This window comes from Pseudophryne corroboree, chromosome 5, assembly GCF_028390025.1.
Source record: "Pseudophryne corroboree isolate aPseCor3 chromosome 5, aPseCor3.hap2, whole genome shotgun sequence".
Taxonomy (NCBI): Eukaryota; Metazoa; Chordata; class Amphibia; order Anura; family Myobatrachidae; genus Pseudophryne; species Pseudophryne corroboree.
Window position 1 is genome coordinate 263,538,386 of NC_086448.1, and position 1,153,433 is coordinate 264,691,818.

At 45.0% G+C, this 1,153,433-nt stretch overlaps 4 protein-coding genes and 1 long non-coding RNA gene across 11 annotated transcripts in view; 4 read left to right on the plus strand and 1 right to left on the minus strand.

Moving 5' to 3' along the window:
- Positions 1 to 37,202: 37,202 nt before the first annotated feature.
- LOC134928975 (uncharacterized) lies at positions 37,203 to 38,358 on the plus strand. Its single transcript, XR_010178177.1, has 3 exons — positions 37,203 to 37,282; positions 37,356 to 37,568; positions 38,164 to 38,358. It is a non-coding gene; the product is annotated as an uncharacterized LOC134928975 (long non-coding RNA).
- Positions 38,359 to 98,412: 60,054 nt separating this feature from the next.
- OSBPL10 (oxysterol binding protein like 10) lies at positions 98,413 to 824,632 on the minus strand. 5 transcript variants are annotated; one of them, XM_063922284.1, is made up of 12 exons: positions 823,753 to 824,628; positions 565,957 to 566,132; positions 534,129 to 534,202; positions 494,668 to 494,859; positions 389,028 to 389,235; positions 384,753 to 384,907; positions 266,490 to 266,627; positions 223,744 to 224,224; positions 154,328 to 154,514; positions 151,025 to 151,207; positions 111,901 to 112,054; positions 98,413 to 98,609 (listed from the first exon to the last, which is right to left on the minus strand). In XM_063922284.1, the coding sequence occupies exons 1-12, from the start codon at positions 824,040 to 824,042 to the stop codon at positions 98,565 to 98,567; spliced, it is 2,283 nt and encodes a 760-aa protein (XP_063778354.1). In that variant the 5' UTR covers positions 824,043 to 824,628; the 3' UTR covers positions 98,413 to 98,564. The 5 variants fall into 5 exon arrangements, with proteins under 5 accessions (XP_063778354.1, XP_063778357.1, XP_063778355.1 ...); XM_063922287.1 differs by lacking the exon at positions 823,753 to 824,628 and adding an exon at positions 704,512 to 704,589; XM_063922285.1 differs by lacking the exon at positions 151,025 to 151,207 and having other exon boundaries at positions 823,753 to 824,632.
- LOC134927587 (putative nuclease HARBI1) lies at positions 412,185 to 415,318 on the plus strand. 2 transcript variants are annotated; one of them, XM_063922290.1, is made up of 4 exons: positions 412,185 to 413,054; positions 413,139 to 413,511; positions 413,823 to 413,844; positions 414,842 to 415,318. In XM_063922290.1, exons 1-3 carry the CDS (start codon positions 412,310 to 412,312, stop codon positions 413,824 to 413,826), a joined length of 1,122 nt encoding a protein of 373 aa, XP_063778360.1. In that variant the 5' UTR covers positions 412,185 to 412,309; the 3' UTR covers positions 413,827 to 413,844; positions 414,842 to 415,318. The 2 variants fall into 2 exon arrangements, with proteins under 2 accessions (XP_063778360.1, XP_063778359.1); XM_063922289.1 differs by lacking the exons at positions 413,823 to 413,844; positions 414,842 to 415,318 and having other exon boundaries at positions 413,139 to 413,601.
- LOC134928707 (uncharacterized) lies at positions 704,604 to 723,714 on the plus strand. The gene is made up of 5 exons (XM_063924720.1): positions 704,604 to 704,610; positions 704,866 to 704,956; positions 709,122 to 709,170; positions 721,923 to 722,628; positions 723,604 to 723,714. Exons 1-5 carry the CDS (start codon positions 704,604 to 704,606, stop codon positions 723,708 to 723,710), a joined length of 960 nt encoding a protein of 319 aa, XP_063780790.1. The 3' UTR covers positions 723,711 to 723,714.
- Positions 824,633 to 1,091,360: 266,728 nt separating the features above from the next.
- Positions 1,091,361 to 1,153,433, plus strand: part of GPD1L (glycerol-3-phosphate dehydrogenase 1 like) — a 112,407-nt gene continuing 50,334 nt past the window's right edge. The window contains exons 1-4 of one of the 2 annotated variants that reach the window (XM_063922292.1): positions 1,091,361 to 1,091,657; positions 1,119,526 to 1,119,703; positions 1,120,679 to 1,120,819; positions 1,137,187 to 1,137,325. In XM_063922292.1, coding sequence (XP_063778362.1) covers positions 1,091,608 to 1,091,657; positions 1,119,526 to 1,119,703; positions 1,120,679 to 1,120,819; positions 1,137,187 to 1,137,325 — 508 coding nt within the window. In that variant the 5' untranslated portion in view covers positions 1,091,361 to 1,091,607. The remainder of the gene's footprint in view (positions 1,091,658 to 1,119,525; positions 1,119,704 to 1,120,678; positions 1,120,820 to 1,137,186; positions 1,137,326 to 1,153,433) is intronic. The other variant, XM_063922293.1, reaches the window with a different exon arrangement.

The following is a 1,153,433-nucleotide window of genomic DNA, read 5'->3' on the forward strand; positions in this document are numbered from 1 at the left end:
TATCCCATTATTCCAATCTATTACCACCCTCCAAAGGTGCACAAAACATTATCTTTTCCCCCAGGACGACCCATCATATCTGGAGTAGGATCTCTTACAGCAAACCTTTCTTCCTTTATTGATGCTCATTTGCAAAAATATGTTACTTCTCTCCCCTCACACATAAAAGATACAACTCATTTTCTACAGAAACTAGAATGTACTATCTACATGTGACATAGAGTCTTTATATACGAACATATCACATGAGTGGGGTTTAGTGGCTATTAATTATTATTTGACACGTGATTCGGAAGTTTCTGATGAACTACGTCATTTTTTATTGTTGTCAATTAGGTTTATTTTAGAACATAATTATTTTTCATTTGATTCTCGGTTTTATTTACAAAACAAGGGGACTGCCATGGGGACTAGATTCGCGCCAAGCTTTGCCAATCTTTTTTTAGGTTGGTTTGAGGATAGTTATATTCTCAATACCACCATTGGTGCGAGTCTAGTCCTCTATGGCAGGTTCATTGATGATATTTTTATCATTTGGGAGGGTGATACCGAATCTTTGGAAGGTTTTATTAACTATCTGAATTCAAATCTGTTGGGTCTTAAATTTACGAATAATTACAGCCCGAATAGTCTTAATTTTTTGGACATTACGGTCTCTATTAAGGATCGTTTAATAGAATCCTCTACTTATATCAAGGAGGTGGATTGTGGCAATTATTTACATTATAAGAGCAGTCATTACAATCCCTGGAAGAACAACATTCCTAAAGGTCAGTTCCTCCGGTTACGTAGGAACTGTTCCTCGGAAGAAATGTTTAATATACAGGCCAGGGATATGTATAGGTCATTTATTAAACAAGGATACCCGACCCACCTCCTTGATAAGGCGTTAGAATATACTTCAAGTCAATCGAGACCACTGATGTTAAATCCTGGGAAGGGAACATCTCGAAAAAATAGGAGATCTGATCAACCACCTACATTTATTACACAATATAACTCAGCTGCAGGTCAAATTAAGAGGATTATTTCTAAGAATCTTACGATTTTACAATCAGATCGTTTTTTAGAAGGTGCAATTTCGGATAAGAACCCTGTGGTTTTCAAAAAAGCACAAAATCTCAAACAAAGATTAGCACCAAGTTTGTTTAGTAGAGGACCTGTAACATCTGGCATAGACACTGAAGAACCCATCTTTAGATTGCCCCCTAAACCAAGGGGGTTCTTTAAATGTGGGAAGGACAGATGCCTGACATGTGCATATGTTGATCATAGATGTACTACTATTAATTCACATATAACCAAGGAGAAATTCGAGATAACTACCTTTCTCAACTGCAGATCTAGCTATGTAATATATGTAATCCAATGTCTCTGCGGCATTCAATATGTGGGTAGGACTATACGTCCCCTACATACGCGATTCCTTGAACATAGGCGCAATATTATGAAGGGTGTGAAAACACATACCCTCTCCAATCATGTTAATCGATGTCAAAAGGGGAACCTTAAAGGCCTCACAGTAAGAGCGATTGAGCAAGTTAGGCCCACATGTAGGGGGGGTGATAGGTACAATAGACTTTGTAAACGTGAAGCTTTTTGGATTTTCCAGTTACAAACATTATCCCCACAAGGTCTCAATGATACAGTCGAATTGAACAATGTATAATAGATTGAATGTTCCTTCATAGAATTGGTGGGTGGCAGCATCCACTCAATAATAAGATCTTAGAATATCCTATCCGTCCAGTATGGAACTAGGTTGTAGAACAGGGCTTTGATTATAGTAATCCATGGGTATTTGAGCGTACTGTGTAGTTGTAGATATTTATCAAGATATGTGCTTCTGCATTTGTATATATATGGATTGGCACATGTGTATATGTGTGTAGAAGCACAGGTGTATAAAAAATTTTTTAGATTTCACATTCATATATATGTATGATTTGTTATTATATGATATTTTGATTAAAATAGCTAAATTGTGGTAAATAAATTTTTTTAGTTGTGGGTGTGGTTTTGACGGATGGTCGACGGACACACTCTGGATGAGTTTAAATATATCTCTCCTGATTGTGTCTGCTCTCCCCTCGGTCGACTCCACAGATCGATTTATTTATTTATTATTTTAGCATTTACCTGAATGTGTCACTGCAATACACACAATAAGTACAATATTACTACTAATATGAATATAATTATTTGTTCTTTAAGTGAAAAGTTTTTTAAATTAATGAAATTGTATTTACAGATTAGATATTTATATCATTACTTGGTATTTATATAACACTTCACTGGTGTATTTATTTATTTATTTATTTTAAATTTATAGAGAGTGATGGATACGGTATCTGTATCTATATGTTATTTATTCCATTCCTGAGTATTATAGCATTTGGTTCTATTGTGTGGACTCACGTTCAAATTTCATGGTCTTTTTACTACCTTAAATTTGTTCCACATGTTTGATTAAGGTCATCAGCTGTTTGCATTTAGATAATCATTCTGGGGCTTTAAATATGGTCTGATAGGAACTTCCTTTTTATCTACCTCTGATGAAACGACCGGGGCTAATGGTCGAGAAACGCGTTAGGTGACGGCTTTGGAGTGACCTCTCTATTTGGATCATCTACTACTGCCCTAATACCGGGTAATTATAACATCCAAAACCCGCTGCAAGGGACTCCGTACATCTCTGTACATTGGACTCCGGCTACAAAGGAATACCCAGCCGTGCTATCTGGCTTGCATCCAGGCAGCACGGTGAATGCCGGCTAACACTGCCCTATTTGCTGGGTAATTATAACATCCAAAACCCGCTGCAAGGGACTCCGTATTTCTTTATACATTGGACTCCGGCTGCAAAGGATTCTCCAGCCGCGCTATCTGGCTAGCACCCAGGCAGCGCGGTAAATGCCGGTACGTGGAATACGGACAACGGAGGTCTCGGGTGATCCCAGCAAGTGAACTGGTGCGGGTGTAAGAGGCAGCACGAGACGGTTACTCAGCAAAATTATCCCCACCAAACAGCTCCTTACATCAGTGATACGGGGAGGAGATTTACCACTCGGCTGGAGGAGACACTCGTTACATACCGACGGTACTCAATTGGTTGGTATGCAGATGGTCTAATTGTATGGTGACCTCTTCTTCTTTATAATCACAGCATTGTGTTATAGACACTATTTATACAAAATTAACTGATCTCTTAGGATGAACCTTTTGGGTGAATTACACCTTATTTAAATACGGCTGGCCAGCCTATGGGGACATTTTATAATCAATGACTCAGTGCACTGTTATTGTGATTTTTATTTAGGGGTTCTATTCTGATTACTATACCAATAGTTCAGATTAGAGCTAATGTGATACCTTTGCGGGTTTCTTCTTATGGTCCAGATGGTTTAAAATTTGTTAAATTGTTTTATTTCATTGTGTGGTCACTCCTGAAGCATATAGTATATATATTATATATTATATTTTATATATACCATATTTTATTTTTCCTATCCATAATTTGGATTATTAATAAAACCAATTATATTCAAAAGTGATCCTGTTGCGCACAGATTGTTTTTTTCTTTTTATTTTACATTTAAAAGACATGCTAGAAGAGTGCAGATAATTAATTTCTGCAGGTTAATTGATAGGGGACTTTAACAATGACGTTTCAAATTATCTTCCAACATAATTCTTTAAATTTGATTTTGAGTGGGGATTTGAATGTTGTAATTAACCCCTCCTTGATAGGTTCCTGAATGCGCAATAGCCCAGGCCATCTAACTGTGGCCGGGAGTAGAGCTGGGAGACTTTTGCCTACTATGGTGAAGACTAATAAGAAAAATATTCATTTAGTTGCTCATCATTGATCTGATTCTTCTCTAAGTATTCACTCACCTGGTTTTAGCCACATAGAAACATAGAATTTGACGGCAGACAAGAAGTACTTGGCCCATCTAGTCTTCCCCATTTTTAACCATATTGTTACCTCAAACCCTATTTGAACCTTATTTCTTTGTAAGGATATTCTGAAGTCTATCCCTTGCATGTTTAAATTGCCCTACTGTCTTAGCCTCTATAACCTCTGCTGGGAGACTATTCCACTTGTCCACTACCCTTTCTGTGAAGAAATTTTTCCTCAAGTTTCCTCTGAACTTACTTCCCTCCAATTTAAGTGTATGTCCTCGTGTTCTATTACTTCTTTTCCTTTGAAAAATGTCTCCCTCCTGTACCATGTTAAAAACCTTGATATATTTGAGTTTCTAACAGAAAAAGGGAGAGCCAAAGAGTGGCTGCTTAGTTGGGCGCACAGATATAATTTAGAACGGATTGACTGTATGAAACTTAGCTTTTAATGCTTATACTTTCTAAAACGCCCCATTTATCTGGGGATTACACAGCAAAATATAGAGGTTAAAAACTTAAACATATACAGACAAATAAGTGAAAAGAAATAGATATAGGTGCAAATAGATTTAAAAAGCAGTACTTCCACTAATTACTCCAACAAGGTGTAATATTAAAGATACTTGTGGAGCAACTGAGAATCTGAGATATATTGGGTGACCAAATCCCCTAGTTCTATTAAGCTCTTATTATACGGAAAGCCAGTGATGTCAGTTCTAATATTGCCACACCTGCATTATGATTGGAAACCGTTTGGAGACTGGAATATATATATATAGCAACCTGGTGTTATATAAATGTAATATGAAAAATCGTTTATCAAAATAAATTGCTCATGCAGATTTAGTGTGTACTTTTATTCATACAGTATACAATATTTTATTGTTTTAATGAGTTCCACACTTCACGCCACATTATGTGTCACTGATTTTTGTTGGAAAAACCATGGGTTAATACCCACGCAATGGGGATAGATAGTGATGGAGAAATATATCACGCGGTTATCTTGCAGTCTTTATATTACATATATCACGCGGTTATCTTGCAGACTTTATATTGCATATATGATAGATCCATGGTTCATGTGCAGTTGCTAATATTCAATTTATAGTACACCTGTACTATTGTGCTTTTCATACGAGACCACTTAAAAATTGTAGCAGCCTGTTCTTACAGTGATGTGGTATGGAAACAATATTTGTTACATTAGTATTCTCATTCTAGCTACACCTGTGCTTGGATTAATACAATGTATCAATGTTGTATTGCACAGTTCACTCCACTTATGTATCACTGGCTTATACTTAGAAACTAGGGAGTGTATGCTAAGTCACTGATTTGTATCTATTTGTTAATAAACGGAGCACAGCATTCATTTGCGACTGCCGTTAGTTGGCTATTAACAATAGTAAGTTGATGTATTGTATATAGTGTTCTGTTACCAAGCGATGTTATAGGTACAACACATTTACTTATAGAATTCAAAGTGGCCGCATAGTGCTGTTGTTAGTGACAACTCCATACACATTGATTATTCACATCAATCATTCAAAGACCCATGTCTGGGTGGGTCACATGTATTTTCTTATCACTGTCAGTGTTGCTCCATAAAGACCATTACTGACACTTAAACTTTGCTTTGATAACCTCAATATAAGAGGGTGTCAGCAAGGGTCTGTTCAAACTTTCTATCTAATTAGTCTACACCATTGTATCTACAATAAAAGAGTGTGGCAAGCCGCTGAAACGCCGACGTGCACATTTCGCTGTATAGCAGCTTTGACGAGGCTGAACCTGATTGTCTTCTGTGAACCTTAATTAGTCCATTGATCCTTTAAGTGTGCAGATACATCTCTCTCTCCTATCCATATTTGAGTTTCTATCATGTCCACTCCTTCCCTTCTCTGCTCCAAATTATACATGTCAAGATCTTTTAGTTTTTCCAGGTAAGTTTTGTGATGTAGGCCATGCACCATTTTAGTTGTCTTTCTTTGTACAGTCTCTAATGTATTTATATACTTATGAAGATAAGGCCTCCAGTACTGAGCACAGTATTCTAGATGTGGCTGTACCAATGACTTATACAGTGACTTTATTACTTCTTACTACTGCTGATTCTTCTCTCTATGCAAGCAAGCATCTGACCTCATTACTTTGTTACACTGTTTATCTGCTTTTAAGCCACCTGAAATAGTGACTCCTGGATCCCTTTCCTCCTCAGTAGTTTCCAATATAGTGCCATTAATATTATATTTGTATTTTTGAGACCCAAGTGCATGATTTTGCATTTTTTGGCATTAAACTGTAATTGCCACTCTTTTGAACATTCTTCTAGTCTACCTAGGTCATGTACTGTATCATTGGTTTTACCCCTCCTGGTGTGTCTATCCTGTTGCATACCTTTGTGTCATCTGCAAAAAGGCATCTTTTCCCTTCAATAACATTGGCAATGTCACCAATAAAAATATTAAAAAGCACTGGTCCAAGTACAGATACCTGGGGTACTCCACTGGTAACATTTTCCTCCTGTGAATGCACTCCATTTACTACAACTCTTTGTTTTCTATCCTCCAACAAAGATCCATTTTCCATTAAATCATCTTAGTATCCAATTCCATGCTTTCAAGTTAATTAACAGTCTGCAATGATGGACAGTGTTGAAAGCTTTACTAAAGTCTAGATAAGCTGTATCTACCCCCGCCCCCCTCCTTATCTATTTCTTTAGTCACTCAGTCAAAAAAGAAAATAAGATTTGTTTGACATGATCCCCCCCCCCCCCCTGTAAATCCATGCTGTTCTGGATACTGTAAGTTGCAGCATTTGAGATAGTCTAAACCTTTTTCTTTTAAGAATAATTCCATTAATTCCCCTACTACTGATGTAAGGCTGACTGGTCGGTAGTTGCTTGCCTCTTCCTTGCTTCCACTTCCACTTAGTGCAGTGGGGCTATGTTTGCTCTTTTGCAGTCCTCTGGAATTATTCCTGTAGCTAGCGGCTGGTTGAATAATTCTGTAAATGGTGCTACCAGCACCCCTTGAAGGTCTTTTAGTATCCTTGGATGTATACCATCTAGCCCTATTGATTTATTTACTTTAAGTTTGGAGAGTTCTGTTAGGACCTCCTCCTCTGTAAATGTACATGTTTCTAATTTTTCCCACCTCTCCTTCATTTCTTCCAAGTTCCTGTATTCTGCCAAAGAATCGCTTACACATTTTCCCATCTTTACAAAATCGGCCTTACTAAAGTCTAACACATTTGTTTTTGTATGGGATGAGTCAGTCTCTCTCTTTATTCTGAACTGTACTGCTTGATGATCACTGAACCCCAGGTTTTTACCCACTTCTACAGCAGAAATTCTATCTCCATTTGTAAGTATTAAGTCTGATATTGCGTCTTTCTGAGTGGGCTCCCTCACCAATTGCTGGAGAGATGCTCCCTGCAAGGAATTCAGAATGCTGGAATTCAGAATGCAGGAATTCAGATGCTCCCTCCAAGGAATTTCTAGTGGAAATTGCAACAGACACCTTCCAGTTTACATCAGGTAGATTAAAGTCTCCAATAATTATTACCTCTCCTTTTAATGCCATTTTAGTGATGTCCTGTAATAGGTTCTTGTCCAGTACCTCTTCCTGGCCTGGTGGTCTGTAGATCACCCCAATATGAAGAATCACCTTCTCCCCTGTTTCTATGGTCAAAGAGCCTCAGTTTATTCTTTAATACTTTGTATTAAAGTAGTATTTATGCTGTTTTTCACATACATTGCTATCCCTCTACTGATTCGTCCCATTCTGTCCTTCCTAAATAAAGTATATCCTGGTATTGCTATGTCCCAGTCATGATTTTCATTGCACCATGACTCTGTAATAGCCACAATATCCAGATCATCCCTTGTCATTATCGAAATCCATTCTGGGATTTTATTTCCTAAGCTCCCGGCATTTGCACACATAGGGGGTCATTCCGACCCGTTTGCACGCAGCGGTTCTTTGCTGCGGTGCGAACGGGTCGGAAATGCGCATGCACGGCGGACGCATAGCACACGCGCGTCATTGCCTGGTGACGATGGTCGCCGGGCAACGACGCCGCCAGCGACAAATGTGATTGCAGCGGTGATTGCAAGAAGATGGACAGGCGGGAGGTATTCTGGGGTGGATACTCACCATTTCCAGACGTTTTCGGGGAGTGGTAAGGAAAAAACACAGGCATGTCCAGGCGAACGGAGGGCGGATGTCAGACGTAGGACCAGGACCTTCTTCGCTGGATCCGTCGCTCTGGGTAAGTAGCTGCAGGGCTAGTCTTGTTGTGAGTGAAACTTTTTTAGCATAGCAGGGCTGTGCTAAAATACACTCCCTCATAGGCAGAGATTAGTTGATCGCACCAGCAGCAAATAGTTGCTTGGTGCGATCAACTCGGAATGAGGGCCATAGCTCTTAGAGTTTTGTTTGTGCTTTTCCTGTTCCATGAGAGTTAATTATTACTCAGATCTTTAGTATTTCTCCTGACCTTTGGGCTTTGGGAGACTTTACAGCATGAGTTAATTTACACTCCTTTACCTCTTCCCCAGCTTACCTTACTAAGCGGATATCACATCAGAAAGATTCTCTGCTATATCTAGGCTGTCATTTTATAAGTCAAGCCAAAAAAAAAGTGTGGGAAACTGGCGCTAGAATTATGACGATGTTTCACATCCCCCTCCACCTTATGGTAATGAAAGTGGGGACAAACACAGTTTTAATCATTTCAATCACATACATGAATAAAAACATATACAATCAGGTGAGATGACACTAAAAGATGTAAAAGGCACAACTGTCTTTACAAGAAGCAGTCCAATTTCACCAGTTGACGTTGCTGCATTGGGCTAGCTTAAATTTAAGCAGATGGGTCCTGGGCCGGAATAGTTCGGCACCACCGCAGATCATTTTGAATGAAGCTTAAAAGAGGGTCCAAGCATGGAATCCGTGCAACAAGTTTCTGTAGTTATCTACATTCTTTAGGAACGGATACCATGCTCATTTCTATTCAGGAATTTATACCCCAAAAACGGATGTACAATTAGCACTGTTTCTGCATTCAGCAACCGGAAGTGACGTGTGCACTTCAATAGTCACCTCCAGTTTGCATTCCAAGACAGCGCTGTTTCCAAAGTGGTGTTGTTCCTTATTCGGCAACCAGAAGTGAGGCATGCGTTCCATTGCCCACCTACGGTTGTGTTCCAAATGGCGCCCATTCTCAAAAGAACAGTATTTCTTCATTCTGTGACCAGAAGTGACGCGTGCTTTCCACTGCCTGCTTCTGGTTGCGTTCCAAAGTGCAGCCATTTTAGATTTTTTACATTACACTCTATTGATGTCAGCATATAGTCCTATAACCATTCTGAATCTTGACTGTAAAATTACATGTTGACTACAATATATACCTTCTTGTTTATTGACGAATGATTAGTTGGGTTTCATCAAGGGTCATCCCTTGATTTGGGACACTGCTCAGCAATAGAGGCAGTTACAGCCTCCTATTCCAATCCTTGCTCAAGTAACATGTTGCTTGGCCTAGACATGGGCAAAGCCTTTAATACAGTTTCCTGGCCATATATGTATGCCATCCTTCATCAGAGAGGGTTTGATCCACTTTACATTGGTCTTGTCCATTTTCTCTACACAAATCCTTCTTTCTCATTATTGCATAAAGGCTTTGTTACTGCCTCAGTTACTTTTTCCTAGGGAACTTGACAGGGGTGAGCTCTATCTCTATTACTATTTCATTTGATTCTCAACACTAGGCTTCTTTTCCTTCAACAATGGCTCTATTTTAAGGGATACTAGTATTGGCTCTGAAGAGGGGGCAATAATTTGCCACAACGTACAAATAATGGATCTCATAAGGCACCAGTTAGTGGAGTATGTTGGTCTTTTTACCTTAAAGACAATGTTATTTGACCCCACTGTGATTCTAGCACATGAGTCTAGAATACCAAATGCAGTATTTGCAAGATGACATGGCGGCCTAACCCATCATAGACTGGGCCTGAGTCATGTAGGACATATTTAAATCCTTCCAGTAAAGCCTCAATGTCATTCCACACTCAACAGTTATGATGTCTTGGGGCTAAATGTAATAGTGTCTGAGTTCTGAAAATGTGTGAATTTAAGGCTAAATTTGCACATTTTTAGAACTCGGACAATGTGATAGGATGTGGGAACATGCAAACTCGCATGTTTCCCGCAGTCACACAACTCACAGTAGTCAAACTCACATCCAGATGGTTTCCTATGGAAAACATACAACTTCGCCAATGTAATAAGTTGCAAGTTTTAAACTCGCACCCCAAACCTTACAAAAACTTGCCTAGAAATACTATAGACCAGCTTTTTCTAAGCAAATTTGACATAAGCATGCACAGATCTGCAAGATCTGTGCATGCATCTGTCTGTTAAAGTTAACAAATAGTTGAAAAAATACAAATATGTGGGTTCCACCTACCACAAAAGCATAACTAGCCCCGGTATCTTTCAGCCAGTCCTAGTTAAAAAAAAACTACAGGGGAAAAACTTGATGGGGTCCCATGGTCAAAGCATTATGCCACCTAACTAGACAGCCCAGGCCAGAGATTTCCTGGGGTAGTGGGGACCCTGCAATAAAGGGGTCCCCTCATCCAGGCACCCAGAGCCTGTGCTGAAGTCTGGGGCTATCCAGGGCACCCCTGGACTGCGGGTGCCAAGTTGATAGCATTAAAGTTTAGGCTATGTAAAATAATAGTGTTTTTTACAGGAGGACTACAAGACCCAGCAAGCCTACCCTGAATGCCGGTATTTGGAGAACCACAAATACCAGCATGCGGGGCATTGAAAGATCCTCTGGTACATACAGTCATCCTGTAACAGAAATATTAAACAACATTGTTCGGTAGCATCCATGATACCTGATAAAAAAAAAAAAATTCCCATACGGACCTATTTTGTACCTTTGTGTAGATCAGGTCCTCTTCATAAAAAAAAAAAAAAAAACGCAAGACCCAAACACAATTTCTCAGTCTTTGTGTTAACACAAATACTTCCAGGGCCGGCTCCAGGCCTACTAGCACCCTGAGCCAGAAAATTTGAAAGTGCTCCCCCCCCCCCTTCCCCCCATGTGCATGCTCCTGGAAAACTGGGCGTGGCCTCGCAACTTTATATATTCCGACTTTAAATATATTTTCACACCCCTCTACACACAATTAGCAGCCTTACACATAATGCCGAATTAATGTCTCCAGTATAGAGTGCAGTGCCAGATACACACCTGCCCCCAGTAGTGCCAAGTACACATACACCCCCAATAGTGCCAGATACACATTATATGCTCCCACCAGTGGCAGATACACATATGTCCCCAGCAGTATAGTGCCAGATACACGTTATATGCCCCCAGCAGTGCCAGATACACATTATATGCCCCCAGCAGTGCCAGATACACATTATATGCCCCCAGCATTGCCAGACACACATTATATGCCCCCACAGTGCCAGATACACATTATATGCCCCCCACAGTGCCAGATACACATTATATGCCTCAACAGTGTCAGATACACATTATCTTCCCTCATGTGCTTACCCTTTTTTTACTTTAATAATCTTCAGCTGCACCAAATCCAGCAGTCTTCTGCCACCTGATACTTATTCCAGTGTCATCTGCTGATGTAGCTATGTTTATTTACCCTGTACTCAGGGCCGGCGCTACCCGCTCAGCAAGTTCCTGCAAAGCAGGGAGGCGCTGGGTCAGAGAGGCGCTCTCCCCGCTCTGCGACCTTGCTGTGATGTGCGCTGTTGATGCCGGCTGCCAGCGCCTGTCACTCTGACAGACGACAGCAGCGGCACCTCACTGATGGGGCCGCCCCTCTCCCTGCCTCTTCACTTATGAAGCCGCCCAGCGCTGTGTAGGAGCCCGCAGCCGGCAGCAGTGTAGTGAGTCACACTGACTCATTACACGCTGCCGCCACTGAGCTGCATGTTCTAACAGAAAAAACCTCACTGGCGCTGGTCCCCGACGCCAGTGAGAGGGTGATCAGTCACATCACCCTTCTTCTCTGCTCCGCACTGCTGCTGCAGCTCTCTGCTTCCTGGACTCTGTGTTGGCCCTCACTGCATGCTGGGACATATGGGGGAGGGAGGATGGGGAGTCTCGGCAGCAGTCCGTGGTGTGTGTACAGAAGAGTGAGTCACAGCCCCTGCAGTGAGGAGCCTTGATGGAGCCAGAACCAGGAGGTGCACAGTGTGGAACTTGTGGAAAAAGAAAACACATGTAAAGTAAAGAGTGTGTGTTTAGCTATGGCTGTGTGTGTTTCTGCATATACTGTATATGTATTTTCCTATGTCTGTTTAGCTATGTGTATTTTTTGTGTATACTGTATATGTATTTTGCTAGGTGTTTAGCTGTATGTATGTACAGTATGTATGTGTTTGTGTGTGTGTCTTTTCTGTGGGTGTGTCTGTGTATATGTGTTTTGCTGTGTGTGTTTTACTATATGTGTGTATATCAATATCTACAGATGTAGCCACACTTATCCATCCCATGATGCGTACGCATCGCGGCATGGATGAAGCCACTGGTGTGCCCATGTCTATGAGTCGCGCATGTGTACTTCTATGGAGTGAACGGAGGCTGCGAATAGCCACAGCACGGCGTTCACTGTCTGCTTGCCATGATGCGTATGCCGGTTCCTACACATTGCAGCAACAATGAGGCTGGCCACATCTCTATCTATCTATCTATCTATCTATCTATCTATCTATCTATCTATCTATCTATCTATCTATCTATCTATCACATTCCCGGTAGTAAATGTTGACGTGTGCATCTCTATACTGTGTGGTGTACCGTGTATAAGCGTCTGTACTGTGTGGCGTACCGTGTATAAGCGTCTGTACTGTACGGCGTACCGTGTATAAGCTTCTGTACTGTGCGGGGTACCGTGTATAAGCGTCTGTACTGTGCGGGGTACCGTGTATAAGCTTCTGTACTGTGCGGGGTACCGTGTATAAGCTTCTGTACTGTGCGGGGTACCGTGTATAAGCTTCTGTACTGTGCGGGGTACCGTGTATAAGCGTCTGTACTGTGCGGCGTACCGTGTATAAGCGTCTGTACTGTGCGGGGTACCGTGTATAAGCGTCTGTACTGTGCGGGGTACTGTGTATAAGCGTCTGTACTGTGTGGCGTACCGTGTATAAGCGTCTGTACTGTGCGGGGTACTGTGTATAAGCGTCTGTACTGTGTGGCGTACCGTGTATAAGCGTCTGTACTGTGCGGCGTACCGTGTATAAGCTTCTGTACTGTGCGGGGTACTGTGTATAAGCGTCTGTACTGTGTGGCGTACCGTGTATAAGCGTCTGTACTGTGCGGGGTACTGTGTATAAGCGTCTGTACTGTGTGGCGTACCGTGTATAAGCGTCTGTACTGTGTGGCGTACCGTGTATAAGCTTCTGTACTGTGCGGGGTACTGTGTATAAGCGTCTGTACTGTGCGGGGTACCGTGTATAAGCGTCTGTACTGTGCGGGGTACTGTGTATAAGCGTCTGTACTGTGCGGCGTACCGTGTATAAGCTTCTGTACTGTGCGGCGTACCGTGTATAAGCTTCTGTACTGTGCGGGGTACCGTGTATAAGCTTCTGTACTGTGCGGGGTACCGTGTATAAGCTTCTGTACTGTGCGGGGTACCGTGTATAAGCTTCTGTACTGTGCGGGGTACCGTGTATAAGCGTCTGTACTGTGCGGGGTACCGTGTATAAGCGTCTGTACTGTGCGGGGTACCGTGTATAAGCGTCTGTACTGTGCGGGGTACTGTGTATAAGCGTCTGTACTGTGTGGCGTACCGTGTATAAGCGTCTGTACTGTGCGGGGTACTGTGTATAAGCGTCTGTACTGTGTGGCGTACCGTGTATAAGCGTCTGTACTGTGCGGCGTACCGTGTATAAGCTTCTGTACTGTGCGGGGTACTGTGTATAAGCGTCTGTACTGTGTGGCGTACCGTGTATAAGCTTCTGTACTGTGCGGGGTACTGTGTATAAGCTTCTGTACTGTGTGGCGTACCGTGTATAAGCGTCTGTACTGTGTGGCGTACCGTGTATAAGCTTCTGTACTATGCGGGGTACTGTGTATAAGCGTCTGTACTGTGCGGGGTACCGTGTATAAGCGTCTGTACTGTGCGGCGTACCGTGTATAAGCTTCTGTACTGTGTGGTGTACCATGTATAAGCGTCTGTACTGTGCGGGGTACCGTGTATAAGCTTCTGTACTGTGCGGGGTACCGTGTATAAGCTTCTGTACTGTGCGGGGTACCGTGTATAAGCTTCTGTACTGTGCGGGGTACCGTGTATAAGCGTCTGTACTGTGCGGCGTACTGTGTATAAGCGTCTGTACTGTTCGGGGTACCGTGTATAAGCGTCTGTACTGTGCGGCGTACCGTGTATAAGCGTCTGTACTGTGCGGGGTACCGTGTATAAGCTTCTGTACTGTGCGGGGTACTGTGTATAAGCGTCTGTACTGTGCGGCGTACCGTGTATAAGCTTTTGTACTGTGTGGCGTACCGTGTATAAGCTTCTGTACTGTGTGGCATACCGTGTATAAACCTCTCAACTGTGTGGCGTAACGTGTATAAGCTTCTCTACTATAGGGGGTATTCAATTATGTGCCAAATTTGACCATGGGTATTCAATTGCGGGCGTTTTGAGCCAGATTTTAAATCTCTTTTCACCCATGAATTTTCCCCCTTTTTATGTCGAATCGGCATGGGCGAAAACGCCCCCAAATTCAACAACTCGTAGATCGGCTGCAAATTTGCAGATTCACGTGATTTTTGCCAGTGCCGGACTTTTTAACAAGTCAGAAAAATGGCACAGGCATTGAATAGGGTGAATCTAATTCGCCCTAAAAACAGACGATAATTTGCCGATTTTTCGACTGGTCGAAAAATCTGGCAATAATTGAATACCCCCTATGTGTTAACATGTATAATCTTCTCTATTGTGTGGCGTACTCTGTATAGGGCTCTAAACTGTGGCGCAACATGTATAAGGCTCTCTACTGTGTGGTGTACCATGTATAAGCTTCTCTGCTGTCTGGCATACCCTGTATAAGGCTCTCTACTGTATGGCGCTACGTGTATAAGGCTCTCTACTGTGTGGCGTACCGTGTTCAAGCTTCTCTACTGTTGTGGCATACGGTGTATAAGGCTCTCTACTGTGTAGTGTAACGTGAATTGGGAGTACTATTGTGTGGCGACACCCCTTATTAGTGAGACAAACAATATTTTGGGGGATGCTATTTCCCTATTTTTAATATGGGATGGGGCCCAATGCATATTGTTGCACCTGGACCCACTATTTCTAGTTCCGCCACTGCGCCTGTCTGCCCAGGAAGACCACCGCATGCATCCCTGCCCTCACCCTCTCTAACTCTCCCTCAACGTCCCTGCCCTCACCCTCCCTGTAACTCCCCCTCAACGTCCCTGCTCTCACCCTCCCTGTAACTCCCCCTCAGCATCCCTGCCCTCACACTCCCTGTAACTCTCCCTCAGCGTCCCTGCCCTCACCCTCCCTGTAACTCTCCCTCAGCGTCCCTGCCCTCACCCTCCCTGTAACTCCCTGTCACTGCCCCTGCCTTCACTCTCCCGGTAAATCCCCCTCATTTGTGACGCACACTGACCCTTTATGAGTTAAGAGAGGGAGGGCGCAATTTTATAGTTTGCAGGAGGGCGCCGAACACCCTAGCACCGGCCCTGCCTGTACTTGTCCTATATTGTCGTCAACTGTAAGTTGCTGTTTTCCTGTTTGATTATTTGTTTATGTACTCTGTAATTGGGCGCTGCGGAACCCTTGTGGCGCCATATAAATAAAGGATAATAATAATAATATGCCCCCAGCAGTGCCAGATACACATTATATGCACCCAGCAGTGCCAGATACACATTATAAGTCCCCAGCAGTACCAGATACACATTATATGCCCCCACAGTGCCAGATACACTTTATATGTCCCCACAGTGCCAGATACACTTTATATGTCCCCACAGTGCCAGATACACTTTATATGCCCCCTCAGTGCCAGATACACTTTATATGTCCCCACAGTGCCAGATACACTTTATATGTCCCCACAGTGCCAGATACACTTTATATGTCCCCACAGTGCCAGATACACTTTATATGCCCCCACAGTGCCAGATATACTTTATATGCCCCCTCAGTGCCAGATACACATTATATGCCCCCATGGTGCCAGATACACATTATATGCCCCCAACAGTGCCAGATACACATTATATGCACCCAGAAGTGCCAGATACACATTATATGCCCCCAGAGTGTCAGATACACGTGCCCCTAGAGTGCCATATGCACGTGCCCCCAGAGTGCCAGATGCACGTGCCCCCAGAGTGTCAGATGCACGTGCCCCCCAGAGTGCCAGATGCACGTGCCCCCCAGAGTGCCAGATGCACGTGCCCCCCAGAGTGCCAGATGCACGTGCCCCCCAGAGTGCCAGATACATGTGCCCCCACATGTGTTCAGCCATGGGACTGCTGCACTGAGTCTGCAGCAGCATCCGTCCCGCTGCCCGCTCCTAAGGCAAAGCTACTCTGTGCACACTGTGCAGCATTGGTGTCTGACATCAGACACTGGTGCCGCACAGCGCGCACAGAGGAGTTTGTCCCACCCACAGCACTCCCCCTCGTCGGCACACACAGAAACAGCAAGTGCAGTGCCACAGGACCTGCCCTGCTCCTGGCTCCAGGCAGGCTCCAATATGGCGGAACATGCCTGGAGCCGGCCATGTACACTTCCTCTATGTGAATGTCAGGCTCCACATGACTGCTGTTACCGGGAGATTTGGCAGCTTGCATAGTAGCAGCCCACTGATTTGCTGTGTGCAGCCAGACTGTCAATCAAAAAGGTTCCCCCACTGACTTCAGTGATGGGAACCGCTAGATTGAAGTTAGTGGTGGGAACTGATACATTGTAGTCAAATATGGCAAATGCAATGTTGACTTTTAGGAATGAAGAGGACATGATCTACAAAACAAAAGGTGGCATGGGATTTTTTTTCTCCAGGTATCGTGGAGTTATCCTTACAGCAAATGTCTTTGGGTCCAGGTCTGGAGGTTTTATTTACATGCTATCTCCCCAACCTCAATTCTTTGTTTTAGAAACACTCTTTGGTTTGAGTCTTGAATATATGAAAATGACCCTCCGATCTCTTTGAGGTTAGCTTACTCTGTTCTCTTATTTATTGGTAGTTGTGATGGCTTCATATGCCTGAACTGTTCAAGATCCAGATACTGGAACCCTGACAGCTGGAATCCCGAAGGTACAGTAAGTAGAGAGTTAGGTTTAGGCTGTGGGGATGGGGGTTAGGCACCACTGGGGGGGGGGGGGGGGGTTAGGTTTTGGCACTATGGGGAGAGGTTTAGGGTTAGGCTGCAGCAAGGGGGGGTTAGGTTTGGGAAATAAAGAGTGATGTTAGGCTGCAGTAAGGGAGGGTTAGTGGTGAGTTTGAATACTTACCTTGCCCCTGTCAGGATCGTGACCATAGGGATGCCGGTGTTGGTGTTCTGACCACCAGGCTCGCATTCCGATTCCCAAATTTTGTTATTACCCCCTAAGGTTTTCGTTTGCCACCCAATATTTTGTATTTATTATGATCTGTAATATTTTCTTATTATGGGCTATAGTTATCAAATATATTACAAAAAAGACGAGTGCTGAATAAATTACCCACACCAATAGGGTTGACTATATAACCAGGACTCAGCAAAGAAATTCATATATACTTTATAAAAATTATTTATATTATTATATAACATGAATGTTTGAATAAAGAAATATACAACTTTGAAATCACATATACTGTAAATAAAGAATAAATAATAAAAAAAATGTAAATAAATGACCCATTTAATGATACAATTCTCCCTCAGTTTTCCCTCATTTAGACCCACGCTCCCCATTTCCTTTCAGTGAAATGTCTATTTGATTTGTGTCACATCCTTTCGAGCACCCTATGACTGCTTATTGTGCAAAGTCACTTGTATTAACCCATCCTGGGAACAGAAAACTGACTGTCAGACCTCATTGTCTACTACAATCATACTTAGGGGTGTAGTATGAGTGGCCGGTGGCTGGGATCCCGGGGGCCAGCATACCGGCACCGCGATCCCGACCACCGGCATACCGACAGCTGGATGAGCGCTAATGAGCCTCTTGCGGTCTCACTGCACTCGCCACACTGCGGGCACGGTGGCACGCTACACGCGCCACACTGTTTATTCTCCCTCCAGGGGGTCATGGACCCACAAGAGGGAGAATATGTGTCGGCATGCCGGCGGTCGGGATCCCAGCACCGGTATGCTGGTCGTCGGGATCCCGGCCAGCGGTATACTGATGACCACCCGTACTTAGGGTGCAGCAGAAAATAATGGATGGAAGAAGAGGGTAAAGCAGTAACAGCTAGTGCAGGTTTGTAGTATTACAATTATTATTATTTTTATTTATTTTTTCTGCAGGGAACCCAAAGCTTGCAGGCCAGAAAACTTTATATGTCGCTTAGTAGAGCCACACTGTCCAGAATACGATTTAAAGCTAGAAATTAGATGATTACTAGAACGAGAGAATAAAATTTTCATTTTTATATATGCTGTCTCATGAACTTACTAGTTTTCCACAAGCTGCATTTTAAAAAACAAACAAAAAAAGCAAATAACTGTCCTTCATGGTTTATGTATTAGCACTGCAGCTATCTTCCTAGGTGACGCTGTCACCCCGGCTGCCGTAAATAACACGCCTGGGTGCTAGGTTTTCTTAGCCACTGCGGAAGTGGAGTCGTCTTTATCCTTTGCCTCCAATAGTCAATGTTAGTCCATATAGCAGAAGGAAACAAACCTCAGATAGTCCTTTCATTCGCCAGGCAGGAAGGTAGTACAGGGGTGGGCACTGTTAACAGCAATGATGTGCTGAGGTGAGGCAAAGATTTTCCTGTCATACTAACATATACACCACAGTTTTGACTACATAAAGTATATGAAAAATACAAAGAATATATAGAAAAAAAATCTTTGTATTATTCTAATAATTTTTATATTCAAAACTCTGGAGGAAAAAGTCTGTCAGGTGAGGCAGTGCCTCCCCTGCCTATCTTTCCGTACATCTTGATCAAATCTCATCAAATATCCAGCAGTATACAGTTCATCTGGAAAGTATTCACAGTGATTCACTTTTACCACATTTTGTTATGTTACAGCCTTATTCTAAACTGGAATAAATCCATTTTTCCCTCAAAATTCTATACACAATACCCTATAATGACAACGTGAAAAATGTTTTTTATTGAGATTTTTGCAAATTTATTAAAAATAAAATACTAAGAAATCACATGTACATAAGTATTCACAGCCTTTGCTTAATACTTTGTTGATGCACCGTTGGCAGCAATCACAGCCTCAAGTCTTTTTGAATATGATGCCACATGCTTGGCACACCTCTCTTTGGGCAGTTTTGACCATTCCTCTTTGCAGCACCTCGCACAGCCATTTCCAGATCTCTCCAGAGTTGTTCAATCGGATTCAAGTCTGGGCTCTGGCTGGGCCACTCAAGGACATTCACAGAGTTGTCCTGAAGCCACTTCTTTGATATCATGGCTGTGTGCTTAGAGTTGTTGTCCTGCTGAAAGATGAACCGTCGCCCCAGTCTGAGGTCAAGAACGCTCTGGAGCAGGTTTTCATCCAGGGTGTCTCTGTACATTGCTGCATTCATCTTTTCCTCTATCCTGACTAGTCTCTAAGTTCCTGCCACTGAAAAACATCCCCACAGCATGATGCTGCCACCACCATGCTTCACTGAAGGGATGGTATTGGCCTGGTGATGAGCGGTGCCTGAATTCCTCCAAACATGACACCTGGCATTCATCAGACCAGAGAATTTTGTTTCTCATGGTCTGAGAGTCCTTCAGGTGCATTTTAGTAAACTCCAAGTGCTTATTAGTAAGGAGTGGCTTCCGTCTGGCCACTCTACCATATAGGCCGGATTGGTGGATTGCTGCAGAGATGGTTGTCCCTCTGGAAGGTTCTCCTCACTCCACAGAGGAATGCTGTAGCTCTGACAGAGTGACCATCATGTTCATGGTCACCTCCATGACTAGGTCCCTCATCCCCCGATCGCTTACTTTAGATGGCCGGCCAGTCCTGGTGGTTCTGAACTTCTTTTATGTACGGATGATGGAGGCCACTGTGCTCATTGGGACCTTCAAAGCAGCAGATATTTTTCTGTACCCTTCTCTAGATTTGTGCCTCAAGACAATCCTGTCTCAGATGTCTACAGACAATTCCTTTGACTTCATGCCTGGTTTGTTCTTAGACATGCACTGTCAAGTGTGGGGTCTTATATAGACAGGTGTGTGCCTTTCCAAATCATGTCCAATCAACTGAATTTACCACAGGTGGACTCCAATTAAGCTGTAGGAACATCTCAAGGATGATCGGTGGATAAGGGATGCACTTGAGCTCAATTTTGAGCTTCATGGCAAAGGCTGTGAATACTTATGTACATGTGATTTCTTAGTTTTTTATTTTTAATAAATTTGCAAAAATCTTAAACTTTTTTCACATTGTCATTATGGGGTATTGTGTGTAGAATTGTGAGGGGAAAAATACATTTATTCCAGGTTGGAATAAGTCTGTAACATAACAAAATTTGGAAACAGTGAAGTGCTGTGAATACTTTCCGGATGCACTGTATACTGCTGCACCTGTGTACAAGGTCAAATGAACCCTTTGGCTCATATATTGTGTGTAAATATGGCTCTGGTACTAGCCAGTGCCTCCAGAGCCATTTACTTCACCACACATCCCTGGCTACCAGGTAAGTCCTCTGACGAATTTCGTCCACACAGCAGTGGACCTCTTTGATCAGAGACCTACACTTCAGCTGCGTCTTAGACAACCTAGGACCCAGAGCATGTTTTTTACGTCAGCAGAGGCGTCAGCGTCACCTAACGTGGATGCGAAGATAGCCACAGTGCTAAGAGGCAGGTATTGTATACCCTATATAGCCCGGCCAGACTGCGTGCCTGCCATACGGGCATACATCTCACATGAGCTATCTCACTTACATCTATTGTGCTTGGGACTTGTAGTTCCATGAACTGGTATATCCAATATCCCCAGGACATTTGTAGATTGGAGGTTTATGGCACTACACCATTATTTTATATAAATTGTATCCTTAAACACTTGCCTGGCATGGTCGCATCAGATGCGACCGTGCCTGCAAGTGCTTTATCTGACATGGTCAGACAGGATGCGACAACTCAGATAAACTGTGTTAGCAGCGGCAGGGAAGAGAAACTTCCCTCTGCTGCTGCTGGCAGAAGGACCAGAAGGTCCCTCTGTTTCCCTGCACCCTCCCCCTGTGTCTGCCATGCTTCCAATCATTGCTGATCAGTCAGCATGGCAGGATCCCCGACCCCCAGCGGCTGCAGACAACAGCAGCCGCTGGTAAGTGTAAAATCATCCCCCCAAGCCACCACCAGACACCCGCCCAACCCCACCCCCGTGTACCTGGCAGCTGTCCGGGATCTAAAAACGAAAGTCGCAATGTTCCCGATCAATGTTTTGATGTTTGGGGAAAAAATATTATATATATATATATATAATTTTATTTATTATTATTTTTTATTTTTTATTTTTTTTCATCTAAAATCATTTTGGATAGGGTTAAATTCATGTTCTTCACCTAATTCACTCATAAAAAAAATTCCGACAATTTCGGAGCATGGCTACATCGCAAATGTGCACTACTGGTGTGGCTAGGCGATCCGGCGCCAACAGTGCACATTTGTGGGCAAGCGCGAATGTAGCCATGATGTACGTGTCTACATCTGTATGTTGTATTGTATTTTATTTGTGGAATGATATACACTGATCCACTTCTTGATTTCAGCAGCTGTAAGTTATATTATAGTCTGTTTGAGCAGGTATTAATTTTATGTTCATTCAGCACCAGGTAATGTGGTTTAGTGTTTGCTGTATGTATCAAAACTTGGAGAGAGATAAAGTGCCTGAGTCAGATTCTGTTGTTGCTGCCCATGTTGGAAAGTACCTACAGTATGCTCTGTACTTTGCGCATGTGCAGTACCTATATTGTGCATGTGCCAGAGGAGGATTTACCACAAGGCAACCAAAGCAGCTGCTTAGGGCCCTGTTGGTCTCAGGGGGCCCGCCAACAAGGCTGAATAAAGGCATTTCTGGCAGGCCACAAGCTTCGCCAAAATTGTCTGAGAGCTGAGCTGGCTGAATACTCCCAGCAGGCTGTCAGTAATTAGACAACTGTTGGGTGTCGGCTCCAGTGCACGCCTGTGTCCCCAGTCCTGCAGTACTGTGCATGTGACCAGTCATGACACTTGTGTGTATGATGTTAGAGCCAGGATGTGCACGGAAAAAAACATCAGTTCATCCAGCGTACATTATATAGTATTTTTTGCATTTTATATTACATCCACCACCTACAGTACTTCAAATTCCCATAAGGCGTGAGTGGGGGATGATGAGGGGAAGGTAAACAGTGTTATATTAAGAACAGTATCTAACATCTGCCTGCGACAGTCATGGCTGAGAAGGAGGCACATAATGACTGGTGATATATCAATATGCTATTATACTGTATTTTAAGTACTACCGTGTATGGGAGATGCCTGCTACAGTCAGTGGGGTACTGATATATAATCAATACAGTCACACTGGCTGGGGGTGTAATAATGGGTATTATAAGGGATGGGGGACCTACTAGGCTGCTACAATAAGGAAAGGGGGGGCACTATAATGCAGTCAACAGTATGTAATTGGGTGTAATAATAAGTATTATAAGGTATGGGTGCCTGCATTATATATCAGTGCCTACACACACACACACACACACACACACCCCCCCCCCATACTGAGTGTGGCACATTACCCTTCCCCTATTAGCAGGTCCCCCATCCCTTATAATATCCATTATTGTACTCCTCAGTGACAGTGACTGACTGTATTAACTATATATCAGTGACTTTATGACTTTAGTGTGCCTCCATTACACGAGGTCTGACAATTATGTTAATGAACTGGCTACCGTGCAGTAGCGGATTTACCAGTAGGTATTTAAAGTAGTGATGTGCACCCTTTTCGGGTTTTGTGTTTTGGTTTTGGATTCGGTTCCGCGGCCGTGTTTTGGATTCGGACGCGTTTTGGCAAAACCTCACCGAAATTTTTTTATCGGATTCGGGTGTGTTTTGGATTCGGGTGTTTTTTTCAAAAAACCCTAAAAAAACAGCTTAAATCATAGAATTTGGGGGTCATTTTGATCCCATAGTATTATTAACCTCAATAACCATAATTTCCACTCATTTCCAGTCTATTCTGAACACCTCACACCTCACAATATTATTTTTAGTCCTAAAATTTGCACCGATGTCGCTGGATGGCTAAGCTAAGCGACACAAGTGGCCGACACAAACACCTGGCCCATCTAGGAGTGGCACTGCAGTGTCAGGCAGGATGGCACTTCAAAAAAATAGTCCCCAAACAGCACATGATGCAAAGAAAAAAAGAGGCGCACCAAGGTCGCTGTGTGACTAAGCTAAGCGACACAAGTGGCCGACACAAACACCTGGCCCATCTAGGAGTGGCACTGCAGTGTCAGGCAGGATGGCACTTCAAAAAAATTGTCCTCAAACAGCACATGATGCAAAGAAAAAAAGAGGCGCACCAAGGTCGCTGTGTGACTAAGCTAAGCGTCACAAGTGGCCGACACAAAAACCTGGCCCATCTAGGAGTGGCACTGCAGTGTCAGGCAGGATGGCACTTAAAAAAAATTGTCCCCAAACAGCACATGATGCAAAGAAAAATGAAAGAAAAAAGAGGTGCAAGATGGAATTGTCCTTGGGCCCTCCCACCCACCCTTATGTTGTATAAACAGGACATGCACACTTTAACGAACCCATCATTTCAGCGACAGGGTCTGCCACACGACTGTGACTGAAATGACTGGTTGGTTTGGGCCCCCACCAAAAAAAGAAGCAATCAATCTCTCCTTGCACAAACTGGCTCTACAGAGGCAAGATGTCCACCTCATCATCATCCTCCGATTCCTCACCCCTTCACTGTGTACATCCCCCTCCTCACAGATTATTAATTCGTCCCCACTGGAATCCACCATCTCAGGTCCCTGTGTACTTTGTGGAGGCAATTGCTGCTGGTGAATGTCTCCACGGAGGAATTGATTATAATTCATTTTGATGAACATCATCTTCTCCACATTTTCTGGAAGTAACCTCGTACGCCGATTGCTGACAAGGTGAGCGGCTGCACTAAACACTCTTTCGGAGTACACACTGGAGGGAGGGCAACTTAGGTAGAATAAAGCCAGTTTGTGCAAGGGCCTCCAAATTGCCTCTTTTTCCTGCCAGTATACGTACGGACTGTCTGACGTGCCTACTTGGATGCGGTCACTCATATAATCCTCCACCATTCTTTCAATGGTGAGAGAATCATATGAAGTGACAGTAGACGACATGTCAGTAATCATTGGCAGGTCCTTCAGTCCGGACCAGATGTCAGCACTCGCTCCAGACTGCCCTGCATCACCGCCAGCGGGTGGGCTAGGAATTCTTAGCCTTTTCCTCGCACCCCCAGTTGCGGGAGAATGTGAAGGAGGAGATGTTGACGGGTCACGTTCCGCTTGACTTGACAATTTTCTCACCAGCAGGTCTTTGAACCTCTGCAGACTTGTGTCTGCCGGAAAGAGAGATACAACGTAGGTTTTAAATCTAGGATCGAGCACGGTGGCCAAAATGTAGTGCCCTGATTTCAATAGATTGACCACCCGTGAATCTTGGTTAAGCGAATTAAGGGCTCCATCCACAAGTCCCACATGCCTAGCGGAATCGCACTGTTTTAGCTCCTCCTTCAATGTCTCCAGCTTCTTCTGCAAAAGCCTGATGAGGGGAATGACCTGACTCAGGCTGGCAGTGTCTGAACTGACTTCACGTGTGGCAAGTTCAAAGGGTTGCAGAACCTTGCACAACGTTGAAATCATTCTCCACTGCGCTTGAGTCAGGTGCATTCCCCCTCCTTTGCCTATATCGTGGCCAGATGTATAGGCTTGAATGGCCTTTTGCTGCTCCTCCATCCTCTGAAGCATATAGAGGGTTGAATTCCACCTCGTTACCACCTCTTGCTTCAGATGATGGCAGGGCAGGTTCAGGATTGTTTGGTGGTGCTCCAGTCTTCTGTACGCGGTGGCTGAATGCCGAAAGTGGCCCGCAATTCTTCGGGCCACCGACAGCATCTCTTGCACGCCCCTGTCGTTTTTTAAATAATTCTGCACCACCAAATTCAATGTATGTGCAAAACATGGGACGTGCTGGAATTTGCCCAGATGTAATGCACGCACAATATTGCTGGCATTGTCCGATATCACAAATCCCCAGGAGAGTCCAATTGGGGTAAGCCATTCTGCGATGATCTTCCTCAGTTTCCGTAAGAGGTTGTCAGCTGTGTGCCTCTTCTGGAAAGCGGTGATACAAAGCGTAGCCTGCCTAGGAACAAGTTGGCGTTTGCGAGATGCTGCTACTGGTGCCGCCGCTGCTGTTCTTGCTGCGGGAGGCAATACATCTACCCAGTGGGCTGTCACAGTCATATAGTCCTGAGTCTGCGTTAGTCTGCCCTGCTCCACTTGTCCACATGTCCGTTGTTAAGTGGACATTGGGTACAACTGCATTTTTTAGGACACTGGTGAGTCTTTTTCTGAGGTCTGTGTACATTTTCGGTATCGCCTGCCTAGAGAAATGGAACCTAGATGGTATTTGGTACCGGGGACACAGTACCTCAATCAAGTCTCTAGTTGCCTCTGAATTAACGGTGGATACCGGAACCATGTTTCTCACCGCCCAGGCTGCCAAGGCCTGAGTTATCTGCTTTGCAGCAGGATGACTGCTGTGATATTTCATCTTCCTCGCAAAGGACTGTTGGACAGTCAATTGCTTACTGGAAGTAGTACAAGTGGTCTTCCGACTTCCCCTCTGGGATGACGATCGACTCCCAGCAGCTACAACAGCAGCGCCAGCAGCAGTAGGCTTTACACTCAAGGATGCATCGGAGGAATCCCAGGCAGGAGAGGACTCGTCAGACTTGCCAGTGACATGGCCTGCAGGACTATTGGCTTTCCTGGATAAGGAGGAAATTGACACTGAGGGAGTTGGTGGTGTGGTTTGCAGGAGCTTGGTTACAAGAGGAAGGGATTTAGTGGTCAGTGGACTGCTTCCGCTGTCACCCAAAGTTTTTGAACTTGTCACTGATTTATGATGAATGCTCTGCAGGTGACGTATAAGGGAGGATGTTCCGAGGTGGTTAACGTCCTTACCCCTACTTATTACAGCTTGACAAAGGCAACACACGGCTTGACACCTGTTGTCCGCATTTGTGTTGAAATAATTCCACACCGAAGAGCTAATTTTTTTTTGTATTTTGACCAGGCATGTCAATGGCCATATTCGTCCCACGGACAACAGGTGTCTCCCCGGGTGCCTGACTTAAACAAACCACCTCACCATCAGTATCCTCCTTGTCAATTTCCTCCCCAGCGCCAGCAACACCCATATCCTCATCCTGGTGTACTTCAACAGTGACATCTTCAATTTGACTATCAGGAACTGGACTGCGGGTGCTCCTTCCAGCACTTGCAGGGGGCGTGCAAATGGTGGAAGGCGCAAGCTCTTCCCGTCCAGTGTTGGGAAGGTCAGGCATCGCAACCGACACAATTGGACTCTCCTTGGGTATTTGTGATTTAGAAGAACGCACAGTTCTTTGCTGTGCTTTTGCCAGCTTAAGTCTTTTCATTTTTCTAGCGAGAGGATGAGTGCTTCCATCCTCATGTGAAGCTGAACCACTAGCCATGAACATAGGCCAGGGCCTCAGCCGTTCCTTGCCACTCCGTGTCGTAAATGGCATATTGGCAAGTTTACGCTTCTCCTCAGACGCTTTTAATTTTGATTTTTGGGTCATTTTACTGAACTTTTGTTTTTTGGATTTTACATGCTCTCTACTATGACATTGGGCATCGGCCTTGGCAGACGACGTTGATGGCATTTCATCGTCTCGGCCATGACTAGTGGCAGCAGCTTCAGCACGAGGTGGAAATGGATCTTGATCTTTCCCTATTTTAACCTCAACATTTTTGTTCTCCATATTTTAATGTTTGGAATTATATGCCAGTATCAATAGCAATGGCCTACTACTATATATACTGCGCACAACTAAAATGCACCACAGGTATAGAATGTAGATGGATAGTATACTTAATGACGACACAGAGGTAGGTACAGCAGTGGCCTTCCGTACCATACTGCTATATATAGTATACTGGTGGTCACTGTGTCAGCAAACTGCAAAACTAAAATGCACCACAGGTATAGAATGTAGATGGATAGTATACTTAATGACGACACAGAGGTAGGTACAGCAGTGGCCTTCCGTACCGTACTGCTATATATAGTATACTGGTGGTCACTGTGTCAGCAAACTGCAAAACTAAAATGCACCACAGGTATAGAATGTAGATGGATAGTATACTTAATGACGACACAGAGGTAGGTACAGCAGTGGCCTTCCGTACCGTACTGCTATATATAGTATACTGGTGGTCACTGTGTCAGCAAACTGCAAAACTAAAATGCACCACAGGTATAGAATGTAGATGGATAGTATACTTAATGACGACACAGAGGTAGGTACAGCAGTGGCCTTCCGTACCGTACTGCTATATATAGTATACTGGTGGTCACTGTGTCAGCAAACTGCAAAACTAAAATGCACCACAGGTATAGAATGTAGATGGATAGTATACTTAATGACGACACAGAGGTAGGTACAGCAGTGGCCTTCCGTACCGTACTGCTATATATAGTATACTGGTGGTCACTGTGTCAGCAAAACTCTGCACTGTACTCCTCCTATATAATATTATACTGGTGGTCCCGACTCCCCAGTCCCCACAATAAAGCAGCACACTGAGCACAGATATGGAGTGTTTTTCAGGCAGACAACGTATAATGGTGGTCACTGTCAGCAAAACTCTGCACTGTACTCCTCCTATATAATATTAATTATACTGGTGGTCCCCAGTCTTCACATTAAAATAAAGCAGCACACTGAGCACAGATATGGAGTGTTTTTCAGGCAGACAACGTATACTGGTGGTCACTGTCAGCAAAACTCTGCACTGTACTCCTGCTATATAATACAGCTGCTCCCCAGTCCCCACAATTAAGCAGTGTGAGCACAGATATATATGCAGCACACTGAGCACAGATATGGAGCGTTTTTTTCAGGCAGAGAACGGATAACTGGTGGTCACTGATCAGCAAAACTCTGCACTGTACTCCTCCTATATTATACAGCTGCTCCCCAGTCCTCCCCACAATGAATTAAGCAATAATGCACAATCAAATTCAACAATAACGGAGAGGACGGCAGCCACGTCCTCTCCCTAACATTTGCAATGCACGAGTGAAAATGGCGGCGACGCGCGGCTGCTTATATAGAATCCGAATCTCGCGAGAATCCGACAGCGGGATGATGACGTTCGGGCGCGCTCGGGTTACCCGAGCCATACGGGAGAATCCGAGTATGGCTCGGACCCGTGTAAAAAGGGTGAAGTTCGGGGGGGTTTGGTTTCCGAGAAACCGAACCCGCTCATCACTAATTTAAAGCAGCCGCAAGGGTCCGGTGGGTACCAGGGGGCTCGCTGACAGATGATGGAGTCGGGAATGCATTTCTGATTTCTGCCGAAAATGTCTGACTGCTAGTCTGGCTGAATACTCCCGACAAGCTGTCAGTAACTAGATAGCTGCCAGGTGTATTTTTAAGGGCAGTATGGATGGTGTAATGGTTGTCATTACTGCCTCACAGCACTGAGGTCATGGATTCCATACCCACCATGGCCCTAACGGTGTGGTGTTTGTATATTCTCCCCGTACTTGCATGAGTTTCCTTCGGGTATTCCGGTTTACTCCCACAATCCAAAAACATACTGGTTGGTTAATTGGCTCCCAACAAAATTAACCCTAGGGAGTTGATGTGAATGGCCAAATGTTCTCTGTAAAGCGCTGCGGAACATGTGTGCGCTATATAAATAACTGGTAATAAATAATAATATAGGCAGATTGGGGAGCATACACTGACTGGGGGGCAGCAGAACCTGTCTGCTACAATTGGTGGGGGGGGCACACTGAGGATTGCTTGAGGAAGGGGGGCCCAAATCAGTGTTTTACTTAGGGCCCCATGAGGTCTAAATCCGCCTCTGGCATGTGCAGTACGGTTCCTGCATCGTCGGAAGCAGAACGGCTGCAGATGTTACTTGATTGACAGTCTGGAGCCATTTGGAGGGAGGGGCAATGATGGCCTCTCTTATGGGGGGTTGCCAAGCCAGAATCTCTGTCTTCTTTTTTAGGAGCTACAGTGGTCGGGTTATGTGACCCCATGGATCAGGCAGCCTGCCAGTGGAGTGATCCAATGCTGCGTCCTAGGATACAGCACTGGATCGCACATGCATGCAGGAGGCGCTTATCTTTACCAGGCGCCTCCTACCTCATTACCATATATGTGCATCGCTGCTGCTTTCAATAAAACAACGATGTACGCTCCAGCCACATCTGAATCAGAGCCCAAGTACCAACCAATCTGTAAGACTATTCTTATGAATTGTGGTTTATAGAATTTTTTGTGGCACTTTTCAATAAAAACAAAGTTTCAAAAAAACAAAACAATGGGGTATATTTACTAAGCTCCCAATTTTGACCGATTTGGTGTTTTTTCTTCAAAGTGTCATCTCGGGAATTTACTAAGCACAAATCTCGGCAGTGATGAGGGCATTCGTATTTTTATTACGGCTGTGTAGTAAAAATACGAATGAATACACCATCGGTCAAACGCGGTTGTTTAGATATAGAACTCGGTCATTTACTAAACATTCGTATTTGAAATATCTTCCGTGAAAATGCATGTGCGGCCGCAAAAAATTACTAATCGTACAAAAAGCCTAAAAAAAAGTAGACCTGCTTTTGAGAAGCGTGTTTACATGTGTTGTCAATTCGACATTAGTCACACCTGACTTTTTGGACCTTTAAAAGGGGCCCCAACACATTTTTCACCACTCTCAATCTGAAATGGCTGCTACTGTGTGTAGTACTGCTGTCTTGTTTGCTGGGGGATATCTGACAGTGCTCCATGAGGCTACAATAAACCCAGGCCAGGAAAATCAACAGGGTCAGCAGGTTGTACATGTTCCGCGTAGGCTGGCCATGGCTTGTTTTTTTAGTGGGCGTTTAAACGATAACAAAATTGCTGATGACCATGTTATACAGATGCTCCGACTAAATGTAAATAATATTTTCCCTCTGTATGACCTTGTCAAACTGAACCTAGACCCTGAGACAGTACGCTCTCGCTCTGTCTCAGGCCTGCACAAACTCCTGCCTGTGTTGCACTTTATGGCTACTGGCAGCTTCCAGCCTGTGACTGGCGATGTAATTAGTATCTCACAGGCCACCTTTTAAAAATATTTAAATCAGGTGAGTTTAAACATACATACACGTCTATGTCTAAGTGGTGCTTCTGTAATGTAATAGAACACAGTATTGTATTGATTACAGGTCATGACACTCACCTTTAATTTTTAAATGGCCACTCAGGTTCTGGATGTCTTGGATGGCTACATAGATGCCTCTCTCTGCTTCCCTACTCAGGAGTCGCAGTGGCATGCAGTCAGGGTAGCTTTATCTGATCTTGCGGCCATGGCCAATGTGCTGGGTGCCATAGATTAGACACACGTTGAGCTGAGGACACCTAGGGGCAGGCAATATATTTCTAACAATCCACATCTGGCCCAAGACACTAATGTGCATGTGGTTTGTGGAGCTAAACAATACACATATTCCGTGTTCACAATTTATTCATTTTAACACACGAATTTTTGTGAAAAATCAAAAAGAAAAAAAACATTTTAATGGTCAACATATTCTGACCAACCATTATTATTTGTGTTTTTTTTGTGTGCTGGGTACCGAGGATTGTGCTGGCTCGTTGGTGCAGGTTCGACTTGAGCGTCGGACTGGGGAATGAACTGGGGTGTGGCTTGGTGTCGTTGTCCCCGAGGCTAGATGTGGCATGGAGTGATGCCAACACACTGAGGCTTTGACTGAGATTGTTCAAGCTTGCTGTGAGCTGCGTATTAGCAGCAGTGTTGTTAGCTATTATGCGTGATAGGTTGTCATTGATCATTTGGTTGTGTTGTATGATCTGGATTGGTGATTGTTGCTGCCGCTGCTGTTCATCCAAGATGCGTTGTAGGTTTGTTTGCATTTGGCAGTTGTCTGCCCTCATCTGCTCCATGGAGTTAGCGATTCTGCCAACCTGCACTATAAGTCTGCCTGAGTTGCGACTCAGTCTAGGCAAATGATGGGGCCGACTTGACAGGTATTGGCTGTGGGTGTTGAGGCACGCGTAGTGTTGCGCCTGTTGTGATGACCAACGGCTCCAAAACTCAGTGCCCATTTGTGTGTCGACTTGTGTTGTGCTCAATTGGGGGCTGTGGGATGTTTGGGGTGGTTGGGGTATGTCCTGCGGCGTGGTTGGCTGAGTAGGATCGATGGGCTGCAGGTGGAGTGTGAAGATCTCCTGGTCACATTCCTGCTGGTCATCCTCGGTGATGATGGCTGGGTCTGTATGGGGTTGAAGACAGCCACTATTTAGTCAATATGTAGCATTGGTCTTACTATCGGTTTACGTCAACATGCATTACTTCTTAATATTAATGTTGTAATTGCTAAATAGATTGTGGCATAAACTTAACTATGTTGCTCACCTTTTTTTTAAAATATGTGGCTTCTAACGTTCACTACTCAGTTGGTAAAAGTTTGTGGGAATAGTAGGATTCTGAGCCATAATTACTGTTTAAACACGAAGAACTCTAACAAATACAAAGTACTACATTTACATATTGGGTATGAAGCTTCCTTTGGAACAACACACACAATACAATAAATGTGTTGACCAATACACTCATAAATTGTTCAAGGCAGTCAGTGGTCTGGCCAAAACGTTAACAAATATAGTGGTCTAAAATGTACACATTAACAATGGGTGAAAAAGTATTAAGGTGCCCTATGTTTAGAAGTGGTGTTGTTGGCCATGCAAAACAATTGGATGAGACTTAACATTTATGTTGGTTTTATACTCCAAAAATTATGTTACAAAAATGTGTTGATATGGCCAACATCCCATCTGACAATTAACCATCTAAAAATACCTTAACACCATCTGCTTGTTGTTGTTGATTATTGCAAGGATGACTGGTCATTAGTGTAATTTTTTATTCTCTGTACTAACAGTGGGGCAGATGTATAAACCTGGAGAAGGCATAAGGAAGTGAAAAACCAGTGATATGTGCAAGGTGATAAAGGCACAAGGCAAACAGCTCCAATATGTACATTAACAGTTGTGTTTATTTTGTACTGCTGCCTTTATCACCTTGCACATATCAGTGTTTTTTCACTTCCTTATGCCTTCTCCAGGTTAATAAATCTACCCCACTGTTTGTTTACTGATTTACACGTAATTGTTATGTTTACTCACCAGACAACTGAGGGGATTGTGGCTCCTCACTTTGGGGGCTGGCCAAAAGAGCTAGTGGTGGCACGGCCGACACTGCGGAGATGCGCCGTTGGGGTGGTGATGCTTGTGCTGGAGCTTGAGCCTCCAGACGGCGTCTCTTGGGTGGCCTCGTAGCCACAGTAACCTGTGATGGGCGCCTTAGTGTAGGGGGATTTGCCGAAGAAGAACCCATGTGATAAGATAATCATTAACATTTTGTGTTTCTATGTGTTTGCAGAATATGTGGTTACAGTTAAATCTTACCTGCATTGCCACCATCTTCATCTCTTGGCAGTGTTGGATGTGGCCTGGCTGTGCTGCTTCTCTGGCGTACTGTAGAAATATGAAGAATGTCCATATGAACATACTATTTTGGTGATATGTTTATGCAAATTCATTATTGTGATGTAAACATATGTGGTACCTGATGAGAAGTAAACTAAACGATGCTTATGCTTTTCTGGCCTGACTTCATTGGGTGTGTATACTTTAAATTTATTAAAAAAATGGAAAAATAATCCATACACAAAGGCGCATAATGCAAACAATTATACTACTTAAAACCAAAACGTCGTAGCTTGACACAACCACAATATTGCACGCTAAGGTCCCAATTTTTGAGGCTAAGAATCAAACACTAGCCACAAATATCTGCTAAAACTTGGAAACATCACAACCAAATATGCATGAAAAAACACATCAAGCACACAAATGACAACCCAGAACAACACACAATAAACATAAATGCTATAAAATGTATCTAAAAAAAAACATTGAAAAAAACAGATTCATCACACTTCTTTAAAATACACCTACAAACATTTACTTTTGACATAAAACACCAGAAAAAGGCCAAGGCAACCAGAAAAAATAAACCAGACAAAGGATAAAAAGATACATAATTGAGAATAACACTACATCGGGCCTGGCCATCCTGTGGCTCTCCAGATGTAGTGAAACTACACATCCCAGCATGCCCTGCCACAGTTTTAACATTCCCTAATAGCAAAACTGTGGCAAGGCATGATGGGACTTGTAGTTTAACAACAGCTGGAGAGCCACAGGTTGGGCAGGCCTGCACTACATCACCAACACATTAGAAGAATGAACAAACTGACAATCACAATTAGATAGAAGACATTTCAGACAAATAAGGACAAAGCACAGATGTTAAAATTTAAAAAAAAAAACCTCACCATCCTGCCTTGGCCGATCCGAATCCCAGACATGAGTGGCACCAACCACTTCTGGCGGAATGAGTACACGCACAGGCTCCTCCCACTCACAGTAAGATGCACGGAAGGGGTGTCCCTCCCCGGTTTGGCGGGCTGATTTAGCCTCCTTGGCCATCTTCGCCTTCACACGGCGATTTATGTCGTAGAAACGCTTACGACACGTGTCCTCGGTCCGCCTCACCACACCCTCACTATTCACAGCCGCCACGACCTTCCCCCACAGAACAGTCTTCCTGCGTGATGACACCTTTGCAGCATCGTGGCCAAACAACTGCCGATGATGCCTCATCAGCTCCCGCACTAAAGCCATATTTTCTGCGTAACTGAATTTTACATTGCGGCCAGTCTTTGTAGTGGTGCGTGGCTGCGGAGCCACAACACCATCACTATCACTGGAGGCCGCAGCAACAACCTCCCCCTCCTCCTCACTAACCTCCTCCACCTCACTCACCTCCTCCCTTTCACTCACCTCCTCCACCTCACTACCTCCTCCACCTCACTCACCTCCTCCCTCTCACTCACCTCTGACTGGGACATAAACAACAAATAACACTGAGAAAAAAATACAGTAAACACACTCCACCACTACCACTACACACCACACACCAAACACACACACTCACTCACTCACAAACAATGACAATAGACGTGAAAAAAAAACAATGACAAAAAACTAGACAGACTTTTAAATAACTACACAACAAGTATGACAAGACTACTTACACACACAGTACAGCACTCAACAATCACAAAGAACCTCCTCCAAACCGCCAAAAACTCCAAACAACTCACCAACTCCTAACACACCTTCCTCTCACCTCTCCACTAGCTAAACCCACGAGGTTCGGACGGTTTGGGGCGTTTTTATAGTAATGTGCACAGACACTCCTCCATCACGAATCAAACCAATCACGGACGAGTGCCAAAAACGAAACTTAGGGAAAAAACGCGTCCATGAACGGACAAACACTGCCGTAACCAAAATGTGACGCAGTCGTAAAAAAAACCTCATAACACGGCCGCAAAACCAATAAATCGGCCGCATTCTACCTCACAAAACCATGAATGACATCGACATCGGAAAACACGAAAAATACAAATACGACAGCTTAGTAAATGAGGCGTAACAAATTCAAAAAGTTGCAAATTTACACATTCGATGTCATTTGTGATGAATCTCACTCCAGGGCCAATATTTACTAATATTCGTGTTTGAGTCGGTTTGTGTAGTGTTTAAACTCGTTTTGTATCGGGTGCATTTTCATGCAACTTTTTGAATCCATATACGCAAAGTTACGAAGCAGTCGACTTTATGGTTTTCGTGTTTTCCGATGTCGATGCCAGTCGGTTTTTTTAGCACATTTACGGCCGTCATTGTCGTTTGCGTTCGTGATTTTGTTTTTTGTCCTGTTTTTTTTTCTAGGTTAAACGCGGCAGGGGTTTTTTTTTTTCACGCGGCCGCATTTTCACTTTCAGTTTCGTTTTTCATCCCAGTTCGTGATTGGTTGTGTTTCAGATGGTAGGAGTGTCTGTGCGCAACCATATAAATACGCCCCAAACCGTCCGCACCTCATGGGTTTAGATAGTGGTGAGAAGGAGGGAGGTTGTGTTGTGGAGGTAGGTGAATTTGTGGTTTGGTGAGGAGTGTTGTTAGCGATTTCTGAGTGTGGTATTGTGTTTGAAAGTCGTCCTGTCATTCTTGTAGTCTTGTATTTTGTGGTTTTGTCTCATTTTTAGTCTAAGTTATTTTTCTTTATAGTCCCTTGTCAGTGTGTGTGTGTGTGTGTGTGTGTGTGTGTGTGTGTGTGTGTGTGTGTGTGTGTGTGTGTTGTGTAGTGGTAGTGGAGGAGTGTGTTGTTTGTCTATTTTTTTTCTGTGTTAACTGTTTAGACACACAATTATGTGTGACTCAGAGGTGGGTGAGGTGGAGGGTGTGAGTGAGGGGGAGGAGGTTGGTCAGGTGGAGGAGGTGAGTGTTAGTGAGGTTAGTGAGGTGGAGGAGGTGGGTGAGGTTGCTGCAGCAGCCTCAAGTGATAGTGACAGTCAGAGTGCACCGCAGCCACGCACCACTACTAAGACTGGGCGGAATGTCAAGTTTAGTTTTGCTGAAAATGTGGCATTGGTGCATGAGCTGATGAAGTATCAGAGGCAGCTATTTGGCCCTGAGTCCGCCAAGGTGCCAACACGGAGGAAGACGGTGTTGTGGGCGAAAGTTGTTGCTGCTGTCAATAGTGAGGGGGTGGTCAAGCGGACGGAGCACACGTGCCGCAAACGGTACTATGACATAAAGCGACGTGTCAAGTCCAAAATAGCCAAGGAGGCGAAGTCAGCTCGAAAAAACGGTGGTGGGCAGCCCTATATTGCAAGATATCTGGAGTATGAGGAGCCCATGCGGAGTGTCATACCTTCTGAAGTAGTCTCTGCAACCCATGTCCGGGATTCCGATAGGCCCAGGAAGAATGGTGAGCATGTGTATTTGCATTTACATTCTATGACCTTATATATATATATTTTTTTTTTTTAAATGTGTGTCATGTGACATTGCATATTACTCCCATCTTCAAGTGTGTGTCAGCAAATACATTGTTTTGGGTAATGTTGTATACAAAAGCCAATGTAACATCTTACTTTATTGTATGTCATGTGTTTTTATGAAAGATATTTTGCATGTGTAGTTTGGACTTGGTGTGTCTCTGAATTGTCCTGCAATAATGTTTTCCTTTTGGGACTTTTTTTAAAATAATTGTGACTATGTTTTATATTTATGTGATCCATGTGCAATGTTTCAAAAACAGTGGTTGTCATGTTAGAGGCTGGAGTAGTGGAAAGTGGTTTGGAAACCACTTACATGTGTAATGTCATTATTAGATAATGTAATATTTTTTTACAAAATACCACTATTTCTTTGATAATTTTTAGTTTGTATTTGTACCGTGACACCACACTGCAGTGTAATTTTTAAATTATTTTTACATTTTGGTTTGGCTCATATAGTGGTAATGTGTGTTTGGAGTGCCACATCACAGAGCAATTTTTATATTGCATCTGTAATATTTTACCTTTCAATACAAAATGAAGATGTGTGTGTTTTTGGTTGGTAATCTTTTTTTTTTTCTTTTTTTTTTTTTACTTCTGGCCTATGTCGGTGTCCTGTACATGTTTTCCTGTATTGATTTTTCCATAGTGCATATGTCTATTGGACAATGTTTATAGTTTTATGTATTGTATTTTTTGTTTCCGGTCCTTATGTTTTTATTATAAATAAAGCAAGCATTTCTTAAAGAATAAATGTTTATAAGCATAATGGGTGGATGTATCAACAATAGCATGAATATTTTTTTATTTTTTTTATATAGTGTTTGAAAAAAGCAGTACTACTCGTCGGCCAGTAACTCTTATCACATCTGATGATGATGATGATGCTGCAGAAGCAGGTAAAGTGTCCATTGTAGTATAGGGTATGTTTGTAAAGGAATGGCCAAAACAAAATTGCACTTTCATTAATAGGTCCATCAAAAGAAGTATGGAGCAGCAGAAGTGGGACTTCTGTAAGACATCACCACAAAAAACCTGTGGCCGAAAAGAAAGCAAGGTCGTATGTCCAGGGCCAACCACAGCAGGCTACCCTGCCACGAAGATTATCGTCCGTATGTTCTGTCCCCCCACTCCAAATTTTGGACACACCTCCAAGACGTCATCCACACTCCCCTCATCTTGATTGTGAGTATCAAACTGAAATAAATGTAAACAATTTCTGAACGTAATCCAACTTTTTCTTAGCCGCATTAAGTGAAAACACATCAAAAACTTAGATACTTACCGCAGTAAGTAAAACCTGAAATGGAATCCAAGCTAAATGGCCTTGTCCACATCCAGTAAAGATATGTATGTCCACTTGAGCCATACAGTATCACATTGTGTGTAAGATGCTGCAACAAAAAATCATGTTTAAAAAAAAAAAAGTAAGGTTGATTTCCAAATTTCACGTGTGTTTGAGGTAACATTGCAAAATACATATAAAAATATTACTATGTTTGTTTGTTCAAAGCTATAAGGTAACACATTATGGATTCCAATGTGTTTTTATGATGGAGTATGTGTGAGCTACAATAAAACTAAAGTGTTTGCTTACACAATTAAGTAACCAGACACATTTGCCACAAACAGGCATATGTATGTATTTAAGTTATGAGTGATGATGTTGCTAGGCAGAATATTTGAAAGCAACAGTGAATGACATGTGTTCCATGTGTAGTGATTTGTTTACATTTCTCAAACATATGGATAGCTAACGGAGATTTGTTTAACATTTCAGCTTCTAGTCCTGGGAACAGCATCCCTCCGCAACAACAGCAACACAGTGACATGGAGGAGACAAACATCTTAGAAATGCAGCCATTAAGCCAAGGAATTAGCCCCCCAGCACCTGTGAGTACACCACCACAGCAAAGCACACCACCACCACAACACAGCCCAACAACACCAGTAACACAAGGCCCTGATCAGGTGTTTTGGACCATTTGGGCTAGACAGCAGGCCACTAATGAAGATTGCCTGCATAGGCAGACGCAAATGTTTGCAAGCCTACCATGTCACCTCAGAAGAATATCAAGAAATCGTCGACAAAATGAACAAACAACCAGAATTGGCAATACCATGGAACTCATGCGTACAGACATTACACAGGTCATGGGCAACTTACAGCGCATAATGCAAGAACAGCACAGACTAATGGAAGAACAGCACAGACAACAGCAAAGTTATATGAACATTTTTCAAAACAATCAAAAGATTAATGAAAGTTTATTCCGAATTGTAGACAATCAAAATGCTGCTACACGTGAACTCAATGCCACCCTCACTAACCTGAATGAAACACTCAGATCCATGCACCAACAGCAAACAAGCAGCAGTTCTGGTACGACTACTCCAAATATCACGCCAGTTTAATCACCACCAAGATGCTCCACCAGAGCACGACAACATGACAGTGCTAAAGGCAAAGGGCAGGACAAGCAGCCACCCAAAAAAACGTGAAAAAAAACAAATTAGACATTTCTGATAACTAACTCTAAATAGTTATTAAGTGTATGTTTGGCAAAATATATATAACACTTAGCTCCTTGACAATTTATACATCATTAATTATAAGTGGTACAAACAACAACATAAAATTTGTACGCACATTTATTCTTTCCAAAAAAAAATTGTATTGGAGGAGGGAAATGTTGATGGAGCCGCACATACATGTTAGCAGGAAGTAACCAGACCACTTGATTTTTTTCTAATCATTACTCTTTATAGATTCCAATCATTCTCCTCTCCTGCACACACAATCATTGCCAGGCAGCCACATACATGTTAGCAGGAAGTAACCAGACCACTTGATTTTTTTCTAATCATTACTCTTTCTAGATTCCAATCATTCTCCTCTCCTGCACACACAATCATTGCCAGGCAGCCACATACATATTAGCAGGAAGTAACCAGACCACTTGATTTTTTTCTAATCATTACTCTTTCTAGATTCCAATCATTCTCATTTCCTGCAGACAATCCAAATTACAATGTTATTGATAACTATTTTACCTTTCTTCTCTATACAACATTACAAGAAGAACACAATTGAGTTGCGTAAAAAGCTTTTAATATGTTGGCATTGTATTTTTTTAAAAACATTGACAAAATGAATGTCATTATTGTAGGGACATGTTTGTGTGTGTTAAAAATTAGTAAGAATGTTATTACACATGATGCAGAAACCAACAAATAAGAACTTTTTAACCAAAAAACAAAGAATGTGTATAATAATGTATATATGTGGCAAACTGTGTATTTACTTACACATCAGCAAGTTTACTGCAGCAAACATTAGGAAATAAATAATTTTTTATTACAGTAAGTTTGTGTCCCTTAAATATGATGGAGCATCACACATAGGGACACATGTATTCCTCAAGGCTAACATATTATATGTTGAGTAGTGTTTTTTGGGAACACAGGTTGTCAAACTTGGGCCTCAGGACCCCACACAGTGCATGTTTTGCAGGTCTACTCACAGAATCACAAGTGACATCATTAGCTCCACCTGTGAACCTTTTAACATATGTCTGTGAGTAATTCATACACCTGTGCTTCTACTGGGTTACGTGAAAAACATGCACTGTGTGTGGTCCTGAGGGCCGAGTTTGTGAACCTGTGCATTAGGATGTTACACACAATGATGAAGTAAAATACTAAATGGATTATGTGTGCTTGTAATAAATTAGCACTGCAAGTTTACGAACACTTATCCAGACTTAATGCATGCCACTCATAATCTGTTGTTTTGAGTTTTAAAATACACACAATACACATGCGACATTTGTTTTGCATAAAGCGAGGGTATGTTTGTATGTGTCAAGGAGACAGACACATTCTGAGTAATGGTTTTGCCAATAAAAATGGCAAAACATCTATTTATGATTACACAACAAATGAAATAAGCAAACCAAACTTACCTTAGAAATAGTGAGTGATGAGCTCTTGCCTAACCTGCCTCCCTACATCTGTACTCCAAGTATCACCAGATGTCTCTAATTCCTCTGCTTGCTGGCTGCTTTCTTCATCCTCCTCCCCCTCAACATGTGGCAGATGTTGTTGCAAATACATGTTATGAAGAAAGCAGCAGCAGAACACAATTTGAGTCACCTTGGAGGGACTATACAACAAAAGGCCACCAGACTTATCCAGACACCGAAACCTAGATTTCAGCACACCAAAACATCTTTCTATCACATTCCGCGTGGACTTATGTGCATGATTGTAATTGTGTACAGCAGGGGTATCAGGTCGGGACAATGGAGTTAGAAGCCAAGAGAAACAGCCATATCCTCCATCACCTAAAAGACAGATATAGTAACGTGATTCATGTTAAGATACAGCAACACATAAGTAACACACTGTGGGGCAGATGTATTAACCTGTAGAAGGCATAAGGAAGTGATAAACCAGTGATATGTGCAAGGTAATAAAGGCAGCAGACAATCTGTTCCTAAATGTTCATTTACATATTGGATCTGATTGGCTGGTGCCTTTATCACCTTGCACATATCACTGGTGTCTCACTTCCTTATGCCTTCTACAGGTTAATACATCTGCACCTGTATTTGGACAAAGTATACGCAGGCCTACACATATCAAATTACATACCCAGCAGCCATCCAACTGGCATTTGTCCGTCCTCAAACTTATCAAAGAGGGATGACTAACTGAGGATGAAGGAGTCATGGCAGCCCCCAGGGTAACCAGCAACAACACTCATTATTTTGAGATTTGCATCACAAACCACCTGCACATTTGTGGAGTGTTCGAAATGGCGATTAGTATATATGTGCTACCTGCCCCTAGGTGGTCTCAGCTGAATGTGTGTGCAATCTATGGCTCCAAGCACATTGGGCATGCCAGCCAGCTCATAGAAATCTACCCTGACGGCATGCCACTGAGACTCCTGGGTAGGGAAGCAGATTGAGGCCTCGATGTGGGGCTGCAAAACAGCCAACACCTGTGTGTATATTTTAAAGAACAATAAACATGAGATGTTAGGACAGAACTGGCCACCGAGAAATTACAACAAACAAAAAACAGAAGAGGTAGTTAGGTATAAATCACCTGTGTTAAGATTCTGGAAAATGAGGGCTGTGAGATTCCTATGACATCCCCAGACACAGCCTGAAAGCTGGCAGTAGCCATAAAGTGCAACACAGCCAGGAGTTTGTGCAGGCCTGAGACAGAGCGAGAGCGTGCTGTCTCAGGGTCTAGGCCCAGTTTGACAAGGTCATACAGACGGAAAATGTTGTTACGATTTAGACGGAACATCTGTATGACCTTATCATCGGACAATGCGTTCAAGTTTAAACGCCCCCTAAAAAAACGAGGCCTGCGCAGCCTCCGCGGAACCTGTACAACCTGCTGACCATGTTCAGTTTCTTGGCCCTGGGTACTTACAGGCTGATGTCTGAGTCTGAGGAATCCCACAGCACACAAAAGATCACTGGCCCACAGTCCTGCTGCCATTTCTGAGTGCAGGTGTATTGAAATGGGCCTAACATCCTTTTATAGGCATCCTAATTCAGGTGTGATTGATTTTTGAGTTGCAACACATGTAAACACGATTGAAAAAGCAGGTCTATTTTTTTGCAGCTTTTTTTACCGATTCGCAAAAAAATACGACCGCAATTGAGCACTCAGAAACTAACACCCAAATACGAATGAATAGTGAATTCCCGTATTGTATGAAATAACAGCCGCGTTTGACCGATGGTCTATTCATTCGTATTTCGGAACTTTGCAAATCAAACCATTACGAATAGTCCAAACACTGCCGAGATTGATGCTTAGTGAATTCCCGGATTGGGACTTAGAAAAAAAACAAATTAGAGCATTTGAAACTGACTAGCGTAATATAGACGTATTGCTCCTGATCAGTCTTGAATCTTGTTTTATCTAGATTGAAAGAAGATAAATATGAAAGAGAAATTCCATATTCTGAGACAGCATATTCTTCAGATTAAATCTATTTACAATTTTCAATACCTAATGCTGATTAACTATTACATTGAGAAAAGTTAACATGCAAATGTACATATCATTTTAAGATATATATTTTAATTGTACATAAGCAACTCTTTTCAGTGTTTGTTTTACCATTTTTATTATTAAAAAATAAACTGCTTTTGGAGCATAGGAAAGAATAGAAGCACCTTGTTTTCTCTCCTGTTTAAATTGTGCCCTTGGATCTTGTTTCTCTGTTTACTGGTTCTTAGTGATATAATGGTGCATTCCCTGGGGATGGGGAGGAGATCAGTCACTTTCAAGGAGCTGTTATGGAACATAGAATAATATGAAAAATAGTTGCTGCCATTGAATTGTTATACAATAGACTGTACAGAGATACTTTTTATTTATTTGCACTAGATACTGTATCTCCTCTATTTGCTTATGATATGTTATATCATTGAGCTAGCATTTTGTCCCAATAAATGCATCGGAACAAAGTTGATTTATGTGACGATCCTCTAATCTTTTGATAGATTTGTGAATTACAGTAGATTAGAATGTAAGAATTATAAAGACAACTTTTAATCACACAATGTTCACAAATCTTGACTGATAAACAGGTAAATGTTCTCTAAAAAAAATATTTTGTAATAAGAAGCTTCTAAACCTCTACATAGAATTTATAATACTTTAGTCTAGAATTTAACAATTCCTTTTCCGCAGTCTTTAGCGCACGTCCATTTATGCAAAATGGGGAGATGTGCATTAAGGAGTGCCTGTAAGTGAGGGTGATTTTTGGGGCATTTTCAGAAATTCTTTTTGCTTATGTTTCAAGAGCAATGATATCTAAAGTGAAATCAGCATGAAATTCCTAGGGGTAGAGATTATCCATGAAGGGATGACAGCATGGTCATCTAGCAGGATTGTGATATCTAGGGGGATTAGGTGAAAGCCGGAATAGGCTGGACCCCAGAACTCTGGACAGGACCAGCTACCTGCAGCAACCTCGGCCAATGTGGAGCTCTCTGTGCACGACCTGCTACACTGTTTCCTATATCAAGGCATTGTTTCATATGCACAGAAATACAGACAAGCAAGTACAGATCAAATGATGGCAGATTTCAACCTATGGTGCAAGCAGTCCATGTGCAATTACCTTGAAAAGTACCTACCCTTCAGCCAGTACTATCCGCGTGAGTGGCACATTATCTACTGTACTGTAGTGAATGGTTTACTAGACGGCGCTGTAAAGGGGATGCAGTTAAAATGCCGGCTTTCAGGATCCTGGCGTTCAGGATACCAATGCCGAAATCCCGCCAGCCAACAATGCCGCCAGCTGGAATCCCGGCGCACTAGGGATATTCCCACTCGTGGGTTTCCACGACACACATAGAGTGGGAATAGATCCTGTGGAGAGCACAGCAAGCCCACAAGGGGACTTTTAGCGTTCACCCCACTGCCGGCATTCTGGTGGGCGGGATGCTGTTGTTACTTATGCCTGTAATGCGCAGTGGCAGCAGCGCAAGGAGTGTGCATATCCATTACCTAAGCTTAACTTTTATGTTTGTGCTTCTGTCCTTTTCTTACTCCGTCTTTAGTGATATCCGTCTCTTCTCCTTTCATCCTATCTATACCCTGGTACCCACTAACAGAAGCATAGAGTTACCCAGATCCCCATCCCTGTGCTCAAACCACACCCTCATGTGCAGACTCCGGGTGGGACCCCTCCTCTCCTTGGTGCAGTAGACTCTGGCATTGTGTCAGTCTACTGTGCATGTGTAGGTCTCCAGAAATATGGCACCTGCCATGTTCCAGGAATCCAGAGACTAAAATCCCTACTGTCCATGTGCAGCGGCAGCAGCTCCACTGTGGGCCTCGGGAGATGTAAGTGTTGGCACCCCTGGACCCAGGGGTTTGTGTGCACCGTACACATTGCACACATTATAGAAATGCCAATGACATGGGGGGATATTTATCAAAGCTGGGAGAGAGAGATAAAGTACTAACAAATCAGCTCCTGTCATTTTACAGGCTGTGGTTAAAAACTGAGTTAGGAGCTGATCTCCCTCTAGGACTTAATTTTCATTATTATTATTTTTTTTGGGGGGGTGGCATGCCAACTTTGGTTGTTCAATGATGAATTTTATTCTAAACAGTTGTTTGTCAACGTAAATGTGGTGGTTTTGAGGGGATTATTGCTGAGAGACTTCATTTTCACTCTATGAATTATTCTCTTGCCTCAAAACCTCTTTCTACCTTATATTCATACCCCTTTTCCACCTACGTACCGTGTCCGATCCGGGATGTTTAACACGGCTACAACCCGTGTCGGCTCCCCCATTTCCACTACACTTCGACACGGGTTATTCCCGTGTCTGATCTGTTTCCACCTAACCCGGGTAAGCTCTGTAAAATCCTATTGCTGTCATTACAAATGGACTTTTTACTGTCTCATCAAGATGATGTCATCAAAAGGACCAAAACGGAGGGGTGGGGCCTGCTCACAGCATTGCAGCAATGGACACCGGTGCAGTAGCTGTGTCTAGCATGGAGTCGCAGACTGTTTGCAGTTTACTGCTGCTTTCTGCTACAGACAGCTTGATGCAGCTTTTCACCTTGTGCTACCTACTGCAGAGCTGGAGAAGGAGAGCTCAATTCTTTGCAGAGAGGGCTACCTATCGACGCAAATATTTGAAAAGGAGGAGAGCGCGTATATCATCCACTGTTGTTATTTCTTTCATAACAATGAACTGTACACCAAGCCGAAGAATGTGGATGAGAGATCGCAGACATGGGGAAGCATTCATGCAGACTATTCTAGCATATCAGGAGGAGCAGTGGATGGCAAACTTCAGGATGTCTCGCGCTACATTCGAGTATGTTTTGGAACTACTGTCCCCCGCAATAACCATGCAGACCACAAGGTTCCGTAAGCCCATTGAGCCAGCCAGGAGATTAGCAATTGCTCTCTGGTGGTATGCTACCCCTGGAGAGTATCGCAGTATCCAGTTTATTTGGAGTAGGGATTGGCACGGTCTGCAAGATTGTATACCAGGTCACGCGGGCATTGCTGGATACCATGTACCATCGCTTTATTTCCTTGCCACAAGGACAGCGGCTAGATGAGACTATAAAAGGGTTTAAGAAGCGTGGCTACCCACAGTGTGCTGGTGCCATAGATGGGACCCACATCCCCATCATCGCCCCCCATGACAACCCAGCAGACTATTACAATCGTAAGGGTTGGCATTCCATTGTTCTGCAAGCTGTAGTGGACCACAAATACTGGTAAGCACTGTTTCACTAATGTGTTTGAAATAGGCTTGGCCTGTTTTATGATAATGCATAAACCTTTATTTTTAGTTTCACAGATGTCTTCATAGGGTGGCCCGGACGGTCACATGATGCAAGGGTTCTCGCCAACTCCGATCTTTACAGTATTGCTGAGGACAAGCTTGGTGGATGGCTTTTCCCTCGAGAGGTAAGATTATTTACTACTTAAACTAATGTTCGCCCATAAACCAATAGTCAAGTTTTACCCCTGTAATAATATTAATGTTTTATTAACAGAAATCGGTGATCGAACATGGTGTGGACATCCCGGTCCATCTCATTGGTGATGCAGCATACCCATTACAGCGCTGGCCATTCCATACGCCCAGCACCACTTTTCTTGCAGTTATGGTCGTGTACTTTGGTAAATTGTCTGCGTAGTGCCTTCAATTTGTTAACGACTTGTTGCTGGGTTTTTTGGATGCCCCTTTCTGCCAGCATAAGGGATATGTTCTTGTAGACGATAGCATCCTTAACTGTTCCAGTCACCTGCCTACTTATTTCTTCCTCTCCCCGAATATTAAGCAGCTCCTTGATCTCTGTGTCTGACCAGATATGGCTAGCCATGTTGCTGTGCTGGAGCTTCTGCTGCTGTATATTGTCTGTTTGTTTGGAAGCTGCTGCAATAAAAATATCTGTATGTACCCAGCGCGACTTCAGAGTGTTTTGTTTGCTGCCTCAATGCCTGCATGTGCCCAGCGTTTCTCCCAGGGATGACATCATCTTCCAGTGCCCCAGAAGCACCAATCAGCGTCTCAGAGCGTTACTCGGGTCTGAAAACACGTGTAATGACCGTTTCCACTGCACCGCTATCCGTGTCATTACCGTGTTCTACCCAGGTAAATAGCCGGGTTGGATTCCCGGGTCACTCAACCCGTGTTGACCCGTTTCCACCTACTAAAAATCCGTGTCGATGCGCGCCCCCGTGCAAAAACACGGGTAAAAACAGCTAGTGGAAAAGGGGTGAACATTACTTAAATCTGCCACTTGACCATGTGGGTGATTCAGATCTGATCGTAGATGTGCTAAACATCTACGATCATTTACTCAGACATGCGGGGGGACGCCCAGCACAGGGCTAGTCCGCCCCACATGTCTGGCTCTGCCCCCCCACAAGGGTGCAAAAGCATCACACAGCGGCAATGCTTTTGCACTCAGCGAGTAGCTCCCTGCCTGCGCACTGCAGGGGGCTACTCGCCGCATCCCAGGTCACAGTGGCTGCGTGTGACTTCACGCAGCCACCACGACCCACCCCCGCAACTGTCTGGACACGCCTGCGTTGCCCGGACCGCGCCCCGCCAACAGCGTTCTAATGCCATTGGCACAGTCCCTCCCGTCCCGCGACCGCCTCTGCCTGTCAATCAGGCAGAGGCGATCGCAGTCCAGAGATGCTGTTAGCATCTCACTGGGCTCCCGGGGTGCCCACGTGCAGTGCGCCCGCTGCGCAAGCCCACTCCACAAAAGGATCCAGACTGGGATCACTGCCGCTGCAGCCATCCAGTCTAATTTAGGCCCCATGAGTCTGCAGAATGCTACTAAAGATTGGTTTTTAAAGTTGCCATTTCACTATGGCTTTGAGGGCTGGTTTTAAAAGGCAATATTAATGGAAGCAAAATCCAGCTGGTTTTGCATTTATTACTATTTCCCTTGTAAATACAGATCTCAAAGCTGCTTAGAATCTGTGGCTTTGAAAAAACTATCTTTAGTAAATACATCTGAGTTGACAGAACTACCCTAAAATGTTTTTACTCACTAAGGGGGTCATTCAGACCTGATCGCACGCTGCAGTTTTTTGCAGCCGTGCGCTCGGGTCTGAACTGCGCATGCGTGCGGGCCACAAGAAGATTGACAACGAAGAAAGCGTTTGCAGTAGCGAAGGCAAGAAGATTGACAAGAAGAGGCCGTCCAGGGGTGTCAACTCGCCGTTTTCTGGGAGTGTCAAGGAAAACGCAGGCGTGCCCGGCCATTTCCAGGGAGGGATCCTGACGTCAGCTCCAGCAAGGATCATCGCAGAGGGTGAGTAAGTCCTGAGCTGTGCAGAGACTGCACAAACTTTTTGTTTCTACAGCTCTCTGCATAAGCGTTTGCAACTCTGCATAGCGATTACCCCCTCCCCTGTGGGCGGCAATTACCTGATCGCAACAGTGCAAAAAATAGCCTGCGTGCAACCAGGTCTGAATTATCCCCTAAAGCTCTAAAATGTTCTAACCTGGCAATGAAGCATTTTTTTAATTTTTTTTAGTGAACAGTTAAAGAGCATCTATCAAATACACACACTGGATACAATTGTGTGAGCTGATAAAAGAGTGGGAACTCACTGATGCCTTTTCAGTCCATTAAATGGATACTGCACTATGTGTACGCTTTAGTGTGCAGTATACACGGGCTCCTGGATCCAGGAAGCACACACCCTCTACCCATTTTTTGTATACTTTCCGCTCCAGAGTCCTGCGTCGGCGGCAGCACAAATCACTGAGAAAATGGTGTGGTGGCCATTTTCCCAGCGTTTTGCACATGCGCAGTAGAAAATCACCAGGAAAATGGCCACAGCACTATTTCCCCACAGACCTGCTTATGCGCACTGGATTCTGGTACAGCGCTAGGATCCTCAACTGACCCTAGTGCTCCCACTGCTCTGCCGGCTATAGAGGAGGGGGCCCAGGGGGAGACAGCACACTGGCCCCCTACTCTTTTAATATGACCCTGACCTGGTGCTAAATTTGGACGCAGTGCAGAATTTTAAAAGCTGTTCAAAATGTTTTGATTTAGTAATTATTATTATTAATAATAATAATAATAATAATAATAATGTCACTGTTTTGCCTATAACACCTCACTACCTCAATTCCAGACAGATCCACAGCTGTGTGCTGTTATTTTCCACCTTACTGTACAAGAATATTAGCTGAAACATCCAAATGAAGTAACCAGAGATAATTTACAGTAACATTTGATTGGAAATATTGATTTTGGCTTTGGGGTGGATTCCATTTTCTCTGCTAGGGATTTATTTGTCTAAAAGCCACTAATTCTATTGTTGGTTTATAAATCAATGCATAACATGATTGCAGCCATTTATATTCTACAAACTACAGATACCTCCAGTACTTTAATTAGTTCAGTAAGTGAGCCCCCACGGATGAAGTCACCGGTGCTTATAATACAGAACATAATAGCAATACTTGCACTGACTGCTGCTACAAAAACATAAAGAACTCAAAACTTCAAAGTTTCGACTTTCAGTTCCATTATGCATCACATTAACCAGCACATACTTATCTCAAGACTGGCCTGGCAAAGTGGTAGAGTCTAAGTTCTTCAGGACAGTATTGCCAAGACAGTATCGCTCATGTTCATTATCGCTATTGTGGTTCTCCAAGTATGGGCATGCTGTGCAGGCTTACTGGGATCTGTAGTACCACTGTAAAAGACAACATTTTTTTAATAGTATCCTAAGCTATCAACCCTGCACCCACCGACCAGGGATGTGGGGGATAACCTCGGGCTTCAGCCCAGGCCTTGGGTGAGGTGGAGATGGAGGACCCCTTTATTGAGGGGGGGGGGGGTCCCCACTTCCACAGAAATTTCTGGCCTGGGCTGACTAGTTAGGGGGGCAAATGCTTTGGCTGGGGTGACCCCATCAAGTGTGTTCCCTCAGAGCCGGCCCTAACCAATATGATGCCCTAGGAAAAATTTTGGCTGGTGCCCCCTAGCACCACCGCTGGTTCCGCCTCTGACCTTGCACCTCTTTCCCAGCACCAGCACCCCTCACCTATAGCAGTCCTTTTTTTGGTGTTTGTACCCCCTATATTTTAAATAGGAACAGTTCACACATTTGGCGCACAGTCCAAAAAGGGGTGTGTTTTTGCTGGCAAGGGGCATGGCCACACAATAATAACCCCAATTCCAGTTACGCCACACAGTACTGCAACTTTATTCACAGTTGATCATCCGATAGTGTCCATAATTCACATTACATCCCACAGCAGTATCACTTTACCTTATAAACGTTACTCCTCACAGTAGAGTCCCTTATTCACATTACATCACACTGAATTGCTCCTTATTCACATTACACCACACTCTATTGCTCTTTATTCACATTAGATGACATAGTAGTGCCCTTTCTATATGCAACACCACATAGCAGAGCACCTTATACACATAATGCCACACATTAGTAATGCATTTATACACCTAATTCCACACAGTAATGCCCCTTACACATATAAGACACCTTATTAATGTCCTTATAAAAATAATGTGCCTTACACATTATGACAACCTTTATAAATGCCCTTTTACACATAATGTCCCTTACACATATGCTGCACATTATTAATGCCCTTATATACATAATGACACACATAGTGCCCCCTACACATTTGCTGCACATTATTAGTGCCCCTATATACATAATGACACACATACAGTAGTACCCTGTTACACATATGCCACACATTATTAATGCCCTTATACACATAATGACACACATAGTGCCCCTTACACATACAGGTATGTTGCACATTATTAATGCATTTTTACATGACACACATAATGCTCCTTACACATATTCCAAACACTACTGCACAACCAACCCACTCACATGCACACAGCACTCACATTGCCACTAACACTGTGGCCTCTGCCTCTGCTTGGATACAGATGTGTCCTCATAAATCTTGCCTCAATGCTAACGTCGAGCACACCTTTTTTTTTATAAAAATGCATCTTATTTGCATTGCTATGTGGCTAGGATGCATAAGCAGCTTCTGCTGATTAAAATGATATGCTGCATGCCTATATACTGTGTGAGACTGTGGCTGTATCTGCATATGAAATGCTACACACAGAATATAGGCATGCTGCATATCATTTTAATCAGCAGAAGCTGCTGATGCCCCTAGGTATATCAAATGCCCTAGGCAATTGCCTAGTTTGCCTATGCCTATGGCCGGCTCTGTGTTCCCTGGCTGTGGTATTACCCCCTTCCCCCCTGCTAGTAGAGCCTGGTGCTGATTTTAAAAATATGGGGGACCCCTACTAGTTTTGTTCTCCGTATTTTTAGAACCAGGGCCATCTCCAAGACCTTGTGCTGGTTCATTAAACATAGGGGAACTACATTCATTTTTCCCTTGTATTTTGTGAACCAGAACTGTCCCAAAGAGTCCGAGACTGGTAATTTGGGAAGGGGGGGAGGGGTTCAAACATTTATTTGTGGGTGGCAGGTAGTAACACCACCCATTATTTTTCTACTTATTATCTTTCTGCAGATCACTGAAACAATTCTATAATATATGGGCAAGTCAGATGGATTGTAAAAAATCTCATTATCTGTGAAACAATAAAGTGCGATTGCAGATGTATGGGCACCTTAACCCTCGGAGGATGCCGGCTAGGGCTAACCCCCTAGTGCCTAATCCTAACCCCCCATAGTGCCTAACCCTAACACTCCCCCCCCCCAGGCACTAACCCTAGCAGGGACCCAAATCATTACCTTTGGGATGTCGGCTGTCGGTGTTCCGGCGCCGGTCTCCAGAGTGGTGTTGGGTTTCCGGCATGGGTCACATGACCGGCGACATCCCATCCATTGGGATGCTACACGCATCCCCTTGTTATAAATAGCAGACTTTACATTTGTTTCAGATTCTTTTATTGGTTATTTACACATTTGACCTGTCAGTACTCTGAGATGTTATTATTTACGAAGTGACACTGCAAAATATCTGTAAATCATGGAAAGATCGTAGAAATACAGTAATATTTTCACAAACAACTAAGTCATTGTGCTAATCATATTCAATTATGTAGCTAGGTGCATAAAGACACTTAATTACCGAAGCTGGGAAAATAACTGCTTGCCTGCCAACTACCAAGGATACAAAGTAAACACATTTATTTATTAAATTAATGTTTTGGAGTTATTTGGAACAATAAATCATTTACCATTTCAAATGTATTGCTTCTCTTGCTGGTCAGATGACAGTCTACTCTACACTAATGACTCAAACTCTGTACCTTAGCTTATTAACAAATTAATTTTGTCCTGGTGAATCAGCCATTAAGATATTAAGTGTTTTAGAAGGAAAACAAGTTGAATGCATGAAGGGGGTTGTTCTAAAGGGGCTGTTGATTGAACTTCTTCTTTTTTTTAAAAGTACTATTTATTAAATAGATCACAAAAACACACATCATGCAGATAGCAAAAACATTTGAACATCAAAATGTAGGCTAAAATGGATGCATCTGCTATAAACATACAATTACATGAGAGTGACCCAATTTTGTGGGGAGGAAAGTGAGCATTATGTGTGCCTTCTCAAAGGCAATGGCAAAAGAAGAAGAACGAGAATTGAAAGTGGAAAAGAGATAGGAAAAAGAGTTGTAGAAAAGTGTAGCTTGGTTGGACAGGACCATGGGTAGATGTTACAGCAGTAAAACCAGTTCAGGAAATCAACTATGAAACAGGGATGGGGCATTCTGAGTGGTCAACCAGGGGCCCCAGACTTTATCAAATAACTTAGGTTAATGGTTAATTAAACTAGTCATATATTCCATTTTATAAACATACCAGATCCGTGACAAGATTGACTGTATAGGTGATGGAGTAGGCTTTTTCCAATATATAGCTATTTGACATGTCATGGCTGCAGAGAGATGTCATAGCAGTTTATTTTGGTGTCTGGAGATGGTGGGAAGGTTAAGAGGAAGAAGGAAAAAATTAGGGCCAGAAGAAGGGATGACAACCTTGAATAGGTGCAAGAGGAGGGTGATTACTTCTTGATATATTGCCGAGATCTGTGGACAGGCCTACCATATGTGTAAGAAGGTGCCTTCTTCTAAGCATCCTCTCCAACACCTATCCAACGTGTCCGTAAACATGGCTTTCAACCAGGAAGGTACAAAGTACCACCGGCATAAAAACATAAAGATTTTCTTTAATTTTGACGCAGATGGAGCTAGAAGCAGCATTGTCCCAGATTTCTGATCAAAACTCAGAATCTAAATTGATTCCCAAATCTGCATCCCACTCCAACTCATGGGAATCCCATACAGGGGACTCATCCTCAATAGGCAGCGTATATCAGAATCAGCTTTATTGGCCAGGTATACTTGTGTATACTAGGAATTTGTCTTCGTTTTGCTATACAACAGCCAAGTAGGTAACATATAAGCAGGTGTGTGGGGAGGAAGGGGGCAAGTAAAGTCACACTGATAGGCATACCGTAGGGACACAAGTTAGTTACATGTATGTCTAGTCAGTCAATGTTCAGGAGTTCAGCAGGCGGACCGCTTGGGGAAACTTTTGAGGCTTCTGGTGGACCCGGCGGGGACGGCCCTGTAATGTCTGCCTGAAGGAAGCAAGTTAAACATGCTGGCCGGGGTGTAGCTGGTCTTTTACTATCTTCGTTGCCCATTTTTTAGCTCTGGACATGTACAGGTCCTGGACTGAGGGAAGGTTGTCCCCGATGATCTTCTCTGCGGTTCTGACCACCTTTTGGTGCCTGCACCTGTCCCTCGCGCTGGCGGAGCTGTACCATACCAGTATCGAGGAGCACAGTACCGACTCCACAATCACGAGTAGAAGAGGAGCAGAAGCTTCTGTGGGATGTTGAACTTCCTTAGTTGCCTGAAGAAGATCAACCTCTGCTGTGCTTTCCCAACAATGGCATCAGCGTTGGACCCCCATTTAAGGTCCTGGGAGATTGTGGTCCCTAGAAACTTGAAGGAGTCCACTAGCGATACCACACTGTCAGCAATCGTTAGTGGAGGTGCACTAGCTGACTTCTTCCTGAAGTCCACTATCATCTCGACAGTTTTGAGGGGGTTGAGCTCAAGGTTGTTGTGGATGCACCACTGGGCCAACCGGTCTACTTCCCGTCTATAGGCCGATTCGTCCCCGTCCTTGATGAGGCCGATGGCGGTGGTGTCATCTGCAAATTTGATGATCTTTACTGATTGCTCCTCTGAGGTGCAGTCATTTGTGTAGAGGGAGAAGAGCAGGGGTGAGAGGACATTATATATCTTGGAGATTAATCCTCTGGTTGAGGATTGTCCCCAACAGATAGATTCAAAGGAAGACAAAAGCCTTCCTGCCAATATGAATTTAGGGGGTCATTCCGAGTTGATCGCTTGCTAGCAGTTTTTAGTAGCCATGCAAACGCATTGTCGCTGCCCACTGGGGAGTGTATTTTCGCTTTGCAGAAGTGCGAACGCTTGTGCAGCAGAGCGCCTGCAAAATCATTTTGTGCAAAACAAGACCAGCCCTGTAGTTACTCTTTGCGTGCATTGATTCTAACGACTTTTCTAAGCACTCCCTGAAAACGCTCAGTTGACACCCAGAAACACCCACTTCATGTCAATCTTCCTGGGTTCGGCCGTGCGACTGGAATCTTTGTTAGACTCTGTGCAAACCCACGATGCTCATTGTACCCGTACAACGCTCCTGCGCATTGCAGTGCATACACATGCGCAGAAATGCAGATTTTTAGCCTGATCACTGTGCTGCGGACAACGGCAGCTAGCGATCAACACGGAATGACCCCCTTAGTCTTGGAGTGAAAGTGGCATATTTGTAAAAAACAGAAAAATTCTCGTGTTGGGATTGCTGCTTGTTCCTAAATATCTGAAAAATGAGGGAAGTTATCATCATCAGTGATATCATTTAGATATAGAATGCCTTCCAGAAATTGAAAGATGACTTACACATGCCAGGGGGGAAGTCAGGATTACGAAATAGTGGGATAAGGGGAGGTGAGCAGATGGCTAATAAGCGTGAAACTATAGGATGGGAGGAGACATTCTAACCAAGGATGGCGAGTCTTGGAGAGCCATAAGAGGGAGGAGAGCGTTGATAAACCCAGCTCCTCAGCTTCAATGTCAACCCAGAACTTCTTTGCATCAGTAGCGCACCATTACACACAGTGCGCGAGCTGCGCCGCATAACTGTATTTCCGGAAGCTGGGAATTCCCAGTCCGCCACCTCAGGAGGGACGCTGAAGCAATTTCAATTTAATCCGGGGATGCTTTTGAGCCCAGATAAATTGTGAAGAGTGGAATTGCAAAAATGTCAAAACATAAGGAGGAATATATATCGGTATGGTATGGAATAAATATAAAAGCCGGGGAAGTACGTTCATCTTTAAGGAATTTATTCTGCCAATCCAAGATATAAAATGCCCAGACCATACATTAAGGTCTGATTTAATTTGGTTGAGAATGTGGAGATAGTTGGCTTGAAATAATTGATGATGCCTGTGGGTTAAATAACTGCCCAGGTATTTAATTTTCTGTTTATGCCATGTAGAGGGGAATGAAGCTTCAAGAGCTTGTTTAGCTGAAGCAGGGATATAAAAATCTATACCTTCGGTTTTGTTGGTGTTGATTTTAATAATGATTTGTATAAACCGAGTGTTGGGAGTAGAAATCTATCTTGGAGAAGAGAGGTTGCAGTCAGAAGGAGAGATTAGCACATCATCCACATACAATGCTATTTTGTGTTCTGAGGGACCCAATGACACAACCCATACGTTAGTATTGCAATGAATCTGTGCCACCAGGGGCTCCATAACTAAAGCAAATATCAAGGGTGCTAGAGGGCAGCCTTGTGTGGTGCCATTGAAAATCCTGAAGCTAGTGGAGTGTCACACTCCGGACTTTTAAAAGTACTTTCTTACCTACAGATGTAGCCACTTTTATCTTGACTGGCTGAGGCGTTTGTCCTGATCGAGCATACGCAGCGTACCGGGTCGTAGGGAGGCGTGCTTAGTCACAGAGAGGCGTATCTAATTGCACGGAGGCAGACAGAGAGTTTGGCGTTACCTTTACGTGTAATACCTGCGATCATCCACCAGATGTCGCTTTTTACAATCACCACTGTGCATGCGTGTGGTCTCCCGTAAAATACAATACTGAACTATATAGTAAGGACTACTTTACTAGTGCGTCTCGTTATGCTGCATACAGTATATACAGCGTCTCATTACGCTGCATTATTTAATACAGTACAGACGCAAATAGTACAGCATATATGGTCCATTTACAGTACTTTAGGAATATGTAAGCGTCCAAGTCCCGCAGACAAAGCAACATAAAACCAGTAGTGTACACTGACGCAAATGGACGTGTTAGAAGTTCATTATTGCCTATTGATATTAGAAATATTGTACAGTATGTTAGCATCCTAATCTCGTAGCCATTATGGCATAATCAAAACCAATGGATTTATTCATCTGTCTGCGGCGAAGTGGTGAAGTGTTCCGCTTCCTATACTCAGAGTCCCGGGTTTGATTCCTAAAGTACGAATGCATGTTAGTTTTTTCCAGACTCTTTATTATTTTATTATATTATGTACTGTTAAGGTTCTATACACCATACGGTACACATACAATTCTGTAGCAGGGCAGACTCAATTGAAATGGCTACCGCCTGTGACTCCTTGCCCCATAGAGGCCCTCAGCGAGTGACGGCATAGGTTTTGCGGGCAACGGGGCAATGCTGAAGGAGCGTCACAATCCCCTAGCTAAATTACACAGGGGCAATAGGGATAAGTGTGGTCTATGCACATTACGGTACACCGGACTCAATCGCATAGCACACTGGCAAAATGGCCACCGCCCCTGAACCCCCACCATGTGGCAGGTAGCGCTCGGATATGGAGTGAGAGATGGCATAAGTTTTGCAGGCTACGGGGCAATGCTGAAGGACCGTCACAATCCCCTAGCTAAATTACATAGGGGCGATAGGGATAAGCGAGGTCTATGCACATTACGGTACACCGGACTCGATCGCATAGCACACTGGCAAAATGGCCACTGCTCCTGAACCCCCACCATGTGGCAGCTAGCGCTAGGATATGGGGGGTAATTCCAAGTTGATCGCAGCAGGAAATTTTTTAGGAATGCTACTATCTTTATACATTTTATTACTGTTTGTATATTAAATATCCCTGCTGGGAATTTTCCCATTTTATATCTTCATGGTGTCTGTATCACTGCTGATGCGCTGAGTCGGGTCTTGACAGTGGGAACGTGATTGAAGGAATCAGGGACGTTTAAAAAGAAACCTTTTGATGAACGCTTCAAGGGGTTAAAAAGTAAGTGTCAGTCTATAAGAAAGGAGAGAGACACTTATGGGAAACCCCTGAAACAACTTCTAAAAACGGTGTTTGTGACCTTTTAATATTTATAAATTTCCACTTCTAATGTTGGGATCAGTGCTGAGAGCCTAACCTCAATTGTTTGTATAATTATTACAATGTTCAGGTGTGAGTACTTCTTGCCAAAATTTCTTTATCCCATCCAACAGCTGCTGTTTTGTTGTTGGCTTCGCAACACTCCTAATGTACATCTTCAATTGAGCCCACACTAATTCAATTGGATTCATGTCTGGTGATCTAAACAAAAACAAACAAAAAAGTACAGTAAAAAACGTTAGTCAATTAATGACGTTAAATAGAGAAATTTAAACATACAGTATTGTACTGTTTATTAAACCAAAAAATACATTTACAGTACTAGAGTGCTATCCAAAATTTTACTTGTACACTGTTGAAAGAATACTCACTCTGGTGGTGTGCGTTCCCAATTCATACCTTTCTCTTCCATAAATTTGGCTGAGGCGGAGTGTTTAGGACCATTGTCTTGGAATATCCTATGGTGAGTTGGGTAATATTTATTCACAAATGGCACCATACATCCCTCTACTATTGTTTCTTGGAAAAATTTCTTATCCAGGATCCCTACAGAAATAAAAAAATGTTGTTCATTAATAAGGAACTCATTTTATTGTGCAGTTACATGTACTCTACTGTACAGCATGTATTTTTACAGAACACAGGCACAGAATAAAGTATAGTACCTTCGAAAAATAATAGGGGACCAGCTCCTAATCGTGATTTGCCTCCCCATACATGGACTTTCAATGGATGCTTTGGGCATGGTTTTAATGAGATATGGTTACGTGTCCGGAATGACATTCTGGAGAACCGCTCAAGGGCAACAGACGATTCATCTGTGAAAATGACATCATGAAATGTTTCACCACTCTCAATCCATCGCCGTGCCTGTTCAACTCTCTTTTCTTTATTCACATCTCTTATCATGGGAGATATCCTGTGAAGAGCCAAAAATAATGAATCGGATATAGTAATGAAAGATTACTGTATATACAGTAGACTGTATGTGCAGTTTACTATATTATATACCTACTGTATACATTAAACTGTATATACATTACAGTATATACACAGTACTATATATATATATATATATATATATATATTTATATACACACACACACACACACACACACACAAACACAGTATACAGTATGTAATTATCACAATAAGCTGGCAAAGCTTCATTGCTGTCTCTGAGTGCCTACAGGTATCTCTTTCGGGATATATATATATATATATATACACACACACACACGTACTGTATATAGTATAAAGTACACACTCTGTATAATGATTTACGTCATTGTTATATCACTCATCAAGGGATTATTAACAGTGAATAAGTGTGGATTTACTGTATGGTTTATACTGCTTTCAGTATTTTATCTTGTTGCGCCAAAGGTCCATCCCATTTTCTGTTGCATCCTTCTGACGCTGGTGGCCGATATGTCCAGGTCATACTTGGAATGGAGAATTTGTCTTATTTGCAAAGCAGTACGCTCATCATCCTCACGAGTTAGTTCCTCCACAATTTGTTGCACTCTCCTACAGTACAATACAGTTTGAAAAATATGAATTAATAAACAGCACAATCACAGTTAGATGAAGTGTTATTTTTTTTATTTCCAAAAAATTGTCTATTGTGTACAGCAAGTCATTTAAACATTACAGTACTGTACAGTACGTACCAGGTGCATTTGTAGGAAATACAAATCTGGGCGTTGTTCTCCCGAAAGCATGATAGCGCACTGTTTCTAAAGTGACTATAATGCCACTTTCCTTGAGCCATGCATGGATCTCTTTGATGGTTTTATTTTCTTTTTTCATGTTGGCGATTATCTTGCTCATAGTTTTGTTGATAGTTACTGGCATGTTGTCCAACTGTAATTCCTGTATGGAGAAAAAACATTTGTGAATACTGTAGTCTAAAATTTACACATCTGAAAATTTGCAATTACACAGCACGATACACTGTGATACACTGCATATACTGTACACTGCATGATACACTGCACAATCGTAGACCACGTGGATTGTAAAGAACTATATATACAAGTTAAAAAAAATTAATAATTGTTTTTCTAAAACTCATGTTGACCTTTTGCCATGTCAACTTAACGGCGGCCATGTCAACCTACAGTATATCTGGTGTCAACCAATTTCAAAAGCGACACCATCTAGGTCGACACCAATTGGTTGACACCAGATATAGGTTGACATGGTGTGTCGACCTAGATGGTGTCGCTTTTGACATGGATAGTAAATGTAAAAAAAATTGGAAAAGTGTAAAAAAAACAAATTGACCTTTTGACCCTGGTTATTGTTTGGGCCTTGTTTAACCATTTGTTTACCACAGATACAGTGCTGTATAGACCGGATACCTGCTGCTACAGCAGCCCGTGCTATAATGTACTGTACCTGTAACTACAGTAACTTAAAGTACAGTACAGCAATCTACAGTATTGTACTGTACTTACAATCCCTTATGGACTGCAGGCGCTTTGGAGTCCTCCAGACGATGTCACTCCACCTCCTTTGGAGTGACCTCACGGACCTCCTCCGGTTGTATTTCCGGATGATCTCCCTGCTGGCCCTCCTTTAGGCTCTCACCTTCTCCTCGTTGCTGGCAAGAGTTCTGTCCCGCCAGCGAACAAGGAGACGGAGCTCTCCTAGAACATAAGGACGGTCCCTAACAGCAGCCATGACACCGTCCTTATGCGCAATGAGCATCTCAGACGTCGTGCGTCTCAGACGTTGTGCGTTCCAGGCATTCTACGTTGTTACTGTGTGACAGTTTCCCTTGGTTTTGATTATGCGTTTTCTTTGACCACGGTATTTTCCACTGTCTCGCCATACGCCCTTCCCCCTGGGAGCCTGCACAGGTCATGCAGTAGACAGGGAGGGAGTGCAGGTCATGTGCTATACACAAACGCTGAAGATCTACAGTACTGTTTGCTCAGTCAGAATACACTCACTTATACTCATTACCGCTGTGTATTTGCATTTAGCGTAAAGAATCGCTCCTGCAGATCTACTCTGATTTATGTGAAACCTGCGTGCACCCTTCCATTGAATGTATTAGAGAGAAAAAAAATAATATTAAAGTGAATGTCACGGGAACACATTAAAAAAAAAGGTTGGCACTTCCTTCCCATTGGTGTTGGTTTATGCCTTAGGGGACTCAGATGCTCATAATTGCATTTCAAAGGCACAGTATTTTCCATCGTCTCCCCCTACCCCCATCGCCCTTCCATCCTGGGAGCCTGCACAGGTCAAGCAGTAGACAGGGAGGGAGTTCAGGTCATGTGCAATACACAAACGCCGAAGATCTACAGTACTGTTTTGCTCAGTTAGTTGCATCAGAATACACTCATTTATACTCATTACCGCTGTGTATTTGCATTTAGCGTAAAGAATCGCTCCTGCAGATTACTGATTTATGTGAAACTTGTGTGCACCCTTCCATTGACTGTCTTTCAAAGAAAAGAAAAGAATATGTACTGTAAGTGAATGTCACGGGAATACATTACAATAAAAAAAATGGCACTTCAGGACTTGAACCCTGGACCCCCAGCGTGGGAGCCTTCATCGCTAGCCCACGACGCCTCATGAGAGATTCACAATTTCATATGTAAAAGTACAGCCAACAGCGACCCCATTGGTGTTGGTTTATGCCTCAGGGGAATCGGACGCTCGCATTTCAAAAGCACTGTATTTTCCACCATCCCCATTATGCCTTAGGGAACTCAGACGCTCATGTACATGTATTTTAAAAGCACTGTGTTTATGCATTGTACATTCTTCCTTTTCCACAATTAGTTGCGTCTCCATACACATACTCCATACACATACTCCATACACAAACTTGCGTCTGCATACACAAATGTTTTAACATGTTCGTTTGTGTCTGCTGTATAAACTACAGTATTTACAGTACTGTACTGTATATTGAGAACAATCACCGTCTGACCATAGGTCACCATCTACAGTATTAACATTACAGTCATCACTGACCAATTGCCAGAGCTGTAGATAAATCCGCCGCTTTACAATCGAAAGTACTGGATTAGTGGAGTATTTGCCACCCAGTGGTGGAGATGTGTAATGCATGCTGAGTATCTAGTATCGCCTCAATGCGCCTGCCTGTGATTTAACTCAGCAAGCTAAGCTATCGCCTTAGCGTGACTAAACGCCCGTCTAGGCGGAGAAACAGTCAAGATAAAGGTGGCTACATCTGTATGCCATATCTGTCCTGGCTGGCGCAAAGGTCCGTGCGCGCTGTATCCACATATCGCTCCCAGATGTTCACCAGCGCTGATTCAGCATTAAGTCTCCTACAGCGACTGCTGCTTCTCTACATAGCACTTCACAGCCCTGTCTTCCATTGTTTCAGTGTTTATTTCTCATTGTGCTTACTTCCTGGTGTTTAAGCCTAGTCAGGGTTTCCCTCCAAATTCAGACATGGGCGCTGCAATCTTGGATTCCATCAGCTGATCTTCCATTGTCAAATCCTGGAGCTCCTTTTGTCAGCTGACTGCAACATCCAATGAATCCACACTACAAGGTATAAAGGTAACTTCCTGGGATTACCAATTTGTCAGTACAACAGTCTCTATCCAAGAAGTAACAGCTATGTGCTGAGTGCTGAGCTCCATCATTCCAGTGACTTTGTATGATCCAGTCCGTCCCGATTCCATTGCGGCTACCATTGCTATTTGGACTTTGCCTTTCTTCAGTGTCTTTCTGCAATACTGCCAGTGTTAAGATTCTGGATCAAGACCGGTGAGCACTCCAGTCCGTTCTGGTTCCATTCCGGATCCTATTGTCATTTGAACTGTGTCTTTCTGCAATACTGCCAGTATTAAGCTTCCGGATCAAGCCGGGTGAGCACTCCAGTCCGTTCCGGTTCCATTCCAAATACTATTGTCATTTGAACTGTGTTTTACTTTAATACTGTCAAGTGTCAAGTTTACGGCTCAAGCCCGGTCAGCATAACAATCCAATCCAGTTTAATTTTGTATATTATTGTTATTTGAACTTTGTCTTCTACAATCCAATCCAGTTTCATTTCGGATATTATTGTTATTGAACTTTGTCTTCTACAGTCCAATCCAGGATATTATTGTTATTTGAACTTTGTCTTCTTCAGTCCAATCCAGTTTCATTCCAGTCATCATTCCTGTGGCTAACCTGGTATCTTCTGTCAGCATACAGTAACTGCAATGAATCATGGATGTTCTTTAATAAAAGTTTTATTCTTTATTATAATTTTCTCTGGGCTTGTCACTGCTAAAACATCAACGATTCAAGTCTATGTACCATACCTGGTTAAAGCCTCCTCAATTCATTTATAATTCCTCTGTGTCAGCTCCATCCACAAATGCCTGTCCAAACCAAACCCAACCCTCAGGCATGACGTGGCGGTAGCAATGTTAACAAACACTATTGCTGTCAGGGAGCGATTGAGTGCCAAAACTCCATAATAGAATTTACCTGAAAACCCCATTTTGCGGAAGACTTCAAAAAGAAAAGGCCACGATATGCAATTGCCTTCAGGCGCTGTATACATATGTTCTCCAAATCACTGTGTGAATCTTATATACAATTTTCTGTATGTTGTTTAAAGACATAAATACAAGAAAAAATGTCATGGTGTAAATGTATTTCTTTACATCCAAAGGTGCGATCCTTCTTGGACTCTTACCAGATGCAATTTTCTAAATGCATGTAGACAGTTAAAACATATCTTGAGAATCGGTAATACTGGTCTCGGTTGCCCCTTATCCGTTGTCCTCAGATACACCCATCCAGATATAGCATATAAGTTAAGAAAGACACTCCAATGCAAATTGCAGACACTATGCTTTGGTGAGAGGCCAATTTTAACCCACTACTGTCATGTATTTTTACTGTTTTTATTTATTAAATTTGTGATTTGGAAGGATTCTCGTGAAATACCTTAATGCAATACCAGTTATGTACTGCAACTGGAATGGTCCAGCATTGATTCTGGTAAGAGTTTACATCTCCCAGAATCGAAGCATTTTCAGGTGGATTAATCAGTATTACACTATTGGAGTGTATTTCTTTCCTTACATGTTATATCTGGATAATATCTGAGGACAACGGATAAGGGGAAAAAGAGACCAGTATTATTGATTCTCGAGATATGTTTTAACTGGCTACATCCATTTAAGAACATTGCATCTGGTAAGAGTCCAAGAAGGATCTGGATGTAAAGAAATACATTTACACTATGAAGTTTTTTCTTGTATTTATGTCTTTAAACAACATACAGAAAATTGTATAGAAGATTCACGTGGTGATTTGGAGAACATATGTATACAGCGCCTGAAGGCAGTGTTTTGTCTTAAGAAATATTGTTTAGAGCTTAAAGGTGATACCTCAATCACTGAGGACGGGCTGCTCTCAAATATATGCGCATTGGGTTAGTACCAGCCTTTTTTATAAAGCACAATATGAAATTGAACACTTTCTCAGCATCTAGGGCTAGGATAAGAGAAGGGAGATTCTTTCTATGAATGGAGTGGATAAGATATACAGCTCTCCTGGTGTTGTCAGAGGCTTTGCGTCCTGGAATGAAACCGTCTTGGTGAGGGTGAATTAAGTGAGGAAGAAGCAAGGCCAAACGGGAGGCTAAAATGTTGGTGGAAATTTTCAGGTCTACATTCAATAACAAGATAAGTCTATAGTTAAGACATTGAGTAGGGTCTCTATTGGGTTTGGAAATCACTACTATGTCAGCCAAGGTCGTGGCAGGGGCAAAACATGCACCGTCAAGAATGTCATTAAAAAGAGAGGTAAGATGTGGTGCTAACTCCTTTTCAAATACTTTATAATATTGGGCTAAAAATCCATCGGGACCCGGGGCAGCAGAGGATCTCATTGATTGTATCGTGGCCGTAGTCTCCTCTACCAAGATAGCCTCATTGAGGGCTAATATCTGAGATTCCGATATACATGGCAAGGGAGTGGAGGATAGGTATAAACGCACTTCCTTAAGCCTAGTAGAAGATACCAGGGAAGGGTCAGGGAGATTATAAAGGGAGCTATAAAATGTGCTGAATTCCTCAACCATCTCCTGTGGGTCGTGAGGGAGTTAGGTTTATGAGAATATAATTTGCTTGCCATGCCCTTAGCATGATTGCATCTGAGCTTGTTCGCCAACAACAAATCGATTTTAACGGTTTTGTCGTAAAAGCGTTGGTGAAGTTTCTGTAAAACAAGTGCAGCACGGTGGGACAAAGGTATATTTAACAATCTGAGACAGCAGGGAGGCGCAGGAAGATGTCTTGTATTGGGCAGTCAGTGTAGAAATTTGCGAATAAAGAGACAGAATATATTGTGTAGCTTTTTTCCAAATTGCAGAGGTTTTGACCATGAAATGGATACGCAGAATGTTTTCCAGGGGCTGTCTCATAAACTGTAATCTGTGTCTGCTGCTTTTATGTGCAGACCAAATAATGAAGTTCTATTTGCAGAAAATTAAGAGTGCATTTGTAAATGGCCTTTTCTGTCTCTGCCTAAAACCAAGCAGAAGTCATATCATAAAAAATACTTTATATTACTTTCCAGGTGACAGTGAATGCCTTTTATTGTTGACAATTCTGATGCCACCCAACTTTGTCATTTATAAGTAATATGATTAATCACCTTAGTAACACTTGTAATAACACCCACCTAGTAACACTTGTAATAACACCTACTTATTTATTTATTTATTAACACTTTCTTATATAGCGCAGCATATTCCGTTGCGTTTTACAATTAGAACAACAGTAATAGAACAAACTAGGCAAAAACAGACAGATATAGAGGTAGGAAGGCCCTGCTCACAAGCTTACAATCTACAGGGAAATAGGCATTGCTGCACAAGGATAGATGCTACCTACTGTATAATGGTCCACCAGATTGCTAAGTTCTTTATGGGTTGTTTGATATGATCACCCAGCAATGTTGGCCAAGGGTTAGGAGGGTGTGCGAGTAAAGAAAGGGTTATTTGTTCTGTACATAGAATTTGTAATTAGATAGGAAAGCATTGAAGGTTATGTAAGTAGGTCTGGAATTTGATAGGCTTGTCTGAAGAGGTGAGTTTTCAGGGAACGTTTAAAGGTTTGGAAACTAGAGGTGAGTCTTATTGTGCATGGGAGGGCATTCCACAGAGTGGGAGAAGGTCAGTTCAGAGTCAAGAATGACACCAAGGCAGCGAGCTTGTGGGGTAGGGATGATTGCCGAGTATCAACAGTGATAGAGATATCAGGTTGGTAACTACTATTGGCCGGTGGAAATATACTTAATACTGTTTTGGAAATATTAAGTTTGAGGTGGCGAGATGTTATCCAAGATGAAATGGCAGAAAGGCATTCAGTGACATGGCCCAATACAGATGCTGACAAATCTGGGGAGGATAGGTAGATTTGAGTATCATATGCATACAGATGATACTGAAATCCGAAAGGGCTGATTAGTTTGCCAAGAGATGTGGTATAGATAGAGAAAAACAGAGGACCTAAGACTGAGACTTGCGGTACTCCAACTGAGAGAGGTAGCGAAGAGGAGATGGAATCAGAGAAACGAACACTGAGGAGCGATTAGATAAGTAGGATGAGAACAAAGAAAGGGCTGTGTCCTCAAGACTTAGGGATTGTAGTGTTTTTATGAGAAGAGAGTGGTCAACAGTGTCAAAAGCAGCAGAGAGATCAAGGAGAATAAGTAGTGAGTAATGGCTTTTAGATTCAGCAGTGACCAAATCATTCATTACCTTAGTCAGTGCTGTCTCTGTGGAGTGTTGGGCACGAAATCCTGACTGCAGTGGGTCCATTAAGCTGTGTGAGTTAAGAAAGCATGTGAGGTGAGTGTAGGCAAGTCTCTCAAGTAGCTTGGAGGAGCATGGGAGCTGAGAAATGGGACAGTAATTTGAGAGAGGGTTAGGGTCTGAATTTTGTCTTTTCAGAATGGGCGTAATCACTGCAGGCTTGTACAGAGAAGGAAAGATACCAGCAGACAACAGAGATTACAAATTTTAATTAAGGCTGGGATGAGCACATCAGACAGAGCTTTACTAATTCGTGAGGGTATAGCCTCAAGAGGAGAGGTAGTAGAATAGGCAGATGAGAAGAGTGCAGATACTTCATCTTCATTTGTGGGATCAAATGAAGAGAAGGTATTAGAGGGTTCAGGAAGGGAATTGAGCAGGCCACTGGCTGTGGAAGAGCATACAATTTCATTTGGGATTTTATCAATCTTGTCCTTGAAATAAGAAGCAAGATCTTGTGCACTTAGTAACACTAGTAATAACACCTAAATGAAATATCTGTATGGTTGAAACTATAAAGATAGCTAGTATGTTGTGAGCAATTCGGATTCTTTTTAAATTATACAAAATTTAGATAGTGAAAAAAATACACAAGGATAAACGTAAGTGAGGGATTTCACTGTGCTCGGGCTAACCTTTAATTTTAGATTCATTGGCTATATTAACTGCCATAATCTGTATGTGCGACAATAAAAATGTTGGTTGTGTATAATTTATGAAAACATGTAAGGGCCTTTTACGATAAATGTTAGTTACTTGCACCATTTCACAGAACCATTACCATCTTTGTTAATCAGTTTTGCAAAATGTGATCCATTGTGATTTATTAGACTGCTGCTCTTAATTAGAGGGAATTAAGCATTTTCTGAGTAGCTCAGAGATTTTGGGAACTGCTGTGAGCAGACAGAAGGGTTGACCCAGAAGATTGGGTATGCCATGTTGATATTCATCATGTACTGTAAACAGTGATAAAATGTCAATATGTTAGAATGTCTTACCATCTCCTGACGGCTTCAGCGGCATCCTCCAGGTCCCAGAGGTCATGTGACTGTCACTTCCAGGTCTGGCCTTTGATACTCCGGTGAGTATTTCCCTGCTATCACTAACCGTAGTGCCAAACCCTAACCTCCCCCTGCAGCTAACCCTAAACTCATACCATAACCTACCCTAACCCTTCTGCCCACACCCTAACCTAATGTCAAGCTAATCTAAAGCTAGAGCCTTCACATGAGGCCCAGTAAATACCCAGATGTTTTGCTAATTTGAAACATTTTGGTGATGTAAATGAATATTATTTGCTAATAAGTAAGATACCACGTGACTCTGAAGTACCAGGGAGTAGAGAAAACAGAGCACATATTAAATTGGTACAGTATATACAGTAAAAATGTCTCTGCAATTTCTACAAGCGGTTTCATAAAACCAGGTATAACCATATCAGAGAAACATAGGGCAGTAGCCAATTAACTGCAGTAATTTACCGTGGCTAATTACCTCCCCTGGGGCTATCCAATTAGACTCAATGCCGGTACTTACAGTATTAGGGATATTTTTTCACCACCAAATCGATAAGATAGGATTTCTTACCTGTTTGCGGCTGCAAAAAAACATAGGGCCATGACTTTTCACAGAATTTTATGGGTGGAAAAAAAACAGGGGCCAATCGAATAACCTGGAAAAAAATCTGAGCAAAAAAATAATAATAGTGAATTGGATACTCACCATAAGGTGTTTTCAATCTTAGTTAAAAGCTAAAATATGAATATATAGTAGTAATCCAAGAAAGTGATCAAGTTGCAGTAATTATAAGAACTGGGTCGAATAACAATTCACGTTGCCCAGGGACAGACTATTACATTTACCTTGATTGTTTTCTATTTATTTCAAATTGGTTGATAAAGTGATGCCCTGTATAGATTACAGATTTATCTCAAGCTGGAGATTGCTACATTTATGCGTAAAAGCAATATTCTGTCACACAGTATTTTAAAAAGTAAGATGCTGATGAGATGCTTTGATCCATGCTGCATGTTATTTAACCTTTAGTCACTTAACTGGCTGATAGTTTTTCCAAAAACTGCTCAGAAATTGTCGGGCATTTTAAAAAATTTTTTTTATGGAATTAGGTCAAGAACATCTATTTGAAACTTACTCAACATAATTTTTTAAAAATCTTTTTTGAAACAACATTAATATTGATTTTTTAAAAATATTGATTGGTAGATGTTCCTCTCTGCAGCTGCTGGTTATACACTGGGAGGTTGAGGTCTGCTTGATTTATATTTACATGTACTTGTATATAGAAGCAGCCACTGGGTAGAGGGATTTGCCAGGCAGCCCAATCAGTAACGCTCAGCTGTACGGCAGGCTCTGGGGGAGGGAACAAGGAAGCAGAAGAGCTGGGAGGTCCCTCTAAATATTGTCAGCTGCTGGAAGATTATCTTCCAGCAGTGGAAGTTTCTGACTGGTTGCATAGTTTTGTATTCAAGAAATAGGGGTAAAGGGGAAGGGAATTTCTGTTGCACTGGAAAAATAATACCTTACCTAAACAGGTAGTATAGGGGGGCCCCTTTTTTTTTGGATAGAAATATAATTGTTTAATTCACAAGTGGGGGTGCAAGCCTGTATGCGAAACGTACGTAGGACTCCAGCCTGGTGTCCTACTGATCTTTATTTAAATTGAATGTGTTACTTTTGAATCTAGTACTATCGGTGCTCAGCCAGAAATATTGTATACCATAGGCAGAAAGCACGGTATTAAAACAGTAGATCATATGGTTCAATTCAGTGTAGTGAAACCAGAATGTATACAAATGCTCAGTGAAAGTCATAATAGGAAGTGATACTACCTGCTCATATAGAATCCGTATACAGTGGTGCTGTATATAGTATTATATCATCATATACTATATATTTATAATATCTGGGCACTAATAGAGTGGAGGTATTTTGGATATATTAATTAGTTGTGCACTCTTGACGGAATTATTAAAATTATGGAGAATGCAAACTCTGAGAGTCACTTACTATGATAATAAAACGCTTTCACTAATCAGTGTACTCTAGAAAGAGACTAACATTGGATTACATTATTACCACCTGTCCAGCAATTTGATTTGCTTCAATAATAGATGTAAATAAATTCTCTACATTATAGTAAGAGAATCTAATATGAGTACACTCTAAGTTAGACCGATACGGGGGCAATTAATTAATTATAATCACAGTGTATTGAAACATTACTGGTAGCCCTACAAATCCGTCTATTTCAACACGGATTTACATCATAGTACCCCTGATTATTATCACTGTATTAATGGCATATAGAAGGATCCTCAAACTATTCATGCATTTATAGTTATACGCAGCACAAATTAATCATATATTGTCTATTTGATCACATATATATAACGTGCACATATACTATATTAGCAGACAAGGGATTAAAAGCGCTAATATCCCCAGGTCTGCTACAAGGCAATAGTAGTATAAACTGACACCTAGTGGGCCACAGGAGAGAATTAGTGAAAATGAAGGTTGTTTAACCGCAGAGACTACGGCCGATACAAGCAAGCTGTCAGTATTGAATTATATTCTATAACTGCTGCATGATAACAGCACTTATATTCAAATCAGAGGAGTTGCACACTGAAAGATCACAGTGCAGAACATAATCAATGCATGCTTTCCTTCTAGCCAAGACATTATCAGCAAAGATATTACTTTGCTGTAGCAAACATTGTTTCATAATGTGATCTGGCTGACTGCCAAGAACCAGAGCTGGGCTTCAATAAGAAACATTAGTTTCCAATTCTTTTGAACATACTCAGCATCATTATTTAATAAATTACCAATAAAAGGATACAATAAATATATAACATATAGACACAGTAAAGACACCAAGGCTGTTTTAATTCTTTTTCATATTTATTCTTCTTTGTATCGTCTCACATTGTCGTAATCTTTTCACATATATGTTTGTAATATTTCGCATAGTGTTTTTCGATCTAGTATGATAGATCAATCATGTTTTAGGACAGTAAATAAAAGTTAAATTTTAAAACCCAGTGCACCACCTAACAGATTGCCTTTTTTCTTTCTGCTTGTGGTTGCATAGTTTGCAACCGTGGGGGTCATTCCGAGTTGATCGCTCGCTAGCAGTTTTTAGCAGCCGTGCAAATGCTATGCCGCTGCCCACTGGGAGTGTATTTTAGCTTCGCAGAAGTGCGAACGGTTGTATCGCAGAGCGCCTGCAAAAAATTTTTGTGTAGTTCCAGAGTAGCTCAAAACCTACTCAGCGCTTGCGATCACTTCAGACTATTCAGTTCCGGATTTGACGTCACACACCCGCCCAGCGTTCGCCCAGCCACGCCTGCGTTTTCCCTGGCACGCCTGTGTTTTTCCGAACACTCCCTGAAACCAGTCAGTTGCCACCCAGAAACGCCCACTTCATGTCAATCACTCTGCGGCTACCAGTGTGACTGAAAAGCATCGTTAGACCCTGTGCAAAACTGCATCGTTCGTTGTGCCCATACGTCGCGTGTGCGCATTGCGCCACATACGCATGCGCAGAACTGCCATTTTTTAGCCTGATCGCTGCACTGCGAACAAATGCAGCTAGCGATCAACTCGGAATGACCCCCATGTCCGGGAACACACAGTCTTGCATAATCTCAAATGATGCAACCACACCAGGCAAGTGGTTCAGCCAGCCAGTCAAGGTTTTCCTAGGTTTACTCGCAATATATATTCATGGACTAAATCTTGTCAAGTAGAAGGGACTCTTAAATTCCAGATTTATAATCCATTTCTTTTGACTAATTGTCCCATACATGTGCTAATTACATGGTCCTTCGGGGTTATCACCTATCCGAGATTATTCCGGACACTTCGGTAATCATAAGAACTGCCCACAGTATGGAGAAAATTAATCTCGGACACCCAATTTTTGGGGCTGTACATTATTTTTCAAAACCCACACAAATATTGTGATACAAGGTTGAACTGGCCCATAAGGGTACAAGGGGAATCCCCAGTGGACCACACCCCTTGCTCTGGGGGTCAGGCTTCAAACTATGCATTCAAATGATACATTTGTACTCTGTTAGAAGATTATGTACATGAACATGGGTGCTTGGTTTACTTCTATAGAAACTACACCATGATTTACCCTCCTGCATGTCCCAATACTCTCCTCTCCCTCCTCTTGTTTACTGTGGGCTTTAACATACTGACACAGTTGCTGCCCATGATTAGAATGGAAGTGTAGCTCTGCTTTCATTTACTAACCTACAGTTACAGTAAGTCACCCCAGTGCTAAGAGCTGAGATAGTTGGGTTTTTTTTTGCCATGTACTTTGCCTTTAGTAAACCTAATATGGTTTTCATTGAGCTTTAGACCAAAAACAAAACTAGGTAATAACAGACAGTAATAGAGTAGGAAGGCCCTGCTCGCAAGCTTACAATCTATAGGAAAATAGGCATTGATACACAAGGGGAGGTGTTATTCATTGCATAACAGTTCCCCAGATTGAAAAGGTGCGTGGTGGACTGTAGGATATGGTAACACAGCAATGTGTGAATGTAGAGTACCATTCATGGGACACTTAACATTTATTTAGCACATCCTTGTGCTTTCTATCATCATCTTTGTGAAAGGAGACCAAGCACCTGCACAGCAAATGACCTAGCCACAGACCGCTACCATGGGCCGGGATAGGAGCTATGGGGTAGATGGGGTATGCTGCGTCGATATGGGGGAGAAGCGGTATTAGCGCACGTTATGTACACTGATACTACTACTGTGAGGAGACCAAGGAAAGGGATGTCTAGGACTTGCTTTCATGTTAAAAAGGAAAGAGTTAATCCTATGGCCCAAGTTCTGAGTTCTTAAATTGAAGCCCTCCGCCTGCAGAATTCACACACAGGAAGTATCCCAGAAGCAGACAGCAAGGGAGTGTTCCTTTTAGAAAAACCCTCCTCCTTCCCCTCTGGAAAGACTGACAACATGATCCACCAATCAGAAAGGAGGAGAGAGAAAGAACCAGCAAGGGAGAATTGTGGGAGTCAGGAAGTTGCTGGGTAAAAGAGACTGTGTGTGGAAGTAAGGGCGCACAGCTAGACTCACTGGAAGTTGGGGTGTCGTCCCCTCTCAGTGTCATCAGTGACCAGCCACTGTCATTGCTGCCCAGGTCTGGAGGAGATATAGAGCAGCTGGTAAGGACTTTGCTGAACTCTGAGTGGACATTATTAGTATAACCCTGCTTGCTGTTCACTGGATTTCTGGGTCTCCCTGAATAAAGATCACCTTGTTTTCATTATAACCCACTCCACAGTGTGATTCCTGAACCCCAGGATAACCAGGTCACCTGGTATCCTCACATTTGGCGGCAGCGGTGGGATATCACACAGTTCCTGTAGTGTTTCCAGGGAGCTAATACACAAAGTATCAGCATGGAGAGTCAGCCAGCAGTTGTGGCCAGCAGTCAATGGGAAAATGCAATGAGAGAGCAGGAGAAGTTTTACCGTACAGCTCGGAAACCTCACCTGCAAGGATTTTGCAGGATGAAGGGAATTACTTAGGATGGGACTGATGGGATCAGAGGATCCTGACCACCTGAGTGATGATGAAGAAGGACCAACAGGCAGTGGTAGTAATTCACCCAATAAGTTACCAGAGTCGACCACTGCCAATCCTGCCGTACTGCAGAGCTGGCTGGGGGCACTAGGCAAAGGTGTGACCCCACAGGAGAGAGCTGGAGTGATCCAAGCTATACTAGGAGTACAAATTCCTGCTGGCAGTGGAATTCTGGAGTCACCCCGAAGTTTTGAACAAGAGAAGCGACACTTGGGATTTAAGGATGTTCCCACATTTCGAAAAAATGAAACAGACCTTGACACTCACCTCCAGATCTTTGAAAATCTCATGGGGGTGCATGGAATAGAGCCAGCTGACTGGCCAAAGTACTTGGGGCCAAGTCTCACTGGCAGGGCTCTGGAAGCCTATCAGGCCCTAATCCCCCCGGAATGTGGAGTCTACACCTGTATAAAGAAGTCATTGCTAGCTAAGTTCCAGATAACTGCAGAATCTATCGTCTCAAATTCAGAACACTAAATAAAGGTGGGACTGATTCCTACCAAGAGTTTGCTAGTCAGCTACAGCAAGCCTGTGGTAAATGGCTTGAAGGAAGAAAGGCCTCCTCTGTGGAGCAGATTGTCAACCTAATTGTGGTAGAACAGCTAATGATTAAGATGGCACCAGAGGTACGGGAGTGGGTCGCAGACAGGAAGACCAGTACAGCTGAACAAGCTGCGGAATGGGGTGTTGAATATATAGCCAATCGTCCGCAATGGAGAGTCTTCAGTGCAGCAGGCGGTACAAGAACTCCATGAGTGGAGATGTTCTCTGACAAAGAACCGCAAGTCAAAGATAGTAATAAAGGAGGCCCTATCAAAAACATCACTTATCAGCCACCCAGATTCAGGGTGGCTAACCCAGAACCTCGGAAGTGTTATCGCTGCAATCAACCAGGGCACTTGCTTAGGGACTGTCCACGCACAAGAGGGCCATTCCCTGGGGCTAGACCAGCTCCAATCTCTGTGGTATGTTACCCCACAGAGGATTATGGTGAGGAGGTCGTCCAGTCAGATATGGATGGGATGATGGGTGGGGTGTATATTGTGGAGTTGGTTCTGGGGGAGGAGAAGGCGACTCCCTGGAATATGCGAGGGCACCTACAGACTGTGATAGTGGAGAACCTGCTGGTACAAGGACTACGAGATTCTGGGGCCTCACTCTCGTTGATTGAGCCAGACCTGATTCCAGCCTCCCAGGTGATTCCTGGACAGTATGTGCGAATTGCCACTGCCGGGGGACAACAGGCCGATATCCCTGTTGCCAAGATACATCTGGACTTGGGAGCTGATCAAGAAATCATGGAAGTCAGAGTACTCAAGGGGCTACCAGCCAAGGTACCTCGGGAATGATCTGGGACAAGGTCTAGTGACACACTTCGTCCAGGTGGTAACCAGAAGCCAAACATGAAGAGAGGTGACCCAGGCAACAGATATGGACCAGAACCAGCCTACCCAGAAAATGGTGAGTGACTCCAGTCCATTGTCTAGTACTTTAGAGGTAGACTTGGGGGAGGTGGACCAGAGTGAGTTCTGACAGGCCCAACTGACTGACCCCTCCCTGAGCAAATTGAGGAGCGCAGCCGAACTGGGGTTGGAAACAGCTGATGGAAGCAAGATAGTGTAGGAAGAGGAATTACTGTACCGAGTGGTCATTCCTCGACCCGGACAGGAAGCAGTCATGCCTACTAAACAGTTGGTGGTACTTACACAATACAGAGCACAATTACTAGCTCTTGCCCATGACATCCCTGCAGTTGGCCATTTTGGAACCCGTAAAACATTGGCCCGACTGTTGCGGAATTTCTTCTGGCCATGGATTTCTAGAGACGTTAAGCAGTATCGGGACACCTGTGATACCTGACAGAGACTGGGGAAGCCCCAACGGAAAGCTTTTCTGCACCCATTACCTATTATAGGGGAGCCCTTTGCCCTTGTTGCCATAGACCTAGTTGGACCATTAGCTATTCCCAGTCATATGGGCAAGAAGTACATCTTAACGCTGGTGGACTTTGCTACACATTACCCTGAAGCCGTGGCCCTGTCCTCTATTGACACGGAACATGTTGCGCAAGCACTGACGGACATATTCAGTCGGGTCGGATATCCACAGAAAGTCGTCAGAGATCAAGGGCCTCAATTCCAAGGTGAACTAATGCAAACCCTGTGGGAAAAGTGGGGGGTTAGGCCTCTTCGGACCACCCCTTATCATCCTCAGACCAATGGACTATGTGAACAATTCAATGGAATGCTGAAAAGACTCCTACAAGCTTATGTACAGTACGAGGGGAGGGACTGGGAGAGAGCCCTGCGACAGCTTCTATTTGCTTATCGGGAAGTACCAAAAGCATCTACCGGATATTCCCCGTTTGAACTTTTGTACAGCCGGAAAGTGCGGGGGCCCCTAGACCTGGTCAAAGAGAGTTGGGAGGGAACTTTTCAAGAACACCAGCAGCCCATTTTACAATATGTAGAGAACATGTGGAATCGGATGAGAAGATTGCTACAGTTAACCCAAGAGCATCTCCGGGAATCACAAGAGAAACAAAGGGAATGGTACGACGCCCACGCTCAAGACCGCGAGTTGAATCCAGGGCAAAAGGTCATGGTGCTTAGTCCAGTGCGGAGAAACAAACTGCAAGCCACCTGGGATGGACTGTATACAGTGGTAAGGCGCACCGGACCGATCAATTATGTGATCGCCCTGGATAAGGGAGGGAAGTATCTACGCACCTTACATATAAATCGAATCAAAGCTTATAAAGATCGCCAAGTAGCGTCCATGATGGTATGTTGCCCTCAGATGGAGACACCAATAATTGATCCGTTGCCTGACCTTTTGGGAGCTGCTAAAGAGAATAAGGGAGTGGAATCAGTCCTGGTGGGACCACAATTGAATACCGCACAGCAGCAAGAGATGCAGAGGACCTTAGAGGCTGAGCAAGCCCAGTTTTCTTGTCAAGCTGGTCGAACTCACCTGACCACTCACCATGTGGACACTGGGAACAGTAAGCCCATCCGACAAGTCGCTTACCGAATGACCCCAGATGTTATGAGGCAGGTAAAGACTGAGATCAAGGAGATGCTAGCTTTGGGGGTCATTATGCCATCTAAAAGCCCATGGGCCGCTGGGATCGTGTTGGTTCCCAAGAAAGATGGGACTACACGGTTTTGTGTGGACTATCGCAAACTGAATGAAGTAACCATAACTGATGCTTACTCTATGCCCCGTATCGTCGAGCTAGTGGACTGGTTTGGAGGGGCCAAGTTCGTCTCAACGCTGGACTTAAGCAAGGGTTACTGGCAAATCCCACTTACCAAAGAAGCCCAGGAGCGTTCTGCCTTCATCACACCCATAGGACTCTTTGAGTGTACTACCATGCCTTTTGGGATGAAGACCGCCCCTGCCACATTCCAGCGAATGGTGAATGACCTACTGGAGGGGTGTCAAGACTTTGCACAAGCCTACTTCGATGATATCGCCATCTTCAGCCATACCTGGGCAGACCATTTAACTCATGTGGCAGAAGTGCTCAAAAGGATCAGACAGGCCGGGCTCACTATACGCCCAGATAAATGTCAGATGGGGATGGCTGAGGTTCAGTACCTAGGACATCGGGTTGGAGGAGGATCTATTAGACCACAACCGGCAAAGGTGGAGGCTATTGTCAACTGGCCCCGACCTGTCAACCATAAGCCTTCCTTGTGGTTGCTGGCTATTACAAAAAATTCATACCACATTACAGCACCGTGGCCAAGGCTCTAACGGACTTGACCAAAAAGAGATATGCTCGGAAGATCGAATGGACTGCTGAGTGTGAGCAAGCCTTCACCATCTTAAAAGATACGCTGACTCGAGACCCAGTGTTGGCTGGCCCTGACCACGATAAAAAGTTTATTGTGCAGACAAACGCTTCGGGGGGGTGGACTTGGGGCAGTGCTATGCCAGGTGGGAGAAGATGATAGGGAACACCCAATTGTGTATCTATCTCGTAAGCTAGCTGACCGAAAGATAGCCTATGCCACTATTGAGAAGGAGTGTCTAGCCATAGTCTGGGCCTTAAAGAAACTACAACCTTATCTCTATGGGACGAGACCATCACAACTCTGACGGGTTATCCAGACATGAGGAAACAAATGCCAAACTTTGCAGACCTTCGAGCCGAGACGACAGTCAGGACTCCAACATTGGGATCATGCCTGTCTCCTCGATTTAAGAAGGGGGAGGTATGTGAGACCAGGGAAATGGATGTCTAGGACTTGCTTTCATGTTAAAAAGGAAAGAGTTAATCCTATGGCCCAAGTTCTGAGTTCTTAAATTGAAGCCCTCAGTCTGCAGAATTCACACACAGAAAGTATCCCAGAAGCAGACAGCATGGGAGTGTTTTAGAAAATCCCTCCTCCTTCCCCTCTGGAAAGACTGACAACATGATCCACCAATCAGAAATGAGGAGAGAGAAAGAACCAGCAAGGGGTAATTGTGGGAGTCTGGAAGTTGCTGGGAAAAAGAGACTGTGTGTGTGGAGGTGAGGGTGCACAGCTAGACTCACTGGAGGTTGGGGTGTCATCCCCTCTCAGTGTCATCAGTGACCAGCCACTGTGTGTGCCCTGCTACAGCTGTCATTGCTGCCCAGGACTGGAGGAGATATAGAGCAGCTGGTAAGGACTTTGCTGAACTCTGAGTGGACATTATTAGTATAACCCTGCTTGCTGTTCACTGGATTTCTGGGTCTCCCTGAATAAAGATCACCTTGTTTTCATTATAACCTGATCCACAGTGTGATCCCAGAACCCCAGGATAACCAGGTCACCTGGTATCCTCACAACTACTTCTCCCCATGTATTAAAGCAGCAGGGCGTGCAAGGTGACAGGACAACTATGTGCCCGTGTCTATATCGGCGATGCTATCTAAAAGGTAGCGGGGGCAATGTGTGAACGGTTAGCAGCACTGACCGTTCCGGCACCTGCAGCTATTGATTTACACAGCAGCAGGTGGCAATGCCCTATCTCCACAGCAGGGAGAAAGATGTCCCTGGCTGTGGTGGGTTCCAGACTGCATGTGAGATCTCGCGCGAATAGCGAGTTACCGCACATATGCAGTGGAGCCAGCCATGAAAGGAGGCACAGCGCATCAGCAGGAAGTGTTATAGCGGCATGGATGATAATGCATTCCCCCCTCGAAGTGGTAACACAGCCTGATTGCACTGCTAGAGCTCTCCTGTCATATGAGATGGTCCTAGTACTGCATTAATATTGTGCTCTTACTGCTAAGGGTTGGATCCTAGATTTATATGGACCTTGTCACCTTATCTACATATCATCAGCAAACACCAGAAGAGTTATTTGCTTAACCAGTGGGGAGTGTAAGCTGCAGATTCACCTGTGAGCAGACAGGAGCAGCATTTCCTCTGCATTGACACTAAGGTGTCTCAAGTGCATTTACACCCACTGGTCTGCTTTTATTACACCATCAATTTATATATAGCAGGACTGACTGGAACAATATATTTCTATGTAATTGCAAAGTCTGGATTTGGATGCTATTTGCACTATACATTACAGTGAAACTTTGATATATGGGTGAGATCCCATTCCTCTTTCCACATTATTGGTAGCCGCTCTATATCACCTACTAAGGTTATTATTCAGCATGTGTCACATACTGTTATGTCTATAGGAGGTTAATATTCATCTTGAATTTGCAATGATGATTATATTATACAGTATAAGCACTGATTTTAATACATTCCCAGGAGTGTTAATTGATATTTTATGATTGTATTGTGTTGTTTAATATGCATTATTAAGTGCTTTTTTTAAATAAATGTAAGTATGCTATCTTGATATTTTATTGGTACTGTATTTTGGCTGATGTGTGCAGTGCCACCCACTACCTTTTTGTCTGTGTACACACAGCAATGTTGGCCTGGAATCAGAAGGATGGGAAAGTGAAGAAAGAGAAAACATGTGAGGAAATGTGTGGACTGTACAGTAATTGGATAGGAAAGTTTATGATGGTTGTGTGGGTAGTTCTGAAATTTGATAAGCTTGCCTGAAGATGTGAGTTTTCAGGGAACGCTTGAAGGTTTGAGACTAGATGTAATAGCGCCTGAGATTACCGAAGGTGGGAGATGCAGGCCTTGTAAATGACTACCAAGATCGTCTGGTATCCCACACCTCCGGCAATCTCAAATGCTATTCTGTTTTTCTTTGCTTTCCGACTGCCACATCATCTGCTCTCAACTGGCCTGGACTCATGATTTACATTGAGTGGGCTGACTGGTGATAAAGCATTGAGAGCCAAACCAACACAATCTTGTGTCATTATGAAATAAACTATTTCTTATACAGTAGATGCCAGAGACATTTGTATTCTGTTTCTACTGTATTTCTATGTTATGAAAGACATCTGCATATGTTAAACTTGGTTTTAAAACATCAAATTGTGATGAAATTTAAATAAAGATTTAACACAATGATTTAAGATGGTGCAGACAACTGAATAGCGAAGGCAAGTCAACCTTATCATGTAATGGATTGATTAAACATATTTGAGATTCATTGTTGCAGGTATTTGCTAATTAACATTTTATTTATGTTATAATTTGCTCTAAAAGGATTAATGTTGAAATGTATATTACCTACAGTACTGGTCAACCAGGGGTATTTCTACAGAGGAGGAGGCCCATGTGCAGGCTCTAGCTGGGCCCCTGCTCTCTAGCCGGCAGCGCTGTGTAGACTCTGGGCACTAGGTTCCCTAGGAGGGGTGTGGTATGGAAGGTAGATAGTAACTAGGTCGACAGTGTCTAGGTCGACCACTATTGGTCAACAGTAACTAGGTCGACAGGGTCTCTAGGTCGACAGGGTCTTTAGGTCAACATGGTCTAGGTCGACAGGTCAAAAGGTCAACATGCGGTTTTAATGTTTTTTTTGGTGTCGTTTTCTTTGTAGAGTGACCGGGAACCCCAATTAGTGCACCGTGTCCCCTCGCATGGCTCGCTTCACTCGCCATGCTTCTGGTAAGGTGCCTCGCTCCACTACCACTTCGCTCGGCACAGATTACCGTTCCAATCGTAGTTCATGTAGACAGCGGTGGCCAACCTGTGGCTCTTGAGCATCATGCGGCTCTTTCTTTATTCAAATGTGGCTCCCGACACTCAAAGTCACGTGACCACAACAGATTCGTAAACTGCTGCAATCCAGTCAGACAGGCAGCAGCAGCAGCACTACGGAGACTGAGAACTGAGAGAGCCAGATAGTAGAGGTGAGATAACCACTGGCAAACAGAGGACACATAAGGGGCTGTTGCAATGGCGCAAGGTGTGTGTGTGTGTGTGGGGGGGGGGGGGGGGCTGTAGTGACACATGAGGGCGCTGGCTGGAATGACACAGCAGGGTACTGGCTGGAGTGACCCATGAGGGAGCTGAAGTGTATTATGTGAATCTGGCTTTTTCAATATATTTTATGTGGATCTTTCTTTCTCAATTATTTTACGTGGAAGTGGCTTTTTAATTGTATTTTATGTTAGATCTGGCTTTAAAAATGTCTTTTACGTGGATCTGGGTTTTTAAATGTTTTTTTTTACCAGGGGCATGACCTAGCAGGCACAGGGGCGCACCCCATTTTTGCATGTGCGCTTTCGGCTCAGTGTCGGCTCTTTGACGTGCCTAACAAGATTTTTTGGCTCTTTGACTCTGACTGGTTGGCCACCCCTGATGTAGACCGTTAAGTATGAAAAGGTTCAAAAAAAGAAAAAAATGTGAAAAACTCATGTTGACCTTTTGACCTGTCGACCTACAACATGTCGACCTAGAGACCCTGTCGACCTAGTTACTGTCGACCAATGGTGGACGACCTAGATAGTGTCGACCTAGTTACTGTCAACCTAGAGGCCGGATCCCCCCTAGGAGACCCTAGCGGTCCCAGAGCCTACAGTGCATGCGCAGTTCTCCAGGAAAATGGCGTGGCGGCTATTTTCCCAGTGATTTACCTACTGCACATGCACGAAACACCAGGAACAAGGGGCCGCACCATTTTCCCAGTGTTTTCAACAGCACTGCTGCTGCACCACAGGACTCCGGAGGGTAAGTATTTCAATTAATGGGTGCAGGGTGTGAGGTGTGGGCCACCCTGGACCCCGGAGCACTGCACCCATTATAAATATTCCACTGTGGTCAACATTTTATAAAAACCCAATTTTTCCAGATTTTATTAAAATTTAAGTAAGTCAAGTCTCAGTGAATAGCCTGAAATTTTACAAATGGTACATTTCTAGAGGTTAAAAAAAGTTATGCTCGCAAAAACCGAAAAATAATGTATATTTTAGAGTTATAAATAAAAGCCTTTTTCAGAGATGTAATGGAAAGAATGTACAGCTGTTCTGCAGCAATGACAAAGAAGTTTGCCTGGGCCATGAAGCACCAGCACTGTACTACTGAAGACTGGAAGATCTTATGAACTGATAAATCAAACTATATACAGTAACTAGGTAGTCCTGAACAAAAATATAGCTACTCTTTTGTTGGTGCACTTTCAAAATTTACTGGACTCGGATCTTTAAAAACCTAAATTAAGATACCTATCCTATATTTATTTACTATGTGTCTATTTCTATTAAATCCTTTAAATGTGTGGACATTTTTCTTTGATGCACACTGCCAGGTTATTTAGTACTTCATGTAAACTAAACTACTGCTGATAATGACTTTGAGCTTCCACAATATAGCTAACTCTTGTACTTTAATGGTGGCTGCAATATCTCACTTTCCTTTAAGTGCCTTTACTGTAATGTGTTTACTACTGATACTGTCTCTGTGCTTCCACATCACAGTTACTTGAATAGTGGCTGCATTATATTATTTTCTTAATGCATGTTTGCTGCGATGTGATATCATTTACACTCATCACCCTTTTCATGCAGTGCAACTTAAGGTATGGACCATCTCCACAGTTCCCAAATTTAATGGAAAAATTGTACATCACACAGCAAGTAGGTGAGCGACTGACATGTTTGATTCCAAGTCTCTCTGGAAAAAACTATTCCTTATGGGGAGAAGTGCTCACCTCTTTGTGTGCAATTTTGGATTCTCCTGTTTGCATTATTTTCTTTATACCAAAGGCCTCTTTCCAGTCTTCTAGTAAAGTTACCACATCCTTGGGAATAAATTGACAACTCTAAGTGTAAAACATGCTGAATGTTGTGTTCTGCAGACAGAGAAAAAGCTTTAGCTATAGAAAACAACAGGAATCACAGACTGAAACGTGCTGGTGTGGATGAAACATATATTAATTTTTTTAGATTAATATGCTGCAGATACATAATGACATAACAAATGAATGTGTATAGTTCCTATTACTGGGGGTCATTCCGAGTTGTTCGCTTGGTAAATTTCTTCGCATCGCAGCGATTTTCCGCTTAGTGCGCATGCGCAATGTCCGCACTGCGACTGCGCCAAGTAAATTTGCTATGCAGTTAGGAATTTTACTCACGGTTTTTTCCTCGTTCTGATGATCGTAATGTGATTGACAGGAAGTGGGTGTTTCTAGGCGGAAACTGGCCGTTTTATGGGAGTGTGTGAAAAAACGCTACCGTTTCTGGGAAAAACGCGGGAGTGGCTGGAGAAACGGAGGAGTGTCTGGGCGAACGCTGGGTGTGTTTGTGACGTCAAACCAGGAACGACAAGCACTGAACTGATCGCAGATGCCGAGTAAGTCTCGAGTTACTCAGAAACTGCACAGAGATGTCTTATCGCAATATTGCGAATCTTTCGTTCGCAATTTTGATAAGCTAAGATTCACTCCCAGTAGGCGGCGGCTTAGCGTGTGCAAAGCTGCTAAAAGCAGCTTGCGAGTGAACAACTCGGAATGACCCCAATTGTACGTATATATTTAGTACTACTGGAATCAGAAAAACATCTGGCCACTCTGATTCACTATATGTGATTTGCATTAATCAAAGCTCACGGCTTGGAATTTGCTACAGTGCTGTGACTGTGATCGGCTGTATCGTTACTTGTGATTGTAAACACAAAAACCCAACTAAAGTTCATAGGTCTCTGAAAAGAACTATTTCCTACAGCAGTGATTCTCAAACTGTGTGCCGTGGCACCCTGGGGTGCCTCGGGACAATTGCAGGGGTGCCCTGGGTTGGTGGTCCAGGACCAATTCAAATTAAATACCATCAATGTAATAGATAGAACCAGTGCTGGTGACTGCCAATCATAAAATATGTGGACAAACAGAAGTGAATCCTGTCCCTCACCACAAAACTGAAAGGGTGTAGTATGTTATGCTGGCGGCCGGTATCCCGGCGCCCAGCATACCGACGCTGAGATCCCGACCGCTGGCATCTGGGCAAGCACAAATGTGCCCCTTGTGGGCCCACTGCGCTCACCACGCTCTGGGCACGGTGGCGCGTTACGTGCGCTACACTATTTATTCTCCCTCTGGGGGTGGGGGGTCGTGGACCCCCAAGAGGGAGAATAGTGGTTGGTATGCCAGGTGTTGGGATTCCGGCGCCGGTATACTGGGCGTCGAGATCCCAACAGCCGGCATACTGAATACCACCCAACTGAACCTAAGGATGACATATAAAACACAATTTAATATTTTATTCAGAATTTATCAATAGGAAAATTTTGGCCTATGGGTGCCGTGAATAAAATTCTGATACTGTAGGGCGCCGTGACTCAAAAAAGTTTGGGAACCACTGTACTACAGTAAACACAATTAGGTCAGTAAGAATATTTTGATACATTTAGTGCATCTCAGAAAATGACTTCAAATCATGTATTCGTGAGTGTGAGCATTAAGGGTTGTCATAGATATGCGGCGTTCATGCTGCCTTAGGCACGCGCAGTAGTTTGTTTGACTATCTTGTAGTAAATGAAAAACTTTGCAATGCTACCTAGGTGATTTAGAGTCAGTCACAATTCCAAAAGTGGACAGATCTAGCAATCTTTAGCAAACTGCGCATGTGCACCATGGGGCTAATTCAGATACAGTTGGAGGTGCTACCGCTGCTGTTTACATAGAAGCAGCAGCGATAGCACAAATATGGTCATGCTACATTAGGCGCCTCCTGCTGCATGACTGATCTGAACTGCGTCAAAGAATGTAGTATCAGATCTTCCCCGGCACCATCGGCCAGTTGTGTGACTCATGGGGTCGCGCAAGCCTGCCACCGCAAGTTAGTCTTACCTAGAGACCGGGAAAACACATAAGGGCGGTGACTCACCTATGTTTGGAGAAACAGAAGCTGTTCCTGCCAACTCTCCACCCTCAGACTATCTGTTGATCAGCGTCTGTCATTGCAGGACCTGTTCGCGCATGCATAGAGTGGGTCCTGCACATGCACAAAGTATCGATAATCGCATGTAAAGCAACTCCAACCACATCTGAATTACCCCCCTTGCACCTTTATGGAGGGTCATTCAAGTGCGGTTGGTTTAGCTATCACTGCTGCTTCCTTGGAAGCAACAGGGATAGCGCTGTATGTAGATGCAGTAGGAGGCGTCTATTACATGCCGACACCTCTTGCTGCATTAATGTTCCGAGCTGCGTCCGAGGAAGCAGCATCGGATCAAACCACCCACCATTGGGCTGCTTACAGCACAAATGGTGCAGCGCAAGCCGCTTACAGCACAAATGGTGCAGCGCAAGCCGCCTATCGCATAGGTCAGGAAATCTCAGTCCTACGACAAAGATCCCTGGCCTCTTCCCACCCCCAAAACGGTGGCGACACGCCTTCACCGCCCACTCCCTGCCGCTGAAACGGTATCAAACTGTCAATGAAAGATAGTCTGATGGCGGGGTGCATACTATGCAGCAGGACCCATTTGCGCATGCTCAGAACGGGTCCTGTGCATACACAATGTGCCAAAATTCTGTACTTAGTGCCGATGGTTGCAGGAGCAACGGCACCTGAATAACCCTCCATGTGCGCAGCTGGTTCTCTCTCCCATGAATGGCTGTTTCTGGGTGGCAACTGGGTGAGCACTTTGTGAACATCCAAGTCATCTGTTTCATGGGAGTATAAGGTGCGTGTAGCCAAACGTCCATGCTATTCTGAGGCGTGCGTTTGTGTCAGACATATTTCTTGCTTCCAGGAAGGGGTAGGTGTAAGCTGCTAATGATGAAGATTGTGGCTGCAGATGGAGGAAACAGTGGGCGGCTTCTTGTCACATCATGTGCTTAAAAGGTGGGTGCTCCTTAGAACTGCCCCTTAAAAATGAATCTGCGGCTAGGTTTACTGATACACCTGATAATGCACATAATAGATTAGATATATCACTTCAAAGGCCAACCTTCTAGCACTTTAATACCGCCTTTTTATTTATTTATTGTATGCTCCTAATATACTACTGAATTCTTCTTAATTAGTCTCAGTGGGGGACACTGGGCCTGTATTCATTATGTGTCGCTCAAATGCATCCCATTAAAAGGATAAGATCGGGCACCACTAAAGTGCAAGAATATCAAGTCCGTATAAAAAGGCTGTGCACCCTATCACAAAGCAGAGATTAACACTGTAGGTGGAGTTACTAACCCATCTTCAACATGGATGCCTCCAGACTGCCCAAGTGCTCTTATCGTTTGGTGCAGCGATGTTGCCTCTCCGTTAAAAGCACATGTACTTGTGTAAGCACTGCACTTTTGCTACTTTAGTTCATCAATGGCCTTTGTTGTTTGGAGGTATGATTCTATCTATGTCGAGGACTTACACACACAATACTGATGTTTTTAACAGAACATAATGGCTTGGAGAGTCCTGGGATAACATATTTTTATTTTATTTTTTTAAAGAGAAAAACATTGGTATAAAAATGTTCCCTTTCAAGGCTGAGTAACTAGAAATGGAAGCATTCAGTGCTCACAATGCCCTTCATCAGACAAGAGTTTAAATAGTTTCTCAGATGTCAAAATGCATTTTACAAACACTTTTTCAATATGGTAAAAAATGGAGATATACATTTGTACTTGTTCTTTCTCATATTTTCTTGGATTTGAAAAATAAAATCATGTTGGTGTATGAAGCAATGAATGATTTTCATTGTCAAGACTGGGGTTTATTTATCAAGAGTCAGGTTGAAAAAAAAAACACGTAATTTTGGCTTGTATTTCTGTCCGATATTTAAAAAGGGCAATGCTTCTACTAGAAAGAGATGGCTAGCAGAAGCATTGCCCTTTTAAATACTGGGCAGAAACACGACACGAAAAGATGGATTTTACAACCTGACTCTTGATAAATAAAACCTGTTAGTATAAAAATAGGATGTTGTATAAAAGCTACCCTCATATCACGCTAACAAAACAATGTATAAATCATCATGTAACAGTAACAAGGTTGTTCCTTTTGTCTGTGCAGTCAAAAGCGGAACAAGACAAATATTTTTTGCACAACAGTTTTGGAAATGTACTTCTTTATTCAGTGGTTAAGGTCAGGTTATTTTTCTATTCAGTCCATTCTTCAGTAGATGTATCCCAGCAGCCATTGTTGGGGCCCAGTCATTGCTCCTTGAAACTGGCGTAGAATTGTCCTCGTAGGCTGTGTTCAGCATGCTGATTTGCTTCCTCGGTTATTAGTTGGACCAAGCGGTGTCCAAAAAAATTATAGAAAGTAGCAAAGCATTTCACTTTACTTTGATGCCATATGTGGATCGGACATGCTTTATGTAAAATTACTTCTTCCTCAGACACATGTACAGGCATTTATTCTTCATCACTTACAGAATTGCTATCACAGATGGACGACATTCCAGTGCTAGCTCAGGATGGTGCACTGCCTTTAATAGTGCCAGGACAGACGTTCAAGATGAGCAGATCTCTGGCCGGCCAAGCACATCCACCACAGGCCGTGCACCAAACCCAAACCTGTTTCCATGACATGATCTTAACACTGTACACCTCAACAAGTTGGTGATGAAGTTCAGCGCTTTAGATGCAGAAATCTGCTAGCACTACACACCTGAATGTTTGACTATGTCTTTGCCAGCTCCGCCATCTTACACCTGATGTTGGGACAGTATGACTAATAGGAGGCGCAAGCAGGAAATTAGAATAAAATAGAGAACATTACAAGTGAGCTCTTGTTACTTTGTTTATTGTAATACCCTCGTATATAACAAAGCTTTCCAATGAAGTGTGGCTTCTGGTGGGATTTTTATTTCTGTGCTTGCTGGGACTGTGATGAGATCCTGGGGCTGTGATAGCACTGTGCTGCGATTACTATCTGGGCTGTGTGATCATTGATGGCACACTTTATAATGTATAGTATGTGAATAGCTAGATATATTTTCAGTAACAAAATGCATCTGATTCTAATACCCCCTTCACACATAGCCTTTCAAACTGGGTTACTGACATGGCTTGCGGCTCAACCCGCTGTGTGAACAGATCCGTCCCAGATCGGGTGTCCCTGGTTCGTGACCCTAATTGGTATCAGGGTTATTACCAGGACCGACCCAGGTCACCTGCAGTCTGAAAGGCATTACCTAGGTCACGATGACCCGGGTCATGCCTAAAGGAGCAGGATAATAGCGCTTGGAGATGACATCATCTCAAAGCATCCACAGTAAGCTGGATGACGCATCGGATGTGAACCTGGGTCCGTTACCCATGTGTGAAAGGTGGTGAGTACTGAAACCCTGGCTTCAACCCGTGTCCAGTGTCCCGGGTCTGAGCCAGGTTAAAGCCGAGATTTGTATGTGAAAGGCATATTACTCTACTTTCTCTTCTATGCAGTGAGCCCTGTGAAGTGAGTATGAGAGACAGGGGCTAGCGATGTGGGTGCAGGGAGTTATACACCTTACTGTGAGCTCATTGCCTGCAGAGACTCTCTGAAGGTCTCACAGAGCGTATTTTACAGGTCACATCTGACGTGAACATGCTATGTAAATGGTTAAAATACAGCTTTTTACCTTGATTATCAAACAGTGCATTATATCCACGTAGTAACAGCATATCAAGCCACATTTTTTTACATTTTGTCCCAAACAGGTTAAATGTAATCTGCACAGCTGGTTTACTTACCTGGGATCCGTACAAATAGTACAATGGATCAAAATGGCAAATAAAATGACAAAAAAAAAAAAATCACAATTTTTAGACAGGGTTCTCATTGATGAGACAGTCCAAATCACTTGCATATTATGCAACTTTCTTCATTTACAGTTAATAAAAAAAAATGCAGCAATAAAGCAAATTTGCATTCAATTAAACCTCTTTCCGGGAAATTCCATTTGTGTGGTGGGTGTGGTGCTGTAAATTACGTTACTGCATTCCCAGCCACACTGTGCAATGTCATAATTTGTCGCATCTGGAAGTGAGGTAAGAGGCCAAGGGGCGGAACTGCTGGAGACAATGGAGCCAGTTGCCGCCGGGCTCCAGCCCTGAAGGGGTCACCTCATCCGTTGTCCCTCATTACGTGACCCTCTGTTCCTCCTCTAACTGCTCAGTTGTGCTCTGGTCGCGGACGTCAGTAACATCTGACCGCAGCCCTGAGCCTCACGAGGAGCGGGCACGGACAGGAAACGGAAGAGAGGAGGATGACGCAGATGTCACTGTGTCTGTGGCCGGGAGGCACAGCACTGTGCGGACAGAGTAGGTGTGCACCAATAAAGAGTAACATTCTATTATCCTCATAAGGGGGGGGGGGGGGGGGGCTGTTGCTGTGGGAGCAAACCTTATTTCTGCCCACTTTTGGAGACTGAGTGATACTGTATATTTAAAAAGCACAGTACAGTATATCACCCTGTCATCATATGAGGTATATTTGTATACACACACACATATACATATATATATATATATATATATATATATGTATATATATAAATTATTTTTTTTGCCAATGGACCGGCACTACAACCAGCAAATATTCCTAGTACTGGTGCCCGCATAACAATGTAGGTAGTCGTTCAAATAATACGATACTCAGTGACCGTAATTAACAGGCGAAAATTGTGTTGTTTCTTTTCAATGTTTCAGTGCTTTAATGCACCGGACGATACTGTATTAAAGCACTGAAACATTCAAAAGAAATGACACAGTTGTGGCTTGTTTATTACTGTAACTGAATGCCACATTATTTGAATAAATATATGCATACTTGCATAAATCGCACACATTCACTTCGTAATATAACAGTGGGTGCCAGTCATAAGATAGATAGCATACTGTCCAGGTAACAGAAAACCATAACAGGCTGTCTGTATATACAGGGAACCAGCACACAAATTAAGTGCAAACATTATTTAATAGTAACATTATAAAAAGGTAAAAACAGCCATTACAATAAGTTCATAAGGTTACTTATTAGTAGTCAGTTATATGCCCATCTTGTGGTAGCCTAAGTCTATCTGACGATACTGTTTCGGTATGTGTATACCTTCTTCAAGGGCAATCCAGAGGAAGGTGTACAGTTCAACGTTTCTTAATTTGGTTCATGCATCAAACTTTGGAAGTATAAAGTGCTAGTTGTACACACTACTTGTTTTTCTGAAGATGTTTGGGGCACGGACCCAAATAGTGAGTTTCAGTATACAGCCCATGCATATGTGGAAGGGAAGCTTGTGTCTAATGGATCTCTTACTCTTAGAATGGAGCTGCTGCAATACTAATGATGATGGTTACAGCTGTGGATGGAAAAACAGTGGCCGGGGCATCTTCTGGCTTGTAGCCAGACAGCTCCTCCAAGTATATGGGGAGGGTGAATGTGTTGTACAGGTGGTGCCCAGTAGTGCTGCTGGGACTGGGGTAATGGTAGTGAATGCGAACGCAGGGGGCGAGGAACCAACAAGTGTCTGACCTCCGGCCTCCAGGTATGAACTTACACCCCTGGCGAGACCATGGCGATGCAATCTGCTGGGTGATACCGGAGGCTGGTCTACTCTCCCTGGAGTATGCAGAAATTCTGGAATCATTACCAAGTATGCTACACAGTAGCCGCAAAAATAGCTTTATACATAAATCTTAGGATGTGAACAGCTTTAAATATAACATATAGAGCAGTGTGCCCCAACCTTGGTCCTCAAGGCACACTCCAGGTTTTAGTGATATCCATGCTTGAGCATAGATGGTTAAATCAAAATAACTGTGGTAATAATTTAGCCACCTGTGCTCATATATGGCTATCCTTAAAACCTGGACTGCTAGTGTGCCTTGCACACTCTACAATGACATACATATTTATTGAAATGTGACAGGGAACTGCATCACCTTTTCATCTTTTTCTTGAGCTGCTTCCTAAAAGAGGACACTTGATTATGGGGGTAATTCCAAGTTGATCGCAGCAGGAATTTTTTTTAGCAGTTTAACATTTGCAGAGAGAGTTAGATTTGGGTGGGTTATTTTGTTTCTATGCAGGGTAAATACTGGCTGCTTTATTTTTACACTGCAATTTAGATTGCAGATTGAACACACCACACCCAAATCTATCTATCTCTCTCTGCACATGTTATATCTGCCTCCCCTTGCAGTGCACATGGTTTTGCCCAATTGCTAACAAACTTGAAGCTGCGATCAACTCAGAATTACCCCCTATATACTGTAATAGCTTTACGGTATATATTTTCCTGTGTTTGTTATACCGTATCCTGCTCTCAGCGCTGGGCAGTCATTTTCTACACAGGCTTCTCTCCCACGCTCCTGAAATCTTTGCATCTCAGAGCAGAATGGAAATAATCATTAAGACAGGGATTTTATGAGAGCTTTCTAGAAATGGTTCATTTACTGAATATGTAAGCAGGGAGTACAGGTTACAGTCACTAACTGATTTGGCAGGTCCTCCTTAAAATAAAATCTGATGTGTTCAAAAGTTACATGTCATTATCACTTTATTTTTTTCTGAGCATATGATGTTCAGCACTGTACATCTCTGCTTGTGTATTGGTGTGGAAGGTGCAATATTGCTGGAAATCTTATATAATTGCATTAGAATACATCAACAGTGTATGGGGCAATCCTTTTAGCCGTAATGTAAGTAAGGGCTTACGGTACCGCCGTATTCGCAGCTTTTTATTCCCAGACTCACAGGGCTACGTACTAAAAAACATGAAACTGTGGTGATAGGGCCGCAATGGGTCAAGTTCCAATGCCATTGCAACTCGCCACCAACGTGTGCGGGGGAGAGCTAATTGGATTGTCTCCTCTGACTGCTAAGATGCTACTTTGGAACTTCAGAAAAAAACAAAGTTGCAGAGAATCTCTCAGATGGGAGTTCCTTTTTTGTGTCACACATAAACATATTCTGATTCCACAGAATACTTCACCATACTGCAGTGTTATCTTTATTGCTTTTTGGAGCATCACAGTGGACTTAACATTCAACAGATGAACAAGATAAAGAAGCCGAAACTGAATCTGGGTTCAGGTACCACTCTGGGCTCAGGTTGGTTACTTTCTATTGGTTCACATTTTTGTTTTCTTTATGTGATTTATAGTGGATACTAGTATAGTACACAATTTGAAAATAGTCTCTGACATTACATGGTTTATGTGATACATATTATTATTTATCACACACAAAATAAATATGATAATAATCCTGATAGCCTGGTAACTGAGGAAACATGGGAGCAATGAACATACCTATGATTTCTAAATATAAGTGCAAAGCAGCAGGTATCTTGCTGGGGTAAAATATGTTTTAAATGTAGTGTAGTCTTGTGATGCTTTAAGGCACTGCGCCATCACTTTGTACGCAACACAGAATTCTGAAGGGAATTTATGTTGTTTATAGACCGATTACCCTTAATGGAGCCATTCACAGTCTTAAAACATACATAAATACTCAATGCATACATTATCTTACATAAATAATAGCTGTGATCTCAGGCGTGTGACCCATTTTGTATCCATTCTTATGTGAAAGCTGATACAATACATTTTTCGTAACTAGGAGCGTATTTTATTTTAATTGAACAGTGCAAAAACATTTGGCAAACAGAAAAGTAAAAAGGGATTACAAAAATGTTAATTACTAAGTATTTATAGTTGTTTCATTTACTCAATATAGGTACAGAGTGCACATGTATATGACTACATATATATGTACACATTTAGAGAAATAAAATGGCTTTTGAGAATATCAAAGATCATTTATGAACCACAAAATCTGACGGCATTCTTTATGTGCGCAAGTGTGCCTATTTGTCGTGAGAAGCATTAGAAGGTGCATGCCCAATTCAAGGGAATTCTAAGCAGACCTGCAAACTCTTAAAATCTTAATTTGTGTATTAAACTATGTATGATTGAGTGCACATTGTGTCTCGATTACATGTCACATTTGTGTATCAATGTATGTATGATAGAACGAACATTGGCCCTCATTCCGAGTTGATCGGTAGCTGCTTTCGTTCGCAGCACGGCGATTAGGTTAAAAAGCGGCATTTCTGCGCATGCGTATGGGGCGCAGTGCACACGCGCGACGTACTTTCACAACAGCCAATGCAGTTTTACACAAGGTCTAGCAACGCTTTTCAGTCGCACTGCTGGCCGCAGAGTGATTGACAGGAAGTGGGTATTTCTGGGTGTCAACTGACCGTTTTCAGGGAATGTGTGTAAAAACGCAGGCGTGTCAGATAAAAACGCAGGAGTGGCTGGGCAAACGTAGGCGTGGCTGGCCGAACGCAGGGCGTGTTTGTGACGTCAAAACAGGAACTAAACAGTCTGAAGTGATCGCTAGCTAGGAGTAAGTTTCGAGCTACTCAGAAACTGCACAATCTTTTTTTGTAGCAGCGCTGCGATCCTTTCGTTCGCACTTCTGCTAAGCTAAGATACACTTCCAGATGGCGGCGGCCTAGCGTTTGCACTGCTGCTAAAAGCAGCTAGCGAGCAAACAACTCGGAATGAGGGCCATTGTGTCTCAATCACATTTGCGTTTATTAAACATATTCCAATGATCAAAGTGCATCTACAACTTTGCCTTCCCACAAGTTTACAACCGTAAACCAATAAACCCTTTGGTTGGATCTCCAACACTTCAGGGCTGATTAGGACGATTGGGTATCACTGTCGTTCCTTTATCTCACTTCAAGAATCTGGCCCCGCCAAATTAAAATAAGAATTTACTTACCGATAATTCTATTTCTCATAGTCCGTAGTGGATGCTGGGGACTCCGAAAGGACCATGGGGAATAGCGGCTCCGCAGGAGACTGGGCACAAAAGTAAAAAGCTTTAGGACTACCTGGTGTGCACTGGCTCCTCCCCCTATGACCCTCCTCCAAGCCTCAGTTAGGATACTGTGCCCGGACGAGCGTACACAATAAGGAAGGATTTTGAATCCCGGGTAAGACTCATACCAGCCACACCAATCACACCGTACAACTTGTGATCTGAACCCAGTTAACAGCATGATAACAGAAGGAGCCTCCGAAAAGATGGCTCACAATAACAATAACCCGATTTTTGTAACAATAACTATGTACAAGTAATGCAGACAATCCGCACTTGGGATGGGCGCCCAGCATCCACTACGGACTATGAGAAATAGAATTATCGGTAAGTAAATTCTTATTTTCTCTAACGTCCTAGTGGATGCTGGGGACTCCGAAAGGACCATGGGGATTATACCAAAGCTCCCAAACGGGCGGGAGAGTGCGGATGACTCTGCAGCACCGAATGAGAGAACTCCAGGTCCTCCTCAGCCAGGGTATCAAATTTGTAGAATTTAGCAAACGTGTTTGCCCCTGACCAAGTAGCTGCTCGGCAAAGTTGTAAAGCCGAGACCCCTCGGGCAGCCGCCCAAGATGAGCCCACTTTCCGTGTGGAATGGGCTTTTACAGATTTTGGCTGTGGCAGGCCTGCCACAGAATGTGCAAGCTGAATTGTACTACAAATCCAACGAGCAATCGTCTGCTTAGAAGCAGGAGCACCCAGCTTGTTGGGTGCATACAGGATAAACAGCGAATCAGATTTTCTGACTCCAGCCGTCCTGGAAACATATATTTTCAGGGCCCTGACTACGTCCAGCAACTTGGAATCCTCCAAGTCCCTAGTAGCCGCAGGCACCACAATAGGCTGGTTTAAGTGAAAAGCTGAAACCACCTTAGGGAGAAATTGAGGACGAGTCCTCAATTCTGCCCTGTCCGTATGAAAAATTAGGTAAGGGCTTTTATAGGATAAAGCCGCCAATTCTGAGACACGCCTGGCTGAAGCCAGGGCTAACAGCATTACCACTTTCCATGTGAGATATTTTAAGTCCACAGTGGTGAGTGGTTCAAACCAATGTGATTTTAGGAATCCCAAAACTACATTGAGATCCCAAGGTGCCACTGGAGGCACAAAAGGAGGCTGTATATGCAGTACTCCCTTGACAAACGTCTGAACTTCAGGAACAGAAGCCAGTTCTTTTTGGAAGAATATTGACAGGGCCGAAATTTGAACCTTAATGGACCCTAATTTGAGGCCCATAGACAGTCCTGTTTGCAGGAAATGCAGGAAACGACCCAGTTGAAATTCCTCTGTAGGGGCCTTCCTGGCCTCGCACCACGCAACATATTTACGCCAAATACGGTGATAATGTTGTACGGTTACATCCTTCCTGGCTTTGATCAGGGTAGGGATGACTTCATCCGGAATGCCTTTTTCCTTCAGGATCCGGCGTTCAACCGCCATGCCGTCAAACGCAGCCGCGGTAAGTCTTGGAACAGACATGGTCCCTGCTGGAGCAGGTCCTTTCTTAGAGGTAGAGGCCACGGGTCTTCCGTGAGCATCTCTTGAATTTCCGGGTACCAAGTCCTTCTTGGCCAATCCGGAGCCACGAGTATAGTCTTTACTCCTCTCCTTCTTATGATTCTCAGTACTTTTGGTATGAGAGGAAGAGGAGGGAACACATACACTGACTGGTACACCCACGGTGTTACCAGAGCGTCCACAGCTATTGCCTGAGGGTCCCTTGACCTGGCGCAATATCTGTCCAGTTTTTTGTTGAGGCGGGATGCCATCATGTCCACCTTTGGTTTTTCCCAACGGTTCACAATCATGTGGAAGACTTCTGGGTGAAGTCCCCACTCCCCCGGGTGAGGATCGTGTCTGCTGAGGAAGTCTGCTTCCCAGTTGTCCACTCCCGGAATGAACACTGCTGACAGTGCTATCACATGATTCTCCGCCCAGCGAAGAATCCTTGCCACTTCCATCATTGCCCTCCTGCTTCTTGTGCCGCCCTGTCTGTTTACGTGGGCGACTGCCGTGATGTTGTCCGACTGGATCAACACCGGCTGACCCTGAAGCAGAGGTCTTGCCTGACTTAGGGCATTGTAAATGGCCCTTAGTTCCAGGATATTTATGTGAAGTGACGTTTCCATGCTTGACCACAAGCCCTGGAAATTTCTTCCCTGTGTGACTGCTCCCCAGCCTCTCAGGCTGGCATCCGTGGTCACCAGGACCCAATCCTGAATGCCGAATCTGCGGCCCTCTAGGAGATGAGCACTCTGTAAGCACCACAGGAGAGACACCCTTGTCCTTGGAGACAGGGTTATCCGCTGATGCATTTGAAGATGCGATCCGGACCATTTGTCCAGCAGATCCCACTGAAAAGTTCTTGCATGGAATCTGCCGAATGGAATCGCTTCGTAAGAATCCACCATCTTTCCCAGGACCCTTGTGCATTGATGTACTGACACTTGGCCTGGTCTTAGGAGGTTCCTGACTAGGTCGGATAACTCCTTGGCCTTCTCCTCCGGGAGAAACACCTTTTTCTGTACTGTGTCCAGAATCATCCCTAGGAACAGCAGACGTGTCGTCGGAATCAGCTGCGATTTTGGAATATTTAGAATCCATCCGTGCTGTCGTAGTACTACTTGAGATAGTGCTACTCCGACCTCTAACTGTTCTCTGGACCTTGCCCTTATCAGGAGATCGTCCAAGTAAGGGATAATTAAGACGCCTTTTCTTCGAAGAAGAATCATCATTTCGGCCATTACCTTGGTAAAGACCCGGGGTGCCGTGGACAATCCAAACGGCAGCGTCTGAAACTGATAGTGACAGTTCTGTACCACAAACCTGAGGTACCCTTGATGAGAAGGGCAAATTGGGACATGGAGGTAAGCATCCTTGATGTCCAGAGACACCATATAGTCCCCTTCTTCCAGGTTCGCTATCACTGCTCTGAGTGACTCCATCTTGAACTTGAACCTTTTTATGTAAGTGTTCAAGGATTTCAGATTTAAAATGGGTCTCACCGAGCCGTCCGGCTTCGGTACCACAAACAGCGTGGATTAATACCGCTTTCCCTGTTGTAGGAGGGGTACCTTGATTATCACCTGCTGGGAATACAGCTTGTGAATGGCTTCCAATACCGCCTCCCTGTCGGGGGGAGACGTTGGTAAAGCAGACTTCAGGAACCGGCGAGGGGGAGACGTCTCGAATTCCAATTTGTACCCCTGAGATACTACCTGCAGGATCCAGGGGTCCACTTGCGAGTGAGCCCACTGCGCGCTGAAATTCTTGAGACGGGCCCCCACCGTGCCTGAGTCCGCTTGTAAGGCCCCAGCGTCATGCTGAGGACTTGGCAGAAGCGGGGGAGGGCTTCTGTTCGTGGGAAGAGGCTGTCTGCTGCAGTCTTTTTCCCCTTCCTCTGCCCCGGGGCAGATATGAGTGGCCTTTTGCCCGCTTGCCCTTATGGGGACGAAAGGACTGAGCCTGAAAAGACGGTATCTTTTTCTGCTGCGAGGTGACTTGGGGTAAAAAGGTGGATTTTCCAGCCGTTGCCGTGGCCACCAGGTCCGATAGACCGACCCCAAATAACTCCTCCCCTTTATACGGCAATACTTCCATATGCCGTTTGGAATCCGCATCCCCTGACCACTGTCGCGTCCATAATCCTCTTCTGGCAGAAATGGACATCGCACTTACTCTTGATGCCAGAGTGCAAATATCCCTCTGTGCATCTCGCATATATAGAAATGCATCCTTTAAATGCTCTATAGTCAATAATATATTGTCCCTGTCCAGGGTATCAATATTTTCAGTCAGGGAATCCGACCAAGCCACCCCAGCACTGCACATCCAGGCTGAGGCGATTGCTGGTCGCAGTATAATTCCAGTATGTGTGTATATACTTTTAAGGATATTTTCCAGCTTCCTATCAGCTGGTTCCTTGAGGGCGGCCGTATCAGGGGACGGTAACGCCACTTGTTTTGATAAGCGTGTGAGCGCCTTATCTACGCTAGGGGGTGTTTCCCAACGCGCCCTAACCTCTGGCGGGAAAGGGTATAATGCCAATAACTTTTTAGAAATTAGCAGTTTTTTATCGGGGAAACCCACGCTTCATCACACACCTCATTTAATTCATCTGATTCGGGAAAAACTACGGGTAGTTTTTTCACACCCCATATAATACCCTTTTTTGTGGTACTTGTAGTATCAGAAATGTTCAAAACCTCCTTCATTGCCGTGATCATGTAACGTGTGGCCCTACTGGAAAATACGTTTGTTTCCTCACCGTCGACACTGGAGTCAGTGTCCGTGTCTGGGTCTGTGTCGACCCCCTGAGGTAACGGGCGCTTTAGAGCCCCTGACGGTGTTTGAGACGCCTGTACAGGTATTAACTGATTTGCCGGCTGTCTCATGTCGTCAACAGTCTTTTGTAAAGTGCTGACACTATCACGTAATTCTTTCCATAAGACCATCCAGTCAGGTGTCGACTCCCTAGGGGGTGACATCACTAACAGAGGCAATTGCTCCGCCTCCACACCATTTTCCTCCTCATACATGTCGACACAACGTACCGACACACAGCACACACACAGGGAATGCTCTGATAGAGGACAGGACCCCACTAGCCCTTTGGGGAGACAGAGGGAGAGTTTGCCAGCACACACCAGAGCGCTATATATATACAGGGATAACCTTATATAAGTGTTTTTCCCTAATATAGCTGCTGTATATATTTATATGCCAATTTAGTGCCCCCCCCCTCTCTTGTTTTACCCTGTTTCTGTAGTGCAGGACTGCAGGGGAGAGTCAGGGAGCCTTCCTCCAACGGAGCTGTGAGGAAAAAATGGCGCCAGTGTGCTGAGGAGATAGGCTCCGCCCCTTTTTCGGCGGCCTTTTTCCCGCTTTTTTATGTAAAAATAGGCAGGGGTTAAATACATCCATATAGCCCAGGAGCTATATGTGATGTATTTTTTGCCATAAAAGGTGTTTTTATTGCGTCTCAGGGCGCCCCCCCCCAGCGCCCTGCACCCTCAGTGACCGGAGTGTGAAGTGTGCTGAGAGCAATGGCGCACAGCTGCGGTGCTGTGCGCTACCTTAGTGAAGACAGGACGTCTTCTGCCGCCGATTTCCCGGACCTCTTCAGTCTTCTGGCTCTGTAAGGGGGACGGCGGCGCGGCTCCGGGACCCATCCATGGCTGGGCCTGTGATCGTCCCTCTGGAGCTAATGTCCAGTAGCCTAAGAAGCCCAATGCACTCTGCACGCAGGTGAGTTCGCTTCTTCTCCCCTTAGTCCCTCGATGCAGTGAGCCTGTTGCCAGCAGGTCTCACTGAAAATAAAAAAACCTATTTAAACTTTTACTCTAAGCAGCTCAGGAGAGCCACCTAGATTGCACCCTTCTCGTTCGGGCACAAAATCTTAACTGAGGCTTGGAGGAGGGTCATAGGGGGAGGAGCCAGTGCACACCAGGTAGTCCTAAAGCTTTTTACTTTTGTGCCCAGTCTCCTGCGGAGCCGCTATTCCCCATGGTCCTTTCGGAGTCCCCAGCATCCACTAGGACGTTAGAGAAATCTTATTTTTTCAATCCCCCACAAAACTGGTGAATATATTAAGTGCAAGAACTTCTGCTGGGAAAAAAAGCCTGAGAACAATGCTGCAAATCAGGGAGCGTTCTCTCCTGTCTTATCTCCTGTAAATACTTCTGCAAAATCTAAAAATCAAAAGCAGATTCAGAAATCCATACGTAGCAAGGAACAGCCCCACGTTCCACCCCACTGGATTCTTTTAGCTTGTCCAGCAAAGCCATGCACTTTGCCAAACAACTAGGTACACTTGTGCAAAGAAGACCCACAATGTCACAATAAAGAATTGACACTACAGATTTACGTGTTTGTGGTTCGTAAATGACCTTTACTTATTAAACTTGTGGCAGCAGAGATATGTTAACTGTTCGCAGTTTTCTCTTGTACCCGTCTGTTCTTTGTGATGACACACGTCTTCCAAACAATGAACAACTTGCTGGGAAAGTTGACCTCCTGCCGTCAATGTGTTTTCCATAAAGGGTTCACATATACCCAGCCTTCTCCCTACAAAAGAATGAAATACATTTTAGTGATCAATATATATATTTTATCTGTTTTCAAGGGTCCTAATTATCATCCAAATTGGGCTTATTCAATCTATGGGTCCCAATGGTGACTCTCATATATTAGATCTTACAAGTTTATCATACATTGAGTTATTAATGAATTTTCTCATCGCTAGAGCAGGGAAAGAGTTTGAGGGCGTTGAGAAGACAAGTGCTCTGGGCACCGAGATTCTAGGGTGTCCCATGAGCTGTACTTCATTGTAAGTCTCCTCAGCTTCCTCACTGGTTTGAGAAAGTGAGCATAGTCAGACACATTAACATGCATTCTGATGTGCTCATTAATAATATTTCCATTTAGATTCCTATATAAATCTTATAGATGCCTATAAATCTTATTCCCATCCATTTTTTTCTGCACATTTTATGAAAATTTAAAAATAAAAAAATATCAAAAAATGAAAGAAATGGCAACAGGAAATAGGAGCATACTGTATGTGTAACAAACAGCAATCATGGCTAACACATAGGTTAGTTTATATAAAGTTAGATGGGTGTAGCAGTCGACATGCAGAATGTCAACATTCATTATGTCTATACCATCACATCAACATATTTTTAATGTCAACATTCAGCATTTCTACATATTACAATGTCGACACTACTATTTTTGCCTAGAACTAACACTAACCCTTAATACAGCCTGACCCTAATTGTAGCTTAGCCTTAACTCTAATTGCGTGTGTTAACATTGTGACTGCTGACATTCACAATTTTAGAGCTGTCTACATTATGTCAGTGTCGAAATTGTGGATGTTGACATGCCATCTGTCGGAATTCTAAACATGTACATACTAAATGTCAACATTCAGAACATGCTGACATTTTGGTGTCAACATTCTGAATATTGACAACCTGACTGTGAAACCCAATAAGAGTGTACCTATTATGATCACATGCTGGGAGCAGCCATTTTGTGTGCTCAATGAACATACAGTACATGAGAATGCAGCCTACTGTATATCTTTTCACTATTATTTTCTCACGGTACAACTGCATTGCATATTTTGATTAAATAAAGTGTATAGTGAGGGTTGGCAATTGATTATTAAACCCAAAATCTGTAAGCCTGGGACCTCACTGACCAATTCAAATAATTTAAGGACAATGTAATAGGCAAAACCAGTGCTTGAAGCTTCCCACAGTAAAATATGTGGAGAAACAGAAGCCAGTCATGTCCCTTTCCTTCACCACATAATTGAACCTAAGTATGACATATAAACACAATTGACAGTACTTAATTTTTATTTTTTTTAAACTTCTTAACCACTTAACTGACGATTTATTTCGCAAAAAAACGCTCCGAAATTGTCGTTTTTTTTTATGAGTGAATTAGGTAAAGAACATGAATTTAACCCTATCCCAAATGATTTTAGTTAAAAAAAAGAAAAAGAAAATATATTTTTTAAAAAATATTCCCCAAACATCGAAACATCGATCGGGAACATCGCGACCATCGGAACATTGCGGCTTTAATTTTGAAAGCCGAGACAGGGGGGTCTGGGGGCAGCAAGGGAGGGTTTATTTACACTCCCCAGCGGCTGCCATTGTCTGCAGCCGCTGGAGGGGGAAAATCCTGCCGTGCTGACCGATCAGCAGTGATCGGCAGCACGGCAAACACGGGGAGAGTGCAGGGAGGCAGAGGGACCTTCCGGTCCCTCTGTCAGCAGCAGCGGAGGGAAGTTTCTCTTCCCTGCTGCTGCTAACACTCTCTATCTGACTGGTCGCATCCCATGCGACCTGGTCAGATAGAGCACATGCAGGCATGGTCGCATCTGATGCGACCATGGCAGGCAAGTGGTTAATAACAAACCTTTGTTCTTGGGTGCTGTGAGAAACATTCTGACACTCTAGGATGCTGTGATTTAAAAACATTTGGGAACTACTGGTATAGAGCATCCATAAATGGGATCTTGATAAAAAATAAGTAGTAAAAAAGGTGGGACTAAGAGGCACACAGATATAAATACAGATAGAGCCACACTCATCTAATGTGGCTCCATCACAGACGTGCACTCCCAGCGGGACTAGGCGATCCGGCGCCTAGCCCCGCTACGGGAGTGCACAGAGACACTCCCATTAAAATGAATAGGGCGCGTGCGCATCTCAGACGATGCGATAGGTGAGCCACGATTAGCGTGGCTCTATCTGTACATGCACAGATATATTAAACAGATTTTATATATACTATCCAATGATGACCGGCACTCGTAAATGGCAGACATAATGCCCTGGTGCTCCAATTATCAAACCCATGGTGGACAGAAGTATGTCTGGCACTTGGGGACTAATAAGATAATGAAGCTGGTAGCAAATTCAATGTTTCACGGCACAAACCCCCCTACCAGCTTCATTGTCTTATTAGTACCCGAGTGGCAAACATACGTCTGTCCAAAATATATATATATATGTTACATTCACATATATTATTACCATAGATTATATCCCTTGAAATATATATGATTAATGACTGCATTATTACATTACACAGTATAATATTATATAAGTAATATCACATTATTAATCATATATATTTCCAGGGCTATAATCTATAGTAATAAAACCAGCAAATTTAACATATATTATACAGATTATATATAAATATATATATATATATATATATATACAAACACATTTTATATATATATATATATATATATATATATATATAAAACAATTAACCGCTGATAATTATACAAGATTATATATATATATACACACACATATTCATATATACGCACGCACACACACACACACACACACACACACACACACACACACACACACATATAATATATATATATACAGTATATATATATATATATATACATGCAGCCTGCCCTGAATTTGTAATAAATAAAAATAGCTTACTGGGGGGTGGGGGCTAGAAGGGAGGTGGTTCTGCCTCGGTTAGTGGTGGTCCAGTGTCTGCCTGACTCCGCAAAGGACCATGGGAGGAGGTGCTGCTGCGGCCAGGCATGCACAGCAGCCCTCCTCCCAGATCAGCGGCCAGATTTGATAAGGGCAGCCCGCGCTGGAATATACAGACTGCCTCTCAGTCACATAATCATTTACTTTAATCCATCCCTGACCAGATGACGGGGACCGCGGTGGGCGCAACAGGGGAAGGTCAGGCAGACTGTGACACAGGAATGAGCATAAATCAGTGTGGTGCATGCATGGCATGTGGGGGCTGCCGGAACTTAGGGGGTGCCTGTGCGCACCACGCACCCCCCGTGCGCACGTCTATGCATACACGTGTCCATACACCTATCCCTTTTGTGTAGACCACTCATATCGGGCCTCTATCTTTTGCCTTCTAACTCAGATTACCAATCCTTATAACTGATCCTAATCGAATAGGAGAATAGGGGCCTACAAGATGAAGCACACAGCTCTGAAACTCTCCTAGCTACTCTAATTGCCAAAAAAAAATTATTTAGGAACTTTACCTACAGTACAACCAGTATCTTAAAAGTAGGGTTTTGTAAGGCATTTGACACCAGATTACGATTCCATAGAGCTAAGGGGATAGTTTTCTCTGAAAGAAAACTGAAAGAGCCGAAGCTTGAACCTTCTGGGAACTAAGCCTAAACCACCTGTAACAATATTAGTAACCTGGAAAACCTAAAAGACAAAGTAGGAAACTGGTATCCAGGCATTAAGCAGTCTGGATCATATTTTTAGTCATGCACTTTGCTCTAAAGATCATGGCTTCAACAACCATTGTAAACTCAGATGAAGAGCCTTGGCTTACCAAGTCTGACATGTAATAAACATATATGTATCACACTGTGTAACAATTCAAAAACAAGAATTAGTGGAACTCCTTCCTATTTTACTTTATTCAGAATCCTTTGCAGCATTGCTACTGGAGGAAACAAGTATAGATGAAAGTCCAGCATCACTGACATGGTGCCTATCTAAAATATCCTAGATCCATGGTAGTGGTGTATACATTTGCATCTTGAGGTTCAACAGAGATGCCATTGTGTCGACATCTGGCTGACCCTACCACTGGCATTTCTCCAGCTAAAGAAAGACTTCTGGATAAAGGGACCACACCCTATGAAGAAGACCCTGGTGACTGAGAAAATTCACTCACAAGTTGTGTTATAAACACAGCCATTATGGCTGGAATAAGTTGTTCCTTCCATCCCAAAATCTGGCAGGTCTCTCTCACTCAGCCCGAGAACTTTTGGTGCCTCTGTTAATGACTAAGGCATGCTACCGTCATAGTGTTGGATTGCATCTCTACTACATTTCCATATAAAAGATTATGCCCGCTTACAAAGGCATAGAACATCGCCCTTAGCTCTAGGACAATCATTGGCATTCTGGATTACTACAGAGGTCACTCCTCAATCCCAAAGGCTGGTTCTATTGTCACCAATATCCAATCCCAACTGTTGAAGGGCTGCAAGAGACTGATATACTGTAATTTGTTGAACAGCCTGATAACTGGGCTGGATAGACAATGGTAGAATTTGTTCCACTTCAAAATGAGTGTTCCGCTCAGTGAAACGGTGCATACTGTACTGACTAGAAAGTCAAAACCATCTTCCTTAGTACTCACAATCAAAATGAACAGAAAGCTATTTATGAGTAAGGAATTCTTCACAACTCCATGCATGAAAATGTTATTGTCCTCCAGCTGAAAAACACACTGCGCGTTAGATGCATCATCGCTTGAAAAGTGATAAAATGGAGATAGAAAAAGCACCAGCCAATCAGCTCCTAACTGACATTTCACAGGCCCTTTTTGAAAAATGACAGTTATGAGCTGATTGGTTGGTCATTTATCACTCTCCATTTTATCACTTTCCAAGCGATGATGCATCTAGCCCTTTATCTGGGATATGAAATGTACCCCCTGAAAACTATAAGCCAAGAAGAAAATTTTGACTCCTTGTAATAGTAACTTACTATCCAATAATGAAATGCACTGTGGCCAGCACATACTGTAGGTCTGGAAGAGAGATAGGGAATTGATCTTGATCAAAAGAGGATTGTCACGCCCTGGACATTAGAAGAGGCACGATCTTTGTGGACACCTACAGAGCAACTCTGATTTTGGTCGATTAGACTGTAAGCCCTTACTTTTTGGTGTGGATCCAAACCTAAAATGGTGAGTGTTCCTAGAGATGGGAGCTATCTATTGCAGTGCCCACTGCACGACTCATCAGACACCCTGTCACTGGAACCAACCACTTTAGAAAAATAAAGATACTGTATCTCCTAGAAATGGCAAAAGATTTTATACTTAGCCGATATCAGTATATGAAGCAGTTGTCACACTGGGACTTGGTGTCACTGCATAACCTAACAGTTGTTCTTTACAACTGTTTTACTTTGTTTTTCTTTACTTTGTTTGTTACAACAAAGTTTTCTTTACAAAGACATTGGACTACATATTTTGTTATTTATCAATACGCAAATTGAAGAAAACCTCAACACTCTGATGCTTTGACATGGTTTAATACATTTTCCTTTTTTGACTTTGCACTTTATCTTTAGAAACTTTCATCAGGTATTCAATCAATGCTGGCAAGGGAATAAATACTGACCATGCTGAATTCATGAATAAATCATGAATTGGTATTCTGAGTAATATTAAATGTATTTTTCTCCAGCTTTATACTGTAAAAAAGGAATTTTCTTTCAAAAACCTAACAGGGAAAGGATATAACCATTTACAATTTCTTATTGTTCCATTGATTTTTTTATTTTGCATTTCTTGCTTATAGGAAAGTAGTAATGCACACATAAGAATGAAATAAGCACGTACATGCATACTGTAAATAGCCTTCCCAAAACAGACTCATGATAATCATTAACAATTACAGTACGGTATGCCACTGTCACATACAGGGGCTTGTTCAGAGTTGGCCATATGGTACTTAAAAAAAAAACAGCAGGTCATGTAGCCTAAGTCTACATATACTGTACCACAATGCCCCCACGCTGGTGTGGGGCCCTCTCAAGTGTGGGGGTCTTTGCACGACCACCCCTTGTTGTCCTCTTGTTAATCCGGCACTGCTCGTTGTCCTGCAATTGCAGCTACCAGCCCAGGCTATGAAAACTAATGCTGAAACACCAGTTTTAGAACAATGCTCCTACATACTTGCAGAGGCATGCCTAGTCTCTGCTCTTTGAAGACAAACTGCAAATAGAAATGGACTGTACAGTATCTAGAGTTTCAGAAAACGCCCCTTCCGTTAAATCTGACTTCTTAATTTTAATTAAGTGTTGCTTAGTTCAGCCACAATACTAGCTTTAATCATAAGTGAGGTGACATCAAGATTCACTGTATATGGCACATTTGTGTATTTATATTCTTTTGGTGCTTGTCTGCCAGGGGCAAACGCAGGATTTCTACAGGGGAGTTTCCAAATGCAATCCACAATCTCCTGCTGTGCAGAACATTAAAGCTAGGGTGAGAGTCTGAGGGACCAGCAGGGCTGCCATCAGAAATTGTGGGGCCCGGGACGATCAAAATGGGCAGGGCTCCCCACCCCTTCTCCGGGAAAAGGCGGGATGGGTAGGGAGAGGTAGTGGGTGACTGGAAGAAATAGAGAGGGAGAGGCTAAGCGTGACAGAAAAAGGGTGATAAATAAATGTAGTACTAATTACAATTTACTTACCTGGGTGCACGGCAGAGCTGCAGCATCACCTCAGATCCACATCAATGGTCGCAACGGCAATTGGAGAACTTCCTCAGAGAGCAGGCAGTCGCTGGCAGAGGTAAGAAGCGCAGGGAACTCGGGGAGTGATTGCAGGAGGGAGGAAATGTGGTGGGCACGTGGGGTAGGGGGTTTTGAAGGGTGTGGGGGTGGCCTTCCTCCTCTTGTCCAGGCAGACCTCCTCCTCTCCTCTGTGGCCTGGTTACCATATATACATTTGGCACTGGGGATAGTCACTAGAACATGACCTCAGATCCCCAGCACCCAAGCTCAGCAGTCACACAGCAGGGAAAGCGAAGGACCAGAGAGGAGAGATGCAGCTCAGCAGCACCTCCTCCCCCTCTGGCCTCCATTCACATCAGCAGCAGCAGCTTCAGGACCCGAGTGTCAGCAGTGTGGTATATGTAGCGCCGGACCCACCAGTGCTCCAGGTAGCGCGGCAGGGACAGGCAGTAGCCGGCATGTAGGAAGAGACAGGGAGAGAGGCATTTTAAATGTGGAATTGGCCATGGCCCGCAAGCCAATCGGAGCTCACGGACCGGCAGCGAAACAGGAGCCGGCGGCTCCTGATTGGCTGCCGGTCCTCGAGCTTCGATGGCTCGCGGCTGATGCAATATTTGCAATGCAGCTCTTCCTGTCTCTTTGTACATGCCGGCTACTGCATGTTGCTGCCGCACTACCTGGAACACTGATGGGTTCGGCGCTACATATACCACACTGCTGACACCCGGGCCCCCTTTCTGGCTGGGCACGGGACTCAAGTACCCGCAGACCCCCCTTGATGACGGGCCTGGGGACCAGTAGAAGAAACTATTACCGACCCTAGAACATATATGTGCACATTAGTATTTTTAAACACTAGATGGTGTATGGAATACAGTAATAATAATTTACACTATATATGGTATATAGTATAGACTGTATCAGACATATTTTACTACTATAAATAACATAAGTGGTCAGTAAATGGTTAAACATACCAAAATAAATAAATAAATAAATATATACACAAACATAATAGAACCAGTAGGAGACAGAACTGCACTTTCTAAGCACACAATAAACCACCTCATGGTAAATGCCTGCCTCTTCTTCTTGGTAGCTACTTTTTAGTCCAGTGCACTGACTGAGCACCAGACACACACACAGCAAACATGGTAGAAGAAGCAACTACCACTTGGCATGTGCAGTAGCTCTGCTTTGTATCTTAAACTGTATGTTGTGGCGGCAGCTCTAGTAATTGCATTACTATATGTTATAATTTGAGATGCTGGCCAATAGGAGCGGGGTTTCTGGGAAACCAGAAGCCCCCCCCTTCGTTTGCCTATGTTGTTTGCTAACTGTAAATGAAAAATGCATATTATGTCCAATTAACAGTATAGTACAAGGATTGACCTCTACCAAGCAGATACAACCACAAGGCTTTAACCAGATATCCTGTTAAAGAATTGTGGAATGTTCTTCTACAATTACAATACATAAAGTGTTACTTAAAAAAAAAATTATTTCTAAATGGCCACTGTTTATTGCCATAAAGATTTCACATAGGAGGCTATAATGGGACCCTTGCTCCATTGAACTGGCCCCTATATGTCTAGATATGTTTACTCAGGACATGTTTTAATATGATATTATGCATAGCATGCTTAACTATTGATGTTGAATTGCATCATTAAGAGGTACAGTATTTAAAGTATTAAGAGGTTGATGTATCAAGCAGTGAAAAGAGTGTAGAAGTGGACCAGTAGAAAAGTTTGTGACCCCACCTAATTCTACTTACCATGGGACTCCACTGGCCCAAAAAGTACTGTTTGGTTTTTTTATAAAAGAAATGCAGGCTCTCACTATTTAAAATGACTATTGATTTCATTATGCTGGTAGTCATATATATATATAAGGAAAACAAAGAGTAACATAGGTAAACAAGGGACAATTTGACACTCCTGCAATTCTGCTACGCCATGTCTGGGCTTATGTGGTTTTGTCAACAATCCTTTATTCTGTGCAATCCTTAGTTCTGTGCACACGTTACCATCACACAGATGAGACGTACAGTAGATCTTGAGGCTCCATTTAATCCATTTTGTACTATTAGTTGTCTAAGTTTCTCTAATATTCTGCTGACTTACTGTATACTGACCCAGTTGTTTTCACCACATTTGCTTACTTATGACTCTAACTATTCACCTACCTGTTAGCAGATGCCTAGTGAGGCTAGGCTAGGGCTTATAGTGGGCTCCGTTTAGAGGTCCACCCCTCTTGCAAAGTTATCACTAGGGGTATATGGTCTTCTTGTGACACAAAGGAAGCAGAAAAATTGCAAAGCAAAACTAAAGAAAGGTCATCTGCTGCCAGCGACGGACTGGGGCCTAAATTCGGCCCTGGCATTTGTGAACGTGCGCGCGCCAAAGGCATCACGGGGGGCGCGCATATATCACAGGGGGCGCGCCGCACAACGTAAGGGTGCGTGCCGCGAGTCATGAGGGCGTGGACTTGTGGCACGCCCCCATTACCATGGTGACGGTCGCTGGGTGGCGGGGGCGCGCCGCGAGTCTGGGTGCGCGGACTCTTTGCACACCCCCATTTCCATGGAGACCATGGAACCAGGGAGCCGGAGGCTGCACTGCGCGTGGCCTTCCCGGCTCTCTGAGTGACCGCATGTGCCAGAAGTGCCAGATGGCCAGTCCGGCCATGTCTGCTGCTTTGTTTATATGATATACATACCTTTTGGACCATCTGAAATAATGAACTATAGCGACTGTCTTGGTACTATCATTCTGTGAGGAAAGGGTGAACATTTGGACCCCATGTCAAGAAAAAAATAATCAACAACTCAATGTGATCTAATGGCTTTGATGAAAGCAGAAGAATAACTGTTTATACAATTTAAGATCTTCTGAGCTAGAAAACACCTTTAAATGTAAATGCCCTATGAAAGGTAGTTTCCTTCAGTATTTATTTTAAAGTGGACTGTAGTTTAGGTAACTATGTTTCTATGTAAAACAAAAAGTTCACAAACTACACAAGACAAAGATTAGGCTTATCCTTTCGTGGAAAAACAAAGAAGAGGAGAGCAAAGTCAACATTCTAACTTGTTTCTCTTGTCCATGAGAAGTCATAGAAATAAGAATTACTACCTGTGATTAAGCTACAACTGTCTATTAATGATCCGATTTCTCTGCAGCACAAAAATAAAAACTCAAACAGAACATAACAATCTCTCTTCTACAGGAAAACATAATACATGAAAACATGGGCTGTTTAGTACACTGAGAAATCGAGAAAGTGAACATTTCACAATAAGTACTTATTTGGATTACTTAACCACTTCATGACTGGGATTTCCTCCCCCCTCATGTCCACATTGGTAACATGCCAGATTCAGAAGCTGTACATTCATTTTTTTTCTGCTTTCTGTTTACACAAGTTAAATTCTAATGATTTTTTCTACTGACTGAGCACCGATTTGGCAGAATTCTATTTTAGAATGATTCAAAGTTAGAGCTATCCCATATATCTATCTGAAAATGTAATCAGCTGGTTTCCCCACACATAGTAATGACAACTATGTGTACTTCATACAAGCCTGCATTTTAGGTTTTCACCTCCCTGGACCTGATTTAAAGTGAATGTGCCAAAAACATCAAAGAAAGAAAATAGGAACTGTGCTGAATAAAAAGAAAAATAACAATTATAAAATGAAATAACTAATCCAATAATAAATGTCCCACTGGTAAGTTAATCAGAACACATATGTATAAAAAAATATATACCAATTTATTTCCTTCTATTTTGCATTAAAAACACTGGGCCCTATTCAGAACTGAACGCATCTGAGATGCGTTTGAATTTCCATGGGTCTCATGCCAGCGCGCTCGTGCAGGATCTGCACTGCACGTGTGCGGCTGGGTAGATGCGAACGCTTCTGCCTGATTGACAGCGTGGTGGGGGGAAATGGGGGCGGGGTGGCAATGATTTTGGGGAGGCATGACATCACACGCACCCGTTGTGGCTGGAAACATGGAGGCATGCCGACTGCCTTCGCAGCCAGGTTGTGGAGGCTGGAGGTCTACTCTAAATCAGCGGTGTAATCAATCGCAATTGTATTGTGTTCGCATCGCTGACCGCCATTAGCATGTGCTGGGCGACCCCTAGCATGCGAGAGATAGCAGCTGCAGTTTTGCTACTTTAGCAATACTGCAACTGAAGTTGAATAAGGTCCCTATATATGAAATAATATGGAATGCAACTTCATCAAGTGGCATTTCATATAAATATGTCAAAATGTCTGTCCCAATTAACAAAAGCAAGCCACAGTCTATTGTAGAAATCCAGGTTAAGAGCAGCAAAACTACAAGTCCCAGAATGCACTGCAGGTTCAAATAAGGAACACTGTAATATTACCAGAGACACCAGCTTTAATGCTGTGTCCCCCTGCTTGAAAAAGCCCCTGGACAGGGAAGGAAACATGTCAGAGGTTATACATGCTGACCTTATAGACTGACCCTCGCTATTATTTTTGTTATATATTCAGCGCAGTTCCTATTGTTTGTTTTCTTTCTGTTTTGTTTTTGGCTTGTTTAGTTTGAATTACATCACTAATTCAGATTCAGGAACCAGCAGCTTTTTATTCATTTTTTTTAATGTATTGTGGCACTTAGGTTTCAGAATTTTTATATTTATACATGACATATATTCCATTATTAGAACCATAGAGACTTTTCTTTGGTTTAGACTCGTGAATGTGGCCCAAAAGTGGGTGTAAACTACAGGCACAAAATTGTGGATTTACATATGTATTTTGCATTCCATGTACTGTAGACGCATGAAAGATGTAGTTGGAGTAAAGACGTGGCAGTCATTATCATTAACTTGATAATGATGACTGCTGCTGCTTTACTGTTTTAAATGAATGTACAAATAAATATTTTTTAAAACAAAACAGGCCGGATTCAAATAATATTGCACCCGCTAACTCCCATCTAAAGTGATGGAGGATAGAGGGGCGATATTCAAATGTGCCCCATTATCGCGCTGATTGCTCTCAGTACAGTCTGGTTTAGGTGCATCAAGTGCCTAAACCCGACTAAAGTAATGGGCATGAGCGTGAAGAGACCGGTTTTGGCACCCAAGCACCCAAACACATTTCAGCTCACTACCTCCGGGAGTAGCGAGCTGAAATGAAATTGTTGCGTCCGTCAGCAGTAACATTAGTATACCGCTGGTGGGCGCGATAGGGACAGGGTAACATTTGAATCCGGCCCTGTGTGTCTCAGCCTCTCTCGCCCAATGAATAATCAGTAGCAGTGATATAGTTTGGGATTATTACCACAAAGGCAGGGCACAACAAGCACAAATGCCCAAAAGTATCAAGCCTTAAAAAGTGATAAAGTGGAGACTGATAGTGAAACCTTTAAACCTAAAACCTAAGTATCAATAATCAGCTCCTGTCATTTTTCAAACACATCCTGAAACATGGCAGTTAGGGGCTGATTGGCTGGTACTTTATCACTCTTTATCAGTCTCCACTTTATATCTTTTTAAGGCTCAATACATTTGGGCCAAAGTCTCCTCCATACAGAAGCAATAATACCCAACACTAGGTCAGTTATACTGGGCAGGTCACACCCTAATTGGGAAACCTGCCAGAAAGTGACCTGCAATCTGATCAGCTTTGGGGCTGAAATCTGTAGGGCCATTGGGCCCATAATTTTTTTTTTTTTGTTGTTGTTGCTATAGCTTTAATTAGTGGAGGACATTATGGGTTTCACACAGGGATTTCTCTTATCTCTAAAATCAGAAAGGATTTATTTCACCCTGTGCGCCTAAGTTGGAAATATTGGCACTTAGTCTTCCTTTCAGCCTTCCTGTGTATCAAAACAATCAGAATTATGAAAGGTTGTACTTGATGGAACTCATTGTTGGTTGCAGTAGCTATGTAAATTGGCATACATCTAAAATTATATGCAAGCTGAAGGTAACAAACAGATCCAATCATATTTGTGATGTCAACGTACATAATTGACGGAGGAGTTTAGTCAAAAGCAGAGTTGGCTTCCGTTGTATAAGAATTACAATGATTACATAATAACCAGGCTGTGCTGCATGAAGCTGTGATCCGTTGCATCATCTCATACATACTGTGGCAGTTTATTATCCAGGCAGTACAGTCAGTGGCTGCTAGCTTAGATAAACAGAGCAGGGTTACAATGTTCCAGAAATGCTCCACACTGCAGTGCTTTTATTTCTGACAAGTTTATCAGAGCGACGCAGCCCTTTATACTTCTGAGATAATAGCAGGAAAAGATCGCCAACTTCTGCCTCATTATGCTCTTAATAACGTCCCTATGCTGCAGGTTATTGCTTGATTAGTACACTACATTTCATCCAATAAACTTTTAAATGGACATAAAGTTAAGTGCCTGAGTGAATCCAATATAACAGAGTTGCATCATACTATAAAACCAGCTTAGTAAAGGGCTCATGTCAACTAAGTGAAATAAACATTACGGTTTCAGGCATGCATGACATGCGAGATATGAAACTTGCCTCTCTGATAAAATATTTTGGCTTCCATGGTGTATTAATGGATGCCCTCTGCCTGGCTTCTGTCCTTTGTCTCTCCTCCAGTTGGTGTTTGTGCTCTGTTGCTGCTTCAATGTCATCTGACTTTAGGGCATTGGTGACATTTTCCCAAATACGCCTGAGGATTAAAGAAACAATAAAAACAGGGGCATTATGATACAGTCATCAAGATGTGGTAAAATTTGTCTCCTACCCCTAATAAGGGGCACTTTATCATGTGTGCAATCTCCATAGTGGCCCCCACCATCTGGAAGAAATCACACTGCAGAGTCTACTGTACATGTACAATATACTGTATCTATACATCTGAAAAGAGGACAGAAAAAGGACCACAAGATAAGTAAATTGCTATGGTCAAGGGCACCCATTATAGATATGACAATGTACTAAGTTATAAGATTTTAGAAGTTATTGAGAATTTCAATAAATACACAAGGCAGCTGACTGAGTGCTTTTACATAGGTCTTGAACTTTAAGGTAACGTCTAATATTTGGGGCAGTTTTGTTGGGCTGGCCTGGTGGCGTCCAATATCCTGGACTTAAACCTTTAGAATGTTAGGGACCTATCTGATGATGAGGTCACCTAGACATGGTGGGTAGTCCCATATTTTTGGCCAAAATTATGCTAAGAACCTCACTTTTACTCAATGTTAAAGGGCAGAATTTATTGCAATTATTCTGATTAATAATGTTTGGAGAATGTACCTGCATTCTTTTTTGTGTGAGGCACTACAAGTCACGGCACCCTTCATTATGTTTAGTTAGGGTGTGCATTGCTTTAAGACTCTTACATTTTAGTAAATTATTATTATTATTATTATTATTATTACTTTTACTACAGTAAACTAAAGAATAGATTAAAAAGCTATATGAAACAGTGAACAGCGTTCACAACTTAAAATATTGCACAATTAACTAATTTTGAACAGTGATAATAACAAAATTTCATGGACATCGCAATTCTCGAAGTGATCAATGTAGATTTGTGTTATACACTAGCCAGTAGTCAAAGGTGAATAATTGATGTGTTATTAGTATTTTAATTCCTCTTGTACACCAAATCAAGATCAATTGGACAAATGTGAATGTGCATATACTGCTATGCTCTTGACAGTAAACACAATTTGAATGATGACCAACGAGAGACACCCTCCTACAGTGCAAGTGCTCTAAGAGTATGGTCTCAATTTGCTATGACTCTGAGGACAAGCTAAACCAATAAGCACTCGTTGGTGTACTGGAATCCAAAGCTGGTTCATTTAAATACATGATTCAAGTCCTGTATCCAAATATCTGGTATAATAGCTCCAGCTGCACTAACAATCTTTCTTGCACACTGGTGGCAGGACAGCTTGGCCAACACTAACCACAAAAAACAGTATCACTAGTATACGCATCGGCTACATTATAACTCTCAAGACTGGAGAACAATTTGGAGATGTACAAATACATTTGTGCATTAATCCTCCTTGCCACTACAGCCAGCACTTCCACCACATGGTTAAGCATGATGAAGTACAGTAAGCCTTGTTGGGATGATACTGAGGCTAATGCAGTTCTGAGGTTTCTTACAGTTCTCAACTTGTCACCTACAAAATGTGGTGTCACTTGGGAACACTTCATTCCAGTTCTCTTGAAAAAACAAAACAAAAAAACAATCCTCCTTTAGTGTTTGATGCAAGGATCTAATACAGTGGCAAATAGGTATATCCTTACTCACCTGAAACTGGTATAATCTTCCAAGTACTTCAACAGAGTCACTATTTTACCACTATCAAGAGCAGCAGCACAACCATTATCAAGCTTTTATGAACTTGAGTATCTGGAACTCGGGAGAGTGGGTGGCAACTGGGGAGTTCCAGTACTCGCATGTGGAGCTGCGGCTGGATATGGATGATAACAACTACACCTACTCTAACACTGACTCCGTTATTCCTCCCAGTAGCCGGTTGGTGCCTGCAGAGCTAGTCTTCTCCTATAGCAGCCGCGTTTGAATGGGCGAAATAGATCCGCCCAGACTCCGATGCCCCCAGGTCTTACAAGGTACAAGGCACTAACTGAGACTGAGAGTAAATAAGGGGAAAGCTGACTAAGACTAACGAGACTACCCACGGAAGAGAATACAGGAAAACCAAAAACAGATTATGTGCGGCGTGGCCGCCAAAACCCCGATGCAGGAAGAAGGCAAACGGCGAAACCGAAGAGGATGATTCCACAACATGTGACTCCATCGGAAAATAAACAACAAAGGCCACAACGAACCACCACAGAGAACGACACAATAAAAGTATAATGAACGATGCGACTTCTGCCGCTAGATGCGGCAGAGTCGCTAACTCACGATGCCAAGAGAGGCGAGAGAAGAAACTACCGAAACTTCGAGATGTACTGGAACCAGATAAACTCCACTGGAAGCAGACCAGGAGACAAGCTGGACACGACCCCTTTAACTGGATGCAGGTTACAGGAACACCAGGAGTTACGTGCAGGAACCTGAGGCAACCAGGAGGCTAGCAGACAGACTTGCAAGAAGCTATCACCGGCAGAGCTGTACTGACCTGGCCCCCATAAAAAGGTCCAGACAACCAATCATGGGAGAGCCCTTGGACCCTGACTGCGCCAGCTACTATTTGGCGCATGGTGTGCGGCGTCCCGGCTGCTTAGTAACAGCCGGTACTGCTTTAGAGAGCGGCCGCCTGGCGTCTCTAGTCGCCAGGCAACCGGCCGGTCCAGGACGCCCGGCGGCGGAAGTGACATGCCGGCCCTGTTGCCCAGTAACGTCCGAAAGCCAACGCCTATCGCCACAACGGCTAACACAAGCCATTGTTGTACACCATATTGTTTAAAGATATCTCATGAATGTAACAAATATGATTATATTCATAGGAGAATTATTCCCAACAACTGCACAGGTAGCATCCTCAAAAGGTGTGAGCATCCGGCCCAAGTTCCTCATAAATTACTGTCCAGCATCCTGGGTTGCTCAATCACATAGTCAGTAATGGCTTTAGTACATTAAGAAGACACAACAGTATATTTAAAGTGCTGGTCCATCTGGTTCAGACCTCTGTCCACAACTATACAATGGCAGTATGTTTTTAAGCCAACGTGTAGACAGTGTCCTGGGGCTGGAGTTGGTGTGTGGTTACACCTGCTTGAAAAACCATTCCATGTGAAACTAGTGGACACTGGGCTGGGTACTTAGTGTACACTCCCCATCTCTGTTCCCCTGCATGTAAGCAACATGTTCTGGGCTGTGCATGATACTGTAGGTGAAAAAAGGAGTAGTCAGCAACAAAAAGTACTGCAATAAGAATCAAATTACAATAATATTGACAACATATGCACATCTAGGAACAGTGAGTTGGTCCTGACATAGTGCAGTCTCAATAGTTTTATGATGGTCTCTTCTATATAACCATAGTGCCAATAAAATATGCAATTGAAGGCAGACCACGTGGGATATGGTTTTTCCAAAACTGTGCATGCATAATGCTGGCAGAGGATATGTGCTGATGAGGAAGGTAATGATGACTGCCCGTTACTGCTATTTCTGTTGCTACCCTTAGAGGTAGGTTGTGTCGAAGTCAAAAATATTACATAGAGAGAACATACAGACTCCACACATTATGAGTCGTTATGCTTGCAAATACGCACAGCGAGCACAGCAATATATAGTAACACGCGCATTTACACGGACATGCCACAGAGATGGATTCGACACATATTTCATACAGCACATAATTATAATAATATCAAGCGCCAGACATCATAATGATTTAAAATTATATAATGGAGTAACGTCATGTATGTGTATTATTAAAGCAGAGCAAGATAGACATATCGTATTTGGTATTAAAGCAACCAGATTAATGTGTAGATTCATTTGATACTTGTTATTCAGTTGTAGGACATTGCAACAAGTAGTTATGATTAAATGTATGAAAGCTAAAGTCACTTTTATTAGAACAATAGACATTTCCAAGCAGTTGGTGGACAGGAAACTCAGGCCAGCCCTTTTGATGTCTTCAAGGCTGAACTTTGTTAGCATACGAATAGACCAGTGACTCATCATGAATGAGAAAGTTCCCTCCCTTATACTAGATGTGTGCACTCCCCCAAACTATATAGCACATTGCTGATCAGACACACAGTTGTTGCTGTCCCAGACGATGGTGGAGATGTTGCCAGACCAGTTCCTGTATTTATTTACAGAGAGAGAAAGAGTGATATGGAGGGAAGAATTTATATGAGAAAGATATGGTTATTGTATCGCTGGCCTGTAACTGTATGTATTAACTGCTTACTGTATAAATTGTAACCATGTAACTATATGTATACTGTACATTGTGATATATTGAATACAGATCCTTTTAATAACAAATATATACATCAATGAGCTTTTGAACTCAGATAATGTGTGGGTGTATTCTTTTCTCTTAAGGGATGTAGTGTTTTGAGATGCACAGCGCACTTTTATCGTATATGGTAATAAGATGCGCCTGGCGTCTGCAGTATATATTAGAGCGGGCATTTTAAATATTTGTTAGAAAGCAATTTGGTATTTACAGATGATAAATCCACAGTTTGACATAGCCACTGAACTTTGGTAGCTTTGACAAATAGTTCTAGTACAGCAATAGAAATAAAGGCTATACCAGGCATGTATAGCATTTTTTGCCGTTTTAAACTATCATTCAAAGCCTCCTTGATTGGCAACTCATGCCTTAGTAAATTTACCCCTTGGTCCCTTAGCAGTAGCTCTTTACAACTTTTAGTTACCTAGTATGCACTTACTGTTATGCAGACACCACCACTATACTCATTAATCCACATGTAAGGTGTAAAGAAGAGATTGTATGGCAGATGGTTTCAGACAGTCCTTAGGCAACAAGAATGGCCATTTCTCTGTGAAGCTGTGCAATGGCTGGAATGGAAAAACATTTCCTACTTGGGAATTTTACACTAAGGTTGCACATTGGCTTTCAGACTGCTAGTGATTTCACACATTTATAGGGCACCAGTTCAGGGTCTAAACTTTTGGATAAATCTAATTATAAAATGAAAGAAAGTTGATGAGTAAAAGAGGGTATGTGTGTTACAGCACAATTTAGTGATGAGTGTACTGGCATTGATCATAAAGAACCCACAGCTGCATCATCATTATCACTTAACTGGCACACAGTGGTTTGATTTCCCATTAGCTTTTATAATGACACTAACTATATGGCCATCACTTTAATTTGGAAACTTAATATTTATCAATATCTTAAAAAAATCAATAAAAACAATTGTAGTTTGTATTGAGAACCACGCATCATAGGACTGGTCCTTAATTATCTTACTTGGAGCAAGAGTCATGCAGTGATGAAATCGTTGTGATTCCTGCATTTTGGGGCATATCTGAAAACAGAATTCTGTAGGAAATCTTCAGAAAACATAAATTTTCGTATGATTCCAACAAAAAAGAACTATTTCCAAGTGCGTGAAGCAAAAACAGCCACCATAGGTTTCTATGTTTCTCTTACGTCCTAGAGGATGCTGGGGTCCACATTAGTACCATGGGGTATAGACAGGTCCCTTGGGAGCCATGGGGACATTAAGAATGTAATAGTGTGGGCTGGCTCCTCCCTCTATGCCCCTCCTACCAGACTCAGTTTAGAAAATGTGCCCGGTGGAGCCGGTCACAGATAGGGCAGCTCCTAGGAGTTTTTCTAGTTTTATTGTTTTTTTTTAAGAGTGTTAGGTACAGGCAGGCTGCTGGCAACAGCCTCCCTGCTTTGTGGGACTTAGGGGGGGGGGGGGGGGGGAGTAGGAACCAACTCTTGAAGTTAATGGTTCTCTATCTCCGCTAACAGGACACTGAGCTCCTGAGGGTGCTGATCGCAAGCCCACGAGGTGACCGCTCACTCCCGCAGCACGTCCGCCACCCCCTAACAGAGCAAGAAGATAGAAGAGTGGTGCGTATGAAGCCGGCGACCCGGTAAGCGGGTCACTGTCGAGAATGGCGGCACAAGGGTGGGAGCCGGAGTGCTCAGCGGTATTTGATGTGCGGCGCTGTGAGGGGTGCCCTGGGCCAGCGCAAATACCCTACACTGGTCACATATGCTAACAGGGGCTAATCCCACTGTTAGCAGCTAAATCACCTCAGGCTAGTATAATCAGTGAAAGCGGCCATTACACGGGGCGAGGGGTTCTCCTCAGAGCGGATCCAGCACTCACCAGCGCTATTTTCTCCCTGCAGATCACACAGAAGAGACGCTGACAGGGAGCACTGCACTCCACATAACTCCAGCAGACCTCTGCGGTACCAGGGTGTTATAGATGAGGGTTGGGGGGGGGGAAGAGTGTTATAATCACTGTTTAATCTATTAAGGTTATTCAGTCAGCGCCGGCAGTTTAGTGTATTAACTGCCTACTGGGGCGCTGTGTGGCTGGCTCCATATACTCTGTGTATCTCTGAAGGTACTCTGGGGGAAACTGTGTCTGCATTTTCCTGTGTGTGGGTGTGTGTGTTTGTATAGCTCACATAAACATGTCTAGGAACTCTGTATCTTGTGCTGCAGAGTGTGCATATTCTCCTGAAGAGTATGGGGGTCATTCCGAGTTGATCGCTCACAGCTGTTTTTCGCAGCGATCAGGCCAAAAACCAGCTGTTCTGCGCATGCGTATGGGCCGCAGGGCGCACGCGCCAAGTAATTTCACACAAAACTAAGCAATTTTACACAGGGGCGATCAACGCTTTTCAGTCGCTCTGCTGATCGGTGTGTGATTGACAGGAAGTGGGTGTTTCTGGGTGGAAACTGACCGTTTTCTGGGAGTGTGCTAAAAAACGCAGGCGTGTCAGGCTAAAATGCAGGAGTGGCTGGGGAAACGGGGGAGTGGCTGGCCGAATGCAGTGTGTGTTTGTGACGTCAAAGCAGGAACTAAACGGACTGAGGTGATCGCAATCTAGGAGTAGGTCTGGAGCTACTCAGAAACTGCAGGAAAAGATTTTCGAACAGTTCTGCTAATCTTTCGTTCGCTATTCTGCTAAGCTAAGATACACTCCCGAGGGCGGCGGCCTAGCGTTTGCAATGCTGCTAAAAGCAGCTAGCGAGTGAACAACTCGGAATGAGGGCCTATATTCCATGTACTCAGGACTGTAATATACTGTCTCAGCCTTCTGAATCCGAACCCCCATGGGTGGATTCTATTAGGGGACTGATATCCCAGATTTCCTCTCAGATAATAATAATAATAATAATAATCATTTTATTTATATAGCGCTCTTTCTCCAATAGGACTCAAGGCGCTTAACAGATACATAGCATAATATAGTACAGAAAATAATGAAGTACATTTTCATAAAATACAGAAGCATGATGATTCTAAAAGGGACATTATGGAAATGCTTGAGTAAACAGGAAAGTCTTGAGTCTACTTTTGAAGGATTCTATAGTTGGGGCCTCTCGCACTGTGCGGGGAAGTGAGTTCCATAGAGTCGGAGCCGCATGACTAAAAGCTCGACCCCCAGATGAATTACGGGAGATTCTAGGTACTGCTAAAAGTCCTTCATCTACAGATCGCAGTAATCGAGTGGGGCAGTATGGGGTCAGAAGCTGTTTCAGGTACCTTGGGCCCTGGTCATGTAGTGCTTTGAAACTCAGTAAGCCAATCTTGAAGATGATTCGCCATCTTACAGGCAGCCAGTGAAGGGAGTAGAGGATGGGTGTTATGTGGCTAGAACGGGGCTGGTTGGTTAACAGCCTGGCAGTTGTGTTTTGCATCAGCTGTAAGCGGTGCAATCCTTTTGCTGGGAGACCAAGGTAGAGGGCATTACACTAGTCTAATCGAGATGATACAAAAGCATGTATGACTTTTGGCAGATCATCTGAGGGAATTAAGTGCTTGATTCTGGCTATGTTCCTCAGGTGAAAGAATGAGGATTTGATTGTGGCTGATATCTGATGTTTAAGTGTCAAGCCACCATCCAGGACAACGCCAAGATTCCGCACATGATTAGTGGTTTGTAATTCTGAATCAGCGAGTGTAAGTCCAGTTGGTTGGCTATGCTGCAGTCTTGTCCTTTGATGTTGCAATCGTATCATAAGGACCTCTGTTTTATCCGGGTTCAGTCGCAGCCAACTGGTGCTCATCCACTCCTGGAGCTCAGCTAGACAGCCATTTAGGGTTGCTATTGGGTTATCAGAGCCCGGAGCAAAGGACAAGTACAGTTGTGTATCATCTGCATAGCAGTGGTAGACCAGGCCATGGCGCCTGATTATTTCAGCCAACGGGAGCATGTATACTGCAAAACGCATGGGGGATAGTATAGGATAGCTCAAAATGAGACTGAAACACAGGTTTTGAAAAAGTCTGTTGAGGTTTTGTCGTATTCAGCTCCCACTACCTCATCTAAGACCCCACTGGTATACCCTAAAAAGCGTACTCTTGTCCAGAAAATGCAAGTTGACACGGATACCGACTCTGATACAGGGGATGGTGATGGGGATATGCAGGGGGGAGATGCATCCCTTACTAAGGGGGTGCAACTCATAATTGAGGCTATTAGGGACATTTTACACATTACTGATAAGGTACCTGAACAAGTAGAGGAGGCTTACTTTACTGACAATAAGAAATCCTCTCTTACATTCCCTACGTCTTAGAACTAAACGCATTATTTGAAAAATCCTTGGAAAACCCGGAGAAAAAATTTCCAGATCCCAAAAAGGGTTCTCATTGCTTTTCCTTTCCCTGAGGGGGACAGGAAAAAGTGGGAAATCCCACCGGTAGCAGACGCTTCTGTATCTAGGTTGTCAAAAAAGGTGGTTTTACCTATCCCTGGGTCCACCGCTTTAAAAGAGCCGGCTGACCGCAAGATTGAGACTACGCTCAATCACTATACACAGCTACTGGCATAGCTTTAAGACCCACTATTGCCTGTGCATGGATTTCTAAAGCCATAGTAAAGTGGTCAGGCACATTACTAGAGGAATTGGATTCTATGGATAGAAGTGACATTGAATTGTTTTTACGTCACATACAGGATTCTGCAGGTTTCATGGTGGAGGACATGAAGGACCTTGGCCATCTTAATGCGAGGGCTTCTTCCATGGCTGTCTTGGCACGCAGGGGACTCTGGCTGCGCCAATGGTCTGTAGATGCAGAATCCAAGAAAAGTGTGGAGACCCTGCCCTTCACAGGTTAGGCTCTGTTTGGATGCATGGATCTCCACGGCAACCGCGGGTAAGTCAACCTTCCTTCCCTCAGCAACACCGCCGACTAGGAAATCTTATCCTACCGTCTACTATGCAGTCCTTTCGGAACGTGAAATTTAAAAAGTCCAACCCCCCTTTCACTTTCTTTACGGGAGGTCGGGGGAAATCCAGAAAACCTGCTCCAACAGGTTCCCAGGAACAGAAACCTGGTTCTGCTTCCTCAAGATCCTCGGCATGATGGTGGACCTCCCAGCCTGGAGGTCGGGCAGGTGGGAGCAAGACTTAGAAATTTCAGTCATGTCTGGGCGTCATCATGCCTAGACCCCTGGGTACAAGATATTGTTACCCAGGGGTACAGACTGGAGATTCAAGAACTCCCACCTCACAGATTCTTCAAATCAGGCTTACCAGCTTTGCTGACAGAAAGTGCTATCCTACAGGAAGCCATTCAAAAATTGCTAAAGGCAAATGTCATTGTTCCAGTTCCACCTCACCGCACAAACAAGGGTTTTTACTCAAACTTGTTTGTGGACCGAAACCGGATGGTTCGGTCAGGCCAATATTGAACCTAAAGTCACTGAACCCATATTTGAGGGAATTCAAATTCAAGATGGAGTCTCTGATTGCGGTGATCTTAGGTCTGGAGGAGGGGGAATTTCTGGTATCCCTAGATATCAAGGATGCGTACCTTCGCATTCCAATCTGGCTGCCTCACCAGGCTTATCTAAGATTTGCGCAGCTGGACTGTCACTATCAGTTCCAGGCACTGCCATTTGGCCTCTCCACGGCACCGAGGGTGTTCATCAAGGTCATGGCGGAAATGATGCTACTCCTCTGCAAGCAGGGTGTGACCATAATCCCTTATCTGGACGGTCTGCTGATAAAAGCGTCTTCCAGGGAGAAGCTGTTACAGAGCATTGCTCTCTCAACTCAACTACTCCAGGGTCATGGATGCATCCTAAATCTTCCAAAGTCGCATTTGGAGCAGACAAGGAGACTGTCCTTCCTGGGGATGATCCTCAACATGGAAGTACAGAGGGTGTTTCTGTCGGCGGAGAAAGCGTTGGTGATACAAACAATGGTCCGGTATGTCCTGAAGCCAGCCCAGGTATCGATTCATCAGTGCATTCGCCTTCTGGGGAAGATGGTTGCCTCCTACGAGGCTCTACAGTATGGAAGATTTCATGCACAGTCTTTCTAACTGGATCTCCTGGACAAATGGTCGGGATCTTATCTTTACATGCACCGGAGGATATGTCTGTCACTGAAAGCCAGAATCTCGCTCCTCTAGTGGCTGCAAACTTCTCACCTACTAGAGGGCCGCAGGTTCGGGATTCAGAATTGGATCCTCCTAACCATGGATGCAAGTCTCAGAGGTTGGGGTGCAGTCTCTCAAGGGGAAAACTTCCAAGGAAGGTGGTCAAGTCTGGAATCCATCCTTCCGGTAAACATTCTGGAACTAAGGGCCATGTACAATGGTCTTCTACAAGCGGCACATCGTCTGAAAGATCAGGCCAATCAGGTTCAGTCGGACAATGTAACGACAGTGGCCTACATAAACCGACAAGGCGGAGCGAAGAGCAGAGCTGCAATGTCAGAGGTAACAAGAATCATCCTCTGGGCGGAAAGGCACGCGGTGGTGCTGTCAGCAATCTTCATTCCGGGAGTAGACAATTGGGAAGCGGACTTCCTCAGCAGACACGATCTTCATCCAGGAGAGTGGGGCCTCCACCTGGAGGTGTTCGCGGAGGTGACAAGTCTTTGGGGCGTACCTCAAATAGACATGATGGCCTCCCGCCTAAACAAGAAGCTTCGAAGGTACTGTTCCAGGTCGAGAGACCCACAGGCAGTGGCGGTAAATGCCCTGGTAACTCCGTGGGTGTTCAAGTCAGTGTATGTGTTCCCTCCACTTCCACTCATCCCAAGGATTCTCAAACTAATAAAAAGAACAAGAGTTCAGGCGATCCTCATTGCTCCGGACTGGCCAAGAAGGGCTTGGTACACAGATCTTCTGGAGTTACTGCTGGAAGATCCGAGGCCTCTTCCTCTTCACGAGGACCTTCTGCAACAGGGGCCGTTCACTTATCAAGACTTACCGCGTCTATGTTTGACAGCATGGAGGTTGAACGCCAGATCTTAGCTCGGAAGAGCATTACGAACAATGTTATTCCTACCCTGATACAGGCTAGGAAAGGAGTAACGTCTAAACATTACCATCAAATTTGGAAAAAGTACGTGTCTTAGTGTTATCTCCTCTTTTTGCAAGCAGGTGTGGATATGGGCCTGCGTTTGGGCTCCATAAAAGTCCAGATTTCGGCCTTGTCCATTTTCTTCCAGAAACAATTGGCTGTCCTCCCTGAGGTTCAGACTTTCTTGAAAGGGGTTCTGCACATCCAGCCTCCCTTTGTGCCTCCTACGGCACCTTGGGATCTTAATGTGGTGCTGCAGTTCCTGCAGTCGGATTGGTTCGAACCTTTACAGGAGATTGATGTCAAATTTCTTACTTGGAAGGCGGTCACATTATTGGCATTGGCATCTGCTAGACGTGTGTTGGAATTGGGGGCATTGTCCTGCAAGAGCCCCTACTTGATTTTCCATGAAGATAGAGCTGAGCTCAGGACGCGTAAGCAATTTCTTCCAAAGTTTGTGTCAGCTTTTTATATCAACCAACCTTTTGTGGTGCCAGTGGCTACTGACTCGTGGGTTCTTCCTGGGCGGCTGCCCGGTTTGTCTCGGCTTTACAGCTTTGCCAAGCGGCTACTTGGTCAGGATCAAACACGTTTGCTAAGTTCTACAAGTTCGATACTTTGGCCACCGAGGACCTAAAGTTTGGTCAATCGGTTCTGCAGGAGCCTCCACGCTCTCCCTCCTGTACTGGGAGCGTTGGTAAATCCCCATGGTACTAATGTGGACCCCAGCATCCTCTAGGACGTAAGAGAAAATAGGATTTAATTACCTACTGGTAAATCCTTTTCTCGTAGTCTGTAGAGGATGCTGGGCGCCCGTCCAGCACTTCGTTTTCCTGCATTTGTTACTTAGTTAAGTACTGCATTGTTACTTGGTTAAGTACTGCATTGTTACTTGGTTAAGTACTGTTGTTCAGCCGTTGCTGACTTGTTTCAAGCTGGTTAGCTTGGTTTTCTGTTGTTAAGTGTGAGCTGGTGTGAATCTCACCACTATCTGTGTATTTCCTTCTCTCAAAGTAGGTCCGTCTCCTCGGGCACAGTTTCTAGACTGAGTCTGGTAGGATGGGTATAAAGGGAGGAGCCAGCCCACACTATTAAATACTTAAAGTGCTCATGGCTCCCAAGGGACCTGTCTATATCCCATGGTACTAATGTGGTCTCCAGCATCTACGGACTACGAGAAAAGGATTTACCAGTAGTTAATTAAAATCCTATTTTTGCTGCAAAAAATGTACTGTACAGGAAGGTATCCTGATCCTGGCACTTGAGAGGCCGGCAGTCAGAAGACCGTCAGTGGCATCCCAAAGCACAGAATCTTGACATTTGCTAGGTAAGTATTCTATGCCTCCCCCACTACACCCCTACCCTAACTCTCCCTCCTACCGCACACCCCCAACAGCCTAACCCTAACCCTCCCCGCTTAGTGCCCAACCCTCCCTCACCGTAACCTAACCCTACCCTCTTAGTGCGAACCCTCACTTTTTAGAGCCTAACCCTCCCTCCCCGCAGCCTAACCCTAATAACTCCCCCCCAGCCTAATTCAACCCCTTTCGCTGGTGCCTAAACCTAACTCAACCCTACCCTGCAGCCTAACCCTAAGCACCACTTGTATACTTGTGATCGGGATGCAGACAACAGGGATTCCGGCGCAGGCTTTGTGATCGATGTCGGGATCCCAATATTGGTCTTCTGACCAGTGCCGGTATGCTATCCGGATCTCGACTAGCTCTGAAAAGCTGGGTCATTTCATGTGACTCACGTTACCATTCAAGTTTTTTTAAAATTAAATGCACTACACAGAAAAATGAAGCTAAAATTTAACATTTTAAAGATATGGACACTAATATATATGTCGTATGTAGTCATAATTAATGCTCAGAAGCAGAAAACAATGCACTCTTAGTAGCTACAGTTTATTATTTATATTTGTGACTCGTGTTACAACAGAATGGACATAGGAACGGAGGGGACTTATATGTTTATGTAAACCTGCTCTTCTACTTATTTTTAGAATATGATTGTTATACTTATAAGACCCTACACTTATCATTGACACACACAAAAAAAAATGACTTAACCAAATTATACTTAAAATCAATTTTGACATTTGACTCATCTTACATACGAATGCGACTCACGTTACATTTCTGTTCCTAGTCAAAGGGCTCTGATACAAATTACTCAAACCTGTAGAATCCACGTGAATAAATCAATGTACGCTTATTTATTTCCTGATTAACTGTGAAGAAGTATAAAATATTTCATCTGGTGATGATGGCCATATAAAATATGTTTATAAAATATGTGGAAATTAGCCGCTTTTGCATCCACTTCAACAACTTCCATATATGTTCAAGGTTTACACACTGGGAAAATGTGTCCTATATTTCATGGAATGACCAAGTTACGCTTTCCAGAACTTGCCCAATAGCTTATGCCATCTTTCAATGGGGTTAACCACTGTAGTCTAAGGGCTTCATTTGTTGGGAGGTGGCATCTTTGATACATTACCCAGATAATTAATCTCCTATTGCAGCAATATGTGGTGATAAGTGATTATAATTACTGGGGCTAAATAAAAAATAAAGATAAATAGTCAAATATTCTGTACAACATGTAAATAAGCTGGACATAATGGCAAAGAAGGCATGTTCATAAGGCTATTACACTCATTCTTATCTAAACTCTTATATATAGAGAAACTGCTGTGTTTGCAGATTATCTACTCGAAATGATTTAGGAACGGTATGTTTCAATGTTACTGTACATGTATAATGTAATCAGATCAGTGCTCAATCATGTCTGGAACTGTAGTCTGCCATACCTGACAATGGCCCAAATGTATTAAGCCTTAAAATGTGAGTGATAAAGTACCAACAAATCAGCTCCTAACTGTCATTTTTTTAAACACATCCTGTAACATGGCAGTTAGGAAGCTGATTGTTTGGTAGTTTATCACTCTCCACGTTATCACTTTTTAAGGCTGAATGCATATGAACCAATATTTGCATATGCCAACACAGGATATGGATAGTTGGGAGGTATGGTTTATGGAAACGCCCTGTGCTCCTGGGAGGATACTCAGATCTGTGATAACGTAAAGCATTAGGGCATACTTTTCTCAGACCTATTTAGGGGACGCAGAAGCAGTGTGTGCAGTTAGACTTTCAGCTAACAGGGGTAGAAGAAATGTAAACTACAATGTCAGTGTTCTCATAATTATCAACATACTTTCTACGTCTGTATTTTAATTCTATCAGCCTCACATTATCTGCTTACCCTGCTAACATCATTATTATTACTATCAGAACCTTACAATACCTTCTGACATTTGGGTACTTGTGCACTGTTATATGCCAATGATAATAACTTTTTTTTTTTAAATCATTGATGCAACACTAGAAAATAAATGTATTGCTTTTAGATCAAATACTGATGTTGTTACAGTATTTTTACCGTGTGGGCATTATACCTTTAAACATGCCAGTTGTTTAGCTATAACACCTTCACTCTAAACTGCTTTAAGTAGCATCTTCAGGTTGCACCTACTCTGTGGAATGTCCTCTTACGCACAATAAAAATCTCCTCTAGTCTTCAAACCTTCAAGTGTTCCCTGAAAACTCACCTCTTCAGACAAGCTTATCAAATTCAAGAACCGCCCACTTAGCTTAATATCTAATTACATTCCCTCTGTACAGTACACACATCCTAACATACACTATTTTCTTTTTCTTCAATTTGACATCCTCATGACATGTTCAATATTGCTGTGTGACTATATTATACTACAGGTGAAACTCAGAAAATTCGAATATCGGGCAAAAGTTCATTTATTTCAGTATTTCAACTTAAAAGGTGAAACTAATATATTATATAGACTCATTACATGCAAATTGAAATATTTCAAGCCTTTATTTGTTATAATTTTGATGATTGCGGTATACAGCTTAAGAAAAACCCAAATCCAAAATCTCAGAAAATTAGAATATGACATAAAATCAATAAAAAAAAGGATTTTAAATAGAGAAATGTTGGCCCTCTGAAAAGTATAATCATGCATATGTACTCAGTACTTAGGGGTAATTCCAAGTTGATCTTAGCAGGAAATTTTTTAGCAGTTGGGCAAAACCATGTGCACTGCAGGGCAGGCAGATTTAACATGTGCAGAGAGAGTTTGATTTGAGTGTGGTGTGTTCAATCTGCAATCTAATTTGCAGTGTAAAAATAAAGCAGCCAGTATTTACCCTGCACAGAAACAAAATAACCCACCCAAATCTAACTCTCTCTGCACATGTTATATCTGCCCCCCCTGCAGTGCACATGGTTTTGCCCAACTGCTAAAAAATTTCCTGCTGCGATCAACTTGGAATTACCCCCCTAGTTTGGGTCCCGTTTGCATGAATTACTGCCCCTATGCGGAATGGCATTGATTCTATCAGCCTGTGGCACTGCTGAGGTGTTATGGAAGACCAGGATGCTTCAATAGTGGCCTTCAGCTCTTCTGCATTGTTCGGTCTCATGTCTCTCATCTTTCTCTTGGCAATGCCCCATAGATTACCTTTTTTCTTTAGCCCAGGTAATGCGCTTCTGACGTTGTTTGTTGTTCAGGAACGGCTTGACAAGAGGAATACGACATTTGAAGCCCATGTCCAGGATCCGTCTGTGTGTGGTGGCTCTTGATGCACTAACTCCAGCCTCAGTCCACTCCTTGTGAAGCTCCCACACACTTTTGAAAGGCCTTTTCCTGACAAGAAAAAAATAACTGGTCTGTTGCTCAGTGGTCCAAAGTCCTCTTTTCTGATGAGAGCAAATTTAGCATCTCAATTGGAAACCAAGGTTCCAGAGTATGGAGGAAGAATGGAGAGGCACACAATCAGGCTTGGACTGGCCCACAGGGGTACAGGGGAAACTACCGGTGGGCCCCACTGCCTGGGGGGGGGGCACCTCCTGCTCTAAGGATAAGGTTCCAGACTGTGCACTTGAATTATACATTATACATCTGTTACCTTATACTGGACTATGGTGTATTTTCTACAGTGCATTGCTGTAATTAATCTGTTATTAATCTGGTACATTATCATGCATGCAGCAGCTGAATTTACTGTATATATTTATGAAGGGGCCCAGACGTTGCACTCTCTAATGGTTAGTCAGACCAATGAGGTGGCAGGCCACACCTCCTCTGCAGACTGACCACACCCCTAAACATGGGCCCCTACCACTGCATCCCCCCGGTGGGCCCTACATGCCCCAGTCCGATACTGCACACAATCCAAGATGCTTGAAGTCCAGTGTGAAGTTTCCACAGTCTGCGTTGATTTGGGGAGCCATGTCATCTGCTGGTGTTGGTCCACTGTGCTTTATTAAGTCCAGAGTCATTGCAGCCGTCTACCAGGACATTTTAGAGCACTGAATACTTCCTTCAGCAGACAAGCTTTATAGAGATGCTGACTTAATTTTCCAGCAGGACTTGGCACCTGCCCACACTGCCAAAGGTACCAAAACCTGGTTCAATGACCGTGAGATTACGGTGCTGGATTGGCCAGCAAACTCGCCTTACCTGAACCCCATAGAGAATCTATGGGGTATTGCCAAGAGACAGATGAGAGACATGAGACCGAACAATGCAGAAGAGCTGAAGGCCGCTATTGAAGCATCCTGGTCTTCCATAACACCTCAGCAAGTGCCAAAGGCTGATAGAATCCATGCCACGCCCCATTGAGGCAGTAATTCATGCAAAAGGGGCCCAAACCAAGTACTGAGTACATATGCATGATTATACTTTTCAGAGGGCCAACATTTCTGTATTTAAAATCCTTTTTTTATTGATTTTATGTAATATTCTAATTATCTGAGATTTTGGATTTGGGGTTATTTTAAACTGTAAGCCACAATCATCAAAATTATAACAAATTAAGGCTTGAGATATCTCACTTTGAATGTAATGAGTCTATATAATATATTAGTTTCACCTTTTAAGTTGAATTACTGAAATAAATGAACTTTTGCACGATATTCTAATTTTCTGAGTTTCACCTGTATATTATACAGCCCACCAAGAAACTCTGCAATAGGTAGCACCTATCCTTGTGTATCCAAGCCTATTTCCCTATAGATCGTAAACTTGCAAGCAGGGCCTTCCTTCCTCTATGTCTGTCTGTTATTACCCAGTTTTGTGTTATCACTGTTGGGGATCGGTATGGGATCCCTGTGTATGGGATGCCGAATGTCACTATACCAACATCGGAAATCTGGGCGGCAGAATGCCGGCATGTGGCGAGTGCATCGAGGCCCATTGTGGGCTTGCTTTGCTCGTCATGCTGCGGGCATGGTGGATCGCTTTGCTCGCCAGAGGTTCAATGGGTGTCATGGATATCACCTACCTTCGCTGTATTCCGGCGGCGGGATAGTACCTCTGTCGGGATTACGGCGTCGGTATTGCGACCGCCGGGATCCCGGCGGGTGGTATTTTAACCACATACCCACTGTTGTCCCAATTGTGAAGTGCGACTGAATATGCTGCGCTATATAAGTAACTGTTAATAAACTGTTAATAAATAATTACCCTGTTGGAATACTGCCGCCAGCATAGTGATGTTAATCTCAGAACTGTCTATAAAGTGACCATCAACCATAGAAATATCTCCTATTGCAAGTTACTTGTCTTCTCCAAAGGCTAGGCTAATGAACAATCTTTGCATTGGACCTACTATACTAATGTCTCTCCCCTGTGTCACTGCAGCCTCCCTGTTTTTCTCTAGCACTTTGCTGTGTCACTCCAGCTCTCCCCTGTTTCTCTCTAGCTCTCCCCTATGTCACTCTGGCTCTCTCCTAGAGTCACTCCAGCTCAACCGTGTCACTACAGCTCTCCTCAGTGTTACTCCAGCTCTTCCCTGTGTCCCTCCAGCTCTCCCCTTGCATCCCGCCAGCATGCCCCTCTGTCACTCCAGCCCCCGTTTCTCTCCAGCTCTCCCCTGTATGCCTTCATCTCTCCCCTTGTGCTCCTCCAGCTTTCCCGTGTGTCACTGCAGCCTCCCTGTTTCTCTTCAGCTCTCCCATGTCTCTCTAGCATTCCTATTTCTCTACAGCTCCGCCCTGTCAGTACAGCTCCCCCGTGCCACTCCAGGTCTACCCTTTTATCACTCCAGTTCCCTGTGTCACTCCAGCTCTCCCCTGTGCCATTTCAGCCTCCCTGTTTCTCTTCAGCACTCTCCTATGCCTCTCTAGCTCTCCCATTTCTTTACAGCTCTCCCCTGTGTCACTCCCGCTTTGCCCTGTGTCATTCCAGCTCTGCTCTCTGTCTCTACAGCTCTCCCCATTGTCACTCCAACTTTCCTCTGTGTCACTCCAGCTCTCCCCTTGCATCACTCGAGCTCCCCTGTGTCAATCCAGTCCTCCTCTGTGTTACACCAGCCTCCCTGTTTCTCTGTAGCTCTTCCCTGTGTCACTCCAGCTCTCGTCTGTGTCACTTTGGCTCTCTCCTTGAGTTACTCCAGCTCTCCTCTATCACTGCAACTTTCCTCTTTGTCAATCCAATTCACCCCTTGCATCACTTCAACTCTCCCATATCACTCCAGCTATCCCCCTGTGATACTCCAGCCTCCCTGTTTCTCTCCAGCTTTCTTTTTAACCAAAGCAGAGAAGCAGAGAAATAAAAGTTCTTTGTTTTGGTGCGCTTATAAATAAAATGTAACTTTTATTGTGTTTCAATTAAAATCATCAACAAAGTCAGCAAAATATTTAAAAACTATATTTAAAAACTGATACTTGATACACAAATCTGTATCAATTAATGTGTAAGAAAATAAAGTAACAAAGTGATTAAAAACCAAAGATGAGTCCCACTGTGTTTTTTATAAATTATCCTTATTTCTAATAATATTTCATGCTTATTGTGTGTTGTATGTATGAACCTTATATACAGTGCATCCGGAAAGTATTCACAGCACTTCACTTTTTCCACATTTTGTTATGTTACAGCCTAATTCCAAACTGGAATAAATCATTATTCCCCACAAAATTCTACACACAATACCCCATAATGACAAAAAAAAGCTTTTTCTGTGATTTTTGCAAACTTCTTAAAAATGGAAAACTGAGAAGTCACATGTACATAAGTATTCACAGCCTTTGCCATGAAGCTCAAAATTGATCTCAGGTGCATCCTTTTTCCACTGATCATCCTTGAGATGTTCCTACATCTTAATTGGAGTCCACCTGTGGTAAATTCAGTTGAATGGACATGATTTGGAAAGGCACACACCAAGTGGCGTAACTAGAAATTTTGCTCCCCCAAGCCAAAAAAAGTTCAGGTGCGCTCCCCCCCATTGCCATTTGAAAAGTAAAGAATTTGCGCACGCTGCAAGCATGGCCTCATAGGAAGGGGCATGGCCTCACAGGAAGGGGTGTGGCATTGCAGGAAAAGACTACCTTATGCCCCAGTTTTGCAACCTGCACACCCAGACATTGGCAACCGAGGAAAAATAAAATCCTGATTTATGCCCCTTACATTATTTGTAATTTTTCCTCCTTATAGTAATGCCCTTGACACATTATGCCACACACCGCAATGCCCACTTCACTTTATACCACACACTGTAATGCCCCTTACACATTATGCCACACACCTTAATACCCATTACACAATATGCCACATACCATAATGCCCCTGACACATTATGCCATACACCGTAATGTCTGCGACACATTATGCCACACACAATAATGCACATTACACAATATGCCACACAATGTAATGCCACTGACACAAAAATGTATATTAGCCGAAATTCATATTTACGCCACACAGTACGAGCTGAAACTTATATTAGGCCACACAGTATGAGCCCAAACTCACATTACGCCACACAGTAGAGCCCAAACTCACATTACGCCACACAGTATGAGCCGAAATTCACATTACGCCACACAGTATGAGCCAAAATTCACATTATGCCACACAGTATGAGCCGAAATTTACATTACGCCACTGAGTATGAGACAAAATTTACATTTTGCCACACAGTATGAGCCATATTCAACCAATAGAAAGATAAAACATGGATGATGATGCATAAAATATGAGTAATGGCTGAGAAGGAAATGAAACCCACCGGTGAGGGTAGTAGGTGCTGCAGGTGTAGCGATGCAGGGTACCCCCAGGAAAATACCCTGCTGGTGGCTCCCAATGATTGAACTTCCAAACGCCGTGTATTCAGTCCAAAACGTGCACTGGAGGGTAACGCATTATGCCACACAGTATGCTCCCAGCAGTGCCAGATACACATAGTACTCCCAGCAGTGCCAGATACACATAATACCCCCAGCAGTGCCAGATACACAATGCCGTCACAGTGGTGCCAGTCACACAATGTCCCCAGTGTAGTGCCTATTACACAGTGCCCCCAATAGTGCTCACCCCAAGGCTGCTGGGCTGCTGCTTCCGCCGCCACCATCCATGTCTGAGGGGAGAAGAGCACAGAGTGCATCTCTCTTGCCCCTGTGTCCCGACTCCTGTCTCCGGCGACCATTTGAAATATGGCGCTGGTTCGTGAGCCAATCAAAGCTCGCAGTCCGGCAACCAATAAGGAGCCAACGCTGCTGGTCCATGAGCTCTGCTTGGCTGACAGATGGCACCATATTAGAAATGGCTGAATGGCTGCCCACAAAAGGGGATGAGTGGGCAGGGCACAAGAATCATTGCAGCAGCAGGCGTGTGTGAGAGGGGGTGTTGGAACTTAGGGGGTGCTTGTGTGTACTAGGCACCCCTCATGCTCACGCCTTTGCCCTCCACGCAGCCTAACCCTAACCTGCCCCCACAGCCTTAACCTAATCATACATACGATCATGATACTGACAGTCGGGATTCTGGCGCTGGCATTGTGATCGATGGGATCCCGGCATCGGTATTCTGACTGACAGCATCCAAAACAATTGGTTTTGTGCCCCATACACCATTTCCTATATATATATTTTTGGCTCCCCTACTGAGATAATGACACATATATAAGTATATTATATATCTATATAATATAGCTATATACACAGTACACATAATATATAATATAAAAGGGAAAATATATAAATAATATATAATATATATGTCATTAACTCGGTAAGGGAACACAAAAATGTGGGATTTTGAATGTTGGATAAGGGATACTCAACCTGTGTGTGTGTGTGTATATATATATATATATATTTTGTCGAAGTAAAAAAAAAACATTACATAGAGATAACATACAGACTCCACACTTTATGAGTCGCTAAGCTTGCAAATATGTGCAGCGAGCACAGCAATATATGGTAACATACGCATTTACACAGACATGCCACAGAGATAGATTCGACACATATTTCATACAGCACATAATTATAACATATCAAGCGCCAGACATCATAATGTTTTAATTATATAATGGAGTAACGTCATGTATGTGTATTATTGGAACGAAGCAAGATAGACATGTTGTGCTTGGTATTACAGTAACCAGATTAATGTGTAGATTCATTTGATGCTTGTTATTAAGTTGTAGCTCACTGCAACAAGTAGATATGATTTAATGTATGAAAGCTAAAGTCACTCTTATTAGAACAATGGATTTTCTGGAAGACAGTATGATTGTAGCCTGGCCAGTGGCTATCTCCTGTAATTACACCATCAGGGCTGGACCTTGTTAGCATACGAACAGACCAGTGACTCATCATGAATGAGAAAGTTCCCTCCCTTAGACTAGTCTGTGCACTCCCCCAAACTACATAGTATAATGCTGAAGAGACACACAGAAGTCTCTGCTTCTTGTTTTTCCCCTGGGTTCTGAGCGAGATGGAGTGTTGGTAATATTTTGCTTCTGTTAGCTGGAGTTGAGAGCTAAAGATGGAGGAACTGGAGCATAGAAAGCATTGAGCAAAATATGGTAATTGTATCGCTGGCCTGTAACTGTATGTATTTGATTTAGTTTGTAGTAACTGCTTACTGTATAAATTGTAACCATGTAACTATATATATATACTGTACATTGTGATATATTGAATACATATCCTTTTAATAACAAATATATACATCAATGAGCTTTGGAACTCAGATAATGTGTGGGTGTATTGTTTTCTCTTAAGGGATGTAGTGTTTTGCGACGTACAGCGCACTTTTATCGTATATGGTACTAAGATGCGCCTGGCGTCCGCAGTATAGATTAGAGCGGGCATTTTAAATATTTGTTAGAAAGCAATTTGGTATTTACAGATGAGGGCTGCGTCCGCGATATCATGGTCTTGATGATGCACTGTACATTACAAACGCGGCTGTGATCGACCGGCTAACGATGGACGCATCGCGATGCTGACGAATAACATCTACGTGTATTGTTGTGTTACCAGTAAGCCACTGATATGAAATTCAAGGGACAGTGTTTTTCTCATAATATTTAAGTTGCTAAAACGTATTTTTATTGTTGCAAAACAAAGTTCAAATAAGTCATATTGTGTTTGATTCAGATTGCATTGTTTATCTGTTAAGTAGAATTTAAAAGTACATTTAAAAGTTGCTGCATATCCATGATATGGATGTGTTAGCATGCTGAGAAATTTTGTATATTTTTTTTAAACTCAGGACTAAAGTAACTTTGGTGCCAGTGTGGAGTGTGATTTCTATGTGACAAGGAAGCCGCATGGTCTGTCCCCCGTTTTGGACTAACCACATGGCCTGTCCACCATCTTGTGTAAACCTCATGGATGTGGAAGGGGGAGGAGCAGTGGCCATTTTAGGAAGGTCACTTTCTAAATAGCTGATTTTCAGTGTGCTCAGAACAATCAGTTTCCTTTGTCACATCCAGTGGTGTGGGGGGCGAGGGGCTGCGGGGGCGCCACTGACTTTGCACAGATTGACATGTGGACGAGCGTCCGCATGTCAATCTGCGGTCTCCTCTCCCTCCTTCCCTCAGCTGCTGCCTCCTGTGTTGGAGGGACACGGAGCGCACATCACGCGCCCCCCTGTGTCCCTCCTGGCTCTCCCCCGGCCGGTCTAATAAAGGAAGTGCCGTTCGTGAGCTCTGATTGGCTCATGAACCGGCACTTCCTTTATTAGACCGGCTGGGGGAGAGCCAGGAGGGACACTGGAGAGGCGCGCTATGCGCTCCGTGTCCCTCCAACACAAGGGAGGGGGGGAAGCAGGCACTGGGGTGGCATATACCTGGCACTGGGGGGGCATATACCTGGCACTGGGGGCATATACCTGGCACTGGGGGGGCATATACCTGGCACTGGGGGCATATACCTGGCACTGGGGGGGGAATATCTGGCACTGGGGGCATATACCTGGCATTGGGGGGGAATATCTGGCACTGGGGGCATATACCTGGCACTGGGGGGAATATCTGGCACTGGGAGGGAAGCAGGCACTGTGGGGGAATATCTGGCACTGGGGGCATATACCTGGCACTGGGGGGGAATATCTGGCACTGGGGGGGAAGCAGGCACTGTGGGGGAATATCTGGCACCGGGGGGGGCATATACCTGGCACTGGGGGCATATACCTGGCACTGTGGGGGAAGATCTGGTACTGGGGGCATATACCTGGCACTGGGGGGGAATATCTGGCACTGGGGGCATATACCTGGCACTGTGGGGGAAGATCTGGCACTGGGGGCATATACCTGGCACTGTGGGGGAAGATCTGGCACTGGGGGCATATACCTGGCACTGTGGGGGGAAATCTGGCACTGGGGGCATATACCTGGCACTGTGGGGGAAGATCTGGCACTGGGGGCATATACCTGGCACTGTGGGGGAATATCTGGCACTGGGGGCATATACCTGGCACTGTGGGGGAATATCTGGCACTGGGGGCATATACCTGGCACTGTGGGGGAATATTTGGCACTGGGGGGAGCAGGCACTGAGGGGGCATATGTGGCACTGTGGGGGAATATCTGGCACTGGGGGCATATACCTGGCACTGTGGGGGAATATCTGGCACTGGGTGCATATACCTGGCACTGTGGGGGAATATCTGGCACTGGGGGCATATGTGGCACTGGGAGCACGGCCCTAGCAACAAGCACTACCCCCTAGCAACGAGCATGACACCCAGTGCATGAAAACCCTGGCAACGAGCATGACACCCTGAGCATGAAAACCCCTGGCACCGTGCATGGAACCAAGAGCATGAAACCCCTGGCAACGAGCAGGTAATTTAAAAGTAATTGGAAGCCTTACTGTAGAACTTAATGTGTAATGGGCATTACGGTGTGTGGTATACTATATCACGGGCATAGGCCCTCATTCCGAGTTGATCGCTCGTTATTTTTCATCGCATCGCAGTGAAATTTCGCTTAGTGCGCATGCGCAATAGTCGCACTGCGACTGCGCCAAGTAACTTTGCTATGAAGATAGGATTTTTACTCACGGCTTTTTCTTCGCTCCGGCGATCGTAGTGTGATTGACAGGAAATGGGTGTTACTGGGCGGAAACACGGCGTTTTAGGGGCGTGTGGATGAAAACGCTACCGTTTCCGGAAAAAACGCAGGAGTGGCCGGAGAAACGGGGGAGTGTCTGAGCGAACGCTGGGTGTGTTTCTGACGTCAATCCAGGAACGACAAGCACTGAACTGATCGCACAGGCAGAGTAAGTGTGGAGCTACTCTAAAACTGCTAAGTAGTTTGTGATCGCAATAATGCGAATACATCGGTCGCAATTTTAGGATACTAAGATACACTCCCAGTAGGCGTAGGCTTAGCGTGTGTAACTCTGCTAAATTCGCCTTGCGACCGATCAACTCGGAATGAGGGCCATTGTGTGGTATGTGGTATAATGTCTCAGGGTCACTGCAGTGTTTGGCATAATGTATCACGGACATTGCGGTGTGTGTCATAATGTGTCAGGCATTACGGTGTGTTGTATACTATATCACGGGCATTGTGGTATGTGGTATAATGTGTCAGGATCATTGTGGTGTGTGTCATACTGTGTCACAGACATTGTATGTGCTATAATGTATCAGGGGCATTGCAGTGTGTAGCATAATGTATAACGGGCATTGCGATTCCTGTCATAATGTGTCACAGGCATTACGGTGTGTGGCATAATGTGTCGGGGGCATTACAGTGTGTGCATATTGTGTCATGTGCATTATTGTGTGTGGAATAATGTCTAAGGGCCATTGCAGTATGTGGCATAATGTATACTGGGCATTACTATAAGGAGGAAAATTACAAATAATGTAAGGGGCATGAATCAGGATTATTTTTCTTTCCTGTGGTGGCTAATGTCTGGGCGTGCAGGTTGCAAAACTGGGGTATAAGGTAGTCTTTTCCTGCAATACCGCGCCCCTTTACGTGAAGCCACGCCCATTTCAATGAAGCCACACATCCTTTTTGGCAGCGCGTGCATATTTGTCCCTTTACTAGTGCCAATTATGGGGGGTATGGGGGGGGGGGGGGCGTCGAAAGATTTTTTGGCTTGGGGGAGAAAAATTTCTAGTTACGCCACTGGGTCAGGCATACAAATTGTTTAAACCTGTGGCAGCAAGAGGCAGGGGCGGAACTACTGGCGGGGCAGGCAGTGCATTGCACTGGGGCCCCGCCGCACTGAAGGGCCCACAGCCGCCGGCCGGCATTTAGACCAGATTGACATGCGGACGAACGTCCGCATGTCAATCTGTGGTCTCCTCTCCCTCCCTGCTGTGGTGCCTGCTCCCCCGGCCCCCCCCTCCCCCCCCCCTATGTGTTGGAGGGACACGAGCGCATCGCGCGTCTCTCCTGTGTCCCTCCTGGCTCTCCCCCGGCCGATCTAAGGAAGCATGTGCCGTTCGTGAGCTCTGATTGGCTCACGAACGGCACTTCCTTCATTAGACCGGCCGGGGGGAGAGCCAGGAGGGACACAGGAGAGACGCGCGATGCGCTCGTGTCCCTCCAACACATAGAGGGGGGAGGGAGGGAGGGGGGGCCGGCGGAGCAGGCACTGCGGCATATACCTGACACTGGGGGGACAGATCTGGCACTGGGGACATATACCTAGCACTGGGGACATATACATTGCACTGGGGGGGCATATACCCGGCACTGAGGGCATGTACCTGGCACTGGGGGGGCATATACCCGGCACTGGGGGGGGGCATATACCTGGCACTGGGGGCATGTACCTGGCACTGGGGGCATATACCTGGCACTGGGGGGGACATATACCTGGCACTGGGGGGGAGGCATATACCCAGCACTGGAGGCATATACCTGGCACTGGGGGGGAAGCAGGCACTGGGGGGAAATATCTGGCACTGGGGGCATATACCCGGCATTGGGGGGGCATATACCCGGCACTGGGGGCATATACCCGGCACTGGGGGCATATACCTGGCACTGGGGGGGGAAGCAGGCACTGGGGGGGAATATCTGGCACTGGGGGCATATACCTGGCACTGGGAGCATATAACTGGCACTGGGGGGGCATGTACCTGGCACTGGGGGCATATACCTGGCACTGGGGGCATATACCTGGCACTGGGGGGGAATATCTGGCACTGTGGGAGAATATCTGGCACTGGGGGGGCATATACCCGGCACTGGGGGCATATACCCGGCACTGGGGGCATATACCTGGCACTGGGGGGGAAGCAGGCACTGGGGGGGAATATCTGGCACTGGGGGCATATACCTGGCACTGGGGGCATATAACTGGCACTGGGGGGGCATGTACCTGGCACTGGGGGGGCATGTACCTGGCACTGGGGGCATATACCTGGCACTGGGGGGGAATATCTGGCACTGTGGGAGAATATCTGGCACTGGGTGCATATACCTGGCACTGTGGGGGAATATCTGGCACTGGGAGCATATGTGGCACTGGGAGCACGGCCCTAGCAACAAGCACTACCCACTAGCAACGAGCATGACACCCAGTGCATGAAACCCCTGGCAACGAGCATGACATCCTGGCACCGTGCATGGAACCAAGTGCATGAAACCCCTGGCAACAAGCAGGTAATTTAAAAGTAATTGGAAGCCTTACTGTAGAACTTAATGTGTAATGGGCATTACGGTGTGTGGCATAATGTATCACGGACATTGCGGTGTGTGTCATAATGTTTCAGGCATTACGGTGTGTTGTATACTATATCACGGGCATTGTGGTATGTGGTATAATGTCTCAGGATCATTGTGGTGTGTGTCATACCGTGTCACAGACATTGTATGTGCTATAATGTATCAGGGGCATTGCAGTGTGTAGCATAATGTATAACGGGCAATGCGGCGCACGCATTTTTCTACCTTTGCTAGTGCCAATTACGGGGTGTATGGGGGGGGGGGGGGTGCCGAAGGATTTTTTGGCTTGGGGGAGAAAAATTTCTAGTTACGCCACTGGTCACAATGACTCATTGTATGTCATGCCGCAGCCGCACACCAGCGCTCCCGTGACCCGCCCGTCATAAGGAACGATTCTGGCCACCCGCACACGAAGGAGGGAGGTGGGTCCGTCCCTCCCTCCCTCATATACAAACAGGTCACAGTCTCTCAGTGAAGGAGAGAGCCGCAGCAGCGCTTTGTTACTGGTGGAGGCGCTGCTGCTGCTGCTCCTCTGCTTCACTATAGGCTGTCTCTGAGAACAGCCTATAGGGAAGCAGAGGGGCAGCAGCAGCAGCGCCTCCACCAGTAACACAGCGCTGCTGCGGCTCCCTCCTTCACCTCCCTCCTCCTTCTTCTCTACTGCCCGGGAAGCTGCACCGAGGAGCCTGAGCCAACAGAGAGGGTAAGTATAATTCTTTCTTTCTTTCTTTCTTTCTTTCTTTCTTTCTTTCTTTCTTTCTTTCTTTCTCTTTCTTTTTTTATTTGTTGGGACTGCCTGCTGCAATGTGTAAAAAGGGGGGACTGCCTGCCGCTATGTATAAAAATGGGGAATCTGCATGCCGCAATGTAAAAATGGGGAATCTGCCTGCCGCAATGTAAAAATGGGGAATCTGCCTGCCGCAATGTAAAAATGGGGAATCTGCCTGCCGCAATGTGTAAAAATGGGGAATCTGCCTGCCGCAATGTAAAAATGGGGAATCTGCCTGCCGCAATGTGTAAAAATGGGGAATCTGCCTGCCGCTATGTATAAAAATGGGGAATCTGCCTGCCGCTATGTGTAAAAAGGTAGAATCTGCCTGCCGTAATGTGTAAAAAGGGCACGCTATCTGCCGTTATGTGTAAAAGTGTATGGTGTCTGCCGTAATGTGTAAAATGGGGACGCTGTCTGCCGTAATGTGTAAAATGGGGACGCTGTCTGCCGTAATGTGTAAAAAGTGCACGCTGTCTGCCGCTATGTGTAACGAGGGCACGCTGTCTGCCGCTATGTGTAACGAGGGCACGCTGTCTGCCATTGTGTAAAAAGTGTATGCTGTCTGCCGCTATGTGTAACGAGGGCACGCTGTCTGCCGTTATGTGTAAAAAGTGCACGCTGTCTGCCGTTATGTGTAAAAAGGGGAATCTGTTCGCTGTAAGGAGTAAAAGGGTCTCTACCTGGTGTAGTGGTGCTACTGTGCGGCGTAATTTGAAGAATGGAGACTACTGTGCACCGTTTTATGAATTGGTATTATTTTGTGGACACACCCCTTCCCCACGAAGCCACGCCACTATGTATTTTTGCGCGCGCCTGCGGCGCGCACTGCCCATGGGGTGCACTTAGATGGGATGGGGGGGGCCCAAAGCATTTTGTTGCACCTGGGCCCACCGCTTGCTTGTTCTGCCACTGGCAAGAGGGGTTGGTGAGTTTGATCCTAAGGTATTGCAAGTGGTATGTCTAACCAAAGTCATATAAGACAAGAACAGAAATATAAGAACTGTTTGAACTTGTAGCAACAATAAACAAGTAGGAAGAAAAAGAGAAAGCAAGTACACCGCCATATGTAGATGTGGAAGCAGTTACGGCCAGCATACAAACTATAGAAAATAAAAAAAATATGAAAAATATGACTGTAACCTATATATGTACTAATGAATGTTGAAGTTTTATTCAGGAGAAGGCGACCTGATTGGTTTCAGCCATTTCTCATGCACTCAGAGGAGTATCCAACCGGTAAAAGAAGAGCGGTAGCCTGCGGGGACAGTGGCTGAGACCAGTGAAACTGGTAAGTGTGGTATCATTCATGTACATATATAGTAAAACCCCAAAATAAAATAAAAAAATCAAGAAAGTAACGTCAGAAATGGAGAAAAACCTGTCCGCACATTAGTATTTGCCAGTAGTAAAGCGGATAGAGACAGGGTAACCCCCGGGTATTTCTTTTAGTTACCATATAAGAAGTATTCATTCCTAGTAATGCCCCTAGTCAAGATGAGCTCGGAAATGTTTGTTGGACCATGTACAGACCCTTAATACGGGATGAGAAGGATTGAATGAATACTTCGCATGACCTAGAAGCTTGTTAAAAAAATTTTTTTTGTCTTTTGCAGTAACAGAAAACTCTCCGTCTGTATAAGATCACTGGTAAACACTAATTCGGCAAATGGGAGGTGGCTGTCTCTGTGCTAATGGACGGGCTCAATAAGGCATTGAGGGTCAGGGTGAAGACTTCTTTGCCAAATTGGAAAGTGGTCACAGTAGGTAATCTTAGAGAGTGCGCTATTGAGCATCACAAGAACATTGTTAGGCGCAGAGAACAACAGAAGGAGAAGTTGAGGACGGTAAGTATACAGGCTCTTACAGGAAAGACTCATCAGCCCAAACCCCAGACCCCTAATGGTAAGCCAGGGTTAATAACATGTTACACTTGTAGGAAGGAAGGGCATTTTGCCAGAGATTGTAGGAGTAGTAGGACACATACTCAATATAGACAGAAAACACAAGCCACATTATTAAACACATAGACGGGACCAAGGGACATATACTAAGGAATCACAAGCCATATAGAAAACACAGATTCGGCTAATGGGAAGAACAAAATAAATGCAACATTACCCTTTGACAAAACTTGCTGGGGTTAAGATGGGGCCTCTAAACTTTTGCTTCTTTTTCCTAGCAGAAATGGCTCCTGATTAACTTAACAGGAGCTTTGTTAGATATGATATACATATAATGTGCTTCCGCTCAGGAAGTACAAAGTATGTTAGACACCCACGAAGACTAATGTTACATTTCACTGTTCTAGATTCATGTCCATCACAGGTAGAGGAAATTATCTCACAGATACCGGGTTCCCTATGAACTTAGGATGGACAGGACACTGGATTGATGGCTGGGATAGTCCCAATAGCGATACAACAAACACAGAATTTTTTTTAAGGGGAGTAGACCAAGTAGAGTATCACTTCCCCGTAGTGCCCAATCCAGCTGTCAAAATTTTAGTAAAATCTTCTCCACCTCTACAAACTCATCTGTCACCAACCTCTATTCTGTTTCTCCACAGTTTCCTCTTCATCTTTTGCGTTCACACAGGGTGGTACAATACATGGACCCGATTACAGTTCAAACACTACATGCCTAATTGGTCCGATCAGTTTGTTAAAGCCAGAGAAAAATCAAAGGTCTAGTAGTTACGGAGTTCGGAGGTAACGTGATAGGCTATTGTCTGAGGAATACTGTATTTTGTAGTTATTGTGACCCCATATTTGAAGAGCATCCAGAGATGTCAGTCTAGCAATAAGGTGACAGACATCCCTTGAGTGATTACCACTCACTAGTGGGTAAAGGTCTTAAACCAAACGGAATGTTGGATGTGCTCACAGTTACCTCTAAGACGAAAAGATGCAGGATTAGTGCCATATTTTTTATTTTTTTTTAGAGTTAGCTGAGGTACTTGAAATTACACGGAAGGGGGAGGGGACCGGTGGACAAAAAATATACTATAACTAGACACCCTAGTCTTAGCGGTTCGCTCAGCACACATCTCTCCCACATTGGCCAGTCTATATGGGCCTTTAAGATCCACCAGTACCATAGATAAATCCTTGGTATGTTTAAATCTCACCAATTTCAGGAAATTGGGAGGTAATCAGGAACAATCAGACAATGGCTATTCACACATTGCAGATAAAGAGCTCATTAATATATGTGGAAGAAAGGTTTATGAGTAGCTCTCCCCGAACTCCGAAGGTTTATGTTATCTAGGAAGGACACTACTTATAACCCTTGTTCAATGATTAAACAGACCTAGAATACGTTCCAGAAATGGAAACAATGTTCAGAAAATGATAGCAATATGTAAATCATGAATATTTTATATGTCACTTTCACGATTTGTTTGTGTCTTCTTCATCTACCCAGCAGAACCTCAATCGAATCCGAACATCAGTGTACAAAGATGTAGGTACATGTATGTGTGAAATGTTCATCCAAATCAGACGTTATAGGCCAAAGCACTGTCCCAGCATACTCTATAGGTTGAATGTTGTCCCACACCCAACCAGTGGTCCCGTGACCGCCGAGTGCATATAGAGGATGTCTCGTCCTCCTCCCTGTCTTCCCCAAATATGGTCAAACATCTGATTTGCGAAATTAATAGATACTTGTGTCTAGGTCACCGATTATTGTCTGAAATATTTTTCTTATGTTAATAATTTATGGCAGTTATTGTTTACTGCCAAAGGGTGGACTGTCAAAGTAAAAAAAAATATTACATAGAGAGATCATACAGACTCCACACTTTATGAGTCGCTAAGCTTGCAAATACGCATAGCGAGCACAGCAATATACGGTAACATACGCATTTACACAGACATGCCACAGAGATAGATTCAACACATATTTCATACAGCACATAATTATAACATATCAAGCGCCAGACATCATAATGTTTTAATTATATAATGGAGTAACGTCATGTATGTGTATTATTGGAACGAAGCAAGATAGACATGTTGTGTTTGGTATTACAGTAACCAGATTAATGTGTAGATTCATTTGATGCTTGTTATTAAGTTGTAGCTCATTGCAACAAGTAGATATGATTAAATGTATGAAAGCTAAAGTCACTCTTATTAGAACAATGGATTTCCTGGAAGACAGTATGATTGTAGCCTGACCAGTGGCTATCTCCTGTAATTACACCATCAGGGCTGGACCTTGTTAGCATACGAACAGACCAGTGACTCATCATGAATGAGAAAGTTCCCTCCCTTAGACTAGTCTGTGCACTACCCCAAACTACATAGTATATTGCTGAAGAGACACACAGAAGTCTCTGCTTCTTTTTCCCCTGGGTTCTGAGCGAGATGGAGTGTTGGTAATATTTTGCTTCTGTTAGCTGGAGTTGAGAGCTAAAGTTGGAGGAACTGGAGCGTAGAAAGCATTGAGCAAAATATGGTAATTGTATCGCTGGCCTGTAACTGTATGTGTTTGATTTAGTTGGTATTAACTGCTTACTGTATAAATTGTAACCATGTAACTATATATATATATATATATATATATATATACTGTACATTGTGATATATTGAATACATATCCTTTTAATAACAAATATATACATCAATGAGCTTTGGAACTCAGATAATGTGTGGATGTATTGTTTTCTCTTAAGGGATGTAGTGTTTTGCGACGTACAGCGCACTTTTATAGTATATAGTACTAAGATGCGCCTGGTGTCCGCAGTATAAATTAGAGCGGGCATTTTAAATATTTGTTGGAAAGCAATTTGGTATTTACAATATATATAAAAATTTACGCAAACACATACATTATTAGAAGTTTGTGTACCCCATAATATATTTTATGTCAATCACCCCCACCATATGCTTGGTGCCTCTCACTTCTCCCCCCTCCCCTTTACTGTATAAACGGTATGCCTTACAATACCCCACCACCCCTACCCTGTCCACTTTATATATTTTACATTATGATGCCCAGCACTAGTCTTACTTTGTGTGCAGATCGTGGATGGTAGCTTCTCCTCCACGTGAAAATCCATGGAAAGCAGTGCACTGCTCTCCTCATGCTGCATTCTCTACCTGAAGGGGCAGGAGCAGGAGAGGGCCAAGTCAGACAGCTGATAGGTAGCCGGGGAAAGCCGAGACCTGGAAGCGTGTCATGCAGCTTCTGTCAACCAGCGTCAGCTGGGAGAAGCGTAGGCTGGGAGCAGCACCCTCCTCTCCCTGAGCGGTGCCGCGGCAGAGCCCGATCGATCACCAGGACTGCAGGAACCATTGATGGAGGAGGAGCTTGAGGGTGAACTATCTGTCCAGGCCTGGGGAGGAGAGGGGAGGGAACAGTACTGCACTTAGGCTATCCTGGCCACAACTTGCTCCCGCCTCAGCCCACCACTGGACATTAACAGATTAACATACGGACAGCTAATCCGCATGGGAATCTGCTGTGCCCCGCCAATCCTGGTGCCTCCAAGCCCCTGCAGTGGCTGCGGGGGCTGTAGTTACGCCAGTGCACACTCCTGTCTATATAAGGTCCCACACTTGACAGTGCATGTGTGAGCACAAACCAAGCATGAATTCAAAGGAATTGTCTGTAGACCTCCGAGATAGGATTGTCTCAAGGCATAAATCTGGGGAAGGGTACAGAAAAATATCTGCTGCTTTGAAGGTCACAATGAGCACAGTGGCCTTCATCATCCGTAAATGGAAGAAGTTCGGAACCACCAGGACTCTTCCTAGAGCTGGCCGGCCATCTAAACTGAGTGATCGGGGGAGAAGGGCCCTAGTCAGGAAGGTGACCAAGAACCCGATGGTCACTCTGTCAGAGCTACAGCATTCCTCTGTGGAGAGAATTCCAGAAGGACAACCATCTCTGCAGCAATCCACCAATCAGGCCTGTACTGTAGAGTGGCCAGACGGAAGCCGCTTCTTAGTAATAAGCACAAGGCAGCCCACCTGGAGTTTGCCAAAATGCACCTGAAGGACTCTCAGACCATGAGAAGCAAAATTCTCTGGTCTGATGAGACAAAGAATTAACTCTTTAACGTGAATGCCAGGTGTCATGTTTTGCAGAAACCAGGCACCGCTCATCACCAGGCCAATACCATCCCTACAGTGAAGCATGGCGGTGGCAGCATCATGCTGTGGGGATGTTTTTCAGTGGCAGGAACTGGAAGACTAGTCAGGATAGAGGAAAAGATGAATGCACCAATGTATAGAGACATCCTGGATGAAAACCTTCTCCAGAGCGCTCTTGACCTCAGACTGGGGCGACGGTTCATCTTTTAGCAGGACAACGACCCTAAGCACAAGATATCAAAGGAGTGGCTTCAGGATAACTCTGTGAATGTCCTTGAGTGGCCCAGCCAGAGCCCAGACTTGAATCCGATTGAACTTCTCTGGAGAGATCTGAAAATGGCTGTGCACCGATGCTTCCCATCCAGCCTGATGGAGCTTGAAAGGTGCTGTAAAGAGGAATTGGCGAAACTGCCCAAAGATAGGTGTGCCAAGCTTGTGGCATCATATTCAAAAAGACTTGAGGCTGTAATTGCTGCCAAAGGTGCATTAACAAAGTATTGAGTATAGGATGTGATGTACATGTGATTTCTTAGCGTTTTATTTTTAATACATTTGCAAAAATCTCAAAAAAAACTTTTTTTTCACATTGTCATTATGAGGTAATGTGTGTAGAATTTTGTGGGAAAAAATTAATTTATTCCAGTTTGGAATAAGGCTGTAACATAACAAAATGTGGAAAAAGTGAAGCGCTGTAAATACTTTCCAGATGCACTGTAAGGGTGATGACTGGGATAATTTCCTTTATTATTGGGATAATTTCCTCTGTTTAAAATATCATCATGCTTTATATTTCAGGTATACCACAGTTGTGTATTTGAAGGGGGTAAAATATATTGTACACTATGTACAATAACCTGTAAATTCAAAAACATCTGTAAACCAGGCAATCAGGATTGCCTACATATGGATGTTTTTGCTCTACCAGTGTATATAAGCAGTAAAAAAAAGTAGACTGTGAGTTACAGATGTAGCAAAATATCACTTAAGACGCTGGGCTGCAACTTTAACCACAAAGGACAGAGTTTTAAATGTGGTTTTGTCGCATCCAATTGTTTAATTTACTTGACTAAGACTCAAAAAAGATGCTCAACGCAAGATGAGTCACACAGGACCTGGTGCACTAAGAAGGGATGTTTGGCACGACGGCTGCAATAGTGTATAAGAAACAACTGTATTTTAGAAAAATAAAATAGAATATCTACGGGTTCGGTATGTAATACCGCTGCCCGGATGCCGAATGACAGTATCCCGACATCGGCATCCTGAGCGGTGGAATGCCGGCAGGGTTGCGAGTGCAATGAAGCCTCTTGCGGCCTCACTGCGCTCGCCACACTGGGGGCTTCGTGGTAAGCTTTTCTCGCCAGAGGCTCTATTCTCCCTCTATGGATGTCGTGGATACCCATAGAGGGGGAATCACCTGCCTCGCCGGTATACCGGTGGCGGTATGGTGCCTCCAACTAGATCTCGTTGTCTGTATTGTGACTGCCGGGATCCCGTCAATCAGTATGTTAACCGCATACCATATCTACTGCTTGTTTCCTATTATGTGATTGCTATTGACACCAGCTTGTTTGTTACCTGTCATTACTCAATAAAAAAGAAATGACAAAAATAAAATATAAATTAGAAAAAGAATAAAAATCCTTACTGAACCATTTCTTAACAACCTTTCATATGTTTTCTGTAATATGCAGTTGCTCTTGCCACAGGTAAAAGTTAAGCCAATAATATCCTTTTCAAACAGAAATCCCGGCAATTACCCAGCATTTCAGTACCAGGTCGTTTTACCAGTCATTTTGCCTGACCCTTCCCGCCCCTTTCACACAGAGAAGCAAATTCCGAGGTCAAGAATTTTTACCCGGTAATTTGCACATCAAAATGGGTATTTCATCTGTGTGAAAGGGTCAACCCGGGTTGAAATTCCCGGGTCTCCGACTCTGGTAAATTTCTGGGTCGTAGTACCGGGAATTTCAACCCGGGTTGACCACTTCACACAGAAAAGACCTGTGTTTTTTTGGCAAATTACTGGGTAGAACTGCTTCACCCGGTAATTTCATTTTCTGTGTGAAAGGGGTATTAGCTAGACAGCCAAAAGCTCTCAGTTCCTTCCAATATGAAACATCTTACTCAATACACAACAATATGTTCCAGACGTGTCAGCAAATAGTCATATTTTTAAGCAAAACTGACTGAACTAATGAAAACAATTTCAGAAAGGTTTCTGTTTCTCCCTTGTGACAATATGCCAATGGGGGTCATTCCGAGTTGTTCGCTCGTTATTTTTTTCTCGCAACGGAGCGATTAGTCGCTAATGCGCATGCGCAATGTCCGCAGTGCGACTGCGCCAAGTAAATTTGCTATGCTGTTAGGAATTTGACTCACAGCATTACGAGGTTTTTCTTCGTTCTGGTGATCGTAATGTGATTGACAGGAAGTGGGTGTTTCTGGGCAGAAACTGGCCGTTTTATGGGAGTGTGTGAAAAAACGCTACAGTTTCTGGGAAAAACGCGGGAGTGGCTGGAGAAACGGAGGAGTGTCTGGGCAAACGCTGGGTGTGTTTGTGACATCAAACCAGGAACGACAAGCACTGAACTGATCGCTCTGGCAGAGTAAGTCTCGAGCTACTCAGAAACTGCACAGAGAAGTCTTTTCGCAATATTGCGAATCTTTCGTTCGCAATTTTGATAAGCTAAGATTCACTCCCAGTAGGCGGCGGCTTAGCGTGTGCAAAGCTGCTAAAAGCAGCTTGCGAGCGAACAACTCGGAATGACCCCCAATAAGCAGACTTGGGAGGAGTTGTTTTTTGAGAAATTTCATTTTTCAGGCAGCCGTTTAGATCAATACATAAATCACAGAGTATTTAGGCCTATGGCATACTTGGAACAGTCACGGATGAAAAACAGAGAAGGAACGTAAAATTTACTGCTGCTGCGTTTAAAGTATGTATGGACTCAGGACGGTTTAAGAGTGTGCAGGCTCCGTGCGGTACTCAGAGTCTACTGTACTGCCAGAGAGCTATGAGTCAGAGTCTACTGCACCCGCAATATGTTCCCAGTGACTTCACTGCTGCGCATTAGCACATTCTGGAAAAATGACCACCGCAACATTTTCCGGATGATTTCTGATGGTTTGTTGCGCTGGGCGACACGGAACTCCATAGAGTATAATTAAATGGATATGGGCCCCCAGGACCCGTGTGTATCGCACACCCTTCACCCAATGCTTAGCCATTTTAAGTTTCATTCACGCTGTGAAGGTCGTCAGCATGAAGCGTGGAGATTAAGAAGTTAGTTGGTGTAACATATATAAAAGGAAATGCACATGTACCTTCAGATTTACAGTACAAAGGTAATTATACAGAGGTAAACCCACTGTTGTAGAAGCTTATCTTTCAGCTTCATAATGCTACTCCCCCTCCTATGTGCTTCTCAAATGCTGTTTCTGTTTAATAGCATTAAGCGTTAATTAACCTAAGAGCTCCTACTGCTGCTTCTAATCTGCTCCTAGAAAACAATATATTTAGTAGAAGTTTGTTGTCATTATACATTTACAATGCAAACTTCCATTTCATTTAAATCTTTTTTTCTGTTAGGTTGATCAAGGTTTCTTCTACACATAGGGGGTAATTCTGAGTTGATCGCAGCAGCAAGTTTGTTAGCAATTGGGCAAAACCATGTGTACTGCAGGGGGGGCAGATATAACATGTGCAGAGAGAATTAGATTTGGGTGGGTTATTTTGTTTCTGTGCATGGTAAATACTGGCTGCTTTATTTTTACACTGCAATTTAGATTTCAGTTTGAATACACCCCACCTAAATCTAACTCTCTCTGCACATGTTATATCTGCCCCTCCTGCAGTGCACATGGTTTTGCCCAACTGCTAACAAAGTTGCTGCTGCGATCAACTCAGAATTAGGCCCATACTGTAGAACCATTGTCAGTGTAATCTACCTATCTAGCTACTCTAGTATTGTGTCACTATTACAAGGGACCTATCTGTGCTGACGTCCACAGAAATGTTGGTTCTGTCCTCCTTGGCAACACTTGACTGGAGGCATATCACTGTGACATTACCCAAGGAGCACAAGTTCCTCTTCTCCATAGGAAAGCACAATGCTCATAATGGATGCTGTATTTCACTGATTGGTAAACTGGGAAACAAATCAAACAGTCCCCACGAGCAGTGCTGTGAACAGAGCTTGGGAGAGATATGTCAAGCCTTCTAAGTAGTGGAAAAGTGGACAGGTGGAACCAATTGCCACTATCAGCTAAGTATCATCTTCAGCAGAGGGTGGGATTTCTGGATACCTATGGGCCCCATACACTAAAGATGTATTGGGGCAAAGTCCCGATCCCCCGATGGCCAGGTCAGGGAATTGGGAATAAAAAACAGTCGGGTTAGGCAAATAGGGCATTTTTAACATGTTTAATTTCCCCGATTCCCCAATGAATGGTCAATCAACGCTGTCCACCGATGGGTGGATTGGTGGTGCCGACAGATCAGGGAATAAGGTCGTCTGATTTGTGGGGACCATTTAATACAGGTTATCAGACTGTCCTGTATTCAAACAGGATGTGATGCACAGAGGTTGGATAAGAAGCAGTCAATGGCACACGAGAATCTTTACAAAAAAATCTGAATATTACAGTTACAGAAAAAAAACGAGCTAGAAGACTATAAAATGCTATCAAATATATATTGTTTTCTATACGGTATATTGTTTTATTTCACCTGTGACAGTCTTTAGCTGAAACTTTCTACAGGTATCTGAATTGTGCGACATTGACCCACCTTGATTCAGAAGGTCCTTGTTTTTCCACGGGTCGTATTTTTTTCCTAATGACTGAAAGCTTTGTGGTGTCAATTACTTTGGTCTCTCCACTGCTGTATGTGAATTCCAGAGTTCCATTCCATTCCCCTTGGGCCTTACAGACTATTGTGTTGGTGGGGTTATGTTTAACCTCAGCTGTGACTCTAGGTAAAAAGCAAGTAATAAAGCCTAAATATTACTATTATTATTATTTATTATTATTATTATTATTATCCTTTATTTATATGGCGCCACAAGGGTTTGGTGCAGTTGAAGATTACTAAAGTAAGAAAAAGGATCAGCACATGAGGGAAGAGGGCCCTACTCGTGAGAGCTTACATTCTAAAGGGGAGGGGTAGACAGACAGGGGTGACATAGACGGGGTACATAGAGAGCGTGGAACATAGGGTTAGGATGAGATTTGGATAGGTTTGTTGCAGAAGTGGGTCTTGAGTGCTCGTTTGAAGTTTTGTAGAGAGGTGGAGAGTCTGAGGGGCAAGGTAGGGAATTCCAGAGAAATGGAGCAGCACATGAAAAATTTTGGAGGTAGGAGTGGGAGGAAGTAATCAGTAGGCAGGAGATTCGGCGTGCATTAACAGAGCGAAGAGGACGGCTGGGAGTGTAAAGGGAGATAAGGTCAGAGATGTAGATGGGAGAGGAGTGGGTGAGGGCTTTGTAAGCGAGTGTGAGAAGCTAGAAATGGATTCTGAAAGGGAAGGGGAGCCAGTGAAGGTCTTGTAAGAGAGGAGTGGTGGACGTAGTGTGTTTGGTGAGGAAAATGAGCCAGGCAGCAGCATTGAGGATAGATTGAAGTGGAGAGAGGTATTTGTCAGGAATGCCAGTCAGGAGGAGACTTGGGGGCTACAGGAGAAAGTAGTGCCATCAATAGATAATGAGATTGTAGGAGGTGAGGTTATGCGGGAGGGAGTGAAGATGATCAGCTCGGTCTTAGACAAGTTAAGTTTAAGAAAGCGCTGGGACATCCAGGAAGAGGTAGCAGAGAGACAGTTGGAGATACGAGTGAGGTGAGCAGGGGAGTGGTCTGGAGTGGAAAGATAGATTTGAGTGTCATCAGCATAGAGATGATATTGGAAACCAAAAGAACTAATGAGCTTACCTAGTGAGAGCGTATAATCAGAGAAAAGAAGAGGACCAAGGACAGAACCTTGGGGTACACCTACAGTTAGTGGAAGTGAGGGGGAGGTGGCGTCATGAGAGGAGACAGAGAATGAACGGTCAGAGAGGTAGGAAGACAGCCAAGAGAGAGCAGTATCATGCAGACCAATGGAGTGAAGGATTTGCAGTAGGAGAGGGTGGTCCACAGTGTCAAAAGCAGCAGGGAGATCAAGAAGAATAAGTAGACAGTAGTGTCCCTTAGTTTTAGCAGCATGGAGGTCATTGCATACTTTTGTAAGAGCAGTTTCAGTAGAGTGGAGAGGACGGAAGCCAGACTGGAAAGGGTCAAGCAGTGAGTGTGAGGAAAGAAAGGCAGTAAGGCGGGTTGTAGACAATACGCTCAAGGAGTTTGGAGGCAAAAGGGAGGAGAGAGATGGGTCGGTAGTTGGAGAGAGTGTTTGGATCTAGGGTAGGTTCTTTAAGAATAGGATGTGCTGATTTCAAAGATTTTTCAGTAATTCTGTCAACAGCGACATAATTAAGCAGACCTTTCAGACAGTGTACTAGCCAACATTAGCAGTTGACATGGTTAAAATGTTTACATCATAAATGTCAAAACCAGGAAAATTTTGACAAGGACACAATGTCGACACTGAAAATTTCAACACAGTCAAAAAATATAGGGGTATATTCAATTAAAGTCGGATCCATTCCGACATGTATTTGTCGGAATGGATCCGACAACCCCTATTCAATCCGATCTTAATTCGACTTTTTCAAGTCGAATTTAGATGGGACGCAGAGGAGGAGAAGGGGGGCAATCCGCGGGGGGACAGCCGGCGGGCATACAGGGAGATCAGCGCTACGGAGTAGCGCTGCAGCAGGATGTCACTCAGCCGCCCAACCTCACGGCAGCTTCCACCCGGCTCCAGCAGCGTGCTGGAGCCGAGGTCGGGCGGGTGAGTGACATCCAGCTGCAGCGCTACTGTAGCACTGATCTCCCTGTATGCCCGCCAGCTGTCCCCCCCGTCTCCCTGCGGCTCCCCCCCCTCGCCTCCTCTGGGTCCGCATCTCAGTCTGACATCATTTTGATGTCGGACTGAGATGGTCGAAAAGGGGGCCAAAACCTGTCGGATTTGGCCCCGTTTTTGACATCAACACGTGGATCGGCAGCTATTCCGCCGATCCACGTGCTTTTCGACAAGTCAAATTTATCGACTTGTCGAAAAATTTAGCAAAATATTGAATAGGTCGAATCAGGATTCGACCTTAAAAAGTCGAAAACTGCCGTCTTTTCGACAGATGGCAGTTTTCGACTTCAATTGAATATACCCCATAGTGTTGACATTCTGACCATGTCAACATTTCATCAGTGTTGACATGCTGCATATTGACATGGTGAATGTTGAGATTATGAACATATTGATATGTTCAGTGTTGACTTAACGACCATGTCAACATTATAAATGTGTACATGATAAATGTAGACTTAATATACAGAACACTACCAAACTATTACTGTAGACAATAGTATATGTAGTCTTATCATCTAGTTCTCTGCCCAATAACATTGTATCCCATGATCAAATAATGCCCCACAAAGGTCTATTGGCTCTTTGGGGAATAGGATATACCCAACTTACATGGTGAGGAGGAGGTGGTGCCACTATTGGGACCTATGGACACTGGTGGGTGAGGTAGTTATGCCATTGGGGATCTACTACTCTACTAATAAGGGGGTAGGGGGAAACACCATTGAGAACCTATTGGGAGGTGATGTTGCAATGAGGACATGGGGAGGTGGAGGGGAGGTATGCGAGACACCCTCTAGCATATAAGTTTTTCAAAAATATATATTTTTAACTCAATTACATTTATATAAAACAGAAAAAAAAAAAGATAAAGCTATACAAGAAAAAACGTAAAAACTCAAATTGTAACACACAGTTTAATTAACAATATAAATATTTCTCAAAAAGAGCAAGAGGCAATTAAAGACAAATAGAAAGTATTGTGCAATATTAATTCACATAATGAAACATACTGTATGATGGTCCAGGCCTACTCTTTATAAAAAACACCCTTTTGGCAACATACATTTTACCTGGAGCGCTGTTTAGTTTTGCTATTAATATTCCTAGAAATTCTTAAGCATCATTATCCATTACCTGTGTACTTTCCCTCCATAGAAAGGCTTGGTCTGGAATGTAATGGTGGCAGTGTAGCCTGTCTTGGCGCAGGTAATATTGACTTTACCTCCCAGCTCCACCCAGGGAACTGTGAGTATGGAACGAGCATAGGCACTGGGAAGAGTAAATATGTATTCCTCATCATACTCCATCAGCTTGAGAACCCCTAAGTGGAAGAAATGAGCAAACAAGGGGACAGCCTGTTAGATGTACATTATACATTAGCAACATGTGTGCTATAATAAAGGCAAAAAACAATTATAAAATATGTTCTAAAAAGGATTTGTATAGGCTTTGTGTCAAATGGTTTTTCTCAACATAAGTATCAATAACAATCTGTCAAAAACAGTATATTATATTTTTTATAGTACTTAACAAAGAAAAATTAGGACAGTAGAAAGTCCTACTGCCTGAGGAAGTGGCTCACTGCACTGAGAGATGCGTTGCAGAGACACAAGCCCTTTCTTTCACGTAAGAAATCCATTTTCATCAATATTTTTTATTTTATGTTGTTTTAAAATGTTTTTTTTTTGTGCTGTTGTGTATATTTTATAGGTTCAGAAGCATGTTAAAAACATCTGCAGCTAAAAATGTAATATAGCCTCTGAGTTCCGGAGGTGCCCAAATTTTGCCTTGGAAAATGATTGAAGCTTTAAAAAAATGTTGCACAAAATTCCCGCACCTCCGGAACTCAGAGGCTATTACATTTATCCGCTGGTTTTTAATAGACTTGCTTTCTATTCCCCATTATTTATTCATTTATACACTGCGAGTGGGAGTAATACCCTAAATACTATCTTTTATCATTTAATTTAATACAATTAAATAAATTTCACTAACTGATTGATATTTCCTATATATCAATATCTTATTATCATATGAATAAGAGATTAGGGGGTTTACTTATAAAAAGTAAAATCTGTGATTTCCAATCGTGTTTCTGCTCGATATTTAAAAGGGCAATGCTTCTACTAGCGATCTCTTGCTAGCAGAAACATTGCCTTTTTAAACATCGGCCAGATATACGATCCAAAATTACTTGTTTTACAACCCAATTTTTGATATATAAACCCCCTGATCTCCACTATATGGGAAAAATTCTGACTAGAACTAGAGCCCACAAAATATCTATCTATCTATCTATCTATCTATCTATCTATCTATCTATCTATCTATCTATCTATCTATCTATCTATCTATTATTAGGGCTTCCACATTGTTGGTTTAACTATCTTTATAGAAAATATATGTCATATCCAGCGCTGGAGAATCACACGCAAACCTATCCTACAGTATATACAGTACTATATAACATGCTGAGTTAGTAAATTAAAATTTACGCCCGTGTAATCCAAGCAGTCAAACATACACCCAGATACATTTCCACTCAGCCAACTTATAAGAGAAAAGATTTTTAGAGCAAGTATAATTTTACATCTTGCGTATGAATGAAAGTAGCAGAAAATAAATGATAAAATACACACACAAAATCATATACAGCGCCTATCAATTTCAGAGATTATTTCACAACCAGCCAATAAAAATAAGAATTTACTCACCGGTAATTCTATTTCTCGTAGTCCGTAGTGGATGCTGGGAACTCCGTAAGGACCATGGGGAATAGACGGGCTCCGCAGGAGACTGGGCACTCTAAAGAAAAGATTAGGTACTATCTGGTGTGCACTGGCTCCTCCCTCTATGCCCCTCCTCCAGACCTCAGTTAAGGAAACTGTGCCCGGAAGAGCTGACACAACAAGGAAAGGATTTGGAATCCAGGGTAAGACTCATACCAGCCACACCAATCACACCGTACAACTTGTGATAACCATACCCAGTTAACAGTATGAACAACAACTGAGCCTAATTTAACGGATGGCTCATAACAATAACCCTTTAGTTAAGCAATAACTATATACATGTATTGCAGAGAATCCGCACTTGGGACGGGCGCCCAGCATCCACTATGGACTACGAGAAATAGAATTACCGGTGAGTAAATTCTTATTTTCTCTGACGTCCTAGTGGATGCTGGGAACTCCGTAAGGACCATGGGGATTATACCAAAGCTCCCAAACGGGCGGGAGAGTGCGGATGACTCTGCAGCACCGAATGAGCAAAGGCAAGGTCCTCCTCAGCCAGGGTATCAAACTTGTAGAACTTAGCAAATGTGTTTGAACCCGACCAAGTAGCAGCTCGGCAAAGCTGTAAAGCCGAGACCCCTCGGGCAGCCGCCCAAGAAGAGCCCACCTTCCTTGTGGAATGGGCTTTTACTGATTTAGGATGCGGCAATCCTGCCGCAGAATGAGCTTGCTGAATCGTGTTACAGATCCAGCGCGCAATAGTTTGCTTTGAAGCAGGAGCACCCAGCTTGTTGGGTGCATGCAGGATAAACAGCGAGTCAGTTTTCCTGACTCCAGCCGTCCTGGCTACATAGATTTTCAAAGCCCTGAATACATCTAGTAACTTGGAGTCCTCCAAGTCCCGAGTAGCCGCAGGCACCACAATAGGTTGGTTCAAATGAATCGCTGATACCACCTTAGGGAGAAATTGGGGACGAGGCCTCAATTCTGCCCTGTTCATATGGAAGATCAGATAAGGGCTTTTACACGACAAAGCCACCAATTCTGACACACGCCTAGTCGAAGCTAAGGCCAATAGCATGACCACTTTCCACGTGAGATATTTTAGCTCCACGGTCTTAAGTGGCTCAAACCAGTGGGATTTCAGGAAATCCAACACAACGTTAAGATCCCAAGGTGCCACTGGAGGCACAAAAGGGGGCTGAATATGCAGCACTCCCTTAACAAACGTCTGAACTTCAGGCAGTGAAGCCAGTTCTTTTTGAAAGAAAATAGATAGGGCCAAAATCTGGACCTTTATGGATCCTAATTTTAAGCCCATAGTCACTCCTGACTGTAGGAAGTGCAGGAATCGACCCAGCTGGAATTCCTCTGTAGGGGCCTTTCTGGCCTCACACCAAGCAACATATTTTCGCCACATACGGTGATAATGTTGTGCTGTCACATCTTTCCTAGCCTTTATCAGCGTAGGAATCACTTCATCTGTAATGCCCTTTTCCGCTAGGATCCGGCGTTCAACCGCCATGCCGTCAAACGCAGCAGCGGTAAGTCTTGGAACAGACAGGGCCCCTGTTGCAACAGGTCCTGTCTGAGAGGCAGAGGCCATGGGTCCTCTGAGATCATTTCTTGTAGTTCTGGGTACCAAGTTCTTCTTGGCCAATCCGGAATGATGAGTACAGTTCTTACTCCTCTCTTTCTTACTATCCTCAGTACCTTGGGTATGAGAGGAAGAGGAGGGAACACATAAACCGACTGGTACACCCACGGTGTCACTAGTGCGTCCACAGCTATCGCCTGAGGGTCCCTTGACCTGGCGCAATATTTTTTTAGCTTTTTGTTGAGGCGGGACGCCATCATGTCCACCTGTGGCCGTTCCCAACGGTTTACAATCTGCTTGAAGACTTCTGGATGAAGTCTCCACTCTCCCGGGTTGAGGTCGTGCCTGCTGAGGAAGTCTGCTTCCCAGTTGTCCACTCCCAGAATGAACACTGCTGACAGTGCTAGCACGTGATTTTCCGCCCATCTGCGAATCCTTGTGGCTTCTGCCATCGCCATCCTGCTTCTTGTGCCGCCCTGTCGGTTTACATGGGCGACCGCCGTGATGTTGTCTGGTTGAATCAGCACTGGTTGGTTTTGAAGCAGGGGCTCTGCTTGACTCCGGGCGTTGTAAATGGCCCTTAGTTCCAGTATATTTATGTGTAGTGAAGTCTCCTGACTTGACCACTGTCCCTGGAAGTTCCTTCCCTGAGTGACTGCACCCCATCCTCGGAGGCTTGCGTCCGTGGTCACCAGGACCCAGTCCTGTATGCCGAATCTGCGGCCCTCGAGAAGATGAGCACTCTACAGCCACCACAGCAGAGACACCCTGGCCCTTGGGGACGGGTGATCAACCAATGCATCTGAAGATGCGATCCGGACCATTTGTCTAACAGATCCCACTGAAAGATCCTTGCATGGAACCTGCCGAAAGGAATTGCTTCGTAAGACTCCACCATCTTTCCCAGGACTCGCGTGCAGTGATGCACCGACACCTGTTTTGGTTTCAGGAGGTCCCTGACCAGAGATGACAATTCCTGGGCCTTCTCCACCGGGAGAAATACCTTCTTCTGTTCTGTGTCCAGAATCATGCCCAGGAAGAGCAGACGCGTCGCAGGAATCAGCTGCGACTTTGGGATATTCAGAATCCAGCCGTGCTGTTGCAACACTTCCCGAGAAAGTGCTACGCTGACTAACAACTGCTCTCTGGATCTCGCCTTTATAAGCAGATCGTCCAAGTACGGGATAATTATAACTCCCTTCTTCCGAAGGAGTATCATCATTTCGGCCATTACCTTGGTAAATACTCTCGGTGCCGTGGACAGACCAAACGGCAACGTCTGGAATTGGTAATGACAATCCTGTACCACAAACCTGAGGTACTCCTGGTGAGGTGGGTAAACGGGGACATGCAAGTAAGCATCCTTGATGTCCAGCGACACCATAAAATCCCCCTCTTCCAGGCTTGCAATAACCGCCTGAGCTATTCCATTTTGAACTTGAACTTCCTTATATAAGTGTTCAAGGATTTTAAATTCAGAATGGGCCTCACCGAACCGTCTGGTTTCGGTACCACAAACATTGTGGAATAGTAACCCCGTCCCTGTTGAAGGAGGGGAACCTTGATTATCACTTGCTGGAGGTACAGCTTGTGAATTGCCGCCAATACTACCTCCCTTTCCCTGGGAGCAGCTGGTAAGGCTAATTTGAGGTAACGGCGAGGGGGAGTCGCCTCGAACTCCAGATTGTATCCCTGAGATACAATTTGTACAGCCCAGAGATCCACTTGTGAGCGAACCCACTGGTTGCTGAAGTTTCGGAGACGCGCCCACACCGCACCTGGCTCCGCCTGTGGAGCCCCAGCGTCATGCGGTGGACTTAGAGGAAGCGGGGGAGGATTTTTGTTCCTGGGAACTGGCTGCCTGGTGCAGCTTCTTTCCTCTACCCCTGCCTCTGGGAAGAAAGGATGCGCCTCTGATCCGCTTGCCTTTCTGAGGCCGAAAAGACTGTACATGATAATACGGAGCTTTCTTAGGCTGTGAGGGAACCTGAGGTAAAAAAGTTGACTTCCCGGCTGTTGCCGTGGATACGAGGTCCGAGAGACCGTCCCCAAACAATTCCTCACCCTTATAAGGCAACACCTCCATGTGTCTTTTAGAATCAGCATCACCTGTCCACTGCCGAGTCCATAATACTCTCCTGGCAGAAATGGACATCGCATTAATTCTAGATGCCAGCAGGCAAATGTCCCTCTGTGCATCCTGCATATATAAGACAACGTCTTTTATATGTTCTATGGTTAGCAAAATAGTATCCCTGTCGAGGGAATCAATGTTGTCTGACAGGGAATCAGACCATGCGGCTGCAGCACTACACATCCATGCTGAAGCAATAGCAGGTCTCAGTATAGTACCTGAGTGTGTATACACAGACTTCAGGATAGCTTCCTGCTTTCTATCCGCAGGCTCCTTTAAGGCGGCCGTATCCTGAGACGGCAGTGCCACCTTTTTTGATAAGCGTGTGAGTGCCTTGTCCACCCTAGGGGATGTTTCCCAACGTAACCTATCCGTTGGCGAGAAAGGGTACGCCATCAGTAACCTCTTAGAAATCACTAGTTTCTTATCGGGGGAACTCCACGCTTTCTCACACAATTCATTTAATTCATCAGATGGGGGAAAAGTCACTGGCTGCTTTTTCTCCCCAAACATAATACCCTTCTTGGTAGTAACCGGGTTAATATCAGAAATGTGCAATACATTTTTCTGTTATGCACACCAGTGCCTGCAGGAATGTACTGGTGTCAGAACTGTTATGCACTCCAGTGCCTGCAGGAATGTACTGGTGTTTGAACTGTTATGCACACCAGTGCCTGCAGGAATGTACTGGTGTCTGAACGGATAGGTATGCAAAGCAAATGAACTCACAGACAGACACAGAAGGTGATAGGGTAACAAAATACACACAAAGTGAACAGAGAAGCCCAGAGGCTAATGAACTGGGTGTCTCCCTAGTATTAGTAATGCTCAGATGGGAAAAGCAAGATGTTGTGTTTAAATACGTAGAGAACCCGAAATGCTGTTGCTAAGGGCAACAGCAAAACCCTAAAGGGTTACCAACGGGTGTGGCAGTAAACTCCTTGGTCAGAGATGGAATGATAGACACAAGGAGAGTCTCCACAATCCTAATTCTCACTTGCAGTGCACAGGTTCAGCTTACTGCCACTAAACTGACACCTGACACCTTGCACAGTGAGACAGGATTTAGGCAGGCAAGTCTTAGAATACAGCCGCAAACTTGCTAAGTTCACAGAGTAGTAAAAGAACCCCAGCAAGCTAAACGACTGACTCCAGTCTTACTGCTAGGTCTGGATTGGCAGAGTGTAGTACCAAATCCCCAGGCCTATTTGCAGTAAGCAACAACAAATACAAAGCTACACAGTACTGGCTAACTTTCAGGAACTGACTAACCAACAAAGATTCAGCAGCATCTGCTTAACCTGAGAAGAGGCATTATAAAGCAGGTGCTGTCCACGCCCCACTCAGACCTCACAGACTGTGGGCACAAAAACCAGCACCGGATCCCCTGCCGTGCACAGAGCCTGTAACCACTGCACAGCAAAAGACCCGAACCGGAGTATCAGCTGCGCTCAGGTTACTCCGCTAGCACTTGTCTCCCGGTTGCCATAACGACGTGGCAGCACAGGGCAGGAGACCCTAACAGTACCCCCCCTCTGACGAGGGGTCAAAGAACCCCTACCACCGGGTTTATCGGGGAACTGCGAGAAGAAAGAGCGTATCAGTCTGGGGGCATGAAGATCACAACTGCGCACCCACGACCGCTCCTCCGGGCCATACCCCTTCCAGTGCACCAAAAATGACAGCCGACCCCGAACCATCTTGGAGTCAAGAATCCTTTCAACAACAAACTCCCTCTGGCCACGTATCAGAAGAGGGGAAGGTCTTCCACTGGAAGAAGGATTACTAATCGCCCGTTTTAAAAGGGAACAATGAAATGTTTTATTGATACCCAAAGAACGGGGCAGATCTAACTGAAATGCCACCGGATTGATAACCCTGGTGATCTTATAAGGGCCGATGAACCGGGGGCCTAACTTATGAGATGGCTGTCTCAACTTCAAATTCTTGGTAGACAACCAGACAAAGTCTCCTAATTTGAAGCTGCAGGGTCTTTTCCGCTTATCAAAAACCCTTTTGGTCACTAATGACACAGACACAAGGGCTTTCTTCACTTTCCGCCAAATACCTCTAAGGACCGAAACCAAAGAGGAACCACCAGGCGTGGAGTCCAGGGGGTCAAAAGAATTGGCCTTAGGATGATGCCCATACACACAAAGGAAGGGAGAGATCCCTGTAGCAGAGTGAGCCGCGTTGTTATAGGCAAACTCCGCCATGGACAGATGAGCAACCCAGTCAGTCTGACACTTGGAGACATAACACCTGAGGAACTGCTCCAAGGACTGGTTCACCCTTTCAGTCTGCCCATTAGACTGCGGATGGTAGCCTGACGACAAGCTGACAGAAATCTGGAGATCGGAACAAAATGCCCTCCAGAATTTGGCCACAAACTGGGATCCGCGGTCAGAGACCACATCAAGTGGCAACCCGTGGAGACGCACAACATGCAGCATAAATAATTCAGACAGGCGTCTGGCCGATGGCAGCCCAACCAGTGGAACGAAGTGCGCCATCTTCGAAAACCTATCAACGACAACCCAGATGGCTGTCATCCCCGAGGATTTGGGCAAGTCCACCACAAAATCCATTGAAATGTGGGTCCATGGCTTAGATGGGATAGAGAGTGGATGTAATGGGCCAACAGGAACCCCTCTAGGAGTCTTATTTCGGGCACAGATGTCACATGCCCGAACCCACTGATCCACATCCTTAGCCACCGAGGGCCACCACACCGCCCTAGATAGCAACTCCCGAGTTCTGGCAATACCCGGGTGACCTGCCGACTTCTTGGCATGGAATTCCAGGAACACTCGCTGTCTTAACCTAGGAGGCACAAACAAAAGACCTACCGGAAGGTCTGGAGGAGCCTGCTCCTGTGCTCTAAGGACTAATGATAAGAGGTCCTGGGTAATGCCCACTTTAATACATGATGGGGACACAATGGGCAACGGCTCCTCGGTGGTCTCCTGGATTGGAGCAAAACTCCGCGAGAGCGCATCAGCCTTGATGTTTTTTGACCCAGGGCGATATGTTATCAAAAAATTAAAGCGAGCAAAAAACAAAGCCCATCGTGCCTGCCTGGCATTGAGACGCTTCGCTGACTCTAAATATGCCAGATTCTTATGGTCGGTGAGAATTGAGACCACAAACTTAGCCCCCTCAAGCCAGTGTCTCCACTCCTCGAGTGCATCCTTAATAGCCAACAATTCCCGGTTACCCACGTCATAATTCATCTCGGCAGGCGAAAATTTACGGGAAAAGTAAGCACAGGGATGAAGGCGATTATCAGACACTCCCATCTGAGAAAGCACTGCCCCAATACCCATCTCAGAGGCATCCACCTCCACCACAAAAGGACGCTCTGGATCTGGGTGTCGCAGCACCTTGGCCGATACAAATGCCCTTTTGAGACGGGCAAAAGCCGCTTTAGCCTCACAAGACCAGTGAGCAACATCCGCCCCTTTCTTAGTGAGTGCCACTAAAGGCGCCACTATAGACGAAAATCCAGCGATAAATCGTCTATAAAAATTCGCAAAGCCCAGGAAACGCTGAAGCGCCTTCAAACTAGTGGGCTGCACCCAATCCAGGACTGCCTGTACCTTGGAACCCTCCATTTGGAAACCTTCTGGGGAGATAATATATCCTTGAAATGCTATTTGCTGAACTTCAAATTCGCACTTCTCCAGCTTCGCCCCAAGCCGGTGGTCTCTGAGTTTCTGGAGGACTAAGCGTACATGCTTCCGATGTTCCTCCAGGGAATGGGAGAAGATTAGGATGTCATCTAAGTATACAACTAAGAATCTATCCAAATATTCCCTGAGCACATCATTCATGAAATCCTGGAAGACTGCCGGGGCATTACAGAGCCCAAAAGGCATCACCAAATATTCATAATGCCCTGAGTGGGTATTAAAGGCAGTCTTCCATTCATCCCCCTCTCTTATTCGGATTAGATTGTACGCACCGCGTAGGTCAATCTTAGAAAAAATGGTGGCAGTACGAAGCTGGTCAAACAAGACCGAAATGAGAGGCAGTGGGTATGAGTTTTTAATCGTGATACGGTTCAATTCCCTGAAGTCGATGCAGGGTCGCAACGAACCGTCCTTTTTACCCACGAAGAAGAACCCCGACCCAACTGGAGACTGTGAAGGTCTGATAAATCCCTTAGCCAAGTTCTCCTGAATGTACTCTGCCATAGCCTGAGTCTCAGGACGTGACAGGGAGTACAACCTGCTCTTGGGAAGCTTAGCATTTGGCAACAAATCAATGGCACAGTCATAGGGGCGATGGGGAGGTAGTACCTCTGCAACTTTTTTGGAGAACACGTCCGCAAAATCTGCATAACACCCTGGCAATCCTGGCAAACTTAGCTGCGAGAGCCTGACTGGAAGGCTCAAGCAACTTCTGAAACAATCAGTACCCCAACTAAGAATCTCCCCAGAGACCCAGTCAAATTGAGGATTGTGGGCCCTTAACCAGGGTAACCCCAACACCAATGGGGCAAAAGTACAGACAGTCACATAAAAGGACAATTTTTCAGAGTGTGTGGCTCCAATAAACAAAGAAATCTGGCTAGTGCAAGAGGTAATTTTACCTTGGGATAATGGTTCCCCGTTTAACCCACAAATCTCAATTTCCGATGCCAAGGGTACTAAGGGAACAGAGTGTTTCAGGGCGAATTGGCGGTCCATAAAAACCCCGTCGGCCCCACTGTCCACAAAGGCCTCAGTCTTGACAGTTTGACCGAGGATCTTCAAGGTCACCGGAATGATAAAAGTCTTCTTGGGAAATTCTGACTTCTGGCCTGACAGGATATTTCCCATCACCCTCAGGCCCTGAAGTTTTCCGGCTTTTCTGGGCATGATACTACCACATGACCTTTATTCCCACAGTACAAACACAACCCCTGCTGTCTCCTCCGCGTCTTCTCACGCGAGGAGAGGCGGGTAGCCCCAATCTGCATAGGCTCCTCGGAAAATTCCTCAGAGTCTGAGGTTCCCTTGGGAAAGAAGGAAACCTCAGTCTCCCTTTCAAGCCTACGCTCTCTCAGCCGTCTATCCACCCGGATGGATAACTGCATGAGCTGATCCAAGCTATCAGGCAAGGGATATTGTACCAGTTGGTCCTTTATCTGGTTAGAAAGACCTCTTCGGTACTGGTGTCTCAGGGCTGGGTCATTCCACTGGGTATCATGGGCCAACCTCCGAAACTCCGTACAGTAAACCTCAACTGGCCTTCGCCCTTGCTTAAGGATCGAAATCTGAGCCTCGGCTGAGGCCGTCTTGTCAGGGTCATCATACAACATGCCCAGTGCCGTAAAAAAAGCATCAACACTTTTAAGCGACAGACAGTCAGGCTGCAACCCATATGCCCAGACCTGTGGGTCTCCTTGTAGCAAGGAAATCACTATGCCCACCCGCTGAATCTCCGACCCAGAAGACTGAGGCCTAAGCCGGAAGTATAGCTTGCAGCTCTCCTTGAAACAAAAGAACTGCGAGCGATCTCCAGAAAAACGATCCGGGAGATTTACTTTCGGCTCCTTAACCCCTGAAGGTGCTGCTGCTGCGGGAGCTCCGCCAGCGGCCTGGGAGGTGTGCATTTTAATGGACAAATCATTAAATTGTCGAGTCAGGACCTGCACCTGATCGACCACCTGTTGCAACGTATTTTGAGGGGTATGCTCCATATTCCCACAAAATTTCAACAGGAGTATTAGGCTGCTGAATATGTTATGCACACCAGTGCCTGCAGGAATGTACTGGTGTCAGAACTGTTATGCACTCCAGTGCCTGCAGGAATGTACTGGTGTTTGAACTGTTATGCACACCAGTGCCTGCAGGAATGTACTGGTGTCTGAACGGATAGGTATGCAAAGCAAATGAACTCACAGACAGACACAGAAGGTGATAGAGTAACAAAATACACACAAAGTGAACAGAGAAGCCCAGAGGCTAAGGAACTGGGTGTCTCCCTAGTATTAGCAATGCTCAGATGGGAAAAGCAAGATGTTGTGTTTAAATACGTAGAGAACCCGAAATGCTGTTGCTAAGGGCAACAGCAAAACCCTAAAGGGTTACCAACGGGTGTGGCAGTAAACTCCTTGGTCAGAGATGGAATGATAGACACAAGGAGAGTCTCCACAATCCTAATTCTCACTTGCAGTGCACAGGTTCAGCTTACTGCCACTAAACTGACACCTGACACCTTGCACAGTGAGACAGGATTTAGGCAGGCAAGTCTTAGAATACAGCCGCAAACTTGCTAAGTTCACAGAGTAGTAAAAGAACCCCAGCAAGCTAAACGACTGACTCCAGTCTTACTGCTAGGTCTGGATTGGCAGAGTGTAGTACCAAATCCCCAGGCCTATTTGCAGTAAGCAACAACAAATACAAAGCTACACAGTACTGGCTAACTTTCAGGAACTGACTAACCAACAAAGATTCAGCAGCATCTGCTTAACCTGAGAAGAGGCCTTATAAAGCAGGTGCTGTCCACGACCCCACTCAGACCTCACAGACTGTGGGCACAAAAACCAGCACCGGATCCCCTGCCGTGCACAGAGCCTGTAACCACTGCACAGCAAAAGACCCGAACCGGAGTATTAGCTGCGCTCAGGTTACTCCGCTAGCACTTGTCTCCCGGTTGCCATGACGACGTGGCAGCACAGGGCAGGAGACCCTAACATTTTCATTGCAGTAATCATGCATCGGATGGCTTTTGTAGACTGTGCATTTGTCTCATCCTCATCTACACTGGAGTCAGACTCCGTCTCGACATCTGTGTCTACCATCTGAGCTAGCGGGCGTTTATGAGCCCCTGATGGCCTCTGAGACGCCTGGGCAGGCGCGGGCTGAGATCCCGGCTGTCCCAAGGCTGCTGCGTCATCGAACCTTTTATGTAAGGAGTTGACACTGTCGGTTAAAACCTTCCACATATCCATCCAATCCGGTGTCGGCCCCGTCGGGGGCGACACCACACTTATCTGCCCTTGCTCCGCCTCCACGTAACCCTCCTCATCAAACATGTCGACACAGCCGTACCGACACACCGCACACACACAGGGAATGCTCTGACTGAGGACAGGACCCCACAAAGTCCTTTGGGGAGACAGAGAGAGAGTATGCCAGCACACACCACAGCGCTATGTAACACAGGGATTTACACTAAAAAGAGTGATTTTTCCCAATAGCTGCTTATTATCACAATTGCGCCTAAATTTATGTGCCCCCCCTCTCTTTTTTACCCTTGTTGTAATGGATACTGCAGGGGAGAGCCTGGGGAGCGTCCTTCCAGCGGAGCTGTGAAGAGAAAATGGCGCTGGTGTGCTGAGGAAGAAGGCCCCGCCCCCTCAGCGGCGGGCTTCTCCCGCATTTTGTATAATATTAATGGCGGTTTTTTTTGCACATATACAGTTTTATAAACTGTATTATGTGCATTTTGTGCCAAAAGGTAATCTAATTGCTGCCCAGGGCGCCCCCCCCCCCCCCCCCCCAGCGCCCTGCACCCAACAGTGACCGGAGTGTGTGGTGTGCTGTGGGAGCAATGGCGCACAGCTGCAGTGCTGTGCGCTACCTTAATGAAGACAGGAGTCTTCAGCCGCCGATTTCGTCGCTTCTTCTGTCTTCTGGCTCTGCAAGGGGGGCGGCGGCGCGGCTCCGGGAACGGACGATCGAGGTCGGGCCCTGTGTTCGATCCCTCTGGAGCTAATGGTGTCCAGTAGCCTTAGAAGCACAAGCTAGCTGCAAGCAGGTAGGTTTGCTTCTCTCCCCTCAGTACCTCGTAGCAGTGAGTCTGTTGCCAGCAGATCTCACTGAAAATAAAAAACCTAACAAATACTTTTTCTAGCAAGCTCAGGAGAGCCCACTAGGAGCACCCAGCTCTGGCCGGGCACAGATTCTAACTGAGGTCTGGAGGAGGGGCATAGAGGGAGGAGCCAGTGCACACCAGATAGTACCTAATCTTTTCTTTAGAGTGCCCAGTCTCCTGCGGAGCCCGTCTATTCCCCATGGTCCTTACAGAGTTCCCAGCATCCACTAGGACGTCAGAGAAAAGCAGCTTAGTGCTGGTGACTGTTATCATCCTCGTTGTGTATTTACACCAAGCCTCAGGCGCAAATACATAAAGAGGCTACAGACAGACAAGGATAACATCTATATAATAGTATACTTTAGATGTACATTTTTGTTTGTTGGCATGCATAGTATAAATTAGAATATTGAACATTCTACAAACGGTAGTACACTCATTTCAACATGAGCCTTTTGTATGTGGTTTATGCCACATTTATTATTTTATGTTCAGCACAATGTATCATAGAAAAAATTGACCACATATATGCAATGGACAAGAAAAGAATTGCCTTACTCCCTCATATAAATGTCGGTGCATAATTTGGACTTGTTTATAATTTAGAATTGATTCCTATACAGTAAGGAACAAGAACATTGTTTTCTTATAAATACAGAACACGACAATTTCAGAATCTCATAGAGCAAACCCTTGATTTTTGGACTATTTTTAGTTTTCTACTTACCACTGTCTAGATTTTCAGAAGATAACATGTTCAATTTTGTAAGTTACATGTGGCTATACAATGGGGTGTGCAAAAAGTTTCCGGCAAAGCTCCGTTTCCAAGGCTGAGATGGAGCGCTGCGGGGGCAACAGATTCAGAACGGGGGCATGGTGGCGTTATCGGGACAGCTGCATGACGTCACACGCAGCTGCTCTGATCAAAAAGATGGTGGTGGTCCTCCTGCCATCGCAGCCAGGCTGCGCTAGAAGGAGGCTTCCCTAATTTCGGCGACCGTGCACTAATTGCGGTGCAATCGCAATAGTGCAGGTTGCAGATGGGGGAGGTGGTTAGCATGCTGGACGGCATTGCCCTGTGATGAGCAACCCCCAGCATGCAACGCAAAGGATTGCAAATTCTGCTAAAAAGCAGAATTTGCAATCCTTACTGAATAGGATCCTATTCAAGCAACGTGAACATTTCCAGAGGAGTCTATGCAAAGCTGTATGAGCTCAAACCACTTGATGAAGCAGCTGGACCAGTCAGAAGCAGGTATGTCTTCTGCATGAAGGTCTCCACTGCAGCTTCCAATGACTCAAAACGAATACCATGCATCTTGCGCTTGATTTGTGGAACTTCTGTGGCAACTCCCCTCCAACTGGGGTCCACAGGGCCAACTGTTGTTTGGTCTTGGGGTTGAAACTATAAATCCAGGATTTATTGCCACTGGCGATCTCCCAGACAGAGTTTGAGTGATCACCATCCAACCCACAAAACAGAAGGTTAGTTGCTCATATCAATTTGAGAATATACTTCAGGTGCTTGAAAGGGAGGGATAATTCTAAGCAAGAGACAGAATGGGGATTTACCCCCGGTGTCCCCCAGCACTCCAAACTATATTAGTAACATGACTTGAAAAACTATGGGGGTTAATCCCCATTCTGTCTCTTGCTTAGAATTACCCCTCTCTTTCAAGCATGTTTGCCACCCTGGGGTGGCTGGCCTGTGCAAGCTTGTGGGGTTCTGCACCTGAGACATAGATACAAAATTAGGGACCACCAGTAATTAGAGGAGCCTTGTTGGGGCCTGGTGGCTTACCATATATTTGCAAATATATGTAACTAAGACCTCTGGATTTCTATTATATATAGTTTTTCAAGTCATGTTAACAATATAGTTTGGTGTGCTGGGGGACACCGGGGGGTTAATCCCCATTTCGTCTCTCACCATCAAACCCAGCCAGCATGTTGCAGTACCAAGTCATCCAAGCCTCTTTCTGCTCTCGAGTCAGCTGATGGGTCACCCAGCATGCAGAAACCTTGCTCAGGCCAAGATTTTCATAGAGTATCAAGCAGATGTATCCTGATGAGATCACCTTCTCTAACAGGACCATGGTCATCCAAGCTGGAATTCTCTAATATCCATATTTACACAATGCTTCTGGGAGAATGTCTATGCCAAGACTATAAAGGCATTTTGGAGTGAAATATACTGCCCAGTGTCAGAAAGTTCTGTCTCAGTAGCAGGTTAGTGGTGCTCCAACAGAATAATGGCCCAAACTACCCAAGAATGGATAAGAACAGAACATTGGACTGTTCTGAAATTACCTTCTATAAGCTCTGATTTGATTCCTATGGAACATCTATGAAAAGAGTTGAAACATGCAGTCTGAAGAAGGAACCCATGAAGTCTGAGACAGGAGAAGTTTGCGCAGGAAGCGTGGGCTAAACTATCTGTTGACAGGTATAGAATTCTCATTGAGAGCTACAGAAATTGCTTGATTGCAGTGACTGCCTCCAAAGATTGTGCAACAAAATATTGGGTTACGGTCCCATAATTTTTGTCCACTTCATTATCATTTGTTTAATTATATGAATATTCAGCTAAATTAAAAAAAATCTACTGCAAATTCTGATTTCTATTAAATATGGAACAAACAATGCTGGATGTAATTCCTTTTGTTACTATCATGTTATTTCAGTGAAAAAACATGGGTTCTTCTTGTTTCATGGAAGGGTACCAACACATTTGTCCACATCTTATGGTCTTTTTCTCTTCCCCTCTTCCTCAATACTGGTTTTGTGCCATAGGATTATCCCACCCATTCTTTCCACTTTTTCTCTTCCTCTTGCCTTATGGGTTCCTTGAATCCTGGAAGTTTTCACACTGTAGGTCCCATGTCACTAGCCTGGAGCTGCATGCCCCCTCTATAGCCTGGCATTTATGCAGAAGGAAGGCTAATATACCATTACTACACATGTAATATTGTCATTACATGCAATGATAGGCACTATCATTGTATGTCATGATGATATTACATGTGTAGTAATGGTGCAGCTGAGTGTAACTGGCTGCGGAAGAGCTTTCTGTTTCGCTGGGGAAATGTACAAGGGGTTTTACCCACTGCTTTCCCTAATTCACAGCTGATACACTGAGAGCAGCTGCAGGATGGACTTAGGCACTTGCAACATTGTTTGCATTACATTTGGTCATATTCCCCGAATCCCAAGATTCATCTAACCTCTAGCCAAAGTTGGAGAGCACCCTCTATTCGCGTAGGGATGGGACATTGAACAGGGAGGAGAAGATTTTGTTAACACTCTATTGGGCTCCTGCTTGAGCTGTGATTCGTGTGTAAGTGGTGAACATGCCTGTGCAATCTGGCTCCACTAAACATGCACTAGACAGGCTGGCATTGGGATCCCAGAGGTCACCATACTGACCCCGGTATCCCAGTCATCAGAATGTCAGGCTGTCCAGCGCTCAGGATTCTGGCGTCGGTATAGTGAGGTCCGATAACTACATCCCCACTAGACAGATGCAATACATTGTTATATATGCGTTTGTACAGAATGTGTGTACACATACACACACACACACACACACACACACACACACACACACACACACACACACACACACACACACTTTCTCTCCCCCTCTGCTAAGCAGAATTGATATAATATATTATTAAAAAAATAAGATTTTAAACCTACCGGTAAATCTTTTTCTCGTAGTCCGTAGAGGATGCTGGGACACCGTAAGGACCATGGGAATAGACGGGCTCCGCAGGAGACATGGTTACTTTAAGAAAGACTTTAGGCTCTGGGTGTGCACTGGCTCCTCCCTCTATGCCCCTCCTCCAGACCTCAGTTAGAGAAACTGCCCAGAGGAGACGGACAGTACAAGGAAAGGATTTTAGGTAATCCAAGGGCAAGATTCATACCAGCCACACCAATCACACAGTATAACTTGTGATATACTATCTAGTTAACAGTATAAAAAACCAACATAGCCTCGGTCCACCACCGATGAAACTATAACATAACCCTTTTGTACGCAATAACTATATACAAGCCTTGCAGAAGTAGTCCGCACTTGGGACGAGCGCCCAGCATGCTGGGACACCGTAAGGACCATGGGGATTATACCAAAGCTCCCAAACGGGCGGGAGCGTGCGGATGACTCTGCAGCACCGATTGAGCAAACAGGAGGTCCTCCTCAGCCAGGGTATCAAACTTATAGAACTTTGCAAAGCTGTTTGACCCCGACCAAGTAGCAGCTCGGCACAGCTGTAGTGCCGAGACCCCTCGGGCAGCCGCCCAAGAAGAGCCCACGTTCCTAGTGGAATGGGCCTTAACCGATTTTGGTAACGGCAATCCTGCCGTAGAATGTGCCTGCTGAATCGTGTTACAGATCCAGCGAGCAATAGTCTGCTATGAAGCAGGGCCGCCAACCTTGTTGGCTGCATACAGGACAAACAGTGCCTCTGTTTTTCTGATCCTAGCCGTTCTGGCCACGTAAATCTTCAAAGCCCTGACCACATCAAGGGACTCGGAATCCTCCAAGTCACGTGTAGCCACAGGCAGGACAATAGGCTGGTTCATATGAAAGGATGAGACCACTTTAGGTAGGAATTGAGGATGAGTCCGCAATTCCGCCCTATCCATATGAAAAACCAGATAGGGGCTTTTATGTGATAAAGCCGCTAATTCCGAAACTCGCCTAGCCGAAGCTAAGGCTTACAACATGACCACCTTCCAAGTGAGATATCTTAACTCCACCGTTTTGAGTGGCTCAAACCAATGTGACTTAAGGAAACTTAACACCACGTTAAGGTCCCAAGGTGCCACCGGAGGTACAAAAAGAGGCTGAATATGCAGCACACCTTTCACAAACGTCTGTACTTCAGGAAGAGAGGCCAGTTCCTTCTGAAAGAAAATGGATAGGGCCGAAATCTGAACCTTAATGGAGCCTAATTTTAGGCCCAAATTCACTCCAGTTTGTAGGAAGTGAAGGAGACGGCCCAGCTGGAATTCTTCCGTAGGAGCATTCCTGGCCTCACACCAAGAAACATATTTTCGCCATATTCGGTGATAATGTTTTGATGTCACGTCCTTCCTAGCCTTTATTAGTGTAGGAATGACCTCATCCGGAATACCTTTTTTCGCTAGGATCCGGCGTTCAACCGCCATGCCGTCAAACGCAGCCGCGGTAAGTCCTGGAACAGACAGGGCCCCTGTTGCAGCAGGTCCTGTCTTAGAGGAAGAGGCCACGGATCTTCTGTGAGCAACTCCTGCAGCTCCGGATACCAGGTCCTTCGTGGCCAATCTGGAACAATGAGGATTGTTCTCACTCCTCTTTGTCTTATTATTCTCAACACCTTGGGTATGAGAGGAAGAGGAGGAAATACATAGACCAACCGGTACACCCACGGTGTCACCAGGGCGTCCACAGCTACCGCCTGAGGATCTCTTGACCTGGCGCAATACCTTTTTAGCTTTTTGTTGAGACGGGACGCCATCATGTCTATTTGGGGCAGTCCCCACCGACTTGCGATCTGCTCGAAGACTTCCTGATGAAGCCCCCACTCTCCCGGATGCAGATCGTGTCTGCTGAGGAAGTCTGCTTCCCAATTGTCCACTCCTGGAATGAACACTGCTGACAGTGCGCTGACATGATTCTCCGCCCAGCGAAGAATCCTGGTGGCTTCCGCCATTGCCACCCTGCTCCTTGTGCCGCCTTGTCGGTTTACATGAGCCACTGCGGTGACATTGTCTGACTGAATCAGAACTGGTTTGTCACAAAGTAATGCCTCCGCTTGACGTAGGGCGTTGTATATGGCCCTCAACTCCAGGACGTTGATGTGGAGACAAGTCTCTAGACTTGACCAAAGACCTTGGAAATTTCTTCCCTGTGTGACTGCTCCCCAACCTCGGAGGCTTGCGTCCGTGGTCACCAGGATCCAGTCCTGAATGCTGAACCTACGGCCCTCTAGGAGGTGAGCACTCTGCAGCCACCACAGGAGAGATACCTTGGCTCTGGGGGACAGGGTGATCCGCCGATGCATATGTAGATGTGACCCGGACCACTTGTCCAGCAGGTCCCATTGGAAGGTTCTCGCATGGAACCTGCCGAAGGGAATGGCTTCGTATGATGCCACCATTTTCCCCAGGACTCGAGTGCAGTGATGCACTGACACCTATTTTGGCTTCAATAGATTCCTGACCAGAGTCATGAGTTCCTGAGCTTTTTCCGTCGGAAGAAAAACCCTTTTCTGGTCTGTGTCCAGAATCAAGCCCAAGAAGGTCAGACGCGTCGTAGGAACCAGCTGCGACTTCGAGATATTGAGAATCCAGCCGTGTTGCTGTAACACCTTCAATGAAAGTGACACGCTGTCCAGTAACTTCTCCCGAGATCTCGCTTTTATGAGGAGATCGTCCAAGTATGGGATAATTGTGACACCTCGCTTGCGCAGGAGCACCATCATTTCCGCCAGTACCTTGGTGAAAATCCTCGGGGCCGTGGAAAGCCCAAACGGCAACATCTGAAAATGGTAATGACAATCCTGTACATCAAATCTCAGGAACGCCTGATGAGGTGGAAATATTGGAACATGAAGGTACGCATCCTTTATGTCTAGGGAGACCATAAAATCCCCCCCTTCCAGGCTGGCGATGACCGCTCTGAGCGACTCCATCTTGAACCTGAACTTTTTCAAGTATAGGTTCAGGGATTTTAAATTCAAAATGGGTCTGACCGAACCGTCCGGTTTCGGGACCACAAACAGAGTTGAGTAATATCCCCTCCCCTGTTGCAGTAGGGGAACCTTGACCACCACCTGTTGAAGATACAATTTTTTAATTGCATTTAACACTAACTCCCTCTCTGAAAGAGAAGCTGGCAGAGCCGATTTGAAAAACCGGCGAGGGGGGACCTCTTCGAATTCCAGCTTGTATCCCTGAGAAACAATTTCTATTGCCCAGGGATCCACCGGTAAAAGAACCCAGATGTGGATGAAAAGTCGAAGACGTGCCCCCAGTGGAGCGGACTCCCTCAGGGGAGCCCCAGCGTCATGCGGTGGATTTTGCAGAGGCCGGGGAGGACTTCTGTTCCTGGGAACTAGCTGTGTGCAGCTTTTTTCCTCTGCCCTTACCTCTGGCAAGAAAGGACGATCCACGTACTTTTTTGCTTTTATTCGAACGAAAGGACTGCATTTGATAATGAGGCGCTTTCTTAGGCTGTGAGGGAACATAAGGCAAGAAATTCGATTTACCTGCCGTAGCTGTGGAGACGAGGTCCGAGAGGCCTTCTCCAAATAACTCCTCACCTTTGTAAGGCAAAAACTCCATATGCCTCTTCGAGTCGGCATCCCCCGTCCACTGTCGGGTCCATAATACTCGCCTAGCGGAAACAGACATAGCGTTTATTCTGGAACTTAGTAAACAAACATCTCTTTGAGCATCCCTTATATATAATACAGCATCTTTTATATGCCCTAGGGTCATTAAAATGGTATCCTTATCTAGGGTCTCAATCTCCGCTGATAAGGAATCAGTCCATGCAGCCACAGCACTACAAACCCAGGCCGACGCCATTGCCGGTCTAAGTATTGTACCAGAATGTGTGTAAATGGACTTCATGGTAACCTCCTGCTTGCGATCAGCAGCATCCTTGAGGGTAGCCGTATCTTGGGATGGCAGCGCTATCTTTTTTGATAAGCGTGTCAATGCCTTGTCCACCTTAGGAGAGGATTCCCATCGTATCCTATCCTTTTGCGGGAAAGGATACGCCATAAGAATCCTTTTGGGAACCTGCAGTCTCTTGTCTGGGGTTTCCCAAGCCTTTTCGCATAATTCGTTCAGCTCATACGAGGATGGAAAGGAGACCTCAGGCTTTTTTTCTTTATACACGTGTACCCTCTGTGATATGCAAAACCTCTTTTATTGCAATAATCATATATCGAATACCCTTAGCCACTTTTGGCTGTAATTTTGCATCATCGTAGTCGACACTGGAGTCTGAATCTGTGTTGGTATCTGTGTCAACTATTTGGGATAGTGTGCGCTTCTGAGACCCCGAAGGACTCGGCGACATTAGGACAGGCATGGTTTGACTTTCTGACTGTTCCCTAGCCTCAGCTTTGTCTAATCTTTTGTGCAATAAATTCACATTAGCACTTAAGACATTCCACATATCCATCCAGTCAGGTGTCGGCGCTGCCGACGGAGACCTTGCATTCATACACTCCCCCTCCTCCTTAGGTGAGCCTTCAACCTCATACATGTCAACACACGCGTACCGACACACCCCACACACACAGGGAAGCTCTTTTCTGAAGACAGGTTCCCCACCAGGCCCTTTGGAAAGACAGAGAGAGAGTATGCCAGCACACACCCCAGCGCTATATGACCCAGGAAAAAACACAGAATGTTTTACCCAGTAGCGCTGTTATAACTTTATACACGCCAATTATGTGCCCCCCCCTCTTGAAAAACCCACTGTCACTGTCAGTAAGCAGGGAAGAGTCCGGGGAGCTTCCTCTCAGCGCTGTGCTGTGGAGAAAATGGCGCTGGTGAGTGCTGAGGAAGAAGCCCCGCCCCCTCGGCAGCGGGCTTCTGTCCCGCTCAAAATCTATCAAAACATGGCGGGGGCTCTCTATATACATGTACAGTGCCCAGCTGTACATGTATATATATGCTTTTGCCATAGGAGAGGTTTATACTGCTGCCCAGGGTGCCCCCCCTGCATTCTGCACCCTTACAGTGACCGGAGTGTGTGAGGGGAACGGGAGCAATGGCGCACAGCTTCACCGCTGTGCGTTACCTCTACGAAGATCAGACGTCTTCTGCCGCCTCTGAAGTCTTCTTTCTTCTCATACTCACCCGGCTTCTATCTTCTGGCTCTGCGAGGAGGACGGCGGCCCGGCTCTGGGACGGACGGCGAGGATAAAACCTGCGTACCAATCCCTCTGGAGCTAATGGTGTCCAGTAGCCTAAGAAACAGGACCTTAAAACTCAGAGAAATAGGTCTGTTTCTCTCTCCTCAGTCCCTCGATGCAGGGAGTCTGTTGCCAGCAGGCTCCCTGAAAATAAAAAACCTAACCAAAATACTTTCTTACAGGAAACTCAGGAGAGCTCCCTGCAGTGCACCCATCTCCTCTGGGCACAGTATCAAACTGAGGTCTGGAGGAGGGGCATAGAGGGAGGAGCCAGTGCACACCCAGAGCCTAAAGTCTTTCTTAAAGTGCCCATGTCTCCTGCGTAGCCCGTCTATCCCCATGGTCCTTACGGAGTCCCAGCATCCTCTAGGACGTTAGAGAAAAAGTGAATTTACTTAGAAGTCAGTTTTCTCAGAAATGTGACATTTAGACATGTAGGCTGCGCAATGTCCTGCTTTGTGAGGTCATCTTACAGTGTGGGGAAAGTAATCAGTAGTAATTAGACTAATAGAGTTCATCCCGTCTCTGCAAAGTTTTCACAGCACACTGAGCAAGTTTCTCAGCTGTGACAGTAAATGTATTATGTTTCTGACAGGACATGCATAATAGCTAGAGCCCAAGGGAACAAATACGTTTGATACTTTGTTCCTTAAATAAAGTTGACATTAAAGGAAATTGTTTTCTATCCATGGGTCAATGTTTCAAAATATTTTATGATCTAAACAAGCACTCATCCCAGTGTCACAGATTACTGAGTTAAATAGAATAGTCTCCATATCGTGTTGAACAATGATAGCTGGTCAGCATATACTTCCTTGATATACAATTGGCATACACCAGAGTCAGTAAGTCACATATGCAAAGAGATGCTTTTCCAGGCTGTGCAGCATAATTGGCTCTCGATTCAAGAAACATCAATGACACACTGATAGGATGGGACCACAGTTTAATAGTAAATAATAGTTCCCAGTAGACGCCATTGAATTTATAGCTCTACAAGTCTAATGTTTTAATTCAGGATGTTTATTTATATCTGGTGAACCTGCCCCAAAATAGTCCCTTTTTGGAATTTAATTAACCTCTTGTGTGCAGTTTAAAATTCCTCCATAACTGCTAGCCCGTGGTTCTTCCACTTCAGTCTGCCTATTGACTGCTTAGACAAGATGAGGATAAATTTGCTGCCCAAATCCTTAACGTGGCCCGATGTCTCATTGCCTATCACTGGAAAAACCCTACTCCTCCCTCCCTCTCGCAGTTATCAATAAAACTTGGCCTTTTTAGTACAATTATGACCTTATTTAGGTTTGTTAGCAAACCAACCAGGCACAGAACTGGGCAAAACTATGTTGCACTGCAGGTGGGGCAGATGTAACATGTGCAGAGAGATTTAGATTTGCGTGGGGTGTGTTAAAATTGATATCTAAACTGCGGTGTAAAAATAAAGCAGCCAGTATTTATTATGCTCAGAAACACCTAAATCTCTCTGCACATGTTACACCTGCCCCATCTGCAGCGCAACATGGTTATGCCCATTAGTGTTCTTTTTTGGTTTGCTACCAAACCAGAATAATCCCCTTAGTGCAATTTCACTAGACCCTTATGTTCCCATAGCTTTTTGTGTAGAGAAGAGATAAGCAGACTCGGTTCTCCGAACTTCTAAGATCTGAAGGAATCCGAGTGGCTACTCGGATTTTCCGGCCTCGCTTGGATTCCAAAACAAGGCAAAACTCATCGTCTCGGCATTGGATCTCGCAGGTTTTTGATTCAATATATGTGTCTGCAGCAGTGACTCGGCGCCACTTCACAGCAGACGTCGGGCAGGAAGAACAACCAAAAGACTGCCAGGGCATTATATTAAATCTGTTACTGGTGCACTACACAGCCCAGAGTTCCTCCTAAATAATAAAGGGCAGCATATTTATTTTTAATGCCATTTTTTTTTTGTCACTGCCTGTAGTGCTGCCCAGAGCTCCGAACACAGGGGCAGTATTAACCCTTGGTGCACACTAGTGTTCGTTTGTTTGTTTTTAACTGCAGTGCAGCATTAACCCTTTATTGGTGCACACTGTTGCATGCCACTATTACTGTAAGTGCAGGAGTGTGTAATAAATAAAAATATATATTTCTTAAGTTGTTTTTACTTTTATTTTTTGAATAAGTTGTGTAAGGTGCACCTCATTCCTTTTGTTCACATAAGTACTGCAACTCCACAGGCCATACAACACTGCTTTTGTTCACAACTTCCTATAAATATAAGCGCTGAGCCTGAAGTGACATGTCAGTCATTAAAAAATAAATAAATAACAAATGTTAATTTGTTTGTACAACTGGTACTGTACCCCACTATGTTTCTTCACAACCTCACATAAATATACAGTAAGCAATGAGTCTGTGTGACTTGTCAGTCATAAAAAAAAGTAAAAAATATTTGTTGTTTTGTTTGTACAACTTGTGTATATTGAGTTCATCAATATGGATAACGATGATGATCAGTATCTACTGCAGAATCCAATCTGTATTATACTGTTAAGCTAATCAGTAGATCATGTCATTAAACAGAGCAGCAATAATATATCCACTAAAAAAACATAGAACTATACTGGATTGCTGCAGCCTTAATAAACTGGCGAGTGGTTTGGTCAGGAGCAAGGCCAAAAAACGATGGCCAATTGTCAAAACCGACAAGTCTCTGCCAGCACTACATGAATATCCATTATGCAGTAGATATTTCTACCCCTTTTATAATGTATGACAGCAATGCCTTTCTTGTGTAAAATTTGTGAATGATTAATATTACTCAAGAGTAGCTTTTTACCTTTATTCATTCATGCAGCAATATTATTTGTTCTCATGCTTCATTGTGTCTGCAATGTGTATGCAGTATATGCCCGTTTTACCATGAGCCACCAGTTTACCCGCTCATCGTAACAAACAGTCCCTGGTTTGTTAAGGTGAAGGTTCCCCATAGTAACAGGCTTCGCCACCCCATCCCCACCCCCCGTCGCGCAGCTGGCCGTGCTGCGTGTGACGTCATTCAGCCTATTCCCGGAAGTGCAGGGGTTGCTGGGACCGCTTTTCACTCACTGGTGCTATTAAGGTAAAAGGTTTATTGTATTTGTATCCTGATGAAAGGTGTTAATAAAAACACCTGAAACATTGACTGACACTAAGCGATTGTGGCTGTTCTTTCTTGAAAACCCTTGGAGTGACGCCCGTATTGTGTTGATATACATATATATATATATATATATATATATGAACCGATGATGAAGTCTAATTAAGGACGAAACGCGTTGGGACTGATGCACCTGAACTTCCCCTATGGGCAGATAAGCTGTTTTAATATTTATTTTTTGTACGTTTGAATTTCTACTATCTATCTTGGATGTTTATGGAAAACCTGATGTATCCCATTCCTGATATAGACAGATAAGCTTGTCATTCATTTTTATCTTGTACGCTCGCATTACTTCTACTTTTTACGTTTTATGTGTTTTATTAAATATTGTGAAAAACTTTTAAAAAAAATCCCTGGCTGTGGATTTTAAATTGTGGGATTTGCTTTTACCCAGAAAGTTTTTTATAACACATAATTGGTTCACTTGATCTGTAGATTGAAAATTGCGTAAAAACAGTACGCGCTATGTTATCTTGTTCTTCTTGTTTCATGTACCCATACTGGTCCTATGACTGAAGCAAAAGTCTGTTTATGCCAGATAAGTAGCGTCCTGTTCTCAATCACACCAGTTCTTTTTTACATAATCTTATTAGACACTAGTAGGCGCCCTTTTCTTCACTTCCCAAAAAAAATATATATATACATATATATATATATATAGAGAGAGAGAGAGAGAGCAAAACAGAAAAGCCGCACACATTTTCATCATTAAATCCGGGTGCTGTAATTCCATATAGAAAATATAGCAGAACATTCCTCAAGCTTGAGAATCCCTCCTCAGCCAAAAGAAAGAAACCAGCACACCACCAATAATCAATCCATAAAGTGCTCTATTTAAGCATGGCAGCATGGCAATAGTCAGAATTATAATCACATTATCTTCCAGTTAGGATAAACATGATACATCACATGTCCCTCTGGTAAAAAGGAGAGTCCTGATCCCCTCTGCCGGGCGTGCCGTGAGTCAGGAAAGCATGGACTTTTGGCACACCCCCATATTTCTTTGAAACGGACACTTTGGGCGGGGGGTAGAGCAAAACGGAGAGCCGTAAGCTGCGCTGCACGTGGCACTCCGGGCTCTCTGTGTGACCGGACCACCAAGCCATCAGCCCTACTGGCACATGTTTGTGTAGCTGACTGCGTCGCAAATGAGGATGTTGTCTGTGTAAGTCAGTCACCAATGGAAGCAGTTCTTGCCTGTGATAAGAAGGCCTTTGTCATGCCTGGAAATAAGATCAAAAAATCCACCTTTTATGTTTGGAATTATATTTACTCAATTCCTGACAAACACTTGTCTAGCCATCTGGAGTGCTTGCAAAGCCACAGTAAGTAGAGGTAGAGACCTTAACCATCTAGGAACCTGCTCCATGTTATGTCATTTGCAGTGAGTTCATGGAACGTTTTTGGGAAAAGCAGAAAATTATGCTAAAAAAAAAAATAGGATTTTGAGAACCCTACCGGTAAATCCCTTTCTCGTAGTCCGTAGGGGATACTGGGAATCCAATTAGTACCATGTGGTATAGACAGGTCTACTTGGAGCCATGGGCACTATAGAAGTTTTATTACGTGTGTTGGCTCTTTCCTCTATGCCCCTCCTACCAGACTAGGAAACTGTGCGCGAGGAGACAGACTTACTTTGAGAGAAGGCTATAGAAAAAGGAAAGTGGTGAGAACCAGCACAACCAGAACAAGAGTTAAGCCATGCTAACCAAACTTGCAAACTGGAACAGCAACAACTGAACCAAACAACAATACTTAACCAAGTAACAGAACAGGAAGAACGAAGCACCGGAAGGGCACCCAGTATCCACTATGGAATAAGAGAAAAGGATTTACCGGTAGATAATTAAAATCCTATTTTCTCTTGCGTCCTAGGGGATACTGAGAATCCAATTAATACCATGGGAAGTACCAAAGCTCCAAAACTGGGTGTGAGAGTGCTGAGGTTCCTGCAGAACTGATTGACCAAACTGAAGGTCCTCAGAGGCCAAGGTATCGAACTTGTAAAACTTAGCAAACGTGTTCGACCCCGACCAAGTAGCTGCTTGACAGAACAGTAAAGCCGAAACCCCCCCGGGCAGCCGCCCAAGAGGAACCCACCGACCTAGTAGAGTGGGCTTGAACAGATGTTGGAATCGCCAAACCTGCCGTGGAATAAGCATGCTGGATAGTGAGCCTGATCCAGCGTGCAATTGACTGCTTTGAAGCAGGACAACCAATCTTATTGGGATCATAAAGAACGAACAGCGAGTCCGATTTCCTGTGACGAGCTGTTCTCTTTACATAGAACTTCAAAGCCCTCACAACATCCAAAGACTTTGAAGTAGCAGAGGCGTCCGTAATAACCGGAACCACAATAGGTTGGTTAATGTGAAATGCGGACACCACTTTAGGAAGAAATTGCTGACGAGTCCTGAGTTGAGCTCTGTCCTCATAGAAAATTAAATAGGGGCTCTTGTAAGACAATGCCCCCAGCTCCGACACACATCTTGCTGAAGCCAAGGCCAACAATGTGACGGTGTTCCATGTAAGGTACTTTACGTCTACCTCCTGTAACAGTTCAAACCAGTCCGATTGAAGGAACTGCAGTACCAAATTGAGATCTCAAGGTGACGTAGGAGGCACAAAGGGAAGTTGTAAGTGCAGAAGACCTTTCAAGAACGTCTGGACCTCAGGGAGAGAAGCCAATTGTTTCTGAAAGAAAACAGACAGTGCTGAAATCTGAACTTTAAGCCAAGTCTAGATCAACTCCCGACTGCAGAAAAAGCAGGAAACGTCCAAGAGGAAATTCCACCATAGAATACTGTCTGCTCTCACACCAAGAGAGATATTTCCTCCAGATACGTTGGTAAAGTTTTGACGTTACCCCCTTCCTGGCTTGGATCATAGTCGGGATGACCTTGTCAGGAATGCCTCTCCTGGCTAGAATCAGCCGTTCAACTTCCATGCTGTTAAACGAAGCCGTGGTAAGTCTTGATAGACATACAGGCCTTGTTGCAGAAGATCCTCTCTAGAGGCAGAGGCCACGGATCTTAGATCAGCATCTCGAGAAGATCAGCATACAAGGCCCTTCGTGGCCAGTCCAGAGCAATGAGGATTGCTTGAACCTTTACCCTTTTTATTCTTTTTAGAATTCTTGGGATCAGAGGAATAGGAGGAAACAAGTACACCAGCTGGTAGACCCACGGAGTTGTCAGGGCGTCTACCGCTACTGCCTGTGGGTCCCTCGACCTGGAACAATACCGCTTGAGCTTCTTGTTGAGTTTAGAGGCCATCATGTCGATTTGTGGATACCCCCACCAACGTGTTAACCAACGGAACAACTCCGGATGGAGGCCACATTCCCCCGGGTGCAGGTTGTGTCTGCTGAGGAAGTCTGCTTCCCAGTTGTCTACTCCTGGAATGAAGATCGCTGACAACGCCATGGTGTGCCTTTCCGCCCAGAGGAGAATTCTTGACACCTCTGACATTGCGGCTCTGCTTTTCGTTCCGCCCTGTTTATGTACGTTACCGCCGTCACATTGTCCGACTGGACCTGAATAGCCTGATCCTGAAGAGATGTGGCCTGCAGAAGGGCATTGTAGATAGCCCTGAGTTCCAGGATGTTTATTGGAAGGACAACTTCCTGACTTGACCAATCTACCCTGAAACTGTACCTCCTGGGTGATTGCTCCCCAACATCTGAGGCTTGCGTCTGTGGTTAAGAGAATACAATTCTGAATCCCGAACCTCCGACCCTAAACTAGGTGAGAAGTTTGCAGCCACCACAGGAGAGAGAGCCTGGCTTTTTGTGACAGCCAAATCCTCTGGTGCATGTGAAAAAGCAATCCGGACCATTTGTCCAACAGATCCAGCTGGAAGGGCCTCGTATGAAACCTTCCGTACTGAATTGCTTCATAAGAAGCTACCATTCTCCCCAGAAGGCGTATGCAGAGATGTACTGAGATCTGGGTCGGCTTCAAGATGGCCCGAACCATCGACTAGATTACAATTGCCTTCTCCAAGGGAAGGAATACCTTCTGAGACGCTGTGTACAATATCATTCCCAGGAAATGAAGTCTCTGCGTTGGTTCTAGGTGAGATTTTGGTAGGTTCAGTATCCACCCATGATCCAAGAGTAGTTTGGTTGAGAGACCAATATTCTCCAACAACTGCTCCCTGGACAGTGCTTTTATCAGAAGATTGTCCAGGTACGGATTTATGTCAACTCCTTGTTTGCAGAGTAGTATCATCATCTCTTCCATCGCTTTGGTGAACACCCCTGGTGCCGTGGAGAGACCAAATGGCAGGGCCTGGAACTGGTATTGACAGTCCTGCAGTGCAAACCGTAGATAAGCCTGATGAAGCGGCCAGATCGGAATGTGACGGTGCGCATCCTTGACATCCAGAGACGCTAGGAATTCCCCCTCTTACAGACCACCGCTCTCAGAAACTCCATCTTGAATTTGAACACTCGTAATTACGGGTTCAACGACTTGAGGTTCAGAATCGGTCTTACTGAACCATCCGGTTTCGGTACTACAAACAAGCTGGAATAGTAACCCTTGTTTTGTAGATGAGGTGGAACTGGAACAATGACCGGGGTCTGTAACAGTTTTTGAATGGCATCCTGTAAAGTTAGTCCTGCCTCTTGAGAAACTGGTAAGCCTGATTTAAAGAATCTGTGAGGTGGGAGCTCCTGGAACTCCAGTCTGTAGCCCTGGGATATAAGGTCTATGTCCCAGGGATCCTGCCACGATCTTGTTCAGATGTGACTGAAGAATTTTAGCTTGGCTCCCACCTGCCTGTCTTCCAGGCATCACAGTCTACCGTCATGCGGAAGGTTTTGAGGAAGCAGAGCATGAGCCCTGTTCCTGTGAACCAGCAGTCACTGGTTTGCGTGGTTTACCTCTATCACCTCTGGCGACGGTAGAAGAACCTCTGGCCTTGCCCCTAAACTTGGGAGCCTGAAAGGATTGTAAATTGTGTCCTGAGTAGGCCTTCCTAGCTGGCAGAGCAGCAGAAGGTAGGTATGTGTACTTATCCGTAGTAGCCCGGGAGATCCATTTGTAAAGTTCATCTCCAAATAAGGCCTCACCTGTGAAAGGCAGGCCTTCAACGCCTTTCCTGGAGTCCACGTCAGCAGTCTACTGACGTAGCCATAATCCCCTGCATGCTGACACTGCCACAGCTGTAGTGCACGCATTAAGCAAATCCATCTCTTTTATGGCTTCCACCATAAAATTTGCAGAGTCCTGTATATGTTGCAGGAGTAAAACAATTCCCTCTTGAGGTAAGGTGTCTAACCCCTCAATTAAATTACCTGACCATTTAGCAATGGCTCGCGTAATCCACCTACATGCTGTAGTTGGTCTCTGGGCCTCCCCAGCAGCTGTATACAAAGATTTCAGTGTAGTCTCAATCTTGCAATTAGCCGCGTCTTTTAGGGAGGCTGCACCAGGGACAAGTAATACAATTTTACGTGAGAGCCTGGAGACTGAGGCATCCACTATCGGTGGATTTTCCCATTCTTTCCTATCCTCAGGAGGAAAAGGAAAATATGAAAACAACCGCCTGGGAATTTGAAATTTCTTATCTGGATTAACCAACAGTTTTTCTAACAGGGTATTTAGTTCCTTTGACACAGGAAAAGTAGTTAAGGATTTTTTCTTTATATTAAAGTAAGATTCCTCACTCTCCTCTGTTACCTTATCAGGGATATTTAGGACTTCTCTGATAGCATCTATGAGAGCCTCTACGCCCTGTGACAGGATACCCTCCCTTACCTCTATGTCCAGCTCACCTTCCTCCATTTCTGATCCTTCATTATCAGAGTCAGAATGCAGGATATGGGCTAAAGTACGTTTTTGCGGACAATTGGTAGAGGACTGAGATGCTCGTCTGGGTACTGAGTCTTTTTTCATAAACTCAGCCATAGACTGTATTAAGTATTGCGTCTCCTTCTCATTATGAGATAATTTAGTAGAAATGATGGAAATCATTCCGCTAATGGAGTCCAGCCATGCTGGTTCTGCCTCACCAGTCTGGGAAGGGATACTACACTGAGTACACACTAGTGAACACCCTGGAGAAGAGGAATACTGTGCCTTACATGAAACACACTCTTTGCCTGATACTGCAGTAGTGACAGCACACACACAGGAAAACGTTAAAAGCACAATTAACCCACAAAGAGCCCTTCCCGAGAGACACAGAGAGAGTATGGAACCAGCACATGGCGCCCTTATCGCTAATGCCAAGCTTAGTCGTGTTGCAGACTAAGAACCTAGATTCGGGACTTAGTACACTAGTAAATCGCTCCCCCCTGCTATGACCCCCTGGTACCGCTGATGTAAGCTGGAGGCTCTCCGGAGGAGCTGCGCGTCCTTGTCAGTCAGCGTCTTTGTCAGCTGCAGTAGGGAAAATGGCGCTTGTGAGCTGCTGGATCCGCTCATAGTGAAGTCCCGCCCCTTCAATGGCGTGCAGTCTTCCCGCTCTTCTTTATACTGGCATAGTGTATAAGTGCATAAAATGGAGACATTCCACTTTTTTTGGCTGTATTGCCAGTGTGGGTACTGTTTACACTACAATGTACTTAGGGGGTCATTCCGACCCATTCGCATGCTGCGGATCATCGCAGCGGTGCAAACGGGTCAGAACTGCACATGTGCGGCGGCCGCATTGCGCAGGAGTGTCTTTGCGTGAGTAGCAACGGCCGTCGCTGGGTAGCGATGCCGCATACGAAGAAAGTAGTCGCAGCAGCGACCACAAGAAGATTGACAGGAGGAAGGTGTTCCGGGGCGTTAACTCACCAATTTCCGGGCGCGGAGAGCCGAACGTAGGCGTGTCCAGGCGTTTGGAGGGCGGATGTCTGACGTCAATTCCGGGACCTTCATCACTGGATCCACCGCACAGGGTAAGTAACTGCAGGGTTAGTCTTGTTTTACACAAAACTTGTTTCTAAACTGAGTCTGGTAGGAGGGGCATAGAGGGAGGAGCCAGCACACATAATAAAACTTCTATAGTGCCCATGGCTCCAAGTGGACCCGTCTATACCCGATGGTACTAATTGGATTCCCAGTATCCCCTAGAGCGTAAGAGAAATAGCAACAAGCAGTCCAGCATCAACTGGCTCCCCTCTCTTAGCTAGATCCCGGCACATGCAATATCCACTGCCAACACCTTTATCATCACTATTCTCACTAATGATCGTAGGTAGTCCTGTATACAACTTGAAAAGGCTTGGCGACCTATCCAGAATTCATCAGCAGAATCCTTGAGCGCTAAGCCTGCTGCTGCTGCTGCTGGGGTTGAATAGTCATTCCAGAAGTGGGCTAAGAAGACTAGTAGTTTCAAACAATAATTGTCTGTTAAACAATCCTTTGCAAGAGGTAGCAAGTATATCAGCTGTCATCCAGTCGCACTGCGGATCATTGATGCCATGACGGTTATGCTAGTATTAGATCTGCGTCTAATATCCACCATTAATGCAATCGGTTTTAGACAGTTAACTGTGGCCCTGTGTTCCCGCTACCAAATTCCATCTTGATTTCATTTTACTATAAAAGCAATTCCTCGCCTCTACCAGAACGTTTAAAAAAACAACTAATTATTAGCCTACAAAATACCATTGTACCCACTGTCCACTTAACCGCATATATGTGGACAAGTAGAACTGGGGAAACTAAAGATTACATGACTATGAGAGCCCACTGGGTGGGTAAATCGCCTTCAACAGCAGGAACAGCAGCAGCATCTAACAAACAATGCCATGGACACCCATAGAGGGAAATCACCTACCTCGCTGGTATTCCGGTGGCGGCATTAAGATTGCCGGGATCCGGACGAGCGTTATGCTAACCGCTTACCGTGCCTAGGCACCCTGAGGTGCTGCAGGACTCTGGTGGTTGAGTACTAAATCTAATTTATTTATGGTCAAAGTGATAGGCAAAACCACTGCTAGTGGCGACCATTCATAAAACATGTGGACAATCAAAAGCACAACTGTGCACCACCACATAACTGAACCTAACGATGACAGGTAGGCACAATTTACTTAATTTAATAATTTTTCCAAAATTTATCAAAAAAACTTCTATCCTTTGGGTGCCATGAAAAAAATGCTGATACTCTAGGGTGCTGTGATTCAAGAACGTTTGGGAACCACTGACCTAAGAGCTTCATAAGCAAATCATATAATTTTATATATCTCTTGTTTCTGCTTATTCATTGTATTTTATGTTTTTGGGGCTTATCTAGTGATCAGTATTGCATGAACCTCCCATTAGAGACCAGAAATTCTATTCCTTATACACTTTGGTCCTGGATTAGAACCAAGTGCTGTACAGGCAGCTTTCTCCAGTATCAGAGGTGCCCATATAGTGTGAACTCATATCTTGCACATAACTTCTATATTGTTGTCCATAAAGTAGATTTCTTGAGTACTGTAGGAATTACTTCATTGGAATCACATCATTGTACTCAGGGGGTCATTCCAAGTTGATCGCTCGCTAGCAACTTTTTGCAGCGCTGCGATCAGGTTAAATCTCGGCAATGCGCAGGCGCATCGTACTGGAACAAAGAGGATTGGTGCTGGGCAATGGATTTAACGAAGAATCCGTTCGCACAGCCGATTGCAAAGTGATTGACAGAAAGAGGGCGTTTGTGGGTGTCAACTGACCGTTTTCTGGGAGTGTTTGGAAAAACGCAGGCGTGTCCAAGCGTTTGCACGGCGGGTGTCTGACATCAATTCCGGGACCAAAAAGACTGAAGTGATCGCAGCGGCTGAGTAAGTCCAGAGCTACTCAGAAACTGCAAAAAACTTTTTTGTGCCGTCGGCTGCAAAAGCGTTCGCACACTTGCAAAGCGAAAATACACTCCCCCATAGGTGGTGACTGTCTGATCGCAGCGCTGCAAAAAGTTGCTAGCGAGCGATCAACTCGGTATGAGGGCCCCAGTGTCATCATAGGCAATACATAGCAACTGAAAATAGTCACAGTAGAGAAATCAGCCACAGCCCATTATTGACTTCTTACACTATGAACCAGAGATCCTAGATTGTCAGTTTTACATGGCAATAATGTACTTCATCAAACAGATTATACACAAGACTCTTGTGGTTAATCTGCCTAATGAAGTATATTTTTACCAAGTTAGGTCGATAAAAAGAGCCTGATAGGGTTAGTTATGACCGATGGTCACTATTGCGCTAACAAATTATAGCCCGTTTTTATCATCTGAAAAGAGGATCCGCGATTGTGAGATAATACATGGGATCAGGGATAAGTTACCGATCACGTGTTATCGCGGCTCTGACGGCTGCTTATTGCAGTGTATCAGTGCAGGATAGCCCTGGCCGAATCCATTAGCTGTGTTAAAAAATGCAGCTAATTGGATACCAGACTAAAACTGAAAATCACCTACACTAAAAATTAATATCATTAGGTGGTTCTAAAACTCGGTCCTCAGGACTCCACACGGTTCACGTTTTCCATGTCACCAAGCAGGTTCACTGTGTATCACCAACTGTCACATTTTAAAAATGTACAGGTGACCTGCAAAACATTAACCATGTGGGGTCCTGAGGATCGAGTTTCAGATTTGTGATGGTCATTGACCATCGATGATTCAAAATCATCGATGGTTTATGGTCGATGTAGAATACATTTGCCATCGATGGGGGAGAACCAGATGGTTTCCCTCCATTGGTGGAAGGTATAACCAAATATTTTATTATTCTTTTTTAATGTGGTGCCAGAACACGGAGCATAGCTCCGCCCCCTGACACATGTGAAGCCCTGCCCCTGTATTCTGATTGGCCCATGGGCAGCAATCTCATGTAAATACAAGGAAAGGATATATGAGACATGATGCCTCATATATCATTTTCTTGTATTTAAATGAGATTGCTGCCCATAAAAAAATAAAGAATGTCTTGCACTATGGTCCTCACAAAAATGGCTGCCGCACTGCATTCAATATTGATGATACCAAGAAAATTGCCGCCGCAAAGTAGTTAGAAGCAGTGCGGCTATCCGGGCTCTAGAAACTTTCATCCTGGGAATCCACAGCGGGCACATGTGCAGTGAGGCCCCCGGAAGTGGGACGGAACTAACGGACAGGCGCACATTGCACACCATGACACCGGAAGAAGGGCGGAAGTACCGCTCCACCAATTCTTTTATGTGTTTTGATATTCTAAAAGTGTAAAATATGCTCATTTTTGTAAATCTTTATTCTGAATCTCCTCTAGCATATTTACGGACTACCTATACTATTATGAATCTATTTAATAATTAGTCCCATTCCAAACAGGATGTGATGTCACAATTAAGTCCTGATCAGTACTGGTATAAATAGACATTCAGACCCATTCCACCTTAACCCCTTGATGAAGTCTATATGACGAAACCCGTTGGGAGATCTGTACTGACCTCATATCCAGATAAGATTTAACCTCTCTTAACATATTTATTAGATCTTAATCCTTTAAAAAAAAAAATATTTGTGTATGTATTTTTTGTCCCACTTTTCCAAATTGTGCAATAGTGTGATAACATTGTTAATAAATTGTGTTTATTTTATTTCATCAATCTGGTACCGTACCTTATTGTAGACACCATTGGTTGCTTTATATCCCCCATCCCTCTTTTGCCATATATATATATATATATATATATATATATATATAAAAAAGAAGAAATATCTCTATGGAGCGCTCTTATTCTATAATCTGATATAATTAGATGACTGTTGGTGGATGTTATATAAAGAGAGGATGACCTTACACATTTATACACCCATATTAGAATCACATATATCTCTTTATTAAAAGATTTTGATTTAAAACTTATCATAAAACTTTTCCTTTTCTTTTACATTGGAGATACAATTGTATATTTCAACATTATTTGTATAAGGAAAAAAACAACAATATAATGAGCTTTCACCCAACGCATTTCGTCTATATCGACTTCTTCAGGGGTGTTTTCTAAATAACAGATCTCTGTTTATATTGGAATAACTGTAGTATTCAAAATGTATGAAGTTCTAATTGAACCAAAGTTGTACTGAAAAATATTTATTACCAAGTTGAAAAAAACTTTAAGAAAATTATTCCCAGAATATGATAGCGTTTATTGGGATTCCTTATTATAGGCCACCTAATGAATTATATTCTTCTCCAGCATGTAGATATATATTTCATTCATTTTTCTTGGCTCATTGGGTTGGCATTTCCTCAGTTTTTCAAAGTATCAGTGAAGTCCAACAGAAGGGATCCACTTGTAAACTTAGGATAAAAATATCCCTTTAATTTTCCAGCAGTTGTCCTATAGGTCTGCCTGCATAGGTATCCAATATTGGAATCATAAAGAAAAAAAATATATACATATATATATATATATATAATATATATACATATATAAATAAATATATAAATACCCATTATAATACATTTTTTATTACGTTGGTGGCACAGTGGAAATATAATTTTTGGGGCAGTGGGAGAGCTGAAGGAGACACTGTGCTGCTCTCGTCAGCGGCTCAGCTAGAATGGAGTCGCTGCCGGGGAGGGAGCCGCTGACGGGAAGGGAGGCGCGGCCGCTGATGGGGAGGGTACCCGTAGCCGCTGCCTGCCGGGGAGGGAGCCGCTGCCAGGGAGGAGGAGCAATGTCACATTGTGGACATCGCTCATCGCGGCTCCATACACACATGCCGTGATGGTCGATGTCACAAGTGACATTGCTCACATTAAGCTGTCTGCACCGCCGATAGCCAACCTACAATCAACAAGCGCGTGTGCGCGCATCGTTGATTGGTGGGCCATACACACTAGACGATGTGAACGATATATCGTTCACAATCGTCATTATTCATATCTGCTGCAAATATTGTCTAGTGTATATGGCCCTTAAGTTCCTGTGGCCAGTCAAGGTGGGCTGGCGGAGACGGAACTACGCATGGCTATTTACCATTGTTTCATACAGACTATGGTGGCCAATCCCGGGATCGGTGGGATCCCGGGATTTAGGGCCAAAAATGGCCGGGATTCAATCCCGGGATTGGAGCTTCCAACAGGATGCTCAGACGCTGCCCAGCTTCCTTCTTCCGCTGCACCGTCAGCCGCTTCTGGGAGCCGCCAGGAGAGATCAGAGGTTGTTCCCCACCCGCCCACCCCTGGTATATGGTGAGTTATGTGTGCGGGGCGGGTGGGGCAAGGGGGCGGCCACATAGCTAAAAGCCAATCCCGGGTAACCCAGGTATCCCGGGATTGGCCATTTTCCAATCCCGATACCCGGGATTGAAAAAATGGCCCGGGATTGGCTTCCCTAATACAGACAGCTATACTGATAAGCAGTGGTCACAATGAATGATAAAACCTATTATTGTGCAGCTGATCACAGAAGCGGAAGATTACACTGTGGAGTTCTGTACATTACCTTGGCTCACACATGTGCACAAAAAACATCTGTAGGAGCTGAGGGATCTAAAGAGATCTCATCTTTCTGATGTCATTACCTATCGGATGCAAGCTCCAAAAAGCCAAGTTTTCCAGAGCTTGACCCCATATGGACTATGGGGACAGCACAGTGGCATATCTCTCTCTGAAGTCTTGCATCGATGCTGCAGAAATCAAAAGGAAAATGCTACACCCGCCATTTTACCAGAGATTTGCACATGAGCAGTACAAAAATAACCACGAACATGGCGCAGATGCCATGTTTCTGTAGTCCCGCACATGTGCAATCGACTGACACGGTCCTAGAGTCTACTCGCAACTTGAGCCTCCAAGACAGGAGGAGGCCACACGGAGGCTGCACATGGGCCCCTCCCTGGGAGAGCAGTATTCAGTGGAATATGGGTTTACCATAGGAGATATCCACTGTGTAAATAGCTCTGATACCTAAATTTGGAATATTCTTGCGGAAACAGCTATTTCTGAATGAATATTGGGGAACAAATGCTTAATAGATAGTTCCCTAAGACTGTTTACCTACTGATTTTGTGTGAAACACCAGTGACACCTCATGACAAAAAGTGATAGCATTTGGCACGTGGTGGTAGCAAATGTTTACACTTGTACGTTAGGGGATGGTTAAATGTTCCCCATTTGGTTTCTTGCAGATAATGTACAGAGATGGAGTGTTAAAATGTACAAATGATGCCAGCATTGCTCGTATGGGTTTAATTGACCTAACTGTTTATATGCTTTTACAAGCATAAAAATAAAAGCATGTATTCTGACACCAGTGGGTAAGGGATCTTATAGTCTAACTTTAAGTTCTTCTGCATAATAGCCTGTTATATGATCTTAAGAACCATTCCTCTGGTTTTCAGTTTATTAAGAATTAAATGACAAATAATCCTAAACCCCAGCATGTAATAAAATAAAAGAACTGTTGCAGTGTCTTACATTCAGCATTTTCTTATCAGGGGCAATTAATTATAAATAGACAAAAGGTCATTTACAACTGATCATTTCAATTCTAAAATATTAATTTGCTGGCCAACATGTAAGTCTTGGAGAAATTGCTTTTTTAAAATCACTAACTTCAAACAAGACTTAATGGAGAGTAAGCAATGCAGCATAAAATGATGGCACTGTCATTTTCTGTAGCTGTGGTACATTATATGTCTCGGGTATCTTGCTGTGCTACCCCTGTTTCTTTATCTTTGCTGCACCACTTCCTCATTCTATCTTCAGTGCTTCAACTTTCTACTGTACCATAGGTGTAGGAACACGGGGGGAAGGGGGCGAATTGCCTCCCCCAAATATTTGAGAGGTGCCAATGTACTGGGTCAAGGGGAGTGGTGCCGCCGCCATCTAAGCATACCACGGGTAGTTTTAGGATGGAGATAATTCCATATCCGGGTGCTCCACCTGCTCCTTACCCACAGCCCTTCTCCGCCCTCCTCCAGCCTGCACCCAGCTCCAGTCCCTACAGTGTGTGGCTATTTACTATGGGCCCCCCCATCCCCGGAACCAGCCCTGTGTCCTTCTCACCTCCCATCTCATAGGTTCCTCATTTCTTTCCCCTCAGCTCCCACTTCGTCCTTTTTCTATCTCACTTGCAATATATCTATATCTGTCAGGTAGGTGGTGTGGAGAGTTGTCCAGCTGCCCCAACATTCAGTAATACAGGGGCATCAAAATTAAATGATACCTTGCCCCCCCAACCTAAAAACATTGTTGCGCCTCTGTACTGTACTGTACGATGTAAATCATGTACCGGTGTCAGTTAGTTACCTTACAATAAGAAAAAAACCTTAAAGACAGTGAAATAGTTTTCCTCCACTTTACCCATTCACTAATAAATACTGTACATACCTCCCAACTGTCCCGCTTTCAGTGGGATAGTCCCGCTGTTTTGGACTGTCCTAATGTCCTTTTGGACTGTTGTGCAGTGACCCGTGGGGTGGGGAAAGTTGGGGGGGGGCGCACTGTCAGCGCTGCTCAGTAATGATGCTAACACAGTTGTTGTGGAGGCATGCCCCTTTCCTTATGAGACTCCATCCCCTCTCCATGAGACCCCACCTCTTTTTTAGGAGAGGTGTCCCGATCCTGCTAAAGGAAATGTTGGAGGTATGCATACATAAACACTCATTCCATTTTAACTTCAGTGGTAGGACTTAAAGAAATAGATGCGAACACTCACAAAGTGCCTATTTGTGTGTTCACTTGCAAAACTTAAATATATACTCAGATAATACCCACTAGTAGAATAATATAATATTTAAAGATGAATATGTAATGCTTAGCTAGCTAATTGCCTTGTGAGCTAATGTAAGTCCTCTGCTTTATTTGATTTTCCATTCAAAGTACACTATAAACAAATTTCCAAAATCTAAGAATAAAATGTAACCCAGTTAGAGGAAGCTGGGGCAGGCTTCCTGGGACCTGTAGTCCTTCTGTAAAGATATGTGTAGTGCTTCTCCCAAACTTGACTCCCATAGACACGTCTATTGTTTGGGTGGGTCTGGCTTCTTTTTTACTGACCTTTAGTAAATCTAGATATCCTATTCTTCTCTAAGTAAAAACATTAATAGTTGGACCGATGTTCTCAAGTCTAGTTTTAGGTCGGTTTACCTTATGTAAAAATCTCCCCAAATCCAAAAATCTTCAGTTAGTAAATATACCCCCCTAGTGATTCTGCCTGAACAGTCAAAAGGACTTTAAACAATTTACTATTACTGAGCCAAAATCAACCCATGAAAGACTGAAAACCTTTGTAGGAGGACACAGGAGAGATCCCTGAGCCACTCAGATTAAAGAGCAACGAGTTAAGCTCCATTACTGTCTGCATTAAAGTGCAAAGCAACCGTACATTCATACAATGCATACCTGTGGTTTAATCATGTTATTTTATATGCAGTTCTGCATTAAGTAATTTCCCCATTAGAGTATTAATAAATGTGTCCGAATCATACCTGTAAACAAATTCATTATGGTAGTCACATGCAGGCACCTCCTGCTGCTCAACTGACCATTGTTCAATTTGGGCACACACTTCTGTCATCTATGGGCATAATTCAAGGTTGATTGCAAAACAATATTTTCCTCTAATGGGCAAAACCATGGGCCTAATTCAGACCTGATCACTAGGCTGCGTTTTCGTACAGCGGGCGATCAGGTCTAAACTGCTCATGCGTGTGCACCGCAATGCGCAGGCGCATCGCACAGGTACAAAGCGGATCGCTGCTCAGCGATGGGTTTGTGTGAAGGATCCATTCGCACCGGCGATCACAAGGAGATTGACAGGAAGAGGCCGTTTGTGGGTTTCAACTGACCGTTTTCTGGGAGTGGTTGAAAAAACGCAGGCATGTCCAAGCGTTTCTAGGGCGTGTGTCTGACGTCAATTCTGGTCCTGAACAGGCTAAAGCAATCGCAGCAGCTGAGTAAGTCCTGGGCTACTCAGAGACTGCACAAAATCTGTTTGTACAGCACTGCTATGTATGCATTCGCACACTTGAAAAGCGAAAATACCTAGGTGGGCAGGCAGACACGTCTAAAGCTGTGAGACTGAGGGCTAGTGGTGTACCTGACCTGTGGATCCCGTTTCTGGTACAATGAAGAACCTTGAAAAGGAGGCTGGCGGGTGCTCAACGTGGTGACTTCAATCAGCCTCACGTGACGTCTTGAGAAAATAGGTGTTAAAGAACCAGCGGCTTTTCCAGTCACTTCCGGTTTTTGGAATGCAAAACCACCCGTGGAAAGCAAACGGCACTTCCGGAAACGGTCACTTCCGGTTCCGGTGACGTCAGACCGGAAGTCAGCGGCAAAACATGCAGCGACGTGTCATTTTGAATCCCAGCACTATAAAGGCACTACAGCACAGCACAGGGGGCAATCTGCTTTGAAAAAGGGACAGGACAGTCCCGAAACGCGTCAGCATTGCCCTGCTGTGCCTATTTTAATCACCAACGGACATCCTGAACCATCTATCTACGGCTGGTGGGATTAACTTCTTTGGAGCCCAAGCAGGGTATTTCCCGGGATACCTTGCTTCGTCTACACCTGCGGCATCATTTGCCCTCACCGGTATGACTTTTTCCTGCCAGTATCGTTCATCCTTATGTTCTTAGCTGCATCATTATATGCTTTTATTGTTTATTGTGTATGTTATTTTCAGTAAATATCAATTGTTTTATCTGCTGATATTCGTTATTGACACCTAGCAGTAGGTCGTCACAGGTTTCAGGCGCCAAACAAATAAGGGAGAGCGCACCTTTCTACTACTGCTAACCTTGAATTAGGCCCTATGTCTTCAATACCCCAATCCGTGTCAGACATCGCACATCTGCAAATGCTGAAATTCTGTACAGCGCTTGATGGCTCCATGGATATATGCCATCAGGTCTATTATTCATAGTAACATTGGGGGTCATTCTGAGTTGATCACTCGCTAGCAGTTTTTAGCAGCCGTGCAAACGCTATGCCGCCTACCACTGGGAGTGTATTTTAGCTTAGCAGAAGTGCGAACGTTTTTATCGCAGAGCGCCTGCAAAAATGTTTTGTGTAGTTTCAGGGTAGCTCAAAACCTACTCAGCGCTTGCGATCACTTCAGACTATTCAGTTCCGGATTTGACGTCACACACCCGCCCAGCCACGCCTGTGTTTTTCCTGGCACGCCTGCGTTTTTCCGAACACTCCCTGAAAACGGTCAGTTGCCACCCAGAAACGCCCACTTCCTGTCAATCACTCTGCGGCAAGCAGTGCGACTGAAATGCATCGCTAGACCCTGTGCAAAACTGCATCGTTCGTTGTGCCCGTATGTTGCGCGTGCACATTGCGCCACATACGCATGTGCAGAACTGCCATTTCTTAAGCCTGGTCACTGCGCTGTGAACAAATGCAGCTAACGATCAACTCAGAACGACCACCTTTGTCTTTTCTACTTTATCTTGTGTGGCATCGATATTCTTTGAATGCCAATTTTTCATGACTTCAGACAGTTTTTTCTTTGGTATAAACTGAGATTTAAGAAACCAAACAAAAACTGTGCACCCTTTCTCTATTACCAGCATACTGTTATTATTTTCTTAAAGGGACATCATTTTTTTAAAGGTATGTCCACCCAAAATAAAGTTATGTCCATGAAAGCTATGATAAATATGAACATCCAACAGAATGTTGACTTTACGTGATGTTTACAAGTCTAAAGTCACCCCTGACTGAGCTCATGCTCATGCCTTTTTTGGTAGAATAATTCTTTCACATACCTGTAATTTTGGTTTGAGGCACCATGGGTCACTTCTTTTATCCATTTACTCTACAAACAATACATACAAAGCCTTGGAGCGAGTTAAAGTGGAAAGAGATAAAGTACCAGCCAATCAGCTCCTTACTGCCATGCTACAGGCTGTGTGGAACTGATTGGCTGGCAGGTTTTCTCTCTCCACTTTATCTCTCTCCAAGCTTTGATAAATATCCCCCTAAAAGTGGCCCTGGAAAAATATCTGGAAAAGGCCTTACATGGACAGCCCCGAATCTGCTAATCAACTCAGTCTAATCCTAACACAACCCTAACTGCAGCCTAACCAGAACCACAATCTAATCTAGGGGTGGGCAACATGCAGCCCGCGGGCCGGATGCGGCCCGCGGACCGATCCTGCCTGGCCCGCTGAGCCCCATCAGAGTGCAATGACAAGCGGTCCGACAGGCTGAGCCGCTTGTCATTGCGCTACACTGCTCCCAGACACGGCGCCGCTGAGGAAATCCTGGTCACGTCACAGGGTCAGCTGACCGGGATTTCCTCTGTTATGCGCTGGGCGGCACGGGGAAGGGGGGGAGGGCAGTGAGCAGGAGCGGCGGCCAGTGACTGAAGAGAAGAGCACAGCCGCACGGGAGAGAAGGAGGAGGAGGGAGGTGGAGGAGGGAGCCGCAGCAGCGCTGTGTAATTGGTAGAAGCGCTGCTGCTGTCCCTCTGCTTCACCATAGGCTGCCCTCCGCCGCTGTGAATGCTGGGAAGCGCATCCCAGCATTCACAGCAGAGGTCAGCCTATGGTGAAGGACAGGGACAGCAGCAGCGCCTCCACCAATTACACAGCACTGCTGCGGCTCCCTCCTCCACCTCCCTCCTCCTCCTTCTCCACTGCCGGGGATCTCTGCAGAAGCTGCACCGAGGAGCCTGAGCCAGCGGAGAGAGTAAGTATAATTCTTTCTTTCTTTTCTGTCTGTCATAAAGTGTAAAAAAGGGTATGCTGTCTGCCGTAATGTGTAAAAAGGGGACGCTGTCTGCCGTAATGTATAAAAAGGGGATGCTGTCTGCCGTAATGTGTAAAAAGGGGACGCTGTCTGCCGTAATGTATAAAATGGGGACGCTGTCTGCTGTAATGTGTGAAAAGGGGACGCTGTCTGCCGTAATGTGTAAAAAGGGCACGCTGTCTGCGTTAATGTGTAAAAAAGGGGACGCTGTCTGCCGTAATGTGTAAAAAGGGCACGCTGTCTGCGTTAATGTGTAAAAAAGGGGACGCTGTCTGCGTTAATGTGTAAAAAAGGGGACGCTGTCTGCCGTAATGTGTAAAAAGGGGACGCTGTCTGCCGTAATGTATAAAAAGGGGATGCTGTCTGCCGTAATGTGTAAAAAGGGGACGCTGTCTGCCGTCATGTATAAAATGGGGACGCTGTCTGCTGTAATGTGTGAAAAGGGGACGCTGTCTGCCGTAATGTGTAAAAAGGGCACGCTGTCTGCGTTAATGTGTAAAAAAGGGGACGCTGTCTGCCGTAATGTGTAAAAAGGGCACGCTGTCTGCGTTAATGTGTAAAAAAGGGGACGCTGTCTGCGTTAATGTGTAAAAAAGGGGACGCTGTCTGCCGTAATGTGTAAAAAAGGCACGCTGTCTGCCATAATGTGTAAAAAAGGGGCACGCTGTCTGCCGTAATGTGTAAAAAAGGGCACGCTGTCTGCCGTAATGTGTAAAAAGGGGGATGCTGTCTGCCGTAATGTGTAAAAAGGGGGATGCTGTCTGCCGTAATGTGTAAAAAAGGGCACGCTGTCTGCCGTAATGTGTAAAAAAAGGCACGCTGTCTGCCGTAATGTGTAAAAAGGGGGATGCTGTCTGCCGTAATGTGTAAAAAAGGGCACGCTGTCTGCCGTAATGTGTAAAAAGGGGGATGCTGTCTGCCGTAATGTGTAAAAAAGGGCACGCTGTCTGCCGTAATGTGTAAAAAGGGGAACGCTGTCTGCCGTAATGTGTAAAAAGGGCACGCTGTCTGCTTTAATGTGTAAAAAAGGGGACACTGTCTGCCGTAATGTGTAAAAAAGGGCACGCTGTCTGCCGTAATGTGTAAAAAAAGGGCACGCTGTCTGCCGTAATGTGTAAAAAGGGGGATGCTGTCTGCCGTAATGTGTAAAAAAGGGCATGCTGTCTGCCGTAATGTGTAAAAAGGGGGACGCTGTCTGCCGTAATGTGTAAAAAGGGCACGCTGTCTGCCTTAATGTGTAAAAAGGGGAACGCTGTCTGCCGTAATGTGTAAAAAGGGCACGCTGTCTGCCGTAATGTGTAAAAAAGGGGACGCTGTCTGCCGTAATGTGTAAAAAAGGGCACGCTGTCTGCCGTAATGTGTAAAAAAAGGCACGCTGTCTGCCGTAATGTGTAAAAAAGTGCACACTGTCTGCCGTAATGTGTAGAAAGGGGACTCTTTTTGATTATTTTGTGTGTGGCCCTTGAATATTCGCTGGAAGTGTTAAGCGGCCCCCCAGCTAAAATAATTGCCCACCCCTGATCTAATCCAAATCCCACCCTAACCGCAGCCTAATCGTAACCCCAACATAACTGCAGCCTTACCCTAACCGTAGTTTAATACTAACTCTACCCTAACTGTAGCCTAATCCTAACCGCAGTCTATTCCTAACCCTACCCTAACAGCAGTCAAAACCTAACCAAAGCCTAATCTTAACCCTATCCTACAGATGGGTCCATGTTTATCTTGACCTTTATTAGGATTAACTGAGACTGGGCAGTCGGACTTAATCCCCTGCTGTAATGCTTTGGGCCCTCATACCGAGTTGATCGCTCGCTAGCTGCTTTTAGCAGCAGTGCACACGCTAAGCCGCCGCCCCCTGGGAGTGTATCTTAGCTTAGCAGAAGTGCGAACGAAAGAGTAGCAGAATTGCTACTAAAAAAATTCATGCCGTTTCTGAGTAGCTCCAGACCTACTCCTTTCTTGCGATCACTGCAGTCAGTTTAGTTACTGGTTTGACGTCACAAACACACCCTGCGTTCGGCCAGCCACTCCTGCGTTTTTGCCTGGCACGCCTGCGTTTTTTAGAACACTCCCTGAAAATGCTGAGTTGCCGCCCAGAAACACCCACTTCCTGTCTATTAAACAACGAACACTCGAGCGACTGAAAAACGTCGCTCGAGCCTCTGTTAAACTACTAAGTTTTGTTTGAAAGTACTTAGCGCATGCGCGCTACGTACCATGCGCATGCGCATAACTGCCGTTTTTTCACCTGATCGCTGCGTTGCGAAAAACGTCAGCGAGCGATTAACTCGGAATGACCACTTTAATCCCCTGCTGTATTGTTCTCTGTATTGTATTGCAGCTGAGAACAATAGATGAAGGGTTTATGGTAATATGTTGTGCCTAGGCGCAGCAAACTAGCCAAGATAACTGTGGACCCATCTGTAACTGCAGCCTAACCCTAACCAAAACCTAATATTAACCCTACCCTAATACTAACCTCACCCCATCTTCAGCCTAACCCTTACCAAAGCTTAATGCTATCCCCACCCTAACTGCAAACTAACCCTAACTGCAGCCCAGTGGCGGCATTGGGGCCGGTTGGTGTCATTTCCTGGGTGCGGTCCGCACCCCTTTGTGACACCTCTGCCACAGCCTAATACTAACCCTACCCTAACTGCATCGTAACGCTAACTGCAACCTAACCTTAACCTCACCTTAGCTGCAGCCTAACCGGTGTGTGAAGAGAGCAGGAGAGGGGAATTTGTGTGGAGGAGGGGGGGAAGGGCAAAGGTGTCATGGATGGGGAATCTATTAGATTGTTAGCTCTTCAGAGCAGGGCCCTCTTTCCTCTTGTTGTCAAAGCCCTCTTCTCGACACATTTCACTCGCAGCTCTCTCCTACTCAGCATCCATCTTTACCTGCTTTTTCTCCTACTGGTATAGACTCATCTTTATCTATGGCCCCCAGCCCCAAGCAGTACGATGATTATTCCCTAGCTACTTACATCTTAGCTGTATTATGTTTTGAGGATTGTGGTGCTCTTTGTTACCTGTACTCTATTTTTGAAATGTATTTACTGTAATGCTAAGTTTTGTCTCCCTGTACTGTCCTTTGTACGGCGCTACGAAACACTTGTGGCGCCTTATAAATAAAATGTACCGTAATAATAATAATAAAGGGGTATGGGGCATTGAAAGGAAAGAGCAGGATAGAAAAACGCTGCGGAATATGTGTGCACTCTATAAAATAGGATTTTAATTACCTACCAGTAAATCCTTTTCTCGTAGTCCGTAGAGGATACTGGGGTCCATATTAGTACCATGGGGTATAGACGGGACCACTAGGAGCCATGGGCACTTTAAGAATTTGATAGTGTGGGCTGGCTCCTCCCTCTATGCCCCTCCTACCAGACTCAGTCTAGGAAACTGTGCCCGAGGAGACGGACATACTTTGAGAGAAGGAAATAAAAGGATAGTGGTGAGATTCCGAACCAGCACACACAAACTAGAGGAAAGCCATGCTAACCAAAGTTTAAACCAGGAACAGCAACCACTGAACCAACAATACTTAACCAAGTAATAGTGCAGGAAGGAACAAAGCACTGGGCGGGCGTCCAGTATCCTCTACGGACTATGAGAAAAGGATTTACTGGTAGGTAATTAAAATCCTATTTTCTCTTACGTCCTAGAATAAACTGGGGTCCATATTAGTACCATGGGGATGTACCAAAGCTCCCAAACTGGGTGGGAGAGTGCTGAGGTTCCTGCAGAACTGATTGACCAAACTGAAGGTCCTCAGAGGCCAAAATATCGAACTTTTAGAACTTAGCAAACGAGTTCGAACCTGACCAAGTAGCTGCTCGGCAGAGCTGTAAAGCCGAGAAACCCCGGGAAGCCACCTAGGAAGAACCCACCGACCTAGTAGAGTGGGCCTGTACAGATTTTCGACACGGCAAACCTGCCGTGGACTAAGCATGCTGGATAGTAAGCCTGATCCAGCGTGCAATTGTCTCTTTTGAAGCAGGACACCCAGTTTTATTGGGATCATAGAGAACAAACAGCAAGTCAGATTTTCTGTGACAAGCTGTCCGCTTCACATAGATCTTCAAAGCCCTCACAACATGCAAGGACTTTGAAGTAGCAGAGGTGTCGGTAAACACCGGAACCACAATAGGTTGGATGATATGAAACGCAGCCACCATCTTTGGAAGATATTGCTGACGAGTTCTGAGTTCAGCCCTATCTTCATGAAAAATCAAATAGGGGCTCTTGTGAGACAATGCCCCTAGCTCTGACACACGCCTCGCAGAAGCCAATGCCAACAGTGTGACGGCCTTCCATGTAAGAAACTTGACATTTACGTCCTGTAAAGGCTGAAATCAATCCGATTGCAGGAACTGCAACACCACGTTGAGATCACAAGGTGCCGTAGGAGGCACAAAGGGCGGTTGGATGTGCAGAACCCCCTTCAAAAATGTCTGACCCTCAGGGAGAGAAGCCAATTGTTTCTGGAACAAAATGGATAAGGCCGAAATCTGGACTTTTATGGAGCCCAAATGTAGGCCCACATACACACCTGACTGCAGAAAAAGGAGAAAATGTCCCAGTTGAAAATCCACCGCAGGAAATTTCCTGTTCTCACACCAAGAAACATATTTTTTCCAAATACGGTGGTAATGTTTAGACGTTTCCCCCTTTCTGGCTTGGATCTGGGTTGGAATAACCCTATCCGGGTTCCCTTTCCGGGCTAGAATATGACGCTCAAATGTAGCCGTGGTAAGTCTTGATAGACGGCCCCTGTTGGGGAAGGTCCTCGCGAAGAGGTAGAGGCCACGGGTCCTCTAGGAGTGTCTCCAGTAGATCCGCATACCAGGCCCTTCTTGGCCAGTCCGGAGCAATGAGAATTGCTTGAACCTTTTCCCTTTTTATTCTTTTGAGAATCTTTGGGATCAATGGGAGAGGTGGAAACACGTACACCATCTGGTAGACCCATGGAGTCACCAGAGCATCAACCGCCACCGCTTGTGGGTCCCTCGACCGGGAACAAAAACGCTTGAGCTTCTTGTTGAGACGAGAAGCCAACATATCAATTTGTGGAATTCCCCACCGACGTGTCACGCACCCGAACACCTCCGGGTGAAGGCCGAAGGCCCCACTCTCCAGGGTTGAGGTCGTGTCTGCTGAGGAAGTCCGCTTCCCAGTTGTCTACTCCCGGAATGAAGATCGCGGACAACGCCACGGCATGTCTTTCTGCCCAGAGGACAATCCTTGTTACCTCTGACATTGCTGCTCTGCTCTTCGTTCTGGCTACTTGGTTTATGTACGTTACTGCTGTCACATTGTCCGACTGAACTTGAATGGCTTGATCTTGAAGAAGATGCGATGCCTGTATAAGGGCGTTGTATATGGCCCTTCGTTCCAGAATGTTGATTGGAAGAATGGCTTCCTGACTTGACCATTTTCCTTGGAACTGTTTCCCTTGGGTCACTGCTTCCCAACCTCTGAAGCTTGCATCTGTGGTTAGCAGAATCCAATTTTGAATCCTGAACCTTCGGCCCTCGGTCAGGTGAGAAGTCTGAAGCCACTACAGAAGAGAAATCCTGGCCTTTGGGGCAGACGGACCCTCTGGTGCAAGTGTTGATGTGATCCGGACCACTTGTCCAACAGATCCAGTTGGAAGGGCCTTGCATGGAACCTTCCGTACTGTAGCATCTCCTAGGCAGCTACCATTTTCCCCAGAAGGAGAATGCATAGATGCACCGATATCTGGGTTGGTTTCAGAACATCCCGTACCATCGACTGGATCACCAATGCCTTTTCCAATGGAAGGAATACCTTCTGTGCCTCCGTATCCAGTATCATCCCCAGGAACGGAAGCCTCCGTGTTGGTTCCAGATGAGATTTTGGCAGGTTCAGAATCTACCCGTGATCCTGGAGTAGTCGGGTTGAGAGGGCAATGTTGTCTAACAACCTCTCCCTTAATGGTGCTTTTATCAGCAGATCATCCAGGTATAGATAATGTTCACTCCCTGTTTGCGGAGGAGAAACATAATTTCTGACATTACCTTGGTGAACACCCTCAGTGCCGTAGAGAGGCCGAAAGGCAGGGCCTGGAACTGGTATTGACAGTCCTGTAAGGCAAACCTGAGATAAGCCTGATGAGGCGGCCAAATCGGAATATGAAGGTACGCATTCTTGATATCCAGAGACACCAAGAATTCCCACTCCTCCAGACCTGAGATCAACTCTCTCAGAGACTCCATCTTGAACTTGAACACCCGTAAGTACGGGTTCAAAGACTTGAGATTTAAAATGGGTCTTACCGGACCGTCCGGTTTCGGTACTACAAACAGGTTGGAATAATAACCCTTGCCTTGCAGCTGAAGTGGAACTGGAACAATGACCTGAGTCTGTACCAGTTTTTGAATTGCTTCCTGTAAAGTCATACTTGCTTCTTGAGAAGCAGGTAAGCCTGATTTGAAGAATCTATGAGGTGGGAGTTCCTGAAACTCCAGCCTGTAGGCTTGGGCTATAAGATCTTTGACCCAGGGATCCTGGCATGACGTTTCCCATATATGACTAAAGAATCTTAAACGGGCTCCCACCTGCCTGTCTTCCAGGCAGTGCGGTCCACCATCATGCTGAAGGCTTAGAGTAATCAGAACCGGGATTCTGTTCCTGTGAACCTGCAGTTGTTGGTTTTCTGGGTTTACCTCTATTGCCTTTGAAGGCCATAGAAGAACCTATGGGTTTGTTTTTAAACTTCGCTGTCCGAAAGGACTGCAGAGTTGGAGCACTGTAGGATTTTCTAGCCGGGGGAGCTGCGGAAGGAAGGTATGTAGACCTACCCGCCGTAGCCTTGGATATCCCTGTATCCTGGATATCCACGTATCCAGTTCATCCCCAAACAGGGCTTCACCTATGAAAGGTAGGCTTTCCACGCCTTTCCTGGGATCCGGGTCTACAGTCCACTGGCATAGCCACAAGCCCCTGCGTGCTGATACTGCCATGGCAGTGGTGCGTGCAATGAGTAAACCAATTTCCTTTATGGCCTCCACCATAAAGTTAGCAGAATCCTGTATATGCTGTAGGAGTAAAATTATCTCCACCCTGGATAAGGAATCTAACCCGTCAATTAGATTACCTGACCATTTTGCAATGGTCCTAGTGATCCATGCACAAGCTATAGTGGGTCTCTGGGCCACCCCCGCAGCTGTGTACAGTGATTTGAGAGAGGTCTCAAGCTTTCGGTCTGCAGCATCCTTCAAGGAAGCTGCCCCAGGAACAGGTAAATCTTATGTGACAGCCTAGAAACCGATGCATCAACTCTCGGTGGGTTTTCCGATTTTTTCCTATCATCCGGAGGAAATGGGAAGGATTTACCCAAGTTGCTTCAAATAGGGAATTTAATTCCTTAGATGCAGGGAAAGTAGCTGAGGATTTATTTTTCACATTAAAATAAGATTCCTCGTCGTCCTCTGACACCTTATCAGGAATGTCTCTATATACCCTGTATACCCTGTGACAAAGCTACATCCCCCCTTCCGAGTCCACCTCAACGTCCTCTGGGTCTGATACATCATCATCATCATTGGTATCAGCCTGCATAATTTGGGCTATAGTATGCTTCTGTGGACAAATGGCAGGGGTCTGAGACGCTGGAATGACCACTGAATTTCTATTCATGAGGTTATCAACAGATTGCCTTAAGTATTGCGTCTCCTTATCATTTTGGGATAATTTATTTGAACGATTTGAAATCATCTCTTTTAATGAATCTAACCATACTGGTCCAGATCCACTAGCCTGAGAATGTGTACTATCCTGAGTACACTGCAGTGATCCCTCAGATTGAGAAAAACACTCTGCTGTGCATGATACACACTCCTTTGACATAGTAAATGTGAAAGAACACACACACACACACACACACACACACACACACACACACACACACACACAGGAATATAGGTTAACAGCACAGTTAACCCACACAGGATACTTAAGGATACTTAGTTTGCGACCCAGCTAAACTTTTTTAACCCACTGTAGAACAGAATATTTACCTCAACCAGTATAAAACACCCGGGAAGACCACGCGCCATTAATGGGGCGGGGCTTCACTATGAGGGCTCTTCCAGGTAGATACAGAGTATAATGGAGCCAGCCACACAGCGCCACTGTAGCTAAAGAACAAGTTTAGCTGGGTCGGAAACTAAGTATCCTTAATAGGGCTTAGTATACCAAATATTGCTCCCCCCCCCATGACCCCCTGGTACTGCTGAGGTGCTCTGGAGCCCTTGTGGGAGGAGCTAGAGGAGCTGTGCTTCCCTGCCAATCTGGCTGTGTATAGCTGCAGAGGGAAAATGGCGCTGGTGAGCTGCTCATAGTGAAGCCCCGCCCCATTAATGGCGCGCGGTCTTCTCGGGTGTTTTATACTGGTTGAGGTAAATATTCTGTTCTACAGTGGGTTAAAACCCCTTTAGTGTACTGCCAGTGTGGGTGCCATTAGTGGCTTCAGCTCGTCCCTCACAGCGGTCACACAGAAGCCTGGAGCGCAGCCTGCACTATCAAATTCGTAAAGTGCCCATGGCTCCTAGTGAACCCGTCTATACCCCATGGTACTAATATGGACCCCAGTATCCCCTGGGACGTAAAAAAAATTACTGGTAATAAATAAAGCGACGCAGAATATGTGTGCTGGTAATAAATAACTGGTAATAAATAATAAATAAAATCTGTGTGGGGGAGGGGGTGCTGCAGATGGAGGGGGGGGAGTGTTTGAAGTTGTGAGGGAAGATAGATCAGAAGAGTGGTTAACCTGTGTGGGGAGGGGATGGGTTAGGGGTGCCTCGGATGGGTGGGTATGAAGCTGTGAGGGAAAAGAAAGCAGGAGAGCCGAACATGTGTGAGGGAGGGGGTGCAGTGATTGGGAGGGGGTTTGGAGCTGTGAGGTAAGAGAGAGGAGAGGGGAGTAGTCATGGGCAAAGTGATTCACTGAACTGAGTTGAGACACATGACTCAGTTCAGTGAAGTGTCTCGAGTCAGTGTCTCGGCACATGAGTCATGACTCATTTGTACTGGAATGTATTGCAGAGACTGCACATGAATCAGTGAGTTGCCAGTGCTGGAGGATCAGTGCTGGACTCATGGAGTTATTCAGCTGCAGTGATTGTGCAGTGTATCTAGGGGATGCAGCTGCTTATGCACTGATTGTTAATAATATATTAACATAGATTCAGTGTTATGTTGATATATTATTATTAACCACTTATTGCATACTAGTTACAGAATATGCACATTACTTCTGGCTGAGGAGAGAAAGCTTAACAGCCATGAAACACATCATTCAGTCTGTAACTAAACCAAATAAAAAATTTTTTTTTAACTTTGCATACTTTGCTAATTGGATGATTTTAGGTGAGCTTTTTTTAGGTGGGCTTGGATTTATTATATTATCCACTATCTAGCGTCCAGGGAGTTTGCCACCCACAATCACACTGTACCACAGGGGCTCCACCTCCTGCAGGCTTATGCTGCATGAATCAGATCCATCCACTGAGTCACTGAGTCTACACAGTGTACAACTGTCTCAACTCACTGGCAGACTCAGGATGAATCAAGATTCATGACATGACTCAGGTACAGCACTCACTGACTGGTGAGTCGTGACTGCTCCCTCCCCCCTCCCACTGGGTATCACCTGGTATAGCCACTGGCCAATCACAGCTAAAGACACTCAGCAGAACACACTGACTGAACGACACACTGAGTTTCCTCCCTTTGGCTGAGAGAGGCTGCTGCTGCTGCTGTCTCGACTCATTAAACAGTAAGTGACTCGAATCATTCACACTTCCTGATGATTCGAGTCACTGGGTTGAGACAGTGAGTCAGTAGCCATCTCTAGAGGGGAGCCTGTGCTGGGAAGGTTGGGGGAGGGGAGGTGTGGTCCTGTGAATGGATGAGGGGGCCAGCCTATGTCATTGCCTAAATGAATTGTTTATAGTTAAAATTCATAATACATTAATAAACAGAGGTGTTCCCATCATGACTCTGGCAAGATCCCATCTTGTACAGCATTATGAATACTGACAACTGTGTATGTTTAAAATGAAACAAAGACACCATTCTGCAGAAAACACAATGGGGGACATTGGCTTTTTGGAGTTAAGAAAAACCTATCAACATGTGTTGGGCAGCAGGGTGACAGCAATGTAAGTACTTTGAGAAGCCCACTGGCAGAAAGCTCAGCAGCCTCAGCATGGTAAGTAATGTAAAGAGAAGAGAAATGGAGAATCACAGAGAGAGGCAAAGTGATCATAAAACAAACTCATTTTCTCATTTAAGCATGGCTGGTTTCCTAAACTCTGGTGTATAGTTTCACAGCAGCTGCTTAAAGATTATGTTCTGTGTGAATTATTTAGCAGCCAATAGAGGTGGGGAATCTTGACTGTACCTCAGATGCATAGATGTCAGCCATATCAGGGAATGTATGCGTCCAGGTGTTGGATGCATACAAATCAATAATTAATCCAACTAGCGCCATACTGCTAGTGACATGTGTGCCCTTGAAAAACAGATTTTCTGATTTGCCAAAACTTCTGACTGAACTATTGGCAGGTTTAAATGAACAAATCAAAGCAGTTTTTTATTATTATTTTTCTTTAAAAAAAAGTTTTAATATAAATGTATGTTTAAACCTCGTTTATATTACACATAGAAAAAGAGAAATACAATATTTCTGTGATGCAATAATTCTAAAGAAATATCTGGGAGAAATGCCACTATAGGTTGAGTATCCCTTATCCGAAATGCTTGGGACCAGAAGTATTTTGGATATCGGATTTTTCCGTATTTTGGAATAATCGCATACCATAATGAGATATCATGGTGATGGGACCCAAGTCTAAGCACAGAATGCATTTATGTTTCATATACACCTTGTACACACAGTCTGAAGGTAATTGTAGCCAATATTTTTAATAACTTTGTGCATTAAACAAAATGTTTGTACATTCACACAATTCATGTATGTTTCTTATACACCTTATACACACAGCCTGAAGGTCATGTAATACAATATCTTCAATAACTTTGTGTATTAAACAAAGTTTGTGTACATTGAGCCATCAGAAAACAAAGGTTTCACTATCTCACTCTCACTCAAAAAATTCCGTAATTCGGAATATTCCATATTTCAGAATATTTGGATATGGGATACTCAACCTGTAGTATAGTTTCCTATCAGATATCTGGGTAAGATAGGTCCAAGTGGGAAGTGCAGGATGTGAAGCGCAGCAAATCATATTATTATGGCCCCACCCATTCCACTGGGGTATTGGTCAAGACCCAGGAGGGTGGTGCAGGCATGTACTGTACAATAGCTGCTGCATCAAAAATAAGATTTTACTTACCGATAAATCTATTTCTCGTAGTCCGTAGTGGATGCTGGGGACTCCGTCAGGACCATGGGGATTAGCGGCTCCGCAGGAGACAGGGCACAAAAATAAAGCTTTAGGATCAGGTGGTGTGCACTGGCTCTTCCCCCTATGACCCTCCTCCAAGCCTCAGTTAGGATACTGTGCCCGGACGAGCGTACACAATAAGGAAGGATTTTGAATCCCGGGTAAGACTCATACCAGCCACACCAATCACACCGTACAACTTGTGATCTGAACCCAGTTAACAGTATGACAAACGTAGGAGCCTCTGAACAGACGGCTCACAACAATAACAACCCGATTTTTTTGTAACAATAACTATGTACAAGTATTGCAGACAATCCGCACTTGGGATGGGCGCCCAGCATCCACTACGGACTACGAGAAATAGATTTATCGGTAAGTAAAATCTTATTTTCTCTGACGTCCTAGTGGATGCTGGGGACTCCGTCAGGACCATGGGGATTATACCAAAGCTCCCAAACGGGCGGGAGAGTGCGGATGACTCTGCAGCACCGAATGAGAGAACTCCAGGTCCTCTTTAGCCAGGGTATCAAATTTGTAGAATTTTACAAACGTGTTCTCCCCCGACCACGTAGCTGCTCGGCAGAGTTGTAATGCCGAGACCCCTCGGGCAGCCGCCCAGGATGAGCCCACCTTCCTTGTGGAATGGGCCTTGACAGATTTAGGCTGTGGCAGGCCTGCCACAGAATGTGCAAGTTGAATTGTGCTACAAATCCAACGAGCAATCGTCTGCTTAGAAGCAGGAGCACCCAGCTTGTTGGGTGCATACAGTATAAACAGCGAGTCAGATTTTCTGACTCCAGCCGTCCTTGAAATATATATTTTCAATGCCCTGACAACGTCCAGCAACTTGGAATCCTCCAAATCGCTAGTAGCCGCAGGCACCACAATAGGCTGGTTCAGGTGAAACGCTGACACCACCTTAGGCAGAAACTGAGGACGCTTCCGCAGTTCTGCCCTGTCCGAATGGAAAATCAGATATGGGCTTTTATACGATAAAGCCGCCAATTCTGACACACTCCTGGCTGAAGCCAGGGCCAGTAGCATGGTTACTTTCCATGTAAGATATTTCAAATCCACCGATTTGAGTGGCTCAAACCAATGGGATTTGAGAAAATCCAAAACTACATTAAGGTCCCACGGAGCCACTGGGGGCACAACCGGGGCTGTATATGTAGTACTCCTTTTACAAAAGTCTGGACTTCAGGAACTGAAGCCAATTCTTTCTGGAAGAAAATCGACAGGGCCGAAATTTGAACCTTAATGGACCCCAATTTGAGGCCCATAGACAATCCTGTTTGCAGGAATGTAGGAATCGACCCAATTGAAATTTCTCCGTGGGGGCCTTCCTGGCCTCACACCACGCAACATATTTTCTCCAAATGCGGTGATAATGTTGTGCAGTCACCTCCTTCCTGGCTTTTACCAGTGTAGGAATGACCTCTTCCGGAATGCCTTTTTCCCTTAGAATTCGGCGTTCAACCGCCATGCCGTCAAACGCAGCCTCGGTAAGTCTTGGAATAGACACGGTCCCTGCTGAAGCAGGTCCCGTCTTAGAGGTAGAGGACACGGATCTTCCGTGAGCATCTCCTGAAGTTCCGGGTACCAAGTTCTTTTTGGCCAATCCGGAGCCACGAGTATCGTTCTTACTCCCCTTTGCCGTATAATTCTCAGTACTTTTGGTATGAGAGGCAGAGGAGGAAACACATACACTGACTGGAACACCCACGGTGTTACCAGAGCGTCCACAGCTATTGCCTGAGGGTCTCTTGACCTGGCGCAATACCTGTCCAGTTTTTTGTTGAGGCGAGACGCCATCATATCCACCTTTGGTTTTTCCCAACGGTTCACAATCATGTGGAAGACTTCTGAATGAAGTCCCCACTCTCCCGGGTGTAGATCGTGTCTGCTGAGGAAGTCTGCTTCCCAGTTGTCCACTCCCGGAATGAACACTGCTGACAGTGCTATCACATGATCTTCCGCCCAGCGAAGAATCCTTGCAGCTTCTGCCATTGCTCTCCTGCTTCTTGTGCCGCCCTGTCTGTTTACGTGGGCGACTGCCGTGATGTTGTCCGACTGGATCAACACCGGCTGACCCTGAAGCAGGGGTTTTGCCAGGCTTAGAGCATTGTAAATCGCTCTTAGCTCCAGTATATTTATGTGAAGAGACATCTCCAGGCTTGACCATACTCCCTGGAAGTTTCTTCCCTGTGTGACCGCTCCCCAGCCTCTCAGACTGGCATCCGTGGTCACCAGGACCCAGTCCTGTATGCCGAATCTGCGGCCCTCTAACAGATGAGCACTCTGCAACCACCACAGAAGAGACACCCTTGTCCGTGGCGATAAGGTTATCCGCTGATGCATCTGCAGATGCGATCCGGACCATTTGTCCAGCAGATCCCACTGAAAAGTTCTTGCGTGAAATCTGCCGAATGGAATCGCTTCGTAAGAAGCCACCATTTTTCCCAGGACCCTTGTGCAATGATGCACTGACACTTTTCCTGGTTTTAGGAGGTTCCTGACTAGCTCGGATAACTCCCTGGCTTTCTTCTCCGGGAGAAACACCTTTTTCTGGACTGTGTCCAGAATCATCCCTAGGAACAGCAGACGTGTCGTCGGAAACAGCTGCGGTTTTGGAATATTTAGAATCCACCCGTGCTGTCGTAGAACTAATTGAGATAGTGCTACTCCGACCTCCAACTGTTCTCTGGACCTTGCCCTTATCAGGAGATCGTCCATTTTCTTTGAAGAAGAATCATCATTTCGGCCATTACCTTGGTAAGGACCCGGGGTGCCGTGGACAATCCAACCGGCAGCGTCTGAAACTGATAGTGACAGTTCTGTACCACGAACCTGAGGTACCCTTGGTGAGAAGGGCAAATTGGGACATGGAGGTAAGCATCTGTCCCGGGACACCATATAGTCCCCTTTTTCCTGGTTCACTATCACTGCTCTGAGTGACTCCATCTTGATTTGAACCTTTGTATGTAAGTGTTCAAATATTTCAGATTTAGAATAGGTCTCACCGAGCCGTCTGGCTTCAGTACCACAATATAGTGTGGAATAATACCCCTTTCCTTGTTGTAGGAGGGGTACTTTGATTATCACCTGCTGGGAATACAGCTTGTGAATTGTTTCCAATACTGCCTCCCTGTCGGAGGGAGACGTTGGTAAAGCAGACTTCAGGAACCTGCGAGGGGGAGACGTCTCGAACTTCCAATCTGTACCCCCGGGATACTACTTGTAGGATCCAGGGGTCCACTTGCGAGTGAGCACACTGCGCGCTGAAACTCTTGAGACGACCCCCCACCGCAGCTGAGTCCGCTTGTACGGCCCCAGCGTCATGCTGAGGACTTGGCAAAAGCGGTGGAGGGCTTCTGTTCCTGGGAATGGGCTGCCTGCTGCAGTCTTCTTCCCTTTCCTCTATCCCTGGGCAGATATGACTGGCCTTTTGCCTGCTTGCCCCTATGGGGACGAAAGGACTGAGGCTGAAAAGACGGTGTCTTTTTCTGCTGAGATGTGACTTGGGGTAAAAAAGGTGGATTTTCCAGCTGTTGCCGTGGCCACCAGGTCCGATGGACCGACCCCAAATAACCCCTCCCCTTTATACGGCAATACTTCCATGTGCCGTTTGGAATCTGCATCACCTGACCACTGTCGTGTCCATAAACATCTTCTGGCAGATATGGACATCGCACTTACTCTTGATGCCAGAGTGCAAATATCCCTCTGTGCATCTCGCATATATAGAAATGCATCCTTTAAATGCTCTATAGTCAATAAAATACTGTCCCTGTCAAGGGTATCAATATTTTCAGTCAGGGAATCCGACCAAGCCACCCCAGCGCTGCACATCCAGGCTGAGGCGATCGCTGGTCGCAGTATAACACCAGTATGTGTGTATATACTTTTTAGGATATTTTCCAGCCTCCTATCAGCTGGCTCCTTGAGGGCGGCCGTATCTGGAGACGGTAACGCCACTTGTTTTGATAAGCGTGTGAGCGCCTTATCCACCCTAAGGGGTGTTTCCCAACGCGCCCTAACTTCTGGCGGGAAAGGGTATAACGCCAATAAATTTCTATCGGGGAAAACCCACGCATCATCACACACTTCATTTAATTTATCTGATTCAGGAAAAACTACAGGTAGTTTTTTCACACCCCACATAATACCCTCTTTTGTGGTACTTGTAGTATCAGAAATATGTAACACCTCCTTCATTGCCCTTAACATGTAACGTGTGGCCCTAAAAGAAAATTACGTTTGTTTCTTCACCGTCGACACTGGAGTCAGTGTCCGTGTCTGTGTCGACCGACTGAGGTAAAAAGACGTTTTAACGCCCCTGACGGTGTTTGAGACGCCTGGACAGGTACTAATTGGTTTGCCGGCCGTCTCATGTCGTCAACCGACCTTGCAGCGTGTTGACATTATCACGTAATTCCTTAAATAAGCCATCCATTCCGGTGTCGACTCCCTAGAGAGTGACATCACCATTACAGGCAATTGCTCCGCCTCCTCACCAACATCGTCCTCATACATGTCGACACACACGTACCGACACACAGCACACACACAGGGAATGCTCTGATAGAGGACAGGACCCCACTAGCCCTTTGGAGAGACAGAGGGAGAGTTTGCCAGCACACACCAAAACGCTATAATTATACAGGGACAACCTTTATATAAGTGTTTTTCCCTTATAGCATCTTAATATATATAATCATATCGCCAAATAAGTGCCCCCCCTCTCTGTTTTAACCCTGTTTCTGTAGTGCAGTGCAGGGGAGAGCCTGGGAGCCTTCCCACCAGCATTTCTGTGAGGGAAAATGGCGCTGTGTGCTGAGGAGAATAGGCTCCGCCCCCTTTTCGGCGGGCTTCTTCTCCCGTTTTTCTGAGACCTGGCAGGGGTTAAATAAATCCATATAGCCCCAGGGGCTATATGTGATGTATCTTTTAGCCAGTATAGGTATTTCATTGCTGCCCAGGGCGCCCCCCACAGCGCCCTGCACCCTCAGTGACCGCTAGTGTGAAGTGTGTGACAACAATGGCGCACAGCTGCAGTGCTGTGCGCTACCTCATGAAGACTGAAAAGTCTTCTGCCGCCGGTTTCTGGACCTCTTCACTTTTCGGCATCTGCAAGGGGGTCGGCGGCGCGGCTCCGGGACCGGACTCCATGGCTGGGCCTGTGTTCGATCCCTCTGGAGCTAATGGTGTCCAGTAGCCTAAGAAGCCAATCCATCCTGCACGCAGGTGAGTTCACTTCTTCTCCCCTAAGTCCCTCGTTGCAGTGAGCCTGTTGCCAGCAGGACTCACTGTAAAATAAAAAACCTAAAAACTTTTTCCAAGCAGCTCTTTAGGAGAGCCACCTAGATTGCACCCTGCTCGGACGGGCACAAAAACCTAACTGAGGCTTGGAGGAGGGTCATAGGGGGAGGAGCCAGTGCACACCACCTGATCTTAAAGCTTTATTTTTGTGCCCTGTCTCCTGCGGAGCCGCTAATCCCCATGGTCCTGACGGAGTCCCCAGCATCCACTAGGACGTCAGAGAAAGTGGTGTTTGTGTTGAAAGAGGAGTGCATTACTGTGAAGTCTCCAGGGAGGCTTCATGTCCTATCCCAAACTGACCACAAAGATCCCTACTGAGCATATGCAGGGGCCACCTTCTTCCTTACTGTGTTAGAGCATCACAGTGTAAAACACATATTCCACTTAGCTTCAGAGAGATCTGAGACTACCTGCAGTCTGCAACAATTCCAGCTGGTAAGGTGTATAACACACCCCACTATGCTGATGCTCCGCCATACTTGTCTATCTGACCCTCTCCATGAGGGAGAAAATGCTCTGTTCCTGGACTTTCCTGGTAATGTATGATTGCCATCACCTGTGGTGAAACACCTTTCTTATCAATTAACTAGCTCACCACAGGTGATGGCAATCATACATTACCAGGAAAGTACAGGAACAGAGCATTTTCTCCCTCATGGAGAGGGTCAGGTAGGCAAGTATGTGCTCCGCTCCATGAAAACCAGGGTGAAAGAGTGAGTACGGCTATACCCATACCTCCCACCATGACCCTCTCCAGGAGGGACAGAATACGCTGCTCCTGGGCTTCCCTCTTAATTTATGATTGCCCTCTGCTGTGGTGATACACCTGTCTTATCCATTAACCTGTTCAAAACAGGTGATGGCAATCATACATTAAGAGAAAAGTCCAGGAGCAGAGCATTTTGTCCCTCCTGGAAAGGGACATGTTGGGAGGTACTGTATGCTATACATACTATCTAGCAATAAACCAACACCACTGGCTAAGTCATACCTCCCAACATGACCCTCTCGAGGAGGAACAGAATACTCTGCTCCTGGACTTCTTTCTTCATTTACGTTTGCCATCACCTGTGCTGAAACACCTTTCTTATCCATTAACCTGTTCAAAACAGGTGCCGGCAATCATAAGTTAAGAGAAAAGTCCAGAAACAGAGCATGGTATCTCTCCTGGAGAGGATCATGTTGGGAGGAATGGCTAAGTACTGTAATTGGGCTGTTCATAGTTTGAGCAATCTGTTGGTGTATCCCTATATAACTCTGCAACATCAACACCCGCACATACATCTTATCCAACAGTTTGTAGAGGTTGTTCCAGAAATATTGAACAGCTTTACGAAGGAGGTGGTTACTTCATACCACTGCTTACACCTCTGGCATGCCTGGTGGGCTCTGTGGATAAAATGGACCTTACAAAAGCCTGTGCATGATTGACCATGGCACAAGACCAAAATCTGGATCAGAATGCATAGGCCTGGTTTTATTGCCAGAACTAGGGCAGCAGAATTGTAGCAGTGCATGCTGTACATGGCTTCATTATGAAATTCCTACCAGCAAAAAATACATTTATTTGTTTAATAATAAAGGTCTTTTAAGTATACTTGACCTAGGCTATATGACTTTGCATCTTCAAAGAGTAGGATAAGATGGACTGAGGAAGGAAGAGGCTTCCTAACGGAGAGCAAGTACAGTAAGGGTGTGATTGGGCAACAGAAAATTATAATTTGCTCTCTGGTGCAACAAAAAGACCTTCTTTGCGGAGAGTTTGTATGTTCTCCCCAAGTGTGCTTGGGTTGAAATCAGGTGCACTGATATGAATGATTAAATATTCTCTATAGAGCTCCTTGTAATGATAATGCTATACACTATAAATAAACAGAAACAGTGTGACCTTCAGTAGATTGACTGATATGTATATATGTGTGGACATGATGTTTTTTTTCTGTAGCACATTCATGTATTGAATTGAAATATTTTTAAATTTTATATTTAGAATTGTAATATATTTATATTGTATAATATGAAATACTTGATCTATGTTAGGTAATTTTATACTGTTGTTGAGGGGTATTTTAACTTTTATTTATACAGATCAGCCAGCTACTAACTTATTTTAATTCACTAGAGATGCTAAACACTATGGTGGTAAATTTACTAAGGTTGGGGTTTTTTATTTAGAACTAGTGATGTTGCCCTTAGCACCCAATCAGATTCTATTATCTTCTAGAAGCAGCTAGATAAATGTTAAGTAGAATCTGATTGGTTGCTATAAGCAATATCACCAGTTCTAAAAAAAACTCCCACCTTAGTAAATTTACCCCTGTCACTCTTGGATAGATAAAAGTGTTCTTTCATCTCTTGTGTAAAGTATTGATAGGTGCACCATACTTACCAAATTTATAAAACTCCTCTCTGGGAGAAGCCTGGAGAGGAGCTGCAGGTGGCGTATATTCATGGGGCATGGACTCCACGAGTGATCTGAAGTGCTGTGTAGATAGTATGCAACACATACTGTAATTATCTACATTTTAGGAGTCCTCTGTGGGAGTAGCGCCGAGAGGAGATACTGCAGGCAACTTAGGGGGACCAGGCTAACACGTCATTAGGTCCTGCCCCAGTGGCAACCACATGCTGCGCTTTACGGGTCAGTGAGGAAGGGGTGGGGATGAATAATGCAATTTTGCGCCATTTAGCCCCATACCTCCTCAAAACAGAGCCACGAATCCCAGAGTTTTCTCGACATATTGTCCACTTCAGTATATCAGCGGGATGCAAGAGATCCAGCGATTTTTCTGGGGGTGCGGGGGACTACCTGAAAAACTGTGAGTCTTCCACAGCTTCCGGGAGAGTAGGTAAGTATGATGCACCATACCTCTTGAATAATGGTTCCACTATTTACAGGTTGTGGAATCTGCCATTGATTATAACACTGATAAACAGGAGTCTGTTTCTGTGAACCACATGGAAAGAAACTGAAGTCAATCTTCATAACTTAATCTGGAGATACCAGGGCAACAAAACAATATTTCTACAGTGCTTCCAATACTACCAGATATTAACTTGTTCTGTACCAGAGAGGTCGCAGTTCTCAATTCTCAGCTTCATGCCTACACTGTACAGACATCTAAAGTAGCTGCTACCATTTGTCACTTCTGGAAATGGCAAAGGTTGTCATACCAGCCAGTGTAGACAGGCTCCAGCACACTAACAGATTAACATCACTAGCTGTCACTTGTCTAGTATACTCCTTCAGCCTATCAGAGGCCTATGAGCAAGTAATAAACAGTCAGTGTTTGAGGTGATGTGCACTGGATGATGTTACCACAACCTCTAGCACTTTTCTTACCAATTACCACCCAAACCCTGACCTAAGCGAAACAGTTATCCTAATTTACCCCCATTGAATCCCAGAAATGGTTTTTAAGCAATATAGAATGGGGATCAGTTTTTATACCTGTTTTCTTTTAGCAATTCAATCTAGCATCAGGGAAAATGTATGACATTGCACGAAGAGCTGCATCTGTGACACACGCAACTTAAGCGTTACGTCGCATTATGGGATAGTATGGGAGATCCCCTGCCATAAGACCATGCTGTACCTGTTATCTATACAGTACACTCATGTGTTTTTCGCTTCTTATTTCAATATTGTCTTCACAGAACACAGAATTCTTCAATTATTTTGGCCAAAGAAGAAAACTGAATTTCCGGTCTTAATGTCCAAAGTGCTGCAAAGAAAGCAGCTGTTGCATACATTAAACATTTCGTTTTAAATTGTCATCTTAGGAAAACTTCATTTTTACAGGTACATTTAAATAACTGTACATTCCCAGAAGGAATTAGGCAGATGGTATTATCAATACATATTCATCAGATGCTCTGAAGTTCTGGGTATTTTATTTTGTAACTTGCATTTGGGTTTTATTGGCTTGCTTTATTTGTGTTAAAGGCATTTCCTCAATCTCGTAGCAACTGGCACTATTACATATTTTGGAAATCTGTCTTTTCTGTTATAGTTCTTTTTACAGCACCTCTATAGGGCTAATACCTAAACAAAAAAATGTCTGCAGCTTCTTATCTTCTATGTGATTACAATATTTAATCACTACTTACAAATTGCCCTTTGGGAGTTTTCAGAAAAGCTAATTTTTTACAAGGTGCAACGCAGCATCCAGCACTAAGTCTGTATCAGGACAACAAAACAGAAAACTCTTTAATGATAAATCAATTCTATCCCAGAAGGGAAGTCAATGAAACGGTCTACATAGCAAATCTACCCTGCAGAAAAGCAATTAAATATTTCAAAGGCTCTAACTGAGGTCTGAAAGATTAATAACTGTTCCTTATTCATGAACAATTACATTCTCTGTCTCTATCTGTTCTTACTATATTCCTTGTGTGTGCACACTACATAGATTAGCTATGCACTATTTATGTGCAATTATGTATACAGTATAATAATGGACAGTGGTCTGTCCCGTGTCTGTCATGTGCAGTGGAACATGTGCACCCACCACAATGATGGAGAAGGAAAAGACCACCAGGAAAGGAGGAGGAGGAGGAGGGAGCGAGTTCATATTAGTGGTTATTAATATTTAAGGATGTCTGAATGGGAAGTTTAAATATCCCTCATGGCCCACACTCTGTCCCAGTGACATGCAGTGAGGTCATTGGCTGGGGAGGCACTGGCTTCTTCTATATATACCCTTTCACTTCCCACCCAGCAAAGGAATTAGCAGCGCTTATACTAGTATATTTACTTTGATTCAGTGATTGGTTTGACTATGCGTACAAAGGATTCTAACAATTTATTACATATATAAAAACATTTTCAAATTTGCTTCAAGAAATGTCTTATTTAGAACAATTAGTCAGTAAGGTTGTGTCCATTCCTATGTATACCCCTATAGCATTAAGTCCAAACTTCTATGGTTTTATCGCCGCTAGAGGATAGATTTTCCAACAAGTAAGTCCCGTATTCATGTGTGTGTGGGTCCTCAGAGAATGCGGCACATGTTGCGTACAGACTCACGGCTGCGTTCGGATCCCATTGTGTTTATTGAGTTTTCTATTCCCTGGGTGCCGCTGCTGTGTAAATTAATCAAAGGGACTTTTTCCTTTCACAGGGCAATGGGGTACTTCCATTGCGTGAGATTTAATGGCCGATATGCGCCATCACTTTCGGGTCGTTCTTTGCGTAGGCCATTAAGTGGCTATAGAGTTTCTAAAAGCATTTCTGAAAAATGCCTCCTGGAATGTTCCCTGACACCCCTACACCCCCCTCCCTCCTCATCATTCCATCTTGCCACTGAGATAAAGAGAGACTTTAGTGTCGGGAAAGAGATAGCTGAGGGGAGGGTGGGGGGGGGGGAGCGAAGTGGAGAGAAAGAGTAGGCCGTGGGGTGGGGGCAGGAGACTGTGGGTGTCTTGTACTTATCTGATTAAACCAACCAACCAACCAACCAACCAACCAACCAAAGTCCTTTTTGTTTTTTTCTATGAACAGATGATGTTAATGGCTCAAAACTTTTAATGCACATCTGATGATGACAAGTCTCTGGGTCGCTTTTTCCAGATACCCATGTGGGCCACCCCTTCCTCTAGGCATCAGGATCCAGACTGTGCACTTGAATTACACATTACACATATGCTACATTACAGTATACTGCACAGAACTGTGGCATATCTCCTACAGTGCATTCCTGTTATAAATATGTTACATTATCATGCATGCACTAGCAGTAATTACAAAGAGGCCCACCAATGCACTCTCTAATGGTTAGACAAGCCAATGTGTTCGCTGGCCACACACCCCGGAGACTGACCACACCCCTAAGCATGGGCCCCTACCACTGCATTCCCCTGGAGGGCCCTTCATGCCCCAGTCCAACACTGATTCTGTATTCCAGAAACATTATGGAAACATGAAAATATATTATTAAGAAGTGCATACAATTCATCAGCAAAGTGAGATGTTCGTAGAATATATTCTACGTAGGAACATTCAATTTAATGGCAATCAAAGAAAAGGCTGCAAACCCTTGTGTAATATTAATGGGAGAGAATTACTTATTTTAAAACAGATTAGAACAAAAACACAGTGGGAGTACTGATACAGTGGCTGTGCTTTGCTCAGAGGTGAAGAACTTAGTAATCAGTTGAGTGAAAACCATTTGTGAAAGAAGGCAAAAAGTTAATTAGTTGAAAAATAACAATGTTAGTCGCATAAAATTATCCTCTTTAAAAACTTTTTTTGTAAAAAAAATATATATATTTTTTTACAATAGAACAGTTAACAAATGCGTTTTTGGCCTTCACATTGCACGGCTTATATAAAGCCTCACATTGTTTTCACTACAGTATATTTGCTTTTAGCTACGGTACTGTATCACCCTAGGGTAGAAAAATGATATTGTTTATCCACTTTCCTACAACAGCAAGGGAGCAGCTACACAGGAGAAAGTGGTTTGGGGAACTCTTGTCTGCACTCAACCAGAAATAAGATTACTGTCATGCAGATAACAATAATGATTATTGTACTACTTACATCTACATGCTGTATTATCATAAGAGACAGATGCAGAAAATACAAGGTAATTGGAAGCTATAATCATTATTTCTAAAATTAATTCTAAAATGAATGTCATTTATTCTGACGCTAGTGTAAGCACTAAGCACTGCTACAAGAGGGATCTATGACTTCATGTTTCAGGGGATTTGTCCCGTTATCCAACCGAACAAAAAAGAAAACCCAAACAACTCCTTACTGTACAGTTGTGTATTACCAGTTATTTATATAGCGCACACATATTCCGCAGCGCTTTACAGAGAATATTTGACCACTCACATCAGTCCCTGCCCCAGCGGAGCTTACAATCTATATTCCCTATCACATGTACACACAGACACATTCACACTAAGGTTAATTTTTGTTGGGAGCCAATTAACCTACCAGTATATTTTTGGATTGTGGGAGAATTGTGGGATACAGGGAGAATATATAATCTCCGCACAGTTAGGGACATGGTGGGAATCGAGCCCATGACCTCAGTGCTGTGAGGCAGTAATGCTAACCATTACACCTTCCGTACTGCCCTGTGTATGCAAACAGAGTATTAACAAGTTACAAATCACAGCTCAAGCATGTTACGTTTTTACATAATCTTTCCAGTTTTCAAATCTTTGACCTGAAGGATGTGAGGAAACTTTCTACCTGGCATAACTTAAATGAGATATAAGACGTGGGAGAAATGAAAGACCTCACGGTTGCCTGATCACTCTACTCTAATTACAGTATTATATGGGAGTCAGATCCTGCCCTCTTGTGGCAGTAATATAAAGTGTGCCTCTTAACATATAGCCCACAGAAAATCTCTAATGTCAGAGAGCATTTTGGAATCTGTAATACATATTTTATTGTTTTTTTACAAAAATATAAAACTTAGCTTAACCACTTGTGAAATACACTCAATAGATCCCTGGAAATGAAAGGGTTAAATACATTCTCCCCCAAAAACATTTACTATGTAACCTTTTAAAGAACATACAGTAGCACTTCAATAGTAAAGACCATCCATTCCCACATTATAGTCGGTACCTAGAGCTGATCACCATTGTTGAAAGCTCTGCAATGTCCTGACTGTAAGCTATTATACGTAAAGCAGTTCCTGGCTTTCCTGGTTCCCCTGCCACTTAATACTCATAGGGTTCAATTCAATTAGGAGCAAGGGGGGCTAGTTGCAGTTGTAACGCATGGAAATGCCACCATCGGCCCTGCAACTCACCTACCTTGTTGCTCAATCTCGCCCTGGACTCATGGAATTTTGTATTCAGCCTTATGTGCTGCAAACAAAAACCTGCAAGTCCAGCAGAACCATAAGTATGACATATAGCCGCAATTATTTGTGGGTGCAACTTAGTCATGCCTACCTGAATTAACCCATAATGTGCTATACTCTCACAGCATATTCAAATACAGGTTGAGTATCCCTTATCCAAAATGCTTGGGACCAGAGGTATTTTGGATATCGGATTTTTCCGTATTTGGGAATAATTGCATACCATAATGAGATATCATGGCAATGGGACCTAAATCTAAGCACAGAATGCATTTATGCTCCATATACACCTTATACACACACAGCATGAAGTTAATTTTAGCCAATATTTTCAATAACTTTGTGCATTAAACAAAGTGTGTGTACATTCACACAATTCATTTATGTTTCATATACACCTTATACACATAGCCTGAAGGTCATTTAATACAATATTTTTTATAACTTTGTGTATTAAACAAAGTTTGTGTACATTGTGCCATCAGAAAACAAAGATTTCACTATCTCACTCTCACTTAAAAAAGTCCGTATTTCGGAATATTCCGTATTTTGGAATATTTGGATATGGGATACTCAACCTGTATGAGCTGAGGTCTAATGTGATATTATAATAGTACATTAAAATCATCTAGTAGGAACGTCAAGGAACCAGTGCAACTCTCTCTTAAGGAGGTAGCACCATAGTGAAGGTAAATAAACATTAGACATATGCAGTTTTTTGTTGTTCCATGTGAGCACTGAAGATTCAGTGTACTCCAGGTCACTGCTTCTTTCTTGGAATATCACAGGTAATGTAACTTACCATCCAATGCCTGTCCAATAAACTGCATTCAACAGACTTAAGTTAATGTTATTTGAAATGGCAACGCAACATGAACATACCTTCTCCGACCATTGAAACACCAACAGACATGCCAAGGAATTTGCTTTTGGTCCATATGTGAGTGTTCACACACATATTCTTCTCTTTGCATTCACAATAAAAACACGATACAGGTGGGTGATGAGACACCTGCTCAGCCACAAAGCGCACTTTGTATGATTCACTGTCAGATACCTGGGCCGTGTTAGTTTCTTTGGCTTGTACACAGGCACTGTGAGTTCTGCGAGGTGTCACTTTGTCCTTGGGAACATCCCAGCTGCAATGAAATGTTTCACCTACAACTGGGTTATAGGGCTTCTTAGCCACTGCTCCCTTTCGGCCTTCATGGAAAGATGTTAAGTAATATTCCACAAAGCTGATCATTCGTTCCTCGGGGGTTGTCCCAGCTGCAATGGATAAAAACAAATCGGGATGGGCCATAAAGTTTGCATACATCTCCAGAAGGGATCTTTTCTCCAAAATAAAGGTTGGTAGCGCTACCTGTTATGGAAGAAGAGAAAGTAACGTTTCTTCAAGTGACAAAACCTTGACAATAACACAAGTAATAAATAATACGTCAAGCATATGAAATCTGTCAAATTATTAAATGCTTTATGGAAAATATCCTGTTTTGCTTTGGGTGGCACAGTCACAATATAATCTAGTGTGATAATAATCCTCAGGACAGAAGTAAATGAAAACAGTGCATAACTACTTTGTTTAAATAATATTTCATAAAACGTTTTAGAAATCCAGTATCCCACAGTTATGTTTTGTTCTGGACTACTCCCACTCTATAGCAAACCCTCATAAATGTGTTTTTAATTTATATAGTAAAGTAAATGCATTTAAAACATGCAGTTAACGTCTTCACTGCTGAGTCTATTATAGCATTTACTGAGCCAGTCACATTCCAATATAAATATCGGGTGGTCTTCTGTATGCCGAATGTCGGGATACCGGCGCACAGTATACCGGCGCTGGAATCCCGACACCCGGCATACCGACAACTATTCTCCCTCGTGGGGGTCCACGACCCCCCTGGAGGGAGAACAAAATAGTGTGGCGTGCCTGCAGGGTGGCGAGCGCAGCGAGCCCGCAAGGGGCTCCTTTGCGCTCGCCACGCTGTCGGTATGCCGGCGGTCGGGCTCCCGGCGCCAGTATGCTGGTCACCGGGAGCCCGAGCACCGGCATACCGTACTACACCCATAAATATCAGTAATTATTTGTGCAGTGTCCACACAAATTATACCTTTTTTCCCCCAGAAGATTTACAGATTTCAGAACACAGTACAAGCTAGCTTATTTTTCTCACACGTCAAGGACAATCTGCCCAGAATGGGCCCCAAAAATCATACTTCCCAACATCGTAAAAGTTGAAATCAATACACGGCTGAAAAGAATGCATGGCCACAGTGGCGGATCCAGGGGGGGGGGCACTCGGGCCCGTGCCCCCCTATCATTTGTGGCCTTCTGTTCCCCGTCTTCCCCCAGCGCCGCACAGGGAGATGACGGGCGCCCGCTGAGATTGTGTTACCAGCGGGCGCCCATCTCCCTGCACAGCGGCAGCCGGAGGCAGGAGCTCAGTACTGAGCTCCGGCTTCCGGCGCTGTCACTGTGCGGCGTGCACTATGGGGGAGACGTCAGTCATGACGTCTCTCTCATTGTGCTGAGGAGCGGACGCCCAGGGAGGAGGAGGACTGCAGCGGTAGCGGGAACGGGTCTCGGTAAGTATGATGTTTTTTTCTTCCTTAATGCAGCGGGGGCATCTACTGGGGGCAAACTACGGGGGAACATTACTACTGGGGGGCATCAACAAGGGGCATTACTACTGGGGGCATTATAACTGGGGGGCATCTACTGGGGGCATTACTACTGGGGGGTCATCTATTGGGGGCAGCTACTGGGGGACATTATTACTGGGGGGCATCTACTGGGGGCAAACTACTGGGAGACATTATTACTGGGGGCCAACTACAAAGGTGCTAACTACTAGGGGCATACTACAGGAGGGCATTACTACTGGCGCGTAACTACAGGGGCATTACTACTGGCGGCTTAACTACAGGGGCATTACTACTTGGGGGCTAAACTACAGGGGGGCCAACCTACTGGTTGCATAACTACAGGGGCCAAACTACTGGGGGCATTACTACTGGGGGCTAAACTACAAGGGGGGCATAACTACAGGGGCTAAACTACAATGGGGCAAACTACAGGGGGCATTACTACTGGTGGCTAAACTACTGGGGGCATTACCACTGGGAGGCGAAACTAAAGGGGGGGGGTAAACTACTGGGGTCATAACTGCAGGGGCATTACGACTGGGGGCATAATGACTGGGGGCATTACTACAGGCAACATTACTACTGGGGGCAATACGGGCATTGCATAAGTGGCACCACTACTATGGGGTCTATATAAGGGGCACTACCAGTACAGTGGACAGTGCATAGTGAGCGCTACAACTGTGGGCATTGTATAAGAAGCGCCACCTCACATGCACCGAAGCCGCACGCAAATGTACTTGCCCCTTCCATGATACCCCCCCTATCATTTTCTTCTGGATCCGCCCCTGCATGGCCACATATTAAGTAGTGTGGCCATGTTCCCCCAAGGTGAGCCTAGTGCTTCAAACGTGCTAGCAGAGCTGCCATCAGGGGGTACAGTTGGGACTTCAATCCTGGGCCCCCGAGCAAGAGGGAGTCCCAGTGGCAGCTGTGTGGATCGTTGTGGGCCAGCTGCGCACCAGCAGGCAGACGGTTACGCCGATGCAGTGTTATGAATTTAGTGCCGGCCGTGAGACAATCAGAGCTCGAGGACCGGACACTCCTGATTGGCTGTTCGCAAGCTACGATTGTCTCATGGCCGGCACTAAATTCATAATATTGTAAGCTGTGGGGGCTACAGGGGAAGCGGGTGGGTTGTGTTCAAACTGAAATCTAAATTGCAATGTAAAAATAAAGCAGCCAGTATTTACCCTGCACAGAAACAATATAACCCACCCAAATCTAACTCTCTCTGCACTTGTTATATCTGCTCTGCCCCCCTCCCCCCCCCCCCAGCAGTACAGCATGGTTTTGTCCATTAGAGAACAATTTTGCTGCTGAGATCAGGCCTGAATTAGGCCCCTAGTCCCGCTGCCTGCGACCGCATTGAAGTGGTTTCGTTTTAACAGCGACTTCATGTGTACACATGCACCTGCAAACGCCACAGAATTCCGCTATCTTTTTCCCGCAATGTAATCGCATCAAGGACAAAGATGTAAGGAGAGACATCTGTATTAACTATTCAGTTGGGAGAACCTGCGCCAGAAAGGACATTGCTTGCATTCGCCTACAACCTGTGCCTACTTGTCCTACGAGGACTCCCCTGCGTGATTAGTTAAATCAATTTGCTATCCTCGTAAAAGTGCGGTTCTCTTTAGTTTTCCCTCCTTAACCTCACTGGTTCATTGATGACTTCTTTCTTGTTAAAAAAGATATTACAGACAGACAGACCTAGGCGATCTTGAAATTCTGAGAGCATCTGGACCCAGCCTCTACTTTATATGCCATTAATCGGGATGCATTAAAGGCTACTATAACAGGGTAGCTTATTCAAATATCTTCAATGGCAATGAGGAGAGAGGCAATACATTCAGGAGCTAAAATCCCATATAGCAGAACTTACCAAAAAGCATCAATGCTTTCCTAACAGTAAAACATACAGTAAGATTTTGCTAGTCAAGCGTCAACTTACTAAGCTGCTTTCCTATAAAGCTACCAAAACCCTATAATGGTCATAAAAAACATAGTATGAAATAGGTAATATGACAGACCCCATCCTGGCCCGTGCTTGTAGAAATAGGCACATTAAGAATAGAATTGCGTGTATTAAAAATTCATCAAATTTATGACACAAAAAAAATTGCTGGTTTGGTGAATTTTGCACGTCTCTATACAACTTAGGAGAAGCTCCTCTACTACAGACTTATTAGCTTAATCCACACCTACAGTACATTCACTCAAACAAACCGTTGTGCCTTAATCTTCTGTGCTTCAACAGAGCTATTACATCAGAAGAGCTCTCAAATGCAATGAAATCTTCTTAAAGCATCCAGGTGTTTTTCTGCTTCTTTCTGTAACAAGCTCACATGTTACTGGAACTTTGTAATGTAATTTTATCTGGAAGGAAGTCTGAATAGGCAACCACCAGAGCATAACTTTAAGTCATCCCTAGAGAGGGTTGCAATCCTTCTCTATATTTTAGCTAGAAACCTGTTTCTTTATTGAATGTAAACCACAACATTTTTGCTAAAAACAACACTGTCCAACTAACTTCAGTTATATGCTTGATGATCCACCCGACAAGGTGGGTATTGTTTCAGGTGCCAGACTGCGGACAATACTTGCAAAGTCATTGACAATCATTATGCAAATAAGAGGTCTGTTACGTTTCTGGTTATCGCCTTAGATGCAGAGAAGACCTTTGATAATGTATGACTTCATGATGTGACTTTTACAGTGCTTTCTTGTTCGTGTTACGCCGCTCTCTTTTAGCCTCAACCTCAAACCCCATTAAAAATGGCATAAGGCAGAGGTGTTCCATATTGCTTCTTCTATATATTCTAATCATGGAAACTTTTGCAGCCAGACTTTGTCACATTCCAAACATTTTCAGGCAAACAAGTTTGGCTTCTAACCCTGACCAGATATTAAGTTTTTACGGGAATTTGGATCTTGGGAACGTACCCTGAATTTTCAGGAAGTACATGACTTCTGTGGCATCCCACTTTGGAAGTTTCTCCAATATGTTCACATTAGAATGTTGTTGTTTTTTTTATCCTTGGTGGGTGGCAATATTGGAACCCAACACTCCTTCTGAAATCTTTCAGTTTTCAAAGATCACCCTCCCAAGGGTTGATTTCACTATTATAATGTTCTTTATATTTCATACTCAACCTCAAATGAACCCACACACGCTGGCTTGGGAGACAGACATGGAGTGTGGATCTAGATTAGGGAGTGCGCTGCAAAATCATTAATCTGTGTTTGAATTAAATAAAACACATATTAAATGGCTGTATAGGTGCTACCTGGGTCACTTCCCACCTAACTCAGAGCAATTTTTCCCTCAATATCAGACCACTGTTGTTGGAGCTGCATTTATGGGGGACCCCTTGCCCTTATATGGTGGTCCTACCTGTAACTTAAGTCCTACTGTGACTATGTGCACAGCTTGATCTATAATATCATAGGTTAACATCTTGTTATACTCTCTCTTATGCAGGCCGATTTCAAATGTACCTAATCACTCCCACAGTTTGATCTGCCACTCAGTGCCACCAACTGCTCAGTTGCCCACAACTGGAAAAAATATGCTGCCTTCTTCACCCCATGCATTCATTTTATTTTGAACCCACAGCTTTGAAGACATGAGTATTGCACATGACCGCCTTAACAAATTCACTATTGCTTGTCCCCCTGGATATTGCACAAAAGGCAATGGCACGGAATTGACTATGTTTAAAATCCCCGTTCTCATATATCCACCTTTACACTAGAAACCTAGCATCCCATTTTTTGGTTCTCTATTTTATTTTGTTAATTTCTCCCACTAACTTTCCTCCTGTGTTACATTATCTCCTTACTATCTTTAACCCTAGTTACCTGTCTTTTCACTTCCTCTTTTTCCCCATCTTATTATCTCTCCCTCCCCTTTCCTATTCAACAATTATGATCTTTTCTTGGTTAAACCTCAGATTACTAGATTACGTTGCTTTAGGTGACTTTATATTTCACTTTTAATACAATTGGTTATGTTTTGGTATTATTGTTGCTATTATCCAGTTTATCCTCATCCCCCATGTTCCTCTTTTCCTGCCTGTACCCCTCCCATGCTTCTGTTTGACAAAGATCAATAAAATGGGTGAAGAATAACAGTAGCAGAATTATAATAATTATTTTTTTTACCTCCAAATAAAATTACAAAAACAATGATTATAAAGCTAGGCTTGACAACCAATCTAGAAAACCAGTGAAGTAATGAAGTGAACTTAATTGAGGTTGAGGATCTAGTTAGATGAGGGAGAGGAAAGGTTCTTGTTACTGTATGTAATTCCTTAAAACATAAACATATTACAATGGCTGGGCAGCCATTTAAAAGCACATATTTTATTATTTGGCCTTTTGCTTTATGTTCATAACCCTTTCTAATTTCAATTTAATACAAAATCTCTGTGAGGACCAAATGTCCTACCTACTGGGTTTCAATTAACAGATGGACACATTTGTTTACAGTTGCAATATCCAGCAGAGAAAAACTGAAGTTAGAATTGGCATTTACTCAATGAAGTGTATAAAAGTTTCAGGGAAAATGCCATTTAAGATAGCTAAAACAATTTATTTCTTGTTTCCGAAAGAATGAGTGCATTTCTGTGCAATCACATCAATATAAAATGAAGGCTATATGTTACAATCATAAGCGTTTTTAATATAATGTTATTTAATCAAATTGTAAGTAAAAACAAACAAGAGATTTCTATGCCTGCTTTCCATTTTTGCTGAAAGTTTTTTTCAGTGATTGCACAATGTAGGGTAATTGTAGGACTGTTATAGGGAAATTCAGCTGCTTGCGATATGCCACCGGACATCGCAAGTTTTCTAGCACCACTAATTGCGCTGAATTGAATTTACTACTTATACTTTAATGGTAAAACTACAATAAACAACTACTTTTATTAGCTTTATTATGACCCTTTAGATTCAACATTTACACTTAATCTGATCGTATTATCAAGCAATTTGGCCACCAGCATTTGTTCATAGTGGCTCTATTATCCCCTGTAGACAACCCAACTTTGAAAATAAAATAAAAATAAAATTAATAGTCAAACTGAATATCTGACAGTTTAGTGTATGACACTATTTAGGTCCAGATTTATCAAGCCTTGGAGAGTGATAAATAGCACGGTGATAAGGGCCCCATACACTAGAGCGATTTTGCTCAATTACAGCTCAATTTGGACACTCAAGACTATATATTGGGTGAAATTGTGCATTTTTGCTGTATACCCAATCTGATCCAATCCGATGCGCGGCCCCGTGAGTGTTGGGTCGACTCCTCCAGGTTGTTGGTGCTGCACTCGTTATTTGTCGTGATCAAGTGGAATTGTATGGAATCGAACTGTGGTTTTTGTGCTCGCGATATATCGCTTGTGATCTATAGTAGGAAGTTTGAAGCACCCTAATCCAGCCCATCAGATGTATCTGATGGTACCTGTGAATGCATGCTATACTTCCCATGCGATATGTAGGCGCTTGACATATCCTATGTGATGTATAGCATGCTATAAAAAGTCACATTGTACCAAATCATTTGGAATCGTATGTAAACACTCCCAGGAAGCTCCCAGGAGAGTTCGAGGGAAATCGGTCCGACTTCAGCCTCTAGACATATCGTTCTAGTGTATGGGGCCCTATAAAGTCCTAACCAATCAGCCCCTAACTGTCATTTTTCAAAAACAGTCTGTAACATGACAGTTATGAGCTGATTGGCTGGCACTTTAACACTGTGCTATTCATCCCTCTCCAAGGCTTGATTAATGGGGGCCTTATTGTTTATTACTGAAATATAACTGAAAATACAAGAAAGTCATCTTAGAGAAGCTGACCATTAGAAAGCTATGTAATGCTGTTTTATGTGTCCATTATAGTAGTTGTGTAGGCGCAGAAAATTACTAACAGCCTATCTGTAGTTTTCCACACGTTAAAAAAAACTTTAACATAAACCTATGGATGCTGCAAACAGGTCTTTAATACCAAAATGAATTACTGCTTTTCCTTTATAGATTGGGGCTCTTATTAAAAAAATACTTCAAAGGAAATACTACCCTGGCAGAAAATAAAGCTAAATATTCATGCTAATCACCTTATTAGGTGGTAAAAGAACAAAACTGTATTTTTTTTAATTATCAAAGTACTGTCTCAGTATCTTCTTAGAACTATAATGAATCTGTTAATTTATTATTTCTTTGTCTCAGAAGTTCCATCATTACTTTTCCCTGTAGAGGTACACTGCAGTATGTATCCATTTATAGGCTGCTAGTGAAGGAATTGTCAGCTTCTGAAATAACAGTTACCATGGTAACCATCTAACCACTTAGTTACTGCATGTGAACACAAAAAGGAAACACACTGCGCAGGTCACAATACAACAATATGATACCAAAAATTCATATGTACTAATAGCAACAGAAAAAGTTGTACATAATATCCTTAGGGGGACATTCTGTAACTTCACAATATATTTCTTATTTGTAAAATGACAAGATTAAATAGGGCAGCACTTACTATATTTAAAAACACTTTTTAAATAAATCACTGTATAAGTTCATTAGTTAAAATTATCATTAAAAAGACTATTGTGACTAAAGCTGGCCATACACCTAAAGATTTATTGTCCAATCTGGCTGGTTGGAACAAAAATCTGGTAATGTATGAGAGCAAACGACAAATGATCATTTGCTCCCAAACACTAAAATACAGACAAAAATGGTCAGACAGATTGGTTAAATCCATTTGATTTAATCAATTTGTCTGAACGACCATTTATGTCAGTTTTCCTGCATTTTGGCGAAAATGGTCATTTGTCATTTGCTCCCATACATTACCAGATTTCTGTTCCAACCAGATTGGACAATAAATCTGTAGGTGTATGGCCAGTTTAAGATTTTATAATATTAGAAAATTATTAATCAAATAAATATCTAACCAAAACAATACCTTTAAATAACAAAGTCATGATAAAATTCAACATAAAATACAAACTGTTAATTGAGCTTTCAATACACTGATGATATAGTAACAACATAGGGGGTAATTCAGACCTGATTGCTGGGCAGCGTTTTTGCGGCCCTGCGATCAGATCTCCGCCTACAGGGGGAGTGTATTTTCGCTGTGCAAGTGTGCAATCGCATGTGTAGCAGAGCTGCACAAACTGATTTTGTGCCATCTCTGCGCAGCCCAGGACTTACTCAGCCGCAGCGATCACTTCAGCCTGTCCGGGACCGGATTTGAAGTCAGACACCCTGCGTTTACTCAAAAACACTCCCTAAAAACGGTTAGTTGACACCCACAGATGCCCTCTTCCTGTCAATCTCCTTGCGAACGCCCGTGCAAATGGATCCTTCGCACAAACCCATCACTAACTGGCGACCCCCTTTGCAGCTATCCGTCGCACATGTGCAGTTCAGATCTGATCGCCCGCTGTGAGAAAAAACGCACAGCAGCGATCAGGTCTGAATTACCCCCACTGTTAGAACAGTACCTCTGCGCCCTATTCAAGAATAGGATTTATGTTATTAGTGGGACCAATATCCTGATAACATTCTCCCCATTATAGATAGAGGCAGTCTTGCAAGCAATAATAGAATGATACTGCAAGAACTGATATAACTACAGAGAAACCACAGTGAAAGAGAATCCTTAGCAGGAATGCTTGCAGTTTACACAGGTCTCTGTCAGCTTTGTATAAAGGAACCTTGGTAGAACCACTATGGTAAAGAAACATGACGGCAGATAAGAACCACTTGGCCCATCAAGCCTGCCCATGTACACACACACTCACACACTAGTGTTAATTTTTGTCAGGATCCAACTAACCTACCAGTATATTTCTGGATTGTGGAAGGAAAGACTAATTTTAAAGGTGTATTTGTCTAGAGTTAAATTTAAAGATGTGTCCATTTCTTAAAATATCATCTTAGGACCTTAATCAGAGTTGATCGCTATGACTGTAATTGCGCAAACGGGCACTTTTCGGCTGTCTGCACTCGTGCAGTGCGCGATCAATCATTATGCAATCACATACCGGATGGATGCATTCGCATCATGATTGACAGGAGGCAGGCGTCCAGGGGCAGCGACACAGCGTTGGGGGGAGTACATCAGGAAACACAGACATGTCATGACCTATTTTAGGACTGGCCAATGACATCGTCTGCATTTCCTGAGATTGGAAACATGGCGGTTCAGGGGTCAACATCTATTTGAGGTTTTTGTGATGCGATCGCAATTGAATTTCGATCAAAACGCGGGGCAGGGCCACACATGCTGGGCAGCCTTACCCTGTGCTGGGCGCCCCCAGCATGCAATTTTAGTGGTCGCTGATTTTGCTAAAATAGCAAAATATGCGACCAACTCAGAATAACTCCCTTAAATTGCTACTTTATACTTTTTCTTTGCAGTAAAAATACTAATCCTAAATAAACTATTAGCGATTTAACGACCTGATTCAGAGGGTGGCATTCAATTCTTTTCACCCCTTTCCACATCCGTTCTGTTTCTGCTGACAAGCATGGTATAATCATTGCAGTTTGCTACCCTCAAGGTAGTGAGGACGCCCAACTCTTTATGCAGCTAAACCTGATTACTATGGGTGCGATATGCGCGATAATAGGGATCACTTTAGAAAGGAGATTGGGCGTGATATATCATTTAAATATCGCACAGAGATGGATGCTAATGCAATTCCACCGGAGCGACCGCAACTCATTCGCAGGCTATATACAAGAACATGGAACATTGGGCTTAAGCGACACAGGCGCCATGCTTTTGTACATAAGAACTCGCAGCTGATAGCAGATACATGCCCTGAAAATGACCATGACACGCCTGCATTTTTGCAGCCCCTCCATGTTTTACACTTGAAAAGGTCACTTCTTGTCAATCACTGTGCGGTAAAACCTCACTGCAAGCTTGATCGCAAAGGTACCTTGACACATGCGCAGTCTGTCGATAATCGCTGCAGTGTGTGGAATATCAGCTTTGCGTCCATATCTAAATCAGGCCATAAGACAAACAATTCAGGAAAAAGTTTGCAAGTTAGGGAAATTTTGGGCCTAATGGGTAAAACCAAGTGCACTGCAGGTGGGGCAGATATAACATGTGCAGAAAGAGTTATATTTAGATGGGTTATATTGTTTCACTGCATGGTAAATACTGGCTGCTTTATTTTTACACTGCAATTTAGATTTCAGTTTGAACACACCCCGCCCAAATCTAACTCTCTCTGCACGTTACAGCTGCCTAACCTACAGTGCACATGGTTTTGACCATTAGAAAAAAAAATTCAGACCTGATCGCTGCTGTGCGTTTTCGCACAGTGGGTGGTCAGGTCCAAACTACGCATGCACCGCAATGCGCAGGCGCATCGCACGGGTATAAAGCGGATCGCCGCTCAGTGATGGGTTTGTGCAACAGATCCATTCGCATGGGCGATCGCAAGGAGATTGACATGAAGAAGGTGTTTGTGGGTGTCAACTGACCATTTTCATGGAGCGTCTGGAAAAACACAGGCGTGTCCATGCGTTTGCAGGCACGGTTCCTGACGTCACTTCCGGTCCCGGACAGGCTGATGTGATCGCAGCGGCTGAGTATGGGGCCCTACACATTTGACGATGCGCCGCCGAGGTGCCCGACGGCCGAAACGGCCGACGAGCGACCCGGCGGCGGGGGGGCAGTGATGGGGGGAGTGAAGTTTCTTCACTCCCCCCGTCACGCGGCTGCACTGAAGTGCAGGCAAATATGGACGAGATCGTCCATATTGGCCTGCATGCACAGCCGACGGGAGACCAGCGATGAACGAGCGCGGGGCCGCGCATCGTTCATCGCTGGAGTCTCCACACTGAAAGATATGAACGAGTTCTCGTTCATTTATGAACGAGATCGTTCATATCTTTCAGAAAATCGGCCAGTGTGTAGGGCCTAGCAGTCCTGGGCTGCGCAGACACTGCACAAAATCTAGGAAATAAAGTGTACCAGCGCTGACTGTAATAATTACATACAGTAGACGGTTTGCTTCAATTAAAAAAATAACAATTTATTGACACAATACATATTAAAATTAGCAAAAATAAGTTGGGTATAAATGCTAATAGCAGCAATGGCGTGTACAGATACCTTACTAAATAGGATCACTATTGCACATCCACTCTTGTATATGTTTTTATGCCGTCAACTTCTTATTGGCTAGGACAATTTCCAAAGTGCAGTCACTGTCAAGCAATCATATATTTACCGGATCCACAAGATGGTATCCCTTAGGTGGCATCAGCTTTAGGTAGAGTCCATTTATAGCTGCAGGGGTGGACCGGGATGATGCTGAATTGTAAATTTCCGTGATATGAAATGTCCAATTGATGGCCAAATGGTTGAACAAGTTCAATGAATACAAGAAGTGGAGTGGAGTCCAGGTGGATATCTGGAAATGAGCTCAACGAGCATTAGAACAAATATTTAAGCCATAAAATTAATTTTTTAATAGTCGATCACGTGACCGCATTGGGTCACATGACTTGAACTGTGCTCAATCCCAATTATTAAAAATTAATTTTATGGCTTAAATATTTGTTCTAATGCTCGTTTTTATATTAATTCTTATCCTATTAATTAAGTTGAATTTTGTGATACCAATGATGTGACTTTTAGATTTTATTTATAGACGGTTTGCTTCATTATTTTATAGCATATTCAGACAGGTGTTGATTGTCATGTCATTAGAAGTGGTATAAATAGACACCTCAGCACACATTGAGTTTATGCTCCTGAGGAAGCTGGATCCTATTGTTACCAGCGAAACGCGTTGAGCTCATTTCCAGATAGCCACCTGGACTCCACTCCACTTCTTGTATTCATTGAACTTGATCAACCATTTGGCCATCAATTGGACATTTCATATCACAGAAATTTACAATTCAGCATCATCCCGGTCCACCCCGGCAGCTATAAATGGACTCTACCTAAAGCTGATGCCACCTAAGGGATACCATCGTGCGGATCTGCTAAATATGATTGCTTGACAGTGACTGCACTTTGGAAATTGTGCTAGCCAATAAGAAGTTGACGGCATAAAAACATATACAAGAGTGGACGTGCAATAGTAATCCTATTTAGTAAGGTATCTGTACATGCCATTGCTGCTATTAGCATTTATACCCAACTTATTTTTGCTAATTTTAATATGTATTGTGTCAATAAATTGTTATTTTTTTAATTGAAGCAAACCGTCTTCTGTATGTATTTATTACAGCCAGCGGTGCTACACTTTATTCCCTTTTCTTTACATTGAAGGGCTTGACCACCCGCTTACCAGCTGCTGCTGACTGCACACTTACTTATTACTTTAACTGCACAAAATCTGTTTGTACAGCTCTGCTACACATGCGATTGCACACTTGCACAGCTAAAATACACTCTCCTGTAGGCGGCGACTATCTGACCGCAGCAGTGCAAAAATCGTTTGCTAGCGATCAGGTCTGAATTAGGCCCACAGTCTCTCCAATGAGGTATATACTGTGACAGCGATGTGGCACTGGCACAAATGGTAACAAAACACGTATTATACAACTAGAGCAGGGGTGGGGAACCTCAGGCCCGCGGGCCGAATAAGGCCCGCAAAGCCACTTGATCAGGCCCGGCCAGGCTCACCTAACCGAGGGAGATGCTGGGCGCCTGCTGAGATTTTGTTACCAGCGGGTGCCCGGCTCCTTCTCCTCAGCAGCAGCTGGAGACAGGAGCTCACTCCTGAACTCCGTCTTCCAGCTCAGGCAATGTACATGTGCGGCGCTCCCATAGTTCCGAAACAGGAGCGGGGCTGGTGAGTAATGTTTTTTTTCTTTTCTTTTAATGTGTGTGTAAGCGGCGCTACTAGGGGGCAGCGGTGCTGGGGGGAAGGATGGTTAGAAGGTTGGAGGAGATTTTAAACTAGGAGCCTGGGGGGAGGGTTTAGCTAGAAACTACGGGTCATGCAGTGAGAACAGTGGGGATGGCGGTAGTAAACGAAAATAAGAATTTACTCACCGGTAATTCTATTTCTCGTAGTCCGTAGTGGATGCTGGGTACTCCGTAAGGACCATGGGGTATAGATGGGCTCCGCAGGAGACTGGGCACTCTTAAAAGAAAGATTAGGTACTATATCTGGTGTGCACTGGCTCCTCCCTCTATGCCCCTCCTCCAGACCTCAGTTAGGGAAACTGTGCCCGGAAGAGCTGACATTACTAGGAAAGGATTTGGAATCCAGGGTAAGACTCATACCAGCCACACCAATCACACCGTACAACTCGTGATAACTATACCCAGTTAACAGTATGAACAATAACTGAGCCTCTCTCAACAGATGGCTCATACAATAACCCTTTAGTTAAGCAATAACTATATACATGTATTGCAGAGAGTCCGCACTTGGGACGGGCTCCCAGCATCCACTACGGACTACGAGAAATAGAATTACCGGTGAGTAAATTCTTATTTTCTCTGACGTCCTAGTGGATGCTGGGTACTCCGTAAGGACCATGGGGATTATACCAAAGCTCCCAAACGGGCGGGAGAGTGCGGATGACTCTGCAGCACCGAATGAGCAAACTCAAGGTCCTCCTCAGCCAGGGTATCAAACTTGTAGAATTTTGCAAAAGTGTTTGAACCCGACCAAGTAGCAGCTCGGCAAAGTTGTAAAGCCGAGAATCCTCGGGCATCCGCCCAAGAAGAGCCCACCTTCCTCGTGGAATGGGCTTTTACTAATTTAGGATGCGGCAGTCCAGCCGCAGAATGTGCAAGCTGAATCGTGCTACAGATCCAGCGAGCAATAGTCTGCTTTGAAGCAGGAGCACCCAGCTTGTTGGGTGCATGCAGGATAAATAGCGAGTCAGTTTTTCTGACTCTAGCCGTCCTGGAAACATAAAGTTTCAGGGCCCGGACTACGTCCAGCAACTTGGAATCCTCCAAGTCCCTAGTAGCCGCAGGCACCACAATAGGTTGGTTCAAATGAAACGATGATACCACCTTAGGGAGAAATTGGGGACGAGTCCTCCATTCTGCCCTTTCCATATGGAAGATCAGATATGGGCTTTTACATGACAAAGCCGCCAATTCTGACAAACGCCTAGTCCAAGCTAAGGCCAAAAGCATGACCACTTTCCACGTGAGATATTTTAGCTCCACGGTCTTAAGTGGCTCAAACCAGTGGGATTTTAGGAATCCAACACACGTTAAGATCCCAAGGTGCCACTGGAGGCACAAAAGGGGCTGAATATGCAGCACCCCTGTAACAACGTCCGAACTTCAGGCAGTGAAGCCAGTTCTTTTTGAGAGAAAAAGGGATAGGGCCGAAATCTTGGCCTTTATGGATCCTAATTTTAGGCCCATAGTCACTCCTGACTGTAGGAAGTGCAGGAATCGACCCCCCTGGAATTCCTCTGTAGGGCCTTCCCGGCCACACACCAAGCAACCTATTTTCGCCATATACAGTGAAAAAGTCTTGCTGTCACGTCTTTCCTAGCCTTTATCAGCGTAGGAATAACTGCATCCGGAATGCCCTTTTCCGCTAGGATACAGCGTTCAACCGCCATGCCATCCAACGCAGCCGCGGTAAGTCTTGGATCAGACAGGGTCCCTGTTGCAACATGTCCTGACTGAGAGGCAGAGGCCATGGGTCCTCTGAGAGCATTTCTTGCAGGTCAGGGTACCGAGTCCTTCTTGGCCAATCCGGAGCAAAGAATATTGTTCACACTCCTCCGTTTATTACAATTCTCAGCCCTTGGGTCTGAGAGGAAGAGGAGGGAATATATAGACCGACTGGAACACCCACGGTGTTACTAGTGCGACCACAGCTATCGCCTGAGAGTCCCTTGACCCAGCGTAAAACCTTTTTTATCCTTTTATTGAGGTGGGACGCCATGTAGTCCACCTGAGGCAGTTTCCATCAATTTGCAAAACTGCGTGAAGACTTCCTGATGAAGTAACCACTTTCCCGGGTGGAGGTCGTGTCCACTCCCGGAATGAACACTGCTGACAGTGCGCTTACTTGATTCTCCGCCCAGCGAAGAATTCTGGTGGCTTCTACCCTCGCCACCCTGCTCCTTGTGCCGCCCTGGCGGTTTACATGAGCCCCTGCGGTCTGACTGGATCAGAACTGGTTGGTCGCGAAGCAGGAACTCCGCTTGACTTAGGGCGTTGTATATGGCCCTTAGTTCCAGGATATTGATGTGAAGGCAAGTCTGTTGGCTTGACCACAAACCTTGGAATTTTCTTCCCTGTGTAACTGCCCCCCACCCTCGGAGGCTTGCATCCGTGGTCACCAGGACCCAGTCCTGAATGCCGAATCTGCGGCCCTCGAGAAGGTGAGCACTCCGCAGCCACCACAGGAGAGACACCCTGGCCCTGGGGGATAGGGTGATTAACCGATGCATCTGAAGATGTGATCCGGACCACTTGTCCAGTAAGTTCCATTGTCCTTGCATGGAACCAGCCGAAGGGGATGGCCTCGTATGATGCCACCATCCTTCCCAGGACTCGAGTGCAGTGATGCACTGACACCTGTTTTGGTTTTCAATGGATTCCTGACCAGTGTCATGAGCTCCTGAGCTCTCTCTATCGGGAGATAAACCCTCTTCTGGTCTGTGTCTAGGATCATGCCTAGGCGAGGCAAATGAGCTGTAGGAACCAACTGCGACTTCGGAATATATAGAATCCAGTCGTGTTGCCGTTTCACTTCCAGAGAAGGTGATACGCTGTCCAGCAACTGCTCTCTTGATCTCGCTTTTATGAGGAGATCATCCAAGTATGTGATAATAGTGACACCTTGCTTCCGCAGGAGCACCATCATATCCGCCATTACCTTGGTGAAATTGGTAATGACAATCCCGTACCGCAATTCTGAGGTACGCCTGATGAGGTGGATAAATGGGGACACGAAGGTATGCATCCCTTATGTCCCGATTCATTTCAGGCTTGCAATGACCGCTTTTAGCGATTCCATCTTGAACCTGAACCTTTTCAGGTATATGTTCAGGGATTTTAATACAATATGGGTCTAACTGAACCGTCTGGTTTCGGGATTATAACATGGTCGAATAATAACACCCTCTTGTTGAAGGAGGGGACCCTTGACCACCACCTGTAGAAGATACAATTTACGTATTGCAGTTAACACTGGCTCCCTCTCTTGGGGGGAAGCCCGCCGGGTCCCCGGTGAGGGGGCATCTTCTCACAGTCCAGCCTGTATCCCTGTGATACAATTTCTATTGCCCAGGGATCTAACAGGGAGTGAACCCACTTGTGGCTGAACTTACGAAGGCGTGTCCCCACCGGGCCTAGCTCCGCCTGTGGAGCCCCAGCAACATGCGGTGGATTTTTGTAGAGGCCGGGGAGGACTTCTGTTCCTGGGGACTAGCTGTGTTGTACAGCTTCTTTCCTCTGCCCCCGGCTCTGACAAGAAAGGACGCACCTCAGACTTTCTTGTTTCTTTATTCGAAAAGCTGCATTTAATAATGTCGTGCTTTCCTAGGCTGTGCAGGAATATAAGGCAAAATATCAGAATTACCAGCTATAGCTGTGGAGACCAGGCCCGAGAACCTTTCTCCACACAATCCTCAGCCTTCCATATGCCTCTTAAGTCGGCATCATCTGTCCAATGTATATTCTACAGGACACATCAAGCAGAAATCGACATAGCTTTTGTCTCTAGGACCCAGTATACTCATGTCCCTTTGGGCATGCTTTATAATTATATATCTATCACTAACAGCATCTTAAAATATTTATATGCATACTAGGGTCTCAATCTCTGCTGATAAGGTACCTGTCCACGCTGCCACAGTGCTATAAACCCATGCCGACACAATCGCCGGTCTGGGTAGTATACTAGAATGTGCACACTATCTGCAGGATCCCTGAGAATAGCTAGTGCCAACAGGACACCCAAGGGGAAGATTCTCAACACATCCTGGCCCTAGTGGGGAAAGGATACAGCCTGAGAATTCTCTTGTGGGAAGCTGCCGTCTCTTGTCTGGAGATTCCCGCTCTTTTTCCTCATGAGAGGAGGGAAATTTACCTCAGCATTCTTCCCCTTAACATGTGTACTCTCGTGTCAGGGACAGATGAGTCATCAGTGATATGCAAATCATCTTTTATTCCAATAATCATATATTGAATATCTTTTAGCCCTCTTGGCTGTAACTTTGCATTATCGTAGTCGACAGTGGAGTTAAACTCCGTGTCGATACTTTGTTATTTTGGATAGTGAACATAGAGAGACTCTGAAGGACTCTGTGACATAGGGACAGACCAGGGTAGATTTCCTTTCTGTTCCCTAACCTTTTGTGCAATAATTTTACCTCAGCACTTACACATATCCAAACAGGTGTCGGCGTTGTCGACGGAGACACCCTCCCACACACATATCCGCTCTATCACCTCCTTAGAGGAGCCTTTTACCTCAGACATGTCGACACACGCGTACCGACACACCACACACACAGGGGATGCTCTATTTGAAGACAGTTCCCCCACCAGGCCCTTTGGAGAGACAGAGAGAGAGAGTATGCCAGCACACACCACAGCGCTATATAATACAGGGATGTACACTATACTGAGTGATTTTTCCCCTATAGCAGCTTATATACACAGTTTTGCGCCTAAATTTATGTGCCCCCCCTCTCTTTTTTACCCTTTGTGTACCAGGATACTGCAGGGGAGAGCCTGGGGAGCTTCCTTCCAGCTGAGCTGTGAAGAGAAAATGGCGCCGGGGTGCTGAGGAAGAAGGCCCGGCCCCCTCAGCGGCGGGCTTCTGTCCTTTTATGTACTTTAATGGCGGGGGTTAATGCACATATACAGTTTATCAGACTGTATTATGTGCTTTTCGCCAAGTAAGGTAATCTAATTGCTGCCCAGGGCGCCCCCCCCCCCCCCAGTGCCCTGCACCCATCAGTGACCGGAGTGTGTGGTGTGCTAAGGGAGCAATGGCGCACAGCTGCAGTGCTGTGCGCTACCTTAATGAAGACCGGAGTCTTCAGCCGCCGATTTTCAACTTCTCTTCGTTCTTCTGGCTTTGCAAGGGGGACGGCGGCGCGGCTCCGGGACCGGACGACCGAGGACTGGGCCTGTGTTTGATCCCTCTGGAGCTAATGGTGTCCAGTAGCCTTAGAAGCCCAAGCTAGCTGCAAGCAGGTAGGTTCGCTTCTCTCCCCTCAGTCCCACGTAGCAGTGAGTCTGTTGCCAGCAGATCTCACTGAAAATAAAAAACCTAACAAATACTTTCTTTTCTAGGAAGCTCAGGAGAGCCCCTAGGGTGCATCCAGCTCTGGCCGGGCACAGATACTAACTGAGGTCTGGAGGAGGGGCATAGAGGGAGGAGCCAGTGCACACCAGATATAGTACCTAATCTTTATTTTAAGAGTGCCCAGTCTCCTGCGGAGCCCGTCTATACCCCATGGTCCTTACGGAGTACCCAGCATCTACTAGGACGTCAGAGAAATGGGGGAGAAGTTGGGGGGAGGATAAGAGCAGGCTGGAAGGTTACTAACATGGGTACTAAAAGAGATTTTACCAAAGTACTATCCAATGATGATTACAGGTCATCATTGCTACATAAGGTGAAAGATGTCCCTAACGCAAAGGGAAAATACTTATCTTAGTTGTATGTATGTAAACGCTAGAAGCATTACTGGTAAAAAGGGCGAACTAGAAATACTTGCAGCAAGCAAACAGTATGATATTATAGGCATTACTGAAACTTGGTGGGACGAATCTCATGATTGGACAGTCAATCTAGAGGGCTATACACTGTTTAGGAGAGACAGACTAAATAAAAAGGATAGAGGGGTGTGTCTTTACGTAAAGCCGCTTTTAAAACCTGATATACGGGAAGATATTCAGGAGGGGACTATAGACACTGTCGAGACATTATGGGTAGAAATTGCATCCGGGGAAAAAGGAATAAAAAAGTTAGTACTGGGTGTATGCTATAGGCCGTCTGGTATCAACGTATCTGATGAGGAATTGTTACTAAAGCAAATTGAAAGAGCAGCAGGAGTAGGAGACATAGTAGTGATGGGAGATTTTAACTATCCAGAGATAAACTGGAAAAATGATTCATGTGATACTGCTAGGGGCAATATATTTTTAAACACACTTAATGATAACTACTTAGTTCAACTAATTGAGGAACCAACTAGGTACAATGCAATCTTAGACCTGGTATTAACAAACAATGGGGATTTGGTATCAGGTATTATAGTAGGGGAAACCATAGGAAACAGCGACCACAATATGGTCACATTCAATATCAGTTTTCATAAATAGCCCTATACTGGCTCAACTAGGACTCTAAACTTTAGCAAAGCAAATTTTGAAAAGATTAGGGTATTTTTCAGGGATATTGAATGGGAAGGTTTGTTTTTAGGATAAAATACTACGGAGAAATGGGAGGTACTAAAATTCCTGCTAGCTAAAAATACACTCAAATTTATTCCTACGAGCAGCAAAAAAAGGAATAAAAATCAAAAACCGATGTGGCTTAACAAAAAGATAAAGGAACTTATGGGCAAGGAAAGGAGAGCATTTAAAAAATACAAATCTGACGGGGAAGCAGAGTCATTTCAGCACTATAAGGAATGTAACAAAATAAGCAAAAAGGAAATAAGAGCGGCTAAAGTAGAAACTGAAAAACTAGTAGCAAGGGAAAGCAAAGCGAATCCCAAAAAAATTATTTAAATACATTAATAGCAAGAGATTAAAGAAGGAGAGTATAGGCCCTTTAAAAGACAAGTTGGGAGTCTTAAGCAAAAATGATAATGACATAGCGGACACACTAAATGAGTTTTTTTCAACAGTATTTACTAGAGAGGACCCAATTCAGGGACTAACACATAATCTCAATAATGAGAATATCCCATACTGATAGGTACTTATTTATGCAAGGAAGTAGTCTGTGACCGATTAAAACATTTAAAGATTAATAAGTCACCAGGTCCCGATGGTATTCACCCAAGGGTTCTAATGGAGCTTCACTCTGAACTTGCAAAACCGCTATTTTTGATCTTTAAGGATTCAGTAATATCAGGTATGGTTCCCAAAGACTGGCGTATAGCGAAAGTAGTGCCTATATTCAAAAAGGGAAGTAAAGCTGAACCAGGTAATTATAGACCAGTTAGTCTTACATCTATAGTGGGGAAAGTATTGGAAGGTATTCTAAGAGATAGTATTCAGAAGTTCCTTGAAGTCAATAAGGTCATTAAAAGGAATCAACATGGTTTTATGAAGGACAGATCCTGTCAAACCAATTTACTAGGCTTTTATGAAACAGTAAGCGCAAACCTAGATCAGGGTAAAGAGGTGGATGTAATCTTTTTAGATTTTGCCAAAGCATTCGACACTGTACCACACATGAGACTTATCTACAAGCTACAAGAATCAGGGCTAGGAAGCACAATATGCACTTGGGTCAAAAACTCGTTAGATAATAGGGAGCAGCGCGTTGTGGTTAATGGATCTTTTTCAACTTGGACTGAAGTGCTAAGTGGTGTGCCGCAAGGCTCAGTATTAGGACCGCTATTGTTCAATATTTTCATTAACGACCTAACAGAAGGTCTAGAGAGCATGGTGTCAATTTTTGCAGATGATACCAAATTGTGTAAAGTTATAAATGTGGAGGGGGATGCTGAGTCGCTTCAGAACAACTTAATTAAATTAGAAGCTTGGGCAGCGAAATGGAGAATGCGCTTCAATACAGACAAGTGTAAGGCAATGCACTGTGGTAACAAGAACAAAAATTACACCTACCTACTAAATGGGGTAAAATTAGGGAATTCTGTACTGGAAAAGGACTTAGGTGTCCTTATAGATAGCAAACTAAGCAGTAGTACCCAAAGTAGGACTGCAGCAAAGAAGGCTAATAAGATATTAGCATGCATAAAACGGGGAATTGATGCTAGGGACAAGAGTATTATACTCTCGTTTATAAATCACTTGTGAGGCCACACCTTGAATACTGTGTACAATTCTGGGCACCTTACTACAAAAAGGATATCCTGGAGCTAGAAAAGGTTCAAAGGCGGGCAACCAAACCAATTAAGGGTATGGAGACGCTGGATTACGAGGAAAGGCTTGCAAGACTAGGCATGTTTACACTGGAAAAGAGGAGATAGGGGACATGATCAACATTTACAAATATATAAGGGGATATTATACAGATCTTGCGCAGGACCTGTTTTTGGTTAGATCAACACAGAGAACTCGTGGACACTCGCTCAGGTTAGAGGAGAGGAGATTTCGCACAATACGGCGTAAAGGCTTTTTTACGGTAAGGACGATACGTGTTTGGAATTCCCTGCCTGAGGGAGTTGTAATGGCAGACTCAGTCAACACATTTAAGAATGGGTTAGATAAATTCCTAATTGATAAGGATATCCAGGGTTACGAGGCATAGTCACGCACTATGGTTATTAAAAAAAATGTAACGGCAGTCAGCAACTTCAGTCAAAATTTTCTACAAAATAATCATGCATAGGAGACCACACATAGGTTGAACTCGATGGACAATTGTCTTTTTTCAACCTTAGATACTATGTTACTATGTTACTATAACAACTGACTGTGGGCATATCTAATGGGGCATATCAACTGACTGGGGGCATATCAACTGGCTGGGAGCATATCTAATGGGACATAACAACTGACTAGGGGCATATCTAATGGGACATAACAACTGACTAGGGGCATATCTAATGGGGCATAACAACTGACTAGGGGCATTTCTAATGGGGTATAACAAGTGACTGGGGGTATATCTAATGGGGCATAACAACTGACTGGGGGCCAGCTAATTTTTAAGTTGATAATTTTTGTTTGGTCCCCAAAGAATTTTATAAATATCCAAATGTCCCTTGGTAGAAAAAAGGTTCCCCACCCCTGAACTAGAGGATACTTAGCAAAAGTACCGCAGTTTCCATCAACACTGTGTTAGACTCTCTATTCAATACATCAGGTCTTCCGATATACGTAGTAGCTTTCATCACACCAAATAACAATAAGGTCATAAAGTTGTTATGTGTCAAGGGTCCAACTAGTGCCATGTTACTAAAGAATTTTGCAGCAATATGGCAGCTTCAGCAGAGGATTAGCGAAGACATTTATTCTAGTAGTTATAAAATGTCATAATAATCAAACAAGCACAGCTGTGTGCAGTATTGCCATTAACGATTCACATAAACAGTTATAATAAAACCGTATGTTCGGAAGCCAGAATAAGTGAGTAATACATCAAAACCAATAAAACATAATAGTCTACAGAAATCAGATTTTAATGAAAAAAGCAATTAATTTAAATGAATATGTTTTCTACATCAGAGCATTGTGTGATCGCATGTAACTGATCAGCTGTGTAACACAAAGAGTAAACAAACTCTTAAAAGGAACTTTATATTATGTTTTATATCTTCTATTAGTATTTTAGGAAATTCAAAGTGTTCTGTATTAAATCCATCATATACAGGCATAAACCACAAGCTAGTCCAATGAGTCACTTATAAAAGCCATTTATAGAAAACAACTTATTTTCGAAGTAAAATATTAATTTGTAAATTATATGCAGATGGCTCATTGCGTTAGAGTGGCTTATGTTTGCTTATGATTTGAAAAGTATGTCTGGATATTTGTATCAGACTGATTTGCCCATCAGTGCTGTAATCTCACCTTTGGGGGGAAATTCAATTGCCGGAGAAGGGTGTGAATTGCCTTTGCCAAGGTTATTAAATGACGGCAACGCCACCAAGCTCTGCACCCTTTGCCTGGCCAAGTCGCACTATGATTTGGCTTAGTGAACACTTTTGTGCAAGAAACCGCTGCTGTAAAGTGCAGGGGGGGCCTTGCTGATTTGGTTGGGCGAGATAATCGCCGGCAACTGAATTCCCCCCTTAATGCCTTGGTTGGGAGGCTGAGTAGCTGCAGAATAAATCACATGGGTGATTATGTGCCAAACAAAAACAATATTTCGTTTTCACAACATTGTGGCAGTAGTTTTCCATTGTTCTAAGCTACAACTGGAACCTCGATACAAAAAAAGGGTGTTACTGTAATGTATACAACAGACGGCGCAAGGGAAATGCTGCCTATGGAGAACACTGACCCAAATTGGATTTCACCTTTTATCCAACAACAAATACAACATAGAAAAGGGAGCGGGTCAGTTAACTCCTTTGGCGCATGGGAAAAGGGGCAAAAAAAACCTATACATATGGTTCAAATTACTTCCCTAAGTCTATTTCGACAAAACTTGAAGGAAATGATCTGCGTACCCCCACTCACAATGTGCGGGAGTAGGACGTATCCATAAAGGTATCTTTTTCTTTCAATCGTAAAACAATATTGCATCTGTCCAGCCCTTATGTCAAAAGGCAATCCGAAGTATGGCAATAAAGAAACAGAGTATCATACCCCAACTCACACGAGAAGAAACTTGATGACTCCTATCAAGGTATCTTTGAATATTCAATGTAGCTCTTAGTGTGACTCCTCAACACGCGATGGTCTCATAGGCTTGAAAATATAAAACAGACATACAATATGTAGTATTGCAAATGACCCCACTCTTATATAAAATGACATAAGGTGTGGGTAACCTACACCATGATAGTGTCATATGCCTGTGTCACAATTGCTGGGTGCACTGTACATCTACCCTTCACCGTGGCAAAATAAAGCCAAAGCGTACCCCTGACTCACACAGTGAATACTGGGGTAACTCCTATCAAGGTATCTTTATGTCACCAACCACATCTATTTGGCGTACCCCAACTCACGGATGAAGGTGTAGACTAACTCTCATCTGGGTTTCTTTACTGTCTTGGTGTTTTTCTCAACCGTTCAACAATTGGACTCAAAACGCTCTTCTTATTCCATTCAATCCACAATATGGTTTATTGTTCCAAAAAATTACACCAATCAGATAAAACACGTGCAAATTTGCAAAAATAAAAAAGATCCACAGTCTTTCAATAGTTAATAACAATAAAAATTCAAAAAACGAAGTTTTAACAAAATTAAAAAAATCCAAAATAAACTCCAGCACAGTCTATTAAAAAGAGATTAATGGCTACTCACACAGTGGTATGTCGACGCGTTTCGGTCCTGGGACCTTTATCAAGACATGACCTGCTGTGTGGGGAGCCAGATATTTATGATACAAGTAGACAATGGTGTGCTGACAGGAAATTGATGTGGAGGAAATGACATCATCCTGTAGTTCAGCATTTAAATAGACACATCCTTATGTTTATGGGAAATGTAGTTCAATACACCGGGGTTTTACAATGGATATTAGATGGCTTATTCTTATTATTTAAGATTAAGTAAAGTACAAAAGGAAACTTATATATCGAAAAGTGTTTATGTATTTGCTTGTAAGAGATAAGAGCGACGGGGGGTCCGTTCCGGTGTATTGAACTACATTTCCCATAAACCTTCACGGGACCGGAAGTGAGTTGTTACACTCGGATCGGAAAGCCCCTATAATAGGATACAGCAAATTGACAATGACAATTTTGGGGGTTAATGTATCTTTGTGAAATACCGCCAGCAGGATATGTAGATTAAATGAAAATTGTATAAGGTGAAAGGATGTGTCTATTTAAATGCTGAACTACAGGATGATGTCATTTCCTCCACATCAATTTCCTGTCAGCACACCTTTGGCTACTTGTATCATAAATATCTGGCTCCCCACACAGCAGGTCATGTCTTGATAAAGGTCCCAGGACCGAAACGCGTCGACATACCGCTGTGTGAGTAGCCATTAATCTCTTTTTAATAGACTGTGCTGGAGTTTATTTTGGACTTTTTAAACTTTGTTAAAACTTCGTTTTTTGAATTTTTATTGGTATTAACTATTGAAAGACTTGTGGATCTTTTTTATTTTTGCAAATTTGCACGTGTTTTATCTGATTGGTGTAATTTTTTGGAACAATAAACCATATTGTGGATTGAATGGAATAAGAAGAGCGTTTTGAGTCCAATTGTTGAACGGTTGAGAAAAACACCAAAACAGTAAAGAAACCCAGATGAGAGTTAGTCTACACCTTCATCCGTGAGTTTGGTACGCCAAAGAGATGTGGTTGGTGACATAAAGATACCTTGATAGGAGTTACCCCATTATTCACTGTGTGAGTCAGGGGTACGCTTTGGCTTTATTTTACCACGGTGAAGGGTAGATGTACAGTGCACCCAGCAATTGTGACACAGGCATATGACACTATCATGATGTAGGTTACCCACACCTTATGTCATTTTATATAAGAGTGGGGTCATTTGCAATACTACACATTGTATGTCTGTATTATATTTTCAATCCTATGAGACCATCGCGTGTTGAGGAGTCACACTAAGAGCTACATTGAATATTCAAAGATACCTTGATAGGAGTCATCAAGTTTCTTCTCGTGTGAGTTGGGGTATGATACTCTGTTTCTTTATTGCCATACTTCGGATTGCCTTTTGACATAAGGTCTGGACAGATGCAATATTGTTTTACGATTGAAAGAAAAAGATACCTTTATGGATACGTCATACTCCCGCACATTGTGAGTGGGGGTACGCAGATCATTTCCTTCAAGTTTTGTCGAAATAGACTTAGGGAAGTAATTTGAACCATATGTATAGGTTTTTTTTGCCCCTTTTCCCATGCGCCAAAGGAGTTAACTGACCCGCTCCCTTTTCTATGTTACAACTGGAACCTGTAGCAAGGTCTTTAAAAGTGTCATATTATCTTAGTCCTCACAAACCATGTGACATTGAAGTATGATGCTTTATCTTGTGCTTATATGTTACCCTTTTATGTACTGTATTGTCTGAAGCTTTGAGCTGCCTTGTTTAGGTCTGGGACTCTTTGATGCTCCTCCATATGGGCAAACAAGCATGCGGTTCTCTATTTTAGTATTACACTGTTATTCTCCTGTTTTATCTTTTCTGATATGCTGAATCCAAATCTTTTGTTTTGTAATGTAATGCTTTAATAAAAACGTATTTCACAAAATAAAAAAATACAGGCATGTTTTCCACAGAAACACAAGCAGAAAGATGAACTGTCTTATGGGTGGTGTTGCTGCAGCAATTCGTCCTTCAGCTGTGGCTAGTTATTATGCCTTTCTGCTGCGGGGTACACTGGGCTCCACAAGGAATTACATCGGGGTGTAGAGTAGGATCTTGATCCGAGGCACCAACAGGCTCAAAGCTTTTGACTGTTCCCAAGATGCACAGCGCCGCCTCCTCTATAAACCCGCCTCCATGCCAGTGAGCTCAGTTTGTAAGTTGGTGCCTTGCAGTATGCAGGCACTTAACAGGAGGCTGCCCTTAGCAGCCTTTTCAGAGCTTCGTTTTACAGACTGAAAACAGGAAAATGTAAAGTAGACTTCCAGGGCTGCTGCAGGCACAGTCTAATAGACTTTCCTGCGTGCAGCTCTATCACCCCCAGCGGCGCTGTATACTCCCGCGCCGCGGTTGCTGGGTCACTACAGCGGAGGCGCCGGCTTCTTCCATCCTAACGTGAGTCACACACACGCCGCCGTCTCCCGGATCGTGGGGCCGCAGACAAGGGGGAGGTAAGGGACTTCTGTGCCGCACTTAACCGTGATCCAGCGCGGCCATAGGAGGCGGGCCTCGCGTGCGCTGGCGTGGACACGGATTACTGGGCTGATGTTCCACTATCCACCAGGGTTTATATTATGGGCACAGGTCAAGGGGGATGTTGTACCAAGTTCCCCCCGCTTTATCTTTACTGCCCGCACACCCGGTGGGGATGCCAGCAGGGGGAGCAGGTCGGACCTGAGGCCCCTCCCCCCAGCCCCAGGGCACCATTTCAGCAATGTTCCCGCCCTGGAGCTGCTTCCCTCTCCCTCATTCCCGATCAGCAGCCATTATAAACAGAGCTTTGCTGTTTCCTGGGATTGCTGGGGCAAATCCTCCTCTGTGGAACCGCCTGACTGCCAGTGCTGTGCTTCCTACAGGACACTTGAGTATTCTACCTGTCACTGGGACTGTGTTAGTTAAGAAAGAGTGCATATTTTCAGGGTTGTGTGGTACAAACACCCTGTAATATACATCCAGTGCTTACTGTGTTTGTTATATCTATAGTTATCACATATAGCCATACTGGGTATTACTTTGTATTGCTAGTCCAGTGCAGTTTATTGTACATCATTTCTGCATGGTACGCTTGTGACTATATATGCGTGTGTACATGTAGCTTCTGCGTGGTTGCCTTATTGCAGGGTATTTCACTCAGCGTGCTATTCCTATATTGCTATACCTGAGGGGGCCAAGTGTTTCAGGTTTTTCTCTGCAAATAATATAGGATTGTTTCACAAGATATACTAATGGAGTATTTTTACTTGTGATTTATAGTCACCATATATTTTATATCTATTGAACTCCCGGGTCTGTGCCTTCTTCAGTTAATTCTCTGAGAGTTTTCGTTAGGTATAGTGCTGCTAGATTTTGTACCGGGTTGCCCATTACTGTGCACATAGGCCCTCATTCCGAGTTGTTCGCTCGCTAGCTGCTTTTAGCAGCCGTGCAAACGCTAAGCCGCCGCCCTCTGGGAGTGTATCTAAGCTTAGCAGAAGTGCGAACGAAAGGATCGCAGCGCTGCTACAAAAAAAGATTGTGCAGTTTCTGAGCAGCTAGAGACCTACTCATAGCTTGCGATCACTTCAGACTGTTTAGTTCCTGTTTTGACGTCACGAACATGCCCTGCGTTCAGCCAGCCACACCTGCGTTTCCCCAGGCACACCTGCGTTTGTATCTGACATGCCTGCATTTTTACACACACTCCCCGAAAACGGTCAGTTACCACCTAGAAAACCCCCACTTCCTGTCAATCACTCTGCAGCCAGCAGTGCGATTGAAAAGCGTCGCTAGACCTTGTGTGAAACTGCATTGGCTGTTGTGAAAGTACATCACGCGTGTGCACATTGCGCCGCATACGCATGCGCAGAAGTGACGCTTTTTTACCTAATCGCTGCACTGTGAACGAAAACAGCTAGCGAACAACTCGGAATGACCCACATAGCTATGTCTGCTACACGTGGCAACGACATTGGGGTCTCACCCACACTGCGTGGTTGTGAGGCCGCGGACGTACTGGAGGATAATTTAGCAGCTGAGAGTTCAGGTTCAGGGGGTTCCTTACCCCTCAGTGGGTCAGTAGCGCTTGGGGCATCACAAGACCCACCTTGGGCTACATTCTCCACATTGTTAAACACGCTTGTGACTAAATTGGCGCCCCTTGTGGGACCACCTGTGCCACTATCACAGTTTATGGTCCTCGCTGTGAACCCGCCATGGGCGGATCAGCTTTCCACCCAGTTACAGCATTTGAACCGATCCATGTCTAAATCTAAGGGTCACTCTCGCCCACATAAGACTAAGTTGTCTTCTAGAAGGGCGATTACCTCCTCCCTATACACGGTTTTGACCGACACATCTTCTGAGGAGGACGGTGCATATACTGACCCCGCTGACACTGACGCTGATGTTTCAGATAGGGAAGGGAAGTCATCCGTGGATGTCTCGGATTTGATTGAGACGATACGGCTCATTCTTCAAGTGTCTGACGATTCTGAGCCTAAAACCGTCTCTAAGAAACCAGATAGGTTTAAGCGTAAGAAGGTGGTTAAACAAGTTTTACCCTATTCTAAACACCTGATTGACATACGTCAGGAATCCTGGGAAAATCCGGGAACTAAGTTTAGACCGAATAAGAGACTGTTAGTTCGCTATCTTCTCTCTGCGAGGTGTGTAAAAGTTGGGAAACTCCTCCGCCTGTAGATTCTCATGTGGCGCGTATGGTTGTTTCCTCTGCTCTGCCAGTAACTACCGTCACCTCTCTGAAGGAACCGACGGATCGTTGTGTGGAGGGCTGTTTAAAAGCAATTAATACCCTTTTCGGGGGCTATGCAAAGGCCAACTATTGCAGCGACTTGGGCTGCTGAAGCTGTTGAGGCATGGGCTCAGGAGCTCGAGGCGGAACTGCTCTCCGAAGTATCTGAGCATGCTCGACAATGTCTCTCATATATTGCCACGGCTTCTCTGTACCTTAAGGAGGCGGCCTCCGATGCCGGGGTGCTCGCGGCCAAGCCTGCTACTGCATCCGTTTTGGCCAGACGTATCCTTTGGTTGAGATCCTGGTTGGTGGATTTGGATTCCAAGAAAACCCTGGAGGTGCTTCCTTTCAAGGGAGATTTTCTCTTTGGAGAAGACCTCAATAAGATTGTGGCTGATCTGGCTACGACTAAAAAAGCTTGCCTACCTAGTACGGCTCCTTCAACACAGAAGGCTAAAAGTACTTTCCCTCGGCCCTTTCATACTCCAGGTAAAGCAAAAGGTCAGGCGTACCCAAAGCAAACTCGTGCTTCCAGACCTGCCAAGCCCAGACCGAAGCGTGCCTGGGCCGCCCGTCAGCCAGCTTCCAAAACTGACAAGCCTGCCGCATGACGGGGCGGGCCTCCCTCTGGGGGATCCCAGGGTGGGGGGCCGACTTCTAGGTTTTACCCAGAAATGGTTAAAGACCACTTCAGATACCTGGGTGAGGGAAGTCGTTGCTCGAGGTTACGCCATACCCTTCAAGAATCGCCCCCCTCATCGATTTTGCCCGACAGATGTGCCTCTGGATCCGGCAAAAGCAAACACGTTGCACTCGGTGGTACATTCCCTCCTGTCCACAGGAGTGGTGGTACAGGTGCCTCTGACTCAGAGGGGCACGGGGTTCTATTCACTGCTGTTTCTAGTCCCGAAACCGAACGGGTCCTTGCGGCCCATACTCAATCTGAAGTCCTTGAACAAGCATGTGCGGATCTCCAAGTTCCGTATGGAAACGCTGCGCTCTATTGTTCTGGCCATGAAGCCTGGGGACTATATGGTCTCCCTGGACATACAGGATGCCTACCTACATATTCCTATTGCGGTATCTCATCAACAGTACCTGCGGTTTGCGGTGGGCAACCTTCATTACCAATTTCCGGCGTTACCCTTTGGCTTGACAACGGCTCAGCGAGTTTTCACCAAAGTAATGGCGGTCATGACAGCTGCACTCCGCCGTCAAGGGGTCAGGATACTACCATACCTAGACGATTTGTTGATCCTGGCGAATTCCCCAGAAATTCTCCTATGTCATCTCGATCTGACGGTCCAGTGCATGGCGGCCCACGGGTGGCTGATCAACTGGAAGAATTCCTCCCTGGTTCCAGCTTGGAGCATGGTACACCTGGGAGCGTTGTTGGACACTCACAACCAGCGGTTGTTCTTGTCTCAGGTGAAAGTCCTGAAACTTCAGAACAAGATCCGATGCTTCCTATCCCGTCCGCTAGTGTCGATCCATTCGGCGATGCAAGTGTTAGATCTCATGGTGTCGGCTTTCGACATGGTGGAGTATGCTAAATTCCATTCTCGCCCTCTACAGAAGTTGATTCTGTCCAAGTGGGACGGCCTGCCTCACCAGATCAGATCTCACATGATCTCCCTATCTCCGGAGGTCCGCCTGTCACTGAGCTGGTGGCTGCAGGATCAACAATTGAGCAGGGGTTGTCCCTTCTGGATATCCAACTGGGTCCTGCTGACGACGGATGCCAGTCTGAGAGGTTGGGGCGCGGTGTTGGAGCAACACTCTCTTCAGGGTCGGTGGACCAAGGAGGAGTCACTACTCCCGATAAACATTCTGTAACTGCGGGCAGTGTTGACAATAGCCCAGCATCTCATACAGAACAGACCTGTTCAAGTACAATCGGACAACGCCACCACGATGGCGTATATCAATCATCAGGGCAGCACTCGAAGCCGCATGGCAATGAAGGAAGAATCAAGGATTCTTCGGTGGACAGAATGCCATCTGCCGGCCATATCAGCAGTGTTCATTCCGGGCGTTCTGAACTGGGAGGCGGACTATCTCAGTCGTCAGGACATGCACGTCGGAGAATGGAGCCTACATCCAGAGGTGTTTCAACTTCTCGTGGACATGTGGGGCCACCGAGATGTGGACCTGATGGCATCTAGACACAATCACAAGGTTCCGGTCTTCGGAGCAAGGACAAGGGATCCTCAAGCAGCGTTCGTGGATGCTCTGTCAATCCCGTGGAACTTTCAGCTGCCGTATATGTTCCCTCCGGTGTCACTCCTGCCCAGAGTAATACGGAAGTTCGAGCAAAAAGGAGGAAACCTTCTTCTAGTCGCTCCAGCGTGGCCCAGACGACACTGGTTCTCTGATCTACAGGGCCTCTCGTTGGATCGTGCCCTTCTACTTTCACAACGACCAGACCTCCTCGTTCAAGGCCGGTGTGTTTATCAGGATTTGGCCCGGCTGGCTTTGACGGCATGGCTCTTGAGGCTTCCGTCCTGAGGGCCAAGGGTTTTTGTGAGGCGGTCGTTCAAACTATGTTGAAGGCCCGTAAGCTGGCTTCTGCTCGGATATACCATAGGGTATGGAATGCTTACTTTACTTGGTGTGCGTCTCACAATCATGACGTTTTCAAGTTTAGTACGGCCAAACTTTTGGCCTTTCTACAACAAGGCCTGGACTTAGGCCTGCGTCTGGCCTCCCTCAAGGTTCACATCTCTGCCTTGTTGGTTTGGTTTCAGAGAAAGATTGCTACCCTACCTGATGTCCATACATTCACTCAGGGTGTGCTGCGGATTCAGCCTCCTTATGTGCCACCTGTGGCCCCTTGGGATCAGTCGGTGGTTTTGGAGGCCTTACAAGAGTCTCCGTTTGAGCCTCTTACCTCTGCTGACCTTAAGTGGCTTTCCCTTAAGATGCTGTTGTTATGCACACCAGTGCCTGCAGGAATGTACTGGTGTCTGAACTGTTATGCACACCAGTGCCTGCAGGAATGTACTGGTGTCTGAACGGATAGGGATGCAAAACAAATGAACTCACAGACAGACTGGGGGATATGACATTACGTACACAGAAGGTGATAGGGTAACAAAATAAACACAAAGTGAACAGAGAAGCCCAGAGGCTAAAAAACTGGGTGTCTCCCTAGTATTAGTAATGCTCAGATGGAAAAAGCAAGATGTTGTGTTTTAATACGTAGAGAACCCGAAATGCTGTTGCTAAGGGCAACAGCAAAACCTTAAAGGGTTACCAACGGGTGTGGCAGTACACTCCTTGGTCAGAGATGGAATGATAGACACAAGGAGAGTCTCCACAATCCTAATCCTCACTTGCAGTGCACAGGTTCAGCTTACTGCCACTAAACTGACACCTGAACACCTTGCACAGTGAGACAGGATTTAGGCAGGCAAGTCTGAGAATACAGCCGCAAACTTGCTAAGTTCACAGAGTAGCAAAAGAACCCCAGCAAGTTAAACGACTGACTCCAGTCTTACTGCTAGGTCTGGATTGGCAGAGTGTAGTACCACAGCCCCAGGCCTATTTGCAGTAAGCAACAACAAATACAAAGCTACACAGTACTGGCTAACTTTCAGGAACTGACTAACCAACAAAGATTCAGCAGCATCTGCTTAACCTGAGAAGAGGCCTTATATAGCAGGTGCTGTCCACGCCCCACTCAGACCTCACAGACTGTGAGCACAAAAACCAGCACCGGATCCCCTGCCGTGCACAGAGCCTGTAACCACTGCACAGCAAAAGACCCGAACCGGAGTATCAGCTGCGCTCAGGTTACTCCGCTAGCACTTGTCTCCCGGTTGCCATGACGACGTGGCAGCACAAGGCAGGAGACCCTAACAGTACCCCCCCTCTGACGAGGGGTCAAAGAACCCCTACCACCGGGTTTATCGGGGAACTGCGAGAAGAAAGAGCGTATCAGTCTGGGGGCATGAAGATCACAACTGCGCACCCAGGACCGCTCCTCCGGGCCATACCCCTTCCAGTGCACCAAAAATGACAGCCGACCCCGAACCATCTTTGAGTCAAGAATCCTTTCAACAACAAACTCCCTCTGGCCACGTATCAGAAGAGGGGAAGGTCTTCCACTGGAAGAAGGATTACTAATCGCCCGTTTTAAAAGGGAACAATGAAATGTTTTATTGATACCCAAAGAACGGGGCAGATCTAACTGAAATGCCACCGGATTGATAACCCTGGTGATCTTATAAGGGCCGATGAACCGAGGGCCTAACTTATGAGATGGCTGTCTCAACTTCAAATTTTTGGTAGACAACCAGACGATGTCTCCTAATTTGAAGCTGCAGGGTCTTTTCCGCTTATCAAAAACCCTTTTGGTCACTAATGACACAGACACAAGGGCTTTCTTCACTTTCCTCCAAATACCTCTAAGGACCGAAACCACAGAGGAATCACCAGGCGTGGAGTCCAGGGGGTCAAAAGAATTGGCCTTAGGATGATGCCCATACACACAAAGGAAGGGAGATATCCCTGTAGCAGAGTGAGCCGCGTTGTTATAGGCAAACTCCGCCATGGACAGATGAGCAACCCAGTCAGTCTGACACTTGGAGACATAACACCTGAGGAACTGCTCCAAGGACTGGTTCACCCTTTCAGTCTGCCCATTAGACTGCGGATGGTAGCCTGACGACAAGCTGACAGAAATCTGGAGATCGGAACAAAATGCCCTCCAGAATTTGGCCACAAACTGGGATCCGCGGTCAGAGACCACATCAAGTGGCAACCCGTGGAGATGCACAACATGCAGTATATATAATTCAGACCGGCGTCTGGCCGATGGCAGCCCAACCAGTGGAACGAAGTGCGCCATCTTCGAAAACCTGTCAACGACAACCCAGATGGCTGTCATCCCCGAGGATTTGGGCAAGTCCACCACAAAATCCATTGAAATGTGGGTCCATGGCTTAGATGGGATAGAGAGTGGATGTAATGGGCCAACAGGAACCCCTCTAGGAGTCTTATTTCGGGCACAGATGTCACATGCCCGAACCCACTGATCCACATCCTTAGCCACCGAGGGCCACCACACCGCCCTAGATAGCAACTCCCGAGTTCTGGCAATACCCGAGTGACCTGCCGACTTCTTGGCATGGAATTCCAGGAACACTCGCTGTCTTAACCTAGGAGGCACAAACAAAAGACCTACCGGAAGGTCTGGAGGAGCCTGCTCCTGTGCTCTAAGGACTAATGATAAGAGGTCCTGGGTAATGCCCACTTTAATACATGATGGGGACACAATGGGCAACGGCTCCTCGGTAGTCTCCTGGATTGGAGCAAAACTCTGCGAGAGCGCATCAGCCTTGATGTTTTTTGGCCCAGGGCGATATGTTATCAAAAAATTAAAGCGAGCAAAAAACAAAGCCCATCGTGCCTGCCTGGCATTGAGACGCTTCGCTGACTCTAAATATGCCAGATTCTTATGGTCGGTGAGAATTGAGACCACAAACTTAGCCCCCTCAAGCCAGTGTCTCCACTCCTCGAGTGCATCCTTAATAGCCAACAATTCCCGGTTACCCACGTCATAATTCATCTCGGCAGGCGAAAATTTACGGGAAAAGTAAGCACAGGGATGAAGGCGATTATCAGACACTCCCATCTGAGAGAGCACTGCCCCAATACCCATCTCAGAGGCATCCACCTCCACCACAAAAGGACGCTCTGGATCTGGGTGTCGCAGCACCTTGGCCGATACAAATGCCCTTTTGAGACGGGCAAAAGCCGCTTTAGCCTCACAAGACCAGTGAGCAACATCCGCCCCTTTCTTAGTGAGTGCCACCAAGGGCGCCACTATAGACGAAAATCCAGCGATAAATCGTCTATAAAAATTCGCAAAGCCCAGGAAACGCTGAAGCGCCTTCAAACTAGTGGGCTGCACCCAATCCAGGACTGCCTGTACCTTGGAACCCTCCATTTGGAAACCTTCTGGGGAGATAGTATATCCTAGAAATGCGATTTGCTGAACTTCAAATTCGCACTTCTCCAGCTTCGCCCCAAGCCGGTGGTCTCTGAGTTTCTGGAGGACTAAGCGTACATGCTTCCGATGTTCCTCCAGGGAATGGGAGAAGATTAGGATGTCATCTAAGTATACAACAAAGAATCTATCCAAATATTCCCTGAGTACATCATTCATGAAATCTTGGAAGACTGCCGGGGCATTACAGAACCCAAAAGGCATCACCAAATATTCATAATGCCCTGAGTGGGTATTAAAGGCAGTCTTCCATTCATCCCCCTCTCTTATTCGGATTAGATTGTACGCACCGCGTAGGTCAATCTTAGAAAAAATGGTGGCAGTACGAAGCTGGTCAAACAAGACCGAAATGAGAGGCAGTGGGTATGAGTTTTTAATCGTGATACGGTTCAATTCCCTGAAGTCGATGCAGGGTCGCAACGAACCGTCCTTTTTACCCACGAAGAAGAACCCCGACCCAACTGGAGACTGTGAAGGTCTGATAAATCCCTTAGCCAAGTTCTCCTGAATGTACTCTGCCATAGCCTGAGTCTCAGGACGTGACAGGGAGTACAACCTGCTCTTGGGAAGCTTAGCATTTGGCAAAAAATCAATGGCACAGTCATAGGGGCGATGGGGAGGTAGTACCTCTGCAACTTTTTTGGAGAACACGTCCGCAAAATCTGCATAACACCCTGGCAATCCTGGCAAACTTAGCTGCGAGAGCCTGACTGGAAGGCTCAAGCAACTCCTGAAACAATCAGTACCCCAACTAAGAATCTCCCCAGAGACCCAGTCAAATTGAGGATTGTGGGCCCTTAACCAGGGTAACCCCAACACCAATGGGGCAAAAGTACAGACAGTCACATAAAAGGACAATTTTTCAGAGTGTGTGGCTCCAATAAACAAAGAAATCTGGCTAGTGCAAGAGGTAATTTTACCTTGGGATAATGGTTCCCCGTTTAACCCACAAATCTCAATTTCCGATGCCAAGGGTACTAAGGGAACAGAGTGTTTCAGGGCGAATTGGCGGTCCATAAAAACCCCGTCGGCCCCACTGTTTACAAAGGCCTCAGTCTTGACAGTTTGACCGAGGATCTTCAAGGTCACCGGAATGATAAAAGTCTTCTTGGGAAATTCTGACTTCTGGCCTGACAGGATATTTCCCATCACCCTCAGGCCCTGAAGTTTTCCGGCTTTTCTGGGCATGATACTACCACATGACCTTTATTCCCACAGTACAAACACAACCCCTGCTGTCTCCTCCGCGTCTTCTCACGCGAGGAGAGGCAGGTAGCCCCAATCTGCATAGGCTCCTCGGAAAATTCCTCAGAGTCCGAGATTCCCTTGGGAAAGAAGGAAACCTCCGTCTCCCTTTCAAGCCTACGCTCTCTCAGCCGTCTATCCACCCGGATGGATAACTGCATGAGCTGATCCAAGCTATCAGGCAAGGGATATTGTACCAGTTGGTCTTTTATCTGGTTAGAAAGACCTCTTCGGTACTGGTGTCTCAGGGCTGGGTCATTCCACTGGGTATCATGGGCCAACCTCCGAAACTCCGTACAGTAAACCACAACTGGCCTTCGCCCTTGCTTAAGGATCGAAATCTGAGCCTCGGCTGAGGCCGTCTTGTCAGGGTCATCATACAACATGCCCAGTGCCGTAAAAAAAGCATCAACACTTTTAAGCGACGGACAGTCAGGCTGCAACCCATATGCCCAGACCTGTGGGTCTCCTTGTAGCAAGGAAATCACTATGCCCACCCGCTGAATCTCCGACCAAGAAGACTGAGGCCTAAGCCGGAAGTATAGCTTGCAGCTCTCCTTGAAACAAAAGAACTGCGAGCGATCTCCAGAAAAACGATCCGGGAGATTTACTTTCGGCTCCTTAACCCCTGAAGGTGCTGCTGCTGCGGGAGCTCCGCCAGCGGCCTGGGAGGTGTGCATTTTAATGGACAAATCATTAAATTGTCGAGTCAGGACCTGCACCTGATCGACCACCTGTTGCAACGTATTTTGAGGGGTATGCTCCATATTCCCACAAAATTTCAACAGGAGTATTAGGCTGCTGAATATGTTATGCACACCAGTGCCTGCAGGAATGTACTGGTGTCTGAACTGTTATGCACACCAGTGCCTGCAGGAATGTACTGGTGTCTGAACGGATAGGGATGCAAAACAAATGAACTCACAGACAGACTGGGGAATATGACATTACGTACACAGAAGGTGATAGGGTAACAAAATAAACACAAAGTGAACAGAGAAGCCCAGAGGCTAAAAAACTGGGTGTCTCCCTAGTATTAGTAATGCTCAGATGGAAAAAGCAAGATGTTGTGTTTTAATACGTAGAGAACCCGAAATGCTGTTGCTAAGGGCAACAGCAAAACCCTAAAGGGTTACCAACGGGTGTGGCAGTAAACTCCTTGGTCAGAGATGGAATGATAGACACAAGGAGAGTCTCCACAATCCTAATCCTCACTTGCAGTGCACAGGTTCAGCTTACTGCCACTAAACTGACACCTGAACACCTTGCACAGTGAGACAGGATTTAGGCAGGCAAGTCTGAGAATACAGCCGCAAACTTGCTAAGTTCACAGAGTAGCAAAAGAACCCCAGCAAGTTAAACGACTGACTCCAGTCTTACTGCTAGGTCTGGATTGGCAGAGTGTAGTACCAAATCCCCAGGCCTATTTGCAGTAAGCAACAACAAATACAAAGCTACACAGTACTGGCTAACTTTCAGGAACTGACTAACCAACAAAGATTCAGCAGCATCTGCTTAACCTGAGAAGAGGCCTTATATAGCAGGTGCTGTCCACGCCCCACTCAGACCTCACAGACTGTGAGCACAAAAACCAGCACCGGATCCCCTGCCGTGCACAGAGCCTGTAACCACTGCACAGCAAAAGACCCGAACCGGAGTATCAGCTGCGCTCAGGTTACTCCGCTAGCACTTGTCTCCCGGTTGCCATGACGACGTGGCAGCACAGGGCAGGAGACCCTAACAGCTGTTCTTGCTGGCTATTGCTTCGGCTAGAAGGGTCTCGGACTTGGGTGCCTTATCCTATAAGTCTCCCTATTTGATTTTTTACCGTGACCGGGCGGTGCTTCGAACACGCCCAGGTTATTTACCCAAGGTGGTGTCTTCCTTCCACCTTAACCAAGAGATTGTGGTTCCGGCCTTTAATTCTCCTGAGTTGTCTTCCAAAGAGCAATCTTTGGATGTGGTACGGGCTCTCCGTATCTATGTGAAGAGAACTTCCTCCATTAGGAAATCCAATTCTCTTTTTGTGTTGTTTGGTTTTCACAAACGTGGCTGGCCTGCTTCCAAGCAGACTCTGGCCAGATGGATTAGAATGGTGATTGCACATGCTTATGTACAGGCTGGTCGTCCGGTTCCTGCTACCATCAAAGCCCATTCTACTCGGTCGGACCTTCTTGGGCGGCCCACCGTGGTGCGACCCTTGAACAATTGTGCAAGGCGGCTACTTGGTCCTCAGGGAACACGTTTATAAGGTTCTATGCCTTCGATACCACCGCTTCCCAGGATGCTTCCTTTGGACGCCGGGTTCTTGTGCCCGCTACAGTGCGTCCCCTCCTGTGAGGAACTGCTTTAGGACATCCACAATGTAATTCCTTGTGGAGTCCAGTGTACCCCGCAGCAGAAAACGAGATTTATGGTAAGAACTTACCGTTGTTATATCTCTTTCTGCGAGGTACACTGGGCTCCACAAGGCGCCCACCTTGACGCACTTAGCTATTTTGGGTTGGTATTGGCATAGCCGTTGATGCCCTCTCCTGCAGTGAGTGTGCGGTGTAATTGGCTACGATCGGTTGTCGTCTCTGGTACCTGCTACTGCATTGGGCTGGTTAACGAAACTGAGCTCACTGGCATGGAGGTGGTGTTATAGAGGAGGCGGCGCTGTGCATCTTGGGAACAGTCAAAAGCTTTGAGCCTGTTGGTGCCTCGGATCAAGATCCTACTCTACACCCCGATGTAATTCCTTGTGGAGTCCAGTGAACCTCGCAGAAAGAGATTTAACAACGGTAAGTTCTTAACATAAATCTCGTTTTTTCATGTAACTGCATGCCAATTGTAGTCTCTACTAGTGAAAAATAAACACAGTTGAAGAAGCGAGTGGATGAAGGTCTATTTCTAGTGTATTTTGTGGATAGATCTCCAAATCTTAAGTTTCTAAAAATGTATCTTTAACTGTAAATACCTCAGTTTCTTCTAAACGTACTGTCACATAACACCTTCATCTACTCGCCTCTTCGGATTCAGTATGATTGCCCGCCAGTTGGGATCCCAACTGCCGAAATACCGATGCCGGAATCTCGACAGTCAAAATCTCGACACTGAGCGCAGCATCTACCCTCGCGGGCTCGGAGGCGTGCTTCACTCGCCACACTATTATGGGGGTCATTCTGAGTTGTTCGCTCGGTAAATTTCTTCGCATCGCAGCGATTTTCCGCTTAGTGTGCATGCGCAATGTCCGCACTGCGACTGCGCCAAGTAAATTTGCTATGCAGTTAGGAATTTTACTCACGGTTTTTTCTTCGTTCTGGTGATCGTAATGTGATTGACAGGAAGTGGGTGTTTCTGGGCGGAAACTGGCCGTTTTATGGGTGTGTGTGAAAAAACGCTACAGTTTCTGGGAAAAACGCGGGAGTGGCTGGAGAAACGGAGGAGTGTCTGGGCGAACGCTGGGTGTGTTTGTGACGTCAAACCAGAAACGACAAGCACTGAACTGATCGCACTGGCAGAGTAAGTCTCGAGTTACTCAGAAACTGCACAGAGATGTCTTATCGCAATATTGCAAATCTTTCATTCGCAATTTTAAGAAGCTAAGATTCACTCCCAGTAGGCGGCGGCTTAGCGTGTGCAAAGCTGCTAAAAGCAGCTTGCGAGTGAACAACTCGGAATGACCCCCTATATTCCCACTTGGGTTGTGGCGTGGAAAAACACCCGGGTGGTAATAGAAGGTGGCGGTCGGGATTTCGGCCGCTAGCATTTTGACTGCCGTCGGGATTCTGGCATCGGTATTTCACCGCCGGGATCCCAACTGTCGGGAACTTAACTGCATCCCGTCTCTTCAATGTATTAATGTGACATTAAGTTGAAAACCCGAATTACAACCAGCTACAGTACTGTTTATCTTTGTATCCTCCTTCCATCCAATTTTTACACACAATCAACCATAATTGCCAGCATTTAATTGAAGAAAAGAAAATGTACATCTTGACAGGTGCAATTACAATATGTACACAGGGTGCAAATTCAATATGCTTGCAAAAAAGCATAACAAGCATAGAGTTTGAGGGAGCTGGAAAGTGGGATCATTGATCCCAAGAAATAAAATACAGTGTATACAACGGTCTTTATATAAAATGACAGCGCAATACATATCTGTGCATGCTTCCACCGGCATTCTCTATGAAGTTCTTGTGTTAGGACAGTAACTACTTACTTTTGAAAAATAATTTCTGGGTGATTATAGAAGCAACACCAATGTGTGCGGCAGTGAAGAAGGCTTGTTCTGCTCCATCAGTGAGACTTGTTATATCATAAGCTTACGTCCACCCCGTAAATGAGCCCCAAATAGTATAGCCATGAGTGTGCAGTACAGCGGTGGCCATTTTCTTGGAGCTCACTTCTTCTTTATTCTTATTTTTAGTATTTCTACTATAGTGGTGGGAGATTGATTATGACATCATCACCGTGTTGTTTATAGTGGGCCCGGTCTCAGAGAGATTGAAATGGTGGGTACACACGTGATGATTGAAAATCATCAGCGACGCGACCTGCAGGCTTGCCGATGCCAGCAGCGACGAACGCCGGCGCGGGGCTTAGCGGGTGGCATGCTACATTTGGCAGCATGGCATCGCTAACGACAGCCCCAGATCTTCTTGCATGTTCAAAAGATTAGGGACTGTCGTTATCAACCCACGGGTGCACGCATCGCCATCGGTATCGGTCATACACACGGAACTAAGCTGATACTTATTGTAGAGGAATATTCAAAGTGCAAAACAAGAACCTTAAAGTTCAGGTCCTCAGAGATAGATTTCTGTGTAACGAGCTTAGGGCCTGGTCAGACCTCATCGTACACAGCAACATTTTTCTCTAATGGGCAAAACCATTTGCACTGCAGGGGGGCAGATGTAACATGTGCAGAGAGAGTTAGATTTGGGTGGGGTGTGTTCAAACTGAAATCTAAATTGCAGTGTATAAACAAAGCAGACAGTATTTAACCTGCACAGAAACAAAATAACCTACCCAAATCTAACTCCTCTCTGCATGTTACATATGCCCCACCTGCAAAAAACGCACATCTACGATCAGAATCAGAGGCATGCCAGGGGACCTCCAGCACAGGACTAGTCTGCCCCTCATGCCAAGCCCTACCGCCCCGGAGGCAGGCGGCTACCTGCCATGTTTTGTGTCGCAGCAGCTGTGTGTGACACCTACGTTGTCTGGACCGCGCACCCCCCAACTGCGTTTAAATGCCACGCCCCCTTCCACCCCGCGACTGCCTGATTGACAGAGATTGCTTTTGCATTTGACTGTGTGCGCACGCGCAGTGTGGCCGCTGCATGTGCGCACACCACATAGGGCTTCAAGGTGGCAGCGATTGGCTCTGAATTAGGCCCTAGGCCAATAGATATAGCACCATGGTCACAAACCAGCAGAATAGCAACATTTATGGACACTTTTAAAGGCATAGAGCTTTAAGTCTGTTAAATGATAAATAAAAATGCCCAAGTACGTACAATTCCTTATCCCCTGATATTTTTCTTATATGTACCCTGGTAATATAAACACACCAAGTAGGGATAATAACTAAATCTAACAATTCCGGAGCTAGAGTGATATGGGGAAGCAGCTGGCATTGTCAATAAGGTTCAAACACAAATCAGGTTAAGTTAAATCTACTTCCCAGTTTCAGTTGCCACGATTGACAAGATTTCAAATAAGAATTTGTTAATCTTGTTACCAAGGAAATAACATTATCTAATTACTCCGTTTCAGCTGGAGCTGGCTATAGAATGGAAGCAATACAGCAGAATCTTCTTTGCGTACCTTGGTAAGATCCATTCCAAGCTTGAGCTGTGAGATAAGGTGGAGGATTACACTACGCTGATCATCCATGACGCCTAAATCTTTTTCCTCATTATCTTCTGTGTCCGTCAGCTCATCTTCAGCCTCCGGAGGACCAGACTAGAAATGAAAGGGGAGAAAAAACACACAGCTCCATTATCTCTTTGAAATGTCAGGAGTTTTATTGTTTCACCCAATTATTTTGTAAGCTTAGTTATTCTTTCTTTCTCACAGTACCCATCACTTCTTTTTTCCATCTACTGTGTATTTTCTAAACCATTTCTGTGAAGTCACTTGCAAAGCCAAACTCAGTTGTATAGAAAATAGTAAAGAAAGTACTTTTAGTGCTTGATGATAAGACTCACACAGACAGTGCCGTAACTAGGCATTTTAGCGCTGTGTGCAAGAAACGATAGTGGCGCCCCCCCCCCCCAATGTAAGACAGGGGCAGTGCGCGCCGCAGGCGCGCAAACATTTTTATAGGGGCGTGGCTTAATGGGGAAGGGGCGTGGCCACAAAATAATAGCAATTCATACTACGGTGCACAGTAGTCTACATTATTCAAATTACGCTGCACAGTAGCGCCCCTTTTATACATTACAATAGACAGCGTCCCCCATTTTACACATTACAGCAGCCAGTCCCCCTTTTTACACATTGCGGCAGCTAGTCCCCCTTTTTACACATTGCGGCAGCCAGGCCCCCTTTTTACACATTGCGGCATCCAGGCCCTTTTTTTACACATTGCGGCAGCCAGTCCACCTTTTTACACATTGCGGCATCCAGGCCCCCTTTTTACACATTACGGCAGCCAGTCCCCCTTTTTACACATTGCGGCAGCCAGTCCCCCTTTTTACACATTGCGGCATCCAGGCCCCCTTTTTACACATTACGGCAGCCAGTCCCCCTCTTTACACATTGCGGCAGCCAGTCCCCCTCTTTACACATTGCGGCATCCAGTCCCCCTTTTTACACATTGCGGCAGCCAGTCCCCATTTTTACACATTGCGGCATCCAGGACCCCTTTTTACACATTGCGGCAGACGGGACCCCATTTTACACATTGCGGCAGCCGGGACCCCATTTTACACATTGCGGCAGCCGGGACCCCATTTTACACATTGCGGCAGCCGGGACCCCTTTTTACACATTGCGGCAGCCGGGACCCCATTTTACACATTGCGGCAGACGAGACCCCATTTTACACATTGCGGCAGCCGGGACCCCATTTTACACATTGCGGCAGACGAGACCCCATTTTACACATAGCGGCAGACGAGACCCCATTTTACACATTGCGGCAGACGGTGTCCCAGAGAGAGAGAGAGAGAGAGAGAGAGAGAGAGAGAGGGGGGGGGGGGGATATACTTACCTTCTCCCCGCTGACAGGCTCCTCGTGCAGCTTCCTCTCGGTGCAGGCTGTGTGAGGTGAGAAGGAGGAGGAGGGAGGGGGAGCAGGGAGCCACAGCAGCGCTATTTGATTGGTAGTAAGCGCCGCTGCAGCATCCCCCTCTCCTCCTGTATTGGTTGCCTGGCGCTGCTGTGGATGCTGGGGAACCGCATCCCAGCATCCTTAGCAGCGCCGGGCAGCCAATACAGGAGGAGAGGGGGATGCTGCAGCGGCGCTTACTACCAATCAAATAGCGCTGCTGCGGCTCACTGCTCCCCCTCCTTCCTCCTCCTTCTCTCCGCTGCCCGGCGCTGGTCCTCTTCTCCCTACACAGCGGGGCGCACGGCGCAGACTTCGGCGGCATGTAATGAGTCAATTTGACTCATTACATGCCGCTGGCCGTTGCGCCCTCAGGGCAACTGCGCTGTGTGCCAAGCCCCCTTGGCACACACGTAGTTACGGCCCTGCACACAGATTAGGGTGGGCTAAATGGCAATTCTAGCATCAGCAGAGTAACGACTGTCTGCATTACAGCACTGTGGGGGTCATTCAGATCTGATCACTGCTGTGCGGTTCCGCACAGTGGGCGATCAAATCCAAACTGCGCATGCACCACAATGCGCAGGCGCGATGGATGGCAGCAATGGGGATCGTCGGTCAGCGGCGGGTTTGTGCGAAGTGTCCATTCGCACGGGTGTTCGCAAGGAGATTGACAGGCAGAGGCCGTTTGTGGGTGGAAACTGAACGTTTTAGGGAGCATCCGGAAAAACGCAGGTGGGACTAAGCATTTGAAGGGAGGGTGTCTGATATGGGTGTGGTTCATCAAATCGACAGTGTCTAGGTCGACAATGTTTAGGTCGACCACTATAGGTCGACAGTCACTAGGTCGACATGGATGGAAGGTCGACAGGGTTTCTAGGTCGACATGTGCTAGGTCGACAGGTCTAAAGGTCGACATGAGGATTTATTTATTTTTGTGTTGTTTTTCTTCGTAGAGTGACCGGGATCCCAAATTAGTGCACCGCGTCCCCTCGCATGGCTCGCTTCGCTCGCCATGCTTCGGGCATGGTGCCTTCGCTTCGCTCGGCACACTTTACCGTTCCAATCGTAGTCCACGTGGATCGTTAAGTATGAAAAAAGAAAAAAAAGAAAAAAATGTGAAAAACTCATGTTGACCTTTAGACCTGTCGACCTAGCACATGTCGACCTAGAAACCCTGTCGACCTTCCATCCATGTCGACCTAGTGACTGTCGACCTATAGTGGTCGACCTAAACATTGTCGACCTAGACACTGTCGATCTTCAGACCAGATCCCGTCTGACATCAAATCCGGTCCCGAACAGCCTGATGTGATCGCAGCAGCTGAGTAAGTCCTGGGCTGCACAGAGACTGCAAAAAATCAGCTTGTGCAGCTCTGCTACACATGCGTTCGCACACTTGCACAGCGAAAATACACTCCCCCTGTAGGCGGCGACTATCTGATCGCAGGACTGCAAAAATCGCTGCCTAGTGATCATATCTGAATGACCCCGTGTCCATATTACATGACTGTATTTGCATTACAACACTATGTCTGCGTTACGGCACTGGGGCTGATTCTGAGGAGCAAATCAAAATAAAGGAGTAACTTTGTACCTGGACAAACCATGCAGCAATGCAAGGGGTGCCAATACATTTATTTACTCTTAAATGCAGGTAAATATTGGACAGCTTCATTATTACTCTGATATTTAGCTTGAAGCTAGGACACACACCTCCCAAGTCTATATATCTGTACACATTTTAAACCTGCCACATGTACAGTACAACATGGTTTTCCCAAGGTGTAGTTACTCCTTTTTATGCTTTGCTCCCAAGTCTGTATCAGCCTGTGTCTGCATTACAGCATTGTGTCTGCAGTACAGCACTGCGTTACAGAACTGTAGCTGTACCCATTTGGATACTTACATATAACATACACAAATATAGGCATAGCACATCTTGTGTACATGGATAATTAACAACAAAAAAAGTCTGTTTCCAATTACTAATACGCCTTTTATTTGAAAGGTTTCTTGTCATTACTGAAAATCAATTGAAATGTTATTTTGTTAATGATATAAATAAGTGACACCTAGCAGACTGTTCTGGCCACCAGTGTAGTGGTCTTGTCCTCCGTGCCACAGCTAGTTAGCTGCTACATCCACCAACCAACAGGCTGTTCTGTACTCAGGGCCTAGTTCAGCATGGGCAGTGTTCGCATGCTGATGCCCAGTGCAGTGTGCACATGCCCAGAAGCTGCACTGCGCGTGCACACACTGAGAATCCGACGGCATCTCAAAAGTGCAAACGCTTCTGCCTGATTGACAGGCAGAGGCGTTCGCGGGGCGGGAGGGGGTGTAGTGGTGGAACTGGGGGGAGCGCAGTCCGGATAACGGAGGCGTATCCAGACCGTTTGCTGGGCGGGCCACGGCGGCTGCGTGACGTCACACACAGTTGCTGGGACCCAAAAGATGGCGGGATGTCATCTGCCTTAGCAGCTAGGCTGCGTAGGCAGAGGACAACATTAAACATGCAAAAGCATCACCATCGTGCGATGCTTTTGCATGTTTGCAGGGGAAGGGGGCACGACCCTGGCATGCGAGGCGGACTGTGCTGGGCATCCCCCTGCATATCAGTGTAATATGTCGTAGATGTGCGATTTTTCGCACATCTACCATCCATACTGAATTAGGCCCTCAGTCACCCCTCTCATGTCCTTTCTAGTACAGACAAACAAAAAAGCTTTTACAGCTTTACAAGGACACTTGCAGATAGTGGTACAGTGAGTAGGGACAATTTATAAAGAGGGATCGTTGACATGGACAGAGTAAGGATTGCCTACGCTGTCTGTGCCCTTATTGGCCCCTGCACCATGATTCTTGCACAGACTCTTTACATCAGTGTGTCCCTACTCCTGTCCTCAGAGACCTCTAACAGTGCATGTTTTACAGATCTCCCCGGTATCACAAGTGAAATAATTAGTCCCATCTGTGGCTCTTTTAACATGTGTCAAGCAGTAATGAATATATCTGTGGGGATCCGTTCTCTAGGTCGACAGTAACTAGGTCGACACTATCTAGGTCGAGCACTATTGGTCGACAGTAACTAGGTCGACAGGGTCTCTAGCTCGACATGTTCTAGGTCGACATGAGTTGTTCACGATTTTTTTTCTTTTTTTTTAACCTTTTCATACTTAATGATCCACGTGGACTACAATTAGGAATGGTAACCCGTGCCGAGTGAGGCAACTTGCCCGAATGAGAGCCATGCGAGGGGACACAGTGCACTAATTGGGGTTCCCAGTCACTGTACGAAGAAAACGACACAATTTAAAAAAAAAAAACTCATGTCGACCTTTTGACCTAGATAATCTGTCGACCTAGAAACCCTGTTGTCCTAGTTACTGTCGACCAATAGTGGTCGACCTAGACACTGTCGACCTAGTTACTATCTACCTTACATACCACACCCATATCTGTGCCCCTACTAGAACATCTGTAAAACATGCCATGTTAGGGGTTCATGAAGACCGAAGATGGAAAACACTGATTTACAAACTCACAGAGATCAAAGCTATGTTTAGTACTGTACCCATATCAAGTACAAGGGTACAGGACAGGTGCTTAACATTTGGGCTGTGTTTAAAAATATGTTGAGGTCCTTGAACAATGTATACATTTCTTTCTGGCTAAATAGATTTGTGTTCATCACAGCATACATCAAATTATGATCTAATTGAATAGGTAATGCATTATAGCGTGGACTAGAGCTCACTGATTTGAAGATTGTGTATATAGAAGTGTGGGTTCTCTGGTCATATGTGATTTTCCGCATAAGGGGCTTTTCCATAATATTGTGCTGCCATGAATAAAATCTACTACTAGACATTTATAAGCAGTGGTGATTTTTACCTATGGGCTGCAGGACTGCAGCCCCCCATTCCCCCCAGGTAAAATCCACCACCCAGATCACTGTCATACCCCTTACACATTGCAAATGCCGGATCTCACCCAGGAATTGGAAACGGGTCCTTCCCGGGTGGGACCCGGCATTGGACCCTAACAAATGGCTCCCTGACCTGGCAATATGCCGCATCGGCTCGCCATAGCGACAGGGGGTGGAGCCGGCATCGGGGGCAGCGCTGGGAGATGAGCTCATCTCCGCGTCGCCTCCCCCTATGTAGTGAACTGATCCCGGGTCACTTCAACCCGGCAACCTGTTCACACTGCCGGGAATAACACTGCTTTATTCCCGGGTTGAATTACCGGGTCAGGCGACCCGGAATTCGGCATGGGCCTTTTCACACTGCACAGTGACCCGTGTCGACCCAGCAATATACCGGGTCGATACCGGGTTATTTGTGCAGTGTGAAAGGGGTATCAGTGAAGCCAGATGCTGTCCGTGAGACTGCAATTGCTTTACTGTGACTGTCAGTGTCTTCCTATTGAAGTCCTACCTGCCAGTCACAGACACTACAGGAAGTTCCATTGGGAGGTGTTTGCGATTAATTTCTTGACATAACTTCACAGTTTCATTAGCTGGCTGGATGGGGCTGCTTGGCGCTACTATACAGTACGTACATCCCAGGATTTCCAGTCCCTGAATCAGGACAAGGGGCTTGCTTACATATTGATTAGGGCATGTTTTTTACCTAGCATTTTTCAAGGCTGCTATACACCCCTCAAAACACCCATCATTTTTGTGTGCAGAGCGGCAGTAAAGGGTGATAAATCCCAACAGGCATATCCAGGGAAAGGGTGGCAGGAGAGAGCCCTCAAATCAGGACAACTGGGGGCATACACGACTATTGGTAAAGATTACAAGCAACAAAATCAGTGATACATGTAAAATTTCACTTCAGTCGGTTAAACATGACCCGTTGCCTTGAATATGCAATTTTATTATTTAAAAAAGGATAACTAGCAGGTTTGTGTGGAGACTGGACCATTTTCGGAACTAAGGGGGTAACTCCAAGTTGATCGCAGCAGGAATTTTGTTAGCAGTTAGGCAAAACCATGTGCACTGCAGGGGAGGCAGATATAACATGTGCATGAAAGAGTTAGATTTGGGTGGGTTATTTTGTTTCTGTGCAGGGTAAATACTGGCTGCTTTATTTTTACACTGCAAATTAGATTGCAGATTGAACACACCACACCCAAATCTAACTCTCTCTGCACATGTTATATCTGCCTCCCCTGCAGTGCACATGGTTTTGCCCAACTGCTAACAAAAATCCTGCTGCGATCAACTTGGAATTACCCCCTAACTGAACAAAAATGCACAGCTGCTGGATTTCCAGACCTCCCCTCTGGCAGATGTGAAGAGTAACTCCATGAACTTGGAGTGGACATAATGACACGATTTGTGTAGCAATGGCCATCAGAACCCACACATATTGATGGCCCCACCTCTGGAGCCGTCACAGCTGGTAAGTAAATGAATATGACAAGAGGTAGTGCATAAAGATGACAAAGTCCATTCAATGCCTCGCTGGCTAAGCTTCAGGGAGATTGCCTCTGGAGTCTGAGAGACCTGCTACTTCAGAGGTTTGCCATATCACTTTTTGCTAAATTTTGTGGGTTCCCTATTACCAATCAATGGTAACACAATATTACCAGACACTGGCAACCAATTAAAGATAAATAAATCTTAACAACAATAAAAAAAAAAAAAAAAAAAAACCTTTAGCACTGACATCTACTAATTTGTTTTGGGCGCAATGGCGAAAAAAAGATTTTATCATGTACAGTACTAATCCCTTCAGATACAGAATAAGTAAATGCCATTGATTTATAGATTATATTATGGTATTACAGCTGTCTGGCAAGAATTTCAGAACTTGTGAGATCCCTAAGGTTAATTATGAATCTGAAATTTACATTTAATATTGAAGAATTTCTATGAACATTTTAGATTTATACTTTGATGCAATAAGCAATGTTATATAGTGATTTGTGGGCCTAATTCAGTATAGAATGCATCTACGATGTGTTCGCCTACTGAAGCCCATGTGTACAGGAGCCGCACTGCGCGTGTGCACACAGTGAGATGCGACGGGATCTCACTTATGCGAACGCCTCTGCCTGATTGACAGGCAGAGACGTTCACGGGTCTGGCAGGGTGTCAACGCTGCGTTTCATAGGCGGCGGTGCGGCATTGGGGGAGTGCGGTCCGGACAACGCAGGCGTGTCTGGACTGTTTGCGGGGCGGGGTGGCTGCGCGACGTCACACACAGCCGATGCGACCCACTGTCTGCCTACCCTTATCTTATGCTTGGCAAAGCGTTCGCATGTTAGCGGGGAGGGGGGAACCTGGTATGCGGAGTGGACTTGCTCTGTACTGGGTGTCCCACCCCTGCATGTTACAGTAGTGTAGAGTTGTAGTAGTGCAATTTTTCTACAACCCATGCTGAATTGTGTCCGTATCTTAAAGTAATCCTTAGTATCTAACACCTATCATACATGCTATAATTTATCCTCCTTAACCACTGACTGGCAACGAGCAACAAGCATCTGCCAGTGGAGCCTTTATCTGTGCTCTCCAATTCTTTGCCCTCAATCTAACTTTTCATAAAGAAGAAAATAAGTCTGAATGTGATGAAGAGCAGCAGGCTTCCGTATCACCTGATCTCATCTGCACAGCGCAGGAAGACCACGGATCTATTTGAACAATACAGGAGGTAGAGTTGAGATTCTTTTCAATTACCTAGATTGAGGCTAATAAATGGGCCTGTTGAAAGTTGGAGGCCCTTGAAGTGTATTACATTGCCAATCACTGTCCTAAACTATTGAGGGAAAATAGCACATATAGAACCTCATTCAGGTTGGATCGCAAATCGCGATAAAAATAACAATGACGATGCGGGCGCATGTGCGGGGCCCGTCCTGCGCATGCACCCGCATTTACTGCGGGGGCGCACCGCAGTATTTGCGAACGCCTCTGCCTGATTAACAGCTGCTCCGATCAAAAAGATAGCAGTGGGCCTCCTGCTGTCACAGCCAGGCTGCGTCGGCAGGAGGTTTCCCTAATTTCTGCGACCATGCACTAATTGCGGCTCAATCACAATTAGTGCGGGTCGCAGATGGGGGCAGCAGTTAGCATGCTGGGTGGCCTTGCCCTGCGATGGGTGGCCCCCAGCATGCGAGGCAAAGGATTTGAATAGGGTCCATAATGTAGTACATTTGTGTAGTTAAGACACCATGTTTATTGCAAAGATGATAAACTATACACTTGATTATACACTACATTAAAATGGTGTCATGTGACTTGTCTCTACATACCCGTTGATTTAATTTAAACAAAAGCTTCCATTTGAAGTCCCTCCACATGTTATCAAAAACATAGAAAAGCTGATATCAAAATGTGATTTGTCAGGTTGGAGATCAATTGATTAGAAAATGGGCTGACATTGGAGCAGATCTCACCTGAATACTTTCATTATACACGTCCCTGTGGATTAAACTCAAAGAAGACCCCCTCTGGTTGAATTGGATACCATGCTAACCTTTTCTGTATCTACTGATGTGTCCTCATACATCTAGCCTCAACAAGCCACGCAGCACGAGACAGCTAACGGCAGTCAGTCGCCAGGTCCCATGCAACCCTGCTAGCATCGGTGACTTTCTATGCTGCTTCATTTGATATGCAACACATGTATATCTGTATAGGAAGCACAAATGATCTTAGTACGCCTCCGTTGTCCGAACCATGCCGCAACGACGCCTAGAAAATGCAGCGCCACCACCGCCCCCCGCTGGGACTTAGATTGTGATTGTGTGCAATCAAAGTCCTCGCGCATGCACGCAGTGGTGTGCGCGCATGCACAGTAGTAAGAAAATCACCAAACGGCGGCTTCCGCACTTTTGCTAATGAAGCTGAATCGGGCCCTATGTTGTATACAAATTGCATACTTTACTGTAACAAATAACTGCTTGCAATTAGTTTTGCAATAAAGACATTCCATAAATACATCTATATAGCCAGTATATGAGTACAATCAGTTCCTATACCTCCGTTATCAAGGCCCATAAATCAGGAATATATAAGACTACGGGAAGCAGTTTGTTTCCCGGCTGTCGGGATCCCGGTGGTAAGGATACCGACGCCAGAATCCATACAGCCAAGGAAATTCCGGCAGTGGGCCACGGCACCCCCCGAGGGGGAATAACTTAGTGTGCACCGCGCCCGAAGTGTGGTGAGCGCAGCAAGCACGCGAGGGGACACGCTGCGCTCGCTATCGGGATTCTGGCATTGGTCTCATGACCGCCGGTATCCCAACCGTCGGGATTCCATACTGAACCCAGGACTACAAAGGCTTGAGCTGCAGACGCAGAAGAAGAAATGATCTGTTTCGTATATATTCCAGGAAAATACACTGTAGATGGTTATTGCTGATACACTTCATCGGCTTCAGCAGTGGATTCCAAAAGCATGGACAAAGAACTTTTTGACGGGAAAGTGTTCTATATATGCAATCCACAGAAACATTGGAGGCTGAAACATTGTCGTTGGCAATAGGGCTTTAACACTGCCTCACCTGCAATAACTCCCAGTAATATTGCATGGGGAAACCTATTTAACTAGTAAAAGTCATCTAAAAAAATGAAAATGCTCTATTCTCATTAGAATTGTCATTAATTCAATAATAATTAGTTTTAAATAGTTTGCTTTCATTTCTACTGTCAAGTCATCTCAGGTAGACGCCGCAAAGACTGGCCCGATGAAGCAGTAAATTAACCCTTAATGCTCTGGGCATATGGGGGTAATTCTGAGTTGATCGCAGCAGGAACTTTGTTAGCAGTTGGGCAAAACCATGTGCACTGCAGGGGGGGCAGATTTAAAATGTGTAAAGGGCTCTACCTGGCGCAAGATCATGACGTGCATAAAAGGGGCTCTACCTAGCGTAATGTGTACAACGGGCTGTACCTGGCGTAATGTGTATAAGAGGCTCTACCTGGCATATGGTGTATAACGGGCTGTACCTGGCATACCTGGCATAATGTGTATAACGTGCTCTACCTGGCATAATGTGTATGAGGGGCTGTACCTGCCGTAATGTGTATAATGGGCTGTACCTGGTGTAATGTGTATAAGGGGCTCAACCTGGCATAATGTGTATAAAGTTCTCTACCTGGCGTAATGTGTATGAAGGGCTGTATCTGGCATAATGTGCATAAGGGGATCTGCCTGGCATAATGTGTATAAGGGGTTGTATCTGGCGTAATGTGTATTAGGGGCTATTCTGTGATGTCATTTGTATAAAGGGCACTACTGTGTAGTGTAACATGAATAACTGACACTACTGTGGGGTGTAATGTGAATTGACACTATTCTGTGGCCACGCCCCTTCCCCATAAAGCTATGCCACTATATTTATTTTCCGTGTACCTCTGGCGCACTGTCCCTATTTTAAAAATGGGGGGAAGGGGGTGTCACCAATTCACTTTCAGGCGCAGGGCACCAAAATGTCTCGTTAAGGCACTGCTCCCCTCCTGCAATCTAACCCAGTGTCGGGATTCTGAGCAATGTCGGGATTCCAATCTCTATCTTCTGACCTCCGGCATTCTGATTATTGGGATGCCAACTACATTCCCTTCTGCATACCACTGTTTAATGCATGGTTATATGAGTTACTGTCAGCTTGAAGCAGTCTCCTCTCACCCCTCATTAGCAAAGTGTTTTCACTCACAGACCTGCATCTCACAGGATGTTTTTGTTTTGTGCACTATTCTCTGTTTAGAAACTGTTGCAGGTTTCAATTTAATTAATGGTGGAAAACTGTGGTTTGTCAAGAACACACAGCAACTAGATCATCCAGACTGGCAACACTGACATTCATGGTCTTGGAATGAGTACAGACACTCTATCTCTGCCATGGATTAGGAGATTAGCATGTAAATTACCACTGAACTATTAGATTAAAAACAATATGCCCAATAGGTTTGATGAAACAAAAAAAAAAGATTTGTGTATTTACTCAATTGTACAGTATGGTAAATAAGAGCTGTATAGTGTCAGTATATTGTAGAAGGGGATGTGGCTATTCTATTTAATGATATCACATAACTCTGACATGAGACAAAGGGGCAGATTTATCAACAAGTGATATTCTTGTTATCAGTCATTACAAAAGATAAATGGTGCTCCAGCCAATCAGCTCAAACTGTCATTTTTAAATCACATGACAGTTAGCAGCTGATTGGCTGGGACATCCTTTATAATTCGTAATGAGTGACAACAAGAATATCACTTGTTGAAAAATCTGCCCCAAAGTATGTTTTTTCCATATTGCTGAAATTGCTTGTTTTATTGCTGCTGCTGCTGCTGCTGCTGATGATGATGATGATAAGTAAATACAGATTTATTTATTTATTTATTTTTATTTATTTTTTTAAGCCTGCATATCTATTATAATTTGATGGTATAGTTAATATTTTAGTATTCATGTTTTTGTCTTAAAAGAAAAGAAAAGTGTTACTTTTACTGCTTTTATATGATACACCTACTTACTGTATTTACATTTGTGTTACTCTTGATTAAAAATAATTGAACAGTAATAAAAAAATATTTCTAAATAACTATATTCGTTCACAAAGTATTCACATCAACAAAGGCATATTTTTGTTAGTCATATGCAAGTGATTCAAACTAATTTTAGCTTGCTAAACTAATCACAGCATGACCAACATATGGCTGTGATAGGGATAAAAGATAAAAAAGAAAGGTAAAAATGCTAGATTTGGTGAATGAGGGGTTTCATTTCCCTTACTCTGGTGTACAATGCATCAATTTGAGGACATACTCAGTGGCGGTTTTAGGAGCGGGCTAGCAGGTTGGCCACCCGGAGGGCTGCTGTCTGAGGGTGCGGCCACAGTCACCTCACCAGAGGACGCCCGCTTCCCGCACTGCGCTGACCGCCTCCTGCTGGTCGGCATAAACTGCCCGCAGAGATGGTCGGGAGCCATGGGACCTACTGCCGCAGCGGACTTGGTGAGTGATGGGACGCACACACAGACACACATACAAATACTCACATTCTCTCTCTCTCTATAGAGGGGCTCTACCTGGCGCAACGTGTAAGAGGCTCTGGCACAATATGTATAAGAGGCTCTATCTATTGCTGCGTGTACAAGAGGCTCTGCCTGGCGCAACGTGTATAAGAGACTCTACTTGGTGCAACACGTAAGGGGCTCTCCCTGGCATAATGTGTGTAAGAGGCTCTACCTGGCGCAACGTGTGAGGGCCTCTACCTGGTGTAACGTGTATAAGGGCTCTACCTGGTGTAATGTATATAAGAGGCTTTGCCTGGTGTAAAATGCATAAAAGGGGCTCTACCTGGCATTACGTGCATAAAAGGTGGTCTAAGCGGCGTAATGTGTATAAGGTGATCTACCTGGCATAATGTGAGAAAGGGGGTCTGCATGGCGCAACGTATGTAAGATGCTGTAGCTGGTGCAAAATGTGTAACGGGCTCTATCTAGCACAACGTGTGTAAGGGTCTCTACCTGGTGTAACGTGTGAAAGGAGCTCTACCTTGCATAACGTGTGTAAGGGTCTCCACCTGGCGCAAAATGTGTAATGGGTTCTACCTGGAACAACATGTATAAGGGGCTCTACCTGGCGCAAGGTGTGTAAAGGGGGCTCTACCTGACGTTACGTACATAAAACGGGCTCTACCTGGTGTAAAGTGTATAAGTGGCTCTACATGGCGTAAATAAGAATTTACTTACCGATAATTCTATTTCTCGGAGTCCGTAGTGGATGCTGGGGTTCCTGAAAGGACCAGGGGGGGTAGCGGCTCCGCAGGAGACAGGGCACAAAAAGTAAAGCTTTAGGATCAGGTGGTGTGCACTGGCTCCTCCCCCTATGACCCTCCTCCAAGCCTCAGTTAGGTACTGTGCCCGGACGAGCGTACACAATAAGGAAGGATTTATGAATCCCGGGTAAGACTCATACCAGCCACACCAATCACACTGTACAACCTGTGATCTGAACCCAGTTAACAGTATGATAACAGCGGAGCCTCTGAAAGGATGGCTCACAACAATAATAACCCGATTTTTGTAACTATGTACAAGTAATGCAGATAATCCGCACTTGGGATGGGCGCCCAGCATCCACTACGGACTCCGAGAAATAGAATTATCGGTAAGTAAATTCTTATTTTCTCTATCGTCCTAGTGGATGCTGGGGTTCCTGAAAGGACCATGGGGATTATACCAAAGCTCCCAAACGGGCGGGAGAGTGCGGATGACTCTGCAGCACCGAATGAGAGAACTCCAGGTCCTCCTTAGCCAGGGTATCAAATTTGTAGGATTTTACAAACGTGTTTGCCCCTGACTAAATAGCCGCTCGGCAAAGTTGTAAAGCCGAGACCCCTCGGGCAGCCGCCCAAGATGAGCCCACCTTCCTTGTGGAATGGGCATTTACATATTTTGGCTGTGGCAGGCCTGCCACAGAATGTGCAAGCTGAATTGTATTACACATCCAACTAGCAAAAGTCTGCTTAAAAGCAAGAGCACCCAGTTTGTTGGGTGCATACAGGATAACAGCAAGTCAGTTTTCCTGACTCCAGCCGTCCTGGAACCTATATTTTCAGGGCCCTGACCACATCTAGCAACTTGGAGTCCTCCAAGTCCCTAGTAGGCGCAAGACACCCCAATAAGCTGGTTCAGGTGAAACACTGACACCACCTTAGGGAGAGAACTGGGGACGAGTCCGCAGCTCTGCCCTGTCCGAATGGACAAACAGATCTGGGCTTTTTTGAGAAAAAAAACCACCAATTTGACACTCGCCTGGTCCAGGCCAGGTCCAAGAGCATGTTCACTTTTCATGTGAGATGCTTCAAATCCACAGATTTGACTGGTTTTAAACCAATGTGTTTTGAGGAATCCCAGAACTACGTTGAGATCCCACAGTGCCACTGGAGGCACAAAAGGGGGTTGTATATGCAATACTCCCTTGACAAACTTCTGGACTTCAGGAACTGAAGCCAATTCTTTCTGGAAGAAAAATCGACAGGGCCGAAATTTGAACCTTAATGGACCCCAATTTGAGGCCCATAGACACTCCTGTTTGCAAGAAATGCAGGAATCGACCGAGTTGAAATTTCTTCGTGGGGCCTGTAGGAGGGGTAATTTAATTATCACCTGCTGGGAATACAGCTCGTGAATTTTTTCCCATACTGCCTCCTTGTCGGAGGGAGACCTTGGTAAAGCAGACTTCAGGAGCCTGCGCAGGGGAAACGTCTCGACATTCCAATCTGTACCCCTGGGATACTACTTGTAGGATCCAGGGGTCCTGTACGGTCTCAGCGTCATGCTGAGAGCTTGTCAGAAGCGGTGGAACGCTTCTGTTCCTGGGAATGGGCTGCCTGCTGCAGTCTTCTTCCCTTTCCTCTATCCCTGGGCAGATATGACTCTTATAGGGACGAAAGGACTGAAGCTGAAAAGACGGTGTCTTTTTCTGCAGAGATGTGACTTAGGGTAAAAACGGTGGATTTTCCAGCAGTTGCCGTGGCCACCAGGTCCGATGGACCGACCCCAAATAACTCCTCTTCCTTTATACGGCAATACACCTTTGTGCCGTTTGGAATCTGCATCACCTGACCACTGTCGTGTCCATAAACATCTTCTGGCAGATATGGACATCGCACTTACTCTTGATGCCAGAGTGCAAATATCCCTCTGTGCATCTCGCATATATAGAAATACATCCTTTAAATGCTCTATAGTCAATAAAATACTGTCCCTGTCAAGGGTATCAATATTTTTAGTCAGGGAATCCGACCAAGCCACCCCAGCACTGCACATCCAGGCTGAGGCGATCGCTGGTCGCAGTATAACACCAGTATGTGTGTATATACTTTTTATGATATTTTTCCAGCCTCCTGTCAGCTGGTCCTTGAGGACGGCCCTATCTATAGACGGTACCGCCACTTGTTCTGATAAGCGTGTGAGCGCCTTATCCACCCTAAGGGGTGTTTCCCAACGCGCCCTAACTTCTGGCGGGAAAGGGTATACCGCCCATATTTTCTATCGGGGGGAACCCACGCATCATCACACACTTCATTTAATTTATCTGATTCAGGAAAAACTACGGTAGTTTTTTCACATCCCACATAATACCCTCTTTTGTGGTACTTGTAGTATCAGAAATATGTAACACCTCCTTCATTGCCCTTAACGTGTGGCCCTAATAAGGAATACGTTTGTTTATTCACCGTCGACACTGGATTCAGTGTCCCTGTCTGTGTCTGTGTCGACCGACTAAAGTAAACGGGCGTTTTAAAACCCCTGACGGTGTTTTTGAGACGTCTGGACCGGTACTAATTGTTTGTCGGCCGTCTCATGTCGTCAACCGACCTTGGCGCGTGTTGACATTATCACGTAATTCCCTAAATAAGCCATCCATTCCGGTGTCGACTCCCTAGAGAGTGACATCACCATTACAGGCAATTGCTCCGCCTCCTCACCAACATCGTCCTCATACATGTCGACACACACGTACCGACACACAGCACACACACAGGGAATGCTCTGATAGAGGACAGGACCTACTAGCCCTTTGGAGAGACAGAGGGAGAGTTTGCCAGCACACACCAAAAACGCTATAATTATATAGGGACAACCTTATATAAGTGTTTTCCCTTATAGCATCTTTTTTATATATTTCTAACGCCAAATTAGTGCCCCCCCTCTCTGTTTTAACCCTGTTTCTGTAGTGCAGTGCAGGGGAGAGCCTGGGAGCCTTCCCTCCAGCCTTTCTGTGAGGGAAAATGGCGCTGTGTGCTGAGGAGATAGGCCCCGCCCCTTTTTCGGCGGCCTCGTCTCCCGCTCTTAACGGATTCTGGCAGGGGTTAAATATCTCCATATAGCCTCCGGAGGCTATATGTGAGGTATTTTTAGCCAAAATAGGTATTCATTTGCCTCCCAGGGCGCCCCCCTCCCAGCGCCCTGCACCCTCAGTGACTGCCGTGTGAAGTGTGCTGAGAGGAAAATGGCGCACAGCTGCAGTGCTGTGCGCTACCTTAAGAAGACTGAGGAGTCTTCTGCCGCCGATTCTGGACCTTCTTCTCGTTTCAGCATCTGCAAGGGGGCCGGCGGCGAGGCTCCGGTGACCATCCAGGCTGTACCTGTGATCGTCCCTCTGGAGCTAATGTCCAGTAGCCAAAGAAGCCAATCCATCCTGCACGCAGGTGAGTTCACTTCTTCTCCCCTCTGTCCCTCGCTGCCGTGATCCTGTTGCCAGCAGGACTCACTGTAAAATAAAAAACCTAAGCTAAACTTTCCTAAGCAGCTCTTTAGGAGAGCCACCTAGATTGCACCCTTCTCGGCCGGGCACAAAATCTAACTGAGGCTTGGAGGAGGGTCATAGGGGGAGGAGCCAGTGCACACCACCTGATCCTAAAGCTTTACTTTTTGTGCCCTGTCTCCTGCGGAGCCGCTACCCCCCCTGGTCCTTTCAGGAACCCCAGCATCCACTAGGACGATAGAGAAATGTATATAAGGGGCTCTACCTGGTGTAACATGCATAAAAAGGGCTCTACCTGGCATTACATGCATAAAAGGGTCTCTACCTGGCGTAATGTGTCTAAGGGGCTCTGCTCTACTGTGGTGTAATGCGTGCATGGGGCTCTAACATGGCAAAATGTGTATAAGGGGTACTACTGTGTGGTGTAATGTGACTGACAGACGCTACTGTGCGGTGTAATGTGAATTGGTACTATTCAGTGACCACATACCTTCCAAATGAACCTGCGCCCCAATTTTTTTGCAGCGCACACTGTCCCAGTTTTGAATGGGGAAACGTTTGCCCTGGACATACTGTATATAATGGAGTGTAAGGCTGGGAACACATTATGCCAACAGATCCACAGTCATATCGGCCAATTTCGTAAGCATATACACTTACCAAGCGGCCGGTCGATATATCCTTCCTGACGTCACTACTGGGCCACATTTGAATTTACCTGTTCAACTGTTATGTTAGTCCCAGCAACCTGTGTATGGGCGGTCAATGGGTCACTCGTACACACCAACCCTTAGCTTCGATGTTCTCCGTAATTGCGTATAGGTTGTTAATGTGTACGCAATTGTGATTGAGTTTGCAATGTCTCCGGTGGGAGTCTCTTCTCATTCCTGGGCAGCAACAGCACTCGCTAACATAAGAATAACCTAAAGAATCGTAATTGCATTTGTGTACAAACATGAATTAGGCCCACAGTCTGTAACAGGAAGTTAAGAGCTGATTGGCTGGTAGTTTGTGTCTCTCCACTTTATCACTCCCCAAGGATTAGTACATCTCCCCCTATGTCATTTAACATAATCCCTAAAGAACTATAGAACTTTAATAAAATATTTCAACTGTACAACTATAACCCAACAATTAGAGAACTAAACATCACAAATACTGGACTCTAGTCAATCCCTGTGGTATCCCACTTGGGAACAGTCCCCTTTAATCATTGTTATCTCACTCTTACAGCTGGCAAGATAGCACTCCCGCTAGATGCCCACTTCTCACCCAGTGTTTGCACCTGGCTGCTGTTATGGCTACTTCTATATGTATAGCATAAACCTGCATCAAGTATCAGGAATAGGTATGAAGACTGGGGCTCAGCGACTGGGATAAGAAATCTTAGTGACGCGTAAAGGATGCTGTTAGTATTTATTATTTCTTGCCAGTTATTTATATAGCGCACACATATTCCGCAGCGCTTTACAGAGAGAATATTTGTCCATTCACATCAGTCCCTGCACCAATGGAGCTTACAATCTATATTCCCTAGCACATATACACGCACACACATTCATACTAGGATTAATTTTGTTAGGATCCAATTAATCTACCACTATATTTTGAGATTCTGGGAGGAAACCGGAGTACATGGAGGAAACCCACGCAAGTACGGGGAGCATTTACAATCTCCACAGTTAGAGCCATAGTGGGAATCAAACCCATGACCTCAGTGCTGTGAGGCAGTAACCATTACACCATCCATATTGCCCTGGACTGTGAATAAATGTAGTATGGTGAATCCCTTTGGAATGTCACATTTATACTATAATTATGTGTAGTGTGTAGTGTGTATTTCTATATTATAAAAGGACAGATGGAAGGATGAAACAGCTAAACATTGCCCGTGTCCTACTGTGCAGCTGGCAATCTAAAGCTACAGTATACTATGATGTTACCACTAGTGGATACAACTACAATACGTTTTTATTTAGGACAATTGGCTTTTCATTCTTTGGCTTGGATGTACTAAAGCCTAAAATGCAATAAAAACACAGTAAAATCCAGTTTTTGTGGTTTTTACTGTATGCATTCCGGAGCTTGGGCCTGGTGGGTAACGCCATCTTTGAATGGCGTTACCCAATAGAAGACGGCTTCTGTTTACATTTCTTCCTGAGAGTGATCCAATCGAATCCCTCCCAGCACCCCCTGCAACTGCTGCATCACTTTGCGTGGTCCTAAACCCAGAAGTCCTTTTATCGCAAAGTACTAATCTCATTGTCCTTTACGTATTTCCTGGTCAATACCAGCGTTATATATGCTGGTACTGTATGTGCCCGATAAGTGGTGGGATGTGCTGCATATAACACCTTATATTACAAAGTATATCACGCTCTATATAACAAAGCATATCATTACACTGTATTAAAGTGAAAAGATTGAGCAAACATCTATGCTTGTTGCATTTTCCCGTATGAGATAATGTATTTTAGAGCCTTAAGGGGGATAAACACTAAATTCTAAGCATGCTTAGAAAAGAAGCACACATCTCGCCGTGTGTATGCCCCATAGCGATGCGCGGCCCCAGGCACAATCTAGTTAGATCACCGCTGTGTGAAATGAGCGCCCCACCTCGCTCAGCACACATCGCGCTGTGCTGAGAGGGGGGATAGATGTGTGCTGAGCATTCTGTGCTAGATCGCTCAGCACACATCTCCCCCGTGTGTACACCCCTCTTTAGGGGGCGAAGTATCAAACCTTCAAACCTTAGAGAGTATGATAATGTACATTCCCCATAGCAATCAAACAGCTACTGTCATTTCATAGACTGTGCTAGATAAATTACAGATAGAAGATGATTGGATGCTATGAACAAATTCTAGACTTTATTTCGCTCTTGAAGGTTTGATGCTTCTTCCTCTTAATCACAGTTTGTGAAAGTTGTCTGGGTATTTTATGACTACAGTATGTTTATTTTTTTAGTATAATAATTGATCTTCATCTTATTTAATCTTTTAGATTATTATTGCTGATTTTTTTTAATAATGTTCAAAATTTCTATGAATGTAATACTTGTTTGTATGTTTGTAATTGCTCACTATACTGACAGTGTGGCCACTGTACAGGATCAATTCTGTATTTTAATTTTTGGATATCATTTCTATTGAAAGCAGAGGGATTTCTACTTTGCACTCCTATTCTTTAAGTGATTGCTGGCATTTGGATGGTCTTTCCAGGGACAATTGCTAGTCAACATGCAGCAAACTGCATGGTCATAAGGCCTTATTCAGAGTTGTACTCAAACCCAAGGAACATCTCCACCCCATCCAGCACACTGACATATTTGCTGAAATTGTTGTCTCTATTTTTACACATGGGGCCAGATTCAAATGTTTTGCCTCCCCTCCCGGCCGTGATCGCGCCCTGTGGCAGTATTCTAATGTTACTGCCAACGGGCGCGACAAGTTCATTTCCGCTTGCTACCCCTGGGGGGGGAAGCCTGTTTCAGGTATGCCAAAGTCCTCCGCATGACGGTGGACCGTGAGGCCTGGAGGTAGGGCCGGTGGGGGCGGGACATTTCAGTCACGTCTCTGTGTTGTCCGGCCTGGATCCCTGGTTACAAGATATTGTGTCCCAGGGGTACCGGCTGGAATTTAAAGATCTCCCTCCTCACCAGTTCTGCAAATCAGGCTTGCCAGCTTTGCCAGCAGACAGGGCTATCCTACAGGGAGCCATCCAGAAGTTGGTGGAGGCAAAGGTTATTGTACCAGTTCCTCCCCAGATGCAAAACAAGGGTTACTATTCGAACCTTTTCGTGGTACCAAAACCAGATGGTTCGGTCAGGCCCATTCTGAACTTAAAATCACTAAACCCCTTTCTGAGGGAGTTCAAGTTCAAAATGGAGTCTCTAAGGGCGGGGACATCAGGTCTGGAGGAGGGGGAATTCCTGGTATCCCTGGATATCAAGGATGCGTACCTCCACATTCCAATTTGGCCGCCGCATCAAGCTTATCTCCGATTCGTACTGTTGGACTGTCATTTTCAATTCCAGGCCCTGCCATTCGGCCTCTCCACAGCACCGAGGGTATTCACCAAGGTGATGGCGGAAATTATGTTTCTCCTCCGCAGACAGAGGGTGAACATAATTCCATATCTGGACGATCTGCTGATAAAGGCATCGTCCAGGGAGAAGCTGTTACAGTCCATAGCTCTCACGACCCAGCTTCTCAGGGAACGTGGTTGGATCCTGAATATTCCAAAATCACATTTGGAACCAACCAGGAGGTTGTCATTTCTGGGAATGATCCTCGACACGGAAGTGCAGAGGGTGTTTCTTACATAGGAAAAAGCATCGGTGATACAAACAATGGTCCGGGATGTCCTGAAGCCAGCCCGGGTGTCGGTTCATCAGTGCATTCGCCTTCTGGGGAAGATGGTGGCCTCTTACGAGGCTCTACAGTACGGGAGCTTTCATGCTCGGTCCGTCCAACTGGATCTCCTGGACAAATGGTCGGGATCTCACCTACACATGCACCAGAGAATACGTCTGTCGCCAAAGGCCAGGATCTCATTCCTCTGGTGGCTGCAATTACCTCACCTTCTGGAGGGCCGCAGGTTCGGGATTCAGGACTGGATCCTTCTAACCACAGATGCAAGTCTCCGGGGCTGGGGTGCAGTCACTCAAGGGGAAACCTTCCAAGGAAGGTGGTCAAGTCTGGAAGCTGGCCTGCCGATAAACATTCTGGAACTAAGAGCCGTCTACAACGGTCTTCTCCAAGCGGCCCATCTGGGAAATCGGACCATTCAAGTGCAGTCGGACAATGTAACGACAGTGGCTTACATAAACCGACAGAGCGGAACGAAGAGCAGAGCTGCAATGTCAGAGGTAACAAGAATCATCCTCTGGGTGGGAAAACACGCGTTGGCGCTGTCGGCAATCTTCATTCTGGGAGTAGACAACTGGGAAGCAGACTTCCTCAGCAGACACGATCTCCATCCAGGAGAGTGGGGTCTCCATCCGGAGGTGTTCAAGGAGGTAACAGATTTTTGGGGCGTACTCAAAATAGACATGATGGCCTCTCGTCTCAACAAGAAGCTTCGGCGATATTGTTCCAGGTCGAGGGACCCGCAAGCCATGGCAGTGGACGCCCTAGTGAATCCGCCGTGGGTGTTCCAGTCGGTGTACGTGTTTCCTCCACTTCCACTCATTCCAAGAGTGCTAAAACTCATAAGGAGAACAAGAGTTCAGGCAATCCTCATTGCTCCGGACTGGCCAAGAAGGGCTTGGTATGCGGATCTTCTGGATCTATTGCTAGAAGAGCCGAGGCCTCTTGCTCTTCGGGAGTACCTGCTGCAGCAGGGGCCGTTCACTTATAAGACTTACCGCAGCTACGTTTTACGGCATGGAGGTTGAACACCAGATATTAGCTCGGAAGGGCATTCCAAACAATGTTATTCCTACCCTGATACAGGCTAGGAAAGGGGTGTCGTACGGTATGCCAGCGCTCGGGCTCCCGGCGACCAGCGCCGGGAGCCCGACCGCCGGCATACTGACAGCGTGGCAAGCGCAAAGGAGCCCCTTGCGGGCACGGTGGCGCGCCACACTATTTTATTCTCCCTCCAGGGGGGTCGTGGACCCCCACGAGGGAGAATAGTTGTCGGTATGCTGGGTGTCGGGATTCCGGCGCCAGTATACTGTGCGCCGGGATCCCGACATTCGGCATACAGAAGACCACCCCTAGGAAAGGAGTAACGTCAAAGCATTACCATCGCATTTGGAAAAAGTATGCGTATTGGTGTGAACCCAAGAAGTTTCCTACGGAGGAGCTTAAACTTGGACGATTTCTCCTCTTCCTCCAAGCAGGCGTGGATATGAGCCTGAGATTAGAGTCCGTAAAAGGTCCAAATTTCATCCCTATTAATTTTCTTCCAGAAACAGTTGGCTGCCCTCCCTGAGGTTCAGACCTTTTTGAAGGGAGTTCTGCATATCCAACCTCCTTTTGTGCTGCCTACGACGCCCTGGGATCTTAACATGGTGTTGCAGTTCCTCCAGTCGGACTGGTTTGAGCCTCTACAGGGGGTTGAGGTCAAATTTCTCACGTGGAAGGCTGTCACTTTGTTGGCCTTGGATTCTGCTAGACGTGTGTCGGAGTTGGGGGCTTTGTCATGTAAAAGCCCCTACTTGATCTTCCATGAAGATAGAGCTGAGCTCCGGACACGTCCACAGTTCCTTCCGAAGGTTGTGTCGGCATTTCTTATCAACCAACCTATTGTGGTGCCAGTTGCTACTGACTCCTCAGTTTCATCAAAGTCCTTGGATGTTGTAAGGGCTCTGAAAATCTTTGTGAAGAGGACTGCTCGTCACAGAAAATCGGACTTTCTGTCCTGTATGATCCCAAGAAACTTGGGTGTCCTGCTTCTAAGCAGACAATCTCTCGCTGGATCAGGTTCACTATCCAGCATGCGTATTCTACGGCAGGATTGCCGTGTCCTACGTCTGTTAAGGCCCACTCTACTCGTAAGTTGGGTTCTTCCTGGGCGGCTGCCCGGTGTGTCTCGGCTTTACAGCTTTGCCGAGCGGCTACTTGGTCGGTGTCGAACACTTTTGCAAAGTTCTACAAGTTCGATATTTTGGCCTCTGAGGATCTGATGTTTGGTCAATCAGATCTGCAGGAGCCTCCGCGCTCTCCCTCCCGTTCTGGGAGCTTTGGTACATCCCCATGGTACTAATGTGGACCCCAGCATCCTCTAGAACATAAGAGGAAATAGGATTTTAATTACCTACCGGTAAATCCTTTTCTTGTAGTCCGTAGAGGATGCTGGGCGCCCGCCCAGCGCTTCGTGATCCTGCAGTGGTTACTTAGTTTAGTACTGCTTAGTTCTTGGTAAGTACTGTTTTGTTACTTGGTAAGCAATATTGTTCAGCCATTGCTGATGTTTCAAGCTAGTTAGCCTGGTTTGCCTTGTGTGTGAGCTGGTGTGAATCTCGCCACTATCTGTGTAAAATCCTTCTCTCAAAGATGTCCGTCTCCTGGGGGACAGTTTCTAGACTGAGTCTGGTAGGAGGGGCATAGAGGGAGGAGCCAGCCCACACTCTCAAACTCTTAAAGTGCCAATGGCTCCTAGTAGACCCGTCTATACCCCATGGTACTAATGTCGACCCCAGCATCCTATACGGACTACGAGAAAAGGATTTATTGGTAAGTAATTAAAATCCTATTCTCACCCCTCTATCTCACGTCACTTTATCACCTGCGGGAGTAAAAATTTTATATATCTATTAGAATGCAACTGTGGTCTCCAATATGTGGGGCGGACTAGCAGATCCCTAAAGGAGAGGTTGAATGAGCACACCCGTAATATAAAGAAAGGGTATGATAAACACTATGTCTCCTTACATTTTAAGGAGAAGTATAATTGTAACATTAAAGATCTAAAAAACGTCTGTGGGATCAAAATAGCCAAACCACATTGGAGAACACGAGATTTAGAATCAGCATTAGCAAACTTAAGGCCCATACACACTTGACGATGCACACATCGTTAACGACCGTCGTTAACGACTTCCCTTGAACTTCCCTTGAACAGCTGAGCAAACGACATGAGCATACAAACTACCAACGACCAAAGACGAAAGACCAAAGACGAAAGACCAAAGACGAAAGACCAAAGACCATTCATCGTTGAAGCATCCAAGCTGAACAGTTTATTAAAATAATGAGCTGGGAACAGGGCTGGTGAACAGTGGCTTGGTCGTTGGTCGTTGGTCTTTCACACCATACACATTCAACGACGTCTCTGGTCAGTAACGACCATAGTGGAAATTGAGCATACATGCTCCACAGATAAGCGAGGGTCGTTAACGTCCCGCGGGGCCGCGCATCGGTGGTCGTCGGATGCATACACACTTGACGATATATTGAGCGACGTCGTTGATGAGGGCTGAAATGAACGACGTCGTTCATTTTATCGTCAAGTGTGTATGGGCCTTTAGAGATGAAAATAATATATAATATCAGGACGTTATGCCCACAGGGGCTGAATGCCGAATTTGAACCCTTTATACCGAGGGAGATACTGCCTTTCATAAATTTTAATGGTTTCTTTTTGCGTTTTATGTCTGCGTGCAAATGAGTCACACGTGTGCATGTTAAGATTATGTATCAAAATTATCCGAAAGCATTTGGTAACATTGTATAAAATGAGATAGAACAGAGTATTTTTTATATATTTTTTACATTTTTAAGTGTTGTGTCATCTGTGTTTTACATTGTAAATTTGGCTGGCTTGTTGTTGATAAATCACGTATGATTGGTCACGGGTGACAGATGATCAGTGGCAACAGGGTTAAATACCCCGCACCAGCAGAGACGGGCAGTCTTGACAAAGAAGAGCGAACATCTCTGAAACACGTTGATCCCGTTATCTAAAGACGCAGGGCCGGAGGGAGGAGAAGCCGCACTGCTAGATCCATCAAGCAGCCGCTGGTGTCCGCTGACTGCAGCAGGTGGACATAAGGACGTACACCGCTTACTCTCTGCCTCTAAGGTCCGGTCTGATACAGAGACATTGTTTTAAAGAACTTTTATTTGATTGTTGTGAAGCCTTTTTTATTGGATGGATTAAAGAAAATTTGCCTTCAAAACTTACAACGTCTGAAAGAAAAAGATACCTTTTGATGCATTTGGGAATTAAATAAAAAGTGAGTGTTGTCATATTGGATACATACATGGGAATGACAGTGTGCTGATTTAAAGAAACCTTTTAGTGTATGCGGGACTGGAATGCAATGTAAGTAAAGGCTTTCCATTTTCTTCTGTCCCTTGTGAGTATAAGAAGTCACATTGAGAGACTCTTGGACAGCTAGTATAATCGTTGGAAAGGAAGGCCGTGTTGAAGCGCATTTGATCAGGATAATTATATAGATGTAGTACTCATGCTGTAGTGTATTTTACTTACAACGTATGGGTTGCCTATATAGATTTTAAGCATTTTATAGTGATTTTTTCTCACCTTACAGCGCAGTTTTTGAATTTGTTTTAAATTGTGTATGTTTCAAGGAATAGGTGTGGTCCTTTTTTAATGAACCAGCTGCTTGACAGGTGATTCAGGGAGCGCACGTTTAGAACACTAATCTCTTGACTAAGAATATACTCATATTTCCTACTTTAAATTTATCCTCTCCGAGATAAGCCCGGAGAGGAGACGCTGCAGGAGACTTTGGAGGGGCGGGCTGTAACATCAAGCCCCGCCGCTAGAGTGGGAAAACGCAGCAATTCGCGTCATTTTAACCCCTTCTCCACCCCACGGACCGGCGAATACAGGAGACTATTTCTCCATCCTACCCACATCACTAGGGTGCGAGCAGAATGCGGGAGACCTACCTACTCTTCCAGAGGTGCGGGGGGCTACCCCAAATAACGGAAGCCTCTCACAGCTTCCGGGAGAGTAGGCAAGTATGAATATACTGTATGTTTATTAAATGTAATATGCTTGTGTAGCCCCTGATTAATTACACCTCTGATTATAGTTCAAACACTCCAGAGCATATTTAATGAAGCACGTGTTAGATATAGGTCCATGACAGAAAGTATCTTTGGACTTTTGAAGAGTAGGATCAGGTGCCTTGATCAATCTGTTAGAGTGTTTCTTTATGCCATAGAGAGGAAGCAGGTGGCCTGTTACTGGCAAGGCATTTGGATAATACACAGGAGAGAAGCAGGTCAGAGGAAATGTGCTGTAAAAAAAATGCACAAAAATACAATATTTTGTTTTATCACATAGTAAAATAATTTTTATTTTTTGTTTACTTAGGCACAGGGCTAAAAGTCATACTTACCAACTTTGTAATGTTGCCCCCTGAATGATCTGGGGGCGGGGTAGGTTTAGGCGAGATGTGTGGGGTAGGGTCCAATAAATTGTGTAATCGTGATCCGCCATACCCCCTTCACTGGAGAGGTGGGTAAGTATCTGGGAATGTTGTCTATTCTCCTAGAAGCCCAGGAGAACACTCCCAATACTCCTAAATACGCATAGACTGGAGATGCTGTCCAGTACCCGGAACGGGTCACGCGATCGGAGCAGATAGAAGTAAAACACTATAGTTATAGATTATTAGAGGAGTTTGGTGTGAACTGAAGCCTCATCCCTGCTCAAGTAATATTGGGTCAGATGACTCCTTATTATTCAATAGGTGATATCCTATCCTAAACGGCTCCGATCACGTGACCGGAACGGGACACGTGATCGGAGCAGACTGAAGTAAAACACTAGAATTATGGATTATTAGAGTAGTTAGGTATGAACTGAAGCCTTCTCCTTGTTCATGTAATATTGGGTCAGATGACTCCTTATTATTAAATAGGTAATACCTTATCCTGAACAGCTCCAATCACGTGACCGGAATGGGTCATGTGACCGGAACAGATAGACGTAAACACTACAAATTTATATGTGATGTATCCTATTTCCTGAATGATTTTCTGGATTTTATCAGGTACGTTTCTATATGGGACCCAGTAGGTTTGTTGTCAATATGATATAATGTTGATTAAGCACTTGTAAATCACAGGTGCATTAGCTTACATCATTATGGTGGGGTATAAAGATAGACCCAGAGCAACACTCCAACATATGCTCCTGAAGAAGCTAGGTTGTTTGCACCAGCGAAACGCGTTGAGCCTAGCGGACATAGATAATATCATTTGGACTCCCATCATCTACCCTGGTATATAATTGGACTGCATCTTTCTTTGTACCAACCAGCATTTACAGAGGAACCGGAGCCACCCCCTATACCAACCTACTGCCTATTGCCTGGATGAAATTGGGGATCTAATAGGACTCATTCGGTTGCACACCAAATCACCTCTGACAATCCCAGGTGGACATGAGTCCAGGGAATGTCCTAGCCAGGGTATGATATTGCCACTAATAGGAGTCAAATGAATGTGTCATCTATTTATTGATTTTGCCATGCTAATTAGCACTGTGACAATATTTTTATTGTTCTCTTTTATTGATTGTACTGTATGTATTAAATTTATGATCTACTTTTTAACACCTACCGTCCTGTGAATAATTCACTTTTTAGCGTAAATGTAATTCTGCTAACACAGCCAGCGCTGGTATACACTATCTTTTTTCTATAATATCAGTGAGACATGGCTGAGGTAAGGACACCGCAGACCATTCAATGGTGGACCATCATCAAGAAGAGGAACAGCTGGACCATCAACTGGAAGAGGAAGAGCTGGCCCATCATCAGGAAGAATGCCACCATCATCTGGAAGAGAATGTGCAGGACCATCATCACGAAGAGGAAGAACTTGACCATCATCAGAAGGAGGAAGAAATGAATCCAGTGTCAGCGATAATCGGGCAGCTGCACTGAAGGCAGCACTCCTGAGGCTGGAGGACACCATGACATCCATTCTGCCCATTATTACCACCTACAGCAGATGCACTGTTGCAGAAGGAGAGGACGAAGAGTACTGTACCATCTACATGTCTGACACTGAAGTTGGAATGGAAATGGCTATATTATCCTGCCACCAATGGCTACAGATGAACAGCATTTGTCCTGTGTGCAGCCTTGTGCTACAACCGGGACATTTTTAAAATCATACCTGAAGGACACCAAACAGAAGCAGAAGCAGAGGACCTACTCTAAACATCAAAAGTATACGGTGGTAAGCTTGTTCCTTTATTTTTCTTTGATTTAAGATCAGTATTTTTTATATTAATAATTTTTTTTATATTTTATATCTATACAAGATCCAATTTCAAACATAGTTTGTTTTCTGAACAATAAATAAGAACATAATTGATACATTTTCGCATACACGCATCAGAACTGGCAAGATTACAGCCAGCACTTTTTATGCCGACTCTTTGTGGGACTACACAAAGGGCTTGATTCCTGTTTGCAAGTAAAGCAAGCAACTAGGCTAAACCATGTTGCATTGCAGGTGGGGCAGATGTAATATCAGACAGATTTAGATTTGGGTGGGGTGTGTTCAAACTGAAATCTAAATTGCAGTGTAAAAATAAAGCTGTCTAACATTTGTGGGTTACATGCAAAAGCAGCTAGTATTTACTCTGCACAGAAAAAATATAACCCAATATAACTAAACAGAAAGGAAAGTTGGGGATTAGGGCTACTGGCGACACCCCAAAAAAACGACATTAGGCAGCCACCTCATGGGTTGTTGGAAGAGCTGCTAATTACTTTTTGAAATGATGACAATTACATCCAACTCATTGATAACTTAAGTACTTGAAAATTTCAAATATTTAAAAATCTCTAACTTTCTATGTAAGGGCAGATAGCTCAATGAATAGCGTGTCTGACTTCAATGCCACATGCAGTTTGTACGAATCCTGGGCTTGTCAACATATTTACAGTAAATGTAATAAAGGACAGTGTGACTGAATAACAAAGAGCTCTCAAGTTAAGTTCATGAATATTGTATTGGTATTAGGGATGAAGGAAGGAGGCAGGGCAGTCAGAAGATGCTGGGCTTTAAAAAGGGGTTAAGCTTCAAGAGAAAGTAATTAAAACAGATAATTGACAAGTGCTGCCAACAGCGCTCCCTATCCTGCAGTGCTATGTGCAGTGACACAATCAGCATACACCTAGTTATGTCCCTGTGTTAGCAACTGCCATATAATACAGATAGCATTGGCAACAGCCATATACTATGGATGTGGTATGCAAGATCTACAATGTCTAGGTCGGCAGTCATTAGGTCAACCCCACACGGTTGGCATGCATTAGGTCGACATTGACAAAAGGTCAACATGGACAAATGGTCAACACTTTTTTTGCATCTTTGGGGTTAGTGTGAAGTTTTTTCATCTGGGACCACCATTTGTAGAAACGCATCCCCTTTCGGGCTCACTTCGATTGTCACGCTTCTGGCGCTGTGTCTCGCTCCACTACGCTTTGCTAGAGACAAGGGGGGTCATGCAGACTAGAGATGAGCGGGTTCGGTTTCTCTGAATCCGAACCCGCCAGAACTTCATGTTTTTTTACACGGATCCGAGCGACTCGGATCTTCCCGCCTTGCTCGGTTAACCCGAGCGCGCCCGAACGTCATCATGACGCTGTCGGATTCTCGCGAGGCTCGGATTCTATCGCGAGACTCGGATTCTATATAAGGAGCCGCGCGTCGCCGCCATTTTCACACGTGCATTGAGATTGATAGGGAGAGGACGTGGCTGGCGTCCTCTCCATTTAGATTATAAGAGACTGAGAGAGATTTACTGGAGCTGACTAGGAGGAGTACTGTTACTGTAGAAGTGTAGAGACTGAGTGGAGAGAGTTTACTAGTGAGGACAGTGCAGTTTACTTTATAATCCGTTCTCTGCCTGAAAAAAGCGATACACAGCACACAGTGACTCAGTCACATACCATATCTGTGTGCACTGCTCAGGCTCAGGCCAGTGTGCTGCATCATCTATTATCTATATATAATATTATATATATCTGTCTGACTGCTCAGCTCACACAGCTTATAATTGTGGGGGAGACTGGGGAGCACTACTGCAGTGCCAGTTATAGGTTATAGCAGGAGCCAGGAGTACATAATATATTATATAGTGAGTGACCACCAGACACACAGTGCAGTTTATTTAATATATCCGTTCTCTGCCTGAAAAAAGCGATACACACAGTGACTCAGTCAGTCACATACCATATCTGTGTGCACTGCTCAGGCCAGTGTGCTGCATCATCTATTATCTATATATAATATTATATATATCTGTCTGACTGCTCAGCTCACACAGCTTATAATTGTGGGGGAGACTGGGGAGCACTACTGCAGTGCCAGTTATAGGTTATAGCAGGAGCCAGGAGTACATAATATATTATATAGTGAGTGACCACCAGACACACAGTGCAGTTTATTTAATATATCCGTTCTCTGCCTGAAAAAAGCGATACACACAGTGACTCAGTCAGTCACATACCATATCTGTGTGCACTGCTCAGGCTCAGGCCAGTGTGCTGCATCATCTATTATCTATATATAATATTATATATATCTGTCTGACTGCTCAGCTCACACAGCTTATAATTGTGGGGGAGACTGGGGAGCACTACTGCAGTGCCAGTTATAGGTTATAGCAGGAGCCAGGAGTACATAATATATTATATAGTGAGTGACCACCAGACACACAGTGCAGTTTATTTAATATATCCGTTCTCTGCCTGAAAAAAGCGATACACACAGTGACTCAGTCAGTCACATACCATATCTGTGTGCACTGCTCAGGCTCAGGCCAGTGTGCTGCATCATCTATTATCTATATATAATATTATATATATCTGTCTGACTGCTCAGCTCACACAGCTTATAATTGTGGGGGAGACTGGGGAGCACTACTGCAGTGCCAGTTATAGGTTATAGCAGGAGCCAGGAGTACATAATATATTATATAGTGAGTGACCACCAGACACACAGTGCAGTTTATTTAATATATCCGTTCTCTGCCTGAAAAAAGCGATACACACAGTGACTCAGTCAGTCACATACCATATCTGTGTGCACTGCTCAGGCTCAGGCCAGTGTGCTGCATCATCTATTATCTATATATAATATTATATATATCTGTCTGACTGCTCAGCTCACACAGCTTATAATTGTGGGGGAGACTGGGGAGCACTACTGCAGTGCCAGTTATAGGTTATAGCAGGAGCCAGGAGTACATAATATATTATATAGTGAGTGACCACCAGACACACAGTGCAGTTTATTTAATATATCCGTTCTCTGCCTGAAAAAAGCGATACACACAGTGACTCAGTCAGTCACATACCATATCTGTGTGCACTGCTCAGGCTCAGGCCAGTGTGCTGCATCATCTATTATCTATATATAATATTATATATATCTGTCTGACTGCTCAGCTCACACAGCTTATAATTGTGGGGGAGACTGGGGAGCACTACTGCAGTGCCAGTTATAGGTTATAGCAGGAGCCAGGAGTACATATTATATTAAAATTAAACAGTGCACACTTTTGCTGCAGGAGTGCCACTGCCAGTGTGACTGACCAGTGACCTGACCACACTGACCACCAGTATAGTTAGTAGTATACTTATATTGTGATTGCCTGAAAAAGTTAAACACTCGTCGTGTGACTTCACTTGTGTGTTGTTGTTTTTTTTATTCTATAAAAATAAAACTCATTCTGCTGACAGACAGTGTCCAGCAGGTCCGTCATTATATAATATATAATATATACCTGTCCGGCTGCAGTAGTGATATATATATATATTTTATATCATTTATCATCCAGTCGCAGCAGACACAGTACGGTAGTTCACGGCTGTGGCTACCTCTGTGTCTCTGCACTCGGCAGGCAGTCTGTCCATAATTGTAATACCACCTAACCGTGGATTTTTTTCATTCTTCTTTATACATACATAGTTACATAGACATCTTCTCTTTATCAACCAGTCTATATTAGCTGCAGACACAGTACAGTACGGTAGTTCACGGCTGTGGCTACCTCTGTGTCTGCACTCGGCAGGCAGTCCGTCCATAATTGTATACCACCTAACCGTGTTTTTTTTTCATTCTTCTTTATACATACATAGTTACATAGACATCTTCTCTTTATCAACCAGTCTATATTAGCTGCAGACACAGTACAGTACGGTAGTTCACGGCTGTGGCTACCTCTGTGTCTGCACTCGGCAGGCAGTCCGTCCATAATTGTATACCACCTAACCGTGGATTTTTTTCAGTCTTCTTTATACATACATAGTTACATAGACATCTTCTCTTTATCAACCAGTCTATATTAGCTGCAGACACAGTACAGTACGGTAGTTCACGGCTGTGGCTACCTCTGTGTCTGCAGTCGGCAGGCAGTCCATAGTTGTATACTAGTATCCATCTCCATTGTTTACCTGAGGTGCCTTTTAGTTGTGCCTATTAAAATATGGAGAACAAAAATGTTGAGGTTCCAAAATTAGGGAAAGATCAAGATCCACTTCCACCTCGTGCTGAAGCTGCTGCCACTAGTCATGGCCGAGACGATGAAATGCCAGCAACGTCGTCTGCCAAGGCCGATGCCCAATGTCATAGTACAGAGCATGTCAAATCCAAAACACCAAATATCAGAAAAAAAAGGACTCCAAAACCTAAAATAAAATTGTCGGAGGAGAAGCGTAAACTTGCCAATATGCCATTTACCACACGGAGTGGCAAGGAACGGCTGAGGCCCTGGCCTATGTTCATGGCTAGTGGTTCAGCTTCACATGAGGATGGAAGCACTCAGCCTCTCGCTAGAAAAATGAAAAGACTCAAGCTGGCAAAAGCAGCACAGCAAAGAACTGTGCATTCTTCGAAATCCCAAATCCACAAGGAGAGTCCAATTGTGTCGGTTGCGATGCCTGACCTTCCCAACACTGGACGTGAAGAGCATGCGCCTTCCACCATTTGCACGCCCCCTGCAAGTGCTGGAAGGAGCACCCGCAGTCCAGTTCCTGATAGTCAGATTGAAGATGTCAGTGTTGAAGTACACCAGGATGAGGAGGATATGGGTGTTGCTGGCGCTGGGGAGGAAATTGACCAGGAGGATTCTGATGGTGAGGTGGTTTGTTTAAGTCAGGCACCCGGGGAGACACCTGTTGTCCGTGGGAGGAATATGGCCGTTGACATGCCAGGTGAAAATACCAAAAAAATCAGCTCTTCGGTGTGGAGGTATTTCACCAGAAATGCGGACAACAGGTGTCAAGCCGTGTGTTCCCTTTGTCAAGCTGTAATAAGTAGGGGTAAGGACGTTAACCACCTCGGAACATCCTCCCTTATACGTCACCTGCAGCGCATTCATAATAAGTCAGTGACAAGTTCAAAAACTTTGGGTGACAGCGGAAGCAGTCCACTGACCAGTAAATCCCTTCCTCTTGTAACCAAGCTCACGCAAACCACCCCACCAACTCCCTCAGTGTCAATTTCCTCCTTCCCCAGGAATGCCAATAGTCCTGCAGGCCATGTCACTGGCAATTCTGACGAGTCCTCTCCTGCCTGGGATTCCTCCGATGCATCCTTGCGTGTAACGCCTACTGCTGCTGGCGCTGCTGTTGTTGCCGCTGGGAGTCGATGGTCATCCCAGAGGGGAAGTCGTAAGCCCACTTGTACTACTTCCAGTAAGCAATTGACTGTTCAACAGTCCTTTGCGAGGAAGATGAAATATCACAGCAGTCATCCTACTGCAAAGCGGATAACTGAGGCCTTGACAACTATGTTGGTGTTAGACGTGCGTCCGGTATCCGCCGTTAGTTCACAGGGAACTAGACAATTTATTGAGGCAGTGTGCCCCCGTTACCAAATACCATCTAGGTTCCACTTCTCTAGGCAGGCGATACCGAGAATGTACACGGACGTCAGAAAAAGACTCACCAGTGTCCTAAAAAATGCAGTTGTACCCAATGTCCACTTAACCACGGACATGTGGACAAGTGGAGCAGGGCAGGGTAAGGACTATATGACTGTGACAGCCCACTGGGTAGATGTATGGACTCCCGCCGCAAGAACAGCTGCGGCGGCACCAGTAGCAGCATCTCGCAAACGCCAACTCTTTCCTAGGCAGGCTACGCTTTGTATCACCGCTTTCCAGAATACGCACACAGCTGAAAACCTCTTACGGCAACTGAGGAAGATCATCGCGGAATGGCTTACCCCAATTGGACTCTCCTGTGGATTTGTGGCATCGGACAACGCCAGCAATATTGTGTGTGCATTAAATATGGGCAAATTCCAGCACGTCCCATGTTTTGCACATACCTTGAATTTGGTGGTGCAGAATTTTTTAAAAAACGACAGGGGCGTGCAAGAGATGCTGTCGGTGGCCAGAAAAATTGCGGGACACTTTCGGCGTACAGGCACCACGTACAGAAGACTGGAGCACCACCAAAAACTACTGAACCTGCCCTGCCATCATCTGAAGCAAGAAGTGGTAACGAGGTGGAATTCAACCCTCTATATGCTTCAGAGGTTGGAGGAGCAGCAAAAGGCCATTCAAGCCTATACAATTGAGCACGATATAGGAGGTGGAATGCACCTGTCTCAAGTGCAGTGGAGAATGATTTCAACGTTGTGCAAGGTTCTGATGCCCTTTGAACTTGCCACACGTGAAGTCAGTTCAGACACTGCCAGCCTGAGTCAGGTCATTCCCCTCATCAGGCTTTTGCAGAAGAAGCTGGAGGCATTGAAGAAGGAGCTAAAAGGGAGCGATTCCGCTAGGCATGTGGGACTTGTGGATGCAGCCCTTAATTCGCTTAACAAGGATTCACGGGTGGTCAATCTGTTGAAATCAGAGCACTACATTTTGGCCACCGTGCTCGATCCTAGATTTAAAGCCTACCTTGGATCTCTCTTTCCGGCAGACACAAGTCTGCTGGGGTGCAAAGACCTGCTGGTGACAAAATTGTCAAGTCAAGCGGAACGCGACCTGTCAACATCTCCTCCTTCACATTCTCCCGCAACTGGGGGTGCGAGGAAAAGGCTCAGAATTCCGAGCCCACCCGCTGGCGGTGATGCAGGGCAGTCTGGAGCGACTGCTGATGCTGACATCTGGTCCGGACTGAAGGACCTGACAACGATTACGGACATGTCGTCTACTGTCACTGCATATGATTCTCTCAACATTGATAGAATGGTGGAGGATTATATGAGTGACCGCATCCAAGTAGGCACGTCACACAGTCCGTACTTATACTGGCAGGAAAAAGAGGCAATTTGGAGGCCCTTGCACAAACTGGCTTTATTCTACCTAAGTTGCCCTCCCACAAGTGTGTACTCCGAAAGAGTGTTTAGTGCCGCCGCTCACCTTGTCAGCAATCGGCGTACGAGGTTACATCCAGAAAATGTGGAGAAGATGATGTTCATTAAAATGAATTATAATCAATTCCTCCGCGGAGACATTGACCAGCAGCAATTGCCTCCACAAAGTACACAGGGAGCTGAGATGGTGGATTCCAGTGGGGACGAATTGATAATCTGTGAGGAGGGGGATGTACACGGTGATATATCGGAGGGTGAAGATGAGGTGGACATCTTGCCTCTGTAGAGCCAGTTTGTGCAAGGAGAGATTAATTGCTTCTTTTTTGGGGGGGGTCCAAACCAACCCGTCATATCAGTCACAGTCGTGTGGCAGACCCTGTCACTGAAATGATGGGTTGGTTAAAGTGTGCATGTCCTGTTTTGTTTATACAACATAAGGGTGGGTGGGAGGGCCCAAGGACAATTCCATCTTGCACCTCTTTTTTCTTTTCTTTTTCTTTGCATCATGTGCTGATTGGGGAGGGTTTTTTGGAAGGGACATCCTGCGTGACACTGCAGTGCCACTCCTAGATGGGCCCGGTGTTTGTGTCGGCCACTAGGGTCGCTAATCTTACTCACACAGTCAGCTACCTCATTGCGCCTCTTTTTTTCTTTGCGTCATGTGCTGTTTGGGGAGGGTTTTTTGGAAGGGACATCCTGCGTGACACTGCAGTGCCACTCCTAAATGGGCCCGGTGTTTGTGTCGGCCACTAGGGTCGCTTATCTTACTCACACAGTCAGCTACCTCATTGCGCCTCTTTTTTTCTTTGCGTCATGTGCTGTTTGGGGAGGGTTTTTTGGAAGGGACATCCTGCGTGACACTGCAGTGCCACTCCTAAATGGGCCCGGTGTTTGTGTCGGCCACTAGGGTCGCTTATCTTACTCACACAGCTACCTCATTGCGCCTCTTTTTTTCTTTGCGTCATGTGCTGTTTGGGGAGGGTTTTTTGGAAGGGACATCCTGCATGACACTGCAGTGCCACTCCTAGATGGGCCCGGTGTTTGTGTCGGCCACTAGGGTCGCTTATCTTACTCACACAGCGACCTCGGTGCAAATTTTAGGACTAAAAATAATATTGTGAGGTGTGAGGTATTCAGAATAGACTGAAAATGAGTGTAAATTATGGTTTTTGAGGTTAATAATACTTTGGGATCAAAATGACCCCCAAATTCTATGATTTAAGCTGTTTTTTAGTGTTTTTTGAAAAAAACACCCGAATCCAAAACACACCCGAATCCGACAAAAAAAATTCGGTGAGGTTTTGCCAAAACGCGTTCGAACCCAAAACACGGCCGCGGAACCGAACCCAAAACCAAAACACAAAACCCGAAAAATTTCAGGCGCTCATCTCTAATGCAGACCTGATCGCTCGCTAGCGTTTTGTGCAGTGCTGCGATCAGGTCATAACTGCGCATGTGTATGCACCGAAAATGCACAGGTGCGTCGCATGGGCATAAAGCGGATCGTTGCTGTGCGATGGGTTTTTACGAAGAATCCATTTGCACAGCCGATCGCAAGGAGATTGACAGGAAGAAGGCGTTTATGGGTGTCAACTGACCGTTTTCAGGGAGTGGTTGGAAAAACACAGGCGTGTCCAAGCATTTGCAGGGCAGGTGTCTGACGTCAATTCCGGCCCCGGACAGGCTGAAGTGATCGCAGCGGCTGAGTAAGTTCTGGGCAACTCAGAAATTGCACAAAGTTTTTTTGTACCGCTCGACTGCACAGGTGGTCGCACACTTGCACAGCTAAAATACACTCCTCGGTGGGCGACGACTATGCGAACGCAGGACTGCAAAAAACAGCTAGCGAGTGATCAGGTCTGAATGGCCCCCTTGGTTACTAAAGGTTATGATTTGTGACATGGATAGCCAAGGATGGAAAAAGTCCAATAACATGAAAAAAAAACACATAAAATGTGTTGACCACATGTGTCGACCATTGTCACGTTGACAATTTGAACCTGTCGACCTTTTGTCTATTTCAACCTTTTCCAGTGTCGTCCTTTAATAGGTCGACCTTTTGTCCATCTCGACTTTTTGTCAATGTCAACCTAACGAATGTCGACCGTATGGGGTTGACCTACTGACTGTCAGCCTACACATTGTTGACCTATAGTCCAGATACCATATACTACAGACAGTATTAGTGACCGCCAAATACTAGACAGCATTAAAGAAAGCCATACTGTATATTTCAGATAGCATTAGTGACCACTATATTCTACAGACAGCATTAAAGGAAGCCATATACTACAGCCAGCATTAGTGACCACCATATACTACAGACAGCATTAGTGACCACCATATACTACAGACAGCATTAGTGATGACTGCCATATATTACACACAGCAGTGGTGACGATCATATACAAAAAACTGAATCCTTATTAACCCCATTATATCATTAACTCCTTACCCCCCCTTATTCTTAGTATTACATACCATAAATTATACCTAATCCACTATGCCCCCATATAATAACATATAATAACTTACCTGATGGAGATCTCAAGAAATATTTTGAAACCGCACAGGATCCAAATATTGTAAACAATTAAGTATACCAACGTGTGGGCTGTCTGAGTATAATAGTTCAACAAACTACAGATGTAGCCACAATCATCATTGCTGCTGCTGTTGCACCATACAGGCGTCCTAGTAGCGCCATACAAATAGCGCAGGTAGCAGGGGTGTTTTAAGAGAGGAGGCGGCCCGGGTGCAGCCTCCTCCATTCGGGCCCCCTCCTCTCTGCCGGCAGCGCTGAGAGTCTGAGCACTAGAGCGCTCAGACTATAGTGCGCATGTGCAGATCTCCGGGAAAATGGCATGACGGCCATTTTCCCTGAGATTTCACTACTGCGCATGCACAGAACTCCGTAAAAAAGGCCGCTGGGCCATTTTCACAGAGTTTTAACATTGCCGTGGACGTCGCCGCGGGACTCCGGAGTGGTGAGTATTCAGAAAATAGGTGCAGTGTGTGCGGTGGGGGCCCCCTCTGGACTCAGGGGCCCGTGTGTACCGCACACACTGCACCCATTATAGAAACGCCAGTGGCAGGTAGGCAAAGTTAGGCGTGATAAGTCACAAGATGATCCACAGCATGCAATACACAGTTTAACCACTGGCTGGCGATTGTTCCACTAATGAAAACTACAGTACAGTGCTGAATAGCTGCGGATGGATATGGCACTACAGAATACTGAACAATGTAGCAAGCCCTGACAAGCGGGCCATTGCACTATAAATACAGTACTTCTGTTTTAATACATTAATACTGCAGGGCAGAGTACGAAATCACCGGAACGGCAGGCACCCAGTAACAACATGCCTTACAACTGAAAGTTCTCCCGATGTGCTGTATAAAATGATCTCTACATTAAGTAGAAATTTGAACACAGAAAATATTTGCTCAGCGTCTCCAACACGCACAAAGAAAAGCACAGTTCACAGTTCTATACAGCTTTCTAAAAGAAAAAAAAATCATTACAATCAGTGATAGAGTTGGGATACACAGCATTATAAAAATATAATAATAAATAAAATGAGCGACATCACTATGTCACTGCAGGTATCAGGCACCTGTCTCTACGGCTCTCTTGGCATAATGGTATTGCCAATGGTTATGATACCTGTGAGCTAGGGTTCAATTCCTGCAAAGGACACACTTGTATTATATATTTGTTTAAAAATTAGCATCCACAGTCTTTTTTCTAATGTTGACTGTATAACTGTGTGCATGTCTGAGTCTGCATACAAAGTATGACAGAACTTGTTTTGGGAAAATTAGAAAAAAACTGTGGATGCTAATTTTTACACAGATATAATGCTACTTTTTACACAGATACACAAGTTTGGCTTTTCAAGAGTGTTATCTTTATGAGACTGAGTTTACTGTACTTCTTCCTGGGCCTCCCTGTTGCTTTAATAGGCAGCCTTCCCCACCACTAATCCCTCCCTCTGTGAAACTTTTCACGGACTGGGTGTACTGCTTAGTAAATGACAAACACAACAAGGCCGGTAGACTATTGTATGTAAATAAATGGCCCCTGCTGGCTTTGGTTGGGGAAAGGGAACCCAGAAGGCACATTCATTTGTAAGGCATGTTAGCATTGTGTATGCACCTAGAGATCGAGAGATGCCTGGCGTGAGTGAGCCGTCATTTGCCAGGAGCTCTGCTAACGTTGGGCTTCTTTTCTTGCAGTAAATGCATTAAAATACTAGGCTTGTAGCGAGACACATAAAAATCAATCATATATTATTTTTATGTGTGTCACACCAAGCCTAGTATAGACATATATGCCCAGATTTATCAAGCCTTGGAGAGTGATAAATAGCACGGTGATAAAGCATCAACCAATCAACTCCTAACTGTCATTTTTCAAACACAGCATGTGACATGACCGTTAGGATATGATTGGCTGGTACTTTATCACTGTGCTATTTATCACTCTCCAAGGCTTGATAAATAGTTTGCTGACCTGTACGCCTCTGTAAAGATCCCACATTTACTGATGGAGATCTCTCCTGCTGAGTATGCTCATCTCCTGTAGCAGCGGCAGCCACACAGCAGTGTCCAAAACCATGCCTTGTTAGTAAATGCCCCTTTTAAAAAAAAAACGTCCGAGATCGGCCGGCATCTCGCACCTCCGATCTCGGGCGTAATTACATCCATCCCAATGTGTCTGTTAGTTTTCCAACTGCATACAAAACTACTGCTTATACATTCTCCCATATATAATGGGCTATACTGCCGTTTACAGAAGAGTCACAAACATGCAATGCGAACAGCTGTAAAAAGGAGTTAGAGGACTTTTTACACAGCAGTTGTCTATTTTAGCTCTTTTATCACTATAACTTTAATAGACACACATGTTCTCAAAAGGACCAAAATAAAATGGAAACTCTACAAGACTGACATGGAAAATGGAGTAGTATGCAGTCATGTAATAACTAGTAAAATCTTAACAAGCAATCACTATAGCTGCATCTGATTACATGGTTTTCACCACTTACAGTAAACGGTTTAATGAAAAACAACAAAACTAGATATTCAATGTACCGTATAGAGGGGCTCCAGTTCTCAGTAATCACATCCAGAAGAAACACACAGTAAGCATCCACTGAGTCCAATTAAATCCCCCTTTTATTCACTATACCAACTTCAATAAGCATTATTGTGGTCCAATCAGGACCTTTATTACAAAAATACCAAATCCTGCCCCGGTGACTTAAACGTTTAATTGCCCTCAATGGATGTTATTATTTCTTCTGGACTCTACTACCTCTAAAAACATTTTGTAATTCACTTTGACATGTTCCCCAAATATATAATGGAATTAATAAAACAAATGCTCTGTTCTCATGCAGAAAAATCACACTTATCTGCAAAACCAATTGTTCTTTAAAGCATGTATTCATTACTATTCCATCAATGAACAGCAGTGCTGTGGGATTTACACATTCGCACTACCCGGCACCTTTGGTATTACACAAGAACTTACTGTATAGGTGTATGTAGTCTCTTTGGCTCTCTTCCAGGTTGGTCTCATTGGGCTTTTTGGCTACCTGAATACCAGGAACACACAATTTGTTTGCAATGACAGAATTTATATATACAAGCATCAGACTACTCTCCCTCCCTCCTCACTTGTTCCAGCCTCGAGCCCCCTCCCTTGTAGTTTTCAGCAGAGCTTAAATGAATATGCTGATCCATCAGGACTTGAATGCATTAGTTACACTTATGGTCCAGTGACATGTGATCAGTGAACTTTGCTTAGCGACAGATGAAGTCTATCTACAGATGCTGTGGTTAATGCTTGCATGAAGGATTTCCTGATACGTTGCTATGTTTTATTTAATTCAGGGTTTTTAAGAGTTGCTCAGGGATTCATAGGTCGACAGGGATGTAAAAAAATGAATTCTCTTTAATTAATGCAGACTGCAGTGTTAACATAGAACACTCTGATCTAACTATTGGGGTCTATTTACTAAGCCATTGATGGAGATAAAGTGGACGGAGATAAAGTACCAGCCAATCACCTCCTGTCATTTTTCAAACCCAGCCTGTGACATGGCAGTTAGGAGCTGATTGGTTGGTCATTTACCTCCGTTCACTTTATCTCCATCCAAGGCTTAGTAAATAGACCCCATGTAATTTTTTGATTGAAAGGCGGGTCACCCCAGTAATGCCGTTCATCGACCCATGGCCCTGTTTTGGCTTCACTGCACACACTCTATAATAAGAGTGGATGCAGGCAGCGGTAACATTTCTATTGCAGGGTACGTGTTGCTATTTTCTCCTCTGCCTCTTGAGTCCCTACACATCTGTACCACCTGCAATGGCCCTACACATCTGTACCACCTGCAATGGGCCTACACATCTGTACCACCTGCAATGGCCCTACACATCTGTACCACCTGCAATGGCCCTACACATCTGTACCACCTGCAATGGCCCTACACATCTGTACCACCTGCAATGGCCCTACACATCTGTACTACCTGCAATGGCCCTACACATCTGTACCACCTGCAATGGCCCTACACATCTGTACCACCTGCAATGGGCCTACACATCTGTACCACCTGCAATGGGCCTACACATCTGTACCACCTGCAATGGCCCTACACATCTGTACCACCTGCAATGGCCCTACACATCTGTACCACCTGCAATGGCCCTACACATCTGTACTACCTGCAATGGCCCTACACATCTGTACCACCTGCAATGGCCCTACACATCTGTACCACCTGCAATGGCCCTACACATCTGTACCACCTGCAATGGCCCTACACATCTGTACCACCTGCAATGGCCCTACACATCTGTACTACCTGCAATGGCCCTACACATCTGTACCACCTGCAATGGCCCTACACATCTGTACCACCTGCAATGGCCCTACACATCTGTACCACCTGCAATGGCCCTACACATCTGTACCACCTGCAATGACAATGAAGATGTATGAAAACTATTCAACAAGTTACTGTGTAAAAAGGTGGGCAAAGTACCTGGGCCCAGGGGTCCAGGGACCCAGGCTCCAAGACCGCACAGCTCCATCTCCAAGATGATGTACCCACAACCCCCTTCAGAAGGAGGTGCAGCATGTAAAAAGGGACCTGGTATTCTCAATGGTTTGTTACCTAGTAGATCACCCAGCAGCTGCGACAGTATCAACCCACAATGTGCTGTCAAACAGTTAGTACTGTACATCCCAAGCACTGGAACTGCTCAGTAGAAAAGTCACTGACAGCACATTAAAATAAGCATTGGTACTGCACATTAAATCAAGTATACAGTAAGTACAGTACATCAGATAAAGCATGGACAACAGTGGCGGCTCCAGAGATCGGTGCTGCAGCGCAGAACAAAATTCAAATAGAGGAGCCACCCCAACTGCCACCCCAAACATCGCCTACCAGGACTCACTGGCAGTTTGTGTAGCTCCCCTATCAGGCTTTTGGACCTATGGAGCCGTCACTGATAGGCACCGTGCATTAAACAAGCTCCTGGCTCTGCACATTAGAGCTACAAACCAACAGCATTTCTTGCTGCATTATTATGTATGGTTCTCATATCACTTAAGTGCATTTCAGGTATGTCAGCCTCAGCTGAGTACTGTACATTCCTCTTTAAACACATATGATAAAACCACACCTGCCATAAGATGCAATGGTGCGACTTATGGTGGAGTACAAGGACACAACAAACAGTTTTTACCATGTGATCGGATGCTAAATGTTGGCGTCTCAGACCTTGCACATTTGGAAGAACACATGTATACATGGGAAGGAATTTGTAGCAGCATTTGCATAATGTCGCAACCGGGCAACCAACAATAGACGCTGCAGCTTGCATGTTTGTGTGCCACTCAGAATCAGTCCCTGCGTGTTAATCCTACATGCAAGGAATGGGGCTCATACAAAAGAAAAAAGAAGCTACAAACACATTACGTAACCTGATACAAAATAACTTGAGAACCAAATTAGTCAAGTCACCAGGAGGCAATGGTATTTAATTGAATGAATGCAGTTACAGTCTATAAGGCATTAGTTTGGAAGCTGTTATTTTCCCGTATTTTGGGATCACCCACAAGAGCACCTATTTGCAGCTCTTTTAAGGGTTGTCCATCACTGATGATTGATGGTTAAATACCACTGAATAGAAATGGTTGAGCCAACCATTGTTAAACTTCACTTATGAGCAGACTCCAATGTACACAATCTGTGGACTACTACACAACCTGTGGACTACTATCAATGGCAAATCCAGTTATCCTCACCATTAGACGATTGATGGATGCTAATCATTGATGGTTGATGTCCTACCCTAGCTCATTTGGGAGCTCAGTGTGAAGCTGAGGAGTTTAGTGCTGAAGGCAGGAGAGCTGAGACATTGACCATATGATGATGGATAAGTGGACTGTCCTAAAAGATGGATTACATAAAAGAGGAGCTCAATGGAATCCTGTGTTTGAGAGAATAAGCCATAGGCTGCTACAGTGGCCGCCTCAAGGTTGTGCCTGAGCAACTGGAATTATATCACATGACAACAGTTACTGGCTGAGAACTTTAAATTTATCTGTTATGCCAATACAGTGAAAGTTTAAAGTGGCCCAGTTGTCTGATTAATAGACACAGGCAAATACACTGAGTGGACAAATTATTACGACCACCAGGTTAGTACTTTGTTGGGCCACTTTTTGCCCCTAATGCAGCATATTCTAGTCATGGATTCTACTAACTGCAATATTAGCTGAAATACAATGAACTGCATCATGCAGTTCCTGAAAGTTTGATGGTAGCAGATTCATATTTAAGTTGTGACGATGTAAGATGGACCCATGCTGTCGTGATGTTGTCTTCATATCCTCTCCATACCATCTGCATGGTGTAATTGAATATGTGATTCGTCAGCAGTGTCAGACTGGGGCATTAAGGGCCCACCGGAGAAATGCCGTGGTAGGGGCCATGCGTAGGGGTGTCGCCAGCTCATATAGATGCTTGGTTATTAGATATTGCATGGTCTGGACCCCTTGAAACATGCATATAGTAAATACTGCTGGCCCGAATGGGCAGTTTTGGGCATCACTGACCCCGCACTCCGCATGCCATCGGAATGTAAAAAAATTGCTGATGGCCTTAAGTGCGGCGGGAAAAAGACAATACTAGAAGGATGGATAAATAGTACGCCACCACAGATACCACTATTTTTAAATAAGCTAAGTCACATTTTTAGGATGGACTGGGTGGAGGCTATTGTAGATAAAGGTAAACAAGTGGATCGATTCTTTACTCTTTGGGAATCCTATATCTCCACTTTGCCCCTTAATACACGTCTACATATTCACAACAGCCTCAAGAACACCACATGGTACCTGACTAGATTAGCTGCACAGGACCAACCTATATCTTTGGTCTAGGAGCGGGAAATTGTGTGCGGCCTCCCTCTTGGTTGCCTATACTGTGTACAATAACATCAACGTACTGACTGTTGAATTCTTGGAAAACTAATATCTTTAATATAAGAAAAAAAGAGAAAATTTGATGTACGTCTTTTTGATTTCAATACCTGTGTGTCATTACTCCATGATTTATGTACATCTTCTTTTATGTTGTGATTTTCATGATGTCTCAATAAAAAAAAGATTTTGAAAAAAAAAAATACTGCTGGCCCATGCATAATGTACTAGATTATTAAAAGCAATGCACTGTAGAAAATACACTGTAGTCCTGTGCAGTGTAATGTAGCATATGTATAATTCAAGTGCACACTCTATAACCTAATCCCTAGGGAGGGGGTGGGGCCTCAGGCAGTGGGGCCAACCGAGCATATATCCTGTACCCCTGTGGGCCAGTCAGACCCTGTTCATCAGACCACATGACCCGTTTCCAATCATTAACTGTCCAATTCCTGAGATCCTGACCAAAGTGGAGGCATTCTACTCCAGTAGCCCATGCAATGTTATGTACAGCGTACTGTTCATTGTGTGGCACACATTCAGATTACTGTATCTATAATAATCTATAATTTGATGCATTGTTGCCCATCTGTGGGACTAAACAATTGTGCCTACTCTCCGTTCTGCTCAAGCATCCAGTAGCCTTTTATGAACACATGCCTCGTGCTCAGACACAGTTTTTTGTCTCCTGGCACACTCTGTGTGCCCTAGAACGATTCACGGGAGCAGCCATTATTCTCTGCATCGACTTGTCTTTCCGTTCTCATACAGATTCAAACATCCTATATCAGCATTTTCTTCGAAATAGCTAAAAAAACTGGTCATAATAATTTGGCCACTCAGTGTATACTATCGGTGATATAGTGGATCTGACACAGGCACATGTCACCTTGGTCTGCCCCCCACTTCATCCATACTGTCCGTCCCCTGCCCATGCTGTCGCAGCTGAATACCTACCCATTCCCGGTGGGTCCTCCATCCTCTTTGGTTAGTCTACGGTCTGCCCCATCGCTCGCTGCAGTGGGAGTCATAGGGGGAATTAGTCGTGCATCGCACAGGCTACCACTGCGCACGGATGTTAAAGACAGGACAGACATTAGCAGTTTATTATATGACTTATATAATGTAAATAAAATCAGAAGATCCATGAGTCTACTTGACTCAATTTTGCTTTTCAGTGTAATTGTATTTAAAGTATATCTACGGTGTCTGTCTGTCTGTCTGTCTGTCTGTCTGTCTGTCTGTCTGTCTGTCTGTCTGTCTATCTATCTATCTATCTATCTATCTATCTATCTATCTATCCTCTTTGTCTGTATAGATTTATTACTGTTTATTACCCATTGTAAAGTGCAGCGGAATATGCTGGCACGATATAAGTAACTGTTAATAAATAAATAAATAAATGCATGGAAATTTTGTCTGATTGCTGCAGATGGTTTGTTTTTATTGAGGGAAAAATGATGAAAGTTATGTGCCTTTGCCTTTTCATTACTGCAGTTGTACATAGTCGGCAAGCTGGAGGCTTTTAGGACACTATAAAATAAAATAAAAAAATGTAATCAGACATAACAAGAGAAGCAAAGTGCATTAAAAGAGCCTCCTGTACCACAAAGAAAGAGCCTTCCAGCAAATGCTGTGGAAGTATGGATTATTATTCCAGCTCCATTTTTGTAAAAAAATAAAATAAAATACAATTACCGTGTATTTTAGTGTATTTCTTAAAAATATAATACAGCAGCTGCAAATACTGTATGTCCTGCGGTGTAAATGATGATATGTTCCTAATACTTTGTGTAAACACATAGCTTAGATTACCAAGATGGTGGAAAGTGCAAGGGTATAGAATATGGACAGATTTCTTTTGAGCAGGGCCGTCTTTTCGTATGGGCTCAATGGGCACTTGCCCAAGGGCCCCAGGAGTATAAGGGCCCTAGGCTGATAGCTGAGGGTCCCCTTTTTCCAGGGGTACCAGATTTTTGAAAATCGGCCATGGGGATCCTGAGATAACCGACTTCAAAGCAGTGGTCCCCATCCAAGCCTGTTAATTGCTCTTCCCAGCTAGATATCTTGGGTTCTGTCTGACTTAGAGTTTTTCTAAGGGAATACTCCTAAAGCTGTGACTCTCCCCTTTTGGTGGACACTGGCAGCTTATCTCTACTATGCCCACAACCAGAGATATCAGCCTTCAAGCACCTGGTCCCTGCTCCAGCTCCACACGCCCAATATGCAGTTTTATATTTTCGTTGGTGGATTGCTCTGGCGCCTGAACTCTGAAGTCCCCAATACCTCCTGACAGGTGGGACTCTCTAGTTTTTTTTATCCTTTTCAAAGTAAAGAAATCTATTTTCAGGAACTTGAGATATCTTCAGTCAAACAAGCTGCCCTTCCACCAGAAAATGATGAATATTAAGCCCACTCCACTATCCACCCCTCCTCTATGTATTAAACACCCCCTGCCACCCAGGAAGTCATGTACCAGAGCCCCTTCATCCAGCCCAATGCCCCCTTCTACAGTTTAGTGTTCTCACTCCCACCCCATCTGTGCAGTAAAGGAGTAATTAGCAGAAATTACTGCTCCAGGTCCTACATGCTGAGCAGAAGATAGAGCACCCCCTACTGCCCGCAGGACATCAAAGCTGCCGCTGATAGCACCCCCCACCCCTACCGCTTAAGGATGGGTATGGGGCCCCGTGCATTGCTGTGCCCAGGGGCCTACACTGCTGTAAAGATGGCCCTGCTTTTGAGTACAGACTAATTTTACTCCGGTACTCTGTAGTGTGACTACATTCAGTGCATACCTCCCAACTGTCCAGATTTTCGCGGGACAGTCCTGTTTTTTGGGACTGTCCCGCCGTCCCACTTGCAGGCCGCAGTTTCCCGCGGTGTGGGGGGGGAGCAGTTGAGAGGCTCCTGTCACTGCTGCTCTGCAGAGCAGCGGTGAATAAATGCACAGCTTCTATTCATGAGTGACAGAGGAGAGGGAGCATGCCAGCAGCTCACAGAGCGCTGGGCATGCCCCCTTCAGTAACAGGCAAGGGGGCGTGGCTGACGATTGTGGCATAACTGCTAAGCCACACCCCTTTTGATGCCACGCCCCCTTTTCGGGAGCCCCTTTTTTAGGCCACGCCCCCTTTCAACAAAAAAGAAAGTTGGGAGGTATGCAGTGCTCAAAGTGTGCTGGTATGAACCGGTATGTCATACCAGCACTTCACTTCAGTGAACTATCACTGCCCAAGCGCCAGTCAAGTGGCTGCGGCTTCTGTAGTGAGCTAATAGCAGCTCACAGACTGGCGGCCAATCAGGAGTGGCCAGTGGCATTTTGAATTTGGCAGCACCAAACTCAAAATGCCACAGAGGACTCTGGGGGTTATGTAGGGTTGGTCATAGTTTTTGCTAAAATAGCAAAAAAAAATGCGCCCACTACAATCACATGTTGGGTTCCGCCCAGCACAGGGCAAGGCCATCCAGTATGTGTGGCACCGCCCAGCGATGCAATCGCAATTCAATTGTGATGGCATCGGGAAAAAAACTGGAATAGAGGTTGACACCTGCCTATGCAGCCTTCGTAAGTAGGCGCACCGCTGCCATGTTTCTGATTACAGGAAACGCAGGTGACATCATCTGCCGGCACTGAAAACGGCCATGACACGCCTCCATGACACGCCTGCATTTCCTTGTCTATTCCCTCCCAACACGTCACTGCTGCCCCTGGACACCCACCGCCTGTCAATCATGATGGGGATACGATCACATCAAGATAGCTTGGACACGAGCACTGCAGCTGCTGCAGTGAGAGGTGAACGGTGCTGTGCTTTGTGCTGTGAGGGTTATTATGATGGGACAGGAGCAGAGAGGGAGGAAAGAAGACCTCACAAAGAAAAGAAGGAAGCCAAGGAAGAAGCCCCGGTGGAAGAAGATAGAGGAGGTACTGCTGGCCAGGTCAGGCCAGCAACCAAAGCAAGAAGCTGGGGACTGGAGAGTGCTGAAGTGGTGGAAAAGAAACAAGCTACACAAAGCTCCTCACCGCAGCCTCTCCCAGCGCAATGGTAGGCGGCCTCAGCCACTTTTACTTATTTAATCCTCCCTAGACCACCAGGGTTGTTGGGCACTAGGAAGCATTCAGGCCTTAGACCTTTGGTGCCTGTTAGGCGGGCAGAGAGCCTGTGCACTTGATGAGTGAACCTGGACATAAGGTCCAGGTCACTGTGTAATTATTTTGAAACGGGGGTATGGGAATATCAAGGGTCTCAGGCCTTGGCCCTACCTAAGTAAGGCCCCCCAGATATTTCCATACTTCTACTTCAAAATATCCACTCTGACTACTGCCTACATTCATAAACAAGATTTAATTGAGCAAACAATGAGCTTTAAGTTGTTTAAGGAGTGCATATATGGGAGTATTCCTACAGAACCTTTTTGTCCAAGCACATTTTTTTTTTCATAGAAACAGTCAATGGCTTATTCTATCAATGGTACTGGTGTCAGTGCTCTGTCTAACTAGAATTTGCATAACTATGATATCAAGCATACTTTAAATCAGGTAGCTGGAACTGTACGCTAGTGGAGGGCCACACTGGGTTTTAGTGGACCACATGGGCAAAGTTTTTTAAAAGATACATCCCTACAAAGTTACATGGATAATGTGGGCCCAAGGAAAAGATCATTTGAATCAAATTCAAATGAAAAATTAAAATATGTTGAGGAGAAATTTAAATTAATGCAAGACAGCAAATGTGAACATTATACAATTATATTAATTAACTTTTTCCAATACGCCAAATATTTCATTACTCATCCGAGATTGAAGATTTTAGGACACCATTTGTTCGTATTTAGTTGCTGTTTTGCAAGGGTGTGGTATGATTGGTCGACAGTGACGATATTCATCATGTCTACACGGATGGTATGTCAACATGATAAATTGTCAACAAACCGTCCCTGGACGTCTAGTGGTGTCATACCTTCTCCCAGCAGCTGCAGTGTTTTCAGCATCGTCTCCCAGGTCCCGGTGGTCACGTGTGAAGCAGTTCCGGCGGCGATGTCTGAGCAGCATTTCAGTGAGTATTCTACCCTTCCTCTATTACCTAAGCTCCCCCTCCCCCACTAATGCAGCCTAACCCTAAGCTCCACCAACTGCCTACTAAATCTAACCTTCCCGGTTATTGCAACATTTTGCATGTCAACATTGTGAGCATGTTGACATCTTGACATGTCAATATGTTGAATCATGTCAACATTCTCTAAATGTTGACATGGAAGCAGTTAACCATGTGACTGGGCTCCTATTTTTGAAGGTTAATAGTTGTTCATATGCAGCCACACATTTCTCAGTCATAAAAACACAACAAAACTGTGCCATAATGACAGTGTCTTATTGGACTAGTTTCTCTCTACCAAATAAAATAATCAATCACATTTATATGTTTCTCAGTACATCACATGAAGGAGTATACCAAGGCAGTGCTTGAAATGAAGCCTAAACTGCTTGGGCTGTTGGACAATCTATCACACTTTGAAAAAATAATTTGAAGTTGAAGTGTTGGTCTGGGGTATAAATCTTTTATCCACAGCAGCATTTTCCTGTTTGCCACCACCAACATCTGCAGTTACCGTAAATTTGAAGGCAATAGGTATGAGTTGTAAATAGGGTATACATATGTTTGTTTGGGTTACGATGATTTCTTCTTGATTTGTAGACCAGTAAAACACTAATATTGGAGCATTAATGTTAGCCTGACATATTGCTTTATATATCCTGCAATAGGTATCTGGAAAAACGAGTGATACTCAACAGCTCTTCTTGAGAAAACTAAAACGTGTGGCAGGTTTCTTATAGCTTGCTGAATGATGTCATAGCTGCCTATAGGTTGGATATTCACTGCACTAACAAAACTAGTAAGTCACACTCTGTGTCAACAATTGTATTTATTAAGAAAAATAAATTCTGGAACCTAGAATAAGGTTTTGTTCACTAAGAAACGTCTGAAGGAATGAAACACCATTTTCATTACTTTTTATTTATTGCATATTTAGGGGGTTAAGTAATAAGTTACCAGATGTAATGTAATGCGATTATTTGGCGAGTCCATGTCTAAATTTTAAGCAGCAAGCACTAATAAAGCAAACCCAGCCTTATAACTTATTGCCACTGTAATTTTTACAGCAAATTTACAGAAAACATGCCAGATACGTATCTTGAAACCTATAGAATAACCCCCTTATCTATATAAGAAATTAATGTAATATTAATTAGTAAACATGACTGAGTGTATTTTAGGAGGGGTACAAAGCATGAAGAAATAGAACTTCAAATAGCAACTTAAGTAATAAATATTTTCAAACAAATTTACCATTTTTTCTCTTCTCCGCTAAGAGCCCGTTCTGGTGAAGACTTGGAAGCATTATGAAATTATCACACTACTTCCTGGTTCAGGTCCTGAGTGCACACTGCACATGTGCAGCCATCAGCTGGCACGTGTCACTAGGCTCTGATGGAGAGGAATTTTCCCCTGATTCCAGTACAGTACATCACTTGTGTTGGTTCTAGACTTTTTGACACTTTAATTATACTTTATCCCTCTTTATGTGACATTTTGTAAATTAAGGTTCTACTCCCTGCAATTTTACCTGTCATTTCTATCTTTCGTTTTATGAGTAGTCTCCCCATCCTGAGGGTGACCTTCCCACCCCCGCACATTTGGCTCTTCTGTCTCATGGTATCTTGGGTATGGACAGGATTTTGGATGTCTGTGCCAGCTAAGCACTCACATTTTTCCATGCATTCCAAAATGGGTAGGACCAGGCCGATTACTAATAAACCTGCTCCTACTTCCCCTCCACAAGACAGTGGTGACTCTATTGACTTGCAAGGCCCTTTTGTCTCCTTTGCTAAGTTTATTCCCCAAGCTTCTATAGCTGAGGCAGCTGATGAGATTTCTAAATATACCGTATGCTTCTCCAGATTAAGAAACAGTTTGAAGAGTTAAACACTCTTTTAGACACGGCCCTTGCCAAACATGAGTCTGATACTACATGAAGCATAACTCTGGAGCAGCATATTTGTGATTCAAGGGATCAGCTCCATACCTTACAAGGTGTTGTAAATTCTCAGGCTAGATAGATGTGGATTATGGCTGGTAAAATGGACGATCTTGGAACTCATCACCCCAGGAATAATCTGCATTTTGCTGACATTCCAGGATCTATGGGCAATCCTTAGCTGACGTCCTGGATAAAGCCTTACCTGCTGCCCTGAATCTCTCTGATAGGCAGTTTCTTTGTCATATTGAATGTGTCCATTGCCAAGGCCCAGAGAGGGTGTTTAACACTGCCCACTCATAGCCAAATTCCTATATTTTAGGGCTAAGGTATCTATTCTTTCCTCTTGATGGGTAGTTGATGGTCATAGAGGGGGTCATTCCGACCTGGTCACACGCAGGCTATTTTTTGCACTGCTGCGACCAGGTAATCGCCGCCTACAGGGGAGGGGGCTAGAGCTGTGCAGGTGTGCGATCGGCTGTGCAGAGAGTTGCACAAGCAAAATGTTTGTACAGTTTCTGCACAGCTCAAGACTTACTTACCCGCTGCGATGATCCTTACTGGAGCTGACGTCAGGATCTCTCCCTGCAAATGTCCGGGCACGCCTGTGTTTACTTCGACACTCCCAAAAAAAAGGTGAGTTGACACCCCCGGCCGGCCTCATCTTGTCAATCTTCTTGCGTTTGCACAGCCCTCATGCATGCGCTGTTCAGACCTGATCACACCGCTGCGAAAAACAGCAGCGAGCGATCAGGTCGGAATGACCCCCAGAGTCCTGATCTTTCAGGATTTCTCTACGGAAGTCTCAAAAAAAGGAGGGAATTCTCAGAAGGGTGCTAATTCTGACACACGATTAACATCTGTTTCACCCTCCTCTTCTCGGTCTGAGGAGGCTAAATGACACTTTTTGGCCCATAGGTAACAACTAGTTCACCTAATTCCCCTTAACTCTTTCTTTTTGACTATTGGTTTTACTTTTATATTGTAAATTTATGGGGTTATCATGTGGTATTACTATTTGAGCGTTTTTCAGTGTTCACTGGGAGGTTACCTACTGTTCTTATTTACCTTTTGGTTATGGGTTTCCAGGTTATGTCATTAATCACTGTTGGCACTTTATTAGATCCCTGTTACTGTAGCTTTTTTACTTTATGCCATTTGTATGTTATCCATAGTGCATATTCTCTTTCCAGGTGTTACCTGCCTATTTGTTCTCTTACAAAATGTTTAAAAAGCTATGTGAAGCACCATTATGTTTGTCATGCCTTTTGTATTTGACTGCTAACATTGGCCCTCATTCCGAGTTGTTCGCTCGGTATTTTTCATCGCATCGCAGTGAAAATCCGCTTAGTACGCATGCGCAATGTTCGCACTGCGACTGCGCCAAGTAACTTTACTATGAAGAAAGTATTTTTACTCACGGCTTTTTCTTCGCTCCGGCGATCGTAATGTGATTGACAGGAAATGGGTGTTACTGGGCGGAAACACGGCGTTTCAGGGGCGTGTGGCTGAAAACGCTACCGTTTCCGGAAAAAACGCAGGAGTGGCCGGGGAAACGGTGGGAGTGCCTGGGCGAACGCTGGGTGTGTTTGTGACGTCAACCAGGAACGACAAGCACTGAACTGATCGCACAGGCAGAGTAAGTCTGGAGCTACTCTGAAACTGCTAAGTAGTTAGTAATCGCAATATTGCGAATACATCGGTCGCAATTTTAAGAAGCTAAGATTCACTCCCAGTAGGCGGCGGCTTAGCGTGTGTAACTCTGCTAAATTCGCCTTGCGACCGATCAACTCGGAATGAGGGCCATTGTTTTTATCTTTTTACTTTTTTATGCCATGCCAATACTTAGCTATCTACTGCACATATACTCTCGTGTCTCATGGTCTGTCCTACAACATTCCAGACTTGATTAAGGTTGCCTCATCTTGTTTTCTCATACGTCCTAGAGGATGCTGGGGATGCTTCAAGAACCATGGGGTATAGACGGGATCCGCAGGAGACATGGGCACACTATAAGACTTTGAATGGGGGTGAACTGGCTTCCCCCTCTATGCCCCTCCTCCAGACTCCAGTTAGATTCTATGCCCAGTGAGACTGGATGCACACTGAGGAGCTCTCCAGAGTTTCTCAGAAAAAGATTTCTGTTAGGTTTATTATTTTCAGGGAGACCTGCTGGCAACAGGCTCCCTGCATCATGGGACTGAGGGGAGAGAAGCAGACCGACTTCTCTGAGTGCAAAGGCTCTGCTTCTTAGGCTACTGGACACCATTAGGTCCAGAGGGTTCGGTCACTTGGTGCGCCTAGCTTCTTGTTCCCGGAGCCGCACCGTCACCCCCCTCACAGAGCCAGAAGACAGAAGCCGGGTGAGTATGAGAAGATCAGAAGACTTCAGTGACGGCAGAAGACGGCGTTTTAGGTACCGCACGGCGGGAGCGCTGCGCGCCATGCTCCCACACATAACACGGCACTGCAGAATGCAGGGTGCAGGGGGGGGGGGCGCCCTGGGCAGCATGGGAACCTCAAACAGCACTGGCATAAGTGAAAACAGTGCCTAGGCACTAGTTAAGGGACCCCCGCCAGTATAAATAGAAATTTAAGCGGGACTGAAGCGCGCCATATAGTGGGCGGGGCTTAGCCCACACAGCTCTGACCAGCACCATTTTCTCTTCACAGAAGCTGCAGAGACGCTGGCCCTGGGCAGTCTTTTTACTTGCTTCAGTACCGGGATAGGCGCTGGGTTGTGAGCTGGCAGAACTCCCTCTGTGTCTCTCTTACAGGCTTTGTTGTGGGTCTGTCTCCTATAGCCCCAGTGTGGTTGTGGGTGTCAGTACGTGTGTGTTGACATGTCTGAGGCTGAGTGCCAGAGCCGTAACTAGCTATGTGCGCTGTGTGCCTTGCACACAGCGCAGGATGAGCTGGGGCGCAACCTGCAGCTATCTATACTAGATAGCGCCGGTGCCTGAGTGTCAGCTCCGCCTCCCACCAGTGACCGCGTTCCTCCTCACTTCCCCCATCCCTCCCGTCCAGATGACCAACCTCAAACCCGTACAAGGAGGCCACGTAACTGCTGGAGCAAGTGGAGGGGGGCGGGACCTTTATCCAGGGCGGAGATATTTCACCAATCATTGGTGGCCACGGAAATGCTTGAGCTGCTTCCCGCAACCCCTTCCATGCGTGTCCCCGCCTCGGATCTCAGCGCGGCAGAGAGAAGAGGTGAGTAGGTGCGCAGGGACACGATGATAGCACCGCAGCATCGCTCCCTGGCAGAGTCCGGCGTCTGCTTTCCCTGCCCCTGTGCAGCCAGGAGTTAGCGTATTGACACACGGCTGCTGGGGGCGGGGTGGGGGTGATAGCAGTGGTAGTGACACATGGCTGGTGGGGGTGACTAGTTGTATTAGGGACTGGGTGGTGGTAGTTGTAGGGACATATGGCAGCTGGGGAGGGGGTGATACCATTATTAGTAGTGGCTGGGTGGGGTAGTTATAGGGACACATGGCAGGGGAGGGAGGGGTAGTAGTAGGGACATAGAATTGATCTAGATTTAACACTGGCTGAAGGGATACACACACATAGGATGATAAGTGCACCCCCTAAATCCAACTGCCCATTACAAATTACAATACACCCAATTTTTACTGTGCTGGCTGCTGGGCAGCTCCTCTGCATTCTGCCTGTCTGCAAGATCTCACTCATGCTGTGAGCAAGGGACAGTATGCAAAATACTTGCCACTATTCAAGTGTATTCCACAGTGTTTGAATACACTTGAAAAGTGGCAAGTACTTTGCATACTGTCCCTTGATACCAAAGTGAGATCTAGCAGACTGAATAACCTGCCATCCTGACTCACTGCAGTGCAGAGAGGAGCCAAGGCTATCATCCACCAACCCTGTGGCAGGTCCTTAAGTAGTGCTTATACCTTTTATGATATCTTACTGGCTCTGCATCCTCTCAGCAGGGGGGTCTTACACATGGTTGGGTTCTGTGTAACAATATATCTAAATGCTATATAGTCTCCATTATGAACAGCGGGGCTTGGGGAACCAGTGTAGCATTACAGGATGGGTCCAAATGACTATTTTGGGGGGAGAGGTTAGGCTGGGGGGGGGGGGAGGGTTAGGATTAGGCTGCGGGGGAGGAAGGGTTAGGCTGCGGGAACGGGGGGTTAGGGTTAGGCACCACTGGGGAGGGTTTGGATTATGGGGGGGGGGGGGGGGAGGTTAGGGATCAGGGTTATTTTACATAACTAGCAAGTGTTGGGATTTTAATCTCCAGGATGCCGCTGTCAGTATTTTGAAAATCTTGTGGCAGCACTCCCAATATAAACAATAACTGTCCACACTGCCATCCTAGGTACCTCTTACAGAAGGTCCAACATAGCATCCATGGAGGCGGCACTCAGTATGACAAAATCCATAAGGAAGCAGGTATATGCAACGTTTCAAACTATTTTAATTCCCGTAATGTGTAAAAAGGGGACTCTGTCTGCCGTGATGTGTAAAAAGGGGGGCGCTGTCTGTCGCAATGTGTAAAAAGGGAGACACTGTCTGCCATAATGTGTAAAAAGGGGGACGCTGTCTGCCTCAATGTGTAAAAAGGGGGACTCTGCCGTAATGTGTAAAAAGGGGACGCTGTCTGCTGTAATGTGTAAAAAGGGGGACGCTGTTTGCCGTAATGTGTAAAAAAGGGGTTATGTCTGCCGTAATGTGTAAAAAGGGGGACGCTGTTTGCCGTAATGTGTAAAAAGGGGGCTATGTCTGCCGTAATGTGTAAAAAGGGGACGCTGTCTGCCGTAATGTGTAAAAAGGGGGACGCTGTCTGCCGTAATGTGTAAAAAGGAGGCTCTGTCTGCCGTAATGTGTAAAAAGGGGACGCTGTCTGCCGTGATGTGTAAAAAGGGGACGCTGTCTGCCGTGATGTGTAAAAAGGTGCTCTACCTGGTGTAGTGGCGCTACTGTGCGGCGTAATTTGAATAATAGAGACTACTGTGCACCATGATATGAACTGGTATTATTTTGTGGCCACACCCCTTCCCCACGAAGCCACTGCCCAATTTAGCTAGGGGTGGGGGGCGCCGATGCCGTTTCTTGCACACAGCGCTAAAATGTCTAGTTACGGCACTGCTGAGTGCTCTTCCCAGGAGGAGGCTGGAGTGGGGACAGAAAATACTGTGAGAGTGGCCGTGTCGGCACCGCCGACGGATGATTGGGTAAACATGTTGAGTGTTTTAAATGCAAATGTGACTCGGTTGACTAAAAGATTTGATAAATCTGAGTCTAAGAACCAGACATGGAGGAAATCCATGGAGGATGCTTTGACACAAGCCCAGACCCCCTCGGGGTCACAGAAACGTGCATTTACCCAGATAGATGATACAGGTACCGACACGGACTCTGATTCCAGTGTCGACTATAGTGATGCCAGATTAAATCCAAAACTGGCTAAGAGTATTCAGTACATGATTGTGGTGATAAAAGAAGTGTTGCCTATAACAGAGGACCCTGCTGTTCCTGATACAAGGGTCTGTATGTTTAAAGGAAAGAAACCTGAGGTAAAGTTTCCTCCCTCTCATGAACTGAACGCGCTTTTTGAAAAGCCTTGGGAAAATCCTGACAAGAAGATACAGGTTCCCAAAAGAATTCCAGTGGCATATTCGTTCCCCTCTGGGGACAGGGAAAGGTGGGAGTCAATCCCCACGGTAGACAAAGCTTTATCGCGTCTATCCAAAAAGGTGGCGCCTCCGTCTCCTGACACGGCAGCCCTAAAAGATCCTGCAGATCGTAAGCAGGAAAATACACTAAAATCCATTTATGTCACTACAGGGTCGCTACTCAGGCCTGCCGTTGCTTCGGCATGTGTGAGTAGCGCTATTGAAAAGTGGGCAGATAAGTTATCATCTGAGGTAGATACCCTAGACAGGAATAGCGTGCTTTTGACTCTGGGTCATATCAGGGACGCTGCAACATATTTAAAAGAAGCTGTAAGGGATATTGGCCTTTTGGGATGCCATGGCAGTCTCAGCAAGGAGAGCATTGTGGATTCAACAATGGAATGCTGACGCTAAGAAGGCGATGGAGTCTCTACCGTTTAACGGTAGGGTCTTGTTTGGTGATGGCCTCACTGACCTGGTGTCTACAGCTACCGCGGGTAAGTCTTCATTTTTACCTTATGTTCCTGCACAGCAGAAGAAATCGCCTCACTATCAGATGCAGTCCTTTCGGCCCAATAAATTAAAAAAAGGACGAGGGTCCTCCTTCCTTGCTGCGAGGGGAAGAGGAAGGGGAAAAAGGTCACAGGCTGTGGCAAGTTCCCAAGAGCAGAAGTCCTCTCCGGCTTCTACCAAATCCACCGCATGACGCTGGGGCTCCTCTGCGGGAGTCCGCACCGGTGGGGGCACGTCTCCAACTATTCAGTCAGGTCTGGGTGCACTCGGAACTGGAACCTTGGATAGTGGAAATAGTAACCCAAGGAAACAGGTTAGAGTTTCAAGACGTGCCCCCTCACCGATTTTTCAAATCGGCCTTGCCAGCTCCTCTTCTAGAAAGGGAGGTAGTAAGCGCTGCGATACTAAAGTTGTGTCAAAATCAAGTAATTGTCACAGTGCCCCCGTCACAACAGGGGGAAGGATTTAATTCGAGCCTGTTTGTGGTCCCGAAGCCGGATGGTCAGTCAGACCGATTCTGAACCTAAAATCCCTCAATTTCTTTCTAAAAAAATTCAAATTCAAGATGGAATCTCTCCGAGCAGTGATCTCCAGTCTGGAGGAGGGGGATTTTATGGTGTCGGTCGACATAAAGGATGCCTACTTGCATGTCCCCATATATCCTCCACATCAGGCTTACCTGAGATTTGCTGTTCAGGATTGTCATTACCAATTTCAGACGTTGCCGTTTGGTCTGTCCACGGCTCCAAGGATTTTCACCAAAGTAATGGCAAAAATGATGGTTCTCCTGCGCAAGCAGGGAATCACAATTATCCCGTACTTGGACGATCTCCTCATAAATGCGAAATCCAAGGAGCAATTGCTGAAAAATGTTGCACTTTCACTGACGATTCTGCAACAACATGGTTGGCTCCTAAATTTGCCAAAATCACAGTTGGATCCGACGACATAGCTGTCGTTCCTGGGTATGATTCTGGATACGGAATTGCAGAGAGTTTTTCTTCCAGTGGAAAGAGCTCTGGAAATACAGAACATGGTAAAACAGATTCTGAAACCAGCAAAGGTGTCAGTTCTTCAATGCACTCGGTTGCTGGGGAAGATGGTGGCGGCCTACGAGGCCATTCCATATGGCAGGTTCCATGCCAGGGTGTTTCAGTGAGACCTGTTGGACAAGTGGTCCGGGTCTCACCTGGACATGCACCGGAAAATAATTCTAACTCCCAGGACCAAAATCTCCCTTCTGTGGTGGCTGCACAGTTCTCACCTTCTGGAGGGACGCAGGTTCGGGATTCAGGATTGGATCCTGGTGACCACAGATGCAAGCCTTCGAGGCTGGGGAGCAGTCACACAGGGGAGAAACTTTCAGGGAAAGTGGTCAAGCCAGGAAGCTTGTCTACACATAAACATTCTGGAATTAAGGGCCATTTACAACGGCATCTGCTTCGAGGTCTGCCTGTCTTGATTCAGTCAGACAACGTGACAGCAGTGGCGTACATAAACCGCCAGGGTGGAAAAAGAAGCAGAGCGGTGATGGCCGAGGCCATGAAGATTCTTCGCTGGGCGGAAAGACATGCCAGCGCTCTGTCAGCAGTCTTCATTCCAGGAGTGGACAACTAGGAAGCAGACTTCCTCAGCAGACACGATCTCCATCCAGGAGAGTGGGGTCTTCATCGAGAGGTCTTTGCAGAAGTGACAAGTCGTTGGGGAGTTCCTCAAGTAGACATGATGGCGTCCCGCCTCAACAAGAAACTTCAGAGATATTGTTCCAGGTCAAGGGACCCTCAAGCGATAGCGGTGGACGCCCTAGTGACACCGTGGGTGTTTCCGTCGGTATATGTGTTCCCTCCACTTCCACTCATTCCAAAGGTGGTAAAAATTATAAGAAGAACAAGGGTTCAGGCGATACTCATTGTTCCGGATTGGCCAAGAAGGGCCTGATATCCAGATCTTCAGGAGTTGCTCATAGAAGATACCTGGCCTCTTCCTCTTCGGGAGGACCTGTTGCAACAGGGGCCGTGCGTGTATCAAGACTTACCGCGGCTGCGTTTGACGGCGTGGCGGTTGAACGCCAAATCCTAGCCCGAAAGGGTATTCCCAGTGAAGTCATTCCCACACTTCTTCAGGCTAGAAAAGAAGTAACGGCTAAGCATTACCACCGTTTTTGGAGAAAATATGTGTCTTGGTGTGAATCCAAGAAGGCTCCTACGGAAAAATTTCACCTGGGGCGTTTGCTACATTTTCTACAAGCAGGTGTGGATGCGGGCCTAAAGTTAGGCTCTATTAAAGAAACAGATTTCGGCCTTGTCGATCTTTTTTCAGAAAGAACTGGCCTCCCTTCCAGATGTTCAGACCTTCGTGAAAGGTGTGCTACACATCCAACCTCCATTTGTGCCTCCTGTGGCACCGTGGGATCTTAATGTGGTGTTGCAGTTCCTGCAATCGCATTGGTTTGAACCTTTGCGCAAGGTTGAGTTAAAATTCCTTACTTGGAAAGTAGTCATGTTGTTGGCCTTGGCGTCCGCAAGGCGAGTGTCTGAGTTGGCGGCTTTGTCTCACAAAAGCCCCTATTTAATGTTCCTTGCTGATAGAGCGGAGTTGAGAACTCGTCAGCAATTTCTACCAAAAGTGGTTTCATCATTTCACGTGAACCAGCCTATTGTGGTGCCAGTGGCTACTGATGCCTTGGCGGATTCAAAGTCTCTCGATGTGGTCAGAGCTTTGAAGATCTATGTCGCCAGAACGGCTCAGATTAGGAAAACAGAGGCTCTGTTTGTCCTGTGGGCTCCCAACAAGATTGGGGCTCCTGCTTCTAAGCAGACTATTGCGCGCTGGATTTGTAATATGATTCAGCAGGCTCATTCTACGGCAGGATTGCCGTTACCGAAATCGGTGAAAGCCCATTCTACCAGAAAGGTGGGCTCATCCTGGGCGGTTGCCCGTGGAGTCTCGGCGTTACAACTTTGCCGAGCTGCTACTTGGTCGGGATCAAACACCTTTGCGAAGTTTTACAAGTTTGATACCCTGGCTGAGGAGGACCTCTTGTTTGGTCAAACGGTGCTGCAGAGTCATCCGCACTCTCCCGCCCATTCTAGAGCTTTGGTATAAACCCCATGGTTCTTGAAGCATCCCCAGCATCCTCTAGGACGTATGAGAAAATAGGATTTTAATACCTACCGGTAAATCCTTTTCTCTTAGTCCGTAGAGGATGCTGGGCGCCCGTCCCAGTGCGGGCTGTATCTGCAGTTTGGTTATAGTTACACTCATGTTGCGTTGAGTTCAGTCAATCTGTGACTGTAGTTGGTCATGCCGTTGCATGCATTGTTTGTTGAATACCATGTTGTACGGCGTTTTGGAGGTGTGAGCTGGTATGTACAGTATCTCACCTTAGTTTAAAATAATTAAATAAATCTTTTTCCTCGACATGTCCGTCTCCCTGGGCACAGTTCCTATAACTGGAGTCTGGAGGAGGGGCATAGAGGGAGGAGCCAGTTCACACCCATTCAAAGTCTTATAGTGTGCCCATGTCTCCTGCGGATCCCGTCTATACCCCATGGTTCTTGAAGCATCCCCAGCATCCTCTACGGACTAAGAGAAAAGGATTTACCGGTAGGTATTAAAATCCTATTTTATTCTCCTCTATATTTTCTCACCCCCCTTGGGGAAGAGGGGGAGGGTTTGTCATTCCATCCATAGATTCTTCTCTGCTCTCTCGAGTACCTATTCGGTTGACATTTTTATCATGGAACATGGGAGTTTTAAAGTCCCCCGCTAAGACAAAAAAAGTTGTGACACATTAATAAATTCAACACTGGGGCAATGCTTATACCGCCTCTCTTCATGTCCCTAGGCTATGTTCCAATGTGTCTGAGTAGCCATTCTTTTTCAACTCAAATTACGATATGTCATTGTGGACCAGCTTGTGTATCCCGCGGGTTATTATATGTTGATAGCACAGAGAGACATTACTTCTTTTGTGGTTGGATTTCAACAACATAATTGACCCTTCTTTAGATAAATCCCCCCTTCTAGACACTGGTCCTTATCCCATTATCTCTACATTGCAGCCTTGCAATCCACTCAACAATTGGCTAACCCCTGTTCTTACTCCTTTCATTTGTCAGTGCACTATTCCTTCTCTTGAATAGACTATAATTGATATCAGACAATGTGGTCTCTTGACGAACCTGACATTTTTATTTCAGATCACGCTTTCCAATTTTTGACTTGGGAAGCATTCTGTTGACCGCCTTTCAGAACCCAGCCAACCTGATCCCCATATCCCCTGTCCCTTCCCTTCCTTTTTCCTGTGCACTCTGTGATACTAGATCAATCTGCAACAAGCTGCCAACAATCCACGACCTCTTCATCTCCCACTCTTTTAACCTTCTCGCCATCACTGAAACCTGGCTCTCCTCCTCTGACACCACCTCCCCTGCTGCCCTCTCCTATGGAGGACTATCCTTCACCCACACAGTCAACCTGATGACTGCCAGGGTGAAGGAGTCGGCATCCTTCTCTCCCCAAAGTGCACCTTCGTGTCATCCCACCTGAGCCCTCCCTCACCTTTTCCACCTTTGAGGTCCACACTGTCGGCCTCTTCTACCCCATTCACCTTCTTGTGGCAGTGATCTACCACTTCCCTGGCTGCTGTTCACCTGTCCTTGACAACTTTGCTGCCTGGCTTCCCCACTTTCTCTCCTTCGACCTCCCCTGTATCATCCTCTGTGACTTTAACATCCCTATTGACGTCACTAATGCAGCTTCCACTAATCTTCTTGCCCTTTCCTCCTCCTTTGGACTTTCTCAATGGACCACCACCCTACTCACAATCTCGGCCGCTCCCTTGACCTTGTCTTCGCCCACCGATCTGATCTCTCTGATTTCTCTAACTCTTCCTTCCCTCTCTCTGACCACCATCTGCTTTCTTTCACCCTCTCATCTTCCCCTCTCCTCTCCATGCCCAGTCCCACCATCACCAGACGCACTCTTGTGTCTCTTGACCCTGCTCTCCTGTTCTCCCTCGAGACTTTCCTCTTTCCTCTTTCCAACATGACCTGTCCCAACCAGGCAGCCTCCTTCTATAACTCTTCCCTAACCTCTGCTCTCGACTCTGTGGCCCCCCTCTCTTCTGTCCCCCTCCGCTGCCCTAAACCCCAACCCTGGCACACCAAAGTAACATGATTCTTACAAAAATGTTCAAGCTCCGCTGAACGCTTCTGGAGGAAATATCAGTCTCTGGTGGACTTCCTCCATTTCAAGTTTATTCTCTCCTCCTACAGCTCTGCTCTTTCCCTCACCAAGCAATCCTTTTTCCAAGTACTCATCTCTTCTCAGTCCTCTAGTCCATGACGTCTCTTTGAAACTGATCACACTCTCCTTTGCCCCCCTCCTCACCTCCCATCATCCATCACTGCCACTGGCTTTGCCTCCTTCTTCATCTCCAAAATTGAGGAAACCTGACACGATATCTCCTCCTGTCACCCCTCTGCACCCATCATCCTTCCCCTCCATCTATCCCACCCTGTCCTCCCCTGCCCCCATCATCCTTCCCTCCATCTATCCTACCCTGTCCTCCTTCCATCTCACTACAGACAAGGAAGTCCACTCCCTCATCTTATCTCCCCCCCCCCTCAACCTGCCCCCTGGACCCCCTCCCCTTCCATCTTCTCTGCTCCCTCTCCCCCCACTGCCTGCTCCCACCTTGCTCACCTCTTCAACCTATCACTCTCTACTGGCATCTTTCCCTCACCATTCAAACATACTCTGGTCTTACCTATTCTCAAAAAACCCAACCTCAATCCTTCATCACCCACTAGCTACCACCCCATCTCTCTTCTCCCATTTGACTCCAAACTATTTGAACGACTGGTCTACAGCTGTCTCACATGTTACCTCTCTGACAACTCCATCTTGATCCACTACAATCTGGCTTTCGCCCACTCCAGTCCACTGAGACTGCCCTGGTAAAAGTCACCAATGACCTGCTTTTGGCCAAATCCAGGGGCCACTTCTCTCTGCTTATCCTTCTGGACCTCTCTGCTGCCTTTGACACCATGGATCATCCTCTCCTCCTCCGCACACTCCAAAACATTGGCCTCTCTAGCACTGTCCTTGACTGGTTTACCTCTTACCTCACTAACCGCTCCTTCTCTGTGTCTGCCTCTGGCACCACCTCACACCCTTCCATCCTTCCTGTTGGTGTCCCTCAGGGTTCTGTCCTCGGCCACCATCTGTTCTCCCTGTACACCTCTTCCTTGGGTGCGCTCATTAACTCCTTTGGCCTTCAAAACCACCTCAATGCTGATGACGCACAACTCTACCTCTGCTCTCCTGATCTTTCCCCCTCTGTCCTCTCTCAGGTTTCCAGCTGTCTCTCCGCCATCTGTTCCTGGATGGCTGTGCTCAACATGGACAAAACTCATTATCTTTCCCCAGCCAGAGCAACACCCCCTACCAATATCTCTATCACTGTTACAGCACCATCATCTCCCTCATTCTCCAAATCCGCTGCATGGGCGTCACTCTTGACTCCTCTCTCTCCTTTGCACGCCACATCCAAGCTCTGGCACAAACCTGTTAGTTCCAGCTACTCAAAATTGCTCGCATCAGGCCATTTCTCTCCCCGAGTGCAACTAAACTTATCATCCACTCACTGGTCATCTCATGGCTCGACTACTGCAACGTTCTCTTCACTAGCCTCACTTGCTCCCATCTTGCTGCCCTCCAATCTGTCCTTAACTCCACAGCAAGGCTGATCTTCTATCCCGCCTCTCCACATCTGCCACTCCCCTTCGACAAAATCTGCACTAGCTTCCATTCCCCTACAGAATCCTCTTCAAACTCGACACCCTCACATACAAGGCCATCTCTAGCCTCCTCTCCCTTCATACTCCCTCCCGCCCCCTACAGTCAGCCAATGACCTTCACCTCTCCTCTACCCTGGTCACTGCTTCCCATGCTAGAGTTCAAGATTTTGATCGTGCTGCACCTCTTTAGTGGAACGTGCTCCCCCGCTCCATTAGACTCTCCCCGACCTTGCAAAGCTTCAACGGGCCCTGAAAACAAACCTATTCATCAAAGCATACCCATCCAATGTGCAACCTAGTCCTGAGGCTGCTCCTACATCCCCCTGCCTCATGCCTTGACCTCTGCTTTGCCTTACATCCTGCCATCAGGCTACCTCCCACTTGCTTGCACATTATGTCATCTGTCTGTCGCCCCTTCCTACTAGATTGTTAGCTCCTCAGAACAGGGCCCTTTCCTCTTGTTGTCAAAACCCTCTTCTCAACACATTTCACTCACAGCCCTCTCCTACTCAGCCACCATCTTTACCTGCTTTTTCTCCTGCTGATAAAGGCTCATCTCTATCTATGGCCACCAGCTCCTAGTAGTACGCTGATCACTCACTCGCTACTTACATCTAAGCTGTATTATGTTTTGAAAATTATGGTGATCTTTGTTATCTGTACTCTATTGTTGTTACTTATTTACTGTAATGTTAAGTTTTGTCTTCCTGTACTGTCCTGTGTATGGCGCTGCGAAACACTTGTGGCACCTTATAAATAAAATGTAATAATAATTATTATTATTCACTTGGCTATTGATCAACTCCTTCATTTGCTCCAGATCAGCTCTTTTTTAAATTCTCAATTGGTTGTTGTGAAACTAAGGTAACTGCATTTGTCAACCTCCTTCTTTATATTTTTTTGGCCTTTGGGACTCTGTACCTCTGGTCTTGCATTTGTTCAATCTCTTCGGCCAGATCTCTGAATCTTATATTAACCCTAGTAAGTCTATAGGGATGTTGCATGATGTACGGCACCCCAACCCCTATAGAGGGAGTCCCTCCCCCTCCAATGGGAACCTGTTAGTCTTACTTATCTAGGTATTCAATTGACAAACAGTCAATATTAGCGATTGACTGTTACTACACTGTTATGTTTCTCTCTTATAAACTTAGACTCTGGAATCATCTCATGTTATCATATCTGGGCTGATCGAATTTAATTAAAATATTTTTTTTTCCTAAGCTATACTATATATGTTGCAATCACACCCAATTCTCTTAACTTAAAGAGATGAACCGCTTATTACTTCCATTATCCACAATTTTTTGTGGAAGTGAGAACACCCTAGATTTAGTATGAAGCTTTACCAGCCTAGGACCAATGGAGGTATTAACTTCCCTAATATACTAACATACAATAATGCAGTCATTTTATGATATCTTAGAGACTGGTTGGGTAATACAGCAATTTATGCTGCTACTTCCCTGGAATCAGCATACCTTTCTGATATGGATTACTCCATTTACATGACAAGGTCATCTCTACAGAATTACAGGATAACCCAATCCGTTGGTCAAACAGGAAACTTTGGCACATCCTCTGACATTATTTGGACCTCACCCACCCACAAATCCCTCCATCTATCACTTTTATGAAACCCTAAGTTTCTGTCTGGCAAGTCTGCTCACAAGTTCACATTTTGGAGGCTAAGTGGGGTGTCCTCGCTAGCTATTCTGGTGAATACATAACTCATAAACTACTTTTCTATTCAGAGACATCTCAGAAATTTGCAGCCATACAGGCATATCCCCCCCTTTACAGGCCTAACATTACATCAGCTCTGTCATTCGGATGCTCTTTGAGGCAGACTGGCATAACCTCCTTGACCGCCTTTTTGCACAACTCCTCCCTATCAAACAGGTCTTTCCTGCCATTATTCCTTTCTCAAAGAGACACTGGATCACTTGATGGTTATCACTGGGATATTTCGCTGTCTCATTTTCCCTCTTTTACTGTACCAGATATTTCAGCATTTCAGAACAACTGTAGAGTGTCGAGAGCAAGTTCTTTTACTGAAATGCTCCTTAATATCCTTCACCAGACCCACTTATAACTTCATTGTAGATGTATTATGGGCTTATCTCTTATGGCCAAAATGTCATATCAATAATACCAACTTACTTAATTGTTTATGATCTTGCTCTTTTGTCTGAAATATTTGGCTTTAAGTCAAGAGATACACTGAAGCTCATTTGGTAACCCACATGGCAGATGTGCCAATTCCACATGTTCCAATTCATGCAATGCTAATGTTGGAAGGTATGGTCATTTTGGTGCAAGCAGCTCCAAGATCTCATGTGAGTGTGTGTACATTGCATGTTATATACTGTAACAGGGTCGCCGTTAGTCAGGACACAGCAGGCAGTATACAGAGTTTGTGCGAGTACTTAATGCCATACAGGTAGCAAACAAACTTCACACCAAACATAAGAAAAGGAGATTTATGGTAAGAACTTACCCTTGTTAAATCTCTTTCTGCGAGGTACACTGGATTCCACAGGCAATAATATCGGGGGTGTAGAGTAGGATCTTGATCCAGGGCACCAACAGGCTAAAAGCTTTGACTGTTCCCAAGATGCTCAGCACCGCCTCCTCTATAACCCCGCCTTCATGCACAGGAGCTCAGTTTTGTCAACCATTCCAATGCAGTAGCAGGTAAAAGAGACGACAACAGTTAGTAGCCACAGACACCACATTCTCACGACAGAAGAAGGTATCAGCGGCTAATGCCATACCAACCCAAAGAAGCTAAGTGCGTCAGGGTGGGCGCCCTGTGGAATCCAGTGTACCTCACAGAAAGAGATTTAACAAGGGTAAGTTCTTACCATAAATTTCCTTTCTGCAGTGGGGTACACAGGGAATCCACAAGGAATAACATCGGGGATGTCCTAAAGCAGTTCCTTATGGGAGGGGACGCACTGTAGCGGGGCACAAGAACCCGGCATCCAAAAGAAGCATCCTGGGAGGCGGAAGTATCGAAGGCATAGAACCTTATGAACGTGTTCACTGAGGACCACATAGCCGCCTTGCACAATTGTTCAAGGGTCGCACCACGGCGGGCCGCCCAAGAAGGTCCAACAGACCGAGTAGAATGGGCTTTGATGGTAGCAGGAGCTGGGAGGCCAGCCTGTACATAAGAATGTGCAATCACCATTCTAGCCGCAATTGTGAAAACCAAACAGTACAAAGAGAGAATTAGACTTCCTAACGGAGGCTGTCCTCTTCACATAGATAAATCCGGAGAGACAAAGGCCGGAACCACAATCTCATGGTTAAGGTGGAAAGAAGATACCACCTTAGGCAGATAACCAGGGCGCGTCCGAAGAACCGCCCGGTCACGGTGAAAAATCAGATAAGGGGACCTACAAGACAAGGCACCCAAATCTGATACCTGTCTAGCAGAGGCAATAGCCAGCAGAAACAAGACCTTGAGAGAAAGCCACTTAAGGTCCGCAGATTCAAGAGGTTCAAACGGAGACTCTTGCAAAGCCTCCAGAACCACTGACAAATCCCAAGGAGCCACAAGTGGGACATAGGGAGGTTGAATCCGTAAAACACCCTTAGTGAATGTATGAACATCAGGCAGAGTCGCAATTTTTCTCTGAAACCATACCGACAAGGCAGAAATATGAACCTTGAGGGAGGCCAGCCGAAGGAGCAAGTCCAGGCCCTGTTGTAGGAAGGCCAAAAGGTTGGCCGTACTAAACCTGTAAACGTCATGATTGTTAGATGCGCACCAAGCAAAGTAAGAATTCCAGACCCTATGGTACATCCGAACAGAAGCCGGCTTACGGGCCTTCAACATAGTTTGAATGACCGCCTCAAAAAACCTTTGGCCCTCAGTACAGAAGATTCAAGAGTCACGCCGTCAAAGCCAGTCGGGCCAAATCCTGGTAAACACAAGGGCCCTGAACGAGGAAGTCTGGCTGTTGCGGAAGCAGCAGAGGACACTCTAGCGAGAGACCATGTAGGACTGAGAACCAATGCCATCTGGGCCACGCTGGAGCTATTAGAAGAAGGATTCCTCCTTCTTGCTTGAACTTCCTCACTACTCTGGGAAGGAGTGACACCGGAGGGAACACGTACAGCAGCCGAAAGTTCCATGGAATTGCCAGTGCGTCCACGAACGCCGCTTGAGGGTCCCTTGTTCTTGCTCCGAAGACCGGAACCTTTTAATTGTGTCGAGACGCCATCAGGTCTACATCTGGTAGGCCCCACTTGTCCACTAGGAGTTGAAATACTTCTAGATGAAGGCTCCACTCTCCGGCGTGTATGTCCTGACGACTGAGGAAGTCCGCTTTCCAGTTGAGGACCCCCGGAATGAACACTGCCGATATGGCTGGCAGATGGCGTTCCGCCCATTGAAGAATATTTGACACTTCCATCATTGCCATGCGGCTTTGAGTGCTGCCTTGATGATTTATGTACACCACAGTGGTGGCGTTGTCTGACTGTACTTGAACAGGCCTGTTCAGTACCAGATGCTGGGCCAGTTTCAGAGCACTGAACACTGCCCGCAGTTCCAGAATGTTTATCGGGAGGAGAGACTCCTACCTGGTCCACCGACCCTGAAGAGAGTGTTGCTCCAACACCACGCCCCAACCCCTCAGACTGGCATCCGTCGTTAGAAGGACCCAGATGGAGATCCAGAAGGGACGACCCCTGCTCAATCGTGGGTCCTGCAGCCACCAGGTCAGTGACAGACGGACCTCCGGAGACAAGGAGATCATTTGAGACCTGATCCGGTGAGGCAGGCCATCCCGCTTGGAAAGAATCAGTTTCTGCAAAGGGCGGGAATGAAATTGAGCATACTCCACCATGTCGAAAGCCGACATCATGAGGCCTACTTGCATATCTGCAGATATACGCAACTAAGATCTCTGTATTATCTGATTATTATGTAGTGTTATATCTCACTCAGTGTGCATTAGAGATAGCTATGTGTTTTTCTCTTACCCAGAATTACCCCTCCCTTTTAGCACCTGAGTGACATCACAATCTGATTGAGCAGCTTACCAATAAATGTGCATTGTATTTCAGAGAGGCATGGATGGGCCAGCATTAGGAGGGATTGCTGACTCCAGAGTGCCATTGGAGAAGTTAGGGGTGTCTCCAGGTAAGCCGGCTCTCAGATGCTGTAGGAGCCATTATCATATGGCCTTACACTGGGCTATTAGACCCAGACATATTTGTCATTATTTATGGGGTGGGTTTGGGGTGCGATTTTCCCTGTGTTGGTATGGCTAGGCTGCTTCAGGTTGGCACACCCTAACACTTTATTAACTCTTATGTTTTTTCCTGTCACATTGTATATATTTTTGTATTATTTTGATCACACCTTACTTACATAGCACTTATGTGCTTCTTATTAACCCTTACTAATTTTCACCTGTGTGCTGCCATGGGGTAGCCGACCTGTGCCATCATGATGGCGTCCCTTTACCCCGGACCCACACCTTGTATTAGGGATCCCCAGTGACAGAGACACCTTGCCGTTCGGCCTGTGGCTATATCTGCAGATATACGCAACTAAGATCTCTGTATTATTTGATTATTATGTAGTGTTATTTCTCACTCAGTGTGCATTAGGGATAGCTAAAGCTTTTAGCCTGTTGGTGCCTCGGATCAAGATCCTACTCTACACCCCCGATGTTATTCACTGTGGAATACCAGCGTACCCCGCAGCAGAAATATATTTTCTAGTCTGCAGACTGTATACATGGTCTCCCGGTGCCTCCAAGCACTGATGGTCCAAGTCCCTAGCACTGTGGGAAACTTTCCCTGCTCGCTGGCCGCTTATCAGCACCAGTGTGTTGAGCAGTAAACTTAGTAGGGTTTAAATCCCTGCCAGTACAATTAGACCAATTCCCAGCTGTGGCTGAGAAGGTCTGAAAACCTGGGCGAGAGCCGTGTGGTTGAGAGCCCAGCCTTCTCTCCCTCAACCACATCTCAGAGCCCCTATCTGGTCTTTGCACTGCACCAGGTTCTTTTACCTGGCTGCAAAGCACTTTCTCTGAGGCTGGACGGCGTTTCTTTAACCCTCTACAGGGAAGTTGTGACCAGGGAAATACTGCATTCCCTGGTGAAACTAACCCTGTCTCACCACAATACATATGCATGTATATTGTCAAATTAGACATTTAAATTGGTAATATATATTGTTTCTTTAACAGTGTATGTTATTACTAGTGATTAAATAGATTTGACTGTCAATTTAGAATATACCAGACATATTTTCTCTCTCGATGTAATGATTATTTAATTCGATATAATGGATCCAATATTCTTTAGACCTTGATGTGCTAAAACTATGAGTTTGGGATCTAAAGCACACTACTTCACACACACAGCAGCAGCTGTGAGAGCCTGACACCACCAGTGTTACAACAAGACAACAACAGTCCCCTGTCCACCTGCCCCCTGGACCCCCTTCCCTCCCTCTCCCCCACTGCCTGCTCCCACCTTGCTCACCTATTTAACCTGTCCCTCTCCACCGGCATCTTCCCCTCACCATTCAAACATGCTCTGGTCACGCCTATTCTCAAAAAACCCAACTTCGACCCCTCATCACCCACTAACTACCGCCCCATCTCTCTTCTCCCTTTCGCCTCCAAATTACTTGAACGACTAGTCTACAGCCGTCTCACAAGCTACCTCTCTGACAACTCCATCCTCGATCCACTACAGTCTGGCTTTCGCCCACTCCACTCAACTGAGACTGCCCTGGTGAAAGTCACCAATGACCTGCTTTCGGCCAAATCCAGGGGCCACTTCTCTCTGCTCATCCTTCTGGACCTCTCTGCTGCTTTTGACACCGTAGATCATCCTCTCCGCCTTGGCACACTCCAAAACGCTGGCCTCTCTAGCACTGTCCTTAACTGGTTTTCTTCTTACCTCACTAACCGCTCCTTCTCTGTGTCTGCCTCCAGCACCACCTCACACCCTTCCATCCTTCCTGTTGGTGTCCCTCAGGGTTCTGTCCTTGGACCCCTTCTGTTCTCCCTGTATACCTCTTCCCTGGGTGCGCTCATTAACTCATTTGGCCTTCAATACCACCTCTATGCGGATGACACACAACTCTACCTCTCATCTCCTGATCTGTCCCCCTCTGTCCTCTCTCAGGTTTCCAGCTGCCTCTCTGCAATCTCCTCCTGGATGTCTGAACGCTCTCTAAAGCTCAACATGGACAAAACGGAACTCATCATCTTCCCCCCATCCAGAGCAACACCCCCGACCAATATCTCCATCATTGTTGACAACACCACCATCTCCCCCGTTCCCCAACTCCGCTGCCTGGGCGTCACTCTTGACTCCTCCCTCTCCTTTGCACCCCACATCCAAGCACTGGCATAATCCTGTCGTTTCCAGCTACGCAACATTGCTCGTATCAGGCCATATCTCTCCCAGAGTGCAACTAAACTCATCATCCACTCACTGGTCATCTCACGACTTGACTACTGCAATGTCCTCCTCACTGGCCTCGCTTGCTCCCCTCTTGCTCCCCTCCAATCTGTCCTGAACTCCGCAGCTAGGCTTATCTTCCTCTCCCACCGCACCACATCTGCCACTCCCCTTCAACAAAATCTACACTGGCTCCCATTCCCCTACAGAATCCTATTCAAACTCCTCACCCTCACATACAAGGCCATCTCTAATTCCACTGCTCCCTACATCTCCAACCTCCTTTCCCTTCATACTCCCTCCCGCCCCCTACGGTCGACTAATGACCGTCGCCTCTCCACCGCCCTGGTCACTGCTTCCCATGCACGAGTTCAGGATTTTGCCCGTGCTGCACCCCTTCAGTGGAACGCACTCCCCCGCTCCATTAGACTCTCCCCAACCTTGCAAAGCTTCAAACGGGCACTAAAAACCCACCTATTCATCAAAGCATACCCTCCCGATGCATAACCCAGTGCTGAAGCCGCGCCTCCACCCCCCTGCCTCATGCCGTGAACATCTCAGCTTTGCTTGCATACTGCCATCAGGCTACCTCCCACTTGCCTGCACCTCTTGTCATCTGTCTGTCGCCCCTCCCCATTAGATTGTTAGCTCTTCAGAGCAGGGCCCTCTTTCCTCTTGTTATCTAAGCCCTCGTCTCAACACATTTCACTCACAGCTCTCCCCTACTCAACGACCATCTTTATCCTGCTAGTAAAGGCTCATCTCCATCTATGGCCACCAGCCTCTAGTAGTACGATGATCACTCCCTCAATACTTACATCTTAGCTATATTATGTCTTGAGAATGTGTGGTGCTCTGTTACCTGTACTCTATTTCTGTTATTTATTTACTGTAATGCAATGTTTTGTCCCCTGTACTGTCCTTTGTACGGCGCTGTGAAACACATGTGGCGCCTAATAAATAAAATTTAATAATAATAATAATAATAACAGTCATTAATAGCCAGGATGACAGTTTGACTGTGATGTGACATGACTGTGACAGGTAGAAAGGGACTTGGAAGATGGAGACCAATCCTGTCAGAAGCAGGTCAAAACACGAGTAGCTGCTTTGCCAGCCTAAGAACATAGAGAGAGTGGCAGAGGTTCCTAACGGAGTCAAGTCAGCATACACAGCTAAAAGAGGTGGACAACACTGCAGATGACCTGTTACAACGCTGTATGTATAAGGATTAAGCAATGCATCCTGGTGCCCAGAGAACTAGGAGCTGGCACCGCAGCAAGGAATACTACTGGGCTGACAGCCTTGTAGCTTTGCGCTGCAGTGCCAGTGTAAAATTAAATGGCTTGAAGGCCCATGGCTACCATCGATGGTGGGAAACTATTCTATTATACGTTTTACCATTGATGGTAAAACCATCTGCCATTGACTAGTGTCCATCAATGGTTCCTAACCATCAATGAGAGGGAGTCTTCTGGAAAAGCTGCAGCACATCTCAGGGGCTAAAAAGCACCTATGACACTTTAAAGGACTAGCAGGATAGAAAAAGCTATAGTCAGAGGCATGCAACAAACTGTGACTGCAGATATATTAGATCTGGGCTCAAGCTGCAGCACCACTTCTCTACAGGAACTCCCTTTAGTATAGCAGCCAAAGGAGAGACATCAGCATAGAGGAGGTGAGGCAAGATGGCTGCCACACAGAGGAGCTGAAGCACCAGTCGAGAATGCAGTGAGTACCTGTGGATTACTCTGGTTGCAGGGGTCTCCCTGGGTCCTCCTCAGCCACGCTTCCGTCCGTGGGGTGTGTGGCATCTGCCTGCTGAAGGGAGCGCCAGCGGCATCGTCTATTGCTGTATGCGCTCCACGCAGCTCGCCGCACGGCCTCACCACAAACTCCAGGTTCCGGCTTCCGGGAATCAGCTAGGCTGCAATCCGCGGGGATAGGCGGCCGCTTCTTCCGGCTCTGCGGCAACTCGGAGCACCAGGCCAGAGCAGCGGGGCAGTCACAGGAGCGGACTAGGGTGGGGGGAGACTGCGCTAATCACAGATAAATAGTTAGAAAGGGCTAAAAAAGCAGAGGAGCACTCTCAGAGCACGTCTTCTTCTCAGCTCGCCAGGCCATGACCCCACTGGCTTCATTTTATCCTACCAACATACCTATGTTTACATTAAAAAACCTCTAAAAAAGAGTATTCCATCAAATAATAACAATATTACAAATATATGTAATCTCTCTATCTTTCTGAAAATACATATATACATACAGTATAGCCATAATAGATAAAATGCAAATTATCACACACCTATTAAAAAATATTTTTACACATCTTTCACTGAAACTTATAAATATATACATCTTTGTTACAGGGCTGTTCCCTAACATATATAAATATATTATACTGAAACTTTTATTTAATTATCGACATCTCATACTACACTATGGCAACCCTGTTGTTATTATATAAATATATATATATATATATATATATAGCACACATTCATACTGTATATACATACACAAACACACATAAACACAAACATACATACATACTGTACATACACCAGCGCACAAACACACATACATACATACATACATACATACATACATACAAGAGATGTGCACCAGAAATTTTTAGGGTTTTGTGTTTTGGTTTTGGATTCGGTTCCGCGGCCGTGTTTTGGATTCGGACGCGTTTTCCCAAAACCTCCCTGAAAATTTTTTGTCGGATTCGGGTGTGTTTTGGATTCGGGTGTTTTTACAAAAAACCCTCAAAAACAGCTTAAATCATAGAATTTGGGGGTCATTTTGATCCCATAGTACTATTAACCTCAATAACCATAATTTACACTCATTTTCAGTCTATTCTGAACACCTCACACCTCACAATATTATTCTTAGTCCTAAAATTTGCACCGAGGTCGCTGGATGGCTAAGCTAAGCGACACAAGTGGCCGACACAAACACCTGGCCCATCTAGGAGTGGCACTGCAGTGTCAGGCAGGATGGCACTTCAAAAAAATAGTCCCCAAACAGCACATGATGCAAAGAAAAAAAGAGGCGCACCAAGGTCGCTGTGTGACTAAGCTAAGCGACACAAGTCGCCGACACAAACACCTGGCCCATCTAGGAGTGGCACTGCAGTGTCAGACAGGATGGCAATTCAAAAAAATAGTCCCCAAACAGCACATGATGCAGAGAAAAAAAGAGGCGCAATGAGGTAGCTGTGTGACTAAGCTAAGCGACCCAAGTGGCCGACACAAACACCTGGCCCATCTAGGAGTGGCACTGTAGTGTCAGACAGGATGGCACTTCAAAAAAATAGTCCCCAAACAGCACATGATGCAAAGAAAAAAAGAGGCGCAATGAGGTAGCTGTGTGACTAAGCTAAGCGACCCAAGTGGCCGACACAAACACCTGGCCCATATAGGAGTGGCACTGCAGTTTTCTAGCGAGAGGATGAGTGCTTCCATCCTCATGTGAAGCTGAACCACTAGCCATGAACATAGGCCAGGGCCTCAGCCGTTCCTTGCCACTCCGTGTCGTAAATGGCATATTGGCAAGTTTACGCTTCTCATCAGACGCTTTCAATTTTGATTTTTGGGTCATTTTACTGAACTTTTGTATTTTGGATTTTACATACTCTCTACTATGACATTGGGCATCGGCCTTGGCAGACGACGTTGATGGCATTTCATCGTCTCGGCCATGACTAGTGGCAGCAGCTTCAGCACGAGGTGGAAGTGGATCTTGATCTTTCCCTATTTTAACCTCCACATTTTTGTTCTCCATTTTTTAATGTGTGGCATTATATGCCAGTATCAATAGCAATGGCCTACTACTATATATACTGCGCACAACTGATATGCACCACAGGTATGGATGGATAGTATACTTGACGACACAGAGGTAGGTAGAGCAGTGGCCTTCCGTACTGTACTGCTATATATACTGGTGGTCACTGTCAGCAAACTGCAAAACTAAAATGCACCACAGGTATAGAATCTAGATGGATAGTATACTTGACGACACAGAGGTAGGTAGAGCAGTGGCCTTCCGTACCGTACTGCTATATATACTGGTGGTCACTGTCAGCAAACTGCAAAACTAAAATGCACCACAGGTATAGAATCTAGATGGATAGTATACTTGACGACACAGAGGTGGGTAGAGCAGTGGCCTTCCGTACCATACTGCTATATATACTGGTGGTCACTGGTCAGCAAAACTCTGCACTGTACTCCTCCTATATAATATACTGGTGGTCCCCAGTACCCACAGTGTGAGCACAGATATATGCAGCACACTGAGCACAGATATGGAGCGTTTTTCAGGCAGACAACGTATACTGGTGGTCACTGGTCAGCAAAACTCTGCACTGTACTCCTCCTATATAATATACTGTTGGTCCCCAGTACCCACAGTGTGAGCACAGATATATGCAGCACACTGAGCACAGATATGGAGCGTTTTTCAGGCAGACAACGTATACTGGTGGTCACTGGTCATCAAAACTCTGCACTGTACTCCTCCTATATAATACTGCTGGTCCCCAGTCCCCACAATAAAGCAGTGTGAGCACAGATATATGCAGCACACTGAGCACAGATATGGAGCGTTTTTCAGGCAGAGAACGGATAAAACTGGTGGTCACTGATCAGCAAAACTCTGCACTGTACTCCTCCTATATAATACAGCTGCTCCCCAGTCCCCACAATTAAGCAATAAGCACAAACGGAAAGGACGCCAGCCACGTCCTCTCCCTAACATTTCCAATGCACGAGTGAAAATGGCGGCGACGCGCGGCTCCTTATATAGAATCCGAATCTCGCGAGAATCCGACAGCGGGATGATGACGTTCGGGCGCGCTCGGATTAACCGAGCCATACGGGAGAATTCGAGTATGCCTCGGACCCATGTAAAATGGGTGAGGTTCGGGGGGGTTCGGTTTCCGAGGAACCGAACCCGCTCATCACTAATACATACATACATACATACATACGTACGTACAGTACATACAAATACACACATATACACAGACTTCAAACTTACATGATCCACCAGTCACTGGGAGCAGAGGAGCGGCAGTGTGAGGATGGAGGGAGCTGCTGTGGCCGAGCATGCGCAGCCAGAAGCTCCCCCAGGACATTCTGTAAGCAGGGAGCTCCATAGCTCTCTGTTGCTGCTGCAGCACTGCGGTCGCGATCGCTGTTGCAGCATTTGTTGAAATGGAGACAGCAAAAACTCGGCTCCTCAGGGGGCTTTCCAGGTACTTGGAAACCCCCCTGCGTGCGCCACTGCCTATGTCACTATGAACACAAAAAAAGATAATTTAGTACCAATATGAGCAGTCCTCAATTTTATAAATTTACATATTAAGTCCTGTTATAAGTTGGACCTAAAAGCACATCAATGGACACGATAAATCATGATAGGTTTAGGCAAACTGTACTAGAGTATCACTTTAGTGTGTGTGGGAATAAAAGGTTATCTAAACTACCCGATTGTACGTACTACAGTAAAAAAGTGGTAGGCATTTTAAGTCAAAATGCCATTCACAAGTTAATAGTATGACCAGCACTGAATCAATAAATGTATCATGTACAATGGAAAAATACACAACTGACTCTACAGACCTTACGCAGCAGAGACTAGAGATCCATCAGTCACTTACAGCTTTATCCTGCTAAACTCTAAATAAATGTTGTTTACAATTCTCCAAATTTACACCTTAAGAAGTCAGAATCTATTACATTTACAGAAAAGATGTAAAAAGATCAGAACATTTTTTCTATATACAGGTTGAGTATTCCATATCCAAATATTCCAAAATACGGAATATTCCGAAATACGGACTTTTTTGAGCGAGAGTGAGATAGTGAAACTTTTGTTTTTTGATGGCTCAATGGCTCAATGTACACAAACTTATACACAAACTTATTAAAAATATTGTATTAAATGACCTTCAGGTTGTGTGTATAAGGTGTATATGAAACATAAATGAATTGTGTGAATGTAGACACACTTTGTTTAATGCACAAAGTTATAAAAAATATTGGCTAAAATGACCTTCAGGCTGTGTGTATAAGGTGTATATGAAACATAAATGCATTCTGTGCTTAGATTTATGTCCCATCATCATGATATCTCATTATGGTTTGCAATTATTCCAAAATACGGAAAAATCCGATATCCAAAATACCTCTGGTCCCAAGCATTTTGGATAAGGGATACTCAACCTGTATTAGAATTATTGCTACAGTGAGATAGTTGAATATGCTTTGCCTAGCAGTAATCTCAGCAATAAGGGCCTACAGAAGAGTTGAAATTAATATATTTATATTACATAAGGACCGATGTCTTATACCATAATCTACAATAAGTATTCATACATTTCAGTTATAGGGGTTAACAAATATTGCATCTTGCAACTTGAACAGACACTACGGTTATCCTAGATAAATGTGAGAGACATAGTTTTACAGGCATTGTCTATTCTGCCCAGTGTAATCCTATGTAGTGCACCTAAAATGGCTGCCTCACCGGGATCCTTCATGGGTAGAATGTCTAATCCTTACAATTGATGACCCAAAATGGAGGCAACATGTCTGTATTATCTCCATGGTCTCTGTATTCATGCAAATCGCTGTATTATGTTAATGGTTTTTGTATTTTTTTTTTCATTACAACCCCTGTATTGTGTTCATACTATCTGTTAAGCAATTTGAGTCCTATTGGAGAAAAATGCTATATAAATAAAAATGATTAATTATTAATACAATATATTTGGACAAAGCATCACTCAGAAATGGTTCCAGACTTCTTTTATTTAGCAAGAGTTACAAAGTATATATCTTTCCAAATAACAAAGTGTTTTGAATAATGAAATGTAAAAATGATCATTAAAATAGCAGTGTTAAAGACAAAGTTGCTCTGTCACATTTATCTGATTGCTAACGATTTCCATTTGCATGGTTGTGAAATAAAAAGTTGTATTTAGTGTGACATTGCAGGGTAGGTAATTGTAAGAGAATAATTGCTTTGTTTGATCACGCTGTTAGGCACAAGATGCTTCCCTCAATGCCTTTAAATATACAATAGAAAATGCAATTATTCCTCTGTAATTATACATCTTTAAATTGTCTAGCAGCACTAGGAGCAGGCACACATGCACTGTAGTTGCTGGCAAAAGCTTCAGGATTAACATGGTTCTAAAAAGTAGTCTCTCTGGAGTTTTAAGTAGAGTTCAACAGAGTCTTTCTACATTTACAATGAAAAGTTTGAAACTCTATTCCAATAAATTTGGAATTATAGCTAAAAGTGTTAACGAAACAAAAAAACTAAATAACTGCTTGAAAGCGCCCAAGTAATAGACTATAAAATACCAAAATTTCCCTGATATGGCGCGCAGCCGACAACACTAGGTGTGTGTTATATAGAGATTGCAAAAAACAGGGAAACAGCTGCGCAGTGTATCAGGGAAAAAATGAAAAGAGACGAAGTTTTGTTTAAAAATTAACACAATTTATTAACCATGAATACTGAATAAAAATATGCTTTTCATAAAACTAGTAATTTAAAAGTTAGTAGTATGTATAACTGTATAATGAAACACACCTTGATGAATATAGGTATCGTAGGAAATTTAGGAGCAGCTTATATAAGGAGACTTGTTGAAGATCCGTAATTACTCACAAGGTTTTCACTTGTGGATTCATTTGTATAGATGATAAATGAAAAACGGTCCCAAATAGTGCACAGTGTGCCCGTCACAAAGCTGTGTTGCTGTAATGTATACCTCTCCTGTGGGCTGGTCCGAGACCGGGCGTCCCCGGTTCTTGATCCTGCGTTGCCCACTCGTGCTATGCAGCTGCTGGTGTAGATATTTTTTCATCATCCACCTTGATCCAGGTATCTACACCAGCAGCTCTCTGCCAAGATCCAACGGACTTTCATACCGGTACTTCGGTTCCCGCAAGCCGCACATACCAGCACGCGGCTCCTATCAGCTACATCCGTCTCACGTACTACATCAGCCCGGCGGCTTTTACCATCTCCTTGCTGCAAAGCACGAGTGGGCAACACTGTGCACTATTTGGGACCGTTTTTCATTTATCATCTATACAAATGAATCCACAAGTGAAAACCTTGTGAGTAATTACGGATCTTCAACAAGTCTCCTTATATAAGCTGCTCCTAAATTTCCTACGATACCTATATTCATCAAGGTGTGTTTCATTATACAGTTATACATACTACTAACTTTTAAATTACTAGTTTTATGAAAAGCATATTTTTATTCAGTATTCATGGTTAATAAATTGTGTTAATTTTTAAACAAAACGTCGGCTCTTTTCATTTTTTCCCTGATACACTGCGCAGCCGTTTCCCTGTTTTTTGCATAGCTAAAAGTGTCCCTGTGAAATATACATATTGACACAAAATGGTTTCCTTTTGTGGGGGTGATATAAGCACTCTTGTAACTGCATAGGTTTGTGCAAATTCATCCTTGTTTTCACTTACAGTAGAGAAATTGCTTGGTTTTGCAGTCAAGTGTAATTCTGCAGGGTATCAATGTTTGAACCGTACAGGGGTGTGCCTGTTGCCAAAACGTATGATGATATGTATTTTGCACCATCCAACTACACTTATGAGGGAGGACACATTTGCAGGTACATTCTGAACAGTATAAATAGAAGCCTTCAATCCCACAAAAGTGACAAATATGATAAAACTTATAAAAAAATAAGTCTTCATGTCACTTAAATCTAATTAGAAATTTGAGTCTAATGCATATTGGATTTCAGGTAACAAACTGAAAGTTAATGAAAAGCAAAAGTTTAAAGAGGTGGTATTTTGGACTTCTACAGTATGTGATGTTTTTACTAATTTCACTCGCAAAGGATTTGTGGATATGGATTGTTTTTTACAAGAGTTTTCAAAGAAAATGGTCGAGAAGTGGCTAGAGGACCTTGAAATGCAGTACATGGATTACAAAAAGAATTGCAGTCGTGCAGTTATATAAATGAGCCTTAATATAGTAGATATCAGGTGGAATGGAGAAATGAGAAATAAACCATTTTGAGTTGGCCATGGCTCTGGCTATCCTGAGGAATTTCATGAGCTGTGTACTACATTTTTAGATGTTCAATATATGGAGCCGATCTCCAATCTCGGCAGACGATTGGTGCCAGCACACTGTCTCCTGTTGAATGCTTTTCTACTCTACCAGGGTTTCTCAGTGGTTCTATGCTATGGATATGTGCATTCCTAGGCTGCCGCTGCCATTGATACCATAATGATCTGTTGAAGTCATCCCACTGGGAGCCACCCCGCTAAAGGCGTCCTTCCGTGAACTATGTAATTTCAGGCTACCTCGATATCCTGACCTCAGTGAATTTCTGCTCTTTGATGCTGACTGAATGATGCCCAGAAATAAGAAATCTTCTCAAAAGACCGGTACGCCTCTTCCAAAGGAGACCATGTTGCAGTCCGATATGAGACCATTCCTTCAACCTACCCCGTCTAAGCTTTCAGAAAATTCTTCTGCTTCAAACTCCTCCCCCTCTCCGCCTACTTCTCTATCATCCTCTCCGTGTGCTGATGCGCCACACATCCCCCCCTCCAGGCAATAGGGACTTACGGGACATCTTGGCCTATATGAAAAATCTTCCCACTAAACAAGACCTACAAGATACTGTGAGACGTGAATTGGCTACTATGAGACAGGACATTTCCCACCTCTCTGACCGGTTGTCGAATCTGGAGGATCACCATGTCTCTTCTGATACGTTCCTGAAGTCATTGACAAATGTTATTGAAGCTCAGTTGACCGAGATCCGCTCTCTCCCAACACGATTAACGGATTTGGATAACAAAGGGAGGAGAAATAACATCCGAGTGTGGGGCTTACCAGAAGACGTCCCTCAAACAGGCTTGATTGATGCTCTTACAAAGATCTTTAATGAGGTATTGGGTAATGAACTTAACGACACCATTACCATCGATAGGGCCCATTGTGCTCTGAAACTAAGAGGTCTCTCACTGACAGACCATGTGATGTCATCTGCAGATTACATTATTTTTCTCAAAAAGATGACATTATGCGTAAAGTACGCCAACTCGATGGGGTCGATTTTAATGGTTCAATTATACATATTTAACAAGACTTGTCCTGGCATACCCTTCAACAGCGGAAAGCCCTCATACCCCTAACAGACGAGCTCCGTAAATGCCAATTGAAATACCGTTGGGGCTTCCCCTTCAACCTCCAAGTTTCTTCCTCTGGGAAAACTCACACTATTAACTCTCACTCTGAACTTCCGATGTTCTGCACTGGACTTGGATTACTGAATCTTGACTTAAGCAACTGGGACTTCCCTATTATTGCATTGCCACCTCTCCGACTTCCTAGTAATGGATCCACTTGGCAGGAGGTGCAGAGCACCGGGAGGAAGAGAGACGATGATTCCCCCTCTGGGCGTGACTGATTGATAACCTATCATCACTTGTTTGTATACGTTTTCTCCAATTCTCGTTCTAGGTTTAAGCGTTTTACCTTTTCTAACCACTGGTGAGACTTATTCTATTATCCTGTTGTCAATGGGACTAGGTCCCTCCTACTATATATTAGGCCAATAATTATCAGCTCCTGTTTATTGTATTGCAATGTTTCTCTCTTCATACCACCTGAAGATTTCTTTATGTCAATGAGGTTTACAGTTAGTATTAACTACTTGTGTGTAATGATTGTTATGATACTGTGTCCCACTTTTCAATATGCCTTTGGCGGTGGCTCCCCCATCTACCCCCTACCCGCACTCGGCTGTTTGCCTCTTGGGTTTCTGATTCTCAGATGGATCAGCTACCACACTGCGGGTTTTTTGACTGTTACTGTTGTTTTTTCTATTTGATATGCTTCTTACTCTTTTTTCTCTTTTCTCCTTGTTCCTTTTCCCTTTTTGACCATTATGGGCCCACCGCATTCTATCATGACATGTACCTCCCATGACATCACCTGGTAGACTCAAAATATCATCGATTAACACAAAGGGCCTTAATGTACCAGAGAACAGGGCTTCCCTTCTAAGGTCTCTCTGGGCCGACAGAGTGGATGTTGCTTTGATTCAGGAAACACATTTTAGAATCTCAGCCCACAGCCCCTCTCTGATTAATTATTGTTTTCCCCAGGCCTTTTATAGTAACAACCCAGATTCCAAATCAAAAGGTGTGGCGATATTGTTCTCTAGGACTCTTCAGCTGTCCGACATATCAGTACATAAGCTGGCTCCTGTTCGGCTTTTAGTCGTGCATTGTAAAATATGTACGCATCCTTACATGTTTGTTGTACTTTATGCCTCTAATAAGGATCAGGTTTCATTTTTGCAGTCTATACTTTTCCAAATAGAATCTCTTTTTTCGGGCGTTGTTGTTTTGGGGGGTGATTTAAATTGGACAATGGTACCATCTTTAGATTCTTCTTCCAGTGTTCCCAGGGCTTCCCAATGTAAGTACCACCAAGTTAAAAGATTATTCCACGATCTCCAACTGGCTGACTCCTGGAGGGTTCTTCACCCCTCTGACCGAGACTACTCCTCTTATTCTACTCCTCATCAAATTTATTCACGTCTTGATAATATGTTCCTCAGTCATAGACATCTTCCCTTACTGATAGATTCTTCTATTGGCTTGATAACCTGGTCTGACCGTGCCCCAGTGTTCATAACTCTATCAATCCCTCAAATTACTCCAGGCCAGTGGACTTGGAGTCTTAACAAATCCCTGTTACAGGATCAATATTGCAAGGGAGAAATTGAGAAGGCCTTAACTGAATTTTTCTCCATAAATTTTTCTCCATAAATGATACTGACGAAGTCTTTAAGATTATCTTTGGGAAGCACACAAATGTACTATATGGGGTAAACTTATACAATTAGGTACATTTATGAAAAAACAGAGGTCAGCGCTTATCACCAAGTTACTGCAAAAACTCCACTATCTGGAGTCCTCTCATAAAACGTCTCTGTCAGAGACCGATTACTTAGTTTTAGAGTATCCAGCTTTCAATTTGTAAAAGCAACTCTAAATACTACTAGTGGTGTAATAAACCTGGCCGCCTCTTGGCTCAGGCACTTAGGGCCCAAAGCACTTCATTGTTTATTAATAATGTGAAAGACCACAAGGGTACCTTACGTTTCAAAACTCCTGAAATAGCAGCCTGCTTCAAACATTATTATTCTCTTTTATATAACTTAGAGAATCACCCCAATGGTGCTACCCCTCTTTTTGATATTCTAAGGGCGAAGGCGTATTTAGAAAAGGTATCTTATCCCATTCTTCCTCCCTCAGACAGGGAAGCTCTGGAATTGCCTTTTACCCAGCAAGAGCTGGAGCTTGCTCTGACCTCGACACCTTCCGGTAAGAGTCCAGGACTGGACGGTTTCTTATCAACTTACTATAAACAATTTACTGGTTTTCTATCCCCTTATCTCCTCCAGGCTTTTAATTCCATCTCCACAGATACTAATTTTTCAGGTCAATCCTCAGAAGCTCACATTATTGTTCTCCCTAAGTCCGGTAAGGACCCCTCGGTGTGCTCCAGTTATAGGCCCATATCTCTTCTTAACGTTGATGTCAAACTTTTTGCAAAATTGATGGCGAATAGACTGAATACCTTCCTGCCTTCTCTTATTCACAATGACCAGTGGGCTTTGTACCAGGCAGAGAGGCAAAAGATAATACTACCAAGGTTCTGAATCTAATCCATTTAGCTTCTCGTGGTAGCTCCCCCACTGTATTGCTGTCCACTGATGCCGAAAAGGCTTTTGATAGAGTCAACTGAGGTTTTATGAGGTCTGTACTGGGGCACATCGGATTGGGTCCCCGAGCACTTGGTAGGATTATGGGTCTTTATAGATCGCCCACAGCCCGGGTCAGAGTTAACGGCTCCTTATCTGATCCCTTCTCCATAAGTAGTGGGACACGACAGGGCTGCCCACTGTCTCCCTTACTCTTTGTCCTCTGTATCGAAGCTCTTGCTAGGGCCATTAGGGCCAATGATCGTATTACTGGTCTGAGAGTTGGAGATACAGAGCACAAACTGGCTCTTTTCGCAGACGATTAATTGGCTACAATAATGCACCCAGTTTCCTCCCTCCCCCATCTTATGAAGGAACTGTACACTTTCGGTTCACTTTCTAATTTTAAGGTCGACATGTCCAAATCATGCGACTTCAACATTTCTTCCCCTCCCGATATAGTGGCCAGGCTCAAACATTCTTTCCCCTTTACTAGGAATACCTCCCATATTACTTACTTGGGAATACAACTACCGAGTGATCTCTCCCGTCTAGTTTCATAAATTTTATGCCCCTTCTTCGGACCCTCAGGGCCGATTACAGTAGATGGTATCTTAAACCACTTTCCTGGCTGGGAAGGGTGAATGTTGTGAAGATGAACACTCTCCCTAAACTACTCTACAAACTTCAGGCTCTTCCCATACAGATCCAAGACTCCTGGTTCTGGTCCATCCAACTCTTAATACAACAATTTGATTGGTCCCAGAAAAGGCCTAGAATTAGCCAGTCCACTATGATCTGCTCCACTCGGCACGCTGGTTTTCAACTACCAGATATTAGGAGCTATTACTGGGCAATTTTGCTTTATAGAGTCTTGGACTGGATGAGGAGTCGGGAGACTAAGCAATGGGTGGTCCTAGAGGGGCTTTATATGCAACAATATCCTGAAATCTTCCCTTGGCTTCCTTCCCAAACCTCGTTCTCTCCACCCAACTATCACTATTACCCTTTCCTTTTGGAAAAAAGCATGCCACTGGTCCTTCATCTCTTCAGACCGGACCGTTGACCTCTTTCCTAGCTAGCCTTTATTTTTATGCCCGGTTTAACACTTTCTCATTTTCGTAATTGAGCTTTGGAAGGGGTCTTCACGGTAGGCCAGCTGGCGATCTCCTCAGGAGTTAGACAATTTTCAGAAATACGATCTAAATGGGAAATCCCACAACACGATTTTTGGAAATATTTACATCTCAGACACTATCTTTGGATAGAATATACTCGAAAGAGTACAAAGACTACATATACGCTACTAAATGATCTGAGAATAGCAATCGATTGATTAAAGAGAATGCAATCCTCTTCCTTGCTCTTTCCTATCGGTCTTCTATTTTATTACTTATGTTACTATGATTACATTCACTGTTTTGACAAATAATTGGATGGCACTTTTATAATCCCATTAAGCACCCTATTGCACAATGTTATTATTCTAAAGTCAGCTGCGCAGGGCGGCAAGCTCTTCTGCCTCTTACGCCTAATATACTATTGACGTTAATTGTGTGACTTGTAGTTCTCGTTTACATTTGAATATAATCTTTATTTTTCCTAAATAAAAACAGATTATACAATAAATCTATAACGCCACCAAAGAAAGAAAAAAAAAAAATTAAGTTACTGAAAGATAGGGAGATTGGCTTGATATACAAAAATTAGAAACAATACAAAAGCTTTGGTTAAATTGATTTAGGAATAGACCATCCAAAGATGGTGCCCATTATAGTCTTTATGATGTAGTCTGGATAGGTATAGTGTACTATGGGAATATGGCGCCGAATGAAACTACCAACAAACCTATATGTGTGCTTTTAAGTGTGTTAATAATGCCAATTGATTTTTTGCAAAGTATCTTTTACATATGCAAAATTGCGAGGTGACAATTATATTGTGACATCTCATATTTTGCACCCTCCACTCTGTTTCTCTCTCTCTCTCTCTCTCTCTCTCTCTCTCTCTCTCTATATATATATATATATATAAAATACACATACATGCTCATATACATACACACCCACGGAAACCCCCCTCGCTAAATCCTGCGTTTGCCTCTGGGGCAGATGTATTAAGTCTGGAGAAGTGATAAAGCAGTGATATGTGGAAGGTGATAATGCACCAGCCAATTAGCTCCTAACTGTCACTTTGCAAACCCATAATGATTGGCTGGTGCGTTATCACCTTGCACTTATCACTGCTTTATCACTTCTCCAGGCTTAATACATCTGCCCCTATGTATTAAGCCTTGGACAGAAATAAAGTGGACAGAGATAAAGGACCAACCAATCAGCTCCTTTCATTTTTCAAACCCAACCTGTAACATGGCAGTTAGCAGCTGGTTGGATGGTACTTTGCAGTCTATTTACTAAGCCTTGGATGGAGATAAAGTAGACGGAGATAAAGTCCCAACCAACCAGCTCCTAACTGTTATTTTACAAACACAGCCTGTAACATGGCAGTAAGGAGCTGATTGGCTGGTACTTTATCTCCATCCACTTTATCTCTCTCCAAGGCTTACTACATAGACACCATAAACTTTTTGTTTTTCAGTTTATAGTTTTTTTTTCTTTTTTAATTTTTTACATTCTGGGAGTGGTTTCTTAAAAACAAAACCATTAAAGGTATCCTGATAATTTACATTTTAGATTAAAAACAGAAACTACATAAGGGTTTCAATCAAATCTATACAAATTAGGTATATACTTAGCTGTGATAATCTCACGGGTGCGAGTCATCGCGTCAGCGGTCGCACTTTACGGTGGCCTGAATTCGTACAAAAGTGCTCGCCACCCCATAGAGGTCAGAGCAACTTTGTGCAAAGGGTGCGAGATTGGGTGCCATTTCCGGCACTGAAACGCACCCTTTGCGGCTAATCGGATGATTATTATGAATACTGTAAGTAGCAGAATTTGCAATCCATGTGAACGTATGCTGGAGGCCGCCCATCGCAGGGCAAGGCCGCCCAGCATGCTGATCGCCGCCTCTCCCCCACCTCGATCAAGCAGAAATTGCCCGCAGGAGGCCTACCACCATCTTTCTGATCGGGGTGGCTGCATGTGATGTCACGCAGCCACCGCGATCACGCACACGCAACGCCCCCCCCATTTCCAAGACACCGCCCCCATTTGCCCGCCTCCGTCCCTGCAACCCTCCCCCCTGCCTCTTCCTAATTGACAGACAGAGGCGTTCGCTTTTTCTGTGCCCCCCCCCCCGCAGAAAATGCGCGTGCATACGCAGGATGGGCGCTGCACATGCGCACTAATTTTCTTTGTGATTTTTGCAGTTGGATCGCGTTCTGCGATCCAACCTGGATCAGCCCCCATATCTAACCACAAAAAAAAAACACAACAAATCTTAGACATTAAGGACCTCATTCAGATATGGATGCAAATGCAAAACAGCATTTTGCTACCAATTCTGAGTTGGCCATGAAATGTGACCACCTGTACGTTGGCAACTGTGCTTCCCTTCCCATACAGCTAACAGCAGCAGATACGTCAGGAATATGACAGTAGGTTGGGCTTCACTGTAAGTACAACAGATGCTCAAAAGCACAATACACAGCTCATATACAGTAAATGTCAGGAACGTGTAGACAAGAAGTACCCAAGTCCTTTGGAGCCAGTGAAATGTACCATCGAACAAGAAGCAAATATAAAATGAGCATGCTTGCTTACCCTTCCCAAACAGAATATGAAACATGCTTTATTTATTTTTTTAAAACCAGTGCTCAGTACACTGTGATTCTGAGTGGTTTTACTACAATGCTTTTACTACATTTATACAACCGGATGTGTCTTAGATACTTTGGGGGAAGCAAACGTGCCCTATGGCCGTCACATTATCAATTCACAACTTACACCAGGGTTTCAGTACCTGCAAAGTCATGTCCCTCCAAATAAGCACATTTGCATCTTAATGTATGTTGGCTGCATCTACATACCTGCTTCAACCCCCTGCCTGGCTCCCTTGTCCTATGGAGTCATAAGTGCAACTTGCCAGGCAAAAAACATGTGCTTTGTCCCACAAGCCTAACTCCGGACAGACACTGCCACCACCTCCTGCACAGTCCCAATTGCTGCTGAGGAGACATGTCTGCAGAGCTCCCAGACATGTTCCAATGGTAATGCTTACAACCGGCGGCGCCGCTGGCTGTTAGCATTGCCATGAGATCATATCTATGGTCCGGATCTTTCTCCGAACACGGGGCACCACTTCCTGCACAGTCCCTGCCACTGCCTCTCACATAGTCCCTGGCGCTGCTGCCTCCTGCACAGTCCTAGCACTGCCAGTGAGAAGACATGTGTGCAGAAGACCCTGAATGCAGACATGTTCCTATTGGAGCATCTCTTTAGACAAGTCTCCTTTCCAGCAACTACTGGAACTGTCCGGGAGGCGGAGGTAGGGACTGTCCGGAATTTAGCTGCATTTGGCTCAGCAGCAGAATGTGGGAGAAAGGCACATACTGTACACAGAAGCAAGCTGGTGGTGTGGACTGCAGTCACTTTCTGCTCACCAGCTGCTGTATTCTGCTGTGTTAAAAGCTGCCCTTGTTCTGAACTTGAACCGGCTCCTGGTTATTTTGCAATATTATCTAAAAATCTAACACAATGACATCAGCTCCCAGAAAGCAAAAAAACAAACTTTCGACTCACTAAACAGCAAGATTATTTTAAGTATAGATACAAAAAATATAAAAACCTAGTAGGAAGAGAAAAATAGGGACCTCTTCTCACTCCAAAGAGTGAGGAACACCTAACTTTTGCAGGAGTTTGAAATCTACAGTAATGGTCCCTACACATTAGGCGACCTGCCGCCGAGCTGTCCGACGGCCGATACAACAGACGGGAGACCCGGTGGCGAGGGGGGGGGAGGTGTGTGATGGGGGGAGCAAAGTTTCTTCACACCCCCCATCACCCGGCTCCATATGTGTGCATACTAATATGGACGAGATTGTCCATATTGGCCTGCATGCATAAGCGACCCGGCACCAACGATGAACGAGAGCGGGGCCGCGCATCGTTCATCGTTAATGTCTACAGACGGAGCGATATGAACTAGTTCTCGTTCATTAATGAACGAGAACGTTCATATCGATCACTGTTATCGGCCAGTGTGTAGGGCCCATTAGTAAACTCTGCTCAAGTTGTTGCTTATATTAAGGTTTAAAAGTTACTTCTGACCTTTATTTCAGCAAATGCAAATCTTATACTGGCATTAATAAATAAATATTAACAAAAGGTTTCTGATGAAAAGAGTAATGTAAGGGTAAGCCTAAAAAATGAAAACTTTACTTGCTATTTAAAGAGGAAATAACTTGCATGTGATGCACAGTATAGTTTTTGGACACTATTGTTTATGAAGAGAATATGTATTAAGATACATATAATGGGACACAATAATTTTCCCTGAAGTTAGAAAATGTTACAATATTCCTGGAAAAAAAATCAAAGGTATGCTGGATGCAGAAGGATTTTATTTTTCATTGCATTAGTTTTATCCTGGATAAGAATGTTTGGTTTGTTGGAAATGATTGGGTCTATGTACAAAGCCTTGGAGAAGCCAACCAGCTCCTAACTGTCATTTTTCAAACACAGCCTGTAACATTGCAGTTAGGAGCTGATTGGCTGGTACTCTATCTCTGTCCACTTTATCTCTCTCCAAGGCTTAATACATAGCAGTGACGTGCAGTGGGGTGAGGCAGGTGAGGCATACTAACGTTTGTGCCAGAGTTTTGACTGTATAAAGTATATGAAAAATACAAAGAATATGTTTGAAATATCTTCTTTGCGTTATTCTAATAATTTTTATAGCCAAAACTCTGGAGTAAATAGTCTATGGCAGGTGAGGCAGTGCCTCACCTGGGTAACTTTTCCGCACATCTCTGATCAAAACTCACCAAATTCCCAGGAGTTTATACTGCTACACCTGTGTACAATGCCCAGATGTACGCTTTGGCTCATATATTACATGTAAATCTGGCTCTGGTGCTAGCCAGTGCCTCCTGAGCTATTTAGCTCACCGCACGTCCCTGGTACATAGACCCCTATATTCTGTAGGTTACCAGCGTTAATCTTGTACTAGTTTTAATGTAATGAACATGATGTACACTATGAAAATGTTCCTTTTCTTTGACCTAATTTAACATCTCAGGGATTCAGATGAGTTGCTACCACTTTGTCCTAAATGTTTCAATGAGGGAGAATTGTGACATTTTTTCAGCATTAATATGATCAATGCTGTCATTGCTTTTACAATAGTGGGACTTGAAAGGGACAAGATGAAAGTATTTTCTACAGTTGTTCAGTAATGATTTTCCCTTGCTCTGCAAAGGCATGAGACACTTGTTGATTACAGACCAGTCAAACACCCCAGGAATGTAATTTACCACATTTAATAATAATTTTGTCCAACTTATGTCAAATTATCAATATAGATTTAAGTACATAGAGAACACAATGAGATACAATGGTTATTCGCCAAGCACCTGTGAGCGAATCATCGACTTTATATCCCTTGTCACAAACATCTCAGTTCAATTATTTTTGAATGCATTTTACTCTAATGGCTGCAGCTTCATGATATATTCAGAGCACCATTTATTTATCACTGTCATGCATTTCATTTATAATTTTATAACTGAGTCTCTTTGGATTGCATAGAAAAATACAAACTTGCCTGCCATGGCTACATGTCATTGCTCGCTTAAGTTATTTATGTCAGGAAAGCATATAAAGAGTTAACTAGTTTTGTATAGTCCTACAGACTGCAGACAATTCCTGCTAGTGAAGTCAAAAAGGAACTGGCATTACGATCGTTTCTATGGCACAACATCACAGTTATTTTCCCCCCACAAATAGGTGTGCAGGAAAATGTGCAATGTTGAGTTACCATATTAGCAACGATGGCCCTCATTCCGAGTTGTTCGCTCGCTAGCTGCTTTTAGCAGCATTGCAAACGCTAGGCCGCCGCCCTCTGGGAGTGTATCTTAGCTTAGCAGAATAGCGAACGAAAGATTAGCAGAACTGCTACTAAATAATTCCCTGCAGTTTCTGAGTAGCTCCAGACCTACTCCTAGACTGCGATCACCTCAGTCCGTTCAGTTCCTGGTTTGACGTCACAAACACTCCCTGCGTTCGGGCAGCCACTCCCCCGTTTCTCCAGCCACTCCTGCATTTTTACCTGGCACGCCTGCGTTTTTTAGCACACTCCCTGAAAACGGCCACTTTCCGCCCAGAAACACCCACTTCCTGTCAATCATACTACGATCACTCGAGCGATGAAAAAACGTTGCTCGAGCTTGTGTAAATCTATAAAGTTTTGAGTGAAAGTACTTAGCGCATGCACGCTGCGTACCATGCGCATGCGCATTTTTGCCGTTTTGTCCCTTGATCGATGCACTGCAAAAATCGGCAGCGAGCGAACAACTCGGAATGACCACCGATATGTGCAGATATGGATGACCACTAATTAAATATCATCTAAAGGTTGTATCCAGCTCTTCAAGCCAATTTTAGTCGCCTGACATGTGACTGGTTTGTTGTTTAGTAGTTGGGAAACCTCCATACTGAATAGCTATGTAGCATTGCAATCTGATATGGAGTTTTGAGTGAATTTGGCACTTCTAGCAATGTGCCCTGCTTGACTGCAGAGGGCCAGGGTAACTACTTCAAGTCTACTAGTTGGAAGGGGGGTGTGGGAGACACTAGCTCTTTATTACCAAGTATAAAGAGATAAGAACCACATTCCAAGTGCTGCTGCTTGTGCCTGAGTGACTCCGTCTATGAATTGTAAAAAAAAGCTTCAATTAGGTAATTATGATTAAAACTCCCTTTGCATACTTAAATATTTTTATTCAAAAGAGAATATGTCTGTTGACTGTGGCTTATACATCCAACTTCTGGATCAAGCGTGATAAAAGGCAGGATGATGCCTGAAATGCTGCTGTTATGTTATAACACATTGGTTTATCTCTTTAACCTAAATGCTGTGCTTTTTCTACGTTTGATGAATAAAAATTCTATCTTTTCATTAAATCCTACCAACTTCTTAACCACTCCCTTTTGAGTTCAATGACTCTCCATGCAGTATTACCCACTCTGTTGTACACCTGACTTCACCCTTTTGGATTGTAAGGTCTCATGAGCAGAGTCATCATTCCTAGGGTCCTCTTCCTCTAACTATCCTCCACCTATCCACATCACCAGCACGACTGTGTCCTACACCTTCTTAGCCCATGATCTCCATACCTCTCTCATCTCCTTTCCTTCCTCAGCGGCTGTGGTTCTACTTGCTCTGCCCTAGCTCCGGGCATAGGCTCAGTGTACATTAGTTTGCTCCCTGTTTTGTCCACTCACTTTGCCTACTTGTCTCTTTAAGTTATACCGAGATGCCCCACCTGATCTGTACCTTGCTATTTGTTCTGCTACTAAGAACTGTATGTTATTGGGCCTAATTCAGGTCCAGGCAGTCTTGCGTCCCATGCCGCAAATGGGTTCTGTGAAGCAGGACGCATGGCGGAAGAAGACAGTCAGCGATTGACAGTCTGCTGCTGTCTGGGAGGTGAGGAGGAGGCTTTAACGGCCTCCATTTGTAAAAACGGAGGTGTGCCGCCACTATTCAGGGGGAAGGAAGAGGTCAGGATCTCCGTTGTAGGATGGAGATTTCCTGGCATCTGTGATGGGCACCTTGCAGGGCGCAATAGGTGCCGCAAGTCGCGCGATGGAAAATCAGTAATCTGATGCTACATACTAGGACACAGGTTGGATTACTACTGCAGCAGAAGGTGTCTGCTTAAATAGTCGCCTCCTGCTACATTACCATACAGGGAAGCAGCAGTGATAGCACCTCCAACCACATCTGAATCAGGCCCATTGTGTAATGTTCTGTATTGCAATTAAATGTTTTGTTTTGCTGTATGCTCTTTGTGTAGTTCTGCAGACCCATTGAGGAGCCTTATAAATAAATGATAATAGAATAATAAGAATAACTATACCTTATACAAACAAATATTTATGAAATCAACAATGAAACAAACAAACACATTGTCAAATTAAAGAAAGATCTGCAGAAGTAGTAATTTACAGGACTGCGGTTTATTTAGGGGTTTGAGCACTGCTTCAGGTGTGAATACAGATGTTAAAGAGCTGAGTTACCGTATACACTCGAGTATAAGCCGACTTTTTCAGCACTTTTTTTGGTGCTGAAAAAGCCCCCTCGGCTTATACTCGAGTCAGTGCAGTGGCAGTGCAGTGCAGTCGGAAGGAGGGACACGGAGGGCACAGCACGCGCCTCTCCTGTGTCCCTCCTGCGTCTCCGGCGGGTCTATTAACGGAAGTACCCATTTGTGAGCTCTGATTGGCTCACAAACCGGCACTTCATTTAACAGACCCGCTGCGGCCGCCGGAGACGCAGGAGGGACACAGGAGAGGCGCGCGCTGTGCCCTCTGTGTCCCTCCTTCACAAGACAACGCGGGAGCGGCAGAGGGTAAGTTATACCAGGCACTGGGGGAGCATATTTGGCACTTGGGGGTGTGTGTGTGGGGGGGGGGGCATATGTGGCACTGAGGGGGCATGCATATCTGGCAGTATGAGGGCATATCTGGCACTGTGGGGGAATATCTGGTACTATGAGGGTATATCTGGCACTGTGGGGGCATATCTGGCACTATGAGGGCATATCTGGCACTGTGGGGGCATATCTGGCACTATTGGGGGCATATCTGACAGTGTGAGGGCATATCTGGCACTGTGGGGGCATATCTGGCACTGTGGGATCATATCTGGCACTATGAGGGCATATCTGGCACTGTGGGGGCATATCTGGCAGTGTGAGGGCATATCTGGCACTGTGGGGGCATATCTGGCACTGTGGGGGCATATCTGGCACTATGAGGGCTGTGTACGGCTAGAGCTGCTTTTCCCACCCTAGGCTTATACTCGAGTCAATAAGTTTTACCAGGTTTTTGTGGTAAATTAGGTGCCTCGGCTTATATTCGGGTCGACTTATACTCGAGTATATACGGTAATTAATTTACATATTATGATTTCTTAAAAAGAATGATGAACAGAATTGTGGTATGTTGTCAGCTAGATTCCACATGTAGTAGGCCTCAGGAATATAAATGCTTATATTGTAATTGTTTTATTCATTCACTCTGAGATCTACCTTGCTAATTTTTAACCTGCAGAGAATTTCATGAATTTCCTATTACATGAGCTTTTTTCAAGAGCTAATTTGTAGTTACGCAGCTTTATATTAGTGAAATTGGTTTTATGACTCCACAGAAGAGCAAATGGCACTATATAACAACGTGATAAATTTGCAACACAGTTCCTTGATTTATCAGTGAACAAAATGCAATAATTAAACGGGAGATAGAGGAGCTGAACGAATGTCCATCTGTGTAAAGTATCTTGTGTGAATTCACACTGCATGTGGTTGGAAAAAGGGCACACGCAAGTCTGGGCAATACAGACTCGCACACATTTTGATCGCATCCACACCTATGACCAAAGAGGTGGAAGTGGGTTGTAAAGAGGGGTTCTCACTTATGTTAATATAATTAGGAGTGTGTTGACGCAAACGGGGGCTATGCAGAACTTTATAAATATTAACTTATATAGAACCAGCATATTCTGTTGTGTTTTACAGTTGTGAAGAAAGGGAGTGAAAATGTGCCTGATGCAGTAGTATCTTTTGCACCTACTATACAGTGGGTACAAGTGGGCTGATGATGACAGCTAGTAGAAATCCAGGGACACACCACACAGAGGCCTCTCAAGATGGGTATAACCCTATATATGTGGGAACATTATTTTTTTTTGTGCTGTCTACTTTTGAACAATATACACCTGTTTTACTTTCAAACCTGATTAAGAGGTGGATGCAGCCATGTCTTTTGGCGATCGCCCGTCTGCGACTTCATGCAAAAGCTGTTACAAAGGTGTACAGTTATGCCTATGAATGTACAAGGATTGAGACACACAGATTTTCCATCTGAGAATGGCCTCCAGTGTGAACTATAAAGAGTCTGTGTATGCAAACACGCTACCAACACGCCCATTTTCATTTTCATCTTAATCGCCACCTCTCACTCATCTCCCAGGAACGTTTAGCACTTCTCCAAGATATTTCTGATACCTTGAACCCACTCACAATCACACCTTTGTGCGTACACACTGTGTAGCGCATGCGTCATACAAGTTTTAAGGGACTTACACACTCACATTAGCAAAACATTACTTGACTCCAGGAATATCTCCATTGCATGCTACTGTGATTCAGAAACATTGTATTGTTTAATATCTCATTTGTGGAAAACTAAAATTCACTGTCTGAAAGAAGATAGAGGATCATGAATATAGAGATTTAGTAATCTAATCCTCAGCAAGAATGACTTGCAGCAAGGTCAGAATACAAGATGATATAGCTGGCGGCATATCAGGACTTTGCATAATGTAGTAACCACTAGCTACACCCATCACTGTGCCTCATATTTCTGGAAGTATTATCTTCTATGTGCAGAATGTACTTTGCTGATGGTAAATATAAATGGATTTATACTAGCTACTCAAAATGTTCTAAAATATTTATGCATTTTGCAGACCATAAGATAACATTTGACCAAATTATGTAAATTTGTCTAACAAATGTCCACCTCGACTCTTCTATTTGACCAAGATATTGTGCTGCTTAAACCAGTTACTCTTTTATCAAAAAAGTTTCTTCTACATTGCAAAACTTTTATGTGTATCTCTTTATTGCCAATATTTCCTATAATATCCTAGAGCAAATGCGTTGCTAAATACAAACTTTACAGTACACTAGCATATCTTTATTATTAAACCCTCTTTACCCATGTATCATAGCATAAGGGGTCAGAAGCTTTGGACCACTGCCATTCAATAAAGCTCAATTTCTGCTGCTAATAACAATGAGTGGTTGTTATCACTGAAATTCCAGGGTACTGCACACTGGATCAATGATATTTGGATTAAAGCGACTTTAATATTTAAAATCATTTGTACGCACCAAAAAATAAAAAAAAAGTAGTTAAATTAAATCTGGCCAAAACACTGAAACTCCCAAGTTACTTATCAAAAATATAATTATGATTTAACTGTGAAATGAGTAATAAAACAAAGCAATACTTTTGTGAAATGAAACACAAAAATAATTTTTGGACTTTTTAAATAACATCACTGCAACTTATTGAGAGTCACAAGCATTGATTCCAGAGTAAAGATAGAGGATAAAGAGTTGTTTTAATACAATTATAATTCATGATTATTTAAATACAGCTGCAGTTTAATCCTATGTAAATTAAGAAATATTTAGAGCTGTGCTATTTCTTACATTTTTAAAAAAAATACATATCAGACGTTGAATAGAATGTACAAACTGTATATTATTGGCTATAGTTCAATACAGATATCAAAGACCCAAGGAAAATATATACGTCTGTATTTTATTTGTTTCATTATGTCATATTGAGATTTAGGTTGTTCAATTTCTTTTAACTCACCATAAATTTCTGCAATGCTCACAGGTCCTGGCACATGGGTTACTTTGCAGAAGTTTTACCCCTTTTCCATCTAATTACGTGGGTCGCAGTCGGGAGCCTGACACGGGTGCTACCCGGCTGCGACCCGCGTCAGCCCCCATTACATCTGTCGTTTCCAACCCGGCATGTAGCCGGGTTGGTGACGTTTGCCGGTGACACAGCGGGGGGCGGCGCTGGGAGATCACATGATCTCCCAGCGCCGCCCTCCCATACAGTGTGAACGGGAGCCGTGTCGCTTCTGTTTACACTGCACAGCTTACTGGCTTGAACCCGTGTTCAACCCTGCAAGCTACCCAAGTTGGAATACTGGGTCAATCGACCCGGATTCTTCCAACTCAGCCCTTTTACACCAGCCAGAAACACGGGTTATGCGCGTCCATATGCAATAACCCGTGTTGTATGCTGGCTGGTGGAAAAGGGGTATTGCATAGTACTTAGCTTCAGATTAGTAAAATTAGTTTACTGATTATGGGCCTAATTCAGTAAGGATTGCAAATTCTGCTGATTGCTAGCTTGCTGGGGGCCGCCCATAGTAGGGCAAGGCAGCCCAGAATGCTGACCGCCGCCTCCCCCCTTCAACAAGAAGAAATTGCGGCAGCTGCGTGTGACATCAGGCAGCCACATCAATCACGTGCACGTCACGCCCCCCATTTGTGTCGCACCGCCCCCCGTTTGGTTGCCTCTGCCCCCGCAATGCTCCGTCTCCACCCTGGAAATGGAGCGTCGCCGCCCTCACCCCCACTACCGCCTCTGCCTGATTGACAGGCAGAGGCGATCGCATTTTCTGCCTGCACCCCCCCCCCCCCGCAGAAAATGCAGGCCTGAGTGCTGTGCATGCGCCCGCATCTTTTTCTCCGTTTTTGCAGTTGGATCACACACTGCCATCCAACCTAAATGCTCATGTGACATATTAACACTAATCGTTTGTGCGATCATTAGTAGTTTGAGTGCAGGGCCGTTTCTTGGTGCAGGCAAGCCGTGCAATCGGGGTGCCCGCCGTGGCTATGATTGTGGTTCCCTGCTTTCCCCTCTTCCTGAGTACCCCGCTCGGTGGCGGAGTTTCACGGAATGACGCGGTTGCGTTGTGACGTGATGACGCAACCGCGTCATTTTGCGAAACTCTGCCCCCCCCCCGAGCGGAGTACTGCAGAGGAGGGGGAGCCAAGTTACATAGAGGAAGAGGGAGAGGTGGCCGGTGCGAGGAGCAACTGGAGAGGCGGGCCAAAGAGCAGGAATCGCCTCTGTAAGTATAATAACTCTCTTTCTCTGTCTCTCTCAATCTCTCTCGATGGGGACTCTGACTGCCATTATGTGTAAAATGGGGACACCTGCCATAATGTGTAAAAAAGGGACACTTGCCTGCCATAATGTGTAAAATGGGGACACTTGCCTGCCGTAATGTGTAAAATGGGGACTCTTGCCTGCCGTAATGTGTAAAATGAGGACTCTTGCCTGCCGTAATGTGTAAAATGGGGACTCTTGCCTGCCATAGTGTGTAAAATGGGGACTCTTGCCTGACGTAATGTGGAAAATGGGGATACTTGCCTGCCGTAATGTGGAAAATGGGGACACTTGCCTGCCGTAATGTGGAAAAAGGGGACTCTGCCCGCCGTAATGTGGAGATTTAATGTATCAAGGGCATTGCGGTGTGTGGCATAATATGGTGCTGGGGGCATTACTGTGTGGGGTTTAATATTGTAGAATTTTTTTTGGTGGGCGTGATCTGTTGGTGCAATGTCAAAAACTGGGGTGTAAGGCAGTCTTTTCAGATGAGGCCATGCCCATTTTAACAAGGACATGCCCATTTAAACGAGGCCACGCTCTTCTGCCGCAAGGTTTTATTTTTTATCATGGGTTGCACATTATTTTTTATGTCATGGGGGAGCATTTTTAAATCTCGCACTGGGAGCCAAATTGTCTAGAAACAGCCCTGCTTGTGTGTGCTCATGACATACTCGTGAGTTGTACATAGAAGGCAACAGGGAGTGTTGTTTTTAGTTCTAGCACAAAAAAAAAATTTTGACTGTGGTTTGGCAGCTGTTACATTAATTGTTGCTGCCGCTTTCACTTTCAGGCTCAGTCATCACTGGTACCCAAAACTGGAATTTTGCTTAGAAGGAGATAGTTCAACTTATGTGGCACCTGAAATTCCTCCCTGTAAGCCACCAAGCTGCACTAACTGCTTCAATGGTGCTTTGCTCCTACTGAACAATCCTCTCATTATCAGAAATAACTGTGACTGCCCATCGGTGATAGCAAGCTATTTAACAGGATAACAGACATACAACGTGAAGATCAATCAATCTCATGCTGTTTTGCTATGATTTCCAAACAATGGGGGAGCAAGTGGGGAAATCAGAAAATTACATCTCCGTCCTAGAGTTTATTACTGCTTCAATGAAGGGGAATATTATGTTGTCCCCCACATGTTAAAATAATGGAAAGTTTGTGTGGCTGCCACAAAAAGGCCATTGGTGCAATCCAGCGGATTATTGAGAAGTGGCTGAATCAGGCATTTGGCAGAGATGTGTCCTTGGCTAAGCTCATAGTGATGGGAGCGCTCTGAATACAAAAGTAGTTTCCATCAGGGATCCCTGCACTAAACTCTTTCATTATAAGGATATGCTACAAAGCCAGTTACTGTAACAAATCTTAGCCCCACAAGATGCTCTGTCTCAGTGTAGTTAGAATAGCCTACTAAATGTAAATAATGTGGGCATTTGCATAGTTAAACTTTTAATCAAAATTTTTGAATATGCACAGATTTAAACATTTTTTAACATTTTTAAGCAATTTCCTCTGGTCTATGTGGAGAAAAGATCCATAACATAATTACACTATGTAGATATAACTTCTGCTCTGAGAATGCATGGGGGAATCACCTGGGCTTGGCTTGCAGAGGCAAAGTCTGACTATACTTCACATCAGCTTCTCCTGGTGAAAAACTCTGAAAAAACTATCACCCAGGCTATTCAAATCTGTGACTCGATGAGCAAGCAGGTGGCAGGTGAGGTTGTTGGCCCAGATGCACCTATTATGACTAAAGGAAAGCTAATAGAGCTGTTTACATTAAGGCAAGGGGGAACGATCTAGATGAGACACTGAGGGAAATATTCATGTGTCTGGCCACTTTAAACCTCTTGCCAAATCGAAGCTGCATTTGAAATTCTTGAGTTTCTTGGTTTTTGGATCTCCGATAACCTTGATCACAGATACCCCTTTGAGGAAAGCTTATCGATCAGATTGGGCAAGGAAATTAATCACAGGCATATATGCATATTTGGTGAGGAAACTTGATTCTAATAACCTTTCCAACCTAATGCAAAGTGGCATAAGGACTTTTTCTGATGATAATAAACCTATATACTGAGGCATGCCAAAGAGACCACACTCTGAGACATATACATCTGACATGTGTGACATACCAACAAGTACAGCTGTATATTCTCCATATAGTCTATCTCCCCCCAGAAGATTGATGCAGCTTGGGAGAGGTCCAAAGCTTTGTTAACATGATGGTGCATCCTGTTACATCCTCCTGCACCTGCATTGGCCTAAATTCAGAAGTCTTCATCTAATAGTAATATACAGTATACAATGCTCAGTCTACAGATTTTCATGTCATGTCTCTGAACTTTAATTTATTGTTATTTACTTTAGATATATGACCTAAGAAATATACATAACACCTCAAAAAAAATTTTTTTATGTCTGGGCTTATATTTTTCCTTTTTTCATGGCTGCACAGTGGTTCCCAAATTTCTTGAATCATTGCACCCTAAACTATATGCATTTTTATCATGGCACCCCTAGGATAAACGTTTTTTATTGATAAATGCGAAAAAATCCCAAAACATTTAAACTAAGTAAACTGTGCCTACTTGTCATCCTTAGGGTCAGGTATGTGGTGGTGTACAGTTGTACTTCTGATTGTCCACATGTTTTATAATTGGCAGCCACTGGAACGGATTTTGCCTATTACTTTGACTATATATAATTTGTTTTGGTTCTGGGCCACCAACCTGAGGCACCACTGTAAGTGCCTTGGGGCACCCCAGGGTGCCTAGTCACACAGTTTTGGACCACCTGCACATTGATAGAAAGCTTCAATGAAATAAGATATTACAGGTTGAGTATCCCATATCCAAATATTCCGAAATACGGAATATTCCGAAATACGGACTTTTTTGACTGAGAGTGTGATAGTGAAGCCTTTGTTTTTTGATGGCTCAATGTACACAAACTTTGTTTAATACACAAAGTTATTAAAAATATTGTATTAAATGACCTTCAGGCTGTGTATATAAGGTGTATATGAAACATAAATGAATTGTGTGAATGCAGACACACTTTGTTTAATGTAGAAAGTTATAAAAAATATTGGCTAAAATTGCCTTCAGGCTGTGTGTATAAGGTGTATATGTAACATAAATGCATTCTGTGCTTAGACTTAGGTCCCAACACCATGATATCTCATTATGGTATGCAATTATTCCAAAATACGGAAAAATCCCATATCCAAAATACCTCTGGTCCCAAGCATTTTGGATAAGGGATACTCAACCTGTATTTATATCATGCAAAGGGGTTTGTTTGTTTGTTTGTTTGTTTGTTTGTTTGTTTATTACAGAAATTTCCTTCTTTTCTTTCAAAATTGTATTTCAGACACCTGCTGCTATTTATTATGAGTCCAGTGATACAAAGTAAAAAGCCAAACACTCACAATGCTGTTATTTAAATTGACTGTGCTATTACATTTCTGCATGAAAGAAGTCTCTGGATGTACCAGCACCGATCTGTATAAACAACACCCTTTATCCCAAATGTCAGGAACAAGCAAGGTGAAACACTACTTGTTTAGATAAAATAATATTAGTATATACAGTATATTTGGAGCTTGTATCAAATAAACAGGTCTTAATTACTGAGTGCCTATGATCCTAGTTGTCATAAGGAACTGTAAATGGAATAGGATAAATAAATATGCTCCCTTAAGCAATGCAGACTGTGTGTCTTTTAATTTATCTATCCGTACAAAACAGCAAAACTTAATGCAGAATGTACAAAACCCTAAAGAACATGCTTCCTCACAATTTCATTAAATTACTTTGTATCTATTCCTCTGGTTACAATGGCGTACATAGGGCCTAATTAAGACCTGATCACAGCAGCAAATTTGTTAGCTACTGGGCAAAACCATCTGCACTGCGGAGGGGGGGGGGGGGCACATATAACATATACAGAGAGTTAGGTTTGGGCAGGTAATATTGTTTCTCTGCAGGGTAAATACTGGCTGCTTTGTTTTTACACCATACTTGCCTACTTTTCAAAACTAGTATCAGGGAGATTTTACAGTAGATTTAAGCAGCATGCGGTGTGTCATGCTCCACCCAAAGGGTGTGTCTAGCTCCACCTGTGGGCGTATCTATTGCCACTAAGGAGTGTGTCCTTCAGTGGCAGGCACTCACTCCAATGACTATAGGGGAAATAATACATTTTAATTGTTTTGTCTCACCCAAAATGTCCGCCTCCATATGAGACACAATAGCCATAAAACATGGATTTTCAGGGGCAAACAATTACAGTAAAACTACTGTAGCATTTACAACAGACCTGCTAACACATGACAAGCCTAAACAATGTCAAACGACCCTCAAAATGAGCAGCATGGACAATGTAATGGTTAGCATTGCTGCCTCACAGCACTGAGGACAGGGGTTTGATTCCTACCATGACCCTAACTGTGTGGAATTTGTATATGCTTGTGTGTGTTTTGTCATGGTACCATACCTCCCAACATTTGGACTATAGAAGGGAAGACTCCTGGCGCGTCAGAGCCGTGCGGCGCCAAAAAGGGGGCGTGGCCTATTGAAAGGGGCGTGGCCTCATGTGGATGACGCAATCTTGAGTCACGTCTCCAATTTTCGGCACAGTGGCCAGCACTGTATCAATAACTGGTAATAAATAATAATAATAAAAAAAAAAAAAAAACACACCAGCATTTAAAATGTAAACATCATATCGGTCTACACAACCATTGGAAAGCAATTTGACATAAAATGGATGCAGGGGGTGACATAACAAGCCATATTTAGGGATATTCATGAAAACAGAGCATGACAGCACATGTGCTCTAAAAACAAAACCCCTATAAGGTCACCTGTGCTCAAGCAGGACTATCCTTAAAACATGGATTTTTAGGTGTCAGCATTTAAACCTAGCTTTTACAACAAACCTGGTAACACATGACAAACCTGACCTTAATCCATATAACGCTGACCCTTTCCTTATAACTCTGACCTATACTATGACGCTGACCCTATCCCTATAACACTGACCCTATACTAAAATATTGACCCTATACTTATATCACTGACCTCGTACTATAACTCTGACCCTATCTCTGTAACTCTGACCCTATCCTTATAACGCTGACCTATACTATGATGCTGACCCTATCCCTATAACACTGACCCTATTCTTATATCACTGACCTCGTACTATAACACGGGCCGTATCCTTATAACACTGACCCTTTACTAAAATACTGACCCTATCCCTATAACACTGACCTCATACTATAACTCTGACCCTATCCCTATAACGCTGACCCTATCCCTACAACTCTATACTATAACTCTGACACTATCCCTATAATACTGATCCTATACTATGACACTGACCCTATCCCTATAATACTGACTCTATACTATGACACTGATCCTATCCCTATAATACTGACTCTATACTATGACACTGACCCTATCCATATAACACTTACCCTATACTAAAATACTGACCCTATCCTTATATCACTGACCTCATACTATAACTCTGACCCTATCCCTGTAACTCTGACCCTATCCTTATAACGCTGACCTACACTATGACGCTGACCCTATCCCTATAACACTGACCCTATACTAAAATACTGACCCTATCCTTATATCACTAACCTCGTACTATAACTCTGACCCTATCCCTATAACGCTGACCCTATCCCTACAACTCTATACTATAACTCTGACACTATCCTTATAATACTGATCCTATACTATGACACTGACCCTATCCCTATAATACTGACTCTATACTATGACACTGATCCTATCCCTATAATACTGACCCTATCCCTATAATACTGACTCTATACTATGACACTGACCCTATCCATATAACACTTACCCTATACTAAAATACTGACCCTATCCTTATATCACTGACCTCATACTATAACTCTGACCCTATCCCTGTAACTCTGACCCTATCCTTATAACGCTGACCTACACTATGACGCTGACCCTATCCCTATAAAACTGACCCTATACTAAAATACTGACCCTATCCTTATATCACTGACCTCGTACTATAACTCTGACCCTATCCCTATAACGCTGACCCTATCCCTACAACTCTATACTACAACTCTGACACTATCCCTATAATACTGATCCTATACTATGACACTGACCCTATCCCTATAATACTGATCCTATACTATGACACTGACCCTATACTATGACACTGACCCTATCCCTATAATACTGACTCTATACTATGACACTGACCCTATCCCTATAATATTAACACTAGCAGTGCTCCCCCTAAGATAAATGTTAGACAGCTTGGACTTGCAGGTCATTGGGCAATAACAAAGGGACTAATGCTCCCACTATGCTCTTTGTCTCCAGCCAAGCCCTGCCCTCCGCAGCCCAGCCACACGCACACCAAAGGTTTATTTACCTTATATTTCAAACAGGCCACCACTGCTGTGCTGCTGCTGATGTGGCCGCCGTCACTGCCACTGCTGCCGTTGCTTCTGTGGTGCAAAGACAGCCTCCCCTGCCGCTGTGAACTGCTATGCGGCCACCGCTACACATAACCCCGCGGTGTAGCCGGCATTTGAGTAACAGGACATCGCCCGTCACGACGTCTCCCGAGCAGGCTCCTCCCCCGGGACACTTCTGGACTGGCGCATGCACAGTCCGTACTTTCATTAGCTATTGAAAAACCGAGAGAACCCGGAAGATTTCCGGGGCAGTGGGAGGCTCATGTAAAAAACGTGAGCCTCCTGCTGAATGCGGGAGGGTGGGAAAGTCTGCATTGGGGACACCAGTCATCTTCTTTCCTATGCAGCCACCACTACCCAGAACCTTATTGAGCCACCACCAGCCCAGTAACCACACAGCTCCATGATTAAATGAATGACCTTACACCCTCACCCTGTTCCTCCATCTCACCCTCATCCTCACCAAGCTTCCAGATCCCACCCTCACCCATCTCTCACACCCTATCCCTGCTCCCAGATCTCACATCTCTCCTGGATCTCATCATATATTACTCACCCCTACAGTGACCGGTCTTTAAATAACCGCCGCACACATCATGACGTCATTCATGCAGGCCCGCCCCCGGCTAGACTTGCCCGAAAATGCAATCTGCACATGAGCAATCAGGAATGCCGGGGGGCGTGGCCTGCACGGACGACTCATATGGGCGGCATGTTATTTAAATGAGCCACAGTGTGCGAGGTTGTAGGGAGCGGATCCCGGCATTTAAATAAAAAGGACATTTAGATGACGTCGCCGTGCAGGCTCCGTCCCCTGCCGTCCGTGACTCACGCATGCATTTTCTGCGGATAGCGCAGGAAAAGTGGGAGGACCCAGTGGTTTAGCAGGGCAGCGGGAGGGTAGTTTAAAAAACGGGAGCCTCCCGCGTAATGCGGGAGGGTAAGCAACCCGCCATTATACACATCCCCCTCCCCCATATTACACCCAGCACATTACATTATACACAGCCCCCCTCCCCCATATTACACCCAGCACATTACATTATACACAGCCTCCCTCCCCCATATTACACCCAGCACATTACATTACACACAGCCCCCCTCCCCCATATTACACCCAGCACATTACATTACACACACACCCTCCCCCATATTACACCCAGCACATTACATTATACACAGCCCCCCTCCCCCACATTACACTTAGCACATTACATTATACATACCCCCTCCCAATATTACACCCAGCACATTACATTATACACAGCCCCCCTCCCCCATATTACACCCAGCACATTACATTATACACAGCCCCCCTCCCCCATATTACACCCAGCACATTACATTATACACAGCCCCCCTCCCCCATATTACACCCAGCACATTACATTATACACAGCCTCCCTCCCCCATATTACACCCAGCACATTACATTACACACAGCCCCCCTCCCCCATATTACACCCAGCAGATTACATTATACACAGCCTCCCTCCCCCATATTACACCCAGCACATTACATTACACACACACCCCCTCCCCCATATTACACCCAGCACATTACATTACACACACACCCTCCCCATATTACACCCAGCACATTACATTATACACAGCCCCCCTCCCCCACATTACACCCAGCACATTACATTATACATACCCCCTCCCAATATTACACACAGCACACATTACATTATACATATTACACCCTGTACTAGATTACACACTGCAAACACAGCCCCCCCCCCCTCCCCCATATTACACCCAGTGCCACATTACAGGACACACAGCTCCCATACCAATCCACACAGCACCCACCTGGCTATGTTGCTCCTTCCTGTAAGGACTGGGAGCCGGCCCCAGGACAGTGTGGGTCTGTGGGAAGGCAGCCACAGCGCAGGCACACCCTATCGAGGAGCAGGAGGAAAGTTGCTGAGATACACGCTGCCATCTCAGTGTGGTGGGAGGGGCCAGCAACCAGGAAGCAAAGCTCTGCCTCTCTGTGTACACGGCAGTGAAACCACTGCACACAACCCTGCGGTGACCGGCTCTGAAGTCTCCCGCGCTGGCCCCACCCCCCGATCTCCGGATTTGCGGATGCAAACTCCAGATTTTCAACGACGGACCCTCAAAATCCGGGAGGGCTGTCTAGGTATGCGGGGCAGCGGGAGGCTCATGTAAAAATCGGGAGCCTCCCGCTGAATGCGGGAGGGTAAGCAAGCCTGTTTTACACTGCAATTTAGATTTCAGTTTGAACACACCCCACCCTAAATCTAACTCTCTCTGCACATGTTATATCTGCCCCACCTGTACTGCACATGGTCTTGCCTATTAGCTAACAAATTTGCTGCTGTGATAAGGTCTCAATTAGGCCCATAATGTTATCAAATACTCAATACATTTTCCATCTGTAAGAGAGACAGAGTGCATTTTATGTGCCTGGCAGGGAATTAAACCCTGAGGGTGGAACATTTCACACTGGCAAGGCAGGGATTAAGGTTATTAGTAGTGAGGTTTACAGGGGTGTTCCCTGGGTTAGATGATGTTTAAAGGGGAGGAGCTTCTTTGTGGATGGATTTTTGATGTATAGGGAATCTCTGGAAATTGTTGGTTGCCTTCATCATTTGGCATTCCTGCCCTTATTCCTGGGTTGTGTGTCGGCTTTCAGGTCAGTGGAAAGAATAAAACAATGGATGTCTTGCTTTAGTCCATGAGGTGCTCTCCCCACCAATACAAGGATCAAGCTGATTTCTACCCTCCTGGGGTCAGCTGCCTCACCATCCAAAGAGGGCCTTCTATTTGTGTCATTGGCAGGGGAGTTGGATACCTTGAGTGTTGTGTGATGGGTTGGAAGTTTGCCCCCACCATCTAGACCAGGGGTGGGCAATTATTTCAGCCGAGGGGGCACTTGACACTTTCCTGTCAGTATTCGAGGGCCACATACAAAATAGCAGCTCCCCCCCCCCCCACTCCATGCACCAAAAATATAGGGATGTGGCTTCGTGTGGAAGGGGCGTGGCCAAAAAAAATACAGATTCATATTGGGCTGCACAACAGTCTCCATTATTCAAATGACGCCACACAGTAGCGCCACTTACACACATTACACCAGGTAGAGCCCCTTTTACACATTATGCCAGGTAGAGACCCATTTTATACATTACTCCAGGTAGGTTTAGGCATCAGGGACGGGTTAGGTTTAGGTAACCATGGGGGGTGGTTAGGGTTAGGCACCAATGAAGGTGGTTAGGGTTAGGCTGCCGGGTGGGAGGGTTAGGGGGTTGGAGAGAGGGGAGAACACCCCTTACCCACCTCTGTCGGTTTTGAGATATCGGGATCCCGCCGTCGGTATTTTGACCGCCGGGATCCCAAGCGGCACTGAATCATACTGATCCAACACATACAAAGAGCTACAGATACATAGTTACACAGATACAGAGTTACAGACATACAGTATACATAGAGTTGCGCAGACACATATACAGAGCTACAGACATATATACAGAGCTACAGACACATATAGAGTTACACAGAGACATATACAGACACATACACAGAGTTACAGGCACAATATCATATACAGTTACACAGACATAATATAATTTATGGTCCCTCATACCTTAAAGAATGTCACTACATGAAAACTTTGGCTGCTTTGGCAGGTCCATCATTCTACCTGCCATGCATGATAAAGTGCAGAAGCATCAGGGCTGTTCTCCGCGCTGGGTAGCCCCGCCCCCTGCTGGGACACTGCTTCCTCTTTCCTTCTGATAATCAGGGGGGTCCCAAGACATATGCCCCGAGAGACCCCTGCTGCTGAGAGCCCACCATTCTCCCACTGCAAAGCAAGCAGTCCTTCCTCCTCATCTCGCAGGCGGAGCTTTGCCTGGGCTGGCTGGGAGGGTGATAATAGCAGGGGGAGGAGGGGCTGCGCTGACAGGGAGCAGGGGGGAGAGATCACACAGTGCTGGCTGCGGCTAATAGAGCCGCGCTGTCGCAGGCATCATCTTGCTGCCGGTGACCTGGGCTGGTAGCTGGCCGGGACAATGACAAGCGGCCCAGTCGGGCCGCGTGTCATTGCGCACAGGTGGGAGGCAGCGGGCCGGGCAGGATCGGTTCGCGGGCCGTATTTTGCCCACCCCTAATCTAGACCCTTTGGGTAGATCTGGCAGATGATGATACTGTGAGTTGGGCCGTTCTTTCTTCTACAGCATACTTTTTATATCTTTAAGTTTACAGTACTTTAGATAAAATACATTAAAAAATAAAGCTGATCTGATCCCTTTTCCCCCTCCACAAACAGTGTAATTATGTTAGTTAAGTAAGGATTGCTGCATACCTGTTATGCTTATTTGTGAGATGATATCAGCCATCACGGCTTTTAAGAAATATGGCCTAGTGTCGAAATGTAGCTATCTCGTACCTTCCAGGACACAACTTGTTTCCTCTGAGTAGGACCAAGATTAACTTTGGTGGACAAGAAAACTATGCTGATTACATCATATCTTCTACTGGATGGCTTCCCTATACTGAGTTCTATTATAAAAAATTTAAAAAAAAATAATAATAGTATTATTATTATTATTATTATTATTATTAACAGCAATTTTTCAGTATAGAAATGCTACCATCATTTTCAAAAAGGTTATTTTCTGAAGTCCATGTCACAAGGACTCCCTGAACAAGATAATGCCTGCCTTGGCTTGTTATTTAGGAACAGATCCCTACAAGTTTGAATAATCTTATGTAAATTTGGCTTTCCACTCAATCGGAGTCACCAGATACAGTATGCTCTATATACAGGAGTATGACCGGTCTTTCATCTCTGTAGATCTAAGTGGAGATAGCTTATTAACATAACATAAGTCTTCATAAATATTACAATAAGACAAAATTGTTGCAACATACACTGGGTAACTCCACAATCTTTTCCCTTTGCTTTAAGCTTTGTAGGAGAGAAGAAATGTGGGACCCTATTCAACACGGATCACAAAAAACTTGCTAAAAAGCAGTTGCTGTGACCAAATAGTTGCCACCCAAAAATAATGAAAAACGCCCATTGCAGAAATTGCGAATGCAATGCAATGCGCGATGTGATCACAGAACCATACACAAATACTGGACCATCACAGAGTTCTTCCATCTGCGCCAGGCAAGGTCTTCCACAAATCTGCATACGCAAGAGGCTGGAAGTGGTCATCGCTGGCATCAGAGACCACCTGAAAAATACCTTGCTATGCCTGCATTTTTACAAACACACCCACAACACGCCATGTTTCCTTCCCTAAACGCTGGCCTCCTGTCAATCAAAATGTGACTGCACTGAAGCACAATGCATTCACAGAAGTAATCACAAGTCACGAGTGCACACACACAATGCGAACGCTGTGCATGCGCAGTTGCTCGATAATCAGCTGGATTGCGTTTTCTCAGTGTTGCGATCTATGCTGAATAGGGTCCCTAGGCTCTCATTCAGGTTGGATCGCTATTTGCACAAAATCGCAAACAGGTGATTTTCTGCAAACTGTGCATGTGCTGCAGCCACACAGCGCATGCATTCACATTCACAGTGTGCCTTGAAGGATGCGATCATACTATGACTGACAGCAGCGGCTGGTGGGGGGTAGGGGGGGCGATGTTATGGCATTGCATGGCAGGTACGTGACATCACACGTAGCAGCTCTAATGAAGAAAGTGGCAGTGGACCACCTGCATATGCAGTATGCCGGGGTCATCATTAATTCTGGACTCAGCAATGCTATCGCAATTGTTTTGTGATTGCATCGCAAGCCACCAATTAGCGTGCTGGGCGGCCTTGACCTCCGCTGGGGGCCTTGCATGCTATAGAAGCTGTTGCAAATTCTGCTTTTAAACAGAATCTGCAACTGAACCTGAATAGGGTCCCCATTACATTATTGGTAGAGATGCCCATAAGAGAGACTTTTTTTAAAAGTTAAGTTTAAATACATTTATGAGCACAATCATACCCTGTTATGTGACCTTACTAGGTCAGTCTTTAACTTTAAGTTAAAGGGGGGTATTTATGAAGACTACATGGAAACAGCAGATATTGAGACAGAAAATAGTGAAGTAAGTAATATGGTAAAAACCATATCACCTTATTTAACAAACACACTACACATTTGTATACAAGTTTTGTGAATTTCAAAAGTGATTACGTATGTCTTTCATTTTAAGTGTCATTCCAGCAAAGTAAATGCCACTAATTTATAAATGTCAGTATTTTTTTATTTTAATTATTAATTCCATTCTCTTTACTGGTCCATAAAGGATGCCCCCTTATAGACACACCCAGCCACTTTCAGAGTATATTATAAAATTAACAAGAATCTTTTAGATTAGCTAGTTATTTAACCTAAACTGCATATGACTAAATGAAACTCAGTGAGAAAAATGGGATAAAGAGGATGGTGGATAATAATACCTTTATAGATAAACCTTTTAGTTTCCGTAATTGTAATGTTTTCATATTTTCCTGCAACAAAAGCTTTATAATATATCAAAATAAGGGATTTTCTTTTTGGAATGTTATTAGTCTGAAAGTAGTAATGCACCACTGTCTACGCTTCTCAGTTATATGTCTCTGGCCACTATTACAGCATAGGTTATAAGTGTAATATTTAAGTACACCCTGGATATTCTGAATGTACCAACTGCTCACTGACCTGTGTACTGTATGTTCAAAGTGAATTTCCCTTTTAAACTGGCTAAGCATTATGCCCCAAGCACATGATACTGCAAGAAACAGTGAGATATAATAATGCTGTTTTATAGTGAAACATCTTTCTTTGCTTTTGTTAAATGTCACGGCCATGCTATGTGAATTACTGAAACAATTAATAAAATTAACCTGATCCTTTTATTTTTTTGTGGATATGAATCAGAAATGTACTCAGTTTACATTGTTCGTTCTCAGAGGTGTCACTCACCTACAATACACTCGGTGGGACAGGGAGGTGGCTTCATGGGAGGGGCATGGCTAAGCATTTTTTGTCACTCCTGGACTGCTCCCAGGGACTGGCATGTTTGCAGTGTTGGCTTCTACAGGGTGACAGGAGCCAGGTTGCTACAGTGTAGCACCCGGCTCCTGTCACTGAGCAGGAGCCGGTACTGTGGTGTCACCCCTCAGCGAGTGATAAATAGACTGTGGATCTGATTCTGAGCTGCGCATCTATGACTTTATGCAAATGTCACTACAAAGCCCTTCTCTTGTGTACATACTGTAAATGCGTATGGATGTGATCTGAAAGGACTGAGATGCCTACTTTGGCATCTGTAGATGTTGTAATACCGCCTGGTGCATTTTTGGCCACCGTCGGTTGCACCAACGAAACATGCACAGGCACCATGGCAGGTGCAGATTTTTCGTCTGGGTATGGCCACCAATGTGGACAGTGAAGCATCTGTGTATCCAAACCCGCCTACGACTATCAAATAATATGCCCATAAGACAGACCAACTCTGTGCTTCCATACAGCCACTTCCCTGTCACCGCCCCGGAACGCCCAGTACATTTCTGAGATGATGCATCTTCATCAGAAGTCTAAATTGCAGTATAAAAATAAAGCAGGCAGTATTCACCCTGCACAGAAACAAAATAACCCACCCAAATCTATCTCTCTCTGCACATGTTATATCTGCACACCAGTGACGTGCGGTGAGTTAAAAGGCAGGGAAGGCACTGGTCTTATTAACTCCCCCCCCATGAAGGAGGGATGAGGAAAAAAAGCGTGGGACTCCCCCTATGTCACGAAAACCAGCACCAGGCACAACCAGCAAGGGGGGATAATGCCATAGCAGGAGGGACACTCAGTGTGGTCCCCATGCCATCACATTATCCACCCCTAAACTGGACAGCCCAGGGCTTGGAATTCCTCAGAAAGTGGGGACACCCAAAAAATATAATGGGGTCCCCCCTCCTGAACAACAACCAGCACTGGGCTGATAGCCCAGTGCTATGCCCCGCACCCCTGGTGGCGTGGGTGCGGGGTTCATGGCAGGATAATATTGTTCTTTACAGGTGCCCTACAGGTCTCAACAAGCCTGCCGGCACTTGGAGAACCACAAGTGCCAGCATGCCCGAACATTAAGGGCCCGCTGGCACCCGTAGTCCGCCTGTAAAGAAAATATTAAAATAAAAACACCACACCATACTGTATGTTTTAATATTTTATTGTGCTGCACCTTCTCCTGGGGGCGGCGGCCTTTCAGCTCTTTTGCATGGCTGACGCCCATCCAGGAAATCCCCCCGGCATCTTCTGCCTTAAGGAGCTCTTCACTGCTCCTCCTCCGCTGTCGGACCGACGCCGCTGCCTCACGCTGACTTATATAAGTCAGCCAGAGGGGGCGGGGCGCTGATACTGCGAGCCGTGATTGGCTCGCTGTGGCCATCTTGAATTTTAAAAATTACGCTGAGGTGTAATTTTTTAAATGGGTACCCGCTGCCGAACTCTGCAAAATGGCTAGCAATCACAGGATCCACCCGGTGCCAGGCCTGCCGCCAGCCGCGCTATGTCGGCCGGCTCCCGCCGTCACGAACCCGTCGTGTCCCACCCCATATACGCTCGCTACCCAGAGATTCCAGCACTGAATCCAGGCGGATCCTGCACTGGATCCGCTAGGCCAATCACATCTCCTGGACTGACAGGGACGTGCTTTCATGTGAGTGAATGCACGCTCCTATCATTGAGGCACCTGTACTGGTGCTGCTTTTACATACATTTTCAATGGGCTCTTACAGCCCGTAGCTTGGCCTCGCCCCTGCCCGCCCCTTCACTGGCTGAACTTTACTATTGCCAGCGGGAGGCACCTCTCCCGCTACCTCCCACCCTGCTATGCTGCATCACCACCACAGGGGTGATGATTAGCATAAAACGAAGATATCTATAACACAGACTCTGTTATAAATATCTACTTTATATCTAACCAATTTGTAGTGCACATGTTATATCTGCCCCCCCTCCCTATAGTGCACATGGTATTGCCCATCTGCTAACAAATTTGCTGCTACGATCAGGTCTGAATTAGGCCCTCTGTACGTACACACAGTGGAATGCATGCGCTGGAGGAGGTTTTAGGAATTTTCGTTCATGTAAAGTAGTAAAATATTGTTCAGCTCTTTGAATATCAGCAATTTGTCCATACTTTAGACTTAGAAGCCTGACTGACTTTACTGCAGAGGCATTTGGCAAAACTACTCTGAACTTCAATGAATTATGTTTTTGTTCTTTCAGTCAGAAGGTATCAGAAATGAGTAGCCTGAGGAAATGAGTCATTTTTCTGCATACATATGAATTATCAGTGAGAACGGGGAACTACTGTACAATTGGTAACACTGTATTTCTAAAAGACTCTCCTGGGAAGCCTAAACAGACAGGTCAATATTTTAATAAGACACAAGCAGGGCTGTATTCACCATACAGGAAAACTAACATAAACTAATATTATATTATGAATTATATATACATTGTTTTCCTTTTACATTTATTTTTTTTTTTTTTTGCTGCTTAGCCCCAGCAAATCATTTTCCAGTAATATATCTGGACGAAAATGTGTCTGCTAGGACCTAGGGCAGCACCAACTTCAGAGGCCAAAGTTGGCACAATTTCAGGAGATTCAAAACTTTTGCCAACTGCAGCCACAAAATGACAGATATAAGAGCATCCACTGCTTACAAATGGTCTGACTGTAATGACCACATCAGCATTTAGCAACAAGGCATGTCTGCTCCAATACAGGCCCTCATTCCGAGTTGTTCGCTCGTTCTTTTTCATCGCATCGCAGTGAAAATCCGCTTAGTACGCATGCGCAAAGTTCGCACTGCGACTGCGCCAAGTAACTTTACTATGAAGAAAGTATTTTTACTCACGGCTTTTTCTTCGCTCCGGCGATCGTAATGTGATTGACAGGAAATGGGTGTTACTGGGCGGAAACACGGCGTTTCAGGGGCGTGTGGCTGAAAACGCTACCGTTTCCGGAAAAAACGCAGGAGTGGCCGGAGAAACGGTGGGAGTGCCTGGGCGAACGCTGGGTGTGTTTGTGACGTCAACCAGGAACGACAAGCACTGAACTGATCGCACAGGCAGAGTAAGTCTGGAGCTACTCAGAAACTGCTAAGTAGTTAGTAATCGCAATATTGCGAATACATCGGTCGCAATTTTAAGAAGCTAAGATTCACTCCCAGTAGGCGGCGGCTTAGCGTGTGTAACTCTGCTAAATTCGCCTTGCGACCGATCAACTCGGAATGAGGGCCACAATGTAGCCATTACTGCACATGCCGGACAGTTTGCAACTGTGCTTAACATAAGACATCACCTTCAATATTTGAAAGGATCATATATCTACACTACAGACAGTACTGACAGTATAAATGGGAGGCCGATCCTCAATCAGAAGTGGCAAACAGGGACACATATGGCAGCAGGCAAGACACATGGTGCAGGCATGGATAACACCTACTAGAGACGTGTAACACAGCATCCAGTGAACCATGATTAAAATTGTTACATTAATGTACGAAGCTGTGTGTGATAATATGCCCAAAATAGTTTTTCCGTGCAGCTTGGGGCACTAAAAAAGTATAATTAAATGGAAAAAATAGGGTATTATGAAAAAGAAAATTGCAAAAGAAAAAGCATCTACTCAATGTGCAATACATAAGCAGGTCCAGAGCACAAAGCAGGACACCATACCTCCCAACTGTCCCGAGTTTGGCAGGACAGTCCCATTTTTCTGAGATTGTACCGCTGTCTCACCCGCGGGTCACAGTGTCCCGCGTTTGGGGGGCAGTTGGGAGACCCCCTCTTACTCGCTGCTCTGCTTGGCAGCGGTGAATAGACGCTGTGTGCATGTGCGCAGCGTCTGTTCACTGAGAGAGAGTGACAGGGGACATGCCAACAGCTCACAGAGCGCGGGCCATGCCTCCACAGCGTCCAAAACAGTGCGTGGCCCACGATCGTGGCAACCTCCCCAAAGCCACGCTCCTGACCAGTGAGGCTACATCCCCTACCCGTGAGGCCCTGGCCCCCAATGTCGGCGTCCGCCGAAGGCATGGGACACCTACTTTGCAATGCGCTAGGTTGATGTACATTACTTACCTTACATTACTTACCTTATTTTCCTTAAAATAAAAGGATAATGCCTATCATACCGTTTAAATCAGAGTTTTGACCATATAAAGTATTTGAAAAATACAAAGAATATATGATAAATATCTTCTTTGTATTATTTTTATGGATTTTATAGTCAAATCGCTGGAGTAAAAAATCTATGGCAGTGCCTAACCTGCCTATCTTTTCTGCACATCTCTGATAATATCTCAACAAATTTCCAGCAGTATATACTGCTGCTCCTGTGTATAATGCCCACATGAACCCTTTGGCTCATAAATTGTGTGTAAATCTGGCTCGGTCCGGGTCCCCTCCTCTCCAGCAGGCAGCAGCAGTGTCTCGGTGCACTAGGTGGTGCAAAAGTCTCTGGGAAAATGGCCACCGCACCATTTTCCAGGAGACTTCTGCACCAGCTAGTACTCAGAGTCACTGTTGAAACTGCCGCGTAACTCCGTAGAGGTAAGTATTGAAAAAATAGGTGCAGGGTGTGTGGTGTGGGCCCCTCTGGACTCAGGGGCCTGTGTGCACCGCACACACTGAACCCATTAAAGATATGCCACTGTGGACTTAGTAACCAATCAGCTTCTAGCTGTTATTTATCTAGCACAGTCTATGAAATGACAGAATCTGATAGGGTGCTATGGGCGACTTCTATGTATTAATTATTATTATTATTATTATTATTATTATTATTATCATCATTATCATTACTATGTATCTCTATACAATGATTATAAAAAAACACCTAAAGTGAACATGTTTCTACATGTTGGATTTGCAGGCTACATCTACAGAAGCACAGAGCTAGTGAAAGGACGGAAAGCCGTCCTATCACTAGCTCTGTGCTTCTGTATCGCGCCATACACAGCCGGATCTGCGTCCATCTCCTCACATGCTAGGGGCCGCCCAGCACCAGTGCGGTGGGGTGAAGCAGGGCCTTTCCTGTCATACTAACGTGTCATTTTGATTGTATAAAGTATATGAAAAATACAATAATATGTTAGAAACATCTTATTTGTATTATTCTAATAATTTTTATAGCCAAAACTCTGGAGTAAAAAGTCTATGTCAGTGCTTATCTTTTCCTCACATCTCTGATCAAAACTCACCAAATTTCCAGAAATGTACACCTCTGCACCTGTGTATAATGCCCACATGAAGCCTTTGGCTCATATATTGTGTATAAATCTGGCTCTGGTGCTAGCCAGTGCCTCCTGATTCATTTAGCTCACCGCACATCCCAGCCAAGCACAGGGCAATGCCAGCCAGCATGTGTGATGGGCCGCAAGGAGAAGGGTTGCACGTGCGCACTGCGTCCAGTGTACACTACGTGCAGTGTGCAGACCGGATGGGCGCGCCCACTGCGTACGGATACGTGGCTGCGTCCATCTCTGAATCATCCCAATGTGGGAGTGCATTCCTTCTAAAAGTCTAGGGAAAACTACTAATATTTATCATTTTAGGGATTTGTTTTGTTGTTTCATGGCACATATATTTGTTGTTCACAAGCTTACCTCAATATCTTGGTCTAGTATTTGGTAGTCCTTAGGCGTGCTTGGCAGTATGGGCCACGTGAGGTTGGCAGTAGCAGATGGCAAAGAGCTGAAACTTTCATTTTTGAGATTTTCTGTAGAATGAGATTTTGGTCCGTGCCAGCCCAGGATGCTTTCTGAGAATGTAAGAATACATCAATGGCAAATGCAATTCTCATGTGATAGTACCATATTATAACATTCCTAATGAATATATGTAAAATAACTTGGAAAATATAGCCTAATGTTTGGTGAGTAATTATGTCCTCACTTATAATTGAAGTACAGTGGGTCTGGGACTCAAGGTCGACACCACTTAGGTCGACACCAATTGGTGGACACACCTTAGGTCGACACCTGAAATAGGTGGACATGGACAAAATGTCGACATGGAAAAAGGTCAACATAGGGGGTTTGTGTCGTTTTCTCCGTAATGTGACCGGGAACCCCAATTAGTGCACCGTGTCCCCTCGCATGGCTCGCTTCGGGCAAGGTGCCTCGCTGCGCTCGGCACAGGTTACCGTTCCCAATTGTAGTCCACATGGATTGTAATGTATGAAAAAGATCAAAAATGGGAAAATATGGGAAAAACTCATGCCGACCTTTTTCCAAGTTGACCTTGTCCATGTCGATCTATTTCAGGTGTCGACCAAGTGGTGTCGATCTAAGTGGTATCAACCTCATTGGTGTCGACCTAGAGTCCGGATGCCAAGCACAGTAATCTCAATCCTGTTATCCTAGTATTTTATGAGCTGTGACGTCACTTGTGCCTGAATGAGCCCTGATTATTTGAGCCCTGATACAGTATATCTGTGCAACGTAAGGATGTACATGAGCACTATATTGCTTAACTGGACATGGGAATAGCTTACATACATATGTGGAGTGGCACATATGCTGCACTTGCAGATACAGTATCTCCCAACATTTGAAAATACCAAATCGGATTATAGTAGGCTCTGCAGCCATTTTGCCCAAACACCTCCCTGATGCACCCATTTAATATTTACCTACTTTACATTTCTCCTCTCCAGGAGAAGTCCGGAGAGGGGACACTGAAGGGAACTTCAGGATGGGAAGGGGGGGGGGGGGGGGGGACTCTGCATCATAAAGCCTCCTAAAATGATGTGATTCGCGTAATTTTAGCCCCTCGCCTCCACACAGAGACAGGAAAGCCGGTGATTATCTCTGCATCCTGCCCGCTTTACTAGGGAGCAGGCAGGATATGGGAGATCTACCTGCTCTTCCAGGGGTGCGGGGGCTTCCCCAAAAATCGGAGTCCCCCACAACTTCCGGGAGAGTAGGCAACTATGACATTTTTCTTCTTCAAAAATCAGGATCATTGCAGATATGCTTGATAGCCCATGTGCTTGAAGAGTTGTGTTTTAAATGTACATTTTTTCACTACATAGCTATTGGTATAATCCTCCTATCTACTAGGCTAGTCAGTCACTGACAGTAGTAACTTCTGTCGAATTGTACTTATTTATAAGCAGTGAATCAGCAAAGTGTATGCACCATAGAAAACAACTTCTATGAATGGTACTATCTCCTTCGATCCAGAATTCATCTTCCCACCGTACAGTATGGTCTGTTAAAGTAACAGCTTCTAATAGAGCAGTGACTAGACATTTTGGTGCCCTGTGCCAGAAAAAGCATTGGTGCTCCCTTCCCCCTTATTTTACATAAGGCCACACAATAGTAGCAGCTCAAATTACACCACACAGTAGTGCAGTCTTATTTCTGTTACACTGCACAGTAGTCCCCCTTATTCATGTTACAGTACATCACACAGTAGTGCAGTCTTATTTCTGTTACACTGCACAGTAGTCCCCCTTATTCATGTTACAGTACATCACACAGTAGTGCAGTCTTATTTCTGTTACACTGCACAGTAGTGCCCCTTATTCATGTTACAGTACATCACACAGTAGTGCAATCTTATTTCTGTTACACTGCACAGTAGTGCCCCTTATTCATGTTACAGTACATCACACAGTAGTGCAATCTTATTTCTGTTACACTGCACAGTAGTGCCCCTTATTCATGTTACAGTACATCACACAGTAGTGCAATCTTATTTCTGTTACACTGCACAGTAGTCCCCCTTATTCATGTTACAGTACATCACACAGTAGTGCAGTCTTATTTCTGTTACACTGCACAGTAGTCCCCCTTATTCATGTTACAGTACACCACACAGTAGTGCAATCTTATTTCTATTACACTGCACAGTAGTGCCCCTTATTCATGTTACAGTACATCACACAGTAGTGCAATCTTATTTCTATTACACTGCACAGTAGTGCCCCTTATTCATGTTACAGTACATCACACAGTAGTGCAGTCTTATTTCTGTTACACTGCACAGTAGTGCCCCTTATTCGTGTTACAGTACATCACACAGTAGTGCAATCTTATTTCTATTACACTGCACAGTAGTGCCCCTTATTCATGTTACAGTACATCACACAGTAGTGCAATCTTATTTCTATTACACTGCACAGTAGTGCCCCTTATTCATGTTACAGTACATCACACAGTAGTGCAGTCTTATTTCTGTTACACTGCACAGTAGTGCCCCTTATTCATGTTACAGTACATCACACAGTAGTGCCGCTTATTTCTATTACACTGCACAGTAGTCCCCCTTATTCATGTTACAGTACATCACACAGTAGTGCAATCTTATTTCTGTTACACTGCACAGTAGTCCCCCTTATTTATGTTACAGTACATCACACAGTAGTGCAGTCTTATTTCTGTTACACTGCACAGTAGTGCCCCTTATTCATGTTACAGTACATCACACAGTAGTGCCGCTTATTTCTATTACACTGCACAGTAGTCCCCCTTATTCATGTTACAGTACATCACACAGTAGTGCAGTCTTATTTCTGTTACACTGCACAGTAGTGCCCCTTATTCATGTTACAGTACATCACACAGTAGTGCCGCTTATTTCTATTACACTGCACAGTAGTCCCCCTTATTCATGTTACAGTACATCACACAGTAGTGCAATCTTATTTCTATTACACTGCACAGTAGTCCCCCTTATTCATGTTACAGTACATCACACAGTAGTGCAGTCTTATTTCTGTTACACTGCACAGTAGTGCCCCTTATTCATGTTACAGTACATCACACAGTAGTGCCGCTTATTTCTATTACACTGCACAGTAGTCCCCCTTATTCATGTTACAGTACATCACACAGTAGTGCAGTCTTATTTCTGTTACACTGCACAGTAGTGCCCCTTATTCATGTTACAGTACATCACACAGTAGTGCAGTCTTATTTCTGTTACACTGCACAGTAGTCCCCCTTATTCATGTTACAGTACATCACACAGTAGTGCCGCTTATTTACGTTGCATCACACAGTAGACATTGCGCCACACAGTAGTACCTCTTATACACATTTTGACACACAGTAGAGCTCCTAATTCACATTGTGAAACAAAGTAGTACCCTTTAAACATGATGGGCCACACAGTAGAGACCCTTTTTCACATTATGCCACACTTTGATGCCACTTATTCATGTTATGATACACAGTAGTGCCTCTTAAAGCACATTATGTCACACAGTAAGGGCCCCTCACGCCTGTTACTAAGGAATAGACTGGGCCTCAGGTTATTGCTTACATAAAGGCACAGAAAGTGACCCGTGCCTAGTGTACCACAGGCCTGACTGCACCCATGGGCCTAATGTCTGACACTTGGTGGTCTGGGGGAGGGGGTGTAAATTACAGATGACTACCTACCGGTAAACTGGGTGATGCAGCAGTGGGTGTGCTTCATTTAGCTCCATGCTTCCCAGTTCTCTCTGGCCCTCATCTTATTTTTTCTTAATTTGTGCCACCTATCTTTCTTTACCGCACCATCTTTTGAAATAGCTGCTGCTGTTTATTGGCCGCCGGCCTGCCAGCCACAATTGGCTCGTGTCTGGCTCTAAATTTAAACTGAAACGGCTCAAATAGAGATCATAGTGGCGGCACTCCTGCACTCTATGTGACGGCACAGGCCACACTGTCCTAATTACGGCACTGGCTTCTAATACAGAATAACATTGCATTCTTATAGGACAAAAATACAGTAGGCAATCTGTACTGTGAGTCAGTCTGCCTATAATTCCAGAAAACTTCCCAGAGCTTGTATCCTACGCCAGAACATTTGCAAATGTTGAAAGAAAATATCAACATCTTAACACATTTACATTACATGACAGTTACACAAGCACCAGCATTTCTCACCTGTCATCACAGTCTTGTTGTTCTGTCCAGCCTGGTATACACTCTGCTGTAGTAAGTGGAGGCATTCTCCAAGGCAGCTGAGGGTGGCAGCTGAGGTAGCTTTCAGCAATAACAAATCCTGGTCCAAGGCAGAAAGAGGGCCAGAGCCTGATAGAGATTCAATAGCATGCACCAGATTTTTCTGCTGTCCTTCCACCTCAGCCATGACCTGATTACACAGAAAAATAGGAACATTTACAGACACAACACTCATTATTTACTATTCACTCCAGACCACCAAGTTTACATTTTTATTTGAGAACATAGCAAGATTCTCATACTGCAGTAAACAGCAAGGTATCTCTCCTAGTCCATTGGCAAAATTAGCAAGTCCCTCTCCTCAAGCTCATGTGGGGGCTATTTATCAGAGCTCCCGACCACAATAATCATGCAGAAACAATTATTAATGCCATTATTCATCGGGATAGCTGCTATGTTGAAGAAAAAGGAAAATAGTATGTTTGGTACCACATACCGCAAACAGTGCCCACTGGGCCCCTCCAAAAGGCCCAGGACATACAGACTATTGGTCGTCATACAGTAGGTCGAACCTATATGATCGACCAACAAAAGGTCGACCTGGACAAAAGGTCAACACTAGAAAAGGTCGACAGGTTCAAAAGGTTAACAGGTTCATATGGTTGACATGACAATGGTCAACACACATATGGTCGACAGTTTTTATGTGTTTTTTTTAATGTTTTGACTTTTTCCTTCCTTGACTATTCAAGTCACAAATCATAACCTGTTATAAACTTGTGGAAAGCTAAGCGTGACATCGTGCCTAAAGCATGGCGAGCGAAGCGAGCCCGCAAGGGGACGTGTTTAAACAATTGGTGGTCCCAGATGCCAAAACTATCCACACTAAAACAAAATATGCAAAAAAGAAAAAGAAAAAAGTGTGTCGGCCATTGTCATATTGACCTTTTGACCATGTTGACCTTTTGTACCTGTGGACCTTTTCCAATGGCGACCTTTCCTAAGGTGACCTTTTGTCCATGTCCACTTAGGGGGTGAGTCAGAGGCTATCACTGCAACGGCAGCGATTGAACTCTAAAGGCTTTTGTGCGGGTGTACTGCGCGTGCGCACCCAGTAAGTCCTAGTGAGATACTAAAAGCATCTCACTGGTGCGATTGCCTCTGCCTGACTGAGAGACAGAGGCGGTCGTAGGGTGTGTGGGGGCGTATCAATGGCGTTAGAACGCCGTTGGTTGGGGCACGGTCCGGACAACACAGTTGTGTCCAGACCATCACACGCAGCCGCTGCGACCCAGAATGCGGCGGGTAGCTGCCTGTCAGTACAGCTAGGCTGTGCAGGCAGGGAGCTACTTGGCGGGTGCAAAAGCATTGCCGCCGTGCAATGCTTTCGCACCCGTGCGGGAAGGGGGGGGCAGGGCCTGACATGCGGGGCGGACTAGCCCTGTGCATGGTGTCCCCCCGTATGTCAGAGAAACTGATTGTAGATGTGATAAAGTTAGCACATAAACGATCAGCTCTGAATTACCCCCATAGTGCCTGGTGACCGAATGGGGTCAGCCTAATGACTGTACACCTAATGCATGTAGATCTTCTATACCACACTCCAGGCCCGGACCCTGATAATTAGTACCCACTCACCACATTCCCCCATATCAGTGCCCCAGCACTGAAATTAGCAGCAGCATCTGCAAAAAGACACTAAAATGTATTAGTAATGTATTCTTTTTCAGTGCCTGGCAACATTGATGATACAATGATACTACCTGTAAGCATTAAATTAAAACTGCTGAAAATAACTATTCCTAATAAAAGAAAATAAAGACTTTAACAGAACCAGAAATGAACAAATTAAGTGTGTAAAAACAATGGGACATGATGGAATATTGTCAGACACCACACGCATAGGATATAGCTGATTCTCCAGCATGTCTTCGTAAAGTAGCACTGATACTTCTCAACAAGATGAAAGCACTCATTAGTGAATCAAAGAGCAATCTTTCCTCTATCTTGCACCCAACCACTTTGATCGTGGGCCCATGCAAGCAACATGATTCAGCAGAATCAAGAGCTGGAAATGACTGTGATGAAAGGACGGTTGTGATCTGCGACCTCATTATTACAAGAGCACATTAGGAAAGCAGCCCCATGCTATGAGCTCCTGCAGAATGGACCTTAATAATGAGAAAAATGGGTGTTCCTAGACAAGGCTGCACTCATTGATAACATCAGGCCCCTACAGCTAATGAACATTGGCCCTCATTCCGAGTTGATCGCTCGCAAGGCGAATTTAGCAGAGTTGCTCACGCTAAGCCTACGCCTACTGGGAGTGTATCTTAGCTTCTTAAAATTGCGACCGATGTATTCGCAATATTGCGATTACAAACTACTTAGCAGTTTCAGAGTAGCTTCAGACTTACTCGGCATCTGCGATCAGTTCAGTGCTTGTCGTTCCTGTTTTGACGTCACAAACACACACAGCGTTCGCCCAGACACTACCCCGTTTCCCCGGCCACTCCTGCGTTTTTTCCGGAAACGGTAGCGTTTTTTCCCGCACGCCCATAAAACGGCCTGTTTCCGCCCAGTAACACCCATTTCCTGTCAATCACATTATGATCGCCGGAGCGATGAAAAAGCTGTGAGTAAAAATACTATCTCCATTGTAAAATTACTTGGCGCAGTCGCAGTGCGAATATTGCGCATGCGTACTAAGTGGAATTTCACTGCGATGCGATGAAAAATACAGAGCGAACGACTCGGAATGAGGGCCATTTCCCATTACTTTGCACCTTCATAGAACAACATCTCATTTGAAAGATTGTAAAACAATGTTGTGCAGCCTCAAAAGTTTTGGTTACCAATTATATGCTGCGCACTGACACTGTGTGTAACACTGCTTCACTTAAACATGTGAACTATGGGGGTCATTCAGACCTGATCGCACGCTAGGTTTTTTCGCTGCGCTGCGATCAGGTCAGAACTGCGCATGCGTATGCACCGCAATGCGCAGATGCGTTGCATAGGTACAAAGCAGTTCATTGATGTGCAATGGGTTTTACGAAGAATCCATTTGCACAACCGATCGCAAGGAGATTGACATGAAGAGGGCGTTTGTGGGTGGCAACTGACCGTTTTCTGGGAGGGGTTGGAAAAACGCACGCGTGTCCAAGCGTTTGCAGGGCGGGTGTCTGACGTCAATTCCGGTCCCGGACACGCTGAAGTGATCGTAGCGGCTGAGTAAGTCCTGGGCTACTCAGAAACTGCAAAAGATCTCTTTGTACCACTCGGCTGCACATGCGATCGCTCACTTGCACAGCTAAAATATACTCCCCTGTAGGCGGCAACTATCTGATCGCAGCACTGCAAAAAACTGCTAGAAAGCGATCAGGTCTGAATGACCACCTATGTCACTGAGGTTTGAAGCAGATATCCTATAGAATGTAAAGGGGCCTACACACGGTGCAATATTAACTACCGATATGTACTATACAGTCCAGATCGGTAGAATACATAGTGCATATGGCACCGTATGTAAACACCTTGCGATACCGATGCGCGGTCCCGCAGGATCGGCATCACAAGGAAAAATAGACTGTGCAGGCAGGCTAATATTGACTATGGGGGTCATTCCGAGTTGTTCGCTCATTATTTTTTTCTCGCAACAGAGCGATTAGTCGCTAATGCGCATGCGCAATGTCCGCAGTGCGACTGCGCCAAGTAAATTTGCTATGCAGTTAGGTATTTTACTCATGGCATTACGAGGTTTTTTCTTTGTTCTGGTGATCGTAATGTGATTGACAGGAAGTGGGTGTTTCTGGGCGGAAACTGTCCGTTTTATGGGTGTGTGCGAAAAAACGCTACCGTTTCAGGGAAAAACGCGGGAGTGGCTGGAGAAACGGAGGAGTGTCTGGCCGAACGCTGGGTGTGTTTGTGACGTCTAACCAGGAACGACAAGCACTGAACTGATCGCAGAGTAAGTCTCGAGCTACTCAGAAACTGCACAGAGAAGTCTTTTCGCAATATTGCGAATCTTTCGTTCGCAATTTTGATAAGCTAAGATTCACTCCCAGTAGGCGGCGGCTTAGCGTGTGCAAAGCTGCTAAAAGCGAACAACTCGGAATGACCCCCTATGTCGGAGGTTCATGCCTCTGAGCAGTTCAAGGAAAATCATATAGTCAATATCGTCCATAGCCTAAATCACACCGTATGTATCCAGCATACGCTTGTGAGAAGGGCCCTCTTACCTCTGTCTGGTTTTTTTTATTACATTATTCCCAATTGTAAAGTGCAATGGCTCTATAATAACATCCTAATAATAACTATACCCCTAAAAACAGAACGAAAAGAAAGATAAGATAAACATATAGTGAGGTGCCCAGGACTGTACACAATATTCCAGGTGTGGCCGTACCAATAATTTATACAGTGGCAGGATTACACTCTTATCCCTTGTCTCCATTCCCCGTTTTATGCATGCTAACACCTTATTTGCTTTTGTTGCTGCATTTTGACATTGCGTTCTGCTACTAAGTCTATTATCGATGAGCACACCCAAATCTTTTTCAACTTCCGTTATCCCTACATTTTCCCCATTTAATTTATAGGCTGACTGATTGCTCTTAGTCCCAAAATGCATAACTTGAAATTTTTCTATATTGAACCTCATTCTCCATTTGTCTGCCCAGACCTCCAGTCTAGATAAGTATTTATGTAGATACTCAACATCCTTGTCTGAATTAATTACTCTACACAGTTTAGTATCATCACAAAAACTGACACTGTGCTTTCCAGGCCCATTCCTAGGTCATTAATGAATATGTTAAACAGCAGTGTATTCCACTAAGCACTGAGGCCTATTCAGAGAACATCCCATTAACCACCACTCGCTGTTCCCTGTTGTACAGCCAATTACTCACCCAAGTACAAATAGTGTTTCCTACCCCAAGCTCTCTTAATTTGAAAATAAGTCTCTTATGTGGGACTTTGTCAAAGGCCTTAGCAAAGTCCAAAAAGTATGCTAGCCCTTATTATACCTTCCAGTATTTTCCCAACTATAGTTGTCAAACTTACTGGTATATAGTTACCGGGATGAGTTTTAATTCCCTTTTTTAAATATTGGGACTACCTCTGCTATATTGCAGTCCTTCGGTATCAATCCTGATGTAATTGACTTACTGAAAATCAAATATAGGGACCTTGATAGCTCTGAGTTAAGTTCCATAAGAACCCTGGGGTGAAGTCCATCCGACCCAGGAGATTTATTTATCTTGATTTTACTTTGTCTCTCCCAGACTACTTCCTCGCTTAACCAAGTACTTAGCAACGGGTCGTTATCATAGCTTATGTTGTGCACTACTCCCGACAACTGGTCCTCTCTCATGAATACTGATGAAAAGAATTAATTCAATAAATCAGCTTTTTCCGTATATCATTAATCAAGACATCCAACTCGCCCTTTAATGGTCCAATATTCTCCTTTTTTTAACCTTTTACTGTTTATATACTTAAAGAACTTTTTGGGGTTTTACTCTTCTTGGTGATTTGTTTTTAGTTTTCTATTTTAGCTGCTCTGATTTCTTTTTTGCATTTTTTGTTACATTCTTCGTAGTTCTGGACTGATTCCGCCTTCCCGTCAGACTTAAATGCTTTGAAAGCACGCCTCTTTTAATCATTTGTTTCTTGACCTTCTTTTTAAGTCACATTGGTTTGACTTTACTACTCCTGTTTTTTGTTGACCTTGGGAATGAACAAATGAGTGTACTTATTGAGTAAAGTTGTAAAAACATTCCACATTTCAGCCGTATTTTTACTATGAAATACAATTTCCCAATTGATGTCTTTCATTGCTTGATTCTGCAAGTTGAAATTAGCTTTCCGAAAGTTAAAAGTCTTAGTTAGACCCTTATAGTGTTGTTTTTTAAAGCTGATATCGAATGTGATCATATTATGATCGCTATTTCCCAAGGTCTCCCCTACTTTAGTATTTGATATTATCTCCACATTATTATACCCCTTTTACACCAACCAGCATATAATACGGGTTATTGCACATGAACGCACAAAACCCATGTTGCTGGTTGGTGTAAAAGGGTCGAGTTGGAATAATCCAGGTCGAGTGACCCGGTATTCTAACTCAGGTAACTTGCAGAGTTGAACACGGGTTCAACCCGGCAAGCTGTGCTGTGTAAACAGAAGCTGGGTCGATGCACCCTGGCTACGCGTTTCTAGGTGTAAAAGGGGTATAAGTTAGTACTAGGTCCAGTATAGTCCTAAGTCTAGTTGGTTCCTCGATTACCTGGGACAAGTAATAATCTTTTAGCATGTTTAAGAACCTGTTACCCCTAGCTGTATTTACTGTTTCGGTGTTCCAATTTATGTCCGGGTAATTAAAGTCCCCTATGATAATGACCTCCCCGATTCCTGCAGCTTTTTCGATTTAGTGGGGAGAGGTTTGGTTAGCCTATAGAATGGAGACAGGGATGGGGTTTCAGGGTCATTTCTCAACTTATATAGGCAGCCATTTTATGGAGATTTTCCTAGTCCCTCTCTTGTTTTGTTTGGGTTACTTGGTGTTGACTTTTGTTGTGGTGGGAAAGAACGGTTGCAGTCGCCAGCTGTCTTTGGAATTTGCGGTGGTCTCCACTCCAATACATGGCTTAGGCTAATTCTACCCTACTAGATGGGCCTCATGTTGTGTCATTGGGGTGGGAGGTGGATACCTTGGGCGTGGTAATGGGCTGACAGTCTGCCTCCAATTTAGAAGATCGGTATGTGAGCAGTTGGTGATCTTTCATCATGGGGCCATTCTTTCTGTGAAACCATACTTTGTCTGTCTTTCTTTCTTCTACTATTAGTTAGTTCAGGTATATTTTTAAATAGTTTAAATTAGCTTAACACCTTGCCTGGCACTAACGTATGGTATACGACAACAGCCAGTAGTGTGTTACCTGACCAGGTTGTATACATCCGGCACTACCCCCTGCTTCCTCCGTCTGTTATGGAGGAAAATGACCTCCTCCTGCTGTGGCCCCCTGAGAATCGGTATCACTCCCGAAATCACGCCCCAGAATGCTGTGCAAGCGGCACACTGATCAGTCCCACCTGACCCACGCTCTGCTGTGCACTGCTATAAGGTGAGGGGGTGGGACTACGTGTGTGCGTGTGTGGGGAAAAGGGTAGTATCATGGGTCATCTTTTGGCACTGGCGGTTGGTAGGGGGCAGGGATTGCTGCCCAACAAAAATGTTTTTTTTGACTGGAGGGAGTAGTGGATATAGTTAAAATAATAAATGAAATGTATAGTGACACATGGGGAAGGGGGGGGGGGGGGCAATAAACAGTGATCGCCCGTTGACATGGGGAGAGGGTGGTGGCTGGGAGACTGGGATCTATTACTACTAGGAGGTGGGGCTTGATAAAGCTGGAGAGCTTTTTCCACAGGGAAGGGGGGGTTATATTTTATGGGGATGGGACGTAATTTTATAATCGGGGCCTATGGACACAAGGGGTGGGGTGCAAAAGTCTACTAGACAGGCTCAGATCTTACTTTGGATGTAAGAACAGTAGTAACTAGTACGTGAGACTAATGTGACTGTACAGTTGGTACTGACAGAGTATCACAAGGCATTTCAGTGGAATGCAAGCAAGTATGCTAACCATAACAAATAGATCTGACAATTAAATGTGACCAGGTTTTCTACCAGCTCTTTAAAGTTAAGTGTTGGGCTAACGATTACAGAAAACTTCTTCTTTTCCATGCTGTACATCTCTGGTGCACAATCTGTTTCCAATTATTGATTTTAATTAGCAAAACAGGGACAACCTACAAATTGCCTATCTTACTTCATGCAGCTATTTTCCTGTGGAGGAAGGACCAAGAGATGCAGTCTTCATGTCTCTCTAATGCTCTGATCTCAGACGTCATAACTGTCCTATGTTGTAGTTGTGTACAGCCAGTCACAAGTCACAGAAGTCAGCTCTGACTCAGTTGCACCTTTACAAAAATTAAAATGAAGTATTATTCTGTATTTTACGGTCATGCAGAGCTTAATACAATTAAGATAAAGCTGAGAAAAGGTCGAGGCACAGGGCATGAAGGAACTGGGGACGCCTGTTTCCTATCCTAGATTTATGGATTTGTCCTGCCATCTATGGAATGCAATCACCCTCTTAAGGTGAGTACACACTAGACAATGTGCTCTATGAGCGATGTCGCCTAGTGTGTTCCCTTCTCTGCCGGGGCAGTAGTCGGTAGTGCAAACACAATGTGTGATATGCAAATGATATCGCTCAGTGACATCACGCCGCGGGCCGCGCATCGACTCATCGTTCGGTAGCGTACACTCTAGATGATATGGTAAACAACGACGCTCAGGAAGGGGAAAATGAGCGATGTCGTTTACACATTCAGCAAGCATGTATGCTCCTTTATACAACAAAATCGTATCAACGTTTACATTTATTTCCACTTCAATATTCAAATAGGAGGTAACTAGTGGAATTATGCTTACACTACACATCTTAACAGCTGGTATGCTGGATGGTTCAGCAACAGCTGTAGAGCATAAGGCTAAACTATTTTTATTACCAGTACTGTGTCATTACAGCTGTAATTTAATACCATTTAAATACACAACAAGATGCATACATATATGTGATTAGCAGGTCATATGCAACCCACAGAATAGAAGCACCTGCTAATTTACAACAAAATAGAAAGCATTTAATTACATATTTGCAAATTCAATTTTTCCCACCTAATAAGAAAATACTAATTAAGCACACAGCATTATATGTGAGTGTCATTCTATTACTGAAAGAGTATGATTTTCTATTATTGTACTAGCAAGAAAATTCCTACTCTGCATTGTCTAATCCACTGTAAATAACCAATCACTAAGAAAGGATAAGCAATTGAATTAACGTTACATAGTCATTATTCTGGAGTCATTAGAAAAAAACGTAAATACTGTAACACTGTTATGATCAAACAGATTTTTTTTTATATAATATATGGTATACGATTTCATTGTATTATTGTTGGATTGTAAAAGAGGAATGTTCAGAGTCTGTATAATATAGGAATATGGGGGTCATTCCGAGTTGATCGCTAGCTGCTGTTGTTCGCAGCGCAGCGATCAGGCTAAAAATGGGCATTTCTGCGCATGCGTATGGGCCGCAATGGGCACGCGCGTCGTACGGGTACAAAGCCCGTTGTGGTTGTGCACAGGTTGTAGCAAAGTTTTCAGTCGCACTGACGGTCGCAAGAAGATTGACAGGAAGGGGCGTTTCTGGGTGTCAACTGACCGTTTTCAGGGAGTGTTTGCAAAAACGCAGGCATGTCTGAAAAAACACAGCTGTGTCTGAAAAAACGCAGGCGTGTCTGAAAAAATGCAGGCGTGGCTGAGCGTTCTCTGGGCGGGTGTATGACGTCAAATCCGGACATGAATAGGCTGATCGCAAGCACTGAGTAGGTTCAGAGCTACTCTGAAACTGCACAAACTGGTTTTGCAGAGCTCGGCTGCACAAGCGTTCGCACTTCTGCTAAGCTAAAATACACTCCCCAGTGGGCAGCGGCATAGCGTTTGCACAGCTGCTAAAACTAGCTAGCGAGCGATCAACTCAGAATGACCCCCATTGGTCCCTATTTAGCAAGAGGACTGTCTGTAGCATATAGGGGTATATTCAATTACCGTCGAAACTGCCGTCTTGTCGGAAAGACGGCAGTTTCGACTTTTTCAGGTCGGAAGGGGAATTCATCTTGTCGTAAAGCACGTGGATCGGTGGAATAGCTGCCGATCCACGTGCTTCTGTTGGAAACGAGGCCAAATCTGACAAGTTTTGGCCCTGTTTCTGACCAGCTCAATCCGACTTTAAAAAAAGTCGGATTGAGATGAGGGAGCTGAGAGGAGGAGAGACAGGGGAGAGCCGCGGGGAGACGGGGAGAGCTGCAGCTACAGCACAGTATATGCAGGAGGATGTATCACAGCTGCCGTGAGGTCTGACGGCAGTGCCACATCCTCCTACAACGCCGCTGTAGCGCTGCTCTCCCCCGTCTCCCCGCGGCTCTCCCTCGTCTCCACCACCCCCCGTCTCCTCCTCTCGGCTCCCTCATCTCAATTCGACTTTTTTTAAAGTCGAATTGAAAAGGCCATTGAATAGCCCTTGTCGGATCCATTCCGACAAATGCATGTCGGAATGGATCCGACTTTAATTGAATATACCCCTAAGGCTGAAAACTTCTTTCTTGTGGCAATTTAACAAAATAATCACTGAAGCAGTGGAGCGATATGAGAATTTAGTATTTGTCAAATAGGCTTTCCCACACACAGGGCCTGATTAAGGGTTCCAGACACCCTAGGCCAATACAGAAGATAATACCGCTTAGAGTAAAACAAAAAAATAATAATAATCTATTGTGACGGCGCTGCGTCCCCCAGGATCCATCGCTCCAGGCTGCAGCCTGATCAGCCTATTGGTTAATCAGGCCCTGCCCACACAAGTGCACAGGAAAGCCTTGCAGACCATAGTAGTATTTTCGCCAGTAATAACACTTTCAAGCATTGGGTGAAATAAAGATATGTCCTACCCATGACAAAACTTCTGTTTTCATCGGAAATAGGAATTTCCGCCCACCATTACATCAGTTCCTTTTGTGCAGGCACTCTTGAGGGTATTCGTTGCCGGGTATGGGTCGTTGGGTCGAGTCAACTGACGAAGTCGAAAATATTACATACACACCACATGCAAACACCAAAGTGGTCTTTGTGTGTGCGCGTTTTCGCCGTGTGTACGCATACACGCATGCTACGTACACTGGTTCACGAGCCTTGCGTATTGGCGCGTGGTATGAGTATATACGGTAGCATACGCATTCGCACAGAAAAGCCACAAAGTCATATTCAGTATTCTATTTATATAGTGCATAATTTACACATAGTCTCCAAACACTTTTCCAGCAAGTTATATATACTCAAAAGATAGAACAAGAGAGTTATTCAGGGTTACAGGATGTGAGGGGATGGAGCAAGGTTAAGACTTAGTGTTTGGTATCCAGATGTGCAGTATTTTGAGATCTACATTCCGGGTGCTATTTGCAGTTTATAGCATGTTTCTGCGCATAGATATGCGCAGAATTGTAATATTCACAAACTACTGTAAATACTGTACTCTTGATATTAGGCGGGAACCCAGTGGCGAACACCTGCAAGTACACCTGGACCAAGCATCGGCCATTAATTTAAACCAACCTATGACCCCTCATGTACTGTAAATGACCTGCCCCTTGACCTATGAAAGAAGAGCTTACATTTCCCATTGTACTGTATTTGGACATATTGTATAAAGAGAGTCCTCCTGACCAGGCTCAGTCTATTCTCTGAAGGTCATCTTGCTAAGACTGACTGAGTCCTGGGTCCAGGAGCGCTTGCGAACAAACGTATGTATTATTGGTTGTAGCTCTTCTCTGTAATATTGTTGTATCTTTTATCTGTATCTTTTGACTAAATTCTGTTGATGCGTTAGACCACAACATTACATTTATCTACTGGTGTCGCATTCCATTCTTGTTTGATAAGATGTATTCAGCCACACGTGTCGCTGCATTGTGCGCATAGCGTGTCGGCGTATATACGTAACATGCATACATATCTTAGTTGTTATTTGCTGGCGTTTAGCGACTGCAGCGGCCCGAACCACAGTGTGATATGGTATTGCTTTTCCTTGTAAAATAATCGAACTTCTCACAACCAAGGTCGACATGCACTAGATCGACATGGGAATTAGATCGACATGTACTAGGTCGACAGGTGAAATGGTCGACATGAGTTATTGGACTTTTTTGGGTGTCGTTTACTGCGTAAAGTGACGGGGAACCCCATTTAGTGCACCGTGTCCCCTCGCATGGCTCGCTTCGCTCGCCATTCTTCAGGCAAGGTGCCGAGCAGGCTCCAATTGTAGTCCACGTGGATCGTCAAGTATGGAAAAATCCAAAAAATGAAGAAAAAAAATGTGAAAAACTAATTTCGACCTTTTGACCATATCGACCTAATGCATGTCAACCTTCAGTATCCCTCGCTGCCTTGGAATGGTTGTTTGTAGCCCATTTTTTTTCTTAAGCATTAAGCTCACTACTGGAAATGGATCCTACTATAATTCCACTCCCCCCACTTTCTCTTGGAACCCTACATACTTTACTTACCTTAAGGCCTCCCTCCTCTTTTCACTGTCATCACATTAATGGCTTCTTCCTCTCGCCTCCTCCATCTTGCAACTCATACCGGGCTTCTCTGTTTTTCCCACCAGCCTTTAAAGTGCTGATCCGTGATGGCACCACTGGCTCATTAAAGCACTATCTGGGTCCCGTTCCTTCACAGTAGAGGGCAAAGCTCTGAAGCAATGGGGATTTACCAAGCACCCCAGTGGGTCAGTGCGACTTACATATATGCATGGATGTTAGTGAATCTGTGTAGGTATATAGGCTATTTCTCTAACGTCCTAGTGGATGCTGGGGACTCCGTCAGGACCATGGGGATTAGCGGCTCCGCAGGAGACAGGGCACAAAAATAAAGCTTTAGGATCAGGTGGTGTGCACTGGCTCCTCCCCCTATGACCCTCCTCCAAGCCTCAGTTAGGTTTTTGTGCCCGTCCGAGCAGGGTGCAATCTAGGTGGCTCTCCTAAAGAGCTGCTTAGAAAAAGTTTTTAGGTTTTTTATTTTCAGTGAGTCCTGCTGGCAACAGGCTCACTGCATCGAGGGACTTAGGGGAGAGAAGTCAACTCACCTGCGTGCAGGATGGATTGGCTTCTTAGGCTACTGGACACCATTAGCTCCAGAGGGATCGAACACAGGCCCAGCTATGGAGTCCGGTCCCGGAGCCGCGCCGCCGACCCCCCTTGCAGATGCCGAAGATGGAAGAGGTCCAGAAGCAGGCGGCAGAAGACTTTTCAGTCTTCCTGAGGTAGCGCACAGCACTGCAGCTGTGCGCCATTGTTGTCAGCACACTTCACACAGCGGTCACGGAGGGTGCAGGGCGCTGGGGGGGCGCCCTGGGCAGCAATGTATAATACCTTTTTATGGCTAAAAAATACATCACATATAGCCCTTAAATACATCCATATTTAACCCCTGCCAGATCTCACAAACTCCGGAGAAGAGCCCGCCGAAATAGGGGGCGGGGCTTATTCTCCTCAGCACACAGCGCCATTTTCCTGCTCAGCTCCGCTGTGAGGAAGGCTCCCAGGACTCTCCCCTGCACTGCACTACAGAAACAGGGTAAAACAGAGAGGGGGGGCACTTTTTTTGGCGATATTACTATATTTAAGCTGCTATAAGGATACAACACTTATATAGGGTTGGTCCCATATATATTATAGCGCTTGGGTGTGTGCTGGCAAACTCTCCCTCTGTCTCCCCAAAGGGCTAGTGGGGTCCTGTCTTCAATAGAGCATTCCCTGTGTGTCTGCTGTGTGTCGGTACGTGTGTGTCGACATGTATGAGGACGATGTTGGTGTGGAGGCAGAGCAATTGCCGGTAATGGTGATGTCACCCCCCAGGGAGTCGACACCGGAATGGATGGCTTTGTTTATGGAATTACGTGATAATGTCAGCACATTACAAAAATCAGTTGACGACATGAGACGGCCGGAAAACCAGTTAGTACCTGCCCAGGCGTCTCAGACACCGTCAGGGGCTGTAAAACGCCCTTTACCTCAGTCGGTCGACACAGACCCAGACACGGACACTGAATCTAGTGTCGACGGTGAAGAAACAAACGTATTTTCCAGTAGGGCCACACGTTATATGATCACGGCAATGAAGGAGGCTTTGCATATCTCTGATACTACAAGTACCACAAAAAGGGGTATTATGTGGGGGGTGAAAAAACTACCTGTAGTTTTTCCTGAATCAGAGGAATTGAATGATGTATGTGATGAAGCGTAGGTTAGCCCAGATAGAAAAGTGCTAATTTCAAAAAAGTTATTGGCATTATACCCTTTCCCGCCAGAGGTTAGGGCGCGCTGGGAAACACCCCCTAAGGTGGATAAGGCGCTCACACGCTTATCAAAACAAGTGGCGTTACCGTCTCCTGATACGGCCGCCCTCAAGGATCCAGCTGATAGGAGGCTGGAAACTACCCTAAAAAGTATATACACACATACTGGTGTTATACTGCGACCAGCCATCGCCTCAGCCTGGATGTGCAATGCTGGGGTGGTCTGGTCGGATTCCCTGACTGAAAATATTGATACCCTGGATAGGGACAGTATTTTACAGACTTTAGAGCAATTAAAGGATGCTTTTCTTTATATGCGAGATGCTCAGAGGGATATTTGCACTCTGGCATCGAGAGTAAGTGCGATGTCCATATCTGCCAGAAGAAGTTTATGGACACGACAGTGGTCAGGTGATGCGGATTCCAAACGGCATATGGAAGTATTGCCGTATAAAGGGGAGGAATTATTTGGCGTCGGTCTATCGGATTTGGTGGCCACGGCAACTGCCGGGAAATCCACCTTTTTACCTCAGACCCCCTCCCAACAGAAAAAGACACCGTCTTTTCAGCCGCAGTCCTTTCGGTCGTATAAGAAGCGGGCAAAAGGACAGTCATATCTGCCCCGAGGCAGAGGAAAGGGTAAGAGAGGGCAACAAGCAGCTCCTTCCCAGGAACAGAAGCCCTCCGCGGGTTCTGCAAAGCCCTCAGCATGACGCTGGGGCTTTACAAGCGGACTCAGGAATGGTGGGGGGTTGACTCAAGAATTTCAGCGCGCAGTGGGCTTGCTCACAGGTGGACCCCTGGATCCTGCAGGTAGTATCTCAGGGTTACAGGTTGGAATTCGAGAAGTCTCCCCCTCGCCGGTTCCTAAAGTCTGCTTTGCCAACGTCTCCCTCAGACAGGGCGACGGTATTGGAAGCCATTCACAAGCTGTTTTCTCAGCAGGTGATAGTCAAGGTACCCCTCCTACAACAGGAAAAGGGGTATTACTCCACGCTATTTGTGGTACCGAAGCCGGACGGCTCGGTAAGACCTATTCTAAATCTGAAATCTTTGAACCTGTACATACAAAAATTCAAGTTCAAGATGGAATCACTCAGAGCAGTGATAGCGAATCTGGAAGAAGGGGACTTTATGGTGTCCCTGGACATAAAAGATGCTTACCTGCATGTCCCAAATTGCCCTTCACATCAAGGGTACCTCAGGTTCGTGGTGCAAAACTGTCATTATCAGTTTCAGACGCTGCCGTTTGGATTGTACACGGCACCTCGGGTCTTTACCAAGGTAATGGCCGAAATGATGATTCTTCTGCGAAGAAGAGGCGTATTAATTATCCCTTACTTGGACGATCTCCTGATAAGGGCAAGGTCCAGAGAACAGCTGGAGGACGGAGTAGCACTAACCCAAGTAGTGCTGCAACAACACGGGTGGATTCTGAATTTTCCAAAATCTCAGTTGACCCCGACAACACGTCTGCTGTTCCTGGGAATGATTCTGGACACGGTTCAGAAAAAGGTGTTTCTTCCGGAGGAGAAAGCCAAGGAGTTATCCGAACTTGTCAGGAACCTCCTAAAACCAGGAAAAATGTCTGTGCATCAATGCACAAGAGTCCTGGGAAAGATGGTGGCTTCTTACGAAGCAATCCCATTCGGCAGATTCCACGCACGAACTTTTCAGTGGGATCTGCTGGACAAATGGTCCGGATCGCATCTGCAGATGCATCAGCGGATAACCTTATCGCCACGGACAAGGGTGTCTCTTCTGTGGTGGTTGCAGAGTGCTCATCTGTTAGAAGGCCGCAGATTCGGCATACAGGACTGGGTCCTGGTGACCACGGATGCCAGTCTGAGAGGCTGGGGAGCGGTCACACAGGGAAGAAACTTCCAGGGAGTATGGTCAAGCCTGGAGATGTCTCTTCACATAAATATACTGGAGCTAAGAGCGATTTACAATGCTCTAAGCCTGGCAAAACCTCTGCTTCAGGGTCAGCCGGTGTTGATCCAGTCGGACAACATCACGGCAGTCGCCCACGTAAACAGACAGGGCGGCACAAGAAGCAGGAGAGCAATGGCAGAAGCTGCAAGGATTCTTCGCTGGGCGGAAGATCATGTGATAGCACTGTCAGCAGTGTTCATTCCGGGAGTGGACAACTGGGAAGCAGACTTCCTCAGCAGACACGATCTACACCCGGGAGAGTGGGGACTTCATCCAGAAGTCTTCCACATGATTGTGAACCGTTGGAAAAAACCAAAGGTGGATATGATGGCGTCTCGCCTCAACAAAAAACTGGACAGGTATTGCGCCAGGTCAAGAGACCCTCAGGCAATAGCTGTGGACGCTCTGGTAACACCGTGGGTGTTCCAGTCAGTGTATGTGTTTCCTCCTCTGCCTCTCATACCCAAAGTACTGAGAATTATACGGCAAAGGGGAGTAAGAACGATACTCGTGGCTCCGGATTGGCCAAGAAGAACTTGGTACCCGGAACTTCAGGAGATGCTCACGGAAAATCCGTGGCCTCTACCTCTAAGACGGGACCTGATTCAGCAGGGACCGTGTCTATTCCAAGACTTACCGCGGCTGCGTTTGACGGCGTGGCGGTTGAACGCCGAATTCTAAGGGAAAAAGGCATTCCAGAAGAGGTCATTACTACACTGGTTAAAGCCAGGAAGGAGGTGACTGCACAACATTATCACCGCATTTGGAGAAAATATGTTGCGTGGTGTGAGGCCAGGAAGGCCCCCACGGAGGAATTTCAATTGGGTCGATTCCTACATTTCCTGCAAACAGGATTGTCTATGGGCCTCAAGTTGGGGTCCATTAAGGTTCAAATTTCGGCCCTGTCGATTTTCTTCCAGAAAGAATTGGCTTCAGTTCCTGAAGTCCAGACTTTTGTAAAAGGAGTACTACATATACAGCCCCCGGTTGTGGCCCCAGTGGCTCCGTGGGACCTTAATGTAGTTTTGGATTTTCTCAAATCCCATTGGTTTGAGCCACTCAAATCGGCGGATTTGAAATATCTTACATGGAAAGTAACCATGCTACTGGCCCTGGCTTCAGCCAGGAGAGTGTCAGAATTGGCGGCTTTATCGTATAAAGGCCCATATCTGATTTTCCATTCGGACAGGGCAGAACTGCGGACGCGTCCTCATTTTCTGCCTAAGGTGGTGTCAGCGTTTCACCTGAACCAGCCTATTGTGGTGCCTGCGGCTACTAGCGATTTGGAGGATTCCAAGTTGCTGGACGTTGTCAGGGCATTGAAAATATATATTTCAAGGACGGCTGGAGTCAGAAAATCTGACTCGCTGTTTATACTGTATGCACCCAACAAGCTGGGTGCTCCTGCTTCTAAGCAGACGATTGCTCGTTGGATTTGTAGCACAATTCAACTTGCACATTCTGTGGCAGGCCTGCCACAGCCTAAATCTGTCAAGGCCCATTCCAAAGGAAGGTGGGCTCATCCTGGGCGGCTGCCCGAGGGGTCTCGGCATTACAACTCTGCCGAGCAGCTACGTGGTCGGGGGAGAACACGTTTGTAAAATTCTACAAATTTGATACCCTGGCTAAAGAGGACCTGGAGTTCTCTCATTCGGTGCTGCAGAGTCATCCGCACTCTCCCGCCCGTTTGGGAGCTTTGGTATAATCCCCATGGTCCTGACGGAGTCCCCAGCATCCACTAGGACGTTAGAGAAAATAAGATTTTACTTACCGATAAATCTATTTCTCGTAGTCCGTAGTGGATGCTGGGCGCCCATCCCAAGTGCGGATTGTCTGCAATACTTGTACATAGTTATTGTTACAAAAAAATCGGGTTGTTCTTGTTGTGAGCCGTCTGTTCAGAGGCTCCTACGTTGTCATACTGTTAACTGGGTTCAGATCACAAGTTGTACGGTGTGATTGGTGTGGCTGGTATGAGTCTTACCCGGGATTCAAAATCCTTCCTTATTGTGTACGCGCGTCCGGGCACAGTATCCTAACTGAGGCTTGGAGGAGGGTCATAGGGGGAGGAGCCAGTGCACACCACCTGATCCTAAAGCTTTATTTTTGTGCGCTGTCTCCTGCGGAGCCGCTAATCCCCATGGTCCTGACGGAGTCCCCAGCATCCACTACGGACTACGAGAAATAGATTTATCGGTAAGTAAAATCTTATTTTTTGTATGCCCTTATTAGTATGGTAAAGTAAACCCAACTCACCTTCTGACCCAACATGCACACCCCCACTGATTTGGAAAGGCCACTGAAATGAATGGGAAAGCCCATTCATATTGAGAGCAAAAAGCAAAAATTTGACAAATATTATTTTGACTTAGAAATAAAATCACTATTTATTTACATTTCTCAACAGATTAATGAGCTTGATCAGTTAATCATTACTATTTGAAACTGTTGAATACAATTCAATTTCTACTAGAACCCACTACATGCTCTATAGATAAACAGTCTATGAGAAAATAACAGAAAAACTGTAGACAGCTTGTGCTTACTTAGTGTTCCTTTTAGGAATGCTTCAATAACATTAAGTGGTCTAATTAAAAAACAAAAAAACAATTACAACATTAGAACCATTCTGATTTATGAATACAATCCGATCAACTGTTTAATTAATGGAAGGGCCTGTAGCCTTACTAAATCACTAAATAAATATCAAACTAGAATTTTACGGAAGGACTTAAAAGGCACGCTTCTAGAACTAGGTTCTCTGTGCATAATGACATCAACAGTCAGTGTCCGTACTAACCATGCCTTAGGCACTAAGGGGGTAATTCTGAGTTGATCGCAGCAGAAACTTTGTTAGCAGTTGGGCAAAACCATGTGCATTGCAGGGGAGGCAGGTATAACATGTGCAGAATGAGTTAGATTTGGGTGGGTTATTTTGTTTCTGTGTAGGGTAAATACTGGCTGCTTTATTTTTACACTGCAATTTAGATTGCAGATTGAACACACCACACCCAAATCTAATGCTCTCTGCACATGTTAAATCTGCCTCCCCTGCAGTGCACATGGGCCCTCATTCCGAGTTGATCGCTAAGAGTCATCGCATCGCAAATGTACGAAATGTAAGTATCTGCGCATGCGCAAATGCGTGATTACGCATGCGCGAGTACATACGTACGACAACTGTGCAAAATTACTCAGAAAAAATAAAGCCGTAACTGCCAAACGAAAACGAGGAGTGGCGTGGGCGTGGCGGAGGCGAGACTTCGCAATGCTCCGACAAGGGCGTGAAAGTGGGCGTACAGTGTGGGAGTATTCAACTCGCAATGGGCGTGTTTTTCGCAAATAAACATTGTCGCTGTTAAAACTAACATAGGAAACCGTAGCAACATTCACGCAGCAGCAGAGTAGGTCTGCAGTTACTCTACATTTGCGAAGTACTGGTACAAGTGTGTATGCAGTAATTAGCAGTTAATTGGATATCACATTCATCTGATGTCCAATTACTTGTTAATTAATGAGCAGATGAAAGTTACCAACCAGCAATTGTCTGAACACACATTACATGTTTAGTCTACTCACATATAAATCTCACACACTGCCAAATAAGGGTGTTTTTTTTTTTAGAATTTGTTGTGTAAGCCTTTTTAAAACTTGTTTTAATGTGTGTAAGACTCCCAAATACAAGCAAATGAAAATATTTGTGAAAGTGTTTGAAATCTGCAAAATTGTTTAAAAATAAACCAACACCAACATAATGCAGCATACACTTTAATTTAGTCTTAAAAGTCACAATAATATTTGATTATAATATCTGACAATGTTTGAAATGATGTCCTGTTGACCCTAGATATTTATAAAAAGCGTCGTGTCTGTTTACTTAATATGGACATTAAAGTGTGGTGCAAAGCATACCTTTTTATTTTATTTTTTTTCAATTTTTAAGGAGAATTAGCAGATTGGTCTACAAGTGTCTATATGCTGACCTAATCTTTCTGGAACTGCATTACCTGGAAGAAACTGCTCAAATTTTTGAAATATATTTTTTATTACTATATAATTTTTTGACAACATTTAAACATGGCTCCACGTGAGTCGCACAGGCAGAGATGGACCAAGCAGCAAGCAGATGGCACTGACAATCATTAGATAGCAGAACTCAGTACTCTGCAAAATTCTGCTTCTGACAAAAGTATATTTTTAAAGCATAAATAAAACATGACACACCCTGCCACACACAAATTTTAAACCAAATGAGAAAGAATTAGGATCCACCACACAAACACAACAATACATAGCACACTAGTAAGAGGAAGATGGCTCTGGTGTTTATACACATAAACTCACAGGCTACAATACATCCAAACAGAAATAATACATTTCACTAAGAGGGAGTTATCCATTCTGGTCACACAAGCCAACTCCAAAAATACATAGAGGCAACATCAAAAACATGGGTGCTGCCCATCTGGAGAGACATCATTTTCTTCTTTTTCTCCCCGCCTGAGGCTGTTCTTCTTTGGAAGGTCTGCGGAGCGACCTTCGTTGGGCCTGCCCAGTGGGCTGTTCTTCCTGGGCAGGGGCAGGGGAGGGAGCCGATGTGGGTGGCTCTCTGCCACTGTGGGCAAGGGAGACAGCGATGGCCTGGAGCCCTTGCAAGATGTTATTTGCAAGGGTTTGGAATGAGGAGGCAAGTTGTTCTTGGCCCTGCCTGATCTCTGCCAGACCTTGGCAGAGTTGAGCAACACCTTGCTCAACACAGGTTCGGTGCTCAGTGAGCCGGACAGCTATCTGGCTTACCTCCCGGATGACCCCGTCTTGAAACCGATTTAGGCTCTCACCATACCTAGCGATTTCAAGCAGGATCTCCGGGATAGCAGAGGGTTGGGTGGGGGGGCCAGTAGGAACCTGCAGAGGTGGGATTTGTTGGCCCACACTGCCAGACTCACTAGGTCCCTCCACCTCAGCCTCAACCACATAACCGTCCTGTGACTCAAACGGATCACCCCCCTGTGCTGTGTTTTGTGGCAAGCAAATAGAAGAATGTGTGGGAAAAAAGTAGGATACAAAATTAGTTTATTATTATAAATACTGTCAAAATTACAGACAACTAAATGTGTAAACTTACCTTCCAAGTCATGTCCCGTCAGGATCTCAGGCAGGTCCGTGTCCATATGAGACACCCCTTGGCCCTCCTCATAACTGACACAGGGCATCGCCATCTCCTCCAAGTCAGTATACTCCACAGCGACAGGTGCTCCTCCACCTGTAGCCCTTGAGGCATTCCACTCCGCAGCCCTCTTTGCCTTCAGGCGGGATTTGAAGTCGGCCCACCTACATATGTATTGTGAAAGAGGGACAAAGTAGAGTCTTATTATTTGTCTAAGCTAATATATAGGACACGTGTTCTGCTTGTGTTTGCTAGACATAACATCACATGTAACTACATTTTTTAGTCAACTTAGCACAGAAAAAGGACTGTCAATATGCACTTACCGTCGTCTCACTTCCTGTGATGTTCTGACGACAGAGCCAACTTCATTCACAGATTTTGTGATGTCTCTCCAGATTCGTTCTTTTGAAGCAGCCCCCATGTTTTTTGGCCCTCTATGGATTTTGGACATGGCCTGCGTGACCAAGACACGCAACTCCCTCTTAGTGAATGCAGGCTGTCTTTTCTTCCGTCTGGAGGTAGCCTGTGAGGTTTCTTGTTGTTCATCACCATCTTCCTCCTCACTAGCAGCTTCTGTCTGTTGTGTTTGTGTGGCTAAAGCCAATTCTCCCTCAGTTTGGTCACTTTGTGTGTGTGGCAGAGTATCCCCAGTCAATTGTTGTGGTTCAGAAGCAGACATTTGCAGAGTACTAGGTCCTGCCTCTTCAACATCCGCAGAGGCGTATTCCAGCATGCGCCGTTGGCAATCTATGCGTCTTTTCCGCAATGCCATCTCCTGCTCTGCAATGCGGTCCATCTCTGCTGCGATTTGCTCACGAGAAGCCATGTTTGTGATGACGTGTACGGCGAGGTGTGTGCGCTTATATACCTACGTGCGAAGCGTTAATTCACACAGGTGTACACAATCTGGTTGATTGCACTGCTTATTTAAGGGCCTACTTTGCACGCTGTGAGTGTAGGTAGTTTTGAGTTTCACTTGAGTTTGTTGGCTTGTGCGTGAAGGTGCTATAGGAATTTGCAGAGTGAGTAATTGTCAAGCATACATTTGTCCTTTCGTTTGCGTTTTGAGTATAGACATTTTTTTGTTGCGTTTTTTCGTTTGTGAGTATTCTGGAAATCTTCTTGGTAATTTTTTGAATTCAAAGTTTTTATTTTTTTTATTTTTTTTATTTTTATTAAAAAACACAGATATATTTTGCAAGTCCATTTTTGTAAATAAACCTGTGCTTCTTTGATTTGACTGTCATTTTTGTTCTCTTGTAGGAGTTGTTTTTTGGGTGAGGAAACCCTTGTATATTTTGAGTTTTTGGTGTGCAAGAAAACACAAACTTTATTGATTTTGGATCAGGTAAGTGCCCTTTGCCTGTGTTGTTGTTTGTTTGTTTGAATGGTCTGTATGTTGTTTTTGACTGTCATTTTTGTTCTCTTGTAGGAGTTTTTTTTTGGGTGAGGAAACCCTTGTATATTTTGAGTTTTTGGTGTGCAAGAAAACACAAAAACTTTATTGATTTTGGATCAGGTAAGTGCCCTTTGCCTGTGTTGTTGTTTGTTTGTTTGAATGGTCTGTATGTTGTTTTTGACTGTCATTTTTGTTCTCTTGTAGGAGTTGTTTTTTGGGTGAGGAAACCCTTGTATATTTTGAGTTTTTGGTGTGCAAGAAAACACAAAAACTTTATTGATTTTGGATCAGGTAAGTGCCCTTTGCCTGTGTTGGTGCCTGTTTGTGTTTGTTCAAAGTGTTGTTATTATGTTTCTTTGCCATTTTGTAAAGACAAGTATTTTTTCTTACCTGGATTGATCTGCAAAGTAGTGTTTTTCTTGCCTGGCCTAGCTACTAAATGTTTTTTTTTGTTACTTGACTGAATTTTTTCCTTTATTTTATTTTTATTTATATTTGTTTTATGGTGTTTGTGATGTGTTTGATGCTCAGAAATCTAGAAACTTACATGTTTGGTTTTTCTCAAATTAACATATGTAGTTTTTTTTTTTTTTATATTTTTTTTTTTTATTTTTTTTCATTTTGTTCCTGAATTGAACCCAGAAATAATGTCGTACGCTCCTGCAGTAAGTTGACTCCACCTTTTTTTTATACATTTATTGTTTGTATATTTTTTAATAAATAATTTTGGAGTATTAAACATTTTTTTGTTTTTATCTCAAAAAAGTGTGTTATGTCGATATTTATCGCAGCAGAAGCCCTACCTCCCCAACCCACGCCAGCACTCCCACCCCAACCGCCAGCCCCACAACCACAACCGGCTCCTCATCAACCAAGGCAACGGAGGCGTGCTAGGCCACCAATTTTCAGAACCCGTGTCCTACTTTTTGGGATGCCAGATGATGTGGTGGTGCGTAGATACAGGCTGCCACCACATCTAATCCTAGACACTCTCTCCATAATAGAGAGTGATCTGGAGTCTGAAATTCGGTATCCTACAGCAATACCACCATTGACACAATTCCTTGCTGTGTTACATTTTTTGGCTACAGCCTCATATCAACATGTTGTGGGAGACCTGGTTGGCATGTCGCAGGGCCAGTTCAGTAAGGTCCTGCGGCGTGTCTGCCAGGCTTTCCTAAAGCGGGTGAAGCAATTCATTGATATGCCTTTGGATGTTGGTGCCCTAGATGTGGTGAAGCGGCAATTTGAGGAAGGTGGTAGTCGCTTCCCACATGTTATTGGGGTTGTGGATGGCACACATGTTGCTATTCAGCCACCAAGACATAATGAAGAAATTTATAGAAACAGGAAACTGTTTCATTCTCTGAATGTAATGGTTGTTTGTGGGCCATCCCTCCAGATCCTTTCCCTGAATGCCAAGTTTACTGGAAGTTCACATGATGCATATGTCATTAGACAATCAGGGATATGGCAGAGATTAAGAGCAAGTCAACGAGCAGACATGTGGTTATTGGGTGAGTTTGAAGATATTTTTTATCTTAAAAATAAATGAAATTTTATAATATACTCTTTTTAATTTAAGGTTTTTCCTCAAACAGGAGACCGTGGATATCCTTGCACCCCCTGGCTCATGACTCCTTACCGTAATCCCAGGCCAGGACCACAGATGGCATTTAACTCCGCGCTTACTGCCACTAGGCAGCTGGTGGAGCGCACAATTGGTGTCCTTAAAGGGCGGTTTCGTGTGCTCCACCGCACTGGTGGCGACATCATGTATTCGCCGGAGATGGCAAGTAAAATAGTGGTCCTGTGCGCAATACTACATAATATCGCGGTAAGGAGTAGTGTAGAGCTTCCTCAGGCAGAGGAATTGCCTGATGAGGAGCCAGGGGTTGTTCGACACTTCGGTGGTGGGAGTGTTACACGGAGGGGGAGCCAAGTGAGGGCAAGGATTGTTGCCGAATATTTCAGGTATAGTGTTTTTATATTATTTTTATGTTAAAAAAACAAAGCACAGTATGCTTATGTTTTGTTTGTAATGTTGACATTTTGTTTGAGATTGTAAGGTCATTGTGTAATGGTTTTGGATTTTTTGTTTATTTGTCATTTTAAAAAAAGTAAAAATCCGTTAACACGTTAAGCTTACAATTTGAGATTAGTACAAAATATAATGTGATGTGGCTAAATAGTGTCCTTATTTGTTTTATATCCTAAAATCTTGATTATTTAAACAAACACAAAAACAAATGAAATTGAATGTTGCCCACTTTGTGACTGTCCAGCTGAATGATCACACAAACTGTGGTGAGTACACAGATATGTTTACAATTTTATTCAAAACTGTGTGTCTCTGTGTCTGTTTGTGTTATGGTTTTTTTTTTTTTATGCAAAAATTTACTTCTGCGGATGCGTTTTTCCGCTCGTGCGAAATAACACTGCTCTTCACAGCATTGCAAAGATCAATAAAGTTATTAGAAATGACAACAGATTTATGACCAATCACATGCTAACAGACGCTATAAATATATGCCCAAATAAGGAAAACGCCATTGCCAAGATGCGTGCTGCACCGTTCACCAGGCGTGAGCTCCGCGTCCTGGTTGCGGTGATGGACCGCCGCGTAGGCCGCGTTGGGCGCTTCATCCCAAATCGGGTGAAGCGCGAGGCCTACGCGGAGGTCCGCCGCCTGCTGCGGACTCGCGTCCGCAGCAGGCGGTCAATCATTCAACTTGAGAGGAGATGGAGTGATCTCCGCAGGAGGACTCCCGAGCTGTTGGCGGAGATCCGCCAGCAAATACGTTCTATGCATACACGACGTAAGTTACATTACATAAGAATATTAGCAAACATTGTGCAAATTTACACTAAGTGGTAGGCTAATTGCAACGCTGAGTGTGTTTTTTTACAAAATAGGACAGTGTGTGTGGTTAGGGCAAACAGTACTGACTGTAGCAAACTGTCACCAAACAAGTGCATGTTTTCAAGAATTAATAACCAGCCAGGAAACTGTTCCCAAATACTTGATCATTGCTGCCTATATAATAAGGTGCCTTGAATAGTGATCTGGTGATGTTGCCTAGACCAATCAATATGACTCAATGGACTAGATTACGGAATGAGCTTCAAAGTAAAAGTTATGACTCATTTTGTTTGCTGTGGCCAACATGAATAGGATTTATACATGTTTGATTTTCATTTCTAAAAAACACTGTATTTTACATGGAACAGAACATTGAAAATTGAAATTGTTTACTATGTAATTTCACATGTAAACTAAATGTTGTCAAAAATATCATTATAGGACAACAACAACGGCAGACCTCTCCGCCCCCTTCCCCTTCCCAGTCCCCCTCCCCTTCTCACTCCCCCTCCCCTTCTCACTCCCCCTCCCCTTCCCAGTCCCCCTCATCTTCCCAGTCCCCCTCATCTTCCCAGTCCCCCTCATCTTCCCAGTCCCCCTCAGCTTCCCTGGCCCACACCACTTTACACTCCCCTTCTCACCACACCTCTCCATCTCTTTCTGGGACCCCTTCTCCTCCTTCCCATACCCCTTCTCCTTCAACTTCTAAATCACCATCTCTGCCCCCCTCACCCTCTATTGGCTTAACTTTCTCTCCGCCCCCCTCGCCCTCTCAATCAGACCCCCCCTCTGAAATTCCAGCACCAATCCAGCCTCCTTCCCCCATCCAGCCTCCTTCCCCAATCCCTCCTCCTTCCCCAATCCCTCCTCCTTCCCCAATCCCTCCTCCTTCCCCCATCCAGCCGCCTTCACCCATCCAGCCAACATCCCTACCCAGTGAATGGGCAGAGGAAGCCCCTGAAGCCAGTTCAGGGAGTGTTCATGTTGCCGTGGAAAGTAAGTTTTTTTTTTTTTTTAAATGATTACCTACTTACACTTACAATGACAAAACATGCAGTGTTGTACTGTTTGAAATCTTGTACCAAGGACAAAAATTTGTGTTTTTCTTCATGGTGTACATGTTGCATTTACATATTTGTGAGTGTCATTATATGTACAGTGTTTATGTGTGCAATGTTTTGTGTGTCCACTCTAGGTTGACACTCATTAGGTAGCCAGGGTTGCCAGGACAACAGGGTTTATATGTGGGTTTTTTTCTGGGAAACAGTTAGACCTGAGTGGAGTTTAGTATGTTGTTGGTCTTTTACACTTGTGCCTGTGTAGTCTTAATATTTGCACTTACAAAACACATGCTTCACTTTGTTATGCAGCCTAATGACACAGTGATTTGTGTTGTGAAAGTTACACTCACAAAATGACTATTTGTTAAAGTCAAACCTGTTTGCAATTATTTAGTAAGGGCAGCTTTCAGGGAGTGTGGGAATGCTAGGATATGTTGGCCTTCTGAAGATGTTGATATGCAGTGTGATGATGCAGCACCAAACCCCTTAAAAATATTAAAAAAACACTCCAGATGTGAATGAATGCCAACATGGTGTAACAGTGACGAAGATGGTAGTTATCTTTAACATGGGATGTCGCCCATAGCAACCAATACAAATAAACTTTACAATTGGGGAACCACTTCTACAAGATAATCATCTTATTTTGGCTTGTTTGCTATGGGCAACGCTCCATCTTAAAATGAACTCACATAGTAGTAAATGTAGCCCATGGTCTAGAATACTGTAAAAAGTATCCAAAAAAGCCTGAGCAGGCTTGTGTGTTTTTCTGCTAATGATTGTACCATAAAACAGCCATGATGTATAAACTTTGCCATTAAGCATGCCTGTCCAAACTGCGCAACTGCAACTGTAGAGAAACTACACATCCCAGCATGCCCTGACACAGGTTTGGCATTCCCTGGCCCCAAAACTGAGTTAACGCATGCTGGTATATGTAGTTTCACACCAGCTTGAGGGATGCAGTTTGGACATGCCTGCATTAAAGTGTGCTTTGTGCCTTGCTTGTATAATAAGCAATGTGAGTAAGTTAGTAATGTTTATGTTATCTTTTAATTTCAGATGTTGCCGTTGGAGATCCCACATCGTTGCGGGAGATTGTGGGAAACATGAGGCGACATCTCCAGGCCTTGCTGGGTCTGCTAGATGATATTGAAAATTTTTGTTAATTTTTTTATGTTTTTTAAAACCAAAAATTATCTTAACATTTCTAAAAATCTTTAAAAAAAAAATAAAAGAAAATTATTATACTTAAGCGAGTGTTTATTATTTAATAATGCAATAAAGGAACAGCAGATTGCAGAACAAACATTTCTTACATTAAACATTTCATACAGCTAACGTAAGTTATTTTAAAAATCTAAAACAAACATGTTATTGGCTAAATAAACATGCAAAAACCTTCATTCACATACAAAAACTCTACTTTAATAAATACACAAAACACATTAGACCAAGCACATTGCAAACATCTATATTTATATTAAACATGTAAATAGAAATAGGTTCTTTTATGGCTACAAAGTGTTCTTCAGGTATTTATAAAATACTTAATTGATCATGAACATTACAATTCAGTCACTAATTGGATTTGTAATTGAGGAGGGCTTGTGGACTTTTAATTGGAAGGTGTTATTCCACTTAATAGTAAAAAAAAACAATGTGGTGCGTTTCTCCGCAAAAGTGAGCACTTTAACTGATAAATGTGTAAATCTACGACTACCTAGTATTTTTACGAATAAGTATGTGTTAATGCGATGGGTTCGCATTGCTGCGATGTTTTTGCATTGCTGCGATGTCATTTGGCGTACGCCCACTTTGTGTAATAATGCGTGCGAATGAGCAAAAATACGTTGGGGGCGGATGTTCGCAAAATTACTACATTAACGCAACTTTACTAATAGGTTGTGCGAACGAAAAACTTAGCGATCAACTCGGAATGAGGGCCATGGTTTTGCCCAACTGCTAACAAAATTCCTGCTGCGATCAACTCTGAATTACCCCCTACGACAGCACAGAACTACAATAGGGATGTATAGGTAACATTAACAATAATGTACACACAGAGCAAAGCTTCAAGCTCTAGACTCTCAGCCAGGTTTATGGTTAACAAGTTTTATAGTATGCACCATTCTCCCACATGGATTTTCTTATATCTCTTTCACATATATACCGCAGCTTTAACACAGCTCAGCCACTGCACACTGAAAACTATTGAAGCCAGGGTTTCAATACCTACCGCAGTGGTTCTCAAACTGTGTGCCGTGGCACCCTGGGGTGCCTCAGGACACTTGTAGGGGTGCCTTGGATTGGTGGTCCAGGACCAATTCAAATTATTTATGGTTAATGGCAAAACCAGTGCTGGTGGCTGTTAATCTTTAACGTGTTCAAACAAAAGCAAAACTTGTCCCTCCCCACACAATCGAACCTACGGGTGACCTATAAACACAATTTACTTAATGTAATATTTCCTTACAAATTTCCCAATAAGAAACTTTTGTCCTAGGGGTGCCGTGAAAAGAGTTCTGATGCTCTAGGGCGCCGTGACTCAAAAAAGTTTTGGAACCACTGACTCACCCTCTTTCACACCTGGATGATGGACCCAGGTTATTCTCGGATCATCACCGATCACACTGGACCCCGGTCTTCCAGTGACCCGGGTCTTCCTTCTCACAGCGGACTACCTGGAAGGACAAACTCTTCCCTTCCTCTTCATGAATTACACATGGGATTACAAGACAAAGGGGTCTATTTACTAAGCCTTGCATGGAGATAAAGTGCACGGAGATAGAGTATCAGCCAATCGGCTCCAAACTGCCATGTCACAGGCTGTGTTTGAAAAATTACAGTTAGGAGCTGATTGGCTGGTACTTTATCTCCATCCATTTTATCTCCATCAAAATCTTAGTAAACAGACCCCTAAGTACACTTTGGGAATATTATATGACTAGTAATATGGACCCTGTATATCCGGGTCACGTCAGCTCCACTGTACTTACCTTCTGTTGTCAGCGCAATGGTCCCACTTTCCTCTACTGCTGATCTGTCCCATCACTGGGGTGGGTTTTATTTTTGGTATTAGTGAATAAATGATCTGTTCAGGAATGATTATCTGTGTAATGGAGTGGTGACCTGTAGTCTAGTTTTGTATCTTTGTTTCTAATTAGATGATTTTGAACTGTGTATCTAAGCTTAGATATAGAGATTGATGTGATACATTTTGGTACAAATAGGATTTTAACTACCTTCCGGTAAATCTTTTTCTCGTAGTCCGTAGAGGATACTAGGAATCCATTTAGTACCATGGGGTATAGACGGGTCCAATAGGAGCCATGGGCACTTTAAGAATCTGATTGTGTGCGCTGACTCCTCCCTCTATGCCCCTCCTATCAGACTCAGTCTAGGAAAATGTGCCCGAGGAGACGGACATACTTTGAGAGAAGGATAGATAAGAAAAGTGATGCGATTACGAACCAGCACACAGAACAGCAACAGCTGAACAAACCAGAATACTTAACCAAGTAACAGTGCAGGAATAAACGAAGTACCGGGCGGGGGCCCTGTATCCTCTATGGACTACGAGAAAAGGATTTACCTGTAGGTAATTAAAATCCTATTTTCTCTTACGTCCTAGAGGATACTGGGAATCCATTTAGCACCATGGGGAAGTACCAAACCGGGTGGGAGAGAGCTGCGGTTCCTGCAGAATTGATTGACCAGACTGAAAGGTCCTCAGAGGCCAAAGTATCAAACTTGTAAAACTTTGTAAACATGTTCGAACCTGACCAAGTAGCTGCTCGGCTGAGCTGTAAAGCCGAGACACCCCGGGCAGCCACCCAAGAAGAACCCACCAACCTAGTAGAGTGGGCTTGTACAGATTTTGGAACCAGCAATCCTGCCGTGGAATAAGTATGCAGAATAGTGAGCCTGATCCAGCGTGCGATAGACTGCTTTGAAGCAGGAAACCCAATTTTATTGGGATCATAGAGAACGAACAGCGAGTCGGATTTTCTGTGACGAGCTGTTCTCTTTACATACACTTTCAAAGCCCTCACAACATCCAAAGACTTTGAAGTAGCAAAGGTGTCTGTCACATCCGGAACCACAATAGGTTGGTTGATGTGAAAAGTGGACAACACCTTAGGAAGAAATTGCTGACGAGTTCTGAGTTCAGCACTGTCCTCATGGAAAATTAAGTAGGGACTCTTTTGAGACAACGCCCTTAGCTCCGACACACGTCTTTCTGAGGCCAAGGCCAACAGTGTGACGGTCTACCACGTAAGGTACTTAACGTCAGCCTCCTGTAACGGTTCAAACCAGTCCGATTGGAGGAACTGCAGCACCAAATTGAGATCCCAAGGTGCCGTGGGAGGCACAAAGGGAGGCTGGATGTGCAGAACACCTTTAAAGAACATCTGGACCTCAGGGAGAGAAGCCGATTGATTCTGAAATAAAACAGACAAAGCTGAAAACTGGACTTTAATAGAGCCTAGACGTAGGCCCACATCCACTCCCGACTGCAGAAAAAGCAGGAAACGTCCCAGATGAAATTCCACCGTGGAATATTGTCTGCTCTCACACCAAGAGACATACTTCTTCCATTTACGGTGGTAATGTTTAGACATTACCCCCTTTTTGGCTTGGATCATAGTCAGGATGGCCTTGTCAGGAATCCCTCTCCTGGCTGGAATCAGCCGTTCAACTTCCATACTGTTAAACGTAGCCACAGTAAGTCTTGATAGACGAACGGGCCCTGTTGCAGAAGATCCTCGCAAAGAGGTAGAGGCCACGGATCTTCTATCAGCATCTCAAGAAAATCCACGTACCAGGCCCTTTGAGGCCAGTCCGGAGCAATGAGGATTGCTTGTACGTTTTCCCATTATATTCTTTTTAGAATTCTTAGTATTAGAGGAAGTGGCGGAAACACGTAAACCAGCTAGTAAACCCACGGAGTTGTCAGAGCATCTACCGCCACTGCTTATTGGTCTCTCGACCTGGAACAATACCTCTTCAGCTTCTTGTTAAGTCGAGAGGCCATCATGTCGATCTGTGGATCTCCCCACCATCGTATCAACCACCGGAACACCTCCAAGTGGAGGCCCCACTCCCCCGGGTGCAGGTCGTGTCTGCCGAGGAAGTCTGATTCCCAGTTGTCTACTCCCGGAATGAAGACCGCCGCCAGGGCAAGTTTTTCCACCCAAAGGAGAATTTTTTACACCTCTGACATTGCTGCTCTGCTTTGCGTTCCGCCCTGCCGGTTTATGTACGTTACGGCTGTCACATTATCCGACTGGACCTGAATTACCTAATTCCGAAGTAGAGATGAGGCCTGCAGAAGGGCGTTGTAGATTGCCTGAGTTTCAAGACGTTTATTGGAAGAACTACTTCCCTTCTTGACCATCTTCCTTGAAACTGCACCCCCTGGGTGACTGCTCCCCAACCTCTGAGGCTTGCGTCTGTGGTTAGCAGAATCCAATTCTGAATCCCGAACCTCGGACCCTCGACGAGGTGAGAAATCTGTAGCCACCACAGAAGGGAGATTCTGGCATTTGGTGACAGAGATCCTCTGGTGCATGTGAAGATGCGATCCAGACCATTTGTCCAACAGATCCATCTGGAAGGGCCTCGCATGAAACCTTCCGTACTGAAGTGCCTCGTAAGAGGCCACCATTTTCCCCAGAAGCCGAAAGCATAGATGCACCGAGATCCGGGTTGGTTTCAGGACAGCCAGAATTATAGACTGGATTTACATAGCCTTCTCCAAGGGAACACTCTCTGAGACTCTGTGTCCAGCATCATTCCTAGGAAGGAGAGCCTCTGCGTCGGTTCCAGGTGAGATTTTGGTAAATTCAGAATCTATTCGTGACTCAGGAATAATTTGGTTGAGAGGACAATGCTGTCCAACAACCGCTCCCTGGATGGTGCCTTTATCAGAAGATCGTCCAGGTACGGAATTATGTTCACTCCCTGTTTGCGGAGCAGAAACATCATCTCTGCCATCACCTTGGTGAACACTCTCTGTGCCGTGGAGAGACCAAATGGCAGGGCCTGGAACTGGTAGTGGCAGTCCTGCAGTGCAAACCATAGATAAGCCTGATGAGGCGGCCAGATCGGAATGAGAAGGTACGTATTCTTGATATCCAGAGACACTAGGAATTCCCCCTCCTCCAGTCCTGAGATCACCGCTCTCAGAAACTCCATCTTGAATTTGAACACTCGTAAGTACGGGTTCAACGACTTGAAGTTCAAAATCGGTCTTACTGAACCGTCCGGTTTCGGTACAACAAACAAGTTGTAATAATGGGGGGTCATTCTGACCCGTTAGCATGCAGCGGTTTGTCGCTGCGGTGCGAATGGGTGCGGAATAAGCATGCGTAATGGCCGCAGTGCATGTGCGCGACATTGCCCGACGAGTTACATTGCGACTAAAGAAGAAAGCGGTCGCAGGACGGACCACAAAGAAGATTGACAGGAAGAGGGAGGTGCAGGGCGGATCCGCACCGTTTGGAGCCATTTTCGGGGAGTGGTGAGTAAAACGCAGGTGTGCCCAGGTGAACGGAGGGCGGAGGAGTGACGTCAAAGCCGAGTCCATTATCGCTGGATCCATCGCACAGGGTAAGTAGGTATAGGCCTAGTCTTGGTTTGTGTGAAATTTTTTTAGCTTAGCAGGGTGCACAAGCAATTGCAGCCCTGCTAAGCTGAAATACACTCCCCCATAGGCGTGGGCTAGTTGATCGCAGCACCAGCAAAAAGTTGCTGGCTGCGATCAACTCGGAATGACCACCAATATCCCTTGTTTTGCAGATGAGGTGGAACTGGAACAATGACCTGAGTCTGTACCCGTTTTTGAATGGCGTCCTGTAAGGTTATACTTGCTTCCTGTGAAACTGGTAAGCCTGATTTGAAGAATCTGTGAGGTGGGAGCTCCTGAAACTCCAGTCTGTAGCCCTGGGAAATAAGATTTATGACCCAGGAATCCTGGCATGATGTTGTCCAGATGTGACTGAAAAAATTTAGTCTGGCTCTCATCTGCCAGTCCTCCAGGCATCGTGACCCACTGTCATGTTGAGGGCTTTGAGGAAGGCTTGAGCTCTGCTTCTGTGAACCAGCAGTTGCAGGTTTTTGTGGTTTACCTCTAGCGCCTCTGGTGGTTGTAGAAGAACCTTTGGTTTTGCCCCTAAACTTGGCAATCCGAAAGGACTGTAGATTAGGTCCTGAGTAGGCCTTTCTGGCTGGGGGAGCTGCAGAAGGAAGATACGTGGACTTACCCGCAGTAGCTTTGGAGATCCATTTTCATCTCCAAATAAGGCCTCTGCTGTGAAGGGTAGGCCTTCCACAACTTTCCTATAGTCCGCGTCAGCAGTCCACTGGAGTAGCCATAAGCCTCTGCGTGCTGACACTGCCTTAGCAGTGGTGCATGCATTAAGCAATCCTATTTCTTTTATGACTTCCACCATAAAGTTTGCAGAGTCCTGTATATGCTGCAGGAGTAAAATAATCTCCCCCTGAGGCAAGGTACCTAACCCCTCAGTTAGGTTACCTGACCATTTGGCGATGGCCTTAGTAATCCAACCACATTTTATTGTGGGTCTCTGGGCCACCCCAGCAGCTGTATATGTTAGGATTACTAGGTTTCTCTGTGTGTGCATACCTGAAATGAGGTCAGCTGAAGCCAGGTGAAAATTAAAACAAGGTTTATTGTAGAGAAGAACCAGTAAAATATCAGCATACAGAAACTGGATCCTTGATTAACATGGAACAGAACACAATATTCCCAGATAATTGTAATGGCTTGTTATAGAAACAGGGAGGATGATTATGCTCGAATATAGGTATAGCCCAGGTTAATTACAGAGGTGAAATAAACATGAAGAAATCCGGGTTGAAACCAAGCAGGGGGAAAATAACATACCAAAACGTAGTAATCAGGCAGGGGTGGAAACAGACTGCAAATAATAATACAGGAATGCAGATGTTGATCCAGCAGGGTTAGAAGTCTTGTAGCAAGGCATGTGTAACGGCAAACTGCAGGAAATGTCTCCAAGATGTAGGTATGGCAGAAGCAAGACAGGATAACTGGAGAGAGCCTAGTCACACTCCAGACGGAACCACAATGATCTGCACATGAATGCTGGTGAGCTGGAGCTAAATAGCAGTACAAGGTGTTGGCCACAGCTGCTCACAATCAGGTAATCAACCTGCAGGGACAGAGTGTGCAACTGCCATTCAGACCTAAGGCAGCAAGTAAGACCCCTAGAGGCAGGAATGAGACAATGCAAGGCAACACAAACACAGACATTCCTAACATTATCCCCCCCTTAAACAGGCGGATTCCAGACGCCTAAAAGTTCACCTTCTCTTCTTTTTTCCTCTCCTCTTTTTGGGTTGCCTAGACCTATTTGAAGGTGTCACAAAGACACTACTCGGCAGTACAGGTCCAATTATAAGTCTAGGATCCTCCAGAAGCTCGCTCTCAGAATCAGAGCCACAACCCAACGGCAGTAGTGACCCCTTATTTTCTTGGATCGTATCAAGAGCGGATGGTAAATTTGTAGAAGCCAAACTTGCCGAGCAATCTGCGTGAACACCTAAAGACACGTGCCCACATCTCAAAAACTGAGGGTGCTGCCCACACTGCAAAGGCAGGTTCTCAGACGGGCACACTTTAACAGATTCATCCAGGAGAGCGAGGACTGTTGGTGGACTGAATCTTTCGGACACTGCCTTGAGGAAAGCGGGCAAATCTTGTAAAACTGGATCTTCCGCATCTATAAGACCATTTACCCACTTCAAGGCCCTCCCTCTGAACCTCATACATATGTTAGCAATGATATCAATAGGGGAAAAGTCATCAAAACTCAGATAATACTTGAAGAGAGCTAAACAGTGAGAGATATTTCCATAAAAGTAAGGCAGTTCCTCAACGACTCGGCTTTCCAAATTAGATGTTACCTCAGGGAGGATAGACAACCGTGGCCTCTCAGACAAGATGGACTCTTCTTGCACCTTAGACAGGGAAGTCTCAGATGGCCCCGGCTGGGCAGACACCTCAGGCGAATCTTGGATCTCGGGCATGGCAGGCACCTCTATCTGGTGCTGGACAGGCAGAGCCCCCTCCTGGGGCTGGACAGGCAGAGCCCCCTCCTGGGGCTGGACAGGCAGAGCCCCCTCCTGGGGCTGGACAGGCAGAGCCCCCTACTGGGGCTGGACAGGCCTTGGCACAACCTCTGGCAAGGCGGACACCTCTCGGACCTCTGGCAAGGCGGACACCTCTCGGACCTCTGGCAAGGCGGACACCTCTCGGACCTCTGGCAAGGCGGACACCTCTCGGACCTCTGGCAAGGCGGACACCTCTCGGACCGCTGGCAAGGCGGACACCTCTCGGACCGCTGGCAAGGCGGACACCTCTCGGACCGCTGGCAAGGCGGACACCTCTCGGACCTCTGGCAAGGCAGACACCTCTCGGACCTCTGGCAAGGCAGACACCTCTCGGACCTATGGCAAGGCAGACTTGGATGACTGAGTGACCCTGAAAGACAAAATAAAATTTGGACTGACCATTGACACGGCCGTCCTAATTTGCCCAATAGACGGAAAAACAGCATCCTCATGCCGTGAGGCCAGGGCAACAGAGACCTCATGCCGTGAGGCCAGGGCAACAGAGACCTCATGCCGTGAGGCCAGGGCAACAGAGACCTCATGCCGTGAGGCCAGGGCAACAGAGACCTCATGCCGTGAGGCCAGGGCAACAGAGACCTCATGCCGTGAGGCCAGGGCAACAGAGACCTCATGCCGTGAGGCCAGGGCAACAGAGACCTCATGCCGTGAGGCCAGGGCAACAGAGACCTCATGCCGTGAGGCCAGGGCAACAGAGACCTCATGCCGTGAGGCAAGGGCAACAGAGACCTCATGCCGTGAGGCAAGGGCAACAGAGACCTCATGCCGTGAGGCAAGGGCAACAGAGACCTCATGCCGTGAGGCAAGGGCAACAGAGACCTCATGCCGTGAGGCAAGGGCAACAGAGACCTCATGCCGTGAGGCAAGGGCAGCAGAGACCTCATGCCGTGAGGCAAGGGCAACAGAGACCTCATGCCGTGAGGCAAGGGCAGCAGGGACCTCATGCCGTGAGGCAAGGGCAGCAGGGACCTCATGCCGTGAGGCAAGGGCAGCAGGGACCTCATGCCCAGAGGCAAGGGCAGCAGGGACCTCATGCCCAAAGGCAAGGGCAGCAGGGACCTCATGCCCAAAGGCAAGGGCAGCAGGGACCTCATGCCCAAAGGCAAGGGCAGCAGGGACCTCATGACCAAAGGCAAGGGTAGCAGAGTCCTCATGCCCAAAGGCAAGGGCAGCAGAGTCCTCATGCCCAAAGGCAAGGGCAGCAGAGTCCTCATGCCCAAAGGCAAGGGCAGCAGAGTCCTCATGCCCAAAGGCAAGGGCAGCAGAGTCCTCATGCCCAACGGCAAGGGCAATAGAGTCCTTATCCCCTCCTGGGGTCGCTGGGCCGGACACCCCTCCTGGGGTCGCTGGGCCGGACACCCCTCCTGGGGTCGCTGGGCCGGACACCCCTCCTGGGGTCGCTGGGCCGGACACCCCTCCTTTTGAAATTTGAGCACCACAGTGGCATAACGGAGCAGAATTAGACACTATGGCAGAATGAGGAAAGCTCTTTTTAGGTTTGCGAGCAGGACATAATTGAATAAAATGTCCAGACCTGCCGCAATAAAAACAAAGTTTTTCATCCCTTCTGTGTCTTTTTTCTTCCTCAGAGAGGCTGGGTCGTGGAGAGCTCCAGAACTTGCCTTTGCTTGGGATTGGAAAACAGCGGCCAGAATTGAGAGCACCAGACTCATATTTTTCCCTTTTCCCCTGCGTCTCCTTAAAGGGAACTGGTAATCTTATTGAATATTCAGGCAGAGCAGACAATATCTCTGAAGACAGGGTTTGAATATTCTCCAGTTTCTCTCTGAAATCCAGTAGCAATGTAGAACCCACGAACGGCATAAACTCGAGAGGCAGGGAATTTTTTTTAAATGAAGCCATTTTATGAAATTCAGCTATACCTCAAACTCCTGCACACGTTTATTTGGGCAGATCATTCTGTTAGGATTACTAGGTTTCTCTGTGTGTGCCTACCTGAAATGAGGTCAGCTGAAGCCAGGTGAAAATTAAAACAAGGTTTATTGTAGAGAAGAACCAGTAAAATATCAGCATACAGAAACTGGATCCTTGATTAACATGGAACAGAACACAATATTCCCAGATAATTGTAATGGCTTGTTATAGAAACAGGGAGGATGATTATGCTCGAATATAGGTATAGTCCAAGTTAATTACAGAGGTGAAATAAACATGAAGAAATCCGGGTTGAAACCAAGCAAGGGGAAAATAACATACCAAAACGTAGTAATCAGGCAGGGGTGGAAACAGACTGCAAATAATAATACAGGAATGCAGATGTTGATCCAGCAGGGTTAGAAGTCTTGTAGCAAGGCATGTGTAACGGCAAACTGCAGGAAATGTCTCCAAGATGTAGGTATGGCAGAAGCAAGACAGGATAACTGGAGAGAGCCTAGTCACACTCCAGACGGAACCACAATGATCTGCACATGAATGCTGGTGAGCTGGAGCTAAATAGCAGTACAAGGTGTTGGCCACAGCTGCTCACAATCAGGTAATCAACCTGCAGGGACAGAGTGTGCAACTGCCATTCAGACCTAAGGCAGCAAGTAAGACCCCTAGAGGCAGGAATGAGACAATGCAAGGCAACACAAACACAGACATTCCTAACAGTATACAAAGATTTGAGTGTATTCTCAATTCTACGATCAGCCATGTCTTTTAGGGAGGCTGCACCCGGGACAGGCAATATAATTTTCCGTGACAGCCTAGATACTGATGCATCCACTATCGGTGGATTTTCCCATTCTTTCCTATCCCCAGTAGGAAAGGGAAAAGATTATAGCAACCTTTTGGGGATTTGAAATTTCCTATCAGGATTAACCCACAGTTCTTCAAACAGGGTATTTAGTGGGTCATTCCGAGTTAATCGCTCGCTGAGGATTTTCGCAGCACAGCGATCAGGTGAAAAAATGGCATTTATGCGCATGCGTATGCCCCGCAATGCGCACGCACGATGTACGGGTACAAAGCTCTTTGTGGTTGTGCACAGGTTCTAGCGAAATTTTCCTTCGCACTGTTGGCCGCAAGGTGATTGACAGATAGAGGGCGTTTCTGGGTGTCAACTGACCATTTTCAGGGAGTGTTTGCAAAAATGCAGGTGTGTCTGAAAAAATGCAGGCGTGTCTGAAAAAACGCAGGCGTGGCTGGGCATTCGCTGGGCGGGTTAATGACGTCAAATCCGGACACGAATAGTGATCGCAAGTGTTGAGTAGGTTCAGAGCTACTCTGTAACTGCAAAAACTGTTTTTTCAGAGCTCAGCTGCACATGCGTTCGTACGTCTGCTAAGCTAAAATACACTCCCCAGTGGGCGGCGGCATAGCGTTTGCACGGCTGCTAAAAACTGCTAGCGAGCGATCAACTTGGAATGACCCCCTTAGTTCCTTTGACACAGGAAAAGTGGTTAAAGATTTCTTTTTTATATTAAAATAAGATCCCTCAGTCTCCTCTGTTACCTTATCAGGGATTTGTAGAACTTCTCTGATAGCTTCTATGAGAGTCTCTATTCCCTCTGACAGAGTAGCCTCCCCCAGCTCTGAGTCCACCTCCCCCTCCTCCATGTCTGACCCCTCATCATCAGAGTCAGACTGCAGGATACGGGCCAAAGAACGTTTTTGCGGACAAATGGTAGAGGACTGAGACGCTGGTTTGGGTACTGAGTCTCTGTTCATAAACTCAGTCATCGATTTTCTTATGTATTGCGTCTCTTTCTCATTGCGGGACAATTTAGTAGAAATATTGGAAATCATTCCCCTGATGGAATCCAGACAAGCTGGCTCTGCACCGCTAGCCTGGGAAGGTGCACTGTACTGAGTACACTGTAGTGAACCCCCTGGAGAAGAGGAACACTGTGCCTTACATGAAACACACTCTTTGTCTGACATACTGTGACAGTTACAGCACACACACACAGGAAAAGGTTAAATGCACAATTAACCCACAAAGAGCCCTTCAAGAGAGACACAGACATAGCCTGGAGCCAGCACACAGCGCCCTTACTGCTAATGCCAAGCTTAGCCGGGTCGCAGACTAAGTACCCAGATTGGGGACTTAGTACACTAGTAAGCGCTCCCCCCCTGCTATGACCCCCTGGTAGCGTTGAGGTAATCTGGAGTCTCTCCGGAAGATCTGCGCGTCCCTGTCAGTCAGCATCTGTGTCCACTGCAGAGGGAAAATGGCGCTGGTGAGCTGATGGATCCGCTCATAATGAAGCCCCGCCCCTTCAATGGCGTGCGGTCTTCCTGCTTTTTTATACTGGCTGAGGTAATTTTAGTGCTTAAAATGGAGTCAGTCGCCTTTTAAGTCTGTAATGCCAGTCTGGGTACTGTGTACACCCGTAGTGTACTTAGACTCAGTTTGCTCCCTCAGAAGCGGCGAGTCCACACTATGTACTGAGTCTAGAGACCCCGTCGCCCCCATAGAAGCCGTGCTTCTCCGTACCCTCATGTCGCCATAATGGCCGGCGACCCACTAACCGGGACGCAAGCTTAGTACTCACCACTCTACTATCTTCTGGCTCTGTTAGGGGTGGTGGCGTGCTGCGGGAATGTACGCTTGCCGTGATGGGGCATGCGAATAGTTCCCTCAGGAGCTAGTGTCCCGTCAGCGGGGAACGGGACCATTAACCCTTTAAGAGGTTGGACCATCCAGTCCTGCCTGAAATCAACAAACAGATAAAATAAATGCAGAAAACTCTCCAGGAGATCCCCAGCAATGTGACAGGCTCCTACGGCACATTTACTAAACTGAGTCTGGTAGGAGGGGCATAGAGGGAGGAGCCAGCACACACTATCAAATTCTTAAAGTGCCCAAGGCCCCTAGTGGACCCGTCAATACCCCATGGTACTAAATAGATTCCCAGTATCCTCTAGGACAGCAGTTTTGAACCGCTGTGCAGCGGAACATTAGTGTGCCATGAGCGGTTATTAAGTGTGCCACCTGAGCTGCTGAATTGGGGGGTAATTCTGAGTTGATCGCAGCAGAAACTTTGTGAGCAGTCGGGCAACACCATGTGCACTGCAGGGGAGGCAGATATAACATGTGCAGAGAGAGATAGATTTGGGTGTGGTGAGTTCAATCTGCAATCTAAATTGCAGTGTATAAATAAAGCAGCCAGTATTTACCCTGCACAGAAACAAAATAACCCACCCAAATCTAATTCTCTCTGCACATGTTATATCTGCCCCACCCCTGCAGAGCACATGGTTTTACCCAACTGCTAAAAAATTTCCTGCTGCGATCAACTTGGAATTACCCCCTAGGTGCGCATCTGCCACCTTTAATGAACTTATAATTTTGGGCCCGGGTAGCTCATATACGGCACGGGCCATGACCTATAGACATCATAGGTCATTCACACACGCCGCGTCATTGCACCCTCCTCCCAGCACGCCCACCTGCCTGCTCGCGCCTGCTTAGTGCTGCTGCTCCCTTCTCACTGTTAGTGCAGGATCCTGCAACACGTGTTTGAGGCTGCTGAAGTTCCCCTTCACTGAATGACAGTGACAACTGAACTTCTTTCTCACCAACAGACAGGTACTGTAAGAGCCAGTGTGTTTTGTTTTTCTGTGGAGGGTCACTCTCTTTAGTTATAGTGTGATTGTTTAATACTGGAGAGGCCATTGTATTTATACTAATGTGGGGGGCAGTATGTTTGATTTACTACTTTGGGGTCCAATGTGCTTTTATTACTTTGGGGTCCAATGTATTTGTACTACTGTGGGGGCCAATGTGCTTTTATTACAGTGGGGTCCAATGTATTTGTACTACTGTGGGGGCCAATGTGCTTGTACTACTGTGTGGGCCAATGTGCTTGTACTACTGTGGGAGCCAATGTGTTTGCACTGCTGTGGGAGCCAATGTGCTTGCACTACTGTGGGAGCCAATGTGCTTGTACTACTGTGGGAGCCAATGTGCTTGTACTACTGTGGGAGCCAATGTGCTTGTACTACTGTGGGAGCAAATGTGCTTGTACCACTGTGGGGGCCAATATGCTTGTACTACTGTGTGGGCCAATGTGCTTGTACTACTGTGGGAGCCAATGTGTTTGCACTGCTGTGGGAGCCAATGTGCTTGCACTACTGTGGGAGCCAATGTGCTTGTACTACTGTGGGAGCCAATGTGCTTGTACTACTGTGGGAGCCAATGTGCTTGTACTACTGTGGGAGCAAATGTGCTTGTACCACTGTGGGGGCCAATATGCTTGTACTACTGTGGGAGCCAATGTGCTTGTACTACTGTGGGAGCCAATGTGCTTGCACTACTGTGGGAGCAAATGTGCTTGCACTACTGTGGGAGCCAATGTGCTTGTACTACTGTGGGAGCAAATGTGCTTGTACCACTGTGGGGGCCAATTTGCTTGTACTACTGTGGGGGCCAATGTGCTTGTACTACTGTGGGAGCCAATGTGTTTGCACTGCTGTGGGGGCCAATGTGCTTGTACTACTGTGGGAGCAAATGTGCTTGTACCACTGTGGGGGCCAATTTGCTTGTACTACTGTGGGGGCCAATGTGCTTGTACTACTGTGGGAGCCAATGTGTTTGCACTGCTGTGGGGGCCAATGTGCTTGTACTACTGTGGGGGCCAATGTGCTTGTTTAATTACTGTGGGGCAACTGTGTTTGTTTAATTATTGTGGGGGCCACTGCAAGGTTTTGTTTTGCCACGTGGGGCACTGATGGCCTTGGCAATTTGAAAGTCTTGTCAGTGTGCCGCAAGTTGAAAAAGGTTGAAAATCACTGCTCTAGGACGTAAAAGAAATATATTTTGAGCAATGGAGTTTGTGACTGAACTATGGACCTTATTCGGGTTTGTTAGCAAATCAAAAAAGTAATTGGGCAAAACCATGTTGCACTGCAGGTGGGGCAGATGTAAGATGTTCAGAGAGAGTTAGAGTTTTTGGGTTCCAATTATTTTGCTTATCAGGACATACATCTGAACAATTCTGTTGAATATTGGATGTTCTATCTGTATAATAGACACCATCAGAGAAAAACTCTTCAGATGATTTTAAAATAACATTTGTACCTGCAGTTGATGTATGTGATTCTGAAAAAGATCTTTTATGCATTTTGCGTTTTAGACGTATACAACAATGTTAAGAAATTCATTGTTTATTTTATGATAATAAAATAATTTTTATATTCATTTGTGATAATTGATTTAAGAGCTCCTTTGAGAACTCTCTACACTTTTTATTTCTATTCCATACCTCGTCTAACAGGAGGTATTTCTCGGAGGTGTAGCTCTTTATCTAGCGCTGGTTAAGGTTTAATTTGTTTCTGTAGTGTGCTTATATTTAACAATATGGCTGTGTGGCTATTGTAAGAATCTTGTATTTTATAAAAAAATGTCCAATTGTATTACACATAATGGAGTAGATTGTTACACATGACTGGAGACTGTCTACTTGCCATGAATCGTGGAATAAGGTTATCAATGGTTAATGTTTAAGGTATTGATCTGGCTGCAGTATGAATATTTGTGGAAAAACAGTTGTATAAGAATATTTGGCATATATGGTTGCTATTCAGCTATGTTTATAAATAAAAGAGCAATATCGCCACTGTGTTAGCAAGTATTCATAGGTTGTATGATAACAATTGGAGTAACATGTTAATACCAGGAACTTGGTACTTTTATATACTGTACATATTGTTATATATGTGAAATTATGCAGTATACAGATTTATTGGCTGCTTTCTGAGAGCAAGTTTTCAGGATAATATTGGTATAATGTTGCAAGATTACAGCGTAGGATGGAGCCTGAACACTCGATTCTTATTTGTTGTAAATTTATATCAACATACTGTACAATACAGGCAATAAACCTTGTATGGGAAATACCTCTCACACCCAGAATAACAAAATACAATCATATGTATAATATAAAAGTTGTGTATAGGTTGAATTTGGTGACTTATCAAGAAGGCCGTAGGAGGGCAACAACCCAGCAGCAGGACCGCTACCTCCGCCTTTGTGCAAGGAGGAACAGGAGGAGCACTGCCAGAGCCCTGCAAAATGACCTTCAGCAAGCCACAAATGTGCATGTGTCTACTCAAACGATCAGAAACAGAATCCATGAGGGTGGTATGAGGGCCCGACGTCCACAGGTGGGGGTTGTGCTTACAGCCCAACACAGTGCAGGACATTTGGCATTTGCCAGAGAACACCAAGATTGGCAAATTCGCCACTGGCACCCTGTGCTCTTCACAGATGAAAGCAGGTCCTCACTGAGCACATGTGACAGACGTGACAGAGTCTGGAGACGCCAAGGAGAACATTCTGCTGCCTGCAACATCCTCCAGCATGACCGGTTTGGCAGTGGCTCAGTAATGGTGTGGGGTGGCATTTCTTTGGGGGGCCGCACAGCCCTCCATGTGCTTGCCAGAGGTAGCCTGACTGCCATTAGGTACTGAGATGAGATCCTCAGACCCCTTGTGAGACCATATGCTGGTGCGGTTGGCCCTGGGTTCCTCCTAATGCAAGACAATGCTAGACCTCATGTGGCTGGAGTGTGTCAGCAGTTCCTGCATGACGAAGGCATTGATGCTATGGACTGGCCCGCCCGTTCCCCAGAGCTGAATCCAATTGAGCACATCTGGGACATCATGTCTCGCTCCATCCACCAACGCTACGTTGCACCACAGACTGTCCAGGATTTGGCGGATGCTTTAGTCCAGGTCTGGGAGGAGATCCCTCAGGAGACCATTCGCCACCTCATCAGGAGCATGCCCAGGCGTTTTAGGGGCACGTGGAGGCCACACACACTACTGAGCCTCATTTTGACTTGTTTTAAGGACATTACATCAAAGTTGGATCAGCCTGTAGTGTGTTTTTCCACTTTAATTTTGAGTGTGACTCCAAATCCAGACCTCCATGGGTTAATAAATTTGATTTCCATTGATAATTTTTGTGTGAGTACGTTGTCAGCACATTCAACTATGTAAAGAACAAAGTATTTAATAAGAATATTTCATTCATTCAGATCTAGGATGTGTTATTTTAGTGTTCCCTTTATTTTTTGAGCAGTGTATATATATATATATATATATATAAAACAATGCGCGGCCTGAGACTGGATGTATATATCAGAATACTCGTACAATATACTCTGGTAGAGGTACACTTGTTCTTAACTAACGCTGTCTTAAAATGACATGTAAAATACTTAAGTGTCTGTAGAATCACAAATGATAAATCAGGTGGATTTACAGAGGAGACCTTGCCCTGCAGTCCCGGAGACCGGTCGCAGCTACTGTGATAAGATGGCGCCCAAAGTCTCAGTCAGGGAGTGAGGGAGAGAGTGAGGCAGCTCCAGGGTGGGAACACCAGCAGTAGATGGCGCCCGGAGATGGGGTAGGGGCTACAGGTCAAGCGCCTTATCCCCTATGCTGGTCCTCACCACAGGGTACTATGGAGCCTTATTAAAAATGGATAATGTATTATCCTACCTGTGCTTCCCTGCCCTGGTGGATATAGTGGGGTCCCTGCACGGCCACAGTGGCCACGCCAGCGTCACGGTTTGTCTCCTGAGACCGTGACCGGAACATGATTTAATGGTGCGTCCCGCCTGGGGAACCCTCTTACCTCGTCCATTAGAAGCAGCCACGTGATCCAGGAGAGCGTCTGCGATAGTGTGCCTAGGAACCGGAGCGCCTCCGCCGCTAGTACCCGGGAATAGAGCCAGTACGTCACACTGACATGTGAAGTGCTGCAGACCTTGAAGTCTTCTAAATAGCTTTTTCAGGGCTGCTTAGCGCAGCCCCTCCCCCCTGTTAAGTGACCTGCTTCATGCAGGCACCAACTCTAAAACTGAGCTCACAGTGCCTGGAGGCGGCGTTATATAGAGGAGGCCCTGCAATGCATCCTGGGACAGTCTAAAGCTTTAGCCTGTTGGTGCCTCTGGATCAAGATCCATCTCTATAGCCTGATGTATTCCCTGTGGAACACAGTGTACCCCGCTGCAGAATGAGTACTTATCATTACTTAGACTTAATTATTAAGGGGGGGACTCCAACTATTTGTTTTCCCTTAAAGACATCTCCATAATAAGTTCACAATAAAAACAGGAATAGAACTGTAATCACATACCACCCTGCATTGAACCACTTATATTTTCATAACAATCCTTAGATGGGCTAAGCTGATCTTAAACCACAAGGCAACTGGTGTTTCCAAGGTTCTATTCCTTGTAAGAAAGGGGTTTAGAGGGGAAAAAAACTTTTAGCTACCATCACCCTTTAAGGCACTTACATTTTTAGTATACCTGAGTCAAATGCATGCACTTAATTTCCTTAAAAAGATGAATCCAGAATGGCCCACTAATATCCTGGTTTAATTCTGCCTCTGAAGCCTCTAGGACTAAATGTCATACTGATCAGGATCACTTATCAACCTCAATGACAGTTATCAATATAAATAAGTAGTCTGGGCACTTATTAGCTGTGTCCTTCAGACTGGTATTCATTGCATTAAGTGATGCTATGGGGAAAAAATGGGGATGAGCAAAATGAATTACAATAAAATAAAATGTAGCTGTACAGAAAGAAAAACAAAAATCAATGGTGGAATAGGGAAGAAAGTAGTTTAATTCAATTGTAGCTGTAGGGGAGCAAATCAATGGGATACAGGCTCCCTAGGGAGAGAAAGCTGATCAAAGAAAAACACTCGCCAAGATCAAACATAATCACATTGATTGTAATTAACCGAAATAGCATGCTGGCAAGATAGCACACATTTTAAAGTAAATATCATTCTCTCATTTTGTTTGCATATGGCTAGATATAAATATAATTGAAAAGAGTTTCTAGCCTACATTTAAAAAAGAATATATTAAAGAAACTTAATTTAAAAAAATATAATGTTCATTTCTGAAACAAGACAAGAAGGTAAAACACAAGGCTTGTCCTTTCCCTGACTTTCCACAGTATCTTACTTAACAATAAAAGTTTCATGTGTGTGTCACCTGCAAATAGTGGAGACAACAGATTTGTGGATCTACCCCCATGGTGCCAGTCAATTCACTAGGCACTACATATGCAAATGCTGGACCCCCACTCCAGAAATCCTGTATTTACCACTGCACATATGGCATCACTGAGATATGAGACACTTTTGGACAGAGCACATACTGTATGCAGAAGTCTGTGAGCCAGTCATTCAAACTGTGCTTACACCATACTTGCCTACTTGACCCTCTCCATTAGGGAGAAAATGCTCTGTTCCTGGACTTTCCTGGTAATGTATGATTGCCATCACCTGTGGTGAGCTAGTTAATTGATAAGAAAGGTGTTTCACCACAGGTGTTGGCAATCAAACATTACCAGGAAAGTCCAGGAACAGAGCATTTTCTCCCTCATGGAGAGGATCAGGTAGGCAAGTATGGCTTACACTAGAGTTCAAGGGTTTGTAGAGCACAGGTTCTCAAACTCGGTCCTCAGGACCCCACACAGTTCATGTTTTTCAGGTAACCCAGCAGGTGCACAGGTGTATTAATTACTCACTGACACATTTTAAAAGGTCCACAGGTGGATCAAATTATTTCACTTGGGATTCTGTGAGGAGACCTGCAAAACATGTACTGTGTGGGGTCCTGAGGACCGAGTTTGAGAACCTGTGTTGTAGAGGAAAGTATGGTGGCATGTGATTAATGGATGAAACTTTATTGGCACTCTTAAATAAACAGAGAATACAGTGTCTAAAAGATGCTTGTGCATCACAGCTGCTCCTAACATATCCATGAGGGGGCATGTGGCCATTGGAACCAAAAACTTTAATTCCTATACTATATGCTTTTAATGAAAAATATATTAGCCTGCATTGGTAGGGATACAGATATTTGTATTTTCTTAGATGTTATACTGTATGTATTCTCTTAGATGCCCATATTTCCTCTGGTAAAAATTCTTCATTATAAACTTTATAACATCACACCAAGTGATGTTATAAATAACTAGTCCTATAATAAGACTGCATAGGAGATCACTAATAGGTTGAACTCGATGGACAATTGTCTTTTTTCAACCTTAGTTACTATGTTACTATGTAAGTGATCAAAGGAGGCTCCTACTTACTAAATGTACAAGGGCTGCCACTACCACCGTGCCCGGAGAGGATAGTTGACAGCCAGCCCCTGGTCCCGTCACCTGCGCAATGGATATGGCAGGTGCCAGGACCGGTGCATGCACAGACGCCGTGGTGCAACGCAAACCCCCGACTTCTATGGACTGCATCAACTGCAACCCATACAAGTCAGATTGGGCTGTGCAAAAGGCAGAGAGTGGCTTCCTCTAGGAAGCCAGCTCTCTGCTTATCGCAGGCCGGTCTGGCAATCTCAGAGCGAGGAAACACCTCCCAATGAGACTGCCTTTAGTGTCTGTGACTGACAGGTAGGACTTCCAATAGGTAGTCACTGCCAGTGACAGGGAAGCCAGTGCAGTCTCACGGGCTGCATCTGGCTTCACTGACACTATTAGGGGTGGCAGATTTGACCTAGGTAAAATCTGCCACTGTCATTGATGTTTTCTTAAAAGGTCCAATAATTGACCTTTGAGACGTCTTTACCAGACGTGGAACTACTTATTGAAGTAATCACAATTACTGTATATGCAGAGTGTCATTACATTTAAGGTCAGTTCTACTGCATATGCAAGTTTAATTTAATTTTACTGTAATACTAGAATACTTTTTATTGAAATTGATAAACAATAAATAGAATGAAGGCATTTCTGAGAGATTTTTTGTAATTTATAACTAAGAAAGTGCAAAGAGAGCAGGCTTATTTTTTATAATGTTATTTTTCTAAGGAATCACTTTTTTTTGTCTATAGCCAGAACATCAATTATTATTATTATTATTATTATTATTATTATTATTATTATTATCCTCCATTTATGTGGCACCACAAGGGATCCTCAACACCCAATTACAGAGTACATAAACAAATAAGAAAAACAGTGACTTACAGTTCAAGACAATATAGTGCAAGGACAGGGTATATAAACATGCTGTAGCTGCATCAGCAGACATGACACTGAAATAAGTATCAGGGTGACCGAAACTGAGGGCTAGGTGCTGTTGTTGGAAGTATGGTGTAAGTATGATAGTCTAAGCAGGCCCAAATCCTTAGCTGCAATGTTCCTTGTAATTGTGTATAGGGCCCTGCTAGTGAGTGCTTACATTCTAAATTAGAGGGGCAGCCAGACAGGAGTTACACAGATGCGGTAGACAGTGAGTGTGGAGCAGAGGGATAGGATGAGAGCTCAACTCACTTTGATAAACTAACGTTTGGTTTGATATATATAATTATATAGGATGAGTCTCCCATAACCAAAATTCCAATATCTGAAATATTCTGAAATAGTTATTATAAATGATGTCTGCTTCCCATTAAGTACAACCTCAAAATATTACCTGGTTACCCCCTAAACCACTGGGAAGTTATTGCTGTAATAAAGCAGCATGTCTAACATGCAAACATATGCGTAACAAAACTACAAGTATTACCTCATCTTCAAGTGGAGAGAGTTTCAACATTAAACAATTGTGATTCCACCTATTGCGTCTACATTTTGTAATGTGTGTACTCCCCTAATATGTAGGGAGGAGGACTAGATCCCTAAAATGTAGATTTAGGGAACACTGCGAGAATATTATAAACAAATCACTTAAACACAATGTCTCACAACATTTATTCCATCATCATAATAGTGAGCCTACAGCCAGGTGGTTGTGGTGGTTGAACAATTCAGTATAACAAAAAGAGGGGGGAATAGATTCAGACAACTATGTCTAGGGAAACCCGCATAGATATTTAAACTAGATATAATGAGCCCAAAAGGACTGAATGAAACTTTGGATTTTGTATGACATGAAGATTAATTAATTAAGATGTTCTGGGTAGAATAGTACTACAGTTCTCTGTAATCATACGCTGTAATATTCATACTTCCTATCCTTCCCTTTGAACTCCCCTCCCTATTCGTGCTTCCCTGTGGCCTTATATGTTCTTCCATAATATAACAAAGTCGAAGAAGTAGTTAATCATGTCTATATCTCCAATATGTGGCTGAGAGGTATGCATGGGGGACGACTGCCGCCATGCATGCTACTCCAAGCCATATTTTGGTAAGATGTGAAACTATATTATTGTGTTATCAACAGCATCTTGGGTGCAGTGAATTACTTAATTGGTTCCTGCTGCAGCATTTCTCTGGTCAGCAGCACAGACTGTATCACGGGACTCTCCAATCGTCCTATAGCCGGAAAATTGACAGAGCCCACCATTGAGCAGTGCGGGGCTATTGCACCGTGAACAACTTGTCTACCCACCAACTTGTCTACCTCTCCTCTTGATCCTATACCCTCACAAGTCAGCAAAAGTTTGTCTCCTGTGCTTATCCCAACCTTAACTAAAATCTGTAATCTCTCTCTCTCTACTGGCATCTTTCCATCTCTGTTTAAACATGCAGTGATTACTCCCATTCTGAAAAAACACAACTCTGACCCAAACACACTCTCTAACTACCGTCCCATTTCTCAGCTACCCAGTCCCTCCAAGCTACTTGAGAGACTTGCCTACACTCGCCTTACACACTTTCTTAACTCCCACAACTTACTGGACCCACTTCAGTCAGGCTTTCGTGCCCAACACTCCACGGAGATGGCACTGACCAAAGTAGTGAATGATCTGGTCACTGCTAGATCAAAAGGCCATTACACACTACTTATTCTTCTAGATCTCTCTGCTGCTTTTGACACTGTTGACCACTCTCTTCTCATACAAACACTAGAGTCCCTAGGTCTTCAGGACACAGCCCTTACTTGGTTCTCATCCTACCTATCTAATCGATCTTTCAGTGTTCGCTTCTCTGATTCTACCTCCTCTTCTCTACCTCTATCAGTTGGAGTACCGCAATGCTCAGTCTTAGGTCCTCTGCTTTTCTCAATCTATACCACCTCTCTTGGTAAACTAATCAACTCCTTCGGATTTCAGTATCATTTGTACGCTGATGATACTCAAATCTACCTATCCTCCCCAGATTTATCACCATCTGTATTGGCTCGTGTCACTGGATGCCTGTCTGCCATTTCATCTTGGATGTCATCTCGCCATCTCAAACTCAACATTTCCAAAACAGAATTAATTATTTCCCCACCAGCTAAGGGTAGTTACCAACCTGATATTGCCATAACTGTTGACAATGCAACTATCCACCCTACCCCACAAGCTCGCTGCCTAGGTGTCATCCTTGACTCTGAACTGTCGTTTGTTCCACACATTCAATCTGTCTCTAAATCATGTTACATGCACCTTAAAAACATATCCAAAATACGCCCTTATCTTACACAAGACACTGCAAAAACTCTGATCCATGCACTCATCATCTCCCGCATTGATTATTGTAATAGTCTCCTTACTGGTTTTCCCAAACATAGGCTCTCACCACTTCAATCCATTTTAAATGCAGCTGCGAGGCTAATCTTCTTCGCCAGACGTTCTTCGTCTGCTGATCCGCTCTGTCAGTCCCTCCACTGGTTACCGGTATTCTACCGTGTCAAATATAAAATACTTTTACTTACATACAAGGCTATTACCCAAACTGCACTATCATACATCTCCTCACTCATCTCAAAATATCTCCCTACCAGACCCCTCCGCTCTGCACAAGATCTGCGTCTCTCATCCAGATGTATTACCTGTTCCCACTCAAAATTACAGGACTTTACCCCGGGCTTCACCCACTCTGTGGAATGCCCTCCCACGCACAATAAGACGCTCCACTAGTCTCCAAACCTTTAAACGTTCCCTGAAAACTCATCTCTTCAGACAAGCCTACCAAATTCCTGACCCACACACATAACCTTCAATGCTTCCCTATCCAGTTACATTCCCTCTGCACAGTCCCCATAACCTCACATTTTGTCTTCCAACATTGCTGGGTGATCATATCATACAACCCACTAAGAAGCTAGCAATCTGGGGAAACATTATGTAACAGGTTCCATCTATCCTTGTGTATCAATACCTATTTCCCTCTAGATTGTAAGCTTGCGAGCAGGGCCTTCCTACCGCTATGTCTGTCTTTGCCCTGTTTTGTTCTATAACTGTTGTTCTAATTGTAAAGCGCAACGGAATATGCTGCGCTATATAAGAAACTGCTAATAAATAAATAAATAATACCCACCCGGTGGAGTTATCATCATACCAAAAGGGTAACTATATTCAAAACACCTCACAATTATTACTACTCTCCTATATCAGTGACGGTATTGGCATCCACAAATAGCTTTGCTGGGATGCCAGTGTTAAACACATACTGCATAGGAGATTGGCATGGCAAATTCAGCTAGATTTCTATTAATTCAAAAGGACACACCTGTATGAGCAGTATCCTATACGGAATTGCTTTTCAATATGATAAAGAGTGTCAACCTCAACTTCTTGTTACATTGTAACCTTTATACGTGATTGTTATATCTTAGCTGAGACAACTGAATCAGTCTATTCACGCGAATAGTAACACATTATTATAACATAATTTTAATGTTTGCATATTGTATAATCTATATAACAAATATACCTTTTGTGTACTTATTGGGACCAGACATCATTTAAAATAACTATTACAATTACTTCTAAAAAAACAGCGCTGTGATTTTGGTTTACACGTTCTCACTTTTAATATACAGCCCTCACTAGGCTTTTTTTCATTAGCTGCAGGTCATAGTGTATGGATGACTATTCACCCATTGATGGGGGGGTCGACGCTGCATTTTGTGGGCATGGTCCAGACAATGCAGACGTGTCCGGACTGTTTTTAGGACGGATGCATGACATCACACGCAGCTGCTGCTCAACAAAAGATGGCACCGAACTGACTGCCAGCACAGCCAGGCTACGCAGGCAGGGGTCATTCTCTAATCAATACATTCGCAATTAAATTGCAAATGCATCACGGGGTGGCACAACAAATGCTGGGATGCTGGGCATCCTTGCCCTGGGCTGGGCAGCCCCCAGCATGTGAGTATTTGGACACAGATCTTGCTGCGGAAGCAAGATCTGCGTCCATCTCTGAATAACCCCCAGTGTGTATATGGTGTACATAAAACATAAATGCATTTTGTGTTTATACTTGGGTTCCACCCCCAAGATATCACATTATGGTATGCAAATATTCCAAAACACGAGAAAACCCAAAATCCAAAATACTTCTGGTCCCAAGCATTTTGGATATGGGGAACTCAACCTGTATTTTAGTTATTTGTTAATTGGGCATTGAAAACTAGGTTGTAGTTTGTTTGCAGCAAAGAATTAAATTATTTCTTGTTGATGTAACCTGTAAATGTGCCAGTTTTGCAGCATGCATTTTACGAGTACATGAGGGTATAAATAACCAGTTGTAAAAAAAATGGAGCATTTCGTGAAAATGCAACAGCCTATCAGCGGTATCCAATTAGCCCTTGAAATGTTGCGCCAGTGAAAAATGGGGGGGGGGGGGGGGTTGCAATTTTTAAAACATTTTCGATGATTTTTCTTTTTTGTCGGTATCCAATTGATACGCACAGAAAAAAAATGTTTTTTGGGTATGAAAATACTAAGGGGTATCTGCAATTGCGGTCGAATTGCCGAAAATGTCGAAAAACGGGTCATTTTCGACACAAAAAAACTGTCGAATTTGATTCGACAATTCAATACAGTACTTTTCGACAAAAAACCTGCCGTTTCATTTTCGACATTTTGCAATTCGCCATTTTTTTAATTCGACATGTCTGCAATGTTAAAATGCGGCTTTTCGACAAAAGTATATTCAATTGAAGAATGTCGATTCGACAACAGTGCTTTTCGACAGTCATTTCGTCAATTTCATTCCGCCTCATTTTTCTGTCGTGATCTAATAAAATTTTAAAAAAAACATGTCTTTTTTGGTGCTTTTTTTATTGCTAATAGCATATCTATTTATATTTGAAGGGATTATCTACTTGGTTTGTCTATTTAGGAGCCACAAGTATTATTTAATCGATTTTTTTAAAGAATATATATTTTTTTACTAACTACAATAATATGGAGAGATCAGTGCATGTTTTTCAGTTGGAAGGAGTGTGAAATGGTTAAAAATCCTGAAAAAAAATGCGTGGGGTCCCCCCACCTAAGCATAACCAGCCTCGGGCTCTTTGAGCTGGTCCTTGTTGTAAAAATACGGGGGGAAAAATGACAGGGGGACAAAAGACGTAGGGGTCCCCCGTATTTTTAACACCAGCACCGGGCTCCACTAGCCACAGAGATAATGCCACAGCCGGGGGACACTTTTATATTGGTCCCTGCGGCCGTGGCATTAAATCCCCAACTAGTCATCCCTGGCCGGGGTACCCTGGAGGAGTGGGGACCCCTTAAATCAAGGGGCCAGGGGTGAAGCCCGAGGCTGTCCCAATCATCCAAGGGCGGCGGATGGGGGGCTGATACACACACACCGTGAACTTTGCGGTCAGCGGTAGACCACAAGAGTGACCCCACATAACCTTGTGGTCTACCGCTGACCGCAAAGTTCCCACCATTGGATACAATGGAGCGCCTATGCGCTACATTGTATCTCGACTGCGCCGCCTGACTGACAGCTCAGATGCGCACAGCCAATCAGGAGAGTGCCATGACGTGGCGCTCCCTGATTAGCTAAAGGGACCCTCTTTGACAGCAGTCACGGGGGGTCCCGCCAGTCGGGGAAAGAGGTCCCATGTGTAAACATGGGACCCCTTTCAGTGCGTGGATCGTGTTTTAAATTTTTTTATTTTGCCAAGTATGTGGATTACAAACAAAGAAGAGGACCGATCTACACTGGATTGTTGTGAGTATAATTTATTTACAGGTACCCCGTGGATTCTACGCGGAGAAGGGGACCGACTCTTTGTGTCAACCTAGGTAAGTATGTATGTATGTATGTTGGTGTGCATGTATGTAATAAAGTTGTACTATCACAGTGTGTGTGTATTGTGTTTATTTGGGTATTTTTTTTGTAGTAGAACTACAGGTACCAGCGGGCCCGTTCCCCCCCCGCATGCTGGTACTTGTGGTTCGCCAAGTACCAGCTTGCGGGGGAGGCTTGCTGGGACTTGTAGTTCTGCTACAAAAAACAATATTCTTTTTTTGTCACAAAAGGATATCAGCCCCCCATCTGCCGCCCTTGGATGGGGGGGGGGACAGCCTCGGGCTTCACCCCTGGCCCTTGGGTGGCTGGAGGGGGGGACCCCTTGATTTAAGGGATCCCCACTCCTCCAGGGTACCCCGGCCAGGGGTCACTAGTTGGGGATTTAATGCCACGGCCGCAGGGACCAATATAAAAGTGTCCCCCGGCTGTGGCATTATCTCTCTGGCTAGTGGAGCCCGATGCTGGTGTTAAAAATACGGGCGACCCCTACTTCTTTTGTCCCCCGTATTTTTGGCACCAGGACCAGGCTCAGAGCCCGGTGCTGGTTGTTAAAATACGGGGGAACCCCTGTCATTTCCTTCCCCCCCCGTATTTTTACAACCAGGACCAGCTCAAAGAGCCCGAGGCTGGTTATGCTTAGGAGGGGGGACCCCACGCATTTTTGTTCTGGATTTATTGAACACTTTTGTGCCGTCCATGAAGTCGAATCCAGGCCGCCCACTATTCGTCAATTGGTCCGTTTTTCGATAGCGGGACTGTCGAATCCGTTATTTATTGAATATGTCGAATTCGGGAGGGTTTCGCCGGAATTCGACCGCAATTGCATATACCCCTAAGGATCTGCGAAAAAGCTGCAGACCTATGTATTTTTAGATCAGTGAAAAAAAATCAGGAGATAAGCGCCGGCTATCGGGGCTAATTGGATAGCCCCAGGTGAATCCATTATCCACTGTAAATTACCGCAGATAACTGGATACCCCCATATGTGTGAAAGAGATTGAAGTAAACAGCTGGCAAATTACTTACACCATTTGGAGAACAGACTTCATTTCAGTGAATCAATTTTCAAATGTTATTTCTGGTTCAGTCAGAACCATTTATTTAAGAAAACAATGTTTTTAAGGTAAAAAAAAGTTAAAACGTATGCCTAATGTTCCATTTGTTTTGACATTTTGAACAGAACATAGAAGGGGAATACTGATAATTTACTCTGTAGTTCCAGTTTTCAAGGGTTTTATTAGATAGTTTCTCTTAATTTAAACGTAGCCTAGATTATGTTGATCTCTACCAAAAAAATAGCACTTTTCTATAAGCACAATATATAATGCACTTTAGCTGACACCTGAACTCGAAGTCATAAGTCTCTCGCTTTCTCTCTCTCTCTCTTGCTGTGAGACACTATCTGGAGAGAGTAGCGCACTTGATTATGTACTCTCTCAGGAATAACAGTGTCATTCCTGAACCCAGCTTTTTTGTTGGGTTTGCTCATTTTCTAATGCACTTTGTAATAGGCCCCCCCAAACAATCCATAGTAGAGTTAGTACACATTGAATGACTCCTATAACTTCATTTAAATATGGTTAGCATTGAATCACTCATTTTATGTGTGATATGTTTTGTTATTATCTTTAAATTTGCACATCACCAATCAGCAGAATGCCTGTTAATGCAGCAGAAAATAAATAAAATATTGTACTTGTAGAGCTATTAAACTTATTATCTACCAATAATCATTCATTAATACAAGATAGACTGAATACTTCTGTATATACATACAATAAATTGTCACCTGCTGTACGCACATAAGGTTATCAGTAGGTGACACTTCATACAATAAAGTGTCACCTGCTGTACGCACATAAGGTTATCAGTAGGTGACACTTCATACAATAAAGTGTCACCTACTGTACGCACATAAGGTTATCAGAGTATGTACACCTGTTGTAAGTGAATAATCAAATGTATGCAGTTCAGAAACCTCCCATGGCGTAGCTTTAGCCTAGAGCCACTCTCTTTACCAGCTTCCAGTTTCCTTTGCAAGTCACGCAAAACCAATATTAAAATTAATGCCTCAATTCCCTGTAACATTATTCATCGTTCTGCAGGTAACAGACTTCTGTCCAGCACAGACTCTCTTTCTGTTTTATGTCTTCCCAATGAATTGTGAAAATGGCTTCACGTCTTCCTTAAAGCATAAAGAATAATAGCACAAGGAGTGGGAAGTTTGATTTAAAAACTCCTATTTTTGATCTCTAATGTTCACTCCTAAATTACAGTCATAGATATGAAGCTAACAAATGGGATGCTTCACCAACTCATCAATACACAATGACACACATAATGCCTCAGGCTGATCATTCAGAGGAATAGAGGTCAAAATATTATCTCTGTCCTCATTTTCAATCTAAAATGTAACTTTCAAGACACCATTGATTTATTACAGCAATTTCATCAATCTGCTTTATAATGTGCATGCCACAAACTACCTGAAACTATCAATGAAGTTGGTTCCCATATTGTTTTTTTTAACATATAAGAATACTTAACAGCTTCATATTAAAGGCTGTTTTGCAGATCAGTGACCACAGTAATTTGTATGTCCCTACACTGATACTGTAGTTAATCTCAGCTGCTACAACTTCTACAGCTCCCACACTGCAATTTTCTCATTTTAGATATATATTTAGATACACATCTCAGTGAATTTGTTCCCCCTTAGAGCTACAACAGTGAAAGGCAACCTGATACACTTCAGGATCTTTGCTGGGTGGCAATTTAACCATCAAAGGGGCCACACATTACCCTTATATACACAATATATTAAATCAATATATTCAATCAAAGAAATATGCTCTTATCTATAACAGCAAATCAGCAGACATTTTATACAAACGTTATAAGCTATATAACAGGCCTGTGGCTCTCCAGCACTTGTGAAATTAAAAGTACTAGTATACCTTCCACCGATCAGTTGGTAAAGCATGCTGGGACTTCACAACAGCTGGAGGGTCACAGGTTGGTCAGGCCTGAGCTATAATAAACAAATGTGGCAACAAAGCAAAAAGGAACTGGGCCGGAGGTGCAAATCACTTAACTAGATTATTTTGACACATGATTATTATTTGGACACACACAAACAGTTTGGTCCAACTATATTTTGACACTAACACAATTTTTGTCATTTTAACTAATTACCAAAACCTTTTTAAGTTATAGTTGCATAATGAATATGGTTTGAACATGCAGACTGTCAGCTTTAATTTGAGGGTATTCACATCCAAGTTGGAGAAAGGGTTTAGGAATTACAGTTATTTAATATGTAGACTCTTTTTCAAGGGACCAAAAGTAAATGGACACTTAACGCAAAATTTGTTTCATGGCCAGGCCTATGCTGTTCTTTCATTATTTCTTTATCAATTAAGCATGCAAAAGGTCTGAAGTTGATTCCAAGTATGGCATTTGCATTTGGAAGTTATTGCTGCAACCCACAACATGCGGTCAAAGGAGCTCTCAATGCAAGTAAAACTGGCCATCCTTAAGTCTCAATTAAAATAAATAAAAATCAGAGAGAAATCAAGATATTTAGGAGAGGTCAAATCAATACAATCTGAGGGGGGAAAAAAGAATGCATTGGTAAGCTTGGCAACACAAAAAGGCCTGAACTTCCATGGAAGACAACAGTGGTGGATGAAAACAGGATCCTTTCCATGGTAAAGAAAAAACACTTCACCACAACATCCAGCCAAATGAAGAACACTCTCCAGGAGGTAGGGAAATTATTATCTAAGTGTACTAGAAAGAGAAGAATTCACGAAAGCAAATTGTCACACTCTCTTACCTATGCAATGTCTGTCCTGGTTGGCACAAAGGTCCGTGCGCGCTGTAGCCACACATCGCTCCCAGAGGTCCGCCAGCGCTTAGCCAGTATGAAGTCTCTTGCATTGGTTGCTGATTCTGTGCATAGTATTTAACAGGGCTTCCATTGTTTCAGTGTTTATTTCTCATTATGCTCACTTCCTGGTGTTTGGGCCTAGTAAGAGTTTCCCTCCAAGCCCGGACATGGGCACTGCCATCTTGTATTATATTAGCTGATACTCCATTGTCCGTCCTGGAGCTCCTTTCGTCAGCTGACTGAAACATCCAATGAATCCACACTGCCAGTGGCGTAACTAGAAATTTTTCTCCCCCAAGCCAAAAAATTCTTCGGCGCCCCCCCCCCATCCCCTATAATTGGCACTATTAAAGGGATAAATGTGCGCACGCCGAAGGTTTGCGTGCCACAAAATAGGGTGTGTGGCTTCGTTGGGATGGGCGTGGCTTCACATAAAGGGGCGTGGCAGTGCAGGAAAAGACTACGTTATACCCCAGTTTTCCAACCTGTACGCCCAGACATTAGCCACCACGGGAAAGAAAAATAATCCTGATTCATGCCCCTTACATTATTTGTAATTTTTTCTCCTTATAGTAATGCCCAGTATACATTATGCCACATACTGCAATGGCCCTTAGACATTATGCCACACACAATAATGCACATGACACAATATGCACACACCATAATGCCCCCGACACATTATGCCACACACCGTAATGCCCCCGAACATTATGACAGGAATCGCAATGCCCGTTATACATTATGCTACACACTGCAATGCCCCTGATACATTATACCACATACCACAATGCCCGCGATATAGAATACAACACACCGTAATGCCCCCGACACATTATGACAGGAATTGCAATGCCCGTTATACATTATGCTACACACTGCAATGCCCCTGATACATTATACCACATACCACAATGCCCGTGATATAGTATACAACACACCGTAATGCCTGACACATACCGCAATGCCCGTTATACCCTATGCCACACACCGCAATGCCCGTTATACATTATGCCACACTGCAATGACCCTGAGACATTATACCACATACCACAATGCCCGTGATATAGTATGCCACACACCGTAATGCCTGTGACACATTATGACACACACCGCAATGTCCGTGATACATTATGCCACACACCGTAATGCCCATTACACATTAAGTCGTACAGTAAGGTTTCTAATTACTTTTAAATTACCTGCTCGTTGCCAGGGGTTTCATGCACTGGGTGTCATGCTCGTTGCCAGGGGTTTCATGCACTGGGTGTCATGCTCGTTGCCAGGGGTTTCATGCTCTTGGTTCCATGCACGGTGTAAGGGGTTTTCATGCTCAGGGTGTCATGCTCGTTGCCAGGGGTATCATGCACTGGGTGTCATGCTCGTTGCTAGGGGGTAGTGCTTGTTGCTAGGGCTGTGCTCCCAGTGCCACATATGTCCCCAGTGCCAGATATTACCCCACAGTGCCAGGTACTCACATGACCCCAGTGCACAATATAGCCCCCCCCTATGTGCCAGGTACACATATACCCCCCCCAGTGCCACATATGCCTCCAGTGCCAGATATTCCCCCTCAGTGCCACATATGCCCCCAGTGGCAGATATCCCCCCCCCCAGTGCCAGATATTCCCCCCCAGTGCCAGATATGCTCCCAGTGCCAGATCCCCCCCCCCCAGTGCCACATATGCCCCCAGTGCCACATATGCCCCCAGTGCCAAATATCCCCCCCCCCAGTGCCAGATATGCTCCCAGTGCCACATATGCCCCCAGTGCCAGATATTCCCCCCCAGTGCCAGATACGCTCCCAGTGCCAGATACCCCCATTCCCCCTCAGTGCCACATATGCCCCCAGTGCCAGATACCCCCCCCAGTGCCAGATATTCCCCCCCAGTGCCAGATATGCTCCCAGTGCCAGATTTCCCCTCCCCCCTGTGCCACATATGCCCCCAGTGCCACATATGCCCCCAGTGCCAGATATTCCCCCCCCAGTGCCAGATATGCTCCCAGTGCCAGATTCCCCCCCCCCAGTGCCACATATGCCCCCAGTGCCAGATATTCCCCCCCCCCAGTGCCAGATATGCTCCCAGTGCCAGATTCCCCCACCCCCCCAGTGCCACATATGCCCCCAGTGCCAGATATTCCCCCCCAGTGCCATATATGCCCCCTCCCCCCTCCGCCGCCGCCGCCGCTCCCCCGCTGGTTTGTGTTGGAGGGACACGGAGGGCACAGCGCGCGCCTCTCCTGTGTCCCTCCTGCATCATCTCCGGCGGCCGCGGGTCTAATAAACGAAGTGCCGGTTCGTGAGCCAATCAGAGCTCACGAACGGCACTTCGTTTATTAGACCCGCGGCCGCCGGAGATGATGCAGGAGGGACACAGGAGAGGCGCGCGCTGTGCCCTCAGTGTCCCTCCAACACAGCAGGGAGGGTTAGCAGGAGCAGATTGACATGCGGACGCTCGTCCGCATGTCAATCTGCGCTAAATCAGGGGCGCCCCCGCAGCCCCTCGCCCCCAAGCCACCGCGAGGGCTGCGGGGGCAGTAGTTACGCCACTGGCAACATTTAAACACAGGATCATTGATCACGTGCCAATATTGCCCAGAGGTGGTAACCGAGGACAACAGTTATTACGACTAGAGTCCAGGTGGATCCACAGGTTAAATACCTTGAAACCGGGAGGTCTGAACAACAGTCTGGGCCTGATTAACTTTCTGTGAGACTAGTAATAAATACAATGTAATAGAAGTGATTGCCAGTAAATATGTCCTCAGCAAAAATGTCCTGGGGATATATATAAAAGGGTTTCACATTTGGAGAGAGGGAATGATAAAAGGAGAATAGGCTCAAGCTAAACAGAACATCTAACAAGCAACCAAACATCTAAATCATTAGATTTTAATATATGTAATAAGGGTGTGGTTTATTGTACACAAATAAATATAACACTGGAGTTAAGCACTCATCCTGACATCAATTTAATAATAATTATTTTGTTGGTGTACGGGTCTTACTACACGATAAGTTGATGCACAGACGGTATTAAAAGGGTTAAGGTGAAGACACAGACGGGTTTTATGATGAATGATATTTTTTTATTAATTGTATTTTGTATTAATTGTATTCATTTAATGGATGATAGCGGTGCAGCTAAGCATTAGGTGCCACCAGTTTTATATATGTACATGAAGCACGATTTTATTGATAATATATAATATTATGGTTTAAGTGTTCACTCTTTCTCCTTCCTCTCCAGCGTTGCCATGGTCACGCGGGCCACAACGACACGTCACTTCCGGTATAGACGAAACATGCAGAACACTGGACAGGAAGTGCGGTTGGCGTGTCTGCGGCGGACGCTGGCGGGGACATCAGAAAGAGGAGGGGGGTAAGTGTGTATTTATTGCTCACCATTGTCACTGTGTGTTTGTCCTGAAGACGGGGAGGTGGTAGTCCTCACTGGCGCCAAGCAGCTCAGATGCCACAGAATTCAAATAAATGTCACCACATTTAGCTATACATACAAAAAAACAGAATTTAGAAAACTGCAATACATCACAAGCGCTGAAAACATTAATACGACATCACCCGAACGTTCCTTTTTGGGTTGGATGGAATGTTCTTTTTATCTGGTGTTCTTCTTAGATTCAGACCATTTAGGTATAGGGACTCCAACAAAGGTAGTATGAAAAAAAAGATATAATAAAAAAACCAATGAGTAGTAAGCTTTTGTAAAAACCAAGGTGAATATAGGTGCCTTTAATAGAGAAACGTTGACCTCACTAATACAGCTTTTTCACTGCTTTCAAAGACTCCGAGTGCCGCCTCTGATTTTGATTGTTGGTACATGTTAGGGAGAGGATCCCTGGGGAGGGCACCGGAGCGAGGTACACCCTGAGGGGGAGGACTGGAGTGCCGGAGTCTATTTGCGATACATACATACATATATATATATATATATATATATATATATATATGTACTGCTCAAAAAAAGAAAGGGAACACTTAAACAACACAATGTAACTCCAAGTCAATCACACTTCTGTGAAATCAAACTGTCCACTTAGGAAGCAACACTGATTGACAATCAATTTCACATGCTGTTTGTTGTACAAATGGAATAGACAACAGGTGGAAATTATAGGCAATTAGCAAGACACCCCCAATAAAGGAGTTGTTCTGCAGGTGGTGACCACAGACCACTTCTCAGCTCCTATGCTTTCTGGCTGATGTTTTGGTCACTTTTGAAAGCTGGCGGTGCTTTCACTCTAATGGTAGCATGAGACGGAGTCTACAACCCACACAAGTGGCTCAGGTAGTGCAGCTCATCCAGGATGGCACATCAATGCGTGCTGTGGCAAGAAGGTTTGCTGTGTCTGTCAGCGTAGTGTCCAGAGCATGGAGGTGCTACCAGGAGACAGGCCAGTACATCAGGAGACGTGGAGGAGGCCGTAGGAGGGCAACAACCCAGCAGCAGGACCGCTACCTCCGCCTTTGTGCAAGGAGGAACAGGAGGAGCACTGCCAGAGCCCTGCAAAATGACCTCCAGCAAGCCACAAATGTGCATGTGTCTACTCAAACGATCAGAAACAGACTCCATGAGGGTGGTGTGAGGGCCCGACATCCACAGGTGGGAGTTGTGCTTACAGCCCAACACCGTGCAGGACGTTTGGCATGTGCCAGAGAACACCAAGATTGGCAAATTCGCCACTGGCGCCCTGTGCTCTTCACAGATGAAAGCAGGTTCTCACTGAGCACATGTGACAGACATGACAGAGTCTGGAGATGCCAAGGAGAACGTTCTGCTGCCTGCAACATCCTACAGCATGACTGGTTTGGCAGTGGGTCAGTAATGGTGTGGGGTGGCATTTCTTTGGGGTGCCACACAGCCCTCCATGTGCTCGCCAGAGGTAGCCTGACTGCCATTAGGTACCAAGATGAGATCCTCAGACCCCTTGTGAGACCATATGCTGGTGCGGTTGGCCCTGGGTTCCTCCTAATGCAAGACAATGCTAGACCTCATGTGGCTGGAGTGTGTCAGCAGTTCCTGCAAGATGAAGGCATTGATGCTATGGACTGGCCCGCCCGTTCTCCAGACCTGAATCCAATTGAGCACATCTGGGACATCATGTCTCGCTCCATCCACCAACGCCACGTTGCACCACAGACTGCCCAGGAGTTGGCGGATGCTTTAGTCCAGGTCTGGGAGGAGATCCCTCAGGAGACCATCCGCCACCTCATCAGGAGCATGCCCAGGCATTGTAGGGAGGTCATACAGGCACGTGGAGGCCACACACACTACTGAGCCTAATTTTGACTTGTTTTAAGGACATTACATCAAAGTTGGATCAGCCTGTAGTGTGTTTTTCCACTTTCATTTTGAGTGTGACTCCAAATCCAGACCTCCATGGGTTAATAAATTTGATTTCCATCGGTAATGTTTGTGTGATTTTGTTGTCAGCACATTCAACTATGTAAAGAACAAAGTATTTAATAAGAATATTTCATTCATTCAGATCTAGGATGTGTTATTTTAGTGTTCCCTTTATTTTTTTGAGCAGTATATATATATATATATATATATATATATACACACACACGTTGCATAGATTTCATACACTCACATACACACGAATACATAACATACACATAAAACACATAGTCACACATAGAAATTATAGACATACATATACACTAATAGAACATATATACATACATACAGTATACACAGAGCACAAACTGTGCACACACTCACACTGAAGCCTGCCCTGGGGAAAGGGGTGAGGATGCCGCAGCCAGGAGATATTGCTGGGAGCCAGGGACACAGTTTACAATTAGGCCCCACCCCCACGGCAAAAATGCCGCGATTCGGGAGGGGGCAGAGCTAATATGACGTAATTCTATATCAATTATCTCTTATTAGCTCCACCCCCTCTGCTCTGACCCCCGAATCACGGTATACAGCCACAAGGGGGTGGGGCTCCGAATGCCGGCCGTAGGACCGGATAGCGGGCATTAAAAACAAAAAAACAGGCGGTTGCGGTAAACGCTCTGACGACGCATTGGCCTTACCAGTTCGTTTACCTGTTTCCTCCAATCCCGCTAATCCCAAGAGTTCTCAAAAGACTCAAAAAGGAAAGGGTTCAGGCAATTCTCATTGCCCCGGATTGGCCTTGACAGGCCTGGTATGTGGACCTCCTGACCCTGTCATTGGAGGAACCCTGGCCTCTGCAGCTTCACAAGGACCTTCTTCAATAAGGACCGTTCGTCTATCCCGACTTCCAGAAACAACTAGTGGTACTTCCTGAAGTTCAGACCTTTCTTAAGGGGGTGCTGCACATTCAGCCACCCTTTGCTCCTTCCACTGCACCGTGGGACCTCAATGTGCTGTTGACCTTTCTCCAGTCGGATTGGTTTGAACCCTTGCATATGGTTGACTTAAAATACCTGACGTGGGAGATTGTTATGTTACTGGCTTTGGCTTCGGCTAGGTGAGTTTCAGAATTGGAAGCCTTGCCTTGCAAGTGCCCATACTTGGTATTTCATGAGGATAGGGTGGAGCTCAGCACTCACCCACAGTTTTTACCAAAAGTAGTGTCCGCCTTTCATACAAACCAACCAATTGTGGTTCCGGTCTTATCAGACACTTTAGTTGCTCCAAAGTCCCTGGATGTGGTGAGGGCTTTGAGGATTTACATCAACAGGACGGCTTGTCACAGGAAGTCTGACTCGCTTTTCATCCACTATGGTGCTACAAAGATTGGTCGTCCTGCCTCCAAGCAGTCCATTGCTTGTTGGCTCAAATTAACTACCCAACAAGCTTATACTTCAGCTGCTCTGCCGCTGCCGAGTTCAGTTCAGGCCCACCCCACAAGGTCGGTGAGTTCTTCCTAGGCCGCTGCCCCGGGTGTCTCAGCCTTACAGTTGTGCCGTGCAGCAACTTGGTCTGGTGTGAACAGAACACGTTTGTTATGTTCTACAGGTTCGACACCTTGGCCAAGGATGACCTTCAGTTTGGTCAGGCGGTTTGGCAGGGGTCTCAGCACTCTCCCACCCATTTTGGGAGCTTTGGGACGTCCCCATGGTAATATACTATTCCCCAGTACCCACTAGGATGTTAGAGAAAATAGGAATTTAACACCTACTGGTAATTCCTTTCTCGTAATCCATAGTGGATACTGGGCGCCCGCCTCAGTGCTTCGTTTCCTGCTTACCTGGTTGTAAGTGTAACTGGATGGGTTTGCTGTTGCTTCCCTGTTCCATGTTTGGTTAGCGCTGCTATCCTTCTATTGTTAGCGTTGCTTTCCTCTGTTCTGGTTAGCTCTGCTACCTTATTGTTTGTGTGTTGGTTTGTTACCTCACCGCTTTATGGTGGTCATTCCGAGTTGTTCGCTAGCTGTTTTCGGTCGCTGCGCAGCGATCAGGCAAAAAAATGGCACTTCTGTGCATGCGTATGCGGCACAATGCGCACGCGCGACGTACTTTCACAACAGCCGATGCAGTTTCACACAAGGTCTAGCAACGCTTTTCAATCGCACTGCTGTCCGCAGAGTGATTGACAGGAAGTGGGTGTTTCTAGAAGGTAACTGACCGTTTTTGTGGAGTGTGTGGAAAAACGCAGGCGTGTCAGATACAAACGCAGGCGTGCCTGGGAAAACACAGGCGTGGCTGGCCAAACGCAGGGCGTGCTTGTGACGTCAAAACAGGAACTAAACAGTCTGAAGTAATTGCAAGCTAGGAGTAGGTCTCGAGCTGCTCAGAAACTGCACAATCTATTTTTGTAGCAGCGCTGCGATCCTTTCGTTCGCACTTCTGCTAAGCTAATATACACTCCTAGAGGGCAGCGGCTTAGCGTTTGCACGGCTGCTAAAAGCAGCTAGCGAGCGAACAACTCGGAATGAGGGCCTATATGTTATATCCTTCTTTGAAAGTATGTCTGTCTCCTCAGGCACAGTTTCCTAGACTGAGTCTGCTAGGAGGGGCATAGAGGGGAGGAGCCAGCACACACTATTCATTTCTTAAAGTGCCAGGCTCCAGTGGACCCGAACTATACCCCATGGTAATATACTATTCCCCATTATCCACTACGGACTACGAGAAAAGGAATTACCGGTAGGTATTAAATTCCTATTTTGGGCATCTGCCCAGTGCACTGGGATCTAGGCAGCGCTGCTCAGTCTGCCTATAACAAAATTAAGAATATCTCTGATACCACTTTCAGACATGTGACCCGGGAATTTTCCGGGTTTAGCAAGCCGACAAATTCTCAGGTCTCTGTGATCCTGGTCGGGAGCAGGGTTCTGGAGTCCCAGGTAGTTTGCATTCACACATACAGTAGTCCTGGGTTCGCTTGCAAAAACCCTGGACTTCCATGTATGTGTGAGATAGCGTTGTTGTACTTAGGGACTAATTCAGACCTGATTACTGCTGTGCGTGTTTGCACAGCAGCAATCAGGTCTGAAGTGCGCATGCACCGACGCCGCAGTGCGCCAGCACAAGGCAGACAGCCGACGGCTGTCGTAGCCCTGATTGACAGGCAGAGGCGGTCGCTGGGCAGGAGGGCGGGCCGGAGGCATTTAGCCAGTGTTTAGGGGGCGCAGTCTGGGCAACGCAGGCGTGCCCGGACCGTTTTGCGGGGAGGAGGATGCGGCGGCTGCGTGTCGTCACACGCAGACTCTATGACCCGGGCAGCGACGAGTAGCTCCCTGCCAGCGCGCAGGAGCTGCGCTGGCTGGGAGCTACTACTTCAGTACAAAAGCATCGCTGCTGTGCGATGCTTTTATACTTCTACGATGGGGCAGGGACTGACATGCGGGGTGGACTAGCCCTGTGGTGGGTGTCCTCCCGCTTGTCAGGGAAACTGATCGTAGAAGTGCTAAATTTAGCACAGCTACGATCAAATTTAGCACATCTACGATCAGGTCTGAATCACCCCTTTAATGCAGGCAGTGGCTGTGGAACTTGTAAGACAGCGCCTCTGCACTTTTACCTGAGGGGCTAGGAAGTGAATATTGGGGGATAGTAGGATGGAATTTTCCTTAGGGTGCTGAGAAACCTTGCACTGGCCCTGTCAGGTGGTGGTTGTCAGTCTGTCTGCATTTTTACATTGTATTGCTACTTTACGTTACACAAACATGTCAAATATGATTGAATGTTGAGAGAAATGTAAAACCTTTATTTAGAACTTTTGCCTGACATTGAGTTAAACTTTAATAGAATGGTTAAGCGGCCCCTTTGGCTGCTGTTTGTGTTAACTTTCCTTTATTTTTTTAAATCTCATAATGGAATGTAGTTGGAGAAAGTGAGATTATTCTGAAAACATTACTCTAATTAATTGGGTATTCACATACTTGCCAATTATCAGGAAACTGCGCAGGCACAGGACCCCTACTGCACATGTGCAGAGCGGGTCCTACGTGTGGCTCGCATTTTTCCAACAGCCCCTGCCTGATTGACAGGCAGAGACATTCGGTGTTCGACGTTTCCAGAACAATTATTTGCTACTGCACATGCACAAAATGTCTAGGAAACCCTTACTGTGCATGCATGAACCAATGTCTGGGATGGTGCATGGATTTGCAGACAAATGGTGTCCACAATCCATGGGTGTTTAAGGGTGGATGTGACCTAAAGTGGTTGCAAAAAAGGGACTGTCATGGGCCAGTTATGGGAGTGTCATGGCAGTGGCGTAACTAGAAATTTTTCTCCCCCAAGCCAAAAAAATCTTCGGCGCCCCCCCCCCCCCCTTCCTTCATGCTACATAATTGGGAGCAAGAAAGGGATAAATATGCGCGCGCCGAAGGCGCGCGCGGCAAAATAAGGGGTGTGGTTTCATTGGAATGGGCGTGGTTTCGCATAAAGGGGCGTGGCATTGCAGGAAAAGACTACCTTATACCCCAGTTCTGCAACCTGCACGCCCATACGTTGGCCACCACAGGAAAGAAAAATAATCCTGATTCATGCCCCTTACATTATTTGTCATTTTTCCTCCATATAGTAATGCCCAGTATACATTATTCCACATACTGCAATGGCCCTTAGACATTATTCCACACACAATAATGCACGACACAATATGCACACACTGTAATGCCCCCGACACATTATGCCACACACCGTAATGCCCGTGACACATTATGCCACACACCGTAATGCCTGTGACACATTATGACAGGAATCGCAATGCCCGTTATACATTATGCTACACACTGCAATGCCCCTGATACATTATAGCACATACAATGTCTGTGACACATTATGACACACACCGCAATGTCCGTGATACATTATACCACAATGCCCGTGATATAGTATACCATACACCGTAATGCCTGTGACACATACCGCAATGCCCTGCCCGTTACACCCTATGCCACACACCGCAATGCCCGTTATGTATTATGCCACACTGCAATGACCCCGAGACATTATACCACATACCACAATGCCCGTGATATAGTATACCACACACCGTAATGCCTGACACATTATGACACACACCGCAATGTCCGTGATACATTATGCCACACACTGCAATGACCCTGAGACATTATACCACATATCACAATGCCCGCGATATAGTATACCATACACCGTAATGCCTGTGACACATTATGACACACACCGCAATGTCCGTGATACATTATGCCACACACCGTAATGCCCATTACACATTAAGTCCTACAGTAAGGCTTCTAATTACTTTTCAATTACCTGCTCGTTGTCAGGGGTTTCATGCACTGGGTGTCATGCTCGTTGCCAAGGGTTTCGTGCTCTTGGTTCCATGCACGGTGCCAGGGGTTTTCTTGCTCAGGGTGTCATGCTCGTTGCCAGGGGTTTCATGCACTGGGTGTCATGCTCGTTGCCAGGTGTTTCATGCACTGTGTGTCATGCTCGTTGCCAGGTGTTTCATGCACTGTGTGTCATGCTCGTTGCTAGGGCTGTGCTCCCAGTGCCACATATGTCCCCAGTGCCAGATATTCCCCCACGGTGCCAGGTACTCACATGCCCCAGTGCCAAATATAGCCCCCCCCCCATGTGCCAGGTACACATATACCCCCCCAGTGCCACATATGCCCCCAGTGCCAGATATTCCCCCCCAGTGCCACATATGCCCCCAGTGCCAGCTATGCCCCCAGTGCCATATATTCCCCCCCAGTGCCAAATATGCCCCCAGTGCCATATATTCCCCCCAGTGCCAAATATGCCCCCAGTGCCAGATATGCCCCCCAGTGCCATATATGCCCCCAGTGCCAGATATCCCCCCCCAGTGCCATATATGCCCCTAGTGCCATATATGCCCCCAGTGCCAGATAATGCCCCAGTGCCAGATATCCCCCCCCTGCCAGTTATTCCCCCCCAGTGTCATATATGCCCCCAGTGCCAGATAATGCCCCAGTGCCAGGTATCCCCCCCCCCTGCCAGTTATTCCCCCCCCAGTGTCATATATGCCCCCAGTGCCAGATAATGCCCCAGTGCCAGATATCCCCCCCTGCCAGATATTCCCCCTCAGTTCCATATATGCCCCCAGTGCCAGATAATGCCCCAGTGCCAGATATCCCCCCCCCTGCCAGTTATTCCCCCCAGTGCCAGACATCCACCCCCCCCCGCCAGATATTCCCCCCCAGTGCCAGATAATGCCCCAGTGCCAGATACTCCCCCCCCCCCAGTGCCATATATGCCCCCAGTGCCAGACAATGCCCCAGTGCCAGATATCCCCCCCTGCCAGTTATTCCCCCCAGTGCCAGATATCATCCCCCCCCCCGCCGCCGCTTTTTGGAGGGACACGGAGGGTACAGCCACTCCTGTGTCCCTCCTGCTGCATCATCTCCGGCGGCCGCGGGTCTAATAGGGGGAAGTGCCGTCCGTGAGCCAATTAGAGCTCACGGACGGCACTTCTCCCTATCAGACCCGCGGCCGCTGGAGATGATGCAGCAGGAGGGACACAGGGAGGCGCGGCTGTGCCCTCCGTGTCCCTGCAACAACCGGCGGAGGGAGGGAGAAAGCAGACTGACATGCGGACGCTCGTCCGCATATCAGTCTGCTGTAAATCAGTGGCGCCCCCGCAGCCCCTCGCCCCCAAGCCACCGCGAGGACTGCGGGGGCAGTAGTTACGCCACTGCACACTGCAAGGTATAAAGGTAACTTCCTGGGATTACCAAATTGTCAGTACAACAGTCTCTATCCAGGAATTAACAGCTCTGTGCTGAGCACCTTCATTCCAGTGACTCTGTATGTTCCAGTCTGTCCCGATTCCACTCCGGCTACCATTGTTATATGGACTTTGTCTTTCTTCAGTGTTTCCAGTGTCAAGATTCCGGATCAAGCCTGGTGAGCCCTCCAGTCTGTTCTAGTTCCATTACGGATGCTATTGTTATTTGAACTGTGTCGTTCTTCAATGCTATCAGTGTTAAGATTCCGGATCAAGTCCGGTCAGCACTCCAGTCCGTACCAGTTCCATTCCGGATGCTATTGTTATCTGAACTGTATCTTTCTTTAATACTGCCAGTGTCAAGATTCCAGATCAAGCCCGGTCAGCACTCCAGTCCGTTCCGGATTCCTTCCGGATATTATTGTTATTTGAACTTTTGTCTTCTTCAGTCCATTCCGGTTCCATTCCGGTCATCATTTCTGTGGCTAACCTGGTATCTTCTGTCAGCATTCAGTATCTGCAGTGAATCATGGATGATGTTCTTTAATAAATGTTTTGTTTTTTATTATATCTGCTTCCGGGCTTATCACTGCTAGAACACCAATGATTCCTTCAAGTATATGCATAATACCTGGTTAAAGCCTCCATAATTCATTTACATTCCCCCTGTGTCAGCTCCATCTACAAATGCCTGTCCAACCCAAACCCAACCCTCAGACGTGACACAAATACAGAGGGTTCATCACAAGGTGCAAACCAATCATAAGCTTTAAAAACAGAAAGGCCAAATTAACTTTGCCAAAAACACATCTAAAAAAGCCAGCCCAGTTCTTGGACAGATGAAACTAAGATCAACTTGTACCAGAATGATGGGAAGAATAAAGTCTGGAGAAGGCTTGGGATGGCATAACACATCTTCTGTAAAACTTGTAGGCAGTGTGATCCTGTGATGACATGTTCCTGCATGTCTTTCAATGACACTGGCTCACTAGTGTTTAATGATGATGTGACAGAAGACAGAAGCAGTTGGATGAATTCTTAAGTATATAGAGACATACTGTCTGCTTATATTCAGTCAGATTCTGCAAAGTTGACCGGACAGTGCTTCATAATACAGATAGACAATGACCCCAACCATGCCGCACAAGCTACCCATGTTTTTGTTTTTTTTAAGTCAAAGAAGTGGAATATTCTGCATGGCTTTATCACATTGAGCATCCATTTCACTTGCTGAAGGCAATACTAAAGGCAGAAAGACACATAAACACACAACTGAAGATGTTTGCAGTAAAGGCCTGGCAAAGCATGACAAAGGAAGAAAACCCAGCATCCGGTGATGTCCAAGGGTTCTAGACTTCAGGCAGTAATTACCTGCAATGGATTCTCGACAAGTTATTAAAAAATAACATTTTGTTAATTTGTCTAATTACATTTGAGTCACTGAAAACAAAGGACTGTATATAATAATGATTGCAATTTCTAAGCATTTCATACACTATTTTTGTTCTACCCCTTTAATTAAAGCTGAAAGTCTGCACTTTAATTGCACCTCCGTGGTTTCAGTTTCACTCAAGATGAAGGTGCCCATGATCTGCCGTGTGCAAAAGGACTCTGGAGAGACGCCAAATGGAACGCAGGGATGTATTCAATGACCCATATGAGCATCGCTGTCCCCAGTCGCCTAATTTCTCCAGCTGTCATCTGTCACTGCTGCTCTGCTACTGATTGGGGTCTCAGTGGCTTCCTTGGTTGCAGCGGCTGCCACCCCAACTTCTACACATGGGGAACAAGTGTCTTGGTTCTGAGAACAGTCATGAGCATAAAGACAAAAAATATACAGGGCACACAGATGTTCCAAGCTCCATGTGCAGCACAGAAGTAAACTTCTTCCCCAGAACCAGTATAGGAAGGAGGATAGGTTAATGAAAAACCGCTATGACTGCTGGCAATGATGAGTCTTTTATGTGTCTACTTACCACTGTCTCCAAGTAATTCTAAATATACCACACAACCATCAGCCACAAATAAATGCCAGTCACTAATGGCTGCTCTATTATTGGTGTCTGATGATGCTTCTGCCTTTTAATTATCTACAATTATCCCACCAACAGTTAGAATTAGTATTGCACTTGTTTATATATAATTTGTTCCAAATTAATTTTTTTTTGCTTTTATGAAATTGTATGCAATTAGTACGTATTACAAACCCCTCACTGTAGACTGCTGTATAATATAATACAAAAAGATAGAGTAGTCCACAAGCGCTGCAACAAGGTATCACGCCTTCACATGAGATCCTTCCATATTCATTATATGGTTTCCAAGGTTCGCACCTTTGGACTGACCTCCTCTTAGTGGTGGAGACACCTATAAAGGTTTCTTTCTGCACTCTTCTCCACTGTTCTATTACTTGATGGTGCACTTTCCCTCAGTGAGGACGCTCACCTTAAATACACTCCCTATGTGCAAACAACGGTTTCTTTTTCTTTATCCTTAATCGTCACACAATTATTCCATTGACATCATTGGAGACCTCCCTCTCCCTTAAAATAGACGCTCACCTTATATTAAGGCCCTATATGCCTTGAAAGGTTTCTTTCACCATATAGGGCCTTAATATAAGGTGAGCGTCTATTTTAAGGGAGAGGGAGGTCTCCAATGATGTCAATGGAATAATTGTGTGACGATTAAGGATAAAGAAAAAGAAACCGTTGTTTGCACATAGGGAGTGTATTTAAGGTGAGCGTCCTCACTGAGGGAAAGTGCACCATCAAGTAATAGAACAGTGGAGAAGAGTGCAGAAAGAAACCTTTATAGGTGTCTCCACCACTAAGAGGAGGTCAGTCCAAAGGTGCGAACCTTGGAAACCATATAATGAATATGGAAGGATCTCATGTGAAGGCGTGATACCTTGTTGCAGCGCTTGTGGACTACTCTATCTTTTTGTATTATATGTATTGTTGGGAGTGGTGATCCCTAAGAGTATAGTACAAAGTCGCTGCCGGGCGCAAGTTATACTTCTCTTGTTAGATTTTGCTGTATAATATGTCAGCATTTTATAAATAGAAAGATAATAATACAGGTTGAGTATCCCATATCCAAATATTCCGAAATACGGAATATTCTGAAATACAGACTTTTTTGAGTGAGAGTGAGATAGTGTAACCATTGTTTTTTGATGGCTCAATGTACACAAACTTTGTTTAATACACAAAGTTATTAAAAATATTGTATTAAATGACCTTCAGGTTGTGTGTGTATAAGGTGTATATGAAACATAAATGAATTGTGTGAATGTACACACACTTTGTTTAATGCACAAAGTTATAAAAAATATTGTCTAAAATGACCTTCAGGCTGTGTGTATAAGGTGTATATGTAACATAAATGCATTCTGTGCTTATATTTAGGTCCCATCACCATAATATCTTATTATGGTATGCAATTATTCCAAAATACGGAAAAATCCTATATCCAAAATACCTCTGGTCCCAAGCATTTTGGATAAGGGATACTCAACCTGTAATAATAATAATAATAATAATAATAATAATAATAATAATAAACAAAACATATATACTTTTTCTTAATTGGTTACAAATACGAAAACAGGCCCTGATCAATAACATTAGTATTCACCTGATAATTATGTTTAACATGAACTGCTGTATGAAAGAAACCCTTAATGGCAGAAGAAAAAGAGTTAAAGGATAATTTCAGCATATTCTATGTTATAATTAATAATTATTACTGAACTTCCCTTTATATTGCATTTTAGATTTCCAGTGAGCAAGAAAGAATTTGGGCAGCCAGCACCGAATGATAATATTTCTATACTTGAGGATAATGGGCTATTAATGTGTGTTTGTGCTTCTTATTGGAGAGCGGTGGTATTTGCAATAAGCTAAGCCTGGGTGATTTTTAAAAAGGATTTGTATTGCTGTGTTCTTTGACACAGCTGTTTTTTGGCTGCCAAGAACAATTTCCTCGCATTCATATTACCGCATGACAAATTCTTCTCTGGCATGGCATTAAGTAAATCAATACAAATGAGTCCATTAACACCAGATTAAGAAGCTAATGGCACTGGCTACACAGTATGCCAAGCAGCACAAATAACCGTGGTCTTATGGGATATATCTGATATGTGTTCTTCTCATGCCAGAATACTGTTGAGTACTCCAGCACATTTATGAAAAACAAACTGGAACTGGCAGTTACATTATAAAATACCTCAACATCATTTAAATGACTTTTTTACGAAATAAACACATTTTTAAGGTTATTCAAACAAAGGAATGAATGTGCAACATTTATGTGGTTTTAATAAGTCTAGTGTGAATTCTATAGCCTGACTGAACTTATTTGTGAAGTAAACTTATTAAAAACAATACTATTGTTGATATATATAAAAAAAGAAAAAACTCAAGCTCAGAACCCGTGACTCATACACATACTCCCACCTTCTCTATTCACTGACATTTTAGTCAAGGAATGAGTCCTGCATATGTGCAGAACTGATTTCCTCCTGCTGGTCCATCCCAGGCTGTGACATAGCCAGGCCTGGCGCTACCCGCTCAGCAAAGGGATGCAGAGCAGGTAGGCGCCAGGCCAGGAGAGGCGCTGTCTCTGCTCTGCATCCCCACTGCTGCACCGGCCTGTCCCCCCCTGCTGCTGCTGCCGGCTGCTTTGCCTGTCACACTATATGACAGGCAGCAGCACCGGCAGCTTGGAGCCTCCTCTCCCCATCACCTGTGACAGCGGGGTTGGTCTGGGCCAAAAAGGGGGCGTGGCTACATGGGAATGGGGGCGGAGCTACACGGGGCCAGGATGCTGCTATGGACAGCCAGACTGTTAGGTAAGTGAAGGGAAAGAGAGATAGAGAGAGTGTGTATGTCTGTGGGTGTGGGTGTGTGTGTGTGTGTGTGTGTGTGTGTGTGTGTGTGTGTGTGTGTGTGTGTGTATATATGGGTGTGTGTGTGTGTGTGTGTGTGTGTGTGTGTGTGTGTGTTACATATAATTGTCACTACCACTATGGGCATTACATATAAGCGGCACTACTACTATGCACATTACGTCAAAGCGGCACTACTGCTATGGGCATTACGTATAAGCAGCACTACTACTATGGGCATTACGTAAAAGCGTCACTGCTACTATGCGCATTACGTATAAGCGGCGCTACTGCTATGGGCATTATATGTAAGTGGCACTACTACTATGGACATTATGTAACAGAGGCACTACTACTATGGACATTACGTAAAAGCGGCGCTACTACTATGGACATTACGTAAAAGCAGCACTGCTACTATGGGCATTATGTAAAAGCGGCACTACTATGGGCATTACGTAAAAGCGGTGCTGCTACTATGTGCATTAAGTATAAGCTGTGCTACTACTATGGACATTATGCATGAGAGGCACTACTACAATGGGCATTACATATAAGGGGCGCTAATACTATCGGTGTTACGTATAAGTGGCGCTACTACTATGGGCATTACGTAAAAGGGCGCTGCTACTATGGCCATTACGTATACAGGGCGCTACTACTATCTATGGGCATTATGTGTATAAGCGGCACTACTACTTGCTGTGTAATGTTAATACGATTGTGCTACTGTGTGGCGATAATTGAAATGGGGGGTACTTTGTGTAGCCATGCCCATTCCTTGTGAGACCACACCCCTTTTTCCAGCGCACGCTGTCCCTTTATAAAGTGTGGGAGGGCGCAAATTTATAGTTTTACAGGAGGGCGCCAAACACCCTAGCACCGGCCCTGGACATAGCTATCTCTGACCACCGACATCACATGCCCATTTTATACTCGAGGATGCCGTGCGAATGGTATTCTCGAGCACGTGCACTAAAAAAAGTTCTCTTAGTGCAAGAAGGGAAACTTAGGTTCTCCTCAGGGAACTATTTCCATGGTCTCAGCATTCCAAGTGCAGAGATCAGCTGGGGGACTGATGAACAGTGCCCAATAAGACCCATTTTGCTACACTCTGCATTAGAGCATAGTTTCCCACTTGTCATTTATCTTCTCCGAGAATAGCCCGGAAAGGAGATGAGGATGACCTCTCCAGGAACAGAGTCCGGCTCTGCATGTCATTAGGGGCCGGGATAAATGGGGCAATTCTACTAGAAATGCATCATATTGGTCCCGTTCGTTCCCTACAGATGTGCGATTTCCAGTATTATTTCCCCATTCTGTCCACTTCTCTAGGTAGTGGAAAGTATGCAGAAGATCCTCCCACACTTCTGGGGTCTGGGGAATACACAAAAAATCAGTATTTTCCTAGACCTCTAGAAGGAGGCGTAAGTGCCGCAGGGAAGAATCTAAAACCACTTGAGGGGATATGTTGCCACATTGAGGATAATGCATGACATTTTAGGGGTAAGGGATCTATTGACATTGTGGGGATGAACAATAATACTTCAATGGGGACCTATATACCATTAGTGGTTTGGTGTGATGCCACTGGGGGATCTAACACCACTAGGGTGGGAGCAAGATAATGTTACAAGGTTGATAAGAATATGTAACATTAGTGGGGAGGGGGGATGTGCCGCAGACACACTACAAAGGGGCTTATTGCGCTCGCCCCCTCCCCCAACCGGCATTCCGCAGCCGAGACCCCGTGGTCGGTATGCTGACTGCCAGGATCCTCAGCAGTGGCTACACATACTGAACCCATATATACATATATAAATATATATATATATATATATATGTATATACACGCTTGATAACAGCGGCACTCAGCAGACTGATTGAAGTAAATAAATGCCTTTATTCCGGTCCTACGCCGTTTCGGGGATCACCCCGTCTTCAGGGACAAACAATACATATAGCAGTGCAAACCAATACCACTTATATACCATCTAACATGTGCTCATAATGTGTAATGATACTCACCTGTCCGGCGCTGCCTTTCCCGCCGCGTTCAGCCGCTGTGTGAGCGGGTCTCAATGTGATGACGTCAGCGGACAGCGCCGGGCCGGGAGAACCAATCAAGGAGTCAGTGTAAACGTTGCTTAGCAACTCTTGTACACATTAACAACGTAGTACATGTTATTACCAATCTGTGCTCATACATAAAAGATCCTAACAAAGTGAAAACACTGACAGCCTAACAATATACTAATACTAACATTTAAAAATACAGACAATTAAAAACAAAGGAGAACATTACCACTGGTGGTTTAATACTGTTCAAAAACTTAAAGCGCATAGTATTATTGACTTGGGCCATGGCTATATGTGGAGCTAAATACTGGCCTATATAAATATTGGTCTTAATTATTAATTGTAAGACCAATATTTATATAGGCCAGTATTTAGCTCCACATATAGCCATGGCCCAAGTCAATAATACTATGCGCTTTAAGTTTTTGAACAGTATTCAACCACCAGTGGTAATGTTCTCCTTTGTTTTTAATTGTCTGTATTTTTAAATGTTAGTATTAGTATATTGTTAGGCTGTCAGTGTTTTCACTTTGTTAGGATCTTTTATGTATGAGCACAGATTGGTAATAACATGTACTACGTTGTTATTGTGTACAGGAGTTGCTAAGCAACGTTTACACTGACTCCTTGATTGGTTCTCCCGGCCCGCCGCTGTCCGCTGACGTCATCACATTGAGACCCGCTCACACAGCGGCTGAACGCGGCGGAAAAGGCAGCGCTGGACAGGTGAGTAACATTACACATTATGAGCACATGTTAGATGGTATATAAGTGGTATTGGTTTGCACTGCTATATGTATTGTTTATCCCTGAAGACGGGGTGATCCCCGAAACGGCGTAGGACCGGAATAAATGCATTTATTTACTTCAATCAGTCTGCTGAGTGCCGCTGTTATCAAGCTTGTATCTTGGATTATTATATCCCCAGAAGGCACCACAGCAAGTATTCCTCACCCAAAAGTGAGTGCCGAGCCTCCCAGCAGTCTATATATGTATATATATATTTAGTAAATTGGAAACATGTATGGCCAAATTTGAGGTGAGTGAAGTATTTAAAAAAGGTGTTGATGATTTACAGTGTAAATTAGACACTTTGGAGAATGATATTATCAATCGTAAACAACGAAAGTTCATTAGGGATAAAAAAGACTATGTTAATGGTAAAGTACACAATTGGAACAATAATGGGTCTCCAGTTAAGAAGAGAGTTCAGAGGAATGACTATGATGAATTATTTGAGGATGTTCGGCCGGTTAGACAACCGAGAGATCATTGGAGAGATGATGAGAGGGGTTGGCAACAAGTGAGATATAATAGGAGACGAAATCCTTCATACCACTCCCCTTATTATAGACCACATAAAGAATACATTTTTGGGTACAATAAAAACCAAAGAGGCAGGTATAATTCAAATCAAAGAGGGAGATATGATTCAGATTTTAGAAAAAGGATCCCTTCGCATTACAATCAGTATAATGCTTTAAGGTCTCCATCCCCAAATGCACCCCGTACCCATTTTTTAGAGGAAAAGAAAAAATTTCTCTTCCCCCATTCTCAATGGAGAGAACTACATACCCGCCTAGATTCGCCCCAGGGGGTAAAAAGGGGTTACCGATCCGGAGAAGAGGAAAGAGGGGAGGGGGTAGAAAGCTCCCCCAGAAAAAGGAGAGCTATATTCCAACCTCAGGGAAATCAGAAACAGGGATCATCAATAATGCTCAGCCGGAATTATCAATCCAACAAAGATCAGTTTTAGATAAAGGTTTAACATTTGCCCCAGACAACAGGGTTAATAAATTCGATCTGTTTATAGACCTAAATAAGTATATTAGAAGTCTAACAATCCAGCGGCATTTTTTACAAAATCCAGCTCCTAGTCCTCTGTCCACACAGAAAAATCGACCATTGGTATCTGCACCATCAAAGTTTTATCCTGTTGAGTCTAAAGTTAGCCATTTAGATATCTTTTATAGTCTAGTTAGAGACGATTTTAGAAAGATAAAAATCTGTCCTAAGTCTTACAATAACAAACTAAATGCCTCAGAAAAACGAGCTATTACACAGCTAAAGAAAAATGAGAACCTAATTATAAAATCAGCAGACAAGGGAGGAGCAGTGGTACTAAACTACAGGATCGTGAATCTTATCTTGTGGAATCATATAGGATTCTGAATGATAAAGATACCTATATAAGACTCCCAAATGATCCCACCAGTTCATATTTAGATGAACTCCGAAATCTGCTGGTTAAAGCTAAAAGAGATAATCTCATTTGTCAGGAGGAATTTAATTACTTATTTATAACTCACCCACAATTAGCTGTATTCTATTATCTTTCTAAAGTACATAAGGACAAAAAATGTTCACCAGGAAGACCTATAATTTCTGGAGTAAACTCGTTAACTTCAAATCTATCTCATTTGATAGATTTGAAACTTCAACCATATGTAAAAAACCTAAGATCATATCTGAAAGACTCAACAGGATAACTTTTTGCCCTTAAAGATTTTGTTTGGTCTCACAATTATTATTGGTTAACTGTAGCTGTAAATGCACTGTATTCATCTATTCCACACAGTAAAGGGGTGGAAGCTGTCCAAAATACATTAGAACTAGACAAGGACAAACAGCAGACTGAAATTTCATTTATCATTGAAAGTATCTTATTTATTCTTAAACACAATTTTATTGAGTTTAATAACAAGTTCTTTTTACAACTACAAGGAACGGCGATGGGGACAAAATTTGCCCCATCATACGCCAATTTATTAATGGGGGAGTGGGAGAACCGATTCTTATATGGTACATCATTTGAATCATGCAATATTAAATTTTATCATTGGTACATCGACGATATAATATTTACTTGGCAAGGGCATCTTCTTAGTATTGAGTATTTAAATTCTTATCTTAATCAAAATGACTTTAATTTACAATTCACATATAAAGTAGATCAGAAAAGCATTGACTATCTTGATGTAGTCCTGGAAGGAAATATAGATGGTAAGATCAGAACTATCACATATTTCAATTAAGTTGATCCGAACAGCTTCATTCCTGCGTCCAGCTGTCACCATCAGCCCTGGAAAAACAATGTACCGTATTCACAGTTTTTAAGAGTACGTAAAAACTGCAGCAACATGGATGACTATGTTCAACAGTCATCCATGTTGAAAGAACGTTTTCTTGAAAGAGGGTACGACCCTTCCCTCATTGATAAATCAATTATAAGAGCTGCTGCCCAACCAAGAGAAGAGCTAATTAAGAAGAAATCTTTAACTGCTATTGAAAAAGAAGAAATGGAATACAAAACCATTCATCACACAATACAATAGAGATTCCAATATGATAAAAAAAAGTCTCAAGTAAACATTGGGGCATTTGTTAAAAGACCCGGTATTGGGTCCTAGTCTTCCATAAAAACCACCTGTGGTATATAAAAGGGCACCGAATCTTAAACAGATACTAGCCCCAAGTAGACTGAAACCGAATATTGGTAAAGATGATTCTGTTCCTTTCCTTACGAAAACAACTGGTGCAGGAAATGTATATGCTACAAACATATAGAGAGAAAAACTTTTCAGTGGCAACTTGATGGGGGGTTTAAATATACCCTAAAGGATATGGTATCATGTAACACTACATATGTAATATATCGGATCAAATTTAAATGCGGTTTGGCCTATATAGGAAAAACAAAAAGGCCGGTAAAACTTCGAATACAAGAACATTTACGAAACATAAAGAATAAGACCAAGACACATAGCCTGCCCCAACATTTTTCAGAGTTACATGGATCAGATATAGGGGACCTCACCTTCACCATTTTGGAACATATAAAACCTAATGTAAGAGGAGGGAATAGAGAAATACTATTGTCAAAACGAGAATCTTTCTGGATCTATACCTTAAATACATTAGTGCCAGGTGGATTAAATGAGGGAATAGACAGTTTCATTCCTGTAGAGGTCTCCCCCTCCTCCTGTTCACTTTCATTTTTATTTTTTATGTATTCATTATTCATTATTTCTGGTTTGTTTGTTCCTTTCTTCATAGATTATACTTTTGTTTATTTCAAAAATATATATATAAAAACCCGATATCAGTGGGATCTGATTATTGTAAACAATGAGGACAGTTGATTAATTCCATATAAAAAATTATTTAAAAATATATTAGAGTATTTTTAAAAATACACTATATCATTCAATACTAATGAGTTTATAAGTGAGGATAATAGATAAATTTCCTCAAAATTAGTTATTTGCACAGTAACACTTTATTTAATAAAAATTTAATTATTAGTAATGCATCACTTAGTACTAATAAGTTTTCACTGGTAGTATTGATAAATTTTTTCTTAATGAATAAATTAGTCACTTATCAACATTAAGCACTATAATAAGGAAATTATAAATAAATTAAATACATTTATTTCAAGAATTTATATAAAATAAATGTATGTATCTTGAAAATTGAATTTATGAGGTCTCACAATAAAAAAGTATTAATTTGAATAAATATTAAGCTGTTTTTGTTATGGCACTTATTATGTTTATAATTAGTAGAGAGGTGGGACCCCATTGATGTAATTTGCGCCTAAAAACGCCTACGGCTATAGTTAATGGATGGAGCGCAGATATACTTCCGTATTCGGAAGTCTCCAGCTGCCTAGTGGAACACAAGCGTGCGTTCCACCTTCATTATACTTGGAAGTGCCCGTTAAAGGTATAAAGCGCTGGTTAGAGCTGCATAGCGCACTTCCGTATCCGGAAGTCTTCAGCTGTATAGTGGAACGCAGGCGTGCATTCCACTTTATATATACCCGGAAGCGCCCGTCAGAGCTAGAGGGCGGTGAGACGCAGGAGTGCGGTCCACCGCCTGGATGTAGCCGGGGCATAATGCATTATGGGTCATTATAGGGCATTGGAGTGCAAGTGTGCGTTCCATTGCCCGGAAGTACAACGGCGGACACCCCAATCGTTGTTTTATGATAACGGATTAAATGTATGTAATATGAATGAGTCCCACTGGTAGAACTTTGATCATATAGAGGTTTAGGTAGTTTCAAGTTAGTGTAGAATAGGTTTATAATAAGTATTTAAACTTTACCCCAAACTTTACAGAAAGTGAGGTCATGGGAGCTCTAGTATAAATAGGAAGGAGGGCAGATGACCCTCATTCTCATTGTTTGGTGTTGGAGAGATAGGATCACTGCAGATATTGAGAATTTATGTAAGTACCCACTTAATCATCTATTTATTAGAAATAATGGATTGGGAATTCCTGAACTTGGTCCTCATTGTAGGAAACTTTTTGCTTTGGTTTTTTGTGTGTGTTTTTTTATTATTTTTTATGTATTTATCAATTTGGCCCCAGTGATGTACATGTACTATTAATTTGATCTCAGTGGTTTATATACCATTAGTGGAAGTATATGATGGGGAACAATATCGGTAAAATTATATATACTATTAATGGAATTATATGATTAGAAACAATACCGATAAAATAATGTTTACATCTAGGTGCTTCTGGATCTTTGGTGAAGCAATTTGATCAGAGGTCCAAAAAATATTTATCCTGATGTTTTAAAATCACAACATTAGTGTATGTATAAGAATATAGAATTTCATCACTTTATGATTGTGGGTATAATGTACTTTCATGTCATGAGGATAAATCTTGATATTTAGGTCATGGGATCTTAATTAAATTCTTCAGAACAATGAAAGTATCCAAACCCTGAGACTAGGTATGCATTGAATATTATTAAATTCCCCCAAAAATAGATTAGTTAAAGAACAACTTTAATATCTTTAATTCTATTTAGATTTATTTTTATCAATTTGTTGAAATCTCCCTTGGCGAGAAATACATACACCCATCATAACAGTTATTTGGGTATGTATTTGAATAAATCCCTCTATAGATATATTTCTTAATAGACTGAGAATATATTTATGACACCCATTTAATTTGTTTTCCAAAGTGGTTTTACCCCTGAAGAAGTCCGGCTAATGGACGAAATGCGTAAGGTTTAAAGGTGACAAGGATACCTAAATTACATTAGGAGCACCTACCACTGAGCTCACATCTTAGGGTGGTTGGTGGCACTAATTACATCTGCCCTGATGCTTATTGGGTTCCTGGAAGCACCTGTATGTTAATGCAAAATTGATCTGGCATTGGCCCTCATTCCGAGTTGTTCGCTCGCTAGCTGCTTTTAGCAGCATTGCACACGCTAAGCCGCCGCCCTCTGGGAGTGTACCTTAGCTTACCAGAATTGCGAACGAAAGATTAGTAGAATTGCGAATAGAAATTTCTTAGCAGTTTCTGAGTAGCTCCAGACTTACTCAGCCATTGCGATCAGTTCAGTCAGTTTCGTTCCTGGTTTGACGTCACAAACACACCCAGCGTTCGCCCAGACACTACCCCGCTTCTTCAGCCACTCCCGCGTTTTTCCCAGAAACGCCAGCGTTTTTTCGCACACGCCCAGAAAACGGCAAGTTTCCGCCCAGAAACACCCACTTCCTGTCAATCACTGTACGATCACCAGAACAATGAATAATCATTCTTATGCCGTGAGTAAAATACCTAACTTTTGTGTAAAATAACTAAGCGCATGCGCTCTGCGAACCTTGAGCATGCGCAGTAAGCGACTAATCGCAATATAGCGAAAATCGGCAACGAGCGAACAACTCGGAATGACCACCATTGTACTACATTTTTATTGGATGTTTTTTAACATCAATAAATTTTATTAATCTAAGGCCTTTGGCCAACTGTTTAGGGTGTTCATATCTCTGGTGAGAGGGTATCATTACAGGAGGATTATCTTTTGGCTGAACTCGAATTAGAACTGTGTTCCTATTCCAAGTTGAACACTGAATTAAGTCCGATAAAGAAAAACTTCATTGGGACACTCACCATACAAATTGCTTATGAACTTTATGTGGACAATTTCATGTGTATAGCGCCCTCCGGGTCCATCTTCTCTCTACAAATTTATTGTTCCTGCTAACAGAGGTTCTACTGTGAGGTGCTGCTTTAGCAAAAAGCGCGTGAGAAAGGTCTTTCTTTTTGATATATATATATATATATATATATATATATATATATATATATCTTCTTTACTTATAATAAAGTTGTAATGTTTGTGTCTGCACATAGAAATTTTTTGTAAGAAATGTACTCCTTGGGACTGTGCATGAATTATGGAGAAAAAAACAATTTTGGGGGAAATTATGTTTGTCTTTTGGTTCCGGCATCATGCAAAACCTATGGGATGAATTTATATTGCGTTTTCACTATTGTATAGCTTATTTATATGTATGTATATGTATATGTAAATACATATATATATATATATGTATGTATATATATATATATATATATATCTCAAGATCTATTTTGAAGGGAAATACAAGTATATATTAATCAGTAATAAGCAGGTTGCAAATCTTGAATCATGAAGTTGCAGTACGCATGTCAATTCAGCAGATGGCGCATCAAGACAAATATTACATATCATAGAGTTGCTGGTCATGTTGCAACCTTTCAGTACTACTGTATGTTAAAAAGCAATGGATTTGGGAGCTACAAGATAATATTTGTTAAACTAAAGTGAACCTAGACTGGAATGTGAGATTGATTGCCCCTTGAATTGGATTTTGTGGTTTAAATAAAAAAAAATTAAAAAATGTGGATTATTGCTTATCGGTGTACTGTCACAGGGATAAACACTTAGGGGGATAACTGCTAAGACGCTGCAATCACCAATTTTGCAGCATCTCTTCTGGGCATGGCCTATTCCACCCCGGGTAATCCTACGTACAGTAGGGCACCCAAAACAGTACTTGTTACCTTTCGTGGGTAGAATATACGACCCATAGAAGTTATTACCCAAAATGTCTGGACTATCTCTGCAGTGTGCTTATTGTGCTCCCTAGGCTTTCTTCTCTTTTTTTTATTTTCTCTGTGGTTTGTCTTTTCCTGTATTACTTAAATCTTTTGTACTATGGGCCTAATTCAGACCTGATCGCTGCTGTGCATTTTCGCACAGCAGCCGACCAGGTCTGAACTGCGCGTGTGCCGGCGCCGCAGTGCACCGGCGCATGCCAGATAGGCATTGGCCATCTCAGCCCTGCGATCGCTTCTGCCTGATTGACAGGCAGAGGCAGTCGCTGGGCGGGAGGTGGAGGGCCGGCAGCGTGCCCGGACCATTGCTTCCTCGGAGGTTTACCTACACTACAGCCTGTCTCAGTGACCACCAGGAGGCTGCAAAGCTTACTTACCTAGTAGACATACATAGTGCAGCATGGATGGCTTCAGAATTACTCTAGATCTGATAACACCCCAAGTTAGTGTATGCCTTCACATGGCTGGCAGGACATTGCCATAGATGGTACTATATATCTTGCAGAATTACAGTAAGTTGTGGTCTTTCAATGAAATAAAGTAGTCATAGCATTACTTCTACAGGCAGTATGATAATATGTGTAATAAAATCCCATATACTGGATCTCACTTAAAAGCCAGTCATGCAGGAAATATGTAACCTTTTTTGTTGACAAACAGGATGAAACCACTTTGGAAGTTACCTCACGTGACTCTCTGATAGAGGGGGTAATTCAGACCTGATCGCTAGGCTGCGTTTTCTCACAGTCTGCGATCAGATCTGAACTGTGCATGCGTATGCACCACAATGTGCAGGCGCAATGGACCGCAGCAATGGGGATCGCCGGTCAGTGACGGGATGGTGCGAAAATTCCAATTACACTTGCGATCGCAAGGAGATTGACAGGAAGAGGGCGTTTGTGGGTGTCAACTGACCGTTTTGTAGGAGTGTCTGGGAAAACACAGGAGTGACCAGGTGTTTTGAAGGAGGGTTTCTGTCGGCAGCTCCAGCCCCGATCATCGCAGCGGCTGAGTAAGTCCTGGGCAGCGCAGAGACTGCACAAACTTATGTTTGTAAAGCTCTGCAGCAAGAGCGAATGCACACCTGCACACACACCATACCCTCCCCCTGCAGGCGGCGACTACCTGATCGCAGGGTTGCAAAAAAACGCACCCTAGCGATCAGGTCTGAATTACCCTCAGAGTTTGTTCCCCAAGTCACACATAAAGTAGTGCTACGTATAAGTTTTCCTTTTACTCATTAGTTACAAGCACCCTATGAGAGAGTGCATACAGTACCTGATCATGATAAGACTGCTCAATGGAGAGATCCATACTGGTTAACCTTGGGGAATTTAATTAAATTTTTTTATTATATGTTTAAACTATGTCCCTAGTAACCGAAATAGCCCACTTTTATTACCTCATTTTGAAGAGTGCAATGCATTTTAATATTCTGGTACTTAAAAAAGGGGGAGGAAGTAACCACTGTGTTGTTGGTTTCATAGGACTTACAGTTGAAATTGGTTCATAGATACATATTAGGAAGACCCTTAGCAGTGGAAGTTCTAAAGAGATTTTACGATAATTACATATTAAAGGGACTATTTCATTGTACCACCTGCCAAAACAGCATGGTAGGGATTCATCCACAACAATGGAAAATGTCGGGAAACTGATGACATATTCTTGAGGGTAGCACCAGGTAGAAGAGGCAAAATTCTAGTGAATGTTATAAAGTAAAAAATGATTCACGATAGGATTCTTGTGGAGCATACATAGATTAATTGAAACACACCATCGGCGACATGTAATGACGCCTGAGATCACCAAAGGTGCGGGATGCTGGACGATCTCAGGCTTTTTTTTTAAAGGGCAAACACTTACGAGGCAAAACCATGCCTTGTAAGTGATTGCCCCTTTAAAAAAACCTCCAAGATCTGCCAGCGATCTCGGACAACATTACATCCCGCTGCAAATATGAACCAACAAAATGTGTAAAAAATGTGGGGTTCTGCAAAGCGGCATAGTAAAAAATATTGGGGAACAGCATGACCCAACATTATCTACAATAACAAGTTCCTGTGGTGCCCGAATATGGGCAACTGTGATCTCTATGAAGCTATTCTACCCGCCATACATCAATTCTGAGAGCTGATAAGTTAATATTAATGTTGGGGTCAGCTTACCAGTAAGTTAGTCATGAGGAATAAGAGACAGTTGCCAGTTGTCAAAAGTTATTGCTACTAGTCATTATCCATCCAGTGCCAAATGCCAGGTAACTGCTGCTAAGCCTATTGTAGCTTCATTGATTCCCTACCAATAACTGATGTGCCTTGTGACGACATACATGTATCCATGGATCTCATAAGCAAATCCAGTTGTACAATCAGAGTGTGGCAACAATATATCCTGGTCTCAGACTGAGTTTCTGAACATAAAACCTTGTGTGATGTACCCCCAGAGTGAATTTGTTTATGCTAACCACCCCCTAATATGTTTAAAGCTGGGCACACACTTGTCCAATCCTTGGGAGATCCAACTCCCGACCGACCAGTTTACCCGACATTAGACAAGTACGGTGCTGGTTCTGAAAATATGGGGGACCCTTACTCATTTTGTTTACCATATTTTTAGAACCAGGGCCAGCTCCACTTATAATTATAATTAATTACGTAATTAACGTATTTATAATTAATTATGTTCCTCATTAATAAATCCCCCTTCTCCCACAGCCAAATTATGTTTTTTAACAGACACAGATTGGTCTGCTGAAAAATTGGGCAAGTGTGTAATGAGGATTGACTGTAGAATCTGTAAACCGGTCTGCAGTAGGATTGTATAAACAGTCTTATCACAGTGTATCCAGCTTAATTTTTATCCAAAGATTATGAAGCATAGTTATTATCAGGTCCGAAACCAGCTAACATGATCCCTTCACTTCTCCTACAGGAGGCATGAGCATGTGCGACTGGAATATCCCAAGGAAGCATTATAGGAATCTCTCTCCTAGTAACTCTTGTGGAATGGAGCCTATAGGCACAACAGCTAACAACATCATGAGATGGCATTAGCTACCGCAGCCAAACTCCCGAATGGGGGCTACATTTGTAAGCGAACATGGGGTATAACTGCTGAGACCCCTGTACATAAATGTTGGAGATGCTTAATATTTGTGGGTACCTCTGCAAATATTAAATGACATATAGACCCCCATGTGGATTATTCTTTACTAATTACATTTTAATTACATCTAACAGACTAAAATACTCCTTGAATCTATCTAACTGAGGTATTGTATCCCTTGCATCTGCTGAGAACCTACTGGAGGTTTTACACTATGCTGCATTATATTCTGCAGCAACCACTTCTGCAGCACGCCAGTGACTCTCTCATAACACACCCATAAGACAATACATCTCCGTGGTCTAAATGGCCATCCCAGTCGCCGCCCTAGACTACAAAGCACATTTCCAATACATATTTGAGACCGTGTGTTTTAATCACAACTGCGCCTCTGTGTGTACACATCATGGGATGCTTGTGCTGTGTGACTTTAGAGAATTAGACGCATGCGTAGTTGAAAAACAACGATATGTGAATATCAGCAATGAGTTCAACCCAGAATCGGGCCACTAATGTGCAACCACTGCTCCTTTACCTGTTCAGTACAAAGAATTTTGAGCAATTGGAAGTACCATCAGATTAAACAAGCAATTATCATTGACAGCTTATAAATCGATTTACATAGCATTACGGTGCATATGAATGGCTCCTCTGAAATGTTCTGATTTATAAATATGAAACTGCTGATCTGTGACCTTCTCTCTTGGAAGATAATACATTCTTCTGTCATTTCTGCATTTCTATGACTTATGATGCTGATTTACATCAAGGCTAGTTTACGCTCAAAAATATCAGTCTTAAATTGTACTACTGACAAAACATAAACAGCTCAAGACAATATTAAAGCACTAAAGAATTTTATTTGTGTACGACAGTGGCAATTATGCAAAAATAGACAAACTGCACATCACAGATCTTTTACGAGCCACAAATTGCTTAACCAATTAAACCATAAATAATTTTCTCTGAAGTCATGTGCCTTCTTATATCACTATTTTAGTGAGAAGTTTTATGTCATTCGGAACCAGCTATTATTGATGAGATTTTCCTTTGATGTTGTTTAATGCATGTTATTTCATTAAATAGTATTTTGTTTCTTATGGATACTTCTATATTTTATTTCTTTTCGTAATCAATTGGTCTACATGAACTAGGTGATGTCTTGCTAACCTACCTTTTTGTTCTCTTAATTTATCCATATAGAGAAGTAATAATCCTCGCAGGAGCAGCAGGTTTCACCTGTATTTATTTTGCAATAGCAGCAGTTGTTTCTTTTCCTTGTTATATTGGTACAGCATTTACTAAAGTTTATTTTGACATTCTAAACAGAAGCAGCTGTCCATCACAGTCAATGTCTAAAGCCCTGTCCCACCACAATCCCACTGTGGTTTACAATTGCTGTACAAACTCCTAGGATCTATGCAGAGATTGTTTGTTAATGCTTAAATCTGCAAAAAAAACAAAAAAAAAACAAGCAGCATTAAATCCCCCCCAAATTGTTCAATAGCCTAGACTGGGAGTGGAAAAATCTTGGAAACACAAAGAGCACAGTTTCCACTACCAGCACTATAGCAGTGGAGAAACTTGGCATGGCGTACCCATATCATAGTGCCAAGCAGCCCTAGGCCAGTCAGCAGAGCTTGCCAACAACCCACTTACTAGAGGCGCAACATTTTTTGTGGTTTCTGTTATTTTAATAGAGGAATATCAGGATGGCATTTTATATTCTAAACTTGAGATTCACCTGCAGTATTGCAGCAAATTTGAGTTCAGTAAATCAGCAAGATGAAATCCTGGCGGGATTTCAAACCCTCCTCCTTGTGAATTTCCTAACCTAATTTAAAGCGCCCCCAGTTCTTTCTTGCTTAACTGAAAAGCAGGTCACTAAAGCCAATATGCTTGAGGCTATATAAGTGGGTGTTCCAATGGTGTTTCCTACAGTAAATAATCTGGTATGCAAAAATAACTCTATATGCTGGGCAATCTTGACATAAATATTGTATAGAACCTAACTTTTAATATACCAGTGGTTCCCAAACAAGGTCCTCAAGTCACCCCAACGGTTCAGGTTTTAAGGATATCCATGCTTAGGCACAGGTGAATTAATTAGTACCTCAGTTTAATTATACCATCTGTGCACAAGCAGGAATATCCCTAAAGTCTGGACTGTTGGAGTGCCTTGAGGACAGGGTTTGGGAACCTCTGGTATAAACTAATATGAGTAGAGCAATGGAAGAAATAATGAATATCTTAGAAAAACAACGGGCCTGATTCTGAGCTGAAAGTAAAGCAAAAAAGAGCAAGTAACTGTGTACCTGGACAATCTATTTTGTAATGCAAGGGGTGCAAATACATTTATTTATTTATTTTGCCTGCAGGGTAAACACTGGCTGCTTCTGCATGTAGCCCATATATCTGGGACACCTGTATTCTTATGGTGCCCATACACCAGGAAGAGGTATCGCAACACCCAGAATCTCCTGGACTCGCGATATTGTGAGTCCAGGAGCTTCTACTCATTAGATCGCACGCGATCTAGCATTACAGCACCTCATCGCAAGCGATAGGCCCAGATCTTACGTACTGCAGGTGAGACTTACAATTATGATCTGAGCTCACCTCAGATCATAATTGTAAGTGGACCACACATGATGCGAGCCCGTTGCGATACGTTGGCCCAATACATCAATGTCGCACCAAAAGGCACAATATCGTCCTAGTGTGTGGGCACCTTTACACTGCAATTTAGATTTTAGTTTGGGCAAACCCCTTTTGAATCTAAACCTCTCTGCACATTACATCCCCCACCTGCAGTGCAACATGTGCAGGCTCGGACTGGGCCACCAGGGAGTCGGTGAAACCATGGGTAGGCCCCACTGATTTTTGGCCAAGCCCTCTTTTGTGTGAGGGCGGGCCTACTGTAATAGTGTGGAGCCCGGGTAGCAGCGCCGCGGTGCGAGGAGCCGCCTAATTATAGTAACATACAGCCGTACTGTCAGTGGCCCCATGAGGGAGGGAGGTAGCACACACCAGCTGAGGGACAGGAGAGGCGCACACTGTGCTCTCCTCCCCAGCCACTACACAGGAGCAGCAGCACAGAGCCCGGGCGGCGGCAGTGATTGGATCCCACGTGGATTCGGACTGAGGAGCAGGAGAGGCGCACGCAGTGCTCTCTTCCCCAGCCCAGAGACAAGGGAACAGAAGCTGGAACAGCGGCAGCAGCAGATCCCGGGCGGTGGTGAGTAACTTGCACTATGTTTACATATGTGTTACTGGCACGGGGAGGGTGCATATGTGTAACTTGCACTGGGGGGGCATATGTGTAACTGCCACTGGGGGGACATATGTGTAACCGGCACTGGGGGGGGGGATCATAGGTGTAACCGGCACTGGGGGGGGGCATAGGTGTATCCTGCGCTGTGGGGGCATGTGTATCCTGCACTGTGGATCTGGCACTGGGGGTGGCATATGTGTATCCTGCTCTGTGAGGGCATATGTGTAACTGGCACTGTGGGGGCATATGTGTAACTGGCATTGTGGGGGGCATATGTGTAACTGGCACTTTGGGGGCATATGTGTATACTATGGTAGGTGGCGCCTATAATGGCTGGCCACTCCTCTCTAGTCGCATGGCCACACCCCTTCCAGCATATGGCAGTGCCCCTTAGTGGGCCCCTGTGATTGCATGCCCCTGGTGGGCCCTTCATGCCCCAGTCTGACACTGAACATGTGGTTTTACAAAAGTGCAAAGTAAATTTTTTGCTTTGCTCCCAACTAAGAATCAGGCCCAAAGTGAGATTATAATAAAATGCAGATGGTGGTATAACCATGGTATTGTAACAAGTTATTATTGAATGCAGTCAGATGGGGCTGTGTTGTGTCTGAATGTGGCTTTTTGAAATAAAACATGTTGCACATCATTTGCTATGTAAATCAGACAAATCTACGTAGTAGAGCTAGCTACCGCATATGCAATAAAAAGCGATACTAGGGAAATCTGTAGTAACACACAGATAAAAAGTGCACTATGGCCCAATTACACACAGGAAAACATAACACAAAAATTCCCTAGATTAAATAGATCTTATGAGTACTTGGAAGTTCCCTCAATAATTATCTATTATATAATATGCTAAGCTGTCTGTCATTGACATGTGCAGTGAGAGCCAAAGTACATGCCTTCAATGCACACACTCAAAATACATGTACCTCTAATAATGTCAGAAGAGGGATCTCATTTCCCTCAAACTACAAGCAATCATTGACAGGACAACATGCCAGCAATGGGAAAAATCCAGTTGCGCTTCCTTCGAAGGAGGGAGAAAGCGGATGTGAGAGATGGGGCGAGATATGTGGGAAAAAGGAAGACAATGACAGAAACAGGAAAAAGGTAGAGGAGGAGTGCTGTATACATCAAGCCGTGTACTTAGGAGAAGCTCATTAGCCCTCTGTACTAAAGATGTACAGTACATAGTGCAGACAGATCTGTGTACACATAGAAGGTGCTTCTATAGGTAATACAGGAGAACTGCAATCTGTGGTACACAATCTAAACAAAACAGAGAGGAGAGAGAACGAGAAACCGGAAAAGAGGGTAGAGACAAACAAAGGAGGCAGAAAACAGAAAGTATAGGGGAGGTTATGGCTGACAACAATGGGATAAAGGCTTACCACCCTTCAAATGATGGGGCTACTCTACAAGTAGATATGTAAGACCCTATATGGGAAACAATATTATTGGCTGGTGTGCAATTTGGATTAAAAATAGGATTTTAATAGTCCGTAGAGGATGCTGGGGTCCATTTAGTACTATGGGGTATAGACGGGTCCACAGGAGCCTTCGGCACTTTAAGACTTTTTTACAGTGTGAACTGGCTCCTCCCTCTATGCCCCTCCTCCAGACCTCAGTATAGGAACTGTGCCCGAGGAGACGGACAAACTGCGAGAGAAGGATTTACTTTAAGCTAGTGGCGAGATTCACACCAGCTCACACCGTTCAACCATGTCGCACAACATGGCATACAACTCAAAACATGCCAACGAGCATGAATAACTTTACAGCAACTGCTGAACAACAACTTAACACGTGATAATTGTGTAAGAAGAAAAAATATAATGCAGGAAAAAAGGAGCACTGGGCGGGCGTCCAGCATCCTTTACGGACTACGAGAAAAGGATTTACCGGTAGGTATATTAAAATCCTATTTTCTCTAACGTCCTAGAGGATGCTGGGGTCCATTTAGTACCAAGGGGATGTACCGAAGCTCCCAGTATGGGCGGGAAAGTGGGGATGTTCCTGCAGAACTGACTGGCCAAATTTAAGGTCGTCAGTAGCCAAGGTGTCAAACTTGTAAAACTTATCAAACGTGTTTGCCCCTGACCAAGTAGCTGCTCGGGAAAGCTGTAAAGCTCAGACACCCCGGGCATCCGCCCAGGAAGAACCCACTTTCCTCGTAGAGTGGGCCTTTACCGAACTCAGTATCGGCAATCCTGCAGGGGAATGAGCATGCTGAATCGTACATCTGATCCAGCGTGCGATCGTCTGCTTAGAAGCAGGACACCCAATCTTGTTGGGATAATACAGGATAAACAATGCTTCTGTTTTCCTTATACGAGCTGTTCTCGTGACATAAGTCTTCAAAGCTTTGACCACATCCAAGGACTTTGAAACAGCTGAGGTGTCAGTAGCCACTGGCACCACAATAGGTTGGTTCATATGGAAAGGAGACACAACCTTTGGAAGAAATTGCTGACGCGTTCTTAGTTCAGCCCTATCTTCATGAAAGATCAAATAAGGGCTCTTGTGAGACAAGGCCCCTAACTCAGACACCCGCCTTGCGGATGCCAAGGCCAAAAGCATGACCACTTTCCAAGTGAGAAACTTTAACTCAACCTCTTGCAGAGGTTCAAACCAATCTGATTGAAGGAACTGCAACATCACGTTAAGATCCCATGGTGCCTTAGGAGGCACGAATGGTAGTTGGATGCGCAGAACCCCCTTCACGCACGTTTGAACCTCAGGAAGGGAAGCCAACTGTTTCTGAAAGAAAATGGACAAGGACGAAATTTGGACCTTGATAGATCCCAATCTTAACCCTGCATCCACACCAGCCTGTAGAAATAGGAGAAGACGTCCTAATTGAAACTCCACCATTGGAGAATTCTTGGATTCACACCAAGATACATATTTTCTCCAAATACGATGGTAATGTCTAGACGTTACTCCTTTCCTGGCCTGAATAAGTGCGGGAATGAATTTGTTGGGAATACCTTTTTGGACTAGGATCTGGCGCTCAGCAGCTATGCCGTCAAACGTAGCCGCGGTAAGTCTTGATAAACAAACAGCCCCCGCTGAAGCAGGTCCACGCGAAGAGGAAGAAGCCGAGGATCTTCTATCAGTAACTCATGAAGATCTGGATACCAAGCCCTCCTTGGCCAGTCTGGGACAATGAGGATCGCCCGAACTTTTGCTCTTCTTATGATCTTGAGAATTTTTGGTATTAGTGGAAGTAGAGGGAACACATACACTGACTGGAACTCCCACTGGGTCACCAGTGCATCCACTGCTATTGCTTGTGGGTCTCTCGACCTCGAACAATATTTCTGAAGCTTCTTGTTGAGATGAGATGCCATCATTTCTACTTGAGGAACGCCCCAACGACTTGCTACCTCTGCAAAGACTTTTTGGTGGAGGCCCCATTCTCCTGGATGGAGATCGTGTCTGCTGAGGAAGTCCGCTTCCCAATTGTCCACTCCCGGAATGAAGATTGCTGACAGAGCTCTTGCATGTCTTTCTGCCCAGAGCAGTATTTTTGTCACCTCTGCCATTGCCGCTCTGCTTTTCGTTCTGCCCTGATGGTTTATGTAAGCCACTGCTGTTACATTGTCTGACTGGATCTCTATGGGACAATCTTGAAAAAGATGCGCCGCTTGTAGAAGGCTGTTGTAAACGGCTCTCAACTCCAGAATGTTGAAGAAGTGTTTCTTGACTTGATCATCTTCCTTGGAAGGTTTCCCCTTGTGTGACTGCTCCCCAACCTCAGAGACTTGCATCCGTGGTCACCAGGATCCAGGCTTGAATCCCGAACCTGCATCCCTCTAGGAGGTGAGAACTGCGTAGCCACCACAGGAGCGAGATTCTGGCTTTTGTTGACAGGAGTATCCTCTGGTGCATGTGTAGATGCGATCCGGACCACTTGTCCAGTAGATCCCACTGGAACACCCTGGCATGGAATCAGCCATACTGTAGAGCCTCATAGGATGCTACCATCTTCCCCAGCAGGCGGATGCACACGTGCTGGTTTCAAAATTTGTTTGACCATCTTCTGGATTTCCAGAGCCTTTTCCACCGTTAGAAATACTTTCTGTACCTCGGTGTCCAGTATCATTCCCAGAAATGATAATCTCATCGTCGGTTCCAACTGTGATTTTGGAAAGTTTATGATCCAACCGTGCTGTTGAAGCACCGTCAGGGATAGTGCAATGTTCTGCACTAACTTCTCCCTGGATCTCACTTTTATCAGGAGATCGTCCAGGTAAGGAATTATGTTTACTCCTTTCTTGCGAAGGAGAACCATTATCTCTGCCATCACCTTGGTGAATACTCTCGGTGCTGTGGAGAGACCGAATGGCAATGTCTGGAACTGGTAGTGGCAGTCCTGAAATGCAAACCTCAGGTATGCTTGATGTGGAGGGTAAATGGGAACATGTAAGTAAGCATCCTTGATGTCCACCGACACCATAAATTCCTTCTCCTCCAAGATGGAGATTACTGCTCTCAGGGACTCCATCTTGAATTTGAACCTTTTTAGGTAAAGATTCAACGATTTTAGGTTTAAAATCGGTCTGACCGAGCTGTCCGGCTTCAGTACCACAAACAGGCTTGAATAAAATCTTTTTTCCTGTTGTAGGCAAGGGACTAAGGTAATTACATCGTCCTGACATAATTTCTGTATTGCTTCCGTTATATTTCTTCTGTCTTGAACAGAAACTGGTAAAGCTGATTTGAAAAATCGGCATGGGGGGGAGATCTTGAAACTCTAACTTGTAACCTTGGGATACTATTTGTAGTATCCAAGGATCCAGATCTGATTGTACCCATATCTGGCTGAAGAGTTATAGACGCGCCCCCACCTGCGCGGACTCCCGCAGGGGAGCCCCAGCGTCATGCTGTGGTTTTAGCAGAAGCAGCGGCTGACTTCTGCTCCTGCGATCATGATACTGTTGTAGGTTTCCTACCTCTTCCCCGCCCTCTTCCTGCGAAGAAGGGGGTACCTTTGGCTTTTATGTGTTTGTTGGGCCGAAAGGACTGCATCGGATGCGAATGATATGCTTTCTTTGCAGGTGCCGCTGCATAAGGAAGAAATGCTGATTTACCTGAGGTAGTCGTTAAAATCATGGCATCCAGCTGGTCACCAAATACCGCCTCACCCTTGTAGGTGAGCGCTTCAATATTCCTGTTTAATTCTGCATCTGCATTCCATTGGCGAATCCACATTGCTCTGCGAGCTGAAATCGCCATAGCTGTGGATTTTGATCGTAAAAAACCAATATCCTTCATAGCTTCCACCAAGTATCCTGCAGAATCCTTTATGTGACCGAGAGTTAAGACCATATCATCCTTATCAACTGTGTCTATATTTGCTAGCAAGTTTTCTGACCATTTTCAATAGCGTTACCTACCCATGCACAAGCAATGGTGGGCCTGAGTAACGTTCCGGTAGCCATATAAAGGGATTTTAAGGTCGTCTCTAATTTACGGTCAGCAGGCTCTTTTAATGAAACCGACCCTGGGGCAGGTAAAATGATTTTCTTAGACAACCTAGAAACTGAAGTGTCTACCATGGGGGGTGACTCCCATCTTTTCCTGTCTTCTTCAGGAAAGGGGTACGCTAAACATATTCTTCTAGAAATATGAAATTTCTTTTCTGTGTTAGACCAGGATTTTTCAAAGAATGTATTCAATTCCTTTGAAGGAGGAAAAGTTATCACCGGTTTCTTATTTAAATTAAAATAAGCCTTTTCTTCAGGTTCAGGTGTTGTTTCTGTAATCTCTAACACCTCCCTAATAGCAATTATCATTCATTGAATGCTTTTTGCTAACTTGGGGTCCACCCCTCTCAAATCCTCAGTGTCGACACCTGTGTCGGAATCTGTGTCTGTGTCACCTTGCATAATCTGCGCAAGTAACCTCTTTGGGAACTTGAGGGGTCCCGTGTGGATCACGTGGAGGGATCAGCAAATAGTACATCCTCCACTGACCTTCTCCAGTATTTTGTCTGTTGTTCAGACTCAGAGAATTTTCTAGAAAGCTTTGACATATTACTTTGTAATTTTCTCACCCACTTCTGTAAGGGAAGGGCCACCACATTACACTCCTGCGTATCTAAAATGGCTTCCTCGGGGAAGAGCTCTCTCCATTGTCTGACATGTCACAAACGTGCACTTTCATACCACAATCACACAGGGGAGCTATCGGTGACAGACCCACACTAAAATCTGTCAGAGAAACGCAGAGAGATTTGCCAGTTCACACACTGCGCCCTATATGACGAGAATTGTATATGTATATTTATTAGCGCTTTATTTCAATATTAGGCACGCTCACCTAATGTAATAAACACTCCCCCCCTCCCCTCTCTATAACACCCCGGTACTTATTTTAGCGTTGTTATGAGGAGGAAACAGTGTCTGTCAGGTTCTCTCTGTGTTCTGCAGGAGAAAATGGCGCTAAGTGAGTGCCTGGCAAGTCTGAGAAGAAGCCCCGCCCCCTGTAATGGCGCGATCCTGCCTCAGCAACAATGATTTTTATACTGGCTGGGGTTTGTAAATCAGAGGCTATACATGTATTTACCGTTTTGCCAGTGAGAGTAAGGATTTTCCATGCAGCTCAGGGCGCCCCCCTCCGCGCTCTGCACCCTGTGTTGTGAAGGGCTGTGTGTTTTGAGATGCATGCCGCCAACGATGACCGAAGGGCCCCTCTCTTGTAGGTCTCCGGTGATATACTCACCACTCTTCTGACTTCTGGCTGTGATAAGGGGTGGCGGCAGTGCTGTGGGAGTGAGCGCCAGCCAGGCTTGGGCTATGTTCAGTACCCCTCAGGAGCTAATGGTGTCCTGTCAGCGGAAGCAGAGCCATGAAACTTAATGAGAAGTTGGTTCCTACTTCCTCCCCTAAGTCCCACAAAGCAGGGAAGCTGTTGCCAGCAGCTTCCCTGTAAAATAAAAAACCTAATAAAGTCTTTTTCAGTAGAACTCTGTAGAGCTCCACTGGCGTGCATCCAGTCTCACCGGGCACATTTTCTAAACTGAGGTCTGGAGGAGGGGCATAGAGGGAGGAGCCAGTTCACACTGTAAAAAAGTCTTAAAGTACCGAAGGCTCCTGCGGACCCGTCTATACCCCATAGTAGTAAATGGACCCCAGCATCCTCTAGGACGTTAGAGAAAAACAGATTAAGGGGCATATGTATTGAGCCTGGAGAAGTGATAAAATGGAAGGGGATAACACACCAGCCAGTCAGCTCCTAACTATCATTTTTCAAACCCAGCCTGTAACTTGACAGTTAGGAGCTGACTGGCTGGTGCTTTATCACCTACCACTTTATCAGTTCTCCAGGCTTAGTACATATGCCCATTGTCTGCTATCAGCTGTGTGACTGGAGTAGTGATGGCAAATGAGAGAGTTATTAGCACATAAACAGCTGGTCTCAAATAAAGATGGCAGCTGCTGTCAGGCGAGGGTGTTTTAAGACTGGAAGTGGCCGGTGTTCAGGTGTCCATTAGACTCTTTTCGCCCTGGAAAAAAATGGTGCCAAACTATACACAGAAAGTGACAAAGATTCTGACACTGTAGAGTGATCTGCATATGTCTAGCGCTAATGTAAATGCAGCATACAGCCACGCTTACTCATGGGGTGAATCTAAAGTATTCTTTCAACCACTATTGTTGTGGTCATTAGTACAGGGATGTCTGGTGTTGCAGAAACCAAAATGAGGATAAGGTAGGGGGAAATGCAGCCAACAGTAAAAACATTTTGGAAGTTGATCAAAGAACAGCACAACAATGAAACAAAAATATACATGCCAGTTGACACAGGGCGTCCATGCTAATGACAGATTAAATGCGGAATTACAATAGTTAGTGAATGTCACCAGGATCCCCTACACTCTAGATGCCAAATGAGAGAGGTGGAGGGGCTTCATAGTAATCTAGCCATATGGCCTAAATAAAGGAAAATGTGACCGGGCTGTTCGTAATAATACACAAGATATATTCCATTTTTATAACTGAACCGTCTTCTCTCCATTTTCCAAGTAGCAGTAATTTAACATTTAGTACAACCAAAAAGTTGTACTAACGGGACGGGATCCCGGTGGTTGGAATACTGACACCGGGATCCCGACCAGCACAATCCCGACATATTCTCCCTCTGTGGGTGTCCATGACACCCATAGAGGGAGAATAAATTAGTGTGCTGAGCGTAGCTGCGTTGCGCTCGCCTCCCTGTCGAGATTGTGCCGTTCGGGATCCCGGTGTCGGTATTCCCGGCCGCCGGGATCTCGTACTGATCCCGTACTAACTATAGCTATACAGATAACAGGTGTAAATACCTGAATCTGAATTGCTGATCAGAATATCAATTGTGAAAAAGATGTCTATAAGAAACTATATGATGTTAAAATGAAGAAAAAAGATCTATGTACAAACACATATTATGAGAACACTATGCCTAAATAAATGATATTGTGAAATAAAATAGACAATTTAAAATGAACTACAGTAAATAAAAGTAAGAAACAGTATTCATTCATCGTTTTCTTGCTGATCACAATATAGGGCATCTGTCTATTTTCTCCCATCTGGGAGCAGCGTGGGGTCTGAGTAATGGACTAAGGGGGTCATTCCGAGTTGTTCGCTCGCAAGCTGCTTTTAGCAGCTTTGCACACGCTAAGCCGCCGCCTACTGGGAGTGAATCTTAGCTTATCAAAATTGCGAACGAAAGATTAGCAGAATTGCGAATAAACACTTCTTAGCAGTTTCTGAGTAGCTTCAGACTTACTCGGCATCTGCGATCAGTTAAGTGCTTGTCGTTCCTGGTTTGACGTCACAAACACACCCAGCGTTCGCCCAGACACTCCTCCGTTTCTCCAGCCACTCCCGCGTTTTTCCCAGAAACGGTAGCGTTTTTTCACACACACCCATAAAACGGCCTGTTTCCGCCCAGAAACACCCACTTCCTGTCAATCACATTACGATCACCAGAACGAAGAAAAAACCTTGTAATGCCGTGAGTAAAATACCTAACTGCATAGCAAATTTACTTGGCGCAGTCGCACTGCGGACATTGCGCATGCGCATTAGCGACTAAACGCTCCGTTGCGAGAAAAAAATAACGAGCGAACAACTCGGAATGACCCCCTAAGTTCTGAACTGTATTATTCTTGGTAAAGAAGGTGATCCTTCACAAGGGGAAATCATAGGAGTGACCACATGCAACAGAGCTAAAGGCAGGGATCGCTTATGAAGATTTCACCTACAGTTACACACGTTATAGGAAAGGAACAACAAACTGTGGGGGTCATTCCGAGTTGTTCGCTCGCAAGCCGTTTTTAGCAGATTTGCACACGCTAAGCCTACGCCTACTGGGAGTGAATCTTAGCATAGTAAAATTGCGAACGAAAGATTCGCAATATTGCGAAAAGACATCTCTGTGCAGTTTCTGAGTAGCTCCAGACTTACTCGGCATCTGCGATCAGTTCAGAGCTTGTCGTTCCTGGTTTGACGTCACAAACACACCCAGCGTTCGCCCAGACACTCCTCCGTTTCTCCAGCCACTACCGCGTTTTTCCCAGAAACGGTAGCGTTTTTTCCCACACGCCCATAAAACGGCAAGTTTCCGTCTTATGCTAACACCCACTTCCCGTCAATCACATTACGATCGCCTGAACGAAGAAAAAGCCGTGAGTAAAATACCTAACTTCATAGCAAAATTACTTGGCGCAGTCGCAGTGCGAACATTGCGCATGCGCACTAAGCGGAAAATCGCTGCGATGCGATGAAATTTACCGAGCGAACAACTCGGAATGACCCCCTGTGAGTCTGTCATTTACATCTCTCTGACTGTCTTCTTTACCAAGTCTAATACTGGTGAGAACATATATATTATACAATTCTCACACTGTTACCTGCTGGGGAAAAAACACGACTGCTTTATATTGTAATCAGCAAGAAAATTATTTTTGACTTTTATTTTATTTTAAATGGTCTATTTTATTCCAAGATATCATTTATTTGTGCAGTGTTCTCATTATACTTATTTTGATTTGCAGTACTGCAGTAATATATTATTTTAATTTCAACAACAAATAGTTCCCTATCAACGTTTATCCCAAAGAACATCCTGATAAATTATTCACATTTAGGTATTTACTCCTAGTATCTCAATACATTCGACATCTCTCTTTATAACCATTATCAAAGTTCCCTCTTTATTATTTGCATTTTCGTTTTGCACCTGAGAAAAATAAATTTTTGGCTTTACGCTGGGTGTGGTAAGCTGATCTCCTCATTTGGCTGCCTACAAAAATCTTCTCCATCCCCAATAATTTAGGATCAATGAAGATACCAAAATCTTTTATATTTAGAGCCTGCTGCGGATTTGGAAGCAAGGCAGAAAATGCATGTAAGTTTGTATTTGGAACAAACCATTTTGCCATGCAAGGGGAGGAAATACTTTAATATTTTTTTCTTTACATGCTAAATACTGTGTACTTTTGCATTTAGCCCACAAATGTTTGTTTTATTTTTACACTGCAATTTAGATTTCAGTTTGAACACCCCACCCAAATCTAACTCTCTCTGCCCCAACTGCAGTGCAACATGGTTTTGCCCAGTTGCTTGCTTTTTTGCTTTGCTTCCACAACTGAATAACCATCTTAGTGGCATTCAAAATATCCAGAATTAATAACTGAGTGAAAATTAGTGTATCCATAAATGAAAAAAGGAGAAAAGAAAATGTCGAAGAACGAGGCATCCGAACTTTAGCGATAGTAAAAATAAGCTGATGAACTGCTCTCCAAGGACAGAAAATTGTATGTATGCTCAGAATTTTCTCTCATTCTCACAGAATGAAGATGTTGCTACTGTATGGTTGTCCTTATAAGTAATGAGGTTTCATGAGCCAGGAATTCTGCCGTGTCATACTCCCAAGCAAGTTGATGGTCACATTTAAGAGGCGCTATGTCAGCAAGAAGAGCTAGTATATTATAGAAAGCAAACCCTTAGCATAAGACGGAAACCAACACAAAGAATCTAATGTGGAGTCGAATTAATTGGTATTATTACTGCGTATTTTGGAAAAATCATGTTTCTGGAATTTGGTATTCTTTAAGTTCTGAAAAAGGGTACAATATGGGTGTGAGTTTTAAGGGTGGATACACACTATAAGATTACTGTATCAGTCCAATCTTTCTGGTTGGAACAAACATCTGGTAATGTATGGGAGCAAATGACAACTGACCATCTGCTTCCAAACACTGGAAATCACGGACAGAAATGGACGTTCAGACAAATTGGTTAAATTCATTTGATTTAACCAATTTATTTGAACAACCATTTTCGCAGCTTTTGGGAGCAAATGGTTGATTGTCAATTGCTCCCATACATTACCAGATTTTTGCTTCAACTAGGGTTTTGGTAAAGCCCCATTTCCCATTGCTATATGCTGTTAGAAGAGTCTTAGGGCCATATTAATAAAAATATATTTGCAGGATATCCCCCGAAAACACCCATTTTCAGTAGCTACCAGCAAATATTAAGCATCACTTCGGTATATGTGCAGGGGACAGCAGAAGATATCGGTGATACAATATCTGCTGCAGTCCTCCATTTTTGACCACAGAAGCAGTCCCCAGAGGCTTTTATGAGGGTTGCTATAATGGCAAAATTTGCCAGGATCAGGTATATGAAGCTTGGTAACACATCACAGGGGCGTGCTCCTATCAGAGCCCTGTCTCTGCCTGTGAGTATACTCTGCCGATACTTAATATCATATTTATTGTTCGAAAAAAAGCTATATCTATCTATAGTCTAAACCCCGATAATACAAATAAGTGACTTACGTTTGTTAGCAAAAAGATGCCTGCCCTGCCTCTATAAAAATCTAATCTTTGTACATGAGAGAATAACAAGCAAAAGAACAGGAGTATATAACTCTGTGGGCTGGATTCAAATGTTCCCTCCCCTCCCTCCCTCTCGCGATTGCGCCCGCTGGCTACTATTCTAACGTTGCGATCACACCCACCGGCAGCTATTCTGATGTTGCTGCCGACGTTAATTTCAGCTCACTTTCCCCCGGGCATAGTGAGCTGAAATGCGCGTAAAGAGACCCGTTTGGGGGCCTTTTCATGCTCGTGCCCATTACTTTAGTTGGGTTTAGGTGCTTTGCGCGCCTAAACCAGAGTGTAATGGGTGTGATTAGCGTGATAAGTAGGAGCATTTGAATATCGCCCCTCGATCTCCCATCACTTTAGATGGGAGGTGGGGGTGCAATACCATTTGAATTCCCCCCTGTTTGACATATCTGCAACACTGATGAGCAGCCGCTGTGTGGTATTATTTACTTTATATAGCTGAGGCACTGGATTGAATAGCAGCTTAAAATCTGTTCATGTAGGTGGATATGTTAGGTCGACCAACACGCTTAGAATGTCGACAGTGACCATTCATCATGTTTGCATATATCAACAAGATGTTGACCTAACATTGGCCCAGCGGTTACTTACCTTCTCCCAGTGGCTCCAGAGTGTCCTAGTGCCTGTTCAGTTGAATTTTCTCTACCTATCCTTAATCCCTATTCCTAGTGCCTAACCCCCCTGCAGCCTAACCCTGACCTCATTCCACAGCCTAGCCCTTCTGATGGCGCCGAACCCTCAAATGTCAACACTGTGAACATGTTAATATTCTGAGCATTATGAATGTTGGCATAGTCACTGTGAGCAATATGACTGGATCCCGTTCATGTGATAAAATTCTCATTTATTCTCTTGTTCTCATTCTCTTGTTTAGAACTTTTTTTTAAATGTAACTGTATAAATATTGTAGACCTTGCAAGGTTATCGTCCATTACTCATGTGTGGTATATAGATCTACAATGTTTAGGTAGACAGTCAATAGATCGACATGCATTAGGTCAACAGGTACAAAAGGTAGGCAGATAAAAAGTTGACAGTAGTTAAGGTCGACAGGTACAAAAAGTTAACAGGGTGAAAAAAGTAGACATGACAATGATGGACACAAAAATGGTCAGTATGCTGAGAATGTGTTTTTTTAGGTCACATCTTCTATATTCTATTTTTGTGACTACTATCAGTCGCTGCACTCGCCACAGGTTACAATTCCCAGTCGATGTCCACATGGATAGTAAATCAAGAAAATGTTGGTAAAAGCTGTGAAACCCCCCTAAAAATGTGTCGACCATTGTCATGTCAGTCTTTTGTACCTGTCAACCGTAGGCATGGTCAACCTTTCAGCTTTGTATCTTTTGTACCTGTCGACCTAATGCATGTCGACCATTTAACGTCGACCTATTTACAGTCTACCTAGACATTGTAGATCTACCATCCAGATACCTCTTTACTCACATTATGCATTGTGAAATAAATTGGCATCTGCACGCCGTCCAGTGAGAAAAACTAGAGCAAAAACACCACAAAAAGAGACACATTCTTTTACAATATCTGCTGCAATTTTTTTCAGATACATTTTTTGTCTCACTATGCTGGCTACGTCTCTTGCCAATTTAAAAAAAACTTTCCAATAACAAAAAAACATATTTGTTTCTAAAGAAAAAAAAAAGAATAATCCTTTGTTGGCCTGTTTGACTTGTGTACTGCTGGGTCTTTATTATGTCGTAACCTACTTATAATGACCTGGATTTCTAACGTTACAATGGATGTTTTCTAAGTAGATCATCTCACCCACAGTGTACAGTGCCATTACCTGTGATTACTAGTGGCTCATTAAAGAGATATTTATGTCTTAATAAACATGGATATCAGTAATTTTCTGACCTCTTTGACTTCATGTAGATGGGCAGGATTCTGATTCTTGGACCTTCGGGCAGCTGCAGGGGACTTGTGATGTGTGATGGTGACAACGCTGGGGCCGCTGTGTGCCAGGTGCCTCTGGCTCCCAGGGGATGAGGAAATGGATGTTCCATGGGGAAGTAATGAAAGGCTTCTGGCTCTCTGAGACAATGAGCTCTACAAGAAGAATAGAGCAAGGACATATTATTATAGAAATGTGAGAGCTGAGATCAATGACTAGATGTCTTCAGTGCTCTGTGATAGGTCACCATGGCACTCTAGATAAGTTCTAACAGTTGTCTCTGCAGTTTTCATACTGTATATAGCTATAAAGTAAATGCGCTATATGATCTGGCGGTGGAGGATACATATTGTCTCAGCATCTGCACATTTATAAATCTTTAAAAGGGAAAGGCAAGATAAGCAGAAGAAAGAAAACACTAAGCTGCGATGGACGGCAGTGTTTTACTGTATAATCTTGCAAAGGGTTTAAAGGAAAGTAAGAAGATGCAGCATTGAAAGGGAAATATAGAGGTTTTTTTTAAAACACCATTACAGTTTCTTTCCTATAAAACTTACGGAATAAATGATTATCTTAATATATTATGAGTTATTTAATACTTACCTCCAGTTTTCGAAACATTTTTTCTTCAGTTAATCAATTATATTTTTACAGTATGATTACTTCATATTTCTCATCCCCCGCAAAATAAATATAAAAAAGATTTTCCTTTCTCCTCATGCCACCATTGATTCCTAGCCAAGTCATCATTGTATTCCCTTTGCCAAAGTCATTAAAGGTCATTCAAAAGCTTTGAGAAGTAATTTACCTATTTTTGCTTTATACCATATGTTTGTATGGGCAAGCATAGCATACTGTAACTGTCCAAGAAGCATGGGCTGTGGGGAAGCAATATGTATCTCCATCTGGTGGCATGAGCGGGACAGACAGGGGCATGCTGAATGTGACTATGGTGCAGGAGTTTGTCTGATAACATGCAAACTTGCTGGAATGAGATTTCTTGTTCGGGATGGAGAAACTTAAATCGTCTTAAATTGTGGTAACTTGGGTGCACTCCTGAATTACCAAGCTCCTGGATAATTTGCATTATTTGATTAATATTTTCACATGCTGTACGTCATTATAGAAAACTAGATTTTTAAATTGGAATACACGTAATAAGCCGCAATAATTATTTAAATTGAGAAATGCCTATTATAAAGAAATGAAAGTAAATGTGCAGGAGAAATCACAGTACTCAGTAAGTGGGGGGGCGGGGGGGGGGGGATTGTGATTTACTGTACATATGATACTGTATAGACTAGATAGAAAATGCAACATAAAGTTTAATATAAATGTATCTTATAGCATGAATGAATCTAATCGTGATGAAATACAGTGTGATTTTGGTAGCAAAAGGGAAGGATGCATTGTGAGGAACATGTTCTCTCTATGGTTTTGCATGTTTTCAAAAATGCCCTGGAAACAGAAGAATATGGTCATGATAGTAATATTATAGTTTGTAGGAAGACAAAAAGATGAAGATTGTGACTAGGGCAAGTGGGAGAAAAAGGGAAATAGATGATTATAATTTCTGATAATGTGCATTGTAATAGTTTCAGCTTTGACAATAGAGATAACAACAAAAAAACAAAGTGGCAACAGTAACCTGACATACTTGTAAAGAGCTCTGGGGCTGTGAGACCGGCAGTGGGGATCCCAGAGGTCAGCATACCGACCTCGGGATCCCGACCGCAGAATGTCGGCGGTGAGGGCGAGCGCAACAGAGTCCCTTGCAGGATCGGTGGTACACTGCACTCGCCACAGATTCTATACCTACTCTATGTCGTGGACACCCACAAGTGGGAATAGTCCCTGTTAGTCGGCTTGCCAACTGTCAGGCGTTTGATCACTCGGTTTCCTGCCATCGGCATGGTGACCGCCGTGATCCCACATCCCTGTGTAACTACTACAGCATGTCCCAGCATCTACGTTGTTATTACAAAGCTTTCAGATTTTAACATCTAAATGCTAACAATGGTTCAAATACAAGGGACAGACAGCTATGTGACTAGTAACTCATTTTAATCTTGCTGTGCTATGTTGTACAAGATGATGTTTGTTTCATTAATTCACTGAAGCAGACTTTGGAATAGAATTTTTATATAATATAATACATTAAAAACTAAATACAACAGGTCTGTGCCAGGCTCTCAATCATAAGTATAACATGCCTGCATTGTATAATTGATGAACCATACAAATTTTGTTATACAGGTTTGCTATGGTTGGTGATGTTTGAACATTGTTCTTCTTTCAGCTCTGTAAGGTTGTATTATGATATTGCTTACGTGTGGTGAGGACTTCTCTCTCCAAAGTTGGCTTCTTTTTAATTTTTTTAACATTTTTTATATCTTTCTTAACATACCAGGACTACACACTTGTAACTTTTTCCCTGTTTCAGCTTCTCTAATTGTGTTTTGATTTTATCCTTCTCTTTTGATGGAAGCGTATTCATTCTCTGCAGTTCCTAGATCTGGGGTAGCTGAAAGCAGGGATTGGTAAACTTAACTTGTTATATTTCGGGTGTCGGGGTCATAGTCACTACCCCCAATGTTAGGTTCAGATTCGCCATGTTGTGGCGCCTTGTATTGGCCCCAGGAGGGGTTATTTCGGTTTTCTTCTGTCATTCCTGAATGTGTTATCCTATTTTAGCCAGGAGTCTGTCATAGCTAGGAGTTGTACATGTGATGTCCTCTATTTTGCAGATCTTGTTACAGGTCGGATATGGTTAATATTGTTTAGATAAATGCTAGGGGCTGAACTCCCCTCAGAAAATGAGTCTGTCTCTTAATTATTTCCATAAGCTTGAAGACCAGATTGTTGCGGTTCAAGAGACACATTGTAAGAAATCGGCTCCGCCGCGCTTTAATGAGGCGAAATTTCCCCACTGCTATATGGCAAATGCCCCTCAAAAAAAGTAGCTATCCTTATTTCGCAACAGTGTGCGTTTGCCTTAACAGCACAACATGCTGACCCTGAGGGGAGATATTTAATTTTAATTGGCCAATTGGAGTACGTTGAGGTTATTCTAGTTGCTTGCTACTTCCCCAATACTGAACAGCTTTCTTTCAGTAGGAAGCTGTGTGCCATAATTCAGAAACAAAAGGTGCTGTTTTAATCTTAGGAGACTTTATTATGGTTCTGGACCCATTAATGGATAGATCTCCGAAACAGATACCTCGCTCGAGTCAGCCCTTTGAGTTTGCAAACAACTTTCGCCAGTTGTTGGAGGAATATGACCTCTTCGATATTTGGAGTACTAAGCACCCAACAGAAAAAGACTACACATTTTATTCTCATGCTCATGGAACTTATTCCAGGATAGACCTACAGTAGCTCTATTAGATCACCGGACTGTATCATCTATTAGCAAGGTAGATATCCTCCCTCTTGCTAAAAGGTAGTTATCTTGCTAAAAAGTAGATATCCTCCTGGTCCCTTCTGGTCAGATCACTCCCCTTTATTTTTAGCGTGGGATATAGAAGTGAGACAGGTGGCTCCTGGTCCATGGCGTTTAGGAATTCAGAACCTTTCTCAACTGGAGGCTCGACAGGCCATACACATCTCGTTAAAGTATTTCTTAAAAGAAAACGCACCTGATGAAACAACCATATTCAACTTTTAGTGTTCTCTCTAATCTGTGATGAGAGGCTCCGCAATTTAATCAGCAGCGAAAATTAAGAGAGACCACAAACATACTGTAGGTATGAACAGTTCGAAACTGAAGTAGCTAGAGTTGGGTTTGTGCATAAAGCAGACCCCTCTGATAAAGCGTTGTTTAAACTGTTACTTTGCGCTAGGGATAAGTTAAACGTTTTCTTCCTTACTGAAGTTTAACGTAATCTCAAATCGTCTCAAATAAAAATTTGACATAATTGAGAATCAGATAGTAGATTATTAGCTAGGAAATTGAGAGGTAGGAAAGCTAAAGAAAAGATTCTGAATATTTATTCGGCTAAGGGTATGAAGGTGTCTGACCCTGCTGATATAGCTAATGTGTTTGCGACATACTAGACCACATTATACAATCTTAAAGTTGACCCTTCCACTATCCACCTAATTCTATAGAAATAGAGAGTTTCCTTTCGGGACTTAAACTGCCATCTTTGTCGTCTTGCCTGTCACTCAGTTCCCATGGACACTGGAGGAAGTAGAGAGAGCTATAGCCTCTTCGCCCCCGGACCAGACGGGTACACATCTAATTTTTATAAGACTTTTAAAGCAGATTAGGCCCTGCTGCTGTTGTCCGTCTTCAATGAAGCTTCTGAGACCAAACGTTTTCCTAAAGAAATGCTGGGAGCACAAATTATTGCCATCCCTAAACCCAGTAAACCTCAAACTGCTGTTCAAAATTAAAGGCCTATAGCCTTGCTTAATACTGACGTTAAACTATTTGCCAAGCTAGTGGCTAACCATCTGTGTCCCCTTTTGCCAAATCTTGTTAACCTGGACCAGGTGGGTTTTGTGATGGACCGGCAGGCTCCAAACAACACACGCAGAGTATTAAATGTTATTAAGCACTGTAAAGTGAGGAAGGAACCTTTACTTGTTCTCACATTAAATGCTGGAAAGGCCTTCGACAGACTTAATTGGGGTTACCTGCAATCAACTTTTAAAAAATTGGGAGTTGATGGTAGGATGTTGGACTCTTATCTCAGCACTATACTCAACACCAACAGCTAAGGTTTTGTTAAAGGATGTCTGTCTTCAAGCTCTGATATCTCTAATGAGCGATGTTAATATTATTGATTGTAATTCCGGTCCTCTTTTGAAGGCTTTTGAGGGGTTGACTCGAGTGTGGATGATGCAGGAGGTGTCGTGGCTAGGAAGGATTGCAGCAGCAAAAATGGTATCTATTTTGGGCTATTACCAGCCACTCCCGAAGTCTATGTATAATGAGATTAATCAGATTCTTGTAAAATATGTCCACGTCTGGAGGGACTCGAAACCTAAAATTGCAAAAGTACTTTAGCTCGTTCCAAACTGGCGGCTGGAGTGGCGTTCCCAGATGTGGAAATATTTTATTCTTCTTGTCCAAGCAAGAGACTGATTAGAGCTGGAAGTTCCGAAACCTTAGGTTGTTATAGAAAGGGACAGTATTTAGCCCCTAGACCTTCCAGATCTATTTTGGTTGCCACCTTCTGTAACGCACACTCAGCTTGCAACCTGTACTGTGGTCAATACTACAATGAAGACATGGCACAAGTTGGCTTCTTCCAGTGATGAGATCACCCTGACGTTTTCCATGTTAACACTAAAATCCTTAACGTCTATAATTGCGAATTTATCATTAGACACTTGGATAAGGGACGACACAGATAACATAGGAGACTTATTTCTGGAGGACAATTTAGCATATTTTTCTCACTTTCAGGAACAATATAGGGCTCCAAAGCAAAACTTCTTTTAATACTTACAACTGAGGAGTTGGCTTCAATCATTTGTTCCCTAAAGTCCGATTTGGGCACTTTTCATCAGATTTCGACGCATCTGACCAAAAAATCTGATGAAAAGTGTCACATCGGATGGCTCCTCCGATTCAATGTATGGTCCTGTTTTAGATATGTCTGAGCTATAGATCTTTAATGGTGCACCAAGGATTTATCTGAATCTGAAGAAATCAGGTGCATATCGGAGTGTTTTATTTTTACTTCAGATGTATAGCATCAGATTCATCTGAAGCGTCACTTGATTGGCATCTAGTAGCCCAGCCTATTATATTTAAATATCCCATCAGATCAATCACATGTAGCATGTGTGAATCAGATATATCTGATGCGATCTGTCGGTACATGACAGATCACATCAGATATATCTGAAGTGAATCTAGTGAAAATTTAATCCCAGGATCTGATCTGGTTCCCGGGAAGCTGCTGGGAGAGATCAAGAGAAATCTGATGTGACACGCAGCTCAGACAAGTCAGCCTAGTGGATGGGAGCCTTTACCTCTTAAGGAACCAAAGTTTCCCCCACTTATTAAGGCCAGATTTAGTGCTTCTTTGCATAAAGGTGGAATTTCCTGGTGGTACCAGTACCAACTCTCAGTTGGCAGGAAAGGTAAACTTAAAACTCAGATTCTGTGGGAGCTTGACCTCTCTAGGACATTCCAGGATGAAGAGTGGGATACTATATTTAGTAATTGTTTTAAACTTTCTAGATGCATAAACAGAATTGTTCTTCAAATTGATCCAGAGGGCATACTTCAGTTTGGAGCGGCAACATAAAATATGTCCCTTTATCTCTAAACTATGTTGGAGGAATTGTGGGGGAGAAGGAGATATTTTTCACATCTTTTGGGCATGCCCCATCCTTCAGCCGCTTTGGAGTGAGGTGTTCCATATAGAAGGAAAGTAGTTGGTATGGAGGTTCAGGCAGACCCTGTATTTGCGTTGTTTCACCTTGACACCGGCCATTTGTCCCCAGGTAAAAGATATATTCTTTGTCACATCTTAGGAGCCACTAAAGCCTCTATTGCTCAAATGTGGATATCGGCATTGATCACAAGTATTGAATCTATCAAGCATAAAGTACATCAGCATTATATGTTCATAAGAGCAGAGGTTAAATACTCCTCTTATTCAGACTCTTAAAGGCCCCCATCCACTACTGAGACTTGTTTGTACTGAAAGTCGGATCCGATTTTCCCCCGACCTTCCCGGCAGCTTCCCAGGGGAGTCCTGCGATTATGATTTGCAACTGAGTGGTTTTTTTTACATCTGATGACTCGCATCTGATTGTATACAAATGCATTCTGATGTGCACCTTCTCCTCCGATTGCGATAAATATTCATGGCAGCCATGCCTATCTGCGACTCCAATCTGAGGAGCACAGGAATGAACCTCGGATCGGAGTTGGAGCAAAATGACATGCGATGTGACACTTTCCATCCGATTCATCAAACAGAAAGCTCAGAATCGGATGAAAAGTGGTCATATCGCACTAGTGGATGGGGTCCTTAACACATGAAGTGGCTAGTGTTGACTACTTATAGAGAACAGAGGGCCATTCAACAATCTATAGCAGTCCAATTAACACTGCCGTTCTAAATTCTCCCCATTCCGATCAGAAATATATTTGGTATACTATCTAATTTAAGGATTTGTATTGAATACTTGTTGGTTTGAATTGATGTATATGAATATGACACATATGTCTCTGTGGATACATTCTTCCTGGCTCCCCTAATGTCTTCCCTTTTTATTTCTTGTATCCCCCATGTACTTTTGTGAATCTCAATAAAAATAATGTTTAAAAAAACAAAACTAAATACAACACATCCAGTAATTGAAGCAGCAACATCCTACAAGGACAGAGCCAGGTTCAGCTGAACAGCTCACGGTGCCCTAATGACTGATATACTAAAATGCACTAAGGGGGATATCCAGTTACCGGTGAAATAACATCGGATCTGAAAAACGGCCATTTTTCTGACTTTTTTCCGATGCTTCACAGATTTTTTTTTTTGCAGGCCATCTAATATGGATCACCCGTGAAAAAAATAAAAAGCTGACCTCCTGAAAACACACAGGTTCAGTGAAATCTGTGTGTTTTTGGTAGAAACAGCCCCATTTTCAAGTTTTCCGTGGACTTGGTTGCGCCTGCCTGAGGCAGGGCAGGCGATACAAAATCCCTGATAAGCCACGTCTCGTGCCGGCTTATTGGGGCTGATTAGATAGCCCCCGGCGGGACAAATAGCCCTAGTAAATTACCGGGGCTTATTGGTTATTCCCCTAAGTAACCATGAAATGTTACCTATGTTGCATGGTTACCCCCTTTCTGTATAGTCTATACATGTTTAATAGGCTGCTTCTATTATGCTGTGTCAGCAAAAGGTGTCTGATGGTGGAATGCAAGAATGGCTAAATATAAGGTCACATTAGATTGTATCACACTCTTGTGAGCTAAGTGCAAAATAAATTGTAATTCAATTGTTAATATCTTATTTAACATTGGTTAACTTGATTAATTGCTATTGTTCATTAAGGATGAAACATAAAATAATTATGCAATTTCCATGGAATGGACATCAAATTATCTTTATTTTAACAGACTGTAATTCTGTGAAATTGACGAAAAGGCATGACTAGTAGGTCAACTCATATCACTGGCATACCAATAAAAAAATAAAACTAGAAAAAAAACTGTCAGTCTAAAATAACAGTTACATACAGCTTCACACTCATTTAGGTCATGACCTATACGCAATTTAATTTTGTCATTTTCCTTCATGCGCTATAAATGTCCAGTAAAAATACTATATAGCCACAAATTACTGGACACAAAGAACGATTGCATATTTTAAGTAAATGGTTGTATTGCTTGCCAATGTAATGTACAAACACCAAAAGGAAAGGGCCTCCTTGTGGCCACATTAATAATTATCTGAAAGTATTCTGCTTTTTCAAGGTCTTTCAGTAAGTCTGTTTTTTTTTTATCCCTATTCAGATGTTTCTTTATAAATCTACATAATCATAAGAAGCTTCATTCTTCTTTTCTAGATAGTTTCAGCATGCTTGGCTAAATTTCATGATGGGGGGGGGGGGGGGGGGGTTTGGCAGATATTATCTACCATGCACATTCCAGTTCATAATTCAAAGCAGTTTATCCCATCTACATTGTTTTCCCATACAAATTCTGGCATCAACGCTAGCTGAAAACAGCAAAGAGCCAGCATTACATAATATAGTCAAACAAGTTCAAATTCACATATAACTCTTTTTAGCAATGCATCACTGTGGGCACAACCAACGCTGCCTCTGGGCTAAAGTAAGTGCAGAAATTACTTGTGGCTAAATGGATCAACTCCTGAGCATGTTATCAAGGCATATAAACCTCACTTGTTTCTACCTGTATAACAAAGAGGTACAAGCAAAAAACATGCAAGGTTTTCCTACTATAAATATCCTTCATGTGCACCTGCTGAAGTTCTGTTACAGCTACTTTAATAAATAGTATTAAAGTTAGCAGACTAAACACCTCTGAAATGTATTTATACTTTCTGTAGACCAACCTAACCCTTAATGATACCTTCAGAAATGGTCATGAAGGAACATAACCCAATCTACAGCAAGACACGTTCACCAGGTAGATACTGTTCATGATTCTAAACTAAACACCCTGTACAGTTAACGCCCTGGTTACAAAAACCAAACATTAAACAGTAACTGACCATATGTGTTTCGACCACTGTCATGTCGACCATTTGAACCTGTTGCTCTTTTGTACTGTCAACCTTTTGACCATGTCGACCAAATGCATGTTAATCAATAGGGTGTATACCTAACATCCGGATGCAGATGTAACATGTGCAGCGAGATGTAGATTTGGGTGGGGTATATTTTTTCTGTGCAGGGTAAATACTGGTTGCTTTTCCATGTAGCATTATTAATCACTGCAATTTAGATTTCAGTTTGAACACACCCCACCCAAATCTAACTCTCCCTGCACATTACATCTGCCCCACTTGCAGGGCAACATGGTTTTACCCAGTTACTTGCTTTTTTCATACCACCCAACTTCTGTCCCGTGTAAATAGGGACACGTCGCGCCGAAGGCGCACCCGCGGGCCCAAAAGGGGGCGGGGCTTTTGGTGGAGGGGCGGGGCATCACAGTAAGGGGGCGGGCCTGTTGTCGCGACCCCCCGTTTTCCTCATTTTGGGGGCGTGTCCAGTGCTCTATGAGCTGCTGGACAGCCCCCGGCTCCCCTCCGTGCGGCATCTATTCAGCGTGATCACCGGCTGCTTTGCAAAGCACTGCGACCCGCGGGAGGGACAGCGGGACAGTGTCCAATTAGCGGGACTGTCCCGCTGAAATCGGGACAGTTGGGAGGTATGCTTTTTTTGCTTTACTTACAAACATGAATCAAGCCCAGAATCATTGTACATAACAAAGGGATTGTTTAAGTAGATAAAAAAAAGTAATGAACAGGCCTATATAGTTCTCATTTTCTCATTAACAAACAGTCCAAAGTAAAACCTCTTATAGTAGATGATCCCATCATGATTCCAAAATAAAACTTTGGGGATATATTAATAACAGTATGTTATATTTTTTCCAAAATTTTAAATACTTGGCATTTTGAGAAAATCAAATTTTTGATTTTGAAAATGTATCATTTTTAATTTTTATTGATACAGCTGTGCTATATATTATATGAAAGCCTACAAATAGAGGTCATAGGCGTGCGCAGCACATTTTATTAGGGGGTGCACTATTGGAGGGGCGTGTCTAGCACCGCCTACATGGTGTGTCTAGCACCGCCTATTGGGCGCGTTTAGCACCGCCTACATTTTTCCGTCTGGCTGGCCTGGCCAAATCCAGTAAGTTACAAAATAAGAAAAAAAAAATTAGATCTGTGGGTGCAATCCAATCACAATGCCACACACCGTAATGCCCAATATACAATGCCAAACACCGTAATGCCCATTACACCACACACCGTAATGCCCATTACACATTATGCCACATACCGTAATGTCTATTACACGTTATGCTACAAAATGTAACACCCATTATGCGTTATACCACACACTGTAATGCCAATTACATATTATGCTACACACAGTTATGGCCCTGACACCATTTTATGCCCCATACACAATAATGCCCCTTACAAATGATGCCATACAGTAAGGCTTCTAATTACTTTTAAATTACCTGCCTGATTTCAGGGGTCACATGCTTGTCGCCAAGGGTTTCATGCACGTTGTCAGGGGTTTCATGCCCTCGGTTCCATGCTCGCAGGGGTCTCATACTCGTTGCCAGGGGTTTCATGCGCGTTGTCAGGGGTCTCCTGCCAGCTGCCTCAGTAAAGTTTGGGAGGGTGGGTACTGAAAGGGTTAAAGCTCGTCTCTGCTTCAATGTCATAGAATTGCTTGTGTTATAGAACTTAATGTTCCAGCACATTCCTTGCTACTGTCCTTGTCTCTTATCTTTTTTATACCGTGTGAACAACCTCCCTATTTGAAATACAAACTTGCCCATATATGCATATCCTTCCACTGCGGCAGTTCCTAGCCAATCATGTTATGTTAGCCCCTTTTTGTGTTCTGTCCAATTAGTTATCGACTTGGGATATACACGCCCTAAATCCTTTCTTTTATATACTTTTGTTAAACGAACAATAAACAGTGTGAATCTTTACTGCTTGTGTTGTGCATGTTCCTTGTGGCTAAAGGTTTACACTCACAGACGTCTGAGAGGCCATCACATCGAGGGTTAAAGAATATAGGGGCAATCCTTTCAAGTGGGGGCTCCGTCCGCGATTCAGTGATCGTCCCCGAATGGTAAGATAGAGAATTTATTGTCTGTCTTTGCCATACGGGATTGCGGTCATACACTGAAGCTGAATCCGTGTCAGTGTTCTGGGAACACGTGACCAAACATCTTTAATGTCTGGGACTTAAAGATACGTCTGAGAAGGGACCAGGGGTCCAAGCGCAACTCTCCAAAGACGTTAGTATCTGGGATACTTAAAATAGACCTGGGAGTCTATACATAACGTGACGTTAGTATCTGGGATACTTAAAATAGACCTGGGAGTCTATACGTAACGTAGAGAATACCTCGATTTGATCGTCTATATATTCTTGTATGTTTGTAGTGAGATAAGTTCTTATATTTGATCAGACGGCTGGTAAGTTTTCGTCTGCCAGATATCTTTACTCAAACACTTTTCCTGCTTCCTGTTTAAAACGCTGTATTTTTCTGACATCTTGTACGAATGGTAAGTATCGTACACGTCAAAAGATTTCATGTTCTCACTATACAGATAATATTGTGATATTGTCAATGACTAATTAACTGGTTAGCTGATGCATGTATAGTAGAGTGTTGTAAATTTTAGATATTTTCTTTTAAAGTTGTACTGTTGATTTATATTACTGTCTGACAATGGGCTCTAGTCAGAGTAAAAAAACTACATATCCCCCGCCCCTCCCTGGTGAGACATGCAAGATGTATGTCGCCCGCAACTCTACCTCAGAGTATTACTTAGTTAACCCCTGGGTGGATAATTTAGCAGGGTAGACAGAGAAAGCAGGACAGGACCCATTCCTACGGGAAGGCAGTAATTACCCTTTCTATATGGAGGATTAAAAAAAATGTCAGTTCCCAACAGCACAGAAGCGAAGAAGTGAGAAACTGTAAGTCTTTGAAATCCCTCTCGCCTCCCCCTTGCATTCCAATGTATCCTGCGCTCGGAGACACAGATCTCTTGGCAGCAGTAACCCTTTCACACCAGATGGGATCGCCTCCAACTCCACTGCTGGAGGGTGCGTCCACTAGCTCTATCCCTAACGCACCAGTAACCCAGAGTTTAGATAATAGTAAAACACTGTCCCAAGCCCACTATTACCCTCGATGGCTGTATATCTTATTTGCGCAAAGCTTGCAAAGGACGCAGCGATACACATATGAAGGAAGTCTTTAAAACCCGTGCTCCTTTGCCTGTGCTTTTTTGCCTGTCGCTGTAGCTTGTAAACAGAAACCTTCGGAGTCTGTTACTGAGTTTTGGAAAAGGTTTAAGGACTGCTGGACAGATGACGCTGGCTTACCTTTGCTTAACTCAGAAAGCTTACTCATTTCCACCTTCATTAACAACCTTCTACCTTCTGTCATAGTTTCTGTTAAGCAAAATGTCTTTTCCTGGACTTCTGATAGTACGATAGATTTTGAAAAAAAACATCTGTATGAGAAAGAGGCTGCAGGGTGTTTTGATGTAAAGAAACCTGCGCCCACTCATAACTATCAGAACTCCGGACGCTTTGACAGACAGAACCAACCCCGCAGTCAGGGAAGATTCCAAAGACCCCGCGCACTGACGGGGCCCGGAGGAGGGTATCCCAGCCTTTATTCAACTCACCCGTCATAGTAAAGATTCACCTCTGCTGCCACTTATTATAAATGGAAGTAAAATTCCCTTTTTAGTGGACAGCGGTGCAACAACCAGTGTTTTGTGTTCTGACCTATGCAGTATCCCCTCTCACCAGAAAAGATAGAAGGTCTCCGCCCCATGATACAGCAATTCTTACAACAGGGTATTCTCAGACATATTGTATCACCATACTGTACTCCTGTGAACCCTGTTGCCAAAGCTGATGGCAGTATAAGATTTGTACAGGATCTCAGAGCGATCAATCAGTTAATTGTCCCAATTGCACCAATTGTTCCAGATGTAAACTCACTCATTTCTGCAATCCCTGCAGATGCTGCGTTCTTCTCTGTAATTGATTTGAAGAATGCCTTTTTTCAGCATACCTGTAGATTCACAGACACAATTACTTTTTGCCTTTTCTTTTAAGGGTAAACAACTTACCTGGTGCAGATTATTGACGCACCTGTTGTCTCCAGGCCACATTGGGGCCCTGGCAACCTCACCATGGTTCAGTCCTACTACAGTATGCAGATGATCTGCTGCTCTGTAGTCAAACTGAGGAGGCCTGCCGAGAGGATGGTGTTTCATTACTAAACTGGCTTTGTGAATGTGGACACAAGGTGTCCAAAACAAAAATGCAATGATGTAAAAAGCATGTTGATTACTTAGGTTTTGTGCTCACTCAGGGAGAGAGGAAAATCAGTCCACAACGCATACAGTCTGTATTGGGCCTGGTCACCCCAACTACCCAGAGGGAACTACTGTCCTTCCTGGGTATGGTAAATTACTGCAGACAGTGGATTTCTGATTGCTCTTATTATGATAACATTTTGAGACAAGCCACACTGAAGGACAAACCTAAAACTGTACAATGGTCACAAGAAATGTTAACTGCATATGAAAGTTTAAAATGTATGTTGATGAAAAGTCCGGCACTTGGCCTCCCCAATTATGTACTACCTTTCCATCTATATGCAAGGGACAATTGTAAAACCATGGCGGGGGTGCTCACACAGTTTCATGGAGGGAAGTTGCGCCCCGTGGCATTTTTTTTCCAAAGTCATGCCAGTGTCTGTGCAAGGTATGCCTGCCTGCCTCAGGGCTTTGGCAGCCTGTGCAATGGTTGCAGAAATGGCCACTACCCTCACTTTAGGCCACATCACAGTACTCCACACCACACATGATGTCCTGGCAATACTTAAAGGCTTGCACACACAGCACATGTCAGCACAACGCCTTAGTGGATATGAAGTACTCCTTTTGAGTAACCCTACCCTTACCATCAAGTACACTGCTAGTTCTTCTGGCCCTGCACCCATTCTCAATGCCCTTTTAGGCTTGAAAGGTCCCGAGGATGAACCACCCGACCTACATGACTGTGCTGCTTCCATTGAAGCTGAAACTTCTCCCAGACTTGACATGTCTCCCGTTCCCATACCAGGCGCAGACATAGTTTTTGTTGACGGCTCCTGTAGTAGGCCCAATGACAATACATACCAGGCTGGCTATGCCATTGTCACCCTCCCTGACACTGTGTTGGAAACCCTGCCAATACCTTATCAGTCCGCGCAAGCTGCAGAACTCATTGCACTCACTAGAGCATGTCCCTCCCTTGACAACGTCCATCTGCTCACTCAACTTCAAGCTGCTGCGACTAATACTGATCTCTCCGACTGGACTTACCCAATTCTGCAGAAAAAATCCTAAATCAGGATTAATCTGCAAAGAGGGGAAACCCTGTATACCCCAGTCCAGTGCCCCTTTGCTCGTTGCCCAGTGCCGTGGTGTTGGTCACCGTGGTGAAGCCACAACACTCCTCCTACTAACCAATGATTTTTATGTTACTAATGCCAAATCACTTGTGGACCAGTATGTTAGCAGATGCATCACTTGCCTCAGGAACAACCCTAACAACCCTAATAAAGCTAAACACCAGCATCTTGAATACCCCACCACCCCTTTTACACACTTACAAATTGATTTTACCCATATCCCTGGTACAGGTAAACAAGAATATGCCCTGGTCATTGTAGATATGTTCTCCCGCTGGCCAGAAGTATTCCTAACTAAGTCAGAGGATGCCAAGACAGTAGCAAGAATCCTAACACAGAAAATCATCCCTAGATGGGGGTGCCCCCTGCAAATAAATAGTGATAAAGGCTCAGCCTTTACAGCCAAAATCACACAGGCCTTAGTAAAAGCTCTGCAGGTGGAGTGGAAGTTTCACATCCCGTACCACCTGCAGAGTTCAGGGGTCGTAGGAAGAATGAATAGGACCCTCAAAGACAAACTAAGGAAGGCCACAGGAGGTACCTTCCACAAGTGGAAGCAGGTCCTTCCCATTATCCTAGCAGAAATCAGAATGACCCCACAGAAAACTCTAGGATACTCACCCTTTGAACCCTTTGAAATACTAATGGGTAGACCCTTCCCCACACCCTGGGCTAAGAAACCGTTGATGATACAGGAAGGAGATCTAGAATTTATAAGAGAAGAGTATGTCAGGTCCCTCATAACCAAACTGAATGAAATTGAACATGAGGTTGTTTGTAAAAACCCTTTGAATCCACAGGAACCTACACACCCCTTTAAAGTCGGAGACAGAGTAGTGGTGAAGATCCTCCCCCGCAGCAAGAGCCCAGGAGACTTCACCTATGGCCCAGAGGCGGAAGTCGTAGCAGTTACCCGAACAGCAGTCCTGACAGAGGAAAGTCCTACCTGGATCCATGCATCCCGAGTAAAAAAGGTTCCTAGACCAGACCTAGAGAGGGAAGCAAGTGATTCCAGTGAGGTACGAACCGGGGCGGACAGCCCTGACCTCCCACCTAGCGAAGACAGAAGACCAGAGGAGGATGAAGAAAATGCCCCCTATCTTTACCCTGGGGACTATCTTGATAGCCCTACTGGCCCATTTTTCCCCTCTCAATGACTGAGGTTGATATAACTCAGAATAAGGGAAACTGACACTATGGTATAACTCTTCCACCACATACACCGCAACCTACATACTAGATTATTTCCAATTCCCCCAACTAGCTGCTGTCCAAAAGTCTGTTGACTACCAGATCCGCGCTGACACCACAGACAACCTAAGCCCCGAGGTACCCTATATTTGCGTTACAGGCCATAACTGGGGAAATGATTGCAGCTCATGGTCCGCGGCTGCCTGGAACACAGGTACCCCATGGGGCTATAAGCCCGCTGAAGCCTTAGATGAAAAGGGTAAACACGGAACATCATTAACTCAACGATTAACCCTTCTTAAAATGCCCAACAATTACTGCAACTCCCGCTCAGGCTAAAAATTGCGCCATTGGTGTGCAGAAAGACGTAAGCTTTGCAAGAATCATATAGTATAACAATAATGATTCTAAGAGGGGATTGAAAGGGTTAAAGCTCGTCTCTGCTTCAATGTCATAGAATTGCTTGTGTTATAGAACTTAATGTTCCAGCACATTCCTTGCTACTGTCCTTGTCTCTTATCTTTTTTATACCGTGTGAACAACCTCCCTATTTGAAATACAAACTTGCCCATATATGCATATCCTTCCACTGCGGCAGTTCCTAGCCAATCATGTTATGTTAGCCCCTTTTTGTGTTCTGTCCAATTAGTTATCGACTTGGGATATACACGCCCTAAATCCTTTCTTTTATATACTTTTGTTAAACGAACAATAAACAGTGTGAATCTTTACTGCTTGTGTTGTGCATGTTCCTTGTGGCTAAAGGTTTACACTCACAGACGTCTGAGAGGCCATCACATCGAGGGTTAAAGAATATAGGGGCAATCCTTTCAGGTACAGGCATCAGTAAGTATACTGGTAGTCCCTGCAGTGGATTGAGATGCGCTGGGGGCTGCAGAAGCACTTCCGTCCATAGCATTGTAAAAACCCACTAAAAATGCCCGCTTCCGAGGAGACAAGCGCTAGAGGTCAAATGTAACTCCGCGGCGGTGGCCATTTTTGGTGGGGTTTTTTACACTGCTATGGGCGCAACTTCGCAAGCGCTTCCGCAGCCCCCAGCACGTCCAAATCCACACTGCGGGGGTTGCGGGGGCTAGCAGTATGCTTACTGATGCCTAAGACTTAACTAGCTGACTGGTTACAACGCTGTTTCAAGACCTGTGAGTGGTGCTGCCCCTGCAATCGTATATTATATATATATATATATATATATATATATAAAACAAAGAAAAGAAGGGTCATAATGTAACCCTTGTTTTCTTTTTTTTTTTCTCAAGAGTGCACACTGCTCTCACAGACCACAGATCTAATTTTTTGGGTGTTGGGTATCTTATTTACTGGGTCGTGCACATACAGTACTGCACTGTAAAAATATACATAATTTTAATCCCCCTGGCTGGCCTGGTAGCATATGCAGTGAGCAGCGACTTACTGACAGTCTCAGTGAATGACAGGATCCTCTCTGCTGAACTGTCTGTCTGTCTGGGTCCTCTGCTCAAGTGGCGGCTCTGAGTGCTCCTGACCTGACGGCAGTGGCAGGACACACTTGGAACGATACTGAGCGCGGGCAGGAGGACAGCACAGGATGTGGAGGGAGAGTGCGCTCATATGACATCAAGAGGCGGTGGGAGCGTGAGGTCGGGTGGGCTGTGCGGCTACCCACAAGACTGTGAGTCTGACTCTGACTGGGCAGCGGGCGCAGCGGGAGGAGGTGGGGGAAGAACAGTGACAGGACAGCTGGCCGGGCTTGGCGGCATCTTGCACGCATCACTGTGTGTGCTCATACTGTACTAGTAGGCGTGACGTGTGGGGGGTGCCGGATATTAGGGGGTGCCTGTGCGCACCAGGCACCCCCCGTGCGCACGCCTATGATGGAGGTTTAAAATGAGACCTTGCCCAACTCTCCAGCTCATGTAGGTGAGCTGCAAATACATGTAAATTAAAAAAAAAAAAAAAGCAAATGTTTCATTAAAAAAATGTAGCTTTCTCTTGTCTACACAACGTATGTATTTGGAAACAATCTAAGGATTGTTTATTGTATATTATTGTCCAATATGAATGCTGGTCGTAATGTTTGACCTACACGCATATGCCGTGCTACTTTGTTAACGGTAATTTACTTCAATAAATAAATAAAAAAATATGCAGCTTTAAAGGCATATAACTTCAAAAACCAGTGTACATATCAGCCTAAGATTTTGACGTTATCTTCACACATTTAAGGCATCAATTAATATACCTAATTGTATTACAATTTCCAACTGTCAGTTTGAAACCCTATGTGGATTTGGTATGGAATAACCCGACTTGCTTCACTAAAATCGCCACTTTTCAGCTCCCTTTTGTGATAAGATTAATGTTTCATACACAAAAACCTTCCCGACAAATGTTCTATACAATCAAGTGGTTCTCGAGATCAGCCCAAACAGACAGATGACTACGAGAGGCTTTTTTCATACTTTGTAGAGATGTATACAAGCTGTAGTCTTTTGGGATCCGGTCTGAAGATCGATACTGTCTAGGTCGACAATGTTTAGATCGACCATTATAGGTCGACAGGGATGGAAGGTCGACAGGCTTTCTAGGTCAACATGTGCTAGGTCAACAGGTCTAAAGATCGACATGAGTTTTTCAAATGTTTCTTTTTTTTTTTAACTTTTTCATACTTAACGATCCACGTGGACTACGATTGGAATGGTAATCTTGCCCGAAGTTCGCTCGCCATGCGAGGGGACACTGGCCCTCATTCCGAGTTGTTCGCTCTCTAACTGCTCTTAGCAGCTTTGCACACGCTAAGCCGCCGCCTACTGGGAGTGAATCTTAGCTTTGCAGAATTGCAAACGAAAGATTCGCAGAATTGCGAAAAGAAATTTCTTTGCAGTTTCTGAGTAGCTCGAGACTTACTCTGCCACTGCGATCAGTTCAGTCAGTTTCGTTCCTGGTTTGACGTCACAAACACACCCAGCGTTCGCCCAGACACTCCCCCGTTTCTCCAGCCACTCCCGCGTTTTTCCCAGAAACGGCAGCGTTTTTTTCACACACACCCATAAAACGGCCAGTTTCCGCCCAAAAACACCCACTTCCTGTCAATCACACTACAATCACCAGAACGAAGAAATTTCTTCGTTAAGCCGTGAGTAAAATACCAAACTTTTTAGCAAATTTACTTGGCGCAGACGCACTGCGAACATTGCGCATGCGCAGTTTGCGACAAATTGCTCCGTTGCGGAAAAAAATAACAACGAGCGAACAACTCGGAATGAGGGCCATGGTGCACTAATTCGGCTTCCCGGTCACTGTACGCAGAAAAAGACACCCAAAAAAAACACACCTCATGGCGACCTTTTGACCTGTCGACCTAGCACATGTCGACCTAGAAACCCTGTCGACCTAGTGACTGTCGACCTATAGTGGTCGACCTAAACATTGTCAACCTAGACACTGTCGATTTGATGATCCACACCCTAGTCTTTTATAGGAAGACCACAGTAGGGTTTAACTTATTTTGGTATAAGATTAGGGCAGTTACGGTACATTGCTAAAAAAAAAAAAAAAAGTAGGCTAAATCCTAGTCAAGGATAAATTGAACACCTCTGGATACTTTTGGACATTTCCCATCCTAACCAGCAAATTGTGGTCTATGGGCCTAATTCAGTATGCATTGCATCAGAGATGTGATCGCAACCTGACTAGACTGTGTGCAGTGCGCACACGCAGGACCCACGCTGCACGTGCGCACACAGTGAGATGTGATCGAATGCCTCTGCCTGATTAACAGGCAGAGGCGTCCGCGGAGCAGCGATGCGGCGTTGCAAGGGCGCTAACTCTGAGTTTGGTGGGCGTGTTGGCAGAAACGAGGGCGGGTTCGGGCAGCCACGCCACGACAAACGTGGCCGCTGCGACCCAAATAATGGCTGCCCTGTGTCTGCCTTCGCAGCCTGGCTGCGGAAGCAGGGTGCTTCCATAAATCAACGATGTGATCCCAACTGCATTGTGATCGCATCGCTGACAGGTATTTGCACTTGCCCTGAGCTGGGCGGCCCCCAGCATGCGAACGCAGCCAGTTGCAGTTTTGCTAAATTATTTCTGTGGAGACTGTTAACAGTGCAAGAATTCATCATTTCCACCAACTCCTACTGGATATCCACCTTTACTCCATGGCTGGGCATTTCTTGCATGATAACATATCAATCTATATCAAAGTATGGCTCATTTACTCATTCCACATAACTGGCATTGAACTTGTCCATTAATATATCTCTAATTAACCACCGGTCCACTTTACATAAATAGAGGATGTTTTATTGGTCGTATATAGTGCACCAAATTATTGATTTCTTGTTTTCAATGTTATTATACTAATTGTATAAATGTCAATAAATGTTTTCATTATTCAATGAACAAGCCAAACCACTCTGTACCTTCTTACTCACTATTAACCACTCTGCATGACAATAAATTAGAGGTTGTACTTTTTTTTAAAAACCCAATGTATTTGTTCTTGCATTCCCATACAGTAAATAAGAATTTACTCACCGGTAATTCTATTTCTCGTAGTCCGTAGTGGATGCTGGGAACTCCGTAAGGACCATGGGGATAGCGGGCTCCGAAGGAGGCTGGGCACTCTAGAAAGATCTTAGACTACCTGGTGTGCACTGGCTCCTCCCACTATGACCCTCCTCCAAGCCTCAGTTAGGTACTGTGCCCGGACGAGCGTACACAATAAGGAAGGATTTTGAATCCCGGGTAAGACTCATACCAGCCACACCAATCACACCGTACAACTCGTGATATGAAACACAGTTAACAGTATGAAACAATAGAGCCTCTCAACAGGTGGCTCAACAATAACCCGATTTAGTTAACAATAACTATGTACAAGTATTGCAGACAATCCGCACTTGGGATGGGCGCCCAGCATCCACTACGGACTACGAGAAATAGAATTACCGGTGAGTAAATTCTTATTTTCTCTGACGTCCTAGTGGATGCTGGGAACTCCGTAAGGACCATGGGGATTATACCAAAGCTCCCAAACGGGCGGGAGAGTGCGGATGACTCTGCAGCACCGAATGAGAGAACTCCAGGTCCTCCTCAGCCAGGGTATCAAATTTATAGAATTTTGCAAAGGTGTTTGCCCCTGACCAAGTAGCAGCTCGGCAAAGTTGTAAAGCCGAGACCCCTCGGGCAGCCGCCCAAAATGAGCCCACCTTCCTTGTGGAATGGGCATTGACAGATTTTGGCTGTGGCAGGCCTGCCACAGTATGTGCAAGCTGAATTGTACTACAAATCCAACGAGCAACAGTCTGCTTAGAAGCAGGAGCACCCAGCTTGTTGGGTGCATACAGGATAAACAGCGAGTCAGATTTTCTGACTCCAGCCGTCCTGGAAACATATATTTTCAGGGCCCTGACAACGTCTAGCAACTTGGAGTCCTCCAAATCCTTAGTAGCCGCAGGCACCACAATAGGCTGGTTCAGGTGAAACGCTGACACCACCTTAGGGAGAAACTGAGGACGAGTCCTCAATTCTGCCCTATCCATATGGAAAATCAGATAAGGGCTTTTACATGATAAAGCCGCCAACTCTGACACTCGCCTGGCTGAAGCCAAGGCCAATAACATGACCACTTTCCACGTGAGATATTTCAGATCCACGGTTTTTAGTGGCTCAAACCAATGTGATTTTAAGAAACTCAACATCACGTTGAGATCCCAAGGTGCCACAGGAGGCACAAATGGGGGCTGAATATGCAGCACTCCTTTCACAAATGTCTGAACTTCAGGTACTGAAGCTAGTTCTTTTTGAAAGAAAATTGACAGAGCCGAGATCTGTACCTTAATGGAGCCCAGTTTTAGGCCCATATTCACTCCTGCTTGCAGGAAATGCAGAAATCGACCTAGTTGAAATTCCTCTGTTGGGGCCTTTTTGGCCTCGCACCATGCAACATATTTCCGCCATATGCGGTGATAATGTTTTGCCGTAACATCTTTCCTGGCTTTAATAAGCGTAGGAATGACTTCCTCCGGAATGCCCTTTTCCTTCAGGATCCGGCGTTCAACCGCCATGCCGTCAAACGCAGCCGCGGTAAGTCTTGGAACAGACAGGGGCCCTGCTGCAACAGGTCTTGTCTGAGCGGCAGAGACCACGGGTCCTTCTCGCCCAATCCGGAACCATGAGAATTGTGCTTACTCCTCGCTTTCTTATTATTCTCAATACCTTTGGTATGAGAGGTAGAGGAGGGAACACATAAACTGACCGGTACACCCACGGTGTCACTAGAGCGTCCACAGCTATCGCCTGAGGGTCTCTTGACCTGGCGCAATACTTCTCTAGTTTTTTGTTTAGGCGGGACGCCATCATGTCCACTGTGGACGACCCCATTGATTTACAATCATTTGGAAGCCTTCTGGATAAAGTCCCCACTCTCCCGGGTGGAGGTCGTGCCTGCTGAGAAAGTCTGCTTCCCAGTTGTCCACTCCCGGGATGAACACTGCTGACAGTGCTAGTACATGATTCTCCGCCCATCTGAGAATTTTTGTGGCTTCTGCCATCGCCGTCCTGCTTCTTGTGCCGCCCTGTCGATTCACATGGGCGACTGCCGTGATGTTGTCTGACTGGATCAGCACCGGCTGGTGTAGGAGCAGGGATTTTGCTTGACTTAGGGCATTGTAAATGGCCCTTAGTTCCAGAATATTTATGTGAAGGGCAGTCTCCTGACTTGACCATAGTCCTTGGAAATTTCTTCCCTTTGTGACTGCCCCCCAGCCTCGTAGGCTGGCATCCATGGTCACCAGGACCCAGTCCTGTATGCCGAATCTGCGGCCCTCCAGAAGATGAGCACTGTGCAGCCACCACAGAAGAGACACCCTGGTTCGTGGAGACAGGGTTATTAAACGATGCATCTGAAGATGCGATCCGGACCACTTGTCCAACAGGTCCCACTGAAAAATTCTGGCATGGAACCTGCCGAATGGAATTGCTTCGTAAGAAGCTACCATCTTTCCCAGGACCCGCGTGCAGTGATGCACCGATACCTGTTTTGGTTTTAGGAGGTCTCTGACTAGAGAAGACAACTCCCTGGCTTTCTCCTCCGGGAGAAACACTTTTTTCTGGGCCGTGTCCAGAATCATTCCCAGGAACATTAGACGTGTCGTGGGGACCAGCTGTGACTTTGGGATATTCAGAATCCAACCGTGCTGGCTCAGCACTTCCTGAGATAGTGCTACTCCCACTAACAACTGTTCCTTGGATCGTGCCTTTATTAGGAGATCGTCCAAGTATGGGATAATTAAAACTCCCTTTTTTCGAAGGAGTATCATCATTTCCGCCATAACCTTGGTAAATACCCTCGGTGCCGTGGAGAGTCCAAACGGCAGCGTCTGGAATTGGTAATGGCAATCCTGTACCACAAATCTGAGGTACTCCTGGTGAGGATGGTAAATGGGGACATGCAGGTAAGCATCCTTGATGTCCAGGGATACCATGTAATCGCCCTCGTCCAGGCTTGCAATAACCGCCCTGAGCGATTCCATCTTGAACTTGAATTTTTTTATGTATGTGTTCAAGGATTTCAAATTTAAAATGGGTCTCACCGAACCGTCCGGTTTCGGCACCACAAAAAGTGTGGAATAGTAACCCCGGCCTTGTTGAAGTAGGGGTACCTTGATTATCACTTGCTGGGAATACAGCTTGTGAATCGCTGCTAGCACCGCCTCCCTGTCTGAGGGAGCAATCGGCAAGGCGGATTTTAGGAAACGGCGGGGTGGAGTCGCCTCGAATTCCAGCCTGTATCCCTGAGATACTATTTGAAGGATCCAGGAATCCACCTGTGAGCAAGCCCACTGATTGCTGAAATCCCTGAGGTGGGCCCCCACCGTACCTGGCTCCGCCTGTGAAGCCCCACCGTCATGCGGCGGACTTGGAAGAGGAAGCGGGGGAGGACTTTTGTTCCTGGGAACCTGCTGTTTGCTGCAGCCTTTTTCCCCTGCCTCTGCCTCTTGACAGAAAAGACCCTCCTTTTCCCCGCTTGTTTTTCTGGGACCGAAAGGACTGAACCTGATAAAATGGCGCCTTCTTAGGCTGTGAGGGGACATGGGGTAAAAATGCTGACTTCCCAGACGTTGCTGTGGAAACTAGGTCGGAGAGACCATCCCCAAATAATTCCTCCCCCTTATAAGGCAAAACTTCCATGTGCCTTTTGGAATCTGCATCTCCAGTCCACTGGCGAGTCCATAAGCATCTCCTAGCAGAGATGGATAATGCACTTACTTTAGATGCCAGCCGGCAGATTTCCCTCTGTGCATCTCTCATGTATAAGACTGAGTCTTTGATATGGTCAATTGTTAGCAGGATCGTGTCTCTGTCTAACGTGTCAATATTTTCTGACAGTTTATCTGACCACGCAGCGGCAGCACTGCACATCCATGCTGACGCAATAGCTGGTCTGAGTATAATGCCTGAGTGTGTATATATACAGACTTCAGGATCGCCTCCTGCTTTCTATCAGCAGGTTCCTTAAGGGCGGCCGTATCCTGGGACGGTAGTGCCACCTTTTTAGACAAACGTGTGAGCGCTTTATCCACCCTCGGGGGTGTTTCCCAACGTAACCTATCCTCTGGCGGGAAAGGGAACGCCATTAGTAGCTTCTTAGGAATTACCAATTTCTTATCAGGGGAAGCCCACGCTTCTTCACACACTTCATTTAATTCATCTGACGGGGGAAAAACTACAGGTAGTTTTTTCTCCCCAAACATAATACCCTTTTGTTGTGGTACCTGGATGTAAATCAGAAATATTTAACACCTCTTTCATTGCCTCAATCATGCAGTGAATGGCCTTAACGGGCATTAATTTTGACTCATCGTCGTCGACACTGGTGTCAGTATCCGTGTCGACATCTACTTGTGCCACCTGAGATAGCGGGCGTTTCAGAGCCCCTGATGACTTTTGAGACACCTGGACAGGCACGAGCTGAAGACTCGGCTGTCCCACAGTCGGCATGTCGTCAAATTTTTTATGTAAGGAGTCTATACGTGCACTCATTTCCTGCCATAATACCATCCACTCAGGTGTCTGACCCCCAGGGGGTGACATCCCTGCTAAAGGCATCTGCTCCTCCTCCACATCATTATCCTCCTCAAACATGTCGACACAGCCGTACCGACACACTCCACACACACAGGGAATGCTCAAACAGAGGACAGGACCCACAAAAGCCCTTTGGGGGGACAGAGTAAGAGTATGCCAGCACACACCAGAGCGCTATATATATATATATACAGGGACTAACTGAGTTATGTCCCTAATAGCTGCTTTTCAATATAATATACTGTATACAGTGCCAATTTTAATGCCCCCCCTCTCTTTTCCCTCTTACTGTACTGTAGAATTGCAGGGAAGAGCCAGGGAGCTTCCTTCCAGCCGAGCTGTGAGGGAAAAATGGCGCCAGTGTGCTGAAGAGATAGGCTCCGCCCCTTTTTCGCGGCGTATTCTCCCGCTTTTTATGGGATTCTGGCAGGGGTATTTACCTCATATATAGCCCCAGGGGCTATATATTGAGGTATTTTAGCCAGCCAAGGTGTTTTTATTGCTGCCTCAGGGCGCCCCCCCCAGCGCCCTGCACCCTCAGTGACCGGAGTGTGAAGTGTGTATGAGGAGCAATGGCGCACAGCTGCAGTGCTGTGCGCTACCTTGGTGAAGACAGGATGTCTTCATGCCGCCGATTTTCCGGACCATCTTCTTGCTTCTGGCTCTGTAAGGGGGACGGCGGCGCGGCTCCGGGACCGAACATCAAGGCTGGGCCTGCGGTCGATCCCTCTGGAGCTAATGGTGTCCAGTAGCCTAAGAAGCCCAATCCGGCTGCAAGCAGGCGAGTTCGCTTCTTCTCCCCTTAGTCCCTCGCTGCAGTGAGCCTGTTGCCAGCAGGTCTCACTGAAAATAACAAATTCTAAGACTATAACTTTCTAAGAGCTCAGGAGAGCCCCTAGTGTGCATCCAACCTCGGCCGGGCACGAAATCTAACTGAGGCTTGGAGGAGGGTCATAGTGGGAGGAGCCAGTGCACACCAGGTAGTCTAAGATCTTTCTAGAGTGCCCAGCCTCCTTCGGAGCCCGCTATCCCCATGGTCCTTACGGAGTTCCCAGCATCCACTAGGACGTCAGAGAAATTAGTACTAATGTCATCAAATTCTCTCCCATAATATAAATACTACCACCACCACCACCACCACCACTACTACTACCACTGCTATTACTACTACTACCACCACCACCACCACCACCACTAATAATAATAATAATAATTAAAAAAAAGGATGTAAATATTCTTCAAATATGTATTGTATTGTGTTGTATAGTAAAGAAAAAGTAAACTATCACCATACAAGAAAAATCCCATAAACAATGAAACAGCTGGAATATATCAGTGTATTTAACCAGTTGCACACAACTGCCACCAATTGCTGCCTTCTTGCTATTCAAAAATTAGAACAGCTTTCACAAACCAACTGGCCAGGTGAAAACCAGGCTCTGCCAACTGGATTTACACACATGCCCGATTATCCAATTGTTGATTCACTATCATAGTTCTCAGCCATCACTCTTATTTTGTGAAAATATGAGGAGTGAGCAATTTTGCCTACACTAACAGCAATACAGGTATCAGCACTTGTGTGTTTCATCTGGTGTCTCATAAGCGCTTGTTGAAGCTATGTGGATGTCCCATTCTGTGACCGTTCCCCCATGGAGGAAGCTTCTAGCCTTTACATGGCATTAGTGTTAATAGTCAAAAACATTCACAATACTAATCATTGTAGATATACAAATAGTAAAAAGATTTCAATCTCATTTATTTATATTTTCATTGTCTGATATATCTTATGCACAGTCAAATAACTCCTTTCAGTTTACGGGGGTAATCGCTAGCTGCCGTAGTTCGCAGCGCAGCGTTCAGGCTAAAAATCGGCATTTCTGCGAATGCGTATGCACCGCAATGCGCACGCGTGACGTACGGGTACAAAGCCCGTTGTGGTTGTGCACAGGTTCTAGCAAAGTTTCAGTCGCACTGATGGCCGCAAGAAGATTGACAGGACGGGGACTTTTCTGGGTGTCAACTGACCGTTTTCAAGGAGTGTTTGCAAAAACGGCAGGCGTGTCTGAAAAAACGCAGGCGTGGCTGGGCGTTCGCTGGGCATATGACGTCAAATCCAGACACGAATAGGCTGAAGTGATCGCAAGCGCTGAGTAGGTTCAGAGCTACTCAGAAATTGCACAAACTGTTTTTGCAGATCTCGGCTGCACATGCGTTCGCACTTCTGCTAAGCTAAAATACACTCCCCAGTGGGCGGTGGCATAGCGTTTGCACGGCTGCTAAAACTAGCCAGCAAGCGATCAACTCGGAATGAGGGCCCATGAGTACTAGAACAGTTTTTGCTCAGTGCAGAGCTGCTTAAAAAACCTTTAAAACATTTGTAACGCTACTCTATATGGTTTTGTGGGTGCAAAAACTCAGATTATTGGTCCCTACTAAAAACACCCTGCACACCAGCTTGTCAAGGTATGTATTTTATTTTCTATGTACAGGTGACATGCTCCATTTTTGATAAAGCCTACAGTGTGTATACAAAACCATCACTTTTAAGAACTCATTCACATGTGCATTACATAACCGTTTGAAATCTAATGCTACTTTCTCGGTACACTTTTATTTCCAAATCACAAGGATTATATACCAGCAGGATGTAATGTTGGACACTGATCTGCAACCCAATTTCTGGAGAGACATCAGATGAAACAAGGCGGAAAAAGATGTTGGTCAGGATGAGAGGCTGACGGCTAGACTTTAAATTTCCTCATTTGAAGGTGTAAGGAACCATGTGTGACCTGATTGATGGCAAATGGCTGAAATGCTGACACACAGCAACATGTTGTTCCATTTTACTGTCTGTCATATACTATATTTGTGGCCATAATTCAAGTGCTTTAGCTAAACTATCTCAATTTGGACATTAGCAAGAGAATGGCTCTGTCCTCATGTCAAGTAGAATTGAACTGTAGAGAATCCTTCGTGCCAGTGATTGCCTCTGAAATATAGCTGATTGTGGATTATATTTGTAGAGGTGCTGCACAATGTATCAACATGCTCTCATAAATAAAACATGTTCTCATTCCCACTGATAGTTTATCGTTATCCAGAAGTGTTTGGAATTGGATTCTGTCCTCGCAGAACATACTATAGCAGTTTAAAACAAAATTACAGTCAAAATGCAAGTTATTCCAAGAAATATAAGCGGTAGAATCCACAAATATAAAAGATGTCTAAGACCTTATTATAATATATATGCCTGGAATTGATAAAAGTATAATAAGATGGCATTTTCTAAATAATGCTCCATTTTATGGCACCTTTAATGTATTGTTAGCTTTTTATCTATGGTTATCTAGCAATACACATAAGTATGTCTTGGACTGCTAGAATTTAGTACACCAAAAACTGCTATGAGCAGGAAAATATTACACAATACTCAATAAAAGTTATGTACTAAATAACGAAGTTACCTTCTGCAAAGTTACCATTCACATAGAGCCCAAGGGGCCAAGGATTTGGGCGCATACGTGATATTTATATGTATCTCTTCAAAAATTAATTTTCTGACAGGAGGACAAAGGAGACATAGAAGCCGACTTACAGTAGGCCTGAGTCACATGCTATGACAATGTCGGACTCAGATTTTTTACTGTGAATGCGTCTAAGTTGCACTGCACATTCTTCCCGATTGTGTTCGTATAAAGGGCCTAATTCAGACCTGATCGCTAGCAATGCACTGCTGCGATCGGATAGTCGCCGCCAACAGGGGGAGTATATTTTATCTGTGCAAATGTGCGAACGCATGTGTAGCAGAACTGTACAAACAGATTTTGTGCAGTCTCTGCTCAGCTGCTGCGATCACATCAGCCTGTCCGGGACCGGAATTGACGTCAGACACCCGCCCTGCAAATGCATGGACACGCCTGCGTTTTTCCAACCACTCCCAGAAAATGGCCAGTTGACACCCACAAATGCCTTCTTCCTGTCAATCTCCTTGCGATCATCCGTGCAAACCGATCCATCGCACAAACCCCTCGCTGAGCGGCAGTCCGCTTTGTACCCGTGCGACGTGCCTGCGCATTGCGGTGCATATGAATGCGCAGTTTGGACCTGATCGCCCGCTTTGCGAAAACGCACAGCAGCGATCAGGTCTGAATTACCCCCAAAGTGTTCTACTTTTTAATACTCTTTTGTAAGATGGCACTGAACTGACATTGCTCCATGTAAAAATCCTAAGGATATAATCCAGAGGTGCACATATTTTTGCTCACTTTTTTATCATTGAAAAGCACAACTGAAACTTTTCAGATTTTCTGCAGTGCTAAAAGAAGTGTCGCCCATGCTTTTTTTCTTGAAACAAATGAATGACAAATTGCTGACTTTTTTTAAGTGTTTGTAACACTGATTACAGGAGTTACGTGATGCTCAGTTGGAGCACATCAGATATGTCTTTCAGTGATTTCATACTGAAATTTATACGAACAAAAGCGATGGCAGCATTCTCAGACAGCAATCTGGGAGAAAGCTCTGAATGCTGACTGCTTCTGGCAATGCACAGTGGCAAACGCAGGATTTCTAGAGGGGGGTTTCCTAATGCAATCTGCAAATATCCCACTCTACGGAATATGGAATACAGTATTGATGATCTATAGTATAGGCTGAATCAAATATATTTCAATAAAATAAATAAGATAAGTGGTCAGAAAAAGGTTAAACATACTATAATAAATAAATGCACAAACATTATAGAACCAGTACTGCACTTTCTAAACACACGTTCTCCAACCTCATGGTAAGGCACCTGTCTCTTCTTACTGGTAGCTACTCTTTGGTCGAGTGCACTGAATGAGGGCTCAGAACCACACACACAGCAAACTTAATAGAAAAAACTGCTACCACTGGGCACGATGCGGCAGTGACTTTAGTAATTGTATTATATACCATTGGTATTGTTGTCATAATTTGGCACTTGCCAAGAGGAGGGGGGTTTCTGGGCAACCGGAAACCCCCCACCCCTGCGTTTGCCTATGATGCACATGACCAAGAGGCATATTTATCACAATCCGCATCTCAGAAGCGAGTGCAATGTGATAAATTCCGCCAAATTAGCAATGCGATTACTGAATACATCTCAGGGATGTATCAATAATTGCATGCAGGGACAGAGCTTGTGAGAAAACCCTGTACCTGCGAATCCTATTGCCGAACTGCTCAGGGTATTACCGCTGTGGGAAATCATATCTATTCAGCCACAAGACCATTAGTGAGGCTTGTCAATAAGGCCTGCCTTTCAGTTGATATTCTAGAACATTAAAAAGGTATTCAAAAGGGCTGAGGTCAGGGCTCTGTGCAGACCAATCGTGTTCTTCCAATCCAAACATTGTCATTCTGAAACACGAAAGGATCTTCCGCATATTGGAAGTCCTGTCCTCTGCTAGTCACATGCAGGGCTGTCAGTCTCAGGGAAGACGTTTTCTCCCCTTGGGACCGTCTGTACTGCCATTAGCAAAAAGCACTTCCCATTAGCAAGAACCACTTCTATCATACCAGTCTTACCTGCCTTCTAGCGGCTTGCAGCTGATGCAGCCTAGATGACGAGTTTTGGACACTTATGTGTTTTTACCTAGTCATATATTTTGTGTACACACACAGATACAGAGTCCTCCTCTGTTTTAGCAGCTAAAATGGACACAATATGCAGCCTGGGCCGCCCCCCTTACTAAATAACATAGGAGCCACCACTGGTTGTAACGGAGGACACGCAAATGTATCTGGATGATAGGTGACAGTTAAAAGGTCGACAGTCAATAGGTTGACACTAAATGGTGGACATGCATATGGTTGACATGGTCAAAATGGCAACTTGACAATGTGTTGACGATTTCCGTATTGATCTTCTGACCCTGTTGACCTTTTCACCGTTAACCTTTTCACCATGTCAACCTAGTGCATGCGGACCATTTGTTGCCGACCTAGACACTGTCATCCTTTTAACTGTCGACCTATTATATCATAACCAATATTTACATGCTTGGTGCTTTGGCAGTTGCCTGTTCCGTTATGTGAGCTTGTGTTGCTCATACCTCCCAACTGTCCCGATTTTCGTGGGACAGTCCCGTTTTTTTGGGACTGTCCCGCCCGCAGGCCGCAGTGTTCAGCGGTAGGGCGTGGACAGTTGGGAGGCTCCTGTCACCCATTAAATTGCTGCTCTGCAGTGGTGAATAGATGCTGTGTGCATGACGAAAATGGGGGAATACCGCAATCACGAGTCACACCCCCTTTTCATTAGGCCACATCCCCTTTTCACGTATGCATGCCTTTGGTGCGCAGAAGTGTCCCTACCTGCACATCAAGAATGTTGAGTGGTATGGTTGCTTGTGGCTTCATAGCTGAGCTAATGTTGTTCATATAAGAATGCAGTTCTAGCATGGCAGACATCTGTTGCAAAGATGGCATCCTATGGCAGTGCCATGATAAAAGTAACTGAGCTGCTGAGTACGATCATACTACTGCTAATGTCTGACTATGGAGACTGTGTGGCTGTATGCGTCATTGTATTCACCTGTTAGCATTGGGTGTAGGTGAAATGGCCAAACACCATAATTAGAAGTATACATAGGAATATCAATGTATATTGATACTATGATAAAAAAAGTTATTTTTAGTCATTTAAAAAAAAAAAGAAAAAAAAGAAAACCCCCTAGAATCTTTGCCTTCAGAGCTGGAAAGGCGTGATATCTGCAGAGCATAGGCGTGCACAGTCATTTCTGATTTATATAGATTTTTTCTATTAAATAAGTATCACATTTTCATATTTATTATATTGCTATGGTAGATCCTTTCTTTTAATTTTGTGATTATTCTCTAATCCTATCCAAACTATAACTGGAGCTGACTGCATGCCTTAGGCAACAGTGAGACACATAATGGAAAATAAACAATTTAATAAATATACCTTCTGTCCATAAATATAATAATGTTTCATAATTGTTTGTTTATGTTCAATCCAAAATTTAGTCTCATAGAGTTTATTGCGTTATTTATACACATTTACATCATGCTTTTCAGAGAATATTGAGTCATCCACGTCAGTTCATGCCACTGTGCATTTTACAGTCCATTTGCGACGGACGGACGGACGGACGGACTTTCAAGGGGGAACGTAATAGGGAGTGAGAATCAGAAAGTGAGAGTTTTTATAAAGTGGAAATCATTTACATGACAAAAGCAATCTGGTTTTGCCATGTACAGTAAATGGTTGCCACTCTAAAAAAAAACAGGAGAACTCTCACAAAATCTCTCACTTTCTGATTCTCATACCATATCACATTCCTCTCCACAGACTGCAGACACTTCCCGCCGGCTTTTCATTTTCACACACTGCTCTTTTTGCCCAGCACAGAAACCAGTGACGCCAAGCGGGGGAGAGTGGGTACTAATTACCTGGGCCCGGGCTGCTAACGGGACCAACACCATCTTCCCAGTGATATCTTCGGGAAAATGGTGCCCGCATACTGAAAGCAAAGACTGGCACTTCAGAGTCTTTGTGCTCTAGTGAACAAGCGCTATCTTCCCAAATATCACTGGGAAGATGACGTCGGTCGAGGAGCAAGGACTCGCTTCACGCAAAGTAGGAAGCAGGTGACGTTATGTACATTTTGTTATACTGAATGTCGACATGCAGACCAGACCCAATTTACTTACCACCATGTTTTGTGTATCCTCTGTCTTTCATACATGGACGATGGCTGCAGACAAAAAACAAAAAGGGGCGGTGCGACTATACATATGAAGACGGGAGGATACTCACAGAGACAGGTGAATACTAGTATTAGCATGAGATAGTAAATCTGCATGCAGCAGACATTTTTACTTGTGCTGCTTTGTGGCCGACTCAGAATTAGGACCGGAAAGTATAGGGCTATGGAGGTCAGCACTGCATGTGCTCTGCTCAGCACTGGTTCCAGCAAAATGAAACTAGGCTTACCAATACTCTTCCCAGTAATGTGATCTTCTTTTCAGTACTATCAGTGCCATTAAAATGTCCTATCTTTATTCTATTAAGCAAACAAGCTTTACATTTATATAGCCAATAATTTATCTTTTTATTGCTTTATTTTTTCATATATCTGAAAACAGCTTCAATTCTGATGGATGTATTTACACTGCACTGATGCAAAGCAATCAGTTTAATCTTGAAGATTGCAGTAACTATGCCTTGTGGATTAATAAAACGATTGTTCTTCAAATTTATTTAGAACAATTTACTGTACTCAGATCAATCTCACTAGTGTCTGTCTGCTAAGAAAAGAGATTGGTCTGAAAAAGAGTAAAACAAATATATAATGTTTTCATGTTGCTCAGTTAGAACAATAATTACAAAATGACGCTTACATTACTCTTACTAGAAAGTCCATTATTGGTATCAGTCTGTGGGCTTCATTTACAGTCTGGTGCAATGGTGTATCCGAACGAAATAGGCTGTGACGTAAAGGTGGAAATAGTGCCCGGTCTTGCACACATTGGGCCTGATTCTCTATAGATTGCTACTGAGACTGAGATAGCCATTTTCACAAATCTGCTATTGCTCAGAATCGCATGTGAAGAGCTGCCCAGAAAAGATAAAGGAACCCCCGCCGTTGCATTCGCAAATCTGCATATGCATTAGCAAAATCATAGTGCATACGCAGAAAATGAGCACTATCAACAGTTGCGGGAGACCCTAGCATACTCAAATCAATGAGAATGCAGTCTCACCGGGCGCCATGTTTTTGAACGCAGCGTTCACAGATGACATTAGATGCACTCCCTGAAAACGGACATGGCATGCCTGCGTTTTCACAACCACTCCCCAAAAACGCCACGTTACCACCCACAAATGGCCACTTCTTGTCAATCAAATTGAGATCTTATTACAATTAGGCTGCATGCACAGTGCGATCGCATTTTGCCCTTCGCGCACGTGCAATGCGTTCGCAGCACATACGCAGTCTGCCGATAATCGCTCACTGCATGCAATCTCACATTTGCAAATGGTAGTGAATCAGGCCCATTGTGGGAAGCTCTATATTCACAATGCAATCTACAGATGAGCTATGATGTGTCCTACTCCCCACGCTAAATCTGAACATTTCCTATTTACACCCCCTGACGTACAACATGGTCTTCCCAGGGTACATAACTGCAAATTCTAACAAGGCGTTATAGCAGAGTTTCCCAAACTTCCCCATTACAGTACATGTTTTAAGGACATCCATGCTTAAGCCCAAATGGTTTAATCAAATTGAATGAGATACTAAGTAAGTCACCTGTGCTCAAGCATGGATATCCTTAAACCTGGACAGTAATAACAGAGTTTGGGAAACTCTGCTCTATATAGTATGTTAGTAAAAACAAAAATATACAGGGGGTGTAGTACAAAACATTCAGTATGTTTACATAGACAGGAGGTTGACATTCACAATTTTGTCACTAAGGGGGACATGTACTAAGCAGTGATAAATGTGGAGAAGTGAGCCAGTGGAGAAGTTGCCCATGGCAATCAATCAGCATCGATGTAACATTTATAATTTGCATACTATAAAAATGTACAGAGCAGCTGATTGGTTGCCATGGGCAACTTCTTCACTGGCTCACTTCTCCACTTTTACCACTGCTTAGTACATGTCCCCCTAAAATGATGTCGAAAGTGGCAGAATGGCGATATTCTGAATTAAGAGCTATACTTGAGGTCATTCACAAGTGAAACGGAGGTTGACAAATGCTCCTAAATGGCTGTCCCATGGTTCTTCAAGGTACACTGCTATGCCTTCACTCTTGAAAGATCTCTCTTGAAAGGTAGAAATGTGCTCAATAAAAATCCCACGCCTACAAGCATTGACATGTACAATTGGGACACTAAAGTCCCGGGTCTGATCCAAGATTTGGAAAATGGTTCCAAACCAAGTCAGACACGAGACAGAACCCTTATCACCGAGGCACTGATCCAGGAATAACCCACATTGGCGCAGTGCCGGCACCTGGAGATTACATCATCTCCTTCTATCAGGTTACCCATATTCACTGCAGCTCACCCGGGTCCTTCCCGTGTTAAACCCTGTTCGGTACCTATATAGAGACATTTCCAATTACTAAAATACCGGGTTCATGCGTGTTCACAGCAATAACCCGGGATTTTCAAGTCAGTAGAAAAGGGAAATTATATGTTCTACAACCAAACTGCTTATACTGTGCCTTGATCATCACAAACCCTGCCCCAATTACCCAGAAATGGCAACTGTAAGGTGGAACTCAGCCCAGTTCAAGCACTATGACTAAGGACTGTACTGCCAAGTTGTGATCAGATGATGGCATGATCTAGAGATGTAGTTGGCATCCTGACAGACGGGATGCCGGCAGCCAGAAGACCGACGCTGGAATCCCAACACTGGTCAGAATGCCAATGCGTGAATCCCAACAGCCAGAATCCCGAACGTAAGTATTCCGGGAAGGGTTAGGGTAAGGCTGCAGGGGGAGTGATAGGGTTAAGCACTAGGGGAAGGGTTAGGGTTAGGCTGCGGGAAGGGAGGGTAAGGGTTATTATTAGTTTAGTTGCTCCAACATGTTAGGATTACAGCAGTCAGGATACTGGTGAATGTATTATGACCGTCGGCATACTAGCTGCCAGTCTCCCGCACCCAACCCTCTAGACTAGCTAAGAGGCAGAAACATTTTAGAGATATACTGAGCACAGAAACATCCCCATGTAAATTAAGAGCCATTCCTTTTCAATATCATTATATTACATTTATATTTCACTTCTAAAATACTGCTCAGTTTTAAACCTTTTATGACATAAATTAATCATGAGAGTGAGGGAGCAGTTGTACAATCCAAGTCTTTTGAGGAGTAAAAATCGTCAAGTGTCCCTATGCTCAGCAAGAGATGCTCATAAAAATATGTTCTCCCACAGTATTTATCTTCTTTCAATGTTCTTGCCACACAAAATGAAATCTCTTTTTTTGTACCACTCAATATAAGAAGGTGCACTGACTCCATACTCAGCAAATAAATACCTCACTTCACCCAACTCCTTCACTCAATCTATGCAAACAGCTGTTCCCTCTCAATCTTACAGTATGTCTGCGTAGGCACATCGGGAGACATACAGCTGGACAGAAGAGGATTCTGTGCTGCATCTTGATTATTTTCAATGCATACATGCAATTTTCCAGCAAAAGACCAGCTGATTTGCACACCAGCACCAGATATAACCAATATATATGTTCAGCAAGAAAGTGGATGGTGACGCTATTCTCGAGTACTGTTAATTGTGTATAAACAAATGTTCATATACCACATATGGAATTTTAAAATTATTAGATTTTTTTTATAATTATTATTATTATTATTAATGTAAATATAGCAAGTCAAAAGATGAGTGTCTTGGAAAAATACCAGAGACTTGGTACTGCAGTTTACTTGGTACTGTATACTGTTATGGGGCAGCACAGTTGGTGTAATGGGTAGCATTACTGCCTCACAGCATTGAAGTCTTGAATTGAGCCCTAACTGTGGAATTTGTATGTTCTCCCCGTGCTTGCATGGCTTACCTGCAGGTACTCTGGTTTCCTTCCAAACTCCAAAAATATAAAACAACAAAATTAACCCTAATGTGTAAGTGTGGTCCACTGGAGCAGGTGTGAATGGCTAAATACTGTATTCTTTATAAAGAGCCGTGGAATATGTGTCCTCTGGTTCCGTTTTTTCCAAATTAATCACAGGTCCTTTTAATTGTGAAAAGAGGCATGTAAACAGGGACAAGCACCAACATAACTAAGCAATTAATACTGAAAGGTCTGCTGGCACATGTAGTCCAACATATTAAACTAATATGTTTCTCATTTATTACCCAAACCTCCACTGGGCAGAAGCTTGGGGAGAGATGTACAATTTGTTACCAAACCCAATTTTCCTATGAAGCATCGGCGTGTGCTAAACAGACAGCAGCTGATTCTCACTATGACAGAGAGATCCCAGGTTTAGGGGTCTATTTACTAAGCCTTGGATGGAGATAAAGCCGACGGAGATAAAGTCCCAGCCAATCGGCTCTTAACTGCCATGTTACAGTCAGGGTTTGAAAAATGTCAGTAAGGAGCTGATTGGCTGTGACTTTATCTACATCCACTTTATCTCCGTCCAAGTATTAGTAAATAGACCCCTAAGTGTTTTACTATTGGGAGCTGGATGATAGGTCAACAGTCATTAACTCAACAGTAAATAGGTTGACTCCATATGGTCCATATGTATTAGGTCAACAGGTACAAAAGGTCGATATATAAAAGGTAGACAGTGTTTAAGGTTGACAGATTCAAATGGTCAACATGACAATGTTGACACACATACAAAATTACATAAATTATTGCATCAACTTTTTTGTGTCGATGATTTCCATGTTGACATTTTGCATGTGTTGACTTTTTGTACCAGTCGACCTTTTGTGGTGTCTACTTTTTTCATTTCGACTTACTGACCTTATCAACCTTTTGACCAAGTCGACCTACTTCATGTCAACTATATGGTGTCAACTTACTGACGACCTATTTCTGGTCGATCCACACTCCTTACTATTACAGTATCAGTAGCACTGGTGCCAATTAGTGTCAATCAGCCTTTATGTTAAAAACGGGTGACAGTTTCAAATGGGTTAGAGAAGACAAATAATTAGGCCCATATTTTGTTACATTTATACATTTTCTTTTCTTTTCTTAAAGATATATCCTGATAGTCATCATCATTATCTTCAGCATCTACCTTCACACCACAGCTTGAGCAGCCACAAAACATAGCCTAATTAGGCTTATTTAGAGGTATGACCTATTCAGAAGAGGCCACATCTCTAGGGATATACCAGAAGCAGCAATAAACAAAATCATCCTTTTCCTGCAATGGGTCTGCCAATAACAAATATGTCTGCAACAAAGTCTGCACAACATTTCACACAGTTTTGGAACACATGAACGTTTAATTGCCAATAGATGAAAGAATCTCATCCAGCATCACATTAATCTCTGTCACCTCTCCTGTATGGAATATTCAAGAAATCTAGCACTGTTTAATCAATCAAACGTCTTCTAAACATTCGTTTCCAGGGAGATCGTGTCCACCGTCAAACAGAGTGTCAGCTGTAATATATGGACATGTTGGAAAAGTTCCCAGACAATCGGATGAAATGACACTACTCAAGACAGTAGGCACATTTATGAGACGTGAGAAGGTCTAACAAGGTAAATAAAAAAAGGCAATTGGAAAAATAAATATAGCGGGATGATGACGATAAAAGCCATGACAACTGAAACACATCTGTTGCCTACAGAGGGAGCTGTTTTGTTCAATCAATATTAATTATAATGCAATCAGATCATTTCACTAGGAATCACTGACATCATCAAGAATAAATGATGAGTGGTTTGGTTTGGTTTTGACTCGGATCTCTTATTGGTTATCTGGCTGTCACGCATTTTGTATAGTCAATAAGACAGATCCGAACTTGTGATAATTTGTAGAAAAGTGGAGAAACAAAGCGAACTGCACATCTCTACCAAAAATAGAAATACAGCCTTTCAATTCTCCTGGAACCAGTGATTTTAAAATGCTGAAAATATAATTCATATCTTTACTTTGAATGGCAAAAATGTTTGCCTCCATGGTCTGTAGATGACAGGTGCATTTAAAAAAACCTTCATGACATCTTATCCAAGTAATAACAAAGTATAATGTCACATCATAATGTGTGCATCCCGCAAAAAGGAAACCGGAATTGTGCCACCCTCTTGTCCCTGCATTCTGAGTGGCAGCAGCGGAAGCACATCTAGTGTTATGGTCCTGATCCTACTTACTTCATCAAGGTAAGTCACATTACTTGCCGTCAGGCAATGATGTGTGTGCACCCAAGTGCTGCAAAGCTATCTATTTTTGGTCCCACAGACATTCTCTATCACAGGGAATATTAAAAACAAACAGTGCAACAGGCTGAAAGTTGGAATCTTTCCATCAGAATTGCATTGTGACTAAGATGCACGTTTGACATAATCAGACACAAAAAAGATGCTCGGTACAAGCTGAGATACATGGGACCTACCTTGCGCGCCGAGAAGGACTGCAGTAATAGTGTATGAGGATACATCTGTATAACTCCCATTTCTACTTTTTAATATCCTTAAACAGATTAAACTAAATTTTGCGACTTTGTGGATACCATGCAACTCCAATGCTAGATGGCATCAAGTAATAGAAGAACAGTGTCAGAGTGGTTCTAAATGCATAGTGATTTTAATCTATTAGAACCCCCAGAATGCCCACAACTGTAAACCCAATACGTGAAAAGGCATATTTTTATAAACACGAGGAAAAGTCTGACTTAGCATTAATGGGTATTAGCAAGGATAACTGTATTATAATAAGTTACTTAATGACTACCTTTGTCTCAGTATGGTACTTGGCACATGCTTGTAGCTGACTCAACCAGAATTGTAGCTCCTTGGAATCACCAGCTAAAATATAAATAAAGATAAACACAATTACTACAGAAATAGACTGTCTTACACAGATCCTTTACCTAATTTATCATGAAATAACACCCTTACTACTGCACTCCTCCTAATGGGGATGTAGTTGACATCCCAACAGTTAGAATGCCAGCTGTCAGAATACTGGTGCCGGCATCCAGACATTGCTGAGAATCCCAAAAGTCAGCATCCCGAACGTAAGTATGCCTGGGAGGGTTAGGGTTAGGCAGTGGGGGGAGGGGAGTTTAGACTGCAGGATGGGAGAGTTAAGGGCCCCATACACTAGAACGATAGTGCCAGATTTCATCCATTTCGACCTTTCGGGTCGATAAATCGGATGGAAAGTTGCAAATCGGATGTGTTTTACAGCCGATCTGATGCGCGGCCCCGTAAGCATCGGATCGGAGCCCCTAAGTTGTTAGTGCTGTATTTGTGATATGTGGGTTACCGCAGGCATGGCTGGGATCGCATAAGATACATTGTATGCAAAAGGACCGCATACCATGTATCCTATGCGATCCTGCCACCAGGGAGGCTGCCGGGTGGTTCAAGGGGAAAACGTATGCGACATGAGGGTCCGACATGTCGCTGTAGTGTATGGGGCCCTTTAGGGTTAGGCAGTGGATAGTGATGGCTAGGGTTAGGGTAAGGGTGAGGGTTAGCATACTTACTAAAAAGTGTTGGGATCCTGACAGTTGGGGTTCTGATCGCCGGCATATGTGCATAGTACAGCTCTCCCTAATGCATTATGGGGACAATTCATAAAATAAATGTGGAAGCTTAAAGACATACTGTATTCTGGTAAGTAAAGGTTCTAAAGTAGTTTACAAACGTGTTTTTTTCCACAGTTATAAACTGTTTCAAAGATATCTAAATTACTAATCAGCTTTTGTAACAAATAATTGCTATTTGTTTTTTTCCAAGCTGACTGGCACTGATAAAACTGTTCCGAGTTAATGTAAGCCACATTGTTATTTTCATCTACCCATATGAAAGCCTAAAATATTTATGTAAAATTCCTTTACCTCTCAAAGCTTCATTAAGTACCTGCACACTCCCCCAATTCCATCAAGCTGTTCAGTGATAACATTTCCTACAGTTTCATGCCTGACTAAGGTGCCATTCTCCAACATATAGCTAACAGCTACAGCAATCCCCTTTACCAATCAGTGTATATACTTTGTATACTACAATGGATTTATCTGGCATAGGTCAGAGGGTATCCACACCACATGACAGCAATCAGTGCTAAAGCATTGCGTTTTGCAAGATGCTTATTCTCAGCGGGTTTAACCTTGTTAAAGCAACAATATTAAATGCAGAACAAATGTAAAAACCGTAGAGAATCAGTGGTTTGCAAAAGTTGCCACTTAGTAAATCTACTTCTCGGGTAATATAAAACAACACATCAAGCACAAAAATGGGGCAGACATTATAAAGACAGCACAATGATTAATTTAACTAATTTAAGATATAAATAAGGCTAACAAAGACAGTATTATCGGAGACAAAGTAAAAAGCTCTACTAAAGCTGTACGAGGTTGGATGCAATGTGAGGCTTACACTTCTGTTTAATGCAGGTTTTAGGATTTGTTCACATCCAGATGTACTGGTTAGTTTGCAATGTAATTTCCTGAGGGACTGCACATAGGTTTAGAAGACCATGTAAGAATACGAGTTCTTCTGTCAGCAAAAGGAAAAACAACTATTAACTACTTCGAAAGGTGATGAGACAGGGCAGTCAGAATTCTAAATAAAATGGAATTCAGTTCATTTAGATGTTGTGAGCTGTAGACACCATTCTCCAAGTGCAGCTGCTCCATTTTGCCTACTTGCAAGTAGGCTTGGACTGGTCCACAGGGGTACAGGGGAAACTGTGCACTTGAATTATACATTATACATATGTTACCTTATACAGCACAGGACTATGGTGTATTATCTACAAGGCATTGCTGTTATTAAATTGGTACATTACCATGCATGTACTAGCAGTATTTACTATATATATCTATCAGGAGGCCCAGCCCATGCACTCTCTAACGGTTAGATAAACCAATGTGGCGGCAGGTCACACTCCTTCTGGAGACTACTCACACCCCTAAACATTGGCCCCTACCACTGCATTCCACTGGTGGTCTCTTCATACCCCAGTCCAACACTGCTTGTAACTAAGAACTTCCAGCTCTGCAAAGGAGGCATATGAGTATCTGACACAATGACAGCTGGCTTTTGGCCAGACAGCTAAAACTTTCATCCAAACCGCAGACAACTGTCATTACAGCTAGTCCTTCCCTCTACTCCCATGCCTCTTCTGCAATCATTCTTGAAGCTCTCCTCTAGAAATCCCCAGTAAAAGACAGACAGGCAGCAATACTGTGTAAACAGTCGGGTTTCAAGAGATTTGGGGACATATTTAATATACCTGAAAGTGTTGACCTGCGCCAAAGGGTGAGATGGTGAAGTACAGAAAGATGCCAGATAGTGGGAACTGTTCAACAAACAATATATTGGAATCTACACTTCTCTCCCTTTACCTTCTACTGAGGCAGCAGCTGATCAAGTGATCTTCAAAATCAGATCAAAGGAGCTGTTCAAAGGACAACGCTACAAAATTAACCCCACAACCATAGGGCAACGGCACAAGACTGCGGCCCAACACCATTTTATTATTGAAACAAAATGAGCCCATTTAATAAACAGTATATTGGTGAAGACTTTGCAATAATCAGTATACACTGTGACTGTCTCTGTTGCATAATTTACGAAGAGGCATCACTGCCTAACTATAATGCAAACTATTAAAGGGAGAGGACCATATAGTTCCTACAGTTAATAACATATTTAATAAAAGTACTATACAGCCATAAAATGTAATATACGGTATGTTATAGTATAATAACCAATCTAAATATACTAGTATGGAGATGATGCAACTACTCCTTAAATGTGGCAATAACATTTACTTTAACTTGTAGCTAAATAAATAGAAAAAAAAAACAATGTAAAAACCTATGTTGGCTGTATGAAGTGACAGAAGTACTGCAGTCTCGCTGCTACACAGTGCCATGTACTGAATGGGTGCTGCCATAGAATTCTGGTACATTGTACCAGGTGTTAATGCAGGTGAATGCTATCTAGCAACATTGAAATTTACACAACAAAAAGCATAGCTTGTCACAAATTGCGTGCACACAAGTACATTCACTTACATATATTGAGGTATATTTTAGACTATCAGTATTAATTTGTTTCTATAAGGTTTTAGTAACTGTTGCCGAACCTGTAATGTAATACCTGTGTCTATAAGGTCCTATATAGTAAGAAGACTGTAAAGCGCTGCGGAATATGTGTGCGCTACATAAATAACTGGTAATAATAACTAATAAAGCCTAACAAAGTGATTCATATCAAGTCAGTAAATGTTTCTGTGCGCTGCCTGAACTGACCACAAATGCACACTGAAGGAATACTTGCTGTAACTTTCTCCATTTCCTTGTGATGTTGAAATACAATTATGCTGTCAATTACCAACCTCTTATGGTTGCCTCGCTTAAGGTTGGAAGAAAGGCAGCCTCAGCTCCCGGGGGAGGCTGGTTCTGCTACACTTCTGTATTTAATATGCTATGTGTTAAGTAGAAGTTTTATGAGGTTTTTCAGCCAGGAGAATAATTTCTCCATTAACACATGTCATCACGTTACTCTTGTTACTGGCCAAACATACTGGAGACTCTAATTTAACAATACAATTTACATTTTTAAAAAGGCAAAGAAAGCAACATTATATTGTAAAATGAAGCTAAAAAACCTAATCCCTCATATCCGACACCCTAAATGAAAAGTCAATAAGATTATTGTGCCATTAAGGATGAAAGTTATAAGTAAATGGGATGCCTTATGGCTGCCTCTGATTACATGACTGACAGAACTGGATATGTGATAATGGTTTAATAGGCCCGACATTATTATTATTTGAATCTGGATTGTTGCCTTAGGTGTGAATGATTGGGGAGCACATAAAATACATAGGGATCTATTTGTGGAGCAGTGAAAACAGTTGAGAAACAGACCAGTGGAGAAGCTGCCCATGGCAACCAATCAGCATCTCCCTTACATTTTATAGAATGTACTTGATAAAGGCTTCCTTGAAAGCTGACTGGTTGGCATGGGCAACTTCTCCACTGGCCCTTTTCTCCACTCTTTTCACTGCTTCATGAACAGACACCTTTATGGGTGATACAATGTCACTAGTCCAGAGTTTACAATGTCCCCACGGTTGCCCCTCTTTGAGCGTCAGCCTCTAACATTACAGCTTCTATTATGTGAAGCTGCTACTGACTGCTGCTCCTCCAGGTTAGTGTTACATTGAAAGGGAGTCTCTGGATGATGATGTCACAGTCAAGCACCACACTTCTAGTCCAAGGAGGAGAAGATGTCACCCTCACCATCCACCTGCTAGGGTATGCAGTGGGAGTCAGGGACATGCGGTGAGGTAAATGGCTCAGGAGGCACTGGCTAGTACAGATCCAGATTTACACACAATATATGAGCCAAAGAGTTCATGAGAGCATTATGCAAAGTTGCCAGGGTATAATCTCTTGGAAATTTGGTGTCTCTTGGTGATGATGTCACAGTCAAGCACTACACTTCCAGTCCAAGGAGTAGAAGATGTCACCCTCACCATCCACCTGCTAAGGTATGCAGTGGGAGTCAGGGACATGCAGTGAGGTAAATGGCTCAGGAGGCACTGACTAGTAGCAGAGGCAGATTTACACACAATATATGAGCCAAAGGGATCACGTGGGCATTATGCAAAGGTGCCAGGGTATAATCTGGTGAGTTTTGATCAGAGAAGTGCGGAAAAGGTAGGCAGGGGATGCTTTTTAGTTCAGAGTTCTGACTATATAAATGATTAGAATAATACAAAGAAGATATTTCTAACATAGTCTTTAGCTATATACTTATTACAGTCAAAAGTCTGATGCAGAAGTTAGTATGACAGGAAAGGCACTGCCTCACCTGCCTCACCCCACCACACATCACTGGAGGTAGTTGGGCACAACGCGAGGGGGAGCCGTCTTTGATAGGAGTGGGGGTCTGCCAAACAAGGTGCCACCAGCCCTTTCCTTAGCATACCAAACTTGCTAAGAGAAATCACTTAAGAATTAGTTGCTATTTATATGGGTTTTTTTAACAGAATTTCTGTTGAGGATGGGGGCTATTAGTGCATAAGTGCCAAACTGCCAGTGTAAAAAACTATAATAATTTTATTTACTAGAATTAATGTAATTCTTAAAAATTTGATGGGATATACAATGTAATATACAGAGTTGAGTTGAAATGAAGGGGGAGGCGTGTAGGAGAAATTAATGAAACAAACAGTGCTGTTTACCACCAGTCTTGTCCTACACTGGACGATAAACATGTGGGATCATTACATCTGCTTAGATGAAAAAGTTATATAGCTTTACTTGTAAGATAATGGGATTGCATTACTACTGTGTTCACCTGATGGCTTAATGGATTGCAAAAATAATAATAATTTTCCACTTCTCCATACCACTTTTTACATTGATCTAACAAACGCAAGTGAACTTCTAGGATTATTAAATATTACAGAGGTAATTTCACTTAAATATTTGAATCAATTAGATGATAATTCATCATGAGTTAGAAAAACATTAAAATACATTTTGTTTATCTTCACCATCAGTCTGCTTTTCATCACGTAAGTTTTGCGTAAATAAATCATCCGGCAAAAAAAAAAACACTTAAAAGATACGATATTGTAGGAGGTTACAAAATGGACAACGGATAAACAAACATGATACATGTTAATGATCTGAAGCCTTAATTTGTATTTTTAGAACTTAGAATAGGATTGTGAATTAAACAGTGATGTAAACATGCTTTCCAAACACTAACTTTAGTTAGTGCGTCATGTGGCTCATGAAGCACCCTTATTGCGGGGCTGCAGGGAGAGGAGGTGGGAGTGTGATGCCGGCATTTCATTACGCCCATACTCCCTGCACTGTCTGACCACCTGCCAGTGCCGCGATTAGTGTGAAACAGCCATACAAGTGAGGGTGACTAGCTACAAAAGACCAAGGGGGATGGGGGGGGGGGGGGGGGTTCGGGAGAGGAGAGAGAGAAGGGGGAAGGATGCTACTAAGAGGCACAGTGAAGAGGAGAAAGATACAGGGAAGAGGGGGGCAGGGTGAATGGGGAAGCTGACAGGCAGAGTGAAGGGGGAGCAGGCAGAGAGGCACAGAGTGAAGGGGGGCAGGCTGAAAGGCTCAGAGTGAAGGGGGAGCAGGCTAAGAGACACAGAGAAGGGGCAGGCTGAGAGGCACAGAGTGAAGGGGGAAAAGGCTAAGAGTGAAGGGGGAGCAGGCTGAGAGACACAGAGTGAAGGGGGAGCAGGCTGAGAGGCACAGAGAGAAGGAGGAGCAGGCTGAGAGGCTCAGAGTGAAATGGGAGCAGGCTGAGAGACACAGAGTGAAGGGGGAGCAGGCTGAGAGGCACAGAGAGAAGGAGGAGCAGGCTGAGAGGCACAGAGAGAAGGAGGAGCAGGCTGAGAGGCTCAAAGTGAAATGGGAGCAGGCTGAGAGACACAGAGTGAAGGGGGAGCAGGTTGAGAGGCACAGAGAGAAGGAGGAGCAGGCTGAGAGGCTCAGAGTGAAATGGGAGCAGACTGAGAGACACAGAATGAAGGGGGAGCAGGCTGAGAGGCACAGAGAGAAGGAGGAGCAGGCTCAGAGTGAAGGGGGAGCAGGCTGAGAGGCACAGAGTGAAGGGGGAGCATCGGAGACTGACATCTTGACTTAACCTGTCCAGGAAAGAGAATTTAAGAAAGAAAAGAGAAGAGAGAAAAGATTAACTGTTATTGTATGTGTGCATTTTGTATATCTTATATTATAATTATAAATACAGTATGTTGTATTTATTTTTATTTCTTTGTGATTGAAGACTATTTAGTATAAATTATGTTCAAACCAGCCACACATCAACAGCAGTATAAGTTAGAGATAAAAGGTTCGGTTCCCTGAGACCCGGACCCACTCGAACATAGCGTTCCGAGCCAGAATCCGAGTCCTACTCGGGTTTTCCCGCCAGATTCGGATCCCAAAACGTGGCAAAATGTCATCCTCCTCCCGCTGTCAGATTCTACCGGGTTTTGGATTCTATAAAGGTCCCTGGTGATCACGTCATTTTCACTCTGGCTATGGAGCTTGTAGTATGCAGACATGTCCGTGCTGTGTCCGTCCAGGGGTGCTCTGTTTTCCATCCTCCAGGGATGCTGTGTTGTCCATCCCGGGGTGCTGCTGTGCATCAAGGGGCTGGGGCTGCTGTGTCTGATTATGGATGATTTGTTCGTCCAAAAAGGGTGTGCTCTTTCCGTCCATAAAGCTGTCTGTCCATAAAGGGGTTGCTGTGTCCACCAGGAGTGCTCTGTCCATTCTGTGTCCGTTCAGAAAGGAGCTGCTGTGTCCTCCAGGGCTGCTCTGTCCATCCATAAAAGGGCTACTGTTTCCGTCCAGGGGTGTTCTGTCAATCTGGGGGTGCTCTGCCCCGGTGTGAACAAAATAAAAGATATATATATATATATATATATATATATACACACACATATATATAATTTTTTTTATTTTATTTTTGTGCTGTTATCCATTAAGGGGCTGCTTTATCCGTCCGTCAAGGGGCTGCTGTGTCCGACAGTCTAACAAAATAAAAGCAAAAAAAATAATTGAAAAAAAAAAATATTTTTTTGTGCTATACCCGTGTACTATACAATTATTTTTCTATGACACTCCTGGTCACACTACAGCGTATCATACACGTATAGTGACACTGTAGGTGGTCCATCCCCAGGAGTGCTGTATTGTATCATACACGTATAGTGACACTGTAGGTGGTCCATCCCCAGGAGTGCTGTATTGTTGTCTCAAGGGGCTGCTGTGTCCGACAAGGGGCTGCTGTCCGTCCAAGGGTGCTCTGTCAAACTAGGGGTGCTCTGACCCAGTCTAACAAAATAAAAGCTAAAAAAAAAAATGAGTACTATACAATTATTTTTCTATGCCACTCCTGGTCACACTACAATGTATCATACACGTATAGTGACACTGTAGGTGGTCCATCCCCAGGAGTGCTGTTTTGTTGTCTCAAGGCACTACCATGTCCACCCGTTAAGGGGCTGCTGTGTCCGTTCAGTGGTGCTCTGTCAATCTAGGTGTGCTCTGCCTCAGTGTAAACCAAAAAAGCTAAAAATATAATTTTATATATATATATATATATATATATATATATATATACATATATATATATAGTATACATGGATTGTCCTGCACACGAATAAAGCCTTGGTCACGACTGATTTTTACATATTGAATGACTCCATTATTGCGAGAGTGCACCTCCACTTTGTGGGATTTGTTTGCATATATATATATATATATATATATACACACACACTCCTCCAACGGAGGCACTCAGGACTTACTTAAAAGAAAGACAAAATTTGGTTTTTAGTAGGCAACGTTTCAGCGCCAATCAGCGCTTTTATCAAGCCATATGACTGTTGGTTTTGCCTCTTATGACGATGTAATCCTTCTTTCTGTAACAGGTATAAAACATAAGATTTTACTTACCGGTAAATCTATTTCTCGTAGTCCGTAGTGGATGCTGGGGACTCCGTAAGGACCATGGGGAATAGACGGGCTCCGCAGGAGACATGGGCACTTTAAGAAAGAATTTAGGTTCTGGTGTGCTCTGGCTCCTCCCTCTATGTCCCTCCTCCAGACCTCAGTTAGAGAAACTGTGCCCGGAAGAGCTGACAGTACAAGGAAAGGATTTTGGAAATCCAGGGCAAGACTCATACCAGCCACACCAATCACACCGTATAACTTGTGATAAACTTACCCAGTTAACAGTATGAACAACAACAGAGCATCAGATCAACCCTGATGCAACTATAACATAACCCTTATTTAAGCAATAACTATATACAAGCATTGCAGAAGAAGTCCGCACTTGGGACGGGCGCCCAGCATTCACTACGGACTACGAGAAATAGATTTACCGGTAAGTAAAATCTTATTTTCTCTAACGTCCTAGTGGATGCTGGGGACTCCGTAAGGACCATGGGGATTATACCAAAGCTCCCAAATGGGCGGGAGAGTGCGGATGACTCTGCAGCACCGATTGAGCAAACACAAGGTCCTCCTCAGCCAGGGTATCAAACTTGTAGAACCTTGCAAAGGTGTTTGAACCTGACCAAGTAGCCGCTCGGCAAAGTTGTAATGCCGAGACCCCTCGGGCAGCCGCCCAAGAAGAGCCCACCTTTCTTGTGGAATGGGCCTTAACTGATTTAGGCAGCGGCAATCCAGCCGCAGAATGAGCCTGCTGAATCGTGTTACAGATCCAGCGAGCAATAGTCTGCTTTGAAGCAGGCGCCCCAAGCTTTTTGGAAGCATACAGGATAAACAAAGATTCTGTTTTCCTGACCCTAGCTGTTCTGGCTACATAAACCTTCAAAGCCCTGACCACATCCAGTAACTCGGAATCCTCCAGTCAGTAGTAGCCACAGGCACCACAATAGGTTGGTTCATATGAAAGGATGAAACCACTTTCGGCAGAAATTGTGGGCGGGTCCGCAATTCTGCTCTATCCGCATAGAAAACCAGATAAGGGCTTTTATGTGACAATGCCGCCAATTCTGACACCCGCCTAGCCGAAGCCAAGGCTAGTAGCATGACCACCTTCCACGTGAGATATTTCAATTCCACCGACTTGAGTGGTTCAAACCAGTGTGATTTCAGGAAATTCAACACCACGTTAAGATCCCAAGGTGCCACTGGAGGGACAAAAGGGGGCTGAATATGCAGCACTCCCTTTACAAACGTCTGAACTTCAGGCAGAGAAGCCAGTTCTTTTTGAAAGAAAATGGATAGGGCCGAAATCTGGACCTTAATGGAACCCAATTTTAGGCCCAAAGTCACTCCCGACTGTAGGAAGTGAAGGAAACGGCCCAGCTAGAATTCCTCCGTAGGGGCATTCCTGGCCTCACACCAAGCAACATATTTTCGCCATATACGGTGATAATGTTGAGCCGTCACGTCTTTCCTAGCCTTTATCAGCGTAGGAATGACCTCATCCAGAATGCCTTTCTCTGCTAGGATCCGGCGTTCAACCGCCATGCCGTCAAACGCAGCCGCGGTAAGTCTTGGAACAGACAGGGCCCCTGTTGCAACAAGTCCTGTCTTAGAGGCAGAGGCCACGGGTCTTCTGTGAGCATTTCTTGCAGATCTGGATACCAAGTCCTTCTTGGCCAATCCGGAACAATGAGTATTGTTCTCACTCCTCTTTTTTTTACGATCCTCAGCACCTTGGGTATGAGAGGAAGAGGAGGAAATACATAGACCGACTGGAACACCCACGGCGTCACCAGTGCGTCCAGAGCTATCGCCTGAGGGTCTCTTGACCTGGCGCAATACTTCTGTAGCTTTTTGTTGAGGCGGGATGCCATCATGTCTACCTGTGGCAGTTCCTACCGACTTGCAACCTGCGTGAAGACTTCTTGATGAAGTCCCCATTCTCCCGGGTGGAGGTCGTGCCTGCTGAGGAAGTCTGCTTCCCAGTTGTCCACTCCCGGAATAAACACTGCTGACAGTGCGCTTACGTGATTCTCCGCCCAGCGAAGAATTCTGGTGGCTTCTACCATCGCCACCCTGCTCCTTGTGCCGCCTTGGCGGTTTACATGAGCCACTGCGGTGATGTCTGACTGAATCAGAACCGGTTGGTCGCGAAGTAGGGACTCCGCTTGGCGTAGGGCGTTGTATATGGCCCTTAGTTCCAGGATGTTGATGTGGAGGCAAGTCTCCTGACTTGACCACAGACCTTGGAAATTTCTTCCCTGTGTGACTGCCCCCCACCCTCGGAGGCTTGCATCCGTGGTCACCAGGACCCAGTCCTGAATGCCGAATCTGCGGCCCTCGAGGAGGTGAGCACTCTGCAGCCACCACAGGAGAGACACCCTGGCCCTGGGGGATAGGGTGATTAACCGATGCATCTGAAGATGTGATCCGGACCATTTGTCCAGTAGATCCCATTGAAAGGTCCTTGCATGGAACCTGCCGAAGGGAATGGCCTCGTATGATGCCACCATCTTTCCCAGGACTCGCGTGCAGTGATGCACCGACACCTGTTTTGGTTTCAATAGGTTTCTGACCAGTGTCATGAGTTCCTGAGCCTTCCCCATCGGGAGATAAACCCTCTTCTGGTCTGTGTCCAGAATCATGCCCAGGAAAGGCAGACGAGTCGTAGGAATCAACTGCGACTTTGGAATATTTAGAATCCAGCCGTGTTGTCGTAACACTTCCATAGAGCGTGCCACGCTGATCAGCAACTGCTCTCTTGACCTCGCCTTTATGAGGAGATCGTCCAAGTATGGGATAATTGTGACCCCTTGCTTCCGCAGGAGTACCATCATCTCCGCCATTACCTTGGTAAATATTCTCGGTGCCGTGGAGAGACCAAACGGCAACGTCTGAAATTGGTAATGACAATCCTGTACCACAAATCTGAGGTACGCCTGATGAGGTGGATAAATGGGGACATGAAGGTATGCATCCTTTATGTCCAGAGACACCATAAAATCCCCCCTTCCAGGCTTGCGATGACCGCTCTGAGCGATTCCATCTTGAACTTGAACCTTTTCAGGTATATGTTCAGGGATTTTAAATTCAATATGGGTCTGACCGAACCGTCCGTTTCGGTACCACAAACATGGTCGAATAATAACCCTTTCCTTGTTGAAGGAGGGGAACCTTGACCACCACCTGTTGAAGATACAATTTGTGAATTGCAGTTAACACTATTTCCCTCTCTAAGGGGGAAGCTGGCAGGGCCGATTTGAGGTATCGGTGAGGGGGCATCTCTTCGAATTCCAGCCTGTATCCCTGAGACACAATCTCTATTGCCCAGGGATCCAACTGGGAGTGAACCCACTTGTGGCTGAAATTTCGGAGACGCGCCCCCACCGGGCCTGGCTCTGCCTGTGGAGCCCCAGCGTCATGCGGTGGATTTAGTGGAAGCCGGGGAGGACTTCTGTTCCTGGGAACTAGCTGCGTTGTGCAGCTTCCTTCCTCTGCCCCTGCCTCTGGCAAGAAAGGACGCACCTCGGACTTTCTTGCCTTTTTGTGATCGAAAGGACTTGCATTTGGTAATACGGTGCTTTCTTAGGTTGTGAGGAAACGTATGGCAAAAAATTTGACTTTCCAGCAGTAGCTGTGGAGACCAGGTCCGAGAGACCGTCCCCAAACAATTCCTCACCCTTGTAAGGTAAAACCTCCATGTGCCTTTTTGAGTCGGCATCACCTGTCCATTGCCGAGTCCACAGGACCCTTCTAGCAGAAATCGACATAGCATTTATTCTAGAGCCCAGAAGGCTAATGTCTCTTTGAGCATCTCTCATATATAGGACAGCGTCTTTTATATGCCCCAGGGTCATTAATATAGTATCCTTGTCTAAGGTATCAAGTTCCTCAGATAAGGTATCCGTCCATGCTGCTACAGCACTACACACCCAGGCTGACGCAATTGCCGGCCTTAGTAAGGTACCTGAATGTGTATAAATGGACTTCAGGGTACCCTCTTGCTTTCTATCCGCAGCATCTTTTAGGGTGGCCGTATCCTGTGACGGCAGGGCTACCCTCTTGGATAAGCGTGTTAAAGCTTTGTCCACCCTAGGGGAGGATTCCCAGCGTAACCTGTCCGTTGGCGGGAAAGGATACGCCATAAGCATCCGTTTGGAAATCTGCAGTTTTTTATCTGGAGATTCCCAAGCCTTTTCACATAACTCATTTAGCTCGTGTGAAGGGGGGCAGGTCACCACCTGCCTTTTTTCCCCATACATATGAACCCTCTTGTCTGGGACTGGGGTTTCCTCTGTGATGTGCAACACATCCTTAATTGCTATAATCATATAACGGATGGATTTAGCCAATTTAGGCTGTAACTTTGCATCATCGTAATCGACACTGGAGTCAGAATCCATGTCGGTATCTGTGTCAACAATTTGGGATAGTGGGCGCTTCTGAGACCCTGACGGCCTCTGCGACATAGAATCAGGCACGGGCTGAGACCCTGACTGTCCTAAGGTTTCAGCTTTATCCAACCTTTTATGCAAGGAATTAACATTATCATTTAAAACCTTCCACATATCCATCCAATCAGGTGTCGGCGCCGTCGGCGGAGACACCACATTCATTTGCTCCCGCTCCGTTTCCACATAGCCTTCCTCGTCAAACATGTCGACACAAGCGTACCGACACACCACACACACAGGGAATGCTCTTTTTGAAGACAGTTCCCCCACAAGGCCCTTTGGAGAGACAGAGAGAGAGTATGCCAGCACACACCCCAGCGCTATATAACCCAGGAATAACACAGTAACTTAATGTTAACCCAGTAGCCGCTGTTATATTGATTTTTGCGCCAAATTATGTGCCCCCCCTCTCATTTTACCCTCTTCTACCGTGTATCTGCAGGGGAGAGCCTGGGGAGCTTCCTCTCAGCGGAGCTGTGGAGAAAAAATGGCGCTGGTGAGTGCTGAGGAAGAAGCCCCGCCCCCTCAGCGGCGGCTTCTGTCCCGCTTTAATATACAATTTTTGGCGGGGGCTCATACATATATACAGTGCCCAACTGTATATATGCAAACTTTTGCCAAAGAGGTCCTAAATTGCTGCCCAGGGCGCCCCCCCTGCGCCCTGCACCCTTACAGTGACCGGAGTATGTGGGTGTGTGTGGGAGCAATGGCGCACAGCTGCAGTGCTGTGCGCTACCTCATGTGAAGACTGGAGTCTTCTGCCGCCGATTTCGAAGTCTTCTTGCTTCTTTCACCCGGCTTCTGTCTTCCGGCTCTGCGAGGGGGACGGCGGCGCGGCTCTGGGATCGGACGACGAGGGTGAGATCCTGTGTACGATCCCTCTGGAGCTAATGGTGTCCAGTAGCCTAAGAAGCAGGACCTATCTGCAGAGAGTAGGGCTGTTTCTCTCCCCTCAGTCCCACGATGCAGGGAGTCTGTTGCCAGCAGAGCTCCCTGAAAATAAAAAACCTAACAAAATACTTTCTTACAGCAAGCTCAGGAGAGCTCACTGAACAGCACCCAGCTCGTCCGGGCACAGATTCAAACTGAGGTCTGGAGGAGGGACATAGAGGGAGGAGCCAGAGCACACCAGAACCTAAATTCTTTCTTAAAGTGCCCATGTCTCCTGCGGAGCCCGTCTATTCCCCATGGTCCTTACGGAGTCCCCAGCATCCACTAGGACGTTAGAGAAAAATTAAACTCATTGAGGCACAGGAACAAACTGTGCTCTCAAAAACATCACAAATCCCTGAGAAGAGTTTAAGTGTGTCCATGGGTGCCATGTGTGAGCTTTCCAATACTGTAGTCGAAGAGGAATCTCTTTCCATTTGTACACCCTTTGCAAATGTGGGGATGAGCAGCACAAGTCAACATGCCCGACATAGATAGTAAGGATGCTACTGTCGAAGTGCACCAGGATGAGGAGTATATTTATTTTTGCTAATAAGGATGATGATGATGATGATGAGGGTGTTCTTTACGCAAATCAGGCCATCAGTGAAACCAGTTTTTGCCCATGATATAAATAAGCCATTGTCATGCCAGGGCAAAAGCTAAAAAAATCCACCTCTTATGTGTGGAATTATTTCTACCCAAATCAGTACAACAACTGTAAAGCCATCTGTACCCTTTGTAAAGCCATAGTAAGTAGAGGTAGGGATCATCACCATCTAGGAAACTTCTCCCTGTTACGTCACTTGCAGCGCCTTCATGAAAAGTTTTTGACAAATTCATAAACTTTGGCTACAACAATAACAACAACAACAACAACAACAACCAGTCCAGCGTCACTAGCTCCCTGTTAGATCCAAGTGCCTGCAATTTGAACCACCAACACCTTCACCGACAAGGGAGGTCATTCAGACCCGTTCGCACGCAGTGGTTCTTCGCTGCGGTGCGAACGGGTCAGAACTGCGGCTGCGGGACACCCGCATTGCGCACACTCGTCGTTGGGGCAACGATGCCAGGACCGAAGAAAGTTTGGGTAAGTAGGTCTGACCCTGGTCTTGTTTTACACAAAACTTTTTTAGCATAGCAGGGCTGCACAAGCGATTACAGCCTTGCTATGCTAAAATACACTACCCCATAGGCGGCGGCTAGTTGATCGCACGAACAGCAAAAAGTTGCTAAGTGCGATCAACTCGGAATGACCACCAATATCCTCAATCACGAAGTAGCCCTGCATCCAATTTCATAAGCATGACTAACTCCTCTCCTATCTGGGCTTCCTCAGAAGGATCCTTGAGTGCCACGCCTTCTGTTGCTGCTGTTAAGTCATCTGCATCACAGAAGGGGACAAAAAAGACTATTAGTAGTAGTTTAACAAAACAATTGACTGTTAAACAATCCTTTGCAAGGGGGAGCAAGTATGACAGGAGTCACCCAGTTGCACAGCGGATTACTGATGCCAGAACACCTACACTGGTATTAAATGTGAAGATACCGGGTTCCAAATCACTCTGGCATGGTGGTAGATAAAAAAAAACAACAGTGGTTTATTGAACAGAATGGGTTATAAACAACTCAGCACACCTCTGTAATCCAATTCCACATGACAGTTCCCACCACAAACTCCTGACAGAACATTACTTCTTAGTCAAGGAGCACAGAATCTCTTCCAGTAACACAGAGTCCCAGATAAATCCAATATAATAGGTCCCACAGCAGATCCCTGGCAGAACATTACTTCTTAGCCTAGGGTCAAAGAATTTCTCTCCAGCTCCCTGGGTAGCTCTACTAATACCTCCAGCAGCTTCATATTGCAGGGGTGTGTGTGACCTCTGTGTCTTAGGATCTTACAGCATTGGAATACAATACATATTCTAATCAAGGTGATTACATCAGCCAGAGAGCCACCATGTCTGGTCAGCTCACTTATGGACAGTAGGGAGTAAACAAAAAGGGACTATGGTACCTTATATGACTCAACCTTTGAGTGTCCACTGTGGTGTATGAAAACAATTGGAAACTATAGGTCTAATATAAATACATTATCTAAAGGGTAACAGATAACATAACACAATTGCATATATTAACAATATTAAGGTTGATTTAAAGACAGTATTGGGTGAGCATCAATGGACATGTTATGGAGCATGAACAAACAGACGAATTGAATGTATACATATATATACTGGTATAAAAAGTACATATTTGACATGGGAAATGAGGCATAGCTATATTAATTGTCACAGACCTCTCATTTCCTCACAGATGTGCGTCCAGTATTCACCATTAATGTACTTGGTTTTAGACAGTTAATTGAGGTCCTGTGTCCCCGCTATCAAAACCCATCTAGATTCCACTTCACTAGAAAAGTAATTCCTAGTACTGTATGTACAAGGACGTTATGACGTCTTTGCATTAGGTGCTGTTTGAAGCATTGCTGACTGTCTTGTGTAGATGACAAACATTTTCATAATTATTAAACTGCCACCCTGTCTGCCACTGCAGTGCCATTCTGTTTATTAGATGTGCCATGTTGGAAGTTTAAATGCCACATTTTGTGTTGCCCACTGCTGTCGCTTAGCTTAGTCATCCAGCTACCTCAGTGCAACTTTTTGGTTTAAACTGGATGAAAACAATATTGTGAGCTGTGAGGTGGTCAAAATTGACTGGAAATGAGTGGAAATTAATGTTATTGAGGTTACTAATACAAAAGTATGGAACAAAAACACAGCTCCAAAACCAGAACCCACAAGGCGCGTTTTTGGCAAAACCAAATACAGATCCAAAACACGGAGATACAGATACAGAACCAAAACCTATGACAGGGGCCGGCACACATCTCTAGTATAAACTGAACTATATAACTTGTCATAAATGTTGATTTAAAAAAAAAAAAGTCCTTCGTACTTTTAAGTTACATGGCAATACTGTAAAATGACCTGAGCCATTTACTTTATAAGTAAATTATTCATGTTGTTGTTGTTTGACTTAAGTTGCCTCTCAGTGTCCAATGGAAAAGACATACAATATACAAGCCGCTTCTTGTGACACCCCTAGATACACCCCATTGGTGGAGCCAGACGTTCTCCTTGTGTGGAGCTGCCTCTCCCCCCACCCATTCTTACTAAAAAAAAATAAAAAAAATAAAAAAAGTAGGTCACTCACATGGATTGCACATTAAAACCCACACTGACTTTGGCTGGTGTACTGTCTACAGCACTTCTGGTGCCCCAGGAAAAACAGTTTCAGCATGCAAAGGCTATGGCTAAAATAAAGCGGTTGGGCAGCCACGCATACTCTCAGGTACTTTTCACTTCGAGTGACAGCCGGCGGGACTGCATGGTGGGTAACGGGTCCTGCAATACCTTGCGGCATCAGGACCGTTACTACCATTAGGGTCCCAGCACTGTCACCTAACTACTTTCTTCCAGGCACTATAGGCGTAAGGAAGGTACCGCTCACCTGGCATCAATGTATACACATATGCAAGGAAGCAGCATACATTCAAAAGGGGATTGGTGCTCTTTATTTTCATCTTATTGATACTATGTTTCTTAAATCTTTTTTCGATGCTCTCTCATTGTCATAAGGAGAACTCAGAGGACCCCCTGCGCTGTTACATCAGGGTGCCCGAGAGTGATCTTTTCAAAAGCAGAAGCATTCTCTCTGTTTCCAACCCTTAGGTGCAGATGGGACACGCTCATTTACTGTATTAATGCATGTCACACAGTAAACAGAAGCCACCCCACTGCATCAATGATAAGAGTGCCTTTTGTTCCCCTTTTCTGCAATTTGTACCAGCTCATTCATATGCTCCTTACCTCTTTAAGCCATCTTTTTGCATACACGTATTAGAGGATATGTTAGATGTATACCGTTATACTGATTTCTGAATATCAATATGATGGTTACATATGAGGAGCAAGATTGATACATTTATTGCTACAGTGGGTTCTTGAGGCATACTAGATATTTCTGCCCGGACAACAAATTCAATCAGCAATAACCTGCCAATACCTGAGACGCGGATCAGGGTGTTATATATAGTGGACAGTTTTTACCAAGAAATTACCAATTCTACTAATAATAGGCTTTACCGGTACACTGCACTGAGAAAATTAATAGTATTTGCACTAAGACAATTACAGGATCAGTTTTTACTCATATTATGGAGATTTATATCCTAGATCTTGAATATTTATTAGAATATTTCGCTACTACCTCTCTAAGGGAACATATGATATGCAATCGATGGGGAGATTGTATGTGCTATGAAGTTTGGACACATACTAATCAACACTGTTATTGTTACTTATATTCTACGCCAGTAGCATCCATTACAACAGGCTGAAATTTATGGTAAATCTATCTATAGGGCTACCGCTTCTTGTTTCAGCCGACTATATCATCGTACAATTTGTCTCCTCTTGTTAGGGGACTGTCAATGCTTATTATTGCAGGAACTATTGTCAGGATCAATAACATTGACCCTGACCAGGTCACGTGTATCTCCCCACGGTGTGTTCATACCACGCGTAAATTTAGGCGTGTTTTTTGTTGTTTTTTGTGTGAATTCTGGTATTTATGTGTACATGTTCATGTCCTAGTCTTGGTTTGTGGCAACATTTTTTTAATGATAATCAATAAAAGTTATATTTTATGTAATATCTTTCAATGAGTGCCCCACAAAAAACGAGAGTCTCTTTTTCTTCTTTTTTGGTACACTATTGCTTACTCTCAGGGGTGCACCTCCACATGAGTTATTGTTATAGTACCCTTCAGTGAAGGACGTAATTTCAAACTATTGTGGTTTTTCCAATTCATTCAGCGGTATATTATATCTCACCACCAGTGCTCAAATTTCCCCCATCCCTTTCCTCCCCCCATATTAAAATCCATTTATACTTTATAAGTAAATTATTCATGTTGTTGTTTGACTTAAGTTGCCTCTCAGTGTCCAATGGAAAAGACATACAGTATACAAGCCGCTTCTTGTGACACCCCTAGATACACCCCATTGGTGGAGCAAGACGTTCTCCTTGTGTGGAGCTGCCTCTCCCCCCACCCATTCTTACTAAAAAAAAAAAAAAAAAAGTAGGTCACAAGAGGAAGCCTCACTCACATGGATTGCACATAAAAACCCACACTGACTTTGGCTGGTGTACTGTCTACAGCACTTCTGGTGCCCCAGGAAAAACCGTTTCAGCATGCAAAGGCTATGGCTAAAATAAAGCGGTTGGGCAGCTTGATTAAACAATAACATTTAATTTGAAGGCTCTATGGTACCAGGAATATGCTCAACCACCTCCATCAGCAAATGCAAAGGTCTCCTGCAAACATTGTTCCGCGTGCCTCTGAACCTTGGTGCAACTTTATGCACACTAGCACAAAGCACTCAGTGCGTACAGAGGGTTTTGTGCTGTTTCTCAGCGGTTTTGTGCTTTGGGTAGTCGATGAAGACATAGAAAAAGCAATTTAAACAATTACAGTGCATAAACTTTGTTGAAATGTTAAACTGAGTACGCATGGTAATCTACTTTATTATTGTGTCTTAAACTTGATAACATGTTCTTGTAGAAAAAGTACAATTTATATAGAGTTATTTTTATGCTATTGTATAATATAGTTCTGCCAGATGGAGAACAGTCTGTACCATCTAACCAGATGGAAGCATCTTTAAACAGTTTAGTTACTAATTATTAGGTACGCGTGGTGGTTGTATTTTCTATAGGAACATAATGCTTTAATAATAATGTTGCCTCTTTTAATAATTAATACGTATATTTTAATGGAAATCTGCCACTCTTTTGGTTATACAGTATCTGTTTTTTATTTTAAAAAAAATTGGCAGAATATGAATTAGATTGATAAAGTTGACAGTTTATAAGGATTTGATGGATCAAACATACTTTCATTTAAATATTTGGTAATGCTAATATTTGCAAATCCATGTTATTAATGTCTACTGCTGAATGGTAATCAAAGTAAAAATAAAAATGGTAATATCATAAGGCTAAAATATGACAGTAACTTTATGCATTCTATAACAAACAATAGTAATAATAACAACAATAATAATAATAATAATAATAATAATAATTCCCCCACAACCCCCCACATACATTTCTAGGACCTTGATCCAGATACTCTCTTGAACAAACATACCAAGCAGCGAGTTACAGTATAATTGTTGTATTTAGATGGGGTACTATAAAAAGGTTACATTTAAATAAATGGCTACAGAGATCCATCAAGCCAGAAGCAGTTTTTCATGGTAAACAGTCCAAAAATCACTATATTCTTTACTTCCACAAGAGAGAGAAGAGAAATAAGTGTGGATGGTGCAGGTGTGTAGACTCTGGCACAAGTCTACTGCATATGGTTAAATCACCATTTTCCCTGTGATTTGTGAAGCACCACCGCGGCTCTCCAGAGAGCTGAGAAGTAAACATGAGTGTAGGCTGTGCACCGTGAGCACCACATACCCATTATATATAAGTCACTGTTAGATAAAAAAGATGTGAGAGAGAAAAACACATGATTTTCAGTGTGCAACCTACTGTAATATTGTTCCGAACTAAACGGTTATATATCCTGAAGATCGTCAATGCAATATTGCTGTATGCAATATCATACAGCAAATCATCTGATGCTGCAGGAGGCGTCTGTAAGGAAAAGACGCCTCCTGCCAGCATCTTCCATCCTAGTGCTACGTCCGAAGATGCAGCATGGGATCATTATCGCGACCAGTGAGTCACAGCCCCCGGCCAGTCTGCTTAAGCCGAAGCTTAACAGGGTGTATTTCTCAGGGGTGGATGGTACATTGATGGAAATGTTTGAATTCTACTTCTACTCTCCCCTTCTCCAAAATGGCATTGTAAAATTCATAGGATTTTAAAGCCAGAAAATAGAGCTGGGATGGTAACACTCTCAATTCTGCTCTGTAATGTGGCCGGGGTGTAATAAGGGAGTAGTAACCAGGGCCGGCTCCAGGCCTACTAGCACCCTGAGCGAGAAAATTTAAAAGTGCCCCCCCCCCCCCCAACCCGGAAAAGTGGGCGTGGCCTCCTGAAAAAGTGGGCGTGGTCTCGCCCCCCAGCAGTGCCAGCTACACATGACATGCCCTCCAGCAGTGCCAGCTACACGTGACATGACTCCCAGCAGTGCCAGCTACACATGATAGTGTTCACTTTTTAGGGCAGGTTGCTGATCACAGGGAGGGCACATTTTTAAGTTAGGTGGGCAAAATGATGTACATATTGTAATGCTTGTTGTTCCCATTTCCACACAGCAAAGCATGGACAGTGCGCGCCGAAGGCGCGCAGCAAAAATTTAGGGGAGTTGCTTCGTGGGGAAGGTGCGTAGCCACATTATAGTGGCAATTCACATTACACCACACAGTAGTGCAGCTAATACACATTGCACCAGGTAGAACCTCCTATAAGAGCACGTTAGACACATTGCGCCAGGTAGAGCACTGAGACACACTGCCCAGCCACAGACGCCTAGCGGGAACACTACATGATATGCCCCCCAGCAGTGCCAGCTACACATGACATGCCCCCCAGCAGTGCCAGCTACACGTGACATGCCCCCCAGCAGTGCCAGCTACATAAATGGCCACACAGTTCCAGATGGATAAATGCCCCCACAGCGCAGATATGCCCCCACAGTGCCAGATACATTAATGCCCTCACAGTGCAAGATATGCCCCCACAGTGCAAGAAATGCCCCCACAGTGCCAGATACATAAATGCCCCCACAGTGCCAGATACATAAATGCCCCCACAGTGCCAGATACATAAATGCCCCCACAGTGCCAGATACATAAATGCCCCCACAGTGCCAGATACATAAATGCCCCCACAGTGCCAGATACATAAATGCCCCCACGGTGCCTGATACATAAATGCCCCCACGGTGCCTGATACATAAATGCCCCCACAGTGCCAGATACATAAATGCCCCCACAGTGCCTGATACATAAATGCCCCCACAGTGCCTGATACATAAATGCCCCCACAGTGCCTGATACATAAATGCCCCCACGGTGCCAGATATGTCCCCACAGTGCCAGATATGCCCCCACAGTGCCAGATATGCCCCCAACAGTGCCAGAAATGCCCCCCACAGTGCCAGAAATGCCCCCCACAGAGCCAGATATGCCCCCACGGTGCCAGAAATGCCCCCACAGAGCCAGATATGCCCCACAGAGCCAGATATGCCCCCACAGAAGAAATGCCCCCACAGAGCCAGAAATGCCCCCAGAGCCAGATAAATGCCCCCACAGTGCCAGATAAATGCCCCCACAGTGCAAGATAAATGCCCCCACAGTGCAAGATAAATGCCCCCACAGTGCAATATATGCCCCCACAGTGCCAGATATGCCCCCACAGTGCCAGAAATGCCCCCCACAGAGCCAGAAATGCCCCCAGTGTGCCAGAAATGCCCCCACAGTGCCAGAAATGCCCCCCACAGAGCCAAAAATGCCCCCAGTGTGCCAGAAATGCCCCCCACAGAGCCAAAAATGCCCCCAGTGTGCCAGAAATGCCCCCACAGTGCCAGATAAATGCCCCCACAGTGCGGATCCCCCCCCCCCCCAAATACCTGCGGCGCTGGGGAGGAGTACTGCTGTCCGCCTGTCCGAGTGCGGGAGTGCTGGCGGCCGGGCGGCCGGGCGAGTGAGACTGGGTCCGGGTGTGGGCGGGCGGCCACTTGTGTGCGCTATGCGCGTTGCGCGGCGCCGGCGTCTGACATTAGACACCGGCGCCGCGCAGCGCGCATAGCGCATACACGGGCAGGACGGGCCAATGCTGCACACACAGGGCCGGCTCCAGCATCGAATATAGCTGCGCCAGCGCGCAGCGCCCATTAAGGGTGGCGCCCTGCGCGGCCGCTCTATTCGATCATGCCTAGAGCCGGCCCTGGTAGTAACAGTAGGAATTCTGTGTGGAATACTTAGGGCCAAATGAGGAATAAGCAAAGACATAACTACCATAATTATGCTTAATTATCATATTAGCAGGGGGGTCTGACAGCCGGAAAAAGGGTCATCTCTTCTGTTAAACTTCCATGTGTATGTGTGTTTTTTAATATTCTATGAAAGAGTTTTTAAATTTTGGTTCATCTGTAGTTCAAATAAATAAGCCTTCTGACCATTTAATTGTGATATGTTAACTGGGGAATAAAGTATGTAATCATTATGTCAACATTCAGAATGTTGACATGGTCATTATGTTTACACTGAGTGTCAACAATCACAATGTCAACAATATGTCAACACTAAAATGCCAACTTGGTCTGAATGTTGACATGGACAGAATGTCGGAATTGTTAGAATGTCGACATCCAGTATGTCAAAAGACGATTAAAGGGTTATGGTGAGGGGGCGTGGCCTGGACGGGCATGGAGTAGCACTTGCATTGTGCAGCTCTCCAGCCACTTAATCCTGTTTACCTATCCTGGGTCTAATGCTGGGGCCATCAGTATATGAATATCTCCTGCCCCCCCTGGAACGGGTTTGAGTCGGCTGCCGCTATTTCCTGAGGTCCTGGAGCCCTGGGTGCCAGGCGGGCCCTGATCTGTGCTGGGCCGACGTGCGGGACTGCTACCTCGCGCTTTCTTATACCCGGAAGTCGGGCATCTGCTACTCACCGCCGCCCGCTGTGGCCAGCCGAGTCCCTGGTGGACGGAAACGCGTGGCTTTCATCTGTCGCCCCGTCAGCCTCCTGTAGTGTCTCCTGTGTGGGGCTGCCTGACTTACCCTGCATTGCCGCGGACTCGCGCTGCCCGGGAAACCGGAAGTGCGGCTCCCGCTGTCCGCCGCCGCCCGCTGCAGCTGGCCGGGGCACTGCTAGACGTGTGGGACTACATCACCTGAACCCTCTATGTGGGTGAAGCCTGGAGGGAACACAACGTGGTCACCCTGAGTCTTGCTCTCTGCCTGCCTTAGCGGCCATTTTCCGGACCCCCCTGCTGATGTACGTCCTCATCTACATTGGGACACAGGTACATGGAGTGTAAGTTTACTGCTGCGGGGAGGATTACTGTTTGGAACCTCAACTGTGCCGGCTGGGTGGTCATCGGGTTGCGTATGCCCTTTCACTCCTCCTTCTGCTTCACTCCTTTTCCTCACTGACCCTGCCCTAATCATCTGTGGAGCGAGCTTCCCTGCTGTGCCTGGAGCTTTGGTGCCGGGGGACTGATCCTCTATGCCCCACGGCTTTGTTTGAGGGTTCTGGTCCCTGCTCCCCTGCTACATTAGGCGGACACTTTGTATTATAACTGGAGACTTTGGCCCTGCTGTCTATTTATACATATCTATATACTCTCTCGCACCCGCTGGCCTATCTGTAGGGTGTTGGTGCGGGCACCCCCCTCTGCCTGTATTTGCTTTGATATATCTTGCTGGCTGGAGAAGAGTGACACCGTGTTATCCAAAATGGTGAGGGGCCGCCAGACTGGCGCGGCAGCGGGAACGATGGATAAGTTTGTCCGTAACCCTGGTTCTCAGCAGCAGAGGGGAGAGTCTGTAAGATCTGAGGCATCGCCCCTATCTCCTGCGTATAGTTCCGCCTCTTCTGACCCTCCGGATGCCGCACTGCAGAGAGTATTGGATGCGGTGACTGCCAGCGAGGCGCGTCTGGCTGATAAAATCGGGCAAGTGCAGTCTGATCTCTCTATTATTCATCAGGACCTTCAGCGGGTGAGGGAGAGAGTGGGAGAGGCTGAGACCCGTATATTAAATGTTGAAGATTCTGTTGGCCCGCTGGGTCGTCGCAGTGATGCTTTGGAATCTCAGATGACAGATGTGCGCAAAAAGCTGACGGATATGGAGGGACGTCTGCGGCGCAATAACGTCCGATTCATTGGCCTGCCCGAGAAGGAAGAGGGCTCAGCTCCTGAAGAGTTTCTCGTAACATGGCTCCGGGAGGCCTTTGGATCTGAGGAATTTTCGCCTTACTTCACCGTTGAACGGGCTCATAGGGTTCCGATGTGCCCACTGCCTCCAGGGGCTCCACCCCGCACCTTCCGTGACCGTGATACAGTTTTGAGGCTGGCTCGTACCAAAGGCCCTTTAAAATGGAATGGGTCGCCCATATCGGTATTCCCGGATTTTGCGGTGGATGTACAAAAAGATAGGGCTCAATTCCTGCCTGTTAAGAGGAGGCTCCGTGAACTTCAGCTGCCATATGCCATACTCTTCCCATCTAGACTGCGGGTGGTGGCTGATGGGGAAACAAAGTTTTTCGCAACTCCTCGTGAGGCCATGGTGTGGCTGGACAGACGATTCCCGGCGAGGCGTGCCCTTGCGGATCCTTGAATTTCCGGCTTAGCTCTGGAGACAGACTTTCTCCTGTTTGTGTTTTCCTTGTTAATACTTCTGTCTGTTGTGCTTATATAAGTCATTTACTGCGGGGCGATAGGATGTGGGAGTGTTTGATTGTTGTCAAAGTTCACTTTGTCCCCCACTAGTCCGCTCCCGCGGCTTAGACAGGTTATATGATTATTCGCTTGCCTGCTCTGATGTCTCTGTTATGTTTTTGGTTTTTTTTTCTTGGGGGTGGGGGGGTATATATCTGGCTTGATATGTCTGGTTCTCTGATATCCGTGTATGTTTCACTTTGTGTATTGGATTGACCTAGGGGGTGGATATCTATGATTTCCCCTCAATTTTTTCGGGGGGGCGGTGGTTGGTGGCTGGAGGCTACCTCTTTTTTCTCCCGAGAGTCATTATATTCTTGGCCCCGATACGGAGTGTTTGCACTAGTTAATGGTGCTACGAAGTATTGTTTGTTTTTATTTCTAGGTTTTTGCGCTTAGTTTTGGGATCCAAGTATGCTGCATGTTGGGGGTGGTATACAGGGAGGGGGGTGGGGGAAGGTTTTGGGTTGTACTTATTTTTTGTGTGAAAGTTTATGTTGTGAATATATATGGTTTGTTGCTGTACTATTTAAGCAATGGTGTCCGGTAACTGAATCTATGCATGGCGGACTTGGCTGGCCGCGGGGTGCTGCACTTATTATACTTCTGACGTCCTATGGCTGGGCTTAAAGTGTTATCGTGGAATGTGAGATGGCTCAATGATAAAGTTAAGAGGTCCCTGGTACTCCGACAGATTAAACATTATGCCGCTGATATTGTCTGCCTTATGGAAACTCACTTGGTGGGTGGTAAGATTCTCTCTTTGAAAAGACCTTGGGTGGGATGGGCGTACCACTCCATGCACACTTCTGCCTCCCGTGGAGTTTCAGTCCTAATTAGGCGGACCGTCCCCTTTGTACTGGAGTCTATACAAACGGATCCCTGGGGGAGATATGTGTTTTTGAGATGTAGACTATTTTATGTCCCTGTCCTCCTTCTAGCTGTTTATGTGCCCCCTCCCTATTCTCCTGATGTTCTTAAGAAGGCTGCTGGGTTCATGGCCTCATCCCCCGGGATATCTGTTATTTGCCTTTGGGACTTCAATAATGTGCTAGATGCGGCGAAGGACAGGCTCTCTATATCTCCATCTGCTGCGTGTCCTGGGAAATCCACTTTTGCGAATGTGGTGTCGGGGTTTGGCCTGGTCGATCCTTGGAGACTGAGACACCCGTCTCTTAAACAATACTCCTGTTTCTCTCACTCTCATTCTTCGTTCTCCAGGATTGACCTGGCCCTCCTCTCGAGCGATATGGTTCCCTGGGTTGGTAGTATCAGATATGAGACTAGATGTATATCAGATCACTCCCCCTTGACCTTTACTTTAGACTTTAACTGCTCTAGGGGCCAAGCTGTATGGAAATTTAATCCATTTTGGCTCGTACACATGGGGGACGGCTCTGACTTGGTGGCTGCGTGGCAGGAATTCTTTGTACTGAACAGTGCCGAAACAGCTATCTCTAATTTATGGGATGCGTTTAAGGCCTTTCTGAGGGGTTCACTACGATATGCCGGCGGTCGGGCTCCCGGCGCCGGGAGCCCGACCGCTGGCTTACCGACAGTGTGGCGAGCGCAAATGAGCCCCTTGCGGGCTCGCTGCGCTCGCCGCGCTATGCGCGCCACACTATTTTATTCTCCCTCCAGGGGGGTTGTGGACCCCCACGAGGGAGAATAAGTGTCGGTATGCCGGCTGTCGGGATCCCGGCGCCGGTATACTGTGCGCCGGGATCCCGTCAGTCGGCATACAGAAGACCACCCTTTCTGAGGGGGAGTTTGATTAAACGGGTGTCTACTTTGAAGTCCTTTTATAGGCGACGGGAGGCTGAGCTGGGGGCCCAGAGTGTCACTGCAGAATTACAATACTTACAAGATTCCTTGAACAGTTCTAAGCTAGCCTGGTTATCAGCTCAGAGGGAGTGGAAAGACTACCTAATGGAAAAGACTCAGCATAGACTCCTTTTCTCCTCCCATACCTTTTACGCTACTGGTGATAGGCCGGGGACATACCTGGCCTCCCTGGCCCGGGGTGATAGACCTACTAGTGTTGTGGTTGAGATTGTGAACTCGAATGGTGTTCCCCTGACTCAGACTCCGTAAATGGCGGCTGAATTTGTATCCTACTATGGCCGCTTGTACGAATCCAAACTGGATTGTACTTCGTTGCAACTGAACGATTATTTAGACAGTGTTTGTTTCCCTACCTTATCCAGCGAGGCTTGTGACCTTCTGGAGGCACCCATTTCATCTGATGAAATTATGGCCACTGTTAAGGCCTCCCCTAGTGGTAAAGCCTCGGGTTTAGACGGCATACCCTCTGAGGTCTATAAGCAACACTTGGATTTTTTTGTCCCTCGTCTACTTGAGTTGTATGGTCAGATCTTTGCACAGGAGTCTCTGCCCCCGTCTATGGCGGAGGCAGTGATTGTGGTTCTCCCCAAGCCTGACAAGGATCTTAGGAAAGTTGAGTCCTATCGCCCTATATCCCTCCTACCCACTGATATTAAAATTTTGGCTAAGGTGCTGGCGGCAGATTGAATGCAGTTATTTCTCACATAATACACCCGGATCAGACGGGATTTATGCCCAATAAATCGACTTCCATTAACCTTAGACGTCTGTTCACACACCTACAAATCCCCCGTAAGGACCCCTCCTCCTCCGTAGTCGTTTCGTTGGAAGCCGCTAAGGCTTTTGATTCTGTGGAGTGGGATTATTTGTGGGAAGTTATGCGTAGATTTGGCATAGGCCCAAATTTTATTAAATATGTTCGATTGATGTATTCTTCTCCTTCGGCAAGGGTGGCGGTAAATGGTTTCGTATCTCACTCCTTTCCCCTATCTAGGGGTACACGACAGGATTGCCCATTGTCCCCTACTCTGTTTGCTATGGCCATTGAGCCCCTTGCATGCCTCCTGAGGGCGGACGTGGGGATCTCTGGCTTTAAGGTGGGTGCCCGTGAGGACAGGGTAGCCTTATATGCCGATGACGTTTTGTTGTTTGTGGATCGCTATGCTGAGTCTATGCCTAGGATTTTGGAAATTATTATTGGGTTCGGGCGATACTCTGGGCTCCTGATTAATTGGGAGAAGTCTTTTATTATCCCACTTCGGGGCGAAGTTCCTGCCTCCCCGTTAGTAGCTCTCCCATTGCGGTGGGTGGATTCCTTCAAATATCTGGGCATTTGGGTGTCTAATGATCCTCAGAAATTTTCCTCCCTAAATATTACTCCACAAATAACGTATCTCCGTAGCTGGGTGAAGGCCTGGGGGAAGTTACCTCTAACGGGTACGGGGAGGGTTAACATGGTAAAAATGGTCTTTCAGCCCACACTTCTATATGTTCTGCAGCACTCTCCCGTTTATATTCCGCAGAAGATTTTTAAACAAATAAATGGGTTGCTCTCCTCCCTGGTGTGGGCTAGTAAGCGGGCATGTTTGAGACTAGATACCCTGACCAGGTCACGGGAGTTGGGGGGCTTGGCTCTCCCCAACTTTCGTTTTTACTACTATGCGGCGCAGCTGACACACGTCTGGGAGTGGGTTCACGACCTCGATGCCCTGGCTTTGCACTCGCTGATGATGCACCATGACTACCCTGGTGGCTCCCCATTACAACTACTCCTTTGCGGTAGCGTCAAAATGTCCACATTGCCACTGATTAAACAATCCATCCTAATATGGAACTTGGTGCACTCTGTGATGCATGGTCACGGTGTTGATCCTGATACCCCACTGGATAATGCTTACAGGTTGCCGGAACTGTGTCAACTTCACGTCCGGGAAGTCTGGGGAAACTGCGGAGTGTATTCTTTAGGCTATTTATATAGTGATGGGACCCTTGACTCATTCCAACAACTTCAACAGGCGCATAATGTCCCCTCAGGGTTCTTCTTTCGATTCCTTCAGCTGAGACACGCTTTGCTGCCCAGTTTCCGAATGGCCCTCCGGTCCTCGTTGATTCCCCGGTCAAACTAATGTTGCGGACACTGGACTCGGAACACCTAGTTTCTAAGATATACTGTATGGTCGCATTCTCCAGATGCATCATACTGACCCTCTAACTTCTCTTCGGGGTAGGTGGGAGTCGGATGTGGGTATGTTATCAGATGATGCATGGAACACAGCTATGGGAGCCCATCGGATCTCCACCTCCTCTGTTAGATACCAACAAATACAATTATATATTCTGTATAGGGTGTATATGACCCCGGTGAGGTTAGCACATATAGGGGAGTCTCATAGCTCACGGTGCCCTAAGTGTGGAGCCATGGGCGCTGATTTCTGGCATGTGCTTTGGTTGTGCCCTAGCATATCTCTGTTCTGGACGGCTGTTATACGCACCATAATTGATACCGATATTCCCTCTTCTATATGTACGCCTGTGCTGTGTACATTGCTAATTGTGGACGAGGAGGCTTTAGATCCGCCCAGTAGGCGATATGTCATCAATTTATGTGCCCTGGCTAGGGTCTGCATAGCCCAGCTGTGGTTGGCTGGGGAGGCCCCGGCGCCTAAGGCTTGGATATCTCTGGTCAATGAAACTATTGCACACGAAAAATTTGTGTTCCTGGCTAGGAAGGTGGAGAGGAAATTGTTTACAATATGGGGCAGGTGGATGGACTCTAGATATTTTAAGGATAAATAAAGTCTAGATTTGTATCTCTTTCCTTATTGTACTCTGGGATGTTTTGGGGGTGGATACCCTCGCGGCCAGCCTTGCTGTGTTGTATTTCGATATACTGTGCTTACTCTGCTATGCTTCTGCTTATATTGGAAGTGACGTGTTTGGGTTGTGTTACTCCCAGACGCAGACGCTTTGCGACTGTGTGACTTATGAGACATTTTATTCGCTTGATGCACCATGTGCCTTATAAATGTACAGCTGTTTATGTGTATGTGTATTTTGTGTATGTTTGTAGTTTTAAGTTTGTTTTTTGTGTAAGTTGTTAATGCAAAATCAAAAAATCAAATAAAAATTATTGAATAAAAAAAAAAGGGTTATGGTGAGGGTTAGCTAGGGGTATGGTGAGGGTTAGATAGGGTTACGGTGAGGGTTAGCTAGGGGTATGGTGAGGGTTAGATTAGGGTTATGGTTAGATTAGGGTTATGGTGGGGGTTATATTAGGGTTATGGTGAGGGTTAGATTAGGGTTATGGGGAGGGTTAGATTAGGGTTATGGTTAGATTAGGGTTATGGTGGGGGTTATATTAGGGTTATGGTGAGAGTTAGATTAGGGTTATGGTGAGGGTTAGATTAGGGTTATGGGGAGGGTTAAATTAGGGTTATGATGAGGGTTAGATTAGGGTTATGGTAAGAGTTAGATAGGGTTATGGTGAGGGTTAGATAGGGTTACAGTGATGGTTAGATAGGGTTACGGTGATGGTTAGATTAGGGTTATGGTTAGATTAGGGTTATGGTGAGGGTTAGATTAAGATTATGGTGAGGGTTAGATTAGGGGTATGGTGAGGGTTAGATTAGGGGCTGTGTTAGGCTGCCACTAAGGGTTAGATGACAAGTCTATGCGAAATAGCATTGTCGATATGTCTTTATTCACAATGTCTACTTAATATACCACACCCATTGGTTAAGATACAACTATCAAACTGTTAGATCAAGCATATTTAATTTTAGGGAACATGAATTTTGTGAAAAATAAATTAGATATAAATAATTCTATCTCATATTACGATTTTTACTGATTGAAAACAAATCGTATAGTGAATACAGATAAACAATTAAAATAATCATATATAATGTCAGTAATCTCTCACTTTTAGTTCTCCAAAGCACAGAAACAGCAAGCATTCCTAAATGTTAACTCCCAGCAGTAAAGAAAGTGAATTTCATTATATTACAGAGAACAAGCTTTTCTTGGGTTGCTTAATAACTTTCTATCAGTCACTGTGACAGTGGGATCCCTTCCAAAAGGTAATGGAGATGAGAGAGGGAATACAGCTCTTTTCTCCATGAACAGATGACAGCCTGGGCCGTGCCAGGCAAAATTACATCTCCCCGGGGGTTTCCAGAAGATACACTGGCCGCACATCGACACCTAAATTCAACAAAATCCTGTAAGTAGTGACAAATGCACAAAATACATCATGACAGCCCAGCGAGACAGTAAAAATAGGCCAATGCGCAGAGCAGAAAAGAAAGTCAACCAAACTACAGTATTCCTGCATAGAAAACGAATCTAAAAATAAGAGTTTAGATATATTCCTTAACCTTACCTCTCAGTTTATACACTTCTCCATTGGCAGAATATACAACTATCATGTTGGGTGCCTCATCACTTAAAGAAATCACTGATCCAGCTAGAGACAAGAATCCTCTGGGTTTCTGATTTTTGCTTGCCTCTGTGACAAAATACTGTAAGATCCCAGAGTCAAAGTCCAATATAAAATATCTAGAAAAACCAAAACAAGAGAAGAGAAACAATATTATTTTACAAACTTTGAAGAATACTTAAAGGAATACTTATCAAAGTGATTCAGTGCTTTTAATTGCACCGAATTATTAGAAAAGTCAATGACTTAATGATCATCAGTGTAAATGCAATCACAATAAGGTAAAGAATGGAGCTACTTTAGCTCTAAGTCTTATTCCTCAAATATTTACACTGTTATAAATATTTTTTACATTACGCTAATAACACAAAATTGCCATTGTTCAGCTTAACACTAGAAATTAATTCATTTTTATACATTCGGTAAGCAATTATAGAGTACAAAGAAAAAAAACACCCCCTAAACAATACTGCACAATTAAATGGGTTTACACAGGCTGAAAACATTGTTGACCATATTACGTGACAAAGAAAACTCATTCACCGGCACTTGGAACCCATGGTTAAAGCATTTCAACTCGCCTCTACTGCTCTGTAATGCTTAATGACCCTTTAATATATTTCATGTCCCTCATCTCTCTATTTATAAACATTTACAAACTGCTTCTTTCTACAAACAAAAAAGTACAAATACTGGCCAACTGTTCTCCTACCCCCTCTCTCTAAGCCCTTCTACTATAATGAATACTTGCTTTAAATTTTCATTTATATTTGAGCGTAACCCCCCCCCCCCACCCCCCCCCACCAACCCCCAACTGTCCCACTTTTAGGAAATATAACCTGGGGCTACCAAAATATTATATATATGTGTCTTCTTAGGAAGCTTTTATTTACTGGAGGTCAGCTAAAAATAAAAATGCCCCCCTTACCATAGTACAATGTACTGTACGTTTTCCTTTGCAACATATTATTAATTTTTAACTTTGTAAAGTTTGTTTATTTTGTTGTGTTAGATTAACTTTGATAAGTCATGAGAAAACCACTAAATCATATCTTTAGTTACTATCATATTAGTAAGTAGGAGACTATCTTTCTGCATTTTGTGAATGTTCAGTCTGCAGTCGGTGTCTCTGCATTGAACAATGGGGGACATTCTGAGTTGATCGCTAGCAGATTTCGTTCGCTGCGCAACGATCAGGCAAAAAATCGTCACTTCTGCGCATGCGTATGTGGCGCAATGCGCGCGCGTCGTACTATTGCAATGAACAATGTAGTTTCACACAAGGTCTAGCGAAGCTTTTCAGTCGCACTGCTGGCCGTAGAGTGATTGACATGAAGTGGGGGCTTCTGGGTGTCAACTGACCGTTTTCAGGGAGTGTTCGGAAAAACGCAGGCGTGCCAGGAAAAATGCAGGCATGGCTGGGCGAACGCAGGGCGTGTTTGTGACGTCAAAACAGGAACTGAACAGTCTGAAGTGATCGCAAGCACTAAGTAGATATTGAGCTACTCAGAAACTGCACAAAAAAACTTTGTAGCAACTCTACGATCCTTTCGTTCGCACTTCTGCTGAGCTAAAATACAGGCGGCATAGCGTTTGCACGGCTGCTAAAAACTGCTAGCGAGCGATCAACTCGGAATGACCCCCATATTCTGTCAGTATCTGTCTTCAGTGCTTTTATTCAGAGCAACTACTGCTAAATAAGATGGCTCTATATATGGCTCTATATATGGTAGCCCTGGGGCCAAAAATACCAAACTAGAGTTTACAGGCAGTTTAGAAACTGTGGGGGTCATTCAGACCCGATCGCTGCTGTGCGTTTTAGGCTAGCAATCGCCTCTGCCTGAATGACAGGCAGAGGCGGTCACTGGGCGGGAGGGGGCGGGCCGGCGGCATTTGGCCGCCGTTTAGGAGGCGTGGTCCGGGCAACGCAGGCGTGCCCGGACCGTTGGGGGGGCGGGTCGCGGTGGCTGCGTGATGTCACACGCAGCCGCTGCGACCCGAGCAGCGAGGGGTATCTCCCTGCCAGCGCACAGGAGCTGCACTGGTAGGGAGCTACTCCTGAAGTACAAAAGCATCTCTGCTGTGCAATGCTTTTGTACTTTTGCGCCTGCGGGAAAGGGGGGGGGGGGGGTAGGGCCTGACATGCGGGGCGGACTAGCCCTGTGCTGGGCGTTTCCCAGCGTGTCAGGGAAGCTGATCGTAGATGTGCTAAATTTAGCACATCTATGATAAGGTCTGAATCACCCCCTATGTTAACCACAACATAACCGTCGTGATCTACATACAAGTATATTACAGCTCCTCAAATGTATTCTGTTTTGTGAGTTACTTTGGTAATCTAAAGAGATTTTTCTGGGTTTGATTACTTTTCCTGAATCCTGCACCTGGCAAATTCCTGACCAGTAGCAGCTTGTGCAGTGGCGTAAGTTCGTCACAGTTGCCAAGAGGCAAGATAAATATTGGTGCCCCACTATTTCCTATATTAAGATAAATGGTGGTCATTCCAAGTTGTTTGCTCTGTAATTTTCTTTGCATCGCACCGATTTTCCGCTAACTGCGCATGCGCAATGTTCGCACTGCGACTGCGCCAAGTAAATTTGCTATGCAGTTAGGTATTTTACTCACGGCATTACAAGGTTTTTTCTTCGTTCTGGTGATCGTAATGTGATTGACAGGAAGTGGGTGTTTCTGGGCGGAAACTGGACGTTTTATGGGAGTTTTTGAAAAAACGCTACCGTTTCTGGGAAAAACGCGGGAGTGGCTGGAGAAACGGAGGAGTGTCTGGGCGAACGCTGGGTGTGTTTGTGACGTCAAACCAGGAACGACAAGCACTGAACTGATTGCAATGGCAGAGTAAGTCTCGAGCTACTCAGAAACTGCACAGAGAAGTCTTTTCGCAATATTGCGAATCTTTCGTTCGCAATTTTGATAAGCCAAGATTCACTCCCAGTAGGCGGCGGCTTAGCGTGTGAAAAGCTGCTAAAAGCAGCTTGCGAGCGAACAACTCGGAATGAGGGCCAATATATGTATGTATGTGTGCGTGCGTGCTTGCGTGCGTGCGTGTGTGTGTGTGTGTGTGTGTGTGTGTATGGAGTGTTCTGAAAAAAAATGTATATGCTGTATTTATACATTTAATTGTCTTTTATTTTTAAAGGACACATTTCTTAGCAGTCATACCCAGGATTAGAACCCATGACCTGTTACACTAACAGCAGACACTTTACGGATGGAGTTATTTGCTCCTGTAGAGGAAGCATTAGAATGCTAACTATATGAAGTTACGTGTAATTTTCAGAGAAGTATCTTCATATAGTTAAAATTCTCATATTTCCTATACAGGAGCAAACAGCTTCATCAGTAAGGTGTCTGCTTCCAGTGTAATAGGTCGTGGTTTCTAATCCTGGGTGTGATACTTGTAAAATGTGTATATTCTGTAGAATAAAGAGGGTGTGATTTGTAAGGTGCAGGGCCCACTGAGGAAGTCGACCACTAAAAAGACAGCGACAGCTATCAATTAACTTAATTCAATGGTGTCACAGAATGGGAGGAGAGGTGCCCCCCTTCAAAGCAGGAGCCCGGCGGCAGATGACTCCGTTGCCTCCCAGAGTTCTGCCTCTGAGCTTGTGGTGTTTTGTGGAAAAGACTTGAATAAAAAATAAAAAAACAAAAACTTTATTTTGACCTCTTTGACACTGACTTTATCCTGGTCAGTATCACAACTTCAGATCAACTTTTCTCCAACCCTCCAAACCTCCAACCTTCCAACTTGCCAGTCCAACTAAACCGGTGCCCCACACATCTATCCAACTTTTCAGCAGACCAGCCAGCCTGCAAACTTCTGTCCAACTTGTGATGTCACAGAAGTCGGCGAACAGTGTCTGGCTGTTTTGAATATCCCCCCATCCCCCCCACCAACACCAAAAACAAACAAACCCTGACATGTCTATTCAGACTGCATAAGTGTGTTATAATCGTCACAGAGTTTGTTTCTAAAGCCGAGTACACACAGGGCAATTTCAGCCTAAAATATAAACAATTGCAACATTAATGTTGTTATCGTTTATTTCTTAGACTTATATCGTCCAGTGTGTTTGGGTAATATTGGTGATTGCTGAACAATGCACACTCCCGCATGTCGTTCAGCGATCACCAATATTGAGCTGATATGAAGCACAACCCGTCAATGTCGGGCAGAGCTGCATGTCCAAGAATGCCGGCGGTGACGTCACTGATAGTTATCGTTGAACGCTGTATTGTTCAACAATATAGTCATTCATAGCCGGCATTTAATTATTGCCCAGTGTGTAACCGGCATTATGCAGGCATTAACTCCACTATAACTGAACATTGTATCTTGCATCAAACATCACCGTGCCCTGAATTATCTCTAGGGTGCCACTTACTTTACCTTGACACAAACCGGTCGGGCCCACCATACGCACGTCCCTGGTGCAGGGTATTAAACTGTTGATATACTTCAAAAATGTAAATGTCTCAATGTGCATATTTATCTTACAGGAATTGCAATTATATAACAGTCAAATGCAGGAGATTTATTGTCATTGGTGACTGCAGTCTGGCCCCTACAGTATGTTCCAAGCACCAAAACTACTTGGAAGTAGTGCCACCTATGGATGCAGTTACGCACCCTTTGTCTTTCGTCAATGTGTTTCGGAAACTGACACTTCGTGCACGTGTCTGTAACTGGAGGAATATTGCAAAAATAAAATAAAAACTCTGGGTTGTTTTTATTTTTGCAGGGATGTCTTGCGCAGAGTCAGTGGTTCTTGCAAAGAATTTGTTTAATACATAGTTGTGAAAACTACTATCATCATCATCAGCAGCAGCAGCAGCGAAAAAGACTGTTGTTAATTGTGGCCCTGCTGTGATTATTGCTTCATAAGCCCCTAGATCTGCTGCATCAGCATAGTCCACTAAGGATTGTACATGTCCAACTGACAACCAATAGGTGGTGATTGGTTGTCTATTTTTGTCAATTTGTGACCAACTAGGTTCAAAATTGCATTATTGGACATCCAAATTGCAGTATGTTACTGGTTTAGGTAGCTGTTTTATTCTATAGCCTATCCACTTAATTTACTTGGAGAAATTAATAATAAATAGATAAAAAAATAAGAATTTACTTACCGATAATTCTATTTCTCGTAGTCCGTAGTGGATGCTGGGGACTCCGTCAGGACCATGGGGATTAGCGGCTCCGCAGGAGACAGGGCACAAAAATAAAAGCTTTAGGACTAGGTGGTGTGCACTGGCTCCTCCCCCTATGACCCTCCTCCAAGCCTCAGTTAGGATACTGTGCCCGGACGAGCGTACACAATAAGGAAAGATTTTGAATCCCGGGTAAGACTCATACCAGCCACACCAATCACACTGTACAACTTGTGATCTGAACCCAGTTAACAGCATGATAACAGAGGAGCCTCTGAAAAGATGGCTCACAACAATAATAACCCGATTTTTGTAACAATAACTATGTACAAGTATTGCAGACAATCCGCACTTGGGATGGGCGCCCAGCATCCACTACGGACTACGAGAAATAGAATTATCGGTAAGTAAATTCTTATTTTCTCTGACGTCCTAAGTGGATGCTAGGGACTCCGTCAGGACCATGGGGATTATACCAAAGCTCCCAAACGGGCGGGAGAGTGCGGATGACTCTGCAGCACCGAATGAGAGAACTCCAGGTCCTCCTCAGCCAGGGTATCAAATTTGTAGAATTTTGCAAACGTGTTTGCCCCTGACCAAGTAGCAGCTCGGCAAAGTTGTAAAGCCGAGACCCCTCGGGCAGCCGCCCAAGATGAGCCCACCTTCCTTGTGGAATGGGCATTTACAGATTTTGGCTGTGGCAGGCCTGCCACAGAATGTGCAAGCTGAATTGTACTACAAATCCAACGAGCAATCGTCTGCTTAGAAGCAGGAGCACCCAGCTTGTTGGGTGCATACAGGATAAACAGCGAGTCAGTTTTCCTGACTCCAGCCGTCCTGGAAATATATATTTTCAGGGCCCTGACAACGTCTAGCAACTTGGAGTCCTCCAAGTCCCTAGTAGCCGCAGGCACCACAATAGGTTGGTTCAGGTGAAACGCTGACACCACCTTAGGGAGAAACTGGGGACGAGTCCGCAGTTCTGCCCTGTCCGAATGGAAAATCAGATATGGGCTTTTGTGAGACAAAGCCGCCAATTCTGACACTCGCCTGGCCGAGGCCAGGGCCAACAGCATGGTCACTTTCCATGTGAGATATTTCAAATCCACAGATTTGAGCGGTTCAAACCAATGTGATTTGAGGAATCCCAGAACTACGTTGAGATCCCACGGTGCCACTGGAGGCACAAAAGGGGGTTGTATATGCAGTACTCCCTTGACGAATGTCTGGACTTCAGGAACTGAAGCCAATTCTTTCTGGAAGAAAATCGACAGGGCCGAAATTTGAACCTTAATGGACCCCAATTTGAGGCCCATAGACACTCCTGTTTGCAGGAAATGCAGGAATCGACCGAGTTGAAATTCCTCCGTGGGGGCCTTCCTGGCCTCACACCACGCAACATATTTTCGCCAAATGCGGTGATAATGTTGTGCGGTCACCTCCTTCCTGGCTTTGACCAGGGTAGGTATGACCTCTTCCGGAATGCCTTTTTCCCTTAGGATCCGGCGTTCAACCGCCATGCCGTCAAACGCAGCCGCGGTAAGTCTTGGAACACACAGGGTCCTTGCTGAAGCAAGTCCCTTCTTAACGGCAGAGGCCATGGGTCCTCTGTGAGCATCTCTTGAAGTTCCGGGTACCAAGTCCTCCTTGGCCAATCCGGAGCCACGAGTATAGTTCTTACTCCTCTCCGTCTTATAATTCTCAGTACCTTGGGTATGAGAGGAAGAGGAGGGAACACATACACTGACTGGTACACCCACGGTGTTACCAGAGCGTCCACAGCTATTGCCTGAGGGTCCCTTGACCTGGCGCAATACCTGTCCAGTTTTTTGTTGAGGCGGGACGCCATCATGTCCACCTTTGGTTTTTCCCAATGGTTCACAATCATGTGGAAGACTTCCGTGTGAAGTCCCCACTCTCCCGGGTGGAGGTCGTGCCTGCTGAGGAAGTCTGCTTCCCAGTTGTCCACTCCCGGAATGAACACTGCTGACAGTGCTATCACATGATTTTCCGCCCAGCGAAGAATCCTTGCAGCTTCTGCCATTGCCCTCCTGCTTCTTGTGCCGCCCTGTCTGTTTACGTGGGCGACTGCCGTGATGTTGTCCGACTGGATCAGCACCGGCTGACCTTGAAGCAGAGGTCTTGCTAGGCATAGAGCATTGTAAATTGCCCTTAGCTCCAGTATATTTATGTGGAGAGAAGTCTCTAGACTTGACCACGTTCCCTGGAAATTTCTTCCCTGTGTGACTGCTCCCCAGCCTCTCAGGCTGGCATCCGTGGTCACCAGGATCCAATCCTGAATGCCGAATCTGCGGCCCTCTAGTAGATGAGCACTCTGCAGCCACCACAGAAGAGACACCCTTGTCCTCGGAGACAGGGTTATCCGCTGATGCATCTGAAGATGCGATCCGGACCATTTGTCCAGCAGATCCCACTGAAAAGTTCTTGCGTGAAATCTGCCGAATGGATTCGCTTCGTAAGAAGCCACCATTTTTCCCAGGACCCTTGTGCAATGATGCACTGACACTTTTCCTGGTTTTAGGAGGTTCCTGACTAGCTTGGATAACTCCCTGGCTTTCTCCTCCGGGAGAAACACCTTTTTCTGGACTGTGTCCAGAATCATCCCTAGGAACAGCAGACGTGTCGTCGGGATCAGCTGCGATTTTGGAATATTTAGAATCCACCCGTGCTGTTGTAGCAGTACCCGAGATAGTGCTACTCCGACCTCCAACTGTTCCCTGGACTTTGCCCTTATCAGGAGATCGTCCAAATAAGGGATAATTAAGACGCCTTTTCTTCGAAGAAGAATCATCATTTCGGCCATTACCTTGGTAAAGACCCGGGGTGCCGTGGACAATCCAAACGGCAGCATCTGAAACTGATAATGACAGTTCTGTACTACGAACCTGAGGTACCCTTGGTGAGAAGGGCAAATTGGGACATGAAGGTAAGCATCCTTGATGTCCAGGGACACCATATAGTCCCCTTCTTCCAGGTTCGCTATCACTGCTCTGAGTGACTCCATCTTGAATTTGAACCTTTGTATGTAAGTGTTCAAAGATTTCAGATTTAGAATAGGTCTCACCGAGCCGTCTGGCTTCGGTACCACAAATAGTGTGGAATAATACCCCTTTCCCTGTTGTAGGAGGGGTACTTTGATTATCACCTGCTGGGAATACAGCTTGTGAATTGCTTCCAATACTGCCTCCCTGTCGGAGGGAGACGTTGGTAAAGCAGACTTCAGGAACCTGCGAGGGGGAGACGTCTCGAATTCCAATCTGTACCCCTGGGATACTACCTGTAGGATCCAGGGGTCCACTTGCGAGTGAGCCCACTGCGCGCTGAAACTCTTGAGACGACCCCCCACCGCACCTGAGTCCGCTTGTAAGGCCCCAGCGTCATGCTGAGGACTTGGCAGAAGCGGTGGAGGGCTTCTGTTCCTGGGAAGAGGCTGTCTGCTGCAGTCTTTTTCCCTTTCCTCTACCCCGGGGCAGATATGACTGGCCTTTTGCCCGCTTGCCCTTATGGGGACGAAAGGACTGAGGCTGAAAAGACGGTGTCTTTTTCTGCTGAGAGGTGAGTTGGGGTAAAAAGGTGGATTTTCCAGCTGTTGCCGTGGCATCCAGGTCCGAAAGACCGACCCCAAATAACTCCTCCCCTTTATACAGCAATACTTCCATATGCCGTTTGGAATCCGCATCACCTGACCACTGTCGTGTCCATAAACATCTTCTGGCAGAAATGGACATCGCACTTACTCTTGATGCCAGGGTGCAAATATCCCTCTGTGCATCACGCATATATAGAAACGCATCTTTTAAACGCTCTATAGTCAATAAAATACTGTCCCTGTCCAGGGTATCAATATTTTCAGTCAGGGACTCCGACCACGCCACCCCAGCGCTGCACATCCAGGCTGAGGCAATCGCTGGTCGCAGTATAACACCAGTATGTGTGTATATACTTTTTAGGACATTTTCCAGCTTCCTATCAACTGGCTCCTTGAGGGCGGCCGTATCAGGAGACGGTAACGCCACTTGTTCTGATAAGCGTGTGAGTGCCTTATCCACCCTAGGGGGTGTTTCCCAACGCGCCCTAACCTTTGGCGGGAAAGGGTATAATGCCAATAATTTCTTAGATATCAGCAATTTTTTATCGGGGGAGACCCACGCATCATCACACACTTCATTTAATTCTTCTGATTCAGGAAAAACTACGGGTAGTTTTTTCACACCCCACATGATACCCTTTTTTGTGGTACTTGTAGTATCAGAAATATGCAAAGCCTCCTTCATTGCCGTGATCATGTAACGTGTGGCCCTACTGGAAAATACGTTTGTTTCTTCACCGTCGACACTGGAGTCAGTGTCCGTGTCTGTGTCTGTGTCGACCGACTGAGGTAATGGGCGCTTTAGAGCCCCTGACGGTGTTTGAGACGCCTGGACAGGCACTAACTGACTTGCCGGCTGTCTCATGTCGTCAACAGTTTTTTGTAAAGTGCTGACACTATCACGTAATTCCTTAAATAAGACCATCCAGTCAGGCGTCGACTCCCTAGGGGGTGACATCACTAATACAGGCAATTGCTCCGCCTCCACACCATTTTCCTCCTCATACATGTCGACACACGCGTACCGACACACAGCACACACACAGGGAATGCTCTGATAGAGGACAGGACCCCACTAGCCCTTTGGGGAGACAGAGGGAGAGTTTGCCAGCACACACCAGAGCGCTATATATGTATAGGGACAACCTTATAAATAAGTGTTTCTCCCTTATAGCTGCTTTTTATATGCCAAATTAGTGCCCCCCCCCCCTCTCTTTTTTACCCTGTTTCTGTAGTGCAGGACTGCAGGGGAGAGTCAGGGAGACGTCCTTCCAGCGGAGCTGTGAGGGAAAATGGCGCTTGTGTGCTGAGGAGATAGGCTCCGCCCCCTTCACGGCGGCCTTTCTCCCGCTTTTTATGAGGTAAAATGGCAGGGGTTAAATACATCCATATAGCCCAGGAGCTATATGTGATGTATTTTTTACCATAAATAGTGTTTTCATTGCGTCTCAGGGCGCCCCCCCCCAGCGCCCTGCACCCTCAGTGACCGGAGTGTGAAGTGTGCTGAGAGCAATGGCGCACAGCTGCAGTGCTGTGCGCTACCTTTCTTGAAGACAAGATGCCTTCTGCCGCCGATTTCTGGACCTCTTCACTCTTCTGGCTCTGTAAGGGGGCCGGCGGCGCGGCTCCGGGACCCATCCATGGCTGGGCCTGTGATCGTCCCTCTGGAGCTAATGTCCAGTAGCCAAGAAGCCCAATCCACTCTGCACGCAGGTGAGTTCGCTTCTTCTCCCCTTAGTCCCTCGATGCAGTGAGCCTGTTGCCAGCAGGACTCACTGAAAATAAAAAAATCTAAGTCTATACTTTTATTCTAAGCAGCTCAGGAGAGCTACCTAGATTGCACCCTTCTCGGCCGGGCACAAAAACCTAACTGAGGCTTGGAGGAGGGTCATAGGGGGAGGAGCCAGTGCACACCACCTAGTCCTAAAGCTTTTATTTTTGTGCCCTGTCTCCTGCGGAGCCGCTAATCCCCATGGTCCTGACGGAGTCCCCAGCATCCACTTAGGACGTCAGAGAAACCATAGTAACAAAGACAAGTTAAACTTCTAACCCAAGTATTGATCAACAGCAAAAATATTTCATTAATGATTCTGTATCTTGGTTCTTGAAAACCAGAAGTCAAGAGCAACGTAAAAGTGTAGCATGGAACTATTCTGAGGATGCTGGTACAAGGTCACACAATTTGAAGTATAAAATGTATTTTTGCTTTACAATAGCTGCGGCTGCTGGACGATAACACGTCGGAGATCAGCTTCAGCTGGAGCCCCCGGGGTCACAAGGGGCAGCCAGGCAGCAGTGAAGTACTGCCGCCGCTGACCCTGAACCCCCTCCCACTCATCTGCCGCCGCTGCCGGGATGACTATAGGGGGGGGGGGGGGGCATTGTGCCGGGTGATTGCAGGTGGGGGATATAATTATCTTCCTCCTGGCTCCTGCCGACAGGGGTCCCGTTATGAAGGGGCAGCCGGCAGCAGTAATAGACTGCTGTAGCTGCCCTTGGTTTTCCTCCTGCTCCACTGCCACTGCTGTTGGGTCCCGGTGTCACAGGGCCGCTGCCCCTGGTTCTCCTCCAGCTACAATGCTACTGCTCTACTGTCCCGGTGTCATAGTGGCAGCGGGACAGCAGTCATGTACTGCCACCGCCAGTCCCTTCTTCTCTGCCAGCCATTGCCGCAGCTACAGGGATGACAGGGGCTGTGTTTGACAGTTTTTGTGTCCGTTATCACCCATGCCGATTGGACAAAAAAAAAAACTCAGAAAAGGCATTGGTGAAAATGGATTCAAAAACAGGCAAAAACTTTTGCACGCTATTGAATACACTGAGGTCGATTTAGTGCCAATTTTCCGACTGTCTGAAAATATGGCACTAATTGAATATACACCTATGGGGTGTATTCAATAGCTGACGGAAGCTGCCGTCTTGTCGGAAAGACAGCAGCTTCCGACAGATTTCAGTCGGAAGGGGTTCCGACCTATTCAAAATGTGCTTTTGTTCCGACAAGTCGGAAAACACGTGGATTGGCGGAATAGCCGCCGATCCGCGTGCTTCTGTCGGAAATGGGGCCAAATCCGTCAGGTTTTGGCCCCTTTTCCGACAAACTCAATCTAACTTGAAAACCGTTGCCCGGCCAGGCACCTCTCTCCCTGCAGCGCCTCCCCCAGCCGCCGCAGACATCACCCCCACTGCCATAGACCCTGGCAGCTTCCCCCGCCGCCGTCCTGCTCCCCCCGCCGCCATCCAGCTCCCCCAGCCACCCGCAGCCATCATCTCCCCCCACCAGTCGCCACCGTCTGCTCCCCCCACCGCTGTCAGCGCACCCGGCAGCCGCTGACAGCAGCGGCAGGACAGGACCCCGGGTACGGCCAAATCTGACAGTTGGATTTGGCTCAAATCCGACAGTCGGATTTGGCTGCCCATTGAATAGCCCTTGTCGGATCCATTCCAACAAATGCATGTCAGAATAAATCCGACACTTATTGAAATCACCCCTATGTCTCTTACAATTTAGGGTGAATGGAAATACATATTTATTAATGAAAAAATAAGATTTTAAACCTACCGGTAAATCTTTTTCTCCTAGTCCGTAGAGGATGCTGGGTACTCCGTAAGGACCATGGGGTATAGACGGGCTCCGCAGGAGACATGGGCACTTTAAGACTTTAGAATGGGCGTGAACTGGCTCCTCCCTCTATGCCCCTCCTCCAGACTCCAGTTATAGGAACTGTGCCCAGAGGAGACGGACATTACGAGGAAAAGGATTTTGTTAATTAAGGGTGAGACACATACCAGCTCACACCACAAACACACCGTACAACATGGTATATAAGTAAACCAGTTAACAGTATGAAAAACAAAAATCAGCAACAGCCTGATTTCAACCGTAACACAACCCTTGTGTAACCTTATCAATAACTATATACAATTATTGCAGATTTCAGTCCGCACTGGGACGGGCGCCCAGCATCTTCTACGGACTAGGAGAAAAAGATTTACCGGTAGGTTTAAAATCTTAATTTCTCTTACGTTCTAGAGGATGCTGGGGACTCCGTAAGGACCATGGGGAATATACCAAAGCTCCAGGCCGGGCGGGAGAGTGCGGATGACTCTGCAGTACCGATTGAGCAAACATGAGGTCCTCATCAGCCAGGGTATCAAACTTATAGAATTTTGCAAAAGTGTTTGAACCCGACCAAGTAGCTGCTCGGCAAAGCTGTAACGCCGAGACACCACGGGCAGCCGCCCAAGAAGAACCCACCTTCCTTGTGGAATGGGCCTTTACCGATTTTGGTAACGGCAATCCAGCCGTAGAATGAGCCTGCTGAATCGTGTTACAGATCCAGCGTGCAATAGTCTGCTTGGAAGCAGGCGCGCCAATCTTGGACAAACAGTGCCTCTGTTTTCCTAATATGAGCCGTTCTGGCTACATACTTTTTTAAAGCCCTGACCACATCAAGGGACTTGGAATCCTCCAAGACATCCGTAGCCACAGGCACCACAATAGGTTGATTCACGTGAAACGACGAAACCACCTTGGGTAGAAATTGAGGACGAGTTCTCAATTCCGCTCTATCTACATGGAAAATCAGATAGGGGCTCTTGTGAGACAAGGCCGCCAATTCGGACACCCGCCTTGCAGATGCCAAGGCCAATAACATGACCACTTTCCAAGTGAGAAATTTCAAGTCAACAGTTTGAAGAGGTTCAAACCAATGTGATTTAAGGAACTGTAACACCACATTAAGGTCCCACGGTGCCACTGGGGGCACAAAAGGAGGTTGGATGTGCAGTACTCCCTTCACAAAAGTCTGCACTTCTGGAAAAGAGGCCAATTCCTTCTGAAAGAATATTGATAAGGCCGAAATCTGCACCTTAAGGGAGCTAACTTTAGGCCCATATCCACTCCTGTCTGTAGAAAATGGAGAAAACGACCCAGCTGGAAATCCTCAGTAGGAGCATTCTTGGATTCACACCAAGACACATACTTCCTCCAGATACGGTGATAGTGCTTCGCCGTTACCTCCTTCCTAGCTTTAAGTAGAGTAGGGATGACTTCCCCTGGAATACCTTTCCTAGCTAGGATCTGGTGTTCAACTGCCATGCCATCAAACGTAAACGCGGTAAGTCCTGGAACACACACAGCCCCTGTTGTAACAGGTCCTCTCTGAGAGGAAGAGGCCAAGGATCTTCCGTGAGCATTTCCTGAAGATCTGGATACCAGGCCCTTCGAGGCCAAACTGGAACAATGAGTATCGTCTAAACCTTTGTTCTTCTTATGATTCTCAATATTTTTGAGATGAGTGGAAGTGGAGGGAACACATAGACCGCCTGATACACCCATGGTGTCACTAGCGCGTCCACTGCTATCGCCTGAGGGTCCCTCGACCTGGAACCATATGTCCGAAGCTTCTTGTTGAGGCGTGACGCCATCATGTCTATTTGAGGGAGTCTCCAGCAACTTGTCACTTCTGCAAAGACCTCTTGATGAAGTCCCCACTCTCCTGGATGGAGATCGTACCTGCTGAGGAAGTCTGCTTCCCAGTTGTCCACTCCTGGAATGAATACTGCTGACAGAGCGCTCACATGATTTTCCGCCCAGCGAAGAATCCTGGTGGCTTCCGCCATTGCTGCTCTGCTCCTTGTTCCGCCCTGTCGGTTTACATGCGCCATGGCTATGATGTTGTCTGACTGGATCAGAAGGCGTAGGTTGCGAAGAAGATGCCCCGCCTGTCTCAGGCCGTTGTATATGGCCCTTAATTCCAGCACATTTATGTGCAGACAAGCCTCCTGGCTTGACCATATTCCCAGAAAGTTTTTTCCCTGTGTGACCGCTCCCCATCCTCGGAGGCTCGCGTCTGTGGTCACGAGAACCCAATCCTGAATTCTGAACCTGCGACCCTCTAGAAGGTGAGCACTCTGGAGCCACCACAGGAGAGAGATCCTGGCCCTGGGGGACAGGCTTATCATCCGATGCATTTGGAGATGGGACCCTGACCACTTGTTCAGTAGGTCCCACTGAAAAGCTCTTGCATGGAACCTGCCAAACGGAATGGCCTCGTAGGCCGCCACCATCTTTCCCAACACTCGAGTGCATTGATGAATCGACACTCTTTTTGGTTTCAGCAGATCCATGACCATGTTCTGGATTTCCTGAGCTTTTTCCACTGGAAGAAAAACCCTCTGTCTTCCCATATCCAGAATCATGCCCAAAAACGACAGCCGAGTTGTCGGAACCAACTGCGACTTTGGCAAATTTAGAATCCAGCCGTGTTGTTGTAGCACCCTCAGAGAGAGATCCACGCTTTTCAGTAATTGTTCTCTTGATCTCGCTTTTATCAGGAGATCGTCCAAGTATGGGATAATTGTGACACCCTGCTTGCGCAGGAGCACCATCATTTCTGCCATTACCTTAGTGAAAATCCTTGGGGCCGTGGAAAGCCCAAACGGCAACGTCTGAAATTGGTAATGACAATCCTGCACAGCGAATCTCAGGAACGCCTGATGAGGAGGGTATATGGGGACATGAAGGTATGCATCCTTTATGTCTAGTGACACCATAAAATCCCCCACCCCCGTCCAGACTGGAGATCACTGCTCGGAGAGATTCCATCTTGAATTTGAATCTCTTCAAATACAGGTTTAGGGATTTTAGGTTCAGAATCGGTCTGACCGAGCCGTCTGACTTCGGGACCACGAATAGAGTTGAATAAAACCCCTTTCCCTGTTGTAACCGGGGAACCATGATAATCACTTTCTGTTGACACAGCTTTTGTATTGCCGCTGAAACGATTGTTCTCTCTGGGAGAGAAGCTGGTAAGGCCGATTTGAAAAATCGGTGTGGAGGCACGTCTTCGAACTCCAGTTAGTACCCTTGGGTCACAATTCCTAGCACCCAAGGATCCAGGTCCGACTGAACCCAGACCTGGCTGAAGAGCCGAAGACGTGCCCCTACCGGTGCGGACTCCCGCAGGGGAGCCCCAGCGTCATGCGGTGGATTTGGCAGAAGCCGGAGAGGACTTTTGCTTCTGGGAACTAGCCGTAGCTGGTGTTCTTTTCCCTATTCCTCTACCTCTGGCGAGGAAAGATGATCCACGCCACTTTCTGAATTTATGAGATCGAAAGGACTGCATCTGGTATTGAGGCGTTTTCTTTTGCTGTGGGGGAACAAAAGGCAAAAAAGAAGACTTACCCACGGTAGCTGTGGAAGCCAGGTCCGCGAGTCCATCCCCAAACAAAACTTCACCTTTGTAAGGCAAAGCCTCCATAATTATCTTGGAGTCAGCATCACCAGTCCATTGACGGGTACACAGCGACCTCCTAGCTGAAATTGCCATGGCATTGGCCCTTGATCCCAAGAGGCCAATATCTCTCGCAGCCTCCCTTAGGTATAACGCTGCATCTTTGATGTGACCCAAAGTTAACAGAACAGTATCCCTGTCGAGGGTGTCCATGTCAGATGACAAGTTATCTGCCCAACCTGCAATTGCGCTACTCACCCATGCCGACGCAACTGCCGGTCTAAGGAGGGCTCCCGTAGTCGCATAAATTGATTTTAAAGTGGTTTCCTGCTTGCGGTCCGCAGGATCCTCTAGGGTTGCCGTGTGCGGGGACGGTAGGGCCACTTTTTTGGATAACCGCGTCAAGGCTTTATCCACCGAGGGTGATGATTCCCACCGTAACCTGTCCTGTGAGGGGAAAGGATACGCCATAATAATTCTCTTGGGAATCTGCAGCCTCTTGTCTGGAGTTTCCCAAGCCTTTTCAAATAGAGCGTTCAGTTCATGAGATGGGGGAAACGTTACCTCACGTTTCTTCTCCTTAAACATACAGACCCTTGTGTCAGGGACAGAGGGGTCCTCTGTGATATGTAATACATCTTTTATTGCTATAATCATGTACTGAATACTCTTGGCCACCCTTGGGTGTAACCTCGCATCCTCATAGTCGACACTGGAGTCGGAATCCGTGTCGGTATCAGTGTCTGCTATCTGGGTAAAGGGACGTTTCTGGGACCCTGATGGGTTCTGTGACACAGTAATATCCATGGATTGTCTCCATGCTTGGTTCTGAGACTCAGATTTGTCCATCCTTTTATGTAATAAAGCCACACTTGCATTCAAAACATTCCACATGGCTACCCAATCAGCAGTCGGCGGTGCCGACGAAGTCATTACCACATTCTGCTCCGCTTCCTCCCTTGAAGAGCTTTCCGCCTCAGACATGTCGACACACACGTACTGACACCCCCAAACACACTGAATTATAGGGCACAGACCCACAATGAGGTCCTTTGGAGAGACAGAGAGGGAGTTTGCCAGCTCACACCCAGCGCCGCCACAGTCTGAAATACTAACAATACCTCAGACCTGTAAGCGCTTTTATATATAAATATATATCAAATCAGCACCAAATTATTGTGCCTCCCCCCCCCCTCGTTTTGCACCCTGTTACTTGCGTATAGCAGGGCAGGGTCCGGGAGCAGCGTCTCTGCAGCAAGCTGTGGAGAAAATGGCGCTAGTTAGAGCTGAGGGAAGAAGCCCCGCCCCCTTGATGGCGGGCTTTGGTACCGCTATTAATTATACTGGCGGGGGTTTGTATACCCTGCCTATGCAGTGTATATACTATGCCAGTCTAGTATCTGAGGTAAATTTTGCTGCCCAGGGCGCCCCCCCCTGCGCCCTGCACCCTTGTAGTGCCTTGTGTGTGTGTGGGAGCAATGGCGCGCAGCGCGACCGCTGCATGGTACCTCACGAAGATCTGACATCTTCTGCCGCCTCTGAAGTCTTCTTGCTTCCTATACTCACCCGGCTTCTATCTTCCGGCTCTGTGAAGAGGACGGCGGCGCGGCTCCGGGAACGAAGAGCTAGATGACACCAGTGTTCACACCCTCTGGAGCTAATGGTGTCCAGTAGCCTAAGAAGCAGAGCCCATCAGTCTAGGAAAGTGGGTCTGCTTCTCTCCCCTCAGTCCCACGAAGCAGGGAGCCTATTGCCAGCAGTGCTCCCTGAAAATAAAAAACCTAACAAAGTCTATTTTCTAGAGAAACTCAGTAGAGCTCCCCTAGTGTGTGACCAGTCTCCTCTGGGCACAGGATCTAACTGGAGTCTGGAGGAGGGGCATAGAGGGAGGAGCCAGTTCACGCCCATTTAAAGCCTTAAAGTGCCCATGTCTCCTGCGGAGCCCGTCTATACCCCATGGTCCTTACGGAGTCCCCAGCATCCTCTAAGACGTAAGAGAAATAAATTACAAAGAAGAAGATCTCAGGTACCCATGCAGCAATATAAGAGTGCAACAGTTCTGCAGTGGGAACAGCCATTTGGAAACAGGTTCAATTGAGAAAGTCAAAATAACCTTTAGTAAATCAGCAACTGCTAGTAACCAAATAAAAAACAAAGTACAGCATTTAGGTGCTGTATCCATTCTCTTAAGTAGCTCAGCTTTTGCCCTAATAGCGGCCGCCAAGGAGCTTCAATACAGTCAGAGTGATAATGACGAGAAATCCTGTGAGACACTAAGGGGTGAATGCATGATCCTGCAATATGGGGGAGAAGTGGTATCAGTGCACATACTGTAATGTGCGCTTCTCTGGCACGTATGACAGAGGAGGTGCGTGCTCTGTAACAGGGGCCCTATGCCAATGCCACCACTTAGTAAGTTTTGCAGATCTCGTCATATCTACTACATCATCCTAGTTTTGCTTTGAGATGTTTTGTTACTGAACCTGTTATGTTTTATCTTGGCAACCTCCTACACTAAAGAAACTCGCCTTGTCTCGTGTGGGCAGGTCTGATCCTAAAGCATACCATGTCTATTCAGGTTCAGTATGATTTACCGGCAGGCGGAATACCAGCCATCAATATACCGCCAATGGCATCCTGGCTGCCAGTATGCCGCTGCGCTCGCCTAAGGTTCTATTCCCACTCTATGGGTGTTGTGGACACCCACGAGTGGAAATAGTACTGTTTGGCCGGTATTCCGGCTGCCGGCATTGCCAGCTGTCGGGATTGCAGCATCCGTATCCTGAACGCCAGGATCCCGACAGCCGGCAACTTAAACATATACCGTCTATTCTGGAACTTCTCAAAGCATCAATAGTTCTACGTTTCTGCTTTGACTTGCTAAAAATTTTCTAATGTCATTTATATACATTTATACGTGCATCCAAAAGTGTGGTTTACAGGCTGCACATTGACAGCATTAGTAAATAAACTCCTAGGTGGTATATTACTTGCTCCCTTATCTACAAGTGCTCATTATACATGACTAGCACACTGCATCACTGACACGTCTTTGGTAATCACTGTTCCCAGGTGACCACTATTTATATTTAGTCAATATTTTACCGCACAGACACTCAGAAATCCCATGAGTATGCCCCCATTTGCTCTAACAACAAATTCCCAGTTTCCATCAATCCTTATGGAAATCACTTTTGTTTCCTTTGCAGGTTACATCCCATGTATCAGTTGTTGCCTTTCCATATAGTACTTGTCACTGTAGGTGAAGCCATGCCCTTGTTCATCTATTTCTGATTCCTTCTCCTCCTCCTTTCTGGGTAACATCTGTATATATTAGCCTGGGTCTATATCACACTGATAAGTGGGAAACTATCTGAACATCATCCTGTAGATATGAAGCCTCCGCCAGAGGTTTTATAACTACATATTCCAGCGATTGCGGGCTGTTTAAACTACTGCTCTGCAATCATACATGTAATTACAGAATTTCTCGTATTCGATTACTATACTGTACTGATTTGGATTTGTACGCAAACCTGATGGCTTACATACAAATCAGATGGTTTCAGATCTGAGCATGCACAAGACCCGTTCTACACATGTGCAGAATGGGTTCTAAGTGATCGTGGACCCCCCCTCCTCACTGACATGCTGCGGCAACCGGTACTGTTTAAAGAAAATAAGGGATTATTATTATTATTATTATTATCCTTTATTTATATGGCGCCACAAGGGTTCCGCAGCGCCCAATTACAGAGTACATAAATAATCAAACAGAAAAACAGCAATTTACAGTTGATGACAGTATAGGACAAGTACAGGGTAAATAAACATAGTTACATCAGCAGATGACACTGGAATAAGTATCAGGTGGCAAAAGACTGCTGGATGTGGTACAGTTGAAGATTATTAAAGTAAGACAAAGGATAGGCACATGAGGGAAGAGCCAGAGAAATATAGATTTGTGAACCCCTGTAAATGGCGCCCTGGAAGCTGCCCGTGCCGTGATTCACCACAGTTGAATCTCACCAAATTCAAAATGTAAACAGATTTAAACAGATTTAACACAAAGAATGTGTGGGACTCAAACAATTACAGGCGCTATAATATTAACGTGATTTGTACTTTACAATACGTTCCTCAAAAATCTTCTTTGGCGGGACCTTCCTTCCACTCGTGTAGATGTCACCATGAAAAGAAAGGATTGTATAAATGTGTAATAAAGTCTTTAACAGTCCATAAATGTCTCTTGTTACTAAACGTTTCAGACAGTGAAGAACGTGATTATTTCACCAAAGAGGCGTACCCCAACTCACTTTTCCAAAGAAAAGGTTAAACTCATAAAGGTATCTTTTATCCACCACTGTGTTAGACAAACTCACTCTCATGGTAAACCCTTTTACACGAGAAAGATGGGCATACCTCACTCACAATAAAGGAGGCTGCTTCAAGCGTATCAAGGTTTCTTTCGCTGATAATTCTTTCTTCCTTCCAAGCAGAATGTCCTTCCCTCTCGTGTGGGTATTGCCGTAAAAAAGAAATGTATATATATATATATATGTGTGATATCGTTTTCACCTGCACAACACTTTTCTGAACTGCACAATATTCTCTCTCCTTAATGTATGCATTCGTACATGAGGGGATAGTAATCACTCTCCAGCGGGGATGTACCTTGACTCACTCTTTCTATAGAGGGGAAACACCCATAAAACACCCATAAAGGTATCTTTTTACTCCGCCACTATGTTCAAATCGTAGACCCACTTTGCCCAGAGAGAAGGAGGCGTACCTCACTCACACAAAAAGAATACTGATGGAAGCACATCAAGGTTTCTTTATATTTGATGAGAAAATATCAGGCGTACCCTACTCACAGAAGAGGTAGTTGTGTGTAAGCTCATCTGGGTTTCTTTAGGAGACTGACCAGGGTGAAAGAGAAAGTTCCTGTCTCCGTGTGGCGGGTTTCTCAGAAAAAATGTGTTCCAATCACAATGAATCCATATGCAAAAAAACACGATTTTTTATTAAAAAATACCCACACACTCGGGGAAACGTACAGCTGACAGAGATGCAAAAAAACACGATTTTTTATTAAAAAATACCCACACACTCGGAGAAACGTACAGCTGACAGAAACAATTCTTAAAAAACAGAGTCTGAAAGGGATTAAAGCAGCAAGACTCACGATCATAAAAATGACTCCAAAAAAAACATATAGTTAAAATCCGTATATACAAAAAAATCTTGTCTTGATAAAGGCCTACAACAGGCCGAAACATGTCGACCAGCTGAGAGTGTGGATCTATTACATAGGTATGAATCAAGTACTTTTTCAAGGATTTTTTTGTATATACGGATTTTAACTATATGTTTTTTTTGGAGTCATTTTTATGATCGTGAGTCTTGCTGCTTTAATCCCTTTCAGACTCTGTTTTTTAAGGTTTCTGTCAGCTGTACGTTTCCCCGAGTGTGTGGGTTATTTTTTTAATAAAAAATCGTGTTTTTTTGCATATGAATTCATTGTGATTGGAACACATTTTTTCTGAGAAACCCGCCACTACGGTGGAGATATTACACACGGAGACAGGAACTTTCTCTTTCACCCTGGTCAGTCTCCTAAAGAAACCCAGATGAGCTTACACACAACTACCTCTTCTGTGAGTAGGGTACGCCTGATATTTTCTCATCAAATATAAAGAAACCTTGATGTGCTTCCATCAGTATTCTTTTTGTGTGAGTGAGGTACGCCTCCTTCTCTCTGGGCAAAGTGGGTCTACGATTTGAACATAGTGGCGGAGTAAAAAGATACCTTTATGGGTGTTTCCCCTCTATAGAAAGAGTGAGTCAAGCGGTACACCACCGCTGGAGAGTGATTACTATCCCCTCATGTACGAATGCATACATTAAGGAGAGAGAATATTGTGCAGTTCAGAAAAGTGTTGTGCAGGTGAAAACGATATCACACATATATATATATACATTTCTTTTTTACGGCAATACCCACACGAGAGGGAAGGACATTCTGCTTGGAAGGAAGAAAGAATTATCAGCAAAAGAAACCTTGATATGCTTGAAGCAGCCTCCTTTATTGTGAGTGAGGTATGCCCATCTTTCTCATGTAAAAGGGTTTACCATGAGAGTGAGTTTGTCTAACACAGTGGTGGATAAAAGATACCTTTATGAGTTTAACCTTTTCTTTGGAAAAGTGAGTTGGGGTACGCCTCTTTGGTGAAATAATCACGTTCTTCACTATCTGAAACGTTTAGTAACAAGAGACATTTATGGACTGTTAAAGACTTTATTACACATTTATACAATCCTTTCTTTTCATGGTGACATCGACACGAGTGGAAGGAAGGTCCCGCCAAAGAAGATTTTTGAGGAACGTATTGTAAAGTACAAATCACGTTAATATTATAGCGCCTGTAATTGTTTGAGTCCCACACATTCTTTGTGTTAAACATGAGGGAAGAGGGCCCTGCTCGTGATAGCTTACAATCTAAAGGGGAGGGGTAGACAGACAGGGGTGACACAGATGGGGTACATAGAGAATGTGGAACAGAGGCTTAGGATGAGATTTGGCTGGGTTTGGTGAAGAAGTGGCTCTTGAGAGCCCGTTTGAAGTTTTGTATAGAGGTGGAGAGTCTGAGGGGGAGAGGTAGGGAATTCCAGAGAAGTGGTGCAGCACGTGAAAAATCTTGGAGGTAGGAGTGGGAGGAAGTAATCCGTAGGCAGGAGAGTAGTCGTGCATTAGCAGAGCGAAGAGGACGGGTGGGAGTGTAAAGGGAGATAAGGTCAGAGACGTAGGTGGGAGAGGAGTGGGTGAGGGCTTTGTAAGTGAGTGTGAGAAGCTTGAAATGGATTCTGAAAGGGAAGGGGAGCCAGTGAAGGTCTAGTAGGAGAGGAGAGGTAGACGTAGTGCGTTTGGTGAGGAAAATGAGCCGGGCAGCAGCATTGAGGAGAGATTGGAGTGGAGAGAGGTGTTTGTCAGGAATGCCAGTCAGGAGGAGATTACAGTATTCCAGTCTGGAGATGACCAGTGAGTGGATAAGAGTCTTAGTAGCATCCTGGGTTAGAAAGAATCTGATCCTGGAAATATTTTTTAGATGAAAACGGCAGGTTTGTGAGAGGTGCTGAATGTGTGGTTTGAAGGAGAGGGAGGAGTCAAGGATTATTCCAAGACAGCGCACTTAGGGGCTAGAGGAGATAGTAGTGCCATCAATAGATAGAGACTGTAGGAGGTGAGGTTATGCGTGAGGGAGGGAAGATGATCAGCTCGGTCTTAGACATGTTAAGTTTAAGAAAGCGCTGGGACATCCAGGAAGAGATAGCAGAAAGACAGTTGGAGATACGAGTGAGGAGAGCAGGGGAGAGGTCTGGAGAGGAAAGATAGATTTGAGTGTCATCAGCTTAGAGATGATATTGGAAACCAAAAGAGCTTATGAGCTTACCTAGTGAGTATGTATAGAGAGAGAAAAGAAGAGGACCAAGGACAGAGCCTTGGGGTACACCTACAGTTAGTGGAAGTGAGGTGGAGTCATGAGAGGGGACAGAGAATGAACAGTCAGAGAGGTAGGAAGACAGCCAAGGGATGTCATTACCATTTCATTGGCGTGCTGAGCCCAGGGTCTGCATCGTGTGACGCAGACTTCCTGACCCAGGCTGATCAGTTCTGACGGCCAGTCTGCGTAATCCATAAGCTGAGAGCTGCGACCATCGCAACCAATGGTCACGATGGTGACCCGATGCTTCATTTTGGGGGGCAGCACTTGGATCGCTGATGGATGCACGAGGCATCCACTTCCTACAGACAACCACCTGCTGCATTCGCATTTTAGTTGTACGGTATCACACAGCTGCTTCCCTGCGGATGTGCAATACTGTACAAAACAGAATCAGGCCCTATGTGCATAATTAATATGTGCCGTTATAATAGCACTAGATAGAGGCTCCATAACTTTTATTGAACCAAGGGCCTAATTCAGAGATGTATATAAATTTGATATTTACGTACATCTCCGGTGTTTGCACATAAGCGCATGGCAAGAACTGCACTGTGCAACTATAGATGTTTCTGTGACGTCACTCGCAGTGCCCAAAGCCGCAGCATGACTGACAAGTTGCTGGTGTTTGGGGGCGGAGACGAGGTGACCCCACTTACTGGACGTCTTTGGATGCAGCTTCATTGACCCCAGCAGCATGATTTCCTCGGACATACTGAGTAACCTGAGGGCTACTCAGATGTCCAGTGGTCACACAGTTGATCCGGTGGCCACTGGTTCAGAGAAGCTGGAAGTGGGCGTCTTTTTACTTTAGATGCCTGCTGTGGCTTTTGTATATTTATAGCGTACATCGCTGAGTCAGGCCCCTAGTCCTAATTGTGATGCATTTACTTGAATTCCATAATCTCTATTATTTATTTATTGTTCTGTATGCCTGCATATGAGTTATTTGACAGTCTTAAAAGCTTTTGAGAGCATTAGTATTCTAGATCTAGTCTGTGTCCTTTTTGAGTAAGATTCTCAAAGGAGTTGTGGCCTCTGCTAATAATTCCTTACATAATTTACTCAAACAGTTGAACATTCCCTTGTTTCGCTGGTCTTACACTCTCACTATTTATTATATAACCTAAATAGGGCATCTTAGGTACATATATTATATTTTGACAGAATTCAATTTGAGTTTTTTGTGTCTGCAGCCTTTGAGCAGTGCCTGTAACTTTGCATCATCTTCAGCCCTTGTTTTCCAATATACCAGAACACCCTTCAGCCATAACATTAAAACCACTGACAGGTTAAGTGAACAACAATGCTCTCATTACAATAGCACCTGTCAAGGGGTGGGATATATTGGGCAGCAAGTGAACAATCAGTTTTTGAAGTAGATGTGTTGGAAACAGGAAAAATGGGCAAGTGTAAGGATCTGAGCAACACTGAAAAGTTTTCAAATGTGATAAGCGTGCTCTCTTTTAAAGGTTTAAAATCACCTTTTATAATAATGTCTATACTGAAGTAATTTAGAGTTACTTTCTTGGAGCAGCATTAACATATGTTTTGCACCTAAATATATGTTAGTTAACATTGACACATGCCAAATTGTGATGGCTAGACAATTGTTCCTTGTATATAGTGGTTAGTACCTACCAAAAGTGGTAAAAGCAAGGACAACTGGTGAACCGACAGAGTCATGGACAACCAAGGCTCACTGATGTGAATGGGGAGCGAAGGCTAGCCTGCCTGGCCTGATCCCATTGAAGAGCTACTGTAGCACAAATTCTTAATGCTGGCTATGATAAAAGGGTGTCAGAGCAGACAGTGCACCTCATCTTGTTGCGCATGCAGATGAGTAGCCACAGGCCGGTCAGATTGCCCATGCTGGCCCCTGTCCACTGGCCTTGTGCGTCGTTTACCTGGGGAGAAGATGGAACAAGGATGCACTATGGGAAGGAGGCAAGCTGGTGGATGTGTGTGTGATGCTGTGGGCAGTGTTTTTCTGGGATCCTGGTTATTCATGTGGATGTTACATTTACATGTACCACCTAACTCAACATTGTTGCAGACCAATTACAACTTTTCATATTAACAGTATTCTTTGACAGCACTGGACTATTTCAGCAAAAAAAATTGTTCAGGAATGGTTTGAGGAACATGACACATTCGCCAAGTCTGAGCTACTGATGCCTTACCTCGTAACTTGCTGGATGCTGCTAATATATTGGTGCCAGATACTACAGAACACCTTCAGAGCATACCTGCCAACTTTTAGTTTCTCCTTTCCAGGAGAGGAGAGCCAGCTAACCATTCTTGGTGGTGGGGTTGGGTTCTTCACATCATTTGTGCCATTTTAGCCCCCCCCCCCCCCCCCAACGGACCCACTATTCTGGAATTCGCTTCCGATTGCCCACTTCACTAGGAAGTGGGTGGGATGCAGGAAATCCACCCACTCTTCCGAGGGTTCGGGGGACTACTCAAAAAATCATAAGTCTCCTGCACCTTCTGGAAGAGTAGGCAAGTATGCTTCAGGAGTCCATACTTTATCTCAATGGGTCAGAACTGTTTTGTCAGCACGTGGGGAACCTACACAATATTAAGCAGGTGGTTTTAATGGTAAACGGATGGGTGTTTTTATTACTTCTATTGTTTCACAAAGCTCCTACTATTTTGGAATATTTCCTGGACAGATGTTGTGGGATGTGTATAAATCTGTACCCAAACCGATGTTAGAAAAGTGGCTCATTTACTACTCACGTCATCCATCAATTTTTGGCAGTATCCAGACTAAACATAAACATCACTGCAGTACTGTGCTACTGCCAGTCTGCACGAGATGTCAGCCAATATTGCTAATCATTATAATATGATATTGGGTTCTTGGGTCTCCACAGATACTCTGCAGAATATTTTATTAATTTTAACTACAGTATTACAAACAGGGTTTCCATATGTGCAAGTTCCTTTTGAATTGTACAAACAGCACGTCACAATTCATATCACTCAAAGATAGTTTTGAAATAATAAAATGACTCAACAAAATGTATCTTACTCCAATTTGTAAAGGACACTGGTTTAATTTGTATTTTTAAATGTAATGCTCTTTGTTGCAGGCACGGCTATGACATCATCTGGATACCTATGATGTCAATATCAGTTCTGTAAACAAATATTTTATCATCAGATATGTTTTCCCATCTCATTTATAATTTTCCTAAACCATTTAAATAAATATATCAGCCTGAAACATGTCCAGACATTTACACTCAAAAAAGAACTGTATTTTCTAGACAAAAAAAAATCAGCAGATATAACATAATTGTAAAAATGATCTGGACAAGCCTCTTGCCTTTTCATTTAGACACAATTGCAGTGTGCAAGCATATCATGAGCATTAGCCTGTCATGGTTTCCATTAACCATGCAAAGCAAATGTACCTTTTCAATATCGATTGTACCATCAGAAGAAAAGCAGGCAATCACAAAGGAGAGCATTGGCTGCAATGATAATGCTGCTTCTATGCAAGTAATCAAACATATATTCAAGATGAACAAAAAAGAAAATGGAGAAATAAAACCCTAGTGAGAATCAATGGAATAGATTCATAATGTTACGTTCCAGTGCCTTTATGAACTGGTTCAGATGCACCATGAAATATCAGCATGGAACAGCTGTCACTCAGACTCCCCATGGACAAGTCTACTTTCTCACAGTTTCATCCAGAAATATAAGATGTAGTGTAGTAGTTTGAAGCATCAGAGTGATAATATAATAATATAATATAAAGACTGAATAACATAATATGCTTCCAGTGGCTACTGCGTACCTCCGGAGCATCCCGATTTTGGCATGACAGCCCTGATTTCAGTGACCCGGAGTGCCGTCCCATAATCCCCTATTTCCAGGAGATTGGAAGATATTCCATTGCCTCATGCAGTGAAGAAATCATGCAGCATAAAAATTGTAGATTTTTTTTTTTTGCAAAATTTTTCATTCCTTGAAACGCATTTAAATAATCTTGTCCCACAAACATGAGGAAAACCTGCACTCACACTATGTCCTTGTACCTGCGATCTTGATGAATACTTCAGAGATGTACACAAACCCGATGGTTTGCATACATCTTCGACGGTGGTGCTCCTGCGCAGGACCCATTCTGCGCATGTGCAGAACGGGTCCTGCATCGTTGCATGTGATCCGCCCTGAGCTGCAGCTTGATTGACAGGTTGTGCCTATTTGGGGCGGGGTGGGTAAGGCACTGGGCAGTGTTCCGAAAAAACAGGGGCATGTTTCTGCCATTTTCTGGGAAAGATGAAGCCATGGACTTCCTGACCACAGCTACAGAGCTGCAAGTGCCGACCTGAGTAAGTTCAGATGGCCGATGGTTCTGCAGATGATCCGATGCAGTCACAGCATTTAGACTTGTGATGTCGGCAGGAGACATCTTTTTCCCTCAGACGCGTCCTGCAAAATTAGCATCTTTTTACAGCACTGCTGCATCTTTTACTGCATTCACCTCTAAATCAGGCCCTTAGTCCTCAAATTCATTATTATTAGGTAGCAGTCACAAAATGCCATTTGTACTGCAGGCCCAAAGTTCTGAAGCGTCAGAAATGATATTTATAGAAAGTAATGTACAATGGTTGGTGCAGTAGAGACAGCTTGCTGAGATAACTGACATGCACTATTAGATAGTATCTATGCCTGTGCAAAGAATACCTGCCTAGCCTGCGCTCATATAGGAACACTCTGACCCGCCCAATACCTCGCACTGCAAGATAACATTTTGCTCAGCTGAAGAAATCATCATTTCACTTGTAAACTCTGTGCTCATTAATCCAAAAGCACATTGCATTAACACTGGGGGAGGCATCTCTTTCCACTGTTATAAACTATTGATGTGCATTTACTTTCACAAAATCAGCAAAGTCCAACTAACTTACACCTCGTTTTGATACTGTTGTAGTTGTTTTTGTTTTCCAGATTTAGTCATGTAAATGTAGGAGGCAATCAGCGACGTTCAGCACCACAAAATGCCATGCTTTGCACAGGAGCGCCTGGATACCTCACGGTGCACACATAATTGCCTCTGCCAGGAGACGTCTCTACAATCAGAATTGCACCTGGCTGCGTGGAGAAGCAAACTGTCTAAAGGGGCTATTTATCATATGACGATAAAATAAGCAGTCTTATCGCTTTGCTGGCCAGTCCGGCACGCGTCTGCGTATGCATGAACCATGACTGTTTAAGAGAAAGGATGCCCCCCGATTCCACTTTCATTAAAAAACAATAACTGCAGTATTGTGAAATGGTGATAGTGATTAGAGGATTGTGACACTACTTGTACCATTTGTGGCATTTCTTAAACAGACATCCCCATGCACAGCTAACCTGGCAAATAGTTTTTCTGGTATGATCTACTGTTTTCACAAGAGAAAGCGTTAATTTCCTTTTAATAAACAGACCCCTAAAACTGAAAATACCACATCAACATGCAACTTCTTACCACTGAGTACTGACCACCAGCATAATAATAATAATAAAACTGGTTTATTAGGAACACAATGGGCAGGCTATTTAACTATTGGGCGATTCTCCATGATGCACGGGACAGCTACAGAATTTCAAACTACATACTTCTCCAAAATACCAAGTGTGTGTGTGAAATGTGTGTGATGCACAGGACTTTATGTTCACTTTCTGGAGAATCATCCTATTACATCTAATTGGCAAAGACTAAAGGTGGGTACACACTAACAGATATATCTGCAGATCAATTGATCTGCAGATATATCTATGGACTGATCGAGCAGTGTGTTCAGCATACACACTGCTCGATCCGTCGGGGACTGACGTCATGAACTGGGCGGGCGTGAACACACGCCCGCCCAGTTCACCTGTCAATCACCGCCGGCCGCCGCAGCATGTGTACGCGCCAATATATCGGTAGATATATTGGCCGTCGGCTGTGCTGCGCGGCCGACGCGATACGTCTGTGAACGACGGAGTTCACAGACGTATCGGCCGTACACACTGGCCAACGGTCCCGCGATATATCGGCCGTTCAGGAGAACGGCCGATATATCGACCAGTGTGTACAGGCCTTAAGGGGGTTCTTCAGAGATGGACACAGATCTTGCTTCCGGCAGCGAGATCTGTGTCCATCTACTCACATGCTGGGGACCGCTCAACACAGGGCAAGGGCACCCTGCATGTGTGTGACGCCACCCTACGATGCGTCCGCAATTAAATTGCGGACGCATTGGTTTAAGGTCGACCCCTACCAACGCAGCCTGGCCTTTTTTTATTGGAGTGGCTGCATTTGACGCCACGCAACCGCTCCAAAAACGCTCCCGACGCGCGTTGGGTCTGGGACTCCAGGTCGACAACAAAAAGGTTGACACACCTTAGGTCGACACACCTTAGGTCGACATGGACAAAGGGTCGACATGGACAAAAGGTCGACATGGGAAAAGGTCGACATGAGTTTTTTATGGGTTTTTTGGTGTAGTTTTCTTCGTAGAGTGACCGGGAACCCCAATTAGTGCACCGCGTCCCCTCGCATGGCTCGCTTCGCTCGCCATGCTTCGGGCATGGTGCCTTCGCTCCGCTCCGCTTCGGTCGGCACAGATTACCGTTCCTATCGTAGTCCACGTGGATCGCTAAGTATGAAAAGGTTCCAAAAAAGAAAAAAATTGTGAAAAACTCATGCCGACCTTTTTCCATGTCGACATTTTGTCCATGTCGACCTAAGGTGTGTCGACCAATTGGCGTCGACATAAGGTGTGTCGACCTTTTTGTTGTCGACCTGGAGTCCGGATACCTTTAGTTTGTAGTTCAATTCAGGTAGAGATATATTGTGATTAAAGTATCCTTCATTGAATGGATATCCCAGGAGAGGAAACAATACCGTGTGAGATTAATATCTTCTGTCCGGCTGCTACCGTATGGAATCGGCAATATACAGTATGTAGAATGGTGACCTGCCACTGATTGTCATATTAAGATGCAAATAGGCAAATGAATGAAAAACAAACACTAAATATCAAAAAAACAAAAAAAAGGTCACACGCGGTGGGGTTGCTGTATTCTGGGGGGTCCGGCATCGCGAACTCTCTCAGGTGCACAACTTACCCTTCCGGCGTTGATGAGTGCTGGTGTCCAATCTCCGGTCCCTGGTCCACGTCCTGCTGACTGTCGATGCTGGACTCTCACGTCAGCGTCCTTTTCACCTTGTGCGCTGACAGAGATGCCAAGGAGCTCTCACACCTCCGGAGACGCTAGGTCTGGTTAGGTGGCGGCTCATATCGGTATTCAGCTGCTACATGGCCACTCAACTCTGCTGGGGGAGAGGAAACTTGTTTGTTGTACCAAGATATTCTTAATAATCGGATGTGCAGGTATGTTGCCGGATCTATTGCACTATACGTACTGTGTTGCGTTCTCTTCTACGCGTATCGGCCAAACATTCCTTCATCAGGAAGATCATCAGTCTAACGTACAGTAGTCTACTGTACAGACCACCATTAGCTGGATGTTATTTGTGCAGTTCATAGTGAATATACCTATGACTCTAGACCAGAGGTTCCCAAACGTGGTCCTCAAGGAAGCCTAACAGTCCAGGTTTTAAATGTATCCATGCTTGGTCACAGGTGACTTAATTAGCACCAAAGTCAATTTGATTTAACCATCTGTGCTAAGCCATGGATATACCTAAATCCTGGACTGTCGGGGTGCCTTGAGGACCATGTTTGGGAACCTCTGCTCTAGACTGATATCTCCAGCCACATTCCCGATACACTCACACTTGTGCTTGTGACATTCCAATCCATTGGCACCTGCCTAACTGCTTTAAACGCCATTGCACAATATTTATCAAGATGTACTAAACAAAGTGGGACAACAAGAGAAACTGGAAAAAACTACCAGACTACCTGAAGGCTTACTGTGATATTTTACAAAACAGAATACTAGACCATGACCCTCCATCAATTACTGGCGCTCTAAACAGAATAATAACCTTTAGATTATAGAAAGTAACAGTAGCAAAGTCTCTTGAAATTCAGTCTGTAGAAATGGTATATTTTATCATGCTATTCAGCTCCTGCAGGATTTCTTCATTCTCATTGAGTTGTTCAAGTGCCTGCTGCACCATTGCTTTCTGCATATTTAAGACAATTCATACAGATGAAATGAAATAGCTACTGCAAACCCAGACAGGAAATGGCAGGAAATGTCTTTGTCAATCATTGTGGCTGGGATGAGATGTTCTAGTGTGAATACATTGCCTCGATACAGAGCAGTAAATATATACAGCATGTGGCTGCTTATTATGGAGCTTGTTACTTTCTGCTCTAAGCAGTGGAATACATTTCAAGACAATAACAATCTTTAAATATATACACAGCTGACAATTGCATTAGAGGTACAGATAAGGGTTGTGAAACACACTGTAAATGGTGGTCATCTTTTACCAAACGGTCATATTCACTGAACACTTGCACCAGGCGAGAATAAAACAGAGACGTGGTTTTTCGTGTCCTATAACCTAAGTTATATTGTACATTGAAAAAGAAAATTAGATTAGCGCTAGCCATTTAAAGCTACAGGAAAATATCACAAGGAAATCCAAAAGTAACAGCTTCACTGCCAGGGGGGAGTAATCAAATGCCTATTCAACCCCAATTACACCTAAATGTTCTAATATTCTAGCAACTGCCATGAAGGTTATCATAGAAATACAGAATCCAAGCTATTTATTATAAATCATACTGAACAGTTTTTTAATCTACTTCAGTAACCATTAAATGATATCATATTTTCTATATGAGACTGAATGTTACTAATATTGAAAGTGTCAAACCTGATCATTGTCATGTAAACAGTATGTTGTTTGCATTGACTTGTAAATTTTGCTTCTACTGTACCTGTATTGTGTTTTGTATTCTACAATCAATTTTATGCACCTACAGAAAGTGTTTTCTTGCAGCTTTATAACCCATTGACATCACACTCCTCCGCATTTACTGTACTTGTTCCAACAGCCTGATGAAAAGGAAACCTTTTGAACTACGATGCTTTATCTTGTATACGCTGGCTGATGGGAAACAGCCTATAATTGACTGTAAGTGCATTTCTCATTAGTCTATCATTGTCTAAAAAAGAAAATAGTTTGATCTATTTGTGACTATTACATAGTCTAATACAATGGTTCTCAAACTTTTTTAAATCATGGTGCCCTGGAACATCAGAATTTTTTTCACAGCACCCCTGAGCCAAAAGTTTATATTGAGAAATCACTGGTATGCTGCCCTGGGCTTTCTGGCTTACACTGAGTTTTGGGGTGCCGCACCCTGCACCTAGATATAGCGCTAGGGACCCCCAATATACAGAGAGGCCTTGACGCAGCTTGGGGGCTTATTCATACATTTGCGCAAATATATGTAACCAAGATCTCTGAATTCTAATATTGTGTAGGATTTAAATCTGGTTACCGTTATCATTCAGGATGCTGGGGGAAACTATGGGGCAGATGTATTAACCTGGAGAAAGCATAAGGAAGTGATAAACCAGTGATAAATACAAGGTGATAAACACACCAGCCAATCAACTCCTACCTGCTCATTTACATATTGGAGCTGATTGGCTGGTGCATTATCACCTTGCATTTATCACTGGTGTATCACTTCCTAATGCCTTCTCCAGGTTAATACATCTGTCCCAAAATTCCTTTTTTTTCTTGCTTAGAAATACCCCTCCCTTGCAAGCACCTGAGTGGTATCACTAAGATAACTGAGCATCTACCACTATATATGTCTGTTGTGAGAGGCCGATAGGATCCTGCATTAGGAGGATATGCCATATGGAGCACTATGGGGTTGCTCCAAGGTAGGTAGCTCTTAGCTTAGATATATGAAGTAAGGAGCCATTATCATGTGGCTCCTTGCTGGTTAATCATAGACCCAGATTGGGGTAATGGAGGTGTGGGGTGCGGTGCACCTGGATTGGCTGGGCTGGATGGCTCTAGTGTGGCATACCTTTACATTCTATTAACACTTATCACTTACTAATTTCTTCACTAACACTATTTCTTTACTTTAATTACATCTCATTATTTTTGTATCACTTTCTGTATATAGCTTCGGCTTCCTAACACTAATTTATTAACACTACAGTTTTTTCACTGGTATGCTGCCCTGGGCTTTCTGGCTTACACTGATTTTTGGGGTGCCGCACCCTGCACCTAGATATAGTGCTAGGAACCCCAATATACAGAGATGCCTTGACGCGGCTTTGGGGCTTATTCATACATTTGCACAAATATATGTAACCAAAATCACTGAATTCTAATATTGTGTAGGATTTAAATCTGGTTACTGTTATCATTCAGGGTGCTGGGGGAAACAAAATGCTTTTTTTCTTGCTTAGAAATACCCCACCCTTGCAAGCACCTGAGTGATATCACTAAGCTAATTGAGCATCTACCACTATATATATATCTATTGAACAATTTAGAAAGAAATATAAAATTCAATGAATTGGGTTTATATGTTACCCTTAGGTTCAGTTGTGTGGTGAGTGACAAGATTTGATTGTTTGCCCACATATTTTATAACTGACAGCCACCAGCACTATTGCCTATTACATTGACCATAAATAATTTGAATTGGTCCTGGACCACCAATCCAAGGGACCCCTGCAAGAGCCTCGCTGCACCCCAGGGTGCCATGGTACATAGTTTGAGAATAACTGGCCTAATAGATTTATTCTACAGTGTATTCCAAGATATGCGGGACTAGCACAAAAATAATAAGTATATTAACTGAAAGTCATACAACTGTATTTATCTTTATTTGGTACAGTATATCAAAATTACAGGTGAGTGAAATGTTCAGTTTTCTGCTAAATATTTGGTTTGTAACTGATTTGACCACTTGCTAATCATACTTATAGCACACAGGAGGATAAGTCAATTGTCGACTGTGCAAAACCACAAATACAGATATGCGACATGTGATAATGCATTCTGCTGGAACTTTTCTCATCTGCCAAACTACTTATTCCGTAGTAAAATTCTATTAGTGTGACATTTATTAGAGTATAGTAGGCTGATTGATTAGCCTGGCTGATTGATCCAGGGTGCAGGACTCTAAGGGTGTAGGCTCTAAGGGTGCAGGACTCTAAGGGTGTAGGCTCTATGGGTGAAGAAAAATAATTTTAATATCAAAGCCTGACTTAGCCTGGATGGAAACACAGTAGGCAAAGGACTGCAATCTTACCCCATCATCTTATTCTCTCACCTACAGGTAAACAGAACAATTACTACAACTCTCACCAGCTGCACTGTGAACTAGGATACTATTGCATAGCTCTGTCTGTATTGCTTAGGTAAAGTGGACTCATTATTAGTAGCAGACTTTAGCCTGTTTAATTGTTAGATATTTGGGGAATTTGTGATGGCCTCCTCCCCTATCAGTATTTGTTTGTTTTAGATTTTATAGCCCACCAGTGGGTGTTGGGCAATGGGTGGGGTTTTAATCAGTAAACCTATACCTTACACATGTTTGTATTAGTTCATGTTAGAGTATAGTAGGCTGATTGATTAGCCTGGCTGATTGATCCAGGGTGCAGGACTCGAAGGGTGTAGGCTCAAAGGGTGAAGAAAAATCATTTTAATATCAACGCCTGACTTAGCCTGCACTTAAACTGGACAAAAACTGAAAGAAAACATCTGACAACACATACAGCAACAGATGACCTACTTACCAACATCAATTGTATGTACATTTTTATCTTCCTCCAACTGTCACTCTTTGAACACTATGCAACCCATTTGTAGAAATGAACATTTGTTAGATCAAGTTTCTATTCATAATCAGGATCATATAGATCTTAATTGACACAATTGGGAGTTCACCTTCTCACAACGCCAAACAACTACTGTCTATGTAACCTGGACAATGAGCACTGTATATCCATGTTATTGACGCATCTACAACTTTCCATTTCCCCTTCAGTTACTTGTATGTTTATTTGCAGTATTCACAAACATCTTCATACACATGCTGAACCTATACCATTTACTCTTTACATTCTTGCAAATTCAGTCTGATTTTCCCTTGCGTTTTTTTTGCCTACCCTCACATGTCCTCTCGTTTCTAATACCTCCTTCAACTTCAATTTCTGCAACTACATAAATTAAACAAATTACTGCCACTGAACACTTCCAACACTGTCCTTTCACCTGTATTTCCGCAATCCTACTGCTCTGTTCATCATACAACCACCACTCCTATTTCCACACTTATAATCCTATTTACCTCATCCATACAACAGCATGTCCAGCCTGTCGCTAACACTCCTTGGGGTAAATTTACTAAGATGGGAGTTCTATTTAAGATGGGATGTTGCCCATAGCAACCAATCAGATTCCAGGTATTATCTTCTAGAAGGTGCTAGATAAATGAGAAGTAGAATCTGATTGGTTGCTATGGGCAACATCCCATCTTAAATAGAACTCCCATCTTAGTAAATTTACCCCCTTGTCTACCCTATCCTTTTCTCTGTCTCCTGCTCCCACCTCTATCCTTCTCCCAGTCTCCTACATCTCCTCCTCTCTCCCCTCCTCTGTCTCCCATCCACCCCACTGCTTCCTTCCCACTCGTCCCCTGTCACCCCAACTGTCATTAACCTCTACCCTACCTTGGGCCCAATCCTCCACCACTCAGCCCTGTTTCCTCCCTCCTCTCCATACCTTCCCTCATCTCACTATGCACCCTCACTACATCCTCTGTATCACTGCCTTCTAAATCCATCTCACCTCATTGCTACAGCAACCCTGATAAAATCCTTCACATTAATCCTTCTGACTCTCTCCCTCTATCCTGTGCCCTCTGGTATGCCAGATCTGTCTGTAATAAACTGGTCCCCACTTTTCATCTCCAATTCCCTGCATCTCCCAGCCATTACTTAAACCTGGATTAAACCCTCTGCCACAGTTTCTCCTGCTGCTCTCTCTGCTGGGGGGCTCATGTTCTCACACACACCCCGACCTGGGGGTCGCCACGGTGGTGGTGTTGTTGGGCTCCTACTACCCTCTAGCTACTCACACCAACTCATAGCCCAAGAACCATGCTATGCACCTCTTTCAACCTGACATCTTTGAGCAGCTGTCATGCCCTCCAAATTCCTTGACAACGTTGCCTCCTGGCTTCCTCACTTCCTCTCTTCTGACATTCCCTCCATTATCAACATCTCTATTGATAACCCCACAAAATCACTTGCCTCGCCCTGTGAATGGGAGCTCACTGGATCTGGTCTTCACTCATCACTGTGTTCTTTCTGATTTCTCCAACTCCCTGTTTCCCCTCTCTAACCATCACCTGTTCACTTTTAACCTATCTCTCTATGCTTCTCCATCTCTAACTCCTAAGACTACCATCACTAAGCGTAACATTGAGGCTATTGATACCACTTCCCTATCATCCCTGTTTGACTCACTCCTCTCTCCTATTCTCTCTCTCCTGCCCTGAGCAAGCTACTTCCCTATACAATGCATCCCTTACCTCTACTCTTGACTCTTATCGCCCCACTGACCACTATTCACCCTCGCAGATCGACATCTCAACCCTGGCACACCAAACGCACCAGATATCTGCAAAAATGCTCACGTACCACTGAGCGTCAGTGGAGGAAATCACGCTCTAAGACTTCCTCCACAAATGTATGCGCTCATCCTACTTTGCTGCCCTTTCCCTCTCTAAACAATTATACTTCAAAAACCTCATCTCTTCCCAATCCTCAAACCCCCAGCGCCTCTTTGACACTGTAAACTTGCTCCTCTGTCCACCCCCACCTCAACTCCCCTCTTCATTCTCTGCTCTTGACTCTGCTACCTACTTCACATCCAAAATTTACTCCATTCGTCAGGACATAACATCCCACCAGAACCTGAACAAACCACCTCCTCCATTCCCTGACCCTTCTCTCCTTCCCTCCTGCCAACTCTAACATCTTTCTCCCTGTATCCGGAGAGGAAGTCATGGTCCTCATCCGGTCATCTCCTCACTCCACCTCCCGACTTGACTCTTTTCCCTCCCACCTTCTCCATTTCCTCTCTTCTTCCGCCTGTTCCCATCTTGCCCATCTACTTAATCTCTCACTCTCATCAGGCACTGTCCCCTCTGCCTTCAAGCATGCACTTGTCTCCCCCATTCTTAAAAAAACCTACCCTTGATCCTACCACTCTCTCCAACTACTGACCCATCTCTTTCCTCCCTTTTGCCTTCAAACTCCTTGAACATATTGTCTACAATCATCTCTGTCTCCTCTCATGACTCCACCTCCCCACCACTTCCTCTACCAGTAGGTGTCCATCAAGGTTCTGTTCTTGGGTCTCTCCTTTTTTGTCTCTACACATCATTAGGTAAGCTCATTAGCTCTTTTGACTTCCAATATCATCTCTACACTGATGATACTCAAATCTACCTGTCCTCTCCTGACCTCTCCCCTGCTCTCCTCACTCGTATATCCAACTGTCTCTCTGCTATCTCTTCCTGGATGTCCCAGAACTTTCTTAAACTTAACATGTCTTAGACTGAGCTGATCATCTTCCCTCCCTCCCTCCCTCCCGCATAACCTCACCTCCCACAATTTCATTATCCATTGATGGCACTATCTCTTCTATCCCCCAAGTGCGCTGTCTTGGAGTAATCCTTGACTTCCCCCTCTCCATCAAACCACATATTCAGTACCTCTCACAAACCTGCCATTTCCATCTCAAAAACATCTCAAGGATCAGACCCTTTCTCACTCAGGATGCTACTAAGACTCTCATCCACTCACTGGTCATCTCCAGATTGGGCTACTGCAATCTCCTCTTATCTGACCTCCCTGAAAATTGCCTCTCTCCACTCCAAGCTATCCTCAGTGCTGCTGCCCGTCTCATCTTCCTCACCAAATGTACTACATCCACCTCCCCTCTCTTGCAGTATCTCCACTGGTTACCCTTCCCATTCAGAATCCAATTCAAGCTTCTCACACTCAGCTACAAAGCCCTCCCCCACACTTCTCCTTCTTTACATTCCCATCCGTCCTCTTCGCTCTGCTAATGCATGCCGCCTCTCCTGACAACTGATTACCTCCTCCCACTCTTACCTACAAGATTTTGCTTGTACTGCTCCCTATCTCTGGAACTCTCTACCTCTCCCCATCAGGCTCTCCACCTCTCTACAAAACTTCAAATGGGCTCTCAAGACCCACTTCTTCACCAAACTCAGCCAACTCTCCTCCTAACCCTCTTGACTATGCTCACTGTCTACCCCTTCTGTGTCAGCCCTTTACCTTTTAGATTGTAAGCTCACAAGAGCAGGGCCTTCTTTCCTCATGTGCCTTTCCTTTTCTTACTTACACTTATACTCCATACTCCCTTTGATGGCACCTAACCCCTGGTTTTCCATACCTGTCCTATATTGTCCTATATTGTCTTGAACTGTAAGTGCTGTTTTCTTGTTTGCTCATTTGATTATGTACTGTGTAATGGGCACTGTAGATCCCTTGTGGCACCATATAAAAAAAAAAAATAATAATAATAATTTCACATGCAAACCAGAATTAATATTACTAGTGCACTGGTTAGTAATGTTTATTGATCACTTATTGATCACTGAGAATTGCTCTGCCTTATTGCATTTAGTAATTCTCTTTTACAGGAGTACATGTGGTCTGCTGCACTTGCAAGTTTTAATCAGTCAGAGAGACTTATGGTGGGTACACAGTAGGCGATTTTATAAACAATATCGCAAATTTTTACCCTCCTGAGCGATATTGTTTACAATATCGCCCAGTGTGTATGCTACCGCGATGGCCGATGCGCGTTCCCAGGGGTCGTTAACGAACACCTGCTGTCACCAGTACATGCAGCTAAATCTGACTATATAGTCAGATGCTGCATGCCCGGGCCAGCCGTGGCATGACGTCACTATGCTATATCGCATAGTGTGTATGTACTATACCGGCGACCCAGAAGAGGTCTCCAGGCTTAATACATCTGCCCCATAGTGAGATTGAAACATGTCAAGGCCTTTACTACTAGATGTCACAACTGAGGGCCTGAGCTGACGGGAGGCAGCCTCAGTTGTAGGGGCTGAGATGTACCGGAACCTGGGAGGCTGTATCAGACCCCTGGACATGTAAGTAACATGAATAATAACTGCCCGAAGGCGTGACCACGACAACTTGGATAAAAGTCAATGATGTTTATTATGACAACTCCGCAACACAGCAACAGTAAAAGAAAACGTAAAAGTCAGCAAAGAATAAATACAGTTCCTGGGTACTACAGGATGGCAGGAGCCACAGGGCACTGGTAGTGTGAGATAGTTCTTATAATCTTCTAGATGGAAAGTCCTTACCAGGCCCGACTGTAGCAATGGAGATAACCCAGGATTGTGCCAGCTGGTGTTCCAGGAAAAGCTGGGTTGCTGAAGATAAAACGGCTGCTGTGGATACTGGCTGGAACCAGACTGTTGTTAGCACGGAGTGAATACTGGCTGGAACCAGTTAAATAATAAATGAACTTGGGAGCGATGAAATATGAACTGAAATGTAGAACTTGAGAGCGGAGAAATAATAATACCGGTGGAGAGTGGTAAAGTGTAGAAAGGACACCGGCCCTTTAAGAGAAGCTGTACTCTGCTGGAAGCTGAGCTGAAAGCAGGTAATGTTGTAGCTGGAAACAGATGAATCCACAATGGATTGGAGAGTCAGGCTACACCGCAGGTGGAATGCTGGTGCGGGTCTCTATGGTGGAAGTCTTGAGACAGGAGCTGGAACCTGGAAGACAATCACAGGAGAGAGACAAACAGGAACTAGGTTTGACAACCAAAGCACTGACGCCTTCCTTGCTCAGGCACAGTGTATTTATACCTGCAGCAAGGAACGGATTGGCTAGGCAATTATGCAGATTAACAATAATGACAACAGATTGGAGGAAATGATCAGCTGACAGAATCCAAGATGGCTGCGCCCATGCAGACACTTGGAGGGAAGTTTGGTTTGTAATCCATGTGGTAATGAAAACAGTAATGGCGGCGCCGGCCACTGGAGACAGGAGACGCCAGGCTGACAAGTGCACATCCAACCACGCGGACAAAGCGGAGGCCGCGGCTGACGTAATCGCCACTCTGACACTCTGCATGCAGAAGCTCAGGGACGGCGGCGGAGGCCGCGGGAGACGCCATGCCAGATGTAATAAGGCGTTACTGTGACAGCGTCTCAGAGAGACAGGAGAGGAGGCAGGAATGTGGACATCAGTGTAACGGATGGGATCCGGTCCTGGAACGCTGAGCCAGCCTCAGGAGGCATCTGAAGGGTAAGTAATGGCGTCCAGATACCCGGATCGTGACAGCACCCCCCCCTTTAGGAGTGGCCCCAGGACACTTCTTTGGCTTTTGAGGAAACTTGGAATGGAATCTCCGGACCAAGGCAGGAGCATGGACATCAGAAGCATTGGTCCATGAGCGTTCCTCAGGGCCGTAACCCTTCCAGTCAATAAGATACTGTAGTTGACCGTAACGGTGACGTGAGTCCAGGATCTTGGCCACTTCATACTCAACGCCTCGTTGAGTTTGGACTTTCGGAGTTGGAGGAAGTGAGGAATGAAACCGATTCAGGATCAGCGGTTTCAACAGGGAAACATGGAATGTCCTGGGTATTTTTAAGAAGGGAGGCAACTGGAGTCTGTAAGCAACAGGATTGATGACTTGTTCAATCTTGAAAGGACCGATATAGCGAGGTGCAAACTTCATACTGGGAACTCTTAACCTCAAATTCTTCGTGGATAACCATACCCGATCACCCACCTTGAGAGCAGGAACTGCTCGACGCTTCTTATCCGCAAACTTCTTGTACCTGAACGATGCCTTGAGCAGAGCTGATCGTACGCTCTTCCAGATATTGGCAAACTGATGCAAGGTGATATCCACTGCGGGAACAGAAGTTGCTGGAAGCGGTTGGAACTCAGGGACTTTAGGGTGGAATCCAAAGTTAGTGAAGAATGGTGTTGAAGCAGATGAAGAATGATACTGGTTGTTATGACAGAACTCGGCCCAGGGAAGTAATTGAACCCAGTCATCTTGAGAGGAGGACACATAGATGCGGAGGAAGGCCTCCAAGTCCTGATTCACCCTCTCGGTTTGACCATTGGTCTGAGGATGGTAAGCCGTGGAAAACTTTAGCTTGACTTGGAGGACTTGACATAAACTTCGCCAGAATTTGGCTGTGAATTGAACTCCTCGATCTGAGATAATTTCTTCAGGAAGACCGTGGAGTCGGAAGATCTCTTGTATGAATACTTGAGCCAACTTGGAAGCTGACGGAAGACCGGTGAGAGGAATGAAGTGTGCCATCTTGGTGAACCGGTCAACTACCACCCAGATGGTATTGAACTTGTTGCACATGGGTAAATCTGTAATAAAATCCATCGACAAATGGGTCCAAGGTCGACGGGGAACAGATAGTGGAACCAGTTGCCCCGCAGGCGACTGGCGGGATACCTTATGCTGAGCACACTTTGGGCAAGATGCAATAAACTCCAAGACGTCCTTTTTCAGAGTTGGCCACCAATAGGACCTAGAGATAAACTCCAGGGTTTTTTGGATACCTGTATGTCCGGCAAAACGGGAAGCATGGGCCCAATGCATGAGCTTCTTCCTTAGCATCGGTTTCACAAAACTTTTCCCTGATGGGGGCGTAGAGTCCATCCCTACCGTGGAGAATGCCAACGGATTTATAATAGGATGCTTGTCTGAAGACTCTGACTCATTTTCTTGCTCCCATGAGCGGGAAAGGGCATCGGCCTTGCGATTCTGAGAGCCCGGACAGAACTGGAGTTTAAAGTCGAACCTGGAAAAGAAAAGTGCCTATCTGGCCTGACGAGGGTTGAGACATTGTGCGCCTTTCAGATATAAAAGGTTCTTGTGGTCTGTAAGTATGGTGATTGAATGAGAAGCTCCCTCCAACAGATACCTCCACTCTTCTAGAGCGAGCTTGATGGCTAGCAACTCCTGGTCGCCAATGGCATAGTTGCGCTCAGCTGGGGAGAACTTCCGGGAGAAGAAACTGCAAGGGTGTAAATGGCCATCTTTAGCCCTCTGAGATAACACCGCTCCTACTCCAACGGAGGAGGCATCCACCTCTAAGATGAAAGGAGAGTCGATGTCAGGCTGTTTCAGAACAGGCGCAGAGATGAACCTTTGTTTTAAAAGATGAAATGCTTGCATGGCTTCTTCAGACCACTTGGACGGGTTAGCACCCTTCTTAGTGAAAGCAGTAATAGGCGCCACAATGGTGGAAAAGTCTCGTATAAACTTTCGGTAATAGTTGGCGAACCCTAAGAACCTCTGGACCCCTTTGAGGGTTAAGGGTACCGGCCAATTTTGGATTGCTTGTAGTTTCTCAGGATCCATCTCTAGTCCGGAACCGGACACAATGTACCCTAGAAACGGAATGGACTTGACTTCAAAGACGCATTTTTCTAATTTGCAATAGAGATGATTGACACGGAGATGGGACAGAACCTCTTTAACCCAAAAACGATGTTCCTCTAAATCGTTGGCAAAAATGAGGATATCGTCTAGATAGACCACGACATGACGGTATAGAATGTCTCTGAAGATCTCATTGACAAAATGCTGGAAGACAGCTGGAGCATTGCTCAATCCGAAGGGCATGACGAGGTACTCATAATGTCCGTCACGGGTGTTAAAGGCGGTCTTCCACTCGTCACCCTCACGGATCCGGATGAGATTGTATGCACCTCTCAAGTCCAGCTTTGTAAAGATGGTAGCTCCGCTAACTCTGTCAAAGAGCTCAGTAATCAGGGGTAAAGGATAACGGTTCTTGATGGTAATGTCGTTCAAACCTCTGTAGTCGATGCACGGCCGCAGACCACCATCTTTCTTTTTTACAAAAAAGAAGCCTGCGCCGGCTGGAGAAGAAGAAGGTCGAATGAACCCCTTTGCTAGGTTCTCTTTAATATATTCCTCCATAGAATGCGTCTCAGGCAGAGACAACGGATAAGTTCGGCCTCGAGGTGGAACCTTCCCTGGAACGAGATCAATCGGGCAGTCCCATTCTCTATGAGGAGGAAGGATATCAGCAGAAGCTTTACTGAACACATCCGTGAAATCTTGATATGGAGGAGGTGGAACATCAGACGACCTGGGGGAGGAAGAACAGACAGGCAATACTTTAAACAAACATGTCTCAGCACAGGAGGAACCCCATGCCAGGATTTGCGTAGTCGTCCAATCAATTGTAGGATTGTGAAGACGGAGCCATGGAAGGCCCAGGACCACAGGATGTGTGGCTCTTGGAATCACTAAAAAAGAAATAAGTTCGGAATGAAGAACTCCCACTCTCAGACGAACTGGTAGAGTCCTTAAAGAAATAACTGCATCAAAAATTTTGCTGCCATCCACGGCAGTTAAAGAAATGGACGAAGGAAGTCTCTCGGTGGGTAGGGACCACCGTTTAACATAGGCTTCAGTAATAAAGTTCCCAGCTGCTCCGGAATCAAGGAGGGCAATGACGTTCCGATAACGTTGAGCAACTTGAAGCGAGACTGGGAGATTACAATCTTGAGGAGATGGAGAGGAGATCATTACTCCTAGCCGGCCCTCTCCTTGGCGAGCTAGGATTTGGAGTTTCCCGGACGTTTGGGACAGGCATTAATGGTGTGAGACGGAGCTGCACAATAGAGACAGAGAGACTCGGAGAGACGTCTTCGGCGCTCAGCAGGAGTTAAACGGGAACGGCCAAGTTGCATGGGCTCATCTTTAGATGGTGACAGTTGACGAGGAGGAGGAGCAGAAGATTTTGGAGCAGATGATCTTCCACGCTCAGTTGCTCTCTCTCTGAAACGTAAATCAACTTTCGTGCAGAGTGAGATTAGCTCATCTAACTTAGAAGGTAAGTCTCTGGTAGCTAACTCATCTTTAATACGCTCAGATAAGCCATGCCAGAATGCAGCATACAGGGCCTCGTCGTTCCATGCCAGTTCGGATGCCAGGATCTGGAACTGTATCAGATATTGTCCTACAGTACGTGACCCCTGGCGTAAACGGAGAATCTCGGATGAAGCTGAGGTTACCCGGCCTGGCTCGTCGAAGATGCGCCTGAATGTTGACACGAAGGCAGTGTAGGAAGATAGCAGGGTGTCGGACCTCTCCCATAACGGTGATGCCCAATCAAGGGCTGAGCCACTGAGAAGAGAAATAATGTAGGCAATTTTTGTACGGTCACTGGGAAAATTGCCAGGTTGTAGCTCAAACTGAATCTCACACTGGTTGAGAAATCCCCTGCAGAATCTTGGAGATCCGTCAAATTTTGCTGGCGTTGGAAGATGAAGACGTGGAGCAGAAATGGGTAAGGTGGGTGGGGTTATAGCTGGAGTCACTGTGGTTGACGCACCAGACGCGCCTGATCCACGGAGAGTTGTCTGAATCCCATCCAGCCGAGTAGAGAGATCCTGGAGACAGCGGATGATGTGGCCCTGTGCAGCCTCCTGATGTTCTAGTCGGGCTGCCAGTTCTTGCATCGGCCTGGCCGCTTGATCCTGGTCTCCGGCTGGATTCATTAGGTCAGTGCTTACTGTCACAACTGAGGGCCTGAGCTGACGGGAGGCAGCCTCAGTTGTAGGGGCTGAGATGTACCGGAACCTGGGAGGCTGTATCAGACCCCTGGACATGTAAGTAACATGAATAATAACTGCCCGAAGGCGTGACCACGACAACTTGGATAAAAAGTCATGATGATGTTTATTATGACAACTCCGCAACACAGCAGCAGTAAAAGAAAACGTAAAAGTCAGCAAAGAATAAATACAGTTCCTGGGTACTACAGGATGGCAGGAGCCACAGGGCACTGGTAGTGTGAGATAGTTCTTATAATCTTCTAGATGGAAAGTCCTTACCAGGCCCGACTGTAGCAATGGAGATAACCCAGGATTGTGCCAGCTGGTGTTCCAGGAAAAGCTGGGTTGCTGAAGATAAAACGGCTGCTGTGGATACTGGCTGGAACCAGACTGTTGTTAGCACGGAGTGAATACTGGCTGGAACCAGTTAAATAATAAATTAACTTGGGAGCGATGAAATATGAACTGAAATGTAGAACTTGAGAGCGGAGAAATAATAATACCGGTGGAGAGTGGTAAAGTGTAGAAAGGACACCGGCCCTTTAAGAGAAGCTGTACTCTGCTGGAAGCTGAGCTGAAAGCAGGTAATGTTGTAGCTGGAAACAGATGAATCCACAATGGATTGGAGAGTCAGGCTACACCGCAGGTGGAATGCTGGTGCGGGTCTCTATGGTGGAAGTCTTGAGACAGGAGCTGGAACCTGGAAGACAATCACAGGAGAGAGACAAACAGGAACTAGGTTTGACAACCAAAGCACTGACGCCTTCCTTGCTCAGGCACAGTGTATTTATACCTGCAGCAAGGAAGGGATTGGCTAGGCAATTATGCAGATTAACAATACTGACAACAGATTGGAGGAAATGATCAGCTGACAGAATCCAAGATGGCTGCGCTAATGCAGACACTTGGAGGGAAGTTTGGTTTGTAATCCATGTGGTAATGAAAACAGTAATGGCGGCGCCGGCCACTGGAGACAGGAGACGCCAGGCTGACAAGTGCACATCCAACCACGCGGACACAGCGGAGGCCGCGGCTGACGTAATCGCCACTCTGACACTCTGCATGCAGAAGCTCAGGGACGGCGGCGGAGGCCGCGGGAGACGCCATGCCAGATGTAATAAGGCGTTACTGTGACAGCGTCTCAGAGAGACAGGAGAGGAGGCAGGAATGTGGACATCAGTGTAACGGATGGGATCCGGTCCTGGAACGCTGAGCCAGCCTCAGGAGGCATCTGAAGGGTAAGTAATGGCGTCCAGATACCCGGATCGTGACACTAGATATTTGACTCTAAACAGATGCTGGACTTAATCTGGACTTCTGTAGCTTTCATGCAAGTAAGACATATTTCCCGAAGTATATGAGGAGAAAGGTGTATTCATCATGGGAGCATTCAGCCACTTATACTGGCAATACAAACAAGTACAAAGACCAGAGGGATCTACTGCCTTCTGATAAGTACCTCTTACAATCCTAATTAAATAATCTCTATTTTGAAATGACTCATTACTGATGGACATTAAGCTCATAAACGTTGTGCATTTTCCATCTAATTAGCCACTTTGTTCCAAATATATTGCAAATGAGCATTTCCTGATATTGTGACTTGTATATTAATTATTTGTGAATTAATATTATATAGCATCTTATAATTAAACTGATGTTAACTTGGGTGTTTGCAGCACAATGTGTTTACGTGATCGGAAAATTAGGGAACACAGCCAATTTTCTGTTCTTTTGTATATTGTCTGATAGAGCTGCCGTGTCTGCAAGCCATGTACTTTGAAAACAACTACCTACAGTATCTATTCAATCCTTCAACAGCAGGCACACACAGAGATATGCTTCACAAAGTAAGGCACGTACCACTAACTTCAAACCAATAACCAAGATATTTGTTCCAGGAGACCTGAGGACCTGATTCAGAGGCCACGTAATGTTAATATCAATTTTGTACACCGTGGAGCAATTTATTACCACAGCGCATATATTAGCCATACTGCACAGGATGGCTTTGCGGCAGCAGTCGCAGAGAGTATACGGTGAGTGAAAGGCAGCCAGCATTTGGGGTAGTTAACGGGGTGGGAGGAAGGTGAGGAGTTTGGGCGGGACAACGTTCTCCCGACATGTTTAAGTGCTGCACAACACATTCATTCGGAGCAGTAGAGTGACAGGGGTCATAGGTGAGATGCTCAGCCTGTGACAACTTTGACTTGCTCAGAGGTCCGATGTGTGACCAAAGAGCCTGATTCAGATGTGGTTGGAGTTGCTCTGCATGGTAATGCAGCAGGAGGTGTCTATTACAAGCAGACGCCTCCTGCTGCAGTAGTGATACAACCTGCATTCTAGGACGCAGCATCGGATCACTCACTCACCATCGGGTGTCTTGCTGCCCCCATAAGGACACGCAGGCTGCCCGTCGCAGAGGCCAGGAAATCTCTGTGCAACCACGAAGGTTCCTGGCATCTTCCCTCCCCTTAAACAGCAGCTACGCACCACTATTTGGATAAACGGAGGCTGTTGCTGCCCCCACCCTTCCCCCAACTGGCATCAGATTAACAATTAGTCTGATGCCGGACTGCGCGTTATGTCGCAGGACCCATTTGTGCACACGCAGAATAGCTCCTGCGTATACGTATACACAAAGTACCCATCGCAGATCCTTCGGGAACTGAATAACCTGCAATGTTTCTGATGTTGAGACTTTTATACACAAGCGGTGGACGTGAGACGCTAGACATCTTTGTACACAAGACATTGGCTGAGTCAGCACATTTCTGCACTTACACTGCCAATGCGATCGCAGCAGTGCATGCTCCTTTATTACATCATAGACAGGTTAGTTTCCTTAATATCAATGGGACTGATCAGCTACATTTTTTCCCACTATTATTTTTCCAGTATAATTGGTACAAATTTACACTATGCTCTGATTTGTTCAGTAGCATTCCTAATTAGGGAGCATGATTTGTACACCTGGGATGAGGTCAAGATCTCGCAGGACGGAATCCCGACATATTCTCCTTCTGTGGGTGTCCACGACACCCATAGACGGAGAATAAATTAGTGTGCCCGCAGCGTGGGGAGCGCAGCGAGCCCGCAAGGGGCTGGGTTGCGCTCACCCACCTGTCGGGATTGTGCCGGTCGGGATCCCGGTGTCGGTATTCCGACCGCCGGGATTACGTCCGGCGGTAATACGTACTGATCCCGTATACCTATTTATATAATAAAGGTATATATTGACTGTGTTTTTAAATGAATTACAGAAGCTATACAAAGTAATCACCCCAATGGAAATTTTTTATTTTTTTTACTGAATGAATTTAATTTCTTATTATTATCTTTATTGTACAGATGGTGATGATGTGATAACGGTACAGCATGGCTTTCTGTTGCCTCCCCAGACGTTATGCCCAACTTGGGGGGGGGGAACAGGCTGTGTGTGTGTGTGTAGGGACTGGGGGGGGGCAGGCTGTGTGTGTGTGTGTGTGTGTGTGTGTGTGTGTGTGTGTGTGTGTGTGTGTGGGGACTGGGGGGGGAACAGGCTGTGTGTGTGTGTGTGTGTGTGTGTGTGTGTGTGTGTGTGTAGGGACTGGGGGGGGGCAGGCTGTGTGTGTGTAGGGACTGGGGGGGGGACAGGCTGTCTGTGTGTAGGGACTGGGGGGCAGGCTGTGTGTGTGTGTAGGGACTGGGGGGGGGGGGGGGACAGGCTGTGTGTGTAGGGCATAGGTGCCGATTCCGTGGATGCTCGGGCCCGGTAGCACCCACGGAAAATGATGAGCATCCAGTGCCGGTGCTCAGGGCAGCAGGCCCAGGGCACCGTACCGCACGGACAGCACAGCGACAGCAGCACACTACAGCCCTGGGAGCTGCCTGTATTCCCAATCCCCACTGCCCTGGAGCAAAGGTGACGGAGAATAGGCACGGACCAGTTAACATCCTAGGTGCGGATTGGCCAAGGCTCCTCACTGGGAAGATTTTGGCATTTCGCCCCGTCTCCCTGTTTGATCACTCTCGTTAGATGGACATTTACTACCTGCCGTCGGCTCTGCACCTCCTGCTATGGGATGGGAAACTGGAGGAAAATCCTGTAAATCTTCTGGAGGTATGTCTCAGCCGTTTACTAGGTACTGTGTAAGCAGTTGTGGGGTGCCATGTTGACTATGTTTATACAAATATGGGGTTTTGTTATTAATGTGTACAGTCTTTTGTTGCAAGGCATATGTGAGACCCATAGTTGTTCTTGTTTAATTTTTCATTTCAATTTACCCTCCCTCTAAGGGGCCCTACTCACTTGGCGATGTGCCGCCGAGGTGCCCGACGGCCGATACGGCCGACGAGCGACCCGGCGGCGGGGGGGCAGTGACGGGGGGAGTGAAGTTTCTTCACTCCCCCCGTCACCCGGCTGCATTGAAGTGCAGGCAAATATGGACGAGATCGTCCATATTGGCCTGCATGCACAGCCGACGGGAGACCAGCGATGAACGAGCGCGGGGACGCGCATCGTTCATCGCTTAAGTCTCCACACTGAAAGATATGAACGAGTTCTCGTTCATTTATGAACGAGATCGTTCATATCTTTCAGAATATCGCCAAGTGTGTAGGGCCTATAAGCGTCCCTCCCTCTTAGCGTCCCTGCCCTCACCCTCCCTCCAACTCCCCCTCAGCGTCCCTGCCCTCACCCTTCCTATAACTCTCCCTCAGCGTCCCTGCCCTCACCTTCCCTGTAAGTCCCCCTTCAGAGCCCCTGCCCTCAGCCTCCCTCTAACTCCCCCTCAGCGTCCCTGCCCTCACCCCCCCTCCAACTCCCCCTCAGCGTCCCTGCCCTCACCTTCCCTCCAACTCCCCCTCAGCGTCCCTGCACTCACCCTCCCTCCAACTCATCCTCAGCGTCCCTGCCCTCACCCTCCTTGTAACTCTCTCTCAGCGTTCCTGCCTTCACCCTCCCTGTAAGTCCCCCTTCAGAGCCCCTGCCCTCAGCCTCCCTCTAACTCCCCCTCATCGTCACTGCCCTCACACTCAGCCGAAGAGGGGGGGGTTGATTTTGCCGGGTGTTGGATGCCACGCTTCAAGGTGCTGGCGCCGCTGTTTGTCATAGTGTGATAGGCGCAGCGGCAGCCGACAGAAACAGAGCAAGGAGAGCGCCTCTCCCATCCGGCGCCTCCCTGCTTTTGCAGACCCTGCTGAGCGGCTTGCACCAGGCCTGACAGCGTGTATATATTATAGATAGATATAGATAGATATAGAGTGAGAGAGAGAGAAGAAAGAATGGAAGTGTAATACCACCAGAAAAATGTATAACCTGCATCACATGCTGTAGTAAAGGCTAGGGCATGGGTCTTCAACCTGCGGCCCTCCGGGTGCTGTGAAACTACACATCCCAGCATGCCCTGCCACAGTTTTGCTATTAAGGCATGCTAAAACTGAGGCAGGGCATGCTGGGATGTATAGTTCCACAGCAGCTGGAGGGCCGCAGGTTGAAGACCCATGGGCTAGGGTGTGGATCATAGGGTCGACCACACTTTGGTTGACCACTATTAGTAGACAGCGACTAGGTCGACACCCGAAATAGGTAGACGCGGTCATTAGGTCGACATGGAAAAAGGTCGACATGAGTTTTAATAAAAAAATTGCTATCGTTTTCTTCGTAAAGTGACCGGGAACCCCAGTTAGTGCACCGTGTCCCCTCGCATGGCTGACAAGGTGCCTCGCTCCGCTACAGCACGGGTTACTATTCCCAGTCGTAGTCCACGTGGATCGTAACATATGAAAAAGTTTTAAAAATAATTAAAAAAAAACCTCATGTCGACCTTTATCCATGTCGACCTAGTGACCATGTCGACCGAATGCACGTCGACCTAATTACTGTCAACCTAAGTGTGGCTGACGTACAGACCGGATACCGAAGGCTATGTATTATATATTCACCTAAAGTGTCAATGCTTTGATGCCGTTCTGGAACAATTTCAAGACCACCAACAATCACACAAGCCGCTCTCAAAGCAGAAAGTACCGGCATTTACTTGTCGGCTTGAGATCGGCTGCACTAATTATCGGCAGTCTTGAAAATGGTCCGGAAGGGGACTGAAACATTGATGCCGACATTGTGAACATGTCAATATTCTGCAGAAGCTGACATAGTCCATGCTGACATTTCAAAAATGTTGACATCATAACTTCTGACATTGGAATTGTTGACATGCTGACTGCATCCCATAAATACAATACCACACTTTAGTGCACAAATCATTATACACAACACAGCTGCAGTGATGCGTCGCAACCAAAATGTTGCCTTTAAAATTAAAACGTGCCATACTCTGTAATCAGCAAATGTGATTCCGCGCCTCTGCTTACCTGCTACAGCACGCAGACACTAGGGGCATTTACTAAAGGTTCTAACAATGAAAAGTGGTGATGTTGCCCATAGCAACCAATCAGATTCTGACTATCATTTATCTGGGATGCTTTAGAGAAACGATAGACAGAATTTGAATGGTTACTATGGGCAACATCACCAATTTTTATTTTTAGAACCATTAGTAAATGAACCACTAGGACCCAGGATGGCTTTGACTCAGGCAAAGAACAATGGTGGTCATTCCGAGTTGTTTGCTAGCTGTTTTCGGTCGCAGCGCAGCGTTTAGTCAAAAAAGCGGCACTTCTGCTCATGTGTAAGTGCCGCAATGCGCATGTGCGACGTACTTTCACAACAGCCGATGTAGTTTCACACAAGGTCTAGCTACGCTTTTCAGTCGCACTGCTGACCGCAGAGTGATTGACAGGAAGTGGGTGTTTCTGGGTGGTAACTGACTGTTTTCGGGGAGTGTGTGGAAAAACGCAGGCGTGTCAGATACAAACGTAGGCGTGCCTGGGGTAATGCAGGCGTGGCTGGGCATACGCAGGGCGTGTTCGTGACGTCAAAACAGGAACTAAATAGTCTGAAGTGATCGCAAGCGCTGAGTAGGTCTGGAGCTGCTCAGAAACTGCACAATCTTTTTTTGTTGCCGCTCTGCGATCCTTTCGTTCGCACTTCTGCTGAGCTAATATACACTCCCAGAGGGCGGCGGCTTAGCATTTGCACGGCTGCTAAAAACTGCTAGCGAGCGAACAACTCGTAATGAGGGCCAATGTGTGGCGGGCCCTGCATGAGTCACAAACCCGCTGTTGCTGGTCACAACCCCTGCGGCGGTACACAATAGGCCCTTCATAAATTTCAGCTCCAGGCCCATGTGATCCTTAATCTGGCACTGTGCCCAAGGCTGACAGACATGCAGCCCAGCATACAAGTGCAACGCACTGTTATTGCTGGGACACAAAATCAGATCTCATTATACTTGATCTTACACAGGCACAAAGCCCAGTCCAGAAGATATGGCACAAACTTTTGAGTAGGCAAACGATGAAAATGGTCCTCACTCCCCACCAGATGGTACAGTGCTTTCAATATGCTTGGTTGTGCTGCTCTATGAGCAGTATAAGTCATTAAGAGCTGTGTCGTGGACACATTCCAGCTGCTGGATGAGACCTGCTGACATTAATTACTGGATTCTCAATATGATCAAGCAGGTTAACTGGACGTTCTCAATATCACAGCAGTTTAGAATTTTTTAATGAATGTTCGGTGTTACTAGTCACACTCCTGTACAGATTTCATTTTAGCATCCAGTTAAAATGATCCAACATCTTTACTGGAATGGAAATGTACTGCAGCACATTATTTTGCCCCATGATGCACAGTCTAAAGAACAGAGCATGGCAACTGGTTGGGGATAATATTGAGAAACATTATTTTCTTCACATCAGGTGGCATAACAGAGTTAGAAGAAAAGAGTGAATACAAGGGCAACATGTCTAAATAAATACGCGGGCCTCACGACTAATTTTGGATTAACGTGGGTATGTGCGCTCCCAATACCAGTGATATCCAATGTAAAAAAATAAGAATTTACTTACCGATAATTCTATTTCTCGGAGTCCGTAGTGGATGCTGGGGTTCCTGAAAGGACCATGGGGAATAGCGGCTCCGCAGGAGACAGGGCACAAAAAAGTAAAGCTTTACTAGGTCAGGTGGTGTGCACTGGCTCCTCCCCCTATGACCCTCCTCCAGACTCCAGTTAGGTACTGTGCCCGGACGAGCATACACAATAAGGGAGGCATTTTGAATCCCGGGTAAGACTCATACCAGCCACACCAATCACACCGTACAACTTGTGATCTAAACCCAGTTAACAGTATGACAACAGAAAGGGCCTCTTAAAGATGGCTCCTTAACAATAACCCGAATTAGTTAACAATAACTATGTACAAGTATTGCAGATAATCCGCACTTGGGATGGGCGCCCAGCATCCACTACGGACTCCGAGAAATAGAATTATCGGTAAGTAAATTCTTATTTTCTCTATCGTCCTAAGTGGATGCTGGGGTTCCTGAAAGGACCATGGGGATTATACCAAAGCTCCCAAACGGGCGGGAGAGTGCGGATGACTCTGCAGCACCGAATGAGAGAACTCCAGGTCCTCCTTTGCCAGGGTATCAAATTTGTAAAATTTTACAAACGTGTTCTCCCCCGACCACGTAGCTGCTCGGCAGAGTTGTAATGCCGAGACCCCTCGGGCAGCCGCCCAAGATGAGCCCACCTTCCTTGTGGAGTGGGCTTTTACAGTTTTAGGCTGTGGCAGGCCTGCCACAGAATGTGCAAGTTGAATTGTGTTACAAATCCAACGAGCAATCGACTGCTTAGAAGCAGGTGCGCCCAACTTGTTGGGTGCATACAATATAAACAGCGAGTCAGATTTTCTGACTCCAGCCGTCCTTGCAATGTATATTTTTAAGGCTCTGACAACGTCCAACAACTTGGAGTCCTCCAAGTCGCTAGTGGCCGCAGGCACCACAATAGGTTGGTTCAGATGAAATGCTGATACCACTTTAGGGAGAAAATGCGGACGAGTCCGCAGTTCTGCCCTATCCGAATGGAAGATTAGATAAGGACTTTTATAAGATAAAGCCGCCAATTCAGATACTCTCCTGGCAGAGGCCAGGGCTAGTAACATAGTCACTTTCAATGTGAGATATTTCAAATCCACCTTTTTCAATGGTTCAAACCAATGGGATTTGAGGAAATCTAAAACTACATTTAGATCCCACGGTGCCACCGGAGGCACCACAGGAGGCTGTATATGCAGTACTCCCTTGACAAAAGTCTGGACCTCAGGGACAGAGGCCAATTCTTTTTGGAAGAATATTGACAGGGCCGAAATTTGAACCTTAATGGATCCCAATTTGAGACCCATAGATAATCCTGATTGCAGGAAATGTAGGAAACGACCCAGTTGGAATTCCTCCGTCGGAACCCTCCGATCCTCGCACCACGCTACATATTTTCGCCAAATGCGGTGATAATGTTTCACGGTGACTTCCTTCCGTGCCTTAATCAAGGTAGGAATGACTTCTTCTGGAATGCCTTTCCCTTTTAGGATCTGGCGTTCAACCGCCATGCCGTCAAACGCAGCCGCGGTAAGTCTTGAAAAAGACAGGGACCCTGCTGTAGCAGGTCCCTTCTCAGAGGTAGAGGCCACGGTTCGTCCGTGAGCATCTCTTGAAGTTCCGGATACCAAGTCCTTCTCGGCCAATCCGGAACCACTAGTATTGTTCTTACTCTTCTTTGCCGTATGATCTTCAATACCTTTGGTATGAGCGGCAGAGGAGGAAACACATACACTGACTGGTACACCCAAGGAGTTACCAGTGCGTCCACAGCTATTGCCTGTGGATCTCTTGACCTGGCGCAATATTTGTCCAGTTTCTTGTTGAGGCGAGACGCCATCATGTCTACAATTGGTCTTTCCCAACGGTCTATTAACATGTTGAAGACTTCTGGATGTAGACCCCACTCTCCCGGATGAAGATCGTGTCTGCTGAGGAAGTCTGCTTCCCAGTTGTCCACGCCCGGGATGAACACTGCTGACAGTGCTATCACGTGATTCTCCGCCCAGCGAAGAATCTTGGCAGCTTCTGCCATTGCACTCCTGCTTCTTGTGCCGCCCTGCCTGTTTACATGGGCGACCGCCGTGATGTTGTCCGACTGAATCAACACCGGCTTTCCTTGCAGGAGAAGTTCCGCCTGGCTTAGAGCATTGTAGATTGCTCTTAGTTCCAGAATGTTTATGTGAAGAGACTTTTCCAGACTCGTCCATACTCCCTGGAAGTTTCTTCCTTGTGTGACTGCTCCCCAGCCTCTCAGGCTGGCGTCCGTGGTCACCAGGATCCAATCCTGAATGCCGAATCTGCGGCCTTCTAATAGGTGAGCCTTCTGCAACCACCACAGAAGTGACACCCTTGTCTTTGGTGACAGGGTTATTCGCAGGTGCATCTGCAGATGCGACCCTGACCATTTGTCCAACAGATCCCTTTGGAATATTCTTGCATGGAATCTGCCGAATGGAATTGCTTCGTAAGAAGCCACCATTTTTCCCAGGACTCTTGTGCATTGATGTACTGACACTTTTCCTGGTTTTAGGAGGTTCCTGACCAGATCGGATAACTCCTTGGCTTTTTCCTCTGGAAGGAAAACCTTTTTCTGAACCGTGTCCAGAATCATTCCTAGGAACAGCAGACGAGTTGTCGGGATTAAATGGGATTTTGGAATATTCAGAATCCACCCGTGTTGTCTTAGCACCTCTTGAGATAGTGCTAAAGCTGTCTCCAGCTGTTCTCTGGACCTTGCCCTTATTAGGAGATCGTCCAAGTATGGGATAACTAATACGCCTTTTCTTCGAAGAAGAATCATCATCTCGGCCATTACCTTGGTAAAGACCCGAGGCGCCGTGGACAATCCGAACGGCAGCGTCTGAAACTGATAGTGACAGTTTTGAACAATGAACCTGAGGTACCCCTGGTGTGCGGGGTAAATCGGAACGTGTAGATACGCATCCTTGATGTCCAAGGATACCATAAAGTCCCCTTCTTCCAGGTTCGCTATCACTGCTCTGAGTGACTCCATCTTGAACTTGAACTTTTTTATGTAGAGGTTCAAGGACTTCAGATTTAGAATAGGCCTTACCGAGCCATCCGGCTTCGGTACCACAAATAGAGTGGAATAATACCCCTTTCCTTGTTGTAATAGGGGTACTTTGACTATCACCTGCTGAGCGTACAGCTTGTGAATGGCTTCCAACACCCTCTCCCTTTCGGAAGAGACGGTTGGTAAGGCAGACTTCAGGAAACGATGAGGAGGATCCGTCTCTAATTCCAACCTGTACCCCTGAGATATTATCTGCAGGATCCAGGGGTCTACCTGCGAGTGAGCCCACTGCGCGCTGTAATTTTTGAGACGGCCCCCCACTGTCCCCGAGTCCGCTTGAGAGGCCCCAGCGTCATGCTGAGGTTTTTGCAGGAGCCGGGGAGGGCTTCTGTTCCTGGGAAGGAGCTGCCTGTTGGTGTCTCTTCCCTCTTCCTCTGCCTCGTGGCAGGTACGACAAGCCCTTTGCTCTCTTATTTTTGTAGGAGCGAAAAGGCTGCGGTTGAAAGGTCGGTGCCTTTCTCTGTTGGGGAGTGACTTGAGGTAAAAAAGTGGATTTCCCGGCAGTAGCCGTGGCCACCAAGTCTGATAGACCAACTCCAAATAACTCCTCCCCTTTATACGGCAAAACCTCCATGTGACGTTTTGAATCCGCATCGCCTGTCCACTGTCGTGTCCATAAGGCTCTTCTGGCTGAAATGGACATAGCACTCACCCGAGATGCCAGTGTGCAAATATCCCTCTGTGCATCACGCATATAGATAAATGCATCCTTTATTTGTTCTAACGACAGTAAAACATTGTCCCTATCTAGGGTATCAATATTTTCAATCAGGGATTCTGACCAAACTACTCCAGCACTGCACATCCAGGCAGTTGCTATAGCTGGTCGTAGTATAACACCTGCATGTGTGTATATATTCTTTTGAATAACTTCCATCTTTCTATCTGATGGATCCTTAAGTGCGGCCGTCTCAGGAGAGGGTAACGCCACTTGTTTGGATAAGCGTGTGAGCGCCTTGTCCACCTTAGGGGGTGTTTCCCAGCGCGCCCTAACCTCTGGCGGGAAAGGGTATAATGCCAATAACTTTTTTGAAATTATCAACTTTTTATCAGGAGCAACCCACGCTTCATCACACACGTCATTTAATTCTTCTGATTCAGGAAAAACTGTTTGTAGTTTTTTCACACCATACATAATACCCTGTTTTACGGTATCTGTAGTATCAGCTAAATGTAACGTCTCCTTCATTGCCAAAATCATATAACGTGTGGCCCTACTGGAAAATACGTTTGAATTTCTACCGTCGTCACTGGAATCAGTGCCCGTGTCTGGGTCTGTGTCGACCGACTGAGGCAAAGGGCGTTTTACAGCCCCTGACGGTGTTTGAGGCGCCTGGACAGGCATTAATTGATTGTCCGGCCGCCTCATGTCCTCAACTGACTGTTTAAGGGAAGATAAACCATCACGTAATTCCACAAATAAAGGCATCCATTCTGGTGTCGACCCCCTGGGGGGTGACATCTGCATATTTGGCAATTGCTCCGCCTCCACACCAATATCGTCCTCATACATGTCGACACCACGTACCGACACACACCGCAAACTCACAGGGAATGCTCTAATGAAGACAGGACCCACTAGCCCTTTTGGGGAGACAGAGGGAGAGTCTGCCAGCACACACCACAAAGCGCTATATATACAAGGGATATCCTTATATTAAGTGCTCCCTTATAGCTGCTTTAATATATATATATATAGCCATTAATGTGCCCCCCCTCTCTGTTTTACCCTGTTTCTGTAGTGCAGTGCAGGGGAGAGACCTGGGAGCCGTTCTGACCAGCGGAGCTGTGACAGAAAATGGCGCCGTGTGCTGAGGAGATAGGCCCCGCCCCTTTTTCGGCGGGTTCTTCTCCCGCTATTTTTCCAGTCAGGCAGGGGTTAAATATCTCCATATAGCCCCTATGGGCTATATGTGAGGTATTTTTAGCCTTGTATAAGGTTTATATTTGCCTCTCAGAGCGCCCCCCCCCAGCGCTCTGCACCCTCAGTGACTGCCCAGTGAAGTGTGCTGAGAGGAAAATGGCGCACAGCTGCAGTGCTGTGCGCTACCTTATGAAGACTGAGGAGTCTTCAGCCGCCGGTTTCCGGACCTCTTCACGCTTCAGCATCTGCAAGGGGGTCGGCGGCGCGGCTCCGGGACCGGACTCCACGGCTGGGCCTGTGTTCGATCCCTCTGGAGCTAATGGTGTCCAGTAGCCAAGCAGCAAATCCACTCTGCATGCAGGTGAGTTTACTACTTTCCCCCTAAGTCCCACGTTGCAGTGATCCTGTTGCCAGCAGGACTCACTGTAAAGAAAAAAAAACCTAAACTAAACTTTCTCTAAGCAGCTCTTTAGGAGAGCCACCTAGATTGCACCCTTCTCGTTCGGGCACAAAATCTAACTGGAGTCTGGAGGAGGGTCATAGGGGGAGGAGCCAGTGCACACCACCTGACCTAGTAAAGCTTTACTTTTTTGTGCCCTGTCTCCTGCGGAGCCGCTATTCCCCATGGTCCTTTCAGGAACCCCAGCATCCACTTAGGACGATAGAGAAATATATTTCAGGCTTTTTTTTTAGGGCAAAATCGTACGGGAGAGAATTTTTTTTTTCATTAGCGGGCAGCCTGCAGATGACTGTCGATGCTATGTGCGAGTGCAGGGAGGTAGTGTAGTGTGTGAGGGGAGCGGGTTCAGGTAAGCAGTGGTAGTGTAGTGATGTGCAGTGCAGAGTTAGGGGTAGTGTAGAGAGTGTAGTGGGAGCAGGGTTAAGGGTAGTGTAGGTAGTGTAGTGTATGCAGGATGTAGGTGCAGGGTTAGGGGTAGGGTAAGTAGGTGTAGGGTTAGGGGTAATGTAGTTTACGTAGTGTGTGCGGGAAAAGCAGGTAGAGGGTCAGCAGTAGTGTAGTGTGTGTGGGTAGCGGGGGCAGGGTTAGGGCTAGTATAGTTTGTGCACAGAGCAGTTGCAGGGTTAGCGGTAGTGTAGTGCAGTGTGTGCAGGGAGCAGGTGCAGGGTTAGGAAGGACCTAATAAACCAATAGGATGATCAGGCTGCAGCCTGGAGTGCTGGGTCCTGGGGGGGCACAGCGCCCACACAAGGGCCGTATTTCCCGCAAGGCAACCTCACCTGAGAACTCACCCAAAAAATGATCTCCCTGGTTCCGTTCCTAGATGAGCACTGTGGGTATGGCGGACGTCACGTGCATCATGTCACGCGCCGTACCCGCCAGTGCTCCCAGAGCCTGCAGACACAGAGGGGGGAGGCCGGGAAGTGACAGCGTCTGCTGACGTGCCCAACCCCAGCAAGCTCAAGCCAGGCCAGCCCCAGCACTGTAGTCATCAGCCAGTAAGACCGACTGGACCGAGTGAGTGCCACTACTGCAACACAAAGGTGAATGCTGCTATAATGTTTGTGTATGTTTAAATATATCAACATATTTATCAATGACCTAGAAATAGGCCTGGAAAGCACAGTGTCACTCGTTGCAGATGATACTAAACTGTGTAGGGTGATTAATTCGGAAATAGACGTGGAGTCTCTGCAGAATGACTTATCTAAACTTGAAATCTGGGCATCTAAATGGGGAATGAGGTTCAATATAGAAAAATGCAAGGTTATGCATTTCTGGACTAAAAACAAACTTGCATCCTTCTAAATATCCACATACTAAATGGGGAAAGTCAAGGGGTAACAATATTGGAAAAAGATTTGGGGGTACTCATTGATAATATGCTTAATAACCGTACACAATGACAAAGCGCAGTAAAGAAGGCGAGTAAGGTGCTAGCGTGCATAAAACGGGGAATTGAGACAAGAGACGAGGATGTAATCCTGCCACTGTACAAATCATTGGTACGTCCGCACCTGGAATATTGTGTTCAGTTTTGGGCACCACTGTATAAAAAAAGATATCAGTGAACTCGAAAGGGTTCAAAGGCGAGCTACTAAATTGATTAAAGGGTTAGAGAGACTGGATTACGAGAAAAGGCTTACTAAGATGAATATGTATACACTGGAAAAGAGGCGTCTAAAGGGCCATACGCATTAGACGATTTTTTTGACCAATATGGCCAATACAGACAATTGTGAATGATATATCGTTCACATCGTCTAGTGTGTATGGTCCTGCAATCAACGATGCACGCAACCGCGCTCATTGATTGCAGGTTGACTGTCGGCGGTGCAGACAGCTTAATGTGAGCAATGTCACTTGTGACATTGTTCATCACGGCATGTGTGATCGGAGCCGCGATGAGCGATGTCCACAGTGTGACATTGCTCACCTCCCCGCATGCGGCTCCCTCCCCGGCAGCGGCTTCCTCCCCTCCAGCGGCACCCTCCCCGCCAGCGGCTTCATATCTGAGCCGCTGACAGGAGCCGCTGATGGGAGCCGCTGACTGCTCAGCGCGTCTCCCATCCAGTGGCTCCCTCCCCGCCAGTAGCTTCATTGTAGCTGAGCCGCTGACGGGAGCCGCTGGAGGGGAGCCGCTGATCGCTCAGCGTCTCCGTCCACTGCCCCACCAATGTACCCACTGCCCCACCAATTATATTTCCACTGTGTCACCAACGTAATTAAAAATTAATTATAATGGGTTCTATATATTATATGTATACTTGACGTTCACACATTCTCTCAGGGCGTACTGCGGATTCAGCCTCCCTATGTCCCTCCTGTGGCTCCATGGGATTTGTCTGTGTTCTTGAATGCCCTGCAAGAGTCTCCATTTGAACCTCTTGAGTCAGTGGACCTTAAATGGCTCATAGCCAAGGTCCTGTTTTTGCTAGCTATTGCCTCTGCTAGAAGGGTGTCGGACTTAGGCGTGTTGTCCTGTCATCCACCCTTTTTAATATTTCATCGTGACCAAGCAGTTCTTAGAACTCGCCCTGGTTATTTACCTAAGGTGGTGTCATCTTTTCACCTTAATCAAGAGATTGTGGTTCCAGCCTTCATCTGTTCTGAATTGTCCTCTAAAGAATGGTCTTTGGATGTGGTACGGGCTCTCACGCAACGTTTTTCTGAAATCACACCGAAAAGGCAGATATGTGAACTTTGAGGGAGGCCAGATGAAGTCCTAAATCCAGGCCTTGTTGCAAAAAAAACAGAAGTCTGGAAGTACTAAACTTGTAAGCATCATAATTCTTAGCAGCACAACAGGTGAAGTAAGAATTCCAGACTCTACAATAAATCCGTGCAGAAGCCGGTTTGCGGGCCTTCGGCATAGTTTGGCTAACCGACTCATAAAAACCTTTGGCCCTCAGGAATGAAGCTTCAAGCGCCATGCCACCAAAGCCAGCCTGGCCAGGTCCGGGTAGACACAAGGGCCCTGAATGAGGAGGTCTGGGCATTGAGGAAGTAGAAGAGGACGCTCTATCGATAGACCCTTCAGGTCTGAGAACCAATGCCATCTGGGCAACGCTGGAGTGACTAGAAGTAGTATTCCTCCTTCTTGCTTGAACTTCCGTAGTACCCTGGGCAGAAGTGACACTGGAGGTAACACGTAGGGCAGCCGAAAGTTCCATGGAATTGCCAGTGCGTCCACAAACGCTGCTTGAGGATTGTGTCGAGACGCCATTTTGATTGTGTCGTGACGCCATCAGTTCTACATCTGGTAGGCCCCACTTGTCCACTAGGAGTTGAAAGACTTTGTGATGAAGACTCCACTCTCTGGCGTGCATGTCCTGATGACTGAGGAAATCTGCTTCCCAGTTGAGGACTCCCGGAATGAACACTGACGATATTGCTGGCAGATGGCATTCAGCCCAACGAAGGATTTTTGACACTTCCAGCTTCGAGTGCCGCCTTGATGATTTATATATGCCACTGTGGTGGCGTTGTTTGATTGTACTTGAACCGGCCTGTTCTGTATCAGAGGCAGGGCAAGAGTCAAAGCACTGAACACTGCCCGCAATTCCAGAATGTTTATTGGGAGGAGAGATTCCTCCTTGGTCCATCGACCCTGGAGAGAGAGTGTTGCTCTAGCACCACGCCCCAACCCCGCAGACTGGCGTACGTAGTCAGTAGGACCCAGTTGGGGATCCAGAAGGGACGGCCCCTGCTCAACTGTTGGTCCTGTAGCCACCAACTCAGTGACAGACAAACCTCCGGAGTCAAGGAGTTCATTTGAGACCTGATCCGATGAGGCAGGCCGTCCCACTTGGAAAGGATTAACCTCAGCAGAGGGCGGGAATGAAATTGAGCGTACTCTACCATGTCGAAAGTCTACACCATGAGGCCTAGTACTTGCATCACTGATTGTATTGACACTCTTTTGGACGAGAGAGGAAGTATCTTATCCTGAAGTTTCAGGACTTTCTCTGGAGACAGAATCAGTCTTTGGCTGTGTGTGTCCAGCAGTGCCCCCAGGTGCACCATTCTCTGAGCAGGGACCAGCGAGGATTTCTTCCAGTTGACTAGCTACCCGTGGGTTGTAGGAAGCGTACAGTCAGTTGCAAATGACTGAGAAGGACATCTTGGTAGTTTGCCAGGATCAGCAAGTTGTCCAGATACGGCAGGATCCTGATTCCCTGAAGACGTAGATGAACCGTCATCATGGCCATAACCTTGGTGAAGATCCGAGGGGCTGTGGCCAGTCCAAACAGCAGAGCCTGGAACTGATAGTGAAGGTTGCCAATAGCAAACCGCAGATATTGCTGATGCGATATGGCAATAGGTATATGCAGATAAGCATTTTGTATATCCAGGGATACCATATAATCTCTGGGTTCCATGAGCAGTACAATCAAGTGCAGCGGTTCCATATTGAACTTAGACACTCTCACAAATTTGATCAGTGATTTGAGGTTGAGTATAGGCAGGAAAGACCCATTGGGTTTCGGGACTAGAAACAGGGTTGAGTAGTATCCTCCGCCTCTCTGGGACAGGGGTACTGGCATTACCACTTCTGTATCCAGGAGAGAACGCACAACCAGGTGTAGAGCTTGTGCCTTCAACGGATCCGAAGGAAAAACTGTTGTGCAGAGCTGGCGAGGAGGACGTCTCTTGAAAGAGACTGCGTACCCGCGAGAGACGACTTCTCGCACCCGTGCGTCTGAAGTGGTCTTAACCAGACTGGAGTGAACTGCAGAAGTCGGCTTCCCACCCTGAGATCCGCCAGGGGGAGGCCCGCCCCATCATGCAGCAGGTTTGTCTTGTTTGGAAGCAGGCTGACGGGCAACCCAGGATTGTTTTGCTTTGGCCTTAGTGGTTTTGGGAGCACAAGCTTGTCTCGGGTATGCCTGACCTTTTGCTTTCCCTTGAGGTCGAAAGGAACGAAAAGTGGTACTCTTTGCCATCTGTGCAGAAGGATTAGTATTCGGGAGAAATGCAGTCTTAGCAGACGCTAAGTCAGTCACAATCTTATTCAGACATTCCCCAAACAGGATGTCTCCTTAAAAGGGAGTACGTCCAATGTCTTTTTGGAGTCCAGGTCCACCTTCCATTACCTCAACCACAGAATTCGGCGAGCCAGGATGGACGTAGTAGACGCCTTGGCCGCCATTACACCTGCCTCAGAGGACGCCTTCCTGAATGTATTGGGAGGTGGTGGTAATGAGACAGATATCGTCTGGCAGTGTCAGATATATCCTGAGGCAGCTCTTCCTCTATTGCCTGAACCCATGCTTCAATTCCTTTTGCGGCCCAGGGGGCTGCTATAGTGGGTCTATGTACAGCACCTGTAAGGGAGTAAATAGACTTCAGGCATCCCTCCACACGTTTATCTGTCGGTTCCCTCAGTGAGGTGACAGTGGTGACAGGCAGAGTAGATGACATCACAATACGGATGACAAAGGAATCTACCGTCTGTGAATTTTCCCACTTGTTACACAACTCTGCAGGGATAGGATAACGATCTAGCATCTTTTTAGACAGGTAGAATTTCTTTCCTGGCGAAGACTAGGGTTCCTGACATATGCCTACTAAATGGTCAGAATGCGGTAAGACTACTTTAGCTACCTTCTGACGTTTAAACTTATCAGGTTTCTTAGACGCAGTAGTGGGATCTACATCATCATCGATTTGTAGAATTAGCTTAACAGCCTCCACTAGGTCAGGGACATCAACCTGAGTTGTAGATTCCTCGTCAGAAGCAGTTGTATCAGTGTCTGACAGGTCAGTATATTCCCCATCCTCATCAGACAAATCATTTGAGATATTAGTGGATTGTGAGGAGGAAGCGGCCCGCTTAGATGACCCCTTGACACCAAAGTGACGTGGGGTAGGTTTCTGTCTAAACAAAGATTGATTCAATTGCTGCGACTGGGTAGACAAAGTATCCGCCCAAGGCGGATTTACCACAGGGACAATGGCACAGTAGGTCCCATAGGGGGCGCAAGGCATGTCACAAGCGTATTGAGCATAGCTGAGAACGCCACCCAAGGTGGCTCCTGATTGGCTGCAGGAGCTGCGGGCTGTCTGGGAGATGTATGGCACATATTACAGAGACCATTAAGCAAAACTTCACCCTCAAGCAAATCCTTTGGCGCATGCGCTGCATGAGGCAGGAGCGTCCGTGGATTTCCTGCCCTTTGTGTTAGACATTATGGTGAATGTAACCATAGAGCGTATGAGTACGATACAGCCAGAGAAATATAATACCTGCAAATAAATCCCCTATTTATGTGACAGCACAGTACACAAACAGAGAATAAATGCGGTATGATGTGACTGGGTACACAGTAGAATACACTTAATTGTAAATACTGTGCAGCACTATATATGATACCCTGACATACCTAGTCCTTTAGGGTATAGAATGCAGTGATAGATATAGCTGTGATTCCCTGAAATGAAACCATACAGCAGATACAGGCACACACAGTCACAGTGACAATGCAGATAATTTCAGTCAGACAATAAAACTGCACTGGACTAGTAAAAAAAAAAAAAAATATATATATATATATATATATATATATATATATATACACACACATATATATATATATATATATATATATACGTAAACAGACAGCGGCACTCCATGGGGGACTTTCAGTATTAATTAAATAAAGAGATCCTGCTCCTATGCAGTTAACGTTTCAGTTGTATTCACATCTTTCGTCAGAACCCTGGGTTCTGATGAAAGTTGTCCCGGAGACCAGTCGCAGCTACTGTGAGAAGTCTCAGTCAGGGAGTGAGGGAGAGTGTGAGGCAGCTACAGGGAGGCAACACCAGCAGTAGATGGCGCCCGGAGCTGGGGGAGGGGCTACAGGTCAAGCGCCTTATCCCCTATGCTGGTCATTACCACCGGGTACTGTGGAGCCTTATTAAACAGGATATTTTACTATCCAACCTGTGCTCTCATGCCCTGGTGGATATAGTGGGGTGCCTGCTCTGTCACAGTGTCCACGCCAGCATCGCGGTCCGTCTCCTAAGACCGCGTCCGGAATGCGATTTAATGGTGGGTCCCACCTGGGGGACCCTCTTACTTCCTCCCTTAGTAGCAGCCACGCCATCCAGGAGAGCATCTGCGGTGGTGTCCCTAGGAACCGGTGCGCCTCCGCCACATGTACCAGGGAGCAGAGCCAGCGGGAGTATGCGACGCTGCTGGGGAGGTGATGGAGCCGCAGCACAGTATGTCACACTGAGATATGAAGTGCTGCAGCCCTTGAAGTCTTCTAAAAAGCTTTTTCAGGGCTGTATAGTGCAGCCCCCCCTGTTAAGTGACCTGCTTCATGCAGGCACCAACTCTAAAACTGAGCTCACAGTGCCTGGAGGTGGGGTTATAAAGGAGGCCCCGCAATGCATCCTGGGACAGTCTAAAGCTTTAGCCAGTTGGTGCCTCTGGATCAAGGTCCATCCCTACACCCCGATGTATTCCCTGTGGAACATAGTGTACCCCGCTGCAGAAAATGAATTTATTCCATTTTGGAATAAGGCTGTAACATAACAAAATGTGGAAAAAGTGAAGCGCTGTGAATACTTTCCGGATGCACTGTATATTGCAACACCAGTACACCAGGATGACCGTTTTAAAAAATATGTACAGTGATATCAAGGGATTTGTCTTTTCTCTACTATTAACAATTTTGTGATTGTCCAGTATCTGGAAGGCAGGTTGTCAACTTGGAACAGCCCACTCCCTATTACCTTTCCTGCACCTACCGTAGTTCTCATGTACCCAGAGCCGGCCCTAACCAATATGATGCCCTAGGCAAAATTTTGGCTGGTGCCCCCTAGCACCACCGATGGTTCCGCCTCTGACCTTGCACCTCTTTCCCAGCACCAAAAAGGGGTGTGTTTTTGCTGGCAAGGTGCATGGTCACACAATAGTAACCCCAATTCCAATTACGTCACACAGTACTGCAACTTTATTTACATTTGATCATGCGATAGTGTCCATAATTCATATTACATCCACAGTAGTATCACTTTACCTTATAAACGTTACTCCTCACAGTAGAGCCCCTTATTCACATTACATCACACTGAATTGCTCCTTATTCACATTACACCACACTCTATTGCTCTTTATTCACATTAGATGACACAGTAGTGCCCTTTCTATATGCAACGCCACATAGTAGAGCACCTTATACACATAATGCCACACATTAGTAATGCATTTATACACCTAATTCCACACATTAATGCCCCTTATACATATGAGACACCTTATTAATGTCCTTATAAACATAATGCGCCTTACACATTATGACAACCTTTATTAATGCCCTTTAACACATAATGTCTCTTACACATATGCCGCACATTACTAATGCCCTTATACACATAATGACAAACATAGTGTCCCCTACACATTTGCTGCACATTATTAGTGCCCCTATACACATAATGACACACATACAGTAGTACCCTGTTACACATATGCCGCACATTATTAATGACCTTATACACATAATAACACAAATAGTGCCCCTTACACATATGTTGCACATTATTAATGCATTTTTACATGACACACATAATGCTCCTTACAATATTCCGAACACTACTGTACAACCAACCCACTCACATGCACACAGCACTCACACTGCCACTAACACTGTGACCTCTGCCTCTGCTTGGATATAGATGTGTCCCCATAAATCTTGCCTCAATGCTAACATCGGGCACACCTTTTTTATGAAAATGCATCTTATTTGCATTGCTATGTGGCTAGGATGCACAAGCAGCGTCTGCTGATTAAAATGATATGCAGCATGCCTATATACTGTGTGAGACTGTGGCTGTATCTGCATATGAAATGCTACACACAGAATATAGGCATGCCGCATATCATTTTAATCAGCAGAAGCTGCTGATGCCCCTAGGCATATCAAATGCCCTAGGCAATTGCCTAGTTTGCCTATGCCTATGGCCGGCTCTGCATGTACCATGAATCGATTTGCTCTAATTTACCTATAAGAATGTACACTCCTGCTATCACACTTTCTTGGCATACTAAGCCATATACATCATTCTACTTTTATGAACCTCCTCAATGGAAGATCCAATGGGGGAGGTTCAAAGGCCAAGTACGGGGTGTGCCAACCCAATTTACATCATCACAGCTCAGCGCCATACTTCTTAATAACTTGATGGTGTCTGAAGACGCAAACTGCTTCATCAAGGCCGAGCTCTCTTTACAAACAGAGGGCCTAATTCAGACCTGATCACAGCAGCAAATATGTTAGCTAATGGGCAAAACCATGTGCACTGCAAGGGGGGGGGGGAGATATAACATGTGCAGAGAGAGTTAGATCTGGGTGGGGTGTGTTCAAACTGAAATCTAAATTGCAGTGTAAAAATAAATCAGCCAATATTTACCCTGCACAGAAATAATATAACCCACCCAAATCTAACTCTCTCTACACATGTTATATCTGCCCCCCCCCCCCCATCCTGCAGTGCACATGCGGGGTAATTCCAAGTTGATCGCAGCAGGAATTTTTTTAGCAGTTGGGCAAAACCATGTGCACTGCAGGGGAGGCAGAAATAACATGTGCAGAGAGAGTTAGATTTGGGTGGGGTGTGTTCAAACTGAAATCTAAATTGCAGTGTAAAAATAAAGCAGCCAGTATTTACCCTGCACAGAAACAAAATAACCCACCCAAATCTAACTCTCTCTGCAAATGTTATATCTGCCACCCCCTGTAGTGCATATGGTTTTGCCCAATTGCTAACAAACTTGCTGCTGCGATCAACTCTGAATTACCCCCATGGTTTTGCCCATTAGCTAACAAATGTGCTGCTGCGATCATGTCTCAATTAGGCCCAGATAGACAAGATCAGGGAGGTAGCCTATTTTGCCTAAAATCTGTGAAGACTCTTTAAAATCCCCAAGTCTCCTAGATGATATTAGTAAAGTGTACCATATAAATGTGTATTTGTGCAATAATAGGTGCATGATGTTACAACACAGCATTCGCTGTGCATGGCTGCATGTTTATTGCTTCATAAATTAACCTAATTATAAACAGTGGCTTTAGAAACTATTGAATTCCCTTGGGATTTTTTACATTTTGCTGTGTTACAACATGGAACCATGATGGATTTCTATGAAATGTATTTCTACTAATCTGCACAAAGAACTCGATAATTTGCACACACCAACCATTTCTTAGTATTAATTAGGAACAAAAAAAGGGAACATGAGTGATTGCATTAGTATTACTCTTCTCAGCTGGACACTTAGAATAGGAGCACAGCCTGTTCTAGGCAGCTTCATGGTGGGTTTTATGATGGACTTTATTGTGCTTGGGGTTATGTTCAATACTTTGGATTTTTATTTTATTTGATACATTATTGAGTTATTTGAGTTGATTAGTGGATATAAATTTCAATTAAATCCATCAAGTTCAAACAGCAGAATGTGGAAAAACCTAAGGGGGTAAATACCTTTCCTAGCCACAGTATGCGAAACAATTATACAGCAGCGCCACCACATCAAAAGCTAAATAAAACTATATATCCATGCCGAATCATGAAACCAGCAGGAACACCATTTATTCAGGCATAATACCCAACTGGAAAGTGTTAATCAGCCATCATTTTGCATTTCATTCAATAGGAACACAATCATTGCTGTTACTTTAGCCAATAATCTAAAATAATGGGTTTAGAATAAGAAGGACCTGAAAAACAATAAGCTGATTCCTGAAATGAATGGAGAACTGTCTGGAATACATATTTTGTGCATGTAAATTAAATAAAAATATATTTATGCAACGTACAGGTGGAAGCAATCAAAGGCAATTTCACTCTCTTATTTTAGGTTGTTGACTGTTTAAATGATTGCCTATCTGAATATGTTCCTTACAGTACATAAAGAGAAAAGATGATTTTAATAAGCCTGTCATTTTTAATATTTAAATTAAGTTGAAATGTTCCCCATCATTATAAAAAAACACCTGGGGATACCAGATGGCTGTGTAAAACGAATCTCCCATATAAAACTACAATATACAGCGTTTTTGCTTGAAAAATCACATTTCATTTTAGCAGCAGTTTTTAGGATTGTACATAAAGAGTAGTGCAGGTGCTTCCCAAACCTGCATCTTCATCGAAAAAAACAGTCGTCGAACAAAATAGGACTCTGCAATTCTCTGTCAAGTTTCAAAAAATCACCTATTCCTTCTGCAACTGCTTGCCTAAAGGTTTTATTGAGTTGCATGCCTATAACGTTGAGGTTAGGGAATCCTCCCATATATTACTTGGTAGAAGCAAAACACAAGGAAATGATGTCTGTGGGCTAGATGCATCATCGCTTGGAAAGTGATAAAATGTAGAGTGAAAAAGCACCAGCCAATCAGGTCCTAACTACCATGTCACAGGCTGTGTTTGAAAAATGTCAGTTAGGAGCTGATTGGCTGATAGTTTTTCACTCTCCATTTTATCACTTTCCAAGCGATGATGCATCTAGCCCTGTAAGTGGATATCCCCAATATACTTGTCTTTGTACAAATCTTCCGTTAACGCTTTTTGTGGTTAAACACAGATTATCTTTAGGTAAGTATGGTAGTCATAAATTTTATACGATAGACATACCATATTCTGAATATTATGAACTCGAAGGAAGCTGGGGTTAGGTGGTGACAGAAACAGAATGTCTAAACAATTTAATATTTGTTTGATGACGAGTAGCTGTGGGGAGTCCCAGAAGGAGAAGAAAAACTTGGGATCCCTGAGGGCGGATATTTTCCAAATCAACAAAGACTTGGGTTTAGGGTAGTTCCAGAGATTAGGGCAGCTCCACTAGCTGTGTAAAAAGGTGCCTTCAGAGACACAAGCTCTCCAGTACTCATTTGATGCATCAGGGTGCATTTTTTTGTAAGAGAGAGCGCAACAGTACCATATGTAGAGCAACTTATACACATTCTCTATTATTTTAACACATATGTAGCTGTAGGCTGCATTCTCCCGCATCTCATCCCAGTCATCATCCTTTAGTGAATCCCCCAACTCAACTTCCCAGGCAAGTTAACTCAACTACCCAGGCAAGTTCATGGGGGTCAATCCTGAATAAAGGGTAGATATTAGGCCTATTGTGGGGGGACATCTGAGATAGATTGCTTCAATCACTGGAAGAGATCTTTGTGAGAGGCAATATTAAGCGTGGAGTGAAAGTGTCAGAGTTGAAAGGCGTGGTGGAAACTTTTAGTAGGGATAGCAAATTTAGATCGAGTGTCTGAAAAAGAGAGAAAAAAGTCACCTCATGAGAGAATTTAAATATCTAATACCACACGCCTTCCATGCAGTGAAACAGCCTGAAAGTCTGCCCTGGGGAAAATATGGGTTATGGAAGATTGGGATAATAGAAGAAAGTGGGGGTGACAATAAATATTTTCGACTGTCCCAAACTATTGAAAAATGGGTTACAACTGGGTGGTGAGCAGCAGGCTTAGGTTGACGAGTCCAAGAACACCAGTGTAGGGACAAGAGCGAAGGCAATCCCAAGACTCAATCACTTGCCAGATCCTGTTAGTCCCAGGGCTACACCAGAGAACACACTGAGGTCGCATAGTATCTCTGGAACCCAGAAAACCCAACTCCCCTCCTTCAGAGGAGCATTGGAGAACTTTAAGCCTCACACAAAAACACCTACCTGCCCAGATAAAATGAGAAGTATGATACTGTAGGACATCCTCCAGGATTTTTTAAAACTTTGTTTTTTCAGTTGACTTTAGAGGATAATGAGTATCCACATAACTACATTTTAAATCCCAGGATATTTTTGGGTCAACCATGCAACATAAATTGTGGTTTTTGCAAAATACATGTTACAATGTACTATATAACATGTTATACAAGTGATTGTGCACCATGTTGCTGTGTTTCTTGGGGTATGGCAACATGCTTCAGGGGGCATGTATAAATGGCACAGAGGTGTGTCCAGTGCTTCCTATGCACTGAACTGTTCCCTGTTCCCTACCCACTTCCTGTCACCTTCCCCTCACTTCCATGGCAGGTGCATGCAACATCTATTCAAATCAACTCTGCTGTGCACAGTCAGTACTGAACAGAACATACATTCTGTCAGGTCCGGGTGTTTTTGTGAATCTGTTAAACGGGACCAACCACAGGTGTAGGTGCTGGGGTATGAAGAAAGCAGGGAGGACGAAGAAAGTTCCGTTTCATATATTTATTAAAAATAACAATTCAGTAAAGAGTTAAATGACAAGTTGTTAATCATCATATTATACTGAAGTATTGCAGGAATGGCAGAAATAATATGCAGAATGAATCTCAAAGACAAATAAAAGAAATGTTCATGGAACTGTATATGAAACAAGCTGATGAATAAATGTTGAATTGTCCAAATATAAACAAGCTTTGATGCTGAACAGCAGAATGTGTTTAACTGGGTAATGCAGACATGAAGAAATAACTGTAAGGATTTGCAATGAAGTTTTGAGAGTTAACTGAGAGGCTGTGAAGAATTATCCTTGTTATGGTAACATAGAAAATAAAAGTACTTAATTGGGTTACTTGCGGGTTCCGGAGATCACTGTGAAAACTGTAGCAGATGACAAGGTGATGAACGGGTTAAATGCAGAGTAGAACAAACGAACAGCTGAGGGTAGTGGAATCCTCCAAACTTTGTATGGTTGAAGACAGGCAGACAAGGTAACCTCATGCAGGACTCTGGGAATCCAACTATTTCCAGTAGGTGTGCAATTAACTGATAGCACAGCGGAGAGCCGGTGGATCTATAGCAGTGAAGGCTGCAGACGAACCTCTGGGAACGGAGGCGATATCTGGACCACGGGAATCACACAGGAATGCACGGAGAGAGCTCAGAGCTAGAGCACAGCGTTGATACAACAAAGCACTGGCCCAGAGTAACATAATCCCAGCCTCCTTAAAGGCAGCACAAGCACGGGATTGGTTTACACCTGCCCACAGGTGTTTTCACAAGTGCTCTGTATCACCTATTTGGTCTCCAACATGGCCACCTCCTATACAGCAGACACACCGCAGTGCCTTAGGCCATTTGGTCCCCGCACTCACAGTTCCCAGACTCTGCATTACCTGTGCCACTGATCACGCCGCGTCCCCACACGGGCGCACAGCACCGCGAGCAACCGCACTGGCAACGGATGAACCCCAAAACCCGCAAAGATGAGAGACCGGTTCCTGACAGTACCCCCTCTTCTACGGGTGGTCTCTGAACACCTTTGAACCTTGTCAGGATTTTTGGAGAAGTATTTCTGTACCAGTCTTGGAGCATGAACATCTTCAGAGAAAACCCAGGATCTCTCCTCCGGACCGTAACCCTTCCAGTCGACCAGAAACTGTAAACGTCCATATCGGGAACGTGAGTCCACAATCTCTTTAACTTCAAATTCCTCATTCTGCAAAGAGTGAACTTTAGGAGATTTGGACTGGGTAGTACGGAACTTATTGAGAATCAAAGGCTTCAGTAAAGATGTATGAAAGGCGTTAGGAATTCTCAAAGACGGTGGCAACTTGACTTTGTATGACACAGGGTTGAGCACCTTTACAATGGGAAATGGACCAATAAACTTGGGAGCAAATTTCTTAGAAGGAACTTTGAACCTGAGATTGCGCGTAGAAATCCAAACTTGGTCTCCCACTTTGTAATTCGGTACAGCTTTACGTTTTCTATCTGCAAAAGATTTATAACGAGCGGAAGTTTTGACCAAGGACTTACGTACACAACTCCAGATTCTAGATAGACGTTGAAGCTCTTGATCTGCCGCTGGAACCTCTAGGGCTGGCAATGGATGGAACTCTGGCACACGAGGATGAAAGCCGAAGTTAATATAAAAGGGCGTAGATTCTGAAGATGAATGGAAGAGATTATTATGAGCAAATTCTGCCAATGGAAGGTAGTCAACCCAGTCATCCTGTAAGGACGATATATATAGCCGGAGAAATGTTTCAAGGTCTTGGTTGACTCTCTCAGTTTGTCCATCTGTCTGAGGATGATATGCAGAAGAAAAATTCAACTTGACATTTAAAGATGAACAAAGCGACCTCCAAAACTTGGCCACAAACTGTGTTCCCCGATCAGAGATAATCTCTCGAGGAAGGCCATGCAACTTGAAAATTTCAGAGATGAACAATCTGGCTAGTAAAGGGGCTGATGGTAACCCAGTTAATGGAATGAAATGTGCCATTTTCGAAAATCGATCCACTATCACCCAAATGGTATTTCGCCCTTTTGATGGAGGTAGATCGGTCACGAAATCCATTGAGATATGAGTCCATGGTTGTTTGGGTATGGATAATGGATGTAATAAACCTGGTGGAGAACTTCTTGGACTCTTACGTTGGGCACATTTAGGACATGCTGCTATAAACTCTTGGACATCGGCTTTGAGACGTGGCCACCAATAAGACTGTTGAATAAATTTGAGAGTCTTTAGAACCCCAGGATGACCCATGAAGGAAGAGGAGTGAGCCCAGCTAAGCAGCCGTTTTCGAAGACTTGTGGCGACAAAGGTCTTGCCAGGCGGAGGAACTGGAGAGGTTCGAGTCATTAAAAAGGACGTAGGATTCACAATGGCTTGATTCGTGGTAGCATCATTTAATTCAGAAGAAGCAAAGGACCGGGAAAGGGCATCTGCCTTTTTGTTCTGAGACCCTGGACGATAGGTGAGCTTGAAATCAAATCGTGTAAAGAAAAGCGCCCATCGAGCTTGTCGTGGATTCAAACACTGAGCTGACTGCAGATACAGAAGATTCTTATGATCAGTATAAACTGTAATGCGATGTTGTGCTCCTTCTAGAAGGTATCTCCACTCCTCAAATGCCAACTTGATGGCAAGTAATTCTTGCTCACCGATTGCATAATTACGTTCTGCCGGGAGGAACTTACGGGAGAAATATCCGCAGGGATGGACCTTTTTATCTTCAAAGACTTGTGATAACACAGCTCCTACTGCTTCTGTAGATGCATCCACCTCTAGTAGAAAGGGACGATTCAAATCAGGCTGTCGAAGAATGGGAGCTGACCCAAAGGCTTGCTTTAAATCAGAGAAGGCTTTGATTGCTTCAGAAGACCAGTTCGTAGGATTTGCTCCCTTGCGAGTTAGGGCTGTGATGGGAGCAGCTAACGAAGAATAATTCTTAATGAATCTCCTATAGAAATTAGCAAAGCCAAGAAATCGCTGAATCCCCTTGAGAGTTGTAGGAGTGGACCAATCTCGAATAGCTTGTACCTTACCGGGATCCATACATAGCTCTGATCCAGAAATGATGTAACCAAGGAACGGTATGGAAGATACTTCAAAAGTGCACTTCTCTAGCTTACAATAAAGTTGATTTTTCCTTAGACGTGTCAGTACCTCTTTAACTTGGTGACGGTGAGCATTTAGATCCTTAGAGAATATTAGGATATCATCCAAGTACACTACTAGACACTTGTAGAGAAGATCACGAAAAAGTTCATTCACATAGCTTTGAAAAACTGCAGGTGCATTACAAAGACCAAAAGGCATTACAAGGTATTCGTAATGCCCATCCCGGGTATTAAAAGCAGTCTTCCACTCGTCCCCTGCCCGGATGCGGATTAAATTGTAGGCCCCTCGGAGATCCAATTTTGTAAACACAGTAGCTCCCTTTACCCGGTCAAATAATTCTGGAATTAAGGGTAATGGGTACTTGTTGTTCACAGTGATCTCATTGAGTCCACGGTAATCTATGCATGGTCGTAACCCACCGTCCTTCTTCTTAACGAAGAAGAATCCGGCTCCTGCAGGTGAAGAAGATGGTCTGATAAATCCTTTGGTTAGATTTTCCTGTATATAATCAGACATAGCTTGCGTCTCTGGGATGGATAGCGGATAAATTCGTCCCCTAGGAGGTGTTTTACCCGGAACCAGGACGATTGGGCAGTCCCATTCGCGATGAGGAGGTAGAGAGTCTGCTGCTTGTTTACTGAAAACATCCGCAAAAGATTGATACACCGGAGGTAGGTCGGGAAGGCTAATTGACCGGAGAGGTACAATTGAGGCTAAACAGTCCTTGGTACAAGATTTACCCCACGAAAGGACTTCCATGGTTTGCCAATTAAGTTGAGGATTATGCTTCTGCAGCCAAGGTAAACCAAGTATCACATCTTGAGAGGCTTTGGGAATCACGTAGAAGGAGACGTATTCGGAATGGAGCACACCAACTTTCATCTTGAGACATACGGTTCGATGAGTAATTATACCATCTGGAATTCGACTTCCATCCACTGCTGTAACAGCAACTGCTGCTTCCAGAGGCATGGTTTGAACTTTAGACCGTAAGACAAAGGCTGAGGAGATGAAGTTCTCGGCTGCCCCGGAATCTAGGAGAGCTGAAACTTTCACTGTAGAACTTGGAACTTCTAATTGAATAGACAAGGTCGGCTCTTTCCCAGAACGTGATTCTAAAGTAATCCTAGCTTAACCTCTCTTGAATAAGCTAGGAGCGAGAGTTTCCCGGTCGGAGTTTGCATAATTTAACTAAGTGTTCGGAGGACCCACAGTACATGCAGAGGTTACCCTGTCGACGACGAAGTCGTTCCTCCTCTGTGAGGCGAGAGCGCCCAATCTGCATAGGTTCTTCTGTCGTTACCGGAGACTGTGATGAAGAATCTTGTCGAGGCCTAAGATGATAACGTGGACTGGATCGCTCTGCCCTGGATTTCTCTAAACATCGCTCCCTGTAGCGTAGGTCAAGTTTGTTACAGAGAGAAATCAATTCATCCAGTTTAGTTGGCACATCCCGGATAGTTAAATCATCCTTGATTTTCTCTGAAAGTCCATTCCAAAACGCGGCGATCAGGGCCTCCTCATTCCAGTTTAACTCTTAAGACAACGTGCGAAACTGAATAATATATTGACTGACAGGACGTAAACCTTGACGTAGACGGAGAATCTCCAAAGATGCTGAGGTGGTCCTGCCTGGTTCGTCAAAGATTCTCCGGAAGGATGATACGAACTCCTTGTAATTAGAGAGGATAGAATCACCTCTTTCCCATAATGGTGATGCCCACTCCAGTGCCTGACCGGAAAGGAGGGCAATAATATATGCAACCTTAGAACGAGCTGATGGGAAACTGGCGGACAACAGTTCGAACTGGATCTCGCATTGATTCAGGAATCCTCTGCAAAGTTTTGGAGTTCCGTCAAACTTACTCGGAGAAGGTAACTGCAAGCGGGACGTAGGCAGCGTCACATTAAAAGCTGTAGTGGTAACTGGGACAACTGGAGTTGGAATCAGGACTTGAGACGTTTTAATAGCCGTATGAAGAGTCTCTAAACGGTCTGCCATAGTTTGCATAAACTGTACTATTTGTGTCTGTATAGACTCCTGGTTTTCCAGACGGGAAAGGATATCTGACGTAGCACAGCCTCCTGCGAATTGGTCACTTGACGGATCCATGTGGCCAGTGCTTACTGTCAGGTCCGGGTGTTTTTGTGAATCCGTTAACCCGGGACCAACCACAGGTGTAGGTGCTGGGGTATGAAGAAAGCAGGGAGGACGAAGAAAGTTCCGTTTCATATATTTACTAAAAATAACAATTCAGTAAAGAGTTAAATGACAAGTTGTTAATCATATTATACTGAAGTATTGCAGGAATGGCAGAAATAATATGCAGAATGAATCTCAAAGACAAATAAAAGAAATGTTCATGGAACTGTATATGAAACAAGCTGATGAATAAATGTTGAATTGTCCAAATATAAACAAGCTTTGATGCTGAACAGCAGAATGTGTTTAACTGGGTAATGCAGACATGAAGAAATAACTGTAAGGATTTGCAATGAAGTTTTGAGAGTTAACTGAGAGGCTGTGAAGAATTATCCTTGTTATGGTAACATAGAAAATAAAAGTACTTAATTGGGTTACTTGCGGGTTCCGGAGATCACTGTGAAAACTGTAGCAGATGACAAGGTGATGAACGGGTTAAATGCAGAGTAGAACAAACGAACAGCTGAGGGTAGTGGAATCCTCCAAACTTTGTATGGTTGAAGACAGGCAGACAAGGTAACCTCATGCAGGACTCTGGGAATCCAACTATTTCCAGTAGGTGTGCAATTAACTGATAGCACAGCGGAGAGCCGGTGGATCTATAGCAGTGAAGGCTGCAGACGAACCTCTGGGAACGGAGGCGATATCTGGACCACGGGAATCACACAGGAATGCACGGAGAGAGCTCAGAGCTAGAGCACAGCGTTGATACAACAAAGCACTGGCCCAGAGTAACATAATCCCAGCCTCCTTAAAGGCAGCACAAGCACGGGATTGGTTTACACCTGCCCACAGGTGTTTTCACAAGTGCTCTGTATCACCTATTTGGTCTCCAACATGGCCACCTCCTATACAGCAGACACACCGCAGTGCCTTAGGCCATTTGGTCCCCGCACTCACAGTTCCCAGACTCTGCATTACCTGTGCCACTGATCACGCCGCGTCCCCACACGGGCGCACAGCACCGCGAGCAACCGCACTGGCAACGGATGAACCCCAGAAGATGAGAGACCGGTTCGTGACACATTCCCAATGACCCAGTCAACTGGGGAAATGCAGTAAGTAATTAGGAATGTGGGACAGAATTTGAGACTGTACCGCCAAAATCAGGAGACTTATGCATGATAGCATACATGAGAAATGAAGAAAGAAATAGAAGATACTAACAATACCATGCATCTGATGTTATTTTGGCAAGGTATAATCATCGATACATTAATAGCAGTAGGATGACTTTTATGAGTGACATATGTCTATGATGCAGTTGTCTGTGCAGAGCACATCATATACCAAATTAAAGGTTGTGGTCCGTAGATTTGCATAAAATAGTGCCGTTGTAATTGGTTGCTTCGTTTCGGAGTTATGTGGCAAAACATCCGCCTGCCATTTACAATGCATCACCATTGTGCTCTGGAAAATGTGACTGTGAACTCTGTGCACCTGCTGGGTGACCTAGAACATGCGACCTGCTGGGTGGACTTGACACTGTGACAGTTATTTGCAGCTTCCCACTAAGCAGGGATTTTTCGAAATTTGACTCCTAGGGGAGTAAAAGGGGTAAAATATTCTGCCCAGCAAAATTTTGCCTAGTTGACACCGGGAACATCAGCTGGTAATAAGTTATTAAACTGATATACTAAGAATATTTAAAAGGCCATTTAGGTTTTCTTTTAAAGTCTATCCCTATCTCACTTTGTTTATGCAGTATAATGTACTCTCTTGCATATAATACTAGAGGGACAATCTATTACTAATGAGAACGTAATTTTAACGGCATCTGGTTGATATAAAAAATATATATTTGCCCTGTTTAATGTAAATTTGCATGTAGGACCCATTATTATATCGGTTGACTTTGTTACGGTTTATAAGAGAATAGCTTTCAAGGCATTATTACAGGGCATAACATGTTCTCACTATTTTTTCAATATTTTAAAATAGAAACAAACATCTCAGCTAAACAGTATTTATGGGTATAACTACACCTTAACCAACTGGCATGGTCAGATTACAGGCGACCACACCGCCCCACTGTGTCCCCCTGTTTTTGACGAGGAGATCCATTCTGCAAATATGCATACTATAATATTTAAAAAAAAACTTTTTATTCTTTCTGAAATAAAAAAATAAAATAAACAATGTTCTGAATGGTTTTGAAGGGAAAAATCGTCAGTTAAAAGTGGTTAATTTAACAATACAAGTCAATGCTATAAAAAAAAACATCATGATGTATCCTGCTTTATATTTGTCTTTCCTAATGTCTATTCCAGATTGATGACCCAATATCTAGCTTTAAGAGATATAATTGATATGTCTCAGCAATCCTTCAGGCTTTTTGAGCACTAAAATAGAAATAGTAATTTTATTACATCAGTACTAGTCGATTGATGGATGATTCTAAAACAGATCAGTATATCTTTCAAGAAAATAATATTGATAAGATAAGGCTGTATCAACCATATTTTATTCTGAGAAATATTTAAGTTTATTAAAAAAGTATAAATAATTAGAGCATGCTGCTTTCAGACTTAGGGGTATATTCAATTACTGTCGAAACTGCCGTCTTGTCGGAAAGATGTAAATTTTCGATTTTTTCAGGTCTGAAGGGGTGCCGACCTATTGAATCCCGAGCTTTTTTTCCCGATAAGTCAGGGAATTCGATTTGTCAGAAAGCACGTGGATCTGCGTAATAGCCAACGATCCGCGTGCTTCTGTCGGAAATGGGACCAAATTCGACAGGTATTGCTCCTGTTTCCGACAATCTCAATCCGTCTTTAAAAAAAGTTGGATTGAGGTGAGGAGACCGGGGAGCGGGGCGGCGGGCTATGGCTAGCAGGGCAGGCAGGTACCTTATGATGGGTGTCCCCCCAGCCAGGCACCTCTCTCCCTGCAGCACTCCCCAGCCGGCACTGGGATACACGGCTGAGTGCCGTGATGTGCGGCTCCCACCAGCAGCTTCCTGTGATCTCACACACAGGGAGCTGCTGACAGTAGCAGCACGGACGCCGGCCAAATCCGACAGTCGGATTAGATTCAAATCCGACAGTCGGATTTGGCCACTCAATTGAATAGGGCTTGTTGGATCCATTCCAACAAATGCATGTCGGAATGGATACGACAGTAATTGAATATACCCCTTATTGTGCGACTTGGTCTCTGTCATACGCTGGGTCTATTTTTTTTCTCTTAGAATAACTGTAATAATGACCATGGATGCCAGATAACTCATTAAATAAGCGTCACTTTCTGTATCACGCATGAGCAGAATCATCTTTTTTTTATGTAGGATTTAGCTTGTAGTGCTACAATATGTTGTTATACTCTTTATAATCATATTTATAATCCTGAATATATACTGTAGAACAGGGGTGGGGAACATCCAGCCCGCGGGTCGTATAAGGCCCGCATAGTCACTTCACCTGGCCCAGCCAGAGTACCAGAGAAACCACTGGAGAGGAGGCGGATGGTTTAGCAATCTATCACCACAGCACTGCAATTTGAATACCTAGATGTACCCTAATACCTCACATTGCCACCCCCGATGGTAACTAATCAAAGGGGCCACAAGTCTCTAATTTTGTAGCGTCTAGGCCTAGAAGAAATTGCCAGAAATTATATTTTGTGTACTTTGTATGTATAAAACAGTTGTATTCTATTGATATAGGTGTATTCAGTGAGTGAACTGGTTCTGTGAAATGTATCAAAATGGCGGACATGCTGTGTCATGCATGTGACCTGTCTGCAGGGCTGAAGAAAGGATAGTTTATTGGCCTCTTTTTGGCTCAAGGAAGCAAGATAATGATGTAGTACCAGTCTAAAAAAAAAAATTATTTAAAGTATATGCTTCAGTCCCAAATATCCAGCCCTCCTTTTCAGGCTAGTTCAGGCAATATATATCTCAAAGAGAGAGATTATGAAAGAGGATTGAGGGGTGTCCCAAGATTCATTGGTACTGCCTCCAAAAGTTTCCTACATCCATCTAGGCTGTTCCTAACCTCTCCCCCCATATCAGCCTAGAGACAGGGGTATGTGAGAGTTAACCCCAAAGGTAGGTACCAGGAGCAGCTGATGGGGGGGAAATGACTGAAAAATGTAGGAGAATGTCTATTACCTAAAAAAGGAGATTTATGGTAAGAACTTACCTTTGTTAAATCTCTTTCTTTGAGGCACACTGGGTTCCACAGGGATAACATCGGGGTGTAGAGTTGGATCTTGATCCGAGGCACCAACAGGCTAAAAGCTTTGACTGTTCCCAAGATGCACAGCGCCGCCTCCTCTATAACCCCACCTCCGTACACAGGAGCTCAGTTTTTTTAACAAGTCCAAACCCAAAGAAGCTAAGTGCCTCAGGGTGGGCGCCCTGTGGAACCCAGTGTACCTCGCAGAAAGAGATTTAACAAAGGTAAGTTCTTACCATAAATCTCCTTTTCTGCAGCGGGGGTACACTGGGGTTCCACAGGGATAACATCTGGGTTGTCCTAAAGCAGTTCCTCATGGGAGGGAATGCACTGTAGCGGGCACAAGAACCCGGCGTCCAAAGGAGGCATCCTGGGAGGCGGAAGTATTGAAGGCATAGAACCTTACAAACGTGTTCACTGAGGACCACGTAGCCGCCTTGCACAATTGTTCAAGGGTCGCACCACGGCGGGCTGCCCAAGAAGATCCAACAAACTGAGTAGAATGGGCTTTGATGGTAGCAGGAAGCGGAAGGCCAGCCTGTACATAAGCAAGTGCAATCACCATTCTAATCCATCTGGCCAAGGTCTGCTTGTTAGCAGGCCAGCCACGTTTGTGAAAACCAAAAAAGGACAAAGAGAGAATCAGATCTCTGAAGAGAAGTTGTCACATAAATACGGAGAGCCCGTACCACATCCAAAGACCGCTCTTTGGAGGATAAACCTGGAGAGGTAAAGTCTGGAACCACAATCTCTTGGTTAAGGTTTTAGGGAGATAACCAGGGCGAGTTCTAAGAACCGCACGGTCACAGTGAAAAATCAGAAAGGGTGACTGACAGGACAAGGCACCCAAGTCTGAAACCCACCTAACAGAGGCAATAGCCAGCAGAAACAAGACCTTAAGAGTAAGCCATTTAAGGTCTACAGACTCAAGAGGCTCAAACGGAGACTCTTGTAAGGCATCCAGAACATCCGACAGATCCCAAGGATCCACAGGCGGGACATAGGGAGGTTGAATCCGTAAAAGGTATGAACATCAGGCAGAGTCGCAATTTTTCTCTGAAACCTTATAGACAAGGCAGAAATATGAACCTTGAGGGAGGCCAGACGAAGGCCTAAGTCCAGGCCCTGTTGCAGAAAAGCCAAGAGTTTGGCGGTACTGAACTTGTATGCATCATAATTGTTAGTCGCACACCAAGCAAAATAAGAATTCCAGACCCTATGATATATCCGAGCAGAAGCCGGCTTACGGGCCTTCAACATAGTTTGAATGACCGCCTCATAAAAACCTTTGGCCCTTAGTACGGAAGCTTCAAGTGCCACTGCGTCAAAGCCAGCCGGGCCAAATCCTGGTAGACACAAGGGCCCTGAACGAGGAAGTCTGGGTGCTGCGGAGCAGAAGAGGACGCTCTATCGATAGACCCTGCAGGTCTGAGAACCAATGCCATCTGGGCCACGCCGGAATGATTAGAAGTAGTATTCCTCCTTCTTGCTTGAACTTCCTTATCACCCTGGGCAGAAGTGACACCGGAGGGAACACGTACGGCAGCCGAAAGTTCCATGGAATTGCCAGTGCGTCCACGAACGCTGCTTGAGGATCCATTGTCCTTGCTCCAAAGACCGGAACCTTGTGATTGTGTCGAGATGCCATCAGGTCTACATCTGGTGCCATTATCATGTGGCCATATATTAAGCAATTGTATGACCCATAGTGGATGTTATTATTATTATGCTGTGTATGGGTTTGGGGAGTGGTACCCCCCGGGTCTGGTGGGGCTGGGCCACCTTGGGGTAGCATGCCATATTATTTATTTAGCACTTATGTAACACTCCTATTTTTTCACTAATATTACTCTTTTGAGTATTTTATTAACACCCTTATTTTTGTAGCACTTTCTAACCCATAGCTTCTGCTTCTTTCTTAACACATATTAACACTTTAGTATTTCAATGGTGTGCTGCCCTGGGGTGGTCGGGCCTGAGCCGACTTTGTGGGGTCCAAGCCTTGGACCTATGCTTAGTTAGGGACCTCCAGCAATAGAGCAGCCGTGAAGTGGCCTGGAGGCTTATCATATCTTTTGCAAAACATATGTAACGAAGAGCTCTAAATTTCCTATTATTACATAGTATATAGTTCTTCTTACTAACAGCCAGCAGAGTGCGTGGGAAAAATCCCTTTTGTATTTCTTGTCTAGAGTAATCCCCTCCCGCAGCACCTGGGGATTGTTACCAGCTTGATTAGAGCAGTTTTCCACTATTTATTGCTACATCTGGTAGACCCCACTGTTCCACGAGGAATTGAAAGACCTCCGGATGAAGGCTCCACTCTCCGGCGTGTACGTCCTGACGACTGAGGAAGTCCACCACCCAGTTTAGGACCCCCGGAATGAACACTGCCGATATGGCTGGCATATGGCATTCAGTACTTTGCGGCTTCGGGTGTCACCTTGATGATTTATGTACGCCACTGTGGTGTCGTTGTCTGACTGTACCTAAAAAGGCCTGTTCTGTACTAGAGGCAGGGCTAGTGTCAACGCATTGAACACTGCCCGCAATTCCAGAATGTTTATCGGGAGGAGAAATTTCGCCTTGGTCCACCGACCCTGAAGACAGTGTTGCTCCAACACCGCGCCCAAACACCGCAGACTGGCATCCGTTGTCAGAAGGACCCAGTTGGAGATCCAGAATGGACGACCCCTGCTCAGTTGATGGTACTGCAGCCACCAAGTCAGTGACAGACGGACCTTCGGAGTAAAGGCTATCATGTGAGACCTGATCCAGTGCGGCAGGCCGTCCCACTCGGAGAGAATTAACCGCTGCACAGGGCGGGAATGAAACTGAGCGTACGCCAACATGTTGAAAGCCGACACCATGAGGCCTAGCACTTGCATCGCCGAGTGAATTGACACACGTGGGCGAGAGAGGAAGCATCTCATCTTGTCCTGAAGCTTCAAGACCTTCTCCAGAGACAAAAACAATCGCTGGTTGTGGGTGTCCAATAGTGCTCCCTGGTGCACCATGCTCTGAGCAGGAAACAGGGAAGACTTCTTCCAGTTGATGAGCCACCCGTGGGCTTGCAGGAATTGGACCGTCAGTTCCAGGTGACGAAGGAGAACCTCTGGAGAGTTCGCCAGGATCAACAAGCCGTCGAGATACGGCAGGATCCTGATACCCTGACGGTGGAGTAGGGCCGTCATGACCGCCATGACCTTGGTGAAAGCTCGAGGAGCCGAGGTCAGACCAAAAGGCAGGGCCTGGAATTGAAAAGGTAGCGAATAGCGAACCGCAGGTATTGCTGATGCGACACTACAATAGGTATATGCAGGTAAGCATCCTGTATATCCAGGGATACCATGTAGTCCTTGGGCTCCAGGGCCAGAACTATAGAGTGAAGATTTTCTATACGGAATTTGGAAACTTTCACAAATTTGTTCAGAGACTTGAGGTTGAGAATGGGCCGAGAAGATCCATTCGGTTTCGGGACTAGGAACAGCGTTGAATAGTACCCCCTGCCTCTCTGGGCCAGAGGCACCGGCACTACCACTCCCATATCCAGGAGGGATTGTACTACCAGATGGAGAGATTTTGCTTTTACCGGCCCCGAACGGATGTTTGTTAAGAAAAACTGTCGAGGGAGACGTTTCTTGAAAGAGATGGCGTATCTGTGAGTGACGACTTCCCTTACCCAGGCATCCGAAGTTGTTTGTAGCCATACCTGAGCAAACCATAGCAGTCGGCCTCCCACCCTGGGATCCTCCAGATGGAGGCCCACCCCGTCATGCAGCAGACTTGTCTGTTTTGGCAGCAGGCTGACTGGCAGCCCAGGCACGTTTAGGTTTGGGCTGAATGGATTTGGAAGTGCGAGCCTGTTTCAGGTACGCCTGACCCTTTGCTTTACTTGGAGGTCGAAAGGAAGTACTCGTAGCCTTCGGGACCGAAGGAGTAGTACTGGGCAGACATGCAGTCTTAGCAGACGCTAAGTCAGCGACAATCTTGTTGAGATCTTTCCCAATAAGAATGTTTCCCTTAAAAGGGATAACCTCCAAAGTCTTTTTCGAGAGCAGTTCTACTAACCAGGACTGCAACCAGAGCATCCGGCGAGCCAGAATAGACGTGGTGGACGCTTTGGCCACTGGGATACCTGCATCCGATACCGCCTCTTGAATATAATGAGAGGCTGTAACAATGTATGAAAGACACTGTTTTGCATTATCAGGAAAATTAGACGGTAGTTCCGCTTCTACTTCTTGAACCCAGGCCTCTATAGCTTTAGCAGCCCAAGAGGCCGCAATAGTGGGCCTATGCACAGCTCCAGCCAGAGTGTAAATGGACTTCAAGCAACCCTCCACACGCTTATCCATCAGTTCCTTCAGAGAGGTGATGGTAGTGACAGGCAGAGCAGATGATACCACCAGACGTGCGACCTGAGTCCACCGGCGGCAGTGTTTCCCAATTTTTCCTTAACTCTGCAGCGAGGGGATAACAAGCCAGCAACTTCTTAGACAGTGAGAATTTCTTACCTGGATATTCCCAGGATTCCTGACGTATGTCAACTAAATGGTCAGAATGTGGTAAAACTAACTTAGTAACCTTCTGACACTTGAACTTATCTGGTTTCTTAGAGGGAGCCGGTGGTTCTTCGTCAACATCAATTTGAAGAATCAGCCTCATAGCCTCTAAGAGGTCAGGAACATCCACTTGGGTCAGGGATTCCCCATCAGAAGCATCTGCATCAGTGTATGAGGTATCAGCATATGCACCATCTCATCAGATGAAGTATCTGTAACATGAGTGGATTGTGAGGACGTAAGGACCCGCTTAGATGACCCTTTGGTCCTAGGCGGGCGAGGGTTAGGATTTTGCTTGGCCAAAGACTGATTTAATTGCTGTAACTGAGAGGACAGAGTATCTGCCCATGGCAGATTAACAGCAGGGACGATATGTGGCTGTAATGGCACAGGAGGTCCCATAGGGGGCGCAAGTCTAGTTACCAGCGTAGTCAGTAAGTTAGAAAATGTAGCCCACGGTGGGTCAGTAGTTGCCCCCGTTGTAGTAGACTGACTGAGGGGTACATATATTGCACCTGAACCCTCAGCTGCAATATTTTCCTCAGAGACATCCATGGTATGAGTACTGCAGGACTCAGGGTCAGCCACAGAACCCTCACCCTGATGAGCTGACATTATATGAAAGCTTTACCTTAGGGTGAATAGTACAATATAATCAAACAGAATGCCTAACAAAAATCCCCCCGGATAGTGTGACTACAGGCAGAGCACACAAAGAGGATTTAAGAGGTATATGGTGACTGTAACACACAGAGAAAATACCAACAAAGTATATCCTGTGATAAACACTATATTATATGAACACCCTGACGCACTTAGCCCCTCTCAGGATACAGACTATAGGGATAGCAGTATATGTGAGATACACGGAATGGAAATCACACAGCAGCTGTTGGCACACACACAGCCACATGAACAATGCAGAAATTATCACAAATAACAATAAAACTGCACTGGACTAGCAATACTTTAGTAAACACACTACTCAAGTAAAGCTACTGTAATTAGGTATATAGATATATCAATGCACAGTAAATACTGGATGTATATCACAGAATACTTGTACTAAATATTCCTGTAGTTATGCACTTGTTCTTAACTAACACTGTCTAAACGACATGTAGAATACTTGAGTGTCCTGTAAATGCACAGCGCTAATGAGGCAGGCAGCTTTACAGAGGAGACAGTGCCCAGCAGTCCCAGATCAGTGCAGCTGTGTCTCTGTAATGGCACCCAAATGCTGACAGGGAGTGAGGGAGAGAGAGAGATGCAGCTCCAGAGTGGGAACATTAGCAGTAAATGGCGCCCTGGGGCTGGGGCTACAGGTCAGAGCCAGATCCTTGCTGAACTTCACCACCAGGTTCTGCGGGCCTTATGGAAATGGATTAATGCTACAATCCGACCTGTACCCTTGCCCAGGTGGTCTAGTGGGGTCCCTGCACGGCCACAGTGTCCACGCCAGCGCGTGCGGTCTGCCTCCCATAGACCGCGCCGGATCGCGGATTGCAGCCGGTCCCTCCTCCTTGCAGCGGCCACGCGATCCTCGGAGAGCGGCGGCGGTGGGTGTGTGCCCTTATGAGAGAACTGGAGCCTCCGCTGTAGTTATCCGGCAACCAGGGCACGGGAGTGTACAGCGCCGCTGGGAGGTGAGGGAGCCACAGCACGATGTGTCAGAATGACACATAGCACTTTTAAGTGCCGATGCTGCGGCTCTTGAAGTCTTCTTTCTTCAAATGAAAGCTCTTTTCAGGGCTGCCCAGCGCAGCCCTCCCTGTTGTCAGCCTGCACTGCAGGCACCAACTTACAAACTGAGCTCCTGTGCACGGAGGCGGGGTTATAGAGGAGGCGGCGCTGTGCATCTTGGGAACAGTCAAAGCTTTTAGCCTGTTGGTGCCTCGGATCAAGATCCAACTCTACACCCCGATGTTATCCCTGTGGAACCCCAGTTTACACCGCAGCAGAAATAGAGTTTGCAGACTGGTAATGCATCAAACCTTTCTCATATGACTCCTTTCACGGCAGAAAGTTACTTAATTCTTTTTTATTTACCTTTTATTTTCATAACAATACTTTCGCATATATATATATATATATATATAGGTAATGGAGAGAATAAGCGCTTGTGAGTGTAATAACAAGATATAAAGGAAATAGCCAGGTGGGTGTAGTTATAGCCAAGAACACTTATCTGTTTTACAAGAACTTCCAACGAGTGTTCATTATTCACGATTTACATGTAAAAAAGAAGAGCACAACAAAACATAGTGTGTACCGTTCTCAAACTCAATATGTTATCATTTGCAATAACGGGCAATTAAAGTAGGGAACATGCTTATTCCCAATAGGACATATTCAATAGCCCAATCATTAAAAAATAAAATACAAATTTAATATGTAAAAACATACAATGGCTAGACAACACACGTACAAGATTAAAAATTATTGAAAGCTTATCTGTCCATCAGAAAGGGAGACCAGCAAACAAACTGTCCCAAGGACATAAAATAGCCAGAAAACATGCGTACAGAATTTAAAAAGTTCAATCGCTTATCTGTCCATCTTAGGAGATCAGCAGCAAACAGACCCAGCGCGTTTCGTCCGTCAGAGTCTGGACTTCTTCAAGGGGATAAGTCTGGTGAGCCCCAGAGAGGCTCTATTTATACCATTCAAATGGTGAATGCACATGGCAGTTCTGTATGACATCACTTCCTGTGTTCATGTGGATGTCAGTTGGATTTGAGACAAAGAAGACGTTTTTTATATTCAAGTGATTACTATTTAATGAAGGAATAGATTGATGTGCTTAATATACAAAAACGGGGGTAAATATACATTAGAAGTGGAAGATAAGTGTGCAGACGGCGGTGGAACGCAATTTGGAACGCACCGCCGTCTATGGAACCGGTGGAACACATCGCCATCTTTGATGCGTCACTTCCGCCGCTACGTGGAACGCACCGTCATTGCGTGTGGTGTATTGCCACTACTAACATCGTAGCCGGCGGGGGGAGCTGAATAGCGGGTTTAAAGAATATGTGCAGACCCACAAACTAGAAAGAATGAGACTCATTAAAGGGTGAATGAGACTCATTAAAATTGATGATTGTGACGATTGTTAATTAGGATGGTGGAACGCACCACCATTTTGGATATGTGAATTGGAACGCACCACCATTTTAAAAAAACGGAAATAGTCCGATATTGAGGTGGTCCAATAAGGAGGTTAAATAGTGAATGATACTTAAAGTGAAAGATACATAAAGTGAGGAAATATTGCTTTAAGGAAGGAAATAGATGTGATGAATATAGGGCTTAATAAAAACCAGTATTCTTCACCATATTAAGTGACGGCGGTGGAGCACAGATTGGAATGCACCGCCATTTTTTAGGTGACGTGACAAATCTTTATAATTAACCCTAAAAAGTGATATAAAAAGTGGTGAAGGTTTCTTCTGATAAGGCTTCCAAAAAAAATTTTTTTTTTTTGAGATATAACCGGAGATTCAAGTCCAATTTACAATAGTAGCTCATCTGTAGAATTCGAAAAGGATGGATCAAGCTGAAAAAATAGAAACACAAATGGGACTTATGTATTGACCTGATATTTACAGTACAAAATTCGGTTAACCTAATAAAGTGTAAAGTGAGGAGGAAGGATTAGAGGAAAGGGGCAATTTCAAAGGCTTCATTAAGTCCCTGTGGTGAGAGTGTTTGAAGCTTATAAATCCAAAACATCTCTCGTTTAGAGAGTTTGTTAAGTATGTCGCCTCCTCTGTCTCCTAGTTTAACCCATTCAATGGCTTTAAATGTGATTTCCTCAGGATTGGATTTATGTTTTTCTGTAAAGTGTTTGGATACTGTATGGTTGTCAACTTTATTTTTGATATTTCTGATATGTTCCTGTATGCGTAACTTTAGAATCCTCTTGGTCTTGCCAACATATTTGAGTCCGCAGGTGCATTCTAATAGGTATATGATCATTGTGGAATTACAGTTGAGAAAGTCCTTAATTAGATATTTCTTTGTATTATTATAGTTGAAGAACTTCTTCCTATTAGGATGGAGAAATTTGCAGACATTGCAATTTCCGCATTTGTAACAACCCTTGCAAGATCCAAAAGTATTTCTTGTGTTTACTATTTTGGTTGGCAGATGGCTAGGAGCCAGGATGTCTTTGAGATTGCTGGTTTTCCGGAAAACTATATCTGGTTTTGAAGGAAGAATTTCTTTAAGAATGGGGTCAAGTAGGAGGATGTCCCAATGTTTCTTGAACGAAAGTTTAATTTTCTGTTCTTGGTTGCTGAAAGTGGTAATAAAAGGAGTGAAATTTTTATCTTTTTCTTTGTTTTTTTTGTTGTTGAATAATTCTCTTGACGTGGTTGCTGTTTTTACCAATGCTTTGTCAATCACAGTTTCAGGATATTTTCTCTCCTTGAATCTACTTGCATATGTGGTTAGCTGATTGTCGCAATCCTGTTTGTCACTGCAATTCCGTTTAATGCGGTGGAATTGTGAATACGGAATATTTGTTTTCCAATTTTTAGCGTGACAACTATTGAAGTGGAGGTAACTGTTGGTGTCAACATTTTTGATGTGGTTACTGGTGACAATCTGCGATCCCTTGTTTGACAAAGTTAGGTCAAGATAGTTAATTTTTTCACTGTTGATGTCATGTGTGAATTTCAGGTTATAGTTGTTAAATTCCAGTGTACCAAAGACATCTTTAAACAGATCAATACCTCCTTCCCAAATAATTAGGATATCGTCTATGTATCTTTTATAGACTATCAAAATTTTGAGATATGAGTTGTTGTTGTAGATACAATCCTCCTCCCATGATCCCATCAGCAGGTTAGCGAAACTGGGTGCAAAGGTAGTCCCCATTGCGGTTCCGCAGATTTGTAGAAAGAAGGTTTTCTGAAATATGAAGTAGTTGTGACTGAGGGTGAATTTCATAAAATCACAAATTGCATTTTTATGGGTTATTGAATTTTCCAGATCTCTATCCATGAATCTTCTACATGCTTCTATGCCTTTATCATGTTTGATACAGGTCTACAAACTTTGTACGTCGATGGTAATCCACAGGTAGGACTCTTACCATTCAATTTTGGATAGGATGTTAATTACACTACTGGTATCTTTCAGATAGGATGGTAATGCAGTGACGTATTTATGTAGGAAGATATCAATATACTCAGAGAGATGGCTTGTAAGAGAATCTATACCCGAAATGATTGGTCTTCCTGGTGGTTTGGTTAATGATTTATGTATCTTTGGTAGGTAGTAGAAGGTGGGTATCACCGGAGTTGTCATCATTAGGAACTGAAATTCATTCTTGTCCAGAGTATTATTATGGAAATAATGGAGTAATATTGGTCTCAATTCCTCAATGAAGGAGCTTGTAGGGTCTTGTGGAAGTTTCTTGTATGATGTTGTGTCATTTAGAAGGCGGTAGGCTTCTTGTTCGTAGGCTTCCCTGTCCAGAAGGACAATACCACCCCCTTTATCGGCTTGCTTTATTACGATATTTGAATTTTCTTGTAGAGCTTTTAAGGCTTCTTTTTCCTTATTTTTAAGGTTGGAATGAGGATGTGGTATTGGATTAATATTGCATAAGTCCTTTTTAACCAGTTCCTGGAAGACGCCAATATGGTTGCCCTTTGATTCTAAGGGGTAGAATTTCGATATTCGTTTAAAACCTGATTTTGATGGTTCTATGTAGAGGAAAGGGGCAATTTCAAAGGCTTCATTAAGTCCCTGTGGTGAGAGTGTTTGAAGCTCATAAATCCAAAACATCTCTCGTTTAGAGAGTTTGTTAAGTATGTCGCCTCCGCTGTCTCCAAGTTTAACCCATTCAATGGCTTTAATTGTGATTTCCTCAGGATTGGATTTATGTTTTTCTGTAAAGTGTTTGGATACTGTATGGTTGTCAACTTTATTTTTGATATTTCTGATATGTTCCTGTATGCGTAAATTTTACCAGTAGTGTAATTAACATCCTATCCAAAATTGAATGGAAAGAGTCCTACCTGTGGATTACCATCGACGTACAAAGTTTGTACACCTGTATCAAACATGATAAAGGCATAGAAGCATGCAGAAGATTCATGGATAGAGATCTGGAAACTTCAATAACCCATAAAAATGCAATTTGTGATTTTATGAAATTCACCCTCAGTCACAACTACACAACTACTTCATATTTCAGAAAACCTTCTTTCTACAAATCTGCGGAACCGCAATGGGGACTACCTTTGCACCCAGTTTCGCTAACCTGCTGATGGGATCATGGGAGGAGGATTGTATCTACAACAACAACGCATATCTCAAAAATTTGATAGTCTATAAAAGATACATAGACGATATCCTAATTATTTGGGAAGGAGGTATTGATCTGTTTAAAGATTTCTTTGGTACACTGGAATTCAACAACTATAACCTGAAATTCACACATGACATCAACAGTGAAAAAATTAACTATCTTGACCTAACTTTGTCAAACAAGGGATCGCAGATTGTCACCAGTAACCACATCAAAAATGTTGACACCAACAGTTACCTCCACTTCAATAGTTGTCACGCTAAAAATTGGAAAACAAATATTCCGTATTCACAATTCTACCGCATTAAACGGAATTGCAGTGACAAACAGGATTGCGACAATCAGCTAACCACATATGCAAGTAGATTCAAGGAGAGAAAATATCCTGAAACTGTGATTGACAAAGCATTGGTAAAAACAGCAACCACGTCAAGAGAATTATTCAACAAAAAAACAAAGAAAAAGATACAAATTTCACTCCTTTTATTACCACTTTCAGCAACCAAGAACAGAAAATTAAACTTTTGTTCAAGAAACATTGGGACATCCTCCTACTTGACCCCATTCTTGAAGAAATTCTTCCTTCAAAACCAGATATAGTTTTCCGGAAAACCAGCAATCTCAAAGACATGCTGGCTCCTAGCCATCTGCCAACCAAAATAGTAAACACAAGAAATACTTTTGGATCTTGCAAGGGTTGTTACAAATGCGGAAATTGCAATGTCTGCAAATTTCTCCATCCTAATAGGAAGAAGTTCTTCAACTATAATAATACAAAGAAATATCTAATTAAGGACTTTCTCAACTGTAATTCCACAATGATCATATACCTATTAGAATGCACCTGCGGACTCAAATATGTTGGCAAGACCAAGAGGATTCTAAAGTTACGCATACAGGAACATATCAGAAATATCAAAAATAAAGTTGACAACCATACAGTATCCAAACACTTTACAGAAAAACATAAATCCAATCCTGAGGAAATCACATTTAAAGCCATTGAATGGGTTAAACTAGGAGACAGAGGAGGCGACATACTTAACAAACTCTCTAAACAAGAGATGTTTTGTATTTATGAGCTTCAAACACTCTCACCACAGGGATTTAATGAAGCCTTTGAAATTGCCCCTTTCCTCTAATCCTTCCTCCTCACTTTACACTTTATTAGGTTAACCGAATTTTGTACTATAAATATCAGGTCAATACATAAGTCCCATTTGTGTTCCTATTTTTTCAGCTTGATCCATCCTTTTCGAATTGTACAGATGAGCTACTATTGTAAATTGGACTTGAATCTCCGTTATATCTCAAAAAAAAATAATTTTTTTTTGGAAGCCTTATCAGAAGAAACCTTCACCACTTTTTATATCACTTTTTAGGGTTAATTATAAAGATTTATCACGTCACCTAAAAAATGGCGGTGCGTTCCAATCTGTGCTCCACCGCCGTCACTTAATATGGTGAAGAATACTGGTTTTTATTAAGCCCTATATTCATCACATCTATTTCCTTCCTTAAAGTAATATTTCCTCACTTTATGTATCTTTCACTTTAAGTATCATTCACTATTTAACCTCCTTATTGGACCACCTCAATATCGGACTATTTCCGTTTTTTAAAATGGCGGTGCGTTCCAATTCACATATCCAAAATGGTGGTGCGTTCCACCATCCTAATTAACAATCGTCACAATCATCAATTTTAATGAGTCTCATTCACCCTTTAATGAGTCTCATTCTTTCTAGTTTGTGGGTCTGCACATATTCTTTAAACCCGCTATTCGGCTCCCCCCGCCGGCTACGGTTAGTAGCGGCAATACACCACACGCAATGACGGTGCGTTCCACGTAGCGGCGGAAGTGACGCATCAAAGATGGCGATGCGTTCCACCGTTTCCATAGACGGCGGTGCGTTCCAAATTGCGTTCCACCGCCGTCTGCACACTTATCTTCCACTTCTAATGTATATTTACCCCCGTTTTTGGATATTCTAAGCACATCACTCTATTCCTTCATTAAATAGTAATCACTTGAATATAAAAAACTTATTCTTTGTCTCAAATCCAACTGACATCCACATGAACACAGGAAGTGATGTCATACAGAACTGCCATGTGCATTCACCATTTGAATGGTATAAATAGAGCCTCTCTGGGGCTCACCAGACTTATCCCCTTGAAGAAGTCCAGACTCTGACGGACGAAACGCGCTGGGACTGTTTGCTGCTGATCTCCTATGATGGACAGATAAGCGATTGAACTTTTTAAATTCTGTACGCATGTTTTCTGGCTATTTTATGTCCTTGGGACAGTTTGTTTGCTGGTCTCCCTTTCTGATGGACAGATAAGTTTCAATAATTTTTAATCTTGTACGTGTGTTGTCTAGCCATTGTATGTTTTTACATATTAAATTTGTATTTTATTTTTTAATGATTGGGCTATTGAATATATCCTATTGGGAATAAGCATGTTCCCTACTTTAATTGCCCGTTATTGCAAATGATAACATATTGAGTTTGAGAATGGTACACACTATGTTTTGTTGTGCTCTTCTTTTTTACATGTAAATCGTGAATAATGAACACTCGTTGGAAGTTCTTGTAAAACAGATAAGTGTTCTTGGCTATAACTATTCTCTCCATTACCTATCTTTATCTATGTGTATACCATACACAAACTCTGTATTATGAGCTGCTACTCTTAAAAGGGTGAAGGAGTGTTATTTATAACATCTTATTACTGCACGCCTGTACTAAAGCGCCTAGGTTTTCGCTACTCTTTTTATATATATATATATATATATATATATATAGTGTGTCCTGATTGTAAACTTTTGTAACTTTTTGCTTGAGAACTGGATGTAAATTGTTGTCATATTAAAAAAATCATTAATCTTAGTGTGGTATCTGCAGTGCTTTCACTGATATTAAAGGCCTGTAGGAATTATCAATGCTACTTATGTGAACCATCATTGTTTGAATAATAATAATCGCAGTACAGTATTCGTCAGGTGAAAGCAAGAACTCCAGATCCTTTCCTTCTTGGTGGCAACTGAGTCATGTATTTACTGTATGTGCTGACGTCAGGGCCGTAACTAGGTGTGGGCAGACGGTGCTTTGCCCACAGAGCACCGTCCACATCCACCCCGACTGGCCACCTTGGTACTGTATGTGAGTGCGGGACAGCTGTAGCTCTCTCCGTTGCATACCTCCCTCATGCCGGCGGGCAGGGGAGAAGGACAGAGGAGGATGATATTGATGGTGGCGGGAGCTCAGGTGAGGAGGCTCAGGTGGGATTTCGCTGGAGGAGCAGACACAGGAGGCGGCGAGTGAGCAGCTTGGCAGGCGGCTACATACTTGCATGCATGCAAAACAACCCCCCCGCGCACTTTCCGCTGGATTAATGATCCAGGCCCCCCCCCCGCTTACCCTGTTACTTGGTCCGTCCTGCTGGTGCTGCTGCGTCAGCCCTTCCCACCGTGTTTCTTTCCACCATCACCCCCGCTCCACCACCGCCATTGAGGAGCCCAGCAGTTGTGTGTACTATGGCCAGCCTCCTGCCGGGCACGATGTACTCTGATTGTGACAGACTGCAGCAGCCCCCTTCAGCCCCAACGCTATGCTCAGCTGTCCCTACAGACAGTGTAGACAGACTTCTTTAACGCTGTTTCTATGTCCAGTCTGCAGTTTATATATATATATATATATATATATATATATATATATATGTGTGTGTGTGTGTGTGTGTGTGTGTGTCTATCTACACACACACATACAAATATATATGTGTGTGTACGTGTATATATGTATGTGTGGCGAGGAGGGGGGTCCGAGGGGGGTAGTGGTGGTGGGGGACCTGGAGATATCTGTGTACCGTGCCCCAAGATTTCTGTTGCCGGCCCTGCTTCTCTAACAGCTGCTTCTCTCTCCTCCCCACGCACAGCTGCCAGCCGCCGAAAAAGTCGCGATCATGACTGCCCCTCCTCTGCTGCAGCCACGACTCCTTGTCTGCCCCTAGTTCTGCCCAAATCAGGGGGAGCCACACCTCAGATCTGCCTACTTTCTGTACAGGGCTCAGTGGAGGAACTTGTCTAACTGCTCTGCCATTTTTTACCAGTTCCACCTGGATGCGGCTCCCACACACTGGCGTCAACAACGTCACTCTCGCAGCGCAGTCCCTTCCTTCAGTAGCCACCCGAAGCAGCGGCAACCACAGAGCAGCCAATGGTCAGTCACCCTCCTTACATAGACTTTGCTGCGCGCCACACTCTCCCGCCAACGGTGCGCTCATTACAGCTTCTCTCACTGGCTACCCCACAGCTGCAGAGGGGAGAATGGCGCAAAGGGGGAGAAACCCCTGTGGTGTGACTTTGCCCGGCGTAATGTGTAAAAAGCGGACTCTACCTGCCTAATGTGTAAAACGGGGGACTCTGCTGCTGTAATGTGTAAAAAGGGGGACTTTACCTGCCATAATGTGTAAAAGGGGACTCCTCCTGCCGTAATGTGTAAAAGGGGGTTCTACCTGGCATATTACAGGGGCTCTACCTGGCGTAATGTGTGACAAGGGCTCTACCTTGTGTAATGTGTGTAAGTGGTGCTACTGTGTGGCGTAATTTGAATAATGGAGACTACTGTACAGCGTAATATGAATTGGTATTATTTTGTGTCCATGCCCCTTCCCTATGAAGTCATGCCCCTATATTTTTGCCACGCACCTACGCCGCACACTGGCCCTATTTTAAATATGTGGGGGCACCAATTGTGTTTCTTGCACACAGCGCTAAAATGTCCAGTTACGGCACTGGCTGACGTAATCAATAAGCATGAACAGCACACAAGAATTTTGGAACATCTATATAACATCAAGAAAGGGTTACAGACGCATAGCATTTCCCAACATTATCTGGAACACCAAAAGAAGGACGCCTCTAAATTATTCTTAATGGGAATACAAAAAATACAAAAAAATTGGAGAGGTGGAAATATGATAACTGAATTAATAAAAAATTAAATAAAGTGGATTTATTATTTAAAAACGTTGCAACCAAATGGTCTTAATATAGATATAAATCTAAAAACCTTTTTAGAATAAATAAAATACCCTTTTTATCATGATAATACTCTATTATATATTTTACAAAATTTAAAAAAAAATTCTATGTAATGCCAGTATATAAAACCTAACAGCATGAGGTTACCGCCAAACATGGGAACTACTTCCTGTTTTAGATTATGAATTTTCATTTCTATAATATATTAGCAATCTATTATTCCGTTTTTATAATTATTAGCAAATTAAGTTTTTTCAAATTTTTAACTATAAATAAAGTGCGCCATGCTACCTAAGGCATCCATGACTAAGTTCTCACACACGAAATGTGTTGGACCACGTGATACGTCAACCGGAAGTGCTAAGCCGCCGCAACCGGAAGTGCTTGCACGGAAGCAAAGACTTGGGAGACCAGCCGCGGGAGGAGAAAACCACAGCACTAAAAAGGTATTGTTAGGGACAGCTAGTTAGCGATCATTTGCTATGGACATCCCAGGAGGCATACTTATAGAATCCAGGAATACATTGCTTCACCAATAAATTTTGGAACTAACCACAATTTGCCACAAAAGAGCTGTTAACATTACTGGTATTACTAACTAATTTATTCCTTCCAGCGCTCCATTATTCCTATTTTATATCTAATTTTTTCTTTACAATTGGAGCAGCTTTTACAAACAGGTGCAATTGGGAATTTTCTATATATTTCTTAGCAACTCTAGAATGGAGGTAGTGACAAATAGATATATATATATATATATATATATATATACACATATCCCAAAATCCGGCACTCCACGAGAACAAACTTGTAACTTTACCGGGTGCCCTCCAGAGATCATGTCAAATGGCGTGTCTCATACAAACTTCCAACGGCGGCACTCCGGACGGGTAAATGACTTTCAAATAGACAAGCATTGAAAAAAGCTCAATAAAGGAGCTGAAAACGTTGCAAAGAAATGCAGTCTATTTGAAAGTAATTTACCCGTCCGGAGTGCCGCCGTTGGAAGTTTATATATATATATATATATATATATATAGCTGCAATTGCAAGTAAGCTTGGCGTTGCACAGTTACTTGGTCACTCCTTGCTTCTATCAATAAATAATGTTACAACGTAACCTTAGAGGTCTAATCTTTTTCTCAAAAAGACTGGGTTCTGGAGCTATTGGAACACTTATTTATGAACAGGTGTTTTAATTGGTGGATGACCGTGGAGTCTTCTGTGCACATGTACTGCAGGGATGTGGTTAGCATCCTGATAGTTAAGATATTGGTGGTCACGACACCGACACCGGGACCGGAATCCCAACACAGCTGAAACTGCACTGATGTGGACAGAGTGCAGCGATACTGTAGCTGTGTATGTAAATGCAGCAGGAGGTGTCTATAAGTAGATGATTCCTGCTGCAGTAGTGATCCATGCTGCATCCTAACCATTGTGGCGTATGCTCTATGCGACTCTGATGCATGTGATAGCAACTCCAACCACTTTAGCCCCTATTAGCAAAATGATGCAGTCGCAGTTGCGTAAAAAGCAGTCACAGTTGCTACTGTCCACCTTTTAATCAGGCCCATAATAACATGCAATATCATAGGATTATATCAGTCACAATTCTCTGACACTGGGGCGCTGAGACAGAAAATCCAGATCAATTTTTATTTAAGAAACACTAGTGATCAAGATACTGTATTTCATTGCCTGTAATGATGGGCATACTGATGTATAGCTGCACAGATCTCTAAGACGTTGCTAATTATAATTCTCCGACCTGCCATTACAGATATTATTTTGCGTTTCTGTGAATGTCACAGTACTATACGTCATCTTGAAAACCGTTGTTCTACATGGCAGCAAAAATAACAACAATTCAGAATTGTATGCAGACGAATCGATTTATTTGTTATACAGATGCTGTTTCTTATGACAACAAAAACAGCACAACACAGTGAATGGAAAACACTAGCGGTAGCTAACATAACTCACGTAACTGTGTCAGTCTGGGATTCTGACACATAACCTTTCAGTTACAAAAGCATATAAGTCATGCTCCTGACAGAAACTAATATTTTCATGTAGAAATATTGTCAAACTTGTGTCAGCAAGATCAAAGCCCTACAAGTAGAGCAATGCATCCACTCTGCCCACACTATGCCTCTCTCCATGCATGGTGAATAAACATAAACCTGAATCAATTAAAAAAAACATACTATAGGCAACAAGTCTTTATCAAAGTAGTTTGGGAAGCAACACTAACTATAGTTGTTAATGCCATATTAATTACCACAGTGTGGTAAATGAAGAATATTACACAATGGGCCTAATTCAGACCTGATCGCTGTGTGCAAATTTGCAGAGGTCTGCAATCAGATAGTCGCCACCCAGGGCAAGTAAAAACCCGCCTCGTGCAAGTGTGCGGATGCATGTGTACAGCGTGCGAAAATTCCGCCAGACAGCGGACAGCTGCAAATCCGTTTGCCACTCACTCACCATTGAATGATTTTTCAAGTCTGTGCTGTCTGTGCATAGCCCAGGACTTACTCCTACAGTGAGATACAAACAGGCTGTTTGGGTCCAGAACTGACGTCACACACCCGCCCTGAAAACGATTGGACACGCCTGCATTTTTCCTGACACGCCCAGAAAGTGGTCAGTTACCACCCACAAATGTCTGCTTCCTGTCAATGAAATTGCGAACGCCCGTGCGATCAAAATTTTCGCACCAATCTGTCGCTGTTTGGTGACACGCCTGCACATTGCAGTGCATATGCATGCGCAGCCATTTGATAATCGGCCACTGTGCGATTTTGCACAACAGCGATCAGGTCTGAATCGGGCCCTATATTTGATTAAAATGAGATATCACTAAACCAAGAACTACGTCATAAAAGGATACCATAAAGCATACTGTAAATCGGCTCTGCAGCAAGTTTTAATGGCAGCTTGCACAAAGATTCAAACGTGTAAGTTAAAATCTACTAAATATGGGTTGACATTAATATAATGAGAGAATTTAAAATACATTACAAATTCATTTTGAACATGTGACTTGGTTGAAACTAGTCTTTGCATGCGGCATGTATAGAATATGGTTTTCAAATGTTGGCAATGACAATATTTACCCCAGCAATATCTATACAAATACACTATGGAGGTCATTCCGAGTTGATTGCTCGCTAGCTACTTTTTGCAGTGCTGTGATCATAGTCGTCCCCTATAGGGGAGTGTATTTTCGCTTTGCAAGTGTGCGAACGCCTGTGCAGCCGAGCTCTGCAAAAACATTTTGTGCAGCTTCTGAGTAGGTCTGAACTACTCACTTCAGCCTGTCACTTCAGCCTGTCTGGTCCCGGAATTGACGTCAGACGCCCGCCGTGCAAACGCTTGGACACGCCTGTGTTTTCCCAAACACTCCCAGAAAACGGTCAGTTGACACCCATAAATGCTTTCTTCTTGTCAATCTCCTTGCGATTGGCTGTGCTAATGGATTCTTTGTTAAATCCATCGCTCAGCAACAATCCGCTTTGTAGCCGTATGACGCGCCTGCGCATTGCGGTGCATACGCATGCCCATAAGTGACCTGATCGCTGCGCTGCGAAAAACAGCAGCGAGTGAACAGGTCGGAATGACCCCCTATGTAATGTAGATAAAAGTGATTGGACACTGACAGCAAATACTGTAGATCAATGAGATTTTATTGACGTCAGTACTTTGTAGGTCCACCATGTGCAGTGATCACTGCAGACATCCTTTTTGCCAAACTGTCCACAAGAAAACAGCAGGCAGTATGTTTTTTCATTCCGTGTTAAGTACAGTGACAAACCATAACACTGAAGAAGATTGAGTCGGCCTAGAACGCATCCTTTGCTCCAATTCGTCCCAGAGGTTCTAAGTGGGGTTAAGATCTGGACTCTGAGCTGGACAGTCCATCCAGGTTACCAAATTTTCTGTATGCCAGTCTAGTATCGTCGTGGAAACATGACAGGTGGCATTGTCGTCCTGATAAAAACATTTGTTGTTTTTGTAGAACTGACACAATGTAGAGAGCTCAGAGTTATCGAGAACATCGCTAGACTTCTCAGAATTAATATGACCATGCATTGCAACTAGTGGACCCATGCCAAACCAGCATAACGCCACCACCTCCATGCTTTACTGTAGGTACTGTACACTCTGGCATCAGACGTTCTCCTGGCAATGGCCAAATCCAAACATGTCCTAACTGATCTGAAAAGTGTAAACCGTGATTCGTCACTCCATAACACTCACCGCCATTGTTCCACTGTACAGTTTTGTGCTCTTTACACCATCGAAAGCGCTGGCTGGACTCTTCTTTGTGATTAGAGGTTTATGAGCAGCTGCTCGCACATAATATCCAAGTGCATGGGCCTCCCTACAAAGTGTTCTTGTCGATATATAATGTAATGAAAGTACAGGCTGAGTATCTCTTATCCAAAATGCTTGGGACCAGAAGTATTTTGGATATTGGATTTTTCCGTATTTTGGAATAATTGCATACCATAATGAGATATCATGGTGATGGGACCTAAGTCTAAGCACAGAATACATTTATGTTTCATATACACCTTATACACACAGCCTGAGGGTCATTTAATACAATATTTTTTATAACTTTGTGTATTAAACAAAGCTTGTGTACATTGAGCAATCGGAAAACAAAGGTTTCACTATCTCACTCTCACTCCAAAAATTCTGTATTTCGGAATATTCCGTATTTCTGAATATGTGGATATGGGATACTCAACCTGTAGCAGTTGCCATGGTCAAGACTGAGGGGCTAATTCAGACTGGATCTCTGCAGCGGCAGAGATCGCAGTCTGGATTTTCTTGTGCGTGCGCGTAGCTGGCGCTCTGCGCCTCCGCACCATGGGAGCCCAGTGAGATGCTAATAGCATCTCTGGGCTGCGATCGCCTCTGCCTAATTGACAGGCATAGGCGGTTGCGGGCGAGAGGGGGCGTGCCAACAGCATTAGAACGCCATTGGCGGCGCGCGGTCCGGACAATGCTGCGACCTGGTTAGTAGCGGCCTGCCAGCGCGCAGGAGCTGCGCTGGCAGGGAGCTACTCAGCGAGTGCCAAAACATCGCTGCTGAATTACCCCCCGAGTTCCAATATTAAGACTAATACTTTCTTTGCATAACTTAAGTAGACTAAAACATGTTGATTCAGACAAGTAATAGAAATTGTTAATACAATGTACATGTGTGGATACCAATAAACCCAAGAACTGTAGAAGGAACATTACTTTTACATCTCCGTTAATCATGTTGAATTGGATTGAAGAGTGAGAATTATAATTGTGTGATTAATGTCCAAGAGTCCAAACATGATTCTACAATGAGTAAGCATTACACACGTGTTTTGCCCTCTCAGGAATATATTATGGGCCTGAATCAGCATGGATTATAAAAGTAAAATATTTCTCTAATGGCCAAAACCTAGGGGGTAATTCCAAGTTGATCGCAGCAGGAATTTTGTTAGCAAGTGGGCAAAACCATGTGCACTGCAGGGGAGGCAGATATAACATGTGCAGAAAGAGTTAGATTTGGGTGGGTTATTTTGTTTCTGTGCAGGGTAAATACTGGCTGCTTTATTTTTACACTGCAAATTAGATTGCAGATTGAACACACCACACCCAAATCTAACTCTCTCTGCACATGTTAAATCTGCCTCCCCTGCAGTGCACATGGTTTTGCCCAACTGCTAACAAAATTCCTGCTGCGATCAACTTGGAATTACCCCCCATGTGTACTGCAGATGGGTCAGATATAACGTGCAGAGAGAGTTAGATTTGGGTGGGGGTGTTCAAACTGAAATCTAAATTGCAGTGTTAAAATAAAGCAGCCAGTATTTACTCAACACAGAAACAATATGACCCACCCAAACCTAACTCTCTCTGCACATGTTACATTTGCCCCACCTGCACTGCACATGGTTTTGCCCATTAGAGAAAGATTTTGGTTTTGCGATCCATGCTGAATCAGGCCCTATGACTGGGAATAGTGGCCCTCGTTCCGAGTTGATCGCTCGCTAGCTGCTTTTAGCAGCAGTGCAAACGCTAAGCCGCCGCCCTCTGGGAGTGTATCTTAGCTTAGCAGAAGTGCGAACAAAAGGTTAGCAGAACAGTGCTGAAATTTTTTCAAGCAGTTTCAGAGTAGCTCCAGACCTACTCCTACCTTGCGATCACTTCAGACTATTTAATTTCTGTTTTGACGTCACAAACACGCCCTGCGTTTGGCCAGCCACTCCCCCGTTTCCCCAGCCACTCCTGGGTTTTATCTGGCACGCCTGCGTTTTCCAGCACACTCCCGGAAAACAGTCAGTTACCTCCCAGAAATGCCCCATTTCTGTCAATCACTCAGCGGTCAACAGTGCGACTGAAAAGCGTCGCTACACCTTGTGTGAAACTGCATTGGCTTTTGTGAAAGTACGTCGCGCATGCGCAGTGCGTACCATACGCATGCGCAGAAGTGCTGCTTTTTAGCCTGATCGCTGCGCTGCGAACGAAAGCAGTTAGCGATCAACTCGGAATGACCACCCGTAACCTTGCCTGAAGCGAGCCCACCAGGGTACACATTTCCACTAATGTGGCTTAGATATGGTTAAATATACAAAATGACACAAAAAATCCTTGAGATCATATCCATGTCGACATTTGGACCCTGTCCACCTAATGCATGTAGACATATTTATTGTCTATCTTTTGATCCATGCCCCTTATTATGCAACAAAAATTAAAAATCTTGTTAACATAAGCTCAGATGTTATTACCTGTGCTTATAAAATATGTGTGTAGCAGTAGTATTGGCAGTAATATAGCAGTATCAGGCATGCCCCTAATATGCAAACAAGAGATTTTCCAAATTCTGAAGATGAACCCATAATATACCAGCAGCTGATATTCACAGTAATGTATCAAAAGTATATATACAGTATACAACTAATATGCATGCAATAATAGATAATTCCCAATAATACACAGTAAATGTGCTCACAATGGGGGTGATTCAAAGGAGGACGCTAAGCAGTAGCAATTGCAACTTTTGTCCCAGGTGCTGCTGCAAAATGATGCCAATGGTGCAGGCGATAGGCTGTCTATTGAGAGGCCCACCGGATGCAGCTCTCATCCGCTATGGTGCACAGAGAGGCGCACCATTGAGCAGATATCAGCTGCATCATCAAACTTTTGAGCAACCCTACGGTTGCTCAGAATGTCTGCCAATATTTGTCTGCCAGTGTCAAGGGAATTGCATCTTTCGACAGAGTCCCTGGCACAGGCACAACTGCCGACACAAACCAAAAGAAATGTAAGGCGGCGCTGACCAGGAAATTCACTCCAGTGAGACACACACTGATCATTAGAAAGTAGTAACTGATCTTTATATATGTGTGATATAAAGGAATCTAAAAATTCCTATACATACTGTACTTCGTTGTTTGCAGCTGTAGTCATCTGATATATACCAAATGTGTACTGGGAAAAAGGAAAGTAACAGCGCAAATGTGTGTAGTTAATAAAGCGATAAACAGTGTGGGATCACATTTGTACATTTATTATTAATACAGTATAGTCAAAAATAATGTTTACAAAACAGCAGCACATGAATTCTCAACTGTGTCCCTTGTCACCGCTCAGGAACTCGGATCTTCATGCAGTTCAGAACTGCACCCACCTGCGGTGACCATGGGAACACATGCGCAGTGTGTCTCGGATGCATGCACATAAGCAAAACACTGGGTGCATGGGTCCACCTCTTCATCAGGTCCCATGTATCAGCAGTTGATATTGTCAGGCACTGTACACCCCGCAACGAAGATAGTAAAGGACCAGCTACACCCCCCGGCCACAGCATGTTTAACTTGCTTCCTTCAGGCAGGCGTTACAGGGCCGTCCCCACCGGGTCTGCCAGAAGCCTCAAAGCAGTCCGTCTGCTGAACTCCTGAACATTGACTGACTAGACGTACATGTAACTCACTTGTGTCCCTACGGTATACCTATCTGTCTGACTTTACTCCCCCCTTCCCCCCCTCCCCCACCTGCTTATCTGTTACCTACTTGGCTGTTGTATAGCAAACCGAAGACAAATTCCTAGTATACGCAAGTATACCTGGCCAATAAAGCTGATTCTGATTCTAATATGCAGGCAACAGATTTTCTTAATAATATACCAGCAGCAGATATGCACACAGATATTCTCAGTGATCAATGACGGGCTGCGTTGGGAGGGAAGGTGACATCTACCCCCAGGCCAGGAAAAATAAGATTTTACTTACCGATAAATCTATTTCTCGTAGTCCGTAGTGGATGCTGGGGACTCCGTCAGGACCATGGGGAATAGCGGCTCCGCAGGAGACAGGGCACAAAAGTAAAAGCTTTAGGATCAGGTGGTGTGCACTGGCTCCTCCCCCTATGACCCTCCTCCAAGCCTCAGTTAGGATACTGTGCCCGGACGAGCGTACACAATAAGGAAGGATTTTGAATCCCGGGTAAGACTCATACCAGCCACACCAATCACACTGTACAACCTGTGATCTGAACCCAGTTAACAGCATGATAACAGCGGAGCCTCTGAAAAGATGGCTCACAACAATAATAACCCGATTTTTGTAACAATAACTATGTACAAGTATTGCAGACAATCCGCACTTGGGATGGGCGCCCAGCATCCACTACGGACTACGAGAAATAGATTTATCGGTAAGTAAAATCTTATTTTCTCTGACGTCCTAGTGGATGCTGGGGACTCCGTCAGGACCATGGGGATTATACCAAAGCTCCCAAACGGGCGGGAGAGTGCGGATGACTCTGCAGCACCGAATGAGAGAACTCCAGGTCCTCTTTAGCCAGGGTATCAAATTTGTAGAATTTTACAAACGTGTTCTCCCCCGACCACGTAGCTGCTCGGCAGAGTTGTAATGCCGAGACCCCTCGGGCAGCCGCCCAGGATGAGCCCACCTTCCTTGTGGAATGGGCCTTGACAGATTTAGGCTGTGGCAGGCCTGCCACAGAATGTGCAAGTTGAAATGTGCTACAAATCCAACGAGCAATCGTCTGCTTAGAAGCAAGAGCACCCAGTTTGTTGGGTGCATACAGGATAACAGCGAGTCAGTTTTCCTGACTCCAGCCGTCCTGGAAACCTATATTTTCAGGGCCCTGACAACATCTAGCAACTTGGAGTCCTCCAAGTCCCTAGTAGCCGCAGGTACCACAATAAGCTGGTTCAGGTGAAACGCTGACACCACCTTAGGAAGAAACTGGGGACGAGTCCGCAGCTCTGCCCTGTCCGAATGGACAATCAGATATGACTTTTGTGAGACAAAACCGCCAATTCTGACACTCGCCTGGCCGAGGCCAGGGCCAACAGCATGGTCACTTTTCATGTGAGATATTTCAAATCCACAGATTTGAGCGGTTTAAAATGTGATTTGAGGAATCCCAGAACTACGTTGAGATCCCACAGTGCCACTGGAGGCACAAAAAGGGGGTTGTATATGCAATACTCCCTTGACAAACTTCTGGACTTCAGGAACTGAAGCCAATTCTTTCTGGAAGAAAATTGACAGGGCCGAAATTTGAACCTTAATGGACCCCAATTTGAGGCCCATAGACACTCCTGTTTGCAGGAAATGCAGGAATCGACCGAGTTGAAATTTCTTCGTGGGGCCTTCCTGGCCTCACACCACGCAATATATTTTCGCCACATGTGGTGATAATGTTTTGCGGTCACCTCCTTCCTGGCTTTGACCAGGGTAGGAATGACCTCTTCCGGAATGCCTTTTTCCCTTAGGATCTGGCGTTCCACCGCCATGCCGTCAAACGCAGCCGCGGTAAGTCTTGGAACAGACCTGGTACTTGCTGAAGCAAGTCCCTTCTTAGCGGCAGAGGCCATGAGTCCTCTGTGAGCATTTCTTGAAGTTCCGGTGCCACGTCCTTCTTGGCCAATCCGGAGCCACGAGTATAGTTCTTACTCCTCTACGTCTTATAATTCTCAGTACCTTGGTTATGAGAAGCAGAGGAGGGAACACATACACCGACTGGTACACCCACGGCGTTACCAGAACGTCCAAAGATATTGCTTGAGGGTCTCTTGACCTGGCGCAATACCTGTCCAGTTTTTTGTTCAGGCGGGACGCCATCATGTCCACCTTTGGTCTTTCCCAACGGTTCACAATCATGTGGAATACTTCCCGATGAAGTCCCCACTCTCCCGGGTGGAGGTCGTGCCTGCTGAGGAAGTCTGCTTCCCAGTTGTCCACTCCCGGAATGAACACTGCTGACAGTGCTATCACATGATTTTTCGCCCAGCGAAGAATCCTTGCAGTTTCTGCCATTGCCCTCCTGCTTCTTGTGCCACCCTGTCTGTTTACGTGGGCGACTGCCGTGATGTTGTCCCACTGGATCAATACCGGCTGACCTGGAAGCAGAGGTCTTGCTAAGCTTAGAACATTGTAAATTGCCCTTAGCTCCAGTATATTTATGTGGAGAGAAGTCTCCAGACTTGATCACACTCCCTGGAAATCTTTTTTTTTTTTTTCTTGTGTGACTGCTCCCCAGCCTCTAAGGCTGGCATCCGTGGTCACCAGGACCCAGTCCTGAATGCCGAATCTGCGGCCCTTTAGTAGATGAGCACTCTGCAGCCACCGCAGAAGAAACACCCTTGTCCTTGGAGACAGGGTTATCCGCTGATGCATCTGAAGATGCGATCCGGACCATTTTTCCAGCAGATCCCACTGAAAAGTTCTTGCGTGAAATCTACCGAATGGAATCGCTTCGTAAGAAGCCACCATTTTTCCCAGGACCCTTGTGCAATGATGCACTGACACTTTTCCTGGTTTTAGGAGGTTCCTGACTAGCTCGGATAACTCCCTGGCTTTCTTCTCCGGGAGAAACACCTTTTTCTGGACTGTGTCCAGAATCATCCCTAGGAACAGCAGACGTGTCGTCGGAAACAGCTGCGGTTTTGGAATATTTAGAATCCACCCGTGCTGTCGTAGAACTACTTGAGATAGTGCTACTCCGACCTCCAACTGTTCTCTGGACCTTGCCCCTATCAGGAGATCGTCCATTTTCTTTGAAGAAGAATCATCATTTCGGCCATTACCTTGGTAAGGACCCGGGGTGCCGTGGACAATCCAACCGGCAGCGTCTGAAACTGATAGTGACAGTTCTGTACCACGAACCTGAGGTACCCTTGGTGAGAAGGGCAAATTGGGACATGGAGGTAAGCATCCCTGATGTCCCGGGACACCATATAGTCCCCTTCTTCCTGGTTCGCTATCACTGCTCTGAGTGACTCCATCTTGATTTGAACCTTTGTATGTAAGTGTTCAACTATTTCAGATTTAGAATAGGTCTCACCGAGCCGTCTGGCTTCAGTACCACAATATAGTGTGGAATAATACCCCTTTCCTTGTTGTAGGAGGGGTACTTTGATTATCACCTGCTGGGCATACAGCTTGTGAATTGTTTCCACTACTGCCTCCCTGTCGGAGGGAGACGTTGGTAAAGCAGACTTCAGGAACCTGCGAGGGGGAGACGTCTCGAATTTCCAATCTGTACCCCTGGGATACTACTTGTAGGATCCAGGGGTCCACTTGCGAGTGAGCCCACTGCGTGCTGAAACTCTTGAGACGACCCCCCCCACCGCACCTGAGTCCGCTTGTACGGCCCCAGCGTCATGCTGAGGACTTGGCAGAAGCGGTGGAGGGCTTCTGTTTCTGGGAATGGGCTGCCTGCTGCAGTCTTCTTCCCTTTCCTCTATCCCATGGCAGATATGACTGGCCTTTTGTCCGCTTGCCCTTATGGGGACGAAAGGACTGAGGCTGAAAAGACGTTGTCTTTTTCTCCTTTATACGGCAATACTTCCATGTGCCGTTTGGAATCTGCATCACCTGACCACTGTCGTGTCCATAAACAACTTCTGGCAGATATGGACATCGCACTTACTCTTGATGCCAGAGTGCAAATATCCCTCTGTGCATCTCGCATATACAGAAATGCATCCTTTAAATGCTCTATAGTCAATAAAATACTGTCCCTGTCAAGGGTATCAATATTTTCAGTCAGGGAATCCGACCAAGCCACCCCAGCGCTGCACATCCAGGCTGAGGCGATCGCTGGTCGCAGTATAACACCAGTATGTGTGTATATACTTTTTAGGATATTTTCCAGCCTCCTATCAGCTGGCTCCTTGAGGGCGGCCCTATCTGGAGACGGTACCGCCACTTGTTTTGATAAGCGTGTGAGCGCCTTATCCACCCTAAGGGGTGTTTCCCAACGCGCCCTAACTTCTGGCGGGAAAGGGTATACCGCCAATAATTTTCTATCGGGGGAAACCCACGCATCATCACACACTTCATTTAATTTATCTGATTCAGGAAAAACTACAGGTAGTTTTTTCACACTCCACATAATACCCTTTTTTGTGGTACTTGTAGTATCAGAAATATCTAACACCTCCTTCATTGCCCTTAACAAGTAACGTGTGGCCCTAAAGGAAAATACGTTTGTTTCTTCACCGTCGACACTGGAGTCAGTGTCCGTGTCTGTGTCGACCGACTGAGGTAAAAGGACGTTTTAACGCCCCTGACGGTGTTTGAGACGCCTGGACAGGTACTAATTGGTTTGCCGGCCGTCTCATGTCGTCAACCGACCTTGCAGCGTGTTGACATTATCACGTAATTCCTTAAATAAGCCATCCATTCCGGTGTCGACTCCCTAGAGAGTGACATCACCATTACAGGCAATTGCTCCGCCTCCTCACCAACATCGTCCTCATACATGTCGACACACACGTACCGACACACAGCACACACACAGGGAATGCTCTGATAGAGGACAGGACCCCACTAGCCCTTTGGGGAGACAGAGGGAGAGTTTGCCAGCACACACCAAAAACGCTATAATTATACAGGGACAACCTTTATATAAGTGTTTTTCCCTTATAGCATTTTAATATATATAGTCATATCGCCAAATAAGTGCCCCCCATCTCTGTTTTAACCCTGTTTCTGTAGTGCAGTACAGGGGAGAGCCTGGGAGCCTTCCCACCAGCATTTCTGTGAGGGAAAATGGCGCTGTGTGCTGAGGAGAATAGGCCCCGCCCCCTTTTCGGCGGGCTTCTTCTCCCGTTTTTCTGAGACCTGGCAGGGGTTAAATACATCCATATAGCCCCCAGGGGCTATATGTGATGTATTTTTAGCCAGAATAAGGTACTATCATTGCTGCCCAGGGCGCCCCCCCCCAGCGCCCTGCACCCTCAGTGACCGCTGCTATGAAGTGTGCTGACAACAATGGCGCACAGCTGCAGTGCTGTGCGCTACCTTATGAAGACTGAAAAGTCTTCTGCCGCCGGTTTCTGGACCTCTTCACTTTTCGGCATCTGCAAGGGGGTCGGCGGCGCGGCTCCGGGACGAACCCCAGGGTGAGACCTGTGTTCCGACTCCCTCTGGAGCTAATGGTGTCCAGTAGCCTAAGAAGCCAATCCATCCTGCACGCAGGTGAGTTCACTTCTCTCCCCTAAGTTCCTCGATGCAGTGAGCCTGTTGCCAGCAGGACTCACTGAAAATAAAAAACCTAACAAAACTTTTACTCTAAGCAGCTCTTTAGGAGAGCCACCTAGATTGCACCCTTCTCGGCCGGGCACAAAAATCTAACTGAGGCTTGGAGGAGGGTCATAGGGGGAGGAGCCAGTGCACACCACCTGATCCTAAAGCTTTTACTTTTGTGCCCTGTCTCCTGCGGAGCCGCTATTCCCCATGGTCCTGACGGAGTCCCCAGCATCCACTAGGACGTCAGAGAAATTCTGTTGCTTTGGCACCGCATGCACATTACTGTCAACTGCGAGGCAGACAGAGGATGCTCCATGCACGTTTGGACTTTGGTAACAGCCTGATCAGCACTGCAATGTAAATTGAACAATATAATGCTGCTATGCTAAGGACATATATGTTGTTGGTAAAAGCACATTAACGCATAGTACATCACTTGTCAAAAGCTGCACTTACACACGCAGAAAAATAGGTAGCAGTAGTAATGTGCAGCATTGATTGCAGCATCACTTTCTCTCCCAGTACCTTCCTCCATGAAAATCCAGTTAGCGCTCCTGCAGCAGCAGCATGTAGCTAGGTGACTGATGCTGTCCCTCAAGACATACTGTAATGTGCTGCGTTATGCCAGATAACCCATCATTAGAGGAAGGAGAGACAGCTGGTGAGTGGCACAGTATGGGAGAGAGGGGCGACATGGTCTAATGTTATTACAGCGAGTTCTAAAGGGATGGAGTACTGGAATGAGGAAGCAGGGGAATGTGGTGTAAATTGGATAGCACGTGTCTGAGCAATTAGAAAGTGTAAGATTGTATGGTTGTTATTATTAATGCAGTGTGCCTTTCTGTCCTAGTGCATTGTATGTGTGTATGCAGTTGTGTGTATTTGTTAGTGAATGGGTGTCATAGGGAGGGAGTGATTCCAACCACAGAGCAAGTTACTCGTTCTCAGTGCTGATGCTGACAAGGGACCTACCAGACATGCAGGATGGATGTGTTATGGTGGGTACACACTAGGTGATTTTGTAAACAATATCGCTAATTTTTACCCTTACAATATCGCCTAGTATGTATTTTGCCAGCATTGGCCGATGTGCGCTCCTGGGGGTCATTAACTACCCCTGCTGTCGCTAGCACACGCATCTCAATCTGACTTTATCGTCAGGACCTTCATGTTCAGGCCAGCCGCGACATGACGTCGCTATGTGACATTGCTTGCGATATCAAATAGTGTGTATGCACTATGTCGGCGGCCCGGGAGGGGAAAAACGATGAGATTTTGCTCACAGAGCATATCACATAGTGTGTACCCACCATTAGACTGCTTGTTGCCATGTCAAAGATTTCTACCAACAATGGATTGACATTGGAATGTGGCGGTCTCAAACCATCAATGTTTTTTATATGATGGTGGTGTTTTTACCATTTAATGTCAGCAATCCAAAGTTTGCAGCCATCAAATGGTAATCACTTGATGGTGTTTGATGGTCGCCCCAGTCTCACCCTCAATCCAGCCCCCAGTTCCGTCCCTAGCCGGCCTCGCTGCTGGAGTATTGCTCCTGTGCAAACAGGGTTTTTTGTGCATGCACAAATCATATGAATGTTTAGTTCCATCGAATTCTATTAATGAGATCGCTAGTTACCATTGTTTCCAAAGTTTCAATGGCGGAAGCCCATCCATCATTTGAAGGTGGGCTTCCGATGTCCATCCCTACTACAAATGATGTCGATTTTTTTTTTTTATTAGTCATGAAAGATGGACATGTCTGACTCAGGGCGAGAGGTAGCAAGCCTTCTAAACAAGTGAAGAAGATGCTCACAGCAAGCAATTATATCCAGCTATCATTTATCAAGTACAAGCTATAAAATGATAGCTAGAAGCCATACTTGCCTATTTTTATATCCTTCTCTTTGGGAGAAGCCCAAACAAAAGATGCAAGTGGCAGGCAATGGGGCCTGGGCAGACAATCTGTGTAATTAGGCCGCAACCTCTCATGGGTAAAATTCTGTGAATTTCACTAACAGAATGAGGGGACAGGGACAAATTACATAATTAAATTAATAAAAATCATAGAAACACATCATATTGGATCTGCCCCCTCCATACAGACCCATGATTAACGACATTAGTCTCACCATTTTACCAACTTCACTAGGAAGTGGCAGGGCCGGATTAACAATGGGGCGGGTGGAGCTGCAGCTCCAGGCCCACCATCAAAATAGGCCCACAGGATCTGCTTTGCTGCTGCTGCAGCCAGGGAATTTTATTCCCTGCTACAGCAAGAGCCGCCCCCTCCTGCCAGCAGCGTAGATGCCAGCAGCCAGCCATACCCACGCTTCTGGGAGCCGCTCTGGCAGCCGTAGGGCCGCTGGCAGCGCAGGGGATACAGGTCAGGAGCAGTCACAGCCGGACACATGACTCCGGGGCGGAACTACACAGGACTCGGGGCGGAGCTACACGGGACTTGGGGGCGGAGCTACACGGAACTCAGGGCAGGCTGCTGCTCACATGCTGTGAGGGGAGAGGAGAAGCTGCTGCACAGCATCCAGGGACGGCCCAGCCTGTGAGACTGCTGTAGTGTGTAAGGTAAGAGTGAATGGAGGAGGACACAGTGTGTGTGTGTGTGTGTGTGTGTGTGTGTGTGTCTTGATTGTGAACTTCTGCAGGGAGTAGGGTAAAATATAGCACGAGGGTGAGGAAGTGTGTCAGTGAGATAGAGCGCAGGGGGAGGGAGAGCGTCAGTGAGATAGAGCGCAGGCTGCAGGGTGAGGGAGAGCATCAGTGTGAATGAGCGCAGGGTGAGGGAGAGCGTCAGTGAGATAGAGCGCAGGCTGCAGGGTGAGGGAGAGCGTCAGTGAGATAGTGCGCAGGCTGCAGGGTGATAGGATGCAGGGGGACGGAATGTGTGAGTGTGATAGAGTGCAGGGGGACGGAATGTGTGAGTGTGATAGGGTGCAGGGGGAGGGAATGTGCGAGTGTGATAGGGTGCGAGGGGAGGGAATGTGTGAGTGTGATAGGATGCCGGGGGAGGGAATGTGAGTGTGATAGGGTGCAGGGGGACGGAATGTGCGAGTGTGATAGGGTGCCGGGGAGGGAGTGGCCAATATTTTTTTCCTATTGCAGCTATTAAGTTTGGTCCCCCCCCCCTTTGGGGTTCAGTGTGTCTTATTTTACCTGTAGTGGCCAATGTTTTTTATTTATTCCTATTGAGGCCAATATATTTGTTTTTTTCCTGTAGTGGGGACAGTGTTATTTCCTGTAAGTTTTTTGGGGGGATTGGATAAAAACCGGAATGGTCCGGACCCTATAATGCTGGACAGGACCTGCTCCCTGCAGCAAACTGTCCTCATCCGGGTGTAGTACTTGTCCTCATCCGGGTGGTGTTATGTTCAGGAGGGTGCTTGTGACAGGTAGGACACCCCCTGGACAGAGACGAGCACTACAAGCTCCAGGAAGCGGGTCCGGTCCGGCTTTCCAGGGTCTGAACTGTTCCGGTTTCTATCTAATCCCGTTTCTTTTTCCATGTACAGTAGGTGCTGTTTTATTATTTTCCAGTGGGGAGAGAATGTGTGTGACAATAGGTGTCTCAATCCTCGCACATTCGGACGCATGCATGTACAGATGTAGCCAGTCAGTCTTCCCTCTGTTTGGCCCTGTCCAGGCGACACCCTCTCTCCAACCCCACTCCATCTATCCATCAGTCCTGATACGTATCTCTTCTTAGCATAGCTATTATTAAAAAGGTAAGGTCTTTTTTTACAGATAGAAAGATTTCACATTTACAGTATGACATCACTAAGCAACCCGTAGCCTCTTTCGTTAAGAGGTTTCATATTTACGTCATCACTATATTTTTCATATTACGGTCATGTTAACAAGATGTTTACCTTTGTCCATTTGTAGATTGTCACATTACACTATTGATACAAGAGAAGAAGGGAGGGAGACTGAAGTTTTTCAAGGTAGGTGCTAGTCACACCCTATGGCACAGGCCACTTACCCTGTGCAGACAGACCTCATAACATCAACCACATACCCCCATTACTAGTCATACCCCCACAGCGTTTTCACTTCCTCTGCGGTGCCATATAATAGGCCCTTCATAAATTTCAACTCCAGGCCCATGTGGACCTTAATCTGGCACTGGGAAGTGGGTGGGATGCATGAGAACTTGCACTCTTCTGAGGGGTGTAGGGGACTACCTTAAAGATTGTAAGACTCGTGCAGGTTCTGGGAGAGTAGGTAAGTATGGTGGAAGCTAATTGGTTGAGGAACTTCTCCAACTATCTTCTTTAACAGACATGCCAACATTTGGAAGAGGTAGAAAACATTGTTACACAACATGCACCCATACAATTGCTTGTGAAGGTGCGGGCATGTTGTGTGTCTCACTATCTTGCTTGTCAGGCAGAGGCCTGAGCTGATATACTGCCTCAAAGCCTCTCTATACAGAATTTAGATGATGTGCACATCCATTCACTGCTCTTGAGGAGAGAGTGACCTCCCAACCTTACCCTCTGCAGGACACTGCAGCCATCCATTCATGGCACTAGGCAGTATTTCTGGCATGTGTCATTCCCTGCACAGACCTGACTGCTGATTCATTCCAGCTCCATCTGGCATTAAACAATGTCTCACCTGGTACATTTCAGTACCAGTCTCGACAAATACTAATATTTAATTAGATTTATCTTGTATTCATTTAATTAGTCTTCCTTAGGGTCTACATCCTTTTAGATTTTTTTGACAAGGGGGACAGACTCCACATTATAAGGATTTTATTTACCATATAATGGGGCAGATGTACTAACCTGGAGAAGGCATAAGGAAGTGATAAACCAGTGATACATGCAAGGTGATAAACGCAACAGCCAATCAGTTCCTAACTGTTAATTTACATATTGGAGCTGATTGGCTAGTGCATTTACCACCTTGCATTTATCACTGGTTTATCACTTCCTGATGCCTTCTCCAGGTTAACACCACTGCCCCAATATCACAAATGGATGTTATTGTATGTAGGTGGAGTACATAGTTTCCATATGCCAGCTTTCACTCCTATCTGAGAAACAAGCAACATTTTGTTTTGTATAAAGAGCTCCACAGAGTACAATCAATTTCGATGAAACATTGTATCATTAAAAGCTAATTACGCTTGAATTCTGCTGCAGAAATTGCACCCAAACACCTTTCTTTCCATTCACTCTGTTAATGATCCTTACTCTTCTTCCCTTAGCTACAGTAAGTATCATTTGTATAATAGTTTAACATAATCTACAACATTTACTACAGAAACAGAACTCATGGCTGATGCTGGGATAAAATAATTCCAGGGTAAAAATCTGGCATTTCTAATGCTTAAGGGTATTAACTTTAATAACAGTCGTGGAATGCTCAACATATGCTATCTCCACTCCCATCTTGAATACTATGTCGACTGATGCAGAACTAAATACTGTTTTTCTTTATATTGTTAGCAAAGCTTTTAAATCAATGGACCATGTCACATTATATAAGCCATTAACGGCCATTTTCTCCAATGTAGCTGGATGGCCTTAAATGGTAAGAGAAATACAGACACACATTTCCAAACACTGGTTTAGTGTCAAATAAATGAGTGAACATATAGTAGAAGGCCATTTCTCTTAATGAAGATAGGTATCTTACAACCTGCAGAGGTATGTATGTTGACATAATTAAGCTGATTTACATGTGATGGCGCAGAGAAAAAAAAATGATGTTCACTCTCAAATGCCCTAATTATTTTTTTTTTAATATATATATATTAAGGTTAGTTACTGGGACACATGCAAAGCTTGCAGATCAATGAAAACATGCACAGACTAATTAGTAAATGCAAAACCAAAGACAAATGCTAATCCAATGGGGCCTGTGCTTATTTTTAGCAGACAATTTCAGGAAACACTTAAATGACATCAAATAAATCAAAGAGAAGGCACCGAGTCAGTAAAGTTTTCTGCTTATAGCACATTGTCATGGACAATACAATATCTGCATTAAATACTGCATTCAGTCTAATGCTTTAGGGGGAATCCTATAATGTTTTCCTATCATGGTTGGCCTGGTTCCTGAGGCAATATAGACCATCCCCTGGGAAATCACTTTTCGTAATACAAAGGAAAAGAAAACTTCTTTCTAGTTATATTAGAACTTAGCTATTATTAATTAATTAAGATCACAGATCAAACAAATGACAACATAAAAAATCACATACATGTAACCTTTTGTGTTTTTTGTTGTTGTTTGTTTGATCTTGATCTTAATGAATTAATAAAAAAACTATGTTTTTTCATATCTAGAAAGAAGTGCCCCTAAAAAATAGTTTTCTTTCATCGTACATGATTCTGTTGTCAGTACATATGTGTATGTAGTTTTACAGTTATAGTTACATATAGGTATGTATTATTTAGGCTAGATAGTCCTGGTTTGATTGAGAAGCAGCAGAACACACCTTATTTCCAAATCTGGAAACTTTGCGATGTATGTAGGTATCAATTTATATACTGTATTACAATGTACCTCAATACATTATTCTTTGCAAGCCTCTGCACTATAAAGGAAATAACAATGGGGGTCATGCCGAGTTGTTCGCTCGTTGCCAATTTTCGCTATGCTGCGATTTGTTGCTAACTGCGCATGCGCATGGTACGCAGAGCGCATGCGCTAAGTTATTTAACACAAAACTTAGTAGATTTGCTGGTGTTCGAGCAACGATTTTCAGTCGCACTGCTGATCGGTAAATGATTGACAGGAAAGGGGCGTTTCTGGGTGGTAACTGAGCGTTTTCCGGGAGTGAGCTAAAAAACGCAGGCGTGTCTGGAGAAACGGGGGAGTGGCTGGCCGAACGCTAGGCGTGTTTGTGACGTCAAACCAGGAACTAAACGGAGTGAGCTGATCGCAATCTGTGAGTAGGTCTGGAGATACTCAGAAACTGCAAAGAATTATTTAGTAGCAGTTTTGCTAATCTTTCGTTTGCAATTCTGCTAAGCTAAGATACACTCCCAGAGGATGGCGGCCTAGCGTGTGCAATGCTGCTAAAAGCAGCTAGCGAGCGAACAACTCGGAATGAGGGCCCATGTACTATACTGTAACATATCCAATATGGGGAGCATATAGGTGATCCCACCATGCTCTGTGTGGAGTTTGTATATTCTCCTCGTATTTGCATGGGTTTCCTCCCACAATCCAAAAATATGCTGGTAGGTTAATTGGCTCCCAACAAAATTAACCCTAATGTGTATGGGTGTGCGTGTACATGAGGTAGGGAATATAGATTGTAAGCTCCACTGGGGCATGGACTGGTGTGAATGGCCAAATATTCTCTGTAAAGCGCTGCGGAATATGTGTGCGCTATATAAATAACTGGTGATAAATAAAATAAATATCTCTGACACCCGAACACCGGATAACAGACAGAGGTTATCAATTACTATAATACAAGCCTGTCGCAGAACTGAAATAATAAGAATTTACTTACCGATAATTCTATTTCTCGGAGTCCGTAGTGGATGCTGGGGTTCCTGAAAGGACCATGGGGAATAGCGGCTCCGCAGGAGACAGGGCACAAAAAGTAAAGCTTTTCCAGATCAGGTGGTGTGCACTGGCTCCTCCCCCTATGACCCTCCTCCAGACTCCAGTTAGGTACTGTGCCCGGACGAGCGTACACAATAAGGGAGGATTTTGAATCCCGGGTAAGACTCATACCAGCCACACCAATCACACCGTACAACTTGTGATCTAAACCCAGTTAACAGTATGATAACAGAGGAGCCTCTGAAAGATGGCTCCCTAAACAATAACCCGAATTAGTTAACAATAACTATGTACAAGTATTGCAGATAATCCGCACTTGGGATGGGCGCCCAGCATCCACTACGGACTCCGAGAAATAGAATTATCGGTAAGTAAATTCTTATTTTCTCTATCGTCCTAGTGGATGCTGGGGTTCCTGAAAGGACCATGGGGATTATACCAAAGCTCCCAAACGGGCGGGAGAGTGCGGATGACTCTGCAGCACCGAATGAGAGAACTCCAGGTCCTCCTTTGCCAGGGTATCAAATTTGTAGAATTTTACAAACGTGTTCTCCCCTGACCACGTAGCTGCTCGGCAGAGTTGTAATGCCGAGACCCCTCGGGCAGCCGCCCAAGATGAGCCCACCTTCCTTGTGGAATGGGCCTTAATAGATTTAGGCTGTGGCAGGCCTGCCACAGAATGTGCAAGTTGAATTGTGTTACAAATCCAACGAGCAATCGACTGCTTAGAAGCAGGCGCACCCAACTTGTTGGGTGCATACAGTATAAACAGCGAGTCAGATTTTCTGACTCCAGCCGTCCTTGAAATGTATATTTTTAAAGCTCTGACAACGTCCAACAACTTGGAGTCCTCCAAGTCGCTTGTAGCCGCAGGCACTACAATAGGCTGGTTCAGGTGAAACGCTGATACCACCTTAGGGAGAAAATGCGGACGCGTCCGCAGCTCTGCCCTATCCGAATGGAAAATTAAATAAGGGCTTTTATAAGATAAAGCCGCCAGTTCAGATACTCTCCTGGCGGACGCCAGGGCCAGTAACATAGTCACTTTCCATGTGAGATATTTCAAATCCACATTTTTTAGTGGTTCAAAACAATGGGATTTGAGGAAATCTAAAACTACATTTAGATCCCACGGTGCCACCGGAGGCACCACAGGAGGCTGTATATGCAGTACTCCTTTGACAAAAGTCTGGACCTCAGGAACTGAGGCCAATTCTTTTTGGAAGAATATTGACAGGGCCGAAATTTGAACCTTAATAGATCCCAATTTGAGACCCATAGACAATCCTGATTGCAGGAAATGTAGGAAACGACCCAGTTGAAATTCCTCCGTCGGAGCACTCCGATCCTCGCACCACGCAACATATTTCCGCCAAATGCGGTGATAATGCTTCGCGGTGACTTCCTTTCTTGCCTTAATCAAGGTAGGAATGACTTCTTCTGGAATGCCTTTTCCTTTTAGGATCTGGCGTTCAACCGCCATGCCGTCAAACGCAGCCGCGGTAAGTCTTGGAATAGACACGGTCCCTGCTGAAGCAGGTCCTGTCTTAGAGGTAGAGGCCACGGATCGTCCGTGACCATCTCTTGAAGTTCCGGGTACCAAGACCTTCTTGGCCAATCCGGAGCCACTAGTATCGTTCTTACTCCGCTTTGCCGTATGATTCTCAATACCTTTGGTATGAGAGGCAGAGGAGGAAACACATACACCGACTGGTACACCCAAGGTGTTACCAGCGCGTCCACAGCTATTGCCTGCGGATCTCTTGACCTGGCGCAATACCTGTCCAGTTTTTTGTTGAGGCGAGACGCCATCATGTCCACCATTGGTCTTTCCCAACGGTTTATTAGCATGTGGAAAACTTCTGGATGAAGTCCCCACTCTCCCGGGTGAAGATCGTGTCTGCTGAGGAAGTCTGCTTCCCAGTTGTCCACTCCCGGGATGAACACTGCTGACAGTGCTATCACGTGATTCTCCGCCCAGCGAAGGATCCTGGCAGCTTCTGCCATTGCACTCCTGCTTCTTGTGCCGCCCTGTCTGTTTACATGGGCGACTGCCGTGATGTTGTCCGACTGGATCAACACCGGTCTTTCTTGAAGCAGAGGTTCCGCCTGGCTTAGAGCATTGTAGATTGCTCTTAGTTCCAGAATGTTTATGTGAAGAGACTTTTCCAGGCTCGACCACACTCCCTGGAAGTTTCTTCCTTGTGTGACTGCTCCCCAGCCTCTCAGGCTGGCGTCCGTGGTCACCAGGATCCAATCCTGTATGCCGAATCTGCGGCCCTCCAATAGATGAGCCCTCTGCAACCACCACAGAAGAGATACCCTTGTCCTTGGAGACAGGGTTATCCGCAGGTGCATCTGAAGATGCGTGCATTGATGTACAGACACCTTTCCTGGTTTTAGGAGATTCCTGACCAGGTCGGATAACTCCTTGGCTTTTTCCTCGGGAAGAAAAACCTTTTTCTGAACCGTGTCCAGAATCATCCCTAGGAACAGCAGACGAGTTGTCGGCATTAATTGGGATTTTGGAATATTCAGAATCCATCCGTGCTGCTTTAGCACCTCTTGAGATATTGCTAATCCCATCTCTAGCTGTTCTCTGGACCTTGCCCTTATTAGGAGATCGTCCAAGTATGGGATAATTAATACGCCTTTTCTTCGAAGAAGAATCATCATCTCGGCCATTACCTTTGTAAAGACCCGAGGTGCCGTGGACAAACCAAACGGCAGCGTCTGAAACTGATAGTGACAGTTTTGTACAACGAACCTGAGGTACCCCTGGTGTGAGGGGTAAATTGGAACGTGGAGATACGCATCCTTGATGTCCAAGGATACCATAAAGTCCCCTTCTTCCAGGTTCGCTATCACTGCTCTGAGTGACTCCATCTTGAACTTGAACTTCTTTATGTACAGGTTCAAGGACTTCAGATTTAGAATAGGCCTTACCGAGCCATCCGGCTTCGGTACCACAAATAGAGTGGAATAATACCCCTTCCCTTGTTGTAGAAGAGGTACCTTGACTATCACCTGCTGAGAGTACAGCTTGTGAATGGCTTCCAAAACCGTCTCCCTTTCGGAAGGGGACGTTGGTAAAGCCGACTTCAGGAAACGGCGAGGTGGATCTGTCTCTAATTCCAACCTGTACCCCTGAGATATTATCTGCAGGATCCAGGGATCTACCTGCGAGTGAGCCCACTGCGCGCTGTAATTTTTGAGACGACCTCCCACCGTCCCCGAGTCCGCTTGAGAAGCCCCAGCGTCATGCTGAGGCTTTTGTAGAAGCCGGGGAGGGCTTCTGTTCCTGGGAAGGAGCTGCCTGTTGCTGTTTCTTCCCTCGACCTCTGCCTCGTGGCAGATATGAATAGCCCTTTGCTCTCTTATTTTTAAAGGAACGAAAGGGCTGCGGTTGAAAAGTCGGTGCCTTTTTCTGTTGGGGAGTGACTTGAGGTAGAAAGGTGGATTTCCCGGCTGTAGCCGTGGCCACCAAATCTGATAGACCGACTCCAAATAACTCCTCCCCTTTATACGGCAAAACTTCCATATGCCGTTTTGAATCCGCATCGCCTGTCCACTGTCGCGTCCATAAAGCTCTTCTGGCCGAAATGGACATAGCACTTACCCGTGATGCCAGTGTGCAGATATCCCTCTGTGCATCACGCATATAAAGAAATGCATCCTTTATTTGTTCTAACGACAGTAAAATATTGTCCCTGTCCAGGGTATCAATATTTTCAATCAGGGACTCTGACCAAACTACCCCAGCACTGCACATCCAGGCAGTCGCTATAGCTGGTCGTAGTATAACACCTGCATGTGTGTATATACTTTTTTGGATATTTTCCATCCTCCTATCTGATGGATCTTTAAGTGCGGCCGTCTCAGGAGAAGGTAACGCCACTTGTTTTGATAAGCGTGTTAGCGCCTTGTCCACCCTAGGAGGTGTTTCCCAGCGCTCCCTAACCTCTGGCGGGAAAGGGTATAATGCCAATAATTTCTTTGAAATTATCAGCTTTTTATCAGGGGCAACCCACGCTTCATCACACACGTCATTTAATTCTTCTGATTCAGGAAAAACTATAGGTAGTTTTTTCACACCCCACATAATACCCTGTTTAGTGGTACCTGTAGTATCAGCTAAATGTAACGCCTCCTTCATTGCCAAAATCATATAACGTGTGGCCCTACTGGAAAATACGGTTGATTCGTCACCGTCACCACTGGAATCAGTGCCTGTGTCTGGGTCTGTGTCGACCGACTGAGGCAAAGGGCGTTTTACAGCCCCTGACGGTGTTTGAGGCGCCTGGACAGGCACTAATTGATTGTCCGGCCGCCTCATGTCGTCAAACGACTGCTTTAGCGTGTTGACACTATCCCGTAATTCCATAAATAAAGGCATCCATTCTGGTGTCGACCCCCTAGGAGGTGACATCCCCATATTTGGCAATTGCTCCGCCTCCACACCAATATCGTCCTCATACATGTCGACACACACGTACCGACACACAGCAGACACACAGGGAATGCTCTAAACGAAGACAGGACCCACTAGCCCTTTGGGGAGACAGAGGGAGAGTCTGCCAGCACACACCAAAAAGCGCTATATATGACAGGGATAGCCTTATAATAAGTGCTCCCTTATAACTGCTTTATATATATCAAGATATTGCCATTAAATTTGCCCCCCCTCTCTGTTTTACCCTGTTTCTGTAGTGCAGTGCAGGGGAGAGACCTGGGAGCCGTCCTGACCAGCGGAGCTGTGAGAGGAAATGGCGCCGTGTGCTGAGGAGATAGGCCCCGCCCCTTTTTCGGCGGGCTCGTCTCCCGCTATTTTGTGAATACAGGCAGGGGTTAAATATCTCCATATAGCCTCTGGGGCTATATGTGAGGTATTTTTAGCCTTTATATAGGTTTACATTTGCCTCCCAGGGCGCCCCCCCCCCAGCGCCCTGCACCCTCAGTGACTGCGTGTGAAGTGTGCTGAGAGGAAAATGGCGCACAGCTGCAGTGCTGTGCGCTACCTTTAGAAGACTGCAGGAGTCTTCAGCCGCCGATTCTGGACCTCTTCTTACTTCAGCATCTGCAAGGGGGCCGGCGGCGCGGCTCCGGTGACCATCCAGGCTGTACCTGTGATCGTCCCTCTGGAGCTGATGTCCAGTAGCCAAGAAGCCAATCCATCCTGCACGCAGGTGAGTTCACTTCTTCTCCCCTCTGTCCCTCGTTGCAGTGATCCTGTTGCCAGCAGGAATCACTGTAAAATAAAAAACCTAAGCTAAACTTTCTCTAAGCAGCTCTTTATGAGAGCCACCTAGAATTGCACCCTTCTCGGCCGGGCACAAAAATCTAACTGGAGTCTGGAGGAGGGTCATAGGGGGAGGAGCCAGTGCACACCACCTGATCTGGAAAAGCTTTACTTTTTGTGCCCTGTCTCCTGTGGAGCCGCTATTCCCCATGGTCCTTTCAGGAACCCCAGCATCCACTAGGACGATAGAGAAAACTAATAACAGCTCAAACCATAACTGAGATCTGTCAGCAGCAACTGCAGTCACCATTCTCGAGTTCAGGGGTGGAACAGCACATCACATCACAGGGCCTATTGCAATAGGGGTCCTTTATTGTGTGACCACACACAACCATAATATTATTAGCCTAAGAACAAACAGGTGATGACTAAATATCAAATGTCTTTTTATTCTAGTATATTTGATGTAGGTTGGGATAAAACATCCTATAACAGCAGTAAGAGACGTCACAGGGTAATTAACGGCAATTATGTGCCCAACATTTACTTGTATCCTTTGGGGCTCAGCTCAAGTTCACCAGTGTGGACATTAGAGTCACTGTTGATGAGATGTTTGGTTGCGTGGATATTTTTGCATCCGCATCACTGGAGACCTTTATTGTTGATGTTGACCCATTTAAAAGAATTTGCTCTGTCAGAGTTTACAGATTAGCAGACAGTGAAGGTCCTGAAGGGCCCGAACCTCTCACAGCTGAATCTATCAATATAGCTTCTCTAATGTTTTCAGTGAATCTTCATTGCTCTGTGAGGAGCATCGAAGCAGGTTAATTACATTATATATTACACTTTGCAATCAACAGACAGTGCTGATTGTTCTTACTGCCAGTACATGCTTACAGGAGCTACATACTGTAAAAAACAGACTTGCTTTTACCTGCTAGTATTGGGCAATGCAGCTTGCAGTTCAGGGGAGCCTGATTTTCTTCTGCCAAGCACATATACAGTAGATGTCTTCTTTTCTGTGCACTCTGTTCTCACTGCAGATCTTGGGGTCTATCCATGGAGAAGTGAGCCAGTGGAGAAGTTGCCCATGGCAACCAATCAGCTGCTCTGTATAATTTCATAGTATGCAAATTATAAATGTTACTTCAATGCTGATTGGTTGCCATGGGCAACTTCTCCACTGGCGCACTTCTCCACACTTTTCGCTGCTTTATGAATAGACCCCCTTGTGAGAAGCAGGGATTTGTTCACTCATATGATTGATAGTGTGGACAGGGCTGTATGGGCGGGATGTATTAACATACATCGCCGCCCCTCGCCGGTTACCGCAGCGATGTTGATCGCATATGTACTAACATATGCGATCAACATCGCGATGCGGTGACGGAGGCCCCCCGCGATACCTGTTAGGTGGTCTGCGGGGGGTCTCCGTCACCTCCCTGGGGTCCCCACACTGGCTAGATGCCGGGAAGCAGCAGCAGGCTGCCCCCGGCACCTCCTCCTCCCCCCTGCAGCCGGAAGGACGTCCGGCTGCGTTGCTAGGGGGAGGAGGACACTACCTTCCGGGTCCAGGGCAGCCTGGAGGAAGGTAAGCCAGGGGGAAGGGGGGTCGGCGTCTGCGGCGGGGGTCGACGGTGTCGGCGGGTTGCGGCGGTCGGCGAAAAGAAGCCCATAGGCTTCTATAGGGTTTCGCCATCCAGAGATGGCGAAACCCTGGACGCCGAAAACGCTGCGGTAGGGTCTTAGTAAATATGAAAATGCGGTAAAACCCCCGTTTTCGGGGGTTTTACCGCATTTTTGCTTTAGTACATCCCGCCCTGTCATGGTACAAGGAGTGAAGGCAGGCTGATGGGAAGACAAACATATAGTTTAAAGAGCAAAGTTCACAACAGCATACTTTCCTGTTTTCCATACCTCACTGCAGATATGAAAAGAAGTAATCAAGTAGATGTGACAGGGTGTATGTGGATAATTCTATAATCATTCCTTTGTCTACTGAAGGTTACATGGCACAATGACACAATTTGCTTTACTAGAGCATGTGCCTGCCCACCTTAAGCTAAACAGGACAAATTATCAGCTGTAGTGATTTCCCATAAACTCTCACCTTAATCCGTGACTCTCCCACACAACAAAATATTTCCAAGCTCCCATTAGATTGATGCAGGAAAATTGTGGGGTAAAATACACCTCTATGTGAAACTAACCTCATAAACACAACTTGTCATATCATTTAGTTACTTTACTTACTGAGGTGTAAAATATAGAAATCAATAAAAAAGATAATCTAAGCTCCCATTACATTTTTGGAAGAGAAACAAGAAAGTAGTATAGAAATATCTAACACAATCTGAAAAGTATTCACAGTGCTTCACTTTTTCCCACATTTTGTTATGTTACAGCCTTATGCCAAAATGGAATAAATTTATTTTTCTCTCTCAAAATTCTACACACAATACTGTCGACGTTGAAAATATTATACCCACGTGCATCAAGTACAAACACCACACAGAGTGGCCTCTGTGCGGGTGCTTGTGCTGCCGTGCGTGCGCATGCCCGCACACTGCGTACATTGGCTCACGAAACCCTGCGTATTAGCGCGTGGTATGAGTAAATACGGAAGCATACGCATTCCCATGGAAAAGCCACAAAGACATAACTGATATTTCATCCACATAGTGCATAATTTACACATAGCCCACACACACACCACACCAGCAAGTTACATTTACTTTAGAAATGGAACAATAGAGATATTCAACTTTACAGGATGTGAGGGGACAGAAATAGGTCAGAACATAGTGTTTGGTATCCACATGTACAGTAATTCAAGGGCAATATTCCGATCACAGTTTGCAGATAATCGCATGCTTCTGCGCATAGTTATGCACAGGAATACAATATTCATATTTCACTGTATGTACTGTACTCCTTATATTCGGTGGGAACCCAGTGGAAGACATCTGCAAGTACACCTGGACTAAGCATCGCCCACCTATTCAAACCGACCTATGACCCTTCACATACTGTAAATGACCTGCCCCTTGACCTATGGATGAAGAGCTTACAGTTCCCTTTGTTTCATGCTTTGGACTATTGTATAAAAGCCAAGCCTGCTGGCCGGCCGCAGTCTATTCTCTGAAGGTCATCTTTCCTGATTGACTGAGGACCGGATCCGGGTGGCGCAGGCGAACAAACTATGTATCCATTGGTTGTAGCTTCTTCTCTGTGATAGTATTGTATTTCTGTGTTTACCCCTTTTAAGTAACTATTTGTTGCTGCTTTGGACCACAACATAACATATAACTACTGGTGTTGCATTCCATTTCTGTTAAGGGTTTACAGTGTATTCAGCCACACTTGTAGCTGCATTGTGCTCACTACGTGTCGGCGTGCTTACGCAAAACGTGCATACATATTCATAAAGGTTTAGCACATACACTTAGCGGCCGCAGCGGTCCAAACCACTGTGCAATAAGGTATTGTTTTTTCCTGAAAGTTAAGGGAACTTAACAATACCCTATAATGACAACGTGAAAAAGTGTTTTTGAGATTTTTTGCAAATTCATTAAAAATAAAAAACTAAGAAATCACATGTACGTAAGTATTAACAGACTTTGCTCAATACTTTGTTGATGCACCTTTGGCAGCAGTTACAGCCTCAAGTCTTTTTGAATATGATGCCACAAGCTTGGCACACCTACCTTTGGGCAGTTTTGCCTATTCCTCTTTGCAGCACCTCTCAAGTTCCATCAGGCTGGATGGGAAGCGTTGGTGTTCAATCGGATTCAAGTCTGGGCTCTGGCTGGGCCACTCAAGGACATTCAGAGTTGTCCTGAAACCACTCCTTTGATATCTTGGCTGTGTGCTTAGGGTCGTAGTCCTGCTGAAAGATGAGCCGTCACCCCAGTCTGAGTTCAGGAGCGCTCTGGAGCAGGTTTTCATCCAGAATGTCTCTGTACATCTTTCCACTAGTCTCCCAGTTCCTGCCGATGAAAAACATCCCCACAGCATGATGCTGCCACCACCATGCTTCACTGTAGGGATGGTATTGGCCTGGTGATGAGCGGTGCCTGGTTTCCTCCAAACATGACGCCTGGCATTCAAGCCACAGAGTTCAAACTTTGTCTCATCAGAGCAGAGAATTTATTTTTTTCACGGTTTGAGAGTCCTTCAGGTGCATTTTGGCAAACTCCAGGTGGGCTGCCATGTGCTTTTTACTAAAGAGTGGCTTCCGTCTGTCCACTCTACCATACAGGCCTGATTGGTGGATTGCTGCAGAGATGGTTGTCCTTCTGGAAGGTTCTCCTCTCTCCACAGAGAAATGCTCCCATTGGGTTCTTGGTCACCTCCCTGACTAGGGCTCTTCTCCCCCAATCGCTCAGTTTAGATGGCCGGCCAGCTCTAGGAAGAGTCCTGTTGGTTCCGAACTTCTTCCATTTACGGATGATGGAGGTCACTGTGCTCATTGGGACCTGTGCTCATTGGGACAGAGCAGCAGATATTTTTCTGTACCCTTCCCCAGATTTGTGTCTCGATACAATCCTGTCACGGAGGTCTACAGTCAATTCCTTTGACTTCATACTCGGTTTGTGCTCAGACATGCACTGTCAAATGTGGGACCTTATGTAGATAGGTGTGTGCCTTTCCAAATCATGTCCAATCAACTGAATTTACCACAGGTGGACTCCAATTAAGCTGTAGGAACATCTCAAGGATGATCAGTAGAAACAGGATGCACCTGAGCTCAATTTTGAGCTTCATGGCAAAGGCTGGGAATACTCATGTACATGTGATTTCTTAGTTTTATTTTTAATAAATTTGTAAAAATCTCCCAAAAACTTTTTTTCACGTTGTCATTGGGGGGTCATTCCAACTTGATCGTAGCTGTGCTAAATTTTGCACAGCTACTATCAGGAACACAGACATGTGGGGGGACGTCCAGCACAAGGCTAGCCCGCCCCGCATGTCAGTCCCTACCCTGTCGCTGAAGTACAAAAGCATCACACAGCGGCTATGCTTTTGTACTTCAGGAGTAGCTCCCGGCCAGCGCAGCTTTTGCATGCTGCCTGCCTGGCTCGCAGCGGCTGCGTGTGACGTCACACAGCCGCTGCGCCCCCCGCACGGTCCGGCCTCGCCTGCATTGGCTGGACCACACCCACAAACGCTGCCGTGCTGCCCCCTCCCACCCAGCAACCGCCTCTGCCTGTCAATCAGGCAGAGGCGATCGCTAGGCAACGACAGCCGTCGGCTGCCAGCCATGCGCAGTTCTGACCTGATCGCTGCGCTGCGAAGAACTGCAGCAAGCAATCAGGTCAGAAAGACCCCCATTATGAAGTATTGCGTGTAGAATTTTGAGGAAAAAAATGAATTTATTCCATTTTGGAATAAGGCTGTAACATAACAAAATGTAGAAAAAGGGAAGTGCTGTGAATACTTTCCGGATGTACTGTAGATTAAGTTGATGTCACAGCAGACATCAGACAACTCAGTAAATGGGCCAAATTCAAATGTCTCACTCCCCTCCCACCCGAGATCGCGCTCGCCGCCAGCTATTCTAATGTTGCTGCTGATGGGTGCGACAAGTTCATTTCAGCTCGTTACCACTGGGGGTAGCGAGCTGAAATGAGCGTAAAGAGACCCGTTTGGGGGCCCAAATGGGTCTTTTCATGCTCGCGCCCATTACTTTAGTCGGGTTTAGGTGCTTTGCGCTCCTAAGCCCGAATGTATTGGGTGCGATCAGCTCGATAAGTGGTTGAATTTGAATATCGCCCCTGTATCTCCTGTCAACCGAATCCATCCATTCTGGATGACTCCATGAAGCAAAGCCTGAAAAATGTACAATTTGGAGATTCTTATCAATTAAAATAATTAATACCTGGCTTAGGAGAATTAAATAATAATAATAATAATAATAATAATAATAATAATACATTCCCACTATTACCTTCACCAAAATCTATACAGGCATGTAGCACAGTACTATTTGTACTTTGAACTGGATAATATTAATTTGTCTGTATAATATTTAAATAATAATGGCTAAAATGTTAATGGTGTACTGTATAGATTATGCTTTATGTACTTGAAGTTGTAAATAATATCCAGGTTTTTTCCAAGTACTATCAAAACTTGTTTGTAATTTGTATAATTCCTTACAGCAAGTTTCACTATTGCAGTAGTGTACTCTGTCTCCAAACTCCCCCATGTGGCTGATCATACGCATAATACATCCAAAAACACAATACTATTTTTGAGAAATATTTTACCACTTCAGCACTGAATTAAAACAGGGATAAATTAGGTTTTCAGCAGCATACTTAGGGCCAGATTTATCAAGCCTTGGAGAATAATAAAGAGCACGGTGATAAAGTACCAGCCAATCAGCTCCTAACTGCCATGTTACAGGCTGTGTTTGAAATATGACAGGAGCTGATTGGTTGGTACTTTATCACCGTACTATTTATCACTCTCCAAGGCTTGATAAATCTAGGCCATATTCTGGCCAGCCAAATTCTTGTTTCTTATTATAACTATGATATTGCTCATCTTGCTCATCTTCAGCCAACAGCACATACTGTATTTCATTACATAATAAATCCAGCACAGAGTTTGTCCCATATTAAAGTATAACTAAAAACGTATTTTCCCAGATTATGCATGTCAGTATATAGCACAATGGTTCATTTCAGTATTCAATGTAATCCTGACATTATGTTCGACAGTATGAATGTTGATATGGACATTAGGTCGACAAGACAATGTCATCATTTACAGATGTCAACATTCCAATTGGTATATGTAACCCCGTGAAAGGGTTAATAGATCAAATACCTATACATGTATTGGGCTTAACGTTGATAAATATTAGTATTCACTTTCTTGAGGTAAAAATCTGTGGTAAATTCATATATCTGCCCATTTGTGAAATGAGTAGGAGATGATAGATATACAGACAGACAGACAGACAGACAGATATATGGAAATGTATGTAATATATATATATATATATATATATATATATATATATATATAGAGAGATAGATAGATAGATAGATAGATAGATAGATAGATAGATAGATAGATAGATAGATAGATAGATAGATAGATAGATAGATATCCAGGTAAGTCCTACACTCTCATCTTATCACTTCCAAAATGGCGGGTGCTCCCAATAGACCCCAGTCAGGTCCACTTGAAATAGCGATGCTTCCACTCGTTGGAGGATGCACTCACGCACAAACAAAAGGGTCAGTCCATAATTATAAGATCAAAGGTTTATTGCTGTCGTCAAAGAGCCTTGGTGTCGACGTTTCGGTCCGATGACGGACCTTTATCAAGACCGGCAATACATCTCGACAATGTATTAATACAATGATACAAATGTATAAAGTATCTATAACAAAAAATAAGAATTTACTTACCGATAATTCTATTTCTCGTAGTCCGTAGTGGATGCTGGGACTCCGTCAGGACCATGGGGAATAGCGGCTCCGCAGGAGACAGGGCACAAAATTTAAAAGTTTGACCACTAGGTGGTGTGTACTGGCTCCTCCCCCTTTGACCCTCCTCCAAGCCTCAGTTAGGATACTGTGCCCGGACGAGCGTACACAATAAGGAAGGATTTTGAATCCCGGGTAAGACTCAACCCAGCCACACCAATCACACCGTACAACTTGTGATCTGAACCCAGTTAACAGTATGATAACGTAGGAGCCTCTGAAAAGATGGCTCACAACAATAAACAACCCGATTTTTTTTTGTAACAATAACTATGTACAAGTATTGCAGACAATCCGCACTTGGGATGGGCGCCCAGCATCCACTACGGACTACGAGAAATAGAATTATCGGTAAGTAAATTCTTATTTTCTCTGACGTCCTAGTGGATGCTGGGACTCCGTCAGGACCATGGGGATTATACCAAAGCTCCCAAACGGGCGGGAGAGTGCGGATGACTCTGCAGCACCGAATGAGAGAACTCCAGGTCCTCCTTAGCCAGGGTATCAAATTTGTAGAATTTTACAAACGTGTTCTCCCCTGACCACGTAGCTGCTCGGCAGAGTTGTAATGCCGAGACCCCTCGGGCAGCCGCCCAAGATGAGCCCACCTTCCTTGTGGAGTGGGCCTTGACAGATTTAGGCTGTGGCAAGCCTGCCACAGAATGTGCCAGTTGAATTGTGCTACAAATCCAACGAGCAATCGTCTGCTTAGAAGCAGGAGCACCCAGCTTGTTGGGTGCATATAGTATAAACAGCGAGTCAGATTTTCTGACTCCAGCCGTCCTTGAAATATATATTTTCAATGCTCTGACAACGTCCAGCAACTTGGAATCCTCCAAATCGCTAGTAGCCGCAGGCACCACAATAGGCTGGTTCAGGTGAAACGCTGATACCACCTTAGGCAGAAAATGAGGACGCGTCCTCAATTCTGCCCTGTCCGAATGGAAAATCAGATATGGGCTTTTATATGATAAAGCTGCCAATTCTGACACTCTCCTGGCTGAAGCCAGAGCCAGTAGCATGGTTACTTTCCATGTAAGATATTTCAAATCTACCGATTTGAGTGGCTCAAACCAATGGGATTTGAGAAAATCCAAAACTACATTGAGATCCCACGGTGCCACTGGGGGCACAACCGGGGGCTGTATATGTAGTACTCCTTTTACAAAAGTCTGAACTTCAGGAACTGAAGCCAATTCTTTCTGGAAGAATATCGACAGGGCCGAAATTTGAACCTTAATGGACCCTAATTTGAGGCCCATAGATAATCCTGTTTGCAGGAAATGTAGGAATCGACCCAGTTGAAATTCCTCTGTCGGGGCCTTCCTGGCCTCACACCATGCAACATATTTTCTCCAAATGCGGTGATAATGTTGTGCAGTCACCTCCTTCCTGGCTTTGACCAGGGTAGGGATGACCTCTTCCGGAATGCCTTTTTCCCTTAGGATCCGGCGTTCAACCGCCATGCCGTCAAACGCAGCCGCGGTAAGTCTTGGAATAGACACGGTCCCTGCTGAAGCAGGTCCCTTCTTAGAGGTAGAGGCCACGGATCTTCCGTGAGCATCTCCTGAAGTTCCGGGTACCAAGTCCTTCTTGGCCAGTCCGGAGCCACGAGTATCGTTCTTACTCCCCTTTGCCGTATAATTCTCAGTACCTTGGGTATGAGAGGCAGAGGAGGGAACACATACACTGACTGGTACACCCATGGTGTTACCAGAGCGTCCACAGCTATTGCCTGAGGGTCTCTTGACCTGGCGCAATACCTGTCCAGTTTTTTGTTGAGGCGGGACGCCATCATGTCCACCATTGGTCTTTCCCAATGGACCACAATCATGTGGAAGACTTCTGGATGAAGTCCCCACTCTCCCGGGTGAAGATCGTGTCTGCTGAGGAAGTCTGCTTCCCAGTTGTCCACTCCCGGAATGAACACTGCTGACAGTGCTATCACATGATTTTCCGCCCAGCGAAGAATCCTTGCAGCTTCTGCCATTGCCCTCCTGCTTCTTGTGCCGCCCTGTCTGTTTACGTGGGCGACTGCCGTGATGTTGTCCGACTGGATCAACACCGGCTGACCCTGAAGCAGAGGTTTTGCCAGGCGTAGAGCATTGTAGATTGCTCTTAGCTCCAGTATATTTATGTGAAGAGACGTTTCCAGGCTTGACCACACGCCCTGGAAGTTTCTTCCTCGTGTGACCGCTCCCCAGCCTCTCAGGCTGGCATCCGTGGTCACTAGGACCCAGTTCTGTATGCCGAATCTGCGGCCCTCTAACAGATGAGTACTCTGCAACCACCATAGCAGAGAGACCCTTGTCCTTGTCGACAATTTTATCCGCTGATGCATCTGCAGATGCGATCCGGACCATTTGTCTAGCAGATCCCACTGAAAAATTTGTGCATGGAATCTGCCGAATGGAATCGCTTCGTAAGAAGCCACCATTTTTCCCAGGACTCTTGTGCATTGATGCACAGACACTGTCCCTGGTTTTAGGAGGTTCCTGACTAGTTCGGATAACTCCCTGGCTTTCTCCTCCGGAAGAAATACCTTTTTCTGAACAGTGTCCAGAATCATCCCTAGGAACAGCAGACGTGTCGTCGGGATCAGTTGGGATTTTGGAAAATTCAGAATCCACCCGTGCTGTTGGAGCACTACTTGAGTTAGTGCTACTCCGACCTCCAGCTGTTCTCTGGATCTTGCCCTTATCAGGAGATCGTCCAAGTAAGGGATAATTAATACGCCTTCTCTTCGAAGAAGAATCATCATTTCGGCCATTACCTTGGTAAAGACCCTGGGTGCCGTGGACAATCCAAACGGCAGCGTCTGAAACTGATAATGACAGTTTTGTACCACGAACCTGAGGTACCCTTGGTGTGAAGGGCAAATTGGGACATGAAGGTAAGCATCCTTGATGTCCAAGGACACCATAAAATCCCCCTCTTCCAGATTCGCTATCACTGCTCTGAGTGACTCCATCTTGAACTTGAATTTTTGTATGTACAGGTTCAGAGATTTCAGATTTAGAATAGGTCTTACCGAGCCGTCCGGCTTCGGTACCACGAATAGCGTGGAGTAATACCCCTTTCCCTGTTGTAGAAGGGGTACCTTGACTATCACCTGCTGAGAATACAGCTTGTGAATGGCTTCCAATACCGTCGCCCTGTCGGAGGGAGACGTTGGCAAAGCAGACTTTAGGAACCGGCGAGGGGGAGACTTCTCGAATTCCAACCTGTAACCCTGAGATACTACCTGCAGGATCCAGGGGTCCACCTGCGAGTGAGCCCACTGTGCGCTGAAATTCTTGAGGCGACCACCCACCGCCCCTGAGTCCGCTTGTAAGGTCCCAGCGTCATGCTGAGGCCTTTGCAGAAGCCGGGGAGGACTTCTGCTCCTGGGAAGGGGCTGCTTGGTGCAGTCTCTTACCCTTTCCTTTGCCTCGGGGCAAATATGAATGTCCTTTTGCTCGCTTGTTCTTATAGGAACGAAAGGACTGCGGCTGAAAAGACTGCGGCTTTTTCTGTTGGGAGGGGACTTGAGGTAAAAAGGTGGACTTCCCGGCTGTTGCCGTGGCTACCAAATCCGATAGACCGACCCCAAATAATTCCTCTCCTTTATACGGCAATACTTCCATATGCCGTTTGGAATCCGCATCGCCTGACCACTGTCGTGTCCATAGACTTCTTCTGGCAGATATGGACATCGCACTTACTCTTGATGCCAGAGTGCAGATATCTCTCTGTGCATCTCGCATATAAAGGAACGCATCCTTTAATTGCTCTATAGTCAATAAAATACTGTCCCTATCCAGGGTATCAATATTTTCAGTCAGGGAATCCGACCAAGCCACCCCAGCACTGCACATCTAGGCTGAGGCGATTGCTGGTCGCAGTATAACACCAGTATGTGTGTATATACTTTTTAGAGTATTTTCCAGCCTCCTATCAGCTGGATCCTTGAGGGCGGCCGTATCAGGAGACGGTAACGCCACTTGTTTGGATAAACGTGTGAGCGCCTTGTCCACCCTAGGGGGTGTTTCCCAGCGCGCCCTAACCTCTGGCGGGAAAGGGTATAATGCCAATAACTTCTTTGAAATTAGCAGTTTTTTATCAGGGGTAACCCACGCTTCATCACACACGTCATTCAATTCCTCTGATTCAGGAAAAACTACAGGTAGTTTTTTCAGACCCCACATAATACCCCTTTTGTGGTACTTGCAGTATCAGAGATATGCAAAGCCTCCTTCATTGCCGTGATCATATAACGTGTGGCCCTACTGGAAAATACGTTTGTTTCTTCACCGTCGACACTGGATTCAGTGTCAGTGTCTGGGTCTGTGTCGACCGACTGAGGTAAAGGGCGTTTTACAGCCCCTGACGGTGTCTGAGACGCCTGGACAGGTACTAACTGGTTTGCCGGCTGTCTCATGTCGTCAACCGACTTTTGTAGCGTGCTGACACTATCCCGTAATTCCATAAACAAAGCCATCCATTCTGGTGTCGACTCCCTAGGGGGTGACATCACCATTACAGGCAATTGCTCCGCCTCCACGCCAACATCGTCCTCATACATGTCGACACACACGTACCGACACACAGCAGACACACAGGGAATGCTCTGATAGAAGACAGGAGCCCACTAGCCCTTTGGGGAGACAGAGGGAGAGTTTGCCAGCACACACCCAAGCGCTATAAATATATATAGGGACAACCTTAATAAGTGTGTTCCCTTTATAGCAGCTCAAATATTATAAATATCGCCAATAAGTGCCCCCCCTCTCTGTTTTTACCCTGTTTCTGTAGTGCAGTGCAGGGGAGAGTCCTGGGAGCCTTCCTCGCAGCGGAGCTGGGCAGGAAAATGGCGCTGTGTGCTGAGGAGAATAGGCCCCGCCCCCTTTTCGGCGGGCTTCTTCTCCCGGTTTTTTTGGAACCTGGCAGGGGTTAAATACATCCATATAGCCCCAGGGGCTATATGTGATATATTTTAGCCAGAATAGGTATATTACATTGCTGCTCAGGGCGCCCCCCCCAGCGCCCTGCACCCTCAGTGACCGCTGGTGTGAAGTGTGCGGAGAGCAATGGCGCACAGCTGCAGTGCTGTGCGCTACCTCATGAAGACTGAGACGTCTTCTGCCGCCGGTTTCTGGACCTCTTCTCTATTCGGCATCTGCAAGGGGGTCGGCGGCGCGGCTCCGGTGACCCATCCAGGCTGTACCTGTGATCGTCCCTCTGGAGCTAGTGTCCAGTAGCCTAAGAAGCAAATCCATCCTGCACGCAGGTGAGTTCACTTCTTCTCCCCTAAGTCCCTCGTTGCAGTGAGCCTGTTGCCAGCAGGACTCACTGAAAATAAAAAACCTAACAAACTTTTTCTAAGCAGCTCTTTAGGAGAGCCACCTAGATTGCACCCTGCTCGGACGGGCACAAAAACCTAACAGAGGCTTGGAGGAGGGTCATAGGGGGAGGAGCCAGTACACACCACCTAGTGGTCAAACTTTTAAATTTTGTGCCCTGTCTCCTGCGGAGCCGCTATTCCCCATGGTCCTGACGGAGTCCCAGCATCCACTAGGACGTCAGAGAAAAACAAAAAATGTACACTTGAAATACTCCGCCTCCCAGGCCATAGAGCAAAAGAATTCAGATAACAGATAGTTATGGAAATATTGTGGGTGCCCATCACCACATTATTCAAGTAGAATTAAACATGAGACCATCATAAAAACAGTAAGTGACACCACTTTCACCAGATGGATCACCATATAAACACGGCTCAGGACTCACTTGGTGTTACCAGCCAAAATAGTCCAGGGGGATGTAAAGATCTGAAGCATCCATACATAAATGCTCTTATTTATTCAGAGGGTAAAATATGCCTATAATGGTAATAACAGATTATGCAAGATTAAATACAATCAACAGAGCAAAACAGGTCCTCATTCTGACTCTCACTGAAACTAGTAAGGGACATGGGTGTCGTACGGTATGCCGGCGCTCGGGCTCCCGGCGCCCAGCATACCAGCGCCAGGAGCCCGACAGCCGGCATACCGACAGCGTGGCGAGCGCAAAGGAGCCCCTTGCGGGCTCGCTATGCTCACCACGCTGCGGGCACGGTGGCGCGCTATGCGCGCCACACTATTTTATTCTCCCTCCAGGGGGGTCGTGGACCCCCACGAGGGAGAATAGTTGTCGGTATGCCGGGTGTCAGGATTCCGGCGCCGGTATACTGTGCGCCGGGATCCCGACATTCGGCATACAGAAGACCACCCAGGGACATACCTGAAGGCCCAACAATATGTACTTGGATACAGCCACCAGGACAATCAGAGATATATGGTAGAAGGAGCTCATCTCTATTAATATAAAGTACACATCAATACATAATACAAATCAAAACACTGGTAAAGGGCTAAATCCAAAGCTTACTTGCTACGTGCCTGCTGCTGTTATCCTCCCCTGGGCTGTATGCCTGCTGTACATGATCACATGTTATTTAAACCCCCCGGACCGGAAGTACCCGGAAGCCGCGGGTGCACTCCAAAACGAGTCACCCAAATCAACAAAACAGCTCAAAAAGGGACAAGATCAGCCTCCGGCCCACGGAGGCAACTATACCACCATCCAGCACCAGAGCCCAACCATCCAATAATAATAGAATACAACGCGCAAAGAGAATTATAATGTATAGTACAACACAGATTTCCTTGTCTCGGATACACATATGGTAATCATAAATGTTAGAAAACATTATTACAGGAAAACATTGAATGGATTAGATTCATTAAGCCCTCTAGGAGCCACAGTGTCTAACTGATATCTCCAAAAACTTTCACGTCTATTAAAAAGACGTGAAAGTTTTTGGATATATTATGTGTATAAGCGGTGCTACTACTTGGGGCATTAGGTGTATAAGGGGCGCTACTACTGCAGGCATTATGTGTATTAGCGGCGCTACTACTCTGGGCATTATGTATAAGCAGCGCTACTACTGTGGGCAAGGGGCTGCGTTCCGCTCGCCACCCCTGTCGGGATTGTGCGGTCGGGATTCCGGCGTTGGTATTTCGACTGCCGGGATCCCGTCCAGCGGAATTACGTACTGATCCCCCCTGTACGTCTAATTACTATTCCTGTTTGTCCAGGATTTCTGTGTATCTTGTCTGCTACAATTAAAAGAAACTGCTTCACCGTGAACCTGCCTACCGTGTGTTCTAATTTCTGTGACCGTTACACTTCGTATTACAAAAAAACTTTAAAAAAAATACATTTATATTTAAAAAATAAATAATGCCCTTTTCACCATATCAATGCACCATATTACCACACATACACATACATACAGACACACACTTTCTCTCTTACTTTACATTTACTCTTTCTTCTCCTTGTCGTAGCAGCCAGCCTGGTCCTGTGTAGCCCCGCCCCCTCATTTCCGGTAGCCCCACCCCCTTTTCATGCCCGGTTTCTGCCATTGTCACAGGAGGGGGGAGAGGACGCTGGAAGCTTCAATTGAAAATTACCCTCCCAAAGGAGACAGTTATTAAAGATACTAGAGAAGCCTCCTCTAGTATCTATAATAACTGTCTCCTATGAGGCGGCGGCCATTTTGGGAGGGACGCTTACAATTGATGCTTCCAGGGTCCTCTCCCCCTCCTGTGACAGATCTCGGGCATGAATACAGGGCGGAGCAGAGCGGCGTGCGGACGGTGGCATGAGCGGCCCGGGCCCTCTCTCTGTTAGAGAGTCCGGCCCTGGACTATTGTGCCCGCAGCACCCCCCTGGTGGCGGGCCTACTGGTATCCTTAAGGTTCTCATCTTCTTTGTGTAAAACAGTGTCTATAACTAGATATTTCCTAATACATAAAACTAACACCATGATTATTTGTGGGAGACAAAGATGATACCACACTGAAAAGCATGCTCGTCTAACACAGTCATTTTGGGTCCATGAGTTTTATTTTTACAGTGCTGTTCACTTTACAAAACAGTACAGGACCCAGCTGCTCGTCAGTGCACAAAGCACAGAGACTGCAGCCTTTGCATATTCCAGCATCAAGGCCTCAGCGAATCTCTTTATTTACTCTCTATGTACACAATTGCTCATTTATGCAACACAGATGTTACTCACCTTATATACAGCAAATATGTATTCAGCTAGATATATATATATTCAAGAAAATCAGTAGAGCATCATGTTTATTACATGGACATGCATAACCCAAAGTCATGATGGAAAGTTCATTGAGTTCAAACTTACTGTTTTCAGCTTCCACTGATCTAAGGGCAAGTACAAGTCCGACATAAGGGGGTAATTCCAAGTTGATCGCAGCAGGAAATTTTTTAGCAGTTGGGCAAAACCATGTGCACTGCAGGGGAGGCAGATATAACATGTGCAGAGAGAGATAGATTTGGATGTGGTGTGTTCAAACTGAAATCTAAATTGCAGTGTAAAAAAAAAGCAGCCAGTATTTACCCTGCACAGAAACAAAATAACCCACCCAAATCTAACTCTCTCTGCAAATGTTATATCTGCCCCCCCCTGCAGTGCACATGGTTTTGCCCAACTGCTAAAAAATATCCTGCTGCGATCAACTTGGAATTACCCCCATAGTCTTTTCTGCTTTCAATTTACGTGAAATTTGTGAAGGAGACATCCAAAGGTAAAAAGAGTACTAAGCAGCATGTGACTTTTCCCACATGAATGAAAACATACCCTCCAACAGTACCTTTTTAATAGGTACAGTACAGTACCTTTTTTTATGGTCTGTACCGATTTTTGGCTCTCCAAACTTCCATTGAAAGTATAGGAAAAGGGGCATGACCACGCCCCCTTTACCCATGGCCACGTCCCCTTTTCTTATTTGTACCGATTTTTATGTGTAAAATGTTGGAGGGAATGTGAAAATAAACATAATGTAAAGTAACTACCAGTATTTATCTGCCTTAGTGTTCATCACATGATCAACCCAGGTATATTATGTGCACATTGGGGCAGATGTATTAACCTGGAGAAGGCATAAGGAAGTGATAAACCAGTGATAAGTGCAAGGTAATAAATGCATCAGCCAGTCAGCTCCTAACTGTCATTTTAAATATTGGAGCTGATTGGCTGGTGCGTTTATCACCTTGCACATATCACTGGTTTATCACTTCCTTATGCCTTCTCCAGGTTAATACATCAGCCCCACTATGTGTAATATCAGCAGCAGGTACCACCCCTAAAAATACTCTGTCCTTTTGTAAACCTTTTGTAGACCTCAATGGGCCTAATTCAGAGTTGATCACCGCAGCAAATTTGTTAGCAGTTGGGCAAAACCATGTGCACTGCAGGGGGGTGCAGATATAACATGTGCAGAGAGAGTTAGATCTGGGTGGGGTGTGTTCAAACTGAAAATAGGATTTTAATACCTACCGGTAAATCCTTTTCTCCTAGTCCGTAGAGGATGCTGGGGACTCCAAAAGGACCATGGGGTATAGACGGGATCCGCAGGAGACATGGGCACACTAAAAGACTTTGACTGGGACTAGAACTCTAAACTTTAGCAAAGCAAATTTTGAAAAGATGAGGGTATTTTTCAGGGATATTGAATGGGAAGGTTTGTTTTTAGGAAAAAATACTACTGAGAAATGGGAGGTACTAAAATTCCTGCTAGCTAAAAATACACTCAAATTTATTCCTATGAGTAGCAAAAAAAGGAATAAAAATCATAAACCGATGTGGCTTAACAAAAAGATTAAGGAACTTATGGGCAAGAAAAGGCGAGCATTTAAAAAATACAAATCTGACGGGGAAGCAGAGTCATTTCAGCACTATAAGGAATGTAACAAAATTTGCAAAAAGGAAATAAGAGCGGCTAAAGTAGAAACTGAAAAACTAGTAGCAAAGGAAAGCAAAGCGAATCCCAAAAAATTCTTTAAATACATTAATAGCAAGAGATTAAAGAAGGAGAGTATAGGCCCTTTAAAAGACAAGTTGGGAGTCTTCAGCAAAAATGATAATGACATAGCGGACACACTAAATGAGTTTTTTTCAACAGTATTCACTAGAGAGGACCCATTTCAGGGACAGACACACAATCTCAATAATGAGAATATCCCACTGATAGGTACTTATTTAAGCGAGGAAGTAGTCTGTGACCGATTAAAACATTTAAAGATTAATAAATCACCAGGGCCCGATGGTATTCACCCAAGGGTTCTAATGGAGCTTCACTCTGAACTGGCAAAACCGCTATCTTTGATCTTTAAGGATTCAGTTATATCAGGTATGGTTCCCAAAGACTGGCGTATAGCGGAAGTAGTGCCTATATTCAAAAAGGGAAGTAAAGCTGAACCAGGTAATTATAGACCAGTTAGTCTTACATCTATAGTGGGGAAAGTATTGGAAGGTATTCTAAGAGATAGTATTCAGAAGTTCCTTGAAGTCAATAAGGTCATTAAAAGGAATCAACATGGGTTTATGAAGGACAGATCCTGTCAAACCAACTTACTTGGCTTTTATGAAACAGTAAGCGCAAACCTAGATCAGGGTAAAGACGTGGATGTAATCTTTTTAGACTTTGCCAAAGTGTTCGATACTGTACCACACATGAGACTTATCTACAAGCTACAAGAATCAGGGCTAGGAAGCACAATATGCACTTGGGTCAAAAACTGGTTAGATAACCGGGAGCAGCGCGTTGTGGTTAATGGATCTTTTTCAACTTGGACTGAAGTGCTAAGTGGTGTGCCGCAAGGCTCAGTATTAGGACCGCTATTGTTCAATATTTTCATTAACGACCTAACAGAAGGTCTAGAGAGCATGGTGTCAATTTTTGCAGATGATACCAAATTGTGTAAGGCTATAAATACAGAGGAGGATGCCGAGTCTCTTCAGAATGACTTAGTTAAATTAGAAGCATGGGCAGCCAAATGGAGAATGCGCTTCAACACAGACAAGTGTAAGGTAATGCACTGTGGTAACAAGAACAAAAATTACACCTACCTACTAAATGGGGTAAAATTAGGGGATTCTGTACTGGAAAAGGACTTAGGTGTCCTCATAGATAGCAAGCTAAGCAGTAGTACCCAAAGTAGGACTGCAGCAAAGAAGGCTAATAAGATATTAGCATGCATAAAACGGGGTATTGATGCTAGGGACGAGAGTATTATACTCCCGTTATATAAATCACTAGTGAGGCCACACCTTGAATACTGTGTACAATTCTGGGCACCGTACTACAAAAAGGATATCCTGGAGCTTGAAAAGGTACAGAGGAGGGGGACCAAACTAATTAAGGGCATGGAGACGATGGAATACAAGGAAAGGCTTGAAAGACTAAGCATGTTTACATTGGAAAAGCGGAGACTAAGAGGGGATATGATCAACATCTACAAATATATAAGGGGACAATACACAGAGCTTGCGCGGGACCTGTTTTTGGTTAGATCGACACAGAGGACTCGTGGACACTCGCTCAGGTTAATAGTAACAGCAGTTTAAGGGAAGAAAAATGTGTGCAGTCTAGCTGCTGGAAGAGACACACTTTCCTGAAGGATCCTTCTCCCTTCACCATAAGTGCCACAATAAAAAGAAAAAGTGGAAAGTGTAACTGGAGGACTTGCCATTTGGTTCCAGTCATACGAGGACTGAGGGGATTCCCGGGATCCTCCAAAACAAAAACCCGCATGTTGGTTTAGAACTGTTTTCACAGTTCTATACACATTGGTAATTATCCACCAGTCTTGTTTGCTCATGGGGATTTCTGTGCAATACATTTTAAGTCAACTTTTGCTGCTATGATTATGTGTTTGGATTTTATAAGTGTGTCATATGAATTTTATATGTATTAAATTGTGCTTCACTATATCCACTCTTTTTAATTCTTTTATGCTTCAACAAAATCTGCATTGAGCATCTGATCACTGTCAATGGAAACAAAGACAAGCGCAGGATAAGTTACACTTTCCACTTTTTCTTTTTACTCGCTCAGGTTAGTGGACAGGAGATTCCGCACAATACGGCGTAAAGGCTTTTTCACGGTAAGGACAATACGTGTTTGGAATTCCCTGCCCGAGGGAGTTGTAATGGCGGAATCTGTCAACACCTTTAAGAATGGGTTAGATAAATTCCTAATGGATAAGGATATCCAGGGGTATGGTGCATAGTCATGCATTATAGTTACTATAAATAGGGATAAAATGCAACGGCTGACAGCAGCATCAGTCAGAAATTTTAGTCAAATCATCATGCATAGGAGACCACGTATAGGTTGAACTCGATGGACAATTGTCTTTTTTCAACCTCAGATACTATGTTACTGGGTGTGAACTGGCTCCTCCCTCTATGCCCCTCCTCCAGACCTCAGTTAGATTCTGTGCCCAGGAGTGACTGGACACACACTAGGGGAGCTCTACTGAGTTTCTCTGGAAAGACTATGTTAGGCTTTGTTATTTTCAGGGAGACCTGCTGGCTACAGGCTCCCTGCATCGTGGGACTGAGGGGAGAGAAGTCAGACCTACTTCTTATGAGTTAAGGGCGCTGCTTCTTAGGCTACTGGACACCATTAGCTCCAGAGCGTTCGATCACTTGGTGCGCCTAGCTGCTTGTTCCCGGAGCCGCGCCGTCACCCCCCTCACAGAAGCCAGAAGTAAGAAGCTGGGTGAGTATTAGAAGAACAGAAGACTTCAGTGACGGCAGAAGACTTCAGTAACGGAGGTACAGCGAAGCGGTCGCGCTGCGCTCCATGCTCCCACACACACACCAACGGCACTCACAGGGTGCAGGGCGCTGGGGAGGAGCGCCCTGGGCGGCAAGTTACTGAGGGTCTTTTCACTGGCAAACTGAAATCTAAATTGCAGTGTAAAAATAAAGCAGCCAGTATTTGCCCTGCACAGAAACAATATAACCCGCCCAAATCTAACTCTCTCTGCAAATTTTATATCTGCCACACCTGCACTGCACATGGGGGGTGATTCCGAGTTGTTCGCTCGCTAGCTGCTTTTAGCAGCATTGCACACGCTAAGCCGCCGCCCTTTGGGAGTGTATCTTAGCTTAGCAGAAGTGCAAACGAAAGATTAGCAGAATTGCGAATAGACATTTCTTAGCAGTTTCTGAGTAGCTCCAGACTTACTCAGCCATTGCGACCAGCTCAGTCCTTTTCGTTCCTGGTTTGACGTCACAAACACACCCAGCGTTTGCCCAACCACTCCCCCGTTTCTCCAGCCACTCCTGCGTTTTGCAACTCGAACGCCTGCGTTTTTCCGCACACTCCCATAAAACGGCCAGTTTCCGCCCAGAAACACCCACTTCCTGTCAATCACACTACGATCAGCACAGCGATGAAAAAGCTTCGTTATGCCGTGAGTAAAATACCTAACTTTTGTGTAAAATAACTAAGCGCATGCGCTCTGCGAACCTTGCGCATGCGCAGTAAGCGACTAATCGCAGTATAGCGAAAATCGGCAACGAGCGAACAACTCGGAATGACCCCCATGGTTTTGCCCAACTGCTAACAAATTTACTGCACCCATTATCCCAAAGCCATTTGTGATTTTCATCATCTACTGCAGCTTGTTTATCTTAAGGCCCAGATGTGGGAGAGATGTGTGCTGAGCGTGCGGGGGGTGTGGGCACTTATTTCACCCAGCGGGTGAAGTGAGCGACCTGCTAGATTGGCCTGCATGGCAGGCCAATCTAGCACCAGCGATAGCAATGCGCGGGACTGCGCATCGCTATCGCTGTAGGGGGTACACACGGAGCGATCATGCTTAAAATCGAAGCAATCTAGTCAGATTGTTTAGATTATCGCTCCGTGAGTACCCCCCTTTAGAGCTAGATATGCTAACAGGTTCCCTGTTGCTCCCCTGGCAAGTTACTGGAGTGTATTGCTCAGTTTTACACAACAAAGGAGAACAAACTAGGGTCAGGTATCATAATCATATGAGCAATGACAGTATAAAGGGGGTACTTCTGAGTTGATCGCAGCAGCAAGTTTGTTAGCAATTGGGCAAAACCATGGCCCTCATTCCGAGTTGTTCGCAGCAGTTCATCGCATCGCAAACGTCAAAAAATCTCAAACTGCGCATGCGCAAAAGCGGAAATACGCATGCGCAAAGCGAGCGATACAACGCTTGTGCAGAATTACTAAACGAAAATCTGCTCGTAATACACAACCGAAAACAGGGAGTGACGGAGGCGTGGCAGAGGCACGGCTTCGCAATCCAACGAAATGGGCGTGAAAGTGGGCGGCTAGTGTGGGAGTATGCAACCAGCAGTAGGCGTGTTTTTGGCAAAAATGCGTATCCTATGGTAAAAGTACATAACAAATGTTCGCTATCTTGACGCAGCCGAAGAGTAAGTCTGCAGCTACTCAGCACTTGCGAAGTACTGTTACAAGTGTGTGTCTGCTCTAATTAGCAATTAATTAGCAAGTGAATTCACCTGTTGAGCAATTACTCGCCAAACACTGCTCTTACAAAATACTACAAACAGCAATTATATGGCCACTTAACATTTGTATTGTTACCACAAATAAATCTGACACACTCACAAATAATGCACTGTATTTTTGGGACAAATAAAATTAACTGATGTTAAATGCATGTTTTAATTATTTGTTTAATAATATCAAATGTGACTAAACAAACTTATAAGCTACATCAGCTAAATCTTCTCGACATAGACATATTCCTTTGTACATACCAAATAACATGAGCAACATAATGCAGCCTACATTTAATGTGACTTAATATGTTTTTTTTTGTTTTTTTGTGGGAATATGTGTCCATATCTAATACTATGGCATGTTGCCCCTAGTTACCCAAGTTCCTAATTTTTTGGTTTTTTTTATATGGCCAATTAAGTGTTGTGCAAGGCATACAGATTTTAAATTACAATATGCAATGTTTGTCTTAATATTCTGATTGTTCCCTTGTTCCACAAATGTCAATATGCCATGTTCAAGTTTACAGGGCACAGTTTTCCTGAGTGCATAACCTTTAATAAAACACACGAACAATTGTAAAGTAATTTTTTTTTACTTCAAAAACAAAAAACAAAATCACCAACACAACATGGCTACAAATGAGCATCACATACAGAGATGGACATAGCAGCAAGCAGATGGCAGTGGCAAAATGCACATAGCAGAACCCAGTACTATGGTAACCCCATCTTCTGACAAAATATGATGTTTTAAATTAACTAAGTGAACCCCCAGCCAGACTAAACTTTTAGGGGAACTGAGGTAGATTCCGGAACCAACACACAAACACAAACATACACAGCACGCTAGGAAAAGGAAGATGGCTCAGGTGTAGGGACAAATAACTCACAGGCTACAATTTAAAGAAAACCTTTCACTTTGAGGGAGTTCTACATTCTGGCCACACAAGCCAAAATAAAAAAAAACATCGAGGCAACATGTAAAAATAAGATTTTACTCACCGGTAAATCTATTTCTCGTAGTCCGAAGTGGATGTTGGGGACTCCGTAAGGACCATGGGGAATAGACGGGCTCCGCAGGAGACTGGGCACTCTAAAAAAATTTTAGTACTACTGGTGTGCACTGGCTCCTCCCTCTATGCCCCTCCTCCAGACCTCAGTTAAGGAAACTGTGCCCGGAAGAGCTGACATTACAAGGAAAGGATTTTGGAATCCAGGGTAAGACTCATACCAGCCACACCAATCACACCGTATAACTTGTGATAAACTTACCCAGTCAACAGTATGAACAACAACAGAGCATCAAACAATGGATGCCAACATAACATAACCCTTTATTAAGCAATAACTATATACACGTATTGCAGAAAGTCCGCACTTGGGACGGGCGCCCAGCATCCACTACGGACTACGAGAAATAGATTTACCGGTGAGTAAAATCTTATTTTCTCTAACGTCCTAGTGGATGCTGGGGACTCCGTAAGGACCATGGGGATTATACCAAAGCTCCCAAACGGGCGGGAGAGTGCGGATGACTCTGCAGCACCGAATGGGCAAACACAAGGTCCTCCTCAGCCAGGGTATCAAACTTGTAGAACTTAGCAAATGTGTTTGAACCCGACCAAGTAGCTGCTCGGCAAAGCTGTAATGCTGAGACCCCTCGGGCAGCCGCCCAAGAAGAGCCCACTTTCCTTGTGGAATGGGCTTTCACTGATTTTGGATGCGGCAATCCAGCCGCAGAATGAGCCTGCTGAGTCGTGTTACAGATCCAGCGAGCAATGGTTTGCTTTGAAGCAGGAGCACCCAGCTTGTTGGATGCATACAGGATAAACAGCGAGTCAGTTTTCCTGACTCCAGCCGTCCTGGCTACATAGATCTTCAAAGCCCTGAATACATCAAGCAACTTGGAATCCTCCAAGTCACGAGTAGCCGCAGGCACCACAATAGGTTGGTTCAAATTAAAAGATGACACCACCTTCGGCAGAAATTGCGGACAAGTCCGTAATTCTGCCCTGTCCATATGGAAAACCAGATAGGGGCTTTTACATGACAAAGCCGCCAATTCTGACACACGCCTAGCCGAAGCTAAGGCCAATAGCATGACCACCTTCCACGTGAGATACTTTAGCTCCACTGTCTTAAGTGGCTCAAACCAGTGGGATTTCAGGAAACCCAACACCACGTTGAGATCCCAAGGTGCCACTGGTGGCACAAAAAGGGGCTGAATATGCAGCACTCCCTTAACAAACGTCTGAACTTCAGGAAGAGAAGCCAGTTCCTTTTGAAAGAAAATGGATAGGGCCGAAATCTGGACCTTTATGGACCCCAACTTCAAGCCCATAGTCACTCCAGACTGTAGGAAGTGCAGGAACCGGCCTAGCTGGAATTCCTCTGTAGGGCCTTCCTGGCCTCACACCAGGCAACATATTTTCGCCATATACGGTGATAGTGTTTTGCTGTCACGTCCTTCCTAGCCTTTATCAGCGTAGGAATAACTTCATCCGGAATGCCTTTTTCCGCTAGGATCCTGCGTTCAACCGCCATGCCGTCAAACGTAGCCGCGGTAAGTCTTGGAACAGACAGGGCCCCTGTTGCAACAGGTCCTGTCTGAGAGGCAGAGGCCATGGGTCCTCTGTGAGCATTTCTTGCAGTTCCGGGTACCAAGTCCTTCTTGGCCAATCCGGAACACTGAGTATTATTCTCACTCCTCTTTTTCTTACGATTCTCAGCACCTTGGGTATGAGAGGAAGAGGAGGAAACACATATACCGACTGGAACACCCACGGTGTTACTAGTGCGTCCACAGCTATCGCCTGAGGGTCTCTTGACCTGGCGCAATACCTTTGTAGCTTTTTGTTGAGACGGGATGCCATCATGTCCACCTGTGGCAGTTCCCATCGATTTGTAATCTGAGTGAAGACTTCGTGATGAAGTCCCCACTCTCCCGTGTGGAGGTCGTGCCTGCTGAGGAAGTCTGCTTCCCAGTTGTCCACTCCCGGAATGAACACTGCTGACAGTGCTTGCACGTGATTCTCCGCCCAACGAAGAATCCTGGTAGCTTCCGCCATCGCCACTCTGCTTCTTGTGCCGCCCTGGCGGTTTACATGAGCCACTGCGGTGATGTTGTCTGACTGAATCAGCACCGGTTGGTTGCGAAGCAGAGGCTCCGCTTGACTCAGGGCGTTGTGTATGGCCTTTAGTTCCAGGATATTTATGTGCAGACAAGCCTCCTGACTTGACCACAACCCTTGGAAGTTTCTTCCCTGAGTGACTGCCCCCCATCCTCGGAGGCTCGCATCCGTGGCCACCAGGACCCAGTCCTGTATGCCGAACCTGCGGCCCTCGAGAAGGTGAGCACTCTGCAGCCACCACAGAAGAGACACCCTGGCCCTCGGGGACAGGGTGATCAGCCGATGCATCTGAAGATGCGATCCGGACCACTTGTCCAACAGATCCCACTGAAAGTTCCTCGCATGGAACCTGCCGAAGGGAATGGCTTTGTACGATGCCACCATCTTTCCCAGGACTCGTGTGCAGTGATGCACCGACACCTGTTTCGGTTTTAAGAGGTCTCTGACTAGAGTCACGAGCTCCTGAGCCTTCTCCGCCGGGAGAAACACCTTCTTCTGGTCTGTGTCCAGAATCATGCCCAGAAAGGGCAGACGTGTCGTAGGAATCAGCTGCGACTTTGGGATATTCAGAATCCAGCCATGCTGCTGCAACACTTCCTGAGAGTGTGCTACGCTGATCAGAAACTGCTCTCTGGACCTCGCCTTTATGAGGAGATCGTCCAAGTATGGGATAACTGTGACTCCTTGCTTTCTCAGGATCACCATAATTTCTGCCATTACCTTGGTAAATATTCTCGGTGCCATGGAGAGCCCAAACGGCAACGTCTGGAATTGGTAATGACAGTCCTGTACCACAAATCTGAGGTACTCCTGATGAGGTGGATAAATGGGGACATGCAAGTAAGCATCCTTGATGTCCAGAGACACCATAAAAATCCCCCTCTTCCAGGCTTGCAATGACCGCTCTGAGCGATTCCATTTTGAACTTGAATCTTTTCAGATAAATGTTCAGGGACTTTAAATTCAATATGGGTCTGACCGAACCGTCCGGTTTTGGTACCACAAACATTGTGGAATAGTATCCCCTTCCCTGTTGAAGGAGGGGAACCTTTACCACCACCTGCTGGAGATATAACTTGTGAATTGCCGCTAACACTACTTCCCTTTCCATGGGGGAAGCTGGCAGGGCCGATTTGAGGTTTCGGTGAGGGGGCATCACTTCGAATTCCAGCTTGTATCCCTGAGACACAATCTGTATAGCCCAGGGATCCACCTGTGAGCAAACCCACTGGTGGCTGAAATTTCAGAGACGCGCCCCCACCGCTCCTGGCTCCACCTGTGGAGCCCCAGCGTCATGCGGTGGATTTAGTGGAAGCCGGGGAGGACTTCTGTTCCTGGGAACTAGCTGTATGGTGCAGCTTCTTTCCTCTACCCCTGCCTCTGGCAAGAAAGGATGCACCTCTGACTTTCTTGCTTCTTTGTGATCGAAAGGACTGCATTTGGTAATACGGTGCTTTCTTAGGCTGTGAGGGAATATATGGCAAAAAATTTGACTTCCCAGCCGTAGCTGTGGAAACTAGGTCCGAGAGACCGTCCCCAAACAATTCCTCACCCTTGTAAGGTAAAACCTCCATGTGCTTTTTTGGAGTCGGCATCACCTGTCCATTGCCGAGTCCACAGGACCCTTCTGGCAGAAATTAACATTGCATTTATTCTAGAGCCCAGTAGGCAAATGTCCCTCTGGGCATCCCTCATATATAGGACAGCGTCTTTTATATGCCCCAGGGTCAGTAAAATGGTATCCTTGTCTAAGGTATGCAGTTCCTCAGACAGATTATCTGTCCATGCTGCTACAGCACTACACATCCAGGCCGACGCAATTGCCGGCCTCAGTAGAGTACCTGAATGTGTATAAACAGACTTCAGGATACTTTCCTGCTTCCTATCGGCAGGATTCTTTAGGGAGGCCGTATCCTGTGACGGCAGGGCCACCTTCTTAGATAAGCGTGTCAGAGCTTTATCTACCCTAGGGGAGGATTCCCAGCGCATCCTGTCCGTTGGCGGGAAAGGGTACGCCATAAGTAACCTTTTGGAAATCAGCACTTTCCTATCGGGGGAATCCCACGCTTTTTCACATAACTCATTTAACTCATGTGAAGGGGGAAAAGTCACCTCTTGCTTTTTCTCCCCATACATATAAACCCTCTTGTCAGGGACAGGGTTTACCTCTGATATGTGCAATACACCCTTCATTGCTATAATCATGTAGCGGATGGCTTTAGCCATTTTAGGCTGCAATTTTGCATCATCGTCATCGACACTGGAGTCAGAATCCGTGTCGATATCTGTGTCAACAATTTTGGATAGTGGGCGCTTCTGAGACCCTGACGGCCTCTGCGCTGTAGGATCAGGCATGGGCTGAGACCCCGACTGTCCCAAGGCATCAGCTTTATCCAACCTTTTATGCAAGGAGTTTACATTATCATTTAACACCTTCCACATATCCATCCAATCAGGTGTCGGCGCCTTCGGCGGAGACACGTCATTCATCTGCACCTGCTCTGCCTCCACATAGCCCTCCTCGTCAAACATGTCGACACACGCGTACCGACACACCACACACACAGGGGATGCTCTATATGAGGACAGGACCCCCACAAGGCCTTTTGGAGAGACAGAGAGAGAGAGTATGCCAGCACACACCCCAGCGCTATATGACTCAGGAATCACACAGTAACTTAGTGTTTACCCAGTAGCTGCCGTATATATGATTAATGTGCTAAATTTATGTGCCCCCCCCTCTCTTTTTACCCTCTTTCTACCGTGAGTCTGCAGGGGAGAGCCTGGGGAGCTTCCTCTCAGCGGAGCTGTGGAGAGAAAATGGCGCTGGTGAGTGCTGAGGAAGAAGGCCCCGCCCCCTCAGCGGCGGGCTTCTGTCCCGCGATTTTTTGTAAAATTAATGGCGGGGGCTCATGCATAATACAGTGCCCAGCTGTATATATGCTGCTTTTTTGCCAGGAGGTAATCAATTGCTGCCCAGGGCGCCCCCCCCTGCGCTCTGCACCCTACAGTGACCGGAGTGTGTGGGTTAGTGTGGGCGCAATGGCGCACAGCTGCAGTGCTGTGCGCTACCTCATATGAAGACAGGAGTCTTCTGCCGCCGATTTTGACGTCTTCTTGCTTCAACCCGCCGGCTTCTGGCTCTGCGAGGGGGACGGCGGCGCGGCTCCGGGAACGGACGACCAAGGTTAGGTTCCTGTGTTCGATCCCTCTGGAGCTAATGGTGTCCAGAAGCCTAAGAAGCGCAACCTAGCCGCAGTTAGTAGGTTTTCTTCTCTCCCCTCAGTCCCACGTAGCAGAGAGTCTGTTGCCAGCAGAAGCTCTCTGAAAATAAAAAACTAAACTAAAATACTTTCTTATTAGCAAGCTCAGGAGAGCTCACTAAAATGCACCCAGCTCTGTCCGGGCACAGATTCTAACTGAGGTCTGGAGGAGGGGCATAGAGGGAGGAGCCAGTGCACACCAGTAGTACTAAATCTTTCTTAGAGTGCCCAGTCTCCTGCGGAGCCCGTCTATTCCCCATGGTCCTTACGGAGTCCCCAGCATCCACTAGGACGTTAGAGAAACATGGGTGCTGCCCATCTGGAGAGACATCACTTTCTCTTTTTTTCCCCCGCCTGATGTAGTTCTTCATGGCTCGGTCTGCGGAGCGACCTTCGAGGGCCCTGCCCAGTGGGATGTTCTTCCTGGGCAGGGGGAGGGGAGGGAGCCGATGTGGCTGGCTCTCTGCCACTGTGGGCAAGGGAGACAGCGATGTCCTGGAGCCCTTGCCGAATAGAATTGGCAAGTTGTTGGAAGGAGGAGGCGAGTTGATCTTGGCCCTGCCTGATCTCTGCCAGACCTTGGCAGAGTTGAGCTACACCTTGCTCCACACTGGTTCTGTGCTCAGTGAGCCGGACAGGTATCTGGCTTACCTCCCGGAGCATCCTGTCCTGAAAAGCATTCAGGCTCTCACCATACCTGGCTATTTCAGTCAGGATTTCCGGGATAGCAGAGGGTTGGGTGGGGGGGCCAGTTGGTATCTGGACAGATGGAATGTGTGGTCCCACACTGGCACAGACACTAGGTCCCCCCACCTCAGCCTCAGCCACATAACCCTCCTGTGACTCTACCTGCTCACCCACCTGTGCTGTGTTATGTTCAAAGCAAATAGAAGAATGAGTGGAAAAAGAGTAGAAAAAAACAATATGAGACTTTTGGAACCAAAAAAATATTTCTTTAGGAATATGTGGGTAAACTTACCTGGCAAGTCATGTGCATGGAGTATTTCAGGCAGGTCCGTGTCCATATGAGACACCCCAACCCCCTCCTCGTAGCTCACACAGTCCATTGCCATCTCCTCAAGATCTGTGTATTCCACAGTGGCAGCTGGACCTCCCCCTGTTGCCCTCGAGGCATTCCACTCCGCAGACCTCTTGCCCTTCAGGCGGGATTTGAAGTCGGCCCAACTACATATGTGTGGAAAAATAGGGGCAAGGTAGAGAAAAATTATGAATACCTGCTTTAATATATAGTACACATGTTATGCATTTGGTTGCTATAGGCAACATCACATCTAACTAACTTTTTAAGAATACTTGGCACAGAAAATGGACTGGCAATATACACTTACCGTCTTCGAACTTCCTGCGAGGTGCGGACTATTGAGCCGACTTCATTAACAGAATCAGTGATGTCCCTCCAAATTCTCTCTTTGTTTGCAGCACCCATGTTTTTGGGTCCTCGATGTATTTTTTGCTTGGCCTGTGTGACCAAAACCCGTAACTCCCTCTTAGTGAAGGCGGGCTGTCTTTTCTTTTTTTTGGATGTAGCCTGTGAGCTATCGTCCTGTCCTTCCTCACCATCTCCTCTTCACTAGCTGCTTGTGTAGTTTGTGTTTGAGCTGCTAGTCCGGAATCACCCTCAGTTTTCCCACTATCTATGTCTGGCAGGGGATTAACTCCTAACTCCTGGGTATCAGAAGATGGAGTTTGTCTAGTACTGGGTCCTGCTATTTCTAAATCAGCATTGCCAAAGTCAAGCATCTGCCTCCGCAGTGCTAGGCTTCGATGTGCTAAAGCTGCCATCTGCTTCTGCACTTCGTCCATCTCTGCTGCCATCTGCTCACGAGTAGCCATGTTGCTGGTGGCATGTGTGTATGCACGAGTGTTTAGCTATTTATAGCTGCGTGTGTTTTCCGGTGCGGAATTCCGCGCAGGTGTGTATTATGCAAATTGGTCCAGTAATTGTTGCACTGGCTATATAAACACCCTGCATGCAGCCTGTGTGTGTGTGGGTGTATGCAGAAAATTACTGAAGCAAGGTGGACATTTCTGAGTGAGTTTTGCGAGTATTTTATATTGTTTCAGTACAGTTTTTTTCTGTAATGTTCTCCTTATCATGTATGTTGTGTAAGATTGTTGTATACAATTTTTTTTTTATTACTTTTGTAGTTTTGAATGTAAACAACAATATTTTTTTTTTTTTTTTTTTAATTTTCTGTTTGGCTTGTGCATCTTTTTACCATAAAAATGCCACACCATCTGATCCTAAAAAACCACAAATTTGTGACTTTGTGTAGCTGTTTGTTCCAGCAAAATGTGGTGAGTAAACAGATTGTTACACTTAGTTTTGTTTTTTCTAAGCCCAAAAATAGGGCTAAAAAAATGTGTGTATGTTGTTTTAAATATATATATATATATATATATATATATATATATATATATATAAAAAACAAATATATATATATATATATATATATATATATAGTGGGAATCCCTGCACTCTCACATAATACAGGCAATTAATGGGGTGCCAATCAGGGTCCAATCTAGTAAAAGATGGGGCCCATAGTACAACATACAGTATCTCCACTATGTGGAAAAGACAGCACTCTCCAGATTAAAGTTTCACAAATCAAAAAAATGGGTATTTGTTATAAAGTCTTTCTCACAGTTTCCAGGAAATGTCCATCGTTTCGGTCCACACCGGGACTTTTTTCAAGGTATACAGCAACAAAACATCCAGTACAGCAGTGCAGCATAAGTCAAATGAAGTAGGGAAACTGGAGCCAGTTTATAATAAATACCCATTTTTTTAATTATTTTTTTGAAACTTTAATCTGGAGAGTGCTGTCTTTTCCACATAGTGGAGATACTGTATGTTATATATATATATATATATATATATATATATATATATATATTTATATATGTAGACTTACATGTTTATGATTTGCAGCCATATCTCAATGATATGTGTGTGTGTGTGTGTGTGTGTGTGCGTGTGTGTGTGTGTGTGTATCCGCGGGTGTGAATCTCCGCCCATGCGAACTGTACAAACTGTCCTGCACATTAATGTACACATATCAATAAAGTTTATTATAGATGACACCATGCAATTACAACCAATCACATGCCACCACACACTATAAATATAAGCCCATATATTGAAAACGCCATTGCCATCATGCGTGCAGCAGCTTTTACCCGCCGCGAGCTGCGCGTCCTGGTAGCGGTAATGGACCGCCGCGTAGGCCGCGCAGGGCCCTTTATCCCAAATAGGGTAAAGCGCGAGGCCTACGCGGAGGTCCGCCGCTTATTGCGAACCCGCGCCTGGAGCAGGAGGACCATCATTCAGTTGGAGAGGCGCTGGAGCGACCTCCGCAGGCGCACGCCGGACCTGTTGGCAGAACTCCGCCAACAAATCCGTGACATACGTAGGCGCAGTAAGTTTCATATTACATAAAATAACACTGAGATTTTTAGCATAAACTTTGCCTATTTTCACTAAGTGATAGTGTGAAAATTTGCACACTGACAATAAACTATTGTAGAATAAACATGACACAGTGTGTGTGGTTAGGGCAAGCAGTACTGACTGTGTAGCAAGGTGCTTCTGAAAAAGTGAATGTTGTTGTACAGAGTTGCTACACAGGCTGTCACCTGAACCCAATAACTTGCTCAGTGGGCAAAATTTAATAAGGTGGGAGGTTTTAAGAACTGGTGATGTTGCCTATAGCAAACAATCAGATTCTAACTATTATCTGATAGAAGCAGCTTAATAATTGTTACGTAGAATCAGATTGGTTGCTATGGGCAACATCACCAGTTTAAAAAATAAAAACACGTATTAATGTTACCCCTGTGTCTTTAACATGGGACAGAACAGTGTGTTAGGAATATGCTGTTGTTTACATTTTTCATGCTACAACCTAAATATTACATATGTCATTCTAGGGCGAGCACAACGGGAAGCTGCTGCTGCTAGGAGCCCAGACCAAGCCAGTTCTCAGCCCCCCTCCCCTTCTGTTGCCCAATCCCCCTCTTCTTCCCAGTCCCCTTCTCAGCCCCCCTCCCCTTCTGTTGCCCAATCCCCCTCTTCTTCCCAGTCCCCTTCTCAGCCCCCCTCCCCTTCTGTTGCCCAATCCCCCTCTTCTTCCCAGTCCCCTTCTCAGCCCCCCTCCCCTTCTGGTGCCCAATCCCCCTCTTCTTCCCAGTCCCCTTCTCAGCCCCCCTCCCCTTCTGTCGCCCAATCCCCCTCTTCTTCCCAGTCCCCTTCTCAGCCCCCCTCCCCCTCTCTTTACCAATACCCCTCTCTGTCCCCCTCCCCCTCTGAAGGCCAAACTACCACTCCAGCCCCCTCCCCCTCTCTTTCCCAGTCCCCCTCTGGCCCACTCCCCCTCTGTTGCCCAAACAGCCTCTCTGCCCCCCTCCCCCTCTCAATCAGACCCACCCTCTGAAAAAAGCACCCCAATCCCTCCTCCTTCCCCAATCCAGCCTCCTTCCCCAATCCAGCCTCCTTCCCCAATCCAGCCTCCTTCCCCAATCCACCCTCCTACCCCAATCCAGCCTCCTTCCCCCATCCAGCCCCCTTCCCCACCCAGTGAGTGGGCAGAAGAAGCCCCTGCGGAGATTCCGGGGAGTCCGCATGTGGCAGATGAGAGTACGTTTTTCTACATTTAAAATGTATTGGTTACCTAATTAAACTTAAAAATAAAATACATGCAGTGTTGTACTGTGGCCAATCTTGGCCCAAGGAAAAATGTTTGTGTTCTTCTTCATGGTATAGATGTTGCTTGTACATTTATGTGAGTATCATTAGATGTACAGTGTCTATGTGTGCAATGTTTAGGCTGTCCACTTTAGGTCGACACTCATTAGGTCGACAGGGTTGCCAGGACAACAGGGTTTATATGTGCTAGGTTGTCAGTGAAACAGTTAGACCTGAGTGGAGTTTAGTATGTTGTAGGTCTTTTACACTTGTGCCTGGGTATTCCTAATATTTGCACATTCAACTCGCATGCTTCACTTTGTTAGCCAGGCTAAGGACACAATGATTTGTGTTGTGAAAGTTACACTCACAAAATTTTTAGATGAAATTTTAAAATCTGTTTGACCTTAGGTAGTAAGGCAGCCTTTCAGGGAGTGTGGGCATGCTAGGATATGTTGTCCTTCTGAAGATGTTGATATGCAGTGTGATGATGCAGGGCAAACACCACAAAAGACAAGTCTGCTTCACTCCAGATGTGAATGAAGGGCAGCATGGGGTTACATGTACTAGGATGGGAGTGTTATTCAAGATGGGATGTTGCCCATAGCAACCAATCAGAATTAACGTCTCAGTTATTTTGAACCTTCTAGAAGAGATGTGGAATGTGATTGGTTGCTATGGGCAATGTCCCATCTTAAATAGAACTCCCATCTTAGTAAATGTACATCATGGTGTGGTACACTTTTACACATTGTAATTTATCATTGACAAACATTGCTGAGCATGCTTGTGTGTTGGTATGCTAGTGTTTTTACATTCAAACATCCATGATGTATTTCCTTTGCTATGAAAGTGTGCTTTGTGGATTGCTGGTGTAATAGGTAATGTTAGTTATGTTGTAAATTTTATTTTTCCTCTGCATTTCAGATGGTGCCGTTGGAGATCCCAAAAGCCTGGCAGGCATCGTGGCCAGCCTAAAGGCCCATTTGCAGGCCATGCTGGCAGACCTAGAAAGGCTGCAAAATTTTTGTTAATTTTAATGTTTGATTTTTGTGATATAAAAAAATAAAAAAAATTATATAAAATTTAAAAAAATTGTTTTTACAGTTAAGCGCTTGTTGTGTTTTTTAATGCAATAAAAGAACAGCATATTGCCAAGCATAAATTGGTTAACTTACAAAAAAAACACAACAAACTTACGATTATTAGGCTTATTATTTACATACAAATTAAGGCTGTTAGTAGCTTATTGTTTTCAAAAACATGTAAACACATACATTCACACACTACAACTCCACTCAAAATTATGCTATTTTACATTATGTCAGGCACAGTTAACACATCTATTTCACTTATTTATAAACAAACCTGGTAATGTCCAATTATGCCTACAAAGTGTTCTTGAGGTATTCTTTGCAGACTTAATTGGTCATGCACACAATCAATCATTACACTAATTGGATATGTAATTGAGGAACGCTTGTTGAGTTTGAATTGCAAGGTGTAATATAAATTAGGGAAAAAAAACCCCATTGCTGTGCGTTTTTCCGCAAAAACTTGTGCACATTTAAGAGGAATGTGTAAATCTACGATGAGTTCGGATTTTAACGATGAGGTTTGTGCTTATGCGATGGGTTCGCATTAATGCGTTGTCATTTGGCATACGCCTACTTTGTGTAATACTGCGTACGAAATAGCTAAAACCCGTTGGGGGCGGATATTCGCTATTTTACTACGTATTCGCAACTTTGCGCATATGTTGTGCGAACGAAAAAAATAGCGAACAACTCGGAATGACCACCCATGTGCACTGCAGGTATAACATGTGCAGAGAGAGTTAGATTTGGGTGGGTTATTTTGTTTCTGTGCAGGGTAAATACTGGCTGCTGTATTTTTACACTGCAATTTAGATTTCAGTTTGAACACGCCACACCCAAATCTAACTCTCTCTGCACATGTTATATCTGCCCCTCCTGCAGTGCACATGGGCCCTCATTCCGAGTTGTTCGCTCGCTAGCCGCTTTTCGCAGCAGTGCACACGCTAAGCCGCCGCCCTCTGGGAGTGAATCTTAGCTTAGCAGAATTGCGAACGAAAGATTCGCAAAATTGCGAATAGAAATTTCTTAGCAGTTTCTGAGTAGCTCCAGACTTACTCTGCCACTGCGATCAGTTCAGTCAGTTTCGTTCCTGGTTTGACGTCACAAACACACCCAGCGTTCGCCCAGGCACTCCCCCGTTTCTCCAGCCACTCCCGCGTTTTTCCCAGAAACGGCAGCGTTTTTTCACACACACCCATAAAACGGCCAGTTTCCGCCCAGAAACACCCACTTCCTGTCAATCACACTCCGATCACCAGAACAAAGAAAAATCCTCGTAATGCCGTGAGTAAAATACCAAACTTCTTAGCAAATTTACTTGACGCAGCCGCAGTGCGAACATTGCGCATGCGCAGTTAGCGGAAACTCGCACCGATGCGAATGAAAATAACGAGCGAACAACTCGGAATGAGGGCCATGGTTTTGCCCAACTGCTAACAAATTTGATGCTGCGATCAACTCAGAATTAGGCCCAAAGTTAGATAAAAATGGTGAAGTAAAAAAAAGAGACAGGGCTGAGGAGGTCAACTAATGTATACAAATGATAGCACACAATGCAGATGTATAAAGCCTGGAGAAGGCATAAATAAGTGATAATTGCAAGGTGACTGCACCAGCCAATCAGCTCCTAACTGTTGTTTTTCAAATCTGTAATGATTGGCTGGTGCTTTATCACCTTGCACTTATCACTGCTTTATCACTTCTTTATCCCTTCTCCAGGCTTAATACATCTGCCCCTTAGTGTGTGCCTTTAAGGCTGACCATCTAGGCCAGGTTTCAGAACATTGTGATAGATTCACCTTCCTGTCAAACCAAATGTGTCTCCTCAGTCAGAACACTCAATGAAAAGCATATATGATGGTAATTTCCCAACAGACAGGTAAGACCCTACCAAAGTGTAGCAAACCACGTTTTCACCACCACATAATTAAAACAAAGCTTTGAAAACCAAGTACTATAGGACAATTAAGTCCAGGAATAATCAGAGTAGTTGAATAATTAGCGAGTAAAATCTAAAATAAAACATTTATTTGCATTTAAAACTTATGGAAACACTTCAGGTTAGCAAACTGTAACATAGCTGTCAGCCTTCCTGTTACAGTATTTCTTAAGGTGCCAACACACGGATATATTTTTTTAACAATGTGGGCGTTTCCGACCGATAGGAACGACAAAACATTTGAGAACGGTGCGTGTGTGGGCATGTCAACGACCCACAGGTCGTTCGTCGACTCCACAGATTTCGTCAACATGCAGAAGCATCCATGGAGGCTAAACACAGCATGGTCCCAATCGACACCCCCCCCCCCCCCCCCCCCCATAAAAACCACCGACCACCATCGCTCATCATTGCCAACATCGGCAGATCCCGTCACTCGCAATGTGTCCCTAGGTAGTTTTCATTTTGGGCCCACCCCATTTGCGAATATGCTCCGAATGCGTGCCATTATTATGAGAGTAGCTCAGCCCCACCTCCATTGCCACCCCCTGCATCTCCTCTCCAAGCTCTTTCCGGAGAGGAAACAATCAATGTTAGCAATTAAGATGCAGTTTTTGCATCCTTTTCCTTTTGTACCCATTTATATGGCCCAGACACATTTGAAGGTACAAAAAAATCCAGTGAAAAATCTCTAAAATTTTAGACTGCCCCTGTAAAAACTCGGTAATTAACCCGATAATGCAGTGTAAAATCAGAAAATGGGATTTGTGTGAAAAAATACAGAATATGTTCAAAATTCAAATAAAATAAAAACTATAAGATGACATCTTATATTGGTGACTATATGTAGCCGAGATTGGCATTATCCTTACAATGCAATAACTAAAGTGTCATGGAAATATCAATGTAACCTATTCTGTATGCTACATTGTTTAAGTTAAAATGAAATTTAAGGGTCACATTATTTCCTGTTTTTGAGCTTGACAATACTTTACCCGTGAAAAATTCCAAAAACATTTAGAATTATTTCAAAATTAAAAACTAATGCAACTGCTCTCTAAGAAGTATCACCTGCGACTGTTCTATTAATACCAGCTGCGAGCATCTGTAATAAGAACCAGCACTGAGTCACTACATGCCTCCCAAATTTTTATATTGTCAAATTGAAGCAAACATGCATGCACGAGACAGGGGGCGTGGCTATGAATCACAAAGTATGACCAGCACTTCCGACACAGTGGCCCCGCACCTTTCCCCTCCCCCGCTCCATTAGACTCTCCACAACCTTGCAAAGCTTCAAACGGGCACTAAAAACCCACCTATTCATCAAAGCATACCCTCCCGATGCATAACCCAGTGCTTAAGCCGCGCCTCCACCCCCCTGCCTCATGCCGTGAACATCTCAGCTTTGCTTGCATACTGCCATCAGGCTACCTCCCACTTGCCTGCACCTCTTGTCATCTGTCTGTCGCCCCTCCCCAATAGATTGTTAGCTCTTCAGAGCAGGGCCCTCTTTCCTCTTGTTATCTAAGCCCTCTTCTCAACACATTTCACTCACAGCTCTCCCCTACTCAACGACCATCTTTATCCTGCTAGTAAAGGCTCATCTCCATCTATGGCCACCAGCCTCTAGTAGTACGATGATCACTCCCTCAATACTTACATCTTAGCTGTATTATGTCTTGAGAATGTGTGGTGCTCTGTTACCTGTACTCTATTTCTGTTATTTATTTACTGTAATGCAATGTTTTGTCCCCTGTACAGTCCTTTGTACGGCGCTGCGAAACACATGTGGCGCCTTATAAATAAAATGTAATAATAATAATAATAATAAAAGCATCCTTTCAATGCATCTATGCAGAGCTGCAGTGAATGGGACATGCAACCTCAGATCCAGACTATTGGTTGGCATTCATTAGGTCGACATGGACAACAGGTCGACATAAAATGTTGACACTGGGCAAGGTTGACCAGTTCAAAAGTTCAACATGTTCATATGGTCGACATGTCAATGGTCGACAATGGTCGACACAGATATAGTTGACAAATGTTTTTTTGGGTTTTTCACATTTTTGGACTTTTTCATTCCTTGACTATCCATGTCACAAAACATAACCTTTAGTAACCTTGTGGCGAGAAAAGCAGCGTGAGACACCGTGCCCAAAGCATGGAGAGCAAAGTGAGTGCGCGAGGGGACATGTTTAACAAATGGTGGTCCTAGTTAAAAAAACTATACACACTACCCCCAGAAATTGAAAAAAAAAGGTGTCGACCATTTTTGTGTCAAGTCGACATTTTGACCCTTGTGACCTTTTCAGTGTTGACCTTTCATCTGTCGACCATATGTGGTTGACATAATGACTGTAGACCTACTAAAGGTAGATCTTCTATACCACACCATGTAACCCTACCTTCTTGCCTGATCAAGACAGAGCACTCAAATCAGGACTGTAACTTCTACTGGTCACACCTCATGCTGCAACCAATTCAATGGAACTGCCTGCTCCGCATACGTTTGGGAGAACTGCAGGGTTTAACGAGCAGAAAAATAAGATTTTAAACCTACCAGTAAATCTTTTTCTCCTAGTCCGTAGAGGATGCTGGGGACTCCGTAAGGACCATGGGGTATAGACGGGCTCCGCAGGAGACATGGGCACCTATAAAGAACTTTTAGTATGGGTGTGCACTGGCTCCTCCCTCTATGCCCCTCCTCCAGACTAGAGAACTGTGCCCAGAGGAGATGGACAACACGAGGAAAGGATTTTGTTAAACTAAGGGCAAGATTCATACCAGCCCACACCAATCATACCATATAACATGGAATACCCAAAACCAGTTAACAGTATGAACAAACAACAGCATTGGTCCAAGACCTATTCCAACTGTAACATAACCCTTATGTCAATAATAACTATATACAAGTCTTGCAGATTTTCCGCACTGGGACGGGCGCCCAGCATCCTCTACGGACTAGGAGAAAAAGATTTACCGGTAGGTTTAAAATATTATTTTCTCTTACGTCCTAGAGGATGCTGGGGACTCGGTAAGGACCATGGGGTTTATACCAAAGCTCCCAATCGGGCGGGAGAGTGCGGATGACTCTGTAGCACCGACTGAGCAAATGCTAGGTCCTCATCAGCCAGGGTATCAAACTTGTAGAATTTAGCAAAAGTGTTTGAACCCGACCAAGTCGCCGCTCGGCAAAGCTGTAATGCCGAGACGCCTCGGGCAGCCGCCCAAGAAGAGCCCACCTTCCTAGTGGAATGGGCCTTTACTGAATGTGGTAACGGCAATCCAGCCGTAACATAAGCCTGCTGAATCGTGTTACAGATCCAGCGAGCAATAGTCTGCTTTGAAGCAGGCGCGCCAATCTTGTTGGCTGCATACAGGACAAACAGAGCCTCTGTTTTCCTAATTCTAGCCGTCCTGGCTACATAAATCTTTAAGGCCCTGACTACATCCAGGGACATGGAATCCTCCAAGTCACTCGTAGCCACAGGCACCACGATAGGTTGGTTCATATGAAATGAAGACACCACCTTAGGTAAAAATTGAGGACGAGTCCTCAATTCTGCTCTATCCACATGAAAAATCAAGTAGGGGCTCTTGTGAGACAATGCCGCCAATTCAGACACCCGCCTTGCCGAAGCCAAGGCCAATAACATGACCACCTTCCAGGTGAGAAATTTCAACTCAACCGTTTTAAGGGGTTCAAACCAGTGTGACTTAAGGAACTGTAACACCACGTTCAGGTCCCATGGCGCCACTGGGGCCACAAAAGGAGGCTGGATGTGTAGCACTCCCTTCACAAAAGTCTGGACTTCTGGAAGAGAAGCCAATTCCTTCTGAAAGAATATCGATAAGGCCGAAATCTGTACCTTAACAGAGCCTAACTTCAGGCCCATATCCACTCCTGTCTGTAGAAAGTGGAGAAAACGGCCCAGGTGGAAATCTTCCGTAGGAGCATACTTGGCTTCACACCAAGATACATACTTCCTCCAGATACGGTGATAATGTTTTGCCGTCACCTCCTTCCTAGCCTTTATTAGAGTAGGTATGACCTCCTCCGGAATACCCTTCTCAGCTAGGATCCGGTGTTCAACCGCCATGCCGTCAAACGTAACCGCGGTAAGTCTTGGAACGTGCAGGGTCCCTGCTGTAACAGGTCCTCCCTTAGCGGAAGAGGCCAAGGATCTTCTGCGAGCATCTTCTGAAGATCCGAGTACCAGGCGCTTCGAGGCCAGTCTGGAACAATGAGTATTGTCTGTACTCTTTTCCGTCTTATGATCCTCAACACCTTTGTGATGAGAGGCAGAGGAGGAAACACATAGACCGACTGGAACACCCATGGCGTTACCAGAGCGTCTACTGCTATTGCCTGAGGGTCCCGGGACCTGGCACAGTACCTCCGAAGCTTCTTATTGAGGCGTGACGCCATCATGTCTATTTGGGGAACTCCCCAAGACCCGTTATCTCTGCAAAGACTTCTTGATGAAGTCCCCACTCTCCTGGATGGAGATCGTGTCTGCTGAGGAAGTCTGCTTCCCAGTTGTCCACTCCCGGAATGAAGACAGCTGACAGAACGCTTACGTGATTTTCCGCCCAGCGAAGAATCCTGGTGGCTTCCGCCATCGTGACTCTGCTCCTTGTCCCGCCTTGGCGGTTCACATGAGCCACGGCTGCGACATTGTCTGATTGAATCAGAACCGGTAGGTTGCGAAGAAGACCCTCCGCTTGTCGAAGGCCGTTGTATATGGCCCTTAATTCCAACACGTTGATGTGCAGACAGGACTCCTGGCTTGACCATAGTCCTTGAAAGTTTCTTCCTTGAATGACTGCTCCCCATCCTCGGAGGCTCGCGTCCGTGGTTACCAGAACCCAGTCCTGAATGCCGAACCTGCGACCCTCTAGAAGGTGAGCACTTTTCAGCCACCATAGGAGAGACACCCTGGCCCTGGGGAACAGTGTTATTTTCTGATGTATTTGTAGATGGGACCCGGACCACTTGTCCAGAAGGTCCCATTGAAACGTCCTCGCATGGAACCTGCCGAAGGGAATGGCCTCGTAGGCTGCCACCATTTTCCCCAGAACTCGAGTGCATTGATGAACTGACACTCTTTTTGGCTTTAGCAGGTCTCTGACCATGTTCTGGAGGTCCTGGGCTTTTTCCAACGGGAGAAAAACCTTCTTTCGTTCCGTGTCTAGTATCATGCCTAGGAACGATAGTCGAGTTGTTGGAACCAACTGTGACTTTGGCAGATTGAGAATCCAACCGTGTTGCTGGAGCACTCTCAGAGAGAGTGACACGTTCTTCAGTAATCGATCTTTTGATCTCGCCTTTATCAGGAGATCGTCCATGTATGGGATAATTGTGACTCCTTGCCTGCGCAGGATCACCATCATTTCCGCCATTATCTTGGTGAAAATCCTCGGGGCCGTTGAAAGCCCAAACGGCAACGTCTGAAACTGGAAATGACAATCCTGTACCGCGAATCTCAGTACTCCTGATGAGCGGGATATATGGGGACATGAAGGTAAGCATCCTTTATGTCCAGTGACACCATAAAATCCCCCCCTTCCAGGCTGGCTATTACAGCTCGGAGTGATTCCATCTTGAATTTGAAACGTTTCAAGTACAGATTTAGGGATTTTAGATTTAAAATGGGCCTGACCGAACCATCCGGCTTCGGGACCACAAAGAGGGTCGAATAGTACCCTTTTAACTGTTGGCTCAGGGGAACCCTTATAATCACTTGCTGTTGACACAGCGTTTGAATTGCAGCTAACACTACTTCCCGCTCTGGGGTAGAAGCTGGTAAGGCCGACTTGAAAAATTGGCGTGGGGGCACCTCTTCGAATTCCAGCTTGTAGCCTTGGGAAACTGTCTCCATCACCCAAGGATCTACGTCTGACCAAACCCAGACCTGGCTGAAGAGTCGAAGGTGTGCCCCCACCGGTGCGGACTCCCGCAGGGGAGCCCCAGCATCATGCGGTGGATTTTGTAGAAGCCGGGGAGGACTTCTGTTCCTGGAAACCCGCCGCGGCAGGTGTTCTTTTCCCTCTACCCTTACCTCTGGCAAGGAAGGAGGAGCCCCAACCTCTTCTTGGCTTTTGCAACCGAAAGGACTGCATCTGATACTGTGGAGTTTTCTTTTGCTGTTGGGGAACAAAAGGTAAAAAGGTAGATTTACCTGCGGTAGCTGTGGAAACCAGGTCCGCGAGCCCATCCCCAAACAACACATCACCCTTATAGGGTAAAACCTCCATATGCTTTTTTGAATCCGCATCACCCGTCCATTGGCGGGTCCATAAGGGTCGTCTCGCTGAAATAGCCATGGCATTGGCTCTAGAACCCAACAATCCAATGTCTCTTTGAGCGTCTCTCATATATAAGACTGCGTCCTTAATATGTGCTAAAGTTAGCAAAATAGTATCCCTATCTAGGGTATCAAGGTCAGCTGACAGGGTATCTGTCCAAGCTGCAACTGCACTACATACCCATGCCGACGCAATTTCCGGTCTAAGTAAAGTACCAGTATGTGTATAAATAGACTTTAATGTAGTCTCCTGCCTGCGGTCCACAGGGTCCTTGAGGGCCGCTGTATCTGGAGACGGCAGCACCACCTTCTTGGACAGGCATGTTAGAGCCTTGTCCACTATGGGAGAGGATTCCCAATGTGCCCTGTCCTGTGTAGGGAAAGGGTACGCCATAAGAACCCTTTTGGGAATCTGCAGTCTCTTATCTGGAGATTCCCACGCTTTTTCAAATAACTCATTAAGTTCATGAGATGGAGGAAAGTTTACCACAGGTTTCTTTTCCTTATACATGCGCACCCTCGTGTCGGGAACAGAGGGGTCGTCTGTGATATGCAAAACATCTTTTATTTATTATGTGCCCCCCTCCTCTTTTTTTCAGCCCTCCGATGCGTTCAGCAGGGGAGAGTCCGGGGAGCCAGCGTTCTCTGCAGCTTCTGTGGAGAAAATGGCGCTGGTTAGTGCTGAGGGATCAAACTCCGCCCCCTCCAGCGGCGGGCTTCGGTCCCGCTTCAATTTAATAAAAATGGCGGGGGATCGTCTATTTGCTGCCTCCGCAGCCTAATATATATATTTGTGCCAAAAACGAGGTTTATTGCTGCCCAGGGCACCCCCCAACCCTGCACCCTGCACCCATCTGTGCCTGTGTGTGTTGTGTGGGAGCAATGGCGCGCAGCGTTACCGCTGCGCGCTTACCTCATGAAGATCTGCAGTCTTCTGCCGCCTTGAAGTCTTCTTTTCTTCTCATACTCACCCGGCTTCTATCTTCCGGCTCTGCGACGAGGACGGCGGCGCGGCTCCGGGACGAACCCCAGGGTGAGACCTGCGTTCCAACTCCCTCTGGAGCTAATGGTGTCCAGTAGCCTAAGAAGCAGATCCTATCATTTAAGTAGGTCTGCTTCTCTCTCCTCAATCCCACGATGCAGGGAGCCTGTTGCCAGCAGTGCTCCCTGAAAATAAAAAACCTAACAAAGGGGGTAATTCCAAGTTGATCGCAACAGGATTTTTGATAGCAATTGTGCAAAACCATGTGCACTACAGGGGAGGCAGATATAACATATGCAGAAAGAGTTAGATTTGGGTGGGTTATTTTATTTCTGTGCAGGGTAAATACTGGCTGCTTTATTTTTACACTGCAAATTAGATTGCAGATTGAACACACCCCACCCAAATCTAACTCTCTCTGCACATGTTATATCTGCCTCCCCTGCAGTGCACATGGTTTTGCCCAATTGCTAACAAAAATCCTGCTGCGATCAACTTGGAATTACCCCAAAAATTATTTTACACAGAAAAACTCAGGAGAGCTCCCTGTAATGCACCCTATCTCCTCTGGCCACAAGATCTAACTGAGGTCTGGAGGAGGGGCATAGAGGGAGGAGCCAGTTCACACCCATACTAAAAGTTCTTTATAGGTGCCCATGTCTCCTGCGGAGCCCGTCTATACCCCATGGTCCTTACGGAGTCCCCAGCATCCTCTAGGACGTAAGAGAAAATCGGATATGAAAATCAAAGTGCAGTATATTTATGCAAGCGAAAAACTTCCCTTATTGCGCCATACTGAATTGGCACCTTTGAGGTAAAGATGCTGCAGTAACACAAAGCTGAAAAGCATTCACACCCATAGCAAGCAAGTCTTTTTCAAAGAGATAAATGTAGCTAGAAATGTGTACACGCTGCAATTTGTGCGTTGTTATCAGAAGAGAAAGCAGGAAATCAATCTGACAGGGAACCAAGCCAGGAAAAAACAAGAGCTGCAATGTACTTTGAACTTTCCTAAGAAATAATAACGTTGTGTAAAATCATAAGTGGTCACATTTTACTGACACCAAATAATACAGCACTGATAACAGCAAAGGAAAGGAGCAAGAGATTATTCTATTTGCTGTTCTCTAACAAGCAAACAAAACAAAGTCCTAGTCACAATTTTATTAAAGTAGGAACCATTCCGAAAATGATATAAATTGTTTGGGAAGGTTCTCACTTCAATCAGGTGTGATCAGAGCCGGCCCTAACCAATATGATGCCCTAGGCAAGATTTTGGCTGGTGCCCCCTAGCACCGCCGCTAGTTCTGCAGGAGATGCCTGGCATGAGTCAGTTGGCAGCTCTGCTAAGGTTGGGCACCTTTTGTTTATGAGAATGCATCTTATTTGCATTACTTTGTGGCTAGGACGCACAAGCAGCTTTTGCTGATTAAAATGATATGCAGTATGGCTATATTCTGTGTGCGACTGCTGCTGTATCTGCATATGAAATGCTACATTACAGTGATTTCCAGGAATACACTGCAACGTAGCATTTCGTATGCAGATACAGCCGCAGTCACACACAGAATATAGGCATGCCGCATATCATTTTAATCAGCAGAAGCTGCTGGTGCCCCCAAGCATACCAAATGCCCTAGGCATTTGCCTAGTTTGCCTATGCCTAAGGCCGGCTCTGGGTGTGATATGCAAACGTGCTGCAAGTTTATAATATAGATAAAAGAACAGGCCGTCAAGAGCTTTCAAGGGCCTGTGTACTGGTGAGCAGGCGTGACCGAAATTCCTTGTCATGCCCCTCCAAAATAATAAAATGTGACCGGGGTCTGGTTATTAGTAACCCACCCCCACCCTCCATTTGTACCTCTGCATGGAGCCCTCACAGATCTAATATTAATCAAAATGTATGTATATTTGCTCTCTACTACAGCACAAGAATGCAGCCATCAATGCTGCCAAGGTTTTCATTGTTCTGTGGGACATTTAGAAGAACAGTCAGCACGCAGCGTGCAGTAATAAGCAGGTATTGGGGTATATTCAATTGGTGTCAAAAACTGCCGTCTGTCGAAAAGACGGCAGTTTTCGACTTTTTAAAGGTCCAATCGTGATTCGACCTATTCAGTCCCAGCAGTTTTTATTCGACAAGTCGTGGAATTCGACTTGTCGAATAGTACGTGAATCGGCGGTATAGCTGCCGATTCACGTACTTTTGAGTGAAACAGGGCCAAATGCGACAGGATTTGGCCCTGTTTCTGACCATCTCAGTCCGACGAGAGGAGTAGAGGGTGAGAGCTGCGGGGAGACGGGGGACAGCCGCAGACATACAGGGGAGATCAGCGCTACAGCACAGCGCTGTAGCAGGATGTCTCACAGCCGCGCCGCTCACGGCAGCGTCCACCCGGCTCAAGCAAGTGAGGTCACGCTTGCTGGAGCTGGGTGGACACTGCTGTGAGGTCGGGCGGCTGTGTGACATCCTCCTGCAGCGCTACTGTAGCGTTGCTCTCCTCCATCTGTCCGCGGCTGTCCCCGCGGCTCCCCCCCTCTCCTCCTCTGGGTCCCTCAATCTCACTTTTAAAAGTCGAATTGAGATGAGATTGAATAGGGGTTGTCGGATCCATTCCGACAAATGCATGTCGGAATGGATCCGACCCTAGCTGAATATACCCCATAGTGTTTCATTTAAAAGGCTGCAGGTCGTTTGGATGTATGTACTGCGCTGGGGTAAATCCTACTGTGAGAAAAACTACATTTAAAATACAGTACAACTTGTTTTATACAAGACTTTTATGAATTATAGGAAAAAAATATTGAAAACCACAAATATTTCCTAAGACCTGATGATAAATTGTTTCTGGAAGGAATACCTCTGGATATGTTTAAGGGTCACAATTACTTTCACAAGTGTAATACAGGTTGAGTATCCCTTATCCAAAAATAAAAATCCCACATTTTTGGGTCCCCTACTGAGATAATGACATATATATTACATATTATGTGTATATATAGCTATATTATATAGATATATAATATAATATAATATACATATATATGTGTCATTATCTCAGTAGGGGAACCAAAAATGTGTGATTTAGAATTCTGGATAAGGGACACTCAACCGGTATAGAGTAGTAAACTGCCTTATTTACTGGCCCTGAAAGACTACAGCTCTTCACATTTCATTTTAGGGACATTGCAATTTAATGGAAATGTGGAGCCTTGTGTGCTGCCAGTATACCATACTCTTTCATCACCGCTCTATGGACCTTATTCAGTAATTATATGGGCCCACCATGTCCAGCAGAGGCGGAACTACCATTGGTGCAGCAGGTGCATTGCACCGAAGCCCCTGAGCACTAAGTGGCACATTGCTGCCCAGACCAGCAATGAGTTAACCCCAAACCCCTACCTTCTGCAGACCGTTTTGAGCAATGTTGGATGAATGGGCCAGTGCAGAGAGCAGAGTGGGCTCCACTGCCTGAGGGACCTGCCCCTTACCTTAGGGAGGCAGGGCTGGCCTTGTGTGTGCCGGGTGATAGTCCTGCCACTTATCAGTGCTAATGATCACAGACACTTACTGTCTCTAAGTAACAGCTGTACATTATTTCTGAGTCATGCTGTCTGTGAATTAAAGGCAATTCACAACAGGTATAACTGGCACTGTCAGAGTCTTCCTAACCGAGTGCCAAACTGAAGAAAGCACAAGAGGTGGGGGTGCCTGTCGCAGTGCAGAGGCCGCTGTGTTACTGCCCCCATCAATGTACATGCCCTGTTATCTGCACTGCGCAGCACATTATGCTTGTACCCAAGTCACCCACTGTCTCTCCGTCACCCTCTTCCTGCCTTCCACTGTCACTCTCTGACTCCCCTGCCTTACACTGTCAATCTCTGCCTCTCCCTGTCACGCACTGCCGTGTGGCATATTATGAACTTAGGTTCGGGTGGAGGAGGGGGACCCAAATTTTATTTTTGGACCTAGGCCCACCACTCACAAGTTCTGCCACTGGTGTCAAGGTGAACTTTATTAATGGGTCCCTAACATTTAGGGACCCATTTCAATATGCAGTCAGCAATGCAAGAATCTGTGCTAAAAAAAACACCTGAGGGTAGATAGGAGGGGTGCTAGTACAAGAATGAAGGAGCCTCGCCTTCAAGTGTACAATATATAAACAAATAAAGAAGAAAAAGGGGGTACCAGGATAAATGTAAAAGGTAAGACCTGGACAAATGTGTATGTTTCAGTACTAAGGGTGTTAGGGACCCATCTAATGAAGCTCACCTGGAAGCAGTGGATGGACCCCATATTTGGCCAAATTTCTGCTAAGAACTTCACTTATAGTATATTCCATGTTAATTGTAAGAGTTTATCAACATTATTTTGACTGCAATGCACCAGCATTTTTCTTTTTCCTGTGTGTTACTAGAAGCCTCAGCATGGTAGCACCTCTTATATTTAAAATAGGGTGTGCAGTCCTAGTACCCCCCTTTTTCCTCTATAATAAAGTAATAGTGTAAAGGCCCTCTGCTGCTATGTTCTTCATCCAGTGGTGGCCCCTCTCCTCCTGTGTTCTTCATCCAAAAGGTGGCCCCTCTGCTGCTCTTTACTGTGATTAACTATGTTAGCCCAGCACCGTTTTCCACTTAAGTCCTTCCCAAAGGGAGAGGGACACTGATACATTTATTGTGATGAGGTAGTTATAAAATTCACATTTGTGGAGGATTTAATAGCTTTTTAAATGTTCTATGAGTCACTCTATATGCATACTCTCAGAATATGTTCATTCTACATTGTGATTATATTATACTGTACTATGTTTAGTCTTTGTATAAATATTTAAGTTTTCCTTCAGCAGATGTATTTTATGTAGAGCAACCAAGCTCCCAATTTTTATATTTTCCCTCTAGCACCAAGAATAGTAAAAATAAGATTTTAAACCTACCGGTAAATCTTTTTCTCCTAGTTCTTAGAGGATGCTGGGGACTCCGTAAGGACCATGGGGTATAGACGGGCTCCGCAGGAGACATGGGCACTCTGAAGACTTTAGAATGGGTGTGCACTGGCTCCTCCCTCTATGCCCCTCCTCCAGACCTCAGTTAGAGAAACTGTGCCCAGAGGAGACGGACAGTACGAGGAAAGGATTTTTGTTAATCTAAGGGCAAGATTCATACCAGCCCACACCATCCACACCGTATAACATGGAATATACGCCACCAGTTAACAGTATGAACAAAACAGCATCAGCCAAAGACTGATCTTAACTGTAACATAACCCTTATGTAAGCAACAACTATATACAAGTCTTGCAGAAATATGTCCGCACTGGGACGGGCGCCCAGCATCCTCTACGGACTAGGAGAAAAAGATTTACCGGTAGGTTTAAAATCTTATTTTCTCTTACGTCCTAGAGGATGCTGGGGACTCCGTAAGGACCATGGGGTTCATACCAAAGCTTCAAACCGGGCGGGAGAGTGCGGATGACTCTGCAGCACCGATTGAGCAAACATGAGGTCCTCATCAGCCAGGGTATCAAACTTGTAGAATTTTGCAAAAGTGTTTGAACCCGACCAAGTAGCTGCTCGGCAAAGCTGCAATGCCGAGACGCCTCGGGCAGCCGCCCAAGAAGAGCCCACCTTCCTAGTGGAATGGGCCTTTACAGAATTTGGTAACGGCAATCCAGCCGTAGAATGAGCCTGCTGAATCGTGTGACAGATCCAGCGAGCAATAGTCTGCTTAGAAGCAGGGGCGCAAACTTTGTTGGCTGCATACAGGACAAACAGCGCCTCTGTTTTCCTAACCCGAGCCGTCCTGGCTACATAAATTTTTAAGGCCCTGACTACATCCAGGGACTTGGAATCCTCCAAGTCTCCCGTAGCCACAGGCACCACTATAGGTTGGTTCATATGAAACGATGAAACCACCTTAGGCAAAAATTGAGGACGAGTCCTCAACTCTGCTCTGTCCACATGGAAAACCAGATAGGGGCTTTTGTGAGACAAAGCCGCCAATTCGGATACCGCCTTGCAGATGCCAAGGCCAACAACATGACCACCTTCCAAGTGAGAAATTTTAATTCAACTGTTTGAAGAGGATCAAACCAGTGAGATTTTAGGAACTGTAACATCACGTTAGGGTCCCATGGTGCCACTGGGGGCGCAAAAGGAGGCTGTATGTGCAGCACTCCCTTCACAAAAGTCTGGACTTCTGGGAGAGAAGCCAATTCCTTCTGAAAGAATATAGATAGGGCCGAAATCTGTACCTTAATGGAGCCTAACTTTAGGCCCATATCCACTCCTGTCTGTAGAAATTGGAGAAAACGGCCCAGGTGGAAATCTTCCGTAGGAGCTTTCTTGGCTTCACACCAAGATACATACTTTCGCCGTCACCTCCTTCCTAGCCTTTATCAGTAGGGATGACTTCCTCCGGAATACCTTTCCCAGCTAGGATTCGGTGTTCAACCGCCATGCCGTCAATCGTAACCGCGATAAGTCTTGGAACATGCAGGGCCCCTGCTGCAACAGGTCCTCCCTGAGAGGAAGAGGCCATGGATCTTCTGTGAGCATCTCCTGAAGATCTGAATACCAGGCCCTTCGAGGCCAATCTGGAACAATGAGTATTGTCTGCACTCTTTTTCGTCTTATGATTCTCAATATTTTTGAGATGAGAGGAAGAAGAGGGAACACATAGACCGACTGAAACACCCATGGTGTCACCAGGGCGTCTACCGCTACTGCCTGAGGGTCCCTTGACCTGGCACAATACCTCCGAAGTTTCTTGTTGAGACGCGACGCCATCATGTCTATTTGAGGAAGGCCCCAAAGACTTGTTATCTCTGCAAAAACTTCTTGATGAAGTCCCCACTCTCCTGGATGGAGATCGTGTCTGCTGAGGAAATCTTCTTCCCAGTTGTCCAGTCCCGGAATGAAGACTGCTGACAGAGCGCTTACGTGATTTTCCGCCCAGTGAAGAATCCTGGTGGCTTCCGCCATTGCCACTCTGCTCCTTGTCCCGCCTTGGCGGTTTACATGGGCCACGGCTGTGACGTTGTCTGATTGAATCAGAACCGGTAGGTCGCGAAGAAGATTCTCCGCTTGTCGTAGGCCATTGTATATGGCCCTCAATTCCAGTATGTTGATGTGTAGACAAGCCTCCTGGCTTGACCATAGTCCCTGAAAATTTCTTCCTTGTGTGACTGCTCCCCATCCTCAGAGGCTCGCGTCCGTGGTCACCAGAACCCAGTCTTGAATGCCTAACCTGCGACCCTCTAGAAGGTGAGCACTCTGCAGCCACCACAGGTGAGACACCCTGGCCCTGGGGGACAGGCTTATTTTCTGATGAATCTGAAGATGGGACCCGGAACACTTGGTCAGAAGGTCCCACTGAAATGTCCTCGCATAAAACCTGCCGAAGGGTATGGCCTCGTAGGTCGCCACCATTTTTCCCAGTACTCGAGTGCATTGATGGACTGACACTCTTTTCGGTTTTAACAGGTCTCTGACCATGTTCTGGAGTTCCTGGGCTTTTTCCATCAGGAGAAAAACCCTCTTTAGTTCCGTGACCAGAATCATGCCTAAGAAAGATAGCCGAGTCGTTGGAACCAACTGTGACTTTGGTAGATTTAGAATCCAGCCATGCTGCTGCAGCACTTTCAGGGAGAGCGACACGCTTTTCTGCAACTGTTCTTTTGATCTCGCTTTTATCAGGAGATCGTCCAAGTACGGGATAATTGTGACTCCCTGCCTGCGCAGGAGCACCATCATTTCCGCCATTACCTTGGTGAAAACCCTTGGGGCCGTGGAAAGCCCAAACGGCAACGTCTGAAACTGGTAATGACAGTCCTGTACAGCGAATCTCAGGTACGCCTGATGAGGAGGATATATGGGGACATTAAGGTATGCATCCTTTATGTCTAGTGACCCATAAAATCCCCCCCTTCCAGGCTGGAGATAACTGCCCTGAGCGATTCCATCTTGAACTTGAACCTTTTTCAAGTACAGGTTTAGGGATTTTAAATTTAGAATGGGTCTGACCGAGCCATCCGGTTTCGGGACCACAAATAGGGTTGAATAGTACCCTTTTCCCTGTTGCATTAGGGGAACCTTGAAAATCACTTGCTGTTGACACAGCGTTTGAATTGCAGCTAAAACTATCTCCCTCTCTGGGGGAGAAGCTGGTAAAGCCGATTTGAAAAATCGGCGAGGAGGCACGTCTTTGAATTCCAGCTTGTAGCCTTGGGATACAATTTCCATCGCCCAAGGATCCACGTCTGACTGAACCCAGATGTGGCTGAAGAGTCAAAGACGTGCCCCCACCAGCGCGGACTCCCTCAGTGGAGCCCCAGCGTCATGCGGTGGATTTAGTAGAAGCCGGGGAGGACTTCTGCTCCTGGGAACTAGCCGTAGCAGGCATTCTTTTCCCTCTACCCTTACCTCTGGCAAGGAAGGAAGAGCCCCGACCTCTCCTGGACTTATGCGACCGAAAGGACTGCATCTGATATTGTGGAGTTTTCTTTTGTTGTGGGGGAACATAAGGCAAAAAAGTAGATTTACCCGTGGTAGCTGTGGAAACCAGGTCCGCGAGACCTTCCCCAAATAAAACTTCACCCTTGTAAGGCAAAACTTCCATATGCCTCTTTGAGTCGGCATCACCCGTCCACTGGCGGGTCCACAGGGCTCGCCTAGCAGAAATCACCATGGCGTTGGCTCTTGAACCTAGCAGCCCAACGTCTCTCTGAGCGTCTCTCATATATAAGACTGCGTCTTTAATGTGACCTAAGGTCAATAAAATGGTATCCCTATCTAGGGTATCAATGTCAGCTGACAAGGTATCCGTCCAAGCTGCTACTGCGCTACAAACCCAAGCCGATGCTATCGCCGGTCTGAGTAAAGCACCCGTATGTGTATAAATTGATTTTAAGGTAGTTTCCTGTCTGCGATCAGCAGGATCCTTGAGGGTTGCCGTGTATGGTGACGGTAGTGCCACCTTCTTGGATAAGCGCGTTAAAGCCTTGTCCACCCTGGACGAGGATTCCCACTGTACCCTGTCCTGTGCAGGGAAAGGATACGCCATAAGAATCCTCTTGGGAATCTGCAGTTTTTTGTCTGGAGTTTCCTAAGCTTTTTCAAATAACGCGTTCAGCTCATGAGATGGGGGAAAGGTTACCTCAGGTTTCTTTTCCTTAAACATGAATACCCTCGTGTCAGGGACAGAGGGGTCATCTGTGATATGCAAAACATCTTTTATTGCAATAATCATATAATGAATACTTTTGGCCACCCTTGGGTGTAACCTCGCATTATCGTAGTCGACACTGGAGTCAGAATCCGTTTCGGTATCAGTGTCTGCTATTTGGGATATGGGACGTTTTTGAGACCCCGAAGGGCCCTGTGACACCGTCAAAGCCATTGATTGACTCCCTGAATTATCCCTGTACTCTGCTTTGTCTAATCTCTTATGTAACAAAGCCACATTTGCATTTAAAACATTCCACATGTCCAACCAATCAGGTGTCGGCGTTGCCGACGGAGACACCACAATCATCTGCTCCACCTCCTCCTTAGATGAGCCTTCCACTTCAGACATGCCGACACACACGTACCGACAGCCCCACACACTCAGGGATATATCTATATGGAGACAGTCCCCCAATAAGGCCCTTTGGAGAGACAGAGAGAGAGTATGCCAGCACACACCCAGTGCCACCGGACACTGGAATAAAATCCCAGTTAGTAAAGCGCTTTTATAAAAATATATAAATACACTCACTGCGCCAATTAAATGTTGCCCCCCCCCCTCTTTTCTGCCCTCTGTAACCGTGTTCAGCAGGGGAGAGTACGGGGAGCCAGCTTCTCTGCAGTGTGCTGTGGAGAAAATGGCGCTGGTTAGTGCTGGAGGATCAAGCTCCGCCCCCTCACCGGCAGGCTTCGGTCTCGCTCAAATTATTTATACTGGCGGGGGTTTATTAATATACCACCTCAGCAGTACCCAATTCATCTACTAGTGTCCCTTTGAGGCTAATATTGCTGCCCAGGGCGCCCCCCCTGCGCCCTGCACCCTTACAGTGCCTGCTGTGTGTGTACTTGTGGGAGCAATGGCGCGCAGCGTTACAGCCGCGCGTTACCTCAGTGAATATCTGAAGTCTTCTGCCGCCTTTGAAGTCTTCTTTCTTCTTATACTCACCCGGCTTCTATCTCTCCGGCTCTGTGAGGAGGACGGCGGCGCGGCTCTGGGACGAGCGGCGAGTGTGAGACCTGAGTTCCGACCCTCTGGAGCTAATGGTGTCCAGTAGCCTAAGAAGCAGAGCCTATCATTTAAGTAGGTCTGCTTCTCTCCCCTCAGTCCCTCGAAGCAGGGAGCCTGTTGCCAGCAGTGCTCCCTGAAAATAGAAAACCTAACAAAAGTCTTTTTCAGAGAAACTCAGGAGAGCTCCCCTGCAATGCACCCAGTCTCCTCTGGGCACAGGATCTAACTGAGGTCTGGAGGAGGGGCATACAGGGAGTAGCCAGTGCACACCCATTCTAAAGTCTTTAGAGTGCCCATGTCTCCTGCGGAGCCCGTCTATACCCCATGGTCCTTACGGAGTCCCCAGCATCCTCTAGGACGTAAGAGAAATAGTAATGTTGCTTTATTCAATGTAAGAAGAAATACACATTAAGATACTGATTAATATTTACAATACAACTAAAGGCTCAGTAATGGTGCCCATACACTTGTGAGATAATCGGTACTAACCTTCGATTTCGACTGGATCTGTGAGAGAAATCGGAGGATTACATGCACATTTTAGGTACCTTTCGAAGCGATGTGCGAGCACGCCGGTCAAATCTCTAGTCTCAAGATAGTATGTGCTGCACTTAATTTTTATCGAATCGCGGCGTGATCGCATGCTGTTTTTTTACCACTTTCGATGTATCACACCGCAATGTGCGATATGTGAAGACAGGAGCCGACTTCTTGTACACTCCTCTTCCCCTCACTGCGCACAAGACTGGAGAGGAGGCTGCAAGCACGCTGCTGAGCTCCCAAACACCAGACAAGGTAGGCAGGCTATACCACTGGCCACCAATGACTATTATTCTTTTTTACCAACACTGCCTACCATTATATTGCTCTACCCATGATTATACAGGCCCCCTGCCCAAAATGCTGCGCCACTGCAAGCCCCATGCGGCCGCACCCTAAACACCATTATACTGCTCCACTGGCCACCAATGACTATTATGCTGTTTTACCAACACTGCCCACCGTTTATGCTGCTCTACCCACGATTATACAGGCCCCCTGCCCAAAATGCTGAGCCACTGCAAGCCCCATGCGGCCGCGCCCTAAACGCCATTATACAGCGCCACTGGCCACCAATGACTATTACACTGTTTTACCCACACTGCCCACCGTTTATGCTGCTTACCCACGATTATACAGGCCCCCTGGCCAAAATGCTGCGCCACTGCAAGCCCCATACGGCTGCGCCCTAAACGCCACTATACTGCGCCACTGGCCACCAATGACTATTATTCTTTTTTACCACCACTGCCCACCGTTATGCTGCTGCACCCACCATTATACTGGCCCCTCGCCCAAAACGCTGCACCACTGCAAGCCCCAGGCAGCTGCGCCCTAAACGCCAATAAACTGCGCCACTGCAACCCACATCCCACCATTATGCTGCTGCACACCAATGTATTCTCACAACATATTTAAGATAGCTCACACCAGTAACTAGAAAACAAACTTTATTTAACCAGAATAATGGAACTTTTTTCATGTTTATTAATTTTCCTTTTTTTGCATTCTGCAGATGTCCTATGAGAACCACGAGTTTCTTTCTGGCTTCATCAGCCTGTACCGTGAGGAGGAGTGTCTGTGGCTGATGTCCTCACCAGACTACAGCAACAAGCAGAAGAGGGAGGCTGCTTATACACGCATGGTGGAGTACTCCAAGCCAACCAACTCTGCTGCCTCGGTGGCCTGGGTCCGGAAGAAAATCGCCAATCTACGGACAGTCTTTGTCAAAGAGAACCGCAAGGTGGAGGAGTCCAAGAGGTCAGGGGCCGGTGCAGACAAGGTGTATGTGCCGCAGCTGTGGTTCTACAAAGATCTCAACTTCCTCCTGGAGAAAAGGTCAGCTAAGGAGTCCCTAGTGGTGATGGCAGAGTCCGATGAGGGAAGTCTGGACGTGGAGGAGGCCGAAGGGGTAAGCTGCTTTTAAGAATTTTTTACATAATACATTCCTCCTGCCATGCCACAGCTCCTTCCCCATTGAAGAAGGCATTATATTTTTCCCGGACCTCTTTTGCCCTTGCAGTGCTGTGTATAGTTGCTGCAGGTGGTCCCACCAAGCAAATCGGCGCTGTCACCACTGGCTGGTTGGGATCTTCCGGTCCTGCTGGGAGCAAAAGCATTTGCCTCGTGGCCTTGCGACGGAGCATGTTGTGTAGTATACAAAATGGTGTTACTACACAGTCAATTTTGTCCAGCCTCATGTTAATGGGTTTGTGGAACATCCTGAATCAGTTGCCGAGAATGCCAAATGCATTCTCAACAACCCTGCGGGCCCTAGGAAGGCGGTAGTTAAAAATGCGCCTATCGTGGTTCAGGACTCTTTGCGGGTAGGGCTTCATTATGTGTTCGTGCAGTGCGAAGGCCTCATCTGCCACGAACACAAATCCCAGGCCATTCTTTGTTTACTCCACAGGCGGCAGATGAATGGTGTTTGTGGTGAGCCTATCATAGAAGCGCATATTTTTCAACGATCCACCATCCGAGCAACGACCATTTTTCCCAACATCCAGCAAAATAAACTCATAGTTTGCATTGACCACCGCCATGAGAACAATGCTAAAGTAGCCTTTATAATTGAAGTAGACCGACCCGCTGTTGGTGGGTTTGGTGATGCGCACGTTTCCCATCTATTGCACCACCACAGTTTGGGTAATTCCAGCGCCTGTCAAAGTCCTCTGCAATAGCTTGCCATTCTGCCACGCTTGTATGGAACTGTAAAAGAAAAAAAAAAGTTTGACTATCCACTAAATATGTTTCTCTTTACCCTACAGACACCTGAAGAAGACCTCAGCCATACCCCTGCCCTCATCAATACCTCCCCAGAGGAACCAACCTCTCCACAGCGAGAGACTGGCAGGAGGAAGCCACGGAAAACAAAATTTGTAGAAGACCCTCTACTATTGGAGGCCCGTTCACAGCTGCTCTAGAAACCAGATGAGTTTGATGACTTTGCATCATATGTGAGCAAAACTAAGCGGAAAGGTTTCTGCACAGCAGCAAGTAGAGTGCCAGCGCCTGGTGTCACAGGTTTTGTACCAAACACTCTCAGGACAACTGACACCAGAGTGGAACGTTCATGGGCCAGAACCTCAAGCACCTGCTCCTCATCTCCCATTGACCTTCACTTCACCACCACCCACCTACCCTTCATCTACTACTCTGCATCACAGCTACCATTCCGGTTATCCGCAACCGCAGGCCCCATCCATCTACCCTACCTCCACTTTCCATCCTCCTCAAACCCCTCCTCATCAAACCAGCCACCCTCCCCATTTTCGTCAACCCTCACCCCCATCCACCCACTCTTCCCCAACTTTCCAATCTCCTCCTCAAACCAGCTACCCTTCCCAAGGCAGCCACACATCCACCGTCTCCTCCGCAATTTTGACCTCCTTGAGGTCACAGGGGGGACAAGAGGAGGAGGAGCAGACAGGTCTCTTTCAAATGTAGGGTGATTCTCAATTACTGGTGCCCTTGTTATACATACCAACAAATGTGGTGCAGTCTGATACTACGGTGAGTGTCAACGCTTTCAGGCGGACAATGCACACATGCTGCTCGGGACAGGTTGATGGTACCAGGGACCCATTTTCCTGCCCCTAGCTGCATGTGTGCATTGTGCCCCTGGCTGCGGTGCCACTCAACACCGCAGTACCAGAATGCACCACATCTGTTGGTATATATAACATCCCTGCTGCCCTGGTATATACTGTGATAGATCTGGTGCACTATGATATACGGCGTTTTAGTGGCGCCGCTTTCAGGTGGACAATGCACACATGCAGCTTGGGTCCAGTTGATGGTGCCGGGGAGCCAGAAGCCGGGCCTACCTGCATGTTTGCATTGTGCCCCTGAAAGCACTGCCACTCAAAAAACACTGTATATCATACTGCACCGTATATCATACTGCACTTATATATTGCAACAGATGTGGTGCATTTTGATACTACGGCATTGAGTGGCACCGCAGCCAGGGGCACAATGCACACATGCAACTTGGTGCAGGTTGATGGAACCGGGGAGCCATCTTCCTACCCCAAGTTGTATGTGTGCATTGTGCCCCTGGCTGCGGTGCCACTCAACGCCGTAGTATCAAAATGCACCACATTTGTTGTTATATATAGCATTTTTGTTATGTCATAAATGTAATGATGCAGATGTGCTGCATCATGAAAACTTTATACTGTTTGAAAAAGTTCAGCCATGTTGGCTGCATATACAATTATGTCTTGAAATAAAAAGCACATATTTTTTCTACGCAATTTCAGTTTGAAAAATAAAACATTTTGTTACATGACAAGCAATGTGTGGTGTAATTTTCTTACCTTGCAGTACTTATACTGAAGCACTTTGATAATAGCCTTGCAGGTGTCAGGTATGATGTGTCCCAAAGCCTGCGCAGAGATACGGGTCCCATACTTCAGCTCCTCAAACGACTGTCCAGTAGCAAGGAACCGCAGGGTAGCCACGAGCCTCTCCTCAGCAGGGATAGGAACCCGCCATTTGGTATCCCGCTTCTGTATGAGGAGGGGTCACCAGACGCAGCAACTCCTGGAAGGTGTCATCATTCATGCGCAGGAAGTTGCGGTAGTCATCCGGGTTGTTCTCCCTGATTTCATCCAGGAGGGGCATGTAGGAGCGAGTAGGCCGCTTAAGCAGCTACTCCTTGGTCCAGCAAGATCTCTCCCTCCGCCTTTGCTGGGCCCTCTCCATATCTTCCCTCATCTTCAGCACAGAGTAGCACATGAGAGCCTGATAGCGAGTAGAATCCATCTTTACACACACACACAGCAGTATAGAAACACTTTGTAATGCAAGCAGAACAAAGCAGTGCACGGTCGCTAGCAATGTCGAACGAGCAGCAGGTATAAACCAAACTTCTCTAGTCACAGAGCAAACAGAAGTGCACAGACTATAAAATGGTTGCTTGTTTATGTATCCCCCAGATAGGCCAGCCCTCTATTTAAATTTTTATAAATCTGGCAGATAAATCTGGTGTGCTTTTGGTCAGCATGCGATGCGCTCGCATTCGAGCATCCGATACCACTGGTCGTAAGGGGCATGAGATAAATCGCAGGATTGTATGCGCATCGAATGCACCAAAAATGCACTTTCGATGCGATTTGTCTCAAGGTGAGCTTCAAGGGAAATCGGGCCCGATATTGCGTCGAAGGCAATCGCACAAGTGTATGGGTACCATAACAATCATTAACCATGATTCACAGATGATATGAGGTTTTTATGCTGGATTACAGTGTTTTCCTTTTTCCAAACATAACGCTTCTCATTTAATCGAAAAAAAGGTCTATTTTGGACTCATCTGTCCAAAAATTGTTCCAATAGCCTTCTGGCTTGTCCAGGGGATCTTAAGAAAACTGCAGACAGGCAGCAATGTTCTATTTGGAGAGTAGTGGCTTTCTTCTTGCAATCCTGCTATGCACACCATTGTTGTTCAGTGCCCTCCTGATGGTGGACTCATGAACATTAACATTAGCTAATGTGAGAAAGGCCTTCAGTTGCTTAGAAGTTACCTTGGGTTCCTTTGTGACATTGTGAACCATTAGACGCCTTGCTCTTGGTGTTATCTTTGTTGGTCAGCCACTCCTGGGGAGAGTAATAAGGGTCTGGAATTTCCTCCATTTGTACACAATCTGTCTGACTGTTGATGGAGTTTAAACTCCTTTTCCAGCTTGATGAACATCAACAACTCTTCTTCTGAGGTCCTGAGAAATCTCCTTTGTTCGTAGCATGATACACTTCCACAAACATGAGTTGTGAACATCAGTTGTGTTGTGTTATGAGTTATAAACATCATATATCCCTGTACTTTTAAAAAGACAGGGTGTCCACTCACACCTGATTGTCTTCCCGTAGATTGAAAATACATGACTCTAATTTCACCTTCAAAATATCTGCTAAGCCTAAAGGTTCACATATTTTTTAAACTAACCGATATGTTATATTGGATCATTTTCCTCAATGCAAAACATGAGCAAGTCTAACCTCATTTGCTTGGTTTGGTTCTCTTTATCCACCTTTACGACATGTGTGAAAATCAGAGGTAGTTTTAGACCAAATTTCAGCAAAAATATAGAAAATTCTGAAGGGTTCACAAACTTTCACGCACTACTGTATATACATACTTAGTCACACACATACATAGTCACACACCTATACACACAGTCACACACCTATACACACACACACACACACACACACACACATGCAGTCATACATAGGCAAACACACACACATACATAGTCACACATTGATACACATACATACATACATACATGCATACATACATGCATACATACATTCAGTCAGTCACACACACATAGTCTCTCTCTTATACACATACTGTACAAACATACATACAGACAGTGCCTCCTCCCTGAATCCCTCTTACCTTATAGGCTGGCTGCTGGATACTCTTTCTCACTCTGGGTCCTGGGTCATCAGCAGCTCCTCCTTCCTCCTCTCTCCCATGATGCTGCAGGCACAGTGCTGTGTAGACCCGCCCCCCCTCGGACTCCATCTCCTTCTTCTCTTTTTAGATTGCAGAGTGCAGTACCAGCTCTCTACTGTGTCAAAGTCGAAAAATATTGTAATGCATATACCCTGTACTAACCCCATGCACATGCCCGCTGCGCGTGCACTCAGTCCGCCGTGCGTGCACATATCCGCAATTTGCGTAGGATCGCTCTTGCGATCATGCGCGTGGTATGGGTATTTACGGCGGAGTTTGTGAGCGCGTAGAGGGTTATTAGAACATTACATATTTAACCCAAATAGTGCATTTTGTACACATAGTTCCCCTACACCACATCAGCGAGTATCAACAGTTTAAACAGTTCCAGGACTAAGGGATTCGCCTTTGCATGATAGGAAGGGTCAGATAAAGGTTATAAGGTGATGTCTAGTATCCAACTGTAGGGTATTTTGAGGGTAACATTTCCGGTGTTGGTTAGAGAAAGATCGCATGTTCCTGCGTATAGTTATGTACAGAAGCAGAATATAGATATAAACTGTATTTACTGTATATTATGTATGCGGCGGGAATCCAGAGGATACTACCCACAAGAGCAGTTGAGAAAGACATAGCCCACCTTTTCAAATCAACCTATGACCTCTCCTGTAATGTAAAGACACATCTCTGTGTCCAATGGACAATGAGATTACAGTGACCATTGTATTGTGTATGTAAGTTGTGTATAAAAAGCCCATTGTTGCCTGGCCGGTCAGAAGACTCTGAACGCTTTCTACCTGACAAGCGGAGGACCGGCCGGGTTGCGCTTGCGAACATTCTCACGTATGTACATTCTCTGTAGCCATTACTCTGTTTTAGATTTATCTTGTTAGCCTGTAGTGTATGATTTGTACTGTTTTACCTTTTTAAATAATCCACCGTGGCCTTAGAACCCAGTGGTTTCAACTACAAATCGGTGTTGTGTCATCACTTTCCTGCAAGGATTTAAACTGTATTTATCTGTATAAGGTTTATAAGTATTGATAAGGTGTACGCACTGCGGGTACTTTATACCGCCAGTGCTACTTAAGGTTTAAAGTATAACATCATTACAGTGCTTTGCGGCACATGGTTTAGAGTGTAAGAATAACATTGCATTGCATTACGAATAAGGTTTAGAGGTTATCAATTGTGTGTGCGCGTGCTGTGCGTACTCTGTACACTCAGCGCGGCGTGTGTATGCCAAGTACGTACCACGTACGGGACTCTGTACGCAAATAGCGTACAGAGTGTGTAGCACGTGTATTCAGTCTAGCGGCCATAGCGGCTCCACGGTACAAGTGTATCTAGAGGTATAGCTTTATGGTTTAAGATAATATCGACATTATCAATTGGGAGCTCGTCCGGGATTTTCCTCATACCCGCAGCCTAGCAGGTTTACGCAGACTTTATCTATCAGCAAAGGGCGGAAAGGTATCCCCCGTAAGCCTTCTCTTGGTTGGTGGATACACTAGTGCTGATTAGATAAGCGTCTGCCCTGCATGGTTTGTAGGGATGCTGGAGGGATCCGTAAGGTAAGAACGCAAAGCTATTTTTAAATCTGTGAATTTCTGTCTGGCGCCAAATGCGCACACAACACACGCATACACCTGTATTTTGTACTTTGCATATCTGCTCGCATTATTGCCATAAGTATTGATTATTAGATTCATTTGACCTGTACTGAGAAAATTTCTTGCTATTTGGTTAAAATATAGAGTTAATATTGTAGGAAGTAAGTGTAAGACGCACACGCAGCCTGGCCTAGTTGTAAAGGTTTATACAGAAGAAACTGTGTGTTGTGTTAAGTAAGCGATTATAGTTAAATATCGCTTACATTTATAGAAGTGTGGGATTTGTAGTACTGCGGATGTACGGCCTTTGTACACGTGTCTCGGACAGAGAACGGGACTGCGTACGCAACGTAAAGGCATACAAACGTGGCGTGTTTACGCAACGTGCGTAAAAGTACGACCGCTAAATACAAATCACACAATAGCATTGTTTTAGTTTAGGCGCGAGACGGTAGCCACGCGATAATAGCACAAATTGATCAGTTTCCAATATTTAGTTTAAAAACATTTTTTACTGTATTACCTCTGGCACTAAGGCTGTTTTATCTGAATGAAAGTTAATTTTCTGTACAGAAAAACCAAAGTGTATATGAGTGAACGAGCGTGAGTGTGCAAACAATAAAGGTTTTGTGGAACCAGGGAATTCGGGATCCCGTAGGAGACCACACCAGGTGAGTGGACACTTGGTGGCGTGAGAGTGGCTTGCTCACGTTAACATTGATTAAAAAAAGTACAAAGGAGCAAAGTAGTAGATATCGCAGACCAAAGGTCAGCGAAGATATAGAGTACCGCAGACAAAAGGTCAGTGAGGTTTTTGTTTAGAGAGCGCAGCCCAGGTGGTTGGCGTAGAACCTATATAGGCCCGTTCAGATATGCTCCGGCTGAGGTTTCGCAGCCTGAAAAACGATTCCATTGGTCGTACGGCGGATAAGTAACAGTTACCTATACGCCGTGTGAGTGGGTTCGTGGGTGCAATACTTAGCTCAACGTGATACCCTTTTACGACCTTTGCGTAAAATCGCGGGATCATAAGCGCTAGGTGTAGCACACGTAACGTGATTTGTGTAACATTTTTTTTATTTTAAGGGAGTTTTTCTGGTCACTCAGGAAATCTCCAACGACCAATATTTACTGGGAAGGGTAAGTCACTCCCATATACTTCCAGTAAATAGCGGTTACACAGGGGCCCTAGGTTGGGTACGTACCGGCGCTGATGACAGTGTTTAGGTGTATTGGCCAACGTGGGCGTGAGTGGGTGAGAGCACTCGTTGAACTTTCACCGTTGCCTTATATTGAGTATTTTGGTTTTTTGTAGGAATTAGCTGTGAAGGCAATACCTGCAAAATATGGGGGCCAGTTGCTCAAGTAAAAGACGATCAACCAGGGTTCAGGTTGATATTCCGCGGCCCAAGGGGTCGGCGAGGTACATAATGTGTGAGAAATATGGATCACACACAGAGGTTTTATGCAATGAATGGGAACGTATGACTGCGGAATATAGGGAACCATTCCCTAAGGTAGGCAGTCTTAATCCAGAGGTGTTGCAGAATTTAAGGATTAGGATATGTCTGTTAAAATCCCGAAAACAAAGGATCAGACACGCAAACTGTTTACATTTATGGCAACAAGAGGGTGATATGCAGAGGGAACTAGCTCACGCAGCCGGTTCCAACCCTAGCAGGAAACTGATAGCAACTGCACCACCACCACCGTATATTACAGGGGAGAAAGTGGCTACAGACAATGGCATACTAATATATGATAAGAGTGAACTTGATAAATGTATTAATGCTAACCCGTACAAGTTGTATCCCATCTTAAACTTCCCTCAGGACTGCGACCAAGAAGATGAGCCCAGCACGATATCGGCACTCTCTCTAGCAGCCACCATACAAGACACACAAGTGGGCACGGCCCAACCAGTAAGAGCAGTAGCAAAGGCCCCTAGCGGAGGGACAGGTGAGGTCGTGTCCACAGGTAAGTACGGTACAGTACATTATGCAGAGACCATTGCACCTCACATTGTAGAAGCAACTCAGAATGATGTAATTGAACTAAATCCTGTCAGGGTGATCGCAGTCCCCAAAGGGAAGACTGACGCTCAGGGAGTCACTCCTATCAGGAACATTGCTATGCATTGTCCTTGGTCCCGGACAGAATTGAGGACAATTATGTCTGAATTTCCTGATCCCAGAAAGGATCTAGCCGCATGTCAGAGGTTTATTAGAGAATTAGGTAACGCCACCGAACCCACAAACAAAGATTGGCGGACAGTGCTACAGGCATGCATACCCTCCAATATTGACCTTGTGAAATTCATTGCTGATTGTAAATTAGACGTAGAAGTACCTCTCACTGATGAATACACTCAGGAGAATGTACGACAGATCAATCTACAGTTAGGAGTATATTTCCCTACTGTTGTCAATTGGAATAAAATCTTTTCCATAAGACAAAAAGAAGGTGAAACTGCTTCTGAATATTTCCATCGAGCACTGCAGGAAATGGCTAGATACACTGGGGTCGAGGACATTAAGGAAAATATACATCATAGAGAGGTAGCTGTGTCAGTATTGATGGACGGCTTAAAAGAAACGTTGAGAACAAGGGTACAAACCACTCAACCTAACTGGAGAGGTATTTCGGCGGTTGCATTAAGAGAGTCCGCTATCGAGCACGAACATCATTAAGCACAGGGAGTCACAGGGGGATAAGCTGATGACAGTAAGTATAAAAGCCCTGACAACGAAGCCACATCAGCCAAAACCCCAGACCCCTGATGGTAAGTCGTATGTAGTAAAATGTTATAATTGCCAGAGGGAAGGACATTACGCACGGAACTGTAATTATAAAGGCACACATAACGTATATCGACCCCCTAGACCAGAACATGACTCACAGCATAACACACGTAATTGGGATCAGGGATCGCATAGGAGGAATTATGAGCCACACGCAGGGGAAACAAGGAGGTACCCACCTAGGAGGGACTGGCAGACCTCTGGAAATTCTCAGCTGCCCCCCCTCACATATTGTAGCTGCCAGCGCACTGCGGGAGGGTCACCACATACAATAGGAGTTAGGCCACACCTGTAGTCTGCAGCCAGTGAAGTTGATAGCTAGCCTTGGAAATGAACCCGAGGTCACAGTTGATGTAGCTGGTAGATCACTACCTTTCCTTGTAGATACAGGGGCGGCCAGGTCAGTGTTAAATTCAACGGTAGGTATGAAAACCACGGGTAAAACAATTTCAGCAATGGGGGTAACAGGAGTAGTGCAACACTACCCTTTAAGTAGACCAGCGGAGATTACGATAGGGCCTTTGCAGACCAAGCACTCCTTTTTGCTGGCTGCATCGGCTCCGACTAATCTACTTGGGAGAGATTTATTGTGTAAGATAAGGTGTGTCATATATTGTACTCCTGGAGGTGTGTTCTTAGATATACCCGAGAATCACGTTCAGGAAGTGCAGGATATGTTAGACACTCCTCAAAGGTTAATGTCACACTCTGCTGTTATAGGCAGATGTCCATCCAAGGTAGAGGAAATGATCTCCCAGATACCGGAATCCCTCTGGACCAAAGATGGACAAGACACTGGATTGATGGCAAATGTAGCTCCTGTAGTAGTGCAAGTAAAAGATGGTAGGATAGCTCCAAAAATCCCACAGTATCCTCTGAAGCCAGAGGTGGAATTAGGAGTGTACCCAGTCATAGAGCGCTTGCTACAACAGGGCATCCTAGTTAGGACGTCCAGCACTGCCAATAGTCCCATCTTCCCTGTGAAAAAGAGTGGGGGGAGGGTTTACAGGCTAGTGCAGGATCTAAGGGGGATAAACAAGATAGTTGAGAGCCAATTCCCCGTAGTGCCAAACCCAGCTGTCATCCTCATGCAAATTCCCCCTACTGCGAAATTTTTCACTGTCATTGACCTCTGTTCTGCTTTCTTTTCGGTCCCTCTGCACCCTGACAGCCAAAATTTGTTTGCATTCACATACAGGGTAGTACAGTACACCTGGACTCGCCTACCCCAAGGTTTTATTGACAGCCCAAGTATTTTCTCCCAGGCTTTGCATGACTGTTTACAATCCTTTCAACCTGAGAGCGGATCAGTATTAATACAGTATGTAGATGACTTACTGCTGTGTTCAGATTCACTCGAGTCGTCCTTGAAAGACACGAAACAGCTTCTGTTTCACCTTTCTAATACGGGACACAAGGTTTCAAAGGATAAGTTACAGTTGTGCCAGACCAAGGTAAAATATTTGGGACATTGCTTGACACAAGGACTTAGACACCTCACCGCTGATAGAATACAGGCGATTCGCGACATGACTCTGCCACAAACCCAGCTACAGATCCGCACTTTCCTTGGAATGTGTGGGTACTGCCGAAACTGGATCCCAGGGTTCTCCATACTGGCTTTACCTTTGCAGGAAATGGTCTCCTCGAACAAACCAGATCGGATCTCTCACACAGATGAGTCCGAACTGGCATTTGAGAGACTTAAACAATGCCTATCACAGGCACCTGCATTAGGCATGCCAGATTATGAGAAACCCTTTGAGTTGTACGGTACGGAAAGTGCTGGGTGTGCGGCAGGTGTCCTAACCCAGAGACATGGTGATGCCAGCAGGCCGGTAGCTTACTACAGTGCACAGTTGGACACCGTAGCACGGTCTCTCCCCACATGCTTGCGAAGTGTTGCAGCGATAGCTTTGCTAGTGAGTAAAAGCGAAGACGTAGTGTTGGGACACAACCTGACCATTCATACACCTCATGCAGTGTCAGCCTTACTGAACTCTGCCCAAACCAGACATGTCTCATCAGCACGGTTTACAAGGTGGGAATTAGCACTAATGGCAGCTGTAAACATCACCATAAAGAGATGCAGCGCACTAAATCCGGCAACTTATCTCCCAGGTGTGCCTGGACAGGCACAAAGGGTGGAGGATGAGAATGATGGTGAAGGAGGATTTAGTATAGACACTGACACACATGATTGTATGGAATATCTGAACCAAACTTTCACTGCAAGACCCGACATTAGTGACAACCCACTGGAAGGCGTAGATTTGACTTTTTACACTGACGGTAGTTGCCACAGACAGACGGACTCGGGAGACTTGTGTACTGGATACGCAGTCGTAGATGACAAAGGTATCATAGAAGCTGAACCCCTGGGCCCACTGCACTCAGCACAAGTTGCTGAGCTAATCGCCCTAACCAGAGCGTGTGAACTGGCCAAGGGTAAGTCAGCCAATATATACACAGATTCTAGGTATGCCTTTGGAGTAGTGCATGATTTCGGGGCCCTATGGCGCCTCAGAAATTTCATGACGGCAGCTGGCACACCTGTAGCGCATGCATCCCATATAAAAAGGCTTCTAACAGCGATACAGGAACCTGACAGAGTGGCTGTTATCAAGTGCAAAGCCCACACTTACAGTCAAGACCCAGTGTCACTTGGTAACAGCCGGGCAGGCGAAGCTGCTAAATCAGCAGCCAGCACCCCCATACAGACAGATATCACACAACTGATGGTATTCAATACCGTCAACACACAAAAATTAAGTGAAATGCAAAATTTGTGTTCTCCACAGGAAAAGGCAGTCTGGAGGTCAAAGGGATATGGCCAGGAGTCCTCAGGACTCTGGACAGATGGACAGGGTAAGCCAGTAGCCCCCAGAGCATATCTTCCAAGCTTAGCTGAGGCGGCACACGGTCTGACTCATCTGGGCAAAGAGGGCATGTGTAAGCTGGTGAGAGCCTACTGGTGTGCACCAGGATTCTCTTCTCATGTGGGTAAGAGAGCAATGACATGTGTTATCTGCTTGAGGAAGAATATTGGAAAGTCAATACCAAAAGAACCATCCCATATCCCGCCGACAGACGGCCCTTTTCAGGTAATACAAATTTATTTCATACAGTTACCACCCTGCAGAAATTTAAAATATGTGTTAGTTTGTATTGATGTGTTTTCAAATTGGGTAGAAGCGTTCCCCGCTGCCACAAATACTGCTATGTTTACTGCAAAGAAAATTGTGCAGGAATTTGTGTGCAGATATGGTATCCCTAAGATAATTGAAAGCGATAGGGGTACCCATTTTACAGGTGAAGTCTTTCAGGTAATGTGCAAACTAATGGGAATTAATAGCAAGCTGCATACTCCGTACCGCCCACAGGCGAGTGCGAAAGTGGAAAGAGTAAACAGCACTATTAAGAACAAGCTGAGCAAAGTGATGGCTGAAACTGGATTGTTATGGCCAGAAGCTTTGCCACTTGTATGGTACAGCATAAGAACCACTCCCAGGTCCCCCCTTAACCTATCACCCTTTGAGATTCTTTTTGGTCGACAACCCCATGTAATGATTGACCACCAGGATGATTTGAAATGCAATAATGAGGTGACTGTAAAATATATGGTTAAGATGAGCCAGCAGTTGAGGAATCAAAACAGAAATCTAAAACTGGTGATTCCTGACCTACCGAACAGTAATTGTCATGACATTGAACCTGGGGATTATGTAATGATTCAAAATTTTCTACGCTCAGGTTGCCTCATTGACAGGTGGGAAGGACCGTACCAAGTCTTACTAACCAGCACGACAGCATTAAAGGTTGACGAAAGAGAGACTTGGGTCCACTCGTCCCACTGTAAGAAGGTCGCTGACCCAGAGAGAACCCGTGACAAAGAGCAGAGTGTAGAGGAAATCGTATCACTGGAGTGTCTGTTCCGGGAAGGTTGAGAGGCAGGACTGTTGTCACGGCACCTGAGCATGGAGAACTACAAGACCAGAGGCGGTTGTCGCACCAAATTTCTTTTTCCTTTTTATTATTTTCTCCATCTCCCATTACCCTCCTTTCCCCCCCTTCTTGCTCCCTTTTCTCTCCCCTTAACAAGATGGACTTACCCCAAGAAACTGCGTTCCGGGTTTTCCTGTTGACCCTGTTGTTGACCAGAGCAGTCTGTTCCGGTGAGAGTACCAGAGAGGTCGAGAAAGGATCTGGAATGGGGTCTGATGGCAAGGACGGATTTGTAGGATTCCAAGAGCAACACATCCACCGAGCAAAGGCGAGTATCAGAAAACGATCTGGTAGTCAAGAAACTAGGAGGCACTGTGAAGGGTTATTGGCTGAGGAAAATTGTATTTGTAGAAATTGTGAAAACATAGTTGAGGACGGGTGCATCCAGAGATGTCAGTCCAGCCTTAATATCAACATGGACCGTCATCCATTGAGTGACTACCACTCATTAGTGGGTAAGGTTTTAAACCAAACGGAATGCTGGGTGTGCTTACAAGTACCTCAAGGTCAGAGCAAGTCAGGACTAGTACCGTATCCTTTAACAATAGATGAGATACTTGAATTACGGGGTGGGAGACCGGTGGACAAGAAATTTAATATTTCTAGGCCCCCTAGTTTGAAGCTCCACCAATATCATGTGGATAGATCCTTAGTATGTTTCTACATTTCCAATTCCCGGAAGCCGGGAAATTGGGAGGTGACATGGAATAACCAAACCATGGCATTTTCACACAGAGCCGACAGAATACCCGTAGACTCTGAACTTATACGCCAAATAGCCGACGGTGGAAGGTATTTTTGGTATAGGTATACTCTAGGAAGTAGGACCATGTGGGTTGGAGTAGTATCACCAGGGTACTGTGCGCATATCATACAGCCTGATACGTGTACTGAACAGATAAGAGAGTTAGGGATAGGATTTTTCACCTGGAAGGTTTGCAATATGGTAATGTCATATTCTGTCCCATATGTTCTCCCCGATGATGCATATTTCATATGCGGGAGGAAGGCGTATAAGTGGCTTGCCCCAAGCTCAGAGGGATTGTGTTACATTGGAAGAGTGTTGCCAGAGGTTATGACCATAACCCATGGTAAGATGAAAGACATTCACCGCAATGCTCAAGCTCCTTACACTCATACCCACTATGAACACATCGTTGAGAGACACCTTATAGATAGGACAGAGCACGCTGCCTCTGATTTGATCCACGAATCCACCGGGATTCAATTCCTTCTCGCATTAGATATCACCCGTACTGCCAGAGGAATTATAAATTATAGGTACATCCACGCGCTAGCGAACCTAATAGATAATATCACCGAGATGTATGATGACACCTTCAGGTATACAGGGAGGGAGTTGCAAGCTTACAAAACGGAACTGATCCAGCACAGGATGGTACTCAATTATATCACAGCGGTGACAGGCGGGTACTGTGTCACTTTGGCAACTCAGTATGGTGTGAAGTGCTGCACGTATATTACAAATAGCACTGATGACCCAACCGAGGTCATAGATCAAAAGATGGACGATATCTTGCAATTGAAGTGGGAGTTTCGGAGGAGACACAACCTTACCCTTACTGCTGTGAGTAATGAACTGACCGGCTGGGTCTCATGGTTGAACCCACGCAATTGGTTCTCAGGTTTAGGAGAATGGGCTCAAAATGTTATCGTGAGTGTAGGAAAGTTTCTCCTTTGTATCCTGGGAGTTGTCATAATGATTGGCTTGATATTTAGGTGTGTTCGAATTTTAACGCGGCGCAAGCACGGTACCAAAGTGATGAGTTTAAGGAGCGGGGGCATTGTTACTTCAACTGATTTAATTTATGATCCATCAATAAAGACAATGTTGTGATAAGACGTGATTCCACGGTCCATTTCTTTCACCCGTTTCTCCTTTGTTTTCCCTCAGCAAAAATACACCCATCCGGAGAAGACTTCAATCAACACCCAAGAATGATTACGCAAATGTTATGTGAATGTATTTTTGATATGTTTTCTATCTTCATCTCTACAACCTTCAGGTAGTGACACACATAGTCGACAGGTGATACCCACATATTAGCATTCACATGTGTTCCCCCTCCATGTATTATCAACTAAATGTGCACCCCATTTGTTGGAACAAGAAGCCGAAAAGAGCTCGGTAGTGTTTGTTGGCCCACTTACAGACCCTTAATACGGGATGAGAAGGATTTAATGTATACTTCGCAATACCTCGAAGCTTATCTAGAACATATACGGCACGATGAAACATGCCCCTCAGACATGGATTTCATACATACATACATGCTTTTACTATCCCACTAGGTCATACATTTCCCGCCTACACCTCTCCTCCTACCATCCAATCCTCTATGGATAATGTATTGTATATTTTTATCCAATCATCTGTAGATATTGTATTGTATATTTTTCTGTTTAATGTTTAGATAGTGGCAGTTATTGTTGACTGCCAAAGGGTGGACTGTCAAAGTCGAAAAATATTGTAATGCATATACCCTGTACTAATCCCATGCACATGCCCGCTGCGCGTGCACTCAGTCCGCCGTGCGTGCACATATCCGCAATTTGCGTAGGATCGCTCTTGCGATCATGCGCGTGGTATGGGTATTTACGGCGGAGTTTGTGAGCACGTAGAGGGTTATTAGAACATTACATATTTAACTCAAATAGTGCATTTTGTACACATAGTTCCCCTACACCACATCAGCGAGTATCAACAGTTTAAACAGTTCCAGGACTAAGGGATTCGCCTTTGCATGATAGGAAGGGTCAGATAAAGATTATAAGGTGATGTCTAGTATCCAACTGTAGGGTATTTTGAGGGTAAAATTCCGGTATTGGTTAGAGAAAGATCGTATGTTCCAGCGTATAGTTATGTGCAGAAGCAGAATATAGACATTAACTGTATTTACTGTATATTATGTATGCGGCGGGAATCCAGAGGATACCACCCACAAGAGCAGTTGAGAAAGACATAGCCCACCTTTTCAAATCAACCTATGACCTCTCCTGTAATGTAAAGACACATCTCTGTGTCCAATGGACAATGAGATTACAGTGACCATTGTATTGTGTATGTAAGTTGTGTATAAAAAGCCCATTGTTGCCTGGCCGGTCAGAAGACTCTGAACGCTTTCTACCTGACAAGCGGAGGACCGGCCGGGTTGCGCTTGCAAACATTCTCACGTATGTACATTCTCTGTAGCCATTACTCTGTTTTAGATTTATCTTGTTAGCCTGTAGTGTATGATTTGTACTGTTTTACCTTTTTAAATAATCCACCGTGGCCTTAGAACCCAGTGGTTTCAACTACAAATCGGTGTTGTGTCCTCACTTTCCTGCAAGGATTTAAACTGTATTTATCTGTATAAGGTTTGTAAGTATTGATAAGGTGTACGTACTGCGGGTACTTTATACCGCCAGCGCTACTTAAGGTTTAAAGTATAACATCATTACAGTGCTTTGCGGCACATGGTTTAGAGTGTAAGAATAACATTGCATTGCATTACGAATAAGGTTTAGAGGTTATCAATTGTGTGTGCGCGCACTGTGCGTACTCTGTACACTCAGCGCGGCGTGTGTACGCCAAGTACGTACCACGTACGGGACTCTGTACGCAAATAGCGTACAGAGTGTGTAGCACGTGTATTCAGTCTAGCGGCCATAGCGGCTCCACAGTAAAAGTGTATCTAGAGGTATAGCTTTATGGTTTAAGATAATATCGACATTATCAACTGCTACAGCTGTGAATAAGGAATAGGTAGCCCCCTGCCCCCTACCTTAATCCAGCCCTGACATTCATGATGTCACAAAAGTAGGCTGGACTGTTCACTGACTACATTCAGAATAGGGGGAGATTTATCAAACTTAAAGCAACTGGAGGTGTTATCCATAGCAAGCAATCAGATTTTACATCTCATTTATTCAGTACAGTCTAGAACAGTGGTACCCCAATGGTGTTCCTAGGCACCCTGGCTCTTGCAGGGGTGCCTCTGGTTGGTGGTCCAGGACCAAATCAATTATTTATGGGAAAAGTGATAGGCAAAATCAGTACTAGTGGCTGCCAATCATAAAACATGTGGACAATCATAAGCACAACTGTACACCACCACATAACTGACCCTAAGGATAGAAGTAGGCACAATTTACTTACTTTATTATTTTCTGACAAATTTATAAATAAAAAACTTTAATCCTTGCCTAGAATCTGATTGGTTGCAATGGGCAATACCTCCAGTTCTCCTTTTTAGAAGGTTACATAAATCTCCTCCAGTGAATGTGATTCGCGGTTGGGCTAACACAGTAAAACATAGGGAATTCAGTTAATTTGCCGGCGGTCGGGATCCCGGCGGTCAGGATGCTGATGCTGGATTCTCGACAATGCTGACAGCCGGAATCCCGACTAACAGGGATGTTAATGACAGAGTGGGAATAGAACCTGTGCAGCGAGGCTGCAGCATGGCGAGCGCAGTGAGCCCGCAAGGGGACACTTTGTGCTCGCCCTGCTGCCAGCATACTGGCGGCCGGGATGCCGCTGTCGATATACTGACTGCCAGCATCCCGGCCGTCGGTATATCATACTGATCCCAAACATAGCACTCACTAAATTACTGTAGACCACTGATAGTTAAGGAGGATGATCAGTAGCACAGTAGAGTGCTCAGCAATTGGTTCTAGCTCATAGTGAATAGATACTATTAAAAGAAATAAATAAAAATCTTTCATATGCAATTTTTGCTTTAACGGGAAAGTGGAAATGTCCCTTTACCTTACTGACCTAAAAGTAAGGATGGGCAGGATGTTATAACCTGAGGACTTGCGTGTCACGTTTATTTTCCAAAATAAGTATACAAAAAGAACTGCAGCAGCCAATCATAAGCCAACAGACGACCCACCTTGCTGAGAGATGGAGGGAGCTCCAGGCTTTAATAATGCTAATTAAATTAAATATGAAATCAGTTCAATAACAAATTATCCTGTTTAAAACCGATACCAATTATAAGAAGACATTATGGAGATTATGAGCATGTCACCTGTTCTTTGCAATCTGTAACCAGCTAAGCACGACCTCAATCACTAGGAACATAAAAAGAACAAATTGGAGCTACAGGAAATTCATGTTTTAACTTAATGTTGCAAATTTAAAAATGATTTCTCCTCTAATAAATTGCATACGTTTTAGTACTTCAATTAGCAGTGAATCACCGCAAGTATATAAGACAAGGAACATAATCACACTGAACATGGGTGTTATCAACAAGAGCAGAGCAGAACAACATAAAAGTGATAAATGTGGCAGTAACGTCACAGGGATAATAGACAAGCGCCAAATAAAACAAGTGGAGTCGTGATTTGAAATATAGAACATATCAGACCCCTTATTGTATGGCCAGGTTGCATATTTTAAGTGTGTGTGTGATGTTGATCTTGTATGTTGCTTCATTCACTTTTTTATTGTGTATTTCTGTCTCTTTATTAAAAGCATCTTTTACTGTAGTTTAATAAAATTGTATCTTTTTATTTTTATTCTCTGAAGTGTTCCTTTGACAGTGTTTTTCTGTTCAAGCTGTGTGTATTTCTTTGCTGGTGTACCAAGGGTTTTTGGGGCAGATGTAATAAGCCTGGAGAAGTGATAAAGCTGTGATAAATGCAAGGTGATAAGGCACCAGCCAATCAGCTCCAATATGTAAATGACCAGTTAAGAGCTGATTGGCTGGTGTGTTATCACCTTGCATTTATCACTGCTTTTTCACTTCTCCAGGCTTAATATATCTGCACCACAACGATCACACGTTCCTTCCCAACTTTCACTGTGTTGTTTATTGTTTTATACTATATAAAAGTGTCCCTGATGGCAGTGGTAGCTCAAGGGGTAGGTGCATGCTTCCACCAGGCTGTTACTGCACATGACAGAGACAGACATTTTAGTGTAAGTTTATACATAAGGGCAGGTACGACTAGCCACGTCAGCACCAGAACGGCTTAAAACATCTTTTGAATTGTGTCACGGGAAGAATATATTCTGCTAGAGCCTATAGCGGTGAGAGATCAGCATACTGTAAATGACTAATAGCATGTAAATGAATCGGTCCTATGGTTGCCTCTGTTAGTGATGTGCTGTTGAATATAGGATTTTACAATCAGCTGGCCCTTGGAGCATTACATACACTATCATTTTATTTTTACTCAGCTTAATTCTACCACAATTTTTGGTATTTTAACTACTATTCTATGAATACCATCCTATAAACTTATTCCTACTTACTCGGGGCATTACGGACATTGCCGGATATTTATTGAAAAGGTGGATGAAATAAACCTTTGATGAGTAGTTAGTAACTTGTGTACCTGTTATTGTAGAGGACGTGGGGGACTAAAAGGGGTCAATATTGCGCATATATAAAATGATGAGATATAGGAGCCTATGGATTAGCCTGGATGGAAACATCTATGAGTCCCTAGAGGCAAACGGCGCCATATTGATTAAGGGAAAGGATAAGGGTAAAAGAAAAAAGACTGTGAGAAAAGCTTGTATGTGAAATAAAATAAGTAAGGTTGAAACCTATTGATATAGGTGTTGTATGAGTGAGGGAACTGAAAGATAAAGTGAGTGCAAAATGAACCGGGATCAATGAGGAAAGTGTAAATGAGGGAATAGGGGAGGCATAACCTCTAGTGTGTCAGGGTGGAATGGAGAATGGTGCTAGGAATGAACCAAATTATGTGGGGGAAAGAGAATTTGTGGAAATGGCTTAAATGAGTGGGGGATATAGCGATGGTGAGATTTAAGTGAGAGATGGTATTTGCAGCAGGACATCCTGGGTTGTCCTGGAGGTAGGGTATGGAATGGGTGTATGTATGGACTAAGAAGTTAAATGAAAGTAGGGATTGTATAGGTGAGAGTGGTTACGAATTAGAGGAATTATCTATAGGGTGATATAAGGACAAAATGGTAAGATGATTGATGAAATGGGACTGTGATATGAAAAGGGGTTGAGGATGGTGAGATAAAAATTGTGACACTGGCATTAGTAGGGACAGAATAATGATGAGAAATTGAGGCGAATGCGCAGGAGGAGAACCCTGATTTTGTAATCCTTGGCTTCCATTATGCAAATGAGTACCGTGACCGAGCGAAGAATGTGGATCAGAGCACGGCCTCATGGAGATGTTTTCATGAAGACTGTGGAGGCTTTTCAAGAAGAGCAGTGGATGGCCCACTTTCGCATGTCGAGTGCTACGTTCCAATACCTGCTGGACCTACTCACCACTGCACTTACTATGTAGACCACCCATTACCGTACACCCATCCAGCCAAGGAGGAGACTGGCGATTGCACTGTGGTGGTATGCTACGCCAGCCTAATGAAGGGATACACCCAGCATGTACAGCTGTCTTCCATCCAAGTGGCATACACCCACACTCTCAGTTCGACAAGGATGGTGGTGGAGAATGCCTTTGGCCGCCAGAATGGACGTTGGTGCTGCCTCATGAAGAGAAATGATGTGGACCTCCAATTTATGCCTCATGTAGTAGCGGCCTGCTGTATCCTTCACAACATATGTGAGATACAGAAAATAAGATTTTAAACCTACCGGTAAATCTTTTTCTCCTAGTCCGTAGAGGATGCTGGGGACTCCGTAAGGACCATGGGGTATAGACGGGCTCCGCAGGAGACATGGGCACTATAAAGAACTTTTAGTATGGGTGTGCACTGGCTCCTCCCTCTATGCCCCTCCTCCAGACCTCAGTTAGAGAACTGTGCCCAGAGGAGATGGACAACACGAGGAAAGGATTTTGTTAATCTAAGGGCAAGATTCATACCAGCCCACACCAATCATACCATATAACCTGGAATATACGCAACCAGTTAACAGTATGAACAAAAAACAGTATCAGTCAAAGACCGATTAAAACTGTAACATAACCCTTATGTAAGCAACAACTATATACAAGTCTTGCAGATTTAGACCGCACTGGGACGGGCGCCCAGCATCCTCTACGGACTAGGAGAAAAAGATTTACCGGTAAGTTTGAAATCTTATTTTCTCTTACGTCCGAGAGGATGCTGAGGACTCCGTAAGGACCATGGGGTTTATACCAAAGCTCCCAATCGGGCGGGAGAGTGCGGATGACTCTGCAGCACCGACTGAGCAAACGCGAGGTCCTCATCAGCCAGGGTATCAAACTTGTAGAATTTTGCAAAAGTGTTTGAACCCGACCAAGTAGCTGCTCGGCAAAGCTGTTATGCCGAGACGCCTCGGGCAGCCGCCCAAGAAGAGCCCACCTTCCTAGTGGAATGGGCCTTTACTGAATTAGGTAACGGCAATCCAGCCGAAGAATGAGCCTGCTGAATCGTGTTACAGATCCAGCGAGCAATAGTCTGCTTTGAAGCAGGAGCGCCAACCTTGTTGGCTGCATACAGGACAAACAGAGCCTCTGTTTTCCTAAGCCTAGCCGTCCTGGCTACATACATTTTTAAGGCCCTGACTACATCCAGGGACTTGGAATCCTCCCAGTCCCCCGTAGCCACAGGCACCACAATAGGTTGGTTCATATGAGATGAAGAAACCACCTTAGGTAAAAATTGAGGACGAGTCCTCAACTCAGCTCTATCCAAATGGAAAATCAAATAGGGGCTCTTGTGGGACAAGTCCGCCAATTCGGACACCCGCCTTGCAGATGCCAAGGCCAATAACATGATCACCTTCCACGTGAGAAATTTCAATTCAACCGTTTGAAGAGGCTCAAACCAGTGAGATTTCAGGAAACTTAACACCACGTTAAGGTCCCACAGTGCCACTGGGGGCACAAAGGGGGGCTCGATGTGCAGCACTCCCTTCACAAAAGTCTGGACTTCTGGGAGAGAAGCCAATTCCTTCTGAAAGAATATAGATAGGGCCGAAATCTGTACCTTAATGGAGCCTAACTTCAGGCCCATATCCACTCCTGTCTGTAGAAAGCGGAGAAACTGGCCCAGAGGGAAATCTTCCGTAGGAGCATACTTGGCTTCACACCAAGATACATACTTCCTCCAGATACGATGAGAATGCTTTGCCGTCACCTCCTTCCTAGCCTTTATCAGAGTAGGGATGACTTCCTCCGGAATACCTTTCCCAGCTAGGATTCGGTGTTCAACCGCCATGCCGTCAAACGTAACCGCGGTAAGTCTTGGAACACGTAGGGCCCCTGCTGCAACAGGTCCTCCCTGAGAGGAAAAGGCCACAGATCTTCTGTGAGCATCTCCTGAAGATCTGAGTACCAGGCCCTTCGAGGCCAATCTGGAACAATGAGTATTGTCTGTACTCTTTTTCGTCTTATGATTCTCAATATTTTTGTGATGAGAGGAAGAGGAGAAAACACATAGACCGACTGAAACACCCATGGTGTCACCAGGGAGTCTACTGCTACTGCCTGAGGGTCCCGGGACCTGGCACAATACCTCCGAAGCTTCTTGTTGAGGCGTGACGCCATCATGTCTATTTGAGGAATTCCCCAGAGACTTGTTATCTCTGCAAAAACTTCTTGATGAAGTCCCCACTGGATGGAGATCGTGTCTGCTGAGGAAATCTGCTTCCCAGTTGTCCACTCCCGGAATGAAGACCGCTGACAGAGCGCTTACGTGATTTTCCGCCCAGCGAAGAATCCTGGTGGCTTCCGCCATCGCGACCCTGCTCCTTGCCCCGCCTTAGCGGTTTACATGAGCCACGGCTGTGACGTTGTCTGATTGAATCAGAACCGGTAGGTCGCGAAGAAGATTCTCCGCTTGTCGTAGGCCGTTGTATATGGCCCTCAATTCCAGTACGTTGATGTGTAGACAAGCCTCCTGGCTTGACCATAGTCCCTGAAAATTTCTTCCTTGTGTGACTGCTCTCCCTCCTCGGAGGCTCGCGTCCGTGGTCACCAGGACCCAGTCCTGAATGCCGAACCTGCGACCCTCTAGAAGGTGAGCACTCTGCAGCCACCACAGGAGAGACACCCTGGCCCTGGGGGACAGTGTAATTTTCTGATGAATTTGTAGATGGGACCCGGACCACTTGTCCAGAAGGTCCCACTGAAAAGTCCTCGCATGAAACCTGCCGAAGGGGATGGCCTCGTAGGCTGCCACCATTTTTCCCAGAACTCGAGTGCATTGATGAACTGACACTTTTTTTGGTTTTAGCAGGTCTCTGACCATGTTCTGGAGGTCCTGGGCTTTTTCCAATGGGAGAAAAACCTTCTTTTGTTCCGTGTCCAGAATCATGCCTAGGAATAATAGTCGAGTCGTTGGAACCAATTGTGACTTTGGCAGATTGAGAATCCAACCGTGCTTTTGCAGCACCCTCAGGGCGAGCAACATGCTCTTCAGCAATAGATCTCTCGATCTCGCCTTTATCAGGAGATCGTCCAAGTATGGGTGTCACAACTGAGGGCCTGAGCTGACGGGAGGCAGCCTCAGTTGTAGGGGCTGAGATGTACCGGAACCTGGGAGGTTGTATCAGACCCCTGGACATGTAAGTAACATGAATAATAACTGCCCGAAGGCGTGACCACGACAACTTAGATAAAAGTCAATGATGTTTATTATGACAACTCCGCATCACAGCAGCAATAAAAGAAAACGTAAAAGTCAGCAAAGAATAAATACAGTTCCTGAGTACTACAGCATGGCAGGAGCCACAGGGCACTGGTAGTGTGAGATAGTTCTTATGATCTTCTAGATGGAAAGTCCTTACCAGGCCCGGCTGTAGCAATGGAGATAACCCAGGATTATACCAGCTGGTGTTCCAGGAAGAGCTGGGTTGCTGAAGGTAAAACAGCTGCTGTGGATACTGGCTGGAACCAGACTGTTGTTAGCACGGAGTGGATACTGGCTGGAACCAGTTAAATAATAAATGAACTTTGGGAGCGATGAAATGTGAACTGAAATGTAGAACTTGAGAGCGGAGAAATAATAATTCCGGTGGAGAGTGGTAAAGTGTAGAAAGGACACCGGCCCTTTAAGGGAAGCTGTACTCTGCTGGAAGCTGAGGCTGGAAGCAGGTAGTGTTGTAGCTGGAAACAGATGAATCCACAATGGATTGGAGAGTCAGGCTACACCGCAGGTGGAATGCTGGTGCGGGTCTCTATGGTGGAAGTCTTGAGACAGGAGCTGGAACCTGGAAGACAATCATAGAAGAGAGACAAACAGGAACTAGGTTTGACAACCAAAGCACTGACGTCTTCCTTGCTCAGGTACAGCTTACTTATACCTGCAGCAAGGAAGGGGTTGGCTAGGCAATTATGCAAATCAACAACACAGACAGCAGATTGGTGGAAATGATCAGATGACAGAATCCAAGATGGCTGCGCCCATGCAGACACTTGGAGGGAAGTTTGGTTTGTAATCCATGTGGTCTGGGAAACAGTAATGGCGGCGCCGGCCACCGGAGACAGGAGACGCCAGGCTGATAGATGCACATTTAACCACGCGGGCACAGCGGAGGCCGCGGCTGATGAAAAGATCACTCTGTATGTGGAAACTCAGGAACAGCGGAATCCGGTCCTGGAACGCTGAGCCCGCCTTAGGAGGCATCTGAAGGGTAAGTAATGGCGTCCAGATACCCGGATCGTGACAGCACCCCCCCCTTTAGGAGTGGCCCCAGGACACTTCTTAGGCTTTAAAGGAAACTTTGCGTGGAAATTTCGGACCAAGGCAGGAGCATGGACGTCAGAGGCATTGGTCCAAGAGCGTTCTTCAGGACCATAGCCCTTCCAGTCAATGAGATACTGAAGTTGACCGTAACGGTGACGTGAGTCCAGGATCTTGGCCACTTCATACTCAACGCCTCGTTGAGTTTGGACTTTTGGAGTTGGTGGAAGTGAGGAATGAAACCGATTCAAGATTAGCGGTTTCAACAGGGAAACATGGAATGTCCTGGGTATTTTTAAGAAGGGAGGTAACTGGAGTCTGTAAGCAACAGGATTGATGACTTGATCAATTTTGAAAGGACCGATGTAGCGAGGTGCAAACTTCATACTGGGAACTCTTAACCTCAAATTCTTCGTGGATAACCATACCCGATCACCCACCTTGAGAGCAGGAACTGCTCGACGCTTCTTATCCGCAAACTTCTTGTACCTGAACGATGCCTTGAGCAGAGCTGATCGTACGCTCTTCCAGATATTGGCAAACTGATGCAAGGTGATATCCACTGCGGGAACAGAAGTTGCTGGAAGCGGTTGGAACTCAGGGACTTTAGGGTGGAATCCAAAGTTGGTGAAGAATGGTGTTGAAGAAGATGAAGAATGATACTGGTTGTTATGACAGAACTCGGCCCAGGGAAGTAATTGAACCCAGTCATCTTGAGAGGAGGACACATAGATGCGGAGGAAGGCCTCCAAGTCCTGATTCACCCTCTCAGTTTGACCATTGGTCTGAGGATGGTAAGCCGTGGAAAACTTTAACTTGACTTGGAGGACTTGACATAAACTTCGCCAGAATTTGGCTGTGAATTGAACTCCTCGATCTGAGATAATTTCTTCTGGAAGACCGTGGAGTCGGAAGATCTCTTGTATGAATACTTGAGCCAACTTGGAAGCTGACGGAAGACCGGTGAGAGGAATGAAGTGTGCCATCTTGGTGAACCGGTCAACTACCACCCAGATGGTATTGAACTTGTTGCACATGGGCAAATCTGTAATAAAATCCATCGACAAATGGGTCCATGGTCGACGGGGAACAGATAGTGGAACCAGTTGCCCCGCAGGCGACTGGCGGGATACTTTATGTTGAGCACACTTTGGGCAAGATGCAATAAACTCCAAAACGTCCTTTTTCAGAGTTGGCCACCAATAGGACCTAGAGATAAACTCCAGGGTTTTTTGGATACCTGTATGTCCGGCAAAACGGGAAGCATGGGCCCAATGCATGAGCTTCTTCCTTAGTGTCGGCTTCACAAAACTTTTCCCTGATGGGGGCGTAGAGTCCATCCCTACCGTGGAGAATGCCAACGGATTTATAATAGGATGCTTGTCTGAAGACTCTGACTCATTTTCTTGCTCCCATGAGCGGGAAAGGGCATCGGCCTTGCGATTCTGAGAGCCCGGACAGAACTGGAGTTTAAAGTCGAACCTGGAAAAGAAAAGTGCCCATCTGGCCTGACGAGGGTTGAGACATTGTGCGCCTTTTAGATATAGAAGGTTCTTGTGGTCTGTAAGGATGGTGATTGAATGAGAAGCTCCCTCCAACAAATATCTCCACTCCTCTAGAGCGAGCTTGATGGCTAGCAACTCCTGGTCGCCAATGGCATAGTTGCGCTCCGCTGGGGAGAACTTCCGTGAGAAGAAACTGCAAGGATGTAAATGACCATCTTTAGCCCTCTGAGATAACACCGCTCCTACTCCAACGGAGGAGGCATCCACCTCTAAGATGAAAGGAGAGTCGATGTCAGGCTGTTTCAGGACAGGTGCAGAGATGAACCTCTGTTTTAAAAGATGAAAAGCTTGCATGGCTTCTTCAGACCACTTGGACGGGTTAGCACCCTTCTTGGTGAAAGCAGTAATAGGCGCCACAATGGTGGAAAAGTCTCGTATAAACTTTCGGTAATAATTGGCGAACCCTAAGAACCTCTGGACCCCTTTGAGGGTTAAGGGTACCGGCCAATTCTGGATTGCTTGTAGTTTCTCAGGATCCATCTCTAGTCCGGAACCGGACACAATGTACCCTAGAAACGGAATGGACTTGACTTCAAAGACGCATTTCTCTAATTTGCAGTAGAGATGATTGACACGGAGACGGGACAGAACCTCCTTTACCCAGAAACGATGTTCCTCTAAATCGTTGGCAAAAATGAGGATATCATCTAGATAGACCACGACATGACGGTATAGAATGTCTCTGAAGATCTCATTGACGAAATGCTGGAAGACAGCTGGAGCATTGCTCAATCCGAAGGGCATGACGAGGTACTCATAATGTCCGTCACGGGTGTTAAATGCGGTCTTCCACTCGTCACCCTCACGGATCCGGATGAGATTGTATGCACCTCTCAGGTCCAGCTTTGTAAAGATGGTAGCTCCGCTAACTCTGTCAAAGAGCTCAGTAATCAGGGGTAAAGGATAGCGGTTCTTGATGGTAATGTCGTTCAAACCTCTGTAGTCGATGCACGGCCGCAGACCACCATCTTTCTTCTTTACAAAAAAGAAGCCTGCGCCGGCTGGAGAAGAAGAAGGTCGAATGAACCCCTTTGCTAGGTTCTCTTTAATGTATTCCTCCATAGAATGTGTCTCGGGGAGAGACAACGGATAAGTTCGGCCTCGAGGTGGAACCTTCCCTGGAACGAGATCAATCGGGCAGTCCCATTCTCTATGAGGAGGAAGGATATCAGCAGAAGCTTTACTGAACACATCCGTGAAATCTTGATATGGAGGAGGTGGAACATCAGACGACCTGGGGGAGGAAGAACAGACAGGCAACACTTTAAACAAACATGTCTTAGTACAGGAGGAACCCCATGCCAGGATTTGCGTAGTCGTCCAATCAATTGTAGGATTGTGAAGACGGAGCCATGGAAGGCCCAGGACCACAGGATGTGTGGCTCTTGGAATCACTAAAAATGAAATAAGTTCGGAATGAAGAACTCCCACTCTCAGACGAACTGGTAGAGTCCTTAGAGAAATAACTGTATCAAAAATTTTACTGCCATCCACAGCAGTTAAGGAAAAGGACGAAGGAAGTCTCTCGGTGGGTAGGGACCACCGTTTAACATAGGCTTCAGCAATAAAGTTCCCAGCTGCTCCGGAATCCAGGAGGGCAATGACGTTCTGATAACGTTGAGCAACTTGAAGCGAGACTGGGAGGTTACAATCTTGAGGAGATGGAGAGGAGATCATTACTCCTAGCCGGCCCTCTCCTTGGCGAGCTAGGATTTGGAGTTTCCCGGACGTTTGGGACAGGCATTAATGGTGTGAGACGGAGCTGCACAATACAGACAGAGAAACTCGGAGAGACGTCTTCGGCGCTCAGCAGGAGTTAAACGGGAACGGCCAATTTGCATGGGTTCATCTGTAGTTGGTGACAGTTGGCGAGGAGGAGGAGTAGAAGATTTTGGAGCAGATGATCTTCCACGCTCAGTTGCTCTCTCTCTGAAACGCAAGTCAACTTTCGTACAAAGTGAGATTAGCTCATCTAACTTGGAGGGTAAGTCTCTGGTAGCTAACTCATCTTTAATACGCTCGGATAAACCATGCCAGAATGCAGCATACAGGGCCTCGTCGTTCCATGCCAGTTCGGATGCCAGGATCTGGAACTGTATAAGATATTGTCCTACAGTACGTGATTCCTGGCGTAAACGGAGAATCTCAGACGAAGCTGAAGTTACCCGGCCTGGCTCGTCGAAGATGCGCCTGAATGTTGACACAAATGCAGTGTAAGAAGATAGCAGGGTGTCGGACCTCTCCCATAACGGTGATGCCCAATCAAGGGCTGAGCCACTGAGAAGAGAAATAATGTAGGCAATTTTTGTACGGTCACTGGGAAAATTGCCAGGTTGTAGCTCAAACTGAATCTCACACTGGTTGAGAAATCCCCTGCAGAATCTTGGAGATCCGTCAAATTTTGCTGGCGTTGGAAGATGAAGACGTGGAGCAGAAATGGGTAAGGTGGGTGGGGTTATAGCTGGAGTCACTGTGGTTGACGCACCAGACGCGCCTGATCCACGGAGAGTTGTCTGAATCCCATCCAGCCGAGTAGAGAGATCCTGGAGACAGCGGATGATGTGGCCCTGTGCAGCCTCCTGATGTTCTAGTCGGGCTGCCAGTTCTTGCATTGGCCTGGCCGCTTGATCCTGGTCTCCGGCTGGATTCATTAGGTCAGTGCTTACTGTCACAACTGAGGGCCTGAGCTGACGGGAGGCAGCCTCAGTTGTAGGGGCTGAGATGTACCGGAACCTGGGAGGTTGTATCAGACCCCTGGACATGTAAGTAACATGAATAATAACTGCCCGAAGGCGTGACCACGACAACTTAGATAAAAGTCAATGATGTTTATTATGACAACTCCGCATCACAGCAGCAATAAAAGAAAACGTAAAAGTCAGCAAAGAATAAATACAGTTCCTGAGTACTACAGCATGGCAGGAGCCACAGGGCACTGGTAGTGTGAGATAGTTCTTATGATCTTCTAGATGGAAAGTCCTTACCAGGCCCGGCTGTAGCAATGGAGATAACCCAGGATTATACCAGCTGGTGTTCCAGGAAGAGCTGGGTTGCTGAAGGTAAAACAGCTGCTGTGGATACTGGCTGGAACCAGACTGTTGTTAGCACGGAGTGGATACTGGCTGGAACCAGTTAAATAATAAATGAACTTTGGGAGCGATGAAATGTGAACTGAAATGTAGAACTTGAGAGCGGAGAAATAATAATTCCGGTGGAGAGTGGTAAAGTGTAGAAAGGACACCGGCCCTTTAAGGGAAGCTGTACTCTGCTGGAAGCTGAGGCTGGAAGCAGGTAGTGTTGTAGCTGGAAACAGATGAATCCACAATGGATTGGAGAGTCAGGCTACACCGCAGGTGGAATGCTGGTGCGGGTCTCTATGGTGGAAGTCTTGAGACAGGAGCTGGAACCTGGAAGACAATCATAGAAGAGAGACAAACAGGAACTAGGTTTGACAACCAAAGCACTGACGTCTTCCTTGCTCAGGTACAGCTTACTTATACCTGCAGCAAGGAAGGGGTTGGCTAGGCAATTATGCAAATCAACAACACAGACAGCAGATTGGTGGAAATGATCAGATGACAGAATCCAAGATGGCTGCGCCCATGCAGACACTTGGAGGGAAGTTTGGTTTGTAATCCATGTGGTCTGGGAAACAGTAATGGCGGCGCCGGCCACCGGAGACAGGAGACGCCAGGCTGATAGATGCACATTTAACCACGCGGGCACAGCGGAGGCCGCGGCTGATGAAAAGATCACTCTGTATGTGGAAACTCAGGAACAGCGGAATCCGGTCCTGGAACGCTGAGCCCGCCTTAGGAGGCATCTGAAGGGTAAGTAATGGCGTCCAGATACCCGGATCGTGACAATGGGATAATTGTGACTCCCTGCTTGCGCAGGAGCACCATCATTTCCGCCATCACCTTGGTGAAAATCCTCGGGGCCGTGGAAAGCCCAAACGGCAACGTCTGAAACTGGTAATGACAGTCCTGTACAGCGAATCTCAGGTACTCCTGATGAGGGGGATATATGGGGACATGAAGGTAAGCATCCATTATGTCTAGTGACACCATAAAATCCCCCCCTTCCAGGCTGGATATTACAGCTCGGAGCGATTCCATCTTGAATTTGAACTTTTTCAAGTACAGGTTTAGGGATTTTAGATTTAAAATGGGTCTGACCGAACCATCCGGCTTCGGGACCACAAACAGGGTTGAATAATATAATTTTCCCTGTTGGACCAGGGAAACCTTGACAACCACTTGCTGTTGACACAGCTTTTGAATTGCAGCTAACACTACTCCCCTCTCTGGGGATGAAGCTGGCAAGGCCGACTTGGCGAGGGGGCACCTCTTCGAATTCCAGCTTGTAGCCTTGGGAAACAATTTCCATCGCCCAAGGATCCACGTCTGAAAGAACACAGATCTGGCTGAAAAGTCGAAGGCGTGCCCCCACTGGTGTGGACTCCCTTAGGGGAGCCCCAGCGTCATGCGGTGGATTTTGTAGAAGCCGGGGAGGACTTCTGCTCCTGGGAACTAGCCGAAGCAGGTGTTCTCTTTCCTCTACCCTTACCTCTGGCAAGGAAGGAGGAACCCCGACCTCTTCTGGACTTATGCGACCGAAAGGACTGCATCTGATATTGTGGAGTTTTCTTTTGCTGTTGGGGAATAAAAGGTAAAAAGGTAGATTTACCCGTGGTAGCTGTGGAAACCAGGTCCGCGAGCCCCTCCCCAAACAACACTTCACCCTTATAAGGTAAAACCTCCATATGCTTTTTTGAGTCATCATCACCCGTCCATTGGCGGGTCCATAGAGCTCGTCTCGCAGAAATAGCCATGGCATTGGCTCTGGAACTCAGCAGCCCAACGTCTCTTTGAGCGTCCCTCATATATAAGACTGCGTCTTTAATGTGGGCTAAGGTTAATAAACCTGTCTAGGGTATCAAGGTCAGCCGAAAAGGTATCTGTCTATGCTGCCACTGCGCTACATACCCATGCCGACGCTATTGCCGGTCTGAGCAAAGCACCTGTATGCGCATAAATAGACTTTAAAGTAGTCTCCTGCCTGCGGTCAGCAGGATCCTTAAGGGCTGCCGTGTCTGGAGACGGTAGTGCCACCTTCTTGGACAGGCGTGTTAAAGCCTTGTCCACCCTGGGAGAGGATTCCCAACGTACCCTGTCCTGTGTAGGGAAAGGATACGCCATAAGAACCCTTTTGGGAATCTGCAGTTTTTTATCTGGAGTTTCCCAAGCTTTTTCAAATAACTCGTTAAGCTCATGAGATGGGGGAAAGGTTACCTCAGGTTTCTTTTCCTTAAACATGTGTACCTTCGTGTCAGGGACCGAGGGGTCATCAGTGATATGCAAAATATCTTTTATTGCAATAATCATACATTGAATACTTTTTACCACCCTTGGGTGTAATCTTGCATCATCGTAGTCGACACTGGAGTCAGAATCCGTGTCTTTACCAGTATCTACTATTTGGGATAGGGGACGTTTTTGAGACCCAGAAGGGCCCTGTGACCCGGTCCAATCCGTGGATTGACTCCCTGTTTTCTCCCTGGACTCTGCTTTTTCCAGTCTCTTATGTAATGAGGCCACACTTGCATTTAACATATGCCACATGTCCATCCAATCATGAGTCGGCGTTGCCGACGGAGACACACCACTCATCTGCTCCACCTCCTCCTTGGACGAGCCTTCCGCTTCAGACATGCCGACACGCACGTACCGACACCCCCACACACACAGGGATATAACTATAAGGGGACAATTCCCCAACAAGGCCCTTTGGAGAGACAGAGAGAGAGTATGCCAGCACACACCCAGCGCCAACTGACACTGGAATAAAACCAGATAGCGCTTTTATATATATATATCACAATGTGTAAACACTCACCGCGCCAATAACTGTGCTCCCCCCCCCTCTTCCAAGCCCTCTGTCACCGAGTTCAGCAGGGGAGAGTCTGAGGAGCCAGGTTCTCTGCAGCGTTCTGTGGAGAAAATGGCGCTGTTAGTGCTGAGGGATCAAGCTCCGCCCCCACCAGCGGCGGGCTTCGGTCCCGCTTCAATATTCAAAAAATGGCGGGGGATTCTGTATTTACTGCCTCCGCAGCCTAGTTTGCCCATAAATGCCAGTCCAGAGGTTTATTGCTGCCCAGGGCGGCGCCCCTGCGCCATGCACCCATCAGTGCCTGTTCTGTGTGTGTATACCTCAGTGAAGATCTGAAGTCTTCTGACGCCTTGAAGTCTTCTTTTCTTCTTATACTCACCCGGCTTCTATCTTCCGGCTCTGCAAGGAGGATGGTGGCGCGGCTCCGGGACAAACGGCAGGGTGAGACCTGCGTTCCGACTCCCTCTGGAGCTAATGGTGTCCAGTAGCCTAAGAAGCAGTGCCTATCAGTTAAGTAGGTCTGCTTCTCTCTCTTCAGTCCCACGATGCAGGGAGCCTGTTGCCAGCAGTGCTCCCTGAACATAAAAACCTAACAAAATTCTTTAATCAGAGAAACTCAGGAGAGCTCCCCTGTAATGCACCCTATCTCCTCTGGGCACAAAATCTAACTAAGGTCTGGAGGAGGGGCATAGAGGGAGGAGCCAGTGCACACCCATACTAAAAGTTCTTTATAGTGCCCATGTCTCCTGCGGAGCCCGTCTATACCCCATGGTCCTTACGGAGTCCCCAGCATCCTCTAGGATGTAAGAGAAAGAACAGTTTCTACAGGAGTGGACTGTGCAGGACCCTGAAGTGGCACACTCTACTCTTGATTTGGTATCCTTTGAGGGGCAACATTCCTCAAGTGCAGAAATCATAAGGGAAACCATTGCTACCCACCTTACAGAAATGTTCACCGATAAATAATGCTCCCCATTTTAAGTCATTTATTAATAAATACACCAGTTTGGAGTGTCTTAAACTTTTTTTTATTCTTCGTATAAATTGAACCAGAATAATGCACAGGCATTTAAACGAGCCAAACTTGTCCTTATCTGTAGGCCTTAAATTATAACATGTGTACAACAATAGCAAACATTTAAATAAACAACACAAAAACACCCGAACCCAACCTCAACCCCCCACCCCACCTAAACATTAAAATTGGGACCTAATAACAGGCCAAAAACAAGCAAAACTGAAAACACAGTCAAAATAAAACACTGCCTATGGCAATGTACTGGGTATTCAGAAGACTGCGGATTAGGATTAGGGGGATCATTGTAGGGACCTCTGGAATACTGTGGGTATAGGGACAGATAGGGACAGATTTGGCCTGGATAGCTGGGTGCATGTGGCTACCCTGAATGCGAGGATAGATGTGTTCCAGAAACTGAAATTGCCTGGCTTGGTACTCGTGCAAGATGTGCTCTTGGTGGCCCATTATCTGTGTTATAAAGGACTCGCAGCGCCCCCCCCCCGCCCACAGCAAGCGTCGCCATGGTAACGGGACGTGCCACGAGTCCACGCCCCATTACTCACGGCACGCCCCTGTACATCATGGCGGCGCGCCCCGTGACGTGCGCGCGTGCACGCGTATGCCTGGGCCGCATTAGAGCCCCAGTCCGTCGCTGTTTGTGGTCATCCTCCTGGTGCTGCATGTTGGCGTCCATCGCGTGCAGTTCTTCAACCAGCACCCTGGTCATTGCCCGTGCACCTTGCTACACTTTGGTTACTTTGCGTTTCTTCTTGGGAACTGAATATACTGCAAGGGGAGTAAGAAGGATAAAAGGACATAATAAAAAGTATTGGTGTGATCATACGTGTTTGTGGCCTCCTCCCACCTGCACTTGATACACTCTGCGACAGTAAACATTATGGCGGGGTGGTACTGGTGGCGTATAGGGAAGAATGGATGCAGAGCAATAGATTTTGAGGATAGGGCACTTGCCACTATTATGGGACACCTGAGTGTACTAGCAGGGGTGTAATCGTATGTTTGTAGCCTCCTCCCACCTGCACTTGATACTCTCTGCGACAGCAAAGTTTAGGGCGGGGTGGTACTGGTGTCGTATAGGGCAGAATGGATTCAGAGCAATAGATGGGGGATCAGACTGGAGTGCCGCCCCCACATCTGTGTTCTGGTCAGACACAGTGTCCGTACTGGTGTTGGCTATGCTGTCATCAATCGGGTTGTTGGAAGAGTCCAGATCAGGGTCGATGGAGTCATCTGGGATTGGCGATGTTGGCCCACATTGGCTACTGTCCATGCTGGACTGACTCTCAGAAGCAACCACAATGGGGGATGGAGCGGCAAAGCTGGAGAATGAGAGACTGATGGGGTCACTGAGCACAGTGTTGCCAAAGACTGATGGGCACTTGTTGTAAAAAAAAGATCCAGTCGCACCTTGAGCCCCACTCTTGTTACGGTTGTGGTCTTGGACCCTGTTAAATTGTTTTTTGAGCCCTTTCAGCTTATTGACCACTTGCTGCTGGCTCCGGATGATGCCCCGCGAGGCCAGGATCTTTGCTATGTTGTGGTAGACCTGGGCATCCTTGACAATGCTCGTGATCTGGTACCAGGTCTCCTCTTTTCCTCTAATACTTAATAGCTCCATCACCTGCTCATTGGACCAAGACATTGCAGGGGTTAATAATGCTGCTGGGGTTTGTTGTGCCACAGAGCTGCAATGTGTATCTGCCTCTGCACTGTGATGGCTCTGCGGGGCTCTGCAAAATGATATCAGGAAGCTGCTGGGGTTTGTTGTGCCACAGAGCTGCAATGTGTATCTGCCTCTGCACTGTGATGGCTCTGCGTGGCTCTGCAAAATGACATCACCAGGAAGCTCCCCAGCATAATCCAATCAGCATGAGCAGAGGCATCCCGGGAAGGAGAGACATGTCCCTGCACCATTTACACCGACCAGTAATCCTGGATGATATCGGGAACAACACTGCTACTTTTCAGGGTTGAAATCCCTAGACAGAAATCCCGGGATTTTGACCTTTTCACACCAGCACTAAACCCGGGTCGACTCGGGAATATTCCCGGGAATCTAGGCTGGTGTGAAAATAAGATTTTACTTACCGATAAATCTATTTCTCGTAGTCCGTAGTGGATGCTGGGGACTCCGTCAGGACCATGGGGATTAGCGGCTCCGCAGGAGACAGGGCACAAAAATAAAGCTTTAGGATCAGGTGGTGTGCACTGGCTCCTCCCCCTATGACCCTCCTCCAAGCCTCAGTTAGGATACTGTGCCCGGACGAGCGTACACAATAAGGAAGGATTTTGAATCCCGGGTAAGACTCATACCAGCCACACCAATCACACCGTACAACTTGTGATCTGAACCCAGTTAACAGTATGACAACGTAGGAGCCTCTGAACAGACGGCTCACAACAATAACAACCCGATTTCTTTGTAACAATAACTATGTACAAGTATTGCAGACAATCCGCACTTGGGATGGGCGCCCAGCATCCACTACGGACTACGAGAAATAGATTTATCGGTAAGTAAAATCTTATTTTCTCTAACGTCCTAGTGGATGCTGGGGACTCCGTCAGGACCATGGGGATTATACCAAAGCTCCCAAACGGGCGGGAGTGTGCGGATGACTCTGCAGCACCGAATGAGAGAACTCCAGGTCCTCTTTAGCCAGGGTATCAAATTTGTAGAATTTTACAAACGTGTTCTCCCCCGACCACGTAGCTGCTCGGCAGAGTTGTAATGCCGAGACCCCTCGGGCAGCCGCCCAGGATGAGCCCACCTTCCTTGTGGAATGGGCCTTGACAGATTTAAGCTGTGGCAGGCCTGCCACAGAATGTGCAAGTTGAATTGTGCTACAAATCCAACGAGCAATCGTCTGCTTAGAAGCAGGAGCACCCAGCTTGTTGGGTGCATACAGTATAAACAGCGAGTCAGATTTTCTGACTCCAGCCGTCCTTGAAATATATATTTTCAATGCCCTGACAACGTCCAGCAACTTGGAATCCTCCAAATCGCTAGTAGCCGCAGGCACCACAATAGGCTGGTTCAGGTGAAACGCTGACACCACCTTAGGCAGAAAATGAGGACGCGTCCGCAGTTCTGCCCTGTCCGAATGGAAAATCAGATATGGGCTTTTATACGATAAAGCCGCCAATTCTGACACTCTCCTGGCTGAAGCCAGGGCCAGTAGCATGGTTACTTTCCATGTAAGATATTTCAAATCCGCCGATTTGAGTGGCTCAAACCAATGGGATTTGAGAAAATCCAAAACTACATTAAGGTCCCACGGAGCCACTGGGGGCACAAGCGGGGGCTGTATATGTAGTACTCCTTTTACAAAAGTCTGGACTTCAGGAACTGAAGCCAATTCTTTCTGGAAGAAAATCGACAGGGCCGAAATTTGAACCTTAATGGACCCCAACTTGAGGCCCATAGACAATCCTGTTTGCAGGAAATGTAGGAATCGACCCAATTGAAATTCCTCCGTGGGGGCCTTCCTGGCCTCACACCACGCAACATATTTTCTCCAAATGCGGTGATAATGTTGTGCAGTCACCTCCTTCCTGGCTTTTACCAGTGTAGGAATGACCTCTTCCGGAATGCCTTTTTCCCTTAGAATTCGGCGTTCAACCGCCATGCCGTCAAACGCAGCCGCGGTAAGTCTTGGAATAGACACGGTCCCTGCTGAAGCAGGTCCCGTCTTAGAGGTAGAGGCCACGGATCTTCCGTGAGCATCTCCTGAAGTTCCGGGTACCAAGTTCTTCTTGGCCAATCCGGAGCCACGAGTATCGTTCTTACTCCCCTTTGCCGTATAATTCTCAGTACTTTTGGTATGAGAGGCAGAGGAGGAAACACATACACTGACTGGAACACCCACGGCGTTATCAGAGCGTGCACAGCTATTGCCTGAGGGTCTCTTGACCTGGCGCAATACCTGTCCAGTTTTTTGTTGAGGCGAGACGCCATCATGTCCACCTTTGGTTTTTCCCAACGGTTCACAATCATGTGGAAGACTTCTGGATGAAGTCCCCACTCTCCCGGGTGTAGATCGTGTCTGCTGAGGAAGTCTGCTTCCCAGTTGTCCACTCCCGGAATGAACACTGCTGACAGTGCTATCACATGATCTTCCGCCCAGCGAAGAATCCTTGCAGCTTCTGCCATTGCTCTCCTGCTTCTTGTGCCGCCCTGTCTGTTTACGTGGGCGACTGCCGTGATGTTGTCCGACTGGATCAACACCGGCTGACCCTGAAGCAGGGGTTTTGCCAGGCTTAGAGCATTGTAAATCGCTCTTAGCTCCAGTATATTTATGTGAAGAGACATCTCCAGGTTTGACCATACTCCCTGGAAGTTTCTTCCCTGTGTGACCGCTCCCCAGCCTCTCAGACTGGCATCCGTGGTCACCAGGACCCAGTCCTGTATGCCGAATCTGCGGCCCTCTAACAGATGAGCACTCTGCAACCACCACAGAAGAGACACCCTTGTCCGTGGCGACAAGGTTATCCGCTGATGCATCTGCAGATGCGATCCGGACCATTTGTCCAGCAGATCCCACTGAAAAGTTCGTGCGTGGAATCTGCCGAATGGAATCGCTTCGTAAGAAGCCACCATCTTTCCCAGGACTCTTGTGCATTGATGCACAGACACTTTCCCTGGTTTTAGGAGGTTCCTGACAAGTTCGGATAACTCCTTGGCTTTCTCCTCCGGAAGAAACACCTTTTTCTGAACCGTGTCCAGAATCATTCCCAGGAACAGCAGACGTGTCGTCGGGGTCAATTGAGATTTTGGAAAATTCAGAATCCACCCGTGCTGTTGCAGCACTATTTGGGTTAGTGCTACTACGTCCCCCAGCTGTTCCCTGGACCTTGCCCTTATCAGGAGATCGTCCAAGTAAGGGATAATTAATACGCCTTTTCTTCGTAGAAGAAACATCATTTCGGCCATTACCTTGGTAAAGACCCGAGGTGCCGTGGACAATCCAAACGGCAGCGTCTGAAACTGATAATGACAGTTTTGCACCACGAACCTGAGGTACCCTTGATGCGAAGGGCAAATTGGGACATGCAGGTAAGCATCCTTGATGTCCAGGGACACCATAAAGTCCCCTTCTTCCAGATTCGCTATCACTGCTCTGAGTGACTCCATCTTGAACTTGAATTTTTGTATGTACAGGTTCAAAGATTTCAGATTTAGAATAGGTCTTACCGAGCCGTCCGGCTTCGGTACCACAAATAGTGTGGAATAATACCCCTTTCCCTGTTGTAGGAGGGGTACCTTGACTATCACCTGCTGAGAATACAGCTTGTGAATGGCTTCCAATACCGTCGCCCTGTCTGAGGGAGACGTTGGCAGAGCAGACTTTAGGAACCGGCGAGGGGGAGACTTCTCGAATTCCAACCTGTAACCCTGAGATATTATCTGCAGGATCCAGGGGTCCACCTGTGAGTGAGCCCACTGTGCGCTGAAATTCTTGAGTCGACCCCCCACCGCCCCTGAGTCCGCTTGTAAAGCCCCAACGTCATGCTGAGGGCTTTGCAGAAGCCGGGGGGGGGGGGGCTTCTGCTCCTGGGAAGAAGCTGCTTGGTGCACTCTCTTACCCTTTCCTTTGCCTCGGGGCAAATATGACTGTCCTTTCGCCCGCTTGTTCCTATAGGAACGAAAGGACTGCGGCTGAAAAGACGGTGTCTTTTTCTGTTGGGAGGGGACCTGAGGTAAAAAGGTGGATTTCCCGGCTGTTGCCGTGGCCACCAAATCCGATAGACCGACCCCAAATAATTCCTCCCCCTTATACGGCAATACTTCCATATGCCGTTTGGAATCCGCATCACCTGACCATTGTCGCGTCCATAAACTTCTTCTGGCAGATATGGACATCGCACTTACTCTCGATGCCAGAGTGCAAATATCCCTCTGTGCATCTCGCATATATAGAAATGCATCCTTTAAATGCTCTATAGTCAGTAAAATACTGTCCCTATCCAGGGTATCAATATTTTCAGTCAGGGAATCCGACCAAACCACCCCAGCACTGCACATCCATGCAGAGGCGATGGCTGGTCGCAGTATAACACCAGTATGAGTGTATATACTTTTCAGGGTAGTTTCCAGCCTCCTATCTGCTGGATCCTTGAGGGCGGCCGTTTCAGGAGACGGTAACGCCACTTGTTTTGATAAGCGTGTGAGCGCCTTATCCACCCTAGGGGGTGTTTCCCAGCGCGCCCTAACCTCTGGCGGGAAAGGATATAATGCCAATAACTTCTTTGAAATTAGCAGTTTTCTATCGGGGTTAACCCACGCTTCATCACACACTTCATTCAATTCGTCTGATTCAGGAAAAACTACAGGTAGTTTTTTCAGACCCCACATAATACCCCTTTTTGTGGTACATGCAGTATCAGAGATATGTAAAGCCTCCTTCATTGCCGTGATCATATAACGTGTGGCCCTACTGGAAAATACGTTTGTTTCTTCACCGTCGACACTAGATTCGGTGTCCGTGTCTGGGTCTGTGTCGACCGACTGAGGTAAAGGGCGTTTTACAGCCCCTGACGGTGTCTGAGACGCCTGTACAGGTACTAACTGGTTTTCCGGCCGTCTCATGTCGTCAACTGATTTTTGTAATGTGCTGACATTATCACGTAATTCCATAAATAAAGCCATCCATTCCGGTGTCGACTCCCTAGGGGGTGACATCACCATTACCGGCAATTGCTCCGCCTCCACACCAACATCGTCCTCATACATGTCGACACACACGTACCGATACACAGCAGACACACAGGGAATGCTCTTATCGAAGACAGGACCCCACTAGCCCTTTGGGGAGACAGAGGGAGAGTTTGCCAGCACACACCCAAGCGCTATAAATATATAGGAACAACCCTATAGAAGTGTTGTCTCCCTTATAGCAGCTTAATATATATCAAAAACGCCAAAAAAAGTGCCCCCCCCTCTCTTTTTTACCCTGTTTCTGTAGTGCAGTGCAGGGGAGAGTCCTGGGAGCCTTCCTCGCAGCGGAGCTGAGAAGGAAAATGGCGCTGTGTGCTGAGGAGATAGGCCCCGCCCCCTATTTCGGCGGGCTCTTCTCCGGAGTTTGTGAGACCTGGCAGGGGTTAAATACATCCATATAGCCCCAAGGGCTATATGTGATGTATTTTTTAGCCAGAACAAGGTATTCTCATTGCTGCCCAGGGCGCCCCCTGCAGCACCCTGCACCCTCCGTGACCGCTGGTGTGAAGCGTGTGACAACAATGGCGCACAGCTGCAGTGCTGTGCGCTACCTCATGAAGACTGAAAAGTCTTCTGCCGCCGGTTTCTGGACCTCTTCGCTTTTCGGCATCTGTAAGGGGGTCGGCGGCGCGGCTCCGGGACCGGACTCCATGGCTGGGCCTGTGTTCGATCCCTCTGGAGCTAATGGTGTCCAGTAGCCTAAGAAGCCAATCCATCCTGCACGCAGGTGAGTTCACTTCTTCTCCCCTAAGTCCCTCGTTGCAGTGAGCCTGTTGCCAGCAGGACTCACTGAAAATAAAAAACCTAAAAACTTTTTCTAAGCAGCTCTTTAGGAGAGCCACCTAGATTGCACCCTGCTCGGACGGGCACAAAAACCTAACTGAGGCTTGGAGGAGGGTCATAGGGGGAGGAGCCAGTGCACACCACCTGATCCTAAAGCTTTATTTTTGTGCCCTGTCTCCTGCGGAGCCGCTAATCCCCATGGTCCTGACGGAGTCCCCAGCATCCACTAGGACGTTAGAGAAAGGGGTATTATTAAAGTTTCTAAACAGACAGTAGTGGTGTCTGTTTCTAGAATGCAATGGAGAAATAATTGTTTCTGAAGGCAACATCTCCACATTTAGGCCCTCATTCCGAGTTGATCGGTCGCAAGGCGAATTTAGCAGAGTTACACACGCTAAGCCGCCGCCTACTGGGAGTGTATCTTAGCATCTTAAAATTGCGACCGATGTATTCGCAATATTGCGCTCACAAACTACTTAGCAGTTTTAGAGTAGCTCCACACTTACTCTGCCTGTGCGATCAGTTCAGTGCTTGTCGTTCCTGGTTTGACGTCACAAACACACCCAGCGTTCGCCCAACCACTCCCCCGTTTCTCCGGCCACTCCTGCGTTTTTTCCGGAAACGGTAGCGTTTTCAGCCACACGCCCATAAAACGCTGCGTTTCCGCCCAGTAACACCCATTTCCTGTCAATCACATTACGATCGCCAGAGCGATGAAAAAGCCGTGAGTAAAAATACTTTCTTCATAGCAAAGATACTTGGCGCAGTCGCAGTGCGAATATTGCGCATGCGCACTAAGCGGAATTTCACTGCGATGCGATGAAAAATACCGAGCGAACGACTCGGAATGAGGGCCTTAATTTTCAGAAACTTTAATAACTTTACCTCATAATCTCTATTTTTAGAGTAATACCACAAATACACACACTAGAATGAGATTTGACACCTACATGTGGATGATAATAATATTGTATATCACTCTGCACTGTAAAATAACAGAAAGGTAAACTCTATTTATGTTCACTACAACCTCATCAAAACTAAAAGTCTTTTTTTCTATACAAGTCCAAAACGTGCCATACAATATTTATACTGGCCTGACCAAGCATATATCATTGGTATATTATTCAGGCATTTTTGTCTGGGTGCTGGCAGCTCAGTTTCCCAATCCATAAAAACACATCTGCTGATTTACTGGCTGCCTGCTTGGGGTTTTCTTTAGCACTGTCCTATGAAGACAAATTCCAGTGCAGGATGGCGGTTGTGCTCTACAAATAATCATTGCTGTTATCACTGAAAAGACAACAACAATACAGCAAGCACACTAAACAGTGATAGAGAAAATAACAATACAGCAAGCACACTAAACAGTGATAGAGCAAATAACAATACAGCAAGCACACTAAACAGTGATAGAGCAAATAACAATAAATTTTCTTTGCACATCTAGGTCATGTTTGTGCTTTGAATCCAATCTTAACTATAATCTAGTTTGAACAACCATTATCCATTATATCCATATAATATAATGTACACCATGAATAGATTGTGCAAAAAAAAATATAAAATCCTTAAAGTACCGCTAAGCCTAAAATACATGTTGTCTTGCATTTAAAAAAACCTTATGACTTTCACAGTTATAATGGAAGATTTGAGAAAGTAGCTGTCCTAAATGTTAGCAGTCCCAGAGAAGAGATGTTGATTTGAATGATTTACAAAAACTTGGCCAGATTACAGCATTATGATTGTGAGCTTGACCTAGTGGTAAACTTGGCCTAGAGAAGTGGTAGCCAACCTGTTCCTCTAGGGCCCTAAATAGGGTTTACTCTTACTTTGTATATTCCCCAGATAGTGCTAGAGAAACTCTGTGGCTTCTTAAACATAAGGGATAATAATAATAATAATAATAATAATAATAATTGCCAAATCACTAATTTGTAATCCAATATTTGACCTTGATAGGCGTTATGACTGGTATATTATATGTGGGGGCTATCACTGGCATATTCGATTTTGAAGGCCATTATCACTAGAGATGAGCGAGGTTCGGTTTTACTCGGTTTTACTCGGTTTTACTCGGTTCTCAAAACGGCATCTTATTGGCTATCCAAAACACGTGACATCCGTGAGCCAATAAGATGCCGTTTTGAGAACCGAGTAAAACCGAGTAAAACCGAGTAAAACCGAACCCGCTCATCACTAATTATCACTCCATATTAGATCTTAGTTGGCAATACATTTGCATTCACTCTTGTTGGTTATTGTCATTAGCACATTAAATCTTCCTTGACAGAAGATGCAGATTGTAGGGGGAATGTAATAGCCAGCAAGAAGCAGGAAGTGCGAGACTTTGTGAGAGTTCTGTTTTTTCAAGCAGCAATCATTTACACAGCATAATTGCTTAAACAAAATAAAGAGGGCAAACTCACACTTCCTGCTTCTTACAGGCTATACGCCCGTGTCTTTGATTCTTAGTTTTATAGGAACAGAATACCGTTCGTTAAAGAGTATTAATGCTTCATTATCACAGATACTGTATTTGTTGCTTTAACCCGTACACTTAATGGTGAAAGCAGAATATGTGATATTAATTGATTACTACCTACTATAAAAATAAACAATTGAGACATCCCCACTAAGTTGAATAACCTCAGCCAAGTAATGCTTGAGTTGACACAGGTGTCACTGGAATGTTTTTATTTTCGGTAGTAGAAAGTATAGTCAGGAGTAGTGTAATACAGGTCATATACGATGTCGGGTCTGGGACTGAGGGTCGACAGCACAAAGGTCGACACACCTTAGGTCGACACCAATTGGTCGACACACCTTAGGTCGACATGGACAAAAGGTCGACAGGAACAAGGTCGACATGGAAAAAGGTCGACATGAGTTTTTTATGTTTTTTTGGTGTCGTTTTCTTCGTAGAGTGACCGGGAACCCCAATTAGTGCACCGCGTCCCCTCGCATGGCTCGCTTCGCTCGCCATGCTTCGCTCGGCACACTTTACCGTTCCAATCGTAGTCCACGTGGATCGTTAAGTATGAAAAGGTTCAAAAAAAGAAAAAAATCGTGAAAAACTCATGTCGACCTTTTTCCATGTCGACCTTGTTCCTGTCGACCTTTTGTCCATGTCGACCTTTTGTCCATGTCGACCTAAGGTGTGTCGACCAATTGGCGTCGACCTAAGGTGTGTCGACCTTTGTGCTGTCGACCTGGAGTCCGGATACCACGATGTCTTGGCTAAGACCAAGACCAACATACACAATGGGGGTCATTCCGAGTTGATCGTAGCTGTGCTAAATTTAGCACAGCTACGATCGTAAACTCAGACATGCGTGGGGGACGCCCAGCACAGGGCTAGCCCGCCCCGAATGTCTGTGCCGCCCCCCCCCCCCCCACCGCACAAATACAAAAGCATCGCACAGCAGCGATGCCTTTGTATTTGAGGAGTAACTACCAGCCAGCGCAGCTCCTGCGGCTGGCTGGGAGTTACTCGTCGCTCCCGCTGGCCGCAGCGGCTGCGTTGGCCGGACCGCTCCCCCTAAACGGCAGCTTAATGCCGCCGTTCAGCCCCCTCCCGCCCAGCGACCGCCTCTGTCTCAGAGGCGATCGCTGGGCACCGAGGACTGCCATGCGTCGGCGCACTACGGCGCCGGCGCATGCGCAGTTCCGGCCCGATCGCTGCGCTGCGACAAACTGCAGCAAGCGATCGGGTCGGTATGACCCCCAAAGTCTGCAATTGAAAGAGAGGACAGCTAGAAACAAATATTTAAACCTGTAATACAAGCTACATTTTTATTTCCATTGGAACATCTACTGAGCAGAACTTTCCATCCAACTATGTAATGTACAGTTTCTAAAAAACATTGTTAACCTTGGAAGGAGGAAGTAGATGATTTGCTGCTGTCATTCTGGTTAGACAACAAGGGTACTCTGAGAATTCAAAGCTTTTGTTTGTATGAGTGAGCGCTGTATAAACCTGAAAGCTATTAAATGCTGGTGTTGAGTTGGGACATATGCACATTACAGATTATGGTGCTTTAATGGTTAATATTGGGTTGCTTTGGGTTGCTTTGGGTTGCTTTGGCGTATGAGAAGTTGATCGACCCAAAGGAGATGTAGGAGGGATAGAGGCGTTTTAACAAAGGAGGGGCCCATTTGTGCATCTGGCATGGGCCTCCAACCCCTGTAAGATCAAGACGGAGCAGTGGTGACAGCCTGGCAAAACTGGTAACTATTAATGAGGGGAGTATAGATATATTCCTGCATTTGGTATCTCTACAGTGTTTCTGAACACTAAGGAAATAATAAAAGTGAAATGGAAATATCAGTATTAGAACAGAAAGTACTAAATAGCATGCAGAGCAAGCCGACCTTTCCTCACTGACAATCAGTCACAGTATTACAATATACAGTGCCTTGCTAAAGTATTCACCACCCTTGGCTTTTTACCTATTTTGTTACATTACAACCTGTAGTTTATTTATTTTTTTACTCTCAATTTTATGTGATGGATATGCAGAAAATAGTCTAAATTGGTGAAGTGAAATGAGAAAAATTATATAAAAAATATTTTTTATAAATAAAAAAAATCTGAAAATTGCCATGTGCATATGTATTCACCCCCTTTTCTGTGCAGCCTCTCAAAAGTTCTGGTGCAACCAATTACCTTCAGAAGTCACATAATTAGTGAAATAAAGTACACCTGTGTGCAATATAAGTGTCACATGATCTGTCAGTATAAACACACTTTTTCTGAAAGGCCCCAGAGGCTGCAACACCACTAAGCAAGAGGCATCACACCATGAAGACCAAGGAGCTCTCCAAACAAGTCAGGGACAAGGTTGTTGAGAAGTAGAACTCAGGGTTGGGTTCTAAAAAAATCTCCAAATCTATGATGATCCCCGGAGCACCATCAAATCCATCATCTTCAAATGGAAAGAACATGGTGCCACAACAAAACTGCCAAGAGAGGGTCGGACACCAAAACTCACAGACCGGGCAAGGAGGGCATTAATCAGAGAGGCAGCACAGAGACCAAAGGTAACCATGAAGGAGATGCAGAGTTCCACAGCAGAGACTGGTGTATCTGTGCATGTGACCACAATAAGCCGCGCACTCCATAGTGCTGGGCTTTATGGAAGAGTGGCCAGAAAAAAGCCATTACTAAGTGTTAAAAATAAGAAGGCACGTTTTGAGTTTGCCAAAAGGCATGTGGAAGACTCCCCAAATGTATGGAGGAATGTGCTCTGGTCAGATGAGACTAAAATTGAACTTTTCGGCCACCAAGGAAAACGCTATGTCTGGGCAAACCCAACATATCCCATCACCCCAAGAACACCATCCCCACAGTGAAACATGGTGGCGGAAGCATCATGCTGTGGGGATGTTTTTCAGAAGCAGGGACGGGGAAACTGTTTCGAGTCGAGGGAAAAATGGATGGTGCTAAATACAGGGATATTCTTGAGCAAAATCTGTTTTAGTCTGCCTGTGATTTGAGACTGAAACAGAGGTTCACCTTCCAGCAGGACAATGACCCAAAGCATGCTGCTAAATCAACACTCGAGTGGTTTAAGGGGAAACATTTAAATGTGTTGGAATGGCGTATTTAAAGCCCAGATCTCAATCCAATTGAGAATCTGTGGTCAGATTTGAAGATTGCTGTTCACAAACGGAAACCATCCAACATGAAGGAGCTGGAGCAGTTTTGCCTTGTGGAATGGGTAAAAATCCCAGTGGCAAGATGTGGCGAGCTCATAGAGACTTATCCAAAGCGACTTGCACCTGTAATTGCCACAGAAGGCGGCTCTACAAAGTACTGACTTCAGGGGGCTGAATAGTTATGCACGCTAAAGTTTTCTGTTATTTTGTCCTATTTGTCATTAGCTTTGCAATGAACAAAAAAAAAAAAACATCTTCAAAGTTGTAGCCATGTTCTGTGAATGAAATGATGCAAACCTTCAAACATTCCATTTTGATTCCAGGATGTTAGGCAACAAAACATGAAAAATGCAAAGGGGGTGAATACTTTAGCAAGGCACTGTACATACTGTGCATAAAAAGAAAAGTCTATAATTAATAATGGAAAGTCAATACACAACAAAACAAAACAGTCTCGTTGACTTAGGAACACAGTAAATAAAAAAAATTAATCCTAGGCTCCCTACTTTGATCCAGTGTGAGCTATAGCATATAGGTTAATCACATGTCCACACTATCACCCAGCCATTGGTATATGTATAATAGGGGTAAGGTGTGTGGTGCACATGGGCCCTTGAGTCAGTGGGGCCCGCACCACCTACCCTGCACCCGGAGTAAGGCCTCCACAGGTGGCCAATGTCTTTTGTTTTTTAAATATGGTGCAGTTGTCTATGCAGAAATTAGCAAACACTCTGGGATCGGTGCCAAAGACTTTACTATCTTCGGCGCAGATGCCCACGCCTTATTTCAGTAGCTCTTCCTGGGGCAGAAGGATTGCTGACTGCTCCTACAAAAGAGTGTCAAAATTATGGCACTGGTGCCCTCACAGATGTCAGCACAATCATAAGCAAAGGTGGAAGAAATCTGGGGGGTAGGGCCCATGCAAATACCGGGCACACATGCACCCTCACTTATGAAAAGCCCCTGCACCCAGCATGTTAATACAATAGCAGGAATAATCTGAAAACATGCCAGCTAAAATCTACATATTCAGGAATGGACACAGCCGTATAATAGTATGATAATTAAAAAAGTCAAACTGGGTGCATTATGCAATATTTTGACAAAATAGACATAAATTATGTGGACAGTTCAATACAATTGGCAAGTAATGTATGTTAAAGAACATTGTCACAAATATATCATATCACGTGTTAATGTACAGCAACAAGTAAATATATGTATTTACATGATCACTCTGTTTTCAGATTTGCAGTTTCTCTCTCGCGCCCTGCTAAGAGACAAAGGTCGGCCAGCTGTATGCTAGAGTTGCTTATATCGGAATTTTGGTGTATGGCTGCTATGGTAAAGACTTGGACTAGATGCTGTTTACTATTATAGCTATTTTCATATGACACACTAATCCAAATATCAGCCATTATCCACATTTTCTGAGGTTCTGCAAAACATCACAGTCCCCAATCTTACCCAAAATACCATTCCAGCCAAGTTAATATCCCTCTAGGAAAGTAAATAATACAACATAATAATATATTCAAGTCTCCTATTTATTTGTTCATAGCAAGATACTCTATTAATTAAATCAAATATTATGTTACAATAATTTTCACATGCAGAGATAATTGAAGCATAGTATGTCATTTTGAGTGATTATTTCTCTTGTCCTTTTATGCATTCAGAGTACTTTCTCATAATAAACACCTTTCTATATAGTCTGGTTTATTTTTATTTAATTCATTATGATGTGAATTTGGCTAATTAACGCTACTTGTCTTTAGTACATATGATTATTTTGGACAATGATAACTGGGACTGTCTTTAGGTCTAATTACAGTTATGTAGGAAGAAATGATGGCTTCTAATTTGTAGTGAATAGCTCCGGAAACAACCTTAGTGGTATCAGATATTGTAAATTAATAGCGGGCGTATGAGATAATTTATAGACAGAGGAGGTGTTTGTTTTTTGATTAACCCTGTGTCACACCCACATGACGCTTGCTTAGGTGAGTGTTGTTCATGACAAGTTATTCACAGTGGGTCGGATTAGAATCTCTTAGAACAGTATCTGTGATAACCATTATTAACAAATTAAAAAGCAGAATGGAACAAGCACTCTTGGGGGATTTCATATACAGTAAGACTTTCAGGAGTAGGAGAACATGTCTGCTTAAAAGTTTCGTGTTACAGATGAAGAAGCTTTTGTTGTTTCCAAGATGTACTCAGCAATACACAGTGGGGCAGATTTATTAAGCCTGGTGAAGTGATAAAGTGGACGGTGATAAAGCACCAGCCAATCACCTCCTAACTGTCATTTTTCAAACCCAGCCTGTAACGTGGAAGTTAGGAGCTGATTGGTTGGTACTTTATCCCCTTCCACTTTATCACTTCACCAGGCTTAATAAATGTGCCCCAGTATACTTTATGGGTTGTATGTAATAGGTTCAGATTTACAGTAACCAGCATGATGTTGAGGCTATAAGGCCTGATTCAGGGATGGCTGCAATGCCGATGTCTCCACAAGTGGACAATGTTTTTGTACTGCGCATGTGTCTGAGTCACACTGGGCATGTGCCATGATGGGTTACCAGTGCTAAGTGTCTCGCAGGGAGGAATTGGACACAGTGATTAACAGTTGAGGGAGTGTTTGGAAGAGGTAACGGGGTGCGTGGCGATAGAAATACAGGTATTTTGCGACCATGTTGGGGGCTGTCGCAGCCAGCGACTGCATCCTTGTACTCCGTTCCATTGGCCCTAGCGCCAGACAGCCATTCTGAGTAATCCTAGGGTTATTCACAAGTCTGACTGTGCAACTGATACTGTCATCTTAGTACGAAAGCAGCACATCTGCAAAGCCGTCAGTGGGCGCCTTAGTACAAATCCCGGTGGATGCGATATTTAAATATTTGCGCACGCTATCTGGGTACAAAGACGCAGCAGCAGCTTTTACAACCATCTCTTAATCAGGCCCAATAATCACTACATTTAAAGCCGCAATTTGTGTTAAAGCAAAATCAGCCTGGATTTGTGTTAAAATAAATTTTTGCTGTAGATCTGGTGATTATTCTAGCCACAATCCCACTGGTTTTAGCAAACTGAAAACTATTACATACATCTCTATGTGTCCATATTTGTTTTCCAAGGACAGTGAGTAAACGAGGTGTGTTAACCATGGCCCAACCTACAAAAATGCTGTTTCCACTATAGTTCAGTCTTAACATCCTGGAAACTGTCCATTGCTAGCTACTTGTAATGTTCAGGTTGTCAGCTTTGTTTGGCTTCCTTCAAGGAAGCATGTCTTAGCTCTCACATGATAAACCAACACAGGAAGAGTCTCAACTGAATGAAATAAATTCTGTAGCACTATTTATCTTTTATGGGGGATCTACATTAACTCTAGTTTACTCCTGCATACCTCCCAACTTTACGGCTGGGTAAAGAGTGACTTTGGCGCGGCCCACTGGAAAAAGGGGCATGGCCTCAGGGAGGAGGCGTTGCTTCACGGGAGTGCTGCTGTCGCAAGCCACGTCCCCTTTTGGCACTGTGAGCTGCTGGCATGCCCCCTCTCCCTCTGTGTCCCCGTGAATAGATTCTGTGCACATGCCACCCCCTCGGGGGTTAGCCCTAGAAAACACCCCTGGAGGGTTAGGGGAGGGGAGGTAAAAATACTTACCCCCTTCGATGTCGGGATCCTCACTGTCTGAATCCCAGTGTCGGTCATGTGACCGCCGGCATCCCAATAACCGGGATATCATACTGGATCCCTCACTAGGCCTGGTTCAGATATGTACGTAAATGCCGGCGCAGCTGCAAATTTCTACGCAGCGTCTGTGTGAACATATGCAACTGTCATATAATGTAAGAGCTGGTGGGGGTTAATCACTTCATATGGGATCTGTTCTTATTATATGTGGGGGTTATTAACTATAATGTACGGTAGTAGGTGACGGTTAGCACAGGGGCTAATAATGTAGTATGGGATCTCTATATTAAGAATGCAGGCTTATAATATACTGTAAAACCAAATGAAGAGGGACACTTAAGATGAAATGGGAGATGGTTTTGCGGTCCTCACATAAGTCTTAGATCCAATCCACAGTGCCGTAGATATGGAGCCTCTGAAGCTGCGTTTTGGCATTTACTTTGGGAGCGTCAGGTGGTGCAGCATTTTTGGACTCTTTGGAGACTAGCATGTTTGTTTGGATGCTACCATCTTTTACTATTTTGATATGTAAGTGTTTTTACATTGGTGACATTGGCAAAGGTTATTGTAGCAGGACGTGGCTTGGGGTTGATCTTCCTAACTTTTATACATGGTAGGCCTGCAAATCATTAAAGATACAGCTATACTAGCAGGAAGGCCATGGGTAAATATCATAAATTTTGAGGGACTGTATGGCTCCAGATGTTACTATCTGGAAAGCGTTCTGTACTGGCTCTGTATTAAGAAAAACTTCTATATACGCCGGAAGCAGACATTTATTATTGTATGTGGAGTGGAGTCCAGTCCAGAGGTTTATAAATTTTGGTCTCTAATCCAATCTTTTATCAGATTCAGTTAGGAATACCTTTTACCGTTTCTCCTGAATGGGCCCTTTGGGACATTTACCCATCATCACAACAATTTAAGCTTCCTTTAGGACAACATATATTATTAGCCAAAACAGGCACTGCAGGCAAGAAAACTACAGTATCCTGTCCCAATGGATATCTACGGATACTCTCTCCTTAGCTTTATTCACTCCTCAACTATCTTTTCTATCCACATGGAATGTTTAGAGATGGCGATAAATAAAGAGAAGAGAGCGTAAAAATGATTTGATATCTGGCTACCATATGTGCATACTCTTCCTGCCCCCGTAAAAGAGCCTCTTAGAAAGTGGTGGCACTCTCTACAAGGTATAATCTTGATGAATTGTAGAGACATAACGGATAACGCCCAAATTCAGACTAAAGCAGACGAGCAATTAGAAAGCTGAGGAATGGAAAAGTACCAGTGATTGATAACATCCCAGCAGAAACTTTAAAAGCAGAAGGAGAGGTAATAGTAAACCAACTTAGAGACATACAAATGTGTCCACATGTACCTTTCTAATGGCTAGCATGATCTGGCACGACCTTTGGTCTGTCACTTAGCCACGCCTTGTGTTTTTTCTTACATTCTTCTGCTCACAGAGGAGCAGCTTAGCCATGCTATGCATGTGGTGCCAAATGAAGCAAAAAAGGAAAGGTGTAAGTGGACACATCTGGATATGCAATTCCCTGGAAAGACTCCAGTGTGCAATAAGACTTCAAAGATGCCATAATAAATCCCATTCACAAAAAAGGTGACCCTACGAACTGTAAAAAAAAATAACAGAGGCATGCGTGTACTAACAACATCCAGCAAAATATTAACATAAATTTTACACTCAAGGCTACTAAATACACGAGAAAGCAACTACAGAGAACAACAAGCTGGATTTAGGCCCAGTAGAGGATACAGTGACCATATTTTAGCAATCAGGCAATACTGGAATCACGAGTACAACCAAAGAAATAACTTTTTCTAGTTTTTGTTGACTTTATATGTGACTTTGACAGTGTAAACCGAGAATCTGTTTGGTGTGCCCCCAAGGCAGAGCACATCCGACATAACACCCTTAAGCTCTCTACAACAACAGATCAAAGTTAAATATGAGGGCCAAATGTCCAAACCGTTCACAATCTCAACTGGCGTCAAGCAAGATTGTAAAGTATAACCCAAGCTCTTCAACATAGCTATTAACTGGATTCTCAGAAAAACTTTTCAAAATGAAATGTGTACAGTTACTGGCAAACATACAGCCCTCACAGATCTAGTCTACACTAGGGAGGCCAATCCCGGGATCGGGATTGGCGGGATCCCGGGATTCTGGCCCAAAAACGCCAGGATTTGAATCCCGGGATCGGGATTGGCGGGATCCCGGGATTCTGGCCCAAAAACGCCAGGATTTGAATCCCGGGATTGGAGCCTCCAATCCCGGGATTCACGGGATTAGGTGGGGCATGCGCAGTTTTGCCGGGCAGCGCTGAGCACTATAGCACAGCGCTGCCCGGCTGTCAGAGAGGTATTTACAGCAGCTATGGACACACACAGTGACCGCGCTGGCAGCATTTCAAATGTAGCACCGGCCTCAGTCAATCAGCGCAGGCAGACCGGCAGCCTATCAGGGAATCGGCATTAGCCGCTGCTCCTGATTGGCTGACGGACTGCCAGTTCTGACTGGCTGGCGGCCAGCGCTACATTTGAAATGCCGCCGGTACGGTCACTGTGTGTCCATGGCTGCTGCCCGCCTAATAGTAAGAGTATTAAGTAATATTTAAGTATCGCTGACGCTACCTAATGTACACCCACCCTCCCTCACTGCTCCGGACATCCTCCCTCCCTCCCTGCTCGTTACACCCACCCACATCCCAGGATTGGCCTCCCTACTCTATGCCGATGATACTGTCTTCCTAGCCAGAATAAAAATCCAGAGTCCAAAACATCCTAAATAAGCTATGCACAAATACAGCAAAGCTTGGCTTACAAATAAATGCGGAGAAAACAAAAGTAAATTTTTACTGGAACTATGCCTGCGCAACTAAACCGAGATGGGAACATTATTGAACAAGTGGATACCTTTAAATATCTGGGTTCAACTATCAATGGTCAACAGATAGCTGCTACAGTGGGGATTGAAAGTTTGGGCACCCCAGGCAAAAATTCATTTTAATGTGCAAAAAGAAGCCAAGGAAAGATGGAAAAATCTCCAAAAGGCATCAAATTACAGATTAGACATTCTTATAACATGTCAAAAAAAGTTTGATTTTATTTCCATCATTTACACTTTCAAAAGAACAGAAAACAAAAAATGGCGTCTGCAAAAGTTTGGGCACCCTGCAGAGTTAATACCTTGTACTGCCCCCTTTGGCAAGTATCACAGCTTGTAAACGCTTTTTGTAGCCAGCCAAGAGTCTTTCAATTCTTGTTTGAGGTATCTTCGTCCATTCTTCCTTACAAAAGTCTTCCAGTTCTTTGAGATTCCTGGGCTGTCTGTGACGCACTGCTCTTTTAAGGTCTATCCATAGATTTTCAATTATGTTGAGGTCAGGAGATTGTGAAGGCCATGGCAAAACTTTCAGTTTACGCCTCTTGATGTAATCCACCGTGGATTTTGAGGTGTGTTTAGGATCATTATCCATTTGTAGAAGCCAGCCTCTCTTTAACTTCAGCTTTTTCACAGATGGCATCAAGTTAGCTTCCAAAATTTGCTGGAATCTTATTGAATCCATTTTTCCTTCTACTCGTGAAATGTTCCCTGTGCTACTGGCTGCAATACAACCTCAAAGCATGATTGATCCACCCCCATGCTTAACAGTTGGACAGAGGTTCTTTTCATTAAATTCTGTGCCCTTCCTTCTCCAAACGTACCATTGCACATTCCGGCCAAAAAATTCTATGTTAACCTCATCGGTCCACAGAACTTTATTCCAAAATGCATCAGGCTTGTCTATATGTTCATTTGCAAACTTCAAACGCTGATTTTTGTGGTGAGGACGTAGAAGAGGTTTTCTTCTGATGACTCTTCTATGAAGACCATATTTGTACAAGTATCTATAGTGGAATAGTGTACCACAACTCCAGTGTCTGCCAGATCTTCCTGGAGGGATCGTGCAGTCAAACGTGGATTTTGACTTGCTTTTCTCACAATCCTGCGAGCTGTTCTGTCTGATATTTTTCTTGGTCTTCCAGATCTTGCTTTAACTTCCACTGTTCCTGGTGACTGCCATTTCTTAATTACATTCTGAACAGAGGATATGGGCATCTGATAACGCTTTGCTATCTTCTTATAGCCTTCTCCTGCTTTGTGAGCGTCAACTATTCTCAGTTTCAGTGTTCTACACAACTGCTTAGAGGAACCCATGGTGCTGATTGTTGGAGCAAGGTCAGATGAGTCTGGGCTTTTAAAACCTTTGAGATTGACATCACCTGGTCTTTCCAGATGATGATTGAGCACAATCCATGACACTGCCAGGTCTCAGCTGTCCAAAGGGGGCAGTAAAAGGTATTAACTCTGCAGGGTGCCCAAACTTTTGCAGACGCCATTTTTTGTTTTCTGTTCTTTTGATAGTGTAAATGATGGAAATAAAATCAAACTTTTTTTGACATGTTATAAGAATGTCTAATCTGTAAGTTGATGCCTTTTGGAGATTTTTCCATCTTTCCTTGGCTTCTTTTTGCACATTAAAATTAATTTTTGCCTGTGGTGCCCAAACTTTCGATCCCCACTGTACATGCGTCATCACAAGTCGTATAGGTGCCTTCCACAGCTGCCTTTGTATCCCTGAAAACAGGCCTCTGGAATCAACAATACATTTCCATTGGCACAAAAATGTACATATTCAACGCATCGGTTGAAACTGTATTACTTTATGGTTCAGAATCATGAACAATCCTTAAAAACAACCTAACAAGACTGGGTCGTTTCCGAATAAGGTACTTACAAAACATACTACAAGTAAAACTAACAGACTGCTGGAGAAATTAAAACATCCGAAAACTATGCCAAGACTAATCCACAACTGTCTCTAATACTAAAAGACAGCGGTTAAAGTGGTTCAGACATGTCTGCAGAATGGAGCCTAAAAGATTACCATACCAGTGCCTAAATAAAACACGCCCGAATGGATGGAAAAAAGCACGTGACATGGCTAAAGCAGATTGCCCAAGACCTTCAATCATTGCACTTCAATATTGATGATGCCAAGTAAGCCCACTCTAAACCAATCCTAGTGGCGTGCAGTTATTAGAGATTCCCTGCCTTTGGCTGTCACAGTGCCGGAAAGCTTACCCTACCAGCACTAACAGCAATTAGGTCTAAGTGGGGTATTTAATAACCTGCGAAAACGCACTGGGAGCAAAAATTTATGTTTTTCACAATTTTTCCTGATATTTCTTCCATATATTTTTTTCCGGCGTATCCAATTAGGTCACCCGGGAAAAAAATCCTTTTCACCTGAAAACACACAGGTTCAGTATAACCTGTGTGTTTTCAGAAGAAACAGCCCCGTTTTCAGCCAGCTTTGCGGCTATGACTCTATGGAACTTGTTGCCCCGCACAGTTCTGGAGGCCTCCACTCTAGAATCCTTCAAAACAAGACTTACCTGTTTACTCACGCATTCCACTAATGTTTTAGTTTAATGCTTTAGTTCCTAAAAACATACAACCCAAATGTTTAGCTCTCCCTCCTGTTAAACTTATTTTGAATTTTGCAAATACATGCAAATGTAAAGCACTTTGAGTCCTACTGGTAAAAAAAAGTGCTATATAAAGAACTATTATTATTATTATTATTATTATCATCGTCATGTGTAAAAAAAAATATTTTGTAGTTTAGTAGTCCTTTACTATTTACGGGGTATTCAATTAGCTCTGGCATTTTCAGAGCTATCGAATTTACCCCCCTGCATATTCAATTGCGGGCCATTTTCGCCTGTTTTTAAGATATTTTCGCCAATTCTTTTTCACTTCCTTTTTTTTGTGCAAAGGCATTGTCAAAAAATGCTTCAAAATCTATGAAAACAGCCCACGTTTTCGCCAGCGCAGTGCAAAAACACGTGGTTTGCCAATCCATGTGTTTTTCGCTTCTGCCGAATGTTTCACATATGCAAAAAAAACGGCCCTGCTATTGCATAGTGCAAATCCCCATTCACTCTAAAAAATAGCAAAAAGTGCCACAGAAAACCCCCCCTTTTTCTGTCATTAGTAAACTAATATTTAGAGCTCTACTAAAACATATCCTGTATACATTTATGGAAGTTTTCTGTCACAGTGTAGCAAATGTAATATGGAACATTTTGAAAGTGGTAACAGAATAGTACATGCGGTTTTCATTTTAGCAAGGTCAGTGGAAAATTGGAATCAATCCCTTATGTTTTGGGAAACAATTCTGGGGGGGGGGGGAGGGAGGAGGATAGTAAAGAATGACAAGCAGTAAAATGGAAAACAAGCTGTACAGTGAAATTAAATCATTCACTTCCCGTATGGTGTGTTCTTTTTTTTTTTTTTATACATACTTTTTAGGAGATAAGTTGATTCAATTAAATCTATATCTGGTCGGTAATTATTAATTATCTCTCCAACCATTACACTCTAATTAAACCTAAATTGACCTTTGAAAAAACTTGTTGGAGGGTACAATTTTTAATCCTAGTGCCAAATCTACATGAACTTTAAAAACTCACAAAACTAAAGTTACATTGCAAGACACAGATGAAATGATGTTAAATTAAGGTTACAGTTAGTACAAATATAGGAGCGAACAAAAGGATTCCAGGGACTGTTGATAGAAATAGAAATGACTCACAAAAATGAGGTGTACTGGCTCCCAGCTACAGAGATTTGTCCAGCTCCACTGCAAGGTCAATGCGGTTTGTGTCTGTCTATGCACTGTAGCATCTTCACCCCACTTCTCCATCCTCTCCTATCACATGATGTACTGGAGGAGGTGTACTACACCTTGAAAAGTGATAAAGTACCAGCCAATCAGCTCCTAACTGCCATTTTACAGGCTGGGTTTGAAAAATGACAGTTAGGAGCTGGTTGGTTGGTAGTTGATCACTGTTCACTTTATCACTCTCCAAGGCTTAGTACATCTGGCACAGAGCTGTGACAGCCATACTTGTTTGCCATCCAGAGATAAACTGAAAATGAGATAATGATCTGTAGCAAGGATAGTTAAGAACATTGGACTATCCAATATATGCGTTAAACGGCACTTAAAGGAAAGAAAAACGACTACATTGGATTGCTGCAATAATGTATGGAACTGCAAATTTCCAAACAGAAGGAAGAACTATAGGCACAGTTGTACAAATTATGTTTTATTTCCTTGCTAACTTATGCTATGCTAAATTAGGATAGTCATAACATATGCAACAATGGTGGTCATTCCGAGTTGTTCGCTCGCTGCTATTTTTAGCAGAATTGCTAACATGCTAAAATCCGGCAGTTCTGTGCATGGGTATGCACAGCAGAGCGCACGCGCTAAGCAATTTTACACAAAACTATGCTATTTTACTCACGGGCGAACAAAGCTTTTCAGTCGCTCTGTTGATCGGAGAATGATTGACAGGAAGTGGGTGTTTCTGGGTGGTAACTAAGCGTTTTCCGGGAGTGTGCTAAAAAACGCAGGCGTGCCAGCAGAAAACGCAGGAGTGGCTGGAGAAACGAGGGAGTGGCTGGCCGGACGCTGGGCGTCTTTGTGACGTCAAACCAGGAACTAAACGGACTGAGGTGATCGCAATCTAGGAGTAGGTCTGGAGCTACTCAGAAACTGCAAGGAAATACATAATAGCAGAATTGCTAATCTTTCGTTAGCAATTCTGCTATGCTAAGATACACTCCCAGAGGGCGGCGGCTTTGTGTTTGCATTTCTGCTAAAAGTAGCTAGCGAGCGAACAACACGAAATGACCACCAATATTATTCATCTTGTCTTGATGGTTTTTTGGGTGAATTTTAACTTTTAGGGTTTTATACTTACATTTAAATACGACTAGAGGGTGTTTCTGTTAATACAGTAGTTTTCAGATCCTGCATATTTGTCTCCACAGTTTTGACCTTGTGGCCAAAAAAGTCACTGGAATATTCACAGCAGGGCACATTATTTCAGGAACTGAATGTATTGATCTTCTCAGAAGCAGTGACATATCATGTGAACACATAAGTGACAACATGACTCTATGTGACCGGATGGTGGGACGGTTTGAGGACAGGTGAAAGGGCATGACAAAGCACAAGTCCTGGCAAATGCAGGAAGGCTGTAATTCTAAACTGGCCGCTAACTTATACTTCCACATAACTCCCATCTGTCCTGACTACAGCGGGACAGTCACGCTATTCGGAAACTGTCCAGCTGACCCACCCACAGGCAGCATTGTCCCGCGGACAGGGGGGGGACAGTTTGGGGAGGCTTTGATCACCCACTGCTCTGCAAATCAGCGAGTGATCTCTGAATAGATGCTTTGGCATGCGCACGGCATATATTCAGTGTTGGGTGGGGAGCATGGGGCGGCCCAGCGGCTCGGGAAGCGCTGGGCACGCACCCAAAATGACGAAAAGCGGTCCGAGGTAAATAACCTCGCCCACTCAACCGAAGCCACGCCTGCTCATCAGAGGCCACACCCCTTTTTAGGTCACATCCCCCTTTTCGAGTAGAGCGTCCCGATTATATGAAATCAAAAGTTGGGAGGTATGCTTCCATCTAGTTTCTTTTCTCATTGTGTGTCCTGACTATTGATTAGTAGAGAGAGAAGTACTGGTAGTGGCAAGTGTTTATAAAGATATGGGCCGCTATGCTATTAGCAGCGGGAATTTACCGCTGCTAATAGGTTCACCGGGGGCTCCTGTACTCCATGTGTTGTAGCATGACCGCGGGACCTTTTTCGGATGTAAAAAAAACAGCCTCAAATTGGATAGCACGATAATGACCGTTTTTATTGAACAAAAGAGGATACCTCCATAGAATACAACTACAATTCTTTACCACAAGCACTGATGTAGGGAGTAAGTAAATGTCTACTTTCATGGAAAACATACGGAAAATTACGTTGTATTCCTCGGAGACGAAACCATTAACCAAATATAGCTTCTTCACAAGATATAAATATATCGCCTCGACGGTGCACCCATTTAAGTTAATTTAGTGGCTGGCCCAATGTACTTCAGCATTGTAAGAGACCAGCAGCAAAACATGACCATTTTAATTAGATCTAATTGGCATTCTTGTTTTACTGCCATGATCAATGCATTTCTAATAATGCACTAATAATAAGTGTGTTCAAGGTTAATAAAGGGAGCAAAGTGCTAATTATAAAAAATATGTAAGCTCGCAAGTTGTTCTCTTTCTATAAATGAGAAAAATCTCAATGTGCAGTTTTACATTTGAATTTTTACTAAATACATTTTATTATATAAACCTTTGACCAAACTGTGAGTAGAATACAGTCTGAGCATTTATAATCTTTTGCTCTCCCAATTTTTCAACGTAACAGAATAATAACATGTAAACACAATAAAGAGTTTATCATGATTTAATTTCAAACAATGCTGCTATAGCAACTGGAGGCATGAGCTCAAAGAAACCAATGTTTTGTTCAACAGAGATGCTTTCAAGCATGATGATCATATAATTGACAAGCATCTGTATCAGGGTCTGTATGTAGTAGAGAAAGCCATACGTCGCTCAACATAAAAAGAACCATCCTAGGGAAATAGAGCTTCTAATTAAAGCAACTGTTATCATCAACATGAATTTATTACTGCGCATACCAATTATTGTTATAATTATTATAATGTTATAATGTTATAATTATTATTAAATTCTGGTGAATTAGCATTTTAAACCACTATATTTCCTATACAATTGTTAACATTTCTGAATATTGGGCCTTATTAAGAGATGTGCGCAAATCCGATGGTTTGCGTACAACTCCAATGGTGAGAGATCTGCGCAGAAGTTGCACTGCACATGTGCAGATCTCTGTGTGCCCCCATGCTGCAGCAGTTTTCAGGTAGGGAGGCGACGGGGACAGTATTCCAATACAAAGGCGTGTTGCCTCCTTTTTTGGGGGATTTACTTACTTGGCCTCACTGTATAAAACCAATCTCTATTATACTGTCAGGCAGATATATGGGCAAAGATCCCCAAAGGCCTATATTTACCTAATGTTCACTCTCCAGTCACACAAGTAAGAAGTACAAGGGATTGTGACGAGTATTGGTGAAGGTTCACACTTCCAAACTGTACCGAATTATGCAGAATACTCCAAATATAATGTCTATTGACATTTGCGCGCCATGGTGAGAAAGGTGGGAGGTAAACTCTATTCACTATGCAGAACAGCAGCAAATGGGTTCAGCGACAACCTGCCACTGTGTACATAAATGAAGGAATTAATGTTTAAAGGAGAGGAGCAATGTATTATTTATTTCTTTATTTATTACCAGTTATTTATATAGCGCACACATATTCTGCAGAGCTTTACAGAGAATATTTGGCCATTCACATCAGTCCCTGCCCCAGTGAAGCTTACAATCTATATTCCCTACCACATGTACACGCACACACATTCACGCTATGGTTCATTTTGTTGGGATCCAATTAACCTACCAGTATATTTTTGGAAATGATTATATTATTAAAGGTAGATTATTGCTTTATAATTGTTAGGCAAATCCCCACTGTGATGAGTCCATGAGACCTGTCTACATGTATAGGCCTGCAATGTTGGAAGGTGTGCAAGTGTTTAATATCCAAAATAAATCCAGTTACAATAATCAAGTATTTCTAACTATATTAAGCTCTATATATCTGTTCTATAATATGGTCGAGTCACATTATTATGACCACCAGTTAATAGTCAGAGTAACCGCCGTGTGCAGCACGGACAGCAGCTGGATAGACTGAATTGTCATTTTAGAAACACGTCTAGTAGCCCCAAGATTCATTATGAGGGTGAGCTGCTCCACTGTAGCATGTCTGTCAGCCCTCACACCTTCGTAGCCGACGTTCACCTCTCACATCAATGGCACGTGGTGCTCCGCAGTTTCCATGTCGGTTATTCGCAATGGTGCCATTTGTCTAGTCACTACCACAGAAGCACGCAAACAGTTTACAAACTGCGCTGTTTCAGAAATATTGCCACCCTTGGTCCGTAAGCCGATAATCATCCCTTTTTGCAACATGGATAAATCGCCCCTTTACCCATGAAAGCAAAGAGTGATATGTGTGTAGACGGCCTTATATACCCACCAAGCCAGCGCACAACACGTGACATATTTCATGGGCTACGTGCTGCCAACGTCAAATTTAAGAGGTGGTCATAATAATGTGACTCGACCGTGTGTGTGTGTCTGTATGTATGTATGTATGTATGTATGTATGTATGTATGTATGTATATATATATATATATATATATATATATATATATACATAAAACACCAAGATGAAAATGATTGACAGCATTCTCTGGGTTCCTGGCTTACTGCATATTGACCCCCTAGGCCCCACACAATTAAATTCATATATTATATAACGTCAAGCCTATTTATATGAATAACTGACATTGCCATTTGATCTACTGCAGGAGAGACAGAAGATTTCCAGAGGAAAGGGGAAACAATGTGTTTGTATTTAGTTGAATTTAATTTCTATTTACTTGTGCACAAATAATGTAACTTTAGCATACAGTATATCACTAACAGTGTTATCTCTATAATACCTCTATACCTGTGTTTATGAAGTTGTGGATAAGAAACGCAGATGTCTGATATGTTGTTTGCATTTACTATTTTATTTTTATTACCTATTAAGTTTTAATTTATTTTTCTAAGCATGTCCTCACAAAGAGAGTTTCTTTTTCTGTCCCATTGCATTTGACTTCACACTCAATGGGAGCCCCACCAGACAAACAATTATGACACTCTCTTTAGGGATGTCCCAGTGGCGTCAACACAACCCCTGCAACCACTGCGGAGGCTTGGAGGCACAAGGCTGTGGGGGCGCCGCCACTGATTCAGAGCAAATTGACATGCGGACTAGCCATCCGCATTTCAATCTGCTAAATGTCCCTTCCAAAATGGCCACCGCCATGGAGGAGACATGCTAGAAGTCATACTTGACCTCTAGCGTCTAGAACGTGCTGGGACTCATGGCAATGATCAGGTAATTTAAAAGTAATTAGAAGCCTTACTTATGTGTAATGGGCATTGTGGTGTGTGGCATAATGTATAACGGGCATTGCGGTGTGTGTCATAATATGTCACAGGCATGACGGTGTGTGGTATTCTGTATCACGAGCATTGTATATGGTATAATGTCTCAGGGGCATTGCAGTGCGTGGTATAATGTATAACGGGCATTGCTGTGTGTGTCATAATGTGTCACAGGCATGACGGTGTGTGGTATACTGTATTACGGGCATTGTATATGGTATAATGTCTCAGGGGCATTGCAGTGTGTAGCATAATGTATAACAGGCATTGCGATGCATGGCATAATGTGTCACAGGCATTACAGTGTGTGTCACAATGTGTGACACATGCATTATGGTATGTGGTGTAATGTCTCAAGGGCTGTGCAGTGTGTGGCATAATTTATAACGGGCATTGCAGTGTGTGGCATAATGTGTCGCAGGCATTATGGTGTGTGGCATAATGTGTCAGGGGCATTACGGTGTGTAGCGTATTGTGTAATGGGCATTATGGCATGTGGCTTAATGTCTAAGGGCCACTGCAGTGTGTGGCATAATGTGTAAGGGGCATTAATATAAGGAGGAAAAAATACAAATAATGTAAGGTGCATGAATCAGTATTTTTTTTTCCCTGTGGTCGCCAATGTCTCGGCGTCCAGGTTGCAAAACTGAGGTATAAGGTAGTCTTTTCCTGTAATGCCACGCCCCTTTCAGTGAAGCCACGCGCAGTTTAACGAGGCCACGCCCCTTTTCGATGCGTGCCTGCGGCGCACGTAAATTCATCACTTTACTAGTGCCAATTATGGGGGGGCGCCTGAGAATTTTTTGACTTGGGAGAGAAATAATTCTAGTTAAACCACTGTCCCAACATGGCCGATATACCTGTTAGATTCTGGTTTATTTATCAAACAGCATGTGCAGGAACTGATTTATACTTTGTTACAGCAATGTTGTTAGATCATAGATCCTTGTGGAAAACCAGACTTAATATACCCACAGAGGCCTGACTGAAAATAGAATAGGCGGGTTGGGTCTGAAATGCCGGTGGTCAGAATGCCGACCGCGGCATCCCTCTTTTTACAAACCCGACAGCGGTCGGGAAGCATGCTAACACTCCCCCCAACCCCCTAACCCTCCCTTACTGCAGCCGAATAGGCAACATCCTAAGGTTCCTTAAGTTTTTCTTAAATAAGCTCAGCCTCATGGAAAGGACAGTATCAGCAAATATGGGTAATATCCAGAGGTTTATAATGATCTATGATAAGGAACGGCAGCATGTGGCAATGCTGCTGCTGCTGTAGAACTACACATTCCAGCACGTCATGCGGCATTTTTTTTGTATGTCGTACAGGAAAACTATATGTAGTTCCACAGCAGCTGGAGTGCTACATGTTACATACCCCTGACCTATTAACACTTCTACAAATAGTCACTTTATGACGGGTGGTCTTCTATTAGTTTTTTTATTTCCTTTATACTTTACCCATGGCTTTTAGCTGACTTCAAAAATACAAATCACACATATGATATAAAGGTTCCAGCCCCATACCAAATTTTTAGTCATCCCTACCATGCACACAAAGATTATATAAAATGTCAGAAATTAGATGTTATTTCTGTTTATTACATATATATTGTTCCTACACAACAATTTGAATATACAAGTTACTATAAATGAATAAATAAAAAAATGTAAACAGTAAAGGATTAGGGACACTATGCTTGAGACAGGTTTGGATGGTCTTATCTGAAAACCTATTACATACCTCCCAACTTCAAGAAGTTCTAGGTCGGGACCTGGCACGCCGTATTCGCGCCTGTTGCTCGGAAAAGGGGTGGGGCCTCAGACAAAGGGGGAGGGCCTCACTTCCCGACCCCTATTATCATAATTTGGGGATGTCTCCAGCGCTCCCCAAGCAGCTGGGCAGCCCCCAGCTCACCCACCCGCACTTTTAGATGCCGTACGAGTGACTACTGGCTGCTTTACTGAGAAGAGCAGCAGTGATCACACGCTCCCCCAACCTGCCCCCATGCCCGCGGGAAACTGTGGCCCGTAGGCGGGACAGTGTCCGAATAGCGGGACTGTCCCAGTGGAATAGGGACAGTTGGGGGTATGCTATTATTCAGAAAGCTCTGTAGGTAATGTCCTTCAGAAGAGGGATGAGGTGTGCAGCTTCACCTGATGACATCATCATCAGACTAAGCCCTTTACACCAAATGCTGGGAGCTCCCTTACAGAGGCTATAAAATAGCAAGCCAGAGATAGACTGTCTATTCAGACCAGAATGGAGAACTGGCGCAAACCTGTTCCAGCAATAGACCAGTGGTCATTGACTAATGGCACAAAGGAGAGTGATCAAAGCTTGGAGAGAAATAATGTGGAGAGAGAATGTACCAAACATTCGGCTTCTGTCATTTTACAGGCTGTTTGAAAAATGATAGAAGCTGATTGGATGAAACTTTATTTCTCTTCAAGCTTTGATCAACCTCCCCCCAAAATTCTGCTCCACAATGTAAATCCCGTTATTACCTCGAATGCCTCAATTGCTTCATCAGGCGCCCGGCACTGACAGCTGCCGGCAATAAAAAATGAATTCCCCCCTAGGAAAGAGAACCTGACATATTCAGCTATGTAAGAAAATATTCCACTAAGCATCTGCTACAAATTACAAAATACACTGTCACTGTGGTGAGGGTTCTAGGACCCAGGAGGGACTCAGCCAGGTTGTCTCTCTTGTCTGTCAGGACTGCAGTCTGTAAATGTACCATGTTCAGCGGGTGGCTGGGCTCACTGAAATGCTGGGCTGGCTCAGGGTTGCTCCTCGGTGGCAGCAGGAGCCAGGGTGGGGCCGGGCAGGTGTCAGCGTTATGACGACGGCAACACCAGCCCAGACCAAGACATGGTAAGGAGGGGGAGGGTGTTGGTGCGGCCGGGCTCTTGGTTTAGTTAATTGGCAGGTGGGTGGGTAGGCAGGCAATAAGTTTAAAAAATATTAATAAGCACTGCGGTCCTGGATCCCTGGGGCCCCTCTCACCACGGTACGGGTGTCCCCTTTGTCCCCCCCCCTGTTGCCGGGCCTGTAGACATGGACACAACTCCAGATTTGCCTCTTAGGAGGCACAGCTCGTGTAGGTGCTGAATAGTTAGGATGGCCATCTGCAGCAATATCTAGTCTCTTCTGAATGGCAGATTGCATATCGACCTCTCCAGGTGATAGAACTTCACAGCTATACTATATGAACTCACACTTTCTATTAACATTATTTACTTGTCATATACAGTTGTGGGGTTGTTAGATTTAATTAGTTTATATGGATAATGCAATTATCATTTATTTACAAGAAGCAAGGCTCGATTCTCGCTTGTGTATATGACACCTTATTACAGAACATTATTATATTGTATAGAAATGCAGTACTGGGGTAATATGACTTTAGCATTTACCACTGCTGAGCCACTGCTATTGTCTAGAATGCTTACAGAGATTAGTCTGACTCATCACCACATGCAAGTTCACTTTTCTTTGTGTACGTTGATTTTTTTTTTTGTATAGTGTATATTCATAACACAAATGTGCCCCTATGTTGCTGGAGGACTGCGATATTTGGACAGCATGAAAATCCTTTTTCCAGGGTAAGTGTTTTCCAGAATATAAGACAAAAAGCAAACTAATAAGACATCCCTCAATTTACTTGACATCAGGACCAGATATCATGGCAGTTACTATGCTGACAAATAATTACTGTATAGGCAGGCAATAAGTTGCATATAATTCAATTTCATTTGCACACTAAGGATTCTGAGTCAAACGTAACCAGATTGCATGGTTTTCAGCATATTGCGAATGCACCAAAGAAATCTGCAGCTGCGCATGAGCCGGATCAGGTATATGTACACGGACGGAGATCACCAGGCCGGTTTTGCCTTGTAAATGATTCCAAATTGAAAAATACTGGCAGACTTGCAGAAATTCCTGAACAGCCTGTACCTCGCAGGTTATTACATAATGCCCCAGGTGTGGGAGATATAGGCATTAGATCCGCCATCTGAGGAAAGTTTGATTTCTTTGTGTACTGTTTGTTATTGTCTGGTGATCAGACAATAACTGCTAAGGGGGCCCATTGCTTGAAAGATGTGCCTTTCTCCCATCAATTGAAAAAAACCCTTCTTTTTTTCCAAAAATATTTCACTTGGTAATGGCGTCCCACTCCGTCCGACCACTCAGAAAGCCAAACTACTTTAAGGCCGGGCTCCAGTTGCTTAGAGACTCCGTTCCCTTAAGAAGCAGTGCAATGGATGGGGAAGGGCAGCCACTGCAATAATCCACTCTCTAGCCCCAAAGAAGCAGCCGATGGAGGTGGATTTGATTGAGAAGAGACTGAGCTATTGATAAAAGACGGCCATCGCAATGCTCCGCCTACCGTCCTGGGAAATTATTTTTTAGCATAGTGCTTGCTAGACGATATTGTCATGTGATAAGGGGCCACATTATTTGAAAAGGGGGACTACCTTGGTGAGATAATAGCAAGAATTTGGCATATCCACTCAATGGAATATATCACAAGTATTCTGAGAGGTTTAAAAAAAATCATCAAAGTCTGGGAACCGTGGACCTCTTACTTCAATATTCCCCCTGCATTTATATAATGTATATAATTGATATGGTTTTTCTTCTTTGTTTGCCCAGAATTATCTTTTTATTGCCATCTACTCACGGCGTTTGTGACCAGTTCTGCTCTGTTCTTTTCTCTCCTTCTTTCCTTTATCTTTCCCTATCCCTTTCATCTTTTTCACTGTCTATCTCTCCCTTCTCTCTTTTTCTCTTATAAAACAGAAACAAGATGAGAATGTTTCTTCAGTTTTATAATGATCTCATTATTTAAACATTTAATTTTGGGACTGAAATAAGGCCCTGTTTATTACTGTTTTGCTTTATGTTAACATGTCTGGACCTCTGTGTAGGTCACTTATGAAATAGTTCTTGTCATCTTTTCAATAAAATGTTTAAAATAAGAAGAAAAAAAAAAAGAAAAGGGAGACTACCCTCTGTCTTAAGTGAGTGCAACACATTTACATACTGTATGTAATTACAGGGTTGTGAAAGGGCACATAAGGCCCTCCCATAGGCACATAAGGCCCTCCCACAGGCACATAAAGCCCTCCCACGCGTGGTGGAGGCCGGACCCGGACCCTAAAACCCGATGTTCTGAAGCCTCCCGGCCATTCTGAAAGAGTAGGCAAGTATGAATATAAACCACTATGATAAAATACAGGTTGAGTATTCCATATCCAAATATCCGAAATACGGAATATTCCGAAATACGGACTTTTTGAGCGAGAGTGAGATAGAAACTTTTGTTTTTTTGATGGCTCAATGTACACAAACTTTGTTTAATACACACAGTTATTACAAATATTGCATTAAATGACCTTCAGGCTGTGTGTATAAGGTGTATATAAAACATAAATGCATTCTGTGCTTAGATTTAGGTCCCATCGCCATGATATATCATTATGGTATGCAATTATTCCAAAATACGGAAAAATCCGATATCCAAAATACCATTGGTCCCAAGCATTTTGGATAAGGGATACTCAACCTGTATAAAATTACCACACAGAGGCAAACTGTAATATCAGTTTTATTTTGCAATTGTGTGTACAGTATTATCTCATGCATTATTATATTGTTTTCAAAATGTTTTATTTGACACAACTGATATCTGGGGCTAAATGTAATAGAGTGAGAGTTTCAGAAAGTGAGATTTGGTAAAGTTTTGCTTTTTTTTTTTAAAGTGCCAATCATGTACCCAGCAAGATCAATGCAGTGTAAATGATTGCCACTTTAAAAAAAAAAAACTGAAAAACCAAATCTCTCACTTTCTGACACTTTCACTAACTTAACATTTGGCCCCTGTTCTCTCCAAACATGACTTATTTTACAGGAGTCAAAAAACTACTCTTCAAACATATGTTATTGCATCACTGCCCACCAAATATAAGAACATATATAATAAAACATTCTCACTGTTCTGTGAAATGGCAGTGCAAAGGTTTATTGTAAATGTACAGTATTTTCAAAGCATTCTGGCCACCTGCAGCCCCACCTGTGCTTGTCAATAACAGTTTGTGTGTGTATCTGCAAATACATCATTACTGCCTACTGTTATACGCACTCCTGCAGAGTTTAGCTTTCATTTTTATGTATTTTTTTCTTCCTGTATCGCTATCACACTTTATGACTCAAAGCATTGTCCTGCCAAATATGCAGGAGCCATACAAATCAAACATAGCAATAACATGACACACAAAAAGAAAAATGAACATTCAAAGATATATTTCCTTGTGACAGATTCAGATACAGGTTGAGTCTCCCTTATCCAACATGCTTGGGACCAGAGGAATTTTGGATATCGGATTTTTCCGTATTTTGGAATAATTGCATACCATAATGAGATATCATGGTGATGGGACCTAAATCTAAGCACAGAATACATTTATGTTACATATACACCTTATACACACAGCCTGAAGGTAATTTTAGCCAATATTTTTTATAACTTTGTGCATTAAACAAAGTGTGTCTACATTCACACAATTCATTTATGTTTCATATACACCTTATGCACACAGCCTGAAGGTCATTTAATACAATATTTTTAATAACTTTGTGTATTAAACAAAGTTTGTGTACATTGAGCCATCAAAAACAAAGGTTTCACTATCTCAGTCTCGCTCAAAAAAGTCCGTATTTCGGAATATTCCGTATTTCGGAATATTTGGATATGGGATACTCAACCTGTATATTATTTTACTTACCTTGTATAAAAACACATTGAAGCATATGATTTTATATGAGTTTGAGTCACTCATCTGTCAATTAAAATACATATAAACCTACACTATATAAACCAACTACCACTGAAAATCACAAATATTTTAAAAGTTTTTGGAAATTGCCATAAATACAGATAAATCTGTAATCCAGGGGGAAAATGTCCTACGAGCACCAGCCTTCCTGTCCACACTGAGGAACACAGCATTGGTGTCTACCACACCCATTCATTGAGCAGAAAATGTATGAAGATCTCTAACTGGTGCTAGAAGTATGATAGGTAAGCTAAAAGCTGATCTACATGTTTTGCACATTTATATGTAGTTTTTCTACGGTATAAACGTATATTTCAAATTACTCCAACTTATTTCTAAAGTCCCATTCTGCGGCGTTATTAAGATAGACTAAAAAAAAAAATTTCCACTTGCTAAATCAAGTTACAACTAAAGCTGGTCATGCACTTTAAAATTATCTGTCCAACCATCCAACTGGTTGGCTGGTTGGAACGAAAAGCTTTTAATGTATAGGATCAGTGGCGGATTTTACCTATGGCCTGCAGTACTGCAGCCCCCCCCCCCCACCATCACCACTCCCAAGGTAAAATCCACCACTCCGATCAGTGTCAGTGAAGCCAGATACAGTCCATGACTGCATTTTCACTGTGACTGGCAGTGACTTCCTATTGGAAGTCCTACCTTTCAGTCACAGACACACAAGACAGTCCCATTGGAAGGTGTTTCCTTCCTCTTGGACTGCCGGAACGGACTGCAATAATCAGAGAGCTGGCCTTTCGCGCAGCCCAATCCGGCTTCTATAGCTGCAGCTGATGCAATCCATAGAAGCCAGGGGTTTGTGCATGAGCAGTCGCACTGTGCAGTCTGCGCCAGTCCCGTCACCTGTTTAATACATTATGCAGGTCTGGGACCTGGGGCTGGCTGGCTCCTCTCCTCTGAGTGCACGGGGGGTAGCGGCAACCACCATACTAATTGTAAGTAGGAGCCACCGCTGTATAGAAGCAAGTGATAAAACAACAGAAAACAGACAAAAACGACCACTCAAATGTATTAAATGAATGCATCCTCATACGGATCTGCATACAACTCAGAACCAGGCCCTGTCTATCTTGCCAACTAAATATTACATAAATTGTTCCAAGCCCTTTAGAATATGTAATCCCTTCCATTAAATCTTAAGAGCCATAGTATGTATTTGCAACTTTAAAATGTTGAAAGAGGGTGCACTACTGTAGTTTTCCTGTCCTCCAGGGAGGCTTCATGCCTTCTCACAAGATGGCCAACGAGATCTCTATGGAGCATGTGCAGGGGTCATATTGAGACTGTGCAGTGTGAGACAGAAGTCTCCTGCTTAGCTCCTATGAGAGACCTGGTTAATACTGCATATAAAGCACCGCCACACGTTTGCAGTATACACTCACCAGCTGGTGAGCTGTATGAAACCCCACTACTCTCAAGCTGCGCTCCATCACCTGTGTACATGTAACAGTGAGTACGTCCGTACCTGCTATCTATCAATAAACCAACACCAATGGTAAGTAATTGGCCTGTTCAAAGTATGAGTCATCCACTGGTGTGTGACAATAAAACTCTGCAATAGCAACACCTGCACATACATCATTTCCAAAATAAAATAGTATAGTTATAGTAGAGAGTAAAAATAAATAAGATTGTATCTTTAAACCAATTGCAATGTTACTTATTTTCTCCTTTTCAAATTAAAAACTATTTATGATTTTGTCTATTGCTTACATTTCACATTGTACTGTATTTGGACACATTGTATAAAGGAGAGGTCTCCTGATCCAGGTTGCAGTCCCATTTTCTCTGAGGTCATCTTGCCAAGACTGACTAAGACCTAGATCCAGGAGCACTCGCACTTAAACGTATGCATTATTGGCTGTAGCTCCTCTCTGTATATATTGTTGTACCCTTTTTACACATTATATATATATATATATATATATATATATATATTCAAGTAAATACTGTTGATGCGTTGGACCACAACATTAATTTAACTACTGGTGTTGCATTCCATTCTTGTTTGGAGTAAGGTGTATTCAGTCGCACGTGTCGTTATATCGTGCGCATAATGTGCCGGCGTGTGTACGCAACGTATATACACATTTCAGCGGTTATATTTATATGCAGCGGCCGCAGCGGCTCACACCACAGTGTGATAAAATATTGCTTTACCTTGTAATTTAATCGAACTTAACAAGATTAATTTAGTCTAATGATAATACTATTTGTAGAATTTTAAAATGAAACGTGTACGGGGGATAAGTTTAGGAAACATCTAGAGCTCACTAGCAGACAGCGGAAGGAAATGTGGCTGTCAAAGATAATTCATCAGAAGATAATTTGCGGAATATAACAGAAACAAAAACGTGATGGGCATTTTAAAACAGCAGCTGCGCTCATGAGTTTTAGATACTTACATAAAATGTTATGGGGAATCTACCACAGAAGTATCAAGCATTTCCTTGTTGTGCTTTTGAGGGAAAGTCATGTGATTCCTTTGCTACAACGCTCTCTCTCTCCTTTCCTCTCCATCAATCTGCACTATCTTCCTTAACCACAAGAAACTTGAAACAAAGTCTATATAATAGTCTTCAACTTTCCTCATATGTTTGCATCAACAGGTCAAGTTTTACGTATTTCCCTAGGGTGTACCAGGTGGGATAATAACCGATCCAATCAAATAGAATACTTATGAAACAAATATTTATAACACATCTCAATCAATAGTATGGCTTTTATATATAAATATACACACACACACACACACACACACACACACACACATATATTCATACATCTCAAATTGACAAAACGAAAAAATAAAGTAAAAAAGGTAGGAAGCGATGTAATGGTAATTATTTCGGTGTTGACTATTCATTGATCAACATGCCTGTTACAATAAATATAAAGGATGTTAAAAAACTGTAGACTTGGTATATAAAATAACTAATTAAAAAGGAAAATGAATACAATATTTACAAAAATAATTTTCCAGTATGAAATTGTATTTTTAACAGTGACAAACAGTGACAAACAGCAAACAAGATAAGGCAGATTTTCTGCCTACGTGCTTTAAACCATAGAAATCAGCATTGCCTAAAAATAACATCTCGTGCACTGAACACAGTAGTTGCAGGCCTTATCTGTGCTAGTATTTTGAAAGGCAGATTCGGGGGGCACAATTATGTTTTGCTAGGTAATAAATAATAAACAAATGGGACAGGACCATGGAGAGTGCCCAACTGATGAATTTTCAGTGAGTCCCTGAGTGAGTCCCTGAGGGCCCCAGTGAGTCCCTGAGGGCCCCAGTTTCTCTACTCATATACATTATGCATACAGTACAGAAGTATTGTTATTATGATTAAGGGATGCACTGTATTTAAATCTTTTGGCAAAATGCATACTATAGGTTTATGAAGAAACATATGAGGCAGAAGTGTGGACATGCCGGGGAGACAATTGTGGCTGAGGAATACTAAGGAATATGGGCCTAATTCAGCATGGGAAAAATCGCACAACTAATACCTTTTACACTAGCATGTGGGGGGGATGCCCAGCACAGGGCAAGTCCGCACCGCATGCCGCCCCCCCCCCCCCCCCATTAACATGTGAACGCTTAGCTCAGCAGCATAGCACTCGCTGAATCGGGCCCTAAGTGCACTATTATCCTCCTTACAGAGCTGTGCATAAATAAGGGTTAATGTTGCAGAATATTACTGAGGATAAACAGGTAGCGAGGGCAATAAGGTCTGGTACTTTACTTTAAATGGGACAAATTTTAGGCCTACATGTTGCACATTACAAGTGTACTTCTTGAGAAGCTCCTAGAAATATAAAACATTGCACAGAAAAAAGTGCCACTTCAAAAACAGTCAAAATTTCCCTCTATCTCATGAAAAATGTACACTATGGGGTATATTCAATAAGGGTCGGAAACTGCCGTCTTGTCAGAAAGACGGCAGTTTCCAACTGGAGTAGGTCGGAAGGGGTTCCGACCTATTCAATACGGGCACATTTTTTCCGACAAGTCTGGAAACCCGACTTGTCGGAATGCTGTCGGAAAGCAGGTGGATCGGCGGAATACCAGCCGATCTGCCTGCTGCTGTCGGAAACGGGGCCAAATCCGACAGGTTTTGGCCCCCTTCCCGACAAACTCAATACGACTTGAAAACAAGTCGGATTGAGGTGATGAGACAGGAAGTGGTGTGGCGGGCTATGGGGACGGGGATGAGAGGTACCTTGACGGCCTTCCCCCAGCCAGGAACCTCTCTCCGTGCAGTGCCTCCCCCGCCGCCGCAGAAATCACCCCCACTGCCAGCTCTGGCCGCCGATCTCAGCTCCTCTGCCGGCCGCCACACTATTTCCCTCACCGGCCGCCGCTCACTGTCCCCCCCCCCCCCCCCCGCCGTTGCTGTCAGCGCACCAGGCAGCCACTGGCAGCAGCGGCAGGACAAGACACAGGGAACGGACAAATCCGACAGTCGGATTTGGCCGCTCTTTGAATAGGGGTTGTCGGGTCCATTCCGACAACTGCATGTCGGAATGGACCCGACTCTTATTGAATATACCCCTATATATTACAACTACAGAAAAAATACATTTTATGAAGGTAGGAGTGCCATATTCAGTTTTGCTACTTTTCTGATTTTTGTCCCCCCCTCAGTACACCTAGACACACTTCTAGTTTGTGAGGGCAACTGCCAAGGAGTGTGGACCATTGGGTCTACCAGTATTAGGTCAACAGTCAAGAGGTCGACCCCATATGGTCGACATGCAAATGGTCGACAGGGTCAATAGATCGACATGTACAAAGGTACACTTTAAAGGTACACATTAAAAGGTCGACAAGTATAAAGATCGAAACAAAAAAGGTTGACATAGTTTTTTTTGGTTGTCATTTTCAATGTTAAACCACATGTAGCCTCAATTACTGTACCGCTTAGCTCTCCACGCTTCAGGCAAGGTTACTAAAGCTGGAAAAAATAACTAATAAACTTGTGTTGACCACTGTCATGTCGACCTTTTGCAACCTAATACTGGTCATCCTATATTCCAGGTACTATTGCGAGAGTGTCGGTCAGGTGTGCACCTTGATATGCACTAGGCCAGTGTTCCCAAATGTCCTCACGGCACCCAGACAGTTCAGGTTTTATAGATATATATTGCTGAGCACATATAGCTAAACTGACTGAAGTACTAAATAAGTCACCTGTGCAAGCATGGTTATCCTTTAAACCTGGACCGAGGGTGCCTTAAGGACCGAGTTTGGGACCCTCTGCTCTAGGCACACAACCTAGATATAGAAATAACACTAAGGCAAAGGTTCCCAAACTGTGTGCTGTGGCTCCCTGGGGTGCCTCGGGACACTTGCAGGGGTGGTCCAGGACCAATTCAAATTATTCATGGTCAATATAATAGGCAAAACCAGTGCTGGTGGCTGCCAGTCATAAAATATGTGGCCAAACAGAAGCAAATCTTGTCCCTCACCACACAACTGACCCCAAGGATCACATATAAACGCAATCTACTTAATGTAATATTTCTTTCTAAATTTCTCAATAAGAAATTTTTGGCCTAGGGGTGCCATGAAAAAAATTCTGATATTCTAGGGCGCCGTGATTCAAAAAAGTTTGGAAAACACTGCACTAAGGCATTTAAACAGTGCACATCCAGTGCTCTTTATTGATGAGACCAAATTGGTCAATTTAACTCTATGAGATGAGCACAAATTACCACTATTGCAGTAAGCAATCTTCAGTCATTTTCCTGTGCACCTCTATGAGATGTGAGGAAAAATAAGTGAAGATAAATAGCTGCAAAGTGCCTTCAAGTTTTTTAATCAAAAGTGAGAAACAAACAATTATGGCCCTCATTCCGAATTGACCGCTAGCTGACCTTGTTCGCTGCGTAACAATCAGTTAAAAAAGGCAAAACTGCGCATGCGTATGCACCACAATGCACACGCGTGGCGTACCGGTACAAAGAGCATTGTGGTTTTGCACAGGTTCTAACGACGCTTTCAGTCTCCCACCGATCACAAGGAGATTGACAGGAAGTGGGAGTTTCTGGGTGGCAACTGACCGTTTTCTGGGAGTGTTTGGAAAAACGCAGGCGTGGCCGAGCATTTGCTGGCCGGGTATCTGACGTCATTACTGTGTCATTCGTCGCAGCAATCATCGCACAGAATAAGTAACTACAGGGCTGGTCTTGTTCTGCACAAAATGTGTTTGCAGCCGCTCTGCTGCACAGGCGTTCGCACTCCTGCTATGCTAAAATACTCTCCCCTGTGGGAGGAGACTATGCGTTTGCACGGCTGCTAAAAGCAGCTAGCGAGCGATCAACTCGGAATGAGGGCCTATGCCTTTAGGTCACACCATAGGTTATCTGCCCCCTACCAAGCCTGGGGGAACAAAGCTGCTAGTCAGGGTCGGTATGGGTGGCGGATAAAACTCCCATCCCCATGGATATGCTGTAAATGTATTCAAAAGCTATTGCCAGGAAATTCAGTTACTCCAGTCACTTATATCTCTTTTAGACCAAAAATCGCGGGTCGCAGCCAGGAGCTTGACACGGGAGCTACCCGGCTGCGACCCGCGTCAGCTCCCATTCCCACCGCAGTTACCAGTCCGGCATATTGCCGGGTTCGTGACGTTGCCTGTGACACAGCGGGGGCAGCGCTGGGAGATCACATCATCTCCAAGCGCCGCCCGTGCAGTCACTGTAAACGGGAATCCAGGTCGATGCGACCTGGCTACCGTTTACACTGCACAGTTTGCAAGGTTGAACACATGTTCAACTCTGCAAACTACCCGAGTTGGAATACCGGGTCACTCGATCCGGATTATTCCAAATATTAGACCAAGCAGCAACACGGGTTATGCATGTTCATGTGTAATAACCCGTGTTATATGCTGGCGGTGTAAAAGGGGTATTACTTATATAATGTACACCCATGTATGTACCAGTTGCTTGAATAGTTAGATTCAGTCCCCTTCCTCCTACGGAACGCAGGAAGTAGCATCCCAGCACAGGTAACAATGGGGTAGATGTATTAAGCCCGGAGAAGTGATAAAGAAGTGATAAGTGTAAGGTGATAACACACCAGCCAATTATTATGGCTTTAAAAAATGACAGTTAGGAGCTGTTTGGTTGGTGCGTTATCACCTTGCACTTATCACTTCTTTATCACTTCTCCAGGCTTAATACATCTGCCCCAATGTTACTACTCCAGGCATTCCCAATCTCGGTTCTCAAGGCACACTAATGCACCCTACACACTGGGCGATAACACTGCAAGATATAAACGATCTCGTTCATTAATGAACGAGATAACGTTCATATCTGTCAGTGTGGAGGCACCAGCAATAAACGATGCGCAGCCCCGCACTCGTTCATCACTGGTGCCCTGTCGGCTGTGCATGCAGGCCAATATGGACGAGATCATCCATATTTGCCTGCACTTCTACGGAGCCGGGTGACGGGGGGAGTGAAGAAACTTCATTCCCCCCATCACTGACCCCTCCCCCCCACATCCGCCCTGCCGCCGGGTCGCCCGTCTGCCGTATCGGCAGTCGGGCAGCTCGGCGGCATTTCGCCGTGTCTGTAGGGCCCATAACAGTGCAGAATTTAGTGATATCCAGGCTTCAACACATATGGTTAAATCAAAATAACTAAGGTACTAATTACGTCACCTGTGCACAAGCATGGATAGCACTAAAACCTGGACTGTTATGGGCCCTACACATATAAAGATCCGCCGCCGAGCAGCCCGACGGCGGATACGGACGAAGGGTGACCCGGCGGCGGGGGGGCAGTGACGAGAGAAGTGAAGTTTCTTCACTCCCCCCGTCACCTGGCTCCATTGAAGTGCAGGCAAATATGGACGAGATCGCCCATATTGGCCTGCATGCACAGCCGACGGGGCACCAGCAATGAACGAGCGCGGGGCCGCGCACCGTTCATCGCTGGTGACTCCACACTCAAAGATATGAACGTTATCTCATTCAATAATGAACGAGATCGTTCATATCTTTGAGGACTATCGGCCAGTGTGTAGGGCCTATAAGTCTGCATTGAGGCTCGGGGCTGAGAATGCCTGTACTACAAGGGGCATCACAAATTAACAATGTTTGTTGCAAAGTTGACAATCGCTATGAGATATTTTGAAACTGCAGAAAGTTATACCCTTTTCAGACTGCCAGCAATAACCTGGGTTATGGCAAGAGAATGCGCAGTAACCCGGGTTGTGGCACAGTTGGGTCAAACGACCCGGTATTTCAACTCGGGTAGAGAGAAGGGTTGAAATCGGGTTCAACCCAGCTCACTGTGCAGTTTGAAACCAGCAATAAGCCAGGTCTGGCCGTGAAAGGGGTCTCAGCTGGGTCGCACCCGGGAAGGACCAGTGTACAAAATCCCGGGCATAGCGGTCCGAAAGGGGTATTAGTGACCTATTCTTACTAACCCTGATTTTACCTTGTTAGACAAGGTATTACCCACAAGAATATATAGGGCAGGATTCAAATGTTCCTCCCTACCGCCCCCTATCGCGCCCGCAGGCGGTATTCTAATGTTACTGCCGATGGGCACGACAACTTCATTTCAGCTCGCTACTCCCGGAGGTAGCAAGCCGAAATGCGTGTAAATAGACCCGTTTGGGCGCCCAAATGGGTCACTTCACGGTCGTGCCCATTACTTTAGTCGGGTTTAGGCGCTTGATGCGCCTAAACCAGACTGCAATGAGCGCGATAACAGGGCACATGTGAATATCGCCCCTCTATCTCCCGTCACTTTAGACGGGAGATAGCGAGTGCGGTATGATTTGAACCCGGCCCATAGAGTTGTAAATTCTTTAGAACAGGGATATTTGCTACTAAGAAATGCAGTAACTACCACCACTGCCAGCAAAGTACAGTCTGGTTTTATTTATTTCTCTCCAAAAGCCTTTTAATGTCCGTAGTGCACGCTAAAAGTCTTCTTCATAATCTGAAGAAAAAACCAGCATGCACTTCCCAACAAATATATATTTTATCTCATTTGTTTGCTACTGCTTATACACTGACTGTAAAAACCTAATATATTATTAATGGAGAAACACCTGCCTTGACTGTACCACTGTTTGGCTATATTTTTTTGCAATTTGTTCTGCTGTAATCTGATTGTAAACTGTCATTTATTGAGCAATGTACATTTCTTAATGTTTTCACAAATTTGCATAGAAATAACTTACATTGTTACAGTCACATTGTTACAGTTTCCCAAATGACCTGACATACAGGTAGCCGGGTTATAACAATAATGAACAACATCAGGAAGTACAGTAGATTTCCACAGTGCCGTGTAGATGATTAACCTAGTGACATGTAATGGTTAAGTCCAACTGTAAATCATAAAAATAGACCTGATAGTGATGACATACTTTGCTGGTAAAAGTACAGGCCACATCCAAGGAGAGACCAATACACCCAGTGCACTAAAACAGATTCTTGTGCAGGCTTCCACACACTAAGATATGCACAATAATAACATGGTAGGAAGAATACTTTAGTAGGTAGATTAGAGTAAGTGCTTGAGAAATGTGCTGTACGTGTACCAAACCATGCACTCACTGTGTCTATGCATAAGACAGAGACCGAGGCCTGAGCATGTACATGGAGTGCTGAGCTGGGTTACCTGTTCTGCCAGCCCTGGAGGAGGTTGGTGTACTTGCTGAGCACTCCCTTTATGACTTGTTTCTGCTGCTGGTCCCTTCCTCCCATGCTTGCCTGTGTAGCAGCTCCACCATCCAGCTTCCCAGCCGCTGCCAGCGCCACAGCCTGCTGCTGCTGGGTACCTCTCCCGGAGCCTGGCACCAGCCCCCGGCCACTAGAGGAGGGAGAGGACCCTGCAGAGGTAGCTCTGCTGCTGCTCCGACTACTACTGTTACTGCTGCCGCCTCCTACACTTTGCTGAGCCTTCTCCATGGCCCTGCCGCTGCTGCTGCTGCTGGATAGAGTAGTAGGCTGGCTTTCTGTCCTCAGCTGGGAAGCAGGAGACCCATGCACGGTACAGTGCTGCTCCCTCCCTCTGTGACCCGAGTTTGCAGTCTTGTTGCAGAGTTTGGGTTTATATGCGTGCAATCTTCTATCTCATCCAGCTTCCTGCTGCCCTCTCTTCTCCCAGCACTGCCTCCATGCTCTGTGCACGTAGGTCTGTCAGAGGGTGACTGCCAGGCTGCGCTGCTGATCACTTGGGCACAGTCCCGTTGCTGCAAGGCACACCGGTGCCCGCCGCTTCCTAGAAATGAATGGGCAGCGTGACAAGATTCAGCCCCCTCCTCCTTGTTGCTGGAGAGAGATGCCCAGCTGTAGTCAGGGCTGACTTTGCTATAACGTGTGTGTGTATATGGGGAGAAGGTTCCCCTCCCACCTCTCTCCTGTGCACAGCAGCAGCACCACCTCCGTTGGCACACCTCCTAATGTCCATCCCACCCGGATACATACAGAGCTATGCAAGCATATGCTGTGCTGTCCCACACACGTAGTAGCAGATGAGAGAGAAGGTTCCTCTCATGTAATTCTGATTTCTCTAACGTCCTAGTGGATGCTGGGAACTCCGTAAGGACCATGGGGAACAGCGGGCTCCGAAGGAGGCTGGGCACTCTAGAAAGATTTATGACTACCTGGTGTAACACTGGCTCCTCCAACTATGACCCTCCTCCAAGCCTCAGTTAGATTTCGTGCCCGGCCGAGGTTGGATGCACACTAGGGGCTCTCCTGAGCCCTTAGAAAGAAAGTATAGTTTTAGGTTTTTTATTTTCAGTGAGACCTGCTGGCAACAGGCTCACTGCAGCGAGGGACTAAGGGGAGAAGAAGCGAACTCGCCTGCTTGCAGCCGGATTGGGCTTCTTAGGCTACTGGACACCATTAGCTCCAGAGGGATCGACCGCAGGCCCAGTCCTTGGTGTTCGGTCCCGGAGCCGCGCCGCCGTCCCCCTTACAGAGCCAGAAGCAAGAAGAGGTCCGGAAAAACGGCGGCAGAAGACATCAGTCTTCACCAAGGTAGCGCACTGCAGCTGTGCGCCATTGCTCCTCATGCACACTTCACACTCCGGTCACTGAGGGTGCAGGGCGCTGGGGGGGGGCGCCCTGAGCTGCAATAAAAACACCTTAGCTGGCAAAAATACCACAATATATAGCCCCAGAGGCTATATATGTGGAAAATACCCCTGCCAGAATCCACAAAAAAGCGGGAGAATAGGCCGCGGAAAAGGGGCGGAGCTATCTCCCTCAGACACACTGGCGCCATTTCTCCTTCACAGATCCGCTGGAAGGAAGCTCCCTGGCTCTCCCCTGCAGTCTACACTACAGAACAGGGTAAAAACAGAGAGGGGGGGCACTAAATTTGGGCGCAATATATATATATATAATATAAAAAGCAGCTATAGGGGACATAACTCAGTCCCTGCATTATATAGCGCTCTGGTGTGTGCTGGCATACTCTCACTCTGTCCCCCCAAAGGGCTTTTGTGGGTCCTGTCCTCATTCGGAGCATTCCTTGTGTGTGTGCGGTGTGTCGGTACGGCTGTGTCGACATGTTTTATGAGGATAATGATGTGGAGGCGGAGCAGATGCCTTTAGAAGGGATGTCACCCCCTGCGGGGCAGACACCTGAGTGGATGGGCTTATGGAAAGTAATGAGTGCACGTATAGACTCCTTATATAAAAAAAATCGACGACATGCCAAATGTGGGACAGCCGACTTCTCAGCTCGTGCCTGCCCAGGCGTCGCATGGGTCGTCAGGGGCTCTAAAACGCCCGCTACCTCAAGCAGACCCAGATGTCGACACTGATACTGACACCAGTGTCGACGATGATAAGTCAAACCTGATGCCCACTAAGGCCATTCACTGCATGATTGAGGCAATGAAAGAGGTGTTAAACATTTCTGATATAACTACAGGTACCACTAAAAAGGGTATTATGTTTGGAGAGAAAAAACTATCCGTAGTTTTTCCCCCATCAGATGAATTAAATGAAGTGTGTGAAGAAGCGTGGGCTTTCCCTGATAAAAAATTGGTAATTCCTAAGAAGGTACTAATGGCGTTCCCTTTCCCGCCAGAGGATAGGTCACGTTGGGAAACACCCCCTAGAGTGGATAAAGCGCTCACACGTTTGTCTAAAAAGGTGGCACTACCGTCTCCGGATACGGCCGCCCTCAAGGAACCTGCTGATAGAAAGCAGGAGGCGATCCTGAAGTCTGTATATACACACACAGGCATTATACTTAGGCCAGCTATTGCGTCAGCTTGGATGTGCAGTGCTGCCGCTGCGTGGTCAGATAAACTGTCAGAAAATATTGACACATTAGACAGAGACACGATCCTGTTAACCATAGACCATATAAAAGACTCAGTCTTATATATGAGAGATGCACAGAGGGAAATCTGCCGACTGGCATCTAAAGTAAGTGCATTGTCCATTTCTGCTAGGAGAGGCTTATGGACTCGCCAGTGGACAGGAGATGCGGATTCAAAAAAGCACATGGAAGTGTTACCATATAAGGGTGAGGAATTATTTGGGGATGGTCTCTCGGACCTAGTTTCCACAGCAACGTCTGGGAAGTCAGCATTTTTACCCCATGTCCCCTCACAGCCTAAGAAGGCGCCGTTTTATCAGGTTCAGTCCTTTCGGACCCAGAAAAACAGGCGTGGAAAAGGCGGGTCTTTTCTGTCCAGAGGCAGAGGTAGGGGAAAAAGGCTGCAACAAACTGCAGGTTCCCAGGAGCAAAAGTCCTCCCCCGCTTCTTCTTCCAAGTCCGCCGCATGACGGTGGGGCTCCACAGGCGGAGCCAGGTACGGTGGGGGGTCGCCTCAAAAATTTCAGCGATCAGTGGGTTTGCTCACAGGTGGATCCCTGGATCCTGCAAATAGTATCTCAGGGGTACAAGCTGGAATTCGAGGCGCCCCCACCCCACCGGTTCCTAAAATCTGCCTTGCCGATTGCTCCCTCAGACAGGGAGGCGGTGCTAGCGGCAATTCACAAGCTGTATTCCCAGCAGGTGATAATCAAGGTACCCCTACTTCAACAAGGCCGGGGTTATTATTCCACACTATTTGTGGTACCGAAACCGGACGGTTCGGTGAGACCCATTCTAAATTTGAAATCCTTGAACACATACATAAAGAAATTCAAGTTCAAGATGGAATCGCTCAGGGCGGTTATTGCAAGCCTGGACGAGGGGGATTACATGGTATCCTTGGACATCAAAGATGCTTACTTGCATGTCCCCATTTACCATCCTCACCAGGAGTACCTCAGATTTGTGGTACAGGATTGCCATTACCAATTTCAGACGCTGCCGTTTGGACTGTCCACGGCACCGAGGGTATTTACCAAGGTTATGGCGGAAATGATGATACTCCTTCGAAGAAAGGGAGTTTTAATTATCCCGTACTTGGACGATCTCCTAATAAAAGCGAGGTCCAAGGAACAGTTGTTGGTGGGAGTAGCACTATCTCAGGAAGTGCTGCACCAGCACGGCTGGATTCTGAATATCCCAAAGTCACAGCTGGTTCCGACGACACGGCTACTGTTCCTGGGTATGATTCTGGATACAGTCCAGAGAAAAGTGTTTCTCCCGGAGGAGAAAGCCAGGGAGTTGTCATCTCTAGTCAGAGACCTCCTGAAACCAAAACAGGTATCAGTGCATCACTGCACGCGGGTCCTGGGAAAGATGGTGGCTTCCTACGAAGCAATTCCCTTCGGCAGGTTCCATGCCAAAATCTTTCAGTGGGACCTGTTGGACCAGTGGTCCGGATCGCATCTTCAGATGCATCGCTTAATAACCCTGTCTCCAAGAACCAGGGTGTCTCTACTGTGGTGGCTGCAGAGTGCCCATCTTCTAGAGGGCCGCAGATTCGGCATACAGGACTGGGTCCTGGTGACCACGGATGCCAGCCTTCGAGGCTGGGGGGCAGTCACACAGGGAAGAAACTTCCAAGGACTATGGTCGAGTCAGGAGACTTCCCTTCACATAAATATTCTGGAACTAAGGGCCATCTACAATGCCCTAAGTCAAGCAAAATCCCTGCTCCTACACCAGCCGGTGCTGATCCAGTCAGACAACATCACGGCAGTAGCCCATGTAAATCGACAGGGCGGCACAAGAAGCAGGATGGCGATGGCAGAAGCCACAAGAATTCTCAGATGGGCGGAGAATCATGTACTAGCACTGTCAGCAGTGTTCATTCCGGGAGTGGACAACTGGGAAGCAGACTTCCTCAGCAGACACGACCTCCACCCGGGAGAGTGGGGACTTCACCCAGAAGTCTTCCAGATGCTGGTAAACCGTTGGGAAAAACCACAGGTGGACATGATGGCGTCCCGTCTCAACAAAAAGTTAAAAAGATATTGCGCCAGGTCAAGGGACCCTCAGGCGATAGCTGTGGACGCTCTAGTAACACCGTGGGTGTACCAGTCGGTTTATGTGTTTCCTCCTCTGCCTCTCATTCCAAAGGTATTGAGAATAATAAGAAAGCGAGGAGTAAACACAATTCTCGTGGTTCCGGATTGGCCAAGACGAGCGTGGTACCCGGAACTTCAAGAGATGCTCTCAGAGGACCCGTGGCCTCTACCGCTCAGACAGGACCTGATACAACAGGGGCCCTGTCTGTTCCAAGACTTACCGCGGCTGCGTTTGACGGCATGGCGGTTGAACACCGGATCCTAAAGGAAAAGGGTATTCCGGAAGAAGTCATTCCTACGCTTATTAAGGCCAGGAAAGATGTTACGGCACCGCATATGGCGAAAATATGTTGCATGGTGCGAGGCCAATAAGGCCCCAACAGAGGAATTTCAACTGGGTCGATTTCTGCATTTCCTGCAAGCAGGAGTGGATATGGGCCTAAAACTAGGCTCCATTAAAGTACAGATCTCGGCTCTGTCGATTTTCTTTCAAAAAGAACTAGCTTCAGTACCTGAAGTTCAGACTTTTGTAAAAGGAGTGCTGCATATTCAGCCCCCGTTTGTGCCTCCAGTGGCACCTTGGGATCTCAACGTGATGTTGAGTTTCTTAAAATCACATTGGTTTGAGCCACTTAAAACCGTGGATCTGAAATATCTCACGTGGAAAGTGGTCATGTTATTAGCCTTGGCTTCAGCCAGGCGAGTGTCAGAATTGGCGGCTTTATCATGTAAAAGCCCTTATCTGATTTTCCATATGGATAGGGCAGAGTTGAGGACTCGTCCCCAATTTCTCCCTAAGGTGGTGTCAGCGTTTCACCTGAACCAGCCTATTGTGGTACCGGCGGCTACTAGTGAATTGGAGGACTCCAAGTTGCTAGACGTTGTCAGGGCCCTGAAAATATATGTTTCCAGGACGGCTGGAGTCAGAAAATCTGACTCGCTGTTTATCCTGTATGCACCCAACAAACTGGGTGCTCCTGCTTCTAAGCAGTCTATTGCTCGCTGGATTTGTAGTACAATTCAGCTTGCATATTCTGTGGCAGGCATACCACAGCCAAAATCTGTAAAGGCCCACTCCACACGGAAGGTGGGCTCATCTTGGGCGGCTGCCCGAGGGGTCTCGGCTTTACAACTTTGCCGAGCAGCTACTTGGTCAGGGGCAAATACGTTTGCAAAATTCTACAAATTTGATACCCTGGCTGAGGAGGACCTGGAGTTCTCTCATTCGGTGCTACAGAGTCATCCGCACTCTCCCGCCCGTTTGGGAGCTTTGGTATAATCCCCATGGTCCTTACGGAGTTCCCAGCATCCACTAGGACGTTAGAGAAAATAAGAATTTACTCACCTTCTCGTAGTCCGTAGTGGATGCTGGGCGCCCATCCCAAGTGCGGATTGTCTGCAATACTTGTAAATAGTTATTGTTAACTAAAGGGTTATTGTTGAGCCATCTGTTGAGAGGCTCAGTTGTTTTCATACTGTCAAACTGGATATAGTATCACGAGTTGTACGGTGTGATTGGTGTGGCTGGTAAGAGTCTTACCCGGGATTCTAAATCCTTCCTTATTATGTCTGCTCGTCCTGGCACGGTGTCCTAACTGAGGCTTGGAGGAGGGTCATAGTGGGAGGAGCCAGTGCACACCAGGTAGTCATAAATCTTTCTAGAGTGCCCAGCCTCCTTCGGAGCCCGCTGTTCCCCATGGTCCTTACGGAGTTCCCAGCATCCACTACGGACTACGAGAAATAGAATTACCGGTGAGTAAATTCTTATTTTTCTTTCCTTATATAGCACAGTCTGTGTTAGCAGAGCCGGCCCTAACCAATATGATGCCCTAGGCAAGATTTTGGCTGGTGCCCCCTAGCACCACCGCTGGTTCTGCCTCTGACCTTGCACCTCTTTCCCTGCACCATCACCCCTCACCCATAGCAGTCCTTGTACCCCCTATATTTTAAATAGGAACAGTTCGCACATTTGACGCACAGCCCAAAAAGGGGCATCTTCTTGCTGGGAAGGGGCATGGCCACACAATAGTAACCCCAATTCCAATTACGCCACACAGTACTGCAACTTTATTCACATTTTATCTTGCGATAGTGTCCATAATTCATATTACATCCCACAGTAGTATCACTTTACCGTATAAACGTTACTCCTCACAGTAGAGCCCCTTATTCACATTACATCACACTGAATTGCTCCTAATTCACATTACACCACACCTTATTGCTCTTTATTCACATTAGATGACACAGTAGTGCCCTTTCTATATGCAACGCCACATAGTAGAGCACTTTATACACATAATGCCACACATTAGTAATGCATTTATACACAATTCCACACAGTAATGCCCCTTACACATGAGACACATTAATGTCCTTATAAACATAATGTACTTTACACATTATGACAACCTTTATTAATGCCCTTATACACATAATGACACACATAGTGCCCCTGACAATGCTAAATTCCTTTGTCGTATAAACAACCCTTATGAAGCTAAGAACACTGTACGCTGTTTACTTAAGAAATACCGTAATGATACGCTATTTGCGTAACGATCGCTCAGCGGTAAGCGAGACGCTCAAGCGTCACGTTCGCTCACGGCCCAGTGATCACAGGACACGTTATTGGTTATGTCTAGGGGAAAGATTCGCTGTAACGTAGCGTACGCTAGAGACCACGAGGAGGTCACCAGCGATGCAGACGCTTACAACACTATACCTTTATGTTAAAACCTTATACCGATGAAATACACAGAATACCTTAATGTGAGTACAGGGTGTAAGTGCAACCTTGTGTAACCTGGCTACCTACAAAGCTGCTTGAGCGTCACCGACGCTCAAGTGAACACTTAACACTATAGAAAATACAAAGATCCTGGTTTAGGTTTCCAAAGCCTATTAACTGTATTATATCTAATATACTTGTAAAAGGGGATAACAGTACATATGATACACTACAATATAACAGAGACTACCTAACCAGATAACTACACAAGAAATACAATACAATACAATTACTATTTATGGGAAAGTGGAAGGGGAAGAGAAGAAGAGAGAGATAGAGAGAAATGGCTCATGATAACATTAAATAAGAGACAACATGGTTGCAGATAAAACTACACATGTGAGAGACAATCGCTGCGCAGTTAGTCAATGCTGAATACAGCATGGGATGGAAGCTAGACTCCATTTTGAGAAACCTCCACTTGATTCCAAAGACCACACCACATGGCTGAAAGGGGGAGGGGAAGACATCCAGCAGCAGCCATTTTAGATTTGCAGGTCCAAACACATGGCACTCTATACTAAACCACAATCACATAGCAGAAAACACAAGACTCCATTTTCTTCCAAAATGTCCAAGCCTCAAAACAATGCATATGTTCTGATTTTACAATTCCAAACCATCTAAAACACCTTTCACAATGTAATCCAACTTCCTAGAACCATCTCATAATTTCACATCCCAAACAACTTCAGTATCTCAATAACCAGAGCATATGAGTTATCACAAGACCAGACCACCAGGTACTCACAAGTATCAGCCTGCCATTGCTACCAGCACATATTCAAAAGTACTGCATGGTGGTATTTATGATTAACAGGATATATATTATAACTAACCAGCACAATCTATTTTAAATCTCCATTGGCAAACAAATACCACAAATATTATGCTACAGATTGTATACTGTTCCAATTTATCACAGACTTCACAGAGTATCCACAAACACCCAACAATCACACAACCAAGTTACAATATCCTATTTAAACCAGAAAGCAATCTATCTGTTTCCTTATCTAGCCATGTGAGGTTCAATACTTAGCCTTTAGTTTGGAAGATGTCCTGGGGATTCAGCCGCCATGCTGCTTGGTGCCAGGTAGCTGTGTGTGTGTGTCTGTGAGTGTAGCTACATTACATCTGTTCTCTGAGGCCACACCTGACCACTACCTTCCTGTTTGACCAGTACCTGGGGGAGGGGTCTTTCTTTCTCCTTTGTATTGAGTCACCATTCTCTTTGTATATGCTAATCAGGTTCAGCCCTGAAAACTTAGTAAAAGGTTGTCTTGAGCATCATATTGTTCTAACAATATGATCTTAGCTTTTATACATATAATCATATCTATCCGCTGCAATGTCCCACGACAACACAATAGGTCTCAAACTAAACCACACCTTATTCTGCTTGCTTCAATACCAAACATGATGTGTTTATCTGGTTCGGTTCGAATGATACACATCCATGACATTAATTCATTAGCCAATTCTAAATCTCCATGATGTCTGGTGCTGTTCATTATTATAACCATGTACTGTATGAAACAAGTGCCGAATCCATCTCTGTGCCATGTCCGAGCAAATGCGTGTGTTTCCATATATTGCTGTGCTCGCTGCGCATATTTGCAAGTATAGCGACTTATATGTGTGCAGTTTATATGGTCTCTCTATGTAATATTTTTGACTTTGACAGTCCACCCTTTGGCAGTCACCAATAACTGCCACTTCCTAAAACATTTCAAAAAGAGAAAAATATATGTCAGGGGTTAATACATTTCAATGGTTGGGTAAGGGAGGAGAGAGGAGAAGGTGTGAAGAGGGTATGACCTAGTGAGAAAGCAGAAGCATGTGTGTATGAATCCATGTTTGGGGGGTCATGTATCATCGTGCCGTACGTGTTGTACATCAAGCTTCGAGGTATTGCGAAGTATACATTTGAATTCCTTCTTATCCCGTACTAAGGGTCTGTGGATGGGCTGTCAAACTTTACCGAGCTCATTTCGGCTATGGTTGTAACAAAATGGGGATGCACATTTTAATTGATGATACATGAATGGGGGAGGTATGTGGTTGCTGATATCTGTGCCTGTATTCCCTATCGACTATGTGTGTCATTACCTAAGGGTTGTAGAAATGAAGAAAAGAACACTTATGGTAAATGCAGTGGTATTCTATGTCAGGTTAATGTACATTCGCCGATTGAAGTCTTGTAAGATGTCTGTTGATTGCGGTCTTCTTCTTTGTGCTTTTGCCCATTAGTCGCGAGCAAAAGCAAACAACGTCCATGGATTTACAAAAAATGTTGGGCTAGCGTAATTTTAAAATTTCTAGGGAAACTGGGGACCCATGGCATTGTCCATCAAAAATCTTGTATATCGGGTCATCTGGACTTCTTCTTCAATCTTTCTGTTGTCTGCATAGCGGCTCATCAAATTCCTCGTCCAAAGGGGGGTTTTTGTACCTTGGAGAAAACGTAGAAACGGGTGAAAGACGGACCGTATAATCGTATTTACATTACATCATGGTTTCTATCATTGGGTCATAAATCAAATCCAGGTTAATTACAGTTTCCTCACTCCTCAAACTCATCACTCTTGTACGTTGTTTGCACTTCATTAAAGCCTGACCGCATCTAAATATCAAGGCAATTGATATGACCATACCTAAGATACATAGGAGAAACTTTCCAACATCCATTATGACTCCTTGAGCCCAGTCTCCTAAACCGGAGAACCAATTTCGCGGGTTCAACCATGACACCCAACCAGTCAGCTCATTACCTACAGCAGCAAGGGTGAGATTGTGTTTTCGGCGAAATTCCCACTTTAATTGGAGAATATCGTCCATTTTTTTGGTCTATGACCTCTACCGGATCCTCGGTGCTATTTGTGATATACGTGCAACACTTTATGCCGTACTGTGTTGCCAAGGTAACACAATATCCGCCTGTTACTGCTGTAAGATAATTAAGAACCATCCTATGCTGAACTAGCTCTGTTTTGTAAGCTTGAAGTTCTCTTCCAGTATATCTAAACGTGTCATCATACATTTCAGTGATATTATCTAACAAATTGGCGAGTGCGAAAATGTATTTATAATTCATCACTCCTCGAGCGGTACGAGTGAAATCTAACGCTACCAGAACCTGAATCCCGGTGGATTCATGGATAAGATCAGAGGCCGGATGCTCTAACCTTTCTGACAGTTGTCTTTTAACTCGGTGCTCGTAATGAGTGTGAGTATAAGGAGCTTGGGCACCACGGTGTATGTCCTTCATTTTGTCATGTGTAACAGTCATCACTTCAGGCAATACTTTTCCAATATAACACAATCCTTCAGAGTTTGGGGCTAGCCACTTGTACGCCTTTCTCCCGCATATGAAATATGCGTCATCGGGGAGAACATAAGGGACGGAGAAGGACATGACCATGTTACAAACCTTCCAGGTGAAATCTCCTGACCCTAATTCTTCCATCTGCCTAATGCACGCATCAGTTTGTATGACATGTGCACAGTATCCTGGTGATACCTCTCCAACTCTAGCAATCCTATTTCCTAAGGTATATCGATACCGAAAAGATTTTCCTCTACTAGCTATGTGGCGTACGAGCTCTGTATCTGTAGGCATTCTATCTGCTCTGTGTGAAAAGGTCATGGTGTGGTTACTCCATGACACTTCCCAATTTCCCGGCTTACGGGGATTGGAGATATTAAAACATAAGAGGGACCTATCCACATGGTATTGGTGGAGCTTCAAACTAGGAGGGCTGGAGATGTTAAACCTCCAGTCCACCGGTCTCCCACCCCTTAGCTCAAGTACCTCCCCTAACGTTAAAGGAAATGGTACTAACCCTGATTTGCTATGACCCTGAGGTACTTGAGAGCATACCCAACAATCGGTCTTGTTTAATACGTTACCCACTAAGGAGTGATAGTCACTCAATGGATGCCGGTCCATATGGATATTAAAACTAGATTGGCATTTCTTTGTTACAGAGCCTACAGATACAACTTTCTTTTTGAACTAACATTCCTTCACAGTTGTTTACAAATAACATGGTTGTTAGATCGTGCCCGGTACTCGCCTTTGCTTGGTGATTGGGTTGCTATTGGAAATTTACACCTCCGTCTCAGTCATCAGGACCTTTCTGGATCCTTTCTCGACCTCACTGGTACTCTCACCGAAACAGACTGCTCTGGTCAACATCATGGTCAACGGGAAAAATCCATATCACAGTCTCTTGGGGCAAGTCCATCTTACAGGAGGAGAAAAGAAGAAATTTGTAAAGGGGGTATAAGAAAATCAGTTTGAGGGGGAGAGAACTCGTTACGATAATAAGTTCTCTCGTTTTGTTGTTCTTCTTGTTCTGCTGTCCTCTCAAAAGGTGCTGTCTCTTCAGTCTTCCGAATGAACCTTCTGGTGATGTAATCTTTCTTCCTAACTAGCGATCTTTCTGTGTGGAGCAAAAATCTGGCATTACCATTGGTTAACACTTAGGGGTGACATACCATCTTTAAATCATGGAAACATGAGTGAGAAGAGAGAGGAAAACAAGAACAAAAGAGAGAATAATTCATATGCATATATATATATATTTTACATAACTTGACAATAACCATCAATAGGAAAAGAGAAACAAAGCATTTTTAAAACATTGTCAACATTAAGAAAACATTGTTAGACTATCAGGCTGTCGTATCTACGTGTCTAATGGTCTCCTTGAGCAGTCCCTCCCCACCAGCACTTGCATTACTCCACTGTCTGTATCTGGCCAGAATACATAGTGGCGGATAGGTCATGCTGGGGTTTGGTAGACTTCTACAAGGACCAAGCGAATATGCAATGTTTGAATTCTTACCAATAATCGTCAGAGATGGGGATAGAGAGTGAGAAAAGAGAAAAAGATTTTCACGAATACATTTACAACTTTTCACCCGGTCATTCCTGTGTCTTCAGGGAATGACCTCCCACTTCATTAACCGTTACCTCAGGCTTACCATCAGTCCTAATGATCACCTTTCCTGACCACATATCATGGGTGTGGCCCGGAATTCTTCCTATATGATCCCTGATTATAATTGTGTGTGTTATAATTTTGCTCATTTCTTGGTCTAGGGGGTCTGACTTTATATGGGTTATTACAGTTGCTGGCATAATGCCCTTCTCTTCTACAATTATAACAAATCCTTGGCTTTCTTCCAAGTGTCAGTGACCTGAGGTTTTGGTTGATTTGATGCCTCCCCAAACGCTTGGATGCTCATCACCACCAACCGCTTTCCCTGTACCTACCCGATCCCTTGGATACCATGATTATGTCGTTGTCTAGGGAGTTGATATACCTTCTGTGAATCTTTGATCATACACTTAGATCTTTCCTAGGATCTGTCACAACTGAGGGCCTGAGCTGACGGGAGGCAGCCTCAGTTGTAGGGGCTGAGATGTACCGGAACCTGGGAGGTTGTATCAGACCCCTGGACATGTAAGTAACATGAATAATAACTGCCCGAAGGCGTGACCACGACAACTTAGATAAAAGTCAATGATGTTTATTATGACAACTCCGCATCACAGCAGCAATAAAAGAAAACGTAAAAGTCAGCAAAGAATAAATACAGTTCCTGAGTACTACAGCATGGCAGGAGCCACAGGGCACTGGTAGTGTGAGATAGTTCTTATGATCTTCTAGATGGAAAGTCCTTACCAGGCCCGGCTGTAGCAATGGAGATAACCCAGGATTATACCAGCTGGTGTTCCAGGAAGAGCTGGGTTGCTGAAGGTAAAACAGCTGCTGTGGATACTGGCTGGAACCAGACTGTTGTTAGCACGGAGTGGATACTGGCTGGAACCAGTTAAATAATAAATGAACTTTGGGAGCGATGAAATGTGAACTGAAATGTAGAACTTGAGAGCGGAGAAATAATAATTCCGGTGGAGAGTGGTAAAGTGTAGAAAGGACACCGGCCCTTTAAGGGAAGCTGTACTCTGCTGGAAGCTGAGGCTGGAAGCAGGTAGTGTTGTAGCTGGAAACAGATGAATCCACAATGGATTGGAGAGTCAGGCTACACCGCAGGTGGAATGCTGGTGCGGGTCTCTATGGTGGAAGTCTTGAGACAGGAGCTGGAACCTGGAAGACAATCATAGAAGAGAGACAAACAGGAACTAGGTTTGACAACCAAAGCACTGACGTCTTCCTTGCTCAGGTACAGCTTACTTATACCTGCAGCAAGGAAGGGGTTGGCTAGGCAATTATGCAAATCAACAACACAGACAGCAGATTGGTGGAAATGATCAGATGACAGAATCCAAGATGGCTGCGCCCATGCAGACACTTGGAGGGAAGTTTGGTTTGTAATCCATGTGGTCTGGGAAACAGTAATGGCGGCGCCGGCCACCGGAGACAGGAGACGCCAGGCTGATAGATGCACATTTAACCACGCGGGCACAGCGGAGGCCGCGGCTGATGAAAAGACCACTCTGTATGTGGAAACTCAGGAACAGCGGAATCCGGTCCTGGAACGCTGAGCCCGCCTTAGGAGGCATCTGAAGGGTAAGTAATGGCGTCCAGATACCCGGATCGTGACAGCACCCCCCCCTTTAGGAGTGGCCCCAGGACACTTCTTAGGCTTTAAAGGAAACTTTGCGTGGAAATTTCGGACCAAGGCAGGAGCATGGACGTCAGAGGCATTGGTCCAAGAGCGTTCTTCAGGACCATAGCCCTTCCAGTCAATGAGATACTGAAGTTGACCGTAACGGTGACGTGAGTCCAGGATCTTGGCCACTTCATACTCAACGCCTCGTTGAGTTTGGACTTTCGGAGTTGGTGGAAGTGAGGAATGAAACCGATTCAAGATTAGCGGTTTCAACAGGGAAACATGGAATGTCCTGGGTATTTTTAAGAAGGGAGGTAACTGGAGTCTGTAAGCGACAGGATTGATGACTTGATCAATTTTGAAAGGACCGATGTAGCGAGGTGCAAACTTCATACTGGGAACTCTTAACCTCAAATTCTTCGTGGATAACCATACCCGATCACCCACCTTGAGAGCAGGAACTGCTCGACGCTTCTTATCCGCAAACTTCTTGTACCTGAACGATGCCTTGAGCAGAGCTGATCGTACGCTCTTCCAGATATTGGCAAACTGATGCAAGGTGATATCCACTGCGGGAACAGAAGTTGCTGGAAGCGGTTGGAACTCAGGGACTTTAGGGTGGAATCCAAAGTTGGTGAAGAATGGTGTTGAAGAAGATGAAGAATGATACTGGTTGTTATGACAGAACTCGGCCCAGGGAAGTAATTGAACCCAGTCATCTTGAGAGGAGGACACATAGATGCGGAGGAAGGCCTCCAAGTCCTGATTCACCCTCTCAGTTTGACCATTGGTCTGAGGATGGTAAGCCGTGGAAAACTTTAACTTGACTTGGAGGACTTGACATAAACTTCGCCAGAATTTGGCTGTGAATTGAACTCCTCGATCTGAGATAATTTCTTCTGGAAGACCGTGGAGTCGGAAGATCTCTTGTATGAATACTTGAGCCAACTTGGAAGCTGACGGAAGACCGGTGAGAGGAATGAAGTGTGCCATCTTGGTGAACCGGTCAACTACCACCCAGATGGTATTGAACTTGTTGCACATGGGCAAATCTGTAATAAAATCCATCGACAAATGGGTCCATGGTCGACGGGGAACAGATAGTGGAACCAGTTGCCCCGCAGGCGACTGGCGGGATACTTTATGTTGAGCACACTTTGGGCAAGATGCAATAAACTCCAAAACGTCCTTTTTCAGAGTTGGCCACCAATAGGACCTAGAGATAAACTCCAGGGTTTTTTGGATACCTGTATGTCCGGAAAAACGGGAAGCATGGGCCCAATGCATGAGCTTCTTCCTTAGTGTCGGCTTCACAAAACTTTTCCCTGATGGGGGCGTAGAGTCCATCCCTACCGTGGAGAATGCCAACGGATTTATAATAGGATGCTTGTCTGAAGACTCTGACTCATTTTCTTGCTCCCATGAGCGGGAAAGGGCATCGGCCTTGCGATTCTGAGAGCCCGGACAGAACTGGAGTTTAAAGTCGAACCTGGAAAAGAAAAGTGCCCATCTGGCCTGACGAGGGTTGAGACATTGTGCGCCTTTTAGATATAGAAGGTTCTTGTGGTCTGTAAGGATGGTGATTGAATGAGAAGCTCCCTCCAACAGATATCTCCACTCCTCTAGAGCGAGCTTGATGGCTAGCAACTCCTGGTCGCCAATGGCATAGTTGCGCTCCGCTGGGGAGAACTTCCGTGAGAAGAAACTGCAAGGATGTAAATGACCATCTTTAGCCCTCTGAGATAACACCGCTCCTACTCCAACGGAGGAGGCATCCACCTCTAAGATGAAAGGAGAGTCGATGTCAGGCTGTTTCAGGACAGGTGCAGAGATGAACCTCTGTTTTAAAAGATGAAAAGCTTGCATGGCTTCTTCAGACCACTTGGACGGGTTAGCACCCTTCTTGGTGAAAGCAGTAATAGGCGCCACAATGGTGGAAAAGTCTCGTATAAACTTTCGGTAATAATTGGCGAACCCTAAGAACCTCTGGACCCCTTTGAGGGTTAAGGGTACCGGCCAATTCTGGATTGCTTGTAGTTTCTCAGGATCCATCTCTAGTCCGGAACCGGACACAATGTACCCTAGAAACGGAATGGACTTGACTTCAAAGACGCATTTCTCTAATTTGCAGTAGAGATGATTGACACGGAGACGGGACAGAACCTCCTTTACCCAGAAACGATGTTCCTCTAAATCGTTGGCAAAAATGAGGATATCATCTAGATAGACCACGACATGACGGTATAGAATGTCTCTGAAGATCTCATTGACGAAATGCTGGAAGACAGCTGGAGCATTGCTCAATCCGAAGGGCATGACGAGGTACTCATAATGTCCGTCACGGGTGTTAAATGCGGTCTTCCACTCGTCACCCTCACGGATCCGGATGAGATTGTATGCACCTCTCAGGTCCAGCTTTGTAAAGATGGTAGCTCCGCTAACTCTGTCAAAGAGCTCAGTAATCAGGGGTAAAGGATAGCGGTTCTTGATGGTAATGTCGTTCAAACCTCTGTAGTCGATGCACGGCCGCAGACCACCATCTTTCTTCTTTACAAAAAAGAAGCCTGCGCCGGCTGGAGAAGAAGAAGGTCGAATGAACCCCTTTGCTAGGTTCTCTTTAATGTATTCCTCCATAGAATGTGTCTCGGGGAGAGACAACGGATAAGTTCGGCCTCGAGGTGGAACCTTCCCTGGAACGAGATCAATCGGGCAGTCCCATTCTCTATGAGGAGGAAGGATATCAGCAGAAGTTTTACTGAACACATCCGTGAAATCTTGATATGGAGGAGGTGGAACATCAGACGACCTGGGGGAGGAAGAACAGACAGGCAACACTTTAAACAAACATGTCTTAGTACAGGAGGAACCCCATGCCAGGATTTGCGTAGTCGTCCAATCAATTGTAGGATTGTGAAGACGGAGCCATGGAAGGCCCAGGACCACAGGATGTGTGGCTCTTGGAATCACTAAAAATGAAATAAGTTCGGAATGAAGAACTCCCACTCTCAGACGAACTGGTAGAGTCCTTAGAGAAATAACTGTATCAAAAATTTTACTGCCATCCACAGCAGTTAAGGAAAAGGACGAAGGAAGTCTCTCGGTGGGTAGGGACCACCGTTTAACATAGGCTTCAGTAATAAAGTTCCCAGCTGCTCCGGAATCCAGGAGGGCAATGACGTTCTGATAACGTTGAGCAACTTGAAGCGAGACTGGGAGGTTACAATCTTGAGGAGATGGAGAGGAGATCATTACTCCTAGCCGGCCCTCTCCTTGGCGAGCTAGGATTTGGAGTTTCCCGGACGTTTGGGACAGGCATTAATGGTGTGAGACGGAGCTGCACAATACAGACAGAGAAACTCGGAGAGACGTCTTCGGCGCTCAGCAGGAGTTAAACGGGAACGGCCAATTTGCATGGGTTCATCTGTAGTTGGTGACAGTTGGCGAGGAGGAGGAGTAGAAGATTTTGGAGCAGATGATCTTCCACGCTCAGTTGCTCTCTCTCTGAAACGCAAGTCAACTTTCGTACAAAGTGAGATTAGCTCATCTAACTTGGAGGGTAAGTCTCTGGTAGCTAACTCATCTTTAATACGCTCGGATAAACCATGCCAGAATGCAGCATACAGGGCCTCGTCGTTCCATGCCAGTTCGGATGCCAGGATCTGGAACTGTATAAGATATTGTCCTACAGTACGTGATTCCTGGCGTAAACGGAGAATCTCAGACGAAGCTGAAGTTACCCGGCCTGGCTCGTCGAAGATGCGCCTGAATGTTGACACAAATGCAGTGTAAGAAGATAGCAGGGTGTCGGACCTCTCCCATAACGGTGATGCCCAATCAAGGGCTGAGCCACTGAGAAGAGAAATAATGTAGGCAATTTTTGTACGGTCACTGGGAAAATTGCCAGGTTGTAGCTCAAACTGAATCTCACACTGGTTGAGAAATCCCCTGCAGAATCTTGGAGATCCGTCAAATTTTGCTGGCGTTGGAAGATGAAGACGTGGAGCAGAAATGGGTAAGGTGGGTGGGGTTATAGCTGGAGTCACTGTGGTTGACGCACCAGACGCGCCTGATCCACGGAGAGTTGTCTGAATCCCATCCAGCCGAGTAGAGAGATCCTGGAGACAGCGGATGATGTGGCCCTGTGCAGCCTCCTGATGTTCTAGTCGGGCTGCCAGTTCTTGCATCGGCCTGGCCGCTTGATCCTGGTCTCCGGCTGGATTCATTAGGTCAGTGCTTACTGTCACAACTGAGGGCCTGAGCTGACGGGAGGCAGCCTCAGTTGTAGGGGCTGAGATGTACCGGAACCTGGGAGGTTGTATCAGACCCCTGGACATGTAAGTAACATGAATAATAACTGCCCGAAGGCGTGACCACGACAACTTAGATAAAAGTCAATGATGTTTATTATGACAACTCCGCATCACAGCAGCAATAAAAGAAAACGTAAAAGTCAGCAAAGAATAAATACAGTTCCTGAGTACTACAGCATGGCAGGAGCCACAGGGCACTGGTAGTGTGAGATAGTTCTTATGATCTTCTAGATGGAAAGTCCTTACCAGGCCCGGCTGTAGCAATGGAGATAACCCAGGATTATACCAGCTGGTGTTCCAGGAAGAGCTGGGTTGCTGAAGGTAAAACAGCTGCTGTGGATACTGGCTGGAACCAGACTGTTGTTAGCACGGAGTGGATACTGGCTGGAACCAGTTAAATAATAAATGAACTTTGGGAGCGATGAAATGTGAACTGAAATGTAGAACTTGAGAGCGGAGAAATAATAATTCCGGTGGAGAGTGGTAAAGTGTAGAAAGGACACCGGCCCTTTAAGGGAAGCTGTACTCTGCTGGAAGCTGAGGCTGGAAGCAGGTAGTGTTGTAGCTGGAAACAGATGAATCCACAATGGATTGGAGAGTCAGGCTACACCGCAGGTGGAATGCTGGTGCGGGTCTCTATGGTGGAAGTCTTGAGACAGGAGCTGGAACCTGGAAGACAATCATAGAAGAGAGACAAACAGGAACTAGGTTTGACAACCAAAGCACTGACGTCTTCCTTGCTCAGGTACAGCTTACTTATACCTGCAGCAAGGAAGGGGTTGGCTAGGCAATTATGCAAATCAACAACACAGACAGCAGATTGGTGGAAATGATCAGATGACAGAATCCAAGATGGCTGCGCCCATGCAGACACTTGGAGGGAAGTTTGGTTTGTAATCCATGTGGTCTGGGAAACAGTAATGGCGGCGCCGGCCACCGGAGACAGGAGACGCCAGGCTGATAGATGCACATTTAACCACGCGGGCACAGCGGAGGCCGCGGCTGATGAAAAGACCACTCTGTATGTGGAAACTCAGGAACAGCGGAATCCGGTCCTGGAACGCTGAGCCCGCCTTAGGAGGCATCTGAAGGGTAAGTAATGGCGTCCAGATACCCGGATCGTGACAGGATCTGGGTAATCAGACATGATTGATCTCAATTCTGTCCGGGACCAGGGACAGCGCATTGCACTGTCCTTGACGGGAATGGTTCCCTGATTGTCAGTCTTCCCATTGGGGACTGTGATCCCCCTGACAGGACTAAACTCAATTACATCACCTTGTTTTGGTCTTACAATATGGGGTACATTTGTTTGTGCGTGATGTAAAACATTGTACGTACCTGTGGACACGACCTCACCTGACCCTCCGTTAGGGGGTTTGATTATTGCCTTTACCAATTTGGTCGTGTCCACCTGGATGTCTTGTAGGATGGCTTCTGGAAGAGGTGCCGACATCGTTCTGGGCTCACTTTCTTGTTTGTATTCCTGAGGGAGGTTTGACATGGGGTGCAGCTTGCACAGGTTAATAGTTGTACATTCAACAGTATTACAATAATCATTGTTACATTCATTACACTTATTCTTATTATCTATACTACAGTTGCTAAGAGCATTTTTATTGTTCTACTTTTGTGCTTTTCTCTCCGCAATCAACTCCTCTCCTGCTGCCATGTCTCTCCCCTCAAGATAAGAGTCAGAAAAGTCAATAGACTCTTTTTGTAATTCACTTTCCTGTTGCCATAACTGTAAATATTCATAATGTTTATTTTGTCTCTTCGTTGGTTCAATGAGACTTATCCTCCTCCTTAAATTTTGTAACACTACTGGACTAAAGCTACCTATTCTTGGGAATTTGTCCCTGTCTTGTACAGTCATTCTCTCCCATTCATCACATAAAACCTCTGTGTGACTACCGTATTTTTCACACATTACATATCGTGCCGACCCAACTGGTCGGTTCACAGAATCAACCTGAACCTGGGTTGATCGCCCCCTACCTGAGCAACTGGCCCCCATAGTCTGTAGGTGTTGCTTAGTCCTCCTTGGATTTTCTGTATCAAGGTTTTCAGCAAGCCTTTACAGACAACCAAATTACTCCACAGTAGGCCGGCGGTGGCGGTTTACCGAGTACCCCACTCACTCGCCCACCTCGACCAATACGACCTGATCACACCGATATGGTGCTGGCGTACTCGATACAGGGCCCCTATGGAACCTTCAGTTTACTGGAACATATGAGGGATACCCGCAGGACACTTACTCTTTCCAGTAAACGTTGGGGTTGTTAGATAGTTCCTGAGTGACCAGCGAACTTCTCTTCCCAAAAAAATAAAAAATTACACAAATCACGTCAGAGTGTACAAATAGCGTTTGTGACCCCTTTACTCTAATGGTATGAGGTCAGATTACTAACTACTGCACACAATTACGTGCGGTCCAATCGTTCAGTACACGAGCACTACTTGTCATGTACTGAAAGATCAATGGAATCGATGTTTCCGGCCGCGATTCCTTCAGCAAGAGCTTGTATGGCCTATATGGGTTCTGCACCAACACCCCAGGCGTTGTGCCACTGTACTTTTATAGCGGACCTCTTTGTCTATTTTACCTGTTACCTTATGACCTCCTGGTCTGTTACCTTATGACCTCCTGGTCTGTTACCTTATGACCTCCTGGTCTTGTTACCTTATGGTCCGCTATACTCTAATGCTCAAATATTATTTAACCAGAGATGCCTCCCTAGCCACCGTATATGTCACTTACACGTATGTCCCTCGACGAGTACTCGGCTTTTCCTTTTGGTTCCACCTTTTAAATTGTATAAACTTTTGTATACAAAACACACTCACTCAACACATGTACACTTTTGTTTCTATATCTATTTCTGCGCAGAAATTTGTCTTTAGCCCAACAGTGTTACCAATTAGGAGCAGGATCTGTTAAACTAAATTTCAGATTTTCTAAAAATAGATTTGCGTTATTTACCGCTTCGCGTTATCTACCGCTGTGCGTTACTTATCGCCTTTGCGTTACTTCACTTTATCACAACTTGAGCTACGTGGGCGTAACCGGACGCTACGTTGCGTAATGAACGCTGCGTGCATCTGCCTTTTGGATTGCGTACGCTAGTCTTTGTTAGCGACACGTGTACGCAATGCAAAGGATCCACCGTAACACAATATATTTATTTATCAATGTAGGTGATCCCTGATCATCTACCGCAATCCACACTGACTGCCTTGTATCTCAGACAAACCGTGTGTTTGTTCTATACTTTAACTATCACCTCTACTATGAAATAACAGCAAATCTCTTTTTAGCACTTTCTATCAACTATAAAATTGGCAAACAGGAATGTGAGATGTGAAACTTACACAGATGAAAATGCAATTCTAAATTTAATCTAATAACATACATTGATGTAAGCACACGCATATGAAATTACATATAAGTACCAATCACTATTACTTATGATTGACTATGATATAGATTAAATAAATGCATTAAAAAAAAACCTCATTAAATGATGATTTCTTTTTGACAGTGGATGGCTGATTGTTTCCTGAGTCAACTGAAAACCAGCCGCTCAGAAAAAAAAAAATTTTTTTTTTTTTTGACCTTCCCAAAATGGCCGCTGCTCCTCCCCCTTCCACCTCCATGAGGGTCACACAAAATGGTGGACAGACCATGCGGCCTCTTGTCACAAAGAAAGTCATCATTCAAAACTCCTAAAGTTATTCTAGGCCTGAGTGTGTAGTTGGCACCAAATTGAAATAAAAACCAGATTTTCAAAGACAATAGCGTACTGTTCTTACCTCCGGTTACCGGGTTCCTTCAGCACTCTTTATCTAAGCGAAGCAGACGCTTATCCCGCCAGCACTATGAGACAATCTCCCACCCTTTGCTGGGGGATAATGTCTGCTGATCTACCTAGTGCAGATGTGAGAAGTATAGGACGAGTCCGCAATTGACAATGCTAAATTCCTTTGTCGTATAAACAACCCTTATGAAGCTAAGAACACTGTACGCTGTTTACTTAAGAAATACCGTAATGATACGCTATTTGCGTAACGATCGCTCAGCGGTAAGCGAGACGCTCAAGCGTCACGTTCGCTCACGGCCCAGTGATCACAGGACACGTTATTGGTTATGTCTAGGGGAAAGATTCGCTGTAACGTAGCGTACGCTAGAGACCACGAGGAGGTCACCAGCGATGCAGACGCTTACAACACTATACCTTTATGTTAAAACCTTATACCGATGAAATACACAGAATACCTTAATGTGAGTACAGGGTGTAAGTGCAACCTTGTGTAACCTGGCTACCTACAAAGCTGCTTGAGCGTCACCGACGCTCAAGTGAACACTTAACACTATAGAAAATACAAAGATCCTGGTTTAGGTTTCCAAAGCCTATTAACTGTATTATATCTAATATACTTGTAAAAGGGGATAACAGTACATATGATACACTACAATATAACAGAGACTACCTAACCAGATAACTACACAAGAAATACAATACAATACAATTACTATTTATGGGAAAGTGGAAGGGGAAGAGAAGAAGAGAGAGATAGAGAGAAATGGCTCATGATAACATTAAATAAGAGACAACATGGTTGCAGATAAAACTACACATGTGAGAGACAATCGCTGCGCAGTTAGTCAATGCTGAATACAGCATGGGATGGAAGCTAGACTCCATTTTGAGAAACCTCCACTTGATTCCAAAGACCACACCACATGGCTGAAAGGGGGAGGGGAAGACATCCAGCAGCAGCCATTTTAGATTTGCAGGTCCAAACACATGGCACTCTATACTAAACCACAATCACATAGCAGAAAACACAAGACTCCATTTTCTTCCAAAATGTCCAAGCCTCAAAACAATGCATATGTTCTGATTTTACAATTCCAAACCATCTAAAACACCTTTCACAATGTAATCCAACTTCCTAGAACCATCTCATAATTTCACATCCCAAACAACTTCAGTATCTCAATAACCAGAGCATATGAGTTATCACAAGACCAGACCACCAGGTACTCACAAGTATCAGCCTGCCATTGCTACCAGCACATATTCAAAAGTACTGCATGGTGGTATTTATGATTAACAGGATATATATTATAACTAACCAGCACAATCTATTTTAAATCTCCATTGGCAAACAAATACCACAAATATTATGCTACAGATTGTATACTGTTCCAATTTATCACAGACTTCACAGAGTATCCACAAACACCCAACAATCACACAACCAAGTTACAATATCCTATTTAAACCAGAAAGCAATCTATCTGTTTCCTTATCTAGCCATGTGAGGTTCAATACTTAGCCTTTAGTTTGGAAGATGTCCTGGGGATTCAGCCGCCATGCTGCTTGGTGCCAGGTAGCTGTGTGTGTGTCTGTGAGTGTAGCTACATTACATCTGTTCTCTGAGGCCACACCTGACCACTACCTTCCTGTTTGACCAGTACCTGGGGGAGGGGTCTTTCTTTCTCCTTTGTATTGAGTCACCATTCTCTTTGTATATGCTAATCAGGTTCAGCCCTGAAAACTTAGTAAAAGGTTGTCTTGAGCATCATATTGTTCTAACAATATGATCTTAGCTTTTATACATATAATCATATCTATCCGCTGCAATGTCCCACGACAACACAATAGGTCTCAAACTAAACCACACCTTATTCTGCTTGCTTCAATACCAAACATGATGTGTTTATCTGGTTCGGTTCGAATGATACACATCCATGACATTAATTCATTAGCCAATTCTAAATCTCCATGATGTCTGGTGCTGTTCATTATTATAACCATGTACTGTATGAAACAAGTGCCGAATCCATCTCTGTGCCATGTCCGAGCAAATGCGTGTGTTTCCATATATTGCTGTGCTCGCTGCGCATATTTGCAAGTATAGCGACTTATATGTGTGCAGTTTATATGGTCTCTCTATGTAATATTTTTGACTTTGACACCCCCTACACATTTGCTGCACATTATTAGTGCCCCTATACACATAATGACACACATACAGTAGTACCCTGTTACACATATGCCGCACATTATTAATGCCCTTATACACATAATGACACACATAGTGGCCCTTTACACATATGTTGCACATTATTAATGCATTTTTACATGACACACATAATGCTCCTTACACATATTCTGAACACTACTGCACAACCAACCCACTCACGTGCACATAGCACTCACACTTCCACTAACACTGTGACCTCTGCCTCTGCTTGGATACAGATGTGTCCTCACAAATCTTGCATCAATGCTAATGTCGGGCACCTTTTTTTAATGAAAATGCATCTTATTTGCATTGCTATGTGGCTAGGATGCATAAGCAGCTCATGCTGATTAAACTGATATGCAGCATGCCTATATACTGTGTGAGACTGTGGCTGTATCTGCATATGAAATGCTACATACAGAATATAGGCATGCCGCATATCATTTTAATCAGCAGAAGCTGATGATGCCCCTAGGCATATCAAATGCACTAGGCAATTGCCTAGTTTGCCTATGCCTATGGCCGGCTCTGTGTGTTAGTATACAATACCATATTATTGTCATCCTTATAGGAAGGTGCTAGAGTGATAACTTATTTTAAACCAGCTCTGTGATCTAACCTATGCGTCTACTATAGAATTACACCTGTGATGTAACTGTATGCCCGTTGTTTTTCCGACTGCAGCCATTGCCATTATGGCATGGAGGCAGTATCAGCGCTTTCACCCACCTATGCTAGGTGCAAAAGTGGATTGATGATTACGGAACGCCGGACCGGCTCCCTGCAGCCACCCGTGACACTTTGGACTCGGAGGTCTCGGAGTGACACTTTGGAGGTCTCGGAGCGTTTTCCCATGTATGACACACACCAAATGGTGCAGGGACACGTACAGCTCTCTCCGGACCTGCAGCTGCTGCACTCGGGCAGAGAGAATGGGGGCAGCATGGCCAGAGCGCAGGATCGGACTGGCACCCTACCAGGGACATGTGGAGAGGTAAATGGCTCAGAAGGCACTGGCTAGTACCAGAGCCAGATTTACACAAGCCAGATTTACACACTATATATGAGCCAAAGGGTACATCTGGGCATTATATACAGGTGCAGCAGCATAAACTCCTGAAAATTTGGTGAGTTTTGATCAGAGATGTGCGGAAAAGATAGGCCGTAGACTTTTTACTCCAGAGCATTGACTATAAAAATGATTAGAATAATACAAAGAAGATATTTCTAACATATTCTTTGTATTTTTCATATGCTTTATACAGTGAAAACTGTGGTCCAAACATTAGTATGACAGGAAAGGCTCTGCCTCACCCCACCGCACGTCACTACACCAGACATCATTTTTTTTTTCATTGTTTGCTGCTGTGGAGCTCTCTGTGCCCGTCCCCATCTATGTGGCAGCTGTCACACAGCAAACAGTGCAGGGAGACGCGCACAGAGAGCTCCACAGCGGGTGAGGTTGCTGCAAGTAGCTGGTACGTGTCAGCTTTCACCAAATCTCTTCAACACGCGTCCCATCTATGGGCCTAATTCAGAGTTGATCGCAGCAGCAAATTTGTTAGCAGTTGGGCAAAACCATGTGCACTGCAGGTGGGGCAGATATAACATGTGCAGAGAGAGTTAGATTTGGGTGGGAAATATTGTTTCTGTGCAGGGTAAATACTGGCTGCTTTATTTTTACACTGCAATTTAGATTTCAGTTTGAACACACCCCACCAAAATCTAACTCTCTCTGCACATGTTACATCTACCCCCTGCAGTGCACATGGTTTTGCCCAACTGCTAACAAATTTGCTGCTGCAATCAACTCTGAATTACCCCCTATGTCCGCATGCCTCAAACAAACACAGAAGTCATGCTGCACACCGTTTAAGTTTCAGTTCATATGGAGCTCCTTGCCACAGCAGCCACTTCATGCAACACACAAGCAGACTTCGTTTGCTATTTTCAATCACTCACTGTCTGCAAAAATTCGGGAGATGTACAGTATCCAATTTTTCAAACTTTAGGCAGGATGTACTTAGGCCAAAAATACAATAAATTTTTAAGCTTGGACCCAGGTGGTAATGCCATCTTTAGATGGCGTCAGCCAGTAGAAGCCTAGAGGCTTCTTTTCGCATCTCCCTCTGAGAGGGATCAATGCGTACCTGTCCCAGCACCCCCTGCTGCGGCTTCGTCTCTCTGTGCATGCACAGAAGGACTCCCTGTGATTTCAAAGGACAACTCTTACTGGGAAAGCTGTTCTTTGCAATACTAATTGCGTTTCTACGTATATACAGTGTTATTATGTACCCGATAAGTGGTGAGATGTATCGCTTACTCCTGAATTTGTTAGAACTGAATAACATATCTGACTGCGATCTACAAATTTAGCAGTGCATCTCTTTCAGCTACTCATTGGTATATACAGTACATATTCATACCTCCCAACATGACCCTCTCCAGGAGGGACAGAAAGCTCTGCTCCTGGACTTCCCTCTTAATTTATGATTGCCATCGCCTGTGCTGAAACACCTTTCTTATCCATTAACCTGTTCAACACAGGTGCCGGCAATAATAAATTAAGAGAAAAGTCCAGAAGCCTCCTGGAGAGGGTCATGTTGGGAGGTATGCATATTAATATACTGTATATTGCAAATAGCTTTGTATTTAAAATCAGTAAAAAATAGATAAGAGAAATTAGATATAAAAATAGATTTAGTTAAATAGACTGTGCAGGTGTGATGAGATAGCACATAGATAAATAAATTACAGTTACTGATGTATTTTACAGCTGTGTTGATTATTGTAACTTTACATTTTTCAACGGGGCCTATTTATTAATGTAGAAATTGCAGTAAACCTCTGAAAGTGGCCGTTTCCAGAGGTTTCCAACATTATTTAGTGTCAAAGTCATATAACATAGCGTACTTCCACAGATATCAGCTATTTTTAGTTGCACAAGCAGTCCCCATGGGGCCTAGTTCAGACCTGTTTGCTCGCAAGGTTTTTTTTGCAGTCCTGCGTTCGCATAGTCGCCGCCCATAGGGAAGTGTATTTTCGCTTTGCAAGTGTGCAAACGCATGTGTAGCAGAGCTGTACAAACCCAGGACTTACTCAGCCGCTGCGATCACTTCAGCCTGTCCGGGACTGAAATGACGACAGGAACCCTCTCTGCAAACGCATGGACACGCCTGCGTTTTTCCAACCACTCCCAGAAAACGGTTAGTTGACACCCACAAACGGTTTCTTCCTGTCAATCTCCTTGCGAACGTCCATGCGAATGGATTCTTCGCACAAACCCATCGCTGAGCGGCGATCCGCTTTGTACCCGTGCGACATGCCTGCGCATTTAGACCTGATCACCCGCTGTATGAAAACGCAGCCTAGCGATCAGGTCTGAATTAGGCCCATTGTTTCCTGCAACTATTGTATGGACTGCACAATTTATCCTACTCCATGGGTAATATTCTAGTATTTTTACCGCCGGCATCCACTAGATATCGTCAGACTCAGCTATTCTAATGTAGATCCGTTCAGGCGTAATCGGTTGCCGGCGTCTACATTTCAGCTCGCACCCACTGAGGGTGGCGAGCTGAAATGTGTGAAAAGTGATCCATTTGGGCGCCCAAACGTCACTTTTCCCGATCGTGCCCATTAGTATAGTCGGGTTTAGCCGCTTTATGTGGCTAAACGCTCACTGCTATAGAGGACCACATTTGTATATCGCCCCCTGCAATCTCCCGTCAATTTAGACAGGAGATCGGGGGTGGTAACATTTGAATTTTCCCCCATAAATCAGCTTTTCGTAGTTAGTAACCGGAAACTAACACCATCTTTAGATAGGGCTAGTCCTTGTAGTCTGTAGGCTACCTTTTTGCAATTTTTCCCCAGCAGCCTATACTTACAAGCACAGTGGGTAATCCAAGTCAGAATCTAGTAGTAAAGTTATAGCATAACCCAGGGATTGGTAACCCATAGCACGAGGATGTTTCGGCTGGCACCCAGCAGGACATCCCCTGGTGCAAGTCACATGTGTTGCTGGATGCCACAGGCAACAAGAGGAATGCTTCTCCGAGATCTATTTCTCCCTTAACTTCTGCACTCGGAAAGTGCCTACTCCTCTCTCCGTCGATTGGCTGGACAACTCATCTGTGGAATGGCGTGCATCACCTGACCTGAAAAAGCCGCCCCTGTGTATAATGCTGCTGGGACTCCTGGGAGCAAAAGATGCAGATAGAAGAGTATGCCTCTCCCACGCAGAGTGCCAAGGAAAGGAGGTGAGTGTGGGTGGGAGGACTTGCTGTAGAAATGCAGCAGAGGGAAGGGGGATATAGAGTAATTTAATGATGAGGGTGAGTGCTATTTTTTTATTAGTGGGACTTATTTTATTGGTGGGGTTAATTTGATTGTAGGGGTCATTGAACTTAATAGGCATTATTTCTGGATTCTTTGGAGGCAGATATTGATGTAGGTACCAACTATGTGCGTGTCTGTGAATGTGAGTTTGTTTCATGAAACTCGCATCCTTCATGCGAATAACATAACCCCAAGATCCAATTAGCAGAGGCGTAACTAGGGTTTTCGGAGCCCAGGGCAAGATGAAGAGTGCCCCCCCCCCAACCAGAAAAAAGCAAAAACAGAAAACTAACTATGTGTGTGTGCGCCGAAGGCACGCACCAAAAAAATGGGCATGGCCACGCACCAGAAAGGGCGTGGTCACATACCAGAAGGGACATGGCCACTGAAAATGGGGCATGCCAACATGACACGCCACCTGATTCACGTCACACTGGCATCATTCTTTTCAATTTCATATGCGCCTTACCTGTATGTTGGTTTCTCACACTGTGGAACCTCAGAAGAAATGTATCCTCTAAGGCAGACGGCATCTTCAGTTGGTATTCTCTATTCATGTAGGAGGTCACATCGTCCAGAAGATGCCTGTTTGTGTAGGAATATTAACAAGGTCAGCATCATACAACAGCCGTTCAACCCTGCCCCCTGTGTCACATCCTGCCCCCCTGCGTTTCTCAGCCACACCATCTCGCCCTGCGTCTCTCAACACGCCATCCCCTTACCCCACCATCGTCTCCCAGCACACCATCATCTACCCCCTGCATCGTCTCTCAGCACATTACCATCTATCCCCTCAATGTGACTCTTCTCACACCCCCCCTCTTCTAATAATAAGGCAGGGCCCAGGGGCAAACACAGGATTTAGAGGGGGGTTTGTATCTATCTATATATATATATATAGAGAGAGAGAGAGAGAGATATATATATATATACATATATATGTATATTTATTCCCATAGGCGTGCGCAGATGCCGACATGGGGGTGCCGTTCTGGACTTCCCCCCTCCGCCACATTATGGTCTAGAGTAGACCATAAGACTAGGACATAAAACTGCTCACCTGGGCGGCCCAGGTGAGCAGTCTTATGTCCCAAAGCAAGGGGTGGAGGAGGTAGTCCACTACCCGATGGAGGGGGGGAAGTACGGAGCACGCTTAAGTTTATACACATATACAAGGATATCCTGAAAAAAATGGTATAAATACTATGAAATATTGATAGTTATTGCAGAGCACAGTGTCATATATATATATATATATAACACTGTGCTCTGCGTTATATATATATATATATATTAGGATTTTAATTACCTACCAGTTAATCCTTTTCTCGTAGTCCGTAGAGGATGCTGGGGTCCATTTTAGTACCATGGGGTATAGACGGTTCCGCAGGTGCCTTCGGCACTTTAAGACTTTTCAACAGTGTGAACTGGCTCCTCCCTCTATGCCCCTCCTCCAGATCTCAGTATAGGAACTGTGCCCAAGGAGACGGACAACTTCGAGAGAAGAATTTACATTAAACTAATGGCGAGATTCACACCAGCTCACACCTTACAAAACATGCCGCCTAACATGGCCTTCAACATAACCCATGCTAACGTGCATGCATAACGCAACAGCAACAGCTGTGAACATCTTAACACATGAGAACCTGTGTAAAATAAAAAACATAATTCTGCAGGAAAAATGAGCAGCGGGCGGGCACCCAGCATCCTCTACGGACAACGAGAAAAGGATTTACCGGTAGGTAATTAAAATCCTATTTTTTCTTACGTCCTAGAGGATGCTGGGGTCCATTTTAGTACCATGGGGATGTACAAAGCTCCCAGTACGGGCGGGAAAGTGCTAATGTTCCTGCAGAACTGACTGACCTAACTGAAGGTCGTCAGCAGCCAAGGTGTCAAATCTGTAAAACTTAGCAAACGTGTTTGCCCCTGACCAAGTAGCTGCTCGGCAAATTTGCAATGCCGAGACACCCCGGGCAGCCGCCCAGGAAGAACCCACTTTCCTTGTAGAGTGGGCCTTTACCGAACTCGGTAACGGCTATCCTGCCGTGGAATAAGCGTGCTGAATGGTACCTCTGATCAGTGGCGTAACTAGAAATTTTTCTCCCCCAAGCCAAAAAATCCTTCGGCGCCCCCCCCCCCCCATACACCCCGTAATTGGCACTAGCAAAGGTAGAAAAATGCGCGCGCCGCAGGCGCGCGCTGGCAAAAAGGGTGTGTGGCTTTGACGGAATGGGCGTGGCATTGCATGGAGGGCGTGGCATTGCAGGAAAAGACTACCGTATACCCCAGTTTTGCAACCTGCACGCCCAGACGTTGGCCACCACAGGAAAGAAAAATAATCCTGATTCATGCCCCTTACATTATTTGTCATTTTTCCTCCTTATAGTAATGCCCAGTATACATTATTCCACATACTGCAATGGCCCTTAGACATTATTCCACACACAATCAGTGATCGCGCTGAGCCAAAAAAAAAGTGGGCCCCAGGGACCCTTCACTTTTAAAAATTGGGGTCCTACCGGTCTTTTTCTGGGTCCCATCGGAATGAAGGTTCTTATTAATTTTATTCTTGTTTGGACACTACAAAAGTGTTGCAAGATGGGGGGGATGGGGGTGACAATGCTGCTGGGCTGTGTAGCATGCAGGACACCCTGCACCAGAGCTGTAACTAGACATTTTGGTGCCCTTAGGCAGAAAGTGAATTGGTGTTAGACCACTTAGACCATAAAGAACAGGTAGTGCGCGCCGTAGGTGCGCTGCAAAATTTTAGGGGCGTGGCTTCATAGGGAAGGGGCGTGACCACATAATAGTGTCAATTCACATTACACCACACAGTAGTGGCGCTTATACACATTGCACCAGGTAGAACCTCCTATGCACACTGATCCAGGTAGATCACGTCATACACTTTGCACCAGGTACAGCACGTCATACACTTTGCACCAGGTACAGCACGTCATACACTTTGCACCAGGTACAGCACGTCATACACTTTGCACCAGGTACAGCACGTCATACACTTTGCACCAGGTACAGCACGTTATCATACACATTGCCGCTAGGTAGAGCACGTTATCATACACAGTGCGCCAGGTAGAACACGTTATACACACTGCGCCAGGTAGAGCACGTTATCATACGCATTGCGCCAGGTAGAGCATGTTATCATACACATTGCCGCTAGGTAGAGCAAGTTATCATACACATTGCATCAGGTAGAGCATGTTATCATACACATTGCCGCTAGGTAGAGCAAGTTATCATACACATTGCCGCTAGGTAGAGCAAGTTATCATACACATTGCGACAGGTAGAACACGTTATTATACACAATGCGCCTGGTAGAGCACGTTATTATACACATTGCACTAGGTAGAGCACGTTATCATACACATTGCGCCTGGTAGAGCACGTTATTATACACATTGCACCAGGTAGAGCACGTTATCATACACATTGCGCCAGGTAGAACACGTTATCATACACATTGCGCCAGGTAGAACACGTTATCATACACATTGCGCCAGGTAGAGCACGTTATCATACACATTGCGCCAGGTAGAACACGTTATTATACACATTGCGCCAGGTAGAACACGTTATTATACACAATGCGCCTGATAGAGCACGTTATTATACACAATGCGCCTGGTAGAGCACTGAGGCACATTGCAGTAACCACTCACTTATCACCTCCAGTTGCACGAAGGGGCCGTTTGACACAAGTGGTTCCGCCCCCAGCAGCAACTCACTGACACTCACCATTTTTTCTGACAGCACAGTGCAGTGAGTGCACTGGCACAAGTAGCCAGCCTGCGCCTGTAGTAGCCGCAGCCTGGAGGAGCTCTATGTGAAATCGCAAGCAGAGGCTGTTCTCTGGCAAGAAGGAGCTCGTCCAATCGCTTCCCCTGACGGGCTGGCCACTGCTAAATATACCGATAATCAGTTCCAACTGTGTAAAGTAGTGGAGCCCCAGGTGCAATGGGAAAGTCAGTGTCACTGCACAGCTGTACTGATTACTGGTATATTTAGCAGTGGCCAGCCCGTCAGGGGAAGCGATCGGAGGAGCTCCTTCTTGCCAGCCTCTGCTTGCGATTTCACAGATAGCTCCTTCATGCTGCTGCGCCGGCTGGCTACTTGTGCCAGTGCACTCACTGCACTGTGCTGTCAGAAAAATGGTGTCAGTGAGGCCCTGACACTCTGAGCGGCCTCACATTGCACACACGGAGCTTGCAGCCCCCGGACATCCCGCATCTGCACCAGCTACTCCAGGTGAAGCGGGGCGATGCAGCACTGTCTACTGCTTACCTACAGCGGGAGCTGCGCAGCCCGGCCGGCTCCTGCTGGAAGGTAGTTGTCGGGTCTCGGTGGGGCGTTGAGCGGGTCCCGGGTAGGGGGGTGGCGGCGGGCAGATCCGGAGCTGTACTCCCAGTCGCAGAGGAGGGTGCTGGCGGGAGAGCGGCAGTGGAGCCGGATGAGCGGGGCCAGTCTGTCAGCCCTGCAGCACAGATTCATGTGCTGGCGGGGAGCAGGATTCAAAGCGGGAGATGCTGCAGGCTGTAATTGGATGGAGACTACAGGAGGTGATTGGCCGAGGAAACAGCCAGTCACCTCCTGCATTCCGCTGACAGGCTTAACACATGCAAACACATATTCAGATGAGCGCGTCCTGTGGGACCCGCTCATCTTCTAAATGTGAGTCCCGGGCGGCTGTTTCTGGGTAAAATACGCGCCATAGCGCGTTTTTGCGATCACTTACAATAATGCACATGACACAATATGCACACACCGTAATGCCCCCTACACATTATGCCACACACCGTAATGCCCCCGACACATTATGCCACACACCGTAATGCCTGTGACACATTATGACAGGAATCGCAATGCCCGTTATACATTATGCTACACACTGCAATGCCCCTGATACATTATAGCACATACAATGTCTGTGACACAGTATGACACACACCACAATGATCCTGAGACATTATACCACATACCACAATGCCCGTGACATAGTATGCAACACACCGTAATGCCAGATACATTATGACACACACTGCAATGTCCGTGATACATTATGCCACACACCGTAATGCCCATTACACATTAAGTTCTACAGTAAGGCTTCTAATTACTTTTAAATTACCTGCTCGTTGCCAGGGGTTTCATGCTCTTGGTTCCATGCACGGTGCCAGGATGTCATGCTCGTTGCCAGGGGTTTCATGCACTGGGTGTCATGCTCATTGCTAGGGGGTAGTGCTTGTTGCTAGGGCCGTGCTCCCAGTGCCACATATGCTCCCAGTGCCAGATATTCCCCCACAGTGCCAGGTATATGCACCCAGTGCCAGATATTCCCCCACAGTGCCAGGTATATGCACCCAGTGCCAGATATTCCCCCACAGTGCCTGCTCCCCCCCCCCAGTGCCAGGTATATGCCCCCCCAGTCCCGGGTATATGCCCCCAGTGACGGGTATATGCCCCCCCAGTGCCAGGTATATTCCCCCAGTGCCAGGTATATGCCCCCCCAGTGCCAGCTATATGCCCCCAGTGCCAGGTATATGCCCCCCCAGTGCCAGATATTCTCCCACAGTGCCAGATATTCCCCCCCAGTGCCAGGTATATGCCCCCAGTGCCAGGTATATGCCCCCAGTGCCAGGTATATGCCCCCAGTGCCAGGTACATGCCCCCCCAGTGCCAGTTATATGCCCCCAGTGCCAGGTATATGCCCCCAGTGCCAGATATTCCCCCCCCCAGTGCCTGCTTCCCCCCCAGTGCCAGGTATATGCCCCCAGTGCCGGGTATCTCCCCCCCCAGTGCCAGGTATATGCCCCCAGTGCCGGGTATATGTCCCCCCAGTGCCAGGTATATGCCCCCAGTGCCAGGTACATGCCCCCAGTGCCAGATATTTCCCCCCAGTGCCTGCTTCCCCCCAGTGCCAGGTATATGCCTCCAGTGTCGGGTATATGCCCCCCCAGTGCCAGGTATAAGCCCCCCCAGTGCCGGGTATATGCCCCCAGTGCCAGGTACATGCCCCCAGTGCCGGGTATATGCCCCCCCAGTGCCAGGTATATGTCCCCAGTGCCAGATCTGCCCCCCCAGTGCCAGGTATATGTCCCCAGTGCCGGGTATATGTCCCCCCAGTGCCGGGTATATGCCCCCAGTGCCAGGTACATGCCCCCAGTGCCAGATATTTCCCCCCAGTGCCTGCTTCCCCCCAGTGCCAGGTATATGCCTCCAGTGTCGGGTATATGCCCCCCAGTGCCAGGTATAAGCCCCCCCAGTGCCGGGTATATGCCCCCAGTGCCAAGTACATGCCCCCAGTGCCGGGTATATGCCCCCCCCAGTGCCAGGTATATGTCCCCAGTGCCAGATCTGCCCCCCCAGTGCCAGGTATATGTCCCCAGTGCCGGGTATATGCCCCAGTGCCTGCTCCCCCGGCCCCCCCCTATGTGTTGGAGGGACACGAGCGCATCGCGCGTCTCTCCTGTGTCCCTCCTGGCTCTCCCCCGGCTGGTCTAATAAAGGAAGTGCCGTTCGTGAGCCAATCAGAGCTCACGAACGGCACATGCTTCCTTAGACCAGCCGGGGGAGAGCCAGGAGGGACACAGGAGAGACGCGCGATGCGCTCGTGTCCCTCCAACACATAGGGGGGGGGCCGGGGGAGCAGGCACCGCAGCAAGGAGGGAGAGGAGACCGCAGATTGACATGCGGACGCTCGTCCGCATGTCAATCTGTTCTAAATCAGTGGCGCCCCCGCAGCCCCTCGCCCCCAAGCCACCGCGAGGACTGCGGGGGCAGTAGTTACGCCACTGCCTCTGATCCAGAGCGCAATAGTCTGCTTAGATGTGTTTAAAATGATGACAATAAAGGGTTTGTCAGTCAGGAGTTTCCAGCATAGTTTGTGAAGATACTCCCTCTTAAGCTCGCACCTTGAAAAAGGTGAGGGAGTATCTAGAGTTAAAGACCACACAACGAACATACTTGTTATCCTTTATTGTCATCATTTTAAACACATCTTTGTAAACACTATATGAGGAATTTTATGTGAAAACTGTATTTGTTTTAACATGTGTTATTAAAACAATTTTTTACTAATTGGCCTTGGGCCTCTTGTTTGGGTGACCATCTTGGTGAGGGGTGTCCGTTACAGGTTCCCAGATACAAATCTTCTCCAGTATTCAATTCTGACTTATGGAAACAACACTGGAAGAATCATTGTAGATACAGTCTTATTTAGCGCACTTGGGAAACTGTTTTTTATTCTGTATGCTATTGAGGTCCTCTAAGAGGGACCTCTCCCGTTATGCTGCTTTGAACTTGGCGCAAGATAAAGATACTGTTGTGTTTTTCATATATATATATATATATATATATATACATATATATATATATATATATATATATATACCTATGTACAGTGGTCGAAGCGGAAATTTTGAAGTGAAAAGTGAAGGTTGCAATTATGCAAGCGCCTCCAGGGAAGAGGGCGTGGCCACTCAAAAGGAAGCATGTCCTTCAGTGTAGTTTACCACTCCATATACCCCTTATACACATTATGCACCACAATAGTAGGACCCCTTAAACTACCTAGTACTGGTAGCCCTTTCACATTATACCACACAGTATGAGCCGAAATTCACATTATACCACACAGTATGAGCTGAAATTCACATTATAGCACACAGAATGAGCCAAAATTCACAATATAGCACATGATATGAGTCAAAATTCACAATATAGCACAAAGAATGAGCCGAAATTCACATTATAGCACACAGAATGAGCTGAAATTCACACTATAGCACAAAGAATAAGCCGAAATTCACATTATAGCACACAGAATGAGCCGAAATTCACATTATAGCACACGGTATGAGCCGAAATTCACATTATAGCACGCAAAATGAGCCAAAATTCACATTATAGCACACAGAATAAGCCAAAATTCACATTATAGCACACAGAATGAGCCGAAATTCACATTATAGCACACAGAATGAGCCGAAATTCACATTATAGCACACGGTATGAGCCAAAATTCACATTATAGCACACGTATGAGCCGGAATTCACATTATAGCACACGGTATGAGCCGAAATTCACATTATAGCACACAAAATGAGCCGAAATTCACATTATAGCACACAGAATGAGCTGAAATTCACATTATAGCACACGGTATGAGCCGAAATTCACATTATAGCACACAGAATGAGACAAAATTAACAATATAGCACACGGTATGAGTCGAAATTCACATTATAGCACACGGTAATGAGCTAAAATTCACATTATAGCACACAGAATGAGCCGAAATTCCCATTATAGCACACGGTATGAACCAAAATTCACATAATAGCACACGGTATGAGCCGAAATTCACATTATAGCTAACAGAATGAGACGAAATTCACATTATGCCACATGGAATGAGGAAAAAATCAGGGAGAGTGACAGAGGGACAGGGAGAGTGACAGCAGGGACATAGGGACAGAGAGAGTGACAGCAGGGACAGGGAGAGTGACAGGGAAAGTGACAGCAGGGACACAGGGACAGGGAGAGTGACAGCAAGGTCATACAGTAGGGACTAGGGAGATAGAAAGGCAGCAGGGTAAGATTAGCTACAGTATTTAGCAGCGGCGGTACTGAGGATGCTGTGGTCTGCAGTGCGGTGGATGAGGAGGCTGTGGCCGGCATGGTGCGGAGGAGGCGTAGGCGCAGAGAAGGACTAAGGGTGGCGGCGGGGCGGCACGGGAAGCCCGGAAATGTTGGTGTAAAAGATGAGTGTTTAATACACCTTTGTGAGTGCCGCCTTGTCTCTTTGCAAATGTTGCTATCAATTTGGAGGGCACGCACGCACACACACACACACATATATGTATATATATATATATATGTGTGTGTGTGTGTGTGTGTGTGTCCATATTGCCCGGCTCTCCCAATAAACAGTCAAATGCACCGGGTGCCCTCACAATATATTACATACAGTATCCGGAGGTGCGGCACTCCTGGCGGCTTGGAGAAAAAAGTCTGTACAGCAGCATGTGAAGACAATGTTTCAAAGACTTTTATTCCGTCATTTTCATACCTGATGAAAATGACAAAATAAAAGTAATTTTCCAAGCCGTCAGGGGTGCCGCACCTCCGGATACTGCGTGTATATATATATATGTATATATATATATATACACTGCTCAAAAAAATAAAAGGAACACTAAAATAACACATCCTAGATCTGAATGAATGAAATATTCTTATTAAATACTTTGTTCTTTACATAGTTGAATGTGCTGACAACAAAATCACACAAAAATTATCAATGGAAATCAAATTTATTAACCTATGGAGGTCTGGATTTGGAGTCACACTCAAAATTAAAGTGAAAAAACACACTACAGGCTGATCCAACTTTGATGTAATGTCCTTAAAACAAGTCAAAATGAGGCTCAGTAGTGTGTGTGGCCTCCACGTGCCTGTATGACCTCCCTACAACCCACACAAGTGGCTCAGGTAGTGCAGCTCATCCAGGATTACACATCAATGTGAGCTGTTGTAAGAAGGTTTGCTGTGTCTGTCAGCGTAGTGTCCAGAGCATGGAGGCGCTACTAGGAGACAGGCCAGTACATCAGAAGACGTGGAGGAGGCCGTAGGAGGGCAACAACCCAGCAGCAGGACCGCTACCTCCGCCTTTGTGCAAGGAGGAACAGGAGGAGCACTGCCAGAGCCCTGCAAAATGACCTCCAGCAAGCCACAAATGTGCATGTGTCTACTCAAACGATCAGAAACGGACTCCATGAGGGTGGTATGAGGGCCCGACGTCCACAGGTGGGGGTTGTGCTTACAGCCCAACACCGTGCAGGACGTTTAACATTTGCCAGAGAACACCAAGATTGGCAAATTCGCCACTGGCACCCTGTGCTCTTCGCAGATTAAAGCAGGTTCTCACTGAGCACATGTGACAGACGTGACAGAGTCTGGAGACACCAAGGAGAACGTTCTGCTGCCTGCAACATCCTCCAGCATGACCGGTTTGGCAGTGGGTCAGTAATGGTGTGGGGTGGCATTTCTTTGGGGGGCCGCACAGCCCTCCATGTGCTCACCAGAGGTAGCCTGATTGCCATTAGGTGACGAGATGAGATCCTCAGACCCCTAGTGAGACCATATGCCGGTGCGGTTGGCCCTTGGTTCCTCCTAATGCAAGACATTGCTAGACCTCATGTGGCTGGAGTGTGTCAGCAGTTCCTGCAAGACGAAGGCATTGATGCTATGGACTGGCCCGCCCGTTCCCCAGACCTTAATCCAATTGAGCACATCTGGGACATCATGTCTCGCTCCATCCACCAATGCCACGTTGCACCACAGACTGTCCAGGAGTTGGCGGATGCTTTAGTCCAGGTCTTGGAGGAGATCCCTCAGGAAACCATCCGCCACCTCATCAGTAGCATGCCCAGGCGTTGTAGGGAGGTCATACAGGCACGTGGAGGCCACACACACTACTGAGCCTCATTTTGACTTGTTTTAAGGACATTACATCAAAGTTGGATCAGCCTGTAGTGTGTTTTTCCACTTTAATTTTGAGGGTGACTCCAAATCCAGACCTCCATGGGTTAATAAATTTGATTTCCATTGATCATTTTTGTGTGATTTTGTTGTCAGCACATTCAACTATGTAAAGAACAAAGTATTTAATAAGAATATTTCATTCATTCAGATCTAGGATGTGTTATTTTAGTGTTCCCTTTATTTTTTTGAGCAGTGTATATATATATATATATATATATATATATATATATATATTATATATATATGTATATGTATATATATATATATATGTTTATATCTATGTATATATGTATGTATATATATATATATATATATATATATATATATATATATATATATATATGTGATTTCCACATGCAGCCAAATCTCTCCCAGGATCTATTCTGTGAGACCTATTGAGGAAGCCACACTACTTATACTTTTGAGATTGTTAAACCAGCTATGTAATTCTTGAATTTTGTTGTACGTTGGTCAACATCCGAATCAGAAATAGTCTTGAATTTAAAATTGGACACCACACTTTAGGTAGTTTGCAAAAATACCGACATATGGTTGTCAGCACTCCTAAGAGATTATAACCAATAGTATTCCTAGGCGACCCTGTAAGAATTTACGCCCAATTAGTTTTAAGGTAGTTTATACAAAACACCATTATCCAACCGATTACACATTTAAGAAGGAATACCTCTTAAGCTCTAATCAGGAGCCCTGATATAAGAGCTTCATCCACTAAGTCCAGATATAGGAGATTCTGAATAATCGTACATTAGAGGTTATGATCCTTTATATTAATTCATCATGAGCAAATTAGCCTTTTCCTATATTCGTTACCCCTGATGAAGTCGATAAGACGAAACGCGTTGGGTTTGTCAGTCAGAGAATCACAACCTAGTCTGTAAAGATACTGGGGGTCATTCTGAGTTGTTCGCTCGCAAGCTGCTCTTAGCAGCTTTGCACACGCTAAGCCGCCGCCTACTGGGTGTGAATCTTAGCTTATCAAAATTGCGAACGAAAGATTCGCAATATTGCGAAAAGACTTCTCTGTGCAGTTTCTGAGTAGCTCGAGACTTACTCTGCCAGTGCGATCAGTTCAGTGCTTGTCGTTCCTGGTTTGACGTCACAAACACACCCAGCGTTCGGCCAGACACTCCTCCGTTTCTCCAGCCACTCCTGCGTTTTTCCCAGAAACGGTAGCGTTTTTTCACACACTCCCATAAAACGGCCAGTTTCCGCCCAGAAACACCCACTTCCTGTCAATCACATTACGATCACCAGAACGAAGAAAAAACCTCGTAATGCCGTGAGTAAAATACCTAACTGCATAGCAAATTTACTTGGCGCAGTCGCAGTGCGAACATTGCGCATGTGCAGTTAGCGGAAAAACGCTGCGATGCGAAGAAAATTACCGAGCGAACAACTCGGAATGACCCCCCTGTTAGGTGCCGCGGTTCGCGGCGCCGCTCGGTCTGCTTCCGGGCGACGCTCACGGCCGCCGCACCTCCCTCGCTGCCCGCCCGGCGCCTAGCAACGCCAGGACGCCGTGCGTACTGTAGCCGCAGGGTCCCTGGCAAATCTAGGACGCCGGGCGTCCTCAGCCGCCGGGTCCATGGCAATGGGGACGCCATTGGCGGACCGCGTTCCCCGTTGCCAGATTAGACTGATTAGTTGTTCATGCAGCAGGGCAGCTGCACGGCAACTATTGATTAGGGTCTGGGGGCTGGTCTTGCTGGCCCTCCTGTCATTGGCCAGCAAGGCCTTTTTATGGGAGCTAGCACACTGCAGCCTCGCCAGTGATAGCTTCCTGTACGCTGTTCCTGCCTTGCAAAGTTTGTTCCTGGTCTGCTGTATCTGGTCGATCCTGCTCCCCGTGCTCCTGAGTCCTGGAGTTCTGAAGCCGGTCCTTTGAATCCTTCCAGTCCAAGTGAACCTGTTGCAGTCATCTGGGGGTTCTTGCTTATTGGGGTTTTCTCCCGGTTCCGTGAGTAGCGGCCTCTGCCGCGAGTTGCGGCCTAGGCCGCTTAATCCTAGCGTTTGTTTTGTACTGGTGTTTTTGCGGAGCTTTCCGCTTTTCACTGTCCTTCCTGGTACACGACGGTGCCGTGTGGGGTGTGGACAGTGGTATCTTTTGTTGTTCTTTTCCTTTGGCGGTGTGCCGCACATATATTTAGTTTTAGGGTAGTTAGTAGCCCCTAGCCTTCTGTTGCTTTAGTAAGAGGTCCCCTTGTTATTATCCTGTCTCGGTTCACGCCTTGTCTCACTCTAAGACCTGGGGGCATCGGAGTTGGGCAGACCTAATCCGCCCTTCAAACGCGGCTGCCGTGGGCCCAAGAAACCATAGTCACGCAGGCGTGAACTGACCACACGGGTGAAACAATGGAGGTAGGGTACTAGGGGCTATTTCCATACCACACCTTATTTCAGCGTCACGTCCTGGTGCTCTGGACTCACTACGCAACATCTCTCCTGTTCTGAGCACCAGGAACGTAACATTATCACCGGCCCAAAAAGAATAGAGAGTTATTTGTATTTGGTGGGCCTTGAGATTCGGCCTCATGAATCCGGCAGTATTAGGACCGAATCCCAGCCAGCTTTTGGCCAACCAGATTCAGGAACTAACTCAGATGGTTCAGGATCTTACTCTTCGGGTGAGATCGCAGGAAGATCTTTTGCGAGCCTCCCCGAGTATGATTCCAGAACCAAAGATGCATCTTCCTGACCGTTTTTCGGGTAACCGAAAGGATTTTTTTAATTTTAGGGAAGCTTGTAAACTTTATTTTCGGTTAAGGCCCCGATCCTCTGGTACTGAGTCTCAACGGGTCGGGATTGTGATGTCTTCAAGGTGACCCGCAAACCTGGGCTTTTGGGTTAAAAGTCGATGACGCAGCCTTGCTATCGGTAGATGCCTTTTTAAGTCCTCAGGCCTTTTGTATGATGACCCTGATAGAGAAGCATCGGCTGAGAGCCACCTGCGTGCACTAAAGCAAGGGAAAAATCCAGCAGAGGCGTATTGTACCGAGTTTCGCCGTTGGTCGAACGACTGTGGCTGGAATGACCCGGCCCTGCGCAGTCAGTTTTGCCTCGGTTTGTCTGAAGTTATTAAAGACAGTCTCCTTCAGTACCCCGCTCCAGAGACTTTAGACATACTCATGGAGCTTGCTCTTAAAATTGATCGTCGTCTCCGGGAGCGGAGGGCTGAAAGAGGAGCTAGTTTCAGGCCTAGTCCATGTGTGTATACTTTCCCTGAGGACGTTGAGGAGCCCATGCAAATGGGTCTCTCCCGGCTGTCCCCAGAGGAAAGAACCAGAAGGCTAAATTCTGGTCTCTGCTTGTATTGTGGTGGCAAGGGACATGCCGCGCGCAATTGCCCGAATAAGCAGGGAAACGCTCTGACCAAGTGAATTGTGAGGGGGTTCACTTGGGTCTGCAATTGATCTCCTCAAATGATTCCTTATTAGTTCCTGTAAAAATTTCCTTTGGTAGTCTCAGTTCGTTGGTGTCGGCCTTCGTCGACAGTGGAGCTGCGGGAAATTTCATGGATCTTGGTTGGGCTCAGGCATTGGGCGTTCCACAGATACCTTTGGATAAACATATCACCATGCATGGCTTGGATGGTGGTCCGCTTTCTAATGGGGTAATCACTCACCGCACACCTCCAGTACAACTGACAGTGGGGGCCCTACATTCGGAGAAAATCGAGTTTTACCTTACCCATTGTCCGACAGTCCAAGTAGTTTTGGGTCACCCCTGGCTTGCCTTTCATAATCCCACCATAGATTGGCGGTCTGGGGAGATTTCCCGATGGGGTCCCTTCTGTGTTAAGGAATGTATTTCACGTCCAGTCCGGGTTGCGGTAGTCACCCCAGAACTTATTCCTTTGGAATATCAGGACTTTGCCGATGTTTTTGTTATGCACACCAGTGCCTGCAGGAAAGTACTGGTGTCAGGACTGTTATGCACTCCAGTGCCTGCAGGAATGTACTGGTGTTTGAACTGTTATGCAAAACAAATGGACTTACAGACAGACTGGGGAATATGACATAACGTACACAGAAGGTGATAGGGTAACAAAATACACACAAAGTGAACAGAGAAGCCCAGAGGCTAAGGAACTGGGTATCTCCCTTGTATTAGAACTGCTCAGATGAGAAAAGCAAGATGTTGTGTTTTAATACGTAGAGAACCCGAAATGCTGTTGCTAAGGGCAACAGCAAAACCCTAAAGGGTTACCAACGGGTGTGGCAGTAAACTCCTTGGTCAGAGATGGAATGATAGACACAAGGAGAGTCTCCACAATCCTAATTCTCACTTGCAGTGCACAGGTTCAGCTTACTGCCACTAAACTGACCCCTGACACCTAGCAAAGTGAGACAGGATTAGACAGGCAAGTCTTAGAATACAGCCGCAAACTTGCTAAGTTCACAGAGTAGTAACAGAACCCCAGCAAGCTAAACGACTGACTCCAGTCTTACTGCTAGGTCTGGATTGGCAGAGTGTAATACCAAATCCCCAGGCCTATTTGCAGTAAGCAACAAACAAATACAAAGCTACACAGTACTGGCTAACTTTCAGAAACTGACTAACCAACAAAGATTCAGCAGCATCTGCTTACCCTGAGAAGAGGCCTTATAAAGCAGGTGCTGTCCACGCCCCACTCAGACCTCACAGACTGTGAGCACAAAAACCAGCACCGGATCCCCTGCCATGCACAGAGCCTATAACCACTGCACAGCAAAAGACCCGAACCGGAGTATCAGCTGCGCTCAGGTCACTCCGCTAGCACTTGTCTCCCGGTTGCCATGACGACGTGGCAGCACAGGGCAGGAGACCCTAACAGTACCCCCCCCTCTGACGAGGGGTCAAAGAACCCCTACCACCGGGTTTATCGGGGAACTGCGAGAAGAAAGAGCGTATCAGTCTGGGGGCATGAAGATCACAACTGCGCACCCACGACCGCTCCTCCGGGCCATACCCCTTCCAGTGCACCAAAAATGACAGCCGACCCCGAACCACCTTGGAGTCAAGAATCCTTTCAACAACAAACTCCCTCTGGCCACGTATCAGAAGAGGGGAAGGTCTTCCACTGGAAGAAGGATTACTAATCGCCCGTTTTAAAAGGGAACAATTAAATGTTTTATTGATACCCAAAGAACGGGGCAGATCTAACTGAAATGCCACCGGATTGATAACCCTGGTGATCTTATAAGGGCCGATGAACCGGGGGCCTAACTTATGAGATGGCTGTCTCAACTTCAAATTCTTGGTAGACAACCAGACGAAGTCTCCTAATTTGAAGCTGCAGGGTCTTTTCCGCTTATCAAAAACCCTTTTGGTCACTAATGACACAGACACAAGGGCTTTCTTCACTTTCCGCCAAATACCTCTAAGGACCGAAACCACAGAGGAACCACCAGGCGTGGAGTCCAGGGGGTCAAAAGAATTGGCCTTAGGATGATGCCCATACACACAAAGGAAGGGAGAGATCCCTGTAGCAGAGTGAGCCGCGTTGTTATAGGCAAACTCCGCCATGGACAGATGAGCAACCCAGTCAGTCTGACACTTGGAGACATAACACCTGAGGAACTGCTCCAAGGACTGGTTCACCCTTTCAGTCTGCCTATTAGACTGCGGATGGTAGCCCGACGACAAGCTGACAGAAATCTGGAGATCGGAACAAAATGCCCTCCAGAATTTGGGCACAAACTGGGATCCGCGGTCAGAGACCACATCAAGTGGCAACCCGTGGAGACGCACAACATGCAGCATAAATAATTCAGACAGGCGTCTGGCCGATGGCAGCCCAACCAGTGGAACGAAGTGCGCCATCTTCGAAAACCTGTCAACGACAACCCAGATGGCTGTCATCCCCGAGGATTTGGGCAAGTCCACCACAAAATCCATTGAAATGTGGGTCCATGGCTTAGATGGGATAGAGAGTGGATGTAATGGGCCAACAGGAACCCCTCTAGGAGTCTTATTTCGGGCACAGATGTCACATGCCCGAACCCACTGATCCACATCCTTAGCCACCGAGGGCCACCACACCGCCCTAGATAGCAACTCCCGAGTTCTGGCAATACCCGGGTGACCTGCAGACTTCTTGGCATGGAATTCCAGGAACACTCGCTGTCTTAACCTAGGAGGCACAAACAAAAGACCTACCGGAAGGTCTGGAGGAGCCTGCTCCTGTGCTCTAAGGACTAATGATAAGAGGTCCTGGGTAATGCCCACTTTAATACATGATGGGGAAACAATGGGCAACGGCTCCTCGGTGGTCTCCTGGATTGGAGCAAAACTCCGCGAGAGCGCATCAGCCTTGATGTTTTTTGACCCAGGGCGATATGTTATCAAAAAATTAAAGCGAGCAAAAAACAAAGCCCATCGTGCCTGCCTGGCATTGAGACGCTTCGCTGACTCTAAATATGCCAGATTCTTATGGTCAGTGAGAATTGAGACCACAAACTTAGCCCCCTCAAGCCAGTGTCTCCACTCCTCGAGTGCATCCTTAATAGCCAACAATTCCCGGTTACCCACGTCATAATTCATCTCGGCAGGCGAAAATGTACGGGAAAAGTAAGCACAGGGATGAAGGCGATTATCAGACACTCCCATCTGAGAAAGCACTGCCCCAATACCCATCTCAGAGGCATCCACCTCCACCACAAAAGGACGCTCTGGATCTGGGTGTCGCAGCACCTTGGCCGAAACAAATGCCCTTTTGAGACGGGCAAAAGCCGCTTTAGCCTCACAAGACCAGTGAGCAACATCCGCCCCTTTCTTAGTGAGTGCCACCAAGGGCGCCACTATAGACGAAAATCCAGCGATAAATCGTCTATAAAAATTCGCAAAGCCCAGGAAACGCTGAAGCGCCTTCAAACTAGTGGGCTGCACCCAATCCAGGACTGCCTGTACCTTGGAACCCTCCATTTGGAAACCTTCTGGGGAGATAATATATCCTAGAAATGCGATTTGCTGAACTTCAAATTCGCACTTCTCCAGCTTCGCCCCAAGCCGGTGGTCTCTGAGTTTCTGGAGGACTAAGCGTACATGCTTCAGATGTTCCTCCAGGGAATGGGAGAAGATTAGGATGTCATCTAAGTATACAACTAAGAATCTATCCAAATATTCCCTGAGCACATCATTCATGAAATCCTGGAAGACTGCCGGGGCATTACAGAGCCCAAAAGGCATCACCAAATATTCATAATGCCCTAAGTGGGTATTAAAGGCAGTCTTCCATTCATCCCCCTCTCTTATTCGGATTAGATTGTACGCACCGCGTAGGTCAATCTTAGAAAAAATGGTGGCAGTACGAAGCTGGTCAAACAAGACCGAAATGAGAGGCAGTGGGTATGAGTTTTTAATCGTGATACGGTTCAATTCCCTGAAGTCGATGCAGGGTCGCAACGAACCGTCCTTTTTACCCACGAAGAAGAACCCCGACCCAACTGGAGACTGTGAAGGTCTGATAAATCCCTTAGCCAAGTTCTCCTGAATGTACTCTGCCATAGCCTGAGTCTCAGGACGTGACAGGGAGTACAACCTGCTCTTGGGAAGCTTAGCATTTGGCAACAAATCAATGGCACAGTCATAGGGGCGATGGGGAGGTAGTACCTCTGCAACTTTTTTGGAGAACACGTCCGCAAAATCTGCATAACACCCTGGCAATCCTGGCAAACTTAGCTGCGAGAGCCTGACTGGAAGGCTCAAGCAACTCCTGAAACAATCAGTACCCCAACTAAGAATCTCCCCAGAGACCCAGTCAAATTGAGGATTGTGGGCCCTTAACCAGGGTAACCCCAACACCAATGGGGCAAAAGTACAGACAGTCACATAAAAGGACAATTTTTCAGAGTGTGTGGCTCCAATAAACAAAGAAATCTGGCTAGTGCAAGAGGTAATTTTACCTTGGGATAATGGTTCCCCGTTTAACCCACAAATCTCAATTTCCGATGCCAAGGGTACTAAGGGAACAGAGTGTTTCAGGGCGAATTGGCGGTCCATAAAAACCCCGTCGGCCCCACTGTCCACAAAGGCCTCAGTCTTGACAGTTTGACCGAGGATCTTCAAGGTCACCGGAATGATAAAAGTCTTCTTGGGAAATTCTGACTTCTGGCCTGACAGGATATTTCCCATCACCCTCAGGCCCTGAAGTTTTCCGGCTTTTCTGGGCATGATACTACCACATGACCTTTATTCCCACAGTACAAACACAACCCCTGCTGTCTCCTCCGCGTCTTCTCACGCGAGGAGAGGCGGGTAGCCCCAATCTGCATAGGCTCCTCGGAAAATTCCTCAGAGTCTGAGGATCCCTTGGGAAGGAAGGAAATCTCAGTCTCCCTTTCAAGCCTACGCTCTCTCAGCCGTCTATCCACCCGGATGGATAACTGCATGAGCTGATCCAAGCTATCAGGCAAGGGATATTGTACCAGTTGGTCCTTTATCTGGTTAGAAAGACCTCTTCGGTACTGGTGTCTCAGGGCTGGGTCATTCCACTGGGTATCATGGGCCAACCTCCGAAACTCCGTACAGTAAACCTCAACTGGCCTTCGCCCTTGCTTAAGGATCGAAATCTGAGCCTCGGCTGAGGCCGTCTTGTCAGGGTCATCATACAACATGCCCAGTGCCGTAAAAAAAGCATCAACACTTTTAAGCGACGGACAGTCAGGCTGCAACCCATATGCCCAGACCTGTGGGTCTCCTTGTAGCAAGGAAATCACTATGCCCACCCGCTGAATCTCCGACCCAGAAGACTGAGGCCTAAGCCGGAAGTATAGCTTGCAGCTCTCCTTGAAACAAAAGAACTGCGAGCGATCTCCAGAAAAACGATCCGGGAGATTTACTTTCTGCTCCTTAACCCCTGCAGGTGCTGCTGCTGCGGGAGCTCCGCCAGCAGCCTGGGAGGTGTGCATTTTAATGGACAAATCATTAAATTGTCGAGTCAGGACCTGCACCTGATCGACCACCTGTTGCAACGTATTTTGAGGGGTATGCTCCATATTCCCACAAAATTTCAACAGGAGTATTAGGCTGCTGAATATGTTATGCACACCAGTGCCTGCAGGAAAGTACTGGTGTCAGGACTGTTATGCACTCCAGTGCCTGCAGGAATGTACTGGTGTTTGAACTGTTATGCAAAACAAATGGACTTACAGACAGACTGGGGAATATGACATAACGTACACAGAAGGTGATAGGGTAACAAAATACACACAAAGTGAACAGAGAAGCCCAGAGGCTAAGGAACTGGGTATCTCCCTTGTATTAGAACTGCTCAGATGAGAAAAGCAAGATGTTGTGTTTTAATACGTAGAGAACCCGAAATGCTGTTGCTAAGGGCAACAGCAAAACCCTAAAGGGTTACCAACGGGTGTGGCAGTAAACTCCTTGGTCAGAGATGGAATGATAGACACAAGGAGAGTCTCCACAATCCTAATTCTCACTTGCAGTGCACAGGTTCAGCTTACTGCCACTAAACTGACCCCTGACACCTAGCAAAGTGAGACAGGATTAGACAGGCAAGTCTTAGAATACAGCCGCAAACTTGCTAAGTTCACAGAGTAGTAACAGAACCCCAGCAAGCTAAACGACTGACTCCAGTCTTACTGCTAGGTCTGGATTGGCAGAGTGTAATACCAAATCCCCAGGCCTATTTGCAGTAAGCAACAAACAAATACAAAGCTACACAGTACTGGCTAACTTTCAGAAACTGACTAACCAACAAAGATTCAGCAGCATCTGCTTACCCTGAGAAGAGGCCTTATAAAGCAGGTGCTGTCCACGCCCCACTCAGACCTCACAGACTGTGAGCACAAAAACCAGCACCGGATCCCCTGCCATGCACAGAGCCTATAACCACTGCACAGCAAAAGACCCGAACCGGAGTATCAGCTGCGCTCAGGTCACTCCGCTATCACTTGTCTCCCGGTTGCCATGACGACGTGGCAGCACAGGGCAGGAGACCCTAACAGTTTTCTCCAAGGGTAATGCGGATATTCTGCCCCCTCATCTGTCCTATGACTGCGCCATTGACTTAGTTCCCGGTGCCTCTTTGCCTAAAGGGAGACTATATGCCCTATCTGGGCCGGAAACTACGGCTATGGATGAGTATGTACAGGAGAGCCTGAAGAAGGGCTTCATTAGGCCCTCGAAATCTCCATTAAGTGCAGGGTTCTTTTTTGTTGAGAAAAAAGATGGGTCGCTCAGACCATGTATTGATTATCGGGCTCTGAATAAGATCTCTGTTAAGAACACCTACCCCTTGCCACTGATTTCGGTACTATTTGATCAGCTCCGTACTGCCGTTATCTTCTCCGAAATTGATCTTAGAGGGGCTTACAATCTCATCCGAATAAAATCTGGGGATGAGTGGAAGACGACTTTCAGCATACAGTCGGGACATTATGAATACCTGGTGATGCCGTTTGGGCTGTCCAATGCTCCTGCTGTATTTCAAGATCTTATTAACGACGTCCTTCGCGACTTTCTAGGAAAGTTTGTAGTCGTTTATTTAGATGACATTTTGATTTACTCTGAGTCCTTTGAACAACATATTACCCATGTGCGACTGGTCCTTCAGAGGTTACGGGAAAATCATTTGTACGCCAAATTGGAGAAATGTGATTTCCACATCACAGAAGTGTCCTTCCTGGGGTATATTATTTCTCCAAAGGGGTTTTTCATGGAACCAAAAAAACTCCAGGCAATTCTAAATTGGGCACAACCCACGAACTTAAAAGCAATCCAGCGCTTTTTAGGGTTTGCAAATTTTTATAGGCGTTTTATTCATACCTTCTCAGATTTGGTTGCTCCTATTGTGGCATTGACTAAAAAAGGAGCGGACCCTTCCAACTGGTCACCTAAAGCCAAGTCTGCCTTTCTGGCCTTGAAACAGGCCTTTGTCTCAGCTCCAGTACTCAGACACCCTAACCCGGATCTCCCCTTTATTGTCGAGGCAGATGCCTCAGAGGTTGGAGTGGGGGCTATCCTTTCTCAGGAAGACCCGGAGTCTCAGGAATTACACCCATGTGCCTTCATGTCCAGAAAATTCTCCTCCGCAGAATCCAACTATGATGTTGGTAATCGAGAATTGTTGGCAGTTAAATGGGCTTTCGAGGAGTGGAGGCACTGGTTGGAAGGAGCAAGGCATACCATTACTGTGTTCACTGACCACAAGAACCTGCAGTATATTGAGTCAGCTAAACGGCTTAATGCTCGACAGGCACGTTGGGCGCTGTTTTTTACTCGTTTCAGGTTTATCATCACCTTCAGGCCCGGTTCCAAGAATACGAAAGCTGATGCCCTGTCACGTTGTTTTCTTCCGGTTCACAATAACCACTCGGCTACTACCCCCATAGTCCCATCGTCTGTCATCCGGCTGGCCTCACTCAGGATTTATTTACACAGCTAGTCCAGCTTCAGCAGCAGGCTCCCAGTGTCACTCCTGCAGATCGTCTCTTCGTCCCTGAATTTCTGAGAGGCACTGTTCTAGCTGAGTTTCATGATAATAAGGTTTCTGGTCATCCAGGTATCACTAAGACCTTGGAATTAATCTCTCGCTCAGTGTGGTGGCCTAATCTTTTTAAAGATGTGATGGAATTTGTCCGTTACTGTCAGGTTAGTGCTCAGTACAAGGTATCTCGATCGTTGCCGGTCGGGCAACTCATGCCTCTAACCATTCCTCTCAGGCCATGGTCACATATATCCATGGATTTCGTGGTGGACCTTCCAATTTCAGCTGGGTTCCGAGTCATTTGGGTGGTAGTAGACCGTTTTAGTAAGATGGCCCACTTCATTGCTCTTCCCCGATTACCCTCCGCTCAAGGGTTGGCAGTTTTGTTTCTCCGCCATGTCTTCAGGCTCCATGGTTTATCCATGGATATTGTCTCTGATCAGGGACCACAATTCATTGCCCGTTTCTGGAAACGTTTTTGTGCCTCTTTGAATATGAAACTCTCTTTAACATCTGGGTACCATCCACAGTGTAACGGACAAACTGAACGTGTTAATCAGTCATTAAAACAGTACTTACGACTATACTCGGCCAAACTTCAGAATGATTGGTCTGAATTTCTTCCTTTGGCCGAGTTTGCCTATAATAATTCTTGTCATTCTTCCACCAAGGAGTCTCCATTCTTTTCGGTCCTGGGCTTTCATCCTAGAGCCAATTCTTTTTACCCTCATTTTCCAGTCTCTTCATTGACCTTAACTTCCCGTCTCAGAATGATTTGGAAAAAGGTGCACCTTGCCCTTAAGAAGGCTGCCTTCCAAGGAAAGATTTTTTCAGATAGGTTCCGACGCCCATGCACTTTTAAGGTGGGAGATAAAGTGTGGTTGTCAACCCGCAACATCAAGCTCCGACAACCCTCGGCTAGATTGGGACCCAAATTTATTGGACCGTTCCTTATCGTAAAGAAGGTCAATCCAGTTGCTTTTCGGCTACGCTTGCCTAAATCACTCAAAATTGGCAATACTTTTCATTGCTCCCTTCTGAAGCAATATATTTCTTCCAGGAGATTCCCTCGGAAAACTTCTCAGGGTAGACCTCCGGTGGATGTTCTGGGGCAACAAGAGTTTTTGCTGGAGAAGGTTTTAGATTCCAAAGTTTCTTGAGGCCGGCTGTATTTTTTAGTTCACTGGAAAGACTATGGCCCGGAGGAAAGGTCTTGGGTCCTGGATAAGGATCTACATGCCCCTAAACTTAAGAAATTATTCTTTCAGGAATTTCCTCAGAAACCCAGCTTTAGGGGTTCTTTAACCCCTCCTCAAGGGGGGGGGGGGGTACTGTTAGGTGCCGCGGTCCGCGGCGCCGCTCGGTCTGCTTTCGGGCGACGCTCACGGCCGCCGCACCTCCCTCGCTGCCCGCCCGGCGCCTAGCAACGCTAGGACGCCGTGCGTACTGTAGCCGCCAGGTCCCTGGCAACGCTAGGACGCCGGGCGTCCTCATCCGCCGGGTCCATGGCAACGGGGACGCCATTGGCAGACCGCGTTCCCCGTTGCCAGATTAGACTGATTAGTTGTTCGTGCAGCAGGGCAGCTGTACGGCAACTATTGATTAGGGTCTGGGGGCTGGTCTTGCTGGCCCTCCTGTCATTGGCCAGCAAGGCCTTTTTATGGGAGCCAGCACACTGCAGCCTCGCCGGTAATAGCTTCCTGTACGCTGTTCCTGCCTTGCAAAGTTTGTTCCTGGTCTGCTGTATCTGGTCGATCCTGCTCCCCGTGCTCCTGAGTCCTGGAGTTCTGAAGCCGGTCCTTTGAATCCTTCCAGTCCAAGTGAACCTGTTGCAGTCATCTGGGGGTTCTTGCTTATTGGGGTTCTCTCCCGGTTCCGTGAGTAGCGGCTTCTGCCGCGAGTTGCGGCCTAGGCCGCTTAATCCTAGCGTTTGTTTTGTACTGGTGTTTTTGCGGAGCTTTCCGCTTTTCACTGTCCTTCCTGGTACACGACGGTGCCATGTGGGGTGTGGACAGTGGTATCTTTTGTTGTTCTTTTCCTTTGGTGGCGTGCCGCACATATATTTAGTTTTAGGGTAGTTAGTAGCCCCTAGCCTTCTGTTGCTTTAGTTAGAGGTCCCCTTGTTATTATCCTGTCTTGGTTCACGCCTTGTCTCACTCTAAGACCTGGGGGCATCGGAGTTGGGCAGACCTAATCCGCCCTTCAAACGCGGCTGCCGTGGGCCCAAGAAACCATAGTCACGCAGGCGTGAACTGACCACACGGGTGAAACAATGGAGGTAGGGTGCTAGGGGCTATTTCCATACCACACCTTATTTCAGCGTCACGTCCTGGTGCTCTGGACTCACTACGCAACATCTCTCCTGTTCTGAGCACCAGGAACGTAACAGATACTCCCTGTCGAGCTCGCACCTTGCAAAAGGTGAGGGGATATCTAGATTCCACCTTATAAACGTGTTGGCTGTGTACTCTTTTAGTTGCATTTTATTGACACAATTTTATACTTTGAACTGTGTTTACGTTATTAAAATAACTTTTTACTAATTGGCCTGTTGGCCTCTTGTTTGGGTGACTATTTGGTGAGGGGTGTCTGTTACAGGTCCCCAGATTTAAATACCCTCCAGTCTACATTCCAACGAAAATAACGCTGGAAGAACTGTGTAATTACATTCCACTTTAGCGCACTTGGGAATTTGTGTTTATTCATATATATATATATATATATATATATATATATATAATAACCCGGAACCTAATACAGCTCTTACTATTGCTCTGATGCTGGTAGGTCACCATCTATGTATAGGGGTGCTGGCTGGGCGCAGGCTGGCTTCACACGCTGTCCTCCCTGCTCCCTGCAGCCTGCGTGCCCAGCCAATGGCTGAGCCACAGGCTGCTGCTCCACAGATAATTGAACAGCTGAGCCGTCGCTCAGCTGTCCTTCCTGTACACACTCCCTGCGTGCGGTGCCCATTTTAGTGCAGTATTGAGCCGCCGAGGGAGTGGGACAGCCATAGCTCAGGTGCCCAGCATGTGGAACGCAGCACCGCAGATCGGACTAGAGATCCGATCTGTGGCAGCAGTGGGGGGCCCTTTTAAAAAGGGGGGCCCGGGGTACTTATCCCCGGGGCCCCCCTCTTAATTCGGCTCTGCAAAGAGGACAAACAAAGATTCTGTTTTCCTTATCCGAGCCGTTTTTGCAACATAAGTCCTCAACTCTCTGACGACATCCAAGGACTTTGAAACGGCTGAGGTGTCAGAAGTCACTGGCACCACCACAGGTTGGTTAATATGGAAATAAGACACTACCTTTGGAAGAAAATGCTAACGCGTCCACAGTTCAGCTCTATCTTCATAAAAAATCAAATAAGGACTCTTATGTGACAGAGCCCCTATTTCAGACACTCGTCTGCCTGAGGCCAAGGCCAACAGCATGACGACTTTCCCAGTGAGAAACTTCAACTCCACCTCTTGCAGAGGCTCAAACCAGTCCAATTTAAGGAACTGCAACACAACATTAAGATCCCATGGCGCTGCAGGAGGCACAAAGGGAGGTTGGATGTGCAGAACCCCTTTCACGTACGTCTGGACCTCAGGAAGGGAAGCCAACTGTTTCTGAAAGAAAATGGACATGGCCAAAATTTGGACCTTGATAGACCCTAATCTCATGCCAGCATCCACAACCGCCTGTATAAATAGGAGAAGACGTCCTAATTGAAACTCCACCGCAGGAGACTTCTTGGATTCACACCAAGATACCTATTTTCTCCAAATATGATGGTAATGTTTAGACGTTACCCCTTTCCTGGCCAGAATAAGAGTGGGAATGACTTCATTGGGAATACCCTTACGGGCTAGGATCTGGCACTCAACAGCCATGCCGTCAAACGTAGCCACGGTAAGTCTTGATAAACTAATGGCCCCTGCTGAAGCAGGTCCTCGCGAAGAGGAAGAGGCCGAGGATCTGGATATCAAGCCCTCCTTGGCCAGTCTGGAGCAATGAGAATTGCTCGAACCCTTGTTCTTTTGATGATCTTGAGAACTTTTGGTATTAGTGGAAGTGGAGAGAACAGATACACCGACTGGAACACCCACTGGGTCACCAGTGCATCTACTGCTATTGCTTGTGGGTCTCTCGACCTGGAACAATATTTCTGAATCTTCTTGTTGAGACGTGATGCCATCATATCTACTTGAAGAATGCCCCAACGACCTGCTACCTCTGCAAAGACTTCTGGATGGAGGCCCCATTCTCCTGGATGGAGATCGTGTCTGCTGAGGAAGTCTGCTTCCCAGTTGTCCACTCTCGGAATGAAAATTGCCGACAGAGCTTTTGTATGTCTTTCTGCCCAGAGGAGAATTTTTGTCACCTCTGCCATTGCCGCTCTGCTTTTTGTTCCGCCCTGACGGTTTATGTAAGCTACTGCCGTTACATTGTCTGACTGGATCTGTATGGGACGGCCTTGAAGAAGGTGTGCCGCTTGATGAAGGCTGTTGTACACAGCTCTCAATTCCAGAATGTTTATGTGAAGGAGTACTTCTTGACTTGACTATCTTCCTTGGAAGCTTTCTCCTTGCGTGACTGCTCCCCAACCTCGGAGGCTTGCATCTGTGGTCCCCAGGATCCAAGTCTGAATCCTGAACCTGCATCCCTCCAGGAGGTGAGAACTTTGAAGCTACCACAAGAGTGAAATTCTGGCTTTTGTTGACAGGATTATCCTCCGGTGCATGTGCAGTAGGTCCCATTGGAACACCCTGGCGTGGAATCAGCCAAATTGTAGAGCCTCGTAGGCCGCTACCATCTTCCCCAGCAGGCGGATGCACTGATGAATCGATACACGTGCTGGTTTCAAAACTTGTTTGACCATCTTCTGGATCTCCAGAGCCTTTTCCACCGGTAGGAATACTTTCTGTGCTTCCGTGTCCAATATCATTCCCAGAAATGATAACCTCATTGTGGGTTCCAATTGTGATTTTGGAAGGTTTATGATCCAACTGTGCTGTTGAAGCACCGTCTGGGAAAGCGCAATGTTCTGCACTAGTTTGTCCCTGGATCTCGCGTTTATGAGGAGATCGTCCAAGTATGGGATTACGTTGACTCCTTTCTTGCGAAGAACCACCATCATCTCCGCCATCACCTTGGTGAATCTTCTCGGAGCCGTGGAGAGCCCGAAAGGCAATGTTTGGAACTGGTAGTGGCAGTCCTGCACCACAAACCTCAGGTATGCCTGATGCGGAGGGTAGATTGGAACATGTAAATAAGCATCTTTGATGTCCATTGACACCAGAAATTCCTTTTCCTCCAAGCTGGAGATCACCGCTCTCAGGGATTCCATCTTGAATTTGAACCTTTTCAAATAGAGGTTCAGAGTGTTTAGGTTTAAAATCGGTCTGACTGAGCCATCCGGTTTCGGCACTACCAACAGGCTTAACTAAAACCCTTTTTCCTGTTGTGACACAGGAACTAAGGAAATTACGTTGTCTTGACATAATTTCTGTATAGCATTCAGCACCTACCCGATCGTACTCCCTCAGGGGAGCCCCAGCGTCATGCTGAGGTTTTAGCAGAAGTAGCTGTTGACTTCTGCTCCTGCGAGCCTGATGGTGTTGTAGATTTTTTACCTCTTCCTCGCCCTCTTCCTGCAAAGACGGGGGTACCCTTTGCCTTTTTGGACTTGTTGGGTCGAAAGGACTGCATCGTATGAGAATGATATCCTTTCCTAGGTGGAGCAGCTGCGGAAGGCAGAACTGCTGACTTGCCTAATGTAATTGTTGAAATCATGGCCCTCATTCCGAGTCGTTCGCTCGGTAATTTTCTTCGCATCGCAGCGTTTTTCTGCTTAGTACGCATGCGCAATGTTCGCACTGCGACTGCGCCAAGTAAATTTGCTTTGAAGATAGTATTTTTACTCACGGCTTTTTCTTCGCTCAGGCGATCGTAGTGTGATTGACAGGAAATGGGTGTTACTGGGCGGAAACACGGCGTTTTATGGGCGTGTGGATAAAAACGCTACCGTTTCCGGAAAAAACGCGGGAGTGGCTGGAGAAACGGAGGAGTGTCTGGGCGAACGCTGGGTGTGTTTGTGACGTCAAACCAGGAACGACAAGCACTGAACTGATCGCAGATGCCGAGTAAGTCTGAAGCTACTCTGAAACTGCTAAGTAGTTTGTAATCGCAATATTGCGAATACATCGTTCGCAATTTTAAGAAGCTAAGATTCACTCCCAGTAGGCGGTGGCTTAGCGTGTGTAACTCTGCTAAAATCGCCTTGCGAGCGAACAACTCGGAATGAGGGCCCATGGCATCCAGCTTGTCTCCAAAGAGGGCTTCTCTGTTGTAAGGGAGCGCCTCAATATTCTTTTTTGATTCCGCATCAGCATTCCATTGGCGGATCCACAGCGCCCTGCGGGCTGAAATTGCCATAGCGGAGGATCTTAAACTCAGTAACCCAAAATCCTTCATAGCTTTAACTAAGTAACCTGCAGCATCTTTGATATGGGCGAGAGTTAGGACTATTTCATCCCTGTCAACTGTGTCTATGTTAACAAGCAAGTTGTCAGACCATTTTTCCACAGCGTTACCCACCCATGCACAAGCAATGGTGTGCCTGAGCACCGTTCCATTAGCCGTATATATGGATTTCTGGGTTGTTTCTAATTTACGGTCAGCTGGATCTTTTAAAGGGGCTGAACCAGGGGCAGGCAAAACAATTTTCTTAGACAGCCGAGAAACTGAGGTGTCTGTCATTGGGGGAGTATCCCATTTGTGCCTGTCTTCCTCAGGGAAAAGGTACGCTACACGTATCCTTCTGGGTAGGGTACATTTCTTCTCAGGGTTAGCCCAGGATTCTTCAAAGAACGCATTCAAATCCTTTGAAGGAGGAAAAGTCACAACCTGCTTTTTATTTAATTTAAAATAATCCTCTTCCTCTGGGACCAGTGTTGTTTCAGGAAACTCCAACACTTCCTTTATAGCAACTATCATACATTGTATGCTTTTGGCTAATTTGGGGTCTACCCAGGGGCGGATCCAGAAGAAAATGATAGGGGGGGCACCATGGAAGGGGCAAGTACATTTGCGTGCAGCTTCGGTGCATGTGAGGTGGCGCTTCTTATACAATGCCCACAGTTGTAGCGCTCATTATGCAATGTCCACTGTACTGGTAGTGCCCTTATGTAGACCCCATAGTAGTGGTGCCCCTTATGCAATGCTCGTATTGCCCCCAGTAGTAATGTTACCTGTAGTAATGCCCCCAGACATTTAGCGCCCTAGTAGTTATGCCCCCAGTGGTAATGCCCCTGCAGTTATGACCCCAGTAGTTTACCCCCGCCCCCTTTAGTTTAGCCTCCCAGTGGTAATGCCCCCAGTAGTTTGCCTGCTTGTAGTTTAGCCACCAGTAGTAATGCCCCCCTGTAGTTTGCCCCATTGTAGTTTAGCCCCTGTAGTTATGCCTTCCTTGTAGTTTAGCCCCCAGTAGTAATGCCCCCAGTAGTTTGGCCCCTGTATTATCCCCCAGTAGTTTGGCCCCTGTAGTTATGCCCCCAGTAGTTTTGCCCCCCTGAATTTTAATAACGCCCCTTGTTGATGCCCCCCCAGTAGTAATGTCCCCCCCCGTAGTTTGCCCCCAGTAGATGCCCCCGCTGCATTAAGGAAGAAAAAAACATCATACTTAACTAGCCCCGTTCCCGCTTCCAGACCGCTGCAGTCCTCCTCTTGGCGTCCGCTCCTCAGCACTATGAGAGAGACATCATGACTGACGTCTCTCCCATAGCGCACGCCGCACAGTGACAGCGCCGGAAGCCGGAGCTCAGTACTGAGCTCCGGCCTCCGGCTGCCACTGTGCAGGGAGATGGGCGCCCGCTGGTAACACAATCTCAGCGGGCGCCCGTCATCTCCCTGTGCGGCGACGGGGGACGGAGGTTACAAATGACAGATGGGGCACGGGCCCGAGTGCCCCCCCCCCCTGGATCCGCCACTGGGTCTACCCCTCTCAAATCCCCAGTGTCAACATTAGAGTCAGAATCTGTGTCTGTGTCCCCTTGCATTATCTGTGCCAGAGACCTTTTCTGGGAACTGGATGGGACCCGAATGGATGATATGGAGGGGTCAGTAAACAGTGCATTCTCCACAGACTGCCTCCAATATTTAGTTTGTTGTTCAGAATTTCTTAGCAAGCATTGACATATTCTTTTGCAACATGCTCACCCACTCCGGCTCCTTCTGAGAGGGAAGGGCCACCATATTACCCTCTTGTGCATCTAAAATGGGTTCTTCCTGGAAAGAACCCTCCCCAATGTCTGAAATGTTACACACTTGTACACACACACACACACACACACACACACACACACACACACACACACACACACACACACACCTCTATCACACAGGGGAGCTATTGGGGACAGACCCACACTAAAGTCTGTCAGAGAGACACAGAGGGATTCGCCAGTCCACACACTGCGCCTTATTGTGAATTGTGGAAATATTACCCACTTACAGCGCATATACCAATAATAGGCCCACAGACCTAATTATAATGAACACTCTCTGCCCCTTCTATAACACCCTGTACTTGTATCAGCGTTGTCATGAGGAGAAAAACAGCGTTCAGGAGCTTCACACTGGAGTTTCTGCAGGAGAAAATGGCACCCAGTGAGTGTTCTGGCGAGTCTGAGGAGAAGCCCCGCCGCCCTTCAGCCTCAGCAATGTAATATTTATACTGGCTGGGGATGGCACATCAGCGTCTGTACATGTATGTACCCTTTTTGCCAGTGAGAGTAAGGTTTTAAAACATGCCCTCAGAGCGCCCCCCCCCCCCCCGCGCGCTCTGCACCCTTGTGCTGAGAGACATGGCGCACAGCGTCCCTCCGCTGCACGTGTACCTGTAAGCAGCCAACGATGACCGGAGGATCCCCTCTCTGTAGGACTCCGGTAATATACTCACCAGCCTTCTGACTTCTGGCTCTGTTAGGGGGTGGCGGCAGTGCTGTGGGAGTGAACGCTGGCCAGGCTTGGGCTGTGTTCAGTACCCTTTAGGAGCTAATGGTGTCCTGTCAGCCGAAGCAGAACCATTAACTAATTGAGAAGTTGGTTTGTACTCCCCCCCTTAGTCCCACGAAGCAGGGAAGCTGTTGCCAGCAGCTTCCCTGTAAAATAAAAAACCTAAGAAAGTCTTTTTCCAGCAAAGCTCTGTAGAGCTCCACTAGCGTGCATCCAGTCTCCTGAGCACATTTTCTAAACTGAGGTCTGGAGGAGGGGCATAGAGGGAGGAGCCAGTCCACACTGTTGAAAAGTCTTAAAGTGCCGAAGGCTCCTGCGGAACCGTCTATACACCATGGTACTAAAATGGACCCCAGCATCCTCTAAGACGTAAGAGAAATATATATATATGACACTGTGCCATATGCTGGAAGGGGTGTGGTCATGCGACCAGTGGGGATTGGCCAGCCATTATAGGCACCACCTAGCATAGTATACACATATGCCCCCACAGTGCCAGTTACACATATGCTCCCCACAATGACAGTTACACATATGCCCTCACAGTGAAGGATACACATATGCCAAACCCAGTGGCAGATATACATATGCCTCTACAGTGCAGGATACACATATGCCCCCACAGTGCAGGATACACCTATGCCCCCCCAGTGCCAGTTACACCTATGACCACCCCAGTGTGGGTTACACATATGCCCCCCCAGTGCCAGTTACACATATGCCCCCCAGTGCCAGTTACACATATGCGTGTCCCCCCCATGCCAATAACACGTATGTAAACATAGTGCAAGTTACTCATCACCGCCGCCCGGGTTCTGCCGCTGCTGCTCCAGCTTCTGTTCCCGTGTCTCTGGGCCGGAGAGGAGAGCGCTGCGGGCGCCTCTCCTGCCCCTTAGTCTGAATCCACGTGGGATCCAATCACTGCTGCCGCCCGGGCTCTGTGCTGCTGCTCCTGTGTAGTGGCTGGGGAAGAGAGCACAGCATGCGCCTCTCCTGCCCCTCAGCTGGTGTGTGCTGCCTCCCTCATGGGGCCACTGACGGTACGGCAGTATGTTACTATAATTAGGCGGCTCCTCGCACCGCAGTGCTGCTACTCAGGCTCCACACTATTACAGTAGGCCCCACCCTCACACAAAAGAGGGCATGGCCCGTGGTTTCACCGGCTTCCCGTTGGCCCAGTCCGAGCCTGGATAGCATACATACACACAGCATAGTTACAAACACAGGGCATATCCACACACACAGCATACATACTGTACACACATACAGCATACTAATAAAAACACCAGTGCATTTACACACAACACCATCATTAGAGTAAATAAGCCACCATAACGTTAACAATGAAACTGCCTCTTCCCCCCTACAGCAGCTTCCAGGACATCAGTGAGTGCAGCCAGCATAATTTATAAAAGACAGCCACCCACCGCTGCAGCCAGCACCCCCTGAAACACAAGGCACACACCTTCAAAGTAAGCCTCACCCGGGCAGCACAGCTCCTCAAAGCGCCAAGGAAGCGGAAATGCATGAGAGGAGCTGTGCGCCGATGCTCCCCTTCAACATTGAGCCGGCAGCAGCTCTGTCATGTTAGGCACAGCTGCCAGGAGCTGGTGGGGTGAGGCGGTGGGAAGCCGGGAGCTGGCGGAGGGCAGCAGGCTGATCAAACAGGGAACGTGACACATAGCGGTCACGCTCCCTCCAGCAAGAGGACAGCAGCCAGATGGAGGGCGGCGCAGGACTGGAGGAGCTCCGGCGGGCCGCGGTGGTGGTGAGCCCAATGCTGCACAGTGGGTCGAGCAAGTCATGTAGGTGCCGGTGGCGTCCCCCTCTGTTGGGGCTGCTGTGGCGCCGTGCTAGTTACACCTCTGCCAATTAGAAATGCTTATTCCCAGTACACGCGGCAAAGGTGTAGGAATTTCCATGGGCCCCCAAAAAGTGACAACTTTTTTAGCAGAATCATATAGAAGGCTGTTAGTGGGCTTAAGGAATACAAAATAGCCACAGAAGATAAATCCGGGAAGCCGCACTGACACTCTCAGATGAATATTGCAGGTGTCCGGTCAAAAAACATTAATGTTGCATCACATGTCCATCCGGCAACAAAGTCACCAGCATAGACAGGACCAGTACACTGCAGATTTGCCAAAAAGCTATTTTTACTCCATATGCATAAACAAACGTGGATACAAGGCTCAGCATATACTCATCGTGAAGAAGCACGGAAAACACAGTTGACCTCCCGAACAGCCGTTTTCGGTCTTAGTCCATCATCAGGGGAACAGTCATCTAAAGTGCCATAGTGCCTTGTGCAAAAAGTGCCTGTATAAAGTAGTGATGAGCGGGTTCGGTTTCTCGGAATCCGAACCCGCCGAACTTCAGCTTTTTTACACGGGGCCGAGCAGGCTCGGATCCTCCCGCCTTGCTCGGTTAACCCGAGCGCGCCCGAACGTCATCATCCCGCTGTCGGATTCTCGCGAGGCTCGGATTCTATCGCGAGACTCGGATTCTATATAAGGAGCCGCGCGTCGCCGCCATTTTCACACGTGCATTGAGATTGATAGGGAGAGGACGTGGCTGGCGTCCTCTCCGTTTATAGAGAAGAGAGTAGAGAGTTAGAGACACTATTTACTAATTTTGGGGAGCATATTAGGACTGGAGTACTACTACTTGCTGATAGTGTGACCAGTGACCATTGACCACCAGTTTAATTAATCCGTTCTCTGCCTGAAAAAAAACGATACACAGTGTGACACAGTCACATACCATATCTGTGCTCAGCCTCAGTGTGCTGCATCATCATATGTAATACTGTATATCTGACTGTGCTGAGTGCTCACTGCTCACACAGCTTAATTGTGGGGGAGACTGGGGAGCAGTTAGAGCAGGAGTACATAAATAATATATTTTAAGTACAGTGCACACTTTTGCTGCCAGAGTGCCACACTGCCAGTGTGACTGACCAGTGACCACACTGACCACCAGTATATTGTGATTGTCTGCTTAGGACGGAGTACTACTTGCTGATAGTGTGACCAGTGACCACCACCAGTTTAATTAATCCGTTCTCTGCCTGAAAAAAAACGATACACAGTGTGACATAGTCACATACCATATCTGTGCTCAGCCCAGTGTGCTGCATCATATGTAATACTGTATATCATTATCTGACTGTGCTGAGTGCTCACTGCTCACACAGCTTAATTGTGGGGGAGACTGGGGAGCAGTTATAGCAGGAGTACATATTTTAAGTACAGTGCACACTTTTGCTGCCAGAGTGCCACTGCCAGTGTGACTGACCAGTGACCACTGACCACCAGTATATTGTGATTGTCTGCTGACCACCAGTATATTGTGATTGTCTGCCTGAAAAAGTTAAACACTCGTCGTGTGGTGTTTTTATAAACGCATTCTGCAGACAGTGTCCAGCAGGTCCGTCATTACATAATATATACCTGTCCGGCTGCAGTACTAGTGTGATATATATATATTTAAATTTTATCTCATTATCATCCAGTCTATATTAGCAGCAGACACAGTACGGTAGTCCACGGCTGTAGCTACCTCTGTGTCGGCAGTCGCTCGTCCATCCATAATTGTATACCACCTACCCGTGGTTTTTTTTTTTTCTATCTTCTTGATACTAGTAGCTTACTTTAGGAGTCTGCAGTGCTGACAGACAGTGTCCAGCAGGTCCGTCATTACATAATATATACCTGTCCGGCTGCAGTACTAGTGTGATATATATATATATATTTTAATTTTATCTCATTATCATCCAGTCTATATTAGCAGCAGACACAGTACGGTAGTCCACGGCTGTAGCTACCTCTGTGTTGGCAGTCGCTCGTCCATCCATAATTGTATACCACCTACCCGTGTTTTTTTTTTTTTTCTATCTTCTTGATACTAGTAGCTTACTTTAGGAGTCTGCAGTGCTGACAGACAGTGTCCAGCAGGTCCGTCATTACATAATATATACCTGTCCGGCTGCAGTACTAGTGTGATATATATATATATTTTAATTTTATCTCATTATCATCCAGTCTATATTAGCAGCAGACACAGTACGGTAGTCCACGGCTGTAGCTAACTCTGTGTCGGCAGTCGCTCGTCATCCATAAGTATACTAGTATCCATCCATCTCCATTGTTTACCTGAGGTGCCTTTTAGTTGTGCCTATTAAAATATGGAGAACAAAAATGTTGAGGTTCCAAAAATAGGGAAAGATCAAGATCCACTTCCACCTCGTGCTGAAGCTGCTGCCACTAGTCATGGCCGAGATGATGAAATTCCATCAACGTCGTCTGCCAAGGCCGATGCCCAATGTCATAGTACAGAGCATGTAAAATCCAAAACACCAAATATCAGTAAAAAAAGGACTCAAAAATCTAAAATAAAATTGTCGGAGGAGAAGCGTAAACTTGCCAATATGCCATTTACCACACGGAGTGGCAAGGAACGGCTGAGGCCCTGGCCTATGTTCATGGCTAGTGGTTCAGCTTCACATGAGGATGGAAGCACTCAGCCTCTCGCTAGAAAAATGAAATGACTCAAGCTGGCAAAAGCACAGCAAAGAACTGTGCGTTCTTCGAAATCCCAAATCCACAAGGAGAGTCCAATTGTGTCGGTTGCGATGCCTGACCTTCCCAACACTGGACGTGAAGAGCATGCGCCTTCCACCATTTGCACGCCCCCTGCAAGTGCTGGAAGGAGCACCCGCAGTCCAGTTCCTGATAGTCAGATTGAAGATGTCAGTGTTGAAGTACACCAGGATGAGGAGGATATGGGTGTTGCTGGCGCTGGGGAGGAAATTGACAAGGAGGATTCTGATGGTGAGGTGGTTTGTTTAAGTCAGGCACCCGGGGAGACACCTGTTGTCCGTGGGAGGAATATGGCCATTGACATGCCTGGTGAAAATACCAAAAAAATCAGCTCTTCGGTGTGGAAGTATTTCAACAGAAATGCGGACAACATTTGTCAAGCCGTGTGTTGCCTTTGTCAAGCTGTAATAAGTAGGGGTAAGGACGTTAACCACCTCGGAACATCCTCCCTTATACGTCACCTGCAGCGCATTCATAATAAGTCAGTGACAAGTTCAAAAACTTTGGGCGACAGCGGAAGCAGTCCACTGACCAGTAAATCCCTTCCTCTTGTAACCAAGCTCACGCAAACCACCCCACCAACTCCCTCAGTGTCAATTTCCTCCTTCCCCAGGAATGCCAATAGTCCTGCAGGCCATGTCACTGGCAATTATGACGAGTCCTCTCCTGCCTGGGATTCCTCCGATGCATCCTTGCATGTAACGCCTACTGCTGCTGGCGCTGCTGTTGTTGCTGCTGGGAGTCGATGGTCATCCCAGAGGGGAAGTCGTAAGACCACTTTTACTACTTCCACCAAGCAATTGACTGTCCAACAGTCCTTTGCGAGGAAGATGAAATATCACAGCAGTCATCCTGCTGCAAAGCGGATAACTGAGGCCTTGGCATCCTGGGTGGTGAGAAACGTGGTTCCGGTATCCATCATTACTGCAGAGCCAACTAGAGACTTGTTGGAGGTACTGTGTCCCCGGTACCAAATACCATCTAGGTTCCATTTCTCTAGGCAGGCGATACCGAAAATGTACACAGACCTCAGAAAAAGAGTCACCAGTGTCCTAAAAAATGCAGCTGTACCCAATGTCCACTTAACCACGGACATGTGGACAAGTGGAGCAGGGCAGGGTCAGGACTATATGACTGTGACAGCCCACTGGGTAGATGTATGGACTCCCGCCGCAAGAACAGCAGCGGCGGCACCAGTAGCAGCATCTCGCAAACGCCAACTCTTTCCTAGGCAGGCTACGCTTTGTATCACCGGTTTCCAGAATACGCACACAGCTGAAAACCTCTTACGGCAACTGAGGAAGATCATCGCGGAATGGCTTACCCCAATTGGACTCTCCTGTGGATTTGTGGCATCGGACAACGCCAGCAATATTGTGTGTGCATTAAATCTGGGCAAATTCCAGCACGTCCCATGTTTTGCACATACCTTGAATTTGGTGGTGCAGAATTATTTAAAAAACGAGAGGGGCGTGCAAGAGATGCTGTCGGTGGCCAGAAGAATTGCGGGACACTTTCGGCGTACAGGCACCACGTACAGAAGACTGGAGCAACACCAAAAACGCCTGAACCTGCCCTGCCATCATCTGAAGCAAGAAGTGGTAACGAGGTGGAATTCAACCCTCTATATGCTTCAGAGGTTGGAGGAGCAGCAAAAGGCCATTCAAGCCTATACAACTGAGCACGATATAGGAGGTGGAATGCACCTGTCTCAAGCGCAGTGGAGAATGATTTCAACGTTGTGCAAGGTTCTGCAACCTTTTGAACTTGCCACACGTGAAGTCAGTTCAGACACTGCCAGCCTGAGTCAGGTCATTCCCCTCATCAGGCTTTTGCAGAAGAAGCTGGAGACATTGAAGGAGGAGCTAACACAGAGCGATTCCGCTAGGCATGTGGGACTTGTGGATGAAGCCCTTAATTCGCTTAACAAGGATTCACGGGTGGTCAATCTGTTGAAATCAGAGCACTACATTTTGGCCACCGTGTTCGATCCTAGATTTAAAACCTACCTTGGATCTCTCTTTCCGGCAGACACAAGTCTGCTGGGGTTCAAAGACCTGCTGGTGAGAAAATTGTCAAGTCAAGCGGAACGCGACCTGTCAACATCTCCTCCTTCACATTCTCCCGCAACTGGGGGTGCGAGGAAAAGGCTCAGAATTCCGAGCCCACCCGCTGGCGGTGATGCAGGGCAGTCTGGAGCGACTGCTGATGCTGACATCTGGTCCGGACTGAAGGACCTGCCAACGATTACGGACATGTCGTCTACTGGCACTGCATATGATTCTCTCCCCATTGAAAGAATGGTGGAGGATTATACGAGTGACCGCATCCAAGTAGGCACGTCAGACAGTCCGTACTTATACTGGCAGGAAAAAGAGGCAATTTGGAGGCCCTTGCACAAACTGGCTTTATCCTACCTAAGTTGCCCTCCCACAAGTGTGTACTCCGAAAGAGTGTTTAGTGCCGCCGCTCACCTTGTCAGCAATCGGCGTACGAGGTTACTTCCAGAAAATGTGGAGAAGATGATGTTCATTAAAATGAATTATAATCAATTCCTCCGTGGAGACATTGACCAGCAGCAATTGCCTTCACAAAGTACACAGGGAGCTGAGATGGTGGATTCCAGTGGGGACGAATTGATAATCTGTGAGGAGGGGGATGTACACGGTGATATATCGGAGGATGATGATGAGGTGGACATCTTGCCTCTGTAGAGCCAGTTTGTGCAAGGAGAGATTAATTGCTTCTTTTTTGGTGGGGGTCCAAACCAACCCGTCATTTCAGTCACAGTCGTGTGGCAGACCCTGTCACTGAAATGATGGGTTGGTTAAAGTGTGCATGTCCTGTTTATACAACATAAGGGTGGGTGGGAGGGCCCAAGGACAATTCCATCTTGCACCTCTTTTTTCTTTAATTTTTCTTTGCGTCATGTGCTGTTTGGGGAGTATTTTTTTGAAGGGCCATCCTGCGTGACACTGCAGTGACACTCCTAGATGGGCCAGGTGTTTGTGTCGGCCACTAGGGTCGCTTATCTTACTCACACAGCTACCTCATTGCGCCTCTTTTTTTTCTTCTTTGCGTCATGTGCTGTTTGGGGAGTGTTTTTTGAAGGGCCATCCTGCGTGACACTGCAGTGCCACTCCTAGATGGGCCAGGTGTTTGTGTCGGCCACTAGGGTCGCTTAGCTTACTCACACAGCTACCTCATTGCGCCTCTTTTTTTCTTTGCGTCATGTCCTGTTTGGGGAGTAGTTTTTTGAAGGGCCAGCCTGCGTGACACTGCAGTGCCACTCCTAGATGGGCCATGTGTTTGTGTCGGCCACTAGGGTCGCTTAGCTTACTCACACAGCTACCTCATTGCGCCTCTTTTTTCTTTGCATCATGTGCTGTTTGGGGAGTGTTTTTTGGAAGGGCCATCCTGCGTGACACTGCAGTGCCACTCCTAGATGGGCCAGGTGTTTGTGTCGGCCACGTGGGTCGCTGAGCTTAGTCACACAGCTACCTCATTGCGCCTCTTTTTTTCTTTGCGTCATGTGCTGTTTGGGGAGTGTTTTTTGGAAGGGCCATCCTGCAAGACACTGCAGTGCCACTCCTAGATGGGCCAGGTGTTTGTGTCGGCCACTTGGGTCGTTGAGCTTAGTCACACAGCTACCTCATTGCGCCTCTTTTTTTCTTTGCGTCATGTGCTGTTTGGGGAGTGTTTTTTGGAAGGGCCATCCTGCGTGACACTGCAGTGCCACTCCTAGATGGGCCAGGTGTTTGTGTTGGCCACTTGGGTCGTTGAGCTTAGTCACACAGCTACCTCATTGCGCCTCTTTTTTTCTTTGCGTCATGTGCTGTTTGGGGAGTGTTTTTTGGAAGGGCCATCCTGCGTGACACTGCAGTGCCACTCCTAGATGGGCCAGGTGTTTGTGTCGGCCACTTGGGTCGCTTAGCTTAGTCATCCAGCGACCTCGGTGCAAATTTTAGGACTAAAAATAATATTGTGAGGTGTGAGGTGTTCAGAATAGACTGAAAATGAGTGGAAATTATGGTTTTTGAGGTTAATAATACTTTGGGATCAAAATGACCCCCAAATTCTATGATTTAAGCTGTTTTTTAGGGATTTTTAAAAAAAAACACCCGAATCCAAAACACACCCGAATCCGACAAAAAAAATTCGGTGAGGTTTTGCCAAAACGCGTTCGAACCCAAAACACGGCCGCGGAACCGAACCCAAAACCAAAACACAAAACCCGAAAAATTTCAAGTGCACATCCCTAGTATAAAGTGCCAAGTGAGAAAATGATGTAATCATCTCGTGAGATCTTAGCAGCGGTGCGGCTGGCAGGAAGTGGCTGTAAGGGATGTCCACGACATGGGACACACAATCAGGTGACATACACATATACCCCTCCCGGCGGCCTGAACTGCTGCTCGCACGCCCGCACGTCCACTGATTTATAATAAAGAAAAAGAAATTAACAAAAAAAAAAGGCTACTGGTGTGCTCTGGCCCATGCCCCCTGGCATGTCTGGGTCTGGACCTAGGTAATCTGTACCTGCTTGCCCCACTCATGGTGCCACTGCACGTAGAAGGTGCAAAATTGCTGATTTGTGCATTTTTTTTAAAGGAAAAAATTATAAAAAGCAAATTAATTTAATTTCAAATGAATCAAATGAAAAATGCAAATTAAAGTAGAAAAAAAAGAAGATGATTTGGGGTTCATTTGAGGTAACATTAAATTTTTTCATAAAAATGTTAAAAAGCAATGATTTTTCTTTGATATAAATAAAAAAAACAATTAAAAAGTTGATTTTGGGGGTAAATTGAAATCCATTTTTTTACCCCAAAAATTACATGTACAAAAATGATTGGCACATATGACTTACAATCAGGGAAAATATACTGTGGGGGTAAGACATCCCTAGCACCGCTAGAGGTGGGGATGGGAAGGAGGTGACATGTAAAAATCCATAGTTTTTGACAAAACTCTGGAATGCCTGAGCAATTTACACCAAACTTGGTACACATATGAGTTACAATCTGACAAAGATTGGCATTATTCTTTAAATTCCGTAGCGAAGCACGGGTATTCAGCTAGTGTGGTATAAAATGAACTGGAGTACATTATAATGTTACATAGTTTGAACTGGACACTGTAATGTGGCACATTATTATGTGGAGGCGCTATAGTGTAGCATAATATGAAACGGGGGCAGCACTGTAATGTGGTAGAATGTGAACTGGGGACACTGTACTGTATGTCACAATGTGAATTGGAGGCACTGTGTGGCATAATGTGTACTGGCAGTCCTGCAATGTGACATAAAGTGAACTAGGGCACTATTATGGTTATTAAAATAAACTAGGGCACTACTATGGTGCATAACATTAAGGCACTACTAGTATTCTGGGGCATAAAATGAACAACTGCTGTGGAGACATCTCTCTAGAAACATTGAGACAGTGGCCCCTTCAAAATGTTGCTATGGGACCCACAATGTTCTGGCCACGCCCCTGATTATTGGCCCAATTAAGCAAATCGAAAACTTCCAAATGCCTAATTATTCATTAGGGGGGTTGTCAAGGGGTTCTGAAGTAAGTCCCAACCTTTTAACATTTAAAGTAACGATTCTCCCAGCCTTTTCACACCATCAGGGGGATGACTACAAAAAAAAATGCAAATTTCCTCTTAAAAGCAATGCAAGTTTGGAATTTGGAATTCAATTAAAGTGTGTGCAAATTCGCCGTGAGAATGGCTCACAACTAGGTTTTTGTCACCAGAGGCAAGGCAGTAATTTAGCCCCCCTCCCATCTGTCCCACACTGTACCCCCATAAACACACATTGTGCCCCCATACACAGACACTGTACACCCATACATATACATACACTGTGCCCCCATGTACCGTACACACAGATTTTGCCCCCCATATACATACATACATATATATACATTTGCCCCCCATATACACTCACACTCCCTGTATGGTAGAGCTGACTCTTCCTGGTCATGACCGCTCAGCCCCAGTCACTATAAATGGCCTGCTCCTGCCCGCCGATGGCCAGGCACATCTTCTGGCTTTTTCCAGTCCTTCTCTGCCTCCTCTTCCCCCTGATTCTCTTCTGTCCCTTAGTGGGTTCTTGAAGCTGAACCCGTCAGGAGATTCCCCATCTGCACAGCTACAGTGGGTATGCTGCTGCTGCTGCTCATGACAGATGCAGATATATATACCTACATGCACTTATACATACCGACCCACCGATGGAAACCCCCCTCTCTAAATCCTGCGCTTGCCCCTGAAGCTGTGCTGACCTCCGGGACTGCAGGGCACTGTCTCCTCTGTAAAGCCGCCTGTCTCATCAGCCCTGTGCATTTACAGACACTTAAGTATTCTACATGTCATTTTAGACAGTGTTAGTTAAGAACAAGTGCACTGCTATCTGAATACTTAGTACAAGTATTCTGTGATATACATCCAGTAGTTACTGTGCATTGTTATATCTATATTTATACATATCTATATGTAGTTTTACTAGTCCCGTGCAGTTTTATTGTTATATGTAATAACTTCTGCGCTGTACCTGTGACTGAGTGTGCCTGTAGCTGCTGTGTGGATTCCATTCTCGTGTATCACACTGCTTTCTACAGATGGGTCCTCCGTTATCTTGGCTGGCTGAGGCGTTAGTTGTGATTGGGCATACGCAGTGTGCCTGGGCGCAAGGAGGCGTGCCTAGTCGTAGGGAGGTGCACAGAGTGTTTGGCGTTACATTGGAATGTAATACCTGCGAACATCCACCAGATGTCGCTTTTTTTAAATGCGCATGCGTGTGGTCTCCATTAAAAAACAATACTGAACTACAGCATAAAAACTACTTTACTGGTGCGTCTCATTCTGCTACAATATACTACAGTATGTCATACAGTATATAACAGTATATACAGTACAGATGCAAATAGTACAGCATATACATATGCAAACTAACGTGTTACAACTACAGTATGGTCTATTGATGTTAGGGACATGTGAGCGTCCAAATCCCATAGTATTAAGTATAATGTGGAGAGATAAATGCTACTCCCTAAGTTCCTGGATGCCAATTCACCGTGCATAGCGTCTCTGTACAGTATATTGTATTTGAGTACTAAATAGCACGAACAGCTTGGGAATTTTGTGGTCGGCGGCTAACCGCGAAGTTAATTGGGGACACCCACAAGACTGACCCCAATTAACCTCGCGGTTAGCCGCAGACTGCAAAATTCCCATCATAGACTATAATGGAGCTGCGCAAAGTTTCATTGTAGCCGGTGCGCTCCGCCTGATTGACAGGCCAGGAGCGCACAGCCAATCAGGAGAGCGCTATGACGTAGCGCTCCCTGATTGGCTGCTGGGATCTCTAGTGATAGCAGTCACGGAGGGTCCTAGCATTCGGGGAAAGGGGTTCCATGTGTAAACATGGAACCCCTTTAGTGGCGTGGTTCGGCCTTTCGGTTTATTATTTTTTAACCCTCTGGATTACATCAGGATCGAAGAGGACCGATCATCACTGGATAATAGGTGAGTATTTGGAGTTTTTTTTTCCCACAGGTACCCCTATTGGATTCTACTGGACAAGGGGACGTGATTGGCCGGCGTGGGATGTAGGTAGATATGTATGAGTGTGTAAGTGTGCATGTATGTTTAGTAAAGTTTTACTGTCACGGTGTGTGTGTATTGTTTATATTTGGGTATTTCTTTTGTTGTAAAACTACAGGTACCAGCGGGCCCATTATTTCCCCGCATGCTGGTACTTGTGGTTCTCCAAGAACAAGCAAGTGGGAAGGCTTGCTGGGGCTTGTAGTTCCACAACAAAGGACAATATTCTTTTTTTTACACTTTGAAAGGCTGTCAGCCCCCCATCCACCATCCAAGGATGGGGGGGACAGCCTAGGGCTTAACACCTAGCCCTTGGGTGCATTGGGGGGTGACCCCTTGATTTAAGGGGTCCCCACTCCACCAGGGAACCCTGGCCAGGGGTGACTAGTTGAGGGGGTAATGCCACGGCTGCAGGGACCAGTATAAAAGTGTCCACCGGCTGTGTCATTATCTCTCTGGCTAGTGGAGCCCTTGCTTATTTTAAAAATATGGGGGACCCCTACATCTCTTGTCCCCTATATTTTTGGATCCATGACCGGACAAAGAGCCCGGTGCTGGTTGTCTTAATACGGGGGAACCCTATGCATTTTTACCCCTGTATTTTAACAACCAGGACCGGCTCAAAGAGCCCGAGGCTGGTTATGCTTAAGAGGGGGGACCCCACGCAATTTTTTTTTAATGATTTTAAACTCTTTCAGACCCTTTTCCACAGATAAGCATGCACGGATCTCACTGATCCGTGCATGACTATCTGAACATGCCAGCAAAAAGCAGGTCTATTTGAAAGCTCCATATTTTTACGAATTCTATGCTTTCCTGGCAGTGTTTGGCTATTGTCGGCAGTGATTGAGAATATGAATTCTTAGAAAAATTACAGAGTTGTATAAAATAACAGCCGTGTTTGACCGATGGTCTGTTCATTCGTATTTGTGTGGTCAGCAGTGTATCTCAACACTAACACTAATGGTAATGTATGGATGCACGTATTATCAAATATTTATATAGAATTTATAAGACACAGTGCCGTATCTATCTCACACAGTCACAGTTCTCAGCTCACAGTGTTGCAGCCTAACAGACTAGCTCTCGACGAGATGACCAGCCCTGCTGCTGATTCTTACAACTGAGCTGAGCTGTGCCACTTCTTATACCCATGGACCATGCCCAGCCAGCTGCATGCCTGCCCCTCGCAGTCCCTGCCCACTTCCTGGAGCTTGCTGATTCTGTAGAGGCCATCCAGACCCGGCTGCAGAGATTGACTCGCGAGATGATGATTTCATCTTGTGAGAGCCTAGCAGCGATGCGGCAGGTGGAAGTCGCTGTGAGGGATGTCCACAACAAGGAACAAACAGCCAGGTGACACACACATACATCCCCCCCTCCCGACGGACCGACCCGCTGCGCGCACGTCTTCCCACTGATTTATATTAAAGAAAAAAAATTATCCCACCAAAATAAATGGCTACTGGTGTGCTCTGGCCTGGGCCCCCTGGCATGTCTGGACCCGGGTAATCTGTACCCCCTTCCCCCTCTCTCAACACCACTGATTGTGCAATGCGCAATGACGTCTTCTGCCTGAGGCGACGACCGGGTTACAGGTCCTGCCAGCGGTTTAACGGACTGCACGTGATGGGAGCGCAATTCAGTTGTTGTTTTTGTATTGCACCATTAATGCCCAGAAGTGCCGGGTTTAGTCACGTAAAACGGCTAAACCCGACTTAAATGTTGGGTGCAACATGAAAAGTGCTGTTTTGGCGCCCAAATGGGTAACTTTTTGCACATTTCTTCTTGCCAGCATGAGGGGCTACATGAAGAAATAGTATGGTAAGCCTATAGACCAGGCTTTTTCAAACAGTGTGCCTGTGCCGCGACCAGTTGCAAGGTGTGCCGCGGAGCCAGAGCAGCTTCCTGCACCTTCAGAGTGAACTGTTTTCCCAGGCACTTCTTAGAGGATCATTCATGCTCCGGCTGTGACCTATGCCTTGATGACGCGGTGGTGTGATATCATAGGTCATGGCCGCCACAACTCACCACCCAGCCAGCCCACTCGCCTGTATACACATCTTCCAGTTCCCGCCTGTATCCACAGCTTTCCTTGCCCACCTACATCCACACCTGCCCGCCCGCCCACTGCTCAGTATTCGCAGCAATCCACTATGAACAACCCCCACCACTGAGGGACAGGAAGGAGGACAGCTGACCGTTAGGGGCTAATATTTGTTATGTTATTTCTCCTGTGGGGAGCAATAGGATTTATGGATTTATGGGGGGAACAATTCGAATAATTCATGTGGGGAGCAATAGAATTTATGTGGGGAGCAATGGGATTGATTTATGTGGGGAGCAATAGGATTTATGTAAGGAGCAATATGATTTATGTGGGGAGCAATTTGTTTTTTCTGTGTAGGCCAATGTATGTGTGGATTTTTTATTACTGTGAGGGCCAGTGTGTGTTTTTTGTTTTGTTTTTTCTGTTGGGAACGGATGGTGTGCCTTGGCAATTTTAAAATATTGTTCGGTGTGCCGCGAGTAAAAAAAGGTTGAAAATCACTGCTATACAGGTTGGATTACAGATTCTGATAAAAAGCAGCATTTGCAATGATATCTATTAATTGCGAAGAACCGCCCAGCGCAGAGCAAGGTTACCCAGCATGTTGACTGTCCCACCCAGAGAGTGCAGCCGCAATTTAATTGCATTTGCATCAACTGTGGATGACCACTCCGCGAAGGTAGTTGCAGCGCCGCCATCTTTTCCATTGGATTGGCTGCGTGTGACACACAGCTTTCCCGAAAATGGCACCAACCTGCCCCCGTTTGTAGCGCCCCGCACCATTGTGTCGCCACCCCAGGAACGCCCCTGCCTGTCAATCAGGCAGAGGCGTTCGCAGCCAATGCGATTGCATTGGCCGGGCTGTGCACATGCAGGACTGGACCTGTGTGAGCACATTGGCGCCAGCAAAGGTAAATTGCGGTCGCATCGCGGGTTGCAATGCGACCTGAATAACTCTCATAGTCAATATAAGTTCACAGAAAAAATATACTGTTAATCTTTTTCCATTTGATAACTATGCACCAATTTGTGATTTACCTCATTTTCAGTATAAAAGTCTGTTGCAGGATTATTGGAATATTTTTTATGTGCTTTTTAACCTCCAAAATCAAGTATTTAGAAGATGCCCTCCAGAAATCCTGTTTTCCCCTAATAAAATACAAATCTTTGTCATACCCCTTTTCTACTGACTTCAAAATCCCAGGTTTTTGCACGTGAACGTCAGGCCAGGACATATGAACAATGAACATACATATGAAGTTGTATGTAACATACTGTATGTCCTGGCTTCCTTCCCTGGAAATCGTCAGCCACTGCAGCTTGCCACACCCTGCTCAGCCTGTCCATCATCAGGATAAATGACGGTGGACAGGCTGAGCAGTGTTTTACATGCTGCGGTGGCTGCTGATTCCCGGAGAAGTTAGCCAGGACATACACTACTCTATGTTACATACAACCAGGGCCGGTTCTAGCCCTTGTGGCACCCCGGGTGAAAATAAGGGCGTGGCTTCATACAGGGGCGTGGTCAGTTATGCCCCCTGTAGAGTTGTGCCCCCATTTGTGCCCCCTGTAGAGTTGTGCCCCCATTTGTGCCCCCAGTAGAGTTGTGCCCCCGATTGTGCCCCCAGTTGAGTAGTGCCGCTTACAATAAAAATATACAAGGCTTCCGGTGGCCGGACCAAGAGATGGCCGCATTTTAGCAAGAGCTCTCCGTCTCCCACTTCTGAGATCAGCAATCAGCGCGGAGTGAGCGGTCTCCAGGACTCCACCATAAGCTGGTGACCGCCGGAGATACTGGTGGGCAAGAGGCGTCCGTCTCCCCGGCTCCCCACCGCACCTTTGCCTGGTACCCAAGCACCAGCTGTGGTGCGCGCTGGCCGTGGTCGCCATTTTGGAAGCAGCCAGGCACTCCTGTGGCTGGCTCCCCTACTGTATCCTCCAGTCTCCTGGCTACACACCGGAGGCACCCTGCTGATTGTCCTGACGGCTCACTTACCACTATTGCTTTGGGGCGCTCCGGAATTGACGCTGCAGCCGCCAGTCCACCTCCAGCTGATCGTCCCTTACAGCCTACACCACCGGAGGCACTGCTCCCTCTTCCACTGCACCCTGGGACACAAGCGCTCCCTCCTCGCTACTTGTCTGTTCCCTGCTGATATCCCAGGATCTGGACTCCCTGTATCCATTCAGGTACACTGCTTAATTGAGCACAGATAAGCATGACAGCACATTAGCCCACTATTTTGATACTCACCCCTGTCGCCTGGTGACACAGTTACATCAGCCCCCATACTCCGATCACGTTGCTGAGGCCTCTTATCCCCTGCAGGCACCATCTTCATTTTCTGGGCACTACTCCTATCTCCTGTTACACCAGAAGTGCCACTGTTGCACAAGTTGTGGGCTCCCCGATGTTCCGCAGTTAGGATCATAAGCCCTGTGGCACCGGTGGGTGCTTGCCTGGGACCGTCAGCACCTACAACTTCTCTTATATTACTAATAACTGTGACGCAGTCATAAAGTGAGATCAGTTAACACTTCTGGGACAGTGACCCCCTCACCTGGTAACCCTCGACCTCCCCCCTTCAGTTTCCTCCTGTTCATGTTCTAAATAGGAGCTTGTGTGGATACCTGATTTCTTAGTGTGCCTGGAGACTGTGATTGGGGATCTCTCATCGCACGAACGCCACATCACCTGAAGCGGGGAGTGTTTATATATATATCTCCCTCCCCTGAGACCACTGTACTCCATGGTGATACCTTGAGTGGCGCCGGGGCCCAAACACATCGCACCACCATCAACAGTGACACCTCCTTTGTACTTTGTATTTTAGACTACATTATCCTGTGGTCACACCGATACAGTGCAACGCAGCTTGTCTTACTTAGGCTAACCACTACTCCCTGCTGGGCAGGATATTTGACTTTTATTATTTTATTTTATCTTTTTTGCTCTCATGGATAAATATGTGGCCAAGAAAGCAAAGGGGGGGCGGGGACCCGCCCCGGCAAAAGTTCGGGACACCAGAGCTTCAGCGTCCACCCCTTCTAGTCCTCCATCTTCCCCACCAAGCACCGATATTCTGGAGGGGGTGCTCGATCCTTCTAAATATGCAACGGCATCTGTGGCCAGAGCTCAGGAAATCTCTGATCTGCTCTCCCCATTGTTGGATAAAAAGCTTGCTGGTTTAAAAGAAGCCATTGATTCCACCATGACGCAACTAAAGGAACATAATGCTAGACTTGACGAAGCTGAGCAGCGTATCTCCAATTTTGATTACGATCTTACTACAGCACGCTCTATCATAGATACTCACGAAACCTCCATCATTGCCATGCAAGATAAGCTTGAGGACTTGGAGAATCGCAATCGTCGAAACAACTTACGTTTGATTTTCAAACCCAAAGACCTGATCACTTTGGTTTCCTGTTGGCTGCCAACGGAATTGGGCTGTATGGCTGATGGAGAATCAATGATCATTGAACAAGCCCACCGCATAGGCCCCGATCACCAAGCAGATTGCCGCAGGCCTCGACCGGTCATCTTTAAATTCCTCAATTATATGGATAAAGTCAAAGTGATGGAGGCATATCGTAAAGTTCAGGAACTCTCCTACCATGGTGATAAACTGCTTCTCTTCCAGGACTTTTCCTATCAAGTAGCTATGAGAAGACGGGAATTCTCACCGGTCTGCAAGATTCTATTTGGTGTGGGGATCCGCTTCGCATTGCTCTACCTGGCAAAGCTGTGTGTACATTACAATGGCACATCCCACTTATTTGACACAGTGACTGCCGCCAAATCTTTTGCCGACTCCTTACAAAGCTCCTCGTCCCCTGCTTCTAGGTTCGGAGACTGATATTAGATCCTGGTTATGTGAATAGTGAATAGTATTTACTACATACCTCAAACTGCACATATGTGTGGCACTATATTACCGTTGATGCTCTTTATTACCATTTGTATTATTAATGTTATATTACCAGATTTCCTATGTCAGTGCTTCCTATGGGACGCACAAGTTATGTGTCTCTTCTTGTTCTCTCTCCATTTTTCCCCTCTTCTGCTTCCCTTTCCGTCCTCCCCCCCTCCCCCCCTCTGATCGGAAAATGGTATTTGGTTTATATTAGGTTACATGGACCTAAATTCTGGGTTCAAAATATTTTTCAAATAGGACATACTGCATTTTGTTATATGACAATGTTCCTAATGTCTTTCATATGGCGTGTGTCGCTATTGGTTTCCCTACTCGCTGGGATATGGGAATCCTTGATTATTGTTGTATCTTTAATATCTCCGTCCGAAAGGACAGGTGTTGGTTAGTAGGAAAGTTAACATGGCTACTTCCCCTAGAACTAAAACATGGTTAAAATTCCTTACTTGGAATGTGGAAGGTTTAAATACACCAATAAAACATAGAAAAGTACTGCAGCATCTGAAACGGTTGAAACCAGATGTGGCATTGTTACAAGAGACTCACTGGAAGTCGGGGGACCCTAATGTCCTTAGGGATAACTGGATTCAAGATTATAAAGCAGCTTCCTTCGCTTCAAAAAAATGGGGGGTTGTGATTATATTTAACAAATCCCTTAGGTATTCCATTCTGGACACGCTTGGAGATAAGGATGGCAGGTATCTATTTATAAAGACTCGGATAGAAGGGGAATTGTATACTCTAGTAAACCTGTATGCCCCAAATTCCGGTCATAACGCCCCTTTTTTACTGATATTTATGTCCGGTTGCAGGATTGAGCCGAAGGACAACTTATTATAGGAGGAGATTTCAATACTGCTTTGAACCCAACTTTAGATAGATCAGGAACTTCTAGCGGTGATGGGTCCTCCCTCTCCACTGCATTACAATTCCTACAGTCCTCTTTGAATTTGTATGACCCATGGCGATTTCAGCATCCAGACAGCCAAGAATACACCTTTTATTCACACCCACACCACACCTCTTCCAGGATAGACTATTGGCTACTCTCCACAACGTTGTCCTCTAGAATTTATGATACTAAAGTGGAAAATATAGCTATCTCTGATCACGCACCCACATGGTTCACTCTCTCTCTACTCTCCCCTAAATTGACTGCGTATAACTGGAGATTTCCTGCTTATCTATCTACAGTCCCAGATTTCAAATCTTACTTAGAGACTAACTTTTTGAATTATGTCGATGATAACATTCAGCATACTGATGACATAAATCTCTTTTGGTCAGCTTCCAAGCCAGTACTAAGGGGTCATATCATAGCGTATGTTGCGAATAAACGTAAGACGCTTGCGAGAAGATTCCGGGATTTGAGTCTGAGACTCACCAATTACTATACTTCCTTCCTGTCTTCACTGACAGATACTAATCGTGATATATATCTCGAAACGAAACAACTCTTTGATACATTGTGCACGGAAAGAGCACAATATACCTCAGATTATCAAAAACACAAATATTTCAGATGGGGCAATAAGGCCGGAAAACTCCTAGCTAGTGTAGTTCGCAGCCAGCGTCCGGTTACTAATATTCTTGCTCTTACTACTGCTACTCAAACATTAGCTGACTCAGGGGATATCGCTAATGCCTTTTTAGATTATTTCAAAGGCCTATACACAGCCCCCCCGGATGACCCTACTGAGTGCATGGCCTTCCTCAGGTCAGCCAACTCTCCTACGTTAACAGAGGAGGAATGAGACTCCCTCTCGGACCCTGTCACTGACCTAGAACTAACCACATTAATCAAAAACCTCGCTAATGGCAAGTCCCCCGGTCCAGACGGACTGAGTGCTGAGTATTATAAAATGCTATTACCTGGCGGGGGATTATGATAGGATCTCACGAACTTAAGGTCTCTGCATATGCTGATGATTTGCTGTTATACTTCTCAAATCCGCATATCGCTTTCCCTAGTCTGTTGCAACTATTGGCAACATTTGAATCTATTTCGGGATTCCTAGTCAATAAAGCAAAAACAGAGGCTTTGGCCTTGCACCCAAAAGCGGCTCAGAACTGGAATGTTCAATTCCCCTTTCGCTGGGCAAATCAAAAAATAATATACCTGGGGCTATATATCCCCGTGCTTCCCTCTCAACTATACATGTCTAATTTCCTGCAACTTATTGCACGTACCTTGGCAGATTTCCGCACTTGGAAACATTTACCTCTTTCTTACCTGGGACGGTGCCAACTGATCAAGATGATCTCCTTTCCAAGATTATTATACCCTATGCAGATGTTGCCTTTACTATTATCAGATGTAGATTTATCAGTGCTGAATAAGGCTTTTAGTAGGTTTATCTGGGCAGATAAAAAACCTTGTATCTTTTCAGTATGGTTAGCATGATTTTAGGATTCACCATCCCCCTGGACCCAGCTTTAGCATTATTTCATTTGTTCGTAGACCACCTCTCTATAGGTGATCGTTACGTCTTGGGGCATATTCTGATAGCTACTAAAGCTGCTATAGCCCAATTGTGGAAATCTGAGAATCTCTCTTCTCTAGCGTTTATTCAAAATAAGATTAACAAACATTTTATTTTTGAAACAGCGGAAGCTAAATACTCATCCTCAGCTAATTCTGTTCACCTGAAATGGTTAGGTTGGTCCGACTATAGGGGGAGAGAAGGTAGGCTGACTGTCTATAGCTCTCCAATTGATTTATCTGTGCTTCACCCCAGCTAGATTGACCTCTTTAAGAATGTCGTGTTATCAGACAATTTAAAAAAAATTAATTTCTTTTTGTTGGTTTGTGCTAAGCCTCTTTTTTGTGTTTTTTTCTCTTCTTCTTGATTCTGAACGCCCAATGTAACCAATTGTATATTCATCCAACTGTGCGTTAAAAGTGCTTTGATTATGGTAACCATTCCAGACTACCCCTATGTTCCCCTTTACTCTTTTTTCTGTTCCCCATTTCTGTGTGAAAAATTTTCAATAAAAATCTAATGTTTAAAAAAAAACCAAAAAAAACCTTGTATCTCCCTGTTTAAATTGAGTCAGGTGCCACAGCTAGGGGTGTCAACTTACCCTGTTCTAGGAGTTATATGCTGGCTGCGAATTATTGTTATGCCGCTGACTGGATACAAATGACGGATACTTTTGCTAATACTGGCTTGGAACAGGCTATGTGTCCTGATATATCGCTTGTTAGTTTGTTACATATGCGCCCCTCTACTTTTCCTGATTCGCTCAAAGTTAATCTCCTAATAACATCCACATGCACTGCATGGAGACTCACGCGCTCTAGGTTGGGCATCTCCAGACATAACACAATCTTCCTCCCACTATCTCATAATGTTGGATTTCGGGGGTCTACTATTCATTTCACGCTAACCGATATGTCTTGACAAAACATTCGATTGTTATATCAACTGTTGGATCAACAAACACTCAAAATCCTTAACTACACAACCATCTGTGAGAAGTTCCCTCAAATACATATTCGTTTATTCGTATATTTTCAATTACACAGTTATATTAAAGCCGCATTGGCTATCTTAACGGAAACCGATAAAACTAGTGGTTTGGATAAATTATTGAGATTGTCTTCAGTAGGGACTCACTCCACATCAACACTGTATATGTATATTAGAAAGACTATTAACTGGGAATCCACCCAACTGTCTAAGTGGTCCACTGATTTCCCATCTATTACAATCCCCACAATCCTTCAAGCCTTCACTCGATTGAATAAATGCCTCATTTCGGCCTCCTGTGCTGAAATGAATTACCAGATATTACACCGTTTCTACATTACACCTAAATTACGATTTCAAATGGGTATAGCGCCTGACTCTAAATGTTTCAAATGTGGTAGGGTGGATACTGACATATACCATTGCTTGTGGGATTGCCCAGAGGTGTATAAATTTTAGAGTTTGATCCAAGCTTTTATTTGGGAGAAATTAGACATCAACATTGAAATATCTCCCGAGTGGGTTTTTTGGGATATACATCTACCACACCATAGCTTCAAACCGTCACCAGGGCAACGTGTCCTCTTGGCTAAGATAGCCGCAGCCGGTAAGAAAGCTGTTCTCTCTCAATGGATATCCACAGACACACTTACCCTGACCTTATTACTGCCTCGTTTATCATTTCTGTTCCACATGGAATGGTTAGAGATGGCGAGACAAAGAAAAGAGAAAAGTTTTTCGATATCTGGCTTCCGTATGTTCGAATGTTACCCGATTCTGTAAAAGATTCTCTCAGACAGGCTATAATACTCACCTCTTGGTATAATCTGGAATGCCTTGCTATTGGTTCTCCAGCCTTTTAACCCTTCTCCCTGAGATATTACCCTCCTATTAGCTTTCATAGTGCCTGCCTTGCTCTTTTACTTAAGAGGCTCTGAGATCCCTATTGAATGGTTACTCTTTAGGCCCCTGACCTTCTGTTTTAACCGTATTATTGGTGTTACCTTCACGCTACCCGCCATATGTCTTATGTCTTTTGTCTTGTCATATGTATTTTCATATTTCTGTATTGTGCAGTTGTCCAATAAATTGCTTTGAAAGAAAAAAAAAATATATATATACAAACAAATAATAATTAATACTTACTATCCCCGCTCCTGATTCCCGACCGCTGCTGACCTCCGCCGGCGCCGCTCCTTGGATCTATGGGAGAGATGTCATGACTCTCCCATAGCACAGCATAGACACTAGAGGTCAATTATGACCCCTAGCGTCTATGTGCCGGTCCCACAATGCTGTGCGGTGCGCGATGACGTCATCGCACACCGCACAGAAAAGGTCCTCTCCACGAAGGGAAACTAGATGGTAGCATCTAGCTTCCTTCACAGCACCGCACAGCACTGGGGGGCACTGACCAACAGTAGCAGATCTTGCCATGGCGGTGGCGCCCTCCGGAAGGCGGCGCCCCAAGCAAAAATCCCACGTGCCCGTAGCAAGATCCGCTAATGCATACAACTTCACATGTATGTTCATATGTCCTGGCCAGCTCCCCCCTGCAGCCTTTTGACAACAATGAAGCCCAGCAGCAGCAGCCACTGCTGCTGTAAATGCTACCTACTTAGGTCTAACTCCCTGGTCCCCAACCCTGCTGTTGATAAACCCGGCAATTTCCCAGGTTGCACTGGAAAAGGGGTATTACGAGTATTTATGCAATCGATTGCGCTCATGTCCACGGAAAGCAGTGCTGCTGCATAAGCACAACTCATACTTACCTACTTTTGAAAAAGCATTTCAGGGAGATTGGGAAAGTAACACCTATCAGCGTTGGCACGTACTGCTACATCTGAGAGGCGTGTCATAAAAATGACTTATATCTAAATGTAAATGAGCCCCAAAGTTTGTAACATCTGCTTGTTAAAGAAAAGATACTGATATTTTTCAGGAATTGTTTGTATATTGTGCTCTACAAGAGCTTCCATATACTGTAAGTTGCCAAGAGAAACCTTATTTAAAATGCATGTAGCCATAGGAATCATTGTGCCTTATAACAATGCAGGGAAATGGCACTGATTAACTAATTTGAATGTATGTATGTCTGATTTTTTTTACCCCAAGAATGTAAAGTAAAATCAGAGAGATTGCTGGTCTATTCAGGGAGTCAGGGAGATTGCTACTATTTCAGGGAGTCTCCTGCAGAATGAGGGAGGATAGGCAACGTTGGCACAACTGTGTGATACCACAACACAAGGAATACCATCTTTTCTCCACCCACATTGTTTTTGGAATTAAAAAGACATATTGAAAATTAACAGATACATTTTAATATATTTTTTTGTTCAAGCTTTCATGGACCTGTGAGGTGCCTACACAAAAAAATGCCTTTGATGTAAGATATGAAAAGCTTCCCCATATAACAACATTTCCTTTATAGTCTATTTTGAAACATCCATCACTGTTTTCTACTCAGACATATAAATTCTAAGCTATGATAGACAGACATTTTCAATACTCTTCTATTTTATTCTCTATCTAGAATCAGTGTTTTAAATAATGTGCATTACTCCATATTCTGTTTCTGCAAGAACAGTATACATACATACTTGTGTTTTGCCAACTCACTGTGGATGATTTATACAGTAGTACAAAGGTCATTTCTGAGAGCTCTGCTAGAAAGTGAAAAGCTGTGCCAGCAGTATGACAGCAGAAATGATCTTCCGCTTGACAGAGGCTCACTTATCATGTCCTTTGGCACCTCTCCTACTTTTATTTACACCATGTTTGTGCAAGGAGAGGAGATAAAGACAGAATAGAAAATGTAACCTTTTGGTTGCTGACCATAAAAACATACATGTTGAATCAGCAATAAATGTTATCTTTACTATTTAAAGGGGCACTAGACTTGAAAAAAAACGTGTTTTTTGTTTGGAACAGGAATATGCAAAAATTAATTCATGCCTCGCTAAATTGGCAGAATGCAAATCAGAATGAGGATGGTAGGCGTTTTTTACAAGAAAAGAGCATTTTTTTCTTATGCTCAGTTCAGAATATCTGCCAACCCACCAGGAACTGAGGCAAATGTCCCAAACGGAGGAATGCAGAACAATCTTCCATAATGTGAACTGTCATGTGAAAATGGGATGGTTGTCCGCTGTGAGAACTTAATGGCTTTTGCCAGTTTTAGGATACCGAGTCAGTTGCACATCAGGCAGGGAGAGAGAGGTTATTGCTATTGTTGCTTGCTGCATTGTGCCCGCTTATTTCACCCACATGTGCTACCAGTTAGTCCAATTTAACCACACATGTACTGTAATTGTGGTCATAAGATGATGTGGCAAATAAGACATTAATTTGTATCCAGCGATATAAGACTTGTATGTAATGTCTACGTGTATATTGTAATGGATTCTGCGACACAAAATGGTTTCCAACCTGTCCTTTAAATGAACCCATAACTACATAGATATGGGAGTAGAGGACACTGATGTATAGTGGGAGAGTAAGAGGTTAGTTTATGGCTCTCACCTTATCTAAGCAGCTATAAACGACATTACAAAAAGCCAGGCCAGGCCAAGAAACCTGACCTCTTTAAATTTAAAAGGAAGACAGCTGTTGAAAGTGAAACCAAATGAAATCTGGTTTCTTACTGCCCAGGTACACAGCATTGAGAGAGTTAAGGAAAGGGTGGGGGGCCTGCAGCTATGAAGGGGCTATATCTGCTCCTCACACACACACTGTTTTGTTCATATTCTGAGGGAAGCAGCCAGGAGCTGGGAATGCACCATATATCTTACATTGTGAGATCCCTCCACACAGAAGGATAACTGAGGTTTAGTAAGTTAGGCTTCTGACATTATTTTCTTTTTGTTTATTGAGACTGCTAGTAACCTGTATATCTTTTCTAAACTCCTTATATTCTTTGTAATATTTTTACCCTTGTAAACCCGAAGATATTTCTTAATTATAATAAACATATAATTAGATCTGACTGCTGTGTTCTTGAACCCAAGTCAAGCCAAGTGAAGTACGTTACCTATTGTTTTTATGAGATATTGAGATTGGTGGTTACAGGTGAAGCTAAAGACACCTGCAACATCCGTAATACGTTGAAAAGTCTTTGCTGTTGGCAGCGGAGATTCGCACGGCGCTGGCGCAACTCTCGGATTGGTGTATCCGGAGAGTGGGGCGGCCGGGGTCTGTGACAGATGACCACAGACATAGTCTCATTTAGCAATGCAGTAATTAGAACTATGGGGGTAATTCCAAGTTGATCGCAGCAGGAATTTTGTTAGCAATTGGGCAAAACCATGTGCACTGCAGGGGAGGCAGATATAATATGTGCAGAGAGAGTTAGATTTGGGTGTAAAAATAAAGCAGCCAGTATTTACCCTGCACAGAAACAAAATAACCCACCCAAAACTAACTCTCTCTGCAAATGTTATATCTGCCCCCCCTGCAGTGCACATGGTTTTGCCCAACTGCTAAAATATTTCCTGCTGCGATCAACTTGGAATTACCCCCTATGTGAGATAGGCAACTGCAGACAGGTAAAAGAGGGCATAGGGAAATGGATATTTTAGGTTAATTGCTTTACTCTTTCTTACCCTTGGGGCTATGGGTCTGAGCAAGAAATAGAGGATATGTCCAGTCACTTTTTGACCCATGGCCTTAACTAGGTATGTGCAAAGTGCACCACCGCACATAGCGCTGCAAGTTACAGTAGGGGGCGATGCTTGCAGCACTTGTCAATTCTCTGTTTTAAATACTTTCACTTGTAGCCTAGCATCTCCTGACCACCCCATCTCCTTCCCCCACTCCTTATGTCACTAAAACCTATACAACATTCATGAACTTAACTTTAGAGCTGTTTGTTATTCAGTCACAGTGTCCTTTATTACATTTTAAGATGCTGACATACCCAGGATTCGAACCCATTGCTTGTAGCATTGCAGTCAGACACTCTATTCATTGAACTATCTGCCCTTACATAAAATGCTAGATAATTGTAAGTTGCAGAATTCTAAACTAGATCATTCTAACTATTTGAGGCTTGCCTTGTACTGTGTGAAAAAAGGATCAGTGTTGCAGCTGAGCAGATCTATGTAGTATGTGGTTGTGAGGGATTGGATTTGTGGCTGCACACTACATAGATCTGCTCAATTGCAATGCTGATTATTTTTTTTACAAATTGCAAGTAGCTTCATATAGTTAGAAATCTCATAGTTTTTATGCAGCATCAAATAGCTCTATGAGTAGGGCGTTTGACTGGAATGCAACAGGTTATGGGTTTGAATCCTGGGTATGGCAGTATATTGCAATGTGTTATTTAATAAAGGGTATCGTCACTGAATAACAATAAGCTCTTAAGTAAAGTGCATGAATGTGATATAAAGAGGATTTGTGTCCAAATTTTGTCATGCCCCTTCCCCACAAGGCCTTGTACCTTATATTCCTATTGGAAAAATGCGGGGGGTGCCAGTTCTCTTGCTGACACTGTTATGAACCACAGGTAGTGGTTCATTCCTATTTTATGTTTATAGTTCTCTTGCAGGCCAGGATTTCCCTTTGCTCTGGTTTAGAAGATTATTGTTTGCTGTCAGTGGTGAGTCTGTGTAATTGCAGCCTGTTTCCATGTGGTTGGCCTCACCTGTCTACTAATTGCATCTTGTCAGTTTGGAGTCATGCAACAGGGCAGCTGCACGACATAATTAATTAAGCCTCTCTGTTATATGCTGGCTCAGTGCAATTCACAGACGCTGGTGATATTTCTAGGTTTCCAATCTTCCAGAGTGCTTGAGTTCTGAGCTTGTTCCTGCCAGTTCCTGATCTCCTGTCTAGCAGTGTCTGTCTAGCTGCTTCCTGTGTCGATTCCTGTGTCAGTTCCTGTGTCGATTCCTGTGTCAGTTCCTGTGTCTGATCCCGTGTCCTGCCGTGAAGCGTTCCTGTCCAGAAGTCCTGTGGCTTTGCCTGTGCCTGGTCGAGTTTCTAGCTTCTTGGTGTCCACCGGTCTGTCGTTTGGGATTCTGCCTGTCCTCCAGTTCTGAGAGTCTGTGTCGGCAGCATTGGGGGTTCCTGTCCGTTTGCCAGTGTTTGTACCGGTTCCGTGAGTAGCGGCTCTGCCGCGTCCGTCGGCCTAGGCCGCTGTATTCCTCGGTTATATCTGTCACTGGTGTTTTGCAGAGGGTTCTGCTTATGCTGTCACCGTTGGCACGCAAAGGTATTGTGTCGGCGTGTGGACAGCATTTCCTTTGTTGTTCTTTTCCTTTGGCGGCAAGCCGCACATACATTTAGTTTTAGGTTAGTCAGTAGCCCCTGGCTTTGGTTGTTTCAGTTAGAGGGCCCCTTGTTATTACCCTGTCTCAGTTCACGCTTTGTCTCTCTTTAAGACCTGAGGGGGCATCGGAGTTGTGCAGACCTAATCCGCCCTTCAAACGCGGCTGCCGTGGGCCCAAGAAACCATAGTCCTGCAAGCGTGAATTGACAACACGGGTAAAACAACGGAGGTAGGGTGCCAGGGGCTATTCCCGTTCCATTTCACCAAATCCAGCGTTACGTCCTGGTGCTCTGGACTCACTTCATAACATCTCCCTTGTTCTGAGCACCAGGAACCTAACAGACACAGGGCACCAAAAAGCCTAGTTAAGGCTCTGTTCTAACCACATTTATCAACCTATCCAATCGTTTGTTTGTCCAGCTTTATACACTCTTCCTATATTTGAGCATGATATACGAGAGAAAAGACTAACCGCACAAGAAATAGATTATACGATAAAGATTACACAACTCCTATGCCATATTGGAAGATTCTTGTATATAGGAGATAAATATATTAGAGATAAAATAAAGACTCTCAATGAGGCAGAGACACACCAGCTCTGTAATTGTATGTGAACTATTTTGTAAATTCAAATAGCTTGCCTCACACAGATATAGAAACACTTCCAGTGAGATATAGAATTACCTGCTCTCTACTGATGTTGAAGGGGAGTTTAATGATTAATTGATTGTTGAGATGTTCGCAGAATTCCAATACAGGTTGAGTATCCCATATCCAAATATTCCGAAATACGGAATATTCCGAAATACGGACTTTTTTGAGCGAGAGTGAGATTGTGAAACCTTTGTTTTTTGATGGCTCAATGTACACAAACCTTGTTTAATACACAAAGTTATTAAAAATATTGTATTAAATGACCTTCAGGCTGTGTGTATAAGGTGTATATGAAACATAAATGAATTGTGTGAATGTACACACACTTTGTTTAATGCACAAAATTATAAAAAATATTGGCTAAAATTACCTTCAGGCTGTGTGTATAAGGTGTATATGGAACATAAATGCATTCTGTGCTTAGATTTAGGCCCCATCACCATGATATCTCATTATGGTATGCAATTATTCCAAAATACGGAAAAATCCCATATCCAAAATACCTCTGGTCCCAAGCATTTTGGATAAGGGAGACTCAACCTGTAGTTTATTGTGGTCTCCCTTCCAGAAAAAGATGATGTCATCTACGGTGCTAAGATACAGGTCTGCACCCCAAACTACTTGGTTCCACATATTGCCCTCCTCTCACTTATTGAGGATCAAATTCGCATAGCTGGGGGCAAACCTGGTACCCATGGCAGTTTCAATCTGTTGGAGACAGTATTGACCCTTGAAGTAGAAGTATTTATTATTTAGTATGAAAATTGATTCCATCTGTGATAAATGTAATTAGTTTTGAATAGAGATGTGCAGCGGGCATTTTTCGTCTTTTGTGTTTTGGTTTTGGATTGGGGTCTGCGGTCGTGTTTTGGATTCGGACGCGTTTTGGCAAAACCACCCTTTCAGGTTTTGGATTCGGATGTGTTTTGGATTCGGGTGATTTAAAAAAAAAACCTCAAAAACAGCTAAAATTGTATAATTTGGGGGTAATTTTGATCCTATAGTATTATTATGATCAATACCCATAATTTCCACTGATTTCCAGTCTATTCTGAACACCTCACATCTCACAATATTATTTTTAGTCCTAAAATTTGCACCGAGGACGCTGGATGACTAAGCTAAGCGACCCAAGTGGGCGGCACAAACACCTGGCCCATCTAGGAGTGGCACTGCAGTGTCAGACAGGATGGCACTTAAAAAAATAGTCCCCAAACAGCACATGATGCAAAGATAAATTTTATTATAACACCTGACAGTTTTTATCGATTAATCATATGTGAATTTCTCTTGGGGAATACTTGCCAGCATTCCCTCATCATATTTGTAAATACAGTCTTTTTATATATTATATATTAATCATCACGTTTTGAATTTTTAGTAATAAATCGTTTAACGTGGCATCCCAGGGGAGACCTTGCTGACCAGCTGGATATCACGCTGCAGGGGTTACCAAACCCCCCTACCCTATCTGTGTCATCACTAACAACTAAATGACCCCTCAAGCTGGGGGCTAGGTGAAGGAGAACAAGGAAAGTGAAGGGGGAGGTGTGAAGAAAAAGTGTTAGCTGAGAACACAAAAAGAAGAGTCCATGATGTGGAGATGTGAAGCAGACAGCAGAGAAAGTTACATGATGTGTGAAAGACTGATATAGGAGACAAGAAAGAAAGGCAAGCATCAAATAGGTAAGTCAGTATCCAGAGAGACAAACTACATTAAAGAGGTGGCTGAGACTTGTGGTGCCACAGCCAGACAAAGCACTCCTATGGAAAGGAAAGCTTCAAGTCATCCCAGATTGCCCTAAAGAAGGAGAAGCCTGATAGATTCACTGATTTGGTGAGAGACACCCATTTCACCAGCCCGTGCTAGACATTGTTTGTAATACATATATCAGCATTGAAACTATACCATTGAAATTAGAGATGAGCGAGTTCGGTTCCCAGAGAACCCAACCCTACCGGACTTCATGTCACGAGCCTGGATACGAGTCAGGTTCTGGTTTTCCCGCCTGACTCGGAAACCAGAAATAGGGAAAACGTCATCATCCCACTGATGGATTCTCGCGGGGTTTGGACTCCATATAAACAGCCACGCGTCACCGCCATTTTCACTCCGGCATTGGAGAGTGTAGAGAGAGGATGTGTCTCCGTCCTCAGTGTCCTCAGTGTCCGTGTTTTGTGCTGCATCAGTCCAATCACAGTGGTTGTGTCCTCTGCTACCATATGTCCAGTGCTGCTGTATAAGTCCAGTCCAGTTGTGCTGTGTTGAGCTGCATCAGTTCAGTGGTGTATTGTGCTGCATCAGTCCAGTCACAGTGGTGGTGTCCTCTGCTGCCATATGTCCAGTGCTGCTGTATAAGTCCAGTCCAGTTGTGCTGTGTTGTGCTGCATCAGTCCATGCATTAATATGCAGTAACTCAACGAAGGTATAGCATTGACCTAAATGAATACACATAATGGGAGGTGTTAAATTATAAACCCCCTAGAAACATCTCAAAGTGAGAGTAAAAGGGAAGAATTACGTTACATACCAGTAAGGAATGCAAAAAAATCTACCACTGAACTGTAGTAGATGTAGAGCGGCCTTCTGCACATATAGTAATATGGGAGTATGCCTATAAAGTGAATTAACATCATTTTATAAATCCAACAATTTATGTTCAATTGAATAACTCAACTGAACAAAAAAGGTTTGTAATTTTCAAAAGTAATACAATAACATATATAGCATAAAAACCTATCTGCCACATGGCAGAAGGTAATAACTATACATCAAAGATACTAGATATTCACATAAATGTGGCATAGAATTACATATAAATTATTATAGCATAGACATGGCATAAAGTTACAACAAAAATCAAGAAGGAATATTAAATCCAATTCCTTGGATATAATTAATAAACCATTACATTGGATACTTCAATTAAGATATTACACCAGAAATTCCAATACAATAATAAATTCCTATAAGAGGCAATGGAAATGCAGTATACAGGAGAAAAAAATGTGATACAGCAGAGATAATGTACTCCTCTCAAAGTTCAGTGAATGACTGAGAGAGGGCAAGAGGAGGACTATTTATACCCCTCTGACCAATTACATAATTTCCTCCTATAACTACCTTTGAAGTAAATTAATGAAATGGTAAAGAGGGTACAATAAGGCCAATAGATAGTATAGTAACTTTTTATAGATGCAAGAAAGCCTTTAAATCCATCCTAGGAACTTTAAGATGACGACATATATTACAAAATGCGTAAAACCACTAATAAGTGGCCGGTGGAACGCATTCCCGGTATGCATTCCACCGGCGGCCATTAACTTCTGGTAGTGTGTTCCACTATTATCGCGGAACTTCCTGTCCCACGGTATACCTATTTAATTTATTATTTAGCAGCCGGGGTGACAGGGCCAAGAGTCACCTTACCGCATAAGAACAACAGCCAGCTCAGCCGCATTGAAAGGGTAATCAAAAACCTGATCCCACAATAACACTTCCGGCATGCATTCCACGTCATACCAGATGCGCCGCCATTTGCGTTCCAACAGCCTGCTTAGCATTACATTCAAGGATATAGTGGGGACATTTCCGGCATGCGTTCCACGCAATACCGGACATACAGAGCACTGCGTTCCAGCCCTCCTATTTACCAATGAGGGACAGTGGATCCAATAAATATATTGCTGGTATGCGTTCCAAGCTATACCAGGAACTATATACAGCACTCTGGATAAAAAAGGGTTAAAATATTACTACAGCCTACCCCCTTGGGTCCAGGTCATATAGATTGCTTTAAATGTTCCCGTTTGAATAGCCATGAATAGTACTAGTGAATAATATTTCATCTTCATAGGGATGCGAAAATTAGAATTAAGGCAACCCTTTATATATAAACTAAACACCTAATGAATAATGTACCGTCAGAAAAGATTAAACCAGTACAATATAATATAATACATAATAACAAATTTAACCCAACCCTACGATACTGTGACATAATTGTGTATCTCAAATAGTTTACATAGTGAGACATATTCATCCCAAATCTAACCCCATTATTACACAAAAGAGACAGTAGGGAAAAAATGTATTTAACAAAAGTAATAATCTAATGTACCCTATACTTTCCATTGCCTCTTATTTACAACAGACATGAAGGGTCCAAAACCAAATTCCAATATATAACAATGAGCACATAACGAACATACATTCATCCGTATACTAGAATGAGAAACAATTAGTGAATTGATACGGATATAAAGAGGAATATAATATCTCACCTCTACTAGAAATAAGGATGTATTACCATGGTTCAGAGGAGGCAAGAAGTCTCCTTTTAAAGCCCAAGGAAAAGTACTGCTAATAAACCAAAAGATGGATATAAATTGGTCTACAAAAAGGAGGCTACAGCTATACCTTCATTAAGACCATAAGGAGAAAGGGAATTAAGAGTATAGATCCAGAAACTCTCCTTTTTCGCCAGACTGAGATCTCTATTCCCTCCTCCTACTGGTTCTTTAATTTGCTCTAATATAGTAAAACTGAAAGTAGATGTAGAAACTTCTGATTGATGTTTGTCAGCAAAATGACGGGGTAAACTATGAGTTTTAATTTTATTTTTTATATTACGCATATGTTCCTGAATACAAATTTTTATCAGCCTTAGTTTTTCCTATGTATATCAGTCCATATCCACAAGTGATTTTGTACACAACATATTCAGAGTTGCAGGTGACCAGGCTATTTAACGTATATAATCTACCTGTATCCAGTTTATGAAGACATACATTGATTGCAAGACATACAACCAGACCTTTTAGTTGTTGAAAAGTTATTGCCTGAGTCTGGAACTTTATTATGTTGCAATTTACTAGGTGCAAGTATGCTCTTCAAATTCATAGATTTGCGGAAAAGCAAATTCGGTTTAGGGGGAAGATGAGGGCCACGGACGGGATCTTTCAAAAGGATCCCCCAATGATGGTCCAAGACTTTTCAAATAAGGAAGTTTTCCTTATTGAACTGAGTGATAAATTGTTTCTGACACCAATCTCTTTCTGATTTCAATTTAGGTGGCACTAGACCATCCCTATCCTGGGAAGAAGCTTTTACTCTTGCTTCCTCAATTAGAGATGGATCATAACCTCTTTGGATAAAGCGATCATATAGTACTTGTCACTGGATCCAATAGTCTTGGATGTCACTGCAGTTTCTCCTAACTCGAAGGAATTGGGAAAAGTGGACCCCTCTTTTCCAAGTTGGATGATGGCAGCTAGAATAAGGGATAAAGCCATTAGCATCAACTGTTTTGAAGTACGTTCTTGTATGTATCCGTTCTCCAGGAGTACCAATAAATTCCAGCTCAAGATATTCTATTGTGGTTTTATCTGCCTTATGAGTAAACTGTAAAATTGTTATTATTAACCTTGATATAGGATATAAATTAATCTATTACTCTAGGATCACCACTCAAAGTGATTATAAAATCATCAATGTACCTTTGGTATAAAACAATATACTCCTCATATTTAGAGCCATAGATTGAATCTTATTGTATTGGAATTTCTGGTGTAATATCTTAATTGAAGTATCCAATGTAATGGTTTATTAATTATATCCAAGGAATTGGATTTAATATTCCTTCTTAATTTTTGGTATAACTTTATGCCATGTCTATGATATAATAATTTATATGTAATTCTATGCCACATTTATGTGAATATCTAGTATCTTTGCTGTATAGTTATTATCTTCTGCCATGTGGCAGATAGGTTTTTATGCTATATATGTTATTGTATTACTTTTGAAAATTACATACCTTTTTTGTTCAGTTGAGTTATTCAATTGAACATCAATTGTTGGATTTATAAAATGATGTTAATTCACTTTATAGGCATACTCCCATATTACTATATGTGCAGAAGGCCGCTCTACATCTACTACAGTTCAGTGGTAGATTTTTTTGCGTTCTTACTGGTATGTAACGTAATCCTTCCCTTTCACTCTCACTTTGAGATGTTTCTAGGGGGTTTATAATTTAACACCTCCCATTATGTGTATTCATTTAGGTCATTGCTATACCTTCGTTGAGTTACTGCATATTAATGCATGGACTCTTTCGCCAAACCGGAGCCACATTACATTGTGATTTACCACACTAGTTATAAGTTTGGTATGTATCCTCACTTCCTCTTACCACCACCCACCTTCTGGCTTGTTTTACTTTATAGTCTAAAGTAATTTATCATTCATTAATTAGGTATCATGTCCATGTAACTTGGTCCGAATAGATGTTTATTCATTTCAACAGATTTACTTTACATCAATGTTTAAGCATTTTGGTATGTCTGGTTGTAAAGAATCATATGTATATATGAAGTACAATATGGTATTGCTTATGTATTTAAATGTTTTATTTTATTGTATAGATAAAGTACCCCTGATGAAGTCCTGATAGAGATGAAACGCGTTGGATCATTCTTCTACTTCTGTATTGTTTGTTTCAACAAAGAAATACACAAAAAAACTGAATATTTTTAATGAATAAATTTTACTTCATGTTAATTGAAAAGTGTATGTTTTAAAATTTATATATTTGTTATATTTGATCAGTACCATACATGTAAGCGCCCTCAGATCTGTTTTATTGATATATATACATATATATATAAATATATATATAAAATGCTTAGCAAATATATATATTAAAATGTTAGAGGAGGGCCATAATGTTTGTCAATTTTCCTATCACAGGCCCATCTCTTCTTGCTTTTCTTGGTAGGGAAGTTTTAAAAATTTAATTTCTGTATATGTAATTACAGTAATCGCAGGGTGTGCACATTACACAGTCTAATACAGAAGTAGTTATATTCTCACCATAGATTGTGATGAGCTTTATTTACCATTACCATCCCAGGCCTATACTCACACTTGACAAATACCAAGCCACCTGCAACCTCTGTGACTGTGTGACATCAATACGCTTGCGGGGCCTCAGTGCAGCATGAGCTTTCTGTAAATGCCAGTCAGAGAAGTGACGCACATATATGTGTTCTCATACATCTAGATTTCTAAACCCCATACAGGTGTAGTGTACCATCTTTTTCTCTATATTTTGTGCCTTGCACACATCGCAGACGCAGTGAAGCACCACTGTAAGTGAACTAGAAATGTTGGAACAAATTTGGCTAGATTTGGAGAATTGACCAAAGAAGGTGCAATGCAGCTAAGGTGTTAAAGGCTTAGATAAATGTCACCACATTTAGAACAAGAAATACCATACAAGAAATTTAAGCCTTATTTACACACTCAGTGCAACATATAGGTATACGTCCGTTTTATCTTTGGATGTTGATATTCTTTCTTACGGTTCTTCTGACAGGTGATCTCTGATTCGTTGACTCCCAAATGTGGAAATAAAAACAGAAAACAACCACCAATGTGTAGTTCGTTCTTTTAAACCAAATAGTCTCTATATAAAGTCACACTTTGATTAACTCCGGCGTACCAAAGCTCACAAAAACACAAAATGAATATGTGCTCATTAAGGTATCTTTATCCTTTCTCTCCAACCGTCTAGTGCTCGATCCACCACAAAGTGTAGAAACGAAAATAGATTATCTTAGTGAAAGATAGTCTGACTGGAAGCGTACCCCAAGACTCACACAGAGAATGCAGGCTGTAAACACATCTAGGTATCTTTGGGGTATAACACACAGCGTACCCAAACTTACATTTCGGTCATGTGACCTTTATCAAGGTTATCAGAATTAAAAATAGGTAAAAAGTAACTTGCGCCCTAGCTTCAACTCGCCAGATCCCCAAAAAAGAGCACCACTCCTTTATAGACACAATAGTAAAACAGAGGCGATCTCCCAGCGATGCTATATACAAGTTGCAGATCCGTGTGTATTCCTGTTCCTCAAACAGAGAACATAATATATAACATGTCCATTAGCAGATATCGATATTTCCACAGATGACTTCCAAGGTCACTTTCTTTTAGTGACTGACCTGTACTAAATGAGATGCATTCCCATAAAGGTTTCTTTCACACTTTATATATCAACAGCCTTCTAACCCATGGCCTATTTGCACCAGACTTACCTTTAAGATAAGCCCTATATGCACTGAAAGGTATCTTTTCCAGTCCTTGTTCGTATCCGGACTTCCGTTACCTCCACTCAAAATGGCTCCAAACAACAGCAAATGGTGAAAAAAAGGTCTATTTTTATTCCAAAAAGAATTGTCCCACAACAATGCGGGAATAAAACAATAAAATATAAAACAACAATAAAACAAAATACAAGGGGTACCCTATATTAGGAAAAGCAGGGCCACTTCCAATGGTACCGGTAGGATGGACTAGGTAAAATGTTCCCAACTATAAGGGGTTCAGAAAGGAAAAAATTACCTACAAGATGTTGCCAACCACCATGGAAGAATGTAGCCCAGGGTCCTCCTGTAAAATACCAACGCGTTTCGGATAAAAATCCTTCCTCAGGGTATGCCGTGGAAGTGACCCCCCTAGTCTCTTTATACCTATCTGGCTGTGTCACATGTCTACCTTAGCCAATCAGGTTCCACTGTTCCTAAAAACACATACAATCTCCACATTTTAATATATAAATAATATAAGGATTTTACATATATAGATATCACCACATTAAGCTGTCTGTCCATTTTAATACCTCAAAAAATTCCACATAAACTCCTAATTTCATTTGATTGGTTAAAAATATAGTCCAAACTGGATTATCGGATTAGTTCCTTATTGTGGGTAGACATCCCTCATCCAGGGTATACATAGCCATAATTTCCGTGTGGTCCGTTGGTCATGTGATCCCACGTATTTCCGCCTGAGAGTCTCTTTCATACTTGTATACGTAGGTCTCCTTGGAGACCGCACGTCTCCTCTCCCCGCCGTCTCCGGCGTCTAGCGACCGGAAGCGTCTGTCACATGACTCGTCCCACTTCCGGTAGTTGAACCGCAAGGCGGAAGTTGAATACCGCCGCATTGAGCCGCACAGTACTGTTGTCCTCCATCAGTGCAAGGTTTACATAGGGAAATAAAAGCAAATGTCAGTGTTTTTATTCCTCCTCATAACGATCATATTAACACAGAGAATATTGCATAGTCACGACAATCATTTAAGCTCATAACATATTTCTATAAATATGCATTATTATAAATCTCTTAAATATCACAGCATCCTTCTTTTCCATATATAACCCTTGCCAATATGAATAGATCCCACATATATCCTGTATTATCAAACGAGGAATATATTATCCAGACAATATTATCTCAAATTTATAGATGGCCATTTCGTCCACATTCATCACCATAAATAGTTACACCCTATTGTCCCCTAACTACTGACTATTTATTAGTACAATATGACTAGAACAAAAGCAGATCACAAAAACCACTTGGTTTCGAAATCTAAATTGAGACCTTTTGGATGTAGTGTTCTGAGTTCATAGATCTTTATCATTTCTGCCCTCGCTAGTCTTTCTTCATCATCATTTTTACGCCAATTCGGATGAATGCTCATGATAGCACAAAAACTCACAAGATGGTTGATGTTACACTTGTGTATATTCTTAAAGTGTTGAGACACACCGTGTGTCTCTAGACCTTTTTTAATATTCCAGACGTGTTCTGCCATCCTCACCTTAAGTGCCCTCGTCGTACGTCCTACATATTGTGTGCCACACTCACATTCTAGTAGATATACACAATTTTTGGTGGAACAAGTCAAAAATTGTATAATTGGATATACCACATTGGTTTGTATGGATTTATATTCTGTTATTTTACTTCCACTTCCCTTGCAACTCCGGCACATGATACACATGCCGCATCTGTAGAAGCCTTTAGATCTAACCCTGGTTTGCATTTTTGGGGCAACCACTACACTACTAACGACATTTTCTTTTAAGTTTTTGGCTTTTCTATATATAAAACTGGGTCGAATCGATATATGTTCTTTTAACATAGGGTCTCTAATTAGAATATCCCAATGCTGTCTCAAAAATTTTTCAATTTGTTTATGTTGACTGTTAAAGTCTGTAACAAATTATATCCCCCTATTACTGAGATTATCCTTCTGTTTAACAATGTTCTCATTTAGACATATATCTCTATCCAGATCTGCACCAAGGCCCCTAGCTGTTCTTATAACTCCTAAATCGTATCCCTTCTGTTGAAACTGTTCCTGTAGGATATCTGCATGTCTTTCAATTCCCTAACTTCAGTACAGTTACGTCGAATATGATGGAACTGACTTTTGGGGATACTGCACAACCCCAAGGGCTGAGCGTGTTCTGCACATACAAAGAGAATAGTGACTCATCATGAACCCCTCCCCCAGAAACTAGTCACACAGGAAGGTAGTTCCTGTTTTTGGTCTCAGAGTTGCTGATCGGTCCCAGACGATGGAGGTCTTGCATGATTTTACAGAGAGAGAGAGAGAGTCATATGGAGGGACAAATTTATGTAACTTAAGGATAATGGTATTGTACCGCTGGCATGTAATTGTATGTAACTATGTATTAACTGCTTACTGTATGAGTTGTAACTATAGGTATACTGTACTTTGTAATATATATTGAATCCATATCCTTTTTAATAACAAATATATACATCAATGAGCTTTGGAACTCAGATAATGTGTGGGTGTATTGTTTTCTCTTATGGGATACAGTGTTTTACGATGTACAGCGCACTTTTATCTTATATGGTAATAAGAGGTGCAGGCGTTTACAATATATATTAGAGCGGGCATTTTAAATATTTGTGAGAAATCAATTTAGCATTCTTAGATGGGCGCTCGTCCGGGATATCACGTTCTTAATGATGCACTGTACATTACAAACGCGGCTGTAATTGACCGGCTCCAATGGACGCATTGAGAAGCTGATGAAAATAACATCCACGTTAATGTATTGTTGTGGTATTAGTAAGACGCTGATATGAAAGGCAAGGGACAATGCGTTTCTCATAATATTTAAGATGCTAAAATGTATTTTTATTGTTGCAAAACAAGGTTCAAATAAGTCATATTGTGTTTGATTCAGATTGGATTGTTTATCTGTTTAAGTAGGTTTAAAAGTATATTTAAAAGTTGCTGCATAGCTTTGATATAGTTTTTATTTTTAACTCAGGCCTAAAATAACTTCAGGTGCTTGTATGATGTGTGATTTCTTTGTGACAAAGGAAGACGCATGGTCTGTCCTCCATTTTGGACTAACCACATGGCCTGTCCACCATTTTGTGTAACCCTCATGGATGTGGAAGGGGGAGGAGCAGCGGCCATTTTGGGAAGGTCATTTTTCTAAATGGCTGATTTTCACTGCCCAGAATAATCAGCTTTCCTTGGTCACATGAAGCACGATTTATGAGTTACCAATGCATTTATTTAACCCATGCCATAGTCAATTACAAATAGTTTCAGCTGGGCCTAGTGAAAGTTAATAGTGAGATGAAATCTTAGTGTAAGAATTACACACAGATAAAAAAAAAGTTTTTTTTTCTTTTACCTCTAGGATTCAGTTAACTCTGCTTGCTAGTTTAGGATAGACATTGAAATGTTAATTAACCTGTCCCACTACCATCTTGAACAGGCATAGGAACCTTTGTTGATATGCAAATTAGAGACTTTAAAGGAAATGCATTCATTCAGTAGGTGTGTACTGTGTGGGGGTTCTATGAGAGTCAAGTGATATATATTATATAAATATATATTATATATAATATTATTATAATTATGTGTATATTTATATCAGTGTATGTTCTGCAAGATAGCTATCCAATCTGAATCATATCATTTAAATTATTGATCATTGATAGATTCATTTAAACCTATGTGAAACCGGAGATATTTTAGTTGCTATATAGTTAAAACTAAAATAAATGTTAAGGAAGTAAGTGTAAGACACACACGCAGCCTGGCCTAGTTGTAAAGGTTTATACAGAAAGAAACTGTGTGTTGTGTTAAGTGAGCGATTATAGTTAATATTGCTCACATTTATAGAATTGTGTGATTTGTGCTATTGCGGACGTATGGTTTTGTACACGTGTCTCGGACAAAGTACGGAACTGCACACGCGGCGTAAGCACGGTCACGTGTTTATGCAAATTGCGTAAGAAATACGGTCGCTAAGTACAAATTACACAATAGTTCGTTTAGTTTAAAGGCGGGACAGTAGCCACGCTACAATAGCACCAAACCACCCGGTTTCTAAAGAAATTTAGTATAAAAACAAAATTTAGTATAAATAATTTTTTAAATTGCCTCTGGGGGTAAAGCTGCCAACTTGAATGAATCCTAATTTTCTGTACAGAAAAATAAAGTGTATTTGAGTGAGCGAATGCAGGAGTGAGTGGATACTGAACCCAAGAACTGAAGTGGTCTAGGTGGTCTAAGCTAGGTGGCCTAGGTGGACACACTGGGTTAGTAGAGGCCCGGTGGCATAGGGTTCGCAACCCTGCATTATTAACTAGGTGGTCTTGGTGGACTGAGTGGTATCCCATGCAACTCTTAGTGGTCTAGGTGGTCTAAGCTAGGTGGTCTACAGCAATCGTAGGGCATATAGATAACTAGTATCTATAGGCTGTGCTATTGCATCACATGTCCGTTTGTTCTGCACAGCGCAACGTGATATTATTGTGTCATATGCGCTGTGGAAGAGCAGACGTGATTGTATAGACAAAGGGTTTTTTCTTTGATAACTTCGGGAAATCTCCCTGGTGGGCTTCACTGGAAAGGGTGAAAGATAGTTATCTAATTTCTCTGTTTTTCACCCTACAAACAATTCCAGTTGAAAGATACCGAAAAGGAAATTTTCACTGCCTCTCTCAGGATAATATTCCAAACAGAACTTCCACCGAAAGAAATTACGGTGTAAGGTCTGATAGGAGCCCTAAGTTTGGTACATTGCAATCCGCTACCAACAGTGTATCGTTGTACTGGCCAGCATGGGCGAGAGCAAGTGGAAGGCGCTCGGGTATACTTCCACTGTCTACTTATATTGAGTATTTTGGTGTTTGTGGGAATTTTTTTCAATTATTACATAGTATCTGAGGTTAAAAAAAGACAATTGTCCATCGAGTTTAACCTATTTGTGGTCTCGTATGCATGATGATTTGACTAAAATTTCTGACTGATGCTGCTGTCAGCCGTTACATTTTATCCCTATTTATAGTAACTATAATGCATGACTATGCACCATACCCCTGAATATCCTTATCCATTAGGAATTTATCTAACCCATTCTTAAAGGTGTTGACAGATTCCGCCATTACAGCTCCCTCGGGCAGGGAATTCCAAACACGTTTTGTCCTTACCGTGAAAAAGCCTTTACGCCGTATTGTGCGGAATCTCCTCCCCTCTAACCTGAGCGAGTGTCCACGAGTCCTCTGAGTTGATCTAACCAAAAACAGGTCCCGCGCAAGCTCTGTGTATTGTCCCCTTATATATTTGTAGATGTTGATCATATCCCCTCTTAGTCTCCGCTTTTCCAATGTAAACATGCCTAGTCTTTCAAGCCTTTCCTTGTATTCCATCGTCTCCATGCCCTTAATTAGTTTGGTCGCCTCCTCTGTACCTTTTCAAGCTCCAGGATATCCTTTTTGTAGTACGGTGCCCAGAATTGTACACAGTATTCAAGGTGTGGCCTCACTAGTGATTTATATAACGGGAGTATAATACTCTCATCCCTAGCATCAATACCCCGTTTTATGCATGCTAATATCTTATTAGCCTTCTTTGCTGCAGTCCTACTTTGGGTACTACTGCTTAGCTTGCTATCTATGAGGACACCTAAGTCCTTTTCCAGTACAGAATCCCCTAATTTTACCCCATTTAGTAGGTAGGTGTAATTTATGTTCTTGTTACCACAGTGCATTACCTTACACTTGTCTGTGTTGAAGCGCATTCTCCATTTGGCTGCCCATGCTTCTAATTTAACTAAGTCGTTCTGAAGAGACTCGGCATCCTCCTCTGTATTTATAGCCTTACACAATTTGGTATCATCTGAAAAAATTGACACCATGCTCTCTAGACCTTCTGTTAGGTCGTTAATGAAAATATTGAACAATAGCGGTCCTAATACTGAGCCTTGCGGCACACCACTTAGCACTTCAGTCCAAGTTGAAAAAGATCCATTAACCACAACGCGCTGCTTCCTATTATCTAACCAGTTTTTGACCCAAGTGCATATTGTGCTTCCTATTGGAAGAGACCCACAAATATGGGAGCCAGTTGCTCAAGTAAGAGACGCTTAGACAGGGTTCAGGCAGAATTGTGGCCAAAAGGCTCAGCAAGGTTTATCATGTGTGAAAAATATGGTTCACACACAGAAGTTTTATGCAATGAGTGGGTATGTATGACTAACAATGATAGGGAACCATTCCCTAGGGTGGGCAGCTTTGAACCAGAGGTATTGCAGAACTTAAGGATAAGAATATGTCTGATAAAATCCCGAAAACAAACGGTCAGACATACAAATTGTTTAAACCTGTGACAGCAAGAGGGGTTGGTGAGTTTGATCCTAAGGCATTGCAGGTGGTATGTCTAACCAAAGTCATATAAGACAAGAATGGAAATATAAGAACTGTTTGAACTTGTAGCAACAATAAATAGTAGGAAGAAAAAAAAAAGAGAATGCAAGTACACCGCCTTATGTAGATGTGGAAGCAGTTACGGCCAGCATACAAACTATAGAAAATAATAAAAATATGAAAAAATATGACTGTAACCTATGTATGTACTAATGAATGTTGAAGTTTTATTTAGGAGAAGAAGGTGACCTGATCGTTTTCAGCCATTTCTCATGCACCCAGAGGAGTATCCAACCGGTAAAAGAAGAGCAGTAGCCTGTGGGGGAAGTGGCTGAGACCAGTGGAACAGGTAAGTATGGTATCATTCGTGTACATATATAGTAAAATCCAAAAAAACTAAACAAAAAAATCAAGAAAGTAACATCAGAAATGGAGAAAAACCTGTCCGCACATTAGTATTTGCCAGCAGGAAAGCGGACAGAGACAAGGTAACCCCAGGGTATTTCTTTCAGTTACCATATAAGAAGTATTTGTTCCTAGTAATGCCCCTAGTAAAGATGAGCTCGGAAATGTTTGATGGACCATGTACAGACCTAAGTACGGGATGAGAAGGATTGAATGAAATACTTCGCATGACCTAGAAGCTTGTTAAACTTTTTTTTTGTTTTTGTCTCTTGCAGAAAAACTCTCCATCAGGATAAGACCACTGGTAAACACTAATTCGGCAAATGGGAGATGGCTGTCTCTGTGCAAATGGACGGGCTCAATAAGGCATTGAGTGTCAGGGTGCAGACTTCTTTGCAAAATTGAAAAGGTCACGGTAGCTAATCTTAGATAGTGTGCTATTAAACATCACAAGAATAGTGTTAGGCGCAGAGAACAACAGGTGGAGAGGTTGAGGATGGTAAGTATACTGGCACATACAGGAAAGACCCATCAGTCCAAACCCCAGATCCCTAATGGTCAATAATATGTTACACTTGTAGGAAGAAAGGGCATTTTGCCAGAGATTGTAGGAGTAGTAGGATACATAGTCAATATAGATCCCCTAGACAGAAAACACAAGCCACATTATTAAACACATAGACGGGACCAAGGGACATATAGTAAGGAATCATAAGCCATATAGAAAACACAGATTCGGTTAATGGGAAGAACAAAATAAATGCAACCTACTAATGTTACATTTCACTGTTCTAGATGCATGTCCATCACAGGTAGAGGAAATTATCTCACAGATACCGGGTTCCCTATGAACTTAGGATGGATAGTACACTGGATTGATGGCTGGGATAGTCCCAGTAGAGATAAGACACAGAATTTTTTTTTAAGGAGTAGAGCAAGTAGAGAATCACTTCCCCGTAGTGCCCAATCCAGTTGTCAAATTTTTATGAAATCTTCTCCACCTCTACAAACTCATCTGTCACCAACCTCTATTCTGTTTCTCTACAGTTTTCCTCTTCATTTTTTGCGTTCACACAGGGTGGTACAATACATGGACCCAAGTACAGTTCAAACTTCAGATGCCTAGGTCCTTCAGAGTTCTGCCCAAACCCAGTATATCTCAACAGCACGATGACACCAGTTTTACTGCAGTGTGCCTTGTCATGCACAAAGGGTGGAGAATGGGAATACTGGTGAAGGGAAATTTTGTATAGACACTGATATGCCTGTTGGTGAATGGCAAACCTGACATTTTCTTTTTCCATTTTCTTCTTCCTTCTCTCCTACAGAGATGTTTCTTTTTTCTTTTTCTTTTTTCTTTTTGAGTTATGCTCATGGTACTCTACATTGCAAACACACGATAGTTAAATTAAGATACAAAAATTTGTGTTCCCTGCAGGAAGAGGCAGTCTGGAGGACAAATGGGTATGGCTAGGAGTCCTCAGGACTGTGGGCAGGTGGACACGGTAAGCCAGTAGCCCCCAGAGTATACCTTCCAAGTTTAGCTGAGGTGGCACACGGTCTGACTCATCTAGGCAAAGAGGGTAGGTACAGGCTGATGAGAGCCTACTGGTGTGCGCCAGGATTCTATTCTCATGCAGGTAAGAGAGCAATGACCTGTCTTACTTGCTTGAGGAAGAATATTGGTAAAGCAATACCAACAGAGCCATCCCATATCCCTCCTGCAGACGGATCTTTTCAGGAAATACAAATCGACTTCGTACAGTTAACACCCTTTAGGAATTATTGTTATGTCTTGGTGTGCACTGATGTTTTCTCAAACTGGGTAGAGGCATTTCCTGCCGCCACGGATACTGCTGTGTTTACCGCAAAGAAAAATTGCGCAGAAATTTGTGTGTAGATAATGGTACCCCTAGAAGTAGGAGCGAAGCTTGAAATTGTACTATTGTGATCATAGATACTGCCACTAGTATTATGTAGCTTCGGAACCACTCCCAGATCTTCACTCGACGAATCACCCTCTTCCAAATTTGTTTTTGTTTTGGTATTTGTGTCTTTTTGGTTGTTTTTGAAAGACAACCTCATGTCATGATTGATCCGCACAATTATCAGAAATATACCAATGAGGTGACAGTACAGTACCTTATTGAGATGAGCCAGCATTTGAGAACTTGACAAAGAACTTGAAACTGTTGATTGCTGGTATGCCAAATGCTAACTGTCTTGATTATGAACCAAGAGACTGTGTGATTGCCCTTACGCTCAGGTTGCCTAATAGACAGGTGGGAAGGACCATACCAAGATTTGTTGACAGCACTAAAGGTCGCTGAAAGAGAGATTTGGGTCCACTTGTTCCACTGCAAGAAGGTCGTTGACCCGGAGAGAACTCGTGATAAAGTATTTTATTGCTCACATTCATCGACTTTGTGTAGTTTGGTAACTGTGTGTGCCAAGTGAACTATGTGTTCAAAGAGCAAGGTGGAGAGCAAAGTGAACTGTGTGTTCCAAGTGAACTGTGTTTTCAAAGAGCAAGGCAAAGAGATCGCAAAAGTATCACCAGAGACTCTGTTCCGTGAAGACTGAGAGGCGGCACTGTTGAACACTACCTGAGCGTACTAAAGGACTGCAGAAAGACCAGTCATTGTAATTGATTTGTTATGAACAAGAGTTGTTTTGTTCTATTTCTCTTTTCTCTCTTTCCCGCTGACAAACATTTTCTTTCAGGATATTCTATTTTTGCGAGGTTTTTTTTATGAGGAGTCGAGTGTGGGACTTGAACTGGTTCTGTAGGAAGGAGTGATTTCCTTATAGGATCCCAGGATTAGCCGATCAGTTTGTTAAAATCAGAGAAAAATCAAAGGTCTAGTAGTTATGGAGTTCAGAGGTAATCAGGAACAGTCAGACAATGGCTATTCACACATTGCAGATAAAGAGCTCATTAATATATGTGGAAGAAAGGTTTATGAGTGGCTCTCCCCGAACTCCGAAGGGTTACGTTATTTAGGAAGGACACTACTTATAACCCTTGTTCAATGATTAAACAGACCTAGCATACGTTCCAGAAATGGAAACAATGTTCAGAAAATGACAGGAATATGTAGATCATGAAAATTTTATATGTCACTGTCACGATTTGTTTGTGTCTTCTTCACCTACCCAGCAGAACCTCAATTGAATCCAAACATCAGTGTACAAAGACGTAAGTACATGTATGTGTGAAATGTTCGTTGCAAATCAGACATTATAGGCCAAAGCACTGTCCCAGCATACTCTATAGGTTGAATGTTGTCCCACACCCAACCAGTGGTCCCGTGACCGCCGAGTGCATATAGAGGATGTCTCGTCCTCTTCCCTGTCTTCCCCAAATATAGTCAAGCGTCTGATTTGCGAAATGCATACATACTTGTGTCTAGGTCACCGATTATGGTATGAAATATTTTTTATGTTAATAATTGATGGCAGTTATTGTAACAAAGGGTGGACTGTCAAAGTCAAAAAATATTACATAAAGAGAACATACAAACTACACACATTTAAGTCGCTATACTTGCAAATACGCGCAGCGAGCACAGCAAAATATGGTAACACACGCATTTACACGGACATGCCACAGAGATGGATTCGACACTTATTTCATACAGTACATAATTATAATAATATCAAGCACCAGACTTCATGCTGATTTAAAATTATCTAAATGAATTAATATCATGAATGTGTATTATTTGAACGAAACCAGATACACCTGTCATATTTATTATTAAAACAACCAGCTTAATGTGTAGATTAATTTGATACTTGTTATGAAGTTGTAGGACATTGCAGCGGATAATTATGATTGAATGTATAAAAGCTAAAATCACATCTATTTGAACAATAGAAGTTCCAAACAGGAAACTCAGGCCAGCCCCTTTGGACGTCCCCAAGGGCTGAGCATGTTCAGCACATACAAAGAGAATAGTGACTCATCATGAACCCCTCCCCCAGAAACTAGTCACACAGGAAGGTAGTTCCTGTTTTTGGTCTCAGAGTTGCTGATCAGTCCCAGACGATGGATGTCTTGCATGATTTTACAGAGAGAGAGAGAGAGTCATATGGAGGGACAAATTTATATAACTTAAGGATAATGGTATTGTACCGCTGGCATGTAATTGTATGCAATTGTATGTAATTGTATGTAACTATGTATTAACTGCTTACTGTATGAGTTGTAACTATAGGTATACTGTACTTTGTAATATATATTGAATCCATATCCTTTTTAATAACAAATATATACATCAATGTGCTTTGGAACTCAGATAATGGGTGGGTGTATTGTTTTCTCTTATGGGATACAGTGTTTTGCGATGTACAGCGCACTTTTATCTTATATGGTAATAAGAGGTGCAGGCGTTTACAATATATATTAGAGCGGGCATTTTAAATATTTGTGAGAAATCAATTTAGCATTCTTAGATGGGGGCTCGTCCGGGATATCACGTTCTTAATGATGCACTGTACATTACAAACGCAGCTGTAATTGACCGGCTCCAATGGACGCATTGAGAAGCTGATGAAAATAACATCCACGTTAATGTATTGTTGTGGTATTAGTAAGACGCTGATATGAAAAGCAAGGGACAATGCGTTTCTCATAATATTTAAGATGCTAAAATGTATTTTTATTGTTGCAAAACAAGGTTCAAATAAGTCACATTGTGTTTGATTCAGATTGGATTGTTTATCTGTTTAAGTAGGTTTAAAAGTATATTTAAAAGTTGCTGCATAGCTTTGATATAGTTTTTATTTTTAACTCAGGCCTAAAATAACTTCAGGTGCTTGTATGATGTGTGATTTCTTTGTGACAAAGGAAGCAGCATGGTCTGTCCTCCATTTTGGACTAACCACATGGCCTGTCTACCATTTTGTGTAACCCTCATGGATGTGGAAGGGGGAGGAGCAGTGGCCATTTTGGGAAGGTCATTTTTCTAAATGGCTGATTTTCACTGCCCAGAATAATCAGCTTTCCTTGGTCACATGAAACACAATTTATGAGTAACCAATGCATTTATTTAACCCATGCCATAGTCAATTACAAATAGTTTCAGCTGGGCCTAGTGAAAGTTAATAGTGAGATGAATACTTAGTGTAAGAATTACACACAGATAAAAAAAAAAAGTTTTTTTTTCTTTTACCTCTGGGATTCAGTTAACTCTGCTTGCTAGTTTAGGATAGACATTGAAATGTTAATTAACCTGTCCAACTACCCTCTTGAACAGGCATATGAACCTTTGTTGATATGCAAATTAGAGACTTTAAAGGAAATGCATTCATTCAGTAGGTGTGTACTGTGTGGGGGTTCTATGAGAGTCAAGTGATATATATTATATAAATATATATTATATATAATATTATTATAATTATGTGTATATTTATATCAGTGTATGTTCTGCAAGATAGCTATCCAATCTGAATCATATCATTTAAATTATTGATCATTGCTAGATTCATTTAAACCTATGTGAAACCGGAGATATTTTTGTTGCTATATAGTTAAAACTAAAATAAATGTTAAGGAAGTAAGTGTAAGACACACACGCAGCCTGGCCTAGTTGTAAAGGTTTATACAGAAAGAAACTGTGTGTTGTGTTAAGTGAGCGATTATAGTTAATATTGCTCACATTTAAAGAATTGTGTGATTTGTGCTATTGCGGACATACGGTTTTGTACACGTGTCTCGGACAAAGTACGGAACTGCACACGTGGCGTAAGCACGGTCGCGTGTTTATGCAAATTGCGTAATAAATACGGTCGCTAAGTACATATTACACAATAGTTCGTTTAGTTTAAAGGCGGGACAGTAGCCACGCTACAATAGCACCAAACCACCCGGTTTCTAAAGAAATTTAGTATAAAAACATAATTTAGTATAAATATTTTTTTTTTTAATTGCCTCTGGGGGTAAAGCTGCCAACTTGAATGAATCCTAATTTTCTGTACAGAAAAATAAAGTGTATTTGAGTAAGCGAATGCAGGAGTGAGTGGATACTGAACCCAAGAGCTGAAGTGGTCTAAGCTAGGTGGTCTAGGTGGACACACTGGGTTAGTAGAGGCCCGGTGGCGTAGGGATCGCAACACTGCGTTATTAACTAGGTGGTCTTGGTGGACTGAGTGGTATCCCATGCAACTCTTAGTGTTCTAGGTGGTCTAAGCTAGGTGGTCTACAGCAATCGTAGGGCATATAGATAACTAGTATCTATAGGCTGTGCTATTGCATCACATGTCCGTTTGTTCTGCACAGCGCAACGTGATATTATTGTGTCATATGCGCTGTGGAATAGCATACGCAGACGTGATTGTATAGACAAAGGGGTTTTTCTTTGATAACTTCGGGAAATCTCCCTGGTGGGCTTCACTGGAAAGGGTGAAAGATAGTTATCTAATTTCTCTGTTTTTCACCCTACAAACAATTCCAGTTGAAAGATACCGAAAAGGAAATTTTCACTGTCACTCTCAGGAAAATATTCCAAACAGAACTTCCACCGAAAGAAATTACGGTGTAAGGTCTGATAGGAGCCCTACGTTGGGTACATTGCGATCCGCTACCAACAGTGTATCATTGTACTGGCCAGCGTGGGCGAGAGCGAGTGGAAGGCGCTCGGGTATACTTCCACCGTCTACTTATATTGAGTATTTTGGTGTTTGTGGGAATTTTTTTCAATTATTGGAAGAGACCCACAAATATGGGAGCCAGTTGCTCAAGTAAGAGACGCTTAGACAGGGTTCAGGCAGAATTGTGGCCAAAAGGCTCAGCAAGGTTTATCATGTGTGAAAAATATGGTTCACACACAGAAGTTTTATGCAATGAGTGGGTATGTATGACTAACAATGATAGGGAATCATTTCCTAGGGTGGGCAGCTTTGAACCAGAGGTATTGCAGAACTTAAGGATAAGAATATGTCTGATAAAATCCTGAAAACAAAGGGTCAGACATACAAATTGTTTAAACCTGTGACAGCAAGAGGGGTTGGTGAGTTTGATCCTAAGGTATTGCAGGTGGTATGTCTAACCAAAGTCATATAAGACAATAATGGAAATATAAGAACTGTTTGAACTTGTAGCAACAATAAATAGTAGGAAGAAAAAAAAGAGAATGCAAGTACACCGCCTTATGTAGATGTGGAAGCAGTTACGGCCAGCATACAAACTATAGAAAATAATAAAAATATGAAAAAATATGACTGTAACCTATATATGTACTAATGAATGTTGAAGTTTTATTTAGGAGGAGATGGTGACCTGATCGTTTTCAGCCATTTCTCATGCACCCAGAGGAGTATCCAACCGGTAAAAGAAGAGCAGTAGCCTGTGGGGGAAGTGGCTGAGACCAGTGGAACAGGTAAGCATGGTATCATTCGTGTACATATATAGTAAAATCCAAAAAAATTAAACAAAAAAATCAAGAAAGTAACGTCAGAAATGGAGAAAAACCTGTCCGCACATTAGTATTTGCCAGCAGGAAAGCGGACAGAGACAAGGTAACCCCATGGTATTTCTTTCAGTTACCATATAAGAAGTATTTGTTCCTAGTAATGCCCCTAGTAAAGATGAGCTCGGAAATGTTTGATGGACCATGTACAGACGTTAGTACGGGATGAGAAGGATTGAATGAAATACTTCGCATGACCTAGAAGCTTGTTAAACTTTTTTTTTGTTTTTGTCTCTTGCAGAAATAGAAAAACTCTCCATCAGGATAAGACCACTGGTAAACACTAATTCGGCAAATGGGAGATGGCTGTCTCTGTGCAAATGGACGGGCTCAATAAGGCATTGAGTGTCAGGGTGCAGACTTCTTTGCAAAATTGGAAAGGTCACAGTACCTAATCTTAGATAGTGTGCTATTAAACATCACAAGAATAGTGTTAGGCGCAGAGAACAACAGGTGGAGAGGTTGAGGATGGTAAGTATACTGGCACATACAGGAAAGACCCATCAGTCCAAACCCCAGATCCCTAATGGTCAATAATATGTTACACTTGTAGGAAGGAAGGGCATTTTGCCAGAGATTGTAGGAGTAGTAGGATACATAGTCAATATAGATCCCCTAGACAGAAAACACAAGCCACATTATTAAACACATAGACGGGACCAAGGGACATATAGTAAGGAATCATAAGCCATATAGAAAACACAGATTCGGTTAATGGGAAGAACAGAATAAATGCAACCTACTAATGTTACATTTCACTGTTCTAGATGCATGTCCATCACAGGTAGAGGAAATTATCTCACAGATACTGGGTTCCCTATGAACTTAGGATGGACAGGACACTGGATTGATGGCTGGGATAGTCCCAGTAGAGATAAGACACACAGAATTTTTTTTTAAGGAGTAGACCAAGTAGAGAATCACTTCCCCGTAGTGCCCAATCCAGTTGTCACATTTTTATGAAATCTTCTCCACCTCCACAAACTCATCTGTCACCAACCTCTATTCTGTTTCTCTACAGTTTTCCTCTTCATCTTTTGCGTTCACACAGGGTGGTACAATACATGGACCCAAGTACAGTTCAAACTTCAGATGCCTAGGTCCTTCAGAGTTCTGCCCAAACCCAGTATATCTCAACAGCACGATGACACCAGTTTTACTGCAGTGTGCCTTGTCATGCACAAAGGGTGGAGAATGGGAATACTGGTGAAGGGAAATTTTGTATAGACACTGATATGCCTGTTGGTGAATGGCAAACCTGACATTTTCTTTTTCCATTTTCTTCTTCCCTCTCTCCTACAGAGATGTTTCTTTTTTCTTTTTCTTTTTTCTTTTTGAGTTATGCTCATGGTACTCTACATTGCAAACACACGATAGTTAAATTAAGATACAAAAATTTGTGTTCCCTGCAGGAAGAGGCAGTCTGGAGGACAAAGGGGTATGGCCAGTAGTCCTCAGGACTGTGGGCAGGTGGACACGGTAAGCCAGTAGCCCCCAGAGCGTACCTTCCAAGTCTAGCTGAGGTGGCACACGGTCTGACTCATCTAGGCAAAGAGGGTAGGTACAGGCTGATGAGAGCCTACTGGTGTGCGCCAGGATTCTATTCTCATGCAGGTAAGAGAGCAATGACCTGTCTTACTTGCTTGAGGAAGAATATTGGTAAAGCAATACCAACAGAGCCATCCCATATCCCTCCTGCAGACGGATCTTTTCAGGAAATACAAATCGACTTCGTACAGTTAAAACCCTTTAGGAATTATTGTTATGTATTGGTGTGCACTGATGTTTTCTTAAACTGGGTAGAGGCATTTCCTGCCACCACGGATACTGCTGTGTTTACCGCAAAGAAAAATTGCGCAGAAATTTGTGTGTAGATAATGGTACCCCTAGAAGTAGGAGCGAAGCTTGAAATTGTACTATTGTGATCATAGATACTGCCACTAGTATTATGTAGCTTCGGAACCACTCCCAGATCTTCACTCGACGAATCACCCTCTTCCAAATTTGTTTTTGTTTTGGTATTTGTGTCTTTTTGGTTGTTTTTGAAAGACAACCTCATGTCATGATTGATCCGCACAATGATCAGAAATATACCAATGAGGTGACAGTACAGTACCTTATTGAGATGAGCCAGCATTTGAGAACTTGACAAAGAACTTGAAACTGTTGATTGCTGGTATGCCAAATGTTAACTGTCTTGAATATGAACCAAGAGACTGTGTGATTGCCCTTACGCTCAGGTTGCCTAATAGACAGGTGGGAAGGACCATACCAAGATTTGTTGACAGCACTAAAGGTTGCCGAAAGAGAGATTTGGGTCCACTCGTCCCACTGCAAGAAGGTCGCTGACTCGGAGAGAACTCATGATAAAGTAGTTTATTGCTCACATTCAACGACTTTGTGTAGTTTGGTAACTGTGTGTTCCAAGTGAACTGTGTGTTCAAAGAGCAAGGTGGAGAGCAAAGTGACCTGTGTGTTCCAAGTGAACTGTGTTTTCAAAGAGCAAGGCAAAGAGATCGCAAAAGTATCACCAGAGACTCTGTTCCGTGAAGATTGAGAGGTGGCACTGTTGAACACTACCTGAGCGTACTAAAGGACTGCAGAAAGACCAGTCATTGTAATTGATTTGTTATGAACAAGAGTTGTTTTGTTCTATTTCTCTTTTCTCTCTTTCCCGCTGACAAACATTTTCTTTCAGGATATTCTATTTTTGCGAGGTTTTTTTATGAGGAGTCGAGTGTGGGACTGGAACTGGTTCTGTAGGAAGGAGTGATTTCCTTATAGGATCCCAGGATTAGCCGATCAGTTTGTTAAAATCAGAGAAAAATCAAAGGTCTAGTAGTTATGGAGTTCAGAGGTAATCAGGAACAGTCAGACAATGGCTATTCACACATTGCAGATAAAGAGCTCATTAATATATGTGGAAGAAAGGTTTATGAGTGGCTCTCCCCGAACTCCGAAGGGTTACGTTATTTAGGAAGGACACTACTTATAACCCTTGTTCAATGATTAAACAGACCTAGCATACGTTCCAGAAATTAAACAATGTTCAGAAAATGACAGGAATATGTAGATCATGAAAATTTTATATGTCACTTTCACGATTTGTCTGTGTCTTCTTCACCTACCCAGCAGAACCTCAATTGAATCCAAACATCAGTGTACAGTGTACAAAGACGTAGGTACATGTATGTGTGAAATGTTCGTTGCAAATCAGACATTATAGGCCAAAGTACTGTCCCAGCATACTCTATAGGTTGAATGTTGTCCCACACCCAACCAGTGGTCCCGAGACCGCCGAGTGCATATAGAGGATGTCTCGTCCTCCTCCCTGTCTTCCCCAAATATAGTCAAGTGTCTGATTTGCGAAATGCATACATACTTGTGTCTAGGTCACCGATTATGGTATGAAATATTTTTTCTTATGTTAATAATTGATGGCAGTTATTGTTTACTGCCAAAGGGTGGACTGTCAAAGTAAAAAAATATTACATAAAGAGAACATACAAACTACACACATTTAAGTCGCTATACTTGCAAATACGCACAGCGAGCACAGCAAAATATGGTAACACACGCATTTACACGGACATGCCACAGAGATGGATTCGACACATTTCATACAGTACATAATTATAATAATATCAAGCGCCAGACTTCATGCTGATTTAAAATTATCTAAATGAATTAATGTCATGAATGTGTATTATTTGAACGAAACCAGATACACCTGTCATATTTACTATTAAAACAACCAGCTTAATGTGTAGATTAATTTGATACTTGTTATGAAGTTGTAGGACATTGCAGCGGATAATTATGATTGAATGTATAAAAGCTAAAATCACATCTATTTGAACAATAGAAGTTCCAAACAGGAAACTCAGGCCAGCCCCTTTGGACGTCCCCAAGGGATGAGCATGTTCAGCACATACAAAGAGAATAGTGACTCATCATGAACCCCTCCCCCAGAAACTAGTCACACAGGAAGGTAGTTCCTGTTTTTGGTCTCAGAGTTGCTGATCGGTCCCAGACGATGGAGGTCTTGCATGATTTTACAGAGAGAGAGAGAGTCATATGGAGGGACAAATTTATATAACTTAAGGATAATGGTATTGTATCGCTGGCATGTAATTGTATGTAACTTTATGTATTAACTGCTTACTGTATGAGTTGTAACTATAGGTATACTGTACTTTGTAATATATATTGAATCCATATCCTTTTTAATAACAAATATATATATCAATGAGCTTTGGAACTCAGATAATGTGTGGGTGTATTGATTTCTCTTATGGGATACAGTGTTTTGCGATGTACAGCGCACTTTTATCTTATATGGTAATAAGAGGTGCAGGCATTTACAATATATATTAGAGCGGGCATTTTAAATATTTGTGAGAAATCAATTTAACATTCTTAGTAGCCACCAGTTTTTGAATCTGCAAACCATTTTTTAATCTTGCAAACTGTTTCATTTTTTTTTTCTTGTTCGGATTTTCTTCGACCGGTTTTTGTCTTCTGTGGATTTTTTTTTGCTGTGGACTGTTTTTAAGATTGTTGTGTATAAATAAATTTGTTTTTATGAAGAAAAAAACCTACGGATACATGTCACTTTGGTGGATAAGAATTGGAGAAAGGGATACCTCACTGATCACCTAGAAAAGATACCTTGATAGGAGCAGCTCTCCGTCTCCAAGTGTGAGTCAGGGTACGAGACATAGGTGGATATTGCACATTTGAAGATACCGAGATGTTTTTGATTTCTATACTGTTCCTGTGAGTGGTACGCATCATGTTGCGACTAGTTATCCTTTGCGGCTCCTATATCCTCCTAGGTGTGAGGTGTGGTGCCTCTGGACTGGCTGAGCTGGATGGCTTTAGTGTGGCATACCTTTACATTCTAATAACACTTTTCACTTATTAATATTTTAACACTATTTCTCTATTTTAATTACATTTCATGTTTGTATCACCCTCTCTATAGCTTCGGCTTCCTAAATACTAATTTATTAACACTATAGTTTTTTCACTGGTATGCTACGCTGGGCTTTCTGGCTTATGCTGGTGTTTTGGGGTGCCACACCCTGCACCTAGATATAGCGCTAGTGACCCCAAATATACAGAGACGCCTTGATGCGGCTTTGGGGCTTAACCACACATTTGCGCAAATATGTGTAACGAAGATCTCTGAATTCTATTATTATGTGGGATTTATATCTGGTTACTGTTATCATTCAGGGTGCTGGGGGAAACCAAATGCCTTTTTTTCTTGCTCAGAAATACCCCTCCCTTTCAAGCACCTGAATGATATCACTAAGCTAATTGAGCATCTACCAATATATATGTCTGTTGTGAGAGGCTCCTATATCTTGTCTGAAAGCTTGCCATTATAGAAGCAGTTAAAGATACCGAGATGTGCGCATACCTTTCCCTATTTGTGTGAGTGGGGGTACGCTCTGGTTGAAATTACTTCTGTTAGACATACCAGTTGATTTCAGAACGTACTACACATTTCTTTCCGTCTGTTCCCATTTCTATCCTTCTGAGGACACAAGCTGTACGTTTGGGGACGTGTGTGACAGATAACAACCCTTGAAAGATACCTCTATAGGAGTCATCATACATCATACAGTGTGAGTTCGGGTACGCTATACGATATACCCCAAAGATACCTAGATGTTTGTATAGTGTGCATTTCTGCTGTGAGTATTGGGGTACGCATCCCCTTTGGTCTTCCCTTATTCCGATAAAGTCATTCCCGTATTTACACCCTGCGGTGGATTGATAGAACACTAGAAAGTTGGAGAAAATAGGAATCAATACACCATATGAGCACATATTTTTATTTTATTTTTTTATTTTCTGCACGAGTACGCGCTGGTCTAAACACTTATGACAATCGTATCAATTGACCTTTAGAACGTACTACACATTATCTGTGTTTTGTTTTTTACATGAAAATAATTGAGAACACAAGTCACCTGGTTGGAAAGTGGGCCGATGAATAACAACCCCTCAAAGATACCTTTATAGGAGTCATCACACGTCGTGCAGTGTGAGTTTGGGTACGCTGTGTGTTATACCCCAAAGATACCTAGATGTGTTTACAGCCTGCATTCTCTGTGTGAGTCTTGGGGTAGGCTCCCAGTCAGACTATCTTTCACTAAGATAATCTATTTTCGTTTCTACACTGTGTGGTGGATCGAGCACTAGACGGTTGGAAAGAAAGGATAAAGATACCTTTATGAGCACATATTAATTTTTTTTTTTGTGAGTTTTGGTAGGCCAGAGTTAATCAAAGTGTGACTTTATATAGAGACTATTTGGTTTAAAAGAACGAACTACACATTGGTGGTTGTGTTCTCTGTTTTTATTTCCACATTTGGGAGTCAACAAATCAGAGATCACCTGTCAGAAGAACCGTAAGAAGGAATATCAACGTCCAAAGATAAAAGGGACATATACCTATATGTTGAGCTGAGTGTGGAACTAGAAATGTTGGGCTGCGACTCTGATCACACAGTAATTAGAACACCTAGAGAGTCACAGATGAAGCACAGTGGGACTTGGCATGAGAAAAAGCCATGGCCACTGCATCGTAGCACTTCTTACAATTTTAGACTCACACACAGATATACAGTACAAGTGTTGCACAATTTGAGCAAGAAAGATGGCCAGGACGGCTGAGTCTTCAGTGACCTTAGCATGGCGAGAGTGGATATTTCCTTTGCTCAATATCACCAGTAGAAAACAACTTTTGTAAAAAACAATGTTGAAATCTTTTAATTAAAAAGAAAGATATTTGGTGATCTAAAGAACTGAGCACTGAGAACTTGTGAGTATTTATGAATCTGAGTGTGTTTGCCAGTAAGATAAAGTATTGCAAGCTCCAAAGGAACAATGCTGTCAGTAGCAAATTTATCTTGAAATAGTTCCAAATGTTGTCATTATGAAACAAAAAGAAACTTAGGGGTAAAATATGAGACAGAACAATATGATTAGTAATGTATACAATACACTATGCAGCACATACAAAAATGTTCCCATTATATTAATGTACTGAAAAGCAGATGACATCATAGCAATAGCAATCTCTTATATAATAGCCCAGATCTGTGACTCTGTGACTGTGTGGCTAACGCTGGGCGTGGCTAGGAGCTCTCATTGGGTTAGCAGCAGGTCTATCACACCCAGTCCACAGCTGATTGGGCGAGAAACGCCCTCCCACACAGGTTACATCCAATGGAAGGCTCTGCCCTTTGGCTGCTGAGTGTTCCCAGTGCAGGAATAACAATGGGGCTGATGGAGCTGCAGCTCCAGGTCAACACCCCAAAATAGGCCCACTGCATCTGCAGCAACATACCCTCCAACAATTTACACATAAAAATTGGTACAAATTCAAAAAGGGGGCATGGCCACGGGTAAATGGAAGTTTGGAGAGCCAAAAATCAATACAGACCATAAAAAAGGTACTGTACCTGCCAAAAAGGTACAGTTGGAGGGTATGAAGCAAGTCTCTGTGTAGATAGGGGGAAAAAAATCCTTTTACTGCAGCGTCCTATGTCCTGCTACCAGTCCACTTGCCCCTATGGCATCAAAAATCCCCACTCCCTAGCAGTGGCACAGGTGGAACAAAAGCTGCTGCGGCCACCAGCATAGATGTGTATGAAAGCGGTGCAGCGGAAGGCTTTCATAACCCTCCCTGCGCCACATACTCTCTGAGCCCCGGAGCCTTCTCTGCGCGTGATGTCACAGAAGTGCCTCCCCGCCACAGCCGCGCCCAGATCCCCAGAGGCCCTGACTCCGCAACACAGCACCTGGGCTGCTAGCCTGAGAGCCCCGAGATGGCTAATGTAACGGAGAGAGTGGGTGATATCTCGGAGGGTAATGTCTGGACGCTGAATCAATGTAAAAGGTGACAGTGCTGTGCAGTACAGTAGGTGTGCAGTGTCACTGACACTGCACAGCACTCTCACCTTTTACATTGATTCAGTGAGTCTGTCAGTTCTGCCAGCCAGTCGCTATTGTTAGAGCAGGTGTCCCAACGCGCTGCATTAGAGGGAAGTAGATGCACTAAATAAACTACAGCTCCCAGCAGCCCTTAACCCCGAAGCATTCCGGTGCTAAGGGCTGCTGGGAGCTGTAGTTTATTGATTGCATCTTCTTCCCTGTAATGCGGCGTGTTGGGACACCGGCGCTAACAATAGTGACTGGCTGCTTGGCTGCTGTACGAGTCTCTAGTAGAGCCACTGCCAAAGGGAGGACAGCAGCTTAGCTGCTTCCAGGAGGAGAAGCAGGAAAAGCATTACCTGCCCCTCTCCCACTCGCAGTACCTCTGGGCCCCATCCGCGGAGCTGAAGGGCTGATAGACCGGGGTTACACAGAAGTGGTAGCCCGTGAGTGTGGACTAGAGGATTAGGAGGACAGTTGGCTGGGTTTGGTGAAGAAATGGGTCTTGAGAGCCCGTTTGAAGTTTTGTAGAGAGGTGGAGAGTTGGATGGGGAGAGGTAGAGAATTCCAGAAATCTGGAGCAGCACATGCAAAATCTTGGAGGTAAGAATGGAAGGAAGTAATCAGTTGGCAGGAGAGGTGGTGTGCATTAGCAGAGCAAAAAAGACAGATGGGAGTGTAGAGAGAGATGAGATCCGAGATGAAAAAGGGAAAATATGGGTTGAGAGCTTTGAAGGTAACATAGTAACATAGTATCTAAGGTTGAAAAAAGACAATTGTCCATCGAGTTCAACCTATTTGTGGTCTCCTATGCACGATTATTTTGTAAAAAATTTTGACTGAAGTTGATGACTGCCGTTACATTTTACCCCTCTTTTTTATAATAACCATAGTGCGTGACTATGCCCCGTCACCCTGGATATCATTATCCATTAGGAATTTATCTAACCCATTCTTAAAGGTGTTGACTGAGTCGGCCATTACAACTCCCTCAGGCAGGGAATTCCAAACATGTATCGTCCTTACCGTAAAAAAGCCTTTACGCTGTATTGTGCGGAATCTCCTCTCCTCTAACCTGTGCGAGTGTCCACGAGTTCTCTGTGTTGATCTAACCAAAAACAGGTCCTGCGCAAGATCTGTATATTGTCCCCTTATATATTTGTAAATGTTGATCATGTCCCCTCTTAATCTCCTCTTTTCCAGTGTAAACATGCCTAGTCTTGCAAGCCTTTCCTCGTATTCCAGCGTCTCCATACCCTTAATTAATTTGGTTGCCCGCCTCTGAACCTTTTCTAGCTTCAGGATATCCTTTTTATAGTAAGGTGCCCAGAATTGTACACCGTATTCAAGGTGTGGCCTCACAAGTGATTTATATAACGGGAGTATAATACTCTCGTCCCTAGCATCAATTCCCCGTTTTATGCATGCTAATAATATCTTATTAGCCTTCTTTGCTGCAGTCCTACTTTGTGGGTACTACTGCTTAGTTTGCTATCTATGAGGACACCTAAGTCCTTTTCCAGTACAGAATCCCCTAATTTTACCCCATTTAGTAGGTAGGTGTTATTTTTGTTCTTGTTACCACAGTGCATTACCTTACACTTGTCTGTATTGAAGCGCATTCTCCATTTCGCTGCCCAAGCTTCTAATTTAACTAAGTCGTTCTGAAGCGACTCAGCATCCCCCTCCACATTTATAACTTTACACAATTTGGTATCATCTACAAAAAATTGACACCATGCTCTCTAGACCTTCTGTTAGGTGAGTGGATTCTGAATGGTAAGGGGAGCAAGTGAAGGTCATTTAAGAGAGGGGAGGTGGATGTAGTACGTTTGGTGAGGAAGATGAGATGGGTAGCAGCATTGAGGATAGATTGGAGTGGAGAGAGGTGTATGTCAGGGAGGCCAGAAAAGAGGAGATTACAGTAGTCCAATCGGATTTGATCAGTGAGTGGATGAGTATCTTAGTACATATCTCCCAACTGTCCCGATTCCAGCGGGACTTGCCCGCTATTCGGACACTGTCCCGTTGTCCCTCCCGCGCTCAGCATTGTCCCATGGGTGGGAGGACAGTTGGGGGAGACTTTGCTCTGCTCTACAAAGCAGCAAGTGATCTCTGAATAGATGCCGTGCACACGCAAGGGAACTCTTTGCGCTCACCCCGTTGTCAGCATTCTGGCGGGCGGGATGCAGCTGTTGGGAAACTGTTTATTTTATTACCAGTTATTTATATAGCACACACATATTTCACAGCGCTGTACAGAGAATATTTCCCCATTCACATCAGTCCCTGCCCCAATGGAGCTTACAATCTGTATTTCCTGTCACATGTACACACACACACATTCACACTAGGGTTAAGTTTTGTTGGGATCCAAGTAACCTACCAGTATATTTTTGGATTGTGGGAGGAAACCGGAGTACCCGGAGGAAACCCATTCACGTACGGGGAGAATATAGAAACTCCACACTGTTAGAGCCATGGTGGTAATCGAACCCAAGACTTCAGTGCTGTGAAGCTGTAATGCTAACCATTACACCATCCATACTGCCGCACTGTTGCACTGCTCTAATGACTGGTCATGATATGTGAATATGGCATACATTCCAATAAGCTCATTAGGGACAGGATAGTCTGTGCTGTTAAGAAAGGCTATACCGGGATATACTTTATTTAGGAAGGACAGAATTGGAAAAATCGGAGGAGGGGTAGCAATGTATGTAAAAAAATGCATAAATACTACATTAATACAAAGTATTGAAGAAAAAACTGAGGCCCTTTGGGTGACCATAGAAATAGGGGAAAAGTCGAGTATTCGTATTGGCGTGATATACAGGCCACCAGGTCAGGAAGAGGAACTCGACAAGTACCTATTGCAGGACATAACTAAAATGGCATTAAAAGGAGAGGTAATAATCATGGGAGACTTTAATCTTCCTGATGTAAACTGGGAAGTGTCTGTTGCTAGTTCCACTAGAAGTAGGGACATTTTAAATTCCCTTCAGGGAGCATCCCTCCACCAATTGGTGAGGGAGCCCACTCGGAAAGACGCTATATTAGACTTAATACTTACAAATGGAGACAGAATATCGGACGTAAAAGTGGGTGAAAACCTGGGATCCAGTGATCATCAAGCAGTATGGTTCAGCATAAAGACAGAGACTGACTCATCCCATACAAAAACAAAGGTGTTGGATTTTAGGAAGGCTGATTTTGTAGGGATGGGAAAATGTGTAAGCGATTCTTTGGTAGAGTGGAGGAACTTGGAAGCCGTGCAGGAGAGGTGGGAAACATTAAAATGTGCAATATTAAAGGCAACAGACCTTTGTATCAAAAGTGTTAGGAAAAACACAAGGAAAAGGAAGCCAGTGTGGTTTGCAAAAGAAGTAGCAAATATTGTGAAAGCAAAAAGATGGCTTTTAGGAAATATAAGCAGACACAAAATAATGAAGACAAAGAGATATATCTTGTTAGACAGAAGGATACTAAGAAGGTAATCAGATGTGCAAAGGCACAAGCTGAGGAGAAAATGGCCCAGTCAGTGGGTAAAGGAGACAAAACTTTTTTTAGGTATATAAGCGAAAGGAGAAAAACAAAAGGCTGAATAATAAAACTAAAGACAGACACTGGGAGTCTTGTTAAGGGAGACAATTTAATAGCAGATCATCTTAATAATTATTTTTGCTCAGTATTTACTACTAAAAGATAGGGGAAGGGGACACAGTTAAGTTTCAGGGATATTCAGGAAAATGACACAAGTACATTTACAGAGGAGAAGGTCCTAACAGAACTCTCAAAGCTGAAAGTGGACAAATCTATGGGGCCAGATGGGATACATCCAAGGATACTAAAAGAACTTAAAGAGGTGCTGGTAGCACCATTGACAGAATTATTCAACCAGTCATTAGCTACAGGAGTAATTCCAGAGGACTGGAAAAGAGCAAACGTAGTCCCACTGCACAAAAGTGGAAGCAAGGAAGAGGCAAACAACTACAGACCAGTGAGTCTTACATCAGTAGTAGGGAAATTGATGGAAACACTCTTAAAAGAAAGAGTTGTAGATTATCTCAAATCCGGCAATTTACAGGATCCCAAACAGCATGGATTCACTGGGGGGAGATCATGTCAAACAAATCTTATTGACTTTTTTGACTGTGTGACTAAAGTGATGGATAAAGGTGGAGCCATGGATATAGCTTATCTAGACTTTAGTAAGGCTTTTGACACTGTTCCACATCGCAGACTGCTAAATAAACTTGAAAGTTTGGGATTGGATATTAGGATTATTGAATGGATAAGATCTTGGTGGAAGGATAGAAAACAAACAGAGAGTTGTGGTAAATGGAGTGCATTCACAGGAGGGAAATGTTACCAGTGGAGTACCCCAGGGATCTGTACTTGGACCAGTGCTTTTTAATATCTTTATTGGTGACATTGCAAATGGCATTAAAGGGAAAGTATGCCTGTTTGCAGATGACACAAAGGTATGCAACAGGGTAGACACACCAGGTGGGGTACAACAAATGATTGAGGATCTAGGTAGACTAGAGGAATGGTCAAGAGTGTGGCAATTACAGTTTAATGCCAAAAAATGCAAAATCATGCACTTGGGTCTCAAAAATCCAAAGGCTAAATATAGTATTAATGGCACTATACTGGAAACTACTGAGGAGGAAAGGGATCTAGGAGTCACTATTTCAGATGACTTAAAGGCAGGTAAGCAATGTAACAAAGCAATGAGGAAGGCTAGTCAGATGCTTGGCTGCATTGGGAGAGGAATCAGCAGCAGAAAGAAAGAAGTAATAATGCCACTGTATAGGTCATTGGTACGGCCTCATCTAGAACACTGTGTTCAATTCTGGAGGCCATATCTTCAAAAGGATATTAATACATTAGAAACTGTACAAAGAAGGGCAACTAAAATGGTGCATGGCCTACATCACAAAACATACCCAGAAAGACTAAGAAATCTCAATATGTATAGTTTGGAGCAGAGAAGGGAAAGGGGGGACATGATAGAAACTTTCAAATATATCAAGGGTTTTAACAAAGTCCAGGAGGGAAACATTCTCCAAATGAAGAGAAGCATTAGGACACGAGGACATGCACTGAGACTGAAGGGGGGGAGGTTCAGGGGAAATTTGCGGAAAAATTACTTCACAGAAAGGGTAGTGGACAAGTGGAATAGCCTCCCATCGGAGGTGGTAGAGGCTAAGACAGTAGAGAAATTTATACATGCATGGGATAGACATAAGGATATCCTTACAAAGAAATAAGGATCAATTAAGGTTAGAGATTAAAAAAAAAAAAAAAAAAAAAAGGGGGCAGACTAGATGGCCCAAGTGGTTCTTATCTGCCGACAAATTCTATGTTTCTATGAGTATGCTCCAGTGATCTCTCCTGCTCCTACAGTACACTGCAGCTGGCCTATCTCATTTAACAAGATGGCTGCCACAATCTCTACTGAGCATGTGCAACCCCCCTCCTATGTGCCCCATCAGGTGATGTGTGACTCCATGTACTGTAGCAGCATGCAGCACATGTTGCTCCGGGGAACGCTTGCTACAGCTACAGTAAGCTATAATACCACTACCGCTGTCTCTGGTAACACTATCTCTTTCAGTGACGTGCAGTGAGGTAAATTGCTTAGGAGACATTGGCTGGAGACAGATTTATACACAATATATCCTGAGGATTCATGTGGGCATTATACAAAGATGAAGCAGTATATAACTCTGGAAAAATGGTGAGTTTTGATCAGAGATGTGCGGAAAAGATAGGCAAGGGAGGCACTGCCTCACCTGCCATAGACTTATTACTCCACAGTTTTGACTATAGACTAGGGATGAGTGGGTTCGGTTTTACTCGGATTTACTCAGATCTCAAAACGGCATCTATTGGCTCACAGATGTCACGTGTTTTGGATAGCCAATAAAAAAAAAAATCCGGATAAAACCGAACTTGCTTTAATTCTGGCATTAAGAACCAAGCAAATCCGAACCCGCTCATCTCTACTACAGGTTGAGTATCCCATATCCAAATATCCGAAATACGGAATATTCCGAAATACAGACTTTTTTGAGTGAGAGTGAGATAGTGAAACCTTTGTTTTCTGATGGCTCAATGTACACAAACTTTGTTTACTACACAAAGTTATTAAAAATATTGTCTTAAATGACCTTCAGGCTGTGTGTATAAGGTAAAAAGGGAAGTTTAACCGAGGTTAAATCAGGCGCAAGGAGGGCTGTTGTGCTAATTTTGAGCAGCTGCCACACAAGCAGGACTAGTCAATCCTGCGATTATAGAAACAACAAATAACAAACAAAATAGCAGCGCTAGAATCAAAAAATTGGATGTAAAATCAACATAACGATATATATCACTTGGAACAAATGGAGATGAATGGACTGAAAAGGAAAAGTACCAAATTATTTAATAGCATGAATAATTAAAAGTGCACAGCATTGCCGAAGCAATAATAAAATTAGTAAATAGTAATAAAATCAAAATACAGATCACCAGGGGGCTATTTTGTGTATGTCCGTTCCTTAATTGATGTGGACGTCAGATAATTGGATCAGAATAAACATTAGAACTGGTGGCACAGTTCTGTTGGTGATAGTTACCACAATAATTACCGCTGGAGGGAAGGAGTCCTCTAAATAGCGTCCCTTTGAATGGATGGGATCTTTGGGGTCCTTAGTCCTCACCAGATTGCGGAATCCTCACTGCTGAGTTAATAATTGCGGTGTCACCAATGTGTTGGAATGGATCATCTGACTTTGAAAAAGCTGCAGGCCCTGCAGCGAAACGCGTCAGGTATTCCAGATCACCTGCTATTGGGAAGCTGTATGAGCTACATCCGGACCTTTAGTGGACTACTACTACCAGATGATCAGATGATCCATTCCAACACATTGGTGACACCGCAATTATTAACTCAGCAGTGAGGATTCCGCAATCTGGTGAGGACTAAGGACCCCAAAGATCCCATCCATTCAAAGGGACGCTATTTAGAGGACTCCTTCCCTCCAGCGGTAATTATTGTGGTAACTATCACCAACAGAACTGTGCCACCAGTTCTAATGTTTATTCTGATCCAATCATCTGACGTCCACATCAATTAAGGAACGGACATACACAAAATAGCCCCCTGGTGATCTGTATTTTGATTTTATTACTATTTACTAATTTTATTATTGCTTCGGCAATGCTGTGCACTTTTAATTATTCATGCTATTAAATAATTTGGTACTTTTCCTTTTCAGTCCATTCATCTCCATTTGTTCCAAGTGATATATATCGTTATGTTGATTTTACATCCAATTTTTTGATTCTAGCGCTGCTATTTTGTTTGTTATTTGTGTGTATAAGGTGTATATGAAACATAATTGAATTGTGTGAATGTAGACACACTTTGTTTAATGCACAAAGTTATAAAAAATATTGGCTATAATGACCTTCAGGCTGTGTGTATAAGGTGTATATGTAACATAAATGCATTCTGTGCTAAGTCTTAGGTCCCATCACCATGATATCTCATTATGGTATGCAATTATTCCAAAATACGGAAAAATCCGATATCCAAAATACCTCTGATCCCAAGCATTTTGGATAAGGGATACTCAACCTGTATAAACATGATAACTATAATACAAAGAAGATATTTCTAACCTATACTTTGCATTTTTCATATACGTTATACAGTCAAAACTCCAACTTATATTTTAGTATGACAAGAAAGGCTCTGCCTCATCTGTCTCACTTTACCGCACGTCACCACTTTAACGTTGTTCAATACATTATTATCGCTGTTACCACTGACAACCGATGTTATCCTGAATCAACCTCCAACCTCTTTAAGGATACGCTGTCTGGAAGAACCTCCTTTTCACATACTGCTGGTACCTATTGTTCTACATCAATAGGATGTATCAACATGTGGCCCATGCAATAACACCACACTAACCTACCTGTTACATGCAAAAGACTTGACTCCATACAAACTGCTATACACATATGCCTGTTGCCCGAGCAGTTCAACAAAAGTGTGCAGAAATGTAAAAGAGAAGCTAGTGTGTGCAACATCCGGTTTGGGTTCGGGATACCGGCGGTCAGAATGCTGGCTGAGGGGCAAGCACAACGAGGCCCCTTGCGGGGACACCCACAAGTGGGAATAGCTCTTGGCATCTTGCCGGCATTCTGGCAGCCGGGATCCTGTCGTCGGTATGCTGACCACCGGGATCCCGACCGCCAGGAACATGGCTACATCCCCAACATCCTGCATCAGCTGCAGCCATAGCAATCCTGTGTGAAAAGTAGTGATCAGCATTACGCAAGTGTCCTGCCCTTAACAAATGCTGCAATGGCAAAGTCAGTTATTTAGCAAGATGCTGTACAGTAGGTCTGCACCCAGAAATGATGACCAGCATTCTTGCACACTATGTGGATTATTTACAGTTGGTCGCAGATTTTTCTATTTTTAGTCAAATTTGCAACCAATAAACTTGCATGCTGGGGACATGTGTGGCGCCGTCCCATGATTGGTATTGAAGTTCAATTGTGATCGCATCGCAAAAAACTCAAATAGAGGTTGACCCCTGCCTATGCAGCATGGCTGTGTAGCTAGGTGCACCACCGCCGTGTTTCCAATATTGGGAAACGCAGGTGACATCATCAGCCAGCCCCAGAAAACGGCCATGACACACCTGCTTTTCCTGGTGTACTCCCGCCCAACGCCGCGTCACTGCCCCCGGATGCACACCACCTGTCAACCATGATGCGAACGTATCTTTCCATATCGCATAATGATTGTTTTTGCACGCACACTGCGTGCCATAGCGATCAACTCTGAACTCTGAATAAGGCCCTATGACCAAACAGCTTTCCACACACACCACTAACAGGATTTTATCATGAAAGTGCCCACCTCAGAGCTGTGTAGGGTGAAATATTACTGTCAAAAAAGTCCATAATGTTGGGCCTAATTAAGACCTGATTGCTGTCGTACGAAATCGCACAGCAGCTGATTATCAAATGACTGCGCATGCCTACGGATCGTAATGCGCAGGCGCGAGGCCAAACTGCGAAAAAAATCCTGCATATTTTTTGATAACTAGGCAAATGCAAGTTGATTGACAGGAGGCAACTGTTTGGGGGTGTCAGCACCCCAGCCCAGGGGGGCACCACGCCCCAAACCCACCCCACTGGGCTAGGCTATTTGACCCAGACATATTTGTAATTTATGGGGTTGGTTTGGAGCGTGGTGCCCCCTGTGCTGCTGGGGCTGGGCTGCTTTAGGTCGGCACACCCTAACACTTGATTAACTCTTATGTTTTTCCTTATCACATTTTATATATTTTTGTATTATTTTAATCACACCTAGTACTTACATAGCACTTATGTGCTTCTTATTAACCCTTACTAATTTTCACCTGTGTGCTGCCCTGGGGTGGCCAGCTTGTGCCGACATGATGGGGTCCTGCGCCCCAGACCCATACTTAGTATTAGGGACCCCCAGGGACTGAGATGCCTTGCCATTCGGCCTGGGGGCTTAGCCCTATATCTTCAGATATATGTAACCAAGATCTCTGTATTATCTGATATTGGGGGGTCATTCCGAGTTGTTCGCTCGCTAGCAGATTTTAGCAGCATTGCACACGCTAGGCCGCCGCCCTTTGGGAGTGTATCTTAGCATAGCAGAATTGCGAACGAAAGATTAGCAGAATTGCGAATAGAAAATTCTTAGCAGTTTCTGATTAGCTCCAGACTTACTCCTACACTGCGATCAGCTCAGCCCATTTCGTTCCAGGTTTGATGTCACAAACACGCCTTGCGTTCGGCCAGCCACTCCCCCGTTTCTCCAGACACTCCCGTGTTTTATCCTGGCACGCCTGCGTTTTTCCGCACACTCCCTGAAAACGGTCAGTTTCCGCCCAGAAACACCCACTTCCTGTCAATCACACTCCGATCACTTCAACGATGAAAATTCTTTGTTCGGACGTGAGTAAATCTAAGTTTTGTGCTAAAATACTTAGCGCATGCGCACTGCGTACCATGCGCATGCGCATTTTCATCTTAATCGCTCCGTTGCGAAAATCGGCAACGAGCGAACAACTCGGAATGACCCCCATTATGTAGTGTTATTTTTCATTAGGGATAGCAAAATGTTTTTTCTTACTCAGAATTACCCAGGTGAAACAAAATCCCAGAGAAGCTGTGGTAACTTGTCAGTGTCACATGCCCACCGCAGCAGTAACAGGCTGGGACTGCAGTGAGGGTGCTGAAGCCTGGGAGCCAGCACCCGGCAGGGAAACGGGAGCAGCGCTGCAGCCCACCTTTTACCCTTACATTCTTCTTCTTATTATTATTTATTTATATTTTGAGTCAGACTGGACACATATTTTAACTATCTATCTATCTATCTATCTATCTATCTATCTATCTATCTATCTATCTATCTATCTATCTATCTATCTCTGCCACTAGTAATAAAGCAGGTTTGTGTTCTTTTCATGTGCAAATGAAAGAATTAATATATTAATAGTGAAATATGTTCCTCAAAATCATATACTATAGGCACAATCATCTTCAGAGCTCAAGTCGTAATCAACTGGCGATACAGTACAAGCGCCAACTGCAGTAACATCACTTCTGGTCACCCACAGCTTGCCAGCAGCCAGATGTGCTGCACAGATCCCTGCTCCCAGCAACAAGAAGGAGCAAACTGTACAGCCTCTGCTAGACTTAGAGGCATACCTCTGGGACAGTCCCGCTATCCGGACACTATCCCGCTGTCCCACCCGTGGGCAGCAGTGTCCCGCGGGCGGGGGGCAGTTGGGGGAGACTTTGATCACCTGCTGCTCTACTCTGCAAAGCAGCGAGTGATCTCTGAGTAGATGCCGTGCACATGAGCACGGCATCTGTTCAGTGCTGGGAGGGGAGCAGAGGGCTGCCCAGCTGTTGGGGGAGTGCTGGGAACGCCCCAAAAATGCCATAAGACGGGCCTGTGAGCATGACCACGCCCCCACCCAGTCTAGGCCACGACCTCCCACTGGAGGTCACACATCCTTTTCGGGTCGCGCAAAATGTCCTGCATGTCAGCATCAGCACTGGAATGAAAACCTCAAAGAATGCTGTGACAGAAGGCCTCACCCTCACCACCAGTGTCCAAAGCCATCACCCCACTCAACCCCCATGTCCTATGCTTCTGAACTGATTACATTATAATGCAGCGTCTCTTTTATTTGCTCATAAAATATGCAAACACTAAAAGCGTTATGACACTAACCCCGCTGCGTCGCTTAACTTACAGCTGTCGTGCAAGCAACAAACTCAATTATCTCAGAATTGGTTTTCTGCAGAAAAATGTTTACACTCCAAACACTATAAGACTGAATAAAGAATACACAAAAATAAGAATACAGTTTGATAATGCTGTAGATGGACTACTTAATTGGACATTTATATGATAAATCTATGCTTTTACTACAAGAATAGGTAATGAAGTATTTGTATCCATGTATACAATTTCTATATACATCTTTCTGCTGAGAAAATGAAAATCTTCTAAATTTAATAAAGGACAGTAGTACAGAGGCTGCATAATTCATTGCTGATTCCACATGGGAACCCAAGCACTTCTTGTTAATAAACTGGAAAATGAAAAGAAGCAAATACCTATTTATATGATAAAGAACATTTATAGGTTTTGGTAAAAAGATAAAACACTAAGCAGAAAACGAAAAAAGCGTTAATAAGCAAAGATTTTTTTGTTATGACTTTTAATGGTTTTTAAATAAAAGCTAGGAGAAAGGATGTTGTTGCAGATAAAGAAATGTAACAAGTGTTAAACCAGTTCAATAATGTGACTGAAGGGAAAAGATATTTAGGGTCATTAACTACAAAACGTGGAAGTGCAGCTCATTTAGTCTAGGTAATGTGCCTCTTAGACCATTTGGTGCAGAACGAAGAGGACACCCACGTTCTGTTTTGGGGATTGCCCCTATGTGAATGCTATGCTCTTCCATTTGCAGAATGTTGGGCTGAAATGAGAATGTGCATGTTCACAAAAGTAAAGATAAGTAATTTATTTCTCAAAGAACTGGGATCCTGCTTGAGCAGATTGCAACAAATATGCAACTGAGGATGCTCCATGAACCGGATGTCTGCAAGAGGTCTGTCATTGCGTATGTCTGACTTATGGATACATCCAACCTTACTTTACTCATCCTGTGACGAATTTATAGAAGATATTCTATTCATACATAACATATAATTATATTTTGAAATGCAATTATATTATTTGTCTATATATCTAACTAGCTAAAGTACGCAATGTTGCCCTGGTTTAAAATTTCCAGTTATTATCAATGAGTTGGATGTAACTGTCAACATATTAAAAATAACGAGCAGCTTAGTAGCTCTTCCAACACACCCATGAGGTGGCTGCCCAGTGTCGTTACTGTTTTGGGGGTGTCACCAGTATCTCTGATCCCCAGCTTTTCTTTCTGTTCAGTTTTATAATCACTTTTGCATTGCGAGATGGGTTTCAAGTTTTTTTCTGTTGTCAATGCTATTCCATTTTTTGTCTTCCCTCCATATCTGTCAGTTATTTTATTTCATTGATTAATGGTTATTTCAGTCAATTATTTCAGGTCATTGAAGTTTTCTTCCAAATCCATCAAGTGGAAGGTCCAGAACAGGCTCCCTGGGTCAAAGTTCTGGCCAACGTACATCAATGGGAGGTCTGACTGGAACCCCAACCCCCTAGTATGTCTTCTGGGATCCAATATTACCACTCTGTGAAGTTTTCATTCAAATCCATACAGTGGCAGGCACAGTAAAGACTCCCTGGGTCTAAGTTCTGGCCAGCATTCATCAATGGGAGGTCTGACTGGGACCCCAACCCCCTAGTATGTCTTCTGAGATGCAATGTTACCACTTTGTGACATTTTCTTCCAAATCCATCCAGTGGAGGGCCCAGAACAGGCTCCCTGGATCAAAGTACTGCCTGTCACATTTTGCTGCGAGATCCAACTGACCCCAACCCCTTAGTATGTCTTCAGGTATCCAATGTTTCCACTCTGTGAAGTTTTCTTCAAAATCCTTCCAGTGGCAGATCCAAAACAGGCTTCTGGGTCAAAGTTCCGTCCAGCGCATTCTGCCATGAAGTCTGCCAGGGCCCCAACCAGGGGGGGGGGGCAGCCAATGCAGTGCAGGCAGCAGGCGGGGTGACTGCGGCCGTGTCCTCAGACCGCAGCACTCTGCCTAAAACTGACATTGGCTATGTAATCAGGCTTTTAAACACTGTGGCCCTAAGATATGTTAGCGGATTTATATATATATATATATATATATATATATATATACATACATACAAAATGTACCTTAAGTGTGGTTATGTGCATGCAAATACCTTAAAGAATCCCAATATGAACCCATATACGTTTGTAATGTGGTCCAACGCACATACAGATTTAATACTAACAGAAAAAAGGTAAAATAACACAAGTACAGAAATACAGGTTAACAGCAAGTATTATACACACCGTCAGAGTAAGTTACAGCCGATATACATACACAAGCACTACCCTGGATCCAGGCAACAGTCATCAGCAGATAACCGTGATAGTTCTGAGATAGGAGATCTCTGGAATGGATCCAAGCAACTGTATTTATACAGTAGCTTCTAACACACACAATACAATAATAAACACGCTGTTCTTATTGGTCCGTGATGTAAACATTTTCATAACTCGGTGGTCCATTGGTCCATTCAAAGGTATTCTTCTCAGGAATGTGACTGTTGATGCCCTCAGGATCCCCGTGAAGGTAATTCAAACAGGCTATTTACATGCACCTCACAATGCACAATATTTCACCTATAATACATTTCTCCCAATAGCGTGCGCCCGCAATATGCAATATTCTGTCCGCACATACCGGGGTGCAGCAAATGGAGAGCTGAACACGATGATATAAAATAACATGTGATATTATGCTTCTAAACCTGTGCTATGTGAAATGCTTTCTCCTGCTCTAACCTTAATGTTGCTAGGTACTAAAGTCTGTTATTAAATCATCTTATGACTATGTGTAAATTATGTGTAAGTTTGGAGTATGAATATGTTTGACAATATGGCTTTTATTAGCAACTGCATGTTCTACCCTAATAAGGGTAACATGCGGTAATCCGCAAAGTACCGTAGTACGCAAAAATGCATACGTACCCATGCTAATAAATGCAATATTGCATTCTGAGAGTAAAATGCAATTTTGACTTTCACAGTCCACCCTCTGATAGTAATCAAAACTACCACATCTTTATAAAATTAATACATACAAATATAATTGGTAACGCAGATAAATCATTCACTAGGAAGAAGCTAAAAAAAATAATAATAAACAGGTTATGACATGATACATGGTATCACTATCTGATTACTGTTTCAATCATTGGATCGTACACCGGGTCTGCTTCATTTTCATCACTGCTCCTCCTCAGACTCATTAAATTTGTATTTCTGTTTGGTTTCTTTCATCGGGTCATAATTTGAACACATTTGAATACCATACCAATATTTATGATGACACCACAGATACAGAGTAGAATTTTCCCTATGTTTGCAATCATTTCTAGTGCCCATTCTCCCGATCCAGAGAACCACTTAAGTGGGTTCAACCAGGAGGCCCATCTAACTATTTTCTTACCCACGGCCGTCAGAGTGAGATTGTGCTTCCTCCTAAATTCCCATTTAAGCTGTAGTATCTCATCCATCTTTTGCTCTATCACCTCCTTTGGATCGTCTGTACTATTGGTGATATATGTGCAGCACTTTACCCCATACTGAGTTGCTAGGGTTACACAATACCCTCCCATAACAGCCGTGACATAATTCAAAACCATCCGATGTTGCACTAGTTCTTTCTTATAGGCTTGCAATTCCCTATCCGTATATCTGAAAGTGTCATCATACATCTCAGTGATATTGTCAATTAAATTTTCCAGCGCTTGGATATATCTATAATTTTTGACTCCTCTGGCCATATGGGTAATATCAAAGGCCATGAGGAACTGAATTCCCATGGATTCTTGGATCAAATTAGAGGCTAAAGGTTCTTCCCAGGTTATAAGATTTATTCTATAAATGTGTTCGTATTGAGTATGAATATAAGGAGTAGGAGCGCTGTGGTAAATGTCTATCATTTTGTCATGAACAAGGGTTATTATTCCAGATAGTACCCTTCCAAGATAACATAACCTTCGGAGTTCGGAGAGAGCCACTTGTATGATTTCCTTCCACATATAAATACACATCATCTGGGAGACTATAGGGAACAGAATGCATAATTATCGTTTCACATAGAATTCTAACAAAGACACCTGTGCCCATCTGACCAAAACACATTTCTGGCTGTATGATACTCGCACAGTATCCCAGTGACACTCTACCAGCCATTACCTTGTTGTACCCTTGCGTGTATCTATATCAGTAGTGCTTCCCACTTATAACAATCCCTCTTACAGTTGCAGTATCAATTGGCTCATTATCAGCTCTTCGTGAGTAGGTCATGGGGCCTAATTCAGATCTGTTCACTTGCTAGCATTTTTTGCTGAACAGCGATCAGGGCACTACTGCGCATGCGTATGCACCGCAATGCGCAGGTGCGTTGCACGGGTACAAAGCGGATCGTTGCTGTGTGATGGGTTTTACGAAGAATCCATTCGCACAGCCGATCGCAAGGAGATTGACAGGAAGAGGGCATTTGTGGGTGGCAACTGACCATTTTCTGGGAGTGTTTGGAAAAACGCAGGCATGTCCAAGCGTTTGCAGAGCGGGTGTCTGACGTCAATTCCGGTCTCGAACAGGCTGAAGTGATCGCAGCGGCTGAGTAAGGTAAGACCTACTCAAAAACTGCACAAACTGTTTTTGTACAGGGCGGCTGCACATGCGATCGCATACTTGTACAGCTAAAATACATTCCCCTATAGGCGGCGACTATCTGATCGCAGCGCTGCAAAAAACAGCCATCGAGCGATCAGATCTGAATTAGGTCCATTGTCTGATTGTTCCAGATTATCTCCCAATTTCCTGGTTTCCTGAAATTGGTGAGATTCAAATATAGCATGGATTTATCTACATGGTACTGGTGGAGCTTAAGACTAGGGGATCTAGTTATATTTCCTATCCACCGGTCTCCCCCCATATAATTCAAGTACCTCAGCTAACTTTAAGGGGTATGACACTAATCCTGCATTGTTTTGTCTTTGAGGTACCTGTGAGCACACCCAACATTCTGTTTGGTTTAAGACCTTACCCACTAATGAATGGTAATCACTCAAAGGATATCTGTCTAATTCTGCATTATTACTCAACTGACATCTCCGGATGCACTCATCTTCAATTATGGGGTCACAATACTTACAAATACAGTATTCCCCAGACAATAACCCCTCACTTTGTCTCCGAACTCCATACTCTCCAGACCTCTTACTTACTTCTGCTTTGATCAAAGTGTTAGGCTGATTCTATGACTCTATCAAGTCATCATTACTTCCCTTTGAACCTGTTCCAGATCCCCAGTCAATTCCTTGGGAGCCCTCACAAAAATAGACAGTCCTGGAAAAAGCAAAAAGAGAAAAATGGAAAAAGAAAAATGCTGGTTGCCGATGACCTTCCATCTTGTGACCAAAAGTCCTGAGTGACCAGTGACCAATTAATACACTCAGGGAGGGAAATGTTCACTGTTATTGCCTCTCAGTTCTCCCGGAATAAATTCTCTAGTCATATCTTTTCAGTTTCACTTCTGTCACAAGCTTCTTCCGGGTTACTGGCTTCCTTGCATAAAGTCAATTTGTATTACCTGTAAACGTCCGTCTGTAGGAGGAATATGGGATGGCTCTGTTGGTATTGTCTTATCAATGTTTCTTCCTCAAACACGTAAGACATGACATTGCTTTCTTGCTTGCTCTTACCAATCTGCACATACCTTCTTTACCTAGGTGAGTCAGACCATGTGCCACCTCTGCTAGGCTTGGGAGGTATGCCCTGGGAGCCACTGGCTTACCTTGTCCATCTCTCCAGAGTCCAGAAGGCTCTTGACCATATCCCTTGGCCTTCCAGACCATCTTTTCCTGTGGATAACACAAATCTTGCATTTCTATTAATTTCTGTGTGTTCAAGGTTTGAAATGTCATGAGTGTTTCGGTGTTGTAAGGCCCTCGTGTAGAGCTTGCTGCCCATTTGGCAGCTTCATCTGCTTGGCTGTTACCAAGTGACACTGGGTGTTTTTTCGTAGGTGTGGGCCTTGCACTTGATAACAGCCACTTGGTCAGATCGTTGTATGACCGTCAAGAGTTTCTTGATATGTGAAGCATTTGCGACTGGTGTGCCTGCCGCTGTCATGAAATTTCATAGGTGCCATAGGGCTCTGAAATCATGCACCACTTCAAAAGCATATCAAGAATCTGTGTATATATTAGCTGACTTACCCTCTGCCAATTCGCAAGCTCTGGTCAGTGCTACCAGTTCAGCTACTTGTGCTGAGTGGGGTGGTCCAAGGGGTTCAGCCTCTGTGATACCTTCATAATCTACGACAGCGTAACCAGTGCACAAGTCTCCCGAATCCATCCGTCTATGACAATTTCTGTCTGTCTAAAAAGTCAGGTCTACCTTTCCTAACGGTCTGTCACATATGTCAGGTCTTGCAGTAAAAGTCTGATTTAGATACTTCATGCAGTCTTGCGTATCGGTATCCATGTCAACTCCTGTTTTGCCAGCATCCTCATCCTCCACCCTCTGTGCCTTATGAGGCACATATGGTAAAATTGTGGCAGGGTTTAAAGTGTTACGCCTTTTTATTGTGATGTATACAGGTGCCATCAGTGACAGCTCTCACTTTGTAAATCTTGCTGATGAAACATGCCTGGTTTGGGCGGAGTTTAGAAGGGCCGATACCTCATGTGGTGCATGAACTGTCAAATCATGACTAATACTACGTCTTCACTTTTACTTACCAGTAGGGCCATTGCGACAACACTTCTCAAGCACTTAGGGAGTGAGCATGCCACAGTGTCCAGTTGTGCACTGTAGTATGCTTCTGGTCGGCTGGCATCACCATGCTTCTGTGTCAAGACCCCTGCAGCACACCCAGCAGTTTCAGTACCATACAAGTGAAAATGTTTCTCATAATCAGGCATTCCCAACACAGGGGCTTTTGTCAAGCACTCAATGAGTTTCTCAAATGCCAGTTCGGATGACTCGGTATGAAATACCCGTTCAGGTTTGTTTGATGAAACTATCTCCTGTAATGGAAATGCCAAAATGGAGAAACCTGGGATCCAATTTTGGCAGAATCCTCACATTCCTTAAAAGGTACGAATTTGCTGCTGGGTCTGTGGCAGTGTCATGTTAAGTATGGCCTTTATCCGGTCAATGGTCAAATGTATTAGTCCTTGAGTGAGACAATGTCCCAAATATTTCACCCTGGTCTGACACAACTGCAGTTTATCTTTTGTAACCTTGTGTCCTGTCTGTGAAAGGTGAACCAACAATTATTTAGTATCAGCCACAGAGGACACAAATAAATCGGAACATAACAATAAGTCATCAACATATTGAATTAGAATCAATCCATTTTTAGGCTGAAAAGACTATAAGCAATCATGCAAGGCCTGGGAGAAAGTACTTGGGCTGTCAATGAACCCTTGAGCAAGGCACGTCCAGGTATACTGTACCCCTTTGTAAGAAAAGTCAAAGAGGTACTGACTGTTGGGGTGTAGAGGTACAGAAAGGAATGCAGAACAAAGATCAATTACTGTGAAGTAGGTAGAGGTGGAGGGTATTTGCATTAGGATGATGGCTGGATTAGGCACTATGGGGAATTGGCTCTCGACTACTTTTTAAATCCTGGACTAATTTAAAATCCCTCCCCCACTCTTCTTTACTGGAAAGATGGGACTATTGGCTGTGCTGGAAGTCCTAATTAGGATCCCCTGCTGAAGTAGCCTTTTAATGACAGGATACACCCCTAATTCCACTTCTGGCTTTAGAGGGTACTGCAGTATTTTTGGAGCTACCCTTCTGTCTTTCAATTGAATTACTACTGGAGCTACTTTAGCCATTAATCCAGTGTCCTGTCCATCTTTAGTCCATAGGGAACCCGGTATCTGTGAGATAATTTCTTTAACCTGAGATGGATGTGAGCCTAGAACGGTAGAATGCAATATTAATCTTTGGGGAGTGTCCAACATGTCTTGTACTTCTTGAGCCAAATTTCCTAGGGTGTCTAGAAATACACCATCAGGGGTCCAATAAATTACACATCCCATCTTACATAACAAATCTCTTCCTAATAAGTTAGTCGGGGCCGCCGCTGCCAATAGAAAAGAATGCTTGGTGTGGAGCGGCCCTATAGAAACTTCTGTTCGTTTAGTTAAAGGGTAATGTTGCACTGTTCCCATTACTCCTATTGCAGGAATGGTTTTCCCTGTTGTCTCTGTACCCAAAGGAGAAGTTAATACTGACCTGGCCACCCCTGTATCTATAAGAAAGGTTTGTTTCTTGCCAGCTATACCATCACCTGGGGTTCTTCCCTAAGATCCTGGGTTAGTCTAACTGGCTGTAAGATACAGGTGTGGCCTTCTGCCCATTGCTGTTCTCTCATAAGGCATTGGTTGCAATGAGGCGAGGGGTTATCTGTGGAACAAAATATAGAAAAATTAACCAAGCGCTCTATCACTGCAATTATTGCACATCCAGTAATATAGGGCTACTCAACCCTATTAGATAGATGAAATCAAAAGACAAAACTGATATTACAGCGCACAAGAATTGGGTATAAACAATTTATTAAAACATATAAGAATATGTTAATGAATCATAACCACCGGCTGTTTTTTTACAGCTTCATAACATATATTCATTAAAAACATACAATGTAACAGAGTCTCTGTCTAGCAGTACTCAATTTGGCAACAGTTTCTTCTCAATTCACATGTTAAAAAGTTCACTTGGATACAAGCACAACAATGGGGGTCATTCCGAGTTGTTCGCTCGTTTTTTCCCCACTACGGAGCGATTAGTCGCAAACTGCGCATGCACAATGTACGCAGCGTGCCTGCGCTAAGTAAATTAGCACAAAAGTTTGGTATTTTACTCACGGCGTAACAAAGTTTTTTCATCGTTCTGATGATCGGGGTGTGATTGACAGGAAGTGGGTGTTTCTGGGCGGAAACTGGCCGTTTTCTGGGAGTGTGCGGAAAAACGCAGGCCTTTCAGCGAAAAACGTGGGAGTGTCTGGAGAAACGGGGGAGTGGCTGGGCGAACGCTGGGTGTGTTTGTGACGTCAAACCAGGAACGAAAAGGACTGAGCTGGTTGCAATGGCAAAGTAAGTCTGGAGCTACTCAGAAACTGCGGGGTAATCGTTATGGGAAAATTAGCGAATCTTTCGTTCGCAATTCTGCTAAGCTAAGATACACTCCCAGAGGGCGGCGGCTTCGCGTGTGCAATGCTGCTAAAAGCAGCTAGCGAGCGAACAACTCGGAATCACCCCCAATGTGTCAAGCTGCAGTCTTCCAGATTTAACAGATAAGAATCACTGTGTTTATAACATAAGAAAAAACCTGGAGGCCAAGAACCAGTCAATTTACCAATCCTTTAGTTCAGGTGAAATCCGCTGTGATAAATCAATGTAATATTTGTTTGGTCTGGCCAGACAGTTCAAATGCAAATAATCTCCCCACTCCCCACAGCACTCTACTGCGGGATATCCTCCCCGGCTGCTGTTGCTTGATAACCTTTATATGCAGTCATCTCTGGGAGATCGTAGATGGAAATTTCCAATATAGAAGTGCTGCGGCCGATAGTGGAAAACTCCGATCACAGTAATTAGAGATCAGGTAATTGGAATCTTTTTTTTTTTTTTTTTTTCAACATTACATTTTTTATTCAAGGAATAGTTTCAAAACAAAAATACAGAAAAGACAAAAGAGAATAGAATAACAGTGGGGCAAAAACAATATCATAGGGGAGGGTAATTGGAATCTTAACGTGTTTCCCCACCTCTTTCCGGATTCAGCGGCTTCATCAGAAGTACTGTAAGATCACACTGTGACACCCCGACATGAGTGTCTGCCATGGCACATCTTGTATTGCCATAGCAGCAGCAGCAACACGCAGCAGGGATTATCGGCAAACACTCAGTGACATGTGCATAAACCGTTGTAGCCCTGTAATAGGAATAATGCTACCAGCTGAGACTGTATAACTGGCATTACAGGCAAGAGCGGATAATTTATATCCACTATAGTAGCCATAGCACTTTAATGCAAGGGTCCCGGGAATTTACAATATTAAGATGTATAGGTCTGTCTCTGAGATCTGCAAAACGCCATAGTAGGTGTAGCAGTTTATAATACGTATCACTAATTAAAAAATACACTGTTGTTAGTGTGGAAAGGCTGCATTAGTGACAGCAGCTAAGAGGATACATATGAATATATAAGACCTAATGGGTGGAACAACCTGATATACAGGGCAGCACTTTAGGATACAGCTATTATTACCCAATAAATCCATCTGAAGGACGATATAAAACACTAATAATTTATATCCTTCATAATATCCAAGTGCAACTAGCCCTCTTAATGATCTGTATATATATGTTTGGTATCTAATACTATTCTGACCTTTTCTGCTGACTAAGCTGCATATTTAAAGCAGTTTAGAATATTCAGTTTCAATTTACTCTATAATTTATCTTGTGAACAATTATTGTACTCTCAGGACACATTAATAAATATCTATGGGTGATTACATACAGGGGTGGATTGGGAACAAAAAGCGACCCTGGAAAAATTTGTACTAGTGGCCCCACATGGGCAGCACCAGAGGTGTAAGGTCTAGCCATGGGCCATGGCAGCAGCACCCTCCCCCGAAGACTTTTCAGATAGTGGGCTTGTCCAGCATCAAGGGGGAAGTTAAAAAGAAATAAAATTAAATATTATGAGCACGTTATATGATACACCTTCAGAATTTAGGAAACTATATCATTTTTTAGAAAGATATATTTTCTTGCTTATTACACCAACCGTATCCCAATCACTATTCACTCAATCTTATATGTCAGCCAAGCAGGCAGACAGAGCATACACTAGATCATCTGCAATCACAGGCTAAGTGGCAGCAATTTTCATATATGCAAATTATTTTGCATCTTATTCATTATGTCTATAAAAAGGACCACATGTCCTCAAACAAAACAGGCCCCATGGGTGCGTCGGCCCACCGGGAATCTTCCCTGTGAACCCTATGGCCAATCCGCCTCTGATTACATACCATTTTAAGTACGTGCATGTCCAGCTCACATATAGGGGGGAATTCAAATCTTTGAAAAGTCAGTTGGGTGTCTGTTTTTTCCTATCTAATAGACAGGAAAAAAACAGACACCCAACCGACTTTTCAAACATTTGAATTCCCCCCATAGAGTGATGAATTTTACAACACATTAATTGCATAGTTCCAGTATCTCATTTTGGAATGGTTACACACTGTTATACTATTTGGATACTTTACTACAGCCTAATCCAGGGGTGGCCAACTAGTCAGAGTCAAAGAGCCAAAAAATCTTGTTAGGCACGTCAAACAGCGGACATCGAGCCGAAATCGCACATGCAAAAATGGGGTGTGGCCTTGTGCCTGCTAGGCCACGCCCCTGGTAATAAATACATTTAAAAAGCCAGATCCACATAAAAAACATTTTTAAAGCCAGATCCAACATAAAATACATTTGAAAAGCCACTTCCACATAAAATAATTGAGAAAGAAAGATCCACATAAAATATACTGAAGAAGCCAGATTCACATAATACACTTCAGCTCCCCCATGTATCATTCCAGCCAGAACCCTCATGTGTCTCTACAGCCCCCCCTCCCCACACACACACACACACACCTCGTGCCATTGCAGCAGCCTCTTATGTGTTCTCTGATTGCCAGGGGATACTGTCATTAGGTCGACAAGACTTTGGTCGACAGTCATTAGGTCGACATGGCCACTAGGTCGACATGTACTAAGTCGAAAATGGAAAATGGTCGACATGAGTTTTTCACATTTTCTTTAATTTTTTTACTTTTTCATACTTTACGGTCCACGTGGACTACGATTGGGAATAGTAGCCTGTGCCGAGTGCAGCGAGGCACCTTGCCCAAAGCATGGCGAGCGAAGCGAGCCATGCGAGGGCACACGGTGCACTAATTGGGGTTCCCCGTCACTTTACGAAGAAGGCGACACAAAAAAAGTTAAAAAACTCATGTTAAATTTTTCCATGTCGACCTAATGACCATGTCGACCTAATACATGTCAACCAACAATAGTGGTCAACCTAATTTTCCAGTGGGTGTCTCACCTCTAGTATCTGGCTCCCTCAGTTCTCAGTCCCCATAGTGCTGCTGCCTGTCTGGCTGGAGTGCAGCAGTTTCCGGATTTGTTGTGGTCACGTGACTTCGCGTGTCAGGAGCCACATTTGAATAAAGAAAGAGCCGCATGCGGCTCAAGAGCCACAGGTTGGCCACCGCTGCCCATGTCATATAAACACAGTGAATGGCAACATTTGTATCAGATAGCAACACACTGAGTTTCAGCCGCAGCACTGATTAACATATTATTCATAGGTCCCTCTAAATGACAGTACTGTTAAAGTACCTTATAAACATTGAGGAGTGGTTCCTGCATAATAGGACTATTTAATACTGATAATACACAGTAAACATGACACATTAGCCTTGTTTTTAATCTTTATTCACTTTTACTTTCATTCTTATTCAAATTCTCTGTATATTTTAATATTTCGCTCGAATAGAAATAAAGGACAATTTCAGTCTGTTAAATCATTAAATATATTATTTTCAGACAAACAAGTACTCACCTTGGCATTTGAGATATCATTCGAGAATATGTTTGGGGTTTTAATGAATTCATAATAAATAATAATTTTTAAATTCAAGTGTATTTTGGGTTGTGTGCCATAACTGATTTCTCTTCTCTCTCCCCTCTCTTTGTGGAATTGACCCTACATTCTAACCAAAATCAGTTGGTAGCACCTCTAAAAACCTTTATGTCCTACTGTGATTTATCCACTTACCATAGATAGTGGCAGTTATACAGGTTGAGTATCCCTTATCCAAAATGCTTGGGACCAGAAGTATTTTGGATATGGGATTTTTCCGTATTTTGGAATAATTGCATACCATAATGAGATATCATGGTGATGGGACCTAAATCTAAGCACAGGATGCATTTATGTTTCATATACACCTTATACACACAGCCTGAAGGTCATTTTAGCCAATATTTTTTATAACTTTGTGCATTAAACAAAGTGTGTCTACATTCACACAATTCATTTATGTTTCATATACACTTTATACACACACCCTGAAGGTCATTTAATACAATATTTTTAATAACTTTGTGTATTAAACAAAGTTTGTGTACACTGAGCCATCAAAAAATAAAGGTTTCACAATCTCACTCTCGCTCAAAAAAGTCCGTATTTCGGAATATTCCGTATTTCGGAATGTTTGGATATGGGATACTCAACCTGTATTCGAAAAGGTATCCCAATCGTAGAAAACATTTGGATCATTTATATCTTGGTGCGGGGTTATCCTCTAACTTTGGTGAGAGTAGTATCCTCTCCATTGTTTGAAATTTTGTCAATATTTATACATTTGTTAATACATGTGATTTCTGTTTGCTGATTTTTATGTTTCCTTTTATGATGTGTTGTAAATAAATGCTTGTTTGGATTAAAAGAGAAGCATATATGTATTGATTAACAAAACACAGATTAAATTAGTATTTGTGGGCATGACCAGGGCCGGTGCTAGCACTGGTGTATTTAAAATGGGTGCAGTGTGTGCAGTGCACATGGGTCCCTAGGTTCAGGAGGCCCCACACCACACACCCTGCACCCATTCTTTCAATACTTACCTAACGGCATCCGACGTCGGCAGCTTCAGTGATGCAGAAATCACCAGTAAAATGGTGCAGTGGCCATTTTCCCAGCATTTTGCGCATGTGCAGTACGAAAGTCACCGGGAAAATCGCTACCTTGCCATTTTCCCGGAGACCTGCGCATGCACACTAGATTCTGGGACAGCACTAGGGTCTCCTAGTGACTCTAGTTCCCAGAGTCTTCAATGTATCCAGCTAGAGAGGAGAAGGATGAACACAGGCCTCCTCTTCACTTGAAGCCACCTGGGTGCTAGGGTGTTTGTCATCCTCTCCAAACTATAATTTTGCGGACTCACTTCCATAACTCATAAAGGGACAATGCGCACTGCAAAAAAGAGGCGTGGTCTCGCAAAGAAGGGGTGTGACCCCACAATAGTACCTTCAATTCACATTATACCACAAAGTAGCACAATCTTATTTACCGTATTTGCCGGCGTATAAGACGACTGGGCGTATAAGACGACCCCCAACATTTCCACTCAAAATATAGAGTTTGTTATATACTCGCCGTATAAGACTACCCCCTTCCACACACCAAATAAAACGTAAAAGAACATCAGATTTGTGACATACTGTATATTATGACCTGATAAGAGATTTGGATAGGGAGTATTTATCAAGGTATGCATAAGAAGGGGGGAGGGGGCGAGGAGAAAGTTGTAAAATGTATAAAAGTATACCCCTGTGTGCATTTAGTGTTACCAGTTTCACATGAGTGCCATTAGTATTAGTGCCATTACAGTACCTGTCATTGTAACCATTGTACGGCCACAACGCGACTGCAGCGCCTCCGGCCAGTCCCTGCATCTCCCTGTAATTGGCACTAGTGACCCGCCGCGGCCGCACTGGATACCGCGCGATACTGGATGGTGAGTAGAATGAGGTGGGCGGGCATCGGGAGGCCACTATGGGCACCGGGCGAGTATCGGAAGGCCACTATGGCAGCTATGTCTATCCCAACTGAAGTGCACCCGGCGTATAAGACGACCCCCCCACTTGGAGGCATGTTTTTCAGGGCAAAAAAGTTGTCTTATACGCCAGCAAATACTGTACATTACACTGCACCTAGTCCTCCTGGTTCATATTACACCGCTAAGAAGTGTCCCTTATACACGTTACACCATGTTTATATACATCACGGCTCGCGGGGTGCCGGCCAATCAGAAGAGGGCGTGGAAAGCCAATCGGCGCTCGCCACGTCATAGGCCCCGCCCCTGGCGTATGACGTCAGACGCCGGGTGGGAGCCGAAGCAAGAAGAAGCCGCGCCGAAGAGCGGTGAAGAGTCAAGTGGCGCCAGGAGGAAGAAGACATCGCGGGAAGAGCTCCGGTGGCCGCGGAAGAGGCCAGAAGACGCCTGCACCCCGGAGGGAGATGTCCAGCGTCGGCTGGACGTGGAGGAGTGGTGGCGGCGCCTCTGGCCAGGATGGGCTAGCGGCAGAAGAGCCCATCCAGGACTGAGAAGCGCTGCAGTGGTGGGAAGCAATGGAGCTGTGCAGTTCCCCATTGCAGCCTTCTCCACCGCAGGTAGGCCCTTGTAAGGTGCCCCCCCTCCTTCTCTCCTCCCTAGACCACCAGGTGATCGGGTACTAGGCCTGTAGGCACAGTCAGGCCCTCCCGGCCTGTGGGTAAATAGGCGGGCACTAGGCCCGTGGCCACATGTAGTCGGGCCCCCCCCCCCGGCCAGTGGTGCAAGATAGGCGGGCATTAGGCCCGTGGGCAAGTACAGGCACTAGGCATGTGGGACATTAGAGGGCATTATGCCCTAGTTCAGGTTGGGGGTCCGTCAGGTATATATAAGGTGACCCTGGGCATTAGGCCCAGGTCACCCAACTGGCCTCTGTTAGGTGGGTGCCAGGCCCGTGGGTGATGTCAGGCCTCTGGCCTGGGTGCAAATAGGGGCGCTAGGCCCAATCAATAAGTGGCCCCCCAAAGGTGAATAAAGGTGGCACTGGGCACTAGGCCCAGGCCACCCCGAGGTGTTTAGGTAGGCAGGCCCGCTCGGCCTGAGCCCCTGAAAAGTCATTGTACGGGAGGTGGGTGAGCTGTACGGCGCCTACTCCCCAGAGAGAAGGTATATAAGTGATCAAAGGGACAGCGCCGTGGTAGTAACTTGCACTGTTATTGTGATTTGATATGTGTGTTGTTTCCGTGCAGGGCCAAGGTTGCTCATAGTTTGTTTAGTTTTGTCGCACCACACACACAGAGCTAGTTTGAGGGCTCTGCCGTTATAGTTAGTATAGTGGTGTTACACCAGTATAGAGTTGGGCCATGCACGGCTGTTTGTTTGCCTCCTTACAAGGACCTGTAAGTGGAGAGGAAGATCGCAGTGCAAGACTGACAACGGTGAGTAGCATCTGTGTCCGTCTGTCCCCTGAGCGCCGGAATAGGGGTTTGCTCAAAGACGTGAGAACCCCTTTATCACACTACGCGCGAGAGTGCGAGTGTGTGAGAATTGGGTGGCTGAGGCTTTGTGCCGATGATGACTTTACACCCAACCGGTGAAGGTCGCCCCCACCCCCTGGGGTATCCCCTTTTCCGGTGGAAGAAGGGTTGATAACCCCCCTTACATTAGTTTACTTTCTCCCCAGTTTGTCCGTCGTCGGCTCCGAGAGGGGATCGCCGTGTCCGGGTCCAACTGAAGATTTCCAGGTCCTTTGAAGGTTCCGGTACCTGAAGGTGAGAGAGTGCGGCGCCTGGTAAGTGGTGAATCTACACCTGCATGGCAGTAGGCACTACACTGCACCGCCACCCTCTTACACCTAGACAATAGAACTTCTTGTGTCTACAATCTTCACTCATCTCTATGGAATGTGAAAGATAGAAGGGCTTTAATCTCTCTGATAGCAGGCCCCAGGGTAGGGCTGGCTGTGCCTCAAGTGGACAAAACAACCAGAGTACCTGGTCTTTTTAGATTTGATTATTTTAGAACTTGAATCAGTAGAACTAGAGCAGCATTTGCATTGGATTAGTCAAAATAGGTGGGTGTCGTGGGAAAAAATGTCTAAAAAAGGAATTCTGAAGATGGAGTACAATATGTTTTACTCATTTGTGAGAATAGGAGAGGTAGTGAAGTGATTTTACAATTTGCGTAATATCAGATGCCTGATTTAATTTATTGGTATTCTTTAGGACAACATGGACCGGAGGCAGGGTAGGTTGTGATAGCAGAAATTCAAAGGCATCTGAGTATTTGTGATGGTGTGATTTAGATAAGTCACTTATTTCCAGAAGGATCATAGCACTGGGCACTCACAGCTGCACATATTTAAATATGGTTATCTGGCTACAGTGTCCAGGGCCGTCTTTTCGTATGGGCTCAATGGGCTCTTGCCCAAGGGCCCCAGGAGAATAAGGGCCCTAGACTGATAGCTGAGGGTCCCCTCTTTCCAGGGGTACCAGATTTTTGAAAATCGGCCCTTGGGAACCGGAGATATCTGACCTCAAATCAGTTGCCCCTATCCAAGCCTGTTAATTGCTCTTCACAGCCAGATATCTCTGGTTCTGTCAGACTTTGAGTTTTTCTGAGGGTATAATTCAAAACTGGGACTCGCCCCTCTTGGTGGACACTGGCAGCTTGTCTCTACTATGCCCAGAACCAGAGATATCAGCCTTCCAGCAGCTGGTCCCTGCTCCACCTCCACACGCCTAATGTGCAGTTTTAGGTTTTCATCGGTGGATTGCTCTAGCACCTGAACTCTGATCCCCAAGTCCCCAAAACCTCCTAATAGGTGGGACTCTCTAGTGTTTTATCCCATTCAAAGCTAAGAAATATTCTTTCTGGGACTTGAGATATCTGCAGTCTAGCAAGCTGCCTTCCCACCGGAAAATGATAAATATTAAGCCCACTCCACTATCCACCCCTACCCAACGTATTAAACACCCCCTACCACCCTAAAACTCATGTACCAGAGCTTCTTCATTCAGCCCAATGTCCCCTACTACAGTTTATCCCCAACTGTGTAGTAAAGGAGTAATTAGCAGAAATAACTGCTCCAGGTCCTACATGGTGAGCGGAAGATAGAACACCCCCTACCGCCCGCGGGACATCAAAGTTGCCGCTGATAGAATCCCCCACCCCTACTGCTGGAGGATGGATAGGGGCCCCAGTGCATTGCTGTGCCCAGTGGCCTACACTGCTGTTAAGACAGCCCTGACAGTGTCTCCAGCATAGTTTGGAGTGTAACCTGGTAAGGGCCAAACACCAGCAGTAATGGATCTTATAAGCATTTTCTTATACAAACAGACCCTGTAGTCAAATTTAGACCAGGCAATTAGGATCCACACCTTCTCCTGCTCTCTTGCAGATTCTGTTAGATCTTTAACCTTCTTTGAGCTATCTGTATAGCCAGCAATACACCGTAGAAATTAGCTGTCTAGCATTTCATCTGAAGCAGCAAACTGTAGGGTTTCAAGTAACAAGCCCAACTTTATAGGAAGAGAGGCCATATACTGTAGGAACAGGCAATGCGCTAAATTCGAGCTTGAAATAATTGTTTTGTTACCTGTGAGAAGCCTCGGAATGAGTGAGACACTGCTATATCTGATAGGAAACAAATGATCGTATTACTCAAAGCAAGAAAATCCAATGGAAGCATAACTTGGGCAGGTGACTTGGTTTGTCCCACAGAGGAATGAACCTTGTTGACATAGAGAGTATAAAAATGTTCTGCATGCTGGGCCTTGTGAGAACGTTATTACAGTAAGAGTGTTGCAGTTGTGAGGGCAGAAATGGTGTGGGAGCTGTAACATGGTGCGCCTAGGTATAAAGGGTGTGATTCTGTGTCACAATTCCAGCTACTTTGAGCAATTGAACCATGCGAACATCTGACTATTTTGTGAGTCGGATGCACTTATGTGATAGCACTGCTGACGGGCAAGGTTTGACTGGCCCACAGGGGGCATGTGGAAAATACCCCGGTGGGCCCCACTGCCTGGGGCCCCACCTCCTGCTCTAGGGATTAAGTTCCAGACTATGTACTTGAAGTATACATTATACATATATTATCTTATACTGCATAGGACTATGGTGTATTCTCTACAGTGCAGTGCTGCTATTAATGTAGTGCACTATCATGATGTACTAGCAGCATCTACTGTATTTATTTATCAAGGGGCCCAGACCATGCACTCTCTAATGGTGAGCCAAACCTCTGTGACAGCTGGCTACACCCCAACTTGCGACTGGCCACATCCCTAAACATGGGCTTCTAAAACCGCTTTCCCCCAGTGTGGGCCCTTCATGCCCCAGTCCGACATGGCCCTCAATTTTCAATAGCTTTTACCACCAGCATTTGCACCAGCCTGACCTAAAGGTCCCTACACATCTAGCTGCAGATTACCTTGACTCGACTCGAATTCTTCATGTTAAAAATCCCCGATTTGCTGATCCCATCTTGTTGATTGTTCCCGATTCCTTGACCCAGGCATCATGGGATCGGGAAATTGCAACAAATTGTTGCAGATGTAACTTGGGAGATCGGATATCAGACAGAGCTCTACATCTGAATCAGAATCAGCTTTATTGGCCAGGTATACTTGCGTATACTAGGAAATTGTCTTCAGTATGCTATACAAAAGCCAAGTAGGTAACAGATAAGCAGGTCAGGGGGGGGTGTCAGGTAAAGTCATACAGATAGGTATACCGTAGGGACACAAGTGAGTCACATGTACGTCTACAGGGCCGGCTCTACCATTAGGCAGCTTTAGGCGGCTGCCTAGGGGCGCCGGTTCCTGGAGGGCGCCACTAAATTCATCTAGCAAAATACTGAAGGATGACTCTGTGTGCGGCCTCCTCCTTACACTGCACTGGCTGCTGCTGCTGCGGATCTAATCAGGTGCAGCCGTCACCATCAGGCTGTACCACATAGTGCCTCAGCGCTTCCTCCATGCTAACAAGTGTAACATCAAGTCATGTGGAGGCACATAGGAAGCAGATGTAACTATGGCTCCCTAGTGGTGCCCCCACGGGATCAGTGATTAACTTACACATAATAACACAATAAGGAGCATACAAATATATCTATATATGTATATAATACTGTACGTATGTATACACATACAATTAAATATCCCATAGATAGATAGATAGATAGATAGATAATTATCTCAGCACTCAGCAAAACATTTTTTAATTGGCCTCAGTGTCTTATACAATTGCCAACATGCCAGCTAGCATGTATACATAGGCAGAAAGAACGGTCATCACTCAAGGATTTGAAAGTAAAAGTTCCGTATATTGTGAACAAAGTCACGAAAATTATTTTTTTCACTGTAAAGTCCATGAGTGTTGTTTCTTCTTTCTGTATATGTATAATAATGCAATATACCCTAGTCCACCTAGTGGCCACCTGCATCTCCCCTCCAAAAGGTGGGGGGTTTGTAGGATAGGGGGTGCTAGCATGGAGATTTGCCTAGGGTGCATAGAGACCTTGCACCGGCCCTGCACGTCTAGTCAGTCAATGTCCAGGAGTTCAGCAGATGGACTGCTTGGGGAAAGAGACCTTTGAGACTTCTGGTGGACCCAGTGGGGACGGCCTTGTAAAGCCTGCCTGAAGGAAGTTAAACATGCTGTGGCCGGGGTGTAGCTGGTCCTCTACTATCTTCGTTGCCCGCTTTTTAGCTCTGGACAGGTACAGGTCCAGGTCCTTGACTGTGGGAAGGTCGGCCCCGATGATCTTCTCTGCGGTTATGACCACCTTTTGGAGCCTGCATTTGTCCCTTGCGCTTGCAGAGCCGTACCATACCAGTATCGAGGAGCACAATACCGACTCCACAATTGCAGAGTAAAAGAGGAGCAGAAGCATCTGTGGGATGTTGAACTTCCTTAGTTGCCTGAGGAAGAACAACCTCTGCTGTGCTTTCCCAACGGTGGCATCAGCATTGGACCCCCATTTAAGGTCTCGGGAGATTGTAGTCCCTAGGAACTTGAAGGAGTCCACTTGCGATACCACACTGTCAGCAATCGTTAGCGGAGGTGTACTAGCTGACTTCTTCCTGAAGTCCACTATCATCTCGACAGTTTTGAGGGGTTTCAGCTCAATGTTGTCGTGTCTGCACCACTGGACCAACCGGTCTACTTCCCGTCTATAGACCAATTCGTCCCCATCCTTGATGAGGCTGATAACGGTGGTGTCGTCTGTGAATTTGATGATCTTTACTGATTGCACCTCTGAGGTTCAGTCATTTGTGTACAGGGAGAAGAGCAGGGGTGAGAGGACACAGTCCTGAGGGGCCCCTGTACTAATGGACCGTGCTTGAGAGATGAATTCCCCCGCTTTCACCACCTGTGTCCTATCTGTCAGGAAGTCTACTATCCAGGAACAGGTAGTTTCTGGGACCCCTAGGTGAAGTTATTTGGGGTGGAGGATTCTGGGGACAATTGTATTGAAGGCCGAGCTGAAATTGACAAACAGGACCCTCACATAGGTACCGGGAATGTCTAGATGCTGTAGAATGTAGTGCAGGCCCAGGCTGACTGCATCCTCGACACACCGATTCGATCGATAGGTGAACTGTAGAGGGTCCAGTTGGGGGCCAGTCACAGTTTTCAGGTGATTCAAAACCAGATGCTCGAACATTTTCATGACCACAGACGTCAGTGCTATTGGCCTGTAGTCGTTCAGGTTTGTGATAAAGGGCTTCTTGGGGACCGGGACGATAGTTGACCTTTTGAGGCAGGAAGGTACTTTCTGTAGCTCCAGCAATTTATCGAAGATATTGGTGAATATGGGGGTGAGCTGACCCGCACATGCTCTCAGGGCAGATGGTGACACTCCGTCAGGACCCGTTTGGCCCTTTAGAACAGTGCCTCCACCTCTTATTGGGCGACTTGCAGTGCCTGGAGTTGGCCGTCAGTGTTCAGGGCATCGTAGAGGTGATTGTTTGGGTCGCAGGGGACTTCTTTTGCGAACCTGCAATAAAAGTGGTTCAGCTCGTCTGCTAGGTCTTGGTGTATCGTGGTGGACTTCGATGTTTTCTTGTAGTTGGTTATGGTTATTGGGTGCACCCCAGAGGCAAACCCCTATAATGATGGGGACCTGTCCGACGAAATCACCGTGAAGCAGGTGGGCAGGCTCATATATTGCCAATATATGCCAAGAACCTTGGATATGATGGTTGTTCTAATTATAATTTAACTGAAGGATTACTCAGATGGTTGATGTTTGCGCTGAGTGATCTGATGCTGTGTATTCAAACGCAGCAGCAGATCACACAAGCATATAGGAGGTGTCTATCAGCATAAGACGCTTCCTGCAGCATTAGCATATTTACACACAGCAGCTATGTCCAAAGATGCAGCTGCTGTGCTTACTGTGTCCAGGTCGGAATCAGGCCCACTATCAATAGTTTATTTCAGAAATGTAGAAAAATGATGTTAAGACTTCTTGCCACTATTTCTAAATGGTGAGAACTGAGAGAGATTACTCCAATGCTAGGAAATCAAGTCTACAGATCTAAATCGAGCTTCCCCTTCAGGCTGATAGTGGGGACGCCATTATTTATTACCCTATGGAAGCAAATCTCTTTCTCAAAGCTCTTCTCATCCTGTTACTTTTAAGTATCGCTCCTGTGTGCCAAACTGACGATGGGACCTGATATTAAAGTCTGACATTAAGTTATTCAATTAAATGTTCTAACATCTATCAGTATCCAGTTGCTGCTATCTAGTCTACATACTGTACTTTGCCTTCAGGCTTTTCTTAGAATTGTAGATATGTTATTGCATTATCTGCATTCCTTTATAGGAACTGGATCCCCTGAGCAGTGGAGCCCAACTGTTAAGAATATCCATTTCTTATAAAGGAACGTAGTCTGAGCTATCTACAAACTAATTAGATTGGTGAACGTATTGAGAAACCATCTCCCCCTGTGCCAGCTGATACAGTGAGTTGTATTTAAGAGTATTATTGACAATGCCTTCAGTCAGGGCCTTGGCCTGCAATTGTTAAGGCTGCATTTTAAGGATTTCATTTCAAGGATGCAGTTAGAACCGGAATCGAACTGGATTTGAACTACTCTAGAATCTAAAATTATTATTATCTTTTTATACCAACACTGCAGCTCAGGATCATTATGTGGCCTCTCCTCACCTCTGCCATGAGATCACCAGGACCAGGCCTACTATCCCTCAGGGAGCTGTGGGGGAGAGTACTATGACCAGGCTCAGCAGGGACATTTCCATCAGAGATTAGTGTGCTCCCCACATTCTCATATCCAGTCATACTGCTCTCATGAGACCAGGATATTTATAATTTTAGCAAGTTAAGATGTTATGCCAATTTTCCTCCTTCTGCTGGTTACCTGCAAATGTTTTCTTACTATGTGCTTTTTTTTTCTTTCTTACAGCGTACTTCCGCCCCACCGTATGCCATTACTGTAATGTGTACCTCTTCTGACTGCACATCCTGCCAGCAGCAACCTACGCGGTGCACCCTATATGGTTGCCTCGGATGGTTCCTCCGTGGGCAGGATGTACTTTATGTGGATCTTACAGGGTATACTGCATCATACTACTAAACAAGTGTCAGTTTTCTCATATATGCATTGGGCCCTTGTATGGCGCACCTCCCACAGTGTAACCTTCGTGGCTGTCTCATCTGGTACACTTGTGTATAGGATGAAAAATGCATGGACCTGACGGTTTTGTTGGGACCCTACTGTGAGTGTTTGGAGGCTGCAATCACCTTATTTTGTGTCATCCCTTCTAGGGGTAGACTATTCCAGCCAGGGTAACCCTACACAGCGCACCCAAGACAGCTACCTCACCTGGTACCTTGTGAGGGTAGACTACACAACCCGTGGAAGTTATTACCCAAAATGTCTACACCAATTCTGCATTATGCTTACTGTGACTTCTAAGTTCTTTTTAGGCCTGTCTGGCTTGTCTATTGCTGTTTTACTTAAATCTTCTGTATTATGGGGGTCATTCCGAGTCGATCGCTCGCTGCCGTTTTTCACGAAGAATCCATTCGCACAGCCAATCGCAAGGAGATTGACAGGAAGAGGGCGTTTATGGGTGTCAACTGACCATTTTCAGGGAGTGTTTGGAAAAACGCAGGCGTGTCCAGGCATTTGCAGGGCGGGTGTCTGACGTCAATTCCCGGACCAAAAAGACTGAAGTGATCGCAAGGGCTGAGTAAGTCCAGAGCTACTCAGAAACTGCAAAAAACGTTTTCGTCTCGCTCGGCTGCACATGCGTTTGCACACTTGCAAAGCAAAAATACACTCCCCTGTGGGCGGTGACTATGCGTTTGCATGGCTGCTAAAAGTAGCTAGCGAGCGATCAACTCGGAATGACCCCCTATGTGCATTGTTTTTTATGTCTGTAAAGTGCCTTGAGTCGTGTTGCAGAAAGTGATTTATAAAAAATAAAATGATTATTATTATTATTACTACAGTACAAGTCAAGTGTTTTTGTTTTTTTTTAATTAATATTCCTTATACGGTTTTTAGCTGTTTTATTAACAACATTGTAAGAGTGCTTATCTTGTTATTGCTATAAATAGTCATTGAGACTTGCACAATTAGGGTGGGTACATATAAGGATGATGGACAATCGGGCCATTAGTCGAGGTGATTTCCCTTCACCCTGCACCATGCCGTATTGCGGGTACACTAGCCTGATGTTTCAAATCTCATTCCATCCTTTATTACACTTCACTAGGTCGCATGCAATATCTTCCAGCTACATGGAAGCAGCAACGATAGCACTGAAATAGTAATGCAGCAGGAAACGTCACGTCTCCTGCTTTCGTTAATGATCTGTTCTAGGATGCAGCATCGGATCAACTGCAACACTATCAACCGGCTGTATGACCCATGGGGTTGCGCAAGTTGTCCACCACAGATCCTACAAAGAGGCCAGAAAATCTGCATCCTCTGATGGAGACTCTGACTTCATCCCTCCCCAGCATTGGTGATGGCACGCCTCTGTTTTGAGAAATAGAGGCCATTGCCGCCCCTTTCCCGCACCCAAATTGCATCAGACTGTCAATCACCTCTTTTATGATATTTAATTGTAATATATATAATGTAATATATATTTCAATGTTGAGTAGTAATAATTGCACAGTGCATCTGCATCCATTTTTTCTATGAATAGTACTATAAATCTCAATACGATAGCACCTTTCATAACAAGCAATTAGGGTGTGCAGTTTAGAGCCAGTCCCCCTGTATAATCCATGTTATGTGTATATGTACTGTATGTACACTTGAAGTTTGAGATTGTTTCAGTCTAGAATCCCTCCCCAACCTCCCTCTAAAGGGGGGTACTCACGGAGCGATCGCTGCTTAAAATCTAAGCAATCTGAATAGATTGCTTAGATTCTAAGCATGATCGCTCCGTGTGTACCCGCTACAGCGATAGCGATGCACAGCCCCGTGCATTGCTATCGCTGGTGCTAGATTGGCCTGCCATGCAGGCCAATCTAGCAGGTCGCTCATTTCACCCGCCGGGTGAAATGAACGCCCCCCCCCCCCGTCTCCCCCCGCACACTCAGCACACATCGCACTGTGATGAGTGGAGGGAGAGATGTGTGCTGAGCGGTTCGCTCAGCACACATCTCTCCCACATCAGCCTTAACTGTTTTTAAGCAGGGAACTAGCATCTGACTGCACATTGAATCAGTCATAATCAAAATTAAGCCCTATTTATTTTCATATAGTGTCAGTTTTGGGGGGTTGGAGTTGGGGTGATTTGGGGGTGCCCTGCGACCCAGACCGTTAGGGACTTGCCCGACAAGAAGTGACCTTGACGTTGGCGGGCAGGCCTGTATCTTTGGCCAAATACAGTATATGCTTACAACTTCTTATAGGATATAATTGTAATATATATTTTGATTTTGTATAGTAATGATTGCACAGTGCATCTGCATCCATTTTTTTCTATTACTTTATGACAGTCTGATGCCATACAATGTCTAATGGTGCACATACACTTAGCCTTCGATTTCGACCACATCTGTGAGAGAAAGCGAAGGATTGTATGCACATTTTAGTAACTTGAGACGCGATGCGTGGGTACGCCGGTCGAATATCGCGTCTCAAGGTATTATGTGCTGCACTTAATATTTCTCGCATCGCAGTGCGATCGCATGTGGTTTTAAGCCCACATGAGATATATCGCACTGCGATGTGCGATGGGCACCCGTCGGGAGCGGCGCTTGGCGGTGACGTGCCCATCACGTGATTACCATGCTATCTATCGCATGATCGCATGGTAATCACTTTGGCAGTTCAGGTGCGATTTCATCGCACCTGAACTGCTGGTGCGATGCCCCGCGATGTCGCGTTGTGGGGCATCGCACAAGTGTTTGGCCAGCATAACGTCGCAGACCCTTTAGGCCCCCATCCACTACTCAGACTTGTCTAAACTGCAGATCGCATCAGATTTCTCTTGAACTCTCCCGGGAGCTTCCCTAGAATCAGATCAGATCCTGGGCTTTAATTTTCACTACATTCACTTCAGATATATCTGATGCAAACTATCATGTGCTGACAGATCGCATCAGATATATCTGATGCACATATGCTACATGTGATTGATCTGATGCAATATTTAAATACAGTAGGCTGGGCTACCAGGGTGGTATATAAAGCAGGCACCATTTTAGTCTGTGCACACTTCTGCTTTGTGATTAGTGAGGCTTGGTGTATTCCAGTTGAACGCTCCTCATTACTATAGTGCACTGCTTTGTTTTGCTTATCTTAACAAAGTGCTTTTTCCTGTGATCGATTGTGATGTATTCCTATCGCTGAAAGCTTCTGCTAGCCTATGGCTATTTGAGGTTAAAAATATGTGAGAGCGGAATCAGAGGAGGAGGGTGATGTCCTGCTGGAGTGGTTGAAGAAGAGGGACACTCTGTCCCACATGTCGCTGCTAATGGAGATTAAGGAGAACAATCCTGAAGACTTTCGTTACTTCCTTCGGATGGATGATGCTACCTTCCAGGAGTTACTGAGTCTGGTGACTGACAACCTATATCCAGAAGCAGGATACAAAGATGCGGAGGGCCATCCCTGCTGAAGAGAGGCTGGTGGCTACCTTGAGGTTCCTAGCTACAGGGCAGTCACTGGAAGATCTCAAAGTTTGGGTCCCTCATTTCAGCGCAGACTTTGGGACGTATCATTTCAGAGACCTGCAAAGCAGTCGTGAATGTGCTGCAGGACCAGTATTTCAAGGTAAGGGAAAAAACACACCAAACGTGTAGTTAACTACTGTAGCTCAACTTTTATGAATAAAGTATATTTGTAAGGTTTTTTTTTTGTTATTGAAACAAACAGTATTGTGCAAATTTTGCCAACATGGCATAAATCAAAAATTTTCAAGCAAACATGGGGGTATATTTACTAATATTCGTATATTTCGAAATTTGTTTGAAGATTAAACACAAATGACATCGGGAGTGATAATTTGCAACTTTTTTTTTTTTACGCCTAATTTACTATGCTGTCGTATTTTTGTTATTCGTATTTTCCGATGTCGATGTTATTCGTATTTTTTAAGTTCCTAATGCGGGCGATTTTTGTTTTGCGGCCGTATTATTGTTTTTTTTTTACGGTTTCGTTTATTTTTTCACGGCCGAGATTTTACTTTCTTCCCGGCCGCGTTTTTTTCTGACTTTCGTTTTCGTCACTCGTCCGTGATTGGTTGGGTTTGTGATGGAGGAGTCTCTGTGCAGCATAGTATAAATACGCCCCAAACCAGACGGACCTCGTGGGTTTAGCTAGTGGAGAGGAGAGAGGTAGTGTTTGCGGTAGGAGTTGTGGAAAGTTGGTTAGGTGAGTTTAAGTGATTGCTGAGTGGTGTATTTGGTTTGTAAGTCGTCTTGTGATTATTGTTGTGGTGTTGTTTTGAAGTGTGTCATATTTTTAGTGGTTTTTTTTATTTCAGTCTATTGTGTGTGTGTGTGTGTGTGTGTGTGTGTGTGTGTGTGTGTGTGTGTGTGTGTGTGTTTGGGTGTGTTTGGTGTGTGGTGTGTGGTGTTAGTGGAGGAGTGTGTTTTGTGTGTTTTGTTATCCGTGTTATCCGTGTTATTTGTTGTTTGTGTCAATTATGTCTCAGTCAGAGGTCAGTGAGGTGGGGGAGGTGAGTGAAGTGGAGGTGTTGAGTGAGGCGGAGGGGGTTAGTTTGAGGAGGAGGTGAGTGAGGCTGAGGGTGTTAGTGAGAGGGAGGAGAGTAGTGAGTCGTAGGGTGAGGAGGAGGGTGAGGTTGCTGCTGCGGACTCTAGTGAGAGTGATAGTGCTGTGGCTCCGCAGCCACGCACCACTACGAAGACTGGGCGCAACGTGAAGTTTTGTTATGCAGAAAATGTTGCGTTGGTTGGTGAGCTGATGCGCCATCATCGCCAGGTCTTTGGCGCTGAGGCTTCCAAAGTCACTTCTCGCAGAAAGAGTGCTATTTGGGCTAAAGTTGTAGCTGCAGTGAATAGCGAGGGAGTTGTTCGCAGGACAGAGGACACATGTCGTAAACGTTTTTACGACATAAAGCACCGTGTCAAGACCAAGTCTGCCCGTCAAACCGGTGGTGGGTATCCGTATATCGCAATTTATGCGGAGTGGGAGGAGCCAGTGTGGAGCTTAATTCCTCGCGAAGTGGTTGGGGCCACTTATGTGCGTGATTCAGATCGGCCCAGGCAGGATGGTGAGCACAGCAATATATGGTAACACACGCATTTACACGGACATGCCACAGAGATGGATTCGACACTTATTTCATACAGCACATAATTATAATAATATCAAGTGCCAGACATCATAATGATTTAAAATTATATAATGGGGGACTTCCGGTGGGCGGAGCATCGTGATGGCCGCTTTTTAGTCCTAGCTCCGTCTCCCCTCTACAAAATCTACAGCCATCGTCTCTTAATACTGCTTTTATTTAGGCATCACCCTCATGGATATATGGTGGATGTTCAACTCTGCTTAACGAGCTGAATATTGTGGAAGACGAGTCAGTGTTTCCACTGGAATCCAGCTTGCAAAGTCTGAGGCCTGTGTGTGTCCTTGTGGTGTGGTATGCCGCCATTACCTGCTTCACTTCTGCTCTGGCACTGCTTCTAATTATAATGGAGCCTCGGATATATTGCTAGAGTGGCAGCGGACCCTTTTGACCTACTTTCGGATACCTGCGTGGGTGAGGTGCTGAGGTTGTAGGAGCGGCACCTGAGATTCTGCTGGCTCGCTACGGGCCGCCTGACCAGAGCACGGGAGATCTATTGCCTGTCCCTGTCTCCTGGACTATATCATCTGACCTGCGGGCTGTCCCTGTGGGCCCTGGGGATCTGGTCGGTGAGAGGGAACTGAAAACTTACTAACTGCCGCCGGGGTCTCTGGAAGCGGTCCCCGGTGTTGTGTGGCTGAGTGGCGTGGATCGCCAACATCTTCTGCCCTGCTGCTTTCCGGCGGACTTTCCCGTTCGCCTCCTCATCTACTAACCGCGGCTGCAGTGTGGCGGAGTCTAAGGAGTGTGACGCCGGGACCGGGCTGCGCTGACGGGACTCGCCGAGTGTGCTCCCCGTCCCCTGCACTTTACCTGCATGGTGCGGATCCTCTCCCGGCCCTGGCCGCGGTGCTGGGGGGGATCGATTGACCTCTGAGTGTGGCTGGCTAATCGCTGGAGGACATTTGCAGCTGAGCGATCTGGCAGCTGCGGCATCATGGGTGGCTGGTTGGTCGCTGGAGGACATCTGCAACTGAGCGGTCTGACAGATACGACATCGTGGGAGCGACGTGGTACGAGGGCTGCCGACCCCTGTGGGGAACCTGCTGGTGGTATAGCCTGGAACTCTTTCTCGAAGGAGCAGACGACTGGTGGGGGGGTCATACCCCTTGGATCTGAGGAGAATCCCCTATAGTTCTGCTCCCCTCTATATTAGAACCAGTGAGAAAGGAACGGACTTTGACTCTGTTAACCATGTGTTGGTTATTCCGGTACTAATCACCCCTTTTTCCTTGTTGTTTGTTTCTACTTATTCCCTATGCCCTTCACTTTTTCCTTTCTATACTTCTACCCCATATTTTTATTTACACGCCATACTCAAGATCTAAACCCTTAGTACAGCCTGACTCTAACCAAAGAGCTTACTATTAAAAGTGACTGTAAAGGTGCTAGATATTACTGCGTATTACTGCAAGTGTTATAGTGGTGGCAGATTCTACTCTTTTCGTTCTGCTTACTTAACTTATTACAGCTCACTGTTTTGTAACTGCTATTGCGTCACTCAATCATATATTGGTAGGCGAACACTGCCTTCTTGTGGTGTTTATAGGATAGAACTCTCCGTTTAGTTTCACATCAGCAGGAAAGCCTATTACTGACAGTGATTGTAAGGGTGCTGTCTATAGTTGCTTTATTGCTGCACATGCTAGAGAGGTGATAATCTCTTTGAACATAGTTATATACCTTATATATATGTTTACTTTATAAAAAACTTACACTATTCACTACTACCAACTGTTATTTTTGTTGAAATAACTTATGAATAAAAGTCTTAAAGGGATTACTAAGGGTGCTGCACGCTGTTATTTTACTACTGCAAGTGGCACTAGTTATTGGCTGGCAGATGTTGCCATCTTGTGATGCCCAACTATACTTGTATGATCATTACCAAATTAATGTTGTTTATACATAAACTGAATATTACACACTATTATTGTACTACTGCAAGCAACGTTGGTTCTTGGATTATTTACTGTTTTTATGGTGAGTTACATATTTGGGTGATTGCTTTTCTGTGAATTATATGTACGACTATATGTAACCTCCACAGTATACACAACAGTATTGTTTTTGTGATCTATTTTTTCTTTCCCCCCACCCTTTTTTTCTCTCACTTGTTGTTGACTTTTAAGGATCTCTAATAGGTCCATTATATTGCTGTTTAAAACACGTAGAGTACGGTTTATAATACCTTGTACTTAACTCAATAAGTACGATTTGCTCTTTACAAATTCAGTGGCTGAATTCAACCTTTGCCCTTTGATCATTAGTAGTTATGTAGTTGTCCTTAAGACCCTTATCCATAGGTGGTCCAGAGCCTCTAGCTAAACTGGTTGTTGTCCCATAGTATGGACAAATTTGTAGATAAATATCCAACTGATACCATATACCATGGTCAGGAATGGAAAATCTCAGTCCTAAACACCCTCTGTTAGGGAAAAGGCAAATACCCATCAGCCCAATCGTTCACCTCCCTCAGCATCTCAAGATCTCTCCTCCTCACCTGTTATACCTTCCCTTTCTGCGGAAGGTTCATTACCTTTAAATCCAACCCTGGAAAAAAATTAGATGCAATCCAAATGACTTTAAATACGGTATTGTCCCATTTAGAATCTCATACCAAACGATTAGTAGAGGTGGAACAACGTGTTAGTACGGCGGAAGATGCTATTGTGTCCATGCAAAATTCTGATGATTCTCACTTTCAACAAATAGCATTTTTGACCTCAAAGATTGATGACCTTTAAAATAGGGACATGCGAAGCAATCTTAGATTTATAGGCATCCCAGAAACAATAGCGGGTTCGGATCTCTTTGATCTACTGAGTGTTGACATTGTTCAAATCCTCAATGTTCCTACAACCTCGGGAACAGTGATTATTGAAAGGGCACATCGTATTGGCCCTGATCGAGGTCCCCCTTCTTCCCAAGTACGTCCCCGCCCTGTGATTGCTAAATTTCTTAATTTTAAAGATAAAGAGAACATACTCATGGCATACAGGAAAAAGCGCACTCTTGAAGTGCGCAACTTTAAAGTGCTGATATTTCAAGATTTTTCGGCCTCTGTGGCCCAGAGGAGGTAAGAATTCACCCCAATATGCAAACATTTGTTTACTGAGAATGTTAAATTTGCCCTTCTATACCCAGCTAAACTGCGGGTCTTCACTGATGGGAAGATCTTTACTTTTGATACTCCTGACCAAGCTAGAGATCACCTAAAGATTCAGTTGCAAGGTTCCTCTACAAATCCACCTCCACATGGATGAGTTGATGGTGTACCATTTTAGATGTTTACACTTTCATCTGATTTCAGAACAATGTTTTTCCTGCCTCCCTGGTAATGGAGAGGTTGGACTCTCAAGGATAACCTGTTTGAATTATCACACTAACGGTATACCTACTAATTTTACGATGTATTTTACTTTGTTTATGTGTTATATTTGGTGCTCTTTCTCCTTTCCTTTTCTTCTTCTTATTCTTATCCTTCTTCTTCTGCTACTTCTTCTTCTTTTTCTTCTTCTCTTGGATCGCCTGTGGCCCTTTGCTTTCTCTCATTGCAGTTGCCGTTGCCACTTTGTGTTCGAAATGCCTGTCTCACTCGCTGGGATGTGATGGGCGACCTAATAGAGGATACACTGTTTACATTCTCTTTTGGTAAGTGTGGAGTTGGATGACAACCCATGTTGACGCTTCTAATTTAGCCCCACAATTGACTCCAACTTCTATCCGGTTTTTATCGTGGAATGTGGCCGGATTAAATACCGCGGGCAAATGACGACGGATATTGTCTCATCTCAAACGATTGGCCCCTAATATTACTTTATTAAAGGAGACGCACTGGCTGCGTAATCCTCAAGCGACGCTTAAAGCACCATGGATTCAGGAATGTGTCTCAGCCTCCTTTGATAAGAAGAAACGTGGTGTGGCAATTTTGCTTAGTAAATATCTTCAATATACTATTGATAATGTAGTGGCTGATAAGGAAGGGCGGTTTTTATTGGTGCATCTTTCAGTCCATGGTGAGAAATTCACTATTCTAAATATCTATGCCCCTAACACATCTAGTTTGGCCTTCTATAAAAAATTATCAAACCTTCTTATGAAATACGATACTCCTAATTTGATAGTTGGCAGTGATTTTAATTGCTTACATAATCCATTATTAGATCATTCAGCCTCTACCTCCGCTGCCTCTTCAAACCGTGTGAACGGGGTTGATTTTCTCTGCTCCAATCATGATGTAGTAGATCAATGGAGAATGCATAATCCTTCTTGTAAGGACTTTACGTTTCACTCTAGGGTTCATGATGTATTTACTAGAATAGATTATATTTTGGTAGCGGACACTTTGTTTCAGCGAGTTCGTAGCACCATAATAGTATCTATCATTATCTCAGATCACGCCCCTATTCTTTTTGATCTATCTAGGACTGTCCCTTGGTACTCCTCCCGCCTTTGGCGTTTCCCTTCCTTTCTTTCCCAGAATGATGATTTTCAATTATATTTGAAAGACAAATGGAGGGAATATGTAGACGATAACCTGGAACACTGGGACAACCCTGTTCTATTTTGGGAGGCCTCAAAGGCGGTGATGAGAGGGCATGTGATCTCTTATATAGCTAAACGTAATCGCACCCACAGGAAGACATTACATTCTTTGAAAAACAGACTGAAGGAAGCCTACCGTCATTACTTACGGTTTTCAACAGCAGATAATAAATCTACTTATTTACATCATAAACAGGTTTTGGATACTTTTCTTAATAAAGAGGCTCAAACCAAATTGGATTATTCTAAAAACACTTATTACCGTTGGGGGGGGGGGTAAGTCGGGGAAAGTTTTAGCTTATATGGCAAGTCGACAACGGAAGAAACAATTTATTATGAAAATCTTGGACCCGAACTCCGATATGGTGGCTGCCAAACCTGCTGACATTAACAATATATTTCATTCATACTTTACTTCTCTTTATGAGGATTCTTCAATTAATCCCCTTCTGTCTGACTCCTTTCTTAAAGAAGCTAATTTACCAAATTTAACTACTCAACAGAAATAATTTCTTTCTAGTGATATAACAGAGGAAGATGTTGGGTTTGCCATTGATAGATTGCGTCTCAATAAATCGCCGGGTCCTGATGGATTTAATGGGAACTATTACAAGATATTGAGGGATGATATTATTCCCTCCCTGACGCATGTTTTCAAATATCCTACATTTAATGATGCTTACACTATTTTGTTATTGAAACCAAATAAAAATCCTGACTTAGTAACTTCATATAGACCCATTACTCTCTTGAATCAGGATTATAAAAAAAATTCAAAAATTCTGGCTACTCGCTTGCAATCAATTCTTCCTTCTCTCCTGACGTCACACCAATCTGGTTTCACTCATGGTAGGAACATGGTTCGCAATGTCTGCTTGGCGGTAGCGGCTTTATATTCTTCAGCGACTCAGGCTCACTCTTTTAATATATTGTTAAGTTTGGATGCCGAAAAGGCATTCAATAAAGTTTTATGGCCCCATTTATATACTGTATTACAAATGCAAGGGTTTGGCGCTTCTTTCATTAATTTGATTAAATATCTTTATAACTATCCCAGAACGAAATTATTAATCAATGGTCTTTTAGGCGACCCTATTCAAATGTTTAGAGGAACTCGACAGGGATGCCCTTTATCCCCCTTGCTTTTTAACCTTGCATTAGACCCCTTGCTAAGAGTTCTCCAATCCTGGCCCCTATTCCGAGGTATGCTCTATGGCAGTACAGAAGTCAAGATAGCTGCCTTTGCTGATGATCTTCTCCTTTTTAGTTCTAATCCACATGTGTGTTTATTGCCCCTTCTTTCTAAATTAGAAGACTTCGGCAAGATATCAGGTTTTTCCATAAATCACTCCAAATCTACTATTATGGCCTTAAGTGCTTCATTTCGTAGGAGTACGTTGCAAGTTGGTGGTCTGAAATGGGCAGATACATATATCCCTTACTTAGGGATTCATCTTCCTAGAAATATTTATTATTTATATACCATTAACATAAAAAGTACTATTGATACAGCTCTTAAGGAGTTGGAGGATTGGCAACATTTACAGTTATCCTATTTGGGAAGAGCTAACCTTATAAAAATGATTACCTTTCCGAAATTGTTATTCCCTATTCAGGTTCTGCCGCTTGTATTTACTAAGACGGATCTTAAACGAATTGATACGGCTTTCCGGCAATTTATTTGAAAAAAAAAAAAAACTCGACTTAGTCTCCGGTTGTTACAAAGAACCAAATCTGAAGGAGGCATTAACTTTCCAAATATGGAAGTCTATAATTATGCTGCTGTGTGTAGACATATTAAAGACTGGATTTCCCATTCTGAATTATATTCCAATTATTTAGTGGAACAATCCTTTCTTACCAACATAGATTTAGTTTGTTTTTTGCATTTTCATAAACCTGAAATCCCAACAGAAATATTAGACAACCCTCTCTTAATGTCAGCATGGTCGGTTTGGCATACGGTCCGCAATAAGTGGAGACTTAACACTTCATACTTTGTTTCTTCCTCTACTTGGTAATGTAAACTTCCAACATGGTTTGGCTTCTACCCCTTTTACTTTGTGGGCTAGACAGGGGCTTACTGCAGTTCGTCAGCTTACTGATGCAAACAGGCAACGTGCTCTTACTTTTTCTCAGGCTCATTCTAAATTTTCTTTTTTACAAATTCATAATTTAGCCTTTTTGCAAGCACAACATTATGTTTCCAAAGTGATTTCTTATCTTTCTCCCATGGACTGGACGAACCAGTTAGATATGGCCTTTCAATCTTTGATTAATGCTAGAGGGGCTATCTCTATGTTCTACAAAATATTGTGAATACCGTATTATGAAGGCCACTATGACACTGGAATTGTCAGATGGCAGAGACACTTTCCTGATCTTAGTGAAGCAGTTATTCTAAAAGCGCTGTTACATGCCAATCATACCCTTCCAACCATAATGTATCAGGAAATGTTCTTCAAAATTTTTTATAGGGGTTATTTATCACCCTCTCGTTGTCAATTAATGGGAATGTTTTCCACTTTGACATGTTTGAAATGCACTCGCCCTGAGGCGACTCTTTTTCACTGTTTGTGGGATTGTATTCATATTAAAAAATTCTGGCTTCAAATAAAACAATTCACCACTTCAGATCTAGTTAATTTTCTACCATTGTCCCCGGAATGGGCCATTTTTGGTATACTGACAACCACCTCTAGAATATCCCCGGGATGTCGTAAATTATTGTTGATTCTTTCAGCCGTGGCAAAAAAAAGGATTTTACAACAATGGATACACCCATCTCCTCCTTCATTACAAATGTTTAAGGATAAACTATTTCATGTATTTAAAATGGATTGGATGGAGACTTCACTACATAAAGAACAACGCATTGAGAAATGTTTTGATGTTTGGGAATCTTTTATTGATACTTTAAACATTTCAATAAAGAAACAGATTCACAATTGTTTTCGTACAACTTTATGGTATGAGACTACAACACTTCTATTTGACCCCCCATTCGATTGAGTTAAAATGGTTGGGAGTTGTTGGGCTGCAGGCGATCCATCCCCCCCCCCCCTCCTCTTTTCTTTACCTCATCCACCCTTTCTTTCCCTTTTCTTACTTTTCCATACCTTCTTCTCCTCCCTTTTCTTTTTTCTCTTTCTCTATTCTTTCTCCTTGAAGAGACTGCTCTTTCCTGATTGGTTATATATCTTGCTGATATTCTGCGACTTCAATATTATGAATACAACATCCTGTATTATAGTCATTCTATAATGTATCGTCTTTCATCTACTTTTTCAATTACTAATTTTTCAATTTGTTGGTACTGTATTTAAAATGTTTTAAATGTAAAATCGAAATAAAATTTTTTTTGAAAAAAATAAATAAATTATATAATGGAGTAATGTCATGTATATGTATTATTGGAACAAAGCAAGATACACCTGTCATATTTGGTATTAAAGCAACCAGATTAATGTGTAGATTCATTTGATACTTGTTATTAAGTTGTAAGACATTGCAATAAATAGTTATGATTAAATGTATGAAAGCTAAAATCACTCTTATTAGGACAATGGTGGACAGGAAACTCAGGCCAGCCCCTTTTGATGTCTTCAAGGCTGAACCTGTTTAGCATACGAACAGACTAGTGACTCATCATGAATGAGAAAGTTCCCTCCCCCAAAACTAGATAACACATTACAGAGACACACAGTTGCCAGTTGCTGTTTTGTCCCAGACAATGATGGAGGTGCTTCTAGTCCGGTTCCTGTATTTATTTGCTGAGAGAGAGAGATATATTAAGAGGAAGATGCATTGAGGGAATGGTATGGTATGCTGGCCTGTAACTGTATGTATTAACTGCTTACTGTATGAATTGTAACCATGTAACTATGTGTATACTGTACATTGTGATATATTGAATACATAACTTTTTAGTAACAAATATATACATCAATGAGCTTTGGAACTCAGATAATGTGTGGGTGTATTGTTTTCTCTTATGAGATGCAGTGTTTTGCTATGTATAGCACACATTCATGGCACATGGTAAGAGGTGCAGGCGTTTACAATATATATTAGAGCGGGTTTAAATATTTGTTAGAAGGCAATTTGGTATTTACAGATGAGGGCACGTCCGCGATATCATGGTCTTAATGATGCACTGTACATTACAAACGCGGCTGTGATCGACCGGCTTCGATGGACGCATCGCAACGCTGATGAATAACATCCACGTGTATTGTTGTGTTATCAGTAAGCCAATGATATGAAAATTCAAGGGACAATGTGTTTCTCATAATATTTAAGATGCTAAAGCGTATTCTTATTGTTGCAAAACAAAGTTCAAATAAGTCATATTGTGTTTGATTCAGATTGGATTGTTTATCTGTTAAGTAGATTTAAAAGTTGCTGCATAGCCTTGATATAGTTTTTTTTTTTTAAACTCAGGCCTAAAATAACTTCTGGTGCTTGTATAATGTGTGATTTCTTTGTGACAAAGGAAGCTGCATGGTCTGTCCTCCATTTTGGACTAACCACATGGCCTGTCCACCATCTTGTGTAAACCTCATGGATGTGGAAGGGGGAGGAGCAGTGGCCATTTTAGAAAGGTCATTTTCTAAATAGCTGATTTTCAGTCTGCTCAGAACAATCAGTTTCCTTTGTCCCATCAAGCACTATTTATGAGTTACCAATGCATTTATTTAACCCATGCCATAGTCAATTACAAATAGTTTCAATTGGGCCTAAAGAGAATAAATGGTGAGATAAATGCTTGGCTTGGTGTAAGAAATTGCACATAGATAGAAAAAGGAAAGAAAGAGTTTTGGTTTTGTTTTGTTTTTTTTCCTTCCAAGACTTGTAGAATCTGCTTACTAGGGAGGATAGCCATTGAAATGCAAATTAACCTGTGTAACTATTTTTTTTTAGCAGTGAAAAGCAAATAGCTTTGATATGCAAATAAGAGGTAAGGTGTCTCATAGGAGACCAGTGAATGGTACATATATATAATATTATTATAATTATGTGTATATTTATATCAGTGTATGTTCTGCAAGATAGCTATCCAATCTGAATCATATCATTTAAATTATAGATTATTGCAGTCATTATAGATCTGTGTGAAATCGGATACATTTGTTGCTATATAGGTAAATTCGAAATAAATGTATTTAAGGGAGTAATTATAGACATGAAACGCAGTTCTGACCTGGTTGTTAAGAAAAAACTGGGTGTTGTGTTAAGTGAGCGATTATAGTTAGTATTGCTCACATTTATAGAGTTGTGTGATTTGTTTTATTGCATACGCACATTGGTACACGTGGTACGGAACGTGAGGACAGCATACAAATATGTGCTCGTGGCACAAGGCCGCACACGTGGCATAGAGGTACGCACGGTTGCGTAATTATGCAAGCTTGCGTAGGGTTGTGTGCGCATAATAAAACCACACGATATTTGTTCAATTAAGTTGGGATAGTAGCCATGCTACAGCAGCACAAAACTACCCGGTTTCTAAAGCAGATAAGTATAAAACTTTTGTTTAAGCTGTATTGCCTCTGGGGGGGTAAAGCTGCCAATCAGAACGAGTGAAAATTTTCTGTACAGAAAAAACAAAGTGTATTTGAGTGAGCGAACGTAGGAGTGAGTGGGTTGAACCCTGGAATTCGGGATCCCGTCGTGTGGTACACCAAGTGAGTGGAGGCTTGGTGGCGTGAGGCGGCTGACTCACGTTAGTATAGATTGAAATACGTAAGTTGTGAGGAGACTTACACAGGAGCATGGTAGGGAATTGTGAATTGTGGCCCATATAGTTTTTTTTGATACGCGCCAGCTGAGGTTTCGCTGCTTGTGATTCGATTCCAGTAGTCGTACGGCAGATAGGTAACAAGTACCTATACGCTGTGCGATTGGACCGCGTGTTTGTGGGTGCGATATATGGTGCAACTTGATACCCTTTTTATGAGCTTTTGCGTAAAATTGCAGTATCATTAGCGCTGCGTAGAGCATACGCAAGCGTGATTTGTGTATAAAAATTGCATAGGGAGTTTTCACTCAGGAAACTCTCCAATGACAGATATTTTACTGAGGGTAAGTTATTCCTAAAAACTTCCAGTAAATATAGGTTAATAGGGGCCCTAAGTTGGGTACTTCGCCTTCGCTATTGACAGTGTATGGTAGTACCGGCCAACGCGGGCGAGAGTGGGTGGAAGCGCTCGGAGAACTTTCACCGTCGCCTTATATTGAGTATTTTGGTGTTTGTGGGAAAAGACCCACAATTATGGGAGCCAGTTGCTCAACTAAGCGACGTTTGGTAGCCAGGGTTCAGGTTGAAGAGCCGCGGCCGAGAGGGTCAGCGAGGTTTATTATGTGTGAAAAATATGGTTCACACACGGAGGCTTTTTGCAATGAATGGTTACGTATGACTGACAAAGATAGGGTATCATTCCCTGGGATGAGCAGCTTTGAACCAGAGGTATTGCAGAACTTAAGGATAAAAATATGTCTGATAAAATCCAGAAAACAAAGGGTCAGACATACAAATAGTTTAAACCTGTGGCAGCGAGAGGGGTTGGTGAGTTTGATCCTAAGGTATTGCAGGTGGTATGTCTAACCAAAGTCATATAAGGCAATTGTTTCCCCCAGCACCCTGAATGATAACCATAACCAGATATAAATTCCACATAATAATAGAATTCAGAGATCTTCGTTACACATATTTGCGCAAATGTGTGAATAAGCCCCAAAGCCGCATCAAGGCGTCTCTGTATATTTGGGGTCCCTAGCGCTATATCTAGGTCCAGATTGGGGTAATGGAGGTGTGAGGTGTGGTGCCTCTGGACTGGCTGAGCTGGATGGCCTTAGTGTGGCATACCTTTACATTCTATTAACACTTTTCACTTATTCATTTTTTAACACTATTTCTCTATTTTAATTGCATTTAATTTTTGTATCACTTTCTCTATAGAAAGTTCTTGGATTTGCTGTGGCGCGCTCCCTGGGTCAGCTAACGACAGTTTATGATAAGATCCAATGGCAGGGTACTATGTTCATCCACCCTTGATCAACGAGAGTAAGACAGACGTGGGGAAATTCTTATATCTTCTCTCTGAACACTCCACCAATTCACCATCATAGGTATCCCCCAAAAAATAGAAGTTCGCATATAGTGAAGTACAATTTTATTCTAATTGGTGTGCAAATTAGCATAAAGTATTCAGTGCAAATAAAATATTCAGTGCAAATAAAAATTCATGGGGTATAACTTCCCATATATTACATCACATAACCACAATGGGTAGGAATAGCAGCAATAGATACGGTAATTTCAGTGCAAATCAAGTTAATTCATGGGGTATCGCTTCCCACAATCAAAATAATATACCACAAAGGATATAAATAGCAGCAATCAATAAAAATAATATAAAAATCCACCACTGATTAGGCGGACCTGCGTACCAGATTTCATGGGGTGTCAACTAGCCCTCCCAAATTCGCATGGAAGGTTGCCTCCCGGGATTAGCAGCAATGGTCAAAGCATGCAGATTCACGGCTGATTTCGCTCCCCTCTGGTCATGGAAGGTCCCTCCAATCAATCACCAACGCGTTTCAGCTCTATATGTAAGCCTTCCTCAAGGTGTGGATACTTGCACACCTTGACTTCATCTTATCACACAGGTAGCAAGCTGCTGTCCATAGCCTGTGACAACTCGGCCTTCGCCCCGGCTTCCTCCTCCACCGCCGGTAATTTCCATCTGCTTGCTGAGTTTGTCACACTCGGATTCCCGTCCCGGCTTATCCACCTGCTGCCTGTGATTTCCATCCTCTGGGTGAATTACAGAGAGACCTCGGCTCCGGTCACGGCTTTGCTAACTGCCGCCGGTGACCTCCGTCAGCACGCTGCTGATTAACTGCTTCCATCCATTCAGGGATAAACACACTCTCTCCTTCTGCTGCATTATTCAGCGTTGGGCACTGCAGGAACATACGACCGAGGACGCTCGGTCGGGACCAGCCCACGGAGAGGTATTTATTCATACAGCAGTTTTGTTTGTTGCCACACTCAGACTTCCTATTACGGCCTCCGTTTATTAACATCTGTTGTTCAGCTGCTTACCTGATTGTGGATCCGTATATGGACATTCAATTTGATCTGCTTCCTCATTAAAACCGGAGGACATTATACAATTTTAAGTTCAAGGTGTTTCTGTTTTATATTTTACTATATTGCACTATAATATTGTTTTTACGTGCTTAATCAATGCTATCCATATAATAAAACATTTATACATTCTTACATGTCAGCTCCTAATTAGCATATATATGCTCTTACACATTGCGCAGCCACTCTCTTTTTCTTATCACAAGGGATTCTCAAGCAGCATTCGTGGATGCGCTGGCAGTGCCGTGGAGGTTTCGGCTGCCGTAAGTGTTCCCTCCGGTGTCACTCCTGCCCAGGGTAATTCGGAAGTTCAAGCAAGAAAAAGGAAATCTGCTTCTCATAGCTCCGGCGTGGCCCAGACGGCACTGGTTCTCAGACCTGCAAGGCCTATCGTCAGAGCGTCCACTTCTACTTCCACAACGCCCAGACCTCCTCGTTCAGGGCCCCTGTGTCTACCAGGACCTAGCCCGGCTGTCTTTGATGGCGTGGCTCTTGAAGCTTCCGTCTTAAGAGCTAAGGGTTTTTCTGAAGAGGTCATTAAAACTATGTTGCGGGCCCGGAAACCGGCCTCTGCTCGGATTTACCATCGGGTCTGGCATTCCTACTTTGTTTGGTGCGCATCTAACCATTATGATGCTTCCAAGTTTAGTACAGCCAAACTTTTGGCTTTTCTGCAGCAGGGCCTAGATTTAGGCCTGCGTCTGGCCTCCCTCAAGGTTCATATTTCTGCCTTGTCGGTGTGGTTTCAGAGAAAAATTGCAACTTTACCTGATGTTCATACGTTCACTCAGGGTGTGTTGCGTATCCAACCTCCCTATGTCCCGCCTGTGGCTCCTTGGGACTTGTCGGTGGTTTTGGAGGCGTTGCAGGAGCCTCCATTTGAACGTCTTGGTTCAAGCTGACCTTAAGTGACTTTCCCTTAAGGTGGTGTTCTTGCTGGCTATTGCCTCTGCTAGAAGAGTGTCGGATTTGGGTGCCTTGTCTTGTAGTTCCCCATATCTGATTTTTCACCGTGACCGGGAGGTTCTTAGGACTCGTCCCGGATATTTACCTAAGGTGGTTTCTTCGTTCCACCTTAATCAGGAGATTGTGGTTCCAGCTTTTGTTTCTCCTGATTTGTCTCCCAAAAAACGGTCTTTGGATGTGGTACGGGCTCTCCGTATCTATGTGAAGAGAACTGCTTCTATTCGAAAGTCTGATTCTCTCTTTGTTTTGTTTGGATTTCACAAACGTGGCTGGCCTGCTCACAAGCAGACCCTGGCCAGGTGGATTAGAATGGTGATTGCGCATGCTTATGAGAAGGCTGGTCTGTCAGCTCCTGTTCACATTACGGCCCATTCTACTCGGTCTGTTGGACCTTCTTGGGCGGCCCAACGTGGTGCGACCCTTGACCAATTGTGCAAGGCGGCTACGTGGTCCTCTGTGAACACGTTCATAAGGTTCTATGCGAGTTTTATGATAAGAACTTACCCTTGTTAAAACTCTTTCTGCGAGGTACACTGGGCTCCACAAGGCGCCCACCCTGACGCACTTAGCTTCTTTGGGTTGATATGGCATTAGCCGCTGACACTTCTCTTGTCGTGAGAGTGTGGTGTATGTGGCTACTAACCGTTGTCGTCTCTTTTCCTGCTACTGCATTAGGCTGGTTAACTAAACTGAGCTCCTGTGCTGGGAGGTGGGGTTATAGAGTAAGCGGCGCTGTGCATTCTGGGAACAGTCAAAGCTTTGAGACTGTTGGTGCCTCGGATCAAGATCCTACTCTACACCCCATTGTCCAGACTTGTGGAGCCCAGTGTACCTCGCAGAAAGGGGGTCATTCCGAGTTGTTCGCTCGCAAGCTGCTTTTAGCAGCTTTGCACACGCTAAGCCGTCGCCTACTGGGAGTGAATCTTAGCTTATCAAAATTGCGAACGAAAGATTAGCAGAATTGCGAATAGACACTTCTTAGCAGTTTCTGAGTAGCTCCAGACTTACTCGGCATCTGCGATCAGTTCAGTCAGTTTCGTTCCTGGTTTGACGTCACAAACACACCCAGCGTTCGGCCAGACACTCCTCCGTTTCTCCAGCCACTCCCGCGTTTTTCCCAGAAACGGTAGCGTTTTTTCACACACTCTCATAAAACGGCCAGTTTCCGCCCAGAAACACCCACTTCCTGTCAATCACATTACGATCACCAGAACGAAGAAAAAACCTCGTAATGCCGTGAGTAAAATACCTAACTGCATAGCAAATTTTCAAAATGGGGTTGAGGTAGAAAAACTGCGCTGTATAGACTTTAGCTGGCCTAGGGGTGGTCACAGGGCTCCCCTGTTGAGCCCAAAAATAGAAATGGATATATGCAATACAGAAAGAGGACTACTCCTGATTGGCGCTTGTCAGATAACACCCACATAAAACATTATGATTGAGCCATGATTGGTAGAAAATAAGGCATGTGTCTAGTGTTATGTAAAAACAATCTCTGTTTTAATTTAAACAAACACTTAAAATCAAAACACATATAAAATGGAAGTAGATAACACAGAGAATCCTACCAAGATGGTGGCCGGAGCCGCAGGTGTTATATGCAAGGTATACCCGGGAAAGATACCCTGCATAAGGCTCCGGAAGGCGAGATTTTCCCTGTGGTATAAACTGAGTCCAAAAAACGTCCTTGGAAGTCCAGAGCACTGGTAGGCACTGGTATACCACAGGGAAAATCTCGCCTTCCGGAGCCTTATGCAGGGTATCTTTCCCGGGTATACCTTGCATATAACACCTGCGGCTCCTGCCCCAATCTTGGTAGGATTCTCTGTGTTATCTACTTCCATTTTATATGTGTTTTGATTTTAAGTGTTTGTTTAAATTAAAACAGAGATTGTTTTTACATAACACTAGGCACATGCCTTATTTTCTACCAATCATGGCTCAATCATAATGTTTTATGTGGGTGTTATCTGACAAGCGCCAATCAGGAGTAGTCCTCTTTCTGTATTGCATAGCAAATTTACTTGGCGCAGTCGCAGTGCGGACATTGCGGATGCGCATTAGCGACTAATCGCTCCGTTGCGAGAAAAAAATACCGAGCGAACAACTCGGAATGACCCCCAAAGAGTTTTAACAAGGGTAAGTTCTTACCATAAAACTTGTTTTACCCTCGTTTTACCCTGGTCCCAAAACTTCATTACCCACCCGAAACTAAAATCTCTCTGCACATGTTACATCTGCACCACCCGTAGTGCACATGGTTTTGCCGATTTGCAGGCTTTTTATGCAAACCTGAAGAAGCACCAGAAGGCTCTGCACTTGGGGGGTCATTCTGACCCGACTGCATGCTGCAGTTTTTTGCAGTGTAGCGATTGGGTCAGAATTGCACATGCGCCGGCGCCGCAGTGTGCTAGCGCATGGCCGCTCGTCGCTGCGCAACGATCAGGCAGAGCCGGTCGATGGGCTGGAGGTGGTGAAACGGCGGCATTTGGTCGCCGTTTCGTGGGCACGGTCCGGCCAACGCAGGCATGGAGTGGCCCGCAGCAGCTGCGTGATGACACGCGCAGCCGATGCGGGCCAGGGAGCGAAGAGTAGCTCCCGGCCAGCACGCTAAAGCTGCGCTGGTCGGAAGCTACTCTTGAAGTGCAAAGGCATCACCGCTGTGCGATGCCTTTGTACTTCTACGGGGGGGGGGGGCGGCACTGACATGCGGGACGGACTAGCCCTGTGCTGGGCGTCCCCCCGCATGTCTGAGTTCATGATCGTAGCTGTGCTAAATTTAGCACAGCTACGATCAACTCGGAATGATCCCCTTGGACTGAAATGTAGGGACGTCCAGGGGTATAGCATTCGTTCCCCCCTGGATAGGGTCATGTTGGGAGGTATTATATATAGTGTTTTGGCCACAGATTTGAATAGGACAATACACACATGCTGTAAGTGCAGAATCAATGGCCCCAGCCCCATTATTGTGCACTTTCAGCATGTGTGTATTGTCTGCCAAAAATCTGCAACCAAAACACCATATACCATACCTCACCATATTTATTGGGATTTTTAAAAACGTATTTAAAGGTGCGAGCAATTGGGCTAATTATCTGCCTCTTGCAGCATTGTGCTGAACGTTCCTGAGGAATAGGTGGATGGGGGGCAGGCTGAGACTGGGTGGGTGGATCTCATTCCGATCGCTCGCTAGCTGCTTTTAGCAGCAGTGCACACGCTAAGCCGCCGTCCTCTGGGAGTGTATCTTAGCTTAGCAGAAGTGCGACCGAAAGATTAGCAGAATTGCGCGAAAATCTTTTCCTGCAGTTTCTGAGTAGATCCAGACCTACTCCTATCTTGCGATGACTGCAGTCTGTTTAGTTCCTGGTTTGATGTCACAAACACGCCCTGCGTTCAGCCAGCCACTCCCCCGTTTCTCCAGCCACTCCTGCGTTTTTGCCTGGCACGCCTGCGTTTTTTAGCACACTCGCTGAAAACGCAAAGTTGACGCCCTAAAACACCCACTTCCTGTCAATCATACTACGATCACTCGAGCAACTGAAAAACGTCGCTCAAGCTTGGGTAAAAGTACAAAGTTTTGTGAGAAAGTACTTAGCGCATGCGCACTGCGTACCATGCGCATGCGCAGAATTACTGCTTTTTCACTTGATCGCTGCGCTGCGAAAAATGGCAGTGAGCGATCAACTCGGAATGAGGGCCTGAGAACGGAGGTCAAGTATAGTGTCGAAAGGTGGGTATGGGTCGTTGGGTCGACCCAACTTAGGTCGACAATCATTAGGTCGACCACTTAAGGTCGACATTGTTCTTAGGTCGATATGCATTAGGTCGACATGGCCGTTAGGTCGACGTGTACTAGGTCGACAGGTCAAAATGTCGACATGAGTTTTTTTTTACTGTTTTTGGTGTCGTTTTCTCCGTAAAGTGACAGGGAACCCAAACTAGTGCACTGTGTCCCCTCGCATGGCTCACTTCGCTCGCCATGCTTCAGGTTTCCATTCCAATCGTAGTCCACGTGGATCGTTAAGTATGAAAAAAATAAAAAAAACTCATGTCGACCTTTTGACCTGTCGACCTAGTACAGGGGTGGCCAACCAGTCAGAGGTAAAGAGCCAGAAAAGATCCATAGTAAAGGGCCACACACCATTTTTGTGCGCACACCTTTCGGTATGACATTTGTAGCGGTATGACCTTGTGTCATAACCCCGTTTTTAGTCATGTTGTACAGTGCCACATACATATAATGCCCCAGTACAGTGCCACATATATATAAAAATGCCAAAAAAATGGGTGCCTCCACAGTGCCAGATACATACACCCCCCTCCACAGTGCCAGATACACATATGTCCACACAGTGCCAGATAAATATATGCCCTCAGTGCCAGATACAATGCCCCCACAGTACCAGATACACATGCCCCCACAGTGCCAGCTATGCCCCCAGTGCAGATCCACGTGCCCCCACAGTGCCAGCTATGCCCCCAGTGCAGATACACATGCCCCCACAGTGCCATCTATGCCACCAGTGCAGATACACATGCCCCCAGTGCCAGCTATGCCCCCAGTGCAGATCCACATGCCGCCACAGTGCCAGATATGCCCCCAGTGCAGATCCACATGCCCCCACAGTGCCAGCTATGCCCCCAGTGCAGATCCACATGTCCCCACAGTGCCCCCCCAAGTGCTGATCACCCGCAGTGCTGCTGCTGTGAGGGGAGAGGAGGAGAGCGCAGCGTGTGCCTCTTCTGTTCCTCTGACTCCGGCGGCGGCATTTATCTTAAATTCAGCGCCGGCCCATGAGCCAATCAGAGCTCACGGTCCGGCAGCCAATCAGGAGCCTAGCTGCCGGACCGCGAGCTCTGATTGGCTCATGGGCCGGCACTAAATTGAAGCCGCCGCAGGAGTCAGAGGACAGGAGAGGCGCGTGCTGCGCTCTCCTGCCCTCTCCTCACACGCCATGTAGATTAACACACAGCAACTTCTAAGCTTTAGAAGTTGCTGTGTGTCGGGCAGCGGTGGCCGGGAGCGGATCGAGCTGCATGTGGAGGATGAAAGAGCTGCATGCGGTTCGAGAGCCGCGGGTTGGCCACCGCTGACCTAGTACATGTCGACCTACTGGCCATGTCGACCTAAGGGCAATGTCGACCTTCAGTGGTCAACCTAATGAGTGTCGACCTAACGACCGTATTCCTCGAAAGATAATAGCTTTCGTTTCCCCAGACACAGCATTTCACTTGTGAGTTTCTCACATATTATCTGCTGTTCAGGTTTTAGTTCACGCAGGGTGCTGACAATATATGTGGCGTATTGATCAAAGTGATCACTGGGCTTTGCAAGGGCCTGCTTGATTTGTTCAAAGCATATATCTTCTTCCTCCTGTGTGTGTTTGCGCTTTCCTGTTTTCCTTTTTGGGGTTCTATGTTTCTTGGTTGAGGCACGGGAGTATGGGAGACTTTGTGTTCCTCACAAGTGCTTTCCGAAATGAGGCTCACGTCTGGGGTAGACGATATATCCCCTTCACTTGGAGCAGAGGCATCACTAGGTGTGGGTACACCCGGTGCACACTCTGCATTACTACACCCCACACACACACACACACACACACACACACACACACACTTCCCACACTCACCCCGCCGAAGCCGTGGCCGGCTGAAAGGGGGTGTGGCCTAATTTAAAGGGGCGTGGCCTTGTGGGTCTCCTCTTCTTCACTCTGGGGGGTGAATCCAGCTTCCTCGGAAATGCTGGCTGCCGCCGGAGACTAGGGAGCGTGCAGTGCCGGCTCCTTTTCTGTGACAGGAGCCGAGTGCTGCAGAGAATTATCACACTGCAGCACTCGGCTCCTGTCACTGCAGAAGAGCCAGCACTTGGTGTCACCCCATTCGTGGGTGACACCTGGGTGCGGGCCGCACCCCCTGCACCCGCCTTCTGACGCCACTGACTTGGAGTACTCTGTAGGGAAAAATTCCAAAGTGAAGAACATGTATTAATCAATTTCTTTCTTTCCATTTTTATAGTTCCCTAAAAGCATGGAAGAGTGGAAAGCCATCGCTGAGGAATTTGAAACTACTTGGCAGTTCCCTAACGGTGGAGGTGCAATCGATGGGAAGCACATCCGCATAGTGCCACCACTCAACAGCGGGTCATATTACTACAATTACAAAGGCTACTTTAGCATAGTTCTAATGGCCGTGGCGAATGCCAGCTATCAATTTCTATTAATTGATGTTGGCAAAAATGGGCGTGCATCGGATGGTGGGTCACTCAAGAATTCCAGATTCTACGAGAGGCTAATCACCAAGACCCTGAATTTGCCTTCTAGGGAGGAAACAAAGTACGGCCTAAATTTTGTTTTTGTGGCGGATGAGGCCTTTGCGCTCCATGAACATATAATGAAGCCGTATGGCCAAAAATACCTATCAAAGGAGAAGAGGATCTTCAATTACAGGCTCTCTAGGGCATGCGGGATTGTAGAAAACGCCTTTGGGATCTTGGCAAACCACTTCCAAATATTCCACACTGCAATATACTTGCAGGTGGAAAAGATTGACTGGGTGGTGACTGCATGCTGTGCCTTACATAACTTACTGCACCGCAAAGCCACCCAGCATAGGACAGTGGGCACATCTGCACCAAACAACCCAGACCTTCCTAAAGAGAAGACACAGATTTAATCTGTGGCACTACGTCCAATCACACTCAGGGGGACTGCACAGGCTAACCAGGTCACGAATGAATACCTGGCCTATTTTAATGGAGCTGGTACAATCCAATGGCAGGAGAAGCATATATAAAGTGGAGTGAAGGGGACTTTAAATTTTAAAAGACTAATGTGGGCCAGTTTATAGACTAATGTCGACATTTAAACAAACTATTGTGGACTTTTAAAAAAGCATGACAAAGTACTTACATGTAAAGGCAGAGATGGTTCACCAACTTCTGCCTGCTCTTCAGCATTACTGGCCAAGGAAGACATTACAGTCCTTACAGGCTCCTGGTCAAGGATAAAGTGGAGAAGTGAATAATACCACAGGGTTGTGGTGTAAACTTTGTCTCTCCCCTTCCCAGATGACTTTGATTCCACAATCTTTTTATTCTCTTTCACATACACAGTGCGGGGGTGTGGTATGGTATGCCGGCGGCCGGGCTCCCGGCGACCAGCATACCGGCGCCGGAAGCCCGACTGCTGGCATACTGACAGCGTGGCGAATGCAAATGAGCCCCTTGCGGGCTCGCTGCACTCGCCACGCTGCGGGCATGGTGGCGCATCATTCTCCCTCCAGGGGGGTCGTGGACCCCCACGAGGGAGAAAAACTGTCGGTATGCCGGCTGTCGGGATTCTGGTGCCGGTATACTGTGCGCCGGGATCCCGACAGTCAGCAACCTGAAGACCACCCCAGTGCGGAGATTGTTTATTTTCTTTCTAACCCACTCGGAGTTTGCCTCTGAATAGTATGGTTTTCTGTAGGCCACCAAATCCTCATAAGCTGCGCTTCTTTTCATTTTATTGGAGTATTCCTTTGAATTAATCCGCCATAAACACTCGTGAGATTGGTATTGCTCGATAAAGTCATGGATGAAGTCACGGTTTGAGTCCACAGACATGTCTATAATAAAAAATAATTGCACAAATATGTTAACATTTTGGTTTTAAATAAAGTTTCATATGTTAATGTTTTAAGAGTTGTACAAATTAATTTGTGTTCATGAAATAAATACACGATATACATACAGGGGTATTTCAGCAGGTAAAACTGCACTTTGGCCCCACAGTAAACATAGGCACACAGTTGGGGTGCAGGGGCATATAAATACAGGGACCATCACATATTCTCCCTCTGGGGGTGTCTATGACACCCCTGGATGGAGAATATAAAGCAAGCCCGCAATGGGCTCTTTTGCACCTGGCCCACTGCTGGCAATATGTCATGCAGCAAACATTGGTGGACAGTGTGATTATACAGCAAACATTGGTGGGCAGTGTGATTATACAGCAAACATTGGTGGGCAGTGTGATTATACAGCAAACATTGGTGGGCAGTGTGATTATACAGCAAACATTGGTGGGCAGTGTGATTATACAGTAAACATTGGTGGGCAGTAGGAAAAAACACTGTAAACAATAACCATTGGTGGGCAGTGTGCCCTTCACATACCAAAAATCGAAGGAATCCGGTCAAACTTGTCTGTGCTGCCATCTGATGCTGCTGCCGAGTCCTCGTGGTGGGTGGGAGTGGCCAGGGAGTTGCCAGTCAAATGACGCTTCAGATGGATCTGATCAGATACATCTGAAGTAAAAAAAAACACACCGATGTGCACCTAATTTCTTCAGATTCCGATAAATAGTTGGGGCAACCACAAAAATCTGTAGTTTAGACATATCTGACACGGGACTGCGCATCGGATCGGAGGAGCCATCCAATGTGACACTTTTCTTCAGATTTGACGGTCAGATGCATCAAAATCTGAAGAAAACTGCCCAAATCGGACTAGTGGATGGGGGCCTTTACTGTACATGCTGGTCAGGCACATGAGCAAAGTACCAAACGCCACATGTACATTGAGACCTGCTCAGGCTCATAATGCACTAATCATTTTACAGAGATGGTTAATGCAATATGCCTAAAGCAGCCAGTATGATGCTACACTGTGTCTCAGCCTCCCTGTGTCTCTCAGCCTCCCCGTGTACCTCACTGTCAGCCTTCCCCTGTGTCTCTTAGACTCCCCATCTCCCTGCGTCTCTCAAACTCTCAATCCCACTGTGTCCCTCAGGCACCCCCTCCACCTGTGTCTCTAAACCTTCCTCTGTATCTCTCAGCCTCCCTCCCCCTGTGGGGATCAGTCCCCCTGTGTCTCCTAGCCTCTCCCCGTGTTTCCAAGCCTCCCCTCCCTCTGTCTATCAGCATTCTATGTCTCTCAGCCTCCCTTTGTGCTTCTCAGCCTCCCACTTCCCCTGTGTCTCTCAGCTTTATCCTGTGTCAGCCTCCCTCTGTGTCTTTCAGCCTCCCCAAGTGTCTCTCAGCCTCTCCTTGTGGTTTATAAATAACAAGTCAATTCCAGTCATTAGCAGGTCTATGAAAAGCTAAGGTTAAACCTTTATTATGACACTATCAAAATGTTGATTCTAAAAGACATCTAAGAAATAAAGGAGTAAAACACACCTCTGTGAAATATGCATGTAATTACTCCACATATGCAAAGTACAATACTGACTTAAAAGAACCAGTGCCACTATTCATATGTAGTTAGGTCCCTCTAATTTACACCTTGGGGTTCAGGTAATGAAAAATTGAGATGACAAGTGTTTTCTGTATAGAATACTGCTGCATGGATCTGAGGGATCTCTGCAGCTCTTATGCTGGGTATATACTATGCGATATTATGGATAATTTTATTGTTACAAGGCGATTCGTAATGATAAATTGTTAACATCGTATAGTGTGTTTGCACTATGTCGTTGACAATGTGTGCTCCCGCGCATCATCAACGACATTTCTAGTCGGCTGTACATGTTCGGTAAACTGTTGATATCGTTAGCGTGGCTATGCTGCTGAATGGAGCACTGGCCGCCGCTAATGATATGTCGCTGCCGGCATTGCCTAGTGTGTATGAACTAGCCATTGCCGGGTCCTGGAGTGAGCGATGTCGGCCTGGGTAGACATCGCATAGTGTGTACGCAGCATTAGATGGAAGTCAGTTGTGAGTAATCACAAACACAAAATGTTGGTCAAGTCCACATAGGTAGAAAAAAGCTTTTTTCCAGTAAGCATGTTATACTTGTAATTACACATAACTTGTGTCCCACGCTGCCTGTGGCCCATCATCCCAACGTGGAGGCAGAGGCAGAACTCTGGGAGGCAACGGAGTCAGCTGCTGCCGGGCTCCTGCTTTGTAGGGGGGCACCTCTCCTCCTGTAACATGTGTTGAGCGACATTAATCAATTAAGTTAAATGACAGCAGCTGGTATCTCTTCCGTAGCCGACTTCCCCACTAGTCACTATACCTTACAAATCACACCCTCTTTATTATAGATACACTGGAAGCAGACAACTTACTGATGAAGCTATTTGCTCCTATAAAGATAGCATGAGAATTCTAACTATATGAAGTTATTTCCCAGACAATTACAAGTAACTTCATATAGTTAGAATTCTCATACTTCCTATGCAAGAGCAGATATCTCCATCAGTAAGGTGTATGTTTCCAGTGTAATAGGTTGTGGGTTCTAATTCTGGATATGTCACTTGCAAATTAATTGTCAGAGAAATAATCAGCATTGTGAGTGACTGAGCAGATTTATGTAGTGTGTGGCTGGACCCCTACATAGATCTGCCTAGTTGCAACGGTTTTGTAGTAGCTTAATATATTTAGAATCTGCGGGCTTGCTATGCAGGAGCAAATATGTGTGTATATATATATATATATATATATATATATATATTAGAGATGTGCACCGGAAATTTTTCGCGTTTTGTGTTTTGGTTTTGGGTTCGGTTCCGCGGCCGTGTTTTGGGTTCGAACGCGTTTTGGCAAAACCTCACCGAATTTTTTTTGTCGGATTCGGGTGTGTTTTGGATTCGGGTGTTTTTTTCAAAAAACCCTAAAAAACAGCTTAAATCATAGAATTTGGGGGTCATTTTGATCCCAAAGTATTATTAACCTCAATAACCATAATTTCCACTCATTTTCAGTCTATTCTGAACACCTCACACCTCACAATATTATTTTTAGTCCTAAAATTTGCACCGAGGTCGCTGGATGACTAAGCTCAGCGACCCAAGTGGCCGACACAAACACCTGGCCCATCTAGGAGTGGCACTGCAGTGTCACGCAGGATGGCCCTTCCAAAAAACACTCCCCAAACAGCACATGACGCAAAGAAAAAAAGAGGCGCAATGAGGTAGCTGTGTGACTAAGCTCAGCGACCCTAGTGGCCGACACAAACACCTGGCCCATCTAGGAGTGGCACTGCAGTGTCACGCAGGATGGCCCTTCCAAAAAACACTCCCCAAACAGCACATGACGCAAAGAAAAAAAGAGGCGCAATGAGGTAGCTGTGTGACTAAGCTCAGCGACCCTAGTGGCCGACACAAACACCTGGCCCATCTAGGAGTGGCACTACAGTGTCAGGCAGGATGGCCCTTCCAAAAAACACTCCCCAAACAGCACATGACGCAAAGAAGAAAAAAAAGAGGCGCAATGAGGTAGCTGTGTGACTAAGCTCAGCGACCCTAGTGGCCGACACAAACACCTGGCCCATCTAGGAGTGGCACTGCAGTGTCACGCAGGATGGCCCTTCCAAAAAACACTCCCCAAACAGCACATGACGCAAAGAAAAATGAAAGAAAAAAGAGGTGCAAGATGGAATTGTCCTTGGGCCCTCCCACCCACCCTTATGTTGTATAAACAGGACATGCACACTTTAACCAACCCATCATTTCAGTGACAGGGTCTGCCACACGACTGTGACTGAAATGACGGGTTGGTTTGGACCCCCACCAAAAAAGAAGCAATTAATCTCTCCTTGCACAAACTGGCTCTACAGAGGCAAGATGTCCACCTCATCATCATCCTCCGATTCATCACCGTGTACATCCCCCTCCTCACAGATTATCAATTCGTCCCCACTGGAATCCACCATCACAGCTCCCTGTGTACTTTGTGGAGGCAATTGCTGCTGGTGAATGTCTCCATGGAGGAATTGATTATAATTCATTTTAATGAACATCATCTTCTCCACATTTTCTGGAAGTAACCTCGTACGCCGATTGCTGACAAGGTGAGCGGCGGCACTAAACACTCTTTCGGAGTACACACTTGTGGGAGGGCAACTTAGGTAGAATAAAGCCAGTTTGTGCAAGGGCCTCCAAATTGCCTCTTTTTCCTGCCAGTATACGTACGGACTGTCTGACGTGCCTACTTGGATGCGGTCACTCATATAATCCTCCACCATTCTTTCAATGGGGAGAGAATCATATGCAGTGACAGTAGATGACATGTCCGTAATCGTTGGCAGGTCCTTCAGTCCAGACCAGATGTCAGCATCAGCAGTCGCTCCAGACTGCCCTGCATCACCGCCAGCGGGTGGGCTCGGAATTCTGAGCCTTTTCCTCGCACCCCCAGTTGCGGGAGAATGTGAAGGAGGAGATGTTGACAGGTCGCGTTCCGCTTGACTTGACAATTTTCTTACCAGCAGTTCTTTGAACCACTGCAGACTTGTGTCTGCCGGAAAGAGAGATCCAAGGTAGGTTTTAAATCTAGGATCGAGCACGGTGGCCAAAATGTAGTGCTCTGATATCAACAGATTGACCACCCGTGAATCCTTGTTAAGCGAATTAAAGGCTCCATCCACAAGTCCCACATGCCTAGCGGAATTGCTCTGTGTTAGCTCCTCCTTCAATGTCTCCAGCTTCTTCTGCAAAAGCCTGATGAGGGGAATGACCTGACTCAGGCTGGCAGTGTCTGAACTGACTTCACGTGTGACAAGTTCAAAAGGTTGCAGAACCTTGCACAACGTTGAAATCATTTTCCACTGCGCTTGAGACAGGTGCATTCCACCTCCTATATCGTGCTCAGTTGTATAGGCTTGAATGGCCTTTTGCTGCTCCACCAACCTCTGAAGCATATAGAGGGTTGAATTCCACCTCGTTACCACTTCTTGCTTCAGATGATGGCAGGGCAGGTTCAGGCGTTTTTGGTGTTGCTCCAGTCTTCTGTACGTGGTGCCTGTACGCCGAAAGTGTCCCGCAATTCTTCTGGCCACCGACAGCATCTCTTGCACGCCCCTCTCGTTTTTTAAATAATTCTGCACCACCAAATTCAAGGTATGTGCAAAACATGGGACGTGCTGGAATTTGCCCATATTTAATGGACACACAATATTGCTGGCGTTGTCCGATGCCACAAATCCACAGGAGAGTCCAATTGGGGTAAGCCATTCTGCGATGATCTTCCTCAGTTGCCGTAAGAGGTTTTTAGCTGTGTGCGTATTCTGGAAAGCGGTGATACAAAGCGTAGCCTGCCTAGGAAAGAGTTGGCGTTTGCGAGATGCTGCTACTGGTGCCGCCGCTGCTGTTCTTGCGGCGGGAGTCCATACATCTACCCAGTGGGCTGTCACAGTCATATAGTCCTGAGTCTGCCCTGCTCCACTTGTCCACATGTCCGTGGTTAAGTGGACATTGGGTACAACTGCATTTTTTAGGACACTGGTGAGTCTTTTTCTGAGGTCTGTGTACATTTTCGGTATCGCCTGCCTAGAGAAATGGAACCTAGATGGTATTTGGTACCGGGGACACAGTACCTCCAACAAGTCTCTAGTTGCCTCTGCAGTAATGATGGATACCGGAACCACGTTTCTCACCGCCCAGGATGCCAAGGCCTCAGTTATCTGCTTTGCAGCAGGATGACTGCTGTGATATTTCATCTTCCTCGCAAAGGACTGTTGGACAGTCAATTGCTTGGTGGAAGTAGTAAAAGTGGTCTTACGACTTCCCCTCTGGGATGACCATCGACTCCCAGCAGCAACAACAGCAGCGCCAGCAGCAGTAGGCGTTACACGCAAGGATGCATCGGAGGAGTCCCAGGCAGGAGAGGACTCGTCAGAATTGCCAGTGACATGGCCTGCAGGACTATTGGCATTCCTGGGGAAGGAGGAAATTGACACTGAGGGAGTTGGTGGGGTGGTTTGCGTGAGCTTGGTTACAAGAGGAAGGGATTTACTGGTCAGTGGACTGCTTCCGCTGTCGCCCAAAGTTTTTGAACTTGTCACTGACTTATGATGAATGCGCTGCAGGTGACGTATAAGGGAGGATGTTCCGAGGTGGTTAACGTCCTTACCCCTACTTATTACAGCTTGACAAAGGCAACACATGGCTTGACAAATGTTGTCCGCATTTCTGTTGAAATACTTCCACACTGAAGAGCTGATTTTTTTGGTATTTTCACCAGGCATGTCAATGGCCATATTCCTCCCATGGACAACAGGTGTCTCCCCGGGTGCCTGACTTAAGCAAACCACCTCACCATCAGAATCCTCCTGGTCAATTTCCTCCCCAGCGCCAGCAACACCCATATCCTCCTCATCCTGGTGTACTTCAACACTGACATCTTCAATCTGACTATCAGGAACTGGACTGCGGGTGCTCCTTCCAGCACTTGCAGGGGGCGTGCAAATGGTGGAAGGTGCATGCTCTTCACGTCCAGTGTTGGGAAGGTCAGGCATCGCAACCGACACAATTGGACTCTCCTTGTGGATTTGTGATTTCGAAGAACGCACAGTTCTTTGCTGTGCTTTTGCCAGCTTAAGTCTTTTCATTTTTCTAGCGAGAGGCTGAGTGCTTCCATCCTCATGTGAAGCTGAACCACTAGCCATGAACATAGGCCAGGGCCTCAGCCGTTCCTTGCCACTCCGTGTGGTAAATGGCATATTGGCAAGTTTACACTTCTCCTCCGACGATTTTATTTTAGATTTTTGAGTCCTTTTTTTACTGATATTTGGTGTTTTGGATTTTACATGCTCTGTACTATGACATTGGGCATCGGCCTTGGCAGACGACGTTGATGGCATTTCATCGTCTCGGCCATGACTAGTGGCAGCAGCTTCAGCATGAGGTGGAAGTGGATCTTGATCTTTCCCTATTTTTGGAACCTCAACATTTTTGTTCTCCATATTTTAATAGGCACAACTAAAAGGCACCTCAGGTAAACAATGGAGATGGATGGATACTAGTATACTTATGGATGACGAGCGACTGCCGACACAGAGGTAGCTACAGCCGTGGACTACCGTACTGCGTCTGCTAGTATAGACTGGATGATAACGATATAAAAAATATATATATATCACTACTGCAGGACAGGTATATATTGTATAATGACGGACCTGCTGGACACTGTCAGCACTGCAGACTCCTAAACTACTAGTATGAAGAAGATAGGAAAAAAAAAACCCACCACAGGTAGGTATACAATTATGGACGAGCGACTGCCGACACAGAGGTAGCTACAGCCGTGGACTACCGTACTGCGTCTGCTAGTATAGACTGGATGATAATGATATAAAAAATATATATATATCACTACTGCAGGACAGGTATATATTGTATAATGACGGACCTGCTGGACACTGTCAGCACTGCAGACTCCTAAACTACTAGTATGAAGAAGATAGAAAAAAAAAAACCACCACAGGTAGGTATACAATTATGGACGAGCGACTGCCGACACAGAGGTAGCTACAGCCGTGGACTACCGTACTGCGTCTGCTAGTATAGACTGGATGATAATGATATAAAAAATATATATATATCACTACTGCAGGACAGGTATATATTGTATAATGACGGACCTGCTGGACACTGTCAGCGCTGCAGACTCCTAAACTACTAGTATGAAGAAGATAGAAAAAAAAAACCACCACAGGTAGGTATACAATTATGGACGAGCGACTGCCGACACAGAGGTAGCTACAGCCGTGGACTACCGTACTGCGTCTGCTAGTATAGACTGGATGATAATGATATAAAAAATATATATATATCACTACTGCAGGACAGGTATATATTGTATAATGACGGACCTGCTGGACACTGTCAGCACTGCAGACTCCTAAACTACTAGTATGAAGAAGATAGAAATATAATGAATGACGGACCTGCTGGACACTGTCAGCAGAATGCGTTTATAGAATTAAAAAAAAAACACCACACGAGTGTTTAACTTTTTCAGGCAGACAATATACTGGTGGTCACTGCTGGTCAGTCACACTGGCACTCTGGCAGCAAAAGTGTGCACTGTTAAATATGTACTCCTGCTATAACTGCTCCCCAGTCTCCCCCACAATTAAGCTGTGTGAGCAGTGAGCACTACTCAGCACAGTCAGATATACATAGATGATATTATCATGCAGCACACTGAGGCTGAGCACAGATATGGTATGTGACTGTGTATCGTTTTTTTTCAGGCAGAGAACGGATTATATTAAATGATAAATAAAACTGGTGGTCACCACTAGTATAACTATCAGCAAAACTCTGCACTCTCTGAGTACTCCTAATGCTCCAGTAAATCAAGTGTCTCTGTCTCACTCTCTATCTAAACGGAGAGGACGCCAGCCACGTCCTCTCCCTATCAATCTCAATGCACGTGTGAAAATGGCGGCGACGCGCGGCTCCTTATATAGAATCCGAGTCTCGCGATAGAATACGAGCCTCGCAAGAATCCGACAGCGGGATGATGACGTTCGGGCGCGCTCGGGTTAGCCGAGCAAGGCGGGAAGATCCGAGTCTGCCTCGGACCCGTGTAAAAAGCGTGAAGTTCGGGGGGGTTCGGTTTCCGAGGAACCGAACCCGCTCATCTCTAATATATATGCATGTATGGGGGACACCAATATTTTTCTTGCCTCCGGGCAACTGGGACAAACTTACGCCACTGCGTGGAGGTGGCTAATCAGCATTCTTATAATGGCATAGACTTTGATACTCATGATATTAAAGACACAATCTATCAATTTATGTAGCTGTCAGACACTGTTTACCCACATGAGCATCAAATGTCTTTTACGTTGACATAACAGAAGGAAAAGTCTAAGCCCCTTCTTCTTATCAATAGGAACAGTCATAAGACTTTAAGAGTATAAAAACAGTGGGCTGTGACGTGACTGGACTGGATTGATAACACCGCCTCTTTCTTAGCACTAGTAGCAGGTCCACAGCTTAGAGATGTACCACCCAGAGATTCCATCGTTAGAGCTTATGATTTGGACAGTGACATAATGGACCTGATTCTGAATCTGCCACAAGTAGAAAAGCGATGTAGAAAGAAATTGGCCACGGAGAACTCTATCAGTGGAATGTACGTTCCTGCGTGGTAACGGGCCAGCATCTACAGTTCTGTCTCTTGGGAGTGTCATGGGAGTGCTCCTAGTAGAGTGTAGATGGCAATCTATTGCTGATGGAGCTTTTGCACCCAGCATGGGATGGATGCAGATCGAGATAATAATGATTATGGGAGTGGATGCGGATGGATTATCACATTAACATAAGGAAGTAAGTAGGCTGCCACAGCTGTTAGGAATAGTGGCCACGTATATGTGTGACTCTGCATCAGGGACAATGTAATGATTTGTTTTTTTACTCCAGCATCAGCTTCAGTCATTACTGTATTGTATTGTATTGTGTATGTACTGTTATAACTACTGGCAAAAATATAGTAAATCATGGCAGTTTATCTGTACTATGAGCTGCAGAGAGCATAGATTGTGTGGAAGAATGACAATTTACATTTTGTAAGTCACATATTCTGCTCTTGGACACGGTTAGATCTTAGTAACAAGGCCTGTTGTATTACATTCATCCATCCACTACTCAGGCTCCAGACCTGGGCATAGATGGGGAAGGACCTTGGAGCAAACATTCAACATACTGCCAGGTCTCCACTGCTTGGACCCATAACTAACACAGAAGCCAGGAGGGTAGTTGTGTCGCTTCATGAAAATTATTTGGCACTTCAAGGACTTGGGCAAGCTCATCATTTATTTGGGTAAACCTTTATGCAGAGACATTTCAAATTGTAGCAACTCATCTGTGGAACTCAGCCATATATCCTAACTCAGGCCCTCATTCCGAGTTGATCGGTCGCAAGGCGAATTTAGCAGAGTTACACACGCTAAGCCGCCGCCTACTGGGAGTGAATCTTAGCTTCTTAAAATTGCGACCGATGTATTCGCAATATTGCGATTACTAACTACTTAGCAGTTTCAGAGTAGCTTCAGACTTACTCTGCCTGTGCGATCAGTTCAGTGCTTGTCGTTCCTGGTTGACGTCACAAACACACCCAGCGTTCGCCCAGGCACTCCCACCGTTTCTCCGGCCACTCCTGCGTTTTTTCCGGAAACGGTAGCGTTTTCAGCCACACGCCCATGAAACGCCGTGTTTCCGCCCAGTAACACCCATTTCCTGTCAATCACATTACGATCGCCGGAGCGATGAAAAAGCCGTGAGTAAAATTACTTTCTACATGGCAAAGTTACTTGGCGCAGTCGCAGTGCGAACATTGCGCATGCGTACTAAGCGGATTTTCATTGCGATGCGATGAAAAATACCGAGCGAACAACTCGGAATGAGGGCCTCAATACTTATTCCTAGGCAGAGAGTTGTCAACACGGCTTCAGCTGTGGCAGAATGACTTGGAACATTGTAAAGTAAATTTATTTAGCAAATTAAATCATCCAGATTCCCTAATTAAGGCCTGTTGTCTGTGAACAACATAATGATTTAACCTTTTCATCACTTTTGGGGGCATATTTATTAATTATCTTTTATTGGTTACGATGAATTGAACTTTTTATAGTTTCTCATCCCAGCAATAAGAAATTAAGTATGGCCCGAATGTACCATTAACACATGCTGGGACTAAGGGGGACATTTACTAAGCAGTGATAAGAGCAGAGAAGTGAGCAAGTGGAGAAGTTGATCCATCAACCAATCAGCAGCTCTGCATAATTTTATAGTATGCAAATTATAGATGTTACTTCAGTGCTGATTGGTTGCCATGGGCCCTTCTCCACTGGCTCAATTCTCCGCTCTTATCACTGCTTAGTAAATGTTCCTCAAAGACTCCAATAGTAGCCCAACTCTGCAGGGTTTTAGAAGTTAAGTGATTGTTATGCAATCTCTGTACTTCCAAGTTCAGAATCTTGTTGCTCATGTGTTGTCAACAGACAGCCCATATATGAGTGGCCGTAGCCTGGGAGAGAGGCTTCAGATTGTAGTCGATAGGTAATGATGGCGTTAGCAACCAGTGCCAGGTTTCATAAATTTCAACATTTCAGCAGCCTGCAATCCAAAAGTTGAGAAATTTACACACACAGCTGGATGGTGCTTATGGGTAATCCCCGAACTCTGGTGTTTTCAAGGGATAGGACGCAAATATTTTGTTGCTAAATAAATATGCCCCTTGGAGTGGATCCAGGAAGATTGTACTTGAAAATGTAATGAGCGCTGGTTTACAAATGAACATTCTTCTTTGGTTGTATGGTGCAACTGGCGCATTTCATAATGTGGTGAGAGGGGTGGACTCTCACCTGAATTGTCCACATTCTGGTTGGATCAGCTTCCTCCAAGGGAGAGGAAAACAAGACTGACACATTTTGCAGCTGCAGTAGAAGTTTGGAATTCCGCGTTTTCTGGGCTGAACAGCTCAAACTGGAAATATGGAATTCCGAGTTTTCCAGGTTGCCCAGAGCCAGCAGGAAATCAGCAGCAGAGAAAGAGTTTGACACTCTCATTCACCTAGTCTTCCATGCAATGATGCCTGTTAGATGCCAGTTAGTAGGGAAAGTGACTGTAGTGCCATCGACCAAGGGCAATGCTGGGAGAGTATGGCCAATTGTGGCTGCAAGCCACTGCAGTGGACTGACGGCTAAGCACGAGGAGTGCTGGACCTTTTATGTTCATTTACTTATTTTCTGTATGTACCTGTATTTCCAGGTCTAAGCCTGGGCATGCTGTTCTTAAAAAGACACTGTGTTTTCACCGTAAGTCTGCCTACCGAGTCCTTATTTTAAGCACTTGTTTTACAAAAGGCAAACACTTTAGTTCTGGGCTCGAACTGGCAGAGGACTGTACTTTCCCAGCTAGTCATTACGTGAGAGGAATCCAAAGGAAGGTACAATATTGTAACCTATATCACAGTTAGCTAGCGCCAGAGGCATAACTAAGGCTAAACAAAACAAAAAAAATCAGTATCCCGAAACAGTGGATCGGTCTACTGAGGAGGAGGGGTGGTTTTACTTTTTTGGGGTGAGTAACTTTGAGAGATAAGCATGAAGAGTGGAAGCATAGGAAGAGAGAGAGAGAGAGAGAGAGAGAGAGAGAGGGAGGAAAGAGGAGGGGGGTATGGAGAGAGGTGGAGGAGAAAGAGAGAGAAACCAGGGGCAGAGAGAAAGAGAGAGAAAGGTGAGACAGAGAGCTGGGTGAAAGAGAGGGTTCAGAGAGAGGGGGCAGGGGAGAGAGAGAGAGAGAGCAAGGGAGAAAGATAGAAAGAGTTGAGAGAGAGAGGGGTGTGTGTGAAAGGGTTGAGTCAGGCATCACTGTGTTCCTCCAAATCCCCCCCAATACAGATGCCACTGTGCCCTGTGTACCTCGCTCTGTCCCCTTGGGCGGTGGGGGGTGGGTGGATACATTCCTCACTCGTATCTTTCTTGTTGCGCCACTGGCTAGCACCATCTAAAGATTGTATTTACTATTGGGACCAGGCTCCGAAAAGCTAAGATTTTCAGACCATGATACATTTGACTTTATGACAGTCCATTTAGACTTTTTATGGGGACTGCTGTGGTGACCAAAAATAGTGGGACCACAGCAGATATCAGATATATCTGTCGTGCTACCCTCTTAATAAATCAGGGGGCTACTTAATTGATACGTAAATCCTCAGTAAACTGCCGTTCATAATAAATTTGTCCCTTACTAAGTTTCAGATATATTAATATACCGTAGATATTGCTTAGAGTAGCTACTGTACTAATGTTTTATGTTTTTTTCGGAGACACTTGCCAGCCAGCTGTTTTACCAGTCCCTGTGTATTCTGTTTTCATATGCAATTACACATCTGGATCCGTTATTATATATTTCCTTTTCAAAATGAATAGACAATCCAATGTAAATACGTTTTCAATCTACTTATATAGTTATAAAATAAGATTTTACTTACCGGTAAATCTATTTCTCGTAGTCCGTAGTGGATGCTGGGGACTCCGTAAGGACCATGGGGAATAGACGGGCTCCGCAGGAGACTGGCCACTCTAAGTAAGATTTAGTACTACTGGTGTGCACTGGCTCCTCCCTCTATGCCCCTCCTCCAGACCTCAGTTAAGGAAACTGTGCCTGGAAGAGCTGACATTACAAGGAAAGGATTTTGGAATCCAGGGTAAGACTCATACCAGCCACACCAATCACACCGTATAACTTGTGATAAACTTACCCAGTCAACAGTATGAACAACAACAGAGCATCAAACAATGGATGCCAACATAACATAACCCTTTATTAAGCAGTAACTATATACACGTATTGCAGAAAGTCCGCACTTGGGACGGGCGCCCAGCATCCACTACGGACTACGAGAAATAGATTTACCGGTGAGTAAAATCTTATTTTCTCTAACGTCCTAGTGGCTGCTGGGGACTCCGTAAGGACCATGGGGATTATACCAAAGCTCCCAAACGGGCGGGAGAGTGCGGATGACTCTGCAGCACCGAATGGGCAAACACAAGGTCCTCCTCAGCCAGGGTATCAAACTTGTAGAACTTAGCAAATGTGTTTGAACCCGACCAAGTAGCTGCTCGGCAAAGCTGTAATGCCGAGACCCCTCGGGCAGCCGCCCAAGAAGAGCCCACTTTCCTTGTGGAATGGGCTTTCACTGAATTTGGATGCGGCAATCCAGCCGCAGAATGAGCCTGCTGAATCGTGCTACAGATCCAGCGAGCAATGGTTTGCTTTGAAGCAGGAGCACCCAGCTTGTTGGATGCATACAGGATAAACAGCGAGTCAGTCTTCCTGACTCCAGCCATCCTGGCTACATAGATCTTCAAAGCCCTGACTACATCAAGCAACTTGGAATCCTCCAAGTCACGAGTAGCCGCAGGCACCACAATAGGTTGGTTCAAATGAAAAGATGACACCACCTTCGGCAGAAATTGCGGACGAGTCCGTAATTCTGCCCTGTCCATATGGAAAACCAGATAGGGGCTTTTACATGACAAAGCCGCCAATTCTGACACACGCCTAGCCGAAGCTAAGGCCAATAGCATGACCACTTTCCACGTGAGATATTTTAACTCCACGATCTTAAGTGGCTCAAACCAGTGAGATTTCAGGAAACTCAACACCACGGTAAGATCCCAAGGTGCCACTGGTGGCACAAAGGGGGGCTGAATATGCAGCACTCCCTTTACAAACGTCTGAACTTCAGGAAGAGAAGCCAGTTCCTTTTGAAAGAAAATGGATAGGTGCCAAAATCTGGACCTTTATGGAGCCCAACTTCAAGCCCATAGTCACTCCAGACTGTAGGAAGTGCAGGAACCGGCCCAGCTGGAATTCCTCTGTAGGGGCCTTCCTGGCCTCACACCAGGCCACATATTTTCGCCATATACGGTGATAGTGTTTTGCTGTCACGTCCTTCCTAGCCTTTATCAGCGTAGGAATAACTTCATCCGGAATGCCTTTTTCCGCTAGGATCCTGCGTTCAACCGCCATGCCGTCAAACGCAGCCGCGGTAAGTCTTGGAACAGACAGGGCCCCTGTTGCAACAGGTCCTGTCTGAGAGGCAGAGGGTATGGGTCCTCTGTGAGCAATTCTTGCAGTTCCGGGTACCAAGTCCTTCTTGGCCAATCCGGACAATGAGTATTGTTCTCACTCCTCTTTTTCTTACGATTCTCAGCACCTTGGGTATGAGAGGAAGAGGAGGAAACACATAAACCGACTGGAACACCCACGGTGTTACTAGTGCGTCCACAGCTATCGCCTGAGGGTCTCTTGACCTGGCGCAATACCTTTGTTGCTTTTTGTTGAGACAGGACGCCATCATGTCCACCTGTGGCAGTTCCCATCGATTTGTAATCTGAGTGAAGACTTCGTGATGAAGTCCCCACTCTCCCGGGTGGAGGTCGTGCCTGCTGAGGAAGTCTGCTTCCCAGTTGTCCACTCCCGGAATGAACACTGCTGACAGTGCTTGCACGTGATTCTCCGCCCAACGAAGAATCCTGGTGGCTTCCGCCATCGCCACTCTGCTTCTTGTGGCGGTTTACATGAGCCACTGTGGTGATGTTGTATGACTGAATCAGCACCGGTTGGTTGCGAAGCAGAGGCTCCGCTTGACTCAGGGCGTTGTATATGGCCCTTAGTTCCAGGATATTTATGTGCAGACAAGCCTCCTGACTTGACCACAACCCTTGGAAGTTTCTTCCCTGAGTGACTGCCCCCCATCCTCGGAGGCTCGCATCCGTGGTCACCAGGACCCAGTCCTGTATGCCGAACCTGCGGCCCTCGAGAAGGTGAGCACTCTGCAGCCACCACAGAAGAGACACCCAGGCCCTTGGGGACAGGGTGATCAGCCGATGCATCTGAAGATGCGATCCGGACCACTTGTCCAACAGATCCCACTGAAAGATCCTCACATGGAACCTGCCGAAGGGAATGGCTTCGTACGCTGCCACCATCTTTCCCAGGACTCGCGTGCAGTGATGCACCGACACCTGTTTCGGTTTTAAGAGGTCTCTGACTAGAGTCATGAGCTCCTGAGCCTTCTCCGCCAGGAGAAACACCTTCTTCTGGTCTGTGTCCAGAATCATGCCCAGAAAGGGCAGACGCGTCGTAGGAATCAGCTGCGACTTTGGGATATTCAGAATCCAGCCATGCTGCTGCAACACTTCCTGAGAGTGTGCTACGCTGATCAGCAACTGCTCTCTGGACCTCGCCTTTATGAGGAGATCGTCCAAGTATGGGATAACTGTGACTCCTTGCTTTCTCAGGATCACCATCATTTCCGCCATTACCTTGGTAAATATTCTTGGTGCCGTGGAGAGCCCAAACGGCAACGTCTGGAATTGGTAATGACAGTCATGTACCACAAATCTGAGGTACTCCTGATGAGGTGGATAAATGGGGACATGCAAATAAGCATCCTTGATGTCCAGAGACACCATAAAATCTCCCTCTTCCAGGCTTGCAATGACCGCTCTGAGCGATTCCATTTTGAACTTGAATCTTTTCAGATAAATGTTCAGGGACTTTAAATTCAATATGGGTCTGACCGAACCGTCCGGTTTCGGTACCACAAACATTGTGGAATAGTATCCCCTTCCCTGTTGAAGGAGGGGAACCTTTACCACCATCTGCTGGAGATATAACTTGTGAATTGCCGCTAACACTACTTCCCGTTCCATGGGGGAAGCTGGCAGGGCCGATTTGAGGTAACGGTGAGGGGGCATCACTTCGAATTCCAGCTTGTATCCCTGAGACACAATCCGTATAGCCCAGGGATCCACCTGTGAGCGAACCCACTGGTGGCTGAAATTTCGGAGACGCGCCCCCACCGCTCCTGGCTCAACCTGTGGAGCCCCAGCGTCATGCGGTGGATTTAGTGGAAGCCGGGGAGGACTTCTGTTCCTGGGAACAAGCTGTATGGTGCAGCTTCTTTCCTCTACCCATGCCTCTGGCAAGAAAGGACGCACCTCTGACCTTCTTGCTTCTTTGTGATCGAAAGGGCTGCATTTGGTAATACGGTGCTTTCTGGCAAAAAGTTTGACTTCCCAGCCGTAGCTGTGGAAACCAGGTCCGAGAGACCGTCCCCAAACAATTCCTCACCCTTGTAAGGTAACACCTCCATGTGCTTTTTGGAGTCGGTATCACATGTCCATTGCCGAGTCCACAGGACCCTTCTGGCAGAAATTGACATTGCATTTATTCTAGAGCCCAGTAGGCAAATGTCCCTCTGGGCATCCCTCATATATAGGACAGCGTCTTTTATATGCCCCACGGTCAGTAAAATGGTATCCTTGTCTAAGGTATCCAGTTCCTCAGACAGATTATCTGTCCATGCTGCTACAGCACTACACATCCAGGCCGACGCAATTGCCAGCCTCAGTAGAGTACCTGAATGTGTATAAACAGACTTCAGGATACTTTCCTGCTTCCTATCTGCAGGATCCTTTAGGGCGGCCGTATCCTGTGACGGCAGGGCCACCTTCTTAGATAAGCGTGTCAGAGCTTTATCTACCCTAGGGGAGGATTCCCAGCGCATCCTGTCCGTTGGTGGGAAAGGGTACGCCATAAGTAACCTTTTGGAAATCAGCACTTTCTTATCGGGGGAATCCCACGCTTTCTCACATAATTCATTTAACTCATGTGAAGGGGGAAAAGTCACCTCTTGCTTTTTCTCCCCATACATATAAACCCTCTTGTCAGGGACAGGGTTTACCTCTGATATGTGCAAAACATCCTTCATTGCTATAATCATGTAGCGGATGGCTTTAGCCATTTTAGGCTGCAATTTTGCATCATCGTCATCGACACTGGAGTCAGAATCCGTGTCGATATCTGTGTCAACAATTTTGGATAGTGGGCGCTTCTGAGACCCTGACGGCCTCTGCGCTGTAGGATCAGGCATGGGCTGAGACCCCGACTGTCCCAAGGCATCAGCTTTATCCAACCTTTTATGCAAGGAGTTTACATTATCATTTAACACCTTCCACATATCCATCCAATCAGGTGTCGGCGCCGTCGACGGAGACACGTCATTCAACTGCACTTGCTCTGCCTCCACATAGCCCTCTTCGTCAAACATGTCGACACACGCGTACCGACACACCACACACACAGGGGATACTCTATATGAGGACAGGACCCCCACAAGGCCTTTTGGAGAGATAGAGAGAGAGTATGGCAGTACACACCCCAGCGCTATATGACCCAGGAATCACACAGTAACTTAGTGTTTACCCAGTAGCTGCTGTATATAAAATTAATGCGCTAAATTTATGTGCCCCCCCTCTCTTTTTACCCTTTCTACCGTGAGTCTGCAGGGGAGAGCCTGGGGAGCTTCCTCTCAGCGGAGCTGTGGAGAGAAAATGGGGCTGATGAGTGCTGAGGAAGAAGGCCCCGCCCCCTCAGCGGCGGGCTTCTGTCCTGCGATTTTGTGTAAAAATAATGGTGGGGGGCTCATGCATATAATAGTGTCCAACTGTATATATGCTGCTTTTGCCAGGAGGTACTTAATTGCTGCCCAGGGCGCCCCCCCCTGCTCCCTGCACACTACAGTGACAGGAGTATGTGGGTTAGTGTGGGCGCAATGGCGCACAGCTGCAGTGCTGTGCGCTACCTCATATGAAGACAGGAATCTTCTGCCGCCAATTTTGACGTCTTCTTGCTTCAACCCGCCGGCTTCTGTCTTCTGGCTCTGCGAGGGGGACGGCGGCGCGGCTCTGGGAACGGACGACAAGGTCAGGTCCTGTGTTCGATCCCTCTGGAGCTAATGGTGTCCAGTAGCCTAAGAAGCGCAACCTAGCCGCAGTTAGTAGGTTTGCTTCTCTCCCCTCAGTCCCACGTAGCAGAGAGTCTGTTGCCAGCAGAAGCTCTCTGAAAATAAAAAACCTAACTAAAATACTTTCTTATCAGCAAGCTCAGGAGAGCTCACTAAAATGCACCCAGCTCTGTCCGGGCACAGATTCTAACTGGGGTCTGGAGGAGGGGCATAGAGGGAGGAGCCAGTGCACACCAGTAGTACTAAATCTTTCTTAGAGTGCCCAGTCTCCTGCGGAGCCCGTCTATTCCCCATGGTCCTTACGGAGTACCCAGCATCCACTAGGACGTTACAGAAATATAGTTATTTAGAAATAAGATAGTTTTGGACATTTTTTTAAATCTTATTTAGTCTTAGAAGCTGCCTAACTTCTGTAGGAACAGAATGGACTCAAAACATAGACGTGCTAGTGTTTGCTTGGTCTTTGGACCATCTGTCAATGCATTAATTGCGCTATGATTTGGATGCTGCCTGTGGTGGATAAATAGCTTAGGTGCCTTATTGATGTAATAACTATGTATCTGCCAGCACAGCACTTCAGTGAGCACAAGAGGTAATGGCTTGTGTAGAATGATTTTTCCAGTCGTATCTTTTCTTTACAATTCAGTCATATTAACATTACTGTGAGCTATTTCTTTCACAGTCATAATTTGCAGGTTAAAAACCATAGGATTTAAGTTAGAGCTCTGTGGGACTTTGTGGAACAATTCATTTATTCAACCTTTATGCTTATCTTTTTAACTCTCTACATCACAAAAAAAAATGCACAAATCACTTGTTAATAGAATGATACATAAAAGCCGAGATTTTTTTTGTGAGGCCACAGGGACTCAAGCATGGGGTGGCAGAATTCCATCCGCAGCAAGTGATATTTTTCCACCCCAGTCCAATCTGCTAGACAGTGCCTGTGATACCTGTTATGATTACTGTTCTTCAACAACGCTATTTTTGTAGTTTATAGGCACAAAGGAGGGAGTTAGTAGCCGTGTCATGGCTGTGTCTGGCAAGGTGAGTACCGTATCCCCACCAGCAATTTATTTATATTCTCCTGTGCTGTGTTGTGTAGAGATGCAATCAATTAGCAGTGAATTATGTTATTGGGTAGTTACCAGAGACTGGGAAATGGTGCCCTCAGTGCATGACATCTTGTGGTTGGCTTGAGGTGAGCACAAGGACACCTATTGATCACAGGAATACAGCAGTGCCAGGGCTAGCCTTGTCAAGTGAAGAAAACAGAACATTTCTATAATCAGATTATAATATTATTACTGACTCACATTAGTTCTTATAACAGCCAATTAAGCTAAGTGCATATACATACCATAAGAATGTAAATAATTTACCCTGGGCTACTAGCCCTTCTTTTTATACAGATACTAGCTGTTCTACCCGTCCTTCGCATGGGAGTTTCTGATTTTCACAGATGTAACTATAAATGAGTGCTGATTATTATTATTATATGTTGTTACTTCCCTTAGTGACCCCTTATTTAACCTCACTGTATAATTCAATATTGTCTGAAAATACCGCTCCCATAAATTTCAACACGGCTCAAATAATTATACTCCGGAAACCTGGTAAAGATCCTGTTTTAGTAACTCTAAACTGATGGCGCAACATCTACAAGCAATTTTGTCTCGTATGATTCATCCGTCCCAAACTGGCTTTATTAGTAACAGACACTCTGGGGCGGGTGTGGTATGGAAGGTAGATAGTAACTAGGTCGACAGTGTCTAGGTCGACCACTATTGGTCGACAGTAACTAGGTCGACAGGGTCTCTAGGTTGACAGGGTCTTTAGGTTAAAAAAAAGGAAAAAATTGTGAAAAACTCATCTCGACCTTTTGACCTGTCAACCTAGAACATGTCGACCTAGAGACCCTGTTGACCTAGAAACCCTGTCGACCTAGTTACTGTTGACCAATAGTGGTCGACCTAGATAGTGTCGACCTAGTTACTGTCGACCTAGAGACCAGATACTTTTGAGGCAGCTGTATTAAGCCTGGAGAAGTGATAAAGCAGTGATAAATGCAAGGTGATAACGCACCAGCCAATCAGCTCCTAACTGTAAATTTACATATTGAAGCTGATTGGCTGGTGCGTTATCACCTTGCACTTATTACTGCTTTATCACTTTTCCAGGCTTAATACATCTGCCGCTCTGTTCTGAATATACGCACTCTTATTGTAGCTATGACCCACACTCACCTTACTAATGCAACACAAAACATTGTTGTCAGCTGCGATGCTGATAAAGCCTTTGACAGGGTTAGTTGGTTACATCTCCTGCATATTTTTCAATATCAGGACTTTGGCTCAGAATTTATTCATATACAGCAACCTGTATTGAAAACACTTTATGACTCGCCTATGGTCTTTTTGGCAGTTAATTCACTTCATACAAGACAATTTCAACTTTACAGGGGAACGCGGCAAGGATGTCCGCTTTCTCCACTTCTTCTGGCTATCAATCCATTGATTAGACATTTCACACACCTTGTAGAACGGTAGCGGATTTTTGGAACCAAATTGACCTCTTTATTACCAATACTTTACACATACATATCACATTGTTTCCAATTTGGATATTTTGGGGATTGTTTCCAGGGTTACCTTTTTCTATGGTATCTAAGGGCATTAAACTATTGCTATGCAAGATTGCGGGTGCAGCATAAAAAACAATTCTCTCTCAATGGATAGAAGCTTCCACTCCCTCATTTTCCTTGTTTATACCTAGACTGTCCCATTTATTTTATATGGGCTGGACAGATACATCAATTAATAAGGAAGGTTTGGCGGAAAAGTTTTTTAACACATGGATACCCCATATTCATACACTTACCGCTGAAGTAAAAAATTCACTTAGAGTTTTCAGATAACAACTTGGTATAATCTAGCAGTTTTAGAAAAGGGTATACCTTTCTAAATACTTATTGTGTTTAGCATATCTCATCCAGACTCGATTTTTGTTATAACTCCGGTCTCCTTACTGAGTTTTGTTACTATATTCTGTTATTGGCTGTTATATATTCTTGTTGATTTGACATGTCGAATTTTGAAACGCCTTATACTGTGCTATGTAATCTGTACCGACTCTATGAATCAATAAAAAAAATAATTAAAAAGAAAGTAAAAAAAAAAATTGATAAATCTATAGAGATGTAATCTTTAGACGTCTTAAGGTAAGTAAATATTAATTCATGCTTCTTGGCGTTGCCTGAGGAGCACCCATAACAGATACGGTAAATAGACAGGCCCATTTTGAAGTTTATGAAATTCTACACACTGGAGGTGCAATCCAAATTTTGATCCGATTGTCTGTTTCCGCGTTATCATTTACACAACGCAAGCCACGCATCGGTAATGACATCATTATGTCAACCCCCTTTTCATCCCCTTAGGGGAGGTTTATTAAAATTCTGATTATGTAGTTTTCCTATTTCCCACCTGAATAATACCTATGTTACATTTCAGCTTTCTAACATATCGGGAAGTAAGATAATTAGTGATGAGTGAGTGAGTGAGTGAGTGAGTGAGTGAGTGAGTGAGTGAGTGCTTTCGCATTTATATATATAGATTGGGCACTATGTATATTGCCATTTCTTGAACATGGGATCTGGGGACAGTAATTTGGTTTACGTTGTTTATGTCTATGCTTTTAGCAGAAAAACATAAAATACTAGCCCAAATCTTGCCCAAAGCTGGCCAGACATGCCCACTTTTTTTTTTTTAGCGACTCTGGCCCTCTATGGCCTGCAAATCGGACTGTCCAGCGACAATCAGGACTCAGGAATTGGGAGATATTGTTTAACTGTATGCAGATCTACTTTACTTAGATATATGCAGATCATACTTGCCTACCCTCCCGGAATGGTCGGGAGGCTCCCGAAAATCGGGTGGCGCTCCCGGCCCCCTGGAAAGGTAGACAAGTGTCCCGCATCTGCCGCCACTCCCGCACTACCCTTTGGCCGCTTACTACCTGGAAGAGGGGGCAGCAATATCAGCAAGTATGATGCAGATAATTCCACTGTGTGACATATGGCTTTGGATTGTTGGCCTAATTCATAGTTGTACCCTACGCCGATGTTTTTGCAACTGAGAAATTATCAGTAAACTGCGTATGTCACTGCCGTAATGTGCATATGCAGTGACTGAGTTGCAATTATGCTGGCAGTAAGTATTCATTCACAAGTGACGGACAGGAAGCGGACATTTTGTGGGCAGTAATGGGGTGTGACAGCAAAAATGCAGGTATGTCGGTACCATTTTTAGGGAGAGTATCAGTCACCAATTGCAATCCTGTATGCAGGAAACATCCAGTTTTGCAGTTGTGGAGGTCATTCTGATTGACCATAGACTTACTCGAGGAGTCAGTGTTTTCCAGATCTGCGTTGATGCTGTGAATGCAGTTGCGGGCAGCTACAAAGGCTCTGGTGGATGTCTCTATAGAAATCCCAGCGGCTGTTCAATTACCACGTTTTTGCACATCCTCTGAGTCAAAAATTGCATCTGCAGCAGCATTAGTGTACAACTATAATCAGGCCTGTATAACATTGTCAACGCTGACAGATCAAACAGAAGGCTCCTACATCATGGAATAATGTGTCTATGCCCTAAGTGAGTTCAGTATGTTTGACCGCCGGACGGGATGCCGGCGATCACAATACCGACACTGGCAGCCTGATGTTTGAAATCCCAACAGGGGTGAGGTAAGTATGTTACCTCCTGTCCCCTACCCCCTAACCCACCCTTCCCGCCGCCTAACCCTAACCTCCCCCCTTAGAACGTAACTCTAACCTCCCTCCAGTGGTGCCTAACCCTAACCCCCCTTTCCCAGCAACCTAACCCGAACCCTCCCCCATTGGTGCCTAAACCTATCCTCCCCCTGGGGATGCCTAACCCTGACCCCCCATCCCAGCAGCCTAACCCTACCACCCGCAGCCTAACCCTAACCCTCTCGGGTGTTGCCAAAGCCTTCTCCCTCCCCCTCCCTAACCCTAACCCACCCGCTATGCCTATGTGGTCGGGATGCCGGCTGTTTGGATGCTAGCTGTCGGGATTCTGGCGTCAGTCTCCTGACCCTGTCGGGATTCCGGTATCGACATTCTGACAGATGTCGGGATTCCGGTGTTGATATTCTGACTGCCGGGATCCGGACTGCCGGCATCTTAACAGCATCCCCCCAAGTCAACCAGGAGAAGGAATAAATCAGGCAAGCTAATAAAATTGTGACTAGCTGCTTTACATAGATTTCCTATAGAGGACTTTGCCAAAACTGGATGTAGCCTAAAAAAATAAATGATAGTGTGTATTGCTCCCAAGGGCATAGCTACCATAGGTGCATGGAGTGCAGCTGCTATGGGGCCCAGAGCTGAGAGGGGCCCACCTTCTCTGTCACAATTACATGTGTTATATACATTTTTCACCATTGGGTGGTACACATGAGCCCTTAATTACTTTTGCATTGGGGCCTACAATATATCTAGTTATGCCGATGTACCTGTGTGTCATAATGTAAATTGGGCGTACTGTGTGGCATAATGTGTACTGGCAGCTCTGCAAAATGAAAAAGCAAAATGAAAAAACATGAACTAAGGCACTACTATGGGGCATAATATTAATTAAGTCACTACTATGGTGCAGAAAATGAACGAGGGCATTATTATGGGGAATAAAAGTAACAACTGCTGCAGAGAGGTGTCTCTCTAGAAGCATTTGGAGAGGGGCCCCTTCAAAATATTGCTATGGGGCCCACAAAGTTGTGGCTATGCCCCTGATTGCTCTCTATCATTTTGAACTAAAGATGGGTACACACTGGGCGACCGCCCCTAGTTAGCAATCAGCGCTATATCGCTGATTGCTAATTAGGGGAGATCGCCAGTGCATACACACTGAACGATATTGATGAACGATATCGTTCAGTGATGTTATCCCCCTCACTCCCCGAACATGCAGTTCAACGATATAGTTAACACTGGGCTGCATGTTCGTTAGATCACGGATGATTGAGAATGACTGGCGGGTGCGCGCATTGTTCATTGTTCATCCATACACACTGGACGATATGAATGATAGATCTTACAAAAAAAGATTGTTATCGTTCATATGGTCCTGTGTTGTCGCCCAGTCTGTACGGGGCTTATGTGACTGAGTTGCAGCACCAGAGCCAATCCTGGCTATCTCCTGTGTGCTATGAGCACAGGCAGTGGACTACAAGTATTTTATTCATTTATTCATCTTTTACTGATAGTAATGGACAGGGCCGCCATCAAGGGGGTGCCCTGTGTACACTTGTCCTGGGCCCGGCCACTTTGACAGAGAGTGGAGGTCCCGGGCTGCTCAAACATCCCGCTGTTGCTATTCCCATGGCGGATGCTTCCGGTGGGACTGACCACAGCTGCTGAGGCTGTCATCGGCAGAACAGCGCCGCCCGCTTCAGCAATCTTGAATACTGCATATTGAATACTGAAAAAATTCTCATTGCACAATTTTTTTTCATGATGAATATGCCCCTTTGTTTTTTGCTTAGAGTAGATTAGCTTTTGGTTAGGCTGTTTAGCTCAGATAGATACATTTTAGCTCAGTTTAGCTTCTGTTAGGTAGTTTAAAGTACACTATGTAGACAAAAGTGATTAGTCCCCTCTTACAAATGGTATACCCCCTTAGCAGTTGTTGTCTGATTATCATTTATAAAACACTGTTGTAAGAATATATATATATATATATATATATATATATAGTAGAAGTAGAAACTGCGGCACTCGTGTTGAATTTTGAGAAAGATGCTGTTTTACTGGATCATATTCAGTATAAAGATGCCCAACATGGCCGACGTTTTGGTGCAACACGCACCGTTTTCAAATTCTATTCTACTCTATTTGTTTCATGTTAATGCCTGCCTTGAAAACGGTGCGTGTTGCACCGAAACGTCGGCCATGTTGGGCATCTTTATACTGAATATGATCCAGTAATACAGCATCTTTCTCAAAATTCAACACGAGTGCCGCAGTTTCTACTTCTACTATCTCTACTTCACTGAGGGCACCGTAGAGTCTTTCTTCCAGCATCTGAGTGACGGTTCATTCCAAACCACTATATATATATATATATATATATATATATATATATTAAGAGATCCTTTTTGCGCTCTAAAATTGGACCTATACCTTTGATTGTACTCAATAATTTTATTAAGGGGCAAGCTTCTACACAGAGATGGTCCCCTGTCGAACAAGACCAAAAATAGAAATCAAGAAATAGTATATCTCTGTGGAGCGCACTTAATGACTGAAATAAATATATTTATGTATAATACAATTTAATATGGTTATATTGGTTTCTGACAAAAAGAGGATGACATCACACAAACACCCTTTAAACTTTAAAACATCTATTGCTTTTTATTGCTAAAATAATTAAATTTCAATACTGATAAAAAATGATGTACACTTTTACAATGTGTTATTGTTCATTACAGCCAAAAAATTGAATAACAACTTTTCCAAACAATAAAAGATTTTTACACTCAACGCGTTTCGTCATATGTCGACTTCTTCAGGAGTGTTTTTTATGAAAAGGCAATTAATTAGTTTGAAACAGCTGTATTTTCACAAAATTATAATCCATATTTTACTAAGAATTATTATGTATAATTAACTTCCATAGTTTTGTAGTATTTAATGAATCTTCCTATTTGCGACCATCTGATGGTTAATATTAATCTTCCAAAGGCTTGTAATTAATTTGTCCAAATTTTTATTTAATTTACCTATAATACTTTCATATGTCCAAAAAATATATATGAGGATCCGGCAATGGGATAAATAATATTAAGCTTCTTTTATTTCCCAGCAGCTCTCCTTGTGTGTCCTCATACACAGAGATTTTGGATTATAATTTTGTGAAAATACAGCTGTTTCAAACTAATTAATTGCCTTTTCATAAAAAACACTCCTGAATAAGTCGACATACGACGAAACGCGTTGAGTGTAAAAATCTTTTATTGTTTGGAAAAGTTGTTATTCAATTTTTTGGCTGTAATGAACAATAACACATTGTAAAAGTGTACATCATTTTTTATCAGTATTGAAATTTAATTATTTTAGCAATAAAAAGCAATAGATGTTTTAAAGTTTAAAGGGTGTTTGTGTGATGTCATCCTCTTTTTGTCAGAAACCAATATAACCATATTAAATTGTATTATACATAAATATATTTATTTCAGTCCTTAAGTGCGCTCCACAGAGATATACTATTTCTTGATATATATATATATATATATATATATATATATATGTAACATGTAACATACGGCACTCCAAATGATAAATCAAGCAAAATGCCAGGTGCCCTCCTCTTGTTATGCAAAAGTCTAAGAAGATTACAGGCGGCACTCACGGACTCACTCAAAAACGACCTGGAAACCCCAAGTCTGCTTACAATGTTTCGGATTTTAATATCCTTCATCAGGTATATATATATACACATAGTACATGCATACATAAATACTTACTGTGCATCCGGAAAGTATTCACAACGCTTTACTTTTTCCACTTTTACACAATTTGTTATGTTACAGCCTTATTCCAAACTGGAATAAATTCATTTTTTCCCTCAATATTCTACACACAATACCCCATAATGACAATGTGAAATTAAGTGTTTTTTTAGACTTTTGCAAAAAAAAACAAAAAAACTAAGAAATCCCATGTACATAAGTATTCACAGCCTTTGCTCAATACTTTGTTGATGCCTCTTTGGCAGCAATTACAGCCTCAAGTATTTTTGAATGTGATGCCACAAGCTTTGCAGCACCTCTCAAGCTCCTTCAGGTTGGATGGGAAGCGTCGGTGCACAGCCATTTTCAGATCTCTCCAGAGATGATCAATTGGATTCAAGCCTGGGCTCTGGCTGGGCCACTCAAAGACATTCAGAGTTGTCCTGAAGCCACTCCTTTGATATCTTGGCTGTGTGCTTAGGGTCATTGTCCTGCTGAAAGATGAACCGTCACCCCAGTCTGAGGTCAAGATCGCTCTGGAGCAGGTTTTCATCTGGCCACTCTACCATACAGGCCTGATTGGTGGATTTCTGCAGAGATGGTTGTCCTTCTGAAAGGTTCTCCTCTCTCCACAGAGGGATGCTGTAGCTCTGGCAGAGTGACCATCGGGGTCTTGGTCACCTCACTGACTATGGCCCTTCTCCCCCGATCACTCAATTTAGACGGATGGCTAGCTCTAGGAAGAGTCCTGGTGGTTCTGAACTTCTTCCATCTACGGATGATGGAGGCCACTGTGCTCAATGGGACCTTCAAAGCAGCAGATATTTTTCTGTACCCTTCCACAGATTTGTACCTCGAGACAATCCTGTCTCGCAGGTCTACAGACAATTATTTTGACTTCATGCTTGGTTTGTGCTCAGACATGCACTGTCAAGTGTGGGACCTTATTTATACAGTACAGGTGTGTGCCTTTCCAAATCATGTCCAGTCAACTGAATTTACCACAGGTGGTCTCCAATTAAGCTGTAGGAACATTTCAAGGATGAACCGTGTAAATAGGATGCACCTGAGCTCAATTTTGAGCTTCATGGCAAAGGCTGTGAATACTTATGTGATTTCTTCGGTTTTTATTTTTAATAAATTAGCAAAAATCTCCAGAAAACTTTTTTCACCTCATTATGGGGTATTGCGTGTAGAATTTGGAGGGAAAAAATTAATTTATTCCATATTGGAATAAGGCTGTAACATAACAAAATGTGGAAAAAGTGAAGCACTGTGAAATCTTTTTGGATGCACTGTACATAATATACACAAAGTCATTTGGCACTCAGAAAATCCAGAAAAGGTCAATAACTTGCTCAGGTGCCCTCCTTAAGGTGACTGCCCCCAAGTACAGGAGAGGAGAAGAGTGGCACTCTGAGACTTGTAGAGTGGTGTTTAATTTAAATGTTTCGGGGACTACCACCCCATTTTCAGGACACACATAGGATTGTTGTTTGCAAATTGTGGAGTGCCGGCATTTTCCTTTTATTTCGACAGTACCCACGGCCGTAAGTAGGGGTGTGCTAGAGGCGGTGCTGCACAAAGTGCTGAGCCCTGCATCTGTCTAGCAGAGTGCCTGGAATGGCACCCTGCAACAAGAATTGCTACTTTATCCTTTGGATGCTCCAGATATGCACACTGCATCTCTTACAAACCCCCTGGAGTGATGCAATGGGCAGTGCTGTAATTCCCTGCACAGGTGTTGCCACCCCTATACATGGCATCTGGCACTCAGGGGGCATGGCTAGCACAGGACAGAGTAAAGCCCTGTTACGGAGCTGCCAGTAGCCATTGGCCAGGTGCAGGGCCGGAATAAGGGTGGTAGGGACCCGTGGCTACGAAGTTGTGGGTTCCCCACTAGTGTCATTGGCGGGGGAAAAAACAAGAACCCCCCCCCCCTTTCCTTATACATACACACACACAGCATCAGACACACACATACAGACAGCATCACTCACCCACACCCACACACTGGACACAGCAGTACTACCTGGCCACAGCAGCAGGGATAGCGCACCAGTCAGGGTGTCCCGAGAGACACTGTATAGACTTCCTCCGCGGCCGCTGTGAAGTAACAGACTGAGCCACCACAGGTACACTCGTCTACGCTTGGAATACCAGTGTATGGGGGTCCCTAATGTTTTGGGGACCCCGGGACTACCGCCCCTGTTGCTCTCCCTTAGTCCAACCCTAGCCAGGTGTACTAGCATAGTTCTGGGCGACCCCACGCCTTTTTTTTTTAAACTGCTTTATATTGAGTGGGGTTTACCTTTGACCAACCAAACTGACAAGGCAAACTGCCTAAAAAAACAAACAAACATTTTTTGGGGGGTAAATCCAGAATTAGAATAAAAGTCAATTGAGCCAATGAAGAACAGTATATTAACACATTATAGCTAACGTTTAACCTTTCTTTAGAAAAATGTTTTTACATTTTATATTTTTGCCCTTTGTTTTTATATGCAAACTACATTGTTTGTAGTCTTAATGTATTGTTTTATGACTCTTTACTCTGTGACCCTACCTTGGAATTTCATATTAATTCCTTTTACAAATGTATTTATACTATTACTCTGTAACTCACTATTGTGGATAGACAGAGACCACTTCAGAAAACTGGACAATTTATTGGAGAAAATCTTGTTAAGTTTGAGCAGTATTTTATTTTGTACAAAAATCTCTGTTGAATTATCTGTCTTGGCAGTTAGTCCTCAATTATGTTCGCATTTACAGTATATGGCATTAAGGGGGAGATGTACTATAGCAGCACTTACCATACCACTATAGCTCTTACTGCATTGCTTCTTATTAAGACGAAACAGGAAGCATAATGCGCCTCTGGAATGGGGGAGCGAAAACTACCCCCTCCAGCAATCCATGCAAGACCCACAAAGCATCAGCCTAGTACTGATGCACTGTGTCTTCCTGGACGGCCCCATTGCACACCCGAACGCTAAAAATGCCCGCCGCCGGAATGCCAGCTCACAGGGTCTATTCTCAACACCCATAGAGTGGGAATAAAACCTGTTGTGAGGGCAGCGAGCCACCGAGCCTGCTGCGTAGCGTGTGTGTCCCCCGCGCGCCCGCGCACCGGCTTCCGAGATCCCGGTGTCAGTATGCAGACCAGCAGCCGCCGGCATAACATACCCAACCTGTTGTAGGTTAGCATACATACCAGAGGGTACAGTAATCCTGCTGATATGTGAAAAATGATAAGACACAAAGGTGCGAGTATAATTTTTTTATAATATCTGAATAATTTTCCATGACCATACAATAGTATGGTGACACGAAATTGTTAGAAGTTTGCAGGTAATGTAGAGAAAAGTGATTTTTCTCAACCTTATCTGCTTTCATACATACTGTGGTTCAATATAAGAATCTTGGTTATAGCGCATTTGTCACTGAAGACCTCTTCTTATACAGTATCTTTCCTTAAGGACCTGTGTTTCATCTGGATTGTTTATATTTTATGTTATTATAATTGTTTCTGCAGAGCCGTACAATGAAAACAGAATTGCCTACACATTTCCAAAATATAAATGACAACCATGATGCAAATAAAAAAACATGTCATATCAGCAGATACAGTTGATATCTGAGTTTTCTACAAATCAGTAAACTTTCTATCAAAGCTGAGTGACATCACTAAGACTCAGTAAACTTTCTATCAAAGCTGAGTGACATCACTAAGACTCAGTAAACTTTCTATCAAAGCTGAGTGACATCACTAAGACTGTTTATGATATGAGCAAGTGACATGGGGGGTCATTCAGATCTTATCGCTGCTGTGCATTTTTGCACAGCGGGCAATCAGGTCCTAACAGCACATTTGTCTGAGCCAAAATGCGCATGCGCGTCGGACAGCTACAACGCCGGTCAGCGATGGGATGGTGTGAAGTATCCATTTGCACGGGCGTACGCAAGGTGATTGACAGGAAGAGGCCGTTTGTGGATGGCAACTGACCGTTTACAGGGAGTGTCTGGAAAAATGCAGGCGTGTCCAAGCGTTTTGAGGTAGGGAGTCTGACGTCAGCTTCGGCCCCAATCAGTAAGATTCAATTGCGCTGGAAGAGTAAGTCCTGGGCTGCGCAGAGACTGCACAAACTGATTTTTAGCAGCTCTGCTAACACATAGGAATACACACTTGCACATCGAAAATACACTCCCCCTGAAGGCGGTGACTATCTGAATGCAGGACTGCAAAAAACGCAGCCCAGCGATCAGATCTGAATGACGCCCATGATAAGCATACTGAGGTAAAATCATATGCTTCCTGCATTTTACCAATGCTATTTATCTATTTATAATCTATCTATCAAGGACCAGATTAAATGGGGTGTATGGGAATACAGCTCCAGGCTTGCACATAAATATAGGTCCATCGTCATGATGACCAGCTGCCCAGCTTGCTGTATGGATGGCCATAAATCATAATATTACATTTGTATTTCTATTTTCCTGACAAAATGATGCATTTTTTCTGCTTTTACATATTTATGGAGACACCGGGGCTGAGAGTGTAAAAGGCCCCATACACTAGAACGATAATGCCCGATTTCATCCAACTTCGGGCATTCGGGCCGATATGTTGGGTGAAATCAGGCATTTTGGATGTGTTTCCGATCTGATCCGATGCGCGTTCCCGTGAGGGTCGGATCGGCTCCCCTAGATTGTTAGTGCTACACTCATGATATGTCGGTTCCCGCAGGCATGGCTGGGATTAGACACACATTTTAAGCAAAAAAAAGAGCTCAGCGCAGCGGTCGCCCAGGACCTGGTGCACCGAGAGGGGCTGTTTGGTACAACTGAAGCCACAGTGTGTGAGGACACATCTGTATTACCAGATGTGTCCTCACATGCTGCTGGTTGTCGCAGCAGTGTGAACGGGTCAGGACTGCGCCTGCACGATGCCCACAATGCGCACACGCGTTGTTGCCCAGCGACAGCCGTCGCCGGGCAACGACCAGAAGAAAGTGATCGCTAGAGCGATTGCAAGAAGATTGACAGCGGGGAGGCATTCCGGGGCGGATACTCACCATTTTCTGGGAGTGGTGAGTCCAACGCAGGCGTGTCCAGGCATTTGGAGGGCAGATGTCTGACGTCAATTCCGGGACCTGCATCGCTGGATCGATCGCACAGGGTAACTCTTACCCTGGTCTTGTTTTACAGGAATCTTTTTTTGCATAGCAGGGCTGCACAAGCGAACGCAGCCCTGCTATGCAGAAATACACTCCCCCATAGGTAGTGTCTAGTTGATCGCACGGGCAGCAAAAAGTTGCTACATGCGATCAACTCGGAATGACCCCCAATATTTTCAGATAACATTTAAGTTAAAATAGGAATACCTTACATTGTGAGATGCCATATCAGCAGATACAGTTGATAACTGATTGTTCTATACGCAGAAGTGACCTTTCTACCACAGGTGAGTGACATGACAAACCCTGTTTATGTAACCAAGTCACATGGTCAGCAAACTGAGGTTATAAGTCACATCCTACCTGCATTTCACCATTGATATCTATCTATCTATCTATCTATCTATCTATCTATCTATCTATCTATCTATCTATCATTTTAATATAACATTTATGAAAATGAGCATACATTACATTGTAAGATGTCATATCAACAGGTACAGTTGATAACTGACAGTTTTCTACAAATCATTGGTCTATCAATCAAAGCTGAGTGACATCATAAAGGCTGTCTATGAAGTGAACAAATCGCATGATCAGCATACTGAAGTAAAGTCATATCCTTCCTGCATTTTACCAATGCTACTGTGTTTATCTACTTATATAATCTATCTGTCCTGGACAAGATGATTACTAGCTGCCCTTTTCCAGACAAAATGATGCAATTGTCCTGCTTTTACATATTCAACCACTTAACTGGCATGGTCGCATCAGATGCGACCACACCAGGCTGGGCTTTCCCTGACATGATCGCACAGGCAGCTATCGGAAGAGAATCTTCCCGCAGCTGCCAATGTAAGATGGACCTTCCGGCTCCTATGCAGCTATGGCTCCTCCTCTAGTGTGTCCTTATCACTGTGGCGACACAGCGATTGGAAAGCCCAGCATTGTGATGTTAGTGTATTAGAATGCTTAATATTTGTAGACCTGGTGTAAGCCTGAATCTTCAGTGATGGTCCCTGGGACCAGGGGGATGCTGTGAAGTGGGTGGTCCAGTGTGCAGTGTGCCTGGAGTTGGTGATGGAATAAACAGCACAGCAGTGAACTCACATTTCTCTGTGTCCTTATGACTGGATTTACAAACATATGAACAAAACATGGTGTCAGAAGAAGTTTAACTTGGACTGCAAGTGCTCTCAGAGTGTGAAAGAATCCTGCAGCAGTCTGTGGCTGTGATACTCAGTGTCTGCAAAGCCTGCCGTGTGCTCCTCTCTTCAAACAGTGAGTAACCATGGATAAACAAGCTCTTCCAACCGGCATGCTGATGTCTGGTAACTTGTCTGAAAACTGGAAAAGATTTAAGCAAAGGTTTAATATATATCTTGCTGCATGTGGAGCTGATACAGAGGCTGACAAAACTAAGGCAACCATTTTCCGCCATGTGATAGGAGAGGATGTGCTGGACATTTATAATAGTTTTCAGTTTGCTGAGGGGCAGAATATGGTGCTATCTTCTATAATGCAAAAGTTTGAAGATTACTTTGTGCCAAGGAAAAATGTGACATATGAAAGCTATAAGTTTTTCACATGTGATCAGAAGTCTGGAGATGGATTTGATCAGTATGTTACAGAGCTGCAATCACTCAGTAAAACCTGTGAGTTTGGTGATTTAAAGGATTCACTGATTAGAGATTGTATTGTCTGTGGAATACCTGATAATGGACTCAGAGAGAGACTGCTGAGAGAGCAAGACCTAACACTAGAAAAGGCAGTGACTATGTGTAGATCTGCAGAAATAACTAGATTTCAAGCCAAAAAGTTACACAAGGACGCTGATGCTGCTGTATATGTAGTGCAGAAAACAGAGCCAAGCAAACCTCCATTCTCAAGAATGAAGCAGTCTAAGCCACAGTCTAATAAGGAAATGTGTAGTAGATGTGGAAATGCTCACAATCCTAAAATGTGCCCTGCTTATGGTAAAACCTGCATGAAATGTGGTAGACTAAATCACTTTGCCAAATGCTGTAAAATGAAAAGTGAAACAACCAATGTGCATGCTGTTAAACAAACAGAGGAATTCTTTGTGGATTGCATTGAACTTTGCAGTGCAGATAAGAAAGAATGGATTATCCCTTTAACTGTGAATGAGATTGTCATTCCCTTTAAGCTTGATACTGGTGCTCAGGTGAATTTAATATAATTTCAAGACTATAAGACTTTTAGAGTAAAACCTAAAATTCATCCAGCCAAAGTGAAAGTTACAGGGTACACTGGGGAGGAAATTCCAGTGAAAGGTACATGCTTAGTGACACTGAAATATAAGGGACAACAGTTTAAAACATCTCTACTGATTGTGGATAAAAATATGCAACCGATTCTAGGATTAAGTTCCTGGGAGAAACTAAGCTTGCTAAAGAACGTTTTTATGGTGACATCACAAGTAGAAGATTACTGCAAATCGATGTTTACAGAATACAGAGACTTGTTTGAAGGTCTAGGTTTTTTGCCTGGAGAGCATAAAATAAATATAGACACGCAAGTTTCTTCAGTGATACACCCCTGTAGAAAAGTGCCATTTGCGCTGAGAGAAAAACTGAAACAAGAGTTAAATCGCATGGAAGCCTTGGGTGTGATACAGAAAGTTGATGAGCCTACTGAATGGGTAAGCTCCTTAGTAATTGTTGAAAAGAAAAATGGACAACTCAGAATATGTCTAGACCCCAGAGATTTAAACAAAGCTATTAAACGAGAACATTTCAAACTACCAACCAGAGATGAAATCATGTCGCAATTTGCGGGAGCAAAATGGTTCAGTAAATTGGACGCATCTTCAGGATTCTGGCAAATGAAGCTAGATGAGGCCAGCTCAAAGCTTTGTACATTTAATACACCAGAAGGTAGATACAGATTTCTTCAACTACCATATGGAATATTGTCTGCCCCAGAAGTATATCACAAAAAGATACACATGATTTTTGAACATAATCCAGGTGTTGAAACAATGATGGATGACATTATTGTCTGGGGATCTACAAAGGAAGAACATGATTCTAGATTGAGACAAGTAATGGAACTTGTCAAGAAAGTGAATCTAAAGCTAAACAAGGACAAATGAGAATTTGGCGTGAATACACTTACCTTTATGGGCGACGTGGTCTCGGATCAAGGTGTAAAACCAGACCCAAGTAAAATATCAACCATAGTGAACATGGAACGTCCTAACAACAAAGACAACGTCAGAAGATTCCTAGGGATGATTACTTACTTAGGAAAGTTTATTTCTCAACTCTCTGAACGAACAGCCTCTCTTAGATGGTTGTTGGACAAAGATAACGAGTGGATGTGGTCACATGAACAAGAAGAAAGTTGGCAAAACTTGAAACAGATCATTACAGAGCAACCAGTGCTAAAATTCTTTGATCCTGCAAAAAGAATAAGAATTTCAGCAGATGCTTCGCAATTTGGCCTAGGCTCAGTGCTCTTACAAGAACATGAGGATACATGGCAACCAGTAATCTATGCATCAAGAGCACTGACAAGTGCTGAAACAAGGTATGCTCAGATAGAAAAAGAACTTCTAGCGATCACATATGCATGTGAGCGATTTCATCAGTTTGTGTGTGGTCAAACATTTACAGTGGAAACTGACCACAAGCCATTGGTAGCTATCATGACTAAATCATTACATGACTGTCCCATGAGAATTCAACGAATGCTTATCAGACTACAGAAATATGATGTACACTTGCTGTACTGTCCCGGCAAATACATGTACATTGCTGATACACTTTCTCGTGCTGGGGACAAAAGTGAAGGTTCCAAAAGTCTGATGGATGAAGAGATAGAAGCCTATGTTAATTTGATCGTAGCTTCTCTACCAGTGTCTCTTGCAAGACAAGAACAGATTAGGAAAGAAACTGAGACAGATGACACAATTAAAGTGTTGAAAGATATCATTCTGAAAGGTTGGCCAGCAGAAAAACATGCGTGCCCGCTGTCTATCCATGAATATTGGATGTACCGCAGTGACCTTACAGTTGTCGATGGAATTATTTACAAAGGCAATAGGTTTGTCATACCTGCATGACTAAGAAAAACTATGCTGTGCAAGATACATGAAGGTCACTCAGGAGAAGAAAAATGTAAGCGGAGAGCGCGTGAAGTTATGTTTTGGCCAAGAATGAACCAAGACATAGCACAGACTACAGTTACATGTGAATTATGTCTTACGTATAGACCGAAACAACAAGTCGAGCCACTGAGACCTCATGCAGTGCCAGAGAGACCGTACCAGAAAGTTGGCGCAGATTTGTTTGATTGTAATGGGAAAACGTACATTGTCGTGACCATAGGCGTGCGCACGGGGGGTGCCTGGTGCGCACAGGCACCCCCTAATATCCGGCACCCCCCGCACGTCATGCTTGCGATCCGATCATCGCTGTCTGTGTGCTGCTGTTGTAGCAGTGCTACTACAGCAGCACACAGACAGCGATGACTGGATCACCTGCTGCACATCGCTGCCCGGCCCCCTCCCACTGCGCCGCCGCCGTTCAGACAGTGTTGTAGTGGCTTGTGGGTGGCTCAGGCCCGGCCCTACGCATACGCCGACTACGCGGCTGCGTAGAGCACGGGACTGATGAGGGCGCTGCTGCAGTCAGTGTTCTCTCCCACTAACCTCCCAGCAACCGGCCTCCACGCCTGCACTACACCGCTGCCGGACCCTGCTGCCTCCTCTCCCCTGTCACACTGCGCTGCCCGGGGCGCTGTCACACTGATTCTCCCCTCTCCTTCCACATGTGCCATCCGTCCTTTGTCTACTCCTCCCAGTCTCCGCCCCCTCCCGTTCCTCTCACTTCCCCTACAGGAGGTGACATGTGAGCCAGCCCATGTGACACTATCCCCTGCACTGTCAGCACCTGTGCCTGCTACAGGTGCAGTGTCCCACTCACACTCTGCTCTTGTGACTGGGTCCCCCTGCAGAATGAAACTGATCCACACAGGAGCTGGGGACTGGAGTCAGCCCTGGCACTGGGTACAACAACAATGTGCTCCCGAGTCCCCGCCTCCTGCCCTGGCTTCTCCCCTGCAGCAGCCAGTGTGTGAGGAGAGCACAGCCACCCTGCAGGCAGTGGTAAGTACCTGGGCTTATTCCTTTTGTCTGGAATGGTGGGTGGTCATGGTGTGTGTGAGGGGGTGCATACTAATATTACCTGGGCAGGGGAGGTGGGTTGGTGGATATAGTAATGTATAGGAGAGGGGTTGTACACTAATATTACCTGGGAGGGGGGGAGGGGGTGAAGGGAGAGGAGGGGAGGTGGGTTGGTTAATAAAGTAATGTATGGGAGAGGGGTTGTACACTAATATTACGGGGGGGGGGGGGGTTGAGAGATAGCAGTGGGGAGGATAGATGTGTGTGTATGGGTGGTATAGATAATATTACTGGTGGAGGAGTTGGAATGTGGTGTGTAGTAATGTATCAGTGAGGGTTCTGTACACCCTACGCATACGCCGACTACACAGCTGCGTAGAGTGCAGGACTGATAAGGGTGCGCTACAGTCACTGTTCTGCCATTAATCTCCCAGCAGTCGGACTCCACGCCCACACTAAACCACTGCCAGACCCTGCTGCCTCCTCTGTCCTGTCACACTGCGCCGCCTCCGGTGCACTACCCTCCTGTAGTGTAACATGTATACTACTGTGCTGTAACGTGTATAACCGGCTCTACTGTGCTGTAACGTATATAAGCGGCTCTACTGTGCTGTAACGTGTATAAGAGGCTCTACTGTGCTGTAACGTGTATAAGCGGCTCTACTGTGCTGTAACATGTATAAGCGGCTCTACTGTGGTGTGGCGTAGCATGTATAAGGGGCTCTTTTGTGGCGTAGCATGTATATTGGGCTTTACTGTGCAGTGTAATGTGAGTTGATACTATTCTGTGGCCATGCCCCTTCCCCATGAAGCCACATCCCTATATATTTTACTAAGGGGTGCCAAAATATATTTTCGCATACCAAAATAATCACGCTAGGGCCGGCCCTGGGTGGCTGGCCGCACAGCCCAGCCGTCGCCATGATCCCAGTGACTGCCTAGCACCCTGCGCCCTTCCTCCCTGCCCGCCCTGCGCTGTCCTCCCGGCTCCCGCCCGCGCTCAGTCTCTCTCCAGTGACTCCATGAGTGTGCCCTGCCCTGCCATTTCCTACAGCCCGGCTGACACACGCCAAGACTGGAGCCTAAGACTAGACGCCGCTGCCTGTGTCCAGCTGAGCCCTCCTGCCTGATTCAGGGTGAGAGTCGGTGGGGGGGATAAAATTCTGTATAAAAGAAGGGACATTACTTTATATATATATATATATATATATATATATACCGTGTGCTATAAAGTGAATTTCGGCTTTTACCGTGTGCTATAATGTGAATTTCGGCTCATACCGTGTGCTCTAATGTGAATTTCGGCTCATACCTTGTGCTATATTGTGAATTTCGGCTCATACTCTGTGCTATAAAGTGAATTTCGGCTCATACCGTGTGCTATAATGTGAAAGGGGCACCAGTACTAGATAGTATAAGGGGTCCTACTATTGTGATGCATAATGTGTATAAGGGTTATATGGTGTGTTAAACTACACTGAAGGGCATGCCCCCTTTAGACGGGCCACACCCGTCAACGCAGTACTAGTAGGAGGAGGCGATCCAGCCCCTCCTCTCACCTTTTCTACTCCTCTCTGATCCTGTTGCCCGACATCACACTCCAACGGAAACCAGAAGAGGGGGACCGCTGCTGCCGGTGCTGAAAGGGGGACCCGCCACTGCTTCAGGTACCCAGTGCCTCTTGTACTGAAGGGACACACACATTCAGTAATGCTTGTACTAGGGGGTACGGTGACAGAACGAGGTACACAGTGCCACCTGTACCCCCTCTCTACCCTGGCCCTCTCTCTCAACCCTCTGTCTCACCTCTATTTTTCTCCCTCTTTCTCTCTGACTGCTAATATATGGTGCTAGGCACGCCACTCCAGTCGTGCACCCCCTTATAAAATGTGCTGCGCACGCCTATGGTCGTGACTAATTATTACTCTAACTACCCTGAGGTGAAGACACTACATACAACTACTAGTAAAGCCGTAATCAATTGCATGAAGTCAATCTTTGAAAGGCATGGGGGTATATTTACAAAGATTCGTGTTTTTGCCGTTTTTAAGGGTGTTTGAACTCGAATGGTATCGGGTGCATTTTACTGCAACTTTTTGAATTCTGATACGATTATTCACTAAGCTGCCGATTTTTCCAAATTCGTATTTTCCGATGTCGATGTGATTCGTAATGTCAGGCAGTGTTTTACGGGAGTGATGAGTAAAACACTGCCTGACAAAACACAAGGAATCCCGTCCGGATCTGTGAGATCCGTGCAGTGCTTCATTGTGTACATTAAGAAGGTGTTTAAAGTGTTAAAAAATCAGAAAAAAATTGCATGGGGTCCCCCCTCCTAAGCACAACCAGCCTCGGGCTCTTTGAGCCGGTCCTGGTTGACAAAATATGGGGGGGAAAATGACAGGGGTTCCCCCATATTTCATCAACCAGCACCGGGCTCTGCGCCTGGTCCTGGTTCAAAAAATACGGAGGACAAAAAGCGTAGGGGTCCCCCGTATTTCTTAAACCAGCACCGGGCTCCACTAGCCAGGTACATAATGCTACAGCCAGGGGACACTTTTATTGTGGTCCCGACGGCCTTGGCATTACATACCCAACTAGTCACCCCTGGCCGGGGTACCCTGGAGGAGTGGGAACCCCTTAAATCAAGGGGTCCCCCCCTCCAGCCACCCACGGGCCAGGCGTGAAGCCCGAGGCTGTCCCCCCCATCCAAGGGCGGCGGATGGGGGGCTGATAGCCTTGTGTAAAAAATGAAGAAATTGTTTTTAGTAGCAGTACTATAAGTCCCAGCAAGCCTCCCCCTGCAAGCTGGTACTTGGAGAACCACAAGTACCAGCATGCGGTGGAAAACCGGGCCCGCTGGTACCTGTAGTACTACTACTAAAAAAATACCAAACAAAAAACAGGACACACACACCGTGACAGTATAAGTTTATTACATACATGCACACCTCCAAACATACATACTTACCTATGTTCACGCGAGGCTCGGTCCTCTTCTCCATGTAGAATCCTCGGGGTACCTGTGAAAAAAATTATACTCACATGATCCAGTGTTGCTTGTCTTCTTTGTATAATTCACGTACTTGGCAAAACAAAAAAACGGAAACCCGAAACCCGACCACGCACTGACTGCCAGGACTCCCCCTGACTCCTGTCAAAGAGGGTCCCTTCAGCCAATCAGGGAGCGCCACGTCGTGGCACTATCCTGATTGGCTGTGTGCTCCTGTAGTGTCTGTGAGGCTGCACACGGCAGAGATACAATGTAGCGCCTATGCGCTCCATTGTATCCAATGGTGGGAACTTTGCAGTCAGCGGTGAGGTTACTTTCGGTCAACCGCTGACCGCAAAGTTCCCACCATTGGATACAATGGAGCGCATAGGCGCTACAGTACGAGGAAAGGATTTTTGTTAATCCAAGGGCAAGATTCATACCAGCCACACCAATCACACCGTATAACCTGTGATATACTATCTAGTTAACAGTATTAACAACAACATATCATCGGTCCAAAACCGACGAAACTATAACATAACCCTTATGAAAGCAATAACTATATACAAGTCTTGCAGAAGTAGTCCGCACTTGGGACGGGCGCCCAGCATCCTCTACGGACTACGAGAAAAAGATTTACCGGTAGGTTTAAAATCTTATTTTCTCTAACGTCCTAGAGGATGCTGGGACTCCGTAAGGACCATGGGGATTATACCAAAGCTCCCAAATGGGCGGGAGAGTGCGGATGACTCTGCAGCACCGATTGAGCAAACAGGAGGTCCTCCTCAGCCAGGGTATCAAACTTATAGAACTTTGCAAAGGTGTTTGACCCCGACCAAGTAGCAGCTCGACACAGCTGTAGTGCCGAGACCCCTCAAGTAGCTGCCCAAGATGAGCCCACCTTCCTAGTGGAATGGGCCTTAACTGATTTTGGTAACGGCAATCCTGCCATAGAATGCGCCTGCTGAATCGTGTTACAGATCCAGCGAGCAATAGTCTGCTTTGAAGCAGGGCCGCCAACCTTGTTGGCTGCATACAGGACAAACAGTGCTTCTGTTTTTCTGATCCTAGCCGTTCTGGCCACGTAAATCTTCAAAGCCCTGACCACATCAAGGGACTCGGAATCCTCCAAGTCTCGTGTAGCCACAGGCACGACAATAGGTTGGTTCATATGAAAGGATGAGACCACCTTAGGTAGGAATTGAGGACAGGTCCGCAATTCCGCTGTATCCATATGGAAAACCAGATAGGGGCTTTTATGTGATAAAGCCGCTAATTCCGAAACTCGCCTAGCCGAAGCCAAGGCTAACAACATGACCACCTTCCAAGTGAGATATTTCAACTCCACTGTTTTAAGTGGTTCAAACCAAGGTGACTTAAGAAAACTTAACACCACGTTAAGGTCCCAAGGCACCACCGGAGGCACAAAAGGAGGCTGAATATGCAGTACTCCCTTCACAAAAGTCTGTACTTCAGGCAGAGAGGACAATTCCTTTTGAAAGAAAATGGATAAGGCCGAAATCTGAACTTTAATGGAGCCTAATTTTAGGCCCAAATTCACTCCAGTTTGTAGGAAGTGAAGAAAACGGCCTAGATGGAATTCTTCCGTAGGAGCATTCCTGGACTCACACCAAGAAACATATTTTCGCCATATTCGGTGATAATGTTTAGATGTCACGTTCTTCCTAGCCTTTATTAGCGTAGGAATGACCTCATCCGGAATACCTTTTTCCGCTAGGATCCGGCGTTCAACCGCCATGCCGTCAAACGCAGCCGCGGTAAGTCTTGGAACAGACAGGGACCCTGTTGCAACAGGTCCTGTCTTAGAGGAAGAGGCCACGGATCTTCTGTGAGCATTTCCTGCAGATCCGGATACCAGGTCCTTCGTGGCCAATCCGGAACAATGAGTATTGTTCTCACTTCTCTTTTTCTTATTATTCTCAACACCTTGGGTATGAGAGGAAGAGGAGGAAAGACATAGACCGACTGGAACACCCACGGTGTCACTAGGGCGTCCACAGCTACCGCCTGAGGATCTCTTGACCTGGCGCAATACCTTTGAAGCTTTTTGTTGAGACGGGACGCCATCATGTCTATTTGGGGCAGTCTCCACCGACTTGCAATCTGTGCGAAGACTTCCTGATGAAGTCCCCACTCTCCCGGATGCAGGTCATGTCAGCTGAGGAAGTCTGCTTCCCAGTTGTCCACTCCTGGAATGAACACTGCTGACAGTGCGCTTACATGATTCTCCGCCCAGCGAAGAATTCTGGTGGCTTCCGCCATCGCCACTCTGCTCCTTGTGCCGCCTTGGCGGTTTACATGAGCTACTGCGGTGACGTTGTCTGACTGAATCAGAACTGGTCGGTCGCGAAGTAAGGTCTCCGCTTGACGTAGGGCGTTGTATATGGCCCTTAGTTCCAAGATGTTGATGTGAAGACAAGTCTCTTGACTTGACCAAAGGCCTTGGAAATTTCTTCCCTGTGTGACTGCTCCCCAACCTCGGAGGCTCACGTCCGTGGTCACCAGGATCCAATCCTGAATGCCGAACCTGCGGCCCTCTAGAAGGTGAGCACTCTGCAGCCACCACAGGAGAGATACCCTGGCCCTGGGGGACAGGGTGATCCGCTGATGCATGTGCAGATGTGACCCGGACCATTTGTCCAATAGGTCCCATTGGAAAGTCCTTGTATGGAATCTTCCGAAGGGAATGGCTTCGTATGTCGCCACCATTTTTCCCAGGACTTGAGTGCAATGATGTACTGACACTTGTTTTGGTTTCAACAGGTTCTTGACTAGAGTCATGAGTTCCTGCGCTTTTTCTATCGGAAGAAAAACCCTTTTCTGGTCTGTGTCTAGAATCATGCCCAAGAAGGGCAGGAGAGTCGTAGGATTCAGCTGCGACTTTGGAATATTGAGAATGCAGCCGTGTCCCTGTAACACCTTCAGTGAAAGGGATACGCTGTTCTTCAACTTCTCCCGTGATCTCGCTTTTATGAGGAGATTGTCCAAGTACGGGATAATTGTGACACCCTGCTTGCGCAGGAGCACCATCATTTCCGCCATTACCTTGGTGAAAATTCTCGGGGCCGTGGAAAGCCCAAACGGCAACGTCTGAAATTGGTAATGACAATCCTATACCGTAAATCTCAGGTACGCCTGATGAGGAGGATATATGGGAACATGCAGGTATGCATCCTTTATGTCCAGCGATACCATAAAATCCCCCCCTTCCAGGCTGGCGATGACTGCTCTGAGCGATTCCATCTTGAACTTGAACCGTTTTAAGTAAAGGTTCAGGGATTTTAAATTCAAAATGGATCTGACCGAACCGTCCAGGTTCGGGACCACAAACAGGGTTGAGTAGTACCCCTTCCCTTTCTGAAGCAGGGGTACCTCGGCCACCACTTGTTGAAGACACAGTTTTTGAATCGCATGAAACACTATTTCCCTTTCCAGGGGAGAAGTTGGTAGCGCCGATTTGAAAAACCGGCGAGGAGGCACCTCTTCGAATTCCAGCTTGTATCCCTGGGAAACAATTTCCATTGCCCAGGGATCCACCTGTGACTGAACCCAGAGGTGGCTGAAAAGTCGAAGACGTGCCCCCACTGGAGCGGACTCCCTCAGGGGAGCCCCAGCGTCATGCAGTGGATTTTGCAGAGGCCGGGGAGGACTTCTGTTCCTGGGAACTAGCTGTGTTGTGCAGCTTTTTCCCTCTGCCCTTACCCCTGGCAAGAAAGGATGATCCACGTACTCTTTTGCTTTTATTTGAACGAAAGGACTGCATTTGATAATGAGGCGCTTTCTTAGATTGTGAGGGAATATAAGGCAAAAAATTCGATTTACCTCCGTAGCTGTGGAGACGAGGTCCGAGAGGCCCTCTCCAAACAATTCCTCACCCTTGTAAGGCAAAAACTCCATATGCCTCTTTGAGTCGGCATCACCCGTCCACTGTCGGGTCCATAAGACTCGCCTAGCAGAAATGGACATAGCGTTTATTCTGGAACCCAGTAAACTAATGTCTCTTTGAGCATCCCTCATATATAACGCAGCATCTTTTATATGCCCTAGGGTCATTAAAATGGTATCCTTATCAAGGGTCTCAATATCCGCTGATAAAGAATCTGTCCATGCTGCTACAGCACTACAAACCCAGGCCGACGCAATTGCCGGTCTGAGTAACGTACCAGAATGTGTGTAAATGGACTTCAAGGTAACCTCCTGCTTGCGGTCAGCAGGATCCTTGAGGGTAGCCGTATCCTGGGATGGGAGCGCTATCTTTTTTGATAAGCGTGTCAAAGCTTTGTCTACCCTAGGGGAGGATTCCCACCGTATTCTGTCCTGTGACGGGAAAGGATACGCTATTAGAATCATTTTGGGAATCTGCAGTTTTTTGTCTGGAGTTTCCCACGCTTTTTCACATAATTCGTTCAGCTCATGTGAAGAGGGAAAGGTGACCTCAGGTTTCTTTCCCTTATACATGCGTACCCTCGTGTCAGGGACAGGGGGTTCCTCAGTGATATGCAAAACATCTTTAATTGCGATAATCATATATCGAATACATTTAGCTACCCTTGGCTGCAATTTTGCATCATCGTAGTCGACACTGGAGTCTGAATCCGTGTCGGTATCTGTGTTAACTATTTGGGATAGTGGGCGCTTCTGAGACCCCTAAGGTCCCAGCGACATTGGGACAGACATGGGTTGACTCCCTGACTGTACCCTAGCTTCAGCTTTGTGTAATCTTTTGTGCAATAAATTAACATTAGCACTTAAAACATTCCACATATCCATACAGTCAGGTGTCGGCGCTGCCGACGGCGACCTAATATTCATACACTCCCCCTCCTCCTTAGGTGAGCCTTCAACCTCAGACATGTCGACACATGCGTACCGACACACCACACACACACACACACACACACACACACACACACACACACACGGAAGCTCTTTTCTGAAGACAGGTTCCCCACCAGGCCCTTTGGAGAGACAGAGAGAGAGTAAGCCAGCACACACCCCAGCGCTATATGACCCAGGAAAAAACACAGAATGTTTGCCCAGTAGCGCTTTTGTAGCATGTATATGCGCCAATTATGTGCCCCCCCCTCTACTTTAAAACCCTCTTTCACCATGTGTCAAGCAGGGGAGAGTCCGGGGAGCTTCCTCTCAGCGGTGCTGTGGAGAAAAAATGGCGCTGGTGAGTGCTGAGGGAGAAGCCCCGCCCCCTCGGCGGCGGGCTTCTGTCCCGCTCAAATTTTCTAATAACATGGCGGGGGCTCTTTTTATACATGTACAGTGCCCAGCTGTACATGTATATATGTGTATTTGCCACCGGAGGTGTTTATTGCTGCCCAGGGCGCCCCCCCCCCTGCGCCCTGCACCCTTACAGTGACCGAAGTGTGTGAGGTGAATGGGAGCAATGGCGCACAGCTTCACTGCTGTGCGTTACCTTTATGAAGATCAATATGTCTTCTGCCGCCTCTGAAGTTTTTTCCTCACATACTCACCCGGCTTCTCTCTTCCGGCTCTGCGAGGAGGACGGCGGCGCGGCTCTGGGACGGACGGCGAGGGTGAGACCTGCGTACCGATCCCTCTGGAGCTAAAGGTGTCCAGTAGCCTAAGAAACAGAGCCCTGAAACTCAGAGAAGTGGGTCTGTTTCTCTATCCTCAGTCCCTCGATGCAGGGAGCCTGTTGCCAGCAGGCTCCCTGAAAATAAAAAAACCTAACTAAAATACTTTCTTTTACAGGAAACTCAGGAGAGCTCCCTGAAAGCACCCAGTCTCCACTGGGCACAGTATCAAACTGAGGTCTGGAGGAGGGGCATAGAGGGAGGAGCCAGTGCACACCCAGATCCAAAGTCTTTCTTAAAGTGCCCATGTCTCCTGCGGAGCCCGTCTATTCCCATGGTCCTTACGGAGTCCCAGCATCCTCTAGGACGTTAGAGAAAGTCTTTTAATCTACCGCAGTACACCTTTACAGAATGGACTTTCTCCTGCACAAATGCTGATGGGAAGGAGGATTAGAGCAAATCTCCCGATACATCATGAACTGCTTAATACACATAACTCAGCTTTGGTCAGACTGAGTAAGGAACGTCAACAGGCGAAACAGAAACTGTTCCATGACAGGCGAGCAAAAAGCTTATCTGATCTAAAATCGGGTGACCAAGAAATCGGGTGGATTTAAGATCTCAACCTAACCATAATGAAGACAACATGAAGAATACCCTTCATCTGACATGTATGATGATCCTGACATTGGTGAACAAACCACGATTCTAGAAAGGTCCAACATGGTCGATGAAACACAGACTGTGTATGAAAGACCCAAAAGGGAAATACGTAGACCTGAGAGACTCATTGAAACGTGTTAGATGATGTTCTTAATATGACGTTGTTAATTGTTGCATTGAAGCGTACAGGGCTTATCTTTAAAGAAAAGAGGATGTGATGTTAGTGTATTAGAATGCTTAATATTTGTAGACACTCCCTTACTAATATGTGTAAGCCTGAATCTTCAGTGATGGTCCCTGGGACCAGGGGGATGCTGGGAAGTGGGTGGTCCAGTGTGCAGTGTGCCTGGAGTTGGTGATGGAATAAACAGCACAGCAGTGAACTCACATGTCTCTGTGTCCTGATGACTGGATTTACAAACATATGAACAAAACAAGCATCACACCCTCCCACCTGGCGGCTACTGAGAGCAGTAGCCGCCAGGAAAGCCTATCCCCACTGATGTTACCCGGCGGCTTCAGAGAGCAGCAGCCACCGGGATGTCAGCACTGTTCCCCATCTATATACCCTGCATCTGCAGAGAGCAGCAGCAGCCGGGGGAAGCCAGCAATGCCTGCCTCAAGCATGGTAGACTTAGGATCAGTCTCCCCAGACATGCTCCGCTGCGCTCTGCATATGGGGGGAGGGGGATTAATACCTATGGTGGGGGAGAGGGGCTGGGGGTGTAAAATAATAATACAAAAAAATATATATACACTGGCCACAGGAGGAGTGGGGTGTGCAAAAAAATCAGGGTTAGAACGTGATTTTATAATAGGGGCTAATGGACATGGGGTGTTGCGAGACACCCTCTAAGCATTTTTTTTCTTTTTCAAACTATATTACATTTTTTCTTAACGCAAATTTCTGATCGGCTTTGTCGGCAAAAAATTGTTGGTTAAGTGGTTGAGGAACTGCGTCTGATAGTACAGGGGGGAGTACACAATCACATGCAGGGAGGGGTAAGTGGGTATAATTACCAAGGCCTGGGCTTGTTGGAGGGGCCTAGCGGGGGCCCAGATCTGCCATCTAGTGCAGCGGCAGGAAGGTATAGAGGTAGAGAGTGCAGCTGCTCAGCGGCAGCAGCCTCTTTCCCAGCACTTGCTGCTGTGTGCTGGGCTGCGGAGGGTCCTGGAAGGCTGCATTGCGTACAGTGGGGAGCGATTGCACACCCCCCCCTTCCTAGTACACACCACTTTACAACTATTCATCTCTGCATACTGGTCCTGATTCAGGTGGTCCCAATAGTAGTCCGGTTCCTGCTGCAAAGTACCAATGCACATGTGCTGCACGGGTCTGCAACGGTGGAAGCAAAATGCCTGCAGTCTGTGGTTGACAGACTGCTGCCGTTGTGGGTGGGGAGGGAGCAACGATGGCCGCTCTTTCCCAAAATAGAGGCTTGTTGCTTCCATTTTGGGGGAGTGATGAGGTCAGGATCTCTGTTGGTAAAACTGAGATTTCCTGGCCTCTTCGTTGGATCAGTGGCAGTGTCGCAGGCAGCAGCGGCTGCAGTCCCTGGGCTACAGCTCACACCACATAGTGCAGGGGAGAGCAAGTTAGCACATAAACATACATGCAGAGATGTATGTAATATATGTGCTTGCTGCAGGTCCCTGGTGATCGGAAGCACTCTGTTAATCTGTTAGGGTCTCCTGCTCTGTGCTGCCACGTCGTCATGGCAACCGGGAGACAAGTGCTAGCGGAGTAACCTGAGCGTAGCTGATACTCCGGTTCGGGTCTTTTGCTGTGCAGTGGTTACAGGCTCTGTGCACGGCAGGGGATCCGGTGCTGGTTTTTGTGCTCACAGTCTGTGAGGTCTGAGTGGGGCGTGGACAGCATCTGCTATATAAACCCTCTTCTCAGGTTAGGCAGATACTGCTGAATCTTTGTTGGTTAGTCAGTTCCTGAAAGCTAGCTAGTACTGTGTAAACTTTGTATTTGTTTGTTGCTTACTGCAAATAGGCCTTGGGATTTGGTATTACACTCTGCCAATCCAGACCTAGCAGTAAGACTGGAGTCAGTCGTTTAACCTGCTGGGGTTCTTTTGCTACTCTGTGAACCTAGCAAGTTTGCGGCTGTATTCTCAGACTTGCCTGCCAAAATCCTTTCTCACTGTGCAAGGTGTTCAGGTGTCAGTTTAGTGGGATTGTGGAGACTCTCCTTGTGTCTATTATTCCATCTCTGACCAAGGAGTTTACTGCCACACCCGTTGGTAACCCTTTAGGGTTTTGCTGTTGCCCTTAGCAACAGCATTTCGGGTTCTCTACGTATTTAATCACTACATCTCGCTTCTTTCCATCTGAGCATTCCTAATACTAGGGAGACACCCAGTTTCTTAGCCTTTGGGCTTCTCTGTTCACTTTGTGTTTATTTTGTTACCTTCTGTGTATGTAATGTCATATTCCCCAGTCTGTCTGTGCATTCATTTGTTTTGCATCCCTCACCGTTCAGACACCAGCACATTCCTGCTGGCACTGGTGTGCATAACATATTCAGCAGCCCAATACTCCTGTTGAAATTTTGTGGGAATATGGAGCATACCCCTCAAAATACTTTGCAACAGGTGGTCGATCAGGTGCAGGTCCTGACTCGACAATTTAATGATTTGTCCATTAAAATGCACACCTCACAGGTCGCTGGCGGAGCTCCCGCAGCAGCAGTACCTTCAGGGGTTAAGGAGCCGAAAGTAAATCTCCCGGATCGTTTTTCTGGAGATCGCTCGCAGTTCTTTTGTTTCAAGGAGAGCTGCAAGCTATAGTTCCAGCTTAGGCCTCAGTCTTCTGGGTCGGAGATTCAGCGGGTGGGCATAGTGATTTCCTTGCTTCAAGGAGACCCACAGGTCTGGGCATATGGGTTGCAGCCTGACTGTCCGTCGCTTAAAAGTGTTGATGCTTTTTTTTACGGCACTGGGCATGTTGTATGATGACCCTGACAAGACGGCCTTGTCGCAATCCTGACTGTAGGTTTTATATTTGGTGACTTACCCCTGCCATCTGTCCTGGATCCTGTGTCTTTTCACTCACGGAGTTAAACAGCTTGTCAGTTTTCCTGAGTTCTCTGCCTGAGAGGTAATAGTTAATTAGCTCCACCTGTGGTGATCTCCTGTGTGAGGCTGAATTCAGTAATCTAAAAGCAAGCATCCTGTGTTTAGCAGAAGTCCAGGCTTCAGTGTTCTCTTGGCCTGCTAGGCCTCATTCTACATCACAGCCTTGGCTAGAGTAGTCACATGACAGTGACATCACCTAATCCTGCCCACCAATCATCAAGGACCAGGAAGTATAAATCAGGAGGCTGAGTTGGAATCTGGGCCAGTTCCTTGTGTCACATACAGCCTTGTGTGGGTCTTAAGCTGAGCTCCCTAAAGGTAACCTTTGTACCTAAGTTCCTGTGGAAACTCTGCTCCCTTGTTACCGTTTGGTTTACTTGTGTGTTGCCATTTGATTTCACCATTTCCCTGAGTCTCAATGTAAAGGTACAGCTGCAATGTTTCGTCTTAAAGGCACAGTACTGAATTCCGTGTTCTCCCCTGAAAACCACAGCTGTCGTGTTTCAGTTTTACTGCTGTTGTAGTTGGGATCTCCAGGGCTCAGTACCTCGTGCCTCAGCATCTCCGTGCCTCAGCACCTCCGTGCTTCCAGCATCTCTGTGCCTCGGTACCTCCGTGCCTCAGTACCTCCGTGCCTCAGCACCTCCGTGCTTCCAGCATCTCTGTGCCTCGGTACCTCCGTGCCTCAGTACCTCCGTGCCTCAGCACCTCCGTGCTTCCAGCAACTCTGTGCCTCGGTACCTCCGTGCCTCAGTATCTCCGTGCCTCAGTGCCTCAGCACCTCCGTGCTTCCAGCACCTCCGTGCATCAGTACCTCCGTGCCTCCGTGCCTCGGTACCTCCGTGCCTCCGTGCCTCGGTACCTCCGTGCCTCAGCACCTCCGTGCTTCCAGCATCTCTGTGCCTCGGTACCTCCGTGCCTCAGTATCTCCGTGCTTCCAGCACCTCCGTGCATCAGTACCTCCGTGCCTCGGTACCTCCGTGCCTCAGTACCTCCGTGCCTCAGTACCTCCGTGCCTCAGTACCTCCGTGCTTCCAGCACCTCCGTGCCACAGTACCTCCGTGCCTCAGTACCTCCGTGCTTCCAGCACCTCCGTGCCACAGTACCTCCGTGCCACAGCACCTCCGTGCCACAGCACCTCCGTGCCTCAGTACCTCCGTGCCTCAGCATCTCCGTGCTTCCAGCACCTCCGTGCCTCAGCACCTCTACGCACCTCAGCGCCTCCACGCACCTCAGTGCCTCCACGTACCTCAGTGCCTCCACGTACCTCAGTGCCTCCACGTACCTCAGTGCCTCCACGTACCTCAGTGTCTCCAAGCACCTCAGTGTCTCCAAGCACCTCAGTGTCCCCAAGCACCTCAGTGTCCGCAAGCACCTCAGTGTCCGCAAGCACCTCAGTGTCCGCAAGCACCTCAGTGTCCGCAAGCACCTCAGTGTCTCCAAGCACCCCGTGCCCTTTAGCACAATTATACCTGGTATTCTTCACTGATTCATCGGTGCCTTTCCAGTTCTGTCTTTCAGGAGACCTTCAGCATGCCTCCTGTCTGCCGACCTAATCCTGCATGAGGAGAACCTAGATTCGGCCATCTCTGCTGCGGTTCCTCTTCCCAGTCACCGGAAGAAACCCAGAGTCCACAACAGTCCCAAACCAGGTCAGTGGTAGTATTCATATAATCCTCCAGTCGCCCGCACAGACTTCACTAACACCGGGTTCACAAAACCTTAGTCATGACAGGCCTCAGCCGAGGCTCAGATTTCGATCCTTAAGCAAGGGCGAAGGCCAGTTGAGGTTTATTGTACGGAGTTTCGGAGGTTGGCCCATGATACCCAGTGGAATGACCCAGCCCTGAGACACCAGTACCGAAGAGGTCTTTCTAACCAGTTAAAAGACCAACTGGTACAATATCCCTTGCCTGATAGCTTGGATCAGCTCATGCAGTTATCCATTCGGGTGGATAGACGGCTGAGAGAGCGCAGGCTTGAAAGGGAGACCGAGGTTTCCTTCTTTCCCAAGGGAACCTCAGACTCTGAGGTATTTTCCGAGGAGCCTATGCAGATTGGGGCTACCCGCCTCTCCTCGCGTGAGAAGACGCGGAGGAGACAGCAGGGGTTATGTTTGTACTGTGGGAATAAAGGTCATGTGGTAGTATCATGCCCAGAAAAGCCAGAAAACTTCAGGGCCTGAGGGTGATGGGAAATATCCTGTCAGGCCAGAAGTCAGAATTTCCCAAGAAGACTTTTATCATTCCGGTGACCTTGAAGATCCTCGGTCAAACTGTCAAGACTGAGGCCTTTGTGGACAGTGGGGCGTACGGGGTTTTTATGGACCGCCAATTCGCCCTGAAACACTCTGTTCCCTTAGTACCCTTGGCATCGGATATTGAGATTTGTGGGTTAAACGGGGAACCATTATCCCAGGGTAAAATTACCTCTTGCACTAGCCAGATTTCTTTGTTTATTGGAGCCACACACTCTGAAAAATTGTCCTTTTATGTGACTGTCTGTACTTTTGCCCCATTGGTGTTGGGGTTACCCTGGTTAAGGGCCCACAATCCTCAATTTGACTGGGTCTCTGGGGAGATTCTTAGTTGGGGTACTGATTGTTTCAGGAGTTGCTTGAGCCTTCCAGTCAGGCTTTCGCAGCTAAGTTTGCCAGGATTGCCAGGATGTTATGCAGATTTTGCGGACGTGTTCTCCAAAAGAGTTGCAGAGGTACTACCTCCCCATCGCCCCTATGACTGTGCCATTGATTTGTTGCCGAATGCTAAGCTTCCCAAGAGCAGGTTGTACTCCCTGTCACGTCCTGAGACTCAGGCTATGGCAGAGTACATTCAGGAGAACTTGGCTAAGGGATTTATCAGACCTTCACAGTCTCCAGTTGGGTCGGGGTTCTTCTTCGTGGATAAAAAGGATGGTTCGTTGCGACCCTGCATCGACTTCAGGGAATTGAACCGTATCACGATTAAAAACTCATACCCACTGCCTCTCATTTCGGTCTTGTTTGACCAGCTTCGTACTGCCACCATTTTTTCTAAGATTGACCTACGCGGTGCGTACAATCTAATCCGAATAAGAGAGGGGGATGAATGGAAGACTGCCTTTAATACCCACTCAGGGCATTATGAATATTTGGTGATGCCTTTTGGGCTCTGTAATGCCCCGGCAGTCTTCCAGGACTTCATGAACGATGTGCTCAGGGAATATTTGGATAGATTCTTAGTTGTATACTTAGATGACATCCTAATCTTCTCCCATTCCCTGGAGGAACATCGGAAGCATGTACGCTTAGTCCTCCAGAAACTCAGAGACCACCGGCTTGGGGCGAAGCTGGAGAAGTGCGAATTTGAAGTTCAGCAAATCGCATTTCTAGGATATATTATCTCCCCAGAAGGTTTCCAAATGGAGGGTTCCAAGGTACAGGCAGTCCTGGATTGGGTGCAGCCCACTAGTTTGAAGGCGCTTCAGCGTTTTCTGGGCTTTGCGAATTTTTATAGACGATTTATCGCTGGATTTTCGTCTATAGTGGCGCCCTTGGTGGCACTCACTAAGAAAGGGGCGGATGTTGCTCACTGGTCTTGTGAGGCCAAAGCGGCTTTTGCCCGTCTCAAAAGGACATTTGTCTCGGCCAAGGTGCTGCGACACCCAGATCCAGAGCGTCCTTTTGAGGTGGAGGTGGATGCCTCTGAGATGGGTATTGGGGCAGTGCTCTCTCAGATGGGGGTGTCTGATAATCGCCTTCATCCCTGTGCTTACTTTTCCCGTAAATTTTCGCCTGCCGAGATGAATTATGACGTGGGTAACCGGGAATTGTTGGCTATTAAGGATGCACTCGAGGAGTGGAGACACTGGCTTGAGGGGGCTAAGTTTGTGGTCTCAATTCTCACCGACCATAAGAATTTGGCATATTTAGAGTCAGCGAAGCGCCTCAATGCCAGGCAGGCACGATGGGCTTTGTTTTTTGCTCGCTTTAATTTTTGATAACATATCGCCCTGGGTCAAAAAACATCAAGGCTGATGCGCTCTCGCAGAGTTTTGCTCCAATTTAGGAGACCACCGAGGAGCCATTGCCCATTGTGTCCCCATCATGTATTAAAGTGGGCATTACCCAGGACCTCTTGTCATTAGTCCTTAGAGCACAGGAGCAGGCTCCTCCAGACCTTTCGGTAGGTCTTTTGTTTGTGCCTCCTAGGTTAAGACAGCGAGTGTTCCTGGAATTCCATGCCAAGAAGTCGGCAGGTCACCCGGGTATTGCCAGAACTCGGGAGTTGCTATCTAGGGCGGTGTGGTGGCCCTCGGTGGCTAGGGATGTGGTTCAGTGGGTTCGGGCATGTGACATCTGTGCCCGAAATAAGACTCCTAGAGGGGTTCCTGTTGGCCCATTACATCCACTCTCTATTCCATCTAAGCCATGGACCCACATTTCAATGGATTTTGTGGTGGACTTGCCCAAATCCTCGGGGATGACAGCCATCTGGGTTGTCGTTGACAGGTTTTCGAAGATGGCGCACTTCATTCCATTGGTTGGGCTGCCATCGGCCAGACGCCTGTCTGAATTATTTATGCGGCATGTTGTGCGCCTCCACGGGTTGCCACTTGATGTGGTCTCAGACCGCGGATCCCAGTTTGTGGCCAAATTCTGGAGGGCATTTTGTTTGGATCTACAGATTTCTGTCAGCTTGTCGTCAGGCTACCATCCGCAGTCTAATGGGCAGACTGAAAGGGTGAACCAGTCCTTGGAGCAGTTCCTCAGGTGTTATGTCTCCAAGTGTCAGACTGACTGGGTGGCTCATCTGTCCATGGCGGAGTTTGCCTATAACAACGCGGCTCACTCTGCTACAGGGATCTCTCCCTTCCTTTGTGTGTATGGGCATCATCCTAAGGCCAATTCTTTTGACCCCCTGGACTCCACGCCTGGTGGTTCCTCTGTGGTTTCGGTCCTTAGAGGTATTTGGAGGAAAGTGAAGAAAGCCCTTGTGTCTGTGTCATTAGTGACCAAAAGGGTTTTTGATAAGCGGAAAAGACCCTGCAGCTTCAAATTAGGAGACTTCGTCTGGTTGTCTACCAAGAATTTGAAGTTGAGACAGCCATCTCATAAGTTAGGCCCCCGGTTCATCGGTCCTTATAAGATCACTAGGGTTATCAATCCGGTGGCATTTCAGTTAGATCTACCCCGTTCTTTGGGTATCAATAAAACATTTCATTGTTCCCTTTTAAAACGGGCGATTAGTAATCCTTCTTCCAGTGGAAGACCTTCCCTTCTTCTGATACGTGGCCAGAGGGAGTATGTTGTTGAAAGGATTCTTGACTCCAAGATGGTTCGGGGTCGGCTGTCATTTTTGGTGCACTGGAAGGGGTATGGCCCGGAGGAGCGGTCATGGGTGCGCAGTTGTGATCTTCATGCCCCCAGACTGTTACGCTCTTTCTTCTCGCAGTTCCCCGATAAACCCGGTGGTAGGGGTTCTTTGACCCCTCGTCAGAGGGGGGGTACTGTTAGGGTCTCCTGCTCTGTGCTGCCACGTCGTCATGGCAACCGGGAGACAAGTGCTAGCGGAGTAACCTGAGCGTAGCTGATACTCCGGTTCGGGTCTTTTGCTGTGCAGTGGTTACAGGCTCTGTGCACGGCAGGGGATCCGGTGCTGGTTTTTGTGCTCACAGTCTGTGAGGTCTGAGTGGAGCGTGGACAGCACCTGCTATATAAACCCTCTTCTCAGGTTAGGCAGATGCTGCTGAATCTTTGTTGGTTAGTCAGTTCCTGAAAGCTAGCTAGTACTGTGTAAACTTTGTATTTGTTTGTTGCTTACTGCAAATAGGCCTTGGGATTTGGTATTACACTCTGCCAATCCAGACCTAGCAGTAAGACTGGAGTCAGTCGTTTAACCTGCTGGGGTTCTTTTGCTACTCTGTGAACCTAGCAAGTTTGCGGCTGTATTCTCAGACTTGCCTGCCAAAATCCTTTCTCACTGTGCAAGGTGTTCAGGTGTCAGTTTAGTGGCAGTAAGCTGAACCGGTGCACTGCAAGTGAGGACTAGGATTGTGGAGACTCTCCTTGTGTCTATTATTCCATCTCTGACCAAGGAGTTTACTGCCACACCCGTTGGTAACCCTTTAGGGTTTTGCTGTTGCCCTTAGCAACAGCATTTCAGGTTCTCTACGTATTTAATCACTACATCTCGCTTCTTTCCATCTGAGCATTCCTAATACTAGGGAGACACCCAGTTTCTTAGCCTTTGGGCTTCTCTGTTCACTTTGTGTTTATTTTGTTACCCTATCACCTTCTGTGTATGTAATGTCATATTCCCCAGTCTGTCTGTGAGTTCATTTGTTTTGCATCCCTCACCGTTCAGACACCAGTACATTCCTGCTGGCACTGGTGTGCATAACATAATCACAGATGCTGCTGCACCCGGGACGCAACATTCACTTTCACTCTCCTTCAAAGCACGCCCCCGCCTACAGTGAAACCTAGCCAATGGAAGTCTGGTGGCGGGCTTAAAAGATGAGTGGTGCCTAATGCTGAGTCCCCAGTGCACACGGCAGCTGTTATACACAGTGCTGGCGTCCCGGGATAAAATACACTATATTACATACATTTGAACATGTCTGTTTATATGTTCTAATGCCCCCCCACCTCCCGCACTCTATGTAGCAGGGACGTGCAGTGAGGGGAGGCAGTGCCTCCCCTGTCATTAATGATTAAAATAATACAAAGAAGATACTGTGTCATAAGTATACAGTATACTTTAGTCTTTATATTATGTTAATCATTTTTATTGTGTAAAAAAAAGGTTTTAAATGTGTGTCAGAGGCACCGCTCTCGGTGCGCTCCTGCTGTCAATGTGAAAGGGCTGGAAGCGGGGGGCGGGGCCAAGCATTGGGCAGTAAAAGCCCATTAAAAAAGCTCTTGAAGCGGCACCTATAGAAGTGCCTCTTTGCCCAATCACATCTAATTCAGTGACCGGGGCATGCTTTCATATGAGCTGAAAGCACGCCCCTGTCACTGAATTAGATGTGATTGGTCAGTGGACAGGACCAGTCCAGCCAGCGGCAAAGCTGTGCTCGGCTCCGGCAGCAGGGGCAGATTGACTGGCGCTGTCTGTCCAAGCTCCCTTTGTGTCAGTCAGCGGTTGCGGGGCAGATTGGCTGGCGCTGTCTGTCCAAGCTCCCTTTGTGTCAGTCAGCGGCGGGCGGCGCTGGGAAGAGGGCATGACCTTTGCTGCAGCCCTGCTCTCCCTGCATATGCCACAGCAGTAAACTCCAGTGGCTGAGGGGGGGCACTATCGGCTACCACTGTTGTAAGCTCGGCGGGGTGGGGGGTGGTTAATGCTCGCGGTAGTCTACCCGGGAAAGGGGGGTGGTTGTTTGAAGAGCAGCCCCAGATGAGACAACGGGACCAGCCGAGCGTAGACCGTTCTGGTGTGACGCCTGCGCCCGTCCAAGCTCCCCTGGACCATGCAGGGAAGAGACTAGTGTGAGCTACCAGAGGTGCGGGACCCATCACTTCCACTCAGGTTGTCCGTCCGTCCTGTGTGAGCCTGCTGTTAGCATGGAGGGAGTAATGGTGGCTGGGACCCAGGAGCTGTCTAAGAGGAGGTGAGATCCTTTTTCAGCTTATTCTAACTTCGCTGAGTCCCTTCCACTCCCATACTGCCCACTTCTTCCCACCACTATTCCCACCCTGCGCCCCTTCTATTACTCTCTGCCTGCCCCCCTACTCTGCACTACTATTACTCCAATCCTGTCCCCCACTTTCCACTGCTACTTCCATCCTGCTTTCTGCTCCCCACCACTACTGCTCCCAGTCTGCCCCCCTGCTCCTCCTCCCTCTCCAGTCTCCGCCCTGTTCCTCCTCTCTCGTCCCCCCCTATTCCTCTTGTCTCCATATTTCTCCTCCCTCTCCTATCTCCCCATATTCCACGTCTCTCTCTTATACATTTATAAAAATTTACAATATATTAGCCGCCTGCTCATCACAAATTTGATGACTGAGATGCAGATTAGCGGCTGAGGGCCGGGCAGTTGATGGTGATGATTTAGTAGGCCGTTGGAAGGGGCAGCGCCCATTAGCGGCAGCAGTAGTGGGCATTGGCCCGACGGTGGTTCGAAACATTGCCGGGACTCGTTGGACATTATGGCTGCAGTGCCTCACCAGCCAATGACCTCACTGCACGCCACTGCTATGTAGTAAGTGTTGCAGCCGCCGCTGGTCGCAGGTGATCCGATGCTGCATTCCTAGTATTCAGCAAAGATCACTAATGCAGACAGGAGGTGTCTACTTATATTAGACGCCTCTTGCTGCATTGCCATATTAGTGCTATCACTGCTGCTTCCATGTAAGCAGCAGCAATTGCACCTCCAACCACATCTGAATCAGGCCCATAACTGCTAACTCTGAATTAAGGGGCTGATTCAGTAAGGATAGCAAATTCTGCTAATTAGCAGAATGTGCTATCCTTTTCCTAGCATGCTGGGGGCCGCCTATCGCTGGGCATGCCGACTGGCGCCTCCCGCCCTTCAACAAGCAGAAATTGCTATCGCTTTGCAATTTCTGCTTGTCAGCAGAAACTCCTGCCGACGTCACCTTACCTGTTGCGGCGGCTGCGTGTGACGTCACGCAGCCGGCGCGACCATGCCCCCATTTGCGCCACACCGCCCACCGTTCGGGTCACCCCGCCCCCACAATGCTCCGTCTCCTCCCTGGAAACGGAGGGTTGCCTACCCCCCCCCCCCCCCCCGCAACCGCCTCTGCCTGATTGACAGGCAGAGGCGATCGCATTTTCTGCGGACCCCCCGCAGAAAATGCATGCGCATGCGCAGGATGGGCGCTGCGCATGCGCCCACATATTTTCAGCAAAAATTCCGATGCAATCCAACTTGAATTAGCCCCTAAGTCTGTGTGTTGGCTTGTACAGATTGCATTGTGTGGTACACAGCAATCAGGGATAACTCTCTTTCTCTAACGTCCTAGTGGATACTGGGGAATAGTATATTATCATGGGGTATAGATCGGGTCCATTGGAGCCTGGCACTTTAAGAAATTAATAGTGTGTGCTGGCTCCTCCCCCCTATGCCCCTCCTAGCAGACTCAGTTTAGAAAATGTGCCCAAGGAGCCGGGTGCATTCTGTTGCTTTCCAGAGAGTTTTCTTCAGAAATTAAGAGTTTGCTATTTTCAGGCACACTGTTTGGCAACCAGTCTGCCTGCGTCATGGGACATAGGGGGGGCACCCGAACCAACTTCCTAAGAGTTAATGGTTCATAATCCCAGCTGACAGGACACTGAGCTCCTGAGGTGATGTTTCTCTCACTCGCAGAGTGTGAGCCCACGCAGGCAGCATGCCGCCACCCCTTAACAGATGCCGAAGACAGACGCGGTGCAGTGAGTGTTACACAGGGGACCCAGTTAGCGGGTCCCTGGTGCAAATTGGAGGCATGAAAGGACGGTGATCACCCAGCTCCTGGCCATGGTGCCCACTGGGAACCCAGACTGGCAACATGGTAAACAGGGGTTGCGGGCTCTTGTTTTACACTTTCTATGGAGAAAGCCAGTATAAAGAAAATACAGGGGCCACGCACCATTATGGGGGCAGGGCTTCCCGGAGAGCGGGACCAGAGGCTAAATGGTGCCATTTCCTGCTGCTGCTACTGCTGATACAGGCTGCATGCGGAGACTGCTCCTCCACAGGACCCACTGAATCACCATTGTAACTGGTACAAGGGGTTTATAGTGAAGGGGGAGCGCATTATCAGTGGTTATACCGCTGTGGCAAGTGGTTATACCGCTGTGGCAATCTGACTCTGAACTATAGACTGATTCTGAACTGCCAGAGCTTGATGAAGGAGAGGCTGAGGAGGACGAGGATGATTTCCTGTCCCCAGGTGTTGAAGCCCTCATTTATGCCATTAGGGAGGTGCTCAATATCCCCAATAAGGAGGAAGAATAGGCAGAGGAATTGTATTTTAATGTGAAACCAAAGTCCTCTGCAACCTTCCTGGTTTCTAAAGAATTAGATTCCCTGGCTAGGGCAGCATGGATAAATCCTGACAAGAAACTTATTACCCCTAAACGGGTGTGAAATTAATTCCCTTTCCCTACAGAGGATAGGAAAGTCTGGGAAACCCCGCCGACAGTGGATAGCTCTGTGTCCAGGCTGTCACGTAAGATCGTTTTACCTGTGCCTGGGGCTGTTTCCCTTAAAGACCCAGCTGATCGCAAAATTGAGTCCACTCTTAAATCAATTTATACTGCAGCAGGTGTAGCCCAATGCCCTACCATAGTATGCGGCTGGATTTCTAGTCTGATGATATTCTGAAAGGTTACTTACACTACCTCAAGATGAGATAGTTACATTACTACAACACATCCAAGATGCTGCAAATTGTATCTCAGGCAACTGCAGGTAAATCTACATATCTGCCGTCTGCCCCACCACCTGCCTGGCGTTCCTATCCTGACCCTCTCTGCAGTCCTTTCGGGTAGCCATATTCAGAGGCAAGGCCAGAGGTGCCTCCAATGCTGCTAGAGGATCTTGTGGTAAGTCCCGTAAACCAGCAGCTGCTGGACCTGCGGACCAGGCCTCAGGATCCTTTTCCACGAAGCCCTCCATGTGACGGTTGGACCAGGGCCGCATTAAGTCCTTGGGGAGCCCAGGGCACCCAAGACAGGGGGCCCCCTCACCAGCAACCACACTGACTAAGGAGAGGGCGTGCCGGCCAATCGATTTGTGTGTATATATATATATATATATATATACCAACAATCAAAATCAGAGGCGGCACTCAGAGTCTTTGAAAGCAGTGAAAAAGCTGTATTAGTGAGGTCAACGTTTCGGGGACCACCTCCCCATCTTCAGGACAAACACACAGTGACAATGGTGAGCACTAAATACACACTTACCCCCCTCCTCTTTCTGATGTCCCCGCCAGCGTCCACCGCAGACACGCCAGCCGCACTTCCTGTCCAGTGTTCTGCATGTTTCGTCTATACCGGAAGTGACGTGTCGTTGTGGCCCGCGTGACCATGGCAACGCTGGAGGGGAAGGAGAAAAAGTGAACACTTAAACCATAATATTATATATTATCAATAAAATCGTGCTTCATGTACATATATAAAACCGGTGGCACCTAATGCTTAGCTGTACCGCTATCATCCATTAAATGAATACAATTAATACAAAATACAATTAATAAAAAATATCATTCATCATAAAACCCGTCTGTGTTCACCTTAACCCTTTTAATACCGTCTGTGCATCAACTTATCGTGTAGTAAGACCCGTACACCAACAAAATAATTATTATTAAATTAATGTCAGGATGAGTGCTTAACTCCAGTGTTATATTTATTTGTGTACAATAAACCACACCCTTATTACATATATTAAAATCTAATGATTTAGATGTTTGGCTGCTTGTTAGATGTTCTGTTTAGCTTGAGCCTATTCTCCTTTTATCATTCCCTCTCTCCAAATGTGAAACCCTTTTATATATATCCCCAGGACATTTTTGCTGAGGACATATTTACTGGCAATCACTTCTATTACATTGTATTTATTACTAGTCTCAGAGAAAGTTAATCAGGCCCAGACTGTTGTTCAGACCTCCCGTTTTCAAGGTATTTAACCTGTGGATCCACCTGGACTCTAGTCGTAATAACTGTTGTCCTCGGTTACCACCTCTGGGCAATATTGGCACGTGATCAATGATCCTGTGTTTAAATGTTGCCATGCCATGTCTGTTTTCCAAAAAATGTCTGGCCACAGGCTGATCTCCACTGCCAGTGGCCAGAGCATTGCGTATTGCCTGCCTGTGCTGTGCCATTCTTGTCTTGAACTGGCACTCAGTTTTGCCAATGTAATAGCGCCCGCACGGGCACATAATGGCGTATACCACGAATTTGGTGCTACAAGTTAACGGCCACCTGATGGGGAATTTCTTCCCTGTATATGGGTGGACAATATTGTCTCCAGGTGACATATGAGAACACGTGGTGCAACCTGTGCACTTGTAGCAACCATTCTTGCGTGATAGAAAATTCTTTACCGGGGATGCTTTTAATTTGGACATGTCCGTCTTTACCACAATGTCCCTGATGCTTTTGCCTCTTTTGTGGCTTGGCATCAGTCTTTTATCTTTGAAGATTTTTAAATCTGGGTCAGAAGTGACAATGGGCCACAACTTCCGCACTTTCTTTTTGATGACAGCACTCCTGGTGGAGAATTCGTTAACCCATGGAATGACCTTGGTCATATCCCTTGCTGCAGCTGGTTGCAGTAGCTCTTCTCTCTTTTTATCCATGGCTTTTACCCTGGCTGCCCGTAATAATTTTCTGGGATATCCCCTTTGGAGAAATCTTTGCTCCATCTCATCCAATTGGGATATCCTCTGTTTCTTGTCACTATTCACTCTGCAAACTCGTAGGAACTGGGAGTAGGGGAGCCCCTTAATTGTCGCTGGAGGGTGAAAACTGTCATGCCTTAACATGGTGTTCCGGTCTGTCGGTTTCTTGTACAAACTCGTAATGATCTGGTTATCTTGGATTTTAATGTGAATATCCAAGAAACAGATCTCTGTCCTGCTGCTTGTTGCGGTAAACTTAATAGGGCTGGTTGTGGCATTATGTGTCACTACCAGTTTGTTTAATGCCTGCTCTGTGCCCTTCCAAAACAGCAGTAGGTCGTCTATGTACCTATAATAGACAAACAGGCAATCCGCCACCGCTTTATCAGCAAAAAAGAGCTCTCTCTCTACCTCCCACATATAGGAGTTTGCGAACGAGGGTGCCACGGATGACCCCATGGCACACCCCGTTAGCTGTCTGTAATATACCCCGTCGAAGATAAAAAAATTATGGGTTAAAGTAAATTCCAACAGCGAGATGAAAAAATCTACATCTGGTCCTTCATAGTGTATATTGCCTGTTATCAGCTGTCTCACAGCCTGTAAACCCTGTGCATGAGGTATGCACGTAAAGAGGCTTGTGACGTCTAAGGTAGCCAGTATGACATCTGTTGGTACCCCCTTGATGGACAAAAACTTTCTGAGTAGCATACTAGAATCTTTTAGATGGGAGACCGTATTCTGGATACAGGGCTGCAGGTAAGTATCCAGGTACACTGCAGCTGGCTCGCACAGAGACCCCCGGGCAGATATAATCGGTCTTCCCGGAGCCCTCTGTGCGTTCTTGTGTATCTTAGGGATTGTGTAAAATATGGGCGTTACTGGATATTCTGGGCACAGCTTCCTACCAACATCTGCTGTTATCACACCCTCATCCTGCGCTTCCTGTATCAATTTCCCTAACTGTATTCTATATTCCTGTGATGGATCAGAGCTCAGTCTACAGTAAGTGTCCCGATCACTCAGTAGTCGAAGACATTCTGTCTTATATTCTGCAATGTCCTGTACTACTACGGCCCCTCCCTTGTCCGCGTTGCGGATAACGATGTCTTTACGATTACTTAGTCCTTTCAAAGCAGCACGTTCCTCTTTTAGTAGATTATGATGTTTATGAGGAGTTGTATCTCTTCCTGCTGTTTCCAGCATCCTGTGAAAAGTTTTTAGGGTGGAGTTTTGGGAGACTGGATCGAACCGTGACTTAGGCCCCAAGCTCTGGATTCTTGATGGTAATATTACTTTATCTTTGCTAGGGGGGATTTTACTGAAATGTTCCTTAATCTTTAAAGTGCGATGTAACTTGAATGTCTCCACCGTCCATCCAAAATCATCGCCAAAGTTTGTGGGGACATATGACAACCCTTTGTTAAGTACACTCACCTCTGCGGGTGTGAGGGGGGTTGTGGACAGGTTAAAAATTAACGTGTCTTCCCCTTGGTGGTTTTGGTCTTGCCTTTGTCTTTGGCTTTGTCCTCCCCGTCGCGTTTGCCTCCTTTTCCTCCCCGAGCCGCCACCTCTGCTCGGGTCTTTACCCCTAAAGGGGTCCTCTCATTTGAGGAAATGGCTGAGGATGTGTTGGCTTCCTCTGAATCGCTGGCTGAGGTATAGCCTTGCCTGCCTCCACTTCTAAATCTCGGGTTGCGGGTGGGCCTCCTCCTGATGTTCTCCGTTTTGGTATTGCCCAACCAGGTGTACACCCGGTGCTGCGTATAATCCATCTGTACTTTTCTCAGTTTCTCTTTCTTAAATTTTAAGAGGTTGTTTTTATATTGCTCCACTTGCTCATTGAGTTTTGTCATCCAGGTTTTGGAATGTTCCAGGGATAAGACTGTGGCATGTTCAAGCTCAAATTTGCCTATATTCTCTCTGGTTCGCTCCAGCTCCTTAGTGGATTCCTCTATCACTAGAAGTACCAAGTCCATGGAACATTTGTTTAGTACAGCGATCCATTTCTTACAGAATTCCATGCTGTATCGTCCGATGGTGGGAATATTGTGGACTCTGAAGCCCCTCGGTAGCTGTTTCGCTCTGTAATAATCAGACAACGTACGGCTGTGGTAGACGTAATCCAGTTCACGTTTTTTTAAACGGAACAATTCTCGCTGGATGTCGTCCCCAGAAGGTGTGACCGACTCTGTGAATGCTGGTTCCTTATGTAAAATTCTCTCTGCCTCTATATCGGAGAAGCTCAGTGTGTCATACGTGTCACAATGGAGCAGGAATGAAGTCAGGTCTCCGCTTTCCTGTGCAGCCGTGGCCATCTTGTCAATTTCCAAGGTGCAATAGTGCTGGTGCAATTATATTGTGCACAAATCTGTGTATATAAAGTGCTCGTGCTGGTAAAATCAAACCTGATGAAGAAGGATAAAGACCCGAGCAGAGGTGGCGGCTCGGGGAGGAAAAGGAGGCAAACGCGACGGGGAGGACAAAGCCAAAGACAAAGGCAAGACCAAAACCACCAAGGGGAAGACACGTTAATTTTTAACCTGTCCACAACCCCCCTCACACCCGCAGAGGTGAGTGTACTTAACAAAGGGTTGTCATATGTCCCCACAAACTTTGGCGATGATTTTGGATGGACGGTGGAGACATTCAAGTTACATCACACTTTAAAGATTAAGGAACATTTCAGTAAAATCCCCCCTAGCAAAGATAAAGTAATATTACCATCAAGAATCCAGAGCTTGGGGCCTAAGTCACGGTTCGATCCAGTCTCCCAAAACTCCTCCCTAAAAACTTTACACAGGATGCTGGAAACAGCAGGAAGAGATACAACTCCTCATAAACATCATAATCTACTAAAAGAGGAACGTGCTGCTTTGAAAGGACTAAGTAATCGTAAAAGACATCGTTATCCGCAACGCGGACAAGGGAGGGGCCGTAGTAGTACAGGACATTGCAGAATATAAAACAGAATGTTTTCGACTACTGAGTGATCGGGACACTTACTGTAGACTGAGCTCTGATCCATCACAGGAATATAGAATACAGTTAGGGAAATTGATACAGGACGCGCAGGATGAGGGTGTGATAACAGCAGATGTTGGTAGGAAGCTGTGCCCAGAATATCCAGTAACGCCCATATTTTACACAATCCCTAAGATACACAAGAACGCACAGAGGCCTCCGGGAAGACCGATTATATCTGCCCGGGGGTCTCTGTGCGAGCCAGCTGCAGTGTACCTGGATACTTACCTGCAGCCCTGTATCTAGAATACGGTCTCCCATCTAAAAGATTCTAGTATGCTACTCAGAAAGTTTTTGTCCATCAAGGGGGTACCAACAGATGTCATACTGGCTACCTTAGACATCACAAGCCTCTACACGTGCATACCTCATGCACAGGGTTTACAGGCTGTGAGACAGCTGATAACAGGCAATATACACTATGAAGGACCAGATGTAGATTTTTTCATCTCGCTGTTGGAATTTACTTTAACCCATAATTTTTTTATCTTTGACGGGGTATATTACAGACAGCTAACGGGGTGTGCCATGGGGTCATCCGTGGCACCCTCGTTCGCAAACTCCTATATGTGGGAGGTAGAGAGAGAGCTCTTTTTTGCTGATAAAGCGGTGGCGGATTGCCTGTTTGTCTATTATAGGTACATAGACGACCTACTGCTGTTTTGGAAGGGCACAGAGCAGGCATTAAACAAACTGGTAGTGACACATAATGCCACAACCAGCCCTATTAAGTTTACCGCAACAAGCAGCAGGACAGAGATCTGTTTCTTGGATATTCACATTAAAATCCAAGATAACCAGATCATTACGAGTTTGTACAAGAAACCGACAGACCGGAACACCATGTTAAGGCATGACAGTTTTCACCCTCCAGCGACAATTAAGGGGCTCCCCTACTCCCAGTTCCTACGAGTTTGCAGAGTGAATAGTGACAAGAAACAGAGGATATCCCAATTGGATGAGATGGAGCAAAGATTTCTCCAAAGGGGATATCCCAGAAAATTATTACGGGCAGCCAGGGTAAAAGCCATGGATAAAAAGAGAGAAGAGCTACTGCAACCAGCTGCAGCAAGGGATATGACCAAGGTCATTCCATGGGTTAACGAATTCTCCACTAGGAGTGCTGTCATCAAAAAGAAAGTGCGGAAGTTGTGGCCCATTGTCACTTCTGACCCAGATTTAAAAATCTTCAAAGATAAAAGACTGATGCCAAGCCACAAAAGAGGCAAAAGCATCAGGGACATTGTGGTAAAGACGGACATGTCCAAATTAAAAGCATCCCCGGTAAAGAATTTTCTATCACGCAAGAATGGTTGCTACAAGTGCACAAGTTGCACCACGTGTTCTCATATGTCACCTGGAGACAATATTGTCCACCCATATACAGGGAAGAAATTCCCCATCAGGTGGCCGTTAACTTGTAGCACCAAATTCGTGGTATACGCCATTATGTGCCCGTGCGGGCGCTATTACATTGGCAAAACTGAGTGCCAGTTCAAGACAAGAATGGCACAGCACAGGCAGGCAATACGCAATGCTCTGGCCACTGGCAGTGGAGATCAGCCTGTGGCCAGACATTTTTTGGAAAACAGACATGGCATGGCAACATTCAGTGGCGTAACTAGAAATTTTTCTCCCCCAAGCCAAAAAATTCTTCGGCGCCCCCCCCATCCCCTATAATTGGCACTATTAAAGGGATAAATGTGCGCGCGCCGAAGGTTCGCGTGCTGCAAAATAGGGTGTGTGGCTTCATTGGGATGGGCGTTGCTTCACATAAAGGGGCGTGGCATTGCAGGAAAAGACTACGTTATACCCCAGTTTTCCAACCTGCACGCCCAGACATTAGCCACCACGGGAAAGAAAAATAATCCTGATTCATGCCCCTTACATTATGTGTAATTTTTTCTCCTTATAGTAATGCCCAGTATACATTATGCCACATACTGCAATGGCCCTTAGACATTATGCCACACACAATAATGCACATGACACAATATGCACACACCATAATGCCCCCGACACATTATGCCACACACCGTAATGCCCCCGACACATTATGACAGGAATCGCAATGCCCGTTATACATTATGCTACACACTGCAATGCCCCTGATACATTATACCACATACCACAATGCCCGCGATATAGAATACAACACACCGTAATGCCCCCGACACATTATGACAGGAATCGCAATGCCCGTTATACATTATGCTACACACTGCAATGCCCCTGATACATTATACCACATACCACAATGCCCGTGATATAGTATACAACTCACCGTAATGCCTGACACATACCGCAATGCCCGTTATACCCTATGCCACACACCGCAATGCCCGTTATACATTATGCCACACTGCAATGACCCTGAGACATTATACCACATACCACAATGCCCGTGATATAGTATGCCACACACCGTAATGCCTGTGACACATTATGACACACACCGCAATGTCCGTGATACATTATGCCACACACCGTAATGCCCATTACACATTAAGTCGTACAGTAAGGTTTCTAATTACTTTTAAATTACCTGCTCGTTGCCAGGGGTTTCATGCACTGGGTGTCATGCTCGTTGCCAGGGGTTTCATGCACTGGGTGTCATGCTCGTTGCCAGGGGTTTCATGCTCTTGGTTCCATGCACGGTGTAAGGGGTTTTCATGCTCAGGGTGTCATGCTCGTTGCCAGGGGTATCATGCACTGGGTGTCATGCTCGTTGCTAGGGGGTAGTGCTTGTTGCTAGGGCTGTGCTCCCAGTGCCACATATGTCCCCAGTGCCAGATATTACCCCACGGTGCCAGGTACTCACATGACCCCAGTGCACAATATAGCCCCCCCCCCTATGTGCCAGGTACACATATACCCCCCCCAGTGCCACATATGCCTCCAGTGCCAGATATTCCCCCTCAGTGCCACATATGCCCCGAGTGGCAGATATCCCCCCCCCCAGTGCCAGATATTCCCCCCCAGTGCCAGATATGCTCCCAGTGCCAGATCCCCCCCCCCAGTGCCACATATGCCCCCAGTGCCAAATATCCCCCCCCCCCAGTGCCAGATATGCTCCCAGTGCCACATATGCCCCCAGTGCCAGATATCCCCCCCCAGTGCCAGATATGCTCCCAGTGCCAGATACCCCCATTCCCCCTCAGTGCCACATATGCCCCCAGTGCCAGATACCCCCCCCCCCCAGTGCCAGATATTCCCCCCCAGTGCCAGATATGCTCCCAGTGCCAGATTTCCCCTCCCCCCAGTGCCACATATGCCCCCAGTGCCACATATGCCCCCAGTGCCAGATATTCCCCCCCCCAGTGCCAGATATGCTCCCAGTGCCAGATTCCCCCCCCCCCAGTGCCACATATGCCCCCAGTGCCAGATATTCCCACCCCCCCCAGTGCCAGATATGCTCCCAGTGCCAGATTCCCCCACCCCCCCCAGTGCCACATATGCCCCCGGTGCCAGATATTCCCCCCCAGTGCCATATATGCCCCCTCCCCCCTCCGCCGCCGCCGCCGCTCCCCCGCTGGTTTGTGTTGGAGGGACACGGAGGGCACAGCGCGCGCCTCTCCTGTGTCCCTCCTGCATCATCTCCGGCGGCCGCGGGTCTAATAAACGAAGTGCCGGTTCGTGAGCCAATCAGAGCTCACGAACGGCACTTCGTTTATTAGACCCGCGGCCGCCGGAGATGATGCAGGAGGGACACAGGAGAGGCGCGCGCTGTGCCCTCAGTGTCCCTCCAACACAGCAGGGAGGGTTAGCAGGAGCAGATTGACATGCTGACGCTCGTCCGCATGTCAATCTGCGCTAAATCAGTGGCGCCCCCGCAGCCCCTCGCCCCCAAGCCACCGCGAGGGCTGCGGGGGCAGTAGTTACGCCACTGGCAACATTTAAACACAGGATCATTGATCACGTGCCAATATTGCCCAGAGGTGGTAACCGAGGACAACAGTTATTACGACTAGAGTCCAGGTGGATCCACAGGTTAAATACCTTGAAACCGGGAGGTCTGAACAACAGTCTGGGCCTGATTAACTTTCTGTGAGACTAGTAATAAATACAATGTAATAGAAGTGATTGCCAGTAAATATGTCCTCAGCAAAAATGTCCTGGGGATATATATAAAAGGGTTTCACATTTGGAGAGAGGGAATGATAAAAGGAGAATAGGCTCAAGCTAAACAGAACATCTACAAGCAACCAAACATCTAAATCATTAGATTTTAATATATGTAATAAGGGTGTGGTTTATTGTACACAAATAAATATAACACTGGAGTTAAGCACTCATCCTGACATCAATTTAATAATAATTATTTTGTTGGTGTACGGGTCTTACTACACGATAAGTTGATGCACAGACGGTATTAAAAGGGTTAAGGTGAAGACACAGACGGGTTTTATGATGAATGATATTTTTTTATTAATTGTATTTTGTATTAATTGTATTCATTTAATGGATGATAGCGGTGCAGCTAAGCATTAGGTGCCACCGGTTTTATATATGTACATGAAGCACGATTTTATTGATAATATATAATATTATGGTTTAAGTGTTCACTCTTTCTCCTTCCTCTCCAGCGTTGCCATGGTCACGCGGGCCACAACGACACGTCACTTCCGGTATAGACGAAACATGCAGAACACTGGACAGGAAGTGCGGTTGGCGTGTCTGCGGCGGACGCTGGCGGGGACATCAGAAAGAGGAGGGGGGTAAGTGTGTATTTATTGCTCACCATTGTCACTGTGTGTTTGTCCTGAAGACGGGGAGGTGGTCCCCGAAACGTTGACCTCACTAATACAGCTTTTTCACTGCTTTCAAAGACTCCGAGTGCCGCCTCTGATTTTGATTGTTGGTACATGTTAGGGAGAGGATCCCTGGGGAGGGCACCGGAGCGAGGTACACCCTGAGGGGGAGGACTGGAGTGCCGGAGTCTATTTGCGATACATATATATATATATATATATATATATATATATATATGTACTGCTCAAAAAAAGAAAGGGAACACTTAAACAACACAATGTAACTCCAAGTCAATCACACTTCTATGAAATCAAACTGTCCACTTAGGAAGCAACACTGATTGACAATCAATTTCACATGCTGTTTGTTGTACAAATGGAATAGACAACAGGTGGAAATTATAGGCAATTAGCAAGACACCCCCAATAAAGGAGTTGTTCTGCAGGTGGTGACCACAGACCACTTCTCAGCTCCTATGCTTTCTGGCTGATGTTTTGGTCACTTTTGAAAGCTGGCGGTGCTTTCACTCTAATGGTAGCATGAGACGGAGTCTACAACCCACACAAGTGGCTCAGGTAGTGCAGCTCATCCAGGATGGCACATCAATGCGTGCTGTGGCAAGAAGGTTTGCTGTGTCTGTCAGCGTAGTGTCCAGAGCATGGAGGCGCTACCAGGAGACAGGCCAGTACATCAGGAGACGTGGAGGAGGCCGTAGGAGGGCAACAACCCAGCAGCAGGACCGCTACCTCCGCCTTTGTGCAAGGAGGAACAGGAGGAGCACTGCCAGAGCCCTGCAAAATGACCTCCAGCAAGCCACAAATGTGCATGTGTCTACTCAAACGATCAGAAACAGACTCCATGAGGGTGGTGTGAGGGCCCGACATCCACAGGTGGGAGTTGTGCTTACAGCCCAACACCGTGCAGGACGTTTGGCATGTGCCAGAGAACACCAAGATTGGCAAATTCGCCACTGGCGCCCTGTGCTCTTCACAGATGAAAGCAGGTTCTCACTGAGCACATGTGACAGACATGACAGAGTCTGGAGATGCCAAGGAGAACGTTCTGCTGCCTGCAACATCCTACAGCATGACTGGTTTGGCAGTGGGTCAGTAATGGTGTGGGGTGGCATTTCTTTGGGGTGCCACACAGCCCTCCATGTGCTCGCCAGAGGTAGCCTGACTGCCATTAGGTACCAAGATGAGATCCTCAGACCCCTTGTGAGACCATATGCTGGTGCGGTTGGCCCTGGGTTCCTCCTAATGCAAGACAATGCTAGACCTCATGTGGCTGGAGTGTGTCAGCAGTTCCTGCAAGATGAAGGCATTGATGCTATGGACTGGCCCGCCCGTTTTCCAGACCTGAATCCAATTGAGCACATCTGGGACATCATGTCTCGCTCCATCCACCAACGCCACGTTGCACCACAGACTGCCCAGGAGTTGGCGGATGCTTTAGTCCAGGTCTGGGAGGAGATCCCTCAGGAGACCATCCGCCACCTCATCAGGAGCATGCCCATGCATTGTAGGGAGGTCATACAGGCACGTGGAGGCCACACACACTACTGAGCCTAATTTTTTTTTGTTTTAAGGACATTACATCAAAGTTGGATCAGCCTGTAGTGTGTTTTTCCACTTTCATTTTGAGTGTGACTCCAAATCCAGACCTCCATGGGTTAATAAATTTGATTTTGATCGGTAATGTTTGTGTGATTTTGTTGTCAGCACATTCAACTATGTAAAGAACAAAGTATTTAATAAGAATATTTCATTCATTCAGATCTAGGATGTGTTATTTTAGTGTTCCCTTTATTTTTTTGAGCAGTATATATATATATATATATATATATATATATATATACACACACACGTTGCATAGATCTCATACACTCACATACACACGAATACATAACATACACATAAAACACATAGTCACACATAGAAATTATAGACATACATATACACTAATAGAACATATATACATACATACAGTATACACAGAGCACAAACTGTGCACACACTCACACTGAAGCCTGCCCTGGGGAAAGGGGTGAGGATGCCGCAGCCAGGAGATATTGCTGGGAGCCAGGGACACAGTTTACCATTAGGCCCCACCCCCACGGCAAAAATGCCGCTATTCGGAAGGGGGCAGAGCCAATATGACATAATTCTATATCAATTCTCTCTTATTAGCTCCACCCCCTCTGCTCTGACCCCCGAATCACGGTATACAGCCACAAGGGGGTGGGGCTCCGAATGCCGGCCGTAGGACCGGATAGCGGGCATTAAAAACAAAAAACAGGCGGTTGCGGTAGACGCTCTGACGACGCATTGGCCTTACCAGTTCGTTTACCTGTTTCCTCCAATTTCGCTAATCCCAAGAGTTCTCAAAAGACTCAAAAAGGAAAGGGTTCAGGCAATTCTCATTGCCCCGGATTGGCCTTGACAGGCCTGGTATGTGGACCTCCTGACCCTGTCATTGGAGGAACCCTGGCCTCTGCAGCTTCACAAGGACCTTCTTCAATAAGGACCGTTCGTCTATCCAGACTTCCAGAAACAACTAGTGGTACTTCCTGAAGTTCAGACCTTTCTTAAGGGGGTGCTGCACATTCAGCCACCCTTTGCTCCTTCCATTGCACCGTGGGACCTCAATGTGCTGTTGACCTTTCTCCAGTCGGATTGGTTTGAACCCTTGCATATGGTTGACTTAAAATACCTGACGTGGGAGATTGTTATGTTACTGGCTTTGGCTTCGGCTAGGTGAGTTTCAGAATTGGAAGCCTTGCCTTGCAAGTGCCCATACTTGGTATTTCATGAGGATAGGGTGGAGCTCAGCACTCACCCACAGTTTTTACCAAAAGTAGTGTCCGCCTTTCATACAAACCAACCAATTGTGGTTCCGGTCTTATCAGACACTTTAGTTGCTCCAAAGTCCCTGGATGTGGTGAGGGCTTTGAGGATTTACATCAACAGGACGGCTTGTCACAGGAAGTCTGACTCTCTTTTCATCCACTATGGTGCTACAAAGATTGGTCGTCCTGCCTCCAAGCAGTCCATTGCTTGTTGGCTCAAATTAACTACCCAACAAGCTTATACTTCAACAAAAAATAGAATGCAAGGAAGATCTTAGTGCGCAAAGCTAAAGCTGCTGGATAGCACCCCTTTTCTACAAAGAAGGTTCCCAAACCCTTCACCACATGTGTCAAAGAAAAAATATGAGTAAAGGGGACTTATCCTGCGCTCCTCTATCTGTTGTTGTCTCACGAGATTCCCAGATTCGTTTGGAAATTCATATGGATAACATATGGAAAATGAGAAGAAATTTTGTGTGCATAGTGAAATACCGTTTTGTATTATAGGTAAAACATAAGCATTTATTTAGTACAAATAATAAAAAGCCATATATGATGCATTACAATATATGGATGCACAAAAAATACACAATGGGTAGATGTACAATTGTAATACAATAGTTATAGCAGCATTTAGAGCTGAGGTGGGGAGTAATGAGGGAAATTACCAGATGTTGCGAACTGAATAAACAGTTCTGAGCCAGCTTGCGGGTTAATTTAGTGCAGGGAAACCCGGGAATCCCCTGAACCTCGCCGTACTGGAACAGATAATCTCTCTCCTGCTGCCCTCCTCAGCGTCCTGTGAACACCGACGCGTTTCTACCTCTGACTGAGGTCTTTTTCAAGGTGTATTGGTTTAAGCTGCTGACGTGTGTTTTTAAATTATCCCTGACCAACCGTACCATAGATGCAGCAGCTGTGTCCTATACAAGTTAATCACCTAGCCGTGTCCCGTGATCCGCTGCTACATCCTATGGTTTCCGGATTAGTCCCCGTTGTCATGGTAGTGTTTGTCAACTACCGGCAAACACTTCCGGAAAGCCCACTCGTTTCCATGGTGATCAGTGCGTCCTTCACAGTATTAGTTCCTTCCGTCATCTTGTTGATATCGCCCGCATTCATCCGTCCGCTCCGGATCCACTCCTCTCGTCTGCGATCGCCTGTTGGCAAAAAGACATCCACACCGGGATATCTGGTGAAAGTGTCCGTGGTCCGATTAGTGGAGTAGCGTCACGTCACTTCCTGTGACGTTCTCCTTTGCTTGTTCTGTCCTTCTAATCGCGTAACGGCACTTCCCTTGACAGACCTAAACAAAGGGGAGGATCTTATATTTCTTTGCGTCCTCAGTGATCGGGGGAATTGGAGGAAGATATGGACACAATTTGAGGAACATTATAATATTAAACAAATTCATTCAATAAAATCTTATATTAAAATTTTTTTCTATATTAAAAAATCTTTTTATATTTTTATATTAAAACCTTCTGCTAAAATATTCAAGTGTTAAATAACCTGGTAATTAAACAAAGGGAAAATGCTATTGATAAAGCCAGAATTCCCATATCTTTCCATAATCAATCCCCTATCCTGTCTGGAAATATAACACTGTATGAACCCCAAAAAATTTTTCTTATAAAAACCATTTGATCTCAAAGTCGCAATTAATACCCCCAGGTTTTAATGTCCCTAGCTGGTATATTGCCTTCATTTCGGCTCTGGCCAACTGTGCAGCAATGTCCTTGCGTCTCCAATCGCCCTTAATGTATCGTATGCCGCAAAACTGTTTGATTTCACTACACTTACTCTGGTGAACTATGCGGAAGTGTTCTGATAGGGCATGGGTAGTGAGTGATTTTCTTATATTCCTCAGATGTTCCCCTATCCTTACTTTGAGCGGGCGGGAGGTTCTGCCAATATACCAGAGCCCACAACTGCACTCAATGGCATAGATGACATTGTTTGTATTACATGTAACAAAGTCCAAGATTTTGAAGTTAGTTTTATTAATAGTGACTTCTGTAATTTTACTTCCGGACCCTGTAATTCCTCTGCATCCTAAACAGCTTCCACAGCGAAAGAAACCTTTCGATTTTATAGTATTCATTTTCTTGGTGGTGGTCTGAGCACTTTTTACCACACTGGTCTTGATGTTCGGTGCTTTTTTAAAAATACATTTTGGCTTGGCTGGTAATAGGCTGCCTATTACTGGGTCCTTGCGGAGAATATTCCAGTGTCTCTTTAGCGTACTCTCCAAAGACCTATACTGACTGCTAAATGTAGTAATGAAAGACCAGTCGTAATTCCTACTATTTTGAGTTTTTTCCTTACTGGTTAATAGATCTTTCCTATTCAAATCTGATGCTCCGACACGTGAGACAAGTACTTTCCCCGGGTCATATCCTGATGCTAGGAATTTATCCTGTAGTTCTCCAGCCTGATTTTCAAAGGTTTCTGGTTTGGTACAGTTGCGTCGTAGGCGCCTAAACTGACTGCCTGGAATTGAATCCAGCCAGTTGGGATGATGGCAGCTGGTAATGCCTATATATGCTCCCGAGTCCGTGGGTTTGATGTAATTGCTGGTATTAAGTCCATCTTTGTCGACTGATACCGTAATATCCAAGAAGTTCGTAGTGGATTGACTACTTTCAAACGTAAACTGAATATTTTTGGTGTTCGAATTCAGATACGTGCAAAACTCTTTGAGAGATTCATCATCGCCTTCCCAGATGAAGAAGACATCATCGATATATCTCTTCCAGGTCACCAGGTTCGCCCCAAAGGGACAGTGGTTCCATATAGTGTCTTCCTCCCACTGTCCCATAAAGATGTTAGCGTAACTCGGGGCGAACCTGGTGCCCATTGCGGTTCCGATTCTTTGTAAATAGAACACATTATTAAAAGAGAAGTAATTGTTCTCTAATATAAATTTTACTCCCTCTTTTATGAAGGTCTTCAAATTTGTGTCCATGGAAGTTCCATTTAAAGCTTCTCTGAGTGCAGATAGACCGTCCTCATGGTCAATAATGGTGTAAAGCGATTTTACATCAGCTGACACCATTGTGAATCCATCTTTCCATTTCAGGTCCTCTAAAACTCTTAGGAAATCCGTGGTGTCCTTCAAGTGGGATGGATATTTGCTGACCAGGGGCTGTAGATGGTAATCTATGTATTCAGACAGATTTGATGTTACCGAGCCGATGCCTGACACAATCGGTCTTCCTGGTGGTTTAATCGGATCCTTATGTATCTTTGGCAATACATATAGTAAGGGTACCACGGGTTCCTTATTATATAGGAAATTAAATTCCTTGTCAGACAACGTCCCTATTTCTTTATACTTAGTTAGGAGGGTGTGTAATTTATCAAGGATATTCATGGTGGGGTCTGTCTTCATTTTTCCATAGGTATGACCATCATTCAGCTGATTCATCACCTCTTGATTGTATTCTTCTTTAGACATAATGACCACACCTCCCCCTTTATCAGCGGGCTTGATGACCAATTCTTCATTGTCTTTTAACCTTTTAAGGGCTTGGCGTTCCTTCATAGTCAAATTATGATTATGTAGTTTTGGTTCCATATCTTTTATGTCGTCCGATACTAGTTTCAAAAATGTCTCAATGAAATTCCCTCTCATATGAACCGGATTGAAAATCGATCTCGGCTTGAAGGGGGTATTTGGGACTTCCACGGGTTCTTCCACTGGATTATTGATGAAGAATTTCTTAAGACTTAATTTTCGTATGAATTTATTCAAATCCACGAAGGTATTGAACTTATTCAAAGGTAAGGAAGGTGCAAACTTTAAACCTTTTTCGAGGACAGAAATCTCCTCTTTTGCTAACACATGTTTGCTAAGGTTAAAGATTTTAATTTTCCCTTCTATCGTTGATTTGGATTTTGCCCCTTTTGGACCTGTTTGTCTCTTCTTGTTCTTTTTGTTTTTATTTTTACGTGGTTTCGGTTTTTTATTTGGTCTGCCTCCTCTGGAACCCCGTTTAACTACTTTATATATCTCCTCCGGTGGTCCCTCGCTAAAAAAGGCGATCCAGAAATATTGTTGGTGTCCTCTAGAATACCATATCTATTAGTTGTGTAGTTCTTTCTGTAATCTCTCCTCTCCTGGACTGGATAGGTCTCCCTTTCCCAATCTGGGCGATGTGTCTTCCTTTCCTGGTCTGGATGGTAGTATGATTTTGTTCTCCATCTCGGCGACTCGGTTCTTCTCCAGTCTTGGTCAGATCTTCTGGAAAATCTTACTCTAGATTTTCCCCTCCATTTTAATGGTCTTAATTGGGGGTCCGTGTAGCCCTCATCTCTATCGGAGTGAGCATCTCTTCTTTGGACCGGATATCTTAATTCCTCGCTTTCGGTAGGGTTCTCTCTCTCTGTGTGAACTTGGTTACTTCGTACAGGTGTCATGCACTCACAGTCGCTTCCTTCGTCTTCATCTTCCTCCACGGAGTCTGTTTCACTCGGTTTCCTAACCTTGTCTCTATTAAATTTCCGTACCTTCCTTTCAATGATCGCCTTCTCACTTTTTTTAAGATTGGTCTCGATCCTTTTTTCTATCTCTTTGAATTCAGGCAGGTCCTTGAAAGGATGTATCAAGGTTTTATAGTTACTAATTTCTACTTCTAATTTTTCTAATTCCTGTTTCCTATCTAAAATGATGAGGTTGATGAGGTCTAGAGAGCAAGTCTCCAGGATTTTACTCCATTCCTGATCGAAACCCTCATCTGATGAACGGAAAGAGGCTGTTTTCTTTATTAATAAGCCTTTTGGAATTATCTTGTGGGAGAGATATTTTTCTAATGTGAGTGCCTCCCACCAGATCCTATTTTCCTTCAAGAGTACTTTTTCTAATTTTTTAGTAATACTCTCAAGGTTTTCATCTACAAGGATGACTGAATCACCATTTTCCCTGAAGACATAATCAAAAGTGTTCTTACGACTCTCTCTAATTTTGAACATAATGCAGCACAGTGATCCGCCTTATTCGGGAATATACAATAACAAAAAATAGAATGCAAGGAAGATCTTAGTGCGCAAAGCTAAAGCTGCTGGATAGCACCCCTTTTCTACAAAGAAGGTTCCCAAACCCTTCACCACATGTGTCAAAGAAAAAATATGAGTAAAGGGGACTTATCCTGCGCTCCTCTATCTGTTGTTGTCTCACGAGATTCCCAGATTCGTTTGGAAATTCATATGGATAACATATGGAAAATGAGAAGAAATTTTGTGTGCATAGTGAAATACCGTTTTGTATTATAGGTAAAACATAAGCATTTATTTAGTACAAATAATAAAAAGCCATATATGATGCATTACAATATATGGATGCACAAAAAATACACAATGGGGAGATGTACAATTGTAATACAATAGTTATAGCAGCATTTAGAGCTGAGGTGGGGAGTAATGAGGGAAATTACCAGATGTTGCGAACTGGTAATGACGTCATCGCGCACCGCTCAGCATTCAAGCGGCGCTTTCAATGTACAGGGGGGCGTGACTCACCACGCCCCCTGTATTAGACCACGCCCCTTTCCTGCCCGGGGCGCTCTGCGCCCTTGAACCGGCCCTGTTCCTTTCTCGTAATCCATAGTGGATACTGGGCGCCCGCCTCAGTGCTTCGTTTCCTGCTTACCTGGTTGTAAGTGTAACTGGATGGGTTTGCTGTTGCTTCCCTGTTCCATGTTTGGTTAGCGCTGCTATCCTTCTATTGTTAGCGTTGCTTTCCTCTGTTCTGGTTAGCTCTGCTACCTTATTGTTTGTGTGTTGGTTTGTTACCTCACCGCTTTATGGTGGTCATTCCGAGTTGTTCGCTAGCTGTTTCCGGTCGCTGCGCAGCGATCAGGCAAAAAAATGGCACTTCTGTGCATGCGTATGCGGCACAATGCGCACGCGCGACGTACTTTCACAACAGCCGATGCAGTTTCACATAAGGTCTAGCAACGCTTTTCAATCGCACTGCTGTCCGCAGAGTGATTGACAGGAAGTGGGTGTTTCTAGAAGGTAACTGACCGTTTTTGTGGAGTGTGTGGAAAAACGCAGGCGTGTCAGATACAAACGCAGGCGTGCCTGGGAAAACACAGGCGTGGCTGGCCAAACGCAGGGCGTGCTTGTGACGTCAAAACAGGAACTAAACAGTCTGAAGTAATTGCAAGCTAGGAGTAGGTCTCGAGCTGCTCAGAAACTGCACAATCTATTTTTGTAGCAGCGCTGCGATCCTTTCGTTCGCACTTCTGCTAAGCTAATATACACTCCTAGAGGGCAGCGGCTTAGCGTTTGCACGGCTGCTAAAAGCAGCTAGCGAGCGAACAACTCGGAATGAGGGCCTATATGTTATATCCTTCTCTGAAAGTATGTCTGTCTCCTCAGGCACAGTTTCCTAGACTGAGTCTGCTAGGAGGGGCATAGAGGGGAGGAGCCAGCACACACTATTCATTTCTTAAAGTGCCAGGCTCCAGTGGACCCGAACTATACCCCATGGTAATATACTATTCCCCATTATCCACTACGGACTACGAGAAAAGGAATTACCGGTAGGTATTAAATTCCTATTTTGGGCATCTGCCCAGTGCACTGGGATCTAGGCAGCGCTGCTCAGTCTGCCTATAACAAAATTAAGAATATCTCTGATACCACTTTCAGACATGTGACCCGGGAATTTTCCGGGTTTAGCAAGCCGACAAATTCTCAGGTCTCTGTGATCCTGGTCGGGAGCAGGGTTCTGGAGTCCCAGGTAGTTTGCATTCACACATACAGAAGTCCTGGGTTCGCTTGCAAAAACCCTGGGCTTCCATGTATGTGTGATAATGGTATGAGAGAGATAGCGTTGTTGTACTTAGGGACTAATTCAGACCTGATTACTGCTGTGCGTGTTTGCACAGCAGCAATCAGGTCTGAAGTGCGCATGCACCGACGCCGCAGTGCGCCAGCACATGGCAGACAGCCGACGGCTGTCGTAGCCCTGATTGACAGGCAGAGGCGGTCGCTGGGCAGGAGGGCGGGCCGGAGGCATTTAGCCAGTGTTTAGGGGGCGCAGTCTGGGCAACGCAGGCGTGCCCGGACCGTTTTGCGGGGAGGAGGATGCGGCGGCTGCGTGTCGTCACACGCAGACTCTATGACCCGGGCAGCGACGAGTAGCTCCCTGCCAGCGCGCAGGAGCTGCGCTGGCTGGGAGCTACTACTTCAGTACAAAAGCATCGCTGCTGTGCGATGCTTTTATACTTCTACGATGGGGCAGGGACTGACATGCGGGGTGGACTAGCCCTGTGGTGGGTGTCCTCCCGCTTGTCAGGGAAACTGATCGTAGAAGTGCTAAATTTAGCACAGCTACGATCAAATTTAGCACATCTACGATCAGGTCTGAATCACCCCTTTAATGCAGGCAGTGGCTGTGGAACTTGTAAGACAGCGCCTCTGCACTTTTACCTGAGGGGCTAGGAAGTGAGTATTGGGGGATAGTAGGATGGAATTTTCCTTAGGGTGCTGAGAAACCTTGCACTGGCCCTGTCAGGTGGTGGTTGTCAGTCTGTCTGCATTTTTACATTGTATTGCTACTTTACGTTACACAAACATGTCAAATATGATTGAATGTTGAGAGAAATGTAAAACCTTTATTTAGAACTTTTGCCTGACATTGAGTTAAACTTTAATAGAATGGTTAAGCGGCCCCTTTGGCTGCTGTTTGTGTTAACTTTCCTTCATTTTTTTTAATCTCATAATGGAATGTAGTTGGAGAAAGTGAGATTATTCTGAAAACATTACTCTGATTAATTGGGTATACACATACTTGCAAATTATCAGGAAACTGCGCAGGCACAGGACCCCTACTGCACATGTGCAGAGCGGGTCCTACGTGTGGCTCGCATTTTTCCAACAGCCCCTGCCTGATTGACAGGCAGAGACATTCGGTGTTCGACATTTCCAGAACAATTATTTGCTACTGCACATGCACAAAATGACTAGGAAACCCTTACTGTGCATGCATGAACCAATGTCTGGGATGGTGCATGGATTTGCAGACAAATGGTGTCCACAATCCATGGGTGTTTAAGGGTGGATGTGACCTAAAGTGGTTGCAAAAAGAGGGACTGTCATGGGCCAGTTATGGGAGTGTCATGGGCATGTTTCAACATATGACTGCAATCTCATTCCTAGCACTGCAGCCACAGTGTCCATATTGTGAGAATGTTACAAGGGAGGCCGGGTGCCAGGCAGGGGCTGCTAGAGGAGTCCATGTTGCAACCGATGGTGCGTTGATGGTGGAGAGATCGGATCCACCAGCTTAGTTGAGCATTGCTCAGATGTGCAAAGTGGGTGTTGCAGGGATTGCTCAGTCCGTCACACGGAAGTACATATGAGGAATACTCATGCTGACATTTGTATATTGTTAACCATGAGAAATCGCAGCCACGCATGATGTGCGTCCAACTCTGAATCAGGCCCCATATCCCCTACAGACACTGTATTACACATGCTTTTTCCTCTATCGGTCACAAAACTGAAGATTGCACGGTCACCTACCCTGTGACAGGTGCAATTTCTCCATCTAAATATGGCCGCCTGTGTCAGTGCAGTCTTTAGATACAATTGCTGATTGTGACGCGCTCGTAACATGCCTGCGCATGGCCTGCATCTCTGTGTGTCATTTTGGTCTGCGTCTTACAGCAGTAACCACTGGAACAGGCGCTGTGCAGCTCGGACGCATGCATAGACTGAAAACATTGCCCGCTTGCGTACAATACTGCCACTGCATCCTCTGAATCAGGCCCAAAAACTATATATTCCTGAATTCCTTTGTTTTACTACATATTCTATATCAGTCTTTTTTTTTTTTATCACTTGGCAGTCAGTCTCCAGTCACCTACTGCCATCTGCTGATCATCTTTATACATTACACCCACAAATCTAGCCTCCAGTGTGCTTCATCTTTACTAGGAACTTTGCTGTTGTGAGTGAAATGTAATCCACATTGGGGGTAATTCAGAGTTGTTCGCTCGCTAGCAGTTTTTAGCAGCCGTGCAAACGCTATGCCGCCGCCCACTGGGAGTGTATTTTAGCTTAGCAGAAGTGCGAACGAAAGGATCGCAGAGCGGCTGCAAAGTTTTTTTGTGCAGTTTTAGAGTAGCTCAAAACCTACTCAGCGCTTGCGATCACTTCAGACTGTTCAGTTCCTGTTTTGACGTCACAAACACGCCCTGCGTTCGCCCAGCCACGCCTGCGCTTTCCCTGGCACGCCTGCGTTTTTTCGAACACTCCCTGAAAACGGTCAGTTGACACCCAGAAACGCCCACTTCATGTCAATCACTCTGCGGCAGCCAGTGTGACTGAAAAGCATCACTAGACCCTGTGTGAAACTACAACGTTCGTTGTAATAGTACGTTGCGCGTGCGCATTGCGCCGCATACGCATGCTCAGAAGTGTCGTTTTTTTGCCTCATTGCTGCACAGCGAACAAATGCAGCTAGCGATCAACTCGGAATGACCACCTTTGGGCCTAATTCAGAGTTGATCGCAGCAGCAAATTTGTTAGCAGTTGGGCAAAACATGTGCACTGCAGGGGGGGGGCAGATATAACATGTGCAGAGAGAGTTAGATTTGGGTGGGGTGTGTTCAAACTGTAATCTAAGTTGCAGTATAAAAATAAAGCAGCCAGTATTTACCCTGCACAGAAACAAAATAACCCACCCAAATCTTACTCTCTCTGCACATATTATATCTGCCCCACCTGCAGTGAACATGGGGGGTAATTCTGAGTTGATCGCAGCAGCAAGTTTATTAACAAATGGGCAAAACCATGTGCACTGCAGGGGGGGGGGGGCAGATATAACATGTGCAGAGAGAGTTAGATTTGGGTGGGTTATTTTGTTTCTGTGCAGGGTAAATACTGGCTGCTTAATTTTTACACTGCAATTTAGATTTCAGTTTGGACACACCACACCCAAATCTAACTCTCTCTGCACATGTTACATCTGCCCCCACCCTACAGTGCACATGGGCCCTCATTCCGAGTTGTTCGCTCGCAAGCTGCTTTTAGTAGCATTGCACACGCTAAGCCGCCGCCTACTGGGAGTGAATCTTAGCTTAGCAAAATTGCGAACGAAAGATTCTCAAAATTGCGAATAGAAATTTCTAAGCAGTTTCTGAGTAGCTCGACACTTACTCTGCCACTGCGATCAGTTCAGTCAGTTTCGTTCCTGGTTTGACGTCACAAACACACCCAGCGTTCGCCCAGACACTCCCCCGTTTCTCCAGCCACTCCCGCGTTTTTCCCAGAAACGGCAGCGTTTTTTCACACACACCCATAAAACGTCCAGTTTCCGCCCAGAAACACCCACTTCCTGTCAATCACACTACGATCACCAGAACAAAGAAAAAACCTCGTAAAGCCGTGAGTAAAATACCAAACTTCTTAGCAAATTTAGTTGGCGCAGTCGCAGTGCGAACATTGCGCATGCGCAGTTTGCGGAAAATCGCTGCGATGCGATGAAAAAGAACGAGCGAACAACTTGGAATGAGGGCCCAGTCCCATGCTTTTGCCCAACTGCTAACAAATTTGCTGCTGCGATCAACTCTGAATTACCCCATTATCTGGAGGCCTCCCCTTGGTGCTTGGTGATCATAAATTAATGTGGCACAATTATAGTCCAATCATCAGATGTCTGAAATCTGTTACGCTGTTGTGATGAATGAAAGTGTCTGAAGAAGAGAAACGTCAGGACGGAGAGTTGGGAAGGGGCAGTGCAAGCAGCAGGTGTACAACAACAGATTTTTCTCACGGTAACTGTCCCTGCCATCTTGTTTACTGCCCATGGCTAAAGTAATGTTGTCAATTAACTACTTTGTACCCTGTAGTGAGAAGATCCACCTATACTGTCTCCTCCGCCCTTTCAAAAAGCCAGTGACCCAGATAAGACAGGTGCGAGGGGAACAAAATTCCAACCAAACAGAGACACCGGGATGCGGGATGCAGGGCTGCCACCAGAAACTGTAGGGCCTGGGACTGACAAAATAGGCAGGGCCCCCCATCCCAAACACACACACTCATTAACAGTTTGTTTAAAAATTGACTGGTTGTTGCTTTTAACCAATGTTAACTTAAAGTTGTCTTCCCCAGGATGATATTTCACATTGTTTTCGTTCAGGGAGTCATAACGTTTAGTGAGAAAGTTACACTCCACACAGGAATAAGTAGAATTTAATACAACATTGGGGTGCTCGGAATCCAGTACGGATGGTGTAATGGTTAGCATTACTGCCTCACAGCACTGAGGTCATGGGCTCGATTCCCACCATGTCCCTAACTGTTTGGAGTTTGTATAGTCTCCCCGTGTTTGCGTGGGTTTCCTCCGGGTATTCCGGTTTCCTCCCACAATCCAAAAATATATTGGTAGGTCAATTGGCTCCCAACAAAAAATTAACCCTAGTGTGTATGTGTCTGTGTGTACATGTGGTAGGAAATATAGATTGTAAGCTCCACTGGGGCAGTGCCTGATGTGAATGGGCAAATATTCTCTGTACAGCGCTGCGAAATATGTGTGCGCTATATAAATAACTGGTAATAAATAAATAATAATAAATAAATCCACAAGGAAGGTAAACAGATTTAAGTCTGGCGTTTGAAATGAGCAATATTTGCATTTGTAACCACCTTCTACAGTTTTATTTTGATTGGCTGCTGCTGTGTGTAAGATGGCCGCCATGCAGGAGGAGGCGGCGGCCACTGCTGAGGAGAGCTGAGCGCACAGCGAGATCAGATATCCATCATGAACCTAACTGGATAGGACTACGCTAGAAGCTCTGCATCAATTGCTCAAGAGACTGAAGATATAAAAGCCATTTTGGAACTACAGAGAGGACATTACTGACTGTTGATCGTTGGGCTGCCTTTTTTGTTTTTGCTCATTTCATAAGGATTTTTTAGAACAATATGGCAAGTAAACGTAAAACAAAAACTCCTTGCATGGTGCTTGCAAGAGAGTCTGACCCTGATGCAGTATTGAACTCTGATGTTGAGGAAGCCCCCCCCCCCCACTCCTAGCACCCGCAGAGAACTCCGCACCAGAGAACGCCAAGCCTGAGAACGCCAGGCACTAGAAAATAACGATTCAGACAATCAAAATAAAACTGTAGAAGGTGGTTACGAATGTAAATATTGCTCATTTCAAACGCCAGACTTAAATCTGTTTACCTTCCATGTGGATTCCAAGCACCCCAATGTTGTATTAAATTCTTCTTATTTCTGTGTAGAGTGTAACTGAGCCAGCCCCGGGCCCCATTCTCAGAAACGAGTCACAAACACACAAACACATACTTACCTTTCCAAATCCGTCCGGAAAGTCCTCTCTGCTCTCTCCCACGCTGTCTGCTCCTGGCCTCCTATCCCTACCTCTTCGCGGCTCCTCTTCACTGACGCGGCGTGACGTCATGACGTCCCGCCGCGACACAACCGGATCAAAAAAACTTTATTAAACAGCAAGGTGCTGCTTGCTGATTGTGATCGGCGGCGTGGATCTGCGACAGGTGGCAGCAGTAGCGGCAGCGGGTGGGCAGGCGGCGGATGGCGGAGGGGAGCAGCCCGCAATCACGCGATGATAGCCTCAGCAGAAGGGGAGCGGCAGCGGCCACAGGCAGTCTCAATGGCGGCAGGCGCCGGGATATGAGGGCTGTTGACTGGTAGCAGCCGCGGTCAGTCTCACTGGCGGCGGCGGCCGCCGGGAATGGCCACGGCTGGCTGTTTGAGCAACCCGGACCCTCCACTCTATCAGAGTGGCCGGGCCCGGGTCAACTGTACACAGGGCACCCCTTGATGGCGGCCCTGGCGGGATGTACTGAGCATCACATCCGCAATGTGTACATCCTGCCACTTACCGCCTTCATGCTAATCACATATATACTTACATATGCGATCAGTATCGCAAAGGACAGCTCTCCTTTGTAAACACATGACTTTCGGGTTTAGGACCCAGGAGCTCTTCTGCCCATGCACAGAGCAACGCTGGCAGGTATGCATTGGTTCCCTCTCAGGGGAAAATGCGATAAGAAGCACATAGACTACTAGAGGGTTTCACCAGCAAAAGCCTGATGGGTTGGTCCAGCTACTTAAAGAGATGGGCTGGCCAAGCAACGCAGCCTCCAGGGACTCTGCTGGGCTGCCCCACACATGTAGACAGGGGCTGGCCGAGCAGCTGCGCCTCCCGGCACTCTAATCGGTTGCTCAGCATACAAAGACAGAGGGACATTGAGGCCACGCCCCCCCATGAGTCATGACCGAGCCCCCTTTGTAGAAGCCGAACGCACCTGTGGTCACCAATATGCAAGGGCTATTATCAAGCCCCAGTATGGCTGGGACATTTGACGATACGATATATATGTGACGATACGATATATCAACCAATATCTCATTACGATGTGGACTGGAATGATATATCGCCCATATCTTCTAGTGTGCACCCACAATCGCAAGCTCCTGCAGGTCATTTGCTGGGTCCTTCCCAGTCGGGCATGCTGTATCCCCGGGCTGGTTTTACATCCCAATCCGCACCTGATACTTTCCTACTTATTATTATTTGTAAGATACCCCACAATTTCGGCAGTGCCCTACAGGCAATATACAGGTAACAGTGAAAATAGACATGTGAAATGTACAGTAAATGTAATCTGACCCAACACTGGAACAACACAAAGCAAGTAACCGACAAGCTAGATAGATCGCTGAGTAAGCGACGGTTGAGTAACTCACTATAACCAGGCAGGCATGGGATGGTGAGTTACAGGGAGTGAGTGGCAGTTCAGCAATCAATGAGACTGTCACTGTACCCAGTGAAGAGACTGATTCCGAAATGTGCGCAGCTGCAATCTTGCTGTGCAAGGACTGAGGCACCCACTTACAGCATCTCTGCACGCTGTTGATTCTTTATATCTAGGCTTACCGTACTATCCCTTTAAACCGGGACACTAATGAATTACACAGGTTCTGTGGCTAGCTGACTTTAAGGTTGCATTTCACCTGTTTTGATAAGCCACAGAACCTGTGTAATCCATGAGTGTCCTCGTTTAAAGGAATTGAGCATGGATCGCAAAAGCAAAATCTTTCTCTAATGGGCATGGTTTTGCATCGCAGGGGGGACAGATATATCTCATGTGCAGAGAGAGATAGATTTGGGTGGGGTCTGGTCAAACTGAAATCTAAATTGCAGTGTAAAAATAAAGCAGCCAGTATTTACCCTGCACAGAAACAATATAACCCACCCAAATCTAACCCTGGTAAGCCTATTTATATGCCCCCATCAGCACATCATCGCCCTGAATTTTTTTATTTAAAAAGTACAAGTTTCTACCACTGGTTCAAACACAATGTGCACAGCCATTAACTATATGGTTTGGCGTTTTGTTGCTTATTTTGTTCCTTTCAAAACTCATGTAATCTAATAATGGATTTGAACCCTGCGTGTGATGTCATGCAGCCGCCCTGCCCCCGTTTCCCCCCCGCTTCGCTCCATCGCCACCCCCAGCCAGCCCTGCGAACGGATGTAGTCTGGTATGCCGCTGGCCGGGCTCCCGGTGGCCAGCATACCAGCGCCGGAAACTCGACCACCGGCATACCGACAGCTGGGCAAGCGCAAATGAGCCCCTTGCTGGCTCGCTGCGCTCACCACGGTGCGGGCACGGTGGCGCGCTACGTGCACCACGCTATTTATTCTCCTTCCAGGGGGGTTGTGGACCCCCAAGAGGGAGAAAAGGTGTTGGTATGTCGGGTGTCGGGATTCCGACGCCTGTATACTGTGCGCCGGGATCCCGACAGCCGGCAAACTGGAGACCACCCCTGTGAACACCTCTGCCTGTCAATCAGGCAGAGGCGTTCGCAGTCAATGTGATCAAATCAGGTCCCGTCCTGCGCGTGCACACTAGTGCCACCAACGGGGTTATTGCGGTTGCAGCCATCAATTAGCGATGTGACCTGAATATAGGTATATATTGGTATATAGGTATATATTGGTTCACCTCAGTCTTGACCTCCACGCTTGGCTCCACCCCCTCCGTACCCTCCCCCCTTCCTGCAAATCCTGCGTTTGCCCCTGCATTGTTTACTATCTACCAATGAAAAACTTTTCACTAAAGACCTAAGAGTCCTCAGCAGCATAGACAGCAGCATGCATTGAAACCAGACATAAGGGAGGTGCCAGGACTACAATCCCCAAAATGCTGTGCGGCTCCTCCGAACAGGTCGCTGTTCAGTGACACACAGGCCGGCACTCCTCCACTATCCAGCAAGTGCCAGAGACAGTCATAATAATAACAGGCGGCAGCAGCAGCAGCAGCAGGAAGCGTGGTTGGTTCCATTGCACAACTCCGGACCCTAGATACACTGTGCAAGCATCCATGGCGCTGGCAGGACCCCTCAAAGTGTGCATCGTGGGCTCAGGAAACTGGTAAGAGCAGTGCAGCCTGGAGGGGCATCATGCACCCCGGTACTTACTGTTAATGATAATGTATATTTTTAATGCATTTTTTTTTTCCTTTCCTTTCCTTTATTTTCCAAGGTCAGAGGCCTGCAAATGATACTGCATTGCATATGTCCTCTGTAATTCACATGACCCACTGTTTCATTGCACAATTATGAGAAGATATGATATACACTGGTAACATTGTAACAATACAGTGCAATAATCTATACTATGATGTGCTAGGTAGATGGATTACAACGCATCACCTAAAGTGCAGATTACTTTTCAGAAGTTCTCCCCATTTTGGAGTGCATATAGGTGAATGGGTTTAAAATCTACAACATAAACTTACTTTTGTAACTACTACTATTACGGTGCACATTATCTTTTAGGGTTGTTTTAACCGCAAGGACTTTGTTTTTTTGGTGAGAAAAGAAAAAAAGACACTACTTCACCAGCGCCTGCCCCGTTTAGAGCGGGGTCATCCACCTCTTACTTCCTGGTAACTGTTCGGTTCCTGGTGAACTGATGTGCGTCAGTTCTAAAGCGCATTTGGACCTTTGGTGGTCCCACCCAGCTGCAGCAAGGGGATCTCCCGGTCTCAGTCCCGTCCAGGCGTTCGGTCAGTCCAAAAGCATCGGTGTCACCATGTGGGGGAAGAAAGCAAGGTACCTTGCTTTCTTCCCCCACATGGTGACACCGATGCTTTTGGACTGACCTAACGCCTGGACGGGACTGAGACCGGGAGATCCCCTTGCTGCAGCTGGGTGGGACCACCAAAGGTCCAAATGCGCTTTAGAACTGACGCACATCAGTTCACCAGGAACCGAACAGTTACCAGGAAGTAAGAGGTGGATGACCCCGCTCTAAACGGGGCAGGCGCTGGTGAAGTAGTGTCTTTTTTTCTTTTCTCACCAATTCTGTTTTGGGGTTGGAAAAGCCCCTTTTAAGATACTGCACTGACTAGCTGCCTATGCGCACCGTTGGGTACTATTTCAATATCTTTGTTTGTACATTTTGACTTTGTTTTTTTGTTTTTACCCCCTTTAGTGACAAAACAGGCTTGTAAATTCCTTTGATCAGTACAGCAATATTTCTTGTCAATGCTTAAAACAAAACCTTCACAACATGTTTTATGAAAGCGCATACGTTTTCTGCATCAGATATGGGATTTAACCTTTTAACGATAAAGAATTCTGTCCTTCCCAATTACTTAAAATATTTGATATACAATTTACATTTAAAGACTACCTAAAGGGAAAAACACCACCATTGCTCAGCCCATGTGTAAAATGTGTGTGCTCTTCTCCTTCCCCTTTGTGAAAATATCCCAATGTCCAGATAGACAATTACAATGAATTTATATACAAATAAGTAAGTGTAAACATTTTTGGTCTATGTGTGGTTCAGTTTCTACATGGCAGGACAGCTGTGTTGCACGACACTCCTGCTACTATAGAAATGTACATTAGGCGATCAAGATGTACTCTAGGACAATGTAACCAAGTATTATATTTGTGGCAAGTTCTCTATGGAGAAGTCTCTATAACCAGTTAAACTAGTTTTATGCTGTTGACTATAAGAAAGAAGATGTTTGTACTCTGATTTAGCCCCCTTCGGCTATCCATAGTGAAGTGAATGTGTCTAGTTATACAGTAAAAGTCTCTGTCTCTCCTCCATTTAACAATTTAAAACTGAACCATGGAGAGCTCTTTAAATAGGTTATGGTATAATTAGATCGACAGTCAAAAGGTTGACTGTGTCTAGGTCAACACCAAATGGTCAAAAGGTTTACATGGAAATGGTCGACACACGAAAAGGCCAGCATGAGTTTTTCATGTGGTTTTTTTTTTGGGGGGGGGGGGGGGGGGTAAAATTTTACCTTGCAGCTCGTGAAACCCCAGTTAGTGTACTGCTTTCCCTCGCATGGCTAGCTTCGCTCTCCACGCTTCTGGCAAGGTGCCTCACTCTGCTACAGCTGTGCTTAGCACAGGTTACTATTCCCAATCATAGTCCACGTGAATGGTAAAGGATGAAAAATTCCCCCAAAAAAATCTCATGTCGACCTTTTGAACATGTCAACCTATCATCCGGATATCCGTTAAATAATGCTTGTGTGGATTTAGGATCTCATTCAGGTTGCATCACTATTCAGACAATGCAATTTTCTGAATCCTGCTTCTGCTAAAAAAAAAAAACCTGCATGTGACGAGCCGGCCAGAAAGGAAAAAGACACCCACTGGTGCATTTGTAATATTGCATGTGCAGTCGCATAAATGCAATGCAGATGCAGAAATCGAGCACCAGTTGAGGATGACCTCAGAATAATGAGAATGCAGTTGCACAGATGCCATGTTTTCAGGGGTCAATCCATTGCAACTGACTTCCGATACACGCCCCAAGAAACGGCCATAACACGCCTGCGTTCTTCCAACCCCTCCCCACAAACGCCATGTAACCTCCCACATGCAATCACTTCCTGGCAATCGCTATGCGATCGCACTTTGCTGGGCCTGCGATCGTGTTGCTGTTTTTGCACGATGCAGTGCAGTACGATTTATGATTTTACAACTGAATAAATCCATTAGTCTATACTCTGTATAATTTGGTTCAGTAACATATGTAAAGGCCGCTTGTGTCACTGTTTGTGTTCCTTTTGTCTGAAGCTTACCATAGTCAATTCAGAACTTAAAAAGAGGATATTTCCAACTACTTGACTAAGCATCATACAAACACAGGGACAGTCCTACCAGAAATATATGATCTCTAATAAGTCATACCCCTTTCAGACCGCCAGCTATGAACATGGATTATTGGCACATGAGCACGCATAACCCGTGTTCATGTGTGGTCTGAAAGGTGCCAGTGGAAAAATACCGGGTGGAGCGACCTGGTATTCCAACCCTGGTAGCGAGCAGGCTTGAACTTGTGTTCAACCTGGCTCGTTGTGCGGTGTGAACGGGAGCCGGGTCGATGCAACCTGTTTCCCATTCATCGTGTGTGTACAGGTGGCGCTTGGAGGGGTTGCAGACAGTGGAGGCTGGGTGCCTGAGGCGGCTTGCACCCTGGGATCTCCCGTGTCAGGCTCCCGGGTGCGACCCGCCTCAGATGGTGTGAAAGGGGTATCGGTAATCATCACTAAAATGTTTGCTTTTTAGGTATTTAACAAAGCAAATCAGCTTCTGCTTTACATTTTACAGGCTATGTTTGAAAAATGACAGGAGCTGATTGGTTGGTACATTCTCTCTCAATTTTATTTCTCTTACATCCTAGAGGATACTGGGGTCCACATCTAGTACCATGGGGTATAGACGGGTCCACTAGAAGCCATGGGCACTTTAAGAAATCAATAGTGTGGGCTGGCTCCCCTCCTACCAGTCTCAGTTTAGAAAATGTGACCGGAGGAGTCGATCACTCTTTGGAGATCTTCTGAAGAGTTTTCCACCTTTATTTTAAATGTTTGTTTTTTCAGTCAGGCTGTTTGGCAGCAGTCTGACTTCTTCATGGGACTTAGGGGGGAGAACGGCCCAACTTCCTTAGAGTTAATGGTCCCATTTCTCTGCTGACAGGACACTGAGCTCCTGAGGGAGCCATTCGCAAGCCACACCACGGCTCAGCATACCCTCCCGCAGCACGCCGCCACCCCCTAACAGAGCTTGAAGATAGAAAAGTGGGGAGTACAGCGTCGGCGTCCCGGTTAGCGGGTCGCCGGCGGGAATGGTGATACAAGGGTGGGAGAGCAGCTCTGAGTACAGGCTGTGCTCCAGGGGGCTCAGAAGGCACACACTGAAGTGTGTCCCGCTGTGAGGGGCGCGCTGAGCCACCATTGATACCCATACTGGCCACAACTATCTAACAGGGGTTTTAACCCCTGGTTGGACATTATATTACCTCAGGCCAGTGTAATAAATGCGGGAAGCTGTGCCCCTTCTCTCAGAGCGGATCCTACAGCTGTCCGGAGCCATTTTCCCTCTGCAGCTCAGATGGGCAGCATTCACAGGGAAGCGCAGCTCCTCCACAGGGACTCAAAGTCTGCTCAGCGGTACCAGGGGATCTTAGTGAAGGGGGAAAGCAGTGTTAAGATTATAAGCACTAATGAGGTGTTAGTTCTTGCGACCCAGCTAAGCTTCACTTTTGCTAAAGGGGCGCTGTGTGGCTGGTTCTGACTTCTGTGTCTCTCTGAAGACCCTGCCTACATATACTGTGTTTTCACCTGGTGTCTGTGTGTGGGTATCTCTTCACAATTCTGTCCAGGGACTGTGTTTCTTGTACAGCGGAATGTCTCTCATCCCCTGGGGACTCGCTACCCTGTACCCAGGATAGTGCTCACTCCCAGTCCAGGGGGGCTGAATCCTCATGGTTAGCTTCCATAAAAGGGATGATTTTGTAATATTTCCACTAAACTGTCTCATAATGAGAAGGAGACGGAATTCTTACGGCAGTCTATGGATGACCAGATAAATAAAGATTCAGCTCACATGCCTGCCTCTCAAGCCCTCGCCATTTGCCCACAAAAGCGTACTGGCCTGAATCATGCAGGATGATACTGATCCTGATACATCAGGTCCAGAGTGGGGTGGGTGGAAGGGGGGGGGGGTTTCCTGTAACAGGGGATTCAGGCCCTCATTGAGGCTATCAGAACTGTCCTGCACATTCCTCACAGGACAGAGGAGGTATAGGAGGAATCTTATTTAATACTAAAAAGAAATCCTCAGCTTCTTTTCCCGCTTCAAAGGAATTGAATACCCTCTTTGAAAAGGCTTGGATAAACCCTGACAAGAAATTTCAGATCCCTAAAAGGTTGATTTCTTCCTTCTCTTTCCATTAGATGATGGGAAGAAATGGGAGAACCCGCCGATTGTGGACGCATCGGTGTCCAGGTTGTCTCATAAGATGGTCTTACCGGTTTCCGGGGCTTAAATGACGTGCCTGGCCGCAAGATTGAGACCACTCTCAAATCTTTTTACATGGCGGCGGGGGTGTCCCAGAGACCCACTATTGTTTGTGCATGGATCACTAGGGCCATCGCTAAAGGGTCAGGTAACCTAATTGATGGTTTAGATTCCTTAACCAGGGACGATATTATTTTACTCCTACAGCATATCCAGGACTCTGCTAGCTTTATGGTGGAAGCCATAAAAGAAATTGGTGTGCTCAACGCACGCACCACTGCCATGGCAGTGTCAGCACACAGGGGATTGTGGCTACGCCAGTGGACTGCGGATGTGGACTCCAGTAAAGGAGTGGAAAATCTGCCTTTCACAGGAGCAGTTCTGTTCGGGGATGAACTGGATAAGCTAATATCCAAGGCTACAGCGGGTAAGTCTATATACCTTCCTTCCGTAGCTACCCTGGCTAGGAAAGCCTACTCTGCTCCAACTCTGCAGTCCTTTCGGACAGCTAAATTCAAGGAAGACAGGCAGGAGGGAGCCCGGTTACGTTGTTTCAGTCACATTTGGCCAACGTCATGCCAGGATTCCTGGGTCAAATATCTTATAGCACAGGGATACAGACTGGAGTTTCAGGAACTATCACCTCCCAGATTCTTCAAATCCGGCTTACTAGGTTCTCCAGAAGCCAGTTTGACCTTACAAGCAGCAATTCAAAAACTGGTACTGACTCAGGTCATTGTTCCAGTTCCTCCTTCACCTGCAAAACAAAGGTTTTTATTCCAACCTGTTTGTGGTACTGAAACCGGACAGTTCGGCAAAGGCCCATTTTAAACCTCAAGTCACTGAACCCGTACTTACGGGTGTTCAAATTCAAGATGGAGTCTCTGAGAGCGGTGATCTCAGGACTGGAGGAGGTTGAATTCCTGGTGTCTCTCGACATAAAGGATGCGTACCTTCACATTCCGATTTGCCCGCCTCATCAGGCGTATCTAAGGTTTGCACTGCGGGACTGTCACTTCCAGTTTCAGTCCCTGCCATTTGGCCTCTCCACGATACCGAGCGTTTTCACCAAGGTGATGGCAGAGATTGTTTCTCCTCCGCAAACAGGGAGTGAACATCATGTGTGTGGATCATTAGGTCGACAATGTTTAGGTCGACAGTCACTAGGTCGACAGGGTTGGAAGGTCGACAACGTTTCTAGGTCGACGTGCTAGGTCGACAGGTCAAAAGGTCGACGTGAGGGTTTTTTTTTTTTTGGGTGCAGTTTTCTTTGTAGAGTGACCGTGAACCCCAGTTAGTGCACCGTGTCCCCTCGCATGGCTCGAAACGCTCGCCATGCTTCGGGCAAGGTGCCTCGCTCCGTTACCGTTTCGCTCGGCACAGGTTACCGTTCCAATCGTAGTCCACGTGGATCCTTAAATATGAAAAAGTTCAAAAAAAAGAAGAAAAAATTGAAAAACTCATGTTGACCTGTCGACCTTCCAACCCTGTCGACCTAGTGACTGTCGACCTAGACAGTGTTGATCTTCAGACCGGATCCCGAACATCATACAATACCTGGATGACCTGCTGATAAACGCGCCTTCCAGGGAGAGGTTGTTGGACAGCATTGCCCTCTCAACCAGACTTCTCCAGGATCACGGGTGGATTCTGAACCTGCCAAAATCCCACCTGGAACCTACACTGAGGCTTCCGTTCCTAGGAATGATCCTGGATACAGAGGGAAAAACAGGTGTTCCTTCAGTTGGAAAAGGCATTGGTAATACAGTCAATGATGTGGGATGTCCTAAAACTAACCCGGATATCGGTATATCTGTGCATTCGCCTTCTGGGGAAAATGGTAGCCTCTTGCGAGGCTCTGTAGTATGGAAGGTTTCATGCCAGGACATTCCAGCTGGATCTGTTGGACAAATGGTCCGGATCACATCTTCACATGCACCAGAAGATACGTCTGTCGCAAAAAGCCAGGATTTCTCTTCTACGGTGGCTCCAGATTTCTCACCTGACCGAGAATCCATGACGGTTCGGGATTCAAAATTGGATTATGCTAAACACGGACGCAAGCCTAAGCAGTTGGAGCAGTCACTCAGGGGGAACAGTTCCAAGGAAAATGGTCGAGTCAGGAAGCCATTCTCCCGATCAACATTCTGGAACTAAGGGCCATATACAACGCCTTCTGCAGTATCTCATCTTCTTCAAGATCAAGCCATTCAGGTTCAGTCGGACAATGTGACGGCCGTAACGTACATAAACCGACAGGATGGAATGAAGAGCAGAGCTGCAATGTCGGAGGTAACAAAAATTCTCATCTTGGCAGAAAGACACGCGGTGGCGCTGGCGGCAATCTTCGTTCCGGCAGTAGACAACTGGGAAGCGGACTTCCTCAGCAGACACGACCTCCATCCAGGAGATTGGGGCCTTCATCCGCAGGTATTCGAGTTCTTAACAAGTCGGTGGGGAATTCCACAGATAGACATGATGGCCTCTTGTCTCAACAAGAAGCTAAAGCGCTATTGTTTCAGGTCGAGGGAACCACAAGCAGTGGCGGTGGACGATCTGGTGACTCCATGGGTTTACCAGATGGTTTACGTGTTCCCACCTCTTCCACTAATCCCAAGAATTCTCAAGAAAATAAAAAGGGAAAAAGTTCAAGCACTTCTCATTGCTCCAGATTGGCCAAGAAGTACGCGGATCTACTGGAGTTGCTCCTGGAGGACCCATGGCCTCTACCTCTGCGAGAGGATCTTCTGCAACAGGGGCCGTTCGTCTATAAAGACTTACCGCGGCTACGTTTGACGGCATGGCAGTTGAATGTCAGATTTTAGCCTGGAAAGGCATTCTGAACAAGGTTATTCCAACCCCGATCCAAGCTAGGAAAGGGGTAACGTCTAAAAATTACCACCGTATTTGGAAAAAAATATGTCTCGTGGTGTGAAAACAGGAAATTTCTTGCAGTGGAATTTCAACTGGGACGTTTCCTCCTTTTTCTACAGTCAGGTGTGGATGTGGGCCTACGTTTGGTCTCCTTGAAAGTCCAGATTTTGGCCTTGTCCATTTTCTTCCAGAAACAATTGGTTTCCCTCCCTGAGGTTCAGACATTCTTGAAGGGTGTGCTGCACATCCAACCGCCCTTTGTGCCTCCCACGGCACCTTGGGATCTTAACGTGGTGTTGCAGTGTCTGCAATCGGACTGGTTTGAACCTTTACAGGAGGTTGACGTTAAGATTCTTACGTGGAAGACTGTTACACTGTTGGCCTTGGCTTCCGCAAGGCGTGTGTCCGAACTGGGGGCCTAATTCTAAATTGATCGCAGCAGCAAATTTGTTAGCAGTTGGGCAAAACCAAGTGCACTGCAGGGGGGGGGGACGACGACAAGTATAACATGTGCAGAGAGAGTTAGATGTGGGTGGGGTGTATTCAAACTGAAATCTAAATTGCAGTGTAAAAATAAAGCAGCCAGTATTTACCCTGCACAGAAACTAAATAACCCACCCAAGTCTAACTCTATCTGCACATGTTACATCTGCCCCACCTGCAGTGCACATGGTTTTGCCCAATTGCTAACAAACTTGCTGCTGCGATCAACTCAATTACCCCCTGGGTGCGTTGTCTCACAAAAGCCCCTATTTGTTTTTTCATGAGGATAGAGCTGAACTCAGAACTCGTCAGCAATTTCTTCCTAAGGTGGTGTCTGCGTTTCATATCAACCAAGCTATTGTGCTTACTGACACCTCTGCTACCTCAAAGTCCCTGGATGTTGTGAGGGCTTTGAGGATCTACGTGAAGAGGACAGCTTGTCACAGAAAATCATGTCGCTGTTTGTTCTCTATGATCCCATGAAAATTGGGTGTCCTGCTTCAAAGCAGTCTATTGCTCGCTGGATCAGGCTTACTATCCAGCAGGCTTATTCATCGGCAGTATTGCCGGTTCCTAAAGTACAGGCCCACTCTACTAGGTCAGTGGGTTCTTCCTGGGCGGCTGCCCGGGGTGTGTCTCTCACCTTTTACAGATCTGCCGAGCAGCTACTTGGTCAGGATCGAACACGTTTGCTAAGTTCTACAAGTTTGATACTTTGACCAAACTGAAGGTCCTCAGAGGACAATCAGTTCTGCAGGAACCTCAGCACTCTCCCACCCGGTTTGTGAGCTTTGGTACATCCCCATGGTACTAATGTGGACCCCAGTATCCTCTAGGACATAAGAGAAAATAGGATTTTAATTACCTACCGGTAAATCCTTTTCTCGTAGTCCGTAGAGGATACTGGGTGCCCACCCAGTGCTTCGTTTTTCTGCACTGTTACTTGGTTAAGTAGTATTGTTGGTTCAGCCGTTGCTGTTCCTGTTCAAGTTTGGTTAGCATGGCTTTCCTCTTGTCTATGTGTGCTGGTTCGAATCTCACCAATGTTCAGTTAAATCCTTCTCTCGAAGTATGTCCGTCTCCTCGGGCACAGTTTCTAGACTGAGTCTGGTAGGAGGGGCATAGAGGGAGGTGCCAGCGCACACTATTGATTTCTTAAAGTGCCTATGGCTCCTAGTGGACCCATCTATACACCATGGTACTAATGTAGACTCCAGTATCATCTACGGACTACGAGAAAAGGATTTACCGGTAGATAATTAAAATCCTATTTTCTCTCCAAGCTTTGATAAATAACCCCCTTAGAAACAAATAGCATACAGTTATGTCTGTGCCCATTGGCTGTTATTCCTGTGCTTCATGTTGAGTAGACAAATATAATGTATAGTGAGTACTATCCAGTGATCACATATTTCCAACAATAAACGTAAATATTGAGGGATATCCTATTAGGCCCAGTAAAACATCGGGTGCGAAAAATGTATGTTTCTCTGACGTCCTAGTGGATGCTGGGAACTCCGTAAGGACCATGGGGAATAGCGGGCTCCGAAGGAGACTGGGCACTCTAAGAAAGAATTAGGACTACCTGGTGTGCACTGGCTCCTCCCTCTATGCCCCTCCTCCAGACCTCAGTTAGAATCTGTGCCCGGCTCGAGCTGGATGCACACTAGGGGCTCTCCTGAGCTTCTAGAAAAGAAAGTATATTTAGGTTTTTTATTTTCAGTGAGATCTGCTGGCAACAGACTCACTGCTATGAGGGACTTAGGGGAGAGAAGCGAACCTACCTGCTTGCAGCTAGCTTGGGCTTCTAGGCTACTGGACACCATTAGCTCCAGAGGGATCGAACATAAGGCCTAGCCTCGGTCGTCCGGTCCCGGAGCCGCGCCGCCGTCCTCCTTGCAGAGCCAGAAGCAAGAAGAACGTCCAGGAAATCGGCGGCTGAAGACTCCGGTCTTCATTAAGGTAGCGCACAGCACTGCAGCTGTGCGCCATTGCTCCCCATGCACACCTCACACTCCGGTCACTGATGGGTGCAGGGCGCTGGGGGGGGGGGGGGGGGGGCGCGCCCTGGGCTGCAATAAGATTACCTTACATTGGCAAAAATACACATAATATAGTCATTAAGACTATATATGTGTAAAATCCCCTGCCATATATCCATGAAAAAAGCGGGAGAAGTCCGCCGTGAAGGGAGCGGGGCTATCTCCCTCAGCACACTGGCGCCATTTCCTCTCACAGCTCCGCTGGAAGGACGCTCCCCAGGCTCTCCCCTGCAGTTTCCAGGCTCAATAGGGTAAAAAAGAGAGGGGGGGGCACTGAATTTAGGCGCAAATACATAATATATATATAATCTGCTATAGGGTAAAATCACTCATTATAGTGTACATCCCTGTGATTTATAGCGCTGTGGTGTGTGCTGGCATACTCTCTCTCTGTCTCCCCAAAGGACTTTGTGGGGTCCTGTCCTCAGTCAGAGCATTCCCTGTGTGTGTGCGGAGTGTCGGTACGGCTGTGTCTACATGTTTGATGAGGAGGCTTATGTGGAGGCGGAGCAGGTGCCGATAAATGTGATGTCACCCCCTGCGGGGTCGACACCTGAGTGGATGGTTATGTGGAAGGAATTACGTGACAGTGTCGACTCCTTACATAAGAGGTTTGATGATATAGCAGATGTGGGACAGCCGGCTTCTACGTCCGTGCCTGCCCAAGCGTCTCAAAAGCCATCAGGGGCTCAAAAACGCCCGCTACCTCAGATGGCAGACACAGACGTCGACACGGATACTGACTCCAGTGTCTACGACGATGAGACTAGTGTACATTCCAATAGGGCCATCCGTTACATGATTACGGCAATGAAAAATGTGTTGCACATTTCTGACATTAACCCTGGTACCACAAAAAAGGGTATTATGTTTGGGGAGAAAAAGCAACCTGTGGTTTTTCCCCCTTCTGAAGAGTTAAATGAAGTGTGTGATGAAGCGTGGGTTTCCCCCGATAAGAAACTGGTAATTTCCAAAAAGTTACTAAGGGCGTACCCTTTCCCGCCAGAGGATAGGATACGTTGGGAGACATCCCCTAGGGTGGATAAAGCGCTCACACGCTTGTCAAAGAAAGTGGCACTACCGTCTCCGGATACGGCCGCCCTAAAGGAGCCTGCGGATAGAAAGCAGGAGGCTATCCTGAAGTCTGTATATACACACTCAGGTATTCTACTGAGACCGGCTATTGCTTCAGCATGGATGTGCAGTGCTGCAGCTGCGTGGTCAGATTCCCTGTCTGATAACATTGATACTCTTGACAGGGACACTATATTGCTAACAGTAGAGCATATTAAAGACGTAGTCTTATACATGAGAGATGCACAGAGGGATATTTGCCAACTGGCATCTAGAATAAATGCAATGTCCATTTCTGCCAGGAGAGTATTATGAACTCGGCAGTGGACAGGTGATGCGGATTCTAAAAGGCACATGGAGGTTTTGCCTTACAAGGGTGAGGAATTGTTTGGGGATGGTTTCTCGGACCTCGTTTCCACAGCGACGGCTGGGAAGTCGACATTTTTACCCCATGTTCCCTCACAGCCAAAGAAAGCACTGTATTATCAGGTACAGTCCTTTCGGCCCCAGAAAGGCAAGCGGGTTAGAGGCGCGTCCTTTCTGCCCAGAGGCAGAGGTAGGGGAAAAAAGGCTGCACCAAACAGCAAGTTCCCAGGAACAAAAGTCCTCTCCCGCTTCCTCTAAGTCCACCGCATGACGCTGGGGCTCCACAGGTGGAGCCAGGTGCGGTGGGGGCCCGTCTCCGGAACTTCAGCGACCAGTGGGTTCGCTCACGGGTGGATCCCTGGATTCTACAAGTGGTATCTCAGGGGTACAAGCTGGAATTCGAGACGTCTCCCCCTCGCCGTTTCCTCAAATCAGCCTTGCCAACTACTCCCCCAGACAGGGAGGCGGTGCTGGAGGCGATTCACAAGCTGTACTCCCAGCAGGTGATAACCAAATGACAATGCTAAATTCCTTGTCGTATAAACAACCCTTTATGAAGCTAAGAACACTGTACGCTGTTTGCTTAGGAAATACCGTAAAGATACGCTATTTGCGTAACGATCGCTCAGCGGTAAGCGAGACGCTCAAGCGTCACGTTCGCTCACGGCCTAGTGATCACAGGACACGTTATTGGTTATGTCTAGGGGAAAGATTCGCTGTAACGTAGCATACGCTAGAGACCACGAGGAGGTCACCAGCGGTGCAGACGCTCACAACACTTTACCTTGATATTAAACCTTATACCGATGAAACACACAGAATACCTTAATGTGAGTACAGGGTGTAAATGCAACCTTGTGTAACCTGACTATCTACAAAGCTGTTTGAGCGTCACCGACGCTCAAATGAACACTTATCACTATAGGAAATACACAGATACTGGTTTAGGTTTCCAAGGCCTATTAACTGTATTATGTCTAATATACTTGTAAAAGGGGATAACAGTACATATGATACACTACAATATAACAGAGACTTCCTAACCACAGAACTAAACAATAAATACAAAAAGTCAATACTACACTGACCTAAATGCAATACAATACAATACTACTATGAAGTATTTAAGAGAAAAGAGGAGAGAGAGAGATAGAGAGAGAGAGAGAAATTGGCTCGCAGAAAGACAATGATAACGGAGAGAAAACTTACGCACAAAGGGTATGATCGCCTGCGCCTCGATATCCAGCTCCCGGTTATCAGCAGATAACCGTTGATGAGAGAGTGAGAGCTGGATGTGGTCGGCCTGCCTATTTATGCCCCACACACAATGCAATCTCCTGGTCCTACAATCCCATTGTCCATTGGCCGAAGGAATTCGGCCCTGTATCATAACAAAAGGTCATAGGGTGATTCATACAGGTGGGCTGTGACGATTTCCAACAGCTCAGGTGGGTGGGAAACTGGGTTTCCCGCCGCATACCTGAGTATGTGTAAATAATAGAAATGGACATAAACTTCTTATGTCCATAACTATTCGCACGAGCGATTAATACGCTCCAAACCAACACCGGAATATTGCTAATTAAATACTCTTCCGATGGGTACCAAACACTGCTGTATAATTCCTGTTAGACCCTTCGTACGATATAAGGAGGGATTCCTCAGCTCTGGGACATTGTACTTTAACCAAACTTACAGAATCTATCAAAGGGACCATGATCTATAAACTACATTAATTGTGAACATCTGTAACGAATGAGTCGCACGCTACGATCACATAAACTCTACCGTAAATGCGCATACTGCGCGTGCGAGTGCACGCTATTGCGAGTATGCGCTTCCACGGGAGAGCGTACGCACGCGCAGCACGGACCAGTGTGCGGTGCAAATATGGCAGTGTGCATTAAGACATTTTTCTGACTTTGACAGTCCACCCTTTGGCAGTCAATAATAACTGCCACAAAACATTTAAGGAGAAAAATGTAAGTCAGGGGTTAATTGATTTCCATGGTTGGGTAGGGGAGGAGAGAGGAGAAGGTGTGAAGAGGGTATGACCTAGTGAGAAAGCAGGAGCATGTGTGTATGAGTCCATGTTTGGAGGGTCATGTATCATCGTGCCGTACGTGTGGTAGATCAAGCTTCGAGGTATTGCGAAGTATACATTTGAATTCCTTCTTATCCTGTGGTACAGGTCTGTGGATGGGCTGTCAAACTTTACCGAGCTCATTTCGGCTGTAGTTGTAACAAAATGGGGATGCACATTTTAGTTGATGATACATGAATGGGGGGGGTATGTGGTTGCTGCTATCTGTGCCTGTATTCCCTATCGACTATGTGTGTTATTACCTGAGGGTTGCAGAGATGAAGATAAAGAACACTTATGGAAAATGCAATGATATTCTATGTCAGGTTAATGTACGTTCGTCGATTGAGGTCTTGATTGGTGTCGGTTGATTGGAGTCTTCTTCTTTGTGCTTTTGCTCATAAATCGTGAGTAAAGCAAACAACGTCCATGGATTTACAAAAAATGTTGGGCTATCGTGATTTTAAAGTTCCTAGGGAAACTGGGGTACCCATGGCATTGTCCATCAAAATCTTGTATATCAGGTCGACTGCTCTTCTTCTTTCCATCTTTCCGTTGTCGGCCCCTTGGCTCATCAAATCCTTCGTCTACGTGGGTCTTTGTACCTCGGAGGAAAACATAGAAATGGGTGAAAGACGGACCGTATACTCATTACATCATTACGTCGTGGTTTCTAGCATTGGGTCATAAATCAAATCCAGGTTAATTACAGTTTCCTCACTCCTTAAGCTCATCACTTTCGTACTTTGCTTGCACCTCATCAAAGCCTGCCCGCATCTAAATATCAATCCAATAGATATAACGACACCCAAAATACATAGGAGAAACTTTCCAACATCCATTATGACTCCTTGAGCCCAGTCTCCTAAACCGGAGAACCAATTTCGCGGGTTCAACCATGACACCCAACCAGTCAGCTCATTACCTACAGCAGCAAGGGTGAGATTGTGTTTTCGACGAAATTCCCACTTTAATTGCAGAATATCATCCATCTTTTGGTCTATGACCTCTACCGGATCCTCGGTGCTATTTGTGATATACGTGCAACACTTTATGCCGTACTGTGTTGCCAATGTAACACAATATCCGCCTGTTACTGCTGTAAGATAATTAAGAACCATCCTATGCTGAACTAGTTCTGTTTTGTAAGCTTGAAGTTCTCTTCCAGTGTATCTAAACGTGTCATCATACATTTCAGTGATATTATCTAATAAATTGGCGAGTGCGGAAATGTATCTATAATTCATCACACCTCGAGCGGTGCGAGTGAAATCTAACGCTACCAGAACCTGAATCCCGGTGGATTCATGGATAAGATCAGAGGCCGGATGCTCTAACCTTTCTGACAGTTGTCTTTTAACAAGGTGCTCGTAGTGAGTGTGAGTATAAGGAGCTTGGGCACCACGGTGTATGTCCTTCATTTTGTCATGTGTAACAGTCATCACTTCAGGCAATACTTTTCCAATATAACACAATCCTTCAGAGTTTGGGGCAAGCCACTTGTACGCCTTTCTCCCGCATATGAAATATGCATCATCGGGGAGAACATAAGGGACGGAGAAGGACATGACCATGTTACAAACCTTCCAGGTGAAATCTCCTGACCCTAATTCTTCCATCTGTCTAATGCACGTATCAGTTTGTACGATATGTGCACAGTATCCTGGTGATACCTCTCCAACTCTAGTAATCCTATTTCCTAAGGTATATCGATACCGGAAAGATTTTCCTCTACTGGCTATGTGGCGTACGAGCTCTGTATCTGTAGGCATTCTATCTGCTCTGTGTGAAAAGGTCATGGTAAGGTTGCTCCATGACACTTCCCAATTTCCCGGTTTTCTGGGATTGGAGATGTTAAAACATATGAGGGACCTATCCACATGGTATTGGTGGAGCTTCAAACTAGGAGGGCTGGAGATGTTAAACCTCCGGTCCACCGGTCTCCCACCACTTAGCTCAAGTACCTCCCCTAACGTTAAAGGAAATGGTACTAGCCCTGATTTGCTGTGACCCTGAGGTACTTGAGAGCATACCCAACAATCTGTTTGGTTCAACACGTTACCCACTAGAGAGTGATAGTCACTCAATGGATGCCGGTCCATATGGATATTAAAACTGGATTGGCATTACTTTGTTACAGAGCCTACAGATACAACTTTCTTTTTGAACTAACATTCCTTCACAGTTGTTTACAAATAACATGGTTGTTAGATCGTGCCCGGTACTCGCCTTTGCTTGGTGGTTGGGTTGCTATTGGAAATTTACACCTCCGTCTCAGTCATCAGGACCTTTCTGGATCCTTTCTCGACCTCACTGGTACTCTCACCGAAACAGACTGCTCTGGTCAACATCATGGTTAGCGGGAAAATCCATGTCACAGTCTCTTGGGGCAAGTCCATCTTACAGGAGGAGAAAAGAAGAAATTTGTAAAGGGGGTATAAGAAAATCAGTTTGAGGGGGAGAGAACTCGTTACGATAATAAGTTCTCTCGTTTTGTTGTTCTTTTTGTTCTGCTGTCCTCTCAAAAGGTGCTGTCTCTTCAGTCTTCCGAATGAACCTTCTGGTGATGTAATCTTTCTTCCTAACTAGCGATCTTTCTGTGTGGAGCAAAATCTGGCATTACCATTGGTTAACACTTAGGGGTGGCATACCATCTTTAAATCATGGAAACATGAGTGAGGAGAGAGAGAAAATAAAAAACAAAAGAGATAGAGAACAATTCATGTGCATATATACATTACATAACCCGACAATAACCACCAATAAGAGAAGAGAAACAAAGCATTTTTAAACATTGTCAACATTAAGAAAACATTGTCAGACTATTTGGCTGTCGTATCTACGTGTCTAATGGTTTCCTTGAGCAGTCCCTCCCCACCAGCACTTGCATTATTCCACTGTCTGTATCTGGCCAGAATACATTGTGGTGGATAGGTCATGCTGGGGTTTGGTAGACTTCTGCAAGGACCAAGCGAATATGCAATGTTTGAATTCTTACCAATAATCGTCAGAGATGGGGATAGAGAGAGAAAAGGGAAAAACATTTTTCACAAATACATTTACAACGTTTAACCTGGTCATTCCCGTGTCTTCAGTGAATGACCTCCCACTTCATTAACCGTTACCTCAGGCTTGCCTCCATTCCTAACAATCACCTTTCCTGCCTATGTGATTCTTGATTATAATGGTGTGTGTTGTAATTTTGCTCATTTCTTGGTCTAGGGGGTCTAACTTTATGTGGGCTGTTGCAGTTGTGGGCATAATGCCCTTCTCTCCTACAATGGTAACAAATCCTGGGCTTCCTCCAAGTGTCAGTGAAATGGGGTCTTGGCTGATTTGATGCCTCCTCAAACGCTCGGATGCTCATCATCATCAATCGTTTCCCCTGTGCTTCCCTGGTTCCTTGGTTTTTATGATTATGGTGTTGTCTTTCTCGTGATCTACAATCTCTTGCAATGTGTCCCTTTCTATGACAATGGTAACAGACTACCATATCTGGATTTCTCGCAGGGGTGTGGGGCTTTTGTTGGGGTGGTCTTGTGGTTTGGGCCTGTATTTTTGCTGCCATTAACTTATCTCTTTGTGACTCTCTGTATCTGGTGATATTCTGATCCTGATTGATGACGGCCTCTCTTAGTGCAGTCACCGAGATATCTCTCCAGTTTGGGTTGGTGGTCTGTACCCTTGTTTTTAATTCATCTTTTAAACCATTCATTAATACCTTAACCGCTATTCTTCTATGTTGTGCATTTGTCTTGATGTCCGTGATCCCAGTGTTTCCAGCCATTATTTGCAGTGCTCGATTGAAATAATTAGAAACATTTTCCCTTTCGTTTTGTCTTATGGAGAAAATTTCATTCCACTTGACAGCAGCTGGGAAATATATTCCTAACTGTCGGTTAATCTGCCTAATACATTCCTGATTGTGTTCCTCCGTACAAGGTACCTCTGTGTTTAATTTACAATCAGCAATGAACTTTTCAGGGTCAACCCTGGAGGGCAAACATGCCCTCAGCACTGTCCGCCACTCTTTGTTGGTGGGTTCTGTGGCGTTTCCTAGTTCTTTTATAAACCTTTGACATTTGGCTAGATTTTTCCTAGGATCAGGAAATTCAGACACAATTGATCTCAATTCGGTCCGGGACAAGAGACAGCGCATTGCACTGTCCTTGACGGGAATGATTCCCTGATCGTCAGTCTTCCCATTGGGGACTGAGATCACCCTGGCCAGATTGAGCTCAGTTCCATCATCTTGTGTTGGCCTTACAATATGGGGTACATCTGTTTGTGCGTGATATGAAACATTGTACGTACCTGTGGACACGACCTCACCTGACCCTCCGTTAGGGGGTTCGATTATTGCCTTTACCCATTTGGTCGTGTCCACCTGGATGGCTTCTGTGATGGTTGTTGGAAGAGGTGCTGACATCGTTCTGGGCTCACTGTCTTGTTTGTATTCCTGAGGGAGGTTTGACATGGGGTGCAACTGGCACAGGTTAATAGTTGTACATTCAACAGTATTACAATAATCATTGTTACATTTATTACACTTATTCTTATAATCTATATTACAGTTGCTAAGAGCGTTTTTATTGTTCCACCCTTGTGCTTTTCTCTCCGCAATCAACTCCTCTCCCGATGCCATGTCTCTCCTCTCAAGATAAGAGTCAGAAAAGTCAATAGACTCTCTTTGTAATTCACTTTCCTGTTGCCATAACTGTAAATATTCATAATGTTTATTTTGTCTCTTCGTTAGTTCAACGAGACTTATCCTCCTCCTTAAATTTTGTAACACCTCTGGACTGAAGCTACCTATTCTTGGGAACTTGTCCCTGTCTTGTACAGTCATTCTCTCCCATTCATCACAAAAAACTTCAGCGTGATTTCCATATTTCTTACACATCACATATCGTGCCGACCCGATGGATCGGTTCTCTGAATCAACCTGAACCTGGGTTGATCGCCCCCTACCTGAACAAATGGCCCCCATAATCTGCAGGCGTTGCTTATTCCTCCTTGAATATCAAGGCTTTCAGCGCACCCTTACAAACAAACCAAGATGTCCTTGGGCAGGCCGGCGGTGGTGGTTTATCAAGTACCCCACTTACTTCTCGCCCACGTTGGCCTATGCCGCAATCACTGTAAACCAGAGCTGTGGTACCCAACCCAGGGCCCCTGTGAACCTTTAGTTTACTGGAACATATGAGGGTTACCCGCAGGACACTTACTCTTTCCAGTAAAGTTGGGGTTGTTAGATAGTTCCTGAGTGACCAGCGAACTTCCCTTCCAAAAATAAAAAATTACACAAATCACGTCAGAATGTACAGATAGCGTTTGTGACCACTTTACTCTAATGGTATTAGGTCAGATTACTAACTACTGCACACAATAACGTGCGGTCCAATCGTTCAGTATACGAGCACTACTTGTCATGTACTGAAAGATCAATGGAATCGATGTTTCCGGCTGCGATTCCTTCAACCAGAGCTTGTATGGCCTATATGGGTTCTGCACCAACACCCCAGGCGTTGTGCCACTGGACTTTTATAGCGGACCTTTTTACCTTATGACCTCCTGGTCTGTTACCTTTACCTTATGGTCCGCTATACTCTAATGCTCAAATATTATTTAACCAGAGATGCCTCCCTGGCCACCGTATATGTCACTTACACGTATGTTCCTTAACGAGTACCCGACTTTCCTTTTGGTTCCACCTTAAAGTTATATAAACTTTTGTATACAAAACACACTCACTCAACACATGTACACTTTGTTTCTATATCTATTTCTGCGCAGAAATTGTCTTCAGGCCAAGAGTGTTACCAATTAGGAGCAGGATCTGTTAAACTAAATTTCAGATTTTCCAAAAATTGATTTGCGTTATTTACCGCGTCGCGTTATCTACCGCTGTGCGTTACTTATCGCTTTTGCGCTAATTCAACTTTTCGTGACTTGGGCTACGTGGGCGTAACCAGACGCTACGTTGCGTAATGAACGCTGCGTGCGTCTGCCTTTTGGATTGCGTACGCTAGTCTTTGTTAGCGACACGTGTACGCAATGCAGAGGATCCACCGTAACACAATATATTTATTTATCAATGTAGATGATCCCTGATCATCTACCGCAATCCACACTGACTGCCTTGTTTTCCAGACAACCCGTGTGTTGTTCTATACTTTAACTATTACCTCTACTATTAAATAACAGCAAATCTCCTTTTAGCCCTTTCTATCAACTATAAAATTTGGCAAACAGGAATAGTGATATACGAAAAAATGAAATAGAAATGCAGATAAATGTATGCGTACGCAAGACAAAAGAAAAATAAACAGTTTTAAAAGACACAAGCGTTTTGTTCTTACTTCCGGTTACCGGGTTCCTTCAGCACTCTTTGTCTAAGCGAAGCAGACGCTTATCCCGTCAGCAACTGCGAGACAACCTCCCACCCTTTGCTGGAGGGATAATGTCTGCTGGTCTACCTAGTGCAGATGTGAAAAGGACCGGACGAGCCCGCAATTGACAATGCTAAATTCCTTGTCGTATAAACAACCCTTTATGAAGCTAAGAACACTGTACGCTGTTTGCTTAGGAAATACCGTAAAGATACGCTATTTGCGTAACGATCGCTCAGCGGTAAGCGAGACGCTCAAGCGTCACGTTCGCTCACGGCCTAGTGATCACAGGACACGTTATTGGTTATGTCTAGGGGAAAGATTCGCTGTAACGTAGCATACGCTAGAGACCACGAGGAGGTCACCAGCGGTGCAGACGCTCACAACACTTTACCTTGATATTAAACCTTATACCGATGAAACACACAGAATACCTTAATGTGAGTACAGGGTGTAAATGCAACCTTGTGTAACCTGACTATCTACAAAGCTGTTTGAGCGTCACCGACGCTCAAATGAACACTTATCACTATAGGAAATACACAGATACTGGTTTAGGTTTCCAAGGCCTATTAACTGTATTATGTCTAATATACTTGTAAAAGGGGATAACAGTACATATGATACACTACAATATAACAGAGACTTCCTAACCACAGAACTAAACAATAAATACAAAAAGTCAATACTACACTGACCTAAATGCAATACAATACAATACTACTATGAAGTATTTAAGAGAAAAGAGGAGAGAGAGAGATAGAGAGAGAGAGAGAGAAATTGGCTCGCAGAAAGACAATGATAACGGAGAGAAAACTTACGCACAAAGGGTATGATCGCCTGCGCCTCGATATCCAGCTCCCGGTTATCAGCAGATAACCGTTGATGAGAGAGTGAGAGCTGGATGTGGTCGGCCTGCCTATTTATGCCCCACACACAATGCAATCTCCTGGTCCTACAATCCCATTGTCCATTGGCCGAAGGAATTCGGCCCTGTATCATAACAAAAGGTCATAGGGTGATTCATACAGGTGGGCTGTGACGATTTCCAACAGCTCAGGTGGGTGGGAAACTGGGTTTCCCGCCGCATACCTGAGTATGTGTAAATAATAGAAATGGACATAAACTTCTTATGTCCATAACTATTCGCACGAGCGATTAATACGCTCCAAACCAACACCGGAATATTGCTAATTAAATACTCTTCCGATGGGTACCAAACACTGCTGTATAATTCCTGTTAGACCCTTCGTACGATATAAGGAGGGATTCCTCAGCTCTGGGACATTGTACTTTAACCAAACTTACAGAATCTATCAAAGGGACCATGATCTATAAACTACATTAATTGTGAACATCTGTAACGAATGAGTCGCACGCTACGATCACATAAACTCTACCGTAAATGCGCATACTGCGCGTGCGAGTGCACGCTATTGCGAGTATGCGCTTCCACGGGAGAGCGTACGCACGCGCAGCACGGACCAGTGTGCGGTGCAAATATGGCAGTGTGCATTAAGACATTTTTCTGACTTTGACACAAAGTACCCCTCCTTCAACAGGGACGGGGTTACTATTCCACAATGTTTGTGGTACCGAAACCGGACGGTTCGGTGAGACCCATTTTAAATTTGAAATCCTTGAACACTTATATAAGAAGGTTCAAGTTCAAAATGGAATCGCTCAGGGCGGTTATTGCAAGCCTGGACGAAGGGGATTACATGGTGTCACTGGACATCAAGGATGCTTACCTGCATGTCCCCATTTACCCTCCTCACCAGGAGTACCTCAGATTTGTGGTACAGGACTGTCATTACCAACTCCAGACGTTGCCGTTTGGTCTGTCCACGGCACCGAGGGTATTTACCAAGGTAATGGCCGAAATGATGATACTCCTTCGAAAAAAGGGAGTTCTAATTATCCCGTACTTGGACGATCTCCTTATAAAGGCGAGGTCCAGGGAACAGTTGTTGATCGGAGTAGCACTAGCTCGGGAAGTGCTACAACAGCACGGCTGGATCCTGAATATTCCAAAGTCGCAGCTGGTTCCTACAACGCGTCTACTGTTCCTGGGGATGGTTCTGGACACAGAACAGAAAAAGGTGTTTCTCCCGGAGGAGAAGGCCAAGGAGTTGTCATCTCTAGTCAGAGACCTCCTAAAACCAAAACGGGTGTCGGTGCACCACTGCACGCGAGTCCTGGGAAAGATGGTAGCTTCTTACGAAGCAATTCCATTCGGAAAGGTTCCATGCAAGGATCTTTCAGTGGGATCTGTTGGACAAGTGGTCCGGATCGCATCTTCAGATGCATCGGCTGATAACCCTGACTCCAAGGACCAGGGTGCCGCTGTTGTGGTGGCTGCAGAGTGCTCATCTTCTAGAGGGCCGCAGATTCTGCATACAGGACTGGGTCCTGGTGACCACGGATGCCAGCCTTCGAGGTTGGGGGGCAGTCACACAGGGAAGAAACTTCCAAGGACTATGGACGAGTCAGGAGACTTCCCTACACATAAATATTCTGGAACTGAGGGCCATTTACAATGCTCTAAGTCAGGCAAGACCCCTGCTTCAACACCAGCCGGTGCTGATCCAGTCAGACAACATCACGGCGGTCGCCCATGTAAACCGTCAGGGCGGCACAAGAAGCAGGATGGCAATGGCAGAAGCCACAAGGATTCTCTGATGGGCGGAAAATCATGTGTTAGCACTGTCAGCAGTGTTCATTCCGGGAGTGGACAACTTGGAAGCAGACTTCCTCAGCAGGCACGACCTCCACCCGGGAGAGTGGGGACTTCATCCAGAAGTCTTCCAAATGATTGTACACCGTTGGGAAAGGCCACAGGTGGACATGATGGCGTCCCGCCTCAACAAAAAGCTAAAAAGATATTGCGCCAGGTCAAGGGACCCTCAGGCGGTAGCTGTGGACGCTCTGGTGACACCGTGGGTGTACCAGTCGGTTTATGTGTTCCCTACTCTGCCTCTCGTACCCAAGGTACTGAGAATAATAAGAAGGAGAGGAGTAAGAACTATACTTGTGGTTCCGGATTGGCCAAGAAGAGCTTGCTACCCAGAACTTCAAGAAATGATCTCAGAGGACCCATGGCCTCTGCCGCTCAGACAGGACCTGCTGCAGCAGGGGCCCTGTCTGTTCCAAGACTTACCGCGGCTGCGTTTGACGGCATGGCGGTTGAACACCGGATCCTAAAAGAAAAGGGCATTCCGGAGGAAGTCATTCCTACGCTGATTAAAGCTAGGAAAGATGTGACCGTAAGACATTATCACCGCATATGGCGAAAATATGTTGCTTGGTGTGAGGCCAGAAAGGCCCCAACGGAGGAATTTCAGCTCGGTCGTTTTCTGCACTTCCTACAGTCAGGGGTGACTATGGGCCTAAAATTGGGTTCCATTAAGGTCCAGATCTCGGATCTGTCGATTTTCTTCCAAAAAGAACTGGCTTCACTGCCTGAAGTTCAGACTTTTGTTTAAAGGAGTGCTGCATATTCAGCCCCCTTTTGTGCCTCCAGTGGCACCGTGGGATCTCAACGTGGTGTTGGATTTCCTAAAGTCACATTGGTTTGAGCCACTTAAAACCGTGGAGCTAAAATACCTCACGTGGAAAGTGGTCATGCTGTTGGCTTTGGCGTCGGCCAGACGTGTATCAGAATTGGCGGCTTTGTCTTGTAAAAGCCCTTATCTGATTTTTCATATGGATAGGGCGGAATTGAGGACTCGTTCCCAATTCCTTCCTAAGGTGGTTTCAGCTTTTCATGTAAACCAACCTATTGTGGTGCCTGCGGCTACTCGGGACTTGGAGGATTCCAAGTTACTGGACGTAGTCGGGGCCCTGAAAATATGTTTCCAGGACGGCTGGAGTCAGGAAAACTGACTCGCTATTTATCCTGTATGCACCCAACAAGCTGGGTGCTCCTGCTTCTAAGCAGACTATTGCTCGCTGGATCTGTAGCACGATTCAACTTGCACATTCTGCGGCTGGACTGCCGCATCCTAAATCTATAAAAGCCCATTCCACGAGGAAAGTGGGCTCTTCTTGGGCGGCTGCCCGAGGGGTCTCAGCTTTACAACTTTGCCGAGCTGCTACTTGGTCGGGTTCAAACACATTTGCAAAATTCTACAAGTTTGATACCCTGGCTGAGGAGGACCTTGAGTTTGCTCATTCGGTGCTGCAGAGTCATCCGCACTCTCCCGCCCGTTTGGGAGCTTTGGTATAATCCCCATGGTCCTTACGGAGTTCCCAGCATCCACTAGGACGTCAGAGAAAATAAGAATTTACTCACCGGTAATTCTATTTCTCGTAGTCCGTAGTGGATGCTGGGCGCCCATCCCAAGTGCGGATTGTCTGCAATACTTGTATATAGTTATTGCCTAACTAAAGGGTTATTGTTATGAGCCATCTGTTCGTGAGGCTCAGTTGTTGTTCATACTGTTAACTGGATATAGTATCACGAGTTGTACGGTGTGATTGGTGTGGCTGGTATGAGTCTTACCCGGGATTCCAAATCCCTTCCGTATTGTGTCAGCTCTTCCGGGCACAGTTTCCCTAACTGAGGTCTGGAGGAGGGGCATAGAGGGAGGAGCCAGTGCACACCAGGTAGTCCTAATTCTTTCTTAGAGTGCCCAGTCTCCTTCGGAGCCCGCTATTCCCCATGGTCCTTACGGAGTTCCCAGCATCCACTACGGACTACGAGAAATAGAATTACCGGTGAGTAAATTCTTATTTTTTCATGCTTTTTCACCATTATTTTTTGTTGTTTTTTTACAGGCTATCCAGATGTATTTTCGGTAGGAACAGCCCCGGTTTCGCACGGAAACAGGGCTGTTTGTGGGGATTTGGTTTCGCCTGCCAAAATCCCCGATGAGCGGGACAGCTTACAGCAGGCTGGGACTGCAGGCATCCGGAAGCTGTCCTTGGCGTGGTGACCCCTGGTAGAGAAGCCGGGGTAGCGCCGTGACCGCATCTCTCCCCCTTCCCCCTCCTCCACCCCCGACAATGGTCACATGATGGGAGAGCGGCCATGTGACTGGGGGAGCCGGAGGAGCAGCGCTGCACCGGGCGCTGTCAGGAGCCGGCACCCGGTGCAGCTTTAGGTAGCCCCCAATAAGCCACCGCTCGTGCTGGCTTATTGGGGGTAATAGGATAGCCCCCAGCGGGACAATTAGCCCCGGTAAATTACCGGGGCTAATTGGAAATCCCCCATTATATCAGTGTAGTAATTAAGACATTTGTGTTTTTGCTTAAACACAGAGAGGGCATTTAAATTAGCTGCAACGGAGAGGCAATCAGTTTGCCGGCTGTCGGGATTTCGGCGGTCAGGATACCGACGTCAGAATCCCGACAGCCAACAATGCCGCCAGCCGGAATACCGGCTCACAGGGGCTATGCCACGACACCATAGAGTGGGAATAGATCCTGTGTCAAGCCATCGAGCCCGCAAGGGGACTCATTGCGCTCGCCACGCTGCCGGCAATCTTGCGGGCGGGATGCCGCTTTCGGGATACTGACAGCCAGCATCCCATTCGCCAGGAAACATGTATTCCTTGCAAAGCGCTGTTCAGTAATGGCACATCGCAACCAGTAACATCGCTAGTTTTTCCTCGCAGCCCATTGATGTTTGCCGAACAGATAGTGATATTACAGGTCCTGTATACAGTATGGTGGATGTGTGTGCAGCTGAGCATTGCAGCTAATAGAATTGTCCACCTTTAGTTGTTTCCTTAATCATTAAGACTTTGATGAAGATTAGATGATAAATGCAATTAATTCTAAAGGACTAACTAAACATCTTAAAGCCATCCCTCCCCCGCCTTACATCCAAACACACACACGTGGACGCACACCGAAGAATGGCACAGCGCTTGCATTGTATTGTTAACATATATTTTCAACAAAGCCTTTGGGTTGCTTTCTCATGCTTTAACGGTACATGCCTAGAGACATCATCAGTTGCCTATAATTGCTATCTGCATCGTGTGCAGTCTTTGTAAAATATGGTAAATTCCATGTGTAGTTACTTACACTCATACTTGCCTACTTTCCCAGAAATTCTGGCCAACTACCAAATTTCAGCTGGCTCTCCAGGCATCCCAGGAGTATAGACCGCTCTCCCACGTCCTGTCCAGTTCTGCTGGGAAGATAGTGGGGCCATGATTATGCAGTTCGCTTTGAATTGAGTCATTCTGCTGTGAAATGCAGTGAAACGTGACATTTTGCAGGGTATCCAGATGATATAGAATGTCTAGGTCGACAGGTTTCAAAAGGTCGACATGACAATTGTTGACACACAAATGCCCCTTTCCCAACATTTGCTTAATTTATTATCCACGTGGACTATTATTGGGAATAGTAACCTAACATAAAACTTGTATCGATCTTTTGTACCCGGACCATTTTGCAGGGGGTGGCAAGGCTGTGGTGACACAATTCCGGAGGGGAGTCCCACAACTATGCTCCAGTTCATGTAACCTTTGCTGACCTATTACCATCAGTAATGCCACAGACGCAGTGTTTGTGTCCATGACCATGTTAAGCTTGGTTAATGTTGCCACTGCATGGCACTGAGGCCATGGCTGTGATCCCATTGTCCTATTTGTGAGCAGTTTGTATGCGTTCTCCAAGCTTGCGTGAGTTTTCTGTGGATGGTCTAACTTCTTCTCGCGCTACATAAGTATACTGACGGGTTAAGGAACTTCAGACAGGGTTATCCCTAGAAGGTTGGTTCCTGTAGTAGGGAGCACAGACAGTGATCTACGCTGATGCAGGTGATTATTCTCTGTAAGCAGCTCTTCTAGAAACCTATGGGGGCTGCTTTTTTGCGAACAAAAATGGAGGGATTGCTGGAAATATCTGCTGCTATCCCCCCTTTTTATATCCAGGATATATTTAGTCTTTGCGGGTCCGCCCTGAAAAGTCCTGTTTTCTGTGGATTTCCTGAAAAAACAGCTGAGTAAATATGCCCCATATACTTTTATTCTAATACTGGTAAATGAAATAATCCATTTTAGGCAAGCATATGACTACCAGTGCAATAAGGCTGATTGTAGCAGAAACTCTGTATACAAAATAGACTGGTGTTTATAAAAAAAAAAAAAGTTTATGGGGGAAATTTAATCTTCTGTGAAATACAGGCATCAACGCGGTTCCTGCTAGTCTGCCAGTGCTTTAAAGCGGCAATCATTTAAAAGTGAAAAAAATAGTTTTTTTGCTTTTAAATTATTGCTGCTTTAAAACATTGGGCAGACTCGCTGGAATCGAGCAGATGCCTGTATTTCACAGGATCTTACATTCCACCCTAAATGTACTTTATAAAGCATCAGGTCTGCATACTGAAGAGCAAAAATAGTAATTTATCAAGTGGTGTTCTCCTTTTTATATTGCCTTTACAGATTTCTGTATAAGCTGCTTACTATATTACACAAGTGAATGTAATTTAGGGTTGCTGCTTTCAAATCTTTTCAGTAGCCTGTTATCTGCATTTTACCTGTCCCTCCCCCTGAGCAACTAAATTCAAATTGTGGGCGCTTTCTATAGCAATTAAAGTGTCTTTGCTTTATATTAACCTGTATATCATTCATTTTGCAACTATTGTATATTTAAATTTCTTGTGTCATACCGTTATTCTTGTGTCTTTAGGGGCTCTGCTGTTGCCAAAATTATAGGAAACAATGTGAAAAGTCTGCAGAAATTTGCACCTACTGTCAACATGTGGGTGTTTGAAGAAAATATTAATGGGAGGAAGCTCACAGACATCATCAACACTGAGCATGAAAATGTTAAATATCTCCCTGGCCATAAACTACCTGACAATGTGGTGAGGATGTATCTTATGTTATCTAGTGTCCTACAATCTGCCGTCTCTGTGACTGGGCTGTAGCTTGCCAAGTGGTTACAGTCTGTATTCCTAACCATATTGGCTGTTTAGTTACTGTGACTTCATTCTTTCAGTTCTCACAAATATGCTGAATAGTAAAACCTGCAGCTTGTGCAGTAAGTACACAATCTGGAGCTGCGGCCTTGCGCTGCTGCTCACATCACATTGCAGCTCTGCAAACAAGCCTGACCGCCTTGTGCCGTGCTGCCTGACATTTCTGGTAGTGCCCGGCGTTCCTTCCTACAGGAGCTCTGCATTTCATCATGTTTTGTTGTGGAATGTTACAGTATATTACTGCTCTAATCTTATTAACGGCAAGGCCAGCTCCCAAGGATAAGTATTCATAAGATTCCCTTGAGAATGTCAGCTATATGCTGATTAGAGTTATTGCCCTTTATTGTACAAAATACATAAAGTTAAAGGGAGATGTATCAAGCCTTGGAGAGAGCGAGAGAGTGCATCTGCCATTTCTCTAGAACAGTATTTGAAATGAGCGTAAGACGCATACTGGTTGCTTTGGGCATCGACTTCTCTCCCTCTCCCTCTCTCTCCATCTTGCTGATTGTCTAAAATGAGCACCACCTTTTCCATGTGAGCTCAATTGGTGTATAGCATAGTCACATTACTAAGAGTGCGATATTTATTTACTGACCTAACTGTGTAAGTTCTGCACAAAGCACCAGCAAGCGGGGGGAAAAGGCGCAATAAGACTATCATACTGTTTCTTTATACTGTATGTACCAAATAGATTTAGATGGTGTAGGGATCCGTCTATAAGTAAAACCTAGTCTATTTAGATGGAGCATTGTAAATAATCCAAGTGTTTTAAGTAAAATCGTATAACTTTTCGCACATTTGGTGAACTTGCCATATGTTTCTCAGCTTTGTATAGTTCATTTATTCCATTTTCCCTAGGTTGCCATCCCAAATCTCACTGATGCAGTGAATGGCGCTGATCTCCTCGTCTTTGTTATTCCGCATCAGTTTATACATAAGATCTGCCAGGAGATCTCCGGGAAAGTGCACAAGAAAGCTCTTGGGATAACGCTTATCAAGGTGACATTTTGGTTCTGATTTACATCCAGGCTTAATGAGGGAAAATCTAATTAGGTCTCTTTATTTCTAGGCCTCCTTCTGCTGTTTCCTTTACAATATGCATGAACATGTATGTCATTTGTTTTGTGCCGTTGTATTGCACAAGAGGTGTATACAGCAATTCCATTGTGCCATCAATGTAATTTTAAGTCGTTGCTTTGGACTAAAGTAGTAATAGAAACACATCTGTCCCACCAAGGAGATGTGCGGCCATGCACAGTCAGGTAGGTGAGAGATGGTATGGTAGAGAACAGTGTGGACCTTTTTTCAATTTGTGAAGTAAAACTTGTAGCTCCTAGGTTTGTGAGACTGGCATAATGAAACATTTGTAACCACACATGTAATGTCTTTGTAGTAATAAAGCATCAGTGCTGTATTGGGGATAGATGTGCTAATGTGTGTTTGTGGGGGTGGTGTGGGGGGGGGGGGTTTGCGTGTTATAATAGTGCAGCATCACCGCATCTTCATGACAATCCCATATATATATTCAGTGGCTACTTTTATTAGGTAATTCTTTCTTTCTAGTCCTGGGTAGAACTACTTACAGTGCATCCAGAAAGTATTCACGATGCTTCACTTTTTTCCATGTTTTGTTATGTTACAGCCATATTCCAAACTGGAATAAATTCATTTTTCCCTCAAAATTCTACACTCAATACCCCATAATAACAATGTGAAAAAAGTTTTTTTTGTTTTTTTTTTAAAGATTTTTGCAAATTTATTAAAAATAAAAAAACTGAGAAATCAAATGTACATAAGTATTCACAGCCTTTGCTCAATACTTTGTTGATGCACCTTTGGCAGCAATTACAGCCTCAAGTCTTTTTGAATATAATGCCACAAGCTTGGCACACCTATCTTTGAGCAGTTTCGCCCATTCCTCTTTGCAGCTCTTCTCAAGCTCCATCAGGTTGGATGGGAAGCGTCGGTGCACAGCCATTTTCAGATCTCTCCAGAGATGTTCAATCGGATTCAAGTCTGGGATCTGGTTGGGCTACTCAAGGACATTCACAGAGTTGTCCTGAAGCCACTCCTTTGATATCTTGTCTGTGTGCTTAGGGTCGTTGTCCTGCTGAAAGATGAACAGTCGCGCCAGTCTGAGGTCAAGAGCGCTCTAGAGCAGGTTTTCATCCAGGTTGTGTCTGTACATTGCTGCATTCATCTTTCCCTCTATCCTGACTAGTCTGCCAGTTCCTGCCTTTGAAAAACATCCCCACAGCATGATGCTGCCATCACCATGCTTCACTGTAGGGATGTTATTGGCCTGGTGATGAGCGTTGCCTGGTTTCCTCCAAACATAACGCATGGCGTTCACGCCACAGAGTTCAATCTTTGTCTCATCAGACAAGAGAATTTTATTTCTCATGGTCAGAGAGTCCTTTAAGTGCATTTTGGCAAACTCCAGGCGGGCTGCCATTTGCTTTTTACTAAGCAGTGGCTTCCATCTGGCCACTCTACCATACAGGACTGATTGGTGGATTGCTGCAGAGATGGTTGTACTTCTGGAAGATTCTCCTCTTTCCACAGAGGAATGCAGTAGCTCTGACAGAGTGACCATCGCTTTCTTGGTCACCTCCCTGACTAGGGCCCTTCTCCCCCGATCACTCAGTTTAGACAGACAGCCAGCTCTAGGAAGAGTCTCTGTTTCCGAACTTCTTCCATTTACGGATGATGGAGGCCACTGTGCTCATTGTGACCTTCAAAGCAGCAGATATTTTTATGTACTCTTCCCCGGATGTGTCCCTCGAGACAATCCTGTCTCGGAGGTCTACAGACAATTCCATTGACTTCATGTTTGGTTTGTGCTCAGCCATGCACTGTCAAGTGTGGGACCTTTATATAGACAGGTGTGTGCCTTTCCAAATCATGTCCAATCAACTGAATTTTTAGCACAGGTGGTTCCTACATCTTAATTGATCAGTGGAAACAGGATGCACCTGAGCTCAATTTTGAGCATCATGGCAAAGGCTGTGAATACTTATGTACATGTGATTTCTTAGTTTATTATTTTTAATAAAGTAGCGAAAATCTCGAAAAACCTTTTTTTTTACGTCATTATGGGATATTGTGTTTAGAATTTTGAGGGGAAAAAATGAATTTATTCCATTTTGGGATAAGGCTGTAACATAATAAAATGTGGAAGAAGTGAAGCGCTGTGAATACTTTCCAGATGCACTGTAATTAAGTGATCTGGATTAATATGGTGATGACACATTCGGTTGCTGCCAATTAGCGGCTGCACATCCATGCTATTACATTTTCTGTTCCACCACATCACAAAGCTGCTCTATTGGACTGAGTTATGTTGGCTGTGGAGGCTATTGGAATACATTGAACTTACTGTCGTGTTTGTGGACCAGCATGGGGTGGCATGTGCCTGAAACATGGCAGATTATACTTCTGTAAGTAGCTATTAAATGATGGTATGATAAGTATACAGCACTGCTCAAAGGATACTAGAGGGTAATAGGGGGAAATGGATATCCCCCTCTAGTATCCTTTGAGCAGCACAGTATACCTTTCATATTATCTGGAGGAAGGACCCCTCCACATCCTGTACAGCAGCGTGATTGCTCCCTTTCCCCATCTAGCTCCATTCATTTTTTTCAACTCCTTCCCTTCCTCCTTTTCTCCCTCCTTCCTCTCATTTCTGCTTCCCCTACCTCTGTAAAGTGCAGTGTCATTACATTTTATTAAATGATGGTAGACTGGTTCTACAGCAATGTACACTGTTGGCAACAGTGCTCTGGTTCGGGAATTTAAACAGAGCAACATTTGTATTAACCACGTAATTGGGATGTGATAGCTGCTTGATGGGCTTTTTTTGCCCCCCCAGTGCCAGATATATGTCCCCACAGTGCCAGCTATGCCCCCGGTGCCAACTATGCTCCCAGTGCCAGGTATACATGTCCCCACAGCGCCATCAATGCCCCCAGTGCCAGATATACATGCGCTCCCCCCTTCCCCCGCGCTGCTGCCGTCTGTGAGGGGAGAGCGCAGCGTACGTCTCTCCTGCCCCTCACTCTCTGGCGGCGGTGTCTCTCTTCAATTAGGCGCTGGTCCGTGAGCCAATCAAAGCAAATTGAATTGACCCCAGTGACAAACACCGGAAACAAAGTTATCATCTTTTTTTTTGGGGGGGGGGGGGGGGGACTAAAGGTGGGTACACACTTAGCAATAAATTAAATGACATCGCTCGTTTTGACATTTCCTGAATGTCGTTGTTCACTTTATTGCGAAGTGTGTTTGCCGCCAAGCGATGCGTAGCCCCGCGGGTTGTTAACGACTCTCGCTGTTGGCCATGGATGCAGCTCAATTTGGACTGTCGTCCAAAAACTGCATGCATGGCCCGGGCGCGGCGTGATGTCGCTGAGCAATATCATCATTTGCATATCGTTCAGTGTGTACACGCTGACGCCGACCGGCTCGGGAGGGGAAATACTAGGCGACGTCCCACATAGAGCACATCACCTAGTGCAGGGGTGGCCAACCAGTCAGAGGCAAAGAGCCATAAAAGATCTGTAGTCAAGGGCAAGAGCCAGTATCATGCGCGTGCCGAAGGCGCGCAACAAATGGGGGCGTGGCCTAGTTTTTCACAAAGCCACACATCATTTTTGTGCGCACATCTTTCGGTATGAGGTTTGTAGGAGTATGACCTTGTGTATAACTCCGTTTTTAGTCATGTTGTACAGTGCCACATACATATAAAAATGCCAATAAATGGGTGCCTCCACATTGCCAAGTACACAGATGCCCCACAGTGCCAGATAGATACATACATACATACATACATACATACATACATACATACATACATACATACATGCTCACAGTGCCAGATACACATGTCCCCACAGTGCCAGATATGCCCCCAGTGCCAGATACACATACCCCCCCAGTGCCAGCTATGCATGTCCACACAGTGCCAGCTATACATGTCTCCCCACAGTGCCAGCTATGCCCCCCAGTGCCAGATATACATGTCCGCACAGTGCCAGCTATGCCCCCAGTGCCAGATATACATGTCCCCCACAGTGCCAGATATGCCCCCAGTGCCAGATACACATACCGCCCACAGTGCCAGCTATACATGTCCCCACAGTGCCAGCTATACATGTCCCCACAGTGCCAGCTATGCCCCCAGTGCCAGATATACATGTCTCCCCACAGTGCCAGCTATGCCCCCAGTGCCAGCTATACATGTCTCTCCACAGTGCCAGCTATGCCCCCAGTGCCAGATATACATGTCCCCACAGTGCCAGATATACATGTCCCAAGAGTGCCAGCTATGCCCCCAGTGCCAGCTATGCCCACAGTACCAGATATACATGTCCGCTCAGTGCCAGCTATGCCCCCAGTGCCAGAAATACATGTCTCCACAGTGCCAGCTATGCCTCCAGTGCCAGATATACATGTCCGCACAGTGCCAGCTATGCCTCCAGTGCCAGATATACATGTCCCCACAGTGCCAGATATGCCCCCAGTGCCAGATACACATACCCCCCCAGTGCCAGCTATGCATGTCCACACAGTGCCAGCTATACATGTCTCCCCACAGTGCCAGCTATGCCCCCAGTGCCAGATATACATGTCCGCACAGTGCCAGCTATGCCCCCAGTGCCAGATATACATGTCCCCACAGTGCCAGATAGGCCCCCAGTGCCAGATACACATACCGCCCCCAGTGCCAGCTATACATGTCCCCACAGTGCCAGGTATACATGTCTCCCCACAGTGCCAGCTATGCCCCCAGTGCCAGATATACATGTCTCCCCACAGTGCCAGCTATGCCCCCAGTGCCAGATATACATGTCTCCCCACAGTGCCAGCTATGCCCCCAGTGCCAGATATACATGTCCCAAGAGTGCCAGCTATGCCCCCAGTGCCAGCTATGCCCACAGTACCAGATATACATGTCTCCACAGTGCCAGCTATGCCCCCAGTGCCAGAAATACATGTCTCCACAGTGCCAGCTATGCCTCCAGTGCCAGATATACATGTCCGCACAGTGCCAGCTATGCCTCCAGTGCCAGATATACATGTCCGCATCTACTTGGCCCCCAGTGCCAGATATACATGTCCCCTCAGTGCCAGCTATGCCTCCAGTGCCAGATATACATGACCGCACAGTGCCAGCTATGCCCCCAGTGCCAGATATACATGTCCCCCCAGTGCCAGCTATTCCCCCAGTGCCAGATATACATGTCCCCACAGTGCCAGCTATACATGTCTCCCCACAGTGCCAGCTATGCCCCCAGTGCCAGATATACATGTCCGCACAGTGCCAGCTATGCCCTCAGTGCCAGATGTACATGTCCGCACAGTGCCAGCTATGCCCCCAGTGCCAGATATACATGTCCGCACAGTGCCAGCTATGCCCCCAGTGCCAGATATACATGTCCGCACAGTGCCAGCTATGCCCCCAGTGCCAGATATACATGTCCGCACAGTGCCAGCTATGCCCCCAGTGCCAGATATACATGTCCCCACAGTGCCAGATATGCCCCCAGTGCCAGATACACATACCGCCCCCAGTGCCAGATACACATACCGCCCCCAGTGCCAGATACACATACCGCCCCCAGTGCCAGATACACATACCGCCCCCAGTGCCAGATACACATACCGCCCCCAGTGCCAGATACACATACCGCCCCCAGTGCCAGATACACATACCGCCCCCAGTGCCAGATACACATGTCCCCACAGTGCCAGCTATACATGTCCCCACAGTGCCAGCTATACATGTCCCCACAGTGCCAGATATACATGTCTCCCCACAGTGCCAGCTATGCCCCCAGTGCCAGATATGCTCCCAGTGCCAGCTATACATGTTCCCACAGTGCCAGCTATACATGTCCCCCCAGTGCCAGCTATACATGTCCCCACAGTGCCAGCTATGCCCCCAGTGCCAGATATACATGTCTCCCCCCAGTGCCAGCTATGCCCCCAGTGCCAGCTATACATGTCCCCACAGTGCCAGATATACATGTCTCCCCACAGTGCCAGCTATGCCCCCAGTGCCAGATATACATGTCTCCCCACAGTGCCAGATATACATGTCTCCCCCCAGTGCCAGCTATGCCCCCAGTGCCTGATAAACATGTCTCCCCCAGTGCCAGCTATGCCCCCAGTGCCAGATGTACATGTCCCCACAGTGCCAGATATACATGTCCCCACAGTGCCAGCTATGCCCCCAGTGCCAGATATACATGTCCCCACAGTGCCAGCTATGCCCCCAGTGCCAGCTATGCCCACAGTACCAGATATACATGTCCGCTCAGTGCCAGCTATGCCCCCAGTGCCAGAAATACATTTCCGCACAGTGCCAGCTATGCCCCACAGTGCCAGCTATACATGTCTCCCCAGTGCCAGATATGCCCGACAGTGCCAAATACATATATGCCTCACAGTGCCAGCTATGCCCCCAGTGCCGGATATACATGTCCCCACAGTGCCAGCTATGCCCCCAGTGCCAGATATACATGTCCGCACAGTGCCAACTATGCCCCCAGTGCCAGATATACATGTCCCCACAGTGCCAGATATACATGTGCCAGCTATGCCCACAGTGCCAGATACACATGTCCGCTCAGTGCCAGCTATGCCCCCAGTGCCAGAAATACATTTCTCTGACGTCCTAAGTGGATGCTGGGGACTCCGTCAGGACCATGGGGAATAGCGGCTCCGCAGGAGACAGGGCACAAAAGTAAAAGCTTTAGGATCAGATGGTGTGCACTGGCTCCTCCCCCTATGACCCTCCTCCAAGCCTCAGTTAGGTTTTTGTGCCCGGCCGAGAAGGGTGCAATCTAGGTGGCTCTCCTAAAGAGCTGCTTAGAGTAAAAGTTTTGTTAGGTTTTTTATTTTCAGTGAGTCCTGCTGGCAACAGGCTCACTGCAACGAGGGACTTAGGGGAGAAGAAGTGAACTCACCTGCGTGCAGGATGGATTGGCTTCTTAGGCTACTGGACACTAAATCCAGAGGGACGATCACAGGTACAGCCTGGATGGGTCACCGGAGCCGCGCCGCCGACCCCCTTGCAGATGCTGAAGAGAGAAGAGGTCCAGAAATCGGCGGCTGAAGACTTCTCAGTCTTCATGAGGCAGCGCACAGCACTGCAGCTGTGCGCCATTGCTCTCAGCACACTTCACACCAACGGTCACTGAGGGTGCAGGGCGCTTGGGGGGGCGCCCTGGGCAGCAATGAAAGTACCTATGCTGGCTAAAAATACATCACATATAGCCCCTGGGGCTATATGGATGTATTTAACCCCTGCCAGGTTGTCAGAAAAACGGGAGAAGAAGCCCGCCGAAAAGGGGGCGGGGCCTATTCTCCTCAGCACACAGCGCCATTTTCCTACACAGCTCCGCTGCTAGGAAGGCTCCCAGGCTCTCCCCTGCACTGCACTACAGAAACAGGGTTAAAACAGAGAGGGGGGGCACTTATTTGGCGATATTATTATATATTAAGATGCTATAAGGGAAAACACTTATATAAGGTTGTCCCTGTATAATATAGCGTTTTGGTGTGTGCTGGCAAACTCTCCCTCTGTCTCCCCAAAGGGCTAGTGGGGTCCTGTCCTCTATCAGAGCATTCCCTGTGTGTGTGCTGTGTGTCGGTACGTGTGTGTCGACATGTATGAGGACGATGTTGGTGAGGAGGCGGAGCAATTGCCTGTAATGGTGATGTCACTCTCTAGGGAGTCGACACCGGTATGGATGGCTTATTTAGGGAATTACGTGATAATGTCAACACGCTGCAAGGTCGGTTGACGACATGAGACGGCCGGCAAACCAATTAGTACCTGTCCAGGCGTCTCAAACACCGTCAGGGGCTTTAAAACGCCCATTTACCTCAGTCGGTCGACACAGACACGGACACTGACTCTAGTGTCGACGGTGAAGAAACAAACGTATTTTCCATTTGGGCCACACGTTACATGTTAAGGGCAATGAAGGAGGTGTTACATATTTCTGATACTACAAGTACCGCAAAAGAGGGTATTATGTGGGGTGTGAAAAAACTACCTGTAGTTTTTCCTGAATCAGATAAATTAAATGAAGTGTGTGATGATGCGTGGGTTTCCCCCGATAGAAAATTATTGGCGTTATACCCTTTCCCGCCAGAAGTTAGGGCGCGTTGGGAAACACCCCTTAGGGTGGATAAGGCGCTCACACGCTTATCAAAACAAGTGGCGTTACCGTCTCCAGATACGGCCGCCCTCAAGGAGCCAGCTGATAGGAGGCTGGAAAATATCCTAAAAAGTATATACACACATACTGGTGTTATACTGCGACCAGCGATCGCCTCAGCCTGGATGTGCAGCGCTGGGGTGGCTTGGTCGGATTCCCTGACTGAAAATATTGATACCCTTGACAGGGACAGTATTTTATTGACTACAGAGCATTTAAAGGATGCATTTCTATATATGCGAGATGCACAGAGGGATATTGGCACTCTGGCATCAAGAGTAAGTGCGATGTCCATATCTGCCAGAAGATGTTTATGGACACGACAGTGGTCAGGTGATGCAGATTCCAAACGGCACATGGAAGTATTGCCGTATAAAGGGGAGGAGTTATTTGGGGTCGGTCCATCGGACCTGGTGGCCACGGCAACAGCTGGAAAATCCACCTTTTTTACCCCAAGTCACATCTCAGCAGAAAAAGACACCGTCTTTTCAGCCTCAGTCCTTTCGTCCCCATAAGGGCAAGCAGGCAAAAGGCCAGTCATATCTGCCCAGGGATAGAGGAAAGGGAAGAAGACTGCAGCAGGCAGCCCATTCCCAGGAACAGAAGCCCTCCACCGCTTTTGCCAAGTCCTCAGCATGACGCTGGGGCCGTACAAGCGGACTCAGGTGCGGTGGGGGGTCATCTCAAGAGTTTCAGCGCGCAGTGGGCTCACTCGCAAGTGGACCCCTGGATCCTACAAGTAGTATCCCAGGGGTACAGATTGGAAATTCGAGACGTCTCCCCCTCGCAGGTTCCTGAAGTCTGCTTTACCAACGTCTCCCTCCGACAGGGAGGCAGTATTGGAAACAATTCACAAGCTGTATTCCCAGCAGGTGATAATCAAAGTACCCCTCCTACAACAAGGAAAGGGGTATTATTCCACACTATATTGTGGTACTGAAGCCAGACGGCTCGGTGAGACCTATTCTAAATCTGAAATATTTGAACACTTACATACAAAGGTTCAAATCAAGATGGAGTCACTCAGAGCAGTGATAGCGAACCAGGAAGAAGGGGACTATATGGTGTCCCTGGACATCAAGGATGCTTACCTCCATGTCCCAATTTGCCCTTCTCACCAAGGGTACCTCAGGTTCGTGGTACAAAACTGTCACTATCAGTTTCAGACGCTGCCGTTTGGATTGTCCACGGCACCCCGGGTCTTTACCAAGGTAATGGCCGAAATGATGATTCTTCTTCAAAGAAAAGGCGTCTTAATTATCCCTTACTTGGACGATCTCCTGATAAGGGCAAGGTCCAGAGAACAGTTGGAGGTCGGAGTAGCACTATCTCAAGTAGTTCTACGACAGCACGGGTGGATTCTAAATATTCCAAAATCGCAGCTGTCTCCGACGACACGTCTGCTGTTCCTAGGGATGATTCTGGACACAGTCCAGAAAAAGGTGTTTCTCCCGGAGGAGAAAGCCAGGGAGTTATCCGAGCTAGTCAGGAACCTCCTAAAACCAGGAAAAGTGTCAGTGCATCATTGCACAAGGGTCCTGGGGAAAAATGGTGGCTTCTTACGAAGCGATTCCATTCGGCAGATTTCACGCAAGAACTTTTCAGTGGGATCTGCTGGAAAAATGGTCCGGATCGCATCTTCAGATGCATCAGCGGATAACCCTGTCTCCAAGGACAAGGGTGTCTCTTCTGTGGTGGCTGCAGAGTGCTCATCTACTAAAGGGCCACAGATTCGGCATTCAGGACTGGGTCCTGGTGACCACGGATGCCAGTCTGAAAGGCTGGGGAGCAGTCACACAAGGAAAAAATTTCCAGGGAGTGTGATCAAGTCTGGAGACTTCTCTCCACATAAATATACTGGAGCTAAGAGCAATTTACAATGCTCTAAGCTTAGCAAGACCTCTACTTCAAGGTCAGCCGGTATTGATCCAGTGGGACAACATCACGGCAGTCGCCCACGTAAACAGACAGGGCGGCACAAGAAGCAGGAGGGCAATGGCAGAAACTGCAAGGATTCTTCGCTGGGCGGAAAATCATGTGATAGCACTGTCAGCAGTGTTCATTCCGGGAGTGGACAACTGGGAAGCAGACTTCCTCAGCACGACCTCCACCCGGGAGAGTGGGGACTTCATCGGGAAGTCTTCCACATGATTGTGAACCGTTGGGAAAGACCAAAGGTGGACATGATGGCGTCCCGCCTGAACAAAAAACTGGACAGGTATTGCGCCAGGGCAAGAGACCCTCAGGCAATAGCTGTGGACGTTCTGGTAACACCGTGGGTGTACCAGTCGGTGTATGTGTTCCCTCCTCTGCTTCTCATACCTAAGGTACTGAGAATCATAAGGAGGAGAGGAGTAAGGACTATACTCGTGGCTCCGGATTGGCCAAGAAGGACTTGGTACCCGGAACTTCAAGAGATGCTCACAGAGGACTCATGGCCTCTGCCGCTAAGAAGGGACTTGCTTCAGCAAGTACCATGTCTGTTCCAAGACTTACCGCGGCTGCGTTTGACGGCATGGCGGTTGAACGCCGGATCCTAAGGGAAAAAGGCATTCCGGAAGAGGTCATTCCTACCCTGGTCAAAGCCAGGAAGGAGGTGACCGCACAACATTATCACCACATGTGGCGAAAATATGTTGCGTGGTGTGAGGCCAGGAAGGCCCCACGAAGTAATTTCAACTCGGTCGATTCCTGCATTTCCTGCAAACAGGAGTGTCTATGGGCCTCAAATTGGGGTCCATTAAGGTTCAAATTTCGGCCCTGTCGATTTTCTTCCAGAAAGAATTGGCTTCAGTTCCTGAAGTCCAGAAGTTTGTCAAGGGAGTACTGCATATACAACCCCCTTTTGTGCCTCCAGTGGCACTGTGGGATCTCAACGTAGTTCTGGGATTCCTCAAATCACATTGGTTTAAACCGCTCAAATCTGTGGATTTGAAATATCTCACATGGAAAGTGACCATGATGTTGGCCCTGGCCTCGGCCAGGCGAGTGTCAGAATTGGCGGCTTTGTCTCACAAAAGCCCATATCTGATTGTCCATTCGGACAGGGCAGAGCTGCGGACTCGTCCCCAGTTTCTCCCTAAGGTGGTGTCAGCGTTTCACCTGAACCAGCTTATTGTGGTACCTGCGGCTACTAGGGACTTGGAGGACTCCAAGTTGCTAGATGTTGTCAGGGCCCTGAAAATATAGGTTTCCAGGACGGCTGGAGTCAGGAAAACTGACTTGCTGTTATCATGTATGCACCCAACAAACTGGGTGCTCTTGCGTCTAAGCAGACGATTGCTAGTTGGATGTGTAGTACAATTCAGCTTGCACATTCTGTGGCAGGCCTGCCACAGCCAAAATATGTAAATGCCCATTCCACAAGGAAGGTGGGCTCATCTTGGGCGGCTGCCCGAGGGGTCTCGGCTTTACAACTTTGCCGAGCTGCTACTTGGTCAGGGGCACACCCTGGCTGAGGAGGACCTGGAGTTCTCTCACTCGGTGCTGCAGAGTCATCCGCACTCTCCCGCCCGTTTGGGAGCTTTGGTATAATCCCCATGGTCCTGACGGAGTCCCCAGCATCCACTTAGGACGTCAGAGAAAATAAGAATTTACTTACCGATAATTCTATTTCTCGTAGTCCGTAGTGGATGCTGGGCGCCCATCCCAAGTGCGGATTGTCTGCAATACTTGTACATAGTTATTGTTACAAAAATCGGGTTATTATTGTTGTGAGCCATCTTTTCAGAGGCTCCGCTGTTATCATGCTGTTAACTGGGTTCAGATCACAGGTTGTACAGTGTGATTGGTGTGGCTGGTATGAGTCTTACCCGGGATTCAAAATCCTTCCTTATTGTGTACGCTCGTCCGGGCACAGTATCCTAACTGAGGCTTGGAGGAGGGTCATAGGGGGAGGAGCCAGTGCACACCACCTGATCCTAAAGCTTTTACTTTTGTGCCCTGTCTCCTGCGGAGCCGCTATCCCTTATGGTCCTGATGGAGTCCCCAGCATCCACTACGGACTACGAGAAATAGAATTATCGGTAAGTAAATTCTTATTTTCTGCACAGTGCCAGCTATGCCTCCAGTGCCAGATATACATGTCCGCACAGTGCCAGCTATGCCCCCAGTGCCAGATATACATGTCCCCACAGTGCCAGCTATGCCCCCAGTGCCAGATATACATGTCCCCACAGTGCCAGCTATGCCCCCAGTGCCAGATATACATGTCCGCACAGTGCCAGCTATGCCCCAGTGCCAGATATACATGTCCTGACACAGTGCCAGCTATGCCCCTAGTGCCCGATATACATGTCCTGACACAGTGCCAGCTATGCCCCTAGTGCCCGATATATATGCCCCCCAGTGCCAGATATACTTGTCCCCACAATGTCAGCTATGCCCCCAGTGCCAGATATACATGTCCCCACAGTGCCAGCTATGCTCCCAGTGCCAGATATACATGTCCCCACAGTGCCAGCTATGCCCCTAGTGCCAGATATATATATGCCCCCCCCCCCCCCCCCCCCCCCCAGTGCCAGATATGTCCCACAGTGCCAGCTATGCCTTCGGTGCCAGCTATGCACTCAGTGCCAGGTGTACATGTCTCCACAGTGCCATCAATGCCCCCAGTGCCAGATATACATGCGCTACCCCCTTCCCCCGTGCTGCTCACCGAGCTGCTGCTGTCTGTGAGGGGAGAGTGCAGTGTACGCCTCTCCTGCCCCTCAATCTCCGGCGGCGGTTCCTCAGTGCCAGATATACTTGTCCCCACAATGCCAGCTATGCCCCCAGTGCCAGATATACATGTCCCCCCAGTGCCAGATATATACTTGTGCCAGCTATACGGGTCTGGGACTGAGGGTCGACATGGACAAAAGGTCGACATGAGTTTTTTATGGGGGGGTTTTGGTGTCGTTTTCTTCGTAGAGTGACCGGGAACCCCAATTAGTGCACCGCGTCCCCTCGCATGGCTCGCTTCGCTCGCCATGCTTCGGGCATGGTGCCTTCGCTTCGCTCGGCACAGATTACCGTTCCAATCGTAGTCCACGTGGATCGTTAAGTATGAAAAGGTTAAAAAAAAGAAAAAAATCGTGAAAAACTCATGTCGACCTAAGGTGTGTCGACCAATTGGCGTCGACCTAAGGTGTCGACCTTTTTGCTGTCGACCTGGAGTCCGGATACCCAGCTATACATGTCCCCACAGTGCCAGCTATGCCCCCAGTGCCAGATATACATGTCCAGACAGTGCCAGCTTTGCCCCCAGTGCCAGATATACATGTCCAGACAGTGCCAGCTTTGCCCTCAGTGCCAGATATACATGTCCCGACAGTGCCAGCTTTGCCCTCAGTGCCAGATATACATGTCCCCACAGTGCCAGCTTTGCCCCCCAGTGCCAGATATGCTTTCCCCCCAGTGCCAGATATACATGTCCCCACAGTGCCAGATATACATGTCCCCACAGTGCCAGCTATGCCCCCAGTGCCAGATATACATACACTCCCCCCTTCCCCCGTGCTGCTCACCGTACTGCTGCTGTCTGTGAGGGGAGAGCGCAGTGTACGCCTCTCCTGCCCCTCACTCTCCGGCGGCGGTGCCTCTCTTCAATTAGGCACTGGTCCGTGAGCCAATCAAAGCTCGCGGCCTGGCAGCCATAACTGCCTGTCTGCGAGCTCTGATTGGCTCACGGACCGACGTTGAATTGAAGAGTGACACCGCCGCCGGAGACAAATGTATGTTTTGGGCAGCGGTGGCCAGGAGCCGGCCGAGCCACATGCGGCAGATGAAAGAGCCGCGGGTTGGCCACCGATGGCCTAGTGTGTACCCACCTTAAGTATTATTAATAAATAAATATTGTTTTCATTTGTTTAAGATTTTCGGTAATTGTGTTTATTTACTGTCTTCTTTGGCAAACTATAGGTCCCAGGTGGCCCTGGTGCAGGGGCAAGTAGGCACTTGTGGTTCTCAAGTGCCCGGCTGCCCCACGAGCCAGATTTGGCAGTCAGTCCGTACTGGGAGTTGTAGTTCACCAAAGACAAGATATTTGCACTGTTGCCTCCATAACCATTGGATATGAGTAAGAACCCTGATATTACTGACACCAGTGCTTGTTAAGCCCAGGAGGCGGCCTACGCACATTTTTGTAGGGCCGACTCGCCTGGGAAAGCCAACCCTTGTGCTGGCTTCCACCACTGCAGATCCTCCGTTTATGGGCCCTCATTCCGAGTTGTTCGCTCGGTATTTTTCATCGCATCGCAGTGAAAATCCGCTTAGTACGCATGCGCAATGTTCGCACTGCGACTGCGCCAAGTAACTTTACTATGAAGAAAGTATTTTTACTCACGGCTTTTTCTTCGCTCCGGCGAACGTAATGTGATTGACAGGAAATGGGTGTTACTGGGCGGAAACACGGCGTTTCAGGGGCGTGTGGCTGAAAACGCTACCGTTTCCGGAAAAAACGCAGGAGTGGCCGGAGAAACGGTGGGAGTGCCTGGGCGAACGCTGGGTGTGTTTGTGACGTCAACCAGGAACGACAAGCACTGAACTGATCGCACAGGCAGAGTAAGTCTGGAGCTACTCTGAAACTGCTAAGTAGTTAGTAATCGCATTATTGCGAATACATCGGTCGCAATTTTAAGAAGCTAAGATTCACTCCCAGTAGGCGGCGGCTTAGCGTGTGTAACTCTGCTAAATTCGCCTTGCGACCGATCAACTCGGAATGAGGGCCATGGTTCCACCAGTCTATGCTGGGTAATCTCGGGGATGGTAAATTTTAAATCAGGCTGTACTGTTTTTCTCCTGATTTTGGGGTAACCTGCAAGTGGTTAAAGGTTTTTTGTTTTTTTTTGTTTTTGTTAACATGAATAAGTACGTTGACAGTGTCCACCTACTTCTGAGCTGTAAATATTTCAGTGAGGAAATAAACTTCCATTGTTTCCCCTATACTGGAATTACATTCTCCTGGTTGATTTGGTTAAATCAAACCTGTTTGATTTAATAATAAATTAGGCCGACCCATTTTAGAGCGTTTTCATACTACCAAGCTGTATTGAGAATTGCGGTGCTCTTTGTTACCTGTAATGCATTTTGTTATTTTTTTACTGTAATGTTAAGTTCTGCCTCCCTGTACTGTTCTAGTGTATGCCCTTTGTACGGCGCTGCGAAACTCTTGTGGCGCCTTATAAAAAAAAAAAAAAATGTTGGAATGATATGATGTAAAACCAGTTGGAATGATAATGATGTAATGTGAAGCAAGTGTTTTATCATTAAATAAAGTACACTTTTAACTGAAATTCACTATGGGGGGGGTATTCAACTATGGGCGTTTTTTTCGCAATTTTTATTTATTTATTTATTTATTTTTTAGGGCGAATGGGAATTTGCCCTATTCAATAGTAGGGGCGTTTTTTCACCTAGGTGAAAAAATTCATCAGGAGCTAAAAACATGTGGATCGGCAAATCCACATGTTTTCGCACCTGCATCGTCGTCCGTTTTCACCAATCTTTTTTAGGCACTTCACCACTGCCTTTTCACACAAAAAAGAGTGACAAGGCATTGGCGAAAATGCCTTGAAAAGGCCTGCACTTGAATACGCATGGGGGTGAATTCGATAGCTATGAAATTGTCTGAGATAATTGAATACCCTCCTTCCCTCCCCTATATCTGTAGTGGGTGACATGAAGATGTCTTTTCTGTTCTTGGGACATTTTATGATCTCAGAATCTAGAGTAAAGTTGTGTTTGTTTTTTGTGGTGCCTTATTAAATGCCTACTAAAGTTTTTTTTTTTTGTAGGTTTAATTACACTTCAGTTTTAATCCAGCTTTGTTTATTGAAAAGAGACATCATTTTAGTCATATGAATCATATATGATGTCACTCCTGATTGTTCTGCTGCAGAGCAGAGACTAAAGGATCGTAACAATCTGGAGCGAGTACACCCACTAAGTGCTTACATGCTGCCTATAGTTTGTGTTCAGTCTGTGTGCCGTGTCCCTGTCTCATGAGTGCTGATGTGCACTGTAGATGGTTATGTGCAGGGCATACACACCAGCCATCATTGTAATGAAATACAGCCATAGTAAACTTAATAGTCTTCATCAATATCACGGAGCTATCCTTTCTACATGTTATAACTGACATGCATTTGTTTTCAGGGTATAGATGAAGGCCCAGAGGGTTTGAAGCTGATTTCTGACATTATCCGTGAGCAAATGGGGATTGATATTAGTGTGTTGATGGGAGCCAACATTGCAAATGAAGTGGCAGCTGAAAAGTTCTGTGAGACAACAATAGGTAATGTACATTTTTTCTACTCTTAAATGCATTTATAAGCACATCTGTTTTTTTTTTTTGTTTTTTTTTTAATATATATATATATATATATATATATACACACATTGCATCCAGAAAGTATTCAATGCTTCACTGTTCTCTTACGCCCTAGAGGATGCTGGGGACTCCGTAAGGACCAAGGGGGAATAGACGGGCTCCGCAGGAGACATGGACACTCAAAAGACTTTAGATGGGTGTGCACTGGCTCCTCCCTCTATGCCCCTCCTCCAGACCTCAGTTAGATCCTGTGCCCAGAGGAGACTGGATGCACTGCAGGGGAGCTCTACTGAGTTTCTCTGAAAAAGACTTTTGTTAGGTTTTTTTATTTTCAGGAAGCACTGCTGGCAACAGGCTCCCTGCATCGTGGGACTGAGGGGAGAGAAGCAGACCTACTTAAATGATAGGCTCTGCTTCTTAGGCTACTGGACACCATTAGCTCCAGAGGGTCGGAACGCAGGTCTCTCCCTCGCCGTTCGTCCCGGAGCCGCTCCGCCGTCCTCCTCACAGAGCCGGAAGATTGAAGCCGGGTGAGTATAAGAAGAAAGAAGACTTCAAAGGCGGCAGACTTCAGATCTTCACTGAGGTACCATTGCTCCCACATTCACACACACACTGGCGGCACTGTATGGGTGCAGGGCGCAGGGGGAGGCGCCCTGGGCAGCAATTATAAACCTCTAGGGACACTGGCATAGATATATATATATATATATATATATATATATATATATATATATATATATATATATATATATATATATATATATATATATATATATATATATATATATATATATATATACACTGCGGAGGCAGTATATTACAGAAACCCCCGCCAGTATAAAGATTTGAGCGGGACCGAAGCCTGCCGTTGAGGGGGCGGAGCTTGATCCCCCAGCACTAACCAGCGCCATTTTCTCTACAGCACGCCGCAGAGAAGCTGGTTCCCCGGACTCTCCCCTGCTAAGCACAAGTACAGAGGACAAAAAAGAGGGGGGGGGGGCACATTTATTTGGCGCAGTGAGTGTATTATTACATACATATATATAAAAGCGCTGTACTGACTGGGGTTTTATTCCAGTGTGTGCTGGCATACTCTCTCTCTGTCTCTCCAAAGGGCCTTATTGGGGGACTGTCTCCATATAGATATATATCCCTGAGTGTGTAGGGGTGTCGGTACGTGTGTGTCGGTATGTCTGAAGCGGAATGCTCATCTAAGGAGTAGGTGGAGCAGATGATTGTGGTGTCTCCGTCGGCGACGCCGACACCTGATTGGTTGGATATGTGGAATGTTTTAAATGCAAATGTGTCTTTATTACATAAGAGATTGGACAAAGCAGAGTCCAGGAAAAAAAACAGGGAGTCAATCCATGGCTTTGGCTGTATCACAGGGCCCTTCAGGGTCTCAGAAATGTCCCCTATCCCAAGTAGCAGACACTGATACCGACACGGATTCTGACTCCAGTGTCGACTACGATGATGCGAGGTTACACCCAAGGGTGGCCAAAAGTATTCATTATATGATTATTGCAATAAAAGATGTTTTGCATATCACAGATGACCCCTCTGTCCCTGACACAAGGGTATGCATGTTTAAGGAAAAGAAACCGGAGGTAACCTTTCCCCCATTCATGAGCTGAACGCGTTATTTGAAAAGGCTTGGGAAACTCCAGACAAGAAACTGCAGATTCCCAAGAGAATTCTTATGGCGTACCCTTTCCCCGCGCAGGACAGGTTACGATGGGAATCCTCGCCCAGGGTGGACAAGGCTTTGACGCGCTTGTCCAAAAAGGTGGCGCTACCGTCTCCAGACACGGCAGCCCTCAAGGATCCTGCTGATCGCAGACAGCATAAAATCAATTTATGCACATACGGGTGCCTTGCTCAGACCAGCAGTAGCGTCGGCTTGGGTATGTAGCGCAGTAGCAGCATGGGCAGATAACTTGTCATCTGACATTGATTCCCTAGATAGGGATAGCATTTTATTGACCTTGGGTCACATTAAAGACGCAGCCTTATATATGAGAGACGCTGTGAGAGACGTTGGGCTGTTAGGTTCAAGAGCCAACGCCATGGCAATTTCTGCTAGGCGAGCTCTGTGGACCCGCCAATGGACGGGTGATGCCGACTCAAAGAGACATATGGAAATTTTGCCTTCCAAGGGTGAAGTTTTATTTGGGGAAGGTCTCGCGGACCTGGTTTCCACGGCTACCGCGGGTAAATCTTCTTTTTTGCCTTATGTTCCCCCACAGCAAAAGAAAACACCACAATTTCAGATGCAGTCCTTTCGGTCGCTTAAGTCCAGAAGAGGTCGGGGCTCTTCCTTCCCGCCAGAGGTAAGGGTAGAGGGAAAAGAATGCCTGCTACGGCTAGTTCCGAGGAGCAGAAGTCCTCCCCGGCTTCTACTAAATCCACCGCATGATGCTGGGGCTCCACTGAGGGAGTCGGCACCGGTGGGGGTACGTCTTTGACTCTTCAGCCAGGTCTGGGTTCTGTCAGACGTGGATCCTTGGGCGATGGAAACTGGAATTCGAAGAGGTGCCTCCTCGCCGATTTTTCAAGTCGGCTTTACCAGCTTCTCCCCCAGAGAGAGAAATAGTTTTAGCTGCAATTCAAAAACTGTGTCAACAGCAAGTGAGTATCAATGTTCCCCTAGGGCAACAGGGGAAAGGGTACTATTCAACCCTGTTTGTGGTCCCGAAACCGGATGGCTCGGTCAGACCCATTCTGAATCTAAAATTCCTAAACCTGTACTTGAAAAAGTTCAAATTCAAGATGGAATCGCTCCGGGCAGTGATCTTCAGCCTGGAAGGGGGGGATTTTATGGTGTCACTAGACATAAAAGATGCATACCTTCATGTCCCCATATTTCCCCCTCATCAGGCGTACCGGAGATTCGCTGTACAGGACTGTCATTACCAGTTTCAGACGTTGCCGTTTGGGCTTTCCACGGCCCCGAGGATTTTCACCAAGGTAATGGCGGAAATGATGGTGCTCCTCCGCAGGCAGGGAGTCACAATTATCCCGTACTTGGACGATCTCCTGATAAAAGCGAGATCGAGAGATCAATTGCTGAAAAGCGTGTCGCTCTCCCTGAGAGTGCTGCAGCAGCATGGCTGGATTCTAAATCTAACTAAGTCACAGTTGATTCCAACGACTCGGCTATCTTTCTTAGGCATGATTCTGGACACGGAACAGAAGAGGGTTTTTCTCCCAATGGAAAAAGCCCAGGAACTCCAGAACATGCTCAGAGACCTGCTAAAACCAAAAAGAGTGTCAGTCCATCAATGCACTCGAGTACTGGGAAAAATGGTGGCGACCTACGAGGCCATCCTCTTCGGCAGGTTCCATGCGAGGAAGTTTCAGTGGGACCTTCTGGACAAGTGGTCGGGGTCCCATCTACAAATACATCAGAAAATAAGCCTGTCCCCCAGGGCCAGGGTGTCTCTCTTGTGGTGGTTGCAGAGTGCTCACCTTCTCGAGGGTCGCAGCTTCGGCATTCAGGACTGGGTTCTGGTGACCACGGACGCCAGCCTCCGAGGATGGGGAGCAGTCACACAAGGAAGAAATTTTCAGGGACTATGGTCAAGCCAGGAGGCTTGTCTACACATCAACGTACTGGAATTGAGGGCCATATACAACGGCCTACGACAAACGGAGAATCTTCTTCGCGACCTACCGGTTCTGATTCAGTCGGACAACGTCACAGCCATGGCTCATGTGAACCGCCAAGGCGGGACAAGGAGCAGACTGGCAATGGCGGAAGCCACCAGGATTCTTCGCTGGGCAGAAAATCACATAAGCGCTCTGTCAGCAGTCTTCATTCCGGGAGTGGACAACTGGGAAGCAGACACAATCTCCATCCAGGAGAGTGGGGACTTTATCAGGAAGTTTTTGCAGAGATAACAAGTCATTGGGGACTTCCTCAAATAGACATGATGGCGTCACGCCTCAACAAGAAGCTTCGGAGGTATTGTGCCGGGTCAAGGGACCCTCAGGCAGTAGCGTTGGACGCCCTGGTGACACCATGGGTGTTTCAGTCTGTCTATGTGTTCCCTCCTCTTCCACTCATCTCAAAAATATTGTTCCAGATTGGCCTCGAAGGGCCTGGTATTCAGATCTTCAGGAAATGTTCACAGAAGATCCGTGGCCTCTTCCTCTCAGGGAAGACCTGTTGCAGCAGGGGCCCTGCGTGTTCCAAGACTTACCGCGGTTACGTTTGACGGCATGGCGGTTGAACACCAAATCCTAGCTGGGAAGGGTATTCCGGAGGAAGTCATCCCTACTCTGATAAAGGCTAGGAAGGAGGTGACGGCGAAACATTATCACCATATCTGGAGGAAGTATGTATCTTGGTGTGAAGCCAGGAATGCTGCTACGGAAGATCTCCATCTGGGCCGTTTTCTCCACTTTCTACAGACAGGTTCATATGAAACGATGAAACCACCTTAGGCAGAAATTGCGGACGAGTCCTCAATCCTGCTCTATCCACATGGAAAATCAGATAGGGGCTTTTGTGAGACAAAGTTAGGGCCGAAATCTGTACCTTAATGGAGCCTATCAATTTTCTTTCAGAAGGAATTGGCTTCTCTCCCAGAAGTCCAGACTTTTGTAAAGGGAGTGCTTCATATCCAGCCTCCTTTTGTGCCCCCAGTGGCGCCATGGGACCTTAACGTGGTGTTACAGTTCCTAAAATCTCACTGGTTTGAACCTCTTCAAACAGTTGAATTAAAATTTCTCACTTGGAAGGTGGTCATGTTGTTGGCCTTGGCATCTGCAAGGCGGGTGTCCGAATTGGCGGCTTTGTCTCACAAAAGCCCCTATCTGATTTTCCATGTGGATAGAGCAGGATTGAGGACTCGTTCGCAATTTCTGCCTAAGGTGGTTTGATCGTTTCATATGAACCAACCTATTGTGGTGCCTGTGGCTACGTGGGACTTGGAGGATTCCAAGTCTCTGGATGTAGTCAGGGCCTTAAAAATGTATGTAGCCAGGACGGCTCGGGTTAGGAAAACAGAGGCACTGTTTGTCCTGTATGCAGCCAACAAGGTAGGCACCCCTGCTTCTAAGCAGACTATTGCCCGCTGGATCTGTAACACGATTCAGCAGGCTCATTCTACGGCTGGATTGCCGGTACCAAATTCGGTAAAGGCCCATTCCACTAGGAAGGTGGGCTCTTCTTGGGCGGCTGCCCGAGGGGTCTCGGCATTACAACTTTGCCGAGCAGCTACTTGGTCGGGTTCAAACACTTTTGCTAAATTCTACAAGTTTGATACCTTGGCTGAGGAGGACCTCATGTTTGCTCAATCGGTGCTGCAGAGTCATCCACACTCTCCCGCCCGGTCTGGAGCTTTGGTATAATCCCCATGGTTCTTACGGAGTCCCCAGCATCCTCTAGGACGTAAGAGAAAATAAGATTTTAAACCTACCGGTAAATCTTTTTCTCCTAGTCCGTAGATGATGCTGGGCGCCCGTCCCAGTGCGGACTAAATTCTGCAAGACTTGTATATAGTTATTGCTTACATAAGGGTTATGTTACAGTTTTGATCATTCTCTGGCTGATGCTGTTTTGTTTCATACTGTTCACTGGTTCGTATGTTCTGAGTTGTACGGTGTGGATGGTGTGGGCTGGTATGTATCTTGCCCTTAGATTAACAAAAATCTTTTCCTCGTACTGTCCGTCTCCTCTGGGCACAGTTCTTTAACTGAGGTCTGGAGGAGGGGCATAGAGGGAGGAGCCGGTGCACACCCATCTAAAGTCTTCAGAGTGCCCATGTCTCCTGCGGAGCCCGTCTATACCCCATGGTCCTTACGGAGTCCCCAGCATCATCTATGGACTAGGAGAAAAAGATTTACCGGTAGGTTTTAAAATCTTATTTTTTCCACATTCTGTTATGTTACAGCCTTATTCCAAACTGGAATAAATTAATTTCTTCCATCAAAATTCTACACACAATACCCCATAATTACAATGTGAAAAAAGTTTTTTGGAGATTTTTGCAAATTTATTAAAAATAAAAAACTAAGAAATCACATGTACATAAGTATTCACAGCCTTTGCTTAATACTTTGTTGATGCACTTTTGGCAGCAATTACAGCCTCATGTCTTTTTGAATATGATGCCACAAGCTTGGCACACCTATCTTTGGGCAGTTTCGCCCATTCCTCTTTGCAGCACCTCTCAAGCTTCGTTAGGTTGGATTGGAAGCGTCAGTGCACAGCCATTTTCAGATCTGTCCAGAGATGTTCAATTGGATTCACTCTGGGCTCTGGCTGGGCCACTCAAGGACATTCACAGAGTTTGTCCTGAAGCCACTCTTTGATATCTTGTCTGTGTGCTTAGGGTCGTTGTCCTGCTAAAAGATGAACCGTCGCCCCAATCTGAGGTCAAAAGCATTCTGGAACAGGTTTTCATCCGGGTTGTGTCTGTACATTGCTGCATTCATCTTTCCCTCTATCCTGACTAGTCTCCCAGTTCCTGCCTTTCAAAAACATCCCCACAGCATGATCCTGCCACCACCATGCTTCACTGTAGGGATGTTATTGGCCTGATGAGCGGTTCCTGGTTTCCTCCAAACATGGCGCCTGGCATTCATGCCAAAGAGTTCAATCTTTGTCTCATCAGACCAGAGTATTTTGTTTCTCATGGTCTAAGAATCCTTCAGGTGCATTTTGGAAAACTCCAGGCAGGCTGCAATGTGCTTTTTGCAAAGGAATGGCTTCCATCTGGCCACTATACCATACAGGCCTGATTGGTGGATTGCTGCAGAGATGGTTGTCCTTCTGGAAGGTTCTACTCTCTCCACAGAGGAATGCTGTATCTCTGACAGAGTGACCATCGGGTTCTTCGTCACCTCCCTGCCTAGGGCCCTTCTCCCCTGATTGCTCAGTTTAGGCCAGCTCTAGGAAGAGTCCTGGTGGTTCTGAACTTCTTCCTTTTGCGGATGATGGAGGCCACTGATCATTGGGACCTTCAAAGTAGCAGATATTTTTCATTACCCTTCCCTAGATTTGTGCCTCGAGACAATTCCTGTCTCGGAGGTCTACAGACAATTCCTTTGACTTCATGTTTGGTTTGTGCTCAGACGTACACTGTCAAGTGTGGAACCTTTATATAGACAGGTGTGTGCCTTTCCAAATCATGTCCAATCAACTGAATTTACCACAGGTGGACTTCAAATAAGCTGTAGGAACATCTCAAGGATGATCAGTGGAAACGGGATGCACCTGAGCTCAATTTTGAGCTTCATGGCAAAAGACTGTGAATACTTATGTATATGTGATTTTTTTTTATTTTTTATAAATTTGCAAAAATCTCGAACAGTATTTTCACTTTGTCATTATGGGGTATTGTGTGTAGAATTTTGAGGGAAAAAATTAATTTATTCAATTTTGGAATAAGGCTCTAACATTACAAAATGTTGAAAAAGTGAAGCACTGTGAATACTTTCCGGCACTAACTTTTTTTTATATTGAAGACTACATCAAAAACTGGCAAGTTTGTTAATCATGGTACTGTATCTATAAAGTTTTGCAATATTGGACCAGTCTTAAAGCCTGGCCTCAGTATTCACTGCTGAACTCTACAGACAGGACAGATTTGTCAGAGGCCCTGTTGGGGGCTAGAGGGAGATTTGTCAGAGGCCCTGTTGGGGGCTAGAGGGAGATTCGTCAGAGGCCCTGTTGCAGACTACGAGGAGACTATTCCAGCCAGCACAGTCTCTAGTACAGCCATTACAAGCAATACTGTATAAAAGAAAGGGTAGTCTAACTGCACTGTCTACTTTATAGGCTACTCTGTTGCCTACTCTTAACAGAAGAGGGACCCCAGCAAAAGACATATGTGGTACTGGTGCTGAACAAAGGTATTTCTCTTACGTCCTAGGGGATACTGGGGATCCATTTAGTACCATGGGGTATAGATGGGTCCACTAGGAGCCATAGGCACTTTAAGAATTTGATAGTGTGAGCTGACTCCTCCCTCTATGCCCCTCCTACCAGACTCAGTTTAGAAAATGTGCCTGGAGGAGCCGGTCACGCTTATGGAAGCTCCTGAAGAGTTCTGAATTTATTTTTCTGTATGTTTATTTTCAGGCAGGACTGGATGGCACCAGCCTGCCTGCTTCGTGGGACTTAGAGGGGGGGATGGCCCAACCTCTTGAAGGGTTAATGGTCCCGTTCTCCACTGACAGGACACTAGCTTCTGAGGTAACTATTCGCAAGCCCCACCACATCGAGTGTACATTCCCGCAGCACGCCGCCACCCCTAACAGAGCCAGAATACTGAAGAGTGGTGAGTACTGGTTAGCGGGTCGCCGGCCATTATGACGGCATGAGGGTACGGAGACGCGCGGCTTCTAGCCGGGGTGGACTGCGTCTCCAGACTCAGTACACAACTGTGTCTAAGTACACTGTACACAGTACCCACACTGGCAAACAAAGCCTCAAAGCGGATCTGATTCCATTTTAAGCACTAAATTACCTCTGCCAGTATTAAAAAAAATTGTGAAGACCGCGCACCATTGAAGGGGCGGGGCTTCACTATGAGCGGATCCAGCAGCTCACCAGCGCCATTTTCCTTCTCAGTGGACACAGATGCTGACTGACAGGGGCACGTAGCTCCTCCGGTATGACTCCAGATTACCTCAGCGGTACCAGGGGTCATAGCAGGGGGGGATCGATTATTAGTGTACTAAGTCCCCAATCTGGGTACTTGGGCTGTGACCCGGCTAAGCTTGGCATTAGCAATAAGGGCGCTGTGTGCTGGCTCCAAAATACATGTGTCTTTCCCTGGAAGGGCTCTTTCTGGGTTAATTGTGCTTTTAACCTTTTCCTGTGTGTGTGTGTGTGTGTGTGTGTGTGTGTGTGTGTGTGTGTGTGTGTGTGTGTGTGTGTGTTGTCACATTTACAATATGTCAGTCAAAGAGTGTGTTTCATGTACGGCAGAGTGTTCCTCTTCCCCAGGGAGCTCATTACTATGTACTCAGTGTAGTGCACCTTCCCAGAATAGCGGGGCTGAATCAGTGTGGCTGGATTCCATTAAAGGAAAGATTTCCAATATTTTCTAATAAATTGGCCCGCAATGAGAAAGAGACGCAATACTTAAGACAGTCTGTGGATGCGTTTATGAACATAGACTTAGTCCCCAAACAAGCGTCTCAGTCCCCTGCCGTTTGTCCACAAAAATGAACTCTGGCCCATATCCTGCAGTCTGACTCTGACGCTGAGGGGTCAGACATGGAGGAGGGTGAGGTGGGTTCTGATGGAGAGAATGCTGCTCTGTCACAGGGAATAGAGGCTCTTATTGAAGCTATCAGACGTTCTGCAAATTCCTGATAAGGAACAAGAGGAGTGTGAGGAATCTTATTTTAATGTAAGAAAGAAGTCCTCAGTCACTTTTCCTGTGTCAAAGGAATTGAATACCCTGTTTGAAGAACCGTGGGTTAATCCTGATAGGAAATTTCAAATCTCTAAAAGGTTACTCTCATCTTTTCCTCTGGAAGATAGAAAAAAATGGGAAAGTTCACTGATGCATCAGTGTCCGGGCTGTCATGAAAAATTGTATTGCCTGTCCCTGGTGCAGCCTCCCTGAAAGACATGGCGATTCATAAAATTGAGACTACACTCAAATCATTGTACACAGCTGCTGGGGTGGCCAGAGACCCACTATAGCATATGCGTGGATTACTTAAAGCCATTGCTAAATGGTCAGGTGACCTAATTGAGGAGTTAGATTCCTTATCTAGGGGGGAGATTGTTTTATTCCTGCAAAATATACTGCAAACTTTATGGTGGAAGCCATAAAAGAGATGGGCTTGCACGCACCAATACTATGGCAGTGTCAGCTCGCAGGGGATTATGGCTACGCCAGTGGACTGCTGATGCAGACTCCAGGAAAGGCGTGGAAGGCCTACCATTCCCGGGGAGGCCTTATTTGGAGGTGAACTAGACAAATGGATCTCCAAGTTACTGCGAGTTAGTCTACATATCTTCTTTCTGTAGCTCTTCCAACCAGCAAGGCTTACTCAGCTTCGAATTTACAGACCTTTCCGATGGCCAAGTTCAAGGGCAAAACCAGAGGTGCTTCTGAAGCCACCAGAGGCACTAGAGGTAAACCACGCAAACCAGCAACTGCCGGTTCTCAGGAACAGAGCTCAAGCTCTGCTTCCTCCAAAACCTTTAGCATGATGGCGGACCACGAGGTCAGGAGGACTGGCAGATGGGAGCCCGACTACAATTCTTCAGTCACGTCTGGACAACATCATGCCAGGATCCCTGGGTCATAGATCTTATTTCCCAGGGTTACATACTGGAGTTCCAGGAACTCCCACCTCACAGATTCTTCAGATCAGGCTTACAAGTTTTGCAAGAGGCAAGCATAACTTTACAGGACACCATTCAAAAACTGAGGTCATTGTTCCAGTTCCACCTCATCTGCAAAATAAGGGATATTTTTCCAACTTGTTTGTAGTACTGAAACCGGACGGTTCGGTACGTCCGATACTGAACCTCAAGTCATTGAACCCGTACTTACGAGTGTTTAAAATTCAAGATGAAGTCTCTGGGAGCGGTGATCTCGGGTCTGGAGGAGGGGGAATTCCTAGTGTCTCTGGATATCAAGGATGCGTACCTTCACATTCCGATCTGGCCGCATCATCAGGCTTATCTACGGTTTGCACTGCAGGAATGTCACTACCAGTTCCAGGCACTGCCGTTTGGTCTCTCCACGGCACCAAGTGTGTTCACCAAGGTGATGGCAGAGATGATGTTTCTCCTCAGAAAACAGGGAGTGAACATAATTCCGTACCTGGACGATCTTTTAATAAAGGCACCGTCCAGGGAGAGGTTGCTTGACAGCATTGGACTCTCAACCAAACTTCTCCAGGATCATGGGTGGATTCTGAACCTTCCGAAATCTCACTTAGAGCCAACAAGGAGACTTCCTTTCCTGGGAATGATACTGGACACGGAGTCGCAGAAAGTGTTCCTTCCGTTGGAGAAGGCATTAGTAATCCAGTCAATGGTTCGAGATGTCCTGAAGCCAACCCGGCTATCGGTGTATCTATGCATTCGCCTTCTGGGGAAAATGGTGGCCTCTTGCAAGGCACTTCAGTACGGAAGGTTTCATGCAAGACCCGTCCAGCTTGATCTGTTGGACAAATGGTCCGGATCGCATCTTCACATGCACCAGTCGCCAAAAGCCAGGATCTCCCTTCTGTGGTGGCTACAGACTTCTCACCTCGTCGAGGGTCGGAGGTTCGGAATTCAGAATTGGATTCTGCGAACTACAGACGAAAGCCTCAGAGGTTGGGGAGCAGTCACCCAGGGGGTGCAGTTTCAAGGAAGATGGTCAAGTCAGGAAGTTATCCTTCTAATCAACATTCTGGAACTCTAGGCCATATACAATGCCCTTCTGCAGGCCTCATCTCTTCTTCAGAATCGGTCCAGTCAGACAATGTGACGGCAGTAACGAACATAAACCGACAGGGCGGAACGAAAAGCAGAGCAGCAATGTCAGAGGTGTCAAGAATTGGCGTTGTGGCGTTGTCAGCGGTCTTCATTCTGGGAGTAGATAACTGGGAAGCAGACTTCCTCAGCAGACACGAAATGCACCCGGGCGAGTGGGGCCTTCACCGGGAAGTGTTCAGGTGCTTGACAAGTCGATGGGGATATCCACAAATCGACATGATGGCCTCTCGTCTCAACAAGAAGCTCAAGCGGTATTGTTTAAGGTCGAGAGACCCACAGGCAGTGGCGGTGGACACTCTGATGACTCCATGGGTCTATCAGATGGTGTACATGTTTCCTCCACTTCCTCTGATCCCAAGAATTCTAAAGAGAATAAAAAAGGAAAAGGTTCAAGCAATACTCATTGATCCTGACTAGCTAAGAAGGGCCTGGTACGCGGATCTTCTGGAGATGCTCCTCGAAGATCTGTGGCCTCTACCTCTTCACAAAGGATCTTCTGCAACAGGGCCCATTCGTCTATCAAGACTTACCGCGGCTATGCTTAACGGCATGGAAGTTGAATGGCTGATTCTAGGCGGGAGAGGGATCCCTGACAAGATTATCCCGACTATGATCTAAGCCAGAAAGGGGGTAACGTCTAAACATTACCACCGTATTTGGAAGAAATACGCCTCGGTGTGAGAGCAGAATATTTTCTGCGGTGGAATTTCATCTGGGACGTTTCCTACTTTTTCTCCAATCAGGTGTGGATGTGGGCCTACGTCTGGGCTCCATAAAGGTCCAGATTTTGGCCTTGTCCATTTTCTTTCAGAAACAATTGGTTTCTATTCCTGAGGTCCAGACATTCTTGGAAGGTGTGCTGCACATCCAACCTCCCTCTGTGCCTCCCACGGCACCTTGGGATCTCAATTTGGTACTGCAGTTCCTCCAATCAGACTGGTTTGAACCGTTACAGGAGGTAGACTAAAGTACCTTACATGGAAGACCGTTACACTGTTGTCCTTGACTTCAGCAAGACGTGTGTCGGAGCTGGGGGCTATTTGATTTTCCATGAAGACAGAGCTGAACTCAGAACTCGTCAGCAATTTCTTCCTAAAGTGGTGTCTGCTTTTCACATCAACCAACCTATTGTGGTTCCAGTTGTTGCCGACACCTCTACTACTTCAGTCTTTGGATGTTGTGAGGGCTTTGAAGGTGTATGTAAAGCGAACAGCTCATTACAGGAGGTCGGACTCGCTGTTTGTTTATGATCCCAATAAGATTGGATGTCCTGCTTCAAAGCAGTCCATGGCGCGCTGGATCAGATTTACTTTCCAGCATGCTTATTCCACGGCAGGATTGCTGGCTCCTAAATCTGTACAGGCCCACTCGACTATGTCGTGGGTTCTTTATTGGCGGCTTCCTGGGGGATTTCGGATTTACAGATCTGCCGAGCAGCTACTTGGTCAGGTTCGAACACGTTTGCAAAGTTCTACAAGTTCGATACTTTGGCCTCTGAAGACCTTCAGTTTGGTCAGTCAGTTCTGCAGGAATCTCCGCACTCTCCCACCCGGTTTGGGAGCTTTGGTACTTCCCCATGGTACTAAATAGATCCCCAATATCCTCTAGGACGTAGGTGAAAATAGGATTTTAAGTACCTACCGGTAAATCCTTTTCTCGTCGTCCGTAGAGGATACTGGGTGCCGGCCCGGTGCTTCCTTCTTCCTGCACTGTTTAGTTCAGCTGTTGCTGTTCCTGTTTCAAGTTTGATTTGCATGGCTTTCCTCTTGTTTGTGTGTGCTCACCACAATCCTTTTATATCCTTCTTTCAAAGTATGTCCGTCTCCTCGGGCACAGTTTCCTAGACTGAGTCTGGTAGGAGGGGCATAGAGGGAGCAGCCAGCCCACACTATCAAATTCTTAAAATGCTCATGGCTCTTAGTGGACCCGTCTATAACCCCTAGTACTAAATGTATCCCCAGTATCCTCTACGGACTACGAGAAAAGTATTTACCGGTAGGTAATTAAAATCCTATTTTGACTGCTACCAGTAATAATTGAAATTCCTTATTCATATGTTCCCATTAATACATAGGATGTTAAAAAGGCTTGGATATTTAGTACTCCTATTTAAAAAATTGTATAACATATGAATGTATATGATAAAAGACCTCACCGAAATTATATAAGTTTCAAACAAAGAAAAAATAGATCATTAAAGACTGCTTATTTGTATTAAACAAGTAGTTAAAACATAATGCTAAAAAACGTTCATGGAAAACAAATCCGGCAGCGCTGCAGGTATAATGTAGTTAATATATTTCAAGGGGCAACATGCTTGCAGTCTCATCCAAAAGTTTGAAGGGCAATGCGTTTGCAGGATCTCTTACATGGCAACTGTTGCTTAGTGCTCTCAAAAGCTGCTCCGTTGGAATTGAAGGCTGCTCTGTTAAGGTCAACGGATAAGTGGCCAATTAGTGCTATTAAGCACCAACAGCAGCTGTCCCTTATACATTCAAAGTGGCAGTCAAAGTACTAAATTGCGAGTGGCGTCCCGTTCTCAGTGCCTTACAGGTAAGGGGAAATATCCGTCCTTCTCTGCACTGCAGTCTGTTGCTGTATTACTAGTGGTGTTTATTCCCGGCTCTCCCTCTCCCCGGTATCTTTTACCCAGTGTCTGGCCGGTCAGGTATGTGCACTGTCTGGCGTCGGTTGGGGTGATCACAGCATGACTATAATGGGACTTAGCGGTTCTGACTGGGCCTCCTAGCCTATTTAACATCATATAAATTAATGGGAATATATAAATGAAACCTTTCAATTATTGGTAGCAGACTAATACCGTTGTTTGACACCAATACTCCTCTCTAATATCGTATATCACAAGCAATAAGTTTACATACCTGTATAAATGCAGACTTCTACTTTTTAATAGGGTTATTCACTGCGAGATCTTCACTTCATGTGCTCATAAAGGTGTCTGGAGAACTAGGACTGTGCTTCCCTGAAGCAGCATATACTTTACCTATATAAAGCTTCTTGTTGTGGGAAGTTTTTATAGAACAACTAGTTACCAGCCCGTCAAAATGATGGAACAACATAACAGTAATATCAGCGCCGGCAGATGTGCGCGCCAGAATGGTGCAGCAATAGAATTGCTCCGTCGGGCATCATCTAATGGCTGCCAGTGCACAAAACACTTGAATTCCCCCAACAGCGGTGAGGAGCCGCTTTAGCCTTTTTATTGTATGAGATTCTAACAAGCTACTTCCTAAGGATATTCCAGGTTATATTAATTTGGAAAGACACTGGGGCTATTTTGCTCTGAGCAACATAAATGGAATATGGTTTCTATTCATGTACTAAAACGAAAAATTAATTGCTACTTATCACAAAGGTTTGATGTGATATATAGCTGTAATAAGTAGTAATTCATGTATACTCCCCTCTTCGGCGATGTGATACGGTATACTGGGGTCCATCGATTAGCTCTTCCCCAGGCAGCCCCCTCTGCGAAGTGCGGGGTCCGTCTGCACATGCACCGCTAGCTGACCTCCCGGTAGGCCGCACTGGCTGCTGGGGTAGGGGTCCAGGGGGCGGAGCCAGCACGGGTGCCTGGCAGAGAACAGGGAAGCATTGAGCTTCTCTGCCGCCTCCGCACCGATGTTTAGGTTGTGCCATCCTGAGATGGCGACCCTGAACTCTACGGAGAAGCAGAAAGCAGAGCTTTTCATTCCTTCGTGAATCACACTCGCCATACTAAGGTATGGTAATGCGATTCAGCCGCGGAGCAGAGGGGCCACAGGAGAAGTCGGGGACTTCTCCAGGATAACCTGCTCAAGTAGCGGAGAAAAGCCCTGTTTTCCTCAAAACAGGGCTTTTCTCTGCTTTATGAATAGGCCCCTATGTCTGGGGGAAGTTTGCAACTGCTCCAGCACAAGGTTAGTGATTACTGGGCTGCTCTCACCTACCACCAACCCCTCTGTATCATGGATATGGGAACAATTTGCAACCAGGAAACGATCCATTTAATATAAGAAGTAATTTTACATATAAAAGGAGTTTAAAAAGGTATATAAATATTGGAAAGCGTAATATGTGGTAAATGTAAATGAACAATCTTATCACAAGAGTTGTAGTTGTGTTATCTCTGGGATCTATGGATCAGGTGCTGCACATCTTTGTGCCATCCCTCCTGGCAGCGTTGGCTCCACAGTGTCTACATATGCCAGGTCCACACTAATCAGTAGTAAGGCATTGTTCCATGGTTAACCTTTCATTGCCGGGGTGTTATGGCCCTTTTGCAGACTTAGTAGTAGTGTAGACATAACGCACAACATAGTAAATGCATGGGTAAAAACATATGTGGGGATATGTCAAAGTTGTGGTCTAATAAAACTCCTTGTTCAACATTCACCCTCCTGAAGATCTTACGAAAGAAACAAAACTCTGTTTAGTTCCACTATAAACTTTCGCAAGACACTAAAATGTTTTAGTTTTCATTTCAAATAGCAAAAGGACACATTAGTCTGGCAAACACTTGGCGCTGTTCTCTTGTAATGACCCATATAACTCAACTGAGCAAGCCATACACCATCCGCCACATTTCCCTTTACAAAATAC

Coding starts and splice junctions, on each gene's coding strand:
- LOC134927587 (XM_063922289.1), top strand. CDS start 412,310: ATGTCGATATTTATCGCAGCAGAAGCCCTACCTCCCCAACCCACGCCA. Junction 413,055..413,138: donor AGCAGACATGTGGTTATTGG/GTGAGTTTGAAG, acceptor TTCCTCAAACAG/GAGACCGTGGATATCCTTGC.
- LOC134928707 (XM_063924720.1), top strand. Junction 704,957..709,121: donor GGCCTACTGGTATCCTTAAG/GTTCTCATCTTC, acceptor TTACTCGCTCAG/GTTAGTGGACAGGAGATTCC. Junction 709,171..721,922: donor GGCGTAAAGGCTTTTTCACG/GTAAGGACAATA, acceptor ATGTCATTCTAG/GGCGAGCACAACGGGAAGCT.
- OSBPL10 (XM_063922284.1), bottom strand. CDS start 824,042: ATGGAGAAGGCTCAGCAAAGTGTAGGAGGCGGCAGCAGTAACAGTAGT. Junction 534,203..565,956: donor AGAAGTGTATAAACTGAGAG/GTAAGGTTAAGG, acceptor TTTATATTTTAG/CTGGTGATTCCAAGGAGCTA. Junction 151,208..154,327: donor TATGGAGGGAAAGTACACAG/GTAATGGATAAT, acceptor CTTTTTACCTAG/AGTCACAGCTGAGGTTAAAC.